Source organism: Pseudophryne corroboree, chromosome 6 (assembly GCF_028390025.1).
Source record: "Pseudophryne corroboree isolate aPseCor3 chromosome 6, aPseCor3.hap2, whole genome shotgun sequence".
In the NCBI taxonomy this organism is placed as follows: Eukaryota; Metazoa; Chordata; class Amphibia; order Anura; family Myobatrachidae; genus Pseudophryne; species Pseudophryne corroboree.
Genome location: NC_086449.1, coordinates 59,858,258 through 60,960,021, shown reverse-complemented (window position 1 = coordinate 60,960,021; position 1,101,764 = coordinate 59,858,258). Strand labels below are relative to the sequence as shown.

Here is a 1,101,764-nt window from a genome sequence, read left to right as displayed (position 1 = left end):
TAACTGACATTTTTCAAACCCAGCCTGTGACATGGCAGTTATGAGCTGATTGGCTGGTACTTTATCTCTGGCGACTTTATCTTCATCTAAGGCTTAGTAAATAGACCCCTTACATCAGTGGGCAGATTAAGATGCTGTGTTGGGCCCCGTGCTTCCCTTAGCGGCTGTTCTCCCCGCGCTGCAAGGCTAATTCATATGAAGCTGCCACGATCGAAGCTTCTGCACATGTGCACAATCTCACTCAAGCTGCCATGGGCATTATCTGTATGAGCGACAATACTGGGGTCATTATGTCTATAAGTGGCACTACTACTATGGGCATTATCTGTATGAGTGGCAATACTGTGGGCATTATGTGGATATGCAGCACTACTGCTATGGGCATTATGTGTATAAGCAGCACTACTGCTATGGGCATTATGTGTATAAGCAGCACTACTGCTATGGGCATTATGTGTATAAGCAGCACTAGTGCTATGGGCATTATGTGTATAAGTGGCACTTCTGTGAGCATTATGCATATAGGTGATCTGGCTTTTTTTCAATGTATTTTTTGTGGATCTGGCTTTATCAATTATTTTAAGTGGATGTGGCTTTTAAAATGTAGTTTATGTGGATCTGGCCCTTTCAATGTATGGTATTACAGTGTTTTATATTTGCCAATATATTTATTGGTACATGCAGGCGAGAGTTGTGTGATCTGGGGTGAAGCGTGGGTGACAAAGGATCGAAACAAGAAAAGGGCGACACAACATTTTTGGTGTCGTTTTGCAGCCACAGCACATGGAACCCCAATTAGTGTACGCCGTCCGCTCGCCATGCTTCAGGCAAGACTACTATTTCCAATCATAGTCCACGTGGATGGTAAAGTATGAAAAGTGGAATAAAAGGCTTAAAACCCTCACCATATGCGTGTCGACCATCTAAACCTGCCAACCTTTTGTACCTGTTGATCATCAGCACTGTCGACCTTTTACGTGTCGATCTTTTGACCATGTTTCAGGATTCCACAAGCAATTATCTGAAGCTAAAGGGCCCTGCACACTTATACCCCTTTTACGTTGCCAATACCGGATCCCACCCGGGAATTGGAAACGGGTCCTTCCCGGGTGGGATCCGGCATTGGACCCTAATGGCAGGCTTCCCGACCCGGCAATTAGCCAGGTCAGTTGCCATAGCAGCGCGGGGGGGGGGGGGGTGTGCAGCTGGCAGTGGGGGCGGTGCTGGGAGATAAGCTCATCTCTGCACCGCTTCTCCTTATGTAGTGAACGGGTCCTGTGTCAAATCGACCGGGAAACCCGCTCACGCAGCCACTGACCCGATATTCAACCCGGGAATAACACTGTTTTATTCCCAGGTTGAATTCCCGGGTCAGGCGAACCAGGAATTCGACCATGGCCCTTTCACACCGCACACCGACCCTTGTCGACCCGACAATATGCCTGGTCGACACTAGGTTATTTGTGCGGTGTGAAAGGGGTATTATAAATAACAATGGTAGATATGAACAAAATCGTTCATATTGCCCAGTGTGGATGTACCAACGATAAACATCTCCGCAGTCATTCATCTTTGGTCTGTCCTTGTTTATACAAGTCAATTTGGACGATATACTGTAGATGTAAAGTACTGTTATATCCAGGGCCGGTTGAAGCCCGCTCTGCGCCCCAGGCAGGAAACGGTGTGTGGCTTAATACAGGGGGCGTGGTCAGTTACACCCCCTGTACATTAGTAGCGCCGCTTAAATGCTGGGCGGTCCGCGATTACGTCATCGCGCTCCGCTCAGCAAAGGTACTCTCCACGAAGGGAAACTAGACGCTACGCGTCTATTTCCCTTCACAGGAGGCACAGACTGGGGACACAGCGGGCAGCGGACGGGGGACACAGCGGACGGGGGACACAGCGGGCAGCAGTGGTGGATCTTGCCATGGTGCGGTGCCCTCCGGATGGCGCCAGAGCCCTCCGGAAGGCGGTGCCCAGGGCAAAAGTCCTGCTTGCCCGTGGCAAGATCCGTTACTGGTTATATCGTCCAAATCGGCCATAGATATCGTCCAGTGTGTATGCAAATATCGTTGGTGAAAAATCGACCAAAGATAATATCATTGGTCGTTAAAATCGCCCAATGTCTAGGTCCCTTTACAACCAGCCCTCTCTTTATAGGGTACATGTATGAAATGGAGGAAAGTGTCAAATACAACTTAGCCAGCGAAATTTGACACTTACATTGATAAACAGATAGTGAGACAAATAACATAGAAAAAAACCTGATCATTTCTCCGGTATGGGGAAACATGTTACATTTTCAAAATCATGCAGCCATTTATAAAAAAAACAATAAGCACACTTCTGCATCCTACTGTTTTACTGGCATGATTATCTGCCAAAATGTGTCCGATACAGTGGAGGCATCTGTCTCAGGACCGTCTATGCGTATGGGCTCAGTGGGCAGTTGCCCAGGAGCCCCAGGAGTATAAAGGCCCTAGGCTGGTAGCTGAGGTTCCCCATTTTCCAGTGGTACAAGAGTTTTTGAAAATCGGCCCTGGGGAACTGGAGATATCCAACATCGAAGCAGTGGCCCCATCTGAGCCGGTTAATTGCTCTTCCTAGCCAGATATCTTAAGTTCTGTCTGACTTAGAGTTTTTCTGAGGGTATGCTCCAAAAGCTGGGACTCTCCCCTTTCGATGGGGATTAAATACTCCCTACCACTTTGGAAGTCATGTACTGGGACCCCTTCATTCAGCCCAATGCCCCTTCTACAGTTTAGTGTTCTCCCTCCCGCCCCATCTCCCACTATCTGTGCAGTAAAGGAGTAATTAGCAGAAATGACTGCTCCAGGTCCTACACGCTGAGCAGAAGATAGAACACCCCCTACTGCCCGCAAGACCTCAAAGCTGCTGCTAATAGAGTCTGGCAAGTGGGTGCAGTGCTGACACGATGTGGATTGCTGGAGGAGTGTGGGGTTGGGGAGTGTGGGGTTGGGGCATCTTAAGTGCCCTGAGCACCCCCCTCTCTCCAAGGCTTAATCCGGTCCTGTTCCAATGCTGGTATAAGCCCTCTTCTGCTGTTCAACTGTGCGCCTGAATGTTCATTTGACTGGGATGCCTACTTTGTCTGCCTTTAGATGAAACAATTGTATGCACCTTTAAAACTTAACTTACCATCAGGCAGATATTCTTTCAGACTATATGGCCTCCAATGTGAGCATCTCAGTTCACAAACATTTCTGTGACACCCCTGCAACAGTCTCAAAACAATCCTTTCCCACTCTCAAATCACAGCTTTATCACCTGCATGCTTTATTCCATTACTTCAAACTCAATTTCACTGAAGCCCTCCAATGATACTGAAGGCAGAAGAGCTCTTTAAGTTTCAAGAACTTTGCAACTCTCTGCAACAAGAGCTCTCACCTATTACTGCATTCACTTTTCCTGAGATGGCTGTATCACACCTGAACCAGACTCTGAAAAAAAAAAACCCTTGATGACGTGGCTCCAGCTACCCACGCAGGTCTAGATATCAACTGTGGCATTTTAAATTAAATCTCATACTCCAAGTGACTTTCTCTCATATAAGACTATCTACCACTCCTATAGTAATTCTCTGGACACTGCCAAACAAACATATTTCCAAACTCTCATCTCTGCTCAAGCCTCTAACTCCTAGGGGCTTTTTAATACATTTAAATCACTTCTCAACCCTCCCTCACCCAACCCACCAGACATTATCAGTGCACAAGATCTTGCTCCTACTTCAAGGTCAAGATTGATAAGATCTGAGATGAAATGACATGCTCTTACTCTGCATATGGCCGGCTCAGTTCCCTACCTGAACCCTCTGGCACCTTCTCTTCATTTGACTCCACAAATGAAGATGAAGTGTCAACACGTTTCTCATCTTTCTACTCTACTACCTTTCCTCTTGATCCTATACCCTCACAAATAAGTAAAGTTCTGTCTCCTGTGCTCATCCCAACCTTATCTAAAATCTGTATCTTCTCTCTCACTCTTTCATTGTCTCTCTAGTGGTATCACTTCTTCACTGTTCAAGCATGCAGTGATTACTCCCATTCTGAAAAAATACAATTCTGACTCAAACTCTCTCTCAAACTACCATCCCATCTCTCAGCTCCCATGCCCCTCCAAGCAACTTGAGAGACTTGCCTAAACTCGCCTTATATTCTTTCTTAACTCATACAATCTATTGGACCCACTTCAGTCAGGCTTTCATACCCAACACTCCACGGAGACAGCACTTACTAAAGTAGTGAAAAAGTGATAACTGCTAAGTCTAAAGGCCATTACTCACCTCTTATTCTTCTAGATATCTATGCTGCTTTTGATTCTGTTGACCACTCTCTTCTCATACAATCACTACAATCATTAGGTTTTGAGGAGACAGCCCTTTCTTGGTTCTATCCTACCTATCTATTCACTCTTTCAATGTCCGCTTCTCTGAATCCACCTCCTCTTCGCTAGCTCTTTCAGTTGGAGTACCGCAAAGCTCAGTCTTAGATGCTCTGCTTTTCTCAATCTATACAACATTTCTTGGCAAACTAATCAGCTCTTTTGGATTTCAGTACCTTCTGTACACAGAGGATACTCAAATCTACCTATACTCTCCAGATTTGTCACTATCTGTGTTGGTCTGTGTTACTGAATGCCTTTCTGCGGTTTGATCTTGGATATCATCTCGCCACCTCAAACTTAGTATTTCCAAAACAGAATTAATTATATTTCCGTGCAAGAAGAGATAATATATACCCAAGGGTATTCGGGCGCTGTGAGGCAAGATGCTCGGCAAATCACTCCCAATATATATATATATTTACACTGGAAAAGAAAAAGAGGGGAGGCTGCGCTTCAAGAGGAAAAGAACAATAATCCACTAAATGTGTACAGTTTGATAAATTTATTCAAAACGCTAACTGATTAAAAAACAGCAATATTCCGTACAGTTAAATGTGCCATGTGCATACAAAAAAGAAATACATATTTTTTTACCCAGAATAATGGTTCAGGACATGTGTCATATAAGCTCTGTAGGATCCGTTCCAAATATTGCCCTAGAGTGTTAGGAGTCCAGCTATAATCCACTGTGGAGAGTCCCTTTTTATATGGTATTTAGAGAGTCCTTTATAGATTCCATATGCCGCTAGAGGATTAAAGATGGAATGCAATGTCCCATATGCAGTGGGTACCTCATGCAATGCGGTGATTGGATGGTGCCTCTCTGGGACTCCTCTGGATAGCTGGAAAATTGATAAGGGCTGGTCCGGATCCAATTGAGAAGAAGTCCTGCTCCAAAGGGTAAAGGCCTGGCGCGTTTCGCTGCATATGCCTTGCAGCTTTTTCAAAGGTAAAAAGCTGCAAGGCATAAGCAGCGAAACGCATCAGACCTTTACCCTTTGGAGCAGGACTTCTTCTCAATTGGATCCGGACCAGCCCTAATCAATTTTCCAGCTATCCAGAGGAGTCCCAGAGAGGCACCATCCAATCACCGCATTGCATGAGGTACCCACTGCATATGGGACATTGCATTCCATCTTTAATCCTCTAGCGGCATATGGAATCTATAAAGGACTCTCTAAATACCATATAAAAGGGACTCTCCACAGTGGATTATAGCTGGACTCCTAACACTCTAGGGCAATATTTGGAACGGATCCTACAGAGCTTATATGACACATGTCCTGAACCATTATTCTGGGTAAAAAAAAATGTATTTCTTTTTTGTATGCACATGGCACATTTAACTGTACGGAATATTGCTATTTTTTAATCAGTTAGCGTTTTTAATAAATTTATCAAACTGTACACATTTAGTGGATTATTGTTCTTTTCCTCTTGAAGCGCAGCCTCCCCTCTTTTTCTTTTCCAGTCTTAATTATATTTCCACTGACCAATAGTAGTAACCAACCTGATATGTCTAGCTATGTTGAGAACTCCACAATCAACCCTACCCCACAAGCTCGCTGCCTAGGTGTCATCCTTGACTCTGAACTGTCCTTTGTTCCCCACATTCAATCTGTCTCAAAATTATGTTACATGCATCTAAAAAGACATATTCAAAATACGACCATATTTTACACAATCCATGCTCTCATTATCTCCCACATTGATTATTGCAATAGTCTTCTTGCTGGTCTTCCCAAAAAGAAACCCTCACCACTACAATTCATTCTCAAATGCAGCTGCAAAGCTAATCTTCCTTGCTAGAAATACATAGTCTGTGGATTTACTCTGTCAGTCCCTCCATTATTGTATTCTACCGTACTCAATATAAGGTACTTTTACTCACGCGCTAGGTCATTACCCAAACTAACCCAACGTACATCTATGTCTCTCATCCCCACTCATTATTCTTTCCCATTCACAATTGCAGGATGCTCTTTGGGCTGCACACACTCTGTTGAATGCCCTCCCAATATGACTCTCCTCTAGTCTCCAAACCTTTAAGTCAGGCCTGGCCAACCTGTGGCTCTCCAGATGTTGTGAAACTACACATCCCAGCATGCCCTGACACAGTTTTAGCATTCCCCAATAGCAAAACTGTGGAAAAGCATGATGGGACTTGTAGTTTTACAACAGCTGGAGAGCCACAGGTTGGCCAGGCCTGCTTTAAGTTTTGCCTGAACACTCACCTCCTCAGGCAAGCTTATCAAATTCCAGAACCGCCCACATAAGCTTCATAAACTTTCCTATCCAATTACATTTCCAGCATGCAGTCCACACATGACCTCACATATTTTCTCTTTCTTCACATTCCCATACTTCTAAGCCCTGGACAACATTGCTGTGTGACCATATCACACAGCCCACCAAATATGGTTCCTCTGCATTCTGGTGGACAGTTATCCAATAGATAACACCTATCCGTATCAATGCCTATTTCCTTATAGATTGTAAGCTTGCGAGCAGGGCCTTCCTACCTTTATGACTGTCTGTTGTTACCCAGTTTTGTTCTATCACTGTTGTTTCCAATTTTAAAGTGCAATGGAATTTGCTGTGCCATATAAGAAACTGTTCATAAATAAATAATAAGACTGTATGTTCATGGCTTCTGAATAGTCACATCCCAGTCACTAGCCAGAAATGCCCAATACATCTCCAATACATTTCGTACTGTGACTGCGTGCAGACATACTGTGGAATGCATGCGCTGTATAAGCTTTTAGGGATTTTCATGCATGTGATGTAGCAAACAATCACTGATCATGTGACCACTGGCATTGTGTGCGACTGAGAATCAAGCCCAGAATGGGACACCTGTAGATCCAGGTGTAAAAACCTGCACCTGGCTCATACCTAAGACATTGGTAGAATCACAATCTCAGACATTAAGGTCTACACACAAATAAACATGTAGGTCATTACCACGTAGGTAAAATGTGTGATCCTTGCTTGAATTGCAGGGTCCCTGTTCTTGATATTAAAGCTGACGGTAGGATTGTCTCCTGGTTTCAATACTCCACCTTCGATAACTACATGTAGGAAATTGCCACCATCAGACTTGTATGCATTGACTACCAAGGTGGCATAGGCTTGCTGGTTCGCAGATAATTTTGTATCATTTGTTTTTACCTAAAAACAGACAAAATCAAAGAATAAGGTAAACATCTACATCCAATGACTAGGGTCAGTTTTAGTTCTAGCATGCTTACATTAATGCTGTGTGCCCGCAGAGCAGCAATTGTCTCTTTACAGCAGGGATGGGGAACCTTCGGCCCTCCAGCTGTTGTTGAACTCCACATACCAGCATGCCTTGCTACAGTTTTGCTATTTGGCCATGCAAAAAGTGTTGCAGGGCATGCTGGTATGGGTAGTTCAACAACAGCTGGAGGGCCGAAGGTTCCCCATCCCTGCTTTACAGAATCACATTATCCCATTTATTAAAGTCACCTTCTAACATATACAGTAATCTGCTTGTGTATCCTCTATTAGTGCAGGGAGGATGGGTACATGAATAATAGATGTCCGTGGAGGAGATGTATCAAACAGCGTAAAGAGTGGAGAAGTGGACTAGTTCCCCATAGTAATCAATCAGCTTCTACTTTTATAGAATGTGATAAAGATAATTTTATGTATAAAGCGCTCTTTCTCCAATAGGACTCAAGGTGCTTAACAGATAGAATGAACATAATACAGAGCAGAAATAATGAAGTACAGAAAAGCCTTTCATAAAATGCGATGCGGTTAATACACCGCCTGTCAGGATCCCAGTGTTCAGAATACCGACAGCCGTGAAAATGGCGGCGCTCGGAATCCCGGATGCAGCCCGTTATTCTCACTTGGGTGGTGGGTCCACGCAACCACCCAAGTGGGAATATAACCTGAGGCGAGCGATGATTGCCACCGGGCCCGAAGCGTAGCGAGTCAGAGGGGACTTGCTGACCGCCGGGATTCTGCCTGAGGGGATGCCGCTGTTGGTATAGTGACAGCCGGCATCTGCCAGTCTCCCGTTTGTATTCCCATAAAATACAGAGGGGCCAGTGATAAGTGCAAGATGATAAACGCACCGGCCAATAAGCTCCAATATGTAAATTAACAGTTAGGAGCTGATTGGCTGGTGCGTTTATCACCTTGCACTTATCACTGCTTTATCACTTTCTTATGCCTTCTCCAGGTTAATACATCTGCCCCAGAAAGCATGGGGACACTAAAGGGACATTAAGGGAATACTTGAGTAATCAGGAAAGTCTTGAGTTTGTTTTTGAAGGATTCTAGAGTGGGGGGAAGCAAGTTCCTTAGAGTCAGAGTCGTATCGCTAAAAGCTCGACCCCTAGATGAATTCCGGGAAGAGTATAGTTACTGCTAAAAGTCCATAATTTACAGATTGCAGTAATCAAGTGGGGGCAGTATGGAAATAGAAGCTGCTTCAGGTATCTTGGGCCCTGGTCATGTAGAACTTTTGAAGTCAGTAAGCCCCTCTTACAGGCAACCAGTAGAGGGAGTAGAGAATCTGTGTTATGTGGCTGGAACAGGGCTGGTTGGTTGACAGCCTGGCAGCTGCGTTTTGTACCAGCTGTAAGCAGTGCAACTCTTTTGCCAAGGTAGAGGGCATTGCAGTAGTCTAATCGAGATGATACAAATGGATGTATGACTTTTAGCAGATCTTCAGAGGGAATTAAGTGCTTGATTCTGGCTGTGTTCTTCAGGTGGGAGAATAAAGCTACATCTGCCAGCTACGTGCACTCCTGGTGCAGCTAGGCCCCCCTGCTCCTATAGGCGCTGAGCCTCATTTTTTTGCTGTCCCATTCAAAGTGAATGGGGCACATGTGCGTTTAAGGTGCGTGCATGCCTTAGATGCAGTCACGGCAAACGAGGTTCAAATGCGCCTAGCTATAGCCACGATGAGCATCATGCTTAACTGTCAAGCCACCATCCAGGACAACTCCAAGAATCTGCAGACACTGCCAACTGGTGCTCCTCCACTCCTGGGGTTCAGCTAGATAGTCATTTAGGGTAGTTTTTGGATTCTCAGTACCTGGAGGATAGGTACAGGTACAGTTGTGTATCATCTGCATAGCAGTGGTAGACCAGGCCATGAAGTTTGATTATTTCACCCAGTGTAGTACAGTGCATCCGGAAAGTATTCACAGCACTTCACTTTTCCCACATTTTGTCATGTTACAGCCTTATTCCAAAATGGAATAAATGATTTTTTTTCCCTCAAAATTCTACACACAATACCCCATAATGAAAACGTAATTTTTTTTTAAAAATGTATTAATAATAAAAAACTAAGAAAGATCATATGTACATAAGTATTCACAGCCTTTGCCATGAAGCTCAAAATTGAGCTCAAGTGCATCCTGTTTTCACTGATCATCCTTGATATATTCCTACAGCTTTATTGGAGTCCACCTGTGGTAAAAGGAGATTTATGGTAGACTTATCATAGTTAAATCTCTTTCTGTGAGGTTCCACAGGGAATACATTGGTGTGTAGAGTTGGATCTTGATCCAGAAGCACCAACAGGCTAAAGCTTTGACTGTTCCCAGGATGCATTGCATGGCCTCCTCTATAACCCTGCCTCTGGACACTGGAGCTCAGTTTCATTAACCAGTCCAATGCAGTAGCAGGTAAAAGAGAAGGCAGATGTTAGTCACATAGAACCACATTCTCACGACAGGAGAAGAGACCAGCGGCTAATGCCATACACACCCAAAGAAGCGAAGTGCATCAGGGTGGGCGCCCTGTGGAACCCAGTGTACCTCGAAGAAAGAGATTTACTATGGTAAGTCTACCATAAATCTCCTTTTCTGCAGTGGGGTACACTGTGTTCTACAGGGAATACATCGGGGATGTCCTAAAGCGGTTCCTCATGGGAGGGGAGGCACCTTAGCGGGCACAAGAACCCGGCGTCCAAAGGAAGCATCCATTCACTGAGGACCACGTAGCCACCTTGCACAATTGTTCAGCAGACGGTGGGCTGCCCAAGAAGGTCCAACAGACCGAGTAGAATGTGCTTTGATAGCAGCAGGAGCTGGAAGACCAGCCTGTGCATATGCTTGTGCAATCACCATTCTAATCCATCTGGCCAAGGTTTGCTTATTCGCAGGCCAGCCACGTTTGTGAAAATCAAAAAGTACAAAAAGGGTATCGGACCTCCTGAGAGAGGCAGTCCTCTCCACGTAAATACGGAGAGCCCGTACCACATCCAAAGTGCGCTCTTTGGAGGACAAATCAGAAGAGATAAAAGCTGGAACCACAATCTCTTGGTTAATATGGAAAGATGACACCACCTTAGGTAGATAACCGAGTTCTAAGAACTGCCCGGTCACAGTAAAATATCAGAAAGGGTGGACGACAAGACAAAGCGCCGAAGTCCGACACCCTCCTAGCAGAGGCAAAAGCCAGCAGAAACATGACCTTAAGCGTAATATATGTAAGGTCCACAGACTCAAGAGGTTCAAATGGACACTCTTGTAGGGAATTCAAGACAACAGACAGATCCCATGGAGCCACAGGAGGGACATAGGGAGGCTGAATCCATAAAACGCCTTGAGTGAAAGTATCAACGTCAGGAATTGACGCAATCTTCCTCTGAAACCACACGACAAGGCAGAAATATGAACCTTGAGGGAGGCCAGACAAAGACCTAAGTCCAGGCATCATTGCAGAAAAGCCAAAAGTCTGGACGTTCTAAAATTGTATGCATCGTAATTCTCCGCAGCACACCAGGTGACGTAAGAATTCCAGACCCTGTAATAAATCCGTGCAGAAGTCGGATTGCGGGCCTTTAGCATAGTTTGGATAACCGCCTCAGAGAATCCTTTGGCCCTCAGGAGTGATGCTTCAAGAGCCACGCCATCAAAGTCAGTCTGGCCAGGTCCAGGTAGACACAAGGGCCCTGAATGAGGAGGTCTGGGCCTTGAGGAAGTAGAAGAGGATGCTCTATTGATAGACCCTGCAGGTCTGAGAACCAATGCCGTCTGTGCCACGCTGGAGCGACTAGAAGTAGTATTCCTCCTTCTTGCTTGAACTTCCGTAGTACCCTGGGCATGAGTGACACCGGAGGGAACACGTATGGCAGCCGAAAGATCCATGGAATTGCCTGTGCATCCACGAACGCTGCTTGAGGATCCCTTGTCCTTGATTTGAAGACCGGAACCTTGTGATTGTGTCGAGACGCCATCAGGTTTACATCTGGTAGGACCCACGTGTCCACTAGGAGTTGATAGACTTCCTGATGAAGACTCCACTCTCCGGCGTGTACGTCCTGACAACTGAGGAAATCCGCTTCCCAGTTGAGGACTCCAGGAATGAACACTTAAGATATTGCTGGCAGATGGTGTTCCGCCCAACAAAGGATTTTTGACACTTCCATCATTGCCATGCGGCTTTGAGTGCCACCTTGATGATTTATGTATGCCATCGTGGTGGCATTGTCTGATTGTACTTGAACAGGCCTGTTCTGTATCAGAGGCAGGGCAAGAGTCAAAGCATTGAACACTGCCCGCAATTCCAGAATGTTTATCGGGAGGAGAGATTCCTCCTCCGCCCACCGACCCTGGAGAGAGTGTTGCTCTAGCACGGCGAACCAACCCCACAGACTGGCGTCTGTAGTCAGTAGGACCCAGTTGGGAATCCCGAATTGACGGCCCCTGCTCAACTGTTGGTCCTATAGCCACCTGCTCAGTGACAGACGAACCTCCGGAGTCAAGGAGATCATTTGAGACCTGATTCGATGAGGCAGGCCGTCCCACCTGGAAAGGATTAACCTCTGCAGAAGGCGGGAATGAAATTGAGCATACTCTACCATGTCGAAAGCCAACACCATGAGGCCCAGTACTTGCATCACCGGTGTATCGACACTCTTGGGCGAGAAAGGAAGTATCTGATTCTGTCCTGAAGTTTCAGGTCTTTCTCTGGAGAACGAAACAGTCTTTGGCTGTGTGTGTCCAGCAGTGCCCCCGGGTGCACCATGCTCCGAGCAAGGACCAGCGAGGACTTTTTCCAGTTGATGAGCCACCCGTGGGCTTGTAGAAATTGGACCGTTAGTTCAAGATGACTGAGGAGAACATCTTGAGAGTTTGCCAGGATCAGCAAGTTGTCCAGATACAGCAAGGTCCTTAGTCCCTGACCTTGGTGAAGATCCGAGGGGCCGTGGCCAGTCCAACTGTCAGAGCCTGGAATTGATAATGTAGGTTGCCAATAGCAAACCGCAGATATTGCTGATGCGATATAGCAATAGGTATATACAGGTAAGCATCCTGTATGTCCAGGGATACCATATAGACTAGGGGATCCATGGCCAGTACAATAGAGCGCAGAGTTTCCATACGGAACTAGAACACTCTCACAAATTTGTTCAATGATTTGAGGTTGAGTTTAGGCTGGAAAGGACCCATTGGGTTTTGGGACTAGAAACTGGGTTGAATAGTATCCCCTGCCTCTCTGGAACAGAGGTACCATCACTGCCACTCCTGTGTCCAGGAGGGATCGCACAACCCGGTGTAGAGCTTGCGCTTTCAACGGATCTGAAGGAATAACCATTGTGCAGAACTGGCATGGGGGACATCTCTTGAAAGAGACAGTATACCTGTGAGAGACAACTTCCCGTAACCTAGGTGTCTGAAGTGGTCCTTAACCAGACCTGGGTGAAAATGCAGAAGCCGGCCTCCCACCCTGGGATCCCCCAGGTGGAGGCCCAGCCCATTATGCAGCAGGCTTGTCTTGTTTGGAAGCAGGCCGACAGGCAGCCCAGGAACGTTTAGGTTTGGGCTTAGTGGCTTTGGAAGCATGAGCCTGTCTCGGGTACGCCTGACCCTTTGCTTTCCCTGGAGGTCGAAAGGAACTAAAAGCGGTACTCTTTGCCTTCGGTGCAGAAGGATTAGTACTTGAGAGAAACGCAGTCTTAGCAGTCGCCAAGTCAGTCACAATCTTATTCAGATCTTCCCAAAATAGGATGTCTCCCTTAAATGGGAGCACCTCCAAGGTCTTTTTGGAGTCAAGGTCCACCTTCCAGGACCATAACCATATAATTCGGCAAGCCAGTATAGACGGAGTGGACGCCTTGGCCGCCATTACACCTGCCTCAGAAGAGGCCTCCTGAATATAGTGGGAGGCGGTGGTAATATGAGACAGATATTGTCTGGCAGTGTCAGAAATATCCTGAGGCAGCTCTTCCTGTAATGCCTGAACCCATGCTTCAATTCCTTTTGCGGCCAAGCAGGTTGCTATAGTGGGTCTATGTACAGCACCTGTAAGTGAGTAAACAGACTTCAGGCATCCCTCCACACGCTTATCCGTCGGTTCCTTCAGTGAGGTGACAGTGGTGACAGGCAGAGTTGATGACAGACGGGTGACATGAGAGTCCACCGGCGGTGGATTTTCCCACTTGTTACTCAACTCCACAGTGATAGGATTACGAGCTAGCATCTTCTTAGACAGGGACAATTTATTTCCATGAGAAGACCAGGGTTCCTGACATATGTCTATTAAATGGTCAGAATGTGGTAAGACTACTTTAGCAACCTTCTGACGTTTGAACTTATCAGGTTTCTTAGACGCAGTAGTGGAATCTACCTCATCATCAATTTGTAGAATCAGCTTAATAGCCTCCACTAGGTCAGGAACATCAACCTGAGTTGTAGATTCCTCGTCAGAAGCAACTGTATCAGTGTCTGACAGATCAGTATATTCCCCATCCTCATCAGAAGAATTATCTGAAATATTAGTGGATTGTGAGGAGGAAGTCGCCCACTTACATGACTCCTTGACCCCAGAGGAATGTGGGGTTGTCACAACTGAGGGCCTGAGCTGACGGGAGGCAGCCTCAGTTGTAGGGGCTGAGATGTACCGGAACCTGGGAGGTTGTATCAGACCCCTGGACATGTAAGTAACATGAATAATAACTGCCCGAAGGCGTGACCACGACAACTTAGATAAAAGTCAATGATGTTTATTATGACAACTCCGCATCACAGCAGCAATAAAAGAAAACGTAAAAGTCAGCAAAGAATAAATACAGTTCCTGAGTACTACAGGATGGCAGGAGCCACAGGGCACTGGTAGTGTGAGATAGTTCTTATGATCTTCTAGATGGAAAGTCCTTACCAGGCCCGGCTGTAGCAATGGAGATAACCCAGGATTATACCAGCTGGTGTTCCAGGAAGAGCTGGGTTGCTGAAGGTAAAACAGCTGCTGTGGATACTGGCTGGAACCAGACTGTTGTTAGCACGGAGTGGATACTGGCTGGAACCAGTTAAATAATAAATGAACTTTGGGAGCGATGAAATGTGAACTGAAATGTAGAACTTGAGAGCGGAGAAATAATAATTCCGGTGGAGAGTGGTAAAGTGTAGAAAGGACACCGGCCCTTTAAGGGAAGCTGTACTCTGCTGGAAGCTGAGGCTGGAAGCAGGTAGTGTTGTAGCTGGAAACAGATGAATCCACAATGGATTGGAGAGTCAGGCTACACCGCAGGTGGAATGCTGGTGCGGGTCTCTATGGTGGAAGTCTTGAGACAGGAGCTGGAACCTGGAAGACAATCATAGAAGAGAGACAAACAGGAACTAGGTTTGACAACCAAAGCACTGACGTCTTCCTTGCTCAGGTACAGCTTACTTATACCTGCAGCAAGGAAGGGGTTGGCTAGGCAATTATGCAAATCAACAACACAGACAGCAGATTGGTGGAAATGATCAGATGACAGAATCCAAGATGGCTGCGCCCATGCAGACACTTGGAGGGAAGTTTGGTTTGTAATCCATGTGGTCTGGGAAACAGTAATGGCGGCGCCGGCCACCGGAGACAGGAGACGCCAGGCTGATAGATGCACATTTAACCACGCGGGCACAGCGGAGGCCGCGGCTGATGAAAAGACCACTCTGTATGTGGAAACTCAGGAACAGCGGAATCCGGTCCTGGAACGCTGAGCCCGCCTTAGGAGGCATCTGAAGGGTAAGTAATGGCGTCCAGATACCCGGATCGTGACAGCACCCCCCCCTTTAGGAGTGGCCCCAGGACACTTCTTAGGCTTTATAGGAAACTTTGCGTGGAAATTTCGGACCAAGGCAGGAGCATGGACGTCAGAGGCATTGGTCCAAGAGCGTTCTTCAGGACCATAGCCCTTCCAGTCAATGAGATACTGAAGTTGACCGTAACGGTGACGTGAGTCCAGGATCTTGGCCACTTCATACTCAACGCCTCGTTGAGTTTGGACTTTCGGAGTTGGAGGAAGTGAGGAATGAAACCGATTCAAGATTAGCGGTTTCAACAGGGAAACATGGAATGTCCTGGGTATTTTTAAGAAGGGAGGTAACTGGAGTCTGTAAGCAACAGGATTGATGACTTGATCAATTTTGAAAGGACCGATGTAGCGAGGTGCAAACTTCATACTGGGAACTCTTAACCTCAAATTCTTCGTGGATAACCATACCCGATCACCCACCTTGAGAGCAGGAACTGCTCGACGCTTCTTATCCGCAAACTTCTTGTACCTGAACGATGCCTTGAGCAGAGCTGATCGTACGCTCTTCCAGATATTGGCAAACTGATGCAAGGTGATATCCACTGCGGGAACAGAAGTTGCTGGAAGCGGTTGGAACTCAGGGACTTTAGGGTGGAATCCAAAGTTGGTGAAGAATGGTGTTGAAGAAGATGAAGAATGATACTGGTTGTTATGACAGAACTCGGCCCAGGGAAGTAATTGAACCCAGTCATCTTGAGAGGAGGACACATAGATGCGGAGGAAGGCCTCCAAGTCCTGATTCACCCTCTCAGTTTGACCATTGGTCTGAGGATGGTAAGCCGTGGAAAACTTTAACTTGACTTGGAGGACTTGACATAAACTTCGCCAGAATTTGGCTGTGAATTGAACTCCTCGATCTGAGATAATTTCTTCTGGAAGACCGTGGAGTCGGAAGATCTCTTGTATGAATACTTGAGCCAACTTGGAAGCTGACGGAAGACCGGTGAGAGGAATGAAGTGTGCCATCTTGGTGAACCGGTCAACTACCACCCAGATGGTATTGAACTTGTTGCACATGGGCAAATCTGTAATAAAATCCATCGACAAATGGGTCCATGGTCGACGGGGAACAGATAGTGGAACCAGTTGCCCCGCAGGCGACTGGCGGGATACTTTATGTTGAGCACACTTTGGGCAAGATGCAATAAACTCCAAAACGTCCTTTTTCAGAGTTGGCCACCAATAGGACCTAGAGATAAACTCCAGGGTTTTTTGGATACCTGTATGTCCGGCAAAACGGGAAGCATGGGCCCAATGCATGAGCTTCTTCCTTAGTGTCGGCTTCACAAAACTTTTCCCTGATGGGGGCGTAGAGTCCATCCCTACCGTGGAGAATGCCAACGGATTTATAATAGGATGCTTGTCTGAAGACTCTGACTCATTTTCTTGCTCCCATGAGCGGGAAAGGGCATCGGCCTTGCGATTCTGAGAGCCCGGACAGAACTGGAGTTTAAAGTCGAACCTGGAAAAGAAAAGTGCCCATCTGGCCTGACGAGGGTTGAGACATTGTGCGCCTTTTAGATATAGAAGGTTCTTGTGGTCTGTAAGGATGGTGATTGAATGAGAAGCTCCCTCCAACAGATATCTCCACTCCTCTAGAGCGAGCTTGATGGCTAGCAACTCCTGGTCACCAATGGCATAGTTGCGCTCCGCTGGGGAGAACTTCCGTGAGAAGAAACTGCAAGGATGTAAATGACCATCTTTAGCCCTCTGAGATAACACCGCTCCTACTCCAACGGAGGAGGCATCCACCTCTAAGATGAAAGGAGAGTCGATGTCAGGCTGTTTCAGGACAGGTGCAGAGATGAACCTCTGTTTTAAAAGATGAAAAGCTTGCATGGCTTCTTCAGACCACTTGGACGGGTTAGCACCCTTCTTGGTGAAAGCAGTAATAGGCGCCACAATGGTGGAAAAGTCTCGTATAAACTTTCGGTAATAATTGGCGAACCCTAAGAACCTCTGGACCCCTTTGAGGGTTAAGGGTACCGGCCAATTCTGGATTGCTTGTAGTTTCTCAGGATCCATCTCTAGTCCGGAACCGGACACAATGTACCCTAGAAACGGAATGGACTTGACTTCAAAGACGCATTTCTCTAATTTGCAGTAGAGATGATTGACACGGAGACGGGACAGAACCTCCTTTACCCAGAAACGATGTTCCTCTAAATCGTTGGCAAAAATGAGGATATCATCTAGATAGACCACGACATGACGGTATAGAATGTCTCTGAAGATCTCATTGACGAAATGCTGGAAGACAGCTGGAGCATTGCTCAATCCGAAGGGCATGACGAGGTACTCATAATGTCCGTCACGGGTGTTAAATGCGGTCTTCCACTCGTCACCCTCACGGATCCGGATGAGATTGTATGCACCTCTCAGGTCCAGCTTTGTAAAGATGGTAGCTCCGCTAACTCTGTCAAAGAGCTCAGTAATCAGGGGTAAAGGATAGCGGTTCTTGATGGTAATGTCGTTCAAACCTCTGTAGTCGATGCACGGCCGCAGACCACCATCTTTCTTCTTTACAAAAAAGAAGCCTGCGCCGGCTGGAGAAGAAGAAGGTCGAATGAACCCCTTTGCTAGGTTCTCTTTAATGTATTCCTCCATAGAATGTGTCTCGGGGAGAGACAACGGATAAGTTCGGCCTCGAGGTGGAACCTTCCCTGGAACGAGATCAATCGGGCAGTCCCATTCTCTATGAGGAGGAAGGATATCAGCAGAAGCTTTACTGAACACATCCGTGAAATCTTGATATGGAGGAGGTGGAACATCAGACGACCTGGGGGAGGAAGAACAGACAGGCAACACTTTAAACAAACATGTCTTAGTACAGGAGGAACCCCATGCCAGGATTTGCGTAGTCGTCCAATCAATTGTAGGATTGTGAAGACGGAGCCATGGAAGGCCCAGGACCACAGGATGTGTGGCTCTTGGAATCACTAAAAATGAAATAAGTTCGGAATGAAGAACTCCCACTCTCAGACGAACTGGTAGAGTCCTTAGAGAAATAACTGTATCAAAAATTTTACTGCCATCCACAGCAGTTAAGGAAAAGGACGAAGGAAGTCTCTCGGTGGGTAGGGACCACCGTTTAACATAGGCTTCAGTAATAAAGTTCCCAGCTGCTCCGGAATCCAGGAGGGCAATGACGTTCTGATAACGTTGAGCAACTTGAAGCGAGACTGGGAGGTTACAATCTTGAGGAGATGGAGAGGAGATCATTACTCCTAGCCGGCCCTCTCCTTGGCGAGCTAGGATTTGGAGTTTCCCGGACGTTTGGGACAGGCATTAATGGTGTGAGACGGAGCTGCACAATACAGACAGAGAAACTCGGAGAGACGTCTTCGGCGCTCAGCAGGAGTTAAACGGGAACGGCCAATTTGCATGGGTTCATCTGTAGTTGGTGACAGTTGGCGAGGAGGAGGAGTAGAAGATTTTGGAGCAGATGATCTTCCACGCTCAGTTGCTCTCTCTCTGAAACGCAAGTCAACTTTCGTACAAAGTGAGATTAGCTCATCTAACTTGGAGGGTAAGTCTCTGGTAGCTAACTCATCTTTAATACGCTCGGATAAACCATGCCAGAATGCAGCATACAGGGCCTCGTCGTTCCATGCCAGTTCGGATGCCAGGATCTGGAACTGTATAAGATATTGTCCTACAGTACGTGATTCCTGGCGTAAACGGAGAATCTCAGACGAAGCTGAAGTTACCCGGCCTGGCTCGTCGAAGATGCGCCTGAATGTTGACACAAATGCAGTGTAAGAAGATAGCAGGGTGTCGGACCTCTCCCATAACGGTGATGCCCAATCAAGGGCTGAGCCACTGAGAAGAGAAATAATGTAGGCAATTTTTGTACGGTCACTGGGAAAATTGCCAGGTTGTAGCTCAAACTGAATCTCACACTGGTTGAGAAATCCCCTGCAGAATCTTGGAGATCCGTCAAATTTTGCTGGCGTTGGAAGATGAAGACGTGGAGCAGAAATGGGTAAGGTGGGTGGGGTTATAGCTGGAGTCACTGTGGTTGACGCACCAGACGCGCCTGATCCACGGAGAGTTGTCTGAATCCCATCCAGCCGAGTAGAGAGATCCTGGAGACAGCGGATGATGTGGCCCTGTGCAGCCTCCTGATGTTCTAGTCGGGCTGCTAGTTCTTGCATCGGCCTGGCCGCTTGATCCTGGTCTCCGGCTGGATTCATTAGGTCAGTGCTTACTGTCACAACTGAGGGCCTGAGCTGACGGGAGGCAGCCTCAGTTGTAGGGGCTGAGATGTACCGGAACCTGGGAGGTTGTATCAGACCCCTGGACATGTAAGTAACATGAATAATAACTGCCCGAAGGCGTGACCACGACAACTTAGATAAAAGTCAATGATGTTTATTATGACAACTCCGCATCACAGCAGCAATAAAAGAAAACGTAAAAGTCAGCAAAGAATAAATACAGTTCCTGAGTACTACAGGATGGCAGGAGCCACAGGGCACTGGTAGTGTGAGATAGTTCTTATGATCTTCTAGATGGAAAGTCCTTACCAGGCCCGGCTGTAGCAATGGAGATAACCCAGGATTATACCAGCTGGTGTTCCAGGAAGAGCTGGGTTGCTGAAGGTAAAACAGCTGCTGTGGATACTGGCTGGAACCAGACTGTTGTTAGCACGGAGTGGATACTGGCTGGAACCAGTTAAATAATAAATGAACTTTGGGAGCGATGAAATGTGAACTGAAATGTAGAACTTGAGAGCGGAGAAATAATAATTCCGGTGGAGAGTGGTAAAGTGTAGAAAGGACACCGGCCCTTTAAGGGAAGCTGTACTCTGCTGGAAGCTGAGGCTGGAAGCAGGTAGTGTTGTAGCTGGAAACAGATGAATCCACAATGGATTGGAGAGTCAGGCTACACCGCAGGTGGAATGCTGGTGCGGGTCTCTATGGTGGAAGTCTTGAGACAGGAGCTGGAACCTGGAAGACAATCATAGAAGAGAGACAAACAGGAACTAGGTTTGACAACCAAAGCACTGACGTCTTCCTTGCTCAGGTACAGCTTACTTATACCTGCAGCAAGGAAGGGGTTGGCTAGGCAATTATGCAAATCAACAACACAGACAGCAGATTGGTGGAAATGATCAGATGACAGAATCCAAGATGGCTGCGCCCATGCAGACACTTGGAGGGAAGTTTGGTTTGTAATCCATGTGGTCTGGGAAACAGTAATGGCGGCGCCGGCCACCGGAGACAGGAGACGCCAGGCTGATAGATGCACATTTAACCACGCGGGCACAGCGGAGGCCGCGGCTGATGAAAAGACCACTCTGTATGTGGAAACTCAGGAACAGCGGAATCCGGTCCTGGAACGCTGAGCCCGCCTTAGGAGGCATCTGAAGGGTAAGTAATGGCGTCCAGATACCCGGATCGTGACAGGGGTAGACTTTTGTTTAACCAAAAATGTATTTAATTGTTGTATCTGGGTAGACAGAGTGTCCGCCCAGGGCGGTTTAACTACAGGGACAATATGTGGCTACAATGACAGGGAGCGTAACAGGTGTCACAATCATATTCAGCATACTTGAGAACGCTACCCAAGGTGTCTCCTAATTGGCTACAGGGGCTGCGGGCTGACTGGGAGATGTATGGCACCCAGTACACAAACAATCAGTTAAAATGTCCCCCTCGGGTAAATCCTTGGCGCAAGCACTGCATGATGCAGGAGCACCTACGGGTTTCCCTCCCTTTGTGGCAGCTATTATAGGGAATGTAGCCATAGAGTGTAACAGTACAATATAGCCAGACAAACACAATACCTGCAAAACACTCCCTTATATATGTGACAGTAAATACAGAACATAAACAGAGAATAAATGCGGTATGAGGTGACTGAAGAGCACAGTAAAATACACCTAACAGTATATACTGTGCAGCACTATATATTTGACCCTGAAGCACCTTGACCCCCAGGGTACAGAATACAGAGATAACTATAGCTGTGATACACTGACAGTGAATTTCAAAGAGCAGATGCAGGCACACACAGTCACAGTGACAATGCAGAAATTATTTGAGACACAATAAAACTGCACTGGACTAGTAATATATATATATATATATATATATATATATATATATATATATATATATATATATATACAGGTTGAGTATCCCATATCCATATATTCCGAAATACGGAATATTCCGAAATACAGACTTTTTTGAGTGAGAGTGAGATAGTGAATGTACACAAACTTTGTGTTTAATACACAAAGTTATTAAAAATATTGGCTAAAATGACCTTCAGGCTGTGTGAATAGGGTGTATATGAAACATAAATGAATTGTGTGCTTAGATTTAGGTCCCATCAACATGATATCTCACTATGGTATGCAATTATTCCAAAATACGGAAAAATCACATATCCAAAATACCTCTGGTCCCAAGCATTTTGGATAAGGGAGACTCAACCTGTATATATATATTAACATAACAATGCACAGCCAGAGACTGGATGTATAGATCAGAACACTTGTACCAAATATTCTGTTAGAGACACTTGTTCTTAACTAACACTATCTTCAGAATGACATGTAGAATACTTTAGTGATTGTAAAGTCACAGCGCTGATGAGAGAGGCGGATTTACAGAGAAGACTTTGCCCTGCATTCCCGGAGACCAGACGCAGCAACTTGAGAAGATGGCGCTGAAATCTCAGTAAGGGAGTGAGGGAGAATGATAAGCAGCTCCAGGGCGGGAACACCAGCAGTAGATGGCTCCTGGGCCTGGGGGAGGGGCTACAGGTCAGCGCCTTATCCCCTATGCTGGTCCTCACCACCGGGTACTGTGGAGCCGTATGAAAACTGATTTTACACAATCCGACCTGTGCTCCCTGCCCTGGTGGATATAGTGGGGTCCCTGTACTGACACAGTGTGCACGCAAGCGGCGCGGTCCATCTCCTGGGATCGTGATTTAGCGGTGGGTCCCACCTGGGGAGCCCTCTTACCTCCTCCCTAAGAAGCAGCCACGCAATCCAGGAGAGTCTCTGCGGTGGTGTGCCTGGGAACAGGAGCGCCTCTGCCGCAAGTACCCGGGAATTCGGCCAGCGGGAGTATGCAGCGCTGCTGGGGAGGTGATGGAGCATCAGCACAGTATGTCACAATGACATCTAAAGCTCTGTAGCCCTTGAAGTATTCTAAAAGCTCTTTTCATGGCTGCCTAGCGCAGCCCCCCTGTTAAGTGACCTGCTCTGCAGGCACCAACTTACAAACTGAGCTCCAGTGTCCGGAGGCGGGATTATAGAGGAGGCCATGCAATGCATCCTAGGAACAGTCAAAGCTTTAGCCTGTTGGTGCCTCTGGATCAAGATCCAACTCTACACCCCGATGTATTCCCTGTGGAACACAGTGTACCCCACTGCAGAAATTCAGTTTATTGGACATGACTTGGTAAAGCACACACCTGTCTATATAAGACCCCACACTGCATGTCTGAGCACAAACCAAGCAGGAAATCAAAGGAATTGTCTGTAGACCTCCGAGACAGGATTGTCTCGATGTACAAATCAAATCTGGGGAAGGGTACAGAAAAATATCTGCTGCTTTGAAGGTCCCAATGAGCTCAGTGGTCTCCATCATCCGTAAATTGAAGAAGTTCGGGCCCACCGGGACTCTTCCTAGAGCTGGCTGGCCGTCTAAACTGAGAAATCAGGAGAGAAGGGCCCTAGTCAGGGAGGTGACCAAGAACCCATTGGTCACTCTCTCAGAGATACAGCCTTCCTCTGTGGAGAGAGTAGACCCTTCCAGAAGGACAACCAACTCTGCAGCAATCCACCAATCAGGCCTGTATGGTAGAGTGGACAGACAGAAGCCACTCCTTAGTAAAAAGCACATGGCAGCCCATCTAGAGTTTGCCAAAATATACCTGAAGGACTCTCACACCATGAGAAACAAAATTCTCTGGTCTGCTAGGACAAAGATTAAACTCTTTGGCGTGAATGCCAGAAGTCATGTTTAGAGGAAACCAGGCACTGCTCATCACCAGGCCAATATCCTCCCTACAGTCAAGCATGATGGTGGCAGGAACTGGGAGACTAGTCAGGATAGAGGGACAGATGAATGCAGCAATGTACAGAGATGAAAACCTGCTCCAGAGCACTCTTGACCTCAGACTGGTGCGATGGTTCATCTTTCAGCAGGACAACGACCCTAAGCACACAGCCAAGATATCAAAGGAGTGGCTTCAGGACAACTCTGTGAATGTCCTTGAATGGCCCAGCCAGAGCCCAGACTTGAATCCCATTGGACATCTCTGGAGAGATCTGAAAATGGCTGTGCACCGATGCTTCCCATCCAACCTGAAGGAGTTTGAGAGGTGCTGCAAAGAGGAATGGGCGAAACTGCCCAAAGATAGGTGTGCCAAGCTTGTGGCATCATATTCAAAAGACTTGAGGCTGTAATTGCTGCCAAAGGTGCATCAACAAAGTATTGAGCAAAGGCTGTGAATACTTATGTACATGTGATTTCTTAGTTTGCAAAAATCTAAAAAAAAAATATGTTTCATGTTGTCATTATGGGGTATTGTGTGTAGAATTTTAAGGGAAAAAATGAATTTATTCCAGTTTGGAATAAGACTGTAACATAACAAAATGTGGAAAAAGTGAAGCGCAGTGATTACTTTCCGTATGCACTGTATGTATGCTGCAAAAATCATTGCAGATATTATAGAACCTTGTGGGACACCACATGGCAGTGGCACTTGTAATGATGAGAAAGTCCAGACGAGACACTTTGTGACCTGCCGGTGAGAAATAAGTTGAACCAGTCACTGATGGTGCCATCAAATCTACTGAAATTTTTCAGGCACTCAATTAGAATCTTATGGTCCACGGTATCAAATGCTGCAGAGAGATACAGAAGGATTATGACTGAACAGTTACATCTGTCTCTTGCCATCAGAAGATCATTAAACACACACATATCAGGGCTGTTTCAGTGCCAAGTCTTCTCCTGAGTCCTGACTGGAATGGATCATAAATATCATAAGTGGTCAGGCAGCTTTCTTGTTGAGTTGCAACCACTTTCTCAATAACCTTTACTAGAAAAGGAAGGTGTGATACAGGTTAAAAGATTTTACCAATACTATTTCAGTTCTAGTGAGGTGATGACCGGAGACCCAGTTCGTTGTCGGTGTGGTCTAGATATACAGTAGTTGTCTCTTTTAATATTTCATCCATAATTAGGTCAACAGACAAGTTGCAATGATTTAGGTCTGCCCATGATGGCATTAGTTGATCTGGCAATATAAGTGGATTCTGGGAGAGTCCCATGCTTTATACTGCCTGAACCAGTGCTTACTATGCAACCCACCATCCGGACTGAGGTTTCCTTCCATTCCAATACCGCTTCCCAAAGAAACTCGGAAATACCCATTACCTTCCCAACTATATCTAGTGCCGCTGTCTTTGGTTCTTCATCTAGATAGACATATACATTCAAAGTTTTTATGAAGGTATCATATAAGAATATGTTATATCTCTACATATTGCTGTATGTGTGAGAGAATTACTGTGTCATACATACTTTGGACTTTGTCAGTATGTATGGAGTATAACGCAATGGGAACCATGCTCCACTCCATATGGCTGATTAACAAAGAACAACATACACATCCATATAATAAAGAAACACAATAGAAAAATCTGTCCCTGTATGGTACTGACGACGTATGTGTAAGTGTTAAATTCTGTTTTATTGAAACAAAATGAAGCATAGGCATTAAATATATTTCCTTAGTTCTTCGTGAAGTGCAGCTTTCTATGGAGGACAAGATAACGAAGAAGGTTCAGTATAAAGATTATTATCATCTACATCCGGGCAGGATCAATTACGGGGATATTGATGGATTATGAGTTACTAGTAAATAAACAGATCTGGAATCTGCTGAATCACCTCAACCATCCTGCCCCCTCAGCAACTACTTCTGTCCCTGCCCCTACCTGTCCCCACCTCCTCCTGTCCCATTATATTACTTGGCTTGATGTGCATGTCCTACAGCCACAATTGGATCATCACGCAAATCTAATTTCATTTAGGATCCAATTTTCATAAAGTATATATTTTGTTTGGTGGCTCTTTAAAATATTGAGATGGTTGAACTGTTTATCTGGCTCCTACTTTATATAGTCTTAGCACTGACTGCACCATGCCACAACTGCAGAGGTGCTGGCCTCAACTCCACCATCTGATATGCAGGTCAATCCTGGTCATAAAAAGGAAAGGATCTCACCAGTACAGTGGCACGGTGGTCATGAACAAGATCCTTGTATGGGTCGAAGCTTTCATCTTGCTTTGATTCTTGTGATGCAGTCAAGCTCTTTTTAATTTTGAATATTTTTTTATTTTTATTTAATTTTTGTTTTTCTTGCTGCTCTTTGATTTATACACACCCCAGGCAGATAGATCATCAATACTTCTTTAATGTATATGAAGCATGATGTCCTTGACCATTTGACACATATGGTACATTCTACATATCCATTAAGTTCATAAAAAAAACACCACAACATATTTAAAAATACATTACCGTTATTGTCATCAATTTTGAATCTGGAAGTGTATTGACCACAAGCCTCACTGTTCCATCTGGTTGAGTTGTTCCAGCTTCTTTTCCTAGTACAGACCCCAAGGGGACACCTGGTGCCGGAGACCCATCTGGGTTAGTGACAAACACCTAAGATAGAAACAGAGAAAATAGGCATTTGATTAAGTCCACAATGACAATGTCAGCATTCATAATGTTGACACCGAGATGTCAACAGTTATAAAGTCAACATTTTTAAAATGTCAACAGGCAATGTGTCTACATTCTCTGTATGGCGACATGGGAAATGTCAAGAATGTCAGGGTTAGGGTTAGACTGCATAGTGGGAGGTTAGGGCTAGGCAGTGTAGGCACTAGGGGGAGAAAGGAGGAATACTCACTGGAATATGAGCTCTCACGAGTAGGGCCCTCTTCCCACTGGCATATCTATAATGGGAGCAGTGTGTGCAGTGAACACGGCCCCGGATCCAGAGGGGGCCCACACCACACACACTGCACCCATTCTTCTACTCTTACTTTTCCAGTGTCTATCGGTGACTGTGTGTGGGCCTCCTCCTCTCCTGTAGCCGTCACCGCCGCTGCTAGTGTACTGAGCGCTAGAGACTCTGGCACAGTGCCAGAGTCTACAGCGCATGCGCAGGACTCTGAAAAAATGTCGCGGCGGCCATTTTTTTGTAGTCCTGTGCATGCGCTGTAGATTCTGGCACTGTGCCAGAGTCTCAGCGCCAAGAGCGCTAACAGCGGTGGTGACGGCTGCAGGAGAGGAGGGGGCCCACACACGGAGTCTGCACACGGGTCCCCTCCTCTCTAGAAACGCCGCTGCCTCTTCCCTCATGTGCTTTTCCTTTTCTGACTTTAATAAACTTCAACTGCACCAATTCCTGCGGTTTTGCAGCTGTCCGCTGACAGGGATTTTTAGCAGCTCGACGTACACATGCGATCGTACACTTGCACAGCAAATATACACTCCGCTTGGGCGGCGACTATCTGATCGCAGGAGAACTATTTTATCAGCACAGTGATCAGGCCTGAATCAGCCCCCATGTCTTAACATACTGTAGGACTTTTCTTCTCATGGTTTAGTATTCAGTTGCATGAAATCATTAAGGGGAAGGTGTATCAAACCTTTAAAATAGAGAAATTGCCCATAAATATGAACTTTTGGTTACTAACAGGTCGCAAAAAAAGTTACGGGTGTAAGTAAATATAACTATTATTTTATAGGTGCTTCTGTACCCAACCAGCTCTCTAGTTCTACAGTATGCCCTTGCTAAATGATAACTAACCAATGATATCTTTCTTCCTAATACAGGGCCTTATTCAGACCTGAACGCTAATCGATAATCTGACCGATTATCGGTCGACTGTGCATGCGCACGGATCGTAATGCGCACGTACGAGGCCAAACTACAAAATAATTCAGCCATTTTTTTGATTGCTAGGAGTACGCAGGTTGATTTACAGGATACAGAGACGTTTTGGGGTGGTAACTGGCCGTTTTCTGGGAGTGTCAGGAAAAACGCAGGCGTTCCCCAGCGTTTCCAGGGAGGGTGTGTGATGTCAGCTCTGGCCCTGATCAACCTGTTTCTATCGCAATGTGGCCCTCATTCCGAGTTGATTGCTAGCTGCTTTCGTTTGCAGCGCAGCGATTAGGTAAAAAAGCGGTATTTCTGCGCATGCGTATGGTGCGCAGTGTGCACGCACCACGTACTTTCACAAAAGCCGATGCAGTTTCACACAAGGTCTAGCGACGCTTTTCAGTCGCACTGTTGGCCGCAGAGTGATTGACAGGAAGTGGGTGTATCTGGGTGGTAACTAACAGTTTTCGGGGAGTGTGTGTAAAAACGCAGGCATGCCGAATAAAAACGCAGGAGTGGCTGGGGAAACATTGCCGTGGCTGGCCGAACGCAGGGCGTGTTTGTGACGTCAAAACAGGAACTACACAGTCTGAAGTGATCGCTAGCTAGGAGTAAGACTCTAGCTACTCTGAAAACTGCACAATCTTTTTCTGTAGCAATGCTGCTAAGCTAAGATACACTCCCAGAGGGCGGCGGCCTAGCGTTTGCACTGCTGCTAAAAGCAGCTAGCGAGCGAACAACTCGGATTGAGGATCTGTAGGAGTAGGTCCTGGGCTACGCACAGACTGCACAGAAGGGGAAAAGCATTCGATGGTGAGTGAGTTGTGAACGGATTTGCATCTGACTGGTATATGTAAAGCTTTTCGCATGGCGTACGCAGACTTGCACGGACGTATTTTCACTCTGGCTGGGCAGCGACTATCTGATTGAGGACTGAGGGGGTAATTCCAAGTTGATCGCAGCAGGAAATTTTTTAGCAGTTGGCCATAACCATGTGCACTGCAGGGGAGGCAGATATAACATTTGCAGAGAGAGTTAGATTTGGGTGGGTTATTTTATTTCTGTGCAGGCTAAATACTGGCTGCATTATTTTTACACTGCAAATTAGATTGCAGATTGAACACATCACACCCAAATCAAACTCTCTCTGCACATGTTATATCTACCCCCCCCCCCCCCCCCTGCAGTGCACATGGTTTTGCCCAATTGCTAACAGAATTCCTGCTGCGATCAACTTGGAATTACCCCCTGAATTAGGTCCATAGGCCCTCATTCCGAGTTGTTCGCTCGCAAGGCGATTTTAGCAGAGTTGCTCACGCTAAGCCACCGCCTACTGGGAGTGAATCTTAGCTTCTTAAAATTGCGAACGATGTATTCGCAATATTGCGATTACAAACTACTTAGCAGTTTCAGAGTAGCTTCAGACTTACTCGGCATCTGCGATCAGTTCATTGCTTGTCGTTCCTGGTTTGACGTCACAAACACACCCAGCGTTCGCCCAGACACTCCCCCGTTTCTCCAGCCACTCCCGCGTTTTTTCCGGAAACGGTAGCGTTTTTATCCACATGCCCATAAAACGCCGTGTTTCCGCCCAGTAACACCCATTTCCTGTCAATCACATTTACGATCGCCGGAGCGAAGAAAAAGCCGTGAGTTAAAAAACTATCTTCATAGCAAAATTACTTGGCGCAGTCGCAGTGCGAACATTGCGCATGCGTACTAAGCAGAAAAACGCTGCGATGCGAAGAAAATTACCAAGCTAACGACTCGGAATGAGGGCCATAATGCGCACCAGTACAATGAGTTGGCTACATATCCACCAATTGCTGAACCAATCAGGTAAGTGATCTATGCAGAATACGGCATGTGGGCAATTACCATAAAGTTAAAGGGCAATCCGGGTTTGAAATATTTGGATGTTTTTGTGAAGAGAATTTTATACGGAGAGGTCACAATATAAATATCATCCAGCTCAGACTGCAACATATTGCTGCCTGTAAGAGAGACAGAAACATTTTGTGAAATATTAATTTACAAACTACCATTGTGATTATTTTTGCAAACTCTTATTGTAGCAATATATTATTATTTTTTTTGTTGTATTCAGCTATTAAGGAAATATTGGCCTCACTAAAACATAAAAATATATATTTTTATACCTTAAACATACTCTAAGGGGGTAATTCAATTAGTCGTGGTGTTTACCCCATGACTAATTTTCGGTTACACAATCCCCGCTGCACGGAGACAGGCTATTCAATAAAATAATATAAAGTATCCTTTTTTCCGCATCCCCCCCCCCCCACAAAAAACAAAAAAAAACAAACAGGATTCACGTGTGGAAAACCACTGATATAACTGCGGATTCTGAGTGTTTTTCCCCCCGCACGCGACTCAATTTGGGGGATTTTCTATTGACTTTTCCTCAAAGCTCCATGAGCTGTGAGGTTCACTTCGTCCCTGGGGTCTCGCGCGTGGGACTGCAGGGGCAGGCACGCAAGGAAGCACCACTAATTGAATAAGTCCGGCACAGCAATAAATTGCAGGGTAAATCCTGTGGCTAATTGAATTCATTCATAGAGGTGACTTTAGTTATTTTATATCTACCGCTCCCAGAAAACAGGAATGGGCCCTACACACTGGCCGATGTGTGCAGCCGAAGATGTTCATATGTTTCAGTGTGCAGGCACTAACAATGAACGATGCGCGGACCCGCTGGTGCTAGCTCATTTATACCTGCAAGCCAATATGGACAATATCGTCCAAATTAACATGCAGGGCTATGAGGCCGTCACTCCCTCCGTCACCCCCCCACCATCCCCCACGCCCCCTGGTCATCCTTCGGCCGCTTCGGCCGTCGGGCACCTCGGGCGGCAAATGGGCCATTGTGTAGGGCCCATACAACAGGATTTTAATGCCTACTGGTAAATCCTTTTCTCCTAGTCCATAGAGGATGCTGGGGTCCATTTCATGACCATGGGGTATAGACGGTTCCGCAGGAGCCATGGGCACTTTAAGACTTTTCAAGGGTGTGAACTGACTCCTCCCTCTATGCCCCTCCTCCAGACCTCAGTTATAGGAACTGTGCCCAGGGAGACGGACATTTCGAGGAAAGGATTTATTTTTATACTTATGGTGAGATTCATACCAGCTCACACCTCAACCATGCCTCACAACATGGCATTCAACATAACACACGCCAACAGGCATGAACCATTTACAAGAAAAAAAGAGAAGAAAGAATTCGAAATGCCCTAGGGTGGTGCACACAATCTTGTATTAAGATATAACTTTTATTGAATTATATGTTAAAACCAGCGAATATTAAAAGGAAAGTAGAATCGTGTAAATAGAAAATAAATAGTGTTTAAAATAAAATAGATGTCACCGGATTCGCTCATGTATTGCTAGCAAAATCTATAGATGGTCACGAGTGTGTCAAAAATATTCCATGTCTATGTGTGTTATATTACACTTTTTAGATAGCTGAGAACCATTTACAGCAACATGCTGAAAACAAATGTAACACAACTTGTGTAACTAACTGAACAAAACTGCAGGTAAAGTACGCACTGGGTCGGGCGCCCAGCTTCCTCTAAGGACCAGGAGAAAAGGATTTACCGGTAGGTATTAAAATCCTGTTTTCTCATACATCCTAGAGGATGCTGGGGTCCATTTCATGACCATGGGGTTTATACCAAAGCTCCAGTACGGACGGGAGAGTGCGGATGATCCTGCAGCACCGATTGACCAAACTTGAGGTCCTCATCGGCCAAAGTGTCAAACTTATCAAATTTAGCAAAAGTGTCCCACTGGAACTGGCATGAAACCGGCCAAATTGTATGGCCTCGTAGGCCACTACCATTTTCCCCAACAACCGAATGCATTGATGGATCGACACGCTTGTTGGTTTCAATATTTGTTTGACCATTTTCTGGATTTCCAGAGCCTTTTCCACTGGAAGAAATACTCTCCGTACTTCTGTGTCCAGAATCATCCCTAAAACGGACAATCTTGTAGTCGGTTCCAACTGTGACTTTGGAAAATTCATGATCCAACCGTGTTGTTGGAGTATTGACAGGGGGAGTGCGATGTTCTGCACCAACTGTCCCCTGGATCTCGCTTTTATCAGGAGATCGTCCAGATAAGGATTATATTGACTCCTTATTGACGAAGGAGGACCATCATCTCCTCCATCACCTTGCTGAATACCCTCGGTGCCGTGGATAGTCCGAACGGCAACGTGTGGAACTGGTAACAGCAATCCTGTACTGCGAATCTCAGATAAGCTTGGTGAGGAGGATAAATGGGAACATGCAAGTAAGCATGCTTTATGTCTACTGACACCATGAAGTCCCCTTCCTCCAGACTGGAAATCACTGCTGTGAAGATACGGGGTTCTTCTAATCACTCAGACACAGAGCCGATGAAACCAGAGTGATGGTTTATTTCTCACAGCACACAGGAATAGATAATTCACAGGAAGCAGAAGTAAATATAGCCCAGAAACAGTATACAGGTAGCAGTCCAGATAGTAAGTCCCAGTAGAGGATTTAGGTCCACAGCAATTCCGTGCAGAAGTTCCAGATAAACAAGTCCATACAGCAGAACTATCACTGAGTCCACACAGCAGTGATAGCAGATTAGTCCATGCAGTAGTAGTAAGTACATATAACTCCACACAGCACTGTTGATGCGTTCCACAAGGTACCCTGGCAGAGAATCACCCCTTAGCCAAAGTCCTGCGACTAACATGAGGAGCTGACCTGCGCAACCTCTTTTAAAACCTTCCAAATGCCCATCATGCCGCACTCACCTGGGGAGGAGACGCAGGTTCCTGATTGGTGGGACCCCACCTTAGGTATTTCCCTACTCCCTCCCACAGCTGCCCTTCTCCTGCTGACCACATGCTGGGTCAGGCTCCGAGTTGTCTGTGAGAGACCAGGATGGGACAGGGGACAGTAAACAGAAGGAACAATGACAGGGAAATTGGTTTAAGTCCTGATTGTCCCCTGTGGAGGAGAAGCTTCAAAGAGACATTACCTGGTCCTCAAATGTATTTCCTGTGTGACCATATAAGGATCATAGATGGACTCAATAGGCATGGCAATGATAACCTGTAGTAACCTCATACCAGACTGGCATTCTCCTACAAGAACAGAACATGACAGCACTAGGTGCCAGGTCACAGCACACCTGTATTTACCTGGGTAAGATTATAGTATAGAATATATAGGGTAATGGATGAACACACACATGGGGTAATAGTGACACAAGCCAGAGAGACATGGGAACAGAAGGAATAAAAAGTACATTAAACGCTATACAGATTGAAACACCACAAATACAGTATTAGCCCCCCCTATATCTTTACATTCCTTCCCCTACTTTTTATTTCTGTTCTTAAGTGTTGAGGAAACATTACCACCCAGGAGCGGTGGGTGCAGGGGAGAGAATATCATGTGTGTGTACCACCTGAGTCCCACAGGGTGATGTCACACCAGACCCATGTGGTAAGAGGCAGTAGTGTTAGACAACCAGCAAGGACAATATTACAATATGACACATTCATTTTCACCAGCAGGGGATTTAGCAATTCAGATGTTGGGTATCCCCACTCCGCAACATTGCAAACTTTTACACCCGGCCCACCTAGTGGGTGTACTAATACCTGTGCCTCTGGCACAACGGGGCAGGGAGTACCTTCCACCTCCCCCCCTTGCACAAGGAACAGCTGCCTAAAGGCAGGCTAATGTTGGGGTTCTGCCCCCAGCACTTCCGCAACTCTGTCCAGTCCTTCCTTCCTCAAACCCCAACTAGGGGGCTGGCAACTTTCCGTACAGCACGTGGTCTCAATACCTAGTGCTGAGGATGGACCCTTCATCAGAAACAATTCAGCTGGTGGCTGCAGGGGAGTCACCAGCACAGGCTGGTCCTGTGCCCGCGCTCCCCCCTCAAAAGCCAGTATCTCACCTGCAGCTCCTTCTGCGCACACCTCCTCCTGGATAACCTCCTCCCCCGCCAGTCCTGTGCGCTTGGTAGCTGGTGGGGTACCAGTCAGGGTTTTAACAACTGAAGCTTCCACAATTATCTCCACAACTTGCTCTTGCTCTGCAGATGGAAGGGGTGTGGGTGGCACTGTGCCTTCACCCTGGTAAAGGAGACAAGATAGCAAGCGGCATCTCCCAACCTCCACTTGATCTGTAGTTGCTTGGATCTGGCTTATGGCAGGCACATCCCTCGGCACATAGTTACAGTCCACACTGTCACAGGTATTACGGTGGTGCAACACATCCTTTTCTGGTTCCTGCTCTGATATTATGTTACCAGTCTCTGCTACCAATGTCACTGTTGAATCACAGGGTACGTACCAGTATTCACATCGCAGCTCCTCATTCCCCAAATCGTTAAAATGGAATAATCCTTCATAAACTTCTTGTGGAGTTAGGGTAGCAGGAGATACACAGGGCATGTTCTCATCAGCCTTCCTCAGTGAAATGAATGGGGCTGCCATTGCCAATCCGTCGCGATGAGCCTCCCCCAGCTGAATAAGCTGGGCATCCTGGAGCAAGAGGCCATCCGTGACTGGTATGTTTGTAGTCGGGGAGTGGAACAATACTCCCCCATCCATGGTGATCTCTTGGGCACAGTCTTCATTGATTCCCTGGCAGCTGGTTACTAGGTCTACATCTTCCACCTCAGCAAAAGGGAAGGTGTAGCACAGCTCCTCCTGGGATGTCTGTATTGTGGGCATAGCCTTCACTTCAGCGCTAGCCTCTCCCAGCATAGTACACCGGGCAACTGCTTCCCTTGGGTGTGGGAGAAGCTGTTGCAGACGGTGCCTTTCTGCATCCACCCTGCAACACTGGTCTCGCCATGCTGGGGTATCCAGGAGCCCCCGATCCATTGCCTCTTCCTCTGCCACAATGAAGCACTCCTCCAGACACTCCAGCTGTTCCCACACACTCATCCCTGGGCCGAGACGAAGGATCCACGTCCGGTAATCGGTGAACGCTTTTGTTGGATCCCGCTGATCCTGGAGAATAAGCTGGAGGATTTCCCTGCGAGTGCAGAATTGGAAAGGGATGCCTCGCAGCTGGCATTCTGCTATCAGCTCCTCCATGCTCATTTCTTCCAATGTGGTTATGGGCCCCGCTGACAAGGACTTTGCTCCCTTGGTAACAGGCACTTGCAAGGCGGACCCCTCAGTCATCTGCCTGGGTTGCAGCGGCCCCATTTTGGATATTTCCTCTAGCTCTAGCCCAGAAGATAATTGATTCTGTACTTGCCCTTCAGCCTCAGAATATTGACTTCTCTGCATCATTTGGGTCACTGTAGCAATCACTTCCTCTGTGAATTCTACAAACTCTGGCTCCCCCAGCAGATTCCATGAGGCTGCCTCACTTTTACAGTGCAGGAATGCATCCCCCAGGTAACACAACTTGTCCTGTATGCTGGATACTCTCCAGCCACTGATCATCCGCATAGCTTCGTTCCAGTACTCCCAAATGTACTGCATCTTTATAGCAATCAATAACAGATCCGGCTTACCAGCCTGCCGATACACCGACACACCTCCATCCACGAGCTCCACTGCCCTGGGCGACATGAGGCGTTCATTTTCTTTCCTTGGAAACATTTTATTTTGCACAGGACTGACACCTGCTCACTTGTTACCACCTCACTGCAGATCCTCTTGCATTACATATGGCCTGATCCTCTGTCCTCTGCTGGGCCTTCACGCTTCCTGCGGTCGTTGTTTGGTGTCTGAATGATCCCACTGCTGCCGCCAAATGTGAAGATACGGGGTTCTTCTAATCACTCAGACACAGAGCCGATGAAACCAGAGTGATGGTTTATTTCTCACAGCACACAGGAATAGATAATTCACAGGAAGCAGAAGTAAATATAGCCCAGAAACAGTATACAGGTAGCAGTCCAGATAGTAAGTCCCAGTAGAGGATTTAGGTCCACAGCAATTCCGTGCAGAAGTTCCAGATAAACAAGTCCATACAGCAGAACTATCACTGAGTCCACACAGCAGTGATAGCAGATTAGTCCATGCAGTAGTAGTAAGTACATATAACTCCACACAGCACTGTTGATGCGTTCCACAAGGTACCCTGGCAGAGAATCACCCCTTAGCCAAAGTCCTGCGACTAACATGAGGAGCTGACCTGCGCAACCTCTTTTAAAACCTTCCAAATGCCCATCATGCCGCACTCACCTGGGGAGGAGACGCAGGTTCCTGATTGGTGGGACCCCACCTTAGGTATTTCCCTACTCCCTCCCACAGCTGCCCTTCTCCTGCTGACCACATGCTGGGTCAGGCTCCGAGTTGTCTGTGAGAGACCAGGATGGGACAGGGGACAGTAAACAGAAGGAACAATGACAGGGAAATTGGTTTAAGTCCTGATTGTCCCCTGTGGAGGAGAAGCTTCAAAGAGACATTACCTGGTCCTCAAATGTATTTCCTGTGTGACCATATAAGGATCATAGATGGACTCAATAGGCATGGCAATGATAACCTGTAGTAACCTCATACCAGACTGGCATTCTCCTACAAGAACATAACATGACAGCACTAGGTGCCAGGTCACAGCACACCTGTATTTACCTGGGTAAGATTATAGTACAGAATATATAGGGTAATGGATGAACACACACATGGGGTAATAGTGACACAAGACAGAGAGACATGGGAACAGAAGGAATAAAAAGTACATTAAACGCTATACAGATTGAAACACCACAAATACAGTATTAGCCCCCCCTATATCTTTACAACTGCCCTCAGGGATTCCATCTTGAACTTGAACCTTTTCAGGTAGAGATTCAGATTTTTCAGGTTTAAAATCAGTCTGACCGAGCCGTCCGGCTTCGGAACTACGAAGAGGCTTGAATAAAAACCTTCTCCTTGCTGTGACTAGGGCACCAGGACAATGACCTGATCCTGACTGTCACAACTGAGGGCCTGAGCTGACGGGAGGCAGCCTCAGTTGTAGGGGCTGAGATGTAACGGAACCTGGGAGGTTGTATCAGACCCCTAGACATGTAAGTAACATGTAGAATAACTGCCCGAAGGCGTGACCACGACAACCAGGATAAAAGTCAATGATGTTTATTATGACATACTCCGTAATACAGCAGCAAATAAGAAAACATAAAACTCAGCAGTGAAATAATACAGTTCCTGGGTACCACAGGGTGGCAAGGACCACAGGGCTCTGGTAGTATGAGATAGTTCTAAATAATCTTCTAGGTGGAAAGTCCTTACCAGGCCCGACTGTAGCAATGGAAATAGCCCAGGATCGTACCAGCTGGTGTTCCAGGAAAAGCTGGGCTGCTGTGGATAAAACGGCTGCTGTGGATACTGGCTGAAACCAGACTGATGTTGACACGGAGTGAATACTGGCTGGAACCAGTTAAATAATAAAACGTAACTTGAGAGCGATGAAATATGGAATGATGTGTAGATCTTGAGAGCGGTGAAATAATAATATCAATGGTGAATGGTAATCTGCAGAAAAGGGTACCGGCACTTTAAGAAGAGCTGACCTCTGCTGGAAGCTGGATGCTGAAAGCAGGTGGATCTGTGGCTGGAAGCATATGAGTCCAAATGGATAAGAGAGTCAGGCTACACCGCAGGTGGAATGCTGGTGCGGGTCTCTTTAGTGGAAGTGTGGAGACAGGAGCTGGAACCTGGAAAACAACCACAGGAGAGAGACAAACTGGAACTAGGTTTGACAACCAAAGCACTGACGCCTTCCCTGCTCAGGCACAACATACTTATACCTGCAGCAAGGAAGGCATTGGCTAGGCAATTATGCAGATTAACAATGCAGACAGCAGATTGGTGGAAATGAACAGATGACAGAATCCAAGATGGCTGCGCCCATGCAGACACTTGGAGGGAAGTCTGGTTTGTAATCCATGTGAGAATCAAAACAGTAATGGCGGCGCCGGCCACAGGAGACAGGAGACGCCAGACTGACAAGCGCCCATTTAACCACGCGGGCACAGCAGAGGCCGCGGCTGACGTAATCACCACTCTGACATTCTGCATGCAGAAACTCAGGGACGGCGGCGGAGGCCGCGGGAGACGCCATTCCGGATGTACATGGCGCCGCGGTGACAGCGTCTCAGAGTGACAGGAGAGGAGGCAGGAATGTGGACATTAGTATAACAGATGGGATCCGGTCCTGGAACGCTGAGCCAGTCTTAGGAGACATCTGAAGGGTAAGTAATGGCATCCAGATACCCGGATCGTGACAGCACCCCCCCCTTTAGGAGTGGCCCCAGGACACTTCTTTGGCTTTTGAGGAAACTTGGAATGGAATTTCCGGACCAAGGCAGGAGCATGGACATCAGAAGCATTGGTCCATGAGCGTTTCTCAGGGCCATAACCCTTCCAGTCAATAAGATACTGTAATTGACCGTAACGGTGACGTGAGTCCAGGATCTTGGCCACTTCATACTCAACGCCTCGTTGAGTTTGGACTTTCCGAGTTGGAGGAAGTGAGGAATGAAACCGATTCAGGATCAGCGGTTTCAACAGGGAAACATGGAATGTCCTGGGTATTTTTAAGAAGGGAGGCAACTGGAGTCTGTAAGCAACAGGATTGATGACTTGTTCAATTTTAAAAGGACCGATGTAGCGAGGTGCAAACTTCATACTGGGAACTCTTAACCTCAAATTCTTCGTGGATAACCATACCCGATCACCCACCTTGAGAGCAGGAACCGCTCTACGCTTCTTATCCGCAAACTTCTTGTACCTGAACGATGCCTTGAGCAGAGCTGATCGTACACTCTTCCAGTTATTTGCAAACTGATGCAAGGTGATATCCACTGCTGGAACAGAAGTTGCTAGAAGCGGTTGGAATTCAGGGACTTTAGGGTGGAATCCAAAGTTAGTGAAGAATGGTGTTGAAGAAGATGAGGAATGATACTGGTTGTTATGACAGAACTCGGCCCAGGGAAGTAATTGAACCCAGTCATCTTGAGAGGAAGACACATAGATGCGGAGGAAGGCCTCCAAGTCCTGATTCACCCTCTCAGTTTGACCATTGGTCTGAGGATGGTAAGCCGTGGAAAACTTTAGCTTGACTTGGAGGACTTGACATAAACTTCGCCAGAATTTGGCTGTGAATTGGACTCCTCGATCTGAGATAATTTCTTCAGGAAGACCGTGGAGTCGGAAGATCTCTTGTATGAACACTTGAGCCAACTTGGAAGCTGACGGAAGACCGGTGAGAGGAATGAAGTGTGCCATCTTGGTGAACTGGTCAACTACCACCCAGATGGTATTGAACTTGTTGCACATGGGTAAGTCTGTAATGAAATCTATCGACAAATGGGTCCATGGTCGACGGGGAACGGATAGTGGAACCAGTTGCCCCGCAGGCGACTGGCGGGATACCTTATGTTGGGCACACTTTGGGCAAGATGCAATAAACTCCATGACGTCCTTTTTCAGAGCTGGCCACCAATAGGACCTAGAGATAAACTCCAGGGTTTTTTGGATACCTGTATGTCCGGCAAAACGGGAAGCATGGGCCCAATGCATGAGCTTCTTCCTTAGCATCGGCTTCACAAAACTTTTCCCTGGTGGGGGCGTAGAGTCCATCCCTACCGTGGAGAATGCCAACGGATTTATAATAGGATGCTTGTCTGAAGACTCTGACTCATTTTCTTGCTCCCATGAGCGGGAAAGGGCATCGGCCTTGCGATTCTGAGAACCCGGACAGAACTGGAGTTTAAAGTCGAACCTGGAAAAGAAAAGTGCCCATCTGGCCTGACGAGGGTTGAGACATTGTGCGCCTTTCAGATATAAAAGATTCTTGTGGTCGGTAAGTATGGTAATTGAATGAGAAGCTCCCTCCAACAGATATCTCCACTCCTCTAGAGCGAGCTTGATGGCTAGCAACTCCTGGTCGCCAATGGCATAGTTGCGCTCAGCTGGGGAGAACTTCCGGGAGAAGAAACTGCAAGGATGTAAATGGCCATCTTTAGCCCTCTGAGATAACACCGCTCCTACTCCAACGGAGGAGGCATCCACCTCTAAGATGAAAGGAGAGTCGATGTCGGGTTGTTTCAGAACTGGTGCAGAGATGAACCGTTGTTTTAAGAGATGAAAAGCTTGCGTAGCTTCTTCAGACCACTTGGACGGGTTAGCACCCTTCTTAGTTAATGCAGTAATATGCGCCACAATGGTGGAAAAGTCTCGTATAAACTTTCTGTAATAATTGGCGAACCCTAAGAACCTCTGGACCCCTTTGAGGGTTAAGGGTATCGGCCAATTCTGGATTGCTTGTAGTTTCTCAGGATCCATCTCTAGTCCGGAACCGGACACAATGTAACCTAGAAACGGAATGGATTTGACTTCAAAGACACATTTCTCTAATTTGCAATAGAGATGATTGACACGGAGACGGGACAGAACCTCTTTTACCCAAAAACGATGTTCCTCTAAATTATTGGCAAAGATGAGGATATCATCTAAATAGACCACGACATGGCGGTATAAGATGTCTCTGAAGATCTCATTGACGAAATGCTGGAAGACAGCTGGAGCATTGCTCAATCCGAAGGGCATGACGAGGTACTCATAATGTCCGTCGCGGGTGTTAAAGGCGGTCTTCCACTCGTCACCCTCACGGATCCGGATGAGATTGTATGCACCTCTCAAGTCCAGCTTTGTGAAGATGGTAGCTCCGCTAACTCTATCAAAGAGCTCAGTAATCAGGGGTAAAGGATAGCGGTTCTTGATGGTAATGTCGTTCAAACCTCTGTAGTCGATGCACGGCCGCAGACCACCATCTTTCTTCTTTACGAAAAAGAAGCCTGCGCCGGCTGGAGAAGAGGAAGGTCGAATGAACCCCATTTGCTAGGTTCTCTTTAATGTATTCCTCCATAGAATGCGTCTCAGGCAGAGACAACGGATAAGTTCGGCCTCGAGGTGGAACCTTCCCTGGAACGAGATCAATCGGACAGTCCCATTCTCTATGAGGAGGAAGGATATCAGCAGAAGCTTTACTGAACACATCCGTGAAATCTTGATATGGAGGAGGTGGAACATCAGACGACCTGGGGGAGGAAGAACAGACAGGCAATACTTTAAACAAACATGTCTCAGCAAAGGAAGAACCCCATGCCAGAATTTGCGTAGTCGTCCAATCAATTGTAGGATTGTGAAGACGGAGCCATGGAAGGCCCAGGACCACAGGATGTGTGGCTCTTGGAATCACTAAAAAAGAAATAAATTCGGAATGAAGAACTCCCACTCTCAGATGAACTGGTAGAGTCCTTAGAGAAATAACTGCATCAAAAATCTTGCTGCCATCCACGGCAGTTAAGGAGATGGACGAAGGAAGTCTCTCGGTGGGTAGGGACCACCGTTTAACATAGGCTTCGGTAATAAAGTTCCCAGCTGCTCCGGAATCAAGGAGGGCAATGACGTTCCGGTAACGTTGAGCAATTTGGAGCGAGACTGGGAGATTACAATCATGAGGAGATGGAGAGGAGATCATTACTCCTAGCCGGCCCTCTCCTTGGCGAGCTAGGGTCTGGAGTCCTGGACGTTTGGGACAGGCATTAATGGTGTGAGACGGAGCTGCCGTTTGGGACAGGCATTAATGGTGTGAGACGGAGCTGCACAATAAAGACAAAGAGACTCAGAGAGACGTCTTCGGCGCTCAGCAGGAGTTAAACGGGAACGGCCAATTTGCATGGGCTCGTCTTTAGATGGTGACAGTTGGCGAGGAGGAGGAGCAGAAGATTTTGGAGCAGATGATCTTCCACGCTCAGTTGCTCTCTCTCTGAAACGTAAATCAACTTTCGTGCAGAGTGAGATTAGCTCATCTAACTTGGAAGGTAAGTCTCTGGTAGCTAACTCATCTTTAATACGCTCAGATAAGCCATGCCAGAATGCAGCATACAGGGCCTCGTCGTTCCATGCCAGTTCGGATGCCAGGATCTGGAACTGTATAAGATATTGTCCTACAGTACGTGATCCCTGGCGTAAACGGAGAATCTCAGATGAAGCTGAAGTTACCCGGCCTGGCTCGTCGAAGATACGCCTGAATGTTGACACGAATGCAGTGTAGGAGGATAGCAGGGTGTCGGACCTCTCCCATAACGGTGATGCCCAATCAAGGGCTGAGCCACTGAGAAGAGAGATAATGTAGCCAATTTTTGTACGGTCACTGGGAAAATTGCCAGGTTGTAGCTCAAACTGAATCTCACACTGGTTGAGAAATCCCCTGCAGAATCTTGGAGATCCGTCAAATTTTGCTGGCGTTGGAAGATGAAGACGTGGAGCAGAAATGGGTAAGGTGGGTGGGGTTATAGCTGGAGTCACCGTGGTTGACGCACCGGACGCGTCTGATCCACGGAGGGTTGTCTGAATCCCATCCAGCCGAGTAGAGAGATCCTGGAGACAGCGGATGATGTGGCCCTGTGCAGCCTCCTGATGTTCGAGTCGGGCTGCCAGTTCTTGCATCGGCCTGGCCGCTTGATCCTGGTCTCCGGCTGGATTCATATGGTCAGTGCTTACTGTCACAACTGAGGGCCTGAGCTGACGGGAGGCAGCCTCAGTTGTAGGGGCTGAGATGTAACGGAACCTGGGAGGTTGTATCAGACCCCTAGACATGTAAGTAACATGTAGAATAACTGCCCGAAGGCGTGACCACGACAACCAGGATAAAAGTCAATGATGTTTATTATGACATACTCCGTAACACAGCAGCAAATAAGAAAACATAAAACTCAGCAGTGAAATAATACAGTTCCTGGGTACCACAGGGTGGCAAGGACCACAGGGCTCTGGTAGTATGAGATAGTTCTAAATAATCTTCTAGGTGGAAAGTCCTTACCAGGCCCGACTGTAGCAATGGAAATAGCCCAGGATCGTACCAGCTGGTGTTCCAGGAAAAGCTGGGCTGCTGTGGATAAAACGGCTGCTGTGGATACTGGCTGAAACCAGACTGATGTTGACACGGAGTGAATACTGGCTGGAACCAGTTAAATAATAAAACGTAACTTGAGAGCGATGAAATATGGAATGATGTGTAGATCTTGAGAGCGGTGAAATAATAATATCAATGGTGAATGGTAATCTGCAGAAAAGGGTACCGGCACTTTAAGAAGAGCTGACCTCTGCTGGAAGCTGGATGCTGAAAGCAGGTGGATCTGTGGCTGGAAGCAGATGAGTCCAAATGGATAAGAGAGTCAGGCTACACCGCAGGTGGAATGCTGGTGCGGGTCTCTTTAGTGGAAGTGTGGAGACAGGAGCTGGAACCTGGAAAACAACCACAGGAGAGAGACAAACTGGAACTAGGTTTGACAACCAAAGCACTGACGCCTTCCCTGCTCAGGCACAACATACTTATACCTGCAGCAAGGAAGGCATTGGCTAGGCAATTATGCAGATTAACAATGCAGACAGCAGATTGGTGGAAATGAACAGATGACAGAATCCAAGATGGCTGCGCCCATGCAGACACTTGGAGGGAAGTCTGGTTTGTAATCCATGTGAGAATCAAAACAGTAATGGCGGCGCCTGCCACAGGAGACAGGAGACGCCAGACTGACAAGCACCCATTTAACCACACGGGCACAGCGGAGGCCGCGGCTGACGTAATCACCACTCTGACATTCTGCATGCAGAAACTCAGGGACGGCGGCGGAGGCCGGGGGAGACGCCATTCCGGATGTACATGGCGCCGCGGTGACAGTGTCTCAGAATGACAGGAGAGGAGGCAGGAATGTGGACATCAGTATAACAGATGGGATCCGGTCCTGGAACGCTGAGCCAGTCTTAGGAGACATCTGAAGGGTAAGTAATGGCGTCCAGATACCCGGATCGTGACACTGACATCATTTTTGAATTGCCGTTTTTACTGCCTCTCTTTCTGTAAGAGAAGCTGGCAAGGTCGATTTGAAAAATCAGCATGGGGGGACGTCTTGAAACTCTAGTTTGTACCCATAGGACACTATTTGTAAGACCCATGGGTCCAGGCCAGATTGAATCACGATTTGACTGAAAAGTTTCAGACGTACTCCCACCCGAGCGGACTCCTGCAAGTGAGCCCCAGCGTCATGCTGCAGATTTCGCAGAAGCAGGGGTGGACTTTTGCTCCTGCAATCCGGAAGACGCTGCAGATTTCTTTCCTTTTCCCATTCCCCTACCGACAAAAAAGGGGAACTTTTGGCCTTTTTGTATTTGTTGGCCGAAAGGACTGCATGTGAGAGTGATGTGTCTTTTTAGCCGGTGTAGGAGCATAAGGCAAGAATGACGACTTACCTGCGGTAGCCACCGAGACTAATGCATCCAGCCCATCACCAAACAAGGCCTCACCTTTATACGGGAGAGCCTCCATATTTCTTTTGGAATCTGCATCAGCATTCCACTGGCGAATCCACAACGCCCTCCGAGCTGATACTGCCATGGTAACAGTTCTTGATCCCAAGAGACCAATATATTTCATGGTTTCTAGTACGTACGCAGCAGCGTCTTTGATATGACCTAACATTAGGAGTATCTCGTCTCCATCTATTGTGTCAATGTCTAATGACAAGTTTTCTGACCACTTCTCAATAGCACTACTCAACCACGCACAGACAATGGTAGGCCTGAGTAGTGTCCCATTGGCCACATCAAGTGAAGCCATTCCAGGCGCAGGGAGAAACACCTTTTCTCTTTTATGACAGGGCCCTGTCTAAAATGCGGGGTGACTCCCACCTTTTGGAAAAAGGTAAGCTGCCTGAATTCCTTTTGGGAACCTGAACTCTTCAACGGTGTGTTTCTCCTCAGCTTTTATGAGGTAATTTTTTATACTGGCGGAGGTAAGACTGTGCCTCAGCAACTTATGCCCCTTATTTATGCCAGTTTCCATAGGTTTCATGCTGCCCAGGGTGCCCAACCCCCCCACGCGCCCTGCACCCTGCAGTGCCTGTGTATGCGTGGGCATCCTGGCGCGCTGCGCTTCTGCCAACCGCGCGGTACCTTTACCTATCTTCTTGATTGAGAATCTGTCTTTTAACACTCACCTGTCTTCTGACTTCTGGCTCTGTGAGGGGGGTGACGGTGTGCTGTGGGAGTGAGCATCTAGGCACGGCTAGCGTTCAGTTCCCTTCAGGAGCTAATGGTGTCCTGTCAGCCAGAAGCAGAGCCATGAAACTCTTTAGAAAGTTGGTTCTACTTCTGCCCCCTCAGTCCCACGAAGCAGGGAGACTGTTGCCAGCAGTTCTCCCTGAAAATAAAAAACCTAACATAAGTCTTTTCAGAGAAACTCAGTAGAGCTCCTCTGGAGTGCATCCAGTCTGCCTGGGCACATTTCTAAAACTGAGGTCTGGAGGAGGGAGGAGCCAGTTCACACCCTTGAAAAGTCATAAAGTGACCATGGCTTCTGCGGAACCGTCTATACCCCATGGTCATGAAATGGACCTCAGCATCCTCTAGGACATATGAGAAAGTATATTGCAGTTAGCTTTTATCCCTTTAAAGAACCCGAAAGGACCCCTTTTTTTGTCAACTATGGAATTTCCATAAATGGTCCACTAATGTTTTAATCTGAGAAAAACTCTCTCTGTTGTTTTTACCAGAAGAAAGGCTTTTCTCGGGATGCGGTCAAGATGCTGCCAGCCGGAATTCCGGCAGTCGAAATACCGATGCCGGAATCCCGACCTCCACAATCCCGAAATATTCTCCCTCCGTGGGTGTCCACGACACCCATAGAGGGAGAATATAATAGTGTGCCGAGCGAAGCGAGCCCGCAACGGGCTGCGTTCCGCTCGCCACCCCTGTCGGGATTGTGTAGTTGGGATTCCGGCGTCGGTATTTCGACCGCCGGGATTCCGGCCGGTGGCATTTAGTACTGATCCCCTTTTCTCAACTGTTAAAACATGTAGGCCCCCATTTACCAAGCCTGGGTGGCACTAGATATGCCAGCTGTCAGGATCCTGGCACTGATCAGACCAGTACTGGAATCCTGACAGCCGGCATACCGACAACTATTTTCCCTCTTGGGGTGTCCACAACACCCATGGAGGGAAAATAGCGTGGCGCGGGTAGCGCGTCAGCGTGAGTGCAGCAAAACCGCAAAGGGCTCTATTGTGCTCGCCCCACTGATGGTATGCCAGCGGTCGGGATCCCGGCGCCAGTATGCTGGGCACCTGGATCCCGACCGCCGGCATACCATAGCAGACCCCCAAGCCTTGGAGTGTGATAAATAGCACGGTGATAAAGTACCAATCAATCAGCCCCTAACTGTCATGTTACAGGCTGTGTTTAAAAAATGACGGTTAGGAGCTGATTGGTGGACACGTTATTACCGTGCTATTTATCACTCTCCAAGGCTTGATAAATTTGGGACATAATGTCTGCGTTAATCTGCTGGTAAGGAGTAGAAAACCCATGGAAAGCATCTACAGTATGTTTTACATGAGATTTGAAGATGCAGCAAATATCTGTAGCAGTAACTAATAATCTGTATTTCGGCTAATTGCTGCATTTGTGTCTCAATTTGCTAATAGTGTAGTATGGCCTGATAATGATATGTACAGCATTGCACAGCTGCAGGGAAGTGGATGTCAAATACCGTGCTACTAATATACTAATTATAAAATTGGAAAAAAAGCATAAACAACCGCTGTGGGTTTATATACCACACCGGGGGGCCTATTTGGTGATAAATAGGCCCCTTGGTCAGATAAAAATGTGTACAATGTGGTTATGTCAATAAAGATAATAAAACATTTATTAAAACTCAAACTAACTCAATATTAAAAATAAAGACAATTGCAAATACAATGAAAAACACTATCTAGGGGTCAGATCTATGTATAGTTCATAGACCAGGTCTGTTAAATAGGGAATAGGAAGAGTAATGTCCATTCTCCTTGTGTAATATAAATGAGAGTTTATGGTATACGTCTTTAAATTCTGAAGACACGGGTGGTTATTCAGTAAGGATCGCTCCTGAGATGCATTCAGGGACGGGAGTGGAGGGGGGGCAGCATTGCCGGAAACGGGGGGTTGATGCTCCCAGTTTCTGGGAGTGGTGAGGCCAAGAACTGCATCGCAAGATGCAGTTTACTTGGCCTCGCGAGCTGTCAGGTTTACATATTAACCTGAATCAGGCTCCATGTCGGTAATAGAGTACTAAGGACCTCATTCAGGCTCAGTATCAGACTCTTCCACTGCTTCCTATTGAACATACCTCCCAACTGTCCCGATTTTTGCAGGACAGTCCCATTTTTGTGGGACTGCCCCGCTGTCCCACCAGAGGGCCACAGTGTCCCCCAGTGGAGGGGGGGGGGGGGGCAGTTGGGAGGCTCCTGTCAATCACTGCTCTGTCTAGCAGAGCAGTGCTGAATAGACGCTATGTGCATTCAATGGAGACAGAAGGAGAGGGGGAATGCCACCAGCTCACAGAGCCCTGGACATGCCCCCTTAGTGATGAAAAATGGAGGACGTGACCAGCAATTGCGGCACTGCCGCAGAGCCACGCCCCTTTTTCACAGGCTACACACCCTTTTCGGCGAGGGCGCGCGCAGGACTAAAGTGTCCCGTTGTCATTGAATGAAATGTTGGGAGGTATATATTGCATGCTGGGGGCCGCTCAGCACAGGGAAAGAACACCCAGCATGCAAAGCGCCGCTCAGTAATGCGATCGCAAACCAATTCCATCGCAGAACAGGAGATTGAGGTAGACCACCCTGCATACCCAGCATGGCTGTATATACAGGCCCACCAATTGCATCTCACTTATGTGAATGCCGGCTCTGCCTTATTGACAGGCAGAGGCGTTTGCAGGGCGGCGACGCAAAGTTGCGGGGGCAGTTAAGCGGAATTGGGTGGTCGTGGCATGGAAAATGGAGGCAGGTTCGGGGTGGCCAAGTGATGACACACGCGGCCACTGTGACCAGTAATGACGGCTCTGTGCCCACCTTCACAGCCTGGCTGTGGAGGCAGGGGGGTTTCACAAATCAGTTTTGCTAAGAACGCAAAACTGCAACTGAAGCTGAATGACGGCTTATAGCCACTGTGTGTGCTCTTGTAACTCATATTTTCTATATTAACTATAAAGAGTATTTCCCAATCTTACCTGCGTCAGTGATGACAGTGACAGTCAGATACAGCCTCCATTGCAGCATGTCTTCTGCCTTGGGGAAGTACTTCACTAGGTCTTTCCTTTCCAAAGTGGCAGTACCTTCACCTTGTGATATCTGGTACATACAAATTCCAGTTAGAGAGAAAACCAAAACGGTGAAGATACCCAAAGACGCAGATAGTTAGATGGTCAGTTAAACCCTTTAGTTTCAATTTAACACATATTTCTAAGCATGTGCCTAATATGAGGATATAACTGTATCATGAACAATCAGAGTACGACTGGAGGAATATCTAGTTAGCCAAGAACACAGATTCACTATGTCAAGGTATTGGTGATAGCAAACAGTACTAGCTGGTGTTTTGCAAACTTGCCTACCCTCCCGGAAAGGCGGGGAGGCTCCCGAAAATCGGGTGGCCCCCCAGAAAGGTGGGCAAGTGTCCCGCTTTTAGTGGCAGCCCCCGCACTCTCCCTCGGACGCCCACAGCAGAGAACAAGTGGGCGGTCCGAGGGGGATACGATGAGGCGATTTGCGGCATCATAGCTCCGCCCCCTGCTGTACAGTGCCTGTTTTCTCGGCACTGTCTAGTGGGGGCGGGGCTATGATGACGCAGCTATGGTGCCACGCCTCTGGGCCGCTCACTTCCTCCCGTCAGCCACGCCCCCGGACCACCCACATTGCTCCCGGAGGATGGTGCAGCATGGTAGGCAACTATGGTGTTGTGTGATATGGTTTCTCAGGCTGACTACTGTGCAATCAGATCTGACAAATCTATCCATTTACTGTAGGTGGAGACCATGCAAATTGTTGTTTTCTTATGGTATAGGATCACAATGAAGGGACATGGGCTAAGAGGACGCATAATATATCAAATGCAAGGGGTTTTTAGATCCAATACAATGGAAGTATATACACTGGGCCCATGTGCACTGCACACCTTGCACCCATAATAAATGAGCCACTGTCTCTGCATTAGGACTTATGGCTCTATATGTTTCTATGGCTAAGGTTATAAATAGCCAACTTTATTTTTTTTAGTACCCGGAGGAAACTCACGCAAGAATGGGGAGAATATACAAACTGCACACAGGTAGGGCCATGGTGAGAATCGAACCCATGACCTCAGTGCTGTGAGGCAGTAACGCTAACCACTACACCATCCGTACTTATACAATGTACATACAGTATGACTGTTATCTAGACACTGGAATAATCCATCTGAAGAAGTGGCCACTGCTCCTGTGAAACGCATAAGAAGATTATGAAGGTTCACTGTACAATGTGTCTGATAGTCTTCAGCTGCTTTTTACAGATGAAACTGAATCATTATCCTGTGACGGCTATTAAGTAAGTAATTGTTTTTAAAGACCTGCTAATTATTCTTCATTGGGTGGAACTTGTGTTAGAGAGGATTTTGCTTTCATCAATAGTATACTAATGTTGGTTACTGTAAAGCATTGTGACAAGTTACACCATGAACCCAGTTACAATGCTGTAGCTAAAGTTACCATGGTGTCAGCATATTCCGATCAACATTAGACATTAATATTCTAAGGGGTATATTTACTAAGCCTTGGACAGAGATGAAGTACCAGCCAGTCAGCTCCTAACTGCCACATTACAGGCTGTTTTTGAAAAATGACAATTAGGAGCTGGTAGGCAGGTACTTTATCTACGTCCACTTTATCTCGACAAGAGAATTAGTAAATAGACACATAAATGTCAGATTAAAAACTACCTCTCCCGGAACGCATGCAGCATCTGGAATTAAAGGTTTGATTCAGAGATGTACACAATGATGATGTTGTACTCAATGTAGCAATATTTTTGCTATGGCACAAGTTAAGCAACGCATATGCTGCAATGGTCGTGCAATGCTGGTCACAGAGAAAAGTTATTTACAAAGCTATTGACATTGTGAGAGTGGGTACCAGTGGCGGCTCCAGAGATGGGGCTGCAGCTCAGTCCAAATTTGAAATAGGGGAGCCACACCAACTGCCAGTGAGACAGTTTGAAATGGCAGTTGGTGTGTCTTCCCTATCTGAATTTTGGATTGAGCTGCAGCACCACCTCCAGAGCCTCCACTGGCGGGGACTCAAATGCATTGATGCCGTGACCGAACAGGGAGGTGCCACAGCTATCCCCTGTGATCTGCTCAGAATATACATGCTGCAGTGATATTGTTATTGTAATAAGTAACCTACACTGTCAATTTGTATATTTTAAGCTATATTGTATTCTAGGATGATACTTTATTGTAACTTTGAAATAGTTGGAAACTGCTATCTCAATGTTTGTTTTCATTGAGTTTTAGGGCATGCTCTGTAACTGGGGGTGGGGTTGTTATTGTTAGGCCTTGATTGCAATTACCAGACACACATGGATACTTACCATTCATAAGGAAAGTTGCCAGGCTCAGTGGCAAACGCAGGATTTACATGAGGGGGTTTCCAGAACTGGGTGGAGCCAATCACGGGGGTGGGGACTGGGGTGACCCAGTATATGCTGGGTCTGTAAAACTAGTGTGTCTGTGTGTGTGTATATATATATATATATATATATATATATATATATCCCATGTAAAGAAGGCGGCACTCAGAGACTTGAAGGTGCAAAAGAATATTTAGTAAACAAGCTGCAGAGTTACATAAATGTTTCGGGGTGCGCAGCCCCTTCATCAGGATAATGAAGGGGCTGCGCACCCCGAAACGTTGATGTAACTCTGCAGCTTGTTTACTAAATATTCTTTTGCACCTTCAAGTCTATGAGTGCCGCCTTCTTTACATGGGATAGTGATGGAGGTGGAAACCTCATACGATGGCACCTGAGCCAGAAAGCCCACGGAGGCCTTCCGAGTGCCGGCTACTACAAGGGTATCTATCTATATATATATATATATATATATATAAATATATACACACACACACACATACATAAACACATATACATAGCATATTAAACATGTATATATATATATATATATACATACACATACAGTACACGTATATATACACATGTATATATCATATGTGTGTGTGTGTTTATATGTATGTATGTATATACATGTTTATATATGTATGCACATGGATATATATGTACTATAATTAAAATAAAGTAAACTTTTACTGCACTTACAAGTGCCACCAGGAAGACAGCAGGCTCCAGAGGACGCCAGACAGCCATTAATAATACTCTTGCAGCTAAAAAAAAATAAAAATGTCTTTCTTTTTTTTAGTGGAGGGGGGTTTCTGGGTGCTCGGAAACCCCCCCTGGGTGCGCCACTGATGCTGAACAACTGTGTTGTCTCAGAAGGGTTGTTTTAACTGGGTTAAGAAAATATTACAATATAGACTTACCCAGGACGAAAACAGACGGAAACATCCCACCAACATTGTAGAAAAAAACAACCACCCTTCCTTTCATTCCCAATCAAAATCAACTGTGCATTTTAGCGTATGTATATATCTTTCCAACTATAATCCTCATGACCTCTAGGGACAGAATGCAACCAATTTTGTATAAAACTCATTACATTGTGATTTACATGTTACTGTACATACCTGTTTGTCATTTTGCTCTGCCATGCTCAGTTAACATACAGCGGAACAACACCAGTAAATACTAATAGGCACCTGAACTTTTAACTCAAACAAGTGAAACCTTACACTCTCAGCCTAGATAATTCTGGTTTAATCTCAAACAAACTATGTACCACAAATTGATTTTCTGCATTGCTCTTCATGGAGTATTCATAAAGATCATTGCATCATTCAGTCTCCCAGCAACTCAGCCCTCTAACATGTTGCCCCATCAATTATACACTCCCCTCTTATTAGCACTCATGAGCTTTTTACTTCCCTATACTCATTGACAATAACATCTACAACCTCTCACCATAAAAAACTTCCAAAAACCTCTGACACCCACATTTATCTCTCTCTCTCCTGCTTCTGATAGCTGGTGACTTTCACTTAATCCAGGACCCAGCCACTTGCATCGCTCACATTCACTTGATTCACAGCAACATAGAAATCTAGCTAACCTCATAAACATCACATGTCTTCCATCACCCTCCAGATCACTAAAATGTGCCTTATGGAATGCATGCTCTGTTTGTAACAAATTAACATCCATCCATGACCTCTTCATATCTAACAACTTCAATCTGCTGGCTATAACAGAAACCTGGCTCACACAATCAGACACAGCCTCCCCTGCAGCACTGGCACATGGTGGTCTCCACTTTACACACACCTCCAGGCCTGGAAACCATAAAGGAGGAGGAGTTGGACTTTTACTTTCCCAATCTTTCGCATACACTGTTCTACCACAGGTTCCATCACTCACATTTACATCATTTGAAATACATTCCATTAGGGTTTACTCTCCTTTCGCTCTGCATGTTGCAGCTGTCTACCGCCCACCTGGGCATCCCAAACAATTTCTGGAAGATTTTTCTGCCTGGCTCCCTCATTTCCTATCCTCTGACATCTCCACCATTATCATGGGTGATTTCAGTATTGCTATTGATTGTCCAACATCTGCTGCTCACGCCTCCAAACTGCTCTCTCTACCCTCATCTCTTGGCCTCTCCCAATGGACTGACTCCTCTACTCATCAGGAGGGACACTGCCTTGATCTAGTTTTCACCAGACTATGCTCCGTCTTTGAACTCACTAACACTCCTTTCCCCCTCTCAGATCACAACCTTATCAACTGCATGCTCTCCTCCGTTAATTCAAACTCAGTGTTGCTGAAGTCCTCCAATCCTCCTCAAACCCGCAGAAATATTAAACACAATTCATCTTCAAAAACTTTCCACTTCACTCCAACAACTGCTATTTCTGCATTCACCTCTCCTGAGATGGCTGTATCACACCTGAACGAGACTCTAGAACTAGTCCTTGATGAAGTGGCTCCAGCTACCCATCACACTCCACGTAGGCCTAGATGTCAACCATGGCACTCCAAATTAACAAGACAACTACAAAAACTCACTCGAAAACTTGAACGTCAGTGGCGTAAATCTCGTATTTCAAGTGACTTCCTCACATATAAGACTGTCTACCACCCTTATAGAAATGCCCTGGACACTGCCAAACAAACATATTTCCAAACTCTTATCTCTGCTCAAGCCTCTAACCCCAAATGACTTTTTAATACATTGAAATTACTTCTGAATCCTCCCTTACCTACCCCACCAGCCACTATCAAGGAACAGGATCTTGCTTCCTACTTCAAGGAGAAGATTGATAAGAGCCGAGATGAAATGGTATGCTCTTCGGCAGCCAGTGACCTGCTCCGTTCTTTACCTGAACCCTCTGGCACTCTCTCTTCATTTGACCCAAAAAAATGAAGATGAAGTATCATCACTCTTCTCATCCTGCTTCTCTACTAGCTCTCCTCTTGATCCTTTACCCTCACAAATAAGTAAAGCTCTGTCTCTGGTGCTCATCCCTACCTTAACTAACATCTGTAATCTCTCTCTCTCTACTGGTATTTTTCCTTCACTCTTCAAGCATGCAGTGATTACTCCCATTTAAAAAAAACGAAATTCCGACCCTAACGCTCTCTCAAACTGCCACCCTATCTCTCAGCTCCCTTGTCTCTCTAAGCTACTTGAGAGACTTGCCTACACTCGACTCACACACTTTCTTAACTCACACACTTTATTGGACCCACTTCAGTCAGGCTACCGTTCCCAACACTCCACAGAGACAGCACTGACTAAAGTGATTAATGATTTGGTCATACAAACACTACAATCCCTAGGTCTTCAAGACACAGCCCTTTCTTGGTTCCTATCCTACCTATCTAATCGCTCCTTCAGTGTTCGCTTCTCTGAATCTACCTCCTCTTCGCTACCTCTTTCAGTTGGAGTACCGCAAGGCTCAGTCTTGGGTCCTCTGCTTTTCTCTATCTATACATCCTCTCTTGTTAAACTAATCAGCTCTTTTGGATTTCAGTATCATCTGTACGCAGATTATACTCAAATCTACCTATCCTCCCCTGACTTGTCACTATCTGTACTGGACCGTGTCACTGACTGCCTTTTCTGCCATTTCGGGGTTCATTCCGAGTTGATCAGTCGCTAGCAATTTTTTAGCAGCCGTGCAAATGCAATGGGAGTGTATTTTAGCTTAGCAGAAGTGCGAACGGTTCTATCGCAGAGCGGCTACAAATTTAGTTTGTGCAGTTTCAGAGTAGCTCAAAACCTACTCAGTGCTTGAGATCACTTCAGACCATTCTGTTCCGGATTTGATGTCACAAACACAACCTGCGTTCGCCCAGCCACGCCTGCGTTTTTCCAGCCACGCCTGCGTTTTTCCGAGCACTTCCTGAAAACGGTCAGTTGCCACCCAGAAACACCCACTTCATGTCAATCACTCTGCGGCAGCCAGTGCGACTGAAATGCATCGCTAGACCGTGTGTAAAACTACATCGGTCATTGTACTCGTACGTCACGCGTGTGCATTGCGCCACATACGCATGTGCAGAACTGCCATTTAATTTTGCATGATCGCTGCACAGCAAACAAATGCAGCTAGCGATCAACTCGGAATGACCCCCTTCATCCTGGATGACATCTCGCCACCTCAAACTTAATGTTTCAAAGACAGTTAATAATATTTCCACCAGCCAATAGTAGGTACCAACCTGATATCTCTATCACTGTTGAAAACTCGACTATCTACCCTACCCCACAAGATCGCCGCCTAGGTGTCATCCTTGACTCTGATCTGTCCTTTGTTCCCCACATTCAATCTGTCTCAAGATCATGTTACATGCATCTAAAAAACATATCCAAAATACGACCATATCTTACACAAACACTGCTAAAACTCTAATCCATGCTCTCATTATCTCCTGCATTGATTATTGCAATAGTCTCCTAACTGGTCTTCCCAAAACGAGACTCTCACCATTACAATCCATTCTGAATGCAGCTAATCTTCCTCGTTCATCGTCTGCAGATCCACTCTGTCAGTCCCTCCATTGGTTACCTGTATTGTAGCGTATTCAATATAAAATACTTTTACTCACACACAAGGCCATTAACCAAACTACACCAAGGTACATCACTTCGCTTATCTCAAAATATCTCCCAACTCGACCTCCTCGCTCATCACAAGACCTGCGTCTCTCATCCACACTCATTACTCGCTCCCACTCAAAATTACAGGACTTTTTCCGGGCTACACCTACTCTGTGGAATGCCCTACCACACACAATAAGGCTCTCCTCTAGTCTCCAAACCTTTAAGCGTTCCCTGAAAACTCACCTCTTTAGGCAAGCATATCAAATACCAGAACCGTCCACAGAACTTTCCTAAATTTTCCTATCAAATTGCATCCACTCTGTACAGTCCACACATATCCTCACATGTCATCTCATTCTTCACTCTCCCTTACTCTCAAACCCAGTTCATCATTGCTGTGCGACCATATCATACAGCCCACCAAGAACCTTTGCAATCTGGCTGACAACTATGCAATAGATAGCCCCTTTCCTTGTGTACACATGCCTATTTCCCTATAGATTGTAAGCTTGTGAGCAGGGCCTTCCTACCTCTATGATTCTTTGTTATTACCCAGTTTGTTATATCATTGTTATTTCCAATTGTAAAGCGCAATGGAATTTGCTGCACTATATAAGAAACGGTTAATAAATAACTAAATAAATAATTAATAAATAATCCTGTATGCAGTTACAATAAGTCTGGCATCTTGCTCCCAGCGGCCATGTTGCACAAACATAAGGTTACTCTGGTAGTCAATGTTTGCCTGATGTGTGTCTGATGGTTGCATCTTTGTATACAAGTGGGGGATCAAACACGCCCTCACAACACAATTCCAGGTGGCTGCAACATTTGTGCCATTTCTCATAGCGCTGCGTAGAAATTGGCAGCTGCATTAGCATTTGTGTATATATCTGAATCAGGCAAATACTTCTACTACTTATTATAAAAAAACCTCTTACTGGAATCTTACCCAAATCTAACTCTCTGCACATGTTATATCTGCCCCCCCCCCCTGCAGTGTAACATGGTTTTGCCCATTAGAGAACAATTTTGCTGCTGCAACCAGGTCTAAATTACGCCCTAAGCACTGTACATAAACAAATGAGCAAAACGAGAAAACAAGCACTTTAGGTGCCTACACACTTAGCGATATAGTAAACTATATTGCTCATTTACCCCCTCCAGATCGATACAGGTTACTATATATCGCCCAGTGTGTATACAGCTGATGACGAGCGATGCACAGCCCCACTGGTCGTTAATGACACTCGGTCTCGGCCGTGCATGCAGCTCAATTTGGACTCATCGTCCAAAGCTGCATGCTCCAGCCGGGCGTAGCATGACGGCACATCACTGTGATGTGAGGGGGATCTGATTGGATCTCTTCCAGCATCCCCCACGGATGCCACGTCACTCAGCGCATGCACAGGAGGGCTCCCAGGGACAATACCTGGAAGTAGAGTGACTGGCGCTCATCGCAAAGCACAGTTCTTATCGGAAGTATTAATTTTATATGTTAGTGCATATGAAATTACTACCACTGCAATGCCGTGGCGATGTACGGTGAAATACAGGGCCGGATTAGCAATGTGGCTGATGGAGCTGCAGCTCCAGGCTCAATCTCCAGAATAGGCCCTCAGTGTCTGTAGATCTCTTAGCTGCTGTAGATAAGAAACAAATGTTTCATTCTACAGCCTGCAGCGTCCTAGGCCCTGCCCCCTCCAGCATCAACACACCCCTCCTCTACCCCCGCGCTGAGTACAGCCCGCCTCTGCTGGTGTACCGAGTTTGACATGCTGGGATGCTGTGGCTGGCTCCTCCCCCAGCCTGCTGCATTATGAGTGAATAGGCAGTGCTGTCCAGACAGCCCCTCCCACTTCCAGGACCAGGCCCGCCTCCTGCTCCTTTATCCCCGTTGCTGCCTCCCTCTTATCTTCTGGTCCTCCCAGCCCAATCCTCAGGCCCACCCCTCCTCGCCCCCTGTCCTATCAGAGCCTGTCCTCTCTATGCTGATTCTCCACAGGAAAGACTTATGTGCATGCAGTCAGGAACCTGAGGAATGAGACAGAGACATCTTCTCGCCACCAGGTTACTAAAGGGAGTAGTTGGTGGCGTGGATAGTGAAAGAACTATCCCACCGGCCTAGCTCTTTCCCTGATGTCCTTTCTCCAACTTGGTTCTAGCATCTACCATGGTAGGTAGGTAGTGATGTAGTGTGGGGGAGAAGAGTAGTGATGTAGTACGGTAGGTGCTGTAGTGATATTGAGGGACATGTACTAAGCAGTGAAAACAGTGGACAAGTGAGCCAGTGGAGTAGTTATCCCATGGCAACCAATCAGGTAGCGCAGTACTGTGGTGCGAGAAGGTACCTCAGTACTGTGGTGCAGGAAGGCAGCGCTGGACTATGGTGCGGGAAGGTAGCACAGTACTGTTGTGCGGGAAGGTACCGCAGTACTGTGGTACGGGAAGGGAGTCTTGTATTCAAGAAAGGGGGTAAAGGGGAAGGGAATTTTCTGTTGCACTGGAAAAGTGATACCTTACCTAAACAGGTAATGCGGGAAGCCCCTTTTTTTTTTTTTTTTCTTAATGGAAATATAATTTTCTAAATCTCAAGTGGGGGTGCAACCACAGATCGTATATGGTACAAGCGCAAGCAGAAAGAAAAAGGCGATCTGTTAGTGGTGCACTGGGTTTTAAAATGTAACTTTTATTTGTCAAAGCCTGTATGCGAAACGTACGTAGGACTCCAGCCTGGTGTCCTACTGTGCTTTATTTAAATTGAATGTGTTACTTCTAAATATAGTACCAGTAATGCTCAGCCAGAAATAGTGTACACTATAGGCAGAAAGCACGGTATTGGAACAATAGATCACATGGTTCAATTCAGTATAATCAAACCAGAATGTGTAATACTGCTTAGTGGAAGTCATATTAAGAAGTGACACTACCTGTTTATATAGAACCCCATAAAGTGGTGCTGCATACAGTATTACATCACCAGATAATATATATTTATAAGATCTGGGTAATAATAAAGTGAAAAACTTTTGAATATATTAACCAGTTGTGCACTCCTGACGGAATTATTAGTAAGCTAGATCGACACGGGGGCAATTAATGCATTAGAATTACAGTGTATTGAAACACCATTGGTAGCCGTACAAATTGATTTATTTCAACACGGACTTACAATAAAGTATCTCTGATTAATATTATTGTATTAATGGCATATAGAAAGATCCTCAATGTCCATCTGATCATATATACATAACGTGCACACACATTATAGTAGCAGACAAGGGATTAAAAGCGCTAATATCCCCAGGTCTGCTATAAGGCAATTATAAAAACTGACACCTTGCGGGCCACTGGAGAGAATCAGTGAAAATGAAGGCTGTCTAACCGCAGACACCACGGCCGATACAAGCAAGCTATCATTATTGAATTACATTCTATGATTGCTGCATGTTAATAGCACTTACATTAAATCAGAGAAGTTGCACACTGAAAGACACAGTGCGCAACATAATCAATGCATGCTCCCTTTCTAACTTAGATGCTATCAGTAAAAGCATCATTCGGCTGTAGCAAACATTGTTTCATAATGTGATCTGGCTGATTGCCAAGAACTAGAGCTGAGCCTAGATAAGAAACATTAGTTTCAAAAATCTCTTTGAACATACTTAGTAACACATTCAGTATTATTATTCAACAAATTACCAATAAAAGGATACAATAAATATATAATACACTGACACAGTAAAGACATCCAGGCTGTTTTAATTCTTTATTATATTTATTCTTCTTTGTATCGTCTCACAGTGTCATAATCTTTTCACATATATGTTTCTAATATTTCGCATAGTGTTTTTGATCTAGTATGATAGATCAATTTTAGGACAGCAAATAAAAGTTACATTTTAAAACCCAGTGCACCACTAACAGATCGCCATTTTCTTTCTGCTTGCGCTTGTACGGGAAGGGAGCGCAGTACTGTGGTGCGGGAAGGTACCGCAGTACTGTGGTGCAGGAAGGGAGCGCAGTACTGTGGTGCGGGAAGGTACCGCAGTACTGTGGTGCAGGAAGGCAGCGCTGTGCTGTGGTGCAGGAAGGTAGCCCAGTACTGTAATGCGGGAAGGTAGCCCAGTACTGTGGTGCGGGAAGGTGGAGCAGTACTGTGGTGCGGGAAGGTGGAGCAGTACTGTGGTGCGGGAAGGTAGCGCAGTAATGTGATATGGAGAGTTAGCGCAGTACTGTGGTGCGGGAAGGTAGCGCAGTACTGTGGTGCAGGAAGCTAGCACAGTAATGTGGAGTGGTAACGTAGCACAGTAATATAGTGCAGGTAGATAGCGCAGTACTGTGGTGCAGGAATTAGAGCAGTACTGTGCTGTGGGGAGGTAGCGCAGTAATGTGGTGTGGGGAGGTAGCGCAGTAATGTGATACAGGGAGGTAGCGCAGTAATGTGGTGCAGGGTGGTAGTGCAGTAATGTGGTGCGGAAAGGTAACGCAGTAATGTGGTGCGGGGAGGTAGTACAGTAATGTGGTGCGGGAAGGTAGCGCGGTTAGCGCTACTATTGTTATACTTCACCGCCGCTGAGCACCCAACGCTTGCTCGGCGGCAGCGGCACCTCCTCCTCCTGTTTTAGTGCTGCTGGTAACATGACCATAATATCATCATGCTCCTGCAGCTAGCATGCAGCAGAGGACCCTGGGGGCTGGGCGGTACTGGATGCGGCTGTGCTGGAAGGCAGAGGCAGGCAAAGAAACAGTATCAGTGTTGCCTGAGGGGGGTGAGTAATTCCTCGAATGGTCAGGTCCCCTCCCCACAATGTGCAATGTGACTGACTAAGTGAGAGATGCAGAGTGAAGGAGGGGGGCGGGGACACAGGCTGAGAGATACATGGTGAAGGTGGGTGGGAGACGCAGGCTGAGAGACACAGAGTGAAGGAGGGGGGATGCAGGTTGAGAAACACAATAAAGGAGGGGGGGATGCAGGCTGAGAGACACAGAGTGAAGGAGGGGGGCACAGGCTGGGAGACAGAGTGAAGGAGGGGGCACAGGCTGGGAGACAGAGTGAAGGAGGAGGCACAGGCTGAGAGACACAGAGTGAAGGAGGGGGCACAGGCTGGGAGACACAGAGTGAAGGAGGGGGGATACAGGCTGAGAGACACAGAGTAAAGCAGGTGGCACAGGCTGGGAGACACAGAGTGAAGGAGGGGGCACAGCCTGGGAGACACAGTGAAGGAGGGGGCACAGGCTGGGAAACACAGTGAAGGAGGGGGCACAGGCTGGGAAACACAGAGTGAAGGAGGATGGGACACAGGCTGAGAGACACAGTGAATGGAGGGCAGGCTGAGAGACACAGAATGAAAGGGGGCAGGCTGAGAGGCACAGATCTAAAGGGGATAGGCTGAGAGATGCAGGAGGAAGATGATGGCGTGGCTGAGAGATGCAGAGGGGAGATGATGGTGTGGCTGAGATACGCAGGGGTGAAGATAATGGTGTAGCTGAGAGACACAGGGGATAGAAGGTGACACATCTTGCATGAATCTGTTTGAATTTCTGTTGTATGATGATGACTTTAGTTATATTCTTACACAAACAGGCATCTTCCGGACCATTTAATTTCCTACATGAATAGTGAATACCGACTGAAGACACTGTCTGACCAGGGAGGATACATTTCTTCAGATGTTCCCCATTCTTCAGAGAAACCACCATTTAGGTAAGGTGCATATGGAATGAAAATTAATGTTCTCAGAGTGTCAAGAAATGGGGGCGTGTCATGTTGACAAGCCCCATTTCATTGGTCACACCCCTGGTGGCTTATGGCCACACCCATTTTTTCTATACCGCGCGAGTACCATTATAAAAAATTTTCTACTTGCACCACTGATGTCACCACACCCCATCTTCTCACCTGGGAGAACTTCTCTACGTCACTGATCACACTACCTGTGACGGCACATAATAGGCCCTTCCTAAATCTCAGCTCCAGGCCCATGTGGACCTTAATCTGGCACGTGTGGAATGTATTCTGCCTTCTTTATTTCATCCCGCCCACCAGTTTGCATTGGATTTGGAAGGGGAAGGCGAGCTAGTGTAGGGCTTGTAAGTGAGGGGAAGTGGATGAAATATATATTGGAGAGGAAGATGACATGGGCAGGAGATAATAAGATTTTAAACCTACCAATAAATCTTTTTCTCCTAGTCCGTAGAGGATGCTGTGGACTCCGTAAGGACCATGGGGTATAGACGGGCTCCGCAGGAGATATGGGCACTCTAAAGAACTTTTAGTATTGGTGTGCACTGGTTCCTCCCTCTATGCCCCTCCTCCAGACCTCAGTTAGAGAAACTGTGCCCAGAGGAGATAGACAATATGAGGAAAGGATTTTGTAAATCTAAGGGCAAGATTCATACCAACCCACACCAATCATACCATTTAACTTAGAATATACTCAACCAGTTAACAGTATGAACGAAAAAACAGTATCAGTCAAAGACCGATACCAACTGTAACATAACTTTTATGTAAGCAACAACTATATACAACTCTTGCAGATTTAGTCCGCACTTGTAGAATTTAGCAAAAGTGTTTGAACCCGACCAAGTAGCTGCTCGGCAAAGCTTTAATGCCGAGACACCTCGGGCAGCCGTCCAAGAAGAGCCCATCTTCCTAGTGGAATGGGCCTTTACCGAATTTGGTACCGGCAATCCAGCCGTAGAATGAGCCTGCTGAATCGTGTTACAGATACAGCGAGCAATAGTCTGTTTAGAAGCAGGCACGCCAATCTTGTTGGCTGCATGCAGGACAAACAGAGCCTCTGTTTTCCTAACCCTAGCCATCCTGGCTACGTAAATTTTCAAGGCCCTAACCACATCCAGGGACTTGGGGGTATATTTACAAAGATTCGTGTTTTTGCCGTTTTGAAGGGTGTTTGAACTCGAATGGTATCAGGTGCATTTTACTGCAACTTTTTGAATCCTGATACGATTATTCTCTAAGCTGCCGATTTTTCCAAATTCGTATTTTCCGATGTCGATGTGATTCGTAATGTCAGGCAGTGTTTTACGGGAGTGATGAGTAAAACACTGCCTGACAAAACACAAGGAATTCCGGCCGGATCTAGGAGATCCGTGCATGGCTTCATTGTGTACCTTAAGAAGGTGTTTAAAGTGTTAAAAATTCAGAACAATAAAATTGAGTGGGGTCCCCCCTCCTAAGCATAACCAGCCTCGGGCTCTTTGAGCCGGTCCTGGTTGACAAAATATGGGGGAAAAAATGACAGGGGTTCCCCCATATTTCATCAACCAGCACCGGGCTCTGCGCCTGGTCCTGGTTCCAAAAATACGGGGGACAAAAAGCGTAGGGGTCCCCCGTATTTTTGAAACCAGCACCGGGCTCCACTAGCCAGGTACATAATGCCACAGCCAGGGGACACTTTTATACTGGTCCCTGCGTCCCTGGCATTACATACCCAACTAGTCACCCCTGGCCGGGGTACCCTGGAGGAGTGGGAACCCCTTAAATCAAGGGGTCCCTCCCCCCTCCAGACACCCAAGGGCCAGGGGTGAAGCCCGAGGCTGTCCACCCCATCCAAGGGCGGCGGATGGGGGGCTGATAGCCTTTTGAAAAAATTTGAATAATGTTTTTAGTAGCAGTACTACAAGTCCCAGCAAGCCTCCCCGCAACCAGCATGCGGTGGAAAACCGGGCCCGCTGGTACTTGTAGTACTACTACTAAAAAAATACCCCCCAAAAAACAGGACACACACACCGTGAAAGTATAAGTTTATTACATACATGCACAACTCCATACATACATACTTACCTATGCTCCCACGAGGCTCGGTCCTCTTCTCCATGTAGAATCCTTGGGGTACCTGTGATAAAAATTATACTCACATAATCCAGTGTAGAATCAGACCTTTGTATAATCCACGTACTTGGCAAAATAATAAAATGGAAACCCGACCACGCACTGAAAGGGGTCCCTTGTTTACACATGGGACCCCTTTCCCCGACTGCCAGGACCCCCCTTGACTCCTGTCAAAGAGGGTCCCTTCAGCCAATCAGGGAGTGCCCTGTCGTGGCGCTCCCTGATTGGCTGAAGGGACCCTCTTTGACAGGAGTCTGGGGGGGTCCTGGCAGTCGGGGAAAGGGGTCCCATGTGCGTGGTCGGGTTTCCGTTTTTTTTGTTTTGCCAAGTACGTGGATTATATAAAGAAGACAAGCAACACTGGATTATGTGAGTATAATTTTTTTCACAGGTACCCTGAGGATTCTACATGGAGAAGAGGACCGAGCCTCGTGTGAACATAGGTAAGTATGTATGTTTGGAGGTGTGCATGTATGTAATAAACTTAATAATGCTTACTTGTTTTTGTGTGTATTTTGGTTACTGATTTATAATTTTTCTTCCAGATACTCTACCACATCAGATTTGTATAAAAAAAATATTTCCTGTGGACTCGATTGAACTTTTTGGACCTTATCTCATCTTTACATGTGTATATCCCGATAAAAGAAAGAATACATCAATATGTTCATATTTGCATATTTGTTTATTTTTTTAGATCCTACCTATTTGTATACTACTATAAAGGAAGGTTACACCAATGTCATTATTATCCTTTTCACATATTTATTGTTTGAATGCTGTGTATATTGTTATAATTGTGTTAATATTCAAGGTCCACCAGTAGTTTTTTGTAATTATCCCCCCTTCATGTTAATAAGAGCAGGCACCGCTGGATTCAGCGGTTCACCTTCTCTTCAAACCCGGAAGTCACGCTGGAACGCATATCCGCGAGTGGCGGAACGCAAATCGCGTCACCACGCGACTTCCGTTTCCGGAAACCAACCGTGGAACGCACATCCGTTCGGTGGAACGCAAATGTGCACCACGACGGAATGGAGGAGGTTGTAGTGTGCTAACACTACCCTGTCAGCCCAGCGGAACTACATTTACATGTACAAATGGAGGGGGAACTATTTACAATAGTGCACTTCCCCTAGACCCGTTTTTTGGTACATTACATAATATTCAGTAGAATATATATTAAGTATGGAGTTATTGTACTATAGGTGGATTTCTTTACTATAATTATGTATTTCATACTGAAAGAATCCATAATTCTATTAATTTTTACACTAATTGGTTATTCACCTGTGAGGTCATTTCCTGTTACCTCATTGGCCAGTGCCCAAATAAATAGCATGGGGTTACACAGTGCCCACATGTCTTGAGGAAGACTCCTGCTGAGCCGAAACGCATCGACAACTTTGGGCACTGTGCAACTCCTAAAAACCAACCTTCAAGGTATTTTTATCACTTGATGCATCTTATACAGAATACAAGATTTTTTAGAAAAAATTGTTTTTGTGGCTGCAAATTCTAGCTCTCATATTTTTATTCTCCTTTTGCGGAGTGTTTTTATTTGTATGTATCCTTCTCCCAGCTATGGGATTTTGTATCAATTAAAACCTTTTTTTTTTTAAATGGATTGATTGGCACCATTTTTGTCTTTTTGGATTTATAACTGTTCAACTACGCACTGGCATCTTGAGGCCTGAAACAGCTGCGGATCAAAAAGATACCTTGATAGGAACATTTCCACACTTCATTCTGTGAGTGTGGTACGCACCTTTTATTTGACATAGAAATATATGTGAAAGATACCTTTATACACTTGTCTCATCTTCACTTTAAAGTGAGTTTAGGTATGCTCATCTATGCATACTTTTTGGTGGAGGACACACAGAAATGGTGAAGAGTTTTAAAAGAAACCTTTATGTGCACACATTCGTTCTTCCCAGTGTGAGTTGGGGTACGCACTCTATACAGACCCCCTATTCATGTCACTGCTTTCCTGTTATGCTGATGGGATAAAAGGACTTTCTTTGAATACCATATAAAAAAACAATAGTACACATTGTATGTTCTGTTTTTTTTCCATGTAACAATGACTGGACACTAATTACATCAACTGAGAACTTTCGCTGAACTACTGAGGATCACCATTTTGAATACCCTTAAGGGACGTATATTTTATTTTCATTTGATATCTACATTGGGCGCTTATACTGAGAAAAAACTGTCTTCTTTCTGTATTGAATGTAATAAACTTATACTGTCACGGTGTGTGTTTGTCCTGTTTTTTGTTGGGTATTTTTTTAGTAGTAGTACTACAGGTACCAGCAGGCCCGGTTTTCCACCGCATGCTGGTATTTGTGGCTCTCCAAGTACCAGCTTGCGGGGGAGGCTTGCTGGGACTTGTAGTACTGCTACTAAAAACAATATTCTCATTTTTCACACAAGGCTATCAGCCCCCCATCCGCCACCCTTGGATGGGGGGGACAGCCTCAGGCTTCACCCCTGGCCCTTGGGTGACTGGAGGGGGGGACCCCTTGATTTAAGGTAGGTATGTAATGCCAGGGCCGCCGGGACCACAATAAAAGTGTCCCCCGGTTGTGGCATTATGTACCTGGCTAGTGGAGCCCGGTGCTGGTTTCAAAAATACGGGGGACCCCTACACTTTTTGTCCCCCGTATTTTTGGAACCAGGACCAGGCGCAGAGCCCGGTGCTGGTTGATGAAATATGGGGGAACCCCTGTCATTTTTTTCCCCATATTTTGTCAACCAGGACCGGCTCAAAGAGCCCGAGGCTGGTTATGCTTAGGAGGGGGGACCACACGCATTTTTTTTCTGTTTTTGCACTAAACACACCCTTTACCATAGATAACCATGCACAGATCTCACTGGAAAAAGCAGGTCTATTTTTTTGCTTCTTTTTTTAACGATTCGCAAAAAAATAGACCCGCACTTGAGCACTCAGAGACTAACACCCAAATACGAATGAATAGTGAATACCCGTATTGTATGAAACAACAGCCGCGATTGACCGATGGTCTATTCATTCGTATTTCAGAACTTTGCCATTAAATCCATTACGAATAGACCAGACACTGCAGAGATTTGTGCTTAGTGAATTCCCGGAAAACACAAATCGGACAAACTTGATTTTTTAGTAAATATTGGCCTTGGAGTCCTCCAAGTCAGGCGTAGCCACAGGCACCACAATAGGTTGGTTCAAATGAAACGAAGAAACCACCTTAGGCAGAAATTGAGGACGAGTCCTCACTCTGCCCTATCCACATGAAAAATCAAGTAGGGGCTCTTGTGAGACAAGGCCGCCAACTCCGACACCCGCCTTGCAGATGCCAAGGCTAATAACATAACCACCTTCCAGGTGAGAAATTTTAATTCCACAGTTTGAAGAGGTTCAAACCAGTGTGACTTAAGGAACTGTAACACCACGTTAAGGTCCCATGGCGCCACTGGTGGCACAAAAGGAGGCTGGATGTGCAGCACTCCCTTCACGAAAGTTTGGACTTCTGGGAGAGAAGCCAATTCTTTTTGAAAAAATACAGATAGGGCCGAAATCTGCACCTTAATGGAGCCTAATTTTAGGCCCAAATCCACTCCCACCTATAGGAAGTGGAGAAAACGGCCCAAATTGAAATCTTCCGTAGGAGCATTCTTGGTTTCACACCAAGATACATACTTTCTCCAGATACGGTGATAATGCTTCGCCGTTACCTCCTTCCTAGCCTTTATCAGAGTAGGGATAACTTCCTCCAGAATACCTCTCTCTGCTAGGATTCGGTGTTCAACCGCCATGCCGTCAAACGCAACCACGGTAAGTCTTGGAACATGCCCCTGTTGTAACAGGTCTTCCCTGAGAGGAAGAGGCCACGGATCTTCCGTGAGCATTTCCTGAAGATCCGAATACCAGGCCCATTGAGGCAAATCTGGAACCACGAGGATTGCTTGCACTCTGTTTCGTCTTATGATTCTCAACACTTTTGAGATGAGAGGAAGAGGAGGGAATACATAGACCAACTGAAACACCCATGGTGTCACTAGGGCATCTACCGCTACTGCCTGAGGGTCCCTTGACCTGACACAATACCTCCGAAGCATTTTGTTGAGGCGTGACGCCATCATGTCTATTTCAGGAAGTCCCCAAAGACTTGCTATCTCTGCAAAGACCTCTTGATGAAGTCCCCACTCTCCTGGATGGAGATCGTGTCTGCTGAGGAAGTCTGCTTCCCAGTTGTCCACTCCCGGTATGAAGAGTGCTGACAGAACACTTACGTGATTTTCTGCCCAGCGCAGAATTCTTGTGGCTTCCGCCATTGCCGCTTTGCTCCTTGTCCCGCCTTGGCGGTTTACATGAGCCACTGCTGTGATGTTGTCTGATTGAATCAGAACCGGTAGGTCGCGAAGAAGATTCTCCGCTTGTCGTAGCCCATTGTATATGGCCCTCAATTCCAGTACGTTGATGTGTAGACAAGCCTCCTGGCTTGACCATATCCCCTGAAAATTTCTTCCTTTTGTGACTGCTCCCCATCCTCGGAGGCTCGCGTCCGTGGTCACCAGAACCCAGTCTTGAACGCCGAACCTGCGACCCTCTAGAAGGTCAGCACTCTGCAGCCACCACAGGAGAGACACCCTGGCCCTGGGGGACAGGTTTATCTTTTGATGAAGGTGTAGATGGGACCCCGACCATTTGTCGAGAAGGTCCCACTGAAATGTCCTCGCATGGAACCTGCCGAAGGGAATGGCCTCGTAGGCTGTTACCATCTTTCCTAGACACTCTTTTTGGTTTTAGCAGGTCCCTGAACATGTTCTGGATGTCCTGGGCTTTTTCTATTGGTAGAAAAACCCTTTTCTGTTCCGTGTCCAGAATCATGCCTAGGAAGGATAGTCGAGTCGTTGGAAGCAACTGTGACTTTGGCAGATTGAGAATCCAACTGTGTTGATGTAACACTCTCAGGGAGAGGGACACGCTTTTCAGCAATTGATCCCTTGATCTCGCCTTTATCAGGAGATCATCCAAGTACGGGATAATTGTGACACCCTGCTTGCTCAGGAGCACCATTATTTCTGCCATTACCTTGGTGAAAATCCTCCGGGCCGTGGAAAGCCCAAACGGCAACGTCTGAAACTGGTAATGACAGTCCTGTACCACGAAACGTAGGTATTCTTGATGAAGAGGAAATATGGGGACATGAAGGTAGGCATCCTTCACGTCCAGCGACACCATAAAATCCCCTTCTTCCAGACTGGATATCACCGTCCGGAGTGATTCCATCTTGAATTTGAACTTTTTCAAGTATAGGTTTAGTGACTTTAGATTCAAAATTGGTCTGACCAAACCATCTGGCTTCGGGACCACAAACATTGTTGAATAGTACCCTTTTCCATGTTGGCCTAGGGGATCCTTGACAATCACTTGCTGTTGACACAGCTTTTGAATTGCCTCTAATACCACTCCCCTCTCCGGGGAAGAAGTTGGCAGGGCCGACTTGAGAATTCGGCGAGGGGGCACCTCTTCGAACTCCAGTTTGTAACCATGGGATACAATTTCTAACGCCCAAGGATCCATGCCCGATAGGACCCAGACCTGGCTGAAGAGTCGAAGACGTGCCCCCACCGGTGCGGACTCCCTCCGTGGAGCCCCAGCATCATGCGGTGGATTTAGCAAAGGCCGGGGAGGACTTCAGCTCCTGGGAACTCACTGAAGCAGGTGTTCTCTTACCTCTACCCTTACCTCTGGCGAGGAAAGAGGAACCCCGACCTCTCCTGGTCTTATGCGACCAAAAGGACTGCATCTGATATTGTGGGATTTTCTTGTGCTATGGATGAACAAAAGGCAAAAATTTAGATTTACCAGCGGTAGCTGTGGAAACCAGGTCCGCTAGACCATCCCCAAACAAAACCTTACCCTTGTAAGGTAAAACCTCCATATGCTTTTTTGAGTCGGCATCACCCGACCATTGGTGGGTCCCCAGAGCTCGCCTTTGCCAAAATTGCCATGGCATTGGCCCTGGAACCAAGCAGCCTCACGTCTGTTTGAGCGTCTCTCATATACAATACTGTGTCCTTAATGTGGCCAAAAGTCAGGACAACAGTATCCTTGTCCAGGGTATCCATGTCAGCCAACAAGATATCTGTCCATGCTGCAACAGCGCTACATACCCATGCCGATGCTATTGCCGGCCTGAGTAAAGCCCCTGTATGTGCATAAATAGATTTGAAGGTAGTCTCCTGTCTACGATCCGCAGGATCCTTAAGGGCTGCGGTGTCTGGAGACGGTAGCGCCACTTTCTTGGACAGACGCGTTAATGCCTTGTCCACCCTGGGCGAGGATTCCCGACGTACCCTGTCCTTTGCAGGGAAAGGATACGCCATAAGGATCCTCTTGGGAATCTGCAGTTTTTTGTCTGGAGTTTACCAACCTTTTTCAAATAATTCGTTCAGTTCATGAGATGGAGGAAACATTAACTCAGGTTTCTTCCCCTTAAACATGTGTACCCTTGTGTCAGGAACAGAGGGGTCATCTGTAATATGCAAAACATCTTTTATTGCCACAATCATATAATGAATACTCTTGGTCGCCTTAGGGTGCAACCTTGCCTCATCATAGTCGACACTGGAGTCAGAACCCGTGTCGGGATCAGTGTCTACTATTTGTGATAAGGGACGCTTTTGAGACCCTGACGGCCCTGTGACTCAGCCAAATCCGCGGATTGACTCCCTGCTGTTTCCTTGGACTCAGCTTTGTCCATTCTCTTATGTAATAAGGTCACACTAGCATTTAAAATATTCCACATATCATACCAATCATGTGTCGGCGTTGCAGACGGAGACACCACAATCATCTGCTCCACCTCCTCCTTGGATGAGCCTTCCGCTTCAGACATGTCGACACACGCGTACCGACACTCTCACACACACACACAGGGATCTATCTATAAGAGAACAGGTCCCCAACAAGGCCCTTTGGAGAGACAGAGAGAGAGAGTATGCCAGCACACACCTAGCACCAACTGACACTTGAAACATTTCCCAGATATAGCGCTTTCATATTATGTCAATCATGTAATACACTCACTGCGCCAAAATGTGCCCCCCCCCCTCTTTTTCAGCCCTCTATCACCGTTCAGCAGGGGAGAGTCTGTGGAGACAGCTTCTCTTCAGCACGCTGTGGAGAAAATGGCGCTGGTTAGTGCTGTGTGACCAAGCTCCGCCCCCTCTAGTGGCGGGCTTCGGTCCCGCTCAAATTTACAATTAATGGCGGGGGATAAACATATTCACTGACTCCGCAGCATATATGTGTCTAATATGCCAAAATAAAAAGTATATATTGCTGCCCAGGGCGCCCCCCCTGCGCCCTGCACCCATCAGTGCCTGCCGTGTGTGTAACATGTGGGAGCAATGGCACGCAGCGTTACCGCTGCTCGCTTACCTCAGTGAAGATCAGAAGTCTTCTGCCGCCTGAAACGTCTTCTTTTTTCTTATACTCACCCGGCTTCTATCTTCCGGCTCTGCGAGGAGGACGGAGGCGCGGCTCTGAGACGAACGGCAGGGGGAGACATGCGTTCAAATCCCTCTGGAGCTAATGGTGTCCAGTAGCCTAAGAAGCAGAGCCTATCATTTAAGTAGGTCTGCTTCTCTCTCCTCAGTCCCACGATGCAGGGAGCCTGTTGCCAGCAGTGCTCCCTGAAAATAAAAAAACCTAACAAAATTCTTTTATCAGAGAAACTCAGTAGAGCTCCCCTGTAGAGCACCCATTCTCCTCTGGGCACAGAATCTAACTGAGGTCTGGAGGAGGGGCATAGAGGGAGGAGCCAGTGCACACCCATACTAAAAGTTAATTAGAGTGCCCATATCTCCTGCGGAGCCAGTCTATAACCCATGGTCCTTACGGAGTCCCCAGCATCCTCTAGGACATAAGAGAAAATAATAATAATAATAATAATAATAATAATAATAATAATAATAATAATGACTAGATTTAAATACCGGAATTCTTTTTAGAGATTCTGTGATACTTTTCTTTTCATTGTCTTTCTTTAAGCCAAACAGTGCAAATGCCTTTCCATTCACAGGCTTCCCATATAGGTACCTGAGGAGAAACAATACATCACAAAACAAACATTAAACTATACACTGCATCACTTAGCTCTTAAGCATACACAAACCTCCTGTACATATATCACTGAACACTAGTACACACAGACACCTCCTGTACATATATCACTGATCACTAGTACACACAGACACCTCATGTACATATATCACTGATCACTAGTACACACAGACACCTCCAGTACATAAATCACTGATCATTAGGACACACAACAACCTCCTGTACATATATCACTGATCACTAGAGCACACAGACACTTCCTGTACATATATCACTGATCACTAGTACACACAGACACCTCCTGTACATATATCACTGATCACTAGAGCACACAGACACTTCCTGTACATATATCACTGATCACTAGTACACACAGACACCTCCTGTACATATATCACTGATCACTAGTACACACAGACACCTCATGTACATATATCACTGATCACTAGTACACACAGACACCTCATGTACATATATCACTGGTCACTAGTACACACAGACACCTCCAGTACATAAATCACTGATCATTAGGACACACAACAACCTCCTGTACATATATCACTGATCACTAGAGCACACAGACACTTCCTGTACATATATCACTGATCACTAGTACACACAGACACCTCCTGTACATATATCACTGATCACTAGAGCACACAGACACTTCCTGTACATATATCACTAATTACTAGTACACACCGACACCTCCTGTACATATATCACTGATCACTAGTACACACAGACACCTCCTGTACATATATCACTGATCACTAGTACACACAGACACCTCCTGTACATATATCACTGATCACTAGTACACACAGACACCTCCTGTACATATATCACTGATCACTAGTACACACAGACACCTACTGTACATATATCACTGATCACTAGTACACACAGACACCTCCTGTACATGTATCACTGATCACTAGTACACACAGACACCTACTGTACATATATCACTGATCACTAGAGCACACAGACACTGCCTGTACATATATCACTGATCACTAGTACACACAGAAACCTCCTGTACATATATCACTGATCACTAGGGCACACAGACACCTCCTGTACATATATCACTGATCACTAGTACACACAGACACCTCCTGTACATATATCACTGATCACTAGAGCACACAGACACTTCCTGTACATATATCACTGATCACTAGAGCACACAGACACTGCCTGTACATATATCACTGATCACTAGTACACACAGACACCTCCTGTACATATATCACTGATCACTAGGGCACACAGACACCTCCTGTACATATATCACTGATCACTAGAGCACACAGACACTTCCTGTACATATATCACTGATCACTAGTACACACAGACACCTCCTGTACATATATCACTGATCACTAGAGCACACAGACACTGCCTGTACATATATCACTGATCACTAGTACACACAGACACCTCCTGTACATATATCACTGATCACTAGGGCACACAGACACCTCCTGTACATATATCACTGATCACTAGAGCACACAGACACTTCCTGTACATATATCACTGATCACTAGTACACACAGACACCTCCTGTACATATATCACTGATCACTAGAGCACAGAGACACTTCCTGTACATATATCACTGATCACTAGAGCACACCGACACTGCCTGTACATATATCACTGATCACTAGGACACACAGACACCTCCTGTACATATATCACTGATCACTAGGACACACAGACACCTCCTGTACATATATCACTGATCACTAGTACACACAGACACCTCCTGTACATATATCACTGATCACTAGTACACACAGACACCTCCTGTACATATATCACTGATCACTAGAGCACACAGACACCTCCTGTACACATATCACTGATCACTAGGACACACAGACACCTCCTGTACATATATCACTGATCACTAGTACACACAGACACCTCCTGTACATATATCACTAATCACTAGAACACACAGACACCTCCTGTACACATATCACTGATCACTAGGACACACAGACACCTCCTGTACACCTGTGGTGAGAGGAGGTTGTGGACACTGGTGAAGAGGCGCTGACGCTGACACTGGTGACGTGACAGGAAGTGAGCAGAGGAGGCGGAAGTCGGGGCCGAAGCCAGGCTGAGCGGGTAAAGCAGCGAAGCGTGCAGCAAGAGGATCGCTGCTGCTGCCGCCGGTGCTAGCTGCTGCCGGTGTGAGTGAGAGTGTGTGTGGGTGAGTGTCGGGCCGCTGCTAGTGAGTGCATAAGTTTGAGTAAGTGTGTAGAAGAAGCAAGTGTGTGAGGAGACTGTGTTGCTGCAGACTCAGTGGGTGAGGGGGCGAGTAAGTGCTGGGTGAGAGTAAGTGTGTGAGGCTGCTGTTGCTGAGTGAGAGTGCTGCTGCTGCTGCTGCTGCTACAGACACAGGGGGTGAGAGCGTGCTGCTGCTGCTGCTGCTACAGACACGGGGTGAGAGCGTGCTGCTGCTGCTGGGGGAAGAGAGGGGGGAGAGTAAGTGTGCGAGGGCTGCCGGGTGAGTGAGAGTGTGCTGCTGCTGTAGCAGACACAGCCTGTGTGTGAAGGGGGAGCTGAGGGCGACTGCGAACTGAGGACGAAGTTGGTGACGGAAGTCGGGTGCAGCAAGTGAGAAGGAGATGTGAAACAACTGCAAGGAGGAGTAGCGGAGTCGCAGGAGAGGCATACTTGTCTTCTCTCCCGGAATGGCGCGGGAGGCTCCCGAAAATTGGGTGACCCTCCCGGTCCCCCGGATGAGCAGTCTAGTCTCCCGAATTGAGGGGTCCCCCCTGCCCGTCCACACACTTAGTGTGTAAAGTGGGCGGTCCGGGCAGTCGATGACGCGATTCTTGCTGAATCGCGTCATCATAGCCACGCCCCCCGCAGTGTAATGCCGGTGTTCGCGGCATTACAGAGCGGCGGGCGTGGCTTAAAGGAGGTGTCACTGTAACACCGCCCACATCCCACTCTTGCTCCGCCCCGTCTCGCCTCCAGCCCACCCCCTTCTTACGTCACAGCACTCCCCTGCCCACCTGCTGAGCCGACCTGGCTGCTCTCTCCCGCAGAGAGCAGCCAGAATGTCAGTATGAGGAGAGGGCCCACAAGTATTGATTACCTACTCCATCGTGTATGTAATTGAATTTTCTATTTCTGCTGTGTTGTGAATATTGATTCTCTCCTCAGCTAGGTCATAGTCAATATCATATTGCATTGTTTGTATTCATTGCTTGCATTTTTCTCTTACGTCCTAGAGGATGCTGGGGTCCACATTAGTACCACGGGGTATAGACGGGTCCACTCAGTTTAGAAAATGTGCCCAGAGGAGACGGTCACAGCTAGGGAAAGTCTCCAGAGTTTCTCTAGTAAAGTTATTTTTTAGAGTTTATTATTTTATAGGGAGGTTGCTGGCAACAGCCTCCCTGCTTCGAGGAGCTAAGGTGGGGCAGTAGTGTCCACCCTGCGGGGTCTGAGCCACTATCTCCGGTGACAGGACACTGAGCTCCTGAGGGGATCGATCGTTCCCCGCCACAGGGGATCGCTCACCCCGGCAGCATGCCGCCACCCCCTTATAAAGCCAGAAGATCAGAAGATGGCGAGATATGGCGGTACAATGGTAGGAGCGCAACGCTGAGTGGCTGCACTCCGGGAAGGCTCAGCGGCACACAGTGTTGGCGCTATGAGGGGCGTCCTGAGCCAGCGTCTTAATACCCTGGTCACAGACGCTAACCGGAGACTGAATCCCCAGGCTAGCATCAGAATCCGCAGTACACAGACGCTAACCGGAGACTGAATCCCCCAGCTAGCGATGGAATCCTCAGGCCAGTATAAAGAATTTTTGCGGGAATACGCGCCATCTTCAGGAGGTGGAGCTTCTCCTCAGAGCGGACCCAGCACCCCTTGCAGGGGGTCCAGATCATGTTTGAGTCCATTATAGATATGTTAAATATTGCTGACATGTCGACTGAGCAGGTTGAGGAGGCTTACTTCACTGACAATAAGAAAGCCTCGCTAACCTTCCCTGTCTAAAGTATTAAACGCTATTTGAAAAATCCTGAGTGAAGGGATTCCAGATCCCCAAAAGGGTTCTGGTTAGTTCTCCTTCCATGAATGAAAGAATTGGGAAAAATCCACCCATAGTTGATGCATCTGTGTCAAAGAAGGTGGTTTTTCTAGTCCCGGGATCTGCCGCGTTGAAAGAACCGGCTTATTGCAGGATTGACACTACGCTCAATTCCTTATACACAGCTTCGGGGGAGATGCTATGGCCTACCATTGCCTGTGCATGGATTTCTAAAGCTATAGTAAAGTGGTCTGGCACGTTACTTGAGAAATTGGTTACAATGGATAATAGTGACGTTGAATTGTTCTTATGTAACATACAGGATTCTGCGGGATTTACGGTGGAATCCATGAAAGACCTGGATTCGATGGCTGCAGGAATATCCTCCATGTCTGTCTCAGCTCATAGAGGACTCTGGCTGCGCCAATGGTCTGCTGACACGGAATCCAGGAGAGGTGTGGAGACCCTACCCTACACAGGTCAAGATCTGTTTGGGGAAGCGTTGGATGCGTGGATTTCCACGGCTACAGTGGGTAAGTCTCCTTTTCTTTCTTCAGTTGCACCTGCCATGAGGAAACCCTTTTCTTCAGCTGCATCACAGTCCCTGCGGACTGCCAAGCCAAGAAAGGCCTAACCGTCCAACGCCTTCTTCAGGGGAGGTCGGCCAAATCCTACTGCTGCGGGTTCCCAGGAACAGAAACCTGCTTCAGGTACGCCAAAGTCCTCAGCATAACGGTGGACCGCGCGGCCTGGAAGTGGGGCTGGTGGGGGCGAGACTCAGAATTTCCCTCCTCACGATTCTTCAAATTAGGCTTGCCAGCTTTGCTGGCGGACATGGCTTTCCTACAGGAAGCCATCCAGAAGTTGGTGGAGCCACAAGTTATTGTACCAGTCCCAACCCATATGCAAAACAAAGGTTGCTGTTCGAACCTTTTCGTGGTACCTAAACCGGATGGTTTGGTCAGACCCATTCTGAAGTTAAAATCACTAAACCCCTTCCTGAAGGAGTTCAAGTTCAGAATGGAGTCTCTAAGGGCGGTGATATCAGGTCTGGAAGAAGGGGCATTCCTGGTATACCTGAATATCTAGGATGCGTACCTCCACATTCTGATTTGGCCGCCGCATCAAGCTTATCTCCGATTTGCACTGTTGGACAGTCATTTTCAGTTCCAGGCCCTGCCATTCGGCCTCTCCACAGCACCAAGGGTACTCACCAAGGTGATGGAGGAAATAATGGTTCTCCTCCACAGGCAGGGGGTGAACATAATTCCATATCTGGACGATCTGCTGATAAAGGCATCATAAATGCAAAAGAAAAAGAGGGGGGTTCCGCACTAGTAAAAAAATATATAGCAGACAAAACCTTATTACAAGGTAAAATGTCTGTAACCGACCTTGGAAATATAACACTAATGTGTAGATGAAACCGTCGGTGGTGCTCCCAGAGTCAGTGGGGTTACATTGAAAAAAATCAAGAAAGGAAAAGAAAGACTCTATGCTGGGGCACTCTTATTGAGAAAATGAGACAGTAAAATGTAACCTTTATTATGGATCATTTAAAATATAGTGTGATAGACAAGATAAGGTATTCCAAACACAAATATAAATACCAAGGCAATTTAAAATTAATAAATAGTAAATACCGCAAAAGATGAAAATGTATTATATAATCGCAGGAGTAGCTTAACATATGTCCACTGTCAACAGGTGGATAGCTGGAGTCTCCTGTGATGATATCCCGTGAGTTAATCTAAGCACCATTGAATTGAAAGGTTTGTTGCCTAGTATGGCGTTGGACCACCTTCTGTATCAATGTCTGACGGTAGTGTCACCATAGGCATTTTAATGCAGCGGATTAGACAGGAGTGTATAATCTGCCGAGTTAACGAAAAATTAATTAATGATATGATACATTTTCATCTTTTGCGGTATTTACTGTTTATTAATTTGAAATTACCTTGGTATTTATATTTGTGTTTGGAATACCTTATCTTGTCTGTCACACTATATTTTAAATTATCCATAATAAAGGTTATATTTTACTGTCACATTTTCTCAATAAGAGTGCCCCAGCATAGAGTCTTTTCTTTTCCCTTCTTGATTTTTTCGATAAAGGCATCATCCAAGGAGAAGCTGTTACGGTCCATAGCTCTCCTGACCCAGCTTCTCAGGGAACATGGTTGGATCCTGAATCTCCCAAAATCACATTTGAAACCAACCAGGAGGTTGTCCTTTCTGGGAATGATCCTCGACACGGAAGTGCAGAGGGTGTTTCTTCCAGAGGAAAAAGCATTGGTGATACAAACTATGGTCCGGGATGTCCTGAAGCCAGCCTGGGTGTTGGTTCATAAGTGCATTCGCCTTCTGGGAAAGATGGTGGCCTCTTAACTGGCTTTGCAGTACGGGAGGTTTCATACTCGGTTCTTCCAACTGGATCTCCTGAACAAGTGGTTGGGAACCCATCTATACATGCACCAGAGAATATGTCTGCCGCCAAAGGCCAGGATTTCACTCCTCTGGTGGCTGCAATTACCTCACCTTCTGGAGGGCCGCAGGTTCGGGATTCAGGACTGGATCCTTCTGACCACGGATGCAGGTCTCCGGGGCTGGGGCGCAGTTACTCAAGGGAAAACCTTCCAAAGAAGGTGGTCAAGTCTGGAAGCCGGCCTGCTGATAAATATTCTGGAACTAAGAGCCGTCTACAATGGTCTTATCCAAGCGGCCTATCTTCTGAGAAATCAGGCCATTCAAGTGCAGTCGGACAATGTAGCGACGGTTGCTTACATAAACCGACATGTCAGAACGAAGAGCAGAGCTGCAATGTCAGAGGTAATAAGAATCATCCTCTGGGCAGAAAAGCATGCGTTGGCGCTGTCAGCGATCTTCATTCCGGGAGTAGACAACTGGGAATCGGACTTCCTCAGCAGACACAATCTCCATCCAAGGGAGTGGGGTCTCCATCCGGAGGTGTTCAAGGAGGTAACAGATCTTTTGGGCGTACCACAGATCGACATGATGGCCTCTCGTCTCAACAAGAAGCTTCGGCGGTATTGTTCCAGGTCGAGGGACCTGCAAGCAGTGGCGGTGGACGCCCTAGTGACTCCATGGGTGTTCCAGTCGGTGTACGTGTTTTCTCCACTTCCACTCATTCCAAGAGTTCTCAAACTCATAAGGAGAAGAAGAGATCAGGCAATCCTCATCGCTCCGGACTGGCCGAGAAGGGCTTGGTACGCGGACCTTCTGGATCTACTGCTAGAAGAGCTGAGGCTTCTGCCTCTTCGGGAGGACCTGCTGCAGCAGGGGCCGTTCGCCTATCAAGACATACCGCGGCTATGTTTGACAGCATGGAGGTTGAACACCAGATACTTGCTCGGAAGGGCATGCCGTACAAGGTTATTCCTACCCTGATACAGGCTAGGAAAGGAGTAACGTCCAAACATTACCATCGAATTTGGAAAAAATATGTATCTTGGTGTGAGTCCAAGAAGTTTGCTGCGGTGGTGTTTCAACTGGGACGTATTCTACTCTTCCTGCAAGCAGGTGTGGATATGGGCCTGAGGTTAGGATCCATAAAGGTCCAAATTTTGGCCCTGTCCATTTTTTTTCCAGAAACAGTTGGCTGCCCTCCCTGAGGATCTGACTTTTTTGAGGGAAGTTCTGCACATCCAACCTCCCTTTGTACACCTACGGCACCTTGGGATCTTAACATGGTGTTGCAGTTCCTCCAGTCGGACTGGTTTGAACCTCTACAGGAGGTTGAGGTCAAGTTTCTCTCGTGGAAGGCTGTCACTTTGTTGGCCTTAGCTTCTGCTAGACGTGTGTCGGAGTTGGGGGCTTTGTCATGTAAAAGCCCATACTTGATCTTCCTTGAAGACAGAGCTGAGCTTCGGACACGTCAGCAGTTTCTTCCAAAGGTTGTGTCGGCATTTCATATCAACCAACCTATTGTGGTGCCAGTTGCGACTGACTCCTCAATTTCATCAAAGTCCTTAGATGTTGTAAGGGCTCTAAAAATCTATGTGGCGAAGGATGCTCATCACAGAAATCGGACTCCCTGTTTGTCCTGCATGATCCCAAGAAAATTGGGTGTCCTTCTTCTAAGCAGACGATCTCTCACTGGATCAAATTCACTATCCATCATACATATTCTACGGCAGACTTGCCATGTCCTACGTCTGTTAAGGCCCACTCTACTCATAAGGTGGGTTCTTCCTGGGCGGCTGCCCGGGGTGTCTGGGCTTTACAACTCTGCCGAGCAGCTACTTGGTCAGGGTCGAACATGTTCGCAAAGTTCTACAAGTTCGATACTTTGGCCTCTGAGGACCTTAAGTTTGGTCAATTGGTTCTGCAGGATCCTCCGTGCTCTCCCTCCCGTTCTTGGAGCTTTGGTACATCCCTATGGTAGTAATGTGGACCCCAGCATCCTCTAGGACATAAGAGAAAAAAGTATTTTAATTACCTACAGGTAAATCCTTTTCTCGTAGTCCGTAGAGGATGCTGGGCGCCCGCCCAGCGCTTCGTTTTCCTGCAGTGGTTATCTGCTTCAGTACAATGTTGTTTTTAGTTGGGCACTGCATTGTTACTTGGTAAGTAATGTTTCAGCAGTTGCTGAGTTTCAAGCTAGTTAGCTTGGTTTGCCTTGTATGTGTGAGCTGGTATGAATCTCGCCACTATCTGTGTATAATCCTTTTCTCAAAGATGTCCGTCTCCTAGGGCATAGTTTCTAGACTGAGTCTGGTAGGAGTGGCATAGAGGGAGGAGCCAGCCCACACTCTCAAACTCTTAAAGTGCCAATGGCTCCTAGTGGACCCGTCAATACCCCATGGTACTAATGTAGACCCCAGCATCCTCTACGAACTACGATTTTTTTGTATTATTCTGCATTGCTCTTTGGAAGTTAATAGGAAGTTGCGTTGTCAAGCAAATGGGAAGGGCCGAGTTTGAGAGTCTCAGTGCATGTCGTGCAAGATGTATGCACACCTGGATCAACCATCCCAGGGTGAATACATCTGTGCGAGATGTGTGCGAACGGTTGCCCTGGAAGCCCAGGTAACTGATCTAGAGCAAACCGTTAAGCGGCTGAGGGAGATTCACATTCTCAAGCAAGATTTAGATAGAACGGTGGAGGAATTGCATGTGGGGACACCGGTAGACGAGGATAATCAGGTAGCTAGCTGGGTCACTGTTAGAAAGAAGAAAAAGAGGGGTTGGCAAGACATCTCCGAACTATCAAACCCGAACAAATTTGCCCGATTGGACAAAGATTCGGTGGATGATAGCGAGGAAATTACGGAGCTGAAGGAGACTCTTCCCTCTAGCAACCAGAGGAGTGGTTCCTCTGGCTCGGATGGGATGAAAGAGAGAGAGTTACCCAGGCAGATTGTGGTGGTAGCTGATTCTATCATCAGGAAGACAGATAGGGCAATCTGCTACCGGGATCGCGATCGCCGTATGGTCTGTTGTCTCCTGGGTGCTCAGGTGCAGCACATCACGGACCGGGTAGATAGATTGTTGGAAGGGGCTGGGAAGGACCCAGCGGTCTTGGTGCACATTGGCACCAACGACAAAGTTAGTGGTAGGTGGGATGTACTTAAGAAAGATTATAGGGATTTAGTCCATAAACTAAAGCCAAGGACATCTAAGGTAATATTCTCCAAAATACTATCTGTGTGCCACGCGCTAGCCCAGGGAGGCAAAGGGAGATTAGGGAGGTAAATGTGTGGCTTAGAGACTTGTGTAGGAAAGGAGGAGTTTGTGTTCTTGGAACACTGAGCGGACTTCCCTGTCAGGCGCCATCTTTTTTGTTACGATGGATTGTACCTGAATGAGGAGAGGGCTGCGGTGCTGGGGGGAAGGATGGTTGGAAGGTTGGAGGAGATTTTAAACTAGGTGGCCGGGGGGAGAGGTTACCTAGAAACTATGGGTCATCCAGTGAGAATAGTAAAGATGGTGGTAGTGAACTAAATGGGGATGGAGAAGGGGGAGGGAAAAAGCAGCCGGCAAGGGTACTTACATGGGTACTAAAAAGGGTAGTAACAATGCCAAAATATTAACTAACAACAATTGTGGTTCATCATTATAGCATATTGAAATTGATATAAGTAGCAAAAGGGATAAGTATGTAAGTAACATAAGGGAAAATACTTATGATGGGACGGAGGGCTTAGAAGGACTAAATAGGTGGATCAAAAGGAATAGTAAGTATGATGGGGAGGAGAGGGAGTGAGGAGAAGAACTGGCAGTAGGAGTAACTCTAGTGAGGCTCTAGTAAACCATGACAGGATACCCTTAAAAAACAAGCGGATAATGGAAACACTAAGCTAAAATGTATGCTTGCGAATGCAAGAAGCCTAGCAGGTAAAATGGGGGAATTGGAATTGTTAGCATCAAAGGCTCAGTATGATATTATAGGTATTACGGAAACATGGTGGGACGACTCTCACAATTGGTTTGCAAACATGAAGGGGTATTCTCTTTTCAGAAGGGACAGGGCTAACAATAGAGGTGGAGGTGTATGTCTTTATGTTAAACCATCTCTAAAACCATACTTGTGTAGTCACTATGGGTTGAAATCTCAAGTGGGGGTATAGATGCAAAAACACTAGTCACAGGTACGTGCTACAAACGAACAACAAATTGAAACGGCTGCGGGATTGGGAGACATTCTAGTGATGGGGGATTTTAATTATCCTGATATAAACTAGAGTAATGATTCATGTGTTAAAGCTAGGGGCAACAGGTTTTCAAATACGTTAAAGGATCACAATTTATCTCAATTAGTCGAGGATCCAACTAGAGGTAAAACTACTCTGGATATAGTAATTACTAATAATGTGGACATTGTATCAAGCATGAAAGTTGGGGAGACCTTGGGTAACAGTGATCACTATATGATTACATTCGACGTCAGTTTCAAGAAACATCACTACAAGGGATCAACCAAAATATTTAACTTTAGGAAGGTTAATTTCAGTATGCTGAGAGGTACACCTAACGACTTTGACTGGGAGGACTTGTTTGATTGCAAGAACACTACGGAAATGTGGGATGCTTTAACAGGGTTGTTACATGGCAATATTGACAAATTCATTCCCATGGGCAGCAAACGACGGAGTACCAAACTCAAACCGATGTGGCTTAATAGGAAGGTCAAGGAAGTAATGACTAATAAGAAACGTACTTTCAAAGCATTTAAATCTAATGGAACGAAGGATTCATTTCAGTACTACAAGGAATGCAATAAAAAAAATGCAAAAAAGCAATAAGAGCAGCTAAAATAGAAAAGGAAAAGCATTAGAGAGCAAAAACAATCCTAAGAAGTTTTTTAAATTCATAAACAGTAAAAGGTTAAGAAAGGAGAATATAGGTCCAATAAAAGATGAATTTCAAATATTGATAAATGAGAACGAAACAAAAGCAGAAATACTGAACAAATTCTTTTCATTGGTGTTCACCAGAGAAGAAGAGACGGTGGGAGTAGTGCATAACGATAGTGAAAGCAAGGATTCCTGGCTAGATACTTGTTTAATTGAGGAGGTAGTCCAGGAGAGACTAAGCAAAATTAAGATGAATAAATCACCTGGACCTGATGAACTTCACCCGAGGGTTCTTATGGAGCTTAGGTCACAACTAGCAAGACCCCTATACTTGATTTTCAATAGTTCTATTAGATCAGGCATGGTACCTATGGATTGGTGTATAGCTGAGGTAGTGCCATTATTTAAAAAGGGATCTAAAAATCATCCAGAAAATTACAGGCCAGTTAGTTTGACATCTATAGTGGGGAAATTATTGGAAATCATTTTAAGGGATAGCATACAGGAATATCTGCATGCTGTTAGGTTTATTAGCAAGAACCAGCATGGGTTTGTAAGGGACAGATCATGTCAAACTAACTTAGTTAGCTTCTATGAGGAAGTGAGCGACAATCTTGACCAGGGAAAAGCAGTGGATGTGGTATACCTAGATTTTGAAAAAGCCTTCGATACAGTGCCTCACAGGAGACTGATCATTAAATTAAAGGAGCTTGGCCTAGGAAAAACTATTTATACATGGATAAGTAATTGGCTGGATAACAGGGTACAGCGAGTAGTAGCCAATGGGATGTCCTCCAGCTGGGCACCAGTTGTCAGCAGACTACCACAAGGGTCCGTACTTGGGCCACTACTGTTCAACATATTTATCAACGACCTAGAAATAGGCCTAGAAAGCACAGTGTCAATCTTTGCAGATGATACTAAATTGTGTAAGGTAACTAATTAGGAAATAGATGTGGAGTCTCTACAGAACGACTTATCTACACTTGAAATCTGGGCGTCTAAATGGAAAATGGGATTCAATATAGAAAAATGCAGAGTTATGCACTTCGGGACCAAAAACAAACTTGTCACCTACATATTAAATGGGGAAAATCTAGGGGTAACAGTATTGGAAAAAGGTTTGGTGGTACTGATTGATAATAGGCTAAACAACCGTACACAATGTCAAAGTGCAGCAAAGAAGGCAAGTAAGGTGCTAGCGCGCATAAAACGGGGAATTGAGACAAGGGACAAGAGTATAATCCTGCCGCTGTACAAATCATTGGTATGTCCCCACCTGGAATATTGTGTTCAATTTTGGGCACCACATTATAAAAAAGATATCCGTGTGCTCAAAAGGATTCTAAATTGATTAAAGTGCTAGAGGGTCTGGAGTATGAGGAAAGGCTCACTAGGTTGAAACTGTATACACTAGAAAAGAGGCGTCTAAGAGGAGACATTATCAATATCTTCAAATATATAAAGGGAAATTGCAAAGAGTTGTCAGAGGAATTGTTTATTAAAAGAACTCTGTATAAAACACGAGGGCACTCCCTGAGGCTTGAGGAGAGAAAATTCCATACGCTGCGTAGGAAAGGGCTCTTCACTGTTAGGGTAATAAGGATATGGAATTCCCTGCCAGAGAAGGTGGTAATGGCGGACACTATATATGCATTTAAAAACAGATTGGATAAATTTCTGACTGAAAAAATATCCAAGGTTATAACATTTAAAATATTGCCATTTTTAATCTGGGAAGAACATGATTTTCAGTTGTTTAAATCATTATTTCAATTGGGACATTATAATGAACTCTGCTTAAGACAGATTACAGGTTGAACCTGATGGGCATTTTGCCTCTTTTTATCCTCGTTAACTATGTAACTATCACTGATCAATATAGCACACAAACACCCTCTGTACATATATCACTAATCACTAGGACACACAGACAACTCCTGTACATACAGTATATCACTGATCATAGGCAAACGCAGGGGGGGGGGGGGGGGTTCCGGTTGCCTGGAAACCCCCCTCCTCTTGGCAAGTGGGTCAAATTATGACAATTGCAATGGTATATAATACAGTTACTAGAGCTGCCACCACATCATGCAGTTTAAGCTGCTGCACATGTCCTGGGGTAGAAGCTTCTTCTGCTTCTGAGGCCTCAATCAATGCACTGGACCAGACCGTAGCTAGCAGGAAGAAGAGACAGGAGCTTTACCATGAGGTGGGAGAATGTGTGCTTAGAAATTGCAGTACTGGTTCTATTATGTTTGTGTATTTATTTATTATGGTATGTTTAACCTTTTCCTGACCACTTACATTATCCTATTTATATTAAATATGTTTAATACAGCCTATACTATAGACCATCTATAGTGTTAAATATTAAGTTTATTCCATATTTCGCAGAGTGGGAGATAGTGGATTGCATTTGGTAACCCCTCTCTAGAAATCCTGCGTTTGTCACTGACTGATCACTAGTATACACAGACAGCTCCTGTACATATCACTGATCATTAGAGTATACAGACAACTCCTGTACATATACTGTATCACTGATCACTAGTGCACACAGACACCTCCTGTACATATCACTGATCACTAGTATACACAGACCGCTCCTGTACATATCACTGATCATTAGAGTACACAGATACCTCCTGTACATATATCACTGATCACTAGTGCAGACAGACTTCTCCTGTACATATATCACTGATCACTAGGACACACAGACACCTCCTGTACATATATCACTGATCACTAGTGTAGACAGACTTCTCCTGTACATATATCACTGATCACTAGGACACACAGACACCTCCTGTACATATCACTGATCACTAGTATACACAGACAGCTCCTGTACATATCACTGATCATTAGAGTACACAGATACCTCCTGTACATATATCACTGATCACTAGTACACACAGACATCTCCTGTACATATATCACTGATCACTAGTGCACACAGACTTCTCCTGTACATATATCACTGATCACTAGGACACACAGACACCTCCTGTACATATCACTGATCACTAGTATACACAGACAGCTCCTGTACATATCACTGATCATTAGAGTACACAGATACCTCCTGTACATATATCACTGATCACTAGTACACACAGACACCTCCTGTACATATATCACTGATCACTAGTGCACACAGACTTCTCCTGTACATACATCACTGATCACTAAGACACACAGACACCTCCTATACATATCACTGATCACTAGTATACACAGACAGCTGTACATATCACTGATCATTAGCGTACACAGACAACTCCTGTACATATATCACTAATCACTAGTGCACACAGACTTCTCCTGTACATATATAACTGATCACTAGTGCACACAGACTTCTCCTGTACATATATCACTGATCACTAGTGTACACAGACACCTCCTGTATATATATCACTGATCACTAGTGCACACAGACTTCTCCTGTACATACAGAATACTATATCACTGAACACATCAAATTCAGATTTCAAGGGAACAGCAATAACGCTTACTCACTTTGCAAAGATTGTCACATTAAAGTCTTTATCATTCAAGTAGAAAAAATTTTGACGTTTTTGGAGCTTGATCTCAAAACTTGGCAAGACTGAGGAAGAAACAGAAAACCTGATATTAGTATTATTATACTCATTTGTGATGATTATTACAATCATCAGTTACATACTTCTTGTTCCTCTATAAAGTAACAGTACACATGTTTGTAACATCAATTTGAAAGCTGCTCTCTCAATCATCAATGACAGCTTATTAAAGAAATATTTCTAGTTAAGCAAGGCAGTCGGAGAAAGGTTATTTGATTGGTGATTCTCATTTGTACAGATAATAATAATAATGTTATTTATATAGTGCTCTTTCTCCAACAGGTCTCAATGAGCTTTATTATTATGGTAATAAAGAGAGGAGAGAAAGAAAAAGTGACCCTTGTTGGGAGCACTCACTCTTGGAAACAATTGTAATTGAGATTATGCATAATGAGGTAGATATTAAAACGTAACCTTTAATTATTTTTAAATAAAATAAAAGTACACACAAAATTGCTGTTTAAAAATATGACTGAACAAAGTGAAACATTGGTTTGGAATTCCGACTGTGAATATATAGGTGAAAACATATATATAAGGCAAAGGCTACCCGTGAACAAGCTAACTGTGAAACGTACGTTGGGGGTGATGGACGTGGTCACGGTGAGCGCGCTCACGTGACCAGCAGACCGGCAGGAGAGGAGACCAGGCGAGCCGCAGAGACACACAGCTCGTATAGCCGAGCTGTCAGCGGCATTCAGCGAGCAGGACACAGACGCCAGGCGGCTATAAGTATATTTTTGTATATCCTGCATATTTCCCGTCTCCCGCTCTCCAGCCGCGCACAGATGTAATTTAACAGCATGTGCATTGGTCTCTTTTTTCGGCAAATTTATGCCACTTATTTAAGGCATTATTCATTGTATATGATACGCTTTTCTGCTTTCTAAGTGCCATCAACACATAGTACAATTCTTTGACACTTTTTGTGTCATTTGTGGCTGACACATTATAATTAGTAACAATCTGTTATTCTCTACAGCTGTAGCAATTACAGTACAGGTGTCGTCACTCCCTCATCCCTGTATAGATAGCACTGTTTCTTTATACAGGTCTCAAATACAGGCATAGAATCAAGGTATACACACTTGCTATTTTAGCACAAATTATATTTGGCATGTCACAATTCTGATTTTCTTATTGATTTTCTTATTGTGGACACACAGTGTATACATGACCATTTGTTTCCTTACTGAAAGTACAACAGCTCGACAAGATTGTGATAAAGACAGCATGTGGTATTTCAGGCTCTAATGATTTAGTTAGCCTTAATGTGGATAACAGAGATTTTGTCTCTGGAAAATATATTTCCTATCTATCTATCCACTTCTGCTAATCTGTCTGCTCAGCTGACAAATATGTTTCCTAGTGCATTTCCATTTCCAGCCCTATACTTTCTGTGAAGGTGGAGGGGGAGGATGGTGGATTTATCTTGATCATTATAGTTTCAGCTTTAATCACATTACATATTAGAAACATAATTGTGATTCAATTTGCATTAATCTTGTTGGCATGTCATCAGTATAACAAGGGTCCATTCTTGCCCTATCACACGTGAAAAATTTTAATGATGTTGCACAGCACAAAAAAAGCAACATACAAGACGGCTCTATTTGGCAAAACCGACTGACCATATGATTTAAACCTCCGTATACCTACACATTGGGAATACAATTTGGTGCAATGATGGTCAAACACATATCTCTATTTTTAGAGATCATTTGCCCATCCCAATAACCAGGTTTATGGTACACTCAACAGCCGCATACCAGCTGCAGGTTCTTGCCTTATCAAACCTGAATCTACTACCATACCACACCGTACATGCCCAATCTCGTCCGATCTTGGAAGCAATACGGTGTTGGGCCTGGTCAGTACTTAGGTGGTTGACCACTAAGGAATACCTGGTGTTGTAGGTTTTTCTTGACGGCAATACTCTGGCTATTGCACTAACCCTTAAAAATTAATACCTGGAGGGCAATTTTTGGTTTTGCCATAATCTAACGCCTTTGCCTTATATATATGTTTTCACCTATATATTCACAGTCGGAATTCCAAACCAATGTTTCACTTTGTTCAGTCATATTTTTAAACAGCAATTTTGTGTGTACTTTTATTTTATTTAAAAATAATTAAAGGTTACGTTTTAATATCTACCTCATTATGCATAATCTCAATTACAATTGTTTCCAAGAGTGAGTGCTCCCAACAAGGGTCACTTTTTCTTTCTCTCCTCTCTTTATTACCTATGTAATAGACCCATGGGAGCACCATCGATAATCACCCTTTTTTCTACCTATAAAAGAACTCTTCTTGTTCAACGGTAGATGGTGATAAATTCCGGAAGTTTTTCCGGTCTGTCGGTTTTCTTGGAAACACATACAAATTATTTATTCATTTAACATCACCTAGTCCTGTGCGGCATCCTTAACCCAATTTTGTATAGCTTTATTATTATCTCAGAAATAAATCTAGTATACAATAAATAACATTCATTTTGAGGAATCTATGATATTTATAACATTTGCAGAAATAATGTCATTTAAAGAGGGATATTTCTTAATCTGTTTCATTTGTCTGATACAGTACATTGATCTTTATTACACTAATTATACCACGTACATCATCACACAACATACCGTATTCTTTCACTTCAAAGTTTGTGGCATAATTCTGCACATCTGTGCCTTGATACTTTGCTGAGATGGTCCATTCTCCCAAACTGTCAAGAACAAAACAAAGGGTACAGTATATAAAGGGTTATTCAGGTTGGTTAGCGAACCCAAAAAGTTAGCAATTGGGCAAAATCATGTTGCACTGCAGGGGGGCAGATGTAACACGTGCAGAGAGTGTTAGATTTGGGTGGGTTATATTGTTTCTGTGTAGGGTAAATACTGGCTGCTTAATTTTTACACTGCATTTATGGGGTCATTCCGAGTTGATCGCTCGCTAGCTATTTTTTGCAGCGCTGCGAACAGATAGTCGCCGCCTATAGGGGAGTGTATTTTTGCTTTGCAAGTATTTGATCGCATGTGCAGCCAAGCGGTACAAAAAAGTTTTGTGCAGTTTCTGAGTAGCTCAGAACTTACTCAGCCGCTGCGATCACTTCAGCCTGTTCTTGGCAAGAGTTGACGTCAGACACCCGCCCTGCAAACGCCTGAGTTTTTCCAACCACTCTCAGAAAACGGTCAGTTGACACCCACAAATGCCCTCTTCCTTTCAATCTCCTTGAGATTGGCTGTGCGAATGGATTCTTTGTAAAATCCATCGCTCTGCAACGATCTGTTTGTACCCGTAAGAGGCGCCTGCGCATTGCAGTGCATACGCATGCGCAGTTCTGACCTGATCGCAGCGAAAAATCCTAGCGTGCAATCAGGTTGGAATGACCCCCCTTAGATTTCAGTTTGAACACAACCCACCCAAATCTAACTCTCTCTGCACATGTTACATCTCCCCCACCTGCAGTGCAGCATGGGTCTGCCCATTTGCTAAGTGTATTTAGGTATATATATATATATATATATATATATTTGCTTGACACTCACCTTGCTAGATCACTTAGTTGATAGGACAAGCTGCTAATGCCAGTATCGTTTTCATTCTTGATAAACTCTTTTTTTACAATCATTTTCTGCGGGGTCTAAGAAGAAAATAAAGAATTCATGTCAGATGGGAACCAGACGTGAACTAAGAATGTGCCATTGCAATTGTTGGCCTTCGTAAAGTTGAGGTTATGCAGAGTTCCTCCTAAATTCGGATGCCTCTCTTGCACCTAGTACAGGGATGGTGCAGCTGTGCATTGCTAATGATGAGGGCTAGTTAAATTGCACTGATGATAAAGGTAGTGTCACGCCTGAGGGTTGAGCTTGGTCAGGGAAGGCATGATAGACTGGCACAGGGGAGGTAGGATTATGTTGGAAACTGAAAGGCCTAATCCAGTTCCTGCTCATGGGACAGATGAAGAATGATTGAACTGGATAGGTAGTGATTTAATACTTTATTGGTCTTTGGCAGAACTTGCATGATCATGCAGCACGAGGAACTGGTAACTTTATTAAAACAGAATAGTGCTTGTGTTGGGAGTTGGAACCGAGTCCAATATGGATAGTGACTTGATACAAGGTGGCAGTGAGACTAATAATGAGGGTTGAACTGGACTGGTGACCGAAATGGAACTGGACTGGACCCAGAGAGGAAACTGGACTGGACCCGGAGCTTTCCTGTCTACGGGGTAAGTAGGCATCTTGAAGAGTGATGTTGCACTGACTGTGAGCACCTTTATATCTCCTGCCAGAAACCGACTGATTGCTGGATTGGTTGCTACGGCCAACATCACCACTTCTAAAATTACGCCCTTTAGTAAATATACCTCTATGTGTCTGATCAATTAATATTTAAAATCTCTTCCCAAGAACATCCATCTTACTGAGATTTCCACGTCCACTGACTTCTTCATAGGATTCATGTTTGGGTCCATTGTGAAAATTCGGTAAAGAACTAAATAGAAAGAAAAATGATATACATACGTTATTTAACAGAAATGCACAAGAATATGATATGCATACCTGAGTGACTTAAAGTAATTCAGTCAGTGCTGTGATTGCAGGAACAGGACTCAGACCATATATTCAGTTTTGTTTTTGTAAAGGGTTATTAACACTATTAAATATACATTTGTAAAATTGCTTTTCCACTTTATCCCCCATCCATCACTTCCAAACAAGATTACTTTTCAAACATATGTTATCACCATAATACACTTACCCACAGACCTTATGACAGCTAGTGTGTTTATTGGACACAAGCAAGTAAGCCGGGCTTTCCCAATGATGACAATATAGTAAAAACGTTCAACATTTGTTTAAGATAAATATCCTTCTAATACGAAGGGTTGTTCAATAAGTAAGGTAACTTGCAACCTGTCACATGTATAATGTTCTCTATTTCAGTCTAATTCCCCGCAAGGCCAGAGCAGGTACAGTAGACCACTGCTTCCCCGCTTGGCCATTAGATGACACCTCATATCAGTCATACTGTCCCAACATCAGTTGTAAGATGACAGGGCCGGCGGAAACATTTTCACACACTGAGGTGCATAGTGTTATCAGATTTCTGCATCTAAAGGGCACATCAGTGCTAAAATAATAACTCGCTCAAACAGCCCTCCTTTACCAATGTATTTGTTCTTTGGAAGATTGCCACTTAGGAAAAGCTAGTGGGCTTGGGTAGCAAGCATCCCGAGTCTCTGCTAACATGCAAGGGAGTGACATGTTTTCCAGCACTAACCTGCCAACACTAACAATGCAGCTGCGCCTGTCCAGCAGGCTAGGTTGTGCACAGGTCACATGCAGACTAGCATCTGGGCATGGATGCTGCTCATTGAATCAGATTTTGGCAAGCTTTCTTTCTGGTAGCAATCCTAATAATAACACCACAGGGTCAAAACTGTATTGGCAAAGGCAAACCCTAAAAAGAGATACTTAGAGTTGTACTCCGAACCATTTTTGCTGGTTTTGGTTCTAATTCATCATTTAGTTTTGGATTTGGTTTGGATTTTGGCCGTGACTGGTTTTGATTTTGGATTTTTTCCCAAAAACATACAAAAAAGCTAAAATAATTTGATTAACCTCAATAACATTCATTTCCAGTCAATTTAACCACTTCACAGCTCACAATATTGTTTCAATCCCCTTTAAGCCAAAGGCTGCAGCGAGCTGGCTAGTTACTAAGCGACAGAGCAGTGGCACAAACACACGGCAGTTTATAGCACATCTTAGAAACAATGCCACACAGCAGTGACAGAAGTGAAAGTGGTGCATGACTGGTGGCAGACTAGCTGCAGCACTAGAGTTTTGGTTGGTCTTCTCTAATTTGATCGTTGAGCATTTTTCAGAGATTACTGCGTAGAGGCGGTCATTCCGAGTTGTTCTCTCATTGCTGATTTTCGCTATGCTGCGATTTGTTGCAAATTGCGTATACGCAAGGCACGCAGGGCGCATGCGCTTAGTTATTTAACTAAAAACTTAGCAGATTTGCTGTGGATTCTGCGGCGCTTTTCAGTCGCTCTGCTGATCGGTAAATGATTGACAGGAAAGGGGCGTTTTCCGGGAGTGTGCTAAAAAACGCAGGCGTGTCAGGTAAAAACGTGGGAGTGTCTGGAGAAACGGGGGAGTGGCTGGCTGAACACAGGGCGTGATTGTGATGTCAAACCAGGAACTAAACGGACTGAGCTGATTGCAATCTGTGAGTAGGTCCGGAGCTACTCAGAAACTGCTAAGAATTATTTAGTAGCAGTTTTGCTAATTTTTCATTCGCAATTCTGCTAAGCTAAGATACACTCCCAGAGGGCGGTGGCCTAGCATGTGCAATGCTGCTAAAAGCAGCTAGCAAACGAACAACTCGGAATGAGGGCCAGAGTCACAGGTTTTATAGATGCACGTGAACAAAGTGCACTAGGGTAAAGCGCCCCAAACAGTGCAAACAATAGAAGAATATCTGACAGTGAGTCACATAATACACAATGTAGTGCTGCTTGTGAACAGCCAGTTTAGTTGGCCACAAGCAGCCAGTTTGCAGCAGAGCACAGCGCAGCATACAGCAGCGTGCCCCCTATACACTGACTATATGCAGAGCACAGCCACTTGTGAGTCTGGAGTCTGACACAGCACAGCCAATACTGCAGAGCGCAGTGCAGCAAACACCAGGATGCAGGTCCGGCTCCAGGCATGTTCCAATAGAGCGGCCACGCAGGGCGCCACCCTTAATGGGCGCTGCATGCTGGCGCCGCCATATTGGAGCCTGGAGCCTAGTCCTGTAGCCTGCAGCAGCGTCCGTCCGTCTTGGCCCGCCTCTGATTACCAGAAGTGGCTGTCTGTGTGTTATGACGAGGGAGGGAAGTGCTGCAGGTGGGACTATGCTAAACTGCTCTGTGTGCGCTGTTCAGTGCCGGTGTCTGATGCCGGCGCCAGACAGCGTGCATAGCGCGCACTGAGTAGTTCAGATTTAGTCCACCCGCGGCCCATAGCACTCCCCCTCCCTCGTCGCCGGCACAGGTACTGTGGGGGCATATCTGGCACTCTGGAGACATGTGTATCTGGCACTGTGGTGGCATGTGTATCTGGCACAGGGGGCATATCTGGCACTGTGGGGGCATGTGTATCTGGCACTGGGGGCATATCTTGCACTGTGGGGGCATGTGTATCTGGCACTGTGGGGGCATGTGTATCTGGCACTGTGGGGCATATCTGGCACTCTGAGGACATGTGTATCTGGCACTGGGGGCATATCTGGCACTGTGGGGGCATGTGTATCTGGCACTGGGGGCATATCTGGCACTGTGTGGGGGCATATGTATCTGGCATTGGGGGCATATTTGGCACTGTGGGGACATGTGTATCTGGCATTGGGGGCATATCTAGCACTGTGTGGGGACATGTGTATCTGGCAAGGGGGGCATATCTGGCACTATGGGGACATGTATATCTGGCATTGGGACATATCTGGCACTGTGTGGGGATATATGTATCTGGCACTGGGGGCATATCTAGCACAGTGGGGGCATGTGTATCTGGCACTGGGGGCATATCTTGCACTGTGGGGGAATGTGTATCTGGCACTGTGGGGGCATGTGTATCTGGCACTGGGGGCATATCTAGCACTCTGAGGACATGTGTATCTGGCACTGGGGGCATATCTGGCACTGTGGGGGCATGTGTATCTGGCACTAGGGGGCATATCTGGCACTGTGTGGGGGCATATGTATCTGGCATTGGGGACATATTTGGCACTGTGTGGGGACATGTGTATCTGGCATTGGGGGCATATCTAGCACTGTGTGGGGACATGTGTATCTGGCAAGGGGGGCATATCTGGCACTATGGGGACATGTATATCTGGCATTGGGACATATCTGGCACTGTGTGGGGATATATGTATCTGGCACTGGGGGCATATCTAGCACAGTGGGGGCATGTGTATCTGGCACTGGGGGCATATCTGGCACTCTGAGGACATGTGTATCTGGCACTGGGGGCATATATGAATCTGGCACTGGGGACATGTGTATCTGGTACTGGGGGCATATATGTATCTGGCACTGTGGGGGCATATATGTATCTGGCACTGTGGGGGCATATATGTATCTGGCACTGTGGGGGCATATATGTTTCTGCCACTGTGGGGACATATATATATATATCTGGCACTGGGGGCATATATGTATCTGGCAATGTGGGGGCTTATATGTATCTGGCACTGGGGGCATATATGTATCTGGCACTGTGGAGGCAGATATGTATCTGGCAATGTGGAGGCATATATGTATCTAGCACTGTGGAGGCATATATGTATCTGGCACTGTGGTGGCATATATGTATCTAGCACTGTGGAGGCATATATGTTTCTGCCACTGTGGGGACATATATATATCTGGCACTGGGGGCATATATGTATCTGGCAATGTGGGGGCTTATATGTATCTGGCACTGGGGCATATATGTATCTGGCACTGTGGAGGCATATATGTATCTGGCAATGTGGAGGCATATATGTATCTAGCACTGTGGAGGCATATATGTATCTGGCACTGTGGTGGCATTTATGTATCTGGCACTGTGGGCATATATGTATTTGGCACTGTGGGGCATATATGTATCTGGAACAGTGGGGACAGGTGTATCTGACACTGCTGGGGGCATATAATATGTATCTGTCACTGCTGTGGGGCATATCATGTGTAGCTGGCACTGCTGAGGGGCATATCATGTGTAGCTGGCACTGATAGGGGGCATATCATGTGTAGCTGGCACAGCTGGGGGCATATCATGTGTAGCTGGCACTGCTAGGGAGCATATCATGTGTAGATGGCACTGTACTGGAGACATGTGTATCTGGCACTATATTGGAGACATTATGTGTATCTGGCACTATACTGGAGACATTATGTGTATCTGGCACTATATTGGAGACATTATGTGTATCTGGCACTATACTGGAGACATTATGTGTATCTGGCATTATACTGGAGACATTATGTGTATCTGACACTATACTGCAGACATTATGTGTATCTGGCATTATATTGGAGACATGTGTATCTGACACTATACTGCAGACATTATGTGTATCTAGCACTATACTGGAGACATTATGTGTATCTGGCACTGCTGGGGGACATATCATGTCTATCTGGCTCTGCACTACTGGGGTCATTATGTGTATCTGGCACTGCACTACTGGAGTCATTATGTGTATCTGGCACTATACTGGAGACATTATATGTGTATCTGGCACTATACTGGAGACATTATGTGTAAGGAACACTACTGTGGCTGTTATGTGTAAGGCTGCTAATTGTGTGCATAGAGGGTGTGTGAAAATATATTTAATTATAGTTTGATAATATGAATTCCGAGACCACGCCCACTTTTCCAGGAGCGCGTGCGCCTTCGGCACGTGCATGGCGGGGGGGGGGGGCTTGACATTTTCTTGCTCAGGGTGCTAGTAGCCTGAAGCCGGCTCTGCCAGGGTGCTCCCTATACACTGACTATAAATAGAGTACAGCCACTTGAAAGTCTGGAGTCTGACACAGCACAACCAATACAGCAGAGTACAGCACAGCATACAGCAGCATGCCTGAGAAATGGCGCCAAATCCCGGCTGTGGCATTTTATCTAGAATCCAAAATCCCAGATAATCCGACTCCAATAAAGTCTATGGAAGAATCCTTTAAGCCACAAACAGATTGTGGTGGGGAGGGGCTGTGGGTGTGAGTTGCAGTTGCAATGGATGTAAATGGCATCCAACCTCGCCCCCCTCCCAGCACTTTCTAGTGCAAGACTTGCACATTTTTTTGCAGCCCTGTGGGCTGCGCATAAAAATACTGCAAGCCTGGTGTTAGTGTAAGTATGGCATACAGCCGCAATTACTGGCGCCATGATCTTATCACAGCTAATTTGATTTCCCCAATGTTTGAACAGTGTAGTTTTCTATAAATAGATAACAAAACAATATTGTAAACAAACCTTTGCCTTACAAGTAAAGGAATACAGACAATTGTGTTATTTCCTTGTCCCTTCAGGGGCCTTTATGAATGTAAGAAAAGATAACAGACTAACGGCGGTATCCTATTAAACTCCGACCCTTTTTTTCGCCAATAAAAACAGGATATTGCGATTAATGACCAAGGTGATTCAGTCTGGCAGAAAGGGGTTAGTGTGTATGCACTTGCCAATGCTGGCGCCCCGACGGATCCCCACCGCTGCCAATATCGGCAACGGTGGGGGCTCGTCTAGTGTGTATGAGCCTTTACTCAGAGAATGGGTTTCCAAATGTTTTTGCCTACTAAAGGCAATATCAGGTAACTTTGTGTCTGTGCCTGAGCTGGCATCCCTGTGGGGATTTATTTATTTTTAGTGGGAACATCAGTCTTGAACATTTGCCTACCTCAGAAAATGGGCAGAATCCTTTTTTTTATCTCGGCGTAGGAGGTATTATTATTTTATTCATCACAACAACTAATACATAAGAAGGATGATAATAATAACACAGTGACAAGTGTAAGAGTAATATTGATTAAAATGCTTTTGTGTATTAATGTTGCAATATATTCTAAATACTGTATATATGACCCTTTACATATATTGTAAGGTCATCGTTGCTTGTATGTGTGCTAGAGACAACAGGTGTTTTCCTTAAATACTTTACATGAAAGAATGCAGAGGACAGAGAAAGACAGAAATAGGATATCCTCAGCAATCGCCTCATACGTTGACAAGACAGACTCCCGGAATGGTTTGGAAATGTGTCTTTTTGTATACTCATTGGAACTTGTACTTTGTATCATTTCCTAATTTTATCATGAATACTTCACTGTGATTGGAGGGCATGTAATGAGCCCACTTCTTTTTTGGTATAATTAAAAGATCTCCCTGTCACAGGAAGGACAGAGCAGTATCATACTGACAACTGTGTCTAGTGCGATTTCTTGCTCCCCAGCCGGCTATATCCAGTACTTTGAATCTCCAAGACAGAAGGGCTACTAAGGTGTTGGTAATTGAGGTGCAAGCCTTATCAGAATCAGAATCAGCTTTATTGGCCAGGTATACTAGCGTATACTAGGAATTTGTCTTCGGTTTGCTATACAACAGCCAAGCAGGTAACAGGTAAGCAGGTGTGTGTGTGGGGGGGGGGGGGGCAAGTAAAGTTACACAGATAGGTATACCGTAGGAACACAAGTTAGTTACATGTACGTCTAGTCAGTCAATGTTCATGAGTTCAGCAGGCGGCCCGCTTGGGGAAAGAAACTTTTGAGGCTTCTGGTGGATCTGGCGGGGACAGCCCTGTAACGCCTGCCTGAAGGAAGCAAGTTAAACATGCTGTGGCCGGGGTGTAGCTGGTCTTTTACTATCTTCATTGCCCGCTTTTTAGCTCTGGACAAGTACAGGTCCTGGACTGAGGGAAGGTCGGCCCCGATGATCTTCTCTGCGGTTCTGACCACCTTTTGGAGCCTGCATCTGTCCCTCGCAAGCTACCCTAACACAAGCTTTCATGACTTTTTTTAGTATGATCAGGCCTGCTACCATCAGAGGGGTAATATATCTGTGACAGAACGCAGATCTAAAGTGCTGTAATTAACGTGCATGAAATGGATCAAGGAGTTAAAGCTTAACTTTTATTAAAGATATATTTAAAATAGAAGAGTGTATTCTCTTAATCTAAAAGGTGAAATATCAACACATTACATATAAACTCAACATGTAACACAATTATAAGGTACAGGTGATGTGGTAACTCCAAAGGGCCTCAGCCCATATACTGGAGGAGAAGTTGTATGTAAGTATAACTCAGGAAAAGTAAGGCAAGACCTTGAGGCGTGTTTCGTGGTTCTACTGCCTCGTATGTGCTACTGCATTATATACATGGTGAGAGACCCTTACTCGCGCCAGTCTCTGGAATTACAGACAGTGCCAAAGTGTATACGTAATGTGTCTTATTTACTTCTGCTTTTGGCTGAGGACAATACAGTCAGCGCAACCAATGAGAGAGTTACTGACACTCTACTTACTCTGGAGTTGAAGTAAAGGGAGCCAAAAGACAGTAGAGGTATATATAAAATAAGTCCTAGGTTTATAATATTGACTGTCAAACTACCTATCAGTTGATAATGCAACTATTTTGAGCAAGTAGCTTGGTTGCAATGTTGGACAGGATTTATCAATACCTCTATTCACATCCTTTATTTTATCTGGAATATTATTGAAAAGATTTTTATTGAATTGGAGACAAGGATGTGTCTATGACCTGTAATAAATCTGATGAAGCCCCTTTGCTTCAATAATTATGTCCTGCTGTAATTAACTCTCAGCTAATAAGCCAGGAAAAGTAGAGGAGAGGAGGCAAGACCTAAAAGCATATTTTGTGGTTCTGCTGCCACGCACGTGCTAACGCATTATATGCGTGGTGAGAGACCCTTACTCACGCTAGTCTCTGGAAATACAGACAGTGCCAGAGCATTAAGTATTGTGTCTTATTCACCTCTATTCTTGGCTGATGACACTGAGGTCAGTGCAACCAATAAGTAAGTTACTGACACTCTACTGCTCTGGTGTTGAAGAGGGAAAAAGACATTGAAGTAGCACAAAATTATGTGTAGAATAATTTCATAATCAAGGCACTCACCATCCATTTATCTAACCATTAACACAACACCTGCTAAACACAATATTTTGTTGAAATATATAGCAGGGATAATCAGTACCTACATTTGTACCATTAGACACAAATAGAAACTTATTCTCAAATGATACTAAGTAACTGTCCATATCCTATATTCATTACCGTATCCTACTTGCCTTAAGGGCTCTAACTATATTCCTGTAGCTGAGTTTATACCCTGAGTCACATGCAGCAAGACATAGAAAAATGGTAACCGGAGTTTAAGAAGCAATTATTATTAGTGAAGCACCAAACGGCCTTAGCCATAAACAGCTTCAAATCACATGTACAAACTATGTCATACGACCTGTAGCGGGGTCAGCCCGCCGTGCGCAATCAGCAGGGTGCCCGTAGGGCTCCTTCCTTGACGTACGTTTCGCCGGATGGCTTGTTCACAAAGGGGGAACAGCTCACACCAATGTCCTCCCAGCTTCCTTTTAAAGCACATTTCCCTCCCTGTTAGGGGCGTGATAACCACTTTCACCTTTCCATTGAGATAATTCTCTGTGTGCAGGGAAGAGCTCACGCAGTGTAATCATACACCTGCATATGATAAATATTAAAAGCTTCTATCACTTACTATTATTCTGCAGACCTGATCGTAAAGTACATTATTATTGTGACTGCATTTAAATACATCAAAATTTCATACTTTGTACTTCTAAAGTTCGACAAAAGCATTAAACAATGAACAAAGAGGGTATTCAGTGCTCTATTCTTTCAATGATATACATCCCCATAAAACGTCATTACAAGAATTAATCATTCCAACCTATAACGGGATTGAGTATGGCTAGGTGGTATAGAATCTTAATTTTCACTCAAAGCGAGAGTGATTTATATGACTGAAGGAGAGGGATAAGAAACATAAATTAATACAATTCACAATTCCCATAGATAGAATATATCTTTTATTTTTGATTTCTGATTTTTTGTTTTTTATAATCTCGTTTTACCCGTGTATCTGTTAGGTGTTGTTAATGTTAAATCACAGATTTGGATAGCACTTGATTACTCGTGCGTCACTCAGGTAACCCGTAGCATTGACACCTGTAAAACCACACACCTGCATCCTTTATGTGCAGGAAATAATGCTAACTAGCATTGTGGCAGGTTTATTTCTATCCGTCAATGCCAATAAAATCTAAGACACTTTAAACTTGCCACATCAATACCAGGATTATTTGAAGTGCACCTCTTGATCTCAAATGGGGTATGAGATTATTATTATTTAATTTTTTTTAACAATAACCAGTTACTCATTATCCTGTGTTGAGGCTTACTGAACAGGTATTTCTTTATTATGATCCCTATCCATCATAGCGAGTAAACTTAAAAAGAAAGAAACACAAAAGACAGGAAAACATAAACAGAGAAAGATTCCAGGGCTGAAGATGTAAGGACAGCCTGTAGTCAGGATGTTGTCTCTACTGAGATGCCGTGATGTGACTGTCCCCTTGCTTGGATTACATCGTGGTTGAATAACACCGTCGAGTATCTCAGGCTCGACTGTTGCATTGACAGTATACAGTTCACTGCTCCACCGCATATAGTGAGCAGCAACTTAGATTAACTATAGTATTATCGACAAGTTTAATATTATTGCTACTTACTTACTGGCCTGTTGGACTATTAGCATAAGATGGTTATATAAAATCCTTTCTTGGTTACGTGCGTATCCTACAACTAGGATGCTGCATAAAATCTGAGCATTGTGCTGCAGTGCTACTTCAAATAGATCCATATTATCTATACTTCTTTGAAGAAAAACATTTTAAGTGTATACCTTAAACGGCCTGTGTTAAAAATGTATTTTTGTGATCTTAAACATATCCAATAAAAATGACTACCTTGCAATATCTGAGTGTCATTGAACTACCTGAAATGAGTGTGTAGAAAGGGGGTGGTGATACTTTATAACTATCTAGTAAAGTGAGTGATTAAAAAGTGAACAGAACCCCGTATAAACTGGTGTCTAGTGAGTGAAACAGTGTTACAGAATAAAGTATCAAATTAAAAGAAATAAATTTAACGAAAACGCACGAAAGGATGGAGTAAAGGCATTGTTGATAATAAACTTGAGGTGGCAAGTACTCGTATGGATACCTCCATCAGTATACTGGTTCTTATTGTAAAAATGGGGTACAGCTGTTAAATTCATTAAGGCCCCATGGTGTAACTGTATTGAGGAGGAAAATCCACTCAGTTTCTTTTTTTGAGGAGAATGTTGTTTAAATCTCCTTTTCTAATATTTAATCTGACATGCTCTAGGCCGAAGGCTCTCAGATGGCGGGGATCACCATTGTGACTCATTAAAAAATGTTTGGCTACTGATGTTATTTTTCTCAATTTTTTAGCCTCACTCTTGGCATTACGGATGTTGGTAGCATGCTCCAAAACTCGTACTCTCATTGTTCTTGAGGTCATGCTTATATATATGAGCCCACAGGGGTGTTGCAAACAATCACCCCCACTGTTTTACAGTTCATGTAGTCTCTCAGATTGACTTCCCTACCAAATTTATTGGTTATTTTGTTGGTCTTCAATATGTATTGGCAGGCTGTGCAACTACCACATGGAAAGGTGCCTTTAATGAGTGACTTTTTATGCGCTCTCTGAAAATGGCTGCTGACCAGTGTGTCTTTCAGATTTGTACTTCTGCGCCAACTCATAGATACCTCCGTACATAGTCATTTTTTAAGATCCTGGTCTACCTTCAATATCGGCAGATGTTTATTGAGAATGGATTTAACCTGTCTCCATTCTTGACAGTATTTCCCTATAAATCTTATTTCCTCCGTCTAACTGGTTTCTTTCTGTGCCGTAAAAATCAGGGAATCCCTCTTAGTTTTCAAGACATGATGTTGAGCCCTTTTGATAAGCCGACTTCTATACCCTCTGTTCTTCAGTCTTATGGTGAGATCTTTGCTCTGTTGCATAAAAATGTTCCTATCTGAACAATTCCTTCTTAGGCGTAAGAATTCACCCTTAGGAATATTAGCAACTGTGGGTGGGAAATGGCAGCTGGATTCAAATAACAGACTATTGGTAGGCGTATTCTTCCGGTAAAGGTCTGTGGTAAGTTCACCCCCTTCACCCCTGTGGATCAGGAGGTCCAAAAAGGCAACTTTCTCAGAGCTACATTCATATGTTAATTTGAGAGTCAAATTGTTGGTGTTTAAAAGGCCGACAAAATTAAGCAACTATTCCTCACTGCCGTCCCATATGACCAGTATGTTGTCTATGTAACGCCGCCACTGTACTATATGTACAGTGTGTTCTTCCATTTGTTCAGAAAAAAACTGTTACAGCCTCCCACCAGCCTAGAAAAAGGTTGGCGTAGGTGGGGGCACATGTGGCCTCCATGGCTGTACCCCTAATCTGTAAGAAATATTTATTGTCAAAAGTAAAATAGTTTCTACGTAGCACGAACTCCAAAAGTTCCAAAACAAATATATTAAAGTCGCTTTGCCCTTCCATACTAAGACAGTATTCCACAACCCTTAAGCCATCTATGTGCCCAATCGAGGTATACAAAGATTCCACGTCCAATTAAATCAAAAACTTATGACTATCTAATCTGACCCCATGAATCTTTTTAAGGACATCTGTAGTGTCACATAAATAGGACGGTAGACTCAGGACATGCTTTCTGAGATGTACATCAATGAAGGTACTTGCCTTCTCAGTTAGGCTGCAGATACCTGACACAACTGATCTGACCGGGGTAATTGGGCATTATTATGTACTTTTGGGAGTGCAAAGAAAGTGGGAATCCTTGGGTTCTTAACATCTAGAAATTCCATTTCTTATTTTGTAATAATCCCTTTGTGTTGATATTCAGCAACCAGTTTGTTATATGCTGAGAGAAAGATCTCTGGTGGATCTGAAGAAAGGAGTTTATAACAAGAGGTATCCCCCAGTTGCCTCATTACTTCTGTCATGTACATTTCTCTGGGCCAAAGCACTACATTAACTCCTTTATCGGATGGGTTAATAATCACTTGGTCCCATGCTTGCATCTCCACAGGTGTATCTTTCTCCTCCTTGGAGATATTTTCTTGAATCTGATGTTTCTCACTGTAGAGTTTGTCAAAGACCAAAGATAATAAATCCAAAAAAGTTTGGACTGGTGGACAGATATTACTCTGTGGGAAGAAAACTGATTTGCGTTTACACACTGGTCTCTGGGTGTCAGTCCAGAAGGTATCCACGGTGCCAGCATCTTCAGTTAAATCCTCTAGGTCTTGCAAGACCTCTAAGTCAGATTGAGTAAATGCTACCAATGTCGAGGTTGATGGCATGAGTACTGAAGGGGACAATTCTGTATCCTTCTTGATACGATCCTGATTCACAAAGAATTTCTTGAGGAGTAGTTCTCTCCCATATAGTTGTAGGTCCTTCTCCCATTCGAATCTGTTGAAATGTGAGGTTGATGAGAAGGATAATCCTTTCTTTAGTATATTTTTTCTTGAATAGTGGAGAGTTCAATATTAGAGAGGTTAATAATCCTCAAATCATCTAGTCTCCCTTCAGTATCTATGTCCTTTGTCTGTTCTGTGAGGATTGTCTCTGTGATTGTGGGGTATCCCATGTCTGATGCCCCTTCCTCTTCCTTGTCCTCTTCCCCCTCCTTGTCTTCTTCCTCTTTGGTACCCTCTCCTGGTACCCTGATTTTGTTCTAAAAAAAGATTGAGTGGACGAGGAGTTAGGAGTAGTGTTGTTATGTGAGGAGGTGGATGGTGAATTTCTCTAATATGGGTGACTCCCACAATTTTCTTCTGATTCTGAAGAAGAATATTGGTAATCTCTATGGATACCCGTGTTGGTTCTTATGTTATGCTTCCATTTAAAAATGGTTCCAACTGCAAATTCTTTTTTGTCTCAAAAAATTTTGGCTCGTTTGCGTTCTATAATTTCCTTATAATTCTCCAGATCTTTTTTATTTTTTTCAAAGCACTTCTGAAACTGTTGATCTTGTTCCCAATCTTGTAATTTTTTACCAAGAGTGTCTATTTCTTTTTCACACCCTTCCAATACTAATAAGTTATGTTTAATAAGAATTGTTATAAGATCTTGTGAACACTTTCAGAGGGCGGCTTCCCACTCTTTCTGAAGGTTATCTGTAATAAGCTCAAAATTGGGAAAAACCTTTGGTCTCAACCCCCTTGGTAAAATTGTCTGCCTCTGATAGTTCTTTAGAGTAGTAAGATCCCAGTTAGTACATAATTGTTTCTGTAGATTATATTTGAGTTTTTTAAATTCCTCCTCCCAATTTGTGTTGGGTACTATATCCATAAGTTCTTCAGGAAAGATGTTATTCAAGTCTTCCTGTGTTTTACGTTTATTTATGAGTTAATTTTTTAAACTGAAGCTGGACATGACAAAATGTGAAAAAATTCCTATTAGACAAAATATGTATTAATAATATCCTATTTTTATTCCATCCGGCGAAACGTACGTCAAGGAAGGAGCCCTACGGGCGCCCTGCTGATTGCGCACGGCGGGCTGACCCCGCTACAGGTCGTATGACATATTTTGTACCTGTGATTTGAAGCTGTTTATAGCTGAGGCAGTTGGCCATTTGGTGCTTCACTAATAATAATTGCTTCTTAAACTCCGGTTACCATTTTTCTATGTCTTGCTGCATGTGACTCAGGGTATAAACTCAGCTACAGGAATATAGTTAGAGCCCTTAAGGCAAGTAGGATACGGAAATGAATATAGGATACGGACAGTTACTTAGTATAATTTGAGAATAAGTTTCTATTTGTGTCTAATGGTACAAATGTAGGTACTGATTATCTCTGCTATATATTGCATCAAAATATTGTCTATAGAAGGTGTTGTGTTAATGTGTTAGATAAATGGATGGTGAGTGCCTTGATTATGAAATTATTCTACACATAATTTTGTGCTACTTCAAGGTCTTTTTCCCTCTTCAACACCAGAGCAGTAGAGTGTCAGTAATTTACTTATTGGTTGCACTGACCTCAGTGTCATCAGCCAAGAATAGAGGTGAATAAGACACAATACTTAATGCTCTGGCACTGTCTGTATTTCCAGAGACTAGCGTGAGTAAGTGTCTCTCACCACGCATATAATGCGGTAGCACATGCGTGGCAGCAGAACCACAAAATATGCTTTTAGGTCTTGCCTCCTCTCCTCTCCTTTTCCTGGCTTATTAGCTGAGAGTTAATTACAGCAGGTCATAATTATTGAAGCAAAGGGGCTTCATCAGATTTATTACAGGTCATTGACACATCCTTGTCTCCAATTTAATAAAAAATCTTTTCAATAATATTCCAGATAAAATAAAGGATGTGAATAGAGGTATTGATAAATCCCGTCCAACATTGCAACCAAGCTACTGGCTCAGAATAGTTGCGTTATCAACTGATAGGTAGTTGGACAGTCAATATTATAAACCTAGGACTTATTTTATATATACCTATACTGTCTTTTGGCTCCCTTTACTTCAACTCCAGGGTAAGTAGAGTGTCAGTAACTCTCTCATTGGTTGCGCTGACTGTAATGTCATCAGCCAAAAGCAGAAGTGAATAAGACACACTACGTATACACTTTGGCACTGTCTGTAATTCCTGAGACTGGTGCGAGTAAGGGTCTCTCACCACGTATATAATGCAGTAGCACATACGAGGCAGTAGAACCACGAAACACGCCTCAAGGTCTTGCCTTACTTTTCCTGAGTTATACTTACATACAACTTCTCCTCCAGTATATGGGCTGAGGCCCTTTAGAGTTACCACATCACATGTACCTTTTAATTGTGTTATATGTTGTGTTTATATGTAATGTGTTGATATTTCACCTTTTAGATTAAGAGAATACACTATCTTCTATTTTAAATATATCTTTAATAAAAGTTAAGTTTTAACTCCTTGATCCATTTCATGCACGTTAATTACAGCACTTCAAAGTGCCCCACTATAGGAGAGTTCTTTTTCAACCTTCCTTGGGTATTTTTTTTTTAGAACAATTGAGCTTAACTCTCAGGGAGCACCGCCCACTTCTCTAGCAGACCAATAAGCAAAGTCGTCTATATTGGAGTATAGAATATAGGTATTAGAAGTGCAATAGGTATTACAATTACCACTGTAATTTCCAACTTATCACATTTTGAGTAAACTTGAGCTCTGTGTGGATAACACCCAAATATTTGTAAAAACTTTATCCATCTCTGACAGAAAACTTTTAAGTGCCCAATGTGACTATAAAGGCACAGCTATACTCAGGGCTGGCTCTACCTTTAGGCAGCTGCCTAGGGCGCAGGGATCTGGGCTCCACCACAGAGTCTGCCTATCACAAAATTAAGGCTCTCTCTGAAAGAAACATCCTTGTTGTACTTGTTGCAAGTGGTGACTGTGGAACTTGTTAATCACACTTTCATCTGAGGGCTGGGAAGTGGGTATTGGTGGTGGTTAACGGCTGTAAGCTGAACTCTTGCCTAGAGTGCCAAGGGACCTTGCACTGACCTTGGCTGTACCAATTACTTCCCCAGTCTACTCTCTACCACAGAAGAGGGAATTGAGGATTATTTAGTATGGGAATGAACAGCAGTGGGATTATCATGAGATAAATTTTGGTCTCCAATTCATGCCAGCGCCAGGTTGAGGTACGATACCAGCACCTGGCTGAGGCACGATGCTGCACCTGACTGAGATACAATGCCAGCTACGGGCAGAACAGCTCGGCCTGCTCCGGACAGGATATGTTTGCCAGCTATTGGCAGGTTCTGGAAATGATCATATAGATTTGCCTTATCAGTAGTGGTGTCAATAGAGGGGGGGGGGAGGGGGCCCAGGCCAGAGTTTATAAATTAGTGGACAGGCAGGCGTGCGAGTGGCGTATGCCCGGCTGACAATTTATAAATTCTATATAAATATTCTATAATACATGGACCCATACATTACCATTAGTGTTAGTATTGTGTGTATATATATATATATATATATATATATATATATATACACACTGTGGCCACACCCATTCCAGGGTGCCCGGCAAGTTGTTGTAATGGGGCCCAGGAGTTCTCTTGGCAGCCCTGCTTATCAGGCATCCTTAAGAGAAATCCAATGTATTTGTATTTATTTCCTTATTTATTTTTTAAATCAACATCCTTTACTATTCTATGGAGAAAAACCTGACTGATTAGTGTGAGGCCACCCTCCGATGCATCTGCAATTAGATTGCGGAGGCATTGGATATAAGGTTGATCCCTGGCAGCGCAGCCTGGCCGCCGCTGTCAATCTCACTGCGGTCGCATCCTTCCTGGATGCGCCGCAATGCGTAAAGTCGTGCACGCACACAACGGCCGGTGTGCATGCAGAGACCACCTGGATGCGGCCGCTGTAAGTGGGCCTATTGTTTGCAGCTGCTACAGTAGGTAGTGGAAATACGTAGCCTCTTTAGTTAGCTTACGGATTCCAAGCTGGCTTTTATTTCCCTTTGTGTAAGTCAATTTATTATTTTGTAGGACTGTTTGAACCCCTTTTCCATGTAGAACTGTACTGAAGTCTCATACATGGATGAGGGCTATAGACTTAGGGGAGATTTTAGAACTACAAGCTGACACTTTTGGGGTAATCACATCTCTCTGACTACGCCATCCGTTTCAGTCTAACAATATAGTTTTGTGGCTGACTGGAGATTAGATGGTTAAGGCATACTTGCCTACCTGACCCTCTCCATGAGGGAGAAAATGCTCTGTTTCTGGACTTTCCTGGTAATGTATGATTGCCATCACCTGTGGTGAAACACCTTTCTTATCAATTACCTAGCTCACCACAGGTGATGGCAATCATACATTACCTGGAAAGTCCAGGAGCAGAGCATTTTCTCCCTCATGGAGAGGGTCAGGTAGGCAAGTATGGGTTAAGGTGTGAGGTGTTGTGTAACTCACAGACTCTGTACATGAACCTTCTTTCCCTTGACAAGTCCCAGGTGATCGGTGTAGTTTCAGATAAGGATGGACATCAGTGGGTTACCATTGATGGATAACCTTGATGGTGGGAAACCATCTATAAGGTAACCATTGATGGTTTCAGCCATCGATCGTCATCCCTACTTTAGTATTGAGCAAGTTGCAGACCAATCAGGGCCCAGGGGCGTGATTGGTCTGCTATGCTCCATGTCCCCTACACCCTGGAAAGAGAAAAAAAATCAATAGTTTCCCACCATCGATGATAAGAAGCTATCTGGTTCTCCCCCATCAATGGTAAAAGTAGTTAAGTAGCTAACAATGATCATAGACCATCGAGGGTTTTGAATCATCAATGGTTGATGGCTATCTCTAGTTTCAGAAGGGGCTTGACAACATTCCTTTGATCTGCTTCTGGATTTGATGACCCAGGATGACACTCGCAGCATCAGCTGCTTACTCCAGCTCCACAGCGGCTTGAACACTACAGTAGTGATGTCCTTTGGTGTGCTCACCATCTATGGCTGCCATCGGTTGTGAAACTGTGAGTGGCCATCGATGGTGACCAACTATGATATGGGAAACCATTGATGGTTTCATCCACCGATGGTCATCCCTTTTCTTTCAGCGAGTAACCCGTTGGCCAATAACAGCCTGGGGTCAGAGCTTCATGGGAGTGTCAGGGGCAGAGCTATGCTCAGTGTCCCGGCACAATGGAAAGAGAAAAAATGTTTGTTTGTGCTGTGCCATTGAAGGAGGGAAATCATCTGGGTTCCTCCAATCGATGGCAAAAGTATTTGACATCGGGCATAAACCATCAATGAATTATGAATGATGATTATGTCAGGTTCCTCGTTATATAGCCATCACCCCCAGGTCTCCGCGAGCCTCCCCTCACCTGTCCTCGTGTACTCACTTAGGCGCCCTCTAGTCCTGGTGTGTGGGGCATCTAGAAGGGTCGATCTGTCTCCATCACTGCCCACTAACTCATCAATTGGAGCCCACATAGGCACCATAACATCTCACAACAAAAGTTCCCCAAATGTCCATCACGTATATATTAAATAGACCTCTAAGGCTAGTTTGGCTCTATGGCAGAGGGAAACCCACACAAGGAATTCTCCTGCTATAGTGTTACCAATCCTTGCTGACAAAGCCTAGTGCTGGTAGTAGCAAATTCAGGGAGACCTCACACATTTTACTGCTAGCAGCACTTGGCCAACCGTATAAGGGGGGTAAGTCAGATCTGAATGCTGTAGTGTGAATTTGCAAGGCAGCCGATTATCGATCGACTGTGCATGCGTATGGATCATAGTGCACACGCATGTGGCCAAACTGCGAAAAAATCCAGCAACTTTTTTGATTGCTAAGTGTACGCAAGTTAATTGACAGGAAGCGAGCATTTGTGGTTGGTAACTGCCCGTTTTCTGGGAGTGTCAGGAAAAACGCAGACGTTCCTAAGCTTTTCAGGGCGGGTGTGTGACGTCAGCTCCGGCCCCGTTCATCCTGATTCTATCGCGCTGTAGGAGTAGATCCGGGACTATGCACAGACTACACAGACTAGAAAAAACATTTGATGGTGAGTAAGTTGCGAACCGATTTGCAGCTGACCGGCGTTCGTAGAGATTTTTGCACGGCGTACGCAGACTTGCACAGGGCGGATATACACTCTGTCTGGGCGGCAACTATCTGATCACAAACTTCTGCAAATTCGCAGAGGAGAGATCAGATCTGAATTAGACCCTATGCCTGGTTGGACCTTTAGGTTTTTTAAATGTTATTATTTATTTTACAGGTAATACAAGATCAGCATCATCAACATGAATAGGGTTAGCCTAGTAGGCATATCATGTAGGCAAACATATTCCTTTCTAAATTGTATTTTGTAGTACAAAGAAATGGAGTTTCACAGTGACATACAATTCTGCCTCAGTCCCTTACTTCAGTCATCAGTCTGGGTATACTCTACACTTACCAGACATGACCACTGACTGGCCGCTCTATGGGGGTCATTCCAAGTTGATCGCTCGCTAGCTATTTTTTGCAGCGCAGCGATCAGATATTCGCCGCCTATAGGGGAGTGTATTTTTGCTTTGCAAGTGTACGATCGCATGTTCAGCCGAGCGGTACAAAAAAGTTTTTAGCAGTTTCTGAGTAGGTCTGGACTTACTCAGCTGCTGCGATCACTTCAGTCTTTTTGGTCCCGGAATTGACGTCAGACACCCGCCCTGCAAACGCTTGAACACGCCTGCGTTTTTCCAAACACTAAGTGGAGATGTATCTGCACACACACAATTAATTAAATAAGATTTTGGAACATAAGTTCCACGAGAAACCCCTATAATTTATTGGTAATTACCATTTCTTGTGGGGGTGCTACCAACTACAGCTATGATATATGTAGACAAGAAAAGAGAAGGAAAAGACTGTACTATTGGTGCATGCACTGAGGAGTGATTTAATTATCACTTCTCCTTTAAAACTTAACTTTTATTATTGTTATCATAAGAATGATGTGAAATATCTATATTTGGACTGCAAGTTGAGGCGAAACATAGAGGTTAAAATTATTGACATAGACAAAACATACAAAGGTGCAATGAAAGTAATAAATGTGAATAAAGATTAAAAATGTGTGTCAGCGTGTTTTATTCTATTGTCCTAACAATATGGTATGTATCCTACGTTGAGCCAGTAATTCATTTCCCCCCCCCTCTAATTCATCCACGCTATATCTGCCAATGTTAATCTCACTCTTTAATAATAAACAATATTTTTATAGGAACTATATTCCCGTACATTCTCATAGGATATATTGGTGGCATATTGACAATTGGTATGTATGAGTCTTGAATTCCTATGGTATAGGTGGTGTGTTGGGGAGTGTAGGTCTTATTAATATAACAATGATGATTCAAAATTATATATTGAATTCAGACCAAAACATATAAATCAATTATTGCTGCATCTGATTTGAATAGAGGACGCTTTAGCCGCTGTTACTTTGTCATGCAGGTCATTTGCAATATTCGGTAATCATACTACTGCACTGAGGGATGTTGTTGTAGTGAATATAGTGAGCATAATACACCGTCCAAATATATATATGTTATGAATCCAGCACTCTGGTCTGAGGAGATCTTATTGCAAGGACCGGAGCACTGGAACGAAATGCTGGGGAAGGGAGCGGGAATGGAAAATAGCCCCTGGCGCCCTAACTCCGTTGTCTCACCCGTGCTGTCAGAAATCCCCTGCGAGACTATGGTTGCTTGAGCCCATGGCAGCCGCGTTTGAAGGGCGGATTATGTCTGCCCAACTCTGATGCCCCCCCAGGTCTTAATGAGAGACAAAGGGAAATCCGAGACAGGGTGATAACAAGAGGCCCTCTAACTAAACAACCTGGCCAGGGGCTACAAGCTAACTCAAAACTAGAATATGTGCGGAAAAAAACTGCCAGGGAAAAGGAAAACCAAAATATCCACTTGTCCACTTCTCCTACCCGGCACCGCCGAGTTCCGGAGAGGACTTGTGGAAGCGGAACCCTCCGCAAATGCTCCGAAAACAGAATATATAAAGGTAAAGCGGCTGAGCCGCAACACACGGCAGAGCCGCAACTCACGAAACACCACTGGATATTAAACGGTGATCAGTCAGTACTCCAGGGAACAAAACGACTTCCTGGGATGAGATGACAACTCCCGAATACAGGACTTCTGAGGACAGGAATGACCGGATACAGCAGGACTGGAAACAGACTCTCAGCAAACAAAGGCAGCATGCAGGAAGCTATTACCGGCGTCTGTGAGAAGCCCTGGGAAGGAACATAACAGGGAGTCCTCCAATCAGCTGCTAGAGCCTGATTGGGAATAAATGCCGTGCAGCTGCCTTGCTGCACGGCTGGAGGACAGGTGTATGTGCTTTGTTCATTAAGCCCAGCAACGGGGAACGCGGTCCGCCAGTGGCGTCCCCGTTGCTAGGGTCCGTGCGGCTCAGCGCGCCCGGCATCTAGCGTTGCTAGGGAGCCGGCGGCTGAATGCGCATGGCGTCCCTAGTTGCTAGGCGCCGGGCTGCGCGGACATGCGGACCCCGGCGCCTAACAGTACCCCCCCTTGAGGAGGGGTCAAGGAACCCCTAAAGCCAGGTTTCTGAGGAAATGCCAGAAAAAATGCCCTCTTGAGCCTAGGGGCATGAAGATCCTTATCCAGGACCCAAGACCTTTCCTCCGGACCATAGCCTTTCCAGTGAACTAAAAAATAAAGCCGACCCCGGGACAATTTGGAATCAAGAACCTTTTCTACCAAGAACTCCTGTTGTCCCTGTACATCCATTGGAGATCTACCCTGAGAGATCCTCCAAGGAAATCTACTGGAAGAAACGTATTGTTTCAACAGGGAACAATGAAACGTATTTCCAATCCTGAGAGATCTTGGTAAACGTAGCCGAAAGGCAACTGGGTTGACTCTTTTAATAATAAGAAATGGTCCAATAAATTTGGGTCCCAGTCTAGCCGAGGATTGTCGAAGCCTGATGTTGCGAGTCGACAACCACACCCTATCTCCCACTTTAAAAGTGCAAGGACGTCGGAGCCTGTCAGAAAATTTCTTCTCTCGAAAGGCCGCTTTTCTGAGAGCAAGGTGCACTTTTTTCCAAATTGCTCTGAGATGGGAGGTCAATGCCAGCGAGCAGACTGGAAAATGATGAAAGAAAGAATTAGCTCTGGGGTGAAAACCAAAAACTGAAAAGAATGGAGACTCTTTAGTGGAGGAATGACAGGAATTATTGTAAGCAAATTCAGCCAAAGGAAGAAACTCGGACCAATCATTCTGGAGTTTGGCTGAATACAAGCGCAGATATTGTTTTAATGACTGGTTGACTCGTTCGGTTTGCCCGTTGGATTGTGGGTGATAACCGGATGTTAATGACAGTTTCATCTTTAATGAAGCACAAAAACATCTCCAGAATTGTGCGATGAATTGTGGACCCTGATCAGAAACAATATCAGTGGGTAACCCATGAAGCCTAAACACATGGCGGAGGAACAAAACTGCCAACCCTTGAGCAGAAAGCAATTGGGGAAGAGCAATAAAATGAGCCATTTTACTAAAACGGTCCACTACCACCCATATGACTCGGAATACGGCTGAAAGGGGAAGGTCAACCACAAAATCCATAGAAATATGAGACCATGGCCTGAGAGGAACACTTAAGGGCATAAGTTGCCCGATAGGCAAGGAACGGGGAACCTTATGCTGTGCACAAACCTGACATGAAAAAACAAATTCCCTAACGTCTTTAGACATACTAGGCCACCATACTGAGCGAGAGACTAACTCCAATGTCTTAGTGATTCCCGGATGCCCTGAAACCTTGTTGTCATGGAATTCAGTTAAAACAGTAGCTCTCAAAAATTCAGGAACGTAAAGACGACCAGCAGGAGTAAATCTAGGAGCTTGGTGTTGAAGCTGGTTTAACTGGGTAAATAAATCCTGTGTGAGGCCTGCCCAGATGACCGAAGATGGAAGTATTGGGGTAATAACAGGATAGTTATTGTGAACCGGAAGAAAAGTACGTGACAGGGCATCAGCTTTAGTATTCTTGGAACCAGGCCTGAAAGTGATAATAAATTTGAAACAAGTAAAAAATAATGCCCAACGTGCCTGCCGAGCATTAAGCCGTTTAGCTGATTCAATGTATTGCAGGTTCTTATAGTATGCTTTGCTCCTTCCAGCCAATGCCTCCACTCCTCAAAAGCCCACTTTACCGCCAGTAACTCCCGATTACCAATGTCATAATTGGATTCAGCGGAGGAGAACTTCCTGGACATAAAGGCACAAGGATGTAACTCCAAAGACTCCGGATCCTTTTGAGAAAGGACAGCCCCCACTCCAACCTCTGAGGCATCAACCTCCACAACAAAGGGCAATTCCGGATTAGGATGTCTGAGGACTGGAGCTGAGACAAAGGCTTGTTTAAGGGCCCGGAAGGACAACTCAGCTTCATGCGACCAGTTGGAAGAATCCGCTCCTTTCTTAGTCAGAGCCACAATGGGAGCTACCAGGTCAGAAAAAGAATGAATGAACCTCCTATAATAATTCGCAAACCCTAAAAAGCGCTGAATTGCTTTTAAATTGGTGGGTTGCGCCCAATTAAGGATGGCCTGAAGCTTCTTGGGTTCCATAGAAAATCCCTGAGGGGAAATTATGTACCCTAAAAAAGATACTTCCATGACGTGAAATTCACACTTCTCCAGCTTGGCATATAAATGATTCTCACGTAACTTTTGAAGAACCAGACGCACCTGGGTGATATGTTGTTCCATCGATTCAGAAAAAAATCAAGATGTCGTCTAAATAAACGACCACGAATTTCCCTAGGAAGTCACGGAGCACATCATTTATGAGGTCTTGAAAAACTGCTGGAGCATTAGACAGACCGAACGGCATCACCAGGTATTCGTAGTGACCCGACTGAGTACTGAAAGCCGTCTTCCACTCATCTCCAGATTTAATTCGGATGAGGTTGTAAGCTCCTCTCAGGTCAATTTTAGAAAAAATCACAGCAGAACGTAACTGATCAAAGAGGACAGAAATAAACGGCAAAGGATAGGTGTTTTTGACTGAGATCTTATTCAGGGCTCTAAAATCTGTGCATGGTCTAAGCAAGCCATCCTTCTTCTCCACAAAGAAAAAAACAGCACTTAAAGGGGATTTTGATGGTCTAATAAAACCTTTCTGTAAGCTCTCCTGAACATAGTCATTCATAGCCGAAGTTTCAGGCACGGATAATGCATATAATCTTCCCTTTGGCAATGCGGCACCAGGAATTAGCTCAATAGCACAATCATAAGGCCGATGGGGAGGCAAAATGTCCGCATTGCCTTTGGAGAAAACATCGGCAAACTCCTGGTATTCCACAGGAATGAGTTCTGGAATGATAGCTGCTACTCTGACTGGAAACTAAATACATTCCTTAGCACAAAAAGTACCCCATTGTGAAATCTCCCCGGACCGCCAATCAATGGTGGGATTATGAAAGGCCAGCCAAGGGTGACCCAGAACAACTGGAACTGCTGGGCAATGTGTAAGATAGAACTCGATTTTTTCGGAATGTAAAGCTCCTACTGTAAGTAGCACGGGGGGTGTACGGTGAGAAATAACCCCATTGAACAGCGGACTCCCATCTAAGCCATGCATGGTGACACACCTACCCAATGGTAACTGAGGAATGCCTAAGGCCTTAGCCCAAGTTAAATCCATAAAGTTTCCTGCAGCTCCACTGTCGACAAAAGCCGACACCAAAGAACTGAGGCTGCCAAAGGAAACTTTAACTGGGACTAAAAGAGAGTTATTCGAGGAGATAAGCTGCAGACTTAGGTGAACCCTCTCACAATTCACCTGGTCAAAGCGTTTCCCGACTTGCTCGGACAGTTACGAGCAAAATGTCCCTTACCACCACAGTACAGACAAAGACCGGAATTTTGCCTTCTGGCTCTTTCCTCAGGAGACAGCCGGGAGAGACCCATCTGCATGGGCTCCTCTACGTCTTCTGGAATGGAAAAAACACACGGACTTGACCTTACAGGTGCTCCTCTTTCAGCCCTCCGCTCTCTGAGACGACGATCAATCTTAATAGAAAGATCCATGAGTTTATCGAGAGTCTCAGAAGCGGGGTACTGGAGGAGACTGTCTTTTCTAGACTCTGATAAGCCGAGGCGAAACTGACTGCGCAGGGCTGGGTCATTCCAGCCACAGTCGTTCGACCAACGGCGAAACTCAGTACAATAAACCTCTGCAGGAATTCTACCTTGTTTGAGAGCGCGCAGCTGACTTTCAGCGGACGCCTCTCTATCAGGGTCATCATACAAAAGCCCTAAAGACTTAAAAAAAGCGTCTACTGACAACAACGCAGGATCCTCTGCCCTTAAACCGAATGCCCAGGTCTGAGGATCCCCCTGGAGTAAAGAAATAATAATCCCAACCCGCTGAGATTCAGTACCAGAGGAAGTAGGTCTTAAACGGAAATAAAGTTTACAGGATTCTTTAAAATTAAAAAATTATTTTCTATCGCCAGAAAAACGGTCAGGCAAATGCATCTTTGGTTCAGGGACTACCTTTGGGGAGGCTCGCAAAAGATCTTCCTGCGACCTCACCCGAAGAGAAAGATCCTGAACCATCTGAGTGAGTTCTTGAATCTGATTGACTAAGAGCTGGCCAGAATTTGGCCCTACACCTGTCGGATTCATGAAGCCAAAAATTTTTAACAAAAACTGAATGAGAGGGAAAAAATTAAAGCCCTGTTTACTTTAAATTATTTTTTTTTTTTGGTATGGCCGGTAATAATGTTATGAATCCAGCACTCTGGTTTGAGGAGATCTTATTGCAAGGACCGGAGCACTGGAACGAAATGCTGGGGAAGGGAGCGGGAATGGAAAATAGCCCCTGCCGCCCTAACTCCGTTGTCTCACCCGTGCTGTCAGAAATCCCCTGCGAGACTATGGTTGCTTGAGCCCATGGCAGCCGCGTTTGAAGGGCGGATTATGTCTGCCCAACTCCGATGCCCCCCCGGTCTTAATGAGAGACAAAGGGAAATCCGAGACAGGGTGATAACAAGGGGCCCTCTGACTAAACAACCTGGCCAGGGGCTACAAGCTAACTCAAAACTAGAATATGTGCAGAAAAATCCGCCAGGGAAAAGGACAACCAAAATATCCACTTGTCCACTTCTCCTACCCGGCACCGCCGAGTTCCGGAGAGGACTTGTGGAAGCAGAACCCTCCGCAAATGCTCAGAAAACAGAATATATAAAGGTAAAGCGGCTGAGCCGCAACACACGGCAGAGCCACAACTCACGAAACACCACTGGATATTAAACGGTGATCAGTCAGGACTCCACCGTGAAGCAGGTGGGAAGGCTCATACACTGGCCAATATATGCCAAGAACCTCAAATATTATATTATGGTTATAATAATTTTAATGGTGTATGGTGCACCTGCACCCTTTGTTCCTATGTTGTATTACAGTACTTAGTCCCAGCAAGGTAGCACATCCCATTATAATAAGCTAGGGTGTGCAGTCCAGGCCCCGTTTCCATATAGTCTATATTATGTGTGTGTATACACACCTGAGGGATTGGGACAGCCCTCATCTCTGGATTAGCACCCCACCCACTGCCTCTCAGGCTTTTAAACAGGGTACCAGCACATTCTGACTGCACAAAAGACATAGGTATGATCCTTTTAATTATATACAAAGTCAGTTTGGGGGTGAGCTTTTGGGGCGTGGAGCGCCCTATATTGCTCTGGCTGGGCCACCTTGGGGCATCACCACCTTACATTTACTTTTAACACTTATATCACATTGTGTTTGTTTATATTTATGTAGCTTTTTTCACATATCTTTTACACTTATATCACTGCTCAGCTAAACTTCACATTCTGACACTTTACTGATGTCCTCTTCTTTTCTTTTATATTCAGCAGCCTCTTTCATTTGCTTAACACTGATCTTTCACTCCTATCCTTTTTCTGTGTGATGCCCTGGGGTTGTTTGGCTGGGGTGGTCTGGGGGTGCTCTGCGTCCCGGAGTTGAACCCCTATAGTGTTAGGGACCTGTCCGATGAGGTCACCGTGAAGCAGGTGGGCAGGCTCATATACTGGCCAATATATGCCAAGAACCTCAAATATTATATTATGGTTATAATAATTTTAATGGTGTATGGTGCACCTGCACCCTTTGTTCCTATGTTGTAGTATTACAGTACTTAGTCCCAGCAAGGTAGCACATCCCATTATAATAAGCTAGGGTGTGCAGTCCAGGCCCCGTTTCCATATACTCTTATATGTATACAATGTTTCGGTATTAGGCTAACATTGTTGCTGTCTATTTCTTGGATATTATCAAGAAACATTTAACAGTTGTAGCGTCTGTGCATTCATTTGGGTAATATTAGAAACATAGAATTTGTCGGCAGATAAAAACTACTTGGCCCATCTAGTCTGCCCCTTTTTTTTATTTACATTATTTTTATCTCTAACCTTATTTGATCCTTATTTCTTGGTAAAAATATCCTTATGTCTATCCTATGCATGTTTAAATTGCTCTACTGTCTTAGCCTCTACCACCTCTGATGGGAGGCTATTCCACTTATCCACTACCCTTTCTGTGAAATAATTTTTCCGCAAATTTCCCCTGAACCTCCTCCAGTATCAGTGCATGTCCTCGTGTCCTATTGCTTCTCTTCATTTGGAGAATGTTTCCCCCTTGGACTTTGTTAAAACGTGTCCAAACTCAATTGCAGTGTAAAAAAAAGCTGTCCAGCATCTGTGGGCTAATGGGGGTAATTCCAAGTTGATCGCAGCAGGAATTTGGTTAGCAGTTGGGCAAAACCATGTGCACTGCAGGGGAGGCAGATATAACATGTGCAGAGAGAGATAGATTTGGGTGGGGTGTGTTCAATCTGCAATCTAAATTGCAGTGTAAAATAAAGCAGCCAGTATTACCCTGCACAGAAACAATATAACCCACCCAAATCTAACTCTTTCTGCAAATGTTATATCTGCCCCGACCCCCTCCCCCCCCCCCCCCCCCCCCCCCCCGCAGTGCACATGGTTTTACCCAACTGCTAACAAATTTCCTGCTGCAATCAACTTGGAATTACCCCCTATATGCAGAAACAGCCAGTGTTTACCCTGCATGCAAAAATAATAGATGTATTTGCAGTTGCACCCCTTGTATTGCACAGTGGTTGCTGTGAGGATATGGATTCTCTGATCACTCAGGTAAGCAGTTTAGTAAAATTACAAGCCAGGATGGTATTTTGCTTGCTAAATCCCCACAGTAGTCTAGGATTACAGATGCCTGCAATCTCCTGCTGTTACATGCCAGCAGTATTCCTGTGTCTCCTAGCCTGGGATAACTGCGGTGAAATGAGCGATGCGCTAGATTGAGTGAGGCCAAGCTACCACTGGTGATAGCGCTATCGCTGTGGGGCATACACATGGAGAGATCCGTGCTTAACTTTTAAGCAATCTAGTGTGTACCCCCCTTTAACCTACTCATCCTAATCACATCTGATTGTAATCTAAAGACCAGTACTCACGGCAGATCAGAGGAGAGATGTGTGTTGAGCGAACCGCTCGGCACACATCTCTCCCCCCGCTCAGCACAGCGCAATGTGTGTTGCGTGTGCGGGGACGACGACAGGGGGCCGCTCATTTCACCCAGCGGCCTGCTATCGCTGTGAGGGGTACACACGGAGTGATCTTACTGAAAATCTAAGCAATCTGGTCAGATTGCTTAGATTATCGCTCCGTCAGTACCCCCCATTAGACCCCTAGCTGTACAATGAATTGTTATTAACTATGTTAAATAACACTCTGGCCTAGACTTATTCCTGTTAACAATCACACACATTGGGGGTCATTCTGACCTGAACGCTCACCGCTGGTGCCGCAGTGCTCCGGAGCAATGCTGAGAGCTGTCATTGCCTAGCGATCGCCTCTGCCTGATTTACAGGCAGAGGCGGTCGCTGGGCGGGAGGGGGTGGCACGGCGGATTTGGTCGCCGTTTTGTGGGCGCTGTCCAGCCACCGCAGGCGTGGCCGGACCGTGCGGGGGGGCGGGCCACAGCGCCTGCATGATGTCACACGCATCCGCTGCGAGATGGGCAGCGACAAGTAGCTCCCGGCCAGCACGCAAAAGCTGCGCTGGCCGGGATCTACTCCGGAAGTACGAAAGCATTGCGCTATATTACAGGATTACAGATGCCTGCGGTATCCTGCTGTTACACGCCAATAGTATTCCTGTGTCCCCTGGCCTGGGATACCAACTCACACAGCGTCCTTCACCAAGGATTCTCACCACTGACGGCACCGCAATGCCTAGTCAGTTCCTGTACTTCAGAAGTACATCCACTCACTGACCATCCGTACAGATCTCACATCCACCAGTAGAGCTCACTGCTCTTGTTATACCCTACCCTGTCTATTCATAACACAAGCAGTTCAGTCGGGACGCCACAGAGGAGTGGAAACGAGGTGTCTGGGTTCCTGTACACAATGGGGTGCACAGGATCAGATTGCCTGCAGCTCCATACACAAACTGGTAATACCTAGGGGGGTACACATGGAGAGATCCATGCTTAAATTCTAAGCAATCTGACTAGATTGCTTAGAAATTAAGCACAGATCTCTCCGCGTGTAGGGTGCCGACAAACGCGATGTGCGGTCCAGCATGTCGCTATCGCTGGCTCTAGATTTTGCATGCCAAATCTAGTGAGATCGCTCATTTCACCATTTCACCACTGGGTGAAAGGAGCGGTGTTCCATGTGCTGCAGCTGTACGTAGGTGTTGCTGTCCTGGCTGTCACTGTGTTGTACAGGGTGCAGGGGCACTGTCCTCCTGTATGCTGGAAAATATAGGGGTGCTGCTGGCCCTGTATGTTGTAAAAAGTCAGGGGTGCAGTTGTTAAAAATTCTGATGGTGATGTGGTTTGTTTGAATAAGGCACCAGTGGAGACAGTTGTTGGCCATGGAATGAAAAAGCCAATTGTCATGCCTGGGCAAAATACCAAAAAAGCCACCTCTTCGGTGTGGAATTATTTCTCCAAAAATCCGGACGACAGGTGCCAAGCTATCTGTTGCCTTTGTCAATCCATAATAAGTAGGGGTAAGGACGTTAACCACCTAGGAACATCCTCCCTTATGCGTCACCTGCAGCGCATTCATCATAAGTCATTGTCAAGTTCAGAAACTTCGGGTAATAACGTAAGCAGTCCACTGACACCTAAATGATGTGCTTTGTTTGTTTGAATATTATTTCTCTGTGAGGTTTGTGACGACACAGCCGGCACGTTGTTTCGCACAGTCACAAAATACATGCGGTTACTTTCCTAGCCCTGGTCCTACCCATGGACTCCACTAATTGCCGATATGTTATTAGTTATATGCTAGGCAATATTGTATTGTATTGTGTTGTGTTATTATATTGTACAGTTATATTTTATATGTTATATTTGGACTATGTAGTTTATTTGGTTACACTGTGTTCAATGTGTGTAGTTGTTAATAGGAATAGTTCTCTGTCAAATGATTTCACAGACAAATAGCAGCTGGAATCCCTTGTCTGCTATAAAGGGGATAAACCTGGTGGTGAATGGACACTATCTGATACTTGGAGGAGGGATAACCTAATTAGCATCTATTGTTCTCTAGTAGGCATGTATAGACATGATACAGGACAACAGCAGGTGTTACCCTGCAATTAACCTGGCCTTTTCCCCAGCCATATCCACCCCTTACTCTGCAACTCCAATAAGCAGAGAGCACCACGTCTTGGACAGCCCTGGAAGGCAGGTCTAAACCTGGAGGAATTGGTGGGACTTTTGAAAGAGAGGGAGATCTACACAGAAGGTTAGAGAGAGTGGATGTACCTCTGAAGTGCAGACACTGACTAGGCGTTGCGGTGCCATCAGTGGCGAGAATCCGTGGCAAAGGTCACTGTGTGAGCTGGTATCCCAGACCAGGGGACACAGAACTGCTGCTGGCATATAACATCAGGAGACTGTAATCCTATAATGCTGTGGCACTTAGTAAGTAAGATACCATCCTGGCTTGCAATTGTTAATGTTATTGTGTACTGTGTGTGTATATTTACAAGAGAGGGCATTTGCCACTTTACTAAACTGTTTACCTGAGTGATCTGAGAATCCCTATCCTCACAAGGTTGAGGATGTAAACACTGAAGAGGGGGGGATATGAGGATGAGGACGACATCTTGCCACTGTAGAGCCAGTTTGTGCAGGGAGAGGTCAACTGCTTCTTTTTTTGTGAGGGCCCAAACAAACCAATCATTTCAGCCACAGTCGTGTAGCAGACCCTGTCGCTGAAATGATTGGTCTGTTAAAGTGTGCATGTCCTGTTTATACAACATAAGGGTGGGTGGGAGGACCCAAGGACAATTCCATCTTGCGCCTCTTTTTCTTTTTTGCATTATGTGCTGTTTGGGGCCTAGTTTTTAAAACTGCCATCCTGTCTGCCACTGCAGTGCCACTCCTAGATGGGCCAGGTGTTTGTGTCGCCCACTTGTGTCGTTTAGCTTAGTCATCCAGAAAACTCTGTGCAACCTTTTTGCCTAAAAACAATATTGTGAGGTGTGAGGTGTTCAGAATAGACTGGAAATTGATGTTCTTGAGGTTAATAATACCGTAGGATCAAAATTACCCCCAAATTCTGTGATTTTAGCTGTTTTTATATTTTTTTTTCAAAAATCATCCAGATCCAAAACCAAAACTCGAAAGGGTGGTTTTGGCAAAACCAATCCAGATCCAAAACACGAGCGGGGATCCAGATCCAAAACTAAAACACAAAATCCCACCGCACATCTCTAGTTAAATAACACTCTGGCCTAGACTTATTCCTGTTAACAATTGCACACACTGGCCCTCATTCCGAGTTGTTCGCTCGGTAAATTTCATCGCATCGCAGCGATTTTCCGCTTAGTGCGCATGCGCAATGTTCGCACTGCGACTGCGCCAAGTAAATTTGCTAAGAAGTTAGGATTTTTACTCACGACTTTTTCTTCGCTCTGGCGATCGTAATGTTATTGACAGGAAATGGGTGTTACTGGGCGGAAACTGGCCGTTTTATGGGCGTGTGGGAAAAAACGCTACCGTTTCCGGAAAAAACGCAGGAGTGGCCGGAGAAACGGGGGAGTGTCTGGGCGAACGCTGGGTGTGTTTGTGACGTCTACACAGGAACAACAAGCACTGAACTGATCGCAGATGCCGAGTAAGTCTGAAGCTACTCAGAAACTGCTACGAGGTATGTAATCGCAATATTGCGAATCCGTCGTTCGCAATTTTAAGATGCTAAGATTCACTCCCAGTAGGCGGCGGCTTTGCGTGAGCAACTCTGCTAAAATCGGCTTGCGAGCGAACAACTCGGAATGACCCCCATTGAACACAGTATAACCACATAAGCTACATATTCCAAATAACAGATAAAATAATATTAATTAGATAAATATTAACAGATAAAATATGACTGTACAATGTAATAACACCACAATACAATACAATATTGCCTAGCATTTAACTAATAACATATCGGCAATTAGTGGAGTCCGTGGGTAGGACCAGGGTTAGGAAAGTAACTGCGTGTCTTTTACCACTGTGCGACACGACGTGCAGGGTGGGTCATCACAGTTGCTCCCAACTCATACCCATTTTCCACTAGCTCCTTAAAACACGGGTAAATGCGCGGGGGCGCGCATTTACCCGTGTTTTTCCCTAGTGGAAACGGGTCCCCCGGAAAATTCCCGGATCAAGTGATCCGGGAATCCTACCCTGGTAGCCAGCCGGGTTGAACACGTGTTCAACCCGGCTAGCTGTCTAGTGTGAACGGGAGCCGTATCGAGGTGACACGGCTCCCGTTCACAGTGCATAGGGAAGGCGGCGCTGGGAGATCATGTGATCTCCCAGTGCCGCCCCTGCAGCATCACTAGCACGTCACCAACCCAGCAATTGCCGGGTTGGTGAGCGCTGTCTGCAGGGGGCTGTAGGTCGGGTCACAGCTGTGTCAGGTGACACTTTTGCGACCCGTGCTACTCTAGTGGAAAAGGGGTATCAGTATCATCCAAATACTATAGTGCCTATCTAGTAGCTGGGTTCTCTGGAGTAAAATTCATTATACTGTATCAATATACTATATAACAGCTGCTCTTTACCTTTGGATCCCGGAGTGTAAATGGGTTTGTCAGTCTGTATGAAAATATATCCGCTTTGAAAGGACGTCAAGATGGCTTTCTCCAGGTTGCAGAGGGAGGACCTCACAGTGACATAGACAAACTGTTTCTTGTTTGGGGTTCTTGGCACTTTTTCTGAGGGAATCTACAGTACATGGAAAACACCATAAATAAAAACACAATGAAAGATATATAGCATAATCCACTGGCTTGAAAAATAATAATATTATAACTTTAATCACACGACAATTCAAGAACTTGCTGTGTGCAAGGGGACCACAAATATAATTAGATTTCAAAGTAAGCACTCCATTACTGTTTATAATACAAATTAAACATTTTAGTGTAGCACCCTTGCTCAAATGATCCCAGGAGCTACAGTATACATACAGGCACCAACACAAGATGGTGATTTGCTGCATGGACTATGGCAAGATGGCTGCTACAGGACTGCTAGAGGGCTATTAGCTTCATCTTTGAGAGACTTGCGTATGAGCAAAGTGAATGGGGGCGGAGACAATGGAGAGTCGGTCCTGGAGGGTAACGGAACAGCAGAGTCTTTAAAAAGAACTTATTTGGTGCCAAACTTTCAGCAAGAGAGGAAGAGGAACCAGGAGGCTGACTGGGAATCTGATGTCGGAACATGACTGCTGAGGGGCTGAGACAGGGCTGTTGATCCCTCCTGTGGCATGAAAGCGGGTTGCAGTGAAAGGTATGAGGTACACACACTGTGTGGATAGCCAGGGTCATAACTAGGGGTGGGCTCTTTGGGGGTCATTCCGAGTTGATCACTCGCTAGCTGTTTTTAGCAGTCGCGCCCACAGGGGAGTGTATTTTCGCTTTGCAAGTGTGCGAACCCTTGTGCAGCCGAGCACTAGAAAAACAGTTTGTGCAGTCTCTGAGTAGGTCTGAACTTACTCAGCCGCTGCGATCACTTCAGCTTGTTCGTGTCCAGAATAGACTTCAGACACCCGCCCTGCAAATGCTTGGACACGCCTGCGTTTTTCCAATCACTCCCAGAAAACGGTCAGTTGCCACCCACAAACGCCTTCTTCCTGTCAATCTCTATGCGATCGGCTGTGCGAATGGATTCTTCGTTAAATCCATCGCTCAGCAACGATCCGCTTTGTACCCGTACGACGCACCTGCGCATTGCGGTGCATACGCATGCGCAGTAGTGACACGATCGTTGCGCTGCGAAATACGGCAGCGTCCGATCAGGTCGGAATGATCCCCTTTGTGTGTAAGTGTCTGGGGGCATATATACTAAGCTTTGGAGAGTGATATAGTGGAGAGAAACTGCCGACCAACCAGATCCTGTTATTTTTCCAAACACAGACTGTAACATGGCAGTTAGGAGCTGATTGGCTTTATCTCTCTCCACTTTATCACTCGCCCCCAATATTTGTTGCTAATATTTGTTACGTCTTTGATAGCTGAGGTATTGCCAACCTTTCCATATACTGATGACAAATAAATATACCGTGGTGGTTTTGGCAGCAAACTTTGTGTGTTTTGTACTTGCTGATTATTATAGGTCAGAGTTGTTGCGGCAGAGGTTTTCTGGCTTGATGTGCGATGTACGAAAGAGCCAGTCATTGGCCTGCCAGATGGAGGCACTGCCATAAATCCAGAGAAAAAATGTGAGAGGAGTGATTGCTGCTTAGACATCTTTTCTACATGACAATACCCTATAGGCGTGCATGGTGGTGGCCTCAGAGGTGGGTCTACAGCGCAGTCCATAATTCAAATAGTGGAGCCACACCTTCTGTCAGTTAGTCCCGGCCTTTGATGTTTGGCAGCATTTGGAGGGGCAGTTGGTGGCTCCCCTAATTGAATTTTGGACTACGTTGCCACTGGGCGTGTACTAAAGGGGTGTTACATTGCAATTTTTTGTTAACTTTTTAATAAATAATTGTGTTTATTGATTATTTATTTTCTCTTGTTCAAGTCTAAGGAAAACTGTAACACATCAGTTACGTGAGAGCATTCAAACTGCACCATGCTGATTTTGCGAGGTGGTGGATCTAGGAGGGGTATGGGTCATTAGGCTGACCACACTTAGGTCGACAGTCATTAGGTTGACCACTATTGGTCAACATGGTCACTAGGTCGACATGTACTAGGTCGACGTGGGAAAAGGTCAACATGAGCTTTTTTACTCTTTCTGGTGCTGTTTTCTTCGTAAAGTGACAGGGAACCCCATTTAGTGCACCATGTCCCCTCACCATGCTTCGGGTAAGGTGCTTCACTTCTCTGCCGCTCTGCTCTGCACAAGTTACCATTCACAATTATAGTCCACGTGGATCGTAAAGTATGAAAAAATTCAAAAAAGAAAAAAAAATTAAAAACTCAGTTCGACCTTTTTCCATGTTGACCTAGTACATATCGACCTATTGACCATGTTGACCTAATGCATGTCGACCAATAGTGGTCAACCTAATGACTAGGAGAGCATGGATCAGACATGGGCAGATGTAGGGGTAATGGGTATATTTATAAAGGCAATACCTGGATATATTTTCCACATAAAGCTGATGTGCCCGGTTTCACCCGGGCAAAGGTTTGCTGGGTGGAACATTTTACCCCTTTTTTTTCCCCCATTAGTAGTCAAATTTTAAAAACTAACTGCTTAGTGGGTGGCTGCAAATAACTCACAGTTTCCAGAAAACCAAGATTTGGAGACTTTGCCCCCTCACCCGACAACACAGCCTGTGATACCTTCCCCTTTTTGAGTGAGCTTGCCAGCTTGCTCTGCCGTGGTACCCGACAGGTTGTTTAACGGAGTGCGCGGACAGATAACTGCGGGCTTACCATTGGCTGGTGCGGTGCCTGCAGAGCGGGAGCCTTCTTGTCTGGGACGCCTGCATCTAGTGAAAGAACACCCTAGCCTTCCCGATCTTACATCAAAGGACATCCGCGTCCATCCTGCGCTGTGCTGCCAGATCTGTGCCCCTGGGATGCCTGCCCTGGTTGACGAAGTCGGGCTTGACTGCTGGCAGTGGAAGTCTGGTGACTTGGTCTGGCGTCTCCGGCTGTACGCCAGCATTACCTGTGTCCCGTGACCGATTCACACTGTGCACTCAAACAGAGGAATCACGCTGGTCAGTGTGTCGCGGTGGAGCGCTGCAGCGGTGCCGCTGAAAGTATCCTGCATCTCATCTAACTGTTGGCAGAGTGAGGTGCTAAGCTGAGGGCTGGAGCCTGCCTTCTATCCTGGGCCCGATGAGTGCCCACTACACCTGCCTGTAACAGCTTCCCACATCTTGGATATACGCCTGTACTGGTCCCTCACCAGACAGTTTTATCTTCGAGTCCACCTGCTGCTTCTGTGGTGAGTTCGCTCTAACTTGGGGCGAAGGGAACTACATTTGGGTCCTAGGTGGTGAGAGCACATCAGGAGTGTCACTATTCATCTCCACAACCCCCAACAGTATGGATATTTACACTGTCACCCCCATCCGACCCCCACCCCTAGGGGTGCTAGGAGTGTCTTCAGATTGTAAGTCATATGTGTAGCAAGTTTGGTGTAAATTGCTCCAGGCATTCCAGAGTTATGCTGGAACATACATACACACATATACACATACATACAAACGTCCATTTTTATATATATATATATATATATATATATTATTATTATTATTATTATTATTATTATCAAACCAGTGGCATCACCGGGGGTTGGTGATACCCGGTGCAGTCAAGTGCCCCCTGCATCCAGAAAGTGGTGTGGCTTCATGCTTAGAGGATGTGGCCTCATGGTATCCCGCATTTGTGTTACTATAGGGGCATGTCCTTACTGGAAGTCCCCCAGATTACATCACTCTGGGGTCGTGCCCAGCATCCTTGGAGATGGTAGGCTGCCCCCAGAGACTAGTATCTGCACTTCTCAGTGACAGGAGCTGAATGATGCAGGATAACGGGGGAGATGTACTAAGCCTTGAAAAGTGATACATTTTTGCGGTGATAAAGTACCAGCCAATCAGCTCCTAACTGCCATGTCACAGGCTGGGTTTGAAAAATGGCAGTTAGGAGCTGGTTGGGTGGTACTTTATCACCGTGAAATGTATCACTTTTCAAGGCTTAGTACATCAAGTCACACTGCAGCACCTAGCTCCTGACACTGTGGGGGAGCCGGTATTTTAATGTGACCCTATCGCACCCTCTTTGTGATGCCTCTGATTCAAACTGTAATATTTAAGAGGCTGGGAGATTGTGGTTCAAACATACCTATATGTTACCTATATAAATTGTAAATTTCAGTGTAAAAACTGCCCAATATTTATTCACTGTATGCAAAAGCAGCAAGTATTTACACTGCATGCAAAAACAAAAAATGCATTTGCACTCCTTGCACTGAAACATGCTTTGCTGCATGCAGGTCCAGCGACAGGGGAATACTAGGGGTACACCTGTACTGGGCCATTAAGGTTCCTAGGGGCCGGAAGGTTACTAATGACTCAGGTTGACAACAACCAGGGTTTAAAGTGGGCCAAAACTGGGTGGAACTTTCAAAGTCAAATTGCATATTTCGATATTTAGAATATGCTATGGCATTTATTAATGGATGCATCTACGATGCATGCGTCGATATGGTAGGGCGCAAATGACCATAACAGCAAGTTACTGTGCGCATGACAAAAAATAGCAAATAATTCTACACACACACACACACACACACACACACACACACACACACACACACACACACACACGTATTACAGACAGAAATACAAATTCCTATAGTGTCCTAAAACATACAGTATCAGATTGCTCCATGGAAGATAGACCTTGGACTGAAGGAATATGTAAATACCGTTGTTTGCCCCAATTGTTTGAGAGTTGTATATTGAGTCAATAGATACTGGACTGTCATTGTTACACTAGAGGTCAGACCAAACAAGAACACAATATAACATACACAAACACAAGCCAGAACCTTGTTGGTCTAAAACCTTTAATGATTTAACAAAAAAAAGAATAATAATACATGCACACAACATGCAAACTCCAAAGAGAGTGGCCTCTGTTCGGGCGCGTTACCACTGTGCGTATGCATACACACACATTATGTATACAGGTTCACGAGCCTTGTGTATCAACGCGTGGTAAGAGTATATACGGTAGCATACGCATTCGTACAGAAAAGCCACAAAGACATATTAAATTTCTTATCCATATAGTGCATAATTTACACAGTCTCCATACACTTTGTCAGCAACTTACATACACTTAAAAGGTAAAACAATGGAGCTATTCAGCTTTACATGGTGTGAGGGGATGGAGCAGTACTAGAGTACTAGGACGTAGTGTTTGGTACTCAGATGTGCAGTATTTTGTGACCTACATTCCTGTTGCTATTTGCAGTTGATCGCATGTTTCTGCGTGTAGATATATGCAGAAATATAATATTCGCAAACTGTTATGATACTGTACTCAGGATATTCGGCGGGAACCCAGTGGCGAACACCTGCAAGTATCGCCCATTCATTCAAACCAACCTATGACCCCTCATGTACTGTAAATGACCTGCCCCTTGACCTATGAAAGAAGAGCTTACAGTTCTCATTGTACTGTATTTGGACACATTAAAAGAGAGGACTCCTGACCAGGCTCAGTCTCTATTCTCTGAAGGCCATCTTGCTAATACTGACTGAGTCCTGGGTCCAGAAGCGCTCGCGAACAAACATATGTATTATTGGTTGTAGCTCTTCACTATATATTGTTGTACCTTTTTATCTGTATATTCTTAAGTAAATGCTGTTGATGCGTTGGACCACAACATTACATTTAACTACTGGTGTCGCATTCCATTCTTGTTTGGGGTAAAGTGTACTCAGCCACTCGTGTCGCTATATTGTGCGCATAACGTGTCGGCGTGTATACGCAACGTATATACACATTTTACTGGTTATATTTATGTTTAGCGGCTGCAGCGGCTCCAACCAAAGTGAAATGATGTATTGCTTTTCCTTGTAATTTAAACGAACTTAACAAACTGTATACCATCAGTTGTATTTGGAGGGAGAACGAGTTGCTGACCAGTGCCTGCCTACCAAGTAACTCCTCCCCTGAAAGGAGTCACATAGCTCCTGATTTGCTGTGGTTCCGCCGCGGCACCAAATTTGAAATGCCTCTTCCACGGAACACTATTGTGAGCACGTGCATTACAGGGATGGGCTGAGCCTTCTACTCACAGGGAGACACTGCTGGGAGCCTTACTATGTATTCCGGGCAGCACTCTCCAATCAATGCTGGCCGCCGTCTCCGTTCAGGGCCGGCTCCAGGGCTGTGCACTGCAGCTGCAAGGACTGATGAGTCTTGACTGCCATCCATGTGGCATGACCATTTTGTGCTCCTGCCTACGGCTGAGCCTCTTCCGTGTGACTGTGATTTGCAGTTCCCGCCCAGCAGTGGCTGCTGTCAGAAAGACAGTGGCCACTGATATGCACCTGGAAAAGTTCCAGACCAAAGTGGATCTTCTGGGGTGACAAAAAGGTAAGGTGCTGGTGTGCACCAGGCAGCAGTGTGCAGCAGGGGCAACTGGTGCTCCAGGAAATGATCAAAACCAAAATTATTGTCCCAGTTAAATGCATGTCACTGTATGCATATTGTGCTTCTAACCGGGTTGGATACGGAATAAAGGCTGTCATAATTGTCCATCGAGTTCAACCTATTTGTGGTCTCCTATGCAGTCTTATTATAGGACTAGTTATTTTTATGTTAGGACTAGTTATATTAACTATAATGCGTGCCTACGCACCATAACCCTGAATATCTTTATCCAACAGGAATTTATCTAACCCATTCTTAAAGGTGTTGACTGAGTCCGCAGTTACTACTCTCTCAGGTAGGGAATTCCAAACACGTATTGTCCTTACTGTGAAAAAACCTTTTTGCCTCAATGTGCGGAAACTCCTCTCCTCTAACCTAAGCAAGTGACCACGTGTCCTCTGTGCTGATCTTATAGAAAACAGGTCCCTCCCAAGCTCTGAGTATTGACCCCTTATATATTTGTAGATGTTGATCACGTCCCCTCTTAGTCTCCTCTTTTCCAATGTAAACATGCCTAGCCTTGCAAGCCTTTCCTGCAGCCCAACCCTGACCTTCCCTCCCCACAACATAACCATAACCTCCTCACCCTTCGCAGACTAACCCTAACCCTCCCTCCCCACAGCCTAACCCTAACCTCCCTCCGCAGACTAACCCTATCCCCCCCACCTCCTCAGACTAACCCTAACCTTCCCTCCCTGCAGCCTAAACCTAACCCAGCTCCACAGCCTAACCCTAAACTCCCGCCATACTTACGATCATGATCCTGGATGTCAGGAATCCGGTGTCGGCATTCTGACAGCTGACAGGATAGTGGCATCGGTATTCTGACTGCTAGGTTCCTGAATTCCGGGATCCCAACTATAACCCCTTCTAGCCTGCCAGAGTCTTCCATCCAGCTCTGCTCTGCAAGACCAGGGCAAGTGGCATAAGAGGAGCTGTATGCATGATCGGCTGCAGAGGAAGGGTATGCAGAGGACACATGCCAATCTATTCAGTATGAGCCTCTATAGTCACAGTGCTGTAAACGAGGCTGACATCAGTGGCAGGTAAAAAAATGCATGCTATTGGTCAGCTAAAGTCTTAGGCAGGAGGGCAGATTACAAGTGCCACCCTGTATGTGTCTGCTGTACCCCACACTGGGTGAGCCCCAGATGGAGCAATGCATAGAGGAGAGTAACTTGCAGCTAGGTAAACACAAGGTTGGCTGTGCCAGACAAAACAGACAATTAATGAGGATTTGCTGCTTGGTGATTAAAGAGGCTTATTAATGCCTGGCAACTTTTAAATTATTTCATAGAGTTTTATTGGCACAGATGCTGTTAACTAGGCAGTTCAGAATTAGGACATAGTGTGTGGCAAAATATGAATTTAGGACAAAATGTGTAGTGTAAAATGAATTTGGGGCATAGTGTGTGGTATAATATGATTTGGGGCATAGTGTGTGATGTAATATGAATTTGGGGCATAGTGTGTGGCGTAATATGAATTTGGGGCATAGTGTGTGTGTAATATGAAATCGAGGCATAGTGCGTGGTGTAAAATTAATTTGGGGCATAGTGTGTGATGTAATATGAATTTGGGGCATAGTGTGTTGCGTAATATGACTTTGGGGCGTAGTGTGTGGCGCAATTTGAATTTGGTACATACAGTAGTGTGTGGTATAATAGAAGTTGGGGCATAGTGTGTGGCATAATATGAATTTGGGGCACAGTGTGTTGCGTAATATGACTTTGGGGCATAGTGTGTGGTGTAATATGAATTTGGTACATAGTGTGTGGTGTAATATGAAGTTGGGGCATAGTATGTGGTATATTATGAAGTTGGGGCATAGTGTGGGGTGTAATATGATTTTGGTACATAGTGTGTGGTGTAATATCAATTTGGGACATAGTGTGTGGCGTAATATGAATTTGGGACATAGTGTGTGGCATAATATGTATTTTGGGCATAGTGTGTGGCATAATATGAATTTGGGACATAGAGTGTGGTGTTATATGAATTTGGGACATAGTGTGAGGCATAATATGAATTTGGGACATAGAGTGTAGGATAATATAAATTATGGGCAAGTATGGGCATGTGGCAAAATCTGATGACCATTGAAGGGGCATGTGTGGTGGTCTGACGGTGTGTTGGGGAGGATGAAGGGAATGAAAGAGGCATGTGTGGTGGTCTATACAAGTTTTTATATACTTTGGTCACAGACTTCTGTCTGGCTCATAAACTGTTAAACTGGCTCCAGGATTTAAAAATAATAATTGACAAACCCCGAGTTACTGTATTTATGAATTATGGTATTTACAGTATGTATTTGCACCTTAGAACTTTACTTTCTGAATAGGTGATATAGTTATACATTTACACGGCCCATTTTCATAGAATCCTTCACGTATTAGAACCTTACCGTCAATTTAACTGTTCCCAGGAAACCATTACCATAATTGACAGAGACCCTTTTGTGAATAAAATTGTATATCTTCCCGGGAAAATCTTGGATAATCACATCAGCATCAAATGTATAGCCATGACTGTTCACTATGATTGTCTCTTCGCTGTCTAATCGCAGCACACTGGGAGTAATCATGTAGCATCTGGAAAGTGAGAATATATCAGGATAACGTAGCAATATATTTGGAGATTTTTAAAATCATATTTGTAAATCAACATAAAGAACATTCTGAAATAAAGTTTATAGAAAAATCTTTTGATACCATTATACTCAAAGTTGTTAAAGAGGAGCTGCCAGATGTGCCAGGCATGGGCACCTAATAAAGTACATCACAAATAGGCTCATGCAGAATGATAGGAAGATTAAAATTCCTCATGTATATCCAGCACGAGCCAATTTGAGATCTATTTTATAAGGTGCCCATGTGGATTATACTATATAGGCAAACCACCTTTTTATAGACCATATGGCTCAGCATAGAAGTGCTATTTGTTTAGCAATTGAGGGCAAACATGTTGAGCAATCTGTAGCCAAACACGTCAGGGAATACAGGCTTAGCCTGTTGACAATACGGTATAAGATGACTGACTTTGTCCCAGAAGATCACAAAAGAGGAGAAAGATTGAAGATATGGGGGTCATTCCGAGTTGATCGTAGATGTGCTAAATTTAGCACAGCTACGATCATTCACACTGACATGCGGGGGGACGTCCAGCACAGGGCTAGTCTGCCCCGCATGTCAGTGCCGCCCCCCGCAGAAGTGCAAAGGCATCGCACAGCAGCGATGCCTTTGCACTTCAAGAGTAGCTCCCGACCAGCGCAGCTTTAGCGTGCTGGCTGGGAGCTATTCGTCGCTCCCCGGCCCGCAGTGGCTGCGTATGACATCATGCAGCCGCTGTGGGCCGCTCCCTGCACAGTCCAGCCACGCCTGCATTGGCCGGACCGCGCCCACGAAACCGTTCCGCCCCCTCCCGCCCAGCGACCACCTCTGCCTGTCAATCAGGCAGAGGCGCTCGCAGCCCTGTAACGCCCTTCGGCCGGCTCATGTGCCGTGGGGACCCGTTTGCTCGGCTGCGATAAAAAGTAGCGAGCGAACGGGTCAGAATGACTCCCATTGCTCCAAAGGGAAAGCCCGTTGGATCCATGATTTGGACACCATTAGTGCTAATGGTCTTAATGAACAACTTGTTTTAATCTGCTTTTTCTAATAATGCATTTTTATTTCTTTTATTTTTTTCCTAATGTCTCTTTGAGCACTTTAATACCAGTAATACGAATTTTCTCAATAGAATGGTATTCAATATCTGTCTTGCAGGTTGATGTGTCTATCATATACAGTATATAATGCAATACTGCAGTTAGATGTTTTGTATTCATGTGTACTCTCCATTTGGCATGAACTCTTTTCTAGTTCTGCTATTTTTCCTTCAGCTCTACCAGATCTAGCAGTGTTCTGGCGATGGTTTCTATACACGCCACGCTTGTTGACTGTCACCTGACAATATTGCTGCTGCAACTGGACACACAGCTGATGCAGGGACGGACATCGGAATCCCAGCATAAAATGATTGCTGGTCTTCCGCCATCTAAACTTTCGATGCCATCCCAAAGCTGACTTCGGCAGCAGCCCGGAGTGGAATGCGGTGTGGCTTTCTGGGGACTGGGATAATGTGTTTAAGGTAGGACTTTGTAAGTATTCAATTAATTTACAGATGTGCTGCAGGCACTTTTCGTGTTTTGGTTTTGGTTCTGGTTCCAAGCTCGTTTTGGATCTGGATTGGTTTTGCCAAAACCACCCTTTCGTATTTTGGTTTTGGATCTGGATGATTTTTGAAAAAAACATAAAAACAGCTAAAATCACAGAATTTGGGGGTAATTTTGATCCTACAGTATTATTAACCTCAAAAACATTCATTTCCACTAATTTCCAGTCTATTCTGAACACCTCACACCTCACAATATTGTTTTTAGGCCAAAAGGTTGCACCGAGGTTTCTGGATGACTAAGCTAAGCGACACAAGTGTGCGGCACAAACACCTGGCCCATCTAGGAGTGGCACTGCAGTGTCAGACAGGAGGGTAGATATAAAAAATAGTCCCCAAACAGCACATGATGCAAAGAAGAAAGAGGTGCAATGAGGTAGCTGGATGGCCAAGCTAAGCGACACAAGTGTGCGGCACAAACACCTGGCCCATCAAGGAGTGGCACTGCAGTGGCAGACAGGATGGCCCTTCAAAAACTATTCCCCATACAGCACATGATGCAAAGAAGTAAGAAGAAGTGCACCGAGGTTGCTGTATGACTAAGCTAAGCGACACAAGTGTGTGGCACAAACAACATGGGACGTGCTGGAATTTGCCCAGATGTAATACACGCACGATATTGGTGGCACAGGAGAGCGTATCCCTAAACCACACACACACGGCAAAGCCTGTAAAATTAATTTGGATAACAATAACCCTTTTATTTGGAGCTATTATAATAATATGCAGCACAGGTGAGCGTACCCCGGCCTACACCACACAGGGAAAACCCTGTAAAAATTATTTGGATAATAATATAAGTAATGTATATAACCCTTTTATTTGGAGTAAATAATATACAGCACAGGACACCACCACTGAACTTATGGTAGCACAAGACACCCCCACTGGACTGATACAGCACAAGACAGCACCACTGGACTGGACTTATATGGCAGTACCCCTGGACTTATACGGCAGTGTCAGGCAGGATGGCACTTTAAAATCTAATCCCCAAACAGCACATGATGCAAAGAAGAAAAAGAGGTGCAAGATGGAATTGTCTTTGGGTTCTCTCACCCACCCTTATGTTGTATAAACAGGACATGCACACTTTAACAAACCAATAATTTCAGCGACAGGGTCTGCCACACGACTTTGGCTGAAATGAGTGGTTTGTTTAGGCCCCCACCAAAAAAAAAAAGCAATTGATCTCTCCTTGCAGAAACTGGCTCTACAGAGGCAAAATGTCAACCACATCCTCATCCTCCGATTCCTCACCACTTTCAGTATGTAACACTCTTTCGGAGTACACACTGGAGGGGGGCCAATTTAGGTAAAATAAAGCCAGTTTGTGCAAGGGCATCCAAATTGCCTCTTTTTCCTGCCAGTATACATACGGACAGTCTGACATGCCTACTTGGATGCTGTCACTCATATAATCCTCCACCATTCTTTCAATGGTGACAGAATCATATGCAGTGACAGTAAACATGTCAGTAATCGTTGGCAGGTCCTTCAGTCCGGACCAGATGACTGCCCTGCATCACCGCAGGTGGGTGGGCCAGGAAATCTTATCCTTTTCCTCGCAGCCCCAATTGCGGGAGAAAATGAAGGAGGAGCTGTTGACGGGTCATGTTCCGCTTAACAAATTTCTCACCAGCAGGTCTTTGCACCTCTGCAGACTTGTGTCTGATGGAAAGAGAGATGCAACGTAGGCTTTAAACCTAGAATCGAGCATGGTAGCCAAAATGTAGTGCTCTGATTTCAACAGATTGACCACCCTTGAATCATGGCAAAGCGAATGAAGGGCTCCATCCACAAGTCCCACATACTTGGCTGAATCGCTCCATCTTAGATCCTCCTTCAATTTCTCCAGCTGCTTCAGCAAAAGCCTGATGAGGGGAATGACCTGACTCAAGCTGGCAGTGTCTCTGAACTGATTTCGCGTGTGGCAAGTTCGAAGGGTTGGAGAATCTTGTACAACACGGAAATCATTCTCCACTGCGCTTGAGACAGGTGCATTCCCCCTCTTTTGCCTATATCGTAGGTGGATGTATAGGTTTGAATGGCCTTTTGCTGCTCCTCCATCCTCTGAAGCATATAGAGTGTTGAATTCCGCCTCGTTACCACCTCTTGCTTCAGGTGATGGCAGGGCAGGTTCAGGAGTGTTTGCTGGCGCTCCAGTTTTGGCACGCAGTGACTAAATGTTGAAAGTGGCCCGCAATTTTTCGGGCCACCGACAGCATCTCCTGCACGCCCCTGTCATTTTTCAAAAAATTCTGCACCACCAAATGAATTGTATGTGCAAAACATGGGACGTGCTGGAATTTGCCCAGATGTAATGCACGCACAATATTGGTGGCGTTGTCCGATATCAAAAATCCCCAGGAGAGTCTAACTGTGGTAAGCCATTGTGCGATGATGTCCCTCAGTTTCCGTAAGAGGTTGTCAGTGGTTGCCTCTTACGGAAAGCGGTGATACACAGCGTAGCCTGCCTAGGAACGAGTTGGCATTTGCAAGATGCTGCTACTGGTGCAGCTGTTGTTGCTGCTGCGGGAGGCAATACATCTACCCAGTGGGCTGTCACAGTCATATAGTCTTTAGTCTGCCCTGTTCCACTTGTCTACATGTTCGTGGTTAAGTGGACAGTGGGTACAACTGCATTTTTTGGGACACTGAGAACACTTTTTCTGACGTCTTTGTACATTCTTGGTATCGTCTGCCTAGTGAAGTGGAATCTAGATGGGATTTGGTACCGGGGACACACTACCTCCATCAATTCTCTAAGTCGACACAACTACCACATCTATTACCTAAGCATCAATCGAACACCCGCTCTAAAGATCAGCCACTTCCAGATCCCACAGTCTCCTTCACTGGCCAGTGAAGTAGAGCCGCCGGCGTCGCTGCAGCACGCCGGGGACCGAACGCCCGTAACAGGCTGAAAGTGCCCGGAAGTGCCGTAGCCGCCAGTGATTCCGTCGCCCCCGAAGGTCCCTGCCTCGGTGTGCAGGCTGCACACAGGGGCTCTGCGCCGGCCGCGGGGAGAGAGACGGAGGGACAGACGAACGGACACAGCGGGGGGCGAGAGACTAAGACAACAAGAGGAAGAAGGGTAAGTATATGCACCTGAGGGTTACAGGACGCCGCACCCCCAGAACATATATCCCCCAACTCGCATCTCCACTAATAATTATACCAGGCAATTTACTGCGATCAGCAGGACTGTAAAACGGCCCTAATTAGGGCAGTGATAACACATTTAATACTGACTATTTGCGATCAACAATGGATCTTTTTTATTCCCAATTTCATTTTTAATCTATATTATTTTTTCATAATTTAATTTAAATACGTTTTTTTCATGCTTTTTTCGGATATTTAATCCGGACATATTAATTTGGACCTTTGCAAGAGGTCAATACTCCTGATAATCGTTTACAGGTGAAATTTCACGCAATCACATGGACTGAATTATTGTGTAGTTAACCATATATTTATCAATTACCTTAAGGAGCACTGTGACTCCAGAAATAAAAGATAATTGGTACACCAAACTGTTAACATTATTTTTCATCATCAGTGTTTAGTTGATTTACAATTGTGCTTCATTAATATCATGGGTAAGAACACATAGGTATAGTAAACACCGACACTGCATTAGTCCATATCAGGGGTTGAGCGCTGTGTTGTTTACACTCTGCAAAATTCTCTAAGTCCCACTGAACTAATGGCAGATACCGGACGCACGTCTAACACCAACATAGCTGTTAAGGCCTCAGTTATCCGCTTTGTAAGAGGATGACTGCTGTCATATTTCAACTTCCTCGCAGAGGACTGTTGGACAGTCAATTGCTTAGTTGAAGTAGTATAAGTGGTCTTCCGACTTCCCCTCTGGGATGACGATCGACTCCCAGCAGCAACAACAGCAGCAGCAGCAGCAGCATTAGGCATACCACTCAAGGACAAAGATATAGATGTGTGTGAGTTCTGGCGCAAATAAAGCTAGCTGCCCAATCCTAACCTTCCTATGATCTGCCCAAATCCAGATCACAAAAAGATACAAATAAAAAATACTGGGTGGAAGGAAGATCAAAGGCGCTGCTATACAAATGACGAATATGATAAAGAAAGGTGTAATATACTTGCAACCTTCGTGGTCCTTCGTTAATCTTTTTCTATTAATCCAATGATTACCAGACGTTTACATGCAATAAAAACAAAAATAAACAAGTGTGTAGTATTGTCTATAATGAGTTCAATTTTTTGTGAGTTCTCCGATGAAACAGAACCCTATGATGTGGAGGTTTTCTTGATAGAAGATAAGGATAGTTTCTCACCACCACTTCACAAACATAGGTACACGTACCAAAACTCACTTAGAGTTAAATATCACCATACACATAAAGGTTTCTTTTCTACTTCTGATCATAACATGTGAAGCAGGCTCTGTTCAATAAAACGTACCACACTCACGTTTTCAGCAGATGGTATTCCACACGTAGTGGTTTCTTTAAACAGATGAATAACTCTTCTCTTCCAAAAAGAATTAATTTATTGGTGCATAATACAATTTAAAAAACAATTAGATAAAAATCTCCTTATTCAATTACCAAAAGAAATCCAGGATAGAACAAAATGTGTGTCAGAATGAGATGCGACAATCACAAGTGAATTCCGGACTTACACTTGCGAACACAAATGTTGCATATTACCTTGGATTGTTGTGAATATAGGAGGATTTAAAAAAAGCACTGTCTGATATCACCAACGCCGTTTCGACACAAAGTCTTTTTCAAGGTGGATCACGAGACAGTGCTTTTTTTAAATCCTCCTATATTCACACCAATCCAAGGTAATATGCAACATTTGTGTTCGCAAGTGTAAGTCCGGAATTCACTTGTGATTGTCGCATCTCATTCTGACACACATTTTGTTCTATCCTGGATTTCTTTTGGTAATTGAATAAGGAGATTTTTATCTAATTGTTTTTTAAATTGTATTATGCACCAATAAATTAATTCTTTTTGGAAGAGAAGAGTTATTCATCTGTTTAAAGAAACCGCTACGTGTGGAATACCATCTGCTGAAAACGTGAGTGTGGTACGTTTTATTGAACAGAGCCTGCTTCACATGTTATGATCAGAAGTAGAAAAGAAACCTTTATGTGTAAGGTGATATTTAACTCTAAGTGAGTTTTGGTACGTGTACCTATGTTTGTGAAGTGGTGGTGAGAAACTATCCTTATCTTCTATCAAGAAAACCTCCACATCATAGGGTTCTGTTTCATCGGAGAACTCACAAAAAATTGAACTCATTATAGACAATACTACACACTTGTTGTTTATTTTTGTTTTTATTGCATGTAAACGTCTGGTAATCATTGGATTAATAGAAAAAGATTAACGAAGGACCACGAAGGTTGCAAGTATATTACACCTTTCTTTATCATATTCGTCATTTGTATAGCAGCGCCTTTGATCTTCCTTCCACCCAGTATTTTTTATTTGTACCACTCAAGGATCCTTCGGAGGAATCCCGGTTAGGAGAGGACTCCTCAGTCTTGCCAGTGACATGGCCTGCGGGACTACAGACGTTCCTTACTGAGGAGGAAGTTGACGTTGAGGGAGTTGGTGTTGTGGCTTGCAGGAGCTTGGGTACAGGAGGAAGAAGGGAATTAGGTGTCAGTGGACTGCTTACGCTCTAAACCCAAAGTTTCTGAACTTGACAATGACTTCTGATGAATGCGCAGCAGGTGACGTATAAGGGAGGATGTTCCTAGGTGGTTAACGTCCTTACCCCTACTTATTACGGATTGACAAAGGCAACACACGACTTGACACCTGTTGTCCGGATTTGTGGAAAAATAATTCCACACCGAAGAGGTGGCTTTTTTAATATTTTGCCCAGGCATCACAATGGGCTTATTCATCCCACGGACAACAACTGTCTCCCCCGGTGGCTGATTTAAACAAACCACATCACCATCAGAATCCTCATCGTCAACTTCCTCCTCAGCGCCAGCTACACCCATATCCTCATCCTGGTGAACTACAACAGTGACATCTTCAATTTGAATATCAGAAACTGAACTGTGGGTACTACTTGCAGCACTTGCAGAGGGCGTGCAAATGGTGGAAGGAGCCACCTCTTCCCACCCAGTGTTGGGAAGGTCAGGCATCGCAACCGCCGACACACTTGGACTTTCCTTGGGGATTTGTGATACCATCTTAGAACGCATGGTTCTTTGCTGTGCTTTTGCCAGCTTAACTCTTATCATTTTTCTAGCGGGAGGATGAGGGCTTCCATCATCATGTGAAGCTGAACCACTAGTCATGAACATAGGCCAGGGCTTTAACCATTCCTTGACACTCCGTGTTGTAAATGGCATATTGGCAAGTTTACATTTCTCCTCAGACCATTTAAATTTATTTTTTGGGGTCTTTTTACTGAACTTTGTCTTTTTAGATTTTACATGCCCTCTATTATCACATTGGGCATCGGCCTTGGCAAACGACGTTGATGGCATTTAATCGTCTATATTATGACTAGTGGCAGCAGCTTCAGCACTAGGAGGAAGTGGTTCTTGATCTTTCCCTATTTTATCCTTCAAATTTTTGTTCTCCATTATTTTTCTGGAGTTATATAACACAATATGTGGCACAGGACAGCGTATCCCTACACTGTCACAGGGCAAACCCTGTAAAAATGATTTGGATTAAATATTAATAACCCCTTTAAATGAAGTAAATATACAGCACAGGACAGTACCACTGGATTTATATGGCAGTACCACTGGACTGGATTTATATGGCAGTATCACTGGATTTATATGCCAGTACCACTGTAATTATACGGCAGTAAAACTGGATTTATACGGCAGTATCACTGGAATTATGCGGCAGTATCACAGGATTTATACAGCAGTATCACTGGAATTGTACGGCAGTATCACTGGAATTATACGGCAGTATCACTGGAATTATACGGCAGTACCACTGGAATTATACATCATTACCACTGGACTTATACGTCATTACCACTGGAAATATACGGCAGTATCACTGCAATTATACGGCAGTATCACTGGAATTATACGGCAGTACCACTGGACTTATAAGGCAGAACCACTGGACTGGATTTATACGGCAGTATCACTGGATTTATACACCAGTACCACTAGAATTATACGGCAGTATCACTGGAATTATATGGCAGTACCACTGGACTGGATTTATACGGCAGTATCACTGGACTGGATTTATACGGCAGTACCACTGGAATTATACGGCAGTACCACTGGACATATATGGCAGTATCACTGGACTTATACAGCAGTATCACTGGACTGCATTTATACACCAGTACCACTGGATTTATACGCCAGTACCACTGGACATATACGGCAGTATCATTGGAATAATACGGCAGTACCACTGGACATATATGGCAGTATCACTGGAATTATATGGCAATACCACTGGACATATACGGCAGTATCACTGGACTGGATTTATACCCCAGTACCACTGGATTTATACGGCAGTACCACTGGACATATACGGCAGTCTCACTGGAATTATACGGCAGTATCACTGGAATTATACGGCAGTATCACTGGATTTATACGGCAGTATTACTGGACTGGATTTATACGCCAGTACCACTGGATTTATACGGCATTACCACTGGACATATACGGCAGTATCACTGGAATTATACGGCAGTACCACTGTAAATATACGGCAGTATCACTGGAAATATATGGCAGTACCACTGGACATATACGGCAGTATCACTGGACTGGATTTGTATGCCAGTACCACTGGATATATATGGCAGTACCACTGGACATATTCGGCAGTATCACTGGAATTATATGGCAGTACCACTGGACAAATACGGCAGTATCTCTGGATTTATATGGCAGTACCGCTCAACATATACGGCAGTATCACTGGACTTGATCTATACGCCAGTACCACTGGATTTATACAGCAGTATCACTGGACATATATGGCAGTATCACTGGACTGGATTTATACGGCAGTACCACTGGACATATACGCCAGTTTCACTGGACATATACGGCAGTATCACTGGACTGGATTTATACGTCAGTACCACTGGATTTATACGTCAGTACCACTGGATTTATATGGCAGTACCACTGGACATATACGGCAGTATCACTGGAATTATATGGCAGTACCACTGGACATATACCGCAGTATCACTGGACTGGATTTATATGGCAGTACCACTGGACATATACGGCAGTACCATTGGACATATACAGCAGCACCACTGGACTAAATTTATTCGGCAGTATCACTGGACTTATACGCCAGTACCACCGGAATTATACGGCAGTATCACTGGACATATACGGCAGTACTACTGGACTTATACAGCAGCACAGGGACACCATCACTGGACTGATGCAGGACAACACAGCACCGCTGCAATGGACTGGACTTATACAGCAGCACTGGACATATGGCAGCAGAGGACACAACCACTGTGACTGGACTGATGCAGCACAAGTCACCACCACTGGACTAATGCAGCACAACACAGCACCACTGGACTGGACTTATACAGCAGCACTGGACATATGGCTGGACTGATGCAGCACATGACACTACCACTGTACTGATGCAGGACAACACAGCACCGCTGCAATGGACTGGACTTATACAGCAGCACTGGACATATGGCAGCAGAGGACACCACCTCTGTGACTGGACTGATGCAGCACAAGACACCACCACTGGACTAATGCAGCACAACACAGCACCATTGGACTGGACTTATACAGTTACACTGGACATATGGCAGCAGAGGACACCACCACTGTGACTGGACTGACGCAGCACAAGACACTACACTGGACTGAGCAGCACAAGACAGCACTGGAATCGCCACGCCACTTTCCCTCCCGCACAGACACTGAGGACGGAGACACGTCCTTTCGCTACACTCTCTAATGCCGGAGTGAAAATTGCGACGACGCACGGCTCCTTATATGGAGTCCAAAACCCGCGAGAATCTGACAGCGGGATGATGACGTTTTGCCTCATTCTGGTTTCCGAGTCAGGCGGGAAAACCCGAGCCGGGCTCGGGTAGTGAAGTTGAAGGGGTTCGGATCTCAGGGAACCAAACCCACTCATCTCTAAATTAATTCCTGCTAAAAACGTACTTAGTTAAATTAAGAAATGTTGACAAGCAAATCTGGTGTACTGGCTGTTATTACTGCTGTTAACCCATGAGTGACGACACTGGAGACCGTCTTATCTGTTGTATTCATTTTAATACAACGGTATACATTATGTAAATTATATTCTACCATCTCTTTAAAAAACAAAAAAACAACCTTGTTCTGTAACTCAAGGCACACCTTCCATCTTAAATGAGACCACCTAGGACTATATTCACTAAACGTCATTTTACAAACTGACAATTTTAGGAGACTTTTATGAAGTTTTACCATGAGTGTTAAAGCAGCTATATTTGTAATGGTAACATATTGTGTATATTGCCTCAAGAAAACTGCTGCTTTAATTTCTTTATCAGCGAAACTGAAAACCAGCCATTGTTCATGATTTGTGCAGCGCTGTTGACACCGCTGGATGCAGGGTGTGTAGAGTGCCCCCCCCTGGACTCAGGGCCCAGTGTGCACTATACACAGGGCTAGATTAACAATGGGGCAGATGGGAGCTACAGCTCCAGGCCCCCACATAAAAATAGGCCCATCATTATGATAGCAAGAAGATGACCAGCTGGCCACATGGGCAGCCATAACTCATAACTATTAAGATTGCATTTTTAATTTATGCACAAAATTATGCAATTTTTTATATTTTTACATATTTAAGGAAATATTGGAGCTTATTGTGAAGTGGGTGTACAATCACGTGCTGAAACATTACTATGCATAGAAGCTTAGGGGTACAGACTGCTACAGCAGATGGAGTTTCCTAAAAATTATAAAATTAAAAATGTTATCATCTATATCCCACCTCGGACTGCCATTCTCATTGAGGGCCAGATGTACTAAGGGGTGTATTTACTAAGCCTTGGATGGAGATAAAGTGGATGGAGATAATGTTCCAGCCAGTAGCGGATCTTGCCACGGGCAAGCAGGACTTTTGCCCGGGGCGCCGCCTTCCGGAGGGCGCCGGCGCCATCCGGAGGGCGCCGCACCATGGCAAGATCCGCTGCTGCTGTGTTGCCCCCCCGCTGCCTTTGCCCGCTGTCCCGTTGTCCGTTCCGTTGTGAAGGGAAACTAGACGCTACGCGTCTAGTTTCCCTTCGTGGGCTGCCCGCAGTGAAGGGAAACTAGACGCTACGCGTCTAATTTCCCTTCCTGGAGAGGACCTTCACTGTAATGAAGTGCGGTGCGCGTTGACGTCATCGCGCACCGCACAGCAAAGGTCCTCTCCACGAAGGGAACTAGACGCTTAGCGTCTAGTTTACCTTCGTGGAAAGGACCTTTGCTGTGTGGTGCGCGATGACGTCATCGCGCACCGCACATCCTACATCAGTACAGGGGGCGTAAATGACCACGCCCCCTGTATGAAGCCACGCCCCCAATGCCGCCCGGGGCGCCCGAAGCCCCGGAACCGGCCCTGGTTCCAGCCAATCAGCTCCTAATTGCCATGTTACAGGCTGTGTTTGGAAAATGACTGGTTGGTTGGTAGTTTATCACTCTCCACTTTATCTCCATCCAAGGTTTAGTAAATAGACTCCTTAAGCCTTGAAAAGTGATAAAGAAGAGAGTGATAAAGTACAAGCCAGTCAGCTACTAACTGCCATGTCACAGTCCCTGTTTGAAAAATGACAGGAGCTGGTTGGTTGGTAGTTTATCACTCTCCACTTTATCACTTTACAAGGCTTAGTACATTTGGCCCTGAGTGTCATTATAAGATCTGTCTCCTCTGCCATAGTCACATAAAATATCACATACTGTAGAAAGGTGTGACCCTCCTTCAGTACCTGTTGTTGGATATTGGGCTATGTATATGTGTTGTGCGGCGCCTACACCCAAGCTAACTTTAAAGTCTCAATGCTAGGTTTGCTTGGGAAATACCTCGTTTCTTCTTCTTTTTTAGTGGTAATAAGTATCTAACAATGGCCATCATTCCGAGTTGTTCGCTCGCTAGCTGCTTTTAGCAGCATTGCACACGCTAGGCCGCCGCCCTCTGGGAGTGTATCTTAGCATAATAGTGAACGAAAGATTAGCAGAATTGCGAATAAATAATTCTTAGCAGTTTCTGAGTAGCTCGAGACTTACTCCTACACTGCGATCAGCTCAGCCCATTTTGTTCCTGGTTTGACGTCACAAACACGCCCTGTGTTCGGCCAGCCACTCCCCCGTTTCTCCAGACACTCCCGCGTTTTATCCTGGCACACGTGCGTTTTTCCGCACACTCCCAGAAAACGGTCAGTTTCCACCCAGAAACACCCACTTCCTGTCAATCACACTCCGATCACTTCAACGATGAAAATTCTTCGTTCGGATGTGAGTAAATCTACTAAGTTTTGTGCTAAAATACTTAGCGCATGCGCGCTGCGTACCATGCGCATGCACATTTTTGCCTTAATCGCTCCTTTGCGAAAATCGGCAATGAGCGAACAACTCGGAATGACCCCCAATGTATTTAAACTTATTTTACTGTATAAATAAGTGTATGTGATTATACCTGTCTTCTTGGTTTCCACAGGGATGCAAAGAATATCACTTGGGATCTTTATTTAACAGACGAGTGCAATAAATTTAATAACCTCTAACATACACAATAAGATGTACTATGTACTGTAGGCCCTCATTCCGAGTTGTTCGCTCGGTAAAAATCTTCGCATCGCAGCGATTTTCTGCTTAATGCGCATGCGCAATGTTCGCACTGCGACTGCGCCAAGTAAATTTGCTATGCACATAGTAATTTTACTCACGGCTTTTTCATCGTTCTGGCGATCGTAATGTGATTGACAGGAAATGGGTGTTACTGGGCGGAAACAGGCCGTTTTATGGGCGTGTGGGAAAAAACGCTACCGTTTCCGGAAAAAACGCAGGAGTGGCCGGAGAAACGGAGGAGTGTCTGGGCGAACGCTGGGAGTGTTTGTGACGTCAAACCAGGAACGACAAGCACTAAACTGATCGCAGATGCCGAGTAAGTCTGAAGCTACTCAGAAACTGCTACGAGGTGTGTAATCGCAATATTGCGAATACTTCGTTCGCAATTTTAAGATGCTAAGATTCACTCCCAGTAGGCGGCGGCTTAGCGTGAGCAACTCTGCTAAAATCGCCTTGCGAGCGAACAACTCGGAATGACCCCCTGTATTTCCTATACAATAACGACTGCATGCACTACAAAAAGTGTATTTTAAAAAAACAGGATTTTAATACCTACCGGTAAATCCTTTTCTCCTAGTCTGTATAGGATGCTGAGGTCCATTTCATGACCATGGGGTATAGACGGTTCCGCAGGAGACATGGGCACTTTAAGACTTTTCAAGGGTGTGAACTGGCTCCTCCCTCTATGCCCCTCCTCCAGACCTCAGTTATAGGAACTGTGCCCAGGGAGACGGACATTTCGAGGAAAGGATTTACATTTATACTAACGGTGAGAATCATACCAGCTCACACCTCAACCATGCCGCACAACATGGCATTCAACATAACACACGCCAACAGGCATGAACCATTTACAGCAACATGCTGAAAACAAATGTAACACAACTTGTGTAACTAACTGAACAAAACTGCAGGTAAAGTACGCACTGGGTCGGGCGCCCAGCATCCTCTACGGACCAAGAAAAAAGGATTTACCGGTAGGTATTAAAATCCTGTTTTCTCATACATCCTAGAGGATGCTGGGGTCCATTTCATGACCATGGGGTTTATACCAAAGCTCCAGTACGGGCGGGAGGGTGCGGATGACCCTGCAGCACCGATTGACCAAACTTGAGGTCCTCATCGGCCAAAGTGTCAAACTTATAAAATTTAGCAAAAGTGTTTGACCCTGACTAAGTAGCTGCTCGGCAAAGTTGTAATGCCGAGACCCACCGGGCAGCCGCCCAGGACGAGCCCACCTTCCTAGTAGAATGGGCCTTCACCAACTTCGGCAACGGCAACCCAGCCGAAAAATGAGCGTGCTGAATCATACCTCTGATCCAGTGCGCAATGGTCTGCTTGGAAGCAGGACACCCAATCTTGTTGGGAGCATACAGGACAAACAGAGCCTCTGTTTTCCGTATCCGAGTTGTTCTAGCGACATAAATCTTCAAAGCCCTAACCACATCTAGAGACTTTGACTAAGTGAATGTGTCAGTAGCCACTGGCACCACAATAGGTTGGTTTATGTGGAAAGATGAAACCACCTTCGGAAGAAAATGTTGGCAAGTTCTCAACTCTGCCCTATCTTCATGGAAGATCAGGTACGGGCTCTTGTGAGACAAGGCCCCCAACTCAGACACCCGCCTTGTGGATACCAAGGCTAAAAGCATCACCACTTTCCAAGTGAGAAACTTCAACTCTGTCTCCTGTAGAGGTTCAAACCAACTCGATTGAAGGAACTGCAACATCACATTAAGGTCCCATGGTGCCACTGGAGGCACAAATGGAGGCTGGATGTGCAGAACCCCTTTCACGAAGGTCTGAACTTCTGGAAGAGAAGCCAATTGTTTTTGAAAAAAAACTGATAAGGCCGAAATCTGGACCTTGATTGACCCCAATCTAAGGCCCGCATCCACACCAGCCTGCAGAAAATGGAGAAAACGTCCCAACTCAAACTCTTCCGTAGGAGCCTTCTTGGATTCACACCAAGACACATATTTTCTCCAAATACGGTGGTCATGTTTAGACGTTACTCCTTTCCTGGCCTGAATAAGAGTGGGGATGACTTACTTGGGAATACCCTTTCGGGCTAGGATACGACTCTCAACAGCCATGTCGTCAAACGTAGCCGCGGCAAGTCTTGATACACACACGGCCCCTGCTGTAGTAGGTCCTCTCGAGGAGGAAGAGGTCGAGGATCTTCTATGAGCAACTCCTGAAGATCTGGATACCAAGCCCTCCTTGGCCAGTCTGGGGCAATGACGATTGCTCAAACTCTTGTTCTTATTATTTTGAGAACTTTAGGAATCAGTGGAAGTGGAGGGAAAACATATACCGACCGAAACACCCACTGGGTCACCAGTGCATCCACTGCTATTGCTTGAGGGTCTCTCACCCTGGAACAATATCTCTGAAGCTTCTTGTTTAGACGAGATGCCATCATGTCTACTTGAGGAACTCCCCAAAGACTTGTCAGCTCTGCGAAGACTTCTTGGTGGAGGCCCCCGTCTCCTGGATGGAGATCGTATCTGCTGAGGAAGTCTGCTTCCCAGTTGTCCACTCCTGGAATGAAAATAGCTGACAGAGTTCTAAAATGTCTTTCTGCCCAGAGGAGAATCCTTGTCACCTCTGCCATTGCCGCTCTGCTTTTCGTTCCGCCTTGCCTGTTTATGTACGCGACTGCTGTTACATTGTCCGACTGGATCTGCACGGGATGATCTTGAAGAAGATGTACCGCTTGTAGAAGGCCGTTGTATATGGCTCTCAATTCCAGAACGTTTATGTGAAGGCAGGCTTCCTGACTTGACCATTTTCCTTGGAAGCTTTCCCCCTGTGTGACAGCTCCCCAGCCTCGGAGACTTGCATCCGTGGTTATTAGGACCCAGTCGTGAATCCCAAACCTGCGTCCCTCTAGTAGGTGAGAACTGTGTAGCCACCACAGGAGCGAAATCCTGGCTTTGGGGGACAGGATTATTTTCCGGTGCATGTGTAGGTGGGATCCGGACCACTTGTCCAACAGGTCCCACTGGAATACACTGGCATGAAATCGGCCAAACTGTATGGCCTCGTAGGCCGCTACCATTTTCCCCAACAACCGAATGCATTGATGGATCGACGCGCTTGTTGGTTTCAATATTTGTTTGACCATTTTCTGGATTTCCAGAGCCATTTCCACTGGAAGAAATACTCTCTGTACTTCTGTGTCCAGAATCATCCCTAAAAAGGACAATCTTGTCGTCGGTTCCAACTGTGCGACTTTGGAAAATTAATGATCCAACCACGTTGTTGTAGTATTGACAGTGAGAGTGCGATGTTCTGCACCAACTGTTCCCTGGATCTCGCTTTTATCAGGAGATCGTCTAGATAAGGAATTAGATTGACTCCTATTTGACGAAGGAGGACCATCATCTCCGCCATCACCTTGGTGAGTACCCTCGGTGCCGTTGAGAGTCTGAACTGCAACGTCTGGAACTGGTAATGGCAATCCTGTAATGCAAATCTCAGATAACCTTGGTGAGGAGGATAAATAGGAACATGCAAGTAAGCATCCTTTATGTCTACTGACACCATGAAGTCGCCCTCCTCCAGACTGGAAATCACTACCCTCAGGGATTCCATCTTGAACTTGAACCTTTTCAGGTAGAGATTCAGATTTTTCAGGTTTAAAATCGGTCTGACCGAGCCGTCCAGCTTCGGAACTACGAAGAGGCTTGAATAAAAAACCTTCTCCTTGCTGTGCCAAGGGTACCAGGACAATGACCTGATCCTGACATCATTTTTGAATTGCCGTTGTTAATGCCTCCCTTCCTGGAAGAGAAGCTGGCAAGGTTGATTTGAAAAATCGGCATGGGGGGACGTCTTGAAACTCTAGTTTGTACCCATGGGACACAATTTGTGAGACCCATGGGTCCAGGCCAGATTGAATCCAGATTTGGCTGAAAAGTTTCAGACGTGCTCCCACCCGAGCGGACTCCCGCAAGGGAGGCCCAGCGTCATGCTGCAGATTTGGCAGGAGCAGGGGTTGACTTCTCCTGGGATCCTGGAGAAGCTGCGGACTTCTTTCCTTGTCCCCTTCCCTTACCTGCAAAGAAGGGGTAACCTTTGGCCTTTTTGTATTTGTTGGGCCGAAAGGACTGCATGTGAGAGTGATGTGTCTTTTTTGCTGGTGCAGGAGCATAAGGCAAGAATGTCGACTTACCTGCGGTAGCCGCCGAGACTAACGCATCCAGCCCGTCACCAAACAAGGCCTCACCTTTATACGGGAGAGCCTCCATATTTCTTTTGGAATCTGCATCAGCATTCCACTGGCGAATCCACAATGCCCTCTGAGCCGATACTGCCATGGTAGCGGTTCTTGATACCAAGAGACCAATATATTTTATGGTTTCTAGCATCTTTGATTTGACCTAATGTTAGGAGTATCTCGTCTCCATCTATTGTGTCAATGTCTAATGACGACAAGTTTTCTGACCACTTTTCAATAGCACTACTCACCCACGCACAGACAGTGGTAGGCCTGAGTAGTGTCCCATTGGCCACATTAATAGATCACCTCACTCACTTGCGCCTGTCGACTCCTTAAGTGAAGCCATTCCAGGCGCAGGGAGAAACACCTTTTCTCTTTTATGACAGGGCTCTGTCTAAAATGCGGGGTGACTCCCACCTTTTGGAAAAAGGTAAGCTGCCTGAATTCCTTTTGGGAATCTGAAATTTCTTTTCAGGTTAAATCAGACTCCCTCCAAAAGACTGTTCAACTCCTGAGGTAGAGGGAAAATTACATTACTTCTTTAATAAAGTAAACCCTCTCCTTGTGGTAAAAGAGGGGGCTTCGTAACTTCTAACACCTCCTTTATAGCTAAAACATGTTTTGAATGCTTTTTGCTAACTTAGGACCTATTCCCCTGGAATCACTAGTGTTGACACAGGAATCAGAGTCTGTGTCGGTATCAGTTTGTACTACTTGTGCAAATTTGTATGTGACCCAGAGGGGTCCCTGTGGATGAAAGGCAGAACTATTAAAAATCACATCTTCAACAGATTATATTCAGTTTTCTGTATGAGATTCAGTAGTGATTCACACTATCATGTAACCTTTCACCCAGTCAGGCTCTTGGTGTCATATTACACCTCTGTGTCCCTAACATGTCTCCCACAGAGGAAGAGATTCCCTGCCACAGACATGTCGCACACGTGCACAACCACACCACAGACACTCCGGGATTTATAGGGGACAGAACCACAGTAAAATCTGTCAGAGGGACACAGATTTGCTAGTTCACAACCCAGTGCCAGTAACACAATGTCTGTGAACACCAAATGCCCACTGACATGCAGAGCTTTTATAATGCTAATCACACAATTATATAGCACCAAATTCACTGTGGTCCCCCCTGTTTTGCACCCTGATACTTGTTCAGTAGTGGAGGAAGACCAGCGTTGTCTCTGTAGCCTGAGGAGAGAGAGAAAATGGCACTGAGCAGTGTGCTGGCTGACTGAGGAGGAAGCTCCACTCTTCAATGGCGTGTGCCCTAGCAACTTATGCCCCTTATTTATGCCAGTTTCCATAGGTTTCATGCTGCCCAGGGCGCCCCCCCCCACTCCCTGCACCCTGCAGTGCCTGCGTATGTGTGGGCAACATGGCGCGCTGCACTCCTGCCAGCCGCGCGGTACCTTTAGCCGTCACTTTCTTGATTGAAGATCTGTCTTCTAACACTCACCTGTCTTCTGACTTCTGGCTCTGTGAGGGGGGTGACGGCGTGCTGTGGGAGTGAGCATCTAGGCACGGCTAGCGTTCAGTTCCCTTCAGGAGCTAATGGTGTCCTGTCAGCCAGAAGCAGAGCAATGAAACTCTTTAGGAAGTTGGTTCCTACTTCTGCCTCCTCAGTCCCACGAAGCAGGGAGGCTGTTGCCAGCAGATCTCCCTGAAAATAAAAAACCTAACATAAGTCTTTTCAGAGAAACTCAGTAGAGCTCCTCTGGAGTGCATCCAGTCTGCCTGGGCACATTTCTAAAACGGAGGTCTGGAGGAGGGGCATAGAGGGAGGAGCCGTCTATACCCCATGGTCATGAAATGGACCCCAGCATCCTCTAGGACGTATGAGAAATATTGACCCTAGTCACCAGTAATAATCTTGGATACTGCAGTATCTACGCTGGCGCGTGATGGGGCCCTTATAGGTGTATATATTAAATTCCACTAGATGAATCAGAGACCTTTTTAAAGTAACAATCCTATTTCAACAGTAGATGAATGGATATTGAAGGTTTTACAGATTCCTCTCCTTCCAATTACATAGGATAAATCCCATTGCTCCTGTAGTTCGTGCTAAACATTAAACAATGCTGGTGAGCTGGAATATTTCTTCAGTTTAAGGTGCACACACACTGGGCGTTTTTGTGAAGCGTGTATGCACAGCGATGATGTGAACATCGCTGGCAGGAAAATCGCTCAGTGCATACACACTGGGCAATTTTCACTGTGCCCAGCGATGTTCACGGGGGTGAACCTCTTTCCACAGTAGGAGACTATGGAAAGTGGTTCACTCGGCTGTTAACACAGCCTGACAGACGGCGGTGGCGGCCAGCAATAATGCGGGAGCGCGCATCAGCGCTCATCCCCCGCCCATACACACTAACAGAGTTGGAGCTCAAAACACCAAAAGTGAGCTACTTTGAGCTCAAAATCGGCTAGTGTGTAGTATGGGCCTTTAGTTCTTACACATTCTCTGGCTAGAAGTGTATTCTTCCTGGTCACGTAATATGTAGCAATATAATATTGTGTCAACCAGCTCTAGGTTAGCTACTTGTACCCCTTTTATACCAATGAGGCGGGAGGCACCCGGAAGCCTGACACGGGAGCTTCCCGGGCGCAACCCACCCCATGCCCCTCTCTGCTGTAGGTTCCAACCCAGTACAAATTGAGCCTTGGCCATCTATCCTGTCAAAGTCGAAAAATATCATGATACATATCCTTTGTACTAACCCCTCATGCACATGCACGCTGCTCGTGCACCTGGTCCCCCATGCGTACACATACCCGCAAGTTGCGTAAGAGATGCTCTAGCGACTCGTGCGCATGATATGTGTATTTACGGTGGAGTTTGTGAGCGTGTAGCGTGCGACTCGAACGTAGCATATTTAACCCAAATAGTGCATTTTGTAGATATTGTTCCCCTAGACCATGTCAGCGAGTATGATTAGTTTAAACAGTTCCTGGACAGAGAGATTCCTCTTTGCATGATAGGAAGGGTCAGATAAAGGATGAAAGGTGGTGTCTAGTATCCAGCTGTAGGGTATTTTAAGGGTAACATTCCGGTGTTAGTTAGGAAAGGATCGCTCGCTCCTGCGTATAGTTATGTACAGAAGTAGATTATGAACATTAACTGTATTTGCTGTAAATTACACATGCGGCTGGAATCCAGAGGATACCTCCCACCAGAGCAGTTGGGGAAGGACATCGCCTACCTATTCAAATCCACCTATGACCTTTGCTGTAATGTAGAGACATATCCCTGTGTCCAATGAACAATGAGATTACAGTGACCATTGTATTGTTTTGGATGAAGTAAATAAATAGAGCTTGCAGCAGGCTTGGTCACACAAGACTCTGAAGGCTTTCTCCCTGATAGCTGAGAACTGGATCAAGGTTGCGCTTGCGAATGATTCCCCACATATGTATATTCTCTGTAGCCATTATTCTCTGTTATTCTGTTTAGATTTCCTTGTTAGCCTGTAGAGTATAACTTGTACCTGTTTACCCCTTTTCTCTGAATAATCCACTGTGGTGTTAGAGTCCAGTGGTTTACCACAAACAGTGTTGTGTTTTCATTTTCCTGCCTGGGCTTTTAAAGTAGATTAACTTGTTTAACCTGTTTTAGATTAACCTGCATTGTTAAGGTGTATGCACTGCGGATACTTTGTATCGCCAGTGCTATTTAAGGTTTAAAGTATAAGCATATCATTACATTGTTTCATTAATAAGGTTTACAGTATTTCAATCCGTGTGCGTACGTGCCGCGTGTGCATCGCGCCCACAGCACAGCGTCTGATACGCTAAGTGCGTATCCATACGGTACTCAGTACGCAAATAGCGTACTTAGTCTGTAGTGTGTGTAATAAGTCTAGCGGCCATAGCGGCTCCACGGTAACAGTGTATAGCTTTATGTTTTAAGATAATATTTGACATTATCAATTGGGGGCTACGTCCTGGTTTTCCTCATACCCACAGCCTAGCAGGTTAAAGCAGACTCTATCTATCAGCAAAAGGGCGGACAGGTATCCTACGTAAGTTTTTTGGCTGTAGAATACACTGGTAAACCCTATTTCATTGCTGATAAGATGGTGTCTGCTCTGCAAGGTTTGTTGGGATGCTGGTGGGTTTCGGAAGGTAAGAACGCAAAGCTATTTTAAAATCTGTAAATTTCTGTTTTGCACCAAATGCGCACACAATACAAGCATACACCTGTACTCTGCATATCTGATCATATTGTTGCAAAACAAGGTAAAATAACTTCAGGGGTTTGCATGGTGTGTGATTTCGTTGTGACAAAGGAAGCCGCATGGTTTGTCCTCCATTTTGGACTAACCACATGGCCTGTCCACCATTTTGTGTAACCCTTATGGATGTGGAAGGGGGAGGAGCAGCGGCCATTTTGGGAAGGTCATTTTTTTCTAAATGGCTGATTTTCACTGCCCGAATAATCAGCCGTCCTTGGTCAAAAAGTAATCACCATTTATGAGTTACCAATGCATTTATTTAACCCATGCCATAGTCAATTACAAATAGATTCAGATGGGGCTTAATAAAAGTTAATAGTAAGATGAATATGTGATGTAAGAACCACATACAGATATAAACAAAGTTTTTTTTTTCTTTACCTCTAGGATTCAGTTAACTCTGCTTGTTGTAAAATAGCCATTGAAATGCAAATTAACCTGTGTAACTGCTTTTTCCTAGCAGTGAAAAACCACCTTCACAGACAGTCAAAAGCACACAGCATTCATATGCAAATTAGAAGCACTTAATAGGTAAATGGGTCTCAGGAGACCAGTGAATGGTACATAGATATAATATTATAATTATGTATGTGTGTTTATATCAATGTATGTTCTGCAAGATAGCTATCCAATATGAATCATACCATTGGAATTATTGATTACTAGATTCATTTAGACCTGTATTTTGTGTATTCTGCATATCTACTCGCTTGTTGCCATTAGCATTGATTATTAGATCTATTTTGACCCATGCTGAAAAATTTGTTGCTATTTAGTTAAAAATATAGAGTAATATTTAAGGGAGTACGTGTAAAACACACACACAGCCTGGCCTAGTTATAAAGGTTTATACAGGATATACTGTGTGGTGTTTGGTAAGCGATTATAGTTAAATATAATTTACATTTATAGAAGTGTGGTATTTGTATTACTGCGGACGTATCCGGCCTTTGTACACGTGTCCCAGACAGCGTGCGGGACTGCATATGCAACGCAAAGGCCTACACACGTGGCGTATTTTACGCAACGTGCATACAGGTACGCCCACTAAATACAAAACACACAATAGCATTGTTTCAGGTTAGGCGATACGGTAGCCACGCGATAATAGCACAAATTGATCAGTGTCCAAAATTTAGTTTTAAAACCTTTTTTCTGTATTACCTCTGGGGAAAGCTATCAGTTAACAGGAAAGGATTTTTCTGATCAGAAAACTATAGAATGATAGTGTGGGCTGAAAAAGGTATGAGTGTATTGAACCCCGCTTGGTGGTCTTGGTGAAGCTTGGTGAAACTTGGTGAATCACGGTCTAGGTGAATACGTGGTGAGCACGGTCTAGGTGAATACGTGCAACGGAGTGTGATAAAGTTTTCGTGGTATTACGCTCCAGCTGTTTTGGAGCACAGTAGGGAGACTCCAGTGATCCGACCACTTATAGATAGCAAGTGTCTATAAGCGGTACGATTGGACCGCATGGTTGTATGGGCAACACGTGACGCAACGTGATACGAGGTTTTGCATATTTGTGCGTAAATCTCGTCATCATACGCGTTATAGGAAGCACATGCAAGCGTGATTTGTGTAAAGTAAAGGTTTAGGGAATTTTCGCTGGCCTCTCAGGAAAATCTGTAGAAGTAGGGCCTGCACTGGCTACGCGTGTCTGCTAAAGAAGGCGGATCCGCTGTACTCGGAGCGGAAGAAGTTCAGTGGAAGAGCTTTAAGGATTTCCACCGTAGACTACTGTGTTTGGTGCATTTTAGGAAGTTTTCCCGTGTTAAAAAGGTCCACAATGGAAGCCAGGTGCACAACACAGGGACATTCAGCAGTCAGGGTTCAGACTGCAGATTTCAGACCCAGGGGGTCAGCTCGGTGAGTAATGTGGGGGAAGTATGGTCCCCACACTGAGACCTTTTGTGATGAATAGACACGAATGACTGTGGGGGATAAAGCACCATTTCCTGGGATAGGTAGTTTTGAGGTATTGCATAATCTAAGGCTTAGGATCTGTCTGATAAAATCCAAAAAAAACAGAGGATCAGACACACAAACTGTTTACATTTATGGCAACGAGAGAGTGATATAAAGAGGGAACTAGCTTACACAGCTGGTTTAACCCTAGCAGGAAACTGATAGCAACCGCACCACCACCGTACATTACAGGAGAGAAAATGGCTACAGAGAATGACATACTGATATATGATAAGAGTGCACTTAATAAATATATTAATGACAATAAGAGTAAACGTAATAAATGTATTCATGACAATAAGAGTAAACGTAATAAATGTATTAATGACAATAAGAGTAAACGTAATAAATGTATTAATGACGATAAGAGTAAAACTGATAAATGTATAAATTCTAACCCGTGCAAGTTGCACCCCATTTTAAACTTCCCTCAGGATTACAAGCAAGAAAGTGAGCCCAGCACGATGTCGGCACTTTCTCTAGCAGCCACCATACAGGACACCCAGGTGGGCACGGCCCAATCGGTAAGAGCAGTAGTAAAGCCCCCTAGCGGAGGGTCAGGTGAGGTCGTGTCCACAGGTAAGTACGGTATTGTACATTATGCACAGACAACTGCACCTCACATTGTAGAGTCAACACAAGATGGTGTAATTTAACTAAATCCTGTCAGGGTGATCGCAGTCCCCAATGGAAGGACTGACGCTCAGGGAGTCACTCCCGTCAAGGACATTGCTATGCATTGTCCCTGGTCCCGGACAGAATTGAGAACAATTATGTCTGAATTTCCCGATCCCAGTAAAGATCTAGCCGCATGTCAATAGTTTATTAAAGAACTAGGTAACACCACCGAACCCAATAACAAAGATTGGCGGACAGTGCTGAGGGCATGTTTGCCCTCCAATATTGACCCCGTGAAATTCATCGCTGACTGTAGATTAGATGAAGAGGTACCTCTCACTGATGAGTACAATCAGGAGAACGTAAAACAGATCAATCTGCAGTTAGGAGTATATTTCCCAACTGTTGTCAAGTGGAATAAAATCTTCTCCATTAGACAAAAAGAAGGTGAAACTGCTTCTGACTATTTCCATCGAGCACTGCAGGAAATGGCTAGATTTACTGGGATCGAAGACATTAAGGATAATGTGCATCATAGAGAGGTAGCGGTGTCCGTATTAATGGACGGTTTAAAAGAAACATTGAGAACCAGGGTACAAACCACTCTACCTAACTAGAGAGGTATCTTGGTGGCTGAATTAAGAGAGTCCGCTATCGAGCATGACCGTAATATCCAAAGAACCAGGGAAGCACAGGGAGAGCGGTTGATGGTGATGAGCATCCAAGCACTGGAAGAGGCATCAACTCGACCAAAACCCCAGGCCCCTGGCACATGGAGGAAGCCAAGAGTTTGTTATCTGTGTAAAAGGGAAGGGCATTATGCCAGCAACTGTAACAGCACGCATAAAGTCAGACCCCCTAGACAAGAACACGAGCAAAGTTATAACACACGTAATTGGGATCAGGGATCATATAGGAAAAATTTTGGGCCACACCCGTAGTCTGCTGCCAGTGAAGTTGATTATTAGCCTAGGTAGTAAACCTGAGGTCACAGTTGATGTAGTTGGTAGATCATATCTTGTAGATACAGGGGCAGCCAGGTAAACTCTGTGATTTATCTTTAAATGTTTCCTCTTCATCCCTGACGTTCACCGACAGAACTACAGCTCAAACGTCACATATCTACTCGGTCTTTTCAGATGTCTGCCCAACACCAGTATATCTCACCAGCATCATTGTGCCTGGCCATGCACAGAGGGTGGAGAGTGGAAATACTGGTGGGGGAAGACCGTGCAGAGATACCGATAGACATGTTGGTGTGACAGCCTGGTGGTGAACGGAAATCTGACAATTTTTTTCTTTTTATTATTCTCTCTCTTTTTGTTTTCTCATGTTCTACGGATGGTATTTCACACAACAGTTAAACACATGGTAATGCAAGATTTATGCTCCCTACAGATTAGTCGCTGACTCGGAAAGAATATCGTATCACTGGAGTGTCCGTTCCGGGAAGACTGAGAGGCAGCACTGTTGAGGTGGCATCTGAGCAAGGAGAACAACAAGACTAGAGGCGGTTATCGTACCAGTTTTCTTTCCCTTCTATTATTTTCTTTACCTCCCATTACCACTCTTTCTTTCTCCTCCTGCAAGATGGACTTACCCCAAGAGACTGCGTTCCGGGTTTTCCTGTTGACCCTGTTGTTAACCAGAACAGTCTATTTCGGTGAGAGTACCAGAGAGGTCGAGAAAGGATCTGGAATGGGTTCTGATGACAAGGACGGATTAGTAGAATTCCAAGAGCAACACAGTCACCGTGCAAAGGCGAGTATCAGAAAACGATCTGGTAGTCATGACACTAGGAGACATTGTGAAGGATTGTTAGCTGAGGAGAATTGTATCTGTAGGAATTGTGAAAACATAGTTGAGGACGGGTGCATCCAGAGATGTCAGTCCAGCCTTAATATCAACATGGACCGTCATCCATTGAGTGACTATCACTCATTAGTGGGTAAGGTTTTAAACCAAATGGAATGCTGGGTGTGCTCACAAGTACCTTAAGGTCAGAGCAAGTCAGGATTAGTACCGTATCCTTTAACACTAGATGAGGTACTTGAATTAAGGGGTGGGAGACCGGTGGACAAGAAATTTAATATTTCTAGGCCTCCTAGTTTGAAGCTCCACCAATATCATGTGGATAGGTCCTTAATATGTTTCAACATTTCCAATCCCCGAAAGCCGGGAAATTGGGAAGTGACATGGAACAACCAAACCATGGCATTTTCACACAGAGCCGATAGAATGCCCGTAGACCCAGAACTTATACGCCAAATAGCCGACAGTGGGAGGTATTTTCAGGATAGGTACACTCTAGGAAGTAGGACCATGCAAGTTGGAGAAGTATCACCAGGATACTGTGTGCATATCATACAGCCTGATACGTGTACTGGACAGATGAGAGAGTTAGGGATAGGATTTTTCACCTGGAAGGTTTGCAATATGGTGATGTCATATTCTGTCCCATATGTCCTCCCCGATGATGCATATTTCATATGTGGGAGGAAGGCGTATAAGTGGCTTGCGCCAAACTCAGAGGGATTGTGTTACATTGGAAGAGTGTTGCCAGAAGTAATGACCATTACCCATAATAAGATGAAAGACGTTCACCGCAATGCTCAAGCTCCTTACACTCACACTCACTACGAACACATCGTTAAGAGAAATCTTATAGATAGGACAGAGCACGCAGCCTCTGATTTGATCCACGAATCCACCGGGATTCAATTCCTGCTCGCGTTAGATATCACCCATACCGCCAGAGGAATTATAAATTTTAGGTATATTAATGCGCTGGCGAACCTGATAGACAATATCACCGAGATGTATGATGACACCTTCAGGTATACTGGGAGGGAATTGCAAGCTTACAAAATGGAACTGATCCAGCACAGGATGGTTCTCAATTACATCACAGCGGTGACAGGCGGGTATTGTGTCACCCTAGCAACTCAGTATGGTGTGAAGTGCTGTACATATATCACAAACAGCACCGATGACCCAACCGAGGTCATAGATCAAAAGATGGACGATATCTTGCAATTGAAATGGGAGTTCCGAAGGAGACACAACCTTACCCTGACTACTGTGAGTAATGAACTGACTGGCTGGGTTTCATGGTTGAACCCACGCAATTGGTTCTCAGGTTTAGGAGAATGGGCTCAAAATGTTATCGTGAATGTAGGAAAATTTCTCCTTTGTATCCTGGGAGTTGTCATAAGGATTGGTTTGATATTTAGATGTGTTCGGATTTTAATGCAGTGCAAGCGCAGTACCAAGATGATGAGTTTGAGGAGCGGGGGCATTGTTACACAAACTGGTTTAATTTATGATCCATCAATTGAGACAATGCTGTGATAAGACGTGATTCCACGGTCCGTTTCTTTCACCCGTTTCTCCTTTGTTTTTCTCCAAGGTAAAAAGACATCCACTCGGAAGAAGATTTTGATGAACATTTCTACAGACCTTTGATGAACATTTCTACAGACCTTTGATGGACATTTCCACAGACTTTGCGAGACACTTTAGAGACTTTAAAAGACTTTGTATGGACACTTGAAAGACTTTGCTTATCACCCACAGCAAGGATACACCTATCCGGACAAGACTTCAACGGACATCCAAGGACAATTGCACACATTATCATATGAATGTATTTGTAACACATGTCTTATCTTCATCTCTACAATCTTCAGGTAGTGACACACATAGTCGACAGGTGATATAGGTACATATATTAGCACTCACATGTTTTTCCCCCCTCCATGTATCATCAACTAATGTGCACCCCATTTGTTGGAACAAGAAGCCGAAGAGAGCTCGATAGGGTTTGTTGGCCCACTTACAGACCCTTAATACGGGATAAGAAGGATTTAATGTATACTTCGCAATACCTGGAAGCTTATCTAGAACATGTACGGCACGATGATACCTGCCCCCTCAGACATGAATTTCATACATACATGCTTTTACCATCCCACTAGGTCATACATTTCCCACCTTATTCTCTCCTCCCTCCACCCAATCCTTTATAGGTATTTCATGGTATTGTATATTTTTCTGCTTAATTGTTTAGATAGTGGCAGTTATTGTTGACTGCCAAAGGGTGGACTGTCAAAGTCGAAAAATATCATGATACATATCCTTTGTACTAACCCCTCATGCACATGCACGCTGCTCGTGCACCTGGTCCCCCGTGCGTACACATACCCGCAAGTTGCGTAAGAGACGCTCTAGCGACTCGTGCGCATGATTTGTGTATTTACGGCGGAGTTTGTGAGCGTGTAGCGTGCGACTCGAACGTAGCATATTTAACCCAAATAGTGCATTTTGTAGATATTGTTCCCCTAGACCATGTCAGCCAGTATGATTAGTTTAAACAGTTCCTGGACAGAGAGATTCCTCTTTGCATGATAGGAAGGGTCAGATAATGTTATGCACACCAGTGCCTGCAGGAATGTACTGGTGTCTGAACTGTTATGCACACCAGTGCCTGCAGGAATGTAATGGTGTCTGAACTGTTATGCACACCAGTGCCTGCAGGAATGTACTGGTGTCTGAACGGATAGGGATGCAAAACAAATGAACTCACAGACAGACTGGGGAATATGACATTACATACACAGAAGGTGATAGGGTAACAAAATAAACACAAAGTGAACAGAGAAGCCCAGAGGCTAAGAAACTGGGTATCTCCCTAGTATTAGGAATGCTCAGATGGAAAAAGCAAGATGTTGTGTTTTAATACGTAGAGAACCCGAAATGCTGTTGCTAAGGGCAACAGCAAAACCCTAAAGGGTTGCCAACGGGTGTGGCAGTAAACTCCTTGGTCAGAGATGGAATGATAGACACAAGGAGAGTCTCCACAATCCTAATCCTCACTTGCAGTGCACAGGTTCAGCTTACTGCCACTAAACTGACACCTGAACACATTGCACAGTGAGAAAGGATTTAGGCAGGCAAGTCTGAGAATACAGCCGCAAACTTGCTAAGTTCACAGAGTAGCAAAAGAACCTCAGCAAGTTAAACGACTGACTCCAGTTTTACTGCTAGGTCTGGATTGGCAGAGTGTAGTACCAAACCCCAAGGCCTATTTGCAGTAAGCAACAACAAATACAAAGCTACACAGTACTGGCTAACTTTCAGGAACTGACTAACCAACAAAGATTCAGCAGCATCTGCTTAACCTGAGAAGAGGCCTTATATAGCAGGTGCTGTCCACGCCCCACTCAGACCTCACAGACTGTGAGCACAAAAACCAGCACCGGATCCCCTGCCGTGCACAAAGCCTGTAACCACTGCACAGCAAAAGACCCGAACCGGAGTATCAGCTGCGCTCAGGCCACTCCGCTAGCACTTGTCTCCCGGTTGCCATGATGACGTGGCAGCACAGGGCAGGAGACCCTAACAGATAAAGGATGAAAGGTGGTGTCTAGTATCCAGCTGTAGGGTATTTTAAGGGTAACATTCCGGTGTTAGTTAGGAAAGGATCGCTCGCTCCTGCGTATAGTTATGTACAGAAGTAGATTATGAACATTAACTGTATTTGCTGTAAATTACACATGCGGCTGGAATCCAGAGGATACCTCCCACCAGAGCAGTTGGGGAAGGACATTTCCTACCTATTCAAATCCACCTATGACCTTTGCTGTAATGTAGAGACATATCCCTGTGTCCAATGAACAATGAGATTACAGTGACCATTGTATTGTTTTGGATGAAGTGAATAAATAGAGCTTGCAGCAGGCTTGGTCACACAAGACACTAAAGGCTTTCTCCCGGATAGCTGAGATTTGGATCCAGGTTGCGCTTGCGAATGATTCCCCACGTATGTATATTCTCTGTAGCCATTATTCTCTGTTATTCTGTTTAGATTTCCTTGTTAGCCTGTAGAGTATAACTTGTACCTGTTTACCCCTTTTCTCTGAATAATCCACTGTGGTGTTAGAGTCCAGTGGTTTACCACAAACAGTGTTGTGTTTTCATTTTCCTGCCTGGGCTTTTAAAGTAGATTAACTTGTTTAACCTGTTTTAGATTAACCTGCATTGTTAAGGTGTATGCACTGCGGATACTTTGTATCGCCAGTGCTATTTAAGGTTTAAAGTATAAACATATCATTACATTGTTTCATTAATAAGGTTTACAGTATTTCAATCCGTGTGCGTACGCGCCGCGTGTGCATCGCGCCCACAGCACAGCGTCTGATACGCTAAGTGCGTATCCATACGGTACTCAGTACGCAAATAGCGTACTTAGTCCGTAGTGTGTGTAATAAGTCTAGCGGCCATAGCGGCTCCACGGTAACAGTGTATAGCTTTATATTTTAAGATAATATTTGACATTATCAATCCCTTTAAAAGGATTAATTGAGACAGGGCAGTCGGACCAAATCCCCTGCTGTAATGACTTAGGGGGTCATTCCGAGTTGATCGTAGCTGTGCTAAATTTAGCACAGCTACGATCAATCACACTGCACAGGGACACCCAGCACAGGGCTATCCCGCCCAGCATGTCAGAGCTGCCCCCCTCCCCCCCCCCGCAGAAGTGCAAAGGAATCGCACAGCGGTGATGCCTTTGCACTTCAAGAGTAGCTCCCGGCCAGAGCAGCTTTAGCGTGCTGGCCGGGAGCTACTCATCACTACCCCAGCCAGCAGCGGCTGCATGTGACGCCACGCAGCCACTGTGGCCCGCCCCCCGTTCAGTTCGGCCACGCCTGCATTGGCTGGACCGCTCCCACGAAACGGCGGCCAAACGCTGCCGTTCCGCCCCCTCCCGCCTAGCGATCGCCTCTGCCTGTCGGCTCCGGCGCATGCGCAGTAGGGACCCGTTCGCTCGGCTGCGACAAAAATCAGCGAGCGAACGGGTCAGAATGACACCTTAATCCCCTGTTGTATTGTTCTCTCTGTATTGTATTGCAGCTGAGAACAATAGATGAAAGGCTTATGCTAATAAGCCTTGGTGCACCTAGGTGCAGCAGAAAAGGCTAGATGAGCGTGGCTCCATCTGTATATTGCCTAGTTGGTGACGTCACCAGTGACGGTGCTTGGAGATCACATGATCTGAATGAAGAAAATTGGAAGAAGACTCTTTTTGGGGGCACTCTATACTAATAAATATAACATGATACAGTGTAGATATATCCTAGAAAGAATTGTGTACCAGGAAGGAGTAAACACATTTATGGTTAATATTGATACTCCTTCCTGGTACACAATTCTTTCTAGGATATCACCTTCCTATTATCACTTCTCCAGGCCTAATACATCTGTCCCATGCTGAGGTAGTTACACCATACTTACTGACTTGGCAGCCCTCTTCTCCACCAGGTCCTCCGGCCCACCCACTTGCACTCTATTGGGGGCGGCAGAGGATGGGGAGGGGGGAAGCAGAGGCTGTATCAGGTATGCGAGAGCCTTGTCTACCTTTCCCGCCACCCGATTTTCGGGAGTCTCCCGGCCATACCGGGAGGGTAGGCAAGTATGAGTTACACCTGCACCCGCACTAGGTTACCTCCTACTTGGTTACTGGTGATGGCGCTCCCACAACTATTAACTTGGGTCGAGAAGGGGTGACTAGACATGGCCACAAAACCAACAATTTAGCCCTAACATAACACAGCAATCAGGACTACCCAGTTTATAATAACAAATTAACACTTCTAAACACTGTATTAGATTGTGGGAAGAATCTCGCTATATACAAGTGCATTATATTGCAGTGTTTAAGGCTCACCACTAGCCCTGCCCTGTCCTGTCTATTAATACAGCCACTGCCCCAGGTCCGGCTCCTCCCTGCTCTCTCATAGGAACCACGAATACAACTCAGCCTGCGGCCATCTAAGAAGCCTCTCTCCTCCCACAATGCCGTCAGCTCTCCATGCAATGGGGGTCATTCCGAGTTGTTCGTTCGCTATTTTTATTCGCTACGAAGCGATTAGTCGCAAACTGCACATGCGCAATGTTCGCAGTGCGCCTGCGCCAAGTAAATCAGCACAAAAGTTTGGTATTTTACTCACGGCGTAACAAAGTTTTTTCATCGTTCTGGTGATCATAGTGTGATTGACAGGAAGTGGGTGTTTCTGGGCGGAAACTGCCAGTGTGCGAAAAAACGCAGGCGTTTCAGGGGAAAACGAGGGAGTGGCTGGAGAAACGGGGGAGTGGCTGGGCGAATGCTGGGTGTGTTTGTGACGTCAAACCAGGAACGAAACTGACTGAACTGATCGCTATTTGTGAGTAAGTCTGGAGCTACTCAGAAACTGCTAAGAAATTTCTATTCGCAATTCTGCTAATCTTTCGTTCGCAAATCTGCTATGCTAAGATACACTCCCAGAGGGCGGCGGCTTAGCGTGTGCAATGCTGCTAAAAGCAGCTAGCGAGCGAACAACTCGGAATCACCCTCAATGACCGGCCTGCCTGACAGCAACACCGCAACTCCCATCCGCCCGCACCGCCGCCGCTGATGCTATGGCCACAAGCCTGGCCGCCAGCACCCTCATAGTCAGCGCTAGACGCCGCTCGCTGTATTTACAGCCGGCTCTGAGGCAGTGGCGGGCCGGCGTGACTGGAGGTGTATGCTCACTCAGGGGAACAGCAGCAGCAGTCTCCCTCAACGGCGGCTGCGGCGCTATTTATACTCTCCGCTTTGAGGCAGGCTCGTGCTGCTCCCCTCTTCCCGCCGTTTGCCCTGTGCAGTCTACTTTGACAGCTGCCATGCGCTCATGAGGCTTCTAGAGCCTTCTCCCCACTGTCTACCACATGTACAATAGATGAATGTATATAAGCAGGTTATACATTATGCACTTATGGCAAATGCCAGGAATGGAGGGCAGATGGGCTGGTGGGCCGGTATTCTCACACAGAGAGCTTGACCGCTCCCCTGGCCGTATCCATGGGATTGGGGGCGTGCCGCGAGTCCCTTCCCCCCTGACTTGTGGCATGCACCCATTCGCAGCACGCACCCCCATCATGTGCGCGCGTGCATGCATATGCAAGATGTCTACCCGCAGTCCGTCCATGCTTATGATGATTTTTTACCATTCTTTAGTTCAGATGAGCATGCACTCTATATACATAAAATTATACTGTTACTATTTTCTTAAAATGTCATATCTATACAGTTTTAGGCGTCTATTTACTAAGCCTTGGATGGAGATAAAGTGGACGGAGATAAAGTACCAGCCAATCAGCTCCTAACTGCCATGTCCCAGGCTGGGCTTATAAAATGACAGGTCGGCCTGGGAAGAAACGCCGGGATGCTCGACCCGGGATATTCCTTTAGGACCCTTTCAAACAAAGGCAAAATCCCGGGTTGATGCGCGTTCACGTGCAATAACCCGGGATATTTTTGCTAGTCTGAAAAGCGGTATTATTGTACTTAAGTCCGTAGTGAATATTTATCTTCTTGTAGTTTAACCACTTAAGGAATACATGCGGGGGGACGCCCAGCACAGGGCTAGTCCGCCCCGCATGTCAGTGCGGGTCCCCCCCCCCCCTGCAGAAATGCAAAAGCATCGCACAGCGGCAATGCTTTTGCAACTCAGGAGTTACTCCCGACCAGCGCGGCTCCTGCTGGGAGAACCTCTACGCTGCCCCGGGTTGCAGTGGCAGCATGTGCTGTCACGCAGCCGCCACGGCCCGCCATGCCTGCGTTGGTCGGACCGCGCTCCCTAAACGGCGGCTAAACGCTGCCGTCCAGCCTCCTCCCGCTCAGCGACCGCCTCTGTCTCAGAGGCGATCGCTGGGCAATGATGGCCTTCGGCCATCTGGCATGCGCCGGCGCACTCTGGCGCATGCGCAGTTCTGACGTGATCGCTGCGCTGCGATAAACTGCAGCGAGCGATCGGGTCGGAATGACCCCCACAGTCCAAATCCACTCACTATTTCTGTCCCTGTGGGGCAGATGTATTTCAAATCCGTAATGATTGGCTGGTGCTTTATCACCTTGCGCTTATCAATGCTTTATTACTTCTCCTGTCTTAATACATCTGCTGGTACTTTATCTCCATCCAAGGCTTAGTAAATAGACTCTTTAGCCTAGTACATGTCTACAAAGCTTCAGAAATACAAGGAAGTGGGGAGACATTTCAGAAGTTAACTGGTTAATCCCCCCCCAAAGAAAAATAAATACTTCAATGTCAGACATTAGAAGCAGCACTTGCTTTGTGTATATATATATATATATATATATATATTTGTAATAATGCTAAGTTTTTAGACTATATACACATATACAAGGTGATTGCATTACACACTGTCACTGCATCTATATTCTGTTAGTATGATGACAGAAGCAGGTTGGACGTGGACACCCCCATACTCACGGTCGTTGTGCATAGCACCCGATAAACCCACACAGCAGCATGAGACAGAATGCTCGGAACCTCATCATTCTGTCTGGCGTATGAGCTGCCTCTGGGTGTTGGCATTTTATAGACGACCACTCCAGGGCCTGGAGCCCTGACCAAACAATCCATTCAATCAGTAACTTTTGAGAGTTTCTGCAAGATAAGCTATACATATAGATAGAGATGGCTGAGAGATGGACAAATGTATATTGCAAAATCCGACCTTGCTATGAGATAACAAACAAAAGTCATATAGAAAGAGAGTGTTATATGTGTATGCAGGAAAAAAAATATTTTTACTGCTTTAAACATTCTAGATAAGTCGTGGGACTTTGGGGGTCATTCCGAGTTGTTCGCTAGCAGATTTCGGTCGCAGCACAGCGATCAGGAAAAAAACGGCACTTCTGCGTATGCGTACGTGGCGCAATGCGCACACGCGTCGTTCTATTACAACGAACGATGTAGTTTCACACAAAGTCTAGCGAAGCTTTTCAGTCGCACTGCTGGCCGCAGAGTGATTGACAGGAAGATGGCGTTTCTGGGTGTCAACTGACCGTTTTCAGGGAGTGAGTGGAAAAACGCAGGCGTGCGAGATAAAACCGCAGGCGTGGCTGGGGAAACGTAGGCATGGCTGGCCGAACGCAGGGTGTGTTCGTGACGTCAAAACAGGAACAGATTAGTCTGAAGTGATCGCAAGCGCTGAGTAGGTCTGGAGCTACTCTGAAACTACACAAAATTATTTTGTAGCCGCTCTGCAATCCTTTCGTTCGCACTTTTGCTAAGCTAAGATACACTCCCAGAGGGCGGCGGCTTAGTGTTTGCATGGCTGCTAAAAGCAGCTAGCGAGCGAACAACTCAGAATGACCACCTTTGTTCACTAAGATACATGCTCTGCCCATCGCATGTTTTAAATTGAATCTATATATCTATAAATTCCCACTCCTGATTTGAATTGTGACTGTAAGGGAATGGATTCAGCTAGCCATGATCTCCCATTGGAGCGCAGTATGAGGGGCATTTACTGATATCGTAGGATGTGAGCACAACTTTTAAAATCCTTTACTTCCATAATAACAGACAGAGGGCGTGATGTATCAATGTGGCCAAAACTCAGAAAATCCAGTTTTCAGAGTTTTGATCGCATTCCCATATAGACCAAGTTCTGGAATGTGATACATTCCGGAGCTCCGATCCAATGGGTAATGCCATTTTTAGATCTCGGTTTTGTGCGTGAGATGCGGCGACTAGGGTAAAGGAGAGGTCATTGGCTGACTGGAGAGGGCAGGAGGGAGCATGTAGGGAGATGAGGCTGGAGATGTAGGGAGCAGTGGAGTTGGAGAGGGCCTTGTGTGTGAGGGTGAGGAGTTTGAAGAGGATTCTGTAGGGGAAAGGGAGCCAGTGCAGGTTTTGGCGGAGGGGAGTGGCAAATGTGGAGCAGCGGAAGATAAGTCTAGCTGCAGAGTTGAGAACAGATTGGAGGGGAGCAAGACGGGACCGTGGGAGGTCAGTGAGAAGGTTGCAGTAGTTGAGCCGCACAGTGGGCCTCATTCAGATCTGGTCGCTCGCTAGCTATTTTTTTGCAGTGCTGCAAATGGATAGATGCCACCTGTAGGGAAGTGTATTTTAGCTGTGCAAGTGTGCGAACGCGTGTGCAGCCGCCCCGTACAAGTGCAGTTTCTGAGTAGCTCTGACCTTACTCAGTGCTTGCGGTCACTTCAGCCTATTCGTGTCCGGATTTGATGTCACACACTTGCCCAGCCACGCCTGCGTTTTCCCCGACACGCCTGCGTTTTTCCAAACACTCCCAGAAAACGATCAGTTGACACCCAAAAACGCCCCTTCCTGTCAATCTCCTTGCGAACGGCCATGCGAATGGAAGCGTCGCTAGAACCTGTGCTAAACATCGATTCAGTTTGTACCCGTGCATACGCATGCGCAGTAGTTCCCTGGTCTCAGCGCTGCAAAAAACGTCAGCGAGCGAACAGATCTGAATGAGGCCCACTGATCAGTATGGATTGTGTCTATATGGAAATGGGCAGAATTTTGTTTTCACGATAATTTCCATAATCCACCTTAGAGGTGGAAGGACGCAGAACTTTACAGTAATTCTGCATAAATCCCTTGCTCCATGTACAGTAGGTGGGACCATGATCAAAGAAGGTACAATGCACAAAGATACCATACAGTATGCTTTCTAAAAGGAAATACAAGTTTCTTCGGCAGTGTCCACAGGATAACAATGGGATATGATGGAGCGACAGCGGATTGGCACCAAACGATCACAAGCTTTCAGTCCTCACAGGATGCAACAGGCTCGTCCATATATCCCCACCCACTGGCTCAGGCAAATCAGGTTTTTTTTGATGTGGCAGAAGCCGGGCCATGGTCACAGGGCTGCTGTTCTAGGCAGCCTTAAGCTTTCTTATTTTATTTTTTATAGTCTTACTATGTTTTGAGCGATCTTTCTTAACAGCGTCTTATACGCATATTGGAGAGAGTCACTCCAACAACTCTACGCCGGGTCGCAACAACGCTTACCCACATGTACAGTGCTGTCTCTGCTGGCATCTGTGTCGGATGTACTAGCAGGTCCAGCAGACATTACCAGGCTCTGGCCAGAGCACGGGGAGAAGGTAAGGCATCGGTTCCACTTAGAAGGGGAATACGGACACACTCGCACTGTATTAGGAGGAGACTACCAACAGTGGCTGGTGCGCCGCCACCACGGGTGCTCCAGCGCTAGGCCTTAGGGATCATAGGCGCCAGGATTAGTATGAGGCCGTGATCCCTAGGGTTGATGTCAATAGCGGGGAGTCAGATGCTCTCCTGGTCGCCCCACAACTCAGTTCATGTCCAGCTTCCGTCAGTCTCCCGCCATGAACTGTTACCTCACTTCCATCTCAGACGCTACCACGAGGGGTCTCGGTTGCAGCATAGGCCACTGAATCTCTGTTCACTAATACGCTACCATGAGGAGACCTGATCGTTTACAGGCGTCTGTGACCAGGGCGTCTGTGTTCGCTTAAAGTCCCGGAGCAGCAGTGTACACTAGTAGCATCTGGTTCCTCTCAGCGTTTGCAAACGTATTGATCGAGCTTGGAAGTGAGGTGAGTCTCCCTGTATCCCACTCTACTGAGTATGGGCTATACAGCACTAAAGTTCTATCTGCTTTGTCAGTATGAATAGTTAAGTTAAGTGCCTATTGCATATGAGTCTGTGTACAATACTGTGGTTTTCTTCGCATTGCGTCTGAATACGTTAACATCTGTATAGAACAGAATTCAGTAATATGTACCTCTACATACTTTTAAATGTGTTGTAGTTGATAATAGGCTATATACTAATATATAACGTGACTGACTGCTAGTGTGATTGCTGACTTTTTTTATATGTTTCTCAGTGGTTTTCTTCTGGCCTCAATGCTGGTGCATAGGGTCAAATTAATATAACTTTCATATAGTAAAGAGATTACAGTCATAAATTGTGTAAACCACTGTGAAGGTGCTGATTGTTTATCATGTCTAAGAGTGGCAAAAGTGACGAGGGTACACTTATAGTAACACCAACACTCATATACATGTTGTTTGCATAAACTGTATTATCCTCTCTGATCTGGTACAGATCTTGTCCAGTTTAGCCAAAAGGTTAATTCCTGCAGCTTCGATATCAGAAATAGGTTCACTATTAAACCATACATGCAGCTCACTACATACGGTATGTCCCCTACAGCTTCTCTAAATAAAACAAGCTGATGAACCGAATGTAAATAAATCATCTACTTCACAGGATACACAGGATGATTCATCAGACGATGAAAGCTCTATATACTATACTTCGGCATATGAAGAACAGGTAAATGGTATCAACTCAGTAAGTAAACTGAATTAGTAGAGCAGTGAAGGCTAGTCTGTCCTTAGAGGCAGCAGAGCCTACGTTTAAAAATAAGGCATTTATATTTAGAAGTCCCAGAACAAAGTTGGGGCTCCTCACGGGGGCACCAGCAGTTATAAGGAAAGGGTTTGGGCTACACCCAATAAAAAATATAGAAATCTCAGTAAATGGGATTCCAATATCCTTTTCCAGCTGGGGACTGTCTGAAAAGGTGCCTTTTAAATATGCATGTCATTTTGATAGTGCAACAGTCTATATGGCCTCTGCCATCGATGTAAGAGGAGTAATGGTTTCACAAAACCATAATGTCTCTATCTGGGGCAGTCATAAGGCCAGCTCTGACTTCAGCTTGCATGAAAGCAAATAGCTGCTTGGCCTGAGGTACTGAAAGACATTCAGTACCTGGTTGGGAACAAGTGTCCCATATACGATCCACGGTTAGCTTGGTTTCTGTGAGGTGCTATAATTTATTAGCAAAAGCCCTTCATCTGCGGTTCTCTGTTATAATACAGAAAAGAACAGTACAGGTTCCGACTGTCCTGGCTATATTAATCCTATTATAGGCCAGGATAGAAGTGGCTCCATCTGTAGCTTACAAGGCAGCCATAGATGTGGGAAATGCTTCTGCAGCATCACCCTTAACTAAAGCTGCTTGCAAAGCTATTTTCCTTACAGGGAAAAGTCGATTCAGAATCAAAAAAGGTTCTGGGAACTTGACTTTGGCTGAAAGTCTCTGTGGAGTAGGGAAAAATAGATTTACAGGAGTCAAAAGCAGACTTCAGGAAGGTCATATCTTTTTCCCACATTTAATACCTATTTAGGAGTCTGGTTTTCGGCCTTGACAGTCATAAATGGAAAACAAAAGGATTGTAACAGCGACCAGAGGGCCAGCTGCCGAATCAGAGGATAAACCATCAGCAGGATGGTGCGGGCCTCATTCTGGGGAATACTCAGAGTAGGGGGATGACTTCTTCAGGTGGCACAGGCAGATGCCGGAGTGCAAGAAACGGTATCTTTAGTTTCTCCTTTCACGAAGCAGCCTCCTCGAAGGATCTTTTGCTCCAGTTCGTCTCCGGTAGAGGCGAAGGCAGGAGTTTAGAAAAAAATCAGTCCACAAATTGCTTTTGTCAGACTGGGCCCCACGGGCCTGCTGGCTAGGGCACTGGCCTCCTAGGCAAGGGGTTCAAGTCCCATTGGAGGTGGAGTTTAGTGCAGCAACCATCTCATGACCAGAGATGATACATTCCGGTAACCCATGCACAATGGGGGTGGGGGTGGGGGGGGGGGGTGTTCAAAACTGTTTTCATACAGTAGGATACTCACTCCATTCTCTAAAATCCTAAACAGATAAGTTTGGGTACCACGGTTCATATGGAGATGTTGCGCCCCATAGTTTGGGGTAGCCAGGAGAATACTTAGTGTCCCTGGATAGTCATGTTTGCCTATAGGTTTCTATGGCATTGCCATCAGTGTTATCTCAAGGTTTACTATCCTTCAGCAACATGGCAGTTTTAGGCCTTACCCTTTGAGTTAGCCACAACCCCAGAGTATTTACCAGACAGTTTTATCCCCACAAGTAGGGGATAAGAGAATTACCATACTTTGACAACCTCTTTTCCTGACAGGATTTTGTGCTATTTCTAACAGATAATAACTTGTCTACAGAGGCATGGTTGGTGTTTTAATGGGCAAAGTCATGTCTGGTTTCGTCACAACGGATTACTCACGATGGGGTTTTACTGAATTCAAGTCTGCAGGAAATATTTACTTTGAAGCAAGGTATTCAAGGTACGGTAAGGAATTGGGAGTTGTTACACAGTCAATAATATAATTTCATGCAGTAATGCAAATGATGGGGTGATGGTGTTAACTTTCGACATAATGAAGTGTGCACAATTCCACTCAGGACTTCTGCAGCATCGGATTATATCTACAGCCGAGTCACACTGTAGATGACCAGTCTCATCTGATGTTGGAAGCTAAACAGTGTTTGGTCTGGTTGGTGTTTGGACAGGAAACCACCTGTAAATATCAGGTGTTGTAGGTGGGCAAGATGGACTGAACATGGTACTGTCAGAAGAGGTAGGATGGTCTTTGGCCTAGTGGCTACAGACATCCCATCTAGACAAGGGATGTCCTTCTGGATATCAGTTTGGAAGATCCTGACAATATATGCAAGTCTTCAGGGTCACTGTCCACAAGAATATGATTCTAGGGACTATTGACCACACAAGTAAGTTGACTGTTAATAAACCTGTTAACAGTTCGGGCCATATACATGGTCTTGATTCAGGCAAAGGACATTCCTAAAGGAAAACCAGTCCAGATCCGCAGGGACAAGGCAACGACAGTAGCGTACCTCAACTTTCATAGAGGAACACGCAGACAAAACAGCAAGGTAGGAGGTAAGTCACATACAAGAGTGGCTAGAACTCCATCTTCCAGTCTTGCCCGCAGCATTTGTCCGGGAGTTTTAGCCTGAGAAGTGCTTCTCATTTCGACACACCATTCAGGTAAACGAATGGGCTCTACACCCTAAAGTTTTTTTCAGACTCAGGTACATGAATAGGGTTGACACAGAAGATCAGGGACTGATCTTTGTGCACGCTATTTCAGGAAAATTGGATTTTTATTTCACTTATGTGTGTCTTCCAATCAATTCTGCTTGTCAGGATGGTGAGGAAAATATAAGGTAAGTGCCGTGATCTAATAGCTCCGGCTTGGCCCAGAAGGCGTTGGTACAAAGATTCTCAGAGAATGTTGATGGATGTTCCACTTTTGCTTGCTCAACGCCCAGCTCTACTGATACAGGATCCTGGTTATCACAGACATCTGGGTCAACTGTCTTGGACGGCGTGGTTCTTGAAACCTATATCCTGAACTCAAGAGGATTCTCACAGGTAATTCAAACAATGTTCAGAGCAAGGAAAAACCTCCTCAGCTCATATTTATTACCGAATATGGGGTATTCATTGGTGACAGTGAAAGAGACTTGGACCCGACATTTTTTGGAGTTTCCAGAGTCCTGCCATTCCTTCGGACAGGAATGAATAAGGGTTTTAAGGTGGCTTCCTTGAGAGTGCGAGTGTTAGCATTGACTGTATGGTTCCAAAAGTAAATTGCCAAATTACAGGATGTGCGCACTTTTTCCAGGGAATGCTGTGCATTCATCCGCTCTTCTACAGCACATGGGACTTATGTTTAGTCCAGTGAGTTCTCAAAGTTGCCCCATTGGAACCACTTAATTAGGTGGATCTAAAATGGTTGACAGCAAAAGTACTCTGTCTACTGACTACAGCATCAGCTACGAGAGTATCAGATGTAGGAATGCTGTCATGTCATTTCCTATTTCTGGATTTTTGTATCCAGATAAAATAGTTCTCAGACCTAGGTCTGGGTATCTTCCTATGGTGGGGTTTGAATCCCACCTTAATGAAGAAATTGTAGTCCTGTCTTTTCAGGTAGCGGGATTTTTTCTGCGGGAGATGTGTCGCTGGACGTAGTCCGGACATTAAGGATCTACGTGGATCATACCAGTGCCATCAGAAAGACAGATTCTCTCTTTATTCTCTATGGATTTCATAAGAGAAGATGGCTGGTTACTAAATAGACGCTGGCTAGATGGCTTTGAATGATGACTTCAGAAGCATAATCTCAAGTGGATCTCCCTGTTCCGGCTAATGTCTCTGTTCACACTACTCGGAAAGGTAGGTTTTTCATAGGCAGCACAACATGGTGCTTCAGCAGAACTGATTGGTAAGGTAGCCACATGGTCTTCCATTAACACATTCAATAGACATTATGCTTGGATACTTTTGCCTCTCATGATGCTGAATTCGGGCATAAGGTTCTCCTGTCCAATCAGGAGCATCCCCACCACTAAAAATTGCTTTGGGAAATTCCATTGTTATCCTGTGGATAACCTGTGGACCCTGCCGGAGAAATATATACGTTATGGTGAGAACGTACCATTGATAATGGTATTTATCCTATGTCCACAGGTTCCACAGGGATCCCACCCTGACACACCTGATTTGAAGATCTTCGTACTCACTAAACCTCTTCCTTCTTGTATGGAAGGGTGTGTATGTGTGTTCTTCTCGCCTGAATAGGGTTCTTCTACATAATGCTCCTGCCTAAATGCTTTGAAATCCAACTGATTTGCCTGAGCCAGTGGGTGGGGCTATATGGACGAGCCCACTGCACCTGGGAGGACTAAAAGCTTGTGATCGCTTGGTGCCTATCCGCTGTCGCTCCATCCAGAGGCGTCACTCACCTCTGTGACACCCGGTGCGGCAGTGAGTATAAAGGGGGTGGGGCTTTACGGGAATGGGCGTGGCTTAAATAGGGGCGGGGCTTCACAGGCTGAACCCGTTTTTAGACTATTGCAGGCACACAAAGGGGCAGGGCCTTGCGAAGGGGCGGGGCTTTGCGTCCCGACACCCGTTTTTATTTTCCACTGGGGGGTGTGGGAGGTGAGGGCTGACTCCCGGGAGGTGCTGTCCCTGCAGTGCTGGCTCCTACACAGTGACAGGAGCCAAGTGCTGCACATAATATAACAGTGCAGCACTCGGCTTCTGTCACTCTGCAGGAGCCGGCATTTTGGTGTCACCCCTCGGCGGGTGACACCCGGGAGCGGGCCGCACCCCCCTTGTGACGCCACTGGCTCCATCATATCCCATTGTTATCCTGTGGACATAGGAGAAATTCCGTTATCAACGGTAAGTTCTTACCGTAACGTATATATATTTGGCCCTTGAAATAAAGACAGCTCTAATCATCCCATCTTTTTGAGTTATTACAGTATATGACACATGCCTGAAATTACTGATGGGGGCATGGATTCTCTGTCCATTCACTTGCAGATCTGTGGCAGAGTTTTATTTGTCTGTGAGCAGGATGGACAGTATCTAATTGGGAAGGTTCATCACCCTGTGGTTTGTTAGACTTTTCACTTGACAACTAATTATCACAACCGAACATGTTCTCTGCTAAAAAGTGTATCAGTACATGATGTCTCAGCTGTGAAAACTTAATTTATTGTACTCTGATGTGTAACATCTTCTCCATACTATATAGAAAAATGTGATTGGACACCCTCCCTCACCCCGCGCAAGCATACTGGTGTGCTCCTGCTGAGACACATGTTCGTGAAGGTAGAAAACAGGACACTGATTAGTGAAATGGCTTGCTTGAAGGAGCTCACCAAATTTGAAGAGTAGTTCATTGTAGCTGTGCGATGTCATGTTTCCAGGGCAGCGCTTGGCTGGTGTACACAAAATTAGGTAATCCAGATGGACTGGCCAGCCCAGAGTCCAGATCTTAACCCCACTGAGAACCTCTGGGATAAATTGGAGCAACGGGTGTCTTCTAGATATAGCCATGTATTAAATAGCACAGTATATAAATTACTTTATAAAAAAAAAGATATAAACAGTTTATTAATTTATATAAATAATTAATATATATTTCATCTATTCGTGGTAAAAAAATGGTAATAAATTAATATGTGTATGCTCAAATGGTTGTCAATGAGCTGGGGTGTGGTATAATAGATAGACAGTGTCTAGTTAGACAGTCAATAGATAGACACCATATGTTAGACAGACATTACGTCAACAGGGTCAATAGATCTACATGAAAATGGTTGACAGTATAAAAGGTCTGTACTGTCTACCTTTCTCATGTCGAACTTTTTGACCCTGTCAACGTAATGTCTGTCTAATATATGGTGTCTATCTATTGACTGTCTAACTAGACACTGTCTATCAACCGGATACCAAGCAGCTGTTGTTTGTAAACAAAACGTAATAAAGTTTTGCTGCACGAGGCAAGTGCAGCTGTTTATAAGATCTTACTATGATAGTTGTAGTGATCTCCAGCACTGACTGTCACGCGCCAAGTGGTAATAGTCTGCTGGGCGGTAAAAGAATGTCCTCGAGCTGCCATCCACGCGCCGCTGGAGAAACAGTCTGCCGGGCGGGAAGAGCGGGTACCTCGCGCCCGCTACACTGACCGTGAACTGCTGGAAGTTTAAGACGCGCTAACTGGCAGCAAGGACGAGGAGCGACCAATAGGAGTCTGCTGTTCAGCGCGAGCCTCACTGGTTAGGGACATAAAAGTGGGCACCTCAGCGCTGGTCGGCAGACTGCAGATACCTCGGTCAGAGTGCTGCTCCTGCTTGCTATCCCCGCCAATAAGAGCTGTACATTGGGCGGTGGTTGAGCGGTGGGACTGTGGCCAGCACCAAGCAGAATCCTGGGTATAGGCGCATTGGGTGGTGCAGTTGATGTTTCCCTTGCTGCCACTCACTCTGGCTGTAAACATTGAGTGAGCAGCGGGGAGATTGATATGGCCACGTCTTATGCATCCCTTTCAGTAGTAGAGCGATTATCATGGCTGCACTCACAGTCATTCTTAAGGGTGGTACATACGGAGCGATAATCTAAGCAATCTGACTAGATTGTTTAGATTTTCAGCAAGATCGCTCTGTGTGTAGCCCTAACAGCGATAGCGATGTGCAGCCCCGCGCATCGCTATCGCTGGTGCTAGATTGGCCTGCCGTGCAGGACAATCTAGGGGGTCGCTCACTTCATCCGCTGGGTGAAGTGAGCGCCCCCCCCCCCATCTCCCCCCGCACGCTCAGCTCAGATCACGCTGTGCTGAGCGGCGGGAGAGATACGTGCTGAGCGGTTCGCTCAGCACACATCTCTCATGCATCGGCCCGTCTATATGGGCCTTTAATTGCTGTAAACATAGAGTGGACTGTTGGGAAGGCTTATGAGACGGCAATCTATGTACTGAGAGGAGCTAGGTACACCAAGGTGTCTCCGTCCGCTGCAACTAATCGCTGCATACATTAGCAGGAGACAAAGGGAGAGGGCCATTAGGTGTTAATGCCGGGCAATGCAAAGTTCAACTAGGTTAAGGCAGCAGAAATTTAGCGGACCATCCTCCTGCAGAAGTGAGAGAGGGAGCCAGGTCTTCCAGACAGAGAAAAGAAAATTGAGGGAGAGGAGGCAGTAGTTCCAGTACAGCTCAATGTAAGGCAGATCCGGAGAGAGAAAGCAGAAATACCGGCTAGTCGTGGACTGGAGAGAGCCATTGATTGCACTCACCCACAGCACTTGTCTTGTAGGCATTTAAGTTACTACAACTAATTAGCCTCCAAGAAACATTGGGGGCTAATTCCAAGTTGATCGCAGCAGGAATTTTGTTAGCAGTTGGGCAAAACCATGTTCACTGCAGGGGAGGCAGATATAACATGTGCAGAGAGAGTTAGATTTGGGTGGGTTATTTTATTTCTGTGCAGGGTAAATACTGGCTGCTTTATTTATACACTGCAAATTAGACTGCAGATTGAACTCACCACACCCAAATCTAATTCTCTCTGCACATGTTATATTTGCTACTATTAGCTTCAACCTATCAATTTTGCTTGGCATCAAATATAACTTCTGGACAGTTTAATTTAGTGCACTTCCAAAGGAGACATCAGTAAAGCTGCCAGACGAGTACAATTAGACTTTGAGACTTTGGCAACATATTTAGATACAACAAATACAGTCTGGTTAAACAAAGTAACTATTAGACTCTGGGAGTACTGCCAGACAATCTAGCAGCATTGGATACAACAGGAAAGACACAAAATTGTAAGAAGTACTGTCTACTGAAGTAAAGTACTGTGTCTTGAGGAAACTCCTAAACTGCATGCAGGACAATTTAATGCATAAACTGAGCTTAATGCAAATATACAGGATACACGGATTCATGAGTTATCATACAGCTCATTAAATGTAAATAAAACACTTAGAGAGGACATTTACTGGGTGTCTGCAGCGCCCACTACGAGAAAGATATATATTGTAAGCTGTATATTTACATATCTTTTGAGTCCAGAATCTACTTAATGTATGTTAATGAAGATGGTCATGCCTGACATTTAATTTGAAACCCAGGTGTACACCTGGGAGTATTTTTATTGCCTAGGCAAATTCTGGTAGCTACCAAAAGGTAATTTTTTGTATTGCATGCAGGTAATAAACTGTATAGGCCTTGAGGGTAGGATTAGATAGGAAAGTGTGACCTATAAATTGTATTTTCTTGTTATATTACAATCTTGTAATATTGTACTATCATCACTATTAAATATTGTCACGTATTTACAACATAAGGAAACAGAGTATAGTGTGTTAATATTTTATCTGTTAAAGATAAATATTACTAGCTGTCCCACGCCAGCCCTATATAGCATAATCCATAACCCAAGTTAAGCTTGGGTAGAGGCACTGGGTAATAATAGTTTATAAGTGCTTAGCACGGGATGCAGTCAATTTACCGCCAATCAAAATCCCGACGGTCGAAAGCCCAACATGGACAAAGTACCGACCTTTAAAATACAGACAAGGTCAAAATACAAAAATGTAAAAATGCCGACACGTCACAATGCCGACATGAGTTTTTCATGCTTTTTTCATTGAAACTGACTTGTTCATACTTTACCATCCCAGTGGACCTGGAGGGAGAATATAATAGTGTGCCGAACGCAGCGAGCCATGCCCGGGGACGCGGTACACTTATATCGTGTCCATGTCGACGTACACACAAAAAACAATGAAAAACTCATGTCGCTATTTTGACCTGTCTGCATTTTACATGTCGGTATTTTGACCTTGTCTGTATTTTAAATGTCAGATTTTGATTGGAGGTATTTCATACTGATCCCCTTAGCACACCTATATTATACGTAACCAAGGGTTACCTAGACTAACTCGACATTCTTCAGTGTCACAGTTAGTCACTGTACTTAAGGCGGAATAGCTAAACATACTGGCCGCTGCTGTCCAGGAACTTGCAAACAGTTTGCCAAGAAGGGTGCCTGCTGTAATCACTGCACATGGTGGACCTGCAAAGTACTGACATCAATAAAATCTCATTGATCTATTTGCTGTCAGTGTCCAATCACTTTTGTCTACATAGTGTATATACTGTTAAGCAGTGCCACAAATACATTGACTGATGGGAGGGCAATGTGAGTCAAATGTAGAAGCCAGTGCATATCGAGGAGAGGGAAGGGAACAGGGCTAAAGGTAAACACACTTCCATTGCACACCCAGGCCCCAGCGAGCCATGGGTACTATATACAGTAAGTACCCTATCCTGAGCACAGTGCCTCCGTTGTTAAGTGGAAATGATTATGGTCCAAATCCCTCAGTTTTCTGCCAGCAGTGTTGTCTGCTGATGCAGCTAAGATAATGGGGGTCGTTCTGAGTTTATCGCTCACTAGCTACTTTTAGCAGCCGAGCAAATGCATTGTCGCCATCCACAGGGGAGTGTATTTTCGCTTTGCAAGTGTGTGAATGCATGTGCAGCCGAGCTCTACAAAAACAGTTTGTGCAGTTTCTGAGTTGCTCTGGACTTACTCAGCGTTTGCGATCACTTCAGCCTTTTTGGTGCCGGAATTGACGTCATACAGCCGCCCTGCAAACGCCCAGACACGCCTATGTTTTCCCTATCACTCCCAGAAAAGAGTCAGTTGACACCCATATACGCCCTCTTTCTGTCGATTTCCTTGTGATTGGCTGTGCGAATGTTCTTCGCTAGATGCATTGCATATCAACAAAGCTCTTTGTACCTGTACGACGCATGTGCGCATTGCAGCACGTGCGCATGCCCAGTTTTGCCTTTTTTTACCTGATCGCTGTGCTGCAAAAATCTGCAGTGAGCAATCAACTCGGAATGAATCCCCACAATATACACTGTACTTGTTTTATCAGTGCCGTAACTAGTCATTTTGGTACTCTGTGTCAGAAAGAGAATTGGTGCCCCCCCATGTAAAACAGGGAAAGTAGGCAATAAAGGGGCGGAACAAAAATCTAGGGCCTGCGACAAGGAAAAGGCATGCGACAAGGGGGCATGACCTTATTAAAATGGGCATGTTCTCATTAAAATGGGCGTGGTCTCATCTGATATCATCACGGCCACCACAGGGGAAAAAAATAATCAAAAGTCCCCATTTTACACAGTACGGCAGGCACGTGTCCCCATTTTACACAGTACGGCAGGCACGTGTCCCCATTTTACACAGTACGGCAGGCACGTGTCCCCATTTTACACAGTACGGCAGGCACTTGTCCCCATTTTACACATTATGGCATGCACGTGTCCCCATTTTACACATTACGGCAGGCACGTGTCCCCATTTTACACATTACGGCAGGCACGTGTCCCCATTTTACACAGTACGGCAGGCACTTGTCCCCATTTTACACATTATGGCAGGCACGTGTCCCCATTTTACACATTACGGCAGGCACGTGTCCCCATTTTACACATTACGGCAGGCACGTGTCCCCATTTTACACAGTACGGCAGGCACTTGTCCCCATTTTACACATTATGGCAGGCACGTGTCCCCATTTTACACATTATGGCAGGCACGTGTCCCCATTTTACACATTACGGCAGGCACGTGTCCCCATTTTACACATTACGGCAGGCACGTGTCCCCATTTTACACATTACGGCAGGCACGTGTCCCCATTTTACACAGTACGGCAGGCACTTGTCCCCATTTTACACATTATGGCAGGCACGTGTCCCCATTTTACACATTATGGCAGGCACGTGTCCCCATTTTACACATTACGGCAGGCACGTGTCCCCATTTTACACATTACGGCAGGCACGTGTCCCCATTTTACACAGTACGGCAGGCACTTGTCCCCATTTTACACATTACGGCAGGCACGTGTCCCCATTTTACACATTACGGCAGGCAAGTGTCCCCATTTTACACATTACGGCAGGCACGTGTCCCCATTTTACACAGTACGGCAGGCACTTGTCCCCATTTTACACATTATGGCAGGCACGTGTCCCCATTTTACACATTATGGCAGGCAAGTGTCCCCATTTTACACATTACGGCAGGCACGTGTCCCCATTTTACACAGTACGGCAGGCACTTGTCCCCATTTTACACATTATGGCAGGCACGTGTCCCCATTTTACACATTATGGCAGGCACGTGTCCCCATTTTACACATTACGGCAGGCACGTGTCCCCATTTTACACATTACGGCAGGCACGTGTCCCCATTTTACACATTACGGCAGGCACGTGTCCCCATTTTACACATTACGGCAGGCACGTGTCCCCATTTTACACATTACGGCAGGCAAGTGTCCCCATTTTACACATTACGGCAGGCACGTGTCCCCATTTTACACAGTACGGCAGGCACTTGTCCCCATTTTACACATTATGGCAGGCACGTGTCCCCATTTTACACATTATGGCAGGCAAGTGTCCCCATTTTACACATTACGGCAGGCACGTGTCCCCATTTTACACAGTACGGCAGGCACTTGTCCCCATTTTACACATTATGGCAGGCACGTGTCCCCATTTTACACATTATGGCAGGCACGTGTCCCCATTTTACACATTACGGCAGGCACGTGTCCCCATTTTACACATTACGGCAGGCACGTGTCCCCATTTTACACATTACGGCAGGCACGTGTCCCCATTTTACACATTACGGCAGGCACGTGTCCCCATTTTACACATTACGGCAGGCAAGTGTCCCCATTTTACACAGTACGGCAGGCACTTGTCCCCATTTTACACATTACGGCAGGCACGTGTCCCCATTTTACACAGTACGGCAGGCACGTGTCCCCATTTTACACATTATGGCAGGCACGTGTCCCCATTTTACACATTACGGCAGGCACGTGTCCCCATTTTACACATTACGGCAGGCACGTGTCCCCATTTTACACATTACGGCAGGCACGTGTCCCCATTTTACACATTACGGCAGGCACGTGTCCCCATTTTACACATTACGGCAGGCAAGTGTCCCCATTTTACACAGTGTGTGTGTAGGGGGGTGGTGCTTTCGCCCGATCATCAGTGCACATTACTTCCCTCTCCTCTCCACAGCAGCGGCAGCCGGCTCCAATACCCTTTTCAACACTGGAAGATCTGCAGTACCGCTAGAAGATCCGCTGTAAGATCCACAGCACTGCTAGAAAACAGGGGAGGGGGTTGCCACACAGGGGAACCTGCCCAGCGCTGCCTCATGTCATGTCTGCAGCACTGGCACAGCAAGCGGGAACACTGAAAACACAGACCGAAGACTCACTGACTCCTGATGCAGCTCTCCTCACATAGGACAAATGTGCTGTATGCAACGCACTGTCTGCCCACACCTGTTACTGCCCTGTGTCTTATATTGTCTTGAACTGTAAAGGTGCATACACACGGTGAGATATTGACTATCTCTGATTTTGACTTTGCGATTTTCCCTGAACACCCCGGAGCCCTGAACCATTGATACTGACTATCTTTACTTGGGATTTTGATTATGTGAGATTTTGACTAAGCTCCAGTTTTGACTATACCAGATACTAGATTGTACACAATATGGGGGGTCATTCCGAGTTGTTCGCTCGCAAGCTGCTTTTAGCAGCTTTGCACACGCTAAGCCGCCGCCTACTGGGAGTGAATCTTAGCTTCTCAAAATTGCGAACGACGGATTCGCAATATTGCGATTAGACCTCTCTTAGCAGTTTCTGAGTAGCTTGAGACTTACTCTGCCAGTGCGATCAGTTCAGTCAGTTTCGTTCCTGGTTTGACGTCACAAATACGCCCAGCGTTCGCCCAGACACTCCCCCGTTTCTCCAGCCACTCCCGCGTTTTTCCCAGAAACGGTAGCGTTTTTTCACACACACCCATAAAACGGCCAGTTTCCGCCCAGAAACACCCACTTCCTGTCAATCACATTACGATCACCAGAACGAAGAAAAAACCTTGTAATGCCGTGAGTAAAATACCTAACTGCATAGCAAATTTACTTGGCGCAGTCGCACTGCGGACATTGCGCATGCGTACAAGCGACTAATCGCTCCGTTGCGATAAAAAAATAACGAGCGAAAAACTCGGAATGACCACCATAGTCAAGATTGCCTTGCCTGCACAGTCTGTCTTTTCTTGTGATAACGACCCCATGGGAACGCACATTGGTATCACAAGCTGTGTACACACGGTGCGATTTGCACTAACTTTCCTTATGATTCTGACTATCAGGGGTGTATCTACCCATTGGCCAGGATGGCACTCGCCAGGGGCGCCAGCCGAGCAGGGAGCGCCGCATGACAGTGCCACCCTCGGCCAATGGGTGGAATCCCTTCATCGTAGTGTCTGGAAATACCTACTGTGCTGAGCTGCCTGTGCATTGCCTGGGATGGAGGGTGGAGGATCACTCAGCAGGCAGGAGCTGGCGCTGGTGTCCGGCACCGCAATGCACTACAGGGAATAAACTGAAAATAAACTACAACTCCCAGCAACCCTTGCTGTCAGGAGCTGCCGGCGGCAAGGGCTGCTGGAAGTTGTAGTTTATTTTCAGTTTCTTAACGTAGTTTGGTGCAGTGCCGGACACCGGCGCCAGCTCCTGCCTGCAGAGCGATCCTTTTCCCTCCATCCCATTCAGCTCAGCACAGCAGGTATTGCCAGACACTACGGCTATCTGTTGGGATGCTGTGGGGTGGGGACTAGGGCTATGTGCTGTGTGGGGAGGCTATGTATGTGCTGGGAGTCGGGGAGACTACTACTACTATGTGCTAAGGGTGGACTATAGCTATGTGCTGGGAGGCGGATGGGGACTAGAGCTATGTGCTGTGTGGGGAGGCTATGTATGTGCTGGGAGTGGGGGAGACTACAGCTATGTGCTAAGGGCGGACCATAGCTATGTGCTGGGAGGCGGATAGGGACTATGGCTATGTGCTTGGGGAGGTGAGGGATATGTGCAGGGAGTGGGACTATGACTATCTATGCTGGCCGGGAACTATTGTTATGTGATGGTAGGGGGGTGGGGACTACTGTATGACCGTGTTGGGAGAGGTGGAGACTACAGCTATGTGCTGGGGACACTACGGCTATTGCTTGGAGAGATGGGGGCTATGGCTATTTCCTGGAAGGGGACTATGGCTATGTGCTTTGAGGGGGATGGGAACTATGACTATATGCTGTGGGGGCTTATCTGGCACTGCGGGGGCATATGTGTATCTGGAACCATGGGGGCATATCTGGCACTATGAGGGAATATCTCGCACCGTTGGGGCATGTATATTTAGCAATGTGGGGGCATATCTGGCAACATGGGGGCATATCTGGCACTGTGGAGGCATTTGTGTATCTGGCACTGTGGGGTCATATGTGTATCTGGCACCATGGGGGCATATCTAGCACTGTGGGGGCATATCTGGCACTGTGAGGGCATATCTGTATCTGGCACTGTGGGGGCATGTGTGTATCTGGCACTGTGGGGCATATGTGTATCTGGCACTATTGGGGTCATATTCATTGGCCATGCCCCATGTGGGCACACCCAGTTTTTGGCGCGTGCACGCCAAAGGTGCACGCACACAGTACTACTAAGATTTTTTTTCTACTTGCACCACTGGGTAGTGGGCTGCACTGCACTTCTTTGCACTACTATTTGAATATACTACCTGGCCTTGGGTGGCATTGCCTCCTCAGCCAGGCCAGGCACTGCTGATGTCTCCTCAGTGTTATAAGAATTACTGTGTGGGCATAATGTGTAAAGGAAACTGCTACTGTGTGGGCATAATGTGTACAAGGGTTACTACTGTATAGCATAATTTGAATTGGGGGAACTATTGTATGGTCATGCCCCTTTCCGACAAGATCATGTCCCTTTTTTGCACATGCACCTTCCCTACTTCAAATATGGGGGGTACCAGTCCCTTACTTTGCCAGGGGCGCCTGGACCCCTATATACACCCCTGGCTAGAGGTCTGGTACGCTGCGGTTAACTGTTGTTAGACAATTTCTCCTCTTTCTCTGCTACAACATTTCAGTAAATGACCCCTGGGGGAGACGGGTGTCCTTGTTGTTCAGCAATTCCTAAGAATTAGGTCACTGGCCTGTAAATAAACATTGAGTAACTCAATATTGAAGCACTATCATCTTTCTGGTGAAAATTGCTAAATACCTCTCCATGGGGGTCATTCTGAGTTGATCGTAGCTGTGCTAAATTTAGCATATCTACGATCATCTTCCCTGACATGCGGGGGGACGCCGAACACAGGGCTAGTCTGCCCTGCATGTCAGTCCGGCCCCCCCACCGCACAAACACAAAAGCATCGCACAGCGGTGATGCTTTTGTATTTGTGGAGTAACTCCCGGCTAGCACAGCTCCTGGGGCTGACCGGTAGTTGATCGCGCTGCGTTGGCCGGACCGCGATCCCTAAACGGCAGCTTAACGCCGCTGTCTAGCCCCCACCCGCCCTGCCCTGCGACCGCCTCTACCTGTCAATCAGGCAGAGACATTCACTACTGAACAACGGACTGCGGCGCCGGCGCATGCGCAATTCCGACACGATTGGTGCGCTGCAATAAACTGCAGCGAGCGATCGGGTTGGAATGACCCCCATACCAAGTTATTCCAGTGAACAGCAAACTGACCTGAGCAAAACTGCTGCAGTTTGTGTTCAGTGTGGGTTTTTTCTAATGGTGCAAGATATAATCTCAATGGAGGAAATTTACTAAACAGAAGTTTCTCCAAACCATAAGCATAGGGCCAGTTCTAGACCTTGTGGCGCCCAAGGCAAATGATTCCTTTGCCCCCCCCCCCATTCAAACCAGGGACAGTGTGCGTGAAGGCAAGCGCAAAATATAGGGGTGTGGTTTCACAGGGAAGCGGCATGGCCACAGAATTATACCAATTCCCATTACACCACACAGTAGTGTCCGTCAGTCACATTACACTATACAGCAGTACCCCTTATACATGCCAGGAAAAGCCCCTTATACATATTGCATTAGGTAGAGCCCCTTATACACATTATGCAAGGTAGAGCCCCTTTTATGCATGTAAAGCCAGGTATAGCCTCTTTTATACACGTTACGACAGGCAGAGCCCCTTACACACATTATACCAGGCAGATCCTCTTATACACATTGCGCCAGGCAGAGCCTCTTACACACATTGTGAAAGGTAGCGCCTGTTATACACATTGCACCAGGTAGCCCCTTATACACATTGCGCCAGGCAGAGCCTCTTACACACATTGCGAAAGGTAGCCCCTTATACACATTGCACCAGGAAGTCCATTATACACATTGCACCAGGTAGTCCCTTATATACATTGTACCAGGTAGCCCCTTATACACATTGCACCAGGTAGATCCTAATACACATTACACCAGGTAGCCCCTTATACAGTGTGTTATTACAGTGCACCAGGTAGCCCCTTATACACATTGCACCAAGTAGCCCCTTATACACATTGCACCAGGTAGCACTTTATACACACTGCACCAGGAAGCCACTTATACAATTGTACCAGGTAGCCATTACTCACCATGTCCACCTTCCCAATAGGTCCCCTGGCTCCATGCTCTTATCATACTCCTGCGCAGCATGAATCTGGGTGGGAGTGAGTAGTGTGTGTGTGTTTGGGGGGAGGCGGCTGTAGGAAGCACTGGGGGGGGGGGTGGGCGTCAGCATGGAGCTGGCAGGAGGGGTATGGCTGTGGGCAGCAGCCCTAGGGGGGAGGCAGCAGGTGCGATCAGCGAGAAGCAGCCAGGAGAGGGGGCGTGGGGTGGTCATTGTGGTGCAGTCAGCGGACGGGTTCTGATGGCACTGGCGGGGGTGGCCTCAGGCCACAACACCCCGGGCACCCCGCGCTGCTCGCCCACACATAAAACCGCCACTGCATAAGCATTCATTTGTTTGTATATCCGGTTTGTAAACAGTCCAGTTTACTAAACAGCACATTAAATAGCATGAAACAAAACCACAGTGTATCATATCCTTGCATGAGATACAAACTATCCCACTTATCAAGCGTGGTTTGGCAAACTGCTTATTAGTGATTACATGGGATCTGTGCCGGAGCAGAGCGGAACTGCTCCCTGATAAGGCCTGCAGCACTGGGAAGTACAGCACTGCATCCTCAGTATGGTCCATTGTAGGAAGCCCTGCAACACTGATGCTAGCTGAAGGGTACCCTACAAGCCAGATGCAGGTGCCCTGGGGTAGCAAATACCTTCCGCAGGGGCCTGTGACCTGGGTGATGGTGCTGTTCGCACAACCCTAGTTACAGCCCTGCATGGTTTTTGGATTACAATTTTCCTATTGGATTGAAGGGATCAAGAAAGAAGATTTTAGATAGGTATAAATAGTAGGGCAAAAACTATTAATTATGTGGGCAAAAATTCATTATGGGAACATATTGATTTCAACAGTGTGGGGGGACAAACTGTATTTGTTATCAGGCATATTTAATACTGTACCTCTAGTTAGTGTTCTGACTCTGACAATCAATATATAGGCACATGATATGTGTTGCAACCCCACTAAGATATTAATGAACCGTTAGAAGGTATATTTCCAAAAGAAGTTAAAAACAAAAGCAAAAGATATGTGCAGTGCGCTACACCTCCTGATGCATAAGTGGTGATAGTAAATATCAGGAACGTAACTATGTGTGTGCAGAGTGTGCCTTTCACACAGTGCAATTGTTGTGGAGGTAGCACTTCTTGTACCAAGTCCCCAGTTGGCCACTCTGATTTTAAGACTGTGCTCCAGCGTTGGAACGGTGTGTCCTCTCCCAATGCCGGGTGAGCAGCGGCATGTGGGGCAGCAGTGTCCCCTGTGGGGACAGCATAATTCCCAAGGCTCTAATAGGTAAATTGCCCCCCCCCCTCCCATTAGGCATGTAAGGTGACATTACGCCCAGGTCACCCAACCGACACCATGCTAGGTGGGCTCTAGGCCCATAGGTAATTGTCATGCCTCAGGCCTGTGTACATGTAGGGGGCACTAGGCCCAATTTGTATGTGCCCCTCACCCCCAGGTGAATAGGGTGACTCGGGGCACTAGGCCCAGGTCACTGTAAAGTGCTGCAGTCAGGTAGGCTAAAAGCCTGAGCTGCCTAATAAGAGTGATCTACTGTATGCCTTAGGCCCAGCTCACCCCAGCATAATATGTAAAGGGGACTCTACCTGCCATAATGTGTAAAATGGGACTTTACCGGCCGTACTGTGTAAAATGGGACTCTACCTGCCATAATGTGTAAAATGGGACTTTACCTGCCGTACTGTATAAAATGGGAGTCTACCTGCCATACTGGGTAAAATGGGACTCTACCTGCCATACTGTGCAAAAGGGGACTCTACCTGCCATAATGTGTAAAATGGGACTTTACCTGCTGTACTGTGTAAAATGGGACTCTACCTGCCGTACTGTGTAAAATGGGACTCTACCTGCCATAATGTGTAAAATGGGACTTTACCTGCCGTACTGTATAAAATGGGACTCTACCTGCCATACTGGGTAAAATGGGACTCTACCTGCCATACTGTGCAAAAGGGGACTCTACCTGGCATAATGTGTGACTGGGGCTCTACCTGGTGTAATGTGTGACCAGGTGTAATGTGTGTAAGTGCCACTGCTGTGTGGTGTAATTTGAATAATGGAGAAAACTGTACAGTGTAATATAAATTGGTATTAATTTGTGGCCAGGCCCCTCCCCAATGTAGCCACACCCCTATATATTTTATGTACGTTTACGGTGTGCACTGGCCCTGTTTTGTATATGGGGGCACCGATGCTGTTTCTTTTATACAGCGATAAATTGTCTAGGTACGACACTGATGAATAAATACAAATGCACGTATGACTTTGTACCATTATATATTCTATCTGTATGTCTATCTATCTATCTATCTATCTATCTCTCTAGATAGAGATAGATTATTATTATTATTATTATTATTATTATTATTATTATGCTTTATTTATATGGCGCCACAATGGTTCCGCAGCGCCCAATTACAGAGTACATAAGCGAATAATCAAAAATAGGAAAACAGCAACTTACAGTTGATGACAATATAGGACAAGTACAGGATATATATACATAGCTACATCAGCAGATGACACTGAAATAAATATCAGGTGGCAGAAGACTGCTGGATTTGGTGCAGTTGAAGATTATTAAAGTAAGAAAAAAGATAAGCACATGAGGGAAGAGGGCCCTGCTCGTGAGAGCTTACATACTAAAGGGGAGGTGTAGACAAACGGGGGGTGACACAGATGGGGTACATAGAGAGCGTGGAACAGAGAATTAGGGTGAGATTTGGCTGGGTTGGGTAAAGAAGTGGGTCTTGAGAGCCCGTTTGAAGTTTTGTAGAAAGTTAGGAGTGGGAGGAAGTAATCAGTAGGCAGGAGAGTCAGTGTGCATTAGCAGAGCAAAGAGGACGGGTGGGAGTGTAAAGGGAGATAAGGTCAGAGATGTAGATGGGAGAGGAGTGGATGAGGGCTTTGTAAGCGAGTGTGAGAAGCTTGAAATGGATTCTGAAAAGGTAGGGGAGCCAGTGAATGTCTTGTAAGAGAGGAGAGGTGGACGTAGTCCGTTTGGTGAGGAAAATGAGCTGGGCAGCAGCATTGAGGGTAGATTGGAGTGGAGAGAGTTATTTATCAGGAATGCCAGTCAGAAGGATATTACAGTAGTGCAGTCTGCAGATGACCAGTGAATGGATAAGAGTCTTGGTAGCATACTAGGTCAGAAAGGGCCTGATCCTGGATATATTTTTTAGATGAAAACGGCAGGTTTGCGAGAGGTGCTGAATGTGTGATTTGAAGGAGAGGGAGGAGTCAAGTATTACTCCAAGATAGCGCACTTGGGGGCTAGAGGAGATAGTAGTGCCATCAATAGATAATGAGATTGTAGGAGGTGAAGTTATGCGGGAGGGAGGGAAGATGATCAGCTTGGTCTTAGACATGTCAAGTTTAAGAAAGTGCTGGGACAACCAAACAGAGATAGCAGAGAGACAGTTGGAGATACGAGTGAGGAGAGCAGGGGAGAGGTCTGGAGAGGAAAGATAGATTTCAGTGTCATCAGCATAGAGATAATATCGGAAACCAAAAGAACTAGTGAGCTTACCTAGTGAGGACATATAGAGAGAGAAAAGAAGAGGACCAAGGACAGAACCTTGGGGGACACCTACAGTTAGTGGAAGTGAGAGGGAGGTGGTGTCATGAGAGGAGACAGAGAATGAACAGCCAGAGAGGTAGGAAGACAGCCAAGAGAGGGCAGTGTCACACAGACCAATGGAGTGATGGATTTGCAGTAGGAGAGGGTGGTCCACAGTGTCAAAAGCAGCAGGGAGATCAAGAAGAATAAGTAGAGAGTAGTGGCCCTTAGATTTAGCATCATGGAGGTCATTGCAGACTTTTGTAAGGGCAGTTTGAGTCGAGTGGAAAGGATAGAAGCCAGACTGGAATGGGTCTAGCAGTGAGTGTGAGGTAAGAAAGTAAGTAAGGCAATTGTAGACAATACGCTCAAGGAGTTTGGAAGCAAAAGGGAGAAGAGAGATGGGTCGGTAGTTGGACAGAGTGTTTGGATCAAGGGTAGGTTTTTTAAGAATAGGAGAGATGAGTGCATGCTTGAAGGCAGAGGGGACAGTGCCTGATGAGAGGGAGAGGTTGAAAACGTGGGAAAGATGGGAGCAGGAAGAAGGAGAGAGGTAGTGGAGGAGGCAGGAGGGAATAGGATCAAGTGGGGAGGTGGTGAGGGGACAGTAAAGAATGAGGGCCATGACTTTCTCACCAGATGCATGGGAGAAAATGTCAGAGTTGGTGAGAGGGATGGGGAGGGGTGGTAAGGGATGGGAGGAGGCTGGCTGCTGATGGTCTGGTGTGATGTAATGTCGTGACGTATGGAGTCAATTTTGGATGTGAAGTGGCAAATTCAAGAGCAGAGAGTGAGAATGGGAGACGAGATGGAGGTGGGCAGATGAGTGAGTTGAGAGTGGCAAAGAGGCACCGGGGGTTGGAAGACTGGGAGGAGATGAGGTTCTTGAAGTATGACTGTTTAGCAAGAGAAATGGCAGCACTAAAGGATGAGAGCATAAGTTTGAAATGGAGGATTTCCTCCAGTGTCGCTCAGCAGTACGTGAGCATTTTTGGAGATATCTGGTGCATTTAGTGTGCCAGGATTGAGGTGTTAATTTGCAAGGATGAATAGTGGTTGGTGGAGCAACAGAGTCAAGAGCAGAAGTAAGGGATGCATTGTATTTAGAAGTGGTTTGTTCAGGGCATGAGAGAGAAAATAGGAGAGAGAAATGAGTCAAACAGGGCGGAAAGGAATGTGGTGTCAATAGACTCAATGTTACGCTTAGTGATGGTAGCCTTAGGAGGTAGAGATTGGGAATCAGAGAGAGATAAGTTAAAGGAGAGTAGGTGTTGGTCACAGAGGGGAAATTGAGAGATGGAGAAATCAGAAATATCACAACGGTGAGTGAAGACCAGATCCAGTGAGCTCCCATTCACATGGGAGGGTGATGAGGTCCATTGGGAGAGACCCAGTGAAGAGGTGAGGTTAAGGAGTTTAGAAGCAGGGGATTGTGTGGGGATATCAATAGGGATGTTAAAATCGCCTAGGATAATGGAGGTAATGTCAGAAAAGGGGAAGTGAGGAAGCCAGGAAGCAAAGTTGTCAAGGAAATTGGAGGCAATGCCAGGGGGGTGGTAAATGACTGCTAATCTAAGATGGACTGGTTGGAAGAGGCCTATAGTATGGACCTCAAATGTAAAGAATGTAAGGGATGGTTCTGGTGGTATGAGTTGGGAGGAGTAACTAGAAGGTAAAAGGACCCCAACACCACCCCCATGGCGACCCCCGGGTCGTGGTGTGTGTGTGAATGCAAGGCCCCCTGCAGAGAGGGCAGCAGGAGAAGTAGTGTCAGAGGACATAATCAAAGTTTCTGTAATGGCTAGTACTTGCAGGGAGTTGGAAATTAAAATAGTGGGGACCAGTTTGTTACAAACAGATCTGGCATTCCAGAGGGCACAGGATGAGTCTGTGGGAGAGATGTGAATGAGATTATCAGGGTTGCTGTATCAAGGTGAGATTAACTTTGAGGGCAGGGATGATGAGAGAGTAGTGATGGCGCGGGTGCCTGAGCTAGGAGGGGAAACTGCAAGAGGCGGTCAGGGAGGGAGGTCAGTGTGATGTGGATGGGGATGTGGGGAAGTGACAGGGAAGGGAGGGAGGGAGCAGGGCTGAGTTGTGGGGTAGCAAGACCATGGGGCAGAGGTGAATGACAGTGGGGTAATAGGAAAGAAGGGGAAAGGAAATAAAGGGATGGAGGGGAGACAGAGGAGGGGAGAGAGGAGGAGGTGTAGGAGACTAGGGGGGAAAGTATAAAGGAGTGAACAAGGGGCAAGATACATGATTAGGTAGACACTGAGTAATCTGGGGAGTATAAGAAAACCTTGACATAGTGTTAGGTAGGTAAATAGGTTGAGGGAATCTGGAACTAGGAGTGGAGGCTGTAAGGGAATCAGAGCGGAACAATTGCAGAAATGCAGGTGAGAAAAGCAGTGAAGGCTCAATGGGTGTAGATTTAGTATGAAGTGAATCAAAAGCATAGATAAGGTGGGTGCAGAAATGTATTTGGACTGTAAGAAATGAGAGGATTGTGAGAGGGTTATAAAGTAACGGTAATTCTGAATGGATTTTTCAATGTTTGTAGGTAAAAATGCATTGGTGCAGCTGTGCATAAAAAAATATTACAAAAATACAGATAGATACTGTACAGTAGATATTAACCTATATATGACTATATTCTGAGCACAAAAATTCAAACAACTGAAAAGAAGTTTGAACCATTGAAAAACATGCCAGACTACATAAACTTAATGAAAATGACTAACATAAAAATGGAAAAGATGGAGGAAGACATTATCCAACAAAAACAGAGGAAATTTTACAGGGATTATCAAGAAAATTCTCAGTACACGAAAAATGATAGAACGACTCCTCCACATTTAATAAACACAAAACAAAAAATAGAACATCCACAATCACAGCAGAAAAAGAATACACCAAATAGATCACAATTGAAGAAATCCTATCAACAGGATAGACCAAATATAACCTTGGGGGTCATTCCGGGTTGGTCGCTAAGTTTTTCATTCGCACAACATATTCGCAAAGTTGCGATTATGTTGTAAAATTGCGAACATCCGCCCCCAACGTAATTTTGCGATTTCGTACGCAGTATTACACAAGGTAGGCGTATGCCATTTTACAACGCATTATTGCGAATCCAACGCATACACACAAACCTCACCGCAAAAATACGATATCATCGTAGATTTACGCATTCCTCTTAAATATGCTAAGTTTTGTGCAAACAAACGCACAGCAATGGCTTTTTAAACCTAATTTAGATGACACCTTGCAATTCTAACTCAGCAAGCGTCCCTCAATTATAAATCCAATTAGTGGAATAATTGATTGTGTGCATGACCAATTAAGTCTGCAAAGAATACCTCAAGAACACTTTGCAGGCATAATTGGACATTACCATGTTTGTTTTTAAAGAAGTGCAAGAGATGTGTAAACTGTGCCTGACATAAATGTAAATAGCTTAATTTGGTGTGGATGTTTAGTGTGTGAATGTATGTGTTTACATGTTTGTTTAAAAAAGAAGCTACTAACTAACCTAATTTGTATGTAATAAATAAGACTAATACTCGTGATTAATAGTTTTTTTTTTGTTTTGTTATCCAATTTCTGCTTTGCAATATGCTTTCATTTTTGGACAATAAAAACATCACAAGCGCATAACGGATCAAAATGTTTTTTTTATTTTTTAAACAAATTTTTTTGAAAATATTTTTTGGACTCATTTTTTATCCAGTTTTTAAAAATCAATAATTTTTTTGGGTTAAATGAATTCGGACAAATTGTTAAGTTCGGCCAACATGGCCTCCAAATTAGCCTTCATTCGTCCAACGATGCCTACCAGGCTTGTGGGATCTCCAATGGCCACATCTGAAATGCAGAGTAAAAATGATATTTAAAACATAACTCACATTAGCTATTACATCACAATTCCACAAAGCACACTTTCATATAAAATGATATACATCATGGATGTTTAAATGACAAAACAGTAGCATACCAACACAAAAGCATACTCAGCAATGTTTGTCATTCGAAAATTACAATGTGTAAAAGTCTAACACACCATGATGTACATTTCCCAAGATGGGAGTTATATTTAAGATGGGATGTTGCCCATAGCAACCAATCACTTTAAACTTCTCTTCTAGAAGGTGGAAAAGAACAAAAAACTTGTTATTGTTTGTTTGCTATGGTAAACATCCAATCTTGAATCACACCCCCAAATTAGTACATGTAACCCCATACTGGTCTTCATTCACATCTGTAATGAGGCAGACTTGTTTTTTGTGCTGTTTTGTCCGGCATCATCACACTGCATATCAATATCTTCAGAAGGACAACATACCCTAGCATGCCCACACTCCCTGAAAGCCTGCCTTACAAAAAAAAACAAGGTCAAACAGGTTTTGCAAAAGCAAATAAGTATTTTGTGAGTGTAACTTTCACAACACAAATCATTGTGTCGTTAGGCTGGCTAACAAAGTGACTCCTGCAACTTTTGTAAGAAAATATTGCAAGACCCAAGCTCAATTGTAAAAGTCAAAACACACAAAAAATAACACTCTGGTCTAAATGTGTTGCATATAATGTTTCACATACAAACCTTGTTGTGCGGGCAAACCTGTCCACATAGTGATTATCAACCAGATGTAGACACTGTACATATAATGTCCCGCACACAAATGTGAATGCATCATACATACCATGATGAAGAAGACAAGCATTTAACCTAGACAAAAGATTGGCCACAGTACAACACTGCATTTATTTGAATGTTGTTGTTTTTTTTTTTTAAATTAAAAATAAGGAATGTGTGCCAACTTACTCTCCTCTGCCACTTGGACACCTCCCTCTAGTGGCTCCGGGGCCTCTGCTGCCCATTCTGTCAGCGATGTTTGCTGGCTGGGGGATGGAGGCTGGATGGGGGATGGGTGCTGGCTGGGGGATGGAGGCTGGATGGGGGATGGGTGCTGGCTGGGGGATGGGTGCTGGATGGGTGAGGTTGGCTGGATGGGGGATGGGTGCTGGATGGGGGAAGAAGGCAGGATGGGGGAAGGAGGGTCCAATTGGGTGAGAGGATGGAAGGGGGAGGTACTTTCAGATGGTGTTTGGGAATGATAGGGTGAGGGTGGTGGTGTGTTTTTTTGGGACACAGAGGGGGAGGGGGGCAGAGAGGGGAATTTGGTAAGAGAGTGGGATTGGTCTGGAGAGGGGGTGTGGGCTGGAGAGGGGGATTGGGAAAGAGCGTGGGCTTGGGCTGGAGAGGGGGTTTTGGGAAATGATGCAGAGGTGGCTGGAGAGGGTGAGGTGGCCGGAGAGGGGGATTGGGCAGGAGAGGGTGAGGTGGCAGGAGAGGGGGATTGGGCAGGAGAGGGTGAGGTGGCAGGAGAGGGGGATTGGGCAGGAGAGGGGGATTGGGCAGGAGAGGGGGAGGTGGCAGGAGAGGGGGATTGGGCCGGAGAGGGGGAGGGTGATCGGGAAGGGGATGGGGAATGTTGCTGGTGTGTACTCCCTGCACCAGCACCTTGCCGTTGTGCTCGCCCTATAATGACATATGTTATTTTTTGTTAAAATCCCAAAAAAACACACAGAATATTCCTATTACTCTGTTCTGTACCATGTTAAAGAAACAGGGTTAACATGACTAAGTTAGTAAAATATATTTCATGGTGATGTTGCCCTTATCAAACAAACAGAATCAAAATAAAGTATATTAAATACCGTCTCCATTTTAAAATATAATCTCATTTTTTTATCTAAACAACATCCCCAGTATAAAAATTGACCCACAATTTTAAATGTTTAAAAAAACAATGATCCGGTATTAGTTTAAACTTTTCTGCCTGTGTATTAATTATGGCCAACAACATACAGTCAGTACCATACCTCCCAACATGAGTCTCGCCAGGAGGGACAGAATGTTCTGCTCCGTCACTTCACTCTTAATGTATGATTGCCATCATTTGTGCAGAGAAATCTTGAGATTAACAATTAAGTTACAAATACCTAAGCAGAGTTTTCGGTTCCTCAAGCAAAAGGTCATATTGGGAGTTATGCATCACTGCATAACCTACCTACACACACTCATGCAAATTTTCTCTGTGCAAATTTTTGCAACCACACTTAACGATAGTATGCAAAGGTTATGCGTTAATTCTGTCTGTGCACGAAATGTTACTTACTGCGGACACGTAGGGTCCGGATCTGTTGGCGGAGCTCCGCCAGGAGGTCTGGCGTGCGCCTCCGCAGGTCGCTCCAGCGCCTCTCAAGCTGGATGATGGTCCTGCGACTGCGGAGGCGCCTCCGTAGTAAGCGGCGGACCTCCGCGTAGGCCTCGCGTTTTACCCTATTTGGGATAAAACGCCCAACGCGGCCTACGCGTCGGTCCATTACCGCCACCAGCACGCGGAGTTCCCGCCGTGTGAACGGGGCAGCACGCATCATGGCAATGGCGTTTTCCTTGTTTGGGCATATATTTATAGTGTGTGTTGGCATGTGATTGGTGTAAAATCTATGCTGTCATTGAAATAAACTTTATTGATGTTTGCAATGCTGTGAAGAGCAGAGTCAATGCTGTGAAGAGCGGAGTCATTATTTCGCTAGAGCGGAAATACGCAGTCGCGGAAGAGCCAGAAAAAAAAAATATATTCTGACACAACCCCCAATACAAACACACTTTGTATAAAATTATCAAAAAACACAGTGTACTCACCACATTTGTTGTGAAAAATCAGCTGCACAGTCACAAAATGTTCAACATTTTGAAACATATGTTGGTGGTTTTTTTTCAAAGAAAACATGATATTTAAAAAAAAAATAAAAAAAAAATTAGCAACGACACATTATTATATTCCCTGAAAAAACATTGTAAGCTTAACTTTTTATAATAAAAAAAAAACACAAACAGAATAATATATTCAAACACACCCTAACAATTACACAATGACCTTACAAGAACAACCTAAATGACATGTGGTCAAAATGACCATAAGCATACAGTGTTTTTTAGAAATTTCCAAAAGGATAACAAAATACACTATACCTGAAATATTCTTGGACAATGCTTGCCCTTACTTGGCTGCCCCTCCGGGAAACACTCCCACCACCAAATCTCCGCCCAACCCCTGGCTCCTCATCTGGCAATTCCTCAGTGTCAGGAATCTCAACGCGACTCCTTACCGCGATGTTATGAAGTATAGCGCACAGGACCACTATTTTACTTGCCATCTCCGGCGAATACATGATATCGCCACCAGTGCGGTGGAACACACGAAAACGCCCTTTAAGCACACCAATTGTGCGCTCCACCAGCTGTCTGGTGGCAGTAAGCGCTGAGTTAAATGCCGTCTGTGGTCCTGGCCTGGGATTACGGTAAGGAGTCATGAGCCAGGGGGTGCAAGGATATCCACGGTCTCCTGTTTGATTAGAACATTAAATTAGAATGATAACATTATTTCTGTATACAAATTTTATGTTTATCAAAAATTACAATAACTCACCCAATAACCACATGTCTTGTCGTTGACTTGATCTTAATCTCTGCCATATCCCTGATTGTCTAATAACATGTGCGTCATGGGAGCTCCCAGGGAACTTAGCATTCAGGGACAGGATCTGGAGGGATGGCCCACAAACAACCATTACATTCAGAGAGTGAAACAGTTTCCTGTTTCTATAAATTTCTTCATTATGTCTTGGTGGCACAATAGCTACATGTGTGCCATCCACAACCCCAATAACGTGTGGGAAGCGACTACCACCTTCCTCAAATTGCCGCTTCACCACATCTAGGGCACCAGCATCCAAAGGCATAGCAATAAATTGCTTCATACGCTTTAGGAAAGCCTGGCTGACACGCCGCAGGACCTTACTGAACTGGCCCTGCGACATGCCAACCAGGTCTCCAACCACATGCTGGAATGAGCCTGTGGCCACAAAATGTAACACAGCAAGGAATTGTGTCAATGATGGTATTGCTGTAGGATACCGAATTGAAGACTCCAGATCACTCTCTATTATGGAGAGAGTGTCTAGGATTAGATGTGGTGGCAGCTGGTATCTACGCACAACCACATCATCTGGCATCCCAAAAAGTAGGACACGGGTGCGGAAAATTGGTGGCCTAGCACGCCTCCGTTGCCTTGGTTGATGAGGAGCCGGTTGTGGTTGGGGGGCTGGCGGTTGGGGTGGGAGTGCTGCCGTGGGTTGGGGTGGGAGGGCTTCTGCTGCCACAAAGACCGACATCACCAACTTAAAAAAAAAAAATTTAATATTGAGAATAAGACAAATGCAAAAAACAAATGTGCAACCTTAATCCCAAAAATAAAATCAGGGTGTAAACTTACTGCAGGAGCATACGACATTTTTTCTGGATTCAATTCTGGAACAATTTGAAATTGAGACAAAAAAGGTAAAACGCAAATTAAAAGGGAGAAACAAACATAGTTTAAGCACAAAAATTCACAAAAATGACAACCAACCAAACAGACACATAATAAGAGCAACAAAAACATAACAAACACCTAAGTATAAATTATGAAAATTATGTTATACATCTAAACTAGATTCAGCACAAAATGTAGTCCTTTAGTAGCTATTACAGGCAAGAACAACACTACTTTGCAGAACAATCCAGGAAAAAATAAGTTAATTTGTTATAAATATGGATGACAAACATAATCAAAACACTTTGAACACACACATACTCCACAACACACAGGCCAAGGGGACTTACCTGCTCCTCAAAATCAAACACTTGATTAGTGTTCTAAGCTGGACAAAAATAAGAAACTAGAATGTAGTCCAAAAAACAAAAGGGATAACTTCTCCCAAATAAGACACCTACAAGAGACATAAAATTACACTAAGACCACATAGAGCCCATTAGCACAAACAGACACAAACACAGGCCAAGGGGACTTACCTGCTCCTCAAAATCAAACACTTGATTAGTGTTCTAAGCTGGACAAAAATAAGAAACTAGAATGTAGTCCAAAAAACAAAAGGGATAACTTCTCCCAAATAAGACACCTACAAGAGACACAAAATGACACTAAGACCAACATTTTTACATTAGTCCACAAAACAGAAACACTAAAGTACAGGTTATGTCCAAAAAAAAAAAAAAAACAAAGATTGTAAAAATTTTATCTTAAAAAAATAAAAAAAAACACCTGCATTGCACCAACAAACAGACTTGCATTTAACAACAAGACGATTGCACGAATACTCACAAACGGAAATTCGCAAAAATTATGCAATACTGTGTATATGCTAAAAGCTAAAAAGCGGAAAACTGTATGCTTGACAATGCTAAAATTACTCACTCAGAAAAGTTCAAGAGCACCTTCTCGCACGGGCCAGAAACACAAACTCCAAACTCCAAACTCCATTCATCACCAAAACACTCACAGCGTGCAAACCAGGCCCTTAAATAAGCAGTGCAATCATTAGCAAGATTACCATACTGTACACCTGTGTGAATGAACGCGCCGCACGTAGGTATAAATAGGCACACACCTGGGCGTACACACGTCATCTCCAACATGGCTTCTCGTGAGGAATTAGCAGCAGAGATGGACCGCATTATGCAGGAGCAGATGGCATTGGCGAAAAAACGCATAGAGTGCCAGAGACGGATGATGGAATCCGCCTCTGCGGATTCTGAAGAGGCAGGACCTAGTACTCGGGAAATGTCAGCTTCTGAGCCCCAACAATTAAGTGGGGATACCCTGCCACACACACATACTGGCCAAACTGAGGGAGAATCATCATTAGCCACACAAGCACAACAGACAGAAGCTGCTAGTGACGAGGAAGATGGTGAGGAGCAACAGGAAGAAAGCTCACAGGCTACCTCCAGACGTAAGAAAAGACAGCCAGCATTCACTAAGAGGGAGTTGCGTGTCTTGGTCACGCAGGCCATGTCCAAAATACATAGAGGCCCCAAAAACATGGGTGCTGCTACGAAAGATCGCATCTGGAGGGACATCACACATTCTGTGAATGAAGTTGGCTCTGTCGTCAGAACATCACAGGAAGTTAGACGACGGTAAGTGCATCTTGGCAGTCCATTTTCTGTGCTAAGTTGTCTTAAAAATGTAGTTACATGTGATGTTATGTATAGCAAACAAAAGCAGAACATGTGTCCTATATATTTTAAACCAGAAATAATAATACTCTACTTTGCCCCTCTTTCCACAAACATATGTAGTTGGGCCGACATCAAATCCCGCCTGAAGGCAAAGAGGTCTGCGGAGTGGAATGCCTCAAGGGCTACAGGAGGAGGACCATCTGTCGCTGTGGAGTATACAGACTTGGAGGAGATGGCGATGCCCTGTGTCAGTTATGAGGAGGCCCAAGGGGTGTCTAATATGGACACGGACCTGCCTGAGATCCTGACGGAACACGACTTGCCAGGTAAGTTTACACATGTATTTGTCTGCAATTTAAACTGTATTTATAAAATAAAAACTAATTCTTTATTGTACTCTTTTCCCACACATTCTTCTATTTGCTTGCCACAAAACACAGCACAGGGGGGTGATCAGTTTGAGTCACAGGAGGGTTATGTGGCTGAGGCTGAGGTGGAGGGACCTAGTGGGTCTGGCAGTGTGGGCCCACAAATCCCACCTCTGCAGGTTCCTACTGGCCCCCCCACCCAACCCTCTGCTATCCCGGAGATCCTGCTTGAAATCGCTAGGTATGGTGAGAGCCTAAATGCGTTTCAAGACGGGGTCATCCGGGAGGTAAGCCAGATAGCTGTCCGGCTCACTGAGCACCGAACCAGTGTTGAGCAAGGTGTTGCTCAACTCTGCCAAGGTCTGGCAGAGATCAGGCAGGGACAAGAACAACTTGCCTCCTCATTCCAAAGCCTTGCAACTAACATCTTGCAAGGGCTCCAGGCCATCGCTGTCTCCCTTGCCCACAGTGGCAGAGAGCCACCCACATCGGCTCCCTCCCCTGCCCCTGCCCAGGAAAAACAGCCCACTGGGCAGGCCCAACGAAGGTCGCTCCGCAGACCAAGCCAAGAAGAACAGCCTCAGGCGGGGCGAAAAAAAAGAAAGTGATGTCTCTCCAGATGGGCAGCACCCATGTTTTTCATGTTGCCTCTATGTTATTTTGGAGTTGGCTTGTGTGGCCAGAATGGATAACTCCCTCTTAGTGAAATGTATTATTTATGTTTGGAGGTATTGTAGCCTGTGAGGTTTTTTGCTGAAACACCAGAGCCATCTTCCTCTTACTAGTGTGCTATGTATTGTTGTGTTTGTGTGGTGGATCCTAATTCTTTCTCAGTTGGGTCCAAATTTTTGTGTGGCAGGGTGTGTAATATGTTTTATTTTTACTTCAAATTATCATTTTGTCAGAAGCTGAATTTTGCCGAGTACTGAAGTTCTGCTATATCATTTGTGTCAGTGCCATATGCTTGCTGCTTGGTCCATCTCTGCCTGTGAGACTCACGTGTAGCCATGTTGTTTTGATGTTGTGAAATATTACTACAGTAATAAAAAAAATAAAAAAAAAAATTGTGCAGTTTATTCAAGGTATTGCATTAGGTAAATCTTAGTTCCAGGAAGATTAGGTCAGCATATAGACACTTGTGGAACAATCTGCAATTTTTACAAACAATTGCATCATCAAAAAACTACAGGTATGCCTTGCACCACACTTTAATGTCCATATTAAGTAAACTGACACAACACTTTTTTGTTTTATCTATGGTCAACAGGACATCATTTAAAACATTGTCAGATATTATAAACAAATATTAATCTTACATTTCGGGCCAAATTAAAGTGTATGCTGCATTATGTGGGTGTCTGTTTCTTTTGCAAAAATGTTGCAGCTTTAAAATATAATTTTGTTTAATTTCACTTGTTTGTATTTGGTAGTCTTACACACATTAAAACATGCCCTTTAAACAAATGTTTACACACCAACTTGAACACAAATAACAACCTTATTTGGCAGTGTGTGAGATTTATATGTGAGTAGAATAAACATGTAATGTGGGTTCAGACAATTGCTGTTTGCTAACTTTCATCTGCGCAGTATTTAACAAGTAATTGGCCAACAGATGAATGTGCTCTCCAATTAACTGCTAATTACTGCATACACACTTGTAACAGTACTTCGCAAATGTAGAGTAACTGCAGACCTACTCGGCTGCTGCGTGAAGGTTGCTACGGTTTCCTATGTTAGTTTTCACAGCGACAATGTTTAATTGCGAAAAACACGCCCATTGCGAGTTGCATACTCCCACACTGTACGCCCACTTTCACGCCCATGACGGAGCATTGCGAAGTCTCGCCTCCGCCACGCCTCCGCCACTCCTCGTTTTCGTTTGCGAGTTACGTGTGGTTTTTTTTTTAGTATTTTTGCAACATTGTCGTACGGGTGTGTTCGCGCATGCGTATTCACGCTTTTGCGCATGCGCAGTTACTTAGTTTTTGCACATTTGCGATGCGATGAATCTTTGCGATCAACTCGGAATGAGGGCCCTTGATAAGAGAAAAACCACAAACACCTTACCAGAAAAAAATAAGAATTTACTTACCGATAATTCTATTTCTCGTAGTCCGTAGTGGATGCTGGGAACTCCGTAAGGACCATGGGGAATAGCGGCTCCGCAGGAGACTGGGCACAAAAGTAAAGCTTTAGGACTACCTGGTGTGCACTGGCTCCTCCCCCCATGAAGAGGAGGCGACCAGGCACTGGTATATAGAGATACTGGAAAAATTATTAGAAAAATTATTATAAGAAACCAAAGGTGGACAATTGTATTCGTTGGAAAGGAAAAATCAGAGCCTTTCGATAATAGTCCCTATTGGTGGTGCGCCCAGAGCTAGAGAGTACAGATGCTTACAAAGGGAGAGAAAGAAAGCTCTTGTGTGGGCGCACTCTTATGAAACAAAGAAAATAATCATTCAATTAAGGAAAGATATATTAAGACATACGTTTATTAATTACTATTAAAATGAGAGATAGTCCCTCTTGATCTGAAAATTTATAGATCTCACACCGGCTATTTGGAAACAGAATTATATCGAAAGGAGACTGCAACCAACAGTCTACTCTTCCAAACTAGCTCGCACTTTCCACCCACTATTGAAAATATACCCAAAGGAGAATATCTAAGGCTAAGGCGCAACTGCTCTGAAGATCACATTTATCGAGCTAAGAGCTGGGAACTCACCAATCGTTTGCTTGCCAGAGGTTACAGTAAAAGGTCACTAAAACGAGCCTATCGAGCCACTACTTGTTAGGCGCCGAGGGTCCGCCCGTCAGTGCGGCCCGGCGCCTAGCAACTAGGGACGCCGCATTCGGACAGCCGCCGGCTCCCTAGCAACGCTAGACGCCGGGCGCACGGAGCCGCTCAGACCCTAGCAACGGGGACGCCACTGTCGGACCGCGTTCCCCGTTGCTGGGTCTAGATTAATCACCTCATTGGTATCCTGGCCGTGCAGCATGCAGCTGCACGGCATGATTGTTAATTACCCTGTCTGGCTCCTGATTGGTGAGCTCCCAGTTAAAAGCACTCTCTGGACTTCTCACAGACGCCGGTAATAGCTTCCTGTTTGCTGTGTCTGTTGCAGAGAGTTTTCCAGTCCTGTCTATCCGGTCGTTCCTGTCCTCAGTGGTCCAATACTCGGAAGTTGTCATCTTTTCCTGGAGTCCTGACCGAGCACCTTTAACATCTTGTGGTGTTCGTGAGTCGCGGCGTAGCCGTGTGTTGCGGCTTGACCGCTTACTATTTATTATTTGGTTACATTGTGTTTCGGAGCTTTTGCGGAGGATTCCGCTCCCACAAATCCACTCTGGTATCCAGCGGTGCTGGATAGGAGTAACGGATTCGTGGATTTTTGGTTGTCCTTTTCCCTGGCGGTTTGTCCGCACATACTTCTGGTTTAAGTTAGTTAGCTTGTAGCCCCTGGCCTGGTTGCTTAGTCAGAGGGCCCCTTGTTATCACCCTGTCTCGGATTTCCCTTTGTCTACCATTAAGACCTGAGGGGGCATCGGAGTTGGGCAGACATAATCCGCCCTTCAAACGCGGCTGCCATGGGCTCAAGCAACCATAGTCTCGCAGGGGATTTCTGATAACACGGGCGAGACAACGGAGTTAGGGCGCCAGGGGTTACTAGGCTTTCCTGCTCCCGTAACCAGCATTCCATTCCAGTACTCTGACCTCCGTCATAAGATCACCTCTGGTCAGACGTACTGGTATCATAACATTATTACCGGCCAGACTAAAATTTAAAATTAAACAGGGTTTGATTTTTTCCCTTATTTCAGTTTGGAAGATTTGTCGGCCTCATGAATCCCACTGGTGTAGGGCCAAATCCTGGCCAGCTTCTAGTTAGTCAGATTCAAGAACTTACTCAGATGGTTCAGGATCTGTCCCTTCAGGTGAGGTCACAGGAAGATCTGTTACGGACTTCCCAGAGGGTCGTTCCTGAACCAAAAATGCATTTGCCTGACCGTTTTTCTGGGGATAGAAAGCAGTTTTTTAATTTTAAAGAGTCTTGTAAACTTTATTTTCGTTTAAGACCAGTCTCCTCAGGTACGGAATCTCAGCGGGTCGGAATTATTATTTCTTTACTTCAGGGGGATCCCCAGACCTGGGCTTTTGGTTTAAGAACTGACGATCCGGCATTGTTGTCTGTAGACGCCTTTCTGGGGTCTTTAGGGCTATTGTATGATGACCCTGATAGAGAGGCATCCGCCGAGAGTCATTTGCGTGCTCTCAGACAGGGTAAGAATCCCGCAGAGATTTATTGTACGGAGTTTCGCCGTTGGTCGAACGACTGTGGATGGAATGACCCAGCCCTGCGCAGTCAGTTTCGCCTCGGCTTATCTGAGTCTATAAAAGACAGTCTCCTTCAGTATCCCGCTCCTGAGACTCTTGATAAACTCATGGAGCTTTCTATTAAGATTGATCGTCGTCTCAGAGAGCGGAGGGCTGAAAAAGGAGCATCTGTCGGGTCTACTCCTGGTGTTTTTTCCATTCCTGTGGACATAGAGGAGCCCATGCAGATAGGTCTCTCCAAGCTGTCTCCTGAAGAAAGAACCAGAAGGCAAAATTCTGGTCTTTGTTTGTACTGTGGGAGTAAGGGACATTTTGCCCGTAATTGTCCGAACAAGTCGGGAAACGCCTCGACCAAGTGAATTGTGAGGGGGTTCACTTTGGTCTGCAGCTTATCTCCTCAAATAATTCACTGTTAGTCCCAGCTAAAGTTTCCTTTGGCAGCCTCTGTTCCTCGGTGTCGGCTTTTGTTGACAGTGGAGCTGCAGGGAACTTTATGGACTTAACGTGGGCCAAGGCCTTAGGTATTCCTCAGTTAGCCTTGGGTAGGTGTATCACCATGCATGGTTTAGATGGGAGTCCCTTGTCCAATGGGGTTATTTCTCTCTGTACACCTCCTGTACTATTTTCGGTAGGAGCTCTTCATTCCGAAAAAATTTAATTTTTCCTTACCCATTGCCCAGCAGTTCCAGTGGTTCTGGGTCACCCTTGGCTGGCCTTTCATAATCCCATCATTGATTGGCAGTCGGGGGAAATCTCACAGTGGGGTACCATCTGTAATAAGGAATGTATTACGCTTCCCATCAGAATAGCTGCTGTCATTCCCGCACCCATTCCTGTGGAATACCAGGATTTTGTTGATGTATTTTCCAAGGGCAATGCGGACATTCTGCCTCCCCATCGGCCTTATGATTGTGCTATTGAGCTAATTCCTGGTGCCACTTTGCCTAAGGGAAGGTTATATGCATTGTCCGGACCAGAAACTGTGGCCATGAATGAATATGTTAAAGAAAGCCTAGGGAAAGGATTTATCAGGCCGTCTAAATCCCCTTTAAGTGCAGGCTTCTTCTTTGTGGAGAAGAAGGATGGATCACTCAGACCTTGCATTGACTTTAGAGCCTTGAATAAAATCTCAGTAAAAAATACTTACCCTTTGCCACTGATTTCTGTCCTCTTTGATCAGCTACGTTCGGCTGTGATTTTTTCTAAGATTGACCTGAGAGGAGCATATAACCTCATCCGAATCAAGTCAGGGGATGAGTGGAAAACGGCATTCAGTACTCAGTCGGGTCACTATGAGTATCTGGTTATGCCATTCGGCCTGTCTAACGCTCCGGCAGTTTTCCAGGATCTCATTAACGATGTGCTCCGTGATTTTCTTGGAAGATTCGTAGTAGTCTATTTAGACGATATCTTGATATATTCTGACTCTATTGAACAACACGTTACCCAGGTGCGTCAGGTTCTAAAAAAATTACGTGAAAATCACCTATATGCCAAGCTGGAGAAGTGTGAATTTCATGTCACGGAGGTATCCTTTTTGGGGTACATTATTTCCCCTCGGGGATTCTGTATGGAACCGAAGAAGCTCCAAGCCATCCTTAGTTGGGCGCAACCCACCAACTTAAAAGCAATTCAGCGCTTTTTAGGGTTTGCGAATTATTATAGAAGATTTATTCACTCTTTCTCCGACCTAGTTGCTCCCATTGTGGCACTGACTAAGAAGGGAGCGGATCCAACCAACTGGTCACGTGAAGCTGAGTTATCTTTTCAGGCCTTGAAACAAGCCTTTGTCTCAGCCCCGGTCCTCAGACATCCCAACCCAGAATTGCCTTTCATTGTTGAGGTTGATGCCTCGGAGGTTGGAGTAGGGGCTATCCTATCTCAGAAGGATCCGGATTCTCTGGAATTACATCCTTGTGCCTTTATGTCCAGGAAATTCTCATCTGCTGAATCCAACTACGATGTTGGTAACCGGGAATTACTGGCTATTAAATGGGCTTTCGAGGAGTGGAGGCATTGGCTTGAGGGAGCAACACATACCATTTCAGTTTTGACTGATCACAAAAATCTTCAGTACATTGAATCAGCTAAACGGCTGAATGCCCGGCAAGCTCGTTGGGCTTTATTTTTTACTCGTTTCAAGTTTATTATCACCTTCAGGCCAGGTTCCAAGAATGCCAAGGCGGATGCCCTGTCACGCAGTTTTCTTCCAGTTCATGATAACAGTCCTGTTACTCCCATACTTCCGTCTTCAGTCATTCGGGCAGGCCTCACACAAGATTTATTTACCCAGTTAAAGCAGCTTCAACATCAAGCTCCTGGAAATACTCCTGCTGGTCGTCTTTATGTCCCTGAGTTTTTGAGAGCAACCGTTTTGACGGAGTTTCATGATAGCAAAGTTGCCGGGCATCCGGGGATCGCTAAGACTTTGGAATTAGTCTCCCGCTCAGTATGGTGGCCTGGTCTTTCCAAAGACATTAAGGAGTTTGTTTTTTCGTGTCAGGTCTGTGCACAGCATAAAGTTCCCCGTTCCTTGCCTATCGGTCAACTTATGCCCTTGAATGTTCCTCTCAGGCCATGGTCTCATATTTCCATGGATTTTGTGGTGGACCTCCCTCTGTCAGCCGGATGCCGAGTCATATGGGTGGTAGTTGACCGTTTTAGCAAGATGGCCCATTTCATTGCTCTTCCCCGATTGCCATCTGCCCAGGGATTTGCAGTTTTGTTCCTCCGCCATGTTTTCAGACTCCATGGGTTACCCACTGATATTGTTTCTGATCGGGGTCCACAATTCATTGCACAATTTTGGAAGTCTTTTTGTGCCTCTTTAAAGATGAAATTGTCTTTAACGTCTGGCTACCATCCCCAATCCAACGGGCAGACTGAGCGAGTTAATCAATCATTAAAACAATATTTGCGTTTGTACTCGGCCAAACTCCAAAATGACTGGTCCGAGTTTCTTCCGTTGGCGGAGTTTGCTTACAACAATGCCTGTCATTCCTCCACCAATGTGTCTCCATTTTTTACAGTTTTTGGTTTTCACCCCAGAGCTAATTCCTTTTTTCAAATTCCTCTGTCTCCTCACTGACCTTGACCGCTCATCTCAGACTCATTTGGAGAAAAGTGCACCTTGCTCTCAGAAAAGCGGCATTTCGGGAGAAAAAATTTTCTGACAGGCTCCGGCGGCCGTGCACTTTTAAAGTTGGAGATAGGGTGTGGTTGTCGACTCGCAACATTAGACTTCGACAAACCTCAGCCAGATTGGGCCCTAAATTTATTGGACCATTTCATATTATAAAAAAAATCAATCCAGTTGCTTTCCGGTTACGTTTACCAAGAACTCTCCGGATCGGAAATACTTTCCATTGCTCCCTGTTGAAACCATACGTTTCTTCCAGTAGATTTCCTCGGAAGATCTCTCAGGGGAAATCACCAATAGATGTACAGGGTCAGCAGGAGTTCTTGGTGGAGAAGGTTCTCGATTCCAAGTTGTCCCGGGGTCGGCTTTATTTTTTGGTACATTGGAGAGGTTATGGTCCAGAAGAAAGGTCTTGGGTCCTGGATGAGGATCTCCATGCCCCGAGGCTCAAAAAGGCATTTTTTCGAGAATTTCCTCAGAAACCTGGCCTTAGGGGTTCCTTGACCCCTCCTCAAGGGGGGGGGTACTGTTAGGCGCCGAGGGTCCGCCCGTCAGTGCGGCCCGGCGCCTAGCAACTAGGGACGCCGCATGCGGACAGCCGCCGGCTCCCTAGCAACGCTAGACGCCGGGCGCACGGAGCCGCTCAGACCCTAGCAACGGGGACGCCACTGTCGGACCGCGTTCCCCGTTGCTGGGTCTAGATTAATCACCTCATTGGTATCCTGGCCGTGCAGCATGCAGCTGCACGGCATGATTGTTAATTACCCTGTCTGGCTCCTGATTGGTGAGCTCCCAGTTAAAAGCACTCTCTGGACTTCTCACAGACGCCGGTAATAGCTTCCTGTTTGCTGTGTCTGTTGCAGAGAGTTTTCCAGTCCTGTCTATCCGGTCGTTCCTGTCCTCAGTGGTCCAATACTCGGAAGTTGTCATCTTTTCCTGGAGTCCTGACCGAGCACCTTTAACATCTTGTGGTGTTCGTGAGTCGCGGCGTAGCCGTGTGTTGCGGCTTGACCGCTTACTATTTATTATTTGGTTACATTGTGTTTCGGAGCTTTTGCGGAGGATTCCGCTCCCACAAATCCACTCTGGTATCCAGCGGTGCTGGATAGGAGTAACGGATTCGTGGATTTTTGGTTGTCCTTTTCCCTGGCGGTTTGTCCGCACATACTTCTGGTTTAAGTTAGTTAGCTTGTAGCCCCTGGCCTGGTTGCTTAGTCAGAGGGCCCCTTGTTATCACCCTGTCTCGGATTTCCCTTTGTCTCCCATTAAGACCTGAGGGGGCATCGGAGTTGGGCAGACATAATCCGCCCTTCAAACGCGGCTGCCATGGGCTCAAGCAACCATAGTCTCGCAGGGGATTTCTGATAACACGGGCGAGACAACGGAGTTAGGGCGCCAGGGGTTACTAGGCTTTCCTGCTCCCGTAACCAGCATTCCATTCCAGTACTCTGACCTCCGTCATAAGATCACCTCTGGTCAGACGTACTGGTATCATAACACTACTCTGGTAAAGAGAGATCACTTAATTTTTGGACCCAACAAAAAGGACACCACAGAAATAAATGATACCATCAGATTTATAGGAACTTTCTGCCCGGAGTGGCGTATGCTTAAAGATGCCATAACTAAACATCTTCCTATACTTTGGATGGATCCAGACCTCTCTTCCGTCGTGGGCCCCACGGTACAGATGAGCTGGCGTCGATCTCGAAACATCAAAGATCAATTAGTCCGGAGCCACTTACTTACCTCGGCACGCAAGAAGCCAGTGACAACAGGCTCTTTCCCGTGTGGTCAATGTAAATCATGTACACACATATTGTTAACCAATACAGTCACAGACAAATATGGCCAGTTAACCGAGATACGACATTTCTTTAACTGCAATACTCAAGCAGTAATTTACTGCATCACCTGCAGCTGTAATGTAAAATATGTTGGTATGACCCTTTGGCAGTCACCAATAACTGCCACTTCCTAAAACATTTCAAAAAGAGAAAAATATATGTCATGTGTAAATACATTTCCATGGTCGGGTAGGGGAGGAGAGAAGAAGGTGTGAAAAGGGTATGACCTAGTGAGATAGCAGAAGCATGTGTGTATGAATCCATGTTTGGGGGGTCATGTATCATCGTGCCATACGTGTTTTAAATCAAGCTTCGAGGTATTGCGAAGTATACATTTGAATTCCTTCTTATCCCGTATTAAGGGTCTGTGGATGGGCTGTCAAACTTTACCGAGCTCGTTTCGGCTTTTGGTTGCAACAAAATGGGGGAGCACATTTTAGTTGATGATACATGAAGGGGGGGATATGTGATTGCTGATATCTGTGCCTGTATTCCCTATCGACTATGTGTGTCATTACCTGAAGGTTGTAGAGGTGAAGATAAGAAACAATTATGGTAAATGCAGTGGTATTCTATGTGAGGTTAATAAACATTTGTCGATTGACGTCTTGTCTGGTGTCTTGTCTCGATGTACATGTTGACTGTAGTCTCCTTTGGGCTTTTGCTATTAACGGTATGCAAAAAGCTTTGTCAATGTCCATAGACTTACAAAAAATGTTGGGCTAGCGTAAGTTAAAATTTCTAGATAAATGGGGGGTCTATGGCATAGTCCATCTGTTGTCTGTGTACAAGGTTGTCAAACTTCTTCTTTAGTCCATCTGTTGTCTGTATACAAGGTCGTCAAATTCCTCTTTCAAGCGGGTCTTTTTACCTTGGAGAAAAACAAAGGAGAAACGGGTGAAAGAAACGGACCGTAGAATCACATTTTCATCACATCATTGTCTCTATCGTTGGGTAATAAATCAAATCCATTGGAATTACAATTTCCTCACTCCTTAGACTCATTACCCTAGTACTTCGTTTACACTTCGTTAAAGCTTGACCGCATCTAAATATCAAGCCAATCGATATGACAACACCCAAGATACACAGAAGAAATTTCCCTACATCCATTATAATTCCTTGAGCCCATTCTCCTAAACCGGAGAACCAATTTCGCGGGTTCAACCATGACACCCAACCGGTCAGCTCATTACCCACAGCAGCAAGGGTGAGATTGTGTCTCCTGCGAAATTCCCACTTTAATTGGAGAATGTCGTCCATTTTTTGGTCTATGACCTCGACCGGGTCCTCGGTAATATTCGTAATATAAGTGCAGCATTTCACGCCGTACTGCGTTGCCAGTGTGACACAATATCCACCTGTCACTGCCGTGAGATAATTAAGAACCATCCTATGCTGAACCAGTTCTGTTTTATAAGCTTGGAGCTCTCTTCCGGTATATCTAAAAGTGTCGTCATACATTTCAGTGATATTGTCTAATAAATTTGCAAGCGCAGATATGTATCTATAGTTCAACACTCCTCTGGCGGTGCGAGTGAAGTCTAACGCGAGTAGAACCTGAATCCCGGTGGATTCGTGGATCATGTCAGAGGCCGAATGCTCTGTCCTTTCTGTCAGTTGCCTTTTAACTACGTGCTCGTAATGAGTGTGAGTGTAAGGAGCTTGGGCACCACAGTGAATATCTTTCATTTTGGTATGCGATACAGTCATTACTTCAGGCAGTACTTTTCCAATATAACACAATCCTTCAGAGTTTGGGGCAAGCCACTTATACGCCTTCCTCCCGCATATGAAATATGCATCATCGGGGAGAACATATGGGACGGAGTAGGACATAACCATATTACACATTTTCCATATGAAATCTCCTAACCCTAATTCTCCCATCTGTCTAGTACACGTATCTGTTTGTATGATATGTGCACAGTATCCTGGTGATACCTCTCCAACTCTCATGATCCTACTTCCTAGGGTGTACCTATATCGGAAAGATTTTCCACTACCGGCTATGTGGCGTATAAGTTCTGTATCTGTAGGCATTCTATCTGCTCTATATGAAAAAGTCATGGTTTGGTTATTCCATGACACTTCCCAATTTCCCGGCTTTCGGGGACTGGAAATGTTAAAACATATTAGGGATCTATCCACATGATATTGGTGGAGCTTCAAACTAGGAGGACTGGAGATATTAAACCTCCTGTCCACCGGCCTCCCACCCTTTAGCTCAAGTACCTCCCCTACCGTTAAAGGGAATGGTACTAATCCTGATTTGCTATGGCCTTGAGGTACTTGAGAGCATACCCAACAATCTGTCTGATTTAACACATTACCCACTAAGGAGTGATAGTCACTCAATGGATGCCGGTCCATGTGAATATTAAAACTGGACTGACATTTCTTGATGCACCCATCCTCAACTACATTGTCACAGAGTCTACAGATACTGTTCTCTTCAGCTAACAATTCTTCACAATTCCTTCTATTGTCAATGCTATCGGATCGTTTTCTGATACTCGCCTTTGCTTGTTGATTAAGTTGTTCTTGGAAAACTACGCCTCCATCTTTGTCATCAGAACCCATTCCAGAACCTCTCTCGACCTCCATGGTACTCTCGCCGGAACAGACTGCTCTGGTCAACATCATGGTCAACAGGAAAATTCGGATCACAGTCTCTTGGGGCAAGTCCATCTTATAGGAGGAAACGGAGAAGAATGAGAAGGGGGAAAGAAATAATTTGAGGGAGATGGGATGGGAAGTGGAGAAAAACAATAAAAGGGACCAGGGGATCGACAACTGCTTCCAATCTTATTATTTTTCAAATGCTCAAGTGCCGCTCCAGTCCTCCTGAAACAGACACTCCAGTGATACAACTTCCTCTACCGTCTGTTCTTTATCACGGGACCTCTCTGGATCAGCAACCTTCTTACAATGGGACGAATGAACCCAAGTCTCTCTCTCGGCAACCTTCAATGCTGTCGTGCTAATTAATAAGACTTGGTATGGTCCTTCCCATCTGTCAATAAGGCAACCTGAGCGTAGAAAATTCCGTATCATTACATAATACCCAGGTTCAATGTCATGACAATTACTATCTGGGAGATCAGGAATCACCAACTTCAAATTATCATTTTGATTCCTTAGCTGTTTACTCATGTTAACAAGGTATTTTACAGTTACTTCATTGTTACACTTCAAATCATCCTGAGGGTTAATCATAACATGCGGTTGTCGACCAAACAAGATTTCAAAGGGGGACAGATTAAGAGGGGACCTGGGAGTGGTTCTGATGCTGTATAGTACAATGGGTAAAGCTTCTGGCCATGTCAATCCCGTTTCTGCCATAACTTTGCTCAGTTTATTTTTAATAGTGCTGTTCACTCTTTCCACCTTCGCACTTGCCTGTGGGCGGTACGGAGTGTGCAGCTTACTATCAATTCCCATCAATTTACACATTCCTTGAAAGACATCACCTGTAAAATGGGTACCCCTATCACTTTCAATTATTCTAGGGATACCGTATCTACACACAAATTCCTGCACAATTTTCTTAGCAGTAAACATAGCGGTATTTGTGGCCGCAGGAAATGCTTCGACCCAATTTGAGAACACATCTATACAAACTAGTACATACTTCAAATTTCGACAAGGGGGTAATTGTATGAAATCAATTTGTATTACCTGAAAAGGGCCGCTTGTAGGCGGGATATGGGATGGTTCCGTCGGTATTGCCTTTCCGATATTCTTCCTCAAACAGGTGAGGCATGTCATTGCCCTTTTTCCTGCATGGGAAGAAAAACCTGGGGCACACCAATAAGCTCTTACTAGCTTACACATCCCCTCCTTGCCTAAATGAGTCAGCCCGTGTGCTGCTTCAGCCAGGCTTGGAAGGTATGCTCTGGGTGCCACTGGTTTACCTTGTCCATCTGTCCAGAGTCCTAAGGACTCCTGTGTCACGATCCGGGTATCTGGACGCCATTTCTTACCTATCAGATGCCTCCTAAGGCTGGCTCAGCGCTCCAGGACCGGATCCCATCTGTTATCCTGATGTGCACATTCCCGCATCCTCTCCTGTCTCTCTGGACGCAGTCACAGTAACGCCTTATACATCTGGCATGGCGTCTCCCGCTGCCTCCGCCGCCGTCCCTGAGCTTCTGCATTCAGAGTGGCGATTACGTCAGCCGCGGCCTCCGCTGTGTCCGCGTGGTCGGATGTGCATCTGTCAGCCTGGCGTCTCCTGTCTCCGGTGGCCGGCGCCGCCATTACTGTTTTCCAGACCACATGGATTACAATCCAAACTTCCCTCCAAGTGTCTGCATGGACGCAGCCATCTTGGATTCTGTCAGCTGATCATTCCTACCAATCCGTTGTCAGTATTATTAATTTGCATAATTGCCTAGCCAATGCCTTCCTTGCTGCAGGTATAAATAGGTTGTGCCTGAGCAAGGAAGGCGTCAGTGCTTTGGTTGTCAAACCTAGTTCCAGTTTGTCTCTCTTCTGTGAATGTCTTTCAGGTTCCAGCTCCTGTCTCCAGACTTCTGCTATAGAGAGTGAGACCCGCACCAGCATTCCATCTGCGGTGTAGCCTGACTCTCCGATCCATTCTGGACTCACCTGTTTCCAGCTACAACATCACCTGCTTCCAGCTCAGCTTCCAGCAGTGTACAGCTTCTCTTAAAGGGCCGGTGTCCTTTCTGCAGTTTACCACTCTCCACCGGTATTATTATTTCTCCGCTCTCAAATTCTACATTTCATCTACATTGCATCGCTCTCAAGCTTTATTTATTATTTAACTGGTTCCAGCCAGTATCCACTCCGTGCCAACACCTGTCTGGTTCTAACCAGTACCCACCGCAGCATTTTATCTACAGCAGTCCAGCTTTCCCTGGAACACCAGCTGGTACGACCCTGGGCTTTCCTCATTGCTACAGTTGAGCCTGGTAAGGACTTTCCAACTTGCAGATAATAAGAACTGTCTCATACCACCAGAGCCCTGTGGCCCCTGCCACCCTGTAGTACCCAGGAACTGTATTATTATTTCTCTGCTGATTTTTATGTTACTTTTTACTGCTACTGTGATGCATGGAGTTTGTCATAAATAAATATCATTGACTTTTACTCAAGTTGTCGTGGTCACGCCTTCGGGCGGTTTCTCTTCATGTTACTTACATGTCCAGGGGTCTGATACAACCTCCCAGGTTCCGGTACATCTCAGCCCCTACAACTGAGGCTGCCTTCCGTCAGCTCAGGCCCTCAGTTGTGACAGTAAGCACTGACCAAATGAATCCAGCCGGAGACCAGGATCAAGCGGCCAGGCCGATGCAAGAACTGGCAGCCCGACTTGAACATCAGGAGGCTGCACAGGGCCACATCATCCGCTGTCTCCAGGATTTCTCTACTCGGCTGGATGGGATTCAGACAACTCTCCGTGGATCAGACGCGTCCGGTGCGTCAACCACAGTGACTCCAGCTATAACCCCACCCACCTTACCCATTTCTGCTCCACGTCTTCATCTTCCAACGCCAGCAAAATTTGACGGATCTCCAAGATTCTGCAGGGGATTTCTCAACCAGTGTGAGATTCAGTTTGAGCTACAACCTGGCAATTTTCCCAGTGACCGTACAAAAATTGCCTACATTGTCTCTCTTCTCAGTGGCTCAGCCCTTGATTGGGCATCACCGTTATGGGAGAGGTCCGACACCCTGCTATCTTCTTACACTGCATTCGTGTCAACATTCAGGCGCATCTTCGACGAGCCAGGCCGGGTAACTTCAGCTTCGTCTGAGATTCTCCGTTTACGCCAGGGATCACATACTGTAGGACAATATCTTATACAGTTCCAGATCCTGGCATCTGAACTGGCATGGAACGACGAGGCCCTATATGCTGCATTCTGGCATGGTTTATCCGAGCGTATTAAAGATGAGTTAGCTACCAGAGACTTACCCTCCAAGTTAGATGAGCTAATCTCACTTTGTACAAAAGTTGACTTACGTTTCAGAGAGAGAGCAACTGAGCGTGGAAGATCATCTGCTCCAAAATCTTCTGCTCCTCCTCCTCGCCAACTGTCACCAACTAAAGATGAACCCATGCAAATTGGCCGTTCCCGTTTAACTCCTGCTGAGCGCCGAAGACGTCTCTCTGAGTCTCTCTGTCTGTATTGTGCAGCCCCGTCTCACACTATTCATGCCTGTCCCAAACGTCCGGGAAAACTCCAAACCCTAGCTCGCCCAGGAGAGGGTCGGCTAGGAGTAATGATCTCCTCTCCATCTCCTCATGATTGTAATCTCCCAGTGTCGCTCCAAATTGCTCAACGTTATCGGAACGTCATTGCCCTCCTTGATTCCGGAGCAGCTGGGAACTTTATTACCGAAGCCTATGTTAAACGGTGGTCCCTACCCACCGAGAGACTTCCTTCCTCCTTTTCCTTAACTGCCGTGGATGGCAGTAAAATTTTTGATACAGTTATTGCTCTAAGGACTCTACCAGTTCGTCTGAGAGTGGGAGTTCTTCATTCCGAACTTATTTCACTTTTAGTGATTCCAAGAGCCACACATCCTGTGGTCCTGGGCCTTCCATGGCTCCGTCTTCACAATCCTACAATTGATTGGACGACTACGCAAATCCTAGCATGGGGTCCCTCCTTTGCTGAGACATGTTTGTTTAAAGTGTTGCCTGTCTGTTCTTCCTCCCCCAGGTCGTCTGATGTTCCACCTCCTCCATATCAAGATTTCACGGATGTGTTCAGTAAAGCTTCTGCTGATATCCTTCCTCCTCATAGAGAATGGGACTGCCCGATTGATCTCGTTCCAGGGAAGGTTCCACCTTGAGGCCGAACTTATCCGTTGTCTCTGCCCGAGACGCATTCTATGGAGGAATACATTAAAGAGAACCTAGCAAAGGGGTTCATTCGACCTTCTTCTTCTCCAGCCGGCGCAGGCTTCTTTTTTGTAAAAAAGAAAGATGGTGGTCTGCGGCCGTGCATCGACTACAGAGGTTTGAACGACATTACCATCAAGAACCGCTATCCTTTACCCCTGATTACTGAGCTCTTTGACAGAGTTAGCGGAGCTACCATCTTTACAAAGCTGGACTTGAGAGGTGCATACAATCTCATCCGGATCCGTGAGGGTGACGAGTGGAAGACCGCATTTAACACCCGTGATGGACATTATGAGTACCTCGTCATGCCCTTCGGATTGAGCAATGCTCCAGCTGTCTTCCAGCATTTCGTCAATGAGATCTTCAGAGACATTCTATACCGTCATGTCGTGGTCTATCTAGATGATATCCTCATTTTTGCCAACAATTTAGAGGAACATCGTTTTTGGGTAAAGGAGGTTCTGTCCCGTCTCCGTGTCAATCATCTCTATTGCAAATTAGAGAAATGCGTCTTTGAAGTCAAGTCCATTCCATTTCTAGGGTACATTGTGTCCGGTTCCGGACTAGAGATGGATCCTGAGAAACTACAAGCAATCCAGAATTGGCCGGTACCCTTAACCCTCAAAGGGGTCCAGAGGTTCTTAGGGTTCGCCAATTATTACCGAAAGTTTATACGAGACTTTTCCACCATTGTGGCGCCTATTACTGCTTTCACCAAGAAGGGTGCTAACCCGTCCAAGTGGTCTGAAGAAGCCATGCAAGCTTTTCATCTTTTAAAACAGAGGTTCATCTCTGCGCCTGTCCTGAAACAGCCTGACATCGACTCTCCTTTCATCCTAGAGGTGGATGCCTCCTCCGTTGGAGTAGGAGCGGTGTTATCTCAGAGGGCTAAAGATGGCCATTTACATCCTTGCAGTTTCTTCTCACGGAAGTTCTCCCCAGCGGAACGCAACTATGCCATTGGCGACCAGGAGTTGCTAGCCATCAAGCTCGCTCTAGAGGAGTGGAGATATCTGTTGGAGGGAGCTTCTCATTCAATCACCATCCTTACAGACCACAAGAACCTTCTATATCTGAAAGGCGCACAATGTCTCAACCCTCGTCAGGCCAGATGGGCACTTTTCTTTTCCAGGTTCGACTTTAAACTCCAGTTCTGTCCGGGCTCTCAGAATCGCAAGGCCGATGCCCTTTCCCGCTCATGGGAGCAAGAAAATGAGTCAGAGTCTTCAGACAAGCATCCTATTATAAGTCCGTTGGCATTCTCCACGGTAGGGATGGACTCTACGCCCCCCATCAGGGAAAAGTTTTGTGAAGCCGACACTAAGGAAGAAGCTCATGCATTGGGCCCATGCTTCCCGCTTTGCCGGACATACAGGTATCCAAAAAACCCTGGAGTTTATCTCTAGGTCCTATTGGTGGCCAACTCTGAAAAAGGACGTTTTGGAGTTTATTGCATCTTGCCCAAAGTGTGCTCAACATAAAGTATCCCGCCAGTCGCCTGCGGGGCAACTGGTTCCACTATCTGTTCCCCGTCGACCATGGACCCATTTGTCGATGGATTTTATTACAGATTTGCCCATGTGCAACAAGTTTAATACCATCTGGGTGGTAGTTGACCGGTTCACCAAGATGGCACACTTCATTCCTCTCACCGGTCTTCCGTCAGCTTCCAAGTTGGCTCAAGTATTCATACAAGAGATCTTTCGACTCCACGGTCTTCCAGAAGAAATTATCTCAGATCGAGGAGTTCAATTCACAGCCAAATTCTGGCGAAGTTTATGTCAAGCCCTCCAAGTCAAGCTAAAGTTTTCCACGGCTTACCATCCTCAGACCAATGGTCAAACTGTGAGGGTGAATCAGGACTTGGAGTCCTTCCTCCGCATCTATGTGTCCTCCTCTCAAGATGACTGGGTTCAATTACTTCCCTGGGCCGAGTTCTGTCATAACAACCAGTATCATTCTTCATCTTCTTCAACACCATTCTTCACCAACTTTGGATTCCACCCTAAAGTCCCTGAGTTCCAACCGCTTCCAGCAACTTCTGTTCCCGCAGTGGATATCACCTTGCATCAGTTTGCCAATATCTGGAAGAGCGTACGATCAGCTCTGCTCAAGGCATCGTTCAGGTACAAGAAGTTTGCGGATAAGAAGCGTCGAGCAGTTCCTGCTCTCAAGGTGGGTGATCGGGTATGGTTATCCACGAAGAATTTGTGGTTAAGAGTTCCCAGTATGAAGTTTGCACCTCGCTACATCGGTCCTTTTAAAATTGATCAAGTCATCAATCCTGTTGCTTACAGACTCCAGTTGCCTCCCTTCTTAAAGATACCCAGGACATTCCATGTTTCCCTGTTGAAACCGCTAATCTTGAATCGGTTTCATTCCTCACTTCCTCCAACTCCGAAAGTCCAAACTCAACGAGGCGTTGAGTATGAAGTAGCCAAGATCCTGGACTCACGTCACCGTTACGGTCAACTTCAGTATCTTATTGACTGGAAGGGTTATGGCCCTGAGGAACGTTCATGGACCAATGCTTCTGATGTCCATGCTCCTGCCTTGGTCCGGAGATTCCATTCCAAGTTTCCTCAAAAGCCAAAGAAGTGTCCTGGGGCCACTCCTAAAGGGGGAGGTGCTGTCACGATCCGGGTATCTGGACGCCATTTCTTACCTATCAGATGCCTCCTAAGGCTGGCTCAGCGCTCCAGGACCGGATCCCATCTGTTATCCTGATGTGCACATTCCCGCATCCTCTCCTGTCTCTCTGGACGCAGTCACAGTAACGCCTTATACATCTGGCATGGCGTCTCCCGCGGCCTCCGCCGCCGTCCCTGAGCTTCTGCATTCAGAGTGGCGATTACGTCAGCCGCGGCCTCCGCTGTGTCCGCGTGGTCGGATGTGCATCTGTCAGCCTGGCGTCTCCTGTCTCCGGTGGCCGGCGCCGCCATTACTGTTTTCCAGACCACATGGATTACAATCCAAACTTCCCTCCAAGTGTCTGCATGGGCGCAGCCATCTTGGATTCTGTCAGCTGATCATTCCTACCAATCCGTTGTCAGTATTATTAATTTGCATAATTGCCTAGCCAATGCCTTCCTTGCTGCAGGTATAAATAGGTTGTGCCTGAGCAAGGAAGGCGTCAGTGCTTTGGTTGTCAAACCTAGTTCCAGTTTGTCTCTCTTCTGTGAATGTCTTTCAGGTTCCAGCTCCTGTCTCCAGACTTCTGCTATAGAGACCCGCACCAGCATTCCATCTGCGGTGTAGCCTGACTCTCCGATCCATTCTGGACTCACCTGTTTCCAGCTACAACATCACCTGCTTCCAGCTCAGCTTCCAGCAGTGTACAGCTTCTCTTAAAGGGCCGGTGTCCTTTCTGCAGTTTACCACTCTCCACCGGTATTATTATTTCTCCGCTCTCAAATTCTACATTTCATCTACATTGCATCGCTCTCAAGCTTTATTTATTATTTAACTGGTTCCAGCCAGTATCCACTCCGTGCCAACACCTGTCTGGTTCTAACCAGTACCCACCGCAGCATTTTATCTACAGCAGTCCAGCTTTCCCTGGAACACCAGCTGGTACGACCCTGGGCTTTCCTCATTGCTACAGTTGAGCCTGGTAAGGACTTTCCAACTTGCAGATAATAAGAACTGTCTCATACCACCAGAGCCCTGTGGCCCCTGCCACCCTGTAGTACCCAGGAACTGTATTATTATTTCTCTGCTGATTTTTATGTTACTTTTTACTGCTACTGTGATGCATGGAGTTTGTCATAAATAAATATCATTGACTTTTACTCAAGTTGTCGTGGTCACGCCTTCGGGCGGTTTCTCTTCATGTTACTTACATGTCCAGGGGTCTGATACAACCTCCCAGGTTCCGGTACATCTCAGCCCCTACAACTGAGGCTGCCTTCCGTCAGCTCAGGCCCTCAGTTGTGACATCCTGGCCATATCCTTTTGACCTCCAAACTGCCTTTTCCTGCGTGGAACACAAATTTTGCATTTCACACAATTTCTGTGTGTTGACTGTATTAAATACCATCAGTTGTGTGGTGTCTGTCTGTCTGGGGGTACCAGCTGCTAACTTAGCAGCTTCGTCTGCTCGGCTGTTACCAGGTGATACTGGGTCTTGGCTATATGTGTGTGCTTTACACTTGATAACAGCCACTCTGTCGGGTTCCTGTATCGCTGTTAGAAGCCTTTTGATGTGAGCTGCATGCGCTACCGGTGTACCAGCTGCCGTCATGAAATTTCTGAGGCGCCATAGGGCTCCGAAATCATGGACTACCCCGAAGGCATATCTAGAATCGGTGTAGATATTGGCTGACTTGCCCTTAGCCAATTCACATGCTCTGGTTAGGGCAACCAGTTCAGCAACCTGGGCTGAGTGAGGTGGGCCTAGCGGTTCTGCCTCTATGGTGCCTTGGTCATCTACGACTGCGTATCCAGTACACAAGTCTCCCGAGTCCGTCTGTCTGTGACAACTACCGTCAGTGTAGAAAGTAAAATCTACATCTTCCAGTGGGTTGTCACTGATGTCAGGCCTTGCCGTGAAATTTTGGGTCAAATATTCCATACAATCATGCATGTCATCCCCTGTATTAAATCCTCCTTTACTATTTCTCTCATCCTCCACCCTTTGTGCCTGTCCAGGCACACCTGGGAGATATGTTGCAGGATTTAATGCACTGCATCTCCTTATGGTGATGTTTCCGGGGGCCATTAATGCCAATTCCCATCTTGTAAACCGCGCTGATGAGACGTGTCTAGTTTGAGCCGAATTCAACAAGGCTGACACTGCATGTGGTGTATGGATTGTGAGGTTGTGACCTAACACTACGTCTTCGCTTTTTGTCACTAGCAATGCTATCGCAGCAACGCTTCGCAAGCATGTGGGGAGGGATCGCGCTACCGTCTCTAGCTGAGCGCTGTAGTATGCTACCGGCCTGCTGGCATCACCGTGCTTCTGGGTTAGGACGCCTGCCGCGCAACCAGCACTTTCTGTTCCGTACAGCTCAAAGGGTTTCCCATAGTCAGGCATACCTAATGCTGGTGCCTGCGTTAGGCACTGTTTAAGTCTCTCAAATGCCATCTCGGATTCGTCTGTGTGCAAAATCCGATCAGGTTTGTTTGATGAGACCATCTCTTGTAAAGGTAATGCTAGAATGGAAAACCCTGGGATCCAGTTACGGCAATACCCACACATTCCTAAAAACGTTCTGATCTGTTGCTGGGTTTGTGGCAGAGTCATGTCTCTAATTGCTTGGATTCTATCAGCGGTCAGGTGTCTCAGTCCTTGTGTCAGACAGTGTCCCAAATATTTCACTTTAGCCTGGCATAATTGCAACTTGTCTTTGGAAACCTTGTGTCCTGTGTCTGAAAGATGAAACAGGAGCTGTTTCGTATCCTTCAGGGACGCTTCCAATGAATCTGAACACAGTAGTAAATCATCCACATACTGTATCAATATTGATCCACTCTCTGGTTGGAAACACTGTAAACAATCATGCAAAGCCTGGTAAAATATACTTGGACTGTCTATGAAACCTTGTGGTAATCGAGTCCATGTGTATTGGACTCCTCTGTATGTGAATGCAAACAAATATTGGCTGTCAGGGTGCAGAGGTACCGAGAAAAAGGCGGAGCAGAGGTCAATAACAGTGAAAAATTTCGCAGTGGGAGGGATCTGCATAAGGATGACAGCTGGATTTGGCACTACGGGGAACTGACTCTCAACTATTTTGTTAATCCCCCTTAGATCCTGCACTAGCCTGTAACCCCTCCCCCCACTCTTTTTAACAGGGAAGATGGGACTATTGGCAGTGCTGGATGTTCTTACCAGAATGCCCTGTTGTAGCAAGCGCTCTATTACGGGGTACACTCCTAACTCCACCTCTGGCTTCAGAGGGTATTGTGGGATTTTTGGAGCTATCCTACCATCTTTTACTTGCACAACTACTGGAGCTACGTTTGCTATTAATCCAGTGTCTTGTCCATCTTTAGTCCAAAGTGACTCTGGTATTTGGGATGTCATTTCTTCTACTTGGGATGGAGTCCTATTTGTCATAACGGTATGTGACATTAATTTTGATGGGGAGTCTAGCATGTCTCGTACTTCCTGAGCGTTATTCTCAGGTATGTCTAAGAATACACCCTCAGGAGTACAATAAATGACGCACCCCATTTTACACAATAAATCTCTTCCCAGGAGATTAGTCGGTGCCGATGCAGCCAGCAAAAAGGAATGCTTGGTATGCAAAGGCCCTATTGTAATCTCTGCTGGTTTGCTAACAGGGTAGTGCTGTACTACTCCCGTTACTCCCATGGCTGGAATTGTCTTACCAGTGGTTCTCATGCCCACTGTCGAATTTATCACTGATTTGGCCGCCCCTGTATCTACAAGGAAATTTAATGTTTTACCAGCTACATCAATTGCAATCTCGGGTTCACTTCCAAGACTTGCAATCAATTTTACTGGCTGCAGATTACAGGTGTGGCCACACCCCTATTGAGTATGGTGACCTCCCTGAATCGCGCTGGCAGCAACTACTTGTGAAGGGGTTAAATGGGAACTACCAGAAGCTTGCCAGTCTCCTTTTGGGGGATATCTTTTTGTTTCCCCTGTATGTGGCTCATAACTCCATCTCTGTGGTCCTTGATCCCAATTTTGTGTGTCATGTCGTTGTCTAGGGGGTTGATATGATTTTTGTGTGTTTTTCGCTCTACAGTCTCGTGCCATGTGTCCCTGTCTATGACAAAAATAACAAGTTACCACATTTGACTTACCCACAGGGGTCGGAGGTTTATACAAAGGTTGCCTTGTGGTCAAAGCCTGTATACTTACGGCCATTAACTTATCACTTTGTGACTCCCTGTGTCTGGTGATATTTCGATCATGATCAACAGCGGCCTCTCTCAAAGTAGCCACCGACAGACCTCGCCAACATGGTTGCGTGGTCTGTACCCTTATCCTTAATGCTTCTTTTAAACCATCCATTAGCACAGATACTGCTACTTCTCTATGATTTACATTTGTCTTAATGTCTTCTATACCTGTATACTTAGCCATTTCCAGTAGTGCCCGATGGAAGTACTCAGCAGCTGTTTCTGCCTCTTTTTGTTTAATGGAAACATTTTTATTCCATTTGGCAACGGCTGGAAAATACTCCTTTAACTGTAAATTTATCCTCTTTACATTGTCTTGGTTGTACACATCAGTAAGGGGTACATCCTCATCTAATTTACAGTCAGCTAAAAACCTTTCTGAGTCGACATTGGAGGGTAAGCATGCCCTCAGCAATATCTGCCAGTCTTTGTTATTGGGCTCTACAGTATTCCCTAGGTCTCTAATGTACTTCTGGCTAGCAACTAGATATTTTCTGGGATCAGGGAATTCAGACACTATTGCTCTTAATTCCATTCAGGAGAATGGACAGTGCATGGCGATGTTTCGGACAGGAGTGGCTCCTGAAGTGTCAGTTTTCCCATTTGGCACTGCTATTACCCTAACGGGGTATCATTCTGAGTAGATTCTACAGCATGTGGTGAAATGGTTTCAGCATAGTGTATGGTGCCGTACTTACCAGTCAATACGACCTCACCTGTCCCTCCGCTAGGGGCCTTTGATACTAATCTTGGGGGTTGGGACGTGCCTACTGTTGTTTCTGCTATGGTGGCTGCTAGAGAGAGTGCCGATATTGTTGTTGACTCGTCCTCTTGATCACACTCCTGGGGAAAGTTTAAAACAGGGTACAACTTGCATGGGTTAATACTTGCATTAGTTAACTTATTAACATTATCCTTAATATTTATACAATTACTAAATGCCTGTTTATTACACCCTAGTGCGTCATTCTCCGCAACCAATTTCTCTCCTGTTATATATGGTGGCGGTGGTGCCGTAGCTATCAGTTTCCTGATAGGGTTAGATCCAGCCGCCTGAGCCAATCCTCTCTGTATTTCACCTTCCTGTTGCCATAACTGTAAATAGTCATAATGTTTAATCCGTCTCTTTGCAGATTTAATGAGACATATCCTTCTCCTTCGGTTCTGTAATACATCTGGGCTAAAACTGCCTACCCGGGTGAACTTCTCCCCGTCATGCTCAGTCATTCTTTCCCATTCATCACATAAAACCTCTGTGTGTGAACCGTGTTTTTCACACATTACGTACCTTGCCGACCCGATTGGCCGGTTTACTGAATCAACCCGAACCGAGGTTGATCGCCCTCTACCCGAACAACTGGCCCCCATTTTCTGCAGGGGTTGCTTCTGCTACCTCTGACCTTCAAATCAGGGTCTTCAGCGAACCCTTACAACAACCAAGATGTCCAAGATAGACCGACGGTGGTAGTTTACCGAGTACTCCACTCACTCCTCGCCCACGTTGGCCAGTACCGCAATCACTGATTCAGAGCTGCTGTACCCAACTTAGGGCCCCTGTGAACCTTTATTTACTGGGGCGTGTTGGACCTACCAGTTCCCAGCAAGTATCAGTTGTTAGATAGTTCCTGAGTGAACAGCGAACCTCCCTTAAAATAAAAAAATTACACAAATCACGTAAAAATGTACAAATAGCGTTTACGACCCCTTTCGTACGCAAATGGTACTGGGTCAGGTTACTAACTAATGCACACAATTACGTGCGGTACAATCGTTCTGCACATAAGCAACTAATCTTATGTACGGAGCGACCAACGGAATCGAAAATTGCGGCTGCGAATTCCTTCAGTCTGAGCTTTAATGGCCTAAATGGGTTCCGCACCAACCCTTCCTGGTGTTGTGCTACTTGTCTCTATAGCGGACTTCTTAGTCTGCTGTACTAGACCTCCTGGTCTGTTATAAGACCTCCTGGTCTGCTACAGTATGACCTCCTGGTCTGCTATACTCTAATGCTCTTTGTATGTTTAACAAGGGATGCCTCCCAAGCCACCATGCATGTCACTTACACGTATGTACCTCACGAGAACTCGATTATTTCCTGTGGTTCAACCCAAAAATTGTAGAAACTTATATAATTGCACTCACTCACCACATGTACACTTTTACTTTATTTCTATTTCTGCGCAGAAATTTCTTTCATTCAGTAACAGTCTAGACCAGATGGGCTGCAAATCGGAGAAGGATCTATTAGCTTAAAATTTTGGACACTAAAATTGACTTGCGCTATTTATCGCGTTGCCTCCTGTTCGCCTGTTAAAATAATACTATCGTGTGATTTGTTTTATGTGGGCGTACCCAGACGCTCCGTTGCGTAATACACGCCACGTGCGTCGGCCTTTGGGTTGCGTACGCGAGTCTCAGCCTTTTGTTAGAGATACGTGTACGCAAGGCAGATATGTCCACAAAAATACAATTAACACGTTTATATCAATGTAGAAGATCTTTAATTGTAATCCTCTACCGAGCACCACACAGGTCTTTCCTTGTATCTCAGGCAAAGCTGTATGTGTGTTTTACAAATTACCCCTTAACGTATTATTTTTACTCTTTACTACTAGCAACAAATCTTTCTTAGCACGTTATCAATTGTGAAATGGCAACTAGGAGAGTGAGATGTGAAAATACACGAATGAAAAGAAATGCAGATGTATGCGTGCGTGCGTACGCAAGACAGAACAGTAACAACAAAAGAAAAACAGTTTTAAAAGACACTAGCGTATTGTTCTTACCTCTGGTCCCAGATTCCTTCAGCACTCCTTACTAAGGCAGACGCTTATCTGGTCAGCACTAAGAGGAATATTACCTCCCGCCCTTTGCTGATGGATAATGTCTGCTGAAATTATCTAGTGCAGATATGTGAAGGATGGGCGAGCCGCCAATTGATAAAGCCTAATATTTATCTTATATAATACACTTTAAAAGGTGAAAGAACACAGTACGCAATTTACGTATGAATTACCGTAATAGTACGCACGTAGCGTAACAGACGCTTAGCCGTGTTTGAGACGCACGAGCGGCACGTTCGCTCACGGCTTAAAGCGTAAAGGCAAGCACGCTAAAGGCTGCCGACTAACGTAATGATACGCTACTAGCGTAGCGGACGCTCGAGACCACGAGGAGATCACAAGCGGCGCCGACGCTAGCAGAGTTAAACCTTTATGACTATAGCATTCACAATGTACTTATAGTGTAAACCTTTGTGCAGTGATAAGGTGTAGATGCAACACAGTGTAACCTTGTTAGTTTAAAAGCTGTACGAGCGACTGTGACGCTCTGCAAACACTTAGAAATATAATGAAAACACAGATACCGGTCTTAGGTTCTAACACCTTGAATGAACGTTCTATTTCAAAGGGATATACAGTACAAGCTATACACTACCAAAATAACACAGACTACCTTACCGAATAACTACACATAAAATACAATAGCAGTACAATTACATTTAAGAGAAAAGAGAGAGAAAGAGGAGAGGAGAGAGAGAGAGAGAGATATGGCTCACAATATCAATAAAGACAATAATATAGTTGCGGAGAAACTTATGCACAAGGGGAACAATCGCATGCGCCTTTCTGAATATCCAGCTCCCGATTATCAGTGATGAGAACCGTTGAAGAGAGTAGAGTGGAGCTGGATCAGATCGGCTTGTCTATATATACGCCACACACAATACAATACAATGGTCCCTACAATCTCATTGTTCATTGGACACAGGAATTCGTCTCTGCATTATAACAAAAGGTCATAGGTTGGTTCATACAGGTGGGCTGTGACTATTTCCAACTGCTCAGGTGGGTGGGAAACTAGGTTTCCCGCCGCATGGATAATAAAGTGCAAATAATAGTAAAAGTCCATAAACTTCTTATGTCCATAACTATTCGCACGAGCGATTAATCCGCTTCAAACCAACACCGGAATATTGCTAATTAAATACTCTTCCGATGGATACTAAACACCACTGTGTAACCCCTGTCTGACCCTTTGTATCAAACAAAGAGGGATCTCTTTGTCCATGAACATGCTACATTAACTAAACTTTCAGTTTCTATCAAAGGGACCATAATCTACAAAATACATTATATGGTTAAAATATGTAACGATTGAGTCGCACGCTAGACACGCATAAACTCTACCGTAAATGCGCATACCGTGCACCTGCGGGTGCACACAACAGCGAGTATGCGCACGCACGGGAGAGCGCACGCACGCGCAGCGGGGACACGCATGAGGTGCAAATATGGCAACGTGTGGAGTGATATTTTTCTGTCTTTGACATATGTGATGTATTTTCGCCAGCCAAGGTGTTTTTATTGCTGCTCAGGGCGCCCCCCCCTAGCGCCCTGCACCCTCAGTGACCGGAGTGTGAAGTGTGCCTGAGGAGCAATGGCGCACAGCTGCAGTGCTGTGCGCTACCTTGTTGAAGACTGATGTCTTCTGCCGCCGATTTTCCGGACCTCTTCTTGCTTCTGGCTCTGTAAGGGGGCCGGCGGCGCGGCTCTGGGACCGGACTCCGAGGCTGGGCCTGTGTTCGGTCCCTCTGGAGCTAATGGTGTCCAGTAGCCTAAGAAGCCCAAGCTGGCTGCAAGCAGGCAGGTTCGCTTCTTCTCCCCTTAGTCCCTCGATGCAATGAGCCTGTTGCCAGCAGGTCTCACTGAAAATAAGAAACCTAAAACTAACTTTTTCTAAGAAGCTCAGGAGAGCCCCCTAGATTGCACCCTGCTCGGTCGGGCACAAAAATCTAACTGAGGCTTGGAGGAGGGTCATGGGGGGAGGAGCCAGTGCACACCAGGTAGTCCTAAAGCTTTACTTTTGTGCCCAGTCTCCTGCGGAGCCGCTATTCCCCATGGTCCTTACGGAGTTCCCAGCATCCACTAGGACGTCAGAGAATAGAGTATCTCCCTTATAACCCTAGGAATTTCCAATACGATCAAAAGATGATAAAATCCACAATGGAGATTGATTCTTTCAATCAAGGCAGAGAAAATGCCAAAAAAGAAGAAAGACTGGAATATCAGGCCCTTATGAAGAACGTTGAGAAAAACAAAGGAGAAATTACATCTAACTCCAAATATGGAAAGATAATAATATCAGAAGAAACTATCAACCTGGAGGAAGAAGGGATATACAACTTAAGTAAGAAGAACTTATCCGCTCACCCAGGGGCGGATCCAGAAGAAAATGATAGGGGGGGGCACCATGGAAGGGGCAAGTACATTTGCGTGCGGCTTCGGTGCATGTGAGGTGGCGCTTCTTATACAATGTCCACAGTTGTAGCGCTCATTATGCAATGTCCACTGTACTGGTAGTGCCCCTTATATAGACCCCATAGTAGTGGTGTCCCTTATGCAATGCCCGTATTGCCCCCAGTAGTAATGTTGCCTGTAGTAATGCCCCCAGTCATTATGCCCCTGCAGTTATGACCCCAGTAGTTTAGCCACCAGTAGTAATGCCCCCCTGTAGTTTGCCCCATTGTAGTTTAGCCCCTGTAGTTATGCCCCCCTTATAGTTTAGCCACCAGTAGTAATGCCCCCCTGTAGTTTGCCCCATTGTAGTTTAGCCCCTGTAGTTATGCCCCCCTTATAGTTTAGCCTCCAGTAGTTTGGCCCCCAGTAGTTTGGCCCCTGTAGTTATGCCCCCAGTAGTTTGGCCCCCCTGTAGTTTAGCCCCCAAGTAGTAATGCCCCTGTAGTTTAGCCCCCAAGTAGTAATGCCCCTGTAGTTTAGCCCCCAAGTAGTAATGCCCCCTGTAGGTGCCCCCCAGTAATAATGCCCCCAGTAGCTGCCCCCCAGCAATAATGCCCCCAGTAGCTGCCCCCCCCAGTAGTGATGCCCCCAGTTATAATGCCCCCAGTAGTAATGCCCCTTGTTGATCCCCCCACAGTAGTAATGTCCCCCCCGTAGTTTTTACCCAGGAGATGCCCCCGCAGCATTAAGGAGGAAAAAAACAATACTTACCGAGCCCCGTTCCCGCACCGCTGCAGTCCTCCTCCTGGCTGGCGTCCTCTCCTCAGTACTATGAGAGAGACGTCATGACTGACGTCTCTCCCATAGCGCACGGCGCAGTGACAGCGCCGGAAGCCGGAGCTCAGTACTGAGCTCCTGCCTCCGGCTTCTGCTGTGCAGGGAGACGGGCGCCCGCTGGTAACACAATCTCAGCGGGCACCCATCATCTCCCTGTGCTGCGCCGACGCCGCGGGGAGGGGGATGGGGGGAGGCCACAAATGACATGGGGGGCCTGGCCCGAGTGCCCCCGCCCTGGATCCGCCACTGCGCACACCATATATCTTTATTAAGGAAAGGACTAAAGTTCTCACCACACTCAAATGCAAACAGTTTTAGCATATACATAGATGTTCATAAATTCATACGAAAATTGTGTATCAGAAAGTTTTTTTCAGAAAGGTCAGAGGAATCACCTATGATGGACCAATCAACTCAATTCTTGCATAGCCAATTTAAACCGACGTCAAAATTTTTTCCTGCCCATGTAAAAGGTCCTCGCATAGAGATTTTTCAGCGACTAGTAGAGAAGGACATTTTTAACATTTCAAAAAATATGAAGAAGTACAATCTCACTTAAGAAGAGAAGCAAGCACTACAAGAACTTAAGAAAGATACATCCTTAGTCCTGAAGCCTGCAGACAAAGGTGGCGGCTTAGTAATAATGGAAAAGGAGAAATACCAACAGTAAGTTCTCAACCTACTATCCGACAAAGATACTTACAGAATTCTAATAAGAGACCCAACAGGACAGTATCAAAAGGAATTATTGGAACTTTTAGAAGAGGGCAGAGATAGTGGAATATTAACAGAAAAAGAAAAGGAATTTATATTTATATTGAGCATCCCAACATTCCTACGTTTTATCAACTCCCGAAACTCCATAAAAGTTTGACCGATCCTCCAGGTCGTCTCATAGTTTCGGGAATAGGTTCACTTTCATCGAACCTTTCACAATACGTTGATTCTTTTCTGAAAGATCTGATTCAACAACAGAAGAGTTATCTTAAATATACCCTGCATATGTTGCAGACAATTGAGACCTTTGAATGGCAAGAGGAATACATCTTGTGTACCTGTAACGTCCGATCTTTATACACATGCATCAATCATGATCTGGGGTGCGAAGCAAGCAGATTCTTTCTTTCAAACAGTACACAGTTACCCAGTGCGCAGATACATTTTCTAATTGAATGTATACAATATATACTCAATAAAAATTACTTCTGGGATCAGGAAGTATTTTATAATCAAGTAAAAGGAACCGCAATGGATTCCTCCTTCGCACCTTACTACGCAAATTTATTTGTTGCTAGGTGGGAGGAGGAGAAAATCTGGAACAACAACCCATTTGACAAGCATGTAATCATGTGGAAAAGATATATAGATGGTTTATTAATTATCTGGAAAGGCCCAGAACAGTTACTTACAGAATTTCTGCGATACATAACAACGAATATGGGTTAGAATTCATGTTCACAACCAGCAAACAATTGGTAGTGTATCTAGATTTACAAATCTTTGTGCAAAATAATCAATTATACACAAGAAATCATACCAAAGAAGTTAGCGGTAACAACATGCTAAACCGCACAAGCAATCATCATAAAAATTGGCTCCAAAATATTCCAGGGGGCCAATTTAGACTTCTCAAACGAAATTGTATACAGGAAGATACATTTCACCAACAATGTATAATCATGAAAGATCAATTCATAAACAAAGGATATGACGCAACAATACTGAATAAAGAAATTGAAAAGATAACAGCCATGGACAGAAAAAGCATGATTCAATACAATCAAAGAACAAACAACACAAATTACAATACAGCTTTTATCACCCAATTTAATAGCCAACATCACCACCTGGAAGGCATAATACATAAACACTGGCACGTTCTACTTTTGGATAAACACACCCACACATCAAAGAAAAAACACAGATAATATATAGAAAAGCAAAGAACTTAAAACAAAACTTAGCGCAGAGCTATTTGCATAGGGAAGTAGAAAACCAGATGGAACATAAAGGCAACTTTTTCTGTTTAAGTTGCAAAGCATGCAAAACGACAGGAAAAAATTCCGTTCAACCAATAATAAAGTTTAAATCAAATACAACAAACATATCATATAAAGTGAGAGAGAGAATTTCATGTGACTCGGAAGGATTCATTTATCTCCTGGAATGCCCCTGTGGATACCAGTATATCGGGCAAACAAAAAGGAAGCTAAAGATTAGAATCTCAGATCATTTGTACAATATATGAAGAGATTTGGAGACACAGTGTATCAAAACACTATAAAGATTACCATCAGCAGGACCCTTCAAGTTTGAAATTTATGGGGATACAAAAGGTCCAAAGAAATTGGAGAGGAGGAAATCCAAGCTTGGATCTTAAGAGAAAAGAAACTAAATGGATTTACTACATGCAAACATTACAACCCATGGGTTCGAATGTAGATATAGATATTAATGCCTTTTTGAAAACTTAATTTTATAAAAAAAAGAAGTTTATCTATTCTAACCCCACATAATTTTTAGCACACACAACTTTATTAATATTTATTAACATAAATAAAAAAACACCATACCACCATTTTTATTAATTTAAAATGAAGATAAAATATAATGGCCAATATAGGCACATGCTTGCCACCAAATACAGAACTTCCGGGATTACCAGTTCCTGTTTTTAAATAGAGGAATAATAAAGTTTTTTGAAATTTACCAAATAAAAAGGAAAAGGAAACAACACTCCCTCATCCTTGACAAAGGGCCTCAAAGCCCGAAACGCGCTGGAGTGAGAGAGACGGAGGAAAGAGACGCTGACACACGTCATCATTGAGCGCACAGCAGAGCAACTTGCTCGTACACCACTAGCCAGTGGGAGGAAACCAGGTCCAGAAGCCAGAAGTAAGCCGTGGCTAGCAGCTTATGAGGTAGGGATAGCAGGGTCAGATAGGACGGGACTCTTGCACGGAACTAACAATAAAACTTGTTCCCGGACTTTTTACATTTGGAATCCTCAAAACTCCACAATCAAACCCTCCTATACAAAAACCTCAAAAAGGGTCTGTAAACATTTTAATTAAGCAATACTTTTTATTCACAGGTATGAGCGGTACATTAACATAAAGCGCTTCTATGTTTAATTCTCCAATATATTTAATTTTTATTGAAGCAGCTACCATTTTCACAAGCGCAGTAGTAATCACATATTCTATATATGACTAGCGCCAAAAAGAAAAAGAAATACGTATTTAAAAGTAAGAGACAGGAAATTCTTCTCTTTTATGGTGTTCTCCAAATGCATATATTGTTTGAGAATAAAACAATATAGTGTGATATTTTTTAAAAGGCGAGATGAGCGGGTTCAGTTCCCAGAGAACGGAACCCTATCGGACTTCACTACCCGAGCCTGGATCCGAGCCCGGCTCGGGTTGTCCCGCCTGACTTGGAAACCAGAAAATGGCAAAACATTATCATCCCGCTGTCGGATTTTTGCGGGTTTTGGATGCCATATAAGGAGCTATGCGTTGTCGCCATTTTCACTCCGGAATTGGAGAGTGTAGAGAGAGGACATGTCTCCGTCCTCAGTGTCTGTGCGGGAAGGAAAGTGGAGCGGCAAATCCAGTGCTGTCTTGTGCTGCTCAGTCCAGTATAGTGTCTTATGCTGCATCAGTCCCATCACAGTGGTGGTGTCCTCTGCTGCAATATGTCCAGTGCTGCTATATAAGTCCAGTGGTGCTGTGTTGTGCTGCATCAGTCCAGTGATGGTGTCCCTGTGCTGCTGTATAAGTCCAGTGATACTGCCATATATGTCCAGTGATACTCTGTAAAAAAACAGTCCAATGGTACTGCTGTATATATCCAGTGATACTGTCGTATATGTCCAGTGGTACTGCTGTATAAATCCAGTGGTACTGGCATATAAATCCAGTCCAGTGATACTGCCGTATACTGTATGTCCAGTGGTACTGACATATAATTCCAGTGATACTGCCATATATGTCCAGTGGTACTGTTGTAAAAATCCAGTAGTATTGGCGTATAAATCCAGTTCAGTGATACTGCCGTATAAGTCCAGTGATACCGTCATATAAATCCAGTGATACTGCCGTATATGTCCAGTGGTACTGTCGTATAAATCCAGTGGTACTGGCATATAAATCCAGTCCAGTGATACTGCTGTATATGTCCAGTGGTACTGCCGTATAAACCAATGATACTGGTGTATAAATCCAGTCCAGTAATACTGGCGTATAAGTCCAGCGATACTGCCATATAAATCCAGTGATACTGCCATATATGTCCAGTGGTACTGCCGTATAAATCCAGTGGTACTGGTGTATAAATCCAATCCAGTGATACTGCCGTATAAGTCCAGTGATACTGACGTATAAATCCAGTGATAATGCCGTATATATGTCCAGGAGTACTGCCATATAATTCCAGTGATACTGCCATATATGTCCAGTGTTACTGCCGCATAAGTCCAGTCCAGTGGTGCTGCCATATAAGTTCAGTGGCGCTGTCCTGTGCTGGATATTATTTACTCCAAATAAAGGGGTTACTAATATTTAATCCAAATAATTATTTACAGGGTTTGCCCTGTGTGGCGTAGAGGTACGCTCTCCTTTGCTGCATTTTGTTATATAACTCCTGAAAAATAATGGAAAACAAAAATTTGGAGTATAAAATAAGGAAAGATCAAGAACCACTTCCTTATACTGCTGCTGCTGTTGTTGCTGCTGGGAGTCGGTCATCATCCTAGAGGGGAAGTTGGAAGACCATTTGTACTACTTCAACTAAGCAAATGACTGTCCAACAGTCCTTTGCGAGGAAGATGACCGCAGTCATCCTGTTGCAAAGTGGATAACTGAGGCCTTGACAGCTATGTTGGTGTTAGACGTGCATCCGGTATCTGCTATTAGTGCAGTGGGACTGCAGTGCCAACCCTAGATGGGCCAGGTGTTTTTGCCGCTCACTTGTGTCGCTTAACTAGTCATACAGCTACCTCATTGCACCTCTTTTACTTCTTTGCATGATGTGCTGTTTTGGGACTATTTTTTTGTAAGTGCCATCCTGTCTTCCACTGCAGTGTCACTCCTAGATGGGCCAGGTATTTGTGACGCACACTTGTGTCGCTTAGCTTAGTCATACAGTTACTTCATTGCACCTCTTTTACTTCTTTGCAGGAGGTGCTGTTTGGGGCCTATTTTTGTGTCGCTTAGTTTAGTCATACAACCACCTTGGTGCAACCTTTTGGCCTAAAAACAATATTAGACTGGAAATGAGTTATTGAGGTTAATAATACAGTAGGATCAAAAATACCCCCAAATTCTATGATTTTAGCTGTTTTTATGTTTTTTTCCCCAAAAATCATCCAGAGCCAAAACCAAAACCAAAATACGAAAGGGTGGTTTTGGCAAAACCAATCCAGATCCAAAACACGAGCATGGAACCAGAGCCAAAACCAAAAACACAAAACACGAAAAGCGCCCGCCAAACATCTTTGATAAATAAATAAATATCTTGAATGATCTTGGGATGATCTTGAAGAAGGCCGTTGTACATGGCTCTCAATTCCAGAACATTTATGTGAAGGCAGGCTTCCTGACTTGACCATTTTCCATGGAAGCTTTCCCCCTGTGTGACAGCCTTGTTGAATACCCTCGGTGCCATGGAGAGTCTGAACGGCAACGTCTGGAACTGGTAACGGCAATCCTGTACTGCAAATCTCAGATAAGCTTGGTGAGGAGGATTAATGGGAACATGCAAGTAAGCATCCTTTATGTCTACTGACACCATGAAGTCCCCCTCCTCCAGACTGGAAATCACTACCCTCAGGGATTCCATCTTGAACTTGAACCTTTTCAGGTAGAGATTCAGATTTTTCAGGTTTAAAATCGGTCTGACCGAGCCGTCCGTCTTCAGAACTACAAAGAGGCTTGAATAAAAACCTTCTACTTGCTGTGACAAGGGTACCAGGACAATGACCTGATCCTGACATACTTTTTGAATTGCCGTTGTTACTGCCTCACTTTCTGGAAGAGAAGCTGGCAAGGTTGATTTGAAAAATTGGCATGTGGGGATATCTTGAAACTCCAGTATGTACCCATAGGACACAATTTGTAAGTCCTTTGGGTCCAGGCCAGATTGAATCCAGATTTGACTGAAAAGTTTCAGAAGTGCTCCCACCCGAGCGGACTCTCGCAAGCCCCAGCGTCATGCTGCAGATTTGGCAGAAGCAGGGGTGGACCTTCTGCTCCTTCGATCCGGTAGACGCTGAGGATTTCTTTCCATTTCCCCTTCCCCTACCTGCAAAAATGGGGGAACCTTTGGCCTTTTTGTATTTGTTAGCCAAAAGGACTGCATGTGAGAGTGATGTGTCTTTTTCGCCGGTGTAGGAGCATAAGGCAAGAATGTCGACTTACCTGCGGTAGCCGGCGTAGTATCACCAAACTCATCCAGCTCATCACCAAACAAGGCCTCACTTTTATACGGAAGAGTCTCCATATTTCTTTTGGTATCTGCATCAGCATTCCACTGGCGAATCCACAATGCCCTCCGAGCCGATACTGCCATGGTAGCGGTTCTTGATCCCAAGAGACCAATATATTTCATGGTTTCTCGTACGTACGCAGCAGCATCTTTGATGTGACCTAACGTTATGAGTATCTTGTCTCCATCTATTGTGTCAATTGTCTAATGACAAGTTTTCTGACCACTTCTTAATAGCACTACTCACCCACGCACAGACAATGGTAGGCCTGAGTAGAGTCCCATTGGCCACATCAATAGATCACCTCACTCACTTGCGCCTGTCTTCTCCTTAAGTGAAGTCATTCCAGGCGCAGGGAAAAACACCTTTTCTCTTTTATGACAGGACCCTGTCTAAAATGCTGGGTGACTCCCACCTTTTGGAAAAAGGTAAGCTGCCTGAATTCCTTTTGGGAATCTGAAATTTCTTTTCAGGTTAAATCATACTCCCTCCAAGAGACTGACCTGAGGTGGAGGGAAAATTACATTACTTCTTTTCTAAAGTAAACCCTCTCCTTGTGGTAAAAGAGGGGCTTCGTAACTTCTAACACCTCCTTTATAGTTAAAATATGTTTTGAATGCTTTTTTGCTAATTTAGGACCTATTCCCCTGGAATCACTAGTGTCGACACAGGAAACAGAGTCCGTGTCAGTATCAGTTTGTACTTGCAAATTTGTATGCGACCCAGAGGGGTCCCTGTGGATGAAAGGCAGGGCTATTAAAAATCACATCTTCAACAGATTATATTCAGTTTTCTGTATGAGATTCAGTAGTGATTCACACTATCATGTAACCTTTCACCCAGTCAGGCTCTTGGTGTCATATTACACCTCTGTGTCTCTAGCATGTCTTCCACAGAGGAAGAGATATCCTGCCACAGACATGTCACACACGTGCTCAACCACACCACGGACACTCCGGGACTTATAGGGGACAGACCCACATTAAAATCTGTCAGAGGGACACAGATAGGATTTGCCAGTTCACAACCCAGTGCCAGTAACACAATGTCTGTGAACACAAAATGCGCACTGACATGCAGTTTATAATGCTAATCACACAATTATATAGCACCAAATTCCCTGGGCCCCCCCCCCCCTTGTTTTGCACCCTGAAACTTGTTCAGTAGTGGAGAAGGACCAGCGCTGTCTTTGCAGCCCGAGGAGAGAGAGAAAACGGTGCTGAGCAGTGTGCTGGCTGACTGAGGAGGAAGCTCCACTCTTCAATGGTGTGTTTCTCCTCAGCTTTTATGAGGTAATTTTTTATACTGGCAGGGGTAGGACTGTGCCTCAGCAACTTATGCCCCTTATTTATGCCAGTTTCCATAGGTTTCATGCTGCCTAGGGCGCCCACCTCCCCCCCCTTCCTGCACCCTGCAGTGCCTGTGTATGTGTGGGCAACATGGCGCGCTGCGCTCCCGCCAGCCGCGCAGTACCTTTAGCCGTCACTTTCTTGATTGAAGATCTGTCTTCTAACACTCACCTGTCTTCTGACTTCTTGCTCTGTGAGGGGGGTGATGGCATGGTGTGGGAGTGAGCATCTAGGCACGGCTAGCGTTCAGTTCCCTTCAGGTGTCCTGTTAGCCAGAAGCAGAGCCATGTAACTCTTTAGGAAGTTGGTTCCTACTTCTGCCCCTTCAGTCCCACGAAGCAGGGAGTCTGTTGCCAGCAGTTCTCCCTGAAAATAAAAAACCTAACATAAGTCTTTTCAGAGAAGCTCAGTAGAGCTCCCCTAGAGTGCATCCAGTCTGCCTGGGCACATTTCTAAAACAGGTCTGGAGGAGGGGCATAGAGGGAGAAGCCAGTTCACACCCTTGAAAAGTCTTAAAGTGCCCATGGCTCCTGCGGAACCGTCTATACCCCATGGCCATGAAATGGACCCAACATCCTCTAGGACGTATAAGAAATGGGAGTGCATGTTTTAGGAAGGAATATGCGGCTCCCTAAAGGAGTCATTGGAGGGAAAAGTAGCACGGAGGAATAAATCTGTAAAATAACCTGGAAGGGGAGGTTTGATTCAGAGAAAGGAAAAGTATGTGGGGCAGTACAGATGGTGTAATGGTTAGCATTACTACCTCACAGCACTGATGTCATTGGTTCGATTCCCACCATGGCTATAACTGTGTGGAGTTTGTATATTCTCCCTGTACTTGCGTGGGTTTCCTCCGGGTACTCCGGTTTCCTCCCACAATCCAAAAATATACTGGTAGGTTAATTGGATCCCAACAAAATTAACCCTAGCGTGTGTGTGTGTGTGTGTGTGTGTGTATATATATATATATATATATACAAGTGGTAGGGAATATAGGCCCTCATTCCGAGTTGATCGGTCGCAAGGCGAATTTAGCAGAGTTACACACGCTAAGCCGCCGCCTACTGGGAGTGTATCTTAGCTTCTTAAAATTGCGACCGATGTATTCGCAATATTGCGATCACAAACTACTTAGCAGTTTTAGAGTAGCTCCAGACTTACTCTGCCTGTGCGATCAGTTCAGTGCTTGTCGTTCCTGGTTTGACGTCACAAGCACACCCAGCGTTCGCCCAACCACTCCCCCGTTTCTCCGGCCACTCCTGCGTTTTTTCCGGAAACGGTAGCGTTTTCAGCCACACGCCCATAAAACGGCCTGTTTCCGCCCAGTAACACCCATTTCCTGTCAATCACATTACGATCGCCGGAGCGATGAAAAAGCCGTGAGTAAAAATACTATCTTCATAGCAAAGATACTTGGCGCAGTCGCAGTGCGAATATTGCGCATGCGCACTAAGCGGAATTTCACTGCGATGCGATGAAAAATACCGAGCGAACGACTCGGAATGAGGGCCATAGAGTGTAAGCTCCACTGGGGAAGGGACTTATGTGACTGGCCAAGTATTCTCTGTAAAACGCTGCGGAATATGTGTGCGCTATATAAATAACTGGTAACAATAGTAATAATGCTAAGAAAAAAAGAATATAAAATTTAACATAAGGGGAAAAAGATTCAAACATAGATATACAGGCTACTAATACAAAAACATGCAATATCAGCTCCTGTATTTCATCAGGTAAGGAGAAACTGATTTTAAGCAAAAGATTAAAGTCTGCCCCAACTAATTCTGCCAAAGCCCTTTGATTTGTTTGTGGATACACAGAGATTTCTGAGGAAGTTGTCATTGAAAAAGTGTTTATTTTTTATAAAGATAACTTTGATGAGTTGGCTACAGGTTCAACTGTGGAAAATTCTAGGTTTCATGAGAAATCCACTTTTAACCCAGTACATACTGTAACATAGGTTGTTTTGTTGAACCATTGGCTTTGAAAGATTTGACTCTCACCAAGGCAGAGAAAACAGATTTGAAACATCTTAAAGATAATAATTTGATAACTATTAAACCTGGTGATAAAGGTGGAGGGGTGGGTTTATTAGATACGAGCGCTTATGAAGATAAGGTGAGACTTTTGTTAATGATGCAGCAACATATGGGTCACTAAGAAAATATCCGATTGAAAAAGCATAAAAAAGAATTTATATGTTTTGGTGGATAAAGTTTATAGTAAAGACATTTTAACTGATAAGGAAAGAGATTTCATATAAAAATTGAGGAACCTGTCCTCCAGTAATATATGGTCTTCCTACAATTTATAAGAATGTGAATGTTCCCAGCCTAAACATCAGAGCCGGCCCTAACCAATATGATGCCCTAGGCAAGATTTTGGCTGGTGCCCCCTAGCACCGCTGCTAGTTCTGCAGGAGATGCCTGGCATGAGTCAGCTGGCAGCTCTGCTAACGTCGGGCGCCTTTTGTTTATGAAAATGCATCTTATTTGCATTACTATGTGGCTAGGATGCACAAGCAGCTTCTGCTGATTAAAATGATATGCAGCATGCTTATATTCTGTGTGCGACTGCGGCTGTATCTGCATATGAAATGCTACATTACAGTGATTTCCAGGAATACACTGCAACGTAGCATTTCATATGCAGATACAGCCGCAGTCACACACAGAATATAGGCATGCCGCATATCATTTTAATCATCAGAAGCTGCTGGTGCCCCTAAGCATGCCAAATGCCCTAGGCATTTGCCTAGTTTGCCTATGCATAAGGCCGGCTCTGCTAAACATCCTATTGTGGAAGGAGTAGGACCAATCACCTCAAATCTTTCCCAGATGATATATTTCCATCTTCAGCCAATTACGTGTAAGAATAAAGGGTATTTGAAAGACACAACAGACATTATTAACAGGGGGCATTTTGATGACTTCAGATGCAGGGTCCCTTATTGTGATAAAGCATGAGAGGGGCCTCAAAGCAACACAAACTGCTTTGTCACAAGACATGATCTACTATATAAAAGTGAAAATTTGTCTCTGTCTTGTTATACAAATCCACAGTTTACAAGCGAGGATCGTGAATTTTGGCATACGAGCATATTAAAACACCACCGACGCAACTAAAACCATTAGAAATCCCTAGCACCCCTAGGGAAGGGAAACAGCAGCACAGAGTATATCAGAAGACAGCATAACTCTGGAATTGCAGGAGCAATGTACTCAAAAATTGGTACACATATGCCTTACACTATGGGAACAAACACTGTGGGGGGCAGACACCCCTAGCACCTTTAGGGGTGAGGCAGCAGCACTGTGTATTTCAGCAGACAGCATAACTCTGGAATGCCTGCAGCAATCTACAACAAACTTGGTACACATATGACTTACACTCTGGGAACAAACACTGTGGGGGTAACACAACACTAGCACCCCTAGGGGTGGGCCAGCAGTACAGACTATATCAGGACATGCATGATATCGCAGTGATGACAGGGCTGCATGTGACAGGGGCAGTGACATGATGTGAGGAGGGGAATGGAGGCAGCAAGAAGCCACAGACTGAGAGTTATATAGTGGGAAGAGCAGGGTCCCTTCTGGGACCAAAAAGGGGTCCGGCCAGTACACAAAGTGCATCAGGGAAGCAAGATATGCCTATATACTAGAAAAGGAAATAACCCTAGGGTAATTAACTCCTGGCGCTAGATAGGGAGGTTCGGCATAGCAGCTAAACAGAAAGAGGTTGGTCAGACCCCAAATAGGATATGTGAACAATAGAACATGTAGGGCTTGATTGGTCACGGATGAGATGAGTAGGTCATTGCAATACACATATTTGAGCAAAATGAAAATGCAACAATGAGTTAAAAATAAAGATAAAAAGACAAGATATGCACATTAAAATCTAGTAAAATGCTATGTAGTGCTGCTCCCAACTGAAAGGACATGTGGATCAAGAAGAGTTCAAATGACCTGTTCCTTAGATATAGTCCCCTTTAAGTCTCGTGTAGACAGATGCATCAGCCCATTGGTTGTGATTATGCCGTAATTGCTATGGGATTTGGATGCTCACATATCCCTAACATCAATAGACCATACCTGTAACATGTTCGTTTGCGTCTGTATACACTACTATTTTTAATTGTTGATTTCGGGACTTGAACGCTCAAATATTCCTAACTTCAATGGACTATACTGTGGCTTTATGCAACAATGTGTCCGAGTGGTGAAGTGTGCCGATTCCATGCTTAGAGTCCCGGGTTTGATTCCCAAAGTGCGAATGCATGTACATTTTTTCTAGAGATGAGCGTGTTCGGTTCTCAGAGAACTGAATCCTATAAAACTTTGCCTTCTGAGTCCGGATCCGAGCCAGGCTCGGATTTTCCCTTTTTGACTCGGAAACCCGAACGCGGCAAAACGTCATCATCCCACTGTTGGATTCTCGCGAGATTTGGATTCCATATAAGGAGCCGCGTGTCCCTGACATTTTCACTCCAGTCTCGGAGAGTGTATAGAGAGGATGTGTCCTCAGTGTTCAGTGTCTGTGTGTTGGGGCGGGAAAGTGGGGTGGCAAGTGTTGTGCTGCTCAGTCCAGTCAAGTGTAGTCACTCAGTTTATTGTGCTGCATCAGTCAAGGCAGTCACAGTGTTGGTGTTCTCTGCTGCCATATATCCAGTGTAGCTGTAAAGTGGTGCTGTGTTGTGCAGACCAGTCCAGTGTAGTCAGTGTATTGTGCTGTATCAGTCCAGCCATTCACAATGTTGGTGTTCTCTGCTGCCATATATCCAGTGTTGCTGTATAAAGTGGTGCTGTGTTGTGCAGACCAGTGGTAGTGTCCTGTGTCATCAGTAATTCCAGTGACGATATACGCAGCTGCTATATATCCACTGCTGCAGTATAACAATTATAACAACCTGTTTGTCTGCATCAGACCAGTGGTAGTGTCCTGTGTCATCAATAATTCCAGTGACGATATACTCTGCTGCTATATATCCACTGTTGCAATATAACAATTATAATAACCTGTTGGGCTGCATCAGACTAGTGGTAGTGTCCTGTGTCATCAGTAATTCCAGTGACAATATACGCTGCTGTTATATATCCACTGCTGCAGTATAACAATTATAACAACCTGTTGGGCTGCATCAGGCCAGTGCTATTTTCCTGTGTCATCAGTAATTCCAGTGACGATATACGCTGCTGCTATATATCCACTGCTGCAGTATAACAATTATAACAACCTGTTGGGCTGCATCAGGCCAGTGCTATTTTCCTGTGTCATCAGTAATTCCAGTGACGATATACGCTGCTGCTATATATCCACTGCTGCAGTATAACAATTATAACAACCTGTTGGGCTGCATCAGACTAGTGGTAGTGTCCTGTATCATCAGTAATTCCAGTGACGATATACGCTGCTGCTATATATCCACTGCTGCAGCATAACAATTATAACAACCTGTTGGGCTGTTTCAGACCAGTGGTAGTGTCCTGTGTCATCAGTCATTCCTGTGACGATATACGCTGCTGCTATATATCCACTGCTGCAGCATAACAATTATAACAACCTGTTGGGCTGTTTCAGACCAGTGGTAGTGTCCTGTGTCATCAGTCATTCCTGTGACGATATACACTGCTGCTATATATCCACTGCTGCAGTATAACAATTATAACAGCCTGTTGGGCTGCATCAGACCAGTGGTAGTGTCCTGTGTCATCAGTAATTTCAGTGATGATATACGCTGCTGCTATATATCCACTGCTGCAGTATAACAATTATAACAACCTGTTTGTCTGCATCAGATCAGTGGTAGTGTCATTTGTCATCAGTAATTCCAGTGATGATATACGCTGCTGCTATATATCCACTGCTGCAGTATAACAATTATAACAACCTGTTGGGCTGCATCAAACCAGTGGTAGTGTCCTGTGTCATCAGTAATTCCAGTCATTCCTGTGACGCATATTGTCTCATATAACTCCAGAAAAATAATGGAGAACAAAAATTTTGAGGAGAAAATAGGGAAATATCAAGAAGAACCACTTCCTGCTAGTGCTGAAGCTGCTGCCACTAGCCATGACATAGACGATGAAATGCCGTCAACGTCGTCTGCAAAGGCTGATGCCCAAAGTGATAGTAGAGTGCATATAAAATCCAAAAAGCCAAAGTTCAGTAAAAAGAACCAAAAATAAGAATTTACTTACCGATAATTCTATTTCTCGTAGTCCGTAGTGGATGCTGGGGACTCCGTAAGGACCATGGGGAATAGCGGCTCCGCAGGAGACTGGGCACAAAAGTAAAGCTTTAGAACTACCTGGTGTGCACTGGCTCCTCCCCCTATGACCCTCCTCCAAGCCTCAGTTAGGATACTGTGCCCGGACGAGCGTACACAATAAGGAAGGATTTTGAATCCCGGGTAAGACTCATACCAGCCACACCAATCACACCATATAACTTGTGATCTAAACCCAGTTAACAGCATGATAACAGAGGAGCCTCTAGAAAAGATGGCTCACTACAGCAATAACCCGATTTTTTGGTAACAATAACTATGTACCAGTATTGCAGACAATCCGCACTTGGGATGGGCGCCCAGCATCCACTACGGACTACGAGAAATAGAATTATCGGTAAGTAAATTCTTATTTTCTCTGACGTCCTAGTGGATGCTGGGGACTCCGTAAGGACCATGGGGATTATACCAAAGCTCCCAAACGGGCGGGAGAGTGCGGATGACTCTGCAGCACCGAATGAGAGAACTCCAGGTCCTCCTCAGCCAGGGTATCAAATTTGTAGAATTTTACAAACGTATTTGCTCCTGACCAAGTAGCTGCTCGGCAAAGTTGTAAAGCCGAGACCCCTCGGGCAGCCGCCCAAGATGAGCCCCCTTCCTTGTGGAATGGGCTTTTACAGATTTTGGCTGTGGCAGGCCTGCCACAGAATGTGCAAGCTGAATTGTACTACAAATCCAACGAGCAATAGTCTGCTTAGAAGCAGGAGCACCCAGCTTGTTGGGTGCATACAGAATAAACAACGAGTCAGATTTTCTGACTCCAGCCGTCCTGGAAACCTATATTTCCAGGGCCCTGACAACGTCTAGCAACTTGGAGTCCTCCAAGTCCCTAGTAGCCGCAGGCACCACAATAGGTTGATTCAGGTGAAACGCTGAAAACCACCTTAGGGAGAAACTGAGGACAAGTCCTCAATTCCGCCCTGTCCGAATGGAAAATCAGATGAGGGCTTTTACAGGATAAAGCCGCCAATTCTGACACGCACCTGGCCCAGGCCAGGGCCAACAGCATGACCACTTTCCATGTGAGATATTTTAACTCCACATATTTAAGTGGTTCAAACCAATGTGACTTTTGGAACCCAAAAACTACATTTAGATCCCAAGGTGCCACTGGAGGCACAAAAGGAGGCTGTATAAACAGTACCCCTTTCACAAACGTCTGAACTTCAGGGACTGAAGCTAGTTCTTTTTGGAAGAAAATTGACAGGGCCGAAATTTGAACCTTAATGGACCCCTATTTCAGGCCCATAGACACTCCTGTTTGCAGGAAATGTAGGAATCTACCTAGTTGAAAATTCCTCCGTCGGGGCCTTACTGGCCTCGCACCACGCAACATATTTTCGCCAAATGCGGTGATAATGTTTTGCAGTTATATCTTTCCTGGCTTTGATCAGGAATAGGAATGACTTCATGGGGGGCGTGGCCTAGCCTGCAAGCTGAGAGGAAGCCTTTTTTATGAGCTCCTGCTGGCCCCGCTCATAAAACTTATATAAAACCTATTTCAAGGGCCCCAAGCACCTCTGTACTAGACCACCTGCTCCCCTGATCACTAAACACCAGAGGGGCTTGGTTGCGGAGCCGGGGAGCCCTTATCAGGGCTTCTGCAGGTTGCGGCCTTCCCCTCCTCAAGAAGCCGGGGCCTCGATTTGGGAGTGGAGCCGTCGGTCCGCTGGACCTGGTGCGGCGATTCTGCGGACCCCCTCTCCCACCTGAGCGGCCCTCCCTGACACCCAAGAGCCCACCCATCAAGCACTGACCCTCACAGGAGACCGGCGACCGGACAATCTGCAGGAGGTGAGAGCCGGGACGAGTGTGACTGGCGGCCGGCGGCCATCTTGTGGTTGGCGCCGCCCGGACTCTGAGTCCTGCTTTGACGATCCCCGGCCTCTCCGGGCGCCTGCCCTCCGACCCCCACCTCACCCATCCTTACAAGACAGATCTCCCCCCTTCACTGGCGGGGATTAACGACCCGGGGACCTCCGGAGGATCCGTATCTTACTTACAGGCGGCGGCCATCTTGTGACTGGCAACACTCTCTCCTCACTCCATAGCTAGAAATGGCTGTAACTCTAGCTCCCTCTTGTGGCGACTTTTAGATTAGACAACTCACAGCCACTATAAATATATTTCTATACTTCTGCCTATTCTCACACCTGCTCCACCCATAAACCCATGCCGGCTTCTACACCTGTGTGACATTTCTCCTCGCCCATGTGCGCTGTTCACGGACTGATGCCTACCGGTCCTGAGCTATTACTCGTTGGGATGTAACCTGTTATACTTCCCCTATTTTTTTCCTCTCCATGTGACCTCATTATAGCCTGCTCCTTGCGTGAGGCGACTCTTACTGTATAAATCGGTCCTCCGTTGCCCGCTTTTTTTTTATGGAAAAATTTCTCATACCCACCCCGATGTCAATTGCTGACCCCGCCTCTACAACCCGAGGCGATACTGTGTGGGGACACTCGTCTGATTCAGATTGCTCTGTCACCCGTTCCAGGTCCTTACAAAAACGCAAGTCTGCTCCGGCCAGTAAGCCTCCCAAAATGAAACCTGCGGATATTGCGGCGGTGCTGGGCCCTCTGCTAGATGAAAAGCTGGCGGGCATTAGAGAAGCTATTGACTCCACTTTATCCAAATTAACTCAACACTCTGGCCGCTTAGATGACGTCGAACAGAGGGTGTCTACCCTGGAGGATGATTTGCATGCAGCACAACTCACCATTAATTCACAGCAAAGTGACATTTCGGATCTGACCCAGAAGCTAGATGATTTGGAGAATCGCGGACGCAGAAGTAATCTCCGGGTGGTGGGCATCCCCGAATCGGTCAAAGGCCATGAGTTACTTGACCTTCTTTCTAATTGGATACCGCAACAACTGGCCATGGATCTCAAAGGTGCCCCTCTGGCTATTGAGCGGGCACATAGAATCGGCCCTGAACGTAAAACAAACTCTGGTCGCCCTCGCCCGGTGATCATGAAAATCCTTAATTATGCCGACAAAGCTCGACTCCTAGACCACTACCGGAAGATGGATAGCTTAACCTACAACGGAGACCGGCTCTTGATATTTCAGGACTTTTCCACCATTGTCGCTGCTAAACGCAAGGAGTTTGCCCCGTTGTGCAAGCAACTGTTTAACGCCAAAATTAAATTCTCTCTCCTGTACCCGGCCCGGCTGCGGGTCTTCGAGGACGGCAAGCCGTTGTTCTTCGATGACATAACACTCGCCAAGGCCCACTTCTCGAGTTTACCCACTTGACTGTTGCACTGTTATTATTGCTTGCATACATGTTTTTCTCTTTTTTTTTCTCCATCTGTAGGTCACGTGGAGAGGAATAATTGCGCAGCTCTGTGTATACAATGAGCTGTAAATTTTCTTGTTTTTCTTGTTTGTTTTTTATGTTACTGTTTAATATTGTTGGTTGCACCTGCCGAACCTGCCGACCCCGATCCTCCATGGGTCAACCCCTTCCCGCTCGCTGGGACGGGCAGGGGCCCTACTTTACCTCTAGTATACTTTTTCTTGCATTCCCATCCATCGGTATAGGCTGATATAGCTGACCCTGCTCCTACTCCCCCCGCCGCCGCGGAAGATACCCCACTCCTTGCCTTCAATATAGTATCATGGAATGTGGAGGGCCTTAACGCTCCAGTGAAGCGCAAGAAGGTACTCTCCCACCTCCACCGTTTGACCCCTCACATCACCTTCCTACAGGAAACACACTGGCTGGACGATCCCCGTAACACTCTACGTGCCCCCTGGATCGGAGATTGTATCTCGGCCCCTTATTCTAATAAGACCAGGGGAGTTGCCATCCTTTTTCACAAGTCCCTACAATATTCGATACGCAGAAGGTTTCTTGATCCTAATGGGAGATTTATTTTGCTAGATGTGACTATTGATAATGTCTTGTATACTCTCCTTAATCTATATGCCCCAAATGTCTCTCAGCAGGATTTTTTTGCAGTTGTCCTACAGAAACTTTCCTCTTGGGGGAGCTCTAATCTAATCCTGGGAGGAGATTTCAACACGGTCATCGATCCGTCCATGGACAGGTCTGGGGTGAGTACTTCATCCTCCAAATCCGGCTGTGATCTTCTTTCCTCCCTCTGTTCACAACTTGCTCTCTCCGACCCTTGGCGTATCCATCACCCTCTTCTTCGTGATTACTCTTTCTACTCTCACCCTCACTCTACGCACTCCCGTATTGATTATATTTTCTTATCCCGACACCTCTTCCCTAAAGTCACTCACACATCGATTAAAAATATTATTATCTCAGACCATGCCCTATTATGATTTCTCTTAAGCTCGCGCTGCCCCAATGTTTTTCCAAATGCTGGCGATTCCCTGCTTATCTTACTCACTCTGAGGATTTTCTCCTACACCTTAGACACACTTGGCACACCTACGTTGCTGATAATTTGGCCCAGGCGGAGGATGTCTCACTGTTCTGGAGCGCCTCTAAAGCTGTTATCCGGGGCCACATTGTCTCATACGTAAATTCTAAACGCAAAACATTTAACTCCCGCCTCCATGAACTGAGCTCCCTTCTCACCTCAACTTATAGAACGTATAAGCGTTCCGACACTCCCGCACATAAAGAGGCATACCTGACTGCTAAACAAGTATATGATACCTTCCTAACAGAGCAGGCCCAGACACGATATGATTACCAGCGGAACAAATTTTTTAGATGGGGTAATAAATCGGGCAGACTCTTGGCAAACCTCGCTCGGGGACCCCGCACGCGCACATGGGTTGAGGTGGTTAAATCTTCAGACACTATTATATCAGATCCGACAGCCATTTGCGCCGAATTTATGCAGTTTTACAAATCCCTATATACAGCAGAGTCAGATAACGTGGAGACAGGTGAATCCTTTTTACATGACGCTCAGCTTCCTGTCCTCTCTCGAGAGGACAGGGACCTTCTCGAGATGTCTATAACTGAGGAAGAGATACTCACAACTATCAAATCTTTACCAAACGGCAAGAGCCCAGGCCCTGATGGCTTTGGGGCTGAATACTATAAATTACTTAATGCTGAACTCACACCCACTCTAGCCAAATTATATAATCATATATTTACCTCCGGAACTATACCCTTATACTTCAATGAGGCACGGATAATTGTAATACCCAAGCCGGGTAAAGATCCCTCCCTCGTGGGTTCCTATCGCCCTATCTCACTTCTTAACCAAGACTTCAAATTGCTTACCAAACTAATGGCCAACCGTCTACAGTCTTGTCTGCCTCATCTCATTTCCCCGGCCCAGTTAGGCTTTATTAAAGGCAGACAATCTGTACAAGGTATTAGATCGGCGATAGCTGCTATTTCCCATACCCGCCTTCATAATTTGGAAGACAATATTCTTATTAATCTAGACGCCGAAAAGGCCTTCGATAAAATCGCTTGGCCACACCTTTTTAGAGTGCTCTCCCATCAGCAATTTGGCACTAATTTCTGTAGTCTAATGCGGACCCTCTGCACTGCTCCGATGGCCCAGGTGGTAGTTAATAATGTGGCCTCCCCTTCCTTTTCTCTTGAGAGAGGCACCAGACAAGGATGCCCTCTCTCCCCTTTGCTTTTTAATTTGGCCTTGGAACCTTTTATTCGTTATATCCAACTGCTACCTGGGTTTAGAGGCATTGTTGTTGGGGATCGCGAACTCAAAGTTATAGCCTTCGCAGATGACCTACTTATATGTACCTCTGACCCTAAACGCTCCCTTCCTGTATTGGTAGAGGCAATTGACAGATTTTCGTCCTTTGCTGGCTTCTCCATTAACTTTGCCAAGTCTGAAGCCCTGGCCATATTTGGCCAGGCGAGACTGGGTTGGATTAGACCCTTCCCGTTTAGATGGGCCCCCTCGCATATCACCTTTTTAGGAGTGGCTCTACCACAACATCTCTCCACCCTCTATGCACGTAATATAACCCCGATCATACATAAAATACAGACTGAACTTAGCCTATGGCAAAACCTTCCCCTTAATATGTTAGGGAGATGCAACCTGTTTAAAATGGCAAGCTTCCCGAAACTCCTGTATATTCTCCAAATGACTCCCATTCTTCTCACTAACTCCGACTTTTCTTTACTTAATACCTTGCTTTCCAAGTTTATATGGAACCGTAAGCGCCCCAGGATAAGTCTAAAAAAAATGTCGCAATCGGTGCGCCAAGGGGGTGTAAACCTACCAAACATTAAACAATACAATCTAGCGTGCTTACTACGTTTCGCTATGGATTGGCTCAGTGGCAACGATGTATTCACAGATACCATGTTAGAATCTCAGCTTTGTGCTCCTCTCTCTCTTGCTTACCTCCTACATGCCCGGCCCTCTCAAATAAAATCTCCCCAATTTGATAACCCGTTGTTGTCTTCCACTATTAAGGCGTGGAAAATGGCTAGGAAAGCTCTTGGTCTCAAATATTATTACTCAGTATCTCTACCTTTGCTTGGAAACCTGGAGTTCCAAAATGGTACTGCCTCTTTGCCTTTTAGTGCTTGGTGCTCCTCTGGTTTAAAGACTCTACGTAATCTGATGACACCTACTCACACTCCTTTGCCATTCCAGGAGGCTATTGAGAAATATGCAATTTCACCCCTGCATGGATTTCACTACTCCCAGGCTATACATTATCTTACATCCGTTCTCCCTCACCTCACGGGAAAAGACTTTGTTAACCCCTTAGACTCCCTTTTACGCTCCAACACATACTCCATATCTTCTATCTATGCGCGCATCCGCACTGAACTGGACCCCCACACTGATTTCCCTGATCTGGCTAAATGGATCTCCCAAGTTCCTACATTCACAGTAGACACCCTATTAGATACTTTTGTTATGACCCTTAAACTAATACCGGCTAGTATATATCAGGAAATGGCCTATAAACTGCTACACAGGGCATATATTTCGCCTAAACAAGGTTTTCTAATGGGTATATCAGATAGGGCCGGATGTAATAAATGCTCAACGGTAGAAGCTGACCTTTTCCATTGTCTCTGGGCCTGCCCTGCCATTCAAAAATTCTGGCATACCTTACACCATTATGGCACCTCAACGCTAGGCATCCCCTTTCAATGCACTGCTCCCTGGGCCCTCTTTGGTCATCTGTCAGACCAACCTGGAATTCCACGCACTGATAAAAAATTGATAGTGTTACTTTCAGCAGTGGGGAAAAAAGCTATATTGCAACAGTGGATCCATCCTACCTCTCCTACTCTCCCTATGGCTACTTCTAGGTTACTCTTCTTATTTAATATGGACTGGCTGGAGGCCTCTATCCACAAGGAAACCCTGACTCCTGCACTCTTTAAGTGCTGGGATACATACATTTGTACCCTCCCTCCCCACACTAAACTAGCAATACATAAATGTTTCCAATCTAACTTTTGGTACTCTCTCCGACAACTTGATAACCAAGTTTCTCTAACTGACTGAGCTTCCTATCTTCCCCTCTCCCTCTTCTTCATCCGTACTTCCCTCTCCACACACACTTCCTCTTTTCTTTTCCCTCTCTTCTTATTTCTGCTGTTTCTTCCCTGGCGGATTGGATGGACACTTCTATGGACGGATCGGTGGCCTGTGGCTCTTGGTAGGTGTTTTTGCTTATTTTTGTTCTAACGTTTTTTTTTTGTGATGTTCCTTTTTACCTCTTCTTTTTCTTAATTTGAACTGCTGGAATTGAGTGTCAGTTTTTAGTCAGTCATATCCAGTCCCATTCTCAATATATTATAGCCTGACCGCCGCTCTTCTGGTGGTTTACAATTTGTTCTTGTTGATTGTTTTGGAAAATTGAAAAATTTCCTCCACCTACTCATATATGCTGTATACTTTTACCTTTCTTATCTGCTTACTTTAATGTCGATATGTCTGATATGTATGCGGTTTTTGCTCCCCCTTATTTCTGTACCATGTTTTGGAGGTATTTAATAAACATATTTGGAAAAAAAAAAAGGAATGACTTCATCCGGAATGCCTTTCTCCTTCAGGATCCGGCGTTCAACCGCCATGCCGTCAAACGCAGCCGCGGTAAGTCTTGGAACAGACAGGGTCCTTGCTGGAGCAGGTCCCTTCTTAGAGGTAGAGGCCACGGATCCTCCGTGAGCATCTCTTGAAGTTACGGTTACCAAGTCCTTCTTGGCCAATCCGGAGCCATAAATATAGTTCTTACTCCTCTCCATCTTATAATTCTCAGTACCTTGGGTATGAGAGGCAGAGGAGGGAACACATACACTGACTGGTACACCCACTGTGTTACCAGAGCGTCTACAGCTATTGCCTGAGGGTCCCTTGACCTGGCGCAATACTTGTCGAGTTTTATAAACATGTGGAAGACTTCTGGGTGAAGTCCCCACTCTCCCGGGTGGAGGTCGTGTCTGCTGAGGAAGTCTGCTTCCCAGTTGTCCACTCCCGGAATGAATACTGCTGACAGTGCTATCACATGATTTTCTGCCCAGCGAAGAATCCTTGCAGCTTCTGCCATTGCCCTCCTGCTTCTTGTGTCACCCTGTCTGTTTACGTGGGTGACTGCCGTGATGTTGTCCGAATGGATCAACTCCGGGTGACCTTGAAGCAGAGGTCTTGCTGAGCTTAGAGCATTGTAAATGGCCCTTAGCTTCAGGATATTTCTGTGAAGTGATGTCTCCAGGCTTGACCATAAGCTCTGGAAATTCCTTCCCTGTGAGACTGCTCCCCAGCCTCGCAGGCTGGCATCCGTGGTCACCAGGACCCAGTCCTGAATGTCGAATCTGCGGCCCTCTAGAAGATGAGCACTCTGCAACCACCACAGGAGAGACACCCATGTGCTTGGTGACAGGGTTATCCGCTGATGCATCTGAAGATGCGACCCGGACCATTTGTCCAGCAGGTCCCACTGGAAAGTTCTTGCGTGGAATCTGCCGAATGGGATTGCTTCGCAGGAAGCCACCATTTTTCCCAGAACCCTTTCATTGATGTACTGAGACTTGGCTCGGTTATAGGAGGTTCCCGACTAGCTCGGATAACTCCCTGACTTTCTCCTCCGGGAGAAACACCTTTTTCTGGACTGTCCAGGATCATCCCTAGGAACAGAAGACGAGTCGTCGGAATCAGCTGCGATTTTGGAATATTGAGAATCCAATCGTGCTGCCGCAACACTACCTGAGATAGTGCTACACCAACCTCCAACTGTTCCCTGGATCTTACCCTTATCAGGGAATCGTCCAAGTAAGGGATAACTAAAATTCCCTTCCTTCGAAGGAGTATCATCATTTCGGCCATTACCTTGGTAAAGACCCGGGGTGCCGTGGATCATCCATACGGCAGCGTCTGAAACTAATAGCGACAGTTCTGTACCATAAACCTGAGGTACCCTTGGTGAGAAGGGTAAATTGGGACATGAAGGTAAGCATCCTTGATGTCCCGAGACATCATGTAGTCCCCTTCTTCCAGGTTCGCAATCACTGCTCTGAGTGACTCAATCTTGAATTTGAACCTCCGTATGTAAGTGTTCAAGATTTTAGATTTAGAATCGGTCTCACCGAGCCGTCCGGCTTCGGTACCACAACAGTGTGGAATAATACCCCGTTCCCTGTTGCAGGAGGGGTACCTTGATTATCACCTGCTGGGAATACAGCTTGTGAATGGCTTCCAAAACTGCCTCCCTGTCAGAAGGAGACATCGGTAAAGCCGACTTTAGGAAACGGCGAGGGGGAGACGTCTCGAATTCCAATTTGTACCCCTGAGATATCACCTGAAGGATCCAGGGGTCTACTTGCGAGTGAGCCCACTGCGCGCTGAAATTCATTGAGACGGGCCCCCACCGTGCCTGATTCTGCTTGTAAAGCCCCAGCGTCATACTGAGGGCTTGGCAGAGGCGGGAGAGGGCTTCTGTTCCTGGAAACTGGCTGATTTCTGCAGCCTTTTTCCTCTCCCTCTTATGTTGAGAGGCGACCTGGGGTACAAACGTGGATTTCCCAGCTGTTGCCGTGGCCACCAGATCTGAAAGACCGACCCCAAATATCTCCTCCCCTTAATAAGGCAATACTTCCAAATGCCGTTTGGAATCCGCATCACCTGACCACTGTCGTGTCCATAACCCTCTACTGGCAGAAATGGACAACGCACTTAGACTTGATGCCAGTCGGCAAATATTCCGCTGTGCATCACGCATATATAGAAATACATCTTTTAAATGCTCTATAGGCAATAATATACTGTCCCTATCTAGGGTATCAATATTTTCAGTCAGGGAATCCGACCACGCCAACCCAGCACTGCACATCCAGGCTGAGGCGATTGCTGGTCGCAGTATAACACCAGTATGTGTGTAAATACATTTTAGGATACCCTCCTGCTTTCTATCAGCAGGATCCTTAAGGGCGGCCATCTCAGGAGAGGGTAGAGCCCTTGTTCTTACAAGCGTGTGAGCGCTTTATCCACCCTAGGGGGTGTTTCCCAACGCACCCTAACCTCTGGCGGGAAAGGATATAATGCCAATAACATTTTAGAAATTATCAGTTGTTATCGGGGGAAACCCACGCATCATCACACACCTCATTTAATTTCTCAGATTCAGGAAAACTACAGGTAGTTTTTCCTCACCGAACATAATACCCCTTTTTTTGGTGGTACTCGTATTATCAGAAATGTGTAAAACATTTTTCATTGCCTCAATCATGTAACGTGTGGCCCTACTGGAAGTCACAGTTGTCTCTTCACCGTCGACACTGGAGTCAGTATCCGTGTCGGCGTCTATATCTGCCATCTGAGGTAACGGGCGCTTTAGAGCCCCTGACGGCCTATGAGACGTCTGGACAGGCACAAGCTGAGTAGCCGGCTGTCTCATGTCAACCACTGTCTTTTATACCGAGCTGACACTGTCACGTAATTCCTTCCAACAGTTCATCCACTCAGGTGTCGACCCCCTAGGGGGTGACATCACTATTACAGGCAATCTGCTCCGTCTCCACATCATTTTTCTCCTCATACATGTCGACACAAACGTACCGACACACAGCACACACACAGGGAATGCTCTGATAGAGGACAGGAGGACCCCACTAGCCCTTTGGGGAGACAGAGGGAGAGTTTGCCAGCACACACCAGAGCGCTATATATATACAGGGATAACCTTATTTAAGTGTTTTTCCCCTTATAGCTGCTGTATTTTTAATACTGCGCGTGATTAGTGCCCCCCTCTCTTTTTTAACCCTTTCTGTAGTGTAGTGACTACAGGGGAGAGCCAGGGAGCTTCCCTCCAACGGAGCTGTGAGGGAAAATGGCGCCAGTGTGCTGAGGAGATAGGCTCCGCCCCCTTCTCGGCGGCCTTATCTCCCGTTTTTCTGTGTATTTTGGCAGGGGTTAAATTCATCCATATAGCCCAGGAGCTATATGTGGTGCATTTTTTGCCATCCAAGGTGTTTTTATTGCGTCTCAGGGCGCCCCCCCCCAGCGCCCTGCACCCTCAGTGACCGGAGTGTGAAGTGTGCTGAGAGCAATGGCGCACAGCTGCAGTGCTGTGCGCTACCTTGTTGAAGACAGGACGTCTTCTGCCGCCGATTTTCCGGACCTCTTCTGTCTTCTGGCTCTGTAAGGGGGCCGGCGGCGCGGCTCTGGGACCTATCCATGGCTGGGCCTGTGATCGATCCCTCTGGAGCTAATGTCCAGTAGCCTAAGAAGCCCAATCCACTCTGCACGCAGGTGAGTTCGCTTCTTCTCCCCTTAGTCCCTCGATGCAGTGAGCCTGTTGCCAGCAGGTCTCACTGAACATAAAAAACCTAAAACTAAACTTTTCACTAAGCAGCTCAGGAGAGCCACCTAGTGTGCACCCTTCTCGTTCGGGCACAAAAATCTAACTGAGGCTTGGAGGAGGGTCATAGGGGGAGGAGCCAGTGCACACCAGGTAGTTCTAAAGCTTTACTTTTGTGCCCAGTCTCCTGCGGAGCCGCTATTCCCCATGGTCCTTACGGAGTCCCCAGCATCCACTAGGACGTCAGAGAAAAAAGAAATTTTAATTGTCTGAGGAGAAATGTAAACTTGCCAATATGCCATTTACGACACAGAGAGGCAAGGAACGGCTGAGGCAATGGCCTATGTTCATGGCTAGTGGTTCAGCTTCACATGACGATGGAAGCCCTCATCCTCCCGCTAGAAAAACAAAAGAGTTAAGCTGGAAAGAGCATAGAAAAGAACTGTGCGCTCTGAGATGGTATCACAAATCCCCAAAGAGAGTCCAAGTGTGTCGACAGTTGCGATGCCTGACCTTCCCAACACTGGATGGGAAGAGGTGGCTCTTCCACCATTTGCATGCCCCCTGCAAGTGCTGGAAGGAGCACCCACAGTCCAGTTCCTGATATTCAAATTGAAGATGTCACTGTTAAAGTACACCAGGATGAGGATATGGGTGTTGGGAATGAGGATTCTGATGGTGATGTGGTTTGTTTAAGACAGGCACCGGGGGAGACACCTGTTCTCCTTGGGACGAAGAAGCCCATTGTGATGCCTGGGCAAACTACCAAAAAAGCCACCTCTTCGGTGTGGAATTATTTCTTCTCAAATCCGGCCACAGGTGTCAAGCCATATGTTGCCTCTGTCAATCTGTAATAAGTAGGAGTAAGGATGTTAACCACCTAGGAACATCCTCCCTTATACGTCACCTGCTGCGCATTCATCAGAAGTCACTGTCAAGTTCAGAAACTTTGGGTAAGAGCATAAGCAGTCCACTGACACCTAAATCCCTTCTTCCTCCTGTACCCAACTCCTGCAAGCCACACCACCAACTCCCTCAACGTCAATTTCCTCCTCAGTCAGGAACGTCCGTAGTCCTGCAGGCCATGTCACTGTCAAGACTGAGGAGTCCTCTCCTAACCCAGATTCCTCCGTAGGATCCTCGAGTGTTACGCCTGCTGTTGCCGCTGCTGCTGTTTTTGCTGCTGGGAGTCGATCGTCATCCCAGAGGGAAAGTCGGAAGACCACTCCCAATAAGCAATTGACTGTCCAACAGTGTTTTGTGAGGAAGATGAAATATGACAGCAGTCATCCTTTTACAAAGCGGATAACTGAGGTCTTGACAGCTATGTTGGTGTTAGAGGTGCGTCCGGTATCCACCATTAGTTCAGAGATACTTAAACATTTGTTTGAGGTACTGTGTCCCCGTTATCAAATCCCATCTAGGTTCCACTTCTCTAGGCAGGCGATACCGAGAATGTACACAGACGTCAGAAAGAATCACCAGCGTCCTAAATAATGCATTTGTATCTAGTGTCTACTTAACCACGGACATGTGGACAAGTGGAACAGGGCAGACTAAGGACTATATTACTGTAACAGCCCACTGGTAGATGTATGGCCTCCCGCAGCGGCACCAGTAGCAACATCTTGCAAACACCAACTCGTTCCTAGGCAGTCTACGCTATGTATCACCGCTTTCCATAAGAGGCACACAGCTGACAACCTCTTACGGAAACTGGGAAACATAATCACAGAATGGCTTACCCCAACTGGACTCTCCAGGGGATTTGTGATATCAGACAACACCACCAATATTGTGCGTGCATTACATCTGGGTAATTCCAGCATGTCCCATGTCCCATGTTTTGCATATACAATTAATTTGGTGATGCAGAATTTTTTGAAAAATGAGAGGGGTGTGCAGGAGATGCTGTCGGTGGCCCGAAAAATTGCAGGCTACTTTCAGCATTCTGCCACCGCGTGCCGCAGACTGGAGTGACAGCAAACACTCCTGAACCTGCCCCACCATCAACTGAAGCAAGAGGTGGTAACGAGGTGGAATTCAACACTCTATATGCTTCAGAGGATGGAAGAGCAGCAAAAGGCCATTCAAGCCTATACATCCACCTATGATATAGGTAAAGGAGGAGTAATGCACCTGACTCAAGTGCACTGGAGAATGATTTCCGTCTTCTGCAAGGTTCTCCATCCCTTCGAACTTGCCACATGTGAAGTAAGTTCAGACACTGCCAGCTTAAGTCAGGTCATTCCCCTCATAAAGCTTTTGCAGAAGCAGCTGGATAAATTGAAGGAGGAGCTAAGATGGAGCGATTCCGCAAACTACTGTCACTGCATATGATTCTGTCACCATTGAAAGAATGGTGGAGGATTATACGAGTGACAGCATCCAAGTAGGCATGCCAGACAGTCCAAAGAGGCAATTTGGAGGCCCTTGGACAAACTGGCTTTGTTTTACCTAAGTTACCCCCCCCCCCCCCCCCTCCAGCGTGTACTCCGAAAGAGTGTTTTGTGCAACTGGTAACCTTGTCAGCGATCGGCGTAGGAGGTTACTTCCACTAAATGTGGAAAAGATGATGTTCATCAAAATGAATTATAAAGTCCTCTGGGAAGACCTTTACCAGCAATTGCCTCCAGAAAGTACACAGGGACCTGAGATGGTGGATTCTAGTGGGAACGAATTAATACTCATTGAGAAGGATGTACACGGTGAAAGGGGTGAGGAATCGGAGGATGATGATGATGTGGACATCTTGCCTCTGTAGAGCCAGTTTGTGCAAGGAGAGATTGACTGTTTCTTTTTTGGTGGGGGCCCAAACAAACCAGTCATTTTAGCCACAGTCGTGTGGCAGACCCTGTCGCTGAAATTATTGGTTTATTAAAGTGTGCATGTCCTGTTTATACAACATAAGAGTGGGTGGGAGGGCAGAAGGACAATTTCATCTTGCACCTCTTTTTCTTATTTGCATCATGTGCTGTTTAGGGACTAGTTTTTTTAAGGGCCATCCTGTCTGTAACTGCAGTGCCACTCCTAGATGGGCCAGGTGTTTTTGCAGCACATCAAACTTCCTCATTGCACCTCTTTTTCTACTTTGCATCATGTGCTGTTTGGGGCCTATTTTTTAAATCTGCTATCCTTTCTGTAACTGCAGTTCCACTCCTAGATGAGCCAGGTGTTTTTGCCGCACACTTATGTCGCTTAGCTTAGCCATCCAGCTACCTACTTGCACCTCTTTTTCTTCGTTGCATCATGTGCTGTTTGGGAACTAGTTTTTGAATAATGCCATCCTGTCTGCAACTGCAGTGCCACTCCTAGATGGGCCAGGTGTTTGTGCCGCACACTTGTGTTGCTTAGCTTAGTCATACAGCCACCTCGGTGCAACTTTTAGGCCTAAAAACAATATTGTGAGATGTGAGGTCTTCAGAATAGACTGGAAATGAGCGGAAATGATTGTTATTGAGGTTACTAATACTGTAGGTGCAAAATTACCCCAAATTCTGTGATTTTAGCGTTTTTTATGTTTTGTTTTGTTTAAAAATCATCCAGATAAAAAACCAAGCCAAAACACAAAAATGGAATTAGAATCAAAACCAAAACAGGAAAAGTGCCCGCCGCAGATCTCTAATTAGTATATTTATATTTATTGATGTATCTGAATTTTAAGATTGTGGTAAAAAAATCCTTTATCTGTGTCACCAGCAGCTATCTCTAGGTATTGCACAGGTTGTATAAGGTGAATTTTATTGTATATATTAGCGATATAGGATGTTGATGCTTTCCATTTGTACAGTGTCACATTAGTAAGTAACCGGCAGTAGTTCCCCTTCATTGCAGGGTCCCAGCATCCTTGGTTGCGATGCTCTATTGTCAGAATGTCTTGGTGAAAATGTTCCCCCTGCTCATCACTTGCACTAACCAGGTCGTCATGAAAAAAAGTCTAATGGGAATGTAAGATGTGATTTTTAAGTGACATTCTACAACCAGTGGCGTCACATGGTGGGTTCGGGGAGTGTGGTCTGCACCCGGGTTTCATCCACTGAGCTGTGACACCAAAATGACAGCTCCTGCTCAGTGACAAGAGCGGGGTGCTGCACTGTAGCATTACATGCAACACCCAGCTCCTGTCACAGTGTAGGAGCCGGCACTGCAGCCCGCATCTCCTGGACCCCCAGAGTGATGAAAATGGGGGCTGGGATGCTAAGTAATGCTCCCTCCCCATAACCACACCCCTTCCTCCATAGCCACACCCCCTTTTCAGATGGACTCTTAACTACGCACTGGGTGTCACTTTGGTAAGTGACACCTCTGCCTACAACCCATATTCTTGTATATAAGGGGGATGTAATAGGGTGTGACAGTCCATAGTTGGCCTCTTTTCTGTTTGTTAGGAATCCACCCACAGCAGTCTTGCAGGAGGGTGCTGCCCCTGGACCAGCACATGGAGGAGAATGAGGAAGATGAGGAGGTGGATTCTGATGACATGGGGGATGAGGATCCTGGGCAGAATGTGAACCCCATAGCGCAGGCAGATGGGAGTCTTGCCAAACACTTACTGTGATTAAATACTTTCATTTTTTAAATCCATTTTTTTTAAGTATATCAAAGACCTTACCTGATGGTACAGGATTCTGCGCCCACAATTACATGGAACAATAATATACAGTATATCATGTCAGATGTAAAATGGCCGTACAGTAGTGTAATTTTTAACACTTTTAGTTTAGCACAAGTTACTTCACTCAACAAAGAAACACGGAAACTAAACATTCAAAAGGATTTTAGCCTGAATATCTGGGAGTGTAAAAGAGCGGTACCGTGTAAGAAAAACAGAAATACATCTGTGAATGCGTCTCTTTATATAACAACTCTGCATTTCTTTATCGCAGCTTCTTCTCTTTCTCACGGCTTTGCAAATCCTTTTAATATCCCATCTCTGTATCTCATTATTATATGTCTGCATCTCTTAACCAAATTTGTTTATTTATCACTGCTCTGCATCTCATTATCATAGATCTGCATACAGAGGTGCTTTAAGAGAGGAGGAGGCCCGTGTGCTGCCTCCTCCGTATGGGCCCCCACCTCTCTGCTGGCAGCGCTGGAGATTCTGAACACTAAAAGGCTCAGACTCTACTGCGCATGCGCAGATCACCGGGAATATGGTAATTGCACACAGTGATTCCACATCGCTGCTGTCATCTACACATGACTCCGGAGGGGTAAGTATTAAAAAAAATGGGTGCAGCATGTGCGGTGGGGGACTCAGGGGCCCTTACCAATTATAGATACGCCAGTGTCTGCATTAATTAATATCAATGCACTTCCTCTCTTTATCACTGCGCTTCCTCTCTTTATCACTCACTTTATCACTGCGCTTCCTCTTTTTCAAAGCACTTCCTCCCTTTATCACTACGCTTCTTCACTTTATCACTGCGCTTTCTCTCTTTATCACTGCGCTTCCTCTCTATATCACAACTCTTACTCCCTTTATCACTGTGCTTCCTCTCTTTAGCACAGCTCAACCTTCCTTTATCACTGAACATCCTCTCTTTATCACTGCGCTTCCTCTTTATCACAGCTCCTTTCCTTTATCAATCTGCTTCCTCTATTTATCACTGTGCTTCCTCTCTTTATCACAGTTCTTCCTTCATCACTGCACTTCCTCTCTTTATCACACCTCTTCCTCCCCTTTCACAGCTCTTCCTCCACTTATCACTGCGCTTCCTCCCTTTATCATTGCACTTCCTCTCTCTATCACAGCTCTTCCTTCCTTTATCACAGCGCTTCCTCTCTTTATCACAGCTCTTCCTCCCCTTAACACTGCACTTCCTCTCTTTATCACAGCACTTCTTCCCTTTATCACTGCGCTTCCTCTCTTTATCACTTACTTTATCACTGTGCTTCCTCTCTTTATCACAGCACTTCCTCCCTTTATCACTGCGCTTCCTCTCTTTATCACTGTGCTTCCTCTTTATCACTGCACTTCCTCTTTATCACAGCTCTTCCTTCCTTTATCAATGTGCTTCCTCTCTTTATCACTGCGCTTCCTCTCTTTATCACAGTCCTTCCTCTCTTTATAACTGAACTTCCTCTCTTTATCACAGCTCTGCCTCTCTTTACCACATATTTTCTTCTTTATCGCAGTTCTGTATCTCTTCATTACTGTGCTTCCTCTCTTTAACACAGCTCTTCCTGTCTTTATCACAGCTCTGCATTCATAGATATCACAGTGCTTCCTCTCTGCCCTTCTTCTCTTTATCACAGTACTTCCTCCCTTTATCACTGTGCTTCCTCTTTATCACCGTGCTTCCTCTCTTTATCACAATACTTCCTCCCCTTATCATTGTGCTTCCTCTCTTTATCACAGCTCTTCCTTCCTTTATCACTGCACTTCCTCTCTTTATCACTGCTCTTCCTTTCTTTATCATTGCACTTCCTCTCTTTATCACAGCTCTTCCTTCCTTTATCAATGCACTTTCTCTCTTTATCACTGCACTTCCTCTCTTTATCACAGCTCTTCCTTCATCACAGCCCTTCCTCCCCTTATCACTGTGCTTCCTCTTTATCACTGCACTTCCTCTCTTTATCACAGTGCTTCCTCCCTTTATCACTGCACTTTCTCTCTTTATCACTGCACTTTCTCTTTATCACAGCTCTTCCTTCCTTTATCACTGCGCTTCCTCTCTTTATCACGCTTCCTCCTGTTATCACTGTGCTTCCTCTTTATCACTGTGCTTACTCTCTTTATCACAGCCCTTCCTCCTTTTATCACTGCGCTTCCTCTCTATCACTGCCCTTCCTCTCTTTATCACAGCGCTTCCTCCCTTTATCACTGCACTTCCTCTCTTTATCACTGTGCTTCCTCTTTATCACAGCTCTTTCTCTCTGTATCACTGTACTTCCTCTTTATCACTGCACTTCCTCTCTTTATCACAGCCCTTCCTCCCCTTATCACTGCGTTTCCCCTCTTTATCACAGCTTTTCCTTCCCTTTATCACAGCGCTTCCTCCCTTTATCACAGCGCTTCCTCCCTTTATCACCGCACTTCCTCTCTTTATCACTCACTTTATCACTGCGCTTCCTCTTTATCACAGCACTTCCTCCCCTTATCACTGCGCTTCCTCTATCACTGTGATTCCTCTCTTTATCACAGCTCTTCCACTCTTTATCACTGCTCTGCATTCATTGATATCACCGCCCTTCCTCTCTTTATCACAGCTCTGCCTCTCTTTATCACAGCACTTCCTCTCTATCACAGTTCTGCCTCTCTTTATCACTGGTCTTCCTCTTTATCACAGCTCTGCCTCTCTTTATCACAGCCCTTACTCTCTTTTTCACAGCTCTTCCTCTCTTTATCACTGTTCTTCCTCTCTTTATCACAGCACTGCCTCTCTTTACTACAGCTTTACCTCTCTTTATCACAGTTCTGCATCTTTTCATTACTGTGCTTCCTCTCCTTAACACAGCTCTTCCTGTCTTTATCACAGCACTTCCTCTCTTTATCACTGTTCTTCCTCCCCTTTTCACTGTGCTTCCTCACTTTATCACTGCACTTCCTCTCTTTATCACTGCACTTCATCTCTTTATCACTGCACTTCCTCTTTATCACAGCTCTTCCAATCTTTATTACTGGTCTTCCTCTCTTTAACATAGTTCTTCCTGTCTATCACATCTCTGCCTCTCTTTATCACTGTGCTTCCTCTCTATCACAGTTCTGCCTCACTTTATCACTGTTCTTCCTCTCTTTATCACAGCTCTGCCTCTTTTTTTCACAGGGCTTCCTCTCTATCACTGGTTTTCCTCTCTTTATCAGCTTTACCTCTCTTTATTACTGCCTTTCCTCTCTTTATCACAGTTCTGCATCTCTTTATCACAGTTCTGCATCTCTTTATCACATCTTTTCCTCTCTTTATCACAGTTCTGCATCTCTTCATTACTGTGCTTCCTCTCTTTAACACAGCTCTTCCTGTTTTTATCACAGCTCTGCATTCATAGATATCACTGCCCTACCTCTCTATCACAGTTCTGCCTCTCTTTATCACTGTTCTTCCTCTCTTTATCACAGCTCTTCCAATCTTTATTACTGGTCTTCCTCTCTTTAACATAGTTCTTCCTCTCTTTATCACAGCTCTGCCTCTTTTTATCACAGGGCTTCCTCTCTTTATCACTGGTTTTCCTCTCTTTATCAGTTTTACCTCTCTTTATTACTGCCTTTCCTCTCTTTATCACAGCGCTTCCTCTCTTTATCACAGTTCTGCATCTCTTTATCACATCTTTTCCTCTCTTTATCACAGTTCTGCATCTCTTCATTACTGTGCTTCCTCTCTTTAACACAGCTCTTCCTGTTTTTATCACAGCTCTGCATTCATAGATATCACTGCCCTACCTCTCTATCACAGTTCTGCCTCTCTTTATCACTGTTCTTCCTCTCTTTATCACAGCTCTTCCAATCTTTATTACTGGTCTTCCTCTCTTTAACATAGTTCTTCCTCTCTTTATCACAGCTCTGCCTCTTTTTATCACAGGGCTTCCTCTCTTTATCACTGGTTTTCCTCTCTTTATCAGTTTTACCTCTCTTTATTACTGCCTTTCCTCTCTTTATCACAGCGCTTCCTCTCTTTATCACAGTTCTGCATCTCTTTATCACATCTTTTCCTCTCTTTATCACATCTTTTCCTCTCTTTATCACAGTTCTGCATCTCTTCATTACTGTGCTTCCTCTCTTTAACACAGCTCTTCCTGTTTTTATCACAGCTCTGCATTTATAGATATCACTGCCCTACCTCTCTATCACAGTTCTGCCTCTCTTTATCACTGTTTTTCCTCTCTTTATCACAGCTCTTCCAATCTTTATTACTGGTCTTCCTCTCTTTAACATAGTTCTTCCTCTCTTTATCACAGCTCTGCCTCTTTTTATCACAGGGCTTCCTCTCTTTATCACTGGTTTTCCTCTATCAGTTTTACCTCTCTTTATTACTGCCTTTCCTCTCTTTATCACAGCTCTTCCTCTCTTTATCACAGTTCTGCATCTCTTTATCACATCTTTTCCTCTCTTTATCACAGTTCTGCATCTCTTCATTACTGTGCTTCCTCTCTTTAACACAGCTCTTCCTGTTTTTATCACAGCTCTGCATTCATAGATATCACTGTCCTACCTCTCTATCACAGTTCTGCCTCTCTTTATCACTGTTCTTCTTCTCTTTATCACAGCTCTGTCTCTCTTTATCACAGCTCTTTCTCTATCATTGTTCTTCCTCTCTTTATCACAGTACTTCCTCTCTTTATAACTGATCTTCCTCTCTTTATCACAGCTCTGCCTCTCTTTACCACATCTTTTCCTCTCTTTATCACAGTTCTGCATCTCTTCATTACTGTGCTTCCGCTCTTTAACACAGCTCTTCCTGTCTTTATCACAGCTCTGTATTCATAGATATCACAGTGCTTCCTCTCTTCCTCACTGCCCTTCTTCTCTTTATCACAGTACTTCCTCTCTTTATCACTGTTCTCTTTATCACAGGCCTGCCTCTCTTTACAACAGCTTTAACTCTCTGTATTACAGTTCTGCATCTCTTCATTACTGTGCTTCCTCTCTTTAACACAGCTCTTCCTGTCTTTATCACAGCTCTGAATTCATAGATATCGCAACGCTTCCTCTCTTCCTCACTGCCCTTCCTCTCTTTATCACAGTACTTCCTCTCTTTATCACTTTTCTTCTCTTTATCACAGTCCTGCCTCTCTTTACAACAGCTTTTCCTCTCTGTATTACAGTTCTGCCTCTCTTCATTAACACAGCTCTTCCTGTCTTTATCACAGCTCTGAATTCATAGATATCGCAACGCTTCCTCTCTTCCTCACTGCCCTTCCTCTCTTTATCACAGTACTTCCTCTCTTTATCACTGTTCTTCTCTTTATCACAGTCCTGCCTCTCTTTACAACAGCTTTTCCTCTCTGTATTACTGTTCTGCCTCTCTTCATTAACACAGCTCTTCCTGTCTTTATCACAGCTCTGAATTCATAGATATCGCAACGCTTCCTCTCTTTATCACAGTTCTGTCTCTCTTTATCACAGCTCTTCTATTACTGTTCTTTCTCTCAATGTGGGTCATTTCGACCCGAGTGCACGCTGCGCCTCTTTGCAGCCATGCGATTGGGTCAGAACTGCGCATGCATGGCAGCCGCATTGCACAGGCACGTCATAGACATCGCTGGGCAGCGACGCCGCTAACAAGAAAGTGGTCACATCGGCGACCACAAGAAGATTGACAGGAAGGCGGAACCAAGTGTCAACACACCATTCTCTAGGCATGGAGATCCAAACGCAGATGTGTTGAGGCGTTTGGAGGGCGGATGTCTGACGTCAATTCTGGGACCTACAATGCTGGATTGATCGCACAGGGTAACTCTTACCTTGGTCTTGTTCTACACAATCGATCGCAGCCTTGCTATGCAAAAATACACTCCCCCATAGGCAGCGTCTAGTTGATCGCACAGCAGCAAAAAGTTTCTACGTACGATGAACTCAGAATGACCCCCTTTACCACTGCTCTTTCTCTTACCACAGCTTTTCTTCTCTTTATCACAGTCCTGCATCTCATCACAGTTCTTCCTCTTTATCACTGTTCTCTTTATCACAGCTCTGCCTCTCTTTACCACAGCTTTTCCTCTTTATCACAGTTCTGCCTCCCTTTATCACAGCTCTTTGTCTCTTTATTACTGTTCTTCCTCTCTTTATCACAGCTCTTCCTCTTTTATCACAGCTCTTCCTCTCTTTATCACTGCGCGTCCTTTCTTTACCCAGTTCTGCCTCTTTATCACAGTTCTTCCTCTCTTTTCACAGCTGTCTCTCTTTATCACAGCTCTTTCTGTCTTTATCACAGCTCTGTATTCATAGATTTAATAACTCTTCCTCTCTTTATCACAGCTCTTCCTCTCTTTATTACAGCTCTGTATTCATAGATTTCATAACTCTTCCTCTCTTTATCACAACTCTTCCTCTCTTTATTACAGCTCTGTATTCATAGATTTCATAACTCTTCCTCTCTTTATCACAGCTCTTCCTCTCATTATCACTGCGCTTCCTCTCTTTATCACAGCTCTTCCACTCTTTATCACAGCTCTGCATTCAAAAATATCACTGCTCTTCCTCTCTTTATCACAGCTCTTCCTCTCTTTCTCACTGACCTTCCTTTCTTTATCACAGTTCTGTCTTTCTTTATCACAGCTTCTTCTATCACTGTTCTTCCTCTCTTTAGCTCTGCTCTTTCTCTCTGTTATTCCTCTCATTAACACAGCTTTTCCTGTCTTTATCACTACTCTTCCTCTCTGTCTCACTATCCTTCCTCTCTTTGGGGTCTATTCATGTATAACACGAAAACATAATTGCTACTTATCACTATACATCGCATCTCTTCGATGCGATGTATAGCTGTGATAAGTAGCAATTCATGTATACTCACCCTTCCGACGATGCGGTGCGGTGTCTGGGGCTCCTGCGGTGATGTCTTCTCCGGCGGTCCCTCTCTGCGATGCGCGGAGTCCAGCGACGGTCCCTTTGCGCACGCGCAGCTTGATGACCTCCCGGCAGGCCGCAGTGGTTGCTGGGAGGTCAGGGGGCGGAGCCAGCACGAGGTGCCGAGCAGCGATCAGGGAAGCATTGAGCTTCCCTGACGTCTCCGCACAACAGTTCAGGTTACGCCGTCCTCAGATGGCGAACCTGAACTCCATGGAGAAGCGGAAAGCAGAGCTTTCCGCACCTTCATAAATCGCACTCACCATACAAAAGGTATGGTGATGCGATTCAGGCACAGAGCGGGGGTACCGCTGGAGAAGTCAAGAGACTTCTCCACGGTAACCGGCTCTGTGAATTGCGGTAAGCAGAGAAAAGCCCTGTTTACCGCAAAACAGGGCTTTTCTCTGCTACATGAATAGACCCCTTTATCACTGCTCTTCCTCTTTTTATCACAGTTCTTCCTCTCTTTACCACAGCTCTTTCTCTCTTTATTACAGTGCTTCCTCTATTTATTACAGCTCTGCATTCATTGATATCACTGCTCTTCCTCTCTTTTTCACAGCGCTTCCTCTTTATTTTTTCCTACTCTGCATCTTTTTATCACTCCTCTGCACATTTTGAAATAACACAGCTCTGTATGATTTTTGTGTCATCACAGCTCTACATTTTTTATACATCAAAGTTCTGTATTTTTTACAGTATCCCTTTATTTATCTCACCTTTTCATCTCCTTAATATCAGAGTTCAGCTTCTCTTTAATTTCAAAGCTCTGCATCTATTTCATATATCACCTCTGTAACTTTTTGAAACAGCTTTGCATCTCTTTATTTCTGCTCTGCATATTTTTTATCACAGCTCTGCCTCTTTTTTGGGGGTATTTACCAAAGCTTGGAAAGAGATAACATTTTGAGAGATAAATTACCAGCAAATCAGCTCCTAGCTATAATCTTTCAAACACAGCCTGTAAAATGTAAATCAAAAGCTGATTGCCTGGTACTTTATCTCTCACAATTTTATCTCTCTCTGAGCTCGGAAAGGAGTTCCTAATTATCCTTGAATAAATGGATGAGACGCTTGGCGTGTTTCCAAATGGATCATAACAATTTTTTTATTTGTGCAACCACCCAAGGACCTCATTGTAAAAACTGTCCAAATCCTGCATATCATTCCAAAATGTTTTTGCCATTTTGTTTTTAAAAAATTGCTAACTTTTACCACAGTGTTAATTCTATATTTTAATTCTTTTTTTACACATTGCACCAGGTACAGTAGTGCCCCCTTTTACACATTGCACCAGGTAGTGCCCCCTTTTACACATTGCATAAGGTAGTGCCCCCTTTTATACATTGCACAAGGTAGTGCCCCCTTTTACACATTGCACCAGGTAGTGCCCCCTTTTACACATTGCACAAGGTAGTGCCCCCTTTTACACATTGCACAAGGCAGTGCCCCCCTTTTACAAATTGCACAAGGTAGTGCCCCCTTTTACACATTGTGCAGTGTGTGGTGTATGTGTGTGTTTGTGAGTGAAACTTACATTCGTCTCAGGAGCAGGCAGTGACCGGACCTTTTCCACATGTCTCTCTTCTTATGAGATGGGTATAGGTCGTTGGGTCGACACAACTTCGCTCATCATGCTTCAGGCAAGGCGCCTCGCTCTGCTACCACTGTGCTCGGCACAGGTTACTATTCCCAATCGTAGTCCAAGTGGATCGTAAAGTATGAAAAAGTGCAAAAATGTTAACAAAATTGTGAAAAACTCATGTCGACCTTTCGAACTGTCGACCTAGTACAGGTCGACATAATGACCATGTCACCTAGTGACCCTGTCGACCTAATGTATGTCGACCAATAGTGGTAGACCTAATGACTGTCGACCTAAGTGGTGTCGACCTAATGATCGTATCCCTTATGAGACATGGAAGCGGTGTGGAGTCAGGACTAGGGAGGGCGGAGCAGTACGGGAAGCAGCAGCGCTACATCCGTAACAACTGAGCTGACAGACTAACAGCATGGGCATGCGGGTGCTGCAGCGGACTTGTGCCCACTGTGGTTATGTGCTGTGGGCAAAGCACCTCTGGCACACCGCTAGTTTAGTGCCCTGCACCTGACATCAATATAGGAATTCAAGGTTTTTATTCTTTCAAAAAGACATTGCAATGGTCAGTTATGTGTATTTCTAATAATGAATGTAGCTTATAGTGGTTCCACCATCTTCACTTTTGGACACATACACAGGCGTACCACCCTAGCACTCCATTTACTGCATGACATAGGCTTTGTATAAAACTAAACAGGATACAGTTAATTAACTGCTTATATAAAGAACACAATAACAGAGACGACTGTTTTATTGTTATATAGAATTAATACATTTACAGACTACATTGCAAATGCAAAATGTGATTCACTGGATACAACCACGGAAATCCAGCTCATCTGCGAAGTTGAATAAGTCTTCGCAGAGATCTTGATTCTCAGGTTTCTGACATTCCTTGTCAGTTGGTATCCTCTCAATCCAGGTGTCTCTGGTGACCATGTAAGTAAAACTGCAGTAAGAATGAAGATTATAATGTCAGGTAAGGCAGTGTTGTTACTATGGAAAAGCCTATACAAGCAAATAACCTGAGTGTGGGCTGATTGCCCCTAACAAGCGGGGGCCTGGTTAGCCTGAGCGAGCAGCTCCGCCTCTCTGTGCTCTGCCCTGCCAGCAAGTGGCATGATGCGTGGACACGCCCCGGCAATGTATGACCGCACCCGCGAGACAGCAGACAATATTCATTTTTCCACACGCATGTCTACAGCACGTACACACTGTACACAAAGTGTACTGTTAAGAAAAAAAACTACTTGCACCATTGGTTTAAAAGCATCTATAAAGTACAAAGCTGCTGTTGCCCAAGTTGGAAAAAAAATCATTGGTCAAAATAATTTGTCCTTTCACAGACTGTATAATGTATAAGGGTCTTATTCAGAGTCCGTCTACAATGCGCTATAAGACTTCATTCTCAAATTGCGATATTTCAAGCTCCACATGCACAACGTCTCAGAATCTGTGCCATTTTCTTGTATCAAGTCTGTTTTGAGACTCATTGTGACTATAGGGCTAAGACATGGGCAGAAGTGGTAACGGAATCACCGGAAGTGGGTAGAGATGGCCATTGGTGGGTTAACTATTGATGGTCACCATTGATGGTTAACCTCAATGGTATGAAACCATATGCAAGGAAACCATCAATGGTTTCACCCACTGATGGTCATTCCTGCTTTTCTATTCATGAGGATGCAGACTAATCACAGCCTGGGGCTTTGGTGGTGATGGGGACAGAGCTATGCTTTATGTCCCGACACCTTATACGAAAAAATCTGATGGTTCTGTACCATCAATGGCAGGAAACCATTTGGTTCTCCTTCACTGATGTCAAAAGTATTTCATTTCGGACATAGGCGGTTATTCAGAGTTGTTAGCAAACCAAAAATGTTAGCAAATGGGCAAAACCATGTGCAGTGCAGGTGGGGCAGATGTAACATGTGAAGAGAGAGTTGGATTTGGGTGGGTTATATTGTTTCTGTGCATAGTAAATACTGGCTGCTTTATTTCTACACTGCAATCTAGATTTCAGTTTGAACACGCCCCACCCAAATTAACTCTCTCTGCACATTTTACATCTGCCCCACCTGCACCGCACATGGGGGGTCATTCCGAGTTGATCGCTCGCTAGCTGTTTTTAGCAGCCGTGCAAATGCTATGCCGCCTCCCACTGGGAGTGTATTTTAGCTTAGCAGAAGTGCGAACGAAAAGGATCGCAGAGCGGCTATAAAATAATTTTGTGCAGTTTCAGAGTAGCTTCAGACCTACTCAGCGCTTGCGATCACTTCAGACTGTTCAGTTCCTGATTTGACGTCACGAACACGCCCTGCGTTCGCCCAGCCACACCTGCGTTCGCCCAGCCACACCAGCGTTTTTCCTGGCACGCCTGCATTTTTCCGAACACTCCCTGAAAACGGTCAGTTCACACCCAGAAATGCCCACTTCATGTCAATCACTCTGCGGCCAGCAGTGCAACTGAAAAGCTTCGCTGGACATCGCCCATTGTGCAAGTACGTCGCGCATGCGCATTGTGCCGCATACGCATGCGCAGAAGTGACAGTTTACTGCATCATCACTGCGCAGCAAACATTTTCAGCTAGCGATCAACTCGGAATGACCCCCATGGTTTTGCACAATTGGTAACTTTTTGGGTTAATTCTGAATAATCATGAAAGACCATCAATGATTTCAAAACAAAAAGTGGGCATGATTGTGATTACACTTTTTATGCGGGAGTAATTGGCGATTGGGAGTTAATTGCCTGACCCTGGAGGGGTCTGGCTTGTTCAACTCTAACCCTGGTGTATGTGTAAAAGTTAATAGTGATGACTGCAGAGCTAAAAATAATGATGATTGGTCACGTGTGAAAACACACACATTTCTTCAAATTTACTAAAACCATAGAAGCAGTGTTTGAAAGGGAGCCATGCTTATCGGATATAAAGACTAGTTCATGCAGAATTGGGTTTGGGGAACCCTACAAATATATTTAGAAGTGCTGAAATAAAATATCATTTTATTTGCATTTGATTCACGGAATTCAGGTTGTCCAAGTCACTTGAGGACTTATTAGCTGCACAGTAAGACCACTAACTTTAATGTATTTCCATTGTGGTCTGTAATTTTTAGTTTTTTCTGTACCAGCAGTGAGGCCACGCCTCCAGCCTGGGCCCCCTGCACTCTAGCCGGCAGCGCTGTAGCTCTGGGCACTAGGGTCCCCCTAGGGGACCCTTGCGTTGCCCCAGGGTCTAGAGCGCATGCACGGATCTCTGGGAAAATTACCATTTACCCAGTGATTCTTCTACTGCGCATGGGCGAAACACTGTGGAAATAGCGCCGTGCCATTTTTTGTCAGTGATTTCTGCAACGTGTGCATGGTGTGGACTCTGGACCATGGGGGCCCGTATGCACCACACACACTGCACCCATTATAAACATGCCAGTGCCTCCAGCCCAATTCAGTCTCATCTCAGCAAGGTGCGACAAGGGGAGGAAGTTGCTGCCAAGAAGAGGGAGTCGCCAGTAGCGGATCTTGCTATGGGCACACAGGATTTTTGCCCAAAGCGCCATCTTCCGGAGGGCGCCGCCGCCTAGGCAAGATCCGCTACTGGTGGTGCCCCCACCCCGATGCCGGTAGTGATGTGCGGTGCGCGATGAAGTCATCGCGCACCGCACTGCATTGTGGGAGCGGCACTTAGACACTAGGGATCATGATTGACATCTAGTGTGTATGCGGTTCTATGGGAGAGACGTCATGATGTCTCTCCCATAGATCAGAGGAGCGGCGCCAGCGGTCAGAGACAGAGAACAGCAGCGGTCAGGCATCAGGAGTGAGGATGGTAAGTATTCATTTTTTTTATTTTTATTTTTAAAAGCGGCACAAATGGGGGCAATACTACTGGGACCACAAAAGGGGGCAATACTACTGGGGCCACAAACGGGGGCAATACTACTGGGGTCACAAACTGGGGCAATACTACTGGGGTTACAAACGGGGGCAATACTACTGTGGCCACAAACGGGGGCAATACTACTGGGGGCACAAACGGGGGCAACACTACTGGGGCCACAAACGGGGGCAATATTAATGGGGCCACGGGGCGCCACAAGGGATAGAACCGGTTCTGGGAGTCACATCTTAAGTTTTGCAAAGGCAACGCTGAGTAAGACGCAGAGATTCAGATTTTTTTTTAGTCTGACTCTTAATGAGATCCTCTATCACTAGCATATCTTAATGAGCATTTCTTTACTGTTACTTACTTAGAATCTATGAGCCACAGATCTTGACTCAAGCCCCAGATCAGGTAATCTTGGCCCTCCTGTAACTGTAGGGCATTTCGACAATTTTCATGACTGATAAAACTGCGACTCTCACCAATAGGAACTATATCTGTGCCTGAGACAGGAAGAATTGTGGCATATTCAGAATTTGTATAGCAAATTAGCAAAAAACTAAAATAAAATAAAAATCAGAAAACAAATCACATTCTGCACAGGAGAAAACTAAACTAAAAAACAAGTGAGCGTAAAAATTTTATCTTTACGCATTCAATCATATTCAAAGATTTTGAATATGATTGAATGCGTAATGATACCTTGATAAGAGTCACCCTATTGACCATTTTGTGAGTTTGGGGTATGCTCCCATTTAAACTAACAATTGTGTAGGGTGGATGCTTAAATCTGTAACCAAAATATTTAACCTTAGTGTAAGTGATGTACAGTCATACCTTATGGTGTAGAATTGCACATATGAGTGGCGTTAATTGAAATACTACACATTGGTTGTTTTTTTCCATCTTTCTACATTTATGAGATCACCCCCCACCGTGGAGGCATATCTAAAGCCACATCAGATATTCAAAGATACCTTGCTAGGAGTCATCATCTCCTGTTTCGTGTGAGTTGGGGTACATTACAACCCAGTCATTTTCAAATTGAGTTTTCAATTGACTCCTGGAACAAGATCCAGATTGATGTGATATCGTGTTAAAGATACCTTTATGGACATATCCCACGCTCGCATAGTGTGAGTGGGGGTACGCAGACTATTGTTTTTCATTGTTTGACACATAGACATAATTCATAATTTTTCCCCTTTGCGCCAAAGGAGCAAACTGATCCTACCTTTTTCGCTTTTACATACGTTTTTTTGGACTTAAGGTGAAATCCAACTGGTTCAGTTTTCCCCACAGGCAGCATTTCCCCATTGCGCCACTGTGTATATTTTCCAACATTTTTTTTTTTAGACATATCTGGATATTTCTGACAAGGCCAGACAATACCTGTCTCACATATGCACCGCCACCTAGTACATTCAGGAGGCGTCCTCTGAGGTGGGGGTACTGGCAGCCAAAGCGTCATCCACGTCTGTCCTGGCTCGCCGCATACTGTGGTTAAGGTCGTGGAAAGTGGATTTGGACTCCAAGAAGACCTTGGAGGTACTCCCCTTCACTGGGGACATTTTATTTGGAGAGGACCTGAATAACATAGTGTCTGAGTTAGCAGCTGCTAAGACTGCTTTTCTTCCTCCTACTAATCCTTCTACACAGAAGATGAAGACTACAACTTTTCATTCCTTTCAACCTCAAGGGAAAGTCAAGAGTCTTACCCCAGACAGTCTCATGCTCCCAAGACCACCAAGCCCAAGATGAAACAGTCATGGGCAGCCCATCAGCCTGCTGCAAAACAAGATAAGACTGCTGCATGACGCGACGGGCCTCCCCCTGGGGGACCCCAGGGTGGGAGGCCGACTTCTACAGTTCACCCGGGTCTGGTTAAAGACCACTTCAGATGCTTCAGTACTGGATGTTATTTCTCACGGGTAGGCTGTCTCCTTCAAGAGACGTCCCCCCCTCACCAGTTCTGCAATACGGTACTCCCTTCAGACCCGTTGAAGGTGCAGGCTCTTCAAATGGTGGTAGGTTCCCTTCTGAGTACAGAAGTGGTTGTGGCGGTGCCTCAGTCCCAGCGGGGCAAAGGTTATTATTCAACCCTGTTTCTAGTGCAAAAACCCAATGGGTTATTTTGGCCTAAACACAACCTCAAGTCACTGAACAAATTTGTGAGGGTTGCCAAACAAGTTTCGTATGGAAACATTGCGTTCTATTGTGCTGGCGATGGAACCCGGAGATTACATGATATCCCTGGATATACAGGATGCTTATCTGCATATTCCTATTGCCATATCGCATCAGCAGATCCTGCGGTTTGCTATTGGCGACAGTCACTACCAATTCCAGGCTCTGCGTTCGAACTGGCCACGGCTGCTCGGATTTTCACCAAGGTTATGGCTGTGATGACAGCGCACCACCGTCGTCAGGGAGTCAGAATCCTGCCGTACTTGGACGACCTGCTGATTCTGGCGAGTTCCCACGATGTTCTCCTCAGTCATCTACAATTGACGGTGAGTTGCTTACAAGCCCATGGATAGCTGATCAATTGGAAGAAGTCCTCGCTGGTCCCAGCTCAGAACATGGTGCTGAAAATCATGGACAGGATAAGACACTTCATCCGTCGCTCCAGAGTGTCGATTCACTCAGCGATGCAAGTACTTGGCCTGATGGTGTCAACATTCGACATGGTGGAGTATGCTCAATTTCATTCCCGCCCTCTGCAACGATTAATTCTTGCCAAGTGGGACGGCCTGTCTCATCTGATCAGATCCCAAATGATCTTGTTGACTCCGAAGGTTCGTTTGTTGCTGACCTGGCGGCTCCAGGATCAGCAATTGAGCAGGGTCCATCCCTTCTGGATCCCCGACTGGGTCTTCCTGACGACGGATGCCTATCTGAGGGTATGGGGTGCGGTGCTGGAGCAACACTCTTTTCAGGGTCGGTGGACCAAGGAAGAATCACTCCTTCCAATAAACATCCTAGAGCTGAGGGCATGTTCATTGCATTATCACTTGCCCTGCCTCTGGTACGGAACAGACCGGTTCAGGTATGGTCGGACAGCAACACGACAGTGGCATACATAAAAGATCAAGGCGGCACTCAAAGCCACATGGCTATGAAGGAAGAGTCAAGAATCCTTTGTTGGGCAGAACGCCACCTGCCAAGTATCTCGGCTGTGTTCATTCCAGGTGTCCTGAACTGGGAAGCGGAATACCTCACTCATCAGGACGTACATGCAGGAGAGTGGAGTCTTTATCCGGAAGTCTTTCAACTTCTAGTGGACAGGTGGGGTTTACCAGACATAGACCTCATGGCGTCTCAACACAAGGTTCCGGTCTTTGGATCAAGGACAAGGGATCCTCAAGCAGCATTCGTGGACGCACTAGCAATTTCATGGTACTTTCGGCTGCCTTACGTGTTCCCTCCAGTGTCACTCCTGCCCAGAGTTCTAAGGAAGTTCAAACAAGAAGGAGGAATTCTGCTTTTAGTCGCTCCAGCATGGCCCAGAAGGCATTGGTTCTCAGATCTGCAGTGTCTATCAACAGGGCATCCGCTTCTACTTCCTCAACGACCAGACCTCCTCATACAGGGCCCTTGTCTCTACCCAGATCTGGCCAGACTGGCTTTGACAGCATGGCTCTTGAAGCATCACTCTTGAGAGCCAAAGGATTTTCAGAGGTGGTTATTCAAATGATGTTGAAAGCCCGCAAACCGGCCTTTGCCCAGATTTCTTACAGGGTTTGGAATTCTTACTTACCTGGTGTGCTGAGAAGAATTGTGATGTCCATAGATTCAGAACTTCCAGAATCTTTCTGCAAAGAGGCCTAGACTTCGTCTGGCCTCCCTCAAGGTTCATATATCTGCCTTGTCAGTTTGGTTTCAGAGAAAAATTGCCTCTATACCTGATGATCAGACGTTCGTTCAGGGCATTGTTCGGATTCAGCCTACCTATGTCCCTCCTGTGGCTCCATGAGATTTGTCTGTTGTGATGAATGCCCTGCAAGAGTCTCCATTTGAACCTCTTGAATCGGTGGACCTGAAATAGCTCACAGCCAAGGTCCTCTTCTTGCTGGCCATTGCCTCTGCAAGACGGACTTAGGCTCTTTGTCTTGTCGTCCACCCTTTCTCATATTCCACCGGGATGGAGCTGTTCTACGAACTCGCCCCTATTATTTGCCTAAGATGGTGTCATCTTTTCGCCTTAACCAAGAGATTGTGGTTCCGACCTTTGTCTCTTCTGATTTGTCTCCCACAGAACATTCTTTGGATGTGATTAGGACTCTCCGTGTCTATGTGGGGAGGACTGCCTCCATCAGGAGGTCAGATTCCTTTTTTGTGCTGTTTGGTTTTCACAAATGTGGCTGGCCTGCGAATAAGCAGATCTTGGCCAGATGGATTAGTATGGTGATTGCACAAGCCTATGCGCAGGCTGGACTCCGAGCTCCTGCTGCAGTTAAAGCCCATTCTGCTCGGTCTGTTGGACCTTCTTGGGCGGTCCGCCGTGGTGCGTCCCCAGAACAATTGTGCAAGGCGGCTACGTGGTCCTCAGTGAACATGGTTCTATGCCTTCGATACTTCCGCCTCCCAGGATGCTTTCTTTGGACGCCTGCTTCTCTTACCTGCAAGGGCATGTCCCCTCCCTTCAGGAATTGCTTTAGGACATCCCCAATGTCTTCGATGTGGAACACAGTGTACCCCACTGCAGAAAAGGAGAGTTATGGTAAACTTACCATGGTTAACTCTTTCTGCGAGGTACACTGGGTTCCATAGGGTGCCCACCCTGACGCACCTAGCTTCTTTGGGTTGTATGGCATTAGCCACTGGTACCCTCTCCTGTCGTGAGATTGTGGTTCTATGTGACTAACATCTGCATTCTCTTTAACCTGCTCCAGTATTGGACTGGTTAACGAAACTGAACTCTCAGTGCCTGCAGGTGGGGTTATAGAGGATGCCACAATGCATCCTGGGACAGTCAAAGCTTTGCCTGATGGTGCCTCTGGATCAAGATCCCACTCTACACTCCGATGTTTTCCCTTTGGAACCCAGTGTACCTCGCAGAAAGAGAGTTAACCATTGTAAGTCTACCATAACTCTCCTTTTATAAAATGCACTTTATAAATGTTACCTCAACACTGATTGGTTGCCATGGGCCACTTCTCCCTTCACTGGCTCACTTCTCCACTGTTTTCACTGCTTCATGAATAGACCTCTAAGTGGAGAAGCAACCAGCAGCTTCATTCATTTATCTAGCACAGCCTGTAAAATTACAGTAAGGGTCTCTGTTTACTAAACACTGGGTTCTAAAACCCGACGCTGCTGATTGTTTTTATGCCCCAAATTTAAAAGGTCAATACTGTTATTACATGTGTTTTGCTAGTAAAATCAATGCCCATTTAAATTTTGGGTATAAACATGAACGGAGGCATCGGTTCTAGAACCTGACATTTACATTAGTAAATAATCCTCTTACTGTAGAAGCTGATTGCTTCATATGGACAACTACTTCACTGCGGCAGTGATAGCGCTGTATGTACATGCAGAAGGAGGCGCCTATTGCAAGCAGACGCCTCCTACTGCAGTAGTCATCCGAGGTGTATCCTAGGACGCAGCATCTAATCACTCACCATCAGAAGGCTTCCGTGCACCCATGGTGGTGCGCAGTCACCCGTCACAGAGGCCAGGAATTATCTGTGCAACCACAGAGATCCCTGGTATCTTCCGTACCCCTAAACAGCAGCAACACACCTCCATTTGGAGAAATGTAGGCCATCACTACCCCCTCCTTGACCCAAACGGCATCAGTCTGTTAATCACTGGCAGTCTGATGCTGGACTGCGAGCTACGTCTCAGGACCCATTCGTGCATGTCAGAACAGATCCTGCGCATGCGGAAATAACTAATAATTGGTTCTTTGGAATTCACAGTGCATCTCCAACCACATCTGAATATCCCCCTTTAGTTTTCTCCATGATTTGATAATACTCCCCTGTACAGACACATTCCTAAAGCCTCAATAATAAAACATGCTTCCAATACAGTACATCACTTTCTGAAATGTTTCTGAAACACAGGAGGTGCGGTAAGTATCATATGGTATTAGTTATACGGAAAGCCGACTACGTCCATTTGTTTACTATGGACAACATTGCTACTATACACTAAAAACTCTCATGTCCCTTTTACAGATTTCCTTTCCTTCTCCCTTTACTGCCATCTTCACCTTTATTAATGGATATTCCCATTCACATAGCTACAGCTGTACGAAGCTTCAGAGAGGGATAAAGTGTAGAGAGATGAACTTCCAACCAATCAGCTCCTGTCATTTTTCAAACTCAGCATGTAACATGACAGTTAGGAGCTGAGTGGCTGGTCATTTATAAATTCAATTTATCACTCTTCAAGGCTTAGAACACCTCCCCCATAGTCCATTGTTGTCATGGGTTATATGGGTCACTAAGCATGTACTCTGTATATGGAAATATAATGTAAGATCTAGCACCAGCACAGCAGACACAGCTACGGTATCTACTATAGGGGCTCCTGTTATAATTATTATTATTAATACGTTGTTGTTATTATTATTATTATTATTACATTTTATTTAATCTGTTATTGTAGTAGTTGCATGAGTGTTGGATTCTGTATACTGTACAATAGAAGAAGGCGAGCTACACACTATAAAAAAATAAGATTTTACTCACCGGTAAATCTATTTCTCGTAGTCCGTAGTGGATGCTGGGAACTCCGAAAGGACCATGGGGGGATAGCGGCTCCACAGGAGACTGGGCACAACTAAAGAAAGCTTTAGGTCACCTGGTGTGCACTGGCTCCTCCCACCATGACCCTCCTCCAAGCCTCAGTTAGGATACTGTGCCCGGACGAGCTGACATAATAAGGAAGGATTTTGAATCCCGGGTAAGACTCATACCAGCCACACCAATCACACCGTATAACTCGTGATACTATACCCAGTTTAACAGTATGAAATACAACTGAGCCTCTCAACAGATGGCTCAACAATAACCCTTTAGTTAACAATAACTATGTACAAGTATTGCAGACAATCCGCACTTGGGATGGGCGCCCAGCATCCACTACGGACTACGAGAAATAGATTTACCAGTGAGTAAAATCTTATTTTCTCTGACATCCTAGTGGATGCTGGGAACTCCGAAAGGACCATGGGGATTATACCAAAGCTCCCAAACGGGCGGGAGAGTGCGGATGACTCTGCAGCACCGAATGAGAGAACTCCAGGTCCTCCTCAGCCAGGGTATCAATTTTGTAGAATTTAGCAAACGTGTTTGCCCCTGACCAAGTAGCAGCTCGGCAAAGTTGTAAAGCCGAGACCCCTCGGGCAGCCGCCCAAGATGAGCCCACTTTCCTTGTGGAGTGGGCTTTTACTGATTTAGGATGCGGCAGTCCAGCCGCAGAATGCGCCAGCTGAATTGTGCTACAAATCCAGCGAGCAATAGTCTGCTTAGAAGCAGGAGCACCCAGTTTGTTGGGTGCATACAGGATAAACAGCGAGTCAGTTTTCTTGACTCCAGCCGTCCTGGAAACATAAATTTTCAAGGCCCTGACTACGTCCAGTAACTTGGAATCCTCCAAGTCCCTAGTAGCCGCAGGCACTACAATAGGTTGGTTCAAGTGAAAAGCTGATACCACCTTAGGGAGAAACTGGGGACGAGTCCTCAATTCTGCCCTATCCATATGGAAAATCAGATAAGGGCTTTTATATGACAAAGCCGCCAATTCTGATACACGCCTGGCCGAAGCCAAGGCCAATAACATGACCACTTTTCACGAGAGATATTTTAGATCCACGGTTTTTAGTGGCTCAAACCAATGTGATTTTAAGAAACTCAACACCACGTTGAGATCCCAAGGTGCCACTGGAGGCACAAACGGGGCTGAATATGCAGCACTCCTTTTACAAATGTCTGAACTTCAGGTAGAGAAGCTAGTTCCTTCTGGAAGAAAGTCGACAGAGCCGAGATCTGTATCTTAATGGAGCCTAATTTTAGGCCCATAGTAACTCCTGCTTGTAGGAAATGCAGAAATCGACCTAGTTGAAATTCCTCTGTTGGGGCCTTTCTGGCCTCACACCAAGCAACATAATTCCGCCATATGCGGTGATAATGTTTTGCAGTTACATCTTTCCTGGCTTTAATCAGCGTAGGAATGACTTCCTCCGGAATGCCCTTTTCCTTTAGGATCCGGCGTTCAACCGCCATGCCGTCAAACGCAGCCGCGGTAAGTCTTGGAACAGACAGGCCCCTGCTGCAGCAGGTCCTGTCTGAGCGGCAGAGGCCATGGGTCCTCTGATATAATTTCTTGAAGTTCTGGGTACCAAGCTCTTCTTGGCCAATCCGGAACCACGAGTATCGTTCTTACTCCTCGCCTTCTTATTATTCTCAGTACCTTTGGTATGAGAGGCAGAGGGGGGAACACATAACCGACTGGTACACCCACGGTGTCACTAGAGCGTCCACAGCTATTGCCTGAGGGTCTCTTGACCTGGCGCAATATTTCTCTAGTTTTTTTGTTTAAGCGGGACGCCATCATGTCCACCTGTGGTCTTTCCCAACGGTTTACCATCAGTTGGAAGACTTCTGGATGAAGTCCCCACTCTCCCGGGTGGAGGTCGTGCCTGCTGAGAAAGTCTGCTTCCCAGTTATCCACTCCCGGAATGAACACTGCTGACAGTGCTAACACGTGATTTTTCGCCCATAGGAGAATCCTTGTGGCTTCTGCCATCGCCATCCTGCTTCTTGTGCCGCCCTGTCGGTTTACATGGGCGACTGCCGTAATGTTGTCTGATTGGATCAGTACCGGCTGGTTTTGAAGCAGAGGCCTTGCCTGACTCAGGGCATTGTAAATGGCCCTCAGTTCCATAATATTTATGTGTAGGGAAGTCTCCTGACTTGACCAAAGTCCCTGGAAGTTTCTTCCCTGTGTGACTGCCCCCCAGCCTCAAAGGCTGGCATCCATGGTCACCAGGACCTAGTCCTGTATGCTGAACCTGCGGCCCTTTTGAAGATGGGCACTCTGCAGCCACCACAGTAGAGATACCCTGGTCCTTGGAGACAGGGTTATCAGCCGATGCATCTGAAGATGTGCTCCGGACCACTTGTCCAACAGGTCCCACTGAAAAGTTCTTGCATGGAACCTGCCGAATGGGATTGCTTCATAGGAAGCTACCATTTTTCCCAGGACTCGCGTGCAATGATGCACCAATACCTGTTTTGGCTTCAGGAGGTCTCTGACTAGACATGACAGCTCCGTGGCTTTCTCCTCTGGGAGAAACACTTTTTTCTGGTCTGTGTCCAGAACCATCCCCAGGAACAGTAAACGTGTCGTAGGAACCAGCTGTGACTTTGGACTGTTTAGAATCCAACCGTGCTGTTGTAGCACTTTTCGAGATAGTGCTACCCCGACTAACAACTGCTCCTTGGACCTCGCCTTTATAAGGAGATTGTCCAATTACGGGATAATTAAAAACTCCCTTTTTTCGAAGGAGTATCATCATTTTGGCCATTACCTTGGTAAACACCCTCGGTGCCATGTACAGTCCAAACGGCAGTGTCTGGACTTGGTAATAGCAATCCTGTACCGCAAATCTGAGGTACTCCTGGTGAGGATGGTAAATGGGGACATGCAGGTAAGCATCCTTGATGTCCAGGGATACCATGTAATCCCCCTCGTCCAGGCTTGCAATAACCGCCCTGAGCGATTCCATCTTGAACTTGAATTTTTTATGTATATGTTCAAGGATTTTTAATATAAAATGGGCCACACCGAACCATGCGGTTTCGGTACCCCAAACAGTGTGGAATAGTAACCCCGTCCTTGTTGAAGTAGGGGCATCTTGAGTATTACCTGCTGGGAATACAGCTTGTTAATTTGCCTCTAGCACAGCCTCCCTGCCTGAGGGAGTTGTCGGCAAGGCAGATTTGAGGAAACGGCGGGGGGGAGACATCTCGAAATCCAGCTTGTACCCCTGAAATACTACTTGAATGAAACAGGGATACACCTGTGAGCAAGCCCACTGATCGCTGACATTTTTCGAAGCGGCCCCCCACCGTACCTGGCTACACCTGTGGAGCCCCCGCGTCATGCTGTGGACTCAGAGGAAGCGGGAGAGAATTTTGATTCTGGGAACTGGCTGACTGGTGCAGCTTTTTCCCTCTTCCCTTGTCTCTGTGTAGAAAGGAAGCGCCTTTGACCCGCTTGCTTTTCTGAAGCCAAAAGGACTGTACCTGATAATACAGTGCTTTCTTAGTCTGTGAGGAAACCTGAGGTAAAAATATTTCTTCCCAGCTGTTGCTGTGGATACGAGGTCCCAGAGACCATCCCCAAATAATTCCTCACCCTTATAAGGCAGAATCTCTATGCGCCTTTTAAAGTCAGCATCACCTGTCCAGTGACAGGGCTCTACTATCCTCCTGACAGAATGGACATTACATTCATTTTGGATGCCAGCCGGCAAAATATCCTTCTGTGCATCCCTCATATATAAGACAACGTCTTTAATATGTTCTCATGTTAGCAAACTAGTATGTTTGACAGGGTCACCGACCACGCTGCAGCAGCACGCTCTGCAGGTTTCAGTCTAGTGCCTGAGTGTGTAAATACAGACTTCAGGATAGCCTCCTGCTTTTTATCAACAGGTACCTTCAAAATGGCCGTATCCTAAGACGGCAGTGTCACCTTTTTTGACAACCGTGTGAGCGCCTTATCCACCCTAGGGGATATCTCCCAGCGTAACTTATCCTCTGGCGGGAAAGGGTACGCCATCAGTAACTTTTTAGAAATTACCAGTTTCTTATCGGGGGAACCCACGCTTTTCACACACTTCATTCATTCATCTGATGGGGGAACAAAACACTGCCTGCTTTTTCTCCCCAAACATAAAACCCATTTTTAGGGGTACTTGGGTTAATGTCAGAAATGTGTAACACATTTTTTATTGCCGGGATCAAATCACGGATGTTCCTAGTGGATTGTGTATATGTCTCAACCTTGTCGACACTGGAGTCAGACTCCGTGTCGACATCTGTGTCTGCCATCTGAGGGAGCGGGCGTTTTTGAGCCCCTGATGGCCTTTGAGACGCCTGGGCAGGCGCGGGCTGAGAAGCCGGCTGTCCCACAGCTGTTATGTCAACCAGCCTTTTATTGTCGGTTTCTACCGTCCACCTATCCATCCACTCTGGTGTCGGCCCCACCGGGGGCGACATCACATTTATCGGCATCTGCTCCGTCACCACATAAAACTCCTCATCAAACATGTCGACACAGCCGTACCGACACACCGCACACTCACAGGGAATGCTCTGACTGAGGACAGGACCCCACAAAGCCCTTTGGGGAGACAGAGAGAGAGTATGCCAGCACACACCAGAGCGCTATATAATGTGGGGATTAACACTATAACTGAGTGAATTTTCCCCAATAGCTGCTTGTATATACAATATTGCGCCTAAATTTAGTGCCCCCCCCTCTCTTTTTAACCCTTTGAGCCTGAAAACTACAGGGGAGAGCCTGGCGAGCTTTCTTCCAGCTGCACTGTGAAGAGAAAATGGCGCCAGTGTGTCTGAGGGAGATAGCTCTGCCCCTTTTTCCGCGGACTATTCTCCCGCTTTTTTCTGGATTCTGGCAGGGGTATTTACCACATATATAGCCTCTGGGGCTATATATTGTGGTATTTATGCCAGCCAAGGTGTTTTTATTGCTGCTCAGGGCGCCCCCCCCAAGCGCCCTGCACCCTCAGTGACCGGAGTGTGAAGTGTGTATGAGGAGCAATGGCGCACAGCTGCAGTGCTGTGCGCTACCTTGGTGAAGACTGATGTCATCTGCCGCCGATTTTCCGGACCTCTTCTTGCTTCTGGCTCTGTAAGGGGGACGGCGGCGCGGCTCCGGGACCGAACACCAAGGACGGGCCTGCGGTCGATCCCTCTGGAGCTAATGGTGTTCAGTAGCCTAAGAAGCCCAAGCTGGCTGCAAGCAGGCAGGTTCGCTTCTTCTCCCCTTAGTCCCTCGCTGCAGTGAGCCTGTTGCCAGCAGGTCTCACTGAAAATAAAAAACCTAATTCTATACTTTCTTTCTAGAAGCTCAGGAGAGCCCCTAGTGTGCATCCAACCTCGGCCGGGCACAAAATCTAACTGAGGCTTGGAGGAGGGTCATGGTGGGAGGAGCCAGTGCACACCAGGTGACCTAAAGCTTTCTTTAGTTGTGCCCAGTCTCCTGCGGAGCCGCTATCCCCCCATGGTCCTTTCGGAGTTCCCAGCATCCACTAGGACGTCAGAGAAAAGGAATTTAATACCTACCGGTAATTCCTTTTCTCCTAGTCCGTAGTGGATACTGGGGACCTGTACTTTAGTACCATGGGGTATAGATCAGGTCCACTGGAGACTGGTACTTTAAAACCTTTAGCGTATACATGTGTGTGCTGGCTCCTCCCTTCTTTGCCTCTCCTACCAGACTCAGTCTAGGAAAACTGTGCCCGAGGAGACGGACATAATATGAGAGAAGAAACAATATAACAGCGGTGATGCAACACACCAACACACAAGCCATGAATGAAAGGAGGGTGCTAACCCGAACAGAGGATAGCAACACAAACCAACCAGGATAGCACAGCCATCCCAACAACATAATGGGACCGCAACGTCTGTCCAACCAAATACTTACACAGGTAAGCAGGAGTGAAGCACTGAGGCGGGCGCCCAGTATCCACTATGGACTAGGAGATGAGGAATTACTGGTAGGTATTAAATTCCTATTTTCTCTTACGTCGTAGTGGATACTGGGGTCCTGTACTTTAGAACCATGGGGAAGTCCCAAAGCTCACAAACGGGTGGTAGAGTGCTGAGGCCCCTGTAAAACCGCCTGTCCAAACTGAAGGTCATCCTTGGCCAAGGTATCAAACCTATAGAATTTAACAAACGTGTTCGAAACAGACCAAGTTGCAGCTCGGCACAATTGCAGGGCCGATACAGCGCAGGCAGCTGCCCAGGAAGACTCCACCAACCTTGTCGAGTGGGCCTGAATAGACGTCGGCAAGGGCAGAGCCGCCGAAGTACAGTATAGGCCTGTTGAATGGTCAACCTGAGCCAGCGAGCAATAGATTGCTTAGAAGCCGGCCAACCAATCTTGGAGGCATCATAAAGGACAAACCGCGAGTCAGAATTCCGATGACGGGCCGTCCTTTTGACATAAATTTTCAGGGCCCTGACCACATCCAAGGACACAGGACCAACGGAAGTGTCAGACAACACTGGAACCACAATGGGTTGATTCACATGAAAAGCTGACACTACTTTCGGCAAAAACGGAGAACAGGTCCTAAGTTCCGCCCTGTCTATGTGAAATATCAAATAAGGGCTTTTATAGGATAAGGCCCCCAATTCAGAGACACGTCTGGCAGATGCCAATGCTAACAACATCACCGTCTTCCAGGTGAGGAATTTTAACTCCATCCTATGTAAGGGTTCAAACCAGTCCGACTGAAGAAAGGACAGAACCACAATGAGATCCCACGGAGCCGTGGGAGGAACAAAGGGCGGTTGCATATGAAGAACTCCTTTAAGGAAAGTCTGTACTTCCGGCAACACGGCAAGCTGTTTCTGGAAGAAAATAGAAAGCGCCGAAATCTGGACTTTGATGGAGCCCAATCGTAGGCCCAAATCCACGCCCGTTTGCAGGAAAAATAGAAAACGACCAATTCTAAATTCCATGGTAGAAACCTTTCTACTTTCACACCAGGAAACATACTTCTTCCAGATACGATGATAGTGTTTTGACGTAACCATCTTCCTGGCCTAGACCATAGTGGAGATAACCCTGGAGGGAAGACCTTTCCTTGCTAGAATCTCCCTCTCAACCTCCATGCCATCAAACGTAGCCGCTGTAACTCTGGATAAACGAAAGGACCTTGTTGAAGATCCCTTCGAAGCGGCAGAGGCCAAGTATCCTCCAGAGCCATGGTTAGGAGGTCCAAGCACCAAGCCCGTCGAGGCCAATCCGGGGCAAATAGAATTGCTTGAACGCTTTCCCTTACTAGTTTTTTAGAACCCTTGGGATTAGAGGTAGAGGAGGGAACAGGTACACAAACTGGTGCGTCGACGGTGTTGTCAGCGCGTTCCCGGCTACAGGCTGTGGATCCCTCATCCTGGAACAGTAACGGCATAGCTTCTTGTTGAGATGAGAAGCCATCAGATCTATCTGCGGACAGCCCCACCGGTGAATTAACTGTTGAAACACCTTGGGATGTAGGCCACTCCTGGAATGAATATAACTGAGATGGCCCTTGCGTTGGCCTCCACCCAGATGAGTATTCTTGACACTTCTCGCATCGCTGCTCTGCTTCTTGTTCCCCCATGTCAGTTTATGTACGCCACCGCCGTGGCATTGTCTGATTGAACCTGGATCGCCTGATCCTTCAGGAGGTGGGAAGCTTGCAGAAGAGAATTGTAAATTGCCCTGTTTTCCAGAATGTTTATTGGCAGAGCCGATTCCTGAACTGACCATATCCTTTGGAATTTGGGCCCCTTGGGTCACAGCCCCCCAACCCAGGAGGCTGGCATCCGTTGTCAGTAGAATCCATGAGTGGATATTGAAATTCCTGACTTCTACCGGGTGTGGAACTTGTAGCCACCATAACAGAGAAATTCAGGCTTTCGGAGATAAGGCCACCTCCTGGTGCATGTGAGGGTGAGACCCTGACCATTTGTCCAGCAGATGCAGCTGAAATGGCCGGGCATGAAATCTGCCGTATTGGAGTGCCTCGTACGCTGCTACCATCCTGCCCAACAAGAGTATGCAAAGATGTATCAATACCTTGCAAGGACGGAACACTGAGCAGACCATAGCTTGGATAGTCAAGGCCTTTTCCATCGGAAGAAATACCTTCTGAGACACCGTATCCAATATCATTCCCAGAAATTGAAGACGTTGGGTCGGTTCCAGGTGAGATTTCTGGAAATTTAGGATCCACCCATGATCCGTAAGCAGGCGAGTCTTCTGATCGATTCTGTGCAATAGATGCTCCCTGGACATAGCCTTTATCAGGAGATCGTCCAAGTAGGGTACTATAATGACTCCCAACATGCGCAGTTGCAGCATAATCTCTGCCATGACTTTGGTGAAGACCCTCGGAGCTGTGGACACGCCAAAGGGCAAAGCCTGAAACTGGAAGTGGTCGTCCAAGATGGCGAACCTGAGGTAAGCCTGATGAGGGGGCCACATGGGAATGTGCAAGAAAGCATCCCTGACATCTAGGGATACCAGGAATTCCTCCTCCTCCAGACTGGACACCACTGCCCGCAGGGATTCCATCTTGAATTTGAAAACTCGCAGATACGGGTTCAGAGACTTCAGGTTTGAGATGGGTCGCACCGAACCGTCTGGTTTTGGAACAACAAAAAGATTGGAGTAAAAACCCCTGTTGTGTAAAGGAGGAGGAACCGGAACCACCACCCCTGTCCGCCAAAGTTTTCGAATGGCCTCTTGCAAGGTAACTTTTGCTGCGGGCAAAACTGGTAAGTCCGATTTAAAAAATCTGTGAGGAGGAAGTGCTTGAAATTCCAGCCGGTATCCCTGGGAAATGAGGTCCCTCACCCAAGGTTCCCTAAAGGGCCTTGCCCACACATGGGCGAAGTGGTGAAGACGAGCACCTACCTGAAAATTGCCTTGCTGCTGGGGCCAACCGTCACACGGAAGGCTTAGCGGCAGGGGATCCGGTGGTCTGGTCCAGGGAGACAGCAGTTGCAGGTTTACGAGACTTACCACGAGATCCTCTCGGAGTGGTGGAGACCCCTCGGCCCCTGCCTCTGTACCTTGCCACACGAAAGGACTGCAAGGAGGGTCCTGTGTAAGAACGTCTAGCAGGTGGCGCAGCCAACAGCAGATAGGTAGACTTACCCGCCATTGCCTGGGAGATCCATTTATTTAATTTGTCTCCAAATAAGGCATCACCTGTAAAGGGAAGATTTTCAGCACCTTTTTTGGAATCAGTGTCTGTAGACCATTGATGTAACAACAGAGCTCTGCTTGCCGAAACAGCCATAGCAGTAGTGCGGCCATTCTTACACAACTCTTTAATAGCCTTGCTCATAAAATTTGCAGCATCCTGTACAGTGTCGGACTGGTGCATGGAGGGCCCACCGGGGGAATGCAGAGATAAAGGCTCATGCTTAGGGGTGTGGCCAGCTGCCATAGAGGCTTGGCTAACATGGTATGGGACCCATGATAAATATATATATATATATATATATATATAGTAAATACTGCTAGTGCATGCATGATTATGTACCAGATTAATAACTGCAATGCACTGTAGATAATATGTATAATGTACAATTCAAGTGCACAGTCGGGACCTGATCCATAGAGGAGGAGGTGGGCCCCAAGTCAGTGGGGCCCACCGGTGGTTTCCCCTGTACCCCTGTGGGCCAGTCCAACCCTGATCCTGTATATGTTGCAGCAGAGTAATGACCTCATCCCGGGGTAGAGAGTCTTTACCATCAATAACATTATCAGACCACTTGACTACCACTCTGGAAATCCACCCACAAACAATTGTGGGGCGCTGTGCTGCGCCTGCTGCCATATATATTGTCTCGAGCATGGTTTTCAATTTTACAGTCATTCGGCTGTTCTAGGGATATAGTCCATGGCACCAGCAGTACCAATTTCTTAGACAGTCTGGATACAGATGTATCGTCTGACGGGGGTTTTTCCCAGACCTTCCTGTCCTCAGCTGGGAGGGGAAAGGTAATTAAAAACCTCTGAGGATTTTTTTTATTTTTTATCAGGGTTTAACCAAGCCTCCCTGGCCACGGAGTTTCATTCTTTAGATACAGGAAAAGTTGCTGAGGTCTTTGGTCTAACATTAAAGTACAACTCCTCATCTGGTTCTGCCTCCCGATCCGGTATGCGAAGGACCTCTCTTACAGCAAAAATGAGAGCCTCAACCCCAGGGGACAGGGAGCTGTCCTCATCCATATCATCATCATCCATATCAGGCTGATCAGAATCAGACTGGAGCACCTGTGGCAGTAAGCGTTTATGTGAAACCAACAGAGGGGGCTGAGAAGCCTTCTTGGTATCTGCTGCTTTGGCCACACAATTAATAGAGTGTTTCAACACCTGTATCTCTCTTTTGGCTGCAGCTAATTCTGAATTTACATTATGAATCATGCTTTTAAAACTATCTAGGCAATCAGGTGCCTGTGAACTGTGTCCCTGTGTCACTGCTTACACATGAGTGACCCCGCTGAAGACGGGGTTGAGTTACAAGCAGAACACATTACCATGTCAACAGACATCTTACAGAACTGTAATACAGCGCAGCCCACTAAACAACACCTCCAACACAGACCCTAGACAGCCCTCGGAGTGACACTGAGGAGCGGACATCAGCACACAGAAAACAGGAGTACAATGTGTAACTAAGTGTATGACCTGACAGTAGTGCAGCTGTGCTACTCTAGCGTGCTCCCCACTGTCTATGACCCCCTGGTACCAGTACAGAGTCCTGTGGCAGCATGCGTCTCTGGAGGAGCAGCGTACATGCAGCTTGATGATCCGCAGCAGCAGGAAATGGCGTCTTCCCGCCTCAGGTCCCGCTCCAGAAAGCCCCGCCCCCTGTAAATGGCGCGCTGTCCCTGATCAATAGATTATACTGCCCATATTACTAAAACATCAGAACATGCAATAAAGCACACACAAAGCCTTTTTGTGACAGTGAGCACTGAGGGGCATCAGCCCAGAGCCAGTTTGTCTGCGGCGGGCACCGCAGCCTTGGGCCCGTAACCGCTGCGCGACTTGCCGCCAAAACTGCACCGGGGACTTGCCTACCGGGACCCCGGTGTAACACTCACCACACCTTGTACTTCGGCATCTGTTAGAGGGTGGCAGCTAGCTGCTGGAGTGGGCACATATACTAACCAGAGGCGGAACTACCGGCAGTGCAGGCAGTGCACTGCACTGGGGCCCGCCTCTGTCCAGGGGCCCAAGCATGTAATGAGTCAAACTGACTCATTACATGCCGCTGTGCGCTGCAGGCAACCGCTGCCCGCAGCGCACAGCCGCCCGGAGATAGGAGCTGAGCAGCGGTACAGACGGGGGAAGGAGGGGAGCCGGAGGACGGAGCCGCAGCAGCGCTTTGTTACTGGTGGAGGCGCTGCTGCTGCTGCCCCTCTGCTTCCCTATAGGCTGTCTTCCGAGAACAGCCTATAGGGAAGCAGAGGGGCAGCAGCAGCAGCGCCTCCACCAGTAACAAAGCGCTGCTGCGGCTCCGTCCTCCGGCTCCCTCCTCCTCATTCTCTACTGCCCGGGAATCGTCGTCTGACGCAGCTGCACCGAGGAGCCTGAGGGTAAGTATAATCTTCTTTCTTTCTTTCTTTCTTTCTTTCTTTCTTTCTTTCTTTCTTTCTTTCTTTCTTTCTTTCTTTCTTTCTTTTTCTTTCCTTCTTTCTTTCTTGTGCCTGCCTGCCGCAATGTGTAAAAAGGGGGGACTACCTGCCGCAATGTGTAAAAAGGGGGGACTGCCTGCCGCACTGTGTAAAAAGGGGGGACTGCCTGCCGCAATGTGTAAAAAGGGGGGACTACCTGCCGCAATGTGTAAAAAGGGGGGACTGCCTGCCGCAATGTGTAAAAAGGGGGGACTACCTGCCGCAATGTGTAAAAAGGGGGGACTGCCTGCCGCAATGTGTAAAAAGGGGGGACTGCCTGCCGCACTGTGTAAAAAGGGGGGACTGCCTGCCGCAATGTGTAAAAAGGGGGGACTACCTGCCGCAATGTGTAAAAAGGGGGGACTGCCTGCCACTATGTGTAAAAAGGGGAATCTGCCTGCCGTAATGTGTAAAAATGGGGACGCTGTCTGCCGTAATGTGTAACAAGGGCACGCTGTCTGCCGTAATGTGTAAAAAGGGCACGCTGTCTGCCGTAATGTGTAACAAGGGCACGCGGTCTGCCGTTATGTGTAAAAAGGGGTAATCTGCCCGACGCTGTGTGTAAAAATGGGGAATCTGCCTGCCGTAATGTGTAAAAAAGGGGGGCTGCCTGACGCTATGTGTAAAAATGGGGAATCTGCCTGCTGCTATGTGTAAAAAGGAGGAATCTGCCTGCCGTAATGTGTAAAAATGGGGACGCTGTCTGCCGTAATGTGTAACAAGGGCACGCTGTCTGCCGTAATGTGTAACAAGGGCACGCTGTCTACCGTAATGTGTAAAAAGGGCACGCTGTCTGCCGTAATGTGTAACAAGGGCACGCGGTCTGCCGTTATGTGTAAAAAGGGCACGCTGTCTGCCGTTATGTGTAAAAAGGGCACGCTGTCTGCTGTAATGTGTAAAAAGAGGAATCTGTTCGCTGTAAGGTGTAAAAGGGTCTCTACCTGGTGTAGTGGTGCTACTGTGCGGCGTAATTTGAATAATGGAGACTACTGTGTTGGTATTATTTTGTGGCCACACCCCTTCCCCACGAAGCCACGCCACTATGTATTTTTGCGCGCGCCTACGGCGCGCACTGCCCCCGGGGTGGACTTGGATGGGGGGGGGGCCCAAAGCATTTTGTCGCACCTGGGCCCACCGCTTGCTTGTTCCGCCACTGATACTAACGATGTGTAAACAGCACCTCAGGAGCTCAGTGTCCTGTCAGCTAGGATTATGAACCATTAACCCTCAGGAGGTTGGTTCGCTTTCCCCTCTAAGTCTCACGAAGCAGGTGGCCTGGTTGCCAACCAGGGCTACCTGAAAATAATAAAATAAAAATAAAGGACACTCTCTGGAGCTCCAGAGAACTGCACCCGGCTCCTTGGGCACATTTTTCTAAACTGAATCTGGTAGAAGGGGCATAGAGGGGAGGAGCCAGCACACACATACACACACTAAAGGTTTTAAAGTGCCAGGCTCCAGTCGACCCGATCTATACCCCGTGGTACTAAAGTACAGGACCCCAGTATCCACTAGGACGTAAGAGAAACATAGGTTACACTCACTTCTCAGTGTATGATAATTATCAATAGATATAGAGTATTGTGTTCTAATTACCAATTGTAAAGTACAACGGAATTTGCTGCGCTATATAAGAAATTGTTAATAAATAAATAAATAATTACCTTGCTTAATGACTGACTTAATGGTCATCACGCTGACATCATAGTTGCTTCTCTTCTCAGTCTTACGGAGTGTTGCGTTGAAGACTGGGGAGGAGAACGTTTCGTTACTTGGAATGAAATTATAATTTTCTACATTGTTCAAAACAATTAATTATCAAGTTAATGGTTAAGTGACTAATAGAATAACAAATACTTGGATGGCTCCATCTTTATTGTTTGGAGTCGGCTGACAGATGCTTAGTGATGTGATAATGACATTATAACGATCTCACCATAGTCCATAGACGGCGCACATGCCGCATCTAATCGTGCTTTGGCAGTAACTTTATCCAGTTGTTGCTGCATAAAACAATTTTCTGTAAAATAGAAAATCAAAAGTCATCAATGTGTAAAGGTATATTAGTAACAAACACTCTGCAGTTATTTATAAATTGCTGCCAGAAGTCATTTCTACTGTACAGTATGTGACACATCATTACAAATATACATGTGATTTTTATAATGCTCCAAATACCTTCACTTGCTTCTGTTTCTGCCTAGATTTTACATACAGTAATAGAACTCATGGCAAGGAGTAAATGGTGTAATGAGCAGTGGTGGAAGCGTTTATTATTGCAGTTTGCTTTGAGTTACCACCCATCCAGGATTACTCTGGACAGTCAGGAACTCAGACCCTCTGTCCACAGTCCGGAGGGCTGGCAATCATGGCAGTGTACGCAAATGGAAAGCCACTCTGACTGCCAGGTAATGTGAACCTTTCTGCTACCTCCCACAGCCGGCCTCCAGGATGCTGGGCTCCTGCTCATGGCCTACCTCCAATCTGTTCCAACCTGATATCCTGTCACGTAAGCCCCGTACACATGGGTGAGATGTGTGCTGAGCAATCTAGCACAGACCACTCAGCACACATCTCTCCCCCCGCTCAGCACTGTCGCCGGCAACCCACACACGGAGAGATCCGTGCTTAATTTCTAAGCAATCTAGTCAGATTGTTTAGAATTTAAGCATGGATCTCTCCGTGTGTACCCCCCTTATGAGAGTGCTCCACTGCCTCTGCCTCTCTGCAAACCACCTCAGTCTTGGCTACCATTGCACTACTGTGTACAAGGTAAGTCTGCAAAAGGCAACGGGTACAATACTCTGATGGCATATACATACAGTGCATGATGGGGTTTTGATCACATCCAGTGGTGCCGAGAGGGAGGGTACTAAATTACCTGGGCCCAGATCTAATAGAGGGGCCCAGTGATGGCCCAGTGGGGGCCCTGGGGCCCCCTCCGCCTTACCTGGCAGCAGCAGCTGCAGCTCTTCTCCTCAGCCTAGCACACGCTGCTGTGTGCTGGGCTGCATGGTCACGCCTCCTGAGATTAGGCCACGCCTCCTGAAAAGTACCTGGGCCCAGCCAGGGTTCTCTACTGCCCTGATCACGTCATATAAAGAGGGCTAAGGGTCTCTAGTATACAAATGGGCATGATTAGAGGGTGCAATGAACGGTATCCGGTCTCTAGGTCGACCACACTTAGGTCGACAATGTCTAGGTCGACCATTATTGGTCGACAGGGTTTCTAGGTCGACATGTCCTAGGTTGACAGGTCAAAAGGTCGACATGAGTTTTTCAATTTTTTTCCCTTTTTTTGAACTTTTTCATACTTAACGATCCACGTGGACTACGATCGGGAATAGTAACCTGTGCTGAGCGCAGCGAGGCACCTTGCCCGAAGCAGGCGAGCGAAGCGAGCCATGCGAGGGGACACGGTGCACTAATTGGGGTCACTGTACTGTCCGTACATAAAAAAAAAAAATAGAAAAAATTCACGTCGACCTTTTGACCTGTCGACCTAGAAACCCTGTTGACCTAGCTACTGTTGACCAATAGTGGTCGACCTAGACACTGTCGACCTAAGTCTGGTCGACCCTCCATACCACACCCGCAATGAACATCAAGTAATCCGACAAGCATTGCTGCACGAGGAGTCAGCTTTCAGTGAGTACTTTAATACACAATAGTACTCTAATAGTGGTCGACCTAATGATTGTCGGCCTAAGTGATGTCGACCTAATGACCGTATCCCCTCTGCATTGGGTGACGTATATTGTGGATCATTATAACGATCATTCTATGCTATATCTCCAGTGAAACCTGATATTCATCGTCACCATCTTTATATTGCTGCTGTCTCAGGAGTGATATTGATTTAAGTTTTTAACTGTGCGTATCTGCAAACGAGATTGGCTACCAGCCCTCATAGTTCTCTTCCCGCCGGATATAGTGACACTAAATAGCAACACAGTATAAACTAATTGCTACAAAATATCCATTGGTTTGGGGGGTTCCGGTATGTAATACTGTCGGTCGGGTTACCAACGGTCAGGAGACTGACACCGGAATCCTGACAGCTCAAATCCCGATAGCGGGCCCGCTGAGATTGCCACGCTTCAGGCCCGCTGGCGAGCATTGCTCACCATACTATTATATTCCCCCTCGGGTGATGGCGTGGATCACCACCCGAGTGGGAACTCGGGGCTTTGGTCAGGATTCTAGCATCGGTCTTCTGACAGCCGGGATCCTGACAGCCAGTACATTAACTGCATCCCGCTTTGGGGACTATCTTTTATATTGATGTGTTTTGATTATGAAGTCTCTACGGTGGAATATTTTTTGATCTCTATGAATAAATTGTTTTTCTCTTACGTCCTAGAGGATGCTAGGGTCCATATTAGTACCATGGGGTATAGACGGGTCCACCAGGAGCCATTGCCACTTTAAGAGTTTAACAGTGTGGGCTGGCTCCTCCCTCTATGCCCCTCCTACCAGACTCAGTTTAGAAAATGTGCCCGGAGGAGCCGGTCACAACTAGAGGAGCTCTACAGAGCTTTCTTAGAAAATGTTTATTTAGAGATTTTTTTATTTTACAGGGAGGCTGCTGGCAACAGCCTCCCTGCAAAGAGGGACTAAGGGGGGGAGCAGTGTCCACCCTGCGGGGTCTGAGCCACTGTATCCGCTGACTGGACATTGAGCTCCAGAGGGGTCTGATCGTTCTCCGCCGCAGGGGAACGCTCGCCCCAGCAGCATGCCGCCAACCCCTTACAGAGCTGAAGAAGTGGTGAGTGAGTCACCGACCCCCCTAGCAAGCGGGGGGCTGGTTTGAAGATGGCGGCATGGGGAGGGAGCGCGGTATTAACTGCATTCCTGGAAGGCTCAGCGGCACATGGTGCGGCGCTGTGAGGGACGCCCTGGGCCTGCGCTTACCCCCACACTGGTCACCAAGTCTGTCGGCGATCTCAGCCAACGATTAGTACCTCAGGCCAGTATAATCCTAAAAGAGCGGGAAGACAGCACCATTGAAGGGGCGGAGCTTCTCCTCAGAGCGGACCCAGCAGCGTTCCAGCGCCATTTTCCTGCCTGCACAGCATTGGGAAACACAACAGGTCCCTCCACAGCAGCTCCAGCTATCTGTATACGGTACCAGGGGATTGTAGAAGGGAGGGGAGGCTGAATTAGACTGTATGTCCTATTGAGGAGCACAGTCAGCGCTGAAAAAAGGGTCTCCCTTTGTAAATAGCGCTGTGTGTGGGTTGGCTCCAATGTCTGTGTCTCTTTTGCCATTCTTTGGGGGGGGAAACTCTGTCTGCCCTTCCCTATGTGCGTGTGGTGTGTTTGGTGGTTTTATTTCACTATGTCCAGGGACAATGGGGGTCATTCCGAGTTGATCGTAGCTGTGCTAAATTTAGCACAGCTACGATCGTAAACTCAGACATGCTGGGGGACGCCCAGCACAGGGCTAGTCCACCCCGCATGGCAGTGCCACCCCCCCCCCCCCCCCCCGCACAAATACAAAAGCATCGCCCAAAGGCGATGCCTTTGTATCTTTGGAGTAACTCCCGGCCAGCGCAGCTCCTGCGGCTGGCCGGGAGTTGTGTCTCGCTGCCGCTGGCCGCAGCGGCTGCGTGATACGTCACGCAGCTGCGGAGCCAAGCCCCCCCAATGGTCCGGCCACGCCTGCGTTGGCCGGACCGCGCCTACTAAACCCCCTCCCGTCCAGCGACCACCTCTTTCTCGGAGGCGATCGCTGGGCACCGATGACTGCCATGCGCCTGCGCACTGCGGTGCTTATTCCGGTAAAAGTACCAGAATGGTTTTCCTCTATCAAATCTTGGATTTCTCAGATTTCTGACAGGGTTGCTAGTACTGAATCAGCAACCCAGGTGTTAGGTTCTGGTACCTCGGAACGCTCCGTTATATACCCCCATAAGCGTGTGCTTGGCCAGATCATGCAAGACGACGCGGATACCGAGTCTGATTCTGACGTTGATGGGGATACGTTGCGGGGGTCCGCATCTCTTGCAAAGGGGGTGCAGCTGTTGATAGAGGCTGTCAGGGATGTGTTAAATGTTACTGATACCACACCTGAGCAGGTTGAGGAGGCCTTTTTCACTGTCAATAAAAAGGCCTCGCTAACCTTCCCTGCATCAAAAGAATTAAATGCTATCTTTGAGAAAGCATGGGAAAACCCTCAGAAAAAATTCCAGATCCCTAAAAGGGTACTGGTGGCGTTTCCTTTCACTGAGGCAGATAGGAAAAAATGGGAGAATCTGTTAGGGTCTCCTGCCCTGTGCTGCCACGTCGTCATGGCAACCGGGAGACAAGTGCTAGCGGAGTAATCTGAGCGCAGCTGATACTCCGGTTCGGGTCTTTTGCTGTGCAGTGGTTACAGGCTCTGTGCACGGCAGGGGATCCGGTGCTGGTTTTTGTGCTCACAGTCTGTGAGGTCTCAGTGGGGCGTGGACAGCACCTGCTTTATAAGGCCTCTTCTCAGGTTAAGCAGATGCTGCTGAATCTTTGTTGGTTAGTCAGTTTCTGTAAGTTAGCCAGTACTGTGTAGCTTTGTATTTGTTGTTGCTTACTGCAAATAGGCCTGGGGATTTGGTATTACACTCTGCCAATCCAGACCTAGCAGTAAGACTGGAGTCAGTCGTTTAGCTTGCTGGGGTTCTTTTACTACTCTGTGAACTTAGCAAGTTTGCGGCTGTATTCTAAGACTTGCCTGCCTAAATCCTGTCTCACTGTGCAAGGTGTTCAGGTGTCAGCTTAGTGGCAGTAAGCTGTACCTGTACACTGCAAGTGAGAATTAGGATTGTGGAGACTCTCCTTGTGTCTATCATTCCATCTCTGACCAAGGAGTTTACTGCCACACCCGTTGGTAACCCTTTAGGGTTTTGCTGTTGCCCTTAGCAACAGCATTTCGGGTTCTCTACGTATTAAAACACAACATCTTGCTTTTCCCATCTGAGCATTACTAATACTAGGGAGACACCCAGTTCCTTAGCCTCTGGGCTTCTCTGTTCACTTTGTGTGTATTTTGTTACCGTATCACCTTCTGTGTACGTAATGTCATATTCCCCAGTCTGTCTGTGAGTTCATTTGTTTTGCATACCTATCCGTTCAGACACCAGTACATTCCTGCAGGCACTGGTGTGCATAACAGTTCAAACACCAGTACATTCCTGCAGGTACTGGAGTGCATAACAGTTCTGACACCAGTACATTCCTGCAGGCACTGGTGTGCATAACAGAATCCACAGATTGTTGATGTATCTATGTCCAGACTTTTAAAGAAGGTGGTTTTACCTGTAACAGGATCTACCGCCTTAAAGGAGCCGGCTGATAGGAAGATTGATAACACACTTAAATCAATGTACATTGCCACGGGGGCCATCTTGCGTCCCACTATTGCTGATGCATGGATTGCCAAGGCAATAGTAATGTGGTCGGATACCTTACTTGAGGATCTGGATACGATGGATAAGGATGATGTGGCATTGTATTTACGTAACATACAAGATTCAGCGGGTTTTATGGTAGAGTCCATGACGGACCTGGGTTCCATGGCTGAGGGAATTTCTTCCATGTCTGTTTCAGCTCGTCGGGGTCTGTGGCTATGCCAGGGGTCGGCCGACGCGGAGTCCAGGAAAAGTGTGGAGTCCCTACCCTATAGAGGTCAGGCTCTCTTTGGAGAAGCTCTGGACGCGTGGATCTCCACGGCTACAGCGGGTAAGTCTCCGTTTCTTCCCTCCTCAGCACCTGTGCAGAAAAAGTATTTTTCCTCTTCTGCTACGCAGTCCTTTCGGCCTCACAAGTCTAGAAAGGCCAAACCATCCACTACCTTTTTTAAAGGAGGTCGGGTTAAGTCCAAGAAACCTGCCGCTACTGGTTCACAGGACCAAAAGCCGGCATCTGCTGCGTCATAGTCCTCCACATGACGGTGGACCGCGTGGCCGGGAGGTGGGGCCGGTAGGTACGAGACTCAGACACTCCAGTCACGTCTGTGTTTCGTCCGACCTGGATCCCTGGGTGTTAAATATTGTATCCCAGGGATACAGGCTGGAATTTCAGAACCTGCCCCCTCATCGTTTCTTCAAATCAGGCTTACCAACTCTGTTGGCGGACAGCACTGTATTACAAGACGCTGTCCGAAAACTAGTGGAGGCAAATGTCATTGTACCGGTACCTCCTCTCATGCAAACCAAAGGCTACTATTCGAACCTTTTTGTGGTACCGAAGCCAGATGGTTCATTCAGGCCCATTCTGAACCTAAAATCGCTGAACTCCTTTCTAAAGGAGTTCAAGTTCAAGATGGAGTCTCTCAGGGCGGTGATATCAGGTCTAGAAGAGGGGGAGTTCTTGGTATCCCTGGATATCAAGGATGCGTACCTCCACATTCCGATCTGGTTGCCGCATCAAGCTTTTCTCCGGTTTGCACTGCTAGATGATCACTACCAGCTTCAAGCACTACCGTTCGGTCTCTCCACAGCACCGAGGGTCTTCACCAAGGTGATGGCAGAGATGATGGTTCTCCTCCGCAAGCAGGGGGTGAACATAATTCCATATCTGGACGATCTCCTGATCAAGGCATCCTACAGGGAGAGGTTGTTGAGGTCCATTGCTCTCATGATGCAGCTGTTCAGGGAGCACGGTTGGATCCTCAACCTTCCCAAGACTCATCTGGAACCGACAACGAGGCTGTCTTTCCTGGGGATGATCCTCGACACGGAGGTGAAAAGGGTGTTTTTCCCGGAGGAGAAAGCGTTGGTGATACAATCTATGGTCCAGGATGTCTTGAAGCCTACCTGGGTATCGGTTCATCAATGCATCCGCCTTCTGGGAAAGATTGTTGCCTCCTACGAGGCCCTGCAGTACGGGAGATTTCATGCAAGACCCTTTCAACTGGATCTCCTGGACCAGTGGTCGGGCTCTCACCTACACATGCAAAAGAGGATACGTCTGTCGCCGAAAGCAATGATTTCACTCCTCTGGTGGCTTCAACTGCCTCACCTTCTGGAGGGCCGACGGTTCGGAGTTCAGGACAGGATCCTTCTAACCACGGATGCAAGTCTCAGAGGTTGGGGAGCAGTCACTCAAGGGGAAACCTTCCAAGGAAGATGGTCAATTCAGGAGTCCCTTCTTCCAATAAACATCCTGGAGCTAAGAGCCATGTACAACTGCCTTCTTCAAGCAGCACGCCTTCTACAGGATCGGGCGGTCCAGGTGCAGTCGGACAACGTGACCACGGCGGCCTACATAAACCGACAAGGCGGAACGAAGAGCAGAGCGGTGATGTCAGAGGTGTCAAGGATCCTCCTTTGGGCGGAAAGATACGCAGTGGCGTTGTCGGCAATCTTCATTCCGGGAATGAACAACTGGGAAGCAGACTTCCTCAGCAGACACGATCTCCATCCAAGAGAATGGGGCCTCCACCCGGAGGTGTTCGAGGAGGTAACCGATTGGTGGGGGGTTCCTCACATGGACATGATGGCCTTCCGCCTCAACAAGAAGCTGCGGAGGTACTGTTCCAGGTTGAGAGACCGGCAGGCAGTGGCGGTAGATGCACTGGTGACACCATGGATGTTCCCATCAGTGTATGTGTTCCCTCCACTTCCTCTCATTCCACAAATTCTACAGCTGGTAAGAAGAACAAAGGTTCTGGCAATCCTCATTGCTCCGGACTGGCCAAGTAGTGCTTGGTACGCGGATCTGCTGGATCTACTTTTGGAAGATCCAAGGCCTCTGCCTCTTTGGGAGGATCTTCTACTACAGGGGCCGTTCGCCTATCAGGACTTACCACGGCTACGTTTGACAGCATGGCGGTTGAGCGCCAGATCTTAGCTCGGAAGGGTATTCCGTGCACTGTTATTCCTACCCTGATACAGGCTAGGAAGGGAGTAACGTCTAAACATTACCATCACATTTGGCAAATGTATGTGTCTTGGTGTGAATCCAAGAAGTTTCCAGTGGTGGAGTTTCAACTGGGGCGTTTTCTCCTATTCCTGCAAGCAGGTGTGGATATGGGCCTGAGATTGGGATCCCTCAAGGTCCAGATTTCGGCTTTATCCATTTTCTTCCAGAAACAATTGGCTGCCCTCCCTGAGGTTCAGACCTTTTTGAAAGGGGTTCTACACATCCAGCCTCCCTTTGTGGTGTCGACGGCACCCTGGGATTTGGACGTAGTGTTGCATTTCCTGCAATCGGATTGGTTTGAGCCTCTACAGGAGGTTGAGGTCAATTTTCTCACGTGGAAGGCTGTCACTTTGTTGGCCTTATCTTCTGCGCGACGTGTGTCGGAACTGGAGGCCTTGTCCTGTAAAAGCCCCTATTTGGTCTTCCATGAAGATAGGGCGGAACTCAGGACATGTCAACAGTTCCTTCCTAAGGTTGTGTCGGCTTTTCATATCAACCAACCTATTGTGGTGCCAGTGGCTACTGACTCCTCAATTGCTTCAAAGACCTTGGATGTTGTGAGGGCTTTGAAGGTCTATGTGAAGAGGACTGCTTGTCACAGAAAATCGGACTCTCTGTTTGTCCTGTATGATCCCAAGAAAATTGGGTGTCCTGCTTCTAAGCAGACGATTTCTCGCTGGATCAGGTTCACCATCCAGCATGCATATTCTACGGCAGGATTGCAGTGTCCAAAATCTGTTAAGGCCCACTCTACTCGTAGAGTGGATTCTTTCTGGGCGGCTGCCCGGGGTGTCTCGGCTTTGCAGCTTTGCCGAGCGGCTACTTGGTCTGAGTCGAACATGTTTGCTAAGTTTTACAAGTTCGATACTTTGGCCTCTGATGACCTCAAGTTTGGTCAAGCAGTTCTGCAGGAGCCTCCGCGCTCTCCCGCCCGTTCTGGGTGCTTTGGTACATCCCCATGGTACTAATATGCATCCTCTAGGGTGTAATTCCTTCTCTCAAAGTATGTCGTCTTCTCGGTCACAGTTTCCAGACTGAGTCTGGTAGCAGGGGCATAGAGGGAGGAGCCAGCCTACACTGTTAAACTCTTAAAGTGCCAATGGCTCCTGGTGGACCCGTCTATACCCCATGGTACTAATATGGACCCCAGCATCCTCTACGGACTACGAGAAAAGGATTTACCGGTAGGTATATAAAATCCTATTTTATTACCTTCCAAATAATTATCTGCTGTGATCCCCAAGCGCAGTTTATTCACTCCTCCTTGCGGTCTGTTGTTTCTTGAACCTATGCAGAGATTTAAATCCAAACTGCAGCAAGGGATCATATTTAGGATTTATTTGCATGTGACCATTAGGCAGGGGTGTAGCGAGGGGGCTCCGGTGGAGCTCGAGCTTCGGGCACCGGAAAAGTTAGAGGGCGTGCTGCTGCCTGCCCCCCTCCCTCTGCCCACTATACCACAGCTTGCTGAACAGGCAGAGCAGGAGGAGGGGGAGCTGAGGGGACACACACTGACTCGGAGACTAGATAGGGTACAGAGCAGGCCAGAGGCAACTGCAGGAGACACTGATAGCCAGCACATGCCGGAGCTCTGCCGCCCTGTTTATATGTCTCGCTGTCTGCTTGTAGCTGTGCAGCAGGGTTACTTCTGTTCTGCTACAAAACTCTGTGTCCCTGTTGCTGCTGAACTTCTTTCTGCCCCGACTGCTGCAGTACCACCTCACTCTGTCCCAGCTGCTGGAGCACCTGTCTCTATCCCAGCTGCTGCAGCACCTGTTTCATTACTCGGCTGCTGCAGCCCCTCTTTCTGCCCTGGCTGCTGCAGCACCTCTCTCTCTCTCTCTCTGCCCTGGCTGCTGCAGCACCTTTCTCTACATTGATGCTGCAGCACCTCTCTCTGCATTAGAAGCTGCAGAGTAACATGTATAAGTGGCTCTTCTGTGGCATAACGTGTGTAAGCAGCTCTACTGTGGTGTAACAAATATAAGCGGCTCTACTGTGGCATAACATGTATAAGCGGGTGTGGATCATAGAAGCGACACTATCTAAGTCGACAATGTTTGAGTCGACCACTGAAGGTCGACAGGCACTAGGTCGACAGGGATGGAATGTCCACATGGTTTCTATGTCGACAGGTTCTATGTCGACAGTTGAAAAGGTCGACATGCGTTTTAAAAGTTTTTTTTGTGTCGTTTACTCCGTACAGTGACTGGCAAGCTGAATTAGTGCACCGTGTCCCCTCGAAGCTCGCCATGCTTCGGGCATGGTGCCTTGCTCCGCTGCGCTCGGCACAGGTTACTATTCCCAGTCGTAGTCCACGTGGATCATTACGTATGAAAGTACAAAAATGTAAAAAAAATATATGTAAAAAACTCATGTCGACCTTGTGAACTGTCGACATAGGAACCATGTCGAACTTCCATCACTGTCGACATATTGTCTGTCGACCTTCAGTGGTCGACCAAAACATTGTCGACCTAGATAGTGTTGACTTTCAGACCGGATCCCTTATAAGCAGCTCTGCTGTGTTGTGTAATGTGTATAAGGGCCTCTACTGTGTGGCGTAACATGTATAAGGGACTCTACTGTGTGGGGTAACATGTATAAGGGACTCTACTGTTTGGCGTAACATGTATAAGGGACTCCACTGTGTGGGGTAACATATATAAGGGGCTCTACTGTATGGCATAAAGTCTATAAGGGGTACTACCGTGTGGTGTAATGTGAATAACAGACACTACTGTGCAGTGTAATCCGAGTTGGTACTATTCTATGGCTATGCCCCTTGCCCATAAAGCCATGTCCCTATATTTTTGTTGCGCGCCTTTGTCGCGCACTGTCCCTATTTTATACATGGGGGGCACCCAAAGGAAACTTTCGCCCTGAGCTCCACAAGGTCTTGAACCAGCCTTTTCACCAATTTAGGATTGTTTAATTATTTTTTCTTTTCAAATGTATCATGCACCTAATTCAGTACAGGGGAGTGGGGCGCAGAAACATACCCTTTGTCCGGGCACCATGGCACCTAGCTACACCTCTGCCATGGGGCTTTATTATAAGAACGACTTTCAGTTCTGTGTTAGCGCCCTGCGATTTGTCTGTTTTCTGTTTTTATTACAGTGCTAAAATAACATAGGTGTCACCCTATGGTTTTGGCCATACCCATGCCCATTGACCACACCCGGCGCAGGAATCCAAAAATAAAAAGGTGGTAACCTTAGCTACTGTATATTAGAGAACAAATAAGTAATATGTGGGATGATACAGCAAGAGTTTTGTATGGCAATAATGTTTTTTTTCATGTAATTTAATTATAATAAATCTTTATTTAAAAGTACAAGTAGTTTTTATATTGTATTTGTTTTGTTTACATGCAGATCTTTAAATCAACGTATCTTAACAATACACACAATTCACTCTTAAACACCCACAACCATGTGTTTCTTTGTATCTTACCTTCCGCACAGCGGCACACATCTCCATAGCAGATCTTTCCCAGAAGCTTACTGCCCTCTTCCACATGGTATGATTTAGTGCAGCGGTTTTCTGTCAATAGATAAACAAATTCTATACTGATTACCCTAATTTAACGACTGAGATCCGTTCCTACGAATAGGTCGTTAAACAAATTGGTAGTTAAGCGAGGAGCCCATTTTTAATACAGGTAATCATTTTTAAATATCCTGAATAAAAATGTCTAAATGAAACTCCAACTTTAAAACTTTTTATTTTGCATAAAGTAACTCTTACATACTGTACAGTATTACAGAACATAAAAATGCAATCAGCGAAAATAATTAAATTGCCGTTTGCAGCTAGACGGAGACCTGGTCGTAAGTCCGAGTGGTTGTGAAACAGTATTCCAACGGGTTTTGCGAGAGCAAGCGGACTGTTAGTGTATCTGGGGGACGCTTATGTTAATATATTGTGTGGTAATGTGATTGCGTACTCAGTATTAAATCTTAACTTTTATTTCTATGCACTTAAGAGATCAGGATGACATAAATTAAGAATTAAAACGTTATTAAATTAATTACTCAAAAAGTTACTCTTCTTGTGAATATGCATTAAATAAAGCTCTGTCTTTTTATAGATATAGCTATCTCACACAGGGGATATATTCTCCTGATAGGAAGAGCAAGTTTTAAATAGATAAAAATTCAATTGTGATGTTCATCAGAGCGAAAATTTCTGTTCTGTTCTCTTATCATACAGATATATAAGGGGTAAGATATATCCCAGCTCAACTTAAGAGAACAGATGTCGGGCTGTGTTACTCCAAATACCCACAAAGTGAGCCAATATTATTTTGAAAGCTCACTAATAATCTGGCTTATAAGCCAAATAAATCTTTTGGGTCTGATTGTGCGCATGCAATGTATCACCAATATTTGAGAGAATGTTTAGGTTTGCTAGATAAGAGTAGTAGAGACTAGCCCCTTCTGCTTTTGCTCATCTGTTAGCCATCGAATGAGCAATGAGAGAGTGATATCACCAAATTTTCTGGTGTGGAAGGAGGTAAAGTAATAGACTTCCACTTTCCAAGGTAAGTATGGTTGTTCTACTGCTTCATATATCTACAGTACTTGGTTTTCCCAGGAGGTCTCCCTTACTGGTACTGACCAAGCCCAACACTGCTTGGCTTCCGAGATTGGATGAGATTGGGCATATCCAGTGTGGTAAGGCTGTAGGTAATGGGTACGTATCCCTACTTGTCGCCTCTGCTTACCCGTTATTGGATGATGGCATGTACAAGGCGTAATGTCTAGAAGAGACAGTGTGTGTTCGGAGTTGGGTCAATGATGCCCACAGTTAATAAGATTCAAAGTATGAAAACGATAAGTGTTACACTTCTGCTGTCCAAAAGAATACCTCTGTTGCTTGAGTTAGCATTGCACAGGGTTATCCGAATATGCATGAGAGAGTGTATTTAGGTAAGAGCCATAAGAAGAGAAATGCCAGATGGTGATTTCTAGGATCTTTCAATGTCTCAGTAGTCCATGAAACTTGAACCCAATTGGTTGATAATCACAAGTAGTTTAAAGCTTACATAAAGCCAAAATTTCAATGTCTCAAAAATACATCTAGCTTGAATCCAGCTGGTAAATTCTCACAAATAACTGGGAGTGTTCATAAATTCAGATTATTACTCACAGCGAAATTTCATTCAACTTAGATCCTGATAACGCATAGTCATTAATAGCCAAAAGTTTGGATAGGGTCAAGTAAGGTATCTCAGTAGTGTATAAACCTTGAATACAGTTGATCAATAATCATAAGTACAGTATCTGTGAGCTTGCATGAAATTGCTGGATAAACTATCTGAACAGGGGTGCAGTGTCATTTGCCAGTGTGTTGCTATACTTGTACACTTGTTCTAATACAACACTTCATTACTCTCTCAAATGGGTACCAGTATTTGAAATAAGAGTGTACATTGCATACACATAAGAACAAAACATAGGTTTCTCTGACGTCCTAGTGGATGCTGGGAACTCCGTAAGGACCATGGGCAATAGCGGGCTCCGAAGGAGACTGGGCACATCTAAGAAAGAATTAGGACTACCTGGTGTGCACTGGCTCCTCCCTCTAAGCCCCTCCTCCAGACCCCAGTTAGAATTCTGTGCCCAGCCGAGCTGGTTGCACACTAGGGGCTCTCCTGAGCTCTTAGAAAAGAAAGTATATTTTAGGTTTTTTATTTTCAGTGAGATCTGCTGGCAACAGACTCACTGCTACGAGGGACTTAGGGGAGAGAAGCGAACCTACCTGCTTGCAGCTAGCTTGGGCTTCTAGGCTAAGGGACACCATTAGCTCCAGAGGGATCGAACACAGGCCCAGCCTCGGTCGTCCGGTCCCGGAGCCGCGCCGCCGTCCCCCTTGCAGAGCCAGAAGCAAGAAGATCTTCACGGAAATCGGCGGCTGAAGACTCCGGTCTTCATTAAGGTAGCGCACAGCATTGCAGCTGTGCGCCATTGCTCCCTGTGCACACCACATACTCCGGTCACTGATGGGTGCAGGGCGCTGGGGGGGGGGGGCGCCCTGGGCAGCAATTAGAGTACCTTAGGGTGGCAAATAACACATAATATAGCCTGGGAAGCTATATATGTGTAAAATACCCCTGCCACATTATTTTTTATAAATGCGGGAAAAGTCAGCCGAAAAGGGGCGGGGCTATCTCCCTCAGCACACTGGCGCCATTTCCTCTCACAGCTCCGCTGGAAGGATCGCTCCCCAGGCTCTCCCCTGCAGTTTCCAGGCTCTATAGGGTAAAAAAGAGAGGGGGGGCACTAAATTTAGGCGCTAATACTATATATATATAGCGGCTATAGGGTAAATCACTTGTGTAGTGTAACTTCCTGCATTATATAGCGCTGTGGTGTGTGCTGGCATACTCTCTCTCTGTCTCCCCAAAGGACTTTGTGGGGTCCTGTCCTCAGTCAGAGCATTCCCTGTGTGTGTGCGGTGTGTCGGTACAGGCTGTGTCGACATGTTTGATGAGGAGGCTTACGTGGAGGCGGAGCAGGTGCCGATAAATGTGATGTCACCCCCTGCGGGGTCGACACCTGAATGGATGGATATGTGGAAGGAATTACGCGACAGTGTCAACTCCTTGCATAAAAGGTTTGACGACATAGCAGATGTGGGACAGCCGGCTTCTCAGCCCGTGCCTGCCCAGGCGTCTCAAGAGCCATCAGGGGCTCAAAAACGCCCGCTACCGCAGATGGCAGACACAGATGTCGACACGGATACTGACTCCAGTGTCGACGACGATGAGACTAGTGTACATTCCAATAGAGCCACCCGTTACATGATTACGGCAATGAAAAATGTGTTGCACATTTCTGACATTACCCCAGGTACCACAAAAAAGGGTATTATGTTTGGGGAGAAAAAGCTGCCAGTGGTTTTTCCCCCATCAGATGAGTTAAATGAAGTGTGTGAAGCAGCGTGGGCTTCCCCCGATAAGAAACTGGTGGTTTCTAAAAAGTTACTAATGGCGTACCCTTTCCCGCCAGAGGACAGGTTACGTTGGGAGACATCCCCTAGGGTGGATAAAGCGCTCACACGCCTATCAAAAAAGGTGGCACTACCATCTCCGGACACGGCCGCCCTAAAGGAGCCTGCTAATAGGAAGCAGGAGGCTATCCTGAAGTCTGTATATACACACTCAGGTATTATACTGAGACCGGCTATTGCTTCAGCATGGATGTGCAGTGCTGCAGCTGCGTGGTCAGATTCCCTGTCTGAAAATATTGATACCTTAGACAGGGACACTATATTGCTAACCATAGAGCATATTAAAGACGCAGTCTTATACATGAGAGATGCACAGAGGGATATTTGCCGGCTGGCATCTAGAATTAATGCAATGTCCATTTCTGCCAGGAGAGTATTGTGGACTCGGCAATGGACAGGTGATACAGATTCTAAAAGGCACATGGAGGTTTTGCCTTACAAGGGTGAGGAATTGTTTAGGGACGGTCTCTCGGACCTAGTTTCCACAGCAACTGCTGGGAAGCCGACATTTTTACCCCATGTTCCCTCACAGCCGAAGAAAGCACCGTATTATCAGGTACAGTCCTTTCGGCCCCAGAAAGGAAAGCGGGTTAGAGGCGCGTCCTTCCTGCCCAGAGGAAGAGGGAAAAAAGCTGCAACATACAGCCAGTTCCCAGGAACAAAAGTCCTCCCCCGCTTCCTCTAAGTCCACCGCATGACGCTGGGGCTCCACAGGCGGAGCCAGGTGCGGTGGGGGCCCGTCTCAGACACTTCAGCGACCAGTGGGCTTGCCCACGGGTGGATCCCTGGATTCTACAAGTGGTATCTCAGGGGTACAAGCTGGAATTCGAGACGTCTCCCCCTCGCCGTTTCCTCAAATCTGCCTTGCCAACAACTCCGCCAAACAGGGAGGCAGTGCTGGAGACGATTCATAACCTGTATTCTCAGCAGGTGATAATCAAGGTGCCCCTCCTTCAACAAGGACGGGGTTACTATTCCACAATGTTTGTGGTGCCGAAACCGGACGGTTCGGTAAGACCCATTTTAAATTTGAAATCCTTGAACACTTATATAAGAAGGTTCAAGTTCAAGATGGAATCGCTCAGGGCGGTGATTGCAAGACTGGACGAAGGGGATTACATGGTATCACTGGACATCAAGGATGCTTACCTGCATGTCCCCATTTACCCTCCTCACCAGGAGTACCTCAGATTTGTGGTACAGGACTGTCATTACCAATTCCAGACATTGCCGTTTGGTCTGTCCACGGCACCGAGGGTGTTTACCAAAGTAATGGCCGAAATTATGATACTCCTTCGGAAAAAGGGAGTTTTAATTATCCCGTACTTGGACGATCTCCTTATAAAGGCGAGGTCCAGGGAGCAGTTGTTGGTCGGAGTAGCACTATCTCGGGAAGTGCTACAACAGCAAGCACGGCTGGATTCTGAATATTCCAAAGTCGAAGCTGGTTCCTACGACACGTCTACTGTTCCTGGGGATGGTTCTGGACACAGACCAGAAAATAAGATTTTACTCACCGGTAAATCTATTTCTCGTAGTCCGTAGTGGATGCTGGGAACTCCGTAAATACCATGGGGGGGGGGGGGGGGTAGCGGCTCCGCAGGAGACTGGGCACAAAAGTAAAGCTTTAGGACTACCTGGTGTGCACTGGCTCCTCCCCCCATGACCCTCCTCCAAGCCTCAGTTAGGATACTGTGCCCGGACGAGCGTACACAATAAGGAAGGATTTTTGAATCCCGGGTAAGACTCATACCAGCCACACCAATCACACCGTATAACTTGTAATATGAACCCAGTTAACAGTATGATAACAGAGGAGCCTCTCGAAAAGATGGCTCACTACAACAATAACCCGATTATTTTACAATAACTATGTACAAGTATTGCAGATAATCCGCACTTGGGATGGGCGCCCAGCATCCACTACGGACTACGAGAAATAGATTTACCGGTGAGTAAAATCTTATTTTCTCTGACGTCCTAGTGGATGCTTGGAACTCCGTAAGGACCATGGGGATTATACCAAAGCTCCCAAACGGGCGGGAGAGTGCGGATGACTCTGCAGCACCGAATGAGAGAACTCCAGGTCCTCCTCAGCCAGGGTATCAAATTTGTAGAATTTTGCAAACGTATTTGCTCCTGACCAAGTAGCTGCTCGGCAAAGTTGTAAAGCCGAGACCCCTCGGGCAGCCGCCCAAGATGAGCCCACCTTCCTTGTGGAGTGGGCATTTACAGATTTTTGGCAGTGGCAGGCCTGCCACAGAATGTGCAAGCTGAATTGTACTACAAATCCAACGAGCAATAGTCTGCTTAGAAGCAGGAGCACCCAGCTTGTTGGGTGCATACAGGATAAACAGCAAGTCAGATTTTCTGACTCCAGCCGTCCTGGAAAGATATATTTTCAGGGCCCTGACAACGTCTAGCAACTTGGAGTCCTCCAAGTCCCTAGTAGCCGCAGGCACCACAATAGGTTGGTTCAGGTGAAACGCTGAAAACCACCTTAGCGAGAAACTGAGGACGAGTCCTCAATTCCGCCCTGTCCGAATGGAAAATCAGATAAGGGCTTCTACAGGATAAAGCCGCCAATTCTGACACGCGCCTGGCCGAGGCCAGGGCCAATAGCATGACCACTTTCCATGTGAGATATTTTAACTCCACAGATTTAAGTGGTTCAAACCAATGTGACTTTAGGAACCCCAAAACTACATTGAGATCCCAAGGTGCCACTGGAGGCACAAAAGGAGGCTGTATATGCAGTACCCCTTTTACAAACGTCTGAACTTCAGGGACTGAAGCTAGTTCTTTCTGGAAGAAAATTGACAGGGCCGAAATTTGAACCTTAATGGACCCCAATTTCAGGCCCATAGACACTCCTGTTTGCAGGAAATGTAGGAATCGACCCAGTTGAAATTCCTCCGTCGGGGCCTTACTGGCTTCGCACCACGCAACATATTTTCGCCAAATGCGGTGATAATGTTTTGCCGTTACATCCTTCCTGGCTTTGATCAGGGTAGGGATGACTTCATCCGGAATGCCTTTTTCCTTAAGGATCCGGCGTTCAACCGCCATGCCGTCAAACGCAGCCGCGGTAAGTCTTGGAACAGACAGGGTCCTTGCTGGAGCAGGTCCCTTCTTAGAGGTAGAGGCCACGGATCCTCCGTGAGCATCTCTTGAAGTTCCGGGTACCAAGTCCTTCTTGGCCAATCCGGAGCCACGAATATAGTGCTTACTCCTCTCCGTCTTATAATTCTCAGTACCTTGGGTATGAGAGGCAGAGGAGGGAACACATACACTGACTGGTACACCCACGGTGTTACCAGAGCGTCTACAGCTCTTGCCTGAGGGTCCCTTGACCTGGCGCAATACCTGTCGAGTTTTTTGTTGAGGCGGGACGCCATCATGTCCACCTTTGGTTTTTCCCAACGGTTTTTAATCATGTGGAAGACTTCTGGGTGAAGTCCCCACTCTCCCGGGTGGAGGTCGTGCCTGCTGAGGAAGTCTGCTTCCCAGTTGTCCACTCCCGGAATGAATACTGCTGACAGTGCTATCACATGATTTTTCTAGAGATGAGCGGGTTCGGTTCCTCGGAATCCGAACCCGCCCGAACTTCATTTTTTTTTACACGGGGCCGAGCGACTCGGATCTTCCCGCCTTGCTCGGTTAACCCGAGCGCGCCCGAACGTCATCATCCCGCTGTCGGATTCTCGCGAGGCTCGGATTCTATCGCGAGACTCGGATTCTATATAAGGAGCCGCGCATCGCCGCCATTTTCACACGTGCATTGAGATTCATAGGGAGAGGACGTGGCTGGCGTCCTCTCCGTTTATAGAGAAGAGAGTGAGACTAGAGTAGAGAGAGACACAGTAGTAATTTTGGGGAGCATTAGGAGGAGTAGTACTACTACTTGCTGAAGTGATAGATAGTGTGACTGTATAATGTATATCTGACTTGTGGGGGAGACACTGACAGTGGGGAGCAGTTAGAGTCTGAGAGCAGGACTCAGGAGTACATATAACGTACAGTGCACACTTTTGCTGCCAGAGTGCCACACTGCCATTGTGACCACACTGACCACCAGTATAATATATATTGTGATTGTCTGCTTATGAGTACTACTTGCAAGTTGCTGATAGTGTGACCAGTGACCTGACCACCAGTTTAATAATCACCACCAGTTTAATATATATATATATATATATATAATTGTATATAATATATATATAATATTGTATACCACCTACCCGTTTTTTTTCTTTTCTTTCTTCTTCTTTATACATACTACTATAGTAGCTTACTGTAGCAGTCTGCGGTGCTGCTGAGCTGACAGTGTCCAGCAGGTCCGTCATCAGTCATTACATAATAAATATATATACCTGTCCGGCTGCAGTACTAGTGATATTATATATATATATATATATATATTGATTTCATCTCATTATCATCCAGTCTATATTAGCAGCAGACACAGTATGGTAGTCCACGGCTGTAGCTACCTCTGTGTCGGCAGTCGCTCGTTTATCCATAATTGTATACCACCTACCCGTGTTTTTTTTTTCTTTCTTCTTTATACATACTACTATAGTAGCTTACTGTAGCAGTCTGTGGTGCTGCTGAGCTGACAGTGTCCAGCAGGTCCGTCATCAGTCATTACATAATAAATATATCTACCTGTCCGGCTGCAGTACTAGTGTGATATTATATATATATATATTGATTTCATCTCATTATCATCCAGTCTATATTAGCAGCAGACACAGTACGGTAGTCCACGGCTGTAGCTACCTCTGTGTCGGCAGTCGCTCGTCCATCCATAATTGTATACCACCTACCCGTGTTTTTTTCTTTTTTTCTTTCTTCTTTATACATACTACTATAGTAGCTTACTGTAGCAGTCTGCGGTGCTGCTGAGCTGACAGTGTCCAGCAGGTCCGTCATCAGTCATTACATAATAAATATATCTACCTGTCCGGCTGCAGTACTAGTGTGATATTATATATATATTGATTTCATCTCATTATCATCCAGTCTATATTAGCAGCAGACACAGTACGGTAGTCCACGGCTGTAGCTACCTCTGTGTCGGCAGTCGCTCGTCCATCCATAATTGTATACCACCTACCCGTGGTTTTTTTTTTCTTTCTTCTTTATACATACTACTATAGTAGCTTACTGTAGCAGTCTGCGGTGCTGCTGAGCTGACAGTGTCCAGCAGGTCCGTCATCAGTCATTACATAATAAATATATCTACCTGTCCGGCTGCAGTACTAGTGTGATATTATATATATATATATTGATTTCATCTCATTATCATCCAGTCTATATTAGCAGCAGACACAGTACGGTAGTCCACGGCTGTAGCTACCTCTGTGTCGGCAGTCGCTCGTCCATCCATAATTGTATACCACCTACCCGTGTTTTTTTCTTTTTTTCTTTCTTCTTTATACATACTACTATAGTAGCTTACTGTAGCAGTCTGCGGTGCTGCTGAGCTGACAGTGTCCAGCAGGTCCGTCATCAGTCATTACATAATAAATATATCTACCTGTCCGGCTGCAGTACTAGTGTGATATTATATATATATATATTGATTTCATCTCATTATCATCCAGTCTATATTAGCAGCAGACACAGTACGGTAGTCCACGGCTGTAGCTACCTCTGTGTCGGCAGTCGCTCGTCCATCCATAAGTATACTAGTATCCATCCATCTCCATTGTTTACCTGAGGTGCCTTTTAGTTGTGCCTATGAAAATATGGAGAACAAAAATGTTGAGGTTCCAAAATTAGGGAAAGATCAAGATCCACTTCCACCTCGTGCTGAAGCTGCTGCCACTAGTCATGGCCGAGACGATGAAATGCCAGCAACGTCGTCTGCCAAGGCCGATGCCCAATGTCATAGTACAGAGCATGTAAAATCCAAAACACCAAATATCAGTAAAAAAAGGACTCCAAAATCTAAAATAAAATTGTCGGAGGAGAAGCGTAAACTTGCCAATATGCCATTTACCACACGGAGTGGCAAGGAACGGCTGAGGCCCTGGCCTATGTTCATGGCTAGTGGTTCAGCTTCACATGAGGATGGAAGCACTCAGCCTCTCGCTAGAAAAATGAAAAGACTCAAGCTGGCAAAAGCACCGCAAAGAACTGTGCGTTCTTCGAAATCCCAAATCCACAAGGAGAGTCCAATTGTGTCGGTTGCGATGCCTGACCTTCCCAACACTGGACGTGAAGAGCATGCGCCTTCCACCATTTGCACGCCCCCTGCAAGTGCTGGAAGGAGCACCCGCAGTCCAGTTCCTGATAGTCAGATTGAAGATGTCAGTGTTGAAGTACACCAGGATGAGGAGGATATGGGTGTTGCTGGCGCTGGGGAGGAAATTGACAAGGAGGATTCTGATGGTGAGGTGGTTTGTTTAAGTCAGGCACCCGGGGAGACACCTGTTGTCCGTGGGAGGAATATGGCCGTTGACATGCCTGGTGAAAATACCAAAAAAATCAGCTCTTCGGTGTGGAAGTATTTCAACAGAAATGCGGACAACATTTGTCAAGCCGTGTGTTGCCTTTGTCAAGCTGTAATAAGTAGGGGTAAGGACGTTAACCACCTCGGAACATCCTCCCTTATACGTCACCTGCAGCGCATTCATAATAAGTCAGTGACAAGTTCAAAAACTTTGGGCGACAGCGGAAGCAGTCCACTGACCAGGAAATCCCTTCCTCTTGTAACCAAGCTCACGCAAACCACCCCACCAACTCCCTCAGTGTCAATTTCCTCCTTCCCCAGGAATGCCAATAGTCCTGCAGGCCATGTCACTGGCAATTCTGACGATTCCTCTCCTGCCTGGGATTCCTCCGATGCATCCTTGCGTGTAACGCCTACTGCTGCTGGCGCTGCTGTTGTTGCTGCTGGGAGTCGATGGTCATCCCAGAGGGGAAATCGTAAGACCACTTTTACTACTTCCACCAAGCAATTGACTGTCCAACAGTCCTTTGCGAGGAAGATGAAATATCACAGCAGTCATCCTGCTGCAAAGCGGATAACTGAGGCCTTGGCATCCTGGGTGGTGAGAAACGTGGTTCCGGTATCCATCATTACTGCAGAGCCAACTAAAGACTTCTTGGAGGTACTGTGTCCCCGGTACCAAATACCATCTAGGTTCCATTTCTCTAGGCAGGCGATATCGAAAATGTACACAGACCTCAGAAAAAGAGTCACCAGTGTCCTAAAAAATGCAGCTGTACCCAATGTCCACTTAACCACGGACATGTGGACAAGTGGAGCAGGGCAGGGTCAGGACTATATGACTGTGACAGCCCACTGGGTAGATGTATGGACTCCCGCCGCAAGAACAGCAGCGGCGGCACCAGTAGCAGCATCTCGCAAACGCCAACTCTTTCCTAGGCAGGCTACGCTTTGTATCACCGGTTTCCAGAATACGCACACAGCTGAAAACCTCTTACGGCAACTGAGGAAGATCATCGCGGAATGGCTTACCCCAATTGGACTCTCCTGTGGATTTGTGGCATCGGACAACGCCAGCAATATTGTGTGTGCATTAAATCTGGGCAAATTCCAGCACGTCCCATGTTTTGCACATACCTTGAATTTGGTGGTGCAGAATTTTTAAAAAAACGACAGGGGCGTGCAAGAGATGCTGTCGGTGGCCAGAAGAATTGCGGGACACTTTCGGCGTACAGGCACCACGTACAGAAGACTGGAGCAACACCAAAAACGCCTGAACCTGCCCTGCCATCATCTGAAGCAAGAAGTGGTAACGAGGTGGAATTCAACCCTATATATGCTTCAGAGGTTGGAGGAGCAGCAAAAGGCCATTCAAGCCTATACAATTCAGCACGATATAGGAGGTGGAATGCACCTGTCTCAAGCGCAGTGGAGAATGATTTCAACGTTGTGCAAGGTTCTGCTGCCCTTTGAACTTGCCACACGTGAAGTCAGTTCAGACACTGCCAGCCTGAGTCAGGTCATTCCCCTCATCAGGCTTTTGCAGAAGAAGCTGGAGACATTGAAGGAGGAGCTAACACGGAGCGATTCCGCTAGGCATGTGGGACTTGTGGATGGAGCCCTTAATTCGCTTAACAAGGATTCACGGGTGGTCAATCTGTTGAAATCAGAGCACTACATTTTGGCCACCGTGCTCGATCCTAGATTTAAAACCTACCTTGGATCTCTCTTTCTGGCAGACACAAGTCTGCTGGGGTTCAAAGACCTGCTGGTGAGAAAATTGTCAAGTCAAGCGGAACGCGACCTGTCAACATCTCCTCCTTCACATTCTCCCGCGACTGGGGGTGCGAGGAAAAGGCTCAGAATTCCGAGCCCACCCGCTGGCGGTGATGCAGGGCAGTCTGGAGCGACTGCTGATGCTGACATCTGGTCCGGACTGAAGGACCTGTCAACGATTACGGACATGTCGTCTACTGTCACTGCATATGATTCTCTCCCCATTGAAAGAATGGTGGAGGATTATATGAGTGACCGCATCCAAGTAGGCACGTTACACAGTCCGTACTTATACTGGCAGGAAAAAGAGGCAATTTGGAGGCCCTTGCACAAACTGGCTTTATTCTACCTAAGTTGCCCTCCCACAAGTGTGTACTCCGAAAGAGTGTTTAGTGCCGCCGCTCACCTTGTCAGCAATCGGCGTACGAGGTTACTTCCAGAAAATGTGGAGAAGATGATGTTCATTAAAATGAATTATAATCAATTCCTCCGTGGAGACATTGACCAGCAGCAATTGCCTCCACAAAGTACACAGGGAGCTGAGATGGTGGATTCCAGTGGGGACGAATTGATAATCTGTGAGGAGGGGGATGTACACGGTGATATATCGGAGGATGATGATGAGGTGGACATCTTGCCTCTGTAGAGCCAGTTTGTGCAAGGAGAGATTAATTGCTTCTTTTTCGGTGGGGGTCCAAACCAACCCGTCATTTCAGTCACAGTCGTGTGGCAGACCCTGTCACTGAAATGATGGGTTGGTTAAAGTGTGCATGTCCTGTTTATACAACATAAGGGTGGGTGGGAGGGCCCAAGGACAATTCCATCTTGCACCTCTTTTTTCTTTAATTTTTCTTTGCGTCATGTGCTGTTTGGGGAGTGTTTTTTGGAAGGGCCATCCTGCGTGACACTGCAGTGCCACTCCTAGATGGGCCAGGTGTTTGTGTCGGCCACTAGGGTCGCTTATCTTACTCACACAGCTACCTCATTGCGCCTCTTTTTTTCTTTGCGTCATGTGCTGTTTGGGGAGTGTTTTTTGGAAGGGCCATCCTGCGTGACACTGCAGTGCCACTCCTAGATGGGCCCGGTGTTTGTGTCGGCCACTAGGGTCGCTTATCTTACTCACACAGCTACCTCATTGTGCCTCTTTTTTTCTTTGCGTCATGTGCTGTTTGGGGAGTGTTTTTTGGAAGGGCCATCCTGCGTGACACTGCAGTGCCACTCCTAGATGGGCCAGGTGTTTGTGTCGGCCACTAGGGTCGCTTATCTTACTCACACAGCTACCTCATTGCGCCTCTTTTTTTCTTTGCGTCATGTGCTGTTTGGGGAGTGTTTTTTGGAAGGGCCATCCTGCGTGACACTGCAGTGCCACTCCTAGATGGGCCCGGTGTTTGTGTTGGCCACTAGGGTCGCTTATCTTACTCACACAGCTACCTCATTGCGCCTCTTTTTTTCTTTGCGTCATGTGCTGTTTGGGGAGTGTTTTTTGGAAGGGCCATCCTGCGTGACACTGCAGTGCCACTCCTAGATGGGCCCGGTGTTTGTGTCGGCCACTAGGGTCGCTTATCTTACTCACACAGCTACCTCATTGCGCCTCTTTTTTTCTTTGCGTCATGTGCTGTTTGGGGAGTGTTTTTTGGAAGGGCCATCCTGCGTGACACTGCAGTGCCACTCCTAGATGGGCCAGGTGTTTGTGTCGGCCACTAGGGTCGCTTAGCTTACTCACACAGCTACCTCATTGCGCCTCTTTTTTTCTTTGCGTCATGTGCTGTTTGGGGAGTGTTTTTTGGAAGGGCCATCCTGCGTGACACTGCAGTGCCACTCCTAGATGGGCCCGGTGTTTGTCTCGGCCACTAGGGTCGCTTATCTTACTCACACAGCTACCTCATTGCGCCTCTTTTTTTCTTTGCGTCATGTGCTGTTTGGGGAGTGTTTTTTGGAAGGGCCATCCTGCGTGACACTGCAGTGCCACTCCTAGATGGGCCCGGTGTTTGTGTCGGCCACTAGGGTCGCTTAGCTTAGTCATCCAGCGACCTTGGTGCAAATTTTAGGACTAAAAATAATATTGTGAGGTGTGAGGTATTCAGAATAGACTGAAAATGAGTGGAAATTATGGTTTTTGAGGTTAATAATACTTTGGGATCAAAATGACCCCCAAATTCTATGATTTAAGCTGTTTTTTAGTGTTTTTTGAAAAAAACACCCGAATCCAAAACACACCCGAATCCGACAAAAAAAATTCGGTGAGGTTTTGCCAAAACGTGGTCGAACCCAAAACACGGCCGCGGAACCGAACCCAAAACCAAAACACAAAACCCGAAAAATTTCAAGTGCACATCTCTAGATTTTTCGCCCAGCGAAGAATCCTTGCAGCTTCTGCCATTGCCCTCCTGCTTCTTGTGCCGCCCTGTCTGTTTACGTGGGCGACTGCCGTGATGTTGTCCGACTGGATCAACACCGGCTGACCTTGAAGCAGAGGTCTTGCTAAGCTTAGAGCATTGTAAATGGCCCTTAGCTCCAGGATATTTATGTGAAGTGATGTCTCCAGGCTTGACCATAAGCCCTGGAAATTCCTTCCCTGTGTGACTGCTCCCCAGCCTCGCAGGCTGGCATCCGTGGTCACCAGGACCCAGTCCTGAATGCCGAATCTGCGGCCCTCTAGAAGATGAGCACTCTGCAACCACCACAGGAGAGACACCCTTGTCCTTGGTGACAGGGTTATCCGCTGATGCATCTGAAGATGCGACCCGGACCATTTGTCCAGCAGCTCCCACTGGAAAGTTCTTGCGTGGAATCTGCCGAATGGGATTGCTTCGTAGGAAGCCACCATTTTTCCCAGAACCCTTGTGCATTGATGCACTGAGACTTGGCTCGGTTTTAGGAGGTTCCTGACTAGCTCGGATAACTCCCTGGCTTTCTCCTCCGGGAGAAACACCTTTTTCTGGACTGTGTCCAGGATCATCCCTAGGAACAGAAGACGAGTCGTCGGAATCAGCTGCGATTTTGGAATATTGAGAATCCAACCGTGCTGCCGCAACACTACCTGAGATAGTGCTACACCGACCTCCAACTGTTCCCTGGATCTTACCCTTATCAGGAGATCGTCCAAGTAAGGGATAACTAAAACTCCCTTCCTTCGAAGGAGTATCATCATTTCGGCCATTACCTTGGTAAAGACCCGGGGTGCCGTGGACCATCCAAACGGCAGCGTCTGAAACTGATAGTGACAGTTCTGTACCACAAACCTGAGGTACCCTTGGTGAGAAGGGTAAATTGGGACATGAAGGTAAGCATCCTTGATGTCCAGAGACACCATGTAGTCCCCTTCTTCCAGGTTCGCAATCACGGCTCTGAGTGACTCCATCTTGAATTTGAACCTCTGTATGTAAGTGTTCAAAGATTTTAGATTTAAAATCGGTCTCACCGAGCCGTCTGGCTTCGGTACCACAACAGTGTGGAATAATACCCCTTTCCCTGTTGCAGGAGGGGTACCTTGATTATCACCTGCTGGGAATACAGCTTGTGAATGGCTTCCAATACTGCCTCCCTGTCGGAGGGAGACGTCGGTAAAGCCGACTTTAGGAAACGGCGAGGGGGAGACGTCTCGAATTCCAATTTGTACCCCTGAGATACCACCTGAAGGATCCAGGGGTCTACTTGCGAGTGAGCCCACTGCGCGCTGAAATTCTTGAGACGGGCCCCCACCGTGCCTGAGTCCGCTTGTAAAGCCCCAGCGTCATGCTGAGGGCTTGGCAGAGGCGGGAGAGGGCTTCTGTTCCTGGGAACTGGCTGATTTCTGCAGCCTTTTTCCTCTCCCTCTGTCACGGGGCAGAAATGAGGAACCTTTTGCCCGTTTGCCCTTATGGGAACGAAAGGACTGCGCCTGATAATACGGCGTCTTCTTATGTTGAGAGGCGACCTGGGGTAAAAACGTGGATTTCCCAGCTGTTGCCGTGGCCACCAGGTCTGAAAGACCGACCCCAAATAACTCCTCCCCTTTATAAGGCAATACTTCCATATGCCGTTTGGAATCCGCATCACCTGACCACTGTCGTGTCCATAACCCTCTTCTGGCAGAAATGGACAGCGCACTTACTCTTGATGCCAGTCGGCAAATATCCCGCTGTGCATCACGCATATATAGAAATGCATCTTTTAAATGCTCTATAGGCAATAATATACTGTCCCTATCTAGGGTATCATTATTTTCAGTCAGGGAATCCGACCACGCCAACCCAGCACTGCACATCCAGGCTGAGGCGATTGCTGGTCGCAGTATAACACCAGTATGTGTGTAAATACATTTTAGGATACCCTCCTGCTTTCTATCAGCAGGATCCTTAAGGGCGGCCATCTCAGGAGAGGGTAGAGCCCCTTGTTTTGACAAGCGTGTGAGCGCTTTATCCACCCTAGGGGGTGTTTCCCAACGCACCCTAACCTCTGGCGGGAAAGGATATAATGCCAATAACTTTTTAGAAATTATCAGTTTTTATCGGGGGAAACCCACGCTTCATCACACACCTCATTTAATTTCCCAGATTCAGTAAAAGTACAGGAAGTTTTTCCTCACCGAACATAATACCCCTTTTGGTGGTACTCGTATTATCAGAAATGTGTAAAACATTTTTCATTGCCTCAATCATGTAACGTGTGGCCCTACTGGAAGTCACATTTGTCTCTTCACCGTCGACACTGGAGTCAGTATCCGTGTCGGCATCTGTATCTGCCATCTGAGGTAACGGGCGCTTTAGAGCCCCTGACGGCCTATGAGACGTCTGGACAGGCACAAGCTGAGTAGCCGGCTGTCTCATGTCAACCACTGTCTTTTGTAAAGAGCTGACACGGTCACGTAATTCCTTCCAACAGTTCATCCACTCAGGTGTCGACCCCCTAGGGGGTGACATCACTATTACAGGCAATTTGCTCCGCCTCCACATCATTTTCCTCCTCATACATGTCGACACAAACGTACCGACACACAGCACACACACAGGGAATGCTCTGATAGAGGACAGGACCCCACTAGCCCTTTGGGGAGACAGAGGGAGAGTTTGCCAGCACACACCAGAGCGCTATATATATACAGGGATAACCTTATATAAGTGTTTTTCCCCTTATAGCTGCTGTATTGTTAATACTGCGCCTAATTAGTGCACCCCTCTCTTTTTTTAACCCTTTCTGTAGTGTAGTGACTGCAGGGGAGAGCCAGGGAGCTTCCCTCCAACGGAGCTGTGAGGGAAAATGGCGCCAGTGTGCTGAGTAGATAGGCTCCGCCTTTTTCGCAGACTTTTCTCCTGCTTTTTTATGGATTCTGGCAGGGGTTAAAATTCATCCATATAGCCCTGGGGGCTATATGTGATGTATTTTCGCCAGCCAAGGTGTTTTTTTTTTTTTAAATTGAGTAATTTTTATTTTCTTTTTTTTTTTGCAAGGGAAACAATAAGAACATCGAAACAAAAGGGAAGAAAAAAAAAAAACCATACAAACATAAAGAACATACAAAGAATAAACAGATACAATCCGTGTCACAATGTAGTAAACATATCAATAAAAAATTTCGTGTTCATATCAATACATAAGGGTTTTGTGATCATTAATCTCTCATATAGTATTAACAGTCAGAGAGTTGAGCTGGAGCCGTCACAGCCGTAGCTAGACGGGAGGCGTTCCACCTGTTCCACTTATTGAGATAATGTGGCAGGGTCCCTCTAGACCTATGTGTAAACCTTTCGTGTCCAGACACCACGTTTACCAGAGCCCGCCAGTTGTATAGGCTAGGAGGGGAGACAGCAAACCAGTTACGCGCTATAATCACCTTCGCTAAGGTAGTCAAGCAAAGAACATATTTATAAAGTATCGGACAATAGGTTTCCTCTAAATCTAAGGCAAACATACACAATGTAGGAGAGAAAGGGGGTAACGTCGGTTCTGTAATTAATATGTCTGACCAAATTGCTTCCCAGAAAGCATACACAGTTGGGCATAACCATAATAAGTGCCAGAAATTAGCTCCAGAGGCACCACACCTCGGACATGCATCATTAGGCCGCAGCCCCGCTTTAAAAAGAGAAACTGGAGTTCTATACGACCTATGGAGAATAAAGAAGAAGACTTGTTGATATCTGATACATGGAGTAGTATACTTAAGAGAGCACAACACCTGGAGCCACTGGTCATCTTCAAGTGGACCTATGTCCTGCTCCCATTTAAGTTTAAGCGGGTCAAAGACATTGGGGCAAATGTGATCATTAAGGCTAGCATATAAAGTGGAAACCTGATGTCTCGTTCCCAGGTTCACAACCAATTCTTTAATTGGCGAATTAGAAATGGTCGGAGACGAAACCCCAAATTGTGCCTGCACTGCATGACGGAGCTGTAGGTAACGATAAAAGGATTTATTGGATATACCAAGCTCCTCTTGCAGTTGCGCAAAAGATTTGAAAACACCAGTATCATATAGCTGTGAAATTGTTATAAGGCCCGCGCCAATCCATATATTGTCTTGTGTGAGATGCAATAGCTCCCTATATGTAGTGTTAAACCAAAGGGGTGTATCGGGATCTGTAGCGCTCCAGTCATAAAAAGAGTGAGCCAGTCGCCACACAAGTAGCGACTGACGGAGTAGAGGGGGAAGACCAGCAGTAGAAGAGGCTGAAAGAAGGAACTGAACAGGGGAGAAGTGAGACCCCACACACTCGGCAAAGAATCTCATAAACGTGGGACTATCCCTATTTAAAATCCAATTCGATAAATGTACAAGTTGGGCAGCCATATAATAAGCTCGCAGATTAGGAAAACCCAATCCCCCAGCAGATTTAGCCTTAACTAGAGCTCTCAGGGCAACCCTAGGCGTCTTGTTACCCCAAACAAATGAAGAGAGTAAACTATCAATGCCAGAGAATACCTTCTTAGGAATATAAACAGGGGAATGTTGTAATAGGTAAAGAAATTTTGGTTGGATCACCATTTTAATTAAATTAATGCGACCCGTAACAGTAAGGGGAAGCTTCTTCCATATATGGACCCGACGCTTCAAATCCTCCATGACCTGGTCTATGTTATGATGTACAAAAGTTGTGACATCAGGAGTGATCCAGACACCAAGATACTGAAAGCGGAGGGTCCACTGTAGTGAGCAAACAATAGGTAACGGGTCAGGGATAATACCAGATAAGGGGAGGACATGAGATTTATTCCAATTGATAGACAAGCCAGAATAGAAGCCAAATGTGTCAACAATATTCAGCAGGGAGGTCAGGGAAGCATCGGCATCATTGAGAAACAGGAGCATATCATCAGCGTACAATGCGATAACATCCTCATGTCCATCAATAGTAATGCCCCTAACAGCAGGGGTCAATCTGACAAAGCTCGCCAGTGGTTCTATAGCTAGGGCAAAGAGGGCAGGGGACAACGGGCAGCCCTGTCTAGTTCCACGATATAAAGCGAAGGGGGACGTAACAAAACCATTGACAGATAGACGAGCCATAGGAGAGGAGTAGAGCAACTGCAACCATCGTATAAATTTGGGGCCAAAAGCAAATTTTCTAAGGACTTCCCACAGGTAATCCCATTCCACGGAGTCGAATGCCTTAGCGGCGTCCAAGGAAACCACCACGGCATCCGATCCCGATTGATCCCCCCTCTGCAGATGACAAAACAGCCGCCTCAAGTTTTGTAGGGTAGACTTGCCTGGCATAAACCCCGTCTGGTTATCATGAATAATCGATGCTATAACAGTATTAAGTCGAATCGCCAAAATCTTGGCCAAAATTTTTACATCAGTGGATAGCAATGATATTGGGCGGTAGGAGTCTGGGACCGTAGGGTCTTTACCCGGCTTAAGGATCACTACAATAAGAGCTTCCGACATAGAAGGAGGCAAGCAGCCACCCTCCAGGAGAGCGTTAAAAAGATTTAGAAGGTAAGGGCCAAAATATTCACTATACTGTTTATAGACCTCAACAGGTATGCCGTCACTACCCGGGGCTTTCTTATTGGGGAAGGAGGCAATAGCCGCCTCAACCTCCTCAACAGAGATACCACTATCGAGAAATTCAATAGCTTGTTGTGATAATTGGGGCAAATCAACACCAGAGAGGTACTGTTGTAATTGACCTGAGGTATAAGTGCTTCTAGAAGTGTATAGCGAGGAGTAAAAGGACTGGAAAACTTGGGCTATCTCAGGGGTAGTATAGACTATTGCTCCCTGGGGGTCACAAATCTTTTGAATGGATCCTCCAGCTCTCTACTCCCGTGCCAGAAAAGCTAAATAACTACCACCTGTGTCCGACTGTGAATAGAGGGCATGCTGCGAGAAAAGCAATTTACGTTTGGATTTATCCAATAAGTGGTCAGACCAGGCCTTCCTCGCCATATCCCACCTGCAACGGTCACTAAGGGTTTTGGTACGAAGATAATCAGATTCACTTTGGGAACAGGCAAGCTCCAGGCGTGATTCCTCTTCTCTACCAGATTTCTTAACAGAAGCAATGCGCTGTATAAAGGAGCCCCTCATTGAAGCCTTAAATGCATCGTGCTTAATAAGTGGGTCTAAACAAGTCATATTATGTGTTTCGAAGTCCCTCCACTCATGAACCAGGGCGTCATGATCAGTCAGCAAGGTCAACCAAAAGGGGTTTAGCTTCCACACTTTGGCTCCACAGGCAGGTATCGTATCTAGGACCACCAGCAAGGGCGAGTGGTCCGAGATCCCTCTCTGTAAATATCGGACATCGACTATTCTAGGGGTGAGATCAGGGGAAACCAAGGCCAAATCTATCCTTGAAAAGGTATGGAAACTGGCTGAGTGGCAAGAGTATTGCAACTGCTGAGGGTGTCTTAGCCTCCAAACATCAACAAGCTCAAGTTCAGCAACCAGCCGTGCAAAAGGCGTAGGGAAAGGGGAAATAGAGGGTAAAGAAGGTGGACGTTCAGACCACCTATCCAAACCTCCATCCAAAACATTATTAAAGTCGCCTATGCAGAGGATCGGCGCTGAGGGAGAGGTAGCAATAAATGCCATAGCATGACGAAGTACCTCATTACTGTAAGGGGGGGGGACATAGACAGCAAGTATATGAAGAAGTGTGCGGTTAACATAAGCCCTAAGGAAGACATATCTACCATATTGGTCAATTTGACTATGGACCAAGTGACAGCTGACCGATTTCCTTATCAAAACCGAGACCCCTCGAGAATTCGTGGAAAAGGTAGAATGATATGACAGACCAACCCAAGGCCTCCTGAGAGCTAAGGTCCTAGTACCAGACAAATGGGTTTCAGAAAGACATATAATATCTGCTCTATACTTCTGTAGTTGAGACAAAACGAGAGCACGCTTAATGCGGTCATTCAGGCCCCTCACATTCCAGCCGAGTATGCGGAGCCCATCAATCCCTGTAGCCATGAAGAGAAGAAAGAAGGGACTGAAGGAGATTAAAATCAAGGTGAGAATACAGAGGAACAGAGGAGACGAAGCATCGAAGAGAATAGAGGCACACAGTAAAGAGGAACCTGCATTGGAGAAAAGGAAAAATCAAAAGGGCCTTGACGGCACCCCTCCAGCAAACAAATATGACATAGAGAAACCACAGAATATACACAGTGGAATACGGAATCACATGACAGTTCAAGAAATAAAACAAAAAATGACACAGTGACACAGGCATTAATATACTATCAAGAACAAAAACAGACACAAAACAGCCCAACCATCCCCCACCCTGTATATCCATTAGAACCTAGATACACTTGGATCCCCAAAACAATCCTAACTAAAGCTAATAAAAAACCTAAAACAGCCCTGGGGTATAGAGACAAACTATACCTCTATAAAAAGCTATATCCTAGCATTCAGCTCCAAAAACTAAAAGAGCATCCCCGCTGCATAGACAATGAAAAAAGGTACATTGCTGTGAGAAGGAACCCAGCATATATTATAACGCCTAAAAAAAAAAAAAAAAAAAAAAAAAATAGCAAGAAAAAACTCTGAGGTATCAGAACACAATGGATAAACGACTAAGCTAACAATTGTCCTCAAGGAGGGGCATGAGGTATACGGTCCAGCCAGGCCTCCACTTCCTGAGGGGTGTTAAAGAAGTGTGTAGAGCCATCATGCACAACCCGTAAGCGCGCCGGAAACAACATGGAGTACTGCAGCTGTCGGTCACGAAGCCTCCTCTTCACGTGAAGAAACTGTGCACGGGTCTTTTGGACATCCACAGTGAAATCCGGATAAACTGATATAGTTTGGCTGTCAAATTTTAAAGGCCCCTGAGTGCGGGCCAGCCGGAGGACCGCATCCCGGTCTTTGTAGTGTAGAAAGCGGGCTATGAAAGTACGTGTAGGTGCACCCGGGGGAGGAGCCCTTGCGGGCAGACGATGTGCCCTTTCAACGGAGAACTGAGGACTAAAGTCAGCACGGTTAAACAATTGAAGGAGCCATTTCTCAAGGAATGATTCCGGAGAAGAGCCTTCCGCCCTCTCCGGGAGGCCAACAAAACGCACATTATTACGACGAAGTCTTCCTTCAATGTCAGACAGTTTCGCTTTTACTGCCGACATCTGGGTGGTGAGACTGGAAACCGTACCTTTAAGAGGGTTGGTGAGGTCTTCCAAATCAGAGATACGGTGCTCGGCTTCTCCCACCCTTTCACGTATTTTTTGCATATCATGCCTGATCAGGGTAATATCCACTTGCACCTGGCCGATTTTATCCATAACTCGCTGTTCAGACGTAGATATGGCCAGAAAAATCTGTTGCGTTGACTGGGACGTGTCGTCAGGCTGAGGAGGGTTCCTGGAAGGTGAAGGAGGGGATGGGGGAGCAGCACCTCGGGAGGGTCGAGAGGAGGATGGAGAATCCCTCGCAAATCTTTCAAGCTTGGAAGCCGCAGCGGTATTGCCCCCACGAACCATAATGCAGACCAAGAGGAGTACAGTGGGCAGGTAAAAGCAGTATTAAAAAAATATATATATATATATTTTTATTTTTTTTATTTGCTTAGAGGTCAGGTGATGGAACACCCTCCACTATACTTTGGAGGTGTTCTAAATCAGGGATACAGTAAAGGAGAGTATACGGTAGCACAGTCCCCAAAGTAAAAAGTCACCAAATGGAAGACAGAGAATGTGCATTCACCAGATCCTGCAAGGATCTTAAGTTTCCCCTGACAGGACAGTGCAGGGAGTGCAGAGTCAGTACAGGCAGGCAGAGACTTCCAGCAGGCTCAGCTAATGGATTGCAGAGCCCCTCCAGAAAGTATGCAGCAGGTCTCCGCATACAGCGGTCTGCGGCCCGCCGAACACAGTGTGCAGGAGTACAGGGCAGTGGAGAGCAGGCGGGAGCAGAGGCAGCGGGTATCGCGCTGGAGAGGAGCTCCGGAGTAGCGCGCTGTCAGCCTCCGTTCACAAGCCCCAAGATGGCGCCGCACTTCCGGTCAGACGGAGCCAGGGAGACCGAGCGGCGCAGACCTCAATGAGTCCAGCGGCAGCACCAGGCAAGGTAACCCGCCGGGAGACCACTCAAAACGGGCAGGAGAGGATGTCAGGCAGGGTGAGCAGGGTCAGGGACTTTCAGCAGCGGGGAAGCCAGGATAAATGGAGGATGTTAGACGGAGCTCTCTCAACTAGCTCCTTACAGCATGCTCGGCCAAGCCACGCCCCAGCCAAGGTGTTTTTATTGCTGCTCAGGGCGCCCCCCCCTAGCGCCCTGCACCCTCAGTGACCGAAGTGTGAAGTGTGCTGAGGAGCAATGGCGCACAGCTGCAGTGCTGTGCGCTACCTTGGTGAAGACAGGATGTCTTCTGCCGCCGATTTTTCCGGACCTCTTCTTGCTTCTGGCTCTGTAAGGGGCCGGCGGCGCGGCTCTGGGACCGGACTCCATGGCTGGGCCTGTGTTCGATCCCTCTGGAGCTAATGGTGTCCAGTAGCCTAAGAAGCCCAATCCACTATGCACGCAGGTGAGTTCGCTTCTTCTCCCCTTAGTCCCTCGATGCAGTGAGCCTGTTGCCAGCAGGTCTCACTGAAAATAACAAACCTAAAACTAAACTTTTCACTAAGCAGCTCAGGAGAGCCCCTAGTGTGCACCCTTCTCGTTCGGGCACAAAAATCTAACTGAGGCTTGGAGGAGGGTCATGGGGGGAGGAGCCAGTGCACACCAGGTAGTCCTAAAGCTTTACTTTTGTGCCCAGTCTCCTGCGGAGCCGCTACCCCCCCCATGGTCCTTACGGAGTTCCCAGCATCCACTAGGACGTCAGAGAAAAGAGTGTTTCTCCCGGAGGAGAAAGCCAAGGAGCTGTCATCTCTAGTCAGAGACCTCCTAAAACCGAAACAGGTGTCGGTGCATCACTGCACGCGAGTCCTGGGAAAGATAGTAGCTTCTTACGAAGCAATTCCATTCGGCAGGTTCCATGCGAGGATCTTTCAGTGGGATCTGTTGGACAAGTGGTCCGGATCGCATCTTCAGATGCATCGGCTGATAACCGTCTCCAAGGACCAGGGTGTGTCTGCTGTGGTGGCTGCAGAGTGCTCATCTTCTAGAGGGCCGCAGATTCGGCATACAGGACTGGGTCCTGGTGACCACGGATGCCAGCCTTCGAGGCTGGGGGGCAGTCACACAGGGAAGAAACTTCCAAGGACTATGGTCAAGCCAGGAGACTTCCCTACACTTAAATATTCTGGAACTAAGGGCCAATTACAATGCCCTAAGTCAGGCAAGACCCCTGCTTCAGAACCAGCCGGTGCTGATCCAGTCAGACAACATCACGGCGGTCGCCCATGTAAACCGACAGGGCGGCACAAGAAGCAGGATGGCGATGGCAGAAGCCACAAGGATTCTCCGATGGGCGGAAAATCACATGCTAGCACTGTCAGCAGTGTTCATTCCGGGAGTGGAAAACTGGGAAGCAGACTTCCTCAGCAGACACGACCTCCACCCGGGAGAGTGGGGACTTCATCCAGAAGTCTTCAAAATTATTGTAAACCGTTGGGAAAGGCCACAGGTGGACATGATGGCGTCCCGCCTCAACAAAAAGCTGGAAAGATATTGTGCCAGGTCAAGGGACCCTCAGGCGATAGCTGTGGACGCTCTAGTGACACCGTGGGTGTACCAGTCGGTTTATGTGTTCCCTCCTCTTCCTCTCATACCCAAGGTACTGAGGATAATAAGAAGGAGAAGAGTAAGAACTATACTCATTGTTCCGGATTGGCCAAGAAGAGCTTAGTACCCAGAACTTTAAGGAAATGATCTCAGAGGACCCATGGCCTCTGCCGCTCAGACAGGACCTGCTGCAGCAGGGGCCCTGTCTGTTTCAAGACTTACCGCGGCTGCGTTTGACGGCATGGCGGTTGAACACCGGATCCTAAAGGAAAAGGGAATTCCGGAGGAAGTAATTCCTACGCTGATTAAAGCTAGGAAGGATGTGACCGCAAAACATTATCACCGTATATGGTGGAAATATGTTGCTTGGTGTGAGGCCAGGAAGGCTCCAACAGAGGAATTTCAGCTGGGTCGATTTCTGCACTTCCTACAGTCAGGGGTGACTATGGGCCAAAAATTGGGTTCCATTAAGGTCCAGATTTCGGCTCTGTCGATTTTCTTCCAAAAAGAACTGGCTTCACTGCCTGAAGTTCAGACTTTTGTAAAAGGAGTGCTGCATATTCAGCCCCCTTTTGTGCCTCCAGTGGCACCTTGGGATCTCAACGTGGTGTTGGATTTCCTAAAGTCGCATTGGTTTGAGCCACTTAAAACCGTGGAACTAAAATATCTCACGTGGAAAGTGGTCATGCTGTGGGCCTTGGCGTCGGCCAGGCGTGTATCAGAATTGGCGGCCTTGTCATGTAAAAGCCCTTATCTGATTTTTCATATGGATAGGGCGGAATTGAGGACTCGTTCCCAATTCCTTCCTAAGGTGGTATCAGCTTTTCATTTGAATCAACCTATTGTGGTGCCTGCGGCTACTAGGGACTTGGAGGATTCCAAGTTGCTGGACGTTGTCCGGGCCCTGAAAATGTATGTTTCCAGGACGGCTAGAGTCAGGAAAACTGACTCGCTATTTATCCTGTATGCACCCAACAAGCTAGGTGCTCCTGCTTCAAAGCAGACTTGCTCGCTGGATCTGTAGCACAATTCAGCTTGCGCATTCTGCGGCTGGACTGCCGCATCCTAAATCGGTAAAAGCCCATTCCACAAGGAAGGTGGGTTCTTCTTGGGCGGCTGCCCGAGGGGTCTCGGCTTTACAACTTTGCCGAGCTGCTACTTGGTCGGGTTCAAAGTCAAACACATTTGCTAAATTCTACAAGTTTGATACCCTGGCTGAGGAGGACCTGGAGTTTGCTCATTCGGTGCTACAGAGTCATCCGCACTCTCCTGCCCGTTTGGGAGCTTTGGTATAATCCCCATGGTCCTTACGGAGTTCCCAGCATCCACTAGGACGTCAGAGAAAATAAGAATTTACTCACCGGTAATTCTATTTCTCGTAGTCCGTAGTGGATGCTGGGCGCCCATCCCAAGTGCGGATTGTCTGCAATACTTGTATATAGGTATTGCCTAACTAAAGGGTTATTGTTGAGCCATCTGTTCGAGAGGCTCAGTTGTTGTTCATACTGTTAACTGGGTATAGTATCACGAGTTGTACGGTGTGATTGGTGTGGCTGGTATGAGTCTTACCCGGGATTTCAAATCCTTTCCTTATTGTGTCAGCTCTTCTGGGCACAGTTTCCTAACTGGGGTCTGGAGGAGGGGCATAGAGGGAGGAGCCAGTGAACACCAAGTAGTCCTAAATCTTTCTTAGATGTGCCCAGTCTCCTTCGGAGCCCGCTATTCCCCATGGTCCTCACGGAGTTCCCAGCATCCACTACGGACTACGAGAAATAGAATTACCGGTGAGTAAATTCTTATTATTTGTGACACAGTATTTAAATGAGCACCAGTATTAAGATGTAGTATACATTGCCTATATATAGTAACAATTGTAGGTACCTATGACACAATATTTCACACAGTTCCAGATGTATATATATAGTCCCTGGGGTCTCGTATGTCACAACATATATATAGGTATTGAGATAGGGTATATGTAAATACACTGAAAAATATGAGTGCTGATGATACTGTATTTCAACAAATCAGAAGCCACTATTGAGCTGAGGTATATACTGCATATTTCTGCAGCGGGGTATGCTGTGATTCCACAGGGAATTACATCGGGGTGTAGAGTTGGATCTTGATCCGAGGCACCAACAGGCTAAAAGCTTTGACTGTTCCTATGATGCATAGCGCCGCCTCCTCTATATGCCCGCCTCCAGGAACTGGAGCTCAGTTTGTAAGTTGGTGCCTGCAGTGCAGGCAGCTAACAGGGAGGGCTGCTCTAGGCAGCCCTGAAAAGAGCTTTTTGAAGAACAGAAGACTTCAAGGGCCGCAGCACAGGCAGTTAGAAGTGCTATATGTCAGTCTGTCATATCATGCTGCGGCTCCCTCATCTTCGGGAGGAGGTAAGAGGGTCCCCAGACGGGACCGGCTGAAATCGCGATCCGGCGCGGTCTCCAGAGATGGACCGCGCGCGCTGGCGTGGACACTGTGGCCGTACAGGGACCCCACTAGACCCCCAGGGCAAGGGGCACAGGTCGGATTTCTCATAATCCGTTTTCTATAGGCCCCGCAATACCCGGTGGTGAAGTCCAGCAGAGGGGAAAGGGCGCTGACATGTAGCACCTTCCCCCAGTCCCAGGCGCCATTTACTGCAAATGTTCCCGCCCTGGAGCTGCATCTCTCTTCTCCCTCTCTCCCTGTCAGCGTTTGGGTGGCATTACACAGAGCTGCGCTGATCCTGGGACTGCTGGGCAATGTCTCCTCTGTAAAGCCGCATGTCTCATCAGCGCTGTGCATTTACAGGACACTTAAGTATTCTACATGTCGCTTAGACAGTGTTAGTTAAGAACAAGTGCATAACTACAGGGATATTTAGTACAAGTATCCTGTGATATACATCCAGTATTTACTGTGCATTGTTATATCTGTATATATATTCATAGCTTTACTTAGTAGTCCAGTTACTTGGTATTGCTAGTCCAGTGCAGTTTTATTGTTGTTTGTAATAATTTCTGCATTGTACATGTGACTGTGTGTGCCAATAGCTGCTGTGTGGTCTCTATTCCGTGTATCTCACACATATTGCTATCCCTATATTCTGTACCCTGAGGGGGGCTAAGTGAGTCAGGGTTCTCATATAATATAGTGTTTCACAGGATATACTACCTTGGTATTTTTCTCTGTGTGTTTCAGTCACTATATACCTCTTAAATTCTCTGTTTGTGCTCTGCAGTCACACTATACAGGTTTTTTTTGTCAGGTACTTTGCTGGTTATATTGTACTATTACGCCCTAAGGTTACGCTTACATATAATGTCTGCTGAACAGGGCGGTAGATCCATGGCTGATCCTACACCATGCACTGCTGACGCCACGGATTGCTCGGAGGAAAACATTGCAGCTGAGGGTTCAGGTATCGGGGGTTCTATACCCCTCAGTCAGTCTGCAGCACCGGGGGTGCACCAAAACCCGCCTTGGGCTGCCTTTTCTAATTTACTGACTACGCTAGTAATTAGACTTGCGCACCCTGTGGGACCTCCTGTGCCATTACAACCACATATTGTCCCTGCAGTTAATCCGCCATGGGCGGATAATCTGTCCACTCAGTTACAGCAATTAAATCAGTCTTTGGCTAAACAAAAACCTAACCCTCGCCCGCCTAGGACCAAGGGGTCCTCTAAGCGGGCCATTACTTCCTCACAATCCACACATGTTTCGGATTGCTCAGGTATGGTTACAGACCACTTCAGACGTCTGGGTAAAGGAAGTTGTAACTCACGGATACGCCATCTCTTTCAAGAAACGTCCCCCTCGCCAGTTTTGCTCAACAAACATCCAGGATACAGGGGTGATAGTGCCGGTGCCTCTGGCTGAGAGAGGCAGGGGCTACTATTCAACGTTGTTCCTAGTTCCGAAACTGAATGGGTCCTCCCGGCCCATTCTCATCCTCAAGTCTTTGAACAAATTTGTGAAGGTTTCCAAATTCCGTATGGAAACTCTTCGCTCTATTGTTCTGGCCCTGGAGCCCATGGACTACATGGTATCCCTGGACATACAGGATGCTTACCTGCATATACCTATTGCCATGTCGCATCAGCAATACCTGCGGTTTGCTATTGGCAACCTACATTTTCAATTCCAGGCCTTACCTTTTGGTCTGACCACGGCTCCGAGAATCTTCACCAAGGTCATGGCGGTCATGACGGCTCTGCTCCGCCGTCAGGGTATCAGGATCCTGCCGTATCTAGATGACTTATTGATCCTGGCAAACTCTCCAGAGGTTCTCCTCCGTAATCTGGAACTGACGGTACAATTCCTGCAAGCCCATGGGTGGCTCATTATTGGCTCCGGAGAAAGTACTGAAACTTCAGGACAAGATAAGATGCTTCCTCTCTCGTCCACGTGTGTCGATACACTCGGCAATGCAAGTACTAGGCCTCATAGTGTCGGCTTTCAACATGGTGGAGTGCGCTCAATTTCATTCACAGGGCGTTAATCCTTTCCAAATTGGACGGCCTGCCTCACCAGATCAGGACTCACATAATCTCCTTAACTCCGGAGGTTCGCCTGTCACTGACCTGGTGGCTACAGGACCAGCAATTAAGCAGGGGTCATCCCTTCTGGATCTCCAACTGGGTCCTTCTAACGACGGGTGCCAGTCTGCGGGGGTTGGGGCGCGGTGTTCGAGCAACACTCTCTTCAGGGTTGATGGACAAGGGAGGAATCTCTCCTCCTGATAAACATTCTGGAGTTGCAGGCAGTGTTCAATGCTTTGAAACTGGCCCTGCCTCTGGTACAGAACAGGCCTTGTTCAAGTACAGTTGGACAACGCCACCACGGTGGCGTACATAAATCATCAAGGCGGCACTCGAAGCCGCATGACAATGATGGAAGTGTCAAAGATTCTTTGGGCAGAACGCTATCTGATGGCCATATCGGCAGTGTTCAACTGGGAAGCGGACTTCCTCAGTCGTCAGGACATACACGCCGGAGAGTGGAGTCTTCATCTAGAAGTCTTTAAACTCCTAGTGGACAAGTGGGGCCAACCAGATGTAGACCTGATGGCATCTCGACACAATCACAAGGTTCCGGTCTTTGGAGCAAGGACAAGGGATCCTCAAGCAGCGTTCGTGGATGCACTGGCAATTCCGTGGAACTTTCGGCTGCCATACGTGTTCCCTCCGGTGTCACTCCTGCCTAGGGTAATAAGGAAGTTCAAGCAAGACGGAGGAATCCTACTTCTGATCGCTCCAGCCTTGGCCCAGACAGCATTGGTTCTCAGACCTGCAGGTTCTCTCGATAGAGCGTCCTCTTCTGCTTCCACAACGCCCAGACCTCCTCGTTCAGGGTCCCTGTGTACACCAGGATTTGGCCCGACTGGCTTTGACGGCGTGGCTCTTGAAGCTTTAGTTCTGAGGGCTAAAGGTTTTTCTGAGGCGGTCATTGAAACGATGTTGAAAGCCCGTAAACCGGTTTCGGCTCATATTTATTATAGAGTCTGTAATTCTTACTTCACCTGGTGTGCGGCTAAGAATTTTGATGCATACAAGTTCAGTACGGCCAAACTTTTGGCGTTTCTGCAACAGGGCCTGGACTTGGGCCTTCGTCTGGCCTCCCTCAAGGTTCATATGTCTGCCTTGTCGGTTTGGTTTCAGAGAAAGATTGCGACTCTGCCTGATGTACATACATTCACTCAGGGTGTTTTACGGATTCAACCTCCCTATGTCCCTCCTGTAGCTCCTTGGGATTTGTCAGTTGTTCTGGATGCCCTGCAAGAGTCTCCGTTTGAACCTCTTGAGTCTGTGGACCTTAAATGGCTTACGCTTAAGGTCTTGTTTTTGCTGGCTATTGCCTCTGCTAGACGGGTTTCAGACTTGGGTGCCTTATCTTGTAGGTCTCCTTTTCTGATTTTTCACCGTGACCGTGCGGTTCTTAGAACTCGCCCTGGTTATCTACCTAAGGTGGTGTCATCTTTCCACCTTAACCAAGAGACTGTGGTGCCGGCCTTTATCTCTCCTGATTTGTCCTCTAAAGAGCGGTCTTTTGATGTGGTACGGGCTCTCCGTATTTATGTGAAGAGAATAGCTTCTCTTGCGTAGATCTGATTCTCTCTTTGTTCTTTTTGGTTTTCACAAATATGGCTGTCCTGCTAATAAGCAGACCTCGGCCAGGTGGATTAGAATGGTGATTGCACATGCTCATGTACAGGCTGGCCTTCCAGCTCCTGCTACCATCAAAGTCCATTCTACTCGGTCTGTTGGACCTTCTTGGGCGGCCCGCCGTGGTGCGACCCTTGAACAATTGTGCAAGGCGGCTACGTGGTCCTCAGTGAACACGTTCATAAGGTTCTATGCCTTCGATACTTCTGCCTCCCAGGATGCCTCCTTTGGACGCCGGGTTCTTGTGCCTTCTACAGTGTGTCCCCTCCCATGAGGAACTGCTTTAGGACATCCCCGATGTAATTCCCTGTGGAATCACAGTGTACCCCGCTGCAGAAAAGGAGATTTATGGTAAGAACTTACCTTTGTTAAATCTCTTTCTGCAAGGTACACTGGATTCCATAGGGCGCCCACCCTGACGCACTTAGCTTCTTTGGGTTTGTATGGCTTTAGCCGCTGGTTACTTCTCCTGTCGTTAGAATGTAGTTGTATGTGGCTACTAACTGTTGTCTTTCCTGCTACTGCATTGGACTGGTTAACAAAACTGAGCTCCAGTGCCTGGAGGCGGGGATATAGAGGAGGCGGCGCTATGCATCCTGGGAACAGTCAAAGCTTTTAGCCTGTTGGTGCCTCGGATCAAGATCCAACTCTACACCCCGATGTAATTCCCTGTGGAATCCAGTGTACCTCGCAGAAAGAGATTTAACAAAGGTAAGTTCTTACCATAAATCTCCTTATTCATATATTTCTTTGTATTTACGTTTCTTTGTATTTAATCAGGTTCCACTGCTTTACTTGTTTATTTATATGCAGTAAGGTTTATACCATGTTTATGATATTTATGATGTATCCATATAAAGTTTTTGATATTTTGACGGTGTATTATTGATATAGTGTATTTACCTTCCGATTCTGTACACTGTTGGTCATTCCGAGTTGTTCGCTCGCAAGGCGATTTTAGCAGAGTTGCTCACGCTAAGCCGCCGCCTACTGGGAGTGAATCTTAGCATCTTAAAATTGCAAACGATGTATTCGCAATATTGCGATTACAAACTTCTTAGCAGTTTCAGAGTAGCTTCAGACTTACTCGGCATCTGCGATCAGTTCAGTGCTTGTCGTTCCTGGTTTGACGTCACAAACACACCCAGCGTTCGCCCAGACACTCCCCCGTTTCTCCAGCCACTCCTGCGTTTTTTCCGAAAACGGTAGCGTTTTTTCCCACACGTCCCATAAAACGGCCTGTTTCCGCCCAGAAACACCCATTTCCTGTCAATCACACTATGATCGCCTGAGCGATGAAAAAGCCGTGAGTAAAATTCCTACCTTCATAGCAAATTTACTTGGCGCAGTCGCAGTGCGAACATTGCGCATGCGCACTAAGCGGAAAATCGCTGCGATGCGATGAAATTTACAGAGCGAACAACTCGGAATGACCACCACTGTTTTTATTAGCGCCTGTTACTGTGGCAATGGACATCGGGAGATGACGTATGACGTCATCTGTGGGCGCCATGCTTCCTGCTTCCGGTATGCCGCAGACGGCGTTGCACATGGTGGGGATATAAGGTGAGATGTGTATATGTTTGTCTGTATATGCCTGATGACAATGTAAAGTAAAAGCATCAAAACGTTGCATTCAAACCTGCGTCTTTGATTACTTAACTATCCGGGTGCTGCTGTAATCGCTGTCTTATTATTGAATTAGATTATGAACATTTATTTAAAAAATATTCTACACAATTTTTTTCAAAAAAATAAATAAACATTATTATAAACATCAGTTTCAACATCGATTGGCAGATATATCAATCCACCGAAGCTCAGAAATCATGACCATCGCAATTTTACATTTTTCTAAAGACTATTTTCCAGCAGCCACCCAGTGGGTTTTCTCTCACTGGTCACATAATAGCAGGGAATTCCCATCCTGGTGTCGCATCTGATGCAACCATTTCAGGCAACTGTTTACCAGTGTAATAAAGCAAAATAATAAGATTTTACTTACCGATAAATCTATTTCTCGGAGTCCGTAGTGGATGCTGGGGTTCCTGAAAGGACCATGGGGAATAGCGGCTCCGCAGGAGACAGGGCACAAAAAGTAAAGCTTTTCCAGATCAGGTGGTGTGCACTGGCTCCTCCCCCTATGACCCTCCTCCAGACTCCAGTTAGGTACTGTGCCCGGACGAGCGTACACAATAAGGGAGGATTTTGAATCCCGGGTAAGACTCATACCAGCCACACCAATCACACCGTACAACCTGTGATCTAAACCCAGTTAACAGTATGATAACAGCGGAGCCTCTGAAAGATGGCTTCCTTCAACAATAACCCGAATTAGTTAACAATAACTATGTACAATTTATGCAGATAATCCGCACTTGGGATGGGCGCCCAGCATCCACTACGGACTCCGAGAAATAGATTTATCGGTAAGTAAAATCTTATTTTCTCTATCGTCCTAGTGGATGCTGGGGTTCCTGAAAGGACCATGGGGATTATACCAAAGCTCCCAAACGGGCGGGAGAGTGCGGATGACTCTGCAGCACCGAATGAGAGAACTCCAGGTCCTCCTTAGCCAGAGTATCAAATTTGTAAAATTTTACAAACGTGTTCTCCCCTGACCACGTAGCTGCTCGGCAAAGTTGTAATGCCGAGACCCCTCGGGCAGCCGCCCAAGATGAGCCCACCTTCCTTGTGGAGTGGGCCTTTACAGATTTAGGCTGTGGCAGGCCTGCCACAGAATGTGCAAGTTGGATTGTGCTACAGATCCAACGAGCAATCGTCTGCTTAGACGCAGGAGCACCCATCTTGTTGGGTGCATACAATATAAACAACGAGTCAGATTTTCTGACTCCAGCTGTCCTTGCAATATATATTTTTAATGCTCTGACAACGTCCAGTAACTTGGAGTCCTCCAAGTCACTTGTAGCCGCAGGCACTACAATAGGCTGGTTCAGATGAAATGCTGACACCACCTTAGGGAGAAAATGCGGACGAGTCCGCAGTTCTGCCCTGTCCGAATGGAAAATCAGATATGGGCTTTTGTAAGATAAAGCTGCCAATTCTGATACTCTCCTGGCAGAAGCCAGGGCTAGAAGCATGGTCACTTTCCAAGTGAGATATTTCAAATCCACCTTTTTTAGTGGTTCAAACCAATGAGATTTTAGAAAGTCCAAAACCACATTGAGATCCCACGGTGCCACTGGAGGCACCACAGGAGGCTGTATATGCAGCACTCCCTTAACAAAGGTCTGGACTTCAGGGACTGAAGCCAATTCTTTTTGAAAGAAAATCGACAGGGCCGAAATTTGAACCTTAATAGATCCCAATTTGAGACCCATAGACAATCCTGATTGCAGGAAATGTAGGAATCGACCCAGTTGAAATTCCTCCGTCGGAGCACTCCGATCTTCGCACCACGCAACATATTTTCGCCAAATTCGGTGATAATGTTGCACGGTTACTTCCTTCCTTGCTTTAATCAAAGTAGGAATGACTTCTTCCGGCATGCCTTTTTCCTTTAGGATCCGGCGTTCAACCGCCATGCCGTCAAACGCAGCCGCGGTAAGTCTTGAAACAGACAGGGACCCTGCTGAAGCAAGTCCCTCCTTAGAGGTAGAGGCCACGGATCTTCCGTGATCATCTCTTGAAGTTCCGGGTACCAAGTCCTTCTTGGCCAATCCGGAACCACTAGTATCGTTCTTACGCCTCTTTGCCGTATAATTCTCAATACTTTTGGTATGAGAGGCAGAGGAGGAAACACATACACCGACTGGTACACCCAAGGCGTTACCAGCGCGTCCACAGCTATTGCCTGCGGATCTCTTGACCTGGCGCAATACCTGTCCAGTTTTTTGTTGAGGCGAGACGCCATCATGTCCACCATTGGTCTTTCCCAACGGGTTACCAGCATGTGGAAGACTTCTGGATGAAGTCCCCACTCTCCCGGGTGAAGATCGTGTCTGCTGAGGAAGTCTGCTTCCCAGTTGTCCACTCCCGGGATGAACACTGCTGACAGTGCTATCACATGATTCTCTGCCCAGCGAAGAATCCTTGCAGCTTCTGCCATTGCACTCCTGCTTCTTGTGCCGCCCTATCTGTTCACATGGGCGACTGCCGTGATGTTGTCCGACTGGATCAACACCGGTTTTCCCTGAAGCAGAGGTTCTGCCTGGCTTAGAGCATTGTATATTGCTCTTAGTTCCAGAATGTTTATGTGAAGAGACGTTTCCAGACTCGTCCATACTCCCTGGAAGTTTCTTCCTTGTGTGACTGCTCCCCAGCCTCTCAGGCTGGCGTCCGTGGTCACCAGGATCCAATCCTGTATGCCGAATCTGCGGCCCTCCAATAGATGAGGACTCTGCAACCACCACAGAAGAGACACCCTTGTCCTTGGAGACAGGGTTATCCGTAGGTGCATCTGAAGATGCGACCCTGACCATTTGTCCAACAGATCCCTTTGGAAAATTCTTGCGTGGAATCTGCCGAATGGAATTGCTTCGTAAGAAGCCACCATTTTTCCCAGGACTCTTGTGCATTGATGTACAGACACCTTTCCTGGTTTTAGGAGGTTCCTGACAAGCTCGGATAACTCCTTGGCTTTTTCCTCCGGGAGAAAAACCTTTTTCTGAACCGTGTCCAGAATCATCCCTAGGAACAGCAGCCGTGTTGTCGGCATTAACTGGGATTTTGGAATATTCAGAATCCACCCGTGCTGTTTTAGCACTTCTTGAGACAGTGCTAATCCCATCTCTATCTGTTCTCTGGACCTTGCCCTTATTAGGAGATCGTCCAAGTATGGGATAATTAATATGCCTTTTCTTCGAAGAAGAATCATCATCTCGGCCATTACCTTTGTAAAGATCCGAGGTGCCGTGGACAATCCGAACGGCAGCGTCTGAAACTGATAGTGACAGTTTTGTACAACGAACCTGAGGTACCCCTGGTGTGAGGGGTAAATTGGAACGTGGAGATACGCATCCTTGATGTCCAAGGATACCATAAAGTCCCCCTCTTCCAGGTTCGCTATCACTGCTCTGAGTGACTCCATCTTGAACTTGAACTTCTTTATGTACAGGTTCAAGGACTTCAGATTTAGAATAGGCCTTACCGAGCCATCCGGCTTCGGTACCACAAAAAGAGTGGAATAATACCCCTTCCCTTGTTGTAGAAGAGGTACCTTGACTATCACCTGCTGAGAGTACAGCTTGTGAATGGCTTCCAAAACCGTCTCCCTTTCGGAGGGGGACGTTGGTAAAGCAGACTTCAGGAAACGGCGAGGTGGATCTGTCTCTAATTCCAACCTGTACCCTTGAGATATTATCTGCAGGATCCAGGGATCTACCTGCGAGTGAGCCCACTGCGCGCTGTAATTTTTGAGACGACCGCCCACCGTCCCCGAGTCCGCTTGAGAAGCCCCAGCGTCATGCTGAGGCTTTTGTAGAAGCCGGGGAGGGCTTCTGTTCCTGGGAAGGAGCTGCGTGTTGCTGTCTCTTCCCTCGACCTCTGCCTCGTGGCAGATATGAATAGCCCTTTGCTCTCTTATTTTTAAAGGAACGAAAGGGCTGCGGTTGAAAAGTCGGTGCCTTTTTATGTTGGGGAGTGACTTGAGGTAGAAAGGTGGATTTCCCGGCTGTAGCCGTGGCCACCAAATCTGATAGACCGACTCCAAATAACTCCTCCCCTTTATACGGCAAAACTTCCATATGCCGTTTTGAATCCGCATCGCCTGTCCACTGTCGCGTCCATAAAGCTCTTCTGGCCGAAATGGACATAGCACTTACCCGTGATGCCAGTGTGCAGATATCCCTCTGTGCATCACCCATATAAAGAAATGCATCCTTTATTTGTTCTAACGACAGTAAAATATTGTCCCTGTCCAGGGTATCAATATTTTCAATCAGGGACTCTGACCAAACTACTCCAGCACTGCACATCCAGGCAGTCGCAATAGCTGGTCGTAGTATAACACCTGCATGTGTGTATATACTTTTTTGGATATTTTCCATCCTCCTATCTGATGGATCTTTAAGTGCGGCCGTCTCAGGAGAGGGTAACGCCACTTGTTTAGATAAGCGTGTTAGCGCCTTGTCCACCCTAGGAGGTGTTTCCCAGCGCTCCCTAACCTCTGGCGGGAAAGGGTATAATGCCAATAATTTCTTTGAAATTATCAGCTTTTTATCAGGGGCAACCCACGCTTCATTACACACGTCATTTAATTCTTCTGATTCAGGAAAAACTATAGGTAGTTTTTTCACACCCCACATAATACCCTGTTTAGTGGTACCTGTAGTATCAGCTAAATGTAACGCCTCCTTCATTGCCAAAATCATATAACGTGTGGCCCTACTGGAAAATACGGTTGATTCGTCACCGTCACCACTGGAGTCAGTGCCTGTGTCTGGGTCTGTGTCGACCGACTGAGGCAAAGGGCGTTTCACAGCCCCTGACGGTGTTTGAGTCGCCTGGACAGGCACTAATTGATTGTCCGGCCGCCTCATGTCGTCAAACGACTGCTTTAGCGTGTTGACACTATCCCGTAGTTCCATAAATAAAGGCATCCATTCTGGTGTCGACTCCCTAGGGGGTGACATCCTCATATTTGGCAATTGCTCCGCCTCCACACCAATATCGTCCTCATACATGTTGACACACACGTACCGACACACAGCAGACACACAGGGAATGCTCCTAACGAAGACAGGACCCACTAGCCCTTTGGGGAGACAGAGGGAGAGTTTGCCAGCACACACCAAAAGCGCTATATATATATCAGGGATAGCCTTATAATAAGTGCTCCCTTATAGCTGCTTTGTTATATCAAAATATCGCCATAAATTTGCCCCCCCCTCTCTGTTTTACCCTGTTTCTGTAGTGCAGTGCAGGGGAGAGACTTGGGAGCCGTCCTGACCAGCGGAGCTGTGAGAGGAAATGGCGCCGTGTGCTGAGGAGATAGGCCCCGCCCCTTTTCTGGCGGGCTCGTCTCCCGCTATTTAGAGAAATCAGGCAGGGGTTAAATATCTCCATATAGCCTCTAGGGGCTATATGTGAGGTATTTTTAGCCTTTATATAGGTTACATTTGCCTCCCAGGGCGCCCCCCCCCAGCGCCCTGCACCCTCAGTGACCGCGTGTGAAGTGTGCTGAGAGGAAAATGGCGCACAGCTGCAGTGCTGTGCGCTACCTTTAGAAGACTGCAGGAGTCTTCAGCCGCCGATTCTGGACCTCTTCTGACTTCAGCATCTGCAAGGGGGCCGGCGGCGCGGCTCCGGTGACCATCCAGGCTGTACCTGTGATCGTCCCTCTGGAGCTTGATGTCCAGTAGCCAAGAAGCCAATCCATCCTGCACGCAGGTGAGTTGACTCCTTCTCCCCTCAGTCCCTCGCTGCAGTGATCCTGTTGCCAGCAGGAATCACTGTAAAATAAAAAACCTAGCTAAACTTTTTCTAAGCAGCTCTTTAGGAGAGCCACCTAGATTGCACCCTTCTCGGCCGGGCACAAAAATCTAACTGGAGTCTGGAGGAGGGTCATAGGGGGAGGAGCCAGTGCACACCACCTGATCTGGAAAAGCTTTACTTTTTGTGCCCTGTCTCCTGCGGAGCCGCTATTCCCCATGGTCCTTTCAGGAACCCCAGCATCCACTAGGACGATAGAGAAAATTAGAATAATTTGCCACTGATTAAATATTAAAATGTTATGCTTAATTTCACTGTGTTCAAAGTTTGTTTTATATTTGTTCTGTATATTTGTTGTCCATTCTATATTTGAATATTTAATTATTAATACTCAAAAATGTATTCGATTGTTACACATAGCTGTGCCTTTATTACCCTATTCTATTGAATTTTTCTAAAGCAAAACTCCAGGGGCCGGATGTAACAGCGTTCATGTTCGCCGGATGTGCAGGTTGCCGGCCGAACTCGGATGTTTTTTTTAAGGGGCAGTTATTTTCAAGGCAAAACCATACCTTGTTAATGACTGCCCTCTTTAAAAAAAAGTCTGAGATTGGCCGGAAACACGCACGTCCAGCGAACATGAACGCTGTTACATCCAGCCCCAGATCTTGTTATATAAGATGCAGCCACTGAGTGCTGTGTATACCACTATTTTCAATCTACTGCACACGCCCCATTGTTCTATTTTATTGAGGCCTTACTCAATAGTTTGCGAGAAGCAGATACGATACCACCAAATCTGACGATATTTTTAAACCAGGAATGTTTTAAAATGCAAAACCAGGTTAGTTGTTGTGGATTTATTATAACTAGAGATGTGCGGCGGACACTTTTCGGGTTTTCTGTTTTGGTTTGGATTTGGATCCCTGCTCGTGTTTTGGATCTGGATTGGTTTTGCCAAAACCACTCTTTTGGGTTTTGGATCTGGATGATTTTTGAAAAAAAAAATCATAAAAACAGCTAAAATCACAGAATTTTGGGGTAATTTTGATCCTACGGTATTATTAACCTCAAAAACATTCATTTCCACTAATTTCCAGTCTATTCTGAACAGCTCACAATATTGTTTTTAGGCCAAAAGGTTGCACCGAGGTCGCTGGATGACTAAGCTAAGCGACACAAGTAGCAGCACAAACACCTGGCCCATCTAGGCGTGGCACTGCAGTGGCAGACAGGATGGCAGTTTTAAAAACTAGGCCCCAAAGAGCACATAATGCAAAGAAAATAAAAGAGGTGCAAGATGGAATTGTCTTGGGCCCGCCCACCCACCCTTATGTGGTTTAAAAAGGACATGCACAGTTTAATAAACCCATAATTTCAGCGACAGGTGGTCCCCTGGAAAAAGCTCACCAAGTTCCCTGAATCATAGCTAGTTACAAACATACCACCACCTCCATATTTGATGACTTTTCACATTATGAAAAGAGGCAAGAGGAAGAAGACAGTGTCAAGAAGGTGATTAAAAATTAGAGAGGCACACGCAATCAGGAACAACACACAGGCTTTCACCTCCACTCCTATATTGGTGTGGAACAGAAAGGACTTCAACCACGCAAATATTTAATTATTAATTACCACATTACAGGACAAACTGAAAAACTAGGGGCTAAAGCCTCCTTCTCCATTTTCAGGGATTAAAGGGTTAATTTAGAGTTGATCGCAGCAGCAAATCTAACTCTCTCTGCACATGTTATATCTGTCCCCCCTGCAGAGCACATGGTTTTGCCCAACTGCTAACAAATTTGCTGCTGTGATCAACTCTGAATTAGGCCCTAAAATAATCTCGGATTTAATGCTGGGATGCAAATAAACTGGTGTATACTACAGGATCAAGATTGGATATTTTCCCCTACACAGAGTCTGGAGACTTATTTTGTGAAAATCTCGTTGGTTTCTTTTTTCCCCATTTTTTATTGCATTTTTATTTACATATTTTGTGCCAGATGCCTTATTTTTGTTTTTCCCAGCTCCCAGTTACACGCATGGGAGCATACCTGTGTGTCCCAGTTACATGCATGTGAGCATACCTGTGTGTCTTGTTTATTTTATTCATATTAAGTTCTAAGCATGACTGTGTAGTAATTTTTTTTGTTATTGAGCCCCTGCCCTAGTGGATCTTACTACTCTACAGTCCAAACTCATTTCATACTATAAGTAGGACTGTGGTAGGAAGCAATGCTAACCTCCGTGCCCACAGCATGCCTCAGCCTGGCAAGCGAGACATCTTCCTGGCTGTAAGCCACCATGATACTCTATACTGGGCCTTATTCAGTAATTGTTTGTGCCTCACAGGAGCTCCTGGGCCATCTAGTGCTGCAGTGCAATGGAAAGCTGATGCAATGCAAGATAACTGAAACTCTGTTGTTATAACACCGCAAGGTCTTGCGTTACCCTACGCAGCCCTTAGGAAAAGAAGATCCCTGTACAACAAATGCGCATCTTCTAAATAAATAATCCCAAAATGTGGAACATCAATAATAAATCAAAATTAAGGTTGACTAATTGAAGCCATTTCATTTGAGTGAGTCCCTAACATGAAATAATTGAGAAGAACCTCTCTCTAATGCTCCGCAGAAAACATCACATTTACCTATCCGGCAGTTGCGCTGGATTATGATTCAGTCTTTTTTGAGTCACACTGACTTTGGCCACAAATGTGGTGTCTCCCCACTTTATTTGAAAACACAATTTCCATTTCCACCTTTGCGGCTAGTTTTCACAAATCTGTTTGTGATGTTGAAACTTGTTTCATATCTGCTCTAGGCTTTCATTTAAACCTAGGATCAAGTACAGCAGCACCCCTGAACTTATACAGCATAGGCAGCACCCCTGGAGAATTACACAGCACAGCAGACAGACAACAGCACCCCTGGACTTAAACGGCAGTGGGGCAGCACCCCTGGACTGATAGGGCAGAGGGGCAGCACCTCATAAAGGGCAGCACGCCTGGAATGATGTGGCAAAGAAAAGACGTGCAAGATGGAATTGTCCTTGGGGCCTCCCACCCACCCTTATGTTGCATAAACAGGACATGCACACTTTAACAAACCAATAATTTCAGTGACAGGGTCTGCCACATGACTGTGGCTGAAATGATTGATTTGTTTGGGCCCCCACCAAAAAAGAAGCAATTAATCTCTCCTTGCACAAACTGTCTCTGCAGTGGCAAGATATCCTCCTCATCCTCAGATTCCCCCTCCCCCCTTTAGTGTTTACATCCTCATCCTCACAGAGAAATAATATTCAAACAGACAAACCACATCATTTAAGTGTCAGTGGACTGCTTACGCTATTACCCAAAGTTTCTGAACTTGACAATGACTTATGATGAATGTGCTGCAGGTGACGTATAAGGGAGGCTATTCCTAGGTTGTTAACATCCTTACCCCTACTTATTATGGATTGATAAAGGCAACAGGTGGCTTGACACCTGTTGTCCGGATTTGTGGAGAAATAATTCCACACCGAAGAGGTGCCTTTTTTGGTATTTTGCCCAGGCATGACAATGGGCTTTTTCATCCTACGGCCAACAACTGTCTCCACTGGTGCCTTATTCAAACAAACCACATCACCATCAGATCCTCATCGTCAACTTCCTCCGCAGCACCAGCTACACCCATATCCTCCTCATCCTGGTGTACTTCTACAGTGACATCCTCAATCTCAATATCAGCAACTGGACTGGCGTTGCTCCTTCCAGCACTTGCAGGGGGGAATGCAAACTGTGGTAGGGGCCTCCTCTTCCCATACAGTGTTGAGAAGGTCAAGCCTAGACATCGCAACTGCAGACAGTGCCAGCACCCCTGTATTTTCATAACACCCCTGTAATTTTACAGCATACAAGACAGGGCCAGTGTACATTTATTTTCACTGCATCCTAGAATTATTACAGCATACAAGACAGGGCCAGTGTACATTGATTTTCACTGCACCCTAGTATTATTACATCATATAAGACAGGACCAGTGTACATTGATTTTCACTGCACCCTAGAATTATTACAGCATTCAAAACAGGGCCAGTGTACATTTATTTTCACTGCATCCTAGAATTATTACAGCATACAAGACAGGGCCAGTGTACATTGATTTTCACTGCATCCTAGAATTATTACATCATATAAGACAGGACCAGTGTACATTGATTTTCACTGTACCCCTGAATTTTTTAAAAGCATACAGGGCCAGTGTAATGTTATGTGAACAGCAACACACCTATATTTTACAGCATACAGGAACAGTGTGCTTTAAATTTTTAATGACTGCACCCCTGAATTTTTACAACATACAGGGCCAGCAGCACCCTTATATTTTACAGCATACAGGAGGAGGACAGTGCCCCTGCCCCCTGTACAACATAGTGACAGCCAGGACAGCAACACCCATGTACAGCTGCAGCACACGGCCGTAACAGCACATGAAACACCAGTGACAGCCAGGACAGCACCCCTAACACAGCACAGGTACACCGCAGTGACTGCAACAGCATCCCTACAGACCACACACTAACCCCACCCGACGCCACCACCCACAGAGAGACAGAGGTCTGTCTCCCTCACTCTCCAAGTCCGGAGTGAAAATGGCGGCGATGAAGTTTTGCCTCGTTCTGGTTCCCGAGTCTTGCGGGAAGTCCCGAGCCGGACTCAGATCCTGGTTCGGAACGGGATGTTTGTGGGGGTTCGGTTCTCAGGGAACCGAACCCGCTCATCTCTAATTATAACTCGTTGCAGCATCAATATAACGCAGGAGAATTGCCAATGATATCATCCTTTGACTTCTTCCTAGGCTAAGTGAGTGGTTAGACCACAGGGTTCACAAAGCATTGGCTTGTATATCTCTTACCTGGGGAGTAATAGTCATACACCGTGACAGACGCAGGCTGGATACGACCAACTTTAAAATGCTGATTGAGATTAAACTTTATACACCCCTCCTCTTTATGGGAAACCTGAGTGAGTATAGAATGCAATGCAAGTAAATGACTGATGCATAGACCTAAAACACAAGTTATTTAGGGGTCTATTCATGAAGCAGTGAAAAGTGTGAAGAAGTAAGCCAGTGGGGAAGTTGCCCATGGCAACAAATCAGCTGCTCTGCATAATTTTATAGTATGCAAATTATAAATGTTACTTCAATGCTGACTGGCTCACTTCTCCACACTTTTCACTGCTTCATGAATAGACCCCTCAGTCATATACTGTAGGGTAGAATAACATTAGACATTTATCATCTTAAAACCCATCTGGACTTAGTTGGTATAATAGTAAAGTTCATCTTCTGGCATTAAATAGAATACATGTAAAAACTCAAATAATTAAATAAATGAAAATTGTCATAATTTTAAGAACATTTGCCAATTACAGCCGTTCTATCTAGAGATATGCAGCTGGCACTTTTCGTGTTTTGTGTTTTGGTTTTGGTTCTAATTCTACTTTCGTGTTTTGTGTTTTGGTTTTGCCAAAACCACCCTTTCGTGTTTTGGTTTTGGTTTTGGATCTGGATGATTTTTGAAAAAAACATAAACATAGCTAAAATCACAGAATTTGGGGGTAATTTTGCTCCTACGGTATTATTAACCTCAATAACAATAATTTCCACTCATTTCCAGTCTATTCTGAACACCTCACACCTCACAATATTGTTTTTAGGCCAAAAGGTTGCACCAAGGTCACTGGATGACTAAGCTAAGCGACCAAAGTGGGCGGCACAAACACCTGGCCCATCTAGGAGTGGCACTGCAGTGTCAGACAGGAGGGCAGATATAAAAAAAGGCCTCTAACAGCACTTGATGCAAAGAAGAAAAAAAGGTGCACCGAGGTTGCTGTAAGCCTAAGCTAAGTGACACAACCACCTGGCCCATCTAGTAGTGTCACCCAGTGGCTGAATGTCGAGAGTGGGCTGCAATTGTTCGGTCCACTGGCAGCATCTCCAGCATGCTCAAGTCACTTTAAAAAAAATCTGCAATTGGTGGACTTATATGGCTGTACCCCAGAACTAATACAGCAGTACCCCTGGACTCATATGGCAGTGTCACACAGGATGGCACTTTTCAAACACTAGGCCCCAAACAGCACCTCATGCAAAGATGTCGAAGAGGTGCAATGAGGTAGCTATATGACTAAGCCAAGCTACACAAACATTTCCAACTGGACTTATATGTCCAAATCACTGGAATTAATTGGCAAGATCACTGTAATTAATAATTATAAATCACTGACATTAATTGGCAAAATCACTGTAATTCTATGTCCAAATCACTGGAATTAAATGGCAAGATCACTGTAATTAATAATTATAAATCACTGACATTAATTGGCAAAATCACTGTAATTCTACGTCCAAATCACTGGAATTAAATGGCAAAATTACTGTAATTAATAATTATAAATCACTGACATTAATTGGCAAAATCACTGTAATTCTACGTCCAAATCACTGGAATTAAATGGCAAGATCACTGTAATTAATAATTATAAATCACTGACATTAATTGGCAAAATCACTGTATTTATACGTCCAAATCACTGGAATTAAATGGCAAAATCTCACTATCGCCTGCCTAGTGAAGTGGAATCTAGATGGGATTTGGTACCGGGGACACAATACCTCCATCAATTGTCTAAATCCCACTGCACTAATGGCGGATACCAGGCGCACGTCTAACACCAACATAAGTGTCAAGGCCTCAGTTATGAGGGCTTTCATCGTCATGTGAAGCTGAACCACTAGTCATGAACATAGGCCAGGGCCTCAGCCGTTCCTTGCCACTCCGTGTCGTAAATGGCATATTGGCAAGTTTACGTTTCTCCTCAGACCATTTAAATTTCTTTTTTTTTGGTCTTTTTACTGAACTTTGGCTTTTTGAATTTTACATGCCCTCTACTATCACATTGGGCATTGGCCTTGGCAGATGACGTTGATGGCATTTCATTGTCTATGTCATGGCTAGTGGCAGCAGCTTCAGCACTAGGAGGAAGTGGTTCTTTTTGATCTTTCCCTATTTTATCCTAAAATTTTTTGTTCTCCATTATTTTTTGGGAGTTATATGAGACAATATGCGGCACTGGAATGACTGGAATGACTGATGGACAGGACACTACCACTGGTCTGATGCAGCACAATACAACAACACTGTAAGGGACTTGTGATTGTTGTTATAATTATTATACTGCAGCAGTGGACATATAGCAGCAGCGTATATCGTCACTGGAATGACTGATGAGACAGGACACTACCACTGGTCTGCACAACACAGTACCACTTTATACAGATACACTGGATATATGGCAGCAGAGGACACCAACACTGTGACTGGCTGGACTGATGCAGCACAATACACTGACTACACTGGACTGGACAGCACAACACAGCACAAGACTCGCCACCCCACTTTCCCGCCACCCCACACAGACAATGAACACTGAGGACACGTCCTCTCAATACACTCTCCGAGACTGGAGTGAAAATGGCCGCGATGCACGGCTCCTTATATGGAATCCAAATCTCGCGAGAATCCGACAGCGGGATGATGACGTTTTGCCACGTTCGGGTTTCCGAGTCAGGCGGGAAAACCTGAGCCTGGCTCGGATCCGGACTCGGAAAGCAAAGTTCTCTGAGAACCGAACCCGCTCATCTCTAGTTCTATCGCTTATATTCCCCCGTGATTACAAGCATTTTCCCTATATCTTTAGTTGTATGATATTCCTGATACACTTTCATACAATAACTATATCTCAATGTCACATTAGTATAATGATCCATTAGTTTAGCAGTATGGAAGGTTAGAGAACAACAGCCAAGAACAGCTGAAAGATAAAGCGAGCAGCATTTTGGTTCATGAAAGTAATTCCCACCTTGTCCAGGTATATGATCAGTGTGCCTCTATCAAATTCTTTGTTGATCTCGTAGTTGGAGATGTATTTGTCTACTCTGGTATTAAGCTGTAATTAAAGGGAATAGTGATTTCAAATAGCATATGTTATATTCTACATCTTAAAGTAGATTACCAGAATTTTATCATGCAAAGTACATTTAGATGTGTATGGGGATACGGATGCATAAATTCATAACATGAGAAAGTACAATTTATTCAATTATACTGTGATTCATTTGATATTTCAAGATTAACAATGGGAACAGCCTTTTCGTCAGAGGAATTTGCAACTGTAATGAAATGCGTCAGCCTGCTCATTGGGGGCGGGATGTACTAAAGAAAAACCATGATAAAACCCTGTTTTCGAGATTTTTACTGCATTTGCATATGTACTAACATTGGAACCCTGGGTTTCTGGTGCGCAGAGGGCCAAAACAGGGAAGACCCAGCTTCGCAAAGGGCAGCTCTTTTCCGAAGAGCTGTCCTTTGTGATACTAATCACATATGTTAGTACATATGCCATTCGTATCATTACGATGTTTGGTAGAATACCTTCCGCAGCATTAGTAAATCCTGCCCTGGGTGTGTGATTCTTACACTTATCCTGAATATAGAGGTTCAGTGAAAACAACATTTCCCGTAGTTAGAATTGTATCTACACTTGCATTATCACCCAAGACATGACAGTACTCAGGAAAGACGTTCTCTGTTTAAGATCAGCAGCAACTTTAAGGAAAATGAGCATGCAAATAAGACATCAGCATGTAAATTAAAAACTATGTATGTATGTATGTATGCATGTATGTATGTATGTATGTATGTATGTATGTATGTATGGGGCAGGGATGTGCGGTAAGCTAAATGGCTCAGGAGGCACTGGGTAGCACCAGAGCTAGATTTACACACAATATATGAGCCAAAGGGTTCAGGGTGTAGCAGTATATAATGTACATGTGAGCATTATACACAGGTGCAGCAGTATTTACATGTGGGAATTATACACAGGTGCAGTAGTATATACATGTGGGAATTATACACAGGTGCAGCAGTATTTCCATGTGGGCATTATACACAGGTGCAGCAGTATATACATGTGTGCATTACACACAGGTGCAGCAGTATATACATGTTGGAATTATACACAGGTGCAACAGTATATACATGTGTGCATTATACACAGGTGCAGCAGTATATACATGTGGGCATTACACACAGGTGCAGCAGTATATACATGTGTGCATTACACACAGGTGCAGCAGTATATACATGTTGGAATTATACACAGGTGCAACAGTATATACATGTGTGCATTATACACAGGTGCAGCAGTATATACATGTGGGCATTACACACAGGTGCAGCAGTATATACATGTGGACATTATACACAGGTGCAGCAGTATATACATGAGGGCGTTATACACAGGTGCAGCAGTATATACATGTGGGTGATGGGGGGCACTGCCTCACATGTCATAGACTTTTTACTCCAGAGTTTTGCCTATATAAATGATACGAATAATACAAAGAAGATATTTCTAACATATTCTTTGTATTTTTCAGATACTTTATATAGTCAAAACTCTGGTACAAACGTTAGTATGACAGGAAAGGCTCTGCCTCCTCACCTGCCTCACCCTACCGCACGTCACTGGTATGGACCCCAGCACTAAGAGATGACAGCCCAATGCCAAGTAGCACAGGTGTCCTCCTTGTATCCCTGACCTGTAGGTCCCAGGTAATAATTGTGAAAATTTTGTGAAAACAGCTGAGTGTCTGCAAAGTTTTATCTGATGCCATTCTGTACTGTCATAAATATTCTATACATTAAAGTAGTTTTCTACTGTATTGTTTTGTCTTTATTTTAATTTCACTTATGCCTATTGCAGGTTAATTAACCCATAGGAGGGTTAATGATTTTTGTCTTCTTAATACACGATTGCCCTCACCGTATTGAGCCTTCTCATGCTCGGACAGATATCTCAAACTGCGTGTCATTGTGCTATTTGCCCAGAACCACCTCCTCCTTCAAGAGGTATATCTGTCAATTTTTGTAGTGTTTTTGCAGATCGTTTTTTTTTAATATTATTATTCTTTTTAAAGCATTTTATTGACATGCCTAATAGGGGAACATATTTGAGGGCAATTTTAACAATAAAGGGAGAGATTCAGCATGGATTGCTATTGAGATTGAACTTGCAATTATCTCAAAACTGCCACTCGAATGTAACGTGTCACCCAAAAATGTTAAAAGACGCCCACCGATGCGATCTCAACTCTGCGTATGCAGTCACAGAGGTGCGATCCATTCGCAGAAACAGAGTACCATCGATAGTTGCAGTTGACCCATGCCTACTCAGAATAATTCAGTCGCTCCAGATACACGCTCCGAAAAACGGCCATGACATGCCACCGTTTTCCCAACCACTTCCCACAAATGCCATGTCAACACCCACGAACAGTCACTTCCTGTCAATCACTCTGCAATCGCATTTTGCCAAGGCTGCGATCACAATGTGGCTTTCGGGTACTTGCAGTGCGTTCACAGCACAAGCGCAGTCTTCCAATAATCGTCTGATTTGCATTTTTTGAATATAGCAATCCAAGATGAATGAGGGGCAAAGAACAGAAAGTTCTACTAATGTGAACAAACAGAATGTGAGGTGGGCAGGGAGGGTCTGAGGGATAGACTATAGTGCATCAAGAGTGGGGAACTTTAGCCTGCTAATCTCATTCATTTAAGCAGTTATAGAGTTCTAAATGCAAAAGACTGGAACTGCGGTAATATTGTAAGAGATTAGGTAACCTGTCGAAGGAGAAACCAATTAGTATTTTTGATTATTTTACCAACAGTGATTTGTAAGGGGTCAGGCAGGGTTAGAAGATAAGTGTGACAGTTCTTGTAGAATTGTTTCACACCATTTTCAATATCAGAAAGGGCATTGTGATTATCAAAGTAAATATGGTCTAGAATGGTAGTCTGCAATGCCCTAATAGAAGGCCCTGATTTTTTTTATCCATTTGTCTAGAATAAGTTTCTTCATCAAAGTAACAATACTGTAAGTACAAGTATGACCTAGAGATGAGCGGGTTCGGTTTCTCTGAATCCGAACCCGCCCGAACTTCATGGTTTTTTTCACGGGTCCGAGCAGACTCGGATCCTCCCGCCTTGCTCGGTTAACCCGAGCGCGCCCGAACGTCATCATGACGCTGTCGGATTCTCGCGAGACTCGGATTCTATATAAGGAGCCGCGCGTCGCCGCCATTTTCACACGTGCATTGAGATTGATAGTGAGAGGACGTGGCTGGCGTCCTCTCCATTTAGATTATAAGAGAGAGAGATTTACTGGAGCTTAGGACTAGGAGGAGTACTGTAGAAGTGTAGAGAGTGCAGAGAGTTTACTAGTGAGTGACCACCAGACAGTGCAGTTTATTTAATATATCCGTTCTCTGCCTGAAAAAAGCGATACACACAGTGACTCAGTCACATACCATATCTGTGTGCACTGCTCAGGCTCAGCCCAGTGTGCTGCATCATCTATATATATTATATATCTGTCTGACTGCTCAGCTCACACAGCTTATAATTGTGGGGGAGACTGGGGAGCACTGCAGTGCCAGTTATAGGTTATAGCAGGAGCCAGGAGTACATAATATTATAGTGAGTGACCACCAGACAGTGCAGTTTATTTAATATATCCGTTCTCTGCCTGAAAAAAGCGATACACACAGTGACTCAGTCACATACCATATCTGTGTGCACTGCTCAGGCTCAGCCCAGTGTGCTGCATCATCTATATATATTATATATCTGTCTGACTGCTCAGCTCACACAGCTTATAATTGTGGGGGAGACTGGGGAGCACTGCAGTGCCAGTTATAGGTTATAGCAGGAGCCAGGAGTACATAATATTATATTAAAATTAAACAGTGCACACTTTTGCTGCAGGAGTGCCACTGCCAGTGTGACTGACCAGTGACCTGACCACACTGACCACCAGTATAGTTAGTAGTATACTTATATTGTGATTGCCTGAAAAAGTTAAACACTCGTCGTGTGACTTCACTTGTGTGTTTTTTTTTTTTTTATTCTATAAAAATAAAACTCATTCTGCTGACAGACAGTGTCCAGCAGGTCCGTCATTATATAATATATAATATATACCTGTCCGGCTGCAGTAGTGATATATATATATATTTTTTTTATATCATTTATCATCCAGTCGCAGCAGACACAGTACGGTAGTTCACGGCTGTGGCTACCTCTGTGTCTGCACTCGGCAGGCAGTCCGTCCATAATTGTATACCACCTAACCGTGGTTTTTTTTTCTTCTTTATACATACATACTACTACGACATCTCTTTATCAACCAGTCTATATTAGCAGCAGACACAGTACAGTACGGTAGTTCACGGCTGTGGCTACCTCTGTGTCTGCACTCGGCAGGCAGTCCGTCCATAATTGTATACCACCTAACCTTTTTCTTTGCATCATGTGCTGATTGGGGAGGGTTTTTTGGAAGGGACATCCTGCGTGACACTGCAGTGCCACTCCTAAATGGGCCCGGTGTTTGTGTCGGCCACTAGGGTCGCTAATCTTACTCACACAGTCAGCTACCTCATTGCGCCTCTTTTTTTCTTTGCGTCATGTGCTGTTTGGGGAGGGTTTTTTGGAAGGGACATCCTGCGTGACACTGCAGTGCCACTCCTAGATGGGCCCGGTGTTTGTGTCGGCCACTAGGGTCGCTAATCTTACTCACACAGCTACCTCATTGCGCCTCTTTTTTTCTTTGCGTCATGTGCTGTTTGGGGAGGGTTTTTTGGAAGGGCCATCCTGCGTGACACTGCAGTGCCACTCCTAGATGGGCCCGGTGTTTGTGTCGGCCACTAGGGTCGCTAATCTTACTCACACAGCTACCTCATTGCGCCTCTTTTTTTCTTTGCGTCATGTGCTGTTTGGGGAGGGTTTTTTGGAAGGGACATCCTGCGTGACACTGCAGTGCCACTCCTAGATGGGCCCGGTGTTTGTGTCGGCCACTAGGGTCGCTTATCTTACTCACACAGCGACCTCGGTGCAAATTTTAGGACTAAAAATAATATTGTGAGGTGTGAGGTATTCAGAATAGACTGAAAATGAGTGTAAATTATGGTTTTTGAGGTTAATAATACTTTGGGATCAAAATGACCCCCAAATTCTATGATTTAAGCTGTTTTTTAGTGTTTTTTGAAAAAAACACCCGAATCCAAAACACACCCGAATCCGACAAAAAAAATTCGGTGAGGATTTGCCAAAACGCGTTCGAACCCAAAACACGGCCGCGGAACCGAACCCAAAACCAAAACACAAAACCCGAAAAATTTCAGGCGCTCATCTCTAGTATGACCGCTGTTTTGGAAACAGCCTGACAAAACTCCCCACCCTAGGGGAGAATGACGGCGCAGCATGGCTGTCGTTAACGAGGACCTCCCTCGTCCGTACATGTTCGGACGAGGGAGGGGGTCGTTAACGATGCGCGGGAGCACGCATCATTACCGACATTTAGTGTACACACTGGACGAGATTGTGAAAGATCTCGCTCAGATCGGCCATTCTGAACGAGATCTTTCAAAATCTCGTCTAGTGTGTATTGGGCTCAAGTCACTTTGATAATGGGACCCTGATATACATATGAGGTCCATATGAGGTATAATAGTTTTCTGACTTTGGATCTCACCACTTTGAGACCATCGATAGATGGGGAATAGCCGCTCATCATAGAGATCTCCAAGATGGACATGGTGGTATCCTGAGTACCAAGGAATCTGCAAGAAAATGTACAGACGCTCAGGTGTATTCAGCTCTTTGAAGACCAATCATTAGGTAAATTATTAAACCCATTAACATACTTTTTTATTTTGTTTCTTGTAGCATAAAGTCGTTTGAAAAAACCCATCATTGGATCATAGGAGATCTCTTTCTTCAAGGAAATGTCTAAGTTTATCAGACTCCGGGTAACTAGAATTTAGCTTTATTAATAAATCTTTGACTTACTTGGTGCAGATCTCAATGGAGACAGTTGATATAGAATCTTCTGGCTTCTTAGCTGCATGAAAAGTTTGTTAGAGTCTTAAATTATGTTCACTCTTACATAATATCATTGCACAAATGTCAGATCTTCCTCCTTGCCCTGCTATCCCAATATTTTCAATGGTATCCAATTATAACTTTATCCTTTAGTTCTCTGTGTTTGCCAATGCTTTGCTGCAATCTTTATCATAATCTGCCTCCCCCCCCCCTTTTTTTTCTTTATCATGTTCTGATAATGCACTGTGAAATTATAACTCCATCCCATACTCTACATACATTTGCAAAGATCATAGATCTGATGATGTTCTATGAAACTAGAAATACCCCTGCAATTTACTGCATATCTGCCACCTACTGAATCCCAACTCTCTGTTGATGATGGGGTCAATTAAAAGCTGACATTATTTGGGGGATAAAGTGTAGTTCTCAGCTTCTGCAATTGAACCAAATGGTAAACTAATAAGAAATAGCTGGTTTCTACCATGATACCTTTGTTTAATTCCATTTCTATACACTGTATCTCTATGGGTTAGTTTATCAAGTAACAAATACTTTTGCAGTGCTAGCTAATCCCATCTCAAGATGGTGCTACATTACCCAGGAAAGAATGCAGCCACTGGCAGATACATTACAGCTGCAGGATGTGTGGTGCACATGTAGTGGTGGATTAAGAGAGGAGGGGGTCCATGCACAGTCTACATTTGGCCCCCTCTCACTAGTGCAAATGCCAAGTAGGCTCTGCCACTGTCTGGTATGCATTTGCTGATATTCCAGATCATAGTGTCCATGCCAACATCACCGTCGGAAGAGTGTAATCTGGTGGTGACATCAGGGAATCATCCTAATGATCCATACACTCCCACCACACATCACTAGGACACCTAATGTACATCTACAAATACCGGCATACTAATGACTGGGAGACAGTAATAACATGTATCTGGAGACTTTATCCCCAGATCTCCAGATCCCTTTAACAGATACCTAATAGGTAAACAATACATGTATTATGACTGGCCTGATTACTGTGATAGGCTCTTGTACCATAAAACACTGGAGTTTATTTTCTATATGATTGGCTTAACACATATCCCTTTAAATTGGGAGATAAAATATGTGTTTGGTATGTTTATGACTAACACTATCACTGTGATAGGCTCATGACACATCAATCACTTGACTTCTTTACAGGATTGGATTATTAAATGCCTCTACAGGTGGATTGGAAATAACAAGAGCTTGGCAACAGGGAGCCCTAGGGGTTAACGAATATACAGAAAGAAGAAGCGTTTTATGTTTTCTATACTTTTTATCATGGAAAGCTATCAGGTATTCTCTCATTCATCATCCAATGCCCTTGAGGCAAACAACTGGAAAGCAGAAATAACAGAGATCCTAGTACAGGTCACCTCTTTCTTATGTACCAATATACTGTAGATGTACTCAGTTCTATGTCCTGCAATAGACTATCATTCTTTTCTGTACACTTGCAAGCAGACAGTATTGATGATACTACTGTATGAATATGTGTGGTAGAGACAACACTAATGCCATGCTATATATAAAAAGCTTACAGTATATCTGCTTTAAATAGCATTAGTGCAAACTGCTACCTGATCTTAACCACTTACCTGACAATTTTTCCCTTCAAAACCATTCATAACATTGTGTACAGTATTTTTTAAAAAAAATGTAAATATCGTTTTAAAAAGTATTTTTTTCTAAATATTAAAAAAATTATATTATGCACATCTGCAGAATGGATCGCCTCATAAAAACCTGGGGGACACAGGGGGGCGGTGTGGTCGCATGTGATCTGACCATGCAAATTAAGTGGTTAAAACGTCTTAAAACCAGGAACAACGCTGATATCTGCTGTTCAAAGTTGGAAACTTTTTTTCCTCCTTTTGCTATTCTGTATACCTGAGTCAGAAATGTTTAAAGTCATTTTTTCAGTATGTTCTCATGAAATATCAAATATTTATTTATTAACAGTATATTCCATGATGCTTTAGAATTGGATATGAAATGCTAATTTGTTTCATTGTGCCATTTTATATTGTCACCCTGATTTAACTAACACAATACCTGAAGGATCACATCAGTAATATTGCTCCTATCAATAGTTCTATTAAAATTGAATTGTGATCATATATTTCTTTAACACGAGGGGAGAAATGCAATAGGGTGTGAGAATCAGAAAGTAAGAGATTTTGGTCAAATTCTCCTGTTTTTTTTAAAGTGGCAATCATTTACATGGCAAAACCAGGCTGATTTTCCCATGATTGCCACTTTAAAAAAAAAACAACAGGAGAATTTGACCAAAATCTCTCACTTTCTGATTCTCACACCCTATTACACTTCCCCCTAGATCTGACTGTTGCTAGATCTGAATTTTACTGAAATTATTAAAAACTACGTTTGAATCTGTTTTCTTTCCTTTTTGAAAAAATAGTTTTACTACGCGTGCCCCCCAAAGGAATCTTTTCTTTTCCCCTGCACCCTTGCTGAGAAATTCCCAGTGCCCATGGTATGTGATAGCAAGTATGAAGCTCGCCGGAATCACAACAGAATAATTTCACAAACTATGGTCAGTCCAGTGAGATAGCTGAAAATGTTTAAAAGTTGTTAAAAATAAATAACTAAACTAAAAAAAGTGTAGGGTCTCCTCCTCCAAACATAACCAGCACTAGTGCTTCTGCTTAGTATTGTAAAAATTGGGGGGACAAAGGACTTGGGGTTCCCCCAAGTTGACATATCCAGCACTAGTTTTGACCACCCAGGGTTAATGGAACTATCGCGACCATGATTCCAAGCTCAACAAAAACTCACAGCAGGTTACAGCTGGTTGGGAAGCAGTTAATTTCCCGACCGAAGGTATCCCGGTGGTCGAAATTACGACGCCGGAATCAGGACACCTGTTAAAATGCCGGCGGTGGAAATCCTAAGCGCCACCGGAATGCTCACTTGGGTGGTGGTCCACACCACCACCCGAGGGGGAATAGATTAGTGTGGTGATCTAAGGTCGCCATCCGGCCAAAAGCGTGGCGAGCGCAGTGAGCCTGCAAGGGGACATGCTGAGCTTGATGTCGGGATTCCAACTGTTGGGATTCCGGCATCAGTATTTCAACCGCCGGGATCTCAACAGTCAGGATTTCTTACTGAATTCCATCTATGGGCTTCTCCTGGAGAGGAGTTTTTCAATGTAGACAAGTATGGGTTATATTGCACTGTACTGTACTTACCTGTATGCTAGATCTTTGTGTGTTGCGCTGAAAGGTCTGCGGACAGTTCAGCAGCAGTAAAAGGTAGCAGTAACTGCCTGTAACATTAACATCATGCCGCTGAGAGCTCCGCCCCCTTTTATGTCAGGGCTGATCCTAGCGCCTTTGGATAGTCGAGGCAGGTGCAACCTTACCCCCACCTCCTGCACCACAACTCACTACCCGTAAACATCTCCTGCTACTTGCAAAATAAAAAAAATCGTAATAAAAAAGGAATCACCCAATCTCCATAGTACAGGTCTTATGTGGTTCTGATGCAAGGGATCTGATCTGCCGCTTCCAGAAAGTGGGACCCCATGGCCCATGCCTAGTGGAAATTCTACCACTGGTTCCAGATATAACTGATGTCTCATCTGTATAGCACAACGGGAGGCAATCACGAGACCACCTGTGAGGATCCCGGTAGTCACAATGCCAACGCCGGAATCCTGACAGGGGGTGAGATGCCGCCGCCAGAATACCAGCACCACAGGCTTTTCTCCTTCTGTTGGGGTCCACGACACCCGTAGAGGGAGACTATAACCCGCGGTGAGTGCAGCTTTCTAGCTGGTGGCCGGGATCCCGCTGTCGGGATCGTGACAGCCGGGATCCCAGCCGCCGGTAAAGTGTATGTATTCCCAGCAATACAGACACATGTTGCAAAATAACAATTATAAGCACACTTATACTCACCTCCAGGCTCATCCCTAATTGTTACTGATAGATCAAAGTTATTACATTCCTTCTCCGATTCTGTCTCAATACCGTAATACACAGAAAACACCTGGAGAGATAAAGACAGCAGCAATTACATAATGCCATATACAACAGTCAGTAGTATCAATGATATGATGTGGTTTGTGGTAACTGTCAATTAATTATTTTCCTATAACTATTTCAGATTGATGAAATATACGTTGCTGCATACTGTACAGCTAGTATTTCGCCTCTTCTCATTCTGCCCTGATAGGGGCAGAATACATAGGGTGGGATGTAATGAAGTCCGGGTTCAGTAGCCAAGCTGGATGCTGGACAAACTCTGTTTTTTTTTTTAAAGGGGCAATCATTTACAAGGGATGGTTTAGCCTCGTATATGATTGCCCCTTTCTAAAAATGTTCGCCAAACTCGGACTTCATTGCATCCCACCCACAGTGAGGACATTTCTAGACTTCTTTACTGGAAGTAGCATATACCTCATAGTATTTATCTGTAATAAGAGATTACTTAAGGTCTGTTCAACTGGAGGTTTTCCCAAGCTTGTGGACACCACCATCCCAGACAACCTCTACAGACTATTCTGTAAAATGGAATTCTAATAAAATCGATGCTACAAGCATATAGATATAGGACATATATTTTTCTTCTCATATAAAAACATGTATATCACAGCTGTTAAAGTATATAATAAAAAGGTGTTCCGCTCGTGAAGATGTGGGGTAATTGGCTCAGTAGAGGGGTGTATTTGGTGTAGTGACTAGGCAGAATACTCACTCAAAACAAAACAAAAACACCCTAGCCCCCAATCAGGGCACTGACTCACTTCATGTCTCCTCTCTAAGGGGCCGATTTATCACTATCTGCATCTGAGGATGGGGATGTGAGGTGATAAAATCGACCCAATCCGCAATGCGGTTATGGATTACATTGCATGGATGTATAAATAATTATTACAAGAAAAGAAATTAGAGTAAATGACTTAGCCGGCGCTGTCAGAATGTAGTTCTCATTGTGATATAACCTTCAAACTTCCATTTGCATGACATTCAGTTTCACCATAGGGAAAACGAAACAAAGTTGCAATAGTGAAGTTTGTTTAATGCAATAAAGAACAATACAAAAACAAAGAATTAATATCAGGTGTATAAATTCTGTCAATAATTTCACCATTAGCTTCTGGTAACTCAAGAATGCGGGCTAATTACCCAAAAAGCTTCCAACGCATTTCCACTCCTAAGCTGGAGTCTTGTTCAAGGAGCACAGGTGGACCCTAAACATCAACTTCCTACTAAGTCCTGTGGTCTCTACTGTGCGCCTCCCTATTGGCTGTGTCCATAAACAAAAACACTAAACTCCATAGTAACTGATTCCTATTACACAGCCAAAAGGGAGGCGCACAGTAGAGACCACAGGACTTAGTAGGAAATTGATGTTTAGGGTCCACCTGTGCTCCTTGGCTTGTGATTGGAAAATTATCATTTAAATACTCACATGTGATAGGAAGTCAATATACACCAGGATACCTTGAAAAAGACTCCAGCTTAGGAGTGGAAACGCGTTGGGAGCTTTTTGGGACCTCAGGGAGCGCGTTCATTGACGGTGACCGATGTGGATACTGATTGGATCTATTCCAGCTTCCATCACCTATTCATGCTCAGTTTGGAACTGTTTGGCCGCGGTTCCATTGTTTTCCGGGAATTAGCCCGCATTCTTGAGTTACCAGAATCTAATGGTGGAATTATTGACAGAATTTATTTGGAAGTTTGACGGTTATATCACGATGAGAACTACATTCTGACAGTGCCGGCGAAGTCATTTACTCTAATTTCTTTTCTTGTACTATGTCACGTTGGTGAGGGGTAAAGGATACCTCATAAGACTTCATGTAAGCTGGCAGCAGTGCATTGGGCATAGAACTTTTGTTTACACATAACTTTTTGCATAAATAATTATTGCATGCAGGGACAGTGATCTTAGTGATCAGCTAGTGATGCCTTGAGAAAGCCCTAATGGTGAAACAGCTGTAGGCAAGCAGTAGCCGTTATCCATGTTCTAATTCTACAGCAATATATTGTTATTGCTACTTCTACAGTATATCATAATACAGGAGATCAGGATTAAGAGATTTAGGGAACACTAATCAAGTACATTAGCTGCGATTGGAGACATAGCATTATAGAAATCCTAGAGAGGCTGTTTAATGATAATTACAGTGAGCTAGATCAGGGGTGGCCATGTAGCTCTTTCATTCTCCGTATGCGGCTCGATCTGCTCCCGGCCACCGCTGCCCGACAAAGTGCACACACAGCCCGGCACACGCCGCACAGATTTCTAAGGTCTCCGGCGGCGGTGTCTATCTTCAATTCGATGCCGGCCCATGAGCCAATCAGAGCTCGTGGACCGGCAGCTAAGGCTCCTGATTGGCTGCCAGACCGCGAGCTGCTGAATTGAAGATAGACACCGCCGCCGGAGACTGAGGGGCAAGAGAGGCGCACGCTGCACTCTCCTACCCTCACAGCAGCAGCGCAGTGATCAGCACTTTGGGGGGGAGGCACTGAGAGGATATGTGTATCTGGCACTGTGGTCATATCTGGCACTGTGGGGATATGTGTATCTGCACTGGGGGCATATCTGGCACTGTGGGGATATGTGTATCTGCACTGGGGGCATATCTAGCACTGTGGGGATATGTGTATCTGCACTGGGGCCATATCTGGCACTGTGGGGACATGTGTATTTGCACTGGGGGCATATCTGGCACTGTGGGCATATCTGGCACTGGGAGCATATCTGGCACTCTGGGGATATGTGTATCTGCACTGGGGGCACATCTGGCACTGTGGGGACATGTGTATTTGCACTGGGGGCATATCTGGCACTGTGGGGGGACATGTGTATCTGGCACTGGGGGCATACCATTGTATTGAATCTGGCATGTAGAAGATGCCTGAAGACATGTTTAGTGTCTGATGATATCGATTTACATAGAGGGTTCTGTTCTTGATTACGTCACCACTGGGAAGAACAATTTTAAAAATGAGAATACTTAAGTAGGTGTGTACGTGTGTGTGCGTGTGTGTGCGTGTGTGCGTGTGTGTGTGTGTGTGTGTGTGTGTGTGTGTGTGTGTGTGTGTGTGTGTGTAGGTAGGTATTTACAGTTTCCCATCTCCTGGAAGGTTCACGGCCCAGGGGAAAGATTCCTGCCCCTCATCTTTTACATCTGTTTCACAAAAAAGAACTCAGTCCCTGGGTGTTCTACTGAAACTGATTTTCCTGTACCCTTAGCAAACCATGGGGTTCATTCAGACCTGATCGCACGCTAGATTTTTTTTGCTGCGCTGCGATCAGGTCATAACTGAGCTTGCGTATGCACCGCAATGTGCAGGCATGTCATACGGGTACAAAGCGGATCGTTGCTGTGCGATGGATTTAACAAAGAATCCATTCGCACAGCCGATCGCAAGGAGATTGACAGGAAGAGGGCGTTTGTGGGTGTCAACTGACCGTTTTCTGGAAGTGGTTGGAAAAACGCAGGCGTTCCCAAGCGTTTGCAGGGCGGGTGTCTGGCGTCAATTCTGGGACCTGACAGGCTGAAGTGATCGCAGCGGCTGAGTAAGTTCTGGGCAACTCAGAAACTGCACAAACTATTTTTAGTGCTCGGCTGCACACGCTGTTTTTGTACCGCTCGGCTGCACATGCGATCGCACACTTGCAAAGCAAAAATACACTCCCTTATAGACGGAGACTATCTGATTACAGTGCTGCAAAAATAGCTAGCGAGCAATCAGGTCTGAATGATCCCCATATGCCAAGACTAATGGAACACACAGTACATAGAATAGGATGAGACTGAAATTGGTGAAAGTGGTCATCTTGGCTGTGTACCAGACAAGCTCTATTAGGTCATTTCTAGTCATCTTCATACTATTTATACCAACGTGTCAGATAGGGCTCTAATTATTTTCATCTGGCTACTGATAATTTTGGAAAACATGCTATGTCAAATTCTTCAATTACGTGAACATATCATAGTGAGTGTGGCCAGGATAACACACTTTCTGTTTTTACATTTGAGGCGTTACATTTATATCACTCATCAAAAACATAACAAAGGGGGCGTGGCCAGGACGGGCATGGAGTAGCACACACATCGTGCAGCTCTCCAGCCAACACATCCTGCATAACCATCCTGTGGATCCCCCTGGGACTGACCTGCGAACAGGGGCCGGGTGAATGACTGGTGCCCCCCCTGGAGTGCCCCGGACCGTCTACTGCTGCTGCTCTCCCCGACCGTTTGCGGGCCGTCCTGAGTGTGGCCGGACGAGGCCTGAAGCTGCTGGGGACGCCGCGGGCCCGCGCTCCCCTTCCACCCGGAAGTTCGGCTCCGTCACCTCCGTCCGCCGCTGACGCGGCCGCTGCATACGGCTAAGTGGAGAGAGGTCTTACAGCGCACCGCTCCGTCCAGCGCTACGGACCCCTGGGGCGGCCTCTAAGTGATACTTTGCCCGCCTGGTGGTGCCTGACTGCGCTGACCCCGGACCGCTCCCTGGGCCCCTGCTGCTGCATATTCTGACGCTGACCACGCCACGAGGTACGGGGATTTGTCTCCTGCTGTGGGGGGTGCCCCTGCTGGGAACTTGGGCTGGGATTGTCACCCTCTCTCCCCCCTCTCCTATCCTGGATGCAGTAAAGTGGCTGCCATGCCAGTATAAATTTTGCTACAGGACCTGAGCTCCCCTACCAAGCACAGGATTGTTAAAGGGCCTGCCTAACTGTGCCTTAAAGGGATAGCGACCGTTCAAGGGGAAGTTGCCTTTCCTCTGTTTCGACCCGCAGCACTCTCCAAACCCGCTGTGCCGACATTCAGCGACACAACTAAGAACACTGGTCCGTCTATATATATATATATATATATTCTTCCCGCACCTCCTGGCCCTCTCACAGTGTGCTGGTGCATGCGCCTCCTCTCTTTGCCTACATTGCTTTGATATATAACTGGGTGAGAGCGACGGCATTGTGTTATCTAAAATGGTGAAAGGCCGCCAACAGAGTGCGGCGGCGGGCGCAATGGAGAAATTTGTCCGCAATCCCGGTCCTCAACAGCAGAGGAGGGAGACTACACAATCTGAGGCGTCGCCCCCATCTCCTACACACAGCACGGCTTCGTCTGAACCGGCCGATGCTGCATTACAGAGAGTGTTAGATGCCGTGACTGCTAGCGAGGCCCGCTTGGCTGATAAAATTGGGCAGGTGCAGTCTGACCTCTCCATCATCCATCAGTACCTTCAGCGGGTGAGGGAGAGAGTGGGTGAGGCCGAAACCCGTATCTCCAATGTCGAGGATACTGTCACCCCGTTGGGACGGCGTACTGATGCTTTGGAGTCTCAGATGACTGATGTACGCAAAAAACTGACAGATATGGAGGGACGCTTACGGCGCAATAACGTCCGCTTCATTGGCCTGCCCGAGAAAGAGGAAGGCTCATTACCAGAAGAATTTCTAGAAAAATGGCTTCGGAATGCATTCGGGTCCGAAGAATTCTCGCCTCATTTCACCATAGAACGAGCTCATAGAGTCCCGATGCGCCCATTACCTCCGGGGGCTCCGCCCCGTACCTTCATCGCCAAGTTCCTCCACTTCCGTGACCGGGACACTATTCTGAAACTTGCCCGCACGAAAGGCCCTTTAAAATGGAACGGGTCGCCAATATCGGTCTTCCCGGATTTCACGGTGGAGGTGCAGAAAGACAGGGCCCAATTTCTGCCTGTTAAGAGAAGACTCCGTGAACTCGACTTGCCATACGCTATGCTCTTTCCATCAAGACTGCGAGTGGTGGCGGATGGTGAAACAAATTTTTTTGCGACTCCTCGAGAGGCATCGATATGGCTGGATAGACGCTTCCCGGCGAGACGGGCTCTTGCTGATCCCTGATTTATTCCTGTGACTCTAGTTGCATGTGATCTTCTCTGCAGGATATGCTTCGGTGTATATTTGCTGGGGGGCTGCGGGATGAGGCAATGTTTAATTATCTAAGTGTTGCTCTTTGGGGATGTGGGGGTGGAGGGAGGGGGATAATATTTTGCCTGATTTTTCGTCTCATATAGGCCAATTATATTTCTACTGCTGGGTTGCGGGGGTTGGGGGGGCTGGGGGGGGATGTATCTATGGTCCACAAATATCCGATAGTATTCTGTTTTTTAAGTCCCGGGGGGAGACTATATACATTTCGCCCCTTTTTTTCTGTCTTTTAGGGGTGATTTTGTTTAATGGCTGAGAGTGTTTTTGTTTGTGTTTGGTTTTCTCTTTTCTCAGGGCCATTAGATTCTTGGCTCCACCCAGAATATAGCTCGTTGTGTGCTTTGGGTTTGAGTCAGTGTTCTGTTTAGGGATCCAGGTATGCTGCAGGTTGGGAGTAGTGTACAGGGCGGGGGGAGAGGGGACGTTAAAGGCTTTGGTTATTTTTTGTATAGATGTATGGAGTTTGTGTACGAGTGGCTTACGAATCGATTCACTGAGCGGTGGTGCCTGGTAATTCTGCACCGCGAGTGTGGATCTGGCTGGCTGCGGGCTATGGCCCCTATTCTCATTGTAGCGACTCCTCATGGCTGGACTTAGGGTGCTGTCATGGAATGTGCGGGGACTTAACAACAAGATTAAACGATCTCTAGTACTTCGACAAATCAAACAGTACACCGCTGAAGTGGTATGTCTTATGGAAACTCACCTGGTGGGCAGTAAGACCCTTGCCATTAAGAGACCTTGGGTAGGTTGGGCATTCCACTCTACACACACTTCTGCCTCTCGGGGGGTCTCTGTCCTTGTAAAAAGGACTGTTCCCTTTGTGCTGGACTTAGTACAATCAGACCCATGGGGGAGATATGTGTTTTTAAAGTGTAGAATTCATTGCAACCCTCTGCTTTTATTAGCCGTATATGTGCCTCCCCCGTACTCCTCCGAAGTCCTGAAAAAAGCTGCAGGATTTATGGCCCTGTCACCGGGAACACCTGTGGTGTGTCTGGGGGATTTCAATAATGTGTTAGATATAGCGATGGATAGATTCTCTGCTACTCCCTCGGGTCCTCAGTCCGGCAGAAACAGCTTTGCTGAAGTTGTCTCGGGGCTGGGCCTGGTCGATCCCTGGAGACTGAGACATCCATCAGTTAAACAATATTCATGTTTTTCACACTCCCATTCCTCGTTCTCTAGGATTGACCTGGCCCTTCTATCGAGCGATTTGATTCCTAAGGTTCGGGATAGCAGATATGAGACTAGAGGTATATCGGATCATTCTCCTTTAACGCTGGTCTTGGAGTTTAGTTGCTCTAGAGGCCAGGCTGTGTGGAAGTTTAATCCGTTTTGTCTTGTACATATGGGGGATGGCTCCAATTTGGTGGCTGCATGGCGGGAATTTTTTGAGTTAAATAAGGCTGGGCAGTCTATCTCTAATTTATGGGATGCGTTTAAGGCCTTTTTGCGGGGAACCTTAATTAAACGAGTGGCTAATTTAAAATCCTTTTTTAGGCACCGGGAGTCCGAACTGGAGACCCTAAGTGTTGCTGCAGAAGCACAATATCTACAGGATTGTTTGGATAGTTCCAAGACGGCATGGTTGTCAGTCCAAGGGGAGTGGAGGGAATATCTCATGGAAAAGACTCAGCATAGACTCCTGTTCTCCTCTCATGCCTTTTATGCTTCTGGGGATAGACCGGGGTCGTACTTAGCCGCTTTAGCACGGGGTGAGAGATCCTCTAACACCGTGGTTGAAATGGAGGCCCCAGATGGTACCACTATATTGCAGACTCCACAGATAGCATCGGAATTTGTGTCCTATTATAGGCGATTATACAGCTCTAAATTAGACTGTACCCCGTTGCAATTAGATGAATATTTACAGACTATACAGATCCCCTTGCTGACTTGTGAGGCACATGACTTCCTCGAGGCACCTATTTCGCCAGAGGAGATTGTGGCTGCTATCAATGCTGCTCCCAATGGGAAGGCTTCGGGACTAGACGGCATACCGTCTGAGCTCTATAAACATCATTTAGATTTTTTTGTCCCCCAATTACTTGAGTTATATAACCAAATATTTACACAGGAATCTCTCCCATTATCTATGGCGGAGGCATTGATTATTGTCCTTCCAAAGCCGGACAAGGATCATAGGAAGGTTGATTCCTATCGACCTATTTCCCTTCTGCCGACCGACATTAAAATTCTGGCCAAAATCCTGGCATGTAGACTAAATCAGGTCATCACGCACATTATACACCCCGACCAGACGGGGTTCATGCCCAACAAATCAACATCCATTAATCTCAGACGTTTATTTACCCAGCTACAGATCCCCCGTGAGGCATCCTCATCCATAGTTGTATCATTGGACGCCGCTAAGGCCTTTGATTCTGTGGAGTGGGAATACCTATGGAGCATCATGCGAAAGTTTGGTATAGGCCCTAACTTTATTAAATTTGTTCGGTTGATGTATTCGTCTCCCATGGCCAGAGTGGCGGTAAATGGTTTTGTATCACACCCCTTCCCTTTGTCTAGAGGTACGCGTCAGGGGTGCCCACTGTCCCCTACCCTGTTTGCTATGGCCATTGAACCCCTTGCATGCCTACTGCGGGCGAACCCTGAGATTTTTGGTTTTAAAGTGGGCACCAGGGAGGATAAGATAGCTCTATATGCCGATGATGTTCTGCTATTTGTGGATCGCTATGCTGAGTCTATGCCTAGGATTTGGGAAATTATTAATACATTCGGGTGTTACTCTGGGCTCCTGATTAATTGGGAGAAATCCTCCATTATCCCGCTTCAGGGCGAGGTTCCTACCTCCCCATTGCTTGCTCTTCCGTTAAGATGGGTGAACTCCTTTAAGTATCTAGGCATTTGGGTATCTAATGACCCTCATAAATTTACCTCCCTCAATGTCGCACCGCAAATAGCTTATCTTCGCAATAAAGTGAAGGTCTGGGGGAAATTGCCCCTGACAGTCACAGGGAGGGTTAACATGGTGAAAATGGTCTTTCAGCCCAAACTCCTGTACATTCTACAACAATCCCCTGTATATATCCCTCAGAGGACTTTCAAACGAATTGATGGTTTATTATCTTCCCTGGTCTGGGCTAGCAAACGGGCACGGTTGAAGCTTAATACTTTGACCAGGTTAAAAACTTCAGGGGGATTGGCTCTTCCCAACTTTCGTTTTTATTACTTTGCAGCACAATTAGCACACCTCTGGGAATGGGTTAATGATTCTGACATATCGAGTCTGCATTCGCAGTTGGTAATGCAGGAATACCCGGGAGGTTCCCCATTGAGATTGCTTCTCTGTGGAAGTGTCAAAATGTCGGCACTACCACTCATAAAACAATATATTACTATTTGGAAGTTGGTGCACTTAATACTGCAAGGCCAGGGTATTGACCCTGACACTCCACTGGACAATAAATATGGATTGCCTGAGCTGTGTCAGCTTCAAATCAGGGGGGTGTGGGAACCATGGGGAGTAGTCTCACTGGGACACTTATATACTGACGGATTCTATAGATCCTTTCAGCAGCTTCAACATGAATTTAATGTCCCCTCTGCATATTTTTTTCGCTTCCTTCAATTGCGACATGCTATGTCTGCCCAATTCCCTGATGGCCCTCCGGCGCTTACTGATTCCCCGGTCAAATTACTGTTGCAGACGGTGGGACCCGGACATTTAGTTTCCAAAATATACGTCCGTTTACTTCAAATGCACCATATAGACCCCCTTATCTCCCTTAGGACTAAGTGGGAGTCAGATCTGGGTCTATTATCGGATGACATATGGGAGGGTGCTCTGGGATCGTGCCGGCTTTCAATTTCATCTGTCCGATATCAGCAAATTCAGTTGTACGTGCTACATAGGGTATATATGACCCCCAGTGAGGCTGTCACGTTTGGTGGGATCCCATGGCTCAAAATGTCCCAAATGTGGTAGTTTGGGAGCAGACTTTTGGCATATGATCTGGCTATGTCCCTTGGTGACGGTTTTTTGGGAGGAAGTTATGCGTGCTATAGTTGATACAGGTATCCCCTCCTCAGTACTTACACCTATCTCCTGTATATTAGCGGCTATGGATGAGGAGGTCCTGGATCCGCTCAGTCGACACTATATTGTGAACCTCTGTGCTTTGGCCAAGGTCTGCATAGCCAGACTGTGGTTGGCTAATGAAGCCCCAACCCCACAATCCTGGGTCTCTCTGGTAAACACCTCTGTTACGCATGAAAAATTTGTATATCTAGCCAGGAATGGGGAAAAAAAAATTGTTGCTGTATGGGGAAGGTGGATGAGTTCTCGCTATTTTAGTTCACGGTTAAGTGCTGCTGAGCCCTAGAATTATTTAATTAGCAGTTAGGGTTGCCTTCTGTGGGAGTTCGTTGGAATGTATGGCCCGCGGCCGGCCGGATACCAATGTGTGATCATACCGTGGCAAAGTGGAATATGATTTGTGTAAAACTTATAGGAACACTGGGTCATCACTGCTCTGTTGATATATAACTTTGACTGGGATACGTGTTCGCACGCCCCGATATGCCCTCTATACACAAACGTAAGCCTATTACTAAATTGATTTTATTGCTTTCTAATTGTTTTATTATTTTAGTTTGTAATTGTTAGGATTGTTATGTATTGCCATTGGCAATGTTTAAATGAAAACACAATGTAATACCCAATAAAAATTTATTGAATAAAAAAAAAAAAAACAGAACAAAGAAAATAAATTGTCTATAAAGTCTATACAGGTACTAAACTTACTGTCAAGGTTCCTTGTCCTTTCCCTTCTGCAGTAACTATAAAGTTTCCAATACTTGACGTCTGTAAAGAGAGGAGTTACTTAACATGTAACAATACAAACATTCAACATGGCAGATATTGCAGCCTGAGTGGCCATCAGGTTTTATCTATGATCCATTGGGATGCAATCAATTTGCCGGCGGTTGAGATCCCGGTGGTCAGGATACCGATGCCGGAATCCCGACAGCAGACAATGCCGGTAGCCGGAATCCCGGCGCTCAGGGGCTGTAGTGTCTTATGTACAGTATATAGATAGTTTATGGGCATTGTCAAGTACTGTAATAGTAAGATGAGGTAGTGTATCTTTAAGAATCCTGGAGCACAAAAGGACATGTGATCAGGAAGTCGATACAGAGAGAAAGGAAGGGGAAGAAGAACAGCCATGAGGAGCTGATGCCTTTGTCTATCTGTAATAATGCAAGTATTACCATAAATAAATAAAATACATAATCAACATACTGATTCATTGCTATTATGAGAGTTACAACAGAATAAAACGGGCTATTTCCACGCGTGGGTGTTCACGACACCCACAAAATGAGAATAGAACCTGTAGCGGTGGCCCATTTATTGCTAGCTCTGGTTCAAATTCATCTTTGGGTTTTAGTTTTGCCAAAACTGCCCCACTGGTTTTCAATTTTGGATTGTATATTGTTTTCAAAACTGTATAAAAAAAGTTAAAATCTCTGAATTTGGGCCTACAGTTTTTTTTTAATCATCAATAACATTCATTTCCAGTCAATTCTGACCACCTCACAGCTCACAATATTGGTTTCATCCAGTTTAGGCCAAAACCTGAAGCAAGCTGGCAGGTTACTAAGTAACAGAGCAGCAGCACAAACACACAGCAGTTTATAGCACATATATGAAACATTAACACACAGCAGTGACAGGAAAGCTATCCCACCCACCCTTATGTTGGATATTTAAAAAGACATGCAGTTTAACAAACCAAGCACGCCAGTCACAGGGACTTCCACTTTTGTAGCTGAAGTGCTTGGTTTGTTTGGGACCCCACAAACAAACAATTTTTTGGAAGGACTACCTTCGATCACTAATGAGGAGGATGATGATAAGGCTATTAATTGCAACAAATTATTATAATTCAGTGAAATTCATTTCATGAACTCATCGCATATGATGTAACATGGAGGAGGTGCTTAGATGGCTAACATCCCTATCTCTACTAACTTTGGGGTCTATTTACTAAGCCTTGTATGGACATAATGTGGATGGAGATAAAGTAACAGCCAATCAGCTCCTAACTGGCTGTGTTTGAAAAATTACAGTGAGGAGTTGGCTGGCTGGCTGGCTGGTACTTTATCTCCAACTAATGGTTAGTAAATAGCCCCATTTGACCTCACAAATGGAGCAGATGCCTTTACAAACGTTTGTCAGGATTTGGGTAAAAATAATACCACACCCAAGCGGAGGCTTTTTTAATTTTTATGCCCAGGCATCACAATGGCTTTCTTTTTTTTTTTTTTTTTTAAACTATTTTTATTATAATCTCACACCGTACAGAGTAGATATGCAGCATTTTGAGACATAGAATATATAGTTAGCATTGTATAACACAATAGGCAATATATAGAGTCATCCTGACGATAGATAGGAAGTCACAGATTATTCAGTCTCATATAATACCAGGTAGAGATCAAAACATATTTTCAATCTTTTCCTCACATAAAACCTTTATACCCTTCCAAGAAAGGGAACGGGTGTATAACTAGTGATATCAGGGAATTTATAATGTGTTTTAATTACCAAAGCGGAGCAAACTAAAGATGAAAAGGGATGGATCAAATATCAAATATCGGTCCTCCGCCAGCAAAGGCATAGTTTCTTAAAAATCCCTAAACATAAACATAATACCTAAAACATAAGAAAATAAACTAACATGTAATGCCTGCCATGGGACACGAGCCGTCGATCCATCCACAGAACAATCTCCAAAATCGGGGGTCCATATTTCCAATCAACCCGGTAGATAATTGAATATACAAGGGAGTGGAGGAGGGGTCCAGAGAAAAAGAGAGAGGGTAAGTCAGATGTTCAAGGGGTTAGGGTGGTCTATAGTGTGGAGGAGGTACCATGAGGTAGATTGAAAGCATTTGTCAATGGCTTGTTTAGTATGTAAGGGGAGTGTCAAAATGTAGGTGTCCCAACATTGGAACAAGGCAGGGGTGAGCCTCTCCTTATGGATAGAGGCCTCCAGCCAGTCCATGGTGAATAAAAAAAATAGTCTAGAGGTCACCATCGAAAGATTAGGAGGTATGTTGTGGATCCACTGCTGTAAGATTGCTTTCCTGCCAGCCGCTGATAAGATCATAAGCAGTTTTTTGTTAGATCTAGGGATATCTGGCTGGTCAGTCAAACATCCAAACAATGCCCAGGAAACAGTGCAACTAAAGGATATGCCTAAGGACATAGTTCCATAATGATGTACCTCATGCCAAAACTGTGACACCAAAGCGCAGTCCCAGAAGCATTGGAAGAGATCGGCCCCTTCCATTAGGCATTTAGTGCATTTAGCGTCTTCCGAGATGCCCATTAAAAATCGGCGTTTAGGTGAGATGTATGCCCTATGGAGCATTTTATAGGCCATTTCTTGGTAGGAGCTTGCAGGAATAAGCTTAAGGGTCAGTTTAAAGTGACTTAAGAGGGAGTCAGGGGTGATCGTTGAGATGTGGGATGACCATTGGGACAGCTCTGGAAGGTCCGTATCTGGGATAAGTTCAAGACGAATACGTGTATATATGGTTGATATAGAGTAGCAGGTTGATTTGAGTAGTGTGTCTAGAGAGTTAAGAAAGTCGACCCCTGTCAATTTAGATAGTACAGTTTTAAGATAGTGCATTGCCTGGAAATAGGCAAACTCGTGGTGAGGAGGCAGACCGTATTTCTCTCGTGCCTCCGCGAAAGACAGTGGGACGCGAGAGGAGTTAAGCAAGCTGCGCAGGTTGCGGATACCAAGAGAATGCCAGGCAGTGAAGGGCTATAGAGCCCCTCCTTCCTGAAACTCTAGGTTACCGATAAAGGGCAGTGAAAGTGAATAGAGATATTGAAGTTTGAGAGATTTCCTCGCCATTTTCCACGCCTGTATTATGGGAAGTAGCAACAAATTAGTGGTAACATGTAAGGCCAATTTGGAGGGTCTGGCATGGAGAAGATAACTGAGGGACAGGGGAGCGCAAAGTTGAGAATCTAGACTGGAGTACGTGTAATAATTATTGTCTCCAAGCCAATCCATAGCAATGCGGAGGAGGCATACAAGATTGTACTGTTTAATATCAGGTAGGTTAATTCCACCTCCAGACACCGTCTGGGATAATTTTTTCATGCTAATCCTTGGGCGTTTGCCAGCCCAGATGAATCTGGAGATAGAGGTATTCAGGGAAGATAAATCCGACTTGGATAGTAATAAAGGGGTCATCTGTAAAACACAGAGGAGCTTTGGAAAGCTGGCCATTTTAAACAGGTTGCATCTCCCTAATTAAGGGGAAGGGATTGCCAAAGGTCAAGTTCGGTTCTAATCCTATGCAGGACCGGAGTGATATTAAGCCTATATAGGTGGCAGGGATGAGCAGGGAGTGCAACACCTAGATAAACAATATGTGTATTCGCCCATTAAAAGGGAAAGGTGGTCCCCCAGCCCAGTCTCGCCGGTCCATACATGGCCAGCGCCTCCGACTTACCATAATTGATGGAAAACCCTGCGAAAGAGGAAAAGCGATCAATCATGGCAATTAACTGCGGGATCATGCGGTGAGGGTCTGACATAAAAAGGAGGAGGTCATCCGCGAATGCCACCACTTTTAATTCCTGTGTACCTACAGCAATGCCTCTATAGTTCCTATGTAATAGGATATGGCGTATAAGGGGTTCCAGTGCTAAATCAAAAAGGAGGGGAGATAAAGGGCATCCTTGCATAGTGCCTCTTCCAACGTGAAGGAGGGAGATGTCACATTGTTGACTAAGACCTGCGCCACTGGGTTAGTATATAAGGTCTGTATCAAGTTACAAAACGCTGCGCCGAAACCTTGGTGGGCGAGTACTCGAGACAGGTGGGGCCAGGCAATTTTATCGAATGCCTTCTCCGCGTCTAAATTTATAATGATGTTATTTTTGGCCTGACTAAAGCGGGTGTGAGATATCGCAGTTAGGGCCGCCCGTACTCCCCGTGTGGATTGTCTACCCTTGACAAATCCCATCTGCGCGGGTGAGATAAGACGGGGTAGGTAGGCTTGCAGCCTATTAGCTATGATTTTAGTTAAGATTTTAAAGTCCTGATTGAGGAGTGAAATGGGGCGGTATGACCCTACCTGGGTAGGATCTTTACCAGGTTTCGCAAGCACTATAAGCTTGGCTTCGTTAAAACAAAGGGGAGTCTCTCCTGTTGTTAGGATATGATTATATAATCATGTTAATATAGGGAGGACATCAGCGTCTAGCATCTTATAAAATTCGGCACTAAAGCCGTCAGGGCTCTTTCCACTGGGGAGGGACTTAATGGTGGCCCGCACCTCATCATCCGTTATGGGAGCATCCAACGAGTCCCTCTCCTCCAACACCAGCCTCGGCAACTGCGCCTCATCCAGGAATAATTGACCATCAGCCGCGTTATCAATGTCGGCAGTATATAAGGACTTATAGAAACGCATAAAAGCCGAGCAGATGTCAGTGGGATCAGAAAGAACATCTCCAGAGCTGTGCAACGAGTCAACCCATGTTTTGTTTCGGGGCCCCCTAACCAAGTTGGCCAAGAGTTTACCGGACTTATTCCCCCATCTATGAAACCTATTCCTGCCGTAGTCGTAGCTGATCTGGGCCTGTTCAGTGAGAAAGGTATCATAAATTTGTTTTGCCATGAGGTACGTTTCCCTATGAGTAGGGCTATCGCTTTGTTTGTAAGTGCGATAAGCAAGTGTAAGAGCTGCACTAAGTTCCTGCAATTTTGTGTTGAATTTTTTACGCTTAGAATTAACATAGGAAATAATATGGCCTCGAAGGACTGCCTTAGAGGCCCCCCAAAAAAGTGGAGTGTTAGATTCTTGATCTAGGTTATCAGTAATATAATTATGCCAGGTTTGTTTAAGATGTAATAAGAAGTCCTCTGAGTGCATGAGATATGCTGGGAATCTCCAACATTTGGATATACTCTGGGGCAGGGCCAAATGTAGGGACAGGGTTATGGGGGCGTGGTCCGAGATAATGATATCCTTAATTGAGGTGTGGGAGACTTTAAAAAAAAGGTGTTTGGATAAAAGTAGATAGTCGATGCGAGAGTGAGTAGAGTGTGGGTGTGAGTAAAAAGAGTAATCTCGTTGAAGGGGATGATATATACGCCAAGGGTCTAGTAGGGTAAGTTGAGAGCAAAGAGAGGAAAGAAGAGTAGAAGAGGGCCCGGGTCTTTTGGTACTCACCCCCGACCTATGCATGGATGGATCAACGACCGTGTTGAAATCTCCCCCTAGGATTACGTTTTGGCCACCCCAGGACAAAACTCTCTGAAGGATATCTGCAAAAAAGAGATTGTTAGATCCAGTAGGTGCATGTAAATTCAAAAAGGTATATACCACATTGTCAATAGAGACATCTAGGAAGATAAATCTGGCCTCGGGGTCGATATACTTCTTAAGGATTGAGAATTGAAGATTCCTATGAAAGAGAATGGCAACACCTCTGGTTTTATTGGTGTAAGGGGCAGATATGCATTCCCCAAGCCAAGGGGCTCTCAATGACATAGGGGAATTATGCATCCAGTGTGTTTCTTGTAGGAACACTACTTGAGGGGATAAGCGAGAGAGATGGGCAGCTACCTTCTTGCGTTTAATGGGGCTATTGAGACCCTCCACATTCCAAGAAACTATATTAAAATCCAAAAGTGGGGCTATCACCGGGGTTGAGGTTTGAGAAATAGCACGGTCAGCCATGCTATCCCACCCCCGTAGATGGAGAATAGAATATCAAAATCGTATAGGTGAAACGGTGCCCCCCCCCGTCCCAGTGAGCAAGGAGGGGCCAACCTATGGAGAATCGAGACACATTATCCCAGCAGGCAGAACAAACAGACAAACAAACAGACAAAAACATCAAACTAACAAACATGAAACAATGGGAGGCGGAGCCTCCAGCATGCGCAAATAGCATGTCTACATCATATCCCGAACACTGTGTGACCTACTAATCAAAGCAATTGTAAAGATAGGCAAACTTTAAGTAAGGGTGGATAGTCAAGTGTCAGGGTGAGCAAAATGGGTCATTGCTGCCAACGGATCGTCAAAGAAGCATGGTTTTCCATTGACCAAGACTCGGAGACGGGCAGGGTATAACAGTGAGAACCTGACGTTGTCTTCAAACAGCCGTTTGCATATCGGAGCGAACTCTCTGCGCTTGTTGGCGACATGTGTGGAGAAGTCCTGGAAAATAAGCAACCTTTCTCCCTTGTAGAGGAGATTCTCCGACTTTCGGTAGTGGTCCAAGAGCTTGGCTTTATCCGCGTAGTTTAGAATCCGTAGACTGACAGGTCTAGGCCGTCCAGCGGAGTCTCTGCGTTCAGGGCCGATCCTATGAGCCCTTTCAATGGCCAATGGTGAGCCCTGAAGGTCCATATTCAGCTTTTCAGGCAGCAAGGTGGATAGAAGGTCCAGCAGCGCGTGGCCCCTCACCGACTCCGGGATGCCCACCACCCTCAGGTTGTTTCGACGGCTCCGATTTTCTAAATCGTCGAGTTTTTCAGTGAGGCCTTTAATTTCTGTGGTCTGGGTCTTTATAGTAGACTGTGCGGCTTGTAGATCATCCTCCAACGTTGAAACCCTCTGCTCGACTTCATCTAAACGGCTACTATGTTGAGTCAGCTGGGCTAAGGTGGAATCAATGGCTTCTTTAATGCCCGCCAGTTTTTCGTCTAGGAGATGTCCAAGAACCGCAGCAATGTCAGTGGGTTTCATTTTAGGCTGTTTAGTAGCCGTAGCGTTAGTATGTTTTCTTTGGGATCGAGACCGGGTGGTGGAGCAATCGGAATCAGAAGAATTTCTGTGGGATGTGTCCTCACGTGCGCCTGAAGCAAGGCCAGCCGAGGACATTGGGGTGGACACCAGGAACTTTTCCATATGAGGTCGCTGGAAATAGATATGTAGAGTAGGTACAATGTAAGGCGCAGAGAGTAGTTTAATGAGGGTCACATCAGCGTAGGGGAGAGGTTGCAAAGTTACATCGCTATGAAGATAGCAGGCATGTCAGGGCGTTGCAGGGCAAATTTGTAAGAAACAACATGTCAAAGGTGTCACAGCGTGATGCTCCAGAATACCACAACAATGTGATGTATATGTCAAAGGGCTCGAGGTGAGGTAGCAGGAACTAAGCGTCCACAGCGGTGAGTCCGCACCCCCAGGGCACAGCAGATGGCGGCAAGATTGTTGAGGTATCACATCTGCTGCCTCAAGGCGCCACGTAATGACTCCTTTCCGGCTGCCAAACAGGAGACATGAGGATAGGCAGGACTATAGGAATAAATGTGTAGCAGCTGCCAGTCGTCCAATCAAGGAGTCGCCACAAGAGGGAGCTCCAATCCCATCAATGTCACAGAATATAGAAAAATAAAACTGTCTGTGTGTCCCTCAGCAGGTGGGGCTGCCGGAGAGTGGAGATGTGCCAAAATTATAGAGGCTAGTAGATGGGGGGACCGCAAGGGCACCCGTCCAATCCCCTGTCGTCTGCAAGTTAATAATGCCCAGCAGAAGTGGTAGCATGTATAATGAGCTTAGAGGGCATGTAGCCCTTAACCAAGATGGCGGCGCCGGCTTCCAAAGCAGGGCCTGCTTACTGTGCCCTCGGAGTAGATTGTATCATTGGTGGTATTGAAGAGGGGATCCCCCAGCCATCAAGGCGGTCTGGAGGCCGAGCAAGGCGGCGGGGTCCGGCGGGGTCCGACGCGCTCCTGCGCCCCGCCGTCAATCAGCGACTCCTCACCTCTGGCCGCACAGTGAAGACGGAGCTCCCCGGCCGGGGGGTAGCACTATAGAGGTGAAAGAGGGATGGGGGAATCGTCACCCCACTCCGGCGCGGCTCCGAGAGGCCACTTCCGGTCCGGATCTGTGTAGAATTGAGGTCCCGGCTTTTGGTGTGCAGGTAGGCCGCAACCCGCACGGGAGCAGGAGGCCCCCACCGGCTCCGCAGACCACTGCGCCCAGGGGAACAGAGGGACAGGGGGATAAAAAAAAAAAAAAGGGACCCCGGAGCCTCCAGTTAGCAGGGCTAAATAGGTATCCCAGGCAGGAGCTCCAACACAACACGTCTGCCCAGGCTCAACCCACAATGGCTTTCTTATTATCACGGGCAAGAACTGCAGCCACTGGTGACTGACTTACACAAACAACATCATCAACATCCTCCTTATCCTCAGTGTCTGATAATAAGATTTTACTCACCGGTAAATCTATTTCTCGTAGTCCGTAGTGGATGCTGGGAACTCCGTAAGGACCATGGGAATAGCGGCTCCGCAGGAGACTGGGCACAACTAAAGAAAGCTTTAGGACTACCTGGTGTGCACTGGCTCCTCCCACTATGACTCTCCTCCAGACCTCAGTTAGGATACTGTGCCCGGAAGAGCTGACACAATAAGGAGAGGATTTGGAATCCCGGGTAAGACTCATACCAGCCACACCAATCACACCGTATAACTCGTGATACTATACCAAGTTAACAGTATGAAATGTAACTGAGCCTCTCAACAGATGGCTCAACAATAACCCTTTAGTTAAACAATAACTATATAAAAGTATTGCAGACAATCCGCACTTGGGACGGGCGCCCAGCATCCACTACGGACTACGAGAAATAGATTTACCGGCGAGTAAAATCTTATTTTCTCTGACGTCCTAGTGGATGCTGGGAACTCCGTAAGGACCATGGGGATTATACCAAAGCTCCCAAACGGGCGGGAGAGTGCGGATGACTCTGCAGCACCGAATGAGCAAACTCAAGGTCCTCCTCAGCCAGGGTATCAAACTTGTAGACTCTTGCAAAAGTGTTTGAACCCGACCAAGTAGCAGCTCGGCAAAGTTGTAAAGCCGAGACCCCTCGGGCAGTCGCCCAAGAAGAGCCCACTTTCCTCGTGGAATGGGCTTTTACAGATTTAGGGTGCGGCAGTCCAGCCGCAGAATGTGCAAGTTCAATCGTGCTACAGATCCAGCGAGCAATAGTCTGCTTAGAAGCAGGAGCACCCAGCTTGTTGGGTGCATACAGGATAAATAGCAAGTCAGTTTTCCTGACTCTAGCCGTCCTGGAACAAATATTTTCAGTGCCCTGACTACGTCCAGCAACTTGGAGTCCTCCAAGTCCCAAGTAGCCGCAGGCACCACAATAGGTTGGTTCACATGAAAAGCTGATACCACCTTAGGAAGGAATTGGGAACGAGTCCTCAATTCCGCCCAATCCATATGAGAAATCAGATAAGGGCTTTTGTAAGACAAAGCCGCCAATTCTGATACACGCCTTGCCGACGCCAAGGCCCATAGCATGACCACTTTCCACGTGAGGTATTTTAGCTCCCCGGATTTAAGTGGCTCAAACCAATGCGACTACAGGAAATCCAACACCACGTTGAGATCCCCCGGTGCCACTGGAGGCACAAACGGGGCTGAATATGCAGCACTACCTTGACAAAAGTCTGAACTTCAGGCAGTGAAGCCAGTTCTCTCTGTAAGAAAATGTACAGAGCCGAAATCTGGACCTTAATGGAACCAATTTTAGGCCCATAGTCACTCCTGACTGTAGGAAGTGCAGAAATCGACCCAGTTGAAATTCCGCCATTGTGGCCTTCCTGGCCTCACACCAAGCAACATATTTTTGCCATATGCGGTGATAATGTTTTGCTGTCACCTCTTTCCTAGCCTTAAGCAGCGTAGGAATGACTTCCTCCGGAATGCCTTTTTCCTTTAGGATCCGGTTTTCAACCGCCATGCCGTCAAACGCAGCCGCGGTAAGTCTTGGAACAGACAGGGCCCCTGCTGCAGCAGGTTCTGTCTGAGCGGCAGAGGCCATGAGTCCTCTGAGATCATTTCTTGAAGTTCTGGGTACCAAGCTCTTCTTGGCCAATCCGGAACCACGAGCATAGTACTTACTCCTCTCCATCTTATTATTCTCAGTACCTTGGGTATGAGAGGCAGAGGAGGGAACACATACACCGACTGGTACACCCCCGGTGTTACCAGAGTGTCCACAGCTATCGCCTAAGGGTCCCTTGACCTGGCGCAATATCTTTTTAGCTTTTTGTTGAGGCAGAATGCCATGATGTCCACCTGTCCCCACTCTCCCGGATGGAGGTAATGTCTGCTGAGAAAGTCTGCTTCCCAGTTGTCCACTCCGGGAATGAACACTGCTGACAGTGCTAACACATGATTTTCCGCCCATCGGAGAATCCTTGTGGCTTCTGCCATCGCCATCCTGCTTCTTGTGCCGCCCTGTCGGTTTACATGGGCGACCGCCGTGATGTTGTCTGACTGGATCAGCACCGGCTGGTGTTGAAGCAGGGGTCTTGCCTGACTTAGGGCATTGTAAATGGCCCTTAGTTCCAGAATATTTATGTGTAGAGAAGTCTCCTTCCCTGTGTGACTGCCCCCCAGCCTCGAAGGCTGGCATCCGTGGTCACCAGGATCCAGTCCTGTATGCCGAATCTGCGGCCCTCTAGAAGATGAGCACACTGCAGCCACCACAACAGCGACACCCTGGCCCTTGAAGACAGGGTTATCAGCCGATGCATCTGAAGATGCGACCCGGACCACTTGTCCAACAGATCCCACTGAAAGATCCTTGCATGGAACCTGCCGAATGGAATTTCTTCGTAAGAAGCTACCAACTTTCCCAGGACTCGCGTGCATTGATGCACCGACACCTGTATTTGTTTTAGGAGGTCTCTGACTAGAGATGACAACTCCTTGGCCTTCTCCTTCGGGAGAAACACTTTTTTCTGTTCTGTGTCCAGAACCATACCCAGGAACAGTAGACGCGTCGTAGGAACCAGCTGCGACTTTGGAATATTCAGAATCCAGCCGTGCTGTTGTAGCACTTCCCGAGATAGTGCTACTCTGACCAACAACTGCTCCCTGGACCTCGCCTTTATAAGGAGATCATCCAAGTACGGGATAAATATAACTCCCTTTTTTCTAAGGAGTATCATAATTTCGGCCATTACCTTGGTAAATACCCTCGGTGCCGGGGACAGACCACAGCAACGTCTGGAATTGGTAATGACAGTCCTGTACCACAATTCTGAGGTACGCCTGGTGAGGAGGGTAAATGGGGACATGCAGGAAGCATCCTTGATGTCCAGTGATACCATGTAATCCCCTTCGTCCAGGCTTGCAATAACCGCCCTGAGCGATTCCATTTTGAACTCGAACCTTCGTATATAAGTGTTCAAGAATTTCAATTTTAGAATGGGTCTCACCGAACCGTCTGGTTTCGGTACCCAAACATTGTGGAATAGTAACCCTGGCCTTGTTGAAGGAGGGGTACCTTGATTATCACCTGCTGGAAGTACAGCTTGTGAATTGCCGCCAGTACTACCTTCCGAGGGCAGCAGGCAAGGCTGATGTGAGGTAACGGCGAGGGGGAGTCGCTTCAAACTCCAGCTTGTATCCCTGTGTGCAGAACCTAGGGATCCACCTGTGAGCGAGCCCACTGGTCGCTGAAGTTCCCAAGATGCGCCCCCACCGCACCTGGCTCCACCTGTGGAGCCCCAGCATCATGCGGTGGACTCAGAGGAAGCGGGGGAAGAATTTTGATCCTGGGAACTGGCTGTCTGGTGCAGCTTTTTCCCTCTTCCCTTGTCTCTGTGCAGAAAGGAAGCGCCTTTGACCCGCTTGCTTTTCTGAAGCCGAAAGGACTGTACCTGATAATACGGTGCTTACTTAGGCTGTGAGGAAACCTGAGGTAAAAATTTTCCTTCCCAGCTGTTGCTGTGGATACGAGGTCCCAGAGACCATCCCCAAACAATTCCTCACCCTTATAAGGCAGAATATCCATGTACCTTTTAAAATCAGCATCACCTGTCCACTGCCGGGTCCCTAATACCCTTCTGGCAGAATGGACATTGCAGTAATACTGGATGCCAGCCGGCAAATATCCGTCTGTGCATCCCTCATATATAAGACGACGTCTTTAATATGCTCTATGATTAGCAAAATAGTACCCCTGTCGAGGTAACAATCTGACAGGGTATCAGACCACGCTGTAGCAGCACTATCCATGCTGAGGCAATCGCAGGTCTCAGTATAGTACCTGAGTGTGTATTGATAATGCTGATTTGATTACCTTATAACCTTCACTATATTTGGGTAAGAGACTCAATACGCAATTGGCGTATGGGGTACCGTAAGGGTACGCACTTAGCGTAGCCTACGCTCGGCCCTGATCGAGACGCACATGCGGCACGCTCGCTCACAGCTTAATGCGTGGTGTCGAGCACGCTATAGGCGGGCGACTACCGTAATGCTACGCTACCAGCGTAGCGGACGCTCGAGACCGCGAGGAGATCACGAGCGGCGCAGACGCTCACAAGATGACAATCAGTAAACCTTGAATGTAACACACAGAAAGGATACTCTTATGCTGTAAACCTTGTACTGAAACACTGTAGCGATATAACGCTGCTTAACCTTGTTAATACTAAAGCTGTTTGAGCGATCGATGTAATGTAATGTAATGAACACACAATACCGTGCTAAGGATCCAACACCTTTACTAACAAGCTTTTAAGTTATATCGAAAAAGGTAAAAACAGTTTACAAGTCATACACTACAAGCTAACATATAATTCTAACAGAATATCTAGACAGAAATATACAATAGCGTCACAATCTTATACAATAACGGAGAGAGAGAGGGAATGGCCAACACAAACAGAGAGCAAAATGATCACAGAGAATTACTTACAAACACTGGGAACGATCGCTGCGCTAGTCCTGGTACCAGCTCCAAGTTAGTCAATATGAAAACCGTTTGTGGAGTGAGAGACATTGAGCTGTCCAGGCTGGCTGATCTTATATACACTGCATACAGTACACTACAAAGGGACCTATAATCTCATTGTTCATTGGACACAGGAATGTCTCCTCGCATCATAACAAAAGGTCATAGGTTAGTTTGAACAGGTGGGCTGTGGCTATTTCAAACAGCTCAGGTGGGAGGGAATCTTCGGATTCCCGCCGCATGGATAATGAACTGCAAATATAGGATATGTCCAGAAATTACTAATGGCCATAACTATACGCAGGAGCGATTAATCTATACCTAACCAACACCGGATTGTTGCTATTAAAATACTCTTCGGTTAGGTACCAGACACCACTGTCCAACCTTAAACAGACCCTTTGTATTATGTAAAGAGGGATTCCTATGTCCCTGAACAAGTCACATTAAACAAACTTACAGTTATCACTAAGGGGAACATTACCTATAAAACCTGCTATATGGATTTATTAAGCAGCGATTGAGTCGCTCGCTAGACGCACACAAACTCTACCGTAAATGCACATACCATGAGTTCAAGCGCACGCCCGTAGGGGCGCCGTCACGCAACTGCGAATATGTGCACGCACGCCAGAGAAAGTGCATGTGCAGCGGGCAAGCGCATGAGGTGCATATACGGCAACGTGTAGCGTGATATTTTTCTGACTTTGACAGTCCACCCTTTGGCAGTCACCAATAACTGCCACTTCCTAAAACAGTTCAAAAAGAGAAAAATATATGTCATATGTAAATACATTTCTATGATTGGGTAAGGGAGGAGAGAAGAAGGTGGGAAAAAGGTATGACCTAGTGAGATAGTAGAAGCATGTGTGTATGAGTCCATGTTTGAGGGGTCATGTATCATCGTGCCGTACATGTTTTAAATCAAGCTTCGAGGTATTGCGAAGTATACATTTGAATTCCGTCTTATCCCGTATTAAGGGTCTGTGGATGGGCTGTCAAACTTTACCGAGCTCTTTTCGGCTTTTGGTTGTAACAAAATGGGGGAGCACATTTTAGTTGATGATACATGAATGGGGGGGTATGTGAGTGCTGATATCTGTGTCTATATTCCCTATCGACTATGTGTGTCATTACCTGAAGGTTGTAGAAATGAAGATAAGAAGCAATTATGGCAAATGCAGTCATCATCTATGTGAGGTTAATATACATTTGTTGATTGAGGTCTTGTCTTGTGTCTTGTCTCGATGTACATGTTGACTGTAGTCTCCCGATGCTTTTGCTATAATTGCTGAGCAAAAAGCTTTCTCAATGTCCATAGACTTACAATCTTTAAAGTATTGGGCTATTGTAAAAGTTAAAGTCACTAGGGATATTGGGGGGTCTATGGCATTGTCCATCAGTGGTCTGTATAAAAGGTTGTCAAATTCTTCTTCTAAGCGGATGTCTTTGTACCTTGGAGGAAAACAAAGGAGAAACGGGTGAAAGAAACGGACCGTGGAATCACATTTTCATCACAACATTGTCTCTATCGTTGGGTCATAAATCAAATTTGTTGTTATTACAGTGTCCTCACTCCTTAGACTCATCACTCTGGCTTTACCTTTACACTTTGTCAAACTCTGAACGCATCTAAATATCAAACCGACCAATATGATGATACCCAGAATACACAAAAGAAATTTCCCTACATCCATAATAATACCTTGGGCCCATTCTCCTAAACCAGAGAACCAATTTCGTGGGTTCAACCATGACACCCAACTGGTCAGCTCATTACCCACAGCAGCAAAGGTGAGATTGTGTTTCCTTCGGAACTCCCATTTTAATTGTAAAATGTCATCCATCTTTTGGTCTATGACCTCGACCGGGTCCTCAGTGCTGTTTGTAATGTACGTGCAGCACTTTACTCCATATTGAGTAGCCAAGGTGACACAATACCCGCCTGTCACTGCTGTGAGATAATTGAGAACACATCCTATGCTGAACCAGTTCTGTTTTGTAGGCTTGTAACTCTCTTCCAGTATACCTGAATGTGTCGTCATACATTTCGGTGATATTGTCTAATAAATTAGCAAGCGCAGATATATATCTATAATTCAACACTCCTCTGGCGGTACGAGTGATATCTAACGCGAGTAGGACTTGAATCCCGGTGGATTCATGGATCAGGTCAGAGGCCGGATGCTCTGTTCTTTCTATCAGGTGCCGTTTAACGATGTGCTCGTAATGGGTGTGAGTATAAGGAGCTTGGGCACCACGGTGAATATCTTTCATTTTAGTGTGGGATACAGTCATTACCTCAGGCAGTACTTTTCCAATATAACATAACCCTTCTGAGTTTGGGGCAAGCCACTTATACGCCTTCCTCCCGCATATGAAATATGCATCATCGGGGAGAACATATGGGACGGAGTATGACATTACCATGTTACAAATTTTCCATGTGAACTACCCTAACCCTAATTCTCCCATCTGTTTAGTACACGTATCAGTTTGTACGATCTGTGCACAGTATCCTGGTGATACTTCTCCAACTCGCATGATCCTACTTCCTAAGGTGTACCTATACCGGAAAAATTTCCCATGGTCGGCTATCTGGCGTATAAGTTCTGTGTCTATGGGCAATCTGTAGGCTCTGTGTGAAAATGTCATGGTTTGATTACTCCATGACACTTCCCAATTTCCCGGCTTTCGGGGATTGGAAATGTTAAAGCACACTAGGGATCTGTCCACATGATATTGGTGGAGCTTCAAACTAGGAGGACTAGAGATATTAAACCTCCTGTCCACCGGCCTCCCACCACTTAGCTTAAGTACCTCTCCTACCGTTAAAGGGAATGGTACTAGTCCTGATTTGCTATGGCCTTGAGGTACTTGAGAGCATACCCAACAATCTGTCTGATTTAACACTTTACCCACTAAGGAGTGATAGTCACTTAATGGATGCCGGTCCATGTGGATATTAAAACTGGACTGACATTTCTTGATGCACCCATCCTCGACTATACTGTCACAGTGTCTACAGATGCAGTTCTCTTCAGCTAACAATCCTTCACAATTTCTTCTATTGTCGATGCTACCAGATCGTTTTCTGATACTCGCCTTTACTCGGTGATTATGTTGTTCTTAGAAATCTACGCCTCCATCCTGGTCATCAGAACCCATTCCAGATCCTTCCTCGACCTCCATGGTACTCTCACCGAAACAGACTGCTCTGGTCAACATCATGGTTAACAGGAAAATCCGTATCACAGTCTCTTGTGGCAAGTCCATCTTAGAGGAGTAAAGGGAGAAAATAAGAAGGGGGAAGGGAAATAGGAGGGAGGTGGGAACTGGAGAAAATAACAAATGGGAAAAAGAAATCTGGCTCGACAAGTTTCTGGTCTTATTATCCTCAACGCTCAGGTGTCGTCTCACTCTTCCCTGAACAGACACTCTAGTGATACAACCTCTACCGTCTGTTCTTTGCCACGGGACCTCTCTGGATCCGCAACCTTCTTACAATGAGACGTATGGACCCAAGTCTCTCTCTCGGCAACCTTCAAAGCAGTTGTGCTGGTCAATAAGACTTGATATGGTCCTTCCCATCTGTCAATAAGGCAACCTGAGCGTAGAAAATTCTGTATCATTACATAATCCCCAGGTTCAATGTCATGACAATTACTGTCTGGCAAATCAGGAATCACCAACTTTAGATTATCAGTCTGATTCCTCAATTGCTTACTCATCTTAACCAAGTACTTTACGGTTACTTCATTGTTACATTTCAAATCATCCTGGGGGTTAAACATAACATGGGGTTGTCGACCAAACAGAATTTCAAAAGGAGACAGATTAAGAGGGGACCTGGGAGTGGTTCTGATGCTGTATAATACAATTGGCAAAGCTTCAGGCCACAACAATCCTGTTTCAGTCATTACCTTGCTCAATTTATTTTTAATAGTGCTGTTTACTCTTTCCACCTTCGCACTCGCCTGGGGGCAGTACGGAGTGTGCAGCTTACTATTAATTCCCATCAACTTACACATTGTTTGAAAGACTTCACCTGTAAAATGGGTACCCCTATCACTTTCAATTATTCTAGGGATACCGTACCTACACACAAATTCCTGCACAATTTTCTTTGCAGTAAATACAGCGGTATTTGTGGCCGCAGGAAATGCTTCGACCCAATTAGAGAATACATCAATACAGAACAAAACATACTTTAAATTTCTACAAGGTGGCAATTGTATGAAATCAATTTGTATTACCTGGAAAGGGCCATCTGTCGGAGGGATATGGGATGGCTCTGTCGGTATTGCCTTTCCGATATTCTTCCTCAAGCAGGTGAGGCATGTCATCGCTCTTTTACCCGCATGGGAAGAAAATCCTGGGGCGCACCAATAAGCTCTTACTAGCTTACACATTCCTTCTTTGCCTAGATGAGTCAGCCCATGTGCTGCTTCCGCTAGACTTGGAAGGTATGCTCTGGGTGCCACTGGTTTACCTTGTCCATCTGTCCAGAGTCCTGAGGACTCCTGGCCATATCCTTTTGACCTCCAAACTGCCTTTTCCTGTGGAGAACACAAATTTTGCATTTCACACAATTTCTGTGTGTTTACAGTATTAAATACCATCAGCTGTGTGGTGTCAGTCTGTCTGGGGGTGCCGGCTGCTAATTTAGCAGCTTCGTCTGCTCGGCTGTTACCAAGTGATACTGGGTCTTGGCTATATGTGTGAGCTTTACACTTGATAACAGCCACTCTGTCGGGTACCTGTATCGCTGTTAGAAGTCTTTTGATGTGGGCTGCATGCGCTACGGGTGTGCCAGCTGCTGTCATGAAATTTCTGAGGCGCCATAGGGCTCCGAAATCATGGACTACTCCGAAGGCGTACCTAGAATCTGTGTAAATATTGGCTGACTTGCCCTTAGCCATTTCACATGCTCTGGTTAGGGCAACCAGTTCAGCAACTTGTGCTGAGTGAGGTGGGCCTAGCGGTTCTGCTTCTATGGTACCTTGGTCATCTACGACTGCGTATCCAGTACACAAGTCTTCCGAGTCCGTCTGTCTGTGACAACTACCGTCAGTGTAGAAAGTAAAATCTACATCTTCCAGTGGGTTGTCACTGATGTCAGGCCTTGCCGTGAAATTTTGGGTCAAATATTCCATACAATCATGCGTGTCATCCCCTGTATTAAATCCTCCTTCACCATCACTCTCATCCTCCACCCTTTGTGCCTGTCCAGGCACACCTGGGAGATACGTTGCAGGATTTAATGCGCTGCATCTCCTTATGGTAATGTTTACGGGGGCCATCAATGCCAATTCCCATCTTGTAAACCGCGCTGATGAGACGTGTCTGGTTTGGGCAGAATTCAGTAAGGCTGACACTGCATGTGGTGTATGAATTGTGAGGTTGTGTCCTAGCACTACATCTTCGCTTTTTGTGACTAGCAATGCTAGCACGCTTTGCAAGCATGTGGGGAGGGATCGCGCTACCGTATCTAGCTGAGCGCTGTAGTAGGCTACCGGCCTGCTGGCATCACCATGCTTCTGGGTTAGGACACCTGCTGCGCACCCAGCACTCTCTGTTCCGTACAGCTCAAAGGGTTTCCCATAGTCTGGCATACCCAATGCCGGTGCCTGCGTTAGGCACTGTTTAAGTCTCTCAAATGCCATCTCAGATTCGTCTGTGTGCGAAATCCGATCAGGTTTATTTGATGAAACCATCTCCTGCAATGGTAAGGCCAGTATGGAAAAACCTGGGATCCAGTTACGTCAATACCGACACATTCCTAAAAACGTTCTAATTTGTTGCTGGGTTTGTGGCAGGGTCATGTCACGAATTGCTTGAATTCTATCAGCGGTGAGGTGTCTCAGTCCTTGTGTCAGACAGTGTCCCAAATACTTCACCCGGTCCTGGCATAATTGTAACTTGTCTTTGGAAACTTTGTGTCCTGTGTCTGAAAGATGAAACAGGAGTTGTTTCGTATCTTTCAGGGACGCTTCCAGTGAATCTGAACACAGTCGTAAATCATCCACATACTGTATCAATATTGATCCACTCTCTGGTTGGAAAGACTGTAAACAATCATGTAGAGCCTGTGAGAAAATACTTGGACTGTCTATGAAACCTTGTGGTAAGCGAGTCCATGTATATTGAACCCCTCTGTATGTAAATGCGAATAAGTATTGACTGTCAGGGTGCAGAGGTACCGAGAAGAAAGCGGAGCAGAGGTCAATCACAGTGAAAAATTTGGCAGTGGGAGGGATTTGCATTAGGATAACAGCTGGATTTGGCACTACGGGGAATTGACTCTCAACTATTTTGTTGACCCCTCTTAGATCCTGTACTAATCTGTAACCCCTCCCCCCCCACTCTTTTTAACAGGGAAGATGGGACTATTTGCAGTGCTGGACGTCCTTACCAGAATGCCCTGTTGTAGCAAGCGCTCTATTACAGGGTAAACTCCTAACTCCACCTCTGGCTTCAGAGGGTACTGTGGGATTTTTGGAGCTATCCTACCATCTTTTACTTGCACAACTACTGGGGCTACATTTGCCATCAATCCAGTGTCTTGTCCGTCCTTGGTCCAAAGTGACTCCGGTATCTGGGAAGTCATTTCTTCTATCTTGGACGGACACCTATTTACAATAACAGTGTGTGACATTAATCTTGTTGGGGAGTCTAACATATCTTGTGCTTCCTGAGCGTGGTTTTCGGGTATGTCCAAGAACACACCTTCAGGAGTACAATATATGACGCATCCCATTTTGCACAGTAAATCTCTCCCTAAGAGATTAGTCGGAGCCGATGCAGCAAGCAGAAAAGAATGCTTGGTATGCAAAGGCCCTATCGTAACCTCTGTTGGTTTGCTTAAAGGGTATTGTCGTACTACTCCTGTAACTCCCATGGCTGGAATTGTTTTACCAGTGGTTCTCATGCCCACGGTCGAATTTATCACTGACTTGGCCGCCCCCGTATCTACAAGGAAATTTAGAGATTTTCCAGCTACATCAATTGTGACCTCGGGTTTACTTCCAAGGCTCGCAATCAATTTCACTGGCTGCAGATTACAGGTGTGGCCCAACCCCTATGGTGTGTGGTGACCTCCCTGCATTGCAGTGGCAGCTATTACCTGTGAAGGGGGTAAATAGGTATTATCAGAGACTTGCCAGTCTCTTTTCGGGGGATACCTTCTTGTTTCCCCTGCGTGTGGCTCATAACTCCGTTTCTGCGGTCCTTGATCCCAATTTCGTGTGTCATGTCGTTGTCTAGGGGGTTGATATGATTTTTGTGCATTTTTCGATCTACAGTCTCGTGCAAAATGTCCCTCTTTATGACAGTAATAACAAGTTACAACATTTGACTTACCCACAGGGGTCGGAGATTTATACAGAGGTGGCCTTGTGGTCGGGGCCTGTATACTTACGGCCATTAACTTATCACTTTGTGACTCCCTGTGTCTGGTGATATTCCGATCATGATCAATAGCGGCCTCTCTCAAAGTAGCCACCGACAGACCTCGCCAACATGGTTGGGTGGTCTGTACCCTTGTCCTTAATACTTCCTTTAAACCATCCATTAACACAGATACTGCTACTTCTCTATGATTCACATTTGTCTTAATGTCTTCTATGCCTGTATACTTAGCCATTTCCTGTAGTGCCCGATGAAAATACTCAGCAGCTGTTTCTCCCTCTTTCTGTTTGATGGAGAAAATTTTGTTCCATTTGGCAACAGTTGGAAAATACTCTTTTAACTGTAAATTTATTCTCTTTACATTATCTTGGTTGTACTTATCCGTAAGGGGTACGTCTTCATCTAATTTACAGTCAGCTAAAAATCTCGCCGAGTCGACATTGGAGGGTAAACATGCCCTCAGCAATATCTGCCAGTCTTTGTTATTGGGCTCCACAGTATTTCCTAGTTCTCTAATGTATTTCTGGCTTGCAACTAGATCTTTCCTAGGATCCGGGAATTCAGACACCATTGATCTTAATTCCATTCGGGAAAAGGGGCAGTGCATGGCGATGTGTCTGAGAGGAGTGACTCCTGAAGTGTCAGTTTTCCCATTTGGCACTGCAATTACCCTAACGGGATTAAGTTCAATAACATCATTCTGAGTAGATTCTACAATATGTGGTGAAATGGTTTCAGCATAGTGTGTGGTGCCGTACTTACCAGTTGATACGACCTCACCTGTCCCTCCACTAGGGGCCTTTGATACTGCTCTTACTGGCTGGGCCGTGCCCACTGTTGTTTCTGCTATGGTGGCTGCTAGAGAGAGTGCCGATATTGTTGTTGGTTCATCCTCTTGGTCACACTTCTGGGGAAAGTTTAAAACAGGGTACAGCTTGCACGGATTAGTAATTGCATCAATAATCTTAGTCACATTATTCTTAACATTTATACAGTTACTAAGTGCATGTTTATCATACACCAGTGTGTCATTCTCTTTAACCACTTTCTCTCCCGTTATGTATGGTGGCGGTGGCGCAGTGGCTATCAGTTTCCTGATAGGGTTAGATCCAGCCGCTTGAGCCAATCCTCTCTGTATTTCACCCTCCTGTTGCCATAACTGTAAATAGTCATAATGTTTGATCCGTCTCTTTGCAGATTTAATGAGACATATCCTTCTCCTTAGATTTTGTAACACATCTGGGCTAAAACTGCCTACCCGTGGAACTTTTCCCCATCATGTACAGTCATTCTTTCCCATTCATCGCACAAAACCTCTGTGTGTGAACCGTATTTCTCACACATTACATACCTTGCCGATCCGATTGGTCGATTTACTAAGTCAACCCGAACCGAGGTTGATCGCCCCCTACCTGAACAACTGGCCCCCATCTTTGCAGGTGTTGCTTTCACTACCTCTGACCTTCAAATCAGGGTCTTCAGCGAACCCTTACAAAAACCAAGATGTCCGGGGTATGCCGGCGGCGGAAGTTTACCGAGTACTCCACTCACTCGCCCACGTCGACCAATACGCCCACACACTGCCTTAGCACTGGCGTACTCAACCTAGGGCCCCTGCGACCTGAACCTCTATTTACTGGAACATGTGGGTGTAATCCGCAGAGCACTTAACCCTTTCCAGTAACTATTGGTTGTTGGATAGTTCCCAAGTGACCAGCGAACTTCCCTTAAAATAAAAAAAATTACACAAATCACGTTAGAATGTACAAATAGCGTTTGTGACCCCTCTAGCATACGTAAATGGTACTGGGTCAAGTTACTAATTAATGCACACAATTACGTGCGGTACAATCGTTCTGCACATAAGCAACTAATCTTATGTGCGGAACGACCAACGGAATCGAAAATTACGGCTGCGAATTCCTTCAGCCTGAGCTTAATGGCCTATATGGGTATCGCACCAACCCTTTCTGGTGTTGTGCTCCTTTTATCTATAGCGGACTTCTTAGTCTGCTGTACCTAGACCTCCTGGTCTGTCTGGACCTCCTGGTCTGTGCTACAGTAGACCTCCTGGTCTGCTATACTCTAATGCTCTTTTTAAATGTTTAACAAGGGATGCCTCCCAAGCCACCATGCAGTCACTTACACGTATGTACCTCACGAGAACTCGATGATTTCCTGTGGTTCAACCCCAAAAATTTTAGAAACTTATATATATGTATACACACTCTTTCACCTCATATACTCTTTACTTTCGTTTCTGCGCAGAAATCCCTTTCATTCAGTAACACAGTCTAGTCCAGATGAGTCGCAAATTAGAGAAGGATCTAGTAGCTTAAAATTTTGGACACTGAAATTGACTTGCGCTATTTATCGCGTTGCCTCCTTTTCGCCTATCTAAAAAAAAACTATCGTGTGATTTGTATTATGTGTGCGTACCCAGACGCTCCGTTGCGTAATATACGCTCCATGCTCCGGCCCTTGCGTCGCGTACGCGAGTCTCACCCTTTTGTTAGAGACACGTGTACGCCAGCCAGATATGTCCACAGAAATACAATTAACACGTCTATATCAATGTAGATGATTTTTAACTGTAATCATCTACCGAGCACCACACAGGCCTTTCCTTGTATCTTTAGGCAAAGCTATGCGCGTGTTTTACAAATGACCTCTTAATGTATTATTTTTACTCTTTAACTACCAATAGCAACAAGTCTTTCTCAGCACGTTATCAATTATGAAATGGCAATCAGGAGAGTGATGTGAAAATACACAAATGAAAGGAAATGCAGATGTATGCGTGCGTGCGTACGCAAGACAGAAATAAACAGTTTTAAAAAGACAATAGCGTATTGTTCTTACCTCCGGTTCCGGATTCCCCCAGCACTCCTACAACGTAGCGAAACAGACGCTTATCTAGCCAGCACTACTGCCTTCCCGCCCTTGCTGGCAGATAAAGTATGTATTTCGCTGGTGCGGATATGTGGAGGACGGACGAGCCGCCAATTGATAATGCTGATTTGATTACCTTATAACCTTCACTATATTTGGGTAAGAGACTCAATATGCAATTGGCGTATGGGGTACCGTAAGGGTAAAACACTTAGCGTAGCCTATGCTCGGCCGTGATCGAGACGCACATGCGGCACGCTCGCTCACAGCTTAATGCGTGGTGTCGAGCACGCTATAGGCGGGCGACTACCGTAATGCTACGCTACCAGCGTAGCGGACGCTCGAGACCACGAGGAGATCACGAGCGGCGCAGACGCTCACAAGATGACAATCAGTAAACCTTGAATGTAACACACAGAAAGGATACTCTTATGCTGTAAACCTTGTACTGAAACACTGTAGCGATATAACGCTGCTTAACCTTGTTAATACTAAAGCTGTTTGAGCGATCGAGATGCTCCTATTACCCTCTGCAATGTAATGAACACACAATACCGTGTTAAGGATCCAACACCTTTACTAACAAGCTTTTAAGTTATATCGAAAAAGGTAAAAACAGTTTACAAGTCATACACTACAAGCTAACATATAATTCTAACAGAATATCTAGACAGAAATATACAATAGCGTCACAATCTTATACAATAACGGAGAGAGAGAGGGAATGGCCAACACAAACAGAGAGCAAAATGATCACAGAGAATTACTTACAAACACTGGGAACGATCGCTGCGCTAGTCCTGGTACCAGCTCCAAGTTAGTCAATATGAAAACCGTTTGTGGAGTGAGAGACATTGAGCTGTCCAGGCTGGCTGATCTTATATACACTGCATACAGTACACTACAAAGGGACCTATAATCTCATTGTTCATTGGACACAGGAATGTCTCCTCGCATCATAACAAAAGGTCATAGGTTAGTTTGAACAGGTGGACTGTGGCTATTTCAAACAGCTCAGGTGGGAGGGAATCTTCGGATTCCCGCCGCATGGATAATGAAATGCAAATATAGGATATGTCCAGAAATTACTAATGGCCATAACTATACGCAGGAGTGATTAATCTATACCTAACCAACACCGGATTGTTGCTATTAAAATACTCTTCGGTTAGGTACCAGACACCACTGTCCAACCTTAAACAGACCCTTTGTATTACGTAAAGAGGGATTCCTATGTCCCTGAACAAGTCACATTAAACAAACTTACAGTTATCACTAAGGGGAACATTACCTATAAAACCTGCTATATGGATTTATTAAGCAGCGATTGAGTCGCTCGCTAGACGCACACAAACTCTACCGTAAATGCACATACCATGAGTTCAAGCGCACGCCCGTAGGGGCGCCGTCACGCAACTGCGAATATGTGCACGCACGCCAGAGAAAGTGCATGTGCAGCGGGCAAGCGCATGAGGTGCATATATGGCAACGTGTAGCGTGATATTTTTCTGACTTTGACAGTATATACAGACTTCAGGATATCCTCCTGCTTTCTATCAGCAGGCTCCTTCAAGGTGGCCGTATCCTAAGACGGCAGTGCCACCTTTTTTGACAAACGTTAGAGCGCCTTATCCACCCTAGGGGATATCTCCCACGTGACCTATCCTCTGGCGGGAAAAGGTACGCCATCAGTAACTTTTTAGAAATTATCAGTTTCTTAATGGGGGAACCCACGCTTCTTCACACACTTCATTCACTCATCTGATGGGGGAACAAAACACTGGCTGCTTTTTCTCCCCAAACATAAAACCCCTTTTTAGTGGTATTTGGGTTAATGTCAGAAATGTGTAACACATTTTTCATTGCCGAGATCATGCAACGGATGCTCCTAGTGGATTGTGTATATATCTCAATCTCGTCGACACTGGAGTCAGACTCCGTGTCGACATCTGTGTCTGCCATCTGAGGTAGCGGGCGTTTTTGAGCCCCTGATGGCCTTTAAGACGCCTGGGCAGGCGCGGCCTGAGATGCCGGCTGTCCCACAGCTGTCACATCATCCAGCCTTTTATGTAAGTAGTTGACACTGTCGGTTAATACCTTCCACATATCCACCCACTCTGGTGTCGACCCCGCAGGGGGTGACATCACATTTATCGGCACCTGCTCAGCCTCCACCTAAAGCTCCTCATCAACCATGTCGACACAGCCGTACCGATACACCGCACACACACAGGGAATGCTCTGACTGAGGACAGGACCCCACAAAGTCCTTTGGGGAGACAGAGAGAGAGTATGCCAGCACACACCACAGCGCTATTTAATCAGGGATTTACACTAACAGGAAGTGATTTTTCCCTATAGCTGCTTTTTATATATCTATATACATAGTTTTGCGCCTACATTTAGTGCCCCCCCTCTCTTTTTAACCCTTGAGCCTGGCAACTGCAGGGGAGAGCCTGGGGAGCTGTCTTTCAGCTGCACTGCGAAGAGAAAATGGCGCCAGTGTGCTGAGGGAGATAGCCCCGCCCCTTTTTTCGGCGGACTTCTCCCGCTTTTATATGGATATTTTGGCAGGGGATTTTACACATATATAGCCTTATTTGACTATATTATGTGTTTTTAGCCAGTTTAAGGTACTCTAATTGCAGCCCAGGGTGCCCCCCCAGCGCCCTGCACCCAGTGACCGGAGTGTGGTGTGCATGGGAAGCAATGGCGCACAGCTGCAGTGCTGTGTGCTACCTTAATGAAGACCGAAGTCTTCTGCCGCCGATTTCCAGACACATCTTCTTGCTTCTGGCTCTGCAAGGGGGATGGCGGCGCGGCTCCGGGACCGGACGACCGAGGCTGGGCCTGTGTTTGATCCCTCTGGAGCTAATGGTGTCCAGTAGCCTAAGAAGCCCAAGCTAGCTGCAAGCAGGTAGGTTCGCTTCTCTCCCCTAGGTCCCTCGTAGCAGTGAGTCTGTTGCCAGCAGATCTCACTGAAAATAAAAAACCTAAATATAACTTTCTTTTCTAAGAGTTTAGGAGAGCCCCTAGTGTGCATCCAGCTCAGCCGGGCACAAGATTCTAACTGAGGTCTGGAGGAGGGTCATAGTGGGAGGAGCCAGTGCACACCAGGTAGTCCTAAAGCTTTCTGTAGTTGTGCCCAGTCTCTTGCGGAGCCGCTATTCCCATGGTCCTTACGGAGTTCCCAGCATCCACTAGGACGTCAGAGAAAGTAGCAGTACACACATATCCCCTGATCCTGTTTCACTTCCAAACAAGCATCCTCAATTTCTATTATGTCCTCATCACTATCTTTACTTGTACTGCTCCATAAAGTGCAGATAGATCAGAAATGGTGGAAGGAGGTGAAAGAGGCTTCTCTTTGATGAAAGTGTGAGAAATGTCAGACTCACACATAGCTAACATGGAGACTCCTAGACTCTCCTCAGGCAAATGTGACGGTTCTGAACACACAGTTTGTTCTACTGCCGTCGTGGTTTACATTATTTCGACACCTCTTCTAGACTGAGTTAAAAGGTCTGGTATCATCATAAAAGGCAGAACCACAACTCATAAATAAAAGGCAATGCCTGAGCCTTTCCGTGTGGTGAATGGCATGGCATGTTGACAATTTTATAGTTTTCTGCCCTTGACCTTTTATAGAGGTATTTTTCTTTGCCACTATAAAATATTGTGTTTTTTTTATTTTATTTACGATGCCCTGACCAATACAGTAGTATTGGGTTGCTGCTCCTGCTCTTCACTAAACAAATTATACAACAATATTTTTTTTATTATTATTTTTAAATGGCAACTCGGTTCACATTGCATGGAGACAGACTGCTTTTATATGTACTTGAAGTGAACAAAGCGCACTGGGGTACAGAGCATACTAGGGTAGAGTTCCCTGAACAGTACAAACAATTTATACAACAATATATTTTCTTATTCTTTTTTTAACTGGCAGCTTGGCACAGGGCTTTTATATGTAGGGTACAGGGCACACTTTTTTTTCACTTTTACATTTATTTTTTTACATTTTAACTTCTTTTATTTAAGTTGTTTACTTTTTTCGCAACATACACTACAAAGTCACACTGCATATAAGTGAACACAGTGGGTGGGTTATGGCATGTGGAGTCGGGGCACTGCTGTATGACAGAATTAGACTAAGGGGACTAGACATAGCTTGTGTAGATGGACACAGAACGGCCACTTGTAGATGGACACAGCACAGTACAGCACAGAACACAGCATGCAAAATGGCACAGAGTTACCGCCACCATGTCTTTATATAGAATCCAGAACCCATGAGAATCTGACGCCAGGAGGATAACATTTTGCCTCGATTTGGAATGCGAGCCTGGTGGGAAAACCCGAGCCCATATGACTTGGAAACAGGAAGTTCGGGAGGGGGGCTCGGCTTACAGGTAATCCAAACTGCTCATCTCTAATATGTATATTATTTATCAAAGCCATGAGAAATATTTCTTTAATTACATAATTACAGCTGAACATTTCCAGCAAGTGCTCAGTGTCACACTCTCCTCTATGAGTTTCTTTTAGATATTCCACCTCATTCCAATATCTGCATGACAGGAGCAATGGCTACATCTCTCTCACAGCATCACACTACCTAGGATCTCACCTGATCCGAGCGTTCCAGCATGGCGTTGTTAAGATTGATGCGAAAAGGCGTAGTAAGCGTTCTACCTGGCAGCTTGAAACGGACATCCATATCCAAATCTTTGACAGATGGAACGTCTATCTGATACTGGGCAAGAGCTTGGAATAACATGATAGTAGCCTAGAATAGAAGTGTTGTGGCATGTTTAGGCTCAGTTATGTGAAAAAGCAAGATGTACATTATAGTAATATATTTTCCTGGAACAAATTGCAACTTTAATTACCAATTTACAGACAAGGAAAAAAGAAGAATGAGGATGAGAAGACTGAATGGGAGAAGTATGAGAAGAAGAAATAAATGAGAAGAAGGTGAAAAGAAGAAGAGGAGGAGGCATTCATTTTGTGTGTAAAAGTAGTGTTTAATGCAATGTAAGGGGACTTTTAAGCACACTAGCAGAAGGCTGGAACCCTGCCAACCAGGCCCGGCGACAGGGGGGGTCAAAGGGGACACCTGTACCGGGCCCCGAGGGTTGCAGGGGCCCCATGAATCAGGGAAATAAAATATAGGACGCACTGCCTATTTGAAGTAAATGCCTGCCCAGCTGCCAGTCACCTAAAAAATTAATTAAGTGTCCAATCAGAAGCCGCAATACCTCCTTCCGCGCCCCCCCCCTCCTTACCCTGTCCCTTGGTATGGTCCCATACCGTGGCACCAACGTCGTGACGTCATGACGCTGGCCCGCCGGCACTTCCCTGTCTCCTGCCTCCGCTGAGGAGCTGTCCAGAAGCTGTGCACAACCTCCCGCTGCTGGCCTGTCCACTGGTGTGCGACACTCGGAGGGAGAAGATTGCAGCAGCCCCCCCCGCGGTGCTACACACGATAGAGACACCCTAGCTGTGGTGACAGTGAGTCCTTCCTGGACAGTCTATGTCTGCTTCACAGTGTGTATGTGTGTGTATACAGTTACAGTATATGTATGTAGGTATGTGTATGAGTGTTTTTGTGCTCCAGTAACGGACGGAGTGCACTTTTGTTGTGTGTTTTCCATCTATGTATTGTAGTGTTTCAGTATATGCACAAATCTAGTGCCTTGTATTTGGTGATGCCTGTATTGGCACATGCAGGTTAGGGATATTTAGGGAGTGGGACGGAGGGGAGGGGGGCCCCAGAGATATCAGTGTAACGGGCCCCTAGATTTCTGTTGCCGGCCCTGCTGCCAACACTACCCCTGCAACAAATCAAAATCAAAATCACAGAAACCTTTTAAAATCTGTATACTCAACTTGATCTGGTTAGTAGAATAAGCATTTAATTGCTGGATTATAAGATTCTCATGTATTTCCTGTGTTTTATACATTCAGGCTGGCTGTATTTGGATTTTTTCCTGTAGCGCCATGTCCTGCTAGACTTTCGCCCCTACCTGCAACTGGCAGCTATTAAATAAGGGCCAACATTTTTTCAAGGTACTGTAGGTCATCTGTAACATGTTCATACATTTTTAATTAAACTTATGTGGGGAACTACGCATGGCCAAGGAGGGAGAGTTTCTGTAATGCAAGTTAATGAAAGAGTTACGTACTTGTGTTGATCCATAAACCTCTCCATGGAATCTCTGCTCTGTTAGCCATTGGGCTAATGGTCCAGCCTGCTTTAACTGCTTTAACGTCAGAAGTGTGAGGAGCGCATAGGATGTAGCCTCCAGGGATAAGTGGTGGGAGTCTGGCTCCTCCCAATGATTATTCTCTTGATAAAGAAATATAATGTAGGAAGAGATGTCAGGACAAATCATGCATAATAACATAGATAATCAATGAGCCACTGGCAGGGAATCGGTACATAGAACTGCAGAAAAAAACTAAACTTTTTTACAATGATTTGAATAAAGGGGATGCAATCAATTTGACGGCCCAGCAGTGAGTCCTCAAGGGGAATCTTAGCGCTCTCGCCCAACTGCCAGCACTTTAACGGGCTGGAAGCTGCTGTCAGGATCTTGACAGCCGGCATCCCGCCCACCGGTAAGCAGTATGTATTCCGAATAAAATATGTGTAAGCAGGACAGTATAGAGCAAAACTTACAAACAGAAATGTACTGTAAGAGCTTTACATTAAAATCTTTTAATATTTAAGATGAACAATTTTGCTATAGTAAATGTACATTTATGGGCTTACTGTGATATTTGCTTACCGAATGTACATTGAAATATATGCATACAAGGAGAGTAATATGTTTAGTTGATGTGTTAAAAAAAACAGTAGCATTTGCAAAAACAAATGTACAGTATGTTAGACCTGCAAGGGAGTAAGCATTTTTTTTCTCGATAATATATATGTGGATTTACTAAGCCTTAGATGGAGATAAAGTTCACGCAGATAAAGTACCAGCCAATCATCTCCTAACTACCATGTCACAGGCTGGGTTTGAAAAATGACAGGAGCTGATTGGCTGGTACTTTATCTTCGTTGACTTTATCTCCATCCAAGGTTTAGTAAATAGACCACTTAGTAGTAAATGGTAAAGTTGAATGAACCCATTTGTACACAGTATCAGTGTAATGAACGGCCTTATACACAAGACAGAATATTTTGTTGACAGATATTAATTAACGCAAAAGTCTCATTTTCTGGTAAAATCAACAACTTGGGCTCAATGTAATAGCCTGCGAGCTGACGGAGGTGCGGGACTTTGTGCGAGTCTGCCCATATTTTTAAAGTTGCAATCATTTACAGGACAAAAACAATCTGGTTTTGCCTTGTAAATGAATGCCGCTTTAAGAATACGGGCACACTCGCACAAAGTCCCGCATCTCCGGCAGCTCGCAGGCTATTACATTTAGCTACTGTTGTTTAAACCCTTTAAAAACAAAATTGGAATCATATTTCCTGCAGTAGTCCAAATCTATAAAATCATTTCACAAGGTCTGACCTGTATCTGGAATGTGCACGTAGTGGAAACCGGAGTGCACGCCCCAACTGTTCTCTCAGTGAGGGAGAGATGGGAATGACCTAGAACTTCAGGACTTGACCAGTCACCTGGAATGAGTAGGGGAGCTAGGGCTGGGACAGAGCACAGCGGTGGTGATGGGGGAGGGGGGGGGGCATTGGGATTGGACAGAGCAGAGTGGGAAGGGGGGCTGTCGTCAGACCAGGAAACGGAATTGTTGAAAGAGGAGATGAGGATGGCATATGCAAGGTCTATTTACTAGTGAAAATATATTGAGTAATAGGAATAAATCTGAGCTACTGGATATGATGATCACCCTAATTAATTAAATACATTTAGTATTGGGGGGAAGGGGACACGGAGTGATTCAGAACCATCATGGGTGGCTGTGTGGACATCCGTCAGTGCGCCTAAATGACACGGGACTCTTCAGTCAGGGCCAATCAATTCCACTGATTCTGGAGCTGCTGCATGTGGACATCACAACTAGACCCAGTGTTGGCGTGTGTGTAGGCAGACTTCGGACCATCGTCAAGGCCTTTACAACCCAGGCCACCCTTCACAGTCAGTTTGCTGCTTAGGACTCCCTGTGTAATGTAGAGTACATTCCCGGAGACCATCTTGGGCAAGCGCACTCCATTTTAAGATCTCTCATCAGCTCTCTTCCACATTGCTTCATCAGCTGTGGACAGACACTATTACCAGCCTAAGGGATGTGTGAGTGAAAGTGTATTAGGTGGTCCCATCATTACACCCACCTATCTACTACTTACACTGTCAGTGACTACCGGTTTATGCAAACCACTATATTCCATCTATACAACCAACTCCTGTGGACAAGTGTATTATACCCGCTTTCACCTGTCTACTCAGGGATTACGCTAGCTGAATCCCTGTTCACCATACTGGTTTAATTCTTTCCTGCTTCCCCTCGATCCCCAAGATTTTTTGCAGTTAACTTTCAATTTCTATCCACTCTCATGATGAGAGATTATGTTGTATATCTCCATACTGGGCTCACCTCTGCATGACCTCATCTCTGACCTATTCATACTGTGATCTCTCTACTTCATTAGTTTGATCTACATTACGTGCTGTTCTTCACTTTGCATTTACAATAGCTTTTACTGGGACATCTGCAGTCTATGGACTGAATTACACTTGGCATGAAGAGAGCTACTGATAATAAGTGCTCATCCACCTCATACTCATTCTATGGACTGAATTACACTTGGCATGAAGAGGGCTTCTGATAATAAGTGTTCATCCACCTCAAACTCATTCCACACACTGAATAACAGATAATATTGCTTCTCTCTCGCCATCGGAGGATTCCCTAACCTTTTGGCAATCCCCTTCATTTACTTCACCTCCTGATATCTGACACCTGCTTCTTTAGATACTTCTTCAGGGCCATTAAAGAAACCATGGTACCTCTTATGGCGGCTCATGCAGAAAAGGTTGCAGAACTTAAAGATAAGTTGGCCACAGCCTCTCACCAGCAAATATTTTCAGCAACTCTGAAGTACCTAGGGGCATATTCATCATCCCCAAAATTTTAAAATTTCTACACTCTCCGGGGAATGTAGAAATTGTGACATTCATCAAACTCCGAAAAAGCATTTTCTCTGACGTCCTAGTGGATGTTGGGGACTCCGTAAGGACCATGGGGAATAGACGGGCTCCGCAGGAGACTGGGCACTCTAAAGAAAGATTCAGGACTATCTGGTGTGCACTGGCTCCTCCCCCTATGACCCTCCTCCAAGCCTCAGTTAGATTTCTGTGCCCGGCCGAGCTGGATGCACACTAGGGGCTCTCCTGAGCTCCTAGAAAGAAAGTATAGTTTAGGTTTTTTATTTTACAGTGAGACCTGCTGGCAACAGGCTCACTGCAGCGAGGGACTAAGGGGAGAAGAAGCGAACCTACCTAACTGGTGGTAGCTTGGGCTTCTTAGGCTACTGGACACCATTAGCTCCAGAGGGATCGAACACAGGACACGACCTCATCGTCCGTTCCCGGAGCCGCGCCGCCGTCCCCCTTACAGAGCCAGAAGCAAGAAGGTCCGGAAAATCGGCGGCTGAAGACTTCTGTCTTCTCCAAGGTAGCGCACAGCACTGCAGCTGTGCGCCATTGCTCCTCATGCACACCACACACTGCGGTCACTGATGGGTGCAGGGCGCTGGGGGGGGGGCGCCCTGAGCAGCAATAATATACACCTTGGCTGGCAAAATAACACCATATATAGCCCCAGGGGCTATATAGGTGTAAATTAATCCCTGCCAGACGTTTTGAAATAGCGGGAGAAAGCCTGCCGAAAAAGGGGCGGAGCCATCTCCCTCAGCACACTGGCGCCATTTTCCCTCACAGCTCCGCTGGAAGGATCGCTCCCTGGCTCTCCCCTGCAGTCCTGCACTACAGAAAGGGTAAAAAAGAGAGGGGGGGCACAATCTAGGCGCAGTATAGAATTATAGATACATATGCAGCTATAAGGGAAAACACTTTTATAAGGTGATATCCCTGTGATATATAGCGCTCTGGTGTGTGCTGGCATACTCTCCCTCTGTCTCCCCAAAGAGCTTTGTGGGGTCCTGTCCCCTGTCAGAGCATTCCCTGTGTGTGCGCTGTGTGTCGGTACTGCTGTGTCGGCATGTATGATGAGGATAATGATGTGGAGGCGGAGCAAATGCCTGTGAATGTGATGTCACCCCCTGCGGGGTCGACACCTGTGTGGATGGACTTATGGAAGGAATTACGTGACAGTGTCAGCTCCTTACATAAAAGGTTTGACGACATAGGACAGCCGGCTACTCAGCTTGTGCCTGTCCAAGCGTCTCAAATGTCATCAGGGGCTGTAAAACGCCCGCTACCTCAGATGACAGATACTGATGTCGACACGGATACCGACTCCAGTGTCGACAACGATGAGACTAGTGTACCCTCCAATAGGTCCACCCGTTACATGATTGAGGCAATGAAAAATGTATTACACATTTCTGATGATACCCCAGGTACCACAAAAAAGGGTATTATGTTTGGTAAGAAAAAACTACCAGTAGTTTTTCCTGCATCTGAGGAATTAAATGAGGTGTGTGAGGAAGCGTGGACTTCCCCAGATAAGAAATTAATAATTTCTAAACGGTTATTGGCAGCGTACCCTTTCCTGCCAGAGGATAGGTCACATTGGGAAACACCCCCTAGGGTAGATAAAGCGCTGACACGCTTATCAAAAAAGGTGGCACTACCGTCTCCGGATACGGCCGCCCTAAAGGAACCTGCTGATAGAAAGCAGGAAAATACCCTTAAAGCTATATACACACACACCGGCATTATATTGAGACCCGCTATTGCATCGGCTTGGATGTGCAGTGCTGCAGCTGCGTGGTCAGATTCCCTGTCGGATAACATTGATACCATGGATAGGGACAATATTTTGCTGACGATAGAGCATATAAAAGACGCCGTCTTATACATGCGTGATGCACAGAGGGATATTTGCCGGCTGGCATAAAAAATAAGCGCTATGTCCATTGCCGCCAGAAGGGGGTTATGGACTCGGCAATGGTCAGGCGATGCCGACTCAAAGCGGCACATGGAAGTTTTGCCCTATAAAGGGGTGGAACTTTTTGGGGATGGTCTTTCAGACCTCGTTTCCACAGCTACTGCTGGGAAATCAACTTTTTTGCCACAGGCTACCCCACAGCAAAAGAAAGCACCGTATTATCAGGTACAGTCCTTTCGGCCCCAGAAAAATAAGAGGGCTAGAGGCTCATCCTTTCTGCCGAGAGGCAGAGGTAGGGGGAAAAAGCTGCAGCACACAGCTAGTTCCCAAGAGCAGAAGTCCTCCCCTGCGTCCGGTAAGTCCACAGCATGACGCTAGGGCTGCTCAGGCGGACTCGGGTACGGTGGGGGCCCGTCTCAGGAATTTCAGCACACAGTGGGCTCTCTCACAGGTGGATCCCTGGGTCCTTCAAGTAGTATCTCAGGGGTACAGGCTGGAATTCGAGACGTCTCCCCCCCGCCGTTTCCTAAAATCTGCCTTACCGGCAACTCCCTCTGCCAGGGAGGCAGTGTTGGTGGCTATTCAAAAACTATATTCACAGCAAGTGATTGTCAAAGTACCCCTCCTTCAACAAGGAAAGGGTTACTATTCCACAATGTTTGTGGTACCGAAACCGGACGGTTCGGTGAGACCCATCTTAAATTTAAAAGCCTTGAACACTTATATCAAAAGGTTCAAGTTCAAGATGGAATCGCTCAGGGCGGTTATTGCGAGCCTGGACGAGGGGGATTACATGGTCTCCCTGGACATCAATGATGCGTACCTGCATGTCCCCATTTACCCTCCGCACCAGGAGTACCTCAGATTTGTGGTACAGGACTGTCACTATCAGTTCCAGACGCTGCCGTTTGGGTTATCAACGGCACCGAGGGTCTTTACCAAGGTAATGGCCGAAATGATGATACTCCTTCGCAAGAAGGGAGTTTTAATTATCCCGTACTTGGACGATCTCCTGATAAAGGCGAGGTCCAAAGAACAGTTGGTAGTGGGGGTAGCACTTTCTCGGGAAGTGCTACAACAGCACGGCTGGATTCTCAATATTCCAAAGTCACAGCTGGTCCCGACGACACGTCTTCTGTTCCTGGGAATGATTCTGGACACAGACCAGAAAAGAGTGTTTCTTCCAGTGGAAAAAGCCGAGGAGTTGTCATCTCTAGTCAGAGACATCCTAAAACCAGGACAGGTGTCGGTACATCAATGCACACGAGTCCTGGGAAAAATGGTAGCTTCGTACGAAGCAATTCCATTCAGAAGGTTCCACGCAAGGACGTTCCAGTGGGACCTGTTGGACAAATGGTCCGGGTCCCATCTCCAGATGCAACAGCGGATAACCCTGTCAACAAGAACCAGGGTGTTGCTGCTGTGGTGGCTGCAGAGGGCTCATCTACTAGAGGGACGCAGATTCGGAATACAGGACTGGGTCCTGGTGACCACGGATGCCAGCCTTCGGGGCTGGGGTGCAGTCACAAAGGGAAGAAATTTCCAAGGACTGTGGTCAAATCAGGAGATTTCGCTTCACATAAATATCCTGGAGCTAAGGGCCATTTACAATGCCCTGAGCCAGGCAAGGCCCCTGCTTCAGAACCAGCCAGTACTGATCCAATCAGACAACATCACGGCGGTCGCCCATGTAAACAGACAGGGCGGCACAAGAAGCAGGATGGCGATGGCAGAAGCCACAAGGATTCTCCGATGGGCAGAGACTCATGTGTTAGCACTGACAGCAGTGTTCATTCCGGGAGTGGACAACTGGGAAGCAGACTTCCTCAGCAGGCATGACCTCCACCCGGGAGAGTGGGGACTTCATCCAGAAGTCTTCCAAATGCTGGTAAACAGTTGGGAAAGACCACAGGTGGACATGATGGCATCCCGCCTCAACAAAAAGCTAAAAAGATACTGTGCCAGGCCAAGGGACCCTCAGGCGATCGCTGTGGACGCTCTAGTGACACAGTGGGTGTACCAGTCGGTATATGTGTTTCCTCCTCTGCCTCTCATTCCCAAGGTACTGAGAATAATTAGAAGGCGAGGAGTGAAAACTATACTCGTGGTTCCGGATTGGCAAAGAAGAGCTTGGTACCCGGAACTTCAAGAGATGCTTGCAGAGGACCCTTGGCCTCTGCCGCTCAGACAAGACCTGCTGCAGCAGGGACCTTGTCTGTTCCAAGACTTACCGCGGCTACGTTTGACGGCATGACGGTTGAACACCGGATCCTAAAGGAAAAGGGCATTCCGGAGGAAGTCATCCCTACCCTGATCAAAGCCAGGAAGTATGTCACCGCAAAACATTATCACCGCATTTGGCGAAAATATGTTGCTTGGTGTGAGGCCAAGAAGGCCCCGACGGAGGAATTTCAACTGGGTCGATTCCTGCATTTCCTGCAAGCAGGGGTGACGTTGGGCCTCAAATTGGGGTCCATTAAGGTCCAGATTTCGGCTCTGTCGATTTTCTTCCAGAAAGAACTGGCTTCACTGCCTGAAGTTCAGACTTTTGTCAAAGGAGTTCTGCATATTCAGCCTCCTTTTGTGCCCCCAGTGGCACCTTGGGATCTCAATGTGGTTTTGGAATTCCTGAAATCACATTGGCTCGAGCCACTTAAGACTGTGGATTTGAATTATCTCACGTGGAAAGAGGTCATGCTGTTGGCCCTGGCTTCGGCCAGGCGGGTATCATAATTGGCGGCTTTGTCTTGTAAAAGCCCTTATCTGATTTTCCATATGGATAGGGCAGAATTGAGGACTCGTCCTCAGTTTCTCCCGAAGGTGGTCTCAGCTTTTCACTTGAACCAACCTATTCACGCCTGCGGCTACTAGGGACTTGGAGGATTCCAAGTTACTGGACGTAGTCAGGGCCCTGAAAATTTATGTTTCCAGGACGGCTGGAGTCAGAAAAACTGACTCGCTGTTTATCCTGTATGCACCCAACAAGCTGGGTGCTCCTGCTTCTAAGCAGTCTATCGCGCGCTGGATTTGTAGCACTATTCAGCTGGCGCATTCTGCGGTGGGATTACCGCAGCCTAAATCAGTAAAAGCCCATTCCACAAGGAAGGTGGGCTCATCTTGGGTGGCTGCCCGAGGGGTCTCGGCTTTACAACTTTGCCGAGCTGCTACTTGGTCAGGGGCAAACACGTTTGCAAAATTCTACAAATTTGATACCCTAGCTGAGGAGGACCTGGAGTTCTCTCATTCGGTGCTGCAGAGTCATCCGCACTCTCCTGCCCGTTTGGGAGCTTTGGTATAATCCCCATGGTCCTTACGGAGTCCCCAGCATCCACTAGGACGTCAGAGAAAATAAGAATTTACTCACCGGTAATTCTATTTCTCGTAGTCCGTAGTGGATGCTGGGCGCCCATCCCAAGTGCGGATTGTCTGCAATACTTGTAAATAGTTATTGTTATACAAATTGGGTTGTTATTGCGAGCCATCTGTTCAGAGGCTCCATTGTTATCATACTGTTAACCGGGGTTCCTATCACGAGTTATATGGTGTGATTGGTGTGGCTGGTATGAGTCTTACCCGGGATTCAAAATCCTTCCTTATTGTGTCAGCTCTTCCGGGCACAGTTCCTGACTGAGGCTTGGAGGAGGGTCATAGGGGGAGGAGCCAGTGCACACCAGATAGTCCTGAATCTTTCTTTAGAGTGCCCAGTCTCCTGCGGAGCCCGTCTATTCCCCATGGTCCTTACGGAGTCCCCAGCATCCACTACGGACTACGAGAAATTGAATTACCGGTGAGTAAATTCTTATTTTTTCCAGGGCTTGATCATGAAACTGTTCATCATCCTGAGATGGCTAACAGCCCCTTGATCAGCACAAGCTGATGTTTACACAGCAGCTTGTGCAGAGGAGGTGGAGTGGTGCCGTTGCAGAGCGATCTCTGCAGCCAGACAGCCCCGATACTAAGGTGCCAGCGGCGGCCAGGAACAGGGAGCAGCGGCTACATAGATAGTGCCAGTGGGGGCCACGGTACTAAGGTGCCAGTATTGTACCCTGTGTGTCTCCGTATCTTCGATGGAAAATAATTTAAGAGCTTCACATCTCCTGATGATGCTCAAGAGATACTAAAAGAAGAAGATCTCAAATGTTCAGCTCCACAAATAGGGGCCCTCTGCTGAGTTAACGTGGCTGAGCATTTACTGTATATGCCACACAATTATTTTTCTTTTGAGTGTTCCGTGTTTTCATTAGTAGTATGTTTTTCTGCTGTGGTTTAATTAATGTGCATGTCATTTATATATTGACAGGATTTCCTCTTATGGTATATGGCTCACTTACAGCTCCTGCATTCATATGTGCTCTGGAATAACCCTCAGCTTCGTCCTTGCAGTGGATGCTAGTGTTACATATTTCGCTTATGTCCCCTATACACAGATAGTAGTGAATCTTGCTAGTTTTTTAATAATTCATGCACCGTGTTTATTACCCTACTAGTTGAGGGTGCACTCTATACCCTCTTGCATTCGCCCCAATGAATATTTGATGTGCTTTAGTAGCTTATACAGTATGTTAAGTTATATGTTGCTGCTCAAGCTCATGATCCCTTTTTTCATGTTACTAAAGCTGCCTATATTGCAACTTCTGTTCAGTTTGAAATTGTATGCTATGGGATTTCCTTGCCTCCTTTCTCCAATTTCCCTGGTCTTATCCTCTCCCTCTTTGATGCATCCTTTATAATATTACTAGTTGGTCTAATGCTTAATGTATCCTATTTGGTATGAACCTACTAAATTGTATTCATGGAACGTTAAAAGTAGAGATGAGCGGGTTCGGTTTCTCTGAATCCGAACCCGCCAGAACTTCATGTTTTTTTTCACGGGTCCGAGCGACTCGGATCTTCCCGCCTTGCTCGGTTAACCCGAGCGCGCCCGAACGTCATCATGACGCTGTCGGATTCTCGCGAGGCTCGGATTCTATCGCGAGACTCGGATTCTATATAAGGAGCCGCGCGTCGCCGCCATTTTCACACGTGCATTGAGATTGATAGGGAGAGGACGTGGCTGGCGTCCTCTCCGTTTAGAATTAGAATAGATTAGAGAGACACTTGATTTACTAATTTTGGGGAGCATTAGGAGTACTCAGTAGTGTACAGTGCAGAGTTTTGCTGATAGTGACCAGTGACCACCACTTTTATTTATAATCCGTTCTCTGCCTGAAAAAAGCGATACACAGCACACAGTGACTCAGTCACATACCATATCTGTGTGCACTGCTCAGGCTCAGGCCAGTGTGCTGCATCATCTATTATCTATATATAATATTATATATATCTGTCTGACTGCTCAGCTCACACAGCTTATAATTGTGGGGGAGACTGGGGAGCACTACTGCAGTGCCAGTTATAGGTTATAGCAGGAGCCAGGAGTACATAATATAATCCGTTCTCTGCCTGAAAAAAGCGATACACAGCACACAGTGACTCAGTCACATACCATATCTGTGTGCACTGCTCAGGCTCAGGCCAGTGTGCTGCATCATCTATTATCTATATATAATATTATATATATCTGTCTGACTGCTCAGCTCACACAGCTTATAATTGTGGGGGAGACTGGGGAGCACTACTGCAGTGCCAGTTATAGGTTATAGCAGGAGCCAGGAGTACATAATATATTATATAGTGAGTGACCACCAGACACACAGTGCAGTTTATTTAATATATCCGTTCTCTGCCTGAAAAAAGCGATACACACAGTGACTCAGTCAGTCACATACCATATCTGTGTGCACTGCTCAGGCTCAGGCCAGTGTGCTGCATCATCTATATATATTATATATCTGTCTGACTGCTCAGCTCACACAGCTTATAATTGTGGGGGAGACTGGGGAGCACTACTGCAGTGCCAGTTATAGGTTATAGCAGGAGCCAGGAGTACATAATATTATATTAAAATTAAACAGTGCACACTTTTGCTGCAGGAGTGCCACTGCCAGTGTGACTAGTGACCAGTGACCTGACCACCAGTATATAATATTAGTAGTATACTATCTCTTTATCAACCAGTCTATATTAGCAGCAGACACAGTACAGTGCGGTAGTTCACGGCTGTGGCTACCTCTGTGTCGGCACTCGGCAGCCCGTCCATAATTGTATATACCACCTAACCGTGGTCTTTTTTTCTTTCTTTATACATACATACTAGTTACGAGTATACTATCTCTTTATCAACCAGTCTATATATTAGCAGCAGACACAGTACAGTGCGGTAGTTCACGGCTGTGGCTACCTCTGTGTCGGCACTCGGCAGCCCGTCCATAATTGTATATACCACCTAACCGTGGTTTTTTTTTCTTTCTTTATACATACATACTAGTTACGAGTATACTATCTCTTTATCAACCAGTCTATATATTAGCAGCAGACACAGTACAGTGCGGTTGTTCACGGCTGTGGCTACCTCTGTGTCGGCACTCGGCAGCCCGTCCATAATTGTATATACCACCTAACCGTGGTTTTTTTTTCTTTCTTTATACATACATACTAGTTACGAGTATACTATCTCTTTATCAACCAGTCTATATTAGCAGCAGACACAGTACAGTGCGGTAGTTCACGGCTGTGGCTACCTCTGTGTCGGCACTCGGCAGCCCGTCCATAATTGTATACTAGTATCCAATCCATCCATCTCCATTGTTTACCTGAGGTGCCTTTTAGTTGTGCCTATTAAAATATGGAGAACAAAAATGTTGAGGTTCCAAAATTAGGGAAAGATCAAGATCCACTTCCACCTCGTGCTGAAGCTGCTGCCACTAGTCATGGCCGAGACGATGAAATGCCAGCAACGTCGTCTGCCAAGGCCGATGCCCAATGGCATAGTACAGAGCATGTCAAAACCAAAACACCAAATATCAGTAAAAAAAGGACTCCAAAACCTAAAATAAAATTGTCGGAGGAGAAGCGTAAACTTGCCAATATGCCATTTACCACACGGAGTGGCAAGGAACGGCTGAGGCCCTGGCCTATGTTCATGGCTAGTGGTTCAGCTTCACATGAGGATGGAAGCACTCAGCCTCTCGCTAGAAAACTGAAAAGACTCAAGCTGGCAAAAGGCAAAGCACCGCAAAGAACTGTGCGTTCTTTGAAATCCCAAATCCACAAGGAGAGTCCAATTGTGTCGGTTGCGATGCCTGACCTTCCCAACACTGGACGTGAAGAGCATGCGCCTTCCACCATTTGCACGCCCCCTGCAAGTGCTGGAAGGAGCACCCGCAGTCCAGTTCCTGATAGTCAGATTGAAGATGTCAGTGTTGAAGTACACCAGGATGAGGAGGATATGGGTGTTGCTGGCGCTGGGGAGGAAATTGACCAGGAGGATTCTGATGGCGAGGTGGTTTGTTTAAGTCAGGCACCCGGGGAGACACCTGTTGTCCGTGGGAGGAATATGGCCGTTGACATGCCAGGTGAAAATACCAAAAAAATCAGCTCTTCGGTGTGGAGGTATTTCACCAGAAATGCGGACAACAGGTGTCAAGCCGTGTGTTCCCTTTGTCAAGCTGTAATAAGTAGGGGTAAGGACGTTAACCACCTCGGAACATCCTCCCTTATACGTCACCTGCAGCGCATTCATAATAAGTCAGTGACAAGTTCAAAAACTTTGGGTGACAGCGGAAGCAGTCCACTGACCAGTAAATCCCTTCCTCTTGTAACCAAGCTCACGCAAACCACCCCACCAACTCCCTCAGTGTCAATTTCCTCCTTCCCCAGGAATGCCAATAGTCCTGCAGGCCATGTCACTGGCAATTCTGACGAGTCCTCTCCTGCCTGGGATTCCTCCGATGCATCCTTGCGTGTAACGCCTACTGCTGCTGGCGCTGCTGTTGTTGCCGCTGGGAGTCGATGGTCATCCCAGAGGGGAAGTCGTAAGCCCACTTGTACTACTTCCAGTAAGCAATTGACTGTTCAACAGTCCTTTGCGAGGAAGATGAAATATCACAGCAGTCATCCTACTGCAAAGCGGATAACTGAGGCCTTGGCATCCTGGGTGGTGAGAAACGTGGTTCCGGTATCCATCATTACTGCAGAGCCAACTAGAGACTTGTTGGAGGTACTGTGTCCCCGGTACCAAATACCATCTAGGTTCCATTTCTCTAGGCAGGCGATACCGAAAATGTACACAGACCTCAGAAAAAGAGTCACCAGTGTCCTAAAAAATGCAGCTGTACCCAATGTCCACTTAACCACGGACATGTGGACAAGTGGAGCAGGGCAGGGTCAGGACTATATGACTGTGACAGCCCACTGGGTAGATGTATGGACTCCCGCCGCAAGAACAGCAGCGGCGGCACCAGTAGCAGCATCTCGCAAACGCCAACTCTTTCCTAGGCAGGCTACGCTTTGTATCACCGCTTTCCAGAATACGCACACAGCTGAAAACCTCTTACGGCAACTGAGGAAGATCATCGCGGAATGGCTTACCCCAATTGGACTCTCCTGTGGATTTGTGGCATCGGACAACGCCAGCAATATTGTGTGTGCATTAAATCTGGGCCAATTCCAGCACGTCCCATGTTTTGCACATACCTTGAATTTGGTGGTGCAGAATTTTTTAAAAAACGACAGGGGCGTGCAAGAGATGCTGTCGGTGGCCAGAAGAATTGCGGGACACTTTCGGCGTACAGGCACCACGTACAGAAAACTGGAGCACCACCAAAAACTACTGAACCTGCCCTGCCATCATCTGAAGCAAGAAGTGGTAACGAGGTGGAATTCAACCCTCTATATGCTTCAGAGGTTGGAGGAGCAGCAAAAGGCCATTCAAGCCTATACAATTGAGCACGATATAGTAGGTGGAATGCACCTGTCTCAAGTGCAGTGGAGAATGATTTCAACGTTGTGCAAGGTTCTGATGCCCTTTGAACTTGCCACACGTGAAGTCAGTTCAGACACTGCCAGCCTGAGTCAGGTCATTCCCCTCATCAGGCTTTTGCAGAAGAAGCTGGAGGCATTGAAGGAGGAGCTAACACGGAGCGATTCCGCTAGGCATGTGGGACTTGTGGATGCAGCCCTTAATTCGCTTAACAAGGATTCATGGGTGGTCAATCTGTTGAAATCAGAGCACTACATTTTGGCCACCGTGCTCGATCCTAGATTTAAAGCCTACCTTGGATCTCTCTTTCCGGCAGACACAGGTCTGCTGGGGTTGAAAGACCTGCTGGTGACAAAATTGTCAAGTCAAGCGGAACGCGACCTGTCAACATCTCCTCCTTCACATTCTCCCGCAACTGGGGGTGCGAGGAAAAGGCTCAGAATTCCGAGCCCACCCGCTGGCGGTGATGCAGGGCAGTCTGGAGCGACTGCTGATGCTGACATCTGGTCCGGACTGAAGGACCTGACAACGATTACGGACATGTCGTCTACTGTCACTGCATATGATTCTCTCAACATTGATAGAATGGTGGAGGATTATATGAGTGACCGCATCCAAGCAGGCACGTCACACAGTCCGTACTTATACTGGCAGGAAAAAGAGGCAATTTGGAGGCCCTTGCACAAACTGGCTTTATTCTACCTAAGTTGCCCTCCCACAAGTGTGTACTCCGAAAGAGTGTTTAGTGCCGCCGCTCACCTTGTCAGCAATCGGCGTACGAGGTTACATCCAGAAAATGTGGAGAAGATGATGTTCATTAAAATGAATTATAATCAATTCCTCCGCGGAGACATTGACCAGCAGCAATTGCCTCCACAAAGTACACAGGGAGCTGAGATGGTGGATTCCAGTGGGGACGAATTGATAATCTGTGAGGAGGGGGATGTACACGGTGATATATCGGAGGGTGAAGATGAGGTGGACATCTTGCCTCTGTAGAGCCAGTTTGTGCAAGGAGAGATTAATTGCTTCTTTTTTGGGGGGGGTCCAAACCAACCCGTCATATCAGTCACAGTCGTGTGGCAGACCCTGTCACTGAAATGATGGGTTGGTTAAAGTGTGCATGTCCTGTTTTGTTTATACAACATAAGGGTGGGTGGGAGGGCCCAAGGACAATTCCATCTTGCACCTCTTTTTTCTTTTCTTTTTCTTTGCATCATGTGCTGATTGGGGAGGGTTTTTTGGAAGGGACATCCTGCGTGACACTGCAGTGCCACTCCTAGATGGGCCCGGTGTTTGTGTCGGCCACAAGGGTCGCTAATCTTACTCACACAGTCAGCTACCTCATTGCGCCTCTTTTTTTCTTTGCGTCATGTGCTGTTTGGGGAGGGTTTTTTGGAAGGGACATCCTGCGTGACACTGCAGTGCCACTCCTAGATGGGCCCGGTGTTTGTGTCGGCCACTAGGGTCGCTAATCTTACTCACACAGTCAGCTACCTCATTGCGCCTCTTTTTTTCTTTGCGTCATGTGCTGTTTGGGGAGGGTTTTTTGGAAGGGACATCCTGCGTGACACTGCAGTGCCACTCCTAGATGGGCCCGGTGTTTGTGTCGGCCACTAGGGTCGCTAATCTTACTCACACAGCTACCTCATTGCGCCTCTTTTTTTCTTTGCGTCATGTGCTGTTTGGGGAGGGTTTTTTGGAAGGGACATCCTGCGTGACACTGCAGTGCCACTCCTAGATGGGCCCGGTGTTTGTGTCGGCCACTAGGGTCGCTAATCTTACTCACACAGTCAGCTACCTCATTGCGCCTCTTTTTTTCTTTGCGTCATGTGCTGTTTGGGGAGGGTTTTTTGGAAGGGCCATCCTGCGTGACACTGCAGTGCCACTCCTAGATGGGCCCGGTGTTTGTGTCGGCCACTAGGGTCGCTAATCTTACTCACACAGCTACCTCATTGCGCCTCTTTTTTTCTTTGCGTCATGTGCTGTTTGGGGAGGGTTTTTTGGAAGGGCCATCCTGCGTGACACTGCAGTGCCACTCCTAGATGGGCCCGGTGTTTGTGTCGGCCACTAGGGTCGCTAATCTTACTCACACAGCTACCTCATTGCGCCTCTTTTTTTCTTTGCGTCATGTGCTGTTTGGGGAGGGTTTTTTGGAAGGGACATCCTGCGTGACACTGCAGTGCCACTCCTAGATGGGCCCGGTGTTTGTGTCGGCCACTAGGGTCGCTTATCTTACTCACACAGCGACCTCGGTGCAAATTTTAGGACTAAAAATAATATTGTGAGGTGTGAGGTATTCAGAATAGACTGAAAATGAGTGTAAATTATGGTTTTTGAGGTTAATAATACTTTGGGATCAAAATGACCCCCAAATTCTATGATTTAAGCTGTTTTTTAGTGTTTTTGGAAAAAAACACCCGAATCCAAAACACACCCGAATCCGACAAAAAAAATTCGGTGAGGTTTTGCCAAAACGCGTTCGAACCCAAAACACGGCCGCGGAACCGAACCCAAAACCAAAACACAAAACCCGAAAAATTTCAGGCGCTCATCTCTAGTTAAAAGTATACAATGCTCACGCTGACATCTCCCTGCTTTAAGAAACTCATTTAACTGAAGTAGAACATGCTAAAATTAATATGTTAGGCCATAAGGTTTTGGTGTGACCATTCGAAGTCATCTGAATGTACTAATTCATCACACCTTATCTTATGGTACTTTAGGTATATTCTTGTTGATGTAACTATTGATTCGCACAGATACATTATTTCAAATGTTTATGCCCATAATTTGTATAGTAAAGCCTTATGCTTACAATTCATTAATAAATGATACCCTTAATCAGATGCTCACATCCTACTGGGGAGAGGTTTCAATATTGTCTCATCAACTATGATAGACAGAAAACCAAGGTATCCCACTCTATACCCAACCATATATTGGGTATATTGCACATTTGCCAACAGATGAACATCTGAAATTAAGTGATGATTGGAGACTACATAACCCTTCATTCAAAGTATATATATATATATATATATATATATATACACACACACACACACTTTTTTTTCTGCACAGAAATAATTTTCCAGAATTGATTATTGGTTACTCTTGGCTTCCATAGCTACCTCCATTCATGGTGTGGGCATAGATGGATAAATGGATGCAGCACACAGGCCGCTGGGTCCAGAAGGGGCCTACACCGCACACACTGCACCCATTTCTTCTATATACTTCCCTTTTTGGTGTCCAGGTGTGGGTCCCCTCCTCTCCGGAGTCACGTAGCCGGCAGCCGCAGCAGCGCTGTTAGCGCTCTGTCTGAGCACTAGAGACTCTGGCACAGTGCCAGAGTCTACAGCGCATGCGCAGGTCTCCGGAAAAATGGCCAACGCGTCATTTTTTCTGAGACTTGCGCATGCGCTGTAGACTCTGGCACTGTGCCAGAGTCTCTTGTGCTCATAATGAGCACCTACAGTGCTGCTGCCGGCTACGTGACAGGAGAGGTGGGGGCCCACACCCAGAGACTACACACGGGTCACCTCCTCTCTAGATACACCCCTGCTACTTGCACTTTGACATGTCACGGCTTGGTTTAATAAGTCTCAGCATGGTGTACTGAGTCATAACATAATGCACAGTAGTGTAATACTACTTTTGTCCACCAGATGTCACTTTTCCTAAACTGTACTGTGCATGCATGAAATAGCCAAAGCTTTTTCTGTGTTATATAGTACAGCCTGTAAGTCATGAATTGAGAGCTGCGGTAAGTTGTTTTCTGAAGACCGGATACTACTGTACTTAACAAGGAAAGGGTACCGAGCACCGGCAAGGACTAGGTAAGTATGTACAGTAAAGTAGTGTTCGTGCGCATAAGTGTGTAATAAAGGATTTAATCACTCAGTGTTTGAGTCCTATATTCTTTAAAACATTTTCTTTTTACTGGTAGTACAGGTGTCAACTGCCAATTACTGTCCGGACATCTGAGATGTCAGCGCAGGTTGGTTGGGATCCGTACACTAACAACCCCAAAGGGGGGCTGTTGCATAATTTATAATCTCAGACACACGTACAGATGCAAACATACTTGTGTGACACTTGTCTAAGATGCAAGTATGTGTCTGGTATGCTTCAGGGACAGTGATTTTAATTACTATTATTTATTTATTTTATTTAACAGTTTCTTATATAGCGCAGCATATTCCGTTGCGCTTTACAATTAGAACAGTAATAGAACAAAACTGGGTAAAAACAGACATACATAGAGGTAGCAAGGCCCTGCTCGCAAGCTTACAATTTCTTTTTATGTATAAACAATAAACTGCCATTACTATACCTGTACATTCATACATCAGCTTCCCTGTGTCCTGTGTGTGATGTACAGTACTGCAGGTGACATTACTATACCTGTACATGCAGACATCAGCCTCCCTGTGTCCTATGTGTGATTACAGTACTGCAGGTGACATTACTATACCTGTACATGCAGACATCAGCTTCCCTGTCTCCTATGTGTGATGTATAGTACTGCAGGTGACATTACTATACCTGTACATGCAGACATCAGCCTCCCTGTGTCCTATGTGTGATTACAGTACTGCAGGTGACATTACTATACCTGTACATGCAGACATCAGCCTACCTGTGTCCTATGTGTGATGTACAGTACTGCAGGTGACATTACTATACCTGTACATGCAGACATCAGCCTCCCTGTGTCCTATGTGTGATGTACAGTACTGCAGGTGCCATTACTATACCTGTACATGCAGACATCAGCCTACCTGTGTCCTATGTGTGATGTACAGTACTGCAGGTGACATTACTATACCTGTACATGCAGACATCAGCCTCCCTGTGCCCTATGTGTGATGTACAGTACTGCAGGTGTCATTACTATACCTGTACATGTAAACATCAGCTTCCCTGTCTCCTATGTGTGATGTACAGTACTGCAGGTGACATTACTATACCTGTACATGCAGACATCAGCTTCCCTGTGTCCTATGTGTGATGTACAGTACTGCAGGTGCCATTACCATACCTGTACATGCAGATATCAGCCTCCCTGTGTCCTATGTGTGATGTACAGTACTGCAGAAGTCATTACTATACCTGTAGATGCAGACATCAGCCTCCCTGTGCCCTATGTGTGATGTACAGTACTGCAGGTGCTATTACTATACCTGTACATGCAGATATCAGCCTCCCTGTGTCCTATGTGTGATGTACAGTACTGCAGGTGCCATTACTATACCTGTACATGCAGACATCAGCCTCCCTGTGTCCTATGTGTGATGTACAGTACTGCAGGTGCCATTACTATACCTGTAGATGCAGACATCAGCCTCCCTGTGTCCTATGTGTGATGTACAGTACTGCAGGTGACATTACTATACCTATACATGCAGACATCAACCTCCCTGTGTCCTATGTGTGATGTACAGTACTGCAGGTGCCATTACTATACCTGTACATGCAGACATCAGCCTCCCTGTGTCCTATGTGTGATGTACAGTACTGCAGGTGCCATTACTATACCTGTACATGCAGACATCAGCCTCCCTGTGTCCTATGTGCGATGTACAGTACTGCAGGTGACATTACTATACCTGTACATGCAGACATCAGCTTCCCTGTGTCCTGTGTGTGATGTACAGTACTGCAGGTGCCATTACTATACCTGTACATGCAGACATCAGCCTCCCTGTGTCCTATGTGTGATGTACAGTACTGCAGGTGCCATTACTATACCTGTAGATGCAGACATCAGCCTCCCTGTGTCCTATGTGTGATGTACAGTACTGCAGGTGACATTACTATACCTATACATGCAGACATCAACCTCCCTGTGTCCTATGTGTGATGTACAGTACTGCAGGTGCCATTACTATACCTGTACATGCAGACATCAGCCTCCCTGTGTCCTATGTGTGATGTACAGTACTGCAGGTGACATTACTATACCTGTACATGCAGATATCAGCCTCCCTGTGTCCTATGTGTGATGTACAGTACTGCGGGTGTTATTACTATACCTGTACATGCAGACATCAGGCTTCCCTGTGTCCTATGTGTGATGTACAGTACTGCAGGTGCCATTACTATACCTGTACATGCAGACATCAGCCTCCCTGTGTCCTATGTGTGATGTACAGTACTGCAGGTGTCATTACTATACCTGTACATGCAGACATCAGCTTCCCTGTGTCGTATGTGTGATGTACAGCACTGCAGGTGCCATTACTACACCTGTACATGCAGACATCAGCTTCCCTGTGCCCTATGTGTGATGTACAGTACTGCAGGTGCCATTACTATACCTGTACATGCAGACATCAGCTTCCCTGTGTCCTATGTGTGATGCACAGCACTGCAGGTGCCATTACTATACCTGTACATGCAGACATCAGCCTCCCTGTGTCCTATGTGTGATGTACAGTACTGCAGGTGCCATTACTATACCTGTACATGCAGACATCAGCCTTCCTGTACCCTATGTGTGATGTACAGTACTGCAGGTGCCATTACTATACCTATACATGCAGACATCAGCCTCCCTGTGCCCTATGTGTGATGTACAGTACTGCAGGTGCTATTACTATACCTGTACATGCAGATATCAGCCTTCCTGTGCCCTATGTGTGATGTACAGCACTGCAGGTGCCATTACTATACCTGTACATGCAGACATCAGCCTCCCTGTACCCTATGTGTGATGTACAGTACTGCAGGTGCCATTACTATACCTGTACATGCAGACATCAGCTTCCCTGTGTCCTATGTGTAATGTACAGTACTGCAGGTGACATTACTATACCTGTACATGCAGACATCAGCCTCCCTGTGTCCTATGTGTGATGTACAGTACTGCAGGTGTCATTACTATACCTGTACATGCAGACATCAGCCTCCCTGTGTCCTATGTGTGATGTACAGTACTGCAGGTGACATTACTATACCTGTACATGCAGACATCAGCCTCCCTGTGTCCTATGTGTGATGTACAGTACTGCAGGTGTCATTACTATACCTGTACATGCAGACATCAGCCTCCCTGTGTCCTATGTGTGATGTACAGTACTGCAGGTGACATTACTATACCTGTACATGCAGACATCAGCCTCCCTGTGTCCTATGTGTGATATACAGTACTGCAGGTGCAATTACTATACCTGTACATGCAGACATCAGCTTCCCTGTGTCCTATGTGTGATGTACAGTACTGCAGGTGCCATTACTATACCTGTACATGCAAACATCAGCTTCCATGTGTCCTATGTGTGATGTACAGTACTGCAGGTGCCATTACTATACCTTTACATGCAGACATCAGCTTACCTGTGTCCTATGTGTGATGTACAGTACTGTAGGTGACATTACTATACCTGTACATGCAGACATCAGCTTCCCTGCGCCCTATGTGTGATTACAGTACTGCAGGTGCCATTACTATACCTGTACATGCAGACATCAGCCTCCCTGTGCCCTATGTGTGATGTACAGTACTGCAGGTGCTATTACTATACCTGTACATGCAGATATCAGCCTTCCTGTGCCCTATGTGTGATGTACAGCACTGCAGGTGCCATTACTATACCTGTACATGCAGACATCAGCCTCCCTGTGTCCTATGTGTGATGGACAGTACTGCACGTGCCATTACTATACCTGTACATGCAGACATCAGCTTCCCTGTACCCTATGTGTGATGTACAGTACTGCAGGTGCCATTACTATACCTATACATGCAGACATCAGCCTCCCTGTGCCCTATGTGTGATGTACAGTACTGCAGGTGCTATTACTATACCTGTACATGCAGACATCAGCTTCCCTGTGTCCTATGTGTGATGTACAGTACTGCAGGTGCCATTACTATACCTGTACATGCATACATCAGCCTCCCTGTGCCCTATGTGTGATGTACAGTACTACAGGTGCCATTACTATACCTGTACATGCAGACATCAGCTTCCCTGTGTCATATGTGTGATGTACAGTACTGCAGGTGCCATTACTATACCTGTACATGCAGACATCAGCCTCCCTGTGTCCTATTGTGATGTACAGCACTGCAGGTGCCATTACTATTCCTGTACAAGCAGACATCAACTTCCCTGTGCCCTATGTGTGATGTACAGTACTGCAGGTGCCATTACTATACCTGTACATGCAGATATCAGCTTCCCTGTGTCCTATGTGTGATGTACAGTACTGCAGGTGCCATTACTATACCTGTACATGCAGACATCAGCCTCCCTGTACCCTATGTGTGATGTACAGTACTGCAGGTGCCATTACTATACCTGTACATGCAGACATCAATTTCCCTGTGTCCTATGTGTGATGTACAGTACTGCAGGTGCCATTACTATACCTGTACATGCAGACATCAGCCTCCCTGTACCCTATGTGTGATGTACAGTACTGCAGGTGCCATTACTATACCTGTACATGCAGACATCAGCTTCCCTGTGTTCTATGTGTGATGTACAGTACTGCAGGTGCCATTACTATTCCTGTACATGCAGACATCAGCTTCCCTGTGTCCTGTGTGTGATGTACAGTACTGCAGGTGACATTACTATACCTGTAGATGCAGACATCAGCCTCCCTGTGTCCTATATGTGATGTACAGTACTGCAGGTGCCATTACTATACCTGTACATGCAGACATCAGCCTCCCTGTGTCCTATGTGTGATTACAGTACTGCAGGTGTCATTACTATACCTGCACATGCAGACAGCAGCCTGCCTGTGTCCTATGTGTGATGTACAGTACTGCAGGTGCCATTACTATACCAGTACATGCAGACATCAGCCTCCCTGTACCCTATGTGTGATGTACAGTACTGCAGGTGCCATTACTATACCTGTACATGCAGACATCAGCTTCCCTGTGTCCTATGTGTGATGTACAGTACTGCAGGTGCCATTACTATTCCTGTACATGCAGACATCAGCTTCCCTGTGTCCCATGTGTGATGTACAGTACTGCAGGTAACATTACTATACCTGTAGATGCAGACATCAGCCTCCCTGTGTCCTATATGTGATGTACAGTACTGCAGGTGCCATTACTATACCTGTACATGCAGACATCAGCCTCCCTGTGTCCTATGTGCGATTACAGTACTGCAGGTGTCATTACTATACCTGTAGATGCAGACATCAGCTTCCTTGTGTCCGTCAGATTTCCGGCTCTGGCTAATGCATATGAAGTAATTGCAATTGAATATGGTTTCACCAGGGAAGGATATTGCTCTTTTATGAATGTTGTTGCTTGATTAATGCTTCCACGCAAATTCTGGGTTGCAAAGAAATAATTAATGCTGAAATACTGTAAGTATTATTAGAATAAGCACAATTTGTGAATAATTCAATAATGTTCTTTAGAAAGCAGGAGACAATATTTGGGCAAATGTTGGGTCACCAAAGAATCAGGCATTATTTTATCACTTAAAACAGATGTAATGACCCTAGTGAACTGGATATGATCTATAGACGACATCCAATTAATTTATCATTGAAGTGAAGAATGGGATCGATTTTGTAAACACCAACTCATAAAGATGTCCCCTTATTCTCCTATCCTGAGATCCCTCCAGACAACCTTTCTTAATGCAACAAATGTCGCCAAATGCAAGTCTCCATGTGTTTGTATGTTAAGTGGACACTAGTATAAGTATAAAATATTATTGCAAGTGATTTAATCCTCAAATTATAGTCAGTTTATCACCATTTGCAATGTACGTATTCCCATACCCAGGCAGTCATAATTTTTGCCAATACTTACGATAATAATAGGATTTTAATACCTACCGGTAAATCCTTTTCTCTTAGTCCGTAGAGGATGCTGGGGATGCTTCAAGTACCATGGAGTATAGATGGGATCTGCAGTAGACATGAGCACTTTAAGACTTTAAAAGGGGTGTGAACTGGCTCCTCCCTCTATGCCCCTCCTCCAGACTCCAGTTATAGGAACTGTGCCCAGGGAGATGTACATTTCGAGGAAATAATTTATTGTTAAACCACGGTGAGCATTTTACCAGCTTACACCTCCAGTATGCCGCAGAACTTGGCATTCAATAGAACACCAGCCAACGGCATGAAGAATATGCAGCAATACGCTGACATAAAACGTAACACAATCTATATGTGTAAACACAAACAGTAACAGCATAACGCATGTTACGGCCTGAATAACATCAGCAACAGGCTGACTCAACCACAACACACCATGTGTGTAAACATACCCAATGACTGCAGATACAGTACGCACTGGGACGGGCGCCCAGCATCCTCTACGGACTGAGAGAAAAGGATTTACCGGTAGGTATTAAAATCCTATTTTTTCATACGTCCTAGAGGATGCTGGGGATGCTTCAAGAACCATGGGGTTTATACCAAAGCTCTAGAACGGGCGGGAGAGTGCGGATGACTCTGCAGCACCGATTGACCCAACAAGAGGTTCTCATCAGCCAGGGTATCAAACTTGTAAAACTTCGTAAAGGTGTTTGAACCCAGCCAAGTAGCTACTCGGCAGAGTTGTAATGCCGAGACCCCCAAGGCAACCGCCCAGGATGAGCCCACCTTTCTGGTAGAATGGGCCTTCACCGATTTAGGCAACGGCAAACCTGCCATAGAATGAGCCTGCTGAATCGTATTACAGATCCAATATGCAATAGTCTGCTTGGAAGCAGGAGCCCCAATCTTGTTGGGAGCCCACAGGACAAACAGAGCCTCTGTTTTCCCAATCTGAGCCGTTCTGGCGACATGGATTTTCAAAGCTCTGACCACCTCAAGAGAATTTGATTCCGCAAAGGCGTCAGTTAGCCACTGGCACCACAACAGGCTGGTTTACGTGAAAGGATGAAACCACTTTTGGCAGAAATTGCTGACGAGTTTTCAACTCCGCTCTATCTGTATGGAAGATTAAATAGGGCTTTTGTGAGACAAAGCTGCCACTTCAGACACCCGCCTTGCGGATGCCAAGGCCAACAGCATGATCACTTTCCAAGTAAGGAATTTCAATTCAACCTTACGTAAAGGTTCGAACCAATGAGAATTGCAGGAACTGCAACGCCACTTTAAGATCCCATGGTGCCACTGTGGGCACAAAGGGAGGTTGGATGTGCAGCACGCCCTTCACGAAGGTCTGAACTTCTGGAAGGGAGGCCAATTCTTTCTGAAAGAAAATAGATAAGGCCGAAATTTGTACTTTAATGGATCCCGCATCCCCACCTGCTTGCTAAAAATGGAGCAAACGCCCCAGCAGAAATTCTTCTGTAGGAGCCTTCTTGGATTCACACCAAGACACATACTTCCTCCAAATACGGTGGTAAACCTTCGCCGTTACTTCTTTCCTAGCCTGAAGCAGTGTGGGAATGACTTCACTGGGAATACCATTTCGGGCTAGGATATGGCGTTCAACCGCCATGCTGTCAAATGCAGCCACGGTAAGTCTTGATACACGCACAGTCCTTGCTGTAACAGGTCCTCTCATAGAGGAAGAGGCCAGGGATCTTCTATGAGTAATTTTTGAAGATCTGGATACCAAGCCCTACTTGGCTAGACCGGAACAATGAGGATGTTAGGGTCTCCTGCTCTGTGCTGCCACGTCGTCATGGCAACCGGGAGACAAGTGCTAGCGGAGTAACCTGAGCGCAGCTGATACTCCGGTTCGGGTCTTTTGCTGTGCAGTGGTTACAGGTTCTGTGCACGGCAGGGGATCCGGTGCTGGTTTTTGTGCTCACAGTCTGTGAGGTCTGAGTGGGGCGTGGACAGCACCTGCTTTATAAACCCTCTTCTCAGGTTAAGCAGATGCTGCTGAATCTTTGTTGGTTAGTTAGTTCCTGAAAGTTAGCCAGTACTGTGTAGCTTTGTATTTGTTGTTGCTTACTGCAAATAGGCCTGGGGATTTGGTACTACACTCTGCCAATCCAGACCTAGCAGTAAGACTGGAGTCAGTCGTTTAACTTGCTGGGGTTCTTTTGCTACTCTGTGAACTTAGCAAGTTTGCGGTTGTATTCTCAGACTTGCCTGCCTAAATCCATTCTCACTGTGCAAGGAGTTCAGGTGTCAGTTTAGTGGCAGTAAGCTGAACCTGTGCACTGCAAGTGAGGATTAGGATTGTGGAGACTCTCCTTGTGTCTATCATTCCATCTCTGACCAAGGAGTTTACTGCCACACCCGTTGGTAACCCTTTAGGGTTTTGCTGTTGCCCTTAGCAACAGCATTTCGAGTTCTCTACGTATTAAAACACAACATCTTGCTTTTCCCATCTGAGCATTCCTAATACTAGGGAGGCACCCAGTTTCTTAGCCTCTGGGCTTCTCTGTTCACTTTGTGTTTATTTTGTTACCCTATCACCTTCTGTGTACATAATGTCATATTCCCCAGTCTGTCTGTGAGTTCATTTGTTTTGGTTCCCTATCCGTTCAGACACCAGTACATTCCTGCAGGCACTGGTGTGCATAACAGTTCAGACACCAGTACATTCCTACAGGCACTGGTGTGCATAACAGTTCAGACACCAGTACATTCCTGCAGGCACTGGTGTGCATAACATATTCAGCAGCCAAATACTCCTGTTGAAATTTTGTGGGAATATAGAGCATATCCCTCAAAATACGTTGCAACAGGTGGTCGATCAGGTGCAGGTCCTGACTCGACAATTTAATGATTTGTCCATTAAAATGCACACCTCCCAGGCCGCTGGCGGAGCTCCCGCAGCAGCAGCACCTTCAGGGGTTAAGGAGCCGAAAGTAAATCTCCCGGATCGTTTTTCTGGAGATCGCTCGCAGTTCTTTTGTTTCAAGGAGAGCTGCAAGCTATACTTCCGGCTTAGGCCTCAGTCTTCTGGGTCGGAGATTCAGCGGGTGGGCATAGTGATTTCCTTGCTACAAGGAGACCCACAGGTCTGGGCATATGGGTTGCAGCCTGACTGTCCCTCGCTTAAAAGTGTTGATGCTTTTTTTATGGCACTGGGCATGTTGTATGATGACCCTGACAAGACGGCCTCAGCCGAGGCTCAGATTTCGATCCTTAAGCAAGGGCGAAGGCCAGTTGAGGTTTACTGTACGGAGTTTCGGAGGTTGGCCCATGATACCCAGTGGAATGACCCAGCCCTGAGACACCAGTACCGAAGAGGTCTTTCTAACCAGATAAAAGACCAACTGGTACAATATCCCTTGCCTGATAGCTTGGATCAGCTCATGCAGTTATCCATCCGGGTGGATAGACGGCTGAGAGAGCGTAGGCTTGAAAGGGAGACCGAGGTTTCCTTCTTTCCCAAGGGAACCTCAGACTCTGAGGAATTTTCCGAGGAGCCTATGCAGATTGGGGCTACCCGCCTCTCCTCGCGTGAGAAGACGCGGAGGAGACAGCAGGGGTTGTGTTTGTACTGTGGGAATAAAGGTCATGTGGTAGTATCATGCCCAGAAAAGCCGGAAAACTTCAGGGCCTGAGGGTGATGGGAAATATCCTGTCAGGCCAGAAGTCAGAATTCGCCAAGAAGATTTTTATCATTCCGGTGACCTTGAAGATCCTCGGTCAAACTGTCAAGACTGAGGCCTTTGTGGACAGTGGGGCCGACGGGGTTTTTATGGACCGCCAATTCGCCCTGAAACACTCTGTTCCCTTAGTACCCTTGGCATTGGAAATTGAGATTTGTGGGTTAAACGGGGAACCATTATCCCAAGGTAAAATTACCTCTTGCACTAGCCAGATTTCTTTGTTTATTGGAGCCACACACTCTGAAAAATTGTCCTTTTATGTGACTGTCTGTACTTTTGCCCCATTGGTGTTGGGGTTACCCTGGTTAAGGGCCCACAATCCTCAATTTGACTGGGTCTCTGGGGAGATTCTTAGTTGGGGTACTGATTGTTTCAGGAGTTGCTTGAGCCTTCCAGTCAGGCTCTCGCAGCTAAGTTTGCCAGGATTGCCAGGGTGTTATGCAGATTTTGCGGACGTGTTCTCCAAAAAAGTTGCAGAGGTACTACCTCCCCATCGCCCCTATGACTGTGCCATTGATTTGTTGCCGAATGCTAAGCTTCCCAAGAGCAGGTTGTACTCCCTGTCACGTCCTGAGACTCAGGCTATGGCAGAGTACATTCAGGAGAACTTGGCTAAGGGATTTATCAGACCTTCACAGTCTCCAGTTGGGTTGGGGTTCTTCTTCGTGGGTAAAAAGGACGGTTCGTTGCGACCCTGCATCGACTTCAGGGAATTGAACCGTATCACGATTAAAAACTCATACCCACTGCCTCTCATTTCGGTCTTGTTTGACCAGCTTCGTACTGCCACCATTTTTTCTAAGATTGACCTACGCGGGTCGTACAATCTAATCCGAATAAGAGAGGGGGATGAATGGAAGACTGCCTGTAATACCCACTCAGGGCATTATGAATATTTGGTGATGCCTTTTGGGCTCTGTAATGCCCCGGCAGTCTTCCAGGATTTCATGAACGATGTACTCAGGGAATATTTGGATAGATTCTTAGTTGTATACTTAGATGACATCCTAATCTTCTCCCATTCCCTGGAGGAACATCGGAAGCATGTACGCTTAGTCCTCCAGAAACTCAGAGACCACCGGCTTGGGGCGAAGCTGGAGAAGTGCGAATTTGAAGTTCAGCAAATCGCATTTCTAGGATATATTATCTCCCCAGAAGGTTTCCAAATGGAGGGTTCCAAGGTACAGGCAGTCCTGGATTGGGTGCAGCCCACTAGTTTGAAGGCGCTTCAGCGTTTCCTGGGCTTTGCGAATTTTTATAGATGATTTATCGCTGGATTTTCGTCTATAGTGGCGCCCTTGGTGGCACTCACTAAGAAAGGGGCGGATGTTGCTCACTGGTCTTGTGAGGCTAAAGCGGCTTTTGCCCGTCTCAAAAGGGCATTTGTCTCGGCCAAGGTGCTGCGACACCCAGATCCAGAGCGTCCTTTTGTGGTGGAGGTGGATGCCTCTGAGATGGGTATTGGGGCAGTGCTCTCTCAGATGGGAGTGTCTGATAATCGCCTTCATCCCTGTGCTTACTTTTCCCGTAAATTTTCGCCTGCTGAGATGAATTATGACGTGGGTAACTGGGAATTGTTGGCTATTAAGGATGCACTCGAGGAGTGGAGACACTGGCTTGAGGGGGCTAAGTTTGTGGTCTCAATTCTCACCGACCATAAGAATCTGGCATATTTAGAGTCAGCGAAGCGTCTCAATGCCAGGCAGGCACGATGGGCTTTGTTTTTTGCTCACTTTAGTTTTTTGATAACATATCGCCCTGGGTCAAAAAAACATTAAGGCTGATGCGCTCTCGCAGAGTTTTGCTCCAATCCAGGAGACCACAGAGGAGCCGTTGCCCATTGTGTCCCCATCATGTATTAAAGTGGGCATTACCCAGGACCTCTTGTCATTAGTCCTTAGAGCACAGGAGCAGGCTCCTCCAGACCTTCCGGTAGGTCTTTTGTTTGTGCCTCCTAGGTTAAGACAGCGAGTGTTCCTGGAATTCCATGCCAAGAAGTCGGCAGGTCACCCGGGTATTGCCAGAACTCGGGAGTTGCTATCTAGGGCGGTGTGGTGGCCCTCGGTGGCTAAGGATGTGGATCAGTGGGTTCGGGCATATGACATCTGTGCCCGAAATAAGACTCCTAGAGGGGTTCCTGTTGGCCCATTACATCCACTATCTATTCCATCTAAGCCATGGACCCACATTTCAATGGATTTTGTGGTGGACTTGCCCAAATCCTCGGGGATGACAGCCATCTGGGTTGTCGTTGACAGGTTTTCGAAGATGGCGCACTTCGTTCCACTGGTTGGGCTGCCATCGGCCAGACGCCTGTCTGAATTATTTATGCTGCATGTTGTGCGTCTCCACGGGTTGCCACTTGATGTGGTCCCTGACCGCGGATCCCAGTTTGTGGCCAAATTCTGGAGGGCATTTTGTTCCGATCTCCAGATTTCTGTCAGCTTGTCGTCAGGCTACCATCCGCAGTCTAATGGGCAGACTGAAAGGGTGAACCAGTCCTTGGAGCAGTTCCTCAGGTGTTATGTCTCCAAGTGTCAGACTGACTGGGTTGCTCATCTGTCCATGGCAGAGTTTGCCTATAACAACGCGGCACACTCTGCTACAGGGATCTCTCCCTTCCTTTGTGTGTATGGGCATCATCCTAAGGCCAATTCTTTTGACCCCCTGGACTCCACGCCTGGTGGTTCCTCTGTGGTTTCGGTCCTTAGAGGTATTTGGAGGAAAGTGAAGAAAGCCCTTGTGTCTGTGTCATTAGTGACCAAAAGGGTTTTTGATAAGCGGAAAAGACCCTGCAGCTTCAAATTAGGAGACTTCGTCTGGTTGTCTACCAAGAATTTGAAGTTGAGACAGCCATCTCATAAGTTAGGCCCCCGGTTCATCGGCCCTTATAAGATCACCAGGGTTATCAATCCGGTGGCATTTCAGTTAGATCTGCCCCGTTCTTTGGGTATCAATAAAACATTTCATTGTTCCCTTTTAAAACGGGCGATTAGTAATCCTTCTTCCAGTGGAAGACCTTCCCCTCTTCTGATACGTGGCCAGAGGGAGTTTGTTGTTGAAAGGATTCTTGACTCCAAGATGCTTCGGGGTCGGCTGTCATTTTTGGTGCACTGGAAGGGGTATGGCCCGGAGGAGCGGTCGTGGGTGCGCAGTTGTGCTCTTCATGCCCCCAGGCTGATACGCTCTTTCTTCTCGCAGTTCCCCGATAAACCCGGTGGTAGGGGTTCTTTGACCCCTCGTCAGAGGAGGGGTACTGTTAGGGTCTCCTGCTCTGTGCTGCCACGTCGTCATGGCAACTGGGAGACAAGTGCTAGCGGAGTAACCTGAGTGCAGCTGATACTCCGGTTCGGGTCTTTTGCTGTGCAGTGGTTACAGGCTCTGTGCACGGCAGGGGATCCGGTGCTGGTTTTTGTGCTCACAGTCTGTGAGGTCTGAGTGGGACGTGGACAGCACCTGCTTTATAAACCCTCTTCTCAGGTTAAGCAGATGCTGCTGAATCTTTGTTGGTTAGTTAGTTCCTGAAAGTTAGCCAGTACTGTGTAGCTTTGTATTTGTTGTTGCTTACTGCAAATAGGCCTGGGGATTTGGTATTACACTCTGCCAATCCAGACCTAGCAGTAAGACTGGAGTCAGTCGTTTAACTTGCTGGGGTTCTTTTGCTACTCTGTGAACTTAGCAAGTTTGCGGCTGTATTCTCAGACTTGCCTGCCTAAATCCATTCTCACTGTGCAAGGAGTTCAGGTGTCAGTTTAGTGGCAGTAAGCTGAACCTGTGCACTGCAAGTGAGGATTAGGATTGTGGAGACTCTCCTTGTGTCTATCATTCCATCTCTGACCAAGGAGTTTACTGCCACACCCGTTGGTAACCCTTTAGGGTTTTGCTGTTGCCCTTAGCAACAGCATTTCGGGTTCTCTACGTATTAAAACACAACATCTTGCTTTTCCCATCTGAGCATTCCTAATACTAGGGAGACACCCAGTTTCTTAGCCTCTGGGCTTCTCTGTTCACTTTGTGTTTATTTTGTTACCCTATCACCTTCTGTGTACGTAATGTCATATTACCCAGTCTGTCTGTGAGTTCATTTGTTTTGCATCCCTATCCGTTCAGACACCAGTACATTCCTGCAGGCACTGGTGTGCATAACAGTTCAGACACCAGTACATTCCTGCAGGCACTGGTGTGCATAACAGTTCAGACACCAGTACATTCCTGCAGGCACTGGTGTGCATAACAGTTCAGACACCAGTACATTCCTGCAGGCACTGGTGTGCATAACAGAGGATCGCCTGAACCTTTGTTCTTCTTATGCTCTTTATCACCTTCGTGAAAGTGGAGGGAACACATAGACCAACTGAAACACCCACGGTGTCACCAGGGCGTCCACCGCTATTGCTTAAGGGTCCCTCGACCTGGAACACTATCTCTGAAGTTTCTTGTTGAGGCGAGACGCCATCATGTCTATTTGAGGAATTCCCCAAAGACTTGTCACTTCTGTGAAAACCTCTTGATGAAGACCCCACTCTCCTGGATGGAGATCGTGTCTGCTGAGGAAGTCTGTTTCTCAGTTGTCTACACCCGGAATGAAGACAGCTAACCGAACGTTTACATGCCTTTCTGCCCAGCGGAAAACATACGTGGCTTCTGCCATTGCCGCTTTGCTCTTCGTTCCGCCATTGCGGTTTACTTACGCTACTGCTGTTAAGTTGTCCGACTGAATTAACACGGGCAGATCGCGAAGAAGATGTTCCGTTGTAAATAGCTCTTAATTCCAGAATGCTTATTGCAGACAAGCTTCCCGGCTTGACCTTTTTCCCAGGAAATTCTTCCCCTGGAAAGACTGCTCCCCAGCCTCTGAGACTTGTATCCATGGACACCAGGATCCAAACCTGGATCCCGAACCTTCGTCCCTCTAGGCGGTGAGAACTGTGAAGCCACCACAGGAGAGATATCCTGGTCCTGGAAAATAGGATTATTTTCCGGTGCATGTGTAGGTGAGACCCGGACCACATGTTCAACTGGTCCCGCTAAAACCACTTTGGCATCAACCTGCTCACCGAATGGCCTCGTAGGCCGCAACCATCTTCTTCATCAATGGAACGTATTGATGGGTTTACACTGTTGCAAATCTGATCCGACTCTGGATCCTCAGATCTCTTTCCACTGGAAAAAACAAATTCTCAACAGGTCTGTATCTAACCTTATTCGACATCCACGTTGTTGGGATCAACAGTGATTCTGGCCAGTTCAGGAGCCAACCACTATGTTGAAGAACTGTCAGAGAGAAACAACGATTTGCACCACTTGTTTTTTGACCTCGCCGTAGTCAGGAGAGCATCCAGTACAGAATAATAATGGCTTTTACTATTGAAGGAAAACCATCATACTGCCATGCAATGACAATCGTGAATAGCAAACCCAGGTAAGCCTAACGTGGAAGAAACCGCACTTAAAACCTCTTTCTCCTTTAACCGATTGGAGATCCCTGCCCTGAGAGATTCCATCTTGTAGTTCAACTTCTTAAATAGAAATTTTTGTAAATGTTCTGACCGAGCTGACTGGGATCAGAAGCACCAAAAAGCTTGAATAACAGCTTTTTTTTGTGTGTGTCTGTGTGTGTGTGTGTGACAGGGACAGCAGGCTAATGTCATGATCCTGACCCAACTCTTGTATGGCGTCACATACTACCTCCCCGTCCAGAGGAGAATCGGTAAGATCTATTTGAAAAATCAGTGAGGGGAATTATCTGGACACCCCAGTACGTCCCCCTTGGGACTCTATTCTTAACTCACTGGTCCATGTCCATTCCAGGACTGACTGAAGAGTATTAGACGTGGTCCCACCATTGTGGGCTCCCGCAAGATAGAACCAGCGACATGCGGTGGATGTGGTAGAAACAGAGGATGATTTCTGCTTCTGCGAACTTGAAAAGGCCGCTGACCTTTTAGCTTTTCACCTTCCTCTACCTGCAAAGAAAGGGAAAAAACCATATCCATCCAGTCGAAATGACTGTATCCTACAAAAATGCGTCACCAACCGTTGTGAGGGAACATAGCTCAAGAAGGTAGACTTACCAGTGGTATCTGCCGAGATCAACATAACAAAGCCATCCCCAAACCAGGTTTCACCTTCATAGGGAAGTACTTCTCGGAGTCACCCTCAGCATTCCATTGGTGAATCCACAACGTTCTCCCAGCTGAGACCGCCATGGAACTGGCCCGCGAACCCAAGAGTCCCATACCTCTTGGAGTCGCACGGCAGTATGCTGCAATGTTTTAGATATGACCCAACTTAAGGAGTATCCCATCTTTCCCCAGGGTAATTATATCGGATGACAAGGTAACCGACCATTTCTGAATACAAGCACTCCCTCATGCGCATGTAATGCAAATATAATCAGAGCATATAATTAAAATATCACTTAGCTTCCTGTATATGATCCTTTGTGACAGGGCCCCGTGCAGAACAGGGGTTGACTCTCACTTTATTCTATCCACGGCGGGAAAAGAATAAACACTCGGACTCCTCATGAGGATTTGAAACCATCTTGTCATGGCTGACCTAGTGCTTTTCAACAGTGCGACCAGCACATGAGAAGGAATAACTTTACTTCAGCATTCTTTGTGATTTTTAATATGAATATACACATTTAAGTACACATATACACACATATATCTGTATATATATATATATTTTATATATTTTTGTCAGGAACAGCAGGTCCCTATTGACGTTAATACGTTCTTAATGTGTATGAAACATGTACTGAATGCCAATGTTGTGGATCTAATCAGGAAACATCTTGGTCGACATAAGAAATAGTATTTGTATCGATATCAGTGAGTAGTAAGTGGGCAAAATAACATTTTTACGACCCCGAGGGGTCTGAGGGAAATAAATTATTAATAATACGCCCTCCACAAAAATTACCACGTCTGTGTTCGAGCCACAGATCTATGCAATCGTACCATACTATATATATACATACAGGTATAGCTTTCTGAAATGCATCACATTATCATGTCAATTTTTACCCAGCCAGATTAGTTGGTGCCGACAGGGTCACCCACACACGTCTGTGTCTCCCATATAGTTTTCTCATTGGAAAAGCATACATAAAGTATAACCTCTATAAATCTGGATAATAATATAGAGGTAAAATGTCAGGTTGGTCTGTATAACAATTGACATAGATTGATTCAGATAATTTTATTAAATAAAATGTTACAAATACCATTTTCATAGGCATTTACTCCCTGCAGACTAATACTTGGCAAATCCCCATTTTGTTGCAATAACAGTTTTAAGTATATTGGGGTAACTTTCAACCAGGTTTGCACACTGTTTAGGAGTGATTTTTGCTCATTTCTTCTGTGATACTCCTGAGTACAGCTTGCTATTGAAGTCTACGGGCTCTGTAGTACTGGGGGGCTACCAGTGGCAGTGCTGTGGTGCACAAGAGAGACATTCTGGGAATATAATTAAGCATTGATGGTGTGACGTGCACAGTTGGAGTCAGGGGATGCTGATGAGCAGAGCTGGGGAGTGGGTGATTAGTGGAGTTCCTGAGGTCTACAAGAGAGACTGGTGCAAGGAACATATATAATGTTAAGTGATGGAGAGCAGGGCCGTAACTAGGTGTGTGCCAATGGTGCCTTGCCCACAGCGCATATGCACTGTAGGCGCACCATCTGGCATCACCACCCGCACGGCCGCTCAATAAGAATAAATCTACCAGGACCCAGGAGGCGCCCACCGCACCGCAGCTTAGCACGAGTGAAGAAACAGGAAATAAACTACAGCTCCCAGCAGCCCTTGCTGCAGGAATCTGTAGTTTATTTCCTGTTTCATCACTCAGTCAGCGTGGTTCCGGCATGTGATGCTGCCCCCGCGCTCTTACTGTTACCGGACCCACAGCGCAGCACTGCAGGAGAGGAGACAGAGGTACAGCCCTCACTGCTGGGAGCGGAGCTCTCTGGCTGTCAGGGGGCGGAGCCAAGCTCAGGCAGACGTTACAGTCAGAAGGCCCACACTCCGGAGGAGCAGAGGTGACAGTAAGTGTGTAAGTCTGTCACTCTCTTCCAGCTCTCTCCTTCATCTCTACCTCTGATTAACACTCTCTCCTCTCTCTTATCTTTCTTATCTCTCCCCCTGTGTAACACTCTCCCCTCTACCTTATCTCTCCCCCTGTGTAACACTCTCCCCTCTACCTTATCTCTCCCCGTGTGTAACACTCTCCCCTCTACCTTATCTCTCCCCCTGTGTAACACTCTCCCCTCTACCTTATCTCTCCCCCTGTGTAACACTCTCTCCTCTACCTTATCTCTCCCCCTGTGTAACACTCTCCCCTCTACCTTATCTCTCCCCCTGTGTAACACTCTCTCCTCTACCTTATCTCTCCCCCTGTGTAACTCTCCCCCCTACCTTATCTCTCCCCCTGTGTAGCTCTCCCCCTACCTTATCTCTCCCCCTGTGTAACTCTCCCCCCTACCTTATCTCTCCCCCTGTGTAGCTCTCCCCCCTACCTTATCTCTCTACTTGTGTAACTCTCCCCCTATCTTATGTCTCCCCCTGTGTAACACTTCCCCTACCTTATCTCCCCATGTGTAACCCCCCCACCTTATCTCCCCCCCTGTGTAATTCTCCCCCCTACCTTATCTCTACCCGTGTAACTCTCCCCCTTATCTTATCTCTCACTCTTATATTTCTCCCCCTATTTGATCTCTCCCTCTGTGTAACTCTCCCCTACCTTATCTCTCCCCCTGTGTAACTCTCCCCTACCTTATCTCTCCCCCTGTGTAACTCTCCCCTACCTTATCTCTCCCCCTGTATAACACGCTCCCCTACCTTATCTCTCATCCTATATAACACTATCCCCTACCTTATCTCTCACCTTCTTGTATAACACTCTCTGCTATCTTATCTCCCTCCTGTATAATCTCCCCTATCGTATCTCTCCGCCTGTATAACACTCTCCCCATAAAATCTCTCCCGCCATATAACACTCTCCCCCACCTTATCTCTCCCCTACTTTATCTCTTACCCTGTATAACAATTTCCCCTATCTTCTCTCCCCCTGTATAACACCCTCTCCTTCCTCCTCGTTCCATCTGTATAACACCCTCTCCTTCCTTCTCTCTACCTCTGTATAATACACTCTCCTTCCTCCTCGCTCCCTCTGTATAACACCCTGCCCTTCCTTCTTTCTACCTCTGTATAACATTCTCTCCTTCCTCTTCTCTCCCTCTGTATGACACCCTCTCCGTGCTCCCTCCGTAAAACACTCTCTCCTTCCTCCGCGCTTCCTCCGTATAACACTCTCTTCCTCGTCTCTTCCTCTGTATAACACTCTCCTTCGTCTTCTCTCCCTCTTTATAACACTTTCTTTTTCCTCTTCTCTCCCTCTGTATAACACTCTTCTTCCTCCTCTCTCTCTGTATAACACTCTCTCCTTCCTCCACACTCCCTTTGTATAACACTCTCTCCTTTCTCGTCTCCTTCTCTGTATAACACTCTCTCCTTTCTCGTCTCCTTCTCTGTATAACACTCTCTCCTTCCTCGTCTCTCCCTCTGTATAACACCCTCTTCTTCCTCCTCTCTCCCTCTGTATAAAACTCTCTCCTTCCTCCACGCTCCCTCGGTATAACACTCTCTTCCTTGTCTCTCCCTCTGTATAACACTCTCTCATTCCTTCTCGCTCCCCCTGTATAACAGCGCCACCTTTCCCCTGGATCTGATGCTCCTCTCCCTCTGCAGTGTCTCTAGGGAGAGACATGATGACATTGGGGTTTATGGAGGAGGCATTCCAGCTCACAGTGCAGCAGGAGCCCAGCGAGTCCGGAGTCAGACCTCCGGTGACCCTTTCCCCACCTGCCGTCAGTCACAGAGATTGGGGTGGTGAGTGATGTGTGAAACAAGAATGTTATTTTATATTTCTCTACGTGGAGTAATGTGTAAAATGGGACTCTACCTGGTGTAAAGTGTGTAAGTGGTGCTACTGTGCGGTGTAATTTGAGTACTGGAGACTACAGTGCAGTGTAATATGAATTGATATTATTTTGCGGTCACACCCCTTCCCCTACAGTTTTGGCACGCGCCTACGATGCGCACTGGCCCTGTTTTAAATATTGGGGGGGGGGGGGGTGCTATTTCTTGCACACAGGGCTAAAATGTCTAGTTACGGCACTGATGGAGAGAATAGTATACTCAGGACTGATATATAACTGCTAGAGTGCTGAAGATACTTGTACCCTCAGGACTGGGATATATAATTTCTAGAAAGCTGAAGATTTAATTTTACGTGTGTAGGGAAAATAGCATTTGATGCTTACTTTTGCCTTATTGTTGAGTACACATACATGCATATAATAGGAAAGTCACCAGCTAGCAAAAGTACTTTAATAAAAGGACACTGTGATCACTAAATAAAAGTAAATGGCTCATGTGTATGGGATATTTATGGTATTTTGCATTACAATACTGTATAAAAGAGATTATATTTTGTTATTTCATTGTATGTGTTTATGTAAGAGATACTGTGAATATTCAGAGTATAATGTATAAAGTATTTTAGGATTTGTATTTTCTACCACATACTAATTAGACAAACACAATGTATTGCATATTTCATATCTCAGAGCTTCAAGTAAAAGCAGAACTTCTTGTCCCTGGGCCATTTGTAGAATCATTTTGATTGGCGTATATTTTAATAATATATATAGTTGGTACAGGTCTATCTACGTATTTATACTGGTATGTGTGTGTATGTGTTTGTGAACATATAAGGTTATCCTGTACACTCAGTGGAAGCCTAGGTACACGCCCCAACAGCTGCCATTGTGAGAGAGGGGAGATAGGCCTGAAAGAGGAGGACTGACTGTCAGAGTAAATATAGAAGTAGAGGCAGGATAAAGTAACTGGGGTGTTTATGCCACACCTAGGGTGTTTGTCGGAGCCGTGCTGAGGGAGGTGGAGCTGCAATGGAGGTGGGTGATGAAGAGCAGCACAGATACGGGGCCAGCCATAAAAGGGACAGGGCCCAACAGGGAGTCGGAGATTAAGGTGACCCGTCTCCAGAAACTTTAGCACTATAAAAAACATGATTTTGGGTGTGTACACACTCTCACAATATCTCAATAAAAAATTGTGGCTCATGATTTGGCACATAATTGTATAGGTGTGTTCTCTGGTTACAAAAAGAGAATAAACACAAGATAAATATCTAATAGGTGGTCCAATAGGGGCAACGGTGGTAGAGCAGGCTAAAATATTCTCTGTAAAGCGCTGCGGAATATGTGCACGCTATATAAAAAACTGTTAATAAATAACGTCAAGTAACAATGTTTCATCCACTTACACCAACGTACTGATTACAGGTATTCTCACTTTCCAGCATAGCGATGAGGACGAAGGCTGTGAGTGTAGACTCCAACTCCTTAGCTTCCTTTGTTATCCCTCCCTGTGTAAGACAGATAAGCACACACTGTGACAAACATGTAGCTTTATAATGGAGACATGAAATTGCCATGACTGTGTAACATAAACGGCACCAAGGTTTAGTTTTCACAAGTCTCCTGTCTGAAATAAAATAATTACCAGTTTACCACACATATTATATGTACAGCTGCTGTTATCACTTTTCACATACAGACTCCCAGTTACCATCTGTGAAAAATAGTAATTCAAAATATCTACTTACACTGAAGCTGCAATCAGACAATCTGAGTATTTAAAAGTAACAGAATATTACTTCCACTGTCTACAACCGGGAAGACTGTGCGTGTGTGTGTGTGTGTGTGTGTGTGTGTGTGTGTGTGTGTGTGTGTGTAGGAGGGGCGGAGGGGAGAGCAGCGGGACTGGGCCCCCTCAACAAGAGTGGGTAGAGGTCTGCTTCCGCCTCTCTGCGCCACTGAAAATGCCCCTTTTTATCCTTCATTTTCCTTTTAAGTTTTGAGGTATCTAGTCACACGGGGACAGTTACCATGTAGCTATTCATATGGCAACATCACAGTGTAGACACTACAATGTAGACATGGTTGAACATGTTGATAGATACCATGGGGTATATGCAATTAGCGGCGAATCGCGGCAATTTTTCGCCCGTTTTTTAATTTGACACAATTCGCCAGTTGAATTCCGGCAGGTGGGTGCCGAAATTCAACATATTCAATAAAAACGGATTCGACAGTCCCGCTGTCGAAAAACGGCCGATTTGACGGATTTTGATCCGATTTTTAAAAAATGGGGAAAAACAGGAAAAAAACAGAAAAAAAATTGCGTGGGGTCCCCCTCCAAAGCATAACCAGCCTTGGGCTCTTCGAGCCGGTCCTGGTTCTAAAAATCCGGGGGAAAAACAGACAGGGGATCCCCCGTATTTTTAAAACCAGCACCGGGCTCTGCGCCTGGTGCTGGTGCAAAAAATACGGGGGACAAAAAGAGTAGGGGTCCCCCGTATTTTTTACACCAGCATCGGGCTCCACTAGCTGGACAGATAATGCCACAGCCGGGTGTCACTTTTATACAGCGCCCTGCAGCCATGGCATTAAATATCCAACTAGTCACCCCTGGCCGGGGTACCCTGGGGGAGTGGGGACCTCTTCAATCAAGGCCCCCCCCAGCCACCCAAGGGCCAGGGGTGAAGCCCGAAGCTGTCCCCCCCATCAAAGGGCTGCGGATGGGGGGCTGATAGCCTTGAGAAAATTGAAAGAATATTGTTTTTTCCAGTAGTACTACAAGTCCCAGCAAGCCTCCCCCGCAAGCTGGTACTTGACAAAACTTTAATTGAATATACTTTTGTCGAATTGCCGCATTTGTACCATTGCAGAAAAGTCGAATTTGTCAAATGTCGAATTTTAAATTTTGAAAGTCCGTTTTTTTGATGAAAAGTACTGAATTGCATTGACAATTTTTTTTGGCGAAAAAGTCCAATTTTTCGACTTTTTCGGGAATTCGACTGCAATTGCATATATCCCCATGTCGACATCCTCAGAATGTCAACATGTTCACAACTGTCGACATCTAAAATGTCCCCATGTGAAATGTCAACATTCTCAGAAAGTTGAAGGCTAAGCTTAGGTGCTGCCATTAGGATTAGATATAGTCACTAGGAGGAGGTTAGGGTTAGGCACTAGGGCGAAGGTTAGAGTTAAGTCTAGGGATTATGGTTAGGAGGAACCAAAACTACTGGTCTCATGACCACTGGGACTCTGATGCTGAGCTGGAGATTCTGCAGCCGCTGGCAGCAGGTAAGTGACTGCTGGGCTATTAGTGACATTAGGTCATCCTTTTGCCATGTCAACATGTCATCTATGTACACATGATGAATGTCAACATGGTCACTGTTGACATGCTGACATGCTGCATGTCAACATTTCAACCATATCGTCATTCTCATGTTTACTTTATGCACATGGTCATGAGAACTGTTGACCTAACATACTGTACCACACCCTACTATTGGTGATTAGTGGTTGAGCACCAATTTTCAACCATCACATCCTACTTGCTTGAGGTTAAACTATGTACAGCACATGCCGGCTTGTCCCCATACTTCAAAACCCAACATATAACTTAATTCTAAATAAATAATGCCACAGACCAAAATGTGGTCATCATTTATTTATAACAAGTTAAACTAAATGGTGGCAGAGGCAGAAGGAGGAAGGCAGATCATAATATACCATTAAAGCTCTGCCACACAGTGGCGTCAATGGTGTAAAAAAATGGGTTCAGTGGGCTGCAACCTGCATGCATAGCTCAGAGGGATCCACGGGTCTTCCATACCATGCCTAAAAGGAGACCCATATGGGAAAATGGAGTCGCTGGCCTCCAGAAACGGCAGAACACCACTGTACAAAAAAACATACCTGCAATGCCATCAAGAGGTTTGTGATTAGCCATACCCAATTAACCACAACTGCAAGAAGAAAGAAATTCAAAGAGGGAGGAACAAAAATAGGATTTTAATTACCTACCGGTAAATCCTTTTCTCTTAGTCCGTAGAGGATGCTGGGGTTTCATTTAGTACCATGTATCGATGGTCCTTTGGGAGCCACTGGCACTTTAAGATTTAACATTGTGGGCTGGCTTCTCCCTCTATGCCCCTCCTATCAGACTCAGTCTAGAAACTGTGCCCGAGGAGACAGACATACTTCGAGAGAAGGAAATACACAGATAGTGGTGAGATTCACACCAGCTTACAAATAACAAAAGGAAAGCCAAGCTAACCAACTTGAAACGATTCAGCAACGACTGAACCAACAACAACAAGTAACAATGCAGGAAAACGAAGCACTGGGTGGGACCCAGCATCCTCTACGGACTACGAGAAAAGGATTTACCGGTGGGTAATTAAAATCCTATTTTCTCTTATGCCCTAGAGGATACTAGGGTTCCATTTAGTAACATGGGGATGTACCAAAGATCCCAGTACGGGAGGGAGAGTGCTGAGTTCCTGCAGAACAGATTGACCAAACTTAAGGTCCTTAAAGGGCAAAAGATCGAACTTGTAGAACATAGCAAATGTGTTCGACCCTGACCAAGTAGCTGCTTGGCAAAGCCGAGACACCCCGGGCAGCCGCCCAGGAAGAACCCACCTTACGAGTAGAGTGGGCCTTAACAGATTTCGGACACAGCAAGCCTGCCGTGGAATAAGCATGCTGGATAGTAAACCTGATCCAGCGAGAAATTGTCTGCTTAGAAAAAGGACACCCAACCTTGTTGGGATCATAAAGGACAAACAGAGTGTCTGACTTCCTGTGACGAGAAGTTCTCTTCACTTATATATCTTCAGAGCCCTCACAACATCCAAGGACTTTGAGGTAATTGAAGTGTCAGTAGCCACTGGCGCCACAATAGGTTGGTTGATATGAAAAGCTAACACAACATTATGGAAGAAAGTGCTGACACGTTCTGAGCTCAGCTCTATCCTCATGGAAAATCAAGTAGGGGCTCTTGCATGACAATGCCCCCAATTCTGACACACATCTAGCAGATGCCAATGCCAACAGTGTGACCGCCTTCCAAGTAAGAAACTTGACGTCCACCTACTGTAAAGGTTCGAACCAATCCGATTGCAGGAAATTCAGCACCACATTAAGATCCCAAGGTGCCATAAGAGGCACAAAGGGTGGTGGATGTGCAGAACCCCTTTCAAGAATGTCTGAACCTCAGGGAGGGCAGCCAATTGTTTCTGAAAGAAAATGGACAAGTCCGAAATTTGGACTTTTATGGAGCCCAAGCGTAGGCCCACATCCACACCTGCTTGCAGAAAGAGGAGAAACCGTCCCAGTTGAAACTCCACCGTAGGAAATTTCTTGGATTCACACCAAGACACATACTTTTTCCAAATCCGATGGTAATGTTTAGACGCTACTCCCTTCCTAGCCTGTATCAGGGTAGGAATGACCTTTTTCGAAATGCCCTTCCGAGCTAAGATCTGGCGTTCAACCTCCATGCCATCAAACGTAGCTGCGGTAAGTCTTGATAGGTGAATGGCCCCAGTTGTAGAAGGTCCTCGCAAAGAGGAAGAGGCCTCGGATCCTCCAGCAGTGATTCCAGAAGATCCGCGTACCAAGCCCTTCTTGGCCAGTCCGGAGCAATGAGGATCGCCTGAACTCTTGTTCTTTTTATTAGTTTGAGAATCCTTGGGATGAGTGGAAGTGGAGGGAACACATACACCGACTGGAACACCCACGGAGTTACCAGTGCGTCCACCACCACTGCCTGTGGGTCTCTCGACCTGGAATAGTACCTTCGAAACTTCTTGTTGAGGCAAGAGGCCATCATGTCTACCAGAGGTACACCCCATCGGTTTGTCACCTCTGCGAACACCTCCAGGTGGAGGACCCATTCTCTTGGATGGAGATCGTGTCTGCTGAGGAAGTCCGCTTCCCAGTTGTCCACTCCCGGAATGAAGATTGCTGACAGTACCACCGCATGCTTTTCTGCGCAGAGAAGGATTCTTGTTACCTCTGACATTGCAGCCCTGTCGGTTTATGTAGGACACTGCTGTTACATTGTCCGACGGAACCTGAATGGCCCGATCTTGCAGAAGATGTGCCGCTTGTAGAAGGCCATTGTATATGGCCCTTAGTTCCAGAATGTTTATCAGAAGGATGGATTCCAGACTTGACCACTTTCCTTGTAAGTTTTCTCTTTGGGTGACTGCTCCCCAACCTCTGAGACTTGCATCCATGGTAGAATGATCCAATTCTGAATCCCGAACCTGCGGCCCTCGAGTAGGCAAGAAGTTTGCAGACACCAGAGGAGTGAAATTCTGGGTTTCCGCGACAAGCGTATCCGCTGGTGCATGTAAAGATGTGATCCCGACCATTTGTCTAGGAGATCCAGGTGGAAGGACCTCGCATGGAATCTTCCGTACTGTAGAGCCTCATAGGGGGCAACCATCTTCACCAGAAGGTGAATGCACTGATGGACCGATACCCGGGTAGGCTTCAGGATATCCCTTACCATTGATTGGATCACCAAAGCTTTCTCCACCGATAGAAACACCCGCTGCACTTCCGTGTCAAGTATCATCCCCAGGAAGGGCAGTCTCCTTGTCAGCTCCAAATGTGACTTTGGAAGGTTCAAGATCCACCCATGATACCGGAGTAGTCGAGTTGAGAGAGCAATACTCTGCAACAACCTCTCCCTGGAAGATGCTTTTATCAGCAGATCGTCCAGATTTGGAATTATGTTCACTACCTTCCTATTAAGGACTAGCATCATCTCTGCCATGACCTTGGTGAACGCCCTTGGTGCTATGGAGAGGCCAAATGGCAGTGCCTGGAACTGATAGTGACAGTCCAGTAGCGCAAATCTGAGATAAGCCTGGTGAGGCAGCCAGATTGAAAAGTGAAGGTACACATCCTTGATATCCAGGGATACTAGTAATTCCCCTTCCTCCAGACCCGAGATCACCGCTCTCAGAGACTCCATCTTGAATTTGAATTCCCTCAAGTAGGGGTTTAAAGTCTTTAGGTTTAATATCGGCCTTACCGAACCATCCGGTTTCGGTACCACAAACTGGTTTGAGTAACAACCCTTGTGTTTTAGGTGAGGTGAAACTGGAACAATAACATTTGTTTTTGAGCCAATTTTTGAATGGCTTGCAGTAGGATAGCACTTTCTGTCAGCGAAGCTGGTAAGCCTGATTTGAAGAATCTGTGAGGTGGGTGTTCTTGAAACTCCAGTCTGTACCCTTGGGTAACAATATCTCTTACCCAGGGGTCCGGGCATAATGACGCCCAGATGTGACTGAAATTCTTTAGTCTCGCTCCCACCTGTCCGATCTCCAGGCTGGGAAGTCCACCATCATGCTGAAGATTTTGAGGAAGCAGAACCTGGTTTCTGTTCCTGAGAACCTGTTGGTGCAAGTTTTCTGAATTTTCCCCGACCAACCCTAAATAAAGTGGAAAGGTATTTGGACTTCTTAACTTTTGCAGTCCGAAAGGACTGCAGTGTAGACGTAGGATAAGATTTCCTAGTTGGTGGTGTCGCTGAGGGAAGAAAGGTTGACTTACTTGCAGTTGCCGTGGAGATCCACGCATCCAGTGTTTCCCCAAACGGTGCCTGACCTGTGAAGGGTAGATTCTCCACACTTTTCTTCGATTCCGCATCCACAGTCCATTGGTGTAGCCAGAGTCCTCTGCGCGTCGAGACCACCATGGAAGTAGCCCTTGCGTTCAGCATGCCAAGGCCCTTCATGGCCTCCACCATGAAACCTGCAGAATCCTGTATGTGACGCAAAAATAATTCAATGGCACTCCTATCCATAGTATTGAAGTCCTCTAGTAATGTGCCTGACCACTTTACTATGGCTTTAAAAATCCACGCACAAGCAATAGTGGGCCTTAAAGCTACGCCAGTAGCTGTGTATAGTGATTTGAGCGTAGTCTCAATCTTGCTGTCAGCCAGCTATTTTAAGGCGGTTGAACCAGGGACAGGTAAAACCACTTTTTTTAGACAATCTAGATACAGAAGCGTCTACTATAGGTGGGTTTTCTCACTTCTTTCTATCCTCTTCAGGGAAAGGGATAGCAATGAGAATTCTTTTAGGGATCTGGAATTTCTTCTCTGGATTTTCCCAGGATTTTTCATATAAAGAGTTTAATTATTTAGAAGCAGGGAAGGTAAGCGAGGATTTCTTATGTTTGGTAAAATAAGATTCCTCTGCCTGCTCAGGTACCTTCTCAGAAAAATGTAAAACATCCCTTATGGCTTCAATCATTAGCTGCACCCCTTTAGCAAGGGATGCATCTCCCCCCTGCATATCCCCATCACCGTCCCCTGTATCAGAGTCGGTATCAGTGTCAACTTACATTATCTGTGCAAGTGTACGTTTTTTGAGTATGTAGGTGGGGTTTATGAGGAAGTTGCGGGAGTGGAATACTTAAAACCCTCTACAGAGTCTCTCAAAAACTGAGACTCTTTCTCAGCATGTGACATCCTTGTTGAAATCTGGGATATCATCCCCCTTAAAGAATCCACCCATGGAGGTTCGGCTTCAGAAGACTGGGAAAGCACATTGCAGTCCTGAGTACATGGAATAGACTCCTCAGGAGAAGATACACACTCTGCAGCACAGGACACAGAGTCCTTAGACATGGTAAAGTGGATACACACACTTACACACACAGCAAAATGTCAGACACAGTTTCCCCCAGAGTACCTTCATAGAGTCACAGAGTATAAGGAGCCCCACACAGCGCCCCAGTAGGAAGTTATTATGATAAAAGCCTGGCGCTGAATAATTAACCTTAATGGGGTAACTAGTACTATAATCACACTGCCCCCTTTCCCCTTTTGTCTATAACATCCTGGTACCGCAGAGGTATTGATGGAGTTATGTGGAGGGCAGCGCTCCCTGTCAGCATTCTGTTCTATGTTCTGCAGGGAGAAAATGGAGCTGGTGAGTGATGGCTCTGCTCTGAGGAGAAGCCCCGCCCCCTGTAATGGCGTGCGGCTTCCCGCACAAATTGTTTATACTGGCTTGAGGATTTGGTGCTAACAGCAGGGATCAGCCCCTGTTAGCTGTGTGACCAGTGTAGGGTATTCGTGCTGGCCCAGGACGCCCCTCAAAGCGCCTACACAGTGTGTTGCTGAGCCTTCCTGGAGTACAGCCTGTCAGAGCTGTGCTCCCACCCTTGTGCCGCCATTCCCACCGGTGACCCGCTAATCGGGCCATTGGCGCTGTACTCACCACTCTTCTTTCTTCTGGCTCTGTTAGTGGGTGGTGGCCGTGCTGCGGGAGTGGGCGGTCATCTCTTTGGCTTGCGATCAGCACCCTCAGGATCTCAGTGTCCTGTCAGCGGAGTAGAGAACCATTAACTTCAAGAGTTGATTTCTCCTCCCCCCTAAGTCCCACAAAGCAGGAAGGCTGTTGCCAGCAGTCTGCCTGTAACCTATCTTACTCGAGAAAACAAAAAAATAAGAAAACTCCTAGGAGCTCCCCTAGCTGTGACCGTCTCCTCCGGGCACATTTTCTAAACTGAGCCTGGTAGGAGAGGCATAGAGGGAGGAGCCAGCCCACACTATTAAACTCTTAAAGTGCCAGTGGCTCCCAAAGGAACCGTCTATACCCCATGGTACTAAATGGAACCCCACATCCTCTAGGACGTAAGAGAAAAATCCTAATATAATCCCGTCCCCAGGAATAGGAGTCATGCCTTTGAGAAAGTCACGGGTGCGTGACGAAACACGTTAGCTCCTCCTATTTTTCACCTGCATCCAGCACAAGGATCACACATACTTTCCTCCGGGTCACCATATTGTGAAGTGACAGGACAGCATACTGAACGCAGCAGCTACAAACACCGGTGGCCAGGATTAGTGAGGGATAACAGCAGCGGAGGTGAACAAAGCTCCGGCGGCCGCTACGAGCCACTCAGAAGTGAGGAATCATTGCATCGGAGGTGAGCATAGCCTTGCTCCTGCCTCCCTGCGCTCTCTTACTGTTGCCGGGCAACAGTGTAGGACGTCACAAGTACCCTGAGCCACATTCATGGACACTTACATTGAAATGGTATGCAATACTTCCAACACGGTAATTGTGAACTGCTGTGGTTTATACCTTAATCCTTTCTCACACTGGGATAGTCTACTGCTGACTTTAATCAATAACCATACCTGTCACCATATTGACCATATTTTATCACAATTGGAAATGTTACTCTTTTGAAGAGAAGAGCGGGTTCGGTTCACCGAGAAACGAACCCCCCCCCGAACTTCACGTGGTTTACACGGGTCCGAGGCAGCCTCGGTTCTTCCCGCCTTACTCGCAAAACCCGAATGGGGGAAAACATCATCATCCCGCTGTCGGATTCTCATGAGATACGGATTTCATATAAAGAGCCGTGCGTCGCCGCCATTTTCACTTGTGCATTGTAGATTGAGCGGAGAGGACGTGGCTACGTTCTCTGCCTGAAAAGCCCATTATCAGCTAATATCAGCTCAATATCTGTGCTCAGTATAAGTGCTGCATTGTGGTGACCAGTATACTACAGTACAATAGTCCATTGCTGTATCTTGCTGCTCTGTGTCAGTTCTAGTATCCTCAACAGTGCTCAATATCTGTGCTCAGTTTTGAGTGCTGCATTGTGGTGACTAGTATACTGCAGTACAATAGTTCATTGTTGTATCTTGCTGCTCCGTGTCAGTTCTAGTATCCTCAACAGTGCTCAATATCTGTGCTCAGTATCAGTGCTGCATTGTGGTGACCAGTATATAGTACTACAGTAGAGTAGTCCACTGCTGTATCTTGCTGCTCTGTGTCAGTTCTAGTATCCTCAACAGTGCTCAATATCTGTGCTCAGTGTTGAGTGCTGCATTGTGGTGACGAGTATACTGCAGTACAATAGTTCATTGCTGTATCTTGTTGCTCTGTGTCAGTTCTATTATCCCCAACAGTGCTCAATATCTGTGCTCAGTATCAGTGCTGCATTGTGGTGACCAGTATATAATACTGCAGTACAATAGTCCATTGCTGTATCTTGCTGCTCCATGTCCATTCTATTATCCTCAACAGTGCTCAATATCTCTGCTTAATATCAGTGCTGCATTGTGGTGACCAGTATATAATACTGCAGTACACTAGTCCATTGCTGTATCTTGCTGCTCCATGTCAGTTCTAGTATCCTCAACAGTGCTCAATATCTGTGCTCAGTATCAGTGCTGCATTGTGGTGACCAGTATATAGTACTACAGTACAATAGTCAATTGCTGCATCTTGCTGCTCCGTGTCAGTTCTAGTATCCTTATTAGTGCTCAGTATCACTACTCATTGTCTTGTGCTGCATTGTGGTGACTAAAAGTCCAGTGTCTTGTGCTGCATCTTGCTGCTGTAGGGTGCTGTGGTAGTGTCCTGTCACTGTACATAGGTCATCATCATTCCAGTAACAGTGGTATCTGGAATCTATCTAGTGGTATCTAATTCCAGACATTACTGCCGTCTAATTCCAGATATATTACTGGCATATAATTCCACACATTAAAAAATGGAGAACAAAAATGTGGAGGGCAAAATAGGGAAAGATCAAGATCCACTTCCACCTAGTGCTGAAGCTGCTGCCACTAGTCATGGCAGAGACAATTCAATGCCATCAATGTCGTCTGCCAAGGCCGATGCCCAATGTCATAGTACAGAGCATGTAAAATCCAAAAAACAAAAGTTCAGTAAAATCTAAATTAAAAGCGTCTGAGGAGAAGCGTAAACTTGCCAATATGCCATTTACAACATGAAGTGGCAAGGAACGGCTGAGGCCCTGGCCTATGTTCATGACTAGTGGTTCAACTTCACATGAGGATGGAAGCACTCCTGCTAGAAAAATGAAAAAAGTTAAGCTGGCAAAAGCACAGCAAAGAACTGTGCGTTCTTCTAAATCACAAATCCCCAAGGAGAGTCCAATTGTGTCGGTTGCGATGCCTGGCCTTCCCAACACTGGAGGGGAAGAGGTGGCTCCTTCCACCATTTGCACGCCCCCTGCAAGTGCTGGAAGGAGCACCCACAGTCCAGTTCCTGATAGTCAAATTGAAGATGTCACTGTTGAAGTACACCAGGATGAGGATATGGGTGTTGCTGATGCTGAGGAGGAAATTGACAAGGAGGATTCTGATGGTGAGGTGGTTTGTTTAAGTCAGGCACCCGGGGAGACACCTGTTGTCCGTGGGACGAATATGGCCATTGACATGCCTGGTCAAAATACAAAAAAAAATCAGCTCTTCGGTGTGGAATTATTTCAACAGAAATGTAGACAACTGGTGTCAAGCTGTGTGTTGCCTTTGTCAAGCCGTAATAATAAGGGGAAAGGACGTTAACCACCTAGGAACATCCTCCCTTATACGTCACCTGGAGCGCATAAATCAGAAGTCATTGACAAGTTCAAAAACTTTGGGTGACAGCGGAAGCAGTCTACTGACAACTAAATCCCTTCTTCCTCTTATACCCAAGTTCCTGCAAACCACCCCACAAACTCCCTCAGGCCATGTCACTGGCAAGTTTGACGAGTCCTCTCCTAACTGGGATTCCTCAGATGGATCCTTGAGTGTAACGCCTTCTGCTGCTGTTGTTGCTGCTGGGAGTCGATCGTCATCCCAGAGGGGAAGTCGGAAGACCACTTGTACTACTTCCAGTAAGCAATTGACTGTCCAACAGTCCTTTGCGAGAAGATTAAATATCACAGCAGTCATCCTGTTGCAAAGCGGATAACTCAGGCCTTGACAACTATGTTGGTGTTAGACGTGCGTCTGGTAGCCGCCGTTAGTTCACAGGGACTTAGAGAATTGCTTCAGGTAGTGTGTACCTGTTACCAAATACTATCTAGGCTCCACTTCTCTAGGCAGGCAATACAGAGAATGTACACAGACGTCAGAAAAAGAGTCACCAGTGTCCTAAAAAATGCAGTTGTACCCACTGTCCACTTAACCACGGACATGTGGACAAGTGGAGCAGGGCAAAATAAGGACTATATGACTGTGAAAGCACACTGGGTAGATGAATTGCCTCCGGAAGCAACAACAGCAGCGGTGGCACCAGTAGCAGCATCTCGCAAACGCCAACTCGTTCCTAGGCAGGCTACGCTTTGTATCGCCGCTTTCCATAAGAGGCACACAGCTGACAACCTCTTACGAAAACTGAGGAACATCATCGCAGATTGGCTTACCCCAATTGGACTCTCCTGGGGATTTGTGACATCGGACAATGCCACCAATATTGTGCGTGCATTACATGTGGGCAAATTCCAGCACGTCCCATGTTTTGCACATACAATTAATTTGGTGGTGCAGAATTTTTTTTAAAATGACAGGGGCGTGCAAGAGATGCTGTCGGTGGCCCGAAGAATTGCGGGCCACTTTCGGCATTCAGCCACCACATACCGAAGACTGGAGTACCAGCAAACACTCCTGAACATGCCCTGCCATCAGCTGAAGCAAAAGGTGGTAACTACGGTATGCTTCAGAGGATGGAGGAGCAGCAAAAGGCCATTCAAGCCTATACATCTGCCTACAATATAGGTAAAGGAGGGCGAATGCACCTGACTCAAGTGCAGTGGAGAATGATTTCAACGTTGTGCAAGGTTCTGGAACCCTTTGAACTTGCCACACGTGAAGTCAGTTCAGACACTGCCAGCCTGAGTCAGGTCAATCCCACATCAGGCTTTTGCAAAAGCAACTGGAGAGATTGAAGGAGGAGCTAAAACAGAGCGATTCCGCTAGGCATGTGGGACTTGTGGATTGAGCCCTTCATTCGCTTAACCAGGATTCACGGGTGGTCAATCTGCTGAAATCAGAGCACTACATTTTGGTCACCGTGCTCGATCCTAGGTTTAAAGCCTACATTGTATCTCTCTCTCCGGCAGACACTAGTCTGCAGATGTTCAAAGACCTGCTGGTGAGACAATTGTCAAATCAACGGGAACGTGACCCGCCAACAGCTCCTCCTTCATTTTCTCCCACCACTGGGGCTGCCAGGAAAAGGATAAATTTCCAAAACCAACCGCTGGCGGTGATGCAGGGCAGTCAGGAGCGATAGCTGACATCTGGTCCGGACTGTAGGACCTGCCAACGATTACTGACATGTCGTCTACTGTCACTGCTTATGATTCTGTCACCATTGAAAGAATGGTGGAGGATTATATGAGTGACAGCATCCAAGTAGGCATGCCAGACAGTCCGTACGTATATTGGCAGGAAAAAGAGGCAATTTGGAGGCCCTTGCACAAACTGGCTTTATTGTACCTAAGTTGCCCCCCCTCCAGTGTGTACTCCGAAAGAGTGTTTAGTGCAGCCGCTCACCTTGTCAGCGATCGGCGTAGGAGGTTACTTCCAGAAAATGTGGAGAAGATGATGTTCATCAAAATGAATTATAATCAATTCCTCCGTGGAGACATTTACCAGCAATTGCCTCCAGAAAGTACACAGGGACCTGTGATGGTGGATTCCAGTGGGGACAAATTAATACTCTGTGAGGAGGGGGATATACACAGTGAAAGGGGTGAGGAATCAGATGATAAGGAGGAGGTGGACATCCTGCCTCTGTAGAGCCAGATTTGTGCAGGGAGAGATTGATTGCTCCTTTTTTGGTGGGGGCCTAAACCAACCAGTCATTTCAGCCACAGTCTTGTGGCAGACCCTGTCACTGAAATGATGGGTTTGTTAAAGTGTGCATGTCCTGTTTATACAACATAAGGGAGGGTGGGAGGGCCCAAGGACAATTCCATCCCGCACCTCTTTTTTATTTTTTTTATTTATCTTTGCATCATGTGCTGTTTGGGGACTATTTTGTTAAGTGCCATCCTGTCTGACACTGCAGTGCCACTCCTAGATGGGCCAGGTGTTTGTGCCGCCCACTTGGGTCGCTTAGCTTAGTCATCCTGCGACATTGGTGCAAATTTTAGGACTAAAAATAATATTGTGTGGTGTGAGGTGTTCAGAATAGACTGGAAATGAGTGGAAATTATGGTTATTGAGGTTAATAATACTATAGGATCAAAATTACCCCCAAATTCTATGATTTAAGCTGTTTTTGACGGGTTTTTGAAAAAAACCACCCGAATCCAAAACACATCCGAATCCGACAAAAATTCTTAAGGGAGGTTTTGCCAAAACGCGTCCGAATCCAAAACACGACTGTGGAACCGAATCCAAAACCAAAACACAAAACACAAAAAAATGCCTGCTGCACATCTCTACTCTTTTGCACAAAGGTCTTTAAATAGCTATTCAGACACACAAAATACCTTGAGCTCATACGGGATCAATTATTTTGTATTCGATTTTTCATTCATTTAAAACACAGCTGATTTACATTGCTACATTGTGTCCATATAATTTTTAATTGATAATAATCTTGACTAGTTCTATTACTGTGCACAGTATCTTCTTTTAGGATCCTATATTGATACTGTATTTAGCAGTATTGACTGTAATAAAATCTAATTTTTATTTGTTGTATCCCCAAGCGCAGTTAGTATCTTTCCGTTTAATCGTACAAAAAACCATGCCTACTATGCCATCAAGATGTTTGTGATCTGCCGTACCCAATTAACCACCACTGCAAGAAGAAAGAAAATCAACGAGGGAGGGACAAACCCATCATAAACCAACTTAATATAGACTCCTGAAGCCCAACTCCACCACAACAGATCTTTAATTGGTTGAACAAAGAAACCAGGGGGAAAAAAACATAACTAGGGATTTTAAGTCAAAAAACAAAAACACAAGCTGTGCTCTGTTTAATCACCATCAGTCTGAGTGGGCTTTCCAACCGCAATCTAAGTATATAAATGGGTTGAAAAAAGATGACCTGTAGATCAGATTAGATAATCCGATATGGTCATATTAACAGGAAATCAGAGGACTGATAAAGTAATAATGTTGCTCTCTTCTTCCATTTGTGGACTGTGAGGGGCTATTTGCTGTTGCCTGGTGACCAGTTTGGTGGCTGTGGTGATGCCCCCAGAAGCCGTTGTTGTTCCATCAACCTGAGCTGTTCCCCCTTCCTGCAGACTGCCATGGCGGAGTGGTGGGTTGGCAGCTGATGCCAGTCTGATGCTTCCACCTGGCCTTAGCCATTTGCAGTCCTATTGTGTCCGTAGTTGTGTGCGGGTGCTGCTCTCCCGGTGGGCATCTTACCAGGCTGCTCCTTCCCTGCAGGTGAGTGGACTGGCATCTGTATAAGCTGTGCCCTGGGACTCATGTGAGGTACGGTGCACATGCAGGGGTTTCCGTTGTCATCGTGGGGCTCTATGGACCTGTGCATTGCTGCTTCAGTTGAGGACTTGGGACCTGTTGCTGCTGAGCTGGTGTTGCTGCTGGGTGATCGCTGTTCTCGTGGGGGCTGTTGCAAGTGGTTGCTGTCATATATGCTACAGGAGTCTGGGTCTGCATCTCTTCCAAGTGTGCACTTTTCGATCCACCGCACTTCATCCTTCATTGGAACATCGTAGAGCTGTCTGGTTGCTGTGGACGATGTGTGACCTGTTCTTCTGGCTCATCCTCAGTGGCCTCCCCTCTCCTTACTAACCTTTGTTTGTGATATCCTTTTTTTTCTATTAACACCACTGTCTCCTCTTCGTTGTTCCCTATCTTTGGGGGTCATTCCAACCCATCCGCACGCAGCGGTTTGTCGCTGTGGTGCGAATGGGTCGGAAATGCACATGTGCGGCGGCCGCCGCCGCCAGCAACAAATGTGATTTCAGCGGTGATCGCAAGGAGATGTACAGACGGGAGGCGTTCCAGGAAAGATACTCACCGTTTCCAGCCATTTTCGGGGAGTGGTAAGAAGAACGCAGGCATGTCCAGGCGAACGGTGGGTGGATGTCTGACGTCAGGAGCGGGAACTTCATCACTGGATCCGTCGCACTGGGTGAGTAGTTGCAGGGCTAGTCTTGTTTTGAGTGAAACTTTTTTAGCATAGCAGGGCTGCACAAGCATTCGCAGCCCTGCTATGCTAAAATACATTCCCCCATAGGAGGAGAATAGTTGATTGCACCAGCAGCAAAAAGTTGCTTGGTGCGATCAACTCGGAATGAGGGCCTTTGTCCCTTACCCTCCTTGTGTGGCTTTCTTTTCCCAACTCTTTTCCCTTCCCCTATCCTTCTCTTAGCTCAATTCCCAAAATATTTCCATCCCTCAGCTTTCTCTTTTCTCTTTTTCTCCCATCAGTTGCCGACACTCTTCACAAAGAACTGTCGGGTGTGATATAGAAGATCTACATTCATTAGGTCTAGAGATGAGCGGGTTCGGTTTCTCTGAATCCGAACCCGCCAGAACTTCATGTTTTTTTTCACGGGTCCGAGCGACTCGGATCTTCCCGCCTTGCTCGGTTAACCCGAGCGCGCCCGAACGTCATCATGACGCTGTCGGATTCTCGCGAGGCTCGGATTCTATCGCGAGACTCGGATTCTATATAAGGAGCCGCGCGTCGCCGCCATTTTCACACGTGCATTGAGATTGATAGGGAGAGGACGTGGCTGGCGTCCTCTCCATTTAGATTATAAGAGACTGAGAGAGATTTACTGGAGCTGACTAGGAGGAGTACTGTTACTGTAGAAGTGTAGAGACTGAGTGGAGAGAGTTTACTAGTGAGGACAGTGCAGTTTACTTTATAATCCGTTCTCTGCCTGAAAAAAGCGATACACAGCACACAGTGACTCAGTCACATACCATATCTGTGTGCACTGCTCAGGCTCAGGCCAGTGTGCTGCATCATCTATTATCTATATATAATATTATATATATCTGTCTGACTGCTCAGCTCACACAGCTTATAATTGTGGGGGAGACTGGGGAGCACTACTGCAGTGCCAGTTATAGGTTATAGCAGGAGCCAGGAGTACATAATATATTATATAGTGAGTGACCACCAGACACACAGTGCAGTTTATTTAATATATCCGTTCTCTGCCTGAAAAAAGCGATACACACAGTGACTCAGTCAGTCACATACCATATCTGTGTGCACTGCTCAGGCTCAGGCCAGTGTGCTGCATCATCTATTATCTATATATAATATTATATATATCTGTCTGACTGCTCAGCTCACACAGCTTATAATTGTGGGGGAGACTGGGGAGCACTACTGCAGTGCCAGTTATAGGTTATAGCAGGAGCCAGGAGTACATAATATATTATATAGTGAGTGACCACCAGACACACAGTGCAGTTTATTTAATATATCCGTTCTCTGCCTGAAAAAAGCGATACACACAGTGACTCAGTCAGTCACATACCATATCTGTGTGCACTGCTCAGGCTCAGGCCAGTGTGCTGCATCATCTATTATCTATATATAATATTATATATATCTGTCTGACTGCTCAGCTCACACAGCTTATAATTGTGGGGGAGACTGGGGAGCACTACTGCAGTGCCAGTTATAGGTTATAGCAGGAGCCAGGAGTACATAATATATTATATAGTGAGTGACCACCAGACACACAGTGCAGTTTATTTAATATATCCGTTCTCTGCCTGAAAAAAGCGATACACACAGTGACTCAGTCAGTCACATACCATATCTGTGTGCACTGCTCAGGCTCAGGCCAGTGTGCTGCATCATCTATATATATTATATATCTGTCTGACTGCTCAGCTCACACAGCTTATAATTGTGGGGGAGACTGGGGAGCACTACTGCAGTGCCAGTTATAGGTTATAGCAGGAGCCAGGAGTACATATTATATTAAAATTAAACAGTGCACACTTTTGCTGCAGGAGTGCCACTGCCAGTGTGACTGACCAGTGACCTGACCACACTGACCACCAGTATAGTTAGTAGTATACTTATATTGTGATTGCCTGAAAAAGTTAAACACTCGTCGTGTGACTTCACTTGTGTGTTTTTTTTTTTTTTATTCTATAAAAATAAAACTCATTCTGCTGACAGACAGTGTCCAGCAGGTCCGTCATTATATAATATATAATATATACCTGTCCGGCTGCAGTAGTGATATATATATATTTTTTATATCATTTATCATCCAGTCGCAGCAGACACAGTACGGTAGTTCACGGCTGTGGCTACCTCTGTGTCTCTGCACTCGGCAGGCAGTCCGTCCATAATTGTAATACCACCTAACCGTGGATTTTTTTCATTCTTCTTTATACATACATAGTTACATAGACATCTTCTCTTTATCAACCAGTCTATATTAGCTGCAGACACAGTACAGTAGTTCACGGCTGTGGCTACCTCTGTGTCTGCACTCGGCAGGCAGTCCGTCCATAATTGTATACCACCTAACCGTGGTTTTTTTTCATTCTTCTTTATACATACATAGTTACATAGACATCTTCTCTTTATCAACCAGTCTATATTAGCTGCAGACACAGTACAGTACGGTAGTTCACGGCTGTGGCTACCTCTGTGTCTGCACTCGGCAGGCAGTCCGTCCATAATTGTATACCACCTAACCGTGGATTTTTTTCAGTCTTCTTTATACATACATAGTTACATAGACATCTTCTCTTTATCAACCAGTCTATATTAGCTGCAGACACAGTACAGTACGGTAGTTCACGGCTGTGGCTACCTCTGTGTCTGCAGTCGGCAGGCAGTCCATAATTGTATACTAGTATCCATCTCCATTGTTTACCTGAGGTGCCTTTTAGTTGTGCCTATTAAAATATGGAGAACAAAAATGTTGAGGTTCCAAAATTAGGGAAAGATCAAGATCCACTTCCACCTCGTGCTGAAGCTGCTGCCACTAGTCATGGCCGAGACGATGAAATGCCAGCAACGTCGTCTGCCAAGGCCGATGCCCAATGTCATAGTACAGAGCATGTCAAATCCAAAACACCAAATATCAGAAAAAAAAGGACTCCAAAACCTAAAATAAAATTGTCGGAGGAGAAGCGTAAACTTGCCAATATGCCATTTACCACACGGAGTGGCAAGGAACGGCTGAGGCCCTGGCCTATGTTCATGGCTAGTGGTTCAGCTTCACATGAGGATGGAAGCACTCAGCCTCTCGCTAGAAAAATGAAAAGACTCAAGCTGGCAAAAGCAGCACAGCAAAGAACTGTGCATTCTTCGAAATCCCAAATCCACAAGGAGAGTCCAATTGTGTCGGTTGCGATGCCTGACCTTCCCAACACTGGACGTGAAGAGCATGCGCCTTCCACCATTTGCACGCCCCCTGCAAGTGCTGGAAGGAGCACCCGCAGTCCAGTTCCTGATAGTCAGATTGAAGATGTCAGTGTTGAAGTACACCAGGATGAGGAGGATATGGGTGTTGCTGGCGCTGGGGAGGAAATTGACCAGGAGGATTCTGATGGTGAGGTGGTTTGTTTAAGTCAGGCACCCGGGGAGACACCTGTTGTCCGTGGGAGGAATATGGCCGTTGACATGCCTGGTGAAAATACCAAAAAAATCAGCTCTTCGGTGTGGAGGTATTTCACCAGAAATGCGGACAACAGGTGTCAAGCCGTGTGTTCCCTTTGTCAAGCTGTAATAAGTAGGGGTAAGGACGTTAACCACCTCGGAACATCCTCCCTTATACGTCACCTGCAGCGCATTCATAATAAGTCAGTGACAAGTTCAAAAACTTTGGGTGACAGCGGAAGCAGTCCACTGACCAGTAAATCCCTTCCTCTTGTAACCAAGCTCACGCAAACCACCCCACCAACTCCCTCAGTGTCAATTTCCTCCTTCCCCAGGAATGCCAATAGTCCTGCAGGCCATGTCACTGGCAATTCTGACGAGTCCTCTCCTGCCTGGGATTCCTCCGATGCATCCTTGCGTGTAACGCCTACTGCTGCTGGCGCTGCTGTTGTTGCCGCTGGGAGTCGATGGTCATCCCAGAGGGGAAGTCGTAAGCCCACTTGTACTACTTCCAGTAAGCAATTGACTGTTCAACAGTCCTTTGCGAGGAAGATGAAATATCACAGCAGTCATCCTACTGCAAAGCGGATAACTGAGGCCTTGGCATCCTGGGTGGTGAGAAACGTGGTTCCGGTATCCATCATTACTGCAGAGCCAACTAGAGACTTGTTGGAGGTACTGTGTCCCCGGTACCAAATACCATCTAGGTTCCATTTCTCTAGGCAGGCGATACCGAAAATGTACACAGACCTCAGAAAAAGAGTCACCAGTGTCCTAAAAAATGCAGCTGTACCCAATATCCACTTAACCACGGACATGTGGACAAGTGGAGCAGGGCAGGGTCAGGACTATATGACTGTGACAGCCCACTGGGTAGATGTATGGACTCCCGCCGCAAGAACAGCAGCGGCGGCACCAGTAGCAGCATCTCGCAAACGCCAACTCTTTCCTAGGCAGGCTACGCTTTGTATCACCGGTTTCCAGAATACGCACACAGCTGAAAACCTCTTACGGCAACTGAGGAAGATCATCGCGGAATGGCTTACCCCAATTGGACTCTCCTGTGGATTTGTGGCATCGGACAACGCCAGCAATATTGTGTGTGCATTAAATATGGGCAAATTCCAGCACGTCCCATGTTTTGCACATACCTTGAATTTGGTGGTGCAGAATTTTTTAAAAAACGACAGGGGCGTGCAAGAGATGCTGTCGGTGGCCAGAAAAATTGCGGGACACTTTCGGCGTACAGGCACCACGTACAGAAGACTGGAGCACCACCAAAAACTACTGAACCTGCCCTGCCATCATCTGAAGCAAGAAGTGGTAACGAGGTGGAATTCAACCCTCTATATGCTTCAGAGGTTGGAGGAGCAGCAAAAGGCCATTCAAGCCTATACAATTGAGCACGATATAGGAGGTGGAATGCACCTGTCTCAAGTGCAGTGGAGAATGATTTCAACGTTGTGCAAGGTTCTGATGCCCTTTGAACTTGCCACACGTGAAGTCAGTTCAGACACTGCCAGCCTGAGTCAGGTCATTCCCCTCATCAGGCTTTTGCAGAAGAAGCTGGAGGCATTGAAGAAGGAGCTAAAAGGGAGCGATTCCGCTAGGCATGTGGGACTTGTGGATGCAGCCCTTAATTCGCTTAACAAGGATTCACGGGTGGTCAATCTGTTGAAATCAGAGCACTACATTTTGGCCACCGTGCTCGATCCTAGATTTAAAGCCTACCTTGGATCTCTCTTTCCGGCAGACACAAGTCTGCTGGGGTTGAAAGACCTGCTGGTGACAAAATTGTCAAGTCAAGCGGAACGCGACCTGTCAACATCTCCTCCTTCACATTCTCCCGCAACTGGGGGTGCGAGGAAAAGGCTCAGAATTCCGAGCCCACCCGCTGGCGGTGATGCAGGGCAGTCTGGAGCGACTGCTGATGCTGACATCTGGTCCGGACTGAAGGACCTGACAACGATTACGGACATGTCGTCTACTGTCACTGCATATGATTCTCTCAACATTGATAGAATGGTGGAGGATTATATGAGTGACCGCATCCAAGTAGGCACGTCACACAGTCCGTACTTATACTGGCAGGAAAAAGAGGCAATTTGGAGGCCCTTGCACAAACTGGCTTTATTCTACCTAAGTTGCCCTCCCACAAGTGTGTACTCCGAAAGAGTGTTTAGTGCCGCCGCTCACCTTGTCAGCAATCGGCGTACGAGGTTACATCCAGAAAATGTGGAGAAGATGATGTTCATTAAAATGAATTATAATCAATTCCTCCGCGGAGACATTGACCAGCAGCAATTGCCTCCACAAAGTACACAGGGAGCTGAGATGGTGGATTCCAGTGGGGACAAATTGATAATCTGTGAGGAGGGGGATGTACACAGTGATATATCGGAGGGTGAAGATGAGGTGGACATCTTGCCTCTGTAGAGCCAGTTTGTGCAAGGAGAGATTAATTGCTTCTTTTTTGGGGGGGGTCCAAACCAACCCGTCATATCAGTCACAGTCGTGTGGCAGACCCTGTCACTGAAATGATGGGTTGGTTAAAGTGTGCATGTCCTGTTTTGTTTATACAACATAAGGGTGGGTGGGAGGGCCCAAGGACAATTCCATCTTGCACCTCTTTTTTCTTTTCTTTTTCTTTGCATCATGTGCTGATTGGGGAGGGTTTTTTGGAAGGGACATCCTGCGTGACACTGCAGTGCCACTCCTAGATGGGCCCGGTGTTTGTGTCGGCCACTAGGGTCGCTAATCTTACTCACACAGTCAGCTACCTCATTGCGCCTCTTTTTTTCTTTGCGTCATGTGCTGTTTGGGGAGGGTTTTTTGGAAGGGACATCCTGCGTGACACTGCAGTGCCACTCCTAGATGGGCCCGGTGTTTGTGTCGGCCACTAGGGTCGCTAATCTTACTCACACAGCTACCTCATTGCGCCTCTTTTTTTCTTTGCGTCATGTGCTGTTTGGGGAGGGTTTTTTGGAAGGGCCATCCTGCGTGACACTGCAGTGCCACTCCTAGATGGGCCCGGTGTTTGTGTCGGCCACTAGGGTCGCTAATCTTACTCACACAGCTACCTCATTGCGCCTCTTTTTTTCTTTGCGTCATGTGCTGTTTGGGGAGGGTTTTTTGGAAGGGACATCCTGCGTGACACTGCAGTGCCACTCCTAGATGGGCCCGGTGTTTGTGTCGGCCACTAGGGTCGCTTATCTTACTCACACAGCGACCTCGGTGCAAATTTTAGGACTAAAAATAATATTGTGAGGTGTGAGGTATTCAGAATAGACTGAAAATGAGTGTAAATTATGGTTTTTGAGGTTAATAATACTTTGGGATCAAAATGACCCCCAAATTCTATGATTTAAGCTGTTTTTTAGTGTTTTTTGAAAAAAACACCCGAATCCAAAACACACCCGAATCCGACAAAAAAAATTCGGTGAGGTTTTGCCAAAACGCGTTCGAACCCAAAACACGGCCGCGGAACCGAACCCAAAACCAAAACACAAAACCCGAAAAATTTCAGGCGCTCATCTCTAATTAGGTCTACAGTCATTAGGTTGACACCATATGGTAGATAGACACAAGGTCGACATGGAAAAATGCTCGACATAGGCAAAATGTAGCCATATGAAAGGTCGAAACTGGAAAAGGTCGACAGGTACAAAAGGTTTACAGGGTCAAAATGTTGACATGACGATGATCGACACAAAAATGGTTGACACTTTTTTGTACACTTTTGCGGTTAGTGTGGTTAGTTTGTTCATCTGGGACCACCATTTGTAAAAATACGTCCATTCGCGGGCTCGCTCCACCCTCTACACTTTGGGCTTGATGTCTCGCTCCACTTCACTCGCCACAAAGTTATTATAGGTAATAATTTTTGACATGAACACACAACTAACATATACAGTAAACACAATATCATTAGGAGCATATCTCGGGCCGTCAGCGCCTTACTCCAATGCGCATTTCGCCCGTGGCTTAATCATGGAGCCGACCCGACTATGGGGTCCGCCGGGTTTATATAGGGGTGTGTATGTCCGTTAAAATTCATGCTGGCCAATCCGAGCCACTCTGAATAAGGACGTAATTCGTCCATCTAGTGCTAATCGCTCACAGTTTAAGCATTCCCTAGTAGTGAAATTGTGGCAGGGCATGCTGGAACTTGTAGTTTCAAAACAGCTGGAGAGCCATAGGACCTTCCCTTGTTCTATTTAGGATGGTTTAATTTACGGTCACTAAAATTATCTTACCAAGACTTATGTGCCTTCTTCCCCTATTGTGGAACACCGGGAAACGTTGTACAAGATCCGGCATAAAACAGTCTAAACTCTTAAGGTCCGTACACACTTAACGATAAAATGAAGGTCGGTAACAATCGTCGCTGTCGGTAGGGCATGCATGAAAGATGTGGACTGTCATCCACGACTTTCATGCAGGGCTGGCGGGGGCGTGACGTCACTGAGAGATATGAGCGGTCAGGCGGCCACCGACCGGCCGGCCCAGGAGGGGGAAAAGTTAGACGATGTCGCTCACAGAGCGACATCGTCTAATGTGTATGTGGCCTTTAGAAATACTTATTTCTCCCATTCTTGGAAGAAATAAATCCAAAATTCCAAATTGGTCAGAGAGAGAGAATTTGCTCTTTATTTCTATTTTTGATTGTAGTTCTTTTGTTCCTTATTAACTGATTTGATTTTGTAATCATTGATCTTGCTTACTTATTCAAAGACGTACTTGCATATTAACCCTGTAGTCCGCTTTACAACATTTTTTTGTGTTTGTTACTTAACCTGCAGTTATACATATCCATATACATGTGGCTGTGTTACCAGCTAATGCAATGGTCTCTAAATCACATGGGTGAATGTTTCATGACATTCTCTACAAGATTTGCTTTATTATGTTATCTTCTGATTACATTACATATGATGCTTCAATAAAGATATTTTGACAAAAAAATAAGATTTTACTCACCGGTAAATCTATTTCTCGTAGTCCGTAGTGGATGCTGGGGACTCCGTAAGGACCATGGGGAATAGACGGGCTCCGCAGGAGATAGGGCACTCTAAAAAAGAATTAGGTCTACTGGTGTGCACTGGCTCCTCCCTCTATGCCCCTCCTCCAGACCTCAGTTAAGGAAACTGTGCCCAGACGAGCTAACATTACAAGGAAAGGATTTTGGAATCCCGGGTAAGACTCATACCAGCCACACCAATCACACCGTATAACTCGTGATAACCAAACCCAGTTAACAGTATGAACAAATACAGAGCATCAGACAACCTGATGCAAACATAACATAACTCTTTGTTAAGCAATAACTATATACAAGTATTGCAGAAGAAGTCCGCACTTGGGACGGGCGCCCAGCATCCACTACGGACTACGAGAAATAGATTTACCGGTGAGTAAAATCTTATTTTCTCTAAAGTCCTAAGTGGATGCTGGGGACTCCGTAAGGACCATGGGGATTATACCAAAGCACCCAAACGGGCGGGAGAGTGCGGATGACTCTGCAGCACCGAATGAGCAAACTCAAGGTCCTTCTCAGCTAGGGTATCAAACCTTTGCAAATGTGTTTGAACCCGACCAAGTAGTTGCTCGGCAAAGCTGTAATGCCGAGACCCCTCGGGCAGCCGCCCAAGAAGAGCCCAACTTCCTTGTGAAATGGGCCTTTACTGATTTTGGATGCGGCAACCCAGCCGCAGAATGAGCCTGCTGAATCGTGTTACAGATCCAGCGAGCAATAGTTTGCTTTGAAGCAGGAGCACCCAGCTTGTTGGATGCATACAGGATAAACAGCGACTCCGTTTTCCTGACCTTAGCCGTTCTGGCCACATAACTCTTCAAAGCCCGCACTACATCTAGTAACTCGGAATCCTCTAAGCCACTGGTAGCTACAGGCACCACAATAGGTTGGCTAATATGAAAAGATGACACTACCTTCGGCAGAAATTGCTGACGAATCCGCAATTCTGCCCTGTCCATATGAAAAACCAGATAGGGGCTTTTATGTGACAAAGCCGCCAATTCCGTCACACGCCTAACTGAAGCTAAGGCTAACAGCATGACCACCTTCCACGTGAGATATTTTAACTCCACTGATTTTAGTGGTTCAAACCAATGTGATTTCAAGAAACTCAACACCATGTCAAGATCCCAAGGTGCCACTGGAGGCACAAACGGGGGCTGTATATGCAGCACTCCCTTCACAAAGGTCTGAACTTCAGGAAGCGAAGTCAGTTCTTTTTGAAAGAAAATGGATAAGCCCGATATCTGGACCTTAATGGATCCCAATTTTAGGCCCAAAGACACTCCCGACTGTAGGAAGTGAAAGAAAACGGCCCAGCTGGAATTCCTCAGTAGGAGCATTCCTGGCCTCACACCGAGCAACATATTTTTGCCATATACGGTGATAATGTTCAGCTGTCACATTGAATACTTTACATTATAGTAGTCGACACTGGAGTCAAACGCCGTGTCGATCTCAGCGCCCATTATTTTGGATAGTGAACATTGAGAGACTCTAAAGGTCTCTGAGACATAAGGACAGACATGGGTAGATTTCCTGTCCGTTCTCCAAACTTTGGTGCAATAAATTCACCTTAGCACTAAATTACACATATCCAAACAGGTGTCGGCGTTGTCAACGGAGACACCCTCTCACACACGTTTGCTTCATCTTCTTGGAACAAACAGGGCCCCTGTTGCAACCAAGCCTGTCTTAGAGGCAGAGACCATGGGTCCTCTGTGAGCATCTCTTGCAGATCTGGATACCAAGTTCTTCTTGGCCAATCCGGAACAATGAGTATTGTTCTCACTCCTCTTTTCCTTATGATTCTCAGCACCTTGGGTATGAGATGAAGAGGGGAAAATACATACATCGACTGGAACACCCACGGTGTCATTAGCGTATCCACAGCTATCGCCTGAGGGTCTCTTGACCTGGCGCAATACCGCTGTAGCTTTTTGTTGAGGCGGGATGCTATCATGTCCACCTGTGGCAGTTCCCACCGACTTGCAATCAGCGTGAAAACTTCTTGATGAAGTCCCCACTCTCCCGGGTGGAGGTCGTGCCTGCTGAGGAAGTCTGCTTCCCAGTTGTCCACTCCCAGAATGAACACTGCTGACAGTGCGCTTACGTGATTCTCCGCCCAGCGAAGAAATCTGGTGGCTTCCATCCTCGCCACCCTGCTCCTTGTGCCGCCTTGGCGGTTTACATAAGCCACTGTGGTGATGTTGTCTGAGTGAATCAGGACCGGTTGGTCGCGAAGCAGGGTCTCCGCTTGACGTAGGGCGTTGTATATGGCCCTTAGGTCCAGGATGTTAATATCAAGGCAAGTCTCCTGACTTGACCATAGACCTTGGAAATTTCATCCCTGTGTGACTACCCCCCCACCCTCGGAGGTTTGCATCCGTGGTCACCAGGACCCAGTCCTGAATGCCGAATCTGCGGCCCTCGAGAAGGTAAGCACTCTGCAGCCACCACAGGAGAGACACCCTGGCCCTGGGGGATAGGGTGATTAACCGATGCTTCTGAAGATGTGATCCGGAGCACTTGTCCAGTAAGTCCCACTGGAAGGTCCTCGCATGGAACCTGCCAAAGGGAATGGCCTCTTATGATGCCACCATCCTACCCAGGACTCGAGTGCAGTGATGCACTAACACCTGTTTTGGTATAATAGATTCCTGACCAGTGTCACAAGCTCCTGAGCTCTCTCTATCGGGAGATAAACCCCTTTCTGGTCTGTGTCTAGGATCATGCCTAGGAGAGGCAGATGAGCTGTAGGAACCAACTGCGACTTTGGAATATATAGAATCCAGTCGTGTTGCCGTTACACTTCCAGAGAAAGTGATACGCTGTTCAGCAACTGCTCTTTTGATCTCGCTTTTATGCAGAGATCTTCTAAATACGTGATAATAGTGACACCTTGCTTCCACAGGATCACCATCACTTCCGCCATTACCTTGGTCTAAACTGGTAATGACAATCCTGTACCGCAATTCTGAGGTACGCCTGATGAGGTGGATAAATGGGGACCTGAAGGTATTCATCCTTTATGTCCCGAGCCCCCTTTTAGGCTTACAACGACCGCTCTTAGCGATGCCATCTTGAACTTGCCCCTTTTCAGGTATATGTACCGGGATTTTAAATTCAATATGGGTATGACCAAACCTTTTGGTTTTGGGACCACAACATGGTCAAATAATAATCCCCTCCTAGTTGAATGAGGGGAAACTTGACCACCACCTGTTGAATATACAATTTGTGATATGCAGTCCACACTGTTTCCCTCTCGTGAGGGGAAGCCGTGAGGGCCGTCGGTGAGGGGGCATTTTTTCTCAAAGACCCGCTTGTATCCCTGAGACACAATATCTATTTCCCAGGGATCTAACAGGGAGTGAACCCACTTGTGGCTGCACTTCTGAAAGCGTGCCCCCACCGGGCCTAGCTCCGCCTGTGGAGCCCCAGCGACATGCGGTGGATTATGTAGAGGCCGGGGAGGACTTTTCTCTGCCCCCGCCTCTGGCAAGAAAGGACGCATCTCGGACTTTCTTGTTTCTTTATTCGAAAGGCTACATTTGATAATGTTGTGCTTTCCTAGGCAGTGCAGGGATACAAGGCCAAATATCAGAATTACCAGATATAGCCGTGGAGACCCGATCTGAGAACCCTTCTCCACCCAATCCTCAGCCTTCCATATGCCTCTTAAGGCGGCATCGTCTGTCCATTGTACAGGACACGTCAAGCAGAAATTGACATAGCTTTGACACTAGGACCCAGTATATTCATGTCTCTATGGGCATGTTTATATATATATATATATATATATATATATACATATCTCTTAAGACAGCATCATTAATATAAATATATATATTCCTATATATATATATATATATATATATATCTCTATACATACTAGGATCTCTATCTCTGCTGATAAGGTACCTGTGCACGCTGCCACAGCGCTATAAACCCATGCCGACCCCATCGCCGGTCTGAGTAGTGTACCAGAATGTGCACGCTATCTGCAGGATCCCTGAGAATAGCTGTAACATCAGGGCTGCCTTTTGTGACACCCTAGGGGAAGATTTCCATCTTATCCTGGCCCTAGTGGGTAAAGGATATTGCCTGAGAATTCTTTGTGGGAAGCTGCAGTCTCTTGTCTGGAGATTCCCGCCCTTTTTCCTCATGAGAGGAGGGAAAATTACCTCAGCTTTCTTCCCCTTACACCTGTGTACCCTCGTGTCAGGGACAGATGAGTCATCAGTGATATGCAAATCATCTTTTATTACAATAAACATATATTGAATACTTTTCTGCCAATCTGGCTGTAATTTTGCATTATCATAGTCGACACTGGAGTCAAACTCCGTGTCGATATCAGTGTCTATTATCTTGGATAGTGAACATTGAGAGACTCTGACGGTCCCTGCGACATAGGGACAGACATGGTAGATTTCCTGTCTGTTTCCTAACCTCCTTTGTGCAATAACTTTACCTTAGCACTAAATTACACATATCCAAACCGGTGTCGGCGTTGTCGACGGCGACACCTTCTTACACACATATTTGCTCCATCTCCTCCTTATGAGAGCCTTCTACATCAGACATGTCGACACACACGTACCGACACACCACACACTCAGGGAATGCTCATCTGAAGACAATTCCCCCACAAGGCCCTTTGGAGAGACAGAGAGAGAGTATGCCAGCACACACTCCAGCGCTATATGACCCAGGAAAAAACACAGTAACTCAGTGTTTACCCAGTAGCTGCTGATATTATATGTTTTTGCGCTTAAATTTATGTGCCCCCCCCCCCCCCCCCTACTTTTTCACCCCTCTACTTCAGCAGGGGAGAGTCTGGGGAGCTTCCTTCCAGCGGAGCTGTGAAGAGAAAATGGCACTGGTGAGTGCTGAGGAAAAAGCCCCGCCCTTTCCGCGGCGGGCTTCTGTCCCGCGATTTTTTGTAAATTTATGGCGGGGGCTCATGCAGACATACAGTGCCCAACTGTATGTCTGCTTAACTTTTGCCAAAAAGGTATAATATTGCTGCCCAGGGTGCCCCCCCCCCCCTGCGCTCTACACCCTACAGTGACCGGAGCGTGTGGGTGTAATGTGGGAGCAATGGCGCACAGCTGCAGTGCTGTGCGCTACCTTATCAGAAGACCGGAGTCTTCAGCCGCCGCTTTTCTTCATCCACGCCGTGCTTCTTGCTTCTGGCTCTACGAGGGGGACGGGGGCGCGGCTCTGGGATCGGACGACCAAGGGTGCGTTCCTGTGTTCGATCCCTCTAAAGCTAATGGTGTCCAGTAGCCTAAGAAGTGCAACCTATCCCGCAGTTGGTAAGGTTTGCTTCTCTACCCTCAGTCCCACGTAGCAGAGAGTCTGTTGCCAGCAGAAGCTCTCTGAAAATAAAAAACCTAACAAAATACTTTCTTTCTCAGCAAGCTCTGTAGAGCTCACTAAGGTGCACCCATCTCGTTCGGGCACAGATTCTAACTGAGGTCTGGAGGAGGGACATAGAGGGAGGAGCCAGTGCACACTAGTATCCTAATTCTTTTTTAGAGTGCCCTATCTCCTGCGGAGCCCGTCTATTCCCCATGGTCCTTACGGAGTCCCCAGCATCCACTTAGGACGTTAGAGAAAACAAAAATTCCTAAACTCAACCTATTTTCTTTAAAAATGTCTCAGCTACAACTTTCTGGTACATACCACCATCTTCTGGCCATGGACTGGTGCATCCTCCTGGAATAACCCATCTGGCTTTTGTTTATTCAGTATCAACCACTTTACCGAATCGCACAGAACATCTCTTCCAATGTAGATTACTTTTGAAGCCAAGGCAAACACTTTCACAACATAAGCAGTGAGCCTAGGGAGAACATGCAACAGGAAGTGAAGGAACCAGAGTTGGCCATCAACAATCAATGGTTTAGCAACTGATGGCAATATATTGATGGCTGAGCCCAACAGTGCCAATTGTCCAAGCCATCAATGGCTCATCCATCAAGGGTTTCTTTCCAATGGTACAATACCACAAACCATGGATGGTAGAATGTTAGTGAGGGCTGGATAGATCAAAGCACACAGAGAAAAGTGATAGTGTAAGGAGGAATAGGAAGAATTACAATGAGCAAAGGAGAAGACCATTTGAGGAGAAATGGGAGTTAGGATAAACAGATGGTAAAACAAATAGGGAAACGCATGGGAAAACAGATGGCCACAATAAATCATACACGGCAAATATCATAATTTATTATCACCAGAACGACATGCCATTTCTGTGGATAAATGCCCCTACAAGCCACAGAGAAAACTCAGCATGAGCAGGGTATGAGCTGAATATAAGAAAGTAGCAAATAAAGCAGACAGGTGTATGAAAGATGCTAATATGATATACCTCCTGGGCACAATGATATACCTCCTGGGCACAATGATATACCTCCTGGGCACAATGATATACCTCCTGGGCACAATGATATACCTCCTGGGCACAATGATATATCTCCTGGGCACAATGATATATCTCCTGGGCACAATGATATATCTCCTGGGCACAATGATATACCTCCTGGGCACAATGATATATCTCCTGGGCACAATGATATATCTCCTGGGCACAATGATATATCTCCTGGGCACAATGATATACCTCCTGGGCACAATTCAGGTAAGTGCAGGCCTGACTGTATCAATAGGATTATCCCATGAGTAGCTCAAAATATGTGTAGAGGTGTGATACATGAAGTCGCTAACCTGTTGCTATATCAGAGATGAAGAAAACGGATATATGCCATATGAGGGTAAATACATATATTTAATGAATATTAAATCAATAGCTTCCAGATTTCGATTTCAGTAGGCTAATCATTTAATATTCATAAAATATATGTATTTACCCTCATATGGAATACTGTATATCAGTTTTTGTACATCTCTGATATACAAATGGAGCCCTCCTCATCTTTGCCTTTTATAGGATTAATTGAGCCAATGCGATCGGACTTAATCCCCTGCTGTATTGTTCTCTGTATTGTATTGCAGCTGAGAACAATAGATGAAAAGCTTATGCTAATAAACCTTGGTGCACCTTGGCACAGCAGAGAATCCTAGATGAGCCTGGCTCCATCTGTAGCAACAGGTTAGCGCCTTCATGTATCACATCTTTACTCAGAGTTGTATGAAAGAGCTGGGAATGGGTCCAACCAGGATAAAAGGGAATGAATGATACAGACTAATGCAAGCTGAGTTTAATGTTAAAGACAGATATTACAGTAATGAACATTATACAGTGACGGTAGAGGTCTATATTACCATGTGCTGGATGGTGTGCCTATCCAAATGCCATATGAAGAGTCTTGTTTACGATATACCATTTGGCCATCTACACCTGTTTAAAAGTCAAAAGTTATCTATTTACAATGTAGAATAATTAGAAACTTTATACATTAAACAATTTCAAACTGAAAGTAAATGGAGGTGTGCAGCACATACTATTACACATGCAGTAGTTACAGATGTGTCCACTTACTGTACATCTAGCCTCCCCGGTTAAACAGTCCTTCTCGTCACGCCATGCCGTGCCGTGCCTGGGTAACGCAGAGCATCTGTATGTGCAACTTTTTCCATTAAAGTGCATCTTATTTGCAAATGGTGAGAAAAGGATGCACAAACAGACTCTGCTAAAAAATAAAAATGATACGCGGCATGCCTATATTCTGTGTGCGTCTGCGGCTGTATATGCATATGAAATGGGACATTACAGTGTTTCCTAGAAAACACTGTAACATAGCATTTCGTATTCAGTTACAGCTGAATATGCACAGAGAATATAGACATGCTGCATATCCTTTGATATGCAACTTTCAGATGTGATAGCCAGTGAGCATTACTGGGAGGTAATGAGGGGTTTGAGTCAAACGCAGGGTGTGTCGTGACTGCTGTGGAAGGGGGGGGGGGGGGGGGGGTATGGCTTGGCCATTGACTGCTTAAATGTGTACTCAGTTACAATCGCTCTAGCAGCTTAAAATGATGGACAGTCACCTTTGTCTCCACCCAGTGTGAGATTGTCCTGAATTGCCCATTGCAGTGCCCGGTCCTTTGAACACCAGTGCTGTGGGTTCTAAGTAAAGTTCCTTCTTTGGTATAAGTGGCTGCCTTAGTAATTGGTTAGAAGCCCACTGCCGAGCGTAGCACAATTTTTGTTGAGAGGTTTTACAGTGGGGATTCATTGATGTGGTGGGTGCATCTGGATGTGACACGTATCTGGAGGGTTCTTGGTCAGCCACTGCCTGGCAAGAGGACTGGGTTATCAGAAACCTTCTTTTGTTGTACCTTTTTCTTATCATAGTCGCTTTGGAGCTGTGAAGCGAGCACTAGCGCAATTAAAGTATCATTAAAGTATCATTTTGGTGCAATAACATTGGTGTCTATACAGGCCATTAACCAACAGCATTAACTTGGCTGCCAGCTATTAAGTTCCTAGAGCATTTGGCTCCTATTGCAAGGAAGAAAGTACAGACTTACTGTAGAAGAGGAGGACTGGCCACCAGCAGTTTGGGAGCCACGGTGGAAAACTGGTAGGTAGGTTGGTGTGACAGGAGGGTGGACAGGATAAAGCAACTGTTGCCAGGAATGAGAGAACTGGGCGTGGATTGGGGGCAGAACAGAACGGTAGAGGAGTGGAGGATGGAATAGAACAGAGGAGGTGGAGCAGTACGGAGTGGAGGGCAGGAGATGGAGGAGTGGAGCAGTATGGAGTGGAGAGCAGGAGATGGGGGAGTGGAGCAGTATGGAGTGGAGGGCAGGAGATGGAGGAGTGGAGCAGTATGGAGTGGAGGGCAGGAGATGGAGGAGTATGGAGTGGAGGGCAGGAGATGGAGGAGTGGAGCAGTATGTAGTGGAGGGCAGGAGATGGAGGAGTGGAGCAGTATGTAGTAGTGATGAGCGGGTTCGGTTTCCAAGAAACCGAACCCGCCCGAACTTCAGCCTTTTTGGCCGGGTCCGAGCCGTGCTCGGATTCTCCCGTGCGGCTTGGTTAACCCGAGCAAGGCCGAACGTCATCATCCCGCTGTCGGATTCTCGCGAGACTCGGATTCAATATAAGGAGCCGCGCGTCGCCGCCATTTTCACACGTGCATTGAGATTGATAGGGAGAGGACGTGGCTGGCGTCCTCTCCGTTTACTTTATGTACTAGTAGTTTGTTATTATTACGTATTACACTTGATCTAATTGATTTGCTAGTGCTACTGCTTAGCTTAGTGTTGGGAGGATTGGGGAGGTTTTGCTATTTTTTTTTTATCCGTTCTCTGCCTGAACAAAAATGCTCCATACTATCTGTGCTCAGCCTCAGTGTGCTGCATGATATATGTATATCTGACTGTGCTGAGTGCTCACTGCTCACACTGCTTAATTGTGGGGGAGACTGGGGAGCAGTTATAGCAGGAGTACAGTGCACACTTTTGCTGCCAGTGACCACCAGTATACGTTTGTCTGCCTGAAAAAGTTAAACACTCCTGTGGTGTCTTTTTTTTAATTCTATAAACGCATTCTGCTGACAGTGTCCAGCAGGTCCGTCATTCATTATATTATATAAATATTTACCTACAGTAGTGTTATATTTTTTTTTCCATCTCTATCATCTTTATCATCTCTATACTAGCAGACGCAGTACGGTAGTCCACGGCTGTAGCTAGTGCTACCTCTGTGTCGTGACTACTAGTGCTCGGCCAATATTGTAAATAATATACCTCTACCTGTGTGGTGTTTTCTTTTTTCTATCTTCATTCATACTAGTCTAGTACTAGTTAGTTTAGCAGTCTGCTGACAGTGTCCAGCAGGTCCGTCATTGTATTATATATATATACCTATAGTAGACAGTAGTATCATTTTTTTTTTAATTATAATTCTTTATCATCTATATACTAGCAGACGCAGTACGGTAGTCCACGGCTGTAGCTAGTGCTACCTCTGTGTCGTGACTACTAGTGCTCGGCCAATATTGCAAATAATATACCTCTACCTGTGTGGTGTTTTCTTTTTTCTATCTTCATTCATACTAGTCCAGTACTAGTTAGTTTAGCAGTCTGCTGACAGTGTCCAGCAGGTCCGTCATTATATTATATATATATATACCTACAGTAGACAGTAGTATCATATTTTTTTTAATTATAATTCTTTATCATCTCTATACTAGCAGACGCAGTACGGTAGTCCACGGCTGTAGCTAGTGCTACCTCTGTGTCGTGACTACTAGTGCTCGGCCAATATTGTAAATAATATACCTCTACCTGTGTGGTGTTTTCTTTTTTCTATCTTCATTCATACTAGTCTAGTACTAGTTAGTTTAGCAGTCTGCTGACAGTGTCCAGCAGGTCCGTCATTATATATATATACCTACAGTAGACAGTAGTATCATATTTTTTTAATTATTATTCTTTATCATCTCTATACTAGCAGACGCAGTACGGTAGTCCACGGCTGTAGCTAGTGCTACCTCTGTGTCGTGACTACTAGTGCTTGGCCAATATTGTAAATAATATACCTCTACCTGTGTGGTGTTTTCTTTTTTCTATCTTCATTCATACTAGTCTAGTACTAGTTAGTTTAGCAGTCTGCTGACAGTGTCCAGCAGGTCCGTCATTATATTATATATATATACCTACAGTAGACAGTAGTATCATTTTTTTTAAAATTATAATTCTTTATCATCTCTATACTAGCAGACGCAGTACGGTAGTCCACGGCTGTAGCTAGTGCTACCTCAGTGTCGTGACTACTAGTGCTCGGCCAATATTGCAAATAATATACCTCTACCTGTGTGGTGTTTTCTTTTTTCTATCTTCATTCATACTAGTCTAGTACTAGTTAGTTTAGCAGTCTGCTGACAGTGTCCAGCAGGTCCGTCATTATATTATATATATACCTACAGTAGACAGTAGTATCATATTTTTTTTATTATAATTCTTTATCATCTCTATACTAGCAGACGCAGTACGGTAGTCCACGGCTGTAGCTAGTGCTACCTCTGTGTCGTGACTACTAGTGCTCGGCCAATATTGTAAATAATATACCTCTACCTGTGTGGTGTTTTCTTTTTTCTATCTTCATTCATACTAGTCTAGTACTAGTTAGTTTAGCAGTCTGCTGACAGTGTCCAGCAGGTCCGTCATTATATTATATATACATATACCTACAGTAGACAGTAGTATCATATTTTTTTTTAATTATAATTCTTTAACATCTCTATACTAGCAGACGCAATACGGTAGTCCATGGCTGTAGCTAGTGCTACCTCTGTGTCGTGACTACTAGTGCTCGGCCAATATTGTAAATAATATACCTCTACCTGTGTGGTGTTTTCTTTTTTCTATCTTCATTCATACTAGTCTAGTACTAGTTAGTTTAGCAGTCTGCTGACAGTGTCCAGCAGGTCCGTCATTGTATTATATATATATACCTATAGTAGACAGTAGTATCATTTTTTTTAAAATTATAATTCTTTATCATCTATATACTAGCAGACGCAGTACGGTAGTCCACGGCTGTAGCTAGTGCTACCTCTGTGTCGTGACTACTAGTGCTCGGCCAATATTGCAAATAATATACCTCTACCTGTGTGGTGTTTTCTTTTTTCTATCTTCATTCATACTAGTCCAGTACTAGTTAGTTTAGCAGTCTGCTGACAGTGTCCAGCAGGTCCGTCATTATATTATATATATATATACCTACAGTAGACAGTAGTATCATATTTTTTTTAATTATAATTCTTTATCATCTCTATACTAGCAGACGCAGTACGGTAGTCCACGGCTGTAGCTAGTGCTACCTCTGTGTCGTGACTACTAGTGCTCGGCCAATATTGTAAATAATATACCTCTACCTGTGTGGTGTTTTCTTTTTTCTATCTTCATTCATACTAGTCTAGTACTAGTTAGTTTAGCAGTCTGCTGACAGTGTCCAGCAGGTCCGTCATTATATTATATATATATACCTACAGTAGACAGTAGTATCATATTTTTTTAATTATTATTCTTTATCATCTCTATACTAGCAGACGCAGTACGGTAGTCCACGGCTGTAGCTAGTGCTACCTCTGTGTCGTGACTACTAGTGCTTGGCCAATATTGTAAATAATATACCTCTACCTGTGTGGTGTTTTCTTTTTTCTATCTTCATTCATACTAGTCTAGTACTAGTTAGTTTAGCAGTCTGCTGACAGTGTCCAGCTGGTCCGTCATTATATTATATATATATACCTACAGTAGACAGTAGTATCATTTTTTTTTAAATTATAATTCTTTATCATCTCTATACTAGCAGACGCAGTACGGTAGTCCACGGCTGTAGCTAGTGCTACCTCTGTGTCGTGACTACTAGTGCTCGGCCAATATTGCAAATAATATACCTCTACCTGTGTGGTGTTTTCTTTTTTCTATCTTCATTCATACTAGTCTAGTACTAGTTAGTTTAGCAGTCTGCTGACAGTGTCCAGCAGGTCCGTCATTATATTATATATATATATATATACCTACAGTAGACAGTAGTATCATATTTTTTTTATTATAATTCTTTATCATCTCTATACTAGCAGACGCAGTACGGTAGTCCACGGCTGTAGCTAGTGCTACCTCTGTGTCGTGACTACTAGTGCTCGGCCAATATTGTAAATAATATACCTCTACCTGTGTGGTGTTTTCTTTTTTCTATCTTCATTCATACTAGTCTAGTACTAGTTAGTTTAGCAGTCTGCTGACAGTGTCCAGCAGGTCCGTCATTATATTTTATATATATATATATATACAGTAGACAGTAGTATCATATTTTTTTTAATTATAATTCTTTAACATCTCTATACTAGCAGACGCAATACGGTAGTCCAAGGCTGTAGCTAGTGCTACCTCTGTGTCGTGACTACTAGTGCTCGGCCAATATTGTAAATAATATACCTCTACCTGTGTGGTGTTTTCATCTTTCTATCTTCATTCATACTAGTCTAGTACTAGTTAGTTTAGCAGTCTGCTGACAGTGTCCAGCAGGTCCGTCATTATATATTATATATATATACCTACAGTAGACAGTAGTATCATATTTTTTTTTATTATAATTCTTTATCATCTCTATACTAGCAGACGCAGTACGGTAGTCCACGGCTGTAGCTAGTGCTACCTCTGTGTCGTAACTACTAGTGCTTGGCCAATATTGTAAATAATATACCTCTACCTGTGTGGTGTTTTCTTTTTTCTATCTTCATTCATACTAGTCTAGTACTAGTTAGTTTAGCAGTCTGCTGACAGTGTCCAGCAGGTCCGTCATTATATTATATATATATATACCTACAGTAGACAGTAGTATCATATTTTTTTTTATTATAATTCTTTATCATCTCTATACTAGCAGACGCAGTACGGTAGTCCACGGCTGTAGCTAGTGCTACCTCTGTGTCGTGACTACTAGTGCTCGGCCAATATTGTAAATAATATACCTCTACCTGTGTGGTGTTTTCTTTTTTCTATCTTCATTCATACTAGTCTAGTACTAGTTAGTTTAGCAGTCTGCTGACAGTGTCCAGCAGGTCCGTCATTATATTATATATATACCTACAGTAGACAGTAGTATCATATTTTTTTTATTATAATTCTTTATCATCTCTATACTAGCAGACGCAGTACGGTAGTCCACGGCTGTAGCTAGTGCTACCTCTGTGTCGTGACTACTAGTGCTCGGCCAATATTGTAAATAATATACCTCTACCTGTGTGGTGTTTTCTTTTTTCTATCTTCATTCATACTAGTCTAGTACTAGTTAGTTTAGCAGTCTGCTGACAGTGTCCAGCAGGTCCGTCATTATATTATATATACATATACCTACAGTAGACAGTAGTATCATATTTTTTTTTAATTATAATTCTTTAACATCTCTATACTAGCAGACGCAATACGGTAGTCCATGGCTGTAGCTAGTGCTACCTCTGTGTCGTGACTACTAGTGCTCGGCCAATATTGTAAATAATATACCTCTACCTGTGTGGTGTTTTCTTTTTTCTATCTTCATTCATACTAGTCTAGTACTAGTTAGTTTAGCAGTCTGCTGACAGTGTCCAGCAGGTCCGTCATTGTATTATATATATATACCTATAGTAGACAGTAGTATCATTTTTTTTAAAATTATAATTCTTTATCATCTATATACTAGCAGACGCAGTACGGTAGTCCACGGCTGTAGCTAGTGCTACCTCTGTGTCGTGACTACTAGTGCTCGGCCAATATTGCAAATAATATACCTCTACCTGTGTGGTGTTTTCTTTTTTCTATCTTCATTCATACTAGTCCAGTACTAGTTAGTTTAGCAGTCTGCTGACAGTGTCCAGCAGGTCCGTCATTATATTATATATATATATACCTACAGTAGACAGTAGTATCATATTTTTTTTAATTATAATTCTTTATCATCTCTATACTAGCAGACGCAGTACGGTAGTCCACGGCTGTAGCTAGTGCTACCTCTGTGTCGTGACTACTAGTGCTCGGCCAATATTGTAAATAATATACCTCTACCTGTGTGGTGTTTTCTTTTTTCTATCTTCATTCATACTAGTCTAGTACTAGTTAGTTTAGCAGTCTGCTGACAGTGTCCAGCAGGTCCGTCATTATATTATATATATATACCTACAGTAGACAGTAGTATCATATTTTTTTAATTATTATTCTTTATCATCTCTATACTAGCAGACGCAGTACGGTAGTCCACGGCTGTAGCTAGTGCTACCTCTGTGTCGTGACTACTAGTGCTTGGCCAATATTGTAAATAATATACCTCTACCTGTGTGGTGTTTTCTTTTTTCTATCTTCATTCATACTAGTCTAGTACTAGTTAGTTTAGCAGTCTGCTGACAGTGTCCAGCTGGTCCGTCATTATATTATATATATATACCTACAGTAGACAGTAGTATCATTTTTTTTTAAATTATAATTCTTTATCATCTCTATACTAGCAGACGCAGTACGGTAGTCCACGGCTGTAGCTAGTGCTACCTCTGTGTCGTGACTACTAGTGCTCGGCCAATATTGCAAATAATATACCTCTACCTGTGTGGTGTTTTCTTTTTTCTATCTTCATTCATACTAGTCTAGTACTAGTTAGTTTAGCAGTCTGCTGACAGTGTCCAGCAGGTCCGTCATTATATTATATATATATATATATACCTACAGTAGACAGTAGTATCATATTTTTTTTATTATAATTCTTTATCATCTCTATACTAGCAGACGCAGTACGGTAGTCCACGGCTGTAGCTAGTGCTACCTCTGTGTCGTGACTACTAGTGCTCGGCCAATATTGTAAATAATATACCTCTACCTGTGTGGTGTTTTCTTTTTTCTATCTTCATTCATACTAGTCTAGTACTAGTTAGTTTAGCAGTCTGCTGACAGTGTCCAGCAGGTCCGTCATTATATTTTATATATATATATATATACAGTAGACAGTAGTATCATATTTTTTTTAATTATAATTCTTTAACATCTCTATACTAGCAGACGCAATACGGTAGTCCAAGGCTGTAGCTAGTGCTACCTCTGTGTCGTGACTACTAGTGCTCGGCCAATATTGTAAATAATATACCTCTACCTGTGTGGTGTTTTCATCTTTCTATCTTCATTCATACTAGTCTAGTACTAGTTAGTTTAGCAGTCTGCTGACAGTGTCCAGCAGGTCCGTCATTATATATTATATATATATACCTACAGTAGACAGTAGTATCATATTTTTTTTTATTATAATTCTTTATCATCTCTATACTAGCAGACGCAGTACGGTAGTCCACGGCTGTAGCTAGTGCTACCTCTGTGTCGTAACTACTAGTGCTTGGCCAATATTGTAAATAATATACCTCTACCTGTGTGGTGTTTTCTTTTTTCTATCTTCATTCATACTAGTCTAGTACTAGTTAGTTTAGCAGTCTGCTGACAGTGTCCAGCAGGTCCGTCATTATATTATATATATATATACCTACAGTAGACAGTAGTATCATATTTTTTTTTATTATAATTCTTTATCATCTCTATACTAGCAGACGCAGTACGGTAGTCCACGGCTGTAGCTAGTGCTACCTCTGTGTCGTGACTACTAGTGCTCGGCCAATATTGTAAATAATATACCTCTACCTGTGTGGTGTTTTCTTTTTTCTATCTTCATTCATACTAGTCTAGTACTAGTTAGTTTAGCAGTCTGCTGACAGTGTCCAGCAGGTCCGTCATTATATTATATATATATATATATATACCTACAGTAGACAGTAGTATCATATTTTTTTTAATTATAATTTTTTATCATCTCTATACTAGCAGACGCAGTACGGTAGTCCACGGCTGTAGCTAGTGCTACCTCTGTGTCGTGACTACTAGTGCTCGGCCAATATTGTAAATAATATACCTCTACCTGTGTGGTGTTTTCATCTTTCTATCTTCATTCATACTAGTCTAGTACTAGTTAGTTTAGCAGTCTGCTGACAGTGTCCAGCAGGTCCATCATTATATTATATATATATACCTACAGTAGACAGTAGTATCATATTTTTTTTTATTATTATTCTTTATCATCTCTATACTAGCAGACGCAGTACGGTAGTCCACGGCTGTAGCTAGTGCTACCTCTGTGTCGTGACTACTAGTGCTTGGCTAATATTGTAAATAATATACCTCTACCTGTGTGGTGTTTTCTTTTTTCTATCTTCATTCATACTAGTCTAGTACTAGTTAGTTTAGCAGTCTGCTGACAGTGTCCAGCAGGTCCGTCATTATATATATATATATATATATATATATATATATACCTACAGTAGACAGTAGTATCATATTTTTTTTTATTATAATTCTTTATCATCTCTATACTAGCATACACAGTACGGTAGTCCACGGCTGTAGCTAGTGCTACCTCTGTGTCGTGACTACTAGTGCTCGGCCAATATTGCAAATAATATACCTCTACCTGTGTGGTGTTTTCTTTTTTCTATCTTCATTCATACTAGTCTAGTACTAGTTAGTTTAGCAGTCTGCTGACAGTGTCCAGCAGGTCCGTCATTATATTATATATATATACCTACAGTAGACAGTAGAATCATATTTTTTTTATTATAATTCTTTATCATCTCTATACTAGCATACGCAGTACGGTAGTCCACGGCTGTAGCTAGTGCTACCTCTGTGTCGTGACTACTAGTACTCGGCCAATATTGTAAATAATATACCTCTACCTGTGTGGTGTTTTCTTTTTTCTATCTTCATTCATACTAGTCTAGTACTAGTTAGTTTAGCAGTCTGCTGACAGTGTCCAGCAGGTCCGTCATTATATTATATATATATATATATATACAGTAGACAGTAGTATCATATTTTTTTTAATTATAATTCTTTAACATCTCTATACTAGCAGACGCAATACGGTAGTCCACGGCTGTAGCTAGTGCTACCTCTGTGTCGTGACTACTAGTGCTCGGCCAATATTGTAAATAATATACCTCTACCTGTGTGGTGTTTTCATCTTTCTATCTTCATTCATACTAGTCTAGTACTAGTTAGTTTAGCAGTCTGCTGACAGTGTCCAGCAGGTCCGTCATTATATTATATATATATATACCTACAGTAGACAGTAGTATCATATTTTTTTTAATTATAATTCTTTATCATCTCTATACTAGCAGACGCAGTACGGTAGTCCACGGCTGTAGCTAGTGCTACCTCTGTGTCGTGACTACTAGTGCTCGGCCAATATTGTAAATAATATATCTCTACCTGTGTGGTGTTTTCTTTTTTCTATCTTCATTCATACTAGTCTAGTACTAGTTAGTTTAGCAGTCTGCTGACAGTGTCCAGCAGGTCCGTCATTATATTATATATATATACCTACAGTAGACAGTAGTATCATATTTTTTTTTATTATTATTCTTTATCATCTCTATACTAGCAGACACAGTATGGTAGTCCACGGCTGTAGCTAGTGCTACCTCTGTGTCGTGACTACTAGTGCTTGGCCAATATTGTAAATAATATACCTCTACCTGTGTGGTGTTTTCTTTTTTCTATCTTCATTCATACTAGTCTAGTACTAGTTAGTTTAGCAGTCTGCTGACAGTGTCCAGCAGGTCCGTCATTATATTATATATACCTACAGTAGACAGTAGTATCATATTTTTTTTAATTATAATTCTTTATCATCTCTATACTAGCAGACGCAGTACGGTAGTCCACGGCTGTAGCTAGTGCTACCTCTGTGTCGTGACTACTAGTGCTCGGCCAATATTGTAAATAATATACCTCTACCTGTGTGGTGTTTTTTTTTTCTATCTTCATTCATACTAGTCTAGTACTAGTTAGTTTAGCAGTCTGCTGACAGTGTCCAGCAGGTCCGTCATTATATTATATATATATATATACCTACAGTAGACAGTAGTGTCATATTTTTTTTAATTATAATTTTTTATCATCTCTATACTAGCAGACGCAGTACGGTAGTCCACGGCTGTAGCTAGTGCTACCTCTGTGTCGTGACTACTAGTGCTCGCCCAATATTGTAAATAATATACCTCTACCTGTGTGGTGTTTTCTTTTTTCTATCTTCATTCATACTAGTCTAGTACTAGTTAGTTTAGCAGTCTGCTGACAGTGTCCAGCAGGTCCGTCATTATATCATATATATATACCTACAGTAGACAGTAGTATCATATTTTTTTTCATTATATCTTTATCATCTCTATACTAGCAGACACAGTACGGTAGTCCACGGCTGTAGCTACCTCTGTGTCGTCAGTCACTCGTCATCCATAAGTATACTATCCATCCATCTCCATTGTATACCTGAGGTGCCTTTTAGTTGTGCGCATTAAAATATGGAGAACAAAAATGTTGAGGTTCAAAAAATAGGGAAAGATCAAGATCCACTTCCACCTCTTGCTGAATCTGCTGCCACTAGTCATGGCCGAGACGATGAAATGCCATCAACGTCGTCTGCCAAGGCCGATGCCCAATGTCATAGTACAGAGCATGTAAAATCCAAAACACAATATATCAGTAAAAAAATGACTCAAAAATCAAAATTAAAATCGTCGGAGAAGCGTAAACTTGCTAATATGCCATTTACCACACGGAGTGGCAAGGAACGGCTGAGGCCCTGGCCTATGTTCATGGCTAGTGGTTCAGCTTCACATGAGGATGGAAGCACTCAGCCTCTCGCTAGAAAAATGAAAAGACTTAAGCTGGCAAAAGCACAGCAAAGAACTGTGCGTTCTTCGAAATAACAAATGCACAAGGAGAGTCCAATTGTGTCGGTTGCAATGCCTGACCTTCCCAACACTGGACGTGAAGAGCATGCGCCTTCCACCATTTGCACGCCCCCTGCAAGTGCTGGAAGGAGCACCCGCAGTCCAGTTCCTGATAGTCAGATTGAAGATGTCAGTGTTGAAGTACACCAGGATGAGGAGGATATGGGTGTTGCTGGCGCTGGGGAGGAAATTGACAAGGAGGATTCTGATGGTGAGGTGGTTTGTTTAAGTCAGGCACCCGGTGAGTCACCTGTTGTCCGTTGGAGGAATATGGCCATTGACATGCCTGGTCAAAATACAAAAAAAATCAGCTCTTCGGTTTGGAATTATTTCATCACAAATGCGGACAACAGGTGTCAAGCCGTGTGTTGCCTTTGTCAAGCTGTAATAAGTAGGGGCAAGGACGTTAACCACCTCGTAACATCCTCCCTTATACGTCACCTGCAGCGCATTCATCATAAGTCAGTGACAAGTTCAAAAACTTTGGGCGTCAGCGGAAGCAGTCCACTGACCAGTAAATCCCTTCCTCTTGTAACCAAGCTCACGCAAACCACCCCACCAACTCCCTCAGTGTCAATTTCCTCCTTCCCCAGGAATGCCAATAGCCCTGCAGGCCATGTCACTGGCAATTCTGACGAGTCCTCTCCTGCCTGGGATTCCTCCGATGCATCCTTGAGTGTAACGCCTACTACTGCTGGCGCTGCTGTTGTTGCTGCTGGGAGTCGATGGTCATCCCAGAGGAGAAGTCGTAAGACCACTTTTACTACTTCCACCAAGCAATTGACTGTCCAACAGTCCTTTGCGAGGAAGATGAAATATCACAGCAGTCATCCTGCTGCAAAGCGGATAACTGAGGCCTTGGCATCCTGGGCGGTGAGAAACGTGGTTCCGGTATCCATCATTACTTCAGAGCCAACTATAGACTTGATTGAGGTACTGTGTCCCCGGTACCAAATACTATCTAGGTTCCATTTCTCTAGGCAGGCGATACCGAAAATTTACACAGACCTTAGAAAAAGAGTCCTCAGTGTCCTAAAAAATGCAGGTGTACCCAATGTCCACTTAACCACGGACATGTGGACAAGTGGAGCAGGGCAGACTCAGGACTATATGACTGTGACAGCCCACTGGGTAGATGTATCGACTCCCGCCGCAAGAACAGCAGCGGCGGCACCAGTAGCAGCATCTCGCAAACGCCAACTCGTTCATAGGCAGGCTACGCTTTGTATCACCGCTTTCCAGAATACGCACACAGCTGAAAACCTCTTACGGCAACTGAGGAAGATCATCGCAGAATGGCTTACCCCAATTGGACTCTCCTGTGGATTTGTGGCATCGGACAACGCCAGCAATATTGTGCGTGCATTACATCTGGGCAAATTCCAGCACGTCCCATGTTTTGCACATACCTTGAATTTGGTGGTGCAGAATTATTTAAAAAACGACAGGGGCGTGCAAGAGATGCTGTCGGTGGCCAGAGGAATTGCGGGACACTTTCGGCGTACAGGCACCGCGTACAGAAGACTGGAGCAACACCAAAAACGCCTGAACCTGCCCTGCCATCATCTGAAGCAAGAAGTGGTAACGAGGTGGAATTCAACTCTCTATATGCTTCAGAGGATGGAGGAGCAGCAAAAGGCTATTCAAGCCCACGATATAGGCAAAGTAGGTGGAATGTACCTGTCTCAAGCGCAGTGGAGAATGATTTTAACGTTGTGCAAGGTTCTGCAACCTTTTGAACTTGCCACACGTGAAGTCAGTTCAGACACTGCCAGCCTGAGTCAGGTCATTCCCCTCATCAGGCTTTTGCAGAAGAAGCTGGAGACATTGAAGGAGGAGCTAAAACAGAGCAATTCCGCTAGGCATGTGGGACTTGTGGATGGAGCCCTTCATTCGCATAACCAGGATTCACGGGTGGTAAATCTGTTGAAATCAGAACACTACATTTTGGCCACCGTGGTCGATCCTTGGCCCTCATTCCGAGTCGTTCGCTCTGTAAATTTCTTCGCATCGCAGTGAATTTCCGCTTAGTGCGCATGCGCAATATCCGCACTGCGACTGCGCCAAGTAATTTTGCTATGAAGATAGTATTTTTACTCACGGCTTTTTCTTCGCTCCGGCGATCGTAGTGTGATTGACAGGAAATCGGTGTTTCTGGGCGGAAACACTGCGTTTTATGGGCGTGTGGAAAAAACGCTACCGTTTCCGGAAAAAACGCAGGAGTGGCCGGAGAAACGGGGGAGTGTCTGGGCGAACGCTGGGTGTGTTTGTGACGTCAAACCAGGAACGACAAGCACTGAACTGATCGCAGATGCCGAGTAAGTCTGAAGCTACTCTGAAACTGCTAAGAAGTTTGTAATCGCAATATTGCGAATACATCGTTCGCAATTTTAAGAAGCTAAGATTCACTCCCAGTAGGCGGCGGCTTAGCGTGTGCAACTCTGCTAAAATCGCCTTGCGAGCGAACAACTCGGAATGAGGGCCCTAGATTTAAAACCTACGTTGTATCTCTCTTTCCGGCAGACACAAGTCTGCAGGGGTTCAAAGACCTGCTGGTGAGAAAATTATCAAGTCAAGTGGAACGTGACCGGACAACAGCTCCTCCTTCACATTCTCCCGCAATTGGGGGTGCGAGGAAAAGGCTACGAATTCCGAGCCCACCCGCTGGCGGTGATGCAGGGCAGTCTGATGCTGACATCTGGTCCGGACTGAAGGACCTGCCAACGATTACTGACATGTCGTCTACTGTCACTGCATATGATTCTCTCACCATTGAAAGAATGGTGGAGGATTATATGAGTGACCGCATCCAAGTAGGCACGTCAGACAGTCCGTACGTATACTGGCAGGAAAAAGAGGCAATTTGGAGGCCCTTGCACAAACTGGCTTTATTCTACCTAAGTTGCCCTCCCTCCAGTGTGTACTCCGAAAGAGTGTTTAGTGCCGCCGCTCACCTTGTCAGCAATCGGCGTACGAGGTTACTTCCAGAAAATGTGGAGAAGATGATGTTCATTAAAATGAATTATAATCAATTCCTCCGTGGAGACATTCACCAGCAGCAATTGCCTCCAGAAAGTACACAGGGACCTGAGATGGTGGATTCCAGTGGGGACGAATTGATAATCTGTGAGGAGGGGGATGTACACAGTGAAAGGGGTGATGAATCGGAGGATGATGATGAGGTGGACATCTTGCCTCTGTAGAGCCAGTTTGTGCAAGGAGAGATTGATTGCTTCTTTTTTGGTGGGGGTCCAAACCAACCCGTCATTTCAGTCAGTCGTGTGGCAGACCCTGTCACTGAAATGATGGGTTTGTTAAAGTGTGCATGTCCTGTTTATACAACATAAGGGTGAGTGGGAGGGCCCAAGGACAATTCCATCTTGCACCTCTTTTTTCTTTAATTTTTCTTTGCGTCATGTGCTGTTTGGGGAGTACTTTTTGGAAGGGTCATCCTGCGTGACACTGCAGTGCCACTCCTAGATGGGCCAGGTGTTTGTGTCGGCCACTTGGGTCGCTTATCTTAGTCACACAGCTACCTCATTGCGCATCTTTTTTTCTTTGCGTCATGTGCTGTTTGGGGAGTGTTTTTTGGAAGAGCCATCCTGTATGACACTGCAGTGCCACTCCTAGATGGGCCAGGTGTTTGTGTCGGCCACTTGGGTCGCTGAGCTTAGTCACACAGCTACCTCATTTCGCCTCTTTTTTTCTTTGCGTCATGTGCTGTTTGGGGAGTACTTTTTGGAAGGGCCATCCTGCGTGACACTGCAGTGCCACTCCTAGATGGGCCAGGTGTTTGTGTCGGCCACTTGGGTCGCTTATCTTAGTCACACAGCTACCTCATTGCGCCTCTTTTTTTCTTTGTGTCATGTGCTGTTTGGGGAGTGTTTTTTGGAAGGGCCATCCTGCGTGACACTGCAGTGCCACTCCTAGATGGGCCAGGTGTTTGTGTCGGCCACTTGGGTCGCTGAGCTTAGTCACACAGCTACCTCATTTCGCCTCTTTTTTTCTTTGCGTCATGTGCTGTTTGGGGAGTACTTTTTGGAAGTGCCATCCTGCGTGACACTGCAGTGCCACTCCTAGATGGGCCAGGTGTTTGTGTCGGCCACTTGGGTCGCTTATCTTAGTCACACAGCTACCTCATTGCGCATCTTTTTTTCTTTGCGTCATGTGCTGTTTGGGGAGTGTTTTTTGGAAGAGCCATCCTGTATGACACTGCAGTGCCACTCCTAGATGGGCCAGGTGTTTGTGTCGGCCACTTGGGTCGCTGAGCTTAGTCACACAGCTACCTCATTTTGCCTCTTTTTTTCTTTGCGTCATGAGCTGTTTGGGGAGTACTTTTTGGAAGGGCCATCCTGCGTGACACTGAAGTGCCACTCCTAGATGGGCCAGATGTTTGTGTCGGCCACTTGGGTCGCTTATCTTAGTCACACAGCTACCTCATTGCGCCTCTTTTTTTCTTTGTGTCATGTGCTGTTTGGGGAGTGTTTTTTGGAAGGGCCATCCTGCGTGACACTGCAGTGCCACTCCTAGATGGGCCAGGTGTTTGTGTCGGCCACTTGGGTCGCTGAGCTTAGTCACACAGCTACCTCATTTCGCCTCTTTTTTTATTTGCGTCATGTGCTGTTTGGGGAGTACTTTTTGGAAGTGCCATCCTGCGTGACACTGCAGTGCCACTCCTAGATGGGCCAGGTGTTTGTGTCGGCCACTTGGGTCGCTGAGCTTAGTCATACAGCTACCTCATTTCGCCTCTTTTTTTCTTTGCGTCATGTGCTGTTTGGGGAGTACTTTTTGGAAGGGCCATCCTGCGTGACACTGCAGTGCCACTCCTAGATGGGCCAGGTGTTTGTGTCGGCCACTTGGGTCGCTTATCTTAGTCACACAGCTACCTCATTGCACCTCTTTTTTTTCTTTGCATCATGTGCTGTTTGGGGAGTGTTTTTTGGAAGGGCCATCCTGCGTGACACTGCAGTGCCACTCCTAGATGGGCCAGGTGTTTGTGTCAGCCACTTGGGTCGCTGAGCTTAGTCACACAGCTACCTCATTTCGCCTCTTTTTTTATTTGCGTCATGTGCTGTTTGGGGAGTACTTTTTGGAAGGGCCATCCTGCGTGACACTGCAGTGCCACTCCTAGATGGGCCAGGTGTTTGTGTCGGCCACTTGGGTCGCTGAGCTTAGTCACACAGCTACCTCATTTCGCCTCTTTTTTTCTTTGCGTCATGTGCTGTTTGGGGAGTACTTTTTGGAAGGGCCATCCTGCGTGACACTGCAGTGCCACTCCTAGATGGGCCAGGTGTTTGTGTCGGCCACTTGGGTCGCTGAGCTTAGTCACACAGCTACCTCATTTCGCCTCTTTTTTTCTTTGCGTCATGTGCTGTTTGGGGAGTACTTTTTGGAAGGGCCATCCTGCGTGACACTGCAGTGCCACTCCTAGATGGGCCAGGTGTTTGTGTCGGCCACTTGGGTCGCTGAGCTTAGTCACACAGCTACCTCATTTCGCCTCTTTTTCTTTGCGTCATGTGCTGTTTGGGGAGTACTTTTTGGAAGGGCCATCCTGCATGACACTGCAGTGCCACTCCTAGATGGGCCAGGTGTTTGTGTCGGCCACTTGGGTCGCTGAGCTTAGTCACACAGCTACCTCATTTCGCCTCTTTTTTTCTTTACGTCATGTGCTGTTTGGGGAGTACTTTTTGGATGGGCCATCCTGCGTGACACTGCAGTGCCACTCCTAGATGGGCCAGGTGTTTGTGTCGGCCACTTGGGTTGCTTATCTTAGTCATCCAGCGACCTCGGTGCAAAATTTAGGACTAAAAATAATATTGTGAGGTGTGAGGTGTTCAGAATAGACTGGAAATGAGTGGAAATTATGGTTATTGAGGTTAGTAGATAAAGTCAACCTTTCTGTCAAACTTGACCGTTGTTAACGCCCCCTTGCCCTAGGACCCGCCCCCTTTTAATATTAAATGATAGTGTTTTATATCGCTTAATATAAAATTAATATAAAATTTATAGTGTTCGATATTAAACCGTATTAAAAATTGTCGCGTAACACCAGTCGCAGAGTGTCGCGCAACACCCCGTCGCAGAATGTCACATGACACACACTTTAAAATACATCTTTTTTTTTTTTTTTTTTGTAACACAAAATGTTCTTACATTCCAGCAGCTGAAACTTCATGAGTCACACATGTTACAGTTTTAAAAAGGATAATCACTAATGACCATGACCATTCTTAGAAGCAAGGGTTCATCACACATGGCACTAATTTAAAAGGTCATTTTAAAATGTCACAAAGGTCATTTTAAATGTCACAGAAACCCCTCAGAAGCCACGATGTACAATTTAACCATGACAATTCTTAGAAGCAAGGGTTCATCACACATGGCACTAATTTAAAAGATCATTTTAAAATGTCACAAAGGTCATTTTAAATGTCACAGAAACCCCTCAGAAGCCACGATGTACAATTTAACCATGACCATTCTTAGAAGAAAGGGTTCATCACACATGGCACTAATTAAAAGATCATTTTAAAATGTCACAAAGGTCATTTTAAATGTCACAGAAACCCCTCAGAAGCACGATGTGCAAATTTGACCATGACCATTGCTTATAATTTGACCATGACCATTTTCGATTGTTATCTCTGTAGAGGAACATTAGCACCACCTACAGGTTTATGTGTTAACTCAAATCGGATTTTTCCAACTTTTGGATTCATTACATACCATAATGAGATATCATGGTGATGGGTCCTAATCAAATCAGTAAGCCCGTGTATATTTATGGAATCATAAAATAATTTTGTATTCATGTACAAAGACAATATTTTTTGTAATTTTAGCTACAAATCAGTAAGCCAGTGTATATTTATGGAATCATAAAATAATTTTGTATTCATGCACATTAGTTCATAAGAACTTCTGTATAATGCTTTTTATAAATTCATTTTATTATTAAATAATTTATGCGCTTTTTATGAGCCTCATATTCTACAGTATAAGATATACCCATTTGGAATGACTTCCATTCAATCTATACAAGTAGTTTAGACCACTCAGGATTTTTTTTTTTTTTTATTTATTTATTTATTTTTTTTCTTCTGTATATATAATATAAATGTATTTGGTATGCGTTTGATGCACTGTGTATGACATTTAAGAAACAGCTAAAAGATTATATCTTTATTGTAACTGAAAATATTTATCACATTTACTAAATTATAGACTAGAATTTATATATTTAAAAGTCCCGCCCAAGCATCTTGGAAATGTGGGACGGCGTACCACAGGTTGGTGGGGGCCATATGGCTCACAGCCAGTGTTATAAGAACAGACCACATCACTGAAGTGCACTGAGAAGAAATTTCAACTGAAGCCGCACAGCTATACACACTTGAAGTTATAATGGTAAGTGTTGTTGTTATTATTATTATTATTATTATTATCATAATTATTATTATTATTATTATTATATTTATACATATTGCATTTATTTTATTTTTTTTATTTATTTTACAAATATGGCTCTGAATGCTGTTTAAATATGTTGTTTCTATGCCACGATATACACACTGTTACACGATTCTGTCCTGCCATTGCATCCTTTGTTTTTAGGCATACATGTATAATATGTTAATATTTCAAACCTATTGTACAAAGCGCATTATGCACTCATATGTGAAATGCATCGCTAAACAGCAACATCAATGTGGGTATACCACATTGATGTAGTTGTTTAGCGATGCATTGTAACACATAGAACATATAGTTTTAATAATGTGAACATTGATGTAGTTGTTTAGCGATGCATTGTAACACATAGAACATATAGTTTTAATAATGTGGCTGTCTGAATGTTATTTAAATATGTGGTAATAGCGACATCTAGTGGTTCATTTTGGGAATGCGCCAACACAATATTTCAACTAAAATTAACCGTCTCTCATTTTCAGAGACAGACAATGCAGAACATCAACAACAAAAACACTTTCATGGTTAGAAACAGATCTTCTTCTTCTGATGATGATGATGCTTTGCCAAGTTATCAAACCTCTCAAAGTAAGCTATGTCTATAAAGGACATTGACGCGTTTTTATTTATATTTCAAGTTTAAATAGTATGAAATTATAGTCAAGGTCTACAATTTGTTCATTTTTAAAAGTTTAAATAGTATGAACGTACAACAGTCTGGATACATTGATAAGTAATTATTAAATAGTAATTATTAAATAATTATTATTTTCTCATTTTTATTTCCCACGATTTGACAGTAATCACAAATACAGAGAATCTCGATTTGTCTGTTGATAGTCCCTTTGGCTTAGACTTCAGCGCTATACCGGATTTTAATAATATTTTGGAATTGGCGCCAGATTGTGAGTAACATGATATCTTTATTTATTTTTCATTTTATTTTTTATTTTTCCACGGCTAAAGAATTAAAAATAAACCTTGTACAGTTGTGCTGATTTGTTGTCAACTGTACACACTTTATATTCTCAGTAATGAATCGCTTTTTCATGTTATTCTAATTTTATACCGTATGTAATATTTTTTATTTTTTTTATTTTTATTTTTCATTTTTCACCGGCTAAAGATGCCACAAAAATGGATGATGCGACGGCTGATGTTATTCTACGGGATATATTGAACAAACCTGATTATTGTCACAACACATCTATACAGAACAGCAATGTTGTTGATGAGCAACCGTTTTTCCCACACGCGACAGGGGGTCGTGCTAAAACATTCGAATATAAAGCAGGTGTGTAATCAAGCACTGTTATATGGTATATTGTTATGCGTTGATTTAAATGCTGATTTTCAGGCAGCGTTGTTTATATTTATTTTATAATATATGTATTACAGATGACGCTGTAGCAATGCGTTATGCGCCGACGATACCATCAGGATGTGATACAGTAGCGCAAATACCCCGTCTTAGTACAAGCGGGAAAATATCAAAACGCACAACCGCCGCTGAAACGGAAAGCCATCAATTCGCAGCAGCAGGTGTGTAATCAAACACTGTTATATGGTATATTGTTATGCGGTGATTTAAATACTGATTTACATGCAGAGTCGTTTATATTTATTTTATAATATATGTATTACAGATGATGCTGTAGCAAGACGCTATGCTCCTTTGATACCAACAGTCAGTGATACATGCGCGCAGATACACAGACCTAGTACAAGCGGGAAAATATCAAAACGCACAACCGCCGCTGAAGCGGAGAACCATCAATTCGTAACGCCGGCAATTGTACATAAGGACGTTGCTAGGTCATCAGTTATGGCTGTGCATAACGGCTGTATCGTCCCGAACAAACGAAAGCCAGCTCGACCAAGAACGAATGAGAGAAGTCATAATTCAACATTTACAGATCTGAAAAGAAAATTGTCATATTCCGAAAATGATAAGCCGCAACGGAGAAGGATCGCGTTACAAACTGTATCATGCGTAAGTAATGATGTTGCTGTAACATCAAAACACACAGCGTTTAACACTGCAGACCGGGATGTCGCTGGTAATACAAAGACTGTAAAGGTTAAGAGGGCATCGCGTCTCTCAAGAAGTAATGTTAAGCAATTGTCGCAATCCGCTGTAATCACAATTCCAGATACACAGGTTTGTTCTGAAACAGAAACAAGACACATAGCAGGCATTGGTTTGTTATCAAATATTGACTCAAGAAGTAATGTTAAGCAATTGTCGCAATCCGATGTCATCACTATTACCGATACACAGGATTGCTCTGAAACAGAAACAAGACACATAGCCGGTAATCCTGTGATATCAGATATTGATGACATAAATGGGCAAGAGCTTATTACAAACTGTGTAGAGTCAACGACACAAGATCCGCAGAATAGTTCTGATGAAGTATTATCAGCCGTTGCAGGAATACCTGGTGATACTACAACGGTTGATTGTGTAACATCAATGCCCAATATTTTTACAACGACAGCCCTGGTACACGCATCGGCTGATGCTTGTGTACCGGCGCGAGGGCTAGCGCCCGACATAGTTGATGAATGTCAAAATTCAGAACAATTAGGCCAAGACGCTGAAATACAATTTTACGCGCTGTTGGGTAAGATACGGGAAGATGTTGAGAACATGGGCGTAAAAGCCGGATACTTGTTAAAACACATTAAAGGTGTGTGCCACGGTAGTAAATGTAAACAAGACATTGTTAAAGAAGTTGTTGAGACGTATATGAATGTCATGTCAAAATACATAGATCGGTCGGTTAAGACCACTGAATTTATTAAAGCCAACATACATCATTTTGCAGAAATAAATGAAACTGATCCGTGACTAGGCATGCTAGGCAATGGTTTGAAACGTGTTTTAAATTTAAATGACTGTAAAAAAAAACCACGAATTAAACCTTGTTTAACATACAAGATCTCACAGTTATTCCGACGCGCAAAGGTGAAACAGGCTGTAACAACATTAATCAGATCGAGAAAGCGCAAGCGGCACAGGGAACATGCGGTAGGTGGCCAATTGAGAAAACGCAAGCGGCACAGGGAACATGTGGTAGGCGGTCAGCACAGTGCGAGGCGTGTAGATTTAGATCAATCCCCACCCCATGCATTACCGAATGACGAATCACAGGCTGACAATATTGAGCGCGATGCAAGCCCCATATATGATGATGCAGGCCGTGTTGAGTCACCCGGTAATGACGAAGGTCGGCAACATGTATACTTAGAGGCAATTAACAGTTATGAACGACAACGACCGAATTTCAGAGCCGTTGAGTACCACAATCACTATCGGTTTGTTAATTTGGACAGGGTTACATCATTTGTAGAGGGGGTTCGAGCCATTCATACGGCTATACAGGCCATGCTCGATGGTGTCCTTGCGGGCGTGGATCCGGCCGACCGCGTTCAGCTTAGATTGGAGGGGGGTGGGTTACACAATGCCATCTATTCGCATCGTAAGCCGCAAGAAACATTAGACGCTGCCAGTTTTTTGAATCAGATTACAAACACGCTTCAAAGTAACGCTGAATTCTTATTATCCACAGGCTTAAGATTTGTGATCAGTATTTTTAAAAACAGGGCAGGGTCTGGTTTGACTGGGCGTAGTTTACAGCGCCTGCCCCAAAGTTTAATAATAGATAAAAGAAAGAGATATCTCTATGACTTCAGACGCGTAGGTAATAACCTGTGTTTGGCCGCTAGCGTCTGTAAACTTCTGGATAAAGGTAACAATGCCAATGATCATGTAATACAGGAGAGAGCGATCCAACTACATAAAGCTTTGAATCTGCCGCTTGATAAAGCGGTCAGCTTTAGCGATGTTGCAATTTTTGAAAATTATTTAAAAGTATCCATCAATCTCCTCTATTACAGTCAAGGGTCTTGGAAATACTACAGTGCAGACAGTCGTTACAAAGACACGATCTTTGTGCTATATCACGATTGTCACTTTTATGGGATACTCGATATCAAAGCGTTTCTTGGTGCCCGATATTACTGCGTCCGTTGTCATAGCGCTTACCATCATAGAAATAATCACGATTGTCTTTTCTTTTGTAAGGCTTGTCACAGGCCGGCTTGTATTGACGACGGTGTGACGGCTTTAAGGTGTTCGGTGTGTAGGGTATTTTGTCGATCAAACGAGTGTTTAGAGCTACACAAAGCTTTAGCTCTTGATCACAAAATATCCTGTCTTGAACATGTATATTGTGACAAGTGTTGTCTCTACAGGCGAACAGATCATAACTGCAGAGGCCTAAAGTGCCCCATTTGTAAGGTGTTCGTTGATGGGTTTTCGAACCATTTGTGCTATATACAAACCATCAAGCCGGAAGAGCCCACAAAGAAATACATCTTTTATGATTTTGAGTGTATGCAGGAGACGGGTGTGCACATACCAAACTACTGTTACGCTTTAACATTAACGGGTGAGAAAGACTGGGAGTTTAAGGGTGTTGCGTGTATCGAAGACTTTGTAAAGACGTTCATGAAACCAAAATTTGAGCATTACACATTCATAGCCCATAATGCAGGTCGCTATGATGCATATTTTGTGCTGCGCCAGCTGATTAAGGAGAAATTAAAGATTGAATTATTATCTAGAGGCGGCAACATAATGTGCATCACGGTAAAAGATTTGAAGATAAGATTTATCGACTCTTTAAATTTTTTACCCATGCGGCTTAGCAAGTTACCAAAGGCGATGGGGTTTGACGGTACCAAAGGTTATTTCCCACATTTTTTTAACACAGCTGATAACCAAAATTACATAGGAACTATGCCGTCAATAGAGTATTTTGGTCCACAATACATGATGCCTGATGAATTATCTGAGTTTACAGCTTGGTATAAACAGTGCGTACACAAACCGTTTAACTTTCAAAAAGAGCTCGTGCGATATTGTAAAGACGATGTGAAAATATTACAAAAAGCTTGTGATGCTTTCAGATCTGCTGTTATAGCCATGACAGAACAGGAGTTTCTAATAACAAAGAAAAAAAAAAAGGTTGTGGTTAAACGTCACATCGAGGCTTTTCAATTAGTCACGTTGGCGAGCGTATGCATGGCCATGTACCGGTGTAAATTTTTACAGGAAAAGACACTGGCGCTTGTACCGGGTGATAACTATCACAAGACGCAGAAGCGTTACTCAACGCCCGCCATACAGTGGTTAATGTACATAGAACACAAAGAAGGGGTGAGTATAAGACACGCTTTACAAGGGGGTGAGAAGAAAGTTGGTAAATACAGCCTGGATGGTTATGCCGTGATTAACGGAACACCCACTGCATTTGAATTCCAAGGTTGTTTTTACCACGGCTGTGGTGCTTGTTACAACGCCGATGATAAAAACAAACTGACTAAAACGACCTACGGTCAATTACACCACAAGACGCAGGTAAAGTTGCACTACCTTAAACGTTGTGGATTTCAGATACGTGAAATCTGGGGTTGTGAATGGAAGTCTATGCTAGATTCTGATGCGGATCTACAGGCTTTTCTGAAGGGTAAAGATTTACCCGAACCCTTGGAGCCACGTGATGCTCTTTATGGCGGGCGCACAAACGCCATAAAGCTGTATCACAAAACAGGCTGTGATGAAAAAATACACTATTTTGATTTCACCAGCCTCTATCCGTATGTTAATAAAACCAAAACGTATCCTATACAGCACCCACGCATTATTTATAAGGACTTTGGTGATGTCACAAAGTATTTCGGTTTTGCCAGGGTTAAAGTTTACCCACCTCGTGGCCTATTCTTTCCGGTTCTGCCGGTTAAAATGGGCGGCAAGTTAATGTTTCCATTATGTCGCACATGCGCTGAGTCTGGACAGACTGAGCCGTGCGTTCATGATTCAGAAAAACGTGCGCTCATCGGTACATGGTGTACCGTGGAACTAAACTTGGCTGTAGAAATGGGTTACAAGGTATGTAAAATCTATGAGGTGTGGCATTTTGATGAGAGATCTGACAAATTGTTTTCAGGCTACATTAAAACGCACCTCAGGGATAAACAAGAGGCCTCTGGTTATCCCGAATGGTGTACAGACGCCGAGAAACGCCAAGAGTATATAGACGCCTATCAAAAAAATGAAGGCGTGTCTTTACGACCCGAACACATAGAAATCAACCCCGCTAAAAGACAAATTTCAAAATTGTTTTTAAATTCCTTATGGGGTAAATTTGGTCAACGTAGCAACATGCCCAATACGTGTCTAGTGACTGACCCCGACAAACTTTTTGAATACGCGTTCTTACCGTACTATGACGTGTCCGCTTTGGATTTTATTGACGATGATACAGTTATGGTAAATTGGAAGTATTCCAAAGATCATTACACCAGGGGTGCAATTTCAAATGTAACTATAGCCATCTTTACAACGGCTTATGCACGTGTTGAACTGTACAAACTACTGTATAGATTACAAGATAGATGTCTTTATCACGACACCGATTCTGTAATTTTTGTCAGTAGACCCGGTGACTGGAGCCCGCCATTGGGTGATTATTTAGGTGAGTTGACCAGCGAACTGCCCACAGGCACACATATAACAGAATTTGTCTCAGCCGGTCCCAAGTCATACGGCTATCGACTAAACAACGGAAAGACCTGTTTAAAAGTTAAAGGTATAACGCTCAATGTTGATAATGCGCAGCACGTTAACTTTGACAGCCTGAAAGAACTGGTCTTAGATTATCCTTTAAACCCCGAAGGCGATGACCAGAAAAAGGTTGTGATCCGTCAACCCGGTATAGTACGTGTGAAAAAGTGCTGGCAGATAGAGACGCGTACTTTGCAGAAGACGCAAAGGTGTGTTTATACTAAACGGTCTCTTACGGACAACTTCACAACACTGCCGTTCGGCTATTAAGATGGACACCAGATTTCAACACCCTTTCTCATGTATTTTAGCGGGGCCGTCCAATTCGGGTAAAAGTTATTTTGTCAAAACGCTGTTGCAACACGCTGCAACACATATGACTCATGTACCTGATAATGTTGTTTGGTTTTACACCTGTTGGCAACCTATATACGACCAACTTCTGCGTGATTACCCCGGTACGCGCTTTATAGAGGGGTTACCAGAGTCTTTTAGCGATGATCAACTTTTTCCCCCTGATAAGGTTAATTTAACAGTGATTGATGATTTGATGGACGCGGCAAGTAATAATTCTGAGGTTGAGAAGGCTTTCACAAAGTATGTACATCATCGTAATCTCAGTATCCTGTACCTTGTCCAAAACATATTTTGTCAAGGTAAAAAGAGCAGAACTATACATTTAAACACAAAATATATGGTCCTGTTCAAAAACCCCAGGGATAAAATGCAGGTGGGCATTCTGGCTAGACAAATGTACCCATCGAAACATCGTTTTTTTCTCGAATCCTATGAATCCGCGACGGCTGCCCCTTATGGGTATTTGCTGGTTGATTTAAGAAACAACGCTCTTGACGATTATCGTTTACGAAGCGGCTTATTCCCACCAGACAAGCCTGTCGCTTTTGTCATTAAGAAGCGTGGTTCTATAAAGCTATAACAGTACAACCTTTAGTCACTTGTTGCCATTCTAACAACGGTGAACATGTCGGGGCGGATAAGACGTAATTGGGTGCTTTTAAAAACGTTAATTAAAGCAACACCAATCCAAAGAAATGCTATTTTATCCAACGCTTCAAACGATTTAGTCACGGCCATTTGTGAGATAGCGCTCAACACGCTTAAAGGCAAAATACCGCTGTCTCAGCGGCAGCTGAACTACCTTAAAAAGAAGCGTGCGCTTATAAAATCACTTTGTAATAAGAAATGTGCCATTGGAAAAAAGAAGATTCTGGTTAAACAGTCGGGTGGTTTTATCGGCTCGCTGCTTGGTTTTGCTATACCGCTAATTACAGGACTATTGTCTAATCGCTGATGGAGTACGCTGAGAAAATGTATCTGGTGCCTCAGAATCAGATAGAACGTTTACATAATAAAACGAACAGCGACGACATACGTAAAACAGCAACGCACGGTCTAGATGTAGAGATCGTGAAAATACTACAGAATAATGATTTATCAGAATATGAAAAAGCAAAGCGATATACAATGTTGTTGCAGAGATACCTGGTGTTGAGTAAGCAGGCTGATAGTGAAATGTCAACTTTAGCTCTTTTATCACCCGTTGCAAAATCTGTTGATGAATCAAATAATACGACACAGCCTATTGCCCCCGATGCTGTTTATCATGAGCTTTTGAGCGGTGTTAATGACCGGTATAAGAAAAACTGTGAAATACTATTGAGTAAAATGACACGCTCTAAACACATCACAGACTGGAACAGTAAAGGGGAGTTTCTGTACAAAGGTGTCACTGTGCCTGGTTCCAACATGTTAGATTTAATAAGAAGCATCACGCAAAGTAACGGTGTGTCGATCCGTAATATACCGAATGGTTGGCCTGAATTTATGCGGGCTATGTCTGAATTGAATATTCCCTCAACCGTCATAGCCAATGCGGGGAATAGAATGTGTTTAGAACGATTAAAAGCTGAGATGCAGGATGACTCTGATGGCGCTGTGACATCGCCCATGTCGTTACAAACCCTTAACAAAGGGCGAATAAATGTTTTAAGTCCCCCAGGTTTAACAACACCGCACGGTTACTTACTGCCTAGGAAAAGATCCGTAAATCTATTTCAGGATTCACAGTGGCTGAAACTATAACATATAACTAATTTATATTATTTTTATACACTGTATTTTGTGTTGGTATTTTGCGCCACAATGTTTAACTTATGTCAATAATATTTTATGTAATGTTTTAAATGCATCTTTACCGTGTTATATATATATATATACATATATCAATAAAATATGCTTATGCTTTATAAAACAACGTTTTGTTCTTTGTTTCTATTGCTGTAAACGGAAGAAATTTCAAGCACACGATATAAAGTTTAATAAACAACGTTGTTTATTAGAAAAACATCATAGATATGATGCGTTGTACATAAAACGTATCAAACAGAATGTTGATTACAAGTTACACAAACAATACAACGTTGTGCGTAACACGCTTCACACACAGCGTTGTGCGTGAAGCGTTTTATGTACAACGTGTCATAGTTATGACACGTTGTACATAAAACGCTTCACGCACAGCGTTGGTTACAAGTTACACAATTCTGTATATATCTATATTCATAATGACTCAGACAATGGCTTCTTGGGAGTCGTCTTACAAAATTTGAAACAAAACAATCATTACGTTTTGTGTCATCACTAAAACGGGCCAGTACATCCACATATTTGTATTTTTTACACATGTAAAATATAAAGTATATGCAATATTGACCGCAAACGGTGCTGTTAAAATTTTGCAACTGCTTATTTTGGTGATAAACACTTTTTGAATTCAAGTTTAAAAAATTTATTATCGCTTTTGGGAATAGGGGGCTGTCAGGGGCTAACCCGTAAGAATCAAAAAAGTAACATTCACGCTGTTCGTTAAAATAAGCGGCCAGCCAGTGCTCACCCGGCTGCCCGCTGCTATGCGTATTGATTACAAACGCGCAGGGGTATTGCGACAGTTTACTGACCGGCAACATATCGCACGGATACGTTCCTTTAAAAATATGCCTTGTGCTTTGCACGGCGTACAGAATACAGTTTATCTGTAATGTGTTCATTTTTTCAGCAGCATAGTGTTAGTTTATTTCATTTATAGATAATCGTACAGCACATCGCGCCTTTGATTAATCTCGATGATGTTATCAAATAGAGCATATATTATCACATTGACTGTCCGGTCCAACGCTTCTGCAAAGCGGAATTCGGCACGTAGATTGCCTGTTCTTATCAGGGAAAGGTGTTCTCCACACTCCTGTTCTGGTGAAAGGTCAAAAGCAAATAGCGTGTAGCCCCTGATGTACTCTTCGCGGTCAATCAGTATACCATTGTCAGATTTCTGCTTATTTGTGATCTGTATGAGTGACATATACTCTCTTACAGCATTACCGCTTTCAAAGTCGGGTTGAAATGGCTTGGCGGGGTGCGGCGTTCCATCCAGATAAAGGGACGCAAAACTTACATTTTTGTGTTCAAAGCACAGGGGGTTCCTGTTATGTATTCCTGAAAATGATTCGTTATCCACGAAACCGGCTATAACTGTTTTCGGCACTTGTCCTAAAAATAAATTTTCTAGATTAAATACTCTACTGCCTGCTGGTACGCTGTAGATTTTCATCCCAACGCGGTCAATCGCGTATTTCGCGTTACCGTTTAACAGAGCCTGCGCGTGCCCAATCCGCACGGCCGGTGAGACCTGAACTCTTTTCACGAACAGGGATGCAGCTGTGATCTGTATTTTAAAGGCATCCGCCTCAGATGACATTAAGCAGAATGCGTCTTTGTTTCTGGTTAGTTTAATCTTCAGATCAACGGCGTTTAAAATTAGTTTATGTTGATGGAAAAGGTCGCAGTGAAGCGGGCCTAGCAGTTCAACAGTGCGACTCTGCGTTGTTGCGCCTGCTCGTTTTTTGAATCCCGTATTCGGGCCGTCCAGCGCCGTGTTGTTAAATTCACCATCCACATCTTTGTAAAATAGTCCTGTTGTGTGTTTTGTTGACAACGCGTCCGAGCTGTAATTTAATATAGTCTCAATGTACGCGCGGTATGCGTAAAGATTGTTGGATTGTGATATGAGCCTGTCGCCCAGAGTTACATCCACTTGGTTGAATAAGGTCGCTATTGGGTAATTAATAAGCGCGACCCGCGCACCTTGCGGTATCGGCGTGTTATCGGTTCGTACGATCTTGCATGTCACGTACAACAGCGTATTGTTCAGATCGTAGTAGTGTTCACCGCTGGCTGCTATATAAAATTCAAGCGGTGCTGTGTCGGATAACGCCGCTAAAGGTTGAACTTCGACGTATAGACTTTTTTCTATGCTAGTTTGTGTCGGGGGCACGTCAAAAAGATCCAGCTCTGTTTTTGCACATTCAACGGATTCGTGGTGTATGAAAGACATGTTTAAAAAATATCACCAACGGCACTCTTCGGCTTTCTCTTCTTCTTTGAGTTGCGTCGTCTCTGTTTTTTATTTAAAAAGGGTATGTCCCAAGGCGGAAGCGTTATCATACGCTTCCGTTTTCTTTTAGACACGCCTTTTCTTGTATATATTAGTCCTGAACCGTCTTGCTTTGCCTGGTTCGCCTCGTGTATCTTATTCACAACGGCCGTTGTGGCTTGCCCGATAACATCTTTCGCTATATTACGAACCGCTGTCTTCATATGCGGTTTAGCCAACTCTAAACCTCTCCGGAAAAGAGGAACAGCTTTTCTGAAAAGACTTCGAAAAATACCGCCTAAACCGCAGCCGTACATGTATGCGCTGCCGTGAAAACCTGGTAATCCATTACCGGCTTGAGTTTTATAATATTGCGCATAGAGTCCCGGATCGCCATAATTTTTTACAGCGACCATTCTGCTTAGTTAATAAAATTCAGTTTTGCGGCGCCTGAAGTGTAGCTTCACGATCGCTTTCCCAAACTTAAATGCCATGTTCTCGTTTTGGTCGTTCTTTATCTCTATGGCTATCGTGTCAAAATGTGTTTTGCACAATGGTACGTAATCGGGTTTCTCGTATCGTATTGTGACAACCTCATTGTTATAACCCTTCATTTCAACAGTGCGAAGTAGCGGTACATAACTATCCCCGACCCGTTGGTGTTCGATAATGTCTGTGTACACGTACATCGTATATTGGCCGCCTTTGATGTCGGCGCATGGTTTAGAAATATTAGTTTTAGGTTGTAAACCCAGTATCCATGTCAGCTTAGAACCGGCGTGGATTTGATACAACAGTTTACTGTCACATGTTACAACGCGTGCAAATGGATCATACGTTAGTCTTAATCCAACGTCCAGTTTCAGTTGTACAATTTCAGCGTTGATTACGTTCAGTAACGCTTCGATTGTCTCATAAAAACCGGGTTTAATGCACAAACTCGCGACTCTCGCCACCGGCTGTTCCGCCGTTCCATCCCATGATAATTGCAGTCTACAATCTTGTAAATCCAATGTATTCCACGTATGCGGGTATTGTATCTCAGTAAGTGCCACTTCCCATTCGCCATTTAAGTCTATCGGTTTAGCCAACTTTGTCGTATAGTTAGAAATCTTATTTTGCGGGAAGGTAACAGCCGATGCGTTGCTGGGTAAGGTTATGTAGAACGACTTGTCATCCATCGCTCGTCTTGTTAGATACTGATGATCTTTATATGTCTTTTATCACCGATGCTGCGACCCAACTGTTAAATTTTGCGGGGTAACCGCGCCACTTGACTAAAGCGTATTTACGGCCTCTGACCGTCTTATTTTTTAAAATCTTTTCCACTTTGTAAACTCTGTTATAGTTTTTTGGTATGCTTTGAAGCTCTTCGGGGTAAAAACTACCTGTTATAACTTCACCGTACAGATCTGCCAACTTATAAAGCGGTTTAATCCCTTTAGTGTTCACACTATGTACAACAAAAATCTCCTCAGAAAAGCTCTGTTCGTAACCTTTCTGAAATATGTCCTTATATTTAGAAATACGGACGTGGTCACCGATTCCTAAACAAACTGGGGCTTTCTTACTTCTAAAGTAATCACCGTAGGTCGTTTTGAAGACACTCAACGCGTTAGAGTCATTCACATCGTTTGGAGCGCACTTAATCGTTCTATGGTATGTGTTATTATAGCTGCGTATGAAGTCTTGTAAAACGTCTATATATCTGTAGGTATTCTTTGCCGTGAAATAGCGCCACATGCGTGTTTTTAAAGTCCTATTGAAGCGCTCTATAACAGCCGCTTTCACATCGTTATTGGTCGTGAAATGTTTTATACCGTATTTTTCTAACACCTTTTTTAGGCTTCTGTTTAGAAACTCTTTACCATTATCGGTTTGTAGCTTCATCGGCACATCACCGCGCTGGAATATTTTTTCAAAAGCATTAGCGACTGTTGCTGCATTCTTAGCGGCCAGACTTTCACCCCACACCCTCTTACTGAATATATCGATGATTGTTAATATGTATTTAACGCCATCGTTGTATTTTGACAAATCTATCAGCGAGACCAAATCGCATTGCCACTGTTGGTTTATACCCGATACACAAATCATGTTCCTTTTATAGTTTTTTCTTGCTGGCTTGTGCAGCGTGTAGGCGTCTTGTTCTTGTAACCACTTTCTTACGTCGGATCTTTTAAATTTATTTTTAACCGACCCATAATATTTATCAATACCGCTAAAACTACCTGGTTTTAACACTGTGTAATATGCATCTTTCATCCGCCTGATTTGACGCGCCGCGTTGCGTGACATACTGCGACGGGGTGTTGCGCGACACTCTGCGACTGGTGTTACGCGACAATTTTTAATACGGTTTAATATCGAACACTATAAATTTTATATTAATTTTATATTAAGCGATATAAAACACTATCATTTAATATTAAAAGGGGGCGGGTCCTAGGGCAAGGGGGCGTTAACAACTGTCAAGTTTGACAGAAAGGTTGACTTTATCTACTGAGGTTAATAATACTATGGGATCAAAATTACCCCCAAATTCTATGACTTAAGCTGTTTTTTAGGGTTTTTTAAAAAAAACACCCGAATCCAAAACACACCCGAATCCGACAAAAAAAATTTGGTGAGGTTTTGCCAAAACGTGTTCGAACCCAAAACACGGGCATGGAACCGAACCCAAAACCAAAACCCGAAAAATTTCCGGTGCACAACACTAGTATGTAGTGGAGGGCAGGAGATGGGGGAGTTTAGCAGTATGGAGTAGAGGGCAGGAGATGGAGGAGTGGAGCAGTATGCAGTGGAGAGCAGGAGATGGGGGAGTGGAGCATTAAGGAGTAGATGGCAGGAGATAGGGGAGTGGAGCAGTATGTAGTGGAGGGCAGGAGATGGAGGAGTGGAGCAGTATGTAGTGGACGACAGGAGATGGGGGAGTGGAACAGTATGTAGTGGAGGGCAGGAGATGGAGGAGTGGAGCAGTATGTAGTGGACGACAGGAGATGGGGGAGTGGAACAGTATGTAGTGGAGGGCAGGAGATGGAGGAGTGGAGCAGTATGTAGTGGAGGGCAGGAGATGGAGGAGTGGAGCAGTATGTAGTGGAGGGCAGGAGATGGGGGTGTGGAGCAGTATGGAGTGGAGGGCAGGAGATGGGGGTGTGGAGCAGTATGGAGTGGAGGGCAGGAGATGGGGGAGTGGAGCAGCATGTAGTGGAGGGCAGGAGATGGGGGAGTGGAGCAGTATGGAGTGGAGGGCAGGAGATGGGGGAGTGGAGCAGTATGGAGTGGAGGGCAGGAGATGGAGGAGTGGAGCAGTATGGAGTGGAGGGCAGGAGATGGAGGAGTGGAGCAGTATGGAGTGGAGGGCAGGAGATGGGGGAGTGGAGCAGCATGTAGTGGAGGGCAGGAGATGGGGGAGTGGAGCAGCATGTAGTGGAGGGCAGGAGATGGGGGAGTGGAGCAGTATGGAGTGGAGGGCAGGAGATGGGGGAGTGGAGCAGTATGTAGTGGAGGGCAGGAGATGGGGGTGTGGAGCAGTATGTAGTGGAGGGCAGGAGATGGGGGAGTGGAGCAGTATGGAGTGGAGGGCAGGAGATGGAGGAGTATGGAGTGGAGGGCAGGAGATGGAGGAGTGGAGCAGCATGTAGTGGAGGGCAGGAGATGGGGGAGTGGAGCAGTATGGAGTGGAGGGCAGGAGATGGGGGAGTGGAGCAGTATGGAGTGGAGGGCAGGAGATGGAGGAGTAGAGCAGTATGTAGTGGAGGGCATGAGATGGGGGAGTGGAGCAGTATGGAGGTGAGGTCAGGAGATGGGGACGGAGACTGATGTGACCACGGATATGCCAGGTCCAAAAAAATAAGTCTTAAATTAAAACTCCAAGTCTTGGGCTACAATAAAATGATAGGTGGGACCTGTACTGATTATGTTATAATGGTATCTTACAAATGTGTGTAGGAGAAGGAAAGTGTTACTGTGATGTTTGTGTTTTAATGGATTTGGCAGTTGCTAAGTTATACTAAAAAGTGATACAGGTTGAGTATCCCTTATCCAAAATGCTTGGGACCAGAAGTATTTTGGATATCGGATTTTTCCGTATTTTGGAATAATTGCATACCATAATGAGATATCATGGTGATGGGACCTAAGTCTAAGCACAGAATGCATTTATGTTACACATACACCTTATACACACAGCCTGAAAATAATTTTAGCCAATATTTTTTATAACTTTGTGCATTAAACAAAGTGTGTCTACATTAGGGATGAGCGGGTTCGGTTCCTCGGAATCCGAACCCGCCCGAACTTCATGTTTTTTTACACGGGGCCGAGCGACTCGGATCTTCCCGCCTTGCTCGGTTAACCCGAGCGCGCCCGAACGTCATCATCCCGCTGTCGGATTCTCGCGAGGCTCGGATTCTATCGCGAGACTCGGATTCTATATAAGGAGCCGCGCGTCGCCGCCATTTTCACACGTGCATTGAGATTCATAGGGAGAGGACGTGGCTGGCGTCCTGTCCGTTTATAGAGAAGAGAGTGAGACAGTAGAGAGAGACACAGTAGTAATTTTGGGGAGCATTAGGAGGAGTACTAGTTACTTGCTGAAGTGATAGATAGTGTGACTGTATATTATCTGACTTGTGGGGGAGACACTGACAGTGGGGAGCAGTTAGAGTCTGAGAGCAGGACTCAGGAGTACATATAACGTACAGTGCACACTTTTGCTGCCAGAGTGCCACACTGCCATTGTGACCACACTGACCACCAGTATAATATATATTGTGATTGTCTGCTTAGGAGTACTACTTGCAAGTTGCTGATAGTGTGACCAGTGACCTGACCACCAGTCACCACCAGTTTAATATATATATATATATATATATAATTGTATATAATATATATATAATATTGTATACCACCTACCCGTGGTTTTTTTTTTCTTTCTTCTTTATACATACTACTATAGTAGCTTACTGTAGCAGTCTGCGGTGCTGCTGAGCTGACTGTGTCCAGCAGGTCCGTCATCAGTCATTACATAATAAATATATATACCTGTCCGGCTGCAGTACTAGTGATATTATATATATATATATATATATATTGATTTCATCTCATTATCATCCAGTCTATATTAGCAGCAGACACAGTACGGTAGTCCACGGCTGTAGCTACCTCTGTGTCGGCAGTCGCTGGTCCATCCATAATTGTATACCACCTACCCGTGGTTTTTTTTTTCTTTCTTTCTTCTTTATACATACTACTATAGTAGCTTACTGTAGCAGTCTGCGGTGCTGCTGAGCTGACTGTGTCCAGCAGGTCCGTCATCAGTCATTACATAATAAATATATATACCTGTCCGGCTGCAGTACTAGTGATATTATATATATATATATTGATTTCATCTCATTATCATCCAGTCTATATTAGCAGCAGACACAGTACGGTAGTCCACGGCTGTAGCTACCTCTGTGTCGGCAGTCGCTGGTCCATCCATAATTGTATACCACCTACCCGTGGTTTTTTTTTTTTCTTTCTTCTTCTTTATACATACTACTATAGTAGCTTACTGTAGCAGTCTGCGGTGCTGCTGAGCTGACAGTGTCCAGCAGGTCCGTCATCAGTCATTACATAATAAATATATATACCTGTCCGGCTGCAGTACTAGTGATATTATATATATATATATTGATTTCATCTCATTATCATCCAGTCTATATTAGCAGCAGACACAGTACGGTAGTCCACGGCTGTAGCTACCTCTGTGTCGGCAGTCGCTGGTCCATCCATAATTGTATACCACCTACCCGTGGTTTTTTTTTTTCTTTCTTCTTCTTTATACATACTACTGTAGTAGCTTACTGTAGCAGTCTGCGGTGCTGCTGAGCTGACAGTGTCCAGCAGGTCCATCATCAGTCATTACATAATAAATATATATACCTGTCCGGCTGCAGTACTAGTGATATTATATATATATATATTGATTTCATCTCATTATCATCCAGTCTATATTAGCAGCAGACACAGTACGGTAGTCCACGGCTGTAGCTACCTCTGTGTCGGCAGTCGCTGGTCCATCCATAATTGTATACCACCTACTCGTGGTTTTTTTTTTCTTTCTTCTTCTTTATACATACTACTATAGTAGCTTACTGTAGCAGTCTGCGGTGCTGCTGAGCTGACAGTGTCCAGCAGGTCCGTCATCAGTCATTACATAATAAATATATATACCTGTCCGGCTGCAGTACTAGTGATATTATATATATATATATATTGATTTCATCTCATTATCATCCAGTCTATATTAGCAGCAGACACAGTACGGTAGTCCACGGCTGTAGCTACCTCTGTGTCGGCAGTCGCTGGTCCATCCATAATTGTATACCACCTACCCGTGTTTTTTTTTTTTTCTTTCTTCTTCTTTATACATACTACTATAGTAGCTTACTGTAGCAGTCTGCGGTGCTGCTGAGCTGACAGTGTCCAGCAGGTCCGTCATCAGTCATTACATAATAAATATATATACCTGTCCGGCTGCAGTACTAGTGATATTATATATATATATATTGATTTCATCTCATTATCATCCAGTCTATATTAGCAGCAGACACAGTACGGTAGTCCACGGCTGTAGCTACCTCTGTGTCGGCAGTCGCTCGTCCATCCATAAGTATACTAGTATCCATCCATATCCATTGTTTACCTGAGGTGCCTTTTAGTTGTGCCTATTAAAATATGGAGAACAAAAATGTTGAGGTTCCAAAATTAGGGAAAGATCAAGATCCACTTCCACCTCGTGCTGAAGCTGCTGCCACTAGTCATGGCCGAGACGATGAAATGCCAGCAACGTCGTCTGCCAAGGCCGATGCCCAATGTCATAGTACAGAGCATGTAAAATCCAAAACACCAAATATCAGTAAAAAAAGGACTCCAAAATCTAAAATAAAATTGTCGGAGGAGAAGCGTAAACTTGCCAATATGCCATTTACCACACGGAGTGGCAAGGAACGGCTGAGGCCCTGGCCTATGTTCATGGCTAGTGGTTCAGCTTCACATGAGGATGGAAGCACTCAGCCTCTCGCTAGAAAACTGAAAAGACTCAAGCTGGCAAAAGCACCGCAAAGAACTGTGCATTCTTCGAAATCCCAAATCCACAAGGAGAGTCCAATTGTGTCGGTTGCGATGCCTGACCTTCCCAACACTGGACGTGAAGAGCATGCGCCTTCCACCATTTTCACGCCCCCTGCAAGTGCTGGAAGGAGCACCCGCAGTCCAGTTCCTGATAGTCAGATTGAAGATGTCAGTGTTGAAGTACACCAGGATGAGGAGGCTATGGGTGTTGCTGGCGCTGGGGAGGAAATTGACAAGGAGGATTCTGATGGTGAGGTGGTTTGTTTAAGTCAGGCACCCGGGGAGACACCTGTTGTCCGTGGGAGGAATAGGGCCGTTGACATGCCTGGTGAAAATACCAAAAAAATCAGCTCTTCGGTGTGGAAGTATTTCACCAGAAATGCGGACAACATTTGTCAAGCCGTGTGTTGCCTTTGTCAAGCTGTAATAAGTAGGGGTAAGGACGTTAACCACCTCGGAACATCCTCCCTTATACGTCACCTGCAGCGCATTCATAATAAGTCAGTGACAAGTTCAAAAACTTTGGGCGACAGCGGAAGCAGTCCACTGACCAGTAAATCCCTTCCTCTTGTAACCAAGCTCACGCAAACCACCCCACCAACTCCCTCAGTGTTAATTTCCTCCTTCCCCAGGAATGCCAATAGTCCTGCATGCCATGTCACTGGCAATTCTGACGAGTCCTCTCCTGCCTGGGATTCCTCCGATGCATCCTTGCGTGTAACGCCTACTGCTGCTGGCGCTGCTGTTGTTGCTGCTGGGAGTCGATGGTCATCCCAGAGGGGAAGTCGTAAGCCCACTTTTACTACTTCCACCAAGCAATTGACTGTCCAACAGTCCTTTGCGAGGAAGATGAAATATCACAGCAGTCATCCTGTTGCAAAGCGGATAACTGAGGCCTTGACAACTATGTTGGTGTTAGACGTGCGTCCGGTATCCGCCGTTAGTTCACAGGGAACTAGACAATTTATTGAGGCAGTGTGCCCCCGTTACCAAATACCATCTAGGTTCCACTTCTCTAGGCAGGCGATACCGAGAATGTACACGGACGTCAGAAAAAGACTCACCAGTGTCCTAAAAAATGCAGTTGTACCCAATGTCCACTTAACCACGGACATGTGGACAAGTGGAGCAGGGCAGGGTCAGGACTATATGACTGTGACATCCCACTGGGTAGATGTATGGACTCCCGCCGCAAGAACAGCAGCGGCGGCACCAGTAGCAGCATCTCGCAAACGCCAACTCTTTCCTAGGCAGGCTACGCTTTGTATCACCGGTTTCCAGAATACGCACACAGCTGAAAACCTCTTACGGCAACTGAGGAAGATCATCGCGGAATGGCTTACCCCAATTGGACTCTCCTGTGGATTTGTGGCATCGGACAACGCCAGCAATATTGTGTGTGCATTAAATATGGGCAAATTCCAGCACGTCCCATGTTTTGCACATACCTTGAATTTGGTGGTGCAGAATTTTTTTAAAAACGACAGGAGCGTGCAAGAGATGCTGTCGGTGGCCAGAAGAATTGCGGGACACTTTCGGCGTACAGGCACCACGTACAGAAGACTGGAGCACCACCAAAAACGCCTGAACCTGCCCTGCCATCATCTGAAGCAAGAAGTGGTAACGAGGTGGAATTCAACCCTCTATATGCTTCAGAGGTTGGAGGAGCAGCAAAAGGCCATTCAAGCCTATACAATTGAGCACGATATAGGAGGTGGAATGTACCTGTCTCAAGCGCAGTGGAGAATGAATTCAACGTTGTGCAAGGTTCTGCAAAATTTTGAACTTGCCACACGTGAAGTCAGTTCAGACACTGCCAGCCTGAGTCAGGTCATTCCCCTCATCAGGCTTCTGCAGCAGAAGCTGGAGGCATTGAAGGAGGAGCTAAAAGGGAGCGATTCCGCTAGGCATGTGGGACTTGTGGATGGAGCCCTTAATTCGCTTAACAAGGATTCACGGGTGGTCAATCTGTTGAAATCAGAGCACTACATTTTGGCCACCGTGCTCGATCCTAGATTTAAAAACTTCCTTGGATCTCTCTTTCCGGCAGACACAAGTCTACTGGGGTTCAAAGACCTGCTGGTGACAAAATTGTCAAGTCAAGCGGAACGCGACCTGTCAACATCTCCTCCTTCACATTCTCCCGCAACTGGGGGTGCGAGGAAAAGGCTCAGAATTCCGAGCCCACCCGCTGGCGGTGATGCAGGGCAGTCTGGAGCGAGTGCTGATGCTGACATCTGGTCCGGACTGAAGGACCTGACAACGATTACGGACATGTCGTCTACTGTCACTGCATATGATTCTCTCACCATTGAAAGAATGGTGGAGGATTATATGAGTGACCGCATCCAAGTAGGCACGTCAGACAGTCCGTACTTATACTGGCAGGAAAAAGAGGCAATTTGGAGGCCCTTGCACAAACTGGCTTTATTCTACCTAAGTTGCCCTCCCACAAGTGTGTACTCCGAAAGAGTGTTTAGTGCCGCCGCTCACCTTGTCAGCAATCTGCGTACGAGGTTACTTCCAGAAAATGTGGAGAAGATGATGTTCATTAAAATGAATTATAATCAATTCCTCCGTGGAGACATTGACCAGCAGCAATTGCCTCCACAAAGTACACAGGGAGCTGAGATGGTGGATTCCAGTGGGGACGAATTGATAATCTGTGAGGAGCGGGATGTACACGGTGATATATCGGAGGATGATGATGAGGTGGACATCTTGCCTCTGTAGAGCCAGTTTGTGCAAGGAGAGATTAATTGCTTCTTTTTCGGTGGGGGTCCAAACCAACCCGTCATTTCAGTCACAGTCGTGTGGCAGACCCTGTCACTGAAATGATGGGTTGGTTAAAGTGTGCATGTCCTGTTTATACAACATAAGGGTGGGTGGGAGGGCCCAAGGACAATTCCATCTTGCACCTCTTTTTTCTTTCATTTTTATTTGCGTCATGTGCTGTTTGGGGAGTGTTTTTTGGAAGGGCCATCCTGCGTGACACTGCAGTGCCACTCCTAGATGGGCCAGGTGTTTGTGTCGGCCACTAGGGTCGCTTATCTTACTCACACAGCTACCTCATTGCGCCTCTTTTTTTCTTCTTTGCGCCATGTGCTGTTTGGGGAGTGTTTTTTGGAAGGGCCATCCTGCGTGACACTGCAGTGCCACTCCTAGATGGGCCAGGTGTTTGTGTCGGCCACTAGGGTCGCTTAGCTTACTCACACAGCTACCTCATTGCACCTCTTTTTTTCTTCTTTGCGTCATGTGCTGTTTGGGGAGTGTTTTTTGGAAGGGCCATCCTGCGTGACACTGCAGTGCCACTCCTAGATGGGCCAGGTGTTTGTGTCGGCCACTAGGGTCGCTTAGCTTACTCACACAGCTACCTCATTGCGCCTCTTTTTTTCTTCTTTGCGTCATGTGCTGTTTGGGGAGTGTTTTTTGGAAGGGCCATCCTGCGTGACACTGCAGTGACACTCCTAGATGGGCCAGGTGTTTGTGTCGGCCACTAGGGTCGCTTAGCTTAGTCATCCAGCGACCTCGGTGCAAATTTTAGGACTAAAAATAATATTGTGAGGTGTGAGGTATTCAGAATAGACTGAAAATGAGTGGAAATTATGGTTTTTGAGGTTAATAATACTTTGGGATCAAAATGACCCCCAAATTCTATGATTTAAGCTGTTTTTTAGGGTTTTTTGAAAAAAACACCCGAATCCAAAACACACCCGAATCCGACAAAAAAAATTCGGTGAGGTTTTGCCAAAACGCGGTCGAACCCAAAACACGGCCGCGGAACCGAACCCAAAACCAAAACACAAAACCCGAAAAATTGCAAGTGCACATCCCTAGTCTACATTCACACAATTCATTTATGTTTCATATACAACTTATACACACAGCCTGAAGGTCATTTAATACAATATTATTAATAACTTTGTGTATTAAACAAAGTTTGTGTACATTGAGCCATCAAAAAACAAAGGTTTCACTATCTCAGTCTCACTCAAAAAAGTCCGTATTTCGGAATATTCCGTATTTCGGAATATTTGGATATGGGATACTCAACCTGTATCAAACTTTGAGTTTCTGTTAAACCAGGGGTGGGGAACCTCCGGCCCGCGAGCCGTATACGGCCCGCGAAGCCGTTTGGTCCGGCCCACCAGCTTGTGTCAGTGAAACACGCTGCCGCTCAGTCCGGCGGCAGCGTGTCTCAGCTGTCAGAACAGGGAGACTGAGGAGAGCGCGGCTGTCGAGTGGGAGCGGCGGCGTGTATACTTCAAACCAGCCGCCGGTCTGTGAGCCAATCAGAGCTTGCGGACCGGCAGCCAATCAGGAGCCGCGGCTGCCGGTCCGCGAGCTCTGATTGGCTCTCGAACCAGCAGCTGGTTTGAAGTACTACATGCCGCCGCTCCAGTCCCACCCGACAGCCGCGCTCTCCTCCATCCACGGTACGCAGCACGGAGGGGAGAGGGAAGGGGGGAGGGCGGGCATCTGTATACCCGGCACTGTGGGGGGCATTTGTATACCCGGCACTGTGGGGGGCATTTGTATACCTGGCACTGTGGGGGGCATCTGTATACCTGGCACTGTGAGGGGCATCTGTATAACTGGCACTGTGAGGGGCATCTGTATACCTGGCACTGTGGGGGCATCTGTATACCTGGCACTGTGGGGGCATCTGTATAACTGGCACTGTGAGGGGCATCTGTATACCTGGCACTGTGGGGGCATCTGTATACCTGGCACTGTGGGGGCATCTGTATACCTGGCACTGTGGGGGGCATCTGTATACCTGGCACTGTGGGGGCATCTGTATACCTGGCACTGTGGGGGCATTTGTATAACTGGCACTGTGAGGGCATCTGTATACCTGGCACTGTGGGGGGCATTTGTATACCTGGCACTGTGGGGGCATTTGTATACCTGGCACTGTGGGGGCAATTGTGGATCTGGCACCGCACTATTGGGGGCATATGTGTATCACGTCCCATTTTAACTGGCCACACCCATTTTTTGGGCACGTGCGCGCACACACAGTACCTCTAAGGGGCAGACCTACTGGGGGGCAGGGTAATTTTTTAAGTTGAGAATTTTTGTATGGCCCCTGAAGGATTTTATAAATATCCAAATGGCCCTCGGTAGAAGGGCCATTTGGAAACAGTTGTTGCAGTCATTCCTGGTGCTTTTGCTTACTTTAAACATATTAACCCTCAATTGGAGTTACACAATGGGGGTCATTCCGAGTTGTTCGCTCATTATTATTTTTTCGCTACGGAGCGCTTAGTCACAAACTGCGCATGCGCAATGTTCGCAGTGCGCCTGCGCCAAGTAAATTAGCACAAAAGTTAGGTATTTTACTCATGGCGTAACAAATTTTTTTAATCGTTCTGCTGATCGTAGTGTGATTGACAGGAAGTGGGTGTTTCTGGGCGGAAACTGGACGTTTTCTGGGAGTGTACAGAAAAATGCAGGCGTTTCCGGGGAAAACGTGGGAGTGGCTGGAGAAATGGGGGAGTGTGTTTGTGACGTCAAACCAGGAACGAAACTGACTGAACTGATCCCAATGTAGGAGTAAGTGTCGAGCTACTCAGAAACTGCTAAGAAATTTCTATTCACAATTCTGCTAATCTTTTGTTTGCAATTCTGCTATGTTAAGATACACTCCCAGAGAGTGGCGGCTTAGCGTGTGCAATGCTGCTAAAAGCAGCTATCGAGCGAACAACTCGGAATGAGGGCCAGTGTTCTGGTGGAATTCTGAATCAACTGAAATTTCCTTTTCACATTTGCAAAGTTTCAGCAATATACGGTTCTTTCATTTGCTTTGACATTGTATGTTAGTAGTTAATTTCTACTGCTCTACAATGTGGTATAACATACTGTACAGTAGAAGACTTTTACAAAAACAAAAATGATAGGTGGACTCTGAGTGGAACAAAAATCATATTGGCATTTCCACCTAGAAAACTAAAGGCCACATTTTGCATGAGATACTGTATCTTTCAGTTTGCACAAAATTCTGGAGTCCGTTTAATATTCAGTGGAACAGTTCTGAAGATTTTGCTCATCTCTAACACAGAAATAGGATTCTTACAGACTCATTCTAATTTGTATTCAAAAATTACAGCTGCACCAAATTCAACATACTGTATCTAATCTTGGGTTGGGTGTGAAATCCCAGCATTCAGAATCCCAACAGAATACTGACAGTGGGATCCTGTTGGTCAGAAACCCGACGGATCGCGGCATTTTTTACCCTCCCCTTAATCCTACCACTAGTCCTAATCCATTCTGCATCCTAACCCTAATCTCCCCCCCACCCTTCCCCCACAACCTACTCCTCTCCCTAGTGACTAACCCCAAGGCCAGTACCTACCTGAGGGATCCATCAAGATTCTGGCGCTAAAGAGAGGTTAGGATTAGGGTGTTTGGGGTAGGAATTAGGGTATGGGATAGGGGGAAGAATACTCCCCATAATGCCGCTCAGTCGGATGCCTGTACTGGAACTGATCCACATGTGACCACCATGACAGTAGACAGCAAGGCCAGGACCAGCTACTTTTTGTGGGGTGTGGCCTAATCACAGGAGGCGTGACCATGCCCCCTTATAGAAAAAAAAAGTACTTTTAGCACCACAAAGTGGTACTTAGTTCTGGACAGGGGGCTGCATTAAGCTTGTCAGCCAGGAGCAAATCCAGGAGGGGGGTGCATGAATAGTGTGGTCACTTCTCCCACCCGCACAGGCGACTGCTGCTCAGTGGCAGCATCCTCCCAGGCCACACTGCAGCATGTGCTGGGTTTAGGAGTAGAGCTTCTGCTGCCGTTGCCAGGTAAGAGGGGGGTGGCAGTGAATCCGGATCTATCCATCAGGCCCAGGACTGGGTAATTATTACCCACTTCCCTCCTCTCTGCACTGCAGGTGACTGCCAGGAACCATGATGCACCTCAATGAAGATATTGTTGCTGCCGGGAGCAGGTAAGTGACTGCTGTGCCACTAGGAATGGTTTGTCAACATTCAATCATGTTCACATTTCAACTGATTCCAAATGACGAATATCAACCTTGTATACCTCTCCCATTTTTATAGCATTCATTAGAGCACTTACGAGGAGTAAGTAAGGAGTAATGTATCGAGCGTTAGAAAGAGTTAAAGTGGAGTAGTTGCCCAATGAAACCAATCAGCATGTAACTGTCACTTCAAAGCCTGAGCTAGATAAATGACAGATAGAAGCTGATTGGTTTCATTGGGAAACTTCTACACTTTCTCTCTTAAAAGCTTGATACAGTCTATCTCCATTCCAATTCAAGAAGAGAAAAAAAAGTTTTTTTTTAGAACTTACTAAGGCTGGATACACACTTTACCGACACGTCGGCGGACACAGGTAAGTATACACATTCACTGATTGTTCACTCCACATGTCAGTCAGGACACCCAGCTGGAAGGCCATTTAAATTTGCTTGCAAGTATATGGGTAATCATTTGACCACTTGTACACACAGCCAGATCCACCAATATACAGTATCTGAAAATATATCAGCCATCAGCAGAGCTGCACAAAATGTCTGTGAACAACATCATTCACTGACATACAGTATTTGTGGTACACCGCGATGTAACGGCCGTTTGCGTGAACGGCTGATATATCGCCTAGTGTGTATCCAATTGAAGACACCAGTTTTAACTGGCTCGTGTCAATTTTGCAATACGGTATATCCTTCTGTAATAATCATCATATAGAGAAACAAGGGAACATGGTCAAGGCTTTTACTTTTAAGAGTAGAGGAAATAAGATGCCACCTGTTGTCTCACCTGTACTCCCCAATGAATGGAATAATATGTTTTGGTATATATGGTCTTTCTTACCTCTTTGGATGTACTCGAGGGCCTTCGCTCTGCGATCCACTCCTACTCTGTCCCACTGACCAGTAGCATCCAGGTAATGTGTAGCAATCACTGTAGGAGTCATGCGCATCATGTTCTGCTCCCCGCATCCCCCAGGAGCTGAGATCAGGTGATTCAGATTGATGCCATCAATGGATTTTCCAACCAATTCACTAATTAGAGTCCCTGAGTGATATGGAGAGGATAGTTATGATCACAGACCAGGAACAGATCTTTTTTTTTTTTTTTTACACTAATTGATAACTAATTTAAAAAAGTAAGATCACTGTATGCAATGTATAATGAGCAGGAGTGAACCGGCCCAGAGAAACTTTTTCCTATTACATGTTGGTTTATGCTGCCAGCCAATTATTATTATTATTATGCCTGCATGTTATATGAGCTGATGGGGGAGTAAGTATAATGTACAGAAACAGTGTTACATGGGCTAGTACAATTCTGCAGGCACCATTCATGTTCCGGTATTGCAAAACAACCCTCACATGCGGAAAACCGCTAAAATCATGCAATTTGGGCCTGTTTTTGTTCCTACATTAATAACCTCAATAACATCCATTTTACAGTTAATTTTGAACACATCACAGCTCACAGTTTTGTCTTCACCAAAAGTGGCCAAAAACTGCCTTGCTCAACTAAGCAACAGAGCACAAACACACGGAAGTTTATAGAACAGGTATGAAACATGGACACATACTGTACAGTAGTAGTGGCAGACAGGAGGATGGCAGTTTAATAAACTATTGAACCCCATAGGTAGGTAACAAGAATGTTTTCATTAATCAAGAACTAGCTCAGAGACCTGAAGGACGTACAGAGAAATAGAAGTGGAGTATATAGTGGAAAGCAGGTAAAAGAATGATTGATCAAATTGATTTTTTTTTTTTTAAATGAAGACATAGGCTATATCAACATCTATTTTGCAGTAAATTAGAAAAGAAAAGCCCATAAAAATACAATAATGATCGAATGATTAAAATTAACATGTATGAGGCCTAGATCAAAATCCTGTTCTGCACAAAATAGAAGAGAAATAAAGACCATAACATATAAGAATGATAGATTCATTAAAACTAACACGTGTGAGGCCTAAATTAAGAGCTGTAGCATGTTCTGCATCAAATTAGAAAATAAACTGCCATAAAATACAAAAATTATCAATTGATTAAAATGAACATGTGTTTTACAATATAAAGCCTGTTTGTGGACAGCTTACCAAGTATATGAGAAAACAGTTAAGGTTGCTTCAGACCTTAACTTCACCCCTTGGTATAGTCCCAACTCCATGAACGCCTTCTTTCTCACCAATTATTTCATTAAAGCTTCCCGCTGCATAGGTAATCCTAAGTGAAATGTGGATGGGTAGTTATGCAGGGGAATGGAGTTATATTCTCCATTCCCCTCCCCTCCATCCTACCCCAATTTATTCCTTTGTTTTCTTTGGACTGTACTTGTTACTATGTACCACACTTCTTGGAAGATGCTTAACCTTGTTCATGATGTGGGTATTCTGTTCCAGGCTATTTATCCAGTTATATGCTCCACATCTATGTCTCTTCTATAATTTGTGTCTACACATATTAACTGATGCTTACTGACTATTGAAAGCTCAATAAAAACATATTTGAAAAAATATATATAAATGTGTGAGGCCTAGATCAAGAGCTGTACCTGTTCTGCAGTAAAAAGAAAAAAGGCTATAAAATACAAGAAAGATTGATTGATGAATGAAATTAACATGCTGAAGAGCTGTAGCCAATTATGCAGCAAATTAGAAGAGAAAAGGCCATAAAACTATAAAACAATTATTGATTTATTGATTAATTAATGAAAAGTAACATGTGTGAGGACTATATCAACAACTCTACCTGTTCTGCTGTAAAATAGATGAGTACAAAAGCCATAAATAACAAGAATGATTGATTGAAATTAACACGCTCAAGAGATGTATCCTGTTATGCAGCAAATTAGGAGGGAAAAGGCCATAAAAGAATACAAAATGATTGATTGATTGATTGATTGATTGATTGATTAACGAAAATTAACATGTGTGAGGCCTAGATCAAGAGCTGTATCCTAGAAACAGAAGATAAAAAAAAACATAAAATACAAGAGTGATTGATTGAAATGAACATATGTGAGGCCTAGCTCAAGAGCTGTAGCCTGTTGTGCACCAAAGTAGGACAGGAAAGACCATAAAAGAATACAAAATGATTGATTGATTGATTGATTGATTGATTGACTGATTGATTAAAATCAACATATGTGAGGCTTAGATCAAGAGCTGTAGCATATTCTGCAGCATATTAGAAGAGGAAAAAATAGGATTTTAATTACTTACCGGTAAACCCCTTTTCTTGTAGTCCTTAGAGGATACTGGGGTCCACAAAAGTACCATGGGTTATAGATGGGTTCACTAGGAGCCTTGGGCAATTTAAGAAATAAATAGTGTGCACTGGCTCTTCCCTCTATGCCCCTCCTACCAGACTCAGTCCAGAAACTGTGCTTGAGGAGACGGATATAGCCTAAGGAAGGATGTAACAGAACAGTGGTGAGATTCGAACCAGCACACACAAACAAGAGGAAAGCCATGCTAACCAAACTTGAACAGGAACAGCAACAGCTGAACCAATAACATTACATAACAAAGTAACAGTGCAGGAAAAACAAAGCATTGGGCGGGCACCCAGTATGCTCTATGGACTACGAGAAAAGGATTTACCAGTAGGTAATTAAAATTCTATTTTCTTTTATGTCCTAGAGGATACTGGGGTTCACATTAGTACCAGGGGGATATACCAAAGCTGGTACTCACCGTGTGGGGGAGTGCTGAGGTTCCTGCAGAACAGATTGACCAAACTGAAGGTCCTCAGAGGCCAAAGTGTCGAACTTGTAGAACTTAGCAAACGTGTTCGAACCTGACCAAGTAGCTGCTCGGCAGAGCTGTAAAGCTGAGACACCCCAGGCAGCCATCCAGGAAGAACCCACCGACCTAGTAGAGTGGGCCTGTTCTTTAGAAACCGGCAATCCTGCTGATGAATAAGCATGCTAGATAGTAAGCCAGATCCAGCAAGCAATAGACTGCTTTGAAGCAGGACACACAATTTTCTTGGGATCATAGAGAACAAAAAGCAAGTCAGGTTTCCTGTGACGAGCTGTCTGCTTCACATAGATCTTCAAAGAACTGCAACACCATGTTAAGATCTCAAGGTGCCGTGGGAGGCACAAAGGGCAGTTGGATGGGCAGAACCCAACCTCAGGGAGGGAAGCCAATTGTTTCTGGAAGAAAATGGATAAGGCCAAAATCTGGACCTTCGAAGAGCCCAAACGTAGGCCCACATCCACACCTGACTGTGGAAAAAGGAGAAAACATCCCAGTTGAAATTTCACTGCAGGAAATTTCCTGTTTTCATACCACAAGATATATTTTTTCCAAATACGGTGGTAATGTTTAGACATTACCCCTTTCCTGGCTTGGATCAGGGTTGGTATAACCTTGTCCGGAATGCCATTCTGGGCTAAAATTTGATGCTCAACTTCTATGCCGTCAAACGTAGCCGTGGTAAGTCTTGATAGATGAACAGCCCCTGTTGTAGAAGATCCTTTTGAAGAGGTAGAGATCACGGGTCCTCTAGGAGCATCTCCAGTAGATCCGCGTACCAGGCCCATCTTGGCCAATCCAGAGCAATGACAATTGCTTGAACCTTTTCCCTTTTTTATTCTTTTAAGAATTCTTGGGATCAGTGGAAGAGGTGGAAACAAGTAAACCCTCTGGTAGACCCAAGGAGTCACCAGAGCGTCCACCACCACTGCTTGCAGGTCCCTCGACCTGGAACAATACCGCTTTAGCTTCTTGTTGAGACGAGAGGCCATCATGTCTATTTGTGGAATTCCCCACCGCCATGTTAAGGACTTGAACACCTGCGGGTGAAGGCCCCACTCTCCTGGGTGGAGGTTGTGTCTTCTGAGCAAGTCCACTTCCCAGCTGTCTACTCCCAGAATGAAGATTGCAGACAGCACCACTACATGTCTTTCTGCCCAGAGGAGAATTTTTGTTACCTCTGATATTGCTGCTCTGCTCTTCGTTCCACCCTGTCGGTTTATGTACGTTACTGCCATCACATTGTCCGACTGAACCTGAATGGCTTGATCATGAAGAAGATGTGATGCCTATAGAAGGTTGTTATATATGGCCCTTAGTACTGGAATGTTGATTGGAAGAATGGCTTCCGAATCCTGACTTGATCATTTTCCTTGGAACTGTTCCCCCTGGGTGACCGCTCCCCAACCTCTGAGTCTTGCGTCTGTGGTTAGCAGAATCCTTTGAATCCCGAACCTTCGACCCTCAGTCAGGTGAGAAGTCTTAAGCCACCACAGAAGAGAAATCCTGGCTTTTGGCGACAGAGGGGTGCATGTGAAGATGCGATCCGGACCCTTTGTCCAGCAGATCCAGCTGGAAGGGCCTTGCATGAAACCTTCCATACTGCAGAGCCTCGTAAGAGGCGACCATCTTCCCCAGAAGGCGAATGCATAGATGCACCGATATCCGGGCTGGTTTTAGAACATCCCGCACCATCGACTGGATTATCAATGCCTTTTCCAATGGAAGGAATACCTTCTGTTCCTCCGTATCCAGTACCATCCCCAGGAACCGAAGCCGCCATGTTGGTTCCAGGTGAGATTTTGGAAGGTTCAGAATACATCCGTGATCCTGAAGTAATCATGTTGAGAGGGCAATGCTGTCCAATAGCCTCTCCCTGCGAGCTGACACTGTCATGGCAGTGGTGCGTGCATTGAGCAAACCAATTTCATTTAAGGCCTCCACCATAAAATTAGCAGAATCTTGGATAAGCTGCAGGAGTAAAACTATCTCCCTCCTGGGTAAGGTATCCAAATTGTCAATTAGGTTACCTGACCATTTTGCGATGGCTCTAGTGATCCATGCACAAGCAATAGTGGGCCTCTGGGCCACCCCCGCCGACATGTAGAGCGATTTGAGTGTTCTCAATTTTGCGGTCAGCTGTGTCCTTTGAGGATGCAGCCTCAGGCACAGGTAAGACAATCTTATGTGACAATCTAAATACTGGTGCGTCGACAATCGGCAGGTTTTCCCATTTCTTTCTATCTTCCAGGAGAAAGGGAAAAGATGTAATCAATCTTTTAGGGATCTGAATTTTTTTGTCAGGGTTAGGCCAGGTTTCTTCAAACATTCAATTCCTTTGATGCAGAAAAAGTAGCCGAGGATTTTTTTTTTAAATTAAAAAATGATTCTTCCTCCACCTCTGCCGTCTTGTCAGGAATGTGCAGGACATTTCTGATAGCCTCTATCAGGGCCTGTATGCCCTGTGAGAAGACAGCATTCCCGTGCTCACACCCACCTCACCCTCCTCTGGATCTGATGTATCGTCATCAGTGTCATCCTGCATGAGCTAGCCCAGAGAATGCTTTTGTAGGCAAATGACGGGGGTTTAAGACACTGGTATGGGAACTAAATCTCTATTCATCAAGTCATCCATAGACTGTCTTAAAATTTGCATCTTTTTCTCATTATTGGATAATTCAGTTGAAATATTCAATATCATCCCTTTAATGGAAGCTAACCATGGGGGTTCTGCCCCACTAGCCTAAGACTGAATGAGCACTATCCTGGGTACAGGGTAGTGAGTCTCCAGGGGAAGAAAGGCACTCAGCCACGCAGGAAACACAGTCCCAGGACATGGTAATGTGAAGGGACATACACACACCCACACACAGAATGTGAAAACACAGTTTTAACCCACACAGAGCCCTCAGGGAGACACAGAAATCGGAGCCAGCCACACACAGCGCCACTGTAGCCAAGAAAATATTAGCTGGGTCACCACACTAAGTTCCTTAATAGGGCTTAGTATTTTACACTACTCCCCAGCCCCCTTCTAAGACCCCTGGTACCGCTGAGGAGACTTGGAGCCTTTGTGGAGAAGATGTGCTTCCCTGCAATTCCTGTTCGTGCAAGCTGCAGAGGGAAAATGGTGCAGGTGAGCTGCTGGATCCGCTCTTAGTGAAGCCCCGCCCCCTTAATGGCGCTCGGCTTCCCGCTTTTTTTATACTGGCCTGAGGTATTTTTCTGTCTAACAGAGGGTTAAGACCCCTGTTAGATATGGGTGCCAGTGTGGGTGGTCATTGGTGGCTCAGCGCGCCACTCACAGTGGGACACACGCAACTGCATGTCCTCCTGAGCCCCCTGGAGCGCAGCCTGCACTCAGCGCTGCGCTCCTACCCTTGTGCAGCCATTCCTGCCAGGGACCCACTAACCGGGACGCCGGCGCTGTACTCACCACTCTTCTCTCTTCTGGCTCTGTTAGGGGTGGCGGCGTGTTGCCGGAGGGTACGCTGCGCTGTGGTTTGCGAATAACCCCCTCAGGAGCTCAGTGTCCTGTCAGCTGAGAAATGGGACCATTAACTCTTCAGGAAGTTGGACCGTTCTCCCCCCTAAGTTCCACGAAGCAGGCAGTCTGGTGTCAATCAGCCCTGCCTGAAAACAACAAATAAAAAATAAATGCAGAAAACTCTTCAGGAGCTTCCCTAAGCGTGACCGGCTCCTCCGGGCACATTTTCTAAACAGTCTGGTAGGAGGGGCATAGAGGGAGGAGCCAGTGCACACTATTGATTTCTTAAAGTGCCCAAGGCTCCTAGTGGACCCGTCTATACCCCATGGTACTAATGTGAACCCCAGTATCCTCTAGGACGTAAGAGAAAAGTCGTAAACCGAAGAATGATTGATTCATTAAAATTAACATGTGTTGGACTAAGATTTAGAGCTGTAGCCTATTTTGCAGAGAACAAAAAGGCAATAATAAAAGAATGATCAAATGATTGATTGATTGATTGATTGATTGATTAATTAAAATTAACAGGTGTGAGGCACCACATAATTCCTTGTTAAAATGGATTGCAAATTAGTACAGATTTTAGAGCAATAACCAAACCAATAAAAATGACTCTCTCTGCAAAACAGACCATCACCAATGCCCCCAAACAGCCCATAATTAAAAAGAAAAAACAAAAGGAATTGTCCTTTGGTACCTCCCACCCACCCTTATGTTGTATATTAAAAAGGACATGCACAGTTTAACAAACGAAGCGCTTTATTGTAAAATATTACAATTGGCCAACGGTTAATTTTTTATTTGCAAGCGTCTCTGGTCAGAAGTCGATCTAGGGTATCCACTGCTCCTTGCTTCATGTTGTAGTCCACAATTATGTTTGGCATCCTGTCTGGCCTATCACACTAACTACTTTGTTATTATGTAAGGAGCTTTAAAGAATTACATTTATGGCTCAGCATGAAATATCATAAGATGTCATCTCCAAAAACTGTGGCATCTCAATGCCTACACAATAATTCCTAAGGTGTATTTCAAAGTGAAGAAGATATCAGATAACTTAGCTGTCGTCCGTCGACCTCGGTCACTAAATGACCGTTCAGGACAATTACATCATGTCACTGTAACTCCGCCATACTGTAGAGCCATCTGTGTGTGAACATCACAAAACCTCAGCAAGATATACACATCTAAATGAACACCAACTTACAGCTGCACCGGCTGTCTGTCCCGCTTCCCCCGGCGTGCGTTCCACCCATCTGCGCACGCGTCACCATGCCTGTGAATGCACTCCCGAACAGTGTGATACCTCTGCGTTCCACTGCGCTCTATACTTAATGGATGTGCGCCTTAAGCTCCGCTACGTCACTTCTGGTGACGAGCGCTGGGCGCACCCCACCAGTAAGTTACTCAGGCTATCTCCATGGTTACAAGGCACCATGAGTGTCAGGCTCCTGCCCGCACATCACTGCCCTGAATACCATAATTAAAGATTCCCATGCGGACTATCCATATATTATAAAAGCAAATTGTTTAACCATAATAGTGATACACGCTGAGGAGCTGATCCAGGATATTGTGCACCGCCATCCAATAAAGCACAGACGTGGGAAAATATCAGCAACGGGTTTGCCAAGGGCCATCTTAGCCTATAACAGCTGCAGTTGTATTATCTACTAATAACCTCACATATAAAATTGTAAATCCACCCTAGGGTGAAAGGCAGCGATGCTCACACACAAATGATTCCACTCAAGTCGCTCACCACAGAATGCCCGATATGATATTGACAAAAATAAAAAAATAAAAAATTAGACCTTAATAACTTACACCTATATCACTTAAATACTCTAAAGACCAATTGTGGCCATACCCGGAAATCCTCATGGCCCACACATATACATAAAAACACCACAACACAAACATATAACACACATATCATGGTCAGTGAAAAACCCTGTAATCTTTTAAAGAAAACACTTCATATTGATACTTTCATTTAAGCCCCTAGGGGCCTTAGTATCCAGTCTAAAAATCCATCTGGACTCATTTTGAAGAAGTTTCCTACCACGGTCACCACCCCTCGGCAATTTAGGAACATGGTCTATGATCATGCATTTGAGGGATGCCAGTTGGTGTCCATTGGTCAAAAAATGCAGAGCCACCGGCTTGTCACTCTGTTTATTAGTGATCGCTTGCCTAATCGAGAGTCAGTGATTTGCCATTCTTTCTCTAAATGTGGTAATGGTCTTCCCCACGTAATAGAGTCCGCAAGGACATATCAAGACATAAATCACGTGGTCCGTAGTACAAGTGACATGATGTTTAATAGGGATTTTCCTACCAGTGTGAGGATGGGAAAACACCTTACCAGTGAGCATACTATTACAGGTAGTACACCCCATGCAGCGAAAGCAGCCATGTTTATTGGACCGTAGCCACATATCTTTAGTTTTAATACTGAAGTTCTTCATTGGCTGCATTAGTAGCTGCTTCAAATTTGGTCCACGTGCATACGACACCAATGGTTTCTTAATTATGCTCTTAAATGTCGTGTCCGTGGCAATTATTGGCCAGTGTTTCTTAACTGAGTTTGCAAATACAGGAACATTGACATCGTAGTGAGTTGTAATGACCATCCTATCCGATGCCTGTGATTGAGGCTTAGTTCTCCCACCAGAAAAGATATGTCTTGCCCTCTTTAATGCTTTTTTCACCAAATTGGTACCATAGCCTCTTTGCTCAAATCTGGTCGCCATCTCAGAAAGTTGTTGCTCTCTCAAATCATCTTGTGAATTATTTCGTATTACACGGAGAAATTGTGAGATAGGGAGTCCATTTTTGAGGGCCTTGGGGTGGTGACTAGTGGAATACAGAAATGTGTTTCTGTCAGTTTTCTTTTTCGGAATAAAGTAGTACCTAAAGAATTCTCTTTCCTAAAGATACAAACATCCAGGAATTCTATTTGGTCGGTCTGAATATTGTGCGTAAAGCGGATAGGGCTATCAAGCCCATTCAATTCTGCTACCATCTGCAGGAAGCAATCACGAGTATTGCCCAACAAAATCAAAACATAATCGATGAACCTATAGTAGTGCAGAATGCTGGGACCATATTTGGGATAAATATTAACACTTTCATATTGCATCATGAAGATGTTGGTGTACACCAGCGCCAAGTTCGATCCCATCGCGGTCCCAGCATTCTGCACATAATAGGCCTCTGCATATCGAAAATGATTCTGAGTCAGAATGACTTCGATCATCTCACAAACATAGTCAATTGGTGGTCCCACAAAATCAAAATTGGACAACGCCGATCTTACTGCTGAGATGCCGCTATCATGGGGAATCATAATTTCTAAAGAAGAAACGTCCATTGTTGTGAACAAGAAATCTGTAGGCAACGAATCAATAGAGGTGAGTTTATTTAAGAAGCCACCAGTGTCAGGTATATAGCTCCTGCTGCACACTACCAACGGCTGCAACAGGAAATCTACATATCTGGCTAAAGGTTGCAAAACAGATTTTTCTGCTGACACTATTGGACGACCAGGAGGTCTGTCAAGGGACTTGTGGATCTTTGGTATACAATATAATATTGGACATACAGGATGGTCCACTGTCAAGATTTTTACCAAACGCTCATCCAACCAGTCCCCCGACAGACCCCGGTCCAACAGTCGGTTGGTTACCTTGACCTTAATCTCGTACATCAGATTATACATTTTCTTAGTATACGTGGCCATATCACTCAATAGACATTTTATATCATTATCGTAATTTTGATAGTCTAATATCACAACTCCACCACCTTTGTCCGCCATGCGGATAACAATCTCACTATTATTCTGAAGTGATTTAATTGCCTCTCTCTGTTCAGGATTGATATTTTGATAGCATCCAGATTTTCTAGAAGACCTTTTAAGATCCTCCTCCACCATCCTCAAGAAAGTTATAATACTGGAATTGGTGGACGGGGGATCAAAATCACTAGATTTTTTACTAGTGAATGTATTAATATCAACTTAAGTATCCCCTGTATCCTTAAAGAATTCACGCAACCATAACTTACGACCCATTTTGTACATGTCAAGTTGTGCATTAAACTCCTCTCGTGTATAAGTGGGTACAAAGGAGAGTCCAAGGGACAATACAGAGTACTCAGACGGTGTTAACGGATGTTTGGATAAACGTAAAATATTTTCAACTATCACTTCCTTCTTCTTCCCCTTCTTCCCCTGGCACCTCCGCGTGCGACCCTTCTTTCTGAACTGCCACCTATCCCTTTGGGATCCAACTGGGCCCCTAAAAAATTCTGACCACTAGGGGGCAGTGTATCATTGTTTTCTGCTTCAGATGAAAAATATGAAAATCCACAGAATAGGGTACCCTATGTCAATTGTCAAAATGTCTTTGTCTAGGAAACCTTGTCACTTCACCCGTCAACCACATATATAATGTGTGATTCCTGTAGTCATTCTGCACAGTCTCTAACTTGTTTTTCCTGAAAGTTATAAGATCCTTTTTATATCGATCAATTTGTGTAGTTAATTTTTCAAGCCATTTTTCAGTCTTATCCTCAATTAATTTAGGCTGCAATTGTACCCTAAAGTCCTCCAGGTCAGTTCTTGTCTGTTGTAACTCAGTTCCCACCTCCTCAACCACTAATAGAATTAGGTCGAGGGAACATTTATTTAGGACACTGCACCATTTACTGCAAAAGCTGGGGTTAGTGCTTCCTATTGTAGGGATGTTGTGAATCCTAAAACCCCTTGGAATTTTTTTCTGACAATAATAATCAGACAAGAACGGACCATGGAGGACTAGGTCAACTCCACGTTTGCTTAACTTCAGCAATTTGTAATATAAGTGAACTGCATTATCAGCCGGTAATTGATTGAATTCCTCTTACGTCATCCACCCTTTTATGTAAGGAGACACTGTCGGTTAATACCTTTTACCTAACCATCCACTCTGGTGTCGGCCCCACAGGGGGGCGACATCACATTTATCGGCATCTGCTCCGTCACCATATAAGTCTCCTCATCAAACATGTCGACACAGCCGTACCGACACACCGCACACACACAGGGAATGCTCTGACTGAGGACAGGACCCCACAAAGCCCTTTGGGGAGACAGAGAGAGAGAGTATGCCAGCACACACCAGAGCGCTATATAATGTGGGGATTAACACTATAACTGAGTGAATCTTCCCCAATAGCTGCTTGTATATATAATATTGCGCCTAAATTTAGTGCCCCCCCTCTCTTTTTAACCCTTTGAGCCTGAAAACTACAGGGGAGAGCCTGGGGAGCTTTCTTCCAGCTGCACTGTGAAGAGAAAATGGCGCCAGTGTGTCTGAGGGAGATAGCTCCACCCCTTTTTCGCGGACTTTTCTCCCGCTTTTTTATGGATTCTGGCAGGGGTATTTATCACATATATAGCCTCTGGGGCTATATATTGTGATTGTTTTGCCAGCCAAGGTGTTTTTATTGCTTCTCAGGGCGCCCCCCCCAGCGCCCTGCCCTTTCAGTGACCGGAGTGTGAAGTGTGTATGAGGAGCAATGGCGCACAGCTGCAGTGCTGTGCGCTACCTTGGTGAAGACAGAAGTCTTCATGCCGCCGATTTTCCGGACCTCTTCTTGCTTCTGGCTCTGTAAGGGGGACGGCGGCGCGGCTCCGGGACCGAACATCAAGGCTGGGCCTGCGGTCGATCCCTCTGGAGCTAATGGTGTCCAGTAGCCTAAGAAGCCCAAGCTGGCTGCAAGCAGGCAGGTTCGCTTCTTCTCCCCTTAGTCCCTCGCTGCAGTGAGCCTGTTGCCAGCAGGTCTCACTGAAAATAAAAAACCTAAATCTATACTTTCTTTCTAAAGGCTCAGGAGAGCCCCTAGTGTGCATCCAACCTCGGCCGGGCACAAAATCTAACTGAGGCTTGGAGGAGGGTCATAGTGGGAGGAGCCAGTGCACACCAGGTAGTCATACATCTTTCTAGAGTGCCCAGCCTCCTTCGGAGCCCGCTATTCCCCATGGTCCTTTCGGAGTTCCCAGCATCCACTAGGACGTCAGAGAAAACACCTTATCTGCATCTTCATCTGTGAGGCTCACCTGTGCATTTTCTGTTACATTCAGCAGATGTTCACCCAATAACCTCGCTCCTTGTGACATAATTAAGATCTATGTCATATACAACCATAAACAGTGTATTATTTAGTTTAGGCACTTTCGTCCTGATAATGCCAATACAGATAGCCCTTAAGCAGACTACAGACCGAATTGTTGTTCATTCATATGAATGCCCAATTATGGGTGAGATTAAAAAGAACGTGTTTTCTAACATGGATTGATTGCCCTTTTCTATGGATCTTTTGTGTTTATCTGGACTGTAATGGAACAGAACTTAAGGAGCACCATACACTTGATTATTTGAGTGTGCAAATATCTACAGAAATTTTCTATATCTATCTATCTCTCTATATATATATATATATAGATAGATAGAACACTAGATGATTCATCGCGTCCTACGGGCACTGTTCACACCGTTGTAAGGGGCTACGCCCCCTTAACCCTTGCACGCCCTATTTGTATTATATGGAGTATTACCTCCAATCATAATTATGTGAGTGGTTAAATATTGAACGGACAAAGGGCGTGCAATGATTAAGGGGTCATAGCCCCTTGCAATGGCGTTAACAGCGAAGGGCCTAATTAATCACCTAGAAGGTGCGGTGGTTGGGGAAGTGGTGGGTGCAGGGAAGACGCAGATGGGGGAGGGGGTCCAGGGGTTCTGCGGGTGGGGGAGGGGCTGGTGTGGTGGTGCCATGGGTGGGCGAGGGGCTGGTGTGCTGCCACGGGTGGGGGAGGGGCGGGTGCATGAGAGCCATGGGTGGGGGTCTGGAGCCACTGCGGGTGCTGAGATGGGGGAGGGGTGGGTGCAGGGGTGCTGCGGGTGGGGGAGGGGGTCTGCAGCCACTGCGGGTGGTGGATGGGTGTGTGTGGTGGTGTCGCAGATGGGGCCCAGAGGTACTGCGAGTGGGGGAGGGGCAGGTAATGCTTCTCCTGCTTTTCCTCCTGGAAGCAGCCAGTCACTATTGTTAGCACTGGTGTCCCAACGTGCCATATTACAGGGAAGAAGATGCACTCAATAAACTACAGCTCCCAGCAGGCCTTAGCGCCGGAATGCTTTGGCGCAAAGGGCTGTTGGGAGGTGTAGTTTATTTAGTGCATCTACTTCCCTGTAATGTGGCATGTTGGGACACCGGCGCTAACAATAGTGACTGGCTGGCAGAACTGACTGACTCGCTGAATCAATGTAAAAGGTGCGAGTGCTGTGCAGTGTCAGTGACACTGCACAGCCACTGCACTGTCACCTTTTACATTGATTCGGCGTCCAGACATTACCCTCCACGATATCACCCACTCTATCCATTACATTAGCCATCTCGGGGCTTCCATGCCGGCAGCCCAGGTGCTGTGTTGCGGAGTCAGGGCCTCTGGGGATCTGGGCGCGGCTGTGGTAGGGAGGCACTTCTGTGACATCACGCGCAGAGGGGGCTTCGGGGCTCAGAGAGTATGCGGCGCAGGAAGGGCTATGAAAGCCCTCATCTATGCCAGTGGCCGCAGCAACTTTTGTTCCACCTGCGCTGCGGCTAGGGAGCGGTGATTGTTGATGCCAGAGGAGGCAGGCAGACTGGCAGCAGGACATAGGACGCTGCAGTAAAAGGTTTTTTTCCACATATCTACAGCGCAGAGACTTGCTGCAGATGCAGTGGCATACCCTCCAGCTGTACCTTTTTGGCAGGTACAGTAGCTTTTTTTTATGGTCTGTACCGATTTTTGGCTCTCCAAACTTTCATTGAAAGTATAGGAAAAGGGGCGTGGCCACCCTTTTCGAATTTGTACTGATTTTTATGTGTAAGTTGTTGGGGGGTATGATGCTGCAGATAGTGGGCATATTTTGGGGTGTGGAGCTGGAGCTGCAGCTCCATCAGCCCCATTGTTAATCCTGATCTGGGTACACACAGCAGCCAAAGGGCAGAACCTCCCATTGGATGTAACCTGTGTGGGAGGGCTTTTCTCGCACAATCAGCTGTGGACTGGGTGTGAGAGACCTGTTGCTAATCCAATGAGAGCTCTTAGCCATGGAGGTAATTCCAAGTTGATCGCAGCAGGAATTTAGTTAGCAATTGGGCAAAACCATGTGCACTGCAGGGGAGGTAGGTTTAATATGTGCATAGATTTGGGTGGGTTATTTTATTTCTGTGTAGGGTAAGTACTGGCTGCTTTATTTTTACACTGCAAATTAGATTGCAGATTGAACACACCCCACCCAAATCTAACTCTCTCTGCGCATATTACATCTGCTTCCCCTGCAGTGCACATGGTTTTGCCCAATTGCTAACAAACTTGCTGCTGCGATCAACTCAGAATTACCCCCCATGCCCAGCATTATCCACACAGTCACAGAGTGACAGATCTGGGCTTTTATATAGGAGATACAGTAATTCACTACCATTGTGTTTCCAGTGAAATAAAAAGATGACCTATGCACCTGCTTACTTGTGATTTGCCAACGTAGTTCAAGTTTTATTTCTTCTTATAGTACCAAATAGGGTCTGAACGAGGTGAAAACGTTGTTACACATAATGTTTTGCCCACTTAGGTGGTCATTCCGAGTTGTTCGCTAGAGGTTTTCGTTTGCAGTGCAGAGTTTAGGCAAAAAAGCGGCACTTCTGCGCATGCGCAACGTACTTTCACAACAGCCGAAATAGTTTCACACAAGGTCTTGCGAAGCTTTTCTGTCGCACTGCTGGCCACAGAGTGATTGACAGGAAGTGGGTGTTTCTGGGAGGTAACTGACCGTTTTTGGGGAGTGTGTGGAAAAACGCAGGCGTGTCAGATACAAACGCAGGCATGCCTGGGGAAACGCAGGCTTGGCTGACCGAACGCAGGGCGTGTTTGTGACGTCAAAACAGGAACTAAATAGTCTGAAGTGATCGCAAGGTAGGAGTATGTCTGGAAAGAACCAAAATACTGCTTAAAAAGCGCCCCAGAAAATAAATACAGACTGTTAGTAAATTAATAAAAATTATCCTGAGAAACTGCGCCGCCTTACACAATATGTGGACGTGGTAAAGAGTAGAATTTAAAGCAAAAAACGGCTGCGCTGTATATCAGGAAAAAAATAAAATGATGAGAGCCGGTATAGATAATATAAATTTATTAACCATGTAAAAGATTAAAAGACAACTGATTGTAAATAACCATCCATATAATATATAAGCACACCTTGTTGGTCTCACAAAAGAGATCTCTCTTTCAACATAGAGGGACAATAGCTGGAATAAGTTCCTTTAGTGAATGTCCATAGTCACTGAATGCTGGTAATGTGGATAATGGCTGGTAATGATACATAATTGCAGCCGTCCCGGAATTTCAAATGATTAGTCTCACCACGCTCAGTATATAAATTGATGTTTACCTCTCTTTGCGGGCTGGTGTTGGACCGAGCGTCCTCGGCCAAAGTTCTGCAATGCCCACAGGCGCAAAGCAGCGGGAGGAAGATGAAATGAATAAGCCGCCGGTAAGGATGTCTAGCCGGGAACGGCGTGAAGCACAGCCGCTGTCAGCAGCAGTGAGCAGGTCAGATGAGGATCAGAGCAGATCGATGCAGATGGTCACAAATGGAGACCTAAGCAGGTGTGTTGGAGGCAGGATCCTAACGCGTTTCGTCACGCTTCACGTGGCTTTGTCAAAGGTATGTTCCTACCTCTAAAAATGGCCGGTATTTAAAGCCACTAAACAGGTGTGTACAATCGATACATAATTAAAAGCAATACAATAAAACTAATAAAGGTAACGACTCTCATGGGTAAAAATAGAAATAAATTACCATGGCAGAGATGATTTTATCATGAAACAAGTTAAGTTATAAAACATCAGATGAAATATATTCTGTAAAGACATACTAAGTAAATACAGAGAAAGAGTACATAGACACTAAAAGTAAGAGGAATCAAAGGGGCGTAAGAAGTATATATGGTCGAAAGATCACTGGGGTATTCTATGTCCTGTAATTGATGCCCCAAAGGAGACTTTATAATTCAGCTTGAACAGTAATCTATATCCTAACATAATCATTGTTGTTAATATCAAAAGTATAATAAAGAACAATTATATAAATAGTAAAATTACCAACTAATACCCGACTTGGGATTCGAACACTGGTACTTATCTCACAGATAGTCCGTGACTCAGCCATGTACGCCACTGGACAGGCTGAATACAGACGTGCAACATAGAACAATGTCTATTGGAAAGTTAAAGGTGTTAGATCTGAGATATTTAGTCGGGATATATATAACATAACGGAGGAAGTAGTTTAAAGAATATACACTTATTGTAATCCGACAAATAACTATATATTTGTATTCTTATTTTTATTTTTGATACATGATACTAGAAACATAGGCTGAACAGTTAGATATGATTTACTGGTTGATGCTATAGTATGTCCACCTGTAATACTATCTCATGTGTTATAATTTCTATCTAGATAGAGACTTTTTAAAGCTGCAGCTAGTACTCTGATTGAAATGCAACTATGGATCTCCGTGTAATAACAGGTCTGTTTGATAATCATGTAAGTCACTGGACTCGTTACATGAAGGTACCTAAATTTAGAGACGCATAGAGTACAGCAATGTGAAGATATCCTATCTAGTATTCTCTAGTGATGATTACCAATGGGTGGTTTAATGGTTAACTGTTTTGGATACGGATCCAATCGTAAAAATTAAATAAAAATGAATAAAATAAATTAGAAAAGAAAAAAGATATGAAATGGACGAATGTCCCCATTCGCTTATAAATAAACAGTATGTCTAAATAAATTGCTAGGGCATAATGAAAACAGTATAGAGAGAAAAGACAAAGTAACAAAGAAAAAATAAGAATTTACTTACCGATAATTCTATTTCTCGTAGTCCGTAGTGGATGCTGGGAACTCCGTAAGGACCATGGGGAATAGCGGCTCCGCAGGAGACTGGGCACAAAAGTAAAGCTTTAGGACTACCTGGTGTGCACTGGCTCCTCCCCCTATGACCCTCCTCCAAGCCTCAGTTAGGATACTGTGCCCGGACGAGCGTACACAATAAGGAAGGATTTTTGAATCCCGGGTAAGACTCATACCAGCCATACCAATCACACCGTACAACTTGTGATCTGAACCCAGTTAACAGCATGATAACAGAGGAGCCTCTGGAAAGATGGCTCACAACAACAATAACCCGATTTAGTTAACAATAACTATGTACATGTATTGCAGACAATCCGCACTTGGGATGGGCGCCCAGCATCCACTACGGACTACGAGAAATAGAATTATCGGTAAGTAAATTCTTATTTTCTCTGACGTCCTAGTGGATGCTGGGAACTCCGTAAGGACCATGGGGATTATACCAAAGCTCCCAAACAGGCGGGAGAGTGCGGATGACTCTGCAGCACCGAATGAGAGAACTCCAGGTCCTCCTCAGCCAGGGTATCAAATTTGTAGAATTTAGCAAACGTGTTTGCCCCTGACCAAGTAGCTGCTCGGCAAAGTTGTAAAGCCGAGACCCCTCGGGCAGCCGCCCAAGATGAGACCACCTTCCTTGTAGAATGGGCATTTACAGATTTTGGCTGTGGCAGGCCTGCCACAGAATGTGCAAGCTGAATTGTACTACAAATCCAACGAGCAATAGTCTGCTTCGAAGCAGGAGCACCCAGCTTGTTGGGTGCATACAGGATAAACAGCGAGTCAGATTTTCTGACTCCAGCCGTCCTGGAAACATATATTTTCAGGGCCCTGACAACGTCTAGCAACTTGGAGTCCTCCAAGTCCCTAGTAGCCGCAGGCACCACAATAGGTTGGTTCAGGTGAAACGCTGACACCACCTTAGGGAGAAACTGAGGACGAGTCCTCAATTCCGCCTTGTCCGAATGGAAAATCAGATAGGGGCTTTTGCAGGATAAAGCCGCCAATTCCGACACGCGCCTGGCCGAAGCCAGGGCCAACAGCATGGCCACTTTCCATGTGAGATATTTTAAATCCACAGATTTAAGTGGTTCAAACCAATGTGATTTGAGGAACCCCAAAACTACATTGAGATCCCAAGGTGCCACTGGAGGCACAAAAGGAGGCTGTATATGCAGCACCCCCTTGACAAACGTCTGAACTTCAGGAACTGAAGCCAGTTCTTTCTGGAAGAAAATCGACAGGGCCGAAATCTGAACCTTAATGGATCCCAATTTGAGGCCCATAGACACTCCTGTTTGCAGGAAATGCAGGAATCGACCCAGTTGAAATTCCTCCGTTGGGGCCTTCCTGGCCTCGCACCACGCAACATATTTTCGCCAAATGCGGAGATAATGCTTTGCGGTTACATCCTTCCTGGCTTTGATCAGGGTAGGGATGACTTCCTCCGGAATGCCTTTTTCCTTCAGGATCCGGCGTTCAACCGCCATGCCGTCAAACGCAGCCGCGGTAAGTCTTGGAACAGACAGGGTCCTTGCTGGAGCAGGTCCCTTCTTAGAGGCAGAGGCCACGGGTCCTCTGTGAGCATCTCTTGAAGTTCCGGGTACCAAGTCCTTCTTGGCCAATCCGGAGCCACTAGTATAGTTCTTACTCCTCTCCGTCTTATAATTTTCAGTACCTTGGGAATGAGAGGCAGAGGAGGGAACACATACACTGACTGGTACACCCACGGTGTTACCAGAGCGTCCACAGCTATTGCTTGAGGGTCCCTTGACCTGGCGCAATACCTGTTCAGTTTTTTGTTGAGGCGGGATGCCATCATGTCCACCTTTGGTTTTTCCCAACGGTTTACAATCATGTGGAAGACTTCTGGATGAAGTCCCCACTCTCCCGGGTGGAGGTCGTGCCTGCTGAGGAAGTCTGCTTCCCAGTTGTCCACTCCCGGAATGAACACTGCTGACAGTGCTATCACATGATTTTCCGCCCAGCGAAGAATCCTTGCAGCTTCTGCCATTGCCCTCCTGCTTCTTGTGCCGCCCTGTCTGTTTACGTGGGCGACTGCCGTGATGTTGTCCGACTGGATCAACACCGGCTGACCTTGAAGCAGAGGTCTTGCTAGGCTTAGAGCATTGTAAATGGCCCTCAGCTCCAGGATATTTATGTGAAGTGATGTCTCCAGGCTTGACCACAAGCCCTGAAAATTTCTTCCCTGTGTGACTGCTCCCCAGCCTCGCAGGCTGGCATCCGTGGTCACCAGGACCCAGTCCTGAATGCCGAATCTGCGGCCCTCTAGAAGATGAGCACTCTGCAACCACCACAGGAGAGACACCCTTGTCTTTGGTGACAAGGTTATCCGCTGATGCATCTGAAGATGCGACCCGGACCATTTGTCTAGCAGATCCCACTGGAAAGTTCTTGCGTGGAATCTGCCGAATGGGATTGCTTCGTAGGAAGCCACCATTTTTCCCAGGACCTTTGTGCATTGATGCACTGACACTTGGCCTGGTTTTAGGAGGTTTCTGACTAGTTCGGATAACTCCCTGGCTTTCTCCTCCGGGAGAAACACCTTTTTCTGGACTGTGTCCAGGATCATCCCTAGGAATAGAAGACGTGTCGTCGGGATCAGCTGCGATTTTGGAATATTGAGAATCCAACCGTGCTGCCGCAACACTACCTGAGATAGTGCTACCCCGACTTCCAACTGTTCCCTGGATCTTGCCCTTATCAGGAGATCGTCCAAGTAAGGGATAACTAAAACTCCCTTCCTTCGAAGGAGTATCATCATTTCGGCCATTACCTTGGTAAAGACCCGGGGTGCCGTGGACAATCCAAACGGCAGCGTCTGAAACTGATAGTGACAGTTCAGTACCACAAACCTGAGGTACCCTTGGTGAGAAGGGTAAATTGGGACATGGAGGTAAGCATCCTTGATGTCCAGAGACACCATATAATCCCCTTCTTCCAGGTTCACAATTACTGCTCTGGGTGACTCCATCTTGAATTTGAACCTCTGTATGTAAGTGTTCAAGGATTTTAGATTTAAAATCGGTCTCACCGAGCCATCCGGCTTCGGTACCACAAACAGTGTGGAATAATACCCCTTTCCCTGTTGCAGGAGGGGTACCTTGATTATCACCTGCTGGGAATACAGCTTGTGAATGGCTTCCAATACCGCCTCCCTGTCGGAGGGAGACATCGGTAAAGCAGACTTTAGGAAACGGCGAGGGGGAGACGTCTCGAATTCCAATTTGTACCCCTGAGATACCACCTGAAGGATCCAGGGGTCCACTTGCGAGTGAGCCCACTGCGCGCTGAAATTCTTGAGACGGGCCCCCACCGTGCCTGAGTCCGCTTGTAAAGCCCCAGCGTCATGCTGAGGACTTGGCAGAGGCGGGAGAGGGCTTCTGTTCCTGGGAACTGGCTGTTTCCTGCAGCCTTTTCCCTCTCCCTCTGCCACGGGGCAGAAAAGAGGAACCTTTTGCCCGCTTGCCCTTATGGGGCCGAAAGGACTGCGCCTGATAATACGGCGTCTTCTTATGTTGAGAGGCTACCTGGGGTAAAAATGTGGATTTCCCAGCAGTTGCCGTGGCTACCAGGTCTGATAGACCTACCCCAAATAACTCCTCCCCTTTATAAGGCAATACTTCCATATGCCTTTTGGAATCCGCATCCCCTGACCACTGTCGTGTCCATAACCCTCTTCTGGCAGAAATGGACAGCGCACTTACTCTTGATGCCAGTCGGCAGATATCCCTCTGTGCATCACGCATATATAGAAATGCATCTTTTAAATGCTCTATAGTCAGTAATATACTGTCCTTGTCTAGGGTATCAATATTGTCCGTCAGGGAATCCGACCAAGCTACCCCAGCACTGCACATCCAGGCTGAGGCGATTGCTGGTCGCAGTATAACTCCCGTGTGAGTGTATATACATTTTAGGATATTTTCCTGCTTTCTGTCAGCAGGTTCCTTAAGGGCGGCCGTCTCAGGAGAGGGTAGTGCCACCTGTTTAGACAAGCGTGTGAGCGCTTTATCCACCCTAGGGGGTGTTTCCCAACGTGCCCTATCCTCTGGCGGGAAAGGGTATGATGCCAATAACCTTTTAGGAATTATCAGTTTTTTATCGGGGGAAACCCACGCTTCATCACACACTTCATTTAATTCCTCAGATGCAGGAAAAACTACAGGCAGTTTTTTCTCACCAAACATAATACCCTTTTTAGTGGTACTTGTATTATCAGAAATATGTAAAACATTTTTCATTGCCTCAATCATGTAACGTGTGGCCCTACTGGAAGTCACATTCGTCTCTTCATCGTCGACACTGGAGTCAGTATCCGTGTCGGCGTCTGTGTCTGCCATCTGAGGTAACGGGCGTTTTAGAGCCACTGATGGCCTTTGAGACCCCTGGACAGGCACAAGCTGAGTAGCCGGCTGTCTCATGTCGTCAACTGTCTTTTGTAAAGAGCTGACACTGTCACGTAATTCCTTCCATAAGCCCATCCACTCAGGTGTCGACTCCCTAGGGGGTGACATCTCTATTATAGGCAATTGCTCCGCCTCCACATAATTTTCCTCCTCAAACATGTCGACACAAACGTACCGACACACCGCACACACACAGGGAATGCTCTGATAGAGGACAGGACCTCACTAGCCCTTTGGGGAGACAGAGGGACAGTATGCCAGCACACACCAGAGCGCTATATATATACAGGGATACCACTATATAATGTGTTTTTCCCTTATAGCTGCTGATATTATCAAACTGCGCCAATTAGTGCCCCCCCTCTCTTGTTTTACCCTTTTCTGTAGTGCAGGACTGCAGGGGAGAGTCAGGGAGACGTCCTTCCAGCGGAGCTGTGAGGGAAAATGGCGCCCGTGTGCTGAGGAGATAAGCTCCGCCCCCTTCTCGGTTGACTTTTCTCCCGCTCTTTATTATATTCTGGCAGGGGTTAAAATACATCCATATAGCCCTGGGGGTTATATGTGATGTATTTTCGCCAGCCAAGGTGTTTTTATTGCTGCTCAGGGCGCCCCCCCCCCAGCGCCCTGTACCCTCAGTGACCGGAGTGTGAAGTGTGCCTGAGGAGCAATGGCGCACAGCTGCAGTGCTGTGCGCTACCTTGGTGAAGACTGGATGTCTTCTGCCGCCGATTTTCCGGACCTCTTCTTGCTTCTGGCTCTGTAAGGGTGCCGGCGGCGCGGCTCTGGGACCGGACTTCGAGGCTGGGCCTGTGTTCGGTCCCTCTGGAGCTAATGGTGTCCAGTAGCCAAGAAGCCCAAGCTGGCTGCAAGCAGGCAGGTTCGCTTCTTCTCCCCTTAGTCCCTCGATGCAGTGAGCCTGTTGCCAGCAGGTCTCACTGAAAATAAAAAACCTAAAACTAAACTTTATCTAAGAAACTCAGGAGAGCCTCCTAGAATGCACCCTTCTCGGCCGGGCACAAAATTCTAACTGAGGCTTGGAGGAGGGTCATAGGGGGAGGAGCCAGTGCACACCAGGTAGTCCTAAAGCTTTACTTTTGTGCCCAGTCTCCTGCGGAGCCGCTATTCCCCATGGTCCTTACGGAGTTCCCAGCATCCACTAGGACGTCAGAGAAAAGAACAATGAATTGTATTCTAACATATTTAGATATACTGCTTACACATAATGAATACAGTGTAAGAGAGAGACATAATATAATATAAAAGTAGATAAAGGAATATTAGTCGATAGGAGGTGACAGAAATGAACAGTCGACTCTCATATAATTAACACAGGACAAATTCGATGGATTCATTTATCCCTTCTGGTGTGAGTGTTCTGAGTTTATGTATCCAATAGTTCTTTCTCATACATAGTTTTCTATATCTGTCCCCCCCACGTGCCGCTGGCATAATGGGCGTACATGGCTGAGTCACGGACGATCTGTGAGATAAGTACCAGTGTTCGAATCCCAAGTCGGGTATTAGTTGGTAATTTTACTATTTACTATTTATATAATTGTTCTTTATTATACTTTTGAAATTAACAACCAGAGCCGGCCTTAGGCATAGGCAAACTAGGCAAGTGCCTAGGGCATTTGGTATGCTTAGGGGCACCAGCAGCTTCTGCTGATTAAAATGATATGCAGCATGCCTATATTCTGTGTGTGACTGCGGCTGTATCTGTATATAAAATGCTACATTAGTGTATTCCTGGAAATCACTGTAATGTAGCATTTCGTATGCAGATACAGCCGCAGTCGCACACAGAATATAGGCATGCTGCATATCATTTTAATCAGCAGAAGCTGCTTGTGCATCCTAGCCACATAGTAATGCAAATAAGATGCATTTTCATAAACAAAAGGCGCCCGACGTTAGCAGAGCTACCAGCTGACTCATGCCAGGCATCTCCTGCAGAACTAGTGGCGGTGCTAGGGGCACCAGACAAAATCTTGCCTAGGGCATCATATTGGTTAGGGCCGGCTCTGTTAACAACAATGATTATGTTACGATATAGATTACTGTTCGAGCTGAATTATAAAGTCTCCTTTGGGGCATCAATTACAGGACATAGAATACCCCAGTGATCTTCGACCATATATACTTCTTCCGCCCCTTTGATTCCTCTTACTTTTAGTGTTGATGTACTCTTTCTCTGAATTTACTTAGTATGTCTTTACAGAATATATTTCATCTGATGTTTTATAACTTAACTTGTTTCATGATAAAATCATCTCTGCCATGGTCATTTATTTCTATATTTACCCATGAGAGTCATTACCTTTATTAGTTTTATTGTATTGCTTTTAATTATGTATTGATTGTACACACCTGTTTAGTGGCTTTAAATACCGGCCATTTTTAGAGGTAGGGACATACCTTTGACAAAGTCACGTGAAGCGTGACGAAACGCGTTAGTTCCTGCCTCCAACACACCTGCTTAGGTCTCCATTTGTGACCATCTGCATCGATCCGCTCTGATCCTCATCTGACCTGCTCACTGCTGCTGACAACGGCTGTGCTTGACGCCGTTGCCGGCTAGACATCCTTACCGGCGGCTCATTCATTTCATCTTCCTCCCGCTGCTTAGCGCCTGCGGGCATTGCAGGACTTTGTCCGAGGACGCTCGGTCCAACACCAGCCCACAAAGAGAGATAAACATAAATTTATATACTGAGCGTGGTGAGACTAATCATTTGAAATTCCGGGACGGCTGCAATTATTTATTATTACCAGCCATTATCCACATTACCAGCATTCAGTGACTATGGACATTCACTAAAGGAACTTATTCCAGCTATTGTCCCTCTATGTTGAAAGAGAGACCTCTTTTGTGAGACCAATAAGGTGTGCTTATATATTATATGGATGTTTATTTACAATCAGTTGTCTTTTAATTTTTTACATGGTTAATACATTTATATTATCTATACCGGCTCTCATCTTTTTATTTTCTCCTGATATACAGCGCAGACGTTTTTTGCTTTAAATTCTACTCTTTACCACGTCCACATATTATGTACGGCGGCGCAGTTTCTCAGGATAATTTTTATTAATTTACTAACAGTCTGTATTTATTTTCTGAGTTGCTTTTTAAGCAGTATTTTGGTTATATCTTTTTCTAGTATTCTGTGTTTAATCTGCTAGCTGCCTCTGTGCTACTTTATTCTAAATTGTATATTATTAAGTTGTACCATGGCAGACTTGACTTGTCTATCCGAATGTGCCAAGAGGCGATTACATTATGAGACTAATTTTATTGAAGACACGGAGACCAATGTATTATTACCAACTCAAAATGACCATGAAAGGGAGTTTAATACCCTATTTTATAAATTGGAAGATCTCATGAACACTGAAACTCGCCATTGGTGGGACATGGTCACCTTACAGAAATATATCAAAAATAAAAAAATACCTAGAGGTCTCAGAATCTTCAAAACTGTGTCTTTTGTTGACGATCCCTTACTGAAAGAAAAATGGGATTCTCTGTTGGATGATTGTTCATATTCATTGATGGATCTTCTCGTGAATTATCGCAGGGAGAAAACTATTAAATTATCTCGTGAAATTGAGGAAACTAGGAAAAGTCTGAGTGCATTTTCCAATCATCCCCAATTCAAACATAATGACCTCAAACTCAATCACAAATTAGAACAATATGAGAAAGAGGTCATAGAGGGTAAAAATAAAAAATTCAAGAGAGACACAGATGATTACAATCAGAATAGAGTACGTAGTTTCAATAAGAGATCTGATTCCAATTATAGAGGAAGACTAAGGAGCACTTCTAATCGGGGGGCCTATAAAACCTCCAATTACCCTAATCAGTTGGATAATATGGATCATAAGTATCACCCATACCGTAATGTTAACACTGTTCAGAAATACAAATATGAAAATAGATACATTTCACCTCAGAGAGTTCCGTCGACTGATCTATCAGTAAGACCTAAGGTCCCCACACAGAGTTATTCTTCCTCCTCAACTGCATTAATTACTACTAATACACATAATTCAACCCATTTTTTAGAGAAGGAACAAAGGACCCAAAGATTCAGACCCCCTTACCATATGCACAACCGATACGAGCCCCTCAGAATAGATTCCCCAAAAAGAGCGAGAGAAGAAAATTCAGAGGATGTACAGGAGGCCGCAGGTTACAAAGAAAAAAAGAGAGATCTGAGATCATGAGTCAAACTAATATCTACAACCTTTCTTCTACACAAATTGACAAATTTGAGACCCAACTTTTGGTTAAAGGTCTCAAATTTGCCAGTTCTAAACCACCTGCTTTTTTAAATTTGTTTGTTGAACTGAACACTTACATTCGCACTTTGGCAGGGAAAAGATATGTCGCCACCAAGAAATTAGCCCAACATAAAATGGATGGCTTTCCCATTGTTCTGGATGAACAGGACAAAACCAGTTTAAATATGTTGGAATCTTTACTTCTAGAGAACAATACTTTAGATTCCACTGCTTTGTTATACAATTCTACCTGTAAGGATGGACGCACATTCAAATTTAGTAATAAATCTAAATTTTTTCCTTTACACCATAGGAGTCCTCCTATTGATATCTTCTATAAAAAGACACTTGATGACTTCAATACATTGTGTCAGAAAGAAAAAAATAAATTCAAATATAGACATAACCTTACTGTCCAAGGGAGATTGGCCCTTCAGAAGTTACTCCATGACCCCTCCCTCGTCATTAAGCCGGCTGACAAGGGATGGGGGGATTGTAATTCAAAATACTGACGATTACTTGACAGAAGCATTCAGACAACTGAACGACAGTAATACCTATGCTAAATTATCCACCAATCCCTCCCAGGAATTCCAAAGATCCTTGACATTATTAGTCAAGGAAGCTTTGGATAAAGGTATTATAACAAGGGAGGAATCAAGGTATTTGATCCCTTCTCACCCCATTACCCCTACCTATTATCACTTACCTAAAATTCACAAATCTCTCACTGCACCTCCTGGTCGTCCCATTATTTATGGTGTCGGGTCCCTCACTTCTAATTTATCACATTTTGTTGATTACTTTTTGCAGCCACTAGCATCCTCGTTACGTTCACACATCAAAGACACTACTTCTTTTTTAACCACCATCTCAGATATTAATTGGAAAAGCTCTTTCTTTTTTATGACCTGTGACGTACAATCACTATATTCCAATATTCCACATCGAAAAGGGATATCCACAATAGCGGATTTCCTGTCTAGCTCAAACTCCATTGAGCCTGAACTACAACAATTTATACTTGATTCAATTTCATTTATATTATCGCATAACTATTTTGTTTTTTAATAAGAAATATTATTTACAAATCCTTGGGACGGCCATGGGGACGAGGTTCGCGCCTAGTTTCGCCAACATATACCTGAGGGCATATGAGTGCCACCATGTGTGGGGGCGGGACTTTGGCGCGGACCTCGTCTACTATGGCCGTTACATAGATTATATGTTTTTTTTATCTTTGATGGCGATATTTCTCTTGTGCCTGATATCACTACTCAGCTGAACACGAATAATTTTAATTTATGTTTCACCAGCACTTCACACAAATCCTCCATTACCTTCCTTGATATTTTATTAACCATAATTGATGGTAGAATTTCAACCAAAACATTCCGGAAAGAGGTTGATACTTTAAACTTTATACAGTACAATAGTTCACATTACAAACCCTGGTTAAATAATATTCCATTTGGTCAATTTAGATGTATTAAACGTAACTGTAGTAATATATATGATTATCAATTACAGGCTGATGAATTATCTTTATCCTTCCAGAACAGAGGCTATCCCATGACCTTGATTAGATCAGCCCATGATAAGGCTGATATATTGGATAGAAAGGAGCTTTTAAGGCATAAAGTACATTGTCATAAGTATGAGCTAGACCAACCTAATTTTTTATCTCAGTTTAATAGTTCCTCCTCAAAGATCAGGGTTATTATTCGTAGAAACTATCCCATTCTACGCACAGATCAGATTCTTAGAACCAAACTTACAGACTCACCGTCTGTGATTTTTAAGTAATCTAATACCCTACAGGAACACCTTGCACCCAGTTTCTTTGTAGATAGAAGGAATACTGATATAACCTCAACGTCCGCTAAGACCTCACAGTGACTCTCTAAAGCCACAGGCTACTTTAAATGCGGTGCCAACAAATGCATTACTTGTTCTTACATCCAGAGTAATTCCAAGTGCATTCGATCATCCAACTCTACACAGTTTGAGATTCGTTCACTTGTAAACTGTAATAGTTCATTTGTTATTTATCTGCTGGTCTGTAATTGCAACTTGATCTACGTGGGAAGAACCACACGTAAACTTAGGATCAGATTTTTAGAGCACAGACGTAACATCCAGAAGGGTTTCCTTTTTCGCAGTGTCTCTAGACACTTTTCCGAAAAACACCCAAAAAATCCAGATGAAATCCAACTCGTTGTCATTGAAACCATTATGCCAACGGCACGTGGGGGGGGGGGGGGGGGGGGGGCAGATATAGAAAACTATGTTTGAGAGAGAACTATTGGATACATAAACTCAGAACACTCACACCAGAAGGGTTAAATGAATTCATCGAATTTGTCCTGTGTTAATTTCTGTCACCTCCTATCGACTAATATTCCTTTATCTACTTTTATATTATATTATGTCTCTCTCTTACACTATTCATTATGTGTAAGCAGTATATCTAAATATTTTACAATACAATTCATTGTTCTTTTTTCTTTGTTACTTTGTCTTTTCTCTCTATACTGTTTTCATTATGCGCTAGCAATTTATTTAGACATACTGTTTATTTATAACCGAATGGGGACACTCGTCCATTTCATATCTTTTTTCTTTTCTAATTTATTTTATTCATTTTTATTTCATTTTTACGATTGGATCCGTATTCAAAACAGTTAACCATTAAACCACCCATTGGTAATCATCACTAGAGAATACTAGAGACGATATCTTCACATTGCTGTACTCTATGTGTCTCGAAATTTAGGTACCTTCATGTAACGAGTCCAGTGACTTACATGATTATCAAACAGACCTGTTATAACACGGAGATCCATAGTTGCATTTCAATCAGAGTACTAGCTGCAGCTTTAAAAAGTCTCTATCTAGATAGAAATTATAACACATGAGATAGTATTACAGGTGGACATACTATAGCATCAACCAGTAAATCATATCTAACTGTTCAGCCTATGTTTCTAGTATCATGTATCAAAAATAAAAATAAGAATAAAAATATATAGTTATTTGTCGGATTACAATAAGTGTATATTTTTTAAACTACTTCCTCCGTTATGTTATATATATCCCGACTAAATATCTCAGATCTAACACCTTTAACTTTCCAATAGACATTGTTCTATGTTGCACGTCTCTATTCAGCCTGTCCAGTGGCGTACATGGCTGAGTCACGGACTATCTGTGAGATAAGTACCAGTGTTCGAATCCCAAGTCGGGTATTAGTTGGTAATTTTACTATTTATATAATTGTTCTTTATTATACTTTTGATATTAACAACAATGATTATGTTAGGATATAGATTACTGTTCGAGCTGAATTATAAAGTCTCCTTTGCGGCATCAATTACAGGACATAGAATACCCCAGTGATCTTTCGACCATATATACTTCTTACGCCCCTTTGATTCGTCTTACTTTTAGTGTTGATGTATTCTTTCTCTGAATTTACTTAGTATGTCTTTACAGAATATATTTCATCTGATGTTTTATAACTTAACTTGTTTCATGATAAAATCATCTCTGCCATGGTCATTTATTTCTATTTTTACCCATGAGAGTCGTTACCTTTATTAGTTTTATTGTATTGCTTTTAATTATGTATCGATTGTACACACCTGTTTAGTGGCTTTAAATACCGGCCATTTTTAGAGGTAGGAACATACCTTTGACAAAATCACGTGAAGCGTGACGAAACGCGTTAGGATCCTGCCTCCAACACACCTGCTTAGGTCTCCATTTGTGACCATCTGCATCGATCCGCTCTGATCCTCATCTGACCTGCTCACTGCTGCTGACAACGGCTGTGCTTCATGCCGTTCCCGGCTAGACATCCTTACCGGCGGCTCATTCATTTCATCTTCCTCCCGCTGCTTAGCGCCTGTGGGCATTGCAGGACTTTGTCCGAGGACGCTCGGTCCAACACCAGCCCACAAAGAGAGGTAAACATCAATTTATATACTGAGCGTGTTGAGACTAATCATTTGAAATTCCGGGACGGCTGCAATTATGTATCATTACCAGCCATTATCCACATTACCAGCATTCAGTGACTATGGACATTCACTAAAGGAACTTATTCCAGCTATTGTCCCTCTGTGTTGAAAGAGAGATCTCTTTTGTGAGACCAATAAGGTGTGCTTATATATTATATGGATGTTTATTTACAATCAGTTGTCTTTTAATCTTTTACATGGTTAATACATTTATATTATCTATACTGGCTCTCATCTTTTTATTTTCTCCTGATATACAGCGCAGCCGTTTTTTGCTTTAAAAGGAGTAGGTCTAGAGCTGCTCAGAAACTGCACAATCTTTTTTTGCAGCCGCGTTGCGATCCTTTCGTTCGCACTTCTGCTAAGCTAAGATACACTCCCAGAGGGCGGCAGCTAAGCGTTTGCATGGCTGCTAAAAGCAGCTAGCGAGCGAACAACTCGGAATGAGGGCCCTAGTTCACTTGTAAGATCTGCCACAACTCTCATCCCTTCGGTTTTTCCTGTTTTGCTTAGGACCACGGCTATGGCTGTGTCTGAGCGCAGAGCCATATGGTTACGTCAGTGAATTGTCGATGCTGACTCCAAACGTAATGTGGAATCTCTTCCCTTCACAGGTGAATGGCTCTTTGGAGGCGAATTGGATGCATGGATTTCCAAAGCTACTGCTGGAAAATTCACGTTTCTCCCTTCGGGGGCTCCACCCGCTAGATGTACCTATCCGGGAGCGTCTACACAGTCCTTTCAGTCCTCCAGATTTCGATCTAGGGCCAGAGGGGCCTCCAACGCAGAATGAGGCTCCAGAGGAAAACCTAAGAAACCAGCCGTTGCTGGATCTCTGGACCAGAACACCAGTTCACCCATTGACACGTAGCAGGCAGAGTACAGATAGCAGAAGTGGGTTCTCCCTTCCTTCATATATCATCTTTATTGTCCAAGGTTAGACTATCCTGAAATTAGCCCAATCTTCAATCTCGGAAGGTGATAGGATAGGCCTGGTCAGTACTCTGATGGGAGACCACTTAGGAATACTGGGTACTGTGGATATCGCCAAGATGATCACCTATATTTCCACCTAAAACACTTGTGGAGATACAACTGTTGTTCACTCTCACAATTTCAATCTATATTTCACCCTTTCCCTATCTCTTCTTTTGAATTCAAATTAGTCAATAAGATAAGAGATTTTAAATTTTGACTACATAGGTCGATATTTTAAAAGAACAGAATAAATGTTACGTTTTAGATGACTCATCATTACACAATTCATTATATACATTTATTTGATTTATAGTCAGAAATTCTTTTGTAATTAAGAGTGCTCCCAAAAAGGAATTATTTTGTCTTCTCTTTCCCAATACACTTGGAGTGGACAATGGCTTGCGTCTGAGATCCATTAAGGTCCAGATTTCAGCTCTTTCCATCTTCTTTCAGAAGAAGTTGGCTCTCTTGCCGGAAGTTCAGACCTTCTTCCAAGTGGTGCTTCACATAAAACCTACTTTCATGCCGCCTACAGCACCTTGGGATCTGGATGTAGTGTTACGCTTTCTACAGTCCTCCTGGTGTGAACCTCTGATGATGGTAGAAGATAAGTACCTCACGTGGAAAACAGTGATGTTACTGGCCATGGCTTCTGCTAGGCGTGTCTCAGAATTGGGGGTCTTGTCGTGCAAAAGTCCGTACTTGATTATTTACGAGAACAGAGCAAAGCTCAGGACTAGACAGCAGTTCCTGCAGAAGGTGGTCTCCGCGTTTCACTTGAATCAACCTATTGTGATTCCATCCGGTTCTGACACGTCTACTCTTCCGGAGGCATTGGATGCAGTGCAAGCTTGAAATTCTATGTCAAGAGGACGGCTTGGTCAGAAAGACGGATTCCTTGTTCGTGCTGTATGATGCACAGAAAAAGGGTTGTCCTGCTTCAAAGCAGTCCATTGCTTGTTGGATTAGGCTTACTATCCAACAAGCCTATGCGTCGGCAGCCTTACTTGTTCCACAGTCTCTGAAAGCCCAGATCGGTGGGTTCTTCCTGGGCGGCTGCCCGTGGAGTCTCGGCCCTGCAACTATGCCGAGCTGCTACCTGGTTGGGGAAGAACACCTTTCTGAAGTTCTACAAGTTTGATACCCTGGCCAAAGAGGATACCCAGTTTTTGCAGGTGGTGCTGCAGTTGTCTCCGCACGTTCTCGCCTGTTCTGGAAGCTTTGGGACATCCCCATCGTACTAATTCTGTTCCCGATATCCCTTATGGATGCTAGAGAAAATAAGAATTTACTCACCGGTACTTCTATTTCTCGTAGTCCGTAGTGGATGCTGGGGACTCCGTAAGGACCATGGGGAATAGACGGGCTCCGCAGGAGACTTGGCACTCTATTAGAAAGATTAGGTACTATATCTGGTGTGCACTGGCTCCTCCCTCTATGCCCCTCCTCCAGACCTTCAGTTAAGGAAACTGTGCCCGGAAGAGAAGCCATGACAAGGAAAGGATTTGAACCCCAGGGTAAGATTCATACCAGCCACACCAATCACACCGTACAACTTGTGATAACTTACCCAGTTAACAGTGTGAACATAAACTGAGCCTCACACTGATGGCTCCTAACAAGCACCCTGTATTAGGCAATAACTATATACAAGCATTGCAGGAACAGTCCGCACTTGGGACGGGCGCCCAGCATCCACTACGGACTACGAGAAACAGAATTACCGGTGAGTAAATTCTTATTTTCTCTGATGTCCTAGTGGATGCTGGGGACTCCGTAAGGACCATGGGGATTATACCAAAGCACCCAAACGGGCGGGAGAGTGCGGATGACTCTGCAGCACCGAATGGGCAAACTCAAGGTCCTCCTTAGCCAGGGTATCAAACTTCTAGAATTTTGCAAACGTGTTTGAACCCGACCAAGTAGCCGCTCGGCAAAGCTGTAATGCCGAGACCCCTCGGGCAGCCGCCCAAGAAGAACCCACCTTCCTAGTGGAGTGGGCTTTTACCGATTTTGGATGCGGCAATCCTGCCGCAGAATGCGCCTGCTGAATCGTGTTACAGATACAGCGAGCAATGGTTTGCTTTGAAGCAGGTGCTCCCAACTTGTTGGATGCATAGAGTACAAACAGCGAGTCAGTTTTCCTGACTCCTGCCGTTCTACTCACATAAATCTTCAAAGCCCGGACTACATCCAGCAACTTGGAGTCCTCCAAGTCACGAGTAGCCGCAGGCACCACAATAGGTTGGTTCAGATGAAAAGATGACACCACCTTTGGTAGAAATTGCGGACGGGTCCGCAGTTCTGCCCTGTCCATATGGAAAACCAGATGTGGGCTTTTACAGGATAAAGCCGCCAATTCCGACACATGCCTCGCCGAAGCCAAGGCCAACAGCATGACCACTTTCCAAGTGAGATACTTGAGCTCCACTGTTTTAAGCGGCTCAAACCAGTGGGATTTCAGAAAATCCAATACGACATTGAGATCCCAAGGTGCCACTGGTGGCACAAAAGGGGGCTGAATATGCAGCACTCCTTTAACAAATGTCTGAACCTCAGGCAGTGAAGCTAGTTCTTTTTGAAAGAAAATGGATATGGCTGAAATCTGGACCTTTATGGACCCCAATTTCAGGCCCATAGTCAAACCTGACTGTAAAAAGTGAAGGAATTGACCCAGCTGGAATTCCTCTGTAGGGGCCTTCCTGGCCTCACACCAGGCAACATATTTTCGCCATATTCGGTGATAATGTTTTGCCGTCACATCTTTCCTAGCCTTTATCAGCGTAGGAATCACTTCCTCCGGAATGCCTTTTTCTGCTAGGATCCGGCGTTCAACCGCCATGCCGTCAAACGCAGCCGCGGTAAGTCTTGGAACAGACAAGGCCCCTGATGCAACAGGTCTTGCCTGAGAGGCAGAGGCCATGGGTCCTCTGTGAGCATCTCTTGCAGTTCCGGGTACCAAGTCCTTCTTGGCCAATCCGGAGCTACGAGTATTGTTCTCACTCCTCTTTTTCTTACAATTCTCAACACCTTGGGTATGAGAGACAGAGGAGGAAACACATAAACTGACTGGAACACCCACGGCGTTACCAGGGCGTCCACCGCTATTGCCTGAGGGTCCCTTGACCTGGCGCAATATCTTTTTAGATTTTTGTTGAGACGGGACGCCATCATGTCCACCTGTAGTAGTTCCCATCGATTTACAAGCTGAGAGAAGACTTCGTGATGAAGTCCCCACTCTCCCGGGTGGAGGTCGTGTCTGCTGAGGAAGTCTGCTTCCCAGTTGTCCACTCCCGGAATGAACACTGCCGCCAGTGCCTTCACGTGATTTTCCGCCCAACGCAGAATCCTGGTGGCTTCCTTCATTGCCACCCTGCTTCTTGTGCCGCCCTGGCGGTTTACATGGGCGACCGCCGTGATGTTGTCTGACTGAATCAGCACTGGTTGGTCTCGGAGCAGAGGCTCCGCCTGACTCAGGGCATTGTATATGGCCCTTAGTTCCAGGATATTGATGTGCAGACAAGTCTCCTGACTTGACCACAGTCCTTGGAAGTTTCTTCCTTGAGTGACTGCCCCCCACCCTCAGAGGCTTGCATCCGTGGTCACCAGGATCCAATCCTGTATGCCAAAGCTGCGACCCTCGAGAAGATGAGCACTCTGCAGCCACCACAAAAGAGACACCCTGGCCTTGGGGGACAGGGTTATCATCCGGTGCATCTGAAGGTGGGATCCGGACCATTTGTACAGCAGATCCCATTGAAATGTCCTCGCATGGAACCTGCCGAAGGGAATGGTTTCGTATGACGCCACCATTTTTCGCAGGACTCGAGTGCAGTGATACACCGACACCTGTTTTGGCTTTAGGAGACCTCTGACCAAGGTCACTAGCTCCTGAGCCTTCTCCTCCGGGAGAAACACCTTCTTCTGGTCCGTGTCCAGAATCATGCCCAGAAAGGGCAGATGTGTCGTAGGTAACAGCTGCAACTTTGGAATATTCAGTATCCATCCATGCTGTAGCAACACGGCTTGTGATTGAGCTACATTGATCAGCAACTGCTCCCTGGATCTCGCCTTTATTAGGAGATCGTCCAAGTATGGGATAATTGTAACTCCCTGTTTTCGAAGGAGTACCATCATCTCCGCCATTACCTTGGTAAATATTCTCGGTGCCGTGGAGAGACCAAACGGCAACGTCTGAAATTGGTAATGACAGTCCTGTTCCACAAACCTGAGGTACTCCTGATGAGGAGGGTAGATGGGGACATGCAAGTAAGCGTCCTTGATGTCCAGTGACACCATAAAATCCCCCTCCTCCAGGCTTGCAATGACCGCTCTGAGCGATTCCATTTTGAACTTGAATTTCCTCAGGTAAACGTTCAGGGACTTCAAGTTCAGAATGGGCCTGACCGAACCGTCCGGTTTCGGAACCACAAACATCGTGGAATAGTACCCTCTCCCTTGTTGAAGGACGGGTACCCTTACAATCACCTGTTGGAGTTATAGCTTGAGAATTGCCACCAGCACTACCTCCCTTTCCGTGGAGAAAGTCGGCAGCGCCGACTTTAAGAACCGGTGAGGAGGCGTCATCTCGAATTCCAGATTGTATCCCTGAGACACAATTTGTATAGCCCAGGGATCCACCCGTGAACGAACCCACTGGTGGCTGAAATTTTTGAGACGCGCCCCCACCGCTCCAGGCTCCGTCTGTGGAGCCCCAGCATCATGCGTGGTGCAGCTTCTTACCTCTACCCCTGCCTCTCGCAAGAAAGGAAGCGCCTCTGACCTTCTTGCTTTTTGGTGGACGAAAGGACTGCATTTGGTAATACGGTGCTTTCTTAGGCTGTGAGGAAACAAACGGCAGGAACTTTGACTTCCCATCTGTAGCAGTGGCTACAAGGTCCGAGAGACCTTACCCAAATAATTCCTCACTCTTATATGGTAACACTTCCATATGCTTTTTAGAATCAGCGTCCCCTATCCATTGTCGAGTCCATAAGACCCTTCTGGCTGCAATGGAAAGTGCGCTAACCCTAGACCCCAGCGAGCAAATATCTCTCTGAGCATCCCGCATATATAGGACCGTGTCCTTAATATGTCCCAGGGTTAATAAAACAGAGTCCCTATCCAGGGTATCTAATTCCTCTGACAGAGTATTTGTCCATGCCGCCACTGCGCTACACATCCAGGCTGAAGCAATAGCTGGTCTGAGCAGGGTACCCGAGTGCGTATAGATAGATTTCAGGACACTTTCCTGTTTTCTATCCGCTGGGACCTTAAGGGCGGCCGTATCCGGAGACGGGAGGGCCACCTTTTTAGACAAGCGCGTTAACGCCTTGTCCACCTTGGGGGACGTCTCCCAGCGTAACCTGTCCTTTGGCGGGAAGGGGTACGCCATTAGCAATCTCTTGGAAATAATAAATTTCCTCTCAGGAGATTCCCAGGCTTTCTCACATAATTAATTTAATTCATGTGACGGGGGAAAAGTGACCTCTTGCTTTTTCTCCCCATACATATGAACCCTCTTGTCAGGGACCGGGGTTTCCTCAGAAATGTGTAAAGCATCCTTCATTGCTATAATCATGTAGCGGATGGCTTTAACCATTTTAGGCTGTAATCTTGCCTCTTCCTTGTCGACACTGGAGTCAGACTCCGTGTCGACATCCGTGTTGATTAACTGGGATAGTGGCCGTTTATGAGAGCCCGAAGGCCCCTGAGCTGTGGGATCAGGCACTGGCTGAGACCCTGACTGTCCCAACGCTTCAGCTTTATCTAACCTCTTATGCATAGAGTTTACATTATCATTTAACACTTTCCACATATCCATCCAGTCTGGTGTCGGCGCCGTCGGCGGCGACACCACATCCATCTGCACATGTCGACCTGACGTACCGACACACTGCAGACACACAGGGAATGCTCAGACTGAGGACAGGACCCCACAAAAGGCCTTTGGGGAGACAGAGAGAGAGTATGCCAGCACACACCACAGCGCTATATAACCCAGGGATTTAAACCATATATTGTGCAATCTCCTTAACTGCTGATATGAGTCAATTTGCGCCTAAATTTAAGTGCCCCCCCCCCCCCCCCTCTTTTGCCCTTGTTGTACCTTGAATACTGCAGGGGAGAGCCTGGGGAGCTGCTTCCAGCGGAGCTGTGAAGTAAAAATGGCGCTGGTTAGTGCTGAGGACGAAGCTCCGCCCCCTTCTCGGCGGGCTTCTGTCCCGCTCTCATGCAATGAAAATGGCGGGGGTTTTACATATATACAGTCTAGGACTGTATATATGTACTTTTTAATGCCCAAAAGGTAATAGATTGCTGCCCAGGGCGCCCCCCCCCAAGTGCCCTGCACCCTACAGTGACCGGAGTGTGTGGTGTGCAGTGGGAGCAATGGCGCACAGCTGCGGTGCTGTGCGCTACTTTATTGAAGACAGGAGTCTTCATGCCGCCGATTTCGCCGTCTTCTATCTTCTCCCAGGACTTCAGTGCTTCTGGCTCTGCGAGGGGGACGGCGACGCGGCTCCGGGAACGGACGACCGAGGACAGGTGCCTGTGTTCGAACCCTCTGGAGCTAATGGTGTCCAGTAGCCTAAGAAGCACAACCTAGCTGCAAGCAGGTACGTTGGCTTCTCTCCCCTCAGTCCCTCGTAGCAGTGAGTCTGTTGCCAGCAGAGCTCACTGAAAATAAAAAACCTAACAAATATCTTTCTTTTCTAGCAGTCTCAGGAGAGCCCACTAGGTGCCTCTGCTCTGGCCGGGCACAGATTCTAACTGAAGGTCTGGAGGAGGGGCATAGAGGGAGGAGCCAGTGCACACCAGATATAGTACCTAATCTTTCTAATAGAGTGCCCAGTCTCCTGCGGAGCCCGTCTATTCCCCATGGTCCTTACGGAGTCCCCAGCATCCACTAGGACGTCAGAGAAAATAGGATTTTAAATACCTACCTGTTACATGTTCCTGTTCAGCTGTTGCTGTTAATGTTGCCAGACTTTGATGGCTAAATTCTGTATTGGTGTGCTCGTGACCAATATCACCACACCGGTTGTTATGTTCCTTCTCTCAAGTATGTAATTCTACTTCGGGCACTGTTTTACCTATAATAGAGCTGTAGGAGGAGGCATAGAGGGGAGGAGCCAGCACACCCAGTGGAACAAATTTAAAGTGCACTGACTCCTGTGGACCCGTCTATACCCCATCGTACTAATTCTGTCCTCAATATCCCTTATGGACTACGAGAAAAGGATTTACCGGTAGGTATTTAAAATCCTATTTTTCTTACCATAAGAACTAATTGCAATCAAAGAATTAAGCCATAACATATGGAAATCATTGTCACAAAAATAATAAACAGACACCAAAAAGAATTTTGTTTCAGATCAATTAGACCCGAACAGGGCAGCAAGCCTAGCTACTAGCATGTATACAGTATATATAGTTTTTTAGCCTTTTCAACAGTATCTGTACTGTTCTTTTGTACATACTCTTTGTCATGTTCTGTTTGTATGCACTTTGTGCAGAACTGTAGAACCTAATATGTTACTTAGAAATATAGAATAATTATTATAATTAATACTTTGAACTGCTGTACAGCACGGCCAGGATTTTGGTGGTCATTCCGAGTTGATCGCAACTTGCCGTTGTTCTCAGCGCAGCGATCTGGCTAAAAATCGGCATTTCTGCGCATGTGTATGCACCGCAATGCGCACACGCAAGGTACGGGTACAAAGACCTTTGTGGTTTTGCACAGGTTCTAGAGAAGCTTTAAGTCGCACTGCACAACGCAAGAAGATTGACAGGAAGGGGGTGTTTCTGGGTGTCAACTGACCATTTTCAGGGAGTGTTTGGAAAAAAGCAGGCCTGCCGGGGAAAATGCAGGCGTGGCTGGGCGGGTGTGTGACGTCAAAAGCCAACCCTCCAACGTAAGAATCAACGCACACGAAGAGTAAGTCCTTGGCTGGTCTTGTTTTGCACAAAATGTTTTTGCAGGCGCTCTGCTGCACAGGCGTTCGCACTTCTGCAAAGTGAAAATACACTGCCGGTGGGCGGCGACTATGCGTTTGCACGGCTGCTAAAAACTGCTAGCGCGCGTACAACGCTGAATGACCCCCTTTGTTCTGATTATAGGGATAGTTGGGAAAAACATTCTGCACATGGCTTTCCCAGGGAGAGGAAGAGGAAAGAGGTTGAAGTGCGGTGTATTACAAGCCACTCCCCATGTGGCTTGGCTGCACCTCTTCTGGTTGTACATAATGGACCACTTAGGTGGACTTTCTCCCATGGCTAAATGTTGCCAGCAAGCCCCTTATGAAGAACTCTTTGATAGTAGTTGCTTACCTTGGACAGTGACAATTGTCTGAACCTCTGTTTTGGGAACAATATTTTTGACATCCAATGCTGGGATCATCTCTGTCTGTATCCCAGCTGTAAAATACATAATTAGAACAATTGCACATTATCAGACATGAGGTTTTGTGGCTATGTATAAGACATTTTAAAGATAAGCAATTTATATAACAAAGACACAAATTAATTATTTATCTTCATATACAGTATATAAAATGAACAGACTTTATTTCTCACAATAAAACAAAACTCTTTTAGTTTGTCAGGGAAATGAAAATACAATGAGCTTCATTTCTGAAGTGGGAAATGGCTGATTTGCAGTGCAAGATATGCTTTGGTGCTGCTAGATTTCCTCCAGAGCTTCCATAGCAGTAGTGTGCCAGACTCATGGGAGAAGTCAGGATGTTCCTCACTAAGGGGCTGATCAGTGCCGGTTCTAGCGGCGGGCGAACCGTGCGATCGCATTGGGTGCCGCTGCAGCACTTTGTGGCTCCATTGTGCACCCTCTACTCCCTCTTCTCTAGTACTCCGCTAGGGGGTGGGGAGGGGGCGGACTTCTGTGGAATGTAGTGCCCGCCAGAAAGTATTCTTACACCCCCTTGGCAACGAGTATTCCCCATGGCAATGAGCGTGGATCACAGAGCATGAAAGCCCTAACAATCAGCATGACACCCAGCGCGACAAACCCGTCAACGAGCATGACACCCAGTGCATGAAACCCCTGGCAACGAGCATGACACCCAGCGCATGAAACCCCTGGCAACGAGCATGACACCCAGTGCATGAAACCCCTGGCAACGAGCATGACACCCAGTGCATGAAACCCTGGCAACAAGCAGGTCATTTAAAAGTAATTAGAAGCTTTACTGTAGGACATAATGTATCACAGTCGTTGCGGTGGATGGCATAATATGGTGCAAGGGGCATTACTGAGTGGGGCTTAATATAGTGTAATATTTATATTTTCCAGTGGTGGCCTAGGTCTGTTGTTGCAGGCTCAAAAAGTGGGGTGTAAGGTAGTCTTTTCCTGCAAGGCCACGCCTATTTTAGTGAGGCCACACCCATTTTGTGATGACATACCCCCTCACCGGGAGCATGCTAAATAGTTTTTATTAAGAGGTATATGTGGGAAGGGGAGGAGCATTTTTGAATGTTTATGGGGAGGAGGGGGCAAGCACATTTCTTGGGGAGCCAAATTATCTAGAAACAGCCCTGGGGCTGCTTCCATGTCAGATGGGTCTCTGTGTATGGAAGCAAATGAGTTTCTGCAAACGACACATGCACAAATCATAGGTAAACACAGGAAGGGGGGATTTCCAGTTGCACGGAAACCCCCTTCATAGTAGGCAGTGTCTCAAATTATGGGCCTAATTCAGATCTGATCACAGCAGCAAATTTGTTAGCAAATGAACAAAACCATGGGGGTCATTCAGAGTTGTTCGCTCGCAAGCTGATTTTAGCAGATTTACTCACGCTAAGCTGCCGCCTACTGGGAGTGAATCTTAGCTTCATAAAATTGTGAACGACGTATTCGCAATATTGCGATTACACACCTCTTAGCAGTTTCTGAGTAGCTCCAGACTTACTCGGCATCTGCGATCAGTTCAGTGCTTGTCGTTCCTGGTTTGACGTCACAAACACACCCAGCGTTCGCCCAGACACTCCCCCGTTTCTCCAGCCACTCCTGCGTTTTTTCCGGAAACGGTAGCGTTTTTTCACACACACCCATAAAACTGCTAGTTTCCGCCCAGTAACACCCATTTCCTGTCAATCACATTACGATCAGCAGAACGATGAAAAAGCCGTGAGTAAAAATCCTAACTGCATAGCAAATTTACTTGGCGCAGTCGCACTGCGGACATTGCGCATGCGCACTAAGCGGAAAATCGCTGCGATGCGAAGAAATTTACCGAGCGAACAACTCGGAATGACCACCAATATGCACTTCAGGAGGGGCAGATGTACCATGTGCAGAGAGAGTTAGATTTGGGTGGGTTATATTGTTTCTGTGCTGGGTAAATACTCACCCGCTGTATGAAAACACATCCCAGCGATCAGGTCTGAATTAGCCCCATGGTTTTGCCCACTAGCTGACAAATTTGCTACTGCGATCAAATCTGAATTAGGCCCTATGAACACGGTAGCAACAGTATATAATAAAATGAATAGAGCTGCTGCCACAACATGCAGTTTATGGGACAGAACAGAGTTGCTGCACATGCCCAGTGTAGCAGCTTCTTCCACCAAGTCTGCTGTATGGTGGTCATTCCGAGTTGTTCGCTCACAAGCTGCTTTTAGCAGATTTGCACACGCTAAGCCGCCGCCTACTGGGAGTGAATCTTAGCATCTCAAAATTGCGACCGACGGATTTGCAATATTGCGAATAGACCTCTCTTAGCAGTTTCTGAGTAGCTCCGGACTTACTCTGCCATTGCGATCAGTTCAGTCAGTTTCGTTCCTGGTTTGACGTCACAAACACACCCAGCGTTCGCCCAGACACTCCCCCGTTTCTCCAGCCACTCCTGCGTTTTTTCCGGAAACGGTAGCGTTTTTTCACACACACCCATAAAACTGCTAGTTTCCGCCCAGTAACACCCATTTCCTGTCAATCACATTACAATCAGCAGAACGATGAAAAAGCCGTGAGTAAAAATCCTAACTGCATAGCAAATTTACTTGGCGCAGTCGCACTGCGGACATTGCGCATGCGCACTAAGCGGAAAATCGCTGCGATGCGAAGAAATTTACAGAGCGAACAACTCGGAATGACCACCAATATGCACTTCAGGAGGGGCAGATGTACCATGTGCAGAGAGAGTTAGATTTGGGTGGGTTATATTGTTTCTGTGCTGGGTAAATACTCACCCGCTGTATGAAAACACATCCCAGCGATCAGGTCTGAATTAGCCCCATGGTTTTGCCCACTAGCTGACAAATTTGCTACTGCGATCAAATCTGAATTAGGCCCTATGACCACGGTAGCAACAGTATATAATAAAATGAATAGAGCTGCTGCCACAACATGCAGTTTATGGGACAGAACAGAGTTGCTGCACATGCCCAGTGTAGCAGCTTCTTCCACCAAGTCTGTTGTATGGTGGTCATTCCGAGTTGTTCGCTCACGAGCTGCTTTTAGCAGATTTGCACGCGCTAAGCCGCCGCCTACTGGGAGTGAATCTTAGCATCTCAAAATTGCGACCGACGGATTTGCAATATTGCGAATAGACCTCTCTTAGCAGTTTCTGAGTAGCTCCGGACTTACTCTGCCATTGCGATCAGTTCAGTCAGTTTCGTTCCTGGTTTGACGTCACAAACACACCCAGCAATCGCCCAGACACTCCCCCGTTTCTCCAGCCACTCCCGCGTTTTTCCCCTGAAACGGTAGCGTTTTTTCGCACACACCCATAAAACGGTCAGTTTCCGCCCAGAAACACCCACTTCCTGTCAATCACATTACGATCACCAGAACGAAGAAAAAAACCTTGTAATGCCGTGATTAAAATACCTAACTGCATAGCAAATTTACTTGGCGCAGTCGCACTGCGGACATTGCGCATGCGCATTAGCGACTAATCGCTCCGTTGCAATAAAAAAATAACGAGCGAACAACTCAGAATGACCACCTATGTGAAGTTATGAGCGCTCAATCAGTGCACTGTACTAGAGAGTAGCTGCCAGGAAGAAGAGACAGACACCTTACCTTAAGGTGGGAGAATGTGTGCTTAGAAAGTGCAGTACTGTCTTCTATTGGTTTATGTTTAACCTTTTCAGAACCACTTATGTTAATATTAGTTCAATATGTATGATACAACCTATACCAGGGGTTCCCAACCGTTGTTCTCAAGACACAATTACTGTACAGGGCTTACGTGTAGCCATACAAGGTGACTTAATTAATAACTTAGTTATGTTAACCATCTGTGCTCAAGCATGCATATCACTAAAACCAAGACAGTTAGTGCGCCTTGAGGACTGAGCTTGGGAAACACTGGCTTGAACCATCTACACCATTTACAGTGTTAATTATTAATACTGTATTCCATACACTATCCAGTGTATGAAAAGACCAACGTGTACATATATGTCCAGGGTCAGTATTAGGTTCTTTTACTGTTACCTCAACTCCCGCGCTTGCTCCAGTGTTCTGCAGAACGGAGATTGTTGATTACATTTGGAAACCCCCCTCTGGAAATCCTGCAAATGTATTCATTTTTCTCTGTCCTAGTCATACAGGACTCGGTCAAATCTAACTTTGCATAGAATTTGGTGGTAGCAACAATGACAGCACACGTAACCATCCTGACTTGTGGGAGTGTTATCAGAATATACTAGTCATATATCTAAAGTCAGCTGCATCACAATGGGGGTGTGGGCCACTCCTGGGGGTGATGGCTCCTGCTCAGTGACAGTAGCTGGGTGCTGCAACGTAACATTTTGTGCAGCACCTGGCTCCTATCATCGTGTAGAAGCCGGCACTGCAGTCAAGGCAGTCTCTGGGGGCAGCTGGCATCTCCCAGACCCCCGTGGTGATGAAAACCGGGGGTTGAGATGTTTAGCCATGACCCCATCCAACGAAGCCATGCATCCTTTTTAGCGGCATGTGGCTATGGCACGCGTATGGACTACACTTACCATACCGGGTGTGAAATGGGTAAGTGACGCCACTGCTAAAGCGCTGTGTGATTCTAAGCCACCCATAAAGAGAAGGGAAGCCTGTTTCTACCGATTCTCTAGCACTCAGTAAGTACGCAGAGCAGTTTTCTAAGCTAGATTCCATTTTGCAGAGCGAGAAGGCAGATTAATGAGATATAAAGGTCTCAAAAGGTTATTCTTCAGGATGTTCTGAGCTGTGCAGATGTTCTTGCCATGATGGAAATCTCTTTCCGTCTTATGACTTTATCAGGACATAGTTTGTGCAAACTGAATGCTATAGTGGGCAAGCGTGTTTCCTTTCCCAAGATAACAATTCAAACACACATGATTGCCATTTACAGTACATCACTCTTATGATTAGATTAGTTTAGGCCACTGTTAGGGCACAGCTAGATAGCATGCGTCTCCTGAACTGACTATAACGGGTTTCACCTATAACAGCCGCCATTCCCAGGATAAGCAAGTTCTCCCAGGACTTCCAGAGGTGACAATGTGGATACTTAGGCCTGTACCTTGATATGTACTGGGTGGCCCATATGTGTGCACTCTTGGAGAACCAAGTAATTTTTCACTGCGCATCTGGCGCACTTAGTCAATTAAGCCTAACAGCAAAAACTCAGCACAACTATGCAAACTGACAGAGTTAAAATAAATTACACACCTCTGCCTTTTACTTCGGGATCCAAAGTCACAGTTTTCAGATTATATGCTATGCGCCTTCCTTCCGGCTGAAATAAAAATAAGTTTACTGCCTCAGAGATGTGTAGTGGTGTCCATGAAGCTGGAATGAAGATGCCTAGATGTGAGGTAGTGATTGCTGATCATTGTACTCTCTTAGCAAAATACTCATGTGGTAATTTAAAGTAATAATTATTGCTGCAGACTTTTACATCTAAGAGATACTTTAGTCTCAAAAGCAAGAACTGCATCATAACCATCTCTATTACTCACCACGACCTTCAACATCTTCCTGACACCATCTGAGCCAAATGCAACGGTTGCTTTCACTTCCACTTCATGATAGCCCAAGGATATGGGCACAATGGTAAAAGGTAAAGCCACTGAAGATTCTTTTTCAATGGTTACCTCTTGGCGATATTTCTTTTTACTAGTGGAGAGACTGCAGAATGCTTCATTATACGTCCACTCTACACGCACCTACACCAAATTGAGAAGATAAATGTGAGGGGAATATGAGATATATGTCTACGCCATAAAATTGTACTGTAACTACTGCCCCATCAACAGTGGGGGAGGACGGATGTGGTTCATAGGGTCAACCACACTTAGGTCAACAGTGTCTAGGTTGGCCACTATTGGCCAACAGTAAGTAGGTCGACATGAGTTTTGTTGGGGGGTTTGTGTAGTTTTCTCCGTAGAGTGACCAGGAACCCCAATGAGTGCACCGCGTCCCCTCGCAAGGCTCACTTCGCTCGCCATGCTTCAGGAAGGTTACAATTCCCAATTGTAGTCCACGTGGATCGTAAAGCATGAAAAAGATAAAATAATGAAAAAAATGTGAATAACTCATGTCAACCTTCTGTAATGTTGACCTAGAACATGTCGACCTAGAAACCATGTTGCCCTACTTACTGTCGACCTAGACATTGTCGACCTAGGTATGGTTGACCTAGAGAACGGATACCAGGGAGGACATCAATAGGAGTATTGAAATTACCTAAGATGAGAAAGGTAAAACCAGAAAAAAGGAAGTTAGGGAAACAGGCAGCAAAGTTATCAATTACTTTGGAGACTGAACCAGGGAGGGCAATAAATGACAGCAAAGGTGAAGGTGAGTGGCAAGGAAGAGGCAAATTGCATGAATCGTGTTAGAATACAATGAATGGAAGGGTTCTGAGGCCATGAAAAGAAAAGAAAAAGGACTACCATACTGTCACCTTGCTAAACCTGGTGATGCGGTGTAATATATAAGAGTCCACTAGGGGAGAGGGTAGTGGTAGAAGTGGTGTGAGACAGAGAGATACAATAATCAGAAAGGCTAAGTTGTTGATGGAATTGGAGGGGGATGGTTCATGGGTGGGTGCTTGCTTGTTACAGACAGACTTTATTTCAGAGGGCAGAGTGGAGGGCTGATATGTAAATGAGATTGTCACGTTTGCGGATAGTGAGACAGATTTGGTTATGGGGTTGGGGCACAAGCAGAAGCCAAAAGGGGAAATACCACTGGAAGAGTAGGAGAGAGAAGAGCAACAGGCATTTGGAGTTTGGGCGAGGTGTTTGTAAGAGAGAGGAAAGTTTGGGACTTAATGGGGGGAGTGGGGCAGAGATACAAGGGGAGTTAAGAGAGGTGATTCAAAGTGAAAGAAGGTGAAAGTTGGGGGATAGTACCAAGGGGAGGAGGGATACAGAGGAGTAGAGACAAGTGAAGATGGAAGGATAAAAGGGGGTGGAGGAACAGGAAGGAAAATGTGGTGGAGCATTTGAATGTCAAGATCATAAGTATGGGAGATAAAACAGTGTGGATGAGAGGAACATGGGGAGAAGAAACAGGAATAGCAATGGCAATAGTGAGATGCAATTTTAGTGTGGATAAAAATTAGAATAACCAGTTAGAAATGACAGAGACGGTAATGTAATGGAGTCCTAGTGAGGGGAGAAGATTAATAGCAGTTTAATGTGCAGGCCAAGAATGGCTACAGAGAAAAGATTCAGGCGGCTAGAATAAGAAGGTCAGATAGTGGTGCAGAAGTTGAAGGAGCAGTCAGTAGCGGAGCCCAGTGTGAGTAGCCTGGTCAGCAAAGAGTGGTTTGCGGTGCATGGGGAAAGGAGGACATCAGGCAGGGATCCAGGGGCCGCCTGAAGAGGATTATGGGGAGCATGCATAAAATAAAGATATGGAATTTGGAATTTGGTTTTATTGTCATTAAATATTCAACGCATGAACAATCAATTACATTTTCATGTAAGCAAAAGAACAGACACCACGGAATATGTATAACACAAAGAACAATACCATAAGATACTTTAAAAAAGCCATAAGAACATAATAACACATAGGCAGCTGCTACAATCCTATCTACATTTAGAACCATTAAGCATGAGGGTTATGCCAAAGTACACAAGTGGCCAAGTACACAAGTGGCCCTGTTTGGAGGATCCTATATTTACCAGTCAGTGAGATCCAAGTTAGGGGAGCAAGCATGAGGGACATACTGTAATAGGTCCAGGAAGCAAAAATGGAAGATGGCGGTACAGAAGATGAATGGCCAGGTAGTAGTAGATAAGCCAAAGATGTGGCCTTCTGTAGGCTTGATTAGCAGGTTGCAGCCCAGATGAAAGACTCCATGAGAGAATTTTTAATGTTATTTGCGCATTATATGATTCATAATGAGTGCCTTCATTATGGGCCTAAATCTGAGTCACATGCAACTCCATATGTGGCCACAACTAGAGATTGTCACAGACTTCCATGTTTTAGTTTTGACAAAACTATCATTGGTTTTGGATCTGATTGTCTTTCAACACTGATAAAACATCTAAAATCATGTAGTTTGGAGCTGTTTTGTGCTTACAGTATTATTAACATCAACAACATTCATATCCAGTCGTTTCCAGCCAATTTTTACAACTTCCAGCTCACAATATTGCTTTAACCAATATTGGTCAATGGCTGCAATGAGCTGACTGTACTGCTGCTCTGTTGCTTACTTTATCCAAACACATAGCAGTTTAAAAGACTATAGCACATCTATGAAATATAGTGACACAGCAGCTTAATAAAGTATATGACCTCATAGATTGCGTTCATTAATCAAGAACTAGATCAGAGGCATGAGGCCAGCACAGGTAAATGAGAACTAGATAAGAGCCCTGAGGCCAGTACATGTAAATGGAGGTAGAGGATTTATTTAGTGGAAGCTAGGTAATTGATTGATTGAATTATTGATAATTTAAACAGTTTTAACTAAAAAGAAAAGTAAAATGGAGACATGGGCCTGACAAAGATGTAGTGGAAAACTATATGATTGATTGATTGATTGATTGATTGATTAATGTAACAGATATAGCTAGAAAGTAAGTACATCAGAGTCATGGGCCTTGCAAAAACTAGAAGACCATCAACATTGCCCCAGTAAAGTAACAGCCTAGTAAAGTACAATGAAAAGAAGAGTGGTGCAAGATGCAATTGTCTTTGGGCCCTCGTACCCACCCTTATTTTAAATATTAAAAAAGGACGGACAGTTTAACAAGCCAAAGCACTGGAGTAACAGTAACAGTCACCCACAGGACAGACAGTCCCATTGAAGGTGTTTCCTTCCTCTGGGACTGCCAGACCGGATTGCGATTAATGGAGAGCTGGCTTCCTGTAGGAAGCCACACCCTTCCTGATTGTCAGCCCAGTCCAGCTTCTATGGCCTGCAGACAATGCAGTCCATAGAAGCCAGGCGTTTGCGCATGTGCACTGAAGCCGCCCCTTGTATGCAAGTGCCAGGACCCAGCACCTGTCAGCTCCATTGTGCAAGAGCTGGGACCAGCTGTCCAGAGCTGTCTTTCTCCTCTCTGGCATAGGTAACGGCAGCTCCGCTACCGAAAAAAGGTAGGAGACACTGCTTTTGTCCTGTCCTCCCTGTGCAATTCATGTGCCATACGAGCCTTTAGAAATCCTCATGCTGCAAAAAAATCACTACTGTATGTGAATGTCAGCATTATGTGAGACTGTGAATCGGGCCTTTAATGGTTCTTGGAACTGCCAGTAACTTTTTGGTTTTGTGGGGCCTGATACTTAGAGGCATCTGCTACCGCTTTTCCGTAGGAATCAACCTATGCTCTCTGTAGATCCATGCAGATGCAAGTTTAATGTCATCGTGCACACTGTTTATCTATACACAGCTGCAACTGTTACCATAAGCATCTGGACATACACTCACTGCATGCTCGGTGCAAAAGATCCATCGGCTTATGCACCCATGGCAAGCACATTAAATGGGACAATTTCATGTGCCCATATGCTCACTAACCAGTCACCACCCAGAAACAACAATTTTAAGGAATGAGATGTAATTCTTCACTTACACTGTCTGTATGCGCATGCGCAGTTGTTGATTTATTTCTACCGCTCATGTGCTGTATGGGGTATGGATCACCAGATCTACGTTACAAAGGTCTACAGTCATTATTTCAACAACTATTCTTCGACAGAGTCAAAAGGTTGACATGAGAAAAGGTTGACACAACATTTTAAGTTTTTTGGGGTCGTTTTCACCGTCAAAGCACTTAGAGCCCTAATTAGTGTACCACAATCGCTCACTTTGCTCGCCATGCTTTGGGCAGGTTACTATTCTCAATCATAGTCCACGTGGATTGTAAAGTATAAAAAAGTTTATTAAAATGATAAACCCCCAAAAAATGTGTCGACCATATGTGTGTTGACCATTTGCACCTGTCAACCTTTTGTACCTGTTGACCATAAGCACTGCTGACCTTTTAAATGTTGACCTATTCTCCATGTCGACCTTTTGACCATGTTGACCATCAGTGTTTGACCTAAAGTGGAAAGATTTGTATGCATTCTTGACTCTAGATGTAAAGGCCCTATATACACATATTCCCCATTCTGCAGGATATGATGCAATTTCCAAATATCTAAATCTGGATGGTGATCTCATTGTGGATCACAGGTCATTCCTTTTACACTGTATTTCCTTTATTCTCTCACACAATTATTTTATTTTTCTGGATCACTTGTATTTACAGGTGATAGGAATGGCCATGGGGACCAAGTTCGCCTACAGTTATGCCAACCTATACATGGATGATTCTGAAAATACCGATGTGTGGGTGGATGACTGGGAGGCTTCCCTGGTCTTCTATGGCCATTATATTGATGATTATTTGGGATGGGGATTTAAATTTGTCTAATTCCTTTGTCACCAGTTTAAACACAAATTTACTGTATATAATTTATCCTTCACGTCCACATATCACCGGAATTGAGTGGACTTCCTGTACCGGACCCTTGAACTAATAAATAACCAAATAGTTACATCAAATTATGTGAAAACAGTCAATACCAATTCATATTTATATTACAAAAGCTCACACTATTTACCATGGAAGAGCAATTATCCCAAAGGTCAACTAATGCGACTGATACGAAATTGTACAGATCTGGATACCTTTACTGTACAAGCCAAGGAATGAATAGATTCACTTAAAACTAGAGAATACCCTGAATTTATCTTACAGACAGCCTATAAAGAAGTTTACAACATGGAAAGACAAAAATTATTTAAAAAAAAAACACTACAACTGGATGAAAATGATAAAATTTTCTTTTGTCAGTAAATATAATAAATGTGCTCAGGAGATTAAGTCCATAGTTGGACGTAACTACAGAATTCTAAAACAAGATCATATACTGAGCACACTTTTACCAACTAAACCTCAGGTATTTTATAGGAAAAACAAGTCTCTTAAAACTATCATGGCTCCAAGCCATCTGGGAACCATTTGAGAAATCGACTCACAAGGATGCTCAGATTTGCTAAAAACAAAACCTAATGGTTTCCATAAGTGTGGTAAACATTAGAGATGAGCGGGTTCGGTTCCTCTGAATCCGAACCCGCCCGAACTTCATGTTTTTTTTCACTGGTCCGAGCGACTCGGATCTTCCCGCCTTGCTCGGTTAACCCGAGCGCGCCCGAACGTCATCATCCCGCTGTCGGATTCTCGCGAGGCTCGGATTCTATCGCGAGACTCGGATTCTATATAAGGAGCCGCGCGTCGCCGCCATTTTCACACGTGCATTGAGAGTCATAGGGAGAGGACGTGGCTGGCGTCCTCTCCATTTAGAGAAGAGAGAGACACAGTAGAGACGAGAGAGACACAGTAGTAGTAATTTTGGGGAGCATTATTAGGAGGAGTACTACTATACTACTATACTACTTGCTGAAGTGATATAGATTAGATAGTGTGACTGTAAGTGTATTGTATTATCTGACTTGTGGGGGAGACACTGACAGTGGGGAGCAGTTAGAGTCTGAGAGCAGGACTCAGGAGTACATATAACGTACAGTGCACACTTTTGCTGCCAGAGTCAGTGCCACACTGCCATTGTTGTGACCACACTGACCACCAGTATAATAATATATTTTGTGATTGTCTGCTTAGGACTCGGAGTACTAGTTGCAAGTTGCAACGTGAGTGACCTGACCACCAGTTTAATAATCAATCACCACCAGTTTAATATATATATATATATATATATAATTGTATATAATATATATATATATATATATATATATAATATTGTATACCACCTACCCGTGTTTTTTTTTTTTTCATTCTTCTTTATACATACTACTATAGTAGCTTACTGTAGCAGTCTGCGGTGCTGCTGACCTGACAGTGTCCAGCAGGTCCGTCATCAGTCATTACATAATAAATATATATAGTACCTGTCCGGCTGCAGTACTAGTGATATTATATTGATTTCATCTCATTATCAATAATTTATCATCCAGTCTAGACTCTATATTAGCAGCAGACACAGTACGTTAGTCCACGGCTGTAGCTACCTCTGTGTCGGCACTCGGCAGTCCATCCATAATTGTATACCACCTACCCGTGGTTTTTTTTTTTCTTTCTTCTTTGTACATACTACTATAGTATAGTAGCTTACTGTAGCAGTCTGCGGTGCTGCTGAGCTGACAGTGTCCAGCAGGTCCGTCATCAGTCATCATTACCTAATAAATATATTATCTACCTGTCCGGCTGCAGTACTAGTGATATTATATATACATACATATATATATATTGATTTCATATCATTATCATCCAGTCTATATTAGCAGCAGACACAGTACGTTAGTCCACGGCTGTAGCTACCTCTGTGTCGGCACTCGGCAGTCCATCCATAATTGTATACCACCTACCCGTGGTTTTTTTTTTTTCTTCTTTGTACATACTACTATAGTATAGTAGCTTACTGTAGCAGTCTGCGGTGCTGCTGAGCTGACAGTGTCCAGCAGGTCCGTCATCAGTCATCATTACCTAATAAATATATTATCTACCTGTCCGGCTGCAGTACTAGTGATATTATATATACATACATATATATATTGATTTCATATCATTATCATCCAGTCTATATTAGCAGCAGACACAGTACGGTAGTCCACGGCTGTAGCTACCTCTGTGTCGGCACTCGGCAGTCCATCCATAATTGTATACCACCTACCCGTGGTTTTTTTTTTTCTTTCTTCTTTGTACATACTACTATAGTATAGTAGCTTACTGTAGCAGTCTGCGGTGCTGCTGAGCTGACAGTGTCCAGCAGGTCCGTCATCAGTCATCATTACCTAATAAATATATTATCTACCTGTCCGGCTGCAGTACTAGTGATATTATATATACATACATATATATATTGATTTCATATCATTATCATCCAGTCTATATTAGCAGCAGACACAGTACGTTAGTCCACGGCTGTAGCTACCTCTGTGTCGGCACTTGGCAGTCCATCCATAAGTATACTAGTATCCATCCATCTCCATTGTTTACCTGAGGTGCCTTTTAGTTGTGCCTATTAAAATATGGAGAACAAAAATGTTGAGGTTCCAAAATTAGGGAAAGATCAAGATCCACTTCCACCTCGTGCTGAAGCTGCTGCCACTAGTCATGGCCGAGACGATGAAATGCCAGCAACGTCGTCTGCCAAGGCTGATGCCCAATGTCATAGTACAGAGCATGTCAAATCCAAAACACCAATTATCAGTAAAAAAAAGGACTCCAAAACCTAAAATAAAATTGTCGGAGGAGAAGCGTAAACTTGCCAATATGCCATTTACCACACGGAGTGGCAAGGAACGGCTGAGGCCCTGGCCTATGTTCATGGCTAGTGGTTCAGCTTCACATGAGGATGGAAGCACTCAGCCTCTCGCTAGAAAAATGAAAAGACTCAAGCTGGCAAAAGCAGTAGCACCGCAAAGAACTGTGCGTTCTTCGAAATTCCAAATCCACAAGGAGAGTCCGACTCCAATTGTGTCGGTTGCGATGCCTGACCTTCCCAACACTGGACGTGAAGAGCATGCGCCTTCCACCATTTGCACGCCCCCTGCAAGTGCTGGAAGGAGCACCCGCAGTCCAGTTCCTGATAGTCAGATTGAAGATGTCAGTGTTGAAGTACACCAGGATGAGGAGGATATGGGTGTTGCTGGCGCTGGGGAGGAAATTGACCAGGAGGATTCTGATGGTGAGGTGGTTTGTTTAAGACACCTGTTGTCCGTGGGAGGAATATGGCCACTGACATGCCTGGTGAAAATACCAAAAAAATCAGCTCTTCGGTGTGGAAGTATTTCAACTGAAATGCGGACAACAGGTGTCAAGCCGTGTGTTGCCTTTGTCAAGCTGTAATAAGTAGGGGTAAGGACGTTAACCACCTCGGAACATCCTCCCTTATACGTCACCTGCAGCGCATTCATAATAAGTCAGTGACAAGTTCAAAAACTTTGGGTGACAGCGGAAGCAGTCCACTGACCAGTAAATCCCTTCCTCTTGTAACCAAGCTCACGCAAACCACCCCACCAACTCCCTCAGTGTCAATTTCCTCCTTCCCCAGGAATGCCAATAGTCCTGCAGGCCATGTCACTGGCAATTCTGACGATTCCTCTCCTGCCTGGGATTCCTCCGATGCATCCTTGCGTGTAACGCCTACTGCTGCTGGCGCTGCTGTTGTTGCTGCTGGGAGTCGATGGTCATCCCAGAGGGGAAGTCGTAAGACCACTTTTACTACTTCCACCAAGCAATTGACTGTCCAACAGTCCTCTGCGAGGAAGATGAAATATCACAGCAGTCATCCTACTGCAAAGCGGATAACTGAGGCCTTGGCATCCTGGGTGGTGAGAAACGTGGTTCCGGTATCCATCATTACTGCAGAGCCAACTAGAGACTTGTTGGAGGTACTGTGTCCCCGGTACCAAATACCATCTAGGTTCCATTTCTCTAGGCAGGCGATACCGAAAATGTACACAGACCTCAGAAAAAGAGTCACCAGTGTCCTAAAAAATGCAGCTGTACCCAATGTCCACTTAACCACGGACATGTGGACAAGTGGAGCAGGGCAGGGTCAGGACTATATGACTGTGACAGCCCACTGGGTAGATGTATGGACTCCCGCCGCAAGAACAGCAGCGGCGGCACCAGTAGCAGCATCTCGCAAACGCCAACTCTTTCCTAGGCAGGCTACGCTTTGTATCACCGGTTTCCAGAATACGCACACAGCTGAAAACCTCTTACGGCAACTGAGGAAGATCATCGCGGAATGGCTTACCCCAATTGGACTCTCCTGTGGATTTGTGGCATCGGACAACGCCAGCAATATTGTGTGTGCATTAAATATGGGCAAATTCCAGCACGTCCCATGTTTTGCACATACCTTGAATTTGGTGGTGCAGAATTATTTAAAAAACGACAGGGGCGTGCAAGAGATGCTGTCGGTGGCCAGAAGAATTGCGGGACACTTTCGGCGTACAGGCACCACGTACAGAAGACTGGAGCACCATCAAAAACTACTGAACCTGCCCTGCCATCATCTGAAGCAAGAAGTGGTAACGAGGTGGAATTCAACCCTCTATATGCTTCAGAGGTTGGAGGAGCAGCAAAAGGCCATTCAAGCCTATACAATTGAGCACGATATAGGAGGTGGAATGCACCTGTCTCAAGCGCAGTGGAGAATGATTTCAACGTTGTGCAAGGTTCTGATGCCCTTTGAACTTGCCACACGTGAAGTCAGTTCAGACACTGCCAGCCTGAGTCAGGTCATTCCCCTCATCAGGCTTTTGCAGAAGAAGCTGGAGACATTGAAGGAGGAGCTAACACGGAGCGATTCCGCTAGGCATGTGGGACTTGTGGATGGAGCCCTTAATTCGCTTAACAAGGATTCACGGGTGGTCAATCTGTTGAAATCAGAGCACTACATTTTGGCCACCGTGCTCGATCCTAGATTTAAAGCCTACCTTGGATCTCTCTTTCCGGCAGACACAAGTCTGCTGGGGTTGAAAGACCTGCTGGTGAGAAAATTGTCAAGTCAAGCGGAACGCGACCTGTCAACATCTCCTCCTTCACATTCTCCCGCAACTGGGGGTGCGAGGAAAAGGCTCAGAATTCCGAGCCCACCCGCTGGCGGTGATGCAGGGCAGTCTGGAGCGACTGCTGATGCTGACATCTGGTCCGGACTGAAGGACCTGACAACGATTACGGACATGTCGTCTACTGTCACTGCATATGATTCTCTCAACATTGAAAGAATGGTGGAGGATTATATGAGTGACCGCATCCAAGTAGGCACGTCACACAGTCCGTACTTATACTGGCAGGAAAAAGAGGCAATTTGGAGGCCCTTGCACAAACTGGCTTTATTCTACCTAAGTTGTCCTCCCACAAGTGTGTACTCCGAAAGAGTGTTTAGTGCCGCCGCTCACCTTGTCAGCAATCGGCGTACGAGGTTACATCCAGAAAATGTGGAGAAGATGATGTTCATTAAAATGAATTATAATCAATTCCTCCGTGGAGACATTGACCAGCAGCAATTGCCTCCACAAAGTACACAGGGAGCTGAGATGGTGGATTCCAGTGGGGACGAATTGATAATCTGTGAGGAGGGGGATGTACACGGTGATATATCGGAGGATGATGATGAGGTGGACATCTTGCCTCTGTAGAGCCAGTTTGTGCAAGGAGAGATTAATTGCTTCTTTTTTGGTGGGGGTCCAAACCAACCCGTCATTTCAGTCACAGTCGTGTGGCAGACCCTGTCACTGAAATGATGGGTTGGTTAAAGTGTGCATGTCCTGTTTATACAACATAAGGGAGGGTGGGAGGGCCCAAGGACAATTCCATCTTGCACCTCTTTTTTCTTTAATTTTTCTTTGCGTCATGTGCTGTTTGTGGAATGTTTTTTGGAAGGGCCATCCTGCGTGACACTGCAGTGCCACTCCTAGATGGGCCCGGTGTTTGTGTCGGCCACTAGGGTCGCTTATCTTACTCACACAGCTACCTCATTGCGCCTCTTTTTTTCTTTGCGTCATGTGCTGTTTGGGGAGGGTTTTTTGGAAGGGACATCCTGCGTGACACTGCAGTGCCACTCCTAGATGGGCCCGGTGTTTGTGTCGGCCACTAGGGTCGCTTATCTTACTCACACAGCTACCTCATTTCGCCTCTTTTTTTATTTGCGTCATGTGCTGTTTGGGGAGGGTTTTTTGGAAGGGACATCCTGCGTGACACTGCAGTGCCACTCCTAGATGGGCCCGGTGTTTGTGTCGGCCACTAGGGTCGCTTATCTTACTCACACAGCTACCTCATTGCGCCTCTTTTTTTCTTTGCGTCATGTGCTGTTTGGGGAGGGTTTTTTGGAAGGGCCATCCTGCGTGACACTGCAGTGCCACTCCTAGATGGGCCCGGTGTTTGTGTCGGCCACTAGGGTCGCTTATCTTACTCACACAGCTACCTCATTGCGCCTCTTTTTTTCTTTGCGTCATGTGCTGTTTGGGGAGGGTTTTTTGGAAGGGACATCCTGCGTGACACTGCAGTGCCACTCCTAGATGGGCCCGGTGTTTGTGTCGGCCACTAGGGTCTCTTATCTTACTCACACAGCTACCTCATTTCGCCTCTTTTTTTATTTGCGTCATGTGCTGTTTGGGGAGGGTTTTTTGGAAGGGACATCCTGCGTGACACTGCAGTGCCACTCCTAGATGGGCCCGGTGTTTGTGTCGGCCACTAGGGTCGCTTATCTTACTCACACAGCTACCTCATTGCGCCTCTTTTTTTCTTTGCGTCATGTGCTGTTTGGGGAGGGTTTTTTGGAAGGGCCATCCTGCGTGACACTGCAGTGCCACTCCTAGATGGGCCCGGTGTTTGTGTCGGCCACTAGGGTCGCTTATCTTACTCACACAGCTACCTCATTGCGCCTCTTTTTTTCTTTGCGTCATGTGCTGTTTGGGGAGGGTTTTTTGGAAGGGCCATCCTGCGTGACACTGCAGTGCCACTCCTAGATGGGCCCGGTGTTTGTGTCGGCCACTAGGGTCGCATATCTTACTCACACAGCTACCTCATTGCGCCTCTTTTTTTCTTTGCGTCATGTGCTGTTTGGGGACGGTTTTTTGGAAGGGACATCCTGCGTGACACTGCAGTGCCACTCCTAGATGGGCCCGGTGTTTGTGTCGGCCACTAGGGTCGCTTATCTTACTCACACAGCTACCTCATTGCGCCTCTTTTTTTCTTTGCGTCATGTGCTGTTTGGGGAGGGTTTTTTGGAAGGGACATCCTGCGTGACACTGCAGTGCCACTCCTAGATGGGCCCGGTGTTTGTGTCGGCCACTAGGGTCGCTTACCTTACTCACACAGCTACCTCATTGCGCCTCTTTTTTTCTTTGCGTCATGTGCTGTTTGGGGAGGGTTTTTTGGAAGGGCCATCCTGCGTGACACTGCAGTGCCACTCCTAGATGGGCCCGGTGTTTGTGTCGGCCACTAGGGTCGCTTATCTTACTCACACAGCTACCTCATTGCGCCTCTTTTTTTCTTTGCGTCATGTGCTGTTTGGGGAGGGTTTTTTGGAAGGGCCATCCTGCGTGACACTGCAGTGCCACTCCTAGATGGGCCCGGTGTTTGTGTCGGCCACTAGGGTCGCTTATCTTACTCACACAGCTACCTCATTGCGCCTCTTTTTTTCTTTGCGTCATGTGCTGTTTGGGGAGGGTTTTTTGGAAGGGCCATCCTGCGTGACACTGCAGTGCCACTCCTAGATGGGTCCGGTGTTTGTGTCGGCCACTAGGGTCGCTTAGCTTAGTCATCCAGCGACCTAGGTGCAAATTTTAGGACTAAAAATAATATTGTGAGGTGTGAGGTATTCAGAATAGACTGAAAATGAGTGTAAATTATGGTTTTTGAGGTTAATAATACTTTGGGATCAAAATGACCCCCAAATTCTATGATTTAAGCTGTTTTTTAGTGTTTTTAAAAAAAAAACACCCGAATCCAAAACACACCCGAATCCGACAAAAAAAATTCGGTGAGGTTTTGCCAAAACGCGGTCGAACCCAAAACACGGCCGCGGAACCGAACCCAAAACCAAAACACAAAACCCGAAAAATTTCCGGCGCTCATCTCTAGTAAACATAAGTGCATTATGTGTTCACACATGCAAAAAAAAAACCTACCACAATAACCTTACCTTTTTCTAATAAACTGCGATTCTAGATAAGTAATATACCTGCTAACATGCAGTTGTGGTCTTAATTATGTAGATTGTACAATCAGACATTTACGGGTACGATTTATGGAACACAGCAGAAATATTATAAACAAATGTCAGACACATAGTATACCTAGGCATTTTTGCTTGAAACATTCTGCCAATACTTCTGATCTTTCTATTATATGGTTGGAACATATTTTCCCAACTCCTAGAGGTGGTGACAAATATAAGAAACTCTGTAGTCAAGAGGTCTTCTGGATGTTGAAATTCAACTCACTCAATCCAGATGGCCTCAATGAGACCATAGAACTTAATTCTGTCCTTTAGATGCCCTTATTTATATGCGTGCATATATACGGTATGTGTACTTTTGATCAGGGGCGTAACTATATTGGTGTGGACCCCATAGCAAAATTTTGCAATGGCCGTCCCTGCCCTGCCGCCACTAGTCACCTCTCTACACTGTGTCCCCAGCCACAATAACACCCCCCATCCCCCAGAGTGGGCATACCTCCCGGCTGGGCACTTCTCCGATGTATGCACCTCTGCAGCCAGCAGACGCTGAGCGCTCACCTCTCTTGGGCAGGCAGGTAGTGGCTTCATGGAGGCATTTGGTTGTGGCAGTTGTAGTCACGGCGGCGTAGGCTCCTCTTTATTTCAAGTGCAGTCCGTATCGGATGCTGTCAGAAGGGCGCTGCCTGGGGTGGGCGGTCTCTGTTGATGGGAGGAGGGGTGCGTCCAGCATAGCCCATGGTTGGCAATCACTCTCAGCCAGGCCGGGCATGGATCAGTGTTATTTGGTGCAGGGTATGAAGCTGAAGCGGGCCCTGGAAGGACTGGTTAGGCCCCATAGCAGCTGCACCCCCTGTCCGGACCACTCGGCCACCTTGCTACTGGGATGAATATACCACCCCATCACTATTCCCATTCAGATCTTTAAGATACTCCTACAAATACCTACCTTATTTCTCTTACCATCAAACCTATTCGTTGCATATTAGCTCATTTCTATTTTTGATTAGAGGATATATGCATGTGTATGTGTCTCTTTACTAGATTATATATATGCTGAATCTTCTCTCTCTGATTTATTGGAGAATTTTCCTATTATATATATATATGCATATGTATGTATGCGGTAAATCTCTATTATTAAGCCTACCAGTGTATGTATGCATGTATATATATATATATATATAATTTTTTTTTGTGTGTGTGCATGATTATACACGGCTCCCTTACGCTATTGTTAATATTTTATTTTTAAAATGACTATAATATGCAATTAATTGATAAATTAGAGCACATCAGTGACCGGATATCTATATGGTTCCCTGGAAACTGAATAAACACTGACATCGGAAACCTTCTTGTGTGTATAGAATGTATGCCCCGTGTAGAGCCGCTAGTGACGCATCACGTGACCAAAATATATACGTTATGTGCACACAAGCGCATTCTCTTTTATGGTCTTTTCTCTACCGGTTATGATGTAGACTATACACGGGAAGCTCCGATCACGTGATCTTACCTAGTCACGTGATCGAAACTTAAGAGGAGGAAAACCCATTTATTAATGTTCTTTTCATTCTAAATAGATTGTTTTAATGCCCAATCTTTAAATTATATAATCGAGACCTAGTGGATTCTCTCAGGTATGTGTTTTTATACATTTCTTTGGACACCATGTTTTATTACATCATTGTTTTAGACAGGTGTGATTAATTGAACTACTCAATAAGGAGGCCCCAATGGTCACCAGTTACATGCTCCAGAAAAAGCTGTATATACCCTGCCAATGAAACGCGTTGAGCCTTGCTGTACACTGTGTTTTGCCACTTGGACCCATACTCCACCACTGGTGACATTTGGGCTACCTTTTGCACCTCTGAGACTTGCATTGCAGTACTTCTTGGCAGAACTGACCCATCAGCACCTAAAGGATTATACCCAGCTGATAACTAATGGAACTGCATTTTCGGCTCTGACCAACCGGTAACAACCATATTATTGAAAATCTTTGAACATTGGTGAATATTATCCGGTGATATTGCTGTTCTCCCAGTAACATCCGATAAACGAGTCCTAGCCATTTGTGTGGGACGAGGGTTCAATACTATATATTTGACTCATATATTTACTAACACAGCTCACTATGTGGCTTAGTTTTCCCTTATGATCTTTTATCCATTAACATTTTATTGTATATATATTAAATAAACGTGGTATTTTTAACAAGCCGTCCTGATTTACATTTTTCACCTAACAGTTAGTACTGGTATATTGCTATTTTGAAGTGTTTGACCTAATGACTGTCAACTTTTTCATGGTTGACCTAGAGCCCGGATACCGTAGTATGCAGATATTATCACAAGTGTTTTGCATCACCATACATACTGCAGATATTAGAACAATATAGGGTATACAGAGCTTAGCATTACAGTAACTGAAAAACTAAAAAAGAGCACAGGTAACAAGGGACACTGTCATTCGGTCGACCACTATTGGTTGACATTCATTAGGTCGACATGACAAAAGGTCGACATGAGTTTTTCAGAATATTTTTAATTTTTTGTACTTTTTCATACTTTACGATCCATGTGGACTATAATTGGGAACGGTAACCTGCATGGCGAGCAAAGCAAGCCATGCGAGTGGACATGGTGCACTAATTGGAGTTCCCGGTCACTCTACAAAGAAAACGAGCCCAAAAAATGTAAAAATAGGATTTTGATAACCTACCGATAAATCCTTTTCTTCTAGTCCGTAGAGGATGCTGGGGACGACATCAAGACCATGGGGTATAGACGGGATCCGCAGGAGACATGGGCACTCTAAAGACTTTTCATTGGGTGTGAACTGGCTCCTCCCTCTATGCCCCTTCACCAGACCTCAGTTATAGGAACTGTGCCTAGGGAGACTGACATTTCGGGGAAAGGAATTACTTAACTAGTGGTGAGATATCTACCAACTCACACCCTCAACCATGCCGCACACATGGCATTCAACATAACACACGCCAACAGGCATGAACTAATTACAGCAACATGCTGAAACCAAGATAACACAACTTGTGTAACTGTAATAACTAAACTGCAGGTAAAGTACGCACTGGGGCGGGCGCCCAGCATCCTCTACGGACTAGGAGAAAAGGATTTACCGGTAGGTTATCAAAATCCTATTTTCTCATACGTCCTAGAGTATGCTGGGGACGACATCAAGACCATGGGGTTTATACCAAAGCTCCAGTACGGGCGGGAGAGTGCGGATGACCCTGCAGCACCGATTGACCAAACTTTAGGTCCTCATCGGCCAAGGTGTCAAACTTGTAGAATTTAGCAAATGTGTTTGACCCTGACCAAGTAGCTGCTCGGCAAAGTTGTAATGCCGAGACCCCCCCCCCCCCCCCCGGGCAGCCGCCCAGGATGAGCCCACCTTCCTAGTGGAGTGGGCCTTTACCGACATCGGTAACGGCAATACAGCCGTAGTATGAGCTTGCTGAATCGTATTTCTAATCCAATGTGCAATAGTCTGCTTGGAAGCATGACAGCCAATCTTGTTATGATCATACAGGACAAACAGAGCCTCTGTTTTTCGTATACGAGCTATTCTAGCAACATAGATTTTTAAAGCTCTAACCACATCTAGAGACTTTGAATCAGTGAATGTGTCAGTAACTACTGGCACCACAATAGGTTGGTTTATGTGAAAAGCAGAAACCATCTTTGGAAGAAAATGTTGGCGAGTTCGCAACTATGCCCTATTTTCATGGAAAATCAGGTAAGGGCTCTTGTGAGACAAGGCCCCCAATTCCGACACCCGCCTTGCGGATGCCAATGCCAAAAGCATCACCACTTTCCAAGTGAGAAACTTCAACTCTATCTTTTGTAGAGGCTCAAACCAATCCGATTGAAAGAACTGCAATACCACGTAAAGGTCCCATGGTGACACTGGAGGCACGAATGGAGGCTGGATGTGCAGAACCCATTTCACGAAGGTCTGAACCTCTGGAAGACAGGCCAATTGTTTTTTGGAAGAACACTGACAAGGCCGAAATCTGGACCTTGATTGATCCAAATCGTAGGCCCGTCTCCAAACCATCCTGCAATAAATGGAGGAAACGTCCTAAGTGAAACTCTTCCGTAGGAGCTTTCTTGGATTCACACCAAGACACATACAGTATTTTCTCCAAATATGGTGGTAATGTTTTGACGTTACTCCCTTTCTAGACTGAATAAGGGTGGGGATGACCTCCTTAGGAATACCCTTCCTGGCTAGGATACAGCGCTCAACAGCCATGCGGTCAAATGTAGCTGCGGTAAGACTTGGTACATGCACGGTGTTAGGCGCGGCAGCTCGTGCCGGCGCCCCAACCGTTGCCGAGCAAAGGTCACGGGCACCGCGCCTCACTGTTCCCCCGCACGGCACCTAGCAACGCCAGGACGCCGTGTGCGCTGAAGCCGCCGGGTCCTTGGCAATGCTAGGACGCCGAACGCTCAGAGCCGCCGGATCCATGGCAACGGGGACGCCACAGGCGCACCGTGTTCCCCGTTGCCATGTTAGGATTACACACACCTGCCCTTCTCTGGTCGTGCAGCAGGACAGCTGTACGACATCATTAATTAGGTTCTGCTTAGTCATTGGAGGGCTCCCTTTTATATGCCTCCTCACTGCTTTACACAGATGCCGATGATAGCTTCCTGTATGCTGTTCCTGCCCAGCAGTGTTCTTTGTCCAGCGTGCTGTGATCTGGTCTACTCTGTTCCCTGTGGTCCCGAGTCCTGGTGTCCGGAAGCCGGCCGTGGCAGTCTTTTCAGTTATCCAGCCGACTGTTACCTGTACTTGTCATCTCGAGGTTCTCGTTCAGTTGGGTTACCCTTCCGGTGTCGTGAGTAGTGGATTCTGCCACGTCTTGCGGCCTAGGCCACTGTATTCTTTAGTTTAACCAGTTTCTGGTGTTTTTGTGGAGGTTTCCGCCATAACTGTCCTCCCCAGTACACGACAGTGCCGTGTAGGGTGTGGACAGTAGTACCTTTGTTGTTCTTTTCCTTTGTTGGCGTACCGCACATACGTTTAGTTTTAGGTCTCTTAGTAGCCCCTATTTCTGAGTTTGGTTTAGTTAGAGGTCCCCTTGTTATCATTCCATCTCGGTTTACGCCTTGTCTCATATCAAGACCTGGGGGCATCGGAGTTGGGCAGACCTAATCCGCCCATCAAACGCGGCTGCCATATGCCCAAGAACACAGTCTCGCAGGCGTAAACTGACCACATGGGTGAAACAACGGAGGTAGGTTGCTAGGGGTTATTACTACACCTTGCCATCATTTCAGCGTCACGTTCTTGTGCTCTGGACTCACTACGCAATACCTCTTTTATTCTGAGCACCAAGAACGTAACACAAGGCCCCTGCTGCAGCAGGTCCTCCTGAGGAGGAAGAGGCCGAGGATCTCCTATGAGTAACTGCTGAAGATCTGGGTACCAAGCCCTTCCTGGCCAGTCTGGGGCAATGAAGATTGCTCAAACCCTTGTCTTTCTTATTATCCTGAGTACTTTTGGGATCAGCGGAAGTGGAGGGAAAACATACACTGACGGAAACACCCACTGGGTCACCAGTGCATACACTGCTACTGCTTGAGGTTCTCTCAACCTGGAACAGTATCTCTGAAGCTTCTTGTTGAGACGAGAAGCCATCATGTCTATTTGAGGAACTCCCCAAAGACTTGTCACCTCTGTGAAGACTTCTTGGTGGAGGCCCCACTCTCCTGGATGGAGATCGTGTCTGCTGAGGAAGTCTGCTTCCCAGTTGTCTTCTCCCGGAATGAATATTGCCGACAGAGCTTGTAGATATTTAGGATTTTTGTTGCCTCTGCCATTGCTGCTCTGCTTTTCGTTCCACCCTGCCTGTTTATGTGTGCGACTGCTGTTACATTGTCGGCCTGGATCTGCACGGGACGGTCTTGAAGAAGATGTACCGCTTGTTGAAGGCAGTTGTAAATGGCTCTTAGCTCCAGAACGTTTATGTGAAGGCAGGCTTCCTGTTGTGACCAACGTCCCTGGAAGTTTTCTCCCTGAGAGACTGTTTCCCAGCCTTGGAGACTTGCATCTGCAGTTACTAGGACCCATTCCTGAATCCCGAACCTGCGTCCCTCTAGCAGGTGAGAGCTGTGCAACCACCACAGGAACAAAATACTGTTTTTTGATGACAGGATTATCTTTCTGTGCATGTGTAGGTGTGACCCCGACCACTTGTCCAACAGGTCCCACTGGAATACTCTGGCATGGAACCTGCCAAACTGTATGGCCTCGTATGCCGCCACCATCTTCCCCAACAAACGAATGCACTGATGGATCGACACACTTGATGGTTTCAATATCTGTTTTACCATTTTCTGGATTTCCAGAGCCTTTTCCAGTGGAAGAAATACTCTCTAAACTTCTGTGTCCAGAATCATCCCGAGGAAAGACAACCTTGTCGTCGGTTCCAACTGTGACTTTGGATAATTTATGATCCACCCGTGTTGTTGGAGTATTGACAGGGAGAGGGATATGTTTTGTAATAACTGCTCCCTGGATCTCGCCTTTATCAGGAGGTCATCCAGATAAGGGATTATATTGATTCCTTTCTGACGGAGGACCATCATCTCCGCCATCACCTTGGTGAATACCCTCGGCGCCGTGGAGACCGAAAGGTAACGTCTGGAATTGGTAATGGCAATCCTGAATCGCGAATCTCAGATAAGCCTGGTGAGGAGGATAAATGGGAACATGCAGGTAAGCATACTTTTTGTCCACCAACATTAAGTAGTCCCCCTCCTACAGACTGGCAATCACCGCCCGAAGTGATTCCATCTTGAACTTGAACCTTTTCAGGAAGAAATTCAGATCTTTTAGATTTAGGATCGGCCTGACCGAGCCGTCCGGCTTCGGAACAACAAAGAGGCTTGAATAAAAACCCTGCCCTTGTTGTGACAACGGTACCAGGACTATAACCTGGTCTTGACATAATTTTTGGATTGCTGCTGTTACTGCTTCTCTCTCTGGCGGAGAAGCTGGCAAGTTCGATTTGAAAAATTGGCATGAGGGAACGTCTTGAAACTCTAGTTTGTATCCCTGGGATACTATTTGCAATGCCCACGGGTCCAGGCCAGACAGAATCCTATCCTGGCTGAAGAGTTTGAGACGTGCCCCCACCTGATCGGCCTCCCGCAAGGGAGTTCCAGCGTCATGCTGGGGATTTGGCAGAATTAGGTGTAGACTTCTGCTATTGGGAACCTGTAGCCGGTGTGGGCTTCTTTCCCCTTACCCTACCTGCAAAGAAGGGGGAACCTCTCGCCTTTTTGTATTTATAGGGCAGAAAGAACTGCATTTGCGGGTGATAGGTGTTTTTTGCCGGTGCAGGCGCAGAGGGCAAAAATGTTGACTTACCTGCGGTAGCCGCCGAGACTAACCTCACCTTTATATGGGACAGCCTCCATATTTCTTTTGGGATCTGCATCCACGTTCCGCTGGCGAATCCATAACACCCACCTAGCCAATACTGCCATGGTAGTGGCTTGTGAACTCAAGAGTCCAATATCCTTCATTGCTTCCAGCATGTAGGCGGCAGCGTTCTTGATCATTCGTGTCAATTTCTGATGACATGTTTTCTGACCATTTTTCAATAGCGCGACTCACCCATGCGCAGGCAATAGTGGGCCTGAGCAGTGTACCATTGGTAACATAAATGGATTTCAATGTCGTTTTCATTTTGCGGTCTGCCGGCTCTTTAAGAGAAGCCGTGCCAGGAGCAAGGAGAATTACCTTCTTTGTCAACCTGGAAAGTGCACTGTCTAACACAGGGGGTGACTCCCATTTTTTCCTGTCTCCAACCGGGAAAGGATAAGCTATGTGAATCCTTTTGGGAATACAAATTTTTTTATCAGGATTCACCCTCATCCCTTCAAACAGAGCATTTAGTTTGTGTGAAGGAGGAAACGTGACTTTGGATTTCTTTTCCTTACATAAATAAGCTTTCTCCTGAGGTACAGGAGTGCTTTCTGTAACCTCCAACACGTCCCTTATAGCCACAATCATATATTGTATACTTTTTGCCAATTTATGATCTATCTCTCTGGATTCACTATTATCGATACAAGAATCAGAATCCGTTTCGGTATCAGTGTTTACAACATTTGCAAATGGTCTCTTATGTGACCCAGAGGGGCCGCCCGCATAAGGAATAACAGCATCCTGAAAAATCACATCTTCCACAGATTTTCTCCAGCATGCAGCCTTATAGGCCCTACACACTGGCCGATTTTCTGAAAGATATGAACGATCTTGTTCATAAATGAACGAGAACTTGTTCATATCTTTCAGTGTGGAGACTCCAGCGATGAACGATGCGCGGCCCCGCGCTCGTTCATCGCTGGTCTCCCGTCGGCTGTGCATGCAGGCCAATATGGACGATCTCGTCCATATTTGCCTGCACTTCAATGCTGCCGGGTGACGGGGGGAGTGAAGAAACTTCACTCCCCCCGTCACTGCCCCCCGCTGCCGGGTTGCTCGTTTGCCGTATCGGCCGTCGGGCACCTCGGCGGCGCATCGCCGAGTGTGTAGGGCCCTTTAGATTCAGAGTTATCTAATCTAGAGTTAATAAGATGCATACGGTCACGTAGCTCTTTCACCCATGCAGGCTCTTGGTGTGCCGGTAGCGCCACCTCATTACAGCTCTGTGTCCCTAAAATGGCTTCCTCCGGGGAGGAACTCCCTGCCTCAGACATGCATCACACGTGTACACCACACTCACAGACACACTGGGACTTATTTTGGGGACAGACCCACAGTAAAATCTGTCAGAGGGACACAGGATAGGATCAGCCAGTATCAAATGCACCACAATCGCTTTGTGCCCCCCCCCCCCCCTTTATAGCACCCTGTACTTGTCAGAAGTGGAGGAGGGGACCAGCGTGTTCTCCCTGATGAGAGAGAGAAAATGGTGTTGAGTAGTGTGCTGGCTGCCTGAGGAAGAAGCTCCTCCCCTCAGTATCCATGACAATAATTATACTGGCGGGGGTAGAGCTGTGCCAGTGGCATCTTATGCCCCCTTTTAGATAGTTTGAGGTATTTATCTTGCTGCCCAGGGCGCCCTCCTACCACGCCCTGCAGTGCATATGTGTGTGGGCAGCAATGGCGCGCTGCGCTCCCGCCAGCCGCGCCGCACCTCAGCCGTCACTTACTTGATTGAAGATCATTCTTCTCATACTCACCTGTCTTCTGACTTCTGGCTCTGTGAGGGGGGTGACGGCGTGCTGTGGGAGTGAGCATCTAGACACGGCTAGCGTTCAGTTCCCTTCAGGAGCTAATGGTGTCCTGTCAGCCAGAAGCAGAGCCATGAAACTCTGAGGAAGTTGGTTCTGCTTCTGCCCCCTCAGTCCCACGAAGCAGGGAGTCTGATGCCAGCAGATCTCCCTGAAAATAAAAAACCTAACATAAGTCTTTTCAGACCCCCTCATCCAGTCGACCTGGGCACATTTCTAAAACTGAGGTCTGGAGGAGGGGCATAAAGGGAGGAGCCAGTTCACACTCAAAGAAAAGTCTTTAGAGTGCCCATGTCTCCTGCGGATCCCATTTATACCCCATGGTCTTGATGTCGTCCCCAGCATCCTCTAGGACGTATGAGAAAAATCTCATGTCGACCTTTTGTCATGTTAACCTATAACATGTCGACCTAGAAACCCTTGTCGACCAATAGTGGTCGACCTAATGACTGTTGACCTAAGGCTAGTCAACTCGATGACCCATGCCTGGTAACAATTAGCACCATAATTCTCAGTAAACACTTCAGCTGAGATCAAAGGAAGCAAAGGAGTAGTACTACAAGGGGCAGTCAGCCGTTGGAAGAGATAAACAGTAACGAGCAAGAGGAGATGCAGGTATATACATTCACTACATAGGCTGTAAATAAATTGTGAGACAAGAGGGTTGCAGGAAGTAAGTGAGACATAGATGGCCAATGCATTAGGCAAGGGGTTGGGAGAGTGGCCTCAGATTAGGTTATGTGGAAGGACACGCTTTGATGATCAGGTGGGTTTTCAGTGCACATTTGAAGCTCTGCAAGGTCTGGGAGAGTCTAATAGAGTGAGAGAGCTCGTTCCAGTAAAGGGGGGGCAGCATGGGTAAAATCTTGGCTTTGCGCATGGGATGCAGTGACCAGGGTAGAGTAGAGTCGATGGCCATTAGCAGTGGGCAGGAGGGAGTATGTAGGGGGATGAGGTTGGAGATGTAGGTAGCAGTGGAGTTAGGGAGGGCCTTGTATGTGAGGGTGAGGAGTTTGAAGAGGATTCTGTAGGGGAATGGAAGCCAGTGAGGGTTATGGCAAAGAGGAGTGGCAGATGTGGAGTGGCGGGTGAGAAAGATAAGTCAAGCTGCGGAGTTGAGAACAGATTGGAATTGAGCAAGATGGGAGCATGGGAGGCCAGTGATGAGAATGTTGCAATTGTCGAGCCGTGGGATTACCAGTGAGTGGATAAGTTTGGTCTCACTCTGGGAGAGGAACGTCCTGATCCAAGCAATGTTGCGTAGCTGGTACCGACAGGATTTTGCCTGTTAATGGACATGTATCTGTGTGTGTGTGTGTGTGTGTGTGTGTGTGTGTGTGTGTGGGGATAGAGGGGGCAGGGGGTAGAGGGAAGAGTCAAGAGTAATGCCCAAGCAGCAGAGTTGGGGAACAGGGAAGATAGTGCTGTTGTCAATAGTGATATCCATAAGTCCACTTACATACAACACAAATTCAGGCAGAGAGTCTATAATCTACTTATAGTATCATCCATTTTATTAATTTCAACTGTATGTATACTGTATATAGGTCTCTTGAAATATATATTGGTGTTGCCTCATTCATATAATCACATGCCATTAACTGTGTAAGGTGAGATCAGTACCCTATCACTACAGAGGTAGTATATAAATGTTGCTCTTTTGCACCCTCCCACATACTGGGAATGTCTCTGTTATTATAAAATAATCATGTCATTCAAATCAAAATATAATTTTAGCATTTAGGTGCAAAATGATTACATTCATTTTCAACAGCAGGAAACATCCCCAATCTTCCCAGTAGTAGCAGCCAATAGACAGTCGTACGTTTTTGAAACTATATAAACACTGTCATCCTGGCCCAAAAATGTGTTAAACTTCCTTATATTCCCAATGCAGTTGTAAAAACGAGTTTTATGTTAAAAACTTACCTTTGTTAAAACTCTTTCTGCGAGGCACACTGGGCTCCACAAGGATAGACATTGGGGTGTAGAGTAGGATCTTGATCCGAAGCACCAACAGGTTCAAAAGCTTTGACCTTCTTCCCAAGATGCATAGCGCCGCCTCCTATATCACCCCGCCTCCGTGCACAGGAGCTCAGTTTTGTTAACCAGCCCAATGCAATAGCAAGTAAAAGAGACGACAACTGCCAGTTGCCACAAACACCACACTCTCCCAACAGGAGAAGTGCCAGCGGCTAATGCCATACCAACCCAAAGAAGCTAAGTGCGTCAGGGTGGGCGCCTTGTGGAGCCCAGTGTACCTCGCAGAAAGAGTTTTAACAAAGGTAAGTTCTTACCATAAAACTCATTTTCTGCTGCGGGGTACACTGGGCTCCACAAGGATAGACATTGGGGATGTCCTAAAGTAGTTCCTTATGGATGGGGATGCACTGTAGTGGGCACAAGAACCTGGCGTCCAAAGGAAGCATCCTGGGAAGCGGCAGTATTGAAGGCATAGAACCTAATGAACGTGTTCACTGAGGACCACGTAGCCGCCTTGCACAATTGTTCAAGTGTCGCATCACGGCGGGCCGCCCAAGAAGGTCCAACAGACCGAGTAGAATGAGCCGTAATGTGAGCAGGAGCTGACAGACCAGCCCTCACATAAGCATGTGCAATCACCATTCTAATCCATCTGGCCAAAGTCTGCTTGTGAGCAGGCCAGCCCCGTTTGTGAAATCCACAACAGAATAAAGAGAGAATCAGATTTCCTAACAGAAGCAGTTCTCTTCACATAGATACGGAAAGCCCGTACCTCATCCAAAGACCGCTCTTTGGGAGACAGATCAGGAGAAACAAGTGCTGGAACCACAATCTCCTGGGTAAGGTGGAACGAAGAAACCACCTTAGGTAAATAACCGGGACGAGTCCTAAGAACCGCCCGGTCACGGTGAAATATCAGATATGGGGAACTACAAGACTAGGCACCCAAATCCGACACTCTTCTAGCTGAAGCAATAGCCAGCAGAAACACCACCTTAAGGGAAAGCCACTTAAGATCAGCTGAACCAAGAGGTTCAAACGGAGACTCTTATAACGCCTCCAAAACCACCTACAAGTTCCAAGGAGCCACAGGTGGGACATAGGTGGCACATAGGGAGGTTGGATACGCAACACACCCTGAGTAAAGGTATGTACATCAGGTAAGGTTGCAATTTTTCTCTGAAACCACACCGACAAGGCAGATATTTGAACCTTGAGGGAGGCAAGACGCAGTCCTAAGTCCAGGCCCTGCTGAAGAAAGGCCAACAACTTGGCTATACTAAACTTGGAAGCATCATGATCGTTAGATGCGCACCAAACAAAGTAAGAATGCCAGACCCTATAGTAAATCTGAGCAGAAGCCGGTATCCGGGCCCGCAACATAGTTTGAATGACCGCCTCAGAAAACCCTTTAGCCCTCAAGACGGAAGCTTCCAGAGCCACGCCGTCAAAGACAGCCAAGCTAGGTCCTGGTAGACACAGGGGCCCCAAACGAGGAAGTCTGGGCATTGTGGAAGTAAAATTGGACGCTCCGACGATAGGCCCTGCAGGTTTGAAAACCAGTGCCGTCTGGGCCACGCTGGAGCTATGAGAAGCAGAATTCCTCTTTCTTGCTTGAACTTCCGAATTACCCTGGGCAGGAGTGACACCGGAGGGAACATGGACGGCAGCCGAAACCTCCACGGCACCGCCAGCGCATCCACGAATGCTGCTTGAGAATCCCTTTTCCTTGTTTCGAAGACCGGAACCTTGTGATTGTGTCGAGACGCCATCAGATCTACGTCTGGAAGGCCCCACTTTTCCACTAGGAGTTGAAACACTTCTGGATGGAGGCCCTACTCATCGGCTTGCACGTCCTGATGACTGAGAAAGTCCGCTTCCCAAATCAGGACTCCCGGAATTAATATTACCGATATGGCTGGTAGATGGCGTTCCGCCCATTGTAGAATCTGTGAGATTTCCTTCATTGCCAAAAGGCTTCGAGTGCCTCCTTGATGATTTATGTAAGCCACTGTGGTGGCGTTGTCTGACTGTACTTGAACAGGACGGTTCTGAATTAAATGCTGGGCCAGGGTCAACGCATTGAAGACCGCCCCCAATTCCTAAATGTTGATCGAGAGGAGATATTCCTTTTTGGTCCACCGACCCTGAAGGGACTGTTGCTTTAGCACCGCTCCCCAACCTCTGAGACTGGCATCTGTCGTCAACAGGACCAAGTCAGATATCCAGAAGGGACGGCCCCTGTACAATCGTTGGTCCTGGAGCCACCAGTGCAGCGACAGATGACCTCCGGAGTCAATGAGATCATGTGAGACCTGATCCGGTGGGGCAGGCCGTCCCACTTGGCTAGAATAAGCCTCTGGAGGGAGCGAGAATGAATTTGAGCATACTCCACCATGTCGAATGCTGATACCATGAGGCCCAGCACCTGCATTGCCGAATGTATCGACACTTGCGGACGAGAAAGGAGCAACGAATCCTGTGCTGAAGCTTCAGGACTTTCTCCTGAGACAAGAACAACCGCTGGTTGTGAGTGTCCAATAGCGCCCCCAGGTGCACCATGCTCTGAGCAGGGACCAGGGAGGATTTCTTTCAGTTGATGAGCCACCCGTGGGCTTGTAGAAACTGGACAGTAGGAGAATATCTGGGGAATTTGCCAGGATTAACAAGTCGTCCAGATACGGCAGTATCCTGACCCCTTGACGGCGGAGTACCACCGTCACCACTGCCATAACTTTGGTGAAGACACGTGGAGCCGTAGTTAAACCAAAAGGTAACGCCCGAAACTGGTAATGAAGGTTGCCAATCGGTAAGCATCCTGTATGTCCAGGGAGACCATGTAATCCCCAGGTTCCAAGGCCAGAACTATAGAGCGGAGGGTTTCCATACGTAACTTGGAAACTTTCATAAACCTGTTCAATGCCTTGAGATTGAGAATGGGCCGAGAGGACCCGTTCGGTTTCGGGACTAGAAACAACGGAGAATAGTACCCCCGGCCCCTCTTAGCAAGAGGCACATGTACTATGACTCCTGTATCAAGGAGGGTCTGTACCACTGAATGTAGAGTGTTTGCCTTAGTCTGGTCCAACAGGACGTCTGTCAGGCAAAATCGATGAGGGGGACAGTTTTTGAAGGCTGTGGCGTAACCTCGAGTGACGACTTCCTGTACCCAGGCATCTGAAGTGGTCTTCAACCATTCCTGGGTATACCCTAGAAGCCGGCCCTCCACCCTGGGATCCCCCAGGGGGAGGCCCGCCCCATCATGCGGCAGGCTTATCCGTCTTGGACGCTGGCAGACGGGCATCCCAGGCATTTTGGGCTTCGGCTTACCAGGTTTGGAAGTGCGGGCCTGCTTGTTGTACGCCTAACTTTTTGCTTTACCTGAAGGACGAAAGAGGCGAAAGGAAGTACCTTTAGCCTTCGACACAGAAGGAGCGGTACTTGGTTAAGACAGGCAGTTTTGGCAGTAGCCAAGTCAGCCACTATCTTATTTAAGTCCTCCCCAAACAGAATATCTCCCTTGAAAGGGAGTACCTCCAGGGTTTTTCTAGAGTCCAGATCCACAGACCAGGATCTCAGCCACAATATCCGGCGAGCCAGGCCTGATGTAGTAGAGGCCTTGGCTGCTAGAATACCGGCATCAGAAGTCGCCTCTTTAATATAGTGAGAAGCTGTGACAATATATGACAAGCATTGTCTAGCATGGTCAGAAGAGATTTCAGCTTCCAACTCTAGGGCCCATGCTTCAATAGCCCCTGCAGTGTTGCTCCAATAGTGGGCCTTTGTGCGCACCCGTGAGGGTGTAAATCGCTTTCAGACAACCCTCCACACTTTTATCCGTAGGCTCTTTTAGAGACGTGACAGTAGTGACAGGTAGAGCTGAGGATACCACCATCCTAGCCACATGTGAGTCTATTGGAGGAGGCGTTTCCCAATTTTTAGACAGCTCTGGCGCGAGGGGATAGCGAGCCAGCATCTTCTTTGAGGCACAAACTTCTTTCCCGGGTTTCCCCAGGGTTCCTGACGTATCTCCACTAGGTGGTCAGAGTGAGGTAAAACTTGTTTAACCACCTTCTGACGCTTGAACCTATCTGGTTTCTTAGGAGGGACGGATGGCTCGGGATCATCCGTGATCTGTAAAATCAACTTAATAGCCTCCAAAAGATCAGGAACATCCACATGTGAACTACCCTCCCCATCAGCAGTATCTGTGTCAGAATCTGTGGGGTCAGTGTAAGCGCCATCTTCATCAGACGAGGTGTCAGTGACAGCAGTGGATTGTGAGGATAAGAGCTCGCTTAGAGTACCCCTTGGTCTTAGGCGAGCGAGGGTCAGACTTTTTAGAAGTCAAGGACTGGTTCAACTTCTTCAATTGAGAAGACAAATTATCCGCCCACGGCGGGTTAGCTGCGGGCTACCACACACGGTTGCACCGGCATAGGAGGTGCCATAGGGGGGTTAGTTTAGTAACTAGCGTATGTAGAAGCGTGGAGAAAGTAGCCCACGGTGGGTCATTATGTACCCCCATTGCTACAATCCCACTGGGGGGCCAGGAGCCCCCAGAACCAGAGCCCAAAGCTGCTATATTTTCCTCATAGATATCTGTGGCTTCAGCAACACCGGCAGTGTGTTCAGCCCCAGAACAGTTACCCTCAGAAGCAGACATGATATAATTTGCAGTATCAGGTAACACAGTACAATTGGCAGCAGCACAATACCTCTTACCCAAACCCCTGTGCAGTGTAATCAGCACTAGCAGAGATAAAGGAGAGATATGGTAACTAAAATTATCTTTGTGAAAATCCAATATCAATATAAAACCTGACGCACCAAGCCCCCTCAGGTTATAGAATATAGGGATAGCAAGTTGAGTGAAAGACACAAAATGGACACCACTCAGCTATCTAATGCACACACAGATAGACACAGTTTGTACAATGCAGAGGTTATTACTAACAATAATACTGCACTGTACTAGCTTATATATATAGCTATATGGTCAATAGATATAACACTGCACAGTAAGAACTGGATGTATATCACAGGGTAATTGTACTAGAAAACCCTGACTAAATGCACTCTTTCTTAACTAGCACTGTCTAAAAAGGCAGGTAGAATACTTAAGTGTCATGTAAAGTCACAGCACTGACAACTAGGCGGCTTTACACAGGAGGATTTGCCCAAGCAGTCCCAGGAACAGTGAAGCTGAGAGATAATGGCGCCCAGACACTGGCAGGGAGTGAGGGAGAGACAAATATGCAGCTCCAGGGTGGGAACATTTGTGGGAAATGGCGCCCTGGGGCTGGGGGAGGGGCTCCAGGTCTAAGCCTTATCCCCTCTGCTGGCAAAACTACCGGGTACTGCGGGCTACTTGTAAAAAGGTTTAGAGAGAAAACCTGACCTGCACCCATGCCCTGGTGATCTAGTGGGATCGCCTGTACTGCCACAGTGTCCACCGCCAGTGCATGCGGCCCGGATCGCGTTAAAGTGCGGGTCCCGCGAGCGGGACTCACCTCCTCCCGAAGTGCGGCCACGCGATCCCGGAGAGCCCCAGCCGTGTGTGACTAACTTGGAAGAAAACCGGAGCCTCCTGCTGTAGGTACCCAGCAACCAGGGCACGGGAGTGTACAGCGCCGCTGGGGGAGAGATGGAGCTGCAGCAGGCAATGTCTACTGACATCAAACACAATCTGTGCCTCTGCTGCAGCCCTTGTAGTCTTCTTTTTTCCTCAGAAAAAGCTTTTTCTAGAGCTGCTGTGAGCAGCTCTTCCTGTTACATGCTTGCACTGCAAGCACCAACTACAAAACTGAGCTCCTGTGCACGGAGGCGGGGTGATATTGGAGGCGGCGCTATGCATCTTGGGAAGAAGGTCAAAGCTTTTGAGCCTGTTGGTGCTTCGGATCAAGATCCTACTCTACACCCCAATGTCTATCCTTGTGGAGCCCAGTGTACCCTGCAGCAGAAACAGAGTTTATTTGTGCAATCTCAGCAGAGAATTCATAGTGTGGGGCTGTAACAGACTCTTACTGTTGTTATTGCCATAAACTGAATCACTTACCTTTTTAAGTTGGGTTTTGGCATAGTTGTAGAGAATGGCCCGTATCTCTACTTGTTCATTCCTCACCACAGAATATGGCAGCTTCAGGTCAATAAAGAAGTTCTTCCTAACCACAATATCACATGGCTTAGACACACAGATACCTACCAATTATAAAGCATAAACAAGAATGAGACATTAAATGTGAGAATGCATCCTGATCATCACCATACACAACACATCTACACTAGAACAGACCAAGCCGGCCCTAACCAATATGATGCCCTAGGCAAGATTTTGGCTAGTGCCCCCTAGCACTGCCGCTAGTTCTGCAGGAAATGTCTGGCATGAGTCAGCTGGCAGCTCTGCTAACGTCGGGCGCCTTTTGTTTATGAAAATGCATCTTATTTGCATTACTATGTGGCTAGGACGCACAAGCAGCATCTGCTGATTAAAATTATATGCAGCATGCCTATATTCTGTGTGCGACTGCGGCTGTATCTGCATATGAAATGCTACATTACAGTGATTACCAGGAATACACTGCAACGTAGCATTTCGTATGCAGATACAGCCGCAGTCACACACAGAATATAGGCATGCCACATATCATTTTAATCAGCAGAAGCTGCTGGTGCCCCTAAGCATACCAAATGCCCTAGGCATTTGCCTAGTTTGCCTATGCCTAAGTCCGGCTCTGAGAACAGAGGTTCCCAAATGCGGTCCTCAAGGCACCCCAGCAGTCCAGGTTTTAAATGTATCCATGCTTGGCCACAGGTGACTTAATTAGCACCTCAATTTGATTTAACTATCTGTGCTGAGCTATGGATATACCTAAATCCTGGACTGTTGGGGAGCCTTGAAGACAGCGTTTGGGAACCTCTGCACTAGAACGATATGTCTGAGGCTGAAGTTGGAGGCGATTTTCCTTGAACTCTCCCGGGTACTTCCCGGGAGTGGTTCCATACAATTCTAAACGATTTGGTACAGTTTGCAGGCGATATATCGTACACGTTGCCAGCCATGCCAGCGGGAACTGACCTATCACGAGTGCAGCACTAGCTTATGGGGCCGCGCATCTGATCGGATCAGATCCACAGCCAAAATACCTGATTTCACCCAATATATCGGCCCGAATGCCTGAATTGGGCTGAAATCGGGCACTATCGTTCTAGTCACAGGGGCCCTTTACAGTGCATCCGGAAAGTAATCACAGCGCTTCACTTTTTTTTGTTATGTTACAGCCTTATTCCAAAATGGAATACCCCGTAATGACAACGTAAAAAAAAGTGTTTGTTTTTTTTAGATTTTTGCAAATGTATTAAAAATAAAACACATTCAAAAATTGACCCAGCGCTTATCAAATTAATTCCTGTACAGCCAGTAATATAGGGGCTACTTAACCCTATGATTTTGTTAAGAAAAAAAAAGCGATATTACAGCGCACAGGAATTAAATATATACACAATTTATTAAACTACGACATGTAAAAAAAGGTCACATCTTCCGGGCTGTTTTTCAAATTCACAGCACTAAATCAAATAGCATAACCATTAGATATGATACAGTGTCAGTTCAGCAGCAAGTGTACAGTAACATCGAAATTCTCTTTACGGATTACTGATTTATGGCTTGATTTGAATAAGCAGACAGTGTAACACATAAAAGTCAATTTGTTTCATATATGCTGATTTGAACATTCTATTGCTGATAAAAGGAGACAGCTGGAGTAATCAGTGTTAAAGTCACCATATAAGATCCTTTGTATTCAGTATCAAGAGGCAGTGGCAAACGCAGGATTTCTAGAGGGGGGTTTCCGAATGCAGTCCACAATCTCCCACTCTGTGGAACATTGTAACAAGTGCGAGAGTAGCAGAAGAACCTAGTAATGACTCTGGACATTAATGTAAACCAGTGGTTCTCAAACTCGGTCCTCAGGACCCCACACAGTGCATGTTTTGCAGGTAACCCAGCAGGTGCACAGGTGTATTAATTACTCACTGACACATTTTAAAAGGTCCACAGGTGGAGTTAATTATGTCACTTGTGATTGTGTGAGGAGACCTGCAAAACATGCACCGTGTGGGGGTCCTGAGGACCGAGTTTGAGAACCTGTGATGTAAACCATACTTGCCTACCTGACCCTCTCCATGAGGGAGAAAATGCTCTGTTCCAGGACTTTCCTGGTAATGTATGATTGCCATCACCTGTGGTGAAACACCTTTCTTATCAATTAAGTAGCTCACCACAGGTGATGGCAATCATACATTACCAGGAAAGTCCAGGAACAGAGCATTTTCTCCCTCATGGAGAGGGTCAGGTAGGCAAGTATGATGTAAACACTGGTCTATTTATACACTGGATACTGTATAGCATACAGTATTAATATTTAACACTAGATGGTCTCAAGTATAGGCTGTATCACCCATATTTAAGTAATATAAATAAATGGTTAGGAAAGGTTAAACATACCAAAATAAATAAATACACAAACATAACAGAACCAGTGGAAGAACTGTATTTTTTAAGCACACATTCTCCCACCTCATGGTAAGGCTCCTGTCTCTTCTTCCTTGTAGCTACTCTATGGTCCAGAGCACTGATTGAGGACTCAGATCCACACACCCAGCAAACTGGGCATGTGCAGCAGCTCTGCTCTGTCCTTTAAACTGCATGATGTGGTGACAACTCTAGTAATCATATTATTTACCAGTGCTAATATTGTCAGAATTTGAGCCACTTGCCAAGTGCAGGGGGGTTTCTGTGCAACCAGAAACCCCCCCTGCGTTTGCCCATGAAGATGAATTCAAATTCATGGTCTCACCAATCTCCACACTTATTTAATACCCTCCAACCTGACCCGCCCCACTAGGTACAAAATGCTCTGTTTCTGGACTTCCCTCTTAATTTATTATTGCCATCACCTGTGAAGAAACAGCTTTTTTATCATTTAACTAGTTCAAAACAGGTGATGGAAATCATAAATTAGGAGGGAAGTCCAGAAACATAGCATTTTGTACCTAGTGGGGCGGGTCATGTTGGAGGGTCTGTTATCTGCTGCAAATGGGTCTTCCCCGGCTGCTGGTGCTTTCAACCTTTTCTTGCAGATATCTCTGGGGGACTGTTGAAAAACAATTTAAATGCTGCAGGGTGCTGTGTAGAGTTTCTCCTGTTCAGGTGGTGTGGAATCACAAGAATTAAAACCTTGGTGGTAATTCAGACCTGATCACCAGGGTGCATTTTTTTAATTCCCTGCAATCAGGTAGTCACCGCCTACAGGGGAAGGGTTGTGTGTGTGTGTGCAGGTGTGCGATCGCTTGTGCTGGAGAGCTGCACAAACAGCAGTTTGTGCAGTACAACGCGCGTGCGCATTGCGGTGCATACGCATGCGCAGATAGCTCTGTTTTTCTATGTTCGCTGCGCTGTGAAAATTCGTAGCGAGCGATCAACTCAGAATGAGGGCCCATATCTAATGGTTATGCTATTTGATTTAGTGCTGTGAAAAACTGGCCGGTGGATGTGAGCTTTTTTACGTGTCATATTTTAATAAATTGTGTATATATTTAATTCCTGTGCGCTGAAATATCGCTTTTTTTGTTTTTTTTTCTATTAAAAATAAAAAACTGAGAAATCACATGTACATAAGTATACACAGTCTTTGCCATGAAGCTCAAAATTTAGCTCAGGTGCATCCTTTTTCCACTGATCATCCTTGAGATGTTCCTACAGCTTAATTGGAGTCCACGTGTGGTAAATTCAATTGATTTGACATAATTTGGAAAGGCACACACACTTGACAGTGCATGTCTGAGCACAAACCAAGCATGAAATCAAAGGAATTGTCTGTAGACCTCCTCCTACAGAAAAATATATGCTGCTTTGAAGGTCCCAATGAGCACAGTGCCCACCATCATCTGTAAAAGGAGGAGGTTTGGAACCACCAGGACAGTTCTAAAAGCTGGCCGGCCCTCTAAACCGAGTGATCGGGGGAGAAGCGACCTAGTTAGGGAGGTGACCGAGAACCCAATGGTCACTCTGTCAGAGCTACAGCATTTATCAGTGGAGAGAGGAGAACCTTCCAGAAAGACGACCATCTCTGCAGCAATCCATTAATCAGGCCTTTATGGAAGAGTGGCCAGACAGAAGCCACTCCTTAGTTAAAGAAAGCACATTACAGCCCGCCTGGAGTTTGCCAAAATGCACCTGAAGGACTCTCAGACTATGAGAAACAAATTCTCTGGTCTGATGAGATGAAGATTGAACTCTTTGACGTGAATGCCAGGCGTCATGTTTGGAGGAAATCAGGCACAGCTCATCACCAGGCCAATATCATCCCTACAGTGAAGCATGGTGGTGGCAGCATCATGCTGTGGGATGTTTTTCAGTGGAAGGAACTGGGAGACTAGTCAGGATAGAGAGAAAGATGGATACAGCAATGTGCAGAGACATCCTGGATGAAAACCTGCTCCAGAGTGCTCTTGACCTCAGACTGGGGCGACAGTTCATCTTTCAGCAGGACAACAACCCTAAGAACACAGCCAAGATATCAAAGGAGTGGCTTCAGGACAACTCTGTGAATGTCCTTGAATGGCCCAGCAAGAGCACAGACTTGAATCCGATTGAGCATCTCTGGAGAGATCTGAAAATGGCAGTGCACTGACACTTCACATCCAACCTGATGAAGCTTGAGAGGTGCTGCAAAGAGGAATGGGCGAAACAGCCCAAAGACAGGTATGTTAAGCTTTTGGCATCATATTGAAAAAGGCTTGAGGCTGTAATTGCTGCCAAAGGTGCATCAACAAAGTATTGAGCAAAGGCTGTAAATACGTATATACATGTGATTTGTTTTTAATTTTTAATAAATTTGCAAAAATCTCAAAAAACCTTTTTTCACTTTGTCATCATGGGGTATTGTGTGTAGAATTTTGAGGGAAAAAATAGGATTTTAATTACCTACCGGTAAATCCTTTTCTCGTAGTCCACAGAGGATGCTGGGGTCCATTTTAGTACCATGGAGTATAGACGGTTTCGCAGGAGCCTTCGGCATTTTAAGACTTTTCAACAGTATGAACCGGCTCCTCCCTCTATGCCCCTCCTCCAGACCTCAGTATAGGAACTGTGCCGGAGGAGACAGACAACTCAGAGAGAAGAATTTACATTAAACTAGTGGCAAGATTTACACCAGCTCACACCATACAAAACATGCCACCTAACATGGCTTTCAACATAACCCATGCTAACGTGCTGTGAACATCTTAACACATGAGAACCTGTGTAAAAAATATAAAAATAATTCTGCAGGAAAAATGAGCACTGGGCGGGCGCACAGCATCCTCTACGGACTACGAGAAAAGGATTTACCGATAGGTAATTAAAATTCTATTTTCTCTTACGTCCTAGAGGATACTGGGGTCCATTTTAGTACCATGGGGATGTACCAAAGCTCCCAGTATGGGCGGGAAAGTGCTAATGTTCCTGCAGAACTGACTGAGCAAACTGAAGGTCGTCAGCAGCCAAGGTGTCAAACCTGTAAAACTTAGCAAACGTGTTTGCCCCTGACCAAGTAGCTGCTCTGCAAATTTGCAACGCCGAGGCACCCCGGGCAGCCGCCCAGGAAGAACCCACTTTCCTTGTAGAGTGGGCCTTTACCAAACTCGGTAACAGCAATCCTGCCGTGGAATAAGCGTGCCTTATGGTACCTCTGATCCAGGTCACAATGGTTTGCTTAGAAGCAGGACCCCCAATCTTGTTGGGGTCATAGAGGACAAACAAAGATTCTGTTTTCCTTATCCGAGCCATTCTTGCAACATAAGTCCTCAATGCTCTGATGACATCCAAGGCCTTTGAAATGGCTGAGGTGTCAGAAGCCACTGGCCCCACCACAGGTTGGTTGATATGGAAATAAGACACAACCTTTGGAAGAAAATGCTGACGCGTCCACAGTTCAGCTCTATCTTCATGAAAAATCAAATAAAGACTCGTGTGACAGAGCCCCTAATTCAGACACTTGTCTGCCTGAGGCCAAGGTCAACAGCATGACCAGTTTCCAAGTGAGAAACTTCAACTCTACCTCTTGTAGAGGCTCAAACCGGTCCGATTTAAGGAACTGCAACACCACATTAAGATCCCATGGCGCCGCAGGAGGCACAAAGGGAGGTTGGATGTGCAGAACCCCCTTCACGAACGTCTGGACCTCAGGAAGGAAAGCCAACTGTTTCTGAAAGAAAATGGACAAGGCCGAAATTTGGACTTTGATAGACCCTAATCTCAAGCCAGCATCCACACCCGCCTGTAGAAATAGGAGAAGACGTCCTAATTTAAACTCCACCGCAGGAGACTTGTTGGATTCACACCAAGATACATATTTTCTCCAAATACGATGATAATGTTTGGACGTTACCCCTTTCCTGGCCAGAATAAGTGTGGGAATGACTTCATTGGGAATACCCTTACGGGCTAGGATCTAGCGCTCAACAGCCATGCCATCAAACACAGCCGCGGCAAGTCCCGATAAACAAACGGCCCCTGCTGAAGCAGGTCCTCATGAAGAGGAAGAGGCTGAGGATCTTCCAGTAATACTGTAACTCCTGAAGATCTGGATACCACGCCCTCCTTGGCCAGTCTGGAGCAATGAGAATTGCTCGAACCCTTGTTCTTCTGATGATCTTGAGAACTTTTGGTATTAGTGGAAGTGGAGGGAACAGATACACCGACTGAAACACCCACTGGGTCACCAGTGCATTAACTGCTTCTTGTTGAGACGTGATGCCATCATATCTATTTGAGGAACGCCCCAACGATCTGCTACCTCTGCAAAGACTTCTGGGTGGAGGCCCGATTCTCCTGGATGGAAATTGTGTCTGCTAAGGATGTCTGCTTCCCAGTTGTCCACTCCTGGAATGAAAATTGCCGACAGAGCTTTTGCATGTCTTTCTGCCCAGAGGAGTATCTTTGCACCTCTGCCATTGCCGCTCTGCTTTTTGTTCCGCCCTGGCGGTTTATGTAAGCTACTGCCATTACATTGTCTGACTGGATCTGTATGGGATGACCATGAAGAAGGTGTGCCGCTTGATGAAGGCTGTTGTACACAGCTCTCAATTCCAGAATGCTTATGTGAAGGAGTACTTCTTGACTTGACCATCGTCCTTGGAAGCTTTCCCCTTGCGTGACTGCTCCCCAACCTCGGAGGCTTGCATCTTAGGTTAGCAGGATCCAAGTCTGAATCCCGAACCTGCGTCCCTCCAGGAGGTGAAAACTTTGAAGCCACCACAAGACTGAAATTCTGGCTTTTTTTGACAGGATTATCTTCCAGTGATTGTATAGGTGCGATCCGGACCACTTGTCCAGTAGGTCCCATTGAAAGACCCTGGCGTGGAATTGGCCAAATTGTAGAGTCTCGTAGGCTGCTACCATCTTCCCCAGCAGGCAGATGCACTGATGAATCGATACGCATGCTGGTTTTAAAACTTGGTTGACCATCCTCTGGATCTCCAGAGCCTTTTCCACCGGTAGGAATACTTTCTGTGCTTCCGTGTCTAATGTCATTCCCAGAAATGATAACCTCCTTGTGGGTTCCAATTGTGATTTTGGAAGGTTTATGATCCAATCGTGCTGTTGCACTAGTTTCTCCATGGATCTTGCTTTTATGAGGAGATTGTCCAAGTATGGGATGACTTTGACTCCTTTCTTGCGAAGAAGAACCATCATCTCCGCCATCACTTTGGTGAATATTCTCGGAGCCATGGAGAGCCTGAAAGGCAATGTTTGGAACTGGTAGTGGCAGTTCTGCACCGCAAACCTCAGGTATTCCTGATGCGACGGGTAGATGGGAACATGTAAATAAGCACCTTTGATGTCCATCAATACCAGAAATTCCTTTTCCCCCAAGCTGGAGATCACCGCTCTCAGGGATTCCATCTTGAATTTGAACCTTTTCAAATAAAGAACAAACAGAGAAAAGAACAGAGCGCAAATGGACTTAAATGAATCCATATTTAATGTAGCTAAAATATGCACATAAACCATACCTTAATCTATACCAATTATCCAATATATTTAAAACAAAATGAAAACATTAAAAATATATTTCATAGGATCCTTAACACTCAAGTCCAAATGTGATTCCACTTGAATAGTACACTGATAAATACCAGAATAGATGTTACAAGTGTCCTTGGTAGAGTCAATATTTTTATAGAAAGTGTCTGGCAAAAGACACGTATTTATATCCACCAAATGCGTTCTGTGTGTGATACTTCATGTATCTATACCATAATTATAGTTACTGTTTCTTTTAGAAATGAAGTTGAAACTGTTATATTATGTAGTAAGTGCACTGTTACTTCAGGTGGCTGTGATTCAATTTATTAGACAGCAAGCTTTAGCTCGTATCACAGCACACCAGGAGCGTCTCCGTCTGCCGCTCCCTACCTTAATCACGGCATGGGGGAAGGTCCTGAAATTCCAATTTGTACCCTTGGGATACTATCTGCAATACCCAAGGATCCAGATCTGAATGAACCCAGACCTGGCTGAAAGACAGTAGACGTGCTCCCACCCGATCGTAATCCCGCAGGGGAGCCCCAGCGTTATGCTTGCTGAGGTTTAACAGAAGTAGCTGTTGACTTCTGCTCCTGCGAGCCTGACGATGTTGTAGATTTTTTACCTCTTCCTCAACCTCTTCCTGCGAAGAAGGGGGTACCCTTTGCTTTTTTGGACTTGTTGGGCCGAAAGGATTGCAGAGACTAAAATCCTTTCCTAGGTGGAGCAGCTGAGGAAGGCAGAAATGCTGATTTGCCTGATGTAGTTGTTGAAATCATGGCATTCAGCTTGTCTCCAGCTTCAGCTTGTAATGAAGCGCCTCAATATTCTTTTTTTTTTCTTTTTCTGATTCCGCATCAGCATTCCATTGGCGGATCCACAGCGCCCTGCGGGCTGAAATCGCCATAGCGGAGGATCTTGAACTCTGCAACCCAATATCCTTCATAGCTTCAACTAAGTAACCTGCAGCATTTTTGATATGGCCGAGAGTTAGGACTATTTCATCCCTGTCAACTGTGTCTATGTTAACAAGCAAGTTGTCAGACCATTTTTCCACAGCGTTACCTACCCACGCACAAGCAATGGTGGGCCTGAACACCGATACGTTAGCCATATATATGGATTTTAGGGTTGTTTCTAATTTACGGTCAGCTGGATCTTTTGTAGAGGCTGAACCAGGGGCAGGCAAAACAATTTTCTTAGACAGCCAAGAAAATGAGGTGTCTATCATTGGGGGTGTCTCCCATTTGTGCCTGTCTTCCTCAGGGAAGCGGTACGCTACACGTATCCTTCTGGGAAGGGTAAATTTCTTCTCTGGGTTAGCCCAGGATTCTTCAAAGAATGCATTCAAATCCTTTAAAGGAGGAAAAGTCACAACCTTTATTTAATTTAAAATAATCCTTTTCCTCAGGGACCAGTGTTGTTTCAGGTAACTCCAACACTTCCTTTATAGCTAAACAAAGGAAAAATTATGGCCACAGGTGCTTCCAGGCGCCTACACCAAATAAATCATACTGTATATGGACGTATTTAAAAGATACTCCAATTATACTAAGTCAATAAAAGGAAAACATATACAACCCCTTGTCTGGTGTGATTAGTCCAATCTTCAAAATCCACAACTCCTCCTCACAGCGTGTGTTACACAACACGGCATATGCAACAGAGGGGAGAAGGAAACAACATGTGTCGTACGGTAATTTTAATAACATATACAGACATACATTACACACATAAAAAGGACATCAATCACAAGTGACATAAGGGAGAAAGTGAAAATGGTAAATGTCCCATCCGTGGGAGTCACAGGGGAATACTGCGAAACAATTACCGGAGTGTCCGAGAACCCGCAAAAAGTTCTCAGACAAGTTATTTAAAGTCCTGAAGCCGCCCGGGCCGCAACCGGAATAATCTCCGATATCTGTCCCGCAGGATATCCCCCAAATGCTGTCCACGCCTGGGTGCCGCCAACGCGTTTCAACTAGAGATGAGCGGGTTCGGTTCCTCGGAATCCGAACCCGCCCGAACTTCAGCTTTTTTCTCACGGGTCCGAGCGACTCGGATCCTCCCGCCTTGCTCGGTTAACCCGAGCGCGCCCGAACGTCATCACCCCGCTGTCGGATTCTCGCGAGACTCGGATTCTATATAAGGAGCCGCGCGTCGCCGCCATTTTCACACGTGCATTGAGATTGATAGGGAGAGGACGTGGCTGGCGTCCTCTCCGTTTATAGAGAAGAGACTAGAGTAGAGAGAGACACAGTATTTAGTAATTTTGGGGAGCATTTTTAGGAGTACTACTACTTGCTGAAGTGTAGTGTGACTGTATATGTATATCTGACTTGTGGGGGAGACAGTGGGGAGCAGTTAGAGTCTGAGAGCAGGAGTACTAGTGATATTATATATATATATATATATATATATATATATTAATTTCATCTCATTATCATCCAGTCTATATTAGCAGCAGACACAGTACGGTAGTCCACGGCTGTAGCTACCTCTGTGTCGGCAGTCGCTCGTCCATCCATAATTGTATACTAGTATCCATCCATCTCCATTGTTTACCTGAGGTGCCTTTTAGTTGTGCCTATTAAAATATGGAGAACAAAAATGTTGAGGTTCCAAAAATAGGGAAAGATCAAGATCCACTTCCACCTCGTACTGAAGCTGCTGCCACTAGTCATGGCCGAGACGATGAAATGCCATCAACGTCGTCTGCCAAGGCCGATGCCCAATGTCTTAGTACAGAGCATGTAAAATCCAAAACACCAAATATCAGTAAAAAAAGGACTCCAAACTCTAAAATAAAATTGTCGGAGGAGAATCGTAAACTTGCCAATATGCCATTTACCACACGGAGTGGCAAGGAACGGCTGAGGCCCTGGCCTATGTTCATGGGGATGGAAGCAATCAGCCTCTCGCTAGAAAAATGAAAAGACTCAAGCTGGCAAAAGCACCGCAAAGAACTGTGCGTTCTTCGAAATCCCAAATCCACAAGGAGAGTCCAATTGTGTCGGTTGCGATGCCTGACCTTCCCAACACTGGACGTGAAGAGCATGCACCTTCCACCATTTGCACACCCCCTGCAAGTGCTGGAAGGAGCACCCGCAGTCCAGTTCCTGATAGTCAGATTGAAGATGTCAGTGTTGAAGTACACCAGGATGAGGAGGATATGGGTGTTGCTGGCGCTGGGGAGGAAATTGACAAGGAGGATTCTGATGGTGAGGTGGTTTGTTTACGTCAGGCACCCGGGGAGACACCTGTTGTCCGTGGGAGGAATATGGCCGTTGACATGCCTGGTGAAAATACCAAAAAAATCAGCTCTTCGGTGTGGAAGTATTTCAACAGAAATGCGGACAACATTTGTCAAGCCGTGTGTTGCCTTTGTCAAGCTGTAATAAGTAGGGGTAAGGACGTTAACCACCTCGGAACATCCTCCCTTATACGTCACCTGCAGCGCATTCATAATAAGTCAGTGACAAGTTCAAAAACTTTGGGCGACAGCGGAAGCAGTCCACTGACCAGTAAATCCCTTCCTCTTGTAACCAAGCTCACGCAAACCACCCCACCAACTCCCTCAGTGTCAATTTCCTCCTTCCCCAGGAATGCCAATAGTCCTGCAGGCCATGTCACTGGCAATTCTGACGAGTCCTCTCCTGCCTGGGATTCCTCCGATGCATCCTTGCGTGTAACGCCTACTGCTGCTGGCGCTGCTGTTGTTGCTGCTGGGAGTCGATGGTCATCCCAGAGGGGAAGTCGTAAGCCCACTTTTACTACTTCCACCAAGCAATTGACTGTCCAACAGTCCTTTGCGAGGAAGATGAAATATCACAGCAGTCATCCTGTTGCAAAGCGGATAACTGAGGCCTTGACAACTATGTTGGTGTTAGACGTGCGTCCAGTATCCGCCGTTAGTTCACAGGGAACTAGACAATTTCTTGAGGTAGTGTGCCCCCGTTACCAAATACCATCTAGGTTCCACTTCTCTAGGCAGGCGATACCGAGAATGTACACGGACGTCAGAAAAAGACTCACCAGTGTCCTAAAAAATGCAGTTGTACCCAATGTCCACTTAACCACGGACATGTGGACAAGTGGAGCAGGGCAGGGTCAGGACTATATGACTGTGACAGCCCACTGGGTAGATGTATGGACTCCCGCCGCAAGAACAGCAGCGGCGGCACCAGTAGCAGCATCTCGCAAACGCCAACTCTTTCCTAGGCAGGCTACGCTTTGTATCACCGCTTTCCAGAATACGCACACAGCTGAAAACCTCTTACGGCAACTGAGGAAGATCATCGCGGAATGGCTTACCCCAATTGGACTCTCCTGTGGATTTGTGGCATCGGACAACACCAGCAATATTGTGTGTGCATTAAATATGGGCAAATTCCAGCACGTCCCATGTTTTGCACATACCTTGAATTTGGTGGTGCAGAATTTTTTAAAAAACGACAGGGGCGTGCAAGAGATGCTGTCGGTGGCCAGAAGAATTGCGGGACACTTTCGGCGTACAGGCATCACGTACAGAAGACTGGAGCACCACCAAAAACGCCTGAACCTGCCCTGCCATCATTTGAAGCAAGAAGTGGTAACGAGGTGGAATTCAACCCTCTATATGCTTCAGAGGTTGGAGGAGCAGCAAAAGGCCATTCAAGCCTATACAATTGAGCACGATATAGGAGGTGGAATGCACCTGTCTCAAGTGCAGTGGAGAATGATTTCAACGTTGTGCAAGGTTCTGATGCCCTTTGAACTTGCCACACGTGAAGTCAGTTCAGACACTGCCAGCCTGAGTCAGGTCATTCCCCTCATCAGGCTTTTGCAGAAGAAGCTGGAGACATTGAAGGAGGAGCTAACACGGAGCGATTCCGCTAGGCATGTGGGACTTGTGGATGGAGCCCTTAATTCGCTTAACAAGGATTCACGGGTGGTCAATCTGTTGAAATCAGAGCACTACATTTTGGCCACCGTGCTCGATCCTAGATTTAAAACCTACCTTGGATCTCTCTTTCCGGCAGACACAAGTCTGCTGGGGTTGAAAGACCTGCTGGTGAGAAAATTGTCAAGTCAAGCGGAACGCGACCTGTCAACATCTCCTCCTTCACATTCTCCCGCAACTGGGGGTGCGAGGAAAAGGCTCAGAATTCCGAGCCCACCCGCTGGCGGTGATGCAGGGCAGTCTGGAGCGACTGCTGATGCTGACATCTGGTCCGGACTGAAGGACCTGACAACGATTACGGACATGTCGTCTACTGTCACTGCATATGATTCTCTCAACATTGAAAGAATGGTGGAGGATTATATGAGTGACCGCATCCAAGTAGGCACGTCACACAGTCCGTACTTATACTGGCAGGAAAAAGAGGCAATTTGGAGGCCCTTGCACAAACTGGCTTTATTCTACCTAAGTTGCCCTCCCACAAGTGTGTACTCCGAAAGAGTGTTTAGTGCCGCCGCTCACCTTGTCAGCAATCGGCGTACGAGGTTACATCCAGAAAATGTGGAGAAGATGATGTTCATTAAAATGAATTATAATCAATTCCTCCGCGGAGACATTGACCAGCAGCAATTGCCTCCACAAAGTACACAGGGAGCTGAGATGGTGGATTCCAGTGGGGACGAATTGATAATCTGTGAGGAGGGGGATGTACACGGTGATATATCGGAGGATGATGATGAGGTGGACATCTTGCCTCTGTAGAGCCAGTTTGTGCAAGGAGAGATTAATTGCTTCTTTTTTGGGGGGGGTCCAAACCAACCCGTCATATCAGTCACAGTCGTGTGGCAGACCCTGTCACTGAAATGATGGGTTGGTTAAAGTGTGCATGTCCTGTTTATACAACATAAGGGTGGGTGGGAGGGCCCAAGGACAATTCCATCTTGCACCTCTTTTTTCTTTTATTTTTCTTTGCGTCATGTGCTGTTTGGGGAGGGTTTTTTGGAAGGGCCATCCTGCGTGACACTGCAGTGCCACTCCTAGATGGGCCCGGTGTTTGTGTCGGCCACTAGGGTCGCTTATCTTACTCACACAGTCAGCTACCTCATTGCGCCTCTTTTTTTCTTTGCGTCATGTGCTGTTTGGGGAGGGTTTTTTGGAAGGGCCATCCTGCGTGACACTGCAGTGCCACTCCTAGATGGGCCCGGTGTTTGTGTCGGCCACTAGGGTCGCTTATCTTACTCACACAGTCAGCTACCTCATTGCGCCTCTTTTTTTCTTTGCATCATGTGCTGTTTGGGGAGGGTTTTTTGGAAGGGCCATCCTGCGTGACACTGCAGTGCCACTCCTAGATGGGCCCGGTGTTTGTGTCGGCCACTAGGGTCGCTTATCTTACTCACACAGTCAGCTACCTCATTGCTCCTCTTTTTTTCTTTGCGTCATGTGCTGTTTGGGGAGGGTTTTTTGGAAGGACCATCCTGCGTGACACTGCAGTGCCACTCCTAGATGGGCCCGGTGTTTGTGTCGGCCACTAGGGTCGCTTATCTTACTCACACAGTCAGCTACCTCATTGCGCCTCTTTTTTTCTTTGCGTCATGTGCTGTTTGGGGAGGGTTTTTTGGAAGGGTCATCCTGCGTGACACTGCAGTGCCACTCCTAGATGGGCCCGGTGTTTGTGTCGGCCACTAGGGTCGCTTATCTTACTCACACAGCTACCTCATTGCGCCTCTTTTTTTCTTTGCGTCATGTGCTGTTTGGGGAGGGTTTTTTTAGAAGGGACATCCTGCGTGACACTGCAGTGCCACTCCTAGATGGGCCCGGTGTTTGTGTCGGCCACTAGGGTCGCTTATCTTACTCACACAGCGACCTCGGTGCAAATTTTAGGACTAAAAATAATATTGTGAGGTGTGAGGTATTCAGAATAGACTGAAAATGAGTGTAAATTATGGTTTTTGAGGTTAATAATACTTTGGGATCAAAATGACCCCCAAATTCTATGATTTAAGCTGTTTTTTAGGTTTTTTTTAAAAAAACACCCGAATCCAAAACACACCCGAATCCAACAAAAAAAATCCGGTGAGGTTTTGCCAAAACGCGGTCGAACCCAAAACATGGCCGCGGAACCGAACCCAAAACCAAAACACAAAACCCGAAAAATTTCCGGCGCTCATCTCTACTGTCTACCTTGTGCTTCATTCGAGCCATCCTAGTGTCTGCTCCCTGACCACATACTTGTTCATGACCTTCCCATCCAGCTCTGACCCAGTGTATTATCAGTCATCTCCGTGTCTATACACCTCATGGTGAATTAATTTACTAACTCCAGTGTCTTCCAGTCCCATACTAAGAAACCCATTCAGAGGGCCGAAACCTGCATTTTGGGTGCAGCTAAGCTCAAACTCCCTTGTGGGGCTTCCTGTTGAACTGTGACTTTGCACTCTGTGCCTCTGTACTGGATCATAGCCAATTCCATAGTACGGGTTAGCATCCAACTACTGCCTCCGAGTGTTGTGACAGAAACACAATCTAAGATGAGAAATCACCACCATTATTGTATATAAATTCCACCGTACATGATAAAACACCCGACATACTGATCCTAAATCACCTATCTCACATGATGGCATATCATCCAGATCCTGGATAAAAAACATCGACACGAAGATAGGAAATTAATAATTTACATTTAATTAGAAATAAATCAGCTTACCTTTGTTTGCAGACAAACTTACAGCCAAAACTTCCCAGGTAGTAATTGAATCTTTTAAGGTAAGATTAAGACTCTTGGTTGAAAGTCTGTTGAAAAGCAAACATTATTATCTGTTATACATGAAGAAAAGAAATGATCCAGTTAGTATAGAGCAGGGGTTCTCAAACTCGGTCCTTAGGGGCGCACACAGTGCATGTTTTGCAGGTCTCCTCACAGAATCACAAGTGAAATAATTAGCTACACCTGTGGACCTTTTAAAATGTGTCTGTGAGTAATTAATACACCTGTGCACTTGCTGGGTTACCTGCAAAACATGCACTGTGTGGGCCCCTGAGGACCGAGATTGAAAACCCCTGGTATAGAGCCTTGGAACAAATGAGTTTATATTATTTAGTACAAAATAAAATGGACACAGTATTAGAAAAGGAAATAAAAATGTGCAGAAGAAAGCTGACAAGATATTAAAAAGTATAATTCCAATTAATCTGCAGCTGTTTTATATATATATATATTGATAATGTCAATTATTATCTTAGACCGTAAAGCTATACCTCTAGATACACTATTACCGTGGAGCCGCTATGGCCGCTAGACTGAATACACGTGGAATTATATATTTATTCATTTATATATATATATAACATATATATAAATGAACATCTCTATCTCCATGGGTTTTGGACTAGGAATGTTAGTATCTTAAATTCCTATCTGTCTGGTTTTGTTGTGGTTAGCTATTGTTTCTGATCTTCTAAACAGCCTCGGCTCCTGGGCATTGTTCACCCTTGTTTGTCCCTTCCTTTCAGGTGAGACAATGACAACTCAGCACACATTGTTCTGAATAGAAACCTGGCCATCTTAGTAAACAAAGGTGTTTGCCCTCTTCATAGAATCTCAAAGCTTAGTGTAAATAAGGCCATTGTGTCTCAGTCTGTGGGAGATTTAATTTATGTGTGACTGGGTTTCATTCTCGTTCCCTCCACATTCATAATATATAGTAAATACAATTTAGATCTATATTCTACTTCTGCACATAACTATACGGAGGAACATGCGATTTTTCTCTAACCAACACCAGAATGTTTCCCTTAAAATACCCTACAGCTGGATACCAAACATCACCTTATAGCCTTAGTCTGTCCCCTCTTATCCTGCAAAGGTGAATCCCTTTGTTCTGGACTTGTTGATGTTGTACAAGGGAGCTATATCTAACATGTACACTATTTGGGTTAAATATGTAATGTTCTAATAACCCCCTATGCGCTCACAAACTCTACCATAAACGCGCATACCATGCGCTAAGGCGCATGGCCGTTGGGAGCTACTTTACGCAAATTGCAGATATGCGCCCTCACAGTGGAATAAGTGCACATGCGGTTAGTACCTGGGGAGTGCATTACAATATTTTTAGACTTTGACAGTCCACCCTTTGGCAGTCAACAAAAACTGCCACTAGCTAAACTTTAAACAGAAAAATATACAATGCAATATCTACAGATGGTTGGATAAAAACATACAATACAAATTATCTACAGATAATTGGATGGTAGGAGAAGTGTAGGTGGGAAATGTATGACCTAGTGGGATAGTAAAAGCATGTATGTATGAAATCCATGTCTGAGGGGCATGTATCATCGTGCCGTACATGTTCTAGATAAGCTTCGAGGTATTGCGAAGTATACATTAAATCGTTCTTATCCCGTATTAAGGGTCTGTAAGTGGGCCAACAAACACTACCGAGCTCTTTTCGGCTTTTTGTATCAATAAATGGGGTGCACATTTAGTTGATGATACATGAAGGGGGGACACATGTGAATGCTAATATATATATAGATATTACCTATCGACTATGTGTGACACTACCTGAAGGTTGTAGAGATGAAGATAAGACACGTATCACAAATATATTCACATAACATTTGTGCAATCGTTCTTGGGTGTTGGTTGAGGTCTTGTCAGGATGGGTGTATCTTTGCTGAAAGTGTTAATCAAAGTCTTTTCTGGATGGATGTATTGTTCATCAAAGTTTTTTCCGAATGGATGTGTTGTTCATCAAAGTCTTTTCCGAATGGATGTATTTTTGCTCAAAGTCTTTTCCGAATGGATGTATTTTTGCTTGAGGGAAAACAAAGGAGTAACGGGTGAAAGAAACGGATCGTGGAATCACGTCTTATCACAACATTGTCTCTATTGATGAGTCATAAATTAAATCAGTTGTTTTAACAATGCCCTCACTCCTTTAACTCATCACTTTGGTACCGTGCTTGCGCCGTGTTAAAACTCGAACACACCTAAATATCAAGCCAATCATTATGACAACTCCCAGGATACAAGGGAGAAACTTTCCTACACTCACGATAAAATTTTGAGCCCATTCTCCTAAACCTGAGAACCAATTGCGTGGGTTCAACCATGAGACCCAGCCGGTCAGTTCATCACTCACAGCAGTAAGGGTAAGGTTGTGTCTCCTTCGGAACTCCCACTTCAACTGTAGGATATCGTCCATCTTTTTATCTATGACCTCGGTTGGGTCATCAGTGCTGTTTGTAATATACGTGCAGCACTTCACACCATACTGTGTTGCTAAAGTGACGCAGTACCCGCCTGTCACTGCTGTGATATAATTGAGGACCACCATGTGCTGGATCAGTTCCGTTTTGTAAGCTTGCAACTCCCTCCCTGTATACCTGAAGGTGTCATCATACATCTCGGTGATATTATCTATTAGATTTGCTAGCGCATGGATATACCTATAATTTATAATTCCTCTGGCGGTACGGGTGATGTCTAACGCGAGTAGGAATTGAATTCCGGTGGATTCGTGGATCAAATCAGAGGCTGCGTGCTCTGTCCTATCTATGAGGTGTCTCTTAACGATGTGTTCATAATGAGTATGAGTATAAGGAGCTTGAGCACTGCGGTGAACGTCTTTCATCTTATCATGGGTTATGGTCATAACCTCTGGCAACACTCTTCCAATGTAACACAATCCCTCTGAGTTTGGGGCAAGCCACTTATAAGCCTTCCTCCCACATATGAAACAAGCATCATCGGGGAGAACATATGGGACAGAATATGACATTACCATATTGCAAACCTTCCAAGTGAAAAATCCTATCCCTATCTCTCTCATCTGTTCAGTACACGTATGAGGCTGTATGATATGCGCACAGTACCCTGGTGATACTTGTCCAACCTGCATGGTCTTACTTCCTAAAGTATACCTATACCGAAAATACCTTCCACTGTTGGCTATTTGTCGTATAAGTTCAGGGTCTACGGGACTTGCTCTGACCTTGAGGTACTTGTGAGCACACCCAGCATTCTGTTTGGTTTAAAACCTTACCCACTAATGAGTGATAGTCACTCAATATGATGACGGTCCATGTTGATATTAAGGCTGGACTGACATCTCTGGATGCACCCGTTCTCAACTATGTTTTCACAGTTTCTACAAATACAATTTTTTTCAGCTAATAACCCTTCACAGTGCCTCCTAGTTTCATGACTACCAGATCGTTTTCTGATACTCGCCTTTGCTCGATGGATGTGTTGCTCTTGGAATTCTACAAATCCGTCCTTGCCATCAGAACCCATTCCAGATCCTTTCTCGACCTCTCTGGTACTCTCACCGAAACAGACTGCTCTGGTCAACAACATGGTCAACAGGAAAACCCGGAACGCAGTCTCTTGGGGTAAGTCCATCTTGAAGGGGGAGAAAAAGAGTGGTAATGGGAGGTGAAGAAAATAATAGAAGGAAAAAGAATCATTACATAATCCCCAGGTTCAATGTCATGACAATTACTGTCTGGTAGGTCAGGAATCACAAGCTTTAGATTTCTATTCTGATTCCTCAGCTGCTGGCTCATCTTCACAAAATATTTCACAGTTACTTCATTATTGCAATTCAAATCATCCTGGGGGTCAATCATTACATGGGGTTGTCAACCAAAAAGAATCTTAAAAGGTGATAGATTAAGGGGGGACCTGGGAGTGGTACTGATGCTGTACAATACAAGCGGCAAAGCTTCTGGCCACAACAATCCAGTTTCAACCATCACTTTACTCAGCTTGTTCTTAATAGTGCTGTTTACTCTTTCCACCTTCGCACTCGCCTGTGGGGGGTACGGAGTATGCAGCTTGCTATTAATTCCCATCAGTTTGCACATACAGTAACCTGAAAGACTTCACCTGTAAAATAGGTACCCCTATCGCTTTCAATTATCCTAAGGATACCATATCTGCATACAAATTCCTGCACAATTTTCTTTGCAGTGAACGTAGCAGTATTTGCGGCAGCTGGGAACGCTTCTACCCAATTGGAAAACACATCAATACAGACTAACACATATTTTACATTTCTGCAGGGTGGCAACTGTATGAAATCAATCTGTATTACCTGAAAAGGGCCATCTGTCGAAGGGGATATGGGATGGTTCTGTTGGTATTGACTTTCCAATATTCTTCCTCAAGCAGATAAGACATGTCATTGCTCTCTTACCCGCATAAGAAGAGAATCCTGGCGCACACCAGTAGGCTCTCACCAGCTTACACATACCCTCTTTGCCTAGATGAGTCAGACCATGTGCCGCCTCAGCTAAACTTGGAAGATATGATCTGGGGGCTACTGGCTTACCCTGCCCATCTGTCCAGAGTTCTGAGGACTCCTGGCCATATCCTTTTGACCTCCAGACTGCCTTTTCCTGTGGAGAACACAAATTTTGCATTTCACTTATTTTTGTGTATTAACGGTGTTGAATATCCTCAGTGATGTGATATCTGTTTGTATGGGGGTGCTGTCTGCTGATTTAGCAGCTTTGTCTGCCCTGCTGTTACCAAGTGACACTGGGTCTTGACTGTAAGTGTGGGCTTTGCACTTGATAACAGCCACTCTGTCAGGTTCTTGTATTGCTGTTAGAAGCCTTTTTATATGGGATGCATGCGCTACAGGTGTGCCAGCTGCCGTTATGAAATTTCTGAAGCGCCATATGGCCCCGAAATCATGCACTACTCCAAAGGCACACCTAGAATCTCTATATATATTGGCTGACTTACCCTTAGCCAATTCACATGCTCTAGTTAGGGCTACCAGCTCAGCAACTTGTGCTGAGTGCGGTGGACCCAGGGGTTCAGCTTCTATGATACCTCTGTCATCTACGACTGCGTATCCAGTACACAAGTCTCCTGAGTCCGTCTGTCTGTGGCAACTACCGTCAGTGTAAAAAGTAAAATCTACGCCTTCCAGTGGGTTGTCACTAATGTCGGGTCTTGCAGTGAAAGTTTGGCTCAGATATTCCACACAATCATGTGTGTCAGTGTCTATACTAAATCCTCCTTCACCATCATTCTCATCCTCCACCCTTTGTGCCTGTACAGGCATACTTGGGAGGTAAGCTGCAGGATTTAGTATGCTGCATCTCTTTATGGTGATGTTTACAGGGGCCATTAGTGCTAACTCCCACCTTGTAAATCGTGCTGATGAGACATGTCTAGTTTGGGCGGAGTTTAGTAAGGCTGACACTGCATTAGGTGTATGGACCGTCAGGTTGTGTCCTAACACTACGTCTTCGCTTTTGCTCACTAGCAAAGCTATCGCTGCAACACTTCACAAGCATGTGGGGAGAGACCGTGCTACGGTGTCCAACTGTGCACTGTAGTAGGCTACCGGCCTGCTGGCATCACCATGTTTCTGGGTTAAGACACCTGCCGCACACTCAGCGCTTTCCGTACCGTACAATTCAAAGGGTTTCCCATAATCTGGCATGCCTAATGCAGGTGCCTGTGATAGGCATTGTTTAAGTCTCTCAAATGCCAGTTCGGACTCATCTGTGTGAGAGAACCGATCTGGTTTGTTCGAGGAGACCATTTCCTGCAAAGGTAAAGCCAGTATGGAGAACCCTGGGATCCAGTTTCGGCAGTAGCAACACATTCCAAGGAAAGTGCGGATCTGCTGCTGGGTTTGTGGCAGAGTCATGTCGCGAATCGCCTGTATTCTATCAGCGGTGAGGTGTCTAAGTCCTTGTGTCAAGCAATGTCCCAAATATTTTACCTTGGTCTGGCACAACTGCAACATATCCTTTGAAACTTTGTGTCCCGTATTAGAAAGGTGAAACAGAAGCTGTTTCGTGTCTTTCAAGAATGCTTCCAGTGAATCAGAACACAGCAGTAAGTCATCTACATACTGTATTAATACTGATCCGCTTTCAGGTTGAAAGGATTGTAAACAGTCATGCAAAGCCTGGGAGAAAATACTTGGGCTGTCAATGAAACCTTGGGGTAAGCGAGTCCAGGTGTACTGTACTCCGGTGTATGTAAATGCAAACAGGTATTGACTGTCAGGGTGCAGAGGGACCGAAAAGAAAGCAGAACAGAGGTCAATGAAGGTGAAAATTTTCGCAGTAGGGGGAATTTGCATGAGGATGACAGCTGGATTTGGCACTACGGGGAATTGGCTCTCAACTATTTTGTTTATCCCCCTTAAATCCTGCACTAGCCTGTGTCCCCTCCCCCCACTCTTTTTCACAGGTAAGATGGGACTATTGGCAGTGCTGGACATCCTAACTAGGATGCCCTGTTGTAGCAAGCGCTCTATGACTGGGTACACTCCTAACTCCACCTCTGGCTTCAGAGGATACTGCGGGATTTTTGGAGCTATCCTACCATCTTTTTTGCACTACTACAGGATCTACATTTGCCATTAATCCAGTGTCTTGTCCATCTTTGGTCCAGAGGGATTCCGGTATCTGGGAAATAATTTCCTCTACCTTGGATGGACACTTGTTTATAACAGCAGAGTGTGACATTAACCTTTGTGGGGTGTCTAACATATCCTGCACTTCCTGAACGTGATTCTCAGGTATATCTAAGAAGACACTCTCAGGAGTACAGTATATGACACACCTCATGTTACACAATAAATCTCTCCCAAGTAGATTAGTCGGAGCTGATGCAGCTAGCAAAAAGGAATGCTTGGTCTGCAAAGGTTATCTTAATCTCTGCTGGTTTACTTAAAGGGTAGTGTTGCACTATTCCTGTTACCCCCATTGCTGAAATTGTTTTACCCGTGGTTTTCATACATACTGTTGAATTTAACACTGACCTGGCCGCCCCTGTATCTACAAGGAAAGGTAGTGATCTACCAGCTTCATCAACTGTGACCTCAGGTTCACTACCAAGGCTAGCAATTAACTTCACTGGCTGCAGACTACAGGTGTGGCCTAACCCCTATTGGATATTGTGACCTTCCCGCAGCGCGCTGGCAGCTACAATATGTGAGGGGGTTAACTGAGAATTTTCAGAGGTCTGCCAGTCCCTCTTTGGTGGGTACCTCCTTGTTTCCCCTGCATGTGGCTCATAACTCCTCCTATGCGATCCCTGATCCCAATTACGTGTGTTATACTGTGGGTCATGTTCTGGTCTAGGGGGTCGGTATACCTTATGTGTGCTTTTATAATTACAATTCCGTGCGTAATGTCCTTCCTTCTTACAGTTTTAACATTTTACTACATACGAATCACCATCAGGGGTCTGGGGTTTCGGCTGATGTGGCTTCTTTGTCAGGGCTTTTATACTTACTGTCATCAGCTTATCCCCCTGTGACTCCCTGTGTTTAATCATGTTCCAATCGTGCTCGATAGCGGACTCTCTTAATGCAGCCACTGAGATACCTCTCCAGCCAGGCTGAGTGGTTTGTACCCTAGTTCTCAATGCCTCTTTTAATCCGTCCATTAATACGGACATAGCTTCCTCCCTATGATGTACATTTTCCTTAATGTCTTCGATCCCAGTGTATCTAGCCATTTCCTGCAGTGCCCGATGGAAATATTTAGAGGCAGTTTCACTTTCTTTTTGCCTTATGGAAAAGATTTTATTCCACTTGATAACAGTAGGGAAATATACTCCTAATTGCAGCTTGATTTGTCGCACATTCTCCTGATTGTACTCATCAGTGAGAGGTACTTCTGCATCTAATTTACAATCAGAAATTAATTTCACAGGGTCAATATTGGAGGGTAAACATGACCGTAGCACTGTTCGCCAATATTTGTTTGTGGGTTCGGTGGCGTTACCTAATTCTCTAATAAACCTCTGACATGCAGCTAGATCCTTTCTGGGATCGGGAAATTCAGACATAATTGTCCTCAATTCATTGACCAAGGACAATGCATAGCAATGTTCCTGACGGGAGTGACTCCGTGAGCGTCAGTCTTCCCATTGGGGACTGCAATCACCCTGACAGGATTTAGTTCAATTATATCATTTTGTGTTGACTCTACAATGTGAGGTGCTATTGTCTCTGCATAATGTACAGTACCGTACTTACCTGTGGACACGACCTCACCTGTCCCTCCGTTAGGGCCCTTCGCTACTGCTCTTACTGGTTGGGCCGTGCCCACTTGGGTGTCTTGTATGGTGGCTGCTAGAGAGAGTGCCGATATCGTGCTGGGCTCATCTTCTTGCTCGCAATCCTAAGGGAAGTTTAAGATGGGATACAACTTGCACGGGTTAGCATTAATACATTTATCAAGTTCACTGTTATCATATATTAGTATGCCATTGTCTGTAGCCACTTTCTCTCCTGTAATATACGGTGGTGGTGGTGCAGTTGCTATCAGTTTCCTGCTAGGATTGGAACCAGCTATGTGAGCTAGTTCCCTCTGCATATCACTCTCTCGTTGCCATAAATGTAAACAGTTTGAGTGTCTGATCCTCTCTTTTCGGGATTTTAACAGACATATCCTAATCCATAATTCTGCAATACCTCTGGATTAAAACTGCCTACTTTAGGGAATGGTTCCCTATCTTCCGCAGTCATACGTTCCCATTCATTGCAGAAAACATCTGTGTGTGATCCATATTTCTCACACATTATGTACCTTGCCGACCCTTTGGGCCGCAGAACATCAACCTGAACCCTGGTTGATCGTCCCTTACTTGAGCAAGTGGCCCCCATATTTGCAGGTATTGCCTTCTCAGCTAATTCCTACAAAAACCAAAATACTCAATATAAGGCAACGGTGAAAGTTTAACGAGTACTTTCACCTACTCACGCCCACGTTGGCCAATACACCTAAACACTGTCGTCGGCACCGGTACGTATCCAACCTAGGGCCCCTGTGTAACCTTTATTCACTGGAAATATATGGGAGTGACTTACCTAACCAATAAATATTGGTCGTTGGAGATTTCTTGAGTGAACAGTGAAAACTCCCTTAAAATAAAAAAAATGTTACACAAATCACGCTTGCTTATGCTACACTTATTGTGAAAAACTATCACTTTGAGCTAAGTAATGCACACACGAACGCGCGGCCCAATCGCACAGTGTATAGATAACTGTTACTTATCCGCCTTACGACCAATGGAATCGATTGTTTAGGCTGCGAAACCTCAGCCGGAACGTCTCAAATCGGGCCTAAATGGGTACCTCGCTAACCCCCGGGGCTGCGATATCTCTCCGCTGACCTCTTAGGCCGCAGTATTCAGAGCTTCGCTTGACTTTGTCAGCGGTTTTCTGACTTCGCTGACCTACTGGTCTGCTGTATCTACTAACTTGCTCCTTTGTACTCTAATCAATGTTAACGTGAGCAAGCCACTCTCACGCCACCAAGTGTCCACTCACCTGGTGTGGTCTCCTACGGGATCCCGAATTCCCTGGGTCCACAAAACCTTTATTGTTTGCACACTCACGCTCGTTCACTCATATACACTTTTGTTATTTTTCTGTACCGAAAATGTAACTTTCATTCAGATAAAACAGCCTTAGTTCCAGAGGTAATACAGTAAAGAAGGTATTTAAACTAAATATTGGAAACTGATCAATTTGTGCTATTATCGCGTGGCTACCGTCTCGCGCCTAAACTAAAGCAATGCTATTGTGTAATTTGTACTTAGCAGTCGTACCTAAACACCCGTTGCTTAAATACGCCACGTGCGTATGTCCTTACGTTGCGTACGCAGTCCCGCACTTTGTCCGAGACATGTGTACAAAGACTGTATGTCCGCAATAGCACAAATCCCACACTTCTATCAATGTAAGCGATATTAACTATAATCGCTCACTTAACGCCACACACAGTTTCTTCTGTATAAACCTTTACAACTAGACCAGGCTGTGTGTGCGTCTTACACTTACTTCCTTAAATATCACTCTATATTATAACTAAATAGCAACTAATTTCTCAGCACAGGTCAAAATGAGTCTAATAATCAATAGTTATGGCAATAATGCGAGCAGATATACAGAGTACAAAATATAGGTGTATGCGTGTTTTGTGTGCGCATTTGGCGCCAATCAGAAATTTCACAGATATTTAAAATAGCTTTGCGTTCTTACCTTACGGATCCCACCAGCATCCCAACAAACCCTGCAGAGCAGACGCTTATCTTATCAGCACTAGTGTATCCACCGACCAAGAGAAGGCTTACAGGGAATACCTTTCCGCCCTTTGCTGATAGATAAAGTCTGCGGAAACCTGCTAGGCTGCGGATATGAGGAAAAACCGGACGAGGCTCCCAATTGATAATGTCAGTTATTATCTTGGACCGTAAAGCTATACCTCTAGATACACTATTACCGTGGAGCCGCTATGGGCGCTAGACTGAATACACGTGCTGCGCACTTTGTACGCTATTTGCGTACAGAGTCCCGCACGTGGTACGTACTTGGCATACACACACCGCGCTGAGTGTACAGAGACACACAGTGTGCGCACACACAATTGATAACCTTTAAACCTTGTTATTGATATAATGCAATGATATGATTACACTTTAAACCCATAGCAAAAAAGTACTGCAACAATATTATACCTTAAACCTTAAGTAGTGCTGACGGTATAAAGTACCCGCAGTGCGTACACCTTAACAATACTTATAAAGCTTTTACAACTAAAATACACTTTAAACCCTTGCAGGAAAGTGAGGACACGACACCAGTTTGTAGTTGAAACCACAGGGTTCTAAGGCCACCGTGGATTATTCACAAATGTTAAACAGTACAAATTATACACTACAGGCTAACAAGATAAATCTAAACAGAATAATGGCTACAGTCAATGTACATACATGTGAATATTCGCAAGCACTTCCCGGATCCGGTCCTCCGCTCATCAGGTAGATAGCGTTCAGAGTCTTTGATCGTGACCTGGCCTGCAGCTCGCTCTTTATTCAGTAGATCAAGGCATAATACAATAGACACTGTGTGCTCTTCTTCCATTGGTTAGTTCAAGAAGTACAGTAGGCGATGGCTAGGACTTGAGATGTGGTTTCTGTTGTTTACATCTGAGTTCCCGCCCCATGATCAGTTAAACCCATCACATTAATCATAAATCTGGTATTATTAATAATTTAATGAGGTAAGTTTTAATAATGTTCTTATTCCCACCAGATTAATGTTCACGTGACTCTGAACAATATGATCCCACACATGATAGGATTATCTATTTCAATCTTCAAGATATACCTATATCCACATATTCATATATATGTATATGTATATATATATATATATATATACACACACACATATATATATTTATATATAGAAAGCAAGTTCAGGCGGCACTCCACGGATTTTCAAGACAAATGAGACAGCTACACAGGCTTGATTGTCAACGTTTCAGGTGCTATTTAATCACACCTTTCGTCAGGATACAAACACAGAAAATACCACATACCTTATATAGATCCACAGTGTCCAGACCCCAATCACCTTCACCACCCATTTCCGGTCACGGGTGCCGTCATTAAACACGGCCATCCACAGCTGACGGGAAAACGGGTTGCCCTAGCAACCAAACAACCACCACGTCACCTGTGTGCTCCAGATCTCTCACACCCCCGGAGTCCGCCCGCCGGAAGTGCGTCAAAACGCGTCTACCAGTGAGCGGACGGGGGAGGCGGGGCCCATCGCCTAGGTAACGAGTACATATTTACAAGTGAATCAACAAACAGTGTGCGGAATCATGATGGAGAACATCACAGGCAGTTAAAGCAAATGACAATAACTCATTAAAGTGCATCAACATGAGTAAAACGGCTAGGGTTAGTTAAATGGGTCTGGAAGCTGCAAAAATCAAGGTGTTCATAGATCGGATATCTAAGGAATTACAACAATATTGTAAAGTACATTGATAACCACAATATTGATAATTTAAAGCTACAAAAGTCCATGGAAAAATCCATAGAGAAATTAGCTTCCCTTGAAACAATAAATATGTCAAAAATCATATCAACAATTTACCTATAACTAATGCTTACTTGAAAATTCATGCATCAAAAAGCTCTGCTAAAAGCTAGATTATAATATCAAATAAGTGTGTCATTGAATGAAAAACTCGTTAGGGCTATTTCAAACCTATTAGGTACAAAATGAAACGTACTTGTTAATGCTTTTACCAGGCCCATTAAACCCAAACAGAAAAAATGATTTATAAAAAACATAAGAGAGATAGATTTTCATTAAGGCCCATTGGTGAGACAGTATTAAAGTTGTTAATCCAACGTGCCTCCAATTGCAGCAGCTTCTTGTTTCGGTCACCCCCACGCGGTAACGGTGGAACATGGTCCACCAATTTGTAACGCAAAGTAGCCATACTATGGCCCATTTGCGTTACAAATTGGTGGACCATGTTCCACCGTTACCGCGTGGGGGTGACCGAAACAAGAAGCTGCTGCAATTGGAGGCACGTTGGATTAACAACTTTAATACTGTCTCACCAATGGGCCTTAATGAAAATCTATCTCTCTTATGTTTTTTATAAATCATTTTTTCTGTTTGGGTTTAATGGGCCTGGTAAAAGCATTAACAAGTACGTTTCATTTTGTACCTAATAGGTTTGAAATAGCCCTAACGAGTTTTTCATTCAATGACACACTTATTTGATATTATAATCTAGCTTTTAGCAGAGCTTTTTGATGCATGAATTTTCAAGTAAGCATTAGTTATAGGTAAATTGTTGATATGATTTTTGACATATTTATTGTTTCAAGGGAAGCTAATTTCTCTATGGATTTTTCCATGGACTTTTGTAGCTTTAAATTATCAATATTGTGGTTATCAATGTACTTTACAATATTGTTGTAATTCCTTAGATATCCGATCTATGAACACCTTGATTTTTGCAGCTTCCAGACCCATTTAACTAACCCTAGCCGTTTTACTCATGTTGATGCACTTTAATGAGTTATTGTCATTTGCTTTAACTGCCTGTGATGTTCTCCAGCATGATTCCGCACACTATTTGTTGATTCACTTGTAAATATGTACTCGTTACCTAGGCGATGGGCCCCGCCTCCCCCGTCCGCTCACTGGTAGACGCGTTTTGACGCACTTCCGGCGGGCGGACTCCGGGGGTGTGAGAGATCTGGAGCACACAGGTGACGTGGTGGTTGTTTGGTTGCTAGGGCAACCCGTTTTCCCGTCAGCTGTGGATGGCCGTGTTTAATGACGGCACCCGTGACCGGAAATGGGTGGTGAAGGTGATTGGGGTCTGGACACTGGGGATCTATATAAGGTATGTGGTATTTTCTGTGTTTGTATCCTGACGAAAGGTGTGATTAAATAGCACCTGAAACGTTGACAATCAAGCCTGTGTAGCTGTCTCATTTGTCTTGAAAATCCGTGGAGTGCCGCCTGAACTTGCTTTCTGTATCTGCTCTGTTTGGACCGTGGGAGGGCACCCAGGTATTTAACAAGGTGTTTGGAGTGCCGGTCATATGGGATTTTTATATTTATATATATATATATATATATACATACGCGCACACATACTCCTGCTATTACAATTTGTTAGGAATTAGATATTTATTCATTTTTATATATATATATATATATATATATATATAACATATATATATAAATATATATATATATATATAAATGAACACCTCTATCTCCATGGGCTTTGGACTAGGAATGTTAGTATCTTAAATTCCTATCTGTCTGGTTTTGTTGTGGTTAGCTATTGTTTCTGATCTTCCAAACAGCCTCGGCTCCTGGGCATTGTTCACCCTTGTTTGTCCCTTCCTTTCAGGTGAGACAATGATTACTCAGCACTCATTGTTCTGAATAGAAACCTGGCCATTTTAGTAAACAAAGGTGTTTGCCCTCTTCATAGAATCTCAAAGCTTAGTGTAAATAAGGCCATTGTATCTCAGTCTGTGGGAGATTTAATTTATGTGTGACTTGGTTTCATTCTCGTTCCCTCCACATTCATAATATATAGTAAATACAATTTATATCTATATTCTACTTCTGCACATATCTGTACGCAGGAACATGCGATTTTTGTATAACCAACACCATAATGTTTCCCTTAAAATACCCTACAGCTGGATACCAAACATCACCTTATAGCCTTAGTCTGTCCCCTCTTATCCTGCAAAGGTGAATCCCTTTGTTCTGGACTTGTTGATGTGATACAAGGGAGCTATATCTAACATGTACACTATTTGGGTTAAATATGTAATGTTCTAATAACCCCCTATGCGCTCACAAACTCTACCGTAAACGCGCATACCACGCGCTAAGGCGCATGGCCGTGGGGAGCTACTTTACGCAAATTGCGGATATGCGCCCTCATGGCGGAATAAGTGCACGTGCAGCGGGCATGTGCAAGGGGTTAGTACCTGGGGAGTGCATTACAATATTTTTCGACTTTGACAAGATAGATAGATATATATATATATATATCCGTAGACAAAAGAAATGTAAAGATGGCGCTTAAGTTCAAAGGTGCTGCAGTCCACCAGCCGGGATGGTCAACTAAATCCCAAAGAATCACAGTTTATACAGTCAAGTTTGCTGTGGTGCGCTCCCTGGGTTACTAGGGCAATATTCAATCTTCAGACGTGTTAGGCTCAGGTGAGTATATTCTTAGTTCGACAACGATTCCCCACTCCAATTCACATGATTTTACCACGATTTGAAGTATTGTCAGATTCAGTTATATTAATATGAATGGGGTTATTCAAACGTATGGAGTCCCAATGAATGGGCGGACCCACGTACCAGATTTTTTTGGGGTGTCAGTAGTGCCCACCCAAATACGCCTGTGGTGTTACTTCCACTGCTCTCTGGTAGTTTTCTCAAGGATTCTCTGTGGTGTCTAACCTTGCTCTAGGTTAGACACCACAGAGAAACCTTTCGCTGACATTAGACAAAGGGATTTAACTCTGATTGGAGAGGTGAATTGGTGAAGAATCCTTGAGGAAAACTACCAGAGAGCAGTGGAAGTAACACCACAGGCGTATTTGGGTGGGCACTACTGACACCCCAAAAAATCTGGTACGTGGGTCTGCCCAATCTGACAATACTTCACTATATCGCTTTCTTTTCTATTTTTTGGGTAAAATCGTGTGAATTGGAGTGGGGAATCGTTGTCGAACTAAGAATATACTCACCTGAGCCTAACACGTCTGAAGATTGAATATTGCCCTAGTAACCCAGGGAGCGCACCACAGCAAACTTGACTGTATAAATATATATATATATATATATATATATATATATATATATATAAAAAGGGACAGGGGTATTAGCGACCAACTGTGTCTAATAGATTTGAATAAAAATGAAGAATTTAGCAGGATACGTTTTTATAAAAATGTAACAGTAAATATATTTATACAAAAAAAAGTTTTAAAAAGTGGCGGGCTAAAGGATCATAGGCATAAGATGTTACTAGAACTACATAAAAGTAAGGCTAAAATAATGCACAATAAAAAACTAAAAGCATGCAGATTTCAAGGATAAGATAATATTGCTTATCTTAAAAATGGAGGGTCAATTAAGGTACACCCAACGCGTTTCGTCCATCTGACTTCATCAAGGGGCAGGGGGCTACTGAGCAGAGTCTTTATTTATAGCTGATATAATTAGGATAAGTGATTGTGACATCACTTCCTGTTGGCATGTCAGGAGTAGAGAATAAGGTGACAGTTCCAAACAGCTTAGTGTAATGCAAAAACGAGTGTTAAAACTTAAAACATGTGATATTGCTGAAAATAGTCTGGGGTGTGTCAAAGTCGAAAAATATCATGATGCATACCCCATGTACTAACCTCATGCATGTGCGCGCTGCTCATGCACTCAATCCGCCGCAAGTTGCGTAGGATCGCTCCGGCGATCGTGCGCATGATGTGGGTATTTACGGTGGAGTTTGTGAGTGTGTAGCGTGCGACTCGAATTGTAGCATATTTAACCCACATAGTGCATTTTATAGTTAATATTCCCCTAGACAATGTCAGCGAGTATGTTTAGTTTAAACGGTTCCTGGACAGAGAGATTCCTCTTTGCATGATAGAAGGGTCAGATAAAGGTTGAAAGGTGGTGTCTAGTATCCAGCTGTAGGGTATTTTAAGGGTAATATTCCTATGATAGTTAGGAATGAATCGCATGTTCCTGCGCATAGTTATGCGCAGAAGTAGAAAACAGATATAAAATTGTATTTAAAATATATTACGAATGGGGAGAGGATGAGAATGGAATTCACACATAAATTTCCCACAGACTGAGATACAATGGCCTTATTTACACTAAGCTTTGAGATTCTATGAAGAGGGCATACACCTTTGTTTATGAATAGGGCCAGGTTTCTCCCCAGAATAATGAGTGCTGAGTTGCCATTGTCTCAACAAAGAAAGAGACAAACAAGGGTGAACAAATGACCAGGAGCAGAGTTTGTTTGGAAGATCCGAAACAATAGCTAATCACAACAATCCAGACAGATAGGAATTTAGAATACTAACAAGTCCTAGCCATCACCCACTTCTTGAACTAACCAATGGTCCCTGGTGAAGGACATGTCCCACCCCCTAACCAATGGAAGAAGAGCACATAGTGTCTATTGTATTATGTCTTGAGCTAGTGAATAAATAGAGCTTGCAGCAGGCTTTGACACATAAGACTCTGAAGGCTTTCTCCCTGATAGCTGAGGACTGAATTCAGGTTGCACCGGCGAAACATTCTCACGTATATATATTTCTCTGTAGCCATTATTCTCTGTTATTCTGTTAGATTTATATGTTAGTTTGTAGTGTATAATTTGTACTGTTTTCTCCTTTTATTCTTAATAATCCTCTGCAGTGTTGGAGCTGCTGCGGTTATAACCAAATTCGGTGTGGTGTCTTCACTTTCCTGCTAAGGGCTCTCTTAGATTATTAATCGCTCATACAGTATACACATTGTTAAAGGTTTCAGGCGTTACATCATACAGTACTTGGTTATTAAGGTTGACAGTTTAAGCATATTCTAACTGTGTTTGAGGTTTAAAAGGTTATCAACTGTGTGTGCGCTCGCTGTGTGTATTCCGTACACTCAGCGCAGAGTGTGTACGCCAAGTACGGTACTCTCAACCCAAATAGCGTACAAAGTGCGTAGCACGTGCACGTGGTCTAGCGGCCATAACGGCTCCACAGTATTAGTACATAGCTTTATGTTTAAAGGTAATATTTGAAATGATCAATTGGGAGCATCGTCCGGGCCTCCTCATAGCCGCAACCTAGCAGGACAAGGCAGACTTTATCTATCAGCAAAGGGAGGGAAGGTATGAAGGTATCCCGTTAACCCTTTCATGGTCAGGTGGATACATTGGTGCTGATTAGATAAGCGTCTGCTCTGCATGGTTTGTATGGATGCTGGTGTGATCTTAAAGTTAAGAACGTAAAGCTATTTTTAAAGTCTGTGAATTTCTGAATACAAGCATACACCTGTACTCTGCATATCTGATTATATTGTTGCAAAACAAGGTTCAAATGTGTCATATTGTGTTTGATTCAGATTGGATTGCTTATCTGTTTAAGTAGGTTTAAAAATATATTTAAAAGTTGCTGCAAAAGCCTTGATATAATGTTGTTTTTTTGTTTTGTTTTTTTAACTCAGGTCTAAAATAACTTCAGGGGCTTGCATGGTGATTTTTTTTTGTGTGACAAAGGAAGCCGCATGGTCTGTCCTCCATTTTGTGTAACCCTCATGGATGTGGAAGAGGGAGGAGCAGCGGCCATTTTGGGAAGGTCATTTTTTTCTTCTAAATGGCTGATTTCCAGTCTGCTCAGGAATAATCAGCCATCCTTGGTCAAAAAGAAATCACCATTTATGAGTTACCAATGCATTTATTTAACCCATGCCATAGTCAATTACAAATAGATTCAGATGGGGCTTAATAAAAGTTAATAGTAAGATGAATATTTGATGTAAGAACGACACACAGATATAAAACAAAGGTTTTTTTCTTCTTCTTTACCTCTAGGATTCAGTTAAACTCTGCTTGTTGTAAGATAAGCCATTGAAATGCAAATTAACCTGTGCAACGGCTTTTTCCTGGCAGTGAAAATCCACCTTCACAGACAGTCAAAAGCACATTCATATGCATATTAGAAGAGTAAATGAGTCTCAGGAGACTAGTGAATAGTACATATATATAATATTATAATTATGTGTGTGCGTTTATATCAATGTATGTTCGCAATTTAGACCTATATTTTGTGTATTCTGCATATCTACTCGCTTGTTGCCATTAGCATTGATTATTAGATCTATTTTGACCCTTGCTGAAAAATTTGTTGCTATTTAGTTAAAAAAATAGAGTAATATTTAAGGGAGTACATGTAAAACACACACACAGCCTGGCCCAGTTATAAAGGTTTATACAGGAGATACTGTGGGGTGTGGGTAAGCGATTATAGTTGAATATCGTTTACATTTATAGAAGCATGTTATTTGTATTACTGCGGATATATCCGCCCTTTGTACAGGTGTCCCGGACAACGTGTGAGACTGCGTGTGCAACGCAAAGGCCTACACACGTGGCGTATATTACGCAACGTGCGTACAGATACGCCCACTAAATACAAATCACACAATAGCATTGTTTCAGTTTAGGCGATACGGTAGCCACGCGATAATAGCACAAATTGATCAGTATCCAATATTTAGTTTAAAAACACCTTTTTTTCTGTATTATCTCTGGGGAGAGCTATCAGTTTACAGGAAATTATTTTTCTGATCAGAAAACTATAGAATGATAGTGTGGGCTGAAAAAGGTATGAGTGTATTGAACTCTGTTTGGTGGTTTTGGTGAAGCTTGGTGAGGCTTGGTGAAACTTGGTGAAGCTTGGTGGAGCACGGTTTTGGTGAACACGTGCGACGGAGTGTGATAAAAGTTTTTTTTTTTTCGTGGTATTACGCTCCGGCTGTTGTGGAGCACAGTAGGGAGACTCCAATGATAAGTGGTACGATTGGACCGCACGGTTGTAGGTGTAAACCCGTGACGCAACGTGATATGAGGTCGCATATTGATGCGTAAATTGCCCTCATACGTGTTGTAGGGAGCACATGCAGGCGTGATTTGTGTAAAATAAAGGAAGGGAATTTTCGCTGGTCTCTCAGGAAAATCTCTAGAGGTAGGGCCTGCAACGACTACGTGTATCTGCTAAAAAATGGGCGGATCCGTGATACTCGGAGCAGAAGAAGCTGGTGGAAGAGCTTGGAGAACTTCCACCGAAGACTACTGTGTTTGGTGCATTTTAGGAAGTTTTTTCTGTGTTAAAAAGGTCCACAATGGAAGCCAAGTGCACAACACAGGGATGTTTAGCAGTCAGGGTTCAGACTGCAGATGTCAGACCCATGGGGTATGCTCGATTAGTAATGTGGGGGAAGTATGGTCCCCACACTGAGACCTTTTGTGATGAATGGACACGAATGACTGTGGGGGATAAAGCCCTATTTCCTGGGATAGGTAGTTTTGACTCAGAGGTATTGCATAATCTAAGGCTTAGGATCTGTCTCATAAAGTCCCAAAAACAAAGGGTCAGACACACAAACTGTTTACATTTATGGCAACGAGAGAGTGATATACAGAGGGAATTAGCTTACACAGCTGGTTCCAACTCTAGCAGGAAACTGACGGCAACTGGAGAGACAATGGCTACAGAGAATGGCATACTGGGATATGATGATAATAGTGCACTTAATAAATGTATTAATGACAATAAGAGTAAACGTAATAAATGTGTTAATGACGATAGGAGTAAAACTGATAAATGTACATATTCAAACCCGTGCAAGTTGCACCCCATGTTAAACTTCCCTCAGGATTACAAGCAAGAAAGTGAGCCCAACACGATGTCGGCACTTTCTCCCGCAGCCACCATACAAGACACCCAGGTGGGCACGGCCCAATCGGTAAAGGCAGTAGTAAAGTAGTCGTGTCCACAGGTAAGTACGGTATTGTATATTATGCACAGACAATTGCACCTCACATTGTAGAGTCAACACAAGATGATGTAGTTGAACTTAATCCTGTCAGGGTGATCGCAGTCCCAAATGGAAAGACTGACGCTCTTGGAGTCACTCCCGTCAGGAACATTGCAATGCATTGCCCCTGGCCCCGAACAGAATTAAGGACAACTATGTCTGAATTTCCAGATCCCAGGAAAGATCTAGCCGCATGTCAAAGGTTTATTAAAGAACTAGGTAACGCCGCCGAACCCCATAATAAAGATTGGCGGACATTGCTGAGGGTATGTCTACCCTCCAATATTGACCCTGTGAAATTCATCACTGATTGTAAGTTAGACGCAGAAGTACCTCTCACTGAGGAATACAATCAGGAGAATGTTAAACAGATCAACCTGCAATTAGGAGTATATTTCCCAACTGTTGTCAAGTGGAACAGAATTTTCTCCATTAGACAAAAAGAAGGTGAAACTGCTTCTGATTATTTCAATCGAGCACTGCAGGTAATGGCTAGATACACTGGGATCGCGGACACTGAGGAAAGTGTACATCATAGAGAGGTAGCGGTATCCGTATTAATGGAAGGTTTAAAAGAAGTGTTGAGAACAAGGGTACAGACCACTCAACCTAACTGAAGAGGTATCTCGTGGCTGCATTAAGGGAGTCCGCTATCGAGCATGACCGTAATATCCAAAGAGCAAGGGAAGCACAGGGAGAGCGGTTGATGGTGATGAGCATCCAAGCACTGGAAGAGGCATCAACTCGACCAAAACCCCAGGCCCCTGGCACATGGAGGAAGCCAAGGGTTTGTTATCTGTGTAAAAGGGAAGGGCATTATGCCAGCAACTGTAACAGCACACATAAAGTCAGACCTCCTAGACAAGAACACGAGCAAAGTTATGACACACTGTATGACACACGTAATTGTAATCAGGGATCATATAGGAAAAATTTTGGGCCACACCTGTAATTTGCAGCCAGTGAAGTTGATTGTTAGCCTTGATAGTAAGCCTGAGGTTACAGTCAATGTAATTGGTAGGTCATTCCTTGTAGACACAAGGGCGGCCAGGTAAACTCTGTGATTTATCTTTAAATGTTTCATCTTCATCTCTGACGTTCACTAGCAGAACTACAGCTCAAACGTCACATGTCTACTTGGTCTTTTCAGAGGTCTACCCAACCCCAGTATATCTTACCAGCATCATTGTGCCTGGCCATGCACAGAGGGTGGAGAGTGGAAATACTGGTGGGGGAGACTGTGCAGAGATACCGATGGACATGTTGGTGTGACAGCCTGATGGTGAACGGAAATCTGACAATTTTTCTCTTTTTCTATTATTTTCTCTCTTTTTGTTTTCTCATGTTCTACGGATGGTATGTCACACAACAGTTAAACAAATGGTAATGCAAGATTTATGCTCCTTACAGAAAGGTCGCTGATTCGGAAAGAATATCGTATCACTGGAGTGTTCGTTTTGGGAAGACTAAGAGACAGCACTGTTGAGACGGCATCTGCGCAAGAACAAAAATACTAGAGACGATTATCGTAAAAATTTTCTTTCCCTTCTATTATTTTCTTTTCCCCCATTACAACTCTTTCTTTCTCCTCCTGCAAGATGGACTTGCCCCAAGAGACTACAGTCCGTGTTTTCCTGTTGACCCTGTTGTTGACCAGAGCAGTCTGTTTCGGTGAGAGTAACAGTGAGGTCCAGAAAGGATCTGGAATGGGTTCTGATGACAAGGATGGATTCGTAGAATTCCAAGAGCAACACAATCACCGAGCAAAGGCGAGTATCAGAAAACGATCTGGTAGCCATGACACTAAGAGACATTGTGAAGGATTGTTAGCTGAGGAGAATTCTATCTGTAGGAATTGTGAAAACATAGTTGAGGACGGGTGCATCCAGAGATGTCAGTCCAGCATTAATATCAACATGAACCGACATCCATTGAGTGACTATCACTAATTAGTGGGTAAGGTTTTAAACCAAACGGAATGCTGAGTGTGCTCACAAGTACCTCAAGGTCATAGAAAGACAGGACTAGTACCATACTCTTTAACGATAGGTGAGGTACTTGAATTAAGGGATGGGAGACCGGTGGACAAGAAATTTTATATTTCTAAGCCTCCTAGTTTGAAGCTCCACCAATATCATGTGGATAGGTCCTTGATATGTTTTAACATTTCCAATCCCCGAAAGTCGGGAAATTGGGAAGTGACATGGAACAACCAAACCATGGCATTTTCACACAGAGCCGATAGAATGCCTGTAGACTCAGAGCTTATACGCCAAATAGCTAACGGTGGGAGATATTTTCAGTATAGGTACACTCTAGGAAGTAGGATCATGCGGGTTGGAGAAGTATCACCAGGATACTGTGCGCATATCATACAGCCTGATACGTGTACTAGACAAATGAGAGAGTTAGGGATAGGATTTTTCACCTGGAAGGTTTGTAATATGGTTATGTCATATTCTGTCCCATATGTTCTCCCCGATGATGCATATTTCATATGTGGGAGGAAGGCGTATAAGTGGCTTGCCCCAAACTCAGAGGGATTGTGTTAAATTGGAAGAGTGTTGCCGGAAGTAATGACCATTACCCATGATAAAATGAAAGACGTTCACCGCAATGCTCAAGCTCCTTACACTCACACCCATTACGAACACATTGTAAAGAGACACCTTATAGATAGGACAGAGCACGCAGCCTCTGATTTGATCCACGAATCCACCGGGATTCAACTCCTACTCGCGCTAGATATCACCCGTACCGCCAGAGAAGTTATACATTTTAGGTATATTACTGCGCTAGCGAACCTGATAGACAATATCACGAGATGTATGATGACACCTTTAGGTATACTGGGAGAGAATTGTAAGCTTACAAAACGGAACTGATCCAGCACAGGATGGTTCTAAATTACATCACAGCGGTGAGAGGCGGGTATTGTGTCACCCTAGCAACTCAGTATGGTGTGAAGTGCTGTACGTACATCACAAACAGCACTGATGACCCAACCGAGGTAATAGATCAAAAGATGGACGATATCTTGCAATTTAAATGGGAGTTCCGAAGGAGGCACAACCTTACCCTTACTTCTGTGAGTAATGAACTGACCGGCTGGGTATCATGGTTGAACCCACGCAATTGGTTCTCAGGTTTAGGAGAATGGGCTCCAAATGTTATCGTTACTGTAGGGAAATTTCTCCTTTGTATCCTAGGAGTTGTCATAATGATTGGTTTGATATTTAGATGTGTTCGAATTTTAATGCATTGCAAGCGCAGTACCAAATTGATGAGTTTGAGGAGCGAGGGCATTGTTACAACAACTGGTTTAATTTATGACCCATCAATCGAGACAATGCTATGATAAGACGTGATTCCATGGTCCGTTTCTTTCACCCGTTTCTCCTTTGTTTTTCTCCAAGGTAAAAAGACATCCACCCGGAAGAAGATTTGATGACCCTTTATACAGACCATTGATTAACTTTTTCACAGACATTTGATGAACTTTTAGAGACTTTAACTTCCTATGGACACTTGAAAAACTTCGCTTGCCACTTACAGCAAAGATACAGTAACCCGGACAAGACATCAACAAGACATCCAAGGACGATCACACACATTACCATATGAATGCATTTATAACACTTGTTTCTTATCTTCATCTCTACGATCTTCAGGTAGTGACACACATAGTCAACAGGTGATACAGACATATATATTAGCACTCACATATTTTCCCTCCTTCATGTATCATCAACTAATGTGCACCCCATATGTTGGAACTAAAAGCCGAAAAGAGCTCGGTAGAGTTTGTTAGCCCACTTACAGACCCTTAATACGAGATAAGAAGGATTCAATGTATACTTCGCAATACCTCGAAGCTTATTTTAGAACATGTACGGCACGGTGATACATGACCCCTCAGACATGAATTTCATACATACATTCTTTTACTATCCCACTAGGTCATACATTTCCCACCTTCTCCTCTCCTCCCTACTCCCAATCATTTATAGGTATTTCATTGTAGTGTATATTTTTCGGGTTAATTGTTCAGATGGTGGCAGTTATTATTGACTGCCAAAGGGTCGACTGTCAAAATTGAAAAATATCATGATGCATACCCCATGTATTAACCTCATGCATGTGTGCGCTGCTCGTGCACTCAGTCCGCCATACGTGCACACATCCGCAAGTTGCGTAGGATCGTTCCGGCGATCGTGCGCATAATGTGGGTATTTACGGCGGAGTTTGTGAGCGTGTAGTGTGCGACTCGAATTGTAGCATATTTAACCCACATAGTGCATTTTATAGTTAATATTCCCCTAGACAATGTCAGCGAGTATGTTTAGTTTAAACGGTTCCTGGACAGAGAGATTCCTCTTTGCATGATAGGAAGGGTCAGATAAAGGTTTAAAGGTGGTGTCTAGTATCCAGCTGTAGGGTATTTTAAGGGTAATATTCCTATAATAGTTAGGAATGAATCGCATGTTCCTGCGCATAGTTATGCGCAGAAGTTGAAAATAGATATAACATTGTATTTAAAATATATTACGAATGGGGAGATTTATATGTTAGTTTGTAGTGTATAATTTGTACTGTTTCCAGTGTTGGAACTGCTGCGGTTATAACCAAATTCGGTGTGGTGTCTTCACTTTCCTGCTAAGGGCTCTCTTAGCGTATTAATCGCTCATACAGTATACACATTGTTAAAGGTTTTAAGCGTTACATCATACAGTACTTGGTTATTATGGCTGACAGTATAAGCATATTCTAACTGTGTTTGAGGTTTAAAAGGATATCAAGTGTGTGTGCGCTCGCTGTGTGTATTCCGTACACTCAGCGCAGAGTGTGTACGCCAAGTGCGTACCACGTACGGTACTCTCAACGCAATAATGTACAAAGTGCGTAGCACGTGCACGTGGTCTAGCGGCCATAACGGCTCCACGGTATTAGTACATAGCTTTATATTTAAAGGTAATATTTGACATTATCAGGTGCACAGCGTATTATTATAGTAACCTGGATCGCTTACCCTTGGACCACCTAACTTGGTAGTTAATACTCTAGAGAGAGGCAGTATGGAATAACCTATGTCCTGATACATGTAACTTATTTATAACATCTTAATTTTATTATCAAGTATTATACATATTTGCAGCACCAGGCATAATGCCTACATATTAAGCTCCATTCATCCCCATTCATAATAGCATCTTCTCCTAAATTATATGAATTTCATTGCTATAATATACCTACTAAATCTTAACGATACACTAATATTTGTATTTATATTTTTTGTTCTATGTGAGCTGCGTCCACATCCTACAAAACATCCTAGAAACATGTCTATGGTTACAAGGTTCCATAAAGATGGCCACCGTGATGACTGACATCCCACTTCATCCTATAACCGAACGAGAACTGCCGATTCCCGCCGTGACAGGAAGTGTGGCATAACTAATATTATGAAATGGGCGGAAGCGGGGAAGCACATTGCTTGAATCCTGACGCGGATACCGGAAGTGCGGCGAGGTGCGCATGCACGCTACGATGAAACGGACGCAGTAAGTGGGGCGCAAGTGACGCCGGACGCACCCCTGGACTGTTTCCAGCAATATCATATGTTTTAACACTCGTTTTTGCATTATACTAAGCTGTTTGGAACTGTCACCTTATTCTCTACTCCTGACAAATGCTTGCACTGTAGTTTACTGTAATACTTTAATCTGTGGCCCCAACAGGAAGTGATGTCACAATTACTTATCCTTAATTATATCAGCTATAAATAGAGACTCTGCTCAGTAACCCCCTGCCCCTTGATGAAGTCAGATGGACGGAACGCGTTGGGTGTACCTCGATTGACCCTCTATTTTTAAGATAAGCAATATTATTTTATCCATGAAATCTGCATGCTTTTAGTTTTTTATTGTGCATTATTCTAGCCTTACTTTTATGTAGTTCTAGTAACATCTTATGCCTATGATCTTTTAGCCTTCCACTTTTTAAAACTTTTTTTTGTATAAATAAATTTACTGTTACTTTTTTATAAAAATGTATCCTGCTAAATTCTTCATATTTATTAAAATCTATTAGACACAGTAGGTCGCTAATACCCCTATCCCTTTTCTCTTTTTTAATTGCAAGGCAGCTTATCCCTGCCCAATCTTTAGGGGTCAGCGGACACCTTACATTTTTAAAGAAGTGTCTATAGTCTGGTATTTTTTAACCTTAATATTTATTCTACTCACATACACCTGTGGCGCCATACTCCCACTAGTTTTTATATATATATATATATATATATATATATATATATCCAGTATGGTTCTAATAAAGAGGGACATGCATCCATCCACTCTTCATAGGTATAGAACAGGCGGCACTCACTGGTCTTAGTGAAAAAAATGTATTTTCAAAAAAATCAATCAAATAATTGGCACATTTTGCCAACGTTTCAGCGCCACGCAGGGCGCTTTTTTCAAGGCTGTGTGCAAAGCAACAAACAAAAGAAACCCAAATAGTGTGTGTTCTTACCTTAAATAGGTGAAAGACCGCACTGTGGAGCTGCGAGAGCTGGCGTCCGGCGGGGCTTCCGGTCAATGTTCCCCTCTTGTAACCAGGAAGTGACGTCACTGGTTGCTGGGTTACCGCGAGCGTCCCCGCCGACGTAGTTATCTCGCTGATCCTGGCGGAAGATAATACAAAGAAGTGACAGATCGTGTCCCTGACAGTTGCAGAGTGTGTACTACTGTGATTAAAAGCAAGTGGTACTGTGCAAGAACCGGATTACCCGGTGTGAGATATACAGTTAAAAACAAGACAGTGTGTAACACATAGTTAAAATTGCTAGTCCAGCAGAGGAGATGCCTGATCTGGTAATGGCATATATATATACATATATGTGGCAGTTATGTTGTGGGTGACAAGTCTGTGAGGGGACATATGCTGGCGAAAATATGACGCCACATGCAGATTGAAATACCAGAATACTACAGACAAAATGTCTGGTTGTGCACTGTAATATCCGTTGACTGCTAAGTACATGCTGTCGGTTCAGGGAAAGTTGTCAGGCTCTGTAATTTTGAGCACCATCCCAAAGATGACACAGCCTAGTGGGGGGTCTTCTTTATCTGTGGTGGCACAGTGTTTCATTGTTTCATGCTATTATGGGCTTCTGTACATGATGTATGCACTTATACATGACAGCATGTCCATGTAGTCACTTCTATACTGCACATATAACGGCCCCACAGCACTTGGGGGAGTCCATTTACCATTAGCTATCCGTTCACCCAGCCTCTGTCTCTTTCCCTGAACCGACAGCATGTACTTAGCAGTCAACGGATATTACAGTGCACAACCAGACATTTTGTCTGTAGTATTCTGGTATTTCAATCTGCATGTGGCGTCATATTTTCGCCAGCATATGTCCCCTCACAGACTTGTCACCCACAACATAACTGCCACATATATGTATATATATATGCCATTACCAGATCAGGCATCTCCTCTGCTGGACTAGCAATTTTAACTATGTGTTACACACGGTCTTGTTTTTAACTGTATATCTCACACCGGGTAATCCGGTTCTTGCACAGTACCACTTGCTTTTAATCACAGTAGTACACACTCTGCAACTGTCAGGGACACGATCTGTCACTTCTTTGTATTATCTTCCGCCAGGATCAGCGAGATAACTACGTCGGCGGGGACGCTCGCGGTAACCCAGCAACCAGTGACGTCACTTCCTGGTTACAAGAGGGGAACATTGACCGGAAGCCCCGCCGGACGCCAGCTCTCGCAGCTCCACAGTGCGGTCTTTCACCTATTTAAGGTAAGAACACACACTATTTGGGTTTCTTTTGTTTGTTGCTTTGCACACAGCCTTGAAAAAAGCGCCCTGCGTGGCGCTGAAACGTTGGCAAAATGTGCCAATTATTTGATTGATTTTTTTGAAAATACATTTTTTTCACTAAGACCAGTGAGTGCCGCCTGTTCTATACCTATGAAGAGTGGATGGATGCATGTCCCTCTTTATTAGAACCATACTGGATATCAATTAATTCTTGGGACGGCACCTTGGCAGATGTCGATACAAGTGAGTGCAGACCTGACCAGCTTTGTATTCATTGGACTGTGTTTACAGTCCCCAGCGGTACGGCACCTGACAGCATTCATAATTTTCTCTTGTCACAACATCAGCACTCATTCGTTTGGTCTGAGTGATCATCAACTTGACACAGCTTTTCTCAGCAACAAGGGACTCCACAGTGAGTTCAGTCCTTAAAACATTCCAGCATGAGCACTGCCAGCACCTCCAAAAATCTGAACACACACAACATGTCCATGGCTATAGATGACATGCTGGTGTTCACGGACACCGAGGCAGCAGCTATATTATTTACAGAGGACACCGGCATTGATGCAGGAAACACCACCACGGATGAAATATATCACACACTACTTCGTTTAAAGAAAAAAGAAGTCGACTTTCTACTCCATGGAACTTCACTATCCGATTATTTTCGGGCCAAACGAATCCCTAGGGGATTCAGGGTGAAAAACGTTCCCACCATTGGCAGGAACAGCCCAGAATTTTGTCACCGATGGATCTCAGTACTTAACAAGTGCAGCATGGACCTCATGCTACTTGTAATTGAGGAGGCTGGGAAGGAACTGAAGAAATACAGACATAATATTGCCCAATACACAGCCGACCATCAAAAGGTGATAGACGATGTTCAGTATGCAAGCACATGGGAAAAATTAAAATCCCAGGTTGATAAATACAAACGCGACCTTTTAACATTCAAAAGATCCAAACTTCAAACGGTCACCATGGATTATGAAGACAATCGAGTTTACCGATGGCTGTACGGCATCCCTGACGCACCGGCAGGTGGAGGCAGGAGACCACGACAATCCTGGAGAGACAAAAGAGCCAGATCGACCAGACGCACGTATTCTTCTAATTCAGACAGTGACTTCCGCTGCCAGGACTCCGATGGATCCAAATCTCCCAAACAGGCCCCTTTAGGGGTAGCCATCAAGATGCGCCACGAACCAGGAGGCCAAGGCCAACCAGACGGGGAGGACAAAACAACAGAATCTGGAAAACCTCCACGCGGAGCCAGGAACAGAAAGAAGACTTAGTGTTCAATTTATCATCTAGAACTCTCACCGACACCGAAAATCAGGTTCTCAGAAAGGGACTTTCATTCATACCCACCAACAAACATGATGATTTCAAATGGACAGTTGAACAGCACCGTTTCAGTAGGACAATGCGACTTAAGGAGTTTTTTCAGTATCAACCCACAGTCACAAGTAGTGATGCACGCAGCAAGCTCCGGTCGAAATCCACTTTCGATCCCCCATCTAACAATGCAGCTATAAAAACTTTTTCCAGACTACTGGATACCTCTATCAAAAAATACGATCAAGCAGCCCCGGTCTTACATAACAATTTAACCAGACAGGAACAACAAGCCATTAAAAACTTAAGTTCCTACAGGGATATTATCATACGACCAGCGGACAAAGGGGGAGCAATTGTCATACAAGATCGTAACAAATACATTGCTGAAATTGACCGGCAGCTGACGGACAACACTACATACAAAAAATTACGCAATAATCCTACCGTGCAATTTAAATCTGCCATTGACAATATTTTGAAACAAGCAGTAACAGATGGACATTTGGATCCCAAATTGGCAACATCTCTTATGCAACCTCACCCCACGGTTCCAGTACTGTACACCGTCCCGAAAATACATAAGAACCCGACACTTCCACCCGGACGCCCAATTACCTCAGCCAGAGGATCTTTAATACAGCCCATTTCTACATTTTTGGACACTTTAATTCAACCGTTGATCACCAAACAAGACACGTATTTGAAGGACACTACGCACTTATTACTTATGTTACAGGAGATAACGGTGGTACCCAGAAACACCATCATGTGCACAATGGATGTACAAAGTTTGTACACAGTGATTCCACATACACATGGGTTGGCCGCTATGGCACAGTTCTTGGAAACAGAAAAATTCGAAGCTTTACATATACCCTTGTTCATGACATTACTGGAGTATGTCTTGACACACAATTACTTTTTACATAATGGGGAATTCTATTTACAACTCACAGGATGCTCAATGGGATCTAATGTTTCTCCCAGTTACGCCAATGTCTATATGTTTGCGTTTGAACGCCAACATCTGATGGTAGAGAGCACATCAGCCAATGTACTTTTGTACAAACGCTATATAGATGACCTCTTACTCTTTTGGACAGGGAGTGCTGGAGAATTAGACAACTTGCTTAACCAAATCAACACCAGCAACACTCCAATCAAACTAACCATTGAAAGCAGTATCAAGTCCATTCACTTCCTAGATGTCCAAATAGATATAAGAGACGACATCATCTTTACCTCAGCCTATCAAAAACCTACTGACCGCAACACACTACTGAAAAACAACAGTTTCCATCCCCCAGCATTGAAGAAGGGCCTACCCAGGTCACAAATGCTACGGGTGGCCCGCATCACCAGCAGTAGAGATAAATTGGATAGCGCCCTCGAACAAGTGGTATTCAAATTCACACAAAGGGGTTATGACAGACGACAGTTGGCAAGTATTAAACAGGAAGTTTTGACCATCCCTAGGAACAAATTATTTGGTTCCATGAAACGGGAATGCACCAACAAAATACCGTTCGTCACAGAATATACCACAGCTAGCTCCATCACTACACGAGCGACAAGGGCTCTGTGGCCCATAGTAAACACGGATCCGTCACTTCCTGGTTTTAAAAATACCACCATCATGCCTTGTTTCAAAAGAGGTCGCAACCTCAAGGACATTTTAGTCAAAACTGATGTAACACAGAAAAAACAAACAGCCTTTAAAACTGGGTGTCAAAGATGTTTGACATGTACCACCTGCAAACACATGGACACAGGCCCGGTGTTTGTACATCCGATAAATCACAAGACATTCAAAATCCGTCATCATGTCACTTGCATGTCACAATTTGTCATTTACGTCATCTCCTGTCCGTGTGGCTTACTCTACGTGGGCCAAACTGTCCGCACCTTCAGAGAAAGAATGGCCTTACATAGATCGGCCATCAAGGCCGCTTTGGAGGGAAAGCCCAACGATCAACCAGTGGCACGCCACTTCAAACAGGCACAACACCAACTACATCACCTTAGACATATAATTGTGGACCATATTCCAGTTAATACAAGAGGTGGAGATCGTGCCAAGGCATTAGCCAGACGCGAAATTGAATGGATTTACCGTCTGTCTACATTAACTCCGAATGGACTGAATGAACATGTCGCCTGGAGTGTCTTTTGGGAATGAAAGTTGTCAGGCTCTGTAATTTTGAGCACCATCCCAAAGATGACACAGCCTAGTGGGGGGTCTTCTTTATCTGTGGTGGCACAGTGTTTCATTGTTTCATGCTATTATGGGCTTCTGTACATGATGTATGCACTTATACATGACAGCATGTCCATGTAGTCACTTCTATACTGCACATATAACGGCCCCACAGCACTTGGGGGAGTCCATTTACCATTAGCTATCCGTTCACCCAGCCTCTGTCTCTTTCCCTGAACCGACAGCATGTACTTAGCAGTCAACGGATATTACAGTGCACAACCAGACATTTTGTCTGTAGTATTCTGGTATTTCAATCTGCATGTGGCGTCATATTTTCGCCAGCATATGTCCCCTCACAGACTTGTCACCCACAACATAACTGCCACATATATGTATATATATATGCCATTACCAGATCAGGCATCTCCTCTGCTGGACTAGCAATTTTAACTATGTGTTACACACTGTCTTGTTTTTAACTGTATATCTCACACCGGGTAATCCGGTTCTTGCACAGTACCACTTGCTTTTAATCACAGTAGTACACACTCTGCAACTGTCAGGGACACGATCTGTCACTTCTTTGTATTATCTTCCGCCAGGATCAGCGAGATAACTACGTCGGCGGGGACGCTCGCGGTAACCCAGCAACCAGTGACGTCACTTCCTGGTTACAAGAGGGGAACATTGACCGGAAGCCCCGCCGGACGCCAGCTCTCGCAGCTCCACAGTGCGGTCTTTCACCTATTTAAGGTAAGAACACACACTATTTGGGTTTCTTTTGTTTGTTGCTTTGCACACAGCCTTGAAAAAAGCGCCCTGCGTGGCGCTGAAACGTTGGCAAAATGTGCCAATTATTTGATTGATTTTTTTGAAAATACATTTTTTTCACTAAGACCAGTGAGTGCCGCCTGTTCTATACCTATGAAGAGTGGATGGATGCATGTCCCTCTTTATTAGAACCATACTGGATATCAATTAATTCTTGGGACGGCACCTTGGCAGATGTCGATACAAGTGAGTGCCGACCTGACCAGCTTTGTATATATATATATATATATATGTGTGATCTGTAATCTCTCAACAGACAACCTAAAATATGTCCTTGCATTAGGTCTCAGATGTGCGTGACTGTTGTCAAAGTCAGAAAAATATCACGCTACACACTGCCATATATGCACCTCATGCGAGTGCCTGCTGCGCGTGCATGAGCCCTCCCGTGCGTGCGCATACTCTCAGTTGCGTGCACCCGCAGGCGCACGGTATGCGCATTTACGGTAGAGTTTGTGTACGTCTAGCGGGCGACTCAATCGTAACATATTTTAGTCATATAACGTGTTTTGTAGATTATGGTCCCTTTGATAGAATCTGAAAGTTTAGTTAATATAGCATGTTCATAGACAAAGAGATCCCTCTTTGTTTGATACGAAGGGTCAGACAGGGGTTACACAGTGGTGTTTAGTATCCATCGGAAGAGTATTTAATTAGCAATATTCCGGTGTTGGTTTAAAGCGGATTAATCGCTCGTGCGAATAGTTATGGACATAAGAAGTTTATGGACATTTACTATATTTGCACTTTATTACCCATGCGGCGGGAAACCCAGTTTCCCACCCACCTGAGCAGTTAGGAATAGTCACAGCCCACCTGTATGAACCAACCTATGACCTTTTGTTATAATGCGAAGACGAATTCCTGTGTCCAATGAACAATAAGAATATAGGGACCATTGTACTGTATTGTGTGTAGTGTATAAAAGGACAAGCCGATCTGGGCCAGCTCTCTATTCTCTTCAACGGTTCTCATCACTGATAATCGGGAGCTGGATATACAGAAAGGCGCTTGCGATTGTTCCCCTTGTGCGTAAGTTTCTCTGCAACCATATTGTCTTTATTGTTATTGTAAGCCATTCTCTCTCTCTCTCTCTCCTTCCCCCTTAGAAGAAAATTGTATCTTTATTGTATTTTATGTGTAGTGATTCAGTTAGGTATTCTATGTTATTTTGGTAATGTATAACTTGTATTGTGTATTCTTTGGCAAAGTGAACGTTCATTCTCTTCCTTAAAGGCGTTAGAACCTTAGACCGGTATTAGAGTGTTTATTATATTGCTAAGGGGTTCTCAGAGCGTCACATATGCTCATACAGCTTTTAAACTAACAAGGTTACACTGTGTTGCATTTACACCTTATCACTGCACAAGGGTTTACAGTATAAGTATATTGTTTATGGTATAGTTATAAAGGTTTAACTCTGTGAGCGTCAGCGCCGCTAGTGATCTCCTCGTGGTCTCGAGCGTCCGCTACACTGATAGCGTATCATTACGTTAGTCGGCAGCCTATAACGTGCTTGCCTATACGCTCTTAGCCGCGAGCGAACGTGCCGCTCGTGCATCTCGACCACGGCTAAGCGTTTGTTACGCTACGTGCGTACTCTTACGGTATTCCATACGCCAATTGCGTACTGTGTTCTTTGACCTTTTAGAGGGTTTTAAGTAAGATAAATATTAGGCTTTATCAATTGGCGGCTCGTCCGTCCTTCACATATCTGCACTAGGTAATTTCAGCAGACATTATCGGTCAGCAAAGGGCGGGAGGTAATATTCCTCGTAGTGCTGACCAGATAAGCGTCTGCTTCGCTTAGTAAGGGGTGCTGAAGGAATCCGGAACCAGAGGTAAGAACAATACGCTAGTGTCTTTTAAAACTGTTTACTTCTATCTTGCGTACGCACGCACGCATACATCTGCATTTCTTTTTCATTCGTGTATTTTTCACATATCACTCTCCTGTTTGCCATTTTATAATTGATAACGTGCTAAGAAAGATTTGTTGCTATTAGTAGTTAAAGAGTAAAAGTAATACATTAAGGGGTAATTTGTAAAACACGCACACAGCTTTGCCTAAGATACAAGGAGAGACCTGTGTGGTGCTCGGTAGATGATTACAGTTAAAGATCATCTACATTGATAAACGTGTTAATTGTATTTCTGTGGACACATCTGGCTGGCATACACGTGTCTCTAACAAAAGGGTGAGACTAGTGTACGCAACACAAAGGCCGACGCACGTAGCGTATATTACGCAACGGAGCGTCTGGGTACGCCCACATAATTCAAAACACATGATAGTATTATTTTAACAGGCGAAAAGGAGGCAACGCGATAAATAGCGCAAGTCAATTTTAGTGTCCAAAATTTTAAGCTAATAGATCCTTCTCCAATTTGCGACTCATCTGGTCTAGACTGTTACTGAATGAAAGGAATTTCTGCGCAGAAATATAAGTAAAGTGTACATGTGGTGAGTGTGTGTATATATAAGTTTCTAAAATTTTTGGGTTGAACCACAGGAAGTCGAGTTCTCGTGAGGTACATACATGTAAGTGACATGCATGGTGGCTTGGGAGGCATCCCTTGTTAAACATTAAATTGAGCATTAGAGTATAGCAGACCAGGAGGTCTACTGTAGCACAGACCAGGAGGTCCAGAAAGACCAGGTGGTCTAGGTACAGCAGACTAAGAAGTCCGCTATAGAGAAAAGTAGCACAACACCAGGAAGGGTTGGTGCGGAATCCATATAGGCCATTAAAGCTCTGGCTGAAGGAATTCGCAGCCGAAATTTTCGATTCCGTTGGTCGCTCCGCACATAAGATTAGTTGCTTATGTGCAGAACGATTGTACCGCATGTAATTGTGTGCATTAGTTAGTAACCTGACCCAGTACCATTTGCGTACGAAAGGGGTCATAAACGCTATTTGTACATTCTAACGTGATTTGTGTAATTTTTTTTATTTTAAGGGAGGTTCGCTGGTCACTCAGGAACTATCCAACAACCAATAGTTACTGGAAAGGGTTAAGTGCTCTGCGGATCACACTCGCATGTTCCAGTAAATAGAGGTTCAGGTCGCAGGGGCCCTAGGTCGAGTACGCCAGCGCTAAGGCAGTGTGTGGGCGTATTGGTCGGCGTGGGCGAGTGAGTGGAGTACTCGGTAAACTGCCACCGTCGGCCTACCCCGGACATCTTGGTTTTGTAAGGATTCGCTGAAGACCCTGATTTGAAGGTCAGAGGTAGTGAAAGCAACACCTGCAAGGATGGGGGCAAGTTGTTCAGGTAGGGGGCGATCAACCTCGGTTCGGGTTGATTCAGTAAACCGGCCAATCGGGTCGGCAAGGTATGTAATGTGTGAAAAATACGGTTCACACACAGAGGTTTTATGTGATGAATGGGAAAGAATGACTGTGCATGACGGGGAGAAGTTTCCCCGGGTAGGCAGCTTTAGCCCAGATGTGTTACAAAATCTAAGGAGAAGGATATGTCTCATTAAATCAGCAAAGAGACGGATCAAACATTATGACTATTTACAGTTATGGCAACAGGAGGGTGAAATACAGAGAGGATTGGCTCAGGCGGCTGGATCTAACCCTATCAGGAAACTGATAGCTACGGCGCCACCGCCACCATACATAACGGGAGAGGAGTTGGTTGCAGAGAATGACGCACTAGTGTGTAATAAACAGGCACTTAGTAACTGTATAAATGTTAAGGATAATGTGAATAAGTTAATTAATGCAAATACTAACCCGTGCAAGCTGTACCCTGTTTTAAACTTTCCCCAGGAGTGTGATCAAGAGGACGAATCAACAACACTATCGGCACTCTCTCTAGCAGCCACCATATCAGAAACAGCAGTGGGCACGGCCCAACCCGTAAGATTAGTATCAAAGGCCCCTAGCGGAGGGACAGGTGAGGTCGTATCAACGGGTAAGTACGGCACCATACACTATGCTGAAACCATTTCACCACAGGCTGTAGAATCTACTCAGAATGATGTTATTAGACTTAATCCCGTTAGGGTAATAGCAGTGCCAAATGGGAAAACTGACACTTCAGGAGTCACTCCTGTCAGAAACATCGCCATGCACTGCCCGTTTTCCCGAATGGAATTAAGAACAATAGTGTCTGAATTCCCTGATCCTAGGAAAGATCTAGTTGCTAGCCAGAAATACATCAGAGAGCTAGGGAATACTGTGGAGCCCAATAACAAAGACTGGCAGATATTGCTGAGGGCATGTTTACCCTCCAATGTCGACTCAGAAAGGTTTTTAGCTGACTGTAAATTAAATGAGGATGTACCCCTTACGGATGTGTACAACCAAGACAATCTAAAGAGAATAAATTTACAGTTAAAAGAGTATTTTCCAGCTGTTGTCAAATGGAACAAAATTTTCTCCATTAAACAAAAAGAGGTAGAAACAGCTGCTGAGTATTTTCATCGGGCACTACAGGAAATGGCTAAATACACAGGCATAGAAGACATTAAGACAAATGTAAATCATAGAGAAGTAGCAGTATCTGTGTTAATGGATGGTTTAAAGGAGGTATTGAGGACAAGGGTACAGACCACGCAACCATGTTGGCGAGGTCTGTCGGTGGCTACTTTGAGAGAGGCCGCTATTGATCATGATCGGAATATCACCAGACACAGGGAGTCACAAAGTGATAAGTTAATGGCCGTAAGTATACAGGCCCTGACCACAAGACAACCTTTGTATAAATCTCTAAACCCTGTGGGTAAGTCAAATGTGGTAACTTGTTATTCCTGTCATAGAGAGGGACATTTTGCACGAGACTGTAGAGTGAAAAATACACAAAAATCATATCAACCCCCTAGACAACGACATGACACACGAAATTGGGATCAAGGACCGCAGAGACGGAGTTATGAGCCACATGCAGGGGAAACAAAAAGGTATCCCCCAAAAAGAGACTGGCAAGTCTCTGGTAGTTCCCATTTACCCCCTTCTCAAGTAGATGCTGCCAGCGCGATTCAGGGAGGTCACCATACCCAATAGGGGTGTGGCCACACCTGTAATCTGCAGCCAGTAAAATTGATTGCAAGCCTTGGAAGTGAACCCGAGGTCACAATTGATGTAGCTGGTAAATCATTACATTTCCTTGTAGATACGGGGGCGGCCAAATCAGTGATAAATTCGACAGTGGGCATGAGAACCACTGGTAAGACAATTCCAGCCATGGGAGTAACGGGAGTAGTACAGCACTACCCTGTTAGCAAACCAGCAGAGATTACAATAGGGCCTTTGCATACCAAGCATTCCTTTTTGCTGGCTGCATCGGCACCGACAAATCTCCTGGGAAGAGATTTATTGTGTAAAATGGGGTGCGTCATTTATTGTACTCCTGAAGGTGTATTCTTAGACATACCTGAGAATCATGCTCAGGAAGTACGAGACATGCTAGACTCCCCATCAAAATTAATGTCACATACCGTTATGATAAACAGGAGTCCATCCCAAATAGAAGAAATGACATCCCAAATACCAGAGTCACTTTGGACTAAAGATGGACAAGACACTGGATTAATGGCAAACGTAGCTCCAGTAGTTGTGCAAGTAAAAGATGGTAGGATAGCTCCAAAAATCCCACAATACCCTCTGAAGCCAGAGGTGGAGTTAGGAGTATACCCCGTAATAGAGCGCTTGCTACAACAGGGCATTCTGGTAAGAACATCCAGCACTGCCAATAGTCCCATCTTCCCTGTGAAAAAGAGTGGGGGGAGGGGTTACAGGCTAGTACAGGATCTAAGGGGGATTAACAAAATAGTTGAGAGTCAGTTCCCCGTAGTGCCAAATCCAGCTGTCATCCTTATGCAGATCCCTCCCACTGCGAAATTTTTCAATGTTATTGACCTCTGCTCCGCCTTTTTCTCGGTACCTCTGCACCCTGACAGCCAATATTTGTTTGCATTTACATATAGAGGAGTTCAATACACATGGACTCGATTACCATAAGGTTTCATAGACAGTCCCAGTATATTTTCACAGGCTTTGCATGATTGTTTACAGTCTTTTCAACCAGAGAGTGGATCAATATTGATACAGTATGTGGATGATTTACTACTGTGTTCAGATTCACTGGAAGCGTCCCTGAAAGATACGAAACAGCTCCTGTTTCATCTTTCAGACACAGGACACAAGGTTTCCAAAGACAAGTTGCAATTATGCCAGACTAAAGTGAAATATTTGGGACACTGTCTAACACAAGGACTGAGACACCTGACCGCTGATAGAATTCAAGCAATTAGAGACATGACTCTGCCACAAACCCAGCAACAGATCAGAACGTTTTTAGGAATGTGTGGGTATTGCCGTAACTGGATCCCAGGTTTTTCCATTCTAGCATTACCTTTGCAAGAGATGGTCTCATCAAACAAACCTGATCGGATTTCGCATACAGACGAATCTGAGATGGCATTTGAGAGACTTAAACAGTGCCTAACACAGGCACCAGCATTAGGTATGCCAGACTATGGGAAACCCTTTGAGCTGTACGGAACAGAAAGTGCTGGTTGCGCGGCAGGCGTCCTAACCCAAAAGCATGGTGATGCCAGCAGGCCGGTAGCATACTACAGCGCTCAGCTAGATACGGTAGCGCGATCCCTCCCCACATGCTTGCGAAGCGTTGCTGCGATAGCATTGCTAGTTACAAAAAGCGAAGATGTAGTGCTAGGACACAACCTCACAATCCATACACCGCATGCAGTGTCAGCCTTGCTGAATTCTGCCCAAACCAGGCACGTCTCATCAGCGCGGTTTACAAGATGGGAATTGGCATTAATGGCCCCCGTAAACATCACCATTAGGAGATGCAGTGCATTAAATCCTGCAACATATCTCCCAGGTGTGCCTGGACAGGCACAAAGGGTGGAGGATGAGAGTGAGGGTAAAGGAGGATTTAATACAAGGGATGACACACATGATTGTATGGAATATTTGACCCAAAATTTCACGGCAAGGCCTGACATCAGTGACAACCCATTGGAAGATGTAGATTTTACTTTCTACACTGACGGTAGTTGTCACAGACAGACGGACTCGGGAGACTTGTGTACTGGATACGCAGTCGTAGATGACCAAGGCACCATAGAAGCAGAACCGCTAGGCCCACCTCACTCAGCCCAGGTTGCTGAACTGGTTGCCCTAACCAGAGCATGTGAATTGGCTAAGGGCAAGTCAGCCAATATCTACACAGATTCTAGATACGCCTTCGGGGTAGTCCATGATTTCGGAGCCCTATGGCGCCTCAGAAATTTCATGACGGCAGCTGGTACACCCGTAGCGCATGCAGCCCACATAAAAAGGCTTCTAACAGCGATACAGGAACCCGACAGAGTGGCTATTATCAAGTGTAAAGCACACACATATAGCCAAGACCCAGTATCACTTGGTAACAGCCGAGCAGACGAAGCTGCTAAATTAGCAGCCGGTACCCCCAGACAGACAGACACCACACAACTGATGGTATTCAATACCGTCAACACACAGAAATTGTGTGAAATGCAAAATTTGTGTTCCACTCAGGAGAAGGCAGTTTGGAGGTCAAAAGGATATGGCCAAGAGTCCTCAGGACTCTGGACAGATGGACAGGGTAAACCAGTGGCACCCAGAGCATACCTTCCAAGTCTAGCTGAAGCAGCACACGGGCTGACTCATTTGGGCAAAGAAGGGATGTGTAAGCTAGTAAGAGCTTATTGGTGTGCCCCAGGATTTTCATCCCATGCGGGAAAGAGAGCAATGTCATGCCTCACCTGCTTGAGGAAGAATATCGGAAAGGCAATACCGACGGAACCATCCCATATCCCACCTACAGGCGGCCCTTTCCAGGTAATACAAATTGATTTCATACAATTACCCCCTTGTCGAAATTTGAAATATGTACTTGTTTGTATAGATGTGTTTTCAAATTGGGTTGAAGCATTTCCAGCGGCCACAAATACCGCAATGTTTACTGCTAAGAAAATTGTGCAGGAATTTGTGTGTAGATACGGTATCCCTAGAATAATTGAAAGTGATAGGGGTACCCATTTTACAGGTGATGTCTTTCAAGGAATGTGTAAGTTGATGGGAATTGATAGTAAGCTGCACACACCGTACCGCCCCCATGGCCAGAAGCTTTACCCATTGTACTATACAGCATCAGAACCACTCCCAGGTCCCCTCTTAATCTGTCCCCCTTTGAAATCTTGTTTGGTCGACAACCGCATGTTATGATTAACCCTCAGGATGATTTGAAGTGTAACAATGAAGTGACTGTAAAATACCTGGTTAACATGAGTAAACAGCTAAGGAATCAGAATGACAATCTGAAGTTAGTGATTCCTTATCTGCCAGATAGTAATTGTCATGACATTGAACCTGGGGATTATGTAATGATACGGAATTTTCTACGCTCAGGTTGCCTTATTGACAGATGGGAAGGACCACACCAAGTCTTATTGATTAGCACGACAGCATTGAAGGTTGCCGAGAGAGAGACTTGGGTTCATTCATCCCATTGTAAGAAGGTTGCTGATCCAGAGAGGTCCCGTGATAAAGAACAGACGGTAGAGGAAGTTGTATCACTGGAGTGTCTGTTTCAGGAGGACTGAGACGTCACCTGAGCATTGAAAATAATAAGATCGGAGGCAGTTGTCGATTCCCTGTTCCCTTTTATTGTTTTTCTCCACTTCCCATCCCATCTCCCTCAATTATTTATTTCCCCCTTCTCATTCTTCTCCATTTCCTCCTATAAGATGGACTTGCCCCAAGAGACTGTGATCCGGATTTTCCTGTTGACCATGATGTTGACCAGAGCAGTCTGTTCCGGCGAGAGTACCATGGAGGTCGAGAGAGGTTCTGGAACGGGTTCTGATGACAAAGATGGAGGCGTAGTTTTCCAAGAACAACATAATCAACAAGCAAAGGCGAGTATCAGAAAACGATCCGATAGCATTGATAATAGAAGGAATTGTGAAGGATTGTTAGCTGAAGGGAACTGTATCTGTAGACTCTGTGACAGTATAGTTGAGGACGGGTGCATCAAGAAATGTCAGTCCAGTTTTAATATCCACATGGACCGGCATCCATTGAGTGACTATCACTCCTTAGTGGGTAAGGTGTTAAATCAGACAGATTGTTGGGTATGCTCTCAAGTACCTCAAGGCCATAGCAAATCAGGATTAGTACCATTCCCTTTAACGGTAGGGGAGGTACTTGAGCTAAGTGGTGGGAGGCCGGTGGACAGGAGGTTTAATATCTCCAGTCCTCCTAGTTTGAAGCTCCACCAATATCATGTGGATAGATCCCTAATGTGTTTTAACATTTCCAATCCCCGAAAGCCGGGAAATTGGGAAGTGTCATGGAATAACCAAACCATGACCTTTTCATATAGAGCAGATAGAATGCCTACAGATACAGAACTTATACGCCACTTAGCCGGTAGTGGAAGATATTTCCGATATAGGTATACCCTAGGAAGTAGGACCATGAGAGTTGGAGAGGTATCACCAGGATACTGTGCACATGTCGTACAAACTGATACGTGTACTAAACAGATGGGAGAACTAGGGTTAGGAGATTTCATATGGAAAATGTGTAATATGGTTATGTCCTACTCCGTCCCATATGTTCTCCCCGATGATGCATATTTCATATGCGGGAGGAAGGCGTATAAGTGGCTTGCCCCAAATTCGGAAGGATTGTGTTATATTGGAAAAGTACTGCCTGAGGTAATGACGGTATCGCATACAAAAATGAAAGATATTCACCGTGGTGCCCAAGCTCCTTATACTCACACTCATTACGAGCACATCGTTAAACGTCACCTAATAGAAAGAACAGAGCATCCGGCCTCTGACCTGATCCATGAATCCACCGGGATTCAAGTCTTACTCGCGTTAGATATCACTCGTACTGCCAGAGGAGTGATGAATTATAAATACATATCTGCGCTTGCAAATTTATTAGACAATATCACTGAAATGTATGACGACACTTTTAGGTATACTGGAAGGGAGCTCCAGGCTTATAAAACAGAACTGGTTCAGCATAGGATGGTTCTTAATTATCTCACGGCAGTGACAGGTGGATATTGTGTCACACTGGCAACGCAGTACGGCGTAAAATGCTGCACTTATATTACGAATAGCACCGAGGATCCGGTCGAGGTCATAGACCAAAAGATGGACGACATTCTCCAATTAAAGTGGGAATTCCGCAGGAGACACAATCTCACCCTTGCTGCTGTGGGTAATGAGCTGACCGGTTGGGTGTCATGGTTGAACCCGCGAAATTGGTTCTCTGGTTTAGGAGAATGGGCCCAAGGAATTATAATGGATGTAGGGAAATTTCTTCTGTGTATCTTGGGTATCGTCATATCGATTGGTTTGATATTTAGATGCGTTCAGGCTTTGACGAAGTGTAAACGAAGTACTAGGGTGATGAGTCTAAAGAGTGAGGACATTATAATTCCAATGGATTTGATTTATGACCCAACGATAGAGACAGTGTTGTGATGAAAATGTGATTCCACGGTCCGTTTCTTTCACCCGTTTCTCCTTTGTTTCTCTCCAAGGTAAAAAGACATCCGCTTGGAAGAAGAATTTGACAACCTTTTTACACAGACAACTGATGGACTATGCCATAGACCCCCCATATCCCTAGTGACTTTAATTTTACGCTAGCCCAACACTTTTTGTAAGTCTATGGACATTGATAAAGCTTTGCTCGCATTGATTGGCAAAAGCACAAAGAGACTACAGTCAACATGTACATCGAGACAAGACAAGACAAGACAAGACCTCAATCGGCAAATGTATATTAAACTCACATAGTTTATCACTGCATTTACCATAATTGTTCTTTATCTTCATCTCTACAACCTTCAGGTAATGACACACATAGTCGATAGGGAATACAGGCACAGATATCAGCACTCACATATTCCCCCTACTCATGTATCATCAACTAAAATGTGCTCTCCCATTTTGTTGCAACCAAAAGCCGAAAAGAGCTCGGTAAAGTTTGACAGCCCATCCACAGACCCTTAATACAGGATAAGAAGGAATTCAAATGTATACTTCGCAATACCTCGAAGCTTGATTTAAAACACGTACGGCACGATGATACATGACCCCCCAAACATGGATTCATACACACATGCATCTGCTATCTCACTAGGTCATACCCTTTTCTCACCTTCTTCTCTCCTCCCCTACCCGACCATAGAAATGTATTTACACATGACATATATTTTTCTCTTTTTGAAATGTTTTAGAAAGTGGCAGTTATTGGTGACTGCCAAAGGGTGGACTGTCAAAGTCAGAAAAATATCACGCTACACACTGCCATATATGCACCTCATGCGAGTGCCTGCTGCGCGTGCATGAGCCCTCCCGTGCGTGCGCATACTCTCAGTTGCGTGCACCCGCAGGCGCACGGTATGCGCATTTACGGTAGAGTTTGTGTACATCTAGCGGGCGACTCAATCGTAACATGTTTTAGTCATATAACGTGTTTTGTAGATTATGGTCCCTTTGATAGAATCTGAAAGTTTAGTTAATATAGCATGTTCATAGACAAAGAGATCCCTCTTTGTTTGATACGAAGGGTCAGACAGGGGTTACACAGTGGTGTTTAGTATCCATCGGAAGAGTATTTAATTAGCAATATTCCGGTGTTGGTTTAAAGCGGATTAATCGCTCGTGCGAATAGTTATGGACATAAGAAGTTTATGGACATTTACTATATTTGCACTTTATTACCCATGCGGCGGGAAACCCAGTTTCCCACCCACCTGAGCAGTTAGGAATAGTCACAGCCCACCTGTATGAACCAACCTATGACCTTTTGTTATAATGCGAAGACGAATTCCTGTGTCCAATGAACAATAAGAATATAGGGACCATTGTACTGTATTGTGTGTAGTGTATAAAAGGACAAGCCGATCTGGGCCAGCTCTCTATTCTCTTCAACGGTTCTCATCACTGATAATCGGGAGCTGGATATCCAGAAAGGCGCTTGCGATTGTTCCCCTTGTGCGTAAGTTTCTCTGCAACCATATTGTCTTTATTGTTATTGTAAGCCATTCTCTCTCTCTCTCTCTCTCTCCTTCCCCCTTAGAAGAAAATTGTATCTTTATTGTATTTTATGTGTAGTGATTCAGTTAGGTATTCTATGTTATTTTGGTAGTGTATAACTTGTATTGTGTAGTCTTTGGCAAAGTGAACGTTCATTTTCTTCCTTAAAGGCGTTAGAACCTTAGACCGGTATCAGAGTGTTTATTATATTGCTAAGGGGTTCTCAGAGCGTCACATACGCTCATACAGCTTTTAAACTAACAAGGTTACACCTTACGCATTTACACCTTATCACTGCACAAGGGTTTACAGTATAAGTATATTGTTTATGGTATAGTTATAAAGGTTTAACTCTGTGAGCGTCAGCGCCGCTAGTGATCTCCTCGTGGTCTCGAGCGTCCGCTACACTGATAGCGTATCATTACGTTAGTCGGCAGCCTATAGCGTGCTTGCCTATACGCTCTTAGCCGCGAGCGAACGTGCCGCTTGTGCGTCTCGACCACGGCTAAGCGTTTGTTACGCTACGTGCGTACTCTTACGGTATTCCATACGCCAATTGCGTACTGTGTTCTTTGACCTTTTAGAGGGTTTTAAGTAAGATAAATATTAGGCTTTATCACTGTGTTCATGTCTCCATTACATTTCATTGTCTCATCCTTTGCCAAAGTTGTAAAATTTAGTTTATCTCACTGCCAGGGTTGAATTGGCCAACATGGGTACAGGGGAAACCCCCGGTAGGCCTCACCTCCTCCTCTAAGAATCAGCTTCCACACTGTGCACTTGAATCGTACATTATATATTTCCTTATAATTAGAGATGAGCGGGTTCGGTTTCTCTGAATCCGAACCCGCCAGAACTTCATGTTTTTTTTCACGGGTCCGAGCGACTAGGATCTTCCCGCCTTGCTCGGTTAACCCGAGCGCGCCCGAACGTCATCATGACGCTGTCGGATTCTCGCGAGGCTCGGATTCTATCGCGAGACTCGGATTCTATATAAGGAGCCGCGCGTCGCCGCCATTTTCACACGTGCATTGAGATTGATAGGGAGAGGACGTGGCTGGCGTCCTCTCCATTTAGATTATAAGAGACTGAGAGAGATTTACTGGAGCTGACTAGGAGGAGTACTGTTACTGTAGAAGTGTAGAGACTGAGTGGAGAGAGTTTACTAGTGAGGACAGTGCAGTTTACTTTATAATCCGTTCTCTGCCTGAAAAAAGCGATACACAGCACACAGTGACTCAGTCACATACCATATCTGTGTGCACTGCTCAGGCTCAGGCCAGTGTGCTGCATCATCTATTATCTATATATAATATTATATATATCTGTCTGACTGCTCAGCTCACACAGCTTATAATTGTGGGGGAGACTGGGGAGCACTACTGCAGTGCCAGTTATAGGTTATAGCAGGAGCCAGGAGTACATAATATATTATATAGTGAGTGACCACCAGACACACAGTGCAGTTTATTTAATATATCCGTTCTCTGCCTGAAAAAAGCGATACACACAGTGACTCAGTCAGTCACATACCATATCTGTGTGCACTGCTCAGGCTCAGGCCAGTGTGCTGCATCATCTATATATATTATATATCTGTCTGACTGCTCAGCTCACACAGCTTATAATTGTGGGGGAGACTGGGGAGCACTACTGCAGTGCCAGTTATAGGTTATAGCAGGAGCCAGGAGTACATAATATTATATTAAAATTAAACAGTGCACACTTTTGCTGCAGGAGTGCCACTGCCAGTGTGACTAGTGACCAGTGACCTGACCACCAGTATATATAATATTAGTAGTATACTATCTCTTTATCAACCAGTCTATATTAGCAGCAGACACAGTACAGTGCGGTAGTTCACGGCTGTGGCTACCTCTGTGTCGGCACTCGGCAGCCCGTCCATAATTGTATATACCACCTAACCGTGGTTTTTTTTTCTTTCATTATACATACATACTAGTTACGAGTATACTATCTCTTTATCAACCAGTCTATATTAGCAGCAGACACAGTACAGTGCGGTAGTTCACGGCTGTGGCTACCTCTGTGTCGGCACTCGGCAGCCCGTCCATAATTGTATATACCACCTAACCGTGGTTTTTTTTTCTTTCTTTATACATACATACTAGTTACGAGTATACTATCTCTTTATCAACCAGTCTATATATTAGCAGCAGACACAGTACAGTGCGGTAGTTCACGGCTGTGGCTACCTCTGTGTCGGCACTCGGCAGCCCGTCCATAATTGTATATACCACCTAACCGTGGTTTTTTTTTCTTTCTTTATACATACATACTAGTTACGAGTATACTATCTCTTTATCAACCAGTCTATATTAGCAGCAGACACAGTACAGTGCGGTAGTTCACGGCTGTGGCTACCTCTGTGTCGGCACTCGGCAGCCCGTCCATAATTGTATATACCACCTAACCGTGTTTTTTTTTTCTTTCTTTATACATACATACTAGTTACGAGTATACTATCTCTTTATCAACCAGTCTATATATTAGCAGCAGACACAGTACAGTGCGGTAGTTCACGGCTGTGGCTACCTCTGTGTCGGCACTCGGCAGCCCGTCCATAATTGTATATACCACCTAACCGTGGTTTTTTTTTCTTTCTTTATACATACATACTAGTTACGAGTATACTATCTCTTTATCAACCAGTCTATATTAGCAGCAGACACAGTACAGTGCGGTAGTTCACGGCTGTGGCTACCTCTGTGTCGGCACTCGGCAGCCCGTCCATAATTGTATATACCACCTAACCGTGGTTTTTTTTTCTTTCTTTATACATACATACTAGTTACGAGTATACTATCTCTTTATCAACCAGTCTATATATTAGCAGCAGACACAGTACAGTGCGGTAGTTCACGGCTGTGGCTACCTCTGTGTCGGCACTCGGCAGCCCGTCCATAATTGTATATACCACCTAACCGTGGTTTTTTTTTCTTTCTTTATACATACATACTAGTTACGAGTATACTATCTCTTTATCAACCAGTCTATATATTAGCAGCAGACACAGTACAGTGCGGTAGTTCACGGCTGTGGCTACCTCTGTGTCGGCACTCGGCAGCCCGTCCATAATTGTATATACCACCTAACCGTGGGTTTTTTTTCTTTCTTTATACATACATACTAGTTACGAGTATACTATCTCTTTATCAACCAGTCAATATATTAGCAGCAGACACAGTACAGTGCGGTAGTTCACGGCTGTTGCTACCTCTGTGTCGGCACTCGGCAGCCCGTCCATAATTGTATATACCACCTAACCGTGGTTTTTTTTTCTTTCTTTATACATACATACTAGTTACGAGTATACTATCTCTTTATCAACCAGTCTATATATTAGCAGCAGACACAGTACAGTGCGGTAGTTCACGGCTGTGGCTACCTCTGTGTCGGCACTCGGCAGCCCGTCCATAATTGTATACTAGTATCCAATCCATCCATCTCCATTGTTTACCTGAGGTGCCTTTTAGTTGTGCCTATTAAAATATGGAGAACAAAAATGTTGAGGTTCCAAAATTAGGGAAAGATCAAGATCCACTTCCACCTCGTGCTGAAGCTGCTGCCACTAGTCATGGCCGAGACGATGAAATGCCAGCAACGTCGTCTGCCAAGGCCGATGCCCAATGTCATAGTACAGAGCATGTCAAATCCAAAACACCAAATATCAGTAAAAAAAGGACTCCAAAACCTAAAATAAAATTGTCGGAGGAGAAGCGTAAACTTGCCAATATGCCATTTACCACACGGAGTGGCAAGGAACGGCTGAGGCCCTGGCCTATGTTCATGGCTAGTGGTTCAGCTTCACATGAGGATGGAAGCACTCAGCCTCTCGCTAGAAAAATGAAAAGACTCAAGCTGGCAAAAGCAGCACAGCAAAGAACTGTGCATTCTTCGAAATCCCAAATCCACAAGGAGAGTCCAATTGTGTCGGTTGCGATGCCTGACCTTCCCAACACTGGACGTGAAGAGCATGCGCCTTCCACCATTTGCACGCCCCCTGCAAGTGCTGGAAGGAGCACCCGCAGTCCAGTTCCTGATAGTCAGATTGAAGATGTCAGTGTTGAAGTACACCAGGATGAGGAGGATATGGGTGTTGCTGGCGCTGGGGAGGAAATTGACCAGGAGGATTCTGATGGTGAGGTGGTTTGTTTAAGTCAGGCACCCGGGGAGACACCTGTTGTCCGTGGGAGGAATATGGCCGTTGACATGCCAGGTGAAAATACCAAAAAAATCAGCTCTTCGGTGTGGAGGTATTTCACCAGAAATGCGGACAACAGGTGTCAAGCCGTGTGTTCCCTTTGTCAAGCTGTAATAAGTAGGGGTAAGGACGTTAACCACCTCGGAACATCCTCCCTTATACGTCACCTGCAGCGCATTCATAATAAGTCAGTGACAAGTTCAAAAACTTTGGGTGACAGCGGAAGCAGTCCACTGACCAGTAAATCCCTTCCTCTTGTAACCAAGCTCACGCAAACCACCCCACCAACTCCCTCAGTGTCAATTTCCTCCTTCCCCAGGAATGCCAATAGTCCTGCAGGCCATGTCACTGGCAATTCTGACGAGTCCTCTCCTGCCTGGGATTCCTCCGATGCATCCTTGCGTGTAACGCCTACTGCTGCTGGCGCTGCTGTTGTTGCCGCTGGGAGTCGATGGTCATCCCAGAGGGGAAGTCGTAAGCCCACTTGTACTACTTCCAGTAAGCAATTGACTGTTCAACAGTCCTTTGCGAGGAAGATGAAATATCACAGCAGTCATCCTACTGCAAAGCGGATAACTGAGTCCTTGACAACTATGTTGGTGTTAGACGTGCGTCCGGTATCCGCCGTTAGTTCACAGGGAACTAGACAATTTATTGAGGCAGTGTGCCCCCGTTACCAAATACCATCTAGGTTCCACTTCTCTAGGCAGGCGATACCGAGAATGTACACGGACGTCAGAAAAAGACTCACCAGTGTCCTAAAAAATGCAGTTGTACCCAATGTCCACTTAACCACGGACATGTGGACAAGTGGAGCAGGGCAGGGTCAGGACTATATGACTGTGACAGCCCACTGGGTAGATGTATGGACTCCCGCCGCAAGAACAGCAGCGGCGGCACCAGTAGCAGCATCTCGCAAACGCCAACTCTTTCCTAGGCAGGCTACGCTTTGTATCACCGCTTTCCAGAATACGCACACAGCTGAAAACCTCTTACGGCAACTGAGGAAGATCATCGCGGAATGGCTTACCCCAATTGGACTCTCCTGTGGATTTGTGGCATCGGACAACGCCAGCAATATTGTGTGTGCATTAAATATGGGCAAATTCCAGCACGTCCCATGTTTTGCACATACCTTGAATTTGGTGGTGCAGAATTTTTTAAAAAACGACAGGGGCGTGCAAGAGATGCTGTCGGTGGCCAGAAAAATTGCGGGACACTTTCGGCGTACAGGCACCACGTACAGAAGACTGGAGCACCACCAAAAACTACTGAACCTGCCCTGCCATCATCTGAAGCAAGAAGTGGTAACGAGGTGGAATTCAACCCTCTATATGCTTCAGAGGTTGGAGGAGCAGCAAAAGGCCATTCAAGCCTATACAATTGAGCACGATATAGGAGGTGGAATGCACCTGTCTCAAGTGCAGTGGAGAATGATTTCAACGTTGTGCAAGGTTCTGATGCCCTTTGAACTTGCCACACGTGAAGTCAGTTCAGACACTGCCAGCCTGAGTCAGGTCATTCCCCTCATCAGGCTTTTGCAGAAGAAGCTGGAGGCATTGAAGAAGGAGCTAAAAGGGAGCGATTCCGCTAGGCATGTGGGACTTGTGGATGCAGCCCTTAATTCGCTTAACAAGGATTCACGGGTGGTCAATCTGTTGAAATCAGAGCACTACATTTTGGCCACCGTGCTCGATCCTAGATTTAAAGCCTACCTTGGATCTCTCTTTCCGGCAGACACAGGTCTGCTGGGGTTGAAAGACCTGCTGGTGACAAAATTGTCAAGTCAAGCGGAACGCGACCTGTCAACATCTCCTCCTTCACATTCTCCCGCAACTGGGGGTGCGAGGAAAAGGCTCAGAATTCCGAGCCCACCCGCTGGCGGTGATGCAGGGCAGTCTGGAGCGACTGCTGATGCTGACATCTGGTCCGGACTGAAGGACCTGACAACGATTACGGACATGTCGTCTACTGTCACTGCATATGATTCTCTCAACATTGATAGAATGGTGGAGGATTATATGAGTGACCGCATCCAAGTAGGCACGTCACACAGTCCGTACTTATACTGGCAGGAAAAAGAGGCAATTTGGAGGCCCTTGCACAAACTGGCTTTATTCTACCTAAGTTGCCCTCCCACAAGTGTGTACTCCGAAAGAGTGTTTAGTGCCGCCGCTCACCTTGTCAGCAATCGGCGTACGAGGTTACATCCAGAAAATGTGGAGAAGATGATGTTCATTAAAATGAATTATAATCAATTCCTCCGCGGAGACATTGACCAGCAGCAATTGCCTCCACAAAGTACACAGGGAGCTGAGATGGTGGATTCCAGTGGGGACGAATTGATAATCTGTGAGGAGGGGGATGTACACGGTGATATATCGGAGGGTGAAGATGAGGTGGACATCTTGCCTCTGTAGAGCCAGTTTGTGCAAGGAGAGATTAATTGCTTTTTTTTGGGGGGGGGTCCAAACCAACCCGTCATATCAGTCACAGTCGTGTGGCAGACCCTGTCACTGAAATGATGGGTTGGTTAAAGTGTGCATGTCCTGTTTTGTTTATACAACATAAGGGTGGGTGGGAGGGCCCAAGGACAATTCCATCTTGCACCTCTTTTTTCTTTTCTTTTTCTTTGCATCATGTGCTGATTGGGGAGGGTTTTTTGGAAGGGACATCCTGCGTGACACTGCAGTGCCACTCCTAGATGGGCCCGGTGTTTGTGTCGGCCACTAGGGTCGCTAATCTTACTCACACAGCTACCTCATTGCGCCTCTTTTTTTCTTTGCGTCATGTGCTGTTTGGGGAGGGTTTTTTGGAAGGGACATCCTGCGTGACACTGCAGTGCCACTCCTAGATGGGCCCGGTGTTTGTGTCGGCCACTAGGGTCGCTAATCTTACTCACACAGCTACCTCATTGCGCCTCTTTTTTTCTTTGCGTCATGTGCTGTTTGGGGAGGGTTTTTTGGAAGGGCCATCCTGCGTGACACTGCAGTGCCACTCCTAGATGGGCCCGGTGTTTGTGTCGGCCACTAGGGTCGCTAATCTTACTCACACAGCTACCTCATTGCGCCTCTTTTTTTCTTTGCGTCATGTGCTGTTTGGGGAGGGTTTTTTGGAAGGGACATCCTGCGTGACACTGCAGTGCCACTCCTAGATGGGCCCGGTGTTTGTGTCGGCCACTAGGGTCGCTTATCTTACTCACACAGCGACCTCGGTGCAAATTTTAGGACTAAAAATAATATTGTGAGGTGTGAGGTATTCAGAATAGACTGAAAATGAGTGTAAATTATGGTTTTTGAGGTTAATAATACTTTGGGATCAAAATGACCCCCAAATTCTATGATTTAAGCTGTTTTTTAGTGTTTTTTGAAAAAAACACCCGAATCCAAAACACACCCGAATCCGACAAAAAAAATTCGGTGAGGTTTTGCCAAAACGCGTTCGAACCCAAAACACGGCCGCGGAACCGAACCCAAAACCAAAACACAAAACCCGAAAAATTTCAGGCGCTCATCTCTAATGCACAGGACTATGGTTTACAGTGCATTGTTGTTATTAATTCACTAGAACACAGGTTCTCAAACTCGGTCCTCAGGTCCCCACACAATGATTGTTTTGCAGGTAACCCAGCATGTGCACAGGTGTATTAATTACTTACAGACACATTTTAAAAGGTCCACAGGTGGACCTAATTATTTCACTTGTAATTCCGTAAGTAGGCCAGCAAAACATGCATTGTGTGGGGTCCTGAGGACAGAGTTTGAGAACCTATGCACTCGAAGTATTTACTATATATATATATATATATATATATATATATATTCATCAAGGAGCCCAGCCCATGCACTCTCTAATGGTTATGCAAACCAATGTAGTTGCTGGTCACACCCCCTATGGAGACTGGCCACACCCCTACACATGGGGCCCTACCACTGCATTCCCTTGGTGGGCACTTCGTCTGACATTGCCTGCTACTAGCATATAATTAAAGGTGGGATGATTTGCTAAATATATAAATAGTAATTATAACAATAAGAAATGTTTTTTAATGTTGCAAATATGGGTATCATGGTGACCTACCATTTCGCAGTTGGTCGGACTACAGTGGTGGACTAGCCATCTGCAAATGGCCTTTTGGGCCAGTCTGGCTGCCTAAAGGCCTTGCTAAGAAGCTCCACTACCAGGTGCTCTGCCTGCATGCTGAGATGGGGGAGTGCTGCGAAGCCATTCAATACGGTCAGGATAAGGCAGATGGATCTCCACATCAATTGCATTATGTACACAGGGGTTTGCAGTAGTGATGTGCACTGGACATTTTTCGGGTTTTGTGTTTTGGTTTTGGATTCTGTTCCGCGGCCATGTTTTGGATTCGGACGCGTTTTGGCAAAACCTCACCGAAATTTTTTTGTCGGATTCGGGTGTGTTTTGGATTCGGGTGTTTTTTTCAAAAAACCCTAAAAAACAGCTTAAATCATATAATTTGGCTGTCATTTTGATCTCATAGTATTATTAACCTCAATAACCATAATTTCCACTCATTTCCAGTTTATTCTGAACACCTCACACCTCACAATATTATTTTTAGTCCTAAAATTTTCACCAAGGTCGCTGGATGGCTAAGCTAAGCGACACAAGTGGCCGACACAAACACCTGGCCCATCTAGGAGTGGCACTGCAGTGTCAGGCAGGATGGCACTTCAAAAAAATTGTCCCCAAACAGCACATGATGCAAAGAAAAAAAGAGGCGCACCAAGGTCGCTGTGTGACTAAGCTAAGCAACACAAGTGGCCGACACAAACACCTGGCCCATCTAGGAGTGGCACTGCAGTGTCAGGCAAGATGGCACTTCAAAAAAATTGTCCCAAAACATCACATGATGCAAAGATAAATTAAAGAAAAAAGAGGTGCAAGATGGAATTGTCCATGGGCCTTCCCACTCACCCTTATGTTGTTTAAACAGGACATGCACACTTTAACAAACCCATAATTTCAGCGACAGGGTCTGCCACACGACTGTGGCTGAAATGACTGGTTGGTTTGGGCCCCCACCAAAAAAGAAGCAATCAATCTCTCCTTGCACAAACTGGCTCTACAGAGGCAAGATGTCCACCTCATTATCATCCTCCGATTCCTCACCCCTTTCACTGTGTACAACCCCCTCCTCACAGATTATTAATTCGTCCCCACTGGAATCCACCATCTCAGGTCCCTGTGTACTTTCTGGAGGCAATTGCTGCTGGTGAATGTCTCCACGGAGTAATTGATTATAATTCATTTTGATGAACATCATCTTCTCCACATTTTCTGGAAGTAACCTCGTACGCCGATTGCTGACAAGGTGAGTGGCTGCACTAAACACTCTTTCGGAGTACACACTGGAGGGAGGTCAACTTAGGTAGAATAAAGCCAGTTTGTGCTAGGGCCTCGAAATTGCCTTTTTTTCCTGCCAGTATACGTACGGACTGTCTGACGTGACTACTTGGATGCGGTCACTCATATAATCCTCCACCATTCTTTCAATGGTGACATAATCATATGCAGTGACAGTAGACGACATGTCAGTAATCGTTGCCAGGTTCTTCAGTCCGGACCAGATGTCAGCACTCGCTCCAGACTGCCCTGCATCACCGCCAGCGGGTGGGCTCGGAATTCTTAGCCTTTTCCTCGCACCCCCAGTTGCGGGAGAATGTGAAGGAGGAGCAGTTGACGGGTCACGTTCCGCTTGACTTGACAATTTTCTCACCAGCAGGTCTTTGAACCTCTGCAGACTTGTGTCTGCCGTAAAGAGAGATACAACGTAGGTTTTAAATCTAGGATCGGGCACGGTGGCCAAAATGTAGTGCTCTGATTTAAACAGATTGACCACCCGTGAATCCTGGTTAAGCGAATTAAGGGCTCCATCCACAAGTCCCACATGCCTAGCGGAATCGCTCTATTTTAGCTCCTCCTTCAATGTCTCCAGCTTCTTCTGCAAAAGCCTGATGAGGGAATGACCTGACTCAGGCTGGCAGTTTCTTAACTGACTTCACGTGTGACAAGTTCAAAGGGTTGCAGAACCTTGCACAACGTTGAAATCATTCTCCACTGTGCTTGAGTCAGGTGCATTCCCCCTCCTTTGCCTATATCGTGGGCAGATGTATAGGCTTGAATGGCCTTTTGCTGCTCCTCCATCCTCTGAAGCATATAGAGGGATGAATTCCACCTCGTTACCACCTCTTTCTTCAGATGATGGCAGGGCAGGTTCAGGACTGTTTGGTGGTGCTCCAGTCTTCTGTACGCGGTGGCTGAATGCCGAAAGTGGCCCGCATTTCTTTGGGCCACCGGCAGCATCTCTTGCACGCCCCTGTCGTTTTTTAAATAATTCTGCACCACCAAATTCAGTGTATGTGCAAAACATGGGACATGCTGGAATTTGCCCAGATGTAATGCACGCACAATATTGGTGGCGTTGTCCGATGTCACAAATCCCCAGGAGAGTCCAATTGGGGTAAGCCATTCTGCGATGATGTTCCTCAGTTTCCGTAAGAGGTTGTCAGCTGTGTGCCTCTTATGGAAAGCGGTGATACAAAGCGTAGCCTGCCTAGGAACGAGTTGGCGTTTGCGAGATGCTTCTACTGGTGCGGCCGCTGCTGTTCTTGCTGCGGGAGGCAATACATCTACCCAGTAGGCTGTCACAGTCATATAGTCCTGAGTCTGCCCTGCTTCACTTGTCCACATGTCCGTGGTTAAGTGGACATTGGGTACAACTGCATTTTTTAGGACACTGGTGACTCTTTTTATGACGTCTGTGTACATTTTCGGTATTGCCTGTCTAGAGAAATGGAACCTAGATGGTATTTGGTACCGGGGACACAGTACCTCAATCAAGTCTCTAGTTGCCTCTGAATTAACGGTGGATACCGGAACCACGTTTCTCACCGCCCAGGCTGCCAAGGCCTGAGTTACCTGCTTTGCAGCAGGATGACTGCTGTGATATTTCATCTTCCTCGCAAAGGACTGTTGGACAGTCAGTTGCTTACTGGAAGTAGTACAAGTGGTCTTCCGACTTCCCCTCTGGGATGATGATCGACTACCAGCAGCAACAACAGCAGCGCCAGCAGCAGTAGGTGTTACACTCAAGGATCCATCGGAGGAATCCCAGTTAGGAGAGGACTCATCAGACTTGCCAGTGGCATGGCCTGCAGGACTATTGGCGTTCCTGTCTACGGAGGAAATTGACACTGAGGGAGTTGGTGGTGTGGTTTGCAGGAGCTTGGTTACAAGAGGAAGGGATTTAGAGGTCAGTGGACTGCTTCCGCTGTCATCCAAAGTTTTTGAACTTGTCACTGACTTATGATGAATGCGGTCCAGGTGACGTATAAGGGAGGATATTCCGAGGTGGTTAACGTCCTTACCCCTACTTATTACAGTTTGACTAAGGCAACACACGGCTCGACACCTGTTGTCCGCATTTGTGTTGAAATAATTCCACACCGAAGAGCTGATTTTTTTTTGTATTTTGACCAGGCATGTCAATGGCCATATTCGTCCCACGGACAACAGGTGTCTCCCCGGGTGCCTGACTTAAACAAACCACCTCACCATCAGAATCCTCCTTGTCAATTTCCTCCCCAGTGCCAGCAACACCCATATCCTCATCCTGGTGTACTTCAACAGTGACATCTTCAATTTGACTATCAGGAACTGGACTGCGGGTGCTCCTTCCAGCACTTACAGGGGGCGTGCAAATGGTGGAAGGCGCAAGCTCTTCCCGTCCAGTGTTGAGAAGGTCAGGCATCGCAACCGACACAATTGGACTCTCCTTGGGGATTTGTGATTTAGAAGTACGCACAGTTCTTTGCCGTGCTTTTGCCAGCTTAAGTCTTTTCATTTTTCTAGCGAGAGGATGAGTGCTTCCATCCTCATCTGAATCTGAACCACTAGCCATGAACATAGGCCAGGGCCTCAGCCGTTCCTTGCCACTCCGTGTCGTAAATGGCATATTGGCAAGTTTACGCTTCTCATCAGACACTTTCAATTTCGATTTTTGGGTCATTTTATTGAACTTTTGTTTTTTGGATTTTACATGCTCTCTACTATGACATTGGGCATCGGCCTTGGCAGACGACGTTGATGGCATTTCATCGTTTCGGCCATGACTAGTGGCAGCAGCTTCAGCACGAGGTGGAAGTGGATCTTGATCTTTCCCTATTTTAACCTCCACATTTTTGTTCTCCATTTTTTAATGTGTGGAATTATATGCGAGTATCAATAGCAATGGCCTACTACTATATATATATACTGCGCACCACTAAAATGCACCACAGGTATAGAATGTAGATGGATAGTATACTTAATGACGACACAGAGGTAGGTACAGCAGTGGCCTTCCGTACCGTACTGCTATATATTATATACTGGTGGTCACTGGTCAGCAAAACTCTGCACTGTACTCCTCCTATATAATATTAATTATACTGGTGGCAGTGACGTGCGGTGGGGTGAGGCTGGTGGTCCCCAGTCCCCACAATAAAGCAGCACACTGAACACAGATGTGGAGTGTTTTTCAGGCAGACAACGTATACTGGTGGTCACTGTCAGCAAAACTCTGCACTGTACTCCTGATATTTATTTATTATTTATTAGCAGTTTCTTATATAGCGCAGCATATTCCATTGCGCTTTACAATTACTATATAATACAGCTGCTCCCCAGTCCCCACAATTAAGAAGTGTGAGCACAGATATATAAATTATGCAGCACACTGAGCACAGATATGGAGCGTTTTTTTCAGGCAGAGAACGGATAACTGGTGGTCACTGATCAGCAAAACTCTGCACTGTACTCCTCCTATATTATACAGCTGCTTCCCAGTCCTCCCCACAATTAAGCAATAATGCACAATCAAGTTCAACAATAACGGAGAAGACGCCAGCCACGTCCTCTCCCTAACATTTCCAATGCACGAGTGAAAATGGCGGCGACGCGTGGCTGCTTATATAGAATCCGAATCTCGCGAGAATCCGACAGCGGGATAATGACGTTCGGGTGCGCTCGGGTTAACCGAGCCATACGGGAGAATCCGAGTTTGGCTCGGACCCGTGTAAAAAGGGTAAAGTTCGGGGGGGTTCGGTTTCCGAGAAACCGAACCCGCTCATCACTAGTTTGCAGTAGGTAACCGGTGGACGGGGTGCCGGTGGTCACAATACCGAAGCCAGCATCCTGATCTTTAAAATCCTAACAGGGGTAAGGTAAGTATGCTATCCCCTTAACCCTCCATTCCCGCAGCCTAACATTAACCTCCCCCTTAGTGCCTACATCTAACCTCCCCCTGTGCTGCTTAACCCTAACCCACCCACTTCCTGCAGCCTAACCCAATGGATATATGTATCCAAGGTCCATCACTCCAAAATAACAGTGATATCTGCAGATGGCGGCCTCGCTATTAGCAATGTAGGGGAACGGATGTGCGGAACTCAGGGCTTAAAAAAAATCATGACAAAACACTGGAGAGAATTAACGTTTCTGTATTGATATACTGTCGTCAACAATTCACAACAACTAACATTCCCTGTTTATAAAGTGTAGAGAAAACAGTGTGGGTGCACATTCAACAGGAGCGGCATATGCAACTCAGAGCAATTACAGGAGATCAATGTTGTATGTATCTCAGACAAATAACCACCTGCAACTGAGCTTGTGCAATTAGATGGCAACAGCAAAGGGCACATATAAAGCTACTGCCTGAAACAATCTGTGTGTCAACTGTATTGTAGACAAATCTGAACAGTGGGTTACTGTAATCCAATGGCACACATTTTGTCTATTTAATGTCCATGGCCGGCTCCACGGTTTGCAGCGCCCCGGGCGGGCAATAGGGGTGTGGCTGAAATGATGTGCAGTGCGCGATGATGTCATCGCGCACTGCACAACAAAGGTCCTCTCCACGAAGGGAAACTAAACGCTACGCGTCTAGTTCCCTTCACGGCGGGGGGCAGCGGCAGCGGGGAGCACAGCACTGACAGCAGCAGCGGATCTTGCCATGGTGCGGCGCCCTCCGGATGGCGCTGGGCTCTCCGGAAGGCGGCGCCCCGGGCAAAAGTCCAGCTTGCCCGTGGCAAGATCCTCTACTGTTAATGGCATAGGAAAGGACAATTAGTTACTCTAATTATCACTTGAATTTCATAAGAAGTTTGTTGACTTGCTAAAGCATACAGTATTTACCCATCTTTATCTGCTTCCTCAGTCATTATCCCCATCAGCCAGAACCAACTTTCCGGGAAATCTGATCTGGATTGTATTTCCGAATCTTTTACGTACTCACCGTCTTCTTCACCTGATATATAGAACATATTTATTTTTAATTCACGTGCTCTCAAAAAGAGGGAAAAAACACTGTGACAAAATTCTATAGGATCAGTAATTTCTTCCCAAAATGTATTATTTCAGTTCTCTCTTACTAAATTGAGGAAAATAACAATTATTGCTTATTCCTGTTCATTGCTATACATAGCAAACTGCAGCCTAAAGGCCTCATTGTGAGTCAGACGCACCTCTGTTCCCGGACACGTATACAGTAGCAAGTTTCAGCATACAGCACATGCATAGAAGGGACTGAAATGGATGTTTGGTCAGCAACTTGGGGGTTCTCATTGAAATGCATTAAAGATATCCGTCTGGAGGTAGTGGGTCCGGATGGCAGTCATTAGGTCAAATACGTTTGGTCAACATGCATTAAGTCGACATGGTCATTAGGTCAACATGTACTAGGTCGACATGACAAAAGGTAGACATGAGTTTTTCAATTTTTTTTCCATTTTTTGACCTTTTTCATACTTAATGATCCACGTGGACTACAATTGGGAACGGTAACCTGTGCCGAGGGCAGCGAGGTACCTTGCCTGAAGCATGGCGAACGAAACAAGCCATGCGAGGGGACACGGTGCACCAACCGGGGTTCCCCGTCACTTTATGAAGAAAACGACACCAAAAACAGTCAAAAGCCTCATGTCGACCTTTTTCCATGTCGAACTAATTACCATGTTGACCGAGTGGTCATGTTGACCAAACGTGGTCGACCCAATGTATGTCAACCTAATGAACCACACCTAGTGGGTCCATGCTAGTCTGAGTCATGCATATGGAGTAGGGAAGCCTGTGTCTGATGGATCTCCGGCACCTAGCAGTGCCGATACTAATGACTAGCGTCAAATCACTGGGCGGCTAGCGGAAAATCACTGGGCGGCATGGGTTTCCTGATGGTTTTGCAAAACCATAACCAAAACACGAAGATAAATCCAGATCCAATACCAAAAAACATGGGTCAGTGCACATCTCTAATTACTGTAGTACATACCTCCCAACTGTCCCGATTCCAGCAGGACAGTCCCGCTATTTGGACACTGTCCCGCTGTCCCACCCTCAGGACGGAGTGTCCCGCAGGTGGGGAGGGACAGTTGGGGGAGCCTTTGATCACCTACTGCTCTGTAAAGCAGCGAGTGATCTCTGAATACATGCACAGAGGAGGTCGGTGGACGGGAGGGGACAGGGGGTTGCCCAGCTGCTAGTGGAGCACTGATTACTCCCCCAAAATGACGAAAATTGGGTCCGTGCCACGAGGCCACGCCAAGATTGCAAAGGCCACGCACCTCCCGTAAGAGGCCACGCCCACTTTCCGGGTCGCTCACGGCGTAGCCGCACAAGGGTCCCGCATCAGCTGTGCAAAGTTGGGAGTTATAGTATTATCATAATCAGAAAACATTTCTTGGACAACTTGGAGATTTGTGAATAAATAGTTTATAGAAAATATTGGAATTATTATGAGATGTATTCGATGTGTCTGGTTTGAGTTACCTTTTTTAGGTTTATTCTAAAAAAAATTCTATTATGTTGTATTATGTAAGTCTAGGCACACAACAGTACCCAGATACTTCCACAAGATAGATGATAGATAGATAGACTTTATTTAGTGTATTTTTTATTTAATATTTTATTGTTTTATTTATTGTTTATAATTTTATATCCTGTTTCTTTATAGTTTTAATTCCTATTTTTCTTATTTTAGTTTTTACCTATTTTATTGTTTGGGGTATATTTATTTTCTTAACAGTATTGCTATTTTGTATTTAGAAATTATTCAGATTACACAGCTCAAATTCTTGAAATATTTTTAAAATGCATCTATTGATTGCGATTTTATATAATAAAAAAATGGTATTTCATAAAATTATGCAGAATCACCTCACAGTTATGTACAATACAGTACTAACAGCCTGCTGCAGGAGATTTCACAGAAATCTCTTGGAGAAGGTTATGTTTCTAAGTTTCCTACCATAGCAGACCGCAGTCCCCATTATTGTCATTGGGGACTACGGTCTGACCCCTAAAGTATGTACCAAACTCCAAAAAGTAAACTGCTTTATCTTACAATGGGGGTCATTCCGGGTTGATCGTAGCTGTGCTAAATTGACAATGACATGCGGTGGGACATCCACATGTCACTGCCCCCCCCCCCCCCCCCGGCAGAAGTGCAAAGGCATCGCACAGCAGCGATACCTTTGTGCTTCAAGAGTACCTCCCGACCAGTGCAGTTTTAGCGTGCTGGCCGGGAGCTACTCGTCGCACCCCAGCTCGCAGCAGCTGTGTGTGACGTCACGCAGCCACCACGGCCCGCCCCTCCAATGGTCTGGCCACGCCTGTGTTGGCCGGACCGCTCCCCATAACCGGCGGCTTAACGTCGCCGTCCAGCCCCCTCCCGTCCACCGACCTCCTCTGCCTCAGAGGCGATCACTAGGCAACGAAGGCTGCTATGCGCTGGCGCATGCGCAGTTCCGACCCGATCGCTGCGAGAAACTGCAGCGAACTATCGGGTCGGGATGACCCCAAATACCTCTTCTGCAGCCTCCATCCTGCTGCCAAATCTGACACTGTGTGCATGCCAAGCATTTTTAAACAAAAAACAAATCTATAATAGACTGTGGGAGTCATTCCGAGTTGATCGCTCGCTAGCAGTTTTTAGCAGCCGGGTAAACGCATTGTCGCTGCCCACTGGGAGAGTATTTTCACTTTGCAGGAGTGCGAACACCTGTGCTGCTGAGTGTCAGCAAACACATTTTGTGCAGAACTAGACCAGCCCTGTTATTCTGTGCGATGATTGCTGCGACGAAGGACCAGGTAATGATGTCAGATACCCGCCCAGCAAACGCCCGGCCACATCTGCGTTTCTCCAAACACTCCCAGAAAACGGTCAGTTGCCACCCAGAAACTCACACTTCCTGTCAATCTCCTTGCGTCCGCCAGTGCGACTGGAAGCGTCGCTAGAACCGGTGCAAAACCACAAAGCTCTTTGTACTTGTACGACGTGTGTGTGCATTGCGGTGCTTACGCGTACGCAGATTAGCCCCATTTTGCCAGAAATGCTGCGCTGCGAAAATCCGAAGTGAGCGATCAACTCGGAATGACCCCTGTGATACCAGGACTGGGAGTACCAACCTTGAAAGTTGAAAATTAAGTACTCCCAATGGGCAGAGGTATCACCGTGTCTGGCGACACCCAGTGTGCACCCTGTACCCGCTAGTGCACCGGAAATGGGCGTGCCCTAAGTTGAAGGGGCGTGACCTCATAGGGGATCCCAGTGACATCACTCCAGGGCCAGCCCAGCATCCCTGAAGATGCTGGGCTGCTCCCAGAGAGCAGTGCCCGCACTGTCAGCTGCTCCTCTATGACAGGAGCCGGGTGCAACAGGAGAGTGTCACACTGTAGCACCTGGCTCCTGGAAGTGTGGGGAACATAGGTGTGCACAGAGGGGGTGCCTGGTGCGCACAGGTACCCCCTAATGTCTGGCACCCCAATCTCACATGCCTGATGCAGCATTCGCCGAGCAGGCTGATTACTGTCCCCTCTGCGCTGCACCCTGTCAGGACTGCATTACTGACCGGACGCCTGGGTTAATAAAGGGTGCCACTGCCACCGGTTTTCAAACTCCCACCTCCACCTCCATGTACAAAAACAGCGTGATATCATTACGTCATGCTGCTCGCACGCGCACGCGCCACATGCCCACCTCTCTCCTTCTATGCTATGCCAACGCCAGCCACTGATGAGGATCAGCATGCATCCAGCGTTCCTCTTAGGAAGACAAATTCAATACTGGCAGGCGGTTGGCAGCAACATTGACACGTCACTCGTTTTTCCAGCAGCAGCAGTACTAGTCTGCGACTATCAGTGTCAGTGAGTGACTGACTTGTAAGTAAGCTGCTGCAGCTTGCAGGGGAAAGAGAGTGGGAGCCAGACCAGGCTGAGGAGGAGCAGTGTAATTGCAGTGAGTGCCATCAGGGTTGTTTGTTTGGTGCACACCACAACATCTGACAATGTATCTGCTTTATTAGGATTGGTACAAGGGTGGACATTTTATATTGCGTTGACCTCAATAGATGGTGCTAGATACACCCCTCCGATGGCGCACCCCCTAATAAAATGTGCTGTGCACACCTATGGTGGGGAAGCTGTCATTTTGGTGTCACCCCACTCCGAGGGTGACACCTGGGTGCAGGCCGCACCCCCCTTCTGAAGCCATTGCCAATGGGGTTACTTTAAGGATGGACTGACACTCATGGGCCAGTGTTTTATGCATGCACACCATTTTATAATGTGCCAGCCAGCCCCTGGTAGGAACCCTTGATGATCGGCTGATAGTTAAAATCTTTTTATCAAAATATGAATAAATTCTTTGTGCTTTCATACACACAGATATACATTGGTGGTGTCAAGCACTCTTAACAATTGTCTTTTTGTTCTGTAAAACCAATCCAGACATCTGTGGCTTCTGTAGATATAAATTTAATTTGGTAGGTGTAGAAGAACCCACACCTCACCAAACGGAAAGAAATTCCTTTGTTTGGAGCACTCTTTTAGATAATATGTATGAATAGTGAAGAAAAATGATTATGATTAAAACTTAGCTTTTATTATTCAATACTTAACTAAAAAATGAAAGGGGTATAATACAAATATCAATTGGTGAATCCCCTTATGAACAGTGGTAAAAATCTATAAGTAGGAGCAAAGAGGCTGCTAGGTGAGCAAGCCCAGGTGGTGAAACGTATGTCCAATAACGGCCCCATGCACGGACTCCCCACTGCAGGGGGAGCCGTGATCAGCAGCAGCAGTTTACAGTGAATGAGCGGCTTGGATCGATTGAACCCGGAGATATCCTGGGATAAGCAGCGGTGACTCACAGCGACTTGCGCTGAGATACAACAGTCTGGTACTCCCCTAACCCTCTTCCCCTTCCCCCTTTTTCTCCCCTCCACGGACGAACATCTGGTTTCCGGTGGCGAATCCGGACCCTGCAAGGCAATTTGCACCAGGGTCCGCCTAACACCACTCACGGCTTCTCAAGTTGTCATCCGTCTTTTCTTCCTTCCACGGCACAACCCACAATCCTACTCTCATCTGTCCTCCGCTCAACGGATGAGGTCAGACAGCAGATGGGATCAGTGAACCGGAGTGCCCACTATCCCTTGTTTTCAGTCTCGCACTAGGTAGGAATGGTAGTATCTAAACAAGGCAAAACAATGGGATGGGAACCAACTGGTGGCGCAAAAAGAAAAACAAAGTGCATCAAACCAATGGATACAGATTACCTAGACACAGCTGAGACTATGCAATGTCCTTATAGGTCAAAAGTCCAGAGTCCAAAGGCTTCTCAAATTTGCTTCTCGTGAATTGTCCAAAACCAAATGGTAACATGAAAAAAAAACACAAATGGTACACACTAGTTCAGAGAAAAATCCCAGATGTGAAATAGGGAATATGAATGTTTCTTCCCGGGTTCCTTGTACTGGGATGTCTATGGGAAGTGGTGTTCTAGCCGTACAGGTTCACCTCGGTGTGAAAGGTGTTATGGGCTCCTCACATGTGTGCTTACTTCAATATGATTCCAAACAAGCTCATAAAGGTTTCTTTGGATTCTTAACATATATGCTTTATATGCTCCAATAGTGCTCCAATAGTGATTAATATCATATAATCTTTAAAATTGGCCGCTCACATTCAGGCTTACTTTAAAAGATGCCGTTCTTCCATGTAGCGGTTTCTTTATGGGTAAGTCGTCTTATCGTCCTCGAATGTCTCCTCACTTTGTATTGTGCTCGATAAAAAGCATACAAACGAGGGGACGTGTGAGGATACGTAATAAATTTATTATAAAAAAAGGTAAAAAGTGTTTCCAAAGATAAAACAGAGATAGGATCCCCACAACAAAAACCAGAAATGAGGATCAAACATTGCGGTACCATGACAACCACGTCTCAGAGCGGGGTCACGGTAACCGCTCACTGCAGCGATGCATTGGATCACATGTAGTATCACTTCCGCCGGATGTCCGGCGGAAGTAGTGTGCGTTCCAGACGTAATGGAACGCACAACACGTATCTACACTCTCCGAACTCCCTCTATCCTTATTTTTCGTTTAAATACAATTGTTTTTTTCATAACACCCATTACAGTATTTCACCTTTATAATTTTGAGTTTGTAAAGGCTATACATTAATTAATAAACCAGGACCCGCCCAGGAAGGGGCGGTAGGTTATACACCATGCCAGGTATAAATAGAAGGCATGGCACACCACACATGCACCTTGACAAAGACTTTTAGTAGAAACGCGTTGGTGGGAGCATGTGACAAGTTGGATCACCACAGCAACCAGTTATTCCAGCCAGAAAGCGGTGAGATTTCCCGGGGTAATATCTTTTTCTTACTGTCGGACTAGGCTGTATTAAGATCCTCATTTCTGGTTTTTGTTGTGGGGATCCTATCTCTGTTTTATCTTTGGAAACACTTTTTACCTTTTTTTATAATAAATTTATTACGTATCCTCACACGTCCCCTCGTTTGTATGCTTTTTATCGAGCACAATACAAAGTGAGGAGACATTCGAGGACGATAAGACGACTTACCCATAAAGAAACCGCTACATGGAAGAACGGCATCTTTTAAAGTAAGCCTGAATGTGAGCGGCCAATTTTAAAGATTATATGATATTAATCACTATTGGAGCACTATTGGAGCATATAAAGCCTATATGTTAAGAATCCAAAGAAACCTTTATGAGCTTGTTTGGAATCATATTGAAGTAAGCACACATGTGAGGAGCCCATAACACCTTTCACACCGAGGTGAACCTGTACGGCTAGAACACCACTTCCCATAGACATCCCAGTACAAGGAACCCGGGAAGAAACATTCATATTCCCTATTTCACATCTGGGATTTTTCTCTGAACTAGTGTGTACCATTTGTGTTTTTTTTTCATGTTACCATTTGGTTTTGGACAATTCACGAGAAGCAAATTTGAGAAGCCTTTGGACTCTGGACTTTTGACCTATAAGGACATTGCATAGTCTCAGCTGTGTCTAGGTAATCTGTATCCATTGGTTTGATGCACTTTGTTTTTCTTTTTGCGCCACCAGTTGGTTCCCATCCCATTGTTTTGCCTTGTTTATGTTCTTCAGGTGTGTGTGGTGACACATCAGGGTAAGGCACCACTAAAGGCTGCATTAGAGTGCGCAGGATTTTTACCTTGAACCCAATTCCATATAGGAATGGTAGTATCATTTGCTAATAGGTATTAGCATCATGGCAATGAGCAACGTGTAACTAATGTGGACATATTAATACTAGTGATGAGCGGATTCGGTTTTACTCGGTTTTACTCGGTTCTCAAAACGGCATCTTATTGGCTCACGGATGTCACGTGTTTTGGATAGCCAATAAGATGCCGTTTTGAGAACCGAGTAAAACCGAGTAAAACCGAGTAAAACCGAACCTCGCTCATCACTAATTAATACCTGTGATACCGTCTAGTTTGTGCTCACAAAAGTTATACACTACAACTATCTTTGAATAACAATACTATCTATTAGGAGCAAGTTTGATGTGGGCAATTGCAGAGTAAATTTAAATCCCCTTTTTTTTCTTTTAAAGATGAAGAGATACAATGATCTTATCCCGCAGATTATACTAATTGAATAATATTGATCTCAGATGGGATCAGCAAACTGGTGTGCCCACTATCCCTTGCTTTCAGTTTCACACTAGGTAGGAATGGTATTGTATATTTGCCAATAGGTACTAGTCTTTTTGAGCAATATGGCAATAAGCAACGTATAACCAATGTGGACAGGTCAATATCTGTGATACCATTCAGTCTGTGCCCACAAAAGATATACATATCAATTATTCTCTAATAACAATACTATCCACTAGGAGCAAGTTTGATGTGGGCAATTGCAGTACAAATGTAAACCCTTTTTTTCTTTTTCTTCCCTTTTTTCTTTTAAAGATCAAGAGATACAATGATCTCATTCCGCAGATTATATTAATTGATTGTACAAATTAAATTGATCTCTGCTCACTGTCTTTCCTCTCATTTCGGACTCTGGCTCAGGCCCAAGTGGCGCATTTAGACCCTGCAAGGCTTATCAGCATCAGGGCCTATCTAACACCACGACGGGGTCTCCAGCCAGTGTGCCTGTCTTTCTTATTTCCATGACACAGTCGACGGTCCGACTCTCATCTTTCCTCTGCTCATGGATGAGGTCAGACAGCAGATGGGATTAGTTTACTAGAGTGTCTGTACTATTATTTTTTTCCCAATTAATTTTCTTTCCCCCTTGTCCATGTTATATCACAATATAATTTTTCTTATATGAATTAATGTGATTCCAGAATACAGACAATTATCAGGATTTGTTATGTGTATTGTTACCCTTTTCTGAATATGAATACGTGTTGAGTGACTCACGTGGTTTGCTATATTGCGACTAGATTTTGGTTTAAACATAAAGTGGATGCCTAGGCACCTGCATCTGTTACATATGCAAGTAGATACAAATACCAATGTGACAGGTTCTTGTTTTAGAACACAAAGTAGATACATATCAACTAAAAATGCAGATGAAGTACCTAGCCTAGTCTAAATTGCAACCATGTATTATTTTTTCACCAACATAGACATGGACATTTTTACTGATTTATTTCTATGGAAGAGGTATCAGTCTTATATGTATAAGTTTTATTAAAGTATGAGGAGAAGCCGATCCTAGGAATTGTCTGTTCTAATGCGAGTTATATAAAATAATATCACTACTGTTGCTTGTTTAAAAGTCTGATAGATTACTATCATTGTCTTTTTCATTATTTTTTGAGCAAAATACACAATTTCAAGACGACAGTATTTGCTCCTACTTATAGATTTTTACCACTGTTCATAAGGGGATTCATCAATTGATATTTGTATTATACCCCTTTCATTTTTTAGTTAAGTATTGAATAATAAAAGCTAAGTTTTAATCATAATAATTTTTCTTCACTATTCATACATATTATCTAAAAGAGTGCTCCAAACAAAGGAATTTCTTTCCGTTTGGTGAGGTGTGGGTTCTTCTACACCTACCAAATTAAATTTGTATCTGGTACATTATTCCTTGGAGCACCTCCAACGTAAGATTTATCGCTCATTGGGGCCTAATTCTCTTTTTGTTTAGTTGGTTATCAATATTCAGTTATTTAATTATACTCAGTCTGGTGCAGGGTAAATTTGGATTAGCTTCTGTAGATATAGCTTGTGTCCTCCCAGGGCTTCTACTAGCCCTTCTACTCTGGTGCACAGATCTGGGTCCAGCAGGTGTTGTAACCCTCCAGGCCGCACCAAACAGAAATGCCAATTTAATACTAGCCAGACCGGAGCCATAACCGCTAGCGTGATGTCTACAAAAACTCACCTTGATCTCTTTTATTTAGTCTCTTTTAAAATCGACACCTTAAGTGTCCACATGTCATCCTGCTGGCTGTCAGCATACAATGATGGTTCATTTGTAGCTGTGAGGTCTGGCTGTGGCATATCAGTGATGAGCCTCATACAGCGACCTCCCCACATTTTAGGAAACAGGGACTTTATATGTTGCCTTCTCCCTTCAACTCTTTGGCGGACACATCCTCACTGTATTTTATCTCTACTATACAGGACCATGGTGCATTTCTCTTCTAAGCAGTTATTGACAGATTGCGCATATGCTGTGATCAGTGCCGGCGCTACCCGCTCAGCAAAGTCTGCAAAGCAGGGAGGCACCGGCCTTATGAGGTGCTCTCCCTGTTCTGCTACTACACCTTGCAGCAGGCTGCCCCAGCCCGCACCTGTCACGCTGTATGACAGGCAGCAGCGGCACCGGCAGCACAAACAGAAGCTCTTCACTGTGATCTCGTACCAGGGACCTGCTCCTTCCCTCTCCTCCCAGCTCCTCCCCGAACCTCCAGTCAACCTAGATAACAGACAGGAAGCAGCGCTCCCACCGCCTTCCAATATAGACACAGCAGTCTTCAGCAGCGGCCCTCCCCCTCCCTTATCCCCCCTCCCTCCCCTACCATCAGTGTCATTTTGGGGGCCTGGGCACTTCTATTTTTTCATTTGTGCTCATGGCAAAGCCGGGCAACCACCTCCCGTCGCTCTGCTGTGCCTACTTCCAGATTAGGCAGGAACAGGAAGTCATCTAGTGCACAACATGTGACTGCACTGGAGGAGCCTTCAGAGAGGAGCAGCCCAGCAGGTCTAGCAGCCAGCCAGCTATCCCATACCGAGGAGCAGAGACTCTGGTACATTCTGCAGCTGGCACATGGGGGGAGGGGTGTATTAGTGTGTTCTGGAGAGAGGGGTAGGTATACTAGTTTGTGCTGGGGAGGCGGTATATTAGTGTGTGTTGGGGAGGGGGGTGGTATATTAGTGTGTGTTGGGGAGGGGGTTGGTATATTAGTGTGTGCTGGGGAGGGGGGTGGTATATTAGTGTGTGCTGGGGAGGGGGGTGGTATATTAGTGTGTGCTGGGGAGGGGGGTGGTATATTAGTGTGTGCTTTGGAGGGGGAATGATATATTAGTGTGTGGTGTGGAGGGGGGGTATATTAGTGTGTGCTCGGGAGAGGGTGTGGTATATTAGTGTGTGCTCGGGAACGGGGAGGTATATTAGTGTGTGCTTTGGAGGGGGAATGATATATTAGTGTGTGGTGTGGAGGGGGGGTATATTAGTGTGTGCTCGGGAGAGGGTGTGGTATATTAGTGTGTGCTCGGGAACGGGGAGGTATATTAGTGTGTGCTGGGGAGGGGGGAGGTATATAACTGTGTGCTGGGGAGCAGAACCGGCCCTGGGTATAGGCAAACTAGGCAAATGCCTAGGGCATTTGGTATGCCTAGGGGCACAAGCAGCTTCTGCTGATTAAAATGATATGCAGCATTTCGTATGCAGATACTGTCACAGTAGCACACAGAATATAGGCATGCTGCATATAATTTTAATCAACAGTAGCTGCTTGTGCATCCTAGCCACATAGTAATGCAAATAAGACACATTTATATATAAATTTGCAAATGTGACCAACGCTCTACTTATATAAATAATACAGGGGTGGCAGCAGTACGTGTGAGAGGCTAAACCCAGAAGCCTCCAGAAAGTTACTAAATGACGTTTAACAAGGTTTACACAACTGCGCCTGCGTGCAAAGAAAAATGTTAGGAATAATTTGTTTGAATAAAGAACCACGAGATGATATGTAGTATGAATAATATATTAGCGTTTATTCGTATAAATAATATAAGGTCAAAATTTGCTTTTTGCAAATATGTGGAAAAATAAGTTTGGAGCACAAAATATAATAAAAATGAAAAAATGAAAAATGAAAATAGAAATAAGAAAAAAATGAAAAATAAAAAATAAAAAAATAAAAAAGTAAAAATAAAAATATTCGCAAAATAATGAATAAGAAATATATATCAGGTCAAGCCTTGTGTGCTGCGCCTGTATAGTATGAAAAATATTTGAGAAATACAAGTCCCAAATGTGTGGTGTGGACAGAGTGTGGCGTCCCACCTCTTTTCCACCTTACTGTCGTTTTGTACTATCTAGTAACACAGTGGAGATTTAAATTTCTGGAATGACAGGAATTGTGGATTCCAAAGTTAGTCACAGTAGTTTAAAGGTTATCCTCTTATAGCGGCAAGTTCTGGTCCGAATTGGATGTATATACTGCGGGGTACCCCAATGTGGATAGTGGTGGGATAAGGTGATCAGGGAAAAGGTAACTTTAAATAACCCCGGACTCCCCGCTATTCTCCTCCGTTTTGAACCGCAAGAGACGCCCGCAGCCACAGACGTCTGCTATCCGTCAAAACCGGAGGGACGCGGTCATGCCTCTGGGGGGAAGGTATCACTGACTTCGGGACCCACAGGGGGACTGTCCGCCGTGAACCTTCCCTCCTACGGGGTGGGTTACCTTCTCTCCTGCGCTCGATCCCGTCAAACACTTCCACTGCTTCCTTCTGTCTTCTCTCAGCCTGACGATCGGTGCTCTGCTCGCTGGTCTGTACCCTCTCGGCCGTGCGGCTCCGTTTTTCCTCCACAAAAAGTCTCCTGTGTGTAGAATTTGTTCCGTCCAGATCTACTTCAAAATGCTGCTGTATTCTATAGTAGTATTGAAAGAGAATGGTGGTGTAATGCTCTCTTTTTTCTCCAACACGTATCGACCCGTTTGGGTCTTCCTCAGGGAGTCCTTAGTCACCATCTTTGTTGAGGGCTTTTTATGCCCATACTTGATTGTGTCATCCAAGTGGGTGTGTCCATATTTCCTCTGCATGAGCTAGATGGATACAATGTGTCTTCGGATTTTCGACATGTTTAAACAGAATTGTATAGAAAACAATGAGTGCTGCATGTGGCTGTGTGCAACACCAGGGAATAGGATAAAATAAACATCTTATATTTTTTTTTGTGTTGGTTTTGCAAATAATAAATTACAATACTGAGAATGAAACCAAAAATGAAATTTTTTTTTGTTTGTTTCAAATGGATTGATATAACTGTATATATTCAGTCTAACAGAATTAATTTGTGATTTATTGTTAGTCTATAGTATCAATTTTATTATGGGGATAAAACAAACAAAATGCATTTTTTTAGTGACTTCATTTGTGATATATTATAATTATGAAGATAAAGCTGAGAGTGAAAAAATGTAGTTTCGGACGGATTGATCTAACAGTGTCTATTCTGTCTACCATAATAAATTCGTGAATTGCTAGTATTCTAACATTTCACTTTCGTTAGAGGAATTATGAGTTTTTTAAATGAAATGCCACTTTATAGAAAAAGGATATAAAGAAGACACTCTGGAGAAAGACTTAGAAAAAGCAAAAGAAACAGATAGAAATACTCTCCTAACCTATAAAAATAAAGAAACAGCAAATGAAGTTTTCAAGACAGCCTTTATTACACAATACAACACAAATAACAGACAGTTAGAAAAGATCTTATACAAACACTGGCATATCCTACTAGAAGACGACATCCTAGCAGACAAACTCCCATCAAGGCCAAGAGTTATCTACAAAAGAGCACCAGACCTAAAATCGAGATTGTCACACAGTCACCTTAGAAAAGTAGAAAAAATACAGACTACCATGATAGGACAGAAACTCAACAAAGGTTTCTTTCATTGTGGCACCTGCAACTACTGCAGAACACACAAAGTGAGCACCAAAAGGGTCACCAACTTTATTTCCAACAAAACAGGGGAAGTTTTTGAGATACAAGAACATTTTTCATGTCACAGCAAAGGGGTGATTTACCTAGCTGAATGCCCGTGCAAACTACAGTACGTAGGGAGAACAACAAGACCCCTTAAAACGAGAATAGCAGAACATGTCAGAAATGTTAAACACGGTCTAGAGACACACAATCTGTCACAGCATTTTAAAGAACTACACGACAGCAACCCGACAGGCTTGAAAATCCTGGGAATTAAGTTAGTACCACCAAATTGGAGATGAGGAGATTTTTTGAAAAAAATCAACAAAGAGGAATTGAGGTGGATGTACACACTTAAAACACTGAGACCACAAGGCCTAAATTTAGACAATGAAGTGAGGTCAATAGTGATGAACTGATGGATATTTAGAGCCCAATATCCCTCCAGCATTTATATTAACGGTCAGCATGACATTAACTATGTCACTATGACATTTCATACAACCAGAACTACTTTCCAGTGTACAAATAACCAATAATAAGACCCAAAACAATACACCCTGTTATACAATATAGGTGTTTATGCATAACCTCCACTCATCTATCTATTTCCATCAACCAACAAATATTTATAATCACTACATAACACACAACAACTGGGTATTAGGAGCCAAAAACTCATAATTCCTCTAACGAAAGTGAAATGTTAGAATACTAGCAATTCACGAATTTATTATGGTAGACAGAATAGACACTGTTAGATCAATCCGTCCGAAACTACATTTTTTCACTCTCAGCTTTATCTTCATAATTATAATATATCACAAATGAAGTCTCTAAAAAAATGCATTTTGTTTATTTTATCCCCATAATTAAACTGATACTATAGACTAACAATAAATCACAAATTAATTCTGTTAGACTGAATATATACAGTTATATCAATCCATTTGAAACAAACAAAAAAAAATTTCATTTTCAGTTTCATTCTCAGTATTGTAATTTATTATTTGCAAAACCAACACAAAAAAAATATAAGATGTTTATTTTATCCTATTCCCTGGTGTTGCACACAGCCACATGCAGCACTCATTGTTTTCTATACAATTCTGTTTAAACATGTCGCAAATCCGAAGACACATTGTATCCATCTAGCTCATGCAGAGGAAATATGGACACACCCACTTGGATGACACAATCAAGTATGGGCATAAAAAGCCCTCAACAAAGATGGTGACTAAGGACTCCCTGAGGAAGACCCAATCGGGTCGATACGCGTTGGAGAAGAAATAGAGCATTACACCACCATTCTCTTTCAATACTACTATAGAATACAGCAGCATTTTGAAGTAGATCTGGACGGAACAAATTCTACACACAGGAGACTTTTTGTGGAGGAAAAACGGAGCCGCACGGCCGAGAGGGTACAGACCAGCGAGCAGAGCACCGATCGTCAGGCTGAGAGAAGACAGAAGGAAGCAGTGGAAGTGTTTGACGGGATCGAGCGCAGGAGAGAAGGTAACCCACCCCGTAGGAGGGAAGGTTCACGGCGGACAGTCCCCCTGTGGGTCCCGAAGTCAGTGATACCTTCCCCCCAGAGGCATGACCGCATCCCTCCGGTTTTGACGGATAGCAGACGTCTGTGGCTGCGGGCGTCTTTTGCTGTTCAAAATGGAGGAGAATAGCGGGGAGTCCGGGGTTATTTAAAGTTACCTTTTCCCTGATCACCTTATCCCACCACTATCCACATTGGGGTACCCCGCAGTATATACATCCAATTCGGACCAGAACTTGCCTCTATAAGAGGATAACCTTTAAACTACTGTGACTAACTTTGGAATCCACAATTCCTGTCATTCCAGAAATTTAAATCTCCACTGTGTTACTAGATAGTACAAAACGACAGTAAGGTGGAAAAGAGGTGGGACGCCACACTCTGTCCACACCACACATTTGGGACTTGTATTTCTCAAATATTTTTCATACTATACAGGCGCAGCACACAAAGCTTGACCTGATATATATTTCTTATTCATTATTTTGCGAATATTTGTATTTTTATTTTTACTTTATTTTTTTATTTTTCATTTTTTTCTTATTTCTATTTTCATTTTTCATTTTTATTATATTTTGTGCTCCAAACTTATTTTTCCACATATTTGCAAAAAGCAAATTTTGACCTTATATTATTTATACGAATAAACGCTAATATATTATTCATACTACATATCATCTCGTGGTTCTTTATTCAAACAAATTATTCCTAACATTTTTCTTTGCACATTTATATATAAAAAAGGCTCCTGTTATTAGCAGAGCTGCCAGCTGACTCACGCCAGACATCTCCTGCTGCATGGCGTATTGAGGCAAGATGTATGAGGACACATCTGTATCCAAGCAGAGGCAGAAGTCACAGTGTTAGTGGCCATATAAGTGCTGTGTGCAGGTGGGTTGGTTTTGGCGTAGTGTTCGGCATATGTGTAAGAGGCATTATGTGTCTCGTGTATAAATGCATTAATGTGTGGCAAATATGTAATGGGCACTACAGATGGGTCCACGGTTATCTTGGCTAGTTTTCTGCGCCTAGGCACAACATGATTTATTAACATAAACCCTTCATCTATTGTTCTCAGCTGCAATACAATACAGAGAACAATACAGCGGGGGATTAAGTCCGACTGCCCAGTCAACCCTATTAAAAGTCAAGATAAACAAGGACCCATCTGTATGTGTGTCATTATGTGTATAAGTGCACTAATAGTGTGCTGCATATGTGAAAGGGGCATTATGTGTATAAGGCCATTAATAAAGGTTGGCATAATGTGTAAGGCACATTTTGTTTATAAGGACATTAATAATGTGTGTCACATGTGTATGGGGCATTACTGTGTGGTATTATGTGTATACATTACTAATGTGTTGCATTATGTATATAAGGTGCTCTACTGTGTGGCTCAATGTATAGAAAGGGCACTACTGTGTGGTCTAATGTGAATAAGGAGCAATTCAGTGTGATGCAATGTAAATAAGGGGCTCTACTGTGAGGAGTAACATTTCTAAGGTAAAGTGGTACTACTGTGTGATGTAACAATTACTGACATGTCGTCTACTGTCACTGCATATGATTCTGTCACCATTGAAAGAATGGTGGAGGATTATATGAGTGACCGCATCCAAGTAGGCACGTCAGACAGTCCGTACGTATACTGGCAGGAAAAAGAGGCAATTTGGAGGCCCTTGCACAAACTGGCTTTATTCTACCTAAGTTGCCCTCCCTCCAGTGTGTACTCCAAAAGAGTGTTTAGTGCAGCCGCTCACCTTGTCAGCAATCGGCGTACAAGGTTACTTCCAGAAAATGTGGAGAAGAAGATGTTCATCAAAATGAATTATAATCAATTCCTCCGTGGAGACATTCACCAGCAGCAATTGCCTCCAGAAAGTACACAGGGACCTGAGATGGTAGATTCCAGTGGGGACGAATTAATAATCTGTGAGGAGGGGGATGTACACAGTGAAAGGGGTGAGGAATCGGAGGATGATGATGAGGTGGACATCTTGCCTCTGTAGAGACAGTTTGTGCAAGGAGAGATTGATTGCTTCTTTTTTTGGTGGGGGCCCAAACCAACCAGTCATTTCAGTCACAGTCGTGTGGCAGACCCTGTCGCTGAAATGATGGGTTTGTTAAAGTGTGCATGTCCTGTTTATACAACATAAGGGTGGGTGGGAGGGCCCAAGGACAATTCCATCTTGCACCTCTTTTTTCTTTCATTTTTCTTTGCATCATGTGCTGTTTGGGGACAATTTTTTTGAAGTGCCATCCTGTCTGACACTGCAGTGCCACTCCTAGATGGGCCAAGTGTTTGTGTCGGCCACTTGTGTGGCTTAGCTTAGTCGCACAGCTACCTTGGTGCGCCTCTTTTTTTCTTTGCATCATGTGCTGTTTGGGGACTATTTTTTTGAAGTGCCATCCTGCCTGACACTGCAGTGCCACTCCTAGATGGGCCAGGTGTTTGTGTCGGCCACTTGTGTTGCTTAGCTTAGTCACACAGCGACCTTGGTGCGCCTCTTTTTTTACTTTGCATCATGTGCTGTTTGGGGACTATTTTTTTGAAGTGCCATCCTGTCTGACACTGCAGTGCCACTCCTAGATAGGCCAGGTGTTTGTGTTGGCCACTTGGGTCGCTTAGCTTAGTCACACAGTGACCTTGGTGCGCCTCTTTTTTTCTTTGCATCATGTGCTGTTTGGGGACTATTTTTTTGAAGTGCCATCCTGCCTGACACTGCAGTGCCACTCCTAGATGGGCCAGGTGTTTGTGTCGGCCACTTGTGTTGCTTAGCTTAGTCACACAGCGACCTTGGTGCGCCTCTTTTTTTCTTTGCATCATGTGCTATTTGGGGACAATTTTTTTGAAGTGCCATCCTGTCTGACACTGCAGTGCCACTCCTAGATGGGCCAGGTGTTCGTGTCGGTCACTTGTGTCGCTTAGCTTAGCCATCCAGCGACCTTGGTGCAAATTTTAGGACTAAAAATAATATTGCAAGGTGTGAGGTGTTCAGAATAGACTGAAAATGAGTGGAAATTATGGTTATTGAGGTTAATAATACTATGGGAGCAAAATGATTAGGGTTTTTTGAAAAAAACACCCGAATCCAAAACACACCCGAATCAGGCAAAAAAATTTCGGTGAGGTTTTGCCAAAATGCGTCCGAATCCAAAACACGGCCGCGGAACCGAATCCAAAACACAAAACCCGAAAAATGTCCGGTGCACATCACTATTACAAACCTAACACCGCATGCAAACACACACAACACATAGACAAAATACAGAAAAAAATATATATATATATTATTGTGGTTCAAGCTAATTACAGTATGTTATTTATCAGGTACTTGATATTTCATTACTTTCCCTTTTTTCTTTCCTTTAAAACATCAGTCCTTTGTAGGTCACAAACTTACGTACCACAGTCGGTTTCCTTAATTCTTACTACAAAACAGGCTAATCATGTAAACATGCAGAAAGAGCTTTATCGTGTTTAGGGGCACCAATGGCGATCAAAGTTCAATAACAGTTCATAACAGTTGGGGCGGGGGAGTGGCATATAAATGTTTTTATTTTTTAATTCAATATTAATGCAGTTTCCCACTGCCTGTCACTCACTGCCTCTCTCCCCAGCCGTCACCTCTCTCCTGTCACCCTCTCTATGTCACCCACTAACTCTCACCCTCTCCCCGTCACCTCTCTCTCTCCTGTCACAGTCTCCCTGTCACCCACTGACTCTCACCTCTCCCCATGTCACCCACTAACTCTCACCCTCTCCCCGTCACCTCTCTCTCTCCTGTCACACTCTCCCTGTCACCCACTGACTCTTACCTCTCCCCATGGCTCTTCTGGGTGTTTATATTGTTCAGCTTCACTTGTAACAATTATTATTCTGTAGGCGTGTGCATACAAATCTGAATCAGGACCCGCATCTACTTACTTCTTGATAGGTCATCGTTATTCATCAGTTCCTTCTCAGATGCCTTCATCTTCTCAAATGCCTTGCAGCAGTCAAGGAAGGCATCAATACACTTCTGTCCTGCCTGGATGAGACGGGAGCGGCGCTCACAGCTGTGACCCATGGGATTAACAAGCATGCCGTCTTGACAGCACTTGTTCTCTCGGTCCGTGTACCGTGATGCTAAAATACAGAGGCACATAATTGCCATTTGTTTCTGTAAAGTCCCCCTTACATCATAAAAATGTAAAATAAAAAAGAACTTAACAAAATACAGATATAACTGTAACAATCTAAGGTAAGTAACAAAAGTGGATGTTATTACAAAAAAAAACAAACAAAAAAAACTCCAAAAGCTAAAACATGGCATGTTGTCAGCCCGTGGAGACCAGTAATCCCACCTTATTCCATTATCCTACGGAAAACATAAATAATGGTGTCCAACTTTTTTTCTGATAGGATCCTACTCTAGAGATGTGTTCTCACTTACCCAGCATTATTGTACCATATGGCTCAAGATGCTAGTGGGTTCCATTTACTAAAGTGAGAGTTGATATAGCAACCAATCAGATTCTACTTATCATTTATCTAGTACCTTCTAGAAGGTAATAGCTAGAATGTGATTAGTTGCTATGGGCAACGTCTCCACTCCTATAAACTCACACTTTAGTAAATATACCCCTTGGTGTAACTTAGAGCGACACTAGTACTTTTGAAGGAAAATGTTTGCCATAAAATCACAAATTAAGTATACTGATATGTGGCACGAGGCATGTTGCAGGTCACAGGTATAGGCAGGGGCGTAACTCCCTAAGGCAATGGAGACGCCTGCCGCTGGGCTCCAAGCCCTGAAGGGGCACCTGCATGTACAGCAGCACCTGTGTGGTTCACAGCGGGATCCAGGTGTGACCGCTGCTCTTCCAGTGGAGCTCTGTGGTGCATCTGCTGCTGCTGCTGAGTTAATCTGCTCTGTCCCAGGAACCCTGCTAATATCTGCAGTAGGAGATAGGATGGCTCCTGCCTGGTACCGCTCAGTCTGCACTGCTACATGCGACGTTGCACATAACTGCTGCTGCTGGACTGTGAGGTGGGACGTGCCAGTGAATTCTGATTCGGCATGCTGCAGGCGGCTGGATCTTGTGAGTTTGACCCTGACCCACAGACTGTTGTCACACAGCGTAGCTGGAACCCTACCAATTCAGTAGATAAAGATATGTATAATAAGATATACATTTATTTCACAATACTAGGAATAGGTTAAAATACAATACCAAAGAAATATTTAAACGTATATAAAAATCCTTTACATAAAATGCAGTTGTCTAAAAATGAATATTTTTTAGAAAAAAAAAATGGACACATATTAAATTCTCAAATAAAGTGCGGATTGCCTGTGCAAATAACATAGTAACATAGTATCTGAGGTTGAAAAAAGACAATTGTCCATAGAGTTCAACCTATTTGTGATCTCCTATGCATGATGATTTGACAAATTTCTGACTGATGCTGCTGTCAGCCGTTGCATTTTATCCCTATTTATAGTAACTATAATGCATGTCTATGCACCATACCCCTGGACATCCTTATCCAATAGGAATTTATCTAACCCATTCTTAAAGGTGTTGATAGATTCCGCCATTACAACTCCCTCAGGCAGGGAATTCCAAACACGTATTGTCCTTACCGTGAAAAAGCCTTTACGCCGTATTGTGCAGAATCCCCTTTCCTCTAACCTGAGCGAGTGTCCACGAGTCCTCTGTGTTGATCTAACCAAAAACAGGTCCTGCGCAAGCTCTGTGTATTGTCCCCTTATATATTTGTAGATGTTGATCATATCCCCTCTTAGTCTCCGCTTTTCCAATGTAAACATGCCTAGTCTTTCAAGCCTTTCCTTGTATTCCATCGTCTCCATGCCCTTAATTAGTTTGGTCGCCCTCCTCTGAACCTTTTCTAGCTCCAGGATATCCTTTTTGTAGTACGGTGCCCAGAATTGTACACAGTATTCAAGGTGTGGCCTCACTAGTGATTTATATAACGGGAGTATAATACTCTCGTCCCTAGCATCAATACCCCGTTTTATGCATGCTAATATCTTATTAGCCTTCTTTGCTGCAGTCCTACTTTGGGTACTACTGCTTAGTTTGCTATCTATGAGGACACCTAAGTCCTTTTCCAGTACAGAATCCCCTAATTTTACCCCATTTAGTAGGTAGGTGTAATTTTTGTTCTTGTTACCACAGTGCATTACCTTACACTTGTCTGTGTTGAAGCGCATTCTCCATTTGGCTGCCCATGCTTCTAATTTAACTAAGTCGTTCTGAAGAGACTCGGCATCCTCCTCTGTATTTATAGCCTTACACAATTTGGTATCATCTGCAAAAATTGACACCATGCTCTCTAGACCTTCTGTTAGGTCGTTAATGAAAATATTGAACAATAGCGGTCCTAATACTGAGCCTTGCGGCACACTACTTAGCACTTCAGTCCAAGTTGAAAAAGATCCATTAACCACAACGCGCTGCTCCCTATTATCTAACCAGTTTTTGACCCAAGTGCATATTGTGCTTCCAAGCCCTGATTCTTGTAGCTTGTAGATAAGTCTCATGTGTGGTACAGTATCGAACGCTTTGGCAAAGTCTAAAAAGATTACATCCACGTCTTTACCCTGATCTAGGTTTGCGCTTACTGTTTCATAAAAGCCAAGTAAGTTGGTTTGACAGGATCTGTCCTTCATAAACCCATGTTGATTTCTTTAAATGACCTCATTGACTTCAAGGAACTTCTGAATACTATCTCTTAGAATACCTTCCAATACTATCCCCACTATAGATGTAAGACTAACTGGTCTATAATTACCTGGTTCAGCTTTACTTCCCTTTTTGAATATAGGCACTACTTCCGCTATACGCCAGTCTTTGGGAACCATACCTGATATAACTGAATCCTTAAAGATCAAAGATAGCGGTTTTGCCAGTTCAGAGTGAAGCTCCATTAGAACCCTTGGGTGAATTCCATTGGGCCCTGGTGATTTATTAATCTTTAAATGTTTTAATTAGTCACAGACTACTTCCTCGCTTAACTAAGTACCTATCAGTGGGATATTCTCATTATTGAGATTGTGTGTCAGTCCCTGAATTGGGTCCTCTCTAGTGAATACTATTGAAAAAAACTCATTTAGTGTGTCCGCTATGTCATTATAATTTTTGCTTAAGACTCCCAACTTGTCTTTTAAAGGGCCTATACTCTCCTTCTTTAATCTCTTGCTATTAATGTAATTAAATAATTTTTTGGGATTCGCTTTGCTTTCCTTTGCTACTAGTTTTTCAGTTTTTACTTTAGCCGCTCTTATTTCCTTTTTGCAAATTTTGTTACATTCCTTATAGTGCTGAAATGACTCTGCTTCCCCGTCAGATTTGTATTTTTTAAATGCTCGCCTTTTCTTGCCCATAACTTCCTTAATCTTTTTGTTAAGCCACATTGGTTTATGATTTTTATTCCTTTTTTTGCTGCTCATAGGAACATATTTGAGTGTATTTTTAGCTAGCAGGAATTTTAGTACCTCCCATTTCTCCGTAGTATTTTTTCCTAAAAACAAACCTTGCCATTCAATATCCCTGAAAAATACCCTCATCTTTTCAAAATTTGCTAAAGTTTAGAGTCCTAGTTGAGCCAGTATAGGGCTGTTTATGGAAACTGATATTAAATGTGACCATATTGTGGTCGCTGTTTCCTATGGGTTCCCCTACTATAATACCTTATACCAAATCCCCATTGTTTGTTAATACCAGGTCTAAGATTGCATTGTACCTAGTTGGTTCCTCAATTAGTTGGACTAAGTAGTTATCATTAAGTGTGTTTAAAAACATATTGCCCCTAGCAGTATCACATGAATCCTTTTTCCAGTTTATCTCTGGATAGTTAAAATCTTCCATCACTACTATGTCTCCTACTCCTGCTGCTCTTTCAATTTGCTTTAGTAACAATTCCTCATCAGATGCGTTGATACCAGGCGGCCTATAGCATACAACCAATACTAACTATTTTATTCCTTTTTCCCCGCATGCAATTTCTACCCATAATGTCTCGACAGTGTCTACAGTCCCCTCCTGAATATATTCCTGTATATCAGGTTTTAAAAACGGCTTTACGTAAAGACACACCCCTCCACCCTTTTTATTTAGTCTGTCTCTCCTAAACAGTGTATAGCCTTCTAGATTGACTGTCCAATCATGAGATTCATCCCACCAAGTTTCAGTAATGCCTATAATATCATACTGTTTGCTTGCTGCAAGTATTTCTAGTTCACCCTTTTTACCAGTAATGCTTCTGGCGTTTACATACATACAACTAAGATAAGTATTTTCCCTTGCGTTAGGGACATCTTTCACCTTATGTAGCAATGATGACCTGTAATCGTCATTGGTTAGTGCTTTGGTAAAATCTCTTTTAGTACCCATGTTAGTAACCTTACCGCCTGCTCTTACCCTCCCCCCAACTTCTCCCCCATTTCGTTTACTACCGCCATCCCCACTATTCTCACTGCATGACCCATAGTTTCTAGCTAAACCCTCCCCCCAGGCTCCCCCAAGCTACACAAATGTAGAGAAAATAGTATTGAGAGTCTTAACTGATATAGCAGGAGATCTCTGGGTGAAGGTCCAACGCGTTTCGTCTCTAAGACTTCTTCATGGGGTAAGTGACAAGGTACTACAGAGCTCCTATATATACCCCCCTAATTGGGAGTTAAGTGATGACATCATATCCTTTCTATGTTAATGCATATTCATTAAAAAAGTCACTCCTTACTGGAGCACATGTTTAATACTTATTAATGGCCGCCATTACTGTATACAGCATAAAATAAGCAGTGTAGATTACTTAATAACAAGGTTTGGGCATTAAAACAGATGATTCCGGAGAGGTGCGGTACTTCCGCCACACTTCCGGCGTTTAGAAAGTTCGTGTGCGCATGCTCGCCGTCTTCTCACAGTTCCCCGCTTCCGGTTGCGCGTGTGTGGTGCCGTGGTGACGTCTTTGTTAGGTCTGTCTCTGTGTATTTCCGCCTACATCTTATTGGTTGCTCGCGTCATATGGTCTCTCAGTACCGGAACTGGCATGTTGTGGAACGCACAGGTAAGCCGCATCACGTGACCCGGAGTCTCAGCTTTGTTTTGTAGTCATGGAAACGTTCTCCCCGTTCTCTCATGGTGTTTTTTGTTTTTTTATACATATATTACCCGGACGTGGTCACCAAAAAATAAATAAAGATATGTTTAGAAGGTTTTTATGTTACAGCGTTTTACACTTGAGAAACGAAGATCATATATTCATGAAAATCATATACTTGTGTTTATGTTCGACATTATACACACCTATACATATTTAGCTATATGATGTATATTCTATTATATATCAAATCAGACAGAATTCTTATGATAAAGTATAAATCGTTTATAGGGATAGAGAAATAGATGATAAATATAAAAAAATTATATATATATATATATATATATATATATATAAAAATATATATAAAAAAAAAAATATATATATATATATATATATATATATATATATATATTGTAACACTGTAGGGGTGCAAGGCGCCTCTTCCTGGGGAATATGGCAGCACGCATCAGCTGAGGAACAACACAAGTCCAGTTTCTGGTACAACTGGCCCCGGCCAGTTTTATTGAAACAGAAAATAAAACAAACACCAAAAGAAAATAACTTGCCTGTCCGGCACTAACTAAACACAAGATGTTCCTAACTATCACTAAACAAAAAAACACAGAGTTCTCCAGTAAACACTGTATAGCTCACTTGTATCAGGAAGTGTGTTTCTCTCATACAGATCCCTCCAGTCTTCCCAGGCAGTCTTCCCATACTAATCAGGCTAGCAGCCCTATAACACTCTTACACAGCTGAAACCCTGATTAGCCCTCTGTGAGGCCAAAGACCCGAACTGGGCCCAATGTCTAGAACTCGCCTTATCTCTCTCTCAGAGCCTTTACCCAGCTTTTACAGCAAACTGAAAAGGTTCTGACAAAACAAAGCATTTTTCCTAGAAGTTTTCATTTTCTAAAACATGTAAGACAAGAACCTGGGACAAACATACCTGCCCTCAAACACTATCCCAGTGTTCTTGTCACATATCCCCCTCCCCTGTTTCGACCTAGGGGCCGGAACACTTGTAGCCCCCAAACAGAAGATGCGAGACAATGCATCTGCGTTGGACAATTGTGTTCCCGGTCTATGTTCGACAGTAAACTTAAAGTCCTGCAACGCTAGAAACCATCTAGTTATACGATCATTCTTGCCTCTTTTTACATACATCCATTTTAAAGGGGCATGGTCTGTCACTAGTCTGAATTGTCTACCCAAGAGGTAATATCTCAAGGTATCTAGTGCCCACTTAATGGCCAAAGCCTCCTTTTCCACAATGGCATACCTTTTTTCATACTCATTGAGTTTCCTACTCAAATAAATGATAGGGTGTTCGTCCCCATCTCTGGTTTGGGACAGCACAGCCCCTATCCCTACCTCTGAGGCATCTGTCTGTACCACAAATTCTTTTGAAAAATCTGGTGTTATCAATACCGGTTGTGAACACAAAGCCACTTTTAACGCTTGGAACGCTTTTTCTGCATCAGGGTTCCATTTCACCATATTTGACTGCTTCCCTTTGGTAAGGTCTGACTACGGCACCGCCGTGGTCGCAAAATTGGGAATAAACCGTCTATAGTACCCAGTTATTCCCAAAAAAGCCCTTACCTGTTTTTTATTCACTGGACGAGGCCAGTTTTGAATAGCATCAATACTATTCAATTGGGGCCTAATCAGACCTCTGCCTATGGTGAAGCCCAAGTATTTGACCTCCTCCATTGCGAGGCAGCACTTCTTTGGGTTAGCAGTTAACCCTGCCTCTCTGATTGAGTCCAGTACTGCTTGTACTTTAACCAAATGGGACCCCCAGTCTGTACTGTGAATTACTACATCATCCAAATAGGCAGCTGCATATTTTCTATGGGGCCTGAAAATTTTATCCATCGCCCGTTGAAAGGTGCTGGAGCCCCATGCAACCCAAAGGGTAACATCTTATACTGGTACAGCACCTCCGGAACCGAAAAGGCTGTTTTTTTCTTTTGCGCCGTCAGATAAAGGTATTTGCCAGTAACCTTTGGTCAGGTCCAACGTGGTGAGAAACCTGGCTGTTCCCAGCCTTTCTATAAGTTCATCCACACGGGGCATGGGGTATGCGTCAAACTTGGACACCTCATTTCACTTACGAAAGTCATTACAGAAGCGTATGCTACCGTCGGGCTTCGGGATGAGAACTATGGGACTGGACCACACACTGTTAGATTCCTCTATGACTCCAAGTTCTAACATGGTTTTAACTTCTTTAGAAACAGCTTCTCGCTGAGCTTCCGGAATCCTATATGGCTTTAAATGGACCCTGACCCCTGGTTCTGTGACAATGTCATGTTTTATTATGGTCGTTCGGCCAGGCAGCTCTGAAAATATTTCCCTATTTTGGATGAGAAATTCTTTAACCTGATTTTTCTGATCAGCTGATAATGTCTCTGACACCTTCACTGCGGGAAGCAACCGAGGTGAAGACACCGAAGGGCAAGGCTCCGCGGACAGAGACAACCTATCTTTCCAGGGTTTGATTAAGTTAACATGATAAATTTGTTCGGGTTTTCTCTTTCCCGGCTGGTATACTTTGTAATTAACCTCATTCACTTTTTCCCTAATCTCAAATGGACCCTGCCATTTAGCTAGGAACTTGCTTTCCACAGTGGGTACCAAAACAAGAACTCTATCTCCAGGAGCAAATTCCCGTATCTTGGCACTCCGGTTATATACCCTCTGTTGAGCACTTTGGGCCTGTTCCATGTGCTCTCTGACAATAGGTACCACGGCTGCAATCCTATCCTGCATTTGTGTTACATGTTCAATAACGCTTTTAGAAGGAGTGGGCTGTCCTTCCCACGTCTCTTTGGCAACGTCCAACAGCCCTCTGGGGTGTCTACCATACATCAAATCAAATGGAGAAAACCCCGTATAGGACTGAGGAACTTCTCTGATGGCCATTAACAAGTAGGGCAACAAACAATCCCAGTTTTTCCCGTCTTTATCAACCACCTTTTTTAACATATTTTTTTAATGTTTTATTAAACCTTTCCACCAACCCATCAGTTTGGTGATGGTAAATGGACGTCCTGAGGTGAGTGACCTTAAATAATTTGCACAATTCTTTCATGACCCTTGACATAAATGGAGTACCTTGGTCAGTCAAAATTTCTTTTGCTATTCCCACTCTACTAAAAACCTGCACCAGCTCCCTAGCTATCGCCTTGGTTGTGATAGTGCGTAAAGGGACAGCCTCAGGATATCGAGTGGCATAGTCCATTATTACCAGGATATACTGATGGCCCCGAGCGGACTTTAACAAGGGCCCCACGAGATCCATGGCTATTCTGTCAAACGGGACCTCTATAATAGGCATGGGAACTAGTGGGCTCCTGAAATGGGGTCTAGGGGCATGATACTGGCATTCAGGACAGGAAGAACAATATTCAGACACTTCTTTATAAACACCTGGCCAAAAGAACCTTTGTAAAACTCTTTCAGTGGTTTTTCTGCCCCTAAATGCCCTGCTGTAACGTGACTATGAGCTAAATCTAGTACCGTTCTCCGATAAGGCTGGGGTACTACCAGCTGTTCCACAACATCCTCACCCTTTTTGACAATGTGGTACAAGAGCTCATTACAGATGGCCATGTGGGGATACGTAACCCTGTCACCTGGTACCACAGGCTCCCCATTAACAATCTTAACATTCTCTCTAGCCTTTATCAAGGTAGGATCCTTTAACTGTTCAGATGCAAACAGATCCTTTTTTACCTCCAGGTCAGGCACGCTTTCGTTTCTAACCATGTCTCTGTTCCCAGCAAGAGGGTCCTCACTGGACTCCCCATCTGTCACTTCCCCAGCCAAACTGGCAGAAGGCAAAGGGTCAGAAAGTTCCGAAGACACATGTACATCCATACAATCACCGGTATTACCAACTGGCTCTTCACTTCTCACATCTGTTGATAAACGTGATTCCCACAGTTTCCAAAAATGAGGAAAATCCTTCCCTATTATGGCCTTATGCACCAAGGTGGGGACCAGTCCTACTTTAACCATTGCTGACCCACAACAAGTTTCTATATTCACTTCAGCAGTGACATAATACTGGGTATCCCCATGTATGCAAGTTACCCCAATAGGTATTTGCTGGACCTTTGAGGGGTTCACTAACCCAGCTTCCACGAGGGTAACTAAACTTCCTGAATCTAGCAAGGCCTCTACCCGGATACCCTCTAAGAACACATCACACATTTGTTTTTCCAGCTCAGGTGAAGGTACCACAGTACAGGCTAACCTAGCAAAGAAAGACATTCTGCGACATTCAAAGGCAGCATCACATTGCATGGGTTTTTGCATGACTGGGCAATTGGCAATTACATGACCTGGCATACCACATCTAAAACATTTAACCACACGATTATCAACCCATTTGGGCAACATAGACCGTTCTAGCCCCACTGGCCTGTCTCCAGGGCCAGTGTTTACAGTCTTTACAGCCTTGCATTCTCTTAACCTCCCAGCAACGTTTTCCCACGGAACAGTCTTACCAGTCTTTACTGAAGGGCGCTGTCGAGGATCTATGGGTTGCTGGGTGGTCATCAGTAGTTCCTCTGCTGCCAAATACCACTCTACCATGTCCACTAATTGGTCAGTAGTACCCGGGTTTCCATGGCTCACCCACTTGCGCAGGACCATGGGCAAAGATCTCAAGTAGCGGTCCATGGCGACTCTTTCAACCATCTGGGGACCAGTTAATGTCTCTGGCTGTAGCCATTTTTTTGTTAGCTGAATAAGGTCGTGCATCTGGGAGCGCGGAGGATTCTCCATGGCATACACTCAACGGTGCACCCCTTGTGCTCGTACTGACAGCGTGACTCCCAGGCGGATCAAGATCTCAGTCTTTAGTTTATCATAGTCCCGAGCCTCAGCAGGGCTTAAATCAAAGTACGCTTTTTGGGGCTCACCTGACAAAAAAGGTGCCAACAGACTGGCCCACTGCGCTTTTGGCCAGTTCTCACGCTCGGCAGTCCTTTCAAACATGGTCAGGTAGGCCTCCACATCATCAGCCTATGTCATTTTCTGCAGGAAGTGACAGGCCCGTATAGAACTAGAGCTGGTCGGAGCACTGACGGCCACATCTCCAATCCGGGCTGCAAGGCTCTGCACCACTTCTGGCCTATCTATCCTGATGCTGTTGCCTGTAAAGTTCGTCAACAGCTGCCTGCTGTTGTCTCCTATTTTCCTCCATTGCCACCTGCTGCTGTCTGTTGGCCTCCTGCTGTAGTCTCCAATTTTCCTCCATTGCCACCTGCTGTTGTTTCCTATTTTCCTCCATTGCCACCTGCTGCTGTCTGTTGGCCTCCTGCTGAGCCGCTGTAGCTTACAGCAAGGCTTTAAGCAGATCCTCCATGTCGACAGATTTTTCAGGCGGCTTTGTAGCTGCTTTCACCCAGGACATATATCAAACCCTCAGGGGTGAGTCTCAGTAACTTCACACTGGGCTGTATCTGCATAAACCACCGTTTTCTGCAGGCCTCACAAAGCTGCTGCTTTCACTTATGCGCAGAACGGCATGCTCGAATTCTCCACCAAGTTGTAACACTGTAGGGGTGCAAGGCGCCGCTTCCTGGGGAATATGGCAGCACGCAGCAGCTGAGGAACAACACAAGTCCAGTTTCTGGTACAACTGGCCCCGGCCAGTTTTATTGAAACAGAAAATAAAACAAACACCAAAAGAAAATACCTTGCCTGTCCGGCACTAACTAAACACAAGATGTTCCTAACTATTACTAAACAAAAAAAACACAGAGTTCTCCAGTAAACACTGTATAGCTCACTTGTATCAGGAAGCGTGTTTCTCTCACACAGATCCCTCCAGTCTTCCCAGGCAGTCTGCCCATACTAATCAGGCTAGCAGCCCTATAACACTCTTACACAGCTGAAACCCTGATTAGCCCTCTGTGAGGCTAAAGACCCGAACTGGCCCAATGTCTAGAACTCGCCTTATCTCTCTCTCAGAGCCTTTACCCAGCTTTTACAGTAAACTGAAAAGGTTCTGACAAAAACAAAAGCATTTTTCCTAGAAGTTTTCATTTTCTAAAACATGTAAGACAAGAACCTGGGACAAACATACCTGCCCTCAAACACTATCCCAGTGTTCTTGTCACAATATATACACACACACACACACACACACACACACACACACACACACACACATACATACATACATACATACATACATACATACATACGCACATCATATTTGTTTTCTATTTTTCACCGGGGGGGGGGGGGGGAGCACCAAACTACAACCTTCTTCAAGGCGACTGGGTTGAACTTACCCCTCTGGGTATAGTACCTCTACCTTTTGCCTTTTTAATTAGATTAGTGACTTAGGGGTACATTTACTAACATTTACTAGGATACTATTGCATTGTCTTGTCTTTAATGCATGGGTAAATTGAACAACTACTACTCCCATCAGCTGCACAGTGAACTAGGATACTATTGCATAGTACTGTCTTTAATGCATGGGTAATGTGGAACTACTGATCCCAGCAGTCTCTATTGCATTTGTTACATTAGCACAGCCTTGAATAACATAACTGCTTAATGTGGATCTTATGTTATAGGCAGCCTTTAGCCTGATTTATTGTTGGAGATTTGGGGAATCTGACGGCATGTTCCCCTCTCACTATTTGTTTGTTTTACATTTTATTGCTCACCTCCTTGGAAGGTGCTGGGCAATGGGGTGGGGTTTTAAACAGTGAACTTACAACTTACACATGTTTGTAGCTCATCATATTAGATGTTAGTAGGCTGATTAAACCTAGGCAGATTAATGCAGGGTGCAGAATTCTAAGGGTGAAGATTTACCATTTATTATCCAAGCACGGATTTAGCCGGGACTTAAACTGGATGAAAACTGAAAGAGAACATCTAACTCATACAGCAACAGATGAACTTCTTTACAACTTCAATTGTATGTACATATTTATCGCCCTGCACTCCCATACCTCCCAACATGACCCTCTCCAGGAGCGACAAAATGCTCTGCTCCTGGATTTCCCTCTTAATTAATGATTGCCATCACCTGTGCTGAAACACCTTTTTTATCCATTAACCTGTTCGAAACAGGTGTCGGAAATCATAAATTAGGATTAAAGTCCAAAAGCTGAGCATTTTGTTCCTCATAGAGAGGGTCATTTTGGGAGGTAAGCAATCCTTACTGTGAATAAAATGCAACCATTTTCAGTAAGGAACATTTGTAAGATCAAGATTCTATCCATAATCGCTAGCTTATCACATTCCAGAACCACTCACATTACCTTCATAAGCTTTCCTACCCAATTATGGTGGTCATTCCGAGTTGATCGCTCGCTAGCAGTTTTTAGCAGCTGTGCAGACGCTATGCCACCGCCCTCTGGGAGTGTATTTTAGCTTAGCAGAAGTGCGAATGAAAGGATCGCAGAGCGGCTACAAAAAAAAATGGTGCAGTTTCAGAGTAGCTCCAGACCTACTCAGCGCTTGCGATCACTTCAGACTGTTCAGTTCCTGTTTTTACATCACAAACACGCCCTGCGTTCGCCCAGCCACACCTGCATTTTTCAGGGCACTTCCAGAAAACGTCCAGATAACACCCAGAAATGCCCTCTTCCTGTCAATCACTCTGCGGCCAGCAGTGTGACAGAAAAGCTTCGCTAGACCTTGTGTAAAACTGCATCGGCAGTTGTGAAAGTACGTCGCGCGTGCGCATTGCGCCGCATGCGCAGAAGTGACGGATTTTTGCTTCATCGCTGCGCAGCGAACATGTTCTGCTAGCGATCAACTCGGAATGACCACCTTTATCCAACACTGTACAGTCCACACATAACCTACACATATTTTCTCTTTCTTCATGTCACGTTTAAATACAGAAAGGAGGATCACAAATTATATGTGATCTAAGGTGTGGTGATTACCTGCAGGAATAATCACCAATAATGTTTTCAAGTGACTGTATATATATTATTTTGTATTATTTCAGCCTAGATGTAACAAAATGGCTGATATGAAATGTCCTGCACTTAACCTCAATCCATCCAGGCTGAAGGAGATCTGCAGACCATAAAGTTTGAGATGACATGTGCAAGGACCAGACCAGAGGTTATAAATACTGATAAGAGGGAGATGACCAGATCAATTACCTGATGGAAGTAAAAGGAGTCCACATGTTTAGATAATGGAGCTGAAACTTTCTGGCTAGTCATAAAGCTGAAAAAAGGGGGGCCTGGACGGCACACCCTAATACTAGAGATTTCAAGAGGTGCTATCATGCTGAGGCTTCTAATACTATTCTAATAAAGCTGTCCAGGGGTGACAAGGTACAAATCCTCCCAGACCTCACTCTCTTTGAAGGAGATTTCAATGCCTTTGGGCTACATCTCCTTCCCTTCTCCTGTGCTTCTTTCTATCACCAACAAAATGTAAACCTGGTGTAGGTGTTTTGTCCAGCAGGAAACTGGTTAAAAATCCCAAGGGAGGGGGCCTGATGAAGCTGGAGACTAGGGTGGTCATTCCAAGATTGATCGCTCGTTATTTTTTTTCGCAACGGAGTGATTAGTCGCTAATGCGCATGCGCAATGTCCGCAGTGCGACTGCACCAAGTAAATTTGCTATTAAGTTAGGTATTTTACTCATGGCATTACAAGGTTTTTCTTTGTTCTGGTGATCGTAATGTGATTGACAGGAAGTGGGTGTTTCTGGGCGGAAACGGGGGAGTGTCTGAAGAAACGGAGGAGTGTCTGGGCGAACGCTGGGAGTGTTTGTGACGTCAAACCAGGAACGAAACTGACTGAACTGATCGCAGTTGCCGAGTAAGTCTGGAGCTACTCAGAAACTGCTAAGAAGTATCTATTCGCTATTCTGCTAATATTTCGTTCGCAATTTTACTATGCTAATATTCACTCCCAGTAGGCGGCGGCTTAGCGTGTGCAAAGCTGCTAAAAGCAGCTTGCGAGCGAACAACTCGGAATGACCACCTATATCTGTGTCTCTCATGAAAATAGAAGTTGTGATCTCTTGGGGACAGCTAGTATGCTGGAGATGACCTGAGTTATTCTGTGAAGCCCCCATGGCAGAAGTATCCAATATTCGTTTGTATAAGTGAATTAAGGTTTCTGTAAGTTTTTTTATTTCCTTTTCATTTATTGAGATTGCTGTATTCTGTGTGTGTTTTTAAAATATTCTTAATAATCTTTGTAACCTTTTTGGAACCAAAGCTCTGAAGTATTCTTGAAATTAAAATCCTAATTTTAGTTCTGATTCTGTTGTTCTTATTAACTCTAAGCCTGTGTGTGGCTCACACCTATCTATTTTTCTAAGTATTGCAGTGTGTGTGGGACAGGTAAAGCTAAAGACGCCTGCAACGTCCGTAATACGTTGAAAAGTCTTTGCTGGTGGCAGCTGAAAGTATTTAAATAATCCCGTGTGACAAAAGTGACCCCGTACGTCGCATGTGGCAGTTCTAAAATTGGCATATTTGTGGAATTGGCCGGCAACTTTGTCACACTTCACTTTCCCTTCCTTCTGACAATGGTTAATCAATGTTTAATCACTGCTGTGATGTGATATCATGCAACCCACCAAGAACCTTTGCAATTCAGTGGACAACTATGCAATAGATATCACCTAGCTGTGTGTTTCAATGCCTATTTCTCTAGAATCCATAAGAGATATTGGGGACAGATTAGCACGATGGGGTATAGACGGGTCCAAAAGAAGCCAGTGCACTTTAAATTTCTTCAACTGGGTGTGCTGGCTCCTCCCCTTTATGCCCCCTCCCACAGGCAGTTTAGAAAAAAGTGCCCTAAGGAGAGGATGCACACTCTGCAAGCTCCAGAGTTTCTCCGGCAGGGTCCACAGGATATCCACAGGATAACAATGGGATATGATGGAACGACGGCGGATTTGCACCAAACAGTCAAAGCTTTCCGGCCTCCCAGCATGCAACGGGCCCGTCCATATATCCCCGCCCCCTGTCTCAGGCAAATCAGTTTTTTGTTTGGTGCGGCAGGAGCCGATCCATGGTCAGAGGGCTGCTGGATAGTTAGCAGCCCCAAGATTTCTTATTTTATTTTTATAGTCTTACTGTTTTTTGAGTGATCTTTCTTAACAGCATCTTATATGCATATTGGAAAGAGTCGCTCCAACAACTCTCCGCCGGGTCGCGACAACACTTACCCACGAGTACAGTGCTGTTTCAGCGGGCGTCTGTGTCGAATATACTAGCAGGTCCATCAGACGTTACCAGGGTGTGGCCGGAGCATGGAGAGAAGGTAAGGCATCGGTTTCGCGTAGCGCATGGAATACGGACACAGTCGCACTGTTCTGGGAGGAGACTACCAAACAGTAGCTGACGAGCCACCACCACGGGTGCTCCAGCCTTAGGGATCATAGGCTCCAGGAATAGTATGATGCCGCGATCCCTAGGGTTGATGTCAGACGCTCTCCTGGTCGCCCCTCCCCCCTGTTCATGACCAGTTTCTGCCGAGTCTCCCGTCATACAGACAAGTAGCTTACATAGAACTATTTTCTGGATAAAAACCATATAAAATTTGGAATAAGGAGGAGATCAGTAAAAATGTGAAAGTGGATAAATTGTGTTTGAAAGTGAAGCAGCAGCTTCAGCATTTGTGACTGTTGCTTGTTCTGGAGACAGTTATTCTACAAACTGATTGAAGGCTTGTAGGCTGTTTTTACCTTTACTGTTTTTATATTGAATCAGTGCAGCTGATGAACGTCGTCTGCGATTTAATTTTGCTTGACATAAAAGGTCTGAGGAAGACAAGAAAAACATTTTAATAAATTAACAGGATAACAGCATTTTCTATGAAAGCACTGGTGCATGCAGGGAAGGATTTTTAGTATCCGGAAAACCCCCTTATGAAACTGCAGACAGTGGAGCCTATATGGTAAGCGCTGCCATATTCCAGTGAATCACAGCATTATGCCATGGGGTGCAGGGTCTAAATATGCATTGTGCCATAGCTAGATTAAGAAGGGGGGGTGCAGGGCATACTGTACTCCGGAACCCTCTTTGTCAGGGCCCCTCCAGCCGGAGCAGACTGACATCACTAGCTCTCCCTATTGTGCAACAGCAGAACCAGGTGGTCAGAATATGAGCAGAACAGTATGCAGTACAGGCAGAGACACAGAAATATCAGGTTTCCTGAGATACCGAAGGAGCTTCCCGATCAGAGGAGAGATAGATAACAGGTTACGCAGGACCCAGACACCTACTCCTTGCCTGAGTGCCTGTGTAACCCGTTAACTAAAGAGAGCATGTGGGTCTAGAGAGAGACACACACACAGAGTCCTCCTGAGTCCTGTCCCAGTGTGTTTTCCAAGATAAATTATAGATTTTATTTCGCTGTGTATGTAAGGTTGTTTAAGTTGTTTTTGTTCCACTACAGAAAAACTTTATAAAGTAGTCGTCTCAATTAGGTGGTGCTATCAACAGTACACACGCATGGTGTGGAATAAATGCTGCAAAGATAAGAGTGCTTTCAAAAATAGAAGTGTAAATAGGTTATTTTTAGCAATTTACAAAATGCAAAGTGAATAAACAGTAGAGAAATCTAAATCAAATCAATATTTGGTGTGACCACCCTTTGCCTTCTAAACAGCATCAATTCTTCTAGGTATACTTGCCCAAAGTCAGGGATTTTTTAGGATTATAGTCAGGTGTATAATTAACCAGTCATACCAAACAGGTGATAATGATCATGGGCAGTACGGATGGTGTAATGGTTAGCATTACTGCCTCAGAGCACTGAGGTCATGGGTTCGATTCCCACCATGACCCTAACTGTGTGGAGTTTGTATATTCTCCCATACTTGCGTGGGTTTCCTCCGGGTACTCCGGTTTCCTCCCACAATCCAAAAATATACCGGTAGGTTCATTTTCTCCCAACAAAATTAACCTTAGTGTGAATGTGTGTGTGTACATGTGGTAGGGAATATAGACTGTAAGCTGCACCGGGCAGGGACTGTTGTGAATGGCCAAATATTCTCTGTAAAGTGCTGCGGATAATGTGTGCACTATATAAATAACTGGTAGATAGATAGATAAATAAATAAATAAATATGTAGGTTGAAACACAGTCATTAACTGATACAGAAGCACATGTGTAAGAGGCTTAAAACTAGGTGAGGAACAGCCAAACTCTGCTATAAAGGTGAGGTTGTGGAAAAATGATTCATGTCACAGGTCATACACCATGTCAAGACTGAGCACAGCAACAAGACAAAAGGTAGTTATACTGCATCAGCATGGTCTTTCCCAGGCAAAGATTTCAAAGCAGACTGGGGTTTCAAGAAGTGCTGTTCAAGCTCTTTTGAAGAAGCACAAAGAAACGGGCAATGCTGAAACTTAGTGCATCAGATGAAAGACATCATGCTTACTTCCCTTCAAAATCAGAAGATGTCCAGCAGTGCCATCAGCTCAGAACTGGCAAAAACCACTGGGACCCAGGTACACCCATCTACAGTTCGGAGAAGTCTGGTCAGAAGTGGTCTTCATGGAAGAAATGTGGCCAAAACACCATACAGATGAAGGCATGCTCATCTTTGCTGCAATGTAGCATGCTGCAACATGGCTTGATGCATGGCATGCCAGGCTGCGACTATTCATGAAACCGCTGGCAACGAGCAGGTAATTTGAAAGTAATTAGGAGTTTGGCATTGTGGTATATGCCATAATTTGATGCTGGGGACATAATATGGTGCAAGGGGCATTACTGTGTGAGGCTTAATATGGTGGAATATGCTTTTTTTTTTCCTGAGATGGCCAATGTCTGTTGTTGCAGGGTCAAAAACTGGAGTAGTCGGTAGTCTTTTCCTGCAAGGCCATGCCCATATTAGTAAGGTCACGCCCCCTTGCCAGGAGCGTGCACAAAATGTTTTTTTTTCTCTTTCCTATAGGGGGGGGAGGCACATTTTTTTAATGCTCGCACTGGGTGCCAAATTGTCTAGAAACAACCCTGCCAATAGCAACCAATAAGCATCTACAGGTATCTACCATTTATCAAGTACATTCTATTCAGTGACCGGTAGCTCCTTGCTTCTCCACTTATCCACCTTTCCACTCTTTAGGTTTGATAGATTTCTTCTATAACCTATAGTCACCTGGTCTCTGAGGAGTTTCCAGCATGAAGCTTGTTTGTAGGACCAGCCCAGCATCATGAAACACTCCGGTTGTGTCCGAACCGCTCCCCGGAGTGCAGCCAATGTCATACTTCTCCACAGAATCCCAAACCTTGTGCAAAAAAAAGGAGATAAAAGATCTGTTGCACTGGAAAATTCTAATTGTATTACTGTTATTTATTTTAGAAAAATTCTATAGATTTTTCACAATACTTCGCAAGATAATCTTATATTATCATTTCAAATGAAATATTAAGTTACATTTTAATAAAGTGCATCACAACCAGGTCCCTTTGTGTAAAATTCCAGAGTCCCAAACCTTGCAATAAAGACATGGGATATCTGAGACTTACACATACAGTAAGCACATCCATAAAGACTACAAATTTGTAGTCTAACTACAAATGAGGAGGGCCACTGCCTTGATCTAGTATTCACCAGACTATGCTCCATTTCTGAATTCACTAACACCCCTTTCCCTCTCTCAGAGCACAACCTTATCACCTGTATGCTCTCCTCCAATACTTCAAACTCAGTGTTACTGAAATCCTCCAATCCTCCTCAAACCCGTAGAAAAATGAATGCAATTAATCTTCAAGAACTTTCCACCTCACTGTACACAACTGCTTTCACCTTTTTCTGCATTCACTTCTCCTAAGATGGCTGTATCACACCTAAACCAGACTCTAGAGAGAGCCCTTGATGAAGTGGCTCCAGCTAGCCATCACACTCAAAGTAGGCCTAGATGTCAACCGTGACACTCTAAAGCAACAAGACACCTATAATAACTGTCACGTAAAGTTGACCGCCAGTGGCGTAAATGTCATATCCTAAGTGACTTCCTCACATATAAGACTGTCTACAACTCTTATCGCAATGCCCTGGGCACTGCCAAACAAACATATTTCCAAACTCTCATCTCTGCTCAAGCCTCTAACCCCAAACGACTTTTTAATACATTTAAATCACTTCTCAACACTCCTTCATCCAACCCCCCAGCCACTGTCAAGGAACAAGATCTTGCTTCCCACTTCAAGGACAAGAGTGATAAGATCTGAGATGAAATGTCATATTCTTCATCAACCAGTGACCTACTCAATTCCATACCTGAACCCTCTGGCACTCTCTTCATTTGATCCCACAAAGTATCAACACCTCTTCTCATCCTCCTACTCTTCTACCTATCCTCTTAATCCTATACCCTCACAAATAAGTAAAGCTGTCACCTGTGCTCATCCCAACCTTAACTAACATCTGTAATCTTTCTCTCACTCTATTGGTATCTTTCATTCACTGTTCAAGAATGCAGTGATTACTCTCATTCTGAAAAAAAAACGAAATTCTGACCCTAACTGCCTCTCAAACTACCGTCCCATTTCTCAGCTCTCTTGCCTCTCCAAGCTACTTGAGAAACGTGCTTACAATCGCCTCACACACTTTCTTAACTCATACAACTTATTGGACCCAATTCAATCATGCTTTCGTTCACAACACTCCACAGAGACAGCACTGACTAAGTAGTGAATGATCTGGTCACTGCGAAGTGTAGAGGCCATTACCCACTTCTCATGCTTGTAGATCTCTCTGCTGCTTTTGACACTGTTGACCACTCTCTTCTCATACAAACACTGCAATCCCTAGGTCTTCAGGACACAGTCATCTCTTGGTTCCTATCCTACCTATCTAATCGCTCTTTCAGTATCAGTTTCTCTGAATCCACCTCCTCTTCGCTACCTCTTTCAGTTGGAGTACCGCAAGGCTCAGTCATAGGTCCTCTGCTTTTCTCAATCTATACCTCATCTCTTGGGAAACTAATCAGCTCTTTTGGATTTCAGTATCATCTGTACGCAGATGATACTCAAATCTACCTATCCTCCCCTGATTTGTCTCTATCTGTATTGGGCCATGTCACTGAATGCCTCTCTGCTGTTTTATATTGGATGTCATCTCGCTACCTCAAACTTAATATTTCCAATACAGAGTTAATTATATTTCCACCGGCCAATAGCAGTTACCAGCCTGATATTTCTATCACTGTTGAGAACTCAACAATCAATCCTACTCCACAAGCTCGCTGACTAGGTGTAATCCTTGACTCTGAACTGTACTTTGTTCCCCACATTCAATCTGTCTCAAAATCATGTTACATGCATCTAAAAACATATCCAAAATACGACCATACCTTACACAAGACACTGCAAAAACTCTAATCCATTCTCTCATTATCTCCTGCATTGATTATTGCAATAGTCTTCTCACTGGTCTTACCCAGAAGAGACTCTCATCATTACAATCCATTCTGAATGCAGCAGAGAGGCTAATCTTCCTTGTTAGATGTTCATCGTCTGCAGACCAACTATGTCAGTTCCTCCATTGGTTACCTGTATTCTACCGTATTCAATATAAAATACTTTTACTCACTGTAGCGGGTAAGTTCCAGACGACCAATGGGAGACAGAAGTATTGCAAACAAGTAAGATTTAATTTCCAGCTGACAGGCATATCCACTGCAGTAGCTTTTTACAAAGGATACCATCAACAGTACAAAATAACAATTCAGCTTACTTGAAGACAGCAGTGTAAACAGGCAGAGTATTCACAGCTGTTTCAGGGTGCAGATTTCTCCAGGACAGACAGAGCTACTAAAGGTGCAGCCTCTCCCACACATTCCCCACTACTAACTTATCTGGCCTGGTTTTTATACCTTATCTGGTCATAATTAAGGTTCCTCTCTGAGCTGCAGGTGATTAAACCCTTCCTCAGAACTTGAGAGAGAGCCACTCTGCCACATACCTCCCCCGTTAAAGGGCGAACCTAGATCGCCCATGGTGGAAGCCCAGCTTTCCAGCCCTGTGCAAAAAAATCTGCATTCATATGTAAATGTCCCAGACGATGCCGGACTACAAAATCAAAAGGCTGGAGAGCCAGGTACCACCTTGTCAGTCTTGCATTAGAATCTTTCATGGAATGCTACCATTTCAACGGTGCAAAGATAATATCTCAAAGCCTCAAGTACCCATTTTATAGCAAGGCATTCTTTATCTACTACAGAATACTTAGTTTCTCATGGAACAATTTTCTACTCAAATACAGAATAGGGTGTTCAATGCCATCAAACTCCTGACACAAAACTGCTCCCAAACTGACATCTGAGGCATCTGTTTGAACCACAAATGGCTTTGCAAAATCTGGAGACTTTAAAACCGGGCCTTTACACAAAAGCACTTTAATTTTGGTGAATGCAGAATGACACTTCTTAGACCACTCAAGTTTATTTGGGGCAGAATTTTTTAATCTGTTAACAGAGCCGCTAAGGTAGAAAACTCAGGCAAAAACCTTCTGTAATAGCATGCCAATCCCAAGTAGAATCTCTTTTTGGTAGTTGTAACTGGGGCATCAGCTAGGTAGGGCCTGTACCTTACTCACAAGACTGAGCAAAGACTGAAGAACAGCCCTAAGTCTGTTAAGATGGGCGCTCCAATGCTGACTATACATAACAATATCATCCATATAGGCTGCAGCATAATTTTGATGAGAACGAAGCACCCGGTCCATTAACCTCTGATAAGAGGCTAGGGCACCATGCAGGCCGAAGGGCATTGTTCTGAATTGGAAAAGGCCTAGCGGAGTGCAGAAAGCAGTCTTCTTAGCTTCCTCTTCCACTTCAAATGGCCGCTGTCACTTTGCTAGTAGCTTTCTTTCCTGAGTAGGCAGCAACAAAAGTACTTTATCAGCTGATGAAAAAACTCTAGTTCAGGCATTGCGGTTATAGAGAAGTTTTTGAGCCTCCTGGGCATTTGCCAAATTCTCCCGGGCCAACTGACCTAGTAGGTCCATGCGATTACGCATCTAAAGCACATATTGAAGGACAATTTCTATTGGCTGTTCTTCCCATGCCTCACGCAAAAGATCAAGAACACCATGTGGTTTCCTCCCATACAGAAGCTCAAAAGGGGCAAAACCAGTAGAAGCCTGAGGGACTTCCCTGATTGCAAACAACAAATAGGGAAGAAGCTCATCCCACCATTTTTTGGTCTCTATAAACTTGTTTAACATAGATTTTAATGTACGATTGAACCTTTCCACTAAGCCATCAGTTTGGGAATGATATACTGAGGTTCTGACAGATTTAATTTTTAACAACTTTAACACCCCCTGCATTAATTTGGACATAAAGTTTGTTCCCTGGTCGGTAAGGATTTCTTTAGGTAACCCAACCCTGGAAAACAGCTCCAACAATTTAGTCGTGACCTGTTCGGCTGTGGCAACCCTCAAGGGAAATGCCTCCGGATAACGTGTGGTGTAATCCACTACAACTAAAATGAATTTATAACCTTTAGAAGGTGGTTCAATCGGACCTACTAAAAGGGACCCCTACAATTGGAAAAGGTATTATTTGAGCAGGAGATGGTAATTTTACAGCTGTTTTTGACACTCTGAACAAGCAGCACAAAACCGAGAGACTTCAGCATAAACACCCGGCCAAAAGAACCTGGAGGTAATTCTCTCCAAAACCAATACCTGTTTTCTGAGAGGGCCTGAGACCACCAACTGTTACATCACCTCCCCCATTTGTTTGTGCTTGTCCAGACAATATAAACTCTCTCCAAGCAACACAAAATGGGGATATTTTAACTTTGTCACATGTGACAACATGACACCATCCACTGAAAGAACATTTTCAAAGCCCCTTTTTAAAGCAGGATCTTCCCATTGAGCCTTTCCTAAATCAAGCTGAGGCATGAGGGGAAGTAACAAGAGCTCTTCATTAATACTACTTACCTGGACCTCAGCATGTCTAGGCACAATAGCATTGACAGGTTCATCAGGATTAATAAGCACATTAGCATAAGTAGGCACATCAACATTTACAGGCACATTACGATCAGCATTGTTATGGGAAGGGATCTTTTGTCCCACCAAAACATGATGAGTAAGCCAGTCTCTGTGATCCCTTCTCCTTTGTTTCTTAGATTTGGGAGTCTTTACAAAGGACAGAAACAAATCTGTGGAAAAAGCAAATGTCTCTCCAAGGGTCGTTGCAGCCACCTGTTTCTCTGGCAAAACAAGGGCCCGGAAGTGAAGCCAGTCACATCCGATCAACACAGGGGCTGGTAACCATGGACAAACACCCACACGTAATTTGGCAGTCTTTCCCCTAATCATCAAAGGGACCATAGCGGTACTAAAGGCCCGAACATCTCCATGTACACAACAAATGTGGACTAGTTCATTGGGCAACAATAACTCTGGGGACAACAGATCCCTTTGTATCAGGGTAGTAGCAGAGCCAGAGTCTACCAGACCCTCAACCAGTCTATTTCTGAGTTGTACATGTACCTGTATCCTAGGAGAGGACAGGTCTCTACAGCTGTAAAGACGCTGGAGAAAGAACAATCCATCTGTGGACTTACCCACTCTTGGTGCCCATCTTGGCCACATGAGGAACAAACCTGCGCTGTAGTTATTGGGTAAATCACCAGCTCTGGACCTCCAATTTCCGGGAAACGAGCAGCCAACGTTTTACAGGGAAGGCCAATGCCTTCTCTGTAAAAGGATCTCTCAGCCAAACACCCTCTTTACGCATAGCGAGGGGAGAAGCTGTTTGCCTCAATTCCTCCGAGGTCAGTGTCCTAGAGGGAGACTGGCATCTATTCAGATCCCGACGTGGGGACACCTTACCCCTAGACAACGGTTGCTGCGGGGACAGATGTGGAGACTCAGTCATAATTAAAGTAGAAAGGTTCTCCATTCTTTCCTGCACCAGCAATACATTTTCCACTAGCCGGACTGCAGAGTCTAAAGTGTCAACCCGATGTGGCTGGCTCCAGCGAGCAATCTTGGCAGAAAAGAGAGCAGTAAATTGTTCCAAAGTGATCAACTCCACTAGTCGGGCATAGTTATTTTGGTCCGGCTGGAGTCACTTAACCGCAAGGCTGGCTAGCCTCTGGGCCTCAACACGCGGCCTCACATTAGGGTCATAGGAAACAGACCTGAATTTTCGCCAGTACGCTTCTAGAAAAAGGCAGAATCAGTCAGCCACAGCAGCGTTCACGCAGTCATAATCTTTAGCATCTTCCAACGACAGGGCAGCATATACAGCTTGGGCCTCTCCTGTTAGCAGAGGGGCAATATGTAGGGCCCAGGATTCTTTGGGCCATGCATGCAAGGTAGCAACCCTTCCAAAGGTTGTAAGAAGGGCCTCCACATCATCTGAGGCCTGCATTTTGGGGAGTACTGGAGCATTCACTACTGCTTGCTGCTGTTTAAAGAAGTCCAACATCTGTTGCATAATGGCTTCCATGGTTGCCAGTTCGGGATCCTTTGCCCAGGATGCACTTATCCCATTTCTAGCACCACAATGTAGCGGGTAAGTTCCAGGGGGGCAGAAGTATTGCAAACAAGAAGACTGTTTCAGGGTGCAGAATTCTCCAGGACAGAGAGAGCTGCTAAAGGTGCAGCCTCTCCCACACATTCCCCACTACTAACTCATCTGGCCTGGTTTTTACACCTTAGCTGGTCTTAATTAAGGAAAGGATGTGGTTCCTCCATGAGCTGCATGTGGTTAACCCCTTCCTCAGAACGTGGAAAAAAGAGCCACTCTGCCACACAAGGTTATTAACCACACTGCACCAACATACTACATCTCTTCGCTTATCTCAAAATATCTCCCAAGCCGGCCCCTTTGCTCTTCACAAAATCTACATCTCTCATCCACATTCTTTACTTGCTCCCATGCATGATTACAGGACTTTCTTTAGGCTGCACCCACTCTGTGGAATGCCCTGCCATGTACATTAAGACTCTCCTCTAGTCTCCAAACCTTCAAGCGTTCCCTGAAAACTCACCTATTCAGACAAGCTTATCAACTTCCAGAACCGCTCACATTACCTTCATAAGTTTTTCTATCCAATTATATCCCATCCCCACTGTACAGTCCACACACATCCTCTACATATTTTCTCTTCAATTTCCCTTCCTCTTAACCCTGGTTCACCATTGCTGTGATGCGATATCATGCAGCCCACCAAGAACCTTTGTAATATGGTGGACAACTACTGTATGCAATAGATAGCTCCTATCCTTGTGTATCCATGTTTATTACCCCATAGATTGCAAGCTTGCGAGCAGGGCCTTCCTACCTTTGTGACTGTTTGTTATTACCCACTTTTGTCTTATCATTGTGTTAAGTTGTAAAGTGCAACGAAATTTGCTGCGCTATAAAATAAACTGTTAAAAATAAATAAATGAAAAAAATAAGTATTTACTCACCGGTAAATCTATTTCTCGTAGTCCGTAGTGGATGCTGGGGACTCCGTAAGGACCATGGGGAATAGACGGGCTCCGCAGGAGATAGGGCACTCTAGAAAAGAATTAGGTCTACTGGTGTGCACTGGCTCCTCCCTCTATGCCCCTCCTCCAGACCTCAGTTAAGGAAACTGTGCACGGACGAGCTAACATTACAAGGAAAGGATTTTGGAATCCAGGGTAAGACTCATACCAGCCACACCAATCACACCGTATAACTTGTGATAACCAAACCCAGTTAACAGTATGAACAATTACAAAACATCAGACAACCTGATGTAACATAACATAACCCTTTGTTAAGCAATACCTATATACAAGTATTGCAGAAGAAGTCCGCACTTGGGACGGGCGCCCAGCATCCACTACAGACTACGAGAAATAGATTTACCGGTGAGTAAAATCTTATTTTCTCTAACGTCCTAAGTGGATGCTGGGGACTCCGTAAGGACCATGGGGATTATACCAAAGCACCCCAACGGGCGGGAGAGTGCGGATGACTCTGCAGCACCGAATGAGCTAACTCAAGGTCCTCCTCAGCTAGGGTATCAAACCTGTATAACTTTGCAAATTTGTTTGAACCCGACCAAGTAGCTGCTCGGCAAAGTTGCAATGCCGAGACCCCTCGGGCAGCCGCCCAAGAAGAGCCCACCTTCCTTGTGGAATGGGTCTTTACTGATTTTGGATGCGGCAACCCAGCCGCAGAATGAGCCTGCTGAATCGTGGCACAGATCCAGCGAGCAATAGTTTGCTTTGAAGCAGGAGCACCCAGCTTGTTGGATGCATACAGGATAAACAGCGACTCCGTTTTCCTGACCTTAGCCGTTCTGGCCACATAACTCTTCAAAGCCCGCACTACATCTAGTAACTCGGAATTCTCCCAGCCACTGGTAGCTACAGGCACCACAATAGGTTGTTTCATATGAAAAGATGACACTACCTTCGGCAGAAATTGCTGACGAATCCGCAATTCTGCCCTGTCCATATGAAAAACCAGATAGGGGCTTTATATGTGACAAAGCCGCCCATTCCGACACACGCCTAGCTAAAGCTAAAAGCATGACCACCTTCTACGTGAGATATTTTAACTCTACTGATTTTAGTGGTTCAAACCAATGTGATTTCAAGAAAATCAACACCACGTTCAGATCCCAAGGTGCCACTGGAGGCACAACGGGGGCTGTATATGCAGCACTCCCTTACAAAGGTCTGAACTGCAGGAAAAGAAGTCAGTTCTTTTTTAAAGAAATGACTAAGCCTGATATCTGGACCTTAATGGATCCTATTCTTAGGCCCAAAGACACTCCTGATTGTAGGAAGTGAAAGAAAATGGCCCAGCTGGAATTCCTCAGTAGGAACATTCCTGGCATCACACCGAGCAACATTTTTTTTTTTTTTTTTGCCGTATACGGTGATAATGTTCAACCGTCACATTGAACACTGTACATTATAGTAGTCGACACTGGAGTCAAACGCCGTGTCTATTTCAGCGTCCCTTATTTTGGATAGTGAACCTTGAGAGACTCTAACGATCTCTGCGACATAAGGACAGACATGGGTAGATTTCCTGTCCGTTCTCCAAACTCAGGTGCAATAAATTCACCTTAGCACATATCCAAACAGGTGTCGGCGTCGTCGACGGAGACACCCACCTCACATACATATTTGCTCCATCTTCTTGGAACATACAGGGCCCCTGTTGTAACCAAGCCTGTCTTAGAGGCCGAGGCCATGGGTCTTCTGTGAGCATCTCTTGCAGATCTGGATACCAAGTTCTTCTTGGCCAATCCGGAACAATGAGTATTGTTCTCACCCCTCTCTTCCTTATGATTCTCAGTACCTTGGGTATGAGATGACGAGGGGAAAATACATACACCGACTGTAACACCCACGGTGTCATTTGTGTATCCACAGTTATTGCCTGAGGGTCTCTTGACCTGGCGCCATACCGCCGTAGCTTATTGTTGAGGCGAGATGCCATCATGTCCACCTGTGGCAGTTCCCACCGACTTGCAATCAGCGTGAAAACTTCTTGATGAAGTCCCCACTCTCCCGGGTGGAGGTCGTGCCTGCTGAGGAAGTCTGCTTCCCAGTTGTCCACTCCCAGAATGAACACTGCTGACAGTGCGCTTACGTGATTCTCCGCCCAGCGAAGAAATCTGGTGGCTTCCATCCTCGCCACCCTGCTCCTTGTGCCGCCTTGGCGGTTTACATAAGCCACTGTGGTGATGTTGTCTGAGTGAATCAGAACCGGTTGGTCGCGAAGCAGGGTCTCCGCTTGACGTAGGGCGTTGTATATGGCCCTTAGGTCCAGGATGTTAATATCAAGGCAAGTCTCCTGACTTGACCACAGGAAATTTCTTCCCTGTGTGACTGCCCCCCCACCCTCGGAGGCTTGCATCCGTGGTCACCAGGACCCAGTCCTGAATGCCGAATCAGCGGCCCTGGCGAAGCTGAGAACTCTGCAGCCACCACGAGAGACACCCTGGCCCTGGGGGATAGGGTGATTAACCGATGCTTCTGAAGCTGTGATCCGGACCACTTGTCCAGTAAGTCCCACTGAAAGGTCCTCGCATGGAATCTGCCGACGGGAATGGCCTCTTATGATGCCACCATCTTTCCCAGGACTCGAGTGCAGTGATGCACTAACACCTTCTTTGTGTATATAGATTTCTGACCAGTGTCACGAGCTCCTGAGCTCTCTCTATTGGGAGATACATCCCTTTCTGGCCTGTGTCTAGGATCATGCCTAGGATGGGCAGATGAGCTGTCGGAACCAACTGCGACTTTGGAATATATAGAATTCAGTCGTGTTACCGTTACACTTCCCGAGAAAGTGATACGCTGTTCAGCAACTGCTCTTTTGATCTCGCTTCTATGTAGAGATCTTCTAAATATGTGACAATAGTGACACCTTGCTTCCACAGGATCACCCTCACTTCCGCCATTACCCTGGTCTAAACTGGTAATGACAATCCCGTACCGCAATACTGAGGTACGCCTGATGAGGTGGGTAACTGGGGACCTGAAGGTATTCATCCTTATGTCCCGAACCCCCTTTCAGGCTTACAATGACAGCTCTAAGCGATGCCATCTAGAACTTGCCCCTTTTCAGGTATATGTTCAGGGATTTTAATTCAATATGGGTCTGACCAAACCTTTTGGTTTTGGGACCACAACATGGTCAAATAAAAATAATCCCCTCCTTGTTGAATGAGGGGAACCTTGACCACCACCTATTGAATATACAATTTGTGAAATGCAGTTCACACTGTTTCCCTCTTGTGAGGGGAAGCCGTCAGGGCCGTCGGTGAGGGGGCTTTTTTTCTTGTATCCCTGAGACACAATATCTAACAGGTAGTGAACCCACTTGCGGCTGCACTTCCGAAAACGTGCCCCCACCGGGCCTAGCTCCGCCTGTGAAGCCCTAGCGACATACGGTGGATTATGTAGAGGCCGGGGAGGACTTTTCTCTGACCCCGCCTCTGGCAAGAAAGGACGCATCTCGGACTTTCTTGTTTCTTTATTCGAAAAGCTACATTTGATAATGTCGTGCTTTCCTAGGCCGTGCAGGGATATAAGGCCAAATATCAGAATTACCAGATATAGCCATGGAGACCCGATCCGATAAACCATCTCCACCCAATCCTCAGCTTTCCATATGCCTCTTAAGGCTGCATCGTCTGTCCATTGTACAGGACACGTCAAGCAGAAATCGACATAGCTTTGTCACTAGGACCCAGTATACTCATGTCTCTATGGGCATGTCTTATCCAAAATGCTGGGGACCAGAGGAATTTTGGATATCGGATTTTTCCGTATTTTGGAATAATTGCATACCGTAATGAGATATCATGGTGATAGGACCCAAGTCTATGCACAGAATGCATTTATGTTACATATACACCTTATACACACAGCCTGAAGGTACTTTTTTATAACTTTGTGCATTAAACAAAGTGTGTCTACATTCACACAATTCTTTTATGTTTCATATACACCTTATACACACAGCCTGAAGGTCATTTAATACAATATTTTTAATAACTTTGAGTATTAAACAAAGTTTGTGTACATTGAGCCATCAAAAAACAAAGGTTTCACTATCTCAGTCTCACTCAAAAAAGTCTGTATTTCGGAATATTCCGTATTTCGGAATATTTGGATATGGGATACTCAACCTGTATATATATACACACACATCTCCCAAGACAGCATCATTAATATAAATATATATATATGTATATATATATATATATATCCCTACATATATATATATATATCTCTATACATACTAGGGTCTCTATCTCTGCTGATAAGGTACCTGTCCACTCTGCCACAGCGCTATAAACCCATGCCGACCCAATCGCCGGTCTGAGTAGTGTACCATAATGTGCACGCTATCTGCAGGATCCCTGAGAATAGCTGTAGCATCAGGGCTGCCTTTTGTGACACCCTAGGGGAAGATTTCCATATTATCCTGGCCCTAGTGGGTAAAGGATACTGTCTGAGAAATCTTTGTGGGAAGCTGCAGTCTGTTGTCTGGAGATTCCCGCTCTTTTTCCTCATGAGAGGAGGGCAAGTTCATACCTTCCAACTGTACCTTTTTAATAGGTACAGTACCTTTTTTTTATGGTCTGTACCTATTTTTGGCTCTCCAAACTTCCATTGAAAGTATAGGAAAAGGGGCGTGGTTACACCCACTTTACCCGTGACCACGCCCCCTTTTCTAATTTGTACCGGTTTTTGTGTGTAAAATGTTGGAGGGTATGCAAGTTACCTCAGCTTCCTTTCCCTTACACCTGTGTACCCTCATGACAGGGACAGATGAGTCATCAGTGATATGCACATTTTATTACAATAAACATATATTGAATACTGTACTGCCAAACTGGCTGTAATTTTGCATTATCATAGTCGACACTGGAGTCAAACTCTGTGTCGATATCAGTGTCTATTATCTTGGATAGTGAACATTGAGAGACTCTGACGGACTCTGCGACATAGGGACAGACCTGGGTAGATATCCTGTCTGTTTCCTAACCTTCTTTGTGCAATAACTTTATCTCAGCACTAATTTACACATATCCACACAAGTGTCGGCGTTGTCGACGGCGACACCTTCTTACACACACATATTATCTCCATCTCCTCCTTACGGGAGCTTTCTACATCAGACATGTCGACACACGCGTACCGACACACCATACACACAGGGGAAGCTCTTTTTGAAGACAGCTCCCCCACAAGGCCCTTTGGAGAGACAGAGAGAGAGTTTGCCAGCACACACCCCAGCGCTATATGACCCAGGAAAAAACACAGTAACTCAGTGTTTACCCAGTAGCTGCTGTATTATATGATTTGCACCTAAATTTATGTGCCCCCCCCTCTTTTTTTCACCCCTCAATCGTGATTCTGCAGGGGAGAGTCTGGGGAGCTTCCTTCCAGCGGAGCTGTGAAGAGAAAATGGCGCTGGTGAGTGCTGAGGAAGAAGCCCCGCCCCCTTCATGGCGGCTTTCTGTCCCGCGATTTTGTGTGAATAATAGCGGGGGCTCATGCAGACATACAGTGCCTACCTGTATGTCTGCTTACTTTTGCCAAAAGGTACCTTATTGCTGCCCAGGGTGCCCCCCCCCCCCCCTCCCTGCGCCCTGCACCCTACAGTGACCGGAGTGTGTGCTGTGCTGTGCTGTGAGAGCAATGGCGCACAGCTGCAGTGCTGTGCGCTACCTTATATGAAGACAGAAGTCTTCTGCCGCCGATTTCACTCCACGCCGTGCTTCTTGCTTCTGGCTCTGCGAGGGGGACAACGGCGCGGCTCTGGGATCGGACCGCCAATGGTTAGTACCTGTGTTCGATCCCTCTGAAGCTAATGGTGTCCAGTAGCCTAAGGAGCGCAACCTATCCCGCAGTTGGTAAGGTTTGCTCCTCTCCCCTCAGTCCCACGTAGCAGAGAGTCTGTTGCCAGCAGAAGCTCTCTGAAAATAAAAAACCTAATCAAAATACTTTTCTCTCAGCAAGCTCTGTAGAGCTCACTAAGGTGCACCCTTCTCGTTTGGGCACAGATTCTTAACTGAGGTCTGGAGGAGGGGCATAGAGGGAGGAGCCAGTGCACACCAGTAGACCTAATTCTTTTCTAGAGTGCCCTATCTCCTGCGGAGCCCGTCTATTCCCCATGGTCCTTACGGAGTCCCCAGCATCCACTTAAGACGTTAGAGAAAACAAGATTTTACTCACCGGTAAATCTATTTCTCATAGTCCGTAGTGCATGCTGGGAACTCTGAAAGGACCATGGGGAATAGCAGCTCCGCAGGAGACTGGGCACAACTAAAGAAAGCTTTAGGTCACCTGGTGTGCACTGGCTCCTCCCACCATGACCCTCCTCCAAGCCTCAGTTAGGATACTGTGCCCGGACGAGCTGACATAATAAGGAAGGATTTTGAATCCCGGTTAAGACTCATACCAGCCACACCAATCACACCGTATAACTCGTGATACTATACCCAGTTTAACAGTATGAAATACAACTGAGCCTCTCAACAGATGGCTCAACAATAACCCTTTAGTTAACAATAACTATGTACAAGTATTGCAGACAATCCGCACTTGAGATGGGCGCCCAGCATCCACTACGGACTACGAGAAATAGAATAATCGGTAAGTAAATTCTTATTTTCTCTAACGTCCTAGTGGATGCTGGGAACTCCGAAAGGACCATGGGGATTATACCAAAGCTCCCAAACGGGCGGGAGAGTGCGGATGACTCTGCAGCACCGAATGAGAGAACTCCAGGTCCTCCTCAGCCAGGGTATCAATTTGTAGAATTTAGCAAACGTGTTTGCCCCTGACCAAGTAGCAGCTCGGCAAAGTTGTAAAGCCGAGACCCCTCGGGCAGCCGCCCAAGATGAGCCCAATTTCCTCATGGAGTGGGCTTTTACTGATTTAGGATGCGGCAGTCCAGCCGCAGAATGCGCCAGCTGAATTGTGCTACAAATCCAGCGAGCAATAGTCTGCTTAGAAGCAGGAGCACCCAGTTTGTTGGGTGCATACAGGATAAACAGCGAGTCAGTTTTCCTGATTCCAGCCGTCCTGGAAACATAAATTTTCAAGGCCCTGACTACGTCCAGTAACTTGGAATCCTCCAAGTCCCTAGTAGCCGCAGGCACTACAATAGGTTGGTTCAAGTGAAAAGCTGATACCACCTTAGGGAGAAACTGGGGACGAGTCCTCAATTCTGCCCTATCCATATGGAAAATCAGATAAGGGCTTTTATATGACAAAGCCGCCTATTTCGATACATGCCTGGCCGAAGCCAAGGCCAATAACATGACCACTTTTCACGTGAGATATTGTAGATCCACGGTTTTTAGTGGCTCAAACCAATGTGATTTTAAGAAACTCAACACCACGTTGAGATCCCAAGGTGCCACTGGAGGCACAAACGGGGGCTGAATATGCAGCACTCCTTTTACAAATGTCTGAACTTCAGGTAGTGAAGCTAGTTCTTTCTGGAAGAAAATCGACAGAGCCGAGATCTGTATCTTAATGGAGCCTAATTTTAGGCCCATAGTCAGTCCTGCTTGTAGGAAATGCAGAAATCGACCTAGTTGAAATTCCTCTGTTGGGGCCTTTCTGGCCTCACACCAAGCAACATATTTCCGCCATATGCGGTGATAATGTTTTGCAGTTACATCTTTCCTGGCTTTAACCAGCGTAGGAATTACTTCCTCCGGAATGCCCTTTTCCTTTAGGATCCGGCGTTCAACCGCCATGCCGTCAAAACGCAGCCGCGGTAAGTCTTGGAACAGACAGGACCCCTGCTGCAGCAGGTCCTGTCTGAGCGGCAGAGGCTATGGGTCCTCTGATATCATTTCTTGAAGTTCTGGGTACCAAGCTCTTCTTGGCCAATCCGGAACCACGAGTATCGTTCTTACTCCTCGCCTTCTTATTATTCTCAGTACCTTTGGTATGAGAGGCAGAGGGGGGAACACATAAACCGACTGGTACACCCACGGTAGAGCGTCCACAGCTATTGCCTGAGGGTCTCTTGACCTGGCGCAATATTTCTCTTTTAAGCGGGACGCCATCATGTCCACCTGTGGTCTTTCCCAACGGTTTACCATCAGTTGGAAGACTTCTGGATGAAGTCCCCACTCTCCCGGGTGGAGGTCGTGCCTGCTGAGGAAGTCTGCTTCCCAGTTATCCACTCCCGGAATGAACACTGCTGACAGTGCTAACACGTGATTTTTCGCCCATAGGAGAATCCCCTTGGCTTCTGCCATCGCCATCCTGCTTCTTGTGCCGCCCTGTCAGTTTACATGGGCGACTGCCAAGATGTTGTCTGATTGGATCAGTACCGGCTGGTTTTGAAGCAGAGGCCTTGCCTGACTCAGGGCATTGTAAATGGCCCTCAGTTCCAGAATATTTATGTGTAGGGAAGTCTCCTGACTTGACCAAAGTCCCTGGAAGTTTCTTCCCTGTGTGACTGCCCCCCAGCCTCAAAGGCTGGCATCCATGGTCACCAGGACCTAGTCCTGTATGCCGAACCTGCGGCCCTCTTGAAGATGGGCACTCTGCAGCCACCACAGTAGAGATACCCTGGTCCTTGGAGACAGGGTTATCAGCCGATGCATCTGAAGATGTGCTCCGGACCACTTGTCCAACAGGTCCCACTGAAAAGTTCTTGCATGGAACCTGCCGAATGGGATTGCTTCGTAGGAAGCTACCATTTTTCCCAGGACTCGCATGCAATGATGCACCGATACCTGTTTTGGCTTCAGGAGGTCTCTGACTAGAGATGACAGCTCCTTGGCTTTCTCCTCCGGGAGAAACTCTTTTTTCTGGTCTGTGTCCAGAACCATCCCCAGGAACAGTAGACGTGTCGTAGGAACCAGCTGTGACTTTGGACTGTTTAGAATCCAACCGTGCTGTTGTAGCACTTTCCAAAATAGTGCTACCCCGACTAACAACTGCTCCTTGGACCTCGCCTTTATAAGGAAATTGTCCAAATACGGGATAATTAAAACTCCCTTTTTTCGAAGGAGTATCATCATTTTGGCCATTACCTTGGTAAACACCCTCGGTGCCATGTACAGTCCAAACGGCAGTGTCTGGACTTGGTAATGGCAATCCTGTACCACAAATCTGAGGTACTCCTGGCGGAGGACGTGTTGCCATTGGCGGATGGGCACACGTGATCCTCATACAGTATGTGATTGGATAACACTAATCCTAGAAATAGAGTATCACGGAGGACAATCGGGTTAGCCTCGTTAAAGCTATACAGCGAAACGTGCATGTTGGCGTTTCGGCGGCCTTCCACACTCTTAATTAAGCAATGGTGTAGAACTATTTATGTAGGAAGATATACTCACAGTCCTCCACTGGCACCCTCGCATAGTGAGGTTAATTTAATAAGTGTCAGTGTAGGTCATTAGGTAGCACATAGAGTGTATACAATTTCTCTGGGTAACATTGTATCCAAGTGATTTACACAGGGCAGTTTCTTGGGGCAGGCGAGCAGTGCAACCGCACTGGGCGCCCGCCGCGGCACTAACTGTAGCTCCCTGCTTCCCCCTCCTATTTCTCCCCGAGTAACACGCTCGGGGGGCGGAGTTTCACGGAATGACTCGGTTGCGTCGTTACGTCACAACGCAACCCCGTCACTCCGCGAAACTCCCCCCCCCCCCCCAAGTGGAGTACAGAGGGGGATCCAAGTTAGGAAGAGGGAAAGGCCGGCCTGAGGAGCGACTGGTGAGGCGGGCCGAAGAGCGGTAATCGCCTCTGTAAGTATTCTCTCTCTCTCTCTCTCTCTCTCTCAATGTGTAAAATGGGGACACCTGCCGTAATGTGTGAAATGGGGACTCTTGCCTGCCGTAGTGTGGGGATTTAATGTATTAAGGGCATTGCGGTGTGTGGCATAATATGGTGCAGGGGGGCATTAATGTGTGGGGATTAATATGGTAGAATTTTTTTTCCTGTGGTGGTCGTGATCTGTTGGAGCAGGGTCAAAAACTGGATTTTGACGTAGTCTTTGCAGACGAGGCCATGCCCATTTAAATGAGACCACACCCATTTAGATGAGGCCACGCCCCTTGTCTGGTGCGCGCACACGTTGTTGTTTTTTAAATCTAGGTGTGTGTGTGGGGAGGGGACGACATTTTTTTATGTCATGGGGGGGCGCATTTTTAAATCTCGCACTGGGAGCCAAATTGGCTAGAAACAGCCCTGGATTTACACGTGCTGTTGCCTATAGCAGCAGCACTGTGAGATTGTCAGCAGAGTCTAGCCATTGTGTCAGATTCAGTATATCAGTTGGTAATGCAACACCAATATCACAATAACATCGCTCTGTTAAGCTCCTTAATTGCACATCTATGTTAAATATTCTGAAATGGTATAAGTGATTATGTAGAATTGCCAGCCCTTATGTATGAATTAGTGACACACAAAGGAAGGGAACTGGTTAATATATTCTGACATACCGCAAATAGCATGGTTGTAATCTGAAGAAAGATCTTTAGTAACGAATAGTTACTCTGTGCTACAAAACAGTAAACACAGGTTGCTATATTGCATTATTGCTACAAATCAGGGATACGTTTAGTAAAAGCACTGACTCTCATATCCTGATACAATATATCCAAATACAGGTGGAGTCTGAGATAAAAATCATTGTAACGGATATTTTCCTGCTATACAGCACAGGAAATACAGGTTACTGTAGCATTTCAGTGATAACAGCAGTGTAATTAGAGACACTGGCAACCGTGAGACTGACTAGCTCGTTACCCATATCAATTCATGATGAATATGTGAATCTTTTCTGAATAAAAGAAATCTCACTCCAACGATATTTATCTCTGTCCATCTCACTAGATTTTGGTGATACAGAATATCAATTGAATGTGTGCATTATATTGATGCAATGAACATTAAAGTTTGATTACATATGTGAAAACACAAACAAACACACAATGGATTTAGAGCAGTGATTTATTGCAATGAGTCCTCACATTTGAACCTGTCAACATATGGCATTTATAAATCCTTAATATCATCATATACATACAGAGATTATTTCCTGTTCCGTGCATGATTAAAATTGCACTATATTAGAGGGTTTTCCCATTCAATGTATTTGAGACACTTATGTGCTAGATAAACAACTCTGTCCCTACACCTTGCCAGAGTAATAGTGGAAGTACCGCCTTTTAAATCTTTTCACATTTATATTCTCTCTTTTCACGTTTATGTTTGTATGTATCAATTTTAACCTCTATGTTTTGCTGTGTAATCCCCATTTAAAGGGGGCATTTTAGAAGGTGAAGCAATAAAAGCTAAGTTTTAAAGGAAATAAAATTAATATGAATTTCATTTGTGCGCCCAACTAAGCAACTACTTGTAGTCCCTCCCCCTATTTTCCCCCTTCTTTGGTTGCACCTTGAGTATTACCTGCTGGGAATACAGCTTGTTAATTGCCTCTAGCACAGCCTCCCTGCCTGAGGGAGTTGTCGGCAAGGCAGATTTGAGGAAACGGCGGGGGGGAGACATCTCGAATTCCAGCTTGTACCCCTGAAATACTACTTGAATGAAACAGGGATCCACCTGTGAGCGAGCCCACTGATCGCTGAAATTTTTGAGGCGGCCCCCCACCGTACCTGGCTACACCTGTGGAGCCCCTGCGTCATACTGTGGACTCAGAGGAAGCGGGAGAAGAATTTTGATTCTGGGAACTGGCTGACTGGTGCAGCTTTTTCCCTCTTCCCTTGTCTCTGTGCAGACAGGAAGCGCCTTTGACCCGCTTGCTTTTCTGAAGCTGAAAGGACTGTACCTGATAATACAGTGCTTTCTTAGTCTGTGAGGAAACCTGAGGTAAAAATATTTCTTCCCAGCTGTTGCTGTGGATACGAGGTTTCAGAGACCATCCCCAAATAATTCCTCACCCTTATAAGGCAGAATCTCTATGCGCCTTTTAAAGTCAGCATCACCTGTCCAGTGACAGGTCTCTAATACCCTCCTGACAGAATGGACATTACATTCATTTTGGATGCCAGCCGGCAAAATATCCCTCTGTGCATCCCTCATATATAAGACGACGTCTTTAATATGTTCTCATGTTAGCAAACTAGTATGTTTGACAGGGTCACCGACCACGCTGCAGCAGCACGATCTGCAGGTCTCAGTCTAGTACCTGAGTGTGTAAATACAGACTTCAGGATAGCCTCCTGCTTTTTATCAACAGGTACCTTCAAAGTGTCTGTTCCTAAGACGGCAGTGCCACCTTTTTTGACAACCGTGTGAGCGCCTTATCCACCCTAGGGGATATCTCCCAGCGTAACTTATCCTCTGGCGGGAAAGGGTACGCCATCAGTAACTTTTTAGAAATTACCAGTTTCTTTTATCGGGGGAACCCACGCTTTTCACACACTTCATTCATTCATCTGATGGGGGAACAAAACACTGCCTGTTTTTTCTCCCCAAACATAAAACCCATTGGGTTAATGTCAGAAATGTGTATCATATTTTTTATTGCCGGGATCAAGTCACGGATGTTCCTAGTGGATTGTGTATATGTCTCAACCTTGTCGACACTGGAGTCAGACTCCGTGTCGACATCTGTGTCTGCCATCTGAGGGAGCGGGCGTTTTTGAGCCCCTGATGGCCTTTGAGACGCCTGGGCAGGCGCGGGCTGAGAAGCCGGCTGTCCCACAGCTGTTACGTCATCCACCCTTTTATGTAAGGAGTTGACACTGTCGGTTAATACCTCCCAGCTATCCATCCACTCTGGTGTCGGCCCCACAGGGGGCGACATCACATTTATCGGCATCTGCTCCGTCACCATATTAGCCTCCTCATCAAACATGTCGACACAGCCGTACCGACACACCGCACACACACAGAGAATACTCTGACTGAGGACAGGACCCCACAAAGCCCTTTGGGTAGACAGAGAGAGAGAGTATGCCAGCACACACCAGAGCGCTATATAATGCAGGGATTAACACTATAACTGAGTGATTTTTTCCCCAATAGCTGCTTGTATATACAAATTGCGCCTAAATTTAGTGACCCCCTCTCTTTTTAACCCTTTGAGCCTGAAAACTACAGGGGAGAGCCTGGGGAGCTTTCTTCCAGCTGCACTGTGAAGAGAAAATGGCGCCAGTGTGCTGAGGGAGATAGCTCCGACCCTTTTTCGCAGACTTTTCTCCCACTTTTTTATGGATTCTGGCTGGGGTATTTATCACATATATAGCCACTGGGGCTATATATTGTGATTGTTTTGCCAGCCAAGGTGTTTTTATTGCTTCTCAGGGCGCCCCCCCCCCAGCGCCCTGCACCCTCAGTGACCGGAGTGTGAAGTGTGTATGAGGAGCAATGGCGCACAGCTGCAGTGCGCTACCTTGGTGAAGACAGATGTCTTCTGCTGCCGATTTTCCGGACCTCTTCTTGCTTCTGGCTCTGTAAGGGGGACGGCGGCGCGGCTCCGGGACCGAACACCAAGGCCAGTTCCATGCGGTCGATCCCTCTGGAGCTAATGGTGTCCAGTAGCCTATGAAGCCCAAGCTAGCTGCAAACAGGTAGGTTCGCTTCTTCTCCCCTTAGTCCCTCGGTGCAGTGAGCCTGTTGCCAGCAGGTCTTACTGTAAAATAAAAAACCTAATATATATACTTTCTTTTTAGAAGCTCAGGAGAGCCCCTATTGTGCATCCAGCCTCGGCCGGGCACAAAAATCTAACTGAGGCTTGGAGGAGGGTCATGGTGGGAGGAGCCAGTGCACACCAGGTGACCTAAAGCTTTCTTTAGTTGTGCCCAGTCTCCTGCGGAGCCGCTATTCCCCATGGTCCTTTCAGAGTTCCCAGCATCCACTAGGACGTTAGAGAAATAAAATTAGTAATAAAGTATTAAAAGTATAAGTCACTATTTGCAATCTTGTGTTTTCTTTATCTGTATATTAATTTGCTAAGGTCTGACCGTCTCCAACATGCATGTGCAGTGTGATCTGTAACCACCCATATAACTGTTCCCACTGTGAGAGAGACAGGACAGATCTAGCTCCATGGAAGAGGAGGATACAGTATGTTCGGCTGACGTCACACCGCGCTCCCTCCTGGCCGCCCTGTGCTGCGCTCCTGGCTGTCCTGTGCTGTGTTCCTGGCCGCGTTGTGACGTGCTGACGTGAACCGCGCTCCCTCATGCCTGCCCGTCCTGCGCTGTCCTGTCCTCCCGCCCGTGGCTCGCCAACCCACACACAGAACTTAAAGTGTTCTGTGGCTGACCGCTAACAGAGTTCCGCAGGATCAGACAGTGGCCCACATAACAGTGGGAAATTCCCACTGACATTACTGAGGTGAGGATGGGACCATGTGTCTACTAAAAGTTGTGTCCTTCCCCCTCACCCCGTCATCCATCTTTCTTACATTTACTCTGGTGTTTTGAGGAGAAAGTGTTAATTAACCCATTCATTGCCAGAAAATAATTGGCGACAATAATAAACAAGAATAAAATGTCTATCTATCTATCTATCTATCTATCTATCTATCTATCTATCTATCTATCTATCTATCTATCTATATATATATACACACACACACACAGTATCTCACCAATGCCATATAAACAGCGATAACCAGTATATATGCACAATAATATATGATTTCCTTCCTTTCAAATCAAGAGGGTAACGTCGGCGTATCTAAATATATTTTGAGGTAAAAGGTAAGAAAGTTCCCTGACCCCTGCTATACACTATGTGCCCCAATTACAAATACATAGAAAAAGTCTATAATTATAGTAAGAAAACTACAGAAACAATTGTAATACTTATGACTTACGATTGTTTGGATAGCTGTGAGCCTGGTCATCATCCTGCTACCAGCATGATGGGCCTATTGTTATGTGGAGGCCTGGAGTGTAGCCCCATTCACCCCATCGTTAATCTGGCCCTGCCCAGCATATTGCCAAGTCCCATTATGAGTTAGAAATAAACTTCAATATCTGTCACATATTCCACTGCTCACCTTCCTCTGTGAAATCTTATACTTGCTGTTGAGCACATAAACGCCTTTGTCCACAGCCACCAGCCCAACGGAGGCTCCTTTATCTGCTTTCAGATTCAGATTCAGAGTATCCTCAGGTTCATATACTCCAGTGGTTTGTGTATTGGCCACTGTCAACTCCAGCTGTGTGACACAATCCCATTAATCACATGAATAACAAAGTATAAAATGTATTTAATTATTCATGGCAAAGAATTAAGCTACGTACACACTATGGGGGTCATTCAGACCCGATCGCTGCTGTGCGTTTTCACACAGCAGCGATCGGGTCAGAACTGCGCATGTGCCGGCGCCGCAGTACGCCGACACATGCCAGACAGCTGACAGCTGTCTTAGCTCTGCGGTCACTGAGCGGGAGGGGGAGGGCCGGCGATGTTTGGCCGCCGTTTAGGGGGTGCAGTTCGGGCAATGCAGTCGTGCCCGGACCGTTGGGGGGGGGTGGGCTGCGGTGGCTGCATGACATCACACGCAGCCGCTACAACCCGAGCAGCAACGAATAACTCCCTGCCAGCACACAGGAGCTGCGCCGGCTGGGAGATACTCTTCCAGTACAAAAGCATCGCTGCTACGTGATGCTTTAGTACTTGTGAGGAAGGGGGGGGGGGGGTTGGGCCTGACATGTGGGGCGGACTAGTCCTGTGCTCGGCGTCCCCCCGCATGTCAGGGAAGCTGATTGTAGATGTGCAGGTCTAAATGAGGGCCTTTGCCAAGTGCTCCCAACCTGTTTTGAATTATGCCCAAATATCAGTATCAGCAGATTTTTCACGGCACCCCTGAGTCAAAAGTTTATTTTTCAGAGATTCTGAATTTAAAAAAAATAATTAAATAAATTGTGCTTACCGGTCGTCCTTAGTGTAGCTTGTTATGTGGGGTTCGCACTTCTGTTTGCCCACATTGATAAAGTCAATTCTATACTTAAAACATTAAGCTATGTCCTAATACAGTGGAGCTGTAATGGCCACCAGACCACGTGCACGTGCTACGCACTTTGTACGCTATTTGCTGTACAAAGACTTCGCACGTGGTACGCACGTAACGTACACACGCTGCGCTGAGTGTACGGAATACACACAGCAGGCGCACACACAGTTGGTAGCCTTTTAAACCTTTTAAATGGACACTGTAAGGGTATGCTTATACTGTAAACCTTGGCAAATTAATACCACAATGATGTAATGCTTAAACCTTTAACTATGTGAATACAGTATTAGCGGTTAATACGCTAAGAGAGACCCTTTATAATAAATGGTGAAATAAACAAGACCTGGTAAGGTTCCAACACCTTCATAGAAGAATCTTTAGTATGAAAAAGGGGAAAACAGTTACAGCTTATACACTACAGACCTAACATTAATATCTAAACAGAATAACAAGACATAAAATGAACAATAGCGAACAATCGCAAATACTAACAAACAGAAAGCGAATAAATGGCAAACACTTACGGATAACAAAATGGCCACATAGAACTTACACACGTGGGAATGATTCGCAAGCGCATCTGGATCCAGCCTCCAGCCTTCAATGTGAAAACCTTGCGGAGAGTGAGTGGCCCAGAAATGGTGGTCCTTATATTCACAGCATACATTCACAATACAATGGTCCCTACAATCTCATTGTTCATTGGACACAGGAATGTGTCTCCACATTATAGTAAAGGTCATAGGTGGGTTTAAACAGGTGGGCTGTGTCCTTCTCCAACTGCCCAGGTGGGAGGTATCCTCTGGATTCCCCCCGCATGTGTAATAAACTGCAAATACAGTAAATGTATATAAACTACTTTTATACATAACTATACGCAGCAGCGAACAATCTCTTCCTAACCAACACTGACATGTTACTAATAAAATAATCTACAGCTGGATACTAAACACCACCGTTCAACCTTTATCTGACCCTTCATATCATGCAAAGAGGAATCCCTCTGTCCACGAACCATTTACACTAAACATACTTGCTGACATTGTTAAGGGGAATATTACCTACAAAACATACTATGTGGGATAAATATGTTATGAACGAGTCGCCCGCTACATGCTCACAAACCCTACCATAAATGCGCATACCACGCGCCAAAGCGTACGGCCGCAGGGGCTCCGTTAATCAAAGTGCGAATATGCGCACGCACGGCTCGGCGTGTGCACGCGCAGCGGGCATGTGCATGGGGTTAGTACAAGGCATTGTGGATCACGATATTTTTCGACTTTGACAGTCCACCCTTTGGCAGTCAACAATAACTGCCACTATATAAACAATTAAGCAGAAAAATATATATATGTTACCATGAAATAATAAGAATTTACTTACCGATAATTCTATTTCTCGTAGTCCGTAGTGGATGCTGGGAACTCCGTAAGGACCATGGGGAATAGCGGCTCTGCAGGAGACTGGGCACAAATAGAAAGCTTTAGGACTACCTGGTGTGCACTGGCTCCTCCCCCTATGACCCTCCTCCAAGCCTCAGTTAGGATACTGTGCCCGGACGAGCGTACACAATAAGGAAGGATTCTGAATCCCGGGTAAGACTCATACCAGCCACACCAATCACACCGTACAACTTGTGATAAGAACCCAGTTAACAGCATGATAACAGAGGAGCCTCTGGATAGATGGCTCACAACAATAATAACCCGAATTGTTAACAATAACTATGTACAAGTATTGCAGATAATCCGCACTTGGGATGGGCGCCCAGCATCCACTACGGACTACGAGAAATAGAATTATCGGTAAGTAAATTCTTATTTTCTCTGACGTCCTAGTGGATGCTGGGAACTCCGTAAAGACCATGGGGATTATACCAAAGCTCCCAAACGGGCGGGAGAGTGCGGATGACTCTGCAGCACCGAATGAGAGAACTCAAGGTCCTCCTCAGCCAGAGTGTCAAATTTGTAAAATTTTACAAAGGTATTTGACCCTGACCAAGTAGCAGCTCGACAAAGTTACAACGCCGAGACCCCTCGGGCAGCCGCCCAGGATGAGCCCACCTTCCTTGTAGAGTGGGCATTTACAGATTTTGGCTGTGGCAGGCCTGCCACAGAATGCGCAAGCTGAATTGTATTACAGATCCAGCGAGCAATGGTCTGCTTAGAAGCAGGAGCACCCAGCTTGTTGGGTGCATACAGGATAAACAGCGAGTCAGATTTTCTGACTCCAGCCGTCCTGGAAACATATATTTTCAGGGCCCTGACGACGTCTAGCAACTTGGAGTCCTCCAAGTCCCTTGTAGCCGCAGGCACCACAATAGGCTGGTTCAGGTGAAACGCTGACACCACCTTAGGGAGAAACTGAGGACGAGTCCTCAATTCCGCCCTGTCCGAATGGAAAATCAGATAAGGGCTTTTACAGGATAAAGCCGCCAATTCTGAGACGCGCCTGGCCGAAGCCAGGGCCAACAGCATAACCACTTTCCAAGTGAGATATTTTAAATCCACAGATTTAAGCGGTTCAAACCAATGTGACTTTAGGAACCCCAAAACTACATTGAGATCCCAAGGTGCCACTGGAGGCACAAAAGGAGGCTGTATATGCAGCACCCCCTTGACAAACGTCTGAACTTCAGGAACTGAAGCCAGTTCTTTTTGGAAGAAAATCGACAGGGCCGAAATTTGAACCTTAATGGACCCCAATTTGAGGCCCATAGACACTCCTGTTTGCAGGAAATGCAGGAATCGACCCAGTTGAAATTCCTCCGTTGGGGCCTTCCTGGCCTCGCCCCACGCAACATATTTCCGCCAAATGCGGTGATAATGCTTTGCGGTTACATCCTTCCTGGCTTTGATCAAGGTAGGGATGACTTCTTCCGGAATGCCTTTTTCCTTCAGGATCCGGCGTTCAACCGCCATGCCGTCAAACGCAGCCGCGGTAAGTCTTGGAACAGACAGGGTCCTTTCTGGAGCAGGTCCCTTCTTAGAGGCAGAGGCCACGGGTCCTCTGTGAGCATCTCTTGAAGTTCCGGGTACCAAGTCCTTCTTGGCCAATCCGGAGCCACGGGTATAGTTCTTACTCCTCTCTGTCGTATAATTCTCAGTACTTTGGGTATGAGAGGCAGAGGAGGGAACACATACACTGACTGGTACACCCACGGTGATACCAGAGCGTCCACAGCTATTGCCTGAGGGTCCCTTGACCTGGCGTAATACCTGTCCAGTTTTTTGTTGAGGCCGGACGCCATCATGTCCACCTTTGGTTTTTCCCAACGGTTTACAATCATGTGGAAGACTTCTGGGTGAAGTCCCCACTCTCCCGGGTGGAGGCCGTGCCTGCTGAGGAAGTCTGCTTCCCAGTTGTCCACTCCCGGAATGAACACTGCTGACAGTGCTATTACATGATTTTCCGCCCAGCGAAGAATCCTTGCAGCTTCTGCCATTGCCCTCCTGCTTCTTGTGCCGCCCTGTCTGTTGACGTGGGCGACTGCCGTGATGTTGTCCGACTGGATCAGCACCGTCTGACCTTGAAGCAGAGGTCTTGCCTGGTTTAGAGCATTGTAAATGGCCCTTAACTCCAGGATATTTATGTGAAGAGATGTCTCCAGGCTTGACCACAAGCCCTGGAAATTTCTTCCCTGTGTGACTGCTCCCCAGCCTCTCAGGCTGGCATCTGTGGTCACCAGGACCCAGTACTGAATGCCGAATACGCGGCCCTCTAGAAGATGAGCACTCTGCAACCACCACAGGAGAGACACCCTTTTCCTTGGGGACAGGGTTATCCGCTGATGCATCTGAAGATGCGAACCGGACCATTTGTCCAGCAGATCCCACTGGAATGTTCTTGCGTGGAATCTGCCGAATGGGATTGCTTCGTAGGAAGCCACCATTTTTCCCAGGACCCTTGTGCATTGATGCACTGAGACTTGGCCTGGTTTTAGGAGGTTTCTGACCAGCTCGGATAACTCCCTGGCTTTCTCCTCCGGGAGAAACACCTTTTTCTGTACTGTGTCCAGGATCATCCCTAGGAATAGAAGCCGTGTCGTCGGAATCAGCTGCGATTTTGGGATATTGAGAATCCACCCGTGCTGCCGCAGCACTACTTGAGATAGTGCTACTCCGACTACCAACTGTTCCCTGGATCTTGCCCTTATCAGGAGATCGTCCAAGTAAGGGATAATTAAAACTCCTTTCCTTCGAAGAAGTATCATCATTTCAGCCATTACTTTGGTAAAGACCCGGGGTGCCGTGGACAATCCAAACGGCAGCGTCTGAAACTGATAGTGGCAGTTCTGTACCACAAACCTGAGGTACCCTTGGTGAGAAGGGAAAATTGGGACATGGAGGTAAGCATCCTTGATGTCCAGAGACACCATATAATCCCCTTCTTCCAGGTTCGCGATCACTGCTCTGAGTGACTCCATCTTGAACTTGAACCTCTGTATGTAAGTGTTCAAGGATTTCAGATTTAAAATAGGTCTCACCGAGCTGTCCGGCTTCGGTACCACAAATAGCGTGGAATAATACCCCCTTCCCTGTTGCAGGAGGGGTACCTTGATTATCACCTGCTGAGAGTACAGCTTGTGAATGGCTTCCAATACCGCCTCCCTGTCGGAGGGAGACGTCAGTAAAGCGGACTTTAGGAAACGACGAGGGGGGGACGTCTTGAATTCCAATTTGTACCCCTGAGATACCACCTGAAGGATCCAGGGGTCCACTTGTGAGTGAGCCCACTGCGCGCTGAAATTCTTGAGACGGGCCCCCTCCGTGCCTGAGTCCGCTTGTAAAACCCCAGCGTCATGCTGAGGACTTGGCAGAAGCGGGAGAGGGCTTCTGTTCCTGGGAACTGGCTGTTTGTTGCAGCCTTTTTCCACTTCCTCTGCCACGGGGCAAAAATGAGGATCCTTTTGCCCTCTTGCCCTTATGGGGCCGAAAGGACTGCGCCTGATAATACTGCGTCTTCTTATGTTGAGAGGCAACCTGGGGTAAAAATGTGGATTTTCCAGCCGTTGCCGTGGCCACCAGGTCTGATAGACCGACCCCAAATAACTCCTCCCCTTTATAAGGCAATACTTCCATATGCCTTTTGGAATCCGCATCACCTGACCACTGCCGAGTCCATAACCCCCGTCTGGCAGAAATGGACAGCGCACTTACTCTTGATGCCAGTCGGCAAATATCCCTCTGTGCATCACGCATATATAAAAATGCATCTTTTAAATGCTCTATAGTCAGTAATATACTGTCCCTATCTAGGGTATCAATATTGTCAGTCAGGGACTCCGACCAAGCCACCCCAGCACTGCACATCCAGGCTGAAGCGATTGCTGGTCGCAGTATAACACCCATGTGAGTGTATATACATTTTAGGATATTCTCCTGCTTTCTGTCAGCAGGTACCTTAAGGTCGGCCGTATCAGGAGAAGGTAGTGCCACTTGCTTAGACAAGCGTGTAAGCGCTTTATCCACCCTAGGGGGTGTTTCCCAACGTACCCTATCCTCTGGCGGGAAAGGGTATGATGCCAATAACCTTTTAGGAATTATCAGTTTTTTATCGGGGGAAACCCACGCTTCATCACACACTTCATTTAATTCTTCAGATGCAGGAAAAACTACAGGTAGTTTTTTCTCACCAAACATAATACCCTTTTTAGTGGTACTTGTACTATCAGAAATGTGTAAAACATTTTTCATTGCCTCAATCATGTAACGTGTGGCCCTACTGGAAGTTACATTCGTCTCTTCATCGTCGACACTGGAGTCAGTATCCGTGTCGGCGTCTGTATCTGCCATCTGAGGTAACGGGCACTTTAGAGCCCCTGATGGTCTTTGAGACGCCTGGACAGGCACAAGCTGAGTAGCCGGCTGTCTCATGTCATCAACTGTCTTTTGTAAAGAACTGACACTGTCACGTAAGTCCTTCCATAAGCCCATCCACTCAGGTGTCGACTCCCTAGGGGGTGACATCACCATTACAGGCAATTGCTCCGCCTCCACATCATTTTCCTCCTCATACATGTCGACACAATCGTACCGACACACAGCACACACACAGGGAATGCTCTGATAGAGGACAGGACCCCACTAGCCCTTTGGGGAGACAGAGGGAGAGTATGCCAGCACACACCAGAGCGCTATATATATACAGGGATACCACTATATAATGTGTTTTCCCCTTATAGCTGCTGATATTATCAAACTGCGCCAAAATAGTGCCCCCCCCTCTCTTTTTTACCCTTTTCTGTAGTGCAGGACTGCAGGGGAGAGTCAGGGAGACGTCCTTCCAGCGGAGCTGTGAGGGAAAATGGCGCCAGTGTGCTGAGGAGATAGGCTCCGCCCCCTTCTCGGCTGACTTTTCTCCCGCTTTTTGTAGGAATCTGGCAGGGGATAATATACATCCATATAGCCCTGGGGGCTATATGTTATGTATTTTTGCCAGCCACGGTGTTTTTATTGCTGCTCAGGGCGCCCCCCCCAGCGGCCTGCACCCATCAGTGACCGCAGTGTGAGGTGTGCATGAGGAGCAATGGCGCACAGCTGCAGTGCTGTGCGCTACCTTGATGAAGACTGATGTCTTCTGCCGCCGATTTTCCGGACCTCTTCTTGCTTCTGGCTCTGTAAGGGGGCCGGCGGCGCGGCTCTGGGACCGGACTCCGAGGCTGGGCCTGTGTTCGGTCCCTCTGGAGCTAATGGTGTCCAGTAGCCTAAGAAGCCCAAGCTGGCTGCAAGCAGGCAGGTTCGCTTCTTCTCCCCTCAGTCCCTCGATGCAGTGAGCCTATTGCCAGCAGGTCTCACTGAAAATAAAAAACCTAAAACTAACTTTTCTCTAAGAAGCTCAGGAGAGCCCCCTAGATTGCACCCTGCTCGGTCGGGCACAAAAATCTAACTGAGGCTTGGAGGAGGGTCATAGGGGGAGGAGCCAGTGCACACCAGGTAGTCCTAAAGCTTTCTATTTGTGCCCAGTCTCCTGCGGAGCCGCTATTCCCCATGGTCCTTACGGAGTTCCCAGCATCCACTAGGACGTCAGAGAAATATCATTAAGATTGGGAGTAGGGAGGAGAGGAGGATGTGGGAAAGGTATGACCTAGTGAGATAGTAAAAGCATGTGTGTATGGAATCCATGTCTGAGGGGCATGTATCATCGCGCCGTACATGTTTTAAATAAGCTTCGAGGTATTGCGAAGTATACATTGAATCCTTCTTATCCCGTATTAAGGGTCTGTGGATGGGCTGTCAAACTCTACCGAGCTCTTTTCGGCTTTTAGTTACAATAAATGGGGGAGCACATTTAGTTGATGATACATGAGGGGGGAAACATATGTGGATGCTAGTATGTGAAAATCACCTGTCGACTATGTGTGTCACTACCTGAAGATAGTAGAGATGAAGATAAGAAACATACGCTATAAATACATTCATATGATTATGTGTATGTGCTTGTCCTTGGATGTCTTGTTGAAGTCTTGTTGACGTCTTGTCCGGATTGTTGTATCTTTACTGTATCTTTGCTGTAAGTGGCAAGCAAAGCTCTTCAAGTGTCCATAAAATTACAGTCTCTAAAAGCTCATTAGGTGTCTATGATACAGTTCATCAGTGGTCTATATAAAGTGGTCGTCAAATTCTTCTTCCAGGCGGAGGTCTTTGTACCTTGGAGAAAACCAAAGGAGAAACGGGTGAAAGAAACGGATCGCGGAATCATGTCTCATCACAACATTGTCTAAATTGATGGATCATAAATTACTTCAGGCAACACCTTTCCAACGTAACACAATCCCTCTGAGTTTTGGGGCAAGGAACTTATACGCCTTTCTCCCGCATATGAAGTATGCGTCATCGGGGAGAACATATGAGACAGAATATGACCTAACCATATTACAAACCTTCCATGTGAAAAATCCTATTCCTAATTCTCTCATCTGTCTAGTACACGTATCCGGTCATATGATATGTGCACAGTATCCTGGTGATACTTCTCCAACTCGCATGGTCCTACTTCCTAAAGTGTACCTATATCGGAAATATTTTCCACCATCGGCTATTTGGCGTATAAGTTCTGAGTCTACGGGCATTCTGTCAGCTCTGTGTGAAAATGTCATGGTTTGATTATTCCATGACACTTCCCAATTTCCCGGCTTTCGGGGATTGGAAAAGTTAAAACATATTAAGGACCTATCCACATGATATTAGTGGAGCTCCAAACTAGGAGGACTAGAAATATTAAATCTCTTGTCCACCGGCCTCCCACCCCTTAATTCAAGTACCTCACCTATCGTTAAAGGGAATGGTACTATTCCTGACTTGCTATGACCTTGAGGTACCTGTGAGCACCCCCAGCAGTCTGTCTGATTTAAAACTTTTCCCACTAATGAGTGATAGTCACCCAATGGATGCCGGTCCATGTTGATATTAAAACAGGACTGACATTTCTAGATGCACCTGTCCTCCACTATGTTGTCACAATTCCTACAGATGCAGTTCTCTTCAGCTAACAATCCTTCGCAATGTCTACTAATGTCATGGCTACTAGATAGTTTTCTGATACTCGCCTTTACTCTGTGATTGTGTTGCTCTTGGAATTCTACGAATCCATCCTGATCATCAGAACCCATTCCAGATCCTTTCTCGACCTCACTGGTACTCTCACCGAAACAGACTGCTCTGGTCAACAACAGGGTCAACAGGAAAACACGGACTGCAGTCTCTTGGGGCGAGTCCATCTTACAGGAGGAGAAAGAGAAATTTGTAATGGAGGTACAGAAAATAATTGAAGGGAAAGAAAAATGTTACGATGATTTGTCCTCTAGTCTTGTTGTTCCTCTTGCTCAGTTGTCATCTCAAAGGTGCTGTCTCTCAGTCTTCCAAAACGAACATTCCGGTGATACAATATTCTTTCCGACTCAGCGATCTTTCTGTAAGGAGAATAAATCTTGCATTACCATTTGTCTAACTGTTGTGTGACATACCATCCGTAAAACATGAAAGAACAAAAAGAGAGAGAGAACAATATATATATATATATATATATATATATAAAAAGGTAAAAAAGCTGCGCATTCAACACACTTTCCTTTAAAATACTTTAAGTCCTTGGTTGATATCCTAGGTCCCGTTTTCTATGCGATGTACGCTGCCGCTGCCGCTTCCTCCTTTAGGGAATAGAGCCACTAATCCCAAGGTGCATGTAGTAAAAGAAGAATGGAGGGCGCAGGTATAAATACACAGGTTCACAATTCCATTTATTTAGAACATATGCTCACATACATCTTGGTTTAAAACGGTGCACTCAGTCCTCCGGTCTATCCAGCATCGGACCCGCTTTCTCCCGTCGATGAATCTCCTTCTACCGCAGGGATCACGGATACCGGCTGCTCTGCCACCGGGACCAGGATCAAATTCAGACCATCTGTCCTTTGCTCCACAGGCCACGCCCAACGCGTTTCGTCAATGGACTTCGTCAGGGGGTGTCAGATCTTGCGTTCACCATCAGGCTGTCACACCAACATGTCCATCGGTATCTCTGCACAGTGTCCCCCACCAGTATTTCCGCTACTTCTCTATGATGTACATTTTCCTCAATGTCCGCATCCCAGTGTATCCAGCCATTACTTGCAGTGCTCGATTGAAATAATTAGAAGCAATTTCACCTTCTTTTTGTCTTGTGGAAAAGATTTTGTTCCACTTGACAATAGTTGGGAAATATACTCCTAATTGCATGTTGGTTTGTCGTACATTCTCCTGATTGTAGGCCTCAGTGAGAGGTCTCTCTTTATATACCTTACAATCAGTGATGAATTTCGCAGGGTCAATATTGGAGGGCAAACATGCTCTCAGCACTGTCCGCCAATCTTTGTTGGTGGGTTCGGCGGAGTTTCCTAGTTCTTTAATAAACCCCTGACATGTGGCTAGATCTCTCCTGGGATCAGGAAATTCAGACATAATTGTCCTTAATTCTGTCCGGGACCAGGGGCAGTGCATTGCAATGTTCCTGGCGGGAGTGGCTCCCTGAGCGTCAGTCCTCCCATTGGGGACTGTGATCACCTTGACAGGATTAAGTTCAACTACATCATCTTGTGTTGACTCTACAATATGAGGTGCATTTGTCTGTGCATAATATACAATACCGTACTTACCTGTGGACACGACCTCACCTGACCCTCCATTAGGGGGCTTAACTACTGCCTTTACCGATTGGGCCGTGCCCACCTGGGTGTCTCGTATGATAGCTGCTGGGAAAGGTGCCGACATCGTGCTGGGCTCACTTTCTTGCTTGTAATCCTGAGGGAAGTTTAACATGGGGTGCAACTTGCACGGGTTAGAATTTGTACATTTATCAATTTTACTTCAATCATTATTACATTTATTACTACAGTTACTAAGTGCATTTTTATCATATACCAGTATGCCATTCTCTGTAGCCATTGTTTCTCCAGTTGCCATGTTTTTCCTGATAAGGTGAGAACCAGCTGTGTAAGCTAATCCTCTTTGTATCTCACCTTCCTGTTGCCATAAATGTAAACAATTATAATGTCTAATTCGTTGCTTCCCGGACTTTATTAGACATATCCTTCTCCTTAAATTTTTTCAAAACCTCCGGATTAAAACTGCCTACCCAGGGGAAACTTCTCCCCATCGTTCACAGTCATACGTTCCCACTCATTGCATAAAACCTCTGCGTGTGATCCATATTTTTCACACATTATATACCTGGCCGACCCAACTGGTCATGGTACTAAATCAACCTGAACCTTGGTTGATCGTCCCTTACTTGAGCAACTGGCCCCCATTATTTGCAGGTATTGCCCTCTCAGCGAATGCCCACAAAAAAACAAATTGCCCGAGGTAAGGCGACGGTGAAAGTTCAACGAATTCACTCTCGCCCACGTTGGCCAATACACCCAAACACTGCTTCAGCGCTGCCGTACCCAACCTAGGGCCCCTGTGTAACCTTTATTTACTGGGGCGTGTGGGAGTAGGTTACCCTCCCCAGTAAGTATCGGTTGTTGGAGAATTCCTGAGTGATCAGCGAACCTCCCTTAAAATAAAAAAAACCTACACAAATCACATTAGAATGTACAAATAGCGTTTATGATCCCACAAAGCGTACGCAAATTGCGTAATGGGTATCAAGGTAACAAACTAATGCACACAATTACATGCGGTACAGTCGCACTGCGTATAAGTAACTATTATTTATACGCTGCACGACCAACGGAATCGGTTGTTTAGGCTACGAAACCTTCAGCCGGAGCTTCTCAAAACGGGCCTATATGGGTACTGCGCCAACCCCCGGGGCTGCGCCTCACTACCTCTGACCTTTCTTAAGTCAGGGTCTTCAAAACTTACTTTCAGCGGACCCCCTGGTCTGCTGTAACACTAATTGCTCCTTTTATTCACTGTTAACGTGAGATGCCTCCCACGCCACCACATGATATCACTTCATGGGTGTACACCTACGAGAACTCGATTTCCAAGGTTCACCCCAAAAAGAAAACTTTACTTGCATACGCACGCTCTTTCACTTCATATATACAGGTTGAGTATCCCTTATCCAAAATGCTTGGGACCAGAGGTATTTTGGATATGGGATTTTTCCGTATTTTGGAATAATTGCATACCATAATGAGATATCATGGCAATGGGACCTAAATCTAAGCACAGAATGCATTTATGTTTTATATGCACCTTACACACAGAGCCTTAAGGTAATTTTAGCCAATATTTTTTATAACTTTGTGCATTAAACAAAGTGTGTCTACATTCACACAATTCATTTATGTTTCATATACACCTTATACACACAGCCTGAAGGTCATTTAATACAATATTTTTAATAACTGTGTGTATTAAACAAAGTTTGTGTACACTGAGCCATCTGAAAACAAAGGTTTCACTATCTCACTCTCGCTCAAAAAAGTCCGTATTTCAGAATATTCCGTATATCGGATATTTGGATATGGGATACTCAACCTGTACTTTGATTTTTCTGTACAGAAAATTTCTTTAATTCAGGTAACAGGTTAATCCCAGAGGAGTTGCAACGAGAGAAGGATCTTTTAAACTAAAATTTTTGGAAACTGAAATCAATTTGTGCTATTATCGCGTTGCTTCCGTATCGCCTACTAAAACAATGCTATTGTGTGATTTGTATTTAGTGGGCGTATCCGTACGCACGTTGCGTAATTCACGCCACGTGTGAAGGCCTTTGCGTTGCGTACGCTGTCTCGCACTTGGTCAGAGACACGTGTACACAGGCTGGATACGTCCGCAGTAACACAAATAACACGCTTCTATAAATGTAAACGATATTTAACTATAATCGCTTACCAAACACCACACAGATTCCACTGTATCAACTTTTAACTAGGCCAGGCTGTGTGCGTGTTTTACAATTACTCCCTTTAAGTATTAATCTTACTTTTAACTAAAATAGCAACACATTTTTTCTCAGCACGTGATCAATGATAAATGGCAAATAGAAAGGTAGATATGTCAAAGTACACAAATGAAATACACGGCATTACAACCTGAATACTCTGGAACTTTATGTGGCCTCTCCTCGCCTCAAACATGAGAACACCAAGACCAGGCTTACCACCTCTCTGGCTGAGAACATCAAGTCTGCCCCTGGGCTTAACCATCAAGATGAACAGGGAACTGTGGGGGAAGAGGACCAGGATCAGCAGGGACATCCCCACTGCGTCTGAGTATGCCCCCACATTCTCCTACCCACCCGTACTAAGATCTGATCAAAATGTTATCCCAATCCTACTTCTGCCACTAGTTACCTGCTATTGTGTTATTTTTTTCTTTCCTCTTCATTGCTCGCTTCCACCCTACCATGTGTTTTTCCTGTAATGTTTACCTACACTGATTGCACACCTTTCCATTGTGCCCTACATGCAGGATACATCATACTACTACATAAGCATCAGTTTTCCCATATATGAACTTGGCCCTTGTATGGCTCACCTCCCACAGTGTAACCTTCAAAGTGCGCCCAACATGGCTGCCCCATATGGTACACTTGTGGATGGGATGAAAAATACATGGACCTTGTGGTTTTGTTGGAACCCTACTCTGAACTGTAGGACTCTGAAATCACCCCCATTTTGTGTCATCTCTTCTAGGGGTAGACTATTCCACCCTGGGTAATCCTACGCAGAGCGCCCAAGATGGCTGCTGCACTTGGTACCTGTGAGGGTGGAATACACAACCCTTGGAAGTTATTACCCAAAATACCTACACCAATCCTGCGTTATGCTTTCTGTGGGCTTAAGGTTTTTCTTTTATGTCTGTGTTGCTTGTCTATTGTTGTATTACTCAAATCCTCTGTATCATGTGTATTGTTTTTGATGTCTGTAAAGCGCCTTGAGTCCTGTTGGAGAAAGAGCGCTAAATAAATAAAATTATTATTATTATTATTATTATTATCTAATAAACAATGCTTCCAATAGTATGATTCATATTGGATCGCTATCTTGTAGAACATACATTGATATAAACACACACATATAATTATAATATTATATCTATGTACCATCCACTGGTATCCTGAGACTCATTTACTTATTCAGTGCTTCTAATTTGCATAACGATATGCTTTTGACTGTCTGTGAAGGTGATTTTTTCACTGCTAGGAAAAAAAACAGTTACACAGGTTAATTTGCATTTCAATGGCTATCCTACAACAAGCAGTTTAACTGAATCCTAGAAGTAAGGAGAGGGGGGGGGGGGAATTTGTTTCTCTGTGTGTCGTTCCTAAATCAAATATTCATTTTACTATTAACTTTCATTAAGCCCCATCTGAACTATTTATAATTGATTATGACACGGGTTAAATAAATGCATTGGAAACTCATAAATGGTGATTTCTTTTTTTTTTTTTTTTTACAAAGGACGGCTGATTATTCCTGAGTAGACTGAAAATCAGCTATTTTGAAAAAAAATGACTTTCCCCAAAATGGCCGCTGCTCCTCCCCCTTCCACATCCATGAGGCTTACACAAAATGGAGGACAGACCATGTGGCTTCCTTTGTCACACAAAAAAAAATCACCATGCAAGCCCCTGAAGTTATTTTAGGCCTGGGTTAAAAATAAAACTATCAAGCTATGCAAACTTTTAAAAATACTTTTAAACCTATTTAAACAGATAAACAATCCAATCTGAATCAAGCACAATATGACTCATTTGATCCTTGTTTTGCAACAATATGGTCAGATATGCAGAGTACAGGTGTGTGCGTGTGTTACATTTGTTGCGTGCGCAGTTGGCACCAAACAGAAATTAAAACAGATTTAAAAGACAATAGCTTAACGTTCTTACTTTTCGGTTCCGGATCCCACCAGCATCCCTACAAACCAAGCGGAGCAGACGCTTATCTGATCAGCACTACTGTATCCCCAACCACCAAACGGCTAACAGGTGATAATACCTTCCCGCCCTTTGCTGATGGATAAAGTCTGCCTGGTTCCGCTAGGTTGCGGATATGAGGAATCCCGGATGAGCACCCAATTGAAAAAGTCAATTCTATACTTAAAACATTAAGCTATGTCCTAATACAGTGGAGCTAAAATGGACGCCAGACCACGTGCACGTGCTACGCACTTTGTACACTATTTGCGTACAAAGACTTTGCACGTGGTACGCACGTAACGTACACACGCTGCGCTGAGTGTACGGAATACACACAGCGGGCGCACACACAGTTGGTAGCCTTTTAAACCTTTTAAAAGGACACTGTAAGGGTATGCTTATACTGTAAACCTTGGCAAATTAATACCACAATGATGTAATGCTTAAACCTTTAACTATGTGAATACGGTATTAGCGGTTAATACGCTAAGAGAGACCCTTTATAATAAATGGTGAAATACACAAGACCTGGTAAGGTTCCAACACCTTCATAGAAGAATCTTTAGTATGAAAAAGGGGAAAACAGTTACAGCTTATACACTACAGACCTAACATTAATATCTAAACAAAATAACAAGACTTAAAATGAACAATAGCGAACAATCGCAAATACTAACAAACAGAAAGAGAATAAATGGCAAACACTTACGGATAACAAAATGGCCACAGAGAACTTACACACGTGGGAATGATTCGCAAGCGCGTCTGGATCCAGCCTCCAGCCTTCAATGTGAAAACCTTGCAGAGAGTGAGTTGCCCAGCAATGGTGGTCCTTAAATTCACAGCATACATTCACAATACAATGGTCCCTACAATCTTATTGTTCATTGGACACAGGAATGTGTCTCCACATTATAGTAAAGGTCATAGGTGGGTTTAAACAGGTGGGCTGTGTCCTTCTCCAACTGCCCAGGTGGGAGGTATCCTCTGGATTCCACCCGCATGTGTAATAAACTGCAAATACAGTAAATGTCTATAAACTACTTTTATACATAACTATACGCAACAGCGAACAATCTCTTCCTAACCAACACTGACATGTTACTAATAAAATACTCTACAGCTGGATACTAAACACCACCGTTCAACCTTTATCTGACCCTTCATATCATGCAAAGAGGAATCCCTCTGTCCATGAACCATTTACACTAAACATACTTGCTGACATTGTTAAGAGGAATATTACCTACAAAACATACTATGTGGGATAAATATGTATGAACGAGTCGCCTGCTACATGCTCACAAACCCTACCGTAAATGCACATACCACGCGCCAAAGCGTACGGCCGTAGGGGCTCCGTTACGCAAAGTGCAAATATGCGCACGCACGGCATGTGCCCGCGCAGCGGGCATGTGCATGGGGTTAGTACAAGGCATTGTGGATCACGATATTTTTCGACTTTGACAACATATTATATGTTTGGCAGCCATCAGCTTTGGTTTTGCCTATCACATTGACCATAATTATTATTATTGGGTCGTGGACCACCAACCCAGGGCACCACTGCCGCCAGTTTGTGAACCACTGCTCTATACAATTGTTGGGACTATTTGCCAATAATTGGGTGATCAGCCTGTTTGATTGTGTAGCGTGTAGGCAAGATATCTGCCGAAAGGTGTGTGCATTCTCCATAATCTGCCCATATTACATATGATTTATCCTAATTACCTCATCCTCCTCGTGGGTGAACATATGCACATTCAGTGTGGTGTGGCAGAATACAGAGGAGTCTCTGATTGCAGTAGCACCTGGTGCGGCACATTAAGTGTGCGGCCAAGCAGTGTGCCAGCAAAAAGGGGCGTGGCCCCACTGGAAAGGGATGTAGACTCATGGGAAGGGGGAATGGCCTCACATCTGGACCCCCATTTCATCACTCCGGGTGTGCCGGAGATGCGGACTGCCCCCGGGGACCAGTGCAAGTGCAGTGCCGACTCCTGCACAGTGACAGGAGCAGGGTGCAGCAGATAATGTCACCGTGCAGAAATCAGCTCCTGTCACTGAAGAGAAGTCAGCACTTTGGTGTAGCCCCTCGGCGGGTCAATCCTGGTTGCGGGCTGCAGCCCCATTGTGATGCCACTAGCCAGGGCCGTAACTAGGTGTGTGCGGAGGGGGCATCGCACATAGCGCTGCAGGGTAGGGGGCGCAATTGGTGGCACTTGTTAATTATTTGTTTTAATTACTTTCACTTTGAGCTTCCCCTTTTTGAAGCCCAGCAACTCCTGACCACCACTGTCTCCTCCCCCCACCCCACTTCTGTCACTAATACCTATACAACATTCATGAACTCAACTTGAGATTTCTTTGTTATTCAGTCACATTGTCCTTTATTACATTTGAAGATGCTGATATACCCGGGATTTGAGCCCATTGCATGTATCATTGCAGTCAGACAATCTATTCATTGAGCTATCTGCCCTTACATAGAAAGCTAGGGAATTCTAAGATAGAGAATTCTAACTAATTGAAGCGTTCTTTGTGAATAAATGAACAGCATTGCAGCTGAGCAGATCTATTTATTGTGTGACTGCAAGAGATTGGATGTGTGCCTGTATACTACATAGATCTGCTCAATTGCAATACTGATTTTTTTTTTACAAAGTTCCAGTAGCTTCATATAGTGTTCATAGTATTTATGCAGGATCAAATAGCTCAATGAGTAAGGTGTTTGGTTACAGTTCAGCAGGTTATAGGTCTGAATCCCAGGTATGCCAGTATATTGTAACTGAATATTAATGACAGGGCCGAAACTAGCTTTGTGCAGAAGGTGCATTGTCCACAGCACAATTGCCCTGTAGGCGCACCTTCTACATACACCCTGAGTGGCTGCATATCCATCCCATTGACGGCCATCCTCCTGTTCCCCTGTGCCTGGCACCCGCAGCAGCCCCAAGCTCCGACCAGATGGAGCAGCTGATCGCTGTGGACAGGATATCCCCCCTGTGCTGCTGCGCTCCTGTGGCCCGCCCCCTCTCTGTCTGTGAAGTGTACAGACTCTGCAGAGGAGTCAGTTCTGTACAGGAGCCGACAACAGCGCAGGAAGAATGTAAACCTGACGTAAGTGCCTACACAGACACTACACTCTACACTATATTACACTACACTTCACTACAGTACACTTCACTACAGTACACTTCACTACACTCTACTACACTCTAAGGGCAGGGGGGATGTAAGGGGGAATCTGCCTGACGTAATGTGTAAAATGGGGACTCTGCCTGCTGTACTGCATATAAGAGGGACTCTGCCTGCCATAATGTGTGAAAGGGGGACCTATCCTGCCGTAATGTGTAAAAGTGGGAATCTGCCTGCTGTAAGGTGTAAAAGTGGGAATCTGCCTGCCGTAATGTGTAAAAGGGGGACTCTGCCTGTATGTGTAAGTGGCACTGCTGTGTGGCATATTATGAATTGGTATTATTTTGTGGCCCCGCTTCTTCCCCATGAAGCCACACCCCTATATTTTTGGCACACGCCTACGGCGTGCACTGGCACTATTTTAAATATTATGTGGGAGGGGGGGTGGGGTGCCAATGCTGTTTCTTGCACACAGCGCTAAAATGTCTAGTTACGGCACTGCCACTAGCAGAATATTGGTTACTGTGTGCTGCTGATATCGAACCTTCCCAATGGCAGAAACATCGAGCTGATTGCCAACTTGACCAAAAGTGTATACCTACTGTAGCTTTATACACAGATGGGGAAATTATACACAAACGGCGCTGGGAAAGGCTAATCAATCACAGTACTGTAGATACACTTTTTACAGTGTCTATATTTGAGGATAACTGCGCAGAAACCCCTCAGATGCAGCATGAACTGTGGAATCAATGGGTTTCCCTGTGTGTAAACCCCCAATTTTGCAATTTTTGAGGGACTTCTCCTCGCAGCTTTTGAAGCTTCGAAGTTCAGTCCAACAGCAGGGATTCACATGTGGTGTAATGTCTCTTATGGAGGAAACCAGACACTGGTGCTAACAAAAGGAAAGTAAAGGAACTGTATCAGCTAAACAATGAGCATATTAGCATGCCCTGATATGCTGAGTAAAGCAGGTAAGGACAACCACTTAGCCTAAGAGGAATTTTATGACATTAGAGCAGGGAGATCAGATCTACTGTGGGTGCTCTGCAGCTGCTTGTCTGAGGAGCCATCCAGTAACTCTGATGTACTGCACATTACATATTCAGCTTGATCACAGCACTGCCTCTGAACAAGCTGAATGTGAAACGTACGTCGGAGACACTTTGTGGTGTACCCTTTTTTCTTTCTGTTTGCACGCCAGGTATTCCAGTAATGTATTGCATTCATTTTTAATTCATAGAACTAAATGAAATGTCAGTTTTCAGTGGAGTTTCATTTTAATTTTGTTAGTTAGACTGCAAGTAGTTTAATGATCTGTAATATTGAAGCATCTTACCGTCCCCATACAGGTGTCTGTCACATCTACCCAGATAGAGTCAGCTACGATTTCATGCTGATCACCAGTTTTCACGGTATAATAAGCCACAATGCGGAATGATGGGATGTAGTCCGGTGTTATTGTCAGTAACATATTCACCACGGGCTGGCCTGCTTTCCTCTCCTGTCTGCCCACTTTCATTATTTTTCCTTTGTTCAGTATCTGAATTAAGAAAATAATCTTCAATTAGGTGCATAATGCACAACACATAATTTAAAATATGCATAGTATAGCTGAGTATAGAGAAAGTAGCCAGACTGATGCTGAGCAGGTAAGTGGTGCTACCATATTGTGGCAGGCAGCCCAGCAAAGAGTGGTCATCTATCACCAGGAAGCAGTATCTGACTGACAGTCTGATATAGGGGGATAATTCAGACCTGATCGCAGCAGCAAATTTCTTAGCAGTTGGGCAAAACCATGTGCACTGCAGGTGTGGCAGATAATAGGATTTTAATATACCTACCGGTAAATCTTTTTCTCGCAGTCTGTAGAGGATGCTGGGGTCCATTTAGTACCATGGGGTATAGATGGGTCCGCAGGAGCCTTCGGCACTTTAAGACTTTTTTACAGTGTGAACTGGCTCCTCCCTCTATGCCCCTCTTCCAGACTTCAGTATAGGAACTGTGCCTGAGGAGACGGACAACTTAGAGAGAAGGATTAACATTAAGCTAGTGGCGAGATTCACACCAGCTCACACCGTTCAACCATGCCGCACAACATGGCATACAACTCAAACCATGCCAACGAGCATGAACAACTTTTCAGTAACCGCTGAATAACAACTTAACATGGAAAAACTTGTGTAAGAAAAAAAACTATAATATAATGCTGGAAAAAGAAAGCACTGGGCGGGAGCCCAGCATCCTTTACGGACTACGAGAAAAGGATTTACCAGAAGGTATATTAAAATCCTATTTTCTCTTACGTCCTAGAGGATGCTGGGGTCCATTTAATACCATGGGGATGTACCAAAGCTCACAGTACTGGCGGGAGAGTGCGGATGTTCCTGCAGAACTGACTGACCAAATTTAAGGTCGTCAACAGCCAAGGTGTCAAACTTGTAAAACTTAGCAAACGTGTTTGCCCCTGACCAAGTAGCTGCTCGGCAAATCTGTAAAGCAGAGACCCCCCGGGCAGCCGCCTAGGAATAACCCACTTTCCTTGTAGAGTGGGCCATTACCGAACTCGGTATCTGCAATCCTGAGCATGCTGAACCGTACATCTGATCCAGTGTGCAATCATCTGCTTAGAAGCAGGACACCCAATCTTGTTGGGATCATACAGGATAAACAATGCTTCTGTTTTCCTTATACGAGCTGTTCTCATGATATAAGTCTTCAAAGCTTTGGCGACATCAAAGGACTTTGAAACAGCTGAGGTGTCAGAAGCCACTGGCACCACAATAGGTTGATTCATTTGGAAAGAAGATACCACCTATGGAAGAAATTGCTGACGCGTTCGTAGTTCAGCCCTATCTTCATAAAAGATCAAATAAGGGCTCCTGTGAGACAAGGCCTCTAACTCAGACACCCGCCTTCCGGATGTCAAGGCCAACAGCATGACCACTTTCCAAGTTAGAAACTTTAACTCCACCTCTTTCAGAGGCTCAAACCAATCCGATTTAAGGAACTGCAACACCACGTTAAGATCCCATGGTGCCGCAGGAGGCACAAATGGTGGTTGGATGCGCAGAACCCCCTTCACGAACGTCTGAACCTCAGGAAGGGAAGCCAACCGTTTATGAAAGAAAATGGACAAGGCCAAAATTTGGACCTTGATAGATCCCAATCTTAAACCTGCATCCACACCAGCCTGTAGAAATAGGAGAAAACATCCTAATTGAAACTCCACCGCCGTAGAATCCTTGGATTCACACCAAGAAACATATTTTCTCCAAATACGATGGTAATGTCTAGACGTTACTCCTTTCCTGGCCTGAATAAGTGTGGGAATTACGTTGTTGGGAATACCCTTTCGGGCTAGGATCTGGCGCTCAACGTAGACGTGGTAAGTCTTGATAAATCAATGGTCCCTGCTGAAGCAGGTCCTCGCAAAGAGAAAGAGGCCGAGAGTCTTCTATCAATAACTCCTGAAGATCTGGATACCAAGCCCTCCTTGGCCAGTCTGGGACAATGAGGATTGCCCAAACTTTTTCTCTTCTTATGATCTTGAGAATTTTCGGTATTAGTGGAAGTGGAGGGAACACATACACCGACTGGAACTCCCACTGGGTCACTAGTGCATCCACTGCTATTGCTTGTGGGTCTCTCGACTTGGAACAATATTTCTGAAGCTTCTTGTTGAGACGAGATGCCATCATGTCTACTTGAGGAATGCCCCAACAAATTGCTATCTCTGCAAAGACTTCTTGGTGGAGGCCCCATTTTCCTGGATGGAGATCGTGTCTGCTGAGGAAGTCCGCTTCCCAGTTGTCCACTCCCGGAATGAAGATTGCTGACAGAGCAGAGTATTTTTGTCACCTCTGCCGTTGCCGCTCTGCTTTTCGTTCCTCCCTGGCGGCTTATGTAAGCTACTGCTGTTACATTGTCTGACTGGATCTGTATGGGACGATCTTGAAGAAGATGCGCCGCTTGTAGAAGGCTGTTGTAAACGACACTCAACTCCAGAATGTTTATGGGAAGAAGTGTTTCTTGACTTGACCATCTTCCTTGGAAGCTTTCCCCTTGTGTGACTGCTCCCCAACCTCGGAGACTTGCATCCGTGGTCACTAGGATCCAGGCTTGAACCCCAAACCTGCGTACCTCTAGGAGGTGAGAACTTTGTAGCCACTACAGGAGGGAAATTCTGGCTTTTGTTGACAGGAGTATCCTCTGGTGCATGTGTAGATGCGATCCGGACCACTTGTCCAGTAGATCCCACTGGAACACCCTGGCATGGAATCGGCCATATTGTAGATCTTCGTAGGCCGCTTCCATCTTCCCCAGCAGGAGGATGCACTGATGAATCGACACGCATGTTGGTTTCAAAATTTGCTTGACCATCCTCTGGATCTCCAGAGCCTTTTCCACCGGTAAAAATACTTTCTGTACTTCGGTGTCCAGTATCATTCCCAGAAATGATAACCTCATCGTTGGTTCCAATTATGATTTTGGAAAGTTTATGATCCAACCGTGCTGTTGAAGCACCGTCAAGGATAGTGCAATGTTTTGCATTAACTTCTCCCTGGATCTCGCTTTTATCAGGAGATCATCCAGGTAAGGAATTATGTTGACTCCTTTCTTGCGAAGGAAAACCATCATCTCCGCCATCACCTTGGTGAATACTCTCGGTGCCATGGAGAGCCCGAATGGCAATGTCTGGAACTGGTAGTGGCAGTCCTGAACCGCAAACCTCAGATATGCCTGATGTTGAGGGTAAATGGGAACATGCAAATAAGCATCCTTGATGTCCACCGACACCATAAAATCCTTCTCCTCCAATCTGGAGATTACTGCTCTCAGGGACTCCATCTTGAATTTTAACCTTTTTAGATAAAGGTTCAGCGATTTTAGGTTTAAAATCGTTCTGACCGAGCTTTCCGGCTTCGGTACCACAAACAGGCTTGAATAAAATCCTTTTTCCTGTTGTAGCCCAGGAACTAAGGTAATTACTTTTTCCTGACAAAATTTCTGTATTGCTTCCAGTATATTTCTTCTGTCTTGAACAGAAACTGGTAAGGCTGATTTGAAAAATCGGCATGGGGGGAAATCTTGAAACTCTAACTTGTAACCTTGAGATACTATTTGTAGTATCCAAGGATCCAGATCTGATTGTACCCAGACCTGAATGAAGATTTTTAGACGCGCCCGCACCTGATCGTACTCCCGCAGGGGAGTCCCTGCGTCATGCTGTGGATTTAGCAGAAGCAGTGGCTGACTTCTGCTCCTGCGATCCAGAAGTTGCTGTAGGTTTCTTACCTCTTCCCCGCCCTCTTCCTGTGAAGAAGGGAGCACCGTTAGCTTTTTTGTATTTGTTGGGCCGAAAGGACTGCATCGAAAGCGAATGATATGCTTTCTTTGCAGGTGCCGCTGCAGAAGGGAGAAATGCTGATTTTCCTGAGGTAGTCGTTGAAATCATGGTATAAAGCTGGTCCCCAAATAGCGCCTCACCTTTGTAGGGGAGCGCTTCAATATTCCTGTTTGATTCCGCACCTGCATTCCACTGGCGAATCCACAGTGCTCTGCGAGCTGAAACCGCCATAGCTAAGGATTTTGAACCTAATAAACCAATATCCTTCATAGCTTCCACCAAGTATCCTGCAGAATCCTTTATGTGAACGAGAGTTAAGACCATTTAATCTTTATCAACTGTGTCAATATTTGCTAACAAGTTGTCTGACCATTTTTCAATAGCGCTACCTACCCATGCACAAGCAATGGTGGGCCTGAGTAACGTTCCGGTAGTCATATAAAGGGACTTTAAGGTCGTTTCTATCTTACGGTCAGCAGGCTCCTTTAAGGAAGCCGACCCTGGGACAGGCAAAATCATTTTCTTAGACAACCTAGAAACTGAGGTGTCTACCATGGGGGGTGACTCCCACCTTTTCCTGTCTTCCTCAGGAAAAGGGTACGCCAAACGTATTCTTCTAGGAATATGAAATTTCTTTTCTAGGTTAGAACAGGATTTTTCAAATAATGTTTTCAATTCCTTTGAAGGAGGAAAAGTTATCACCTGCTTTTTATTTAAATTAAAATAAGCCTTTTCCTCAGGTTCAGATGTTGAATATATAATCTCTAACACCTCCCTAATAGCAACTATCACACATTGAATGCTTTTTGCTAATTTAGGGTCCACCCCTCTCAAATCCCCAGTGTCAACATCTGTGTCAGAACCTGTGTCTGTGTCACCTTGCATAATCTGCGAAAGTGACCTTTTCTGGGAACTTGAGGGGTCCCGTATGGATGACGCGGAGGGATCAGCAAATAGTACATCCTCCACTGACTTTCTCCAGTATTTTGTCTGTTGTTCAGACTCAGAGAATTTTCTAGAAAGCTTTGACATATTACTTTGTAATTTTCTCACCCACTCTGGCCCCTTCTGTGAGGGAAGGGCCACCACATTACCCTCCTGTGTATCTAAAATGGGTTCCTCTGGGGAAGAGCTCTCTCCATTGTCTGACATGTTACACACGTGTACTTAGACACCACAATCACACAGGGGAGCTATTGGTGACAGACTCACACTAAAATCTGTCAGAGAAACACAGAGGGATTTGCCAGTCCACACACTGCGCCGTATGTGAAGAGAAATGTATATAAATCATACAAAACCTTCAGCACTTTTTCCAATATTAGGCCACTCACCTAATGTAATAAAAACTAGAGATGAGCGGGTTCGGTTTCTCTGAAACCGAACCCGCACGAACTTCATGTTTTTTTCACGGGTCCGAGCAGACTCGGATCCTCCCGCCTTGCTCGGTTAACCCGAGCGCGCCCGAACGTCATCATGACGCTGTCGGATTCTCGCGAGACTCGGATTCTATATAAGGAGCCGCGCGTCGCCGCCATTTTCACACGTGCATTGAGATTGATAGGGAGAGGACGTGGCTGGCGTCCTCTCCATTAGAAATTAGATTAGAAGAGAGAGAGAGATTGTGCAGAGTCAGACAGAGTTTACCACAGTGACCAGTGCAGTTGTTGTTAGTTAACTTTTATTTATTTTAATATAATATATCCGTTCTCTGCTATATCCGTTCTCTGCCTGAAAAAAAACGATACACAGCAGCAGCCAGTCACACAGTGTGACTCAGTCTGTGTGCACTCAGCTCAGCCCAGTGTGCTGCACATCAATGTATAAAAGGCAAAGCTTATAATAATTGTGGGGGAGACTGGGGAGCACTGCAGGTTGTTATAGCAGGAGCCCCCAGGAGTACATAATATTATATTAATTTAAAATTAAACAGTGCACACTTTTGCTGCAGGAGTGCCACTGCCAGTGTGACTAGTGGTGACCAGTGCCTGACCACCAGTATAGTAGTATATTGTTGTATGTATTGTATACTATCTCTTTATCAACCAGTCTATATTAGCAGCAGACACAGTACAGTGCGGTAGTTCACGGCTGTGGCTACCTCTGTGTCGGCAGTCGGAACTCGGCAGGCAGTCCGTCCATCCATAATTGTATTACAATATATACCACCTAACCGTGGTATTTTTTTTTCTTTCTTTATACCGTCGTCATAGTGTCATACTAGTTGTTACGAGTATACTACTATCTCTTTATCAACCAGTGTACAGTGCGGTAGTTCACGGCTGTGGCTACCTCTGTGTCGGCAGTCGGCAGGCAGTCCGTCCATCCATAATTGTATTATTATTATAATATATACCACCTAACCGTGGTTTTTTTTTCATTCTTTATACCGTCATAGTGTCATACTAGTTGTTACGAGTATACTACTATCTCTTTATCAACCAGTGTACAGTGCGGTAGTTCACGGCTGTGGCTACCTCTGTGTCGGCAGTCGGCAGGCAGTCCGTCCATCCATAATTGTATTATTATTATAATATATACCACCTAACCGTGGTTTTTTTTTCATTCTTTATACCGTCGTCATAGTGTCATACTAGTTGTTACGAGTATACTACTATCTCTTTATCAACCAGTGTACAGTGCGGTAGTTCACGGCTGTGGCTACCTCTGTGTCGGCAGTCGGCAGGCAGTCCGTCCATCCATAATTGTATTATTATTATAATATATACCACCTAACCGTGGTTTTTTTATACCACCTAACCGTGGCAGTCCGTCCATAATTGTATACTAGTATCCAATCCATCCATCTCCATTGTTTACCTGAGGTGCCTTTTAGTTCTGCCTATAAAATATGGAGAACAAAAAAGTTGAGGTTCCAAAATTAGGGAAAGATCAAGATCCACTTCCACCTCGTGCTGAAGCTGCTGCCACTAGTCATGGCCGAGACGATGAAATGCCAGCAACGTCGTCTGCCAAGGCCGATGCCCAATGTCATAGTACAGAGCATGTCAAATCCAAAACACCAAAGATCAGAAAAAAAAGGACTCCAAAACCTAAAATAAAATTGTCGGAGGAGAAGCGTAAACTTGCCAATATGCCATTTACCACACGGAGTGGCAAGGAACGGCTGAGGCCCTGGCCTATGTTCATGGCTAGTGGTTCAGCTTCACATGAGGATGGAAGCACTCAGCCTCTCGCTAGAAAACTGAAAAGACTCAAGCTGGCAAAAGCACCGCAAAGAACTGTGCGTTCTTTGAAATCCCAAATCCACAAGGAGAGTCCAATTGTGTCGTTTGCGATGCCTGACCTTCCCAACACTGGACGTGAAGAGCATGCGCCTTCCACTATTTGCATGCCCCCTGCAAGTGCTGGAAGGAGCACCCGCAGTCCAGTTCCTGATAGTCAGATTGAAGATGTCAGTGTTGAAGTACACCAGGATGAGGAGGATATGGGTGTTGCTGGCGCTGGGGAGGAAATTGACCAGGAGGATTCTGATGGTGAGGTGGTTTGTTTAAGTCAGGCACCCGGGGAGACACCTGTTGTCCGTGGGAGGAATATGGCCGTTGACATGCCAGGTGAAAATACCAAAAAAATCAGCTCTTCGGTGTGGAGGTATTTCACCAGAAATGCGGACAACAGGTGTCAAGCCGTGTGTTCCCTTTGTCAAGCTGTAATAAGTAGGGGTAAGGACGTTAACCACCTCGGAACATCCTCCCTTATACGTCACCTGCAGTGCATTCATAATAAGTCAGTGACAAGTTCAAAAACTTTGGGTGACAGCGGAAGCAGTCCACTGACCAGTAAATCCCTTCCTCTTGTAACCAAGCTCACGCAAACCACCCCACCAACTCCCTCAGTGTCAATTTCCTCCTTCCCCAGGAATGCCAATAGTCCTGCAGGCCATGTCACTGGCAAGTCTGACGAGTCCTCTCCTGCCTGGGATTCCTCCGATGCATCCTTGCGTGTAACGCCTACTGCTGCTGGCGCTGCTGTTGTTGCCGCTGGGAGTCGATGGTCATCCCAGAGGGGAAGTCTTAAGCCCACTTGTACTACTTCCAGTAAGCAATTGACTGTTCAACAGTCCTTTGCGAGGAAGATGAAATATCACAGCAGTCATCCTACTGCAAAGCGGATAACTGAGTCCTTGACAACTATGTTGGTGTTAGACGTGCGTCCGGTATCCGCCGTTAGTTCACAGGGAACTAGACAATTTATTGAGGCAGTGTGCCCCCGTTACCAAATACCATCTAGGTTCCACTTCTCTAGGTAGGCGATACCGAGAATGTACACGGACGTCAGAAAAAGACTCACCAGTGTCCTAAAAAATGCAGTTGTACCCAATGTCCACTTAACCACGGACATGTGGACAAGTGGAGCAGGGCAGGGTCAGGACTATATGACTGTGACAGCCCACTGGGTAGATGTATGGACTCCCGCCGCAAGAACAGCAGCGGCGGCACCAGTAGCAGCATCTCGCAAACGCCAACTCTTTCCTAGGCAGGCTACGCTTTGTATCACCGCTTTCCAGAATACGCACACAGCTGAAAACCTCTTACGGCAACTGAGGAAGATCATCGCGGAATGGCTTACCCCAATTGGACTCTCCTGTGGATTTGTGGCATCGGACAACGCCAGCAATATTGTGTGTGCATTAAATATGGGCAAATTCCAGCACGTCCCATGTTTTGCACATACCTTGAATTTGGTGGTGCAGAATTTTTTAAAAAACGACAGGGGCGTGCAAGAGATGCTGTCGGTGGCCAGAAAAATTGCGGGACACTTTCGGCGTACAGGCACCACGTACAGAAGACTGGAGCACCACCAAAAACTACTGAACCTGCCCTGCCATCATCTGAAGCAAGAAGTGGTAACGAGGTGGAATTCAACCCTCTATATGCTTCAGAGGTTGGAGGAGCAGCAAAAGGCCATTCAAGCCTATACAATTGAGCACGATATAGGAGATGGAATGCACCTGTCTCAAGTGCAGTGGAGAATGATTTCAACGTTGTGCAAGGTTCTGATGCCCTTTGAACTTGCCACACGTGAAGTCAGTTCAGACACTGCCAGCCTGAGTCAGGTCATTCCCCTCATCAGGCTTTTGCAGAAGAAGCTGGAGGCATTGAAGAAGGAGCTAACACGGAGCGATTCCGCTAGGCATGTGGGACTTGTGGATGCAGCCCTTAATTCGCTTAACAAGGATTCACGGGTGGTCAATCTGTTGAAATCAGAGCACTACATTTTGGCCACCGTGCTCGATCCTAGATTTAAAGCCTACCTTGGATCTCTCTTTCCGGCAGACACAGGTCTGCTGGGGTTGAAAGACCTGCTGGTGACAAAATTGTCAAGTCAAGCGGAACGCGACCTGTCAACATCTCCTCCTTCACATTCTCCCGCAACTGTGGGTGCGAGGAAAAGGCTCAGAATTCCGAGCCCACCCGCTGGCGGTGATGCAGGGCAGTCTGGAGCGACTGCTGATGCTGACATCTGGTCCGGACTGAAGGACCTGACAACGATTACGGACATGTCGTCTACTGTCACTGCATATGATTCTCTCAACATTGATAGAATGGTGGAGGATTATATGAGTGACCGCATCCAAGTAGGCACGTCACACAGTCCGTACTTATACTGGCAGGAAAAAGAGGCAATTTGGAGGCCCTTGCACAAACTGGCTTTATTCTACCTAAGTTGCCCTCCCACAAGTGTGTACTCCGAAAGAGTGTTTAGTGCCGCCGCTCACCTTGTCAGCAATCGGCGTACGAGGTTACATCCAGAAAATGTGGAGAAGATGATGTTCATTAAAATGAATTATAATCAATTCCTCCGCGGAGACATTGACCAGCAGCAATTGCCTCCACAAAGTACACAGGGAGCTGAGATGGTGGATTCCAGTGGGGACGAATTGATAATCTGTGAGGAGGGGGATGTACACGGTGATATATCGGAGGGTGAAGATGAGGTGGACATCTTGCCTCTGTAGAGCCAGTTTGTGCAAGGAGAGATTAATTGCTTCTTTTTTGGGGGGGGTCCAAACCAACCCGTCATATCAGTCACAGTCGTGTGGCAGACCCTGTCACTGAAATGATGGGTTGGTTAAAGTGTGCATGTCCTGTTTTGTTTATACAACATAAGGGTGGGTGGGAGGGCCCAAGGATAATTCCATCTTGCACCTCTTTTTTCTTTTCTTTTTCTTTGCATCATGTGCTGATTGGGGAGGGTTTTTTGGAAGGGCCATCCTGCGTGACACTGCAGTGCCACTCCTAGATGGGCCCGGTGTTTGTGTCGGCCACTAGGGTCGCTAATCTTACTCACACAGCTACCTCATTGCGCCTCTTTTTTTCTTTGCGTCATGTGCTGTTTGGGGAGGGTTTTTTGGAAGGGACATCCTGCGTGACACTGCAGTGCCACTCCTAGATGGGCCCGGTGTTTGTGTCGGCCACTAGGGTCGCTTATCTTTCTCACACAGCTACCTCATTGCGCCTCTTTTTTTCTTTGCGTCATGTGCTGTTTGGGGAGGGTTTTTTGGAAGGGACATCCTGCGTGACACTGCAGTGCCACTCCTAGATGGGCCCGGTGTTTGTGTCGGCCACTAGGGTCGCTTATCTTACTCACACAGCGACCTCGGTGCAAATTTTAGGACTAAAAATAATATTGTGAGGTGTGATGTGTTCAGAATAGGCTGAAAATGAGTGTAAATTATGTTTTTTGAGGTTAATAATACTTTGGGATCAAAATTACCCCCAAATTCTATGATTTAAGCTGTTTTTAGGGTTTTTTGAAAAAAACACCCGAATCCAAAACACACCCGAATCCGACAAAAATAATTCGGTGAGGTTTTGCCAAAACGCGTTCGAACCCAAAACACGGCCGCGGAACCGAACCCAAAACCAAAACACAAAACCCGAAAAATTTCAGGCGCTCTTCTCTAATAAAAACACTTCCCCCTCTCTATAACACCCTGGTACTTGTATCAGCATTGTTATGAGGAGAAAACAGTGTCTATCAGCGTCTCTCTGGTAATCTGCAGGAGAAAATGGCGCTGTGTGAGTGACTGGAAAGCCTGAGGAGAAGCCCCACCCCCTGTAATGGCACGATCCTGCCTCAGCAACATTAATTTTTATACTGGGGTATGTAAACCAGAGGCTAAACATGCATTTACTGTTTTGCCAGTGAGAGTAAGGATTTATTATGCCGCTCAGGGCACGCACCCCCCCGCACGCCCTGCACCCTGTGCATACTGAGACATGTTCGCGCAGCATCCCGCCACTGCGCTGTCCCTTTAAGCCGTCAACGATGACCGGAGGGACCCTCTCTTGCAGGCCTCCGGTGATATACACACCACTCTTCTGACTTCTGGCTGTGTTAGGGGGTGGCGGCAGTGCTGTGGAAGTGAGCGCTAGCCAGGCTTGGGCTATGTTCAGTACCCTTCAGGAGCAAATGGTGTCCTGTCAGCGGAAGCAGAGCCATGAAACTTAATGAGAAGTTGGTTCCTACTTCCTCCCCTAAGTCCCACGAAGCAGGGAAGCTGTTTCCAGCAGCTTCCCTGTAAAATAATAAATTTAATAAAGTCTTTTTAGTAGAACTCTGTAGAGCTCCACTAGCGTGCGTCCAGTCTCATCGGGCACATTTTCTAAACTGAGGTCTGGAGGAGGGGCATAGAGGGAGGAGCCAGTTCACACTGTAAAAAGTCTTAAAGTGCCGAAGGCTCCTGCTGACCCGTCTATACCCCATGGTACTAAATGGACCCCAGCATCCTCTAGGACGTTAGAGAACTAACATTTGCAGAGAGAGTTAGATTTGGGTGGGTTATTTTGTTTCTGTGCAGAGTAAATACTGCCTGCTTTATCTTTACACTGCAATTTAGATTTCAGTTTGAACACACCCCACCCAAATCTAACTCTCTCTGCACATGTTATATCTGCCTCCCCTGCACTTCACATGGGGGGTCATTCCGAGTTGATCGCTAGATAAAAATGTTCGCTGCGCTGCGATTAAGTGAAAAAATGGCATTTCTGCGCATGCGGCGCAAGGCGCACACGCAAAGTACTTTCACAACGGCCGATGTGGTTTCACACAAGGTCTAGCGAAGCTTTTCAGACGCAATGGTCGCCGCAGAGTGATTGACATGAAGTGGGAGTTTCTGGGTGTCAACTGACCATTTTCAGCGAGTGATTGAGAAAACGCAGGCGTGGCTGGCAGAACACAGGGCATGTTTGTGACGTCAAATCCGGAACCAAATGTGAAGTGATCGCAAGCGCTGAGTAGGTCTGCAGCTACTCAGAAACTGCACAATATTTTTTGCTGCCGCACTGTGACGCATTAGTTCGTACTTCTGCTAAGCTAAGATACACTCCCAAAGAGCGGCGAAGAACTCGGAATGACCCCCATGGTTTTACCCAACTGCTAACAAATTTGCTGCTACGATCGGGTCTGAATTACCCCCATAGTCCAGAAGTCAGTGTTGGAAGCAGAGAGATGGCACAGCACACTGTTACTATGGAGGCTGCAGGAAAGTGTTCTAAGAGTAATCCGAGGATATAGGGGGTAATTCAGAGTTGATCGCAGCAGCAAATTTGTTAGCAGTCAGGCAAAACCATGTGCACTGCAGGGGGGGCAGATATAACATTTGCAGAGAGAGTTAGATTTGGGTGGGTTATTTTATTGCTGTGCAGGGTAAATACTGGCTGCTTTATTTTTATACTGCAATTTAGATTTCAGTTTGAACACACCCCACCCAAATCTAACTCTGTCTGCACATGTTATATCTGCCCCCCCTGCAGTGGACATAGGGGGTCATTCCGAGTTGATCGCTCGCTAGCAGTTTTTAGCAGCCATGTAAACGCTATGCCGCTGTCCACCGGGGAGTGTATTTTAGCTTTGCAGAAGTGCGAACGCTTGTGCAGCAGAGCGCCTGCAAAAACATTTTGTGCAAAACAAAACCAGCCCTGTAGTTACTCTTCGTGTGCGTTGATTCTAACATTGGAGTGTTGGTTTTTGACGTCACACACCCAGCGTTCGCCCAGCCACGCCTGCGTTTTCCCTGGCACGCCTGTGTTTTTCTAATCACTCCCTGTAAATGGTCAGTTGACACCCAGAAACGCCCCTTTCCTGTCAATCTTCTTGCGCCCGCCAGTGAGAATGAAAACATCGCTAGAACCTGTGCAAAACCACAACGGACGTTGTACCCGTACGTCGCGCGTGCGCATTGCAGTGCATACGCATGCGCAGAAATGCCGTTATTTAGTCTCGTCGCTGCACTGTGAACAACGGCAGCTAGCGATCAACTCGGAATGACCCCCATGGTTTTGTCCAACTGCTAACAAATTTGCTGCTGTGATCAACTCTGATTTAGGTCCATAATCTGATTCTTAGTTGGATGCATCTGCGGCTGCTTTTTGCAGATGGACATAGCAACCTGTTTACTAAATTATGCTAATCTGTGTGTTCCCAAGGTTTATGCCTAGTCACTGCCCAGAAACTTTCATTTCAAAGATATTCATCTGTTTGCACTACTGAACTCTGTGCATAATTAAGCATGAGTTGTAGTTTTGTGAAAATTTGCAAAACTACAACTCCTTCTACTGAGCACAGGGCAAGGCCGCCCCACATGTCGGATCCTTCCCATCACTGAAATTAGAGCATTTTTCTAGACAGCGAAGGGCTCACATCTTTAGGGTAGCCCCCTGCCTTCCCAGCCTAACTGCAAAGACAGGTGCAGGGCTGCCATGTTTTGGGTCACCGCAGCTGTGTCTGACGTCACACAGCCGCCGCGGTCCGTCTCTGCAGCTGGTCCGGACTTGCCTCCATTGTCTGGACTGCTCCCCCCCCAACACTGTGTTCATGCCCACAAAATGCCACCTCGTCACCGCCCCCTACTGGCACTTACACTGCAATCGCATGCAATCACAATTTAGTTTCATGTGTAGAAGTGTTGAAATCGACAAATAGCAATTTCCGTACTTCAGCGACTGAAGTGAGATCAGGGCCTCTGTCCGTGTGCTTAAGTCTGATTTGGTGCAAGTGCAGCACGCTGTTAAACACACTGATACATTAGGTACCACTAAAGAGTGCATATCAATAAAAGTTACGTTTTCAAATATTAACATTACACATAAATACATAATACATGAAAGTGTGCCCCAGATAGACTAATAGTCTTCTTGCTCTTGCAAAACCCGTAACATAGTTTTTCTGAACTATTACCGGGCGCACCACCAACCAAGTGAACTAAATTGTAACCAAATAGCCATATGTTGGTCTAATATATCACATTATAACAAATTGCTACATACATAGACAAAATATTATTAATCCACTCCTGTACTGATTTCAAACCCAAAATCAACATATCTACACAATGACAAGGATAGCAAACTCTCTTTGTCTATCAGGCGCCAGGAGCCATTACTAGAGGCATCTAACACTCCAAGCCACGACTAGTCTGAGAGCATAGGCTCTCATATTATAACACTGCATACTCCAAATACTCCATACCCCTGTTGCACATTTATACAGCTCAATGCTAAAAACCATCCAATAACAGGGTCCAACTCCTGTCACACAAAAACAAAGGTGTTGGATTTTAGGAGTGCTGACTTTGCAAAAATGGAAAATGAAGCCAGTGTGGTTTGCAAAAGAAGTAGCAAATTTTGTGAAAGCAAAAAAGATGACCTTTAGGAAATACAAACAGACTCAAAATAATAAGAACGACAAAGAGGTTTATCTTGCCAGATGGAAGGAGGCTCAGAAAGTGATCAGGCCTGCAAAGGAACATGCTGAGGAGAAAATGACCCAGTAAGCAGTGTCAAATTTCCCATTCGGCACATGAGGCACGTGCCTAGGGGCGGCACTTGTTTGGGGGCAGCACGTAGATGCTTGTATTGGCACTGCCAACCCAAAAACTACCAGTAACTGCTAAATATTTCCACTGTACTGTACCACATGCCATCTTGAATGGAGTGTAAATGGGTAGGACATACACGTACTGCACCAGTAAGCTGTCCTACTTAGTTAATATGTATACATATAATGTCATAGTTGGTGCCTTTTTTATTATTATATTAAATTAGCTACCATCTAATGAGGGCTTATAATCAATCAATAAAAATAATAAAATTAGGCAGACGGGGGGCCAGCCATTACTGTTGTGCCTAGGGGCACCCTCATCCCTAAATCCGCCCCTGCCAGTCAGTAGCTAAAAGGGGCAACATTTTTTTTTAAGTATACAAGTGAAAGGAAAAAATCCAATGGTGGAATAATAAGAATGAAGACAGAGAGTGAGAACTTGGTGGATGAAGATAAGGCAATAGTAGATCATCTAAATAATTATTTTTGCTCAGTATTAACTACAGAAGTAGGGAATGGGCCACAGTTAAGTTGCAAGGACATGCATCAAAATAAAGTAGATGCAAGTAAATTTACAGAGTAGAAGGTCCTAACAGAACACTCAAAACTGAAAGTGGATAAATCAGTGGGACTAGATGGGATACATCCAAGGATACTAATAGAGCTAAAAGATGTGCTGGTAGTACCACTAACAGAATTATTTAACCAGTCACTAGATACAGGTACAATTCCAGAGGACTGAAAAAGAGCGAATGTAGTTACACTGCACAAAAGTGGAAGCAAGGAAGAAGCAAGTAACTACAGACCAGTAAGCCATACATTAGTTATAGGGAAAGTAATGGAAATACTATTAAAATAAAAAGTAGTGGAATGTCTTAAACAATTTACAGAATCTAAAACAGCATGGATTTACTGGTGGGAGATCATGTCAAACAAATATTATTGGCTTTTTTGACTCCGGGACTAAAATAATAGTTCAAGGGGGGGTGGGGGGGGGGGTGGCTGTAGATGTAGCATACCTAGACTGTAGTAAGGCTTTTGACACTGTCCCACATCACAGACTGCTAAATAAACTCAAAAGTGTGGAATCGGATTATAAAACAGTTAAATGAATAAGAACCTGGTAGCAGGATAGGAAACAGACAGTTGTAGTAAATGGAGTGCATTCTGTGGAGGGAAATCTTACCAGTGGAGCACCCCAAGGATCTGTACTTGGACCAGTGCTCTTTGATATCTTTGTTGGTGACATTGCAAATGGTATTGAAGGGTAGGTATGCCTTTTTGCACATGACACAAAGATATGGAACAGGGTAGACACACCAGGAGGGGTAAAACAAATGATAGATGATCTAGGTAGACATGAGAAATGGTCAAGAACGTGGCAACTACAGTTTAATGCTAAAAAATGCAAAATCATGCACTTGGGATTCAAAAACCCAAAGGCTAAATACAGTATCAAGGGTACTATAATGGAAACTACTGAGGAGGAAAGGGATTTAGGAGTCACTATTTCAAGTGACTTAAAGGCAGGAAAGCAATGCAACAAAGCAATGAGGAAGGCTAGTCAGATGCTTGCTTGCATAGGGAGAGGAATCAACAGCAGAATAAAGAACTAATAATGCCACTGTATAGGTCATTTGTATGGCCTCCACTGTATAGGTCATTTGTATGGCCTCATCCGGAATACTGTGTCCAGTTCTGGAGACCATGGGGTATATTCAATTACTGACTAAACTGCCGTCTTGTCGGAAAGATTGCAGTTTTTGACTGTTTTAAGGTCGGAAGGGGTTCCGACCTATTCAATCCCCCCCGCCTTGGTTTTCCGACAAGTTGGGAAAATCGACTTGTCGGAAAGCACATCATATGTTTAAATGTATGTGAAATCATTGCTATCACACTACCAGGCTCAGATTGACACACATGCTGCTAGCAATCCACATCATATGTTTAAATGTATGTGATGTTTTTCTTGCCATTTCCTATGTATGTGATTGAATTTATTGTGGATAGCTAGAGTAGTTTTTGTCTGATTACCCACCTTGTGCAATTTGTTCTTTGATCAATTAGCATTTCAATCAGGTGACCAAATGTTCAGAGGTAGGCCAATTCTTAATCAGAGACAGTATTTCTTTAGATTTAGTTAAGGGGTCAGCTTGCTGGGGGTAGATTGCGTGGATTTTAATAAGTGTGGATTTAAGAAGTGTGTTATCCGAACAGTTAAAAAAACAGTTGAAAAAATCATTGAACAACATCAAGGTAACTTACTTTTACAACTTACTCCTACTCCACTTTAACCCAAGAAAACACAAACAACCACAGCATGTTCATCAAACTACTGTTTCTTATTTCTATTCATGGAATTCTCACCAAATTTCAGAAATTTTACACTCACCCTGAAACTCACCCCTCTGTGCACATTACAGCTTCTATTCTCCACTCCCCTCTTCTAACCACTCATGAGCTTTATACTTACATCTCTGCAAGTACTTTGACAACCACAATTGGCCACCAGAATAAACACTCGCAAACATCCACCAATATTTATCTCACTCTTCTGCTTTTATTAGCTGGTCACATATCACCAAATCCAGGCCCCAAACACCTTTCCCTCTCACACTCTGCTGTCTCAAAACATAGAAATACATCTAACCTCATAAATATCACGTGTCTCCCATTCCCCTCCAAGTTACTGAAATGTGCCCTATTGAATGCACGCTCTGTTTGCAACAAATTAACATCCATCCATGACCTCTTCATATCTCACAACTTTAATCTGCTGGCTATAACAGAAACATGGCTCACACAATCAGACACGGCCTCCCCTGCAGCACTGTCACACGGTGGTTTCCACTTCACACACACATCTAGGCCTAATAATTGTAAAGGTGGTGGGGTTGGAATCTTACTGTCACAGTTTTTCACATACACTGTTCTACCTCAGGTTCCATCACTCGCATTCACATCATTTGAAGTTCACTCTATCAGGATTTTCACCCCCTTCTCTCTGCGTGTTGCAGCTATCTATCGCCCTCCTGGGCAAACTAAACAACAATTTCTAGAAGATTTTTCTGCCTGTCTCCCACACTTCTTATCCTCTGACATCTCCACCATCATTATGGGTGATTTCAATATAGCTCTTGACTGTCCACAATCTGTTCATGCATCCAAACTCCTCTCTCTAACCTCCTCTCTTGGCCTAACCCAATGGTCCGACTCCTCTACTCACCAGGAGGGCCACTGCCTTGATCTTGTGTTCACCAGGCTCTGCTCAGTTTCCCAACTCATTAACACTCCTTTCCCTCTCTCTGATCACAACCTGATCACCTTCACAATCTCTTCTATGACTTTAAATTCTAGGACACTAAAACCAAGCAAGCCTCCTCTAACACGCAGAAATACTAACAATATAAATTTTCAACAACTTTCCACTTCTCTGCAACAACGTCTCTCACCAATCTCTACATTCACCACACCTGACACTGCTGTATCCCACCTGCACCAGACCCTAGAGAGTGCCCTTGATGAAGTTGCTCCAGCTACCCATCACACTCCACGTAGGCTTAGATGCCAACCATGGCACTCTAAATCAACAAGACACCTACAAAAACTGTCACGTAAGGTAGAACGTCAGTGGCGGAAATCTCAGAATCCAAGTGACTTTCTCACATATAAGACTACCTACCTTTCCTATCGTCAGGCCCTGGACACTGCCAAACAAACATATTTCCAATCTCTCATCTCTTATCATGCCACCAACCCCAAACGACTTTTTAATACATTTAAATCACTTATTTACCCTCCCTCACCTCCCCCACTAGTGCTTCCTACTTCAAGGATAAGATTGATAAAATCCGAGATGAAATGGTATGCTCTAACTCAGCCAGTGACCTGCTCAAATCCCTATCTGAACCCTCTGGCACTTTCTCTTCATTTGATCCCACAAGTGAAGATGAAGTATCAACACTCTTTTCATCCTTCTACTCCACTACCTCTCCTCTTGATCCTATACCCTCACAGGTCAGCAAAAGTTTGTCTCCTGTGCTTATCCCAACCTTAACTAAAATCTGTAATCTCTCTCTCTCTCTACTGGCATCTTTCCATCTCTGTTTAAACATGCAGTGATTACTCCCATTCTGAAAAAACACAACTCTGACCCAAACACACTCTCTAACTACCGTCCCATTTCTCAGCTACCCAGTCCCTCCAAGCTACTTGAGAGACTTGCCTACACTCGCCTTACACACTTTCTTAACTCCCACAACTTACTGGACCCACTTCAGTCAGGCTTTCATGCCCAACACTCCACGGAGACGGCACTGACCAAAGTAGTGAATGATCTGGTCACTGCTAGATCAAAAGGCCATTACACACTACTTATTCTTCTAGATCTCTCTGCTGCTTTTGACACTGTTGACCACTCTCTTCTCATACAAACACTAGAGTCCCTAGGTCTTCAGGACACAGACCTTACTTGGTTCTCATCCTACCTATCTAATCGATCTTTCAGTATTCGCTTCTCTGATTCTACCTCCTCTTCTCTACCTCTATCAGTTGGAGTACCGCAAGGCTCAGTCTTAGGTCCTCTGCTTTTCTCAATCTATACCTCCTCTCTTGGTAAACTAATCAGCTCCTTCAGATTTCAGTATCATTTGTACGCTGATGATACTCAAATCTACCTATCCTCACCAGATTTATCACCATCTGTATTGGCTCGTGTCACTGGATGCCTGTCTGCCATTTCATCTTGGATGTCTTCTCGCCATCTCAAACTCAACATTTCCAAAACAGAATTAATTATTTTCCCACCAGCTAAGGGTAGCTACCAACCTGATATTGCCATAACTGTTGACAATGCAACTATCCACCCTACCCCACAAGCTCGCTGCCTAGGTGTCATCCTTGACTCTGAACTGTCGTTTGTTCCACACATTCAATCTGTCTCTAAATCATGTTACATGCACCTTAAAAACATATCCAAAATACGCCCTTATCTTACACAAGACACTGCAAAAACTCTGATCCATGCACTCATCATCTCCCGCATTGATTATTGTAATAGTCTCCTTACTGGTCTTCCCAAACATAGGCTCTCACCACTTCAATCCATTTTAAATGCAGCTGTGAGGCTAATCTTCCTCGCCAAACGTTCTTCGTCTGCTGATCCGCTCTGTCAGTCACTCCATTGGTTACCGGTATTCTACCGTGTCAAATATAAAATACTTTTACTTATATACAAGGCTATTACCCAAACTGCACCATCATACATCTCCTCACTCATCTCAAAATATCTCCCTACCAGACCTCTCCGCTCTGCACAAGATCTGCGTCTCTCATCCAGATGTATTACCTGTTCCCACTCAAAATTACAGGACTTTACCCGGGCTTCACCTACTCTGTGGAATGCCCTCCCATGCACAATAAGACTCTCCACTAGTCTCCAAACCTTTAAACGTTCCCTGATAACTCATCTCTTCAGACAAGCCTACCAAATTCCTGACCCACACACATAACCTTCAATGCTTCCCTATCCAGTTACATTCCCTCTGCAGTCCCCATAACCTCACATTTTGTCTTCCAACATTGCTGGGTGATAATATCATACAACCCACTAAGAACCTAGCAATCTGGGGAAACATTATGTAACAGGTTGCATCTATCCTTGTGTATCAATACCTATTTCCCTATAGATTGTAAGCTTGCGAGCAGGGCCTTCCTACCGCTATGTCTGTCTTTGCCCTGTTTTGTTCTATAACTGTTGTTCTAATTGTAAAGCGCAACGGAATATGCTGTGCTATATAAGTAACTGCTAATAAATAAATAAAATAAATAAAATAAAAGCACATGGATCGGTGGAACAGCCGCCGATCCGCGTGCTTCTGTCAGAAACGGGGCCAAATCCAGCAGATTTTGGCCCCCTTTCCGAAAATCTCAATCTGACTTTAAAAAAAGTCGGATTGAGGAGATGAGGGAGCTGAGAGAAGGAGACGGAGGAGAGCAGGAATCCAGCAGCTGCAGCAGACTAGCAGGAGGATGGGGCATCGTCGCCGTTCACGGCAGCGTCTACCTGGCTCCAGCAAGCGAGGTCCCGCTTGCTGGAGCGGGGTGGATGCTGCTGTGAGGTCTGGCGGTGGAGCCCCATCCTCCTGCTATGCTGCTGCAGCCGCTGGGTTCCTGCTCTTCCTGCTGCTCTCCCCCATCTCCTCCTATCAGCTCCCTCATCTCCTCAATCTGACTGCTTTTAAAGTCGGATTGAGATTGCCGGGAATGGCCAAATCCTGACAGATTTGGCCATCCATTGATTAGGTCCTGTCGGATCCATTCTGACAAATGTATGTCGGAATGGATCCGACTTTAATTGAACATACCCCTATCTCCAGAAGGATATAATAGGATTTTAATACCTACCGGTAAATCCTTTTCTCTTAGTCCATAGAGGATGCTGGGGATGCTTCAAGAACCATGGGGTATAGACGGGATCCGCAGGAGACATGGGCACACTATAAGACTTTGAATGGGTGTGAACTGGCTCCTCCCTCTATGCCCCATCTCCAGACTCCAGTTATAGGAACTGTGCCCAGGGAGATGGACATTTTGAGGAAAAGGATTTATTTAATTATTTTAAACTAAGGTGAGATACATACCAGCTCACACCACTAACACGCCGTATAACATGGCATTCAACAACAACGCATGCAACGGCATGAACAACATCAGTCACAGACAGACTGAACTCAACACAACATGTGTGTAACAGTAACCAAAAACTGCAGATACAGCCCGCACTGGGACGGGCGCCCAGCATTCTCTACGGACTAAGAGAAAAGGATTTACCGGTAGGTATTAAAATCCTATTTTCTCATACGTCCTAGAGGATGCTGGGGATGCTTCAAGAACCATGGGGTTTATACCAAAGCTCTAGAACGGGCGGGAGAGTGCGGATGACTCTGCAGCACCGATTAACCAAACAAGAGGTCCTCCTCAGCCAGGGTATCAAACTTGTAAAACGTTGCAAAGGTGTTTGATCCCGACCAAGTAGCAGCTCGGCAAAGCTGTAATGCCGAGACCCCTCGGGCAGCCGCCCAAGATAACTCACCTTTCTGGTAGAATGGGCCTTCACTGATTTCGGTAACGGCAATCCTGCCGTAGAATGAGCCTGCTGAATCGTATTACAGATCCAGCGTGCAATAGTCTGCTTAGAAGCAGGAGCCCCAATCTTGTTGGGAGCCCACAGGACAAACAGAGACTCTGTTTTCCTAACCTGCACCGTTCTGGCGACATAGATCTTCAAAGCTCTAACCACATCGAGAGACTTTGACTCCGCCAGGGCATCAGTAGCCACTGGCACCACAATAGGCTGGTTAACATGAAATGGTGAAACTACTTTTGGCAGAAATTGCTGACGAGTTCTCAACTCTGCTCTATCAGCATGGAAAATCAAGTAGGGGCTCTTGTAAGACAAAGCCGCCAACTCAGACATTCACCTAGCAAACGCCAAGGCCAACAACATGACCACTTTCCAAGTAAGGAATTTTAACTCAACCTTGTGCAAAGGTTCAAACCAATGTGATTGCAAGAATTGCAACACCACATTAAGGTCCCATGGTGCCACTGGGGGCGCAAAGGGAGGTTGGATGTGTAGCACGCCTTTAACGAAGGTCTGAACTTCTGGAAGAGAGGCCAATTCCTTTTGAAAAAAGATCTACAAGGCCGAAATCTGCACTTTAATAGAGCCTAACTTTAGGCCCGCATCCACAACTGCTTGTAGGAAATGGAGCAAACGCCCCAGGTGAAATTCTTCCATAGGAGCCTTCTTGGATTCACACCAAGAGACATATTTTCTCCAAATACGGTGGTAATGCTTCGCCGTTACTTCTTTTCTAGCCTGAAGAAATGTAGGAATGACTTCCCTGGGAATACCTTTTCCGGCTAGGATTTGGCGTTCAACCTCCACGAGGTCAAACGCAGCCGCTGTAAGTCCTGATACACGCACGGCCCCTGTCGTAACAGGTCCTCCCGAAGAGGAAGTGGCCAGGGATCTTCTATGAGCAACTCCTGAAGATCTGGATACAAGGCCCTTCTAGGCCTATCCGGAACAATGAGGATCGCCTGAACCCTTGTTCTTCTTATAATTTTTATCACCTTTGGAATGAGTGGAAGTGGAGGGAACACATAGACCGACTGAAACATCCACGGTGTCACTAGGGCGTCCACCGCAATCGCTTGAGGGTCCCTTGACCTGGAACAATATCTCTGAAGTTTCTTGTTGAGGCGGGACGCCATCATGTCCACTTGAGGAATTACCCAACGACTTGTCACTTCTGCAAATACCTCTTGATGAAGACCCCACTCTCCTGGATGGAGATAGTGTCTGCTGAGAAAGTCTGCTTCACAGTTGTCCACTTCTGGAATGAAGACTGCTGACAGAGCGCTGGCATGCTTTTCTGTTCAGCGAAGAATTTTCGTGGCCTCGGCCATTGCCGCTCTGCTCTTTGTTCCGCCTTGGTAGTTTATGTATGCCACTGCTGTCACGTTGTCTGACTGAATCAAAACCGGCAGACCCCGAAGAAGATGTTCTGCTTGTAGTATGCCGTTGTAGATGGCTCTTAATTCCAGAATGTTTATGTATAGACAAGCTTCCTGGCTTGACCACTTTCCCTGAAAGTTTCTTCCCTGTGTGGCTGCTCCCTATCCTCGGAGGCTTGCATCTGTGGTCACCAGAATCCAATCCTGAATCCCGAACCTGCGTCCCTCCAGAAGGTGAGAACTGTGCAGCCACCACAGAAGTGAAATTCTGGTCCTGGGAGATAGAATTATTTTCAGGTGTATGTCCAGGTGAATCCCGGACCACTGGTCCAGCAGGTTCCACTGAAACACCCTGGCATGGAACCTGCCATACGGAATGGCCTCGTAGGCCGACACCATCTTCCCCAGCAACCGAGTGCAGTGAAGAACTGACACCTTTGTCGGTTTCAGAATCTGTTTTACCATATTCTGTATTTCCAGAGCTTTTTCCACTGGAAGAAAAACTCTCTGCAATTCTGTATCCAGAATCATACCCAGGAACGACAGCCATGTTGTTGGATCCAACTGTGATTTTGGCAAATTTAGGAGCCAACCATGTTGTTGCAGAATCGTCAGTGAAAGGCAACATTCTTCAACAATTGCTCCTTGGACCTCGCCTTTATGAGGAGATCGTCCAAGTACGGGATAATTGTGATTCCCTGCTTGCGCAAGGAGAACCATCATTTCCGCCATTACTTTGGTGAAAATCCTCGGAGCCGTGGATAGACCAAACAGCAACGTCTGAAATTGGTAATGACAATCCGGCACCGCAAATCTCAGGTAAGCCTGATGTGGAGGATATATGGGGACATGTAAGTATGCATCTTTTATGTCGACCAACACCAAAAAATCCCCCTCCTCCAGACTGGAGATCACCGCTCGTAGAGACTCCATCTTGATCTTGAATCTTTTCAGAAAGAAATTGAGGGATTTCAGGTTTAGTATCGGTCTGACTGAGCCATCCGGCTTCGGGACCATGAACAGGCTCAAATAAAAACCTTCCCCTTGTTGTGACGGGGGTACCGTGACATTCAAACCTGGCTGAAGAGCTTGAGACGTGCCCCCACTGGTGCGGACTCTCGCAGAGGAGCCCCAGCGTCATGCTGTGGATTTGGTAGAAGCCGGAGAGGACGTCTGCTCCTGGGAACTTGGCACAGCCTGTGACCTTTTTCCCCGACCTCTCCCCCTTGCAGCAAGGAAGGAGGACCCACATCCTTTTTTGAATCTATTGGGCCGAAAGGACTGCATCTGATAGTGAGGCGATTTCTTCTGCTGTGCAGGGACATAAGGTAAAAATTAAGACTTACCCGCGGTAGCCGTAGACACCAGGTCAGTGAGGCCGTCGCCAAACAATACCTTACCGTTAAACGGTAACGACTCCATTGCCTTCTTAGAGTCAGCATCAGCATTCCATTGATGTAAACACAACGCTCTCCTTGCTGAGACCGCCATGGCATTGGCCCTTGAACCCAAAAGGCCAATATACCTTACAGCTTCTTTTAAATATGCTGCAGCGTCCCTGATGTGACCAAGAGTCAAAAGTACACTATCCCTGTCTAGGGAATCTACCTCAGATGACAAGTTATCTGCCCACTTTTCAATAGCGCTACTCACCCATGCCGCAGCAACGGCAGGCCTGAGTAGCGACCCTGTAGTGACATAAATGGATTTTAGTGTATTTTCCTGCTTACGATCTGCAGGATCCTTTAGGGCTGCCGTGTCAGGGGACGGAAGCGCCACCTTTTTGGATAGACGCGATAAAGCTTTGTCTACCGTGGGGATTGACTCCCACCTTTCCCTGTCCCCAGAGGGAAACGGATATGCCACTGGAATTCTTTTAGGAACCTGAAGTTTTTTGTCAGGATTTTCCCAAGCCTTTTCAAAAAGTGCGTTCAGTTCATGAGAGGGAGGAAACGTTACCTCAGGTTTCTTTCCTTTATACATACAGAGTCAGACCCTAGTGTCAGGGACAGCAGGGTCCTCAGTGATATGTAGTACGTCTTTGATCACTACAATCATGTACTGAATACTCTTAGCCAGTTTTGGATGTAATCTGGCATCACTATAGTCGACACTGAAGTCCGTGTCGGTATCTGTATCTACTATTTGGGCAAATGCACGTTTCTGTGACCCCGAAGGGGTCTGGGACTGTGACAAAGCATCTTCCATGGATTTCCTCCATGTTTGGTTCTTAGACTCAGATTTATCACATCTTAGTCAATTTTGTCACGTTTGCATTTAAAACACTCAGCATATTCACCCATTCATCCGTCGGCAGTGCCGACACGGTCACTCTCACAGCACTATCTGTCCCCACTCCAGCCTCCTCCTGGGAAGAGCATTCAGCCTCAGACATGTCGACACACACGTACCGACCCAGACAACCACACTGGGGCTCTAGGAGACAGACCCACAATAAAGCCTGCAAGAGGGACACAGAGAGAGTTCTGCCAGCTCACACCCAGCGCCTATCCCGGTACTGAGGCCAGTGAAGTGACTGCCCAGACCTGCTAGCGCTTTTATATATAAATATATAATTAATCAGCACCAATTATTTGTGCCCCCCCCCCCCCCCCTGTTTTTACACCCTGTTACTTGTACAGCAGTGTGGAGGTCAGGGCCAGCGTCTCTGCAGCTTTCTGAGGAGAGAAAATGGCGCTGGTTAGAGCTGTGCAGCTAAGCCCCGCCCCCTTCATGGCGCGCTTCAGACCCGCTCAAAATTTTCTTTATACTGGCGGGGGTCCCTTGACTAGTGCCCGGAGCACTGTTTTTGCATATGCCAGTCTGATCTGAGGTTTCATGCTGCCCAGGGCGCCCCCCCTGTGCCCTGCACCCTGTGTGCTGTGATATGTGTGGGAGCATGGCGCGCAGCGCAGCCGCTGCGCGGTACCTCATCTGCCGTCACTGAAGTCTTCTGATCTTCTCATACTCACCCGGCCTCTATCTTCCGGCTTTGTGAGGGGGCGACGGCGCGGCTCCGGGAACAAGCAGCTAGGCGTACCGTAGTGATCGAACCCTCTGGAGCTAATGGTATCCAATAGCCTAAGAAGCAGAGCCCTTGAACTCTTAAGAAGTAAGTCTGCTTCTCTCTCCTCACTCCCACGAAGCAGGGAGCCTGTAGCCAGCAGGTCTCCCTGAAAATAAAAAACCTAAATAAAGTCTTTTTCTGAGAAACTCAGGAGAGCTCCTCAGTGTGCATCCAGTCTCGCTGGGCACATAATCTAACTGGAGGAGGAGGGGTATAGAGGGAGGAGCCAGTTCACACCCATTCAAAGTCTTATAGTGTGCCCATGTCTCCTGCTGATCCCGTCTATACCCCATGGTTCTTGAAGCATCCCCAGCATCCTCTAGGACGTATGAGAAAAAGACATTAGAGAGCGTACAAAGAAGGGAACTAAAATGGTGCATGGCCTACATCACCAAACTTACCCGGAAAGACTAAAAAAATCTCAATATGTATAGTTTGGAGCAGAGAAAGGAAAGGGGGGACATGATAGCATACCTCCCAACTTTGATACTGCGTGGAGCGGGACACTCGCGCGGCGAAGTCGCGCGCGCTCCCGAAAAGGGGCGTGGCCTACGAAAAGGGGGCGTGGTTTCACGGGAGGATCCGCGATCGCGAGCCACGCCCCCCGTTTTCGTCGCTGAGGGGGCATGCCCAGCGCTCTGTGAGCCGCTGGCATGTCCCCTCTCCCTCTGTCTCCAGTGAATAGACGCTGTGCGCATGCGCACAGCGTCTATTCACCGCTGCTCTGCTAAGTAGAGCAGCGATTGACAGAGCCTCCCAACTAACCCCCCCACCGCGGGACACTGTGGCCCGCGGGTGGGACAGCGGGACAGTCCCCAAAAAACGGGACTGTCCCGCGAAAATCGGGACAGTTGGGAGGTATGTGATAGAAACTTTCAAAAATATTAAGAGTTTTAACAAGGTCTAGGAGGGAAACATTCTTCAAATTAAGGCCCTCATTCCGAGTTGTTCGCTCGCTAGCTGCTTTTAGCAGCATTGCACACGCTAGGCCGCCGCCCTCTGGGAGTGAATCTTAGCTTAGCAGAATAGCGAACGAAAAATTAGCAAAACTGCTACTAAATAATTCTTAGCAGTTTCTGAGTAGCTCCAGACCTACTCCTAGATTGCGATCACCTCGGTCCCTTTAGTTCCTGTTTTGACGTCACAAACATGCCCTGCGTTCGGCCAGCCACTCCCCCGTTTCTCCAGCCAATCCCGCGTTTTTACCTGGCACGCCTGCGTTTTTTAGCAAACGCCGTGAAAACGCTGAGTTGCCGCCCAGAAACACCCACTTCCTGTCAATCACACTACGATCACTCGAGCGTTGAAAAAACTTAGCTCGAGCTTGTGTAAATCTACTAAATTCTTAGTAACATAACTAAGCGCATGCGCTCTGCGTACCATGCGCATGCGCAATTAGCAGCAAATCGCAACATAGCGAAAATCGGTAACGAGCGAACAACTCGGAATGACCCTCTAAGAGAAGTATTAGAACTCGAGGACTGAAACTGGAGGGGGAAAGGTTCAGGGGAAATGTAAGGAAAAGTTACTTCACAGAAACAGTAGTGGACAAGTGGATTAGCCTCCCATCAGAGGTGGTAGAGGCTAAGACAGTAGAGCAATTTAAACATGCATGGGATAGGCGTATGAATATCCTTACAGAGAACTAAGGTTCAAAAAGGGTTTGATATTGCCTAAAGAATTAAAAAAAGGGGCAGACAAGATGGATCAATTGGTTCTTATCTGTAGTCAAATTCTATGTTTTTATGTAACTGCACTACAGTAGCAAAAAAAAAATTAGTTACTTTTGTAAACATTTATTCATGGTCACTATATATAGTCACCTTCAAGTGTGCTGCTGGGAGTGCAATATAGGGGTCATTCTGACCTGGTCGCATGCTGCCGTTCATCGCAGCACAGTGATCAGGTCAGAAGTGCGCATGCGCCGGTGCCACAGTGCGCCGGCGCATGGCTGACAGCCGACGGCTGACGTTGCTTAGCGATCGCCTCTGCCTGATTGACAGGCAGCGGCGTTCGCTGGGCAGGTGGGGCCGGCCAACGCAGGTGTGGCCGGACCGTGCGGGGGCGGGCTGCAGCGGCTGTGTGATGTCATGCGCAGCCGCTGCAACCCGGGCAGCGACGAGTAGCTCCCAGCCGGCACGCAAAAGCTGCGCTAGCCGGGAGCTGCTCCTGAAGTGCAAAAGCATCCCCGCTGTGGGGGTGGGGGGGGTGGGGGGGGAGGGGTGTCAGGCCTGACATGCGGGGCGAACTAGCCCTGTGCTGGGCGTCCCCCCCGTATGTCAGTGTGGATAATCGTAGCACAGCTACGATCAACTCTGAATCATCCCTATTGTTAGTGATTATTAGTTGTATCAGTATGACTGTACTGGTCTTTAAATTTTAATTTTTTTCTATTATTGTGGATATTGGTGGTCATTCCGAGTTGTTTGCTCGCTTGCTGATTTTAGCAGCATTGCACACACTAGGCCGCCGCCCTCTGGGAGTGAATCTTAGCTTAGCAGAATAGCGAACGAAAAATTAGCAGAATTGCTACTACATATTTCTTAGCAGTTTCTGAGTAGCTCCGGACCTACTCCCAGATAGCGGTCAGTTCAGTCCGTTTCGTTCCTGGCTTGACGTCACAAACACGCCATGCGTTCGGCCAGCCACTACCGCGTTTCTCCAGCCACTTCCGTGTTTTTCCCTGGCACGCCTGCATTTTTCTGCAAACGCCGTGAAAACGCTGAGTTTCCGCCCAGAAACACCCACTTCCTGTCAATCACACTACGAACAATTCAGCGTGGAAGAAACGTTGTTCGCTCGTGAGTAAATCTACTAAGTTCTTAGTAAAATTACTAAGCGCATGCGCTCTGCGTACCATGCGCATGCGCATTTTCCACCTATTCGCAGCGTAGCGAAAATCTGCAACGAGCGAACAACTCGGAATGACCACCCTTGGGCAATATCCAGTTAGCCACTATAAAAGATCAGGTGCAAAAAAAACGTATATTTTTTGCAATTTTTCTCGATGTTTCATCAATGTATTTTTACAGGCTATCCAATTTGGATTGCCCGTATAAAAAAAATACAGGTTCCGTAAAACCTATGTATGTTAACCGCCCACAGCCCCGTTTTCACTTGAGGCAGGTGAAACAAAATCCCAGATAATCCGCGCCACAGGTATAATTGGATAACTCCCGGCGATACAATTACTTGCGGTAAATTACTGCGGGTAATAAGATACCCCCCCATTGTATCCATTGCACATTTAGTTTTCCTGAAGCATTTCATATGTATTTAACTAGTAAACGCATATTTTAACCATTTGCACTCCCTTTTCTACTTTCTTTTTAATCTCAATTAATGCAAGCCCTATTATTAGTGTAAAAGGCAGTAGAAATGTAAAAATGCTGCATGGTTCATCTCATTTGCAAAACAATTGTACAGCGATAGCTTTTATTCCATAATTTTCCCATAAAATGGTAAATCTATGGCGGTCCTTCCGAGTTGTTCGCTCGTTATTTTTTTCTGGCAACGGAGCGATTAGTCGCTAATGCGCATGCGCAATGTCCGCAGTGCGACTGCTCCAAGTAAATTTGCTATGCAGTTAGGTATTTTACTCACGGCATTACGAGGTTTTTTCTTCGTTCTGGTGATCGTAATGTGATTGACAGGAAGTGGGTGTTTCTGGACGGAAACTGGCCGTTTAATGGGAGTGTTGGAGAAAACGCTACCGTTTCTGGGAAAAACGCGGGATTGGCTGGAGAAACAGGGGAGTGCCTGGGCGAACACTGGGTGTGTTTGTGACGTCAAACCAGGAACGACAAGCACTGTACTGATCGCACTGGCAGAGTAAGTCTCGAGCTACTCAGAAACTGCACAGAGAAGTCTTTTCACAATTTTGAGAACCTTTCGTTCGCAATTTTGATAAGCTAAGATTCACTCCCAGTAGGCGGCGGCTTAGCGTGTGCAAAGCTGCTAAAAGCAGCATGCGAGCGAACAACTCGGAATGAGGGCCTATGTGCATCTGAATAGCGACATCCCAGTCACCAGCGAGGAATGCCCAATACATCTCCAATACATTTCACACTCAGCAGGGGTGTATCTACCTATTGGCCAGGATGGCACTCGCCAGGGGCGCCAGGCAAGGAGGGGGCGCCGCCTGGCTGTGCCACCCGCGGCCAAAGGATAGAAAAGCAGTACTGTCAGACTGTACCTGGTGAGAGTCTGTTACTGCTGGAGCGGCGCTGGTGTCCGGCAGCACCGCACTTGTAATCAGACTCAAAATAAACTACAGCTCCCAGCAGCCCTTGTTGCTGGGAGCTCCTGGCAGCAAGGGCTGCTGGGAACTGTAGTTTATTGTGAGTCTGATTACAAATGCGGTACTGCCGGACACTAGTCTGATCACTAGTGCAGTGCGGTGCTGCCGGACACTAGTCTGATCACTAGTGCAGTGCGGTGCTGCCGGACACTAGTCTGATCACTAGTGCAGAGCGGTGCTGACGGACACTAGTCTGATCACTAGTGCAGTGCGGTGCTGCCGAACACTAGTCTGATCACTAGTGCAGTGCAGTGCGGTGCTGACGGACACCGACGCCGCGCCGGCAGTAACAGACTCTCACCAGGTACACAATTGTTATATAGCACAGTGCTATAGATCTGTTTGTTGTTGAAGATAATAAAAAAGTGTCAGTGTTTGGGAGAAGGGACTGTATGTAGTACCTGGAAAACTACACGATTTTCATGCATGTTAGATGTAAGTAGTAAGTGAAAACTTTAACTTGTTGAGTGTAAAAAAGAAAATACAAATCTTACCTATTTCAAGGGCAGGTTCAAGGAAATATGTATCAGTTAATTGTATAATTGATCATTTTATCTTGGAAGAGATGGCACCCTGATGTTCTTTCTAACAGGAAGCCCTTCTACCATCCAACTAATGGTGTTTGGTTAATGGCTGGGTCCATCTAAGGCTCATCTCACAGCATCTCATTAGCATTTAATTCAGGATGCAGTCAAGATGCCGGCGTTTGGCATCCCGGCGGTCGGAAAGCTGACGCCAGCATCCCGAAACTGCTCGGAATGCTGATGCTGGCATCCCAACATAGATAGCGATGCAGAATGCCAAAATCAGGATTGAGTTGGTGCCAAAGTCTGTACTGGCAAGTCACGTGGGAGGGTTAGGGTTAGGCTGCGAGGGCGGAAGGGCTAGGGTTAGGCTGCAGGGAGGGAAATTAGGAAGGGTGGGTTAGGGTTAGGCACCACTGAAGAGGCTTTTGGGGGAGGGGGGCAGGTTAAGGTCAGGCTGTGGGAAAGGTGGGTTAGGGGGTAGTGATGGCGTAACGTGAATACGAGACACTACTGTGCGGTGTAATGTGAATGAGGGACACTGCTGTGTGGCATAATTTGAATTGGAAGTACTATTGTGTCCACACAGTTCCCCCACAAGACCATGCCCCATTTCCAATACTCACACCTTATTCCAAATGTGTGTGTGTGTGTGTGTGTGTGTGTGTGTGTGTGTGTGTGTGTGTGTGTGTGGGGGGGGGAGGGGGGGGGCGGCGGGGGGGGGGGGGGGGCGCCAGCCCCTTACTTTGCCTGGGGCGCTCGGACCCCTAGATACACCCCTGACACTCAGTACTGTGACTGTGTGCATACTCGCTGTATAATGCATGCACCATAAAAACTTTTAGGGCTTTTCACGCATATGAATTAGCAAACAATCGCTGACCATGTGACCACTGGCATTACTGTATGTGCAACTGAGAAGCAGGCCCAGAACGGGACACCTACAGTGCATCCAGAAAGTATTCACAGAGCTTCACTTTTTCCATATTTTGTTAAGTTACAGCCTTATTCCAAAATGAAATAAATTCATTTTTTCCCTCAAAATTCTACACACACAAGGGCCCTCATTCCGAGTTGTTCGCTCGTTGCCGATTTTCGCAACGGAGCGATTAAGGCAAAAATGCGCATGCGCATGGTTTGCAGTCCGCATGCGGGTAGTAATTTTACTAAGAACTTAGTAGATTTACTCACGGCAGAACGGAGCTTTTTCATTGTTGAAGTGATCGTAGTGTGATTGACAGGAAGTGGGTGTTTCTGGGCGGAAACTGGCCGTTTTCTGGGAATGTGCGGAAAAGCGCAGGCGTGTCAGGCAAAAACGCGGGAGTGTCTGGAGAAACGGGGGAGTGGTTGGCCGGATGCTGGGCGTGTGTGTGACGTCAAACCAGGAACGAAACGGCCTGAACTGATCGCTATTTCTGAGTAGGTCTCGAGCTACTCAGAAACTGCTAAGACATTTCTTTTCGCTATATTGTGAATACTTCGTTCGCAATTTTACTAAGCTAAGATTCACTCCCAGGGGGCGGTGGCTTAGCGTGTGCAATGCTGCTAAAAGCAGCTAGCGAGCGAACTCGGAATGAGGGCCAATATCCCATAATGACAACGTTAAAAAAGTTTTTTTTTGAGATTTTTGCTAATTTAATATTTTAAAAAAACTGAGAAATCTTTTTGCTCAATACTTTGTTGATGCCCCTTTGGCAGCAATTACAGCCTCAAGGCTTTTTAAATATGATGCCACAAGCTTGGCACACCCATGTTTGGCAAGTTTCGCCCATTCCTCTTTGCAGCACCTCTCAAGCTCCATCAGGTTGGATGAGAAGCGTCGGTGCACAGCCATTTTCAGATCTCTCCAGAGATGTTCAATCGGATTCAAGTCTGGGCTCTGGCTGGGCCACTGAAGGACAGAGTTGTCCTGAAGCCACTCCTTTGTAATCTTGGCTGTGTGCTTAGGGTCGTTGTCCTGCTGAAAGATGAACCGTCACCCCAGTCTGAGGTCAATAGCGCTCTGAAGCAGGTTTTCATCCTGGATGTCTCAGTACATTGCTGCATTCATCTTTTCCTCTATCCTGACTAGTCTCCCAGTTCCTGCCGCTGAAAAACATCCCAACAGCATGATGCTGTCACCACCATACTGCACTGTAGGGATGGTATTGGCCTGGTGATGAGCAGTGCCTGGTTTCCTCCAAACATGACGCCTGGCATTCATGCCAAAGAGTTCAATCTTCGACTCATCAGACCAGAGAATTTTGTTTCTCATGGTCTCAGAGTCCTTCAGGTGCATTTTGGCAAACTCCAGTGGGGCTGCCATGTTCTTTTTACTAAGTAGTGACTTCCATCTGGCCACTCTACCATACAGGCCTAATTGGTGGATTGCTGCAGAGATGGTTGTCCTTTTGGAAGGTTCTCCTTTCTCCACAGAGGAATGCTGTAGCTCTGACAGAGTGACCATTGGGTTCTTGGTCACTTCCCTGACTAGGGCCCTTCTCCCCCGATGGCTCAGATTAGACTGCCAGCCAACTCTAGGAAGAGTCCTGGTGGTTCCAAACTTCTTCCATTTACGGAGCTGTGCTCCTTGTGACCTTCAAAGCAGCAGATACTTTTCTGTACCTTTCCCCAGATTTGTACCTCAAGACATTCCTGTCTCAGAGGTCTACAGACAATTCCTTTGACCTCATGCTTGGTTTGTGCTCAGACATGCACTATATAGACAGGTGTGTGACTTTCCAAATCGTGTCCAATCAACTGAATTTACCACAGGTGGACTCCGATTAAGCTGTAGGAACATCTCAAGGATGACTAGTGGAAACAGGATGCACCTGAGCTCAATTTTGAGCTTCATGGCAAAGGCTGTGAATACTTATGTACATGTGATTTCTTAGTTTTTTATTTTTAATAAATATGCAAAAATCTCAAAAAAACTTTTTCACATTGTCATTATGGGGTATTGTGTGGAGAATTTGTAGGGAAAAAATGTATTTATTCCATTTTGGACTAAAGCTGTAACATATCAAAATGTGGAAAAAGTGAAGCGCTGTGGATGCATTATAAAGATCCAGGTGTAAACACCTGCACACAGCTCATACATAAGACATTGGAAGAATCATAATCTCAGACACTAAGGTCTACACACAAATAATCATGTAGGTCTTTACCACATAGGTAAAATGTTTGATCTGATTTTCTGTTCCAGCGTTATGGTTCTTGATAGTAAATCTGATAGTAGGATTATTTCCTGGTTCCAATACTCCACCTGCGAGGCCGATATGTAGGAAATTGCCACCAGCAGAATTGTATGCATCGGCTGTCATGGTGGCAGAGGCTTGCTGGGTAATGGCTAAGTTCGGAACATTTGTTTTTACCTAGAAACAGACAAAAGCAAATCAGTCCGTTATTAGTGCAGGAAGGATGGGTTGATGAATAATTGGTATCCATGAGGGTATCCGGATGATAGGTCGACAGTCAATAGGTAGACACTGAATGGCCAACATGCATATGGTCAACATGGTCGAAAGGTCGGCATGTCAATGGTCGACACGAGAAGGTCTACGTGAGTTTTGTTGGTATTTTTTTCCCCCCAGGAAATTTTCATACTTTACTACTTGGGAATAGTAACCTTGCCCAAAGCCGTGAGAGGATGCAGTCCAGTAACTGGGGGTCCACATGATGAAGGGAACATTTTGAAAAAAAAAAAAAAAAAACTCTTGTTGACCTTTTCATGTGTCAACCATTTCCATGTCGACCCTCATGACCATTGTCCTCCTTGTGAATGTCAACCATTGGGTGTCGACCTAGACATTGTAAACCTTCTAACTTTCGACCCATTGATCCATAACCGGAGATACATCAAGCAGTGTAAAGAGTGGAGAGGAGGACTAGTTGAGAAGTTCCCCATAGCAATCAATCAGCATCTAAATATTGTTTTGTAGCATCTACATACTGTATTTCCATCTCTCCATTCTTTACACTGCTTGAAACATCACCCCCCATGTTTTAGGATAATCCAGTGCTTTTCAGTTTTAATGAGGCGAGTCCAGGGGATCCAGTTCTTTGTCTATGCGATCAACATATACTGTTGTCCTTTACATAGTTTATCCATAAATTAGGTCAATGGACAGGTTGCTATACTATCCACGATGGCATTAGTTGATCTGTCAGAACAGTTGGATTCTGGGAGAGTCCCATGCTTTATACTACTTGATATAGAGTTTACCATGCAACCCATCATCCTGACTGAGGTTTCCTTGTATTCCAAAGCTACTTCCCAAAGAAACTCAAAAACACCCATTATCTGTCCAACTATAACTAGTGGTGCTGTCAATGGTTCCTTCATGTAGATAGATGTGTATATTAAAAGCTTTTGTGAAGGTATCAGATACAAAACTATTTTATATCCCATTATATATTGCTGTATCAGTCAGTTAGCATGATAAATAACACAAGTACCTTACTCGGCACAATGTGACTAATAACAAAGATTAATATTTTACACAAATCCATAGAATAAATAAACAAACACAATGGGAAAACCTGTTCCTGTATGGAATTAATGATGTATACGTCAGTGATAGATGACGTTACATTGATATAAAACAGAGCTTAGGCGACAAAGACAGTTCCCGAGCCCTCATGGAAGTGCAGCTTTCTGTGTAGAAGATAATGAAGAAGATTCATTCAGACATTATGATCATCTATATCAGGTTCAAGATCACTTACAGTGATATTTATGGATTATGGGTCCCTAGTACATAAATACACCCGACATCTGCCGGGTCATCTCAGCCACACCTCCCCTTCAGCAGCTTCCCTGTCTCTTCCTATCCCCACCTCCTCCTGTCCTTTTATATTTACCCCAATTCCTGGTCCTCATCTCTCCTGTCACTGCGATGCACGCATGTATGTCTGACCTACTGTGCACAGCGTGTAGTGGGAGCTGGGTTGTGCTAAGTGCATGTTATGTTTGACTGCTGCTATTAGGCCATCACGCGTGTGTGCAAATTTCTATCAGGATCCAATTTTATAATAGATCTTCTTCCCCGGCTCTATAAAATATTAAGATGGTTGAAATGTTTCTACTTTATATGGGAGTGGATTAACAGACAGACAGTCAAAAGGTCGACACCATGTAGTCGACAATCAATCGGTTGACAGGTATAAAAGATTGACGGTCAAAATGGCAACATGCAAAAGGTAGACCATACAAAAGGTCGACAGAACACATTACATGAAAGTGGTCAACAACAAGAAGGTTGAGACATTTATTTGTGTGGGTTATTTTGTATGTTTTACCATATAAGACTCAAATTAGTAGAAACGTGTCCCCTCGCGGACTCACTTTGATAATTAAGCTTTGGGCACGTTGGCTCACTCAGCTCCTCTTCGCTCACCACAAGTTTACTAAAGGTAATCGTTTGTGAATTGGATAGTAAATTCAGCAAAAGTTGTAAAAACATGAAAACCTCAAAAACATGTGTGTCGACCATTGTCATGTTGACATTTTGAACCTGTCTACCTAATGTACCTGTCGACTTTTTGTACAGTCAACCTTTTACATGTTGAACTATTGACTCTTGACCATATGGTCTTGACCTATTGAATGTTTACCATATGGTATCGACCTATTGAATGTTGACCATATGGTCTCGACCTAATGACTGTAGACCTTTTGACTGTCTATTATCCACCTCCCACTTTATATATAAAGTACTAAGGTACTTCAGTGGGAAGAGGTCCCTGTGAGCTCTTATGGTCTATGTATCAACGTCTATAAATTCCGAAATAAGTGGAAATTCCTGAGAAGCACTGAATACACAGTATAGTTTGCATATAACTACCCATATTTTAGGTTATTGTACACTGAAGGTCTAATTATTAAAATTATTAACCATCCTTTGTTATTTATGTTGTCAATTTTGAAATATAATTAAATCTGAAGAATTCAGCGACCCCCTCATCAATGGAGGGGGTGTAATTCATCTTTATTGAACTTTGTTTTTCTGTTCCTAAGTTTCTGCACACCCCAGGTAGCTCACCATTACTTCTTCAGTGTACTGTATATGGAGAATGCTGTCCTCCACCATACACGTATACTGTATGATCCAGTCTACACTATTCCATTAAGTCCCTAAAAACACAATGCAACATATACCTTACCTTTATGGTCAGCAATGTTATAGCTGAATCTGTATTGACTGAAAGCCTAACTGTTCCATCTTCCTGAGTTGTTCCACCACTTGTTTCTGATTCAATCACTAAAGGGACACCTTTTGCCGGAGACCCATCTGGGTTAGTGACAAACGCCTAAGATAGATAAAGAAATGAGTAATATATATATTTTTTTAAAGAAGATTCAATCTTAAATATAAACTTCTGGTTCTTTACCCTTCCTTCCATTCAGTGTTGCTTTGTGTAACAAGAACCAGCATTTCCTTTGGATTCAAGTAGTGCCTGTTTCATATACAGGTGAGTCTGATATCACAAAAATATTCAGGAGCCCCACATGAGCACTCAGTCTAGTTAGTAACATTTAGGTAGAGCACTTAGGGGTAGTGTCTGCTCCAGTGAGGATAACACTCGGTGCATCCAATAGCCCCCGGTGTGCATGGACGAAAAAGGGGTGTGGTCTCATGGGAAGGGGCATGACCTTGCGGAAAGTCCCCCATTGACATCGGTATGGGGGCGAGGCATTACTGGAACCCCCCCTCAATTACCTTACTTTGGGGGGGTGCTCACCACCCTCCTTTTGTGACACCTCTGCCTAGGGCCCCATTGAACAATGACTAATTAGGGCTGGTTCTAGACCAACTGACCATAAATGACCATAAGATTGATCACACGGGTGCATACGCTCCCGCGGATGGGTCGAGTGTGGACGTGAAAAGTTGCAATCACAGGCCCTCATTCCGAGTTGTTCGCTCGTCAGCTGCTTTTAGCAGCATTGCACAAGCTAGGCCGCCGCCCTCTGGGAGTGTATCTTAGCAGAATAGCGAACGAAAGATTTGCAATATAGCGAAAAGAAATTTCTTAGCAGTTTCTGAGTAGCTCCGGACTTACTCACAAATAGCGATCAGTTCAGGCCGTTTCGTTCCTGGTTTGACGTCACACACACGCCCAGCGTCCGGCCAACCACTCCCCCATTTCTCCAGACACTCCCGCGTTTTTGCCTGACACGCCTGCGTTTTTCCGCACACTCCCAGAAAACGTCCAGTTTCCGCCCAGAAACACCCACTTCCTGTCAATCACACTACGATCACTTCAATGATGAAAAATCTTTGTTCGGGCGTAAGTAAATCTACTAAGTTCTTAGTAAAATTACTAAGCGCATGCACACTGCGTACCATGCGCATGCGCATTTTTGCCTTAATCGCACCGTAGCGAAAATCGGCAACGAGCGAACCACTCGGAGTGACCCGTTCAGAGCAAAGATGAAATAGGACACATCTGTACCTCAGATTAAACATAACGACACATGGTGCAATGTAATTTGGAGCCAGAGGCACAATAACTGCAGGGGACGGAGGAGCCGGGATGGAGGTGCTAGAAGCCGGAGACTGAGCAGCAGCAGGGAGGTGCTGGAAGCCGGAGACTGAGCAGCTGCAGGGAGGTGCTGGAAACCTGAGACTGAGCAGCTGCAGGGAGACTGAGCAGCAGGGAAGCCTGAGCCTCAGGGACTGCAGGACAGCTGACCCATCGTTAAGAGGAGAAGTGAGGAGGGCCCCCACAGATAAGTATTAGATTAACAACTTTATTATATTACTGTTTTTGAATTATTTTATATTGTATAGTACGAGGAAAACATGTTGCTATCCCTAATGCGCACTGAGTGAGAAATAACACTACATAATAATCAGATAATACAGAGATCTTAGTTGCGTATATCTGCAGATATAGGGTTAAGCCCCCAGGCCGAACGGCAAGGCGTCTCTGTGACTGGGGGTCCCTAATACTTGGTGTGGGTCTGGGGTGCGGGATCCCATCATGTCGGCACAGGTTGGCTATACCAGGGCAGCACACAGGTGAAAATTAATAAGGGTTAATAAGAAGTAAATAAGTGCTTTGTAAGTGAGGTTTGATTAAAATAATACAAAAATATATATGTGATAGGGACAAACAAAGTGTTAATAAAGTGTTAGGGTGTGCCGACCTGAAGCAGCTCAGCTGCACCAACATAGGGGAAATTGCACCCCAAACCCACCCCATAAATAATGACAAATATGTCTGGGTCTAATAGCCCAGTGTAAGGCCACATGATAATGGCTCCTACAGCATCTGAGAGCCAGCATACCTGGAGACACCCCTAGCTTCTCCAGTGGCACTCTGGTGTCAGCAATCCCTCCTAATGCTGACCCATAATGCAATCTTAGACCTGGTATTAACAAACAATAGGGATTTGATATCAAATATTATAGTAGGGAGCCCATAGGAAACAGCAACCACAATATGGTTACATTCAATATCAGTTTTCATAAGTAGTCCTATATAGGGACTTGAGGGAAGCTTTAAGGGACACTGAATGGGAAATTTTGTTTCAAGGAAAAAACACTACGGAGAAATGAGAGGTGTTAAAATCGCTGCTCGATGAGGATACTTGTAAATTTATTCCCATGGGCAGCAAACAAAGGACTAAAAATTCCAAACCAATGTGGCTTAACAAAAATATTAAGGAACTAATGGGCAAAAAAAGGCGAGCATTCAAAAAATACAAATCAGACGGGAAGGCGGGGTCATTCTAGCACTATAAGGTTTGCAACAAAATATGCAGAAAAGAAATAAGAGCAGCTAAAGTAGAAACTGAAAAGCTAGTAGCAAAGGAAAGTAAATCAAACCCCAATTTTTTTTTAAATATATCAACAGCAAAAGATTCAAGAAGGAGAGTATAGGCCCTTTAAAAGACAAACTAGGAATTTTAATCAAAAACAATAACGACATAGCGGATAAATTAAACAAGTTTTTCTCATCTGTATTTACAATAGAGGACCAGATGCAGGAATTAGCACTCAACCTCAATAATGATAATGTCCTACTAAGTGCTTATTTAAGTGAGGAAGTGTCAGAATCCGTTTGGATTTCCCTCTGTAGGAACATATTCACAGGGACTGATGTTCTCGGCACAATAACAGGTTTATTTATACAGGGTAAAGCAGTGTACAACTGAAAACAATAAGTTTAAACCAGGAATGATTGTAGAACACAAAATGAAAGGGTGAACTGGAATTGCACTTGCAATGCTGGGAGTCTGGGAAGTACTTGGCAGTACTGGATACTTGGGAACACACTTGTGATACTGGGATTGGAAACTCACTTGTGATGCTGGGAACTGAGGGGACACGGGATGCCAGGAGACTGTGAGTACACGGGATGCCAGTAGACTATGAGTACACGGACACACTGAAGACTGTGATTACATGAAAACGGTGTAGACTGTGGAAACACTTGAGACACTGTGGACTGTGAAGGCACTTGTAATAGGATTGTTCTGTAGCAGATTTAGCACCATAGCAGGATGCATTTGAGCAGAGAATGCAGGGTTGCAGGATTGCACTGTAGAAGGTTAGCACCGTAGCAGGATGCACTTGAGCAGAGAATGCAGGGTTGCAGGATTGCACTGTAGAAGGTTAGCACCGCAGCAGGATACACTTGAGCAGAGAATGCAGGGTTGCACTGTAGCAGGTGTCAAAGTCGGAAAAATATCATGCTACACGTTGCCATATATTCACCCCATGCGCTTGCCCGCTGCACGTGCACATTCTCTACCGTGCGTGCACATATTCGCAGTTGCGTGACGGCGCCTCCTCGGCCATGCGCTCGAGCGCGTGGTATGTGCATTTACGGTAGAGTTTGTGTGCGTCTAGCCGGCGACTCAATCGTTACATAGTAAATCCAAATAGTATGTTTTATAGGTAATGTTCCCCTTAATAATAACTGTAAGTCTGTTTAGTGTAACTGGTCGCTGGACAGAGGAATTCCTCTTTGCATGATACGAAGGGTCAGACACGGTTTGAGCAGTGGTGTTTGGTACCTAACTAAAGAACATTTTATTAGAAACAATCCGGTGCTGGTTAGGTAAAGATTAATCGCTCCTGCGTATAGTTATGTCTATTAGTAGTTTCTGGACATTTACAATATTTGCGGTTCATTATCCATGCGGCGGGAATCCTGAGATTCCCTCCCACCTGAGCAGTTCGATATAGTCACAGCCCACCTGTTCAAACTAACCTATGACCTTTTGTTATAATGCGGGGAGACATTCCTGTGTCCAATGAACAATGAGATTATAGGTCCCTTTGCAGTGTACTGTACGCAGTGTATATAAGAACAGCCAGCCTGGCCAGCTCAGTCCTCTCCACAAACGGTTTTCATCATTGACTAACTCGGAGCTGGTACCAGGACTGCGCAGCGATCATTCCCCAGTGTGTGTAAGTTATTCTCTGTAACCAACTTATTCTCTGTTTGTATTTGCCACATTCTCTCTCTCTGTTATTGTATAAGATTGTGACGCTATGGTATATTTATGTGTAGTTATTCTGCTTAGATATTGATGTTAGTCTGTAGTGTATGAACTGTTAACTGTTTTCCCCTTTTTACATAGCTAAATATTGTTAGTAAAGGTGTTGGAACCTTAGCAAGGTATTGTGTGTTTATTACATTGCAGAGGGTAATCGGAGCGTCTCAATCGCTCAAGCAGCTTTAGTATTAACATGGTCAAGCAGCGTTATATCGCTACAGTATTTCAGTACAGGGGTTACAGTATAAGAGTATCCTTTCTGTGTGTTGCATACAAGGTTTACTGAGTGTCATCCTGTGAGCGTCTGCGCCGCTCATGTTCCCCTCGTGGTCACGAGCGTCCGCTACGCTAGTAGCGTAGCATTACGGTAGTCGGCCGCCTATAGCGTGCTCAACACCAAGCGTTAAGCTGTGAGCGAGCGTGCCGCATGTGCATCTCGACCACGGCAAAGCATCTGCTACGCTAAGTACATACCCTTACGGTACCCCATACGCCAATTGCGTACTGAGTCTCTTACCAGTATATAGTGAAGGTTATAAGGTAATAAATCAGCATTATCAATTGGGGCCTCGTCCGTCCTCCACATATCCTCACTGGCGAACACAGACTTTATCTGTCAGCAAGGGCGGGAAGGCAGTATCCCTTCGTATCCGTATTGGTGGTGAGGGATACAGTAGTGCTGACTAGATAAGCGTCTGCATCGCTATGCTGTAGGAGTGCTGGTGGAATCCGGAACTGGAAGGTAAGAACAGTACGCTATTGTCTTTTAAAACTGTTTCATTTCTGTTTAGTACACATTGCGTACGCAACACACGCACACACCTGCATTTCTTTTCATTTGTGTATTTTCACATTTCACTTTCCTGTTTGCCATTTTATAATTGATAACGTGCTGAGAAAGATTTGTTGCTATTGGTAGTTAAAAGTAAAAATAATACGTTAAGGAGTAAATTGTAAAACAAGCACACGGCTTTGCCTAAAGATACAAGGAAAGATCTGTGTGGTGCTCGGTAGATGATTACAGTTAAAGATCATCTACATTGATATAAACGTGTTAGTTGTATTTCTGTGGATATACCTGGCTTGCGTACACGTGTCTCTAACAAAGGGCGGGACTAGCGCACGCGACGCAAGGGCCGACGCACGGAGCGTATATTACGCAACGGAGCGTCTGGGTACGCCCACGTAATACAAATCACACAATAGTATTGTTTTAGTAGGCGATACGGAGGCAACGCGATAATAACGCAAATCAATCTCAGTGTCCAAAATTTTAAGCTAATAGATCCTTCTCTAGTTGCAACTCCTCGGGATTAGCCTGCGATACTGAATGAAAGGGATTTCTGCGCAGAAACAAAAGTAAAGAGTATATGAGGTGAAAGTGTGTGTATACATATATATAAGTTTCTAATTTTTGGGTGGAACCACAGGAAATCATCGAGTTCTCGTGAGGTACATACGTGTAAGTGACGGCACGGTGGCTTGGGAGGCATCCCTTGTTAAACATAATAAAATAAGAGCATTAGAGTATAGCAGACCAGGAGGTCTACTGTAGCACAGACCAGGAGGTCACGGACCAGGAGGTACAGGTACAGCAGACTAGGAAGTCCGCTATATATAAGAGTCAAGAAGCACTAGGAAGGGTTGGTGCGGTACCCATATAGGCCATTAAGCTCCGGCTGAAGGAATTCGCAGCCACAATTTTCGATTCCGTTGGTCGTTCCGCACATAAGATTAGTTGCTTATGTGCAGAACGATTGTACCACATGTAATTGTGTGCATTAGTTAGTAACTTGACCCAGTACCATTTGTGTACGCTAGAGGGGTCATAAACGCTATCTGTACATTCTAACGTGATTTGTGTAATTTTTTTATTTTAAGGGAGATTCGCTGGTCACTCTGGAATTCTCTAACAACCAATAGTTACTGGGAAGGGTTAAGTGCTCTTCGGATCACACCCACATGTTCCAGTAAATAGAGGTTCAGGTCGCAGGGGCCCTAGGTTGAGTACGCCAGCGCTAAGGCAGTGTGTGGGCGTATTGGTCGACATGGGCGAGTGAGTGGAGGTACTCGGTAAACTTCCGCCGCCGGCCTACCCCGGACATCTTGTTTTTTGTAAGGGTTCGCTGAAGACCCTGATTTGAAGGTCAGAGGTAGTGAAAGCAACACCTGCAAAGATGGGGGCCAGTTGTTCAGGTAGGGGGTGATCAACCTCGGTTCGGGTTGACTTAGTAAACCGGCCAACAGGGTCGGCAAGGTATGTCATGTGTGAGAAATACGGTTCACACACAGAGGTTTTGTGCGATGAATGGGAAAGAATGACTGTGCATGACGGGGAAAAGTTCCCAAGGGTAGGCAGTTTTAGTCCCGATGTGTTACAAAATCTAAGGAGAAGGATATGTCTCATTAAATCTGCAAAGAGACGGATCAAACATTATGATTATTTACAGTTATGGCAACAGGAAGGTGAAATACAAAGAGGATTGGCTCAAGCGGCTGGATCTAACCCTATCAGGAAACTGATAGCCACCGCGCCACCACCACCATACATAACGGGAGAGAAAGTGGTTACAGAGAATGACACACTGGTGTATGATAAACATGCACTTAGTAACTGTATAAATGTTAAGAATAATGTAACTAAGATTGTTGAGGCTAATACTAACCCGTGCAAGCTGTACCCCGTTTTAAACTTTCCCCAGGATTGTGACCAAGAGGATAAGCCCACAACAATATCGGCACTCTCTCTAGCAGCCACCATAGCAGAAACAACAGTGGGCACGGCCCAACCAGTAAGAGCAGTATCAAAGGCCCCTAGTGGAGGGACAGGTGAGGTCGTATCAACTGGTAAGTACGGCACTGTACAATATGCAGAAACCATTACACCACATGTTGTAGAATCTACTCAGAATGGTGTTATTGAATTTAATCCCGTTAGGGTAATTGCAGTACCAAATGGGAAAACTGACACTTCAGGAGTCACTCCTGTCAGACACATCGCCATGCACTGCCCCTTTTCCCGAATGGAATTAAGATCAATGGTGTCTGAATTCCCTGATCCTAGGAAAGATCTAGTTGCAAGCCAGAAGTACATTAGAGAGCTAGGAAATACTGTGGAGCCCAATAACAAGGATTGGCGGATATTGCTGAGGGCATGTTTACCCTCCAATGTCGATTCAGTGAAATTTATAGCTGACTGTAAATTAGACGAAGAGGTACCCCTTACGGATGTGTACAACCAAGATAATGTAAAGAGAATAAATTTACAGTTAGGAGAGTATTTCCCAGCTGTTGTCAAATGATTCAAAATTTTCTCCATCAAACAAAAAGAGGGAGAAACAGCTGCTGATTATTTTCATCGGGCGCTGCAAGAAATGGCTAAGTATACAGGGATAGAAGACATTAAAACAAATGTAAATCATAGAGAAGTAGCAGTATCTGTGTTAATGGATGGTTTAAAGGAAGTATTGAGGACGAGGGTACAGACCACCCAACCATGTTGGCGAGGTCTGTCGGTGGCTACTTTGAGAAAGGCTGCTATTGATCATGATCGGAATATCACCAGACACAGGGAGTCACAAAGTGATAAGTTAATGGCCGTAAGTATACAGGCCCTGACCACAAGGCCACCTCAGTATAATTCTCCGACCCCTGTGGGTAAGTCAAATGTGGTAACTTAGTAAGTTATTACTGTCATAAAGAGGGACATTTTGCACGAGACTGTAGATTGAAAAATGCAAAAAAATCATATCAACCCCCTAGACAACGACATGACACACGAAATTGGGATCAAGGACCGCAGAGACGGAGTTATGAGCCACACGCAGGGGAAACAAAAAGGTATCCCCCAAAAAGAGACTGGCAAGTCTCTGATAGTTCCCATTTATCCCCTTCACAGGTAATAGCTGCCAGCGCAATGCAGGGAGGTCACCACATACAATAGGGGTGGGGCCACACCTGTAGTCTGCAGCCAGTGAAATTAATTGCGAGCCTTGGAAGTGAACCCGAGGTCACAATTGATGTAGCTGGTAAATCTCTAAATTTCCTTGTAGATACGGGGGCGGCCAAGTCAGTGATAAATTCGACCGTGGGCATGAGAACCACTGGTAAAACAATTCCAGCCATGGGAGTAACAGGAGTAGTACAGCACTACCCTTTAAGCAAACCTGCAGAGATTACGATAGGGCCTTTGCATACCAAGCATTCTTTTCTGCTGGCTGCGTCGGCTCCGACTAATCTCCTAGGGAGAGATTTACTGTGCAAAATGGGATGTGTTATATATTGTACTCCTGAAGGTGTGTTCTTGGACATACCCGAGAACCACGCTCAGGAAGCGCAAGATATGCTAGATTCCCCAACAAGATTAATGTCCCACACTGTTGTTGTAAATAGGTGTCCGTCCAAGGTAGAGGAAATGATTTCCCAGATACCGGAATCACTTTGGACCAAGGATGGACAAGACACTGGATTAATGGCAAACGTAGCCCCAGTAGTTGTGCAAGTAAAAGATGGTAGGATAGCTCCAAAAATCCCACAATACCCTCTGAAGCCAGAGGTGGAGTTAGGGGTTTACCCTGTAATAGAGCGCTTGCTACAACAGGGCATTCTGGTAAGGACGTCCAGCACTGCCAATAGTCCCATCTTCCCTGGTAAAAAGAGTGGGGGGAGGGATTACAGATTAGTGCAGGATCTAGGAGGGATCAACAAAATAGTTGAGAGTCAATTCCCCGTAGTGCCAAATCCAGCTGTCATCCTTATGCAAATCCCTCCCACTGCCAAATTTTTCACTGTGATTGACCTCTGCTCCACTTTCTTCTCGGTACCTCTGCACCCTGACAGTCAATACTTATTCGCATTTACATACAGAGGAGTTCAGTACACCTGGACTCGATTACCACAAGGTTTCATTGACAGTCCAAGTATTTTCTCTCAGGCCTTGCATGATTGTTTACAGTCTTTTCAACCTGAGAGCGGATCAATATTAATACAATACGTAGATGACTTACTGCTATGTTCGGATTCGCTCAAATCGTCCCTGAGAGATACGAAACAACTCCTGTTTCATCTTTCAGACACTGGACACAAGGTTTCCAAAGACAAGTTACAATTATGCCAGACCATGGTGAAATATTTGGGACACTGTCTGACACAAGGACTGAGACACCTCACCGCTGATAGAATTCAAGCAATTTGTGACATGACCCTGCCACAAACCCAGCAACCGATTAGAACGTTTTTAGGAATGTGTGTGTATTGCCGTAACTGGATCCCAAGTTTTTCCATACTAGCCCTACCTTTGCAGGAGATGGTCTCCTCAAACAAACCTGACCGGATTTCGCACACAGACGAGTCTGAGATGGCATTTGAGAGACTTAAACAGTGCCTAACGCAGGCACCTGCATTAGGTATGCCAGATTATGGGAAACCCTTTGAGCTGTACGGAACAGAGAGTGCTGGGTGCGCAGCAGGTGTCTTAACCCAGAAGCATGGTGATGCCAGCAGGCCGGTAGCCTACTATAGCGCTCAGCTAGACACGGTAGCGCGATCCCTCCCCACATGCTTGCGAAGTGTTGCAGCAATAGCATTGCTAGTAAGTAAAAGCGAAGATGTAGTGCTAGGACACAATCTCACAATTCATACACCACATGCAGTGTCAGCCTTACTGAATTCGGCCCAAACCAGACACGTCTCATCAGCGCGGTTTACAAGATGGGAATTGGCATTGATGGCCCCCGTAAACATCACCATAAGGAGATGCAGTGCATTAAACCCTGCAACATATCTCCCAGGTGTGCCTGGACAGCCACAAAGGGTGGAGGATGAGAGTAATAGTGAAGGAGGATTTAGTAGGGAAAATGACACCCATGATTGTATGGAATATTTGACCCAAAATTTCACGGCAAGGCCTGACATCAGTGACAAAGAAACAAAATGAGTATAACTTATCCGGCGCTGTTGTTTTTAAATGCAGGTTATATGAATGTAATTCTGGTTTGACTCTCCCTTATGGCAGTGTCCAATGGCTCAAACGATATATGGAAAGGAAAAAAATATAATAGTGAAGTACAGTTTCATATGTTTTTAATGACTTAAAAAAGGGGATATTCGCTCCACACAATGCATATACAGCAGTCTGTCCAGCACAGGTATAATGAATGTAATTACCAGAGTCCTTTGAACTGAGCAAACAGTTCAAATCAGCATATACAGAGTGAGTCCCGGGCACCCTAGATGTTAGGCAATGCTGCAGTGGATACTCCGGTGTCACAGTCACACATCCGTCCTGGGCGTTCTTTGCTGTCACCTCCCACGGGTTTCCACCCCCTGCACTGGGGTCTTTTTCAAGGAGTTTGTGTATGGAGCTTCCAAAGAACATAAATATTTAAACATCCTCTGTCCAATCAGAACTCTACAGTAACAGCTGATCTCTATTACAATTATTACCTAATTGTCCCACGATCAGCTGCAGCTGTAGCGCGTTTCCATGGTGACATGACGTCACTTCCGGTTGTTGTCTATAGTGCACTACGTTTCCCATAGTGCTCTACCCGTCCACTTCGGCCGTCAGTATGTTGCTGCGGTCACGTGATCTCACTTCCGGTCGCGGACAGAAGGGACACTACATTTCCCGCAATGCTCGGCGGCGTAGTGAGTGTCCGTTTCCATAGTGATATGGTTTGTCACTTCCGCTCCGCGGCTCCGATGTTTAGGGATGAATGTTCTGTCAGATGTCCCGGGAGCCGTGCTGTTTAACTTGTAACAATGGGGACTGATGATTCCAAGTGCTGTTTTGATAGAATACACGATATGTGAGAGGACAATATTAACAGATAAAAATGTATGATAGAATGCACATAGCAAATGTGCAGTAAACAATTTATTGAACAATTTATTAAACAATTTATTAAAAACATTCCCCACAGAGACCTTCTGCTAAAATGCAATATATAATGTAAAGTGACAGTGCTTATAATAAGTGCAAGTGTTATAAAGTGCTGATGTCAGTAAAGAGGAGACAGGGAGGACATGTTCTATTAATTCCTCACAATGATTTCAGGATAATTATAAAAACCATTTGATTTCAAAGTCTGAGTTGAGGCCCCCAGGCTTTAAGGTCCCCAACTCAAATATGAATTTCATTTCTGATTTCGCTAATTGGGCCGCCAGGTCCCTTTGTCTGCGATGACCCTGTACATGTCTTAAACCAAAAAATCTCTTAATTTCAGAAGTTTTGCTATTATGCTTAAGTCTGAAATGTTCAGACAGGGCATGAGTTTGTAAGCCCTTCTTTACATTCCGGAGATGCTCGCCTATTCTTACTTTCAGCGGTCTTGATGTTCGACCTATGTAATATAGACCGCAGGTCGAACATCAAGACCGCTGAAAGTAAGAATAGGCGAGCATCTCCGGAATGTAAAGAAGGGCTTACAAACTCATGCCCTGTCTGAACATTTCAGACTTAAGCATAATAGCAAAACTTCTGAAATTAAGAGATTTTTTGGTTTAAGACATGTACAGGGTCATCGCAGACAAAGGGACCTGGCGGCCCAATTAGCGAAATCAGAAATGAAATTCATATTTGAGTTGGGGACCTTAAAGCCTGGGGGCCTCAACTCAGACTTTGAAATCAAATGGTTTTTATAATTATCCTGAAATCATTGTGAGGAATTAATAGAACATGTCCTCCCTGTCTCCTCTTTACTGACATCAGCACTTTATAACACTTGCACTTATTATAAGCACTGTCACTTTACATTATATATTGCATTTTAGCAGAAGATCTCTGTGGGGAATGTTTTTAATAAATTGTTTAATAAATTGTTCAATAAATTGTTTACTGCACATTTGCTATGTGCATTCTATCATACATTTTTATCTGTTAATATTGTCCTCTCACATATCGTGTATTCTATCAAAACAGCACTTGGGATCATCAGTCCCCATTGTTACAAGTTAAACAGCACGGCTCCCGGGACATCTGACAGAACATTCAGCCCAAAACATCGGAGCCGCGGAGCGGAAGTGACAAACCATATCACTATGGAAACGGACACTCACTACGCCGCCGAGCATTGCGGGAAATGTAGTGTCCCTTCTGTCCGCGACCGGAAGTGAGATCACGTGACCGCAGCAACATACTGACGGCCGAAGTGGACGGGTAGAGCACTATGGGAAACGTAGTGCACTATAGACAACAACCGGAAGTGACGTCATGTCACCATGGAAACGCGCTACAGCTGCAGCTGATCGTGGGACAATTAGGGAATAATTGTAATAGAGATCAGCTGTTTCTATAGAGTTCTGATTGGACAGAGGATGTTTAAATATTTATGTTCTTTGGAAGCTCCATACACAAACTCCTTGAAAAAGACCCCAGTGCAGGGGGTGGAAACGCGTTGGAGGTGACAGCAAAGAACGCCCAGGACGGATGTGTGACTGTGACACCGGAGTATCCACTGCAGCATTGCCTAACATCTAGGGTGCCCGGGACTCACTCTGTATATGCTGATTTGAACTGTTTGCTCAGTTCAAAGGACTCTGGTAATTACATTCATTATACCTGTGCTGGACAGACTGATGTATATGCATTGTGTGGAGCGAATATCCCCTTTTTTAAGTCATTAAAAACATATGAAACTGTACTTCACTATTATATTTTTTTCCTTTCCATATATCGTTTGAGCCATTGGACACTGCCATAAGGGAGAGTCAAACCAGAATTACATTCATATAACCTGCATTTAAAAACAACAGCGCCGGATAAGTTATACTCATTTTGTTTCTTTGTACACGATTGTGGTGGGGGCTGGAGGAATCCTCCAGTTGTTGGTATTGTATATCTGGCTGCATATTGGGGGTAATTCCAAGTTGATCGCAGCAGGAATTTTTTTAGCAGTTGGGCAAAACCATGTGCACTGCAGGTGTGGCAGATATAATATGTGCAGAGAGAGTTAGATTTGGGTGGGTTATTTTATTTCTGTGCAGGGTAAATACTGCTTGCTTTATTTTTACACTGCAAATTAGATTGCAGATTGAACACACCCTACCCAAATCTAACTCTCTCTGCACATGTTATATCTGCCTCCCCTGCAGTGCACATGGTTTTGCCCAATTGCTAACAGAATTCCTGCTGCGATCAACTCAGAATTACCCCCATTGTTCTCTTTATAGCGCACTACACTGTGGTCTCACACCCTTGTTTTTTCTGACATCAGTGACAACCCACTGGAAGATGTAGATTTTACTTTCTACACTGACGGTAGTTGTCACAGACAGACGGACTCGGGAGACTTGTGTACTGGATATGCAGTCGTAGATGACCAAAGTACCATAGAAGCAGAACCGCTAGGCCCACCACACTCAGCACAAGTTGCTGAACTGGTTGCCCTAACCAGAGCATGCGAATTGGCTAAGGGCAAGTCAGCCAATATCTACACAGATTCTAGGTACGCCTTCGGAGTAGTCCATGATTTCGGGGCCCTATGGCGCCTCAGAAATTTCATGACGGCAGCTGGCACACCTGTAGCGCATGCAGCCCACATCAAAAGACTTCTAACAGCGATACAGGTACCCGACAGAGTGGCTGTTATCAAGTGTAAAGCTCACACGTATTGCCAAGACCCGGTATCACTTGGTAACAGCCGAGCAGACGATGCTGCTAAATCAGCAGCCGGTAACCCCATACAGACAGACAGTACACAACTGATGGTATTTAATACTGTAAATACACAGAAATTATATGAAATACAAAATTTGTGTTCACCACAAGAAAAGGCAGTTTGGAGGTCAAAAGGATATTGTCACAACTGAGGGTTTAGGCTGACGGGAGGAAGCCCTCAGTTGTAGGGGCTGGAATTAAGTTAAACTTAGATGGTTTAATCAGACCCCTGGACATGTAAGTGTGGAAGGAAACCTGAAGGTGTGACCATGACAACCAGGTTAAAAGTCAAATGAAAGTTTATTAAACAGACTCCGTATAATCACAACAGCGTTCACAGTCAGTATTAGCAGTGGCAGATAATACAGTTCCTGGATCACTAAACCATAAAAAGGTATAACAGGGCACTGGTAGGTTGCAGAACGGATGTTATAGTCCTTGGGTAGAATAACCTTACCAGGCCAGGCTGTAGTAGTGGAGACAACCGAGGAACACGAAAGTAGGTGTATGAGATGATGCTGGTAACTGGAATGCACTGTAGGAGTCACTGGACGGAACCAGCCAGATGGTGGAAACATGGAGTTAAAATGGAAAGATACCAGGGAGCGCGGAAACAGATGAATTGAAGAGTGGTTACCGGTGGTAGTGGATACTGCTGGAAGTAGAAATCCGCTGGGAGAACACCGGCTCTTTAAGGAAGCTGAATTCTGTTGGAAGCAGGTTGCTGGAAACAGATGGGTTAATAGCTGCAAGCTTGGAAGCTGGAAGCAAACGAGGTAATAGCTGAAAGCTGGATCAGTCACAGAGGATTGCAAAGTCAGGCTGCACCGCAGGATGGAAAGCAGGTGCGGGTCTCTTTGTGGATGTTGGAGACAGGAGCTGGAACCTGGAGAAACAAACCACAGGAGAGAGAGACTGGAACAAGGTATGACATTCAAAGCACTGACGACCATCTGGCCCAGACACAGGATACTTATACCTGCTGCTATGCAGGCATTGGCTGGGCAATTATGCAGATTCCAGAGATGGTGGATTGGAGGAATTGGAGCATATGATCAAATCCAACATGGCTGCGCCCATGCTGGAACCTGGAGGGAAAACCTGGTTTGGAATGAAATGTGCAAACATAGTGATAATGGCGGCGCCGGCCGCGGAGGGCAGGAGACGCTATAACAGTTACATGCTGGGACACATGAAGGACAGCAGAGACTGCGGGAGGCATGATAAATTACTCTGAGAACCCGCAGCAACAATACAGGAATGGCCGCGAAGGCCGGGAGACGCCATGTTGGATTCAAACATGGCGCCGCTATGGTAGTGTCTCAGAATGACAGGAGGGATGTGCAGAGTGTTGACACAGATGAGATCCGGACTTGGAACGCTGGGCCAGTCTCAGAAGACACCTAAACGGCAGGTAATGGCGTCCAGATACCCGGATCGTGACAGCACCCCCCCCCCCTTTAGGAGTGGCCCCAGGACACTTCTTAGGCTTTAAAGGAAACGTTGCGTGGAAATTCCGGACCAAGGCAGGAGCATGGACGTCTGAGGCATTGGTCCAAGAGCGTTCTTCAGGACCATAGCCCTTCCAGTCAATGAGGTATTGTAACTGACCGTAACGGAGACGTGAGTCCAAAATCTTGGCCACCTCGTACTCGACTCCCCGTTGAGTCTGAACTTTGGGAGCTGGAGGAAGTGCGGAATGAAACCGATTCAGTATCAGCGATTTCAACAAAGAAACATGAAATGTCCTGGGTATTTTCAAGAAGGGTGGTAACTGTAATCTGTAGGCAACAGGATTGATGACTTGTTCAATCTTGAAGGGTCCGATGTAGCGAGGTGCAAATTTCATGCTGGGAACTCTCAACCTCAAATTCTTCGTGGACACACACGATCACCCACCTTGAGAGCAGGAACCGCTCTACGCTTCCTATCGGCAAACTTCTTATACCTGAATGAGGCTTTAAGCAGGGCTGCGCGGACGTTCCTCCAGTTATTTGAAAACTGACGCAAGGTGACATCCACTGCTGGAACAGAAGTTGCGGGAAGCGGTTGGAATTCTGGGACTTTAGGGTGGAATCCATAATTAATGAAGAATGGTGTAGAAGAAGATGAGGAATGGTATTGATTGTTGTGGCTGAACTCGGCCCAAGGAAGGAGTTGAACCCAGTCATCTTGAGAGGAAGACACATATATACGGAGGAAGGCCTCCAAGTCCTGATTCACCCTCTCGGTTTGACCATTGGTCTGAGGATGGTAAGCCGTGGAAAACTTTAACTTGACTTGGAGGGCTTGGCACAAACTTGGCCAAAATTTGGCTACAAATTGTACTCCACGATCCGAGATGATCTCTTCAGGAAGACCGTGAAGTCGGAAGATCTCTTGTATAAACACTTGAGCCAACTTGGAAGCTGACGGAAGACCGGTGAGAGGGATGAAATGTGCCATCTTGGTGAACCGGTCAACTACCACCCAGATGGTATTAAACTTGTTGCAGATAGGTAGATCGGAAACAAAGTCCATCGACAAATGGGTCCATGGTCGACGGGGAACAGATAATGGAACCAGTTGCCCCGCAGGCGACTGGTGGGAGACTTTGTGTTTGGCACACTTTGGGCAGGAGGCAATAAATTCCATAACGTCCTTCTTCAGAGTTGGCCACCAGTAGGACCTAGAAATAAATTCAAGGGTTTTCTGAATGCCTGTATGTCCAGCAAAACGGGAAGCATGGGCCCAATGCATGAGCTTCTTCCTTTGAACTGGCTTTACAAAACTTTTCCCTGGTGGAGGCGTAGAGTCCATCCCTACCGTGGAGAATGCCAACGGATTAATAATAGGATGCTTGTCTGCAGACTCGGACTCATTTTCTTGCTCCCATGAGCGGGAAAGGGCATCGGCCTTACGATTCTGAGAACCCGGACAGAACTGGAGTTTAAAGTCAAACCTAGAGAAGAAAAGTGCCCATCTGGCCTGACGAGGATTCAGACATTGTGCGCCTTTGAGATATAAAAGATTTTTGTGGTCGGTAAGTATGGTGATTGAGTGGGAAGCTCCCTCCAACAGGTATCTCCACTCCTCCAGAGCGAGCTTGATGGCTAGCAACTCCTGATCGCCAATGGCATAGTTGCGCTCAGCTGGGGAGAACTTCTGGGAGAAGAAACTGCAAGGATGTAGATGTCCATCTTTGGCCCTCTGGGATAACACTGCTCCTACTCCAACGGAGGAGGCATCTACCTCTAAGATAAAAGGAGAGTCGGTGTCGGGCTGTTTCAGAACTGGTGCAGAGATGAACCGTTGCTTCAGAAGGTGAAAGGCCTGTGTAGCTTCCTCGGACCACTTGGACGGATTAGCACCTTTCTTGGTTAATGCAGTGATAGGCGCCACAATGGTGGAAAAGTCTCGTATAAATTTTCTATAATAATTGGCGAACCCTAAGAACCTCTGGACCCCTTTGAGGGTTAAGGGTATAGGCCAATTCTGGATTGCTTGGAGTTTCTCAGGATCCATCTCTAGTCCGGAACCGGACACAATGTAACCTAGAAACGGAATGGTTTTAACTTCAAACACACACTTCTCCAATTTACAATAGAGGTGATTGACACGGAGACGGGAAAGAACCTCTTTTACCCAGAAACGATGATCTTCGAGATTATTAGCAAAGATGAGGATGTCATCTAGATAAACCATGACATGGCGGTACAAGATGTCCCTGAAGATCTCATTCACGAAGTGCTGGAAGACTGCTGGAGGGTTGCTCAATCCGAAGGGCATGACGAGGTACTCATAATGTCCGTCACGGGTGTTAAAGGCGGTCTTCCACTCGTCACCCTCTCGGATTCGGATGAGATTGTAGGCACCCCTCAAGTCCAGCTTTGTGAAAATGGTTGCACCACTAACTCTATCAAAGAGCTCGGTAATCAGGGGTAAAGGGTATCGGTTCTTGACGGTAATGTCATTCAGACCTCTGTAGTCGATGCACGGACGCAGACCACCGTCTTTCTTCTTAATGAAGAAGAAACCTGCGCTGGATGGAGAAGAAGATGGTCGGTTGAAACCCTTCGCCAGGTTCTCTTTGATGTACTCTTCCATGGAGTGTGTCTCAGGCAGAGACAACGGATAAGTTCGGCCTCGCGGTGGAACCTTCCCTGGAATGAGGTCGATTGGGCAGTCCCATTCTCTATGAGGAGGAAGAATATCAGCAGAGGCTTTACTGAACACGTCCGTGAAGTCTTGATATGGAGGAGGCGGAACATCAGATGACCTGGGGAAGGAAGAACAAACAGGAAGAACTTTGGCTAAACAAGTCTCAGCACAGGAGGGACCCCATGCCAGTATTTGCGTAGTCGTCCAATCAATTGATGGGTTGTGGAGACGGAGCCATGGAAGGCCTAAAACCACTGGATGTGTGGCTCTTGGAATCACTAAAAAAGAAATATACTCAGAATGAAGAACTCCCACTCTCAGATGAACTGGAAGAGTCTTTAAGGAAATGACTGCGTCAAAAATCTTGCTGCCATCCATGGCAGTCAAAGAGATGGACGAGGACAGTCTCTCGGTGGGTAGGGACCACCGTTTAACATAAGCTTCGGTTATGAAATTCCCAGCTGCTCCGGAATCAAGGAGGGCAATGACGTTCCTGTAACGTTGAGCAATTTGGAGCGACACTTGGAGGTTACAGTCATGAGGAGATGGAGAGGAGATCATTACTCCTAGCCGGCCCTCTCCTTGGCGAGCTAGGATCTGGAGTTTCCCGGACGTTTGGGACAGGCATTGATAGTGTGCGACGGAGCTGCACAGTAGAGACAGAGAGACTCAGAGAGACGTCTTCGGCGCTCAGCGGAAGATAGACGGGAACGACTAACTTGCATAGGCTCATCCTTGGATGGAGATGGTTGACGAGGAGGAGGAGCAGAAGATTTAGGAGTGGATGATCTTCCTCGCTCGGTTGCTCTCTCTCTGAAACGTAGATCAACCTTCGTGCAAAAGAAATTAGCTCATCCAACTTAGAGGGCAAGTCTCTGGTAGCTAACTCATCCTTGATGCGTTCTGATAAGCCATGCCAGAATGCAGCATACAGGGCCTCGTCGTTCCATGCCAGTTCGGATGCCAGGATTTTAAACTGTATTAGATACTGTCCCACAGTACGTGTTCCCTGGCGTAAACGGAGAATCTCAGATGAAGCAGATGTTACCCGGCCTGGCTCGTCGAAGATGCGCCTGAATGTAGCTACAAAGTCAGTATAGGAGGACAGCAGGGGATGAGACTTCTCCCATAAAGGTGATGCCCAGTCAAGGGCTGAGCCACTGAGAAGGGAGATGATATAGGCAATTTTGGTACGGTCACTGAAGAAATTGCCAGGTAGAAGCTCAAAGTGGATTTCACATTGATTGAGAAATCCCCTGCAGAACCTTGGGGATCCATCAAATTTTGCTGGCGTTGGAAGATGAAGATGTGGACTGGAAATGGGTAAGGTGGGTGGGGTTACAGCTGGTGTCACTGTAGTGGACGCACCGGACGTGCCAGGTCCACGGAGGGTCTTTGAATCCCATCCAGCCGTGTAGAGAGATCCTGGAGACAGCGGATGATGTGGCCTTGTGCAGCCTCCTGATGTTCAAGTCTGGCTGCCAGTTCTTGCATCGGCCTAGCCGCTTGATCCTGGTCTCCGGCTGGATTCATATGGTCATTGCTTACTGTCACAACTGAGGGTTTAGGCTGACGGGAGGAAGCCTCAGTTGTAGGGGCTGGAATGAAGTTAAACTTAGATGGTTTAATCAGACCCCTGGACATGAAAGTGTGGAAGGAAACCTGAAGGTGTGACCATGACAACTAGGTTAAAAGTCAAATGAAAGTTTATTTTTATTTTTTTAATTCTTTATTTTTCATTTTGTAATATAAAACATTTTCCAAATATGTCAACATACATATCAAAAATAGAACGTATACAACAGTCGTTTGACTCAACGGCTGTAGTTATAAACATCAATAAGTGTTTGCAACAAAGGGGGATCAGCAGATTCACTTATATTTTCTTAAACCGTGTAACGTTCAATATTATTTGCAAAATCTAAAGTTAAGAGCAGCCCCATGACGATATTGCTTATTAATATATCATGTATTTAGGGTATGAGGCATTCGACATTTGGAACACATAGATAAAGAAAATGACAAGGGGAGGAAGAAAGAGGGGGGGGGGAGAAGAATGGGGAGGGGAATGAGTGGGCCACAGACGTTGAATATAACTAAGTTAAGATAGAGGCCCTAAGACCTCCATCAGCAGTGTATGGTCAGGGTGCATAGTCAGCATAGGTCTTAGTAGTCTTGAATTCAATCCAAGGAAACCAAGTAGCTATATAGTCTGAGTATTTGTCTAAGGCGGTAGAATAAACATCTTCCATATGCATGTAAAAATCAATGCGTTGGAACCATTCCCATATTGTCGGTGGATTAGTGGATCTCCAATGTACCGGTACTACAGCTCTTGCTGCGTTGTTTAGGTGTTTAATGAGGGATTTCTTGTAACGAGAGAGGGGTATATCTGAATGTGATAATAACCAAAAATCTGGGCCCAGCGGGACTGAGCCCCCCAGAATCTTTGTAGATATTCCCATGATCGTTTTCCAGAATGGGGCAATTGACGGGCAATCCCACCATATATGGATCAGTGTGCCCGTACCCGTACCACATCGCCAACACAGAGGGGAGACCGAGGGGTAGAATTTGTGTAGAAGTGACGGGCATCTATACCATCTCGTCAGTAATTTGTATTGTGTTTCCACAACGTCTAGACTAGTGGAGCATTGTGCCATAACTTTGCAGTGTGTGTCCAAGTGGATCTTGATTCCCCGATGTATTAAGTCCTTATCCCATGTGTCACAGAAAGAGGGGACCGTAGGAAATAAGCCCTGTTGTAGAATTTTGTAGATACCGGACACTACATGTGAGGGGGTTATCTCCTGGTTACACATGGATTCAAAGGGAGTAAGAGCTTTATAAAAATCTGTCGCCTCTCGTTGTGAGGTAACAAAATGGTGTACCTGAAGGTAAAACCAAAAGTCCTTAGCGGGTATATCACCCGTACTCTGTATTTCAGAAAACGTTTTGATTTTGCCATGTGCAAGCAAGTGTCCAACCCTAGTCACACCCGCCCCCTCCCATCTATAAGCAATCTTATTGGACCTCCCTGGGGGGAACAACGGGTTGTCAAAGATGGGTCTAAGGGCTGTTCGTCTAGACGACACTCCCATCTTGTAGCGAAGTGTCCGCCATAGAGCTAAAGTAGGCCCCACTGTGGGATGTGATGAGCGTCTAAAACTAGGGAGCCAGGGCACTGTCTGTAGGTTAAGATTGGTAGAGGACGATTCCAGTTCAACCCACTGTTTTCTATGTGGCACGGGGCGGGACCAGTCCACTACTCTGTGCAGTACCGTGGCATGGTAGTATGCGGAAATCATAGGCAGTTGTTGTCCACCTTGGGATTTCAATCTAGATAAATGGCTATGCTTGAACCTAGGTTTCCTGCCACCCCATATAAAGTGGCTTATCGCCTTGTGTGCTTCAGCTAAAAACTGAGAGGGAAGTTTCAAAGGAATAGTTTGAAAAAGGTATAGCAATCTGGGAAGAATGTTCATTTTTACTATATTTATGCGGCCTAGCCATGAGAACCTCTGCGTGAGCCAGTGCCTCATCTCCTGTCTCAATTTTCGGAGTAGAGGGGTATGATTAATAGCAATCATAGTAGTAAGTGTCGACGGAATCTGAATTCCTAGATATGTAATATGGGATTTTTGCCATGTAAATTGGAACGATTGTGACAGGAGGGATGCCATGGCAGATGGAAGCGTGATATTCATTGCCATGGATTTTGAATAGTTGATTTTAAAATTCGACATGTCTCCGAACCGTGCGAATTCCTTCATCAGGTTGGGTAGAGAAATCAGAGGGTTCGTTACGACCGCTAATAAGTCATCAGCAAAGAGGGCCAGGCGATGGTCAGTTTTACCTACTCGCAGTCCCGTAATGTCAGGGTTGTGTCTAATCGCACGTGCCAAGGCCTCCATGCACAAAACAAAAATTAAGGGTGACAGCGGGCAGCCCTGGCGTGTGCCGTTAGAGATTGAGATGGACTCGGAGAGGACACCATTCACCCTGACCCGTGCAGACGGGGCCCTATATAATGAAAGAATCTTTTGTAGAAAAACATCCCCCAGACCCAGTCGCCGAAGCACTGCCTCCATGAAATCCCAATCCACCCGGTCAAAGGCCTTTTCTGCGTCTGTGGAAAGGAGCACGAGAGGCGTGTCAGTCATCTGTGCGTGTGCTATCAGGTCAATGACTCTAATAGTATTATCTCTGGCCTCTCTGCCCATAACAAAGCCGACTTGATCAGGGTGGATTATATCCGGTAGCAGCGGCTTAAGGTGATTAGCCATAAGCTTTGCAAATAACTTGACATCTACATTTAACAGCGATATCGGCCTATAGCTAGACGGGAGCGTCGGGTCTTTAGAGTCTTTTGGGATGACAGTAATATGGGCGCCTAAGGACTGGCTCGAAAAAGGAGCTATTGATGATATGGTATTTCAGGCCTGTAGGAGAAGGGGGCTGAGTTTTCCCTGAAAGGCCTTATAATATGTGACCGGGAAACCATCCGGTCCCGGGCTTTTACCATTGGGCGACGCTTTTAGGGCAGCTGTCAGTTCTTCTTCAGTGAAAGGGTCGTCTAGTGCCCGAGCAACGTCCGATGGAAGGGTCGGGAAAGAGATCTCATCTAAAAATTCTTGTATTTTATGTTTGTGGTCGGCTCGTGCGGTTGTCGTCTGCTTAGAGGTCAAGTTGTATAAGGCTGAGTAATACGTATGAAAGATCGCCGCTATTTCCGTATCAGAGGCCCGGGATATCCCATCAGCACCTGTGAGCTTAGGTATATATGTCAGAGATCTCTGAGCTCTAAGAGCACGTGCCAGAAGCTTACCGGGTTTATTTCCCCATCTATGGTATTTGTGTCGACATGTACGGAATGCCCTACGGGTACCGTCACTGAGTAAGTTGTTAAGGGCCTGTCTCGCTGTTTGGAGTTCAACATAAGTATCCGACGCCAATGTAGATTTATGAGTCAATTCCAGTATTTTGATTTTCTCTAATAAGGTATTTCTGCATTCAGCCTTCTGTTTTTTCAGACGTGAGCCCATTTGTATGCATTGGCCTCTAATCACACATTTGTGTGCCTCCCATAATATAACCGGAGATACATCTCCAGTCGCGTTCAGAGAGATGTAATCGTCTATCGCTTTCTCAATTTGGCCTCGATAAACAGGATCTCGAAGGAGTTGTTCGTTAAATCGCCAGCGCCAATGTTTGGGGGGGGATGACGGAGAGCAATGGTTAGCGTAATCGGTGCATGATCTGACATTGTTATTTGGCCAATAGTTGCATCGACCAATAAATCTAGATGGGCATGGCTCACGCAGAGGTAATCTATTCGAGAATATGAGTTATGTGGGGGTGAGTAAAAGGTAAAATCCTTGTCTGAAGGGTGTAAAAGACGCCAGGAGTCGATTAGCTGAAAGTCATGTAAAACAGTCCTAAATCTCCTAGATTCTCTAAGAGTATTTCGTGGGGACCCAGAGGAAGAATACAAGCGAGGTTCAAGGACCCAATTAAGATCTCCACCCACCACCAGTGTACCCAGTATGTTTTGCTCGATTAGTTCCAACGATTCTCTAAGGAACCGGGTTTGGCCCTGGTTGGGGAGGTATAGGTTTACAAAGGTGAATGTCTGATGGGCTATGGAAGCTCTAACCAGTATCCCCCTTCCGTCACCGATCTGCGTTACGGAGACATCCTGCAATCTCAAATGTTTGGCGAAGAGGATGGCAACCCCCCTAGCCTTCGCACCAGAATAGTCGTTAAAATAACCAATGGGGAAATGACGAGAGCAAAGGCCGGGTGAAACCCCCTGCTTAAAATGAGTTTCCTGCAGGAAAACAACTTCCGCCCCATCAGTATGTAAAGTATGTAGTAGGCCTGATCTCTTTTCAGGGACATTTAAGCCCTTTACATTGTATGAAATAATCTTTAAGCTAGCCATATATAAATGATAGCAGGTATCGACTTATTGAGTGATTCATCTTGACTATGATTCTTACATATTGCTGTGCTATGAAACAGCTGAAAATGGAAGTGGCACGGGAAGGGGGGGGGAGGCGGGTGGACACATGAGGAAAGAAGGGGGAACATATAAATTGTAACTTAGAAAGAGATATGGAAAGAGAAAACAAAAAAAAACAAAGAAAAAATAACATAGACAACAACATGTAGTAGCAGTCTCTGCATTGATAGCCACGGGTATAGATTAAGTCTCCCATGGTCTAAAAAATATACAGCAGAGGGGGGGGGGTTCAGAGGATGATATCGGGCCAAACAATTTTTAGTAAGTAAATAAGTAAATAACATAGCAATCCCAAGGGATACATCCTGGTCGACAAGAGAGTGGGTAGTAGGAGACATGACAGCCACCTCCTCTCACTCCGTCATCTAGTCCCACATAGCCCATACAAAACCGCCCTGACTAATTACGTACACAATTTCTAATATTTAAGAAAAAAGTGTGTGTTCACAGGGCAATTGGAGCTCACAAATTGATCAGCCAATAACAAGATCAATGCGAGCATGTAGTGGGGTAACCAGGAAGAGAAAAGATAACATAACTTAGGCTGGTTGACGAAATCAAGAAACTCCCGATGCTTCATCCGATTTCCCAGTCCGATTGCGTCGTCTGGAGACACCCACTGTTTTCCAAGGCTCTCTGCGGGGCAGCATCGATGTGGGAAGTTGCAGGGGGTCCATCCAATTTGGCAATGGGATCAATGGCAGACCTAATGCAGAACAAAATGATGGAACACCATCATAGTCCTCAAGGACGTGTCTGTTGCCATCCCGGGTGACTTGGATGCTCAAAGGGAAGCCCCAGCGGAATCTGATATCCTTCTTCCGAAGAGCTTCCGTAAGGGGATGGAGGAGACGCCTTTGCTGTAGGGTCATCCAAGAGAGATCCTGGAAGATCTGTATGTGGTGGCCATTGAAATCTATGGTCGAGGTCTGTCTTGACTTCTGTAGTATAGTCTCTTTCACTTGGAAGTAGTGCAGCCGGCAGATGACGTCCCTAGGCCGTTCTGTGGGTGCTCCTCTCGGCCTTAGTGCCCGATGTGCTCTATCAAATTCTATCTGGGAGCTGGGATCGGCACCAATGAGGTTGTTAAATATTGTAGTCAGTGCCGTCACTAATGCCTGGGGCTGCACATCTTCAGGTAAACCCTTGACCATCAGGTTGTTCCGTCTTCCTCTGTTGTCTATATCATCCAGCCTACGCCTCATTTCAGTGGTGGTACGTGAGTATCGGGATACTAGGTCGTGGAGATCGGCGAGTTTAGAATCTGTTGCATCTCTGTGTTCCTCCAGATCGACCACTCTGTTTGCTACTTGCGTGAGATCAGATTGGATGGTGGATAGGCTCGCCTGTAGGGAGTCATGGATTCTTTTTTCCATATTAGACAAATCTTGTTGAATGTCTTGGCGAGTCGGAAGGGAGCGTAGTTGTGTGAGGATTGCCGCCATATCCGCAGAGTCTCTGCCTACAGGTCCGGTTTGTCGGTGTTTCGGAGAGGACGGGGCCCCGGTCTCCTCCATTATGGTTGACGGCGAGGAGTCAGGGATAGGTGTAGAGATGGTGGGGTCAGGAACGAGGGGGCCAAATAAAGTATGAAATGCTGCGGCTTGTGTAGTCGCGGGTTTAGCTTTTGACGCGTTGCCAGAGCGGCGTCGTCTTGTCATTTGTCTGAGTGAAGAGAGCAGAGTCAAGCACGGTGCCCCGCGGAAGCAAACATTTAGGATATATCCCAATCTGAGGTAGAACCCGATATCCCCTCTGCGTGGTTTGGCCTTCTTATAGCATAATATACATCAGGCGAGCCTCTGCAAACTCTGGGGTCTGCATCATGGTGTCGTATAGAACACGGTGAATCATGTGTCGTTGTTGGTATTTACATCGCTCCGGTGGGGATATCTCACCGGCATCTGCGGTCATCCGGAGAATGGTCACTGCGGGATCCCAAGGGCCGCAGGTCAGGCAATGTGCCCCACTTAGGCTTTGCAAATAATTTGCGATTCGGAGGGGGTCAACGCAGGTTATAGGAGGGTCAAGGCGGCGTGCGTGCAGCAGGAGGCCGCAGCGATCTACAGGTGTATGGCGGACGTCCAGGTCTCAATACGGGTGGGCTCCACCAGACCTATCGGGATGTCGCGAGTAGCTGTGTGGCCGCCTCTCGACTCTGAGATTGTGAGACTGTGTGACTGTGTGACTGTGTGACTGTGTGGGGCCCTAGACTCTTCCCAGCCCTCGGCACCTCAGAGTGGCACCACCGTCCGGAAGCCCCTCTCGCTCTGTCCTGCTGAGCTGCAGCGGTGTAGTTTGGCTCTGGAGTTGAGGAAGGGGCTCAGAGAGGCGAGCACAGATTCACTGACTTATAGAGGAGGGTGGGGGCAGCCCCCTCCCGTCTGGGGGGTAATGTCGGAATCCGGTCCCCGTATGCTTTAATGTCTAAAGGCCTCGGCCTACTCCGCTGTTCTCCTCCTCCACTGTCTAATGGCTGGGGTATGTGTGCCTGGGTACGGAAAGTCTCCGGGAGAGCAAGGGGAGGCAGTCACAGGGGCAGAGGTCGGGACCGGTATAGGCCCGAGAGGGCACCTCTTACCTCCCTGCCGTCGGTCTTCGTCCCCGCACACCAGTCGTCTGCTGCTGCTTGTATCCCGACCGCCAGGCGCCGCGGAGTCCGAGTCTCCAGGGGCCGCGGTGTCGGGCCAGGTGTCACGCGTTTCCGTCCCGCCGCTCTCCTCGAGTCTCGGCAAGATGGCGGACGCTCCCGTCACGGACCTCACCGCCCGGGTCTCCAGAAGTCTTCAGCGCCGTGCGTCTCCTGGGACATCCACTGTGGGGCAGGAATGTGACAGGCCCCGTTCAGGTACCCAAGGAGATCGGGGGAGATAAAAACACGGCCTCCACGGCAACGATCGGGTCCCGCGTTAACTCTAGGTCCCGGCTTCAGTCTGGGGGGAGGGCCGCAACCCGCAGGAGCGCTAAAAAGCACTCCCCGATTCCGCGGGATCCCCTCAGAATATTCCAAGCCAGTGTATGCACAGTATGGTGGAAGGGAGGAGCAGATGGGAGAGTTTCAGCACCTTAAAACTGGGTTTTAGGTATTTGTCCTTCAGGAGCTCTCAGGCTGCACTTCCTTCTTTTTCAGTAGCCAAGCCACGCCCCTCAAATGAAAGTTTATTAAACAGACTCCGTATAATCACAACAGCGTTCACAGTCAGTATTAGCAGTGGCAGATAATACAGTTCCTGGATCACTAAACCATAAAAAGGTATAACAGGGCTCTGGTAGGTTGCAGAACGGATGTTATAGTCCTTGGGTAGAATAACCTTACCAGGCCAGGCTGTAGTAGTGGAGACAACCGAGGAACACGCCAGTAGGTGTATGAGATGATGCTGGTAACTGGAATGCACTGTAGGAGTCACTGTACGGAACCAGCCAGATGGTGGAAACACGGAGTTAAAATGGAAAGATACCAGGGAGCGTGGAAACAGATGAATTGAAGAGTGGTTACCGGTGGTAGTGGATACTGCTGGAAGTAGAAATCCGCTTGGAGAACACCGGCTCTTTAAGGAAGCTGAATTCTGTTGGAAGCAGGTTGCTGGAAACAGATGGGTTAATAGCTGCAAGCTTGGAAGCTGGAAGCAAACGAGGTAATAGCTGAAAGCTGGATCAGTCACAGAGGATTGCAAAGTCAGGCTGCACCGCAGGATGGAAAGCAGGTGCGGGTCTCTTTGTGGATGTTGGAGACATGAGCTGGAACCTGGAGAAACAAACCACAGGAGAGAGAGACTGGAACAAGGTATGACATTCAAAGCACTGACGACCATCTGGCCCAGACACAGGATACTTATACCTGCTGCTATGCAGGCATTGGCTGGGCAATTATGCAGATTCCAGAGATGGTGGATTGGAGGAATTGGAGCATATGATCAAATCCAACATGGCTGCGCCCATGCTGGAACCTGGAGGGAAAACCTGGTTTGGAATGAAATGTGCAAACATAGTGATAATGGCGGCGCCGGCAGCGGAGGGCAGGAGACGCTATAACAGTTACATGCTGGGACACATGAAGGACAGCAGAGACTGCGGGAGGCATGATAAATTACTCTGAGAACCCGCAGCAATAATAAGAATTTACTCACCGGTAATTCTATTTCTCGTAGTCCGTAGTGGATGCTGGGAACTCCGAAAGGACCATGGGGAATAGCGGGCTCCGAAGGAGGCTGGGCACTCTAGAAAGATTTATGACTACCTGGTGTGCACTGGCTCCTCCCACTATGATCCTCCTCCAAGCCTCAGTTAGGACACTGTGCCCGGACGAGCTGACATATTAAGGAAGGATTTTGAATCCCGGGTAAGACTCATACCAGCCACACCAATCACACCGTACAACTCGTGATACTATATCCAGTTTGACAGTATGAAAACAACTGAGCCTCTCAACAGATGGCTCAACAATACCCCGATTAGTTAACAATAACTATGTACAAGTATTGCAGACAATCCGCACTTGGGATGGGCGCCCAGCATCCACTACGGACTACGAGAAATAGAATTACCGGTGAGTAAATTCTTATTTTCTCTGACGTCCTAGTGGATGCTGGGAACTCCGAAAGGACCATGGGGATTATACCAAAGCTCCCAAACGGGCGGGAGAGTGCGGATGACTCTGCAGCACCGAATGAGAGAACTCAAGGTCCTCCTCAGCCAGGGTATCAAATTTGTAGAATTTAGCAAACGTGTTTGCCCCTGACCAAGTAGCTGCACGGCAAAGTTGTAAAGCCGAGACCCCTCGGGCAGCCGCCCAAGATGAGCCCACCTTCCTTGTGGAATGGGCATTTACAGATTTTGGCTGTGGCAGGCCTGCCACAGAATGTGCAAGGTGAATTGTACTACAAATCCAACGAGCAATCGTCTGCTTAGAAGCAGGAGCACCCAGCTTGTTGGGTGCATACAGCATAAACAGCGAGTCAGATTTTCTGACTCTAGCCGTCCTGGAAACATATATTTTCAGGGCCCTGACCACGTCTAACAACTTGGAGTCCTCCAAGTCCCTAGTAGCCGCAGGCACCACAATAGGCTGGTTCAGGTGAAACGCTGACACCACCTTAGGGAGAAACTGGGGACGAGTCCTCAATTCTGCCCTATCCATATGGAAAATCATATAAGGGCTTTTACAAGACAAAGCCGCCAATTCTGACACACGCCTGGCAGAAGCCAAGGCCAATAACATGACCACCTTCCACGTGAGATATTTCAGATCCACGGTTTTTAGTGGCTCAAACCAATGTGATTTTAAGAAAATCAACACCACGTTGAGATCCCAAGGTGCCACAGGGGGCACAAACGGGGGCTGAATATGCAGCACTCCTTTTACAAATGTCTGAACTTCAGGTACTGAAGCTAGTTCTTTTTGAAAGAAAATCGACAGAGCCGAGATCTGTACCTTAATGGAGCCTAGTTTTAGGCCCATATTCACTCCTGCTTGCAGGAAATGCAGAAATCGACCTAGTTGAAATTCCTCTGTTGGGGCCTTTTCGGCCTCACACCATGCAACATACTTCCGCCATATGCGGTGATAATGATTTGCTGTAACCTCTTTCCTGGCTTTAATAAGCGTAGGAATGACTTCCTCCGGAATGCCCTTTTCCTTCAGGATCCGGCGTTCAACCGCCATGCCGTCAAACGCAGCCACGGTAAGTCTTGAAACAGACAGGGCCCTTGCTGTAGCAGGTCTTGTCTGAGCGGCAGAGGCCACGGGTCCTCTGAGATCATCTCTTGAAGTTCTGGGTACCACGCTCTTCGTGGCCAATCCGGAATCACGAGAATTGTGTTTACTCCTCGCTTTCTTATTATTCTCAATACCTTTGGTATGAGAGGCAGAGGAGGGAACACAAACTGACTGGTACACCCACGGTGTCACTAGAGCGTCCACAGCTATCGCCTGAGGGTATCTTGACCTGGCGCAATACCTCTCTAGCTTTTTGTTTAGGCGGGACGCCATCATGTCCACCTGTGGACGATCCCACTGATTTACAATCATTTGGAAGACTTCTGGATGAAGTCCCCACTCTCCCGGGTGGAGGTCGTGCCTGCTGAGAAAGTCTGCTTCCCAGTTGTCCACTCCCGGAATGAACACTGCTGACAGTGCTAGTACATGATTTTCCGCCCATCGGAGAATTCTTGTGGCTTCTGCCACTGCCATCCTGCTTCTTGTGCCGCCCTGTCGATTGACATGGGCGACTGCCGTGATGTTGTCTGACTGGATCAGCACCGGCTGGTGTAGGAGCAGGGATTTTGCTTGACTTAGGGCATTGTACATGGCCCTTAGTTCCAGAATATTTATGTGAAGGGAAGTCTCCTGACTCGACCATAGTCCTTGGAAGTTTCTTCCCCTTGTGACTGCCCCCCAGCCTCGAAGGCTGGCATCCGTGGTCACCAGGACCCAGTCCTGTATGCCGAATCTGCGGCCCTCCAGAAGATGAGCCCTCTCCAGCCACCACAGAAGAGACTCCCTGGTTCTTGGAGACAGGGTTATTAAGCGATGCATCTGAAGATGCGATCCGGACCATTTGTCCAACAGGTCCCACTGAAAGATTCTGGCATGGAACCTGCCGAATGGAATTGCCTCGTAAGAGGCTACCATCTTTCCCAGGACCCGCGTGCAGTGATGCACCGATACCTGTTTTGGTTTCAGGAGGTCTCTGACTAGAGAAGACAACTCCCTGGCTTTCTCCTCCGGGAGAAACACTTTTTTCTGGACTGTGTCCAGAATCATCCCCAGGAATATTAGTCACAGAACCAGCTGTGACTTTGGGATATTCAGAATCCAGCCGTGCTGGTGCAGCACTTCCTGAGATAGTGCCACTCCCACCAACAACTGTTCCTTGGACCGTGCCTTTATTAGGAGATCGTCCAAGTACGGGATAATTAAAACTCCCTTTTTTCGAAGGAGTATCATCATTTCCGCCATAACCTTGGTAAATACCCTCGGTGCCGTGGAGAGTCCAAACGGCAGCGTCTGGAATTGGTAATGGCAATCCTGTACCACAAATCTGAGGTACTCCTGGTGAGGATGGTAAATGGGGACATGCAGGTAAGCATCCTTGATGTCCAGAGATACCATGTAATCCCCCTCGTCCAGGCTTGCAATAACCGCCCTGAGCGATTCCATCTTGAACTTGAATTTTTTTATGTATGTGTTCAAGGATTTCAAATTTAAAATGGGTCTCACCGAACCGTCCGGTTTCGGCACCACAAATAGTGTGGAATAGTAACCCCGGCCTTGTTAAAGTAGGGGTACCTTGATTATCACCTGCTGGGAATACAGCTTGTGAATAGCCGCTAGCACCGCCTCCCTGTCTGAGGGAGCAATCGGCAAGGCAGATTTTAGGAAACGGTGGGGGGGAGCCGCCTCGAATTCCAGTTTGTACCCCTGAGATACTATTTGAAGGATCCAGGGATCCACCTGTGAGCGAGCCCACTGATCGCTGAAATTCTTGAGGCGGGCCCCCACCGTACCTGGCTCCGCCTGTGGAGCCCCACCGTCATGCAGCGGACTTGGAAGAGGAAGCGGGGGAGGACTTTTGCTCCTGGGAACCTGCTGTTTGTTGCAGCCTTTTTCCCCTACCTCTGCCTCTAGACAGAAAAGACCCTCCTTTTCCACGCTTATTTTTCTGGGTCCGAAAGGACTGAACCTGATAAAATGGCGCCTTCTTAGGCTGTGAGGGGACATGGGGTAAAAATGCTGACTTCCCAGACGTTGCTGTGGAAACTAGGTCCGAGAGACCATCCCCAAATAATTCCTCCCCCTTATAAGGCAAAACTTCCATGTGCCTTTTGGAATCTGCATCTCATGTCCACTGGCGAGTCCATAAGCATCTCTTAGCAGAAATGGACAATGCACTTACTTTAGATGCCAGCCGGCAGATTTCCCTCTGTGCATCTCTCATATATACGACTGAGTCTTTGATATGGTCTATGGTTAGCAGAATCGTGTCTCTGTCTAGTGTGTCAATATTTGCTGACAGTTTATCTGACCACGCAGCGGCAGCACTGCACATCCATGCTGACGCAATAGCTGGTCTAAGTATAATGCCTGAGTGTGTGTATACAGACTTCAGGATCGCCTCCTGCCTTCTATCAGCAGGTTCCTTAAGGGCGGCCGTATCCTGAGACGGTAGTGCCACCTTTTTAGACAAACGTGTGAGCGCTTTATCCACCCTAGGGGGTGTTTCCCAACGTGACCTATCCTCTGGCGGGAAAGGGAACGCCATTAGTACCTTCTTAGGAATTACCAATTTTTTATCAGGGGAAGCCCACGCTTCTTCACACACTTCATTTAATTCCTCTGATGGGGGAAAAACTACGGTTAGTTTTTTCTCCCCAAACATAATACTCTTTTATGTGGTACCTGGAGTTATATCAGAAATGTTTAACACCTCTTTCATTGCCTCAATCATGCAGTGAATGGCCTTAGTGGGCATTAGATTAGACTCATCGTCGTCGACACTGGTGTCAGTATCAGTGTCGACATCTGTCTGAGGTAACGGGCGTTTTACAGCCCCTGAAGACCTTTGAGACACTTGGACAGGCACGAGCTGAGAACTCTGCTGTCCCACATTTGGCATGTCGTCAAATTTCTTATGTAAGGAGTCTATACGTGCACTCATTTCTTTCCATAAGCTCATCCACTCAGGTGTCTGCCCCCCAGGGGGTGACATCCCTTCTAAAGGCATCTGCTCCGCCTCCACATCATTATCCTCATCAAACATGTCGACACAGCCGTACCGACACACCGCACACACACAGGGAATGCTCTAATAGAGGACAGGACCCACAAAAGCCCTTTGGGGGGACAGAGTGAGAGTATGCCAGCACACACCAGAGCGCTATATAATGCAGGGACTAACTGAGTTATGTTCCCTATAGCTGCTTTTTCTATATAAATATATACTGCGCCTAAATTTAATGTCCCCCCTCTCTTTTTTACCCTTTTCTGTAGTGTAGTCTGTAGGGGAGAGCCAGGGAGCTTCCTTCCAGCGGAGCTGTGAGGGAAAAATGGCGCCAGTGTGCTGAGGGAGATAGCTCCGCCCCTTTTCCGTGGACTATTCTCCCGCTTTTTTGTGGAATCTGGCAGGGGTAATTACCACATATATAGCCTCTGGGGCTATATATTGTGGTCTTTTTGCCAGCCAAGGTGTTTTTATTGCTGCTCAGGGCGCCCCCCCCAGCGCCCTGCACCCTCAGTGACCGGAGTGTGAAGTGTGTATGAGGAGCAATGGCGCACAGCTGCAGTGCTGTGCGCTACCTTGGTGAAGACTGATGTCTTCATGCCGCCGATTTTCCGGACCTCTTCATGCTTCTGGCTCTGTAAGGGGGACGGCGGCGCGGCTCCGGGACCGAACATCAAGGCTGGGCCTGCGGTCGATCCCTCTGGAGCTAATGGTGTCCAGTAGCCTAAGAAGCCCAATCCGGCTGCAAGCAGGCGAGTTCGCATCTTCTCCCCTTAGTCCCTCGCTGCAGTGAGCCTGTTGCCAGCAGGTCTCACTGAAAATAAAAAACCTAAATCTATACTTTCTTTCTAAGGGCTCAGGAGAGCCCCTAGTGTGCATCCAACCTCGGCCGGGCACAAAATCTAACTGAGGCTTGGAGGAGGGTCATAGTGGGAGGAGCCAGTGCACACCAGGTAGTCATAAATCTTTCTAGAGTGCCCAGCCTCCTTCGGAGCCCGCTATTCCCCATGGTCCTTTCGGAGTTCCCAGCATCCACTAGGACGTCAGAGAAATTACAGGAATGGCCGCGAAGGCCGGAAGACGCCATTTTGGATTCAAACATGGCGCCGCTATGGTAGTGTCTCAGAATGAAAGGAGGGATGTGCAGAGTGTTGACACAGATGAGATCCGGACTTGGAACGCTCAGAAGACACCTAAACGGCAGGTAATGGCGTCCATATACCCGGATCGTGACAGATATGGCCAGGAGTCCTCAGGACTCTCGACAGATGGACAGGGTAAGCCAGTGGCACCCAGAGCATACCTTCCAAGTCTAGCGGAAGCGGCACATGGGCTGACTCATCTAGGCAAAGAAGGAATGTATAAGTTGGTAAGAGCTTATTGGTGCACCCCAGGATTTTCTTCCCATGCGGGTAAAAGAGCAAGGACATGTCTCACCTGCTTGAGGAAGAATATCGGAAAGGCAATACCGACAGAGCCATCCCATATCCCTCCTACAGATGGTCCTTTTCAGGTGATACAAATTAGAGATGTGCATGATGCATAGATGTGAAATTTTCGGGTTTTGTGTTTTGGTTTTGGGTTCGGTTCCGCGGCCGTGTTTTGGGTTCGACCGCGTTTTGGCAAAACCTCACCGAATTTTTTTTGTCGGATTCGGGTGTGTTTTGGATTCGGGTGTTTTTTTCAAAAAACCCTAAAAAACAGCTTAAATCATAGAATTTGTGGGTCATTTTGATCCCAAAGTATTATTAACCTCAAAAACCATAATTTCCACTCATTTTCAGTCTATTCTGAACACCTCACACCTCACAATATTATTTTTAGTCCTAAAATTTGCACCGAGGTCGCTGGATGACTAAGCTAAGCGACCCTAGTGGCCGACACAAACACCTGGCCCATCTAGGAGTGGCACTGCAGTGTCACGCAGGATGGCCCTTCCAAAAAACACTCCCCAAACAGCACATGACGCAAAGAAAAAAAGAGGCGCAATGAGGTAGCTGTGTGAGTAAGCTAAGCGACCCTAGTGGCCGACACAAACACCTGGCCCATCTAGGAGTGGCACTGCAGTGTCACGCAGGATGTCCCTTCCAAAAAACACTCCCCAAACAGCACATGACGCAAAGAAAAAAAGAGGCGCAATGAGGTAGCTGTGTGAGTAAGCTAAGCGACCCTAGTGGCCGACACAAACACCTGGCCCATCTAGGAGTGGCACTGCAGTGTCACGCAGGATGTCCCTTCCAAAAAACACTCCCCAAACAGCACATGACGCAAAGAAAAATGAAAGAAAAAAAAGGTGCAAAATGGAATTGTCCTTGGGCCCTCCCACCCACCCTTATGTTGTATAAACAGGACATGCACACTTTAACCAACCCATCATTTCAGTGACAGGGTCTGCCACACGACTGTGACTGAAATGACGGGTTGGTTTGGACCCCCACCAAAAAAGAAGCAATTAATCTCTCCTTGCACAAACTGGCTCTACAGAGGCAAGATGTCCACCTCATCATCATCCTCCGATATATCACCGTGTACATCCCCCTCCTCACAGATTATCAATTCGTCCCCACTGGAATCCACCATCTCAGCTCCCTGTGTACTTTGTGGAGGCAATTGCTGCTGGTCAATGTCTCCACGGAGGAATTGATTATAATTCATTTTAATGAACATCATCTTCTCCACATTTTTTGGAAGTAACCTCGTACGCCGATTGCTGACAAGGTGAGCGGCGGCACTAAACACTCTTTCGGAGTACACACTTGTGGGAGGGCAACTTAGGTAGAATAAAGCCAGTTTGTGCAAGGGCCTCCAAATTGCCTCTTTTTCCTGCCAGTATAAGTACGGACTGTCTGACGTGCCTACTTGGATGCGGTCACTCATATAATCCTCCACCATTCTTTCAATGGGGAGAGAATCATATGCAGTGCCAGTAGACGACATGTCCGTAATCGTTGGCAGGTCCTTCAGTCCGGACCAGATGTCAGCATCAGCAGTCGCTCCAGACTGCCCTGCATCACCGCCAGCGGGTGGGCTTGGAATTCTGAGCCTTTTCCTCGCACCCCCAGTTGCGGGAGAATGTGAAGGAGGAGATGTTGACAGGTCGCGTTCCGCTTGACTTGACAATTTTCTCACCAGCAGGTATTTGAACCCCAGCAGACTTGTGTGTGCCGGAAAGAGAGATCCAAGGTAGGTTTTAAATCTAGGATCGAGCACGGTGGCCAAAATGTAGTGCTCTGATTTCAACAGATTGACCACCCGTGAATCCTTGTTAAGCGAATTAAGGGCTCCATCCACAAGTCCCACATGCCTAGCGGAATCGCTCTGTGTTAGCTCCTCCTTCAATGTCTCCAGCTTCTTCTGCAAAAGCCTGATGAGGGGAATGACCTGACTCAGGCTGGCAGTGTCTGAACTGACTTCACGTGTGGCAAGTTCAAAGGGCAGCAGAACCTTGCACAACGTTGAAATCATTCTCCACTGCGCTTGAGACAGGTGCATTCCACCTCCTATATCGTGCTCAATTGTATAGGCTTGAATGGCCTTTTGCTGCTCCTCCAACCTCTGAAGCATATATAGGGTTGAATTCCACCTCGTTACCACTTCTTGCTTCAGATGATGGCAGGGCAGGTTCAGGCGTTTTTGGTGGTGCTCCAGTCTTCTGTACGTGGTGCCTGTACGCCGAAAGTGTCCCGCAATTCTTCTGGCCACCGACAGCATCTCTTGCACGCCCCTCTCGTTTTTTAAATAATTCTGCACCACCAAATTCAAGGTATGTGCAAAACATGGGACGTGCTGGAATTTGCCCATATTTAATGCACACACAATATTGCTGGCGTTGTCCGATGCCACAAATCCACAGGAGAGTCCAATTGGGGTAAGCCATTCCGCGATGATCTTCCTCAGTTGCCGTAAGAGGTTTTCAGCTGTGTGCGTATTCTGGAAAGCGGTGATACAAAGCGTAGCCTGCCTAGGAAAGAGTTGGCGTTTGCGAGATGCTGCTACTGGTGCCGCCGCTGCTGTTCTTGCGGCGGGAGTCCATACATCTACCCAGTGGGCTGTCACAGTCATATAGTCCTGACCCTGCCCTGCTCCACTTGTCCACATGTCCGTGGTTAAGTGGACATTGGGTACAGCTGCATTTTTTAGGACACTGGTGACTCTTTTTCTGAGGTCTGTGTACATTTTCGGTATCGCCTGCCTAGAGAAATGGAACCTAGATGGTATTTGGTACCGGGGACACAGTACCTCCAACAAGTCTCTAGTTGGCTCTGCAGTAATGATGGATACCGGAACCACGTTTCTCACCACCCAGGATGCCAAGGCCTCAGTTATCCGCTTTGCAGCAGGATGACTGCTGTGATATTTCATCTTCCTCGCAAAGGACTGTTGGACAGTCAATTGCTTGGTGGAAGTAGTAAAAGTGGTCTTACGACTTCCCCTCTGGGATGACCATCGACTCCCAGCAGCAACAACAGCAGCGCCAGCAGCAGTAGGCGTTACACGCAAGGATGCATCGGAGGAATCCCAGGCAGGAGAGGACTCGTCAGAATTGCCAGTGACATGGCCTGCAGGACTATTGGCATTCCTGGGGAAGGAGGAAATTGACACTGAGGGAGTTGGTGGGGTGGTTTGCGTGAGCTTGGTTACAAGAGGAAGGGATTTACTGGTCAGTGGACTGCTTCCGCTGTCGCCCAAAGTTTTTGAACTTGTCACTGACTTATTATGAATGCGCTGCAGGTGACGTATAAGGGAGGATGTTCCGAGGTGGTTAACGTCCTTACCCCTACTTATTACAGCTTGACAAAGGCAACACACGGCTTGACAAATGTTGTCCGCATTTCTGTTGAAATACTTCCACACCGAGGAGCTGATTTTTTTGGTATTTTCACCAGGCATGTCAATGGCCCTATTCCTCCGACGGACAACAGGTGTCTCCCCGGGTGCCTGACTTAAACAAACCACCTCACCATCAGAATCCTCCTTGTCAATTTCCTCCCCAGCGCCAGCAACACCCATATCCTCCTCATCCTGGTGTACTTCAACACTGACATCTTCAATCTGACTATCAGGAACTGGACTGCGGGTGCTCCTTCCAGCACTTGCAGGGGGCGTGCAAATGGAGGAAGCGCATGCTCTTCACGTCCAGTGTTGGGAAGGTCAGGCATCGCAACCGACACAATTGGACTCTCCTTGTGGATTTGTGATTTCGAAGAACGCACAGTTCTTTGCTGTGCTTTTGCCAGCTTGAGTCTTTTCATTTTTCTAGCGAGAGGCTTAGTGCTTCCATCCTCATGTGAAGCTGAACCACTAGCCATGAACATAGGCCAGGGCCTCAGCCGTTCCTTGCCACTCCGTGTGGTAAATGGCATATTGGCAAGTTTACGCTTCTCCTCCGACAATTTTATTTTAGATTTTTGAGTCCTTTTTTTACTGATATTTGGTGTTTTGGATTTTACATGCTCTGTACTATGACATTGGGCATCGGCCTTGGCAGACGACGTTGATGGAATTTCATCGTCTCGGCCATGACTAGTGGCAGCAGCTTCAGCACGAGGTGGAAGTCGATCTTGATCTTTCCCTATTTTTGAAACCTCAACATTTTTGTTCTCCATATTTTAATAGGCACAACTAAAAGGCACCTCAGGTAAACAATGGAGATGGATGGATACTAGTATACTTATGGATGGACGAGCGACTGCCGACACAGAGGTAGCTACAGCCGTGGACTACCGTACTGTGTCTGCTGCTAATATAGACTGGATGATAATGAGATAAAAATAAAATATATATATATATATATATCACACTAGTACTGCAGCCGGACAGGTATATATATTATGTAATGACGGACCTGCTGGACATTGTCTGTCAGCACTGCAGACTCCTAAAGTAAGCTACTAGTATCAAGAAGATAGAAAAAAAAAACACGGGTAGGTGGTATACAATTATGGATGGACGAGCGACTGCCGACACAGAGGTAGCTACAGCCGTGGACTACCGTACTGTGTCTGCTGCTAATATAGACTGGATGATAATGAGATAAAAATAAAATATATATATATATCACACTAGTACTGCAGCCGGACAGGTATATATATTATGTAATGACGGACCTGCTGGACACTGTCTGTCAGCACTGCAGACTCCTAAAGTAAGCTACTAGTATCAAGAAGATAGAAAAAAAAACCACGGGTAGGTGGTATACAATTATGGATGGACGAGCGACTGCCGACACAGAGGTAGCTACAGCCGTGGACTACCGTACTGTGTCTGCTGCTAATATAGACTGGATGATAATGAGATAAAATTAATATATATATATATATATATATCACACTAGTACTGCAGCCGGACAGGTATATATTATGTAATGATGGACCTGCTGGACAGTGGACACTGTCTGCAGAATGCGTTTATAAAAACACCACACGACGAGTGTTTAACTTTTTCAGGCAGACAATCACAATATACTGGTGGTCAGCAGACAATCACAATATACTGGTGGTCAGTGGTCACTGGTCAGTCACACTGGCAGTGGCACTCTGGCAGCAAAAGTGTGCACTGTACTTAAAATATGTACTCCTGCTATAACTGCTCCCCAGTCTCCCCCACAATTAAGCTGTGTGAGCAGTGAGCACTCAGCACAGTCAGATAATGATATACAGTATTACATATGATGCAGCACACTGGGCTGAGCACAGATATGGTATGTGACTGTGTCACACTGTGTATCGTTTTTTTTTCAGGCAGAGAACGGATTAATTAAACTGGTGGTGGTCACTGGTCACTGGTCACACTATCAGCAAGTAGTACTCCGTCCTAAGCAGACAATCACAATATACTGGTGGTCAGTGTGGTCACTGGTCAGTCACACTGGCAGTGTGGCACTCTGGCAGCAAAAGTGTGCACTGTACTTAAAATATATTATTTATGTACTCCTACTCTAACTGCTCCCCAGTCTCCCCCACAATTAAGCTGTGTGAGCAGTGAGCACTCAGCACAGTCAGATATACAGTATTACATGTGATGATGCAGCACACTGAGGCTGAGCACAGATATGGTATGTGACTGTGTCACACTGTGTATCGTTTTTTTTCAGGCAGAGAACGGATTAATTAAACTGGTGGTCAATGGTCACACTATCAGCAAGTAGTAGTACTCCAGTCCTAATATGCTCCCCAAAATTAGTAAATACTAAATAGTGTCTCTAACTCTCTACTCTCTTCTCTATAAACGGAGAGGACGCCAGCCACGTCCTCTCCCTATCAATCTCAATGCACGTGTGAAAATGGCGGCGACTTATATAGAATCCGAGTCTCGCGATAGAATTCGAGCTTCGCGAGAATCCGACAGCGGGATGATGACGTTCGGGCGCGCTCGGGTTAGCCGAGCAAGGCGGGAAGGTTCGAACCTGCCTCGGACCCGTGTAAAAAGGCTGAAGTTCGGGGGGGTTCGGATTCCGAGGAACCGAACCCGCTCATCACTAATACAAATTGATTTCATACAATTGCCACGTTGTAGAAATTTAAAATATGTATTGGTCTGTATTGACGTGTTCTCAAATTGGGTTGAAGCATTTCCCGCGGCCACAAACACCGCTGTATTTACTGCAAAAAAAATTGTGCAGGAATTTGTGTGTAGGTATGGTATCCCTAGAATCATTGAAAGTGATAGGGGTACCCATTTTACAGGTGAAGTCTTTCAAACAATGTGTAAGCTGATGGGAATTAATAGTAAGCTGCACACTCCGTACCGCCCCCAGGCGAGTGCGAAGGTGGAAAGAGTAAACAGCACTATTAAAAATAAATTGAGCAAGGTAATGACTGAAACAGGACTGTTATGGTCTGAAGCTTTGCCAATCGTATTATACAGCATCAGAACCACTCCCTGGTCCCCTCTTAATCTGTCTCCTTTTGAAATTCTGTTTGGTCGACAACCCCATGTTATGATTAACCCCCAGGATGATTTGAAATGTAACAATGAGATAACCGTAAAGTACTTGGTTAAGATGAGTAAGCAATTGAGGAATCAGAATGATAACCTAAAGTTGGTAATTCCTGATTTGCCAGACAGTAATTGTCATGACATTGAACCTGGGGATTATGTAATGATACAGAATTTTCTACGCTCAGGTTGCCTTATTGACAGATGGGAAGGACCATATCAAGTCTTATTGACCAGCACAACAGCATTGAAGGTTGCCGAGAGAGAGACTTGGGTCCACTCGTCTCATTGTAAAAAGGTCGCTGACCCAGTGAGGTCCCGTGATAAAGAACAGACGGTAGAGGTTGTATCACTAGAGTGTCTGTTCAGGGAAGATCGAGACGACACCTGAGCGCTGAGAATAATAAGATCGGAGGCGTTTGTCGAGCCAGATTTCTTTTTCCCATCTGTTATTTTCTCCAGTTCCCATCTCCCTCCTATTTCCCTTCCCCCTTCTTATTTTTCTCCTTTTACTCCTCTAAGATGGACTTGCCCCAAGAGACTGTGATCCGGATTTTCCAGTTGACCATGATGTTGACCAGAGCAGTCTGTTTCGGTGAGAGTACCATGGAGGTCGAGAAAGGATCGGGAATGGGTTCTGATGACCAGGATGGAGGCGTAAATTTCAAAGAGCAACATAATCTCTGAGTAAAGGCGAGTATCAGAAAACGATCTGGTAGCATTGACAATAGAAGAAATTGTGAAGGATTGTTAGCTGAAGAAAACTGCATCTGTAGGCATTGTGACAGCATAGTTGAGGATGGGTGCATCAAGAAATGTCAGTCCAGTTTTAATATCCACATGGACCGGCATCCATTGAGTGACTATCACTCCTTAGTGGGTAAAGTGTTAAATCAGACAGACTGTTGGGTATGCTCTCAAGTACCTCAAGGTCATAGCAAATCAGGGCTAGTACCATTCCCTTTAACTGTAGGAGAGGTACTTGAGCTAAGTGGTGGGAGGCCGGTGGACAAGAGGTTTAATATCTCTAGTCCTCCTAGTTTGAAGCTCCACCAATATCATGTGGATAGGTCCTTAGTGTGCTTTAACATTTCCAATCCCTGAAAGCCGGGAAATTGGGAAGTGTCATGGAGTAATTAAACCATGACATTTTCACATAGAGCCGACAAAATGCCCATAGACACAGAACTTATACGCCAGATAGTCGAGAATAGAAAATTTTTCCGGTATAGGTACACTCTAGGAAGTATGACCATGCGAGTTGGAGAAGTATCACCAGGATACTGTGCACATATCGTACAAACAGATACGTGTACTAAACAGATGGGAGAATTAGGGTTAGGAGATTTCACATGGAAAATTTGTAACATGGTAATGTCATACTCAGTCCCATATGTTCTCCCCGATGATGCATATTTCATATGCGGGAGGAAGGCGTATAAGTGGCTTGCCCCAAACTCAGAGGGATTGTGTTATATTGGAAAAGTACTGCCTGAAGTAATGACTGTATCCCATATCAAAATGAAAGACATTCACCGTGGTGCCCAAGCTCCTTATACTCACACTCATTACGAGCACGTTGTTAAACGGCACCTGATAGAGAGGACAGAGCATTCGGCCTCTGATCTGATCCATGAATCCACCGGGATTCAATTCCTACTCGTGTTAGATATCACTCGTACCGCCAGAGGAGTGATAAATTATAGATATATATCTGCGCTTGCAAATTTATTAGACAATATCACCGAAACGTATGACGACACATTCAGGTACACTGTGAAAGAGTTACAAGCCTACAAAACAGAACTGGTTCAGCATAGGATGATTCTCAATTACCTCACAGCTGTGACAGGCAGGTATTGTGTTACCCTAGCAACTCAATATGGAATAAAGTGCTGCACGTACATTACAAACAGCACGGAGGACCCAGCCGAGGTCATAGACCAAAAGATGGATGACATTTTACAATTAAAGTGGGAGTTCCGAAGGAGACACAATCTCACTCTCGCTGCTGTGGGTAATGAGCTGACCAGTTGGGTGTCATGGTTGAACCCACGAAATTGGTTCTCTGGTTTAGGAGAATGGGCCCAAGGTATTATTATGGATGTAGGGAAATTTCTTTTGTGTATTCTAGGAGTCGTCATATTGGTTGGACTGATATTTAGATGCGTTCGGGCTTTAACGAAGTGTAAAGGTAGTACTAGAGTGATGAGTCTGAGCAGCGAGGACACTGTAATAACAACAACTAATTTGATTTATGACCCAACGATAGAGACAATGTTGTGATGAAAATGTGATTCCACGGTCCGTTTCTTTCACCCGTTTCTCCTTTGTTTTCCTCCAAGGTACAAAGACATCCGCTTGGAAGAAGAATTTGACAACCTATTTTATACAGACCATTGATGGACTATGCCACAGACCCCCAATATCCCTAGTGACTTTAACTTTTACGATAGCCCAATACTTTAGAGACTGTAATTTTATGGACAATGGAACAACTTTTGCTCGCTATTTATAGCAAAAGCACCGAGAGACATCAGACAACATGTACATCAAGACAAGACATCAGACAAGACCTCAATCGGCGACTGTTTATTTAAACTCACATAGTTTACGACTGCATTTATAACGATTGTTTCTTATCTTCATCTCTACAACCTTCAGGTAATGACACACATAGTCGATAGGGAATATAGACACATATATTAGCATTCACATGTTCCCCTCATTCATGTATCATCAACTAAATGTGCTCCCCATTTGTTGCAACCAAAAGCCGAAAAGAGCTCGGTAAAGTTTGACTGCCCATCCACAGACCCTTAATACGGGATAAGAGCGATTCAAATGTATACTTCGCAATACCTCGAAGCTTGATTTAAAACACGTACGGCACGATGATACATGACCCCTCAAACATGGATTCATCCACACATGCTTCTACTATCTCACTAGGTCATACCTTTTCCCACCTTCTCCTCTCCTCCCTTTACCCAATCATAAAAAGGTATTTACATGATGACATATATTTTTCTTTTTTTGAACTGCTTTAGGAAGTGGCAGTTATTGATGACTGCCAAAGGGTGGACTGTCAAAGTCGGAAAAATATCATGCTACACGTTGCCATATATTCACCCCATGCGCTTGCCCGCTGCACGTGCACATTCTCTCCCGTGCGTGCACATATTCGCAGTTGCGTGACGGCGCCTCCTCGGCCATGCGCTCGAGCGCGTGGTATGTGCATTTACGGTAGAGTTTGTGTGCGTCTAGCCGGCGACTCAATCGTTACATAGTAAATCCAAATAGTATGTTTTATAGGTAATGTTCCCCTTAATAATAACTGTAAGTCTGTTTAGTGTAACTGGTCGCTGGACAGAGGAATTCCTCTTTGCATGATACGAAGGGTCAGACAGGGTTTGAGCAGTGGTGTTTGGTACCTAACTAAAGAACATTTTATTAGAAACAATCCGGTGCTGGTTAGGTAAAGATTAATCGCTCCTGCGTATAGTTATGTCTATTAGTAGTTTCTGGACATTTACTATATTTGCGGTTCATTATTCATGCGGCGGGAATCCTGAGATTCCCTCCCACCTGAGCAGTTCGATATAGTCACAGCCCACCTGTTCAAACTAACCTATGACCTTTTGTTATAATGCGGGGAGACATTCCTGTGTCCAATGAACAATGATATTATAGGTCCCTTTGTAGTGTACTGTACGCAGTGTATATAAGAACAGCCAGCCTGGCCAGCTCAGTCCTCTCCACAAACGGTTTTCATCATTGACTAACTCGGAGCTGGTACCAGGACTGCGCAGCGATCATTCCCCAGTGTGTGTAAGTTATTCTCTGTAACCAACTTATTCTCTGTTTGTATTTGCCACATTCTCTCTCTCTCTCTCTCTGTTATTGTATAAGATTGTGACGCTATGGTATATTTATGTGTAGTTATTCTGCTTAGATATTGATGTTAGTCTGTAGTGTATGAACTGTTAACTGTTTTCCCCTTTTTACATAGCTAACTATTGTTAGTAAAGGTGTTGGAACCTTAGCAAGGTATTGTGTGTTTATTACATTGCAGAGGGTAATCGGAGCGTCTCAATCGCTCAAGCAGCTTTAGTATTAACAAGGTTAAGCAGCGTTATATCGCTACAGTATTTCAGTACAGGGTTTACAGTATAAGAGTATCCTTTCTGTGTGTTGCATACAAGGTTTACTGAGTGTCATCCCGTGAGCGTCTGCGCCGCTCGTGTTCCCCTCGTGGTCACGAGCGTCTGCTACGCTAGTAGCGTAGCATTAGGGTAGTCGGCCGCCTATAGCGTGCTCGACACAAGCGTTAAGCTGTGAGCGAGCGTGCCGCATGTGCTTCTTGACCACGGCAAAGCGTCTGCTACGCTAAGTACGTACCCTTACGGTACCCCATACGCCAATTGCGTACTGAGTCTCTTACCAGTATATAGTGAAGGTTATAAGGTAATAAATCGGCATTATCATAGGTTAGCACCATAGCAGGATGCACTTGAGCAGAGAATGCAACGTACCAGGATAACAGGATTGCACTGTAGCAGGATCACAGGATAGCACTGTGGTAGAGTATGCAACATACCAGGATAATAGGATTGCACTGTAGCAGGATTACAGGATAGCACTGTGGTAGAGTATGCAACATAGCAGGATAACGGGATTGCACTGTAGCAGAGTAGCACCGTAGCAGGATGCACTTGAGCAAAGAAAGCAACATACCAGGATAACAGGATTGCACTGTAGCAGGATCACAGGATAGCACTGTGGTAGAGTATGCAACATACCAGGATAACGGGATTGCACTGTAGCAGAGTAGCTACACAGGATAGCTGTTGGAGACTGGCAGTACTATGGATGATTTTAGCAGTAGAGACAAGCATAACCAGGACCAGGAACTGAGACAACCTTGACACGATGAACTGGCAACTGGGAGCCTGTGTGGCTGGCCTATATAGTGAGTTCAGGTGCTTCTCACAGCTGTGGTAACAGCTAATTACCAAGCTGCAGATACAGAGCAGAGTGCTGAGCACCAGAGCAGAGAGCGCCACCCCAGTCATGGAGGAGAAACTGCATGGATCGTGACAGGAAGTCTGTGACCGATTGAAAAAAAATAAGATTTTACTTACCGATAATTCTATTTCTCATAGTCCGTAGTGGATGCTGGGAACTCCGTAAGGACCATGGGGAATAGCGGCTCCGCAGGAGACTGGGCACAAAAGTAAAGCTTTAGGACAACCTGGTGTGCACTGGCTCCTCCCCCTATGACCCTCCTCCAAGCCTCAGTTAGGATACTGTGCCCGGACGAGCGTACACAATAAGGAAGGATTTTGAATCCCGGGTAAGACTCATACCAGCCACACCAATCACACCGTACAACCTGTGATCTGAACCCAGTTAACAGCATGATAACAGAGGAGCCTCTGAAAAGATGGCTCACAACAACAATAACCCGATTTTTGTAACAACAACTATGTACAAGTATTGCAGACAATCCGCACTTGGGATGGGCGCCCAGCATCCACTACGGACTACGAGAAATAGAATTATCGGTAAGTAAATTCTTATTTTCTCTGACGTCCTAGTGGATGCTGGGAACTCCGTAAGGACCATGGGGATTATACCAAAGCTCCCAAACGGGCGGGAGAGTGCGGATGACTCTGCAGCACCGAATGAGAGAACTCCAGGTCCTCGTCAGCCAGGGTATCAAATTTGTAGAATTTAGCAAACGTGTTTGCCCCTGACCAAGTAGCTGCTCGGCAAAGTTGTAAAGCCGAGACCCCTCGGGCAGCCGCCCAAGATGAGCCCACCTTCCTTGTGGAATGGGCTTTTACAGATTTTGGCTGTGGCAGGCCTGCCACAGAATGTGCAAGCTGAATTGTACTACAAATCCAACGAGCAATAGTCTGCTTAGAAGCAGGAGCACCCAGCTTGTTGGATGCATACAGGATAAACAGCGAGTCAGATTTTCTGACTCCAGCCGTCCTGGAAACATATATTTTCAGGGCCCTGACTACATCCAGCAACTTGGAGTCCTCCAAGTCCCTAGTAGCCGCAGGTACCACAATAGGCTGGTTCAGGTGAAACGCTGAAACAACCTTAGGGAGAAATTGAGGACGAGTCCTCAATTCTGCCCTGTCCGTATGAAAAATTAGGTAAGGGCTTTTATAAGATAAAGCCGCCAATTCTGACACACGCCTGGCTGAAGCCAGGGCCAACAGCATTACCACTTTCCATGTGAGATATTTTAATTCCACAGTGGTGAGTGGTTCAAACCAATGTGATTTTAGGAACCCCAAAACTACATTGAGATCCCAAGGTGCCACTGGAGGCACAAAAGGAGGCTGTATATGCAGTACCCCCATGACAAACGTCTGAACTTCAGGAACTGAAGCCAGTTCTTTCTGGAAGAAAATCGACAGGGCCGAAATTTGAACCTTAATGGACCCTAATTTTAGGCCCATAGACAGTCCTGTTTGCAGGAAATGCAGGAAACGACCCAGTTTAAATTCCTCTGTAGGGGCCTTCCTGGCCTCGCACCACGCATAATATTTACACCAAATACGGTGATAATGCTGTGCGGTTACATCCTTCCTGGCTTTGATCAGGGTAGGGATGACTTCATTAGTAATGCCTTTTTCCTTCAGGATCCGGCGTTCAACCGCCATGCCGTCAAACGCAGCCGCGGTAAGTCTTGGAACAGACAGGGTCCTTGCTGGAGCAGGTCCCTTCTTAGAGGTAGAGGCCACGGGTCCTCTGTGAGCATCTCTTGAAGTTCCGGGTACCAAGTCCTTCTTGGCCAATCCGGAGCCACGAGTATAGTTCTTACTCCTCTCCGTCTTATAATTCTCAGTACCTTGGGTATGAGAGGCAGAGGAGGGAACACATACACTGACTGGTACACCCACGGTGTTACCAGAGCGTCCACAGCTATTGCCTGAGGGTCCCTTGACCTGGCGCAATACCTGTCTAGTTTTTTGTTGAGGCGGGACGCCATCATGTCCACCTTTGGTTTTTCCCAACGGTTCACAATCATGTGGAAGACTTCTGGGTGAAGTCCCCACTCTCCCGGGTGGAGGTCGTGCCTGCTGAGGAAGTCTGCTTCCCAGTTGTCCACTCCCGGAATGAACACTGCTGACAGTGCTATCACATGATTTTCCGCCCAGCGAAGAATCCTTGCAGCTTCTGCCATTGCCCTCCTGCTTCTTGTGCCGCCCTGTCTGTTTACGTGGGCGACTGCCGTGATGTTGTCTGACTGGATCAGCACCGGCTGACCTTGAAGCAGAGGTACCCTTGGTGAGAAGGGTAAATTGGGACATGTAGGTAAGCATCTTTGATGTCCAGAGACACCATATAATCCCCTTCTTCCAGGTTTGCAATCACTGCTCTGAGTGACTCCATCTTGAATTTGAACCTCTGTATGTAAGTGTTCAAGGATTTTAGATTTAAAATTGGTCTCACCGAGCCGTCCGGCTTCGGTACCACAAACAGTGTGGAATAATACCCCTTTCCCTGTTGCAGGAGGGGTACCTTGATTATCACCTGCTGGGAATACAGCTTGTGAATGGCTTCCAATACTGCCTCCCTGTCTGAGGGAGACGTCGGTAAAGCAGACTTTAGGAAACGGCGAGGGGGAGACGTCTCGAATTCCAATTTGTACCCCTGAGATACCACCTGAAGGATCCAGGGGTCCACTTGCGAGTGGGCCCACTGCGCGCTGAAATTCTTGAGACGGGCCCCCACCGTGCCTGAGTCCGCTTGTAAAGCCCCAGCGTCATGCTGAGGACTTGGCAGAGGCGGGAGAGGGCTTCTGTTCCTGGGAACTGGCTGTTTGCTGCAGCCTTTTTCCTCTCCCTCTGCCACGGGGCAGAAATGAGGAGCCTTTTGCCCGCTTGCCCTTATGGGTCCGAAAGGACTGCGCCTGATAATACGGCGTCTTCTTATGTTGAGAGGCTACCTGGAGTAAAAATGTGGATTTTCCAGCAGTTGCCGTGGCTACCAGGTCTGATAGACCTACCCCAAATAACTCCTCCCCCTTATAAGGCAATACTTCCATGTGCCTTTTGGAATCCGCATCACCTGACCACTGCCGCGTCCATAACCCTCTTCTGGCAGAAATGGACAGCGCGCTAACCCTTGATGCCAGTCGGCAAATATCCCTCTGCGCATCACGCATATATAAAAATGCATCTTTTAAATGCTCTATAGTCAGTAATATACTGTCTTTATCTAGGGTATCAATATTTTCAGTCAGGGAATCCGACCACGCCACCCCAGCACTGCACATCCAGGCTGAGGCGATTGCTGGTCGCAGTATAACACCCATGTGAGTGTATATACATTTTAGGATATTCTCCTGCTTTCTGTCGGCAGGTTCCTTTAGGGCGGCCGTATCAGGAGAGGGTAGTGCCACCTGTTTAGACAAGCGTGTGAGCGCTTTATCCACCCTAGGGGGTGTTTCCCAACGTGCCCTATCCTCTGGCGGGAAAGGGTATGATGCCAATAACCTTTTAGGGATTATCAGTTTTTTATCGGGGGAAACCCACGCCTCATCACACACTTCATTTAATTCCTCGGATACAGGAAAAACTACAGGCAGTTTTTTCTCACCAAACATAATACCCTTTTTAGTGGTACTTGTATTATCAGAAATATGCAAAACATTTTTCATTGCCTCAATCATGTAACGTGTGGCCCTACTGGAAGTCACATTTGTCTCTTCATCGTCGACACTGGAGTCAGTATCCGTGTCTGTGTCTGCCATCTGAGGTAACGGGCGTTTTAGAGCCCCTGATGGCGTTTGAGACCCCTGGACAGGCACAAGCTGAGTAGCCGGCTGTCTCATGTCGTCAACTGTCTTTCGTAAAAGAGCTGACACTGTCACGCAATTCCTTCCATAAGCTCATCCACTCAGGTGTCGACTCCCTAGGGGGTGACAACTCTATTATAGGCAATTGCTCCGCCTCCATCTCACTTTCCTCCTCAAACATGTCGACACAATCGTACCGACACACCGCACACACACAGGGAATGCTCTGATAGAGGACAGGACCCCACTAGCCCTTTGGGAGAGTATGCCAGCACACACCAGAGCGCTATATATACACAGGAATACCACTATATAATGTGCTTTTCCTTTATAGCTGCTGTTATTATCAAACTGCGCCAAATTAGTGCCCCCCCTCTCTTTTTTACCCTTTTCTGTAGTGCAGGACTGCAGGGGAGAGTCAGGGAGACGTCCTTCCAGAAAGCTGTGATGGAAAATGGCGCCCGTGTGCTGAGGAGATAGGCTCCGCCCCCTTCTCGGCTGACTTTTCTCCCGCTTTTTGGTGAATTCTGGCAGGGGTTAAAATACATCCATATAGCCCTGGGGGTTATATGTGGTGTATTTTCGCCAGCCAAGGTGTTTATATTGCTGCTCAGGGCGCCCCCCCCTAGCGCCCTGCACCCTCAGTGACCGGAGTGTGAAGTGTGCCTGAGGAGCAATGGCGCACAACTGCAGTGCTGTGCGCTACCTTGTTGAAGACTGATGTCTTCTGCCGCCGATTTTTCCGGACCTCTTCTTGCTTCTGGCTCTGTAAGGGGGCCGGCGGCGCGGCTCTGGGACCGGACTCCGAGGCTGGGCCTGTGTTCGGTCCCTCTGGAGCTAATGGTGTCCAGTAGCCTAAGAAGCCCAAGCTGGCTGCAAGCAGGCAGGTTCGCTTCTTCTCCCCTTAGTCCCTCGATGCAGTGAGCCTGTTGCCAGCAGGTCTCACTGAAAATAAAAAAACTAAAACTAAACTTTTTCTAAGAAACTCAGGAGAGCCTCCTAGAATGCACCCTTCTCGGCCGGGCACAAAAATCTAACTGAGGCTTGGAGGAGGGTCATAGGGGGAGGAGCCAGTGCACACCAGGTAGTCCTAAAGCTTTACTTTTGTGCCCAGTCTCCTGCGGAGCCGCTATTCCCCATGGTCCTTACGGAGTTCCCAGCATCCACTAGGACGTCAGAGAAATTAAGATTAATAGGTCACCTGATCCTGACGGTATTCACCCAAGGGTTCTCATGGAGCTACACTCCGAACTAGCAAGACCTCTATTTTTAATCTTCAATGATTCACTTACATCAGGCATGGTTTCCAAAGACTGGTGTATAGCGGAAGTAGTGCCGATTTTCAAAAAGGGAAGTAAAGCTGAACCAGGCAATTATAGACCAGTTAGTCTTACATCTATAGTGGGGAAAGTACTGGAAATCATTCTAAGGGATAGTATGCAGAAGTTCCTTGAAGCCAAAAAGGTTATTATTAGGAACCAACATGGATTTGTGAAGGAAAGATCATGTCAAACAAACTTACTAGGCTTTTACGAAACAGTTAGTGCAAACCTTGATCAGGGTAAGGTGGTGAATTTAATCTTTTTAGACTTTGCTAAAGCTTTCGACACAGTACCACACATGAGACTTATCTATAAGTTACAAGACCTGGGGCTAGGGAGCACAATATGCACTTGGGTTAGTAATTGGTTAGATAATAGGGAGCAGCGCGTTGTGGTAAATTGAACTTTTTCAAATTGGACTGAAGTACTAAGTGGTGTGCCACAAGGGTCTGTACTTGGACCACTATTGTACAACATTTTCATTAACGATCTAGCAGAAGGTCTAGAGAGCATGGTGTAAATTTTTGCAGATGATACCAAACTATGTAAGGTTATAAACTTGGAGGGAGATGCTGTGTCTCTGCAGAACGACTTAGTTAAACTCGAATCATGGGCAGCAAAATGGAGAATGAGTTTCAATATAGACGAGTGCACGGTAATGCACCTTGATTCCAAGCACAAAAATAACACCTACAGTACATACTAAATGGGGTGAACACCTAAGTGATTTGAACACTTAGGTGTTCACATAGATAACAAACTTAGCAGCAGTACCCAATGTAGGATAGCAGCAAAAAAGGCAAACAAGGTACTAGCACGCATAAAGAGGGGTATTAATGCAAGGGATGAGAGTGTTATACTCCAACTATATAAATCCCTAGTGAGGCCCCATCCGGAATACTGCGCACAATTTTGGGCACCATACTACAAAAAGGATATCCTGGAACTATAAAAGGTTCAGAGGCGGGCGACCAAACTCATTAAGGGGATGGAGACGCTGGAATACCAGGAAAGACTTGCCAGGCTTGACATGTTTACAATGGAAAAGAGGAGACTAAGAGTGAACATGATCAACATTTATAAATATTTAAGGGGACAATACTCCGAGCTTGCGGGGGATCTGTTTTTGGTAAGATCAACACAGAAGACATGTGGACACCCACTTAGGTTAGAGGAGAGGAGATTCCGCACACAGAGGCGAAAAGGTTTTTTCAAAGTAAGGACAATACGAGTTTGGAATTCCCTGCCTGAGAGAGTAGTAACGGTGGACTCAGTCACTACTTTTAAGAATGGGCTAGATAAATTCCTAATGGATAAGGATATACAAGGTTATATCCTTCCCCAGCTGTCCCATCCCCTTCCACAATTACAACATAAACTCAGCATAAGGACTAAAACGGAAGGCATCCCTTCTTTATACATCTGTTATTATAGATAGAGTAGAGCCCTACACAAAATATAGATTCCTGTGATATACACGGTGGAGTGACATTATTACGACCACCTCCTACATTTGACGTTGGCAGTGCGTAGCCCATGAAGTACATCATGTGTCCTGCGCTGGCTTGGTGGGTATATAAGTTGTGCGATAGGCCATTTGCACACATATCACGTCATGGGTAAAAAGGACGATTTATTTGCGTTACAACAAGGAATGATTATCAGCTTTGGGGCCAAGGGTGGCAGTATTTCTGAAACAGCGCAGTCTGTGAACTGTTCGCGTGCTGCTGCGGTGAAGGTGTTATCGTGACTGGACAAATGGCACCATTGCAAGTAACCAACATGGAAACTGCAGAGCACCATGTGCCACTGATGTGAGAGGTGACCGTCGGCTACGAAGGTGCGTTAGGGCTGACCAACAAGCTACAGAGGAGCAGCTCACCGTCACAATGTACCTGTATCACCCTAACAGCACACTGTTATTCCAATTCTTTTACATTTTGGTCTGTGTAATGATAATTATACATTAGCAATCCCTTCTCTTCTGATACAATGCAGAGATGGGCTCCTTTGGTCCTGCATGTGAATTTTGTTAAATTTAGGGGAAAATTAATTTTGTGATAAAAAAAATTACATTTATCGGGTCTATAAGAAGAAAATGTATAAATATTGAAAGCTATCAAACAAAAATGTTCATCACAAAACAGAACTTAATCTAAATCTTTGGTTACAAATATGTTGCAGAAATGTCAGAGCTGTAACTAAAAAGATTATTATTTTATAGCTGCTTCAGTACCTAACCATCTATAGTTCTATGTCCCTGCAAAATCATAACTAACCAATGACCTGTTTCATCCAATGTAACACCCAACCCTACAATAGACTGGCTTCAGCTCCACCAATTGCTGAGCCAATCAGACAAGGTGATCTATGCAGAATGCATCATGTGGCAATTACCATAAAGTCGAAGGGAATTCCGGGTTTGAAATATTTGGAGGTTTTTGTGAAGAGAATTTTATACGGAGAGGTCACAATATAAATATCATCCAGCATAGCTTCCAACATATCGCTACCTGTAAGAGAGACAGACAAGTGTTACACACTGTCACTATATACATATACTGAGCCTGAAAAACATGAAAACAGACTGGAATAATATAATATAATAATACAGGATAAGCTTCAGCACCAGACTCAGGAAAATACTATAAAATAATAATAATAATAATAATAATAATAATAATTATTATTATTATTATTATTATTATTATAATAATAATAATAATAATAATATTATTATTATTATTATTATTATTATTATTATTATTAATATTACGATATGAAGGGACTATCACTTTGCTCGGCCTCCACCTTGTGTGAAAAGACAGGCAAAGTTACTTTCTGAACCCTGGTCCTACCCACAGACTCCACAAATTGACGCGTCCCATATGCAGTGCTAACAGTACCGGTTCTGTTGTGCACATAGGCATTGGTGTTCTGCCATTTAGTGTGTATCATGTACTCCATTTCCTGATACGTTATTAGTAATATGCTGGGCAGTATTTAATTGATTGTTTTATTGTTATCATCCTGTATACTGCAGTTACAATGATTCTATTGTGTTTGGAATATGTGGTTTATTCAGTTATACTGTGGCCCTATTTCATACCTGTTCATAGACGTGCAAATCTCTGACATGCGGGGGGACGCCCAGCACAGGGCAAGTCCGCCCCCGCAGCCAACTATTTGGCTAGTTGGAGCGATAGTTGGCCAGTGTGTGGGAGCAAACGATTATCAGCCGTTTGCTCCCACAAGCCGAAAAATGCCCGTAAACGGTTGTTCCAACTTGTTGGGAAAATCAAACCTCTTTGATTTCTCCCAGTATATCGTACAGGTGTAGGGAAACTTTCCCCCCAACTGAACATTAAGCAGGAGGTCACTGCCTGGCAATGTCCACCAACTTTGTTCTCCATCACTGCTGCAAGGCCTCCCGACACCACGGGACCCACAGCAGTACTAATGGTGGAGCAGGAGAAGGTCCAGGGGCAGCTACGGCAATACATCACTGCTGCCAGGCTGCCCCGTCATACCAGGATCCGTGCTGCTGCAGTGTACCAAGTTGCCGGACCTGTCAGGTGGAACTGGAGCCGACAGCAACCAGCACCCCCACCCATAACGGCACCCCTCTCCTCCCGCAAAAGGCAATTCCCCCGACCGGCACCTGCTCCTCCTGCAACTGGCACTCCCAATTAATCCCCACCGCTATCAGCACCTGCCCCCCCCCCCCCCCCCCCCCGCAATAGTTACACGCTTCCCCTGCAAAAGTCCCCCATCTATCAGCACTTCACCCCCCGCATGAATGTCACTTGCTCCTCCCGCAATAGGACCAACCGGGGCCGGCAGCCTCCGATCAACTTGCTCTCCCCTGCAAGTTTCACCTCCAATCCACCCCACCTATCACGGATGGCGCTGCACACCTGCACCCCACTCTTCCCTTTACAGGCAACATTTCTGATTCCCCCCTACAACAGGTAGCACCTTCAATCCCCCCTCCAAACCTACATACATCAAAATACTTAAGGGCCCTACACACTTGCCAATGATTCAGATTTGGACGATGTTTGTTTTCAACGATTAACGACCATCGTCCAAATTGGCTTGCTATGCTCAACGAGGGAAAACCAACAATGAACGACCGTGGGGATGTAGGGCCCATTATACACCCATTCACCTTGACCCCCGCCGGCAGGGCCGGATTAACAACGGGGTGGATGCAGCTGCAGCTCCAGGCCCCCCATTGAAAATAGGCCCACAGCATTTCAGGCAGTGCATTCATTCAGTGGTGACAGGAAAACATTTTTCCTGTCACCAACAAAGCCCAGCTCACTCCCCTACCAGCCACCCAAAATGATATCACCTGATTACCCCTCCCCTAGCCGGATGACAGAAGTCCTTCCTACCTCAGTCTTAGTGCCAGCCGCAGCACCTCTCCTGGACTCGATCAAAGCACCACCTCCCACAACTGTTAAAGGCTCCACCCCCATGCTGTAAGAAACTCTGCTTCCCACCACCATCCCAACCTCAGCCTCCCAGAGCCGTCCGAAGCTCCGCTTCCCAGTTACATCCGTACTTACGCCTTCCGGAACCATCTGACACTCTGACTCTCAAAATCGTCCGCAGCCCCACCTCACGGAGACATCCGAACCTCCGTCTCCTGGACCCGTCTGAAGTTCCTCCTCCTCCTCCTGGACCCATCTGAAGCTCCTGCTTCTGGACCCATCTGAAGCTTCACCTCCTGGAACCGTCTGAAGTTCCTCCTCCTGGACCCGTCTGAAGTTCCTCCTTCTGGACCCGTCTGAAGCTCCTCCTCCTGGACCCATCTGAAGCTGCACCTGTGAACTTTTGAATCTTCTCTTTGAGCAGCTGGATCGGCGGCAGGGCTGGAGGTAGAGCTAGTGACCAGTGGGGATGCCAGGGGAAATGGAGGTGGCATGGGTAATAGATTGTACAGGACAGCGGTGTCAGGAGATTCGCAATGCAGTTGTTAACACAGAGGTAGCACCTCTTTTCGTGCACATGCTGCTTCCCCTGACCCCATTACTGCTCCTCCTCCTGTCTTCTGCTCCTTTTCTTCCCACCTGATGCTTTCTTCCTTAGTACCACTCAGAGAAACATCAGGCTGATTGGTGGGAAGGATGTGTGCCATCAGCTTAAGTTTTCCCCTAAATGGACTTGGACATCAGATGTGGCTGCAGCTGTCCCCTTAGAATATGTCCTCCTTTACCAATTTACTACCTATGGCTTTTACCCCTCCCCACTTACGTTTCTATCCCTAAAAACCTGTGCCACTGCTTAGTTTACCATCTGTGCCTCCACCTCCATTCTCACTTGTTTCTCGGCCCCCTCTCCACCTGTATCTCTGCCCTTTCCACCTGCGTCTCTGCACCCCCCCTCCATCTGTATTTTTGCCCCCTCTCCACCTGTATCTCTGCTTTCCTGCCCACCTGTGTGTTTGCCTTCTGTCTATCTGTGCTTCCACCTCCCTCACAACCTCTATCTCTACCTTCTTCTCCACCTGTGTTTCTGACTTCTTTCCATCTGTGCTTCCGCCTCCATCTCCAAATACATCTTTGCCTCCCTCTCCACCTGTATCACTGCTCACTTTCCACCGGTATCTCTGCCCCCCTCTCCACCTGTGTATCTGCTTTTATCAATCTACGCTTCCATCTATCTCTCTCTCTAAATATATCTCAGCCTTACTCCCCACCTGTGGCTCTGCTCCCTTCATCTCCTGTGTTTCTGCCCCTCTCGCCGATTTTCGCAGCACAGCGATCAGGTGAAAACTGCATTTCTGCGCATGCATATGGGCCGCAATGCGCACGCGCGTCATACAGGTACAAAGCCCGTTGTGGTTGTGCACAGGTTCTAGCGAAGTTTTTCTTCGCACTGACGGCCGCAAGAAGATTGACAGGAAGAGGGCGTTTCTGGGTGTCAACTGACCATTTTCAGGGAGTGTTTGCAAAAACGCAGGCGTGTCTGAAAAAATGCAGGCGTGGCTGGGCGGGTGTATGATGTCAAATCCGGACATGAATAGGCTGAAGTGATCGCAAGCTCTGAGTCGGTTCAGAGCTACTCTGAAACTGCTTTTGTAGAGCTCGGATGCACAAGCGTTCGCACTTCTGCTAAGCTAAAATACACTCCCCAGTGGGCGGCGGCATAGCGTTTGTACGGCTGCTAAAACTAGCTAGCGAGCAATCAACTCGGAATTACCCCCATAGTGTGGGATGTAGTGCAGTGATATAGGTGGTCATTCCGAGTTGTTCGCTCGTTGCCGATTTTCGCTACGGAGCGATTAAGGCAAAAATGTGCATGCGCATGGTACGCAGTGCGCATGCGCTAAGTATTTTTGCTCAAAACTTAGTAGATTTACTCACGTCCGAACAAAGATTTTTCATCGTTGAAGTGATCGTAGTGTGATCGACAGGAAGTGGGTGTTTCTGGGCGGAAACTGGCCGTTTAGTGGGAGTGTGCAGAAAAACGCAGGCGTGTCAGGCAAAAACGTGGGAGTGTCTGGAGAAACGGGGGAGTGGTTGGCCGGACGATGGACGTGTGTGTGACGTCAAACCAGGAACGAAACGGCTGAACTGATCGCTATGTGAGTAGGTCTGGAGCTACTCGGAAACTGCTAAGAAATTTCTTTTCGCTATTTTGCGAATCTTTCGTTCGCTATTCTGCTAAGCTAAGATTCACTCCCAGAGGGCGGAGGTCTAGCGTGTGCAATGCTGCTAAAAGCAGCTAACGAGCGAACAACTCGGAATGAGGGCCAAAGTGTGGGGAGGTAGCATAGTGATGTAGTGTGGAGAAGTAGTTCAGTTATACCGTATAATGCAGGGATGAGGTGTGAGTAGGCAGGGCCGTAACTAGGTGTGTGCGAGAGGGGCCTCGCACACAGCGCAGAGCCCTGGGGAGCGCACAGTCACAGCCCTGTTTAACACTGTACGGAGCATCAGAGCTCCGTACAGCTCCAGGGCCGGTGCCACCAGGCGGCACAGCATGCTGCCGATGAATGCTGCCTTCATAATTCCTGTAGCTGCTGCTGTGCTCCTCCTCTTCCTTAAGAGATGAGGAGCACGTCAGTCACTCCCCCCCCCCTCTGCAAATCTCTCCTCCCGCAATAGCACTCGAGCTTTCCGCGATCCCACTCGCCGCCTCTCCTCTCCTACCGCATATTACCGCCGTCCGCCCGCGAACCGCCCCCTCCCGAGCAGCAGTACGGTGCTCCCTGCCTCCCACTGATAATCTAGCAGCTCTTGGCTACGCAGGGCAGCAATGGGCTGTGGCAGCGCCAGCGTGGCTACCGAGTAATGGACCAGCTGTCCAGTAGTAAGTATAGCAGCCTGCAGCTACGTGACTGCAGGGAAGAAGGGGGGGGATACCTGTCCTGTCCTGTCCTGAGATTGTGTTGGGATGACAGACAGACGAAAGTGTGCAGGCTTTCTCTGTCCTGTGCATGTGTCAGTACAGCCTGTCTTTCTCATCAAAGCGGAAGACAGGCTGTACTATTTTTTGTTCTTCTGTTACCAATTCAAGTTGAATATTAGACTCTGGGTTTATATATATATATATATATATATATATATATATATGTGTGTGTATATATATATATATATATATATATATGTGTGTGTGTGTGTGTGTATATATATATATATATGTATTTGTATGTCTGTGTAAAAAGGGCACGCTGTCTGCCGTAATGTGTAAGAAGGGGACACCGTCTGCCGTAATGTGTAAAAAGGGGGATGCTGTCTGCCGTAATGTGTAAAAAAGGAGGACCCGCAAGCATGCTCCAGCCGCCGGCGCTGCTCAGCTCCATTGCCCAGCCGCAGCCCGCCCCAGCACAGCACAGCAGCACCAGCAAGTGTCACAGAGGACAGCGGGGAGAGATGGTAAGTGTCTGTCTGTCTCTCTCTATCGACGCTGTCTGCTGTAATGTGTAAAAAGGGGACGCTGTCTGCCGTAATGTGTAAAAAGGGGGACGCTGTCTGCCGTAATGTGTAAAAAGGGGACGCTGTCTGCCGTAATGTGTAAAAAGGGTGACACTGTCTGCCGTAATGTGTAAAAAGGGGGACGCTGTCTGTCGTAATGTGCAAAAAGGGGACGCTGTCTGCTGTAATGTGTAAAAAGGGGGACGCTGTCTGTCGTAATGTGCAAAAAGGGGACGCTGTCTGCCGTAATGTGTAAAAGGGGCTCTACCTGGTGTAGTGGCGCTACTGTGCGGTGTAATTTGAATAATGGAGACTACTGTGCACCATAGTATGAATTGGTATTGTTTTGTGGCCACACCCTTTCCCCATGAAGCCACGCCCCTAATTTTTTTACGTGCGCCTACGGCGCGCACTGCCCATGTTTTGCATAAGGTGGGGGGGGGGCGCCAATGCCGTTTCTTGCACACAGCGCTAAAATGCCTAGTTACGGCACTGTGAGTAGGTAACAGTAATGTAGTCTTGAGAGGTAGTTTGGTGAGGTATAATGCAAGGATGTATTGTGGGGACTTAGCGTAGTGATATAGTGCAGGAATGTAGTATAAGTAAGCAGCATAACAATGTAGTATAGAGCGGTGAGATCTCTCTGGTTAGCTGGTCATTGAGCTCCTGCTCTGTGACCCCGCACCCCCCTGCCCACACAGGGAGACATTCTCTGTGGCGCTAATCACATCCACTGCGCAGCACACAACAGGCCTTTCATCAATTTCAGCTCCAGGCCCATGTGGCACTTAATCTGGCACTGACCGCCGGCACTAGCGATAGCCCCCGGTATCCACCGCTATCCAGGACCATTATCCACACCGCAATCCTCAACACTCCCCAGCACCTGCTCCCCCCCCCCACAAAAGGCAGGCAGCTCCCACCACCACCTCTCGTGATCAGCAACCATAATCGGCACCCACTCACACCATGTGGCAGGCACACCCCACCGCTGCAAAATATCCTCTCCACGGCCGGCACTCTGCCTGCAATGTGGAAAGTTGAGGGCTCCCTGCCTCCAGTCACGAGCAGCGATGCTGGGAGGGACTTGCTATGGAGATGCTGCTCCAGTGCTGAGGTATTGCAGGCGGCAGTGGAACAGGAGCCAGCAGTCTATCACTACTGCTGGGCTTCCCCTGTCACCCTGGCAGCGGCGGTACTGTGGACTGCCCCTGTGCAGTGGGATCAGCAGCCTCCTGTCTATGCGTGGTGTCTGTCCATGATGTCATATGGGGGGGGGGGGGGGGTATCACCAGGTTTGGCGTGTCGGTTAGGGTTAGGCTGCAGGGGGAGATAGGTTAGGGTTAGGCTGCGGGGAGGGAAGGTAAGGGTCAGTCAGCCCTGGGAGCAGAGAGGGAGGCACATAAGAAGAGAACACTTGCACCCTCCGGCCAGCTCACGGATGTCACCCACCATCACCTGCAAAGTTATTACACTGCTCCTGGTACCAGGGTGTCACACACTATCACCCGCATATATTTGTATGTAAATATGTGCAGCTGCACCTGACACCCTCTTTACACAATACATTATACACTTGTACCCCTGTACACATTATCCACTTGACACTCTCAGTATACATTACATACCTGTCTAGCTGTACACATTACATTATACACTTATTTACTTCTGTACACATTACATACCTGTCTCCAGCTGCACACATTAAGCAACTGTAACCCTCTGTACACAATACAGTATTCACGTATCCTCTGTATACATTACATACTTGTGTCCAGCTCTACACATTACAATATACACCTACACACATTCCATACCTGTCACCCTCTGACAGATATATAATTGCTCCAGCCAATAAGATCCCAATTGTTAGTTTTCAAACACATGACAGTTGGGAGCTGATTGGCTGGAGGACCATTTATCATGAACAACAAGTTTTATCATCCACAATGACTTTTATCACTCGTTGATAAATAAGACCTCAATGTGATGAAGGAGAACTATAAATGAGAGTATTTCACAATCTTACCTGAGTCAGTGATGACAGTGACAGTCAGATACAGCCTCCATTGCAGCATGTCTTCTGCCTTCTGGAAGTACTTCACTAGGTCTTTCCTTTCCAAAGTGGCAGTACCTTCACCTTGTGATATCTGGTACATACAAATTCCAGTTAGAGGGAAAAGAGCCCAAAAGGTGAAGATACCCAAAGACACAGATAGTTTGATTGTTGGTGGATTGTCGATCCTTTTAGCCTAAATTTGAATTGTTTAGTGTGTGCCCTAAAATGAGGTTATATTATGATCAGTCAGATGTAGAGTATGGCTAGATGAATAACTAGTTAGTCAATGAACACAGTTTCACTAGGTACAATCACTGGCAAAAAAATCTTACTGGCAAGGGTGTAGCTACCATAGGTACAGAGAGTGCAGCTGCTATGGGGCCCAGAGCTGAGAGGGGCCACCTTCCCTGTCACAGTTACATGTGTTATATACAGGGGTGTAGCTACCATAGGTACAGGGAGAGCAGCTGATATGGGGCCCAGAGCTGAGAGGGGCCACCTTCCCTGTCACAGTTACTTGTGTTATATACAGGGGCGTAGCTACCATAGGTGCATGGAGTATAGATGCTATGGGGCCCAGAGCTGAGAAGGGCCTGCTTTCCCTGTCACAGTTACATGTGTTATATACAGGGGCGTAGCTACCATAGGTGCAGGGAGTGTAGATGCTATGGGGCCCAGAGCTGTGAATGGTCACCTTACCTGTCACAGTTACTTGTGTTATATACAGGGGAGTAGCTACCATAGGTACAGAGAGTACAGCTGCTATGGGTCCTAGAGCTGAGAGAGGCCACGTTCCCTGCTAGGGTTACATGAGTTATGTACAAGGGTGTAGCTACCATAGGTTCAGGGAGTGCAGATGTTATGGGGCCCAGATCTGAGTAGGGCCTGCTTTCCCTGTTACAGTTACATGTGTTATATACAGGGGCGACATAGCTACCATAGGTGCAGGGAGCGCAGCTGCTCTGGGGCCCAGAGCTGAGAGGGGTCACCTTCCCTGTTAAGGTTACATGTGCTTTATACATTTTTTACGACTGGGTGGTACATACAGTATGTAGCCGCACTCAGATTTGTCACCGAGCATCCTAGTTGCTGCAGAGCTGGCATGGCTAGTGCGCACATGTTCTATGATGCATGCACTCACCGCCATAGGAAATACATTGGACTGCGGCTAGTTGCAGCCCAACGTATTAAGTTGCACCCACGGCACAGCATGCCATTTGTTGCCCATGCAGCCATGCCTCGGGTGCGATGAGAGTGGCTACATCTGTACATAGAGGCACTTACACACTTTTACCTTTAGGCCTGCAATATATCTACAGTAGGTATGTCCCTGGTCCTGCTCATTGTAATGTAATATAAAATGAACTGAAGGGCATTATAACGTTACATCATATGACCTGTATTGTGGCACAACAGGAAGCTGAGGCACTATAGTGTAGCATAATATGAATTGGGGGCATGGTATGTCATAAAGTGAATTGAGGGTCCTGTGTTGCATCATGTGCTCTGGCAGACCTACAATGTGAAATAACAGGAACTAGGGCACCACTATGGTTTATAAAATAGGCTAAGGCACTACTTTGGTTCAGAAAATGAACTACAGTAGGACACTATTATGGGTCATAACATTAACAACTGTTGCAGAGCGGCGCAGAAGCATTGGGACAGGGGCCTTTTTAAAATGTTGCTATGGGGCCCACAAAGTTCTGGCTATGCCCTTACTAACTGGTGTAACAGCCTGTATACTGTGCAATGGGATATGTAATAACTCTATCCATTTTGGCCTTCCACCTAGGTGGAGACCGTATAGATTGTTGTTTATAGGGTATCAGTGCTTAAAGTGGTCCTAGAGAGGTGGTGGAACTCACCCCCCTCCCCAAGAAGAAAAAGAAGTAAAGCTATTGAACGGCGCCGTAGGCGCGCGCCGCCAGAAAAGGGGACGTGTCCTCAAAAAGGGGCGTGTTCACACAATAGTAACAATGCCCACAGTAGTAGCACCCCATAATACACATAATGCCCACAGCAGTAGCGCCCCTTATACAATGCCCACAGTTGTAGTGCTCCTTATGCAATGTCCACTTTACTGGTAGTGCCCCTTATATAGAACCCATAGTAGTGGTGCCCCTTATGCAATGCCCACAATAGTAGTGCCCCTTATGTCCCTAGCAGTGATGCCCCTTATGAAGTGCCCCCCCCCCAGTAGTAATGCACTTAATGGTAATGCCCCCAGTAGTAATGTTGCCTGTAGTAATGCCCCCAGTCATTTAGCCCCAGTAGTTATGCCCCCTGTGGTAATGCCCCTGCAGTTATGACCCCAGTAGTTTAGCCCCTATGTAGTTTGCCCATTAGTAATGCCCCCAGTAGTTTGACCACTTGTAGTTCAGCCCCTGTAGTTATGCCCCCTTTTAGTTTGCCCCCTTTAAGTTTAGCCCCCAGTAGTTTAACCCTTGTAGTTATGCCCCCCTGTAGTTTGCCCCAAGTAGTAATACCCCTGTAGTTATACCCCCAGTAGTAATGCCCTCCTGTAGTTTGCCCCCAAGTAGTAATGTCCCCAGTAGTTTAACCCCTGTAGTTATGCCCCCAGTAGTTTAGCCACCCTGTAGTAATGCCCTACTGTAGTTTGCCCCCTGTAGTAATGCCTTCAGTAGTTAGCCCCCATGTAGTTTAGCCCCCAGTAGTAATGCCCCACTGTAGTTTGCCCCCAGTAGTAATGCCCTCCTGTAGTTTGCCCCCAGTGGTAATGCCCTCCTGTAGTTTGCCCCCAGTAGTAATGCCCCCAGTAGTAAGCACCTGTTAGTAATGCCCCCAGTAGTAATGCCCCCGTTTGTAATGCCCCCAAGAGTAATGCCCCCGTTACTAATGCCTTCAGTAGTTAGCCCCCATGTAGTTTAGCCCCCAGTAGTAATGCCCCACTGTAGTTTGCCCCCAAGTAGTAATGCCCTGTAGTTATACCCCCAGTAGTAATGCCCTCCTGTAGTTTGCCCCCATTAGTAATTTCCCCAGTAGTATGCCCACAATAGTAATGCCCCCCCCCCAGTAGTAATGCCCCCAGTAGTTTGCCCACAATAGTAATGCCCACCCCCCCAGTAGTAATGCCCCCAGTAGTTTGCCCACAATAGTAATGCCCCCCCCAGTAGTAATGCCCCCAGTAGTTTGCCTACAGTAGTAATGCCCCCCACCCAGTAGTTGGCCCCCAGCAGTTAGCCCCCGTTAGTAATGCCCCCAGTAGCTTGCTAACAGTAGTAAAAGCCCCCAGTAGTAATGCCCCCCCCCCCCAATGGAAGCGCCGCTACACATAGGGAAAAAAATAAAATAAAAATCACCATACTCACTGATCCCCGCTCCCAGGCCGCTGCAGTCCTTCCTTCCGGCACCCGCTCCTCAGCACTATGAGATGTCTCTCCCATAGCGCACAGTGACAGAGCCGGAAGCCGGAGCTCAGTACTGAGCTCCTGCCTCCGGCTACCGCCGGGCGCCCGCTGGTAACGCAATCCCAGCGGGCGCCCGGCATCTTCCAGCAGCGGCGGCACACAGCGGGTTAGGTGAGCCGGAGGAGGCGGAACTGCGTTCCGTCTCCAAGTGGAACTGACGGAACGCAGTTCCGCCCCGTTCCGGCTCACTTTAACCCCTGTAGGGTATAGTATTACAATGAAGGGACGTGGGCTAGGATGAAAGATCACATGCAAGAGAGTTTTAGATCCAATAAAATCAAAGCATATGCACTGAAAATTAAGCTAAATTGAGACTTTTGGTACTTTGGAAGTTGCAATGTTTCTTTAAGTAACGTGACTCCCATACCTGGCAACAGGGTAGAATTGTGCTAAACAGTCTCTGGGAACCTTGGCAGTCCCTTTGCCCACTCGGTGGAACTTGTCTGTTTCTTTGTGAATTGCCATAGAATAAACCAGGGAACAATGGGGCTAATTCAGACCAGCAATGCGATTGGCATCTCAGCGCAGCAATTGCCTCTGCCTGATTGACAGCCAGAGGCATTCACTGGGCGGGAGGGGGTGGGCAAACACTGCCGTTTTGGGGGCGTGGTCTGGGCAACCCAGGCGTGTCTGGACCGTGCAGAGGCAGGCCGCTTCGGCTGCGTGATGTCACACGCAGCCACTGTCACCCGGGACGCGGCGAAAAGTCACCTACCAGCTCAGCAATGCTGCGCAGGTAGTGACTTACTCACCAGGTACGCTAGCATTGCCGCCGTGCGATGCTATTGCACCCACGTGGCGGTGGGAGGGCCAGACATGTGGGGTGGACTAGCCCTGTGCTGGGCGTTCCTCCGCATGTCAGGGTGGCTGACCGTAGCCCGATCTGGTCTTAAAAAGGCTCAGTGTTTTCAGTATTTGTAATATGGCTTGCATAGTCTCCTCCTGCGGCTAAGCTGTTTAATAACAGCGGCCGCCAAGGAGGTCTTCCCTGTACTACTGTCACTCTCACAGGGTACTGCAGTGAAATCCAGAGAAAACACTGACTTTAAGCTGCCCGGCTGTTTTGCTTTGGATCAGTCTTGTTTAGGGAGTGAGCTCCAGCACTGTCCTCTGTGCTCTCCAGGGAGTGAGCGCTGGTACTGTCCTGTGTCCTCTCCAGGGAGTGAGCTCCAGCACTGTCCTCTGTGCTCTCCAGGGAGTGAGCGCTGGTACTGTCCTGTGTCCTCTCCAGGGAGTGAGCGCTGGTACTGTCCTGTGTCCTCTCCAGGGAGTGAGCTCCAGCACTGTCCTCTGTGCTCTCCAGGGAGTGAGCGCTGGTACTGTCCTGTGTCCTCTCCAGGGAGTGAGCGCTGGTACTGTCCTGTGTCCTCTCTCAGGGAGTGAGCGCTGGTACTGTCCTCTGTCCTCTCTAGGGAGTGAGCTCCGGCACTGTCCTCTGTCCTCTTCAGGGAGTAAGCTCCAGCGTTGTCCACTGTCCTCGTCCAGGGAGTGAGCTCCAGCGCTGTCCTCTGTCCTCTCCAGGGAGTGAGCTCCGGCATTGTCCTCTCCAAGGAGTGAGCTCCGGCACTGTCATCTGTCCTCTTCCAGGGAGTGAGCTCCGGCACTGTCCTCTTTCCTCTTCAGGGAGTGAGCTCCAGCGTTGTCCTCTGTCTTCTCCAGGGAGTGAGCTCCAGCGCTGTCCTCTATCCTCTCCAGGGAGTGAGCTCCGGCATTGTCCTCTACAGGGAGTGAGCTCCGGCACTGTCATCTGTCCTCTCCAGGGAGTGAGCTCCGGCACTGTCATCTGTCCCTCTTCAGGAAGTGAGCTCCGGCACTGTCCTCTGTCCTCTTCAGGGAGTGAGCTCTGGCACTGTCATCTGTCCTCTTCAGGGGAGTGAGCTCCAGCGCTGTCCTCTCCAGGGAGTTAGTTCTGGCACTGTCCTCTGTCCTCTCCAGGGAGTGAGCTATGGCACTGTCATCTGTCCTCTTCAGGGAGTGAGCTCCAGCACTGTCCTCTGTCCTCTCCAGGGAGTGAGCTCTGGCACTGTCATCTGTCCTCTTCAGGGAGTGAGCTCCGGCACTGTCATCTGTCCTCTCCAGGGAGTGAGCTCCGGCAACTGTCATCTGTCCTCTTCAGGGAGTGAGCTCTAGCGCTGTCCTCTGTCCTCTTCAGTGACTGAGCTCTGGCACTGTCATCTGTCCTCTCCAGGGAGTGAGCTCTGGCGCTGTCCTCTCCAGGTAGTGAGCTCCGGCACTGTCCTCTGTCCTCTTCAGGGACTGAGCTCTGGCACTGTCCTCTGTACTCTCCAGGGAGTGAGCTCCAGCACTGTCCTCTGTCCTCTCTAGGGAGTGAGTGCTGGCACTGTCCTCTGTCCCTCTCCAGGGAGTGAGCTCCAGTGCTTTCCTCTGTCCTCACCGGGGAGTGAGCTCCGGCACTGTCATCTGTCCTCTCCAGGGAGTGAGCTGTGGCACTGTCATCTGTCCTCTCCCGGGAGTGAGTTCTGGCACGGTCATCTGTCCTCTTCAGGGAGTGAGCTCCAACACTGTCCTCTTCCTCTCCAGGGAGTGAGCTCCGGCACTGTCCTCTGTCTTATCCTGGGAGTGAGCTCCGGCACTGTCCTCTGTCTTCTCCAGGGAGTGAGCTCCGGCACTGTCCTCTGTCCTTTCCAGGGAGTGAGCTCTGGCACTGTCCTCTCCAGGGAGTGAGCTCGGGGCACTATCCTCTATCCTCTCCAGGGAGCGAGCTCCGTCGTTGTCCCTCTCCAGGGAGTGAGCTCTGGCACGGTCATCTGTCCTCTCTAGGGAGTGAGCTCCAGCACTGTCCTCTGTCTTCTCCAGGGAGTGAGCTCCGCCATTGTCCTCTCCAGGGAGTGAGCTCTGGCACTGTCTTCTGTCCTCTCCAGGGAGTGAGCTCCGGCACTGTCCTATGTCCTCGTCCAGGGAGTGAGCTCCGGCACTGTCCCTCTATCTTCTCCAGGGAGTGAGCTCCGCCATTGTCCTCTCCAGGGAGTGAGCTCTGGCACTGTCTTCTGTCTTCTCCAGGGAGTGAGCTCCGGCACTGTCACCTGTCCTCTCCAGGGAGTGAGCTCCAGTGCTTTCCTCTGTCCCTCTACCGGGGAGTGAGCTCCGGCACTGTCATCTGTCCTCTCCAGGGAGTGAGCTATGGCACTGTCATCTGTCCTCTCCCGGGAAGTGAGTTCTGGCACGGTCATCTGTCCTCTTCAGGGAGTGAGCTCCAACACTGTCCTCTTCCTCTCCAGGGAGTGAGCTCCGGCACTGTCCTCTGTCTTATCCTGGGAGTGAGCTCCGGCACTGTCCTCTGTCTTCTCCAGGGAGTGAGCTCCGGCACTGTCCTCTGTCCCTTTCCAGGGAGTGAGCTCTGGCACTGTCCTCTCCAGGGAGTGAGCTCGGGCACTATCCTCTATCCTCTCCAGGGAGCGAGCTCCGACGTTGTCCTCTCCAGGGAGTGAGCTCTGGCACTATCCTCTGTCTTCTCCAGGGAGTGAGCTCCGACACGGTTCATCTGTCCTCTCTAGGGAGTGAGCTCCAGCACTGTCCTCTGTCTTCTCCTGGGAGTGAGCTCCGCCATTGTCCTCTCCAGGGAGTGAGCTCTGGCACTGTCTTCTGTCCTCTCCAGGGAGTGAGCTCCGGCACTGTCCTATGTCCTCTCCAGGGAGTGAGCTCCGGCACTGTCCTCTATCTTCTCCAGGGAGTGAGCTCCGCCATTGTCCTCTCCAGGGAGTGAGCTCTGGCACTGTCTTCTGTCTTCTCCAGGGAGTGAGCTCCGGCATTGTCACCTGTCCTCTCTAGGGAGTTGAGCTCCAGCACTGTCCTCTATCTTCTCCAGGGAGTGAGCTCCGGCGTTGTCCCTCTCCAGGGAGTGAGCTCAGGCACTGTCCCTCTGTCCTCTCCAGGGGAGTGAGCTCCGGCACTGTCCTCTGTCCTCTCCAGGGAGTGAGCTCCGGCACTGTCATCTGTCCTCTCTAGGGAGTGAGCTCCAGCACTGTCCTCTGTCCTCTCCAGGGAGTGAGTTCTGTCACTGTCCTCTGTCCTCTCCAGTGAGTGAGCTCCGGCACTGTCATCTGTTCTCTCTAGGGAGTGAGCTCCAGCACTGTCCTCTGTCCTCTCCAGGGAGTGAGCTCTGGCTCTGTCCTGTCCAGGGAGTGTGAGTGTGTGTGTTAGCAAGATATTTTAGTAGTGGGGGGCCCCCACAACTTCATTGTCCCTAGGCCCCCCACCCTTAGTCCGGCCCTGTTGGTACTACAAAACAGAAAGGCAAGAAAAAAGAACTTCTCTATTGGGCAGAAAGGAAAATATAAAACTTATGCCTGTGCTGGGAGAAGCAGTTTGAGAATATCACCTGTTCACAAGAACCACATGATTGGCTTCTCTTTTAAGACAAACAATTTATCCTACACAACATACATAGAAATACAATAAAATAAAGCTAACACTGGGTACTCTGTGAATTCAGAGTAGACATATATTGATATGACTTTAAACACAAATTCAAAGTATAGCAGTGTAACTTTGTTCTTCTGTTTAGAACATAGGGGGTCATTCTGACCCGTTCGCTTGCTGCTTTTTATCGCAGCCGAGTGAACGGGTACCCACTGCGCATGTGTCGGCGCCGTAGTGCGCCAGTGCATGCCAGACGGCCGAAGGCCGTAGCTGGGCTGTGATTGCCTCTGCCTGATTGACAGGCAGAGGTGGTCGCTGGGCGGGAGTGGGCGGAATGGCGGCGCTTGGCCGTGCAAGGAGCGGCCCGCAGCGGCTGCATGATGTCATATGCAGCCACTGCGGGCCAGGGAGCGACAAGTAGCTCTCGGCCAGTACGCTAAAGCTGCACTGGTCGGGAGCAACTCAAAGTGCAAAGGCATCGCCGCTGTCAATCTGCGGTCTCTTCCCTCCGCTGCTGTAAGGAGGGACACGGAGCGCACAGCGCGCGCCTCTTCTGTGTCCCTCCCTGGCTCTCCGGCCGGTCTAATAAAGGAAGTGCCGTTCGTGAGCTCTGATTGGCTCACGAACCGGCACTTCCTTTATTAAAGCGGCCGGAGAGCCAGGAGGGACACTGGAGAGGCGCGCGCTGTGCGCTCCGTGTCCCCGAACACAAAGGATCGGGGGGGGGGAGGGGAGCAGGCACTGTGGGGGAATATCTGGCACTGGGGGCATATACCTGGCCCTGTGGGGGAATATCTGGCACTGGGGGCATATACCTGGCACTGTGGGGGAATATCTGGCACGGGGGGCATATACCTGGCACTTTGGGGGAATATTTGCCACTGGGGGGAGCAGGCACTGAGGGGGCATATGTGGCACTGTGGGGGAATATCTGGCACTGGGGGCATATACCTGGCACTGTGGAGGAATATCTGGCACTGGGGGGAGCAGGCACTGAGGGGGCATATGTGGCACTGTGGGGGAATATTTGGCACTGGGGGGAGCAGGCACTGAGAGGGCATATGTGGCACTGGGGGGGGGTATATTTGGCACTGGGGGCATGTACCTGGCACTGTGGGGGAATATCTGGCACTGGGGGCATATGTGGCACTGGGAGCACGGCGCTAGCAACAAGCGCTACCCCCTAGCAACGAGCATGACACCCAGTGCATGAAACCCCTGGCAACGAGCATGACACCCAGTGCATGAAACCCCTGGCAACGAGCATGACACCCTGAGCATGAAAACCCCTGGGACCGTGCATGGAACCAAGAGCATGAAACCGCTGGCAATGAGCATGACACCCAGTGCATGAAACCCCTGGCAACGAGCATGACACCCTGAGCATGAAAACCCCTGGCACCGTGCATGGAACCAAGAGCATGAAACCCCTGGCAACAAGCAGGTAATTTAAAAGTAATTAGAAGCCTTACTGTAGAACTTAATGTATAATGGGCATTGCGGTGTGTGGCATAATGTATCACGGACATTGCGGTGTGTGTCATAATGTGTCAGGCATTACGGTGTGTTGTATACTATATCACGGGCATTGTGGTATGTGGTATAATGTCTCAGGATCATTGTGGTGTGTGTCATACTGTGTCACAGACATTGTATGTGCTATAATGTATCAGGGGAATTGCAGTGTGTAGCATAATGTATGACGGGCATTGCGATTCCTGTCATAATGTGTCGGGGGCATTACGGTGTGTGGCATAATGTGTCGGGGGCATTACAGTGTGTGCATATTGTGTCATGTGCATTATTGTGTGTGGCATAATGGCTAAGGCCATTGCAGTATGTGGAATAATGTATACTGGGCATTACTATAAGGAGGAAAAATGACAAATAATGTAAGGGGCATGAATCAGGATTATTTTTCTTTCCTGTGGTGGCTAACGTCTGGGCGTGCAGGTTGCAAAACTGGGGTATAAGGTAGTCTTTTCCTGCAATGCCACGCCCCTTTACGCGAAGCCACGCCCATTTCAATGAAGCCACACCCCTTTTGGCGGCGCCTTTTACTAGTGCCAATTATGGGGGGGGGGGGCGCCGAAGAATTTTTTGGCTTGGGGGAGAAAAAATTCTAGTTACGCCACTGGCGGTGACTATCTGATCGCAGACCTCTGCAAATTCACAGAGGAGCGAATAGGTCTGAATTAGGCCCAAAGATTCAAAAATAGATATAGAAGAAAAAGAACCTTCAAGTCCTCTTTCTCTTCCCCATGATCAGCGCCTGATGCCCAAGAAAGAAGCACTGCACTTTGTAACACACTGCAGTTCCCATATTTGGATGTAGGTCTGTAGTTTTCTATATGGATGAACACTTACCATCAGCTCCAATATGCGCTATTGTCCGTAATCAGAGTCCACTTGCCATTTTCAGCAAACAGAGCAATGCACTGAAGCCGACATGAGCAACTCAGAACAGTTACAAGTGATTCTGCGTCACACTCATTTCAATTGCTTCCTACTAGTGACTGGGTGTATGATGCTTGGTGACAACTGGGCACAATGGGCATCAGTAAGGTATTGGCAAGTAAGAGAAGCTTCCCATGGGTGTATTGGGCATGCAGCCAGAACTGTGACATGACACAATGACATCATGCCGTGTACACGCCTGCCTGCCTGCCCGCCTGCTCTCTCCTCTGTACTGTGAGGAGCCGCTCGGACACTCCAGAGGATGTGAAGGAGTCGGAGCTGGCAGCTGGCCCATCGCCAGCCAAGCACAATTAACTGAATACGGAGGTAAATTTTAATAACAGACTATTTCAAAAGAGTATAAGGTTTGAAATAGTTTTAAGAGCTAAGTGTAAGCTCTGTTGTAAATAAATTCAAGATGGCCGCATCATTTCTGGTTTATAGCGTGATCCCAGGTTCACTTCAGCTATATTCTGACTAATAGAGCCTTGCAAGAACTTGTGTCCTGCTTTCAGTGACCTTCTTTATTGGGATTAGATTATCTAATTAAAATGAAGGTTACTGAAAGCGGGACACAAGTTCTTGCAAAGATCTATCAGAGATGACCCACCCGAACATTGAAATCTGAGCCGGGTTCTGAGTTTGGCTCGGGTTTTCCCTCCAGATTTGGATCCCAAAGAGAGGTCGAATGTCATCTTCCCACTGTCGGATTCTCGCCGGTTTTGGGTTCTATAAACGTCCCTGCGATCGGTGCCATCTTCACTCCGGATGTGGAGAATGTACTGGACGGAGGTGTCCGTCAGTACTGTTTATATTTGGCTTGGGTTGTATCAGTCCAGGGGTGATCTGTCAGCTCTGCTGTATCAGTCCAGGGGTGATCTGTCAGCTCTGCTGTATCAGTCCAGGGGTGCTCTGTCAGCTCTGCTGTATCAGTCCAGGGGTGCTCTGTCAGCTCTGCTGTATCAGTCCAGGGATGCTCTGTCAGCTCTGCTGTATCAGTCCAGGGGTGCTCTGTCAGCTCTGCTGTATCAGTCCAGGGGTGCTCTGTCAGCTCTGCTCTATCAGTCTAGGGATGCTCTGTCAGCTCTGCTGTATCAGTCCAGGGGGTGTTCTGTCAGCTCTGCTGTATCAGTCCAGGGGTGATCTGTCAGCTCTGCTGTATCAGTCCAGGGGTGCTCTGTCAACTCTGCTGTATCAGTCCAGGGGTGCTCTGTCAGCTCTGCTGTATCAGTCCAGGGATGCTCTGTCAGCTCTGCTGTATCAGTCCAGGGGGTGTTCTGTCAGCTCTGCTGTATCAGTCCAGGGATGCTCTGTCAGCTCTGCTGTATCAGTCCAGGGGTGCTGTGTCAGCTCTGCTGTATCAAGTCCAGGGGTGATCTGTCAGCTCTGCTGTATCAGTCCAGGGGTGCTCTGTCAGCTCTGCGGTATCAGTCCAGGGGTGCTCTGTCATCTCTGCGGTATCAGTCCAGGGGTGCTCTTTCAGCTCTGCTGTATCAGTCCAGGGGTGCTCTGTCGGCTCTGCTGTATCAGTCCAGGGGTGCTCTGTCAGCTCTGCTGTATCAGTCCAGGGGTGCTCTGTCAGCTCTGCTGTTTCAGTCCAGGGGTGCTCTTTCAGCTCTGCTGTATCAGTCCAGGGGTGCTCTGTCAGCTCTGCTGTATCAGTCCAAGGGTGCTCTGTCAGCTCTGCTGTATCAGTCCAGGGGTGCTCTGTCAGCTCTGCTGTATCAGTCCAGGGGTGCTGTGTCAGCTCTGCTGTATCAGTCCAGGGGTGCTGTGTCAGCTCTGCTGTATCAGTCTGCTGTATCAGTCCAGGGGTGCTCTTTCAGCTCTGCTGTATCAGTCCAGGGGTGCTCTGTCAGCTCTGCTGTATCAGTCCAGGGGTGCTCTGTCAGCTCTGCTGTATCAGTCCAGGGGTGCTCTGTCAGCTCTGCTGTATCAGTCCAGGGGTGCTGTGTCAGCTCTGCTATATCAGTCCAGGGGTGCTGTGTCAGCTCTGCTGTATCAGTCCAAGGGTGCTCTGTCAGCTCTGCTGTATCAGTCCAGGGGTGCTCTGTCAGCTTTGCTGTATCAGTCCAGGGGTTCTCTGTCAGCTCTGCTGTATCAGTTCAGGGGTGCTGTGTCAGCTCTGCTGTATCAGTCTAGGGGTGCTGTGTCAGCTCTGCTGTATCAGTCCAGCGGTGCTCTGTCAGCTCTGCTGTATCAGTCCAGGGGTGCTCTGTCAGCTCTGCTGTATCAGTCCAGGGGTGCTGTGTCAGCTCTGCTGTATCAGTCCAGGGGTGCTGTGTCAGCTCTGCTGTATCAGTCCAGGGGTGATCTGTCAGCTCTGCTGTATCAGTCCAGGGGTGCTCTGTCAGCTCTGCTGTATCAGTCCAGGGGTGCTCTGTCAGCTCTGCTGTATCAGTCCAGGGGTGATCTGTCAGCTCTGCTGTTTCAGTTCAGGGGTGCTCTGTCAGCTCTGCTGTATCAGTTCAGGGGTGATCTGTCAGCTCTGCTGTATCAGTCCAGGGGTGCTCTGTCAGCTCTGCTGTATCAGTTCAGGGGTGCTTTGTTAGCGTGGATTATTCTACAGAGCGGCGTAAGAAATAAAAGGAGATCTTGAAAGGAATTAAGTTGTTAAAGTATGCCTGGGAATAAACTTCTCTATGGGCCAATAGGCGTTGATAGACACACCCACTAGTTGGTGATAGACACACACACTAGTCGGTGATAGACATGCCCTTCCAATGGTGCACACCCTGATAAATTGGGTAGTGCACACTTATGGCTAGCACACCAATTTACATTATGACATACAGTGTCCCCAGTTCATACTATGCCACATCAGAGTGCCCTCCAGTTCAAATGCCACACTATAGTGCCTCCATTTCATATTGTGCCACAATAAATTGTCCCAGTTCTTATTATGTATGGAAAATTATAGTGTCCTCCACATTACAATGAGCAGATCAGATTATGACACATTACAATGCCATCCAGTTCATACTGTGCCAGATTACATACTGTGACAGATTACATACTGTGCCAGATTACAGTACCATTATACTACACACTCCTCTCACTGAAAATGTAATGTCACACAATTCAGGCTGACCAATGGATTAAAACCTATTGCTCTGCAGGCAAATCTTTCTGGGAAATTAGTATGCAACTTTATAACCTGCGTCCAGTCCCCGAGTCACATCCCCCCAGCCTCTTGGCATCATAGCAACGGCACCCCTTGCACCCACTAAAGTTATGCCCATTTGCTCTGGGACAGGTGTAATCGCCATCACTAGTGATGACAGCTGCTCCGGTGGCTGTAGGGTTGCAGACATCAAAATGCAAATGACTCAGAATACAGGCAGATAGTCACAGAAGAATTCTAAAAGCCAAATGCACCCAGAAACGCATCTGCATGGCAAGTGACTCAGGCCCTATGCTTGCAAAAAAACAAATTCTGCTGTGGAGACAACGATGACGGGGCATCCAATGTCTGCTTAAATAGGATTTTAATTACCTACCGGTAAATCCTTTTCTCGTAGTCCGTAGAGGATGCTGGGGTTCCATTTAGTACCATGGGGTAAAGATGGGTCCCTTGGGAGCCATGGGCACTTTAAGAGTTTAATAGTGTGGGCTGGCTCCTCCCTCTATGCCCCTCCTACCAGACTCAGTCTAGAAACTGTGTCCGAGGAGACGGACATACTTCGAGAGAAGGAAATACACAAATAGTGGTAAGATTCACACCAGCTCACACATAACAAAAGGAAAGCCAAGCTAACCAACTGGAAACAATTCAGCAATGGCTGAACAACAGTACTTAACCAAGTAACAATGTAGTACGTAACCAAGTAACAATGCAGGAAAACGAAGCGCTGGGCGGGCGCTCAGCATCCTCTACGGACTACGAGAAAAAATCCTATTTTCTCTTACGTCCTAGAGGATGCTGGGGTTCCATTTAGTACCATGGGAAGGTACCAAAGCTCCCAGTATGGGAGGGAGAGCGCGGAGGCTCCTGCAGAACAGATTGACCAAACTGTAGGTCCTCAGAGGCCAAAGTATCGAACTTGTAGAACTTAACAAACGTATTCGACCCTGACCAAGTAGCTGCCTGGCAAAGCTGTAAAGCCGAGACACCCCGGGCAGCCACCCAGGAAGAACCCACCTTACGAGTAGAGTGGGCCTTAACAGAATTTGGACCCAGCAGGCCTACCGTAGAATAAGCATACTGGATAGTAAGCATAAAGGACAAACAGAGCGTCCGATTTCCTGTGACGAGAAGTTCTCTTCACATAAATTTTCAAAGCCCTCACAACGTCCAAGGACTTTGAGGTAATTGAGGAGTCAGTAGCCACTGGCACCACAATAGGTTGGTTGATATGAAAAGATGACATAACCGTCTGAAGAAATTGCTGATGCGTTCTGAGCTCAGCCCTATCTTCATGGAAAATCAAGTAGGGGCTCTTGTAGGACAAGGCCCCCAATTCTGACGCACGCCTAGCAGATGCCAATGCCAACAGTGTGACAGACTTCCAGGTAAGGAACTTGACTTCAACCTCCTGTAAAGGTTCGAACTACAACACCACATTAAGATCCCAATGCGCCGTAGGTGGCACAAACGGTGGTTGGATGTCAGAACTAGAGATGAGCGGGTTCGGTTCCTCGGAATCCGAACCCGCCCGAACTTCATGTTTTTTTTCACGGGTCCGAGCGACTCGGATCTTCCCGCCTTGCTCGGTTAACCCGAGCGCGCCCAGAACGTCATCATGACGCTGTCGGATTCTCGCGAGGCTCGGATTCTATCGCGAGACTCGGATTCTATATAAGGAGCCGCGCGTCGCCGCCATTTTCACTCGTGCATTGAGATTGATAGGGAGAGGACGTGTCTGGCGTCCTCTCCATTAGAATAGAGATAGATTAGATAGAGAGAGAGAGATTGTGCAGAGTCGCAGACAGAGTTAGTTTACCACAGTCAGTGACCAGTGCAGTTGCTAGTTAACTTTTATTTAATATAATATATCCGTTCACTTCTCTCTGCTATATCCGTTCTCTGCCTGAAAAAAAAAAACGATACACAGCACAGTCAGTCACACAGTGTGACTCAGTCTGTGTGCACTCAGCTCAGCCCAGTGTGCTGCACAGTCATCAATGTATAAATTAAAAGCTTATAATTAATTGTGGGGGAGACTGGGGAGCACTGCAGGTTGTTAGCAGGAGCCAGGAGTACAATTATATTAATTAACAGTGCACACTTTTGCTGCAGGAGTGGTGACCAGTGCCTGACCACCAGTATAGTATTGTTGTATACTACTAATATCTCTTTAAATATCAACCAGTCTATATTAGCAGCAGACACAGTACAGTGCGGTAGTTCACGGCTGTGGCTACCTCTGTGTCGGCACACGGCAGGCAGTCCGTCCGACCAGAATTGTATTATTTATTATTATATACCTACCACCTAACCGTGGGTTTTTTTTCATTCTTTATACCGTCATAGTGTCATCCTAATTGTTACGAGTATACTACTATCTCTTTATCAACCAGTGTACAGTGCGGTAGTTCACGGCTGTGGCTACCTCTGTGTCGGCACACGGCAGGCAGTCCGTCCGACCAGAATTGTATTATTTATTATTATATACCTACCACCTAACCGTGGTTTTTTTTTTCATTCTTTATACCGTCATAGTGTCATCCTAATTGTTACGAGTATACTACTATCTCTTTATCAACCAGTGTACAGTGCGGTAGTTCACGGCTGTGGCTACCTCTGTGTCGGCACACGGCAGGCAGTCCGTCCGACCAGAATTGTATTATTTATTATTATATACCTACCACCTAACCGTGGTTTTTTTTTTCATTCTTTATCTTTGCATCATGTGCTGATTGGGGAGGGTTTTTTGGAAGGGACATCCTGCGTGACACTGCAGTGCCACTCCTAGATGGGCCCGGTGTTTGTGTCGGCCACTAGGGTCGCTAATCTTACTCACACAGTCAGCTACCTCATTGCGCCTCTTTTTTTCTTTGCGTCATGTGCTGTTTGGGGAGGGTTTTTTGGAAGGGACATCCTGCGTGACACTGCAGTGCCACTCCTAGATGTGCCCGGTGTTTGTGTCGGCCACTAGGGTCGCTAATCTTACTCACACAGTCAGCTACCTCATTGCGCCTATTTTTTTCTTTGCGTCATGTGCTGTTTGGGGAGGGTTTTTTGGAAGGGCCATCCTGCGTGACACTGCAGTGCCACTCCTAGATGGGCCCGGTGTTTGTGTCGGCCACTAGGGTCGCTTATCTTACTCACACAGCGACCTCGGTGCAAATTTTAGGACTAAAAATAATATTGTGAGGTGTGATGTGTTCAGAATAGGCTGAAAATGAGTGTAAATTATGTTTTTTGAGGTTAATAATACTTTGGGATCAAAATTACCCCCAAATTCTATGATTTAAGCTGTTTTTTAGGGTTTTTTGAAAAAAACACCCGAATCCAAAACACACCCGAATCCGACAAAAAAAATTCGGTGAGGTTTTGCCAAAACGCGGTCGAACCCAAAACACGGCCGCGGAACCGAACCCAAAACCAAAACACAAAACCCGAAAAATTTCCGGCGCTCATCTCTAGTCAGAACCACTTTCAAGAAAGTCTGAACCTCAGGGAAAGCAGCCAATTGTTTCTGGAAGAAAATGGACAAGGCAGAAATCTGGACTTTTATGGAGCCCAAGCGTAGGCCCACATCCACACCTGTTTGCAGAAAGAGGAGAAACCGTCCTAGTTGAAACTCCACCGTAGGAAACTTCTTGGATTCACACCAAGACACATACTTTTTCCAAATCCGATGGTAATGTTTAGACGTTACTCCCTTCCTAGCCTGTATCAGGGTAGGAATGTCCTTTTTCGAAATGCCCTTCCGTGCTAAAATCAGGCGTTCAACCTCCATGCCGTCAAACGTAGCCGTGGTAAGTCTTGATAAGCGAACGGTCCCTGTTGCAGAAGGTCCTCGTGAAGAGGAAGAGGCCTGGGATCCAAAAGCAGTAAATCCACAAGATCTGCGTACCAAGCCCTTCTTGGCCAGACCAGAGCAATGAGGATTGCTTGAACTCTTGTTCTCCTTATGAGCTTTAGAATCCTTGGAATTAGTGGAAGTGGAGGAAACACGTACACCAACTGGAACACCCACGGAGTTACCAGGGCATCCACCGCCACTGCTTGCGGGTCTCTTGACCTGGAGCAATACCTCCAAAGTTTTTTTGTTGAGGCGGGAGGCCATCATGTCTATTTGAGGAACCCCCCAAAGATCTGTCACCTCCGTGAACACCTCTGGATGGAGGCCCCACTCTTCTGGATGGAGATCGTGTCTGCTGAGGAAGCTTGTTCTTTTTATTAGTTTGAGAAGCCTTGGAATGAGTGGAAGTGGAGGGAACACATACACTGACTGGAACACCCACGGAGTTACCAGGGCGTCCACCGCCACTGCCTGTGGGTCTCTCGACCTGGAACCTCCGAAGCTTCTTATTGAGGCGAGAGGCCATCATGTCTATTTGGGGCACTCCCCAACAACTTGTTACCTCCTCGAACACCTCCAGGTGGATGCCCCATTCTCCTGGATGGAGATCGTGCCTGCTGAGGAAGTCAGGTTCCCAGTTGTCCACTCCCGGAATGAAGATTGCTGACAGCGCCACCGCATGCTTTTCTGCCCAGAGGAGGATTCTTGTTACCTCTGACATTGTGGCCCTGCCGATTTATGTAGGACACCGTCTTTACATTGTCCGACTGAACCTGAATGGCCTGATCTTGTAGAAGATGCGCCGCTTGTAGAAGGCCGTTGTACATGGCCCTTAGTTCCAAAATGTTTATCAGAAGGATGAATTCCAGACTTGACCACTTTCCTTGGAAGTTTTCCCTTTGGATTACTGAGACTTGAGACTTGCATCCATGGTTAGAAGGGTCCAATTCTGAATCCCGAACCGTTGGCCCTCGAGAAGGTGAGAAGTTTGCAGCTACCAGAGGAGTGAAATCCTGGCTTTCGGCGACAGACGTATCCGCTGATGCATGTGAAGATGAGACCACGACCATTTTTCCAGGAGATCCAGTTGGAAGGATCGTGCATGAAATCTTCCGTACTGTAGAGCCTCGTAGGAGTCAACCATCTTCCCCAGAAGGCGAATGCACTGATGGACTGATACCCATGAAGGCTTCAGGATATCCCGGACCATTGATTGGATCACCAACACTTTCTCCACCGGTAGAAACACCCTCTGCACTTCCGTATCGAGGATCATCCCCAGGAAGGACAATCTCCTTGTCGGTTCCAAATGTAACTTTGGAAGGTTCAGGATCCACCCGTGATCCTGGAGTAGTCGAGTTGAGAGAGCAATGCTCTGTAACAGCTTCTCCCTGAAAGATGCCTTTATCAGCAGATCGTCCAGATATGGAATAATGTTTACTTACTGCTTGCGGAGGAGTAGCATCATCTCTGCCATGACCTTGGTGAACACCCTCGGTTCTGTGGAGAGGTCAAACGGCAATGCCTGGAACTGATAGTGACAGTCTAGCAGCGCAAATCTCAGATAAGCCTGGTGAGGCAGCCAGATCGGAACGTGAAGGTACGCATCCTTGATATCCAGGGATTCCAGGAATTCCCCCTCCTTCAGACCTGAGATCACTGCTCTCAGAGACTCCATCTTGAATTTGAATTCCATCAAGTAGGGGTTTAAGGATTTTAGGTTTAAAATCGGCCTTACCGAACCGTCCGGTTTCGGCACCACAAACAGGTTTGAGTAATAACCCTTGCTTGTTAGATGAGGTGGAACTGGAACAATGACATTTGTTTGTACCAATTTTCGAATGGCTTCCCGTAGGATAGTGCTTTCTGTCAGCGAAGCTAGTAAGCCTGATTTGAAGAATCTGTGAGGTGGGAGTTCTTGAAACTCCAGTCTGTACCCCTGGGTAACAATGTCTATTACCCAGGGGTCTAGGCATGAAGATGCCCAGATGTGGCTGAAATCTCTTAGTCTCGCTCCCACCTGCCCGATCACCAGGCTTGGAGGTCCACCCTCATGCTGAAGATTTGGAGGAAGCAGGACCTGGTTTCTGTTCCTGTGAACCTGTTGGTGCAGGTTTTCTAGATTTCCCACAACCTCCTCTAAAGAAAGTGGTAGGTGGTTTGGACTTTTTAACTTTTGCGGTCCGAAAGGACTGCACTGTAGATGTAGGATAAGATTTCCCAGTCGGTGGCGCTGCTGAGAGAAGGAAGGTTGATTTATCCGCAGTTGCCGTGGAGATCCACGCATCTAACGCGTCCCCAAACAGAGCCTGACTTGTGAAGGGTAGGTTCTCCACACTTTTCTTTGATTCCACATCCGCAGACCATTGGCGCAGCCAGAGTCTTCTGCATGTCGAGACAGCCATGGAAGAAGCTCTTGCATTAAGGTTGCCAAGGTCCTTCATGGCCTCCACCATGAAACCTGCAGAATCCTGTATGTGACGCAAAAATAATTCAATGTCACTCCTATACAGAGAATTTAATTCCTCTAGTAATGTGCCTGACCACTGTACTATGGCTTTGGAAATCCACGCACAAGCAATAGTGGGCCTTAAAGCCAAACCTGTAGCAGTGTATATTGATTTAAGCGTAGTCTCAATCTTGCGGTCAGCCAGCTCTTTTAAAGCGGTTGAACCAGGGACAGGTAAAACTACCTTTTTTGACCATATAGATACAGAAGCGTCTACTATAGGTGGATTTTCCCACTTTTTCCTGTCCTTTTCAGGAAAGGGAAAAAGCAACGAGAACCCTTTTGGGGATCTGGAATTTTTTCTCTGGGTTTTGTAAAGTGCAAATTGTCCCTAATGGCCTCAATCATGAGCTGCACCTCTTTAGCAAGGGATGCATCTCCCCCTTGCATATCACCATCACCGTCCCCTGTATCAGAGTCGGTATCTGTGTCGGCTTGCATTATCTGGGCAAGAGCACGCTTTTTAGGGTATGTAATAGGGGTAGATGAGGTAGTGGGAGCTGAATACTTCAAAACCTCTACAGATTGTTGTAAAACCTGCGTGACAGTCTCAGTATGTGACACCCTAGAAGACATTTGGGATATCATTTCCCTTATAGAATCCACCCAAGGAGGTTCTGCTTGAGAAGGCCAGTGGCGCACGTAGAAATATTTTCTTAGTGGTACTGAGTGCCGAAAAATGGGCGTGGTCCCGTGTTGTGAGGGGGCATGGCGACATGCTGCTAGTGGGAGTGGCTACATGACACTAGCGGCGTGGCCATACGACAGCCCCTATTTTGGGGGGAAACTGGAGGCAAGGCTAAAAATATATAGCAATGTCTCCAGTATTATAGAAATATATAGTGATACCTCCAGTATAATAGAAATGTAATGTCCCCAAATTAATAACAATATATAGTAATGCCTCCATTATAACAGCAAAATACAGCCACTGTCGCACTGACAAAGTGGGAGGAGCCGTCATGCTGCCAAGCACCATTGTCTTGTTGCTTTGTGGCACATTATAATTGTGGTAATGGCAAAGTGTGTGGCAGGTGGTACTGCGTACCCGCTGCCAAATTCTTAAGGGTACTCCGTACCCGAGCGTACCAGCATACTTGCCCCGCTGGAGAAGGCTGAGAAGGTATATGGCATTCCTGAATACATGGCATAGACTCTTCAGGAGAAGATACACACACTGCAGCACAAGATACAGAATCTCTAGACATGGTAATGTGAGATATACAGCCACACACACACACACACACACACACACACACACACACACGAAAATGTCAGACACAGTTTCCCCCAGAGTACCTTCAGAGAGTCACAGAGTATAAGGAGCCAGCCACAGAGCGCCCCAGTAGGCAGTTATTATTATAAAAGCCCGTCGCTGATTGAGTAACCTTAATAGGATAAACAGTTCTAATAATACACTCCTCCCCCCCGTCTATAACACCCTGGTACCGCAGAGGATAGCTGGAGTTATGTGGAGGGCAGCTTTCACTGTCAGCGTTCTGATGCTGTGATCTGCAGGGAGAAAATGGCGCTGGTGAGTGCTGGATTCGCTCTGAGAAGCCCCGCCTCCCTGTAATGGCGCGTCTTCCCGCACTTATTGTATTTTACTGGCCTGAGGTAATATGCAGCTAACAGTTGTATTAGTCCCTGGTAGCCTTCTGTGACCAGTTTAGAGTATAGGCGCTGGCCCAGGACGCCCCTCACAGTGCCATACACAGTGTGCATCTGAGCCCTCCGGAGCGCAGCCTGTCAGAGCTGCGCTCCCACCCTTGTGCCGCCATTCCCGCCGGCGACCCGCTTTCCGGGCCGCCGGCGTTATACTCACCACTCTTCTAACTTCTGTGTCTGTTAGGGGGTGGCGGCCATGCTGCAAGAGTGAGCGGTAGCCTCGTGGGCTTGCAATCATCACCCTCAGGAGCTCAGTGTCCTGTCAGCGGAGATAGGGCCCTTTAACCTCTAGGGTTGGATCCTACTCCCCCCCTAAGTCCCACAAAGTAGGGAGGCTGTGGCCAGCATCCTGCCTGTACCTAACACTCTTAGAAAAATAATAAAACTAGAAAAACTCCTAAGAGCTCCCTTAGCTGTGACCGGCTCCTCCGGGCACATTATCTAAACTGAGTCTGGTAGGAGGGGCATAGAGGGAGGAGCCAGCCCACACTGTTAAACTCTTAAAGTGTCCATGGCTCCCAAGGGACCTGTCTATACCCCATGGTACTAAATGGAACCCCAGCATCCTCTAGGACGTAAGAGAAATTATGCAAAATTGCGGGTGTATGGCGGCTGGCTGCACGGCACGCCAGTCTGTGACTATTTGCAGTCGGCGACTGCTCCATTAGGAATTTAATTGAGCGTTCGCCAGTTGCGAATAGCTGCAGCTCGGCATGCCATGCAGAATGCAGTTATCGCAGCGTGATGAACGTGGCTACATCTCATCTACTGCAACACAATTACAATGCTAGAGTTAATGTTAGCGTGGTGTCAGCTTACTCTGATCCATGTTATCCTGTAAACAACAAGATTGTAACACTGTATATAACAAGTAACCACTCTCCCCTGGAAGCATGGTCCGGATGGAATAATAGTTCTACTAATTCATATAAGGAAACCACTTACTGGACTGCAGCATATTAGACAGTAACATTTTACCCTCTGGGAAGCGATAACATACAGTAATACCTTTAACTATTTAAGTCACAGAAGAAAAATCGGGTGGTCTTCAGTATGCCGACTGTAGGGATCCCGGCGCAAAGTATACCGGCGCCGGAATCCCGACAGCCGGCATACCAACACTTTTTCTCCCTCGTGGGGGTCCACGACCCCCCTGGAGGGAGAATAAAATAGCGTGGTGCACGTAGCGCGCCACCGTGCCCGCAAGGGGCTCATTTGTGCTCGCCACGCTGTCGGTATGCCGGCGGTCGGGCTCCCGGCGCCGTTATGCTGGTCGCCGGGAGCCCGGCTGCCGGCATACCATACTACACCTGAAAAAACAAAGCCGGGAGATATTGTAGTAATAGGCATTATGACACATTATTGTAGTTTAGAAAGGCTGAATTATTAGAATAGATTTAAATACCGGAATTCTTCTTAGAGATTCTGTGATACTTTTCTTTTCATTGTCTCTCTTGACCCCAAACAGTGCAAATGCCTTTCCATTCACAGGCTTCCCAAATAGGTAACTGAGGAGAAAAGTTATATAGGAAAACTGACCATTAGAACACACAGACACCTCCTGTACATACAGTATATCACTGATCAATAGTACACACCGACACCTCCTGTACATATATCAATGATCACTAGTACACACAGACACCTCCTGTACATATATCACTGATCACTAGTACACACAGATACTTCCTGTACATATATCACTGATCACTAGGACACACAGTCACCTCCTGTACATATATCACTGATCACTAGTACACACAGACACCTCCTGTACATATATCACTGATCACTAGTACACATAGACACCTACTGTACATATATCACTGATCAATAGTACACACAGACACCTCCTGTACATATATCACTGATCACTAGTACACACAAACACCTCCTGTACATATATCACTGATCACTAGTGCACACAGAAACCTCCTGTACACATATAACTGATCACTAGTACACAGACATCTCCTGTATACATATCACTGATCACTAGTACACACAGTCACCTCCTGTACATATATCACTGATCACTAGTACACATAGACACCTCCTGTACATATATCACTGATCAATAGTACACACAGACACCTCCTGTACATATATCACTGATCACTAGTACACACAAACACATCCTGTACATATATCACTGATCACTAGTGCACACAGATACCTCCTGTACATATATCACTGATCACTAGTGCACACAGACACCTCCTGTACATATATCACTGATCACTAGTGCACACAGACACCTCCTGTACATATATTACTGATCACTAGTGCACACAGACACCTCCTGTACATATATTACTGATCACTAGTGTACACAGACACCTCCTGTACATATATTACTGATCACTAGTGCACACAGACACCTCCTGTACATATATTACTGATCACTAGTACACACAGACACCTCCTGTACATATATAACTGATCACTAGGACACACAGACACATCCTGCACATATATTACTGATCACTATGACACACAGACACCTACTGTACATATATCACTGATCACTAGTGCACACAGACACCTACTGTACATATATCACTGATCACTAGGACACACAGACACCTCCTGTACATATATCCATACTTGCCTACCCTCCAGGAAAGGGTGGGAGGCTCCCGAAAATCGGGTGACCCTGCCGGCCCCCCGGAAGAGCAGGCAAGTCTCCCAATTTCAGGGGTCACCCCCTGCCCGGCTGCCCACTTAGTGAGTAAAGTGGGCAGTCCGGGCAGGCGATGACGCGATTCTTGTTGAATCGCGTCATCATAGCCACGCCCGTAATAGCGGCATTACACGGCGGGGGCGTGACTTACATGACGCGTCCAGCAGCCGCACCCCCATTCCGCCTCTGGCCCACCCCCCTCTGCACGTCACCACATTACCCGTCTGCCCTGCTGAGCCGACCGGCTGCTCTCTCAGCCCAAAAGTCGGCAAGTATGCATATATCACTGATCACTAGGACACACAGACACCTCCTGTACATATATCACTGATCACTAGTACACAGACACCTCCTGTATATATCACTGATCACTAGTACACACAGACACATCCTGTACATACTGTATATCACTGATCACTAGTGCACACAGACACCAACTGTACATATATCACTGATCAATAGGACACACAGACACCTCCTGTACATATATCACTGATCACTAGGACACAGACACATCCTGTACATATATCACTGATCACTAGGACACAGACACCTCCTGTACATATATCACTGATCACTAGGACACACAGACACCTCCTGTACATTTATTACTGATCACTAGTACACACAGACACATCCTTTACATATATCACTGATCACTAGATCACACAGACACCTCCTGTACATATATCACTGATCACTAGAACACACAGACACCACCTGTACAAGTATCACTGATCACAAAATCACACAGATACCTCCTGTACATATATCACTGATCACTAGATCACCCAGACACCTCCTGTACATGTATCACTGATCACTAGAACACACAGACACCTCCTGTACATATATCACTGATCACTAGTACACACAGACACCTCCTGTACATATATCACTGATCACTAGAACACACAGACACCTCCTGTACATATATCACTGATCACTAGGACACACAGACACCTCCTGTACATATATCACAGATCACTAGTGCACACAGACACATCCTGTACATGTATCACTGATCACTAGTACATACAGACACCTCCTGTACATATATCACTGATCACGAGTACACACAGACACCTATTGTACATATATCACTGATCACTAGTACACACAGACACCTATTGTACATATATCACTGATCACTAGTACACACAGACACCTCCTGTACATATATCACTGATCATTAGTACACACAGACACCTCCTGTACATATATCACTGATCACTAGTACACACAGACACCTCCTGTACATATATCACTGATCACTAGGACACAGACACATCCTGTACATATATCACTGATCACTAGGACACAGACACCTCCTGTACATATATCACTGATCACTAGGACACACAGACACCTCCTTTACATATATCACTGATCACTAGATCACACAGACACCACCTGTACATGTATCACTGATCACTAAATCACACAGATACCTCCTGTACATATATCACTGATCACTAGATCACACAGACACCCCCTGTACATGTATCACTGATCACTAGAACACACAGACACCTCCTGTACATATATCACTGATCACTAGTGCACACAGACACATCCTGTACATGTATCACTGATCACTAGTACATACAGACACCTCCTGTACATATATCACTGATCACGAGTACACACAGACACCTATTGTACATATATCACTGATCACTAGTACACACAGACACCTCCTGTACATATATCACTGATCACTAGTGCACACAGACACATCCTGTACATGTATCACTGATCACTAGTACATACAGACACCTCCTGTACATATATCACTGAGCACGAGTACACATAGACACCTATTGTACATATATCACTGATCACTAGTACACACAGACACCTATTGTACATATATCACTGATCACTAGTACACACAGACACCTCCTGTACATATATCACTGATCATTGGTACACACAGACACCTCCTGTACATATATCACTGATCACTAGTACACACAGACACCTCCTGTACATATATCACTGATCACTAGTACACACAGACACCTCCTGTACATATATCACTGATCACTAGGACACAGACACATCCTGTACATATATCACTGATCACTAGGACACAGACACCTCCTGTACATATATCACTGATCACTAGATCACACAGACACCACCTGTACATGTATCACTGATCACTAAATCACACAGATACCTCCTGTACATATATCACTGATCACTAGATCACACAGACACCCCCTGTACATGTATCACTGATCACTAGAACACACAGACACCTCCTGTACATATATCACTGATCACTAGTGCACACAGACACATACTGTACATGTATCACTGATCACTAGTACATACAGACACCTCCTGTACATATATCACTGATCACAAGTACACACAGACACCTATTGTACATATATCACTGATCACTAGTACACACAGACACCTATTATACATATATCACTGATCACTAGTACACACAGACACCTCCTGTACATATATCACTGATCACTAGTACACACAGACACCTCCTGTACATATATCACTGATCACTAGTGCACACAGACACATCCTGTACATGTATCACTGATCACTAGTACATACAGACACCTCCTGTACATATATCACTGATCACGAGTACACACAGACACCTATTGTACATATATCACTGATCACTAGTACACACAGACACCTCCTGAACATATATCACTATTCACTAGGACACAGACACATCCTGTACATATATCACTGATCACTAGGACACAGACACCTCCTTTACATATATCACTGATCACTAGATCACACAGACACCACCTGTACATGTATCACTGATCACTAAATCACACAGATACCTCCTGTACATATATCACTGATCACTAGATCACACAGACACCCCCTGTACATGTATCACTGATCACTAGAACACACAGAAACCTCCTGTACATATATCACTGATCACTAGGACACACAGACACCTCCAGTACATATATCACTGATCACTACAACACACAGACACCTACTGTACATATATCACTGATCACTAGTGCACACAGACACATCCTGTACATGTATCACTGATCACGAGTACACACAGACACCTATTGTACATATATCACTGATCACTAGTACACACAGACACCTATTGTACATATATCACTGATCACTAGTACACACAGACACCTCCTGTACATATATCACTGATCACTAGTACACACAGACACATCCTGTACATACTGTATATCACTGATCACTAGTGCACACAGACACCAACTGTACATATATCACTGATCAATAGGACACACAGACACCTCCTGTACATATATCACTGATCACTAGGACACAGACACATCCTGTACATATATCACTGATCACTAGGACACAGACACCTCCTGTACATATATCACTGATCACGAGGACACACAGACACCTCCTGTACATTTATTACTGATCACTAGTACACACAGACACATCCTTTACATATATCACTGATCACTAGATCACACAGACACCTCCTGTACATATATCACTGATCACTAGATCACACAGACACCTACTGTACATATATCACTGATCACTAGAAAACACAGACACCACCTGTACAAGTATCACTGATCACAAAATCACACAGATACCTCCTGTACATATATCACTGATCACTAGATCACCCAGACACCTCCTGTACATGTATCACTGATCACTAGAACACACAGACACCTCCTGTACATATATCACTGATCACTAGGACACACAGACACCTCCTGTACATATATCACTGATCACTAGAACACACAGACACCTCCTGTACATATATCACTGATCACTAGGACACACAGACACCTCCTGTACATATATCACTGATCACTAGTGCACACAGACACATCCTGTACATGTATCACTGATCACTAGTACATACAGACACCTCCTGTACATATATCACTGATCACGAGTACACACAGACACCTATTGTACGTATATCACTGATCACTAGTACACACAGACACCTATTGTACATATATCACTGATCACTAGTACACACAGACACCTCCTGTACATATATCACTGATCACTAGTACACACAGACACCTCCTGTACATATATCACTGATCCCCAGTACACACAGACACCTCCTGTACATATATCACTGATCACTAGTACACACAGACACCTCCTGTACATATATCACTGATCACTAGTACACACAGACACCGATTGTACATATATCACTGATCACTAGTACACACAGACACCTCCTGTACATATATCACTGATCACTAGTACACACAGACACCTCCTGTACATATATCACTGATTACTAGTACACACATACACACAGACACCTCCTGTGCATATGGAATACGGTCTCTAGGTTGACAGTAACTAGGTCGACAGTGTCTAGGTCGACCACTATTGGTCGACAGGGTCTCTAGATTGACATGTCAAAAGGTTGACATGAGTTTTTCACATTTTTTCTTTTTTTGAACTTTTTCATACTTAACGATCCACGCGGACTATGATTGGGAATAGTAACCTGTGCCCAGCGTAGTGGTAGCAGAGCGAGGCACCTGCGAGGGGACACGGTGCATTAATTGGGGTTCCCGGTCATTGTACGGAGAAAACAATACACTTTTTTAAAAAAACTCATGTCGACATTTTGATCACTAGTACACACAGACACCTCCTGTACATATATCACTGATCACTAGTACACACAGTCACCTCCTGTACATATATCACTGATCACTAGTACACACAGACACCTCCTGCACACATATAACTGATCACTAGTACACAGACATCTCCTGTACACATATCACTGATCACTAGTACACACAGTCACCTCCTGTACATATATCACTGATCACTAGTACACACAGACACCTCCTGTACATATATCACTGATCACTAGATCACACAGACACCTCCTGTACATATATCACTGATCACTAGTACACACAGTCACCTCCTGTACATATATCACTGATCACTAGTACACACAGACAACTCCTGTACATATATCACTGATCACTAGTACACACAGACACCTCCTGTACACATATAACTGATCACTAGTACACAGACATCTCCTGTACACATATCACTGATCACTAGTACACACAGTCACCTCCTGTACATATATCACTGATCACTAGAACACATAGACACCTCCTGTACATACATCACTGATCAATAGTACACACAGACACCTCCTGTACATATATCACTGATCACTAGTACACACAATCACCTCCTGTACATATATCACTGATCACTAGTACACACAGACACCTCCTGTACATATATCACTGATCACTAGGACACAGACACATCCTGTACATATATCACTGATCACTAGGACACAGACACCTCCTGTACATATATCACTGATCACTAGTACACACAGACACCTCCTGTACATATATCACTGATCACTAGTACACACAGACACCTCCTGTACATATATCACTGATCACTAGGACACAGACACATCCTGTACATATATCACTGATCACTAGGACACAGACACCTCCTGTACATATATCACTGATCACTAGGACACACAGACACCTCCTTTACATATATCACTGATCACTAGATCACACAGACACCACCTGTACATGTATCACTGATCACTAAATCACACAGATACCTCCTGTACATATATCACTGATCACTATATCACACAGACACCCCCTGTACATGTATCACTGATCACTAGAACACACAGACACCTCCTGTACATATATCACTGATCACTAGTGCACACAGACACATCCTGTACATGTATCACTGATCACTAGTACATACAGACACCTCCTGTACATATATCACTGATCACGAGTACACACAGACACCTATTGTACATATATCACTGATCACTAGTACACACAGACACCTATTATACATATATCACTGATCACTAGTACACACAGACACCTCCTGTACATATATCACTAATCACTAGTACACACAGATACCTCCTGTACATATATCACTGATCACTAGTACACACAGACACCTCCTGTACATATATCACTGATCAATAGGACACACAGACACCTCCTGTACATGTATCACTGATCACTAGAACACACAGACACCTCCTGTACATATATCACTGATCACTAGTGCACACAGACACATCCTGTACATGTATCACTGATCACTAGTACATACAGACACCTCCTGTACATATATCACAGATCACGAGTACACACAGACACCTATTGTACATATATCACTGATCACTAGTACACACAGACACCTATTGTACATATATCACTGATCACTAGTACACACAGACACCTCCTGAACATATATCACTGATCACTAGTACACACAGACACCTCCTGTACATATATCACTGATCACTAGTACACACAGACACCTCCTGTACATATATCACTGATCAATAGGACACACAGACACCTCCTGTACATATATCACTGATCACTAGGACACAGACACATCCTGTACATATATCACTGATCACTAGGACACAGACACCTCCTGTGCATATATCACTGATCACTAGGACACACAGACACCTCCTTTACATATATCACTGATCACTAGATCACACAGACACCACCTGTACATGTATCACTGATCACTAAATCACACAGATACCTCCTGTACATATATCACTGATCACTAGATCACACAGACACCCCCTGTACATGTATCAATGATCACTAGAACACACAGAAACCTCCTGTACATATATCACTGATCACTAGGACACACAGACACCTCCAGTACATATATCACTGATCACTACAACACACAGACACCTACTGTACATATATCACTGATCACTAGTGCACACAGACACATCCTGTACATGTATCACTGATCACAAGTACACACAGACACCTATTGTACATATATCACTGATCACTAGTACACACAGACACCTATTGTACATATATCACTGATCACTAGTACACACAGACACCTCCTGTACATATATCACTGATCACTAGTACACACAAACATATCCTGTACATACTGTATATCACTGATCACTAGTGCACACAGACACCAACTGTACATATATCACTGATCAATAGGACACATAGACACCTCCTGTACATATATCACTGATCACTAGGACACAGACACATCCTGTACATATATCACTGATCACTAGGACACAGACACCTCCTGTACATATATCACTGATCACGAGGACACACAGACACCTCCTGTACATTTATTACTGATCACTAGTACACACAGACACATCCTTTACATATATCACTGATCACTAGATCACACAGACACCTCCTGTACATATATCACTGATCACTAGATCACACAGACACCTACTGTACATATATCACTGATCACTAGAACATACTGACACCACCTGTACAAGTATCACTGATCACAAAATCACACAGATACCTCCTGTACATATATCACTGATCACTAGATCACCCAGACACCTCCTGTACATGTATCACTGATCACTAGAACACACAGACACCTCCTGTACATATATCACTGATCACTAGGACACACAGACACCTCCTGTACATATATCACTGATCACTAGAACACACAGACACCTCCTGTACATATATCACTGATCACTAGGACACACAGACACCTCCTGTACATATATCACTGATCACTAGTGCACACAGACACATCCTGTACATGTATCACTGATCACTAGTACATACAGACACCTCCTGTACATATATCACTGATCACGAGTACACACAGACACCTATTGTACGTATATCACTAATCACTAGTACACACAGACACTTATTGTACATATATCACTGATCACTAGTACACACAGACACCTCCTGTACATATATCACTGATCACTAGTACACACAGACACCTCCTGTACATATATCACTGATCACTAGTACACACAGACACCTCCTGTACATATGTCACTGATCACTAGTACACACAGACACCTCCTATACATATATCACTGATCACTAGTACACACAGACACCAACTGTACATATATCACTGATCAATAGGACACACAGACACATCCTGTACATATATCACTGATCACTAGGACACAGACACATCCTGTACATATATCACTGATCACTAGGACACAGACACCTCCTGTACATATATCACTGATCGCTAGGACACACAGACACCTCCTTTACATATATCACTGATCACTAGATCACACAGACACCACCTGTACATGTATCACTGATCACTAAATCACACAGATACCTCCTGTACATATATCACTGATCACAAGATCACACAGACACCCCCTGTACATGTATCACTGATCACTATAACACACAGACACCTCCTGTACATATATCACTGATCACTAGGACACACAGACACCTCCAGTACATATATCACTGATCACTACAACACACAGACACCTACTGTACATATATCACTGATCACTAGTGCACACAGACATCCTGTACATGTATCACTGATCACTAGTACATACAGACACCTCCTGTACATATATCACTGATCACGAGAACACACAGACACCTATTGTACATATATCACTGATCACTAGTACACACAGACACCTATTGTACATATATCACTGATCACTAGTACACACAGACACCTCCTGTACATATATCACTGATCACTAGTACACACAGACACCTCCTGTACATATATCACTGATCACTAGTACACACAGACACCGATTGTACATATATCACTGATCACTAGTACACACAGACACCAACTGTACATATATCACTGATCAATAGGACACACAGACACCTCCTGTACATATATCACTGATCACTAGGACACAGACACATCCTGTACATATATCACTGATCACTAGGACACACAGACACCTCCTTTACATATATCACTGATCACTAGATCACACAGACACCACCTGTACATGTATCACAGATAACTAGTACACACAGACACCTCCTGTACATATATCACTGATCACTAGTACACACAGACACCTCCTGTACATATATCACTGATCCCCAGTACACACAGACACCTCCTGTACATATATCACTGATCACTAGTACACACAGACACCTCCTGTACATATATCACTGATCACTAGTACACACAGACACCGATTGTACATATATCACTGATCACTAGTACACACAGACACCTCCTGTACATATATCACTGATCACTAGTACACACATACACACAGACACCTCCTGTGCATATGGAATACGGTCTCTAGGTTGACAGTAACTAGGTCGACAGTGTCTAGGTCGACCACTATTGGTCGACAGGGTCTCTAGATTGACATGTCAAAAGGTTGACATGAGTTTTTCACATTTTTTCTTTTTTTGAACTTTTTCATACTTAACGATCCACGCGGACTATGATTGGGAATAGTAACCTGTGCCCAGCGTAGTGGTAGCAGAGCGAGGCACCTGCGAGGGGACACGGTGCATTAATTGGGGTTCCCGGTCATTGTACGGAGAAAACAATACAATTTAAAAAAAAAAACTCATGTCGACATTTTGATCACTAGTACACACAGACACCTCCTGTACATATATCACTGATCACTAGTACACACAGTCACCTCCTGTACATATATCACTGATCACTAGTACACACAGACACCTCCTGCACACATATAACTGATCACTAGTACACAGACATCTCCTGTACACATATCACTGATCACTAGTACACACAGTCACCTCCTGTACATATATCACTGATCACTAGTACACACAGACACCTCCTGTACATATATCACTGATCACTAGATCACACAGACACCTCCTGTACATATATCACTGATCACTAGTACACACAGTCACCTCCTGTACATATATCACTGATCACTAGTACACACAGACAACTCCTGTACATATATCACTGATCACTAGTACACACAGACACCTCCTGTACACATATAACTGATCACTAGTACACAGACATCTCCTGTACACATATCACTGATCACTAGTACACACAGTCACCTCCTGTACATATATCACTGATCACTAGAACACATAGACACCTCCTGTACATATATCACTGATCAATAGTACACACAGACACCTCCTGTACATATATCACTGATCACTAGTACACACAATCACCTCCTGTACATATATCACTGATCACTAGTACACACAGACACCTCCTGTACATATATCACTGATCACTAGTACACACAGGCACCTCCTGTACATATATTACTGATCACTAGTGCACACAGACACCTCCTGTACATATATTACTGATCACTAGGACACACAGACATATCCTGTACATATATCACTGATCACTAGTGCACACAGACACCTACTGTACATATATCACTGATCACTAGGACACACAGACACCTCCTGTACATATATCCATACTTGCCTACCCTCCAGGAAAGGGTGGGAGGCTCCCGAAAATCGGGTGACCCTGCCGCCCCCCCGGAAGAGCAGGCAAGTCTCCCAATTTCAGGGGTCACCCCCTGCCCGGCTGCCCACTTAGTGAGTAAAGTGGGCGGTCCGGGCAGGCGATGACGCGATTCTTGTTGAATCGCGTCATCATAGCCACGCCCGTAATAGCGGCATTACACGGCGGGGGCGTGACTTACATGACGCGTCCAGCAGCCACACCCCCATTCCGCCTCTGGCCCACCCCCCTCTGCACGTCACCACACTACCCGTCTGCCCTGCTGAGCCGACCGGTTACTCTCCCGGAGAGAGCAGCCCAAAAGTCGGCAAGTATGCATATATCACTGATCACTAGGACACACAGACACCTCCTGTACATATATCACTGATCACTAGTACACACAGTCACCTCCTGTACATATATCACTGATCACTAGTACACACAGACACCTCCTGTACATATATCACTGATCACTAGTACACACAGACACATCCTGTACATACTGTATATCACTGATCACTAGTGCACACTGACACCAACCGTACATATATCACTGATCAATAGGACACACAGACACCTCCTGTACATATATCACTGATCACTAGTACACACAGACACATCCTGTACATACTGTATATCACTGATCACTAGTGCACACTGACACCAACCGTACATATATCACTGATCAATAGGACACACAGACACCTCCTGTACATATATCACTGATCACTAGGACACAGACACCTCCTGTACATATATCACTGATCACTAGGACACACAGACACCTCCTGTACATTTATTACTGATCACTAGTACACACAGACACATCCTTTACATATATCACTGATCACTAGATCACACAGACACCTCCTGTACATATATCACTGATCACTAGATCACACAGACACCACCTGTACAAGTATCACTGATCACAAAATCACACAGATACCTCCTGTACATATATCACTGATCACTAGAACACACAGACACCACCTGTACAAGTATTACTGATCACAAAATCACACAGATACCTCCTGTACATATATCACTGATCACTAGATCACCCAGACACCTCCTGTACATGTATCACTGATCACTAGAACACACAGACACCTCCTGTACATATATCACTGATCACTAGGACACACAGACACCTCCTGTACATATATCACTGATCACTAGAACACACAGACACCTCCTGTACATATATCACTGATCACTAGGACACACAGACACCTCCAGTACATATATCACTGATCACTACAACACACAGACACCTACTATACATATATCACTGATCACTAGTAGAGATGAGCGGGTTCGGTTCCTCGGAATCCGAACCCCCCCGAACTTCACGCTTTTTACACGGGTCCGAGGCAGACTCGGATCTTCCCGCCTTGCTCGGCTACCCCGAGCGCGCCCGAACGTCATCATCCCGCTGTCGGATTCTCGCGAGGCTCGTATTCTATCGCGAGACTCGGATTCTATATAAGGAGCCGCGCGTCGCCGCCATTTTCACACGTGCATTGAGATTGATAGGGAGAGGACGTGGCTGGCGTCCTCTCCATTTAGATAGAGAGTGAGACACTTGATTTACTGGAGCATTAGGAATTTAGGAGTACTCAGAGAGTGCAGAGTTTTGCTGATAGTTATACTAGTGGTGACCACCAGTTTTATTTATTATTTAATATAATCCGTTCTCTGCCTGAAAAAAAACGATACACAGTCACATACCATATCTGTGCTCAGCCTCAGTGTGCTGCATGATAATATCATCTATGTATATCTGACTGTGCTGAGTGCTCACTGCTCACACAGCTTAATTGTGGGGGAGACTGGGGAGCAGTTATAGCAGGAGTACATATTTAACAGTGCACACTTTTGCTGCCAGAGTGCCAGTGTGACTGACCAGCAGTGACCACCAGTATATTGTCTGCCTGAAAAAGTTAAACACTCGTGTGGTGTTTTTTTTTTTTATTCTATAAACGCATTCTGCTGACAGTGTCCAGCAGGTCCGTCATTCATTATATTTCTATCTTCTTCATACTAGTAGTTTAGGAGTCTGCAGTGCTGACAGTGTCCAGCAGGTCCGTCATTATACAATATATACCTGTCCTGCAGTAGTGATATATATATATTTTTTATATCATTATCATCCAGTCTATACTAGCAGACGCGCAGTACGGTAGTCCACGGCTGTAGCTACCTCTGTGTCGGCAGTCGCTCGTCCATAATTGTATACCTACCTGTGGTGTTTTTTTTTTCCATCTTCTTCATACTAGTAGTTTAGGAGTCTGCAGTGCTGACAGTGTCCAGCAGGTCCGTCATTATACAATATATACCTGTCCTGCAGTAGTGATATATATATATTTTTTATATCATTATCATCCAGTCTATACTAGCAGACGCGCAGTACGGTAGTCCACGGCTGCAGCTACCTCTGTGTCGGCAGTCGCTCGTCTATAATTGTATACCTACCTGTGGTGGTTTTTTTTTTCTATCTTCTTCATACTAGTAGTTTAGGAGTCTGCAGTGCTGACAGTGTCCAGCAGGTCCGTCATTATACAATATATACCTGTCCTGCAGTAGTGATATATATATATTTTTTATATCATTATCATCCAGTCTATACTAGCAGACGCGCAGTATGGTAGTCCACGGCTGTAGCTACCTCTGTGTCGGCAGTCGCTCGTCCATAATTGTATACCTACCTGTGGTGGTTTTTTTTTTTTTCCATCTTCTTCATACTAGTAGTTTAGGAGTCTGCAGTGCTGACAGTGTCCAGCAGGTCCGTCATTATACAATATATACCTGTCCTGCAGTAGTGATATATATATATTTTTTATATCATTATCATCCAGTCTATACTAGCAGACGCGCAGTACGGTAGTCCACGGCTGTAGCTACCTCTGTGTCGGCAGTCGCTCGTCCATAATTGTATACCTACCTGTGGTGGGTTTTTTTTTCCATCTTCTTCATACTAGTAGTTTAGGAGTCTGCAGTGCTGACAGTGTCCAGCAGGTACGTCATTATACAATATATACCTGTCCTGCAGTAGTGATATATATGTATATTTTTTATATCATTATCATCCAGTCTATACTAGCAGACGCGCAGTACGGTAGTCCACGGCTGTAGCTACCTCTGTGTCGGCAGTCGCTCGTCATCCATAAGTATACTAGTATCCATCCATCTCCATTGTTTACCTGAGGTGCCTTTTAGTTGTGCCTATTAAAATATGGAGAACAAAAATGTTGAGGTTCCAAAAATAGGGAAAGATCAAGATCCACTTCCACCTCGTGCTGAAGCTGCTGCCACTAGTCATGGCCGAGACGATGAAATGCCATCAACGTCGTCTGCCAAGGCCGATGCCCAATGTCATAGTACAGAGCATGTAAAATCCAAAACACAAAATATCAGTAAAAAAAGGACTCAAAAATCTAAAATAAAATCGTTGGAGGAGAAGTTTAAACTTGCCAATATGCCATTTACCACACGGAGTGGCAAGGAACGGCTGAGGCCCTGGCCTATGTTCATGGCTAGTGGTTCAGCTTCACATGAGGATGGAAGCACTCAGCCTCTCGCTAGAAAAATGAAAAGACTTAAGCTGGCAAAAGCACAGCAAAGAACTGTGCGTTCTTCGAAATCACAAATCCACAAGGAGAGTCCAATTGTGTCGGTTGCGATGCCTGACCTTCCCAACACTGGACGTGAAGAGCATGCGCCTTCCACCATTTGCACGCCCCCTGCAAGTGCTGGAAGGAGCACCCGCAGTCCAGTTCCTGATAGTCAGATTGAAGATGTCAGTGTTGAAGTACACCAGGATGAGGAGGATATGGGTGTTGCTGGCGCTGGGGAGGAAATTGACCAGGAGGATTCTGATGGTGAGGTGGTTTGTTTAAGTCAGGCACCCGGGGAGACACCTGTTGTCCGTGGGAGGAATATGGCCATTGACATGCCTGGTGAAAATACCAAAAAAATCAGCTCTTCAGTGTGGAAATATTTCAACAGAAATGCGGACAACATTTGTCAAGCCGTGTGTTGCCTTTGTCAAGCTGTAATAAGTAGGGGTAAGGACGTTAACCACCTCGGAACATCCTCCCTTATACGTCACCTGCAGCGCATTCATCATAAGTCAGTGACAAGTTCAAAAACTTTGGGCGACAGCGGAAGCAGTCCACTGACCAGTAAATCCCTTCCTCTTGTAACCAAGCTCACGCAAACCACCCCACCAACTCCCTCAGTGTCAATTTCCTCCTTCCCCAGGAATGCCAATAGTCCTGCAGGCCATGTCACTGGCAATTCTGACGAGTCCTCTCCTGCCTGGGATTCCTCCGATGCATCCTTGCGTGTAACGCCTACTGCTGCTGGCGCTGCTGTTGTTGCTGCTGGGAGTCGATGGTCATCCCAGAGGGGAAGTCGTAAGACCACTTTTACTACTTCCACCAAGCAATTGACTGTCCAACAGTCCTTTGCGAGGAAGATGAAATATCACAGCAGTCATCCTGCTGCAAAGAGGATAACTGAGGCCTTGGCATCCTGGGCGGTGAGAAACGTGGTTCCGGTATCCATCATTACTGCAGAGGCAACTAGAGACTTGTTGGAGGTACTGTGTCCCCGGTACCAAATACCATCTAGGTTCCATTTCTCTAGGCAGGCGATACCGAAAATGTACACAGACCTCAGAAAAAGACTCACCAGTGTCCTAAAAAATGCAGTTGTGCCCAATGTCCACTTAACCACGGACATGTGGACAAGTGGAGCAGGGCAGACTCAGGACTATATGACTGTGACAGCCCACTGGGTAGATGTATGGACTCCCGCCGCAAGAACAACAGCGGCGGCACCAGTAGCAGCATCTCGCAAACGCCAACTCTTTCCTAGGCAGGCTACGCTTTGTATCACCGCTTTCCAGAATACGCACACAGCTAAAAACCTCTTACGGCAACTGAGGAAGATCATCGCAGAATGGCTTACCCCAATTGGACTCTCCTGTGGATTTGTGGCATCGGACAACGCCAGCAATATTGTGTGTGCATTAAATATGGGCAAATTCCAGCACGTCCCATGTTTTGCACATACCTTGAATTTGGTGGTGCAGAATTATTTAAAAAACAAGAGGGGCGTGCAAGAGATGCTGTCGGTGGCCAGAAGAATTGCGGGACACTTTCGGCGTACAGGCACCGCGTACAGAAGACTGGAGCAACACCAAAAACGCCTGAACCTGCCCTGCCATCATCTGAAGCAAGAAGTGGTAACGAGGTGGAATTCAACCCTCTATATGCTTCAGAGGTTGGAGGAGCAGCAAAAGGCCATTCAAGCATATACAACTGAGCACGATATAGGAGGTGGAATGCACCTGTCTCAAGCGCAGTGGAAAATGATTTCAACGTTGTGCAAGGTTCTGCAACCTTTTGAACTTGCCACACGTGAAGTCAGTTCAGACACTGCCAGCCTGAGTCAGGTCATTCCCCTCATCAGGCTTTTGCAGAAGAAGCTGGAGACATTGAAGGAGGAGCTAACACAGAGCGATTCCGCTAGGCATGTGGGACTTGTGGATGGAGCCCTTAATTCGCTTAACAAGGATTCACGGGTGGTCAATCTGTTGAAATCAGAGCACTACATTTTGGCCACCGTGCTCGATCCTAGATTTAAAACCTACCTTGGATCTCTCTTTCCGGCAGACACAAGTCTGCAGGGGTTCAAAGAACTGCTGGTGAGAAAATTGTCAAGTCAAGCGGAACGCGACCTGTCAACATCTCCTCCTTCACATTCTCCCGCAACTGGGGGTGCGAGGAAAAGGCTCAGAATTCCGAGCCCACCCGCTGGCGGTGATGCAGGGCAGTCTGGAGCGACTGCTGATGCTGACATCTGGTCCGGACTGAAGGACCTGCCAACGATTACGGACATGTCGTCTACTGTCACTGCATATGATTCTCTCCCCATTGAAAGAATGGTGGAGGATTATATGAGTGACCGCATCCAAGTAGGCACGTCAGACAGTCCGTACGTATACTGGCAGGAAAAAGAGGCAATTTGGAGGCCCTTGCACAAACTGGCTTTATTCTACCTAAGTTGCCCTCCCACAAGTGTGTACTTCGAAAGAGTGTTTAGTGCCGCCGCTCACCTTGTCAGCAATCGGCGTACGAGGTTACTTCCAGAAAATGTGGAGAAGATGATGTTCATTAAAATGAATTATAATCAATTCCTCCATGGAGACATTCACCAGCAGCAATTGCCTCCACAAAGTACACAGGGAGCTGTGATGGTGGATTCCAGTGGGGACGAATTGATAATCTGTGAGGAGGGGGATGTACACGGTGATGAATCGGAGGATGATGATGAGGTGGACATCTTGCCTCTGTAGAGCCAGTTTGTGCAAGGAGAGATTAATTGCTTCTTTTTTGGTGGGGGTCCAAACCAACCCGTCATTTCAGTCACAGTCGTGTGGCAGACCCTGTCACTGAAATGGTGGGTTGGTTAAAGTGTGCATGTCCTGTTTATACAACATAAGGGTGGGTGGGAGGGCCCAAGGACAATTCCATCTTGCACCTCTTTTTTCTTTCATTTTTCTTTGCGTCATGTGCTGTTTGGGGAGTGTTTTTTGGAAGGGCCAGCCTGCCTGACACTGCAGTGCCACTCCTAGATGGGTGGGTTTTTTTGAGATCTGCACTGGAACAGATTGTACATTGCTTGATAAGAAATATATAATACTAATGAAGTTTCTAATTGCAGTTTAAACCAACATAAAGCTGCCAATTTCGCCTAAAGGGCTTTAAGGACAGAACAACGGTTGGTGGTGCTCCCGGACATTTATAGCAGAAAGAGCTAATATGGGTGGTTTTGCAAAGAAGCAAAAGACAGAGCTGTTTGATATGTCTCTCTGGGGCACACTTTGTAAATTGATTTAATGACAAGTTTATGTAACGATAGAGTATATATAAAGCATTAAAACGTAACTTTTATTTAATTTTACAGACGAAAAAGTTTAATTAATTATATGAAAAAAAGGGCATTGCTGTGTGAAACAGCAAAAAGGGTTAAAACAAGTATTAAATAGTATATAACAACGACGATATAATGATGATATGTCACTCGCCTATTGAAAAATAGGTGACAGAAAATTTGTCTGCACACCCTCTGGATTCTCAGCGAGTATTATTGTAAGACATATGTCCACTGCGAAAATGAAAGTTCTTGTTATCTCTATGAGTTTATGAAAAATACACATGTATATTTCATATGAGAGACACAAGAAGGAAAAACCGGCTTTTTATTATCGGACTCCTTTTGATATGATCAACTCTACTACGTATTCTGCAGTATTGTCTGACAAATAGGTTCTGCTGGTCAATGAAAGGTATGTACCTTGAAAGGACTACAGTACCCAGTATTCCCAGAGGGTCACCCTTTCTGGTACTGACCGGGCCCAATGCTGCTTGGCTTCCAAGATCAGACGAGATCGGGCAGATCCAGCATGGTATGACTGTAGAAGATGTGGTAAACACCTCTCAGCATGGAAAATGGATAGTGTTTGAAGCAGAATGCGATTCTGTGAGAAATTATTGAATTGACAGTCGCCAATTGATATTGGTCAATTGATGGCCCAAGGAAGACCAAGATGTGGAGGGATTATTCACTGACGGAATCCTCCACGTTATGATTATAGTAGAGAACACATGCAGGAATTGCCTCAAGCTATTTAAATGAGGCAATTAAAATACTGATAGAACAAGAGTTAATTGATTTCATAGAATGCTAATGAACAATCATGTGGAATATACAATCATGTGGGATATCATAAGTTGAATCTTATATCTGGATTGACAGAAGCTGTCTAAGCAGTACCCTGTTTCATTATAACAAAATGTGGTTATGTATAAAGAGTTTCCTGCAGAATTGCTAGATATGGAATGGATATTGCTATTTGCAACTTAGTCACAACACCCTTGATATGCACTGTTCAGGCTGCAAAGGCAGCTAACTGTTCATAATTTTAAACATTTCGACATACATTGTTGCAAAAAAGGTTGTGTCAGGGCAGCTCTGTGTCTAAATGAGGACAGATACAATTGTTTTAAACACACCACATAGGTTGCAAAAACCAGCTGCCTTCTTTTTTTGTGTTAACTGTTTTTATTAGTCAAAGCAGTATTCAAAAACATTACAGAAACATTTTCAAAAAACAAAGGACAAAAGACGAAAGAAGGGCATACAGAAATGTTGCGTAACATATATCCATCAGTACCCCCCACGTCAAGCGCCCTTGGCCAAAGTATATCTATCTGCATTTCTGTCATCATAAAAACTTATAAGTGAAGAGCATAATATCAAAACAGCATCAATGAATGGGAAAGAGGAAGAAAAGAGAGAAGAGAAGAGGAAAAGAGGATAAGCAAGGGAAGAATAGAGTGGGTAGGGTCAGGTGTGACAGTCTGCATGGTGCGGGTAGACTATTTGGGGAGTGTGTGGGCGGTCTCCACCAATCCTAAGTCTGGACCATAGTACAGGAACAACATTGTCAGAGTATGGGTATAAATAATGGTGTATATATGAATATGGGCCCGTATACCAATATGAGGGGGATTATATCGCAATATAGGACCTATATTGCAATGTGTCTTTAAAGTCGTACCAGGGAAACCAAATAGCTATGAAGTTAACTGTTTTCCCAGATGAGAAGGAAACCAAGTCTTCCATGTCCAAAAAGTGATCAATCTTTGTGAACCACATTTTAATTGAGGGTGGAGAGGTAGATCTCCAAAGAATTGGGATTACCGCTTTAGCAGCGTTGCAAAGGTGTCTTAACAGGGAATGTTTGTAGGAGTGTGATCCTGCGGGAGTATGATTAAGGAGCCAGAAATCTGGGTCTCTCGGGATTTCGTCACCTACTATCTGTTCGGTGCATTTAAATACTTCTGCCCAGAATGGAGTTATAAGAGGGCAATCCCACCAAATGTGTATAAAACTCCCTGGGGCATTTTTGCATCTCCAACACATATTTGAGAGAGAAGGGAACATTCTATTGAGGGCACGAGGGGTCCTATACCACCTGTATATAAGTTTATAAAGGGTTTCTAGTGTCGAAATGCATAAAGAACTCGCCTGAGCGTTCTTGAACACGGATTCCCAGTTTATTTGAGTAGGTAGCCCCGACAATTCCCTTTCCCAGGAAGCCAAGAAGGTAGGAGGTTGTGGGAAGAAATTTTCCATAATCAACGTATAAATTTGAGAAATAGTATGTGTGGGTGAACTGGGGGAGATACATAGTCTCTCAAATCCAGTGAGGTCCCTAGTTATGTCAGAGAAGTTCTTGGGAGATGATATAAAATGGTGGACCTGCAGGAACCTCCAAAACTCAGCACTGTGTAGGTTCCAGGAGGACTGAACATCTGAAAAAGAGCGCGCCCTACCCGAGCTCACCAGCTGACCGACTCGAAAGATCCCAGCTTCCGCCCATGGGGCGAAAGCAGTCCCTTGAAGGCCAGGGGTAAATTCGGAGTTATAAAGAAACGAGGTTAAGGGGGACCGTTTGGAGGATATATAACTCTGGGATCTCAACTTGGCCCATAATCTGAGCGTGGGAGCGACCGTAAGATGTGATACCTTCGGGAGGGTAGGGAGCCAAGGTGCAATCTCTATATAATATGGGAGACATCCCTCCTCTAGGAGGACCCATTGTTTGCGATCCTTGGCACGTGTCCATTCCAGTATCCTATTCAGGTGTATTGCGTGGTAATAGTTAGGGATATGTGGGAGTTGTTGCCCCCCTTGATGTTTTCTCCTGAACAAAATGTCATGTTTAAATCTAGGTGTATTACCACCCCATACGAATGTTCGGATAAGCCTCTGGACATCTCGGAGCCATAGTAGGGGGATGTGTATCGGAAGGGTCTGGAGAAAGAATAAAATCCTGGGGAGGGCATTCATTTTAACTACGTTGATCCTTCCGAACCAGGACAATCTCAGCTTTTTCCATAACAAGAAGTCTAAACGTAGCCTAGACAATAAGGGTTTAAAATTTAGGGAGAACACTTTGGATAGGTCATTGGTCAATAACACCCCCAAATATTTTAGTTTATGATCGTGCCAGGTGAAGGGGAAGGCTTGTTTCAGGCTTTCTACTATAGCAGGAGGTGCAGTTAAGGTCATGGCAATAGATTTGGAATAATTTATTTTGAAGTTAGAGAGGACTCCAAACCTCTCAAACTCCACCATTAGGTTTGGCAGAGAGGTGACCGGATTCGTGATTATTGCGAGTAGATCATCGGCATATAATGCCAGTTTGTATTCGGTTCCCCTCACTAACAAGCCCGAAATATTTGGGTTAGCCCTAATGCCTCGGGCTAGTGCTTCCATGCAGAGGACAAAGAGCAATGGGGATAGCGGGCATCCCTGTCGCGTACCGTTGAGAATTGGAAAGGGGTCAGAAAGGGTGCCATTAATCTTAATTTTGGCGGATGGGGAGGTATAGAGGGATAGGATTCTGTGGAGACAGATGTTACCAAGTCCCAGATGTCTCAATATTCCGGTCATAAAATCCCAGTCCACTCTGTCAAAAGCTTTTTCTGCATCGGTTGACAGTAGGATAGATGGGGATGACAGCTGACCAGCATAGTGAATCATGCTGAGCACTTTGGTGGTATTGTCCCTGGCTTCCCGGCCTAAAACAAACCCAGCTTGATCTCCGTGTATCAAGCCAGGCAATAGTAGTTTAAGGCGGTTTGCAATCAATTTAGCGAAAAGCTTTATATCAATATTTAATAGGGAGATTGGGCGGTAGCTGGAGCAAAGACTGGGGTCTTTACCCTCTTTGGGTAGAACTGCAATATGGGCTTCGAGAGATTGTGGGGAGAAGGGCGATTGGTCAGATATAGTATTAAAGGCTCTTGTAAGTATGGGGATTAATTTCTCTTTAAAAGCTTTGTAATATGCAATAGTATATCCATCAGGGCCGGGACTCTTGCCATTAGGAGAGGATTCAATAACTCTCTGGACCTCCTCAGTAGAAAAAGGGGCATCCAGCTCTTCTATTTCTGTTGCGGTCAGTGTGGGGAAATGTAAGGTCTTTAAATATTCAACTATGGCTTTTTGATGTGACGACCTGTCAAGTCGGCCGGTTGGGCCGGAGAGGTTATACAGGGTAGAGTAGTATGTCTTGATGGCCCTGGCTATGTGAGATGTCTGGTGTTGGGGTTGGCCATGATTGTCTTTAATTGTATGAATGAAAGTAAGAGCACGATGTTCTCTAAGTGCTTTGGCCAGTAATTTTCCGGGCTTGTTGCCCCATTGATAGTATCTGCTACGGCACTTCCGATAAGAAAACTTGACTCTATCTGAGAGTAGCTTATTCAGAGCCGCCCTAGCAGTTTCGAGATCGGCGTAGTGTTGTGGGGTTTGGGATTTTTTATGTAGAAGTTCTAGAGATTGTATTTTAGACAGTAAATCCTCTCTGAGTTTCTCCCTCTGCTTTTTGCGAAAGGATCCTATTTGGACACAGACCCCCCTGATAACACATTTGTGTGCTTCCCACACTGAGACTTTGGAGATGTCATCTAAGTCATTGGTATCAATATAGGAGTCCAAAGCGTTATCAATTCGGGACTTACATTCTGCATCTTGTAAGAAAGTGTCGTTGAAACGCCAAGACCATTGGCGATGTGCGTTGGGAGGTAAGCGTATGGTGAGGTTGACTGGGGCATGGTCGGACCATACAATCTGTCCTATGGAGGCATCAGACAGAAGGTGTAAGTGTCGGTGACTCAAAAATAAATAGTCGATCCTAGAATATGTCTGGTGTGGGTGTGAGAAATAGGTGTAATCTATATCAGTGGGGTGTGTCAATCTCCAAGTGTCGATCAGCTGGTGTTTGTGCAGAGCACGCCTCATTCCCCTATGCTCCCTTTCTGGCTTGCTGGAGATCTTTTTAGAATTGTCCTGGCGAGGATCCAGTGTCCAATTCAGATCACCTCCCATCACCACCACCCCCTCCAATAGAGGTTCCGCGTCTTCTAGAATTGAGGATAGAAAGGCGGGTTGTTTAGCGTTGGGGGCATATATGTTTAAAAAAGAGAAACGTTGGCCATGTATGTCGCATTTCACCAGCAACCCCCTACCTTCAGCTATTCTGTGGGAGGCTACATTGAGTACAGGCAGATGGCGGGCTAGTAGAATGGCTACACCCAGTGTTTTACCAGCCGAATTATTGGACAGGAAAACATGCGGGTAATAGTGGCATTTTAGGGACGGAGCGTGTCCCATCTTGAAGTGTGTTTCCTGAATAAAAGCAACGTCTATTTTCTCGTCTCTAAGCCATTTAAGAAGTTTAGACCTTTTTTCAGGGACATTCAGCCCCTTGACGTTAAGGGTAGTAACGTGTAGATCACTCACCCCCATTGACAGTCGGATCCAATCGTTTCAGGATAGTCTCCTCTTCGGCAGACCCTGGGAAAGGTGAGGGAAAGATAGCAGGGGGGAGAGGTAGGAAAAAAGAAGGAGCAAAGAAATATAAAGAAAAAGCTGCGGCGGAGGAATCTCCGCCAAAAAATACTTTAACATTAAACATGAGTGGTATTACTACAAGAACTGCTGCAAGAAGGATATGAGCGGAATCCTGCCGACTCCCAGTCCAAAGAAACAGGGGATGCAGCATATTGGGGTCCTGCGGGGGGTTCAGGACAGCGACCACTCCCAATATAGAAACTCGTTAAATATACGGTATCACCGAGGTATGCACTAGGCATATGTGAAACATGAAAAATAGAGCATACAAATATATAAGTACATGTATTGGAATAAGAGCGCACAGACAAACCTCCAGTCATCAAGCCGGGTTTCAATAGACTTTAGTGTCTGTACGCTGTTATCCACCCACGTAAACAAAGACAACAAGAAATAAAAAGGAAAAGAGAAAATACAAGTAAAAACAGAAACCGATCACATTGGTGAACAATACATTGCACTATGAAAAGATAGAAAAAATCTATGTATAACATATTCGGCAAGTAAATTTACATCCACTCGGGACGAGGCATCACACTCAAGGAGGCTTCAGAAGTTGTGGGCCAGGAGTGGATCCCCGCATCCGTGGGGTGCGAACCTGCTGCCACGCGTCTTCTGGAGGGAGTACAACAGGTAAGTCCGGAAGGTGGTGAAAGGCGTCCCAGTCAGGAACCGGAACCGGGGGGATACCTAGAATCGTGAAGAAGGCCTGTAAATCCGACGGTCTAGAAAGACTCGCAATTTTGCCGCCATGAGAGACCTGGAGGGAAAATGGAAAGCCCCATCTGTATTTCAGCCCGAGCTTCCTGAGAGAGTCTGTGAGAGGTTTCAAGGCGCGACGTTGTTGTAAGGTTGACCAGGCAAGGTCAGGGAAAATCTGAATCTTGTCGCCTTGAAATTCAATGTTGTCAAGTAGACGAGCCGACCTCATTATATCTTCTTTTTGGGCGTAATAGTGTAGCCTACAAATCACGTCCCGTGGTCTGTCGGAGGGTAAGCCTCGAGGGCGAAGGGCTCTGTGGGCTCTATCAAATATGATGTCTTTATTCGGATCCAGATCAATAAGTTCCCCGAATATCTTAGATAAGGCGTGTACCAGGTCTGTTTGCTGGACGCTCTCTGGCAGGCCCCTGACTCTAATATTATTCCGCCGGCCGCGATTATCCATGTCCTCTATGCGCGACTTTAAGAAGGAGATATCGTCCTGTTGGTGAGATAGGACATCCCGGAATTTAGTCAAAGAGTCCACAGTAGACGATTCATGGTGTTCCAGGACATCGACTCGAGTCGCGATTTGAGACATATCTTGTCGGAGCGCTGTCACTTCCTGAGTGATGGTGGATAGTAGACGGGTCTCCAATGCGGAGAAGTCTTGTTTCGTGGGAAGTGATCGTACATGAGACAATATTTCACTTATCTCCGCCGATAAGGAGAGGGCCTGTGAGGGCTCTGAAGGCCCAGGGGAGGTCATGTCGTCCACCGGGTCGCGTATACTCGAGAAGGTCGGGACGTTAGTAGAAGTAGAGAGGGTCGAGGTTGGAGAGGTTAGGAACTGACGTAGATCTGATGAACGTCGATTCGCGGTGGGAGGAATCTCGTCTGGCTTAGTCTTGGCCTTCTTTTTTTTCTTTATCCCTTTCACCATGAGATCGGTCTTTAGATAGAGCAGATTAGAATTACACTTTCACATTTCCTCGGCATTATGTAGTATGAGGGCCGTCATCGTGCAAGAACCCCCCTCGTGGTCTTAGGGTGGCATCAGGCAGGCATGCACGAGGCTAGGGGCCCATGTTTCCACTTGTTATGGTGGTGTCTCTGATATATCTCGATCGGGGTGTATGTACAGGACCCCAGGCCACCGATTAAGGAGTTGGCCAGCTATTATATAGAGTAATTAAATGGATGGATGGATGGGTGGACGGATAGATGGGTGGGGGGAGAACTGTAATTGTTTTTGTAATATATTGTAGTGTGAGCAAGTCTATATAGCCCAGCTTTGTGGATATCTCTTTTTTTTTCTTTCTGTGCGGTGCTGCAGCCGCAGTGAAAGCACAGCACAGTGCCTCTCACTGAACCCAAGATGGCCGCCGGGCGTCTTCCGTCCTCCTCCCGTCTGCCGAGTTGCCGGGTCCCCGTCACTGTGGAAGCCGGAGGCAGGGAGAGAACGACTAGCCGCAGCAAGCGGCCGGCGGCAGGTGGGTGTTTGTTGTTCCTCCTGACGTTCGCGGCCCGATCAGCGGGTCCCGGAGCCGTCTCCGGCCTACTGTTAAAATCGAGACCCCGGCTTCTTCCGACCCCGCAGGCCGCAATCCGCGGGAGCAGTTAAAACTGCTCCCCGATTCCGCGGTACCTCAGGGGTCTCAGCTGGGGGGCACCAGGAGGGCAGTAGATGAAGTGGGGTGGCCTGGTAGGTGTGGACACAAGCGGAAAATTTGATTTAGATTATGGGTCTAAGGAGCTCTTTTCCAGCACTTCTGCCTCCTTCAGACCCCAGACCACGCCCCCCCCCCCCCCCCCCCCACCAGCTGCCTTCTAACACTGCAAAGTGCAATTAGTTGTCACAGTGACACGAAGCTGCAGGTTTCTATCAGATGGTTGCCTCATTAATTTGTCACAATAACGGATTACTGAGAAAGGTGCAAAAACGCTGACTCTAGTCTCAACATAATATCTTTGGAGAGCTTCAAATTTAGAGCCAGCATAAATTTCAATTGCCTCATTTAAATAGCTTGAGGCAATTCCTGCATGTGTTCTCCAAGCAGCATTGGGCCCGGTCAGTACCAGAAAGGGTGACCCTCTGGGAATACTGGGTACTGTAGTCCTTTCAAGGTACATACCTTTCATTGACCAGCAGAACCTATTTGTCAGACAATACTGCAGAATACGTAGTAGAGTTGATCATATCAAAAGGAGTCCGATAATAAAAAAGCCGGTTTTTCCTTCTTGTGTCTCTCATATGAAATATACATGTGTATTTTTCATAAACTCATAGAGATAACAAGAACTTTCATTTTCGCAGTGGACATATGTCTTACAATAATACTCGCTGAGAATCCAGAGGGTGTGCAGACAAATTTTCTGTCACCTATTTTTCAATAGGCGAGTGACATATCATCATTATATCGTCGTTGTTATATACTATTTAATACTTGTTTTAACCCTTTTTGCTGTTTCACACAGCAATGCCCTTTTTTTCATATAATTAATTAAACTTTTTCGTCTGTAAAATTAAATAAAAGTTACGTTTTAATGCTTTATATATACTCTATCGTTACATAAACTTGTCATTAAATCAATTTACAAAGTGTGCCCCAGAGAGACATATCAAACAGCTCTGTCTTTTGCTTCTTTGCAAAACCACCCATATTATCCACTCCTAGATGGGCCAGGTGTTTGTGTCGGCCACTTGGGTCGCTGAGCTTAGTCACACAGCCACCTCATTGCGCCTCTTTTTTTCTTTGCGTCATGTGCTGTTTGGGGAGTATTTTTTGGAAGGGCCATCCTGCCTGACACTGCAGTGCCACTCCTAGATGGGCCAGGTGTTTGTGTCGGCCACTTGGGTCGCTGAGCTTAGTCACACAGCCACCTCATTGCGCCTCTTTTTTTCTTTGCGTCATGTGCTGTTTGGGGAGTATTTTTTGGAAGGGCCATCCTGCCTGACACTGCAGTGCCACTCCTAGATGGGCCAGGTGTTTGTGTCAGCCACTTGGGTCGCTGAGCTTAGTCACACAGCTACCTCATTGCGCCTCTTTTTTTCTTTGCGTCATGTGCTGTTTGGGGAGTGTTTTTTGGAAGGGCCATCCTGCGTGACACTGCAGTGCCACTCCTAGATGGGCCAGGTGTTTGTGTCGGCCACTTGGGTCGCTGAGCTTAGTCACACAGCTACCTCATTGCGCCTCTTTTTTTCTTTGCGTCATGTGCTGTTTGGGGTTTTTTTTTTAAAGGGCCATCCTGCGTGACACTGCAGTGCCACTCCTAGATGGGCCAGGTGTTTGTGTCGGCCACTTGGGTCGCTGAGCTTAGTCACACAGCTACCTCATTGCGCCTCTTTTTTTCTTTGCGTCATGTGCTGTTTGGGGAGTATTTTTTGGAAGGGCCATCCTGCCTGACACTGCAGTGCCACTCCTAGATGGGCCAGGTGTTTGTGTCGGCCACTTGGGTCGCTGAGCTTAGTCACACAGCTACCTCATTGCGCCTCTTTTTTTCTTTGCGTCATGTGCTGTTTGGGGAGTGTTTTTTGGAAGGGCCATCCTGCGTGACACTGCAGTGCCACTCCTAGATGGGCCAGGTGTTTGTGTCGGCCACTTGGGTCGCTGAGCTTAGTCATCCAGCGACCTCGGTGCAAATTTTAGGACTAAAAATAATATTGTGAGGTGTTCAGAATAGACTGAAAATGAGTGGAAATTATGGTTATTGAGGTTAATAATACTTTGGGATCAAAATGACCCCCAAATTCTATGATTTAAGCTGTTTTTTAGGTTTTTTTGAAAAAAACACCCGAATCCAAAACACACCCGAATCCGACAAAAAAAATTCGGTGAGGTTTTGCCAAAACGCGTTCGAACCCAAAACACGGCCGCGGAACCGAACCCAAAACCAAAACACAAAACCCGAAAAAATTCCGGTGCACATCTCTAATCACTAGTACACACAGACACCTCCTGTACATATATCACTGATCACTATGTCAAAGTCAGAAAAATGTCTTAATGCACACTGCCATATTTGCACCGCACACTGGTCCGTGCTGCGCGTGCGTACGCTCTCCCGTGGAAGCGCATACTCGCAATAGCGTGCACTCGCACGCGCAGTATGCGCATTTACGGTAGAGTTTATGTGATCGTAGCGTGCGACTCATTAGTTGCAAATGTTCACAATTAATATAGTTTATAGATCATGATCCCTTTGATAGTTTCTGTAAGTTTGGTTAAAGTACAATGTCCCAGAGCTGAGGAATCCCTCCTTATATCGTACGAAGGGTCTAACAGGAATCATACAGCAGTGTTTGGTACCCATCGGAAGAGTATTTAATTAGCAATATTCCGGTGTTGGTTTGGAGCGTATTAATCGCTCGTGCGAATAGTTATGGACAGAAGAAGTTTATGTCCATTTCTATGATTTGCACACACTCAGGTATGCGGCGGGAAACCCAGTTTCCCACCCACCTGAGCTGTTGGAAATCGTCACAGCCCACCTGTATGAATCACCCTATGACCTTTTGTTATGATACAGGGCCGAATTCCTTCGGCCAATGGACAATGGGATTGTAGGACCAGGAGATTGCATTGTGTGTGGGGCATAAATAGGCAGGCCGACCACATCCAGCTCTCACTCTCTCATCAACGGTTATCTGCTGATAACCGGGAGCTGGATATCGAGGCGCAGGCGATCATACCCTTTGTGCGTAAGTTCTCTCCATAATCATTGTCTTTCTGCGAGCCAATATCTCTCTTTCTCTCTCTATCTCTCCCTCTCCTCTTTTCTCTTGAATACTTCATAGTATTATTGTATTGTATTGCATTTAGGTCAGCGTAGTATTGTCTTTTTGTATTTATTGTTTAGTTCTGTGGTTAGGAAGTCTGTTATATTGTAGCGTATCATATGTACTGTTACCCCCTTTTTTACAAGTATATTAGATATAATACAGTTAATAGGCCTTGGAAACCTAAACCAGTATCAGTGTATTTACTATAGTGTTAAGTGTTCACTTGAGCGTCGGTGACGCCCAAGCAGCTTTGTAGGTAGCCAGGTTACACAAGGTTGCATTTACACCCTGTACTCACATTAAGGTATTCTGTGTGTTTCATCGGTATAAGGTTTAATATCAAGGTATAGTGTTGTGAGCGTCTGCACCGCTGGTGACCTCCTCGTGGTCTCTAGCGTATGCTACGTTACAGCGAATCTTTCCCCTAGACATAACCAATAACGTGTCCTGTGATCACTGGGCCGTGAGCGAACGTGACGCTTGAGCGTCTCGCCTACGGCTGAGCGATCGTTACGCAAATAGCGTATCATTACGGTATTTCTTAAGTAAACAGCGTACAGTGGTCTTAGCTTCATAAGGGTTGTTTATACGACAAAGTAATTTAGCATTGTCAATTGCGGGCTCGTCCGGTCCTTTTCACATCTGCACTAGGTAGATCAGCAGACATTATCCCTCCAGCAAAGGGTGGGAGGTTGTCTCATAGTGCTGGCGGGATAAGCGTCTGCTTCGCTTTGGTAAAGAGTGCTGAAGGAATCCGGTAACCGGAAGTAAGAACAAAACGCTTGTGTCTTTTAAAACTGTTTATTTTTCTTTTGTCTTGCGTACGCATACATTTATCTGCATTTCTGTTTCATTTTCGTATATCACTATTCCTGTTTGCCAAATTTTATAGTTGATAGAAAGTGCTAAAAAGAGATTTGCTGTTATTTAATAGTAGAGGTAATAGTTAAAGTATAGAACAAACACACGGTTTGTCTGAGATACAAGGCAGTCAGTGTGGATTGCGGTAGATGATCAGGGATCATTTACATTGATAAATAAATATATTGTGTTACGGTGGATCCTTTGCATTGCGTACACGTGTCGCTAACAAAGACTAGCGTACGCAATCCAAAAGGCAGACGCACGCAGCGTTCATTACGCAACGTAGCGTCTGGTTACGCCCACGTAGCCCAAGTCACGAAAAGTTGAATTAGCGCAAAAGCGATAAGTAACGCACAGCGGTAGATAACGCGACGCGGTAAATAACGCAAATCTATTTTTGGAAAAAAAAATCTGAAATTTAGTTTAACAGATCCTGCTCCTAATTGGTAACACTCTTGGCCTGAAGACAATTTCTGCGCAGAAATAGATATAGAAACAAAGTGTACATGTGTTGAGTGAGTGTGTTTTGTATACAAAAGTTTATATAACTTTAAGGTGGAACCAAAAGGAAAGTCGGGTACTCGTCAAGGGACATACGTGTAAGTGACATATACGGTGGCCAGGGAGGCATCCCTGGTTAAATAATATTTGAGCATTAGAGTATAGCGGACCATAAGGTAACAAGACCAGGAGGTCATAAGGAACAAGACCAGGAGGTCGTAAGGTAAAAGGTCCGCTATAAAAGTCCAGTGGCACAACGCCTGGGGTGTTGGTGCAGAACCCATATAGGCCATAAGCTCTTGCTGAAGGAATCGCGGCCGGAAACATCGATTCCATTGGTCTTTCAGTACATGACAAGTAGTGCTCGTGTACTGAACGATTGGACCGCACGTAATTGTGTGCAGTAGTTAGTAATCTGACCTAATACCATTAGAGTAGAGTGGTCACAAACGCTATTTGTACATTCTGACGTGATTTGTGTAATTTTTTATTTTTGGAAGGGAAGTTCGCTGGTCACTCAGGGACTATCTAACAACCCCACCTTTACTGGAAAGAGTAAGTGTCCTGCGGGTAACCCTCATATGTTCCAGTAAACTGAAGGTTCCATAGGGGCCCTGTATCGAGTACGCCAGCACCACGTCGGTGTGATCAGGTCGTATTGGTCGAGGTGGGCGAGTGAGTGGGGTACTCGGTAAACCGCCACCGCCGGCCTACTGTGGAGTAATTTGGTTGTCTGAAAAGGCTTGCTGAAAACCTTGATACAGAAAATCCAAGGAGGACTAAGCAACACCTACAGACTATGGGGGCCAGTTGCTCAGGTAGGGGGCGATCAACCCTGGTTCAGGTTGATTCTGTGAACCGACCAGTTGGGTCGGCACGATATGTAATGTGTGAAAAATATGGAATTCACACCGAATCTTTATGTGATGAATGGGAGAGAATGACTGTACAAGACAGGGACAAGTTCCCAAGAATAGGTAGCTTCAGTCCAGAGGTGTTACAAAATTTAAGGAGGAGGATATGTCTCGTAAAATCAGCAAAGAGACGAATTCAGCATCATGATTATTTACAGTTATGGCACCAGGAAGGTGAGATACAGAGAGGTTTGGCTCTGGCGGCGGGATCTGGGGCAGTCAGGAAGTTGATTGCCACAGCTCCTCCTCCACCATACATTGCAGGAGAGAAGTTGATTGCGGAGAGAAACGCACTGGGTTGTAAAACACAAACTCTTAGTAACACTGTAAATGTTAATGATGTTAACCAAATAACTCATGCAAGTATTAACCCGTGCAAGATGTACCCTGTTTTGAACCTTCCTCAGGAGTGTGATCAAGAAGACGATTCAGCAACAATTTCAGCTCTCTCTCTTGCAGCCACCATAGCAGAGACCACAGTAGGCACAGCGACACCCACGAGATTAGTGAAAGCCCCTAGCGGAGGGATAGGTGAGGTCGTGTCAACGGGTAAGTACGGCACCATGCACTACACTGAAACAATTGTACCACAACAAGCTGTAGAATCTACACAGGAAGAGGCTGTTAGAATTGCTCCTGTAAGGGTAATAGCAGTTCCCAATGGAAAAACAGATGTGTCTGGAGCCACTCCCATAAGGAATATTGCCATGTACACTCCATTTTCCAGAATGGAATTAAGAACAATAGTGTCCGAATTTCCTGACCCCAGGAAGGATTTAGTTGCTAGCCAAAAATACATCAGGGATTTAGGTAACACGGTAGAACCCAACAACAAGGATTGGCAGATACTGCTAAGAGCTTGTTTACCTTCCAATGTTGATGCAACTCAGTTTTTAGCTGATTGTGCATTGGATAAAGATGTACCGCTTACAGACGTGTACAACAAGGATAATGTAAAAAGGATAAATTTACAGCTAAAAGAGTATTTCCCTGCCGTTGTTAAATGGAATAAAATATTTTCCATTAAGCAAAAGGAGTCCGAAACGGCAACAGAATACTTTCACCGGGCACTATTAGAAATGGCAAAGTACACTGGTATAGAAGACATTAAGACCAACCCAAACCATCGAGAAGTAGCAGTATCTGTACTGATGGATGGTTTGAAAGAAACATTAAAAGCTAGGGTACAGACCACACAGCCATGTTGGCGAGGTCTGTCAGTGTCCACCTTGAGAGAGGCTGCTATTGATCACGACAGAAATATCACTAGGCACAGGGAGTCGCAAAATGATAAGTTGATGTCCGTAAGTATACAGGCGCTGACCACAAGGCAGCCTGCGTATGTACCACCGAATCCTGTGGGTAAGGCAAGTGTAATAACATGTTTTTCTTGTAACAAACCAGGACATTTTGCACGAGACTGTAGAGTAAGAAATGTACAAAGATCTTTTCAACCCCCTAGACAACAACACCACACACGACATTGGGAGCAGGGTCCACAGAGGCGGAGTTTTGAGCCACATACAGGGGAAACAAAAAGATATCCCCCGAACAGAGATTGGCATGCCTCTGGTAGTTCCCAGCTAAACCCCGCACAAATAGTTGCTGCCAGCGGGATTCAGGGAGGTCAGCATACCCAATAGGGGTGTGGCCATACCTGTAATCTGCAACCAGTTAAATTGATTGCCAGTCTTGGAAGCGAACCAGAGATTGCAATCAATGTAGCCGGTAAAACTTTAAACTTTCTTGTAGACACAGGGGCGGCCAAGTCAGTGATCAATTCGACAGTGGGCATGAGAACCACTGGTAGGACAATTCCAGCCATGGGAGTAACAGGAGTAGTCCAGCACTACCCTGTTAGCAAACCAGCCGAGATTACAATAGGGCCTTTGCATACCAAGCATTCCTTTTTGCTGGCTGCATCGGCACCAACCAATCTCCTGGGGAGAGACTTACTATGTAAAATGGGTTGCGTCATTTATTGTACTCCTGAAGGTGTATTCTTGGACATCCCTGAGAATCACGCTCAGGAAGTACGAGACATGTTAGACTCCCCATCAAAATTAATGTCACATTCCATTATGACAAATAGGAATCCATCCCAAGTAGAAGAGATGACATCTCAGATACCAGAGTCGCTTTGGACAAAAGATGGACAGGACACTGGATTAATGGCAAATGTAGCTCCAGTAGTTGTGCAAGTAAAAGATGGTAGGATAGCTCCAAAAATCCCACAGTATCCTCTGAAGCCAGAGGTGGAGTTAGGAGTTTTCCCGGTAATAGAGCGCTTGCTACAACAGGGCATTCTAGTAAGAACGTCCAGCACAGCAAATAGTCCCATCTTCCCTGTTAAAAAGAGTGGGGGGAGGGGTTACAGGCTAGTGCAGGATCTAAGAGGGATTAACAAAATAGTTGAGAGTCAGTTCCCCGTAGTGCCTAATCCAGCTGTCATCCTAATGCAAATTCCTCCCACTGCCAAATTTTTCACTGTTATTGACCTCTGCTCCGCTTTCTTTTCGGTACCTCTGCACCCTGACAGCCAATATTTGTTTGCATTCACATACAGAGGAGTCCAATACACGTGGACTCGGTTACCCCAAGGTTTCATAGATAGTCCAAGTATATTTTCTCAGGCTTTGCATGATTGTTTACAGTCTTTCCAACCGGAAAGTGGATCAGTGTTGATACAGTACGTGGATGATCTACTACTGTGTTCTGATTCATTGGAGGCATCCCTGAAGGATACGAAACAGCTCCTGTTTCATCTTTCAGACACAGGTCACAAGGTCTCCAAAGACAAGTTGCAATTATGCCAAGCTAAGGTAAAATACTTGGGACACTGTCTAACACAAGGACTGAGACACCTGACCGCTGATAGAATCCAAGCCATTAGAGACATGACACTGCCACAAACCCAGCAACAGATCAGGACGTTTTTAGGAATGTGTGGGTATTGCCGTAATTGGATCCCAGGGTTTTCCATATTGGCGCTACCTTTGCAGGAAATGGTCTCTTCAAACAAACCTGATCGGATTTCGCATACAGACGAATCCGAAACAGCATTTGAGAGACTCAAACAGTGCCTAACGCAGGCACCAGCACTAGGTATGCCAGACTATGGGAAACCCTTTGAACTATATGGAACAGAAAGTGCTGGGTGCGCAGCAGGTGTACTAACACAAAAACACGGTGATGCCAGCAGGCCAATTGCATACTACAGCGCTCAGCTAGACACGGTAGCGCGATCCCTCCCCACATGCTTGCGTAGCGTTGCAGCGATAGCATTGCTAGTGACGAAAAGCGAAGATGTCGTGCTAGGCCACAACCTCACAATCCATACACCACATGCAGTATCGGCCTTATTGAATTCTGCCCAAACCAGACATGTCTCATCAGCAAGGTTTACGAGATGGGAATTGGCATTAATGGCCCCCGTAAACATCACCATAAGGAGATGCAGTGCATTAAACCCTGCAACATTTCTCCCAGGTGTGCCTGGACAGGCACAAAGGGTGGGAGGTGAGAGTGATGGGGAAGGAGGATTTAATGCAAAGGAAGATACACATGATTGTATGGAATATTTGACCCAAAATTTTACCGCAAGGCCTGACATCAGTGACAATCCACTAGAAGATGCGGAACTCACGTTCTACACGGACGGTAGTTGTCACAGACAGTCAGACTCGGGAGACTTGTGTACTGGATACGCAGTCGTAGATGACCAAGACACCATAGAAGCGGAACCGCTAGGCCCACCTCACTCAGCCCAGGTTGCTGAACTGGTCGCCCTAACCAGAGCATGTGAATTGGCTAAGGGTAAGTCTGCCAATATCTACACCGATTCTAGATACGCGTTCGGGGTAGTCCATGATTTCGGAGCGCTATGGCGTCTCAGAAATTTCATGACGGCAGCTGGTACACCGATAGCGCATGCAGCTCACATAAAAAGGCTTCTAACAGCGATACAGGAACCCGACAGAGTGGCTGTTATCAAATGCAAAGCACATACATATAGTCAAGACCCAGTATCCCTTGGTAACAGCCGAGCAGACGAAGCTGCAAAGCTTGCAGCTGCTACCCCCATACGGACAGACACCACACAACTGATGGTATTTAATACCATCAACACACAAAAGTTGTGTGAAATGCAGAATTTGTGTTCCACTCAGGAGAAGGCAGTCTGGAAGGCAAAGGGATATGGCCAGGAGTCCTCAGGGCTCTGGACGGATGGACATGGTAAACCAGTGGCCCCCAGGGCATACCTTCCGTGTCTGGCTGAAGCAGCTCACGGGCTGACTCATCTAGGCAAGGAGGGGATGTGCAAATTGGTAAGAGCATACTGGTGCGCCCCAGGATTCTCCTCTCATGCTAGTAAAAGAGCAATGTCATGCCTTACCTGTCTGAGAAAGAATATTGGAAAAACAATACCAACAGAACCATCCCATATCCCACCTGCCGGCGGCCCTTTCCAAGTAATACAAATTGACTTCATTCAATTACCCCCATGTAGAAATTTGAAATATGTACTTGTTTGCATAGATGTTTTCTCGAATTGGGTCGAGGCTTTTCCAGCAGCTACAAATACCGCTATGTTTACAGCTAAGAAAATTGTGCAGGAATTTGTATGTAGATATGGTATCCCTAGAATCATTGAAAGTGATAGGGGTACCCATTTTACAGGTGATGTCTTTCAAGGAATGTGTAAGTTGATGGGAATTGATAGTAAGCTGCACACTCCGTACCGTCCACAGGCGAGTGCGAAGGTCGAAAGAGTGAACAGCACTATTAAAAATAAATTGAGTAAAGTAATGGCAGAGACAGGATTGACGTGGCCAGAAGCTTTACCCATTGTTTTGTATAGCATCAGAACCACTCCCAGGTCCCCTCTTAATCTGTCTCCTTTTGAAATTCTGTTTGGTCGACAACCGCATGTCATGATTAACCCTCAGGATGATTTGAAATGTAACAATGAAGTAACTGTAAAATACTTGATTAACATGAGTAAACAGTTGAGGAATCAAAATGATAATCTGAAGTTGGTGATTCCTGATTTACCAGATAGTAATTGTCATGACATTGAACCTGGGGATTATGTAATGATACGAAATTTTCTACGCTCAGGTTGTCTTATTGATAGATGGGAAGGACCATACCAGGTCTTATTGACTAGCACCACAGCATTGAAGGTTGCTGAGAGAGAGACTTGGGTCCATTCATCCCACTGCAAGAAGGTTGCTGATCCAGAGAAGTCCCGTGATAAGGAACAGACGGTAGAGGTTGTATCACTAGAGTGTCTGTTCCAGGAGGACTGAGGCGGCACCTGAGCCTTGAAGACCGAAAGCAGCTGTCGACTCCCCTCTCCCTTTTATTGTTTTCCCCACTTCCCATCCCCTCTCCTTTAAAATTTCTTTTTCCCCCTTCTCATTCTTCTCTATTTCCTCCTCAAAGATGGACTTGCCCCAAGAGACTGTGATCCGGATTTTGATGTTAACCATGATGTTGACCAGAGCAGTCTGTTCCGGCGAGAGTACCATAGAGGTCGAAAGAGGTTCTGGAATGGGTTCCGATTATGATGATGGAGGCGTAGTTTTCCAAGATCAACCAAGCCAACAAGCAAAGGCGAGTATCAGAAAACGATCCGATAGAAGAAATTGTGATGGATTGTTAGCTGAGGAAAATTGTATCTGTAGGCTATGTGATAATCTGGTTGAAGATGGATGCATAAAGAAATGCCAATCTAGTTTTAATATCCATATGGACCGGCATCCATTGAGTGACTATCACTCTCTAGTGGGTAACGTGTTGAACCAAACAGATTGTTGGGTATGCTCTCAAGTACCTCAGGGTCACAGCAAATCAGGGCTAGTACCATTTCCTTTAACGTTAGGGGAGGTACTTGAGCTAAGTGGTGGGAGACCGGTGGACCGGAGGTTTAACATCTCCAGCCCTCCTAGTTTGAAGCTCCACCAATACCATGTGGATAGGTCCCTCATATGTTTTAACATCTCCAATCCCAGGAAACCGGGAAATTGGGAAGTGTCATGGAGCAACCTTACCATGACCTTTTCACACAGAGCAGATAGAATGCCTACAGATACAGAGCTCGTACGCCACATAGCCAGTAGAGGGAAATCTTTTCGGTATCGATATACCTTAGGAAATAGGATTACTAAAGTTGGAGAGGTATCACCAGGATACTGTGCACATATCGTACAAACTGATACGTGCATTAGACAGATGGAAGAATTAGGGTCAGGAGATTTCACCTGGAAGGTTTGTAACATGGTCATGTCCTTCTCCGTCCCTTATGTTCTCCCCGATGATGCATATTTCATATGCGGGAGAAAGGCGTACAAGTGGCTTGCCCCAAACTCAGAAGGATTGTGTTATATTGGAAAAGTATTGCCTGAAGTAATGACTGTTACACATGACAAAATGAAAGACATACACCGTGGTGCCCAAGCTCCTTATACTCACACTCACTACGAGCACCTTGTTAAAAGACAACTGTCAGAAAGGTTAGAGCATCCGGCCTCTGATCTTATCCATGAATCCACCGGGATTCAGGTTCTGGTAGCGTTAGATTTCACTCGTACCGCTCGAGGTGTGATGAATTATAAATACATTTCCGCACTCGCCAATTTGTTAGATAATATCACTGAAATGTATGATGACACGTTTAGATACACTGGAAGAGAACTTCAAGCTTACAAAACAGAACTAGTTCAGCATAGGATGATTCTTAATTATCTTACAGCAGTAACAGGCGGATATTGTGTTACATTGGCAACACAGTACGGCATAAAGTGTTGCACGTATATCACAAATAGCACCGAGGATCCGGTAGAGGTCATAGACCAAAAGATGGACGATATTCTGCAATTAAAATGGGAATTTCGTCGAAAACACAATCTCACCCTTGCTGCTGTAGGTAATGAGCTGACTGGTTGGGTGTCATGGTTGAACCCGCGAAATTGGTTCTCCGGTTTGGGAGACTGGGCTCAAGGAGTCATAATGGATGTTGGAAAGTTTCTCCTATGTATTTTGGGTGTCGTTATATCTATTGGATTGATATTTAGATGCGGGCAGGCTTTGATGAGGTGCAAGCAAAGTACGAAAGTGATGAGCTTAAGGAGTGAGGAAACCGTAATTAACCTGGATTTGATTTATGACCCAATGCTAGAAACCATGACGTAATGATGTAATGAGTATACGGTCCGTCTTTCACCCATTTCTATGTTTTCCTCCGAGGTACAAAGACCCACGTAGACGAAGGATTTGATGAGCCAAGGGGCCGACAACGGAAAGATGGAAAGAAGAAGAGCAGACGACCTGATATACAAGATTTTGATGGACAATGCCATGGGTACCCCAGTTTCCCTAGGAACTTTAAAATCACGCTAGCCCAACATTTTTTGTAAATCCATGGACGTTGTTTGCTTTACTCACGATTTATGAGCAAAAGCACAAAGAAGAAGACTCCAATCAACCGACACCAATCAAGACCTCAATCGACGAACGTACATTAACCTGACATAGAATATCATTGCATTTTTCGTAAGTGTTCTTTATCTTCATCTCTGCAACCCTCAGGTAATAACACACATAGTCGATAGGGAATACAGGCACAGATAGCAGCAACCACGTACCCCCCCCAATTCATGTATCATCAACTAAAATGTGCATCCCCATTGTGTTACAACCACAGCCGAAATGAGCTCGGTAGAGTTTGACAGCCCATCCACAGACCTGTACCACAGGATAAGAAGGAATTCAAATGTATACTTCGCAATACCTCGAAGCTTGATTTACCACACGTACGGCACGATGATACATGACCCTCCAAACATGGACTCATACACACATGCTTCTACTTTCTCACTAGGTCATACCCTCTTCACACCTACTCCATTCTTCTTCCCTTCCCCACCATGGAAATCAATTAACCCCTGACCTACATTTTTCTCCTTAAATATTTTGTGGCAGTTATTATTGACTGCCAAAGGGTGGACTGTCAAAGTCAGAAAAATGTCTTAATGCACACTGCCATATTTGCACCGCACACTGGTCCGTGCTGCGCGTGCGTACGCTCTCCCGTGGAAGCGCATACTCGCAATAGCGTGCACTCGCACGCGCAGTATGCGCATTTACGGTAGAGTTTATGTGATCGTAGCGTGCGACTCATTAGTTGCAAATGTTCACAATTAATATAGTTTATAGATCATGATCCCTTTGATAGTTTCTGTAAGTTTGGTTAAAGTACAATGTCCCAGAGCTGAGGAATCCCTCCTTATATCGTACGAAGGGTCTAACAGGAATCATACAGCAGTGTTTGGTACCCATCGGAAGAGTATTTAATTAGCAATATTCCGGTGTTGGTTTGGAGCGTATTAATCGCTCGTGCGAATAGTTATGGACAGAAGAAGTTTATGTCCATTTCTATGATTTGCACACACTCAGGTATGCGGCGGGAAACCCAGTTTCCCACCCACCTGAGCTGTTGGAAATCGTCACAGCCCACCTGTATGAATCACCCTATGACCTTTTGTTATGATACAGGGCCGAATTCCTTCGGCCAATGGACAATGGGATTGTAGGACCAGGAGATTGCATTGTGTGTGGGGCATAAATAGGCAGGCCGACCACATCCAGCTCTCACTCTCTCATCAACGGTTATCTGCTGATAACCGGGAGCTGGATATCGAGGCGCAGGCGATCATACCCTTTGTGCGTAAGTTCTCTCCATAATCATTGTCTTTCTGCGAGCCAATATCTCTCTTTCTCTCTCTATCTCTCCCTCTCCTCTTTTCTCTTGAATACTTCATAGTATTATTGTATTGTATTGCATTTAGGTCAGCGTAGTATTGTCTTTTTGTATTTATTGTTTAGTTCTGTGGTTAGGAAGTCTGTTATATTGTAGCGTATCATATGTACTGTTACCCCCTTTTTTACAAGTATATTAGATATAATACAGTTAATAGGCCTTGGAAACCTAAACCAGTATCAGTGTATTTACTATAGTGTTAAGTGTTCACTTGAGCGTCGGTGACGCCCAAGCAGCTTTGTAGGTAGCCAGGTTACACAAGGTTGCATTTACACCCTGTACTCACATTAAGGTATTCTGTGTGTTTCATCGGTATAAGGTTTAATATCAAGGTATAGTGTTGTGAGCGTCTGCACCGCTGGTGACCTCCTCGTGGTCTCTAGCGTATGCTACGTTACAGCGAATCTTTCCCCTAGACATAACCAATAACGTGTCCTGTGATCACTGGGCCGTGAGCGAACGTGACGCTTGAGCGTCTCGCCTACGGCTGAGCGATCGTTACGCAAATAGCGTATCATTACGGTATTTCTTAAGTAAACAGCGTACAGTGGTCTTAGCTTCATAAGGGTTGTTTATACGACAAAGTAATTTAGCATTGTCAACTAGTACACACAGACACCTCCTGTACATATATCACTGATCACTAGTACACACAGACACCAACTGTACATATATCACTGATCAATAGGACACACAGACACCTCCTGTACATATATCACTGATCACTAGGACACAGACACATCCTGTACATATATCACTGATCACTAGGACACAGACACCTCCTGTACATATATCACTGATCACTAGGACACACAGACACCTCCTTTACATATATCACTGATCACTAGATCACACAGACACCACCTGTACATGTATCACTGATCACTAAATCACACAGATACCTCCTGTACATATATCACTGATCACTAGATCACACAGACACCCCCTGTACATGTATCACTGATCACTAGGACACACAGACACCTCCTCTACATATATCACTGATCACTAGGACACACAGACACCTCCAGTACATATATCACTGATCACTACAACACACAGACACCTACTGTACATATATCACTGATCACTAGTGCACACAGACACATCCTGTACATGTATCAATGATCACTAGTACATACAGACACCTCCTGTACATATATCACTGATCACGAGTACACACAGACACCTATTGTACATATATCACTGATCACTAGTACACACAGACACCTATTGTACATATATCACTGATCACTAGGACACACAGACACCTCCTTTACATATATCACTGATCACTAGATCACACAGACACCACCTGTACATGTATCACTGATAACTAGTACACACAGACACCTCCTGTACATATATCACTGATCACTAGTACACACAGATACCTCCTGTACATATATCACTGATCCCCAGTACACACAGACACCTCCTGTACATATATGACTGATCACTAGTACACACAGACACCTCCTGTACATATATCACTGATCACTAGTACACACAGACACCTCCTGTACATATATCACTGATCACTAGTACACACAGACACCTCCTGTACATATATCACTGATCACTAGTACACACAGACACCTCCTGTACATATATCACTGATCACTAGTACACACAGACACCTCCTGTGCATATGGAATACGGTCTCTAGGTTGACAGTAACTAGGTCAACAGTGTCTAGGTCGACCACTATTGGTCGACAGGGTCTCTAGATTGACATGTCAAAAGGTTGACATGAGTTTTTCACATTTTTCTTTTTTTGAACTTTTTCATACTTAACGATCCACGCGGACTCTGATTGGGAATAGTAACCTGTGCCCAGCGTAGTGGTAGCAGAGCGAGGCACCTGCAAGGGGACACGGTGCACTAATTGGGGTTCCCGGTCATTGTACAGAGAAAACAATACAATTTTTTTTTAAAAAAAACTCATGTCGACATTTTGACCTGTCGACCTTGAGACCCTGTCGACCTAGTTAGTGTCGACCCTCCATACCACATCAGTACATATATCACTGATCACTAGATCACACAGACACCTCCTGTACATATCACTGATCACTAGAACACACAGACACCTCCTGTACACATATAACTGATCACTAGTACACACAGACACCTCCTGTACATATATCACTGATCACTAGTACACACAGACACCTCCTGTACATATATCACTGATCACTAGAACACACAGACACCTCCTGTACACATATAACTGATCACTAGTACACAGACATCTCCTGTACACATATCACTGATCACTAGTACACACAGTCACCTCCTGTACATATATCACTGATCACTAGTACACACAGACACCTCCTGTACATATATCACTGATCACTAGATCACACAGACACCTCCTGTACACATATCACTGATCACTAGGACACACAGTCACCTCCTGTACATATATCACTGATCACTAGTACACACAGACACCTCCTGTACACATATCACTGATCACTAGAACACACAGACACCTCCTGTACATATATTACTGATTACTAGTACACACAGACACCTCCTGTACATATATCACTGATCACTAGTACACACAGTCACCTCCTGTACATATATCACTGATCACTAGTACACACAGACACCTCCTGTACACATATCACTGATCACTAGATCACACAGACACCTCCTGTACATATATCACTGATCACTAGTACACACAGACACCTCCTGTACATATATCACTGATCACTAGTACACACAGACACCTCCTGTACATATATCACTGATCACTAGTACACACAGTCACCTCCTGTACATATATCACTGATCACTAGTACACACAGACACCTCCTGTACATATATCACTGATCACTATATCGCACAGACACCTCCTGTACATATATCACTGATCACTAGATCACACAGACACCTATTGTATGTATGTATATATATATATATATATATATAAATTTCCACGAAAATAGCCGCAGCACACTTCCAAGTCAGTGTATAGGTGCCAGGTCAGATGAATAATACAGTACTGTCCATAAACTAGAGAATCCCACAGGAACCAAGCTCAGGATAGACCAGCACACTATTCAGTCATGAGAAAATCTTTTTATATCAGTAAAGTGCAAAGACTCCAATGCAAACATGCAGCACAAGTATTTTTAGCAGCAAAGTGTGATATGCAATAGTATACTCAACATCCCAACAGCCGTTTCGTATGCCTTCGTCAGGGGAATAATAAGCTCAGCATATTGCAAAAGCACTGCTCGTCCTGCAGTGCAACAGAATAAAGTGGGCTTAGACTCTCCAGGGGGAGTGGCGGTGTGACGCGGCCTGGCACCTTGTGTGCAGGGAGGTGCGGGCACGCCAGTCCTCTGACGTCACGACCGGAGCGCGGCTCACAGCGGCGCGTCCGAATGACGTCTGTCTGTTCCCCACGTGTGGCCGGTGGGGACAGCTGGCAATCGGGTAATTATGCACTGGGTTTAAATAGGCTGCTGGTGTAATGCAGCTTTTGGGCACATGGCACTTTATTCTGTTGCACTTCAGGACGAGCAGTGCTTTGGCAATATGCTGAGCTTATTATTCCCCTGACGAAGGCATACGAAACGGCTGTTGGGATGTTGAGTATACTATTGCATATCACACTTTGCTGCTAAAAATACTTGTGCTGCATGTTTGCATTGGAGTCTTTGCACTTTACTGATATAAAAAGATTTTCTCGTGACTGAATAGTGTGCTGGTCTATCCTGAGCTTGGTTCCTGTGGGATTCTCTAGTTTATGGAAAGTACTATATATATATTATATATATATATATATATATATATATATCACTGATCACTTGAACACAGACACCTCCTCTACATATATCACTGATCACTAGAACACACAGACACCTCCTGTACATATATCACTGATCACTAGTACACACAGACACCTACTGTACATATATCACTGATCACTAGTACACAGACACCTCCAGTACATATATCACTGATCACTAGTACACACAGACACCACCTGTACATATATCATTGATCACTAGTACACACAGACACCTCCTGTACATATATCACTGATCACTAGTACACACAGACACCACCTGTACATATATCATTGATCACTAGGACACACAGACACCTCCTGTACATATATCACTGATCACTAGTACACACAGACACCTCCTGTACATATATCACTGATCACTAGTACACACAGACACCTCCTGTACATATATCACTGATCACTAGTACACACATACACCTCCTGTACATATATCACTGATCACTAGAACACACAGACACCTCCTGTACATATATCACTGATCACTAGTACACACAGACACCTCCTGTACATATATCCTTGATCACTAGTACACACAAATACATCCTGTACATATATCACTGATCACTAGATCACACAGACATCTCCTGTACATATATCACTGATCACTAGTACACACAGACACCTCCTGTATATATATCAGTGATCACCACATCACACAGATAAATTACATTCAAATAATTGTACTACATGAATAATGTTGACTCACTGTGCAGAGATTTTTACTTTTAGTTCTTTATCGTCCAAGTAAAAAACATTTTGAGTTTTTTCAAGCTTAATCTCAAAACTTGGCAGGACTGAGGTAGAGAAAGAAAACGTGATGTTAGTATTATCCTAGTTTTATTTTGGATGATGATTATTAAAAGGCAGCGCTTCAGTTAATTCTTGTATATCAATAAAACAGGATTTTAATACCTACCGGTAAATCCTTTTCTCCTAGTCCGTAGAGGATGCTGGGGTCCACTTCTGTACCATGGGGTATAGACGGTTTCGCAGGAGCCATGGGCACTTTAAGACTTTTCAAGGGTGTGAACTAGCTCCTCCCTCTATGCCCCTCCTCCAGACCTCAGTTATACGAACTGTGCCCAGGGAGACGGACATTTCGAGGAAAGGATTTACTTTATACTAATGGTGAGATTCATACCAGCTCACACCTCAACCATGCCGCACAACATGGCATTCAACATAACACACGCCAACAGGCATGAACCATTTACAGCAACATGCTGAAAACAAATGAAACACAACTTGTGTAACTCTAATGAACAAAACTGCAGGTAAAGTACGCACTGGGTCGGGTGCCCAGCATCCTCTACGGACTAGGAGAAAAGGATTTACCGGTAGGTATTAAAATCCTGTTTTCTCATACATCCTAGAGGATGCTGGGGTCCACTTCAGTACCATGGGGTTATACCAAAGCTCCAGTAAGGGCGGGAGAGTGCGGATGACCCTGCAGCACCGATTGACCAAACTTGAGATCTTCATCGGCCAAAGTGTCAAACTTATAAAATTTAGCAAATGTGTTTGACCCTGACCAAGTAGCTGCTCGGCAAAGTTGTAAAGCCGAGACTTCCCGGGCAGCCGTCCAGGATGAGCCCACTTTTCTAGTAGAATGGGCCTTCACCGACGTCGGTATCGGCAATCCAGCCATAGAGTGAGCGTGCTGAATTGTCCCTCTGATCCAGCGCGCAATAGTCTGCTTTGAAGCAGGACACCCCAATCTTGTTGGGAGCATACAGGACAAACAGAGCCTCTGTTTTCCGAATCCGAGCTGTCCTAGCAACATAAATTTTTAAAGCTCTAACCACATCTAGAGACTTTGACAGTAGCCACTGGCACCACAATAGTTTGGTTTATGTGGAAAGATGAAACCACCTTTGGAAGAAAATGTTGGCGAGTTCTTAACTCCGCCCTATCTTCATGGAAGATCAGGTAAGGGCTCTTGTGAGACAAGGCCCCAAACTCAGACACCCGCCTTGCAGATGCCAAGGCCAAAAATATCACCACTTTCCAAGTGAGAAACTTCAATTTCAAACCAATCCGATTGAAGGAACTGCAACACCACATTAAGGTCCCATGGTGCCACTGGAGGCACAAATGGAGGCTGGATGTGCAGAACCCCTTTCACGAAGGGCTGAACTTCTGGAAAGGAGGCCAATTGTTTTTGAAAGAAAACTGATAAGGCCGAAATCTGAACCTTGATTGACCCCAATCTAAGGCCCGCATCTACACCAGCCTGCAGAAAATGGAGAAAATGTCCCAATTCAAACTCTTCCGTAGGAGCCTTCTTGGCTTCACACCAAGACACATATTTTCTCCAAATACGGTGGTAATGTTTAGACGTTACTCCTTTCCTGGCCTGAATAAGCGTGGAGATGACTTTCTTGGGAATACCCTTTCGGGCTAGGATTCGGTGCTCAATCGCCATGCCGTCAAACGTAGCTTCGGTAAGTCTTGATACACGCACGGCCCCTGCTGTAGCAGGTCCTCGCGAAGAGGAAGAGGCCGAGGATCTTCTATGAGCAACTCCTGAAGATCTGGATACCAAGCTCTCCTTGGCCAGTCTGGGACAATGAAGATTGCTCGTACCGTTGTTCTTCCTATTATCTTGAGAACTTTTGGAATCAGTGGAAGTGGAGGGAAGACATACACCGCCCGAAACACCCACTGGACCACCAGTGCATCCACTGCTATTGCTTGTGGGTCTCTCGACCTGGAACAGTATCTCTGAAGCTTCTTGTTGAGACGAGATGCCATCATGTCTACATGAGGAACTCCCCAAAGACTTGTCACCTCTGCGAAGACTTCTTGGTGGAGGCCCCACTCTCCTGGATGGAGATCGTGTCTGCTGAGGAAGTCTGCTTCACAGTTGTCCACTCCCGGAATGAAAATTGCCGACAGAGCTCTTACATGCCTTTCTGCCCAGAGGAGAATCCTTGTCACCTCTGCCATTGCTGCTCTGCTTTTTGTTCCGCCTTACCTGTTTATGTACGCGACTGCTGTTACATTGTCCGACTGGATCTGTACGGGATGATCTTAAAGAAGATGTACCGCTTGTAGAAGGCCGTTGTAAATGGCTCTCAACTCCAGAACGTTTATGTAAAGGCAGGCTTCCTGACTTGACCATTTTCCTTGGAAGCTTTCCCCCTGAGTGACAGCTCCCCAGCCTCGGAGACTTGCATCCGTGGTTACCAGGACCCTGTCCTGAATCCCGAACCTGCGTCCCTCTAGTAGGTGAGAACTGTGTAGCCACCACAGGAGCGAAATCCTGGCTTTGGACGACAGAATTATCTTCCGGTGCATGTGTAGGTGGGATCCGGACCACTTGTCCAACAGGTCCCACTGGAATACTCTGGCATGGAATCTGCCAAAATGTATGGCCTCGTAGGCCGCTACCATTTTTCCCAACAACCGAATGCATTGATGGATCGACACACTTGTTGGTTTCAATATTTGTTTGACCATTCTCTGGATTTCCAGAGCCTTTTCCACTGGAAGAAATACTCTCTGTACTTCTGTGTCCAGCATCATCCCCAGAAAGGACAATCTTGTCGTCGGTTCCAACTGCGACTTTGGAAAATTCATGATCCAACCGTGTTGTTGGAGCATTGACAGGGAGAGTGTGATGTACTGCAGCAACTGTTCCCTGGATCTCGCTTTTATCAGGAGATCATCTAGATAAGGAATTATATTGACTCCTCTTTAACGAAGGAGGACCATCATTTCCGCCATCACCTTGGTGAACACCCTCGGTGCCGTGGAGAGACCGAAAAGCAACGTCTGGAACTGGTAATGGCAATCCTGTACCGCGAATCTCAGATAAGCCTGGTGAGGAGGATAAATGGGAACATGCAAGTAAGCATTCTTTATGTCTACTGACACCATGAAGTCCCCTTCCTCCAGACTGGAAATCACTACCCTCAGAGATTCCATCTTGAACTTGAACCTTTTCAGGTAGAGATTCAGATTTTCTAGGTTTAAAATGGGTCTGACCGAGCCGTCCGGCTTCGGAACTACAAATAGGCTTGAATAAAACCTTCTCCTTGTTGTGACAATGGTACCAGGACTATGACCTGATCCTGACATAATTTTTGAATTGCCGTTGTCACTGCCTCTCTTCCCGGAAGAGAAGCTGGCAAGGTCGATTTGAAAAATCGGCATGGGGGGGACGTCTTGAAACTCCAATTTGTACCCCTGGGACACTATTTGTAAAACCCATGGGTCCAGGCCAGATTGAATCCAACTTTGACTGAACAGTTTCAGACGCGCCCCCACCCGAGCAGACTCCCGCAAGGGAGCCCCAACGTTATGCTGCAGATTTAGCAGAAGCAGGGGTTGACTTCTGCTCCTGGGAACCTGGAGACGCTGCAGACGTCTTTCCTTTTCCCCTTCCCCTACCTGCAAAGAAGGGGGAACCTTTGGCCTTTTTGTATTTGTTGGGCCGAAAGGACTGCATGTGAGAGTGATGTGTCTTTTTCGCCGGTGCAGGAGCATAAGGCAAGAATGTCGACTTACCTGCGGTAGCCGCCGAGACTAACGCATCCAGCCCATCACCAAATAATGCCTCACCTTTATACGGGAGAGCCTCCATATTTCTTTTGGAATCTGCATCAGCATTCCACTGGCGAATCCACAACGCCCTCCGAGCCGATACTGCCATGGTAGCGGCTGTTGAACCCATGAGTCCAATATCTTTCATAGCTTCTAGCATGTATGCAGCAGCGTCTTTGATATGACCTAACTTAGGAGTATTTTCGATAGCACGACTCCCCCACGCGCAAGCAATGGTGGGTCTGAGCAGCATACCATTGGCCACATAAATAGATTTTAACGTAGTCTCCATTTTGCGGTCTGCCGGTTCCTTTAGTGAAGCCGTCCCAGGTGCAGGGAGAATCACCTTTTTTTTTTCTTTTTTTTTTAACCTTGACATAGCACTGTCTAACACTGGGGGTGATTCCCATCTTTTCCTGTCCTCTAATGGGAAAGGATAAGCAACCTGAATCCTTTAGGGAACATGACATTTCTTTTCAGGATTTACCCAAACTCCCTCAAAAAGAGTATTTAGCTTGAGGGAAGGAGGGAAAGTTACCTTACATTTCTTTTCCTTATAGAAATAAGCCTTCTCCTGAGGTACAGTAGGGGCTTCTGTAACTTTAAGACCTCCTTTAAAACAACAATCATATATTGTACGCTTTTTGACAATTTGGGATCTATCCCCCTGGAATCACTATCGTCGACACAGGAATCAGAGTCCGTGTCGGTATCAGTATGTACAATGTTTGCAATTTCTTATGTGACCCAGAGGGGTCGCCTGCGGATGAAAGGCAGAACTATGAAAAATCACATCTTCCACTGATTTTCTGCAGCTTTCTGCATGAGACTCAGACTTATCTAATCTCCTACTGATATGATTCACACTATTTTGTATTTCTTTCACCCATTCAGGCTCGTGGTGTGCCGGCAGCGCCACCACAATACAACTCTGTGTCCCTAAAATGGCTCCTTCAGAGGAAGGACTCCCTGTCTCAGACATGTCACACACGTGCACAAACACACCACAGACACTCGGGACTTATAGGGGACAGACCCACAGTAAAATCTGTCAGAAGGACACAGATAGGAGCAGCCAGTTCACAAACCCAGCGCCAGTAACACAATGCCTGTGAAACATAAAATGCCCAATGAAATGCAGCGCTTTTTTATAATGTCAATACACAATATAAAGCACCAATTTCACTGTGCCCCCCCCCCCTGTTTTGCACCCTGATACTTGTATTCAGTAGTGTAGGAGGACCAGCGTTTTCTCTGTAGCCTGAGGAGAGAGAGAAAATGGCGCTGAGCAGTGTGCTGGCTGACTGAGGAGGAAGCTCCGCCCCCCGTAATGGCGCGTTTCTCCTCAGTATTTCTGAGGTAAATTTTTATACTGGCGCGGGTAGGACTGTGCCTTGGCATCTTATGCCCCTTTTCAGCCAGTTTTATAAAGTATCATGCTGCCCAGGGGAGCCCCCCCCCCCCCCGCACCCTGCAGTGCCTGTGTATGTGTGGGCAACATGGCGCGCTGCGCTCCCGCCAGCCGCGCTGTACCTTTAGCCGTCACCTTGATTGAAGATCTGTCTAACACTCACCTGTCTTCTGACTTCTGGCTCTGTGAGGGGGGTGACGGCGTGCTGTGGGAGTGAGCATCTAGGCACGGCTAGCGTTCAGTTCCCTTCAGGAGCTAATGGTGTCCTGTCAGCCAGTAGCAGAGCCATGAAACTCTTCAGGAAGTTGGTTCCTACTTCTGTTCCCTCAGTCCCACGAAGCAGGGAGACTGTTGCCAGCAGTCCTCCTTGAAAATAAAAACCTAACATAAGTCTTTCCAGAGAAACTCAGTAGAGCTCCCCTTGAGTGCATCCAGTCTGCCTGGGCACATTTCTAAAACTGCAGTCTGGAGGAGGAGCATAGAGGGAGGAGCCAGTTCACACCCTTAAAAAGTCTTAAAGTGCCCATGGCTCCTGCGGAACCGTCTATACCCCAAGGTACTGAAGTGGACCCCAGCATCCTCTAGGACGTATGAGAAAGTAACAGACAATGTGCTTGTAGCAGCAATTTGAAAGGTGATAACTTATCAATCATCAATGATAATAGTGACGTATTTATAATGGGTGCAGTGTGTGTGTGTGTGTGTGTGTGTGTGTGTGTATGTGTGTGTGTTGCAAATGGGGCCCTGAGTCCAGGAGTGGCCCACACCGCACACGCTGCACCCATTTTTGGAACACTTACCCCTCCAGAGTCCCGTGCCGATGTCAGCAGCGCTGTTAAAACTCTGTGAAAATGGCACAGCGGCTACTTTCACGGAGATCTGCGCATGAGCAGTAGAGTCTGAGCCTTCCAGTGCTCAGACTCTCAGTGCTGCCTGCAAATAGGAGGGGGCCCGAACGGATGAGGCTGCACACGGGCCTCCTCCTCTCTTATACAGATTATTAAATAAAAACTTCTAGTTATTCAAGGTAGATGGAGAAAGGTCACTGGATTGGTGATTCTCATTTGTACAGACAGATCATTCTTATCTCACTAACAAATCTTTTAAAAACTAAGGGGTCTATTTATCACCATCCGTAACTGATGATGCAGATGACAGGTGATAAACTCGAGCAAACTCGCACTTCGATAATTGAGTACATTACATGAATGTATCAATTATCGCATGCAGAGACCGAGCTTTTCGTAAAAAACACCCTGATGTCCTACTGCGCTAGTGCCACCGCCGACAAAAAGCCCCCTCTACCCCGGATTTTATACTTACCTGTCCGGGTGCTTCTTCTGTGCTGTGACTCCCGGTGCTGTAAAGTGAGCTGCCGCTTTGCAGCGTCACTTTACTGCATAGGGGTCACAACGCAGCATATGTAGGACCCGGCGCCCGGCAGCGCTCACCGGAGCACCGATCCTCGGCTCCCCGGTCGGGTAAGTATGTTTTTTATTTTATTTATTTATTTTTTTACACTGTGATCAGCTTGGGCGTCCATCGGACGCACGGAGCTGATCACTGAAGCTGGGTCCCTGCACAGCTTTCTCTGCCATGGTATGGGTCATTAGGTCCACCACACTTAGGTCAACAGTCATTAGGTCGACCACTATTGGTCAACATGCATTAGGTCGACATGGTCACTAGGTCGACGTGGAAAAAGGTTGACATGAGTTTTTGTTTTTTTCGGTGTTGTTTTCTTCGGAAAGTGACGGGGAACCCCAATTACTACACCGTGTCCCCTCGCGCAGGTTACTATTCCCAATCGTAGTCCACGTGGATCGTAAAATATGAAAAAGTTCAATAAGTGAAAAAAAGTGAAAAACTCATGTCGACCTTTTTCCACGTCGACCTTGTTCATGTCAACCTAGCAACCAATAGTGGTCGACCTAATGACTGTCATCCTAAGTGTGGTCGACCTAATGACATTATCCCCTCTGCCAGGGGCAGAGTAAGCTGGGCAAAGGGCTGTACATCGCAGTGCTGCCCTGTGAATTCACCTGAGCTGGCAAAATGATCACAGGGCAGCACTGCAGTGTTTATTTTTAATTTTTTTTGTAAAGTTGCCATCATAAATTTGCCAAAATTTCCCATTATAAGTATGGGGAATGTGATGTGTGTTACTAAAAGAATGACACTTAAAGGCTTTGGAGCGGTTTTTCATGAAAACTGCTCCAAATTAATCAACTCCAAATTAACTGCTCCAATGAATACATTGGAGCATATATATATATATATATATATATATATAATAAGATTTTAAACCTACCGGTAAATCTTTTTCTCCTAGTCTGGGGACTCCGTAAGGACCATGGGGTATAGACGGGCTCCGCAGGAGACATGGGCACTCTAAGACTTTAGATGGGTGTGAACTGGCTCCTCCCTCTATGCCCCTCCTCCAGACCTCAGTTATAGAACTGTGCCCAGAGGAGATGGACAGTACGAGGAAAGGATTTTTGTTAATCTAAGGGCGAGATACATACCAGCCCACACGATACACACCTTACAACATGGTATATACTAAACCAGTTAACAGCATGAACAAAACAGCATCAGCCAGAGACTGATCACAACTGTAACATAACCCTTATGTAAGCAACAACTATATACAAGCCTTGCAGAATTTGTCCGCACTGGGACGGGCGCCCAGCATCCTCTACGGACTAGGAGAAAAAGATTTACTGGTAGGTTTAAAATCTTATTTTCTCTTACGTTCTAGAGGATGCTGGGGACTCCGTAAGGACCATGGGGTTTATACCAAAGCTCCAGACCGGGCGGGAGAGTGCGGATGACTCTGCAGCACCGATTGAGCAAACATGAGGTCCTCATCAGCCAGGGTGTCACGATCCGGGTATCTGGACGCCATTTCTTACCCATCAGATGCCTCCTAAGGCTGGCTCAGCGCTCCAGGACCGGATCCCATCTGTTATCCTGATGTGTACATTCCTGTATCCTCTCCTGTCACTCTGGGACGCTGTCACAGTAAACGCCATATTACACCTGGCATGGCGTCTCCCGCGGCCTCCGCCGCCGTCCCTGAACTTCTGCATGCAGAGTGTCTGAGTGGCGATTACGTCAGCCGCGGCCTCCGCTGTGTCCGCGTGGTTGGATGTGCATCTGTCAGCCTGGCGCCTCCTGTCTCCGGTGGCCGGCGCCGCCATTACTGTTTTCATTACCACATGGAATACAAACCAAACTTCCCTCCAAGTGTCTGCATGGGCGCAGCCATCTTGGATTCTGTCAGCTGATCATTTCCACCAATCTGTTCTCAGTATTGATAATCTGCATAATTGCCTAGCCAATCCCTTCCTTGCTGCAGGTATAAATACACTGTGCCTGAGCAAGGAAGGCGTCAGTGCTTTGGTTGTCAAACCTAGTTCCTGTTTGTCTCTCTCCTGTGATTGTCTTCCAGGTTCCAGCTCCTGTCTCAAGACTTCCACCATAGAGACCCGCACCAGCATTCCACCTGCGGTGTAGCCTGACTCTCCAATCTATTGTGGATTCATCTGTTTCCAGCTACAACATTACCTGCTTCCAGCTCAGCTTCCAGCAGAGTACAGCTTCTCTTAAAGGGCCGGTGTCCTTTCTACACTTTACCACTCTCCACCGGTATTATTATTTCTCCGCTCTCAAGTTCTACATTTCAGTTCATATTTCATCGCTCCCAAGTTCATTTATTATTTAACTGGTTCCAGCCAGTATCCACTCCGTGCTAACAACAGTCTGGTTCCAGCCAGTATCCACAGCAGCCATTTTATCTTCAGCAACCCAGCTTTTCCTGGAACACCAGCTGGCACAATCCTGGGTTATCTCCATTGCTACAGTCGGGCCTGGTAAGGACTTTCCATCTAGAAGATTATAAGAACTATCTCACACTACCAGTGCCCTGTGGCTCCTGCCATCCTGTAGTACCCAGGAACTGTATTTATTCTTTGCTGACTTTTACGTTTTCTTTTACTGCTGCTGTGTTGCGGAGTTGTCATAATAAACATCATTGACTTTTATCCAAGTTGTCGTGGTCACGCCTTTGGGCAGTTATTATTCATGTTACTTACATGTCCAGGGGTCTGATACAACCTCCCAGGTTCCGGTACATCTCAGCCCCTACAACTGAGGCTGCCTCCCGTCAGCTCAGGCCCTCAGTTGTGACAGTAAGCACTGACCTAATGAATCCAGCCGGAGACCAGGATCAAGAGGCCAGGCCGATGCAAGAACTGGCAGCCCGACTAGAACATCAGGAGGCTGCACAGGGCCACATCATCCGCTGTCTCCAGGATCTCTCTACTCGGCTGGATGGGATTCAGACAACTCTCCGTGGATCAGGCGCGTCTGGTGCGTCAACCACAGGGACTCCAGCTATAACCCCACCCACCTTACCCATTTCTGCTCCACGTCTTCATCTTCCAACGCCAGCAAAATTTGACGGATCTCCAAGATTCTGCAGGGAATTTCTCAACCAGTGTGAGATTCAGTTTGAGCTACAACCTGGCAATTTTCCCAGTGACCGTACAAAAATTGCCTACATTATTTCTCTTCTCAGTGGCTCAGCCCTTGATTGGGCATCACCGTTATGGGAGAGGTCCGACACCCTTCTATCTTCCTACACTGCCTTCGTGTCAACATTCAGGCGCATCTTCGACGAGCCAGGCCGGGTAACCTCAGCTTCATCCGAGATTCTCCGTTTACGCCAGGGGTCACGTACTGTAGGACAATATCTGATACAGTTCCAGATCCTGGCATCCGAACTGGCATGGAACGACGAGGCCCTGTATGCTGCATTCTGGCATGGCTTATCTGAGCGTATTAAAGATGAGTTAGCTACCAGAGACTTACCTTCTAAGTTAGATGAGCTAATCTCACTCTGCACGAAAGTTGATTTACGTTTCAGAGAGAGAGCAACTGAGCGTGGAAGATCATCTGCTCCAAAATCTTCTGCTCCTCCTCCTCGTCAACTGTCACCATCTAAAGATGAGCCCATGCAACTTGGCCGTTCCCGTTTAACTCCTGCTGAGCGCCGAAGACGTCTCTCCGAGTCTCTCTGTCTCTATTGTGCAGCTCCGTCTCACACCATTAATGCCTGTCCCAAACGTCCGGGAAACTCCAAATCCTAGCTCGCCAAGGAGAGGGCCGGCTAGGAGTAATGATCTCCTCTCCATCTCCTCAAGATTGTAATCTCCCAGTCTCGCTTCAAGTTGCTCAATGTTATCGGAACGTCATTGCCCTCCTTGATTCCGGAGCAGCTGGGAACTTTATTACCGAAGCCTATGTTAAACGGTGGTCCCTACCCACCGAGAGACTTCCTTCGTCCATTTCTTTAACTGCCGTGGATGGCAGCAAAATTTTTGATGCAGTTATTTCTTTAAGGACTCTACCAGTTCGTCTGAGAGTGGGAGTTCTTCATTCCGAACTTATTTCTTTTTTAGTGATTCCAAGAGCCACACATCCTGTGGTCCTGGGCCTTCCATGGCTCCGTCTTCACAATCCTACAATTGATTGGACGACTACGCAAATCCTGGCATGGGGTTCCTCCTGTGCTGAGACATGTTTGTTTAAAGTATTGCCTGTCTGTTCTTCCTCCCCCAGGTCGTCTGATGTTCCACCTCCTCTATATCAAGATTTCACGGATGTGTTCAGTAAAGCTTCTGCTGATATCCTTCCTCCTCATAGAGAATGGGACTGCCCGATTGATCTCGTTCCAGGGAAGGTTCCACCTCGAGGCCGAACTTATCCGTTGTCTCTGCCTGAGACGCATTCTATGGAGGAATATATTAAAGAGAACCTAGCAAAGGGGTTCATTCGACCTTCTTCTTCTCCAGCCGGCGCAGACTTCTTTTTTGTAAAAAAGAAAGATGGTGGTCTGCGGCCGTGCATCGATTACAGAGGTTTGAACGACATTACCATCAAGAACCGTTATCCTTTACCCCTGATTACTGAGCTCTTTGACAGAGTTAGCGGAGCTACCATCTTTACAAAGCTGGACTTGAGAGGTGCATACAATCTCATCCGTATCCGTGAGGGTGACGAGTGGAAGACCGCCTTTAACACCCGTGACGGATATTATGAGTACCTCGTCATGCCCTTCGGATTGAGCAATGCTCCAGCTGTCTTCCTGCATTTTGTCAATGAGATCTTCAGAGACATTCTATACCGTCATGTCGTGGTCTATCTAGACGATATCCTAATTTTTGCCAACGATTTAGAGGAACATCGTTTTTGGGTTAAAGAGGTTCTGTCCCGTCTCCGTGTCAATCATCTCTATTGCAAATTAGAAAAATGCATCTTTGAAGTCAAGTCCATTCCGTTTCTAGGGTACATTGTGTCCGGTTCCGGACTAGAGATGGATCCTGAGAAACTACAAGCAATCCAAAATTGGCCGGTACCCTTAACCCTCAAAGGGGTCCAGAGGTTCTTAGGGTTCGCCAACTATTACCGAAAGTTTATACGAGACTTTTCCACCATTGTGGCGCCTATTACTGCTTTCACTAAGAAGGGTGCTAACCCGTCCAAGTGGTCTGAAGAAGCCATGCAAGCATTTCATCTTTTAAAACAAAGGTTCATCTCTGCGCCTGTTCTGAAACAGCCTGACATCGACTCTCCTTTCATCTTAGAGGTGGATGCCTCCTCCGTTGGAGTAGGAGCGGTGTTATCTCAGAGGGCTAAAGATGGCCATTTACACCCTTGCAGTTTCTTCTCCCGGAAGTTCTCCCCAGCTGAGCGCAACTATGCCATTGGCGACCAGGAGTTGCTAGCCATCAAGCTCGCTCTAGAAGAGTGGAGGTATCTGTTGGAGGGAGCTTCTCATTCAATCACCATACTTACAGACCACAAGAACCTTTTATATCTGAAAGGCGCACAATGTCTCAACCCTCGTCAGGCCAGATGGGCACTTTTCTTTTCCAGGTTCGACTTTAAACTCCAGTTCTGTCCGGGCTCTCAGAATCGCAAGGCCGATGCCCTTTCCCGCTCATGGGAGCAAGAAAATGAGTCAGAGTCTTCAGACAAGCATCCTATTATAAATCCGTTGGCATTCTCCACGGTAGGGATGGACTCTACGCCCCCATCAGGGAAAAGTTTTGTGAAACCGATGCTAAGGAAGAAGCTCATGCATTGGGCCCATGCTTCCCGTTTTGCCGGACATACAGGTATCCAAAAAACCCTGGAGTTTATCTCTAGGTCCTATTGGTGGCCAACTCTGAAAAAGGACGTCTTGGAGTTTATTGCATCTTGCCCAAAGTGTGCTCAACATAAGGTATCCCGCCAGTCGCCTGCGGGGCAACTGGTTCCACTATCTGTTCCCCGTCGACCTTGGACCCATTTGTCGATGGATTTTATTACAGATTTACCCATGTGCAACAAGTTCAATACCATCTGGGTGGTAGTTGACCGGTTCACCAAGATGGCACACTTCATTCCTCTCACCGGTCTTCCGTCAGCTTCCAAGTTGGCTCAAGTATTCATACAAGAGATCTTCCGACTCCACGGTCTTCCTGAAGAAATTATCTCAGATCGAGGAGTTCAATTCACAGCCAAATTCTGGCGAAGTTTATGTCAAGTCCTCCAAGTCAAGCTAAAGTTTTCCACGGCTTACCATCCTCAGACCAATGGTCAAACCGAGAGGGTGAATCAGGACTTGGAGGCCTTCCTCCGCATCTATGTGTCCTCCTCTCAAGATGACTGGGTTCAATTACTTCCCTGGGACGAGTTCTGTCATAACAACCAGTATCATTCTTCATCTGCTTCAACACCATTCTTCACTAACTTTGGATTCCACCCTAAAGTCCCTGAGTTCCAACCGCTTCCAGCAACTTCTGTTCCCGCAGTGGATATCACCTTGCATCAGTTTGCCAATATCTGGAAGAGCGTACGATCAGCTCTACTCAAGGCATCGTTCAGGTACAAGAAGTTTGCGGATAAGAAGCGTCGAGCAGTTCCTGCTCTCAAGGTGGGTGATCGGGTATGGTTATCCACGAAGAATTTGAGGTTAAGAGTTCCCAGTATGAAGTTTGCACCTCGCTATATCGGTCCTTTCAAGATTGAACAAGTCATCAATCCTGTTGCTTACAGACTCCAGTTGCCTCCCTTCTTAAAAATACCCAGGACATTCCATGATTCCCTGTTGAAACCGCTGATCTTGAATCGGTTTCATTCCTCACTTCCTCCAACTCCGAAAGTCCAAACTCAACGAGGCGTTGAGTATGAAGTGGCCAAGATCCTGGACTCACGTCACCGTTACGGTCAACTACAATATCTTATTGACTGGAAGGGTTATGGTCCTGAGGAACGTTCATGGACCAATGCTTCTGATGTCCATGCTCCTGCCTTGGTCCGGAGATTCCATTCCAAGTTTCCTCAAAAGCCAAAGAAGTGTCCTGGGGCCACTCCTAAAGGGGGGGTGCTGTCACGATCCGGGTATCTGGACGCCATTTCTTACCCATCAGATGCCTCCTAAGGCTGGCTCAGCACTCCAGGACCGGATCCCATCTGTTATCCTGATGTGTACATTCCTGTATCCTCTCCTGTCACTCTGGGATGCTGTCACAGTAAACGCCATATTACACCTGGCATGGTGTCTCCCGCGGCCTCCGCCGCCGTCCCTGAACTTCTGCATGCAGAGTGTCTGAGTGGCGATTACGTCAGCCGCGGCCTCCGCTGTATCCGCGTGGTTGGATGTGCATCTGTCAGCCTGGCGCCTCCTGTCTCCGGTGGCCGGCGCCGCCATTACTGTTTTCATTACCACATGGATTACAAACCAAACTTCCCTCCAAGTGTCTGCATGGGCGCAGCCATCTTGGATTCTGTCAGCTGATCATTTCCACCAATCTGTTCTCAGTATTGATAATCTGCATAATTGCCTAGCCAATCCCTTCCTTGCTGCAGGTATAAATACACTGTGCCTGAGCAAGGAAGGCGTCAGTGCTTTGGTTGTCAAACCTAGTTCCTGTTTGTCTCTCTCCTGTGATTGTCTTCCAGGTTCCAGCTCCTGTCTCAAGACTTCCACCATAGAGACCCGCACCAGCATTCCACCTGCGGTGTAGCCTGACTCTCCAATCCATTGTGGATTCATCTGTTTCCAGCTACAACATTACCTGCTTCCAGCTCAGCTTCCAGCAGAGTACAGCTTCTCTTAAAGGGCCGGTGTCCTTTCTACACTTTACCACTCTCCACCGGTATTATTATTTCTCCGCTCTCAAGTTCTACATTTCAGTTCATATTTCATCGCTCCCAAGTTCATTTATTATTTAACTGGTTCCAGCCAGTATCCACAGCAGCCGTTTTATCTTCAGCAACCCAGCTTTTCCTGGAACACCAGCTGGCACAATCCTGGGTTATCTCCATTGCTACAGTCGGGCCTGGTAAGGACTTTCCATCTAGAAGATTATAAGAACTATCTCAAACTACCAGTGCCCTGTGGCTCCTGCCATCCTGTAGTACCCAGGAACTGTATTTATTCTTTGCTGACTTTTACATTTTCTTTTACTGCTGCTGTGTTGCGGAGTTGTCATAATAAACATCATTGACTTTTATCCAAGTTGTCGTGGTCACGCCTTCGGGCAGTTATTATTCATGTTACTTACATGTCCAGGGGTCTGATACAACCTCCCAGGTTCCGGTACATCTCAACCCCTACAACTGAGGCTGCCTCCCGTCAGCTCAGGCCCTCAGTTGTGACACAGGGTATCAAACTTGTAGAATTTTGCAAAAGTGTTTGAACCCGACCAAGCAGCTGCTAGGCAAAGCTGTAATGCCGAGACGCCTAGGGCAGCCGCCCAAGAAGAGCCCACCTTCCTAGTGTAATGGGCCTTTACCGAATTTGGAACCGGCAATCCAGCCGTAGAATGAGCCTGCTGAATCGTGTTACAGATCCAGCGGGCAATAGTCTGCTTAGAAGCAGGAGCGCCAACCTTGTTGGCTGCATACAGGACAAACAGTGCCTCTGTTTTCCTAACCCTAGCCGTTCTGGCTATATAAACTTTCAAGGCCCTGACTACATCAAGGGACTTGGAATCCTCCAAAGCACCCGTAGCCACAGGCACCACAATAGGTTGGTTCATATGAAACGATGAAACCACTTTAGGCAGAAATTGAGGACGAGTCCTCAACTCTGCTCAATCCACATGGAAAATCAGATAGGGGCTCTTGTGAGACAATGCCGCCAATTCGGACACCCGCCTCGCAGATGCCAAGGCCAACAACATGACCACTTTCCAAGTGAGAAATGTTAATTCAACTGTTTGAAGAGGTTCAAACCAGTGTGATTTAAGGAACTGTAACACCACGTTAAGGTCCCACGGTGCCACTGGGGGCACAAAAGGAGGTTGGATGTGCAGCACTCCCTTTACAAAAGTCTGGACTTCTTGGAGAGAAGCCAATTCCTTCTGAAAGAATATAGATAAGGCCGAAATCTGCACCTTAATGGAGCCTAACTTTAGGCCCATATCCACTCCTGTAGAAAATGGAGGAAACGACCCAGCTGAAAATCTTCCGGAGGAGCATTCTTGGCTTCACACCAAGACACATATTTTCTCCAGATACGGTGATAGTGCTTCGTCGTCACCTCCTTCCTAGCTTTGATTAGAGTAGGGATGACTTCCCCCGGAATACCTTTCCTAGCTAGGATCTGGTGTTCAACCGCCATGCCGTCAAACGTAACCGCGGTAAGTCTTGGAACACACAGGGCCCCTGTTGTAACAGGTCCTCCCTGGGAGGAAGAGGCCACGGATCTTCTGTGATAATTTCCTGAAGATCTGAATACCAGGCCCATCGAGGCCAATCTGGAACAATGAGTATTGTCTGCACTCTTGTTCGTCATATGATTCTCAATATTTTTGAGATAAGTGGAAGTGGAGGGAACACATAGACCGACTGAAACACCCACGGTGTCACCAGGGCGTCCACCGCCACTGCCTGAGGGTCCCTCGACCTGGAACAATACGTCCGAAGCTTTCTGTTGAGGCGTGACGCCATCATGTCTATTTGAGGAAGTCCTCAACGACTTGTTACCTCTGCAAAGACCTCTTGATGAAGTCCCCACTCTCCTGCCTGCTGAGGAAGTCTGCTTCCCAGATGTCTACTCCCGGAATGAAGACCGCTGACAGAGCGCTTACATGATTTTCCGCCCAGCGAAGAATCCTGGTGGCTTCTGCCATTGCTGCTCTGCTCCTTGTCCCGCCCTGGCGGTTTACATGCGCCACGGCTGTGACGTTGTCTGACTGGATCAGAACGGGTAGGTTGCGTAGAAGATTCTCCGCCTGATGCAGGCCGTTGTATATGGCCCTTAATTCCAGCACATTGATATGTAGACAAGCCTCCTGGCTTGACCATATTCCCTGAAAAATGTTTTCTTGTGTGACTGCTCCCCATCCTCGGAGGCTCGCGTCCGTGGTCACAAGAACCCAATCTTGAATGCCGAACCTGCGACCCTCTAGAAGGTGAGTACTCTGGAGCCACTACAGGAGAGAGACCCTGGCCCTGGGGGACAGGCTTATCCTCCGATGCATCTGTAGATGGGACCCTGACCACTTGTCCAGAAGGTACCACTGAAAAGTTTTTGCATGGAACCTGCCGAACGGAATGGCCTCGTAGGCCGCCACCATCTTTCCCAATACTCGAGTGCATTGATGAACTGACACTCTTTTTGGCTTCAGCAGGTCCTTTACCATGTTCTGGAGTTCCTGGGCTTTTTCCATTGGGAGAAAAACACTCTTTTTTTCCGTGTCCAGAATCATGGCCAAAAATGACAGCCGAGTTGTCGGAACCAACTGCGACTTTGGTAGATTTAGAATCCAGCCGTGTTGTTGTAGTACTCTCAGGGAGAGAGACACGCTTTTTAGTAACTGATCTCTTGATCTTGCCTTTATCAGGAGATCGTCCAAGTATGGGAAAATTGTGAACCCCTGCTTGCGCAGGAGAACCATAATTTCCGCCATTACCTTGGTGAAAATTCTCGGTGCCGTGGAAAGCCCAAACGTAAACGTCTGAAACTGGTAATGACAATCCTGCACAGCGAATCTCAGGTACGCCTGATGAGGAGGATATATGGGGTCATGAAGGTATGCATCCTTTATGTCTAGTGACACCATAAAATCCCCCCCTTCCAGGCTGGAGATCACTGCCCAGAGAGATTCCATCTTGAATTTGAACCTCTTCAAATATAGGTTTAGGGATTTTAGATTCAGAATTGGTCTGACCGAGCCATCCGGCTTCGGGACCACAAATAGGGTTGAATAAAACCCTTTCCCCTGTTGCACTAGAGGAACCTTGATAATCACTTGCTGTTGACACAGCTTTTGTATGGCAGCTGAAACTATTTCCCTCTCTGGGGGAGAAGCTGACAAGGCCGATTTGAAAAATCGGTGTGGAGGCACATCTTCGAACTCCAGTTTGTAGCCTTGGGATACAATTCCGACCACCCAAGGATCCAAATCCGACTGAACCCAGACTTGGCTGAAGAGTCAAAGACGTGCCCCTACCAGTGCGGACTCCCGTAGCGGAGCCCCAGCGTCATGCGGTGGATTTGGTAGAGGCCAGGGAGGACTTTTGTTCCTGGGAACTAGCCGTAGCTGGTGTTCTTTTCCCTCTACCTCTGGCGAGGAAGGAAGAGCCACGCTCCTTTCTGAACTTATGAGACCGAAAGGACTGCATCTGGTATTGAGGTGTTTTCTTTTGCTGTGGGGGAACGTAAGGCAAAAAAGAAGACTTACCCGCGGTAGCTGTGGAAACCAGGTCCGCGAGGCCCTCCCCAAATAAAACTTCACCCTTATAAGGCAAAGCCTCCATATGTCTCTTTGAGTCAGCATCACCTGTCCATTGACGGGTCCACAGGGACCTTCTAGCAGAAACTGTCATGGCATTGGCTCTTGAACCCAAAAGCCCAATATCTCTCGCAGCCTCTCTCATATATAACGCTGTGTCCTTGATGTGACCTAAGGTCAACAAAATACTATCTTTATCTAGGGTGTCAATGTCAGATGACAAGTTATCTGCCCAAGCTGCAATTGCGTTACCCACCCATGCCGACGCTACTGCAGGTCTGAGCAGGGCTCCCGTAGTCGCATAAATTGATTTTAAGGTAGTTTCCTGCCTGAGATCCGCAGGATCCTTTAGGGCCGCCGTGTCCGGGGACGGTAGCGCCACCTTTTTGGACAAGCGCATCAAGGCCTTGTCCACCGTGGGTGAGGATTCCCACCGTAACCTGTCCTTTGAGGGGAAAGGATATGCCAGAATAATTCTCTTGGGAACCTGCAGTCTCTTGTCTGGAGTTTCCCAAGCTTTTTCAAATAAAGCGTTCAGCTCATGAGATGGGGGAAACGTTACCTCAGGTTTCTTTTCCTTAAACTTGCAGACCCTTGTGCCAGGGACAGAGGGGTCCTCTGTGATATGCAAAACATCTTTTATTGCAATAATCATATATTGAATACTGTTGGCCACTCTTGGGTGCAACCTTGCATCATCATAGTCGACACTGGAGTCGGAATCCGTGTCGGTATCAGTGTCTGCTATCTGGGTAAAGGGACGTTTATGGGACCCTGAAGGGTCTTGTGACACAGTAAAAGCCATGGATTGACTCCCTGCTTTGTCTTTGGACTCTGCTTTGTCCAATATCTTATGTAATAAAGCCACATTAGCATTTAAAACATTCCACATGTCCAACCAATCAGGTGTCGGCTGTGCCGACGGAGTCACCACCACCATCCGCTCTGCTTCCTCCCTAGACGAGCCTTCCGCTTCAGACATGTCGACACACACGTACTGACACCCCCACACACACTGGGATATATGAATATGGGGACAGACCCACTATAAGGTCCTTTGGAGAGATAGAGAGAGTATGCCAGCACACACCCAGCGCCAATAGATACTGAAACAAAGTCCCAGCCTGTACAGCGCTTTATATATACAATTAGCACCAAATAAATGTGCCCCCCTCGTTTTTGCCCCCTGTTACTTGTTCAGCAGGGGAGAGTCCGGGAGCAGCTTCTCTGCAGCATGCTGTGGAGAAAATGGCGCTGGTTAGTGCTGGAGGATCAAGCTCCGCCCCCTCGACGGCGGGCTTCGGTCCCGCTATTTTTTATTATACTGGCAGGGGATTTATTATATACTGCCTCCGCAGTATCTATATATGTGTGCCAGTCTTATGTGAGGTAAAAATTGCTGCCCAGGGCGCCCCCCCTGCGCCCTGCACCCTTGCTGTGCCTGTGTGTGTTGTGGGAGCAATGGCGCGCAGTGCGACCACTGCGCGGTACCTAATGAAGATCTGAACTCTTCTGCCGCCTTTGAAGTCTTCTTGCTTCCTATACTTACCCGGCTTCTATCTTCCGGCTCTGTGAGGAGGACGGCGGCGCGGCTCTGGGACGAACAGCAAGGACGACACCTGTGTTCCGACCCTCTGGAGCTAATGGTGTCCAGTAGCCTAAGAAGCAGAGCCCATCAGTCCAGGAAAGTAGGTCTGCTTCTCTCCCCTCAGTCCCACGAATCAGGGAGCCTGTTGCCAGCAGTGCTCCCTGAAAATAAAAAACTTAACAAAAGTCTTTTCAGAGAAACTCAGTAGAGCTCCCCTGTAGTGCATCCAGTCTCCTCTAGGCACAGGATCTAACTGAGGTCTGGAGGAGGGGCATAGAGGGAGGAGCCAGTTCACACCCATCTAAAGTCTTAGAGTGCCCATGTCTCCTGCAGAGCTCGTCTATACCCCATGGTCCTTACGGAGTCCCCAGCATCCTCTAGGACGTAAGAGAAAAATATATTTACAACACAGGTCATAGGGCGCTGAAGATAGAACATGATCCTAATCTCAACCATTCGTATTATAATAAATACTTTAGAACATTTGCTTAAAAATGTATTCACAATGGGGGTATTTCCAAGTTGATCGCAGCAGGAAATTTTTTAGCAGTTGGGCAAAACCATGTGCTCTGCAGGGGGGGTGGGGGGGGGGGGCAGATATATCATGTGCAGAGAGAGTTAGATTTTGGTGGGTTATTTTGTTTCTGTGCAGGGTAAATACTGGCTGCTTTATTTTTACACTGCAATTTAGATTGCAGATTGAACACACCCCACCCAAATCTATCTCTCTCTGCACATGTTATATCTGCCTCCCCTGCAGTGCACATGGTTTTGCCAAACTGCTAAAAACGTTCCTGCTTCAATCAACTTGGAATCACCCCCAATATCAATAAAACAAACTCATTTCATAATGATAAAATATCAGGACAATTTTTCAGATCTGATTATTGTCCTGATATTTTATCATTATGAAATGAGTTTGTTTTATTGATATTGTAAATACATTTTTAAGCAAATGTTCTAAAGTATTTATTATAGGCCCTCATTCCGAGTTGATCGGTCGCAAGGCGAATTTAGCAGAGTTACACACGCTTAGTCTACGCCTACTGGGAGTGTATCTTAGCATCTTAAAAGTGCGAACGAAGTTTACGCAATATTGCGAACAAAAAAAACTTAGCAGTTTTAGAGTAGCTCCAGACTTACTCTGCCTGTGCGATCAGTTCAGTGCTTGTCGTTCCTGGTTTGACGTCACAAACACTCCCAGCGTTCGCCCAGACACTCCCCCGTTTCTCCGGCCACTCCTGCGTTTTTTCCGGAAACGGTAGCGTTTTCAGCCACACGCCCATAAAACGCTGTGTTTCCGCCCAGTAACACCCATTTCCTGTCAATCACACTACGTTCGCCGGTGCGAACAAAAAGCCGTGAGTAAAAATCCTTTCTTCATAGCAGAATTACTTAGCGCAGTCGCAGTGCGAACATTGCGCATGCGCTCTAAGCTGATTTTCACTGCGATGCGAAAAAAAAGAACGAGCGAACGACTCGGAATGAGGGCCATAATACGAATGGTTGAGATTAGGATCGTGTTCTATCTGTAGCGCCCTCTGATCTGTGTTGTTAGTGTTGTTTCTGAACCTTTGCTAACAGAAGGCTCATCTAGCAGTGCTGCTTGTGATACTCAGTGCAATTGGGAACCCCCTTTTCTTTCTCTCTCTCTATATATATATATATATAGGCATTTCCACTGCAGCCACAGGAGGATTATGATCTCTACTGGTGCTTATGCCCTCAGAAGGATCTCTCCGTGCCTTTGACCCTTTAGGGAACATGTTTGGCCAGTGATCACCACTAGGGATCATTCCATCTTTTACTCAATTGTGTGGTTCCGCCACTTTACCTAAATGCAGCCCTCCTAGCCGATGGAGTCTGTAGCTACTTTTTTTCTTTGACCTTATTGATCCGCCCAAGGACAGGTCCTCTGGCTGGTGGAAACTATGGTTACCCACCTATTTTTATGCTTAGATATTACCCCTGAGGAAGTCCTTTGTAAGAAGAAACGCGTAGGGTTGTAAAGGTGATTGGACGCATTGTCTGCATTGAGAGCTTCCACCACGGAGCTCACATTCTAGGGTGGTGGGTTGCATATCATTACACCTGTTTCGGTGCAGCATTGGTTCCATACAAAACACCTCTTTTTTATGATGTGTGATCCAAATCTTTATATTGTACAAACATTTTATTGAATATCATGAATAAATATCAGATGTTCTATTAATTGAAGGCCTTTGGTGCCATATTTTGTGTGTCTGCTCTGGTATGAGGGTACCTTCGAGATAAATACTTGACTGAGTTTAACCAAACGTTGGCTTAAAAGTTCCATCCAACAACGGTCCCATGCTGGGATTCCAACCAAGTCCTGCAAGAACACATTTGAACACTTGGACACTTGTCTTTGAGACCTTTATGGACTTCTTTGAGGACAATTATATTTTTTTATATCCACCGTGAGGTGCTGCTCTCGAAGCGCGTGAAAGAGGGTTTTTTTCTATCTATCTATCTATCTATCTATCTATCTATCTATCTATCTATCTATCTATCTATCTAATCGAACAGGTAAACAAATCATCAGATAGATTGACTACCCTTTGTGGAATTAATGCAATTGAGAGAAGGTATAAACTATTTAATTTGACTGATACAGTACTTTGATCTTTATTACCCTAGTTATACCATGTACTGTACATCATCACACAACATACCGTATTCCTTCACTTCAAAGTGTGTGACGTAATTCTGCATATCTGCGCCATCATACTTTGCTGATATGGTCCATTCTCCCAAACTGTCAAACAAAAGGTATATAGTTTACCACATCTGAGTAACACTCTATTTAATGCCTTTCAGTTTATTACAGTTTTAACAATCCAAGTATATTGTAAATCTGATATATCCATATTACAGTATTACAGCTTTGGGGGGTGATCATAAGTTGTGAGCAAAGCCACTGCAGGTACTGCAGTGTAGATGAAAGAATTAGATGTCAGACGGGCATGTCCAAACTCAAATCTAAATGGCCGTGTTAAAATATGTCTGTCCAGTATTTGTGGGCTACATGCAAAAGCAGCCTGTATTTACCCTGCATGCAGAAATAAAATAAATGTATTTGCTTCCTTTGCACTTGCTTTTTTTTTTATTTGCTCCAAACCATACTTACCTACATGTCCTCCTTCGGGAGGAGAGGACAAGCAGGTAGGCTGGTATAGTGGGCGGGGCTGGAGATTTTTATTATGCCACACCCACTTGTGACAAAGTGCTATGATTTTAATAGAAGTGGGACCTAAATTATGCAATTAACATAGAATCACATCTCTAGGCCCCACCACCTTCACACAAACCTGGATTCCTGTTACTGTTCTACACACTTCACTAGGATTGAATGCCTACTCTTCCGGGCGTGTGGGTGGCGGTATATGGTCCGTAGATCAACTTTAATTAGATAATTAGGTTGACACTCAATAGGTCAACCACTATTTGTCGACACCTATAAAAGGTTGACATGGGTTTTTCACATTTTTTTCATTTTTTGAACTTTTTTATACTTTACTATCCACGTGGACTACAATTGGGAATAGTAACCTGTGTCGAGTGCAGCATTAGCGGAGCGAGGAATCTTGCCCAAAGCATGGTGAGCACAGCGACCCATGTGAGGGGACACGGTGCACTAATTGGTGTTCCCGGTCACTCTACGAAGAAAACAACACAAAAAAAAACTAAAAAATGCATGTCAACCTTTTTCCATGTCGACCGTTTTCCATGCCGACATTTTCCATGTGCCGTCCTAGTGCCTGTCGACCAATAGTGGTCGACATAAATATAGTTCACCCAACAAACCCATTCAGCGGGTGACAACCCCAAAATCAGGACTCTCTCGCAGGATCCGGAAGAATAGGCAAGCATGCTCCAAACGGAGAAACAGCCTCTTAATCTATACTAATATAAGAAAGTTCTGTCTGATTGTCATGAGAAATGCCTCATTTTGAAGTGGAAATTTGTAGAAATGATCGGCACTTTGCTTCATCTCAATCCGTCAAGTTAAAGCTGAGCCATAACAAAAACAAAATGTATTGGCATCATCAATGCAAGAGACACTGAAAGTGAAATCTCTTCAAAGAAATGTTATAGAGGCCACGATATTTACAGGACTCGGCAAAGGTGAAAATGTCTTTATTCCTCTAATTCCTTTAATTCATACTGTCAAAGTCGAAAAATATTGTAATGCATATACCCTGTACTAACCCCATGCACATGCCCGCTGCGCGTGCACTCAGTTCGCCGTGCATGCACATATCCGCAATTTGCGTAGGATCGCTCCTGCGATCATGCGCGTGGTATGGGTATTTACGGCGGAGTTTGTGAGCGCGTAGAGGGTTATTAGAACATTATATATTTAACCCAAATATTGTACATTTTAGATATAACTCCCTTGCACCACATCAGCGAGTATCAATAGTTTAAACAGTTCCAGGACTAAGGGATTCGCCTTTGCATGATAGGAAGGGTCAGATAAAGGTTAGAAGGTGATGTCTAGTATCCAGCTGTAGGGTATTTTAAGGGTAACATTCCGGTGTTGGTTAGAAAGAGATCGCATGTTCCAGCGTATAGTTATGTGCAAAAGTAGAATATAGATATTAACTGTATTTACTGTATATTATGTATGCGTCGGGAATCCAGAGGATACCACCCACAAGAGCAGTTGGGGAAAGACATCGCCCATCTTTTCAAAACAACCTATGACCTCTCCTGTAATGAAAAGACACATCTCAGTGTTCAATGGACAATGAGATTACAGTGACCATTGTATTATGTATGTAAGTTGTGTATAAAAAGCCCATTGTTGCCTGGCCGGTCAGAAGACTCTGAACGCTTTCTACCTGACAAGCGGAGGACCGGCCGGGTTGCGCTTGCGAACATTCTCACATATGTACATTCTCTGTAGCCATTACTCTGTTTTAGATTTATCTTGTTAGCCTGTAGTGTGTGATTTGTACTGTTTTACCTTTTGAAATAATCCACGGTGGCCTTAGAACCCTGTGGTTTCAACTACAAATCAGTGTTGTGTCCTCACTTTCCTGCAAGGGTTTAAAAGCATATTTAACTGTATAAGGTTTATAAGCATTGATAAGGTGTACGCACTGCGGGTACTTTAGACCGTCAGCGCTACTTAAGGTTTAAGGTATAACATTGTTGCAGTACTTTGCTGCTAAGGGTTTAAAGTGTAAACATATCAATACATTGTATCACTAACAAGGTTTAAAGGTTATCAATTGTGTGTGCGTGCGCTGTGCGTACTCTGTACACTCAGCGCGGTGTGTGTACGCCAAGTACGTACCACGTACGGGACTCTGTACGCAAATAGCTTACAAAGTGCGTAACACGTGTATTCAGTCTAGCAGCCATAGCGGCTCCACGGTAAAAGTGTATCTAGAGGTATAGCTTTATGGTTTAAGATAATATCGACATTATCAATTGGGGGCATCGTCCGGTTTTTCCTCATACCCGCAGCCTAGCAGGTTTACGCAGACTTTATCTATTAGCAAAGGGCGGAAAGGTATCCCCCGTAAGCCTTCTCTTGGTTGGTGGATACACTAGTGCTGATTAGATAAGCGTCTGCATTGTATGGTTTGTAGGGATGCTAGAGGGATCCGTAAGGTAAGAACGCAAAGCTATTTTTTAAAGTCTGTGAATTTCTGTTTGGCGCCAAATGCGCACACAACACACACATACACCTATATTTTGTACTTTGCATATCTGCCCGCATTATTGCCATAAGTAGCGATTATTAGATTCATTTTGACCTGTACTGAGAAAATTTGTTGCTATTTAGTTAAAATATAGAGTTAATATTTAAGGAAGTAAGTGTAAGACGCACACGCAGCCTGGCCTAGTTGTAAAGGTTTATACAGAAGAAACTGTGTTGTGTTAAGTGAGCGATTATAGTAAAATATCGCTTACATTTATAGAAGTGTGGGATTTGTAGTACTGCGGACGTACGGCCTTTGTACACGTGTCTCGGACAGAGTACGGGACTGCGTACGCAACGTAAAGGCATACACGTGGCGTGTTTACGCAACGTGCGTAAAAGTATGACCGCTAAGTACAAATCAAACAATAGCATTGTTTTAGTTAAGGCGCGAGACGGTAGCCACGCGATAATAGCACAAATTGATCAGTTTCCAATAATTTAGTTTAAAAACCTTTTTTACTGTATTACCTCTGGAACTAAGGCTGTTTTATCTGAATGAAAGTTAATTTTCTGTACAGAAAACCCAAAGTGTATATGAGTGAACGAGCGTGAGTGTGCAAACAATAAAGGTTTTGTGGACCCAGGGAATTCGGGATCCCGTAGGAGACCACACCAGCTGAGTGGACACTTGGTGGCGTGAGAGTGGCTTGCTCACGTTAACATTGATTAAAGTACAAAGGAGCAAAGTAATAGAGTACCGCAGACCAAATGTCAGCAAGGTTTTTTTTTAGAGAGCGCAGCCCAGGCGGTTGGCGTAGAACCCATATAGGCCCATTCAGATACGCTCCGGCTGAGGTTTCGCAGCCTGAAAAACGATTCCATTGGCCGTACGGCGGATAAGTAACAGTTATCTATACGCTGTGCGATTGGACCGCGCGTTCGTGGGTGCAATACTTAGCTCAACGTGATACCCTTTTACGACCTTTGCGTAAAATCGCGGGATCATAAGCGCTAGGTGTAGCACACGCAACGTGATTTGTGTAACTTTTTTTTATTTTAAGGGAGTTTCTCTGGTCACTCAGGAAATCTCCAATGACCAATATTTACTGGGAAGGGTAAGTCACTCCCGTATATTTCCAGTGAATAGAGGTTACACAGGGGCCCTAGGTTGGGTACGTACTGGCGCTGACGACAGTGTTTAGGTGTATTGGCCAACGTGGGCGTGAGTGGGTGAGAGCACTCGCTGAACTTTCACCGTTGCCTTATTTTGAGTATTTTGGTTTTTTTGTAGGAATTAGCTGAGAAGGCAATACCTGCAAAAGATGGGGGCCAGTTGCTCAAGTAAGGGACGATCAACCAGGGTTCAGGTTGATATTCCGCGGCCCAAGGGGTCGGCGAGGTACATAATGTGTGAGAAATATGGATCACACGCAGAGGTTTTATGCAATGAATGGGAACGTATGACTGCGGAAGATAGGGAACCATTCCCTAAGGTAGGCAGTTTTAATCCAGAGGTGTTGCAGAATTTAAGGATTAGGATATGTCTGTTAAAATCCCGAAAACAAAGGATCAGACACTCAAACTGTTTACATTTATGGCAACAAGAGGGTGATATGCAAAGGGAACTAGCTCACGCAGCCGGTTCCAACCCTAGCAGGAAACTGATAGCAACTGCACCACCACCACCGTATATTACAGGGGAGAAAGTGGCTACAGACAATGGCATACTAATATATGATAAGAGTGAACTTGATAAATGTATTAATGCTAACCCGTGCAAGTTGTATCCCATCTTAAACTTCCCCCAGGACTGCGAGCAAGAAGATGAGCCCAGCACGATATCGGCACTCTCTCTAGCAGCCACCATACAAGACACACAAGTGGGCACGGCCCAACCAGTAAGAACAGTAGCAAAGGCCCCTAGCGGAGGGACAGGTGAGGTCGTGTCCACAGGTAAGTACGGTACAGTACATTATGCAGAGACAATTGCACCTCACATTGTAGAAGCAACTCAGAATGATGTAATTGAACTAAATCCTGTCCCCAATGGGAAGACTGACGCTCAGGGAATCACTCCCGTCAGGAACATTGCTATGCATTGTCCTTGGTCCCGGACAGAATTGAGGACAATTATGTCTGAATTTCCCGATCCCAGATAGGATCTAGCCGCATGTCAGAGGTTTATTAGAGAATTAGGTAACGCCACCGAACCCACAAACAAAGATTGGCGAACAGTGCTACGGGCATGTTTACCCTCCAATATTGACCCTGTGAAATTCATTGCTGATTGTAAATTAGACATAGAAGTACCTCTCACTGATGAATACACTCAGGAGAATGTATGACAGATCAATCTACAATTAGGAGTATATTTCCCTACTGTTGTCAAGTGGAATAAAATCTTTTCCATAAGACAAAAAGAAGGTGAAACTGCTTCTGAATATTTCCATCGAGCACTGCAGGAAATGGCTAGATACACCGGGGTCGAGGACATTAAGGAAAATGTACATCACAGAGAGGTAGCTGTATCAGTATTAATGGACGGCTTAAAAGAAACGTTGAGAACAAGGGTACAAACCACTCAACCTAACTGGAGAGGTATTTCGGTGGCTGCATTAAGAGAGTCCGCTATCGAGCACGATCGGAACATCATTAAGCACAGGGAGTCACAGGGGGATAAGCTGATGACAGTAAGTATAAAAGCCCTGACAACAAAGCCGCATCAGCCAAAACCCCAGACCCCTGATGGTAAGTCGTATGTAGTAAAATGTTATAATTGCCAGAGGGAAGGACATTACGCACGGAACTGTAATTATAAAGGCACACATAACGTATATCGACCCCCTAGACCAGAACATGACTCACAGCATAACACACGTAATTGGGATCAGGGATCGCATAGGAGGAATTATGAGCCACACGCAGGGGAAACAAGGAGGTACCCACCTAGGAGGGACTGGCAGACCTCTGGAAATTCTCAGCTACCCCCCTCACATATTGTAGCTGCCAGCGCGCTGCGGGAGGGTCACAACATACAATAGGGGTTAGGCCACACCTGTAGTCTGCAGCCAGTGAAGTTAATTGCTAGCCTTGGAAATTAACCCGAGGTTACAGTTGATGTAGCTGGTAGATCACTACCTTTCCTTGTAGCTACAGGGGCGGCCAGATCAGTGTTAAATTCAAGGGTAGGTATGAAAACCACGGGTAAAACAATTTCAGCAATGGGGGTAACAGGAGTAGTGCAACACTACCCTTTAAGTAGACCAGCGGAGATTACGATAGGGCCTTTGCAGACCAAGCACTCCTTCTTGCTAGCTGCATCGGCTCCGACTAATCTACTTGGGAGAGATTTATTGTGTAAGATGAGGTGTGTCATATATTGTACTCCTGAGGGTGTCTTCTTGGATATACCCGAGAATCACGTTCAGGAAGTGCAGGATATGTTAGACACCCCACAAAGGTTGATGTCCCACTCTGCTGTTATAGACAGATGTCCATCCAAGGTAGAGGAAATGATCTCCCAGATACCGGAATCCCTCTGGACCAAAGATGGACAAGACACTGGAATGATGGCAAATGTAGCTCCTGTAGTAGTGCAAGTAAAAGATGGTAGGATAGCTCCAAAAATCCCACAGTATCCTCTGAAGCCAGAAGTGGAATTAGGAGTGTACCCAGTCATAGAGCGCTTGCTACAACAGGGCATCCTAGTTAGGACGTCCAGCACTGCCAATAGTCCCATATTCCCTGTGAAAAAGAGTGGGGGGAGGGGTTACAGGCTAGTGCAGGATCTAAGGGGGATAAACAAGATAGTTGAGAGCCAATTCCCCGTAGTGCCAAATCCAGCTGTCATCCTCATGCAAATTCCCCCTACTGCGAAATTTTTCACTGTCATTGACCTCTGTTCTGCTTTCTTTTCGGTCCCTCTGCACCCTGACAGCCAATATTTGTTTGCATTTACATACAGGGGAGTACAGTACACCTGGACTCCCTTACCCCAAGGTTTCATTGACAGCCCAAGTATTTTGTCCCAGGGTTTGCATGACTGTTTACAATCCTTTCAACCTGAGAGAGGATCAGTATTAATACAGTATGTAGATGACTTACTGCTGTGTTCAGATTCACTCGAGTCATCCTTGAAAGACACGAAACAGCTTCTGTTTCACCTTTCTAATACGGGACACAAGGTTTCAAAGGATAAGTTACAGTTGTGCCAGACCAAGGTTAAATATTTGGGACATTGCTTGACACAAGGACTTAGACATCTCACCGCTGATAGAATACAGGCAATTCGCGACATGACTCTGCCACAAACCCAGCAGCAGATCCGCACTTTCCTTGGAATGTGTGGGTACTGCCGAAACTGGATCCCAGGGTTCTCCATACTGGCTTTACCTTTGCAGAAAATGGTCTCCTCGAACAAACCAGATCGGATCTCTCACACAGATGAGTCCGAACTGGCATTTGAGAGACTTAAACAATGCCTATCACAGGCACCTGCATTAGGCATGCCAGATTATGGGAAACCCTTTGAGTTGTACGGTACGGAAAGTGTTGGGTGTGCGGCAGGTGTCCTAACCCAGAGACATGGTGATGCCAGCAGGCCGGTAGCTTACTACAGTGCACAGTTGGACACCGTAGCGCGGTCTCTCCCCACATGCTTGCGAAGTGTTGCAGCGATAGCTTTGCTAGTGAGTAAAAGCGAAGACGTAGTGTTGGGACACAACCTGACCATTCATACACCTCATGCAGTGTCAGCCTTACTGAACTCTGCCCAAACCAGACATGTCTCATCAGCACGGTTTACAAGGTGGGAATTAGCACTAATGGCCCCTGTAAACATCACCATAAAGAGATGCAGCACACTAAATCCTGCAACTTATCTCCCAGACAGGCACAAAGGGTGGAGGATGAGAATGATGGTGAAGGAGGATTTAGTATAGACACTGACACACATGATTGTATGGAATATCTGAACCAAACTTTCACTGCAAGACCCGACATTAGTGACAACCCACTGGAAGGCGTAGATCTTTCTTTTTACACTGACGGTAGTTGCCACAGACAGACGGACTCGGGAGACTTGTGTACTGGATACGCAGTCGTAGATGACAGAGGTATCATAGAAGCTGAGCCCCTGGGCCCACCGCACTCAGCACAAGTTGCTGAGCTGGTCGCCCTTACCAGAGCGTGTGTATTGGCTAAGGGTAAGTCAGCCAATATATATACAGATTCTAGGTATGCCTTTGGAGTAGTGCATGGTTTTGGGGCCCTATGGCCCCTCAGAAATTTCATGACGGCAGCCGGCACACCTGTAGCGCATGCATCCCATATAAAAAGGCTTCTAACAGCGATACAGGAACCTGACAGAGTGGCTGTTATCAAGTGCAAAGCCCACACTTACAGTCAAGACCCAGTGTCACTTGGTAACAGCCGGGCAGACGAAGCTGCTAAATCAGCAGCCAGCACCCCCATACAGACAGATATCACACAACTGATGGTATTCAATACCGTCAACACACAAAAATTAAGTGAAATGCAAAATTTGTGTTCTCCACAGGAAAAGGCAGTCTGGAGGTCAAAAGGATATGTGCAGGAGTCCTCAGGACTCTGGACAGATGGACAGGGTAAGCCATTAGCCCCCAGAGCATATCTTCCAAGCTTAGCTGAGGCGGCACACGGTCTGACTCATCTGGGCAAAGAGGGTATGTGTAAGCTGGTGAGAGCCTACTGGTGTGCGCCAGGATTCTCTTCTCATGCGGGTAAGAGAGCAATGACATGTCTTATCTGCTTGAGGAAGAATATTGGAAAGTTAATACCAACAGAACCATCCCATATCCCGCCAACAGACGTCCCTTTTCAGGTAATACAGATTGATTTCATACAGTTGCCACCCTGCAGAAATGTAAAATATGTGTTAGTTTGTATTGATGTGTTTTCAAATTGGGTAGAAGCGTTCCCCGCTGCCACAAATACTGCTACGTTCACTGCAAAGAAAATTGTGCAGGAATTTGTGTGCAGATATGGTATCCCTAGGATAATTGAAAGCGATAGGGGTACCCATTTTACAGGTGAAGTCTTTCAGGTTATGTGCAAACTGATGGGAATTAATAGTAAGCTGCATACTCCGTACCGCCCACAGGCGAGTGCGAAAGTGGAAAGAGTAAACAGCACTATTAAGAACAAGCTGAGCAAAGTGATGGCTGAAACTGGATTGTTATGGCCAGAAGCTTTGCCACTTGTATTGTACAGCATCAGAACCACTCCCAGGTCCCCCCTTAACCTATCACCCATTGAGATTCTTTTTGGTCGACAACCCCATGTAATGATTGACCCCCAGGATGATTTGAAATGCAATAATGAGGTGACTGTAAAATATTTGGTTAAGATGAGCAAGCAGTTGAGGAATCAAAACAGAAATCTAAAGCCAGTGATTCCTGACCTACCAAACAGTAATTGTCATGACATTGAACCTGGGGATTATGTAATGATTCAAAATTTTCTACGCTCAGGTTGCCTCATTGACAGGTGGGAAGGACCGTACCAAGTCTTACTAACCAGCACGACAGCATTAAAGGTTGCCGAGAGAGAGACTTGGGTCCACTCGTCCCACTGTAAGAAGGTCGCTGACCCAGAGAAAGCCCGTAACAAAGAGCAGAGTGTAGAGGAAATCGTATCACTGGAGTGCCTGTTCCGGGAAGGTTGAGAGGCAGGACTGTTTGTCACGGCACCTGAGCACGGAGAACTACAAGACCAGAGACGGTTGTCGCACCAAATTTATTTTTCCTTTTTATTATTTTCTCCATCTCCCATTACCCTCCTCCTCCCCCCCCCTTCTTGCTCCCTTTTTCTCTCCCCTTAACAAGATGGACTTACCCCAAGAGACTACATTCCGGGTTTTCCTGTTGACCCTGTTGTTGACCAGAGCAGTCTGTTTCGGTGAGAGTACCAGAGAGGTCGAGAAAGGATCTGGAATGGGTTCTGATGGCAAGGACGAATTTGTAGAATTCCAAGAGCAACACATCCACCGAGCAAAGGCGAGTATCAGAAAACAATCTGGTAGTCAAGAAACTAGGAGGCACTGTGAAGGGTTATTGGCTGAGGAAAATTGTATTTGTAGAAACTGTGAAAACATAGTTGAGGACAGGTGCATCCAGAGATGTCAGTCCAGCCTTAATATCAACATGGACCTTCATCCATTGAGTGATTATCACTCATTAGTGGGTAAGGTTTTAAACCAAACAGAATGCTGGGTGTGCTCACAAGTACCTCAAGGTCAGAGCAAGTCAGGACTAGTACCGTATCCTTTAACAGTAGATGAGGTACTTGAATTACGGGGTGGGAGACTGGTGGACAAGAAATTTAATATTTCTAGGCCCCCTAGTTTGAAGCTCCACCAGTACCATGTAGATAGATCCTTAGTATGTTTCAACATTTCCAATTCCCGAAAGCCGGGAAATTGGGAAGTGACATGGAATAACCAAACCATGGCATTTTCACACAGAGCCGACAGAATACCCATAGACTCTGAACTTATACGCCAAATAGCCGACGGTGGAAGGTATTTTCGGTACAGGTATACTCTAGGAAGTAAGACCATGCGGGTTGGAGAAGTATCACCAGGGTACTGTGCGCATATCATACAGCCTGATACGTGTACTACACAGATGAGAGAGTTAGGGATAGGATTTTTCACTTGGAAGGTTTGCAATTTGGTAATGTCATATTCTGTCCCATATGTTCTCCCCGATGATGCATATTTCATATGCGGGAGGAAGGCGTATAAGTGGCTTGCCCCAAACTCAGAGGGATTGTGTTACATTGGAAGAGTGTTGCCAGAAGTAATGACCATAACCCATGATAAGATGAAAGACGTTCACCGCAATGCTTAAGCTCCTAATACTCATACTCACTATGAACACATCGTTAAGAGACACCTTATAGATAGGACAGAGCACGCAGCCTCTGATTTGATCCATGAATCCACCGGGATTCAATTCCTTCTCGCATTAGACATCACCCGTACCACCAGAGGAATTATAAATTATAGGTATATCCACGCGCTAGCGAATCTAATAGATAATATCACCGAGCTGTATGATGACACCTTCAGGTATACAGGGAGGGAGTTGCAAGCTTACAAAACGGAACTGATCCAGCACAGGATGGTTCTCAATTATATCACAGCGGTGACAGGCGGGTACTGTGTCACTTTGGCAACTCAGCATGGTGTGAAGTGCTGCACGTACATACAAACAGCACTGATGACCCAACCGAGGTCATAGATCAAAAGATGGACGATATCTTGCAGTTGAAGTGGGAGTGACGGAGGAGACACAACCTTACCCTTACTGCTGTGAGTAATGAACTGACCGGCTGGGTCTCATGGTTGAACCCACAAAATTGGTTCTCAGGTTTAGGAGAATGGGCTCAAAATGTTATCGTGAGTGTAGGAAAGTTTCTCCTTTGTATCCTAGGAGTTGTCATAATGATTGGTTTGATATTTAGGTGTGTTCGAATTTTAACGCGGTGCAAGCGTGGTACCAAATTGATGAGTTTGAGGAGCGGGGGCATTGTTACAGCAACTGATTTAATTTATGACCCATCAATAGAGACAATGTTGTGATAAGACGTGATTCCACGGTCCGTTTCTTTCACCCGTTTCTCCTTTGTTTTCCCTCAGCAAAAACACACCCATCCGGAGAAGACTTCAATCAACACCCAAAAATGATTACGCAAATGTTATAGGAATGTATTTTTTGATATGTTTCTTATCTTCATCTCTACAACCTTCAGATAGTGACACACATAGCCGACAGGTGATATCCACATATTAGCATTCACATGTGTCCCCCCTCCATGTATCATCAACTATCAACTATCAACTATGTATCATCATGTGCACCCCATTTGTTGGAACAAGAAGCCGAAAAGAGCTCGGTAGTGTTTGTTGGCCCACTTACAGACCCTTAATACGGGATGAGAAGGATTTAATGTATACTACGCAATACCTCGAAGCTTATCTAGAACATATACGGCACGATGATACATGCCCCTCAGACACGGATTTCATACATACATGCTTTTACTATCCCACTAGGTCATACATTTCCCGCCTACACCTCTCCTCCTACCATCCACTCATCTATGGATAATGTATTGTATATTTTTATCCAATCATCTGTAGATATTATATTGTATATTTCTCTGTTTAATGTTTAGATAGTGGCAGTTAATGTTGACTGCCAAAGGGTGGACTGTCAAAGTCGAAAAATATTGTAATGCATATACCCTGTACTAACCCCATGCACATCAATCCGCCGTGCATGCACATATCCGCAATTTGCGTAGGATCGCTCCTGCGATCATGCGCGTGGTATGGGTATTTACGGCGGAGTTTGTGAGCGCGTAGAGGGTTATTAGAACATTATATATTTAACCCAAATATTGTACATTTTAGATACAACTCCCTTGCACCACATCAGCGAGTATCAATAGTTTAAACAGTTCCAGGACTAAGGGATTCACCTTTGCATGATAGGAAGGGTCAGATAAAGGTTAGAAGATGATGTCTAGTATCCAGCTGTAGGGTATTTTAAGGGTAATGTCAGGTCCGGGTGTTTTTGTGAATCCGTTAACCCGGGACCAACAACAGGTGTAGGTGCTGGGGTATGAAGAAAGCAGGGAGGACGAAGAAAGTTCAGTTTCATATATTTATTGAAAATAACAATTCAGTAAAGTGGTAAATGGCAAGTTATTAATCACCATAGTATACTGACGTATTGCATGAATAATAGAAATAATATGCAGGATATATCTTAAAGAAAAAATAAAAGAAATGTTCATGGAATTGCGTTTAAAACAGGCTGGAGAATAAATGTTAAATTGTCCAAATATAAACAAGCTTTGATGCTGAACTGTAGAATGTGTTTAACTGGATAATGCAGACATGAAGAAATAACTGTGAGGATTTGCAATGAAGTTTTGAGAGGTAACTGAGAGACTGTGAAGAATTATCCTTGTAATGGCAACATAGAAAGTAAAAGTACTAAATTGGGTTACTTGCGAGTTCCGGAGATCACTGTGAGACTGTAGCAGATGATATAAGTGATGAACGGGTTAAATGCAGAGCAGAACAAACGAACAGCTGGAGTTAGTGGAATCCTCCAAACTCTGTATGGTTGAAAGCAGGCAGACAGGGTTTCCTCATGCAAGACTCTGGGAATCCAATTGTTACCAGTAGGTGCGTGATTAACTGACAGCACAGCGGGGAGCCGGTGGATCTTTTAGCAGTGAAGGCTGCAGACGGACCTCTGGGAACGGAGGCGATATCTGGACCACGGGAATCACACGGAATGCACGGAGAGAGCTCAGAGCTAGAGCACAGCGTTGATACAACAAAGCACTGGCCCAGAGTAACATAATCCCAGCCTACTTAAAGGCAGCACAAGCACGGGATTGGCTTACACCTGCCCACAGGCGCCCCCACAAGTGCTCTGCACCACCCACCTGGTCTCCAACATGGCCACCTCCCATACAGCAGACACACCGCAGTGCCCTAGGCCACCTGGTCCCCGCACCCACAGCCCCCAGACTCCGCACCACCCGCGCCACTGACCACACCGCGTCCCCACACGGGCGCACAGCACCGCGAGCAACCGCACTGGCAACGGATGAACCCCAGAACCCGCAAAGGTGAGAGACCGGTTCGTGACAGTACCCCCTCTTCTACGGGTGGTCTCCGAACACCTTTGAACCTTGTCAGGATTTTTGGAGAAGTATTTCTGCACCAGTCTTGGAGCATGAACATCTTCAGAGAAAACCCAGGATCTCTCCTCCGGACCGTAACCCTTCCAGTCGACCAGAAACTGTAAACGTCCATATCGGGAACGTGAGTCCACAATCTCTTTAACTTCAAATTCCTCATTCTGCAAAGAGTGAACTTTAGGAGATTTGGACTGGGTAGTACGGAACTTATTGAGAATCAAAGGCTTCAGTAAAGATGTATGAAAGGCGTTAGGAATTCTCAAAGACGGTGGCAACTTGACTTTGTATGACACAGGGTTGAGTACCTTTACAATGGGAAATGGACCAATAAACTTGGGAGCAAATTTCTTAGAAGGAACTTTGAACCTGAGATTGCGCGTAGAAATCCAAACTTGGTCTCCCACTTTGTAATTCGGTAGAGCTTTACGTTTTCTATCTGCAAAAGATTTATAACGAGCAGAAGTTTTGACCAAGGACTTACGTACACAACTCCAGATTCTAGATAGACGTTGAAGCTCTTGATCTGCCGCTGGAACCTCTAGGGCTGGCAATGGATGGAACTCTGGCACACGAGGATGAAAGCCGAAGTTAATATAAAAGGGCATAGATTCTGAAGATGAATGGAAGAGATTATTATGAGCAAATTCTGCCAATGGAAGGTAGTCAACCCAATCATCCTGTGAGGACGATATATATAGCCGGAGAAATGTTTCAAGGTCTTGGTTGACTCTCAGTTTGTCCATCTGTCTGAGGATGATATGCAGAAGAAAAATTCAACTTGACATTTAAAGATGAACAAAGCGACCTCCAAAACTTGGCCACAAACTGTGTTCCCCGATCAGAGATGATCTCTCGAGGAAGGCCATGCAACTTGAAGATTTCAGAGATGAACAATCTGGCTAGTAAAGGGGCTGATGGTAACCCAGTTAATGGAATGAAATGTGCTATTTTCGAAAATCGATCCACTATCACCCAAATGGTATTTTGCCCTTTTGATGGAGGTAGATCGGTCACGAAATCCATTGAGATATGAGTCCATGGTTGTTTGGGTATGGACAATGGATGTAATAAACCTGGTGGAGAACTTCTTGGACTCTTATGTTGGGCACATTTAGGACATGCTGCTATAAACTCTTGGACATCGGCTTTGAGACGTGGCCACCAATAAGACTGTTGAATAAATTTGAGAGTCTTTAGAACCCCAGGATGACCCATGAAGGAAGAGGAGTGAGCCCAGGTAAGCAGCCGTTTACGAAGATTTGTGGTGACAAAGGTTTTGCCAGGCGGAGGAACTGGAGAGGTTCGAGTCATTAAAAAGGACGTAGGATTCACAATGGCTTGATTCGTGGTAGCATCATTTAATTCAGAAGAAGCAAAGGACCGGGAAAGGGCATCTGCCTTTTTGTTCTGAGACCCTGGACGATAGGTGAGCTTGAAATCAAATTGTGTAAAGAAAAGCGCCCATCGAGCTTGTCGTGGATTCAAACACTGAGCTGACTGCAGATACAGAAGATTCTTATGATCAGTATACACTGTAATGCGATGTTGTGCTCCTTCTAGAAGGTATCTCCACTCCTCAAATGCCAACTTGATGGCAAGTAATTCTTGCTCACCGATTGCATAATTACGTTCTGCCGGGAGGAACTTACGGGAGAAATATCCGCAGGGATGGACCTTTTTATCTTCAAAAACTTGTGACAACACAGCTCCTACTGCTTCTGTAGATGCATCCACCTCTAGTAGAAAGGGACGATTCAAATCAGGCTGTCGAAGAATGGGTACTGACCCAAAAGCTTGCTTTAAATCAGAGAAGGCTTTGATTGCTTCAGAAGACCAGTTCGTAGGATTTGCTCCCTTGCGAGTTAGGGCTGTGATGGGAGCAGCTAACGAAGAATAATTCTTAATGAATCTCCTATAGAAATTAGCAAAGCCAAGAAATCGCTGAATCCCCTTGAGAGTTGTAGGAGTGGACCAATCTCGGATAGCTTGTACCTTACCGGGATCCATACATAGCTCTGATCCAGAAATGATGTAACCAAGGAAAGGTATGGAAGATACTTCAAAGGTGCACTTCTCTAACTTACAATAAAGTTGATTTTCCCTCAGACGTGTCAGTACCTCTTTAACTTGGTGACGGTGAGACTTTAGATCCTTAGAGAATATTAGGATATCATCCAGGTACACTACTAGACACTTGTAGAGCAGATCACGAAAAAGTTCATTCACATAGCTTTGAAAAACTGCAGGTGCATTACAAAGACCAAAAGGCATTACAAGGTATTCGTAATGCCCATCCCGGGTATTAAAAGCAGTCTTCCACTCGTCCCCTGCCCGGATGCGGATTAAATTGTAGGCCCCTCGGAGATCCAATTTTGTAAACACAGTAGCTCCCTTTACCCGATCAAATAATTCTGGAATTAAGGGTAATGGGTACTTGTTTTTCACAGTGATCTCATTGAGTCCACGGTAATCTATGCATGGTCATAACCCACCGTCCTTCTTCTTAACGAAAAAGAATCCGGCTCCTGCAGGTGAAGAAGATGGTCTGATAAATCCTTTGGTTAGATTTTCCTGTATATAGTCAGACATAGCTTGCGTCTCTGGGATGGATAGCGGATAAATTCGTCCCCTAGGAGGGGTTTTACCCGGAACCAGGACGACTGGGCAGTCCCATTCGCGATGAGGAGGTAGAGAGTCTGCTGCTTGTTTACTGAAAACATCCGCAAAGGATTGATACACCGGAGGTAGGTCGGGAAGGCTAATTGACCGGAGAGGTACAATTGAGGCTAAACAGTCCTTGGTACAAGATTTACCCCACGAAAGGACTTCCATGGTTTGCCAATTAAGTTGAGGATTATGTTTCTGCAGCCAAGGTAAACCAAGTATCACATCTTGAGAGGCTTTGGGAATCACGTAGAAGGAGACGTATTCGGAATGGAGCACACCAACTTTCATCTTGAGACATACGGTTCGATGAGTAATTATACCATCTGGAATTCGACTTCCATCCACTGCTGTAACAGCAACTGCTGCTTCCAGAGGCATGGTTTGAACTTTAGACCGTAAGACAAAGGCTGAGGAGATGAAGTTCTCGGCTGCCCCGGAATCTAGGAGAGCTGAAACTTTCACTGTAGATTTGGAACTTCTAATTGAATAGACAAGGTCGGCTCTTTCCCAGAACGTGATTCTAAAGTAACTCCTTGCTTAACCTCTCTTGAATAAGCTAGGAGCGAGAGTTTCCCGGTCGGAGTTTGCAGAATTTAACTAAATGTTCGGAGGACCCACAGTACATGCAGAGGTTACCCTGTCGACGACGAAGTCGTTCCACCTCTATGAGGCGAGAGCGCCCAATCTGCATAGGTTCTTCTGTCGTTACCGGAGACTGTGATGAAGAATCTTGTCGAGGCCTAGGATGATAATGTGGACTGGATCGCTCTGCCCTGGATTTCTCTAAACTTCGCTCCCTGTAGCGGAGGTCAAGTTTGTTACAGAGAGAAATCAATTCATCCAGTTTAGTTGGCACATCCCGGATAGTTAAATCATCCTTGATTCTCTCTGAAAGTCCATTCCAAAACGCGGTGATCAGGGCCTCCTCATTCCAGTTTAACTCTGAAGACAACGTGCGAAACTGAATAATGTATTGACTGACAGGACGTAAACTTTGACGTAGACGGAGAATCTCCAAAGATGCTGAGGTGGTCCTGCCTGGTTCGTCAAAGATTCTCCGGAAGGATGATACGAACTCCTTGTAATTAGAGAGGATAGGATCACCTCTTTCCCATAATGGTGATGCCCACTCCAGAGCCTGACCGGAGAGGAGGGCAATAATATATGCAACCTTAGAACGAGCTGATGGGAAACTGGCGGACAACAGTTCGAACTGGATCTCGCATTGATTCAGGAATCCTCTGCAAAGTTTTGGAGTTCCGTCAAACTTACTCGGAGAGGGTAACTGCAAGCGGGACGTAGGCAGCGTCACAGGAGAAGCTGTAGTGGTAACTGGGACAACCGGAGTTGGAATCTGGACTTGAGACGTTTTAATAGCCGCATGAAGAGTCTCTAAACGGTCTGCCATAGTTTGCATAAACTGCACTATTTGTGTCTGTATAGACTCCTGGTTTTCCAGACGGGAAAGGATATCTGACGTAGCACCGCCTCCTGCGAATTGGTCACTTGACGGATCTATGTGGCCAGTGCTTACTGTCAGGTCCGGGTGTTTTTGTGAATCCGTTAACCCGGGACCAACCACAGGTGTAGGTGCTGGGGTATGAAGAAAGCAGGGAGGACGAAGAAAGTTCTGTTTCATATATTTATTGAAAATAACAATTCAGTAAAGTGGTAAATGGCAAGTTATTAATCACCATAGTATACTGACGTATTGCATGAATAATAGAAATAATATGCAGGATATATCTTAAAGAAAAAATAAAAGAAATGTTCATGGAATTGCGTTTAAAACAGGCTGGAGAATAAATGTTTAATTGTCCAAATATAAACAAGCTTTGATGCTGAACTGTAGAATGTGTTTAACTGGATAATGCAGACATGAAGAAATAACTGTGAGGATTTGCAATGAAGTTTTGAGAGGTAACTGAGAGACTGTGAAGAATTATCCTTGTAATGGCAACATAGAAAGTAAAAGTACTAAATTTGGTTACTTGCGAGTTCCGGAGATCACTGTGAGAGTGTAGCAGATGATATAAGTGATGAACGGGTTAAATGCAGAGCAGAACAAACGAACAGCTGAAGTTAGTGGAATCCTCCAAACTCTGTATGGTTGAAAGCAGGCAGACAGGGTTTCCTCATGCAAGACTCTAGGAATCCAATTGTTACCAGTAGATGCGTGATTAACTGACAGCACAGCGGGGAGCCGGTGGATCTTTTAGCAGTGAAGGCTGCAGACGGACCTCTGGGAACGGACCACGGGAATCACACGGAATGCACGGAGAGAGCTCAGAGCTAGAGCACAGCGTTGATACAACAAAGCACTGGCCCAGAGTAACATAACCCCAGCCTACTTAAAGGCAGCACAAGCACGGGATTGGCTTACACCTGCCCACAGGCGCCCCCACAAGTGCTCTGCACCACCCACCTGGTCTCCAACATGGCCACCTCCCATACAGCAGACACACCGCAGTGCCCTAGGCCACCTGGTCCCCGCACCCACAGCCCCCAGACTCCGCACCACCCGCGCCACTGACCACGCCGCGTCCCCACACGGGCGCACAGCACCGCGAGCAACCGCACTGGCAACGGATGAACCCCAGAACCCGCAAAGGTGAGAGACCGGTTCGTGACAGGTAACATTCCGGTGTTGGTTAGAGAAAGATCGCATGTTCCAGCGTATAGTTATGTGCAAAAGTAGAATATAGATATTACCTGTATTTACTGTATATTATGTATGCGTCGGGAATCCAGAGGATACCACCCACAAGAGCAGTTGGGGAAAGACATCGCCCATCTTTTCAAAACAACCTATGACCTCTCCTGTAATGAAAAGACACATCTCAGTGTCCAATGAGATTACAGTGACCATTGTATTATGTATGTAAGTTGTGTATAAAAAGCCCATTGTTGCCTGGCCGGTCAGAAGACTCTGAACGCTTTCTACGTGACAAGCGGAGGACCGGCCGGGTTGCGCTTGCGAACATTCTCTGTAGCCATTACTCTGTTTTAGATTTATCTTGTTAGTCTGTAGTGTATGATTTGTACTGTTTTACCTTTTGAAATAATCCACGGTGGCCTTAGAACCCTGTGGTTTCAACTACAAATCGGTGTTGTGTCCTCACTTTCCTGCAAGGGTTTAAAAGCATATTTAACTGTATAAGGTTTATAAGCATTGATAAGGTGTACGCACTGCGGGTACTTTATACCGTCAGCGCTTCTTAAGGTTTAAGGTATAACATTGTTGCAGTACTTTGCTGCTAAGGGTTTAAAGTGTAAACATATCAATACATTGTATCACTAACAAGGTTTAAAGGTTATCAATTGTGTGTGCGTGCGCTGTGCGTACTCTGTACACTCAGCGCGGCGTGTGTACGCCAAGTACGTACCACGTACAGGACTCTGTACGCAAATAGCATACAAAGTGCGTAGCACGTGTATTCAGTCTAGCGGCCATAGCGGCTCCACGGTAAAAGTGTATCTAGAGGTATAGCTTGATGGTTTAAGATAATATCGACATTATCAATTGGGGGCATCGTCCAGTTTTTCCTCATACCCGCAGCCTAGCAGGTTTACGCAGACTTTATCTATCAGCAAAGGGCGGAAAGGTATCCCCCTTAAGCCTTCTCTTGGTTGGTGGATACACTAGTGCTGATTAGATAAGCGTCTGCCCTGTATGGTTTGTAGGGATGCTGGAGGGATCCGTAAGGTAAGAACGCAAAGCTATTTTTTAAAGTCTGTGAATTTCTGTTTGGCGCCAAATGCGCACACAACACACACATACACCTATATTTTGTACTTTGCATATCTGCCCGCATTATTGCCATAAGTAGCAATTATTAGATTCATTTTGACCTGTACTGAGAAAATGTGTTGCTATTTAGTTAAAATATAGAGTTAATATTTAAGGTAGTAAGTGTAAGATGCACACGCAGCCTGGCCTAGTTGTAAAGGTTTATACAGAAGAAACTTTGTTGTGTTAAGTGAGCAATTATAGTTAAATATCGCTTACATTTATAGAAGTGTGGGATTTGTAGTACTGCGGACGTACGGCCTTTGTACAGGTGTCTCGGACAGAGTACGGGACTGCGTACGCAACGTAAAGGCATACACACGTGGCGTATTTACGCAACGGACGTAAAAGTATGACCGCTAAGTACAAATTAAACAATAGCATTGTTTTAGTTTAGGCGCGAGACGGTAGCCACGCGATAATAGCACAAATTGATCAGTTTCCAATAATTTAGTTTAAAAACCTTTTTTACTGTATTACCTCTGGAACTAAGGCTGTTTTATCTGAATGAAAGTAAATTTTCTGTACAGAAAAACCAAAGTCTATATGAGTGAACGAGCGTGAGTGTGCAAACAATAAAGGTTTTGTGGACCCAGGGAATTCGGGATCCCGTAGGAGACCACACCAGGTGAGTGGACACTTGGTGGCGTGAGAGTGGCTTGCTCACGTTAACACTGATTAAAGTACAAAGGAGCAAAGTAATAGAGTACCGCAGACCAAAGGTCAGCGAGGTTTTTGTTTAGAGAGCGCAGCCCAGGTGGTTGGCGTAGAACCCATATAGGCCCATTCAGATACGCTCCGGCTGAGGTTTCGCAGCCTGAAAAACGATTCCATTGGTCGTACGGCGGATAAGTAACAGTTACCTATACGCTGTGCGATTGGACCGCGCGTTCGTGGGTGCAATACTTAGCTCAAAGTGATACCCTTTTACGACCTTTGCTTAAAATCGCGGGATCATAAGCGCTAGGTGTAGCACACGCAACGTGATTTGTGTAACATTTTTTTTTTATTTTAAGGGAGTTTCTCTGGTCACTCAGGAAATCTCCAACGACCAATATTTACTGGGAAGGGTAAGTCACTCCCGTATATTTCCAGTGAATAGAGGTTACACAGGGGCCCTAGGTTGGGTACGTACCGGCGCTGACGACAGTGTTTAGGTGTATTGGCCAACGTGGGCGTGAGTGGGTGAGAGCACTCGTGGAACTTTCACCGTTGCCTTATTTTGAGTATTTTTTTGTAGGAATTAGCTGAGAAGGCAATACCTGCAAAAGATGGGGGCCAGTTGCTCAAGCAAGGGACGATCAACCAGGGTTCAGGTTGATATTCCGCGGCCCAAGGGGTCGGCGAGGTACATAATGTGTGAGAAATATGGATCACACGCAGAGGTTTTATGCAATGAATGGGAACGTATGACTGCGGAAGATAGGGAACCATTCCCTAAGGTAGGCAGTTTTAATCCAGAGGTGTTGCAGAATTTAAGGATTAGGATATGTCTGTTAAAATCCCGAAAACAAAGGATCAGACACTCAAACTGTTTACATTTATGGCAACAAGAGGGTGATATGCAGAGGGAACTAGCTCACACAGCCGGTTCCAACCCTAGCAGGAAGCTGATAGCAACTGCACCACCACCACCGTATATTACAGGGGAGAAAGTGGCTACAGACAATGGCATATTAATATATGATAAGAGTGAACTTGATAAATGTATTAATGCTAACCCGTGCAAGTTGTATCCCATCTTAAACTTCCCTCAGGACTGCGAGCAAGAAGATGAGCCCAGCATGATATCGGCACTCTCTCTAGCAGCCACCATACAAGACACACAAGTGGGCACGGCCCAACCAGTAAGAACAGTAGCAAAGGCCCCTAGCGGAGGGTCAGGTGAGGTCGTGTCCACAGGTAAGTACGGTACAGTACATTATGCAGAGACAATTGCACCTCACATTGTAGAAGCAACTCAGAATGATGTAATTGAACTAAATCCTGTCAGGGTGATCGCAGTCCCCAATGGGAAGACTGACGCTCAGGGAATCACTCCCGTCAGGAACATTGCTATGCATTGTCCTTGGTTCCGGACAGAATTGAGGACAATTATGTCTGAATTTCCCGATCCCAGAAAGGATCTAGCCGCATGTCAGAGGTTTATTAGAGAATTAGGTAACGCCACCAAACCCACAAACAAAGATTGGCGAACAGTGCTACGGGCATGTTTACCCTCCAATATTGACCCTGTGAAATTCATTGCTGATTGTAAATTAGACATAGAAGTACCTCTCACTGATGAATACACTCAGGAGAATGTACGACAGATCAATCTACAATTAGGAGTATATTTCCCTACTGTTGTCAAGTGGAATAAAATCTTTTCCATAAGACAAAAAGAAGGTGAAACTGCTTCTGAATATTTCCATCGAGCACTGCAGGAAATGGCTAGATACACTGGGGTCGAGGACATTAAGGAAAATGTACATCACAGAGAGGTAGCTGTATCAGTATTAATGGACGGCTTAAAAGAAACGTTGAGAACCAGGGTACAAACCACTCAACCTAACTGGAGAGGTATTTCGGTGGCTGCATTAATAGAGTCCGCTATAGAGCACGATCGGAACATCATTAAGCACAGGGAGTCACAGGGGGATAAGCTAATGACAGTAAGTATAAAAGCCCTGACAACGAAGCCGCATCAGCCAAAACCCCAGACCCCTGATGGTAAGTCATATGTAGTAAAATATTATAATTGCCAGAGGGAAGGACATTACGCACGGAACTGTAATTATAAAGGCACACATAACGTATATCGACCCCCTAGACCAGAACATGACTCACAGCATAACACACGTAATTGGGATCAGGGATCGCATAGGAGGAATTATGAGCCACACGCAGGGGAAACAAGGAGGTACCCACCTAGGAGGGACTGGCAGACCTCTGGAAATTCTCAGCTACCCCCCTCACATATTGTAGCTGCCAGCGCGCTGCGGGAGGGTCACAACATACAATAGGGGTTAGGCCACACCGGTAGTCTGCAGCCAGTGAAGTTAATTGCTAGCCTTGGAAATGAACCCGAGGTTACAGTTGATGTAGCTGGTAGATCACTACCTTTCCTTGTAGATACAGGGGCGGCCAGGTCAGTGTTAAATTCAACGGTAGGTATGAAAACCACGGGTAAAACAATTTCAGCAATGGGGGTAACAGGAGTAGTGCAACACTACCCTTTAAGTAGACCAGAGGAGATTACGATAGGGCCTTTGCAGACCAAGCACTCCTTCTTGCTAGCTGCATCGGCTCTGACTAATCTACTTGGGAGAGATTTATTGTGTAAGATGAGGTGTGTCATATATTGTACTCCTGAGGGTGTCTTCTTAGATATACCCGAGAATCACGTTCAGGAAGTGCAGGATATGTTAGACACCCCACAAAGGTTGATGTCACACTCTGCTGTTATAGACAGATGTCCATCCAAGGTAGAGGAAATTATCTCCCAGATACCGGAATCCCTCTGGATCAAAGATGGACAAGACACTGGATTGATGCCAAATGTAGCTCCTGTAGTAGTGCAAGTAAAAGATGGTAGGATAGCTCCAAAAATCCCACAGTATCTCTGAAGCCAGAAGTAGAATTAGGAGTGTACCCAGTCATAGAGCGCTTGCTACAACAGGGTATCCTAGTTAGGACGTCCAGCACTGCCAATAGTCCCATATTCCCTGTGAAAAAGAGTGGGGGGAGGGGTTACAGGCTAGTGCAGGATCTAAGGGGGATAAACAAGATAGTTGAGAGCCAATTCCCCGTAGTGCCAAATCCAGCTGTCATCCTCATGCAAATTCCCCCTACTGCAAAATTTTTCACTGTCATTGACCTCTGTTCTGCTTTCTTTTCGGTCCCTCTGCACCCTGACAGCCAATATTTGTTTGCATTTACATACAGGGGAGTACAGTACACCTGGACTCGCCTACCCCAAGGTTTCATTGACAGCCCAAGTATTTTCTCCCAGGCTTTGCATGACTGTTTACAATCCTTTCAACCTGAGAGCGGATCAGTATTAATACAGTATGTAGATGACTTACTGCTGTGTTCAGATTCACTCGAGTCGTCCTTGAAAGACACGAAACAGCTTCTGTTTCACCTTTCTAATACGGGACACAAGGTTTCAAAGGATAAGTTACAGTTGTGCCAGACCAAGGTAAAATATTTGGGACATTGCTTGACACAAGGACTTAGACATCTCACCGCTGTAGCTTACTACAGTGCACAGTTGGACACCGTAGCGCGGTCTCTCCCCACATGCTTGCGAAGTGTTGCAGCGATAGCTTTGCTAGTGAGTAAAAGTGAAGACGTAGTGTTGGGACACAACCTGACCATTCATACACCTCATGCAGTGTCAGCCTTACTGAACTCTGCCCAAACCAGACATGTCTCATCAGCACGGTTTACAAGGTGAGAATTAGCACTAATGGCTCCTGTAAACATCACCATAAAGAGATGCAGCGCACTAAATCCTGCAACTTATCTCCCAGGTGTGCCTGGACAGGCACAAAGGGTGGAGGATGAGAATGATGGTGAAGGAGGATTTAGTATAGACACTGACACACATAATTGTATGAAATATCTGAACCAAACTTTCACTGCAAGACCCGACATTAGTGACAACCCACTGGAAGGCGTAGATCTTACTTTTTACACTGACGGTAGTTGCCACAGACAGACGGACTCGGGAGACTTGTGTACTGGATACGCAGTCGTAGATGACAGAGGTATCATAGAAGCTGAGCCCCTGGGCCCACCGCACTCAGCACAAGTTGCTGAGCTGGTCGCCCTAACCAGAGCGTGTGAATTGGCTAAGGGTAAGTCAGCCAATATATATACAGATTCTAGGTATGCCTTTGGAGTAGTGCATGATTTCGGGGCCCTATGGCGCCTCAGAAATTTCATGACGGCAGCCGGCACACCTGTAGCGCATGCATCCCATATAAAAAGGCTTCTAACAGCGATACAGGAACCTGACAGAGTGGCTGTTATCAAGTGCAAAGCCCACACTTACAGTCAAGACCCAGTGTCACTTGGTAACAGCTGGGCAGACGAAGTTGCTAAATCAGCTGCCAGCACCCCCATACAGACAGATATCACACAACTGATGGTATTCAATACCGTCAACACACAAAAATTAAGTGAAATGCAAAATTTGTGTTCTCCACAGGAAAAGGCAGTCTGGAGGTCAAAAGGATATGGCCAGGAGTCCTCAGGACTCTGGACAGATGGACAGGGTAAGCCATTAGCCCCCAGAGCATATCTTCCAAGCTTAGCTGAGGCGGCACACGGTCTGACTCATCTGGGCAAAGAGGGTATGTGTAAGCTGGTAAGAGCCTACTGGTGTGCGCCAGGATTCTCTTCTCATGCGGGTAAGAGAGCAATGACATGTCTTATCTGCTTGAGGAAGAATATTGGAAAGTTAATACCAACAGAACCATCCCATATCCCGCCAACAGATGGCCCTTTTCAGGTAATACAGATTGATTTCATACAGTTGCCACCGTGCAGAAATTTAAAATATGTGTTAGTTTGTATTGATGTGTTTTCAAATTGGGTAGAAGCATTCCCCCCCTGCCACAAATACTGCTACGTTCACTGCAAAGAAAATTGTGCAGGAATTTGTGTGCATATATGGTATCCATAGGATAATTGAAAGCGATAGGGGTACCCATTTTACAGGTGAAGTCTTTCAGGTTATGTGCAAACTGATGGGAATTAATAGTAAGCTGCATACTCCGTACCGCCCACAGGCAAGTGCGAAAGTGGAAAGAGTAAACAGCACTATTAAGAACAAGCTGAGCAAAGTGATGGCTGAAACTGGATTGTTATGGCCAGAAGCTTTGCCACTTGTATTGTACAGCATCAGAACCACTCCCAGGTCCCCCCTTAACCTATCACCCTTTGAGATTCTTTTTGGTCGACAACCCCATGTAATGATTGACCCCCAGGATGATTTGAAATGCAATAATGAGGTGACTGTAAAATATTTGGTTAAGATGAGCAAGCAGTTGAGGAATCAAAACAGAAATCTAAAGCTGGTGATTCCTGACCTACCAAACAGTAATTGTCATGACATTGAACCTGGGGATTATGTAATGATTCGAAATTTTCTACGCTCAGGTTGCCTCATTGACAGGTGGGAAGGACCGTACCAAGTCTTACTAACCAGCACGACAGCATTAAAGGTTGCCGAGAGAGAGACTTGGGTCCACTCGTCCCACTGTAAGAAGGTCGCTGACCCAGAGAAAGCCTGTGACAAAGAGCAGAGTGTAGAGGAAATCGTATCACTGGAGTGCCTGTTCCGGGAAGGTTGAGAGGCAGGACTGTTGTCACGGCACCTGAGCATGGAGAACTACAAGACCAGAGGCGGTTGTCGCACCAAGTTTCTTTTTCCTTTTTATTATTTTCTCCATCTCCCATTACCATCCTCCCCCCCCCTCTTCTTGCTCCTTTTTTCTCTCCCCTTAACAAGATGGACTTACCCCAAGAGACTGCATTCCGGGTTTTCCTGTTGACCCTGTTGCTGACCAGAGCAGTCTGTTTCGGTGAGAGTACCAGAGAATTTGAGAGAGGATCTGGAATGGGTTCTGATGGCAAGGACGAATTTGTTGAATTCCAAGAGCAACACATCCACCGAGCAAAGGCGAGTATCAGAAAACGATCTGGTAGTCAAGAAACTAGGAGGCACTGTAAAGGGTTATTGGCTGAGGAAAATTGTATTTGTAGAAACTGTGAAAACATAGTTGAGGACGAGTGCATCCAGAGATGTCAGTCCAGCCTTAATATCAACATGGACCGTCATCCATTGAGTGATTATCACTCATTAGTGGGTAAGGTTTTAAACCAAACAGAATGCTGGGTGTGCTCACAAGTACCTCAAGGTCAGAGCAAGTCAGGACTAGTACCGTATCCTTTAACAGTAGATGAGGTACTTGAATTACGGGGTGGGAGACCGGTGGACAAGAATTTAATATTTCTAGGCCCCCTAGTTTGAAGCTCCACCAGTACCATGTAGATAGAGCCTTAGTATGTTTCAACATTTCCAATTCCCGAAAGCCGGGAAATTGGGAAGTGACATGGAATAACCAAACCATGGCATTTTCACACAGAGCCGATAGAATACCCGTAGACTCTGAACTTATACGCCAAATAGCCGACGGTGGAAGGTATTTTCGGTACAGGTATACTCTAGGAAGTAAGACCATGCGGGTTGGAGAAGTATCACCAGGGTACTGTGCGCATATCATACAGCCTGATACGTGTACTACACAGATGAGAGAGTTAGGGATAGGATTTTTCACTTGGAAGGTTTGCAATATGGTAATGTCATATTCTGTCCCATATGTACTCCCCGATGATGCATATTTCATATGCGGGAGGAAGGCGTATAAGTGGCTTGCCCCAAACTCAGAGGGATTGTGTTACATTGAAAGAGTGTTGCCAGAAGTAATGACCATAACCCATGATAAGATGAAAGACGTTCACCGCAATGCTCAAGCTCCTTATACTCATACTCACTATGAACACATCGTTAAGAGACACCTTATAGATAGGACAGAGCACGCAGCCTCTGATTTGATCCACGAATCCACTGGGATTCAATTCCTTCTCGCATAAGACATCACCCGTACCGCCAGAGGAATTATAAATTATAGGTATATCCACGCGCTAGCGAATCTAATAGATAATATCACCGAGATGTATGATGACACCTTCAGGTACACAGGGAGGGAGTTGCAAGCTTACAAAACAGAACTGATCCAGCACAGGATGGTTCTCAATTATATCACAGCGGTGACAGGCGGGTACTCTGTCACTTTGGCAACTCAGTATGGTGTGAAGTGCTGCACGTACATTACAAACAGCACTGATGACCCAACCGAGGTCATAGATCAAAAGATGGACGATATCTTGCAGTTGAAGTGGGAGTTCCGGAGGAGACACAACCTTACCCTTACTGCTGTGAGTAATGAACTGACCGGCTGGGTCTCATGGCTGAACCCACGAAATTGGTTCTCAGGTTTAGGAGAATGGGCTCAAAATGTTATCGTGAGTGTAGGAAAGTTTCTCCTTTGTATCCTAGGAGTTGTCATAATGATTGGTTTGATATTTAGGTGTGTTCGAATTTTAACGCGGTGCAAGCGCGGTACCAAATTGATAAGTTTGAGGAGCGGGGGCATTGTTACAGAAACTGATTTAATTTATGACCCATCAATAGAGACAATGTTGTGATAAGACGTGATTCCACGGTCCGTTTCTTTCACCCGTTTCTCCTTTGTTTTCCCTCAGCAAAAACACACCCATCCGGAGAAGACTTCAATCAACACCCAAGAATGATTACGCAAATGTTATAGGAATGTATTTTTTGATATGTTTCTTATCTTCATCTCTACAACCTTCAGATAGTGACACACATAGTCGACAGGTGATATCCACATATTAGCATTCACATGTGTCCCCCCTCCATGTATCATCAACTATCAACTATGTATCATCATGTGCACCCCATTTGTTGGAACAAGAAGCCGAAAAGAGCTCGGTAGTGTTTGTTGGCCCACTTACAGACCCTTAATACGGGATGAGAAGGATTTAATGTATACTTCGCAATACCTCGAAGCTTATCTAGAACATATACGGCACGATGATACATGCCCCACAGACACGGATTTCATACATACATGCTTTTACTATCACACTAGGTCATACATTTCCCGCCTACACCTCTCCTTCTACCATCCACTCATCTATGGATAATGTATTGTATATTTTTATCCAATCATCTGTAGATATTGTATTGTATATTTTTCTGTTTAATGTTTAGATAGTGGCAGTTAATGTTGACTGCCAAAGGGTGGACTGTCAAAGTCGAAAAATATTGTAATGCATATACCCTGTACTAACCCCATGCACATGCCCACTGCGCGAGCACTCAGTCCGCCGTGCGTGCACATATCCGCAATTTGCGTAGGATCGCTCATGCGATCATGCGCGTGGTATGGGTATTTACGGCGGAGTTTGTGAGCGCGTAGAGGGTTATTAGAACATTATATATTTAACCCAAATATTGTACATTTTAGATACAACTCCCTTGCACCACATCAGCGAGTATCAATAGTTTAAACAGTTCCAGGACTAAGGGATTCGCCTTTGCATGATAGGAAGGGTCAGATAAAGGTTAGAAGGTGATGTCTAGTATCCAGCTGTAGGGTATTTTAAGGGTAACATTCCGGTGTTGGTTAGAGAAAGATCGCATGTTCCAGCATATAGTTATGTGCAAAAGTAGAATATAGATATTAACTGTATTTACTGTATATTATGTATGCGGCGGGAACCCAGAGGATACCACCCACAAGAGCAGTTGGGGAAAGACATCGCCCATCTTTTCAAAACAACCTATGACCTCTCCTGTAATGAAAAGGACACATCTCAGTGTCCAATGAGATTACAGTGACTATTGTATTATGTATGTAAGTTGTGTATAAAAAGCCCATTGTTGCCTGGCCGGTCAGAAGACTCTGAACGCTTTCTACCTGACAAGCGGAGGACCGGCCGGGTTGCGCTTGCGAACATTCTCATGTATGTACATTCTCTGTAGCCATTACTCTGTTTTAGATTTATCTTGTTAGCCTGTAGTGTATGATTTGTACTGTTTTACCTTTTAAAATAATACACGGTGGCCTTAGAACCCTGTAGTTTCAACTACAAATCGGTGTTGTGTCCTCACTTTCCTGCAAGGGTTTAAAAGCATATTTAACTGTATAAGGTTTATAAGCATTGATAAGGTGTACGCACTGCGGGTACTTTATACCGTCAGCGCTACTTAAGGTTTAAGGTATAACATTGTTGCAGTACTTTGCTGCTAAGGGTTTAAAGTGTAAACATATCAATACATTGTATCACTAACAAGGTTTAAAGGTTATCAATTGTGTGTGCGTGCGCTGTGCATACTCTGTACACTCAGCGCGGCGTGTGTACACCAAGTACGTACCACGTACAGGACTCTGTACGCAAATAGCGTACAAAGTGCGTAGCACGTGTATTCAGTCTAGCGGCCATAGCGGCTCCACGGTAAAAGTGTATCTAGAGGTATAGCTTTATGGTTTAAGATAATATCGACATTATCAATTGGGGGCATCGTCCAGTTTTTCCTCATACCCGCAGCCTAGCAGGTTTACGCAGACTTTATCTATCAGCAAAGGGCGGAAAGGTATCCCCCTTAAGCCTTCTCTTGGTTGGTGGATACACTAGTGCTGATTAGATAAGCGTCTGCCCTGTATGGTTTGTAGGGATGCTGGAGGGATCCGTAAGGTAAGAACGCAAAGCTATTTTTTTTAAAGTCTGTGAATTTCTGTTTGGCGCCAAATGCGCACACAACACACACATACACCTATATTTTGTACTTTGCATATCTGCCCGCATTATTGCCATAAGTAGCGATTATTAGATTCATTTTGACCTGTACTGAGAAAATGTGTTGCTATTTAGTTAAAATATAGAGTTAATATTTAAGGAAGTAAGTGTAAGACGCACACGCAGCCTGGCCTAGTTGTAAAGGTTTATACAGAAGAAACTTTGTTGTGTTAAGTGAGCGATTATAGTTAAATATCGCTTACATTTATAGAAGTGTGGGATTTGTAGTACTGCGGACGTACGGCCTTTGTACACGTGTCTCGGACAGAGTACGGGACTGCGTACGCAACGTAAAGGCATACACACGTGGCGTATTTACGCAATGGGCGTAAAAGTATGACCGCTAAGTACAAATTAAACAATAGCATTGTTTTAGTTTAGGCGCGAGACGGTAGCCACGCGATAATAGCACAAATTGATCAGTTTCCAATAATTTAGTTTAAAAACCTTTTTTACTGTATTACCTCTGGAACTAAGGCTGTTTTATCTGAATGAAAGTTAATTTTCTGTACAGAAAAACCAAAGTCTATATGAGTGAACGAGCGTGAGTGTGCAAACAATAAAGGTTTTGTGGACCCAGGGAATTCGGGATCCCGTAGGAGACCACACCAGGTGAGTGGACACTTGGTGGCGTGAGAGTGGCTTGCTCACGTTAACATTGATTAAAGTACAAAGGAGCAAAGTAATAGAGTACCGCAGACCAAAGGTCAGCAAGGTTTTTGTTTAGAGAGCGCAGCCCAGGTGGTTGGCGTAGAACCCATATAGGCCCTTTCAGATACGCTCCGGCTGAGGTTTCGCAGCCTGAAAAACGATTCCATTGGTCGTACGGCGGATAAGTAACAGTTACCTATACGCTGTGCGATTGGACCGCGCGTTCGTGGGTGCAATACTTAGCTCAACGTGATACCCTTTTACGACCTTTGCGTAAAATCGCGGGATCATAAGCGCTAGGTGTAGCACACGCAACGTGATTTGTGTAACATTTTTATTTTATTTTAAGGGAGTTTCTCTGGTCACTCAGGAAATCACCAACGACCAATATTTACTGGGAAGGGTAAGTCACTCCCGTATATTTCCAGTGAATAGAGGTTACAAAGGGGCCCTAGGTTGGGTACGTACCGGCGCTGACGACAGTGTTTAGGTGTATTGGCCAACGTGGGCGTGAGTGGGTGAGAGCACTCGTTGAACTTTCACTGTTGCCTTATTTTGAGTATTTTGTTTTTTGTAGGAATTAGCTGAGAAGGCAATACCTGCAAAAGATGGGGGCCAGTTGCTCAAGCAAGGGACGATCAACCAGGGTTCAGGTTGATATTCCGCGGCCCAAGGGGTCGGCGAGGTACATAATGTGTGAGAAATATGGATCACACGCAGAGGTTTTATGCAATGAATGGGAACGTATGACTGTGGGAGATAGGGAACCATTCCCTAAGGTAGGCAGTTTTAATCCAGAGATGTTGCAGAATTTAAGGATTAGGATATGTCTGTTAAAATCCCGAAAACAAAGGATCAGACACTCAAACTGTTTACATTTATGGCAACAAGAGGGTGATATGCAGAGGGAACTAGCTCACACAGCCGTTTCCAACCCTAGCAGGAAACTGATAGCAACTGCACCACCACCACCGTATATTACAGGGGAGAAAGTGACTACAGACAATGGCATACTAATATATGATAAGAGTGAACTTGATAAATGTATTAATGCTAACCCGTGCAAGTTGTATCCCATCTTAAACTTCCCTCAGGACTGCGAGCAAAAAGATGAGCCCAGCACGATATCGGCACTCTCTCTAGCAGCCACCATACAAGACACACAAGTGGGCACGGCCCAACCAGTAAGAACAGTAGCAAAGGCCCCTAGCGGAGGGTCAGGTGAGGTCGTGTCCACAGGTAAGTACGGTACAGTACATTATGCAGAGACAATTGCACCTCACATTGTAGAAGCAACTCAGAATGATGTAATTGAACTAAATCCTGTCAGGGTGATCGCAGTCCCCAATGGGAAGACTGACGCTCAGGGAATCACTCCCGTCAGGAACATTGCTATGCATTGTCCTTGGTCCCGGACAGAATTAAGGACAATTATGTCTGAATTTCCCGATCCCAGAAAGGATCTAGCCGCATGTCAGAGGTTTATTAGAGAATTAGGTAACGCCACCAAACCCACAAACAAAGATTGGCGAACAGTGCTACGGGCATGTTTACCCTCAAATATTGACCCTGTGAAATTCATTGCTGATTGTAAATTAGACATAGAAGTACCTCTCACTGATGAATACACTCAGGAGAATGTACGACAGATCAATCTACAATTAGGAGTATATTTCCCTACTGTTGTCAAGTGGAATAAAATCTTTTCCATAAGACAAAAAGAAGGTGAAACTGCTTCTGAATATTTCCATCGAGCACTGCAGGAAATGGCTAGATACACCGGGGTCGAGGACATTAAGGAAAATGTACATCACAGAGAGGTAGCTGTATCAGTATTAATGGACGGCTTAAAAGAAACGTTGAGAACAAGGGTACAAACCACTCAACCTAACTGGAGAGGTATTTCGGTGGCTGCATTAAGAGAGTCCGCTATCGAGCACGATCGGAACATCATTAAGCACAGGGAGTCACTGGGGGATAAGCTGATGACAGTAAGTATAAAAGCCCTGACAACGAAGCCGCATCAGCCAAAACCCTAGACCCCTGATGGTAAGTCGTATGTAGTAAAATGTTATAATTGCCAGAGGATAGGACATTACGCACGGAACTGTAATTATAAAGGCACATATAACGTATATCGACCCCAAAGACCAGAACATGACTCACAGCATAACACACGTAATTGAGATCAGGGATCGCATAGGAGGAATTATGAGCCACACGCAGGGGAAACAAGGAGGTACCCACCTAGGAGGGACTGGCCGACCTCTGGAAATTCTCAGCTACCCCCCTCACATATTGTAGCTGCCAGCGCGCTGCGCGAGGGTCACAACATACAATAGGGGTTAGGCCACACCTGTAGTCTGCAGCCAGTGAAGTTAATTGCTAGCCTTGGAAATGAACCCGAGGTTACAGTTGATGTAGCTGGTAGATCACTACCTTTCCTTGTAGATACAGGGGCGGCCAGGTCAGTGTTAAATTCAACGGTAGGTATGAAAACCACGGGTAAAACAATTTCAGCAATGGGGGAAACAGGAGTAGTGCAACACTACTCTTTAAGTAGACCAGAGGAGATTACGATAGGGCCTTTGCAGACCAAGCACTCCTTCTTGCTAGCTGCATCGGCTCTGACTAATCTACTTGGGAGAGATTTATTGTGTAAGATGAGGTGTGTCATATATTGTACTCCTGAGGGTGTCTTCTTAGATATACCCGAGAATCACGTTCAGGAAGTGCAGGATATGTTAGACACCCCACAAAGGTTGATGTCACACTCTGCTGTTATAGACAGATGTCCATCCAAGGTAGAGGAAATGATCTCCCAGATACCGGAATCCCTCTGGACCAAAGATGGACAAGACACTGGATTGATGGCAAATGTAGCTCCTGTAGTAGTGCAAGTAAAAGATGGTAGGATAGCTCCAAAAATCCCACAGTATCCTCTGAAGCCAGAAGTAGAATTAGGAGTGTACCCTGTCATAGAGCGCTTGCTACAACAGGGTATCCTAGTTAGGACGTCCAGCACTGCCAATAGTCCCATATTCCCTGTGAAAAAGAGTGGGGGGAGGGGTTACAGGCTAGTGCAGGATCTAAGGGGGATAAACAAGATAGTTGAGAGCCAATTCCCCGTAGTACCAAATCCAGCTGTCATCCTCATGCAAATTCCCCCTACTGCAAAATTTTTCACTGTCATTGACCTCTGTTCTGCTTTCTTTTCGGTCCCTCTGCACCCTGACAGCCAATATTTGTTTGCATTTACATACAGGACTCGCCTACCCCAAGGTTTCATTGACAGCCCAGGTATTTTCTCCCAGGCTTTGCATGACTGTTTACAATCCTTTCAACCTGAGAGCGGATCAGTATTAATACAGTATGTAGATGACTTACTGCTTTGTTCAGATTCACTCGAGTCATCCTTGAAAGACACGAAACAGCTTCTGTTTCACTTTTCTAATACGGGACACAAGGTTTCAAAGGATAAGTTACAGTTGTGCCAGACCAAGGTAAAATATTGGGACATTGCTTGACACAAGGACTTAGACATCTCACCGCTGATAGAATACAGGCAATTCGCGACATGACTCTGCCACAAACCCAGCAGCAGATCCGCACTTTCCTTGGAATGTGTGGGTACTGCCGAAACTGGATCTCAGGGTTCTCCATACTGGCTTTACCTTTGCAGAAAATGGTCTCCTCGAACAAACCATATCGGATCTCTCACACAGATGAGTCCGAACTGGCATTTGCGAGACTTAAACAATGCCTATCACAGGCACCTGCATTAGGCATGCCAGATTATGGGAAACCCTTTGAGTTGTACGGTACGGAAAGTGCTGGGTGTGCGGCAGGTGTCCTAACCCAGAGACATGGTGATGCCAGCAGGCCGGTAGCTTACTACAGTGCACAGTTGGACACCGTAGCGCGGTCTCTCCCCACATGCTTGCAAAGTGTTGCAGCGATAGCTTTGCTAGTGAGTAAAAGTGAAGACGTAGTGTTGGGACACAACCTGACCATTCGTACACCTCATGCAGTGTCTGCCTTACTGAATTCTGCCCAAACCAGACATGTCTCATCAGCACGGTTTACAAGGTGAGAATTAGCACTAATGGCCCCTGTAAACATCACCATAAAGAGATGCAGCGCACTAAATCCTGCAACTTATCTCCCAGGTGTGCCTGGACAGGCACAAAGGGTGGAGGATGAGAATGATGGTGAAGGAGGATTTAGTATAGACATTGACACACATGATTGTATGGAATATCTGAACCAAACTTTCACTGCAAGACCCGACATTAGTGACAACCCACTGGAAGGCGTAGATCTTACTTTTTACACTGACGGTAGTTGCCACAGACAGATGGACTCGGGAGACTTGTGTACTGGATACGCAGTCATAGATGACAGAGGTATCATAGAAGCTGAGCCCCTGGGCCCACCGCACTCAGCACAAGTTGCTGAGCTGGTTGCCCTAACCAGAGCGTGTGAATTGGCTAAGGGTAAGTCAGCCAATATATATACAGATTCTAGGTATGCCTTTGCAGTAGTGCATGAATTCGGGGCCCTATGGCGCCTCAGAAATTTCATGACGGCAGCCGGCACACCTGTAGCGCATGCATCCCATATAAAAAGGCTTCTAACAGCGATACAGGAACCTGACAGAGTGGCTGTTATCAAGTGCAAAGCCCACACTTACAGTCAAGACCCAGTGTCACTTGGTAACAGCCGGGCAGACGAAGCTGCTAAATCAGCAGCCAGCACCCCCATACAGACAGATAGCACACAACTGATGGTATTCAATACCGTCAACACACAAAAATTAAGTGAAATGCTAAATTTGTGTTCACAGGAAAAGGCAGTCTGGAGGTCAAAAGGATATGGCCAGGAGTCCTCAGAACTCTGGACAGATGGACAGGGTAAGCCATTAGCCCCCAGAGCATATCTTCCAAGCTTAGCTGAGGCGGCACATGGTCTGACTCATCTGGGCAAAGAGGGTATGTGTAAGCTGGTGACAGCCTACTGGTGTGCGCCAGGATTCTCTTCTCATGTGGGTAAGAGAGCAATGACATGTCTTATCTGCTTGAGGAAGAATATTGGAAAGATAATACCAACAGAACCATCCCATATCCCGCCATCAGACGGCCCTTTTCAGGTAATACAGATTGATTTCATACAGTTGCCACCCTGCAGAAATTTAAAATATGTGTTAGTTTGTATTGATGTGTTTTCAAATTGGGTAGAAGCATTCCCCGCTGCCACAAATACTGCTACGTTCACTGCAAAGAAAATTGTGCAGGAATTTGTGTGCATATATGGTATCCCTAGGATAATTGAAAGCGATAGGGGTACCCATTTTACAGGTGAAGTCTTTCAGGTTATGTGCAAACTGATGGGAATTAATAGTAAGCTGCATACTCCGTACCGCCCACAGGCGAGTGCGAAAGTGGAAAGAGTAAACAGCACAATTAAGAACAAGCTGAGCAAAGTGATGGCTGAAACTGGATTGTTATGGCCAGAAGCTTCGCCAATTGAATTGTACAGCATCAGAACCACTCCCAGGTCCCCCCTTAACCTATCACCCTTTGAGATTCTTTTTGGTCGACAACCCCATGTAATGATTGACCCCCAGGATGATTTGAAATCCAATAATGAGGTGACTGTAAAATATTTGGTTAAGATGAGCAAGCAGTTGAGGAATCAAAACAGAAATCTAAAGCTGGTGATTCCTGACCTACCAAACAGTAATTGTCATGACATTGAACCTGGGGATTATGTAATGATTCAAAATTTTCTACGCTCAGGTTGCCTCATTGACAGGTGGGAAGGACCGTACCAAGTCTTACTAACCAGCACGACAGCATTAAAGGTTGCCGAGAGAGAGACTTGGGTCCACTCGTCCCACTGTAAGAAGGTCGCTGACCCAGAGAAAGCCTGTGACAAAGAGCAGAGTGTAGAGGAAATCGTATCACTGGAGTGCCTGTTCCGGGAAGGTTGAGAGGCAGGACTGTTGTCACGGCACCTGAGCACGGAGATCTACAAGACCAGAGGCGGTTGTCGCACCAAATTTATTTTTCCTTTTTATTATTTTCTCCATCTCCCATTACCCTCCTTCCCCCCCCCCCTTCTTGCTCCCTTTTTCTCTCCCCTTAACAAGATGGACTTACCCCAAGAAACTGCATTCCGGGTTTTCCTGTTGACCCTGTTGTTGACCAGAGCAGTCTGTTTCGGTGAGAGTTCCAGAGAATTCGAGAAAGGATCTGGAATGGGTTCTGATGGCAAGGACGAATTTGTAGAATTCCAAGAGCAACACATCCACCGAGCAAAGGCGAGTATCAGAAAACGATCTGGTAGTCAAGAAACTAGGAGGCACTGTGAAGGGTTATTGGCTGAGGAAAATTGTATTTGTAGAAACTGTGAAAACATAGTTGAGGACGGGTGCATCCAGAGATGTCAGTCCAGCCTTAATATCAACATGGACCGTCATCCATTGAGTGATTATCACTCATTAGTGGGTAAGGTTTTAAACCAAACAGAATGCTGGGTGTGCTCACAAGTACCTCAAGGTCAGAGCAAGTCAGGACTAGTACCGTATCCTTTAACAGTAGATGAGGTACTTGAATTACGCGGTGGGAGACCGGTGGACAAGAAATTTAATATTTCTAGGCCCCGTAGTTTGTAGCTCCACCAGTACCATGTAGATAGATCCTTAGTATGTTTCAACATTTTCAATTCCCGAAAGCCGGAAAATTGGGAAGTGACATGGAATAACCAAACCATGGCATTTTCACACAGAGCCGACAGAATACCCGTAGACTCTGAACTTATACGCCAAATAGCCGACGGTGGAAGGTATTTTTGGTACAGGTATACTCTAGGAAGTAAGACCATGCGGGTTGGAGAAGTATCACCAGGGTACTGTGCGCATATCATACAGCCTGATACGTGTACTACACAGATGAGAGAGTTAGGGATAGGATTTTTCACTTGGAAGGTTTGCAATATGGTAATGTCATATTCTGTCCCATATGTTCTCTCCGATGATGCATATTTCATATGCGGGAGGAAGGCGTATAAGTGGCTTGCCCCAAACTCAGAGGGATTGTGTTACATTGGAAGAGTGTTGCCAGAAGTAATGACCATGTCAAAGTCGAAAAATATCATGCTTCACATTGCCATATATTTAACCCCATGCACATGCCCGCTGCTCGTGCATATAGTCTGCTGTACGTGCACATGTCCGCAAATTGCGTACGCTCGCTCCAGCGAGTACGCGCGGTATATGTGTATTTACGGTAGAGTTTATGAGCTTGTAGCGGGCGACTCGTTTATAGTATATTTAACCCACATAGCGGGTTTTGTAGGTAATATTCCCTTTAATAATATCTGTAAGTATGATTAGTGTAACTGGTTCAGGGACAAAGGAATTCCTCTTTGCATGATACGAAGGGTCAGACAGGGTCTGAGCGGTGGTGTTTAGTACGTAACCGAAGAGTATTTTATTAGAAACATTCCGGTGTTGGTTAGGAAGAGATCGGTCGCTCCAGCGTATAGTTATGTTTAAAAGAAGTTTATGGACATTTACAGTACTTGCAGTTTAATTACACATGCAGCGGGAATCCAGAGGATACCTCCCACCTGAGCAGTTTGAAATAGTCACAGCCCACCTGTTCAAACAAACCTATGACCTTTGGTTATAATGCGAAGACAGATTCCTGTGTCCAATGAACAATAAGATTGTAGGGCCCTTTGTAGTGTACTGTACTTTGTGTATATAAGAACAGCCAGCCTGGGCCAGCTCAGTCTTCTCTCCACAAAGGTTTTCATCATTGACTAACTAGAGAGCTGGTTTCCAGGACTGCGCTAGCGATCATTCCCCACGTGTGTAAGTTCTCTGTAACCAACTTATTCTCTGTCTGTATTTGCCATACTCTCTCTCTCTCACTGTTATTGTTTAGGATTAAGACGCTATGGTATATTTATGTCTAGTATTCTGTTTAGGTGTTTTATGTTAGTGCTGTAGTGTATAAGCTGTTAACTGTATTTTCCCTTTTTACATAGCTAAATCTCGTTAGTAAAGGTGTTGGAACCTCAGCAAGGTGTCTGTGTTTCTCTAGCTAGTAATCCGACAACAAGAAACAAAGAAAAATCTGCACTCTCCAAATGCCATATAGGATATCTGAACAGAACCCCGATTATAATGTCTGGAAAGATCCTATAATCTCGTATCGGGGGTGCTACCTAAGACAACCATGTATAACACCTGTTGAACAAAAAGAGAATGGGGTTGTACTGCTAGGTGCACTAAATTAAGATAAAATTTAACTTTTATTATTATATTGTATTAAAAGACCGATATTTCGGACCGTGTGCGAAAAATAGGGTTAAAAATTGAATAAAGAATCCAACTATGTGCTCAAAGATATAGACGTGATAAGAAGTAAAAAATGTGTCTGCTCCTCTGATTGCACTGACTCTCTATTAGGGTGTTTTGAAATATATTTAATGTATTTAACATATGTTATATACCCTTGATAGAGAAAAGACCCAATCACTTGTATTTTAAGGGTACCGATCCTTTTATAACCCACCATATATTGGGTAGAGATGTGTTATATCGGGTAAGAATAGACTCCGTTATTTCTATTAATCCCACTTATTACAGTTGTCTATATTAGTTGGGTATTTTAGAATTCAAATTTTAGCGTGAGATACCAGATGTTCATTTGCCATAATGGTAGGATGCCAATTGCTATCTATAAAGTCGACTGCTGCAGATCCACAGACTGCTATTCCTGCGTCAGTAAAAAGAGATATACGCGGGAATTTATATGCTAATATGCTAAGTCTCGGGACTGGTCACAATGTGCCCCACACCCCACAGACCCACAAATATTGTGTATCACTTTACATGAACGGTGCCCTAGTAATTCTACTGTAACGACTGATACAGGTAAAAATATTGATGACACTGACAACACTGGGCAGATGACAGTATCTGTATGTATTCATTAAACCTCTATCCCATGAGTTGCTGGTATTGTGTTTTCTTATATTACTGGTGTGAGTATTCTATACATATGATACGTCTATTGTTGTTTATGACACGAAATAAACTGCCACAGACACACAGACCATTGAGCCCGTCTGATAGTTATTTATAACGCAAATTACACTGCTGCAGACATATAGACCATTAAGCCTGTATCAATTGCGGCTGTATGTACAGAGAGCCCTGTATAGTGTGTTAGTGAATCACACAATGACTATGAATTGCCCAGTGCTTTATTGGTGTATATCTCCTTTATACTGATTCACATTAATATTGCCCTGGTATTTATATAATGATAGGCTGTCTTGGATATCCTAAAATTTAACAAGGGCAGTGATGGTAATCAGTATGCAGAATCTGCACACAGGACAATTCTGATATATGTGATTGATCAAGCTAGATTGTTCAGCAATCACCGGCCACTGGCCATTGTCAGTTGTGTAACTTTGTATTGCAAGGGACCGTGTATGCTCATGTAACAAATTCCTATGTTTGTATAATACTGCTGCACCAGATCCGTGAGTTGATCCACAATGATCTCATTGACAGTATATTTATTGTTCCTGATACTATGCTGTTGTAATAGATCAAGGAATGACTGTGGGGTACCCTGTGCCTATTGGATCTAAATCTCCTCAATATTGATTTTTGTGCATATTGCCCTGCCAATTATGTAGTGTCAAATTGTCTTGAGTGCCATAGAAATTGTCAGGAGCAATGATAATATAATAGGCACATGGGACACGTCCAATATGTGTTGTGAGGCAAACTAAAATCCTACACATGCACAGACCGCTGTGCCTGCACTGAAATTCTACATATGCACAGACCACTGAGCCTGCACTGAAATTCTACACATACATAGACCGCTAAGCCTGCATCTGCTGGAGGCTGTGTATGCAGATCGATGTATAAATTTGTATGACAATTAAATATAAAGGTGTGATATCGCACCAAGAATCTATAGATAAATCAGCAGTAATCTGATATGCAGATTATTTTCTAATTTCTGGTGCTTAGAACTACACCACTATCACACTCTCTCTAGTATGTTAAAGTCTAATCCTGACGTAGGTAACAGTACTCTAGCAGTATTAATACTAATCAATATTGGCATCAACTTTTAGTCAGCGTTTGTCCGACCCACGGGTATTCCTGTGTTCACTGTGCAGCACTCCAATACCCCAATGTATATTAAAAATATAAAGTATATTATTATGGGTATCACAGCTGCATCAGCTTATGGTCGGCATTTGTCCGACCCACGGATGTGCCCGTGTTCGCTGTGCAGTGCTCTGATAGCCCAATATATAGTATAGACAAGTTTCACGGAACCCCAATAAACATCAAAAGAAATTCAATAATTAGTCAGTGCAAGAGCATCGGAGCAGACTACAAGGTGTTTTATGTTAGTGCTGTAGTGTATAAGCTGTTAACTGTATTTTCCCTTTTTACATAGCTAAATCTCGCTAGTAAAGGTGTTGGAACCTCAGCAAGGTGTCTGTGTTTCTCTAGCTAGTACAAAGGGTTTCTGAGTATCTCAATCACTCAAACAGCTTGCTTAAATATCCAGGTTAACCAGTGGTATATCATTACAGTATCTCAATACTAAGACTTACAGTATAATCATACTCTGTGTTTATGGTTTAAAAGGTTATTATCTGTGTGTACGCTCGCTGTGTGTATTCCGTACACTCAGCGCAGCGTGTGTACGTAACTTGCGTACCACGTGCGAGGTCTTTGTACGCCAATAGCGTACGGAGTGCGTAGCACGTGCATGTGGTTTAGCGGCCATTACGGCTTGAAGGTATTAGTAAATAGCTTGTGTTAAAAGGTAGAAAACTGACTCTATCAATTGGGGGCAAGTCCGGTCCACCTCATATCCGCAGTCAGGCGAAAACGCGCAGACTTTATCGATCACCAAAGGGCGGAAAGGTGGTATCTTGTAGTGCTGATCGGATGTGCGTCTGCGTCTGATTCTCTTGGTTTGTAGGGATACTGGTGAAATCCAAAGAAGGTAAGAACATTAAGCTATTGTCTTTTTGAATCTGGTTTTAATTTCTATTTGGTGCCAACTGCACACGCAGATTGGATTGCTTGTCTGTTTAAATAGGTTTAAAAGTATTTTTAATCGCTCTGCATAGCTTGATAGTTTTATTTTTAACCCAGGCTTAAAAAAAAATAACTTCAGGGGCTTGAATGATGATTTTCCTTGTGACAAAAGAAGCCGCATGGTCTGTCCTCCATTTTGTGTAACCCTCATGGATGTGGAAGGGGGAGGAGCAGCGGCCATTTTGGGAAGGTCAAAAAATTTTTTTCTGAATAGCTGATTTTCAGTTGACTCGGGAATAATCAGCCATCCATTGTCAAAAAGAAATCACCATTTAATGAGTTTTCAATGCATTTATTTAATCCATATCATAATCAATCATAAATAGTTCAGATAGGGTTTAATGTAAGTTAATAGTAAAATTAATATTTGATGTAAGAACGACACACAGAAATAAAACAAAGTTGTTGTTTTTTTCTCTTTCTCCCTTCAAGAGTCTGTTTTAAATCTGCTACTTGTGAGATGGGCCATTGAGATGCAAATTAACCTGTGTAACTGGTGATACTTCTCAACTGGTTTTTTTTTCTCCCAGCAGTGAAAGAAATCGCCTTCACAGATAGTTAAAAGCACATTCATATGCAAATTAGAAGCACTGAATAAGGTCTCATAGATGTAATAGTGATTAGTACATAGATGTAAATATTATATGTGTGTGACATCAATGTATGTTATTAGATTAATTTAGAATTGCATTTTCATCTGTGTATTTTCACATCTCGCCTTCCTGTTTGCCATTTATCATTGATAGCGTGCTGAGAAAGATTTGTTGTTATTGGTTGTTAAAAGTAAAATTAATACGTAAGGGAGTAATTTGTAAAACACGCACACGGCTTTGCCTAAGATTCAAGGGAGGGCTGTGTGGTGCTCGGTAAATGATTACAGTTAAATATCATTTGCATTGATAGAAACGTGTTACTTGTGTTACTGTGGACGTGTGTGGCCTGTGTACACGTGTCCCTAACAAAGGGCGGGACAAGCGTACGCGACGCAAGGGTCGACACACGTAGCGTATATTATGCAACGAAGCGTATGGGTACGCCCACTTAATACAAATCACACGATAGTATTGTTTTAGTAGGCGATACGGAAGCAACGCGATAATAGCGCAAGTTAATCTAAGTGTCCAAAATTTTAAATCCTTCTCTAGTTGCAACTCCTCTGGGACTAGCCTGTGATACTGCATGAAAGGAATTTTCTGTACAGAAAAGAAAGTAAAGAGTATATGAGGTGAAAGAGTGTGTATATATATATATATATATAAGTTTCTCATTTTTGGTTGGAACCCCCGGAAGTCGAGTTCTCGTGAGGTACATCCGTGAGAGTGACAGCGCGTGGTGGCTTGGGAGGCATCCCTTGTTAAATATTGAAATAAGAGCATTAGAGTATAGCAGATTAGGAGGTCTACTGTAGACACAGACCAGGAGGTCACGGACCAGGAGGTCCAGAGACAGACCAGGAGGTCTAGGTGCAGCAGACTAGGAAGTCCGCTATAAGATAAAGTCAAGAAGCACAACCCCAGGAGGGTTGGTGCGGTACCCATATAGGCCATTAAGCTCTGGCTGAAGGAATTCGCAGCCGTACTTTTCGATTCCGTTGGTCGTTCCACACATAAGATTAGTTGCTTATGTGCAGTACGATTGTACCGCATGTAATTGTGTGCATTAGTTTGTAACTTGACCCAGTACCATTTGCGTACGCTAGAGGGGTCATAAACGCTATTTGTACATTCTAACGTGATTTGTGTAATTTTTTTATTGTAAGGGAGGTGGTTCGCTGGTCACTCAGGAATTCTCTAACAACCGATACTTGCTGGGGACGGGTAACCTACTCCCACACGCCCCAGTAAATAAAGGTTTATAGGGGCCCTAGGTTGGGTACAGCAGCTCTGAGTCAGTGATTGAAGTACTGGCCAACGTGGGCGAAGAGTGGGTGAAAGCACTCGGTCGAACTTTCACCGTCGGCTTACCCCGGGCAACTTGGGTTTTGTAAGGGTTCGCGGAAGACCCTGATTTGAAGGTCAGAGGTAGTGAAAGCAACACCTGCAAAGATGGGGGCCAGTTGTTCAGGTAAGGGACGATTAACCCTGGTTCAGGTTGATTTAGTAAACCGGCCCATAAGGTCGGCAAGGTATATAACGTGTGATACAGACCAGGAGGTCCGAGATGAATCACACACAAAGGTTTTCAATGAATGGTAAAGAATGACTGTGCATGACGGGGAAAAGTTCCCACGGGTAGGCAGTTCTAGTCCCAAGGTGTTACAAAATTTAAAGAAAAGGATATGTCTAATTAAGTCCGCGAAGAGGCGGATCCGACATTATGATTGTTTACAGTTATGGCAACGGGAAAGTGAAATACAAGGAGGATTAGCTTACACAGCTGACTCTCACTTTGTTAAGAAAAATATGGCAACAAGAGAGAAAGTGGTTACAGAGAATGGCACACTGGTATATGATAATTGTGCACTTAGCAACTGTATTATTGATGATAAGAATAATTGTAACAAATGTAACAATGATAAAAGTAAAACTGTTAAATGTACAACTGTTAACCCGTGCAAGTTGCACCCCATGTTAAACTTCCCTCAGGACTACAAGCAAGAAAGTGAGCCCAGCACGATGTCGGCACCTTTTCCAGCAGCCATCATACGAGACATCCAGGTGGACGCGACCCAATCGGTAAAGGCAGTAGTTGAACCCCCTAACGGAGGGTCAGGTGAGGTCGTGTCCACAGGTACGTACGGTGTTATATATCACGCACAAACAAATGTATCTCATATTGTAGAACCAACACAAGATGATGTGGTTGAATTTAATCCTGTCAGGGTGATCACAGTCCCCAATGGGAAGACTGACGCTCAGGGAATCATTCCCGCCAGGGACAGTGCAATGCGCCGTCCCTGGTCCCGGACAGAATTAGGAGCAATTATGTCTGAATTCCCTGATCCTAGGAAAGATCTAGTTGCATGTCAGAGGTTTATTAAAGAACTAGGAAACTCCACAGAACCCACCAACAAAGGTTGGCGGACAGTGCTTAGGGCATGTTTGCCCTCCAGTGTTGACCCTGCGAAATTCATTACTGATTGTAAATTAGACACAGAAGTACCTCGTACGGAGGAACACAATCAGGAATGTATTAAGCAGATCAACCGACAGTTAGGAGTATATTTCCCAGCCGTTGTCGAGTGGAACAAAATCTTCTCCATAAGACAAAGAGGAGGAGAAAGTACTTCTAATTATTTTAATCGAGCACTGCAAGTAATGGCTAGAGATACTGGGATCACGGACATTGAGAGAAATGCACAACATAGAGATATAGCGGTTAAGGTATTAATGGATGGTTTAAAGGAAGTGTTGAGAACAAGGGTACAAACCTCTCTACCTAACTGGAGAGGTATCTCGGTGGCTGTTTTGAGAGAGTCTGCTATTGACCATGAATGGAACATTACAAGACACCTGGAGTCACAGGGCAGTAAGCAAATGACAATCAGTAGACAAGCCCTGACAACGAAGCCACACCAGCTTAAGCCCCAAACCCCTGTGAGAAATTCAAATGTGATAGTTTGTTATCATTGTCACAAAGAGGGACATTTTGCACGGGAATGTAGATCAAGAAATATACAAAAGTCATATCAACCCCCTAGACAACGACATGACCATGATATCCAAAGAAACAGGGAAGCACAGGGAGGTAAGAAGCCTCAGATCCCTGTGGGTAAGTCAAAGGTGATAAGATGTTATAATTGCCAGAAGGAAGGTCATTTTGCACGAAGTTGTAGGTTTAAAGATCCACAAAAGGTTACCCCCTAGACAAAAACATGAGCAAAGTCATGATACACGAAATTGTAATCAGGAATCGCCTAGGAAGAAGTTTGGGCCGCACCTGTAATATGCAGTCAGGAAAGTTGATCATTAGGACTGGTAGTAAACCTGAGGTTACAGTTAATGATATTGGGAGGTCAGTTCCTTGTAGACACAGGAACGGCTGGGTAAACTTTGTAATTTATCTGTAAATGTTTCTTTTTCCCCATCTCTGACGTTCATCGGCAGAACTAAAACATCACATAGCTACTTGGTCTTTGCAGAAGTCTACCTAACCCCAGTGTGACCTACCGACATCGGTGTGTCCTGGCCAGGCACAAAAGGGTGCAGTGTGGAAATACTGGTGGGGGAGACTGCGCAAAGATACCAATGGATGTGATGGTGTGACAGCCTGATGGTGAACGGAAGATCTGACAATGTTTTTTTTTTTGTTTGTTGTTTTATGTAACATATATATGAATTGTTCTCTCTCGTTTTTTTTTTTTTTTCCTCTCTTCTCTCTCATGTTCTCATGCTTTACAGATGGTATGTCACACATCAGTTAGACAAATGGTAATGCAAGATTTTTGCTCCTTACAGAAAGATCGCAGATTTGGAAGGAATATTGTATCACCGGAATGTTCGTTTGGAAGATTGAGAGACAACACCTTTAAGATGACAACAGAGCAAGAAGAACAACAAGACTAGAGGACAAAAGCATCGTAACATTTTTCTTTCCCCTCAAATTATTTTTTGTACCCCCATTACAAATTTCTCCTTCTCCTCCTGTAAGATGGACTTGCCCCAAGAGACTGTGATCCGGATTTTCCTGTTGACCATGATGTTGACCAGAGCAGTCTGTTTCGGTGAGAGTACCATGGAGGTCGAGAAAGGATCTGGAATGGGTTCTGATGACCAGGATGGAGGCGTAAATTTCCAAGAGCAACATAATCACCGAGTAAAGGCGAGTATCAGAAAACGATCTGGTAGCATTGACAATAGAAGGAATTGTGAAGGATTGTTAGCTGAAGAGAACTGCATCTGTAGGCATTGTGACAATATAGTTGAGGATGGGTGCATCAAGAAATGTCAGTCCAGTTTTAATATCCACATGGACCGGCATCCATTGAGTGACTATCACTCCTTAGTGGGTAAAGTGTTAAACCAGACAGACTGTTAGGTATGCTCTCAAGTACCTCAAGGTCATAGCAAATCAGGACTAGTACCATTCCCTTTAAATATAGGAGAGGTACTTGAGCTAAGTGGTGGGAGGCCGGTGGACAAGAGATTTAATATCTCTAGTCCTCCTAGTTTGAAGCTCCACCAATATCATGTGGATAAGTCCTTAGTATGCTTTAACATTTCCAATCCCCGAAAGCCGGGAAATTGGGAAGTGTCATGGAGTAATCAAACCATGACCTTTTCACACAGAGCCGACAGAATGCCCATAGATACAGAACTTATACGCCACATAGTCAACAGTGGAAAATATTTCCGGTATAGGTACACTCTAGGAAGTAGGACCATGCGAGTTGGAGAAGTATCACCAGGATACTGTGCACATATCATACAATCGGATACGTGTACTACACAGATGGGAGAATTAGGGTTAGGAGATTTCACATGGAAAGTTTGTAACATGGTAATGTCATACTCAGTCCCATATGTTCTCCCCGATGATGCATATTTCATATGCAGGAGGAAGGCGTATAAGTGGCTTGCCCCAAACTCAGAAGGATTGTGTTACATTGGAAAAGTACTGCCTGAAGTAATAACTGTATCCCATATCAAAATGAAAAACATTCACCGCGGTGCCCAAGCTCCTTATACTCACACTCATTACGAGCACATCGTTAAACGGCACCTGATAGAAAGGACAGAGCATCCGGCCTCTGATTTGATCCATGAATCCACCGGGATTCAATTCCTACTCGCGTTAGATATCACTCGTACCGCCAGAGGAGTGATAAATTATAGATATATATCTGCGCTAGCAAACTTGTTAGACAATATCACCGAAATGTATGACGACACGTTCAGGTATACTGGGAGAGAGTTACAAGCCTACAAAACAGAGCTGGTTCAGCATAGGATGATTCTCAATTATCTCACAGCAGTGACAGGCGGGTATTGTGTTACCCTAGCAACTCAGTATGGTATAAAGTGCTGCACCTATATTACAAACAGCACTGAGGACCCGGCCGAGGTCATAGACCAAAAGATGGATGACATTTTGCAATTAAAGTGGGAGTTTCGAAGGAGACATAATCTTACTCTCGCTGCTGTGGGTAATGAGCTGACCAGTTGGGTATCTTGGTTGAACCCACGAAATTGGTTCTCTGGTTTAAGAGAATGGGCCCAAGGCATTATAATGGATGTAGGGAAATTTCTCTTGTGTATTCTGGGAGTCGTCATATTGGTTGGTCTGATATTTAGATGCGTTCGGACTTTAACGAAGTGTAAAGGTAGTACCAGAATGATGAGTCTGAGGAGCGAGGACACTGTAATAACAACTAATTTAATTTATGACCCAACGATAGAGACAATGTAGTGATGAAAATGTGATTCCACGGTCCGTTTCTTTCACCCGTTTCTCCTTTGTTTTCCTCCAAAGTACAAAGACATCCGCTTGGAAGAAGAATTTGACAACCTCTTTTATACAGACCATTGATGAACTGTGTCACAGACGCCCAATACTTTTAGTGACTTTAACTACCTACGGGAAACCCAATACTTTAGAGACTGTAATTTTATGGACACTGGAACAGCTTTTGTTCGCCACTTACAGCAAAAGCACCGAGAGACATCAGACAACATGTACATCAAGACAAGACATCAACAAGACCCCAATCGGCGACTGTCTATTAAAATTCACATAGTATTATGACTGCATTTATAACGATTGTTTCTTATCTTCATCTCTACAACCTCCAGGTAGTATCTCACATAGTCGACAGGTGATTCTCACATATTAGCATCCACATACTCTCCCCATTCATGTATCATCAACTAATGTGCACCCCATTTGTTGTAACCAAAAGCCGAAAAGAGCTCGGTAGAGTTTGACAGCCCATCCACAGACCCTTAATACGGGATAAGAAGGATTCAAATGTATACTTCGCAATACCTCGAAGCTTGATTTAGAACACGTACGGCACGATGATACATGACCCCTCAGACATGGATTCATACTCACATGCTTTACTATCTCACTAGGTCATATCTTTCCCACCTTCTCCTCTCCTCCTTTTACCCAATCATAAAAAGGTATTTACATGATGACATATATTTTTCTGTTTGAATTGTTTAGGAAGTGGCAGTTATTGATGACTGCCAAAGGGTGGACTGTCAAAGTCGAAAAATATCATGCTTCACATTGCCATATATTTAACCCCATGCACATGCCCGCTGCTCGTGCATATAGTCTGCTGTACGTGCACATGTCCGCAAATTGCGTACGCTCGCTCCAGCGAGTACGCGCGGTATATGCGTATTTACGGTAGAGTTTATGAGCTTGTAGCGGGTGACTCGTTTATAGTATATTTAACCCATATAGCGGGTTTTGTAGGTAATATTCCCTTTAATAATATCTGTAAGTATGATTAGTGTAACTGGTTCAGGGACAAAGGAATTCCTCTTTGCATGATACGAAGGGTCAGACAGGGTCTGAGCGGTGGTGTTTAGTACGTAACCGAAGAGTATTTTATTAGAAACATTCCGGTGTTGGTTAGGAAGAGATCGGTCGCTCCAGCGTATAGTTATGTTTAAAAGAAGTTTATGGACATTTACAGTACTTGCAGTTTAATTACACATGCAGGGGGAATCCAGAGGATACCTCCCACCTGAGCAGTTTGAAATAGTCACAGCCCACCTGTTCAAACAAACCTATGACCTTTGGTTATAATGCGAAGACAGATTCCTGTGTCCAATGAACAATAAGATTGTAGGGCCCCTTGTAGTGTACTGTACTTTGTGTATATAAGAACAGCCAGCCTGGGCCAGCTCAGTCTTCTCTCCACAAAGGTTTTCATCATTGACTAACTAGAGAGCTGGTTTCCAGGACTGCGCTAGCGATCATTCCCCACGTGTGTAAGTTCTCTGTAACCAACTTATTCTCTGTCTGTATTTGCCATACTCTCTCTCTCTCACTGTTATTGTTTAGGATTAAGACGCTATTGTATATTTATGTCTAGTATTCTGTTTAGGTGTTTTATGTTAGTGCTGTAGTGTATAAGCTGTTAACTGTATTTTCCCTTTTTACATAGCTAAATCTCGTTAGTAAAGGTGTTGGAACCTCAGCAAGGTGTCTGTGTTTCTCTAGCTAGTACAAAGGGTTTCTGAGTATCTCAATCACTCAAACAGCTTGCTTAAATATCCAGGTTAACCAGTGGTATATCATTACAGTATCTCAATACTAAGACTTACAGTATAATCATACTCTGTGTTTAAGGTTTAAAAGGTTATTATCTGTGTGTACGCTCGCTGTGTGTATTCCGTACACTCAGCGCAGCGTGTGTACGTAACTTGCGTACCACGTGCGAGGTCTTTGTACGCCAATAGCGTACGGAGTGCGTAGCACGTGCACGTGGTTTAGCGGCCATTACGGCTTGAAGGTATTAGTAAATAGCTTGTGTTAAAAGGTAGAAAACTAACTCTATCGACCATAACCCATGATAAGATGAAAGACGTTCACCGCAATGCTCAAGCTCCTTATACTCATACTCACTATGAACACATAGTTAAGAGACACCTTATAGATAGGGCAGAGCACGCAGCCTCTGATTTGATCCACGAATCCACTGGGATTCAATTCCTTCTCGCATAAGACATCACCCGTACCGCCAGAGGAATTAAAAATTATACGTATATCCACGCGCTAGCGAATCTAATAGATAATATCACCGAGATGTATGATGACACCTTCAGGTATACAGGGAGGGAGTTGCAAGCTTACAAAACGGAACTGATCCATCACAGGATGGTTCTCAATTATATCACAGTGGTGACAGGCGGGTACTCTGTCACTTTGGCAACTCAGTATGGTGTGAAGTGCTGCACGTACATTACAAACAGCACTGATGACCCAACCGAGGTCATAGATCAAAAGATGGACGATATCTTGCAGTTGAAGTGGGAGTTCCGGAGGAGACACAACCTTACCCTTACTGCTGTGAGTAATGAACTGACCGGCTGGGTCTCATGGCTGAACCCACGAAATTGGTTCTCAGGTTTAGGAGAATGGGCTCAAAATGTTATCGTGAGTGTAGGAAAGTTTCTCCTTTGTATCCTAGGAGTTGTCATAATGATTGGTTTGATATTTAGGTGTGTTCGAATTTTAACGCGGTGCAAGCGCGGTACCAAATTGATGAGTTTGAGGAGCGGGGGCATTGTTACAGCAACTGATTTAATTTATGACCCATCAATAGAGACAATGTTGTGATAAGACGTGATTCCACGGTCCGTTTCTTTCACCCGTTTCTCCTTTGTTTTCCCTCAGCAAAAACACACCCATTCGGAGAAGACTTCAATCAACACCCAAGAATGATTACGCAAATGTTATGGGAATGTATTTTTTGATATGTTTCTTATCTTCATCTCTACAACCTTCAGGTAGTGACACGCATAGTTGACAGGTGATATCCACATATTAGCATTCACATGTGTCCCCCCCTCCATGTATCATCAACTATCAACTATCAACTATGTATCATCATGTGCACCCCATTTGTAGGAACAAGAAGCCGAAAAGAGCTCGGTAGTGTTTGTTGGCCCACTTACAGACCCTTAATACGGGATGAGAAGGATGTAATGTATACTTCGCAATACCTCGAAGCTTATCTAGAACATTTACGGCACGATGATACATGCCCCTCAGACACGGATTTCAGACATACATGCTTTTACTATCCCACTAGGTCATACATTTCCCACCTACACCTCTCCTCCTACCATCCACTCATCTATGGATAATGTATCGTATATTTTTATCCAATCATCTGTAGATATTGTATTTTATATTTTTCTGTTTAATGTTTAGATAGTGGCAGTTATTGTTGACTGCCAAAGGGTGGACTGTTAAAGTCGAAAAATATTGTAATGCATATACCCTGTACTAACCCCATGCACATGCCCGCTGCGCGAGCACTCAGTCCGCCGTGCGTGCACATATCCGCAATTTGCGTAGGATCGCTCCTGCGATCATGCGCGTGGTATGGGTATTTACGCGTGGAGTTTGTGAGCGCGTAGAGGGTTATTAGAACATTATATATTTAACCCAAATATTGTACATTTTAGATATAACTCCCTTGCACCACATCAGCGAGTATCAATAGTTTAAACAGTTCCAGGACTAAGGGATTCGCCTTTGCATGATAGGAAGGGTCAGATAAAGGTTAGAAGGTGATGTCTAGTATCCAGCTGTAGGGTATTTTAAGGGTAACATTCCAGTGTTGGTTAGAGAAAGATCGCATGTTCCAGCGTATAGTTATGTGCAAAAGTAGAATATAGATATTAACTGTATTTACTGTATATTATGTATACGGCGGGAATCCAGAGGATACCACCCACAAGAGAAGTTGGGGAAAGACATCGCCCATCTTTTCAAAATAACCTATGACTTCTCCTGTAATGAAAAGACACATCTCAGTGTCCAATGGACAATGAGATTACAGTGACCATTGTATTATGTATGTAAGTTGTGTATAAAAAGCCCATTGTTGCCTGGCTGGTCAGAAGACTCTGAGCGCTTTCTACCTGACAAGCGGAGGACCGGCCGGGTTGCGCTTGCGAACATTCTCACGTATGTACATTCTCTGTAGCCATTACTCTGTTTTAGATTTATCTTGTTAGCCTGTAGTGTATGATTTGCACTGTTTTACCTTTTGAAATAATCCACGGTGGCCTTAGAACCCTGTGGTTTCAACTACAAATCGGTGTTGTGTCCTCACTTTCCTGCAAGGGTTTAAAAGCATATTTAACTGTATAAGGTTTATAAGCATTGATAAGGTGTACACACTGCGGGTACTTTATACTGTCAGCGCTACTTAAGGTTTAAGGTATAACATCGCTGCAGTACTTTGCTGCTAAGGGTTTAAAGTGTAAACATATCAATACATTGTATCACTAACAAGGTTTAAAGGTTATCAATTGTGTGTGCGTGCGCTGTGCGTACTCTGTACACTCAGCGCGGCGTGTGTACGCCAAGTACATACCACGTACGGGACTCTGTACGCAAATAGCGTACAAAGTGCGTAGCATGTGTATTCAGTCTAGCGGCCATAGCGGCTCCATGGTAAAAGTGTATCTAGAGGTATAGCTTTATGGTTTAAGATAGTATCGACATTATCAATTGGGGGCATCGTCCGGTTTTTCCTCATACCCGCAGCCTAGCTGGTTTACGCAGACTTTATCTATCAGCAAAGGGCGGAAAGGTATCCCCCTTAAGCCTTCTCTTGGTTGGTGGATACACTAGTGCTGATTAGATAAGCGTCTGCCCTGTATGGTTTGTAGGGATGCTGGAGGGATCCGTAAGGTAAGAACGCAAAGCTATTTTTTAAAGTCTGTGAATTTCTGTTTGGCGCCAAATGCGCACACAACACACACATACACCTATATTTTGTACTTTGCATATCTGCCCGCATTATTGCCATAAGTAGCGATTATTAGATTTATTTTGACCTTTACTGAGAAAATGTGTTGCTATTTAGTTAAAATATAGAGTTAATATTTAAGGAAGTAAGTGTAAGACGCACATGCAGCCTGGCCTAGTTGTAAAGGTTTATACAGAAGAAACTGTGTTGTGTTAAGTGAGCGATTATAGTTAAATATCACTTACATTTATAGAAGTGTGGGATTTGTAGTACTGCGGACGTACGGCCTTGGTACACGTGTCTCGGACAGAGTACGGGACTGCGTACGCAACGTAAAGGCATACACACGTGGCGTGTTTACGCAACGTGCGTAAAAGTACGACCGCTAAGTACAAATCAAACAATAGCATTGTTTTCGTTTAGGCGCGAGATGGTAGCCACGCGATAATAGCACAAATTGATCAGTTTCCAATAATTTAGTTTAAAAACCTTTTTTACTGTATTACCTCTGGAACTAAGGCTGTTTTATCTGAATGAAAGTTAATTTTCTGTACAGAAAAACCAAAGTCTATATGAGTGAACGAGCGTGAGTGTGCAAACAATAAAGGTTTTGTGGACCCAGGGAATTCGGGATCCCGTAGGAGACCACACCAGGTGAGTGGACACTTGGTGGCGTGAGAGTGGCTTGCTCACGTTAACATTGATTAAAGTACAAAGGAGCAAAGTAATAGAGTACCGCAGACCAAAGGTCAGCGAGGTTTTTGTTTAGAGAGCGGAGCCCAGGTGGTTGGCGTAGAACCCATATAGGCCTGTTCAGATACGCTCCGGCTGAGGTTTCGCAGCCTGAAAAACGATTCCATTGGTCGTACGGCGGATAAGTAACAGTTACCTATACGCTGTGCGATTGGACCACGCGTTCGTGGGTGCAAAACTTAGCTCAACGTGATACCCTTTTACGACCTTTGCGTAAAATCGCAGGATCATAAGCGCTAGGTGTAGCACACGCAGCGTGATTTGTGTAACATTTTTTTATTTTAAGGTAGTTTCTCTGGTCACTCAGGAAATCTCCAACGACCAATATTTACTGGGAAGGGTAAGTCACTCCCGTATATTTCCAGTGAATAGAGGTTACACAGGGGCCCTAGGTTGGGTACGTACCGGCGCTGACGACAGTGTTTAGGTGTATTGGCCAATGTGGGCGTGAGTGGATGAGAGCACTCGTTAAACTTTCACCGTTGCCTTATTTTGAGTATTTGTTTTTTTTTGTAGGAATTAGCTGAGAAGGCAATACCTGCAAAAGATGGGGGCCAGTTGCTCAAGTAAGGGACGATCAACCAGGGTTCAGGTTGATATTCCGCGGCCCAAGGGGTCGGCAAGGTCCATAATGTGTGAGAAATATGGATCACACGCAGAGGTTTTATGCAATGAATGGGAACGTATGACTGCGGAAGATAGGGAACCATTCCCTAAGGTAGGCAGTTTTAATCCAGAGGTGTTGCAGAATTTAAGGATTAGGATATGTCTGTTAAAATCCCGAAAACAAAGGATCAGACACTCAAACTGTTTACATTTATGGCAACAAGAGGGTGATATGCAAAGGGAACTAGCTCACGCAGCCGGTTCCAACCCTAGCAGGAAACTGATAGCAACTGCACCACCACCACCGTATATTACAGGGGAGAAAGTGGCTACAGACAATGGCATGCTAATATATGATAAGAGTGAACTTGATAAATGTATTAATGCTAACCCGTGCAAGTTGTATCCCATCTTAAACTTCCCTCAGGACTGCGAGCAAGAAGATGAGCCCAGCACGATATCGGCACTCTCTCTAGCAGCCAACACACAGGACACACAAGTGGGCACGGCCCAACCAGTAAAAACAGTAGCAAAGGCCCCAAGCGGAGGGACAGGTGAGATCGTGTCCACAGGTAAGTACGGTACAGTACATTATGCAGAGACAATTGCACCTCACATTGTAGAAGCAACTCAGAATGATGTAATTGAACTAAATCCTGTCAGGGTGATCGCAGTCCCCAATGGGAAGACTGACGCTCAGGGAATCACTCCCGTCAGGAACATTGCTATGCATTGTCCTTGGTCCTGGACAGAATTGAGGACAATTATGTCTGAATTTCCCGATCCCAGAAAGGATCTAGCCGCATGTCAGAGGTTTATTAGAGAATTAGGTAACGCCACCGAACCCACAAACAAAGATTGGCGAACAGTGCTACGGGCATGTTTACCCTCAAATATTGACCCTGTGAAATTCATTGCTGATTGTAAATTAGACATAGAAGTACCTCTCTCTGATGTATACACTCAGGAGAATGTACGACAGATCAATCTACAATTAGGTATATTTCCCTACTGTTGTCAAGTGGAATTAAATATTTTCCATAAGACAAAAAGAAGGTGAAACTGCTTCTGAATATTTCCATCGAGCACTGCAGGAAATAGCTAGATAAACCGGGGTCGAGGACATTAAGGAAAATGTACATCACAGAGAGGTAGCTGTATCAGTATTAATGGACGGCTTAAAAGAAACGTTGAGAACAAGGGTACAAACCACTCAACCTAACTGGAGAGGTATTTCGGTGGCCGCATTAAGAGAGTCCGCTATCGAGCACGATCGGAACATCATTAAGCACAGGGAGTCACAGGGGGATAAGCTGATGACAGTAAGTATAAAAGCCCTGACAACGAAGCCGCATCAGCCAAAACCCCAGACCCCTGATGGTAAGTCGTATGTAGTAAAATGTTATAATTGCCAGAGGGAAGGACATTACGAACGGAACTGTAATTATAAAGGCACACATAACGTATATCGACGCACTAGACCAGAACATGACTCACAGCATAACACGTAATTGGGATCAGGGATCGCATAGGAGGAATTATGAGCCACACGCAGGGGAAACAAGGAGGTACCCACCTAGGAGGGACTGGCAGACCTCTGGAAATTCTCAGCTACCCCCCTCACATATTGTAGCTGCCAGCGCGCTGCGGGAGGGTCACAACATACAATAGGGGTTAGGCCACACCTGTAGTCTGCAGCCAGTGAAGTTAATTGCTAGCCTTGGAAATGAACCTGAGGTTACAGTTGATGTAGCTGGTAGATCACTACCTTTCCTTGTAGATACAGGGGCGGCCAGGTCAGTGTTAAATTCAACGGTAGGTATGAAAACCACGGGTAAAACAATTTCAGCAATGGGGATAACAGGAGTAGTGCAACACTACCCTTTAAGTAGACCAGCGGAGATTACGATAGGGCCTTTGCAGACCAAGCACTCCTTCTTGCTAACTGCATCGGCTACGACTAATCTACTTGGGAGAGATTTATTGTGTAAGATGAGGTGTGTCATATATTGTACTCCTGAGGGTGTCTTCTTAGATATACACAAGAATCACATTCAGGAAGTGCAGGATATGTTAGACACCCCACAAAGGTTGATGTCACACTCTGCTGTTATAGACAGATGTCCATCCAAGGTAGAGGAAATGATCTCCCAGATACCGGAATCCCTCTGGACCAAAGATGAACAGGACACTGTATTGATGGCAAATGTAGCTCCTGTAGTAGTGCAAGTAAAAGATGGTAGGATAGCTCCAAAAATCCCACAGTATCCTCTGAAGCCAGAAGTAGAATTAGGAGTGTACCCAGTCATAGAGCGCTTGCTACAACAGGGCATCCTAGTTAGGACGTCCAGCGCTGCCAATAGTCCCATATTCCCTGTGAAAAAGAGTGGGGGGAGGGGTTACAGGCTAGTGCAGGATCTAAGGGGGATAAACAAGATAGTTGAGAGCCAATTCCCCGTAGTGCCAAAATCCAGCTGTCATCCTCATGCAAATTCCCCCTACTGCAAAATTTTTCACTGTCATTGACCTGCTTTCTTTTCGGTCCCTCTGCACCCTGACAGCCAATATTTGTTTGCATTTACATACAGGGGAGTACAGTACACCTGGACTCGCCTACCCCAAGGTTTCATTGACAGCCCAAGTATTTTCTCCCAGGCTTTGCATGACTGTTTACAATCCTTTCAACCTGAAGGCGGATCAGTATTAATACAGTATGTAGATGACTTACTGCTGTGTTCAGATTCACTCGAGTCGTCCTTGAAAGATACGAAACAGCTTCTGTTTCACCTTTCTAATACGGGACACAAGGTTTCAAAGGATAAGTTACAGTTGTGCCAGACCAAGGTAAAATATTTGGGACATTGCTTGATACAAGGACTTAGACATCTCACCGCTGATAGAATACAGGCAATTCGCGACATGACTCTGCCACAAACCCAGCAGCAGATCCGCACCTTCCTTGGAATGTGTGGGTACTGCCGAAACTGGATCCCAGGGTTCTCCATACTGGCTTTACCTTTGCAGGAAATGGTCTCCTCGAACAAACCAGATCGGAGCTCTCACACAGATGAGTCCGAACTGGCATTTGAGAGACTTAAACAATGCCTATCACAGGCACCTGCATTAGGCATGCCAGATTATGGGAAACCCTTTGAGCTGTACGGTACGGAAAGTGCTGGGTGTGCGGCAGGTTTCCTAACCCAGAGACATGGTGATGCCAGCAGGCCGGTAGCTTACTACAGTGCACAGTTGGACACCGTAGCGCGGTCTCTCCCCACATGCTTGCGAAGTGTTGCAGCGATAGCTTTGCTAGTGAGTAAAAGTGAAGACGTAGTGTTGGGACACAACCTGACCATTCATACACCCAGGGGTGTATTTATGGGTCCGAGCGCCCCTGGCAAAGTAAAGGACTGGTGCCCCAACCATATTTGAAATAGGGAAGGCATGTGTGCCAAAAAAGGGGCGTGGCCACTCAATAGTACCCCAATTCAAATTACACCACTGTAGTGTGCCTTACTCACATTACACAGCACAGTAATGTACATTGGCCCTCATTCCGAGTTGTTCGCTCGGTATTTTTCATCGCATCGCAGTGAAAATCCGCTTAGTACGCATGCGCAATGTTCGCACTGCGACTGCGCCAAGTAACTTTACTATGAAGAAAGTATTTTTACTCACGGCTTTTTCTTCGCTCCGGCGAACGTAATGTGATTGACAGGAAATGGGTGTTACTGGGCGGAAACACGGCGTTTCAGGGGCGTGTGGCTGAAAACGCTACCGTTTCCGGAAAAAACGCAGGAGTGGCCGGAGAAACGGTGGGAGTGCCTGGGCGAACGCTGGGTGTGTTTGTGACGTCAACCAGGAACGACAAGCACTGAAATGATCGCACAGGCAGAGTAAGTCTGGAGCTACTCTGAAACTGCTAAGTAGTTAGTAATCGCATTATTGCGAATACATCGGTCGCAATTTTAAGAAGCTAAGATTCACTCCCAGTAGGCGGCGGCTTAGCGTGTGTAACTCTGCTAAATTCGCCTTGCGACCGATCAACTCGGAATGAGGGCCATTATTCACATTATGCTACACAGTAGTACCCCTTATACACATTATGCCATACAGTACTGCCTATATCTATCTATCTATCTATATGAAGGCGTGCATGCTCCTGGGAGAGTGGGCGTGGCCTCACAATTTTATATTATGATATCAAACTATAAATATATAATCACACGCCCTACACATGCACACACACACAATTAACAGCCTTAAACACAATACCTACAGTAGTTCTTCTTACACATAATGTCCCCAGTATAGTGTAAGATGCACATAATGTCCCCCAGTATAGTGCCAGTTACACATAATGACCCCAGTAGTGCAGTGCCAGATACACATAATGCCTCTGAATATAGTGCCAGATACACATATGCCCCCTCAGTGCCAGACACTCATATGCCCCTTCAGTGCCGGACATTTAAATGCCCCCACAGTGCCAGACACACGTATGCCCTCACAGTGCCAGATACATGTATGCCCCCACAGTGCCAGATACACGTATGCCCCCACAGTGCCAGACACACATATGCCCCATGTTGATTTTACTATTTAAGGCATCACTTTTAGGTAGATTCACTTTTAGAGGTGGCAGCTATTAACCCACTCCCGTGTAGTTCCTCGACAGCAGGGATGCCCATTAATGATCAAAGAATGCAGCAGCAGCAGCCATTGTAATTGGCACCGGGGTCCACCACTGCACCACAATACAGACAAGAAACTCTAAATAAACTACACCTCCCAGTAGCCACTGCTTCATGCTGTGATCATTACTGGGCATCCCTGCTGGTGAGGAACGACACGGGGGTGGGGGGATAGCTGCTGCCTCTAAAAGTGAATCTACCTACTGCCCGCGGGTGGCACCTCTGGACGGCGCCCCTCCTTGGCTGGCGCCCCTGGCGAGTGCCATCCTGGCCAATAGGAAGATACACCCCTGCATACACCTCATGCAGTGTCAGCCTTACTGAACTCTGCCCAAACCAGACATGTCTCATCAGCACGGTTTACAAGGTGGGAATTAGCACTAATGGCCCCTGTAAACATCACTATAAAGAGATGCAGCGCACTAAATCCTGCAACTTATCTCCCAGGTGTGCCTGGACAGGCACAAAGGGTGGAGGATGAGAATGATGGTGAAGGAGGATTTAGTATAGACACTGACACACATGATTGTATGGAATATCTGAACCAAACTTTCACTGCAAGACCCGACATTAGTGACAACCCACTGGAAGGCGTAGATCTTACTTTTTACACTGACGGTAGTTGCCACAGACAGACGGACTCGGGAGACTTGTGTACTGGATACGCAATCGTAGATGACAGAGGTATCATAGAAGCTGAGCCCCTGGGCCCACCGCACTCAGCACAAGTTGCTGAGCTGGTCGCCCTAACCAGAGCGTATGAATTGGCTAAGGGTAAGTCAGCCAATATATATACAGATTCTAGGTATGCCTTTGGAGTAGGGCATAATTTCGGGGCCCTATGGCGCCTCAGAAATTTCATGACGGCAGCCGGCACACCTGTAGCGCATGCATCCCATATAAAAAGGCTTCTAACAGCGATACAGGAACCTGACAGAGTGGCTGTTATCAAATGCAAAGCCCACACTTACAGTCAAGACCCAGTGTCACTTGGTAACAGCCGGGCAGACGAAGCTGCTAAATCAGCAGCCAGCACCCCCATACAGACAGATAGCACACAACTGATGGTATTCAATACCGTCAACACACAAAAATTAAGAGAAATGCAAAATTTGTGTTCTCCACAGGAAAAGGCAGTCTGGAGGTCAAAAGGATATGGCCAGGAGTCCTCAGGACTCTGGACAGATGGACAGGGTAAGCCATTAGCCCCCATAGCATATCTTCCAAGCTTAGCTGAGGCGGCACACGGTCTGACTCATCTGGGCAAAGAGGGTATGTGTAAGCTGGTGAGAGCCTACTGGTGTGCGCCAGGATTCTCTTCTCATGCGGGTAAGAGAGCAATGACATGTCTTATCTGCTTGAGGAAGAATATTGGAAAGTCAATGCCAACAGAACCATCCCATATCCCACCAACAGACGGCCCTTTTCAGGTAAAACAGATTGATTTCATACAGTTGCCACCCTGCAGAAATTTAAAATATGTGTTAGTTTGTATTGATGTGTTTTCAAATTGGGTAGAAGCGTTCCCCGCTGCCACAAATACTGCTACGTTCACTGCAAAGAAAATTGTGCAGGAATTTGTGTGCAGATATGGTATCCCTAGGATAATTGAAAGCGATAGGGGTACCCATTTTACAGGTGAAGTCTTTCAGGTTATGTGCAAACTGATGGGAATTAATAGTAAGCTGCATACTCCGTACCGCCCACAGGCGAGTGCGAAAGTGGAAAGAGTAAACAGCACTATTAAGAACAAGCTGAGCAAAGTGATGGCTGAAACTGGATTGTTATGGCCAGAAGCTTTGCCACTTGTATTGTACAGCATCAGAACCACTCCCAGGTCCCCCCTTAACCTATCACCCTTTGAGATTCTTTTTGGTCGACAACCCCATGTAATGATTGACCCCCAGGATGATTTGAAATGCAATAATGAGGTGACTGTAAAATATTTGGTTAAGATGAGCAAGCAGTTGAGGAATCAAAACAGAAATCTAAAGCTGGTGATTCCTGACCTACCAAACAGTAATTGTCATGACATTGAACCTGGGGATTATGTAATGATTCGAAATTTTCTACACTCAGGTTGCCTCATTGACAGGTGGGAAGGACCGTACCAAGTCTTACTAACCAGCACGACAGCATTAAAGGTTGCCGAGAGAGAGACTTGGGTCCACTCGTCCCACTGTAAGAAGGTCGCTGACCCAGAGAAAGCCTGTGACAAAGAGCAGAGTGTAGAGGAAATCGTATCACTGGAGTGCCTGTTCTGGGAAGGTTGAGAGGCAGGACTGTTGTCACGGCACCTGAGCATGGAGAACTACAAGACCAGAGGCGGTTGTCGCACCAAATTTCTTTTTCCTTTTTATTATTTTCTCCATCTCCCATTACCCTCCTCCCCCCCCCCCCATCTTGCTCCCTTTTTCTCTCCCCTTAACAAGATGGACTTACCCCAAGAGACTGCATTCCGGGTTTTCCTGTTGACCCTGTTGTTGACCAGAGCAGTCTGTTTTGGTGAGAGTACCAGAGAGGTCGAGAAAGGATCTGGAATGGGTTCTGATGGCAAGGACGAATTTGTAGAATTCCAAGAGCAACACATCCACCGAGCAAAGGCGAGTATCAGAAAACGATCTGGTAGTCAAGAAACTAGGAGGCACTGTGAAGGGTTATTGGCTGAGGAAAATTGTATTTGTAGAAACTGTGAAAATATAGTTGAGGACGGGTGCATCCAGAGATGTCAGTCCAGCCTTAATATCAACATGGACCGTCATCCATTGAGTGATTATCACTCATTAGTGGGTAAGGTTTTAAACCAAACAGAATGCTGGGTGTGCTCACAAGTACCTCAAGGTCAGAGCAAGTCAGGACTAGTACCGTATCCTTTAACAGTAGATGAGGTACTTGAATTACGGGGTGGGAGACCGGTGGACAAGAAATTTAATATTTCTAGGCCCCCTAGTTTGAAGCTCCACCAGTACCATGTAGATAGATCCTTAGTATGTTTCAACATTTCCAATTCCCGAAAGCCGGGAAATTGGGAAGTGACATGGAATAACCAAACCATGGCATTTTCACACAGAGCCGACAGAATACCCGTAGACTCTGAACTTATACGCCAAATAGCCGACGGTGGAAGGTATTTTCGGTACAGGTATACTCTAGGAAGTAAGACCATGCGGGTTGGAGAAGTATCACCAGGGTACTGTGCGCATATCATACAGCCTTATACGTGTACTACACAGATGAGAGAGTTAGGGATAGGATTTTTCACTTGGAAGGTTTGCAATATGGTAATGTCATATTCTATCCCATATGTTCTCCCCGATGATGCATATTTAATATGCGGGAGGAAGGCGTATAAGTGGCTTTCCCCAAACTCAGAGGGATTGTGTTACATTGGAAGAGTGTTGCCAGAAGTAATGACCATAACCCATGATAAGATGAAAGACGTTCACCGCAATGCTCAAGCTCCTTATACTCATACTCACTATGAACACATCATTAAGAGACACCTTATAGATAGGACAGAGCACGCAGCCTCTGATTTGATCCACGAATCCACCGGGATTCAATTCCTTCTCGCATTAGACATCACCCGTACCGCCAGAGGAATTATAAATTATAGGTAAATCCACGCGCTAGCGAATCTAATAGATAATATCACCGAGATGTATGATGACACCTTCAGGTATACAGGGAGGGAGTTGCAAGCTTACAAAACGGAACTGATCCAGCACAGGATGGTTTTCAATTATATCACAGCGGTGACAGGCGGGTACTCTGTCACTTTGGCAACTCAGTATGGTGTGAAGTGCTGCACGTACATTACAAACAGCACTGATGACCCAACCGAGGTCATAGATCAAAAGATGGACGATATCTTGCAGTTGAAGTGGGAGTTCCGGAGGAGACACAACCTTACCCTTACTGCTGTGAGTAATGAACTGACCGACTGGGTCTCATGATTGAACCCACGAAATTGGTTCTCAGGTTTAGGAGAATGGGCTCAAAATGTTATCGTGAGTGTAGGAAAGTTTCTCCTTTGTATCCTGGGAGTTGTCATAATGATTGGTTTGATATTTAGGTGTGTTCGAATTTTAACGCGGTGCAAGCGCGGTACCAAATTGATGAGTTTGAGGAGCGGGGGCATTGTTACAGCAACTGATTTAATTTATGACCCATCAATAGAAACAATGTTGTGATAAGACGTGATTCCACGGTCCGTTTCTTTCACCCGTTTCTCCTTTGTTTTCCCTCAGCAAAAACACACCCATCCGGAGAAGACTTCAATCAACACCCAAGAATGATTACGCAAATGTTATGGGAATGTATTTTTTGATATGTTTCTTATCTTCATCTCTACAACCTTCAGGTAGTGACACACATAGTCGACAGGTGATATCCACATATTAGCATTCACATGTGTTCCCCCTCCATGTATCATCAACTAAATGTGCACCCCATTTGTTGGAACAAGAAGCCGAAAAGAGCTCGGTAGTGTTTGTTGGCCCACTTACAGACCCTTAATACGGGATGAGAAGGATTTAATGTATACTTCGCAATACCTCGAAGCTTATCTAGAACATTTACGGCACGATGATACATGCCCCTCAGACACGGATTTCATACATACATGCTTTTACTATCCCACTAGGTCATACATTTCCCGCCTACACCTCTCCTCCTAACATCCACTCATCTATGGATAATGTATTGTATATTTTTATCCAATCATCTGTAGATATTGTATTGTATATTTTTCTGTTTAATGTTTAGATAGTGGCAGTTATTGTTGACTGCCAAAGGGTGGACTGTCAAAGTCGAAAAATATTGTAATGCATATACCCTGTACTAACCCCATAGACATGCTCGCTGCGCGTGCACTCAGTCCGCCGTGCATGCACATATCCGCAATTTGCGTAGGATCGCTCCTGCGATCATGCGCGTGGTATGGGTATTTACGCGTGGAGTTTGTGAGCGCGTAGAGGGTTATTAGAACATTATATATTTAACCCAAATATTGTACATTTTAGATATAACTCCCTTGCACCACATCAGCGAGTATCAATAGTTTAAACAGTTCCAGGACTAAGGGATTCGCCTTTGCATGATAGGAAGGGTCAGATAAAGGTTAGAAGGTGATGTCTAGTATCCAGCTGTAGGGTATTTTAAGGGTAACATTCTGGTGTTGGTTAGAGAAAGATCGCATGTTCCAGCGTATAGTTATGTGCAAAAGTAGAATATAGATATTAACTGTATTTACTGTATATTATGTATGCGGCGGGATTCCAGAGGATACCACCCACAAGAGCAGTTGGGGAAAGATATCGCCCATCTTTTTAAAACAACCTATGACCTTTCCTGTAATGAAAAGACACATCTCAGTGTCCAATGGACAATGAGATTACAGTGACCATTGTATTATGTATGTAAGTTGTGTATAAAAAGCTCATTGTTGCCTGGCCGGTCAGAAGACTCTGAACGCTTTCTACCTGACAAGCGGAGGACCGTCCGGGTTGCGCTTGCGAACATTCTCACGTATGTACATTCTATGTAGCCATTACTCTGTTTTAGATTTATCTTGTTAGCCTGTAGTGTATGATTTGTACTGTTTTACCTTTTGAAATAATCCACGGTGGCCTTTGAACCCTGTGATTTCAACTACAAATCGGTGTTGTGTCCTCACTTTCCTGCAAGGGTTTAAAAGCATATTTAACTGTATAAGGTTTATAAGCATTGATAAGGTGTACGCACTGCGGGTACTTTATACCGTCAGCGCTACTTAAGGTTTAAGGTATAACATCGTTGCAGTACTTTGCTGCTAAGGGTTTAAAGTGTAAACATATCAATACATTGTATCTGTTATGATTCCAGCACTCTGGTCTGAGGAGATCTTATTGCGAGGACCGGAGCACTGGAACGTAATGCTGGGGAAGGGAACGGGAATGGAAAATAGCCCCTTGCGCCCTAACTCCGTTGTCTCGCCCGTGCTGTCAGAAATCCCCTGCGAGACTATGGTTGCTTGAGCCCATGGCAGCCGCGTTTGAAGGGCGGATTATGTCTGCCCAACTCCGATGCCCCCTCAGGTCTTAATGGGAGACACAGGGAAATCCGAGACAGGGTGATAACAAGGGGCCCTCTGACTAAACAACCAGGCCAGGGGCTACAAGAAACTAAAAACTAGAATATGTGCGGAAAAACCGCCAGGGAAAAGGACAACCAAAATATCTCTGGTGATCGTTGAGGACAACAGGGGACCAAACGACTTCTTGGGATGGGATGACAACTCCAAGATACAGAACTTCTGAGGACAGGAATGACCGGATACAGCAGGACAGGAACAGACGTTCAGCAAACCAAAGCAGCATGCAGGAAGCTATTACCGGCGTCTGTGAGAAGCACTGGGAAGGTATTTAGCAGGGAGTCCTCCAATCAGCTGTTCAGAGCCTGATTGGTATTAATGCCGTGCAGCTGCCTTGCTGCACGGCCAGAAGACAAGTGTGTGCGTGTGTTTGTAACTAGACCCTGCAACGGGGAACGTGGTCCGCCCGTGGCGTCCCCGTTGCTAGGGTCCGTGCGGCTCAGCGCGCCCAGCGTCTGGCGTTGCTAGGAAGCCGGCGGCTGAACGCGCACTGCGTCCCTAGTTGCTAGGCGCCGGGCCGCGCGGACATTGCGGACCCCGGCGCCTAACAGTACCCCCCCTTGAGGAGGGGTCAAGGAACCCCTAAAGCCAGGTTTCTGAGGAAATTCCCGAAAAAATGCCCTCTTGAGCCTAGGGGCATGAAGATCCTTATCTAGGACCCAAGACCTTTCCTCCGGACCACAGCCTTTCCAGTGAACTAAAAAATAAAGCCGACCCCGGGACAATTTGGAATCAAGAACTTTCTCTACCAAGAACTCCTGTTGTCCCTGTACATCCACTGGAGATCTACCCTGAGAGATCCTCCGAGGAAATCTACTGGAAGAAACGTATTGTTTCAACAGGGAACAGTGAAACGTATTTCCAATCTTGAGAGATCTTGGTAAACGTAGCCGAAAGGCAACTGGGTTGACTCTTTTAATAATAAGAAATGGTCCAATAAATTTGGGTCCCAGTCTAGCCGAGGATTGTCGAAGCCTGATGTTGCGAGTTGACAACCACACCTTATCTCCCACCTTAAAAGTGCAAGGACGTCGGAGCCTGTCAGAAAATTTCTTCTCTCGAAAGGCCGCTTTTCTGAGAGCAAGGTGCACTTTTTTCCAAATTGCTCTGAGATGGGAGGTCAATGCCAGCGAGGAGACTGGAGAATGATGAAAAAAAGAATTAGCTCTGGGGTGAAAACCAAAAACTGAAAAGAAAGGAGACCCTTTAGTGGAGGAATGACAAGAATTATTGTAAGCAAATTCAGCCAAAGGAAGAAACTCGGACCAATCATTCTGGAGTTTGGCTGAATACAAACGCAGATATTGTTTCAATGACTGGTTAACTCGTTCGGTTTGCCCGTTGGATTGTGGGTGGTAACCGGATGTTAATGACAGTTTCATCTTTAATGAAGCACAAAAACATTTCCAGAATTGTGCGATGAATTGTGGACCCCGATCAGAAACAATATCAGTGGGCAACCCATGAAGCCTGAACACATGGCGGAGGAACAAAACTGCCAACCCTTGAGCAGAAGGCAATCGGGGAAGAGCAATAAAATGAGCCATTTTACTAAAACGGTCCACTACCACCCATATGACTCGGAATCCAGCTGAAAGGGGAAGGTCAACCACAAAATCCATGGAAATATGAGACCATGGCCTGAGAGGGACACTTAAGGGCATAAGTTGCCCTATAGGCAAGGAACGGAGAACCTTATGCTGTGCACAAACCTGACATGAATAAACAAATTCCCTAACGTCTTTAGAAATACTAGGCCACCATACTGAGCGAGCGACTAACTCCAATGTTTTAGTGATTCCCGGATGCCCTGAAACTTTGTTGTCATGGAATTCAGTTAAAACAGTAGCTCTCAAAAATTCAGGAACGTAAAGACGACCAGCAGGAGTAAATCTAGGAGCTTGATGTTGAAGTTGGTTTAACTGGGTAAATAAATCCTGTGTGAGGCCTGCCCGGATGACCGAAGATGGAAGTATTGGGGTAACAACAGGATTGTTATTGTGAACCGGAAGAAAGCTACGTGACAGGGCATCAGCTTTAGTATTCTTGGAACCAGGCCTGAAAGTGATTATAAATTTGAAACGAGTAAAAAATAATGCCCAACGTGCCTGCCGGGCATTAAGCCGTTTAGCTGATTCAATGTATTGCAGGTTCTTATGGTCAGTCAATACCGAAATAGTATGCTTCGCTCCTTCCAGCCAATGCCTCCACTCCTCAAAAGCCCACTTTACCGCCAGTAACTCCCGATTACCAATGTCATAATTGGATTCAGCAGAGGAGAATTTCCTGGACATAAAGGCACAAGGATGTAACTCCAGAGACTCCGGATCCTTTTGAGAAAGGACGGCCCCCACTCCAACTTCTGAGGCATCAACCTCCACAACAAAGGGCAATTCCGGATTAGGATGTCTTAGGACTGGAGCTGAGACAAAGGCTTGTTTCAGGGCCCGGAAGGATAACTCAGCTTCATGCGACCAGTTGGTAGGATCCGCTCCTTTCTTTGTCAGAGCTACAATGGGAGCAACCAGGTCAGAAAAAGAATGAATGAACCTCCTATAATAATTCGCAAACCCTAAAAAGCGCTGAATTGCTTTTAAATTGGTGGGTTGCGCCCAATTAAGGAAGGCCTGGAGCTTCTTAGGTTCCATCGAAAATCCCTGAGGGGAAATTATGTACCCTAAAAAAGATACTTCCGTGACGTGAAATTCACACTTCTCCAGCTTGGCATATAAATGATTCTCACGTAACTTTTGAAGAACCAGACGCACCTGGGTGATATGTTGTGCCATCGATTCAGAAAAAATCAAGATGTCGTCTAAATAAACGACCACGAATTTCCCTAAGAAGTCACGGAGCACATCATTTATGAGGTCTTGAAAAACTGCTGGAGCATTAGACAGGCCGAACGGCATCACCAGGTATTCGTAGTGACCCGAATGAGTACTGAAAGCCGTCTTCCACTCATCTCCAGATTTAATTCGGATGAGGTTGTAAGCTCCTCTCAGGTCAATTTTAGAAAAAATCACAGCAGAACGTAACTGATCAAAGAGTACAGAAATCAACGGCAAAGGATAGGTGTTTTTAACTGAGATCTTATTCAGGGCTCTAAAATATATGCATGGTCTAAGCGAGCCATCCTTCTTCTCCACAAAGAAAAAACCAGCACTCAAAGGGGATTTTGATGGTCTAATAAATCCTTTCTGTAAGCTATCCTGAACATAGTCATTCATAGCCAAAGTTTCTGGCCCGGACAATGCATATAATCTCCCCTTTGGCAATGCGGCACCAGGAACTAGCTCAATAGCACAATCATAAGGCTGATGGGGAGGCAGAATGTCCGCATTGCCTTTGGAGAATACATCGGCAAACTCCTGGTATTCCCCAGGAATGAGTTCTGAAATGATAGCTGCAACTCTGACTGGAAACGAAATACACTCCTTAGCACAAAATGTACCCCATTGGGAAATCTCCCCGGACCACCAATCAATGGTGGGATTATGAAAGGCCAGCCAAGGGTGACCCAGAACAACTGGAACTGCTGGGCAATGTGTTAGATAGAATTCGATATTTTCAGAATGTAAGGCTCCTACCGTAAGTACTACGGGAGGTGTACGGTGGGTAATAACCCCATTGGAAAGCGGACTCCCATCTAAGCCATGCATGGTGACACACCTATCCAATGGTAACTGTGGAATGCCTAAGGCCTTAGCCCAAGTTAAATCCATAAAGTTTCCTGCAGCTCCACTGTCAACAAAAGCCGACACCAAAGAACTGAGGCTGTCAAATGAAACCTTAACTGGAACTAAAAGAGAGTTATTCGAGGAGATAAGCTGCAGACCTAGGTGAACCCCCTCACAATTCACCTGGTCAAAGCGTTTCCCGACTTGTTCGGACAGTTACAAGCAAAATGTCCCTTACCACCACAGTACAAACAAAGACCGGAATTTTGCCTTCTGGTCTCTTCCTCAGGAGACAGCCGGGAGAGACCCATCTGCATGGGCTCCTCGACATCTTCTGGAATGGAATAAACACAAGGACTTGACCTTACAGATGTTCCTCTTTCAGCTCTCCGCTCTCTGAGACGACGATCAATCTTAATAGAAAGCTCCATGAGTTTATCGAGAGTCTCAGGAGCGGGGTACTGGAGGAGACTGTCTTTAATAGACTCTGATAAGCCGAGGCGAACCTGACTGCGCAGGGCTGGGTCATTCCAGCCACAGTCGTTCGACCAACGGCGAAACTCAGTACAATAAACCTCTGCAGGATTTCTACCTTGTTTGAGAGCGCGCAGCTGACTTTCAGCGGACGCCTCTCTATCTGGGTCATCATACAAAAGCCCTAAAGATTTAAAGAAAGCGTCTACTGACAACAACGCAGGATCCTCTGCTCTTAAACCGAATGCCCAGGTCTGAGGATCCCCCTGGAGTAAAGAAATAATAATCCCAACCCGCTGAGATTCAGTACCAGAGGAAGTAGGTCTTAAACGAAAATAAAGTTTACAGGACTCTTTAAAATTAAAAAAATCTTTTCTATCACCAGAAAAACGGTCGGGCAAATGCATCTTTGGTTCAGGGACTACCTTTGGGGAGGCTCGCAAAAGATCTTCCTGCGACCTCACCCGAAGAGAAAGATCCTGAACCATCTGAGTAAGTTCTTGAATCTGATTGACTAAGAGCTGGCCAGGATTTGGCCCTAAACCTGTCGGATTCATGAGGCCAAAAAACTTAAAAAAAAACTGAATGAGAAAAAATTAAACCCTGTTTAATTTTAGTTTTTTGGTTTGGCCGGTAATAATGTTATGATTCCAGCACTCTGGTCTGAGGAGATCTTATTGCGAGGACCGGAGCACTGGAACGTAATGCTGGGGAAGGGAGCGGGAATGGAAAATAGCCCCTGGCGCCCTAACTCCGTTGTCTCGCCCGTGCTGTCAGAAATCCCCTGCGAGACTATGGTTGCTTGAGCCCATGGCAGCCGCGTTTGAAGGGCGGATTATGTCTGCCCAACTCCGATGCCCCCTCAGGTCTTAATGGGAGACACAGGGAAATCCGAGACAGGGTGATAACAAGGGGCCCTCTGACTAAACAACCAGGCCAGGGGCTACAAGAAACTAAAAACTAGAATATGTGCGGAAAAACCGCCAGGGAAAAGGACAACCAAAATATCCACTTGTCCACTCTCCTACCCGGCACCGCCGAGTTCCGGAGAGGACTTGTGGAAGCGGAACCCTCCGCAAATGCTCCGAAACAGAATATAAAGATAAAGCAGCTGAGCCGCAACATACGGCAGAGCCGTAACTCACGAACACCACACGATATTCTCTGGTGATCGTTGAGGACAACAGGGGACCAAACGACTTCTTGGGATGGGATGACAACTCCAAGATACAGAACTTCTGAGGACAGGAATGACCGGATACAGCAGGACAGGAACAGACGTTCAGCAAACCAAAGCAGCATGCAGGAAGCTATTACCGGCGTCTGTGAGAAGCACTGAGAAGGTATTTAGCAGGGAGTCCTCCAATCAGCTGTTCAGAGCCTGATTGGTATTAATGCCGTGCAGCTGCCTTGCTGCACGGCCAGAAGACAAGTGTGTGCGTGTGTGTGTAACTAGACCCTGCAACGGGGAACGCGGTCCGCCCGTGGCGTCCCCGTTGCTAGGGTCCGTGCGGCTCAGCGCGCCCGGCATCTAGCGTTGCTAGGAAGCCGGCGGCTGAACGCGCACAGCGTCCCTAGTTGCTAGGCGCCGGGCCGCGCGGACACTGCGGACCCCGGCGCCTAACAGTATCACTAACAAGGTTTAAAGGTTATCAATTGTGTGTGCGTGCGCTGTGCGTACTCTGTACACTCAGCGCGGCGTGTGTACGCCAAGTACGTACCACGTACGGGACTCTGTACGCAAATAGCGTACAAAGTGCGTAGCACGTGTATTCAGTCTAGCGCCCATAGCGGCTCCACGGTAAAAGTGTATCTAGAGGTATAGATTTATGGTTTAAGATAATATCGACATTATCAATACTTACCTACTTTTAATGTCTCCTCTCTGGGAGAAGCCCGGAGAGGAGACGCTGCAGGAGACTTCAGGGTGCGGGGCCGGGCTGTGACATCATCAAGCCCAGCCCCCACACCCGGAAAACACAGCGATTCGCGGGTCCGCGGGAAGGGGACGGGGATAAAATTACACGATTCGTGTCATTTTAAACCCTTCCCCACTCCACGGACCCGCGGACTCAGGAGAGTATCTGCCCATCCTGCGTGCATCACTAGGATGCAAGCAGGATGTGGGATACTTGCCTAATCTTCCGGGGGTGCGGGGGGCTACCCAAAAAAACGTGAGCATCCGGCAGCTTCCGGGAGAGTAGGCAAGCATGCTTTCATTCCAAATAACTTTTCCTTCCAGTTTAAGAGCTTTCACCTCCCAGTAAATGTCTGCTTTGCTATGATAATTAACAAGTCGGAAGGTCAGACTCTACATAACGTAGGGGTTTCGCCTCCACTGTGAACGGTTGAGCATTTTTCAAAAACATCTCTAAATAAGTGCATCCAAATCGCAACAGTGCCTTGATGATGGAGTTTTAGGGATTTTTGCACACGCACAGCAGCATGTAAGAATCACTCCACTCCGATAACATCAGCGTCAGGTCCTGTGTGTTTGTCACCCACCTTGCAAGATCACTTAGTTCATAGGTCAGGCTGTTAATGCCGGTTTTGCCTTGTCGCTTAGATTCTTTTTTTACAATGACTTTCTGCGGGGTCTATGAAGAAAAGAGAGAAGTTACATTACATAGGCGCAGTATCAAAACATAAATGAAAGAAAATAACTAAATCTTACTTGCCTACTCTTTTGGAATGGCTGGGAGGCTCCTGAAAATAGGGTGACACTCTTGGCCCCCCCGGGAAAGCCTCCTGCATCCCACTTCCCCCCACCTCCATATTCACAACCCACCACCATCCGCTCACACAAGATATGGGTAGGGTGATGACATAATCTGAGGAAAATCCCGTCTTTGTAGCCCCACCCCCCACTTTATAATACAGGTAACATGGGAATTGTAAGGCGGGGGTGGGGCTATGATGATGCAATTGCGTGTCCAGCAGGAGGCAGCAGTTATTAAGTAGGCAGGTATGAACTAAATCAGTATGTTACTATTGTCAGCAGCATTATTGCAATACAACTGCTCTTGGTGCTCATGAAAAACTCCACACAACTCCAATTTTTTTTTTTGCATTGTTGGCCTGATTTAGTGTCGTACGCAAACATGATGGTACGAGGGCGTTAACGGTGAGCATTTTTTAAAATTGGGGTGTGTCATCCATATTTTGTAGGCGTGGTGAGGCCACAGATTGCATATTCCAATGCATGATTTCCTGGCCCGGGCAGAATGAATACACTGGCCGTCCTGCATAAGTTGAGGGTTACTCCGATGGCTGATGCTTTGCAGATAATAAAAATGCTGCATTCTCAGAGGAAGCAGCAGATCAGAGAAGCTTGCAGGAGGTGTCTATTCGCATATGATGCCTACTGCAGCATTAGAGCATTTACACAAGGGTTGGACGCAGCTGCTGTGTACACTGCGTCCACCTCTCAATCAGGCCCTGTGTTTGCTGTCAAGTGGAGCATCTATGGTCAATTCAGAGTCTCAAGTCCTGCAGTCCCACCTACACTTGTACCTGGTGTAACTGTGTGACGACAATGAGTTCCTACATAGACAAAGGGAACAGAGAGTGCATCATCGCTATAGTTGGCCTCTGTAAAGCTGCAACTATGCAAAGATCAGTCTGAATCCAGACACACCTCCTGCACCTATTACAGGGATGGTGGAGCTGTGTGTTGCTGATGATGAGGGCTATTTAAGTTGTACTGTCACATAGATGCCTAGAGCTCAGCGTATGGGCAAATATCATATAACTCTGTGCACACATGTGGTACGGGTGTAATTGCCCCCCTGGATCAGCCTCAGTGTTCAGGCGAATGGTATGCACTCACGTCTCTGCATGAAAAGATCCTTATACAGTATGACAATGCCCAGAGAGTCTGTCTTCTTCCATAGTGTCACTCAATGACATCATATAGGGTATAGGTGATAAACATGGATTTAAGTTATTGTATGTGGAAAACAAGATGACTAATCAGGTTGTTTCCTGCGCAATCAGAATACACAGGGCCTAATACAGATCTGATCGCAGCAGCAAATTTATTATCTAATGGGCAAAACCATGTGCACTGCAGGGGGGGCAGATATAACATTTGCAGAGAGAGTTAGATTTGGGTGGGTTATATTGTTTCTGTGCAGGGTAAATACTGTCTTCTTTATTTTTACACTGCAATTTAGATTTCAGTCTAAACCCCACCCAAATCTAACTCTCTCTGCACATGTTATATCTTCCCCCCCCTGCAGGGCACATGGGGGGTAATTCTGAGTTGATCGCAGCAGCAAGTTTGTTAGCAATTGGGCAAAACCATGGCCCTCATTCCGAGTTGTTCGCTCGCAAGCTGCTTTTAGCAGCTTTGCACACGCTAAGCCGCCGCCTACTGGGAGTGAATCTTAGCTTATCAAAATAGCGAACGAAAGATTCGCAATATTGCGAAAAGACTTCTCTGTGCAGTTTCTGAGTAGCCCGAGACTTACTCTTCCAGTGCGATCAGTTCAGTGCTTGTCGTACCTGGTTTGACGTCACAAACACACCCAGCGTTCGCCCAGACACTCCTCCGTTTCTCCAGCCACTCCCGCGTTTTTCCCAGAAACGGTAGCGTTTTTTCACACACACCCATAAAACGGCCTGTTTCCGCCCAGAAACACCCACTTCCTGTCAATTACATTACGATCACCAGAACGAAGAAAAAACCTTGTATTGCCGTGAGTAAAATACCTAACTGCATAGCAAATTTACTTGGCGCAGTCGCACTGCGGACATTGCGCATGCGCATTAGCGACTAATCCCTCTGTTGCGAGAAAAAAATAATGAGCGAACAACTCAGAATGACCCCCCATGTGCACTGCAGGGGGGACAGATGTAACATGTGCAGAGAAAGTTAGATTTGGGTGGGGTGTGTTTAAACTGAAATCTAAATTGCAGTGTAAAAATAAAGCAGCCAGTATTTACCCTGCACAGAAACAAAATAACCCACCCAAATCTAACTCTCTCTGCACATGTTACATCTGCACCCCCTGCAGTGCACATGATTTTGCCCAATTGCTATCAAACTTGCTGCTGCGATCAGATCTGAATTAGGCCCACTGTGCACTACACCATTTGCAGTGTCATTCTCAGTGACTGATGCTTTAAGCAAGCCAGAAAACTCCTCATTAATAATAATAATCCTTTTATTTATAGAACACTTTTCTCCCAAAGGACTCTAGGCACTTTACAAAGGCCCTCATTCCGAGTTGATCGCTCGCTAGCTACTTTTAGCAGCCGTGCAAACGCATAGCCGCCGCCCACAGGGGAGTGTATTTTCGCTTTGCAGGAGTGCGAACGCATGTGTAGCAGAGCGACTGCAAACAAATTTTGTGCAGAACAAGACCAGCCCTGTAGTTACTTATGCGGTGCCATGATTGCAGCGACGAAAGTCCCAGAATTGACGTCAGATACCCGCCCTGCAAACGCCTGGACACGCCTGCGTTTTTCCAAACACTCCCAGAAAACGGTTAATTGACACCCATAAACTCCCACTTCCTGTCAATCTCCTTGCGTTCGCCTATGCCAATTGAATCGTCGCTAGAACCTGTGCAAAACCACAACGCTCTTTGTACCCGTGCGACGCGCGTGCGCATTTCGGTGCATGCGCAGGTTTGCCGTTTTTTTTAACTGATCGCTACGCAGCGAACAACGGCAGCTAGCGCTCAACTCGGAATGACCCCCAAAGTCATGAAGATGCGTTCGCATGGTGAAGCCCTCCTGCAGTGCGACAGCATCTCACATATGCAAACGCCTCTGCCTAAGAGACAGGCAGAGGTGCTCGTGGAGCTGGAGGGGGCATCGACGTGACATTTAGGGGGCGGCATTGCAGCATTGGGGGGGGGGGGGTCCAAAGTGTTCACATGTTAGCGGAGGGGAGGGGAGAGTGGTATGCGGGGTAGACTTGCCCTGTGCTGGGCGTCCCCCGGCATGCCTGTGTATAGGGATGTAGTTGTACAATTTTTCGCACAACTACTGCCCATGTGGAATTAGGCCCATAAGCTTATGCTATGCAGAGTTATATCCATAGTTTGACTCTCCATCAGGCCTTATGTGTCTGATCAATTAATATTAAAATCTCTTCACAAGAACAGACATCTTACCGAGATTTCTATGTCCACTGTCTTGTCCACAGGATTCATGTTTTGGTCCATGGTGAAAATCCGGTAGCAAACTAAATAGAAAAAAGAGAATTACGACACACTTTGTGTAACAGAACCATACAAGTGTATGCCTTACATACCTGTACACCTGTGTAAAGTTATTAGGGGCACATGTACACTACTAAGCCATGGAGAGAGATAAAGTGGAGAGAGATACAATGCTAACCAATCAGCTCCTGTTATTTTTCAAACACAGCCTGTAACATGGCATTTAGGAGCTGATTGGTTGATACTTTATCTTTCTCCACTTTAAACATCTATTATGATTTTGTTAAAATTCACCGTATGAATTTTAGTATCACACGCGACCAAGCCTGGCAAGTGCTTAACTTTGCTACCTGAATTCCTGCATGACCTCACTCACGTATTAGCACTAGGGGGGTAATTCAGACCTGATCGCTCGCTAGCTGTTTTTTGCAGTCCTGCATTCGCATAGTCGCTGCCCACCGGGAAGTGTATTTTAGCTGTGCAAATGTGCGATCGCATGTGCAGCCGAGCGGTACAAAAAAAAACTTTGTGCAGTTTCTGAGTTGCCCAGGACTTACTCAGCCGCTGCGATCACTTCAGCCTGTCCGGGACCGGAAATTGACGTCAGACACCCGCCCTGCAAACGCTTGGACACGCCTGTGTTTTTCCAACCACTCCCAGAAAATGCTCAGTTGCCACCCACAAACGCCTTCTTCCTGTCAATCACCTTGTGATCACCAGTGCGAATGGACTCTTCGCACAAACCTATCGCAGAGCAACAAACCGCATTGTACCTGTGCGACACGCCTGCGCACTGCGGTGCATACGCATGCGCAGTTCTGACCTGATAGCAGTGCTGGAAAAAACGCTAGCGAGCGATCAGTTCTGAATTACCCCCAATGTTCTAATTTCCCCCTTGTTGTTGGTGGGGACTTCAAATCGAAAATTGATCCTCGTCTTGATAAACAACCTCCCCCTAGACTTCCTGGTTCCTCCTTATGGAAACATATCCATTCTCTCAAGTCCACTCCTCAGCTCATGGATGTCTGGTACCTCCTGAACCTCACGGATAGGACCTTTACTTTCTTTTCTGGGGTACATCACTCCTTGTCATGAGTAGATGCCATTTTAGTCAATAACTCTTTGGTTACCAGGTCCAACGAACAGATATTCATAATATCTTAATCTCAAACCATGCCCCAGTATCCTTGTTACTAGCCCGATTTATACAGTCTTTGCTGCTTTTCAAGATATCTTTATTAATCTGGGTAATTCCGTGGATTCCTTACTAATTAATTGATTGAACTACCTAGATAACAATCTGGACTCCTGGGACAGACCTGCACTGTTCTGGGACGCATCCAAAACTGTTATTACTGATCATACGTATTTGTCTGCAGGCAAAAGAACAAGTTGCTGAAAAATATAAATCCCTGCATGATTCACTATCTAGGGCACTGCAGGACCATCTCCCCTCTCAATAAAACTGTCTGTCTGCTGCTGACTATGGTTACAACGGGGAAGTCTTGGAGGTTTACTGCAGAAATTGAAAACCCACAGACAGGAACTCTTATTGTTGTTTTCCCCGGACATTTTGAAATTTTTTTACTCTCATACTAATTTATAGTCTGCTCTACAGTTGATCATGATGATTCTGATGAATTAATGCGAAATGTGAACCTACCTCCTCTTACTTTGTCACAGTGGGAATCCGTTAATGAGGACATTACCCTAGATGAGATTATAACAGCCATTTCAAAGGTTCACTTGCATAAATCCCTGTGTCCAGGTGGCCTCTCTAATGAATATTACAAAATCCTACAGCCCATATTACCCCAGCTGTGGCTGTAGTGGTTGTGTCCGCTCATGACCCCCACTCGCACAATGCACTGATAAGATTAAATTCCATAAAAGCATTTGGTAGTGTCCTTTGGCCACATTCACTTTCTATTCTACAGTATTAGAACTTTTTATGATAAGCATCCAAAAATAAGAGAGAACAGCAGCATAGGGGTGGAAAGAAATAATTGAAGAGGAAACTTCAGCTGTTGACCATGGGTTCATGTCTGAGATTATTACTCAGTAGAGGAAGGGTTTGGGGGTCTATGCTCCGCCAACAACCAGGAAGCCTAAACTTGAATAAAAGCATGTCCACAGTCATGGGAGCGAGCGTACGCATGTTCCTGCATTAATACATTGTGCCGCAACTTTTAGCCCATGATAATGTATAAGGACACATCTGTAGGTCTGGCAGAGATGACCACTGACCCTGATCATCCAATAATGGAACCTCATAGAAAAGGATCCAGGATGAAACTGGATTGTGCCAAACAGAGGTCAAGGGAGATGTTGGGGAAGTAAAATTCATTTGGAGAGAGGAAAAACTCCCAGAGTTTGGTATTCAATTTTATAGTGAGGAGCAATTTGGAAGCAGAGGGGGTCAAGTAGATAGGTAAAATCTTGGAAATTAACATACTGTAGGCTGATTCAATGTCAAGCCAGGAGGTAGAGACCAGGAGGAGAGAAGGAATATTGCGTCCTAAGAAATGGGAGGCCAGAGAGTAGAATTTGACTTCAGGAAGACCTCTACCATCTCCTGAGACCGACCATCCTAGGACTTGAACTACAATCTGTGGAGGTCTGTGGTTCCAAATAAAGCAGCAAGGGATTTTTGAATAGTACAAGCAAGGAAGCGGGAGCAGCGATGGGGAGGGTCTGAGCCACTTTGGTATAATACTCATCTTGATGGCTAGGATCCTTCCCAGTCATGAAATTGTAAGTCCATTCCAGAATTTCAAATAGGCCTGCATTCTGGATAACAGAGGTAGGGCATTTTCATGAAATATAGAATCGTAGTGAGAGGTCAGGAAAATCCCCAAGTACTTGATGTTTTTGGGTTGCCATTTGAACTTGAAATTAATTATGAGACTTTCTGTGTCCTAAAGGGGAACATGAAGCAGCATGGCTTCTGACTTGGAATAGTTAATCTTTTTGCCCTAAACAGTGCTATAAGACTGAGGACAGAGAAAAGGTTAGGGAGAGAAATTGCCGGTTGGGTCAGGTATAGCAGAATATAATCTGCAAAATTTTGGGATTGGTGTTGCCCACCTGCACACCTTGTATATCAGGATGAGATCCAATTTGGGAAGCGAGCAGTTTATTTATAAGGGTGAATATCTGAGGTTATAGGGGGCAACCCTGCCTTTTGGCATTACTGATGTGGGCCGGACCAGAGGGTACACCATTGATCAGGACTGTAGCAGAGAGGGTAGAGTACAGGGCCAGGACACCAGTGAGAAAGTTGCCAGACATGCCAAAGGCTTCAAGAGCAGCTATCATAAAACTCTCTTTCAGCAGCTAAGGAGAGCAAAAAAGAAGTGGATCTCCTGGAGTTTGCGATATGGATAAGATCAACAGCATATCTGGTGTTATCCCCCATCTGGAAACCCGGGATAACTCCTACCTGGTCGTAATGGATCAAGGAAGGGAGAAACGAGTTTAGCCAGTTCATCAGGATTAATAACAGAACTTTTATCCTAATTTAATTGATCTACTTTGTTATTTAGACATATCCCCAACTACCTCTCTTTTACTTAATGGCTATTGCAGTGATCATTTGATTGTGCATTGTGGTATGCGCCACTGCTGTCCCCTCTCCCCACTCTTGTTTAACTTGGCCATAAACTCCCTTTTGCATCTATTGCAAAACAATGCCCAATTCAGGGGAATTAACATTGGTTCTTAAGAGAGTAGACTGCTTTTGCGAATGACAATTTATTGCATGTTTCTGCCCCTTCTGACCTCTTAGCTCATATATTCACCATACTGAAATCGTTCGGTGAGATGTCAGGTTTTATAGTGCATTGGACTAAATATGTTGCACTTTGTCTAGGCCTTGGTGGGTCCCGTGACTATGGAATGAGTGATATTCCTCTAACCTGAATATTGGACTTTTTCATGTATCTGGGTATTAAGATTCCATGGAACCTGGGACTTCTATATAACCTTAACTCTACTCACCTGTTATGTAAGATCTCTGCTGATCTGGAGAGTTGGAAATCTCTCCCCATATCTTATATTGGTACGGCAAAAAATTATAACATTCCCCCGCCTTAAGTACAAATAAAACTGAGAAATTCCCTGTATTAACTGTATATCCTGTGGAATTTATTTTGGCCAACACTGTTAGCCTGATTTTTCATTATATCTCCCTGGCTATTTGGCACAACCCCATAGACACAATGCTCCAATGACCACGAGCAAGTGGAAAGGGGATAATTTCCATGGCCTATAAGCATTTGCAAGTGCTTCTCGATCATTCCACATCTTAAGGGGGTCTTGCGGACTGGACTCATAGCTTCCAGGTTGCTGATTTTGAAGGCTCATACTGCACTAGGTTCTGTCATCTACTCTCCGTCAAATTCTATGTTTCCTCTACTATGTATACAGAGATGTTCATTAACATATTGCACAGATCATATTTATCTCCACATAGGAGATTCCTCATTGGGCACTCAACAACCCATACCTGCTTTAAATGTGGCTTGCCCCAGGATGACCTACTCAATTGATTACGGACCTATCCATTAGTTTACAGATTTTGGCTACAAGTCCGTAATTATTGTCAGGAACATTTGGTAATCTACCTGCCTCTAACTCTACAATGGGCACTGGTTGGCATTTTCCCTCAAAATCTGAATTAAGATCTCAAGGGTGGTGGTTACACTGGAGAAGGAGGCCACCATACAAACCCAGATTCATAATTCTCTGAGCAGTACCTCCTGGTATCATTTGTGCATTTTGGAGGGTGGTCCACCTATTACTGTGTGATCTCAGGGGGTGAGGGGTGAGCATGTTTAATGTTCACTTATGGGACAGGACGTAATGAAGATCCCTGGACGAGTGGAATCCTGACCGATCTCTGACATTTTTTAAAGGGGCAATCACTTACAAGGCATGGTTTTGCCTGGGTGGACCCTTTCACATAGAAAAATATACGTTATGGTAAGAACTTACCGTTGATAACGTGATTTCTCTTATGTCCACAGGTATCCACAGGATAACATTGGGATATGCCGCAGCGACAGCGGAAATGGCAGAAAACGGTCACGAGCTTTCTGGCCTCCCAGGATGCATTGGGGCTTCTCCATATAATCCCGCCTACTGACTCGGTCAAATCAGTTCTTTCCACAGCAATTAGGCTGGAGCATCAGGTAGAAACCTATTCAGGAGATAAGAACACACATGCACACCTTTCCATGCAAGAGGGAAGAGATTTAGTGATTGTAAAGATCCTCAATCCAGGTGCGTCAGGGTGGGACCCCTGTGGATACCTGTGGACATAAGAGAAATAAAGTTATCAACGGTAAGTTCTTACCATAACGTATATTTCTCTGGCTGGGTCCACAGGTTATCCACAGGATAACATTGGGATTCCCAAAGCCAGTTTTAGTGGTGGGGACGCTCCTGATTAGACAGGAGGACCTTTCGCCCGAATTCAGCATCATGAGAGGCAAAAATATCCAAGGCATAATGTCTAATGAATGTATTAATGGAAGACCATGTGGCTGCCTTACAAATCTGTTCTGCTGAAGCACCATGTTGTGCTGCCCATGAAGGATCTACCTTACATGTAGAGTGCGCAGAGACATTAGCCGGAGTAGGGAGATCAGCACGAGAATAAGCTTCTGAAATTGTCATTCGGAGCCATCTTGCCAGCGTCTGTTTATTAGAAGGCCATCCTCTTCTATGAAATCCGTAGAGGATGAAGAGAGTCTGTTTTTCTGATGGCACTAGTACAATCTATGTAGATTCATAATGCTCGGACCACGTCCAGCGACACTTCTCCCACAGACAGTCCTGATACCTGAAATGCTGGGACTACAATCTCTTCGTTAAGGTGAAACTTTGAAACCACCTTCGGAAGATAAAGCAGTTCTCAGAACTAGATCTGGTTATCTGGAAAAAAAAACTTAGGAAAGGAGACTTACACAACAGTGCTCCTAAATCTGACACTCTTCTAGCTGACGCCATTGCCAGTAGAAAGAGCACTTTAGCCGTTAACCATTTAAGATCTGCTCTCTTAAGTGGTTCAAACGGAGGTCCCTGAAGGATTTTAAGAACCAGATTCAAATCCCAGGGAGCTGCAGGAGGAAGAATTGGAGGTTGAATATGTACAACTCCCTGAAAGAATGTACGCACATCCTTTAATCAGCAATCTTTCTCTGAAACCATACAGTTAATGCTGATACTTGAACTCTCAAGGAAGCTACCTTCAATCCCTTATTCAATCCTGCTTGAAGAAAATCCAAAATCCTGGATACTTTAAAAGATCTTGGATTCAAACTTTTTACACTACACCAATGAATGTAGGCTTGCCATATTCGATGATAAATACGAGCTGAAGAAGGTTTTCTTGCTCTAAGCATAGTTTGAATTACTTGTTTTGAAAATCCTCTAGCTTCTAGGATAGAGGTTTCAACAGCCACGCCGTCAAAGACAGATGATCCAGATGGCTGTGACAACAAGGACCCTGCATTAGCAGATCTGGACGTTGAGGGAGCAGTATTGGTGCTTCCACGGACATCCTTAGTCGATCTGTGTACCAATGCCTTCATGGCCAAGCTGGAGCTATTAGAATTATTACTCCCTTTGCTTGCTTTATTTTCCTCACTACTCTGGGTAACAGAGAGATTGGAGGGAACAGATACGCCAGATGAAATTTCCATTTTACTGACAGTGCGTCTACAAGGACCACTCCGGGATCCTTTGTTCTTGATCCGTACCTCTGAACTTTGTTGTTTAGACGAGACGCCATGAGATCTATCTCTGGTAGACCCCATCTGTTCACTATAGTCTGAAACACTTCTGGGTGTAATGCCCATTCGGTTTCCTGAATGGTGTGTCGACTGAGAAAATCTGCTTCCCAGTTCAGTACACCTGGAACAAACACTGCTGACAATGCTGGAAGATGGAGTTCTGCCCACCTTAGTATGGGAGTTACTTCCTCCATCAATCTTTTGCTGTGAGTTCCTCCCTGATGATTGAGGTATGCTACTGCTGTTGCATTGTCTGAGCGGATCTGGACTGATCTTCCTTGCAGACTGTCCTTTGCCTGAACTAGAGCCATATAAATGGCCCTTATTTCCAACAGATTTATTGGCAGGCGACTTTCCCTTATGGTCCATTTTCCCTGGAACCTAAGGCTTTCGAGCACCGCTCCCCAGCCTTGAAGACTAGCATCTGTTGTCAGGACTCGCCATTCTTTTATCCAAAAAGGGTCTCAGCTTGTTTAAATGGTCTGTCTGTAGCCACCAAGCTAGAGACCTTTTTACGTTTACCAGAAACTTTATCATCTGTTTTTTTATTGTCTGATGATTTCCATTCCATTTGGTCAGAATAAGGTGCTGTAACGGTCTGGAGTGGAATTGTGCATATTCCACCATGTCGAAGGTTGACACCATCAGACCCAACAGTCGCATTGCTGCATGGACTGACATTGTCTGAGTGTGCAACGACTCCTGAGTCATGACCTGCACCTTGGATATCTTTTTCTCTGGCAAGAAAATTCTCTGTAGACCTGAGTCCAATATGGCCCCCAAATGAACCATCCATTGTGACGGATTCAGAGACGACTTTTCCCAGTTTATGAGCCACCCGTGTCTTTGTAGACAAACTACTGTCTGTTGAAGATGGCTCAAAAGTAATTCCTGCAAATGTGCTAGGATTAACAGGTCGTCGAAGTATGGAAATATTCTTATCCCCTGCTTGTGGCGATAAGCTGCCATAACCACCATAATTTTAGTAAACACCCTGGGTGCTGTTGCTAGCCTGAAGGGCAAAGCTTGGAACTGAAAATGTTGCTGGAGGATGGCAAACCTGAGGTAACATTGATGAGACCGTGCTATAGGCACATGTAGGTAAGCATCCTGTATATCCAGAGATACCATGTAATCTCCCGGTTCCATGGCCAAAACTATGGAGCGTAATGTTTCCATGTGGAACCTTGGAATCCAAATGTATTTGTTTAACATTTTGAGATTGAGAATTGGTCGGAATGACCCATTTGGCTTCTGAATCAAAAATAGATTGGAGTAAAAACCCTGTCCCCGTTGCAACGGGGGTACTGGGATAATTACACCAGACTGAAGCAATTTCTAAACTGCTTCTTGCAAGGCCCTGGCTTTTGATTCTATTCGAGACGGGCTGGTGCAAAAAAACCTTTGAGGAGGCTGCCTCCTGAAGGGGAAACCATAACCGAGAGATACCACCTTCTGCACCCGAGCATCTGTCGACGACTGTTGCCATATATGTGCAAACTGAAGGAGTCGGCCCCCAACCCTGGAATCCTCCAGGCGGAGGCCTGTATCTTTAGGCTGATGGCTTCTGTTCAGGCTTGGAAGCTGGCCTTCTACTAGCCCATTGCTTCCTACCCCTGGCTGATCTATTGAACTGGGGTTGCTTAGGCTCCTCTTTAGCTTTAGCTTTGCCTTGCCATCGAAATGGCCGAAATTTTGAACCCCTAGTCTTAGGGTTATAACTAGCTAGAAATCTGACCTTCTTGGATTCAGCTTCCGATTCTAGAATATCTGACAATTATTTTCCAAAGAATATATTACCAGTGAAAGGCAATGCTTCCAATTATTTCTTGGATTCTGCATCTGCTTTCCAAGTGCATAGCCAAACTGCTCTACGAGCGGCTACAGTCAAGGCTGATGCTTTAGAAGCAAACGTACCCATATCAATTGCTGCTTCTTCAAATATTGCGCAGTTTGTCTTATACGGCCTAGACAAGACTCCTGCTCCCTGGTAGGAGGGGAGAGGCCATTCTCTAGTTCCTCCCCCATTCTACCATTGCCCTTGCCATCCAGGCTAAAGCCATAGCATGCCTTGTCACTGCCCCTGAGAGAGAAAATATATATATTTTTTTTTTTTTTAGAAACTATCTACTCTTCTATCTGTGACATCATTTAGTGAAGTAGACGGCAATGGTAAAATAGATTTACGCACAAGTCGAACAACATGTGCATCTACTCTAGGAGGAACTTCTCTTTTTGAACAGTCCGCAGCTGGAAAGGGATAGTAAGAATCCCTAAAACAGTTAACAAAGCTGCTCCAGGCCAGGCTTGAACTCACAACCTTTAGCATTACTCAACAGATACTGTCTTATAAGTACCACGCACTGCCATTGCATCACTGGACCACTGTTTAAATACAGGTGCCTTAGATTTTGACACTGCTTTGGCTGATTCTTCCAGAGACAGAATAGCCTTCATGCATCAATAAGGTCAGCTATATCTGATCATCATAATGGGTATTTGAATTCATCTTGTGTAGTCTGTAACATGGATGTATCTACCCTGTTTTTAATAGCCTGGCTATTGTTAAAAACTGCTGAAACCATAAGGAGGGAGCTGCATGTATGGGTTAATACTGTAAAACCTATTCCCGGGGGTGGAAACTGCAGGTGCTAATCTGCCAGCAATTGCAGACAAGGTCTGTGCGACCACACCCCTCTTGCAGGGCGTTGCCCCTCATAAGTAAGATACTGGGCTATTCCATGCAAAATCACTATACCAGATAAGCATGTTAAGGGTGTAGGGCCCTCATAAAGGGTATCCGGACTCCAGGTCGACAACAAAAAGGTCGACACACCTTAGGTTGATGATAATTGGTCGACACACCTTAGGTCGACATGGACAAAAGGTCGACATGGACAAAAGGTCGACATGAGTTTTTCACATTTTTTTTTCTTTTTTGGAACCTTTTCATACTTAACGATCCACGTGGACTACGATTGGAACGGTAATCTGTGCCGAGCGAAGGCACCATGCCCGAAGCATGGCGAGCGAAGCGAGCCATGCAAGGGGACGCGGTGCACTAATTGGGGTTCCCGGTCACTCTGCGAAGAAAACGACACCAAAAAAACATAAAAAACTCATGTCGACCTTTTTCCATGTCGACTTTGTTCCTGTCGACCTTTTGTTCTTGTCGACCCAAGGTGAGTCGACCAAATGGCGTCGACCTAAGGTGTGTCGACCTTATTGTTGTCAACCTGGAGTCCCAGACCCCTCATAAAGTATCCTCGACACTTTTGCCGCTCACAGACAAGGTAAATAATCCATTTTTACAAATACTACACTCTTTTGTGACTGAAAATCACTTATATAGATATAGAAGTGATATCAATCTGACCACAATCCGTGTTCAGAAACAATACTGACAGACATATATGTAAAAGTCAGCCATCACACTAGCAGTCAGTCACATGTTAAATATTAGACATTGTCCTATGAGAATACAATCACCATCATAATAACTTACAAGTAAGTGGGACAATTGTATTTCTGTTTTTTAACTATTTTTTTTCAAACATAACATGCAGAAACAACAGTAATATACAGGTCTCATATGCAATACAGTATGTACCAAAATTAACAATTCATACTAAGAAGTAGAGAGAATTTTTAGTACTGTATAACCCATTTCTCCAGAGAGTGGGATACAGGGAGACTCACCACACTTCCATATCCATCAATACGCTCGCAAGACGCTGAGTGGATTCAGACGCTACTGTTGTACACTGCCGCTCCGATAACTGATGAGAGACACGGACGCTCACTAACGGACACAGACGCTCAGTGAATGCTACTTGTATGCAGACGCTACAACCTGCGACTCGGTCTAGGCGGCACTCTAGTGTACACAACCGCAGCGTCTAAGCTGTGACCGAGTACCCTCGTGGTAGCGTCTGAGATGGAAGTGAGGTCATTTAGTTCATGGACGGGAGTCGCGCGGAAACTGGTCATGAACTTGGGCGAGGGGCAACCAGGAGAGCGTCTAACTCCCCACGTTGACTTTAACTTTAAGGATCGCGTCCTCAACCTAGTCCTGGCGCCTATGATCCCTAAAGCATAGCGCTGTTGCACTTAAGAGTGGTGGTGCATCAACACACTGTTTGTAGTCTCCTCCAATACAGTGTAGCTGTGTCCGGACCCTCTAGTAAGAGGAAACCCATAGACTTACCTTCTCCCCATGCTCCAGCCACAGCCTGGTGATGTCTGCTGGACCTGCTAGAAACATCCGACACAGACGCCCGTCGAGACAGCACTATACCACGAAGGTAAGCGTTGTTGCGACCCGGTGGGGAGTTGTTGGAGCGACTCTTTCTAGTATGCGTTTAAGACGCTGTTAAGAAAGGTCGCTCAGAGGAAAAAAAAACATAGTAAGACTATAAAAAATAAAATAATAAAAGCTTCAGACTGCTATTAACTGCAGCCCTGTGACCATGATCCGGCTCCTGCCGAACCAAACAAAAAACTGATTTGACTGAGTCCATGGGTGGGATTATATGGAGAAGCCCCAATGCATCATGGGAGGCCAGAAAGCTCGTGACCGTTTGGTGCCATTTCCGCTGTCGCTCCGGCATATCCCAATGTTATCCTGTGGATAACCTGTGGACCCAACCAGAGAAAAGACCCATGTTAAGCTGGCTTGCCGCAAGGTTCTAATGCTTGCCCTGGCATTTTCAACTTCTATATAACAGCAGAAACTGAGCAGATGCTTGGATCTAACCCGTGACCCAAAAGCTAGAAAACCATGGTCCAATCCCAGGCTTCTATCTGAAAGCAGTATTATTAAAGAAAGACAGTCTTAAAAAAGTTTGGGGTCAGGTGACCGACGGTCAGGATCCCATTGGTCAGCATACCAATGCCGGGATACCAACTGCCAGGATCCCGGGGGGAGGATGGCGAGCGCAACAAAGCCCCTTGTGGGCTCGCTGCACTTGACACGCTGCGGGCTCTGTGGCTCGCTGCGCTTGCTACAAGTTTTATTCCCACTCTATGGGTGGACACCCACGAGTGGGAATAACCCTTGGCCCCCTGCCGGCATTCTGACCGCCGGAATCCCAACCGCCGGTCATCTGACTACATCCCCTTAGAACCTGTCATTTGTGTTGGGACGCTTAGGAACAGGGTTAGTGTTGTCCCAAGCCAGGATCAGGATATAACATGGATTGAAGAGAATTCTTATTTGGAAAGAGCTGAGCAAAACAAGGGCTGTTTGATGGAGTTTTTTTTTTCAATAATGGATTTTTTCACTGTCTGGTTTTTTATTGAGTTCCATAAAATTTAGGCATTACCGGGTTTGTTGGGACCTGTAGTTTGCCAGGAAAAACAATACATTTAATTCCATTTTTTACAAGTTTATTATCACACCAAACTCCCAAGGTTGAGGATGAGCCCTAGAGCTACTGTATGAGCACCATGTTGGTTATTACTAGGGAATACAGCCCTGCACTGACCAACCTAAGGAAGGTTTAGCTCTATGCCAAAGGGACCCCACAACGGGGGTTTTCCTTCTGCAGTGCTACCAGTCTTGGCTGGCAAAGCCTAGTGTGGGTAGTAGCAATTTCAGGGAGACCTCACACAATTTACAGTTTCCAGCACTGGGCCAACAGTTTATGGGGCTGATTCGGATTTGTATACAAACCCAAATCCGATAGTTGGGGATCTGTGCAAATGCAGCACAGGTCCTGCGTGACTGCTCTCAGTCCCCCCTTAGCATGATTGACATGTTGCGGTATTTAGGGGGTGGAATGGGGGCGGTGAGCGGAACCGTTCTAGAGGTCTACAGACACCTCCTGCAACATTACAATTTTAGTTGTGCAGTATTTCCCAGCTGCATCCCTGTGGTTGTGCAATACCGTACAAATCGAGATCAGGCCCTAGGTTAGTTTGAACTTTTAAGGGGAAGGGCATAGTAGCACTGCAGTTTTTGAATTATTCAGGTTTTGTATTTACAGGTAATACAAGAGTTGCTCTAGATATCACATCATAGGCTAGACGAAGGTACCCCTGTCTACTGGGCTCTTATAGTATAAAACATGGGGGTATATTTACTAAAATTCGTAATTTTCAGAATGAGGTTAAAGTTCAAACACGAATGACATCGAATGTGTGAAATTGCAACTTTTTGAATTTATTACGACTAATTTACTATGCTGTCGTATTCTGCATTTTCGTGTTTTCCGATATCGATGTCATTCGTATTTTTTGGCAGTGTTTTACGGGAGTGAATAGTAAAACACTGCCGACATTAACACAATGAATCTCGGCCGGATCTGTGAGATCCGTGCAGAGCTTCATTGTGCACCTTTCGTAAAAAAAATAAAGGGTTAAAAATAAAAAAATAAAATGCGTGGGGTCCCCCCTCCTAAGCAAAACCAGCCTCGGGCTCTTTGAGCCGGTCCTGTTTGTCAAAATATGGGGGGGAAAATGACAGGGGTTCCCCCATATTTCATCAACCAGCATCGGGCTCTGCGCCTGGTCCTGGTGCAAAAAATACGGGGGACAAAAAGCGTAGGGGTCCCCCGTATTTTTTGAACCAGCACCGGGCTCCACTAGCCAGGTACATAATGCCACAGCCGGGGGACACTTTTATTGTGGTCCTGGCTGCCCTGGCATTACATCCCCAGCTAGTCACCCCTGGCCGGGGTACCCTGGAGGAGTGGGAACCCCTTAAATCAAGGCGTCCCCCCCCTCCAGCCACCCAAGGGCCAGGGGTGAAGCCCGAGGCTGTCCCCCCCATCCAAGGGCGGCGGATGGGGGGCTGATAGCCAAGTGTAAAAAATCAGAATATTGTTTTTAGTAGCAGTACTACAAGTCCCAGCAAGCCTGCCCCGCAAGCTGGTACTTGGAGAACCACAAGTACCAGCATGCGGTGGAAAACCGGGCCCGCTGGTACCTGTAGTACTACTACTAAAAAAATACCCAACAAAAAACAGGACACACACCGTGACAGTAAAAGTTTATTACATACATGCACACCTCCATACATACATACATACATACTTATCTATGTTCACACGAGGCTCGGTCCTCTTCTCCATGTAGAATCCTCGGGGTACCTGTGAAAAAAATTATACTCACATAATCCAGTGTATTTTCTGTTCTTTGTATAATCCACGTACTTGGCAAAAAAAAAAAAAACGGAAACCCGACCACGCACTGAAAGGGGTCCCATGTTTACACATGGGACCCCTTTCCCCGACTGCCAGGACCCCCCCTGACTCCTGTCAAAGAGGGTCCCTTCAGCCAATCAGGGAATGCCATGTCGTGGGCACTCTCCTGATTGGCTGTGCGCTCCTGCAGTGTCAGTGAGGCTGCACATGGCAGAGATACAATGTAGCGCCTATGCGCTCCATTGTATCCAATGGTGGGAACTTTGCGGTCAGCGGTTGACCGAAGTAACCTCACCGCTGACCGCAAAGTTCCCACCATTGGATACAATGGAGCGCATACGCGCAACATTGTATCTCTGCCGTGTGCAGCCTCACTGACACTACAGGAGCGCACAGCCAATCAGGAGAGTGCCATGACGTGGCGCTCCCTGATTGGCTGAAGGGACCCTCTTTGACAGGATTATACAAAGAACAGAAGATACACTGGATTATGTGAGTATAATTTCTTTCACAGGTACCCCGAGGATTCTACATGGAGAAGAGGACCGAGCCTCGTGTGAACATAGGTAAGTATGTATGTATGGAGGTGTGCATGTATGTAATAAACTTTTACTGTCACGGTGTGTATGTCCTGTTTTTTGTTGGGTATTTTTTTAGTAGTAGTACTACAGGTACCAGCGGGCCCGGTTTTCCACCGCATGCTGGTACTTGTGGTTCTCCAAGTACCAGCTTGCGGGGGAGGCTTGCTGGGACTTGTAGTACTGCTACTAAAAACAATATTCTAATTTTTTACACTTGGCTATCAGCCCCCCATCCGCCGCCCTTGGATGGGGGGGACAGCCTCGGGCTTCACCCCTGGCCCTTGGGTGGCTGGAGGGGGTGACCCCGTGATTTAAGGAGTTTCCACTCCTCCAGGGTACCCCGGCCAGGGGTGACTAGTTAGGGATGTAATGCCAGGGCCGCCAGGACCACAATAAAAGTGTCCCCCGGCTGTGGCATTATGTACCTGGCTAGTGGAGCCCGGTGCTGGTTCAAAAAATACGGGGGACCCCTACGCTTTTTGTCCCCCGTATTTTTTGCACCAGGACCAGGCGCAGAGCCCGGTGCTGGTTGATGAAATATGGGGGGAACCCCTGTCATTTCCCCCCCCATATTTTGACAACCAGGACCGGCTCAAAGAGCCCGAGGCTGGTTTTGCTTAGGAGGGGGGACCCCACGCATTTTTTTTTCTTACATTTAACACTTTCCCACCCCTTACCACTGATAAACATGCACGGATCTCACGGATCCGTGCATGCCTATCAGAACACGGTAAAAAAAAGCAGGTCTATTTGAAAACTGCTTTTTTTTACGATTTGTATTTATTCACGGCAGTGTTTGGCTATTGCCGGCAGTGTTTGTGAAATACACATTTTAGTAAATTACAGAGTTCTAGCAAATAACAGGCGTATTTGACCGATGGTGTATTCATTCGTAATTTTTTTCTTTGACTTCAACAAAAATGCGAAAGCCCTCATCACTGCCGTGATTTGAGTTTAGTAAATTCCCGAGATGACACTTTGAAGAAAAATCACCATCTCGGTCAAAATCGGGAGCTTAGTAAATATACCCCATGGTGTTTCACACTCAATCTGCAACATTCTCTTAGGGAGCAAAGCAAAAGAGAACAAGTAACATTGCACCTTGGTAAAATGATGTTGCACTGTAGGTAGGGGAGGTGTAACATGTGCAGAGTGATTTAGATCAGAGGGGTGTGTCCAAACTCAAATGTAAATGACAGTGTAAAAATAAAGCTTCCCAGCACTTGAGTGCTACATGTCAAAGCAGCCAGTATTTACCCTGCATGCAAAAATGTTAACAGCTACTTGCTTGTTCTCTTTGCTCCCAGATCAGGGTCAACCAATTAATGGGCCTAATACAGGCTTGATAGCAGCAGCAAATTTGTTCTCTAATGGGCAAAACCATGTGCACTGCAGGGGGGGGGGGGGGGGGCAGATATAATGTGCAGAGAGAGTTATATTTGGGTCGGATGTGTTCAAACTGAAATCTAAATTGCAGTGTAAAAGTAAAGCATCCAGTATTTACCCTGAACAGAAACACCATAACCCACGCAAATCTAACTCTCTCTGCACATGTTATATCTGTCCCCCCTGCAGTGCAAATGGTTTTGTCCATTAGAGAACAAAGTTGCTGCTGCGAGCAGGTCCCATGTCCAGCAGTAGGGTTCCTTGGAGTAATATTCATTTCCACATCGCTTTATCATCCCACTGTATATCAGCCGCTCTTTACCTGTGGATCCCGGAGTATAGATGGGTTTGTCAGTCTGTATGAAAATATATCCGCTTTGATAGGACACCAAGATAGCTTTCTCTAATTTGCAAATGTTGGATGTTACAGTGACATAGACAAACTGTTTCTTATCTGGGATTCTCTCCATTTTTCTCGAGGGAATCTGCAGTACATGGAAAACACCATAAACATAAACACAATGAAAGATATAGAGCAGCCTGGCCAACTTGTGGCTCTCCAGCTGTTGTGATCTACAAGTCCCAGCATGCCCTGCCACATTTTTGCTATTAGGGAATGCTAAAACTGTGCAGGGGATGCTGGGATATGTAGTTTCACAACAGCTGGAGAGTCACAGGTTGGCCAGGCCTGATATAGAGAACAATCCAGTATCTGGAAAAATCAGATTACTATAAGTCACATGACCATCCAAGAACTTGACGATGTAGGCAAGGGGACCACAAATATAATTAGATTTCAAAGTAAAGGTTCCATTATTGTTTATACTATAAATAAACATTTCAGTTTTGTTTGTTATCCTTTAATCAGTTTTGTTTGTTATCCTTTAACTAAATGAATGTGATTATATATTGATCATTTAATATTTTTCAAACTGTAACACATCAGTTATGTGAGAACATTCAGACTGTAACATGTTGCTTTTTGCACGGGGGGAACGGCTGGGAGTGGTTGGTTCAGAGACATAACGAGATTTATGGTAAGAACTTACCGTTGTTAAATCTCTTTTTGCGAGGTACACTGGGTTCCACAAGGAATGACATAGGGGTGTAGAGTAGGATCTTGATCCGAGGCACCAACAGGCTCAAAGATTTGACTGTTCCCAGAATGCATAGCGCCGCCTCCTCTATAACCCCGCCTCCATGCACAGGAGATCAGTTTTTAGTTAACCAGCCCAATGCAGTAGCAGACCAAAGAGACGACAACAGGAAGTAGCCATATACATCATATTCTCACGACAGGAGAAAGTGTCAGCGGCTAATGCCATACCAACCCAAAGAAGCTAAGTGCGTCAGGGTGGGCGCCTTGTGGAGCCCAGTGTACCTCGCAGAAAGAGATTTAACAACGGTAAGTTCTTACCATAAATCTAGTTTTCTGCTGCGGGGTACACTGGGCTCCAAAAGGAATGACATAGGGGATGTCCTAAAGCAATTCCTCAAGGGAGGGGACGCACTGTAGCGGGCACAAGAAGCCGGCGTCCAAAGGAAGCATCCTGGGAGGCGGATGTATTGAAGGCATAGAACTTTATGAACATGTACACAGAGGACCACGTAGCCGCCTTGCACAATTGTTCAAGGGTCGCACCACGGCGGACCGCCCAAGAAAGTCCAACAGATGAAGTAGAATGGGCCTTATTGTTAGCAGGAGCTGAAAGGTCAGCCCGAACATAAGCATGTGCAAACACCGTTCTAATCCATCTGGCCAGGGCCTGCTTGTGAGCAGGCCAGCCACGTTTGTGAAAACCAAACAGAACAAAGAGAGAATCAGACTTCCTGACGGAAGCTGTCCTCTTCACAGAGATACGGAGAGCCCGTAACACATCCAAAGACCGCTCTTTGGAAGACAAGTTAGGAGAGGCAAAGGCCGGAACCACGATCTCCTGGTTAAGGTGGAACGAAGACACCACCTTAGGTAAATAACCGGGACGGGTTCTAAGAACCGCCCGGTCACGGTGAAAAATCAGATATGGTGACCTACAAGACAAGGCACCCAAATCCGACACCCTTCGAGCAGAGGCAATAGCCAGCAGAAACACAAACTTAAGAGAAAGCCACTTAAGGTCTGCCGATTCAAGAGGTTCAAACGGAGACTCTTGTAATGCCTCCAAAACCACCGACAAGTCCCAAGGAGCCACAGGCGGGACATAGGGAGGTTGAATCCGCAACACACCCTGAGTGAAGGTATGCACATCAGGTAAGGTCGCAATTTTTCTCTGGAACCAAACCGACAAGGCAGAAATATGAACCTTGATGGAGGCCAGACACAGGCCTAAGTCCAGGCCCTGCTGTTGAAAAGCCAAAAGCTTGGCTGTACTAAACTTGGAAGCGTCATGATTGTTAGATGCGCACCAAACAAAGTAAGAATTCCAGACCCTATGGTAAATCCGAGCAGAAGCCGGTTTCAGGGGCCCGCAACATAGTTTGAATGACCGCCTCAGAAAATCCTTTAGCCCTCAAGACGGAAGCTTCAAGAGCCACGCCGTCAAAGCCAGACGGGCCAAGTCTTGGTAGACATAGAGTCCCTGATCGAGGAGGTCTGGTCATTGTGGAAGTAGAAGGTGACGCTCTAGCGAGAGGCACTGGAGGTTTGAGAACCAGTGCTGTCTGGGCCACGCTGGAGCTATGAGAAGGAGGATTCCTCCTTCCTGCTTGAACTTCCGTATTACCCTGGGCAGGAATGACACCGGTGGGAACACGTACGGCAGCCGAAAGTTCCATGGAATTGCCAGTGCATCCACGAACGCTGCTTGAGGATCCCTTGTTCTTGCTCCGAAGACCGGAACCTTGTGATTGTGTCGAGACGCCATCAGATCCACATCTGGAAGGCCCCACCTGTCCACTAGGAGTTGAAACACTTCTGGATGGAGGCCCCACTCTCCGGCGTGAACGTCCTGACGACTGAGAAAGTCCGCTTCCCAGTTCAGGACCCTCGGAATGAATATTGCCGATATGGCCGGTAGATGACGTTCCGCCCATTGAAGAATCCGTGATACTTCCCTCATTGCCAAGCGGCTTCGAGTGCCACCTTGATGATTTATGTATGCCACCGTGGTGGCGTTGTCCGACTGTACCTGAACAGGTCTGTTCTGTATTAAATGCTGGGCCAGGTTCAATGAGCTGAACACCGCCCGCAATTCCAGAATGTTGATTGGGAGGAGAGACTCCTCCTCTGTCCACCAACCCTGAAGGGAGTGTTGCTCCAACACCGCGCCCCAACCTCTCAGACTGGCATCCGTCGTCAGCAGGACCCAGTTGGATATCCAGAAGGGACGACCCCTGCACAATCGTTGGTCCTGGAGCCACCAGCACAGTGACTGACGGACCTCCGGTGTCAAGGATATCATGTGAGACCTGATCCGGTGAGGCAGGCCACCCCACCTTGCAAGAATCAGCTTCTGGAGAGGGCGAGAATGGAATTGAGCATACTCCACCATGCCGAATGCCGACACCATGAGGCCTAACACTTGCATCGCCGATTGTATCGACACTCGCGGACAAGATAGGAAGCATCAAATCCTGTCCTGAAGCTTCACGACTTTCTCCTGAGACAAGAACAACCGTTGGTTGTGAGTGTCCAATAACGCTCCCAGGTGCACCATGCTCTGAGCAGGGACCAGGGAGGATTTCTTCCAGTTGATGAGCCACCTGTGGGCTTGCAGAAACTGGACAGTCAGATCCAGATGACGTAGGAGAATATCTGGGGAATTTGCCAGGATCAACAAGTCATCCAGGAATGGCAGGATCCTGACCCCTTGACGGCGCAGCACAGCCATCATTACCGCCATGACTTTGGTGAAGACTCGCGGAGCTGTGGTCAAACCAAAAGGTAACGCCCGAAACTGGTAGTGGAGGTTGCCAACCGCAAACCTCAGGTATTGCTGATGCGACATTGCAATAGGAATATGCAGATAAGTATCCTGTATGTCCAGGGAGACCATATAGTCCCCAGGTTCCAAGGCCAGAACAATAGAGCGAAGAGTTTCCATACAAAACTTGGAGATCCTCACAAGTTTGTTCAACGCCTTGAGGTTGAGAATGGGGCGAGAGGACACATTCAGTTTCGGGACTAGGAACAGCGGTGAATAGTACCCCGGCCTCTCTGAGCAAGAGGCACCTGTACTACCACTTCTGTATCCAGGAGGGTCTGTACCATTGAATGAAGAGTTTTTGCCTTCACATGATCCGAAGGGACGTCCGTCAGGCAAAATCGATGAGGGGGACGATTTTTGAAGGATATGGCGTAACCTCGAGTGACGACTTCCCATACCAAGGCATTGGAAGTGGTCTTCAACCATTCCTGGGTATACTCTAGAAGTCGGCCCCCCACCCTGGGATCCCCCAGGGGGAGGCCCGCCCCGTCATGTGGCAGGCTTATCAGTCTTGGAAGCAGGCTGCCCAGGCCCTTATGTTTGGGGTACGCCTGACCCTTTGCTTTCCCTTAAGGACGAAAGGAATGAAAGGAAGTACTTTTAGCCTTCGGCACAGAAGGAGCAGTACTCAGCAAACAGGCTGTTTTAGCAGACGCCAAGTCAGACACTATCTTGTTGAGGTCCTCTCCGAAAAGGATGTCTCCCTTAAAAGGGAGTACCTCCAGGGTTTTCTTAGAGTCCGGAACCACAGACCAGGACTGCAGCCATAAAATCCGGCGGGCCAGAACGGACGTAGTAGAAGCCTTGGCCGCCAGAATACCGGCATCAGAAGCCGCCTCCTTAACATAATGAGAAGCTGTGACAATATATGACAAGCATGGTCAGAAGAGATTTCAGCTTCCAACTCCTGGGCCCACGCTTCAATAGCTTCTGCAGCACTGGGGCCTGCCACTGTCCAGGGGCCCAAAGCCAGAGCGGCATGTAATGAGCCAAACTGACTCATTACATGTCGCCTGCCTGCCGCTGTGTGCCGCCTCCGCCGCCGAGGAGAGGAGCGCACCGATTACGGGGGGGGGTGAAGGAGGAGGAGGGAGGTGGAGGAGGGAGAAGCAGCAGCGCTGTGTAATTGGTGGAGGCGCTGCTGCTGCTGGCCCTCTCCTTCACCATAGGCTGCCCCTCGCCGCTGTGAATGCTGGGATGTGCTTCCCAGCATTCACAGCGGCGGAGGGCAGCCTATGGTGAAGGAAAGGGCCAGCAGCAGCAGCGCCTCCACCACTTACACAGCGCTGCTGCGGCTCCCGAGTTTCCCTCCCTCCTCCTCCTTCTCCCTGGCTGCCCGGGATCTGCCAGAAGCTGCACGAGGAGCCTGAGCCAGAGGAAACAGTAAGTATGTCTATTCTATCTATCTATCTATCTATCTATCTATCTATCCTGTCTGCCTTAATGTGTAAAAAGGGGGACTGTCTGCCGTAATGTGTAAAAAAGGGGACGCTGTCTGCCGTAATGTGTTAAAAAGGGGACGCCGTTTGCCCTAATGTGTAAAAAAGGGGATGCTGTCTGCCATTATGTGTAAAAAGGGGACGCTGTCTGCGTAATGTGTAAAAAGGGGACGCTGTCTGCGTAATGTGTAAAAAGGGGATGCTGTCTGCCGTAATGTGTTAAAAAGGGGACGCTGTCTGCCGTAATGTGTTAAAAAGGGGACGCTGTCTGCCGTAATGTGTAAAAAAGGGACGCTGTCTGCCGTAATGTGTAAAACGTTGACGCTGTCTGCCGTAATGTGTAAAAAGGGGAATCTGTCCACCGTAAGGTGTAAAAGGGGCACTACCTGGTGTAGTGGTGCTACCGTGCTGTGTAATTTGAATAATGGAGATTAATGTGCTAAAAAGGGGACGCTGTCTGCCGTAATGTGTTAAAAAGGGGACGCTGTCTGCCGTAATGTGTAAAAAAGGGACGCTGTCTGCCGTAATGTGTAAAACGTTGACGCTGTCTGCCGTAATGTGTAAAAAGGGGAATCTGTCCACCGTAAGGTGTAAAAGGGGCACTACCTGGTGTAGTGGTGCTACCGTGCTGCGTAATTTGAATAATGGAGATTAATGTGTTAAAAAGGGGACGCTGTTTGCCGTAATGTGTAAAAAAGGGGACGCTGTCTGCCATTATGTGTAAAAAGGGGGACGCTGTCTGCCGTAATGTGTAATAAGGGGGACGCTGTTTGCTGTAATGTATAAAAAAGGGGACGCTGTCTGCTGTAATGTATAAAAAGGGGACGCTGTCTGCCGTAGTGTGTAAAAAAGGGGACGCTGTCTGCCATAATGTGTACAATAAGGGGACGCTGTCTGCCATAATGTGTACAATAAGGGGACACTGTCTGCCGTAATGTGTAAAAAGGGCATGCTGTCTGCCGTAATGTGTAAAAATGGGTCGCTGTCTGCCGTAATGTGTAAAAAAGGGACGCTGTCTGCCGTAATGTGTAAAAAAGGGACGCTGTCTGCCGTAATGTGTAAAAGGTTGACGCTGTCTGCCGTAATGTGTAAAAAGGGGGACGCTGTCTGGTGTAATGTGTAAAAAGGGGGTCACTGTCTGCTGTAATGTATAAAAAAGGGGACACTGTCTGCTGTAATGTATAAAAAGGGGACGCTGTCTGCTGTAATGTATAAAAAGGGGATGCTGTCTGCCGTAGTGTGTAAAAAAGGGGACGCTGTCTGCCGTAATGTGTAAAATGTTGACGCTGTCTGCCATAATGTGTAAAAAGGGGAATCTGTCCACCGTAAGGTGTAAAAGGGGCTCTACCTGGTGTAGTGGTGCTACCGTGCTACGTAATTTGAATAATGGAGACTACTGTGCACCGTTATATGAATTGGTATTATTTTGTGGCCACACCCCTTCCCCATGAAGCTACACCCCTATTTTTTTTGCGTGCGCTTACAGCGCGCACCGCCCGTTTTACATGGAGTGGGGGGGCAACGATGCCGTTTCTTGCACACAGCGCTAAAATGTCTAATTACGGCACTGTTGCTAGTTATCCATTTCCCTGGCCCTGAGCAGGTCCCCCTCACCAGATCCTCTCCAGGGGTGAGGGGGTGGACTTGGATGGGATGAGGGGGGGAAGGGGCCCAAAGCATTTTGTCTCACATGGTTCCACCGCTCGCTAGTTCCGCCACTGGGAGCAACGGTAGGCTCCGGGTCATCATTAACCTGAAAAATGAGCCTGATAGCCTCCAATAAATCAGGAACATCCACCTGTGAAACAACTTCCCCATCAGAAGCATCAGGATCGGAATCTGTGGGGTCAGTATAAACGCCATCCTCATCAGACGAGGTGTCAGGTACAGTAGTGGATTGTGAGGAAGTAATGGCCCGTTTAGAGAACTCCTTAGACTTAGGCGGGCGAGGGTGAGACTTCTTACACTGAGTATATCCTGTGAACTACCTATATTAATGATAAACCTGATGCACCTAGCCCACTCAGGTTATAGAATATAGAGATAGCAATCTGAGTGAGAAACACGAAATGGAGGTCACACAGCAGCTAAATGCACACACACATAGTCACAGTTGTACAATGCAGAAGTTATGACAGGCAATAATACTGCACTGGACTAGCCATACAAAGAGATATAGCTATACACTTAATAGATATAACAATGCACAGTAAAGACTGGATGTATATCACAGGGTACTTGTACTAGATAACCCTGACTAAATGCTCTTTTTCTTAACTAACACTGTCAGCAGACATGTAGAATACTTAAGTGTCCTGTAAAATGCACAGCGCTGACATGCAGGCGGCTTTACAGAGGAGGATTTGCCCAAGCAGTCCCAGGAACAGTGTTGCTGTGTGTAATGGCGCCCAAACACTGACTGGGAGTGAGGGAGAGAGAGAGATATGCAGCTCCAGGGCTGGAACATTTACTCTAAATGGCGCCCCGGGGCTGGGGGCTACAGGTCAAAGCCTTATCCCCCTGCCGGACTTCACCACCGGGTACTGTGCACATATAAAAACGGTTTTATAGGAGAAAACCGACCTGTGCCCTAGCCCTGGTGGTCTACCAAAGTGTCCATGCCAGCGCGCGCGGCCCGCCTCCCACTGGTTGCGCTGGATCGCGATAAAGCACGGTTCCCACGAGCGGGACCCACTTACCACCTCCCTAAGTGCGGCCACGTGATCCAGGAGAGCAGCGGTCGTGTGTGTGACTGACCAGAAGAGAAACCGGGGCCTCCGCTGCAGGTACTGACAATGCTAAATTCCTTTGTCGTATAAACAACCCTTTATGAAGCTAAGAACACTGTACGCTGTTTACTTAAGAAGTACCGTAATGGTACGCTGTTGGCGTAACGATCGCTCGGCCGTAGGCGAGACGCTCAAGCGTCACGTTCGCTCGCGGCCCAGCGATCACAGGACACGTTATTGGTTATGTCTAGGGTAATGATTCGCTATGGCGTAGCTTACGCTCGAGACCACGAGGAGGTCACCAGCGATGCAGACGCTCACAACACTATACCTTTATGTTAAAACCTTATACCAATGAAATACACTGAATACCTTAATGTGAGTACAGGGTGTAAGTGCAACCTTGTGTAACCTGACTAACTACAAAGCTGCTTGAGCGTCACCGACGCTCAAGTGAACACTTAACACTATAGAAAATACACAGATACTGGTTTAGGTTCCAAAGCCTATTAACTGTATTATATCTAATATACTTGTAAAAGGGGATAACAGTACAAATGATACACTACAATATAACAGAGACTTCCTAACCACAGAACTAAACTATAAATACAAAAAGACAATACTACTCTGACCTAAATGCAATACAATACAATGCTATAATACTATGAGAGATATAAGAGAAAAGAGGAGAGAGAGAGATAGAGAGAGAGAAATTGGCTCACAGAAAGACAATGATTACGGAGAGAAACTTACGCACAAAGGGTATGATCGCCTGCGCCTCGATATCCAGCTCCCGGCTATCAGCAGATAACCGTTGATGAGAGAGTGAGAGCTGGATGTGGTCGGCCTGCCTATTTATGCCCCACACACAATGCAATCTCCTGGTCCTACAATCCCATTGTCCATTGGCCGAAGGAATTCGGCCCTGCATCATAACAAAAGGTCATAGGGTGATTCATACAGGTGGGCTGTGACGATTTCCAACAGCTCAGGTGGGTGGGAAACTAGGTTTCCCGCCGCATACCTGAGTATGAGTAAATAATAGAAATGGACATAAACTTCTTATGTCCATAACTATTCGCACGAGCGATTAATACGCTCCAAACCAACACCGGAATATTGCTAATTAAATACTCTTCCGATGGGTACCAAACACTGCTGTATGATTCCTGTTAGACCCTTCGTACGATATAAAGAGGGATTCCTCAGCTCTGGGACATTGTATTTTAACCAAACTTTCAGAATCTATCAAAGGGACCATGATCTATAAACTACATTAATTGTGAAAATATGTAACGAATGAGTCGCACGCTACGACTATATAAACTCTACCGTAAATACGCATACCGCGCCTGCGAGTGCACGCTATTGCGGGTATGCGCCTCCACGGGAGAGCGTACGCACGCGCAGCGCGGACCAGTGTGCGGTGCAAATATGGCAACGTGCATTGAGACATTTTTCTGACTTTGACAGTACCTGGCAACCAGGGCGCGGGAGTGTACAGCGCCGCTGGGGGAGTGATGGAGCTGCAGCAGGAGATGTCTACTGACATCCAGCACAGACTGTGCCTCTGCTGCAGCCCTTGTAGTCTTCTTTTTTCCTCAAAAAAGCTTTTTATAGGGCTGCTGGAGCAGCCCCCCTGTTACGTGCCTGCTCACTGCAAGCACCAACTACAAACTGAGCTCCTGTGCACGGAGGCGGGGTTATAGAGGAGGCGGCGCTATGCATTCTGGGAACAGTCAAAGCTTTGAGCCTGTTGGTGCCTCGGATCAAAATCCTACTTTACACCCCTATGTCATTCCTTGTGGAGCCCAGTGTACCCTGCAGCAGAAATCTAGATGTAGGGTTAATGGGTGTATTTGTGAAGGCAATGTCTGGATACATGTTTTCTGACACAAGTTTAGAACCAAATCAAAAATGGAGCAAAACGAAATATCTCAATTTGTACCCTGGAAATGCCATGCTGTACTGCAGGTTGGGCAGATTTAAAAAGTACAGAGATATTTAGGTGTTAGGAAGTGGTGTTACCTAACTCAGGGGCAGATTTATTAAGCCTGGTGAAGTGATAAAGTGGAATGTGATAACTCACCAGGCAATCAGATCCTAACTACAATGTCACAGGCTGGGTTTGAAAAATGAAATTTAGGAGCTGACTGGCTGGTGTGTTATCACCATCCACTTTATCCCTTCACCAGGCTTAATAAATCTGCCCCTTAATTCTAAAACTATGGCCAATATTTACTAATATTCATGTTTGTGTCGGTTTGTGTAGTGTTTAAACTCGTCCTGTATCGGGTGCATTTTCATGCAACTTTTTGAAACTATATACGCCAAGTTACGAAGCAGTCGACTTTATGGTTTTCATGTTTTTCGATGTCGATGCCAGTCGGGTTTTTTTGCCACATTTACGGCCATCATTGTCGTTTGCGTACGTGTTTTTGTTGTTTTTGGTGCTTTTTTTTCTAAGTTAAACGCGGCAGGGTTTTTATTTTCCCGCGGCCGCATTTTCACTTTTAGTTTCGTTTTTCATCCCCGTTCGTGATTGGTTGTGTTTCAGATGGTAGGAGTGTCTGTGCGCAACCATATAAATACGCCCCAAACCGTCCGCACCTCGTGGGTTTAGTTAGTGGTGAGGAGGACGGCGGTTGTGCTGTGGAGGTAGGTGAATTTGTGGTTTGGTGAGGAGTGTTGGTAGCAATTTCTGAGTGTAGTATTGTGTTTGAAAGTCGTCTTGTCATTCTTGTAGTCTTGTTTTTTGTGTTTTTGTCTCATTTTTTGTCCAAGTTATTTTTCTTTATAGTCCCTTGTCAGTGTTTGTTTGGGGGTGTGTGTGTGTGTGTGTGTGTGTGTGTGTGTGTGTGTGTGTGAGTTGTGTAGTGGTAGTGGAGGAGTGTGTTGTTTGTCTTTTTTTTCTGTGTTAAGTGTTTAGACACACAATAATGTGTGACTCAGAGGTGGGTGAGGTGGAGGGTGTGAGTGAGGGGGAGAAGGTCGGTCAGGTGGAGGAGGTGAGTGAGAGTGAGGTTAGTGAGGTGGAGGAGGTGGGTGAGGTTGCTGCAGCAGCCTCAAGTGACAGTGATAGTGACAGTCAGACAGCTCCGCAGCCACGCACCACTACTAAGACTGGACGGAATGTAAAGTTTAGTTATGCCGAAAATGTGGCATTGGTGCGTGAGCTGATGAAGTATCAGAGGCAGCTATTTGGTCCTGAGTCCGCCAAGGTGCCAACACGGAAGAAGACGGTGTTGTGGGCGAAAGTTGTTGCTGCTGTGAATAGTGAGGGGGTGGTCAAGCGGACGGAGGACACGTGCCGCAAACGGTACTATGACATAAAGCGACGTGTCAAGTCCAAAATGGCCAAGGAGGCAAAGTCGGCTAGAAAAAACGGTGGTGGGCAGCCCTATATTGCAAGATATCTGGAGTATGAGGAGCCCATATGGAGTGTAATACCTCCTGAAGTAGTCTCTGCAACCCATGTCCGGGATTCAGATAGGCCCAGGAAGAATGGTGAGCATGTGTATTTCCATTAACATTCCATGACCTTATATTTTTTTTATTTTTTTTTTTAAATGTGAGTCATGTCACGTTGCATATTACTCCCATCTTCAAGTGTGTGTCAGCAAATACATTGTTTTGGGTAATGTTTTTTCCAAAAGCTAATGTTACATCTTACTTTATTGTATGTCATGTGTTTTTCTCCAGTATATTTTGCATGTGTAGTTTGGACTTGGTGTGTCATTGAATTGTCCTGCAATAATGGTTTCCTTTTGGACATTTTTTTTTTTACATTTGGACTATGTTTTTGGACCATGTGCAATGTTTCAAAAACAGTGGTTGTCATGTTAGAGGCTGGAGTAGTGGAAAGTGGTTTGGAAACCACTTACATGTGTAATGTCATTATTACAGAATGTAATATTTTTTATAAAAAAAAAACACTATTTGTTTGTTCAGTTTGAGTTTGTATTTGTATCCTGACACAACACTGCAGTGTAAAGTTTTAATTCGTGTTTTGTTTTTGTTTGGCTCATATAGTGATAATGTGTGTTTGGAGTGCCACATCACAGAGCAATTTATATATTGCATCTGTAATATTTTTACTTTCATTACAAAATGAAGATGTGTGTGTTTTTGGTTGTTAATGTATGTATTTTTACTTGTGGCCTATGTCAGTGTCCCGTACATGTTTTCCTGTGTTGCACTTTCCATAGTGCATATGGCTATTGGACAATGTTTATTGTTTTATGTAGTGGTTTTTTGTTTACGGTCCTTATGTATTTATTAAAAATAAAGCAAGCATTTCTTAAAGAATAAATCTTTCTAAGCATAATGAGTGGATGTATCAACAATAGCATGAATACATTTTTATTTTTTTATTTTACAGTGTTTGAAAAAAGCAGTACTACTCGTCCTCCAGTAACTCCCATCACATCTGATGATGATGACGCTGCGGAAACAGGTAAAGTGTCCATTGTAGTATAGGGTATGTTTGTAAAGGAATGGCCATAACAAATTTTCACTTTCAATAATAGGTCCATCAAAAGAAGTCTGGAGCAGCAGAAGTGGGACTTCTGTAAGATACCACCACAAAAAACATGTGGCAGCAAAGAAAGCAAGGTCTGATGTCCAGGGCCAACCACAGCAGGCTACCCCGCCACGAAGATTATCGACAGTATGTTCGGTCCCCCCCACTCCAAATTTTGGACACACCTCCAAGACGTCAACCACACTCCCCTCATCTTGATTGTGAATATCCAACTGAAATAAATGTAAACAATTTCAGATCGTAATCAAACTTTTTCTTCACCGCATTAAGTCAAAACACATCAAAATCTTATATACTTACCGAAGTAAGTAAAACATGAAATGGAATCCAAGCAAATTGGCCTTGTCCACATCCCGTAAAGATATGTATGTCCACTTGAGCCATACAGTAGCACATTGTGTGTAAGATGCTGCAACAGAAACTCATGTTTAATTTTTTAAAATAGTAAGGTTGTTTAACAAATTTTAACATGTGTGTTTGACCTCACATTGCCAAATACATATAAAAACATTACTATGTTTGTTTTAGAAAAGCTATAAGGTAACACATTATGGATTACAATGTGTTTTTATGGTGGAGTATGTCTGATCTACTATAAAACAAAAGTGTTTGCTTTCACAATTAAGTAACCAGACACATTTGCCACAAACAGGCATATGTATGTATTTAAGTTATGAGTGATGATGTTGCTAGGCAGAATATCTGAAAGCAACAGTGACTGACATGTTTTCCATGTGTAGTGATTTGTTTTCATTTATCAAACATATGGATAGCTAACGGAGATTTTTTCTACATTTCAGCTTCTAGTCCTGGTAACAGCATCCCTCCGCAACAACAGCAACACAGTGACATGGATGAGACAATCATGTTAGAAATGTAGCCATTAGGCCAAGGAATCAGTCCCCCAGCACCTGTGAGTACACCACCACAGCAAAGTACACCACCACCACAACACAGCCCAACAACACCAGTAACACAAGGCCCTGATCAGGTGTTTTGGACTATTTGGGCTAGACAGCAGGCCACTAATGAAGATTGCCTGCGTAGGCAGACACAAATGTTTGCAAGCCTACCATGTCACCTCAGAAGAATAACCAGAAATATGAGTAGACAAAATGAACAAACCACGAGAATTGGCAATACCATGGAACTCATGCGTACAGACATTACACAGGCCATGGCCAACTTACAGCGCATAATGGAAGAACAGCACAGACTAATAGAAGAACAGCACAGACAACAGCAAAGTTATATGAACATTTTTCAAAACAATCAAAAGATAAATGAAAGTTTATTCTGGATTGTAGACAATCAAAATGCTGCTACACGTGAACTCAATGCCACCCTCACTAGCCTGAATGAAACACTCAGATCCATGCACCAACAGCAAACAAGCAGCAGTTCTGGTACGACTACTCCAAATATTACGCCAGTCTCATCACCACCAAGACGCTCCACCAGAGCACGACAACATGACAGTGCTAAATACAAAGGGCAGGACAAGCAGGCACCCAAAAATAAATAAAACAAAAACAACAAATTTTACATTTCTGATAACTAAATCAAAGTAGTTAGTAAGTGTATGTTTGGCAAAATATATATAACACTTAGCTCCTTGACAATTTAGACAACATCATTAATTATAAGTGGTACAAACATCAACTTGAAAGTTGTACGCACATTTATTCATTACCATCTTTGGGGTTTTTTTTGAGGAGGGAAATGTTGTTGGAGCTGCACATACATGTTAGCAGGAAGTAAACAGACCACTTGCTTTTATTCTAATCATTACTCTTTCTAGATTCCAATCATGCTCTTATCCTGCACACACAATCATTGCCAGGCAGCCACATACATGTTAGCAGGGGTTCAGTACGATCTGCCGGCGGCCGGGCTCCCGGCAACCAGCATATCAGCGCCAGGAGCCTGGCCGCTGGCTTACCGACAGTGTGGCGAGCGCAAATGAGCCCCTTGCGGGCTCGCTGCGCTCGCCACGCTACGCGCGCCACACTATTTTATTCTCCCTCCAGGGGGGTCGTGGACCCCCATGAGGGAGAATAAGTGTCGGTATGCCGGCTGTCGGGATCCCGGCGCCGGTATACTGTGTGCCGGGATCCCGTCAGTCGGCATACTGAAGACCACCCGTTAGCAGGAAGTAACCAGACCACTTGATTTTTTTCTAATCATTACTATTTCTAGATTCCAATCATTCTCCTATCCTGCAGCCAATACAAATTACAATGTGATTGTTAACTATTTTACCTTTCTTCTCTAATCAAAATTACAAGAATAACACAATTGAGTTGCGTAAAAAGCTTTTAATATGTTGTCATTGAATTGAGATAATTCATTGCCAAAATGAATGTCATTATTGTTGGTCCATGTTTGTGTGTGTTAAAAATGAGTAATAATGTTATTACACATGATGCAGAAACCAAAAAATAAGAAATTTTATACCAAAAAACAAATAATGTGCATAATAATGTATATATGTGGCAAACTGTGTATTTACTTACAAATCAGCAAGTTTACTGCAGCAAACATTACGAAATAAATTATTTTTGATGAGAGTAAGTTTGTGTCCCTTAAATAGGATGGAGCATCACACATAGGGACACATGTATTCTTCAAGGCTAACATATTATATGTTGAGGACTGTTTATTTAGAACACAGGTTCTCAAACTCGGACCTCAGGACCCCACACAGTGCATGTTTTGCAGGTCTCCTCACAGAATCACAAGTGACACAATTAGCTCCACCTGTGAACCTTTTAAAATGTGTCTGTGAGTAATTCATACACCTGTGCTTCTACTGGGTTACCTGCAAAACATGCACTGTGTGGGGTCCTGAGGGCCGAGTTTGAGAACCTGTGCATTAGGACGTTACACACAATCATAAAGTCAAATACTAAATAAATTTCTATGTGGATTATGTGTGCTTGTAATAAATTAGCAGTGCAAGTTTACGAACACTTATCCAGACTTAATGCATGCCACTCATAATCTGTTGTTTTGAGTTTTAAAATAAACACAATACACATGCGACATTTGTTTTGCATAAAGCGAGGGTATGTTTGTATATCTCAAGGAGACAGACACATTCTGAGTAATGGTTTTTAAATTAAAAATGGCACAACATCTATTTATGATTACACAACAAATTAAATTAGCAAACCAAACTTACCTTAGAAATAGCGAGTGATGAGCTCTTGCCTAACCTGCCTCCCTACATCTGTACTCCAAGTATCACCAGATGTCTCTAATTCCTCTGCTTGCTGGCTGCTTTCTTCATCCTCCTCCTCCTCCTCAACATTTGGCAGATGTTGTTGCAAACACATGTTATGAAGAAAGCAGCAGCAGAACACAATTTGAGTCACCTTTGATGGTCTATACAACAAAAGGCCACCAGACTTATCCAGACACCGAAACCTAGATTTCAGCACACCAAAACATCTTTCTATCACGTTCCGTGTGGACTTATGTGTATGATTGTAATTGTGTTCAGCAGGGGTATCAGGTCGGGACAATGGAGTTAGAAGCCAAGAGAAACAGCCATATCCTCCATCACCTAAAAGACAGATATAGTAACGTGATTCATGTGAATATACAGCAACACATAAGTAACACACTGTGGGGCAGATGTATTAACCTGTAGAAGGCATAAGGAAGTGATAAACCAGTGATATGTGCAAGGTAATAAAGGCAGCGGACAATCTGTTCCTAAATGTTCATTTACATATTGGAGCTGATTGGCTGGTGCCTTTATCACCTTGCACATATCACTAGTTTCTCACTTCCTTATGCCTTCTACAGGTTAATACATCTGCCCCTGTATTTGGACAAAGTATACGCAGGCCTACACATAGCAAATTACATACCCAGCAGCCATCCATCTGGCATTTGTCCATCCTCAAACTTATCAAAGAGGGATGACTGACTGAGGATGAAGGAGTCATGGCAGCCCCCAGGGTAACCAGCAACAACACTCATTATTTTGAGATTTGCATCACAAACCACCTGCACATTTGTGGAGTGCTCTAGATGGCGATTTGTATATATGTGCTGCCTGCCCCTAGGTGGTCTCAGCTGAATTTGTGTGCAATCTATGGCTCCAAGCACATTGGGCATGCCAGCCAGCTCATAGAAATCTACCCTGACGGCATGCCACTGAGACTCCTGGGTAGGGAAGCAGATTGAGGCATCGATGTGGGGCTGCAAAACAGCCAACACCTGTGTGTATATTTGAAAGAACAATAAACATGAGATTTTAGGACAGAACTGGCCACCGAGAAATTAAAACAAACACAAAACAGAAGAGGTAGTTAGGTATACATCACCTGTGTTAAGATTCTGGAAAATGAGGGCTGTGAGATTCCTATGACATCCCCAGACACAGCCTGAAAGCTGCCAGTAGCCATAAAGTGCAACACAGCCAGGAGTTTGTGCAGGCCTGAGACAGAGCGAGAGCGTGCTGTCTCAGGGTCTAGGCCCAGTTTGACAAGGTCATACAGACGAAAAATGTTGTTACGATTTAGACGGAACATCTGTATGACCATATCATCGGACTATGCGTTCAAGTTTAAACGCCCCCTAAAAAAACGAGGCCTGCGCAGCCTCCGCGGAACCTGTACAGCCTGCTGACCATGTTCAGTTTGTTGGCCCTGGTTACTTACAGGCTGATGTCTGAGTCTGAGGAATCCCACAGCACACAAAATATCACTGGTCCACAGTCCTGCTGCCATGTCTGAGTGTAGGTGGATTGAATTGGGCCTAACATCCTTTAATAGGCATCCATATTCAGGTGTGATTGATTTTTGAGTTGCAACACATGTAAACACGGCTGAAAAAAGCAGGTCTATTTTTTTGCCGCTTTTTTTAACGACTCGCAAAAAAATACGACCGCAATTGAGCACTCAGAGACTAACACCCAAATACGAATGAATAGTGAATACCCGTGTTGTATGAAATAACAGCCGCGTTTGACCGATGGTCTATTCATTCGTATTTCTGAACTTTGCTAATCAAACCATTACGAATAGTCCAAACACTGCCGAGATTGGTGCTTAGTGAATTCCCATGTTGGGACTTAGAAAAAAAAAACACAAATTGGACAAACTCGATTTTTTAGTAAATATTGGCCCATATGTCCACTGCACACAAAAGCAGCCAGTATTTACCCTGCATACAAAAAATAAAAAAACATATGCACCCTTTGAATTGCAACATGGTTTGTTCCAGGTACAAAACTACTCCTCATGTGCTCATTTCTTAATTTCCTCCTAACTCATCAATATGAGTCACCACAAATTGCTTCATACAATACCGAGTTACCTGAGCAATTCAATATTGCTCCAACAGGCAGAAGCTCTAAAAAGTATAATCTATCTTTCTCTTTAATAGTAGTGAAGTATTTCACTGCCCAGTCCCAACCCAGCAGTGTTAGTGCATATGCGCAGAACTGGGTGGATGCAGGGTGGTGTGGGAAAAGGCATCCAAATGGATATATCTTATAAACCTGGACCTTGCTGCCATAGTAAGGTGGAGGGTTCTAGGAACCACTGAAATCTAAAGAATGCATAGATCCCTGAATGAATGATACTGTAGTATGGGTACAGAAGCCAGAACAGGGGCCAAATGATAAGCAAACATGATATTTCCTGCATTACCACTAAGCTGAACAGCTCTTATACCTGAATTCTACAAATGCAAGAAAAACTGTTTTCATTTATTGATAATAAATAAGCATCTTGGTCCTTGCTAGACATAAATACAACTTTTATGATACTCCTGTGTGATTACATAAGACCCCAAGAGCCACTAAGTAGGATCTTCCATCTATAACAACCAGCCATTGTTCCCTTACTGTTTTATACACACACCAGTACTTAGGATGCCACCAGGGCTTAAACCTCCAAGCAGTAGGGGCTTATATAACTGGCAGGAGATCACAGAATATAGCTGTAGAAGTAATGCACGATAATTCCAATATGGCAGAGAGATAATACTAATGCAATTTAAGTAATAACAGAATTTTCCAAAGACAGTGAAACAAATGGCAATAATAATACTTCAAGGGAGTGATATGTATGTAGTATATATGTTAATAATATTAGTAATAGCATAAGCTACACAGTACAATCTCAGAAAGTATTCACAGCAAGGGTGGTATGTTTGGAGAACACGGCAACTACTAATGAAGTAGCAATGGTTGTATACAATAGTTCATGCAAGGGAAATGGACATAGATCCAAACAGCAACTACTACTGAAGCAGCAGTAATAAGATATCTTGGCTCATGTAAGCTACTGGTAGTAATATATACAAAGATACAGGCACTTGGCTGAAAGGAACAGGGCTGGAAGCAAGGTTAGGGCATCAGCAACAAGACTCCATAAAATCAGCAGCCAGGAACAGGGACCAAATAACAAGGCTCCAGAAAGAAATTATCACCGGCAATGAAGCACAGGGTTGACTGTCTTATAATAGACGCATGGGCCAATCACACTTCTGCAGAGAGACCAGCCTATGGTTACTCAAAGCAGCCACAACTGAACTGCTGCACATATGAGCACAGCATCCCGACTGCTGGTTACAGTTGGGACCAGAAGACACCATGATCACTCTGAGTACCAGTTGCTTAGCAACCACAGGACCATTGATTAGTGCAGCAGTTTCGACATGACGTCCCGTCACCTGGCAACGGTCAGGACCCACACTGATGGGGTGCCTTGTCTGCAGGCTATAACAACAATGCTGTGTGCATAGCTCCAAATATGTCTATCATGCAACTGTACTGTAGTTATCATTTTTTGCTACTCTGTATACTGTGAACCATTCAATTCCAACTCATCAATTGAGTCATGGACTAATCAAGTCTCTGTACTTACTGTCTGACCTACCATATTATCTCTCTGCAATCTTCCAAATTATATGTTTTACACTAACACTTACACTTATTAGCGCGATCACAAGAAGATTGACAGGGAGGAGGCGTTCCGTGGCGTCTACTCACCGTTTCCAAGGCGTGGTGAGGCGAACGCAGGCGGATCCAGGCGTTTGGAGGGCGGGTGTCTAATGTCAATCCCGGGACCTTCGTTGCTGGATCCATCGCACAGTGTAAGTAGCTAATACCCTGGTTTTGTTTTGCTTGAAACTTTTTTAACATAGCAGGGCTGCACAAACGATCGCAGCCCTGCTATGCTAAAATACATTCCCCCATAGGCGGCGTCAAGTTGATCGCACGAGCAGCAAAAAGTTGCTACGTGCGATCAACTCGGAATGACCCCCATGGTGAGATTTTACCAAGAGATGTGTGCTGAGCGATCTAGCAGAGACCGCTCAGCACACATCTCTCCCCCGCTCAGCACACAGCCCAATGTGTGGCTGAGCGAGGGGATGGGGGGTGGCTCATTTCACCAAGTGGTGAAATGAGCGATGTGCTAGATTGTGCTAGAGCGGGCCCGTGCATCGCTATCGCTGTGGGGCATACACACGGAGAGATCTGTGCTTAATATCTAAGCAATCTAGTCAGATTGCATAGAAATTAAGCATGGATCTCTCTGTGTGTATTCCCCTTATCTTTCTCATATTAAAGTTCCTTTCACAAGATTGGTCTCTGTGATTCTTATCAGATCAATTGTGCCTGTGGATATGGCTAATCATACTACATATCTGCAGTACAGGTTATTTATTTAATGATAACTGGGACTTAATTGAAATTGTGTAGGAAGATCGGAAACTTCCTACTTAGAGTGTGTTGCTCCTGAATCAACTTGGTGGTATTTATATTTGTCAAATTAATGTGTTATCATTTTGGTAAACAGACCAGTTTTTTTATTTTTTTTTTACTCTGTCAGACCTATGTCCAGCTCAAGTGAGTGTTGATCTTGATAAAGTTCAACACAGCGGTTAGAGATTGCAGTGTCTTGGAACCTGGTACCAGTGCCGTAACTAGGTATTTTAGCGCTGTGTGCAAGAAACTGCATTGGTGCCCCCCCCCTACGCAAGACAGGAGGAGCAGTGCGCACCGCAGGCGCACGAAAATTATATAGGTGCGTGGCTTCATGGGGAAGGGGCGTGGCCACAAAATAATGCCAATTCATACTACGGTGTATAGTAGTCTCCATTATTCAAATTACACTGCACAGTAGAGCCACTACACCAGGTAGAGCCCCTTTTTACACATTACGGCAGACGGCGTGCCTTTTTACACATTATGGCAGACAGCGTCCCTCTTTTTACACATTACGGCAGACAGTCCCCCTTATTACACATTACGGCAGACAGAGTGCCCCTTATTACACATTACGGCAGACAGCATCCCCTTTTTTACACATTACGGCAGACAACGTCCCCCTTATTACACATTACGGCAGACAACGTCCCTCTTATTACACATTATGGCAGACAGCATCCCCCTTTTTACACATTACGGCAGACAGTCCCCCTTATTACACATTACGGCAGACGGCGTGCCTTTTTACACATTACGGCAGACAGCGTCCCCCTTATTACACATTACGGCAGACGGCATCCCCTTTTTTACACATTACGGCAGACAACGTCCCCCTTATTACACATTAAGGCAGACAGCGTCCCCCTTATTAACATTACGGCAGACAGAGTCCCCCTTATTACACATTACGGCAGATGGAATCCCCTTTTTTACACATTGCAGCAGACAATGTCCCCCTTATTACACATTACGGCAGACAGCATCCCCCTTATTACACATTACGGCAGACAGTGTCCCCCTTATTACACATTACGGAAGACAGCGTCCCCTTTTTGTACACATTATGGCAGACAGCGTCCCCCTTTTTACACATTACGGCAGCCAGTCCCCCTTTTTACACATTGCAGCAGCCAGTCCCCCTTTTTACACATTGCGGCAGACAGACACCAGAGAGAGAGAGAGAGAAAGAGAGAAAGAGAGAGAGAAAGAGAGAGAGAGAGAGAGAGAGAAAGAAAGAGAGAGAGATACTTACCATCTCTCAGGCTCCTCGTGCTGGCAGAGATCCCCGGCAGCCGCTGTGGAGAAGGAGGAGGAGGGAGGGGGACTTGAGCCGCAGCAGCGCTTTGTCATTGGTAGCGGTGCCGCTGCAGCACTCCCGTCTCCTTACGCATTGGCTGGCCGCTGCTGAGAATGCTGGGATGCGGGAACCGCATCCCAGCATTCACAGCAGCTCCGGGCAGCAAGTACAGAAGGAGAGGGGAGTGCTGCAGCGGCGCTGCTATCAATGACATAGCACTGCTGCGGCTCAAGTCCCCCTCCCTCCTCCTCCTTCTCTGCCTCCGGCGCTGCTCTCCCTCCAGTGCGGCGCACGGCATCCAGCAGAGGCGGCATGTAATGAGTCAATTTGACTCATTACATGCCGCTCGCCGTGCGCCCTCAGTGTCACTGCGCTGTGCGCCAGGCACACTTGGCACATAGGTAGTTACGGCCCTGCCTGGTACAATTAGCAATTCAAATAAATTATTTTAAAAAAGAACGGCTAGATGGGCTCACTTCTGTCCTCTTTTAGTATTTTAACAAAAACAGAAGTCCTGTGTGTGTGATTGTTTCTTTAGCTTTCATTGTAAAAACAACATTTCTTGTTACATTTAATAAATATACTGTACAACAACTTGCTACTTTTTTCCCCCAAGAACGAATGTTATGATGTTTTACACTGTTGCAGGTAATAACCAACCATGAACTGTCGTATTATTCACCATGTACAGCACAGGTGGTTCATTTCTAGATATTTTGTTTTAGTATGTTCTAGGGCAAAGGTACCAAACCATGGTCCTCAAGACACCCTAATAGTCCAGGTTTTTAATTATATCCATGCTTGGCTACAGGGGACTTAATTAGTAGTACCTCAGTCAATTTGAATTAACTATCTGTGCTGAGACATGGATATCTTTAAATCCTGAGGCCTAATTCATGTTTGCACACAATGCTGATGTTCATGCAACTAAGCGATTATCTGCAGACTACGCATGCACCGCGATCGCAGTACGCAAGCACTAAGATTCCTTTGCGATGCCACTTGCATTGAGGATTTGTGCAATGTCAATAATATGTCTTACTAATCATGAATAGTTATTGAAGACCAATTGTGAAACCTACTCAGCTTCATTGTTTCCATTGTCAGTCCTGTCCAGAGGAGGGTACAGGGGAGACAACTGTACTGGGCCCTGAGACTTTAAAGGTCCCAGGATACTAAGAGTATAGCCCAGTACCTGGTCACTCTTTCCTGCAAAGCCTGACTGTGCCACTACAGCGAATATTGCAGGGCACAAGCATGAAGAGAGAACCTGGACCCAACAGTTAGTAAAATATTTATTTCTTCTTTGGGGCCATGGTCTCCACATGGTTAACCCTGGGTATGATCTGGTGGAGACCAGGACTGGCACCGAACAATAAGCCTTTGTGATGCTCCCAGGATGCAGTGGGCTCCTCTGCCTTCATACCCTGCTCCCCTGCTCAGGCACATCAGTGTTTATCTGGTGCCAGTATGGAGCTGGTCATGCTGAACAAGGGCTGCACACTGCAGCCCAAACTTTATTTTATCCTTTATATTTTTCAATTTTTTAACGTTTAACTGAGCAATCAGCGTCTGGCAGTCCATCAGGAAGCCAGCGCTGATGCTCCAACACTCCCACCAAGCAGCAATGCCACAACTGGGTGTGGTATTTCGGCAGGACCCCTGGCACAACCTTCACTAGCAGAGGTGCAGGGGCACCCTGGAGTGCAACCGGATCACTGGGGGACAGGTAAGGTGGGTTCCCACTCGCAGGATCCACATATTGCGCAGTTGGTTTACCGCTGACATAGGTAGAGGGTCAGTGGCACTGTGGTGCTCCCAGACAAGTAAGTGTTCTTGCAGCCTCACTAGACAGCTAGGGCTGTAATGTACACTGGTGCTGGGGACACAGCCAGGCCAGGAGAACCGTTGGTGACATTCAGCAGAGGGGAGGTCAGCGCTTCCCAAGCAGCCCCTCCCCCAGCCAGGGCGCCATTCCACAGCGGTCTTCCCACCCTGGGCTGCTTCTCCCTCATCCTCCTACACAGAGAGATGCTGGGCAGCCATTATTAGAGCTCTATAAGTCTCCAGGAGCAGTGGGCAGAATCTCTCTCTATACCTCTACCACATAGAGGGTTATACAAGCGCTGCATCCTACCAAGCCTCTTCTACAGAGCAGGGTAGTTGATATCAGTGACCATTGCAGTTAAATTGTTTATTCTGCATTGTATGTGACTTATGCTAGTACTGCTGCATGCTTTCAATCTCTCAGTCTGATATTGCTTTCCCTATTTCTCTCTAACTAACCCTTGAAAACTGGTGTGTTTTGGGTTACATTTGCCACACAGTACTGTATTGTAATTGGTTTGCACACTTTTTCACATACTATCCCTGTTACATGCTGCACATTGCCATAATTGTGTGCATACACAGTAATTCTGCTATGTCTAACAAAGCTAAGACCAAGCAGTTAGGGGGTTCTACAAAGGTAGCATGTAAGACCTGTAACATGGAGGTTTTACCTCAGGAATTGTCAAAGGATGGTCAGTGCAAAACCTGTATGGTGCCTCCCAGCACCTCAGCCCCATCCAGGACTTGTACAAGAACCCCCATGGGCATCTTTTACTACATTGCTAACTAAGATTGCTGATCATATTGCTACCCCACCTGTGGCTTCTCCTATGGGTATACCACAACCACTGCAGCCTCACTGGCTCCCTCTATGGGATTCCCACAGTCATTACAGCTTGTTTATCAGGCTATGTAAGTCCCAAATGTCCCTACCACATGGTTGGACCTTTTTCTCTAGCTCTATACAGAGCTTAGCTGCTTCCTTGGCTGCTTTTCAAAACATAATGCAGGGTCAAGGTACACTTACTGCACCCTCTAAGCAGCCTGTGCCTTCCTCACAGTCAACACCCTTCTCTGATTCAGAAGAATCATTGATCACTTGCCGAGAAAGCTGAGGTTTCAGACGCTGAATCCCCCTCAAGGAATAAGGAGGCCCCACCTAAATTTCACGTGGCTGCATTAATTCGGGTGGTCAAATTCTCACTTCAGCTGGAAGATGCTGAACTAGCCCCTACTACCTAAGATCCACTGTGCAAACAACAGAAGGTAGTTTTAACAGAGTTTCCAAACTCAGACCACTTCTCAGTAGCCACGAGTGAGACATGGAAAACTCCCACAAAGAAATTTATGGTCCCTAAGAAGCTAAGCTCCTTTTATCCACTGCCATCAGCAGATTGTACAAAGTGGGAGACTCCACCTATGGTGGATGCTCATGTGACACATTTAATTAAAAGTTCAATATTCCCTATCCCTACTGCATCTTCCCTCAGGGATCTGCTGGATAGGCAGTTAAATATGTGTCTCAAGTCAATGTACTCCCTCACAGGAGCAATGGCTAGACCGGCTACTGCTATAACCTGGGTGGCTAAGGCCATAGAGACTTGGGTGGACAACCTTGAACACATTTTCACCTCTGATCCTACCATGGAAAGGTTGTCTCTATTCAGTAATATCAGAGATGCAGCCTACTACATTGGAGAGGCAGTTCTGGACACAGTCCTCTTGTCCTCCAAGGCATCCAATGCTTCGATTGCAGCTCGCCGCATTGTGTGGCTCCGATTTTGGAAAGTAGACTCCGATGCAAAGAAGGCCCTGGAAGCCTTGCCATACACAGACGACCTCCTGTTTGGGTCACAACTGGACACAATTGTTGAGAAATTGGCTACCTCTAAGACAGTCTGTCTGCCTTCAACATCGTCAGCATGACCACGGACTTCGTACTTTCGGTACTTTTATCAGCAAGTCAACACCAAAGGTCAGACATTTTCGAGAAGGTCTCGCACAGTAAAGACTTCCAAAGTAAAGACCAAACAGGCTTGGGCTGCCAGACGTCGAACTAACGAGCCAGAGGACAAATGGCTGACGGGGCAGGCCTCCCCCTGGGGGACCCCAGGGTGGGAGGCCAACTTCTTTTGCCCACACATAGCGTTAAGTCACCACAGACGCCTGGGTCCTTGAAGTGGTCTCTCACGCTCTTTGCTTCCTGAAGCATCCTTCCAGAAGACAATATCTCTCTACTACTCCATCACCGGACCCCGGCAAAGAACAAGCATTGTCTGGAGTCGTACGATCCCTCCCACAGTTGGTACCCTGTTTTTGGTTCAGAAACCAAATGGATCATACCGTCCAATTCTGAATCTCAAATTGCTGAACAAGTACCTCAAGGTCTCCAGGATCCATATGGAAACTCTATGGTCTATTGTCCTTGCTATGCGACCTGGAGACTATATGGTCTCTCTAGATATTCAGGATGCGTACCTCCATGTACCTATAACACCCTGTCATCAACGATATCTACACTTTGCTGTTTGACAACAGCATTTCCAATTCCAGGCCCTTCCCTTCGGATTGTCTACAGCGCCCAGGGTGTTCACCAAACTCATGGCAGTGATGGCGGCCACTCTACGAAAATGGAGAATTTGCATATTGTCTTACCTGGACGACCTGCTTCTTTTGGCACAGTCTGAACAGTGCTGGAAAGTCACCAGCAGCAAACGGTGACCTTCCTTCAGTATATGAAGGGCTAATCAACTGGCCCAAATACTCCATCATCCCATCACAAAGGATGCAGCACCTGGGAACACTGCTGGATGCCAGAGTACAACGCATATTCCTCCATCAGTACAAGACTGCAACGTTGCAGTTGCGCATCCACAACCAGCTCCACAGTCCCAGGGTCTCGATTCATTCAGCAATGCAGATCCTAGGTTCCATGGTCTCAGTGTTCGACATGGTGGAATATGCTCAATTTCACTCCAGGCCTCTTCAGAGCCTGATACTCACCAAATGGAAAGGGTTACCATCTCAAATCAAGTCCCAGACCTTGATTTTGCCCCAATCTCTTTGAACATCGCTGTCGTGGTGGTTACACATGGCCAATTTAGACAAAGTCCGACCATTCGAGATCCCTCACTAGACACTCCTCACCACACATGCCAGCGTCAGGGGATGTGGGGATGTCACAGGTAGTCACTCCTTTCCATATTGCTGGTCTCTGGCAAAAAAGGGATCTTCTGATCAATGTCCTGGAACTTTGAGCTGTCTACAGGGCCCTTCTGGTGGAAAGGAGATTTATTATTTAATGGAACTTCAACATCACCAAGGGTTAGGTTTGCGTGACTGGCGGTCGGGAGACCACCGGTCACCATCCCATCGCCAGGATCCCGGCATATATATGGCCAGCGAGGGCAAGCACAATGGAGCCACTTGCGGGCTTGCTATGCCCACTACGCAGCGGACTCAATGGCTCGCTGCGCTCACCACAAGTTCTCTTCTCACTCTATGGGTGTCGTGGACACCCACAAGTGGGAATAGTCCCTGTTGGTTGGCATGCCTACCGGTGGTATATTCAGATGCCGTGATCCCGGTGTCACCATTGTGACAGGCGGTCTCCTGACCACTGGTCACACAAGCGCATCCCATCACCAATTCTCTGTTTTAGAAGCTTTTGTAAATATAGGCCAGAAACTCAGTCGCACACAGATATTCTAGTGTCGAATAGCAAATGAATCAGCACAGTCTCCTGGTGCATCCTACCTGCATTGCATTGAGACTAAGACACATTTTCAGCAAAACAATATACAAAAAAAAATGCATGAAGCTAGCAGAGTTGCACGGGACCTGGCGCTCTGAGAAGGGCTGTTTGGCGTATCTGCAGCAAAGATGCACAAGGACACATCTGTACGTCACACTTGCTGGAGGTGGGTCACTGCCATGATGTGCGGTCTCCTCCCTGAAAAATCACTCCTAGGGGCAGGAGACGCCCTCCAGCTACTGCCAGTCTCTTAGAGCAACGCCTCTGGTTGTCAGCTGCTGGAGGTTTTTATCACTGTTCCCGGCTCAGGGATGGTTAGAGGGTGGATCAAGACATCATTCCATGCCTGTAGGAGAGGTATCAGCCGCCAGCACAGCCTCCTCTCAGTAGCTGCTTCCAGAGCTGTAACTAGTTGTGTGCGGAGGGGGCACTGCACATAGCGCTGCAGGGTAGGAGGCGCCGTTGGCGGCACTTGTCAATTATCTATTTTAATTACTTTAACTTGCAGGTTCCCCCTCTTTGAAGCCCAGCATCTCCTGTCTCCTACCCCCACCCCTTCCGCTGCTAATACTTATACAACATTCATGAACTTAACTTGAGATTTCTTTGTTATTCAGTCACACTGTACTTTATTAAATTTCAAGATGCTGACATACCCCAGATTCCAACCCACTGCCTGTGGCATTGCAGTCAGACAATCTATTCATTGAGCTATCTGCCCTTGCAAAGAAAATAGGAATTTAATACCTACCGGTGATTCCTTTTCTCGTAGTCCATAGTGGATACTGGGGAATGTACTTTAGTACCGTGGCGTATAGATCGGGTCCATTGGAGCCTGGCACTTTAAGAATTAATTATTGTGTGCTGGCTCCTCCACTCTATGCCCCTCCTAGCAGACTCAGTCTAGGAAACTGTGCCTGAGGAGACGGACATACTGTGGGAGAAGGATAAACATATAACATAGCGGTGAGGCAACGAACCAACACTCAACAGTAACGGATAGCAGAGCTAACCAGAACAGAGGATAGCAACGCTAACAACAACGAGGATAGCAACTCTAACCCAACATGGAACAGGGACAGTAACAGCAGACCCAACCAAGGACACTTACAACCTTGTAAGCAGGAATTCGAAGCACTGAGGCGGGCGCCCAGTATCCACTACAGAATACGAGAAAAGGAATTACCGGTAGGTATTAAATTCTTATTTTCTCTAGCGTCCTAGTGGATACTGGTGAATGTACTTTAGTACTGTGGGGAAGTCCCAAAGCTCCCAGATCAGGTGGGAGAGTGCTGAGACCCCTGCAAAACCGCCTGACCAATCTGAAGGTCATCTGAGGCCAAGGTGTCGAACCTGTAGAACTTTACAAATGTGTTCTCACCAGACCAAGTAGCTGCACGGCACAACTGTAAGGCCGAAACACTCCAGGCAGCCGCCCAGGAAGAACCCACTGACCTAGTGGAGTAATCCTGGATAGAACTTGGCAGCGGCAATGCGGCCGAAGAATAGGCTTGTTGAATGGTCAACCTCAGCCAACGAGCAATTGATTGCTTAGAAGCAGGATGACCAATTTTGGTAGCATCATACAGGACAAAGAGTCAGATTTCCTGTGACAAGCTGTCCTCTTTACATCAATTTTCAAAGCCCTCACCACGTCCAAGGACTTAAGAGCAATGGACGTGTCAGCCAGTACTGGAACCACAATAGGTTGATTTACATGAAAAGCCAACACCACTTTCGGCAAAAACTGCGGGCGAGTCCTGAGCTCCGCCCTATCCTCATGAAATATCAAATACGGGCTCTTACAGGATAAGGCCCCCAATTCTGACATGCGTCTTGTAGAAGCAAATGCCAGCAACATGACAGTCTTCCAAGTGAGATATTTCAACTCCACCGTACACAAGGGTTAAAACCAGTCTGACTGGAGAAAGGTCAAGACCACATTAAGATCCCACGGAGCCGTGGGAGGGACGAAGGGTGGTTGAATGTGAAGAACCCCCTTCAGGAACATCTGTACTTCCGGCACAGCCGCAAGCTTTTGGAAGAAGACGGAGAGATACAAAATCATGACCTTGATGGAGCCTAACCGTAGGCTCATGTCCACACCTGCTTGCAGGAAGAGTAGGAAACGACCTAGTCGAAACTCCTCAGGAGAATATTTTCTACTCTCACAGCAAGAAACATATCTTTTCCATATACGGTGGTAATGTTTTGACGTAACCACCTTCCTGCCCCGGACCATAGTAGAAATAACCTTGGAGGGAAGACCCTTTCTGGCTAGAATTTCCCTCTCAACCTCCAAGCCATCAAACGTAGCCGCTTTAAGGCCGTCATTCCGAGTTGATCGCTCGCTAGCTACTTTTAGCATAGTCGCCGCCCACAGGGGAGTGTATTTTTGCTTTGCAGGAGTGCGAACGCCTGTGCAGCCGCGCGGCAGCAAACACATTTTGTGCAGAACAAGACCAGCCCTATAGTTACTTATTCTGTGCGATTATTGCTGTGACGAATGACACGGTAATGACGTCAGATACCCGCCCAGCAATCGCCCGGCCACACCTGCGATTTTCCAAACACTCCCAGAAAACGGTCAGTTGCCACCCAAAAACTCCCACTTCCTGTCACTCTCCCTGCATTCGCCAGAACCTGTGCAAAACCATGATGCTCTTTGTACCTGTACACCACGCGTGTGCACTGCGGTGCATACGCATGCGCAGTTTTGCCATTTTTTTAAATGATCGCTAGGCAGTGAACAACGGCAGCTAGCGATCAACTCGAAATGAGGGCCTAAGTCTGGATAGACGAACGGTCCTTGCTGAAGGAGGTCCTTGAGAAGCGGCAGAGGCCAGGGGTCCTCCAGAGACATCGTCAGGAGGTCTGTATACCATGCCCGTCGGGCCAATCCGGGGCAATCAGAATTGCCTGAACCCTTTCCCTTTTGAGTCATTTTAGAACTCTGGGAATGAGAGGGATCGGAGGAAACAGGTACACAAACTGATAAGTCCACGGTGCTGTCAGAGCATCGTCTGCCGCAGCCTGTGGATCCCTGGTCCTGGAACAGTAACAACGGAGCTTCTTGTTGAGACGAGAAGCCATCAAGTATATCTGAGGACAGCCCCACCGGTGAATAAGTTGTTGAAACACCTGAGGATGAAGGCCCCATTCTGATGAAGATCGTGCCTGCTGAGGAAGCCCGCTTCCCAATTGTCCACGCCTGGAATGAAGATGGCCGAGATGGCCCTTGCGTTGGCCTCAGTGCCGAGGGGAGTATCCTGGACACCTCTTGCATTGCGGCCCTGCTTCTTGTTCCTCCCTGTCGATTTATGTACGCCACCGCCGTGAAGTTGTCCGACTGTACCTGTATGGCTTGATTTCGGAGAAGAGAGGACGCCTGCAGGAGAGCATTGTAAATTGCCCTGAGTTCCAATACATTTATCGGGAGTGCAGATTTTTGACTCAACCACTTTCTTTGGAATTGGGCCCCTTGGGTCACAGCCCTCTATCCCCGGAGGCTGGCATCCGTTGTCAGTAGTATCCATGACTGGATACCGAAACTCCAACCCTCCACAAGGTGAGGGACCTGCAGCCACCATAACAGGGAAATCTGTGCTTTTGGTGACAGAGTTACCATCTGGTGCATGTGTAGGTGAGTCCCTGACCATTTGTCCAGCAGATCCAGCTGGAACGGACGGGCATGAAACCTGCTATACTGGATGGCCTCGTATGAGGCAACCATCTTGCCCAGTAAGCGAATGCAAAGATTAATCAAAATCTTGCGGGGCCTGAGCACCAAGCGGACCATAGCCTGGATAGTCAAGGCTTTGTCTAATGGAAGGAACTCTTTCTGAGACACCGTGTCCAGTGTCATTCCCAGGAACTGAAGTCTTTGTGATGGTTCCAGGTGAGATTTCCAGAAATTTAGGATCCACCCATGATCCATAAGGAGGCGAGTCGTCAGGTCGATGCTGTGCAGCAGACGTTCCCTGGATATCGACCAAAAAAACCAAAACAAAGAAGTATTGGAAAGTAGACTCTTTTTTGGGAGCACTCTAATTCAGAGGGTGAAATTGTAACATATTTAATACTTTTAAAAGCATTTTTATTAGGTATATATTAAAATTAGATTTGAGGAGTATCTGAGTATGAAAGAAATAGCTTCGCGAAAATATGAAAATAGATTATAAATCATACGTGATATCCATATCACAATCTACCAGTTGCCGGAAATTAATAACTGTGGTACTTAGAATAGATCATCATTGCACATTGCCTCTCATGTAGTATATGACCATCATTTATTCTGCAAATATCCATTATGGATCATTATAGATGCAGAGAATTAAATCATTGGTCATACTCAGATACTCCTCAAATCTAATTTTAATATATACCTAATAAAAATGCTTTTACCAGTATTAAATGTGTTACAATTTCACCCTCTGAATTAGAGTGCTCCCAAAAAAGAGTCTACTTTCCAATACATCTTTGTTTTGGTTTTTTTGGTCGATAAATTTTGACTCTTGGGAGCACCACTGAAAGCAACAAGCATAGTTACTAGGATTGATTATCCACACACATATGGTTGCTATATCTAGAAGCAATTCAGTAATAATTCAGTTTTTCAGAGGCTACTATCTATTTGAATTTGGACTTGTGCGGTTCCCATTATTTCGTTCCCTGGATATCGCCTTTATCAGGATATCGTCCAAGTAGGGTACGATGTTGACTCCCATTCTGTGCAATTGGAGCATCATCTCCAGCATAACTTTTGTAAATACCCTTGGAGCTGTGGAGAGACGGAAAGGTAAAGCCTGAAACTGGAAGTGGTTGTCCAGTTGAGCGAACCGAAGGTAAGCCTGATGGGGAGGCCATATGGGAATATGCAGGTAAGCATCCTTGGCATCCAGGGATACTAAGAATTCTCCCTCCTCCAAACCGTGAACCACCACACGCAGTGATTCTATCTTGAAATTGAACACACGTACAGTAAGTATGGGTTCAGAGAATTGAGGTTCAAGATGGGTCGAACCGAACCATCTGGTTTTGGAACAACAAACAGACTGTAGTAAAACCCTTGTTTGTGTGATGTGGTACTGGGACAACAACCTCTGTTTGTAGTAGTTTTTGAATGGCGTCTTGCAAGGTAACCATTGCTACGGGTGAAGCTGGTAAGCTTGACTTGAAGAATCTGGGAGGAGGTAGTGCTTGGAACCACAACCGGAATCCTTGGAACATGAGGTCCCTCACCCAAGGATCCCGGCAGGACAGTGCCCAGACCTGGGCAAAGTGCTGAAGTTGAGCACCTACCTGGAAGTCGCCTTGCTGCCGGGGCCAACCGTCATGCGGAGGGCTTCATGGATGAGGATCCGGAGGCCTGGTCCAGAGATCCAGCAGCCGCTGGTTTATGGGACTTACCACAAGATCCTCTAGCAGCAATGGAGGCACCTCTGGCTCTGCCTCTGAATCTTGTCGCATGAAAGGACTGCAAAGATGGCCCAGGGTAGGGACGTTTAGCAGGAGGTGCAGCAGACGGCAGATAGGTAGACTTAACCGCCGTTGCCTGAGAGATCCACTTGGTCAGCTCCTCCCCAAACAGGGCATCCCCTGTAAAAGGAAGATTTTCTACACCTTTTTTAGACTCAGCATCCGCTGACCATTGTCGCAGCCACAGGGTCCTACGGGCCGAGACCGCCATAGTATGGCCATTGATGAGGCATAATTCCTTAACGGCTTCACTCATAAAGTTAGCCGCATCCTGGATATGTTGCAGCAGGGTAATGATCTCCTCCTAGGGCAGGGAGTCCAACCCACTTACTATATTTACCATTTTACCATGGCCCTAGAGATCCAGCCGCAAGCAATAGTGGGCTGTTGAGCTACACCCACTGCAGTATAAATTGATTTGAGAGTAGTTTCAATTTTACGGTCGGCTGGGTATTTGAGCGAGATAGCCCCAGGTACAGCCAGTACAATCTTACGTGACAGCCTGGACACTGAAGTATCCACTGACGGGGGACTTTTCCAAACTTTTCTGTCCTCTGCAGGAAAAGGAAAGGAATTCAGTAACCATTTTGGGGTAATGAATTTCTTGTCAAGGTTCACCCACACCTCTTTAGACAGGGAGTTTAGCTCCTTTGAAACAGGAAAGGTGACAGAGGATTTTGGCTTTACATTAAAGTATACTTCCTCTTCCTCTTCTGGCTCTGCCTCCTTATCTGGTATGTTGAGGACCTCCCTAATGGCATAAATTAGGGCCTCAACTCCAGGGGACAGAGAATTATTCTCGTCCAGTTCTGCGTCATCCAACTCCAGTAAGTCAGTCTCAGAGTCAGACTGGAGTTCCTGTGGAACTGTGCGTTTATGAGAGACCACCAGAGGGGGCTGAGGAGCCTGTCTGTGGTCAGCCGCCTTGACTAGGAAATCATCAACAGACTGTGTTATGGTCTGTCTTTCATGCATAGCCATAGCTAACTCAGTATTAATATTAGCAATCACTGTTTTAAATAATTACAACCACTCAGGTTCCTGCATAGCACTGGCCTGTGAAGGCAGAGAACACTGGGTACACAGTAAAGATCCCTGTGAGGAAGGTGTATACTTAGTGTTACATGAGGGACACACAGATGTTTTCTCAGACATTCTTACAGCAGAAAACACAGAGTTAAAAGAATGTACAAACAACACAGCAGTGTACAGACACAGCAACCGCAAACAGCACTTTACGGAGTGACACAGAGAGGATTGGGACCACCACACAATACCACAGTCCAAAGCAAAGCTCCGCTGGGTATATATATATATATATATATATATTAGTGCTGGGCAAGATAACGCGTTATTAACGCGTTAACGCCATAAGGCAATAACGGCGATAATATTGATAACGCTGCTGCGCCGGAAGCAGTAGAGGAAGAAGCCGCCGGAAGCAGTAATTCATCTGACCCCCTTGATGGAGAAGCCGCTGGATGCCGCCGGAGAAGAGGAAGCCGCCGGTTGCCACCGGAGAAGAGGAAACCGCCAGCCGCCATAACCTCTTGAGACTGAGACATCTTCACAATATCTCTGTGAGTACTGGTTTTTATACAGGGCCCTAGCAAAGGCATAGGATTCCCTTATAGCTGCTCTTTAGCATTTAGTTTTTAGTTAGATAGGTAGCGATTAACTTAGAAGTTCTAACTAAGTTACCCAGCTCCGGCCAGCGCGCGCTACGTGATCCCACTCACCCAGTCCCACCGCGGCGCAGCTCCCGCTTGTGTTCTAAGTTAGAACACAAGCGGGAGCTGCGTCGCGGTGGGACTGGGTGAGTGGGATCCCGTAGCGCGCGCTGGCCGTAACTGGGTAACTTAGTTACGCGCAGCTGAGGAGAAACCTCGGTCGCGTGGGTTGCAGCGCGCAGGGCAGCCCTTCTCTTCTTCGGCGGGCGCCGCTGTGGGACTGGATGGTCCCGCAGCGTGCGTGCTGGCCAGCGCGCAAGTATCAGAGACAGCGCAGGAAGCACTTCTCACCGGCGGCTATTCACTGGTTCTGTCAACACCACTGTAGGACTGGATGTGACGGGTTTATGTACATTGGGGCTGATATTGCTTATATTAACAGGAGAGTTAGTGGATGGGATTGGAAGTTTGGGCCTCCTTCGTTCATTAAGGTCTCCCTGCTGAGCTATTATACTCCCTTTTATTGCTGGGGTGCCTAATCTGCTATTAAAAAAAAATGCATTTTTTTTGTTTTTTTTAAATAAATTTTATTTTATTTGTTTAAAAATGTTTTCACAGAAAACGGAGAAAGGAACTGAAATCTTACATGGACATTTTCATTTTAAATCTCTACCAGATGGCACAGTTGATAAAACCAAAGTTATTTGTTAACACTGCAAAGCTGAATTTTCTTATCACCGGAGTACTTCGAGTCTGAAGTATCACTTAAATGCAATACACACCGTTGATGCCAGCAACTCACCCACTCAAACAAACAGTGGAGGGAAGCTTCGGCAGATTACATTGGATACAGGGTATGGGAGAAGTATAGATATACAAAAGCAAGAAAAGCTAACAAATAACATAGCGAAGTGGATAGCTACAAACTGCAGGCCAATTAGTATTGGCAAAGATGTCGGTCTGAGGAACGTTCTTAGGATCGCAACGAATGACAGCACGTATGAGCCTCCCTCAAGACGCACCATCACAAGAAGAATACATGACTTGTATGAAAATGAGAGGACTAAAAAAAAGCGATGGCGTTACAATGTGCACCACATGTTTCTCTCACTGGAGATTACTGGACATCGCTGGGTAACCATAATTACCTCGGAGTTACAGTGCATTATATTGATGAACACTGGGAGCTACATTCACATGCTCTGACTGTAATGAAAACAGAAGAGAGACATTTTGCTGAAACGTGCGCTGAACATTTTATTCATGCTGCACAGGAGTGGAACATTTCAGATAAAATCGGCACATTTAGCACAGATAGTGCAAGAAATATGATTGCTGCTGCAAGACACCTGCCTTTTGAACATGTCCCCTGCACTGCGCACAGTCTCCAGCGTTCTGTCACAGTATCTCTGCAGAACAGTGCGTTTGACAATGTCCTGGCCAAATGCCGGAAAGTTGTAGGCCACTTTAAACTAGTGATGAGCGGGTTCGGATCCTCGGGATCCAAACCCGCCCGAACTTCACCTTTTTTCTCACGGGTCCGAGCGACTCGGATCCACCCGCCTTGCTCGGTTAACCCGAGCGCGCCCGAACGTCATCATCCCGCTGTCGGATTCTCGCGAGATTCGGATTCTATATAAGGAGCCGCGCGTCGCCGCCATTTTCACACGTGCATTGAGATTGATAGGGAGAGGACGTGGCTGGCGTCCTCTCCGTTATATTAGAAAAGAGTAAAGACTGAGTGACTTAGTTATAATTGTGGGGAGGATTGGGGACGGGGAGCAGCTGTTAGGGAGTACAGTGCAGGGTTTTGATTATACCACCAGTGAGTTTAATCCTTTGTTTCTCTGCCTGAAAAAACGCTCCACCATATCTGTGCTCACTCAGTGTGCTGCACTGCTGCATGATATATCTGTGCTGAGTGCACTGCTCACACTGCCTAATTGTGGGGACTGGGGAGCAGTTATAGCAGGAGTACAGTGCACAGTTTTGCTGACAGTGACCACCAGTCCAGTATACGTTTGTCTGCCTGAAAAACACTCCTGTGGTGGCTTTTTTTTTCTTCATACTAGTTTAGCAGTCTGCTGACAGTGTCCACCAGGTCCGTTATTATTATTATACAGTATATTATATTTATTATATATATATAGCAGTACGGTAGGCCACGGCTGTACCTACCTCTGTGTCGTCAGTGCACTCGTCGTCCATAAGTAATATAATACTATACTATCCATCCATCTACATTGTATACCTGTGGTGGCTTTTTTTTTCTTCATACTAGTTTAGCAGTCTGCTGACAGTGTCCACCAGGTCTGTTATTATTATTAAGTATATTATATATATATATATATAGCAGTACGGTAGGCCACGGCTGTACCTACCTCTGTGTCGTCAGTGCACTCGTCGTCCATAAGTAATATAATACTATACTATCCATCCATCTACATTGTATACCTGTGGTGGCTTTTTTTTTTCTTCATACTAGTTTAGTGTCCACCAGGTCCGTTATTATTATTAAGTATATTATATATATATATATAGCAGTACGGTAGGCCACGGCTGTACCTACCTCTGTGTCGTCAGTGCACTTGTCGTCCATAAGTAATATAATACTATACTATCCATCCATCTACATTGTATACCTGTGGTGGCTTTTTTTTTTCTTCATACTAGTTTAGTGTCCACCAGGTCCGTTATTATTATTAAGTATATTATATATATATATATATATATAGCAGTACGGTAGGCCACGGCTGTACCTACCTCTGTGTCGTCAGTGCACTCGTCGTCCATAAGTAATATAATACTATACTATCCATCTATCTACATTGTATACCTGTGGTGGCTTTTTTTTTCTTCATACTAGTTTAGCAGTCTGCTGACAGTGTCCACCAGGTCCGTTATTATTATTAAGTATATTATATATATATATATATATAGCAGTACGGTAGGCCACGGCTGTACCTACCTCTGTGCGTCAGTGCACTCGTCGTCCATAAGTAATATAATACTATACTATCCATCCATCTACATTGTATACCTGTGGTGGCTTTTTTTTTCTTCATACTAGTTTAGCAGTCTGCTGACAGTGTCCACCAGGTCCGTTATTATTATTAAGTATATTATATATATATATATATATATATATATATATATATATAGCAGTACGGTAGGCCACGGCTGTACCTACCTCTGTGTCGTCAGTGCACTCGTCGTCCATAAGTAATATAATACTATAGTATCCATCCATCTACATATACCTGTGGTGGCTTTTAGTTGTGCGCATTAAAATATGGAGAACAAAAATGTGGAGGTTAAAAAAATAGCGAAAGATCAAGATCCACTTCCACCTCATGCTGAAGCTGCTGCCACTAGTCATGGCCGAGATGATGAAATGCCATCAACGTCGTCTGCCAAGGCCGATGCCCAATGTCATAGTACAGAGCATGTAAAATCCAAAACACAAAAGATCAGTAAAATGACCCAAAAATCAAAATTAAAAGCGTCTGAGGAGAAGCGTAAACTTGCCAATATGCCATTTACGACACGGAGTGGCAAGGAACGGCTGAGGCCCTGGCCTATGTTCATGGCTAGTGGTTCAGCTTCACATGAGGATGGAAGCACTCATCCTCTCGCTAGAAAAAAGAAAAGACTTAAGCTGGCAAAAGCACAGCAAAGAACTGTGCGTTCTTCGAAATCATAAATCCCCAAGGAGAGTCCAATTGTGTCGGTTGCGATGCCTGACCTTCCCAACACTGGAGGGGAAGAGCTTGCGCCTTCCACCATTTGCACGCCCCCTGCAAGTGCGCCTCTTTTTTTCTTTGCGTCATGTGCTGTTTGGGGAGTATTTTTTTGAAGGGCCATCCTGTCTGACACTGCAGTGCCACTCCTAGATGGACCAGGTGTTTGTGTAGGCCACTTGGGTCGCTGAGCTTAGTCACACAGCTACCTCATTGCGCCTCTTTTTTCTTTGCGTCATGTGCTGTTTGGGTAGTATTTTTTGAAGGGCCATCCTGCGTGACACTGCAGTGCCACTCCTAGATGGGCCAGGTGTTTGTGTCGGCCACTTGGGTCGCTGAGCTTAGTCACACAGCTACCTCATTGCGCCTCTTTTTTTCTTTGCGTCATGTGCTGTTTGGGGAGTATTTTTTTGAAGGGCCATCCTGCCTGACACTGCAGTGCCACTCCTAGATGGGCCAGGTGTTTGTGTCGGCCACTTGGGTCGCTGAGCTTAGTCACACAGCTACCTCATTGCGCCTCTTTTTTTCTTTGCGTCATGTGCTGTTTGGGGAGTATTTTTTTTGAAGGGCCATCCTGCGTGACACTGCAGTGCCACTCCTAGATGGGCCAGGTGTCTGTGTCGGCCACTAGGGTCGCTTAGCTTAGTCACATTAGCTACCTCATTGCGCCTCTTTTTTTCTTTGCATCATGTGCTGTTTGGGGAGTATTTTTTTGAAGGGCCATCCTGCCTGACACTGCAGTGCCACTCCTAGATGGGCCAGGTGTTTGTGTCGGCCACTTGGGTCGCTGAGCTTAGTCACACAGCTACCTCATTGCGCCTCTTTTTTTCTTTGCGTCATGTGCTGTTTGGGGAGTATTTTTTTGAAGGGCCAACCTGCGTGACACTGCAGTGCCACTCCTAGATGGGCCAGGTGTTTGTGTCGGCCACTAGGGTCGCTTAGCTTAGTCACACAGCTACCTCATTGCGCCTCTTTTTTCTTTGCGTCATGTGCTGTTTGGGGAGTATTTTTTGAAGGGCCATCCTGCGTGACACTGCAGTGCCACTCCTAGATGGGCCAGGTGTTTGTGTCGGCCACTTGGGTCGCTGAGCTTAGTCACACAGCTACCTCATTACGCCTCTTTTTTTCTTTGCGTCATGTGCTGTTTGGGGAGTATTTTTTTGAAGGGCCATCCTGCCTGACACTGCAGTGCCACTCCTAGATGGGCCAGGTGTTTGTGTCGGCCACTAGGGTCGCTTAGCTTAGCCATCCAGCGACCTCGGTGCAAATTTCAGGACTAAAAATAATATTGTGAGGTGTGAGGTGTTCAGAATAGACTGAAAATGAGTGTAAATTATGGTTATTGAGGTTAATAATACTATGGGATCAAAATGACCCCCAAATTCTATGGTTTAAGCTGTTTTTTAGGTTTTTTTGAAAAAAACACCTGAATCCAAAACACAACCGAATCCGACAAAAAAAAAATCGGTGAGGTTTTGCCAAAACGCATTCGAACCCAAAACACGGCCGCGGAACCGAACCCAAAACCAAAACACAAAACCCGAAAAATTTCCGGTGCACATCACTACTTTAAACACAGTCCAGCAAGTGCTGCAGAATTACAAAAACAACAAATTCAACATAGACAAAATAAGGAGTCGCTTATACAAGATATTCCAACCAGATGGAATTCGACTCTGGACATGATAAAAAGTGTCTGTAGAAATGAACAGCCACTGAGGGATGTCCTCACCACACACAACACCAAGATTGCCATGCCAACTACAGCTGAAATGGACAAACTGCAGAGGTTGGAAACGCTACCGGAGCCCTGCAGGTATATTTTACATACTTCATATATTTCATTTTTCCACTGTCCTGTCTGTAAAAAATATAGCATGAATGAGATGTAGTTAGGTAGGTTTAGGCACTTACTGGTGGTGGGTAGGAAGCAGGGAGGGTTAGGGTTAGTAGGGAGCAGGGAGGGTTAGGGTTAGTAGGGAGCAGGGAGGGTTAGGGTTTGGCTGCATGGAGGGAGAGTTAGGGTTAGGCAGCACCAGCGGACTTTTAGGGTTAGGCACTATGCAGGGAGGGTTAAGGGTAGGGAGGGTTAGTATACTTACCGGGGACTTTTGGGTATCTGGATTCCAGGATGCCGCTGTCGGTCTTCTGACCACCAGCATTCTCCCATACCCAAAGAAATGGGTTTGATTTTTTTTGCTGTTGCAGGTATGTGACTGAACTTCTGGAAGGAGAAAAGTATGTTTCATGCTCTGTGGTTCTGCCTGCTTTTTGCCATCTCTCTCGGGTCATGGAGAGTTCAGATGATGACCCTGCCTACGTGGTCAAATTTAAGTCTACATTCAGAACAGACGTGGAGACACGCAAATAAAATGCCAACATTGCATATCTGAAGATTGCTACAACATTGGACCCTAGATTCAAGGACCTCAAGTGTATACCCAGAGCTGAGAGGGGTGAGGTGTGGGCCTTAGTCACCAACTTACTAAAGGAACAGATGTTTGTTGCAGAGAAACCTGTGGAAGCAACAACATCAGAGCCACCAAATAAAAAGTTAGGCCTATTGGCTGCTTCATCAGAGTCTGATTCTGAACAGGAGGAAGATTCAGTTGAGAACAGTGTGCGTCGATTCAGAGCGGAGCCCACCATCAGTACAGAGTCCTGTCCATTAGAGTGGTGGTCCAAACATGCAGGCTCACACAGCAGGCTGGCCTCCATTGCACAGAAGTACTTGGCCACACCTGCAACATCAGTACCCTGTGAAAGGTTGTTTTCTCTTGCTGGTCATATTGTACAGAAGAAGAGAGTTTCTTTATCATCTGAAAATGTAAATAACCTTCTGTGTCTTAGCAACTGGCTTGGTGCAGAGGAGTAAATAGGTTACACACCTAAAATATATCTGTCCAAATTGGTGGGAACAAAAATCTGGGAAAGAAAACAGATTTAGATTCTCAGAAAACATATTTTATTTTTAAATGCTACTGTGTTAAGGGAAGAAAAGAACACAATTGGGCGCTAATGTTTTAATCAAACGCTAGCCGCACGTTCCTGGGGCCTGGTTCTTATGCCACCAATTAAATATAACAAGAAAGAACAAAAAAACTTTGGAACTGCGCTTAGCATTTAATTATAGCTATTTATTCTTTACCACAATAAAATATAAAAATATATAAAAATGTATATAATTATACAATTACCGGCCGGATTTCTTTATAATATACAAATCAAGACATAAAACATTTAATGTATCCAAAATATGCATCTATTGCACAAAGAGAAAATTTTTTTTCTCCTAAAAACATGTATTTAAATCTTTATGCACATGAGGGAACTCCACTAATTGAGAGGAACTGCCTTTGTGACTCCTATAACTTCGAAGGCGTCCCTGCAATGTGGGATAACTCGTAAACTGTCCGTTTAATATGTGAGGGAAAGAAATTGGTACGTTGTTACCTCAGTCACTCCTTATGTGCTGTCCCAAAGATCACAGGTGCCAGCACAATATTTGTTGGACAGATCTTATATACTGTATCCTTCCTTTTGGCAACGGAGTATCTCAGCAGTCTCTACATACAATGTAGAGGAGTTCAGGTGTCAGAGTGTTCACATATCAGCACAACGACATTCTCAATGCGGTTATATCAAGCTGATAGTGCAATCCTCCCTCTAACCCCAGGTGCCGCATCTGTCTCTAATTGAGATGTAAATAAACTCAGATCAGGGAGCGTACTCCTTATTCCCCCTTAGCACTGGGGTCTGGGTATCCGGATACTGAGTATAGCAATAAAGTGGAGATAGCAGGTGCTTCCTGGAAAAGTTAAATTAGCCGGCCGGCTATAAACTCACTCATTCACATACGCGTTTCTCCGCCTTCATGTATCCTCGGCGGCTTCCTCAGTGTGCATGAAATCCTATGATTAATTGCGATAAAAATTTTAATCGTTGCCCAGCACTAATATATATATATATATATATAATAGGATTTTAATACCTACCGGTAAATCCTTTTCTCTTAGTCCGTAGAGGATGCTGGGGATGCTTCAAGAACCATGGGGTATAGACGGGATCTGCAGGAGACATGGCACACTTTAAGACTTTGAATGGGTGTGAACTGGCTCCTCCCTCTATGCCCCTCCTCCAGACTCCAGTTTAAGTAACTGTGCCCAGGGAGACGGACATTTCGAGGAAAGAATTTATTGATAAACCACGGTGAGTATTTCACCAGCTCACACCTCTAGTATGCCGCAGAACGTGGCATTCAATAGAAAACCAGCCGACGGCATGAAGAATATGCAGCAATACACTGACATAAAGGGTAACACAACCTGTGTGGTAAACACAACCAATGACAGCAGAACACATGTCATGGCATGAATATTGTCAGCAACAGGCTGACTGAAATGCAACACACGATGTCTGTAAACATACGCGATAACTGCAGATACAGTACGCACTGGGACGGGCGCCCAGCATCCTCTACGGACTAAGAGAAAAGGATTTACCGGTAGGTATTAAAATCCTATTTTCTCATACATCTTAGAGGATGCTGGGGATGCTTCAAGAACCATGGGGTTTATACCAAAGCTCTAGAACGGGCGGGAGAGTGCGGATGACTCTGCAGCACCGATTGACCAAACAAGAGGTCCTCCTCAGCCAAGGTATCAAACTTGTAAAACTTTGCAAAGGTGTTTGATCCCGACCAAGTAGCGGCTCGGCAATGCCGAGACCCCTCTGGCAGCCGCCCAGGATGAGCCCACCTTTCTGGTAGAATGGGCCTTCACCGATTTCAGTAATGCAATCCTGCCGTAGAATGAGCCTGCTGAATTGTATTACCGATCCAGCGCACAATAATCTGCTTAGAAACAGGAGCCCCAATTTTGTTGGGAGCCACAGGACAAACAGATCCTCTGTTTTCCTAATCTGAGCCGTTCTGGTGACATAGATTTTCAAAGCACTGACCACATCGAGAGACTTCGACTCCGCCAAGGCGTCGGTAGCCACTGGCACCACAATAGGTTGGTTCACATGAAGTGAGGAAACCACTTTTGGCAGAAATTGCTGACGAGTTCTCAACTCCGCTCTATCAGCAGGGAAGATTAAATAGGGGCTTTCGTGAGACAAAGCCGCAAACTCCGACACTCGCCTTGCGGATGCCAAGGCCAACAACATGACTACTTTCCAAGTAAGGAATTTCAACTCAACCTTACGTAAAGGTTCAAACCAATTTGATAATTTGATTGCAGGAATTGCAATACCACATTAAGATCCCACTGTGCCACAGGAGCACAAACGGAGGTTGGATGTGCAGCACGCCTTCCACGAAGGTCTGAACCTCCGGAAGGGAGGCCAATTCTTTCTGAAAGAAAATTGATAAGGCCGAAATTTGCACCTTAATGGAGCCAAACTTCAGGCCCGCCTCCACTCCTGCTAGCAAAAAATGGAGCCAACGCCCCAGCTGAAAATCCTCCGTAGGAGCCTTCTTGGATCCCCACCAAGATACATATTTCCTCCAAATACGGTGGTAATGCTTTGCCGTTACTACTTTTCTAGCCTGAAGACGTGTGGGAATGACTTCACTAGGAAGACCCTTTCGTGCTAGGATTTGGCGTTCAACCGCCATGCCGTCAAACGCAGCCGCGGTAAGTCTTGAAACACGCACGGTCCTTGTTATAACAGGTCCTCCCGTAGAGGAAGAAGCCAAGGATCTTCTATGAGCAACTCCTGAAGATCTGGATACCAGGCCCTCCTTGGCCAGTCTGGAACAATGAGTATCGCCTAAACCCTTGTTCTGCTTATAATCTTTATCACCATTGAAATGAGTGGAAGTGGAGGGAACACATAGACTGACGGAAACACCCACGGTGTCACCAGGGCGTCCACCGCTATTGCTTGAGGGTCCCTCGACCTGGAACAATATCTCGGAAGCTTCTTGTTGAGGCGAGACGCCATCATGTCTATTTGAGGAATTCCCCAACGACTTGTCACTTCTGCAAAGACCTCTTGATGAAGACCCCACTCTCCTGGATGGAGATCGTGTCTGCTAAGAAAGTCTGTTTCCCAGTTGTCTACACCCGGAATGAAGACCGCTGACAGAGCGCTTGCATGTCTTTCCGCCCAGCGGAAAACTTTAGTGGTTTCTGCCCTTGCTGCTCTGCTCTTCGTTCCGCCCTGGCGGTTTATGTACGCCACTGCTGTTAAGTTTCCCTACTGAATTAAGACGGGTAGATCGCGAAGAAGATGGTCCGCTTGCAGAAGGCCGTTGTAAATAGCCCTTAATTTTAGAATATTTATTGCAGACAAGCCTACCGGCTTGACCATTTTTCCTGGAAATTCTTCCCCTTGAAAGACTGCTCCCCAGCCTCGGAGACTTGCATCCATGGACACCAGGATCCAATCCTGGATCCCGAACCTTCGTCTCTCTAGGAGGTGAGAACTGTGCAATCACCACAGGAGAGAGATTCTGGTCCTGGAAGATAGGATTATTTTCCGGTGCATGTGCAGGAGAGACCCAGACCACATGTCCAACTGGTCCCACTAAAACCACTCTGGCATTTAACATGTTCACTGAATGGCCTCGTAGGCCGCAATCATCTTCTTCAGTCACGGAATGTATTGATGGATTGACACTGTTGCTGATCTGATCCGACTCTGGATCCTCAAAGCTCTTTCCACTGGAAGAAACAAACTCTCAACAGTTCTGTATTTAACATTATTCCCAACTCCTACAACCGCGTCGTTGGGATCAACAGTGATTCTGGCAAGATCAGGAGCCAACCACTTTGTTGAAGGACTGTCAGGGAGAAACAACGTTTTGCACCACTTGTTCCTTTACCTCGCCGTACTCAGGAGAGCGTCCCAGTACCAAATAATAATGACTCCTACTATTGAAGGAAAACCATCATACCGCCATCACTCCGGTGAAGTGGCAATGACAATCCTGAATAGCAAACCCAGGTAAGCCTAATGCGGAAGAAACCGTACTTAGACCCTTTTTCTCCTTTTACAGATTGGAGATCCCTGCCCTGAGAGATTCCATCTTATAGTTCTAGAAATTTGGGGGATTGTTCTGACCGAGCCGTCCGGCCTCAGAAGCACGAAAAGCTTGAATAACAGCTTTTTTCTTTTTTTTTTTGTGATCGGGACAGCATGACAATGACCTGACCCTGTATGGCGTCGCCTACTACCGTCCCGTCCAGAGAAGAATCGGTAGGATCTATTTGAAAAATCAGTGAGGGGAATCGTCTGGAAACTCCAGTATGTCCCCCTTGGGACTTTATTCTTAAACTCACTGGTCCATGTCCCTTCCAGGACTGACTGACGAGTATTAGATGTGGTCCCACCCTTGTGGGCTCCCGTAAGATAGATCCAGCGGTGGATGTGGTAGAAACAGAGGCTGATTTCTGCTTCTGCAAACTTGAAACGGCTACTGACCTCTTACCTTTTCATCTTCCTCTATCTGCAAAGAAAGGGAAAACCGTATCCATTTGGTCGAAATGACTGCATCCTACAAAAAATGCGTCACCCACCGTGGAGAGGGAACATAGGTCAAGAAGGTAGACTTACCAGTGGTATCTGCCGAGATCAACTTAACAAATCCATCCCAAACTAGGTTTCACCTTCATATGGAAGATACTCCAGTACTCCCCGGAGTCAACCTCAGCATTCCATTGATGAATCCACAACGTCCTCCTATTCAAGATCGCCATGGAAGCGGCCTGCGAACCCAATAGTCCTATATCCCTTGTAGTCGCACGGCAGTATGCTGCAATGATATAGACATGACTCAACTTCAGGAGTACCCTGCATACAACTACTCCCCCATGCGCATGGAATGCTAGTATAAACAACGTACATGCGGACACATAATTAGAGTATCATATATCTTCCTGCATACGATCCTTTGTGACAGAGCCCCGTGCAGAACAGGGGTGACTCTCACATTATTCTATCCATGAGAAGGAATAACTTTACCTCAGCATTCATTATAAATATTTATATATATATATATATATATATATATTTTCAAATGTACCTATACACATATATATATATATATATATATATATATCTAATAAGTATACATATATCCTTTTGTCAGGAACAGCAGGGTCCCTAGTGACGTTAATTCCAATGTGTATGAACAGGTACTGAATGCCGATTTTGTGGATCTGATCAGGCAATATTATGGTCGAAATAAGAAATATTATTCGAGTCGATCTCAGGGAGTAGTAAGTGGGCAAAATAACATTTTTGCGTGAACGGTCTGAGGGAAATCTATTCTATGAATATGACTCCTCCATAAATATTATCACGTCTGTGATCGTGCCACAAACCTATGTAACCTTACTATACATACATATACATATAGGTATAGCACTTTCTGATATGCATCACATTATCATGTCAATATCCACCCAATCAGACATTGTTGGTGCCGACAGGGTCACTTTCCACATCTGTGTCTCCCATATAGTTTTCTCTTGGGAAAAATATACCTCTACTGACATGTTGACATTTAATTACATGTAAAACAAGAAAAAAATGTATACTCTGCGCTATATATACACTGTATCAGATTAAACTATAGTGTGCAGTCTGTCATATAGAATAATTGACTCAGTAGAACTGTGAAAGTATAACAATAAATTCTTTATCTAATATTTAAAAAGAGGTGTACATTTCATACAAGATAAGCAGCATGTATTAGGCAACAATTAATTTATAATCACAATTAGTATAGCATACAATGAGATGAAATATCTTTGTTATATTGCTAGATAAAAATAGAAGTACACTGGCGTCCCAGTGTTTAATAAATGTCTCGTAAAAATAATCACAGCCTTATTTAATGATGAACTTTTGTGTATATTGATGTATAATTACCCATGTGCAGATTCCTGAGAGTATGAATAAACAGGGTCCGTTAATGTATCTGTGCACATAAATGGGTATGCAGTTAATTAAGCTGATTAAAGCTGGTTTGGAAAAGGCCGTATATTTATCACGGCTATACTCCGGATAGATAGTAGTTCTTAATAACCTGTGTGAAGATCTCCAAAGAACCCACCTCCTCAAACCAGGTGTTAGACCTCACTGCGGAGGCCAGTAGCAGTCACTCGGTACGGGTGAGCGGAGAACCGGACGTCTGCAGTAATAACAATCTCCTCAAACCGGGTGTTAGACCTCACTGCGGCGGCCAGTAGCAGTCACTCGGTACGGGTAGGCAGAGAACCGGACGTCTGCAGTACGGCACCTAGACGGATGTCAGTGCTCTCGCCGAGAGCCGCTGGCTGGAGCGCCCGGCGTGTATCCAAGCCGTGGTAAGATGTAGCTGTGAAGGTCGTTGGCTGTGAGGCTGTTTAGCAAGATCGATCAGCAGGTATTGTCGAACAGCTGAACTTTGAAAAGTGGGCGTCAACGCGTTTCGTCTCCTTGGCAACCGGAGACTTCCTCAGGACGAATACCTCCCCTCTATTCAGTCACACATTTATACTCTTTCTAATGAGATTACTTGCAACAGCTGGATCTGTTTAATAGGCTGAAATGTTTAAATTATATGCTGCACATAATAGAAAGTTATTCTTTGTAGTTAAAAATTGATCATACAACACAATTAATACTATATTGAACATCTACTGAGTCAATCTAACAAATTATATACATTAATGAGTATTTTTCTCAATTTAAACTTAATTACCATAATTCCTGTCTATTAGTCAAACATCACATTTAGGCATATATTTCTATATTATATATATTATATATTATTTTTTTTTCTTCTTTTTTTTCTTGTTTTTTCCTCTTTTTTTTTCTTGTTTTTCAATTAATTGGCACCCTAGCTAGTTGTCCTACTCAGCTGCTATTGATGCACTTTATATAATTAATTACTAATTGTTATCAGCGCCGGAAGAATAACAGTTAAGGACAGGTGTCCTGCTCTGTTTATTCCCTTGTATTTAATTACATGTACCAAGTACTATTAGAAGTCGACAGCGCCGACATAGTCATTCCCTTTGTGGCAGAGCACTCAGCCTCAGATATGCCGATACATGTGTACCAAACACCCACCGACATTATATTGGCTATAAGGGATAGACCCCAGTACATTCTGTCATGGAAACACAGAAGGAGTTTACCAGCTCATTTCAATAGCGCTCATTATATATTGTGCTTTATTTTTAACTTATATTGCACCTAACAACTGTGCCCCCCCCCCCCCTCGTTTTTCACTCTGATCTGTACAGTAGTGCTTTGGAAGGACCAGCATCTCTGTGAGGAGAAAATGGCGCTGAAATGAGCTGTGAGGGGGAAGCCCCGCCCCCTTAAGCTGTGAGGCGCTTCAGCCCCGCTCCTACTTACAAATATTTATACTGACGGGGGTTAAATATAGTGCCCAGGCACTTATATAGTTTCTTGCCAGTCTATTATGAGGATTTATATGCTGCCCAGGGCGCCCCCCCGCCCCCCGCGCCCTGCACCCGACAGTGCCTGTGTGTGTGGGAGCATGGCGCGCAGCACGGCCGCTGTGCGGTACCTCAAAGCCGTCACTAAAGTCTTCTGATCTTCTTCTACTCACCCGTCTTCTGACTTCTGGCTCCAAGGGGGGTGACGGCAAGGCTCCGGGAATGAGCATCTAGGCGTACCTAGCGATCAAACCCTCTGGAGCTAATGGTGTCCAGTAGCCTGAGAAGCAGAGCCTTTGAACTCACAAAAGTAGGTCTGTACATAAAATCTTTTTCAGAGAAACTCAGTAGAGCTCCAATCTGAGCCTAGATCTGTACAACATAGAAAGAAGCATATGGAGCTGATGTACAGCACTATTACCAGTCTTGTTATATCCCACCCACAAATCCCCACACAGAATATACAATAACAATATAAACAGTTACTTATCCAGGGTTGCACTGAACATTAGAGTCCCGGCTCCCCTAACACAGTTATATTGTATATTACTGATTCAAAATAGAGGTAGATCCCTTACCAATATCACCGTCACAAGTAGTAATATCTTCAGTGGTCCTCTACTCAATATTGCTTCGATTTACAAGGTGTCTTCCCCCATATACAGTATGATCTCAAGGCTGCTGTGCGGTGCTACCCACTACTCAAAGTATGCATACAGTACATTACAATAGAAAGAAGAAAGGTAAGTAGTGTCAATGGTGCTCTGGGACCAAATTTATCATAATAAAAAGTTATATACTTTATTGGTATGTATTAAAACAGGGCTCGACAAATCCCAGGGGACAGGTAGCCATGGCCCCTAGATTTTGCTGCCTGGCTACCAGATTTTAGAGTGAGGCAGCAGATCCCCTTCAGTCCCAACAGCCCCAGTGGAGATTTTTGGAGGCGTGCCTGTATTATGGCGGCCATTTCTTGCAGAGGACTGCATGTGCTGAGTGTCTGTCCTGGCCTGCACTGACTGCTGTCTCCAAACTCCGGCTGCATAGAAATCTCCAATAAGAGGGTCTATGCATGGCCAGCAATTTCTGGCTTCAGAGGGTTAGTGATGTGGCCACAGGGTAAGAGGGATTGGAGGCTGTGGAGTGGTTGTTTGCCTGGAGATTCCCCCTTATCTGTGTGGCTGTGGGGGTTGGTTGCCCGTGGGGGTTAGCTGCTCATTAATGTGGGTGCGGGATGCACTGCAGTGTGGATGCAAAGGGCTGGTATGCCAGGGGGTATGTGTGACCGTGGTGGTTTGTCTGGGGGGAGCTGCTCAGTAATATGGTGGGGGGGGAGGGGTTTTTGGGGGGCGGAGTTTTTTTTTGTTTGCTTTTTTTTTTTGGGGGGGGGGGGGGGTCAGAGATCTGGCTCCTACACTCAAGCTCTGTACTGAAATATGTATCAGTCTATTAAAATTGGTGAAGCATAAAAACAGAGAGTAGTGAATAGAAATGAAATGATCAGTGTATTAAAATATATACTTTACAAAAATAGCCGTTGTCTATTGTTCTATTTCAATATATAATTTGTAACAGCTGCTTTGCTCATTGCTGATCATATACTGTTATGTTATATATTCCTCTACTGTGACCAAGAAGATTAGTAGAATAGTATTTAATCTAGAGAGGAAATTAGTATCAAATGATGTACAGTGGGGCAAAAAAGTATTTGGACAGCCACCGATTGTGCAAGTTGACCCACTTAAAAAGATGAGAGAGGTCTGTAATTTCCATCATAGCTACACTTCAGCTGTGAGAGACCGAATCTGAAAAAAAAAAAAAAACAGGAAATCACATTGTATGATTTTTTAAACAATTTATTTGTATATTCTTGTGGAAAATAAATATTTGGACACCTACCAATCAGCAAGATTTCTGGCTCTCACTGACCTGTTACTTCTTCTTTAAGAAGCTCTTCTATCCTCCACTCGTTACCTGTATTAATGGCACCTGTTTGAACTGGTTATCTGTATAAAAGACACCAGTCCACACCCTCAAACAGAGAGCTGTCTAAGGACACCAGGGACAAAATTGTAGAGCTGCACAAGGAGCTACTCGACAATAGGCAAGTAGCTTGGTGAGAAGAGATCAGATTGGTGCAATTATTAAAAAATTGAAGAAATACAAGATCACTGACAATCTCCCTCGACCTGGGACTCCATGCAAGATCTCACCTCGTGGGGTATCAATGATCTTGAGAACGGTGAGGAATCAGCCCAGAGCTATACAGGGGGACCTGGTCAATGACCTCAAGAGAGCTGGGTCCACAGTCACAAAGGTTACCATTAGTAACACACTACGTCGTCATGGATTGAAATCCTGCAGCGCCCGAAAGGTCCCCCTGCTTAAGACAGCACATGTCCAGGCCCGTCTAAAGTTTGCCAGTGACCATCTGGATGATCCAGAGGAGGATTGGGTGAATGTAATGTGGTCAGATGATAACAAAATCGAACTTTTTGGTATAAACTCCACTCGCCGTGTTTAGAGGGAGAAGAATGATGAATGGCATCCCAAGAACACCATACCCACTGTGAAGCATGTGGGTGGAAACATCATGCTTTGGGGATGCTTTTCTGCTAAGGGGACAGGACGACTGATCCGTATTAAGGAGAGGATGAATGGGGCCATGTATCGTGAGATTTTAGGCAAAAACCTCCTTCCCTCAGTAAGAGCATTGAAGATGGAACGTGGCTGGGTCTTCCAGCATGATAATGACCCCAAACACACCGCCAGGGCAACTAAGGAGTGGCTCCGTAAGAAGCATTTCAAGGTCCTGGAGTGGCCTAGCCAGTCTCCAGACCTCAACCCAATAGGAAATCTGTGGAGGGAGTTGAAAGTCTGTGTTGCCCGGCGACAGCCCAAAAACATGACAGATCTAGAGAAGATATGCATGGAAGAGTGAGTGGGCCAAAATACCTGCTACAGTGTGTGCAAACCTTGTCAAGAACTACAGGAAACGTTTGACCTCTGTAATTGCCAACCGAGGTTATATTACAAAGTATTGGGTTAAAGTTTTTGATTGTCCAAATATTTATTTTCCACAAGAATATACAAATAAATTGTTTAAAAATCATACAATGTGTTTTACTAGTTTTTTTTTCCATATTCTGTCTCTCACAGTTGAAGAGTATCTATGATGGAAATTACACACCTCTCTCATCTTTTTAAGTGGGTCAACTTGCACAATCGGTGGCTGTCCAAATACTTTTTTGCCCCGCTGTACCTATTGCCAAAATGTCCAGGCAGATGCTACAAATGCTACTTTATTTGCCATTGTTATAGTATGAACTCAAATCATCAGGCTGGAGGCTGGTTACTCTAGCTCAAGCGTAATTATCATAAACCAGCCTCACAAGGATTTCTATAATGTTACAGTATGTCTCCAATCACAACTAGTGTACATGATTGGTGTTCCCTAAAGCTCCTAAATGTAATATTAGTAACCAGTTCCCAATTAGTAGCTGTATATATTATTAGAGCACTGCAAATATAGTGGTTATTATTTCACAGTTCATAATAGAGGTTTTCTAACCGGATTCTAATGTGCCCTGTATCATCGTATGGACATTATATTTTGTCCAAACACAGCACAGGTCCATATAGTTCTATATATGATTAATAACTGTTTCCCCACTGATATGCAGCGTGGTTAGGTAATAAGTTGGGCAGTGTGTGCAGTATCAATTATCAGACACTATAAGGTTATATTTTGTTATTCTCCGTACCTGTAGTGGTTACTGCCGCTGTTGTTAACCCACATCTATGTGCGGTATTAGTATAAAGCACTTACGACTGACCACCATGTGCTGGTGCTTGTAATACAGGCCACCAACTATAGGGGCTGTCGTCTTTATTTCCGGCCGCTTACTGCGAGCCGCTTATATAACGGGCGCACCGCACTGTGTCAGTGCCTAATCCCTGCCAGCGTCAATCGAGTGCTCTAATGTCACTCGGTTTACTGCGGCTGTACAGCTACTGGTAAATGTCACAACATGTGTATTAGGATATAGAAGTAACAATAACAGTATATTGCTATAAAGTTAGAACATGGACAATGGCTACTGCTAGACTACAGCCGTTTCACCATTCAGGCTTTCTCAAGACAACCTACATACTGTATAGTAGCCTAGGTAAACTTTAACCTACAGTAAGGGAGAAACATGCATGTGGAAAAGGGATATATATAAACTGTTATATTCAGGGTATTATGACATCAGAGCAAACAAAATGTAATGCTATATTTCACAGTTCCTTATAAATAATAACTCATCTCTATGGGAACATTATTTCCAACAACATTTCATAATGTCTACCCGAGTGTTTAATCTTCTTTTTTCGCCTGCAGTGACTGTATTTATGGATCACTTTGCTCCTTGACACCTTTGTACATTTACACGGCACATTTTCACATAATCCTTAACATATTATATAGAACAGGCATTGCCAACCCCAGTCCTCAAGGTACACTGACAGTCCAGGTTTTAGTGATATCCCTGCACAGGTCACTTAATTGGTACCTCAGTTATGGATGTTAGTACCGCAGCCTGGATATCACTAAAACCTGCACTGTGCCTTGAGGACCGAGGTTGGGAATTCCCAGTGGCAAACGCAGGATTTGCATGGGGGGGTTTCCAGAACTGGGCGGAGCCAATCACGGGGGTGGGGACTGAGTGACCCAGTATATGCTGGGTCCGTAAAACTAGTGTGTGTGTGTGTGTATATATATATATATATATACTGTATATATATATACATATATCTACACACATATATATATATATTTATACATATATATATATATATATACACATACACACACACACATACATATACACATATACATAGCATATAAAACATGCATATATATATCATGTGTGTGTTTATATGTATGTATGTATGTATATACATGTGTATATATGTATGCACATGGATATATATGTACTATAATTAATATAAAGTAAACTTTTATTGCACTTACAAGTGCCATCAGGAAGACAGCAGGCTGCAGAGGACGCTAGACAGCCATTAATAATACCCATGCAGGTGCTCGGAAACCCCCCCTGGGTGCGCCACTGATTCCTGATGTAGAACCTTACCGTCAATGTAACTTGTCCCAGAAATTCATTATCCCTATTGACAGAGATTCTTCCCCCAGCTAAAAGGACACTCTTCCTGGGGAAATCTTGGATAATAATATCAGCATCAAACGCAGAGCCGAAACCGTCCAGTATGAAGATCTCTTCGTTGTCCATACGCAGCAAGTTGGACGTGATCAGGGAGCATCTGTAAGGAGAGAATAGATCAGGATAATGTAGCAAATAATATTTGTAATTCAACATGAAGAACATTCTGATATAAAGATTATAGAGACATTTTTTGCTACCATTGTACTCCTAGGACCTGACTGAGAGGTGGACGCAGTGGTGATGTCATACGGAAGTGACCACTGTGTTTTATACAGTTCCTTTTGCACTATGGACTCTATTCAGCTTCAGTTGCAGTTTTGCTAATTTCAGCTGCGGACGCTCGCATGCTGGGGGCCGACCAGCACCGGGCAAGACCATCCAGCATTCTAATGGCCACCAGCAATGCGATCGCAATCGCTGTCCCTGCAAAATAAGTGATGCCCCCTGCCTGGACGCAATGGTGTGAAGGCAGACGCAGCATGTGCATCTTACCCATCGCAGTGGCCGCGTGTGATGTCACGCGGCCTCCCCGATAATGGCCAGGACCTGCCCCCGTTTTTGGCACCATGGCCCCGCAAGACTCCATCGCTGCCTCCGACCACCCTGCGAACACTTCTGGCTGTCAATCGGGCAGAGGTATTCACATCGATGCGAACGCAATGCCCGGCCCGCGCAAAATTGTGACCCCTGGCAACATGTGCAGCAACAAACATGCTGTGTAAGTTGCGGCGGTCGCCATTCCCATGAATACCACTAATGTCCTGCTTTCCATAAACTCTGCAATGCTTGTGGCAAACTAATGAATATTGCTGGAACATGTCCAAGCCAGAAGCCGATAACAGAGAACCTTACGCTGCACTTTCCTGCAGTCTACCGCAGAGATCACACTGTAGACACTACAATGGAAAATACCCCAGATATCAGTCTCCACTGCAAGTGTACTGACCTCAGGGCCAAAAGGGCCGACATCTTTACCACCATAATAGATAAGGAGAACAATAATGCTGTCAAATTAAAAATTTACACTGGCGCCAAGTGTAATGTCATGTCATGTGAGCTCCTCCAGCACACAAACCCCAAAACACTTTTTGGCTGCTCTCTAATTGCTTGCAGTGGCCAGGTAATGAAGACCTGCTGCAGTTTCACATAGTGGACAGTAATATCAAACTGCACCTACAGTAGGTTTACTGGACAGTGTAAAACTGGGGTCAATGACTTTAAGTGCTGATGTGCATGTCATTCAACAGGATAATCCAAAGTTATAAAACTTTGCTGATCTGTTAAGTTGTAATACCATTGGGATACTCCCAGTCACCTATCATATGCAAATGCAAGGCTATTTCTCCCACAGTATGTGCTCCCAGACCTGTGGATATGGCCATGAAGTATAAAGTGATAGCAGAGTTAAATCACATGATGGCATTGGGTGTCATTGCACACCTCCCAACTGTCCCGATTTTCACGGGACAGTCCCGTTTTTTTGGGACTGTCCCACTGCAGTGTCCCGCGGTGGGGAGGGGGGGCAGTTGGGAGGCTCCACAGCGTCTATTCACGGGAGTTAGAGGGACTGGGGGCATGCCAGCAGCTCACGGAGTGCTGGCCATGCCAACACTCATGCAAAGCCATGCCCCTTTTCCTATATGCCATGCCCCCTGTTCGAGCAAGCACAGCTTTGCCGCGCCATGGTGTCCCTCTTGGACAAATCCAAATGTTGGGAGGTATGGTCATTGCCAGGGCCGGCTCCAGGCCTACTAGCACCCTGAGCGAGAAAATGTAAAAGCGCCCCCCAACCCCTATGCGCGCGCCGAAGGTGTGCGCGCTTCGGGGAAAGTGGGCGTGGCCTCTGGGAAAGTGGGTGTGGCCTCGTAACTTCATATTATCAAACTATAAATAAATATATTTTTTCACACCCCCTCTATGCACACAATTAGCAGCCTTACGCAGAACAGCCACAGTATTGTTCCTTACACACAATGTCTCCAGTGTAGTGCCAGATACACATAATGTGCAGTGCCAGCTACACATGACATGCCCCACAACAGTGCCAGCTACACATGACATGCCCCGCAGCAGTGCCAGCTACACATGACATGCCCCACAACAGTGCCAGCTACACACAATAGGCCCCCCAGCAGTGCCAGCTACAGATGATAGTGTTCACGTTTTAGGGCAGGGTGCTGATCACAAGGAGGGCACATTTTTAAGTAAGGAGGGCAAAATGATGTACATACTGTAATGCTTGGTGCTCCTCCACCCACATGCAGAAGCAGGGACAGTGCGCGCCGAAGGCACGCAGCAAAAATTTAGGGGCGTTGCTTCGTGGGGAAGGTGCATGACCACAGAATAGTGGCAATTCGCATTACACCACATAGTAGTGCAGCTAATACACATTGCACCAGGTAGAACCTCCTATACACTTTGCGCCAGGCAGAGCACGTTAGACACTTTGCGCCAGGCAGAGCACGTTAGACACTTTGCGCCAGGCAGAGCACGTTAGACACTTTGCGCCAGGCAGAGCACGTTAGACCCTTTGCGCCAGGCAGAGCACGTTAGACACTTTGCGCAAGGCAGAGCACGTTAAGACACTTTGCGCCAGGCAGCGCACGTTAGACACTTTGCGCCAGGCAGCGCACGTTAGACACTTTGCGCCAGGCAGCGCACGTTAGACACATTGCCTAGCCACAGACGCCTAGTAGATACACGACATGATATGCCCCCCAGCAGTGCTAGCTACACGTGACATGCCCCCCAGCAGTGCCAGCTACACGTGACATACCCCCCAGCAGTGCCAGCTACACGTGACATGCCCCCCAGCAGTGCCAGATACATAAATGGCCACACAGTGCAGATATGCCCCCAGTGCCAGATACATAAATGCCCCCACAAAGCCAGATACATAAGTGCCCCCACAGTGCCAGATACATAAGTGCCCTCACAGTGCCAAATACATAAGTGCCCCCACAGTGCCAGATAAATCAGTGACCCCACAGTGCCAGATACATAAGTGCCAGATACATAAATGCCCCCAGTGCCACAAAATATAAATGCCCCCACAGTGCAGATATGCCCCCACAGTGCCAGATACATAAATGCCCCCCGTGCCACAAAACATAAAAGCCCCCACAGTGCAGATATGCCCCCACAGTGCCAGATACATAAATGCCCCCAGTGCCAGAAACATAAATGCCCCCACAGTGCCAGAAACATAAATGCCCCCAGTGCCAGAAACATAAATGCCCCCACAGTGCCAGAAACATAAATGCCCCCAGTGCCAGAAACATAAATGCCCCCACAGTGCAGATATGCCCCCACAGTGCCAGATACATAAATGCTCCCAGTGCAGATATGCCCCTACAGTGCCAGATACATAAATGCCCCCCGTGCCACAAAACATAAATGCCCCCACAATGCAGATATGCCCCCACAATGCCAGAAACATAAATGCCCCCACAGTGCAGATATGCCCCCACAGTGCCAGAAACATAAACGCCCTCACAGTGCAGCTATGACCCCACAGTGCCAGATTTTCACTTACATGTCACTGCGGTGCTGGGAGCCGGGAGGGGAAGTACTGCTGTGGGCGCGGGCGGGTGGGCGGACGGAAGAACACTTCTGTATGCGCGCTGCGCGGCGCCGGCGTCTAACGTCAGACGCCGGCGCCGCACAGCGCGCTGCATAGCGCGCACACAAGCGGCCGGGACACTGACTGATTGAAGGCTGGCTCCAGGCAGGAATATGGCGGCCGCAGCGTGCGGCGCCCTATAAGAGTGGCGCCCCGCGCGGCCGCTCTAGTCGAACATGCCTGGAGCAGGCCCTGGTCATTGCTTCAGTGGCAGAAGACACCCCGCGTGTGATAGCTAGAGATGCCGCAGTAAAGAAACGGTTTGGTACACATCTGCATTGACCCTGTGCACCTGAACAAAAGCTTTCATGAGATCACAGCACCCCCCTCAGAACTGTGAAACAAGAGTTGATATTACAAATGCAAAGATATTTACCACTCTGGATGCCAAATGTGGTTTCTGGCAGATCTCATTGGACAAGGAATCATTCATGCTACCATGTTCATGACACCTATGGGCTTTTTCCAAATGCTCTGTGGTATATACACTTGCAGTGAAGTACAGATGTGTCCTTATGCACTGTTGCCGCAGTCATGCCAAATAGTCCTTCTTGGTCACCAGGTCCTGTTGGATTCTGCTTGCACCGATCATCCTTTACATGAGATCTGGTGGATCACTCGCACCAGGCGACTCATTAGGTATGTGAGGACCAGTGGTGCAAGTGGGCGGGTACGGGTGGGTACGGCGTACCCGTAAGAATTTAGCCGTGGGTACGCCGTACCCACACCGACGGGCCGCCGCTCCTCGCACCGCCGCTGATGTGAGGGAAGGAGAGCGCAGCCTGTGCCTCTCCTTCCCCTCAGTCTCCGGTGGCTGTCATAGTTTAATTCAGCGCCGATCCTTGAGCCAATCAGAGCTCGCGGTGCGAGCTCTGATTGGCTCACGGATCGGCGCTGAATTAAACTGTGAGACACCCGCCGGAGACTGAGGGGAAGGAGAGGCACAGGCTGCGCTCTCCTTCCCTCACACAGGACGGCAGCGGCCAGCGGCAGCGGTGAGCAGGGAAGGGGGGGGGGGGTTATACCTGGCACTGGGGGATATCTGGCACTGGGGGGGCATTTCTATCTGGCACTGGGGGATATCTGGCACTGGGGGGCATATATACCTGGCACTGGGGGGCATATATACCTGGCACTGGGGGATATCTGGCACTGGGGGGCATATATACATGGCACTGGGGGATATCTGGCACTGGGGGGCATATATACCTGGCACTGGGGGATATCTGGCACTGGGAGGCATATATACCTGGCACTGGGGGATATCTGGCACTGGGGGGCATATATACCTGGCACTGGGGGGCATATATACCTGGCACTGGGGGATATCTGGCACTGGGGGGCATATATACCTGGCACTGGGGGATATCTGGCACTGGGAGGCATAAAGCCTGGCACTGGGGGATATCTGGCACTGGGGGGCATATATACCTGGCACTGGGGGGCATATATACCTGGCACTGGGGGATATCTGGCACTGGGGGGCATATATACCTGGCACTGGGGGATATCTGGCACAGGGGGGCATGTATACCTGGCACTGGGGGATATCTGGCACAGGGGGGCATGTATACCTGGCACTGGGGGATATCTGGCACAGGGGGGCATGTATACCTGGCACTGGGGGATATCTGGCACTGGGGGGGCATGTATACCTGGCACTGGGGGATATCTGGCACTGGGGGCATATCTGGCACTGTAGGGGCATTTCTGTATCTGGCACGGGGGGCAATGTATATCTGACACAGTGGGGGCATTTGTGTATCTGGCACTGTGGGGCAATGTGTATCTGGCACTGTGGGGCAATGTATATCTGGCACTGTGGGGCAACGTGTATCTGACACTGCGAGGCAACGTATATCTGGCACTCTGGGGGCATTTCTGTATCTGGCACTGTGGGGCAATGTGTATCTGGCACTGTTAGTCAATGTGTATCTGGCACTGTGGGGCAATGTATATCTGTCACTGTGGGGCAATGTGTATCTGACACTGCGAGGCAATGTATATCTGGCACTCTGGGGGCATTTCTGTATCTGGCACTGTGGGGCAATGTGTATCTGGCACTGTGGGGCAATGTATATCTGGCACTGTGGGGCAATGTATATCTGGCACTGTGGGGCAACGTGTATCTGACACTGCGAGGCAATGTATATCTGGCACTCTGGGGGCATTTCTGTATCTGGCACTGTGGGGCAATGTATATCTGTCACTGTGGGGCAATGTGTATCTGGCACTGTGGGGCAATGTATATCTGGCACTGTGGGGCAACGTGTATCTGGCACTATTGGGGTCATACGTGTATCTGCCCCTCCCCCATATGTGTATCACGCCCCCATTTCCATTGGCCACGCCCCATGTGGCATTTGGCCACACCCATTTTTTTGCGCGCGCGCCTTCGGCGCGCGCACACAGTACCCGTAAGACATTTTTTCTACTTGCACCACTGGTGAGGACACACCTGTAATTCAACGGGATCAGTACTAAATGCCGCCGGTCGGAATCCCGGCGGTCGAAATCCCGACGCCGGAATCCCGACCACACAATCCCGACAGGGGTGGCGAGCAGAACGCAGCCCCTTGCGGGCTCGCTTCGCTCGCCACGCTGCGGGCACGGTGCCTCGCTACGCTCGGCACACTATTATATTCTCCCTCTATGGGTGTCGTGGACACCCACGGAGGGAGAATATGTCGGGATTGTGGCGGTCGGGATTCCGGCGTCGGTATTTCGACCGCCGGGATTCCGGCCGGCGGCATCTTGACCGCATCCCAATTCAACACTGAATGGAGAATTTCCTTGAAGGATACCCTTGTTATATCTTTGTGGATGACATCATCATTTGGGTCCATTCCATGGAAGAATGCCACATGCACCTCTACAAGGTCCTCCAAAGAATCTGAACATGCAGTTGAACTCTGACAATTGTCGTTTCAGTGTAACTGAGGTCTCATATGTTGGCCATCTAACTTCAGCAGCTCCTGCGGCTGGCCGGGAGTTACTCATCGCTGCCCGGGTCACAGCGGCTGCGTGTGATGTCACGCAGACAATGCAGCCCGCCACCCGCAATGTCCGGCCACGCCTGCGTTGGCCGGACCGCGCCCCTAAAAAAGCGGCCAAACGCCGCCGTGCCGCCCCCTCCTGCCCAGCGACCGCCTCTGCCTTTCAATCAGGCAGAGGCAATTGCTAGGCAACGACAGCCGTCGGCAGTCAGCCATGCGCCGGCGCACTGCGGCACCGGCGCAGTTCTGACTTGATCGCTGCGCTGCGAAGAACTACAGCGAGCAATCAGGTCAGAATGACCCCCTTAAACCTTTCCAATACTGTAAGATGCATGTGGGTGTTATCCTGTGAAATTGTGCTTTGTTTGGAGTGTGGGGTGACACTCTTACACCTACTGTCTTGTTAGCTGCTTGTGTGCACTTGTTATAACCTATTTTCTTTTTACCATGGTAGTGACCATTGCTTCCAAACTCCCAAATCGGCTAATTCTTAGTAGTGATTTACACATTATCTAAAGAGGTCCTCCAAGAGCATGCTCGGCAGAGAGGTTGGCAATTGAAACATAGGGGGTCATTCCGAGTTGTTCGCTCGTTATTTTTTTTTCGCTACGGAGCGATTAGTCGCAAACTGCGCATGCGTAATGTTCGCAGTGCGCCTGCGCCAAGTAAATTAGCACAAATGTTTGGTATTTTACTCATGACGTAACAAAGTTTTTTCATCGTTCTGGTGATCGGAGTGTGATTGACAGGAAGTGGGTGTTTCTGGGCGGAAACTGACCGTTTTCTGGGAGTGTGCGGAGAAACGCTGACGTTTCTGGGAAAAACGCGGGAGTGTCTGAAGAAACGGGGGAGTGTCTGGGCGAACGCTGGGTGTGTTTGTGACGTCAAACCAGGAAAGAAACTGACTGAACTGATTGCAGTGTAGGAGTAAGTCTCGAGCTCCTCAGAAACTGCTAAGAAATTTCTATTCGGAATTCTGCTAATCTTTCGTTCGCAATTCTGCTATGCTAAGATACACTCCCAGAGGGCGGCGGCTTAGCGTGTGCAATGCTGCTAAAAGCAGCTAGCAAGCGAACAACTCGGAATGAGGGCCATAGGCTGAACATTCCATCTTGAAAAAGACCTGTTTGAGGGCCACGGGGATGTGGAACCTGAACTGACAGAGTTACCCTTCTTCAATTCACAATACTTCTTCCACTAGCAAACGTGGGGCCGGCCTGCATGCCAGGTCCTTCCCCCACAGCTAAAATGCAAGCGCTTCGCTAAACAGTGAAGTGCTTGCATCTTTAGGGTAGCCCCCTGCCTTCGCAGCCTAGCTGTGACGCCAGATGCTTTGGGTTGCAGCAGCTGTGTGTGATGTCATGTAGCCGCCATGAAACGTGGTGCAAACGGTCTGGACGTGCCTCAGTTTTCCGGACCGCTCATCCCCAACTCAGCATTGACGCCCACAATGCGCTGCGATTCCGCCCCATCATCTCCCCCCTGTTGGCACTTAGACTGCAATCACATGCGATCACAATTTAAGTCCTCATGCATGCGTGTCATAGAAGTGCAGAGATCACTGAATAGCGATTTCAGCACTTCAGCGCATGTTGCTAAATTACCCCATAGTTCTGTCTCTTTAAGCCAGTACCTAAACCCATTGTAGAAGCGCAAATTGTATTAGAAATCTGTGGTTGGTAAACTTGACAAATGATTGCATTATTTTGGAAACTAACAGTTCCTGATTTTAAAAGATTTTTTCCATACAGTACCTTAACAGGATGTTAATGCGGTTGAGTCAAATTATTATGACCACCTCCTGCAGTTGATGTCAGCAGCGCGTGGCCTATGAAGTACATCACGTGTCGTGCGCTGGATTGGTGGGTATATAAGGTGTGCGATAGGCCGTCTGCACACATATCACTCATTGCTGTGATGGGTAAAAGGGGCGATTTATCAGACTTGCAAAAAGGGATGATTATCGGCTTTCAGGCCAAGGACGGCAGTATGTCTGACACAGCGGTGAAGTTGTATCAACCCCCGAACTCCACGTGGTTTACACGGGTCCAAGGCAGCCTCGGTTCTTCGCGCGTGACTTGGAAAACACGAACGAGGCAAAACGTCATCCCGCTGTCGGATTCTCGAGAGATTCGGATTCCATATAAAGAGCCGCGCGTCACCGCCATTTTCACTCGTGCATTGTAGATTGAGCGGAGAGGACGTGGCTACGTTCTCTGAGTGGAAAGCTCAATATCAGCTCAATATCTGTGCTCAGTATCAGTGCTGCATTGTGGTGACCAGTATACTACAGTACAATAGTCCATTGCTGCATCTTGCTGCTCCGTGTCAGTTCTAGTATCCTCATCAGTGCTCAATATCTGTGCTCAGTATCAGTGCTGCATTGTGGTGACCAGTATATAATACTGCAGTACAATAGTCCATTGCTGTATCTTGCTGCTCCGTGTCAGTTCTAGTGTCCTCATCAGTGCTCAATATCTGTGCTCAGTATCAGTGCTGCATTGTGGTGACCAGTATATAATACTACAGTACAAAAGTCCATTGCTGCATCTTGCTGCTCCGTGTCAGTTCTAGTATCCTCATCAGGGCTCAATATCTGTGCTCAGTGTCAGTGCTGCATTGTGGTGACCAGTATATAATACTAATACAGTACAATAGTACATTGCTGCATCTTGCTGCTCCGTGTCAGTTCTAGTATCCTCATCAGTGCTCAATATCTGTGCTCAGTATCAGTGCTGCATTGTGGTGACCAGTATATAATACTAATACAGTACAATAGTACATTGCTGTATCTTGCTGCTCCGTGTCAGTTCTAGTATCCTCATCAGTGCTCAATATCTGTGCTCAGTATCAGTGCTGCATTGTGGTGACCAGTACACTACAGTACAATAGTCCATTGCTGCATCTTGCTGCTCCGTGTCAGTTCTAGTATCCTCATCAGTGCTCAATATCTGTGCTGCATTGTGGTGACCAGTATATAATACTAGTACAATAGTCCATTGCTGCATCTTGCTGCTCCGTTCAGTTCTAGTATCCTCATCAGTGCTCAATATCTGTGCTCAGTATCAGTGCTGCATTGTGGTGACCAGTAAATAATACTACAGAACAATAGTCCAGTGCTGCATCTTGCTGCTCCGTGTCAGTTCTAGTATCCTCATCAGTGCTCAATATCTGTGCTCAGTATCAGTGCTGCATTGTGGTGACCAGTATATAATACTACAGTACAATAGTCCATTGCTGCATCTTGCTGCTCCGTGTCAGTTCTAGTATCCTCATCAGTGCTCAATATCTGTGCTCAGTATCAGTGCTGCATTGTGGTGACCAGTATACTACAGTACATTACTAAAAGTCCAGTGTCTTGTGCTGCATCTTGCTGCTGTAGGGTGCTGTGGTAGTGTCCTGTCTCTGTGCAAAGGTCATCATTATTCCAGTTACAGTGGTATCTGGTATCACTCTAGTGGTCTCTAAATCCAGACATTACTGCCGTCTAATTCCAGTTATATTACTGGCATATAATTCCACACATTAAAAAATGGAGATAAAAAATTTGGAGGGTAAAATAGGGAAAGATCAAGATCCACTTCCACCTAGTGCTGAAGCTGCTGTCACTAGTCATGGCAGAGATGATGAAATGCCATCATTGTTGTCTGCCAAGGCCGATGCCCAAAGTCATAGTAGAGAGCATGTAAAATCCAAAAAACAAAAGTTCAGGAAAATGACCCAAAAATCTAAATTAAAATCGTCTGAGGAGAAGCGTAAACTTGCCAATAGGCCATTTACGACACGGAGTGGCAAGGAACGGCTGAGGCCCTGGCCTATGTTCATGGCTAGTGGTTCAGCTTCACATGAGGATGGAAGCACTCATCCTCCCGCTAGAAAAATGAAAAGAGTTAAGCTGGCAAAAGCACAGCAAAGAACTATGCGTTCTTCTAAATCACAAATCCCCAAGGAGAGTCCAATTGTGTCGGTTGCGATGCCTGACCTTCCCAACACTGGATGGGAAGAGGTGGCTCCTTCCACCATTTGCACGCCTCCTGCAAGTGCTGGAAGGAGCACCCACAGTCCAGTTCCTGATATTGAAATTGAAGATGTCACTGTTGAAGTACACCAGGGTGAGGATATGGGTGTTGCTGGCGCTGGGGAGGAAAATGACAAGGAGGATTCTGATGGTGAGGTGGTTTGTTTAAGTCAGGCACCCGGGGAGACACCTGTTGTCCGTGGGATGAATAAGGCCATTGAAATGCCTGGTCAAAATACAAAAAAAATCACCTCTTCGTCAAGCTGTAATAAGTAGGGGTAAGGACGTTAACCACCTAGGAACATCCTCCCTTATACGTCACCTGAAGCACATTCATCAGAAGTCATTGACAAGTTCAAAAACTTTGAGTAACAGCTGAAGCAGTCCACTGACAACTAAATCCCTTCTTCCTCTTGTACCCAAGCTCCTGCAAACCACCCCACCAACTCCCTCAATGACAATTTTCTCCTTAGACAGGAACGCTAATAGTCCTGCAGGCCATGTCACTGGCAAGTCTGACGAGTCCTCTCTTGACTGGGATTCCTCCGATGGATCCTTGAGTGGAACGCCTACTGCTGCTGTTGTTACTGCTGGCGCTGCTGTTGTTGCTGCTGGGAGTCGATCGTCATCCCAGAGGGGAAGTCGGAAGACCACTTGTACTACTTCCAGTAAGCAAGTGACTGTCCAACAGTCCTTTGCGAGGAAGATGAAATATCACAGCAGTCATCCTGTTGCAAAGCAGATAACTCAGGCCTTGACAACTATGTTGGTATTAGACGTGCGTCCGGTATCCACCGTTAATTCACAGGGAATTAGAGAATTGCTTGAGGTAGTGTGTCCCAGGTACCAAATACCATCTAGGTTCCACTTCTCTAGGCAGGCGATACCGAGAATGTACACAGACGTCAGAAAAAGAGTCACCAGTGTCCTAAAAAATGCAGTTGTACCCAGTGTCCACTTAACCACGGACATGTGGACAAGTGGAGCAGGGCAGACTAAGGACTATATGACTGTGACAGCCCACTGGGTAGATGTATTGCCTCCCGCAGCAATAACAGCAGCAGCGGCAACAGTAGCAGCATCTCGCAAATGCCAACACGTTCCTAGGCAGGCTATGCTTTGTATCACCGCTTTCCATAAGAGGCACACAGCTGACAACCTCTTACGGAAACTGAGGAACATCATCGCAGATTGGCTTACCCCAGTTTGACTCTCCTGGGGATTTGTGACATCGGACAAAGCCACCAATAATGTGCGTGCATTACATGTGGGCAAATTCCAGCACGTCCCATGTTTTGCACATACAATGAATTTGGTGGTGCAGAATTTTTAAAAAAACTACATGGGCTTACTGGAGATGCTGTCGGTGGCATGAAGAATTGCGGGCCACTTTCGGCATTCAGCCACCGAGTGCCGAAGACTAGAGCACCAGCAAACACTTCTGAACATGCCCTGCCATCAGCTGAAGCAAGAAGTGGGAACGAGGTTGAATTCAACCCTCTATATGCTTCAGAGGATGGAGGAGCAGCAAAAGGCCATTCAAGCCTATACATCTGCCTACGATTTAGGCAAAGGAGGGTGAATGCACCTGACTCAAGCGCAGTGGAGAATGATTTCAACGTTGTGCATAGTTTCCAACCCTTTGAAATTGCCACACGTGAAGTCAGTTCAGACAATGCCAGCCTAAGTCAGGTCATTCCCCTCATCAGGCTTTTGCAGAAGCAGCTGGAGTGATTGAAGGAGAAGCTAAAACGGAGCGATTCCACTAGGCATGTGGGACTTGTGGATGGAGCTCGTAATTCGCTTAACCAGGATTCACGGGTGGTCAATCTGCTGAAATCAGAGCACTACATTTTGGCCACCGTGCTCGATCCTAGGTTTAAAGCCTACGTTGTATCTCCGGCAGACACAAGTGTGCAGATGTTCAAAGACCTGCTGGTGAGACAATTGTCAAGTCAAGCGGAAACGTGACCCGCCAACAGCTCCTCCTTAATTTTCTCCCGCCACTGGAGCTGCCAGGAAAAGGATAACATTTCCAAAACCACCCGCTGGCGGTGATGCAGGGCAGTCAGGAGCGATAGCTGACATCTGGTCCGGACTGAAGGACCTGCCAACGATTACTGACATGTCGTCTACTGTCACTGCATATGATTATGTCACCATTAAAAGAATGGTGGAGGATTATATGAGTGACAGCATCCAAGTAGGCATGTCAGACAGTCCGTACGTATACTGGCAGGAAAAAGAGGCAATTTGGAGGCCCTTGCACAAACTGGCTTTATTTTACCTAAGTTGCCCCACCTCCAGTGTGTACTCCGAAAGAGTGTTTAGTGCAGCCGGTAACCTTATCAGCGATCGGCGTAGGAGGTTACTTCCAGAAAATGTGGAGAAGATGATGTTCATCAAAATTAATTATAATAAATTCCTCCGTGGAGATATTTACCAGCAATTGCCTCCAGAAAGTACATAGGGACTTGTGATGGTGGATTCCAGTGGGGACAAATTAATACTCTGTGAGGAGGGGGATGTACACAGTGAAAGTGGTGAGGAATCGGACGATGAGGAGGAGGTGGACATCTTGCCTCTGTAGAGCCAGTTTGTGCAAGGAGTGATTGATTGCTTCTTTTTTGGTGGGGGCCCAAACCAACCAGTCATTTCAGCCACAATCGTGTGGCAGACCCTGTCGCTGAAATGATGGGTTTGTTAAAGTGTGCATGTCCTGTTTAAACAACATAAGGGTGGGTGGGAGGGCCCAACAAAAGGGTGTGTGGGAGGGCCCAAGGACAATTCCATCTTGCACCTCTCTTTTTTTTATTTATCTTTGCATCATATGCTGTTTGGGGATTATTTTTTTAAGTGCCATCCTGTCTGACACTGCAGTGCCACTCCTAGATGGGCCAGGTGTTTGTGCCGCCCATTTGGGTAGCTTAGCTTTGTCATCCAGCGACCTCGGTGCAAATTTTAGGACTAAAAATAATATTGTGAGGTGTGAGGTGTTCAGAATAGACTGGAAATGAGTGGAAATTATGGTTATTGAGGTTAATAATACTATAGGATCATAATTACCCCCAAATTCTATGATTTAACCTGTTTTTAAGGTGTTTTTTTTTTTTTAAACACCCGAATCTGACAAAAATTCTTAAGGGAGGTTTTGCCAAAATGCGTCCGAATCCAAAACACGACCGCGGAACCGAATCTAAAACCAAAACACAAAACCCGAAAAATGCCAGCTGCACATCTCTAATCATGACTGGACAAATGGTACCATTGCGAACAGCCGATGTGAAAACTGCAGAGCACCACGTGCCAGTAATGTGAGAGGTGAACCTCAGATACGAAGGGGCATGCGGAGCAACCGACATGCTACAGTGGAGCAGTTCACCATCAAAATGATCCTGTGTGTCTAAATGACAGCTCAGCCTGTCTAGCTGCTGTCTGTGCTCCACACAGCTGTTACTCTGGCTATTAGCTGCAGTGACGTGCGGTGGGGTGAGGCAGAGCCTTTCCTGTCATACTAACGTTTGTTCAGTGGCTCCTGAGCTATTTAGATCACCGCACGTCCCTGATTAGCTGGTGGTCATAATAATGCGACTCCAACATGTATGTGTCACTAATGTGAAGTGCTCACTACAAAAAAAATCGGCACTTAGTGTGATCAGGCATCAATGTGCTTACAGCAGCCTCAAATGGTCCTTGGTCACTAGGGTGCCACTTCAGACTGTCACTGTCATTAAGGGTCATTAAAAGATACAGTACATGTCTTCTTCACCAAACCCAGCCAAATCTCATCCTAACCCTCTGCTCCACGCTCTATATGTACCCCATCTGTGTCACCCCTGTCTGTCTACCCCTCCCCTTTAGAATGTAAGCTCTCACGAGCAGGTCCCTCTTCCCTCATGTGCTTATCCTTTTTCTTACTTTAATAATCTTCAACTGCACCAAATCCAGCAGTCTTCTGCCACCTGATACTTATTCCAGTGTCATCTGCTGATGTAGCTATGTTTATTTACCCTGTACTTGTCCTATATTGTCATCAACTGTAAGTTGCTGTTTTCCTGTTTGATTATTTGTTTATGTATTCTGTAATTGGGCGCTGCGGAACCCTTGTGGTGCCATATAAATAAAGGATAATAATAATAATAATAATAATAATAATAATAAATGTCCTCTGCTATATTTACATAAAACATGTCACGATCCGGGTAATTTCTCGTCAATACTTACCTTCTAAATGCCTCTTGAGACTGTCCCAGCGTTCCAAGCCCAGATTCCATCTGTGCTGTCTGTGTGCAGCTGCAGCACGCTGCATCCCATTGTCTCAGGTCTCCTCACTGTGATTCTGGCAGCATCAGGGTTAAATTTCACATGCAGGTTACAAACAGCCTTTCCCTCCAAAAGCTAACATGGGCGCAGCCATGTTTTCCTGATCACATGTTACCTTTCAGCCTATCAGCTGCACTCTGCTCTCAGCCTGATTACCCAGCAACTGCACTCTGGACTCTGGTTAATTGCCCAGATAATACCTGCTTCCCAGCAGGTATAGATATCCTGTTCCTGGGTTGGGAAGTTGTCAGTGCTTCAATGGTCATCCTAGTGATAGCAGTCTCTCCTGTTTGTGTTGATCGCCGTCTGCAAAACTCCACTAGAGACTGGCACCAATTCCTATCCTCACGGTGCAGCCTGACTCCGCAGTATCCTAATATTGCACCCTGCGCTTGAACAGATTACTTGCACACCAGCTCTCAGCATTCCAGCTTCCAGCGATGCCCTGTCTCAGTTTTAGTAATCTGCACACTCAAGCATCTCCTGTATATGCTCTCAAGCATCTCCTGTATATGCTCCCAAGCATCTCCTGTATATGCTCCCAAGCATCTCCTGTATATGCTCCCAAGCATCTCCTGTATATGCTCCCAAGCATCTCCTGTATATGCTCCCAAGCATCTCCTGTATATGCTCCCAAGCATCTCCTGTATATGCTCCCAAGCATCTCCTGTATATGCTCCCAAGCATCTCCTGTTTATGCTCCTAAGCATCTCCAACATATTTTTTGCTCTCAAGCTACATTAGTGCGCTCCTGCACTAACCACTCAGCTCTCCTGTTGGACCAGTCCCATCTGATAACACCCGGCAGTTTATAGTCACCAGCTTCCGCTTTCCATCTGCTACCTAGTGCATAGGTGTTGGTAAGGACATATCATCTCCAAATCCTTAAAGACTGTTCCTACGTTATACCACACCTAAAGTTTCAATAAACCTTTTAAACTTATCCTCTGTTGTTGTGGTCATACCTTCGAGCTTGGTGCTGCATGTCCACACGTATGTCTAGGGGTCCTATCTCACCACCCAAGTTTACATACACCTCAACCCCTACAACTGAGGCTTCCCACAGCCGACACCAACCCTCAGTTGTGACAAAACATCACATACAGTATGAAGAAATGGAAAGACAAAGGAGGCGGAGGGACACTGCAGAAGTGAAATGTCTGATCCTCCCACATGACAAAAATAATCCAAAAATGTCAGACATTAGAAGCAGCTCTTGTATTATTTATAAACAAATAGTTAATTGTAAAATATATACACATATACTGTATACACGGCAATAGCAAAACACACAGGCACTGTATCTGTATTCTGTGTTAGTACATGATATTGTATATGCAACAGCTTCAGATAGTGTTATAGTTACATTAGATCAGACTAGCCCAAACCTATTAGTAGCAGAAAGCAGGTTGGACGAGGACACCCCCATACTCACTGTGGTTGTGAGTAGCACCCGATAATCCCACATAGCAGGATGAGGCAGAGAGCTCCGCTCTCCATCATTTTGTCTGGGGTCTGTGCTGGCTCTGGGGGTTGGCATTTTATAGATGACCACTCCGGGGGTTGGAGGCCTGACCTAACTGTTCATTCAATCAGTAACTTCTGAGTTTACTCGAGATAAGTTGTGCAAATAAATAGAATTGGCTGAGAGATAGGTGAACGTCTATTTCAAAATGATGGCTCATGTTATGCACGGACAGAGCACCAAAGAAGCAATGTTAAATTGTCAGGACAGGCCGTTCTGTGGATCCGTTGGACTTTGACCGACCGAAGGAGCAGATGCCCCTGAGTGCTGGAAACAAGGAGGACGAAGATAATTCCTTTTCATATATTTATTAATGATAACAGATCATGATGTGACTGTAGGAAGACTGAGACTAATTAATTCTGGATTGGAAAACTGCAGAGAATGAAGTCACTGAATGATACGAGGCCGAGACTGAAGAACTGTGAAGAATATGCTTTAGATGATACAAAGACGTGACTGAAGAACCGTGAAGTTGAGTTGTTGAGTGATGCGAAGGCGAGGCTGAAGAACTGTGAAGACTGTTTGCCGGATGATGTAAAGACGTGAATGTGGAACTGTGAAGACTGGTTGCTGGATGATGTGAAGACGTGAATGAAGAATTGTGAAGGCCGGTTGCTAGATGATGTAAGCTGTGAATGAAAAACTGTGAAGACTGGTTGCTGGATGATGCAAAGACGTGAATGAAGAACTGTGAAGACTTACTGCAGGATGATGTGAAGACGTGGATGAAGAGCACAGGCTGAAGCTGGCAAACCACCATGGGAATCCTGCAGAATCCAAAGGCACCGGTGGGAGAGCGGTTGACAGTGACCGCGAACTGGAGAGCTGACGAGCGTTGTGCAGCGAGAGTCGGCTAAGAACTTGGAGAACCAGATGGCACCAATTAACAAGAGACACACAGAACAAACTGCTGGAGCGCAGAGCTAAGGCACAGAGTAACCACAACAAAGCACTGGCACAGAATGCAATAATCCCAGCCTATTTATAGGCAGCAGGAAAACAGGATTGGCTGACACTCACCCATCACGCTCATTGGTGCTGCCCTTGGTCTCCAACATGGCCACTTCCTGTAATGCAGACACGCTGGGAAGCTGCAGACCACTAGGTCCTCCCTCCAGCCTCAGGAAGCTGTCACTCCCGCCGCTGACTCAGCCGCGTCCCCATGCGGCCACAGAGCACCACAGACAGCTGCGCTGGCAGAGGACGGATCCCGGGACCCGCGGCGATAAGCACTCGCCGCGTGACAGTACCCCTCCCTCTGGGGGTGGTCTACGAACACCTTCGAGCATTGTTAGGATTTTTGGAGTAGAAATTCTGTATTAACCTTGGAGCATGGACATCCTCAGCGAAAACCCAAGACCTCTCCTCGGGTCCATACCCTTTCCAGTCGAGAAGACATTGAAGACACCTATAACGATGACAAGAGTCTAGAATTTCTCTAACCTCAAATTCTTCATCTTGTAAATTGTGAATTTTAGGAGGTTTGGGCAAGGCTGCCCGAAATTTGTTGAGAATCAAAGGCTTCAGAAGTGATATGTGAGAAGTATTAGGTATCTTGAAGGAAAATGGCAGTCTGACTTTATAAGACACAGGATTAAGCACTTTTTCTATAGGAAAAGGACCAATGTACCTGGGTGCAAATTTCATGAAGGGTACTTTGAACTTGAGATTGCGAGAAGATATCCAGACGTGGTCCCCCACCTTGTAACTGGGCACTGCCTTCCGTCTTCTATCCGCGAATGATTTATAACGTATGAAAGTTTTAACTAAAGACTTGCGTACTTGAGTCCAAATCTTAGAAAGTTGCTTGAGAACTAAGTCTGCTGCTGGCACTTTCTGAGCTGGAAGAGATTGAAATTCTGGTACTCGCGGATGGAAACCATAGTTGACATAGAACGGCGTAGATTCAGAAGATGAATGAAAGAGATTATTATGAGTGAATTCTGCTAGCGGAAGATAGTCCGACCAATAATCTTGTGAAGAGGAAATATATAAACAAAGGAAGGTTTCAAGATCTTGATTTGCTCGTTCTGTTTGTCCATCCGACTGGGGATGATATGCTGAAGAATGATTCAATTTGATGCTTAGATAACAACAAAGTGCTTTCCAAAATTTGGCCACAAATTGCGTGTCCCGATCCGAAACAATTTCTAAAGGAAGACCATGCAGCTTGTAGATCTCGGAGATGAATAATTTGGCAAGTACCGGGGCTGAGGGCAGTCCTGTTAGAGGAATGAAAGGCGCCATCTTTGAAAATCGATCCACCACTACCCAGATGGTATTCCGTCCCTTCGACGGGGGTAACTCAGTTATAAAATCCATTAAGATATGGGACCAAGGTCTTTTGGGTATGGATAACGGATGTAGCAAACCATGTGTCGAGACCATGGGATTTTTGTGTTGGGCGCATTTAGGACAAGCGGCTAAAAATTCTTGAATGTCAGTTCTAAGACGTGGCCACCAGTAGGCCGTTGAATGAACTCAAGAGTCTTGCGGACCCCACGGTGACCCATAAAAGATGAAACATGAGCCCAAGGTTATAGCCGTTTCCAGAGATTTGGGGCGACAAATGTTTTTCCAAGCGGGGGTACAGGAACTGAAGAAATCTGAGTCTTTAAGAAAGATGTTGGACTTACAATAGCTTGTTTACTTTTCAGATAATAGGAATCAGAAGAATTGAAGGACCGGGAGAGGGCATCAGCTTTCTTATTCAAGGATTCTGGGCGATAAATGAGCTTGAAGTTAAACCGGGTGAAAAAGAGAGCCCATCTTGCTTGCCGCGGATTGAGACATTGAGCTGTTTGAAGATAAAGAAGATTTTTATGGTCGGTGTATACTGTGATGGGATGTTGAGCTCCTTCTAAAAGATATCTCCATTCTTCGAATGCTAACTTAATGGCAAGCAACTCCTGCTCCCAGATGGCGTAGTTTCGTTCAGCAGGCAGGAATCTTCAAGAATAATAACCGCATGGATGGACCTTCTTGTCCTCATAAACTTGGGATAAAACAGCCTGAACTGCCTCTGTGGAAGCATCCACCTCTACGAGAAATGGACGATTAAGATCAGGTTGAGGAAGAATGGGAGCAGACATGAAGGCTTGTTTCAAACTGAAGAAGGCTTTAGCAGCTTCAGGAGTCCAATTCAAGGGTTCCGCTCCTTTACGCGTCAAGGCCGTGATGGGTGCGACCAAGGTGAAGTAACTCTTAATAAATTTTCTGTAGAAATTGGTGAAGCAAAGGAAGCATTGAATCCCTTTGAGAGTCGTGGGAGCTGACCAGTCACGAATAGCTTGAACTTTGGCAGGATCCATCCATAGCTCTGATCCGGAAATTATGAAACCCAAAAATGGAATGGATGCTACCTCGAAGGTACATTTCTCCAATTTACAGTAAAATCGATTCTTCCTCAGACGAGTTAACACTTCCTTGACTTGGAGACGATCTGACTCTAGATCTTTGGAAAATATTAG

General features: G+C 45.6%; 3 protein-coding genes and 3 pseudogenes across 3 annotated transcripts; 2 read left to right on the top strand and 4 right to left on the bottom strand.

The window, feature by feature from the left end:
- Positions 1 to 29,261: 29,261 nt before the first annotated feature.
- On the bottom strand, positions 29,262 to 173,342 carry LOC134934246 (venom factor-like). Its single transcript, XM_063929725.1, has 12 exons — positions 173,265 to 173,342; positions 171,443 to 171,579; positions 131,908 to 132,094; positions 122,928 to 123,090; positions 89,976 to 90,046; positions 89,095 to 89,189; positions 88,189 to 88,271; positions 85,467 to 85,554; positions 81,691 to 81,819; positions 70,427 to 70,529; positions 47,525 to 47,645; positions 29,262 to 29,407 (listed from the first exon to the last, which is right to left on the bottom strand). The coding sequence occupies exons 1-12, from the start codon at positions 173,340 to 173,342 to the stop codon at positions 29,262 to 29,264; spliced, it is 1,401 nt and encodes a 466-aa protein (XP_063785795.1).
- On the top strand, positions 87,350 to 87,468 carry LOC134939021 (5S ribosomal RNA; annotated as a pseudogene).
- Positions 173,343 to 270,213: 96,871 nt separating the features above from the next.
- LOC134936129 (complement C3-like) lies at positions 270,214 to 1,098,292 on the bottom strand. Its single transcript, XM_063931046.1, has 41 exons — positions 1,098,202 to 1,098,292; positions 1,081,718 to 1,081,904; positions 1,028,355 to 1,028,517; positions 1,012,076 to 1,012,146; positions 1,008,456 to 1,008,547; positions 935,771 to 935,853; positions 913,440 to 913,527; positions 868,170 to 868,272; positions 845,319 to 845,439; positions 837,759 to 837,874; positions 784,384 to 784,530; positions 781,386 to 781,592; positions 746,967 to 747,170; positions 727,175 to 727,336; positions 704,830 to 704,959; positions 702,403 to 702,477; positions 686,500 to 686,700; positions 667,666 to 667,777; positions 608,677 to 608,762; positions 593,009 to 593,151; positions 562,405 to 562,611; positions 562,115 to 562,181; positions 556,792 to 556,878; positions 517,319 to 517,522; positions 471,794 to 471,869; positions 470,192 to 470,351; positions 440,494 to 440,595; positions 424,777 to 424,927; positions 401,894 to 402,057; positions 400,336 to 400,494; positions 372,387 to 372,446; positions 361,573 to 361,663; positions 357,581 to 357,632; positions 357,264 to 357,351; positions 351,531 to 351,617; positions 348,520 to 348,625; positions 305,182 to 305,271; positions 293,762 to 293,845; positions 293,490 to 293,573; positions 273,732 to 273,867; positions 270,214 to 270,429 (listed from the first exon to the last, which is right to left on the bottom strand). Exons 1-41 carry the CDS (start codon positions 1,098,267 to 1,098,269, stop codon positions 270,288 to 270,290), a joined length of 4,956 nt encoding a protein of 1,651 aa, XP_063787116.1. The 5' UTR covers positions 1,098,270 to 1,098,292; the 3' UTR covers positions 270,214 to 270,287.
- On the bottom strand, positions 306,300 to 306,418 carry LOC134939083 (5S ribosomal RNA; annotated as a pseudogene).
- On the top strand, positions 492,324 to 494,650 carry LOC134936130 (uncharacterized). Its single transcript, XM_063931047.1, has 3 exons — positions 492,324 to 492,559; positions 492,664 to 492,807; positions 492,912 to 494,650. Exons 1-3 carry the CDS (start codon positions 492,403 to 492,405, stop codon positions 494,117 to 494,119), a joined length of 1,509 nt encoding a protein of 502 aa, XP_063787117.1. The 5' UTR covers positions 492,324 to 492,402; the 3' UTR covers positions 494,120 to 494,650.
- On the bottom strand, positions 887,182 to 887,300 carry LOC134938043 (5S ribosomal RNA; annotated as a pseudogene).
- Positions 1,098,293 to 1,101,764: the final 3,472 nt, after the last annotated feature.

Bases quoted from the DNA above. Each gene is read 5' to 3' on its own strand.
- LOC134934246 (XM_063929725.1), bottom strand. From the start codon at position 173,342: ATGAGAAGCACTTCTCAGGCTAAAACTCCCGGACAAATGCTGCGGGCA. The intron at 81,820-85,466 runs GTGAGTAAGCGT...TCGTTCCATTAG, and splicing joins AATGTGACAATCTTTGCAAA to ATTTAAATGCTTTGAAAGTA. The intron at 47,646-70,426 runs GTATTTAAATCT...TGTATGTACCAG, and splicing joins AATCTCTAAAAAGAATTCCG to ATATCACAAGGTGAAGGTAC.
- LOC134936130 (XM_063931047.1), top strand. From the start codon at position 492,403: ATGGATGATGCGACGGCTGATGTTATTCTACGGGATATATTGAACAAA. The intron at 492,560-492,663 runs GTGTGTAATCAA...TATGTATTACAG, and splicing joins AACATTCGAATATAAAGCAG to ATGACGCTGTAGCAATGCGT. The intron at 492,808-492,911 runs GTGTGTAATCAA...TATGTATTACAG, and splicing joins CCATCAATTCGCAGCAGCAG to ATGATGCTGTAGCAAGACGC.
- LOC134936129 (XM_063931046.1), bottom strand. From the start codon at position 1,098,269: ATGATGGAGAGCGGAGCTCTCTGCCTCATCCTGCTATGTGGGATTATC. The intron at 868,273-913,439 runs GTGAGTCAACAT...TTTTCTCCTCAG, and splicing joins AAAGTAAAAATCTCTGCACA to TTACCTATTTGGGAAGCCTG. The intron at 781,593-784,383 runs GTAAGGTATATG...GTCTGTTTCTAG, and splicing joins TAACATTGCTGACCATAAAG to GTAAAAACAAATGTTCCGAA.